The 1,153,433-nt window shown below is 40.6% G+C and overlaps 16 protein-coding genes and 6 long non-coding RNA genes across 61 annotated transcripts; 15 read left to right on the top strand and 7 right to left on the bottom strand.

The window, feature by feature from the left end:
• Window positions 1-58,042: 58,042 nt before the first annotated feature.
• LOC310911761 (uncharacterized protein) lies at window positions 58,043-158,408 on the bottom strand (the record flags this gene model as incomplete). The annotated part of the gene is made up of 6 exons (XM_083865683.1): window positions 158,243-158,408; window positions 157,655-157,785; window positions 142,869-142,948; window positions 140,016-140,084; window positions 106,900-107,048; window positions 58,043-58,189 (listed from the first exon to the last, which is right to left on the bottom strand). Exons 2-6 carry the CDS (start codon window positions 157,693-157,695, stop codon window positions 58,043-58,045), a joined length of 486 nt encoding a protein of 161 aa, XP_083721809.1. The 5' UTR covers window positions 157,696-157,785; window positions 158,243-158,408.
• Window positions 158,409-207,920: 49,512 nt separating this feature from the next.
• Window positions 207,921-395,090, bottom strand: PLCL1 (phospholipase C like 1 (inactive)). 8 transcript variants are annotated; one of them, XM_083864869.1, is made up of 7 exons: window positions 352,409-352,865; window positions 349,405-349,518; window positions 246,513-248,984; window positions 244,084-244,287; window positions 234,404-234,479; window positions 231,189-231,298; window positions 207,921-209,694 (listed from the first exon to the last, which is right to left on the bottom strand). In XM_083864869.1, exons 3-7 carry the CDS (start codon window positions 248,931-248,933, stop codon window positions 209,512-209,514), a joined length of 2,994 nt encoding a protein of 997 aa, XP_083720995.1. In that variant the 5' UTR covers window positions 248,934-248,984; window positions 349,405-349,518; window positions 352,409-352,865; the 3' UTR covers window positions 207,921-209,511. The 8 variants fall into 8 exon arrangements, with proteins under 8 accessions (XP_083720995.1, XP_083720994.1, XP_083720988.1 ...); XM_083864868.1 differs by having other exon boundaries at window positions 349,405-352,528; window positions 352,682-352,865; XM_083864862.1 differs by lacking the exons at window positions 349,405-349,518; window positions 352,409-352,865 and adding an exon at window positions 394,699-395,090.
• A 311-nt stretch (window positions 395,091-395,401) lies between these two features.
• On the top strand, window positions 395,402-398,621 carry LOC310911383. Of its 3 annotated transcripts, none has more exons than XR_014590502.1 (3): window positions 395,402-395,519; window positions 396,679-396,949; window positions 397,273-398,621. It is a non-coding gene; the product is annotated as an uncharacterized lncRNA (long non-coding RNA). The 3 variants fall into 3 exon arrangements; XR_014590503.1 differs by having other exon boundaries at window positions 395,402-395,568; XR_014590504.1 differs by lacking the exon at window positions 395,402-395,519 and adding an exon at window positions 395,630-396,079.
• A 762-nt stretch (window positions 398,622-399,383) lies between these two features.
• BOLL (boule homolog, RNA binding protein) lies at window positions 399,384-425,161 on the top strand. Of its 4 annotated transcripts, none has more exons than XM_083865513.1 (13): window positions 399,384-399,538; window positions 402,927-403,003; window positions 407,691-407,834; window positions 410,737-410,828; window positions 412,913-412,967; window positions 413,953-414,031; window positions 416,479-416,645; window positions 417,173-417,244; window positions 417,904-417,951; window positions 418,144-418,269; window positions 419,744-419,818; window positions 423,156-423,222; window positions 425,062-425,161. In XM_083865513.1, the coding sequence occupies exons 3-12, from the start codon at window positions 407,706-407,708 to the stop codon at window positions 423,171-423,173; spliced, it is 861 nt and encodes a 286-aa protein (XP_083721639.1). In that variant the 5' UTR covers window positions 399,384-399,538; window positions 402,927-403,003; window positions 407,691-407,705; the 3' UTR covers window positions 423,174-423,222; window positions 425,062-425,161. The 4 variants fall into 4 exon arrangements, with proteins under 4 accessions (XP_083721639.1, XP_083721638.1, XP_083721637.1 ...); XM_083865512.1 differs by having other exon boundaries at window positions 400,597-403,003; XM_083865511.1 differs by having other exon boundaries at window positions 399,384-400,724.
• A 7,818-nt stretch (window positions 425,162-432,979) lies between these two features.
• Window positions 432,980-464,439, top strand: RFTN2 (raftlin family member 2). 2 transcript variants are annotated; one of them, XM_083865394.1, is made up of 10 exons: window positions 432,980-433,487; window positions 433,936-434,082; window positions 439,028-439,211; window positions 441,134-441,245; window positions 443,181-443,493; window positions 446,374-446,574; window positions 448,864-448,985; window positions 450,098-450,201; window positions 455,789-455,867; window positions 460,154-464,439. In XM_083865394.1, exons 2-10 carry the CDS (start codon window positions 433,944-433,946, stop codon window positions 460,421-460,423), a joined length of 1,524 nt encoding a protein of 507 aa, XP_083721520.1. In that variant the 5' UTR covers window positions 432,980-433,487; window positions 433,936-433,943; the 3' UTR covers window positions 460,424-464,439. The 2 variants fall into 2 exon arrangements, with proteins under 2 accessions (XP_083721520.1, XP_083721519.1); XM_083865393.1 differs by having other exon boundaries at window positions 432,981-433,487; window positions 433,878-434,082.
• A 2,436-nt stretch (window positions 464,440-466,875) lies between these two features.
• On the bottom strand, window positions 466,876-483,785 carry LOC310911643 (MOB-like protein phocein). Of its 2 annotated transcripts, XM_083865396.1 has the most exons (8): window positions 474,924-475,023; window positions 472,917-472,979; window positions 472,368-472,468; window positions 470,977-471,019; window positions 470,646-470,732; window positions 469,058-469,137; window positions 468,170-468,281; window positions 466,876-467,278 (listed from the first exon to the last, which is right to left on the bottom strand). In XM_083865396.1, the coding sequence occupies exons 1-8, from the start codon at window positions 474,981-474,983 to the stop codon at window positions 467,147-467,149; spliced, it is 678 nt and encodes a 225-aa protein (XP_083721522.1). In that variant the 5' UTR covers window positions 474,984-475,023; the 3' UTR covers window positions 466,876-467,146. The 2 variants fall into 2 exon arrangements, with proteins under 2 accessions (XP_083721522.1, XP_083721523.1); XM_083865397.1 differs by lacking the exons at window positions 466,876-467,278; window positions 468,170-468,281; window positions 469,058-469,137; ... (3 more) ...; window positions 472,917-472,979; window positions 474,924-475,023 and adding exons at window positions 479,696-480,053; window positions 480,585-480,674; window positions 481,654-481,818; window positions 483,672-483,785.
• A 326-nt stretch (window positions 483,786-484,111) lies between these two features.
• Window positions 484,112-493,524, top strand: HSPD1 (heat shock protein family D (Hsp60) member 1). The gene is made up of 12 exons (XM_083865392.1): window positions 484,112-484,271; window positions 485,053-485,228; window positions 487,905-488,157; window positions 488,678-488,760; window positions 489,350-489,445; window positions 489,741-489,834; window positions 490,240-490,408; window positions 490,655-490,754; window positions 491,619-491,864; window positions 492,059-492,233; window positions 492,858-493,036; window positions 493,125-493,524. The coding sequence occupies exons 2-12, from the start codon at window positions 485,055-485,057 to the stop codon at window positions 493,275-493,277; spliced, it is 1,722 nt and encodes a 573-aa protein (XP_083721518.1). The 5' UTR covers window positions 484,112-484,271; window positions 485,053-485,054; the 3' UTR covers window positions 493,278-493,524.
• Window positions 493,459-508,353, bottom strand: COQ10B (coenzyme Q10B). Of its 4 annotated transcripts, none has more exons than XM_083865400.1 (6): window positions 508,155-508,353; window positions 507,146-507,403; window positions 502,254-502,400; window positions 500,659-500,851; window positions 498,369-498,470; window positions 493,459-495,849 (listed from the first exon to the last, which is right to left on the bottom strand). In XM_083865400.1, exons 3-6 carry the CDS (start codon window positions 502,373-502,375, stop codon window positions 495,682-495,684), a joined length of 585 nt encoding a protein of 194 aa, XP_083721526.1. In that variant the 5' UTR covers window positions 502,376-502,400; window positions 507,146-507,403; window positions 508,155-508,353; the 3' UTR covers window positions 493,459-495,681. The 4 variants fall into 4 exon arrangements, with proteins under 4 accessions (XP_083721526.1, XP_083721525.1, XP_083721524.1 ...); XM_083865399.1 differs by lacking the exon at window positions 508,155-508,353 and adding an exon at window positions 507,789-507,886; XM_083865398.1 differs by lacking the exons at window positions 507,146-507,403; window positions 508,155-508,353 and adding an exon at window positions 505,806-505,873.
• LOC310911647 lies at window positions 496,193-497,760 on the top strand. Its single transcript, XR_014590575.1, has 3 exons — window positions 496,193-496,260; window positions 497,028-497,163; window positions 497,696-497,760. It is a non-coding gene; the product is annotated as an uncharacterized lncRNA (long non-coding RNA).
• Window positions 502,357-505,620, top strand: LOC310911646. Its single transcript, XR_014590574.1, has 4 exons — window positions 502,357-502,464; window positions 503,872-504,051; window positions 504,284-504,587; window positions 504,845-505,620. It is a non-coding gene; the product is annotated as an uncharacterized lncRNA (long non-coding RNA).
• A 2,897-nt stretch (window positions 508,354-511,250) lies between the features above and the next one.
• On the top strand, window positions 511,251-534,173 carry SF3B1 (splicing factor 3b subunit 1). 5 transcript variants are annotated; one of them, XM_083864973.1, is made up of 25 exons: window positions 511,251-511,344; window positions 516,419-516,585; window positions 518,492-518,593; window positions 519,283-519,397; window positions 521,237-521,316; window positions 522,456-522,623; window positions 522,772-523,006; window positions 523,830-524,042; window positions 524,472-524,593; window positions 525,208-525,405; window positions 525,496-525,597; window positions 526,907-527,086; window positions 527,510-527,596; window positions 527,716-527,986; window positions 528,264-528,409; window positions 528,497-528,643; window positions 528,797-528,922; window positions 529,307-529,528; window positions 529,777-529,959; window positions 530,052-530,163; window positions 530,259-530,379; window positions 530,660-530,791; window positions 531,642-531,914; window positions 532,366-532,582; window positions 533,542-534,173. In XM_083864973.1, the coding sequence occupies exons 1-25, from the start codon at window positions 511,317-511,319 to the stop codon at window positions 533,698-533,700; spliced, it is 3,906 nt and encodes a 1,301-aa protein (XP_083721099.1). In that variant the 5' UTR covers window positions 511,251-511,316; the 3' UTR covers window positions 533,701-534,173. The 5 variants fall into 5 exon arrangements, 2 of the variants coding, with proteins under 2 accessions (XP_083721099.1, XP_083721100.1); XM_083864974.1 differs by lacking the exons at window positions 511,251-511,344; window positions 516,419-516,585; window positions 518,492-518,593; window positions 519,283-519,397 and adding an exon at window positions 519,466-520,922; XR_014590512.1 differs by lacking the exons at window positions 522,772-523,006; window positions 523,830-524,042; window positions 524,472-524,593; ... (14 more) ...; window positions 532,366-532,582; window positions 533,542-534,173 and adding an exon at window positions 520,867-520,922 and having other exon boundaries at window positions 522,456-522,512.
• Window positions 534,174-544,888: 10,715 nt separating this feature from the next.
• LOC310911455 lies at window positions 544,889-553,373 on the bottom strand. Of its 3 annotated transcripts, none has more exons than XR_014590515.1 (5): window positions 553,279-553,373; window positions 552,613-552,796; window positions 550,373-550,499; window positions 547,452-547,511; window positions 544,889-546,325 (listed from the first exon to the last, which is right to left on the bottom strand). It is a non-coding gene; the product is annotated as an uncharacterized lncRNA (long non-coding RNA). The 3 variants fall into 3 exon arrangements; XR_014590516.1 differs by having other exon boundaries at window positions 544,890-546,325; window positions 547,452-547,718; XR_014590517.1 differs by having other exon boundaries at window positions 544,892-545,609; window positions 547,452-547,718.
• Window positions 553,374-553,769: 396 nt separating this feature from the next.
• ANKRD44 (ankyrin repeat domain 44) lies at window positions 553,770-684,290 on the top strand. Of its 6 annotated transcripts, none has more exons than XM_083865227.1 (28): window positions 553,770-553,801; window positions 615,054-615,137; window positions 623,459-623,537; window positions 629,049-629,119; window positions 632,664-632,864; window positions 634,222-634,309; window positions 636,050-636,192; window positions 637,553-637,765; window positions 638,645-638,723; window positions 641,901-642,015; window positions 644,978-645,060; window positions 646,400-646,463; window positions 648,857-648,925; window positions 649,626-649,766; window positions 651,824-651,904; window positions 652,882-652,993; window positions 664,005-664,076; window positions 664,959-665,160; window positions 668,970-669,048; window positions 670,077-670,194; window positions 670,911-671,127; window positions 671,768-671,855; window positions 672,720-672,803; window positions 673,995-674,140; window positions 674,991-675,073; window positions 676,225-676,307; window positions 677,412-677,503; window positions 681,085-684,290. In XM_083865227.1, the coding sequence occupies exons 1-28, from the start codon at window positions 553,775-553,777 to the stop codon at window positions 681,141-681,143; spliced, it is 2,973 nt and encodes a 990-aa protein (XP_083721353.1). In that variant the 5' UTR covers window positions 553,770-553,774; the 3' UTR covers window positions 681,144-684,290. The 6 variants fall into 6 exon arrangements, with proteins under 6 accessions (XP_083721353.1, XP_083721350.1, XP_083721352.1 ...); XM_083865224.1 differs by having other exon boundaries at window positions 679,655-684,290; XM_083865226.1 differs by having other exon boundaries at window positions 651,821-651,904.
• An 863-nt stretch (window positions 684,291-685,153) lies between these two features.
• Window positions 685,154-717,608, top strand: PGAP1 (post-GPI attachment to proteins inositol deacylase 1). Its single transcript, XM_083865169.1, has 27 exons — window positions 685,154-685,277; window positions 689,330-689,483; window positions 692,129-692,304; window positions 692,928-693,099; window positions 694,174-694,334; window positions 695,883-695,935; window positions 696,112-696,178; window positions 697,163-697,268; window positions 698,946-699,001; window positions 699,120-699,203; window positions 700,546-700,595; window positions 702,116-702,167; window positions 702,389-702,466; window positions 703,396-703,471; window positions 703,748-703,821; window positions 703,908-703,959; window positions 704,673-704,739; window positions 705,589-705,697; window positions 706,059-706,097; window positions 707,152-707,245; window positions 707,901-707,991; window positions 708,206-708,403; window positions 708,637-708,769; window positions 709,175-709,225; window positions 710,379-710,602; window positions 710,943-711,047; window positions 711,872-717,608. Exons 1-27 carry the CDS (start codon window positions 685,215-685,217, stop codon window positions 712,008-712,010), a joined length of 2,724 nt encoding a protein of 907 aa, XP_083721295.1. The 5' UTR covers window positions 685,154-685,214; the 3' UTR covers window positions 712,011-717,608.
• A 3,587-nt stretch (window positions 717,609-721,195) lies between these two features.
• LOC310911529 (uncharacterized protein C2orf66) lies at window positions 721,196-724,910 on the top strand. The gene is made up of 3 exons (XM_083865170.1): window positions 721,196-722,689; window positions 723,546-723,746; window positions 724,724-724,910. The coding sequence occupies exons 1-2, from the start codon at window positions 722,567-722,569 to the stop codon at window positions 723,726-723,728; spliced, it is 306 nt and encodes a 101-aa protein (XP_083721296.1). The 5' UTR covers window positions 721,196-722,566; the 3' UTR covers window positions 723,729-723,746; window positions 724,724-724,910.
• A 254-nt stretch (window positions 724,911-725,164) lies between these two features.
• GTF3C3 (general transcription factor IIIC subunit 3) lies at window positions 725,165-741,965 on the top strand. 4 transcript variants are annotated; one of them, XM_083865268.1, is made up of 19 exons: window positions 725,165-725,464; window positions 726,318-726,420; window positions 727,495-727,688; window positions 728,065-728,188; window positions 728,695-728,886; window positions 729,147-729,312; window positions 730,151-730,298; window positions 731,329-731,401; window positions 732,445-732,531; window positions 733,570-733,673; window positions 734,275-734,446; window positions 734,861-735,063; window positions 735,643-735,744; window positions 736,629-736,764; window positions 737,428-737,665; window positions 738,021-738,211; window positions 738,835-738,959; window positions 740,218-740,370; window positions 741,236-741,965. In XM_083865268.1, the coding sequence occupies exons 1-19, from the start codon at window positions 725,366-725,368 to the stop codon at window positions 741,356-741,358; spliced, it is 2,733 nt and encodes a 910-aa protein (XP_083721394.1). In that variant the 5' UTR covers window positions 725,165-725,365; the 3' UTR covers window positions 741,359-741,965. The 4 variants fall into 4 exon arrangements, with proteins under 4 accessions (XP_083721394.1, XP_083721397.1, XP_083721395.1 ...); XM_083865269.1 differs by having other exon boundaries at window positions 725,349-725,464; window positions 726,318-726,424; window positions 727,498-727,688; XM_083865270.1 differs by lacking the exons at window positions 725,165-725,464; window positions 726,318-726,420 and having other exon boundaries at window positions 727,590-727,692; window positions 728,068-728,188.
• Window positions 741,966-813,086: 71,121 nt separating this feature from the next.
• On the top strand, window positions 813,087-917,577 carry HECW2 (HECT, C2 and WW domain containing E3 ubiquitin protein ligase 2; the record flags this gene model as incomplete). 3 transcript variants are annotated; one of them, XM_083864782.1, is made up of 28 exons in its annotated part: window positions 813,087-813,378; window positions 840,010-840,117; window positions 851,873-851,967; window positions 855,805-855,880; window positions 857,693-857,862; window positions 860,385-860,527; window positions 863,404-863,504; window positions 864,062-865,396; window positions 866,664-866,759; window positions 869,133-869,283; window positions 869,657-869,760; window positions 872,786-872,910; window positions 873,520-873,705; window positions 878,106-878,240; window positions 880,965-881,067; window positions 882,081-882,177; window positions 884,937-885,020; window positions 886,804-886,913; window positions 890,347-890,467; window positions 892,479-892,592; window positions 896,181-896,333; window positions 898,370-898,468; window positions 899,639-899,768; window positions 900,345-900,491; window positions 900,893-901,007; window positions 901,759-901,844; window positions 903,188-903,300; window positions 908,743-917,577. In XM_083864782.1, 28 exons carry the CDS (start codon window positions 813,087-813,089, stop codon window positions 908,852-908,854), a joined length of 4,701 nt encoding a protein of 1,566 aa, XP_083720908.1. In that variant the 3' UTR covers window positions 908,855-917,577. The 3 variants fall into 3 exon arrangements, with proteins under 3 accessions (XP_083720908.1, XP_083720909.1, XP_083720910.1); XM_083864783.1 differs by lacking the exon at window positions 813,087-813,378 and adding an exon at window positions 833,856-834,323; XM_083864784.1 differs by lacking the exon at window positions 813,087-813,378 and adding an exon at window positions 841,485-841,546 and having other exon boundaries at window positions 839,730-840,117.
• Window positions 917,578-921,092: 3,515 nt separating this feature from the next.
• On the top strand, window positions 921,093-935,157 carry STK17B (serine/threonine kinase 17b). 3 transcript variants are annotated; one of them, XM_083864818.1, is made up of 9 exons: window positions 921,107-921,169; window positions 922,827-922,950; window positions 923,268-923,421; window positions 927,012-927,224; window positions 928,870-929,014; window positions 929,277-929,403; window positions 930,278-930,326; window positions 931,672-931,851; window positions 933,496-935,157. In XM_083864818.1, exons 3-9 carry the CDS (start codon window positions 923,300-923,302, stop codon window positions 933,776-933,778), a joined length of 1,119 nt encoding a protein of 372 aa, XP_083720944.1. In that variant the 5' UTR covers window positions 921,107-921,169; window positions 922,827-922,950; window positions 923,268-923,299; the 3' UTR covers window positions 933,779-935,157. The 3 variants fall into 3 exon arrangements, with proteins under 3 accessions (XP_083720943.1, XP_083720944.1, XP_083720945.1); XM_083864817.1 differs by lacking the exon at window positions 922,827-922,950 and having other exon boundaries at window positions 921,093-921,169; window positions 923,270-923,421; XM_083864819.1 differs by lacking the exons at window positions 921,107-921,169; window positions 922,827-922,950; window positions 923,268-923,421 and adding an exon at window positions 923,461-924,103.
• A 4,421-nt stretch (window positions 935,158-939,578) lies between these two features.
• On the top strand, window positions 939,579-945,471 carry LOC310911839. Its single transcript, XR_014590592.1, has 4 exons — window positions 939,579-939,692; window positions 943,371-943,504; window positions 943,742-943,813; window positions 945,364-945,471. It is a non-coding gene; the product is annotated as an uncharacterized lncRNA (long non-coding RNA).
• An 18,039-nt stretch (window positions 945,472-963,510) lies between these two features.
• LOC310911452 (baculoviral IAP repeat-containing protein 5.1-like) lies at window positions 963,511-966,728 on the bottom strand. Its single transcript, XM_083864972.1, has 4 exons — window positions 966,198-966,728; window positions 965,459-965,568; window positions 965,028-965,142; window positions 963,511-963,941 (listed from the first exon to the last, which is right to left on the bottom strand). The coding sequence occupies exons 1-4, from the start codon at window positions 966,333-966,335 to the stop codon at window positions 963,753-963,755; spliced, it is 552 nt and encodes a 183-aa protein (XP_083721098.1). The 5' UTR covers window positions 966,336-966,728; the 3' UTR covers window positions 963,511-963,752.
• Window positions 966,729-969,957: 3,229 nt separating this feature from the next.
• Window positions 969,958-1,044,406, bottom strand: SLC39A10 (solute carrier family 39 member 10). Of its 5 annotated transcripts, none has more exons than XM_083864967.1 (12): window positions 1,004,407-1,004,496; window positions 1,003,077-1,003,231; window positions 990,267-991,331; window positions 989,080-989,281; window positions 984,904-985,073; window positions 983,765-983,983; window positions 982,329-982,449; window positions 980,670-981,038; window positions 978,782-978,862; window positions 976,339-976,529; window positions 972,999-973,167; window positions 969,958-972,097 (listed from the first exon to the last, which is right to left on the bottom strand). In XM_083864967.1, the coding sequence occupies exons 2-11, from the start codon at window positions 1,003,086-1,003,088 to the stop codon at window positions 973,009-973,011; spliced, it is 2,589 nt and encodes an 862-aa protein (XP_083721093.1). In that variant the 5' UTR covers window positions 1,003,089-1,003,231; window positions 1,004,407-1,004,496; the 3' UTR covers window positions 969,958-972,097; window positions 972,999-973,008. The 5 variants fall into 5 exon arrangements, with proteins under 5 accessions (XP_083721093.1, XP_083721095.1, XP_083721094.1 ...); XM_083864969.1 differs by having other exon boundaries at window positions 1,003,147-1,003,231; XM_083864968.1 differs by having other exon boundaries at window positions 1,003,077-1,003,227; window positions 1,004,407-1,004,473.
• On the top strand, window positions 1,004,782-1,048,124 carry LOC310911453. The gene is made up of 5 exons (XR_014590511.1): window positions 1,004,782-1,004,873; window positions 1,022,813-1,022,851; window positions 1,033,858-1,034,013; window positions 1,034,529-1,034,648; window positions 1,046,687-1,048,124. It is a non-coding gene; the product is annotated as an uncharacterized lncRNA (long non-coding RNA).
• Window positions 1,048,125-1,153,433: the final 105,309 nt, after the last annotated feature.

Here is a 1,153,433-nt window from a genome sequence, read left to right as displayed (position 1 = left end):
AGCATGCTCCTGTTCTGCGTTGTATTCTGTGTAGGAGATGACTTGAAATGCACTGCAGGCTCTGAACCAATGACCTGTGAACTTCCATGCCTGGCAAGCCTTTGCTTTGATGATAATCTGTTTTCTTGAATCGTCGCAAAAGGATTCCTTGGCTAGTGTACCTCCTCCTCCTCCCCCCATAACTTGACAATGCTCTGAGCAAATAATCTTTTCTTAAATGCAACCAGACAACAGTATCTTATACAATATGGAGATGCTTGTTGATCCATCAATTCATGGGGAAAGTGAGCCTTGAATACATCATCCATCCTCTGAATAAAATATGTGTTGTGGAATGCAGTCTGAGGCAAAATATATTATAATCCATTAGCCTTGTAAGAATAATTTTTTTAAAAAAATCCACGCCACTCTTAGCCAAACCACATAAAACTGGCACCTCGTGTTTCATAAATGATTTAAGCATAGTAAAGCAATTGTCCTTGGCTGTAGGTCCATGTTCTTATATGACCATGCCTTCCTCACAATTATTTCATCATAAAGGTGTTTACTAGCATTATTTTTCTTGCAACAGTTTTTAATAACATTCTTTGGGGAACACTTAGGAGTCTTAAGAGTCTTAAATTACTAGTTTTTTCAGACACATACATATTGGCACTTGTGTTTATGAATGCATTTTGCCATTTCTTTTTTTGAAATGTGGATTAGTAGATTATGTGAGACTCAAAAGAGAATAAGTATATGGTTTTAGCCTCTAGAGCTGATAATAAATGAAAATCTATTTTCATGAACATCTACAGTGTTTTTGAAGTCAGGGGGTTTTTTTTATGGAAGTTAAAAGTGAACTGGTTCCTTTTCTGTTCACCCTGTTTGTTTTTAAATGGTATCAATATGTTTGAGAATTTTCTGTATCTTCTCCCAGTTTAACAAATACTACTACAATGACAGTTTAAATAGGATTTTTGATTTACGAAAGGAAACATTTATTTTCCCCATGAAAACCCATATTTTGGTGAAGTTTGTTACCATTTTCTGTAAAAGCTTTCCCCCCCGCCCCTGCCAAAGTCTGTTTTTAGTTAAAGAAAAAAACATCTATAAATATGAAGAGTTCCACAGATTTCAAGAAGAGGGGTGGGAAAGACCTAGCAGGAGCAGAGACCTCTTGACTATTTCCTCCCAAACCTTAAGTGTTCTGTAAATGCTAACAAACCTGGAAAAGGGGGGAACAGGTGCCCTGCCACTGCATTAACTTCAGCCTGATACCTGTGGACTTTTGTGCAGCTACCTCAGTGAGGAATGCTGCAGCTCCTGCTCCTCTCTCCATTGAGGCTCCTTGTTCATGTTGGCAATCTCCAGCACTGTCTCATCTCTGTAAGTCATGCCAGGCTGTGTGCTAGCATCATTTATTGCACCTGCTCGTTCCTGAACCCAGCTCTTCCACAGAGACAGAGAGCATGAGCTTGGCATCAGTGGGGACAAACTTGGAGCTCTTATTGGCTCTTGAGAATGAATTTACCTTAACATGAATTTTCTATCTCTGTCTTTTCTACTTCTCCTTTTATATAATTCTCACAAAATTCTCATCAATTCATATTTATGTTATGGAAAAGACTACCCAGACTCAGTGCCAGTGTTATCGAAGTCAAAAACATGTTTAAGAATCGGACAAAACATTATGAGTTGGTAGAAAATTTATTTTGCATGGCACAAAAAGCCATGCTAAAGATATAGGTCTTCAATTCTAACAATTTCAAAAGTTTCAGCTTATGATTTACATGAGTCATTTATATAATGGTTGAGAACAAAAATTATTAAAGTTTTTTTCTTTCTTTAAATGTGCATATTTTTCTTGGTCTAAAACAACAAAAAGCTTTAGGAATTCAAAAAATAAAAAGCAAGAGATAAACTCTCTTCTGGTTTGCACCTGCCAAGCCACACAGAAGTCAGCAGGCTGGTATGGGTGTAAACCCAGAGAGAATGTCAATCTTTGCCTTTTATGCTGTAGAGCTCACATGTGCTGCTTGAGAGGCGGACTGAGGATCTTAAGACACAAAAGTCTGAATCCAGTTTTCTAGGTCTAAGTGCTCTGGCCTGTCCGACTGGGTTTGACAAGAACCCCAGAAAGTTCTAAAATTCAGAGAAGGATTTCAATGGCTAAATATTAACTTTGAGCCTAAAGTGGTCTTCTGCTTGTCGAAAATTTGGTTGTATCAATGCTTAGATAGCCACTTCTGTTTTGTTGTTCTCTTCCAAAATTTGAGTTTGCTTGCCAGTTTCGGATCTGGTTGGTAGATCAGACTCTAGCTGCCCTCCAAAATACATGATCACTTGTCTCTGGCTTCTCAAAATCAAGTAGTTTGTTTATCTAACAGGAAAAACCTTCTTCTCCCAATGAGATCTGCATGCAAATTAACATGGCTACAGACATGATTTGTACTGTGCTTGGATGTTTCATAGTACAGGTCCATGATGGATTTGAAGAATGAAAGGAGCAATACTTAGATATTTGAGTTTGAGGCTCAAAAGATATGGGGATTTTAAGGCAAAATCAGTTCTATTTCTTCTTGTCTAAATGTTATCTTTTTCAGAAATCACAGAAGGAAAACAATTGGTAAACTTCACAGCCTAAAAATTCCCTTCTTTGCTTGAAGAAGGCCTCTGGTGTTCAGCCAGTCTCCTATGGTGATTGGCCTTGAAAAAGCATAGCAAATTGGAAGTCTTACATAGTGGTTCCTGGAAAACTTTTCTATATGACATTTCAATTCCTTTAAGTCAAGGTAAGAGAACACTTCTCTTAATGACCAAGTCATACAATTCCTAAGTGATATTAAAGCTGGGTGGAAATAGAAATGGAGGCAGAGAAATGGTTTTTATTAAGTGTGTTGGTAGAGAGAACTGCCATGTGTCTATGTCCCTTACCTAGGGCCAGTTCTCATGCAGAGGGGATTCTCCTTATCTCAGAAAAAAACCTATGTGATAAATGGGGATATGTGAGGTTCTGTGTGGTAGGACATAAGTGCTGTCTGAGAGACATACTGGACGTGGTTGAGCTCCTTGGCATGTATTATTCACTGCAGTCTAACTTTGAGTTTTGGCACCACAGTGCCGTAGCAGCTTTTACACAGTGAACAAGAGAAAAAGTGTGTCTGAATTTTTCCATGAACAGTCAAAAGCCTTTGTGTTTGAAACTTGCACAGAGACACTAATTCAGAAGAACTTTGGCATTGATTAAACAGGTCACATGTGATGTATTATGCATAAATGAGCCTAAAAAGTGCAAGTCTTCACAAATAAAGCAAATACAACGAGGTGATATATATTTCTTTCTGAAAACCAGCAGTCACTTGGACTCAACAAAGGGTAATTAATACAATTTTTAAAGATACACTGTATAATTCCATGAATATTTATGGCTAGGATGAAATAATACCCTATATTGGTCTTAAACCACAATGAATAATATGATTATTTTTACTTTACAAGAGGTCACAACAAATGTTTGAGATTTAAGCTGCCATAGCTACAAATTTAGCAGAAAGTAGGCATTTAATGATAGATTTCATTGCTGTGGTTTAGGTTTTATTTTGAATGTTTGTTTTGTCTTAAAAACACTAATGCTAAAATGTTGTCTCAAATCTTTATTTTCCAATTACTTATTATATCGCCATAAATTATAGGGTGCAGTAAAAGCCAGATTTAAAAGGATGCATGATTTACTTTCTCATATTGCTAAAAATAGTGCAATGCTTATGAAACATGGATCATCATTTAAAAAGTTCTTTTTTACAACTGAAGTTGCTAGTGCTGAACTAGCGGCTTTCCTCCAAGTGGCACAATGGACTGCTCCAAATTTAGGTCTGTAATGGTAGAGGTTAACTTTAGGAAGTCCGAGTAAAACTGTAATCTATAATTCTACCACAATTACAATGTTTTCTCTCAAATGATAGTGAAGTCCCTGGGGTGAAGGCTAGCAAATACCTTGTAAAGATGTTCTTCTGGCTTTTATTGTTTTGATGCTTTTGCAATTTCAGCACATGTTCATAGATTTGTCAAGAGACCTGGGCTGTGCCCCAGGACTGTTCGGAGGCTGTGGGCTGCAGTCGGCTCTCAGCATTCAGCCAGACGCAAAGGGTGGAGCACATAGTTGATAGCGAAGAGATGCATATGCCACGTTGACAAGATGATGGGTAAACAAAGCTTAAGGGACACTTGTTAAACTCAACATAGCCAAAAATGAATCTTTTTCATGATATTTTTAGAAGGCTTCAGCCTAGGGAAAACATTCACCTGTGTGACCTGAGGAAAAGTCTAAAGAACTGGTTGCTATTTAGCCATCAAAAAAGCCATATGTGCGTCTTTTTCAGATGCCCTCATCAGTTCTTTCCTTCCAGGCATATTTTTGGAAGACTCGCACGTCTCCCTCTGTGAATCACAGTATCCTGCTGGCTTGTCAGAATGAGGTGGGACCAACACGCGTCAACCCTGAACCTAAATCCTATCTAATAAGTGTGACGTGAGGGCTGCCAGCAGCCAATGCTCTTTTGCCAGGCCACTGAGGGAACTCTGCACTACTACTGCTACTGCTTATTCCCTCAGCTCATGGTACAGTCTCAGTAAGGAAGAACCTAAAGTATGTTGCCATTATAACCTTGCCTCTGCCTGGGAGTAAAAAGAGCTGGGTGCCCACCAGCATTTAAACAAAAAAGCTCTGTTGTGAGCAGGATGGCTGGAGAAGCAGGGGTGTGCAGGTAGAATGCAGTTGGGAAGCAGCAGGGCAGGGGGGCTGTCAGCCCTCAGGGTTTGGCCTAGACTGTACAAAGGTACAAAATCAGGGGTGTTGCAGGCAGGTGTGTGGTCAGGGTAAGGCTCCCTGAGCAGCAGGAGCCGGTGACAGCCTGGCTGGGGAGAGCAGCGGGGGCACCGAACGTGGGGCACCCGCCTGTGCTGGTCAGCAGAGCAACAGCTCTGGTGAAATGGGATTTCTGAGCAGGCATTTAATAACGAACTCTTGCAAGCATACCCAAAATAAATGAAAATGAAGTGGAAATCTTTCTTAGCTAACTTTACCAAAGCTTTTGGCCTAACGTGCTGCAGGCGTTAGCGCAGCAAGTAGGTGGCCTGTGCTGCTGCCCATTCTCTGTCAGGAAGACAAAGAATCTGGGAGAAGCATCAATCTGTTTCTCTTCACAGGGCTGTCTCTTCCCCCCTTTGTCAGTCAAAGGTGTCAATGTCTCTCCCCTCTATCCTCCCCCCTCTCTGAGTTGAGTAGTGTCAGTCATTCCTGTTTTTTTTCTTTTTATTAATGATTTTGCAAGGCTATGTCATTACTGTGCTATACATTTTTATACAGATGGCACGACTGTGCATTTTAATGGCAAATCTGTTTCTCACATAACGCCTGAACTGCAAAAAGACTTTGACAGACTGGTTCAAGGAAAACAAACTGGTTTTAAATGTAGCAAAAACTAAAACAATGCCTTTTGGCTCTCCTAATCATCTGAACTCAAAGGATGATTTTATTTGAAAGTCAGAAATCTTAAGAAGTGGACCAAACTTGTGTGTTGAAAGAAAGCCAGAGGAAAAAAATAGAGGTTCATCATTCATGAGCTGCATGCTTTGTTTAGTGAAACACAGAGGATTCATCCCTGATCCTCAGCCTAAATGTGTGTGACCAGAACTGCATTTGGCCTGTAACTCTGGAGACTTCTGGACCCAGCAAGATTTTGTATTTCAGGAAGAAGTGAGGTATTAAGTTTATAAATGTGGAAAGTATAATGCAGGGGGAGTAAAAACTTAAAAAGTGAAAAATATTTTCATGTTAAATACCACGAAAAACAAAGAGCAGAACACATATTTGTCCATTTTTGGATAAGTCAGTTTCTCCTTTGATCATCTTCTTTGCATTTTATGTTCTTTGAAGCCTATGTAAGCACAAACAGTTCTCAGTGGTCCTATCATCACTATTCTCTGAAGTAACACATAAACTTCTGTTTATGTCCCTATCCATGTATCTCCTTTAATATCATACCTTGCAGTTGCTGTATGGACACAGTTCACAGTAGCCTTGATCCTTTTTTTGGCTTCTGCACTGTGTAGTTGATTGTCTCTGGTGCTCTGCTCCAATGGATTCATTTGCATGAACTGGCTGAGCTCAGTGGAAGGTGTTCTGGTATCTCACAGCTCTTTCACAACTGAATTCTCACATCCTTGATACCCATATTTCCCAGCCTGGAAGGCCTCAACAGTTTGTTGCTTTGACACTTACATTCATGGTGAATAAAGCTCAGTTGCTCTATTGGAATGGATGACCAGGAGAAAGGGGAGGTGGAATTAATTCTTATTAGCACTGCAAACTCAAGTATTTTCTGAGGGCTCCAAATAACAGAAAATTCTCTCATATCATTGGCTGTGTTCTTGTGTATGCTGACTACAGTGAAGTGTAAGAATAGTAGTTTTCAGAAGTCTATGAATGTTAGCTTCAACAACATTTGAGGAGCTAGGAAAACTGAGTAGGAGATGGAAAGCAGAGACAGACCTAGCTGCCATTATTGACATCTTAGGCTCTTGAGGCATCCTAAAGGTTCCTCTGTAGCTAAGAGGGATCATTCAGTCCCAAAGGTGCTCTGAGATACTGGAAAGACAATATAACACACAAATATTCCCCAAATTTTTCATATAAATCAGGATTTTCTGCTCTTATTCTTCATCTGCTGGAGAGACACGTCAGTGTTCAGATTTGGTTCCCAGGATGTTCTCCTTTTTTGTAGCCTGACTGACTGTAAACATCTGGGTTTTGGTAGGCCAGTGCTTCAATAACATTGCAAAAATTGGGGATGGGGAAAAGCACTTGGAGTATGTGTTCCTTCTTTCTTCAAGGCTTAATATTGAACTAGCATCAGACTGAAATCACATGGTTGTTGACCACAGCTGCATTTTATATCCTCTTCTGCAGCATGTGTAGGACTATAAACATAAATTACTGGAGAACTGTTTCAAGAACAACAGTGTATATAATTAAAAAAGCATCATTTACAGCATTCTTTCATGACAAAGTGTTATGTCACTTTTGTTTCATCATAAATAAAAGGGGCGTTGGATAAATTCATGGCATGATGAGAAAGCTGCCAAACATGAATGTGGCTTGAATTTATCACAAATAATTATTATTTTTATTCAATATGCTATATTTGCATATAACTCCCTCTCCCCACCCTAAAACTGTGGCAGATGAAAACCATTGCACTGAGACATCAAAATCCCAATATTTTAAATGGCATTGGGCATTTTTTTCCCCTGAAATATTTTTCCTTCATGAAGACAGACCTTTCCAGTACTGTTCCCTGTCTTTTTGTAATTTGAGTGTTCCATCAGGCTTCCAGTGCTGTCAGTTTACAGCTAGTTAACTCAGACAAGGTCGTAGGTAGATGTAGGCACAGGTAAGCTTTTCAAACTCATCTTTAATGACACTTAGCAACAGCATTACAAGATTGTATGAGTTTAGCAAGTAGCCTGCTTTCTTTTGAAATTTTCACTCATTCCACAGCTCTTGTGAATGTACTTGTCCAGATGCTCACCCACGTGAATTTGTACTTGATGTAAAAAGATGAACACGGGGTAGCTGTTTGAGCCATGGCTGAACGCTAATTTGTGACTGCCTTTCTGACAACAAGGAGGCATAAGATCTCCTACAGAGTGAGATACAGAGTGCCTGCAGGGGCAGGGGTCTACTGGATAATAGCCACTGATTCTGAAAGGGGCTGAGAGAAGAAGGTGGTGAGCAAAGCTGATTTCTGGTGGGCATTTTAATGGGGCTGTTGGGGACTCAAATAGTTTAGTGCAGCAACTGGAAAATTTGCAAAGGTTCCCGTCTTTATGGATCAGAATAGTAAGACTCCAATCCATCCTCGACCTATGCCCAGAAGAATTGATTTACTATCTATTCACTGTTTCTCCTACAGGTAACCACTTAGTGAAATGTCTCTGAGCACATGGGTTGTGATTATTTGATGATGTTTTCTACACATTTTATTGATACTGTGGCTTGCTAATTTTTTCTCAGTGGAAGTGTAAGTACTTTTGCTTACTGGGGGACTGTCATAAGTCATCTGCTACTGGAGATGAAGATAGGATTTCATTCCAATGATGAATTTCTTGGGTCAAATACCCGTGAAAGTGTCCAGGCCAAAAGGAATTACAATGGGATTTATTGCAACTCTTGAGAATTGTCCATCAGTCTGTCTGAGCATTTACCCTGGGTGCAGTAGGGTTCCTTTCTAGACCAACTCTTGGGTTTTCTCTTTGTAGAACGTGGATGTAGGGCTGATAAGGAGTTCTCACTCCAGGGTGCAGACAAATGTGGTCATCGCTGCTCCCCACAAACATGGCAATCCTGCTGAATGGAAACCCCAGGACAAGATCCACATTTTGGCCATGGAATTCATTCCTGGAGTAACACTCCTGGGGTATCTAACTTCCTATGGCAAACAGTGGCAAAACTGTTATTCAAAAGATAAGATGTGTTTCCCCTTTTTATTAACAGTGCTTTAGGAGAACTAATTAGCGGCACCTTAGAGATTTCCCTTCTGGGAATCCAGGCTATAAATATCTTCACTGCTCAGCAAGGAGCTCTGCAGAATGGGACTGTAGAGGAGATGCTACAGCTGGTTAAACAATGCAGCCTCTATGTGGGTGTCTCTGTAAGATTAAGGGAAGCTATAAAGCCACTTCACTGAAAAGTGGTGGTAATTTTTCATGAAAACATTTTTTAATTGAAAAAAAGGCTTTGGTTTTCTGAAAAATATTATGTGATGAGCTTCTGCTTTGATTTAATTTTTCTCTTTTCCTTCTGTTGGAAAACCAAAATAATTTCACTTTTATCAACAGAAAAAAAAAAGCAAAGGGATTGGAAGGATGTGGATAGGAAGAAAATCATGATCTTTGCACTGTTTGGCTTCAGAAATGGATTCCTACATTTCCATTTGTTTAGTAAAGGTACAACTAAGAAATAACAAACAAAGCGGAGGGGACGGGGGGAGCATGAGTGTGTGATTTTGGGGAGTTTCACAGTGACCGACTTAAAACATTTATTTTAAGGGTGAAGGAAAGCAGAGACTTTCCTCAAAGGACATTTTCTCTGGTTTAGGCACTTCATGTTTCCATCTAGCAGATCCCAGCCCTCCTCATTGCCTGAAGGTGCAGCCTGGGCAGACTGATTTCAATCTGGGCAGCACAAATACTGCCAAACATTAATTTTGTTCACTTGGTGTGCCTGTGTATGACTCTTAGTAAAATTTGAGGAATTTTTAACCAACTTCATGTCTAGTTGTATTAATAGAAACGTGGCTAGAGGTGAGATCTGATGCCTACTGTTAATAAATGTTAAAATGAAAGAGATTAATAAAAAAGCTGTAGTGGTCCTGAGGAAGTGACATTTATAAAATTATGACTGACACAGGGAAGGTGGATATGGACTGCTTGTATATTGAGTTTTATTTTTGTTTTAAGAGCTGAAGGGCATCATATGTAGGTGGTGGACAGTGTTTACTCCCACAGTGTGCAGTACCTCAATGTGCTCCCTTCCTCTTCTGTGGTGCCACTGGCAGCTGCTTGGCTGCCTCTTTGGATGCTGAGCTGAGAGGCACTTTTGATGTGACTGTGGGTGGTGAGCAGCTTGTCTTCTACTGCTCTGAGCTGAGGAAGTCAGGGACTTAAACAACTGTCCCCTTGTTTTTCTCTCCCTTGTTCTTCTTTCACTATTCATTAGTCCTTAGAGCAGTGGGTGTTGCTTAGTGTGCTCCATGGCTGCCCTGAGAGAGGTGAAGGTCTCTGATGGAGAAACTTTCGCTGACTTCCTTGGAACCTCTGGTTAACTTCTGTCTCCCAGGAAAGGATTGGAGAGGGGAAGGGGTATTGTCAATGTATGCAGCTGCTCAGACAGTCTGTGCTTAGGAAACTCATTTGTGTGGTCGGCCCAGCTCCTCACAGCCAACAGAAAGCTCCAGGTTGCTCCTGTCTGGAATTGCTTGCAAGCAGAAACATACCTTGGTGGGAAGCTGAGGGCCTCAGATGGTATGAGACCAAGGGCTGCTCAGCAGTAAAAATACCAAATATTTTAGGGAAAAGCTTAGTTGGTACTTGAATTTCCAGACTGGCAGTGGCTGTCTTTTAGTGTGTCCAGGGTTTTGTGTCTTTGCAGCTAATGAAAAATACACTATATCCTTATTTCAGAATAATTAGGAGAGTTCTAGAAATCTTCCCCCATTGTTGTTCACAAAAGTACAAACTTCTTAGGTCAGGAGAGCTGTAGAATCCAGAGAGAATAAATGACATTAACATTTTATCAGTCGTGTGACCCTCATGCATGCATGTGTGTTATTATTTCTAGGAGCTCCCTGATGATAAGCATGGTATAAAAAATTTAACCACAAAGAAAAAAAAAAGTTTGAAGAACCATTATGGGCTCACTAATCCCAGAAAAGCAAAGAAGTTCAGAATTCAGCTGGTACCATCAGTAGTGCTGGTTGTGCTGGTTTTCATTAGTGAAATCAGATTGTTGGATGATTCAATTTGCCAGCAGCTCTGTATTGCCCTGAACCTTTATGCTAGTGGGTTCTAAAATCCTGGAAATGTAGGCCAGGAAACACTTTGAGAGATCTTCTTATCTTCTGCAAGAATGTGGAATAAATCATGCGTACTCCATCTCTAGCATGTGCTTGTTGAGGTTTTCACAACATCTTCTAGAAAAGTGCAGCCTGCAGTTTTTCTCCCCCCAGTATTTCTTAATCTGTGGCCAGAAACCCAACCTGAGTCATGTTTAGACTCGAGGTGATTAATTTTTCTTGCTTGTTCTGTTAATTCCTGGGCCTTCAGTCTGGTTTTGAGCATGGTCAATTTTCCACATTAAAACATTGCGTCTCTGGTATGCAAGGGAGAGCCAAGTCCCCAGAAAAAAGAGGCAAGAATGCAGTAGCAGCCTGACTGAGCAAAAGCTGGAGATGTTGTCACTCACATCAGGCCAGAAATATTGTTTCTAGGCTGGGTTACAGGCAGATAATGAAGTTTCATGTGTGACCAATTCATTCAGATGCTGATCCTGGTGCTTGGAAAGAGCTGGCAGGCTCTCTACTGTTCTTCCCTTCAGCTGGTGCTGACCGCTCCAGCCTGTAGAGCTGGGAAGCAGGGAGCAGCAGGGATCAGCTCTGCTCTGTGCAAAGCCCTCCTGGGAGGGGGGACACCAAGGAAAGCCAGATGATATCAGGTTTAGGTGCCATAAAATAAACCATTTTTCCTCTGTTTTCTTCCACCTTCCTCTTGCAGCTAAATGGAACTTGAAGCAAGCATAGAAAACAGCTATGTGTTGTTGTGGTACTTCAGAACAAATGGGAAAATGTTACACGTTTTACCTTCTTAGTGGAGAAAAAGGAGCAGTTTCTGGGGAGCCAAACAAATACTTCAGCATTGACAGTATAGTCAGCTGACCACTACACGCAAAAAAATGCACAAAAAATGGACTGTATTGGCCAAAGCTGTGCTCATTCCCCTTTCTGAATTAGCTTCCCGCAGAAATTCAAGTGGACCAAAAATTATTCAGACATGTTTCCAAGAATAATGAATAAAACCAAATTGTAAGCTGCTTGCAGGCATAGTCAGGAGTTCTAATTTTCCAGATTACTCAATGTGAATTATTAATTCTGCTTGACTAATGTTGAGCAGTCTCCTGGTGTTTAAGAGGAAAGACAGTCTGCTTTATCAGTTCATTGCTGATACTCTCCTGTACTTTTCATGTCACATTATATTTAACTTATTCTGCCTTCCCAAATCAAACCTTGCTCCAAGGGAGGGAGTAGAAATGCTCTGGCTTGAACAGTTCTATGAGACATGAGATATTTGATAACTTGACTGTTCCTGAGGGCTCTTCAGTCCACAAATGCACATGAACATGTCCCTTGTAGGGCAGTGGGATGTATGAGCTTGCATGAAAAAAACCTCAACAAACAAATCACTTGTAGCTTATAATAAAACCAGCACAACAAAAGATATCCCCTGCTCCACGTTCCTCAGCTATAATTGTTTGTTGCCTTTTTGCTGTGTTCATCTCTAGCAAACTGCCAGAGGCTCGCTGCTCTACTGCCTGTGGGCTGCAGGGTTTATGTGGGTAGGGCACAGGTGGCTTCTCTAACTGATTGCATGAGAAGGGACTGGGGCTTAGCTTGTCTGGAAGGAAAGCTTGTTGCACTTTCAAGGTCAAATCCAACTTGGTTTATAATTTTGAAGTAATTTCAGTGATTTGCTAGAATTGCTTGGGATTTACTCTGGATTTACACCAGGATGAATTTCATCTGATGGATAAAATGGAGCTCAGAGCATCTATGCCAAAATTGAACAAAATGTAAATATTTCAGTCCCTCAAGAATGCTTACTCCAAGTGTTAAAGGAAAAAGCAAAGAATTTTTGCATTCTGGCAGGTAACTCTCAAGAGCTAGCAAGCTGAAGGAGGTGAGAAAAAAATAACTGCGCAGTGAACCAAGACATTTTGAGCACTTTAGAACAGACCCATTTAAATGTTTTTTTTTTTAAGGGTTGCAAAACTCAGATCTTTCTTTCTCTGCAAAGCCAGGCGGCAGTGAGATGTGATGGTCTCTGTGTGCTGTGGGAGCAGGCAGGACAAGTGGTGCTCAGCCAGCTGGAAGGTGAGCTGCAGTGTAGGATGCTCCAGCTGCCAGGTCTCTAGAGTCTCACTTGAGTAACACTTCAGTGAGTGTTTTCTGATCTTCTCTGATCTGGTTTGTGGCAGCGATGAGAAATGCCACAAAAATGAATATTTTAACAATCACCCTTTGTCATACAGAAACATTCTCCTTTGTATAGGATGACATATTCTAGCTGAAAGCAGCCTTTCCCTAACTTTCCCCCCAGTTCCTACATACTTTGGTATGTGGCTGGGATTCTGTGTCTTGAGGTAATTTCTAGCTAAAGAACTATGCTCAAAGTAAAGGGATGAATACAGGGAGGGTGTATTTGTGCCACATCTACAGGTGGTACGATGGGACTGTCTCCAGTCTCCAGGACAGTAGCAGTAACTCAGTTATCCCAAGATTTTGTTGGTGTTATTTTTTGAAGTAAATAAAATAGAAGATGGTTTTATCTCAAAAAGGTTATTACTCATTTTTCTGTGCTCTGTCCTGCTTTTTGTTTTCAGGTTACTTGATGCATAGGTTGCGGTCACTTAATGACTTATAAGTCATAACTCCAAAGATGTCCTTCATGAATTGCACTCAAAATGTCTAACTGCTTATTTTAGATAGGAACTATACATATTGAAGTATGCAGCATTCCTCTTTTGTAAAATACACAGTCCTGCCCACTGCATTGTATTTTAGTCACCATTTTTTGGATATCCTTTATCAAAAGAGCCATTAATGAGAATTTCCGAGTCTCTTTCCACGGGCACATAATATGCACTATGTCTTTAATTAGCACCTTCATTCCTCTCCCCCTTCCCCCTCTCCCAGGAAAAAGCCAAACCTTCTTCACTACCAAAATGGCCTGTCAAAACCTGACAACTGAAGTTCTGCCTTGTCAATATAAAATTGTCTGTACCACTATGAAAGCTGAATATTTGGGGCTGGTGCAAAATAACGCACCAGCTGCATTGTCTGTTTTCCTACTATATTCCATTTCTGCTTAATTTTTTCAGGGCTACTGAAGGATTTCTGGACTCCCCTGAGTATTCTCTGTAGAAAACAGATCCTGTTTCCTTAGGGGCTGTGTGGAGAATTGCTCTAAGAGAGTATCTGTGGATGCATATGGCAATTGACATGTGTATCCATTTCTATATGTGCTTTCCTGTGTGTATTAGTATATTCAGAAGCGCCGAGAACTCTTCTGTCAAAGGGTACGTGAATTCAAGTATTGTTTTCCTTTCAGCAGTGGGATTTTACTGGGAATGCTGGCAGGCCCCTCACAACAGAAGGACGGGTGGGTGCAGCTACTGTATGTATCTGTTGTCACATTGGATTTTGTGCAATAAAAATAAAACCCTTGGTCAGAAGTGTCATAAAAGTTTGATTGACTTTCCTCTTTAATTGCTTATCATCTTTGAAGAGACTTCTTGGCATTTAGAAACCAATGAATCTGTTTCCCATTTCTTCGGGCTTTATAAATACACCCTGTTTATATTAAAATGATAGACAAATATACATAAAGCTGGAAAACATGACCACAAACTCTTTTCCTCTCTCTATGCATTTAAAAAACAAAACCCTAAAGACACTTTTATTGTTGCTAAACTTTTGCCCTTGGCTGGTAGGGCCTTCTTTATGTTTAACAGATCCAGACATTCTTTTCATGTGGTCCTTGGATGTTCTATATTTTATATCTTTCGTGGCTTTATAAAAAGGGAAGAATGAACTTGCTGCACATACATATCTGATGGTAACTTTTTTTGTTGGGTTTTTTGCAAGTCAGAAGTATTGTGACGTTTCCATTTTAAAAAGAATCTTGTCTCTCCCTGCTCTGGGAAGTTGTGTTAGAGGGTTTCAGTAAGGCAGTGGAAACTGAAAAGATTTTGAAGTATTTTGGAGGTGGGTGCTAGGGACAGCCAGGCGAGTGCAGACACCTTCCCTTGCTTTTGCTGTCATCTCCCACCATCAGAGATGAGGCATGTGCTGCCTGCAGCCTAATGCAGGGAGAGCTGAGAGCTTCCTGGGGCCTTTGGCACTGGGATAAAACCCATTGCCACAAAGGTTTAGCTCCTTTCACGTGGGTTTTCCCCCTGCTGTGGCAAGCTTCTTGCTCTAGGGCAGCATCATCCCCTAGAGGCACTCAAATCCTGCAGAAGTTAAATTCTGGGCTCTGCTGCAAGGGCAGTCAGGGAAAGGTGGTTTGTCTGCACTGTGCCCCTGGCTCAAGGAGCAGGTAAATGAGATTCCCTTAGGTTGTTCAAAGTAGTGGAGTGTAATCCAAACCAGGAAAGAAAATGGAAATGAGGGATCAGTGAGGTGCTCTGTGGGGCACATGGCTTTGGCAAGGCTCTGGTGGGGCCTTTCACTGCTGAGGTGGATGGTGGGCAAGGGGGAGGGAGGCATGAGCAAAAGGAGAGGCCAAGAACTTGATGAAGGGCCACTGACCTCACTGCACCTCTGCAGTGAGCAGAAGTCCCTGAAGCACAGAGGTGCTTGATCCTTGTGCAAGGAGATGGTCTCAACAAATTTAAAGATGCCCAAATGTGTCAGACCTATAGAGCAGCACAAAAGAAAATTCGGTTTAATAATACCAGTCTTCCAGTCAGAAGAACAGAGCTCTCAAATGATTCACTGACTAAATACAACACCCAGATATTTCTAGAATAGTAAAACGCAAGTTAGAGAGATACAGTGCAGCTCAACCATGAAAATATGTGGTAGGTTGTACAACAGCCAAATGAGAAAAAGTTTATCAGAAAACATTTTCAGATGTTTGCTGTCTTCTCATGTAAAGCATGGCTTTGGCACAGATCTGTGTCTGCACAGGGATGTGGCTGCTGTGAGCTTGGGCATGCGGCTGAAGAGGCTTAGGCAGAGAAGCAAACTCCCTGATTTCCTTTTTGAGGTGCTGCATGCTTTGTGTTCCAGATTCCAGGGGCTCAGAAATTAATGGAATTTTTCTTTCACAAAATGCTTTTAAACAACGGGAGAAAGTGCCTCCTTCTACTGAATTTTAAAATTTAAAATTATTTGAACAGGCAGCATAGCTAACCATATGCCCCAGGGGGCTCATTTTGATCTTTGTTATTTTCAGGGCTCCTGTGCATGTTTGTTAGCCTTGTGGTCCAAACTGCAGCAGTTCTCATGGAGCATTAGCTTCACTCTCTGTGTAGTTTCCTTTTCTTGAGCAGCTTTATCCATGTGTTTCTCCATGCAGCTGTACTGCTCTCGTAGGCACAAAGGAAGTTGTTCTTGGTCAGGATTTTCTGCTGTGAGTGACAAGCAGAGACATCTCTGTGACAAGCACCTTAGAACTTTGCAGAAACAGGAAAATACATTTGGAGAACAGGAATGCTTTTACTTTTAGTCTTCAGCAGTGAGATACTCAGGTTTTACTGGCTTATGGGATTTAAAAGATATATTAGAAGAAGTCTTATGTACACTTGAGAGAGATAAAGGAGAGAGACATTAGACTAGGAGTAAACGTCCTCTCTGGGATATTTCTGCCCCAAATTATCCTTCTGTTTTAATGAAGGAAAAGGGATTTTTGCCAAAGGCTGACCCCAAGCCTTCTCTTTTCAAATATGTTTCCTCATTTGCCTGACCAAAACCACGTTATTTTGCTACCCAAAGTCTGTTTAGGTACCAGGGATTCCCTAGTGTAGGGATTTCATCCTGGAAAGGGCCTCTCATTGCTTTTGTACAAGGGAGCCAGGTGCCTTCTTTAACCACCCAGCAGCACTCCCCACCAAGGGCTGTACTTATCAGTAGCTAACTCCAGCTCTGGCTCCTGATGTTTAGAGGAGAAGGGGCCTCAGGGCATTCGTGTGTGCCATTAAAGGGTCTGGTAGGAAGCATCTAGGAGAAAGTCACACAAGTCCCTGTGTTAATAGTGTGTGTGAAGCTAGGTGGGTCACAGAGACACAGAAGATAGATTTTGTGATTCTAGACTATTCTACATCAATATTTTTTTGACTGTGGGCAATATATTAAGGTACTCTAGAAGATTTAAGCTGCAAGAAATGTTGGAGGGTATTTCTCTTCAGCCGAGGGAATCCTTCACAGAGTTGGAGTATTGTAGAAGCAGTCCACTCCTTCCACAGTTCCCTGTCCTACTGAGATGGGAAGCACAGAGGTGATTTATTGAGCTGGCAACCTTAACTAGTCTTTTGAGCCCACATTTTCTCTGGAAATTTGCTGTGTGCTGACGTGATATCAAAGGGTTTGGGTGTTTTTTGACATTTTCTTGGGGATTTTTTGTGACGTTTGCATAGGCTGTGGTGAGCTCTTTTGTATCCCACAGGGAACTATGAGGAGCAGCCTTGGGCTCTTTGACCACGAGACTTGATTACTGTAATTTTGTCTTTGCAGGGCATTCAGTGCAGCACTTCCCCAACTTGCAGTATGTTTGGGGTGTAAGTAACCCAGTTGTTTACTAATGGGGGAAGGAGTAGCCAGCATTTTTTAACTATACTCCATCCTTGTGGCCTTACTTGTATTTGCCTCTGGCATGCTTTCCATTGAACTTCTTTCCTAATCTCTTGTTCGAGCCTTATAAATTGTCAAATCCAATGATAAAAGATAGTATGAAAGAGTTTAAATCAGTTGGCCATAGTGAAGACAGTAGGAGGAAAAAAATAGTGACAGAGTGGAAATATTTTAGGTAGATTCTGTCAGCTCTCAGCCCCACTGCACTCTCACAGATAACAAAAATTATATACGTCCCAAGTTGGCACTTGCAGGACAATACAGGGAATCTCTAGGGAATACTAACCAAGGGACACCAAGTGGTCTTTCTCAATGAATAAATATTATGAGAAGAAGGATCCAGTCAGTTAGTTTATTAGGTAAAGCAACTTTAAAAAAAAATTTTGCTAGAGTTTTTTGGTAGCTCTGTCTGACTGTTTTGTTTTTTTTTTTTCTGTGCTGGAGCTATAAGAGCTCCTCTGTGGCCCAGGCTCAAACTTGGTTTTCACTCTAGTCACACTATTACTAGTTTTAATCATATATTTTGGGGGAAGTCTTTCCCCAGAAAGATTTCAAAATATGCCTATCTTTGTAAAATGGCCTAGTCAAGAAGATATTATTTGATTTGTTCTTAAATCCAAAGCACTGAATGGAGACGTTCAAAACCATTTAGCATTAAGGTAACACTGCGCTCATTGACATTCGCTAGCACTGAGTGACTGCTAACAGATCATGTTTTATATCCTAGGAAATTTGCTGTTAAAATTAGACATAAATAGAGGTGGGGTATAATTAGTTATTTCTTCCAGATGGACTAGACTGTGCTACTCAGACGGATGATCCCAAGCAGTGCAGTGCAGTGCCCAGCTGCCCTCTCCCTCCCAATCCAAGCTGCCCTCTCAGAGGAGCTTCCCTGGGTGCTGTCTTTATACTGCTCTGATCCTAGCACTGGGACCCTGCATGGGTCTTCATAGTCCTCTATCATCAGCACAATCCCACAGGTACAATGATGAGATTTCAAGGAAAAATTTTTAAACTTCACTGTAAGTCTGCAAGAACACAAACTGTCTTCCTCCTATACTTTTACTCCCACTAGAATTGGTTCCAGAGCTTTAAATGCTATCCATTAACTAAGTTTTATTTCCAGGGAATCACATGGCTCCAGGATAGCAGGTTTAAGAGAAACAGAGGGTACAGTTAAACCATGGATGAAGTTGAGGGCAGTTCCAGCTCTGTGTCTGGTCTTTCTGTTTGTGGATAGGTATTGGTGATCGGGTTGTGCTTAGATAAGGAGTGGGCAGAGTCTGTGTGCCCCACACGCCCTGAGGCATTGCAACATAGCTAATGTCTGCCTGATAGGAAGCTCAGATGAATTTGTCATGGGAAATATGTCTGGGATTGAAACATGGAATCTGTGCTTGCTGCCACGAATGCTGCTGTAACTCACATTCAGGTCTCTGTCTCAGCTCTTTCATTGCCTCTGATCTTTGTCTGTCTTCTCTGTAAAAGTGACAGGAAGTGTTCACAGGACCCTTGAACCCTGTTAACGAGCCTCAAATAGAATTAATTTTACCTCTGCCTTAAAATACCTGTATTTAGCACCTGGATCTCACTGGGAATGTTTTTATTTTTATAGTTATTTTAGAAAAAAAAATCCCTGTTGTGGATTTAGTTATTAAATATGAAAATAAAAGCTTTACTCAGCAAACAAAGGTTCATCTATGCATTTCTTTAGTCACAGTTTTTATTAGCAGTGCTAGAGGTACTTTAAAGTGTTTATTTAATCCAGCTATTCAGTAGTCTCTAGAGTCCAGGCTTCTGCTTTAGTGCTGAATCAATGCTTGGTCAAGCCTTAAACTTTATGGCTTTTGGCACAGTGTTGAAACAGAAGCTTTGACGCTTGAGACTGCTGCCTGCACAGAGCAAATATAAATTTTGATCAGTAACAGTAAGTGTTCACCATTTGAAATGCCAGTGGCAGCCTCTAACCATCCCCCTGCCCAGAGCTGCTGGGCTGTGGTGGGCACAGCATGGTTAAAGGCTGCAGTGCCTTCCTGGGTGCTGCCCCAGACCACATCCACTGTGTTGAAATAGCATTGTTGTGTGATGGCAGCTTGGGATGAAATTACTGTGTCAAAATTCCTACTGGGCAGTTATTTTTTGCCTTGCAGAGGCTGAAGGGTTACAAACCTCTCTTTTTCTGTCTGAGAGAAGCAGCGGGTCAAGGTCAGGTGTGAGGAACTTTGTGCTGTGACCTGAGAGCCAAAGCTGTAGCTTCTAATGCTGTCATTCAAGTGTGCTTCAAGTCTGTAAGGTTTTGTCTTCTGCAGTCTGGGCTGACTCTAGTGGTTTTACATGTACCCAGATCTCATTTGGATAATGTATGTAGATAATCTCTGATACAGAGGAAAGCCAAAATTTATCCTTTCAGAGCTCCATGGCTGAGACACATTTTTCACTTGGTGATCTTGTGCTTTCTTCAAGGTAACATATAGTGGGAAAAAGCCTAATTACAAAGACTCACTTCCATCTCCCTGGCATGGCTCTGTGAGATATAGCCTCTGTGTGTGCCAGCTGTCCTGCCCATGCCCCAAGCCAGCACAACTGTGCAAAATGGCAGTGCCATGTGCCAAGCAGAAGCAGGTTGTGGATGCCCATCCTCCAGAGCACTCAGGAATTGTGTGATCTTCCCTCCCTACAACCTTGACTTCCCTGACTCCCAGGCTGTGGCAAACAAGGCAGCATGGCCTCATGCAGTATGCTACAGGGGGGGTACTTCTTGCCTAGCATGCAGTGGTGGTTGTGATGTGAAAATTCCCATTTCATCTTCCTTATATTGCCAAAAAACTACTTCCTTAGCTTTTTGCCTTGTATCTTTATCCCTTCTCCTGGAGATGTGATTGCAACCTGGGCTGTAAGTCCTGCATTGCCAATGCTAGTTAACAGCATATGATGGAGTAATACTGTTTCAGTACTTTACTCATGACCCAAAGAATTCTGTTAATTTCTTCCCTTATGTATTTTTTATGTGGACACAAAAAGTGTATGGTGCAATTTGGTCCTGTAGAGATTTTACTGACATACAAGCACATTATATGTCTGTCATCTGTTTTATCTCTATCTGATAGTTCTTATTAATTTTTGAGCATAATTTGGAGTATAAAAGAGACCTACCTAGGTTCCTGTACACCTCTCATTCAAGGCCTGCTTTCTCCCACTTCCTGGTGCTTTGTGTGTGCTGTGGCTTCTCACCATAGCAGAGTCTGTGCTGGGGGAGCTGGCATTGCTTTTTTGGTAACACAATTTTTCATCAGGGGCCAAAAGGGCTGTTGAGTTGGAGGGCAGAGATGGTCCTTGTTAGCTAGCAAGGACTGAATGCTGTTGTGCAGAGCAAACACCTTCCTTTGTGGTGGTATTTAATAGACAATCACTGAGAACTTTATTAGCATGCTTGACAGACACTGTGAAATCTCAAAACTGACCACACGGGGAAGGGATAAAGTGGGATTTTGCTGGACTGGAACACCAGTTCCTTCAGCACATCCCACAGAGCAGAACTGGGACAGAGAGCAAGGGCACAACCACGACAGAGAATTGTCAGAGGAGCTTATACTAATGTTGCAAATTAAATTGCAGTCTTCTCCTGATATGTTTTTTTAAAAAAAGAAAATGAAAAAGTAAAATATGTGTTGTGGGAACACTTAACAACCCCAGGAATTCATGGCCTGTCTGTAAGTCTTTAACAGGATGTTGAGGGAGAGCGGGGCTCCTTTCCACTCCTTCAACAAAGGGAACTCAGCAGCCTGTTGCCTTTCCTCAGCTGCACTGGCTGTCTGGACAGACACTGACAGATTTGGTGCTTTCCTTCCTCTGCTCCATCCCCCATGCTGGCAGTCCTTTAGGGTGGGGGCTCACCTGAGTGGCAGCACAGGCAAGCCCCGATCTTAGTGGGCACCATTTGACACAATTATGACACCAACAGGCCTTGGTACCTGGAAATGTTCCTTGGTATTTGTTTCATGAAGCTATCCTCTGCTCCTCCTTGGAGTGGAAAATGTCAGATGGCTGAGTAATCTGCTACAGCAGCGTGTCACAGCTGGATCAAGAAAACTTGGACCCTGAAGGCCTTGGCTATCTCCAGGTGCTCCCAGTTGCTGGTAGGTGGAGCGCCTTTCCTCTCTGGAGCGCTGGCTGCCGTGAGAGCAGTTCCATGTTTCCAACTTCCAAAGCATGGCTGCCTCAGCAAAGGGGGAGCATTGACACATCACCCTCAGAGCAGCTGAGGTGGCTGGGCCATGGTGTGCCCACATCCACATCCCTGGAAGCTGGCTAGGGATGCTTTTGTGCTGGAAGAGACTGGGCAGGGGCACAGGTAAGCTCTCTCCCTCCCTCCTCCTCTCACCTCTGCAGGTCCCTGGAACCTCATGTGATCTATGTGATCTCTCTGCCTCGTGAAGGAGGAGGGGCAGATCATTGCACCCAACACTTCCAAAGCCTTGTCAGTCTGATTTTTAAACAAAGGGAAGTAATTGCCATCTTGGTGACAACTTGCATCTCATCTGCTTTTGGTGGAGATAACCCTTCATTTTTATCATGGCTAAATTAGGAACTTTAATAATATATGCAATTTGTCATAAGGCTTCTGTGATAATGGTGGAAACTGATATAAAATGAAGAATTTATAATGCTGGATTAGTCTTATGAAATAGTAGTGTACCTTCATAAAGAGTCCAAAGAGCAATTATTATATGTGTTTGACTGGCACTGTAAAGTCGTTAGTTCAATCATCATTGACCAATTACTGCTTTATTGTATTTTCTTTTTATTTTTATGGTCAGAGAATGGCATTTTTCCCACAATCAGTCCTTGAGCACAAAGACAATAACAATTAAAAGAAATATTTTAAATCTGGATATTATCTGCACAGAGGGACCCATCCGTCACTATAAAGATCAGTTTTGTGTGCCACTGTATTTCAATCCAATAGTACCCAAATATTCAATTTTCCAGAATCAGAAATTTTAACTTTAAACATTCTTTAAAAAATGAGTAGTTTGTGTGTCACAAACTTGCTTAAAATACTAGAGTTCCTCATGACCTTACACTCATTTAAACACTGCATGTTTACAAAGAGGTGTGCGTGATAAGGTTGTATATGACACTGATTAGAGTCCAGATAAGAACGATTATTGTGGTCATTAGGGACAGACTTGGGCAGTATCCAATATTATCAGCCAAAAGAAATAGAGAAATGTAATACTGTGTGAAAATGCTTATTTATCCTGACAGAGTAGTGACCCGCAAATAGGGGTTTGGTCTGTAATTAAGCTGAAGGTATTACTTACAGTAGCACAGTCATTGTGCCTGTCCTGAGCTGTGCCTGCCTGATCCAAAACTCAGGAGCAGACTGGCCTGTGGTTAGGAGTGAGGTGCCTTGGTGACAGGCTGGGGGATGACCTTGACTTCAGCACAGTTGCATCGAGGACATGGTTTTGGATTGTGTTCAGGGCCAGGCGTGCTGTGTGAAAACCAGCTTTTGACATCTAACACAGCATGTGTTCCCTTAATTGTGCCTGTGTGCTGTGTTGCCACCCGGGCACCAACGCCTGGCTGAGGCTGCCTGGGTTCAGGGGGCAGCCATGAGCAGCCCCTTGCTGTGGCTTTCCCTTGGGTGCCCAGGTGCCCCAGGAATCTCCAGGCACAGCCTGGCTGTCTGCACATGACTATAATGGGCTTAGCTCAAGAAAGACTCAGTGCTGCTTGGTGTCCCTAAATGAAAATAAACCCAAGCACTGTATTTCTCGGCCTGTTCCTCCCCAGCATAGCTCCTAGCACTGCCCAGAGGGGTGACCGCTCCTGGCCTGTGCTCATGCTCAGCCCTTCCCTTCTCCCAGGAGAGCTGCTTCCTGCGGTGCCCGCCCATCCTTGGGCAGGAGCTGGTTCCCTTGGGCGTGCTGCTCTCCCTTCACCCTGTGAGGAGGAGCAGCACACAGCACCACAGAGCCCTCAGGTAAGAACACGTGGCCTCACGTACACAGCTCAATCTTGTGCTGTCTAGTCGGAGCTGGCAGGTGTGTCCTGAGTGGCAGCAGGTAAAACACCAAGTCTTTTTCAAAGCCCTTCCCAGTCCAGTAAGGAGTGGAGGAATGTGTGATGGCTGCCTCATGGCTGCTGCAGGCTTCCACAAGGTTCAGCGTTAGCAGAGCTCTGAAACAGCTTCTGGGAATGGATTTGTAAGGAATGAGCCCATCCCCTGTTGCTGGTGTGGTGCAGGCAGTGGTAGCTCTCCTGGGCGAGGTCCTGAGCAGGCTGCAGCTCCCAGACAGGGCTGTGACCAGGGCTCAGCATCAGCTCTCTTCCTGGGAGACACTAGCAAACCTGCCTGTCCACCCTTGTCCTCCTCTGCAATATATTTATATTTTGAGCTTGAGCCCAGCTTTTGAACCAGGAGAAGCTTTTTAAAGTATACAAAAAGCCCTCTCAGGGTGGGATGAGGCAGGAAGAGGGAGCAAGTCACAGAAATGGAAAAAGGGCTACTGAAAAATAATGCATTGTACAAAGGAAGACTGTGGAAGTCGTTCTTTTTATCCTGCCTGATATACATCCAAAAATTTAATTTCATTCCCAATTGGACAAAGTATCTACAAGTCCCTCAGCACTATAGTTAACTATAATTAAATGGTGAGAAAATCAGATTAACTGAAGAGGTCAGCCAGATCTCCAGACAAAGTGTTGGGGTTTTTTTTCCTCCTGTTTAGAGGTGCACCAGGCAGGCTTACAACCAAATCCATAGGTGATGTACCCTGAGGTCATTGAGCAAGTTCCTCTGTCTTCATGGTCCAGTTTTGAAATAATTTGGTTTACTTAAATCTGGAAGCAATGAGATAAATCTCCTAGTTAAAAAATGCCTAGAGAAAGCTGGTATTGTGTGTTCCCATCTGATTTCAGCTGCGTTTCTGTGCATAACCTTTGCACAATCTCTGGCTACAGAGCCTGAAGCTAACAAGGGCATTGGAGATGAAATGCCTATCATGGCTTATTCAGTGGAAGCCCCTGTCACAAGGACTGACAAGGCTTATGGTGGGTGAGGAATTTCTCCTTGGCTCCATTCCTGCTGCATCCAGCCTGGGAAGTTTGACAAGCTACACCCATCTCCTTCCCACTCCGGTCCCAGTGATTTTCACCACAAGGGTAATTTTACTAAGTCAGACCCCTCCTCTCCCTCCCCCTCACTTTATTTTCTTAAGAGACTTAATCAAAGGTAATTTGAGTTCCCATTGCTCTATCAATGGTTGTATTTAAAAGGGGCTTATCTGATTTCCATCACCAATTATGAGCTCCCATTTCTTGTTTATATCCATCTCAAATCTGACCAGGTCCCTGTTTGATTTTGATAGGAAGTCAGGGCTTCATACAAAGCTGAGGAGACTCTGAAGCACATTTGTTCGGGTAAAATAATATCTTGAGAATTACTTCACTTGTACTGCATGAGGAGGGAGTGGAATAGGGTGGTCCCTGCCACTTCTGTTGAAAAATAAATTCTGAAGCAAAGATAGTAAATATATCCCTGAGCCAACACAGTGGGAGGGAAATCACAGTGCCCAGGAATATTGCTATTAAGGAGACTTGAGGTCAGAGGTTAATGTAACAGGAGTTGGTCTAGCCAGAAAGGTCAGGAATGGTTGGCCTTCTAAGTACAGAGCTGTTTGATGACTTAACTATTTTGGGCAAGAAAAACATCTCTGCCCATGTTGTTGGGAGATAGCTAGCAAAATCTGAGGTCTGTTGGGGAAGTGGCTGCTAAAAAAACTGATGGGGCAAATTCATGCACAAAATGAGCTATCCCTGGATCATTAGGACTTTTTCAGCTTTGACAAAGCAGCTTTTAACCTGCTCCAGTGCTTTGCTGTGCCTGGTTTTAAAAATTCATTTATTTGAGGTTTATGAACTCCCAGGATGCCACCGTACTCACTCAGAGCTTTGGTAGCACATATCAAAGTACGTGCTGCCATTTCCCAAACTAATTCATTTAGCACACTCCTGGAAGAGACTGAATCCTTAAAGCCATTCCCAGCAGTGGCAGAGGGTTAGCAGAGGATCATACATTCAGGAGACAGTTGCCACTACATGAAGAGCTTTGTCTTTGCTGTTTGGACAAGCAGGTAGATATTTTTATTTGCTTGGAGGAGGGAGATGGTTTGGTGTTTTTTTTATTTTTATTTTAGATTTTGCATAGTGTGAGGTCTGTAAAACCCTGAAAGTAGTCAGGCTCTTCTAATATTTACCAGAGGGTAGCTTGGTGAGGTTGGTATGAGCCTCCTTCCTCTTTGAGTTAACTCCCCAGGCCACCCTGATGCCAGCTGGGGTGTTAGAGTGGAGTGCTCTGCATCCTGTCCCTGCTTGCCAGGTCCTGGGGCACCCTGTGGTCTGGGCTGCCTGTCCCACTGCAGGAAACACAAACTGGACCTGAACTCTGTAGTGACCACATCAGCACAACTTCTAGATGGGCTGGAGCAAGGACAGGGTGATCTTATGGCTGCAACAAAAGGCAGTCAGGAATGCTACATGATGAAATGCGTCTTTTCCTGGGACACAATGACTAGCAGGGTGTTAATTCTCTTTCCAAAACTATGGGTATTCCTCAAGAACCCCCAGTGTGTGGGGGACAGGGAGACAGGGCACCTGAAACCTCAGCACTTTGTGCAGCAGTCAGTAGGAAAAGCTACCTACTGTGCTTCCCTGCTGTTGGCCAAAAGCAGGATCCCCCTGGGATAACATGTGCAGGGGCAGCATGTGAGCTGCAGGAAAGTACTGCAGTTTGGATGCCCAATAGACTCAGGGAGATTAATTAGTACTCGTTAAGTCTTTTTTGCTGGGCCTTCTGTCCCTGAAGGGAGTGATGGAGTAAAGTATAATGTGCTTTGGAAAAGGTGCATATTTGCTGTGTAATAAGGAGCTCAATTGCCTGCAGGAGGAGTCAGGAGCATGTGGAACCAGGAATTCTTCAGGAAACTTGCAGAAATATCCCAGCAGTGTATTCCAGCCACATGCATTTGTGTCACTTTGCAGAGCATCAGTGCCAGAGACCCTGCGCTGGGATTAACTGGTGATAAGAGCAGTTATGAGGCATTTTGAAATGTCAGTTGCATGGAACAAACACACACAAACACAGTATTCTTGGTTTGTCAGGCTGTATCTTTGTGGCTATTTGCTGTCTCTTTTGGATGGTTGAGCATTTCTTGCTCAAAAAAAAAAATTGGTCTGGTTTTCAGACTGCAGTGATTTATTTTCTTGTGCAGAGAACCCTGAACTGAGGAAAAACTGGTGAAAAAGGAAGTTCATCCCAGCCAACTATGCAAGCTCATGATGGTATAAGCACTGAAATATTTCAGAGGCAAGTTCCTCTGAAAATGGGTGGATACGCATGTTTTGACACTCCTGTTATTCCCCTTTTGGGGGTAATGTCATGCCTCTTTCTCTGAGGACATCAGCTTGGAGGTATGTCTAATTGTTTTGACTGGTATAAAATGTGGAAGAGCTGCCCTGAAAAGCCAGTCTGCCCATGCCTTGATGTGAAAGCTTGTAGAACTCACAAAAGTTTAATATTAATCTCAATAACTCGTTGCAGACTTTTGATTCCCATTGGCACCTGTCTCTCATTACAGAAGGAGAAGCTCCTTCACTGGAGCTTTCCAATCCTCTGGTATTGCTGATTGCTACTCCACAGTGATACATACTTTCCTGATAGAGTGGCCACATCACACATATGGCGAGGTTAGTGTTGTTCCACATTTTCCTCTCTCTTCCTACGAGCTGCACGTTGGCCTCGTTCCATTTTCCCTACTATTGAAAATCTCAGCATACTTGATTTACTTTGTGCACCGCCCATGCTGGTTGTGCCTTGCCTTTCCTGCAGTGGCCTGTGTGCTTCAGCTTTGCAATAAAAGCTCTGTGCAACACACAGCAGGATCATCGGACAGATATTGGCAGGGCAGCACATCAGTGCCAAGCCAATTAAACCCTTAAACCTGATACACTAAGCCTGACTGCAACTGACTGTCTGAAGTCCTCACCAAATATGCTCCAGAGAAGGGGGATATGAACAGAATGTGCAGAAGGGGGCCCTGCAGGAGGAGCTGGGAAGCTTTGACATCCATGCTTTTGAGTAATTACATCGGTTTGGACTGTAACGCAGAAAAGATTTTTTTAGTGCACGCATTAAGAAACTACTCAAATTCTTTATGATGTGCGATTAAATTATTTCATCCCAGATAAAACTTAAGACCAGCAAAATCCTAATGCTTGATTGCTCTGAAGGTAATATTTCAAGACTTGAATCATTCTATTTTAAAATACCTCAAGTTTACAATGATAAATCTACGAAGCACTAAAAATCCTACTCAATCAACTCTGGTTCTTGGAATGGCATCTGCCTTTGAGCTATAAAAATAACAGATGATTTTTTGATAGCTTATCAGTTAACAGACTGCTTAGTTAGGATAGCACATTTTTATGCTAATCTTAGGGCTGTGATGAGGGAGAGAGAGAAAGAAAATCTATAGTATTATTTTGTATCTACTTTAAGTTCAGCCTAGCTTTTGGAAAAGATCTGTCCTCTTCTAGGAATTGCCAGCCACACGGGGGTTTCAACACTTATCTGAATGGAGGTGGAATTGATTTAAACATGTTAAAATGGTAGTATATGTGGCTGTTAAATGATGTCTCTTGTGCACCACAGAGCAGACACAGGCAGCAAGGAAAACAGGTTCTGAGCTCTTCTTGGCATGGCTGCAGAAGCAAATCCATCAGCCCAGGACAGGCAGCATCGCTACCTCACTGAGGTTACAGGTGTCTTTGTCTCTGAGAGCTGATGAGGCAGCGGGTAGAAGCAGAGATTTTCCATACTCATGATCCTGCTCCCTGCCCTTGGCCCTGCTCCTGTGTGTATTGTCTGAGAGAGTAGGGAGGAGACAGTCTGTGCTGGTGGGACACTTTTGGAAGGTAGCAGAATGGAGGACAATTGGAGAAGTACCTGGGCTTTTCTGTCCAAATATCAGATGTGCATGCTGTGGTCTGGTTGAAGACTGTAATGGAGAAACAATTCCTAATTTCCTGATACTGTGATTAATTTGGCAAAAGAAAATATTGCAACAAATTTAAGACTGATTTGGCATTTTACTGGCATGAGTTAGAATTGATGGTGTCTCAGTGGCCAGGCTGTGATACAAATTGAATCCTCTTTTAGTTCACTCTGAAGAATTCTCATATTCTTTAAGCAGAAATGGTGCTAATTTGGCTTGGAATCACTTCCAGTTTCTTTGGGCAATGAGGCGACAACCTAGATGGACCTTGATTTGACCTACAGTTTCAATTTTGCAGTCTTGTGTCTTTGATCTCTTATTTGAATACATTATTTTTCTAAATTCTCTGATATGAAAAGCTCAGAGTGCTTTTTAAAAAAGATAATAAATTGGATCTACATTCACACCTGATTTTCCTTGAATTTAAGGTAAAAAGGGATAAGGTAATAGTGATTTGAATCTGATGCTCCTTAATGTGATTGTTTCCTACCAAATTCTATTTCTTTGGAATGGAGAAAAAATATTTTAACTGAAAATTAGCATTAAAAATATGTCTCGTACAGTCAGTTTTCCTTATGTCTGTTCTCTGCTATGCTGACCATGACTTCTTTTTTTTTTTGTCTCATGAAGAATTATTTCAGATGTGTATAAAAGTGTCTCATGAAGCATGAGAGCTGCCCATGGAGGTAAAGCTTGTTCCTTTCCTCTGAAAAACATGCCAACAGCAGTCAGTCTCCTTGATCTCTCTGACAGGGACACATAACAAGCTAAGACTAAATGAGAAGGCATGTGAAATCTTTGTCTTCATTTGTTTCAACTGGGGATTTGTACTTTAGAGCTGGGGTAAATCAAAGTGGCACTCAGCTCTTGACTGGCCAGTAGCAACAGTGTGTTCTCAGTCAAGCTGTCCTGACAGTTTCAGAGAGGAATTTTGTCATCCATTTACCAGAAGTGGGTCCTCTTTCTCTAAATTTGATCTAAAGTCAAAACGTAACGGACAGCAGGAAATAAAAACTGAAACCTGAAGATTTGAAAGACTATTAACTAAAACATGTAGACAATAAAATTAGGGATATTTTTTCTCTCAAGGGTCAAAACCAAAGATACATACTTATTTCTCCAGTCTTGAGTATATGCAGGAAGGAGAAAAGAATGAGACTGCCTGCTGCCTTCGCTACAGTTTGGAGCCTTCCTCAGGTTCACATTTTCCTTTTAGATATGCCACTTGGCTCCAAGCATTGGAAGGAGGAGGGATAGTGTCTTGGTCTGCTGCAGATCTTTATCCTCAGGAAATCATCCAGGGTGCATTTGTAGAGGAGCAAGCCAACCCCTTCCTCCATCTGAGTAGGCTGGAGTTTGTACACACACTGTCTGAAATGCAGAAGTACTGGAATCTGTGCTCTCATGGGGCTGCCTTTCTTAAACTTGCATATTTCTTTACAGGAAACTTTTGCTGAATTCTACCTTACCCAGAGACCATCTTCATCAATGACAAAAAATTGTTAGGAAGAGTCAGTGCAACTAAAATCAACTAACAGTGCTGTGCTCCTAAAGACCCCCAAATTCTGGGTAGGAGCATTAAAACAAAAAAGACTTTCTGTGACTCCTCTTGTTTTTTATAGTCTTAGGTTAAGTCAAAACCCTGAAGAGATGAGTCTTTCAGTCACCTGCATCTTATCCAGACGTACTTATCAGCTAAAAATGCTATTAGGGATAGGAGTGAGAAAGTTAAATTCCTTTTTCCTTGTATAAATCAGTGTTCTGGTGAATTTGGAGCTTGTGGTTGGATAAGGCAGGTAAAATGTTTCGTTTAGTAGTCTCATTCCCATGCTGGCAAACTTGCTAGTGGATTTCCATGCAGACTAACCCTATATCTCAGGTCTTAATGGAGCCCTACAATGGCAGATATACTTTTCTCTATGTCCCCATCCTCCTTGCTTCCAGAGCGAGGTGCTCCATTACTTACACACACATATAAATTCACTTAGCCCCTCTACCAACAAGAGGACTTCAAGAAGGGTAAAATTTTTAAAAAGCCTGCTCTTTAAAAGTTTTTACTGAATCGTGTGTGGAAAAGTGTCATAGAGAATTTTTTTTTTCAAACTTCAGACTCTGACAGTGCTCAAGTGGATAGAAGCTGGAGACAAAGGAAATTGTTTGTTTTTATTTCTAAAAGGAAGGCAGTCAGGTTTCAAAATGCCTACAATGCAATGGGTCCACATGGCAGAGACAAGCGCTCATTAAAATGAATTTACTACAAGAGTGTACAAAACTTTATAGAGATTTCATGAAATCTAATGCTGAAAATTCATGATATCAAATAATGGGAATTTGATTAGGCCACTGGGAATGAAAGTTCTTGGGATTAAGATTAAATGGGAGCTAGCAGTACATGCTAGAGACATTTGAGCTAAATATCATGATTCAGGGCTCATGGTGACTTCTAAACATACAACTTGTTGGTTGCTTGAAGTAGGTAAGCAAAACACATGCTAGTTTAACTTGCCTTCAGAAGGTTTCCAGGCATGGCTACAGTTAAACATTTTACAATTGCTGTGTGTCATTCTGATTTATAATTTCCTTCTTGCTAATGTTTCTTCAGCTTATTTTTCCCCTCTGGGCTGTGCACTATCATGCAAAAGAGGCTGTGTGGGTTTGGGTTTTGTGCATGTGTGAGTGAGAGGGAAGAGAGAAGTGTAGCAGTGACTGATTTGGGTCCTGTTTCTGCCATGCACTGAGCTCCAATGCTCTGATGCTTACACACAGCCCCTCTGCAGGCGTGGGCTGAGGCGCTGCCTGGGGTTGTGATCTCCACAGAGCTCAGCTTTTCTACCCAGGCCCTTTAACTGGGTGCAAATTCTCTGTGTAGGTGAGAGTGGTGTGGGAATTAGATCAGCTGAACGGAGGCTACAGATGAGTGACAACAAGGAGAAGGAAACTCTTCTCCTCCTCATTCTGTACTGAGTGCGTAAGAAATATCTGGGGAAAGGAGAGCAGTCCCACCCTTGTCACCCGTCCTGGCATTTTCCAAGCTCCCGCAGCCAAACTATTTCAATGGTGTTCCCAAGGCTGAACACAAAATCTAGCTTGGATGCCTAACTCCCTTACCTTCTCCTAGTTTAGGACACACCTCTCAATGAGAGGTGACCTTCCCATTTATGCAAAGAAAATGTGAATACTTGGGCCACTGCCCAAAGATGAGTGTTCATTTTGTAATGAATGAATTTTAGTTTTTTATCTAATAAAGTCTTTCAGTGGCTTAAATCTTAATTATGTCAGGCAGATTAATGTTGGATGTGCAAGACTTAAATTATTGTAGCAGCATCCTTAGTCATACTTGTCTGGAAAGAAAACCATGCTCAGTGGTATGGGGCACATAGAGTGGATGTTTCCATATTTCCCATGCTGAAAGTAGCCTCTTAATACATATAATATTTACTTTCACCTCAAATACATATCAGGGATGATGGCAAAGTTATTCATTCTCCCCTCTCTTGTTCCAATGAATATTGAAGTATTTTATAGAAAGCAGAACAAGTCCAAAAGGACTGAGCGCTGGCATTTTGTCCAGAATACCTGTGTTTTCCTAGTTAAGAAACATTCCCTTGGATGTTTCTTCACCTTGGCATATGTAGATAGCCTTCCCTTAGACACGGCTTATTTTCACAGCAATCCATGAATTCTTAGAAAAATGAAACGTTTTGGGGGGCTTTTTTTCTGCGCAGTAAATGAAGCTTAAGAAAAGTACTTCCACGTCAATGTGAATGTTTTTCGCTTTTTTTCGATGTTGTAAGTCAAGCCACAGAGCTGATAAATGTGTTATTTATGTGGTGCTATTCAAAGCCTTGTGATTTGGGGCCAGGCCGTGGCCGTGGTATTTAGCCTGGATGTCAAGGTGTGGATCACACCGAGCTGATTGCCAACTGCTCTGCACTGAGACATTTTGAGAGCAACGACATTTCACTCTACAGAAAGGCAAGAAAACAAGCCATTCCCCTCTTCCCCTGCTGCAACGGTTTTTATTTTACACCACCAAGAGATGACATAAAATTTGATGAATTTCATCCTTTTTTTTTTTTTTTTATACCCACTTGAACTACTATATAAATATTAATAGCTAAACACATTGCAAACAGGTGGGACCCGTTCTGCCTCTGGAGAGCTGCCACCACTAAGTGATATCTCAGATGGGGTGACAGAACTTTCCCATGTGGGCGCTGTCTCTCCCTGCCAGCCCCTCGGACACGCCTGGAGCTGAGAGCTCTTTGTTTTTTTTGGGCTTTCTTCTTTTTATGGTATCGCTATAACAGTTTTTCTTGGTCTTTTAACAGCTCATTCAGAAGGAGAAGGACAGGGAATTAAAAGGCATTTTTTTCATTATCTGTTCAAGTTAGTGGGGTGTATCAAAGGGGGTTTGTTCCTGATGACAACAGACCCCCTGTCGTGTGTTTGTGTCTGAGGGCAGTGCCTCTAAAATAGTAATAAAGAAGTGTTCATTTTTGAAATGTTTGGTAAATTTGGCTTCCTACCACCTCTCTTGTTTCTCTAAGCTACTTTGCAGGTACCGCTTAGGGAGTGGCTGTGAGGGTCTACCCTGTGTGTGCTACTGGGCGAGCAATGGCCATAGCAGTGATTTGTCCCTGCAGCTGGGCTCTTTTAGGCTGGATTTTGGGCAGTAAAGGGAGAAGGGTGGTCACAAGAAGCTGCAGGTCTGAAAGGAAGACTGAGACATGGTTGGGGACATTGTGCACAGGATAATGCCTGAATTACCTGGTTGCTCTTACTTATTCTGTGATTATTTCCTCCACCCTGTGCTAATTCATCCCTTCTCCACTATAAAATCTTGAAAGAGAAGTAATGCTTGGAGTTTATTTCTCACAGACTGTGTTGGGGGTCAGTTGGCTGTGGGGCCATCTCCAGCCTGATGGAGCTGTTGGAGCAATTGCTGCTGCCTTCCCAGGGCATGTGGAGCTTCCTTGTTTTCACTGAAGAATTGGTGGCCTTTTTCCTGAGCAAAATAATGAGTGGAGTTCTAAGGGGTCATTTGGGTTTTGGCTTTTCTGCTCAAAATTAAGTTTCCACAGAAGCTGTCAGCACATTTTGTCTTTCAAGCAATTACAAATCCAAGAATGTTGGTTTAAAAAAAATAAAATCTATTTTTCTCTAAAATATTTTTTACGAAAAATATATTGTGCTGCTCATACCATTTACTTACTTCTTTCCTATTAGAACTAGAGAGATGTAATGTAGCCCCAGCCAAATTTGTGAGTCTGTGAATCTGTGACTTGTAGGCTATATTGTACTCAGAATAGTTTTAAGTGACATATTTCAATAATTTTTAATTTCTCTTTTTGCAGTAATTCAGAACAGAAGAGAAGGTTGTTTCGGTTGATGGTGTTTTGTTTGGGTTTTTTCTTCCTCTGAAAAGCCTGCAAAAAAATTTAAGATTCAAATTTTCCCCAGGGGCAAGAACAGAAATATTAGTGATGTGCCACTTGCTTGGTGGCACCGTGGAGAGAACGGTACAGGCATGCATCAGGGACTGCTGGCAGAGTCACTTTCCAATATGTGCAAATAAAAATGCAGACCACATATTACATCTGGGGTCTGAAGATTTACCAAGCTGCCATAAGGCCATAAGTTTGATTGTTTGCAGTTTTTGGGTTTTTTGAATGATCTAAACAGGCTGTATGAAATGCTGCCTCCATTTTTTTGTTAATACATCTTTAAAACTGACTCTAGCTGGGGAGACTCCAGCATTCCTATTTAATGTTCTGATTAATGAGCATAAACAATGCTTTTAAGATATTTTTTACCTGTGTATAATCAAGCCATCTAGCCACCAGTAACTGCAAATGTCACAGATTTCAATGGTCTCTTTGGGACTTTTAATCTGTTTGCTTTTATAAAGGAGGTGATTTTATTTTTACATTAAGGAAGCATTAACATCATTAAATGGGCTCCCACTTTATGATAACTGCAAATGTCACATTGATCCAGAAAGATAAGAAAATGTGCTCGTCTTTGGAACAATATCCAAGGCAAGAGCAGGCAACCCACACTATTTGCATTAAAAAACAAATTGTATAAATGCAGAAGATTGATGTGCCATCTGTTCATGTCCTTCACTTTTCTGGCTCTTCTGTGTTGAGATATTTTTATGGAATAGTTACGTTTATTATTTTGAAAATGACTCACAGGTTAAAAAAGTTTACGATGGGCAATATAAGTTGAAGATATTCATTTACAGTATCTCAGATATAAAAAATGGCATTAAAATTAACTTCCATGCCCACAAACAAACTACAGTATTCTGCAATCTGTATTACCTAGATCCTAGGATCAGAGAAAAAGACTTTACTAGCAGCTCTAGCAGTTTATGATGTGAATCCAAAATATTTAATTTGTACATTGTACTTCTCAAGTAATGCAGAGGCCTTCAGAAAGGTATAGTGCCTAGAAAAAGCTACTGATGGGGCTTTGTTACAAGAAGGTAAATATGTGGTGCAACTTGTTTAAGGTCAGGCTGTGCATTCCCATAAAACCCTGGCATTGTCTGAGGAGTGGCAGTGAGCAGAGTGGTGAACTGTCAGAATGTTTGTCAGAATGAGAAGCCCAAATCCCAGGCAACAACTACTGCAAGCTCCAGAAAGTTACCATAGGGAAAACCTGTCTTCCTCACCACGATCCCTTGCTATCATTTTCATGCCCTTCCTGCTTGCTACACCAAGCCTCCTGTTGCCTGGAGTAGCACCCGTTGAGGCAGTCCTCTGCAGACACAGTTTTTTGTTTTGTACCAAGCTCTGTTTGAAAGTTATCCTTGTCCCCGAGTCGTCTGGAACTGAGGACACAATGGTGGAAGGGCAGGGGAAGGCAGAAGTGTTGCTCTGATGCCCAGAGGGTGGGAGCTGGCATATGTGACACAGCACATGGGATGAAGGAAATGGAAGATTGTGAGGGTGAGTGACAGCTGGGAAGGAGGGAAGGAGGGAACACAGCTGCAGGGGCTATTTAAAGCATCAGCTCTCCATATCTCCTGAGAATAGGGCCCATACAGGCCTTCAGAACAGCAGGCAGGAAGTAGTGGCTGGGAGAAGGGGGCTGATACTCATCATGCAGGGTCAGAGAACCACCAACCCCACAAGACCCTTCAGTGTAAACCACAACATCCAGAACATTCGCATTTGGAGATATGCAATAGGCTGGATTTAATCTCCTCTCTCCTGATGATCTTCCCACTAAAAATGAAGTTGCTCAGAGCCTTCATGAATGAAGAAATCTCACAAATCAACAAATCTGTCTGATCCCTCTCTGAACCCATTTAACTTTCAAGTTCCACTGTGAGCAGTTCCCAGGTTAGCTATGCTTTTTGTGCAAACATTGTTCCTGCTTAGCCTGCTTGGACCCTGGTACCCAGTTGGCTTGTCTGGTACTTTTCCCATCTTCAGTTCTTGGTTTGGAAGAAACAAGGAGCCATCAGTTTCCTTGAATGATTTGTCTTCTCTATGTTTCCATAGGTTTATCAGTTTCTGATAATCTGTTATTCATTATTTGGAGCAGAGCTGGTATCAGAAAAAATATGCTGTGAGTTAAAGTTACATGTTTTAAACCCAAGTGAAAATACTGTGTTGGCATTGGCAGTGCACTTGATAGCTCCAGCTCAAATGAAGATACTGTCCTACAGACTGTGTTTGGTGGAACACGAGTTCCATGCTTTTCTAAAAGTCATGGGGGATGAAATTAGGAAGAACAAATCCATTTTTGATTAGCATAAATCAGTAGTATAAATGCCTGCACCTTCTCTACTGAACTTGTTTTAGTATTGGCCAATTGAAGTACTTGAAAATCATTTCAGTACAATTTCAAGACATACTAAAAGTATCTCAGCCCAGAGGTGTGCTGCCAAAACCTAGCAAAGCAGGAAGCGGGTGCATGGGCAAAAGAAGTGATTAAATGTGCCCAGAAATAAAGTGAAGAGCTAATGACTCATACTCAGCATGGTTTTATAACCTGTATGCAGAGCCTGACTCATCATGCCACCTAATCATACCCATGGGACAGGACTTGGCAAATACAAAGTTCTTCCCATCTTTTCAAGGTGTCTGCTCTACCCTTTAAACCAAACAGGTTTGCCACTGCCTCAGGAAACGCTGCATTTTCACATAGCAGTCAAGTCTAACAGCTGCCACACTACCTGGCATTTGGGCAGTAACATGATGGTGATTTGAGGTTCTGCCTGTTGGTGTTTAACAGCGTAATTTCTGTCATGTCACCATTCATGGCACCACGACCAGAATCACAGGGTGGCCATAGGTGAGTCACATCTAAATGAGTTCTGGATATGTGTTGTGGTTCCATAATGGATCTTAAAGTCCTTATGGCTGAGTCTGATACTTCAGTCTGCCTCACAAAAATCAGCTATAGAAATTGAACATGAGGCAAAAGAAACCACACTACTTTGAACAAAGAAGATTTAATTTTAACGTTGGAATACCTTTTACCTTCTTCAAACTTTTTCTAGGAATGCTTGTCTAAAAACTTGAGTTTTTAATTGAGTATTGAAAAGGGAATACACAGCACATATGGCACCTAGAAATGACATTTTCTTTTTAAATAGATAAGCCGTGTCCTTAAAATTTTACATTTTGTCTTTTTTTAAAGAAGCTCACCTTTAAATTGGAGAAGATAGAAGTCCATCTTTCTCTTTGGGGATTCTGATGTTTCTGCTCCCAGATCTACTGTCAGGGTCATAAACTTATTTCTCAGTGAACAATCTTTTCAAATAAGTTTTGCACTGAATAAGTTCACCTCAAAAAAGACCCAGCACTTACATTTCACTTTAAGAAGGAGGCCAGCTTTGATGGAGTCTGCATGTCTAAGACTTATCAAACAATCTTTATCACACTGCTCCAGCTAACTATGTGCACAAAGTGAGTCCTACCCTACAGATCAGTATGCTGTACAGCTAAAAAGAAAATAACATTTAAAAAGCTCCAGATGTTTGAGTTGATGAAAAGAAATAGAACAGCTCAGCACTGTAACACCAATCTTCACTCATCATCTTCTGTGCTCCCTCTCTCTGGGCTTGTTTCTGTCTTTCACTCAAGACTTACACTGTAAACAAAACGAAGCAAGGACAAGCTGCTGTGATATTTCCTGGTGCAGACACCAGCAAACTGACCTGGGTCTTGACTTGCAGCTGAAGCTCCTAGAGCTGCTACTGCAGTTTTAAAAAGGGTTATTAATTCCAGGTGCTCCAAAAGTAGTTCTGGAATGCCATGATAAAATGGGGCATGTCCTATTAAGGAAAAGTTTACTGCTTTTGCCCACCTTTGATTACTTGGACCTTTCCTGTTTTGATGGAATGGATTACTTGAATTTTATTTGAGCCTTCCATAAACTCAGGAGTCAGCAGTGCCAGCACAACCAAGAGGCATGTATTTGTTATGGAATGAAAGCAGTGACTCAGGCTCTGTGCAAGTTCACCCTGGTTTGAGATGGACACTGTGAATGAAGCAGAGTAGAACTGCTGACAGCCAACACCATTGAGGCTACAACTGCCATGGGTAGCTGCAGGAGAAACCTTCTGACGTGCTCGAGGCATTTGGAGACCTACCTGCTCTTTGGTTTCTGTGAGATTAGAACACCTGACTCTTTTAAAATTGTTTTGCACATCCTGAATGATAAACAACACACTAGGAAATTACAGAAAATGACAGAAGACTACATAAACAACTGAATCTACTGACCATTTTGTAGGCTATGCCCTGCATCTTTGTAAAACACTGTGATTGACTGTGCATCTTTCCAGATGTCAGGTAGCTCACGATGAATTGCAGGTAGTTTTTTTCCCCCAAAGACTGTTAGTGTAATTTTCACACTTCTTTTGGAGTTTGGGGAGAAAGAAATATCTACTTCAGTGCTTGTGGCAGTAGGAGAACAGCCTGTTGTTTGGTAATTTGGGAGTCTGGTTTCATGCAAGGCTGAGTTCCCAGGTTAGTTTGGTCAGCTCTTCCTTTTCTTCTCCAACTTGGCTTCAGTGCCTGGAGAAAGGCTGTGTGCTTAGACTGACCAGAGTTGGGAAATGCTTAGCCTTTTATATCCCTCTGACTGCTGTTGTTGTTACAGCATGTAGCTCAGTTGTGTGTGCCTTGTTTCCTTTCCAAAACCTGCTTGAAAGCTATCCTCAGCACATCCCTGGCAGCAGCACCATGGCTGCATGGAATTGCATCCAAGCATTTGTTGGTGTGCTTGTCCTTCCACACAAGTACTCCTCCTTTCTGTCATGAGTGTGACAGCAGAACTCAGGACTAGGCAGGGAGGACCCAGGCATCGCTCCATTGTATGGGTAAAAAGATGCAGACAGAGGGAGAGAGATTTATATCTATGTGAGACTGACTTGAGTTGCCACTCAGCAGCTTGGGTGGATGACCTTCACACCAGGGAAGAGTCTGGTCTACAGTGACTGCATTTTACTCCTGTTCGTAGAAAAACCACATAATGTTTTAACTGCATTTTGTCACAAAAATAGGTTACAAAAAGAAAGAGGCCACTAAACTGGCTGCCTCAAAGAGGGGGAAAGGGGAGAAATTCAGCACTGGTTTATGCATTTGTCTGTGGGAAACCTCTAGAGCTTTGCTTTTTGAGATGGCCGGGGTGTGGTGGCACAGTTTTTTGTGTAATGGAAACCATTATTTATGTGACACTTAGACCACAATGCTCATTTCACTCATTAACTCAGCAACATTAGGACTGCTCTCCAGACAATGGGCGTTAGACATTCAGTGTATTGTTATTTCCATGCCTATGCCATTTATGCAATGGAAGATGTTTGCATATTACATTTGTCACAGACAACTATGGGGTATCAGATGTAGTGGTATTATTTTAAAATAGAACTGTAAAATGCAACTAAATATGCTCAGCTACAGATAGCTTTGGATTTTCTAAACTGAAAATTCCCATAATCTTACAAGAATGTGGTGCAATGCGAATGTTAATGGCTCAGGGGATTGGTGAATGAAAACAAGGTTTCTTAACTCTTGATAAATAACAGAAATCAAACCCAGCTTGATCATGTCTGAAAGTCCCTATTATTCTCAGGTTTACTTGTAGTTTGGTTTGGTTTGGTTGTGGTTTTTCTAGATGAACATACAATCCATTTTATCAAATAAAAAGGAGACTCATTCTGATTAAAAAAAAAAAGAAAAAAAAAAGAAAAAAAGCTGAGTTAAAACTGAAAATGAAACATTTTTTAGGAACTAACACAAAGTGAGGGCTTCCTCATCCCTCTTCTTGGAATGAATATTCCTAAATGAATCTTCCGCAGTGGAAGCCTTTTTGCCCTCCAGGATGAAGTGACAGTGCTGGAAGTCGTTTCACTCTTTTCACCTTGGGTGTATTCACAAAAGGTCTACTGCACCTTTGGCTGGAGAAGGGACCATTGTTGACCTGTAGAGGGAACATTGTTAACCTGGGAATAGCTCAGTAGGAGCCTGGAGGGATGGGAAGTGGTGGGTGAGCACCCCGGTTTGCCTCACAACATCACAGCAGAACCCGAGCTGGTTCAGCCCCAGGGCCACATTGCGCCTCAAGGAGTAGATTTTGAGAAATTGCATGTTTTAATGAAGAGGATGGTGAACATTAAAAAAAGTCTGAGGAGGAGCAGTGGAAGGGTATGGAAAAATCCTCAAGTCTGGAAATACGGCAGGTAATGCTAAAAGAGTACGGTTGAAGTAAAATATACAGCAATTTTGTTCTGCTATGTAAAATAAGCTTTTGATTTATGGAGTGTCAAAAATGTAGATTTCTACGCCTTTCACGATGAATTTTTTTGGCAAATTTTTGGATGAAAATTATTATGGGAAAAATGTTCAGAATATAATTATGGCTTTGCTGAAGAATTGAGGGCTCTTTAAAGATGTTTTCTGCTTGTATCTGCCATTGCTGCTGTCAGAGTGCCTCCCTGAACTACTGGGTGGCCCCAGCTGTTCTGTATATTTTACCCCCACCCCCTCTCCAGGGAGTAAAAGCACAATTTGGCCCAAAACTTGCTAGAAATGAATTGATTTCACTGCAGACTCCATGCAGTACATGCTGAGATAATTAAATAAGGACTGTAAACTGTTGTAATAAAATATCATGATTTGAAGTAGGGATAATCATCTTTGTTTTGTGGTGGGACAACACCTATGGGGTTCTGGCCCATAATGCAAATAAAAATGGTAATGCAGAACATCCTTCATGTGTCTTTGCTTCTTTTGGGAGGCAAAGTCCAGCTGAAAGCATTTTGAATGCTACTATTTGAATGAAAGTATTTTTATTTCTAGCTTCTGCAATTAGAACAGTGAAATTTGAGTGGGAACATTATTTTACCAGAGGAAAGCTTAGCCTACAACTTAGTCTCGATGTATTTGGTTAGAAGAATTGAAGAAGAAGACTTTGGGGGCACCCACTGGTTAATAACCTCACAGTGAACTCCTTGTAGTGCATCTGTTTTTTTAGCACTTGTCACCTCTCCTGTAAATGTACTACGGACCCCCTCAAGGACATGCTGTTGCCTCCTCTGCTTTGGACACTAAGGGAGCCGGAACCTCACCCTGTTTATGAGACTGATGTTAGCCTCACCTGATTGCCTCATTCCATTCATTCCCTCCAGGAACCTGTGTTTGATATCAGTATATCTCTGAACACCAGACAAATCCTTTCTCTTCAAATCGGACCTTTCTTACTGTTTGAGTATTGTATACCCTTCCTTATTAACAACATTCCATTTCAATTCATTTTTCCTTTGTCAGAAATTTGTCAGTAGTTTCCACAGAGGCCAGGGATGAATTAATATGAGGCATGAATGCATTAAGATTTGCATACTTAGCTCTTCCTGGGGGCGATTATGAAAGTCAATCTCAGCCTGAGCAGGAGCACATCAGTATTGCCTCGGTGAGGTATGGGTGCAGGCAACTGAGTCTACATGCAGTGTCTGGAAAGATCTTATGTCCAGCAAGCCACTTCTTCTTATCTTACTGTAGTATCTAGGAAATAAAGATATTAATTAACACTTCCCTCAGCACTACATAAGGTCTGCATTATGGTGTGCATGGGCTTCTGAAGAAGACATTAGTGCCAGGACGCTCCATGGTGACCTGCAGGGCGGGAACCTAGTCTTCATTCTTTGTCAGCCAGTGGGATTTTTTTCTGTACACAGCCACTACAGATCCAGGTCAGACCCTGATGTGGTAAAAATCCGTGTGCTGTGACTCCAGTAGACCCGTTGCAGCTGCACAGGAGCTGGGCCTGAGCACTCTTTGGCCGCTCTGAGCTAACGCGGCTGGCTCTCTCCAGCACCGTATTCTCCTCCTGCCATTAGTGGTTCTATAATTAAGCTTCTGCCATCGTTCGCTGCCCTTTTCTACACATACACCCTCCTACATCTTTTGGAGGAATGTTCCCTTAGCAAAACAGTTTGCATGTCAATTGCTGATACAACATTGTGTTCTCGATGCCATGAGGTTATATTAGCACTTATATTTGTGTTCACAAGGGTTGCTTGCATACATAAACCTTGTGAGTGTTTCAGGGCCATAGTATGCAGTGTTACTGGGCAATAATCTTATGATGTAACCATAAACCTCGATTGTCTGTTTAATATCTCAGATGTTTCAATTTGCATTTCGTTAAAACTTGGCAAAAGGTTATCAGCTCGGATCCAAAATTCTCACAAAAATTGTTCTAATATGTAAAGTAAGTTTTGATTTATGGAGTGACAAAAATGTAAATTTCTAAGCATTTCAGTTTATTTTTTTGCCAAACTTTAGACTAAAATGACTTTTTTTTTTTAAAGTGAAATGATTCTGGATGTAGTTATTTTCATAATTGTGGAGTGAAAGCAGTTGAAGATGTTAATTTAACTGCATTTACAAATAACTCTGGTAAAGAGCATTACTTCACAGGAAATGAATAAGAAATCTATACTGAGCTTATTAAGAGTTAGATGTACAGACAGAATATGGTATTATTTTTTGCAGAGAACTTGATGATAAAATAAACTATAAGTAGATTTAATATTACCAAAATACATATTGCTCTTGATCTCCTCCTGAATGCTGTTTATTCATTCCAGAGCTATTCTGCATTGTAAAAGATGACATATAATTGTTGAGTAACCCTTGTTGTAAAAGAGCACACTACAAATATGTAATATTTCAAGGGAGACTTGTTTTGCAATAGGAATACCTTTGACCATTGAGGAAGATACTCATTTCATACTGTATTTTCTGCTGGAATATCGTTGAAAGTACAACAGATTTCCAGTGTATATACATAGATAGATTTTGTAGAAGAAATGTCTAACAGCAGATTGCCTTTGATGGTATAAAATTTGAACAGTGGGATAGTCTCAGATTTGTAGTAGTGGATTGGAGAAGGAAAGACTATCAACAGCTCACATAAAAAATCCTCAGTTTAAATTCAGTTATCATATTTTCCTTAAGATACACAGAAACACTGTATTTCTTTCATAAATCCCTACTTTGTTGTTGTTTTATACATAAAACAGGCAATGGGGTCTCTTGTGTTTAATCATTTTAATTAAAAGTGTGAATTTTGCCAGTTGCATCAGCTGGTCTCTCATTTTCTATGGAAGGATTTCTGCTGTGAAAATGGCTTGAAATCTGGTTACCTTTTAATATTTGAAATTCCAGTAAAGTGTTTGGATTCAAAGAGAAAAATACAACCTATTAACCTTCCTTTAAATATTGGAATGTTATTATTTAAATTTGGTATTTTCCAACAAGTCTTCTAAAATGCTTGTGGGGTGGGGTGCAAGGAATCCAGTGCACTTGTAGGCACAACTTCTCTAGATAAAGCCTGAAATATCTCTTGCAAGAAATGTCAGCATTTCCAAATTCTTTTTCCCCAGTGAAACAAATTTAAAAAAAATCAGAAAAGGAACATTTTCACACAGCGAGGAAAGGATTCTGAGGAGTTTTGAATGGGAAATGTCAAAACAGAAAGTGTAACTGTTTCGGTTTTCAATTTCTTTACATTTTGATTCAAGACGAGATTTTTCATTTTGATTATCTCTATCACAGAATGAAAGGCCTTTGTCAAAACTGCCATTTTCACATGAAAAAGTTTCAAGTTCTAAAAATCACCTTTTCCCGGTGAGAAATGTTGTTGACTGAGGCAGCTGGACCAGCTGGACTGTGATGCTGAACTGCAACCAGCAGCTGTCCAGGACTCACGTGTGGGTTTTGGGGAGGCTCTGCTGGCCGTGCCCACAGGCTGTGCTCCTCAGCTGGGGCAGCCTCCCAGGGGAGGTTCAGTCTGAGCCTGGCGAGTCAAAGGGACCATCTGGCTTTGGGTGGGTGTCAGGAATGTCAGGTGGCAATGTGGTCCCGCAGCACTTGGGAGGAGGTGCAGGTAGGAGAGGGAATGTGGCATGGGATGGGGACATGGCCCCAAGACACGACCAGCCTGCCCATGGGCAGGCAAGACTTGATGTGCCACATGTGCCCCATCCCGTGTCCACAAACCATATTGCTGAGAGGCCCCAGGACTGAAGGCTTCAGGATGAAGCTGATCAGAGAGTTTCTCACAGGCTTGTATGTCTGAAATGTCAGACACTGTGCTGACGCTTTTGGGTTTGACACTTTCATGTGCTTCAGCCATGGAGCAGTCAGGGATGAAGGACAAATCTGTGGTTCCTCCCTCTCTCCTTCTGTCCCTTGCCTGCCTGCACCTGTGTGGGCAGCAGGGCTGTTTCCTCCTCACCATGTCCTGTGGCACCTCTGCCCGAGCCAGGGCAGGCAGCAAGGCCTTGGGACAGACACTGCGGCTTCCCTGCAGTGGGAAGGCTGCTGTCCCTGCACAGTCCCCAGCCAGCTGTGCCCACAGGAAGGGGCAGCAGTCCTCTGTGTGGGGCCAGCTGTGACATGCTTCTCTGGGGAGCTGTATTTGGGGGCCTGAAGGGTGGTGACAACAGGATGCCTTGGATTGCTTTCACCAGAAAGCCTTGTTCTTTCAAATCTTTTAAATTGTGTGCATGCATGCAATGCATCTCCCTGAAAGAGTGATGGCATGTCATAAGGAAACCAATTCCAATTCCGTGCATGAACGGGATAGGGTTTTGTAAACCCTAAGGACACAGAAGCTGCTACAATAAGTAGGCATGTAGGCTCTCAAACCTTCAGTTATTCATCTGTCTAATGCCTCATTGATCCCATCAGGATAAGTGACATGATTTTAGTAAAATATGTGAGTGCAATTTTCAGAATCCTTTATAAAAGTGAAATTCCACTTTTAGTGGTGGAATCCACAGCTGGAATGTTTTTTGTGTGCAAGAGAAAAAGATAGCTCAACCTCTCTCAATCTCAAGGTCTGTTCAATATTTGCCCCCAGATTAATGGACCCCATTTTACTTTTCTTTTGCTTTCCTGATTCTGCACATATTGTATATACTTTGTCACTGTGATCCACTTAGGAAAGAAGTATATATTTAAATAGATATTTTTTATATTTATGTATATTATTTAAATGTGTATATACATATTTAAAAGTAGAAAGATGCTGTTTTTTCAATTTTCTTTAGTTGCAGCTGAGAGAAACAAAGATTTGATTTTTAAATGCTTGTAAACCATGCTTTCAGATCTTACAATAAGGTTTATCTTTCCATCTGGTCCTTGTGTCTGAAGTTGCTAATTTTGCAGAACATTCATCCTGGAAAAGTTTAAAGGAGTTCAGCAGGTCTCAGGAGTGTTCACCTGGGCTGTATTTGTGTGTGGGTTTGAACATACCTAAGAAGTCTCAGTCTAAACAATACCATCATCATTCTGCCCCCAAACTGTTTTCTTATTAACAGTCTGTGAGCCTTAACTCCTTTATAACGCACTCATTACTCTTGATAATGCTCCTGCCTTGGTGTCCTTATGACAATGCACCTTTCCAGGCTGATAGCCTCTGAGTAGATATCTTTGTGCAATACTCAGCCATGCCTTTATCGGTTCTCGATGCATGTGGCACACCAAATTATCCTTTGCATTAGCATAAACAAAAGAAATGTATTTTGAGAAACATTAAGTGTTTTCCCTATATTTGTGTTAACATACAAGTACACCATACCCAAGTACTGATATAACTTTACTGTATAGAAGCCTTCAAGTAAAACAGTATTTATTGTGAAAGATGATTGCAGTTTCAATAACAACTCCTTCTTATTACTTCAAAAACATATATTTAGCCAGATACCATGAGCACTAAATTTAGTTCACTTGGCAGCACTTTAACCAATACTTTTATAATCTTTGTACTTAAAATCCCAAATAAGCCATAATTCACTGGCCATGCTGAGTAGTGACTGTGTGCATCCTATGTTTTAGAATAAAAGTATAAAATTACAGAGATATGATCAATTATTTTAAAAAATGTAAATGTAGTGAAATGGTGTAGAAGAGAACCGCACTGGTCTTCATTACTCTGAAAACAGAAATTGCTGGGAAGCGTGAGTAAAGGCAATCTGAAAAGAAATAGTTCCTGGGGAGAAATGGCTTTTCTACAAATGACACTGACTGAATTCAAAAGAAAGGGGATAACAAGGAATTGGTTAATAACAAGCCAAGGGTGTTTCATACCCTTTCATCTCTAAAATTACAAATGTAATGTAACTGTATTCTGTCTGATCACAGGATAATTCATTGGAACCCGTTTTCCTTTGGGACTGAGTCTAGTGTATGTTGAGTGAAACTCCCTGAGTGTTGGAAGTGGCCATCCCTTCTGAATGACACAGGGAAACAACTGGGATCCACTTGTGTGAGAGACCTTTTACCCTCATCTCAAATGTTCCTCTATATTCAAGAGCTGGAGGAGCATTGAAATACAACCTTAAAATTTTGGGGTTCTTCCTCCTTGAAGGAAAAGTGCCTTTGAAGGAATTCTTTGATTTCCTGTTTAAAAAAGGGAGGGATTTTACATATTGTGTTTACAGGGGCCCTTGGATTCAAGTGGGAGGTGGAACAGGTTGTCTGTGCTGGCAGTGACCCACTCATGCTGCTGACCAAGGGCTGATAAGAAGGGACAGAGTTAGGTCCTTTTAAAGCATCTCCTCTGAGTTGTCCTGATGATGCAGTTCACTCTGGAACAGAACAGGGAAGGGTCTTACCTCCACTGAGGAGGGATTAATTCCTTCAGTTAAGAATTTAATTGGGGGTAAAGCCTCCCACAGAGCATTTCATCTAGATTTATAAATCCTGAGCGCACAGAGTGGATGAGTGAAACTTTTCAGCTTAACCTTGCGACAAATTTAAGTAATTAGTTTCAGAAATGTGGCCTTGTGGAAAAAACCAAAGCCTTCCTCTAAAATGGAAATATTTAACACTGGCGAAATAATAACAACCTAATAAAAACATGGCTTTATAAAAATGTAACATATTAAAATTTTGGTTAACTTGGTGAGAATTAGGAACACCATGAACAATTATAGATTATATCTTGAAGATTGGTCATAAAAATGAACTAATATTTCACTATTTAGGGGTTAGGATATGGGCCTTTTTCCCCACATTTCTTTAAAAATTGCTCCAAAAGGGCTGGGAACCTCTTGTGGGAAGTACTCACTAGAGACAAAATATTTTGGAGACAGTGCCCCAGGTATGGTCTTCAAATACGTTTCCCTTTAACTTGAAGTTGCTTTTTTCTTTTCATCTGTGTCATTCCAGTTCTTCTGTTGGATTATTTGTTAAGAATATGGGATTGTCTGGTAATATTGTTTTGTGCATTTTTTGCCAGGTTCAAAGGCAGTGGGAACTGTCAGCTGTCCTCAATGAAATTGGTTGAAGCAGTGAAGGTCTCAGGGATGATTAATTTCCAGCAAGTTTTAAATATGTGGTTATTTAGAGTAGAAAGACTCTGTGAGTTTTGACAGAAGGAAAGGATGTGGCACGAACACGCCTGTTAGCAGCTTTAGAAGGTGAGCATGCCTGGAGATGTCATTCTGTGTGGTCCAGGTACCTGCAGCCCTTGGCTAACAGCTCACAGCCCACAGCCCCGTGAGCTCAGGCTTTATTGTTTCCAGTGCTATTGGAAATGTGTGGCAATCTTACCCAGGCTGTGCATTTGCTGTCACTTGCTGCCAAGAGTGCCAGTCCTACTGTCCATGCCAGTACTGCCCTCCCAGTCACTGTGACAGCACTGGTATGCTCGCTGTGGAGCAGCCCAGTGACGCGCTCTGTCAAAACTGGGATTTTTTTGGGCAAGTGAGTCTGCAGCTTGGTGTGATTCTTGATCTAGCCTCTGAGACAGTCGTGTCAGCGTTGATGCAGGCCCAAAGGATGAGCAGGATCCTGTACCAGGATCCCTTTGGGTATCTTCAGCAGACCAGGACACCAGTTGCTGGGGCATCCAATGAGTTATTTGTATGTTGTATGGTTGCCTTGTTTTTCTTTCCTGCTCCCATTTCAGGTAAACCATTGTGAATTATTGAGAAAGTCTCTCTGCATCTTTGTTGCATGCCTTTTGGGTGAACAGCAGCAGCTTTGCACTTGCGAATTTTCTTCTGTTCCTCCTAACCATAATCTAATTTGGAGTTTTTTCATCTTTCTGTTTAACAGGAAAGATGCCTGCTCTAAAAATATAGAATATGGCTCCAGATCTCTGTTCTGAGAACAGCTGGTCACGTTCAAAATGAATGCCTAAAGAAAATAGCAAATTTGAAAAGAAATGTGAGTTTCTGAATTCTGGCAAGTGGAAGGCTGGCCTGAGGTAAGCCAGCCAATTCCTGGATAACTCCAGCTCCAGTGTGAGTGCCAGCACTTTTGCCTTCTTTCTTTCGCTGCAGAGCTGGTGCTAAGGTTTCAGTTTCATGTAAACTGTTCCCCAAATGGTTAGTTCTGGAAATAACAGCCCAGTTCCAATGATGACACAGGTGACATTTTCAAAATCAAAAACTGGGACAGTTCTGTAGTGACATTTTTAGGGTCTCAAAATATCCCTGCAAAAGACGAACGTATGCTTAAAAAAACATGCTGATGTCACTACTGCCAGTGTCTGCTTCAACAGCAATACATACATACTTCCCTGAGCACAAGGTTTCTTCCAGTTGCTTTAATTTGAAGTAAATTGTGTCATGAAACACCAAAAGTGCTGCTAACATTCATTCCTGTCTTGTCTGAACCGTGAGGATGAACCAATTTAACTTAAATTTGTTCAGTAAACCACCAGGCCAAGTATGCAGCACCTCTTGGATTGTGTAAACTCATTAGCTTTTAGCTCATCCATTTGATGGCCACAGCTCGGGTTTGAAATGCTACGGAGGCATTTGCACACAAGGCTGGCTGGATGTGGGATCCCAGGGCTGGACAAGCCACCATGGATATGCAAAGGCTGGCACGGAGAGGGAGCTGTGCAGGGGCTGCACTCGGTGGGCTGCCCTGATCACCCCAGCTCCTGCTGCGAGCTCAGGCCTTTGCTCTCCACAAATTGGGAGAAATGTCTTGCCCATGTGTTTTGCACCTAGGAAGAAATCAAACATTTTTTCAGTTTATATTGGAAGTGGAGAAACTTGTGCAGCTCAGGCGCTGAAAGAAACTCCTGGGTTGCTAAGATGTCCTGTGGGGCCAGGACAGTATCACTAAAAGAAATGTCAATGTTCCTTTTGTTTGGACTATCAGAAACTAAAATAGTTTTTCCTAGAGAGTCACAAGTCCAGCTAATTAGAAGTGGGACTAATTTTCACCAAAATACAGTAAATCCTGGATGTTTTGCTAGGTATCCAGTGTTTGGGGCAAGAAGTTGGAGACATCTCTGCTGATGGGCCAGGGTGTGAGCAGACAAGGAGGTGTTTGTGCACTGGGAGGAGCTGCAGGGCAGCCAGGCATCTGCAAGGGTACAGAACTCCTTTGTCCAGACCCCTCAGCTTAAGGACAGCTGCTTAAAGCCCTTCACTATGTTAAGTGTACACACCAAAAGGTGACAGGTACACAGAAGTAAATTGTAGATGTCTTAAATGTGCCGGCTCTACCCCTTGTTACAAAATGGCTTTTCTGCTGATGGGTATTTCCTACAGTGTTTGTCAAACAGTAGGTTCATGGCTTAGTCAGGGACAAAGTTATTAAGGACATAAAACGCCATCTGGATGATGCTAATAAACATAAAACCTAACCTTCAGATGCACTGCAGCAGTGACCAGACTGCACCAGACCAGATTACCCTTTGTGTTAAATTCTGAGCCCTGTACTAACCCTCGTGGCTGCCCAACCTCATATATTTCACTCTGAAAACCTAAAATGTGGTTATTCCAGTGAGACACCAAGTGACCTATCCCTGACATCTTACTGGAATGCTGTCTTAAAAGGACTGATTTCCTAGTAGAGTTTCTTTTTCAGTTTCTAAACAGTTGGTGGTTGCTTTTAAACTTTTATTTAGGATTTCTGTTTCTCAGTTTAGTTGGCAGTTCATGTGGCAAGGAAAAAAATTTAAAACCCTTTTGCAAGCTGAAAACACCCAAACCTATCCTATAAATGCATTTTGTACTTGTTTATATAAGAAAATGTTGGGATTTTCCATGCAAAATCTATTCTGTGCTCTAGGAATAACCTAGCTATCACTTTACTCCCATAATCTGTTGCAATTATATCACTGTTAGGAAGAGAGAAGGCTATGCAGGCCTAACCCTAAACTATTTAGCATCAAAGGACAGTTTTCCTCTGCAGGAAGATTTTTGTGGGTTTTTTTCTATGACAGGACACAGTTTGTCAGATGAGTTTGTGCTTGTCACTAGCACTTGCTATTGAAAGTTGGTATTTGCTAACAAACATCAAACAGGCATTGTGATGTACTGTTCTGAATACAACTGCTGTGCAGGCAGCAGGTGAGAAATGCTAGCAAAGGGCAGCTGCTCTGGCTGCCCCCAGCTGTGCTGACCTCTACAAGGCTCCAAGGCAAGGTCCAGCATCACCTTTGATGAGCAGTGCTGTGCTCTCTGAGGACTTGCACTGAAATCTGTGACTCAGCTTGCAGTCAGGATCTCACCCCTGTGGCTGCAGTGTAAATAAATATCTGCCTCTTTACCCGCTCAGGCTGAACTGAGCAGACCTCTAGACAAATGTAACTTCATGTGTTATTCAGTGCTATGAGACTGTGAGGAAGATGCATACATTAAGGTGTCCAAATCTGATGCCAGAACTAGTCAGATGCTTCCCAAATGAGCATGCACATGTGCGAGAATTGAAAATGTTACACTTAAAAAGGACAGAAAGTGAAGTTTGCTGTATAATCAGAGGTTTCTCCATGCTGTCAGGCTGATTTGCAGCTTTGGGTACGACGTGTTAAAACAGACAGGACAATTGTAAGGTACCTGTAAGTCTGGTCTAACCTTCCGCTTCCAACACAATCCAGCAGTAGAGTGGTTAAATAGCTTTGCCTGGTACTTGTCAAACAGTGTAATTTTTGGAAAAAAAATAAATCACAAAACACTGTGAGCCATGCCATGCACATTGCTGTGTGAACAGTGGAAAGGACTGACCACTTGGCAGCATCAATATGTGCCCACAGGCTGAGCAGTAACTTTGGCATGGGGAAGCTGCAGCTGTAGGCACATGTGTTATCTTTTTCTCCCTTCTCTGGGTAGGCTCAATATTAGAAAAACAATTTCTACAGCAATAAATGGTATTTCCACTGTGCTTGTACTATTGTAGGAATAGTTCTGGGAGCAAGAGTGTTAGTTAGATGGCTCTCACTTCGTGAAATGGTGTTGATGTTAATTATTCCTCTGTACTTCTACACCTTTGTTGTGACCATCATTTAATGCTTACTGTAGATGATCCTTTTGTTATGTAAGTTTAAAAGTATCCCCTCTGTTCCTCACAGAGAATTCAGCTGCTGGAGGTCTCTCTCTATCTCTGCTAATTATGTTGCTGCTATATGACCATCCCTCATCTCCACAGAGCAGATGGGCACAGATGAAGCTCTCGTGAGGTCCTGATCATTTTTTATAAAAAAACACAGGAAGGACTTGCTGGCCCCAGCAGTGTCCAGCACTGAAAGAGTGGGAGAGTTTTAAGCAAGGACGGTAAGGGAAAGTTGGTGTTTTAGTACAGGGCACAGGTGTCCACCTGGACAAGGGTCATTGCCTCACCTCCACCACTTGGTGTTGCTGAGCAACTTGATGCCGTGCAGAAATTTGGGAAGGGTTTCCCATGCCATGACCCATGTGTGGAGAGAGAGCATCTGGTTTCTCCTCTCCAGACCCCTATTTCTCTGTCCATATACTCTGCATTTGGGATAATAGGGGGTTTTGTTTATTTCTGCTCAGAGACATGAGGTGTAAATAAAGTGAAAATACTCAGTCAAGTAGCATGTTCTCTACTAAATCAATTTCTACTCATGAACTTTTAATACTAGTAAGACATTTGCTAAAAATCTTAATTTGGCTGAAGCCATTATGGCTGTATGACACTCAAATGAAAGTAGCATTTCTGGTTTTCATCCGATATATACTTTGGCTCAGACTTTGCGTTCTTTTTCAAGAATATATTGCCTCTAGTTGTCTCCATGTGTAGTGGATTTAGCTTCAGGTGGAAGAAAGTAGAAATTTTTGCAAACAAAAAAATCATCCTTATGAAAATTGGTTGCAATTTAATAATTCATAGAGTAATATTTAGAACAAGAAACATCAGAATAAAACTTAACTAAATATTCACAGTTTGGGAATATCCATGTTTACTTGCTAATGCTTTTTGCAAAATAGGAGCCCAAATATAGGAAATCTGTGCTATTATTCATTACAATTAAATGGGCTTTGGTTCTCAGAGACTCCTGCTAAAATCTGCACTCTGGTGAACAAGTCTGTACTAGATTATTTAGTGTCTGCTATTAATAAATATTTCATTGTGCTGATGGAAAATATTCCTTTTGCTTTGTGATACGAGCCTCTTTTTTATTATTTTTCCCCATCCTAAGGAAATTTAAGGCCCCTTCTTTTTTCTCTATTTTTTTTTCTCTCTAGAATAGGACTTTGATGCAGCTTTGATAGGCAGCTTCTGGTCTGATTAAGCAGTTTGTATTCAGGTTAGTTGCCTGGATGTAATTGAGATGATGTGATAGGCTGAGAAAGGGAAATGGAAGAAGTGATAAGGAGCCCAAATAATCTTTGAGAAACTGTCCCTTCCTTCAGTGATACTGAGGAGTGCTGAATTCAGTCAAGGCTCCTGACATTAAACTAGGCTTTCAAATGGAGAGAGGCCTTTTCAGCCAATGATCTTTTTAAGGCCAATGGAAAACAAGCAAGTTTTCCAAAAAACATTTTTCAATTGAAGTATTCTTTTGCCAGAGGTGCCATGAGCAATCAGTTCCTGCCACCAGAATGGGACTCTATTGTGTACCAGAGAATTGAGACGAAGGAGGAAACCTGGCCAAAACATATTTGAGTTTCGCCATACAGCCCTAGAAAACCAAGGAAATTTCTAACAAAAACATCCTCTTCCTCCCCTGTTTTATATCAAAACATCTATGAAAAGATAAAGAGGCAGGAGGGGAGACACAGGGATATAAGAGTCAGAAGATGGGTTTCCTGACCAGGTCAGTTTCCTTGCCTACAGGACCAGAAGATTCTCTGTCCCACAGGACAGTATCCCTTTTCTTTGTTGATGAATTCAGTGGGCTGCAGCAATCCTAAGGACCCTGGGATTTGCTCTGTGCCACAAGCATCAGTGCATATCCTGAGGTATCTATACATGCTCCTTTCTAGCCTGATAGCCTCTCAGGAAGGCTTCTCTAAACCCCTTCCCTTGATATCTTTGAATAGGGACTGTGCACTGGCTGGCATTAATTTAACGTGATATCCAGATTCACCCCTGGATGATAACCCAACACTCATCAAAACTGTCAAAAACTGTTTTGTCACCTCAATAAGAGCAAGACTTCTCTGGCTGCCCTCAAAGTCATCAATTTTCATGTTGAGTTTGGGACTTTTAAAAAAGACCAGTGGTAGTCAAAGGAGCAACTTCAAGGTAACAGTGCTCAGGGAGTGCCAGTTTTGCCATTCCTGCACCTGTCTCGAGGTCTGGATGGGAGTTGAATTCTGCAAGCCCCATTACTGAGCACCTGTACAGATCCAACAGAAGATACGGAAGAGGAAAGTATGGATGCAAGAAAACAAAATGCCTCCCCCTGCTTCTCACAGCAGAGCTGACCAAAGCAGCCTTGCCTTTTGCTTCTTGGTCTGCTCTCTGCTTTGGGCTTTGCTGCTTCTTCAGTGTTAAAGTGTCCAGCACAGAGTGTGTGTTTCTGGCAGAAATATGGGGGATGAGGGGGCTATGGGCACTTCAGTTATTTCAGTACAAGGTTTTGTGGAAAAGACAGCAAAGTTCACACAATCTCTTGCTTTTTAGGCAGTAGTGTAATGTTTCTTTCCTGACATCCAAGTCTAATGGTTGTTTAGGAATCCAAAACATAAAGATTGACAGTTTTCTAATTCTTCTATTACTCCAGATGATTGATTCCATTTTCTAACTGAAGAAGTTGGCTTTTAGTGTTGAATGAACCATGTTCCAATGCCCTTTCATTATTTATGTTCATTAATGAACAACCCCCCTCCTGCCCTACCACCTCCCATTTGCCCATAATGTAGTGGCCATTATATCCCTATACCAAAATCGCACACCCTTAACTGTTTTTAATAATCTGCGTGTGGTCTGTCTGGCTGTTCTGTCTGTCTGGCACAAGTTTCCAAGGCTATTAAATGGGAAAAATAGCATTGGCTCCTGTCAATGAGGCTGGGGAAGATTTTCAAGGTCAAATCCTGCAGCAAACTGCTTTCTTTCACAAATGTGAGAGACTTGTAAGAACCCCATTCACGTGATAAATATTTATGATTTGGGAGGAGGAATTCAAGAGTAAGCGAAATCTTCTGACATTGACTATCGTGGGAATTTGGGGGGGGAGAAGGACGGGAACAAAATTAGGGGAAAACCTTCAGCAATTTTAATCATTTCAATTGCATTTTCTCAGCAATTTACTTTTCACTTGGGAAAAATCCTTTTTCATTGGAAATAGTGAATGGGAGGGGAACTTTTTTCCTTTCCAGTCTAAGTTCTTTATATTAAGCCTGTAAATCCTGAAGTGGGACTCTCTCAGTGCTAAATACTATTGTGGTAATGGATTTGTTGGCATCCCTTAAAGCTGAGGGACTACATGAATTTGCCAGTGTATGGATCTACTTTCCTTCATTCTAAGTTTCTCAGCTGACTTGTAATTACATTGCATGGAAGGCATATATGTTTTCTTGAGGTAAATTGAGATTTTGACCCAGGGGAGGAGTAAATTCTTATTCCTTTTTCTTTTCTTCATGTGGAAGCCTAAGGAGATGGAGACCACTCCCTTTAGACTTAGACATGTTTCTTCACCAAGAGCATTATATCTTGGTTAAGAGAGGAAGTGCATTGAGTAAATATCCCTTACCCATTGTCAGAGAATTTAAAGTCTGAGTATCCTAGAGGAAACTGGCCAGATTTTCTCATTAGTGGCTGGACATTTCTAGGAAAGTCTGGAATCACAATTCAGCATGATTTCTGTGCAATTTGATTTATCTGTGGGATTCTGACTTTTTTCCCATCAAAATAATTCCAGCTTTTTTTTTAATGGGTCCTTGTGTGACTTGGACTTTTCCTTAAGAAATAAAATTCAATTAAATTTTAAAATATGACTATTCAGAAGCTTTGAGTAGAAAACATTGTCTCCCTAACAGAGACTTTCCTTTGGGCATGCTGAGGCATCCACTCAGCCATGTCGGACAGCGACAGGGAAATTTCATATTCCCAAATAGTAGTGTTTTCCTCCTACCACAGTTTGATTTTCTGCTCTATTTCTGCATAATCTAAAATACTTCTGCATGGAATTAGATTGTTAGTTCAGCTACATTCTCTGAGATGCACCTTTTTATGTGGGTTTTAGCAATTTTGATAGTATATTATATTATATTAGTATAGCACAGCACAGCACAGCACAGCACAGCACAGCACAGCATAGCATAGCATAGCATAGCATAGCATAGCATAGTATAGTATAGTATAGTATAGTATAGTATAGTATAGTATAGTAACACTGGTGTTTGTGTTCCTCTAGCAGGTGAAACTTTCTTTGAGCTGATGAAGGAAACAACAATAACAAAAAAAAGTAGTTTATACACAGAGGTAAATGCTTTCAAATAATTTTGTATGTAAAAGAAAAAAAAAAAAAATAACAAAACCACCCTGTTACTCCAGGAAACGTAGCCAGAAATTCATATGCTAAAGCCCAGAAACATCAGTTCTAACACATCATATAAAAGGAAAACATTTTTGCACTATTTGAGTAGTCCATCACCATAATCATCATGTTCCTGTGCTTAGTCCAGGGGAAATCAGGGGAGGGATAGAGCATGCACGACATGATGTGTGGCACCAGTAGACTCCACAGATTCCTTTCCTCTGCTCATCTCAGACCTCCATGCTGGCATCAACCCTGTCCTTTCTTCCACCTCCCTCCTCAGACCATGCTTATTTTATTAGTATTTTTATTTTATTATTTTTATTTTTATTTTATTCCTAAGCTTGCTGCCTCCCTGGCTTTCTCATACATCCCTCGTGCCAAGGGTTTTGGCCATGGTCTCCGGCACCTGGAGAACCTGCACGTTCTTCCAGAGATCTGAGATTTGGGCCAAACACACAGGAAAATCTCCAGGACAACAGAGCACTTGCTTTCAGCCTTACTCCTCTAGTTTTGTAATGTTCTCATGTAAAACCGAAACTTCCCAGACTGTGCTCTCAAAATACAGAAAATCTTTCATACGGAGCATCCAGAGAGTTCATTTGAGCATGGTGTGGTAACACTTAGGAGCCTCTGAGTATCACTGCTGATGCCTTTCATCCTGGGGAAAATACAAAAGACAGGTTAGTTGTGTCTACACTGCATAAAAAATTCAAGTTGCCAAAAATCAAAAGGAAAAGTTATGTCTTCTACCTAATGTATTTAGTAATTGGTAAACAAACCAACTTTCTTGAGAATAATGGCTTAAATTCAGAGATTCTTAGAAAAAAGGATTTGAAATGGGACCTGCAGTCTGTAAGAGAGACAAAGTTACAGTCCCTCCTTCTTGACACTGACTGTGAGAGAGCTTTATAAACCTTTGTGTGTGGCCTGAATGGATGACAGGGTGTTTTATCAGTTACAAATAATGTTTGTCAACACTAAGCTAAATGTATTTCAACTCTGAGTGGAGAAATATATGTAGTGGTAAGGTTAGTGATGTTATTTTAAATTAACATTTATTAAAATCCACTATATACTTGATTGGTTCTTGCTCTGCAAATGTGCAAACTTGTAGATGGCAAAGATTTCACAAAGCTTCCCATTTTCAAACTATTTAGTATATTTAGGGTAAATCACAGATATAAAACCAATGCATTTGCTCTTGAATTTGCTCTTTTTCTCATCCTCCTGTTTATTTTCAGAATAAAATCAAATAACTTTAACAGAAGTAGGTTAGTAGTCCTACAAGCAGCAGCCAATGCTGTGTGTCTGGCTGGATGTTTGCTCTGCTGGATGATGGTAAGGACGTGGGTGGAGTGGATCCCTTCTCTTGCCAGGCCTCACAGGCTTCTCAGGGGCAGGGGTCAGCTGGCAGCAATGCCAAGAGCTGGACACTTCAGGACTTTCCCTGTGGAAATGCATCTGGCTGTGTGCACAAAGCCCAAATGCCAAGCAGGGTAAAAGAACAGGAAAGGAGCTGCATCGCAGAGCATAGATCTGACTGCTTTATGTCATTGTATTGCTAGAGACCTGCCAGCAGCTTCCTTCTGTTCCCAGCACCTTCCCAGCTTTGCTCCTCTTTCCTCAGGGCATGTCCTGCCGTTGGCAGGGGGGACGGTGGCGCATCCCATCTGCGTCTGGCAGAGCTCACATTGGAACCACAGAACATCGCACCAGGGGCTTCGGTTTTCAGTGCTCAGACACCAGAGCATGCACCTAGGCAGTTTTAGCATAAACTCACTGCTTATTTGGAGAGAGATAAAATGCCACTTTCAGTCCCACTCTCATAATAATTTTCCTGTAACTCTGCTTATGCTCAATTTAAGTCCTGGAGATGAAGCCTGCAACTTGTGGGGAAGCTCTGCTCTCGGGTCAGGAGTGAATGAAGATTGTATGGCCCCACCACAGCCCAGCTATCCTGGTCTCACCTGCTGGGTCCATGGTTAGGAAAGTTCTGCCTTTGGCTTTGTGTAGTTCACCATTCCCATCATTTGGGTGTTTGTTTGCACCCAAGATGATTAACCTGACACTGCTGGTGGCTGCCTGACATCGAGCAGAACAAACACAGGAGTTTACAGTACTCCAGCCAGGTTCTCACTTTGCAGAAGTTAAAACTTCGTATGTTGCAAATAATTTTTTCCCATTAACTTGTTTATGACACTGAAGTAAAGTAACCATTTCCTCTGAAGGAGGCTGTGCTAATAATTAAGCTCTGTGCCAGGACGTTTAAGGAAGAGCAGATACTGAGCTGAATTCTAAACAAAAGTGTAACGGAAAGCGAATCTGTGTTTTCTGTCTAATTTTCTTAGATGTTAAGGCCTATTTATGATCTCCCTCATGCCTCAGAAACCTCTCTGAAATCAACACATATGTGCTGTCATGCAACCTGGTTATATTTAGCAGGGGATGAATTTTCATTTAGGACAACTGTTTGCTCAAAGCTGATATTGTTTCAGTTTCAGGAGGAGCTCTGTGTTTAGTTGTTACTGATCTGCTGCCTTGAGAGCTGTGTGATCATCCAGATAATTTGTTCTGCAACTACTTTGTATGCATCGGCACCAAGGGCTGCTGCCGCCCCATAGCTGCAGTATTGAGGTCCAGATCCTCAGCTGGGGTGTCCAGAGTGACCCTCCCCAGCACCGATTTGGCTCTGCCAGCTTGCTGCAGCTCAGGGTATGATTCTGTCTGCAAATGGCACCAGCAAATTAAACAAAGAAGTTCTCTTTCTTACTTCTAAGTAACCAAAATTGGGGGTTGAAGACAGCCAAAGTGGATGCGAGAGCAGGGGTTTCTTTCCCTAACCATAGAGTGACTCCCTGTTTTCTAAGGAACAAGTGAAGCTGCAGGTCCCCACTTCTAAAGTCTGCAAGCTAAGGTAACCTGAAATCTTGCCTTCTCTGCCTGTGCATGAGGAGAAGGTTCAAATGGAGCTGAAGCAAGTGCTGATGAGCATAGGCACACAATGAGGTCACTTCTAGCACTGCTGCAGAAGCCCTGGACATGTCCTCTGAGCTAACAGCTTTTCCTTGCTTCGAAATCCTCAGCAGCATGAGTTAAAAAAGCGGGCTAATGAGAAAGTCAAAGGGGCTGACTTTCACCAGACCTGAGAGAAAAGCCTCACTCCACCCAACAGTGTTGTGCTGGTATATGGACTTAGGAAATCAGTCTGTTATTTTTCTGATTTTGCATGAGACAGTATGGACGGAACTCACAGCTTTCGTTTTTGTTGGAAAACAGTACTTAATAAGCTGACTCTTAGATGGGCAACCCTAACAGCATTTCTGTTTAATGAACATTACTGTTTCAGTGGATGTGGATGTGTACACACAGCAGACAGCACATGAATAGTTGGTAACAGCTGGAATTTAATTTAACAAATGATCATAGAAAATGTAGGGCTGACTAGTAAGGTGAATTATTGGCTTTTTCATCACTGAGATTATGAACCACATCCAATCCAGACCAGAGAATAAAAAATACTCTTTTTGATTAAATGCAAGGAGTCTTCCAGGAAATTTGAGTACCTGCAGGTCAGTTCTGTTTCACAGTTGCCAGGCAGAGGCTGTGGGAGGTCTGGGGTCTGTTGCCAGCTGCTGGTGGAACATTAGGGACCCGTGACAATGGGCTAACATAGTTTGGACCCTACCTTTAAGGATGTTGTCCCAGTGCTCTGTATTAGAAACCAGAATATTAAACAATTGCCTTGAGCAAATTCCCTCACATGAACTTACATAGCAGCATCTCCAGGAAACTGTGGAGCTGGGGACAGGGGGAGCGTTGTGAGGTTTTTGGGGTTTGAGTTGTTGGTTGTTTTTTTTTCAGCCTAATGTATCAACAGACTCCTAACCAAGGGGATTGGCTTTTGTAAATTTGAGATTAAACAGAGATGACAGTTTGGACATACTAAGGAATTTTTTAAAATAAGGGCATTTCCATTGTTTCCCATCATTGCTTTCCCCTAAGAGAGGATGGTGTTACCATATGTGAGAACGACTTGGTCTGGAAATCTTGCATCTGTTTTATCTACTGGCTCTTGCTGTGAACTAATGTGTTTGATTAAAGATTTTAAACTGTATGCTTACTGTTGGATCTCTTCTGTTTGAAGTGTTAGGAGTCTGAAAACTTCATTGTGTGCTTTAAATCTTATGTACCTAAACCCTGCAAGGAAGTTATTTTTGTTGGCTATTTCTCAAGCACCAGCAATGTGGCTTGGTGATGTGTGAAATGCTAATATCAGGAAACTTTCCTTCTCAAGTAATTTACATTAGAGAATGAACAGATTCAGTGAGACAGGGTGAAGCCCCCAGGTCCATGAAGTCAACAGGAGATGTTTTCCTCCTCCTTTAACCTGGGGTGGGGTTTTTTTTTGTTTCATATTAAGGCATTTTGGAGGAAGTGATCTTCCTAACATTGGGCTTGTGCAGAGCACTGTGTGTATTTTAATATCCCTGTTGTGGGAAGGGAGAGGAGCTAAGAGGGAAGAGAGAGCCTGGCTGGGTGCAGTCTGGGGGCTCAGTGGGCTGAAGCCTCAGCAGCCCCTGCTCCACGATGCCCTTGGAGCTGCACGGGTGCTGAGCACTGCCCTGCAATGAGGCAGTGTTTGCACTCCCTGCAGTGGTGTCTGCAGCTACTCACGGCACAGATGACAGGTTAGATCTACTTCAAGTGTCCCAGAAGTCCCTGGACTTGTCATTTCTCCAAGTTTAAAGACATAGCTAAGGATTCTAAAAATATTTCATCTTCCCACAAAAAAGTAATAAATTGAAAACTGTTAGCGTTCATTAAGGGCACTCACCCTGACCATGCCTAAAGCAAGGGATTGTCCACTTAAGAGAGTACATATTCTTCCTATTTTAACCCACAGAAATCGCACTTATATATTCCCCTGACAGACACTGTCTCTATAAATAAGTCCCCGTCACCTCCCCCGGGTACAATAACACAGTATACTAGAGGTGTCAAACATACGGCCCATAGGCCAGATCAGCCCACATATGTACTCAGAACTGACAGAATCTAATCTTTCATCTGAAGAAAGAGAAGTCTGTAGACCTCTGAGGGTTTTTTTTAAAAAAAAAGGTACAAAAAAAAAGGGCTTTGGCAAGGAGTTGGAACTAAGGAGTTCAATAACATCTGCTTGAATCCACGGGCAGCCAGAGACAGGGACGAAGGACAGGAATTTGTTGTTGACTTCATTGGGATGTCAGTGATTTAGAAGGCTTATCAACCCTCACAGTTTTTCTTTGTCTGAGAGATCATAGTTCAATGTAACACCCTGAAAAAGCATTAATGTTCATTTATGGGTAGTTAACCACTTGTTAGATATATTTTGCCTGCGCAGTTATTGAAAAGAATTTTCTTCCATGGCACTTATTCCTCCTTTTCCTTTTGTGCTGCAATGATTCTGTAGCCACCATCATGGCCTGCTTGAGGCTTCATTTTTCTGGACTAAACCAGCCAAGATCTTTGTGATCCATGCCTCCCTAGCCAACCTAATAGTCTTTACCTGTTTTCTTCTTCCTGAACACGTGTGGTGATAAGAGTCTGCCTGGTGAAGTCTCCTAACCTCCAGCAGGGCTGTTAATGCTTCCTTGCTTCTGAGGGAATTACTTTGCTTTACCTATCACAGCAGATGTCTTTTTCTCAAGGCCAAGTTGTGTTAGTTTACTTGCATTTGTCCTGTGATCAGCCACTATTTCTCATCCACTGCCATTCCTTGACAATGAGCTCACAGAGCACAGCAGCAATGCTGCTCTGACTCCTTACAGTTTGTGGCTGGGCACATAAGCTGTTGAATCCCACCCATTTCTGTCACTCCAGTCATGCAACTCTTCCAGTTCTCCTGCTCCAGAAATATTCCTCCTATGTACTCCTTTTCTCTACCTTTGTTGTGTTGATCCAACCATCAAAACCATAAAGAAAATATGAAACACTTGTTAAAAAAGGACATTTTGGTGTTTTTATGTCAAGTTTTCAAGTGCAGGGGATTTGACTAATTTCATTTTGTAACGAACAAAACAATAGCTAAAAAATGGAATTGCTTTCTCTTGCAAAATTATTTTGTGTTTGTTTCCCTTTTGACCTGGAAAATACAGTGTGGATATTACTTTGAGAAAGTGCAGTGATTCCCCACATGTTTCAGCCAAGTTGGCTGAGGTGAAATCCTTTTATCTGGAGTCCAAGACACCATTGGGATGGGCACTGCCCCAGAACTTCATCTGGAGCTGTATCAGAGTATTAAGATCTGCTCCTTGCCCCAGTCAAGGGGGCAGTCACAGGACATGGTCATGGAAATTTGGGCAGGTATAAGTTATCTAAAGAACATGGTTGACCTCTGGTGACTGAGGACTTTACCTGTAAAGTTGTAGAAGCACAAAGGTGTCTCTTCCTACTTAAGATACTTGTGAGAATGTGGAGATTTATAATTTTTTCTTGATAAGGTCTCAAAGCCAGTTAAAGCAATTCCTGCCATCTTCCTTTCATGAGATTGTCAATAAGATTGTCTTAGCTCTTAACTCCTTATTCTCCATTCCTTATTCAGTAGTGAGGGAGTCACACTATCCTCCATCAACTATCTTGAGGGGCTTTTATGGCATTTAAGCACTACTTCTGTTTATGTAAGCACTACATTCCCAGATCGGCCATTTAGGGCACATATAACCTTTTCGGCCCTAAACCAGGAAAATCCTATTGAGGTGAAACTGGAAACCATCACACCCACATGGAAAACACCACCATAAAATATTGACAGGAAAGAGAAGGTTGAGGCTCTTGCTGTTCATTCTCATTTAGGAGACAGAGACATTCAGCACTGACTCACTGAAAACTTTACTAGAGGAAAAATCATCAAGATAGATCTATTTTCAACCACAATACCCAAGTTGTTTTTCATTTTTTTCAGTCAGGTTATTTCTGTAATGAGACTTTCGCACGAGGCGTAGAGCGCAAGCCAATATACCATATTCATCAGGCCTGGGAAAACCAAAATGATTTTATTTTTGACCCTTGAAAGTTTCTGATATCTCCATTTGGTTTGGATTTTCTCAATCTCCAACATGATGCTGTTGCTGAGTAGAGCATATGGTCCTAATAGATATTCAGTCCAGATGTTAGTTGTCTAATATGTATCCTGAACGGCTGTGCCGAGCAGCATATAAGAAAAGCTGGTGGAGCAGTTAAATAAGGAACATGCACATTCCAGTATTCTCACCAGTTTACGAAAGTTAAAAGTTCCAGATTGCAATACCTCCGGTTCTGTCACTTTGAATTTCTGGGAAATGTTAAGAGCATGAAGCTTGGTGTGCACGCTAAGAGCAGGCTGGGAACAGCCCCACCTGAAAGCCAAGCAGCAGAAATGTGGGGCTGGGGGCAGTGGTGCCTCCTGTCTTGTGCAGGCAGTGAGCGTGGATTGCCCTCTGCTCTGTGCTGGGTGGGAGAAGTGCCCAGATGTTTGTGGTCTCCTGGTGCAATTGAAGGCTAGATAGCAGCTTGCTGTCCAGAGAACACTGGAGAGGGGGCCGGTCTGAGAGAAAACTTCACACTTAATGAGGGAGGGAAAGATCATCTCCTGCGCCTTTTGAACCCAGGGTCTCTGCTAATCTTGAGCAATGTCTACGAATGGTAGAGGTTTTAACTTTGGCAGACAAGTTTAAACTGGTGATGGACAAAGAGCAACTGCTGCCAAGAGAAGGGCTGCTCCCAGAGTGGCAGCCTGAATGCCCCCCACCAGTGGGAAGAGCTTCAGTCAGAGCTTGCCTGCAGCTCGGCACAAGAAAATCCCACCACAAATTACAAAGCCAAGGAACCCTTCATGTTTTCCCTGCTGCTCGGAGAGCTATTTATATTTTAGCGTTCAGCATAGCATGTAAGCTGAGAACAGACCTGCTTTTCTTCTCCCATACCATGTCCTCTTCTTACTGAGGTGATGCTGGGACTTCTGGGGAGTCCCACGCTGCTGGTTCCTGGCGTAAGAGGAACTTGTGCGCAGAGCTTGTGCACAGCTGAACGCAGCCAAACTGGTTCACAGCAACTTGAAGTAGTCTGAGACATCTGGCATGTCCTTCGTTCCCTTTTCTTTGGCTAGAGCTGAGGAAGGATAAATCTGTGTGATGCGTAACTATTCTCTAGCTCTCTCAGATTTTAATTCAAGAATAGGGACAGGACTAAATCCATTGAGTTCCTTAAAAAAAAGGATCCAAACCTCTCCTTCTCTCCTTATCCTTTCAGTTCATGAGTAAGATTCACTCCCTGTAACAGCCTCCCATAAACTGTGACCAGATGAGGTTGCTGACCTTACTGCCCCAGTTCTCTCACCTCAAGTTTCATTCTGATTTTTGTGGAAGATCTCCTGTCAGCTGATAAAGCAAATTGTTTTATAGTTTTAACCTGTGAGTACAAGTTACTCAGCAAGGAAATTAGCAGCTTCAAATACATGCACAGGTATACACAGACCCTCTTATTACTCAAGGAAACCTGAAAGTAGTTTCAGAGCTACAAGTTTATTGACTGGGAAGTCAATAAAAAAGATTAGCTTTTAAGATTAACAGTAAAACTTGATTGCTGCTTTCAGCAGCTAACCTAATAATTTCAGGAACAGAGTCTGTGAGCTGTAGATCACATACAAAAACTTGGTGAACATCTTTGAAAAAGAATGTTTTTTTACACACGGATGGAAATAATTTAAGTCACATAAAGCAGCCTAGATATGCTCTATGTGTGGGTTTTGTCCTTGTAAAATAGAGAAAAGAAGACTTTGACCTTTTTAGGAACAAAAGGAGAGGGTTTTCTTTATGAGAAGTACTCTTTAGTGAATAAGAACAAGTCTCTCACTGTGTTAATTCACAGGGTCTATGCTTATTAATGTTCAATTGTTGATTAAAAGAATTGTCTGTGATTAATGCCTGTCACTGATGTTTGCATGTGATGATGCTATTTCATCAAAAAAGATAATACTGTTAATAAGTTGCAGCCCTGAGAAATAAGCAGAAGGGTAAGTGCCACACAGAGGCCATTGATCACATACATGCTGTTGGGTGCTAAACTGGACTCCTGAATATCATCCTTGAGCTTGCTCACAAAGGCTTTGACTGCTCTGCAGATAATCATGTTTCTGCTTTTGGATTAGCCCAGGGAGACAATGGAAGACACAGAGGGAGAGGAGGAAAACAGAGTTGACAGGGTCCCAATAGCAGTCCTCTGGTGGTAGGACTTCTGGGGTGAACATCATGGTTACTGGAGCTGAAAAACACATGAGCAGGTCTGCATTCCTTCCCAGTGGCCTTTAGGAGAATGTATTTGACTTTTCCCCCAGGTTTTCACAATTCTGCCTTGACACCTTTGAAATATTTTTTAAGATATGTGATAATTGGAGGCAGTGCTGTCCCTGAGCATGCTTGTTTTTCAGCCTGTACTGTAGCTGTGCATCTTCCTGTATTGTATTAACAGCTTGACTTGTGGGGCCCTGAATGCTGAAGGGAATTTGCGCTTCTCAGCTCCCTCAGCCTCAAGCAAAATCATGGGTTTGAGGTGAAGTACTGCAAAAACCTCCCATAAGAATAATGCAAAAGACAGCTGGAATTCTGTCATCTGAGGTGGCTGCTTCTTGGCTGGATGAGATGCAAAAAATGTCTACCAACTGTCAGAGGAGTTAAAGGCATGAAGTGCATACTCAGCAAAACAGAGTTGTCTTCAACAATAGGATTATCTTTGTATATAGAGTTGTCTTCAAAAAGTCAACAAGTTATTGCAGCAAAGGTGTTTAAAAGGAAAAAAAAAGTCAAACAGAAAAGAAATTGTAACTGGGTAAAATTATTCCAGTTGCTGTAGCATAATTGTTCTATGTCTATGTATTGTATTTTCCTATTAGGTCAGTGTTGTACCTGAAAAAAATCCTGACTTCAACAGAGCAAAGTAATTTCAGTGACCTGGCTCTAGCTTCCAGGCTAAATTTGTGCCAGGACTAATCCCTGGTTGTTCAGAGTGTCAAAGTTGCTCCCTTTTAAGACTAAACACTAGTACTAGTCCTAAGTGGAGTACAAAGCTGAACAGAAACATGTAAAAGTCATGTATTCTTCCTAAAGAAGGTTTGTACTCCACAGAGAATTTCTAGGAAGAAGCAGATTCCTCCTGTTAACTCTGGAATCTACTTTTATGTCTCTTCTAAAGTTTTGCAGACAAATAATTTTGGAAGAAGATCCCCCATAACAACTGAAAGCCCAAGGAGAAACCAAGGGCATGAGAGAACTGAAGATAAGTTTGGTGGGAGAGAGACTATTTCTTGCATTTTATGAAGCTCAGCTCTACTGTGAATTTTTAGTGGCCTTGCACAGGGAGTTGTTGAAAGGGCCGAAAGCAGAGTAAGCACTATTAGTGGAATAGGACCTCTGTTCCTATGAAGAACCTTCTCATCCACCTGCACAGATGCTCTGTGGAATTCCATTTGCACCACTAGTAATCAGTCGTCTCTGGAGGCAGTTTAATACTCAATATACCTGAAAATAGACCTGGAAAGGTCCAGTGCAAGGTAGGTCTCTCCCATGGTGAAAAAGGATTCTTAGAAAACAATAATAAAAGTGTAGCACTTTTTCAAACAGTCCCCAAGTCCAGGCTCTTCAGCCAAGGCACTCTCACCTCTCAGGCTCAGATTTGTCCAACAACAGATTATTTTATAAGCTCCAGGGTTTGAATGTTTGGTTAGTCTTCAAATATTACAAGTTCTCTGAAGTCAAGCTGTTTGTTCCAGGATGAAATAGCCTATACCTATGGGAAGTGTGATGCTATGTTTCCACCCAGGAAAAAAAATCTTTTTTGCCTCCTGCCAATCAAGCTGCTGATGTAGCATCCTGCACTAAGCTGTCGCCAGTTCTGAGCCATCATAGGCGGAATCCACTAAAGTTTTTGCCTTCATTTTTAATAGGTTTGTTGAAAGAAAAAAGAAAATAGTTTCAATTAGCATTCACTTTTTCTTTTCCAGAACTTACCACTGATATTCCGATGGAAAGTACTTTTGTGAGTAATAGGTATTAAACATTCACTTCTCACTGAGTGACATCCTCACATTGACAGATCATTCTCAATACAAACAAAGCCCTCTGTTCTTGGAAAACTGCATCAAAAGAAGCAGGACACAATCAGCTACATGTCATTAGTCAGAAGTTTTGCCCTGTTTAGAAATTTTCAGTGTGCTATGCTTTGCTTTGCATTTGCCCTTTCAGTGTCTCTGCTTTCTTTAACTTGACCTACCTTATTTTTGGTGTTCCAGATTCAGTCAGGTCTCAGTTTTATTGATAAGAAGGTGCTCTTTGGAGCTCCATCTGCAGCTCAGTTCAACCAGTAAAAGAGCCCTCGTTGACTCCAGCAGATGCTGGATGAGATCTTGAGCGTCTTTTGCTCCATTATCTTTGGCGTCTACTACATAGGGTGCACAGCTTGCAAGCATTCCAGAGCTTCTGAATTTTCCCAGCATCTGCATTCCAGATAACCAAGTGCATACTTCTTAAAAAAAATAAAATAAAAGTGGTGCCTATAAACCATCCTGGAAGTTTACATTACATCAAAGTTCAGGCGAACACATAACTGTTTCTTTCTGCTTCCAATCTTTCATGCACAGTTCTAGGTTGTCCTTTCTGTTTTTGGAAAACCTTTAAATATGATTTGAGGTGTCATAAAACAACCTAGCTGACTGGGACAGAGATAGTGTGCCCTTTCTGAAAAAATCATTGTGTCTATTTAGATATTAAGGTTTAGCTTGTTAGTCAAAAATATGTTGCACACAGCATTTCTTGTGTGTGCGTGTGGGAAAATACAATACAGATTTTGAAGTTTAAAAAAGTCTGGCAAATTACAAATTAGGATAATAATTCATGGGAGTAATAAAATATCAGACTTTTATTGCACTATTGAGAAGGGCATTAAAAAGCATCTGGGAACTTGAGGTTTGGAAAGATGGGCTTTGAAAGACTTGGTGGGTTAAATATTAATGTAGAAAATATGGCATCTGTAAATGCCTGGAAATATGCTAATAGGGCTTGATTCAGTGAAGGATTAAGCATTCCTTTGGGGTGCTGAGTGCCTCCAGGAGCTCCTGCTGACAAAGGGAGCTGAAGGACCTCAATATCTCCTGAAAGCCTGAGAGAGCTGTGCTTATATGGATCATGTCAAGGGATTTTGGTGTCAGCTAGACCAGCCAAGGGAGGCAACGCAAAGTGAGAGTAACCCACACAGTGGAGATGCCCCAGTTCAGCATTTTCCCAGGCCAGCCTGGGCCCCAGGGTGCCAGGAGCAAGCAGCAGAGCCACCCCACCCAGCACTGACTGGTGTGGAGCTGTGGGACTGAGAAGCTGGAAGTGAGGAAAGAAACAAAGGTTGTGCATCTCCCAGTACCTGTAGTCCAGTACCCTCTGGCTGCCAGGCTGAAGGCAATTCCCTGCCAGTTATCTGTGGTAAGCTGCAGGAATACTGGCCAGAAATGTTGCTGTGCCCCAGTGTGGTGGGAATGGGAGATGTCTTCTTCTGGAGCCAGCAGGGCTAGAGAAAGAAATCCTCACATTTTTCCCATTTCTTCTAAGTCTGGGTAGCAGCTGCAGTTATCCTTCCATAAAGTTGTCTTCTCTTTTCACCTTAATTTTAGTTTTATTTTTCAGTCTGTTGTTTGTTTAGATGCAATGGTCTCAGGGGAACTGAAGTCCTCACTCATCAGCCTTTTGTTGTTTGTGCTGAGGAAACCAGCCCTTGTTAGCAGTGCAAACCTCCAGAGGCGTGTGCTTTTCGTGCTGTTTTTCAACACAAAAAACCAGTCTGTGTGACTTGCTGTCCTTTTGAAGACTCTGTCAGTGTGAGGGAGACTGGTGAACTGGCACAAGCCACTTTTCTGCTTCAGACGCACTTCCTACTTGCAGTGGGCTGCCACAGCTTTCTACCTTGCTGCTGCAGCAGCAGGTAGCTCACCACTGGGTGAGGACTGCACTCTGCTCTTGAAACATCTTTATTTGTTTTGCATTACTATTTTTCACACCCTTCTCTCACACTCTCTCTCCCCACACCTACATGGTCTTTCATTGCTGGAGGAGTTACTGTGCCCTGTGTTCCCCATGGTCTAGGTGCAGCAGCAGAGCTGTGGTGATGCTCAGGAGTGGTGGGTCCTCAGGCTCTGCTGATCACTAAGGAGCTGGGAAAGCAGTGCTGTCCCTATCTCAGCCATCCAGGGCTGCCAGCACTGATGGTGCAAGGTGCTGGGAGAGCCTTGGTGGTGCCATGGGCCCTTGTTAGCACTTGTCACGGAGCAGAGCTGTGAGGGGTCTGTGCACTGCCTTTCCTGAGACAGAACAAATACGTCTCAGCTTTCTGGCATTGATTTTTGACAAAGGATTCAAGAAACTGCAGCTGTGCTGGCTTTCTTGTACCCTCCCCCACTTTATTACAATGCGTGTTGTTCTGAAATACTCAATTCAGCTATAAACAATCTACTCTATCAACAACATGCTTTTGCACTTTTTGAAATGGTGCTTTGAGGCAGATAAATGAAAGTAAGTATGGCAGCTTGCCAGTAAAAATCCTGCAAACTGTATCATCACAGGGGCACTGACTAAGACAGCACATTATTTTATTTACTGTGGAAACTGAAAATCCATTTCTGCCCATACAATAGCTGTTTATTTCATCTTTGCTTCATGTTTGTTCTAATCTTTCTTGACACTTCTAGATAGTAATGGTTCACAAGCTGTTCAGATCAGTGCTTGCAGAGCTCCATCAGCCAGCACTTCCTTCTGGTTTTAGAAGTCCAGCACCCTCTTTGCTGGTGTGTGTCCACTGGCCAACAGCAAGGGGACCTGCCCAAGCCCTGGACACAGGCGAAGTACTGGGGAGATCCTACAACTCCCTGAATCTATCCCCTGGACTAAACTAGCAGACTCACCTCTACCAGCCAAGGTGTACAGGGAAGCTTGTACAGCAAATGCATTATAGTGGGCTGACCTGGACAAAGGAGTTCCTCAGGATTTGAGTTTTTCTTTCTAAACATTCAGTCTGTCAGATGTTTATGTCGCCAGCTGTCTAAACAACACCACGCTTCCCATACTGAACAAAGTGATTCTGAGATTCAGAAAGATGAAGTGACAGGGTGGCCAGTGCATTCCTGCTAAGACCTGCTGGATTCAGATTATCCTTGGTGGTTTCTTAATGTGGGCAATGTGTCCTCTGACAGTGTGATGGCGTGTTCCCCAGCTCCCGCTCCAGTAGAACAGCTCCTCCGGCAGCACTCATCACAATGGCTTGGAGATGGGAGAAAACCAGGCTGGGGAAGAATGTTGAAACCATTTCAAAAACCTCTGGAGAGAAAATGAGTAATATTTTGTTTTCCTGAATGGTTTCACTGAAATTTAGGGAAAATAATTGCAGTTGAAAGATCTCAGTTTTTGTTGTTCTGTTCTTTCTTTTCTATTTGTTTTCACACGCTTCCTATTGAATGTACTTCCTCCTTTTCATCTCCACCCTCTCCTTTGTTACCCTTTCTCCCATACCCCACCACAGAAAGGTGCAGAGACAGCAGAAGGGAAAGAATAAATATAATAAAGAAAAGATAAAAGACATTTCAAATTTCCTTTTCCAGAGGAAAACAGGTTTTATTGACTTTCAAATCATAATGATGGCATTCTGTGACCAAGAATCAGCTGAAAAATAATCTAAGGAACTATGATTGCACTTATATTCAGTTACCTAGCTACTTTTGGGGGGATTCCATTTTATCCTTTTATGTAGCCAAAGGGTCTACCAAATTTATTTTGCTCTGGGGATTTCTCCCCAGAGATAGCCATTATAGCCCATCATGCTGAATGATAAGAAACTCTTGAAGAGCTTTTATCTGTTGTGTGGTTGAGCGTATTTCATAAGCTTATCCAGAGCACAGCCTTTTTCTATGTCCTCCTCTTGTCTTTGAGGGTGTTTGTTAAGGTATAATGGAGTCTCACTCATGTTTTTGGCTTTTTTTTCCCTTGCTGATTCTGCATATTCTACAGTCCTGGTCACTTAAGAAAAAGCACTTGTACAGAAAGAGATGCATTAGAGGTCAAATAATAGCAAGACATCTCTGTATCCTGAAGCAGGGGAAACATAGAATTTCATGATACCTAGAAATTCTACTGAATAAACTAAACGAACCTCTTCTAAAGCTACTGTCTGTGGCCCAGAGACAGAACCCCTTTGATGCTTACTGTAGAGCTGAGAATCACAGGCAGAGAGGCTGGTAACAGTCCTGTTGTGCCCCTGGGGCAGTGCTAATGAGCATTTGGCTGTGAGAAGGCAAAAAGCTGTGTATGGCAGGAGAGAGGTTGCTGGGCTGGAGGCAGGCAGCCTCTGGCAGAAGAGGGATGGCTGAGGATGAATTAATAAAAATTACACTGTTTGGAGAGGGGTGTCCCTTTAAAACTGGGGCTTTGGCCCTGCTTTTACGTTTCTTCTAAGTTCCAAGCAAAAATGGCTAACTCAATTTTCTGTTTGGGAATAACCTGCAAGCTGAACATGCAGGATTGATGAGCATTTTCAAATGGTTCCAGGCAGATAGGTAGGTGTTGCTTTTCATTCTGCCAAATTCAGAATATACCCGAGTGCCTGCATTTCTGTCTGGTTTATCTTACCTTGAATCAATTCCAAATAAACTAGAACTGACAATTACACACATGCACAGTACACTTGAGACCCACAGGTGTACTTGCAAATCGGCCTAGGGGACCGAAGTACGTGTCTTTGATTAATTTTAGTGGTAAAATGTCCAAATCCCTTACTCAGCCTTGCAGTGCTCACCTGTAAGTATCAGCCATACTCCATATTGTTGGTTCTTCATATTTTTATCTGCAGATAAACACAGTCTTAGCCCTTGGAGCTCTGTACTGCTTAAACCCCAGGGTCGACAGGATTGTTTTTGTAAGATTTGCCCTAATAGCCCACAGCCTAGTTATTACATGAGTTTATTTCTCGAATGACTGGTAATGTTTGACCACTGCAGAGCTGGGGTAAAGCTATTGTGTGCACACAACTGTTGTGACAGCGAATAGAAAATAATGACATGAAAGCATCTTGGTGAGTACAGCTTGTTTCACTCCAAGGCACTTAGTGCCATGGTCTAGTTGGCATGGTGGTGTTTCGTCAAAGATTGGACTTGATGATCTTGGAGGTCTTTTCCAACCTTAATGATTCTATGATTCTATGCCAGGCAAAGAGCAGCTTGCAAGAAGTCATCATCTTTGGAGCAGTTCCTGTCTAGACGAGGTTCATGTTGCTCTGGCATGGGAACAATTGTTTGCCACCTGTGTGATGCACAAGTGTGTTCAGAGCTGGAAGGGAGCAGACAGGAGGGGCTAGGAAAAAAGCTTTAAGGAAATCCCACCAAAAATGCCCCAAGCCAGGAATGCCTTTGCTTGTTTTCTTACTGAAAAGCAAATGTTTTAGAAGATGTTTCTTCTGGCCTCATATATCAAACATGGCCACATTTTATCCCCTCAAGAACTGACAGGATTTCCAGCTCTTTGCAGAGGCTCAGAGAACTTCCACAGCAATGTCATTATTAAAGAAACAAAAAAGAAAATAGAAAAATAGCTGTAATATGACATTGTAATGTGTCAGTGTGAGCAACAAATCAATGTCACCTCTGCCCTTGCAGAGTATTCTGTGTCCCTTTGAATGAGAGCTGGTGAATGGCTACTGCCCTCTTCCTGCATTCAAATATGCAGCAAACCACTGTTAGATATTCCTATAATGAAATGTCTGTTTGAGTCTTTTGTTTGCTTTCCATTTTCCTGTTGCTGGTTTCTTGCCTGGAGTGTCCCATGCCTTATTAAGCAGAATTAGCTCTGCCAAACAACATACCCTCTCTCTCTCAGTTCCTGCACACTGTGAGAAGTGTCATTGCAAAGCATTTTGTGGTGTGGCTGTCCCCATGCAGGTGCAGGGACCCTCTCAGAGCTCCCTTCAACCCATTGCCCCTCAGGAGGGATTCAAGCCCTCACTGGTGCCAGTTCTACCTTGAAACCTGCCAGTGCTGATTAATGACGGTAGTGAGGCCTGGGTGTGGGCAGGGAGGAGAGGCAGAGCAGTCCTTCACACTGTGTGCTCCATGGAAACCTCTCTTTGCTCAGGCAGCCCAGGAGAAGTCCAGAGGGCACTCCTGCCCTCCCCTGAGCTCACAGCTCTTCTCTTCAGCACAGCCACCTGCACACACCCTGGGGGATGTGCTCATGCTCCTGAGCAGTTCCTGTTAGCCAGGAGGTCCCTGCTTGCTGCACCTGCTTGTAAGGTGAGACCTTACCTCTGTAAAAGAAGAGGCATTTGGCCTTACAGGTGTGTCCAAGGCTTGGGACACAGCTGCCAGTTTACTACATAGACAAGCTCTTAGGAGAGTTGGGGTGACGGAAGGGGTGTGCTCTGAGTGCCCTTGGACCCAAAAGAGATCATCTGATGTCCCTTCAAGGGAATAATGGGTCTAATTAATAGAGATCAGAGAAACAGGAAGAAGTTTTCCTGGGAAAGCAAAGTCACTTTAACCCAGTTAGTCCCTATTCCTCAGAAGAGTGATTGCTCCCTCATCCTGCAGTGGGAATTTGCTTCTAAACAAAAAAATAAAAAAGTTGAATTTTCCATGCAACAGATACCAAATGTAACTGCTGAGGGAGAAAGCAGGTGGAGAGATTAGACATGCCTGGTGCTGACAGATAGCATGTTTGTGCCTAATATGTTGGAGAAATTGTTCAGAAACAATTCATCCATGTGAAAATGCGTCCCTTGTAATATTGGCAAGGTCAGAAAAACCTAAGGAGATCCGCTGAGTAAGTGCTGGTCCTGCAAGGAAAAACCATCCAGAGGCGGTGTGGTCGTATTGCTGAGGCAATTTTCCATCAGGACCCTGTAGGGGCAGAGAGAGGAGCTCCTGATGTTTTTCTCTGTTCTTTCTGCTCATGATGGAAAGTCCTGTATCAAGGTCCAAACCTGTTCAAGCCCACTTGGCTGTTGGCTCTTTAACCACTTTCAGTTGAATCTAAAACCCCATACTGATCCAGAGAGGTCCATGTAGTGGGAGGGACTCCTATGGATCCTCTTTCCATGCTGTCTTTTTTTGCTTTTGCTCTGTCCTGAAACTAATGAGGTTTAGCAGCCTGTTTCCTTCTTTCTCATCCAGGCCAGCTTGAGAAGAGAGGGAATATGGCTCTTCCTACCTGTGAAAATGTCTCTGCCTGCAAAGTCCATTTGCAAACACATAAGAGGTGGGTGAGCCTTTTGAGGCAATCTTGGGGTGTACCAGGTGCAGAGGAAACAGGTGATGTTTTTATAGAAAAACTACATACAGGAATATATCTCCTCTGGAGTCCTCTCTTTCACTTCCCCAGAGATCTAATGTAAAAGACCAGTCCTATATCTGCTTGAAGAATTAGGCTGAAGGGAAGTAATAGCCAGATACTCATTCCAAGAAGCTAAGAAATGCCATGAGTTAGATCTCTGTTCTGCTCTGGCTGTGCACGGACAGCCAGCAGGCCTTAGGTCTGTAAGCAGGGAGGAATGGAAGAGGCAAATAATTTTGTTTTGGTGCAGACAATTTTCACAGTGCCAGCTCAACACTCTGTTGCTCTCTTGGTATCATCCAAGGAGATGTTTGTATGGAAGGCAGCTCTGGAGATTGTCTGGGGCTATGTGAAAGAGGGGAAAAAAAGATGAACTAGCAAAAAGTTAATTAAAACTCTTCTGATTATGAGGTAGAATTTAATACTTTAAAAAATGCAGTGTGACACATTGCAGCACTGCAGCTGAATTAATCATGAATGAGGATAGTAATTTTTAATTTTTGTGTGCATGAGAAAAACACTCAACAGATTTGACAATTAGAGCAGGGTAACAGCATTGCATGGCACAATGTGAAGTAGTTTTTCCCAGTGGTTTTTGAGAGGGAGCTAAACAGATGTGCTCAAATATTTACAAGTGCACAATATTCACATGCTTTTCAAATGCTGACCCTGCTGATTCGCAAAAGTCTGCTTCAATCTGGAGACCAGCTACTGTGGTGACACAGGCTATTTATCATAGGTAACACAGCAGCACCGCCGCCAGCTCCCCGTGTACTTGTGTGCACAGTTATCTCCTACTCTTCTGACACTGATACACCACCTCAGCACCTCACCTGCATCACCAATTTGTCCCAACACAGTCCTGGCAGCACACTGGGCCCTGCTGGCTCAGCCCCAGTTTGTGGGGTAGGAGTGGTTCCTGTGCCACACCACGCCAAAGAGAAACAGGTTTGACTTCAGCCACAGCCATAAAGGTCAGGATAGTTCAGCTAAAGTGTCACGAGGACAAAGCACTCCTGTAAGAGTCTAATATTACATGTTTAGTCTGTGTAATTCAACATGGTCAGCCATAAATTACCTGCATCAAACTGACCACCCAGATGCCCAGTATATTTGGCCTCATCTGTCACTTAGCTGTCCCCTGTCATGCTTCAGTTAAGAGCTGAGAATGCCAGTTAACATTGTCCATATCACCAGCAGTGCAGGGTGTTCCATGGCCTTGTTTTCTTCAAAAGGAGCCCAAAGAAAAGTCAGGTTTGTTCAGCATAAGCTATAGTTGGGGAGGATTCAGGTAAGCCAGATGGCAGTGTCAGTGATGAATGGCACAGATACTGTAGGGCTATGCCTGGATATCCTAACTGGGAAAGCTGAGCTGCACTGTACCTTGCTGAAATAGTGACTATTGCAGCAGTTGCTTTACACTGTTCAATTGGCTGTATAATTACTTTCACAAATTAAACAAAAACAATGGTGAAAATATGTAAAATATCACCTGGACTGAATTGTGGTTCAGATCTCCAGTGAAAATTAGTTTGGCAGCTTCCCCTCACATTCTAATCTGCTCAATTTCAGCCTGAATGCCTCTCTGCTCTCAGGCCCAGGTTGGTGTTGCAGGTCAGGCTTTAGATGTGGTGTGGGTGCTGCTGTGTGAGAAGCCCTGCTTATCTGGCTCAAACCAGGATAATTAGTGCCTAATGTTTTTCAAGCCATACCACTCATTCCATGCTTTGTATACTTTCTGGTTTGTTGTGCCTGCTCTCCTGAGTTTCTTTACTTTGAAAGGCAAACATACAGTGATGCACTTCTCTCTTCAGCTCACATTAATTTTCCTTTAGCATTTAGCCCTGCAAATGTGATAACCGCTCACTTGGCGAAAACAGACAAGGGAATGAGGAGGGGACAGATCATCCACTTGCAGTTTTACAAGTCAACAGGTCCCATCCATGCTGACTGCTCTTCAATAAGCTCAGGGTCACAGCAGGAAGTCAGACAAGCTGAACAACCTCCCCAGCTCTTTCCTCCCCCTCCGTGGTCACCCATGCTTCTGAGACAGTTAGTGGGGATAAACCAGCTAGGGCTCTCCTCATTCCAAGGCATCTCAGGTGATCTGGCACACCCACCTCTCTTTCACTGCACTCTTGGTGAGGCTGCACTTTGCTCTAATTTCCTTCTCTCCTTTTCCCCATCTGAATGGGTTACTGATGCAGCAGCCTGTGTTTAGGAGCTCTGGGCAGCTGCTGCCCCTGAAGAAATGCACCAAGAGACACTACCAAAGACCTGCAGACAGTAACTGCAACTGCTGTGATGCATCTCATGAGTTTTCAGGAACACAGGTTGATTCACCCACTCTTGAGTGGGGAGACTGGTAAGCTCTGTACTCTTGAGTCCCCGTGGAAAATATTATTCTCACATTGCCTTCACCAGTGAGTGTAAAGAGCTCTACCCAGTGTTAGCCACTGCTTACTCCTAGAGGCACTGAATGGCTTGGTTTTCTCCTCTTCTGGTAATTTAGATAGGAGAGCTTTTATAAAGTACCAAATGAAACATGGCTCTGTTTCAGCCATGCTCTTGAAAGCCAATATGCCTTAAATGCCAGTTACTGTGTATCCTAAACAGAATGGGCACTTGTGAGTTAGCTGTCTTGGTTTTGGTTGACACTGCTTCATGGAGAAAATGAGATCTCTGCATTCATCCTGAGGAGCAGACTAACCCAGATACCTACAGTACAAAATTCACTCTCAGTGAAATGGGGAAGTTTACATCCCAGTGAGAATCTGGATTGCCACAGCTGGATTCACCATCAGGCAGTCACAGAGAAACAGTGTGTTCTGTCAGACAGACTGGAGGAGCCCAGGCTTCTCATCAGATAGATGTGTAGTGCCTTTTAATACTTTTTAATAGTTTACAAAATTATGATAAGCTCTGCGAGGCCATTTAAAATGGATAATCTTCAAGTGGTATTAAGGACTAAAATGGGTCTGCCTTGTATGCCTTAATGGGCCCCTCACAGACTGTTCAACATTATCAAAAGGTGATTTTAAGAGTTTGTAATAAATATGTTCCTTTGGGGAAGATTAGAAAACAGGGTGGGATTTGCCATCCTTCTGCTACCTCCAAATTGCTGTGCTTTAACTGAATTAATTACAGTGGGTCTGCCTTGAACTCCAGAGTGCCAGTTCACTTCTGATCTATTGCTTAGTAAAGAGGTTTGTCCTTAGGGGGAAATGTTTGCTCCAAGAGCCAAGGCTATTTGGTATTTGATTATCAGCCTAGGAGAAATTAGTCAAATAAGGCTCCAGCTTTGTGAACACTTGTATACATGTTTAACCTTCCATTCCTGAGGAGTCCTTTGGATTTCAAATTGCAATAAAATAAAGTGTGTCTGCAGAAATCTTATGGGGACCAGGAACTATGAGAGTTATTTATTCACAAACCAGAAGTGAATTACTACATTCAGAAAGTTTTCCTTGTGCAAGCTGTGCTTATCCTCTTCTAGTGTCCAGCCTTGTCTTTGTTGCAAACCCAGCCTTTGTTCACACCACTTTCAAGAGATGGGCCTGAAATTGCAGGGAGATTTGAGTGTATGAGTGAAACTGGATGAAATTACAGACATTACTTTCCCTAAGCATTAATTTGTCATTTCACACTTTTCTGTAATGACAAAGTTCATGTCCTTGGGCAACCAAGTTGTCAGAGTGATACAAAATCCACAATAATAATCCTTCCCTGTCAACTTTCTGGGGTTTCTCTTTATATATCAATTCCATTGTACATCAGTTAAAGGATTTAAAGTACGATTATGAAACTTGCCCATTTCATAAAATGTTGAAGGTTAAACAATTTCTTGTGGAGCCCACCAGAAAACTTCTCACAACACCTACTGTCAGTGTCTTGCCAGCAATGTGCTTCCTGCTATTTTTGTCTGCCTAAAATGAACGCACAGGAATTTATTGATCTATTGAAATCAATACATTTAGGAGGTTTAGGAGGAAAACGAGGTTTCTCATGGTTTTACCAAATCTATTTGATGTTTGTTGTTTTTGACACAGGCTCCCCAGCCTGTTTTTGTCTGGGCTCCCCAGCCCACTAAGCTTTGTGCTTTTAAGTCAGCATTCCCAGAGCTTTCATACTGACTGACTTCCTGTTATTCTTCCGGTTGAGATACTGAGAACCCTTAAAAACTGAGATGACCCATGTTTTCATGGACCTTGAGTGTGATTTGGAGGCCTCAGTTCAGGCAGAGAGCTTTCAAAAGTCACAATACTCTTTGTATATCAACAAAGGATTCTGTATAAATGCAAGCTTCCCACAGTGATGTGTGTGTGCACCTAGAGAACTCCATACTTAGCTCCAGCCATATTTCTTGACTTACAGGTTATTTTAAGTTATTGTCACCCAAACAGATCTTGTGCACAAGATATTAATTTTCTTAATTTACTTAGCCATAGGATTGCAAAATATCAACATGTAATACAAGAGTAAAAAAGCATTAATACAGTCATTTGTATTAACTCCTCAGTATGATGATATGAGAAATTGTGAGTTGTATATCTAACCCTGAATTCAACCAAAATACATCATAAATAAAGTTTAAGGGCTTGAAAATGTATTGAATTGGTCTGGTGATGGCTAATTTCAATGAATAATTGAGGGAAGGGCAAAGCAGGGACTCTTGGGGCTGGAAACCTGCTAACCCCATGCCATGGTCAGTTGGTGTTGCCAGTTCACATGACAAGAGGAGCACATAATCAGGGTGGGCAACCCCCTGTTCGAAGTATGGCTGCATTTTCTCTTTTTTATTATGACTGCTTCCAAGTATACAGTTCCAGTTTAACTGAGTCTAACAATATGCACTTCCTAAATTTCAGATTGTAGATTTTGAGTTGGTGATTAGTGCTTAAACTCTGTTTTGGGGTTAAACGCTGACTCAAGAAATTGAAGTGGGCAAATGCTCCTATTACCTTCTGTATTTCACACCCTTAATCCTATTTTTAGGCATCTTGGTGAATCAGACCTACTAAGGAAAATGCTAAAGCAGATATTTCACTTGGAGCACATGAATAATCCTACACCAACATTTGAAGGCCAGGACTTTTTAGATCCAAGAATTTGCTGGAAAATTCCAATGGGGTATGTACTGCTTTTACTTTTACCCTACAGGGCAGTGGTATTCACATATTTTGCCTGCAAGACCATGCTGGGTGACTGAAAGCATGTTTGGAATCTGGAACATTTATGGTGCAAACATCATTTCAGCATTCTCCTACGCAAGAGATGATGAAACTTCCTAAGATGAGAGCCTATGTAAATATGTGTTACCCATCAGCTAGGCAAACAGATGACTGACTGCTCTTTTTAGAAGCTCCAGATGATGGCCGTGATCCTGTAATGTGATTATTGTGAGCAGAGACATACATCTGCAATCCAATTTTTGCTCTGCAGATCCACTGAACGTGAAAAAGAATATTGAGAATATAAAAAAGACTAACCTCCATAAAATCCACTGTTATCTTCTCTATTCTTATTCATGCTTAGTTTCAATCTTGACATCTAACTCTTATTCAGCATTCGTGATTAGAGAAATTAATTTACAGTTTCTTCTGAAAGCATAACAGCAAATGTGCATCAATGCAGATAGCCATTTACTGCTCCAGCTGTGAGGTTAAACAGCTTGTGCTTCTAACTGCATGGTACAAAATATATAAAGCTATTTGCTTAAGTTATTAATCTGGGATGACCTGATAAAATATGCTTCTTTTCCCAAAGAAGAAAAATACATGCTCTGCTCAGTATCTCCTGGTGATTCTCTGCTCCAAGTGAATAAACATACAGCTGAACATACTGGCAGCACATCTTTGTGTCTGCTAATGTAAATTCTAACTCACAGAAATGGCCCCCATTAGTTCTGCAGTTAAAAATGCTTGCTTTGTCTTGTCAAGAATCATATTCCACAGAACATGCCAGAAGCCCAGAAAAATCACCTTCATTCTCAAAGGATGAAGCACATGGCATGCACTGATGTACAATGGAGTATTACATGCAAGACTGTGTTTCAGGACTCAGCCACTCTAGATGAAATGGAAGCAAAAAAGGGAAATCTTGTATGAAATAGACAATAAATATTCTTAAAAACAACTTACAAAGACTAATGTCTACAGACGTGATCTGAATTAGAAGAGCTTAGCTCATTTGAAATAATCTGCTCCTCAGAACATGGGGACACATTCCCTCAGCCTGCAGCTGCTAAACTGCCCAGCAGGTCACCCTAGGAAAATTGCTCAAATACTCAAGTACTGAATTTAGTATTTGTCCTGTTCTTTTGTAACCCAAGTATAGCTCTCTGCCTTTTTCTCTACTCAGAAAGAATATGAAACACAATTAAACTTATCTCAACACCTCAATTTATGCTGCATATAGAGAACATTAGCTCTTGACTATAAAATGCACGCTTGGATTTGAGTAAGTCAGCTTTGTCTTGGTATGGTAGTAAGGAAAAAGAGGGTTAAGAAAATAGTCATATACCTAAAGGTAAGAGAAGCTGAGTAATAGGTGCCAATATATGAAAAGTCTTTCACAGGACTCAACTTGAACATAAAGAGTAAAAAACAAGGAACCTCATGGTTAATCATTGTAATGGAACACTGATAGTTGGCGTTGGCTGAAAAAGAATTCAGACATTTCACAGCCCCTGATGCACTTTGATCCTATGGAGGTTAAGCTCTGAAGCAGTGCTGAGTTTGGCAATTGATGACAAAACCCCATTCTTTTTCGAATGCTACTTTAGCTACTAGCTTTTTATTCAAGAAAGGGTTTTGTTGAAAGCAAGATTATTTTCTTAGAAAAAACACTAAACAAGAAGATGACAAATGCTGTTGTGAATGTTCACACAACTCCAGGAGCAATCAACCACAATTATTCAGACAGGGCTCCTGCAGGAATGGATAGAGCTAAAATCTTGAAATTTGGCAAGAATAAAGTCCTCGATAAGGAGCAGCACTTACAGTTGCTCTGGAGAAAATCTAGTTTCATCCGTGGGATTCATGCTCATTTGGAATTGACCATGTGCAGTAGAACATCTTGTCTGCATGTATGCAATTAAGAGATGCACAGTGAATAGTTGCCATGCAGTTAGTGTAACATATGCTCCAGTACTTCCAGACGTGACTACTGAAGTTGGTAGCAAAATCCTGATGTCTTCAACAAGGCCTCAGTTTTAGTCAGATAAAAACTGCTATGTGTGAAAGCAGCTGGGGAGCTTTCTCTTCATTTTCTCATGAAAAAATGTGAGAAAGAGAAGAGGAATCCATACCGAGGAACTGACTGAAAGGCTGGAGAGGCTACAAGCACTGGCTTGTAGCATTCAGGAGATGGAATGATATTGCTGCCCAGTCTATGACCTGCTGTTTGCCTTCTGGCAGATGCTTTTATATTTCTTGCACTTTGCCTGATGCATCTCAGTAAGAAATCCTCAGCCAGTCCCCTACTTAAAGGCATCAGGGCATGTCTCCTTAGTCTCTACAAGCATTGAAGTAATGTGCTTAACATTTAAATCCTGGGGCCACGTGTACTGTACTCTCTGGAAGAAAAAAGGCTGAACCACTGCACTGGTCCACTGTCACAACACCTTGGTTTCAAGGACTGAAGCTCACTTGGTGGCCTGTGTGACATAGGACAGTAAGAGGCTGTACACCAGAGAGGCAGTGATCTGAGGACAAGCAGTCTTAGTCCTAACACCAGTTGTGGATGTGAAACCTCCTCCTATCTATTGTGCCAAACTCCAGGACTGAACTTTCCGAATCACATGTATTTCCCCAGTGACCTAACCTGAATGCTGGCTCCAAACAACCCTCACTAGAACTGTGTATGGTTCCCCACTTGAACTGGCTGATGTGAGCCCATCTCTCATCATGACAAGCCCAGCAGGTGAGGCACAGGTTCATCTGTGCTTCAGTTTGTCACCAACACTCCAGCTCTGCAGACAGCACAACTGTACTGAAGATTTAGACAAGGCAAACAATTTCAGACAAGATAAGAGCAGACAAGTTTTTTACCCAACCAGAATTTATTTATGTCAGGCTTCTAAAAGTTCAGTAGTTTTAACTCCACTGCTGTGTGCTTCACTGCTGTTTTCTGGAATCAGGAAAGGAAGTAACAAATTAGCACAAGGGAAAGCATTCTTGGAGCAACATCCTGGTGAGGAAAAAAGTCATGAACTGCTGGAAATCCACCCAAAACCATTCCTTTGATATTCCAGGATTTTTTAATCTCTGTTCCAGATCCCAGAGGTCTACAATGCAATAAGTTTTGGATAGGTCTGCCCAACTCTGATGCCAAATTTGAATTGGGATTTCTGATGCTCTCTCCTGTGTAGTTTCCTTTTTCCAAATTCAAGTGTTGGAACATTTTTCTTCTCACTTTGAGCTTGGGGTCTACTACTTTTACCAAAACCTGATGGGCTGGGGCCATGGTGGGGACATAGGCTGGACACCAGCTGGACACCATAACCAGAAAATCCTCCTGTGGCTCTGTGAACCTCAGAGGGTGCTGCCCTGCTAGTTCCACAGCTCTTTCCTTTTCCTCCACGAATGCCATCCAAGAAAGTGGGTCTGTGCACCAGCTCTTTAACTCCAGAGCCAAATTTCCTGCCCTGGAGCCAGAGCTGGATTCTGCAGAACTGATCTGAACTTCTGAATTTGTAAATCTAAAGTTAACATTGTTTAAAAGCAGGTCAGATTCTGTCCAACCACAATAGCCAGCAAGTAATTCAAGTGTGAATCCTCAGTCTAGGCCATGGATTTGTGTGTGTCATGAAAGTGAGTGTAAACACACCGTACACACTCCCACTCCAAGGAAGGTTATGGGGAACAGTAGCTGGCTTCTTCTCCACACAGCAGAGAGACATCCCTGCAAGGTCATGGACAGCATTCCAGCTCATCAATGCTGTAGATAAACATACTTCCTTCCCAAAGAGGGTATGAAAACAGCTGTTCAGCATTACAGTATATATTGCAAATGATTTCTCATCTCATCAGAGGCAGTTGTTCTTGGATAATGCAAAGGTAGTGATCTGAGAAGCACCCAGTACCTGCAATGAGCTATGATACTTGGAGAGGAAGCTGGAGCCAAGGAAAGGCAGTGATTTGCCAGATTAATTGGTTTGCATCTGACATTTATTAAGATGCTTTTGTGCATTAAGTGGATGGGGAAAAGTTAGATGTTTAATGACCAAACTTCTGAGGCAGGCAACACGTCAAATATTTCTCCAGTGGTCTTACAGTAACTTGTTTCACTTTTTCTGCATCAAAATATTGGTAGGCCTCAACCTCATGAGGTTCAGAGCAACGTGGACCTGTGCAGGGAGGCACGGCCAGAGGCTGGGGTGCAGGAAGGGTCTGTGGGGAGCACACCAATGACAGGGGCAGAGATAAGGAGCATCTCATGAGAGGGAAGATTTGCTCTGGAAAACCAGACCTGCTAGCACATGGAAAGGGAACAGAATAGACCCAAGAACCTGGCTGGGCAGGTACAGAGGTGGGGTCAGCCAGGGCCTCGACTGGAGGACCAGAGGTGGAGTGTGACATGTGGGTCCTTCACTTGCTCTGTAGAAACCTGTAAAGCAGCCAACTCAACATTTCTGCCATCTCTTGGTCCAAAGTACACAGACAAGACAACCCACACTGTGCACACCTGTGAGGGGGCAGCACACCAGGAAAACAGGAAAACATGCAGAAAAAAATATGTTCTAGTACTGTCTTTGTCCTTTCTTTAGTTGTAAAGCTAAACAGGGTAGTGTTTGTTTATCATCCTAGGCTTGCATGTGTGAATTGAGTGCTGACTTGCTATTTAAAAGCCCCCACAGTGGGCAATCTTTCAAAGGCCACATTAAAAGCGTTAGTTTGCTCTGTTGGGACAATGGACAATTGATGAAAATGCTTCAGAACAGACAGAACCCACAGAAAAACATAACTCAATTCCTCCAAACTGAAGGCAGCCATCCACCCCCACCCCTCAAAAAAATGTTTCTGTTAAGATAGTGTTTACACAGATTTAATCAGTTGTGTCACTGGGGCACAGCAAAAGCCGCAATATGACCTGCTGAGATTTAGCACCAGATTGCGATTTATAATCAAGACACCAAGAGTCACTGAAGTGCATAGCTCCTGCCCCAATTACTAATTAATCAGACCCAAAGAGGTCCCTGTAAAAGGCATAGCAGTCAGCTATGATCCCTATAAATTCAGAGGGCTTTTCTATCCTTAATGTAGAAAAGGTGACCTGTGAAGCTTTGCATGCTGCAGTAAGGTGCTGGTCACAGAAGAGACCAAACTTGTAATTTGGTTTTGTTGGAGTTTTCCTCTCCCTCCCTAATATGAAATCAACCAGCTTGATTGCAGTAAAGCATTGTTAAAAAGGCAGTGTGAGATGCTGAGATGAAATGAGTTGACTATCTTTCTCAAAAGCATGACTCTTCACAGGTGCTTCAGGTGCTTCTTCCCTTCTTCAGAGTCCTGCCGCCTTTGGGAGGGGCATGTGGGCTTTGCCAGTGGCCATGGCATCTTGGATTGGGGCTGTGCAAGGCCTGTCACCCATGGAGGGGACTGAGGCTTGGCAGTATGTGTTGAACTCTTGCTGGGTTAGCAGAATTTGAGGCTTTAAAAGCTGCACTGTGGGTATCCAGCTGGGCTTGACATGAGTAGTGCTGCTCTCCAGGGGCTGATGGAGATGCCCCTGCACACATTTCCCAGCATTCCCCAGCTTCTTTCCAGGGATTAGAGACTTTTCTGATGCCATTGGCTCTGCTAGACTGGTAGGTATCAGGCTCTATAAGCTCTGAAAAACATCTCAGAGTACCTCAATCATTCCTCAATATATCTTTGAAGGTAGAAGAGGTAATTCTGACACTATTAAAAAAATAGAGAAGAAATATAAAAGTATGAACTAGATACTCCCATTTGATATTTTTCCTCACTTTATTGCTTTTCATCTCATTACTTTTATGGTGAGACCAAACCTTTCTGATGTTGATAGTCCAAAATAGAAACCCACAATTTTTAATACATGCTTTTAGATGAAACCACAAGATATTGTGAAAACAGACAGTGCAATGTGTCATTAAAGTGAGTTATTTAAGTATAAATAGTCTATTTTTTTAAGAGAACTGTCTATATTTTAGGAGATGATATAGATTTATTTTTTTGAGGGCTAGAAACAACAGGGTAAAATCTTGCTGGTAGTATTTTTCTAGTCACTTTGTCAAATGCACGACTGCGCACATTACATGGGAGAGAGAAAAAGCCTTCCCTCTTCTCACCCCTCGGCAACATAACAGGGAACAGAACTGCACATCTGTAAATAAATGCATCATTAGATTCTCATCAATTTGTAAGCTTCACTTGATGTATGGCTAAAATAATCCCACAAGGATAACTAAAGAAGTGTTTGCTTTCAAGCACAGAGAATGCAGACCAGCAGAAACACTGTTTCAGTTGAACTCAGTACATTGGAATTTTTGGTTGTTGGCTATCTATTTTTTTTGATAACAGTCCACATTGAAGAATTATTTTAGATGCATTGCTACCAATATATTCATTAGCTGAGGATCTCTGGACATATTAAAAGAACACAGTAAAACAACTAATGATGCACTTGAGCAGTAACAGGTTGTCATTAGAGCAGCATCTGCTCTCATCAGAGTTAATTATTCAGTTGCTTTGTTTTCCAAGTAGGTGTCTGGTAGAATTTAGCAGAATCTTAATTAAAACACATTTTCAAACTCCATGGATGCTCATCTCATCTAAAGAAATCAAGACAATTTCCACCATAAACATCAAGCTTCAGTTGAGCCATCAAACAGCAGAAGGATCTCAGCCAAGGCAAGTTTTAGGCATTAACCATTACAGTGCCAGTGGGATGGAGGACTGCTGTGGAACAGTGCCCTCATGAAGTCCCCTGATAAACTGTCCTGTGCACATACCCATAGCCAACACAGGCATATAGTTAAGTAATGACAATACTCGCACTGCGTAATTGTAATTTTACTGTTTTCACTGTGCAAACCCTTCCGATGCTGCATGTTGATCCTGAGCTGCAGAGGGGCAGCATGTGCTCCCAGGAAACAGGAATCACTCCATGTTCAGGAACAGACCTGCCCTCCTGCCCACTTGTACTGGCAGTCCTGTACTGCCCTGCCCTGTGCAGGTCCCCTGAGCTGACCTAGAGCAGATGCTAGCGTTTTTGAAACTCTGCCTGCTCTCTTCCACAGTGCTGGAAAAAAAAAAAATCTTTCTCTTATGAAAACTTGCCTCTTGGAAAGCCAATGGAAGTGTTTTGTCTTTGCATATAAAAAGATTAGGTGATTATTATGAGGTTGTGCTGATTGTCAGAAACTTGTTGCTAATATAGCTACCACAGTCATGCCAAAGAAATCTCCCCATTGGATATGGTAAACCCAGGATGCTTTCAGGGGAGGAATGGGCAGCTGGACAAATCCATGGCTGTGTGTTTCCACTCAGCTAAAAACTCTCTGTAAAGAAAACACTCTGAGGTAAATAAACTTAGGTTCAACCGGCTTCACTTGAATGCCAATATCTATGGTTACTTTCCAGGGTCTCCTCTTTATTAGATTTCAGCAAGTGCATACCAAACAAGTTCAGTCTATGAGCAAAACCTTTATTTCCCAATGGCCAGCAGAGAATATGAGAACTTGGATCTTAAGCTTAGAGTTTTTTGCTGCAGTGTATTGACTTACACTTGGAGCTAGTTGGGAAATTTCTATCATAAAAATGCTGTTTATTCAAAAGAAAACATTTCATGAAAATAGAGTATTCTAAGCAGGCTAAAACAGCTGCATTCATATTTGTAGACAGGAATATTCTGATTTTTCACATTGAAATTGGTTTTATAAAGAACATTTTTATTGTAATGTTATAAACAGTTTTTTGAAAACTACAGATGAAAGAAAAAAAATCAAAATTGTTATGACACAGATCAGGTTTACCACAATGCTGTATCTATTTCAATCCTATTTTATAGAGCCTTTCAAAGCTTTTTTGGTTGGTGATGTTTGAAAATGGAGCAGCATCTGGAGAAATTTACTTTTGTCTTTGCTCTTCTGACCTGTTTTAAAATAAAAGCTGTTCTAATAGAGGCTACCTGTCTGTTGTGAAAGGGAAAAATGAAAATCCATAACACAGTGACTGTATTATAATGGATTCTACAAATACTTTTAGGTCCTTTTGCGGAGCTGAACAAGCAAACCCTCCTCAGGGCAGAGGTAATTCCAGTCTGTGCAGTATTGCTGTACTCCTGACTTGGTTGGTGGGAACATCTTCTAGTTTGGGTTCTTTAAGGGAAAACAAGTTTCTGAAGAACACCAAGGTATTTCCTTCTATGTATTCTCTCCTCCTCCACACTGCTGCTTCTCACCTCAGAGCAGCTGTTAGAACTGTTTCCCCATCACCATCTTCCCTCTTCCCACCAGAAGTGACTCAGGATGAAGCTGTCAGCTTTTCTCTCCTGCCTGGATGACTTTTCAGATCTCACATCTGACACACAGCACACTGCAGGAGCACAGCAGTCCTGGTGAGAGGAGATGGACATCTCAGGGCGTCCTGAGGGGTTTGAAAGGGCACACATTCATTTTTCATCCCAGGCCTGAGCAGCTGGACTCGTTTTCTGGCACACTGACTTCTTGGGCAACAGGGCTCAAAGCAAGTGCTACCACCACCTCTAAAACCACAAGCTTTTCTCCAGAATACTCACTTTTACATCCGAATTATTCTGAAAACTGGCTTACACTGAACAGCTGATGGTCCACAGGTGAGCACATGTAGAAGATGAGCCGAATAACTCGCGCACAGTTTTATCCCTTAGAACAGTCCATTTGTCCTCAAACTGTCACTGTTAGAAGCCACACCACGGCTGTTTGCACCCTCCTTCACTGACTAACAGGCAAAGTAGGAGGTAGATCAGCAGAGCTGTCAGCATTTTTATGCCATGGCACTGGTGGATGACACAGAACACTGCCACGTTCAAGCAGTGGGCTCCTGCTTCAGCGAGTGGCATGGCTGCAGCTGCCTCAGTGGGTGACAGCCTGTGTGAGGGGAGATTTGCTGCTGTGCTTCCTTTTAAAGCCTCATTTTTGCCTAGAAAAAGCCTGTCTAGGGACCCCCCCAGCACTGGAGGGTGCTTGTGCGTGACCACTTGGGGTGTTCAAACCTCTCAGAAAAGTTGCCAGGATTTACTGCTTGGAGGGGAAAACACCTGGGCTGTAGTGTTGGCCTGTCCTGAGGAAAGGTGGCATTTTGGAGGGAAAGAGGACTTTTTGGTTGTCCTGCTGCTGTCATCAGAGCATTTATTGAGCAGGAGAAAAATAAATAAATGAGAGCAGTACTTTGGTCTTCACAAAAGCAGCTGTTATTCACTGCTGAGTGAGGTTTCTTCTGGAGAGTGGCTTCTTTCCAGCAGAGGTGGGCGCTGGAGCCTGTAAGCAGCACATGTGTGTGAGCTCCACGTGACATCTTCTGATGGAAGACAACCATGACAAGGTGGAAGCACCACCCCTCTCTGCCAGGGCAGTAGAGAGGAGAGGACTGCTGTTGCTGGTTCTGTGACTGTCATGTAGTCATGGTGACTCAGCCAAGCTGGACCTTGCACATGACCCTCACTTCTGAGAGAAAGAAATGTGTATTTACTCACTGCCATGTGCCTCCGGGAGAAAGATCTACTTAAAGCCATCCTGTTTAATTGGAGCTTGGGTCAAACAGCTGCTCAGTCAAATTTTGTGCACAAACCTTTGCAAGCAAAAGTATCTGCACATGTGTTTACACTTAAGCACACAACTTGCAGCTGTCACTTGTGTCATGTGGAGCTCAGCGCACCGAAGCTCTGCCACCGAGCGGTGTGGGCTGAGGTGGGGCTCTGGAAGGACCAGAAGGGGCAAGACAGGACACCCACCAGGACACTCAGCCTGCCCCATTCAAGTTGTGGACAAGAACTCTGCCTTTTTGCTGTGAAGATTTCTGTGCCTGCAGAAGTGTGTTTTTCCACCCAAAGTGAGATCAGATGGGTTGTAATAGCAGAGTAGGCAGAGAGGGGGGCATGTAGCAAGCCCAAAACTGTAAGTGGGGAGCTACAGTGATGCAAATAGCTCATTCCCAGAACTCACACTTTCGGCTCAGTGATATGATCTGATCAAATTTGTCAAATTCTTTGACAGTTAAAAAAAAAAAAAAAGGAAAATGAGGACTCTATTTGGGTAAATGGATTTTTATTAAAGTCTTTATAGCATATTTTGTTTCCCTCAGAACTTAACTTGAATCAATGTGCCAAAGACTGAGTTTCAAGTGAAACTCCATTTCCTCTTCCATTTGCCTGGGCCTGATGGCAGGATCAGCACCCTCACTGCCCTGACTGATGTGCACAGCGTTACCAGTGTGGCAGATGAGCCAAACCCCCAAGGATCTTCATCTGCACAGACACACACAGAGCAGACTGGGGTGCCTGACACTGCAGGGGCTGCGTCCTGCCAGTACACCCCAGGGCAGCACAGGGCTTGCTGGAGCAGGGCAGCTGCGAGGACTGAACTTAGCCCTTGGAGATGCCCCTGGGCAGGACCCTAAAAGGGCTTGGGCACGAGGTGCTCCAAGTTAACCTCTGGGTGAGCTAATTTTTTTGCATTTTTTTATTTCAGGTGAAGCTCAGAGGAAGGAAGCTGAGGCTGACCTGCAGAGGACATGCAGCGGTGAGAAGCAGTGAGCTGCAACAACCAGCCCCAGCAGGGAGATGTGCAGCAAAGGCTTCCTGGCTATATCCCAGGTTCCCTGTTGCCCACTTGCCACTGCTGCAGCAGGAGTAGAAATGCTGCATGAAGATCTCCAGGTGGTTTGGACTCTGCCAGGTAAGATAGTGTGAGCATGTATTTGTGGCCAGGTGGTTTGTTTTGTGGTGCTCTGGTGGGTTGTTATGCTTGGCTTCCTGGTAGTGATACTACTTCTTGCCTTTTGTACTGTTTGAACCCAGCTGTGGTGGTTTTGCTGTGATAGTGCCTCAGCAAAGTATTGCAAAGACTGCTTTTTGATGGCCTTGTGAAAACAGAGATGAAAGCAAGTGATGTTAATAAGAGGGAGAGGGAAAAGCTATGCGCTTGGGTGTAAAATCTGTTTTTAAAACCAAGATGCTCACTGTGCTCTGAAGTGCATTGCTGCCAGGGTTTGACCCAGTTCTCCGTTCAGCCAGGCTAGCTGGTTCTGCGAAACTCCTCCTTTCATTGCAAATACAACATCAGCTCAATTAATCAGGCTCCATGCAGTGAATTGAAAACCAAAAAGTCCCCTCTGACATTTATCTCTGTCTTCATTCCTGGGGGAAAAAACACAGGCACACAAACCCCTCCTAATGAAAATCAGACAGTGTGAGCAAGTGGCTCTGAAGCAAAGTTTTTCTGCTCCTAAACTGTACTTCAAGTCATTACAAGCTTCGCTTGCCAACCTTACAGTAGCTGAAGCAGTATGTACAGCCTGTGATACGCAGACTGGAGTAAAACCTTCTTCATGACATTTTGTTGTATGGGAAAGCTTGAGTTTTTGGAAGACGCTCCGATAACACAATATGGAAAGCATGCTATCTTAGCATTTCCTACGCCGACTTGGAATGCCTTCTGTTTGGAGAAGATCCACTGGCAAGTGAGGGAAGGTCTGAACAGTCAATTTAGATTTTCTTTTAAATGTATTCTGTATGCATATATTGTGGTTATTTTGAGATTTTTGCCTTCTGGAATGATTACTGTCTGATACCAGATAGAAAAGTCATTATGCATAAAACATAGGTGTACAATGAGTTCAGTAGCTATGGGGAGCTGTGGATGGAACCAATTAAGTTTCATTAAGAGGTGCAGACCTTATTTGTCTTTAAAACCCTATTCCACACCTGTGGAGCTGTTACCACTAAATTAAAATCAGTTGTGGAGGCTGCTTTCTTTTTATGAAGCATGCTTTTTGCTGAGGACACCCTAAAAACAGAGCAATGTGTAGTTGCTGACCCTGGATCAAATGCATGATCTAGCTGTGTCTTACACCCTTCTGCAGTTATATCCTTCCATGTCCAGCTCAGCTAGGCTTTGGAGGGAAGGTGGGAGTCCCAACCTCTTTGACCAACATCAGTCCTCTCTGGGGTGTACCCTGAAAGTCTGCAGCACAACTTGTCCAGAAGGGCAGTGCAGGGTCTTCCATCTCTGTTTGAGCATGCAGGGCTACTCTTGCCCTGTGGTACAACTATGTTGTGCCATGGGAGCATCTGTGTGTCTCTTTCAAAGAGCTTACAACTCACAGGGGAATGCGAGTGGGATGTTATCAGAATATGTAAAAGTGCTTTGTGCATTATATCTATATTAAATGCCTTCGAGATGACTGTGAGTGGCAGGAGGATTGATGTGGTTGACTGGAACGGTTGGCTGGCCAGTCTGTGTTGGTGGAGAAGAGGAAAGGCTATGCAGGAGGAATGGCAGCACTTGTATTGTTCAGCGTGGCACAACAGAAAGGACACAGATGGCTGTAAGGGAGGTGCCAAAGTGACTGGATAACCCCACTCATCTACAGCATTAATGGAAACAGCCTTGGGGCAGGAAAGTGGAAGCTCAGCTTAAGGGTATATCATTGTACCTTGTACTGCCTGTATAGGGCAAAGACAAAATAATAATACTTCCTTCTTATCCCTCTCTGTAGGAAAACAACAGGGAGGGCATAGTTACTAAACTTGGCGGACAGCCCCATGTACCCACAGCCTCTGCTTGTTGCCATTGCTGCCCCACTCCGAGCATGGCACAGCTTCAGGATGGAGCATGACCTGCTTCTGGGGAAGACAGGGAACTCCTCTGGCTCCTTGCCTCCTTCCTGTTCTAAATGGAACTTGGGTGATGTGTCTGGGTCCAGAAGGGCCAGCACGTTTTATTTAAAACCTGGCCCAGTAAGCCCTTAAGATGCTGAGCTGTAGCTCCAGCAGCCTGAACCAGTTCTCTGCACATCTGGGCAGCAAGTCAAAAATGTGTGATGCTCAGCTCTGCCATGGCTTTGTGGAGCCCTTAGCCTGTGTGGGAAGAGGAGGCAGTGAGCTGCTGGTGCAGCCTCCTTTCCTGCTATCTGGAAGCACTGCTGGCATTTGCCTTCAGTTACTGTTGTGCAGTGACTGCTCCTCATCCCTAGTCAAAAGCCATTTGCTTACTGCTAATACCTGTGTGGAGTTGTGCCAAGCTGCCCTCTCAGTGCTGGGGAGTGCCTGTCACAGGTAGGGAGGGTGTCAGGGCCCATTACTGAGCTCTCAGTTCACACCTGGCTGTTCATCAGCAGCGTTAACTGAAATTTGAAGCTACAGGCTAGCATGGACAGCAGTTTTTCCCTCCTTTCCTCTGCTCCTGGAGCATGCAGCTGTGCAGTTGCCAAAGTCATAGCTGAAGTCTTCTTAGCCCTGAGCTCTCAGGGATGTTGTGCAGTATTAAAGCCAGTGACCTCTGTGCTGCCTGTAAGCAGCTAGAGAAAGGCAATCCAAAAAGAGCACAAACAGAAGGGTGGGAAAAGAGCCTCTTGATTACTCGGTTTTTAAGAGGGGAAAAATGCTGCAAGAGCAGCAGAACTTAGGAATCTGGTTTTCTCACTGATGGTCTCTCCCATGGCTTGATTATCTTGTGCTCATCCTGATTAAACTTTTTCTGGTGGCTGGAGTATAGTATTGCTTTCCCATGCAGGATTTGTGATATCTAATAGCATGGGTAATTTTACATTGCAGTCTTATTCTTCAGAAGGGAGAGCAGTTCATATGTCTCTACAAATTTTCTTGAGAATCCTAGGAATTTGGTACATCTGAGATTCCTCAGTGGCATTAATTTTGACTGAAATCATCCATCAGAGCATAGTAGTACCAGAAAGGACAGGAAAGTAAATAGTGTAGCTGAATATATCTTGCCTCCATAACAAATCATACCATGAAAAAAATCTAAGTATTTTAACATGTTATTGAATATCAGGGTTATGTCTTCTCCCACATCCCCAGCTGAAGGTTCACATGGTGCTTTCGGCACACTTGTTCTCTTATTAAGTTCTGATATTGCAAACAGTTAGGGGATTTTGCCTCAACAAATGGCCTGGAAGCTGCAGAGCTCTTTCAAGGCTTTTCAGTCAGGCACACAGGTACTGCTGGGTAGCCAGGGTATTAGGCTGGTTCATGGTGGAGGGGAATAGCCTGCATTCCTGAACCTGGATGAGGCTTCCCAAAGTGCTACTGTTGGTGGCTGAAAGTGTTTAAACACCATTTCCATGGGCAGAGGGATCTGCTGGCCCATTTCAGGTGAAGGGTGCAAACAGGATGCCCTGCTCTGAGGTGACACTGTGTCACTGTCCCCCATATGGGTGGCAAGGGCAGAGTTCCATCCATACTAGATGGTGCCAGGCAGGATGGTGTCCCAGTTTTGGCACAAGCACATGACAACTATGTTCATGCCAGGAAGGAAAAGATTTTTTCAGGACCTGTGGCCTTTGGTGTGAACTGACATAGAAAATGAAGTGCCCGTGGGAGGCATTGAGTCCTAGCTTTGGGGAGGAAGCAACTCAAAGTTTAGCAAAACACTCCTCATCTCAGAAAAATGCTTTGCTTCAAAACTCACCGGAGGATCCAAGCACTCTGACAGGCTTTTAGTGCTGTCCCAGCTGAATCTGCAGGATCTAAGATGAGGCCCATGGCAGAGGCTGTGCCGATCGGCGCGGGCATGGCCAAACGCTGCTGGCAGCCACTCCCCTGCTCAGCGCTCGGCGCCGGCGCCAGCCAGAAACAAACAGGCAAAGTGCCGCGCCAAGGAGAGGGGAAACATCTTACTCCTTATTTAATCAATAGCAACAGACATATTAACAGCCTCATGTCAACATGTGCAGTTATTGGTAACCCACCAGTAAACATGCTCGCCAGGCCAAATCTGGAGGTGCCCTGCAGAGGCAAGGAGGCAGGGTGTGTTTGGGAGCGCACCGTTTCCTTGGGAGCTGCGGATGGGCTGGGTGCAGGTGCTGCAGGCACAAAGCTGTGGAGCAGAGTGCTGGCACTGCAAGGGCATCACCGCTCCATCGGTGGCACATGTCACATGCAAAGCCATCTCCTCTGCCAGATGGGCCTGCAGCAACCACTACATCTGCTCTGGGCCCTACATGTGTTTACCCCTGTGCAAGATTTGTACACAGGCCTAGAGCTTCATCTTCGGTGGCTGCCTGTGACTGGAAATGCTGCAGATTTGTGTTGCGCATGTCATGGGCTAGAAGAAAAAGTGGTGTCCAATAAGTAGAAAACCGAGGTCTGGCCTACAGCAGAATGATGGGGGCCTTGGTGCTTGGACTCTGCAGGCTCTGGTGGTGACAGGATAGCTTGCCACAGGGATGGTGACAGACAATGGTTCACAGCCTGCTATGCATGGATGGGGATGGGAAGCAGCACTCCTGGAGTGGTCCAGGGAGGACCTGCAGAAAGACTGATGATGGGTGAGCCAGAGCATAGCTGGGGCTTCAGGTTCTCTCTCATCCGTGCAGGAGGTGGGAGTGGCAGCATGGTGCTGTTGTAATGCATTGGTTTAAGAATAAACTAAGCCTCCGTCCTCCTTATCCATGTGAATGCAGAAAGCATCCTGTCTCAGGCTTCTCATTTCTTCCCTGGAGCAAATAAGTTTCATGAGTCCTACTGCGCGATGAGGGTATGTCCATAAAGAGAGGTAAAAGATCATCTCTGCTTTAATTTGAGGAATATAAGTTTTTCTCTAATGGCAAAAGCCCCCCCTGCTCCCCAGGTGAATTTGCTATCAAATACGAATGTGTGCAGACAAGGCTGCACAGACCCTTTGGGTGGTGGGTTGGTGGGGGAGATACTACCTCTCTGCTCCTGGGGCCAAGGGGCAGTGTGGCTGCCCTGTGTGGGGAGCACTAAAGTTCGGGTGTGGGCTGCTTTCCTGAGCCCCAGTCTGGATGTCAGCTCAGACCATCCGCTCCCTGCAATATTTACAAATATATCTGCCTCTGAAATCTGCCCAAGTTTATCAATGAGACAGGAATAACATTACAGGGCTGTGCACACACATGTTATACATTCCCCCAGCAATAATTCCTTCCTCCAGTTATGCTATGTATTTAGTCCATTCCTCCAGTATGATAATCATCAACATGCCTTAAAAAAAAAAAAAAAAAAAAAAAAAAAAAGCTAACAAGATCAAAACAAAACATAGAAGCTGGCTGGCCAGATAGCAGGAAGAGAGTGCTGCAGGCCCTGAGGCTGGGACTTGATGGTCCTGGCAGTCTGTGCCCTCTCTCAGGACAGCAGAGCCGCTGCCTGTTGTGAGAGCAGCAATGCTGTGGTGAGGAGGGTCATAGCAGCCAGCCCCACTCACTGCCTGCCGGGCAAACAGAGGGGGCTGGCAGGGGCAGAGGGGAAAGGAAGGATAAAACATAACAGAAGTAATAGAAAGCAGCTTGACAATCTTTTCTCTATTTATGTATCAACCCACAGAGGCAGGGGGAAGCCGTGTGCTGCATTCAGCTGTTGTTAGCTGCCTTCCCTGCGCTGAGGGTGAGGGAACTTCCATGAGACCGCAGTTGGACCCGTGGGCCAGCTCTGAGTCCCTTGAAAGAGAGGTGTGCTGTTCTTTCCCAAAGCAGATGCTTTGTTCTTGAGCTCAAAACCTGCTTTCCCACAGTTTGCACGTGAAGCAGTAAGTGGTGCAAGGCTGTTAGCTGTGTCACAGGGTTTTGTTTGTTTTTAAAATTGATTTGAAGGCTCCATATCTGCTGATGTTCAGCTAATAATGAAATGTTCTCAGATTTTCTGTGGCCAATCTCTTCTCTTTGGCTAGTCTTCAGTGGAAAGCTGCCTCTCAACCTGGCCCCAGCACAAAGCAATTGCTGTTCTTTTCCTTTCATTCCAATTGCTGGGGCACGAGCACTCTGTAGCCACTAACTGCTCTTGAGCCAGCAAGATTGCAGGTGACTGTCTGTTCTCTCTCTCTTCCCCTTACTATCATCAGATGATGCCATGTTTGGCCCCAGATATTTCTTCTGGTCATTCCTGTGGTACCCTGGCCTGCAGTATTGCTAGGAGTGCTTTGGGCACCATCTTCCAAGGCTTTTCTTGTCAAGGACTGATGGGAAGTGTCTTTTGAGGGAGAGAAGATGAAGAGGAGTTGCCTATGTCTGTTTCCTGTCTATGGGGCACCCAGGATTGTGAGCCTGGCAGGAATCTTTAACCCAGCAGGTCTGGGTAGGAATTAGCACTTGGAGATGTATTTCTCCCGCCTGCATCATGCTCCCTTGCTTTGTGGGGGCTGTTAGCTTTCCTGGTGAAGCACATGCTCAAGTGTCTCACTGACAGCATGCTCCTTCCAGCCTGAACGTGTTACCTACTTATTAGTAAGCACAATAAACAGTGGAATGCATCAAAGATGGTCTTTACCACAAAGACTTGTGTGGATTCCCAGGTTGCCCAGCTTCCTTCCAGCTGCCCCATGTTTCCCATGGCCTCCCTGCACAGGGACACCTCACTCTGCAACTGTGACTGACTGAGCTGTGAGGCCTTGGGGGATCCAAGCAGCAGCTACAGGTGTCCAGGGAACCTGGTGGCAAGAGGATCAGTGTGGCTGGGAATCCCCATCAGTGCCACCTCCCAGCTTGTCACCAAGCTGTGTCAGCTCCGATGCTTGCAACCTCTGCTCTGGTGGCAGGTGTCGCACTCCCCCCACTGCCAGAGGGAGGGCTGCTGGGTTTGGGAAAAATCCCAGCCCTCCCAGGATACGCTAGTGCTGAATACTTGCTTAGACTTTTGTTTTCTCCCTAAAGGCAAGAGACACACGTTTGGGAAAGGCAAGCAACTTTTTTGCTTCTAACTCTTCCCAGTACACTTGCTTATTTTCCATTCCCCAGAACAATTTAATCCTAGCATTTCAGCCAGGCAGCAAAGCAAACTTTCCTGATGTCTGAGGGGCAGAAGCACATGAAGTGGGGTCGCATGAAGGTCTGGGGACCTTCAAGCCACAGTGGAGGCTTGAGTTTAGTGCTTGAAGTGCAAATAGTTGGTTGGGAGCACGTGTGGAAGCACTGCTGTGTGCAGCACTCTGTCTGCATTCGTCTTTCAGGCAACAAGCGGCAGCACGTTATCGGGTGTGTGAATACATATTTACTACGGTAGGCCCAGAAGGGCTTTTCAACAACTTTCCCTGCATGTGTTGCTAACAAGTCACTCTACAGATTTACCAAGTGAGCAGAATCGCAAATGTTTCTCTTTACAATGAGAAGTAATCAGAGGAGGTCTAAATGGCAAACAGTGATCCAATATATACATTTGTCACAGATATAACGTGAAGTCAGCTCAGCCTCTTTGATGTCACATAAACATGTCATTTTGAAGCGACTCAGTTTCGCTGGCATTTCATCAGCCAGTGCACAACAAACAGCGCCAATTACGCTCCTTCACTGTTTATCATTTGCCTCCTTTAAAATGCCCATCCACTACCAGCAGAGTGGTTTGCAGTGTTTAGTCTCTGGTGGGAATGGTATTCCTCAGCCCTGAGGCAGATTCTCTCTTCTGCTGCTTAATCTAGTGGTTTAATTACTGTGTGGGTTCAAAAAAACCCCAAAACCTACCCTAAAATGCCCTGTATGTCAAACCTTTGTAATATTTAGCCTCTGAAAAAAGAGATGCTGTGGAAAGATGTGTTAGGAGTAAGATTTCTGTTTGAGGAGAAAGGGAAAGGCACATCTCCTTGAGCATCCCTGCTATTTGTCTGGTTTCCTTTTCCCAAAGAGGAAGTCAGGACCCAGGGGATTGCCATCATGGCACAGGCACAGTGACCAAAGCATGTCCCACTGGCTCAGCTGCATTGAGTCCCACTGCAACCAGGAGAGTGCATGGAGAACCAGTCTGAATTCCCAACAAGGTGACCTAATCCCCGCACTCGTGCTCTAATGTGCATAGCCAGTTAATGGAAGAAGGATGCAGTGCAATCCCTTGTGTGTTGGCAAATGCATCATTTGTAACGTACGTCAGCCTCCACACGTACATGTGTGCATGACGTCGTCATCAGATCCTGCACGGATGTTCTTTCAAAGAGGTTGGGAAATGGGATTTTACAAATGTGGTGCTTGAAGCACTAATGCTAGCAGCTGCTGAACTCACCGAAAAGAATACAGTTTTTCTGTTTGCTTCCCTGCTAGCAGTTAAAAAGTAATGAATCCTTTTATGCTTTCTTTACATAATAAGCTCCAGCCAGAAAACTGGATGTTTCCTCGTCAATAAAATAAAAAAGAAATTCCCAATATTAAAGGAACAAAGATGAAATTGGGCAAGTCTGATGTTATTGTGGTTAACAGTCAATCAGAAAAACCAGAGTTTTGTTCTGCTGACTTAAAAAAGCATTAAGCTGTAAATATCTTACTCTGTTCTATTTTAGTGTTGGGGTTTCTTTCCTTTAAATTTAATCCATGACAAAATTCCCTCCCAAAGTTTTGGTGTTAGTTTTCTTCCCCTTCTTCTTTCCTCAAAACATCAAGTAATTTACATATAAGGGCCTTGTCTTCCTAAAATCTACAAAGTTTAGTGGAAGCAGTTATTTTTCACGTGCTAAAGTAATTCTGGGACTGCTGCATGGTTAAAATGGGATTTCATCCCTCATGAAAACCCAGTCAAAGAATAGGAGCACAATGTCTGAGGTTTGTGCTTGTGTGGGCAGAGCAGGGAGTGAGGTGGCTTCAGAAAGGATGATGTGGCTGCAACTTTCCTGGACAGCTTGAAGTACAGCCACTGGTGATGGGACAAATACCTCTGAGAGTGATTGAGATACCTGAGCCAACATTAAAAGTGGACGCCCTCTCCTTACTCATTATCGGAATGTTTTTGATGAAGTTTTTGTACATATCTGAAGATATTCTATGACAAATGCTTTTCCTGGGTGGGAAAGCCCAGCAACCCTTTCCTGACACACAGGAACCCAGCTCCCAAACAATTTTACTTCTGGGGGGATAGGTCCAGGCACACAAGCTGAAGCCAAGGGCTGCAAATCCAGCTCAGGAGGGGTAACATGTTGGAAGAATACCATACCTGAATAATTCTGAGCAGTTTATAGATGAGCAAAGTTGGACCCTCACATGAACTTGAGTTAGCAGGCAGATCACATTGGTCATAAATATAGCTGTGCTGTAAAGTGTGTGCACACAAATCCTCTCTATATATTTTAAGTGCACTGACAAAGACTTTGGTTGCAGTATTTAGAGGAGAAAACTGTTTTCTTTCCCCTGAGCCCAAACTGTTCCCAATGAATAATTTGTCCAGTTCTAATGTATAATTAACATCCGAAGGTGGAGGCTGCTGTCGCCTATAAACATTACCATATTTCCATATTCCTACTCTGCAAGTTATCAGTTTTAAAAAGGAAACCGCACATGGATGCACAGGGGAGTGAAGCCGGCCCTGTGACCTGGCAGCAGCGAGTGCTATTGGTGGCAGTGTGGTCACCAGAGCCCCTCGCCCTATGCCCCTTTGCATTCCCCAGCCTGCCCTTTCCCCCCAACAACCCCCTTCCTAAGCCTTTGCATGCCTTCCTTGAAGGCTTATTTAAAGGCTCATACCAAGCCGTAGGTGGCCACAGTGGGACTGACACGAAAGCAGCTGCTGGTCCCTCTCTGCCTGTGAATGGGGGCTGATTACTGCCTGCTGAAAACTTCTCAAGGATCCCTCCACAGAAACTATGGATGGGTTTTGGATCATCTGCAGAAACTTGATTTATTTGGAGTTTGCTTGTCAGTTTAGCTCTCGTTAATCTACTTCATTGAACAGATCCTAGGGACTCTTTTCCTGGTTTTTTGGGCTTTTACCATCTGCTAGCATTAATCACTTGATGCCAAACAGTGCCTATCATTCAAGAACATGCCCGTTGCAGAGGCCTCAGCCTTCTCTGGGGTGAGACCAGAGCGGGGGTGTGTGGTGCTCCTGGCAGGGACAACAGCTGCCCACTGACATGGCTGTATTGCTGCCTGTACAGCTGTAACCAGAGGGGAGATGGGAATCAGTGCTCCTGAGAGCAGAGCCCTGTGCTCCACACATCAGCCTGGTGCAACACTATTCTACACCAGGGGAGTAAATTAATAGCACAGCACTGGTGGTCGAGCCATCCCAGCACAACCAGCAGATGGGTTGTTATGAAGGAATTTACCTGTACCACCCCAGGCCCCTGTGCTGCTATCAGAGAAGAGGCTTTTGTTGCCTGTCATCTTCTGAGTTGGTTGAAGGAGGCAAGCGCTAGCATCCTCCCCAGCAAGGCTGCAGCCCCAAGCCTTCACACGTCTCTGCATGTGTGTGGGATGGAGGGGCCCACCAGTGGCTCCAGCCTGCGTGTGCCCAAACTGGGCCTCGCCTCCGTCCTGGAGCTCTGCGGAGGCTCTTGCTCAGCACAGTTGAGGGCTGTGGGGTCTCTGTGCTGTGTTGCAATAACTCTCTTTGCAGTGTGCAGTGCATGGGAGCATATGGCTCTGTCTGGTTTGTTTGTTTGTTTTAGGGTTTTTTTGTTTCTTTCTATTTTGGTTTACTGTCACAAATAATTTAATTATCCCATGACTTGCCATTTCAGTTATGCATTGTCTCTGTTCCTGTTTGACTTGGGGGCAGCTGTTGAGCTCTCCAGATTTAGGGCTCAAATCTGCTCATCATTATGTGTGAACACAACACAGCCCATCTTGTAAAACTGGCAACTCTGCACAAGGTAGGCATGTGTGAGAGCTGATGTGCTGGGATGCAGCTCACATCCCCCACCAGGAGCTGGGACCAACCCTTGGCCCCCAGGAGTGCCCTGTGGGACCCAGAGAAGCCTGAGCACACAGTGGGTGTTTCTTAGCAGCTGGCAAATGGTGACCCACCTGAATCACTCATAGATTGTGAGGTAGGCTAAAAGTCAGCTCAGAAATATTTGTTGTTGCAGTCAACAAAGCCATGAATCTTTCTTAGTTTGACCTTTTTTTTTTTTTTTGTCCAGAGTCTCAAGTTTAGAGTCCTTCCTGTTCTCTAAATTTCTCCTCTTAGCTCTGATACCAAGTAGTTTAAAACCTTTATGCCACCTGTATGACTGGAGACATCAATGAATGAGAGACAGAGATCAAGGAGTTCCCTGAATTCGGCAGGCTGGAGCTTGAAGAAAAATGCCTTTCAATAAAATGCCCAAAGATGGCTGTAATTAGCAGTGTTGATGAGTGACAAATTAGGTGTGGCAGCCCTTGCTCAAAAAATGGAATCAACTTGTGTGTTGTCCATCACTTTTTATCGAACTATTTGTGTTTATATTTATATCTATGAATCCCAAAAAGTAGCTGTAAATTCTCAGCTGGAGATGGATGACTGGTGCCTCCAAGCATGTGCCCAGAGGAGAACATTTGTTTGGCTTTTACCTATGCTTTTCTCCCGTGTGGTGGATTTAGGAGTCATGTCCTGTGGGAAGATAGGGAAACAAACAATTCAGCAGTATCTCACTGGAGCTCTGCAGACATTTATAAGACATACAGCTGTTTCTCTTTTTAATTTGGAGGAATACAGGCCTCACAAACAGGGTGGTTGGTTGTTCCTACAAATAAAAGCCCACAGCTTAAAGGCAAAATATTTTGAAGACAATGTACAATAAGAGCCTTTTTTTTTTAGCCATGTAAAAGCTGTTTTATGAAATTAAGCTGGAAATATCATAAGTGGGAAATGACCACAGAATAAATAGAACCTTTTAGAAAGACAGCAAACATATGTTATTTATTTTCCTAGTAAATGGAAGTGGCAGATCCAATCAGCAAGAAACATCAGATAGTTATGACCATTTTAATCACATAAAAAGTTCATAAGTTTTGTTTGTGGTACATTTAACATTTTCAGTTTAGTGAAAGGAGGGGAAGCAAATAACTGATGTTTACCAGCAAACAAGAGATAAGATGAGACTGATTCTTCTTATATTGCCAGAAAGGGGACAAGAGGTAGAACAGTGAAGTGTCTGTGCCATTACCTTTTGCACTCCATGTACTCATCTGGAAAGCATTATGACCCATTGCATCAGAAATATTTTAAAACTATCAAACTGTTCCAAAGCATGCACTGTACCCCATGAAGAGAGACAGCCTTCATGCCTGCCATTTCAGGGGGCTTGTCATCATGCCAAGGAAACCAATTTTACATAGGTCCATCTCTGCTTATATTTGCTTGAAGGCTTTAAAGTCACATTCAAAAATGTTAATGCTAGATGATAATTTTAGAGATGGGACAAAGCAAGGGTTATAAAATAGGCAGCTGAGATTAAATCCCTACATAATGACAAGATGCTGATATGCCATCAGTAGCTGCAAGAGGAAAGTGGAAGGAGGGACAAGGAAATGTGGCGTGTCTTGGCTCTGGGGTGTGTGTGTATCAATGCTGACCAAAGCCAACATAGTGTTTGTGCAACTTTCCCTGTATTTTGGAAGCCGTGCATTTCAAGTTGAAACCTGGCTCGTGGATTTGTGCATTATAAAAGAAATACTCGTAAACAGATGTGTTGCGAGCTTGATCTTCCAAGTGTCCTTGTAGCTGCAGTGTGTCACAGTGTCAGCCCCAGCACATTGTCCTCTTTCAGTGTGAGTTACAGAAGTTACAAAATATTCTGATTGGAAGGGACCCATGTGGACCATTGAGGACCATTTCATTCTTAAATGAATGGCCCATGCAGGAATTGAGTAGTCTGGAAGAGCTGTATGTGTGGTCTGGAAGAGCTGTACAACTTCAACTGCTCAGCGAGAAAGGTTGATTTTCCTCTTGGCAAGTGTTCTATTACAGCAAGAGGGAAAGGCTTGTATTTGAGGGACACAGAAGGAAAATATACAAGCAATATAAATACAAGGGAGTATTAACTGTATGTGGAATGGACTGATTTATTAAAGGAGACTGTGTGCTTTTGCAGATACCACATGTGGTGTTTTCTTTAGAGACAGCAGTAGATATGAAGTAATCTCATATCCTTGGGATATCAGCTCTATTGACTTCTACAGAGAAGTGAATCCAAAGAGGATAGAAGGCAAAAGCTCAGGGAAGTTCATCAGGGACAAGAAAAATGAGTTAGCAGTAGGACAGCAGAAAGAAATAAACCCCCAGAAAGATTTAGGTGGAAACATGCTGAGAGTCAAGGAGCAGTGACATTCCTTGAGCACCTTAAGTATTAATGCAGGCAGGCAGCACAACCATTGCCTCCCTGCTCATCTCTACCTCCCTTGCTTTCCACTGAAGAACAAAAACTTTTTAGATCTGGTCTAAGAGTTCAGGGATTAACCTGCAATATGGGGCTTGATGAGACCTGGAATATAACTGCCTGGGGTGCACCAAGATCCCACTTTAGTGGGATTGTCCTTGGTGGGAAACCATAGACAGTTAAACACAGACACAGTCTCCTCTGGCCCCTTGGCAGGTTCAGTTCTGGGTATATCAGAGATTTGAGGGTTTCTGGGCTCCCCAGAGGTTACGCTTCCTCACTGGCAAAAAGAAAGCCTGATGAAATTCTTCTGTTGGAGAAAGCCTTGTATTGCCTAAGAAATGGGGCAGGTGTGTTGCTGTATTTGTATGGAGCAAATGCAGGTAACAGCTAAGTGACCTCCAGAGCTGAATAGCTTGGCTTTGCAGCAGTGGGAGAAGCCTGGGAAAGCATGAACAGCTGAGAGAAACCAACTCTACACAGGGTTTGGGGAGTAAGAGCACAACATGTCACTGTTGGGCTCACTGCCAGACACAAGTCTCTTCAATATCCTTCAAAGCACAAGGTCTGATGGGGGCCTTACAGATAGCTCCTTTCCCAAAGGCTGGATTTGGGGTCAGCCTTTCTTGGAGGCTCATGAATGCCACTGCTTTGTCAGGGGCCTAAAATCAACACCCCAGGATGGGATGGAGAGAGGATAAAGCAAGATATTGGTATGTTAAAGAAAATATGTTTCCACTTTGTTGGAACACGGAAACACCAAAAACAGAGGCACATCTTGGCTGCTCCAGCAAGAGCAGCCACAGCATCAGTGCTCAGTACAGGGCAGCTGACTCTGGCAGAACCTCTGTCATGCACGTGCTCCACCTCTATATGTAGACACACATAGTTAGCTTAAAATAAACAATGCCACACAGCTGCTGAGTCAGAGACTTGGCCCTGCCTGGGAGCCCACAGCTTGGCATCACCTCTGTTCCCTCGGAGGATTTCCAGCATAATTTAGCCTTGAGCTTGATTAAGACCTTGGTTTGCAGCAGCCAAATAAAGGCTTATAATAATCAGGAAGATAAAAACAAGTCATAATGCTGTGTAGGAGAAAAGCAAAGCCCAAGTGTCGCGTGGCAGGAGGAACGGCCACTGTCATGTAGCGGTGCAGCCTCACATGTGGTGCTGCGGTGGATCCTGGGCACGATGCTGCTGCTGCTTCCAGCATACAACAACAAAGTCATGCAACAGATGGTGCCCTTTTCCTCTGACCCCTGATGTTTTCTAGAAAAAAAAGAGCATCCATGACACAACAAACATTAAATTAGTTCAACACAGCACCACACCAGTGAGCAACTTCAAGATAGGTTCCATTGCCTGCCAGCTACGTTGTGCCACCCTAGCTGGGGATTGAAGGCCCTCTGGTATGTGGAGACAGCCCTCAGAGTATGTTTTTTGTGCTGACTTTTGGGCAGGAAAATGGCAAGCTCAAGCCCTTGGAGAGATGAAAAACTAGCTCTTGCTGAGCCACTCTCAGCCAATGTTTCTGCACCAAAGTATGAGTGACACTGCTGGGTTCAGACACAATAGTGGAAAGGTGCAAGTGTGCACTCACGAATAGGGGAAGAGCCCTTCACTGCAGTTTGGAAACCAGCACTGGACTTGACAGTGCAGAGTAATGTCTCTTCTGCATTCAGGATTCTCTCTCTCTCCATTTGCCCCAAACACGCACAACTGGGTAATTAAAGTCACTAAAATCTTCTAATGCATGAAGGTAGTCTGCATTTTGTCAGGAGAAAAAAAAAGCCAGCACTGGCTGCTATGTAATGCTATGGACAATAGCTGGAAGAAGCCTAGCTCTTTTCTCCCTTGGAAACAGATCTCCCTTGCTAAAATTGACTTAGGCTGTTGCACTCTTCCTACAGGGTTAAACAGACAATTTTTAGAAAAAAAAAGATTATAATCCAGTACATTATGCTAATTCATCTTAGGGGTCGTTTACCCCTGCAACTGCTGCTCTGTGCCAGGAACATTTTTGGGCTGTTGTGGCCTTGTGGTTGGTGGCAGGTCAGGAGCTGTGCCACAGGCTGTCCTTGTGAGAAAAGAGTGGGATCCTTCACTGCCAAGCTGAGCTGGGACTGGGTATGGCATCCATGGCAGCAATGGTGTCTTGTAAAAGGAAAACCTAATACATGCCCTGGGTGGAAGGGTCCAGCACAGGACTGGTTGCCAGCTGTGGGGAGCAGGAGGGCTAATGGCAACTCTCCACCATGTGGGAGTGATTAAGGAAAGAATTGTGCTGGATAGATCCCAGATGAGTTAACTTAATAAAGTTGTGGTCTAATTAAACCACATCCCTTGCATCTTATCTGTCTTCCTGCATGTCCAGAGCAGTGCCCAAAGACTGTGTTGCAACCAAGCATTCACCTTGTGCTGCAGCCCAATAACCACTACCTGTACCCAGTCACTGGGCAGTGCTAATGGAATTGCAGGGGGATATAATCTGATTTCAGGTTCTCGCTACCTGGAGTCGTTGCACACTGGTCAAGTGCTCGAGGGTTATCCCTTCTTATAAAGAGGGAGGCAGATGCATGGAACTCTTTCAAACATGGCTATTTCTATTAAGTTTATCTAATTAACCTTGAGCAGTATAGAGGTCTGAGACCCAGGAACAAAACTCATCATGTAAAAGGCACATGAAGTCTTCAGTAATGAAGTAAAATGCCTGTGAGTTTAAAGGCTCTCTCCTGCTCACCCAGCACTTCAGGAGGTTTATTACTGCCTCAGTGGCCAGGCTGGAGATGTCACCTGGAGGTGACAAATCTGTGTCTGGTGCCAGTTAAACAGAGGAGGTAGCGTTAGGGGGGACTTGGCAGACTGTTTTTGCAAGTAGAGCCTCACATCTGCACCTATGGACAACTCAGTAAATGCAAAAGCTGCCAGTGTGGTGTGCTGTGAGTAGATGTGCATTTTATTGCAGTTCTGTAAAAGCCAGAACCAGAGGGTGTCTGGGACTGCTGAAGCAGCCCTGTGGGCTTTCCTCAGCTGCACCAGAGTGGGTCCAGGGCAGGACCTGACAGGGCCCTCGGGTGGCCGTGTCAGAAGCAGCATCCTTGGCATGTCCATTGATGTCTCCGTCTGCTGGCACTAGGAAGGGCTGCCCACAAGCTGCTCCCCAGCATGGAGCTGACACTGGACAGCCTGAGGGCTGCCACTATACTGATGTCAAATAGAAAGGAAAAAGCCTTTTGTCCTACTTTTATTTAGGGAAACTAACTAATGGTGATCTGTAAAATGCCATTGCTCACCCATGTAGAAATCCTCTTGAGGGATTTACAAGTCTTACTGACTTGTAAGAAGATAAATAAAAGCTTATTTTGAGTGGGAGTGTAGGGGGTGCCTGCAGCCAGGCCCAGACAGGCTGGTTATTTCTCACTTGGCACGATGATCATGGCTGCATTTCTGACTTCTAGCTCACACACAGCCAGAAAGCTGATCCCCAAAATTGTGTGCCATTGAATGACTTGGAAGGAAACAAACCACACGAGTGAGTCCTAATAGGAAGGTTTATATCTGGTCTATGTCTTGCTGCAGAAATAAACAGCCCTTAACTAAGAAATCTTTGTGGGCAGGACTATAATGGATGAAGGAGAGATGCCTGTATCATTTTGCTCAGTTGGTCATTACATGAAATTATAACTATTATCAATAAGCCTTAATGTCATTATTTCACTATACTTGCTAAATGCAGGCACGCACTCAAATAAACATTCTCTGTTAGAAATATTGCAGCCTATTAGCCAACTCAAGTGGCTGCAGTCCGGCAGTCTGCTGCTCACCTGATTGGGGGATACACTGTGCTGCTCCCACAGCAGCACCAGGGCCCCCCACATCTCCTTCCCCACACCCCGAGGGCTCTGGGCAGGCTTCAGCAGGATGTGGGCACCAGCCACCTTGTTGTAATGTTTTGCTGACTCTGAAAGTCCTTCTTCAAAGAAAAAGAAATTTCAGCGCTTGTGTAGCCATATCAGCATCTGCAGTCTGTGTAGTAAATCTTGTTCCATGTTTCAGGATATTTATTTTCAAAGAGAGAATTAATAATAATCGTTTCCTCCCTAATGAAGATAAGTGTCACAGGAGACTCAAGCTATAGTGTATTTCATGTATATGGTCTCAAATTCTTCTGTATCTCTCTGCAATTTATTTTCACTCAATTAATTTTATTTTATGATAAAGTAAATGGCCCACAGTGCTGATGGGCATTAGCTGTGGAGCTATCACATTATAATACAATCAGGTTAACTCCTAGCACTATGAGTTAACACTCCCATCTGCCACACATGTCCAAAAAATTATTATCTTTCTGGAAAAGCACATCTCCAAGTCTGCTGATAACCTACAGCTGGTTACTGTCACAGGCTGAAGTGGTGTGCGCCCCAGAGGGAGCTGCAGTGCAGGACCTATGTTGCCTCTGAGAAGCACCAGAGCAGGTTAAATGTGTTTTATGTGTTTGTTATTATTTATAGGATTTTTTTAATTGTACTGTTCTCAGTGTGTTAAACCTCTCTGGATTTTAAGCAGCAATGGGAAAAGTTGAGTTTCAAAATATTGCAAACTTTGAAAAAGAAAGTTGATATTTTCTGAAGTTGCTCTGAAAGATTGTTACAAACATTTCTAGAAGGGTAATCCACTGCACTTGATAGAGGACAACATAACCTAATTCCTTTGCCCTAAGTTCTGTGTCATATATTCACAGTCAGTAAAAAACACATTTTTGTTCAGGAGGTCACAGGTGCCTGCCTGCAGCCAGGATGCATTTCCCAGCCTCTCTCCTGGTGTCTCCGTTACATCAGTGCCTTGGGGCACTGCCTCTCAGCAAGGTGCAGTTGGATGTGTGTGCAGAGGGCTCCCAGCATCCACTGGAAACTGGAGAGGTATGCTCCTGCAATGCTGATGCTGTCCTCTCACTGTGCTCTGTAGACTAAGGATGAGTCAAACCACAGCTGAGACCTGTCCTATCATTACCATCATGCTGGTATTTGTTTAGGAAAGACTATTATATTCTTCTTTGATGGCTTCAGTTTGAGGTAAATGACCTTTTACTCAGAAAAAGGCCGAGTTCAAAGCCACATGTAAGGTTCAGAGCAAAGCTTAATGGTCATGTTTGAAATTTGCCCCAAGCAGGGGTTTGTTGTGGAAATGCTGCTGCAGCCTTTGCTGGAGCAGGAGCCTGCTCTGCCACTGAGTGTCCCTTTCTTGTTGGGGCTGCCAGGTGGCATAGGGACACGCCCCCCAAATGAAGGCACCCCACATTTGATAGGGGCCAGGTGGACTTTGCCCTGCAGCTCCTTGCTCCCACCTCTGCTGGTGCCATTTGGGCACTCACAGGGACAGCACGGGCAGGACTGTTTGGAGGCAGTGGTGCTTCAGGCAGATCCGTGGCTGGGGAGACATGGTCTGCTTTGATGTTGCAAGTACTGAGCATGTCAAGTACTCCAGAGTGACTACACTGGGTTGAACACAAGTTTTTGCTAACTGGTGAGATTGTTTTCTCACCCCAAATGTACCTGAAGACTTTCCTTGCAGTCAGTACAACTGTAAACTTTTTTTTTAAACTTGGCTCTACTGCCCCCAGCTCTGAGAGGTGATACTTGAGGGAATAACTCTACTGATAGTGATAAAAATGCTTTAGCCAATAATAACATACTCCCAGAGCCTGTGCAACTGATTGTCCCTCCCAAAGGAAATCCTTGCAGCCTGAAGCAGTGTGCTGTGTAGAGAATGCACAATCTGCTGATTAAAAAAAAAAAAAAAAAAAAAAAAAAAAGAATAATTAAAAATCTTCCCAAATTTTAAATATTAAATCAACAGCAAAGTTTGTGTTTCTTTGGTTTGGCCTACTCAGAACCTGACTTGAAGTAGCCCCTCCTGGGTTGCAGGGAGCATGAGCCTGGGGCTGGCTTGCCCTGGCTAAGGCTGGTTTTAGCCCAAGGGAGAGATCTGCTTGATCTGCAGTGCCAGGACAGCATCCCACCTTCCCTCAGCATCCATGCCTGCAGCACTGGGACACCATGGCTGCCCTGGGGAGACACAGACCAGCAGGAACCCATGCAGGGAGCTTCAGGCAGCAAAATGGCAGTTTAATGGCTTAAGTGCAAACAACTAAAAACCCTTTCTGAACAAGCACCCAATAAATTGTATTATTACATCCTGTGAACAGCTCCAAAATCCCTAACTTGAGGATATCAGCAGCTCCTCAGTGAAACTAAGCTAATAAACAAGTAGATAATTAACAAAGACAAACATGAATCTTGGTACCAGTGACTTCATATTAAGAAAACTTCTGGTTTTAATATTTGGCATGTATGCATGAAATAATTTATTGCTGTTTCAAAGCAATTTCAACTGTTAAACATTCATTGGTTTGCTGAAGGAAATAGTAAAAAAAATTCTTTCATGTGAACATTAGTTCTTAATTTTAACATTTCCTTATTTTCTATAATGGGATTTGATGTGGCAATAAGCTTTAGGAACAGATCTAAGTGGAAAAATATTGCTAGCAGGTGAAGGCTTTCTTACCAGATCCCTGGACTGACTGTCTGCAGAGCAGGACAGTTTCATCAGCAAGCAGACTCTGAAGCATAGTGCTTGGGTGTTAGAGAGGATCACCTCCCTCCCATGCTTCCCTGAGGAGCAGCCTCAGGGATGGCTAAATACATCTACAGAGGCACACACAGCACATCCCTGTGCTGCTATTGCTTCAGTATTGATTTACTGAAGGTGCATGTAAATAATGCATCAACTTATGACCATGTGAGCAGCTGGGGGACCCTTGTACGGAAAAGTGCCATTCCATTGTCACTGTGGGTCTGCCAACCCCTGGCAGCCCAAGCCTGGCCACAGGCCCACCAGTGAGCCCTGGTTCACTGTCAGAGCTGCAAGAAATCTCTGCTCTGCTCAGAGCTGCTGCTAGTGCTAACTTTAAGTTTGTCAAAAAACTGAGTTGTACATAGAAATCAGGCGTTTTTCCACACACACAAATTCTGTGCCCTGTTTATATCTGGTTTATGTTTGTGCATTGATTGAAGAAAGAAGACTTTTTGCTTGACAGCACTGTGCAGCTGAGAGATAATATACAGAAACATCTCCACAATAATTCCAATCTATTTTTATTTTTCCAGCTGTCCTGGATAGTGTCATGGAATGGTACACCTTTAACTCTGAAAAACAAAAAAACCCACACAGGAAGGACCCATCATCTGCCCGGTGCCAAGTGCCAGAGTGACCTTGTGCTGCCCCTGCTCAGCACAAGTGTTATAGCCCTGTGATCTGCCATGTGGCAGAGAGGTGGCTGCAATGGTGTTAGAGGAGCTTTGGCTGAAAGAAAAATCATTTGATTCTGAAATAATTTCTAACAGTTAATGCAATGAGAGCTGCAACCAGAACAGGGTGTGCTGTGCTCTCAATTTGCCTTGCCAAGTCCCCCTGCTTGCTCAGTGCAAGCCCATGGCTGCCATCCCTTTGCAGTCCAGGCACCCTACATGCAACAAGCATGGCACAAGCTCCCTGCCTCCCTCCCTGCTCTGTGTGCCTGCCTTAGAAATGTTTTGTTTAACAGAGGCATGGAAAAGTGATGATATGGTTTTATTTCCCAATCTTATTTTACTGTTAGCACTCTGAGATATAGAGAGCTATGGAGAGAAAGAAAAGCTTTGGCATAGTTTTGGATAGGAAATTTAGAATATTCTTTGCAGTAAATTTAATCCCCTACATTTTTCCCAGTTTGGTTTTCACTATTATTAGACACAAAAATTAGTAAAGCTGAGGTAAGAATTAAAGTTTGCAATTAAATTTTCTCTCCCTCCCATGGTTAGCATGAATTTGATGTCAATTTACAAGGAAGACTCCTTTCTGCAGCAATTAGCCTTCAAAGAAGTAGGCAGTAATAGAAATCACTGGCTAAATTAAAAAGACTGGCAAATCATGGTTATTTAGAGTTAAGGGGTACTTTCTGCTTGGCGCGGGGCCGCTGTCAGACTGTATTGCTCTCTGCCAGTGCCTGTGTGCCCCCTGATGCCCTGCTGAACATTACCCCAACACCTGAGTGAACCCCTGCACACAGAAGGGAGCAGCAGGCGAGCCCTGTGCGTTGATCCAGCAGCCTTTGTGTTGAAGTTGGAGGTGCTCTTGCTCCACTTGCCGCTACTCTTCCCCCGCGCCGCAAAACCGGGGAGGTGGGAGCTGCTCGCCTGCGCGGCGGCTGCCCTACATAGAGCGACATCCCAGGCTTGCATCTCATTTCAGTGCAAAAGTCAATCTGAATGACTCATGCCAAATCTTCTTATCCTGTCTCTGCGACTGTCAGCGTAGCAGAACTCCAATATGACTATACTTATTGGAAGGATTATTTTTAAGTACCAAGCATATATTTATATGTGCGTCGATACTTCATCATTTTCAGCTGAATTGATCTACTGGAGCAGAATAGTCCCTCTTTATAATAATCTCCAACATGTTAACTCATTCATCTGGGTAAGCCAACAAGTTCAAGTGAGGCCTCCAATATGTTAATTATTCATGCATGAATCTTTTATTTCATCTAGCCTCATCCGCCCCAGACTGCCTTTTCTAGGAAAGCGCTCTGTTGAAAAGAAAGCAACAAATACTGTACGGTGATTTGATGGGGGGAAAAAATCATCTACATATTCCAAATTATAAATTGTCTAGTCTCAGCCTTTTTTCTCTACTGCCATCTATTGTGCAGCAAAAAATGCATAGCTCAGTGGCATAAAATCGTGAGTTCTGGTTTAAATGAGAAGGTTTGGTGGTGGCTTCTGGGTGCTTGCAATTGCTTTAGCTTTATAAGAGAAACTATTAAGTTAATAAGGAAAAGTAAAACTGACCAGGAAGCAATAATTAGGAGGCCTTAGGAGCACCTAAGAATATAGATAGGATCTGGTGTTAGAAAGTACAAAACGGGCTGCCGGGCCTTTTCTTGTAAAAATTCCCCATAAAGGGGAAGCAGACCCTGCTCCTTGGACAGTTGGCACCTGGATGTCCCAGCATGGGGCCACCCCATGCGTGGCCTTGGGCAGGGTAGACACAGGCTCCTGTCCTACTGTTCAGGACTTGTCCTCACCCCAGGGGAGCCAGGCAGGGGGCCCTTGTCTGTGTTTCTGCTCCCCCTATCCCCTGCACAGCTGCAGCCCCTCCAAAGGGCAACTGCTGTCAGTACCTGTGCAACAGCAGGAGCTGACCAGAGTGGAAATGGAAATTTTCTCCTCTGCTCCTTCCCTCTTAGGGGCTGCCTCCTCTCTCCAGAGTGTCACTGCATTTGTGCAGAATGGGTTGTGTCACCCGTGCAGAGAGCTAAAAGACACTGCTGCTGTCTGTAGTGACAGTAGCTGGGCAAAAATGCCTTCAGAAAGGTGTGTGCTGTGGGCCAAGTGTTTTTCCTTGTGGGATTGGTTCAGGTGTATCACAGGTGTTTTGTCTCTTGCTCATACTAATTTTACACTAACCCTACTCACTGGGTTACTCCTGGTTTACCTAATGTGATGGGAGAACTCATGGCCAAAACCAACCTCAGAAAGCCTGAGTTTTCAAAAATATCATCTAGCTTCAAAACTAGGACCGTGTGAGTTTCCCTCAGGATCTTACTCCCAGCCCTGGTGGCCAAAGACTGGGACCCATCACGGCAGAATGCAGCAGGCAGCCCTTCCCCTCTGTCCTTGCTCTGCTGATGGGATGTTGTGCATGTGGCCTCCAGTGCTGCGGGTCACTGGTGACCGCTGGTCCTTAGGGATGCCTTGTCCATGTAGGCAAAGACAGACCTATCAGTAAAGGGAGGATTAGTGCTACTGGAATCTCAGGGTGGGCCCCTCACTGGGGCATGGGAAATGCATGGCAGATGCACCAGCTGCTGCCTGTCCCGCTGTAGGGGCAAGGTCACATCCCGGCTACTGATTTGAATACACCTGCATGGCATCAAAAACAGTAAATCCACAAAATAGAGAGAATTCAGCAACAAAATCAAGTGCAGTATCATGGTAGCATTGATGTATGCTTAAAAAGAGAAAATATTTTTAGATTATTTTCAGAATATTTTCAGGTGAAAAAAAGGTTAAAATAATGAAAATTAGGATCAAGTAATGGCAAGTATACAAAAATTAACAACCTCCCCTAAATACAACCTGCATGAAAGACAGCTGAAAGCCAGTTACTGGTGGCGTACATATGACAGAGTATTAAATTGGTTTTGAACACATGAATGGTGTAATGCACTGTGGCCCCAGGGCAGAAAAGAATACAGCCACCACAGCAAGTACAGTTTCCTCCACCAAGGGCCATGGCAGTACCTGTTTTACAACTTCACAAATACTAAAAAGTCATCCATCTATATCTAAAGCAAAATGACATTACATATTTTCTCAGATTTATTAGTAAACGACTAAGTAGTAACATTAAGCTTTTAGAAAAAGATTAACGACACCGGAGCAGTAACCTGTCATCTTAATTTAAGGGAAAGTCGCTGAGAATGCTCACTCTTTGTGAGGGAACACGCAAAATCCTTTGCCTAATGGATGTGGAAATGGTATTAGATCCCTCTCGCATCAGGACATTAAGAGCACGTTATTGGTTCTTTATTTCCTTGTTTTTAAGTTTGGAGCTGGTTTTGCTTGGGGTTCGTTCGCTGCTGTGGCCGCTCCCCTGGCCCCTCCCGCCATCCCGGCCGGAGCCCCGCTCCCGCTCCCGCTCCCGCTCCTCCCCGCCCTGTGCCCGCTCCCGCCGCCCGTGCCCGCCCCTCTCCTCCCCGCCCTGTGCCCGCCGGGCCCGGGTGTCAGCGCTGAGGGCACGGGGAGATGTCTCTGTACCCGCCCCCGCTCAGCCTGGCAGCATTCTTCCGAGGCTTAGGCCATCGTGTTTGGACTTCAGGCTGATTTCTCTGTTATCAAAGGCTGTTTTGGTGATGCTGTGAGAACCCAAACCTTTCAAAGAGGTTAAAAGCAGAGATAGGAGCAAATGCCTGTATTTGCTGACATGTAACAAACATGATTTTTTTCCTCTTAGGCTGTGAGGGGCAATATCAACACATATTTTTGTCTTCATTTGCTTCTCTCAAGCATCATAAATGGCAGCAGCTTCAGTCTAGGAGCAGACACTGATCTCTTCCTCTGGTTACCAGTGACAGGACATGAGGGAATGTCCTGAAGTTCTGTCAGGGGAAGTTTAGTTTGGATGTTAGAAAAACGTTCTTCACCCAGAGGCTCCCCAGGGAAGTGGTCACAGCACCAAGCCTGACCGAACCCAGGAAATGTTTGGAAAATGTTATCAGGCACACGGTGTGACTCTTGGGGGTGGTGCTGGGCAGGGCCAGCAGTTGGAGTGATGATCCTTGAGAGCTGCTTTTAACTCAGCTCATTCTGTGATTCTGTGAAAAGTGGTCCTGGTTCCTGCTGTCTGGAATAGAGCTGCCCAGCAGAACCCCACAAACCCACTTTTCATAGAAAGCTCATGATTTGCCAAGGCCAATAGATCTCCATAGCATGTGGGTTGTACTGTACCTGTTATGGCAAACCTGCCAAGCTCTGCTCAGTGTTGGTAAACTCTGGAGACAGGGTATCTGTAGACTTGTCCTTGCTGGAATTGTTCCACAAAGCCACCCAGGAGCCCCAAAACTGTAGTGCCTGACTGTGTGCTGCCTTCCACGGCACTGTGGGGCAAAGGCCACCAGGTTCAGCTTCACCTGGTTGTTGCCAGCTGAAATGTGTGTTAGCTTGAAAAATGGTAAATTTGAACTGTAGCCCAGAATTAATTTACATATACATTGGAATCAAAATGCTGCTAAGCTGCTGTTGGGACCTAGTGACACTGCTGCTTTACTATGCCTTAGTGTAAATGAAATGGAAGATGCCAAACTACAGCAAACCAAACCTTATAAAAGCTTTAGAGTCCATTTGAACACAGAGGCAGGCTAAACAGAATTGTCCATATCAAGGCTGGACAAAAATTCCTGATTGCTTCCTAGACAAGCAGTCGTCAATATGTGCCAGTAAAACCACGTGTTCAGACAGCACATTTGGCACAAAACTCCAAGCCCACTTGTACCTGCAATTGTTGTCCTAAAATCTCTTGGAAAACCACATAAGGGGAGAGGGCACACAAAAATCTTGCTAATGATTCAACAATAAAATATAATACAGGTATTGAATCAGTATTGCATTCTGGTCCAAAGCTCATTTGGGTCAAAGCATAATTCCAAAAGAATGGGATACAGATTGGATCAGCCCTTAATGAGGTGTCACAAAAGAAGTGTCAGTAAAATATACAGGCCAGCATATATTTTATGGGGAAGATAGTCTGAAGTCAACATTACAATTTACTAATTCAGTAGAACAGCTGGAAAAATAAATTTGTTTAGCTAGAATAGCACATCTATTTATTGAGCCTCCTTCTGAAGCTGTTCACATATCAACAGTAGGATTGGTCTCTAAAACACGGGGGAGGAAAGGAGGGGGATGATGGTGAATTCAAATTGATGCACTACTTATTCCACACTAGTAATTCAATTAATGATTTTATAGACCCTACGCTGTCTCACATTCTCAGTCGTTCTCAGGCAAATGAGATGGGGAATCAAACAATTAGCTGGGGTTGGCAACACAGCGGGTTCAGCCTGAGCAAAGTGCTGCACAAAAGCCACCCCTCTCACTTCCTGCTGGAGTGTGGGGCAACAGGGAGCTTGTCTTTGGCTTCTGGAGAGGAGGCTGAGCAGCTGCTTTCACACTCTTTGTGTGGCTATCAGAAACTTTGGTCTGTTATTCTCACCAACAGCAGTGGACTGGTCAGCACCAATGCAAAACACTTTCATCTCGTTACTCGTATCCATAACCTTTTTGGCATCAGAAAAACCCTAACTGAGGCTTTCCATACTCGATCTTTGCTGAGGGCTGATGACATAAGGAAATAGTTGTCTGTGATTTCTGAGTTATGACCAAACTTTTGGTCAAAGCTACAGCAAAAACAGTGCTTGAAACTTGAGATGAATGTAAATTTAATTCAGGAAATTGTTTCAGTACCTGCCTAATTTTAAGCAGTGAAATTCTCCTCCTGCATTCACCTGAATTACTGAAGTGTTTGAAGATAAACATTCGCTGACATCATAGCCTGAGACCCCCAGGTCCATGCTACTCTCAGTCCTGGATGAAGACAGGGCAAACAAAGTGAGGGTCTCCCATAAGTCATGGTTTAAGTATTTCATTTTGCTCAGGTACTTCATGGCAGTATTTGTTGTTCTGCACCAGCAGACCTGCCATCGAGAAGCTATTTTGGTATGCACATGTGGATGTACATTGCAGACACCAGTTGTCATCATGTCCCCTATCCTGCCTGGGTAGATTGGTTGGGTGTGTGTGGGTGCCCAACAAGCCCATGCCCTGGCATAGTCTGGAGTAACAGCCTTTCTGGATAAGCAGCAGGCATGCAGCATCAAGGCATTCCTACTTCAATCTTTTATTCCTAACATTCATTCTATTAGTCATTGTTTTGTTTGCAAATGAACCTCTCTCTGAAGACTTCAAACTGCAGTTTTGCTAAGACATCTGACAACTGCCACCCTTGATCTGAAGGATGCTTTGTACCCAGGTGGCAGGAGGCAGGCAGGAATGCCAGCTGGACATGCTGCCAGCACTGCCTGTGCTGGGCCAGGGTTGCAGGGAGAGTTGCACCCTGTGCCTTGGTGCATGCAGGGCATGGCCTCAGCACTGATGCCTGCTGCTAAGGCACACTCGGTTATTTTCTTCCTGTGCAGCAAAACTACTTTTTTTCAGGAGGCCAGTGGAGGTCTCCATATTTTATTCACATAATCCAGACCTTCAGTGTCAGTGCCTGAAACGAATTACTGTTTATATTAGAAACTTAGTTTAATAAATTAAGTCTGGTCTATGACCTGTCAAAGTTCCTATAGTCTGCAATTCATATAGAACAGATGCCTTTTCCATGACTCTTAAGTAGAAGTGGCCAACTTGATTGCTTCCTTTTTGCCATTACTACATTCTGTAGGTTTAGTTATCTACTGCCTACAGAGAATTCAAAACAATTTAAAAGGGCATCTGGTATAAAGCACTCTCTGGAAAAAAAAATCCTTCCATATACAATAACTTTCTGTTTAGGTCAGAGAATTATTCAATAATTGGCACTTGTTTGACTAGACCATTCAGAATCAGTTTGGTTTGGGTTTTTCAATTGTAGGTAGAATTACAGGACTTTTTTTTTTCCAAACAAGCAGGTTTATAAGCCCTAATTTCCAACATATTTGTGGCATTGCTGTGATTAAGACCTAACAACTAATTTTTGTACAAGTAACAAACACATATTTCAAAAGTGCCATAAATAATTCAGTGATTTTTTTCCTCCAGATTGTTTATAAATTATAAATTTTCATTTACTCTGTCCTAGTTTTATATAATACTGATAAAAACGAATAGCTAAACGCAATGGTTTAATTGAAGAACAGAAAACAAGGGTCAGATGGTCAGAGCAGACCTCTCTGACTTGTGTTCCACTTTTTCAGTCACCATCATTTAAAAGGCTGGACCCACTAATACAGGCTGTTAGAAGTCCTCACTTCCAATATTTATGTTTTGTGAAGCACTCTTAATGCACAAACAGTTGTCACATGAAAAGTTAATAATGAAGCACATCTATGAGGATGAAAAGAGAGCAGGGCTGATGCTTATTGCATCAGGAGTTGCACGTCCAGGCATTTCCAGGTAATATTTTTTCCGTGTTGCACATTAAAATGATTCTTTGCAGGACCTCAAGCCTGCCAGCACAGCAGAGGGAGGTTGCAGGACTGGGACAAGTCCCCACAAGGACCACAGGGAACAGCTGCCTGATGAAATTTTTATCATGCTCCCTGCTAACATGTTAAGCTTTTGGGATAGGCTGTAGCCACATCGTGGTTGGAAGTGAGAAACATTTTTCCGTGTCCCTGTGTCTGTCACAGCCTGTGAGATGAAACAGCCACAGGACAGCCTGAGCCAGGGCCACTGCAGCTGTGGTATGGTGCCCATTTGGCAGAGATCATTTTGTAATGGCTGGGCAGGGATGGCTGACAGTGGGGCTGGGCAGAACCTCTTCACCCCTCACCCCCAACACCTTTGAGCTTTACTCCTCTGCTGTCCAAAACATGCTTCTCCAGGGAGGCTTAGCTCCTTTACAAACATGTGTCCCAGCACAGGGCTGTGGCCTATGAGTTTCCCATCTACATGCAGAGGATATTGAATGTAAGTGGCTGCAGTTAGTGCTTTCTTTGGTGATGATTTTCACAGTTCATGCTAGCTGTATGATGCCACTGAACACAGATTGTGTTCTTCTGGGAAGTTCTTTGCTTTGGTGCTCTCCTCTTTGAGCAGAAAACCAGAGTAAGGCCAGAGGAAAAGAGAAATCTCCAAGCTGGATGGACCATCAGTCTGTCTGGTTTTGCAGTCTGCTCCCATCCGTGACAAAAGCCACTTGAATTAGAGGAAGGTGAAGGAAATTTTGTAATGCCAAATTTGAAATGAAAGTTAGTTAACCTCTGCAATCGAGCAGCTTTCTCATATCCTGAGTTGTGAGAGGTCCCTACCTGCAGCAGTGTGCTCTGCCTGTCCCAACTGGGAGTGAACACTGTCTGTCCTGACTTGCTGTTTCTTTGGAAATCCTCTTTGGCTTTTTTACTATAAACATCAGTACTAGTAAATAAATATGATAGTGGTGCAAATTGCCAGGAAAGATGACATGAAGAGGAACATGCTGACACCCTCCACTGCAATAGCTGTGTCAACCAGTGAGCAGCACCAACCTGCAAGACTACCAGGCTTCTGCTGGGAGCTTCTGCTGCTTCATATCAAGTGATAAACGGCCCCAGGGACAGCCCACCCTGCTCAGGGCTGGAGCACACAGGGTGTGTTGAAAGCACTGCCTGCTTCCTCAGAGCCCCAGCTGCCACCCTCACCTCACAGAGCTGGGCTGGAGTCAGGGGCTCAAAAACTCTTTATCCTGCCTGCTTTCATAATTGACCATGACAACTTGGGTGATAGTGTTACTCATTAGGTATAAAAGTTGTTTCCTCTGTGGAAAACAGAACTGCACAAGGACAATTATATATAGATCTCTGTGTTTATAGTGAATATACATATAAATTATGTATACATGTGTAAGTAATATGTAGAAGCATAATTCTGTGTGTGGGGGAGAAACATCTCTTACTGTGTTTGTATAGACCCACACTCTTATGCAAATACATTTTGTTGGACATCCAAACACAAAAAGAATAGCAAGCAGAAATCAGGATTGGGAAACTAGGATGTAAATGGCAGAACTAAGAGTACACTCCCTGTGCACAAGTACAGTGCTGATGCACGGTTTGCTTTCTTACAGGAGGGTAAACAACACTGGAGATAGGGAGCACAGGGAAAATGTTGTCACCTCACTGGTTTTAGTGCAGCACCTACTTTTTGTAAAATAGATGCCTGCAGAACTCATCCCATTGTAGCTGCTGGCAAAATTCCTGTTGGCTTGGGTGTTTTACATTGTATAGTTATCTCAGATTTCACGTAAGAAGGGATTTGGTACTAAATGGGGCTCCTAAACATGTAATTGTAGGGGTTGATGGTCTGTGCCATGCATGTGTTTGGGCACAGGTTCAAGCACCTTGCTGAACAGCACTCAGACTTGCTAACTTGACTAAGGCGCTGCTGCTTCAGTGAAAGGCTTCTCAGTTTATATAAGTGATATTTTTTATTTCCTGTCAGGCCAAAACAGGCAAGGATCAACTCAAAGTGTTCCTTCCAAAAGTTCTTGTTCTCTCATGCTTCCTCTATGATTTTTAACTTAAGTCCATTCAGAAACCCTATGTAATTTCCAGCTGTGTCTTTCTTGGCATTTTAAAATTCATTTATTAATCTCAAATTGTTGGGAGGTTGGTCTTTCTTTTCCTTAGTGTGCGTGTCCTTTTCCTGCTATAGAAATGACATGATTCCAATCTGCTGACTATGCCCTTCTCCTTCAATTATTCCATTCTGAAACTTTGTTCATTACTCTAACTCTTTTTTTTTTTTTTTTTACTGGCTTGTCTTTTTTTGACTTCTACCCTTTATTTTACTGTCTCTCCTCTTCACAATGCTCTTATTATTTTGACTTTCCACAGCCCTTTTGCAAGCCACTGGCCAAGGCAATTTCAATGTATTTGAGCTTGCCAAAGTATTCTTGGATGGTCCCTGCAATGGAATTATACTGTACTGAACCTAAATTTGACCCGCTGCTGCTCTGATTATAGTCCTGCCTGGTCTGCATTGAAAATCCCCAGCACATTTAAAGAGACAGGTTTCCTATTATCTTAAGAGGCAACTGTCATTCTCCCACATTTCTTCCTTGTCTAATTAGTTTAGAGAAATCGTGTCTGTCAGAGCCACTCTTGATGGTGATCTTTCCTTAAGCTGAAATACCATTGTCCCATGAACCATAAGGGGTTACTGTGAGAGACTCCATTATAAAGCACTATGAAATTAAACATTTTTTCAGCCAAATCCACATGTGCCTGGTTCATAGACCACTGGAATTAGAGGGACTCTTTCCACTGACTTCAGGGCTTTAGATTCTGCTCTACTTCTATTTGGCCTAAAAAGTGCAAGTTTTTGGCTAATGCCCCATGGCATTGTCCTCCCAGACACAGCTTTACCTCTCATGCTTTTTACTCCCAATCAAAAAGTTTCTGCACTGACCCTAGATGACCTCCCAGGGTTGTTTTTCACTCCATTGCAGGACTTCTGTTTTTTCAGCTATTTCACTCCAGCTGGAATCACATATATAGGAGACTCAGTGGCAGAAAGTCAAAGAATTTTACAGAGATTCTAAAGGTTCAAATGTAGCAGCTCCCATAGTTTATGTCTATATCCATATGGATGTTGTGTGACCTAGGACTGCACATCCCTTTTAGTGGGCACATGAAAAACCAGTGCATACAAACACCAGGATCTGATGGAGGCAGGATTCAGGGCCATTCTTGTGGACACTTCTGGAGTGGACAAGCAGTGGGATGGCTTGAAATTGCCCACACTAGTCAAGACAGGAGGTACACTGTGTTGCACAGCAGGAGGAGCTGTCAGCCAGCACCTCAAGGCTTCAAACCCTGCTCAGCTTCCTGCTGCAAGGCCATGTCTTATAACAGCCAGAACAGCACTGATCTGCTGTTCCACTTCCTTTATTTCAAGTCATCTTTATTTCATGAAGAAAAAGAAATATCCCACAATGCTTTGGGCAGTAGAAATAAGCATTTTCATTTTATTTTTGTATTCTATCACTGTTATTTCACTTCATCTCCCTCTCAGCCTCACTAAATGTACCAGCAAGCTCAGCATTATGATTTGTGGCAATGTATGTGTCCCTCAATGTTTTTCCCATTTGCAGAGTGTGGTACGGGACCCAAATTTCACGTATCCAGTGATACCTGGTAAGTTGATGATACCCAGCTCTGGTTAGGTTTGAGCATCTCCCTAAATACCCAAGCCATATCTGAAAGCATTTGGCAATGAGCTGTTGGATTCCTGAGGCTGTTGCAAGGGCACAGCTGAACAATGCCTAGTTGAATTTCTGTTGGGATCAGTGGGAATGGATTTAGGGGCAAATGAGCATCTTTGACTGCCCAAAGCCTGGGAGTGCTAGGAATGATATGTATCATGGTCAGAGATAGCAAGCTCTTGGCTTCAGAGTCTTGGAAGAGTTCACACATGAAGTCAGGCTGCAGAGGCAGCAGAGGCAGGAGCAGCTTTGGATGTCTGTCTAGAGAAAGATCTCTGTTCTGTCTCATTCAGTAAACTCACTTCAGAAGAATCTGATTTAAAGAAAAATACAGCAGTTTTTACTGCATGGAGATGCAATCTCATCTGGCTCTTGTTCCCAGGCAGGGAAACAGGGGTTGGCTACAGTCACACACTTAGGTCTCCTCCCTGCACACAGATTCAGGTTATCTGTGTACCAGCCTAAGTATGAGCTGGGGGCATCGGGACAGCGTCTGAACACCTGGGGACTCACAAACATTTCTGAGACAACTTGTTAGGATGAAGAACCAGTGCCAGGAGGATATTTAAACACCACCAACAAAGTAGTCATAAAAAGCTGAATTGTTTTAACATTACCTCTGTACATATCTGTCAGCCTTTAGGGATGCTCATTCCTTCAAACTTTTTAAAAAAACTATCAATCCCATTTTGATGCCTCCTTCCTCCTTTCTCTTGGAACATACCTCTATTTCTGAAGCTTCCATACTGATACCTTTTTGTTTTCCTTTCAAGACACTTGAAGGATTAATTGTGAATCTCCCAGACATTTTCCTACTGGTTTAAACTCTGCAGATCCACAACCAATATGTGATTTATCCAGTCTACTGGATGAGCTCTTAAACAGTCTCAAAGTTGTCTTTCTTCCTTTGATTTCTCAGCCACTCTCCTCCCTCTCTGCTGCAAGGACAGTGAGTAGTCGCTGCACACTGTGCATAGCTGGTGCCTGTGTTCCATTTTTTTGCTTGTCCCAGCTCCCTGATGATGTGTCCAAGAGCTAAAGCTGTAAGGAAGCCCCTGGCCCCTCTCCAGTCCCATGAAGCTTGGAGGGCAAGACTCCTCAGTGCCTCTCGATTATTTCCCACCTGCCACAAAGCTTTTTCAGGCATTGTCTTGGCTATCAATGGCACCACAGTGTTTTGTAAAAGGATTCTTCATCCCTGTCCCTTGATGGTGTTGTTGAGTCCCTACTTATTCACTTCAAGGTCTCCAGCATCGGCAGAGTGGTGGTGTCTGCAGATCGCAGGTGGCTCAGGTCCTTGGGTCCTTTTCTTTATCCTTGGAAGCCTTGAAAGTTTGCCCAGACATGAGGTGAAGAGTCTGTTAATTTCACACTCCAAAATAATCTTTGCCCTCTATTTCTCGTTCTTAAATATGATTGTGTTATCCAAGGAGATGTTTTAGGGACCCAGGAACAATGTGGGGCTTCTCCGGCTTTCTCATCCAGTGCTCCCACAATGCTTTTATTTCCATTGTCTTGAAGCATTTCTTGCCATTCACAAAAGCCAGCCACAATGCCCTGCAGGCTGCTATCCCTCTGGCTCCATGCTTGGAGGCAACCAGCCAGACAAGCTGGCAGTAAATATCTAAATCTTGGCAACACTAAGATAAATTACTTTCCCCTGTGCTGCAGAAGGTAGGGGGCACAGAGCACCTTGGCACGTTCCTGGCAACCTGCATTGCCAAACTGTGGGAAAGTGAGGAAGAAGGAGGCAGCCCCTGCTCCTGCCCGCTGGGCACTGGTGCCCCAACAGAGGAGCCAAGTGCTGGGCATGAGCCCAGCAAATCATGACACCCCCCCCACCAGCTGGTGTCTTGTCTTTCCATCCTAGCCCTTTTACCCAAAGAGGTAGAGAGAAATGTGTGGGATTTGCCTGCTGTCCTTGCAATTGGTCCTTCCTGCAGTGTGATGCCACAAGTGCAGCCCGTTGGCTGAGCCCAACTCTGTGCTACTGGCCCAGTGCCACCCCCACACCATGATGATCCTCTGGCACTTCTGTCCTTGGGTGCAGCAAGGACCAGGTTCTACTCAGGAATTGAACCAAATAAACTTTTGTAGCTTACCAGATATGGTCACATTTCTAGTCAGATTTTCTCCTACAGCTTTGATTCAATTTCAGCCAAGTTCTTGCCCTCAGCTCATCTCATACTGCAGGTCTTGTGCACCGTGGCTGGGAAAAACAAACTTGCTGAGTTCCAGCATATTTTTAATGGTGCAAATGGAATTTTCCAGAATGGAGCTCAAAATATTTTAAAATTATAATTTTTACACAGAAGGATCCAGGAAGTGCTGGATCAGTGGTGGTGGCAAGTGGTGAGGCACCCATGTTTGAACAAGGGAGGACAAAATCATGGGCTGAGCTTGGCTGAGAAATAACGAGCCTGGGAAAGAGCTGGGATAACTGACATGTTCACCCCACTGCCATGTCACCAGGGGAACATCTAAGCACAGCTTTTGGCTGACACTACTGTCATCTTCTCTTCCTACTGGAGAAGAAAGTCTGTGTGTATCTGATACCAAATATGGCCCTTCACTTCTGCACTGTGAGGCCAGGCAGCTCATGGAGTCCAGGCTCCTCTGTGCAGCATGCAGACCACTCAGACCCTGCCCCCACTGAGCTGAGTTTATGGGAAGACTGAGGGGTCTCTGGCTTCTCCCTTCTCCCCATCCCCAGACCCCCCATCAGGAGCTCTGAGCACAATGCCCAGCACTGGTGGGGCGCAGTGTGGCTGTTCAGGGAGGGGGCTTGGAGCAGGCTTGGGAAACAACAGGATGTTTTAATCTTTTCCTGCAAAGCTTTGCACAAGGACGGGTGTTATGTTTGGCTGCATAGAGGCGTCCTGTCTTAAAGAGCTGGTTTCCTTCTTGCCTGAGGGGGAAGGAATGATATCAACCAGATTTGTTGAATACTAGCAGTTTTATATGTCATTGTTGGGATTGTAAACACTTTGGGTCATCAGCCCTCTCTTCTCCCAGGCCTTTGCCTGTGTCCTGCATGAGGAGCCCCTTCCCCTTGTTACTTGATGCTGCAAGGACACTAAGAAGTCACAGCAGTATTTCTATTCTGCCCCAAAATGCTCACAGCTGCAAGGGTTCCTCTGAGCCCCAGAGCTGCTGCTGTGACATCCCCAGCAACACTTCGGTAATTTTAGGCCACCCCCTTCCTCATTTCTGTTTCTTTGCTTATGTCCAGTATGTTTTGGTGCACATATCTGCTGCATAGGCTCTCCTGTGACCTCCTCAGTGATGGCTGGTCCCTATCCCCAGGCTGCAGCAGCCAGGCAAGGGCACAAGTCCCTAAATGAACACTTGTTTGTAGAAATGAACGTGTCTTCCTGATCACTTGGGCAAAGAAAAACCATATGTGTTTTAGATTAGTTTTCCCCAGATGTTTTTCAGCTTGCATTTACCCTCGAGCTGAATGGGATTTGTTTATGTGCTGCCCAGGTTTCCTGTCCCCGTAGGCCCTGGCACTGTACCCCTGCAATGTCCACACTGCCCCCTGCCCCTGGGACAGCAGGTCTGATCCCTGAGGGCTTTAGAAACTCTGCAGACTCAACCATCCCAAACCACTCTGGAGACCCTGGGCCCTGTTATCCCACAGTGCTGGCAGTGCCCTCCTATCACCAGTGTGGTGATGCATAGGTGGCTGCATCCAGCTGGTCCAGTGGAGTTTTTTCTCTAGCTCTCCCTGCTTCCTGCAGTCCCACTCGCTCTGCATCCAAAATGCTCTGTCTGTGGCCTGACTGCAGCTGCTCCAGCAGCTGGGTTACCCAGCACAGATCATCACAGATCTGTGCATGGCAGAGCATATTTTTGAAGTGGAATATGTGTCCTGCTCACACCCTGGCTGCTGGTGAGGGAGCAGCTGCCTGCCCTCCTGCCCAGCTGTGGTCTTGCAGGATCTGAGCGGGCCATTCCTGTTTGTAGGAGCAGCCCACGTGCCATACAGGGCATTGCACAGGCCTAGTTATCAGCTTGGAAAATTATTATCTCAACACCAAGGGGAAGGAGACCATAGTGAGAAGGTGGACTTTCACAAAGGTGCTGGCAGGACTGACCTGCCCTGCAGACTTGCCCTGCAGCAGGAACCTGTCAGCAAATTGGGTCAGGTCCTGCCTTCAGATGTCAAAAGTTTCTCACAAGCTGTTAATCGACTTGGTATTCTGACTTTAAAATGTTTATTTTCCTCTATCTTTGTAAGAGTCACTTTTGCCAAATTAAGTGTCCGAGCAAGAAACTGTGGGATCTTTGATTGAGTATCTTTTCATTTTACTGAATAAGTGAAGGCTGTGGTGAGTTCACAATGCACTAACTCATGCTATCTGGTGGCTTGGTGGCAGTGACATGAACTGGGGGACAAGTGACCCTTGCTGAAGAGTCCATCTTGATACAGGTTGGCTTTGTTTGGGAAAGGTTAAGTGCACTCCAGCACTGATAACCATAATGTGAGAGGCTCTCAGGAGGCAGCAGCCTGCATGGGAAGGAGAGGATATACCTTGTACAGGAGGGAACAGCCAACCCTCCTTAAGACTGAGTGACAGAGAAATGATCATCTCTGCTTGGCAAGCAATTACACTTATTTGTGTCTCTTGTACTTAAGGGACAGCCTATTTCCTTCAGTCAGAGGGTCAAAATTATGCTCTGGTTGTAGGGAGCTTGGGAGCAAAGCATCCCATGGGTGCAGGAATCCTTCCTCAATTCCTGATGTGCACTGAACCCATGCTCAGGCAGCACCTCTGCATCATTTATACTTTAGTTCCCTTAAGAGTAAATACATGCTTTCCTCTCAGCATTTTAAACAACTAGAGAGGCAGCACTACTTTACCAGCAGAACTGAGGGCTATCTGCCTTTGATTCCTGCTTCAGGATTCCAAGCCACTGGTCTCAGTTTCAGCAAGGAAAGGCCATCCCATGCAGCACACCAGTGTCAGAAGAACTGAAGCTCATTGTTTAAGAGAGCCTATTAACAGAAAACTCAGATGTTTAGTCTTCTCTTCCCTGAGGTTTTTTTAAAAAAATGTTTTCCAAATATTGTTGCATGCCATAAGGTCTTTCCCCCACTGCCAGTCGCTTCTGCAGTGCTTGGATGGGAGTCATGAATTCACTGGCAGGCTGTGCAGCAAACCGCCGCCTTGGCTCCTGCCACCCATACACCGGCCCCTATTAGGAGGGATATGGCAAGTGCTTTATCTGCCTCCCGTATGGCAGCCCTTATGGGGCAGACGTCAGGGGAAAGGGATGCCTGCCAGGGGGTTGGCCCCCTCTGGCTGGCATCACTCTGCCCCCTGATGCCTCCTCCCCTTCAGAAGCCTGCCTCTGCTGAGACTCCACTCCCCCAGCATCTCTCCCTGCTGCCATTCCTCGTCTTTGACATAAAAATAGGGGCTGTGGAGTAAATCCCATCCACAAGCATGACCTGCTGGGATGCTGATCCCCTTTGGGTTTCCTCATCTGCAGAGCATCACTGTTGACTTGCCATCGGCATGATCCCCCAGTAACCCCATTATTCCAGCTTGTTTCCCTTGGAAAGGCCGTGGTTCCTGCGGTTGCTGACAAAGTTTCTTTGTAAGCGTCCCACGGGCTGTCAGTGCCTACTTGCCTGGCCGGCAAGGAGGGCTATCACTAATGTGTGTCATTCATCAAAGCAAAATTACATGTGTCCCAAAAAAAGGGACAGCATGCAGACAAATTACAGCATGCAGCAAATTGCTTACTTGCAGAGGGAAAAAAAAATATAACCCACTGTTTTCCTCCCCTCCCAGAAGTAGGTGTTTAATTCAGCATATTAACACTGAGAAATATAATTATAGCTGCAGTATGAGGGAAACCCAATTGCAGCACAGCTCTTGCCCCAGCCAGTGGGTGTGGTGTGGCCACACTGTGCCACATCCCAGCAGGGCCAGCCCACGGCCTGTGCTGCACTGGCCAGACAAGGCCCCCATGCTGCACCCAGCATAGGGAGCAGCCCTGAGACTGCCCTGCAGTGCTCCAGCGCAACCGGGGCCACAGAGGAGAGATGAGTGTGCAGGGTTAGAGATTTAGTTTATGTTTTTAACCACCTTCATGCATTGAAGGACACTTCCTTTCTCTCTGGGTGCAGCTCTGTTACTCTGGTGTGAACTGGGACTGAGGCTGGAGAGAAGGGCTGGCTGTGTTGGTGAGCAGCTGGTGCTAGGGAAGAGGGGCTGGAGGGAGAACTCTCAGGCAGGTGTCAGACATGCTCTAGGAACCAGCAGCTCTCCCAGAACCCCAGGGCAGGGCAGGAGCCTGGTGCATCCTTGGTGTGGTACCTGGCACAGCTCCTCTGTCTCAAAGGAAGGATAAAAGAGACCTGGCCCCAACCACCCTTGGTTCCTACCTGGCTGTCCTGCCAAGAGCACCTGGCCGGGGTCTTCTCACCTGGTTTTGTCTTTCAGATTGTAAAAGTCCCTCTTACATAGTTACTTGTTTTTTATTAATCACAGTCCTCTCATCTACTTGTTTATGTTCTTCACTATTCACAAATCTGATCTGACATCTGAGTAACAGATTTCAGAAATTAACCTTCCTCCAATGTTTCTGTTTCAAGGTATCTCTATTTATTTACACTCCTGTCGAGTGCCTTTCAATAGGAGTGATTTCTACTTTTGGCAAGCAGAGGAGCCTATTGTTTTCCAGGGAAAACGGTTTTGCCAGTGGGGCAGAACATAAATGGGTAATTATGGGTCAGAATGTAACACCCTTACTGAAGCTCAGCAGCACTGTATTGTAAGGCACCACAGAGGGCTGGGCTGCAGTGCACCCCTGTCACAGCCTGGGCATCCCAAATACCTGCCAGGAAGAGGGAGCTGATAGCAGATGCCTCTGCTCCAGCAGGAGCCAGGCAGGAGGGCTGCCCTTTGCAGTGTTGGAGCTCCCCAGCAAAGCTGTAGCCTAGCAATTCATTTGGGTTTGCCACAGCAACCTGTGTGCTTCTCCATCAAACAGAGAACAGCTGCCTCCAGGAATAGGGCTTCTGTATTTCTCAAGCAACAGTTAACCTGGCAATGACATTATTTTCTTATTTGTGGAGGATGGTGTGTGCATTATTACTGAGGTACCTCAGAAATAATGCTCTCAGCTCACTCCACATTCAAGAGCTACTGTATTTTATGAAGCATCATGCAAAAAAGGCAAGAGAAGCTTCTCCTGTTGAAGCTTCAGTAGACCTTGCAAAGGAAAATAAACCAAACCACAATTCTTTCTCAGAATAAAGAAAAAGAAAACAAAGAGAGGGAGAAAAGCAAGGGCACACTGCACTAAGAATTAAAGGTAATTTTGGAGTGGGCCCAAAATAATTACCCCTTTTTTTTCCTGGTGATGGTGGTGCTGCAGGCAGGAGGGGAATGAGAGAGTGAGAGCTGATGGGCAGCATCTCACATTGGCAGTATTCCCCACATTGATGCTGGCAGAGAGAGTGACTTCATACACTTCAAAGGAATGTGTGGCATGAGAGGATAGTTACTTGCCTGTTTTTTAAGCATCCTTCTCAGGACCAGATTGTTTCTATATTTTAGCCATTTACCTTGACACAAATGTGGTACTGGCCCCATGAAATTTGCTGAGGTGGACAGAGTGGAATGTGGTACTGGAACAGCTGGATGGCCAAAGTTAGGGCGCTGGCTGGAAAGAAGTGCGATGGTCATGCATTTAGGAACTCATAATTACTGCTGTTGTTAGCTAGAAACACCTTGGTCAGGAGGTACATAAGGGCTGAAAGACCCAGCTGAATTAATCAAGCTTTGGGTGAACCAGGAGCCTCGGCCGGGAGGTGGCTATGGAAAGGGAAAAAGCAGTGATGGGATGTGTTGGTGCAGGCAGCCCCAGCAGAAGCAGCACTGAGCAGCAGTCAAGGTGGCAGATAACTATTTACCTTCCCGGTGACATCGGCAGTGGCTCTTACCACTGCAAATGACCTGACCCCAGAGCAACCTCACAGCCCTTCCTCACCCTTGGCTGCTCTCACCACCAGACCACATTTGAGTCAAACGGCAGAGGGGAGTAAAAGCCACAACCTGCAATCATCAACCTGAAATAGCCCAGAGGGACCAGTTCCTGACCTCTCAGGCTCCCTGTGAGTGTCTCTCGCCTGCTGCAGTGTGGGTGGAAGCTGATGCTGACAACCTTGTGGGCCACCTGCACTCTGGGTGCCCCAAGCCACCGTGTCATCAGTGAGGTGGTGGAGAGCAGTGCACCCAAAATGCCCCCTGTGACAGGGTGATTAGGGAATTGCTGGCCAAGCCTGTATGTCCCCAAAGACCAGGTCAGCATTCGGCTGCCCTGTGGTTACAAACCCAGCCCGTGACCTTCCTGCCATCTGTTGTCCGGCCTCACAGTAATGGAGGGTTTTCTATTCTTGCTGAGCTGAGTCCACTGGCTCTTACCCATTCTGTAAACAAAACCAGCCCTCTGTAAGTCAGAAGACATCAAGGATATAATTTAGTTTCTTAACAGCCTTGCTGAGGCTATTTTGGTATGCATGCTGTGATGGTGGCACGGCGCTCCCTACTGCCTTGGCCAGTGATCAGGGTGAAGGACAGTGGGATGAGAGCCTGGCAGGACATGCTGATGGTCAGGGGCCTTCAGCTGCAGGAGGGCTGTTGCACTAGTCTTGCTTTGTTACATTGGAGAAATTATCTTTCTCCAATTATCTCTTTACCTTCTTTCTCAGTTGCCGTAAGGTTATTGTACCAAGCAGAAGCATATTGGTTTTTCATGTCCCTCTGAAAAGCGAAGGAGAGCCCAGTTTTCCTCTCAGACAGGTTTTCCCCACCAGGAGTGTCCTGTTGCTGGTTTTACTCCAGCCCAAACCCTAAACTTTTTTCTATGCTGACTGTATTTTGCCATAGTGTTGCTACATGGCATACTCATAGTCTCAGTGATAATGCACCATAAATCACTATTTATGAACACCCCAAAGAGTGCACTTTAAGTCTTTCACATTAGTTTGGTTTTGGTCTGCAGACCAATGTGCAACTGTCAGAGCAGTGGGGCAGAAGGACGTAATCAGGAATATATCCCTTTTGGGTACTCTTTAAGAGCAGCCAGGCAGCTGTAAAGGGAATCTTTACTCTTCATAAAATATTAGAGTCAAAAATTAATATCTTTTCTGCATTTTGTATCTCAGTTGCTCCCTTTCTTTTCAGTGCCCATGAACTGTGCAGCTTATTCACTTGCAGCCACCAGGATTTTGTCAGTTAAGGCATCCTTCAGGAAAGTGTTCATTGCCATAAATCCAATGGCTCTGGTAGAAGCCTCACACAACCAGCTGAAATAAAATCACCTGTATCCCAAGGCTGCCATGGTGCTGCTCTTGGTCCCAGCATGCCACATGACCCTTGCCAAGCCCTTGCAAGGATGCAGGACCTGGGCTTTGGACAAGCGGTGTGCCTCTCTTCTCTCTTTCCCTTGTGCCAAGACCTAGCCTGTCAGGACCCACTCAGCAGCATGCTCCAGCACCCAAATGTGAGTCCTCTGAGGGGAGCATGGACAGCCTGCACAAGCTCAAAAGGTGACAATTTGCTGTCCTATCTGCCTGCACCCTGCTATTAGTTCTGCCTTTGAACCCTTCTGCTTGCAGTGCAGCATTGCTGTGAACACTTGTCTGCTGAGTTCTTTCCCCGTTCCTTCTTTCAGCCCTGCATTTTCAGGGACAACTGTCACAATGGGACATTTGAGGGTAGGAATGTGGCAAGTGCCCCTCTGCACCAACTCCAATCTTGCCAGCAGCCAGGGACACCAAAACCATGTATTAAAACTTTAGCCCTCTGAAACACTTGTTCATTAAGACCTAAGCCCTTTTCCTCAGTGCTTCAACTCTCTGTACGTGTGCAAACTCATTCAAAACCTAAATTCTCTCTCTGAATTAAATTGTCAGCCTCCCACTTAGGCAGATACATTAGCACTGACTGTGTAACATCAGCTCAGCTCTCTGTATAACATATGAATAAGCCTTTAAAATTGTATATTCTGCCCTGCAGCATTTATCTCATATTTTGATCCTGATTTTTCCCTGCTAAAACTCTTATTGGTCCCTTCAAGTGCATTGATGGTTTATGCACTTCTAATTTAGGGTTCATTTGGGACTTGCCAGTTCTGTGATCATTCTGTATCAGTTTGTTCAGTTACTAATGTATTCTCAAGCCACAGATTATAATGAATTTCTGAATCTGGTAAAGATAGTGACAAAAGATTTTCTTCACATTTCATAATATAAAGATGTAGCAGTTTATACTTCTGAAGGACATATTAACCACCATTTTAATTCTCTTTTTGAAAGAAAAATATTATTTATATTTAGAAGCAAAGGGAGGCTTCAGGGATAATTTTGAGGGTAGGGTATGACACCTAAATTAATTAAAATAAAAAAAATTATAATGGCTAGAAAAATTTGTGTTGATACAATACTCCAAAATTAGTGGAGATTTGGTGGGTGCCACAGAGCAGTAGGTTTAAATGTTGTGATTAATAATAATGCATTATACTTTCAGTAAATTGTCTAATATATTGCATTCATGATATTTCTCATGACCAGTTTGAGTTCCCAGCAAACCTTAAAGGCCAAGAAATATCATCTTGGAAGCCAGGAAAGGAGGAGAACTCTCTTGAGCTGTGGCAGAGCCTTGGCCATGAGGCTGTGGTAGGCAGTGCTGCTATCTGAGAGTCGCTGGGAACTGCCAGTCTCCATCTCTGGCAGATCCTGCTAGATTATAATAGATGGCAAACCTCCATCGACTTTGAGCGAGGAAAATATCCCATCTTTTCATGTGCAGTGTGAGTAATAATTAAAAGAAACATATGGGTTTTCAGCTGATGTACAACCACATAAGGATTATCAGTGATATTTTTCCCCCATCCACGTCCTTGCCCCATGGATCAATTAGCTTATCCAAAGGCATCAAAACTCAGCTAAAAAAAAAAAGGCGCCATGCTTCTATTGTGTGCTTCCAACTGCAGCACTACCTTTTTCTTTCCTCAGAAAGAAAATGCAGACCGCCCTGCAATTAGCAGCAAAACCATGAATACTTTCTTCGTTAACCACAAATGGTTCTTTTCGCGACGAGCGGGCTCACATATGTTCTAAATATGTTCAGTTTCATTAGGCGGCGAAGCGCTGTGGATCTGCTATTTTATTCAGGAAGGCAAACAAGAGCTGCATATGTGCAACATAAGTTGAGGAGAATGGGAAAAACTCAAGCACTTGCAGAGTGCCTGAGATGCTCGGACGTGATGATTTAATGTGGGATTGCACCCAGCTTGTTCCCGTCAGCCTTGTCACTAGCAGAGATCAGTGTGATCCAACCAGTGATGCTCTGACTGGTGATGATCCAACCAGAGATGGTCCTGCCCTTTGCCAGCCTGAAAGTCCTTCAGAAAAATGGACCTAGGGTCTGCAGGTGGCCAGTGGGTGGGGATTTGTCTCTACTGCCCAGCAACAGTCCCCCAGGCTGAGGGGCCAACAACTGCTCCTCAAAAACCCTTTCTGAATGACAGGTAACAAAGGCGGCTGCAGCAGGATGTACCACTGATCCCTGATGCTTGCAGGGTGTGAACGGTGAATTTTTCCCAAGTCCAAGCCCCCATGCTGGGGGACAGCTGGACCTCAGGGTGCCACAGCAGTCTGCAAACTGAGAGAGATGGCTGGAGGCTCCCCTATATTTTCTCATATTGGAGAAAAATCTCTCAAATTCTTCCATTTGTAGTCATTAGGGATTTTTTGCTTATTGCTTTGTTTCTCTAGTTATCTGGTCAAAATGTTCCAAGAATTGAAAATACAATTTTTTTCATAACTCATAAGCACATTCACTTTTTCTTTTTTTTTTCAAGTCATTTTGGACACGAAAAGCAAAGCAGCAGGTTCTTCAGATCTCAGTGTCCCTTTTCTGTCTCTCCCAGGAAGGCATGACAGACCAGTTCTAATCCATGTAGCCAGTTTATGCAGCATAGCAAATGAAGATTTGTGTAAATCACATTTTTTATGTAAACATATACAGTGTTAAAAATATTCGCACCCTTGAGTGTTTCCCATCACGTGTGCGCTAATGAGGGGATTATGAAATATGTTTTCTGTGCTTTACACTTGGTCCCTCTGATCCACTCTCTCCCACCAGAAGGGACCCTGGGGAGAGTGACCCTGCCTGAGGGCAGGGAAATGCTGCAAGGAGTCGTCAGAATGTGCAGTGTATCCTTGATCCTTCACAAGAGCTGGAGCTGCCGCGTTACTGACGCAGTGTCGTGGGACTTTGCATTCATCAAGGAGAGAATTATCTCCTATGGAATTGCGACCTGTTGGAGGCACCTGAGGGGACTGCAGAAGGTGATGCTGACTGGATGTCCACCCATGCCTGGAGCCTTGCAGTGCCGTCACTTAAATTGCATGCACGGAGTGATATTCCTCAGAAATAAAGACAGCAAAACATAAACAAAGAAAAATAGCTCTCAGAGGGCCCCAGGAAAGGAGCTGTAAGAAATTAATCTGTTACTATTTGCTGATGGTGCAGAGATATGTTTTAAACGCCTGATTTGTGGCAGAGAAGCAGTTGTAAAGCACCAAATCAAATAAACAATTGAGAGCTGCTATTGTAGGAACAACCAGCAATCGATAAGTATCCCAATGTCTACCATGACTCTATTAATTTTTCTTTCCCCTGAACCTAGGAATTCTATTAATAATGTCTTAGGCTGTGCATGGACTGCTCTGTAATCTTTGTGCAGTGCTGCTGAGGAATTTTTACCTCAGCACACCCTGTGCCTGCTGCCAGGAGCTCAGGAAGCATGGAGTTAAATAAGTTTGCCTTTTCCTCCACCCGAACAATTGGAATCAGCAGTTTGCATTATTTTAAAAATGAATGCTTGGAATCAGCAATTTTCTTTTTCCCTTTTTTTTTTTTTTTTTAAGATCTTGAGGGTTTGTTTTTTTTTTATTTAAAGTGGAAAACTACATTAAGTGCAAGGCACTCAACAAAGAAACAGTCATAAAGCCTAAGTATTCTTAGAGTTATAAAATATGTCCGTGGTGGCAATTCTACTGCCAACAATGAAGTTTTAAGCATTAATATGCCTTCATTGCAGTTTTAATGCCTTAATATTGACTCTATAGCTCTTTTGGGTAATTTTGCTTTCTCTGGTACTTGAAAGGTGATGATGTCAGCGTTCTTCATACTGATTCATATGCAGGTTGATGAAGCTGAGTTATTTATTGAGTTCCATTATATTTTCTATAAACATTAGTTCTCAATAAACAGAGACATTTAGCCGAGGGTTTATTTATTAAATAGGTACTGTACAGATGGTTTTGCCACACATGATGTGCTGCAGAGGATATTACTCAGGAATAATCAGCTGTGTTATAGCTTGGCTAAATTAATAAGATGATAATGATGAAATTGATGCTTTTGAGCTAGGCTTGGTAAATGGTTTTTGCATAAACAAACTGATAAATTTGAGAAGCAATTACTTGCTTGTCAAAGATAAAAACACAACAGGGCCCATTTATAGTTAGGTCCTATTTATTTTTAAAGATTGTACCAGATTTTATGTTTAATACGCTGCAATTAAAAAATAATACTTAAATGAAGAATAATAAAAAACTAACTTTCTGAGCTCTCCTTCAAATTTGAAGATGCAGCATTGCTTGGTTAGACATCAAGTAAACTTTTTTCAAGGCTTTCACTACATCTAGAAAAAATATAATTGTTTTATGAAAGATGCTGTCTGGAGTTGTGCAATGCAGACTCTGGCAGCGCTTCTGGTAGCAGTGTTTGCTCTAAAATTAAGCTGGATTCCAGCTAGAGAAACACAGTCTCCAATTCCCTGTTTAATGTGGATTTCTCTGCAGTGATCACACAAGCAAACAAAACACACAAGTACTCCCCACACACCCCATCTCCAGGAACTTGCCAATAAAATAATGAAATGGGTGTGGAGAGAGGTATGTGTGTACCTATATATATGCACAACAAAGAAGACATCACTTGACTTGTCTGGTAGGATGACTGTGTGTTATGTGATTTCGCACACCAGCCAGAGTAGCTTATTTCTGTTTATTTAGAAAAAACCAAAGTGATGGGTGATGTGCAGCCCTTCAGGTGGCCCTGATGGAGGGGAGCTCCTGAGCTTCTGACACTGTGTTCTTAGGGAGGTAGCAGCCTCTACAGTGACCATGGTTGGTGGTTTCCTTCTGAGGCTTTGAAGGCACCTTATGAACATGCATTTTAGTTCTGTAACGTTCCTGAGAAAGACGTTATCACACAGCTTTTTGTCACCTCTGTGGTAGGGACAGGCAGCTCCTGTGTGCACTGGCGGGACAACACTCCTAACTTCCTTCCCCTTCCTATGCACTGAAGGAAAAGTTCAAGCCTTCAATTATTTCCTTCTTTCTTCGAGAATTTCTGTGTGCCCATGTCTTCTACATATAAATGCTGCTGCAGGACTGTCCTAAGTGATTATACCTGAGAAGAAGAATTGAATGGCCGAACATAGCTGCACAGGCATGTCCATCTGGTCCTGAAGTATTAGTGTAAAGTATTCTGTGACTTGATGTTAGCAAGTTCTTCATGTGTTTGTCTCGTACCTGTTCATAAAGGATTTAAGGTCTTATGCCAACCTCAGGGAGGTTGCCTTAAGCCAACCTGAAACTCTCAGCAGGGATGAGCAAGAGAAAAATTCTCTCAGAATTAAGCCAACAATGGCTAAATAAAAGAAAATTCATAGCATGTCACAACTTAGACTATATCTATAAATTAGTCCACAACTAGACACAATTTTTGCTGTTCAGGTTGATTACCTGAATTATAGGTATTCATTGTAACCAAATGAAACAAGATCATTGGTGTAGCCTTAAAAATCTGAAATGAAGTTGTCTATGGTACTTGTGCCAAAGGTATGAAGCTCATGGGGGGGCTTTTCCCTGCCGTGTGGGTCTGGGTGCTGCCTGCCAGGGTGCTGGGAGCAGCACAGTTCCTGCTGCAAAACCCAAACCAAGCTGGCAGCCACCACCTTGGTTTAGCCCAGCTCCCATCACCCCAGAGGGAGATGAGCCCCCTGAAAGGCTACACGGGGTAGGGGTGTACCCCGAGTGAGAGGGAAGGAGAAGCTGTCACTTCCCAGTAAATGTTCCCATGTGTCTGGACCCAGAGCTGCCATGCTGCCCTTTTACAGTCTGCACAGGCTGTGCTGGTGGGCAACTGAGGAGTAGGTTTGCCTTCACAAAAGTATTATTTATATCATTGTAACTATTTATAGGTTTTCACAAATATTTTTAAAATTTTCTTGTTGTTCCACAAGGACATTTGAAATTATGCGACTCTGTGAAAATAAAAAAAATATGGTGCAGATCAACCTGCTCAGCTGAGATGGGTTTGCAGGGGACAGGGACTTCCCTGCACCATTCCTCCAGGAACGAATTTAGCCCAGACATCAGTGTGAACTGACATCCCTGCTGATGAACTGAAGCGTATTTAGCAAGGAGGTGTTGAGTAGGGAAGGATGAAGCCATTTCCATGCTGTGGTGCCACATTTACCCAGGCTCAGGGTCAGTGTGAAATGGAGCTGATGGATGGCATGGGTTCATGTAAAAGTAGGTCTTGGCAAAAGACTTGGGTGAGAACTTCCTTGGGGAAAAAAGAGTGTATTCTTTTGGATATTGCCAAGGTTCTTGGGGAGAGAAAAAAATTAGACAAGTCGATATCACTTCAATGCTTTCAAAATAAAATTACATTTTATGTATTGCTGGAAATTTCATTAAAAAAAAGTTAAATTTTGTTTGTTGGTTGGTTTTGGGGCTTTTTTTTAAAGTACCATGTTCAAAGAAAATATTTACTTTAAGTAAAATAGTGAGGATTTTCTGTCAGTGAAGATGTCTTCCTGTACAGCTTTATGACACCCAAAATATATTACTGGTCAACGAAAACTGAGACAGAATTTTCCCAAAATACTGTTGAAGTTTTTTCCTGCTTTTGACAAGGTCAGTGCTCAACTTTGGGTTCCGTAGGAGAGTCAGCTCTGATCTGCAGCCGCCAAAAAAAAAAAAAAAAAAAAAAAAAAAAAAAAAAAAGTACTCTGCATAGAGAGCGAGCTGGAGTTGCAGCCGCACAGGACGGCGGGGCTGCTGCCCCCAGGGAAGTTGTGTGGAGCCTGCAGAGCCCTTGCCTGGCTCTGCCCGCGGGGCCACGGCGGCCGAGCAGCGTTTGCTGGCGCGTTTGTCCCCGCGCACGGAGCAGCCGAGCGCCGCTCGCCGCAGCTCTTGCGCCTGCCTCGGAACCCTGCCTACGGCAGCGCTTCCCAACAGAATCATTCATTATTAATTAGGTCACAATAAAAAAAAAATCCTACGGGTGCATTCGTGACACTAAATGAGCCGATCACAAATAATGCGATTGTAATGAATTCCGAAGGAATAAATAATGACTGAGCCATTAGCATAAAGTGCCAGTCGCAGCTCTGCGCTGCCCGCCTGCCCGCCTGGCAGCGCTTCCAAACCCACCCAGCCGGCCCAGCCCTGGGGCTTCCTGCCACAGCCTGGCACGGGGGTGGCGGGAGCTGTCCCACCCCCTGGCGTGCTGAGCGGGGGTCAGGATTCTTCGGCGACTCCCACTGGGGCTTGCGGTAGCATCACCCCCAGGACGGCCACCCCAGAGCCCCTTTACAGACAAGAAATAAGATAATGTGGAAGAATGCCGGAAGAGATTATTGCACCTCTTGCTCCAATGCATAATCAGAGCTTTTGTTCCATGTCTTGCACAAGCAAATTAATTAGAAATTTATCTGACCGGGAGTTCAGTGCAGTGTACATTTAAAGCAGAGGACATCCCTGTGCATTTGTTTGCTCTCCATCATGGAACAATTATCTGCCCATTTAGGAAATTCAGCATTTGTTTCTATTTTAATAGAAGCTCCTAAGCATAAAAAAAATCAGACCACTTCTGATTGCAGCGTGCTTAAAAACATCCAAGAGGAAAACACCATTTGTAACCCCCCTTCTCCCACCCAGAGCATCGCTGCAGGTGTTTCCAGGAGGCCACTGGGCAGACTCCAGCCTGCAGTGGGACAGACCTGCACAATGCTGACAGTGACAGCACAGCCACCTGGGCAACAAGAGAGCCCAGAGAGCAGGAAAATAAGACAGGATGAGGCTGGAGGGAGAGGGGTGCAAGGAAGCAAAACAGGGGTGATAGGGTTCTGGGAAAGAGCTGTTTCCCCCAAGCCGTGTGGCTTTCATGTGACAAAGTGACATGGTAAACAGTGCCCGAGTGGTTCTGGGGACTTTGGCTCAGGACAGACCCTTCCATCAGCCTTACCAGGCGCCCTGGCATATTAAATAAGCAGAACAGGTAGTGGGGTGGTGGTGGGACCTGTTTTGTCAGCGTCCCTTTCCTCCCAGCAGCCAAGCAGACAGGCGCGTCAGGTGCTTATGCCCCTCTTATGTCTGCTGTTAAAAAACCCAGCCAGGGAATGTCATTAGAAACAGCCACACCATCTGCCTTTTCCTCCCCTCCCTTTTAAATAAGGAAACACCTTGTCAAACACATCCCACTAAATATCCCTAACACCCTCCCGCGCGCTTCGCGCTCAGCGGTTCATGGGATCGTGCACCATCTGGACCCTCGCGCTCCATCTCGCCGGCATGGCCCCAGCTCGGACCCACCGCGTGCCCCATGCCCAGGGGCAGGGCTGCACCACCCACGGCCATGCGTGGCAGCAGGAGGTCATGGAATTAAGCAAAGCAATGAGTTCATGGGGGAAAAAAAGACCAGCAATTCCATATCATTAAACCTAGAAAATTAACCAAGGAGGACCTTAAACACAGACATTTATTAACATGTAAATGGACTGAGTCAGCAATTAGTTAATAGTCAGCATAATTGAATAGAATATAGCAATGAAGGTGCCATTTAATTATTCTCATTTCATTTAAGATAAATATTTACTACGATAGTGGGGTTTCCCTCCTCTTTGGCAAAGAATACATTATCAAAGTATCAAACTGTGTCAAAGTTTCTCAAGAACTTTAAAAAGGCAGGTTGCCACTTCCTGTCCTTATGGTGCTGGTCCCTCATGCCATGGATGAGCATGGCCAAGGAGCACTTCCTGCTCTCCTGTGCTTGGGATGGCTCCTGTGGGACCCAGTGACCAGCACCTGCGGGCCCTGAGGCACACAAGGTGGGCTCTGTGTGTGATTTGGGGCTGGCACAGGCTCAGCTCCCTCCTGCCACAGCCCTGCAAAGCCAGGCAGTGTCTCAGGCACACGTGTGCACACACGGCCCCCCAGCCCTGCTCACTGACCGTGCAGATGAGTCTTTGTTCTTGGTGATTACTGTGCAGACAACACACTCACCCGGCTGCACCGAGACACTGCGAATGCACCACGCGATGTGCTGATAAGGGAAATAGTGTGGAGAAGAGCCTAAGGAGATAGAAGAACATTATTTTAAATTATCTTGAACATAAAAAACAAAGTGAGGATTTGGCAACCTTGCAGCAAAAACCTCAAAACCAGTTATTCCTTTTAAATAAAAACAAAAATGAGAAACAGTAACTATTAGAAATCCCACCTGGTGCTTTCTCTGTGTTAATGATGCTTCTTAAATTGCATGTGGGTAAATGGTAATTTTGTCTCACACCATTAAAAACTAATGGAACCCTTGATGATAAGAAATGCCATAGCTAGCTTGTTGGAAAACGTTTAATTAATAAAGTAATAAAATTATTGTAAACTAGTGCAGTTTCACAGAGGATTCAATGGGATATAAAACAGATAAAACATCCTTGAGAGTTGATACAAGAAATAAATGCTCCTCTATAAAAAACAGCACTATAAACTTAAGCTAGTCTGTCTTATACCGAGTTAACACAAGCTATGATGACAGTAAAGGTGTTTGGATGAGCCTTTCATGAGAAGTGGTAGGAAAACCTCCTGAGTGCAGACAGGTGTTTTCATGAGGAGCAGAAAGCCAGCAGACCTTCCCCTGCACTGGTGTGGGCCCAAAGGTGGCTGCTGGTGGGATCTGCAGCCCTGTGAGCCCATGAGAACAATTCTGATGGTGTTATTGCTGTTATTGGCATGTCCCAGTGGCTCTAGAGTGGGGAATGCCACCTCCACCAACCTGAGTGGCTCTGGGCTGAAGCACAATCCCACCCTGCTGCTACAGCCACTTTGTTGCATAATTTTTATGAAACAAATGGTGTCAGAGATCAGAGAGGAGGGATCAGACACTTTCCTGCCCCAAGGAATTAATTACCCCTGGTGCTCTGTGTAGCCAGATTTCAGCTCCATGCATGTGGCCAGCTGGTGGCATGGCTGTGGCACCAAGCTTATTTGTAGCTTGGTGCATGTGCATGACATCCCAGCTGGTCCACAGGAAAAACAGGATTGGAGAGTGGCAAGTATGGAGAAAAACACCTTGGCAGAGAAGGCGGGTTACCGCTCCTCGTCCTGCTGCTGCCCCAGTTTGTGTTTCACATCCTCCTGCAGACATTTTCTAGCAAGCTTTGGGAACAGTTTCCTGTAACTGGGAGACTGTAGAGAGGCTTTCAGCATTCCACGAGCTGGGCCAGGTACCCCTAGTACATATACACCCATGTACAGGAACCCATACACTTCCATTATACTCACACCTCAAAAATTTGCACATATTTAGCTTCAGGATGGTTGCCACCTCCCAAGTGCCCAAATTTTCCTTTCTCCTGAGACTCAAGCTGCAAATCTCACTGACAAGCACTGTCAACTCTATTTGTGAACATTCAGCCCATAATGATAGGACACTGGAGGAAAGAACAGCTGGGAGAAAAGCACATACAGGCACATCCTGGATTTCGGAGTGTCATGAGAGCCACTTTCAGCACTGGTACTTCAGGTACTATGCAGAACCAACACTGCCAAGGCAGCAAGGGCAAGCAATGCCAGCACTCTGAGATGTGCCATAGACAGCTCTGAAAGCTTTGGAACCAACATGGACTAGTAATTTTCTAAACCTCCAATGACATTTCTCTGTAAAGAGCGGGAAGTGTTTCTTTAGTGGGCTGGCATGCAAACACCATCACAGCCAGGGTCTCTGCTTCCCATATAGCTAAAAGAAATTATATTGAAGTATGTATAACTGGTACACTGCTGCAGCACAAAGGTTAATCTTGTGTTCCTTAGCTGCTTATGGCTTGGCTGTAATAAGGGGATGGTCAGACCTTACTCATAGAAAGCCTGGTCTCCCCACCAAGCCACCACAGACACTGCTGTGCCACTCATGAAACCACAGCTTCTGGTTAGTGTTTGAAGCAACATCTACTTTTCATTTGAGTGTCTCTGGTTTCCTCAGCAGTCTCTACCTTGATCACAAGTTAGAAGCCATCCTGCTTAATCTGTAGTTTTAAAATGAAATGGGTGATTTTTTTAAAGCACATCAGCATAAATAACAGTGCTGACAATAACAGTTGCCCACTGCTGCCCAGCTTCCCGGGTGCCACACCACACCAAGGGCTCCTTACTCAGTTTGGCCTCAACATGTGGAGAGACCAGCAATATAAAATCTTTTTCCCACCCAAGACATTATGCACCTCAGGGAGACCTACTGTGGTTTCCTCTTGTAGGCAGATTTATTTTTGAGATAGCCTCAACAATGTGGGCACAGGAAGAAGGCTGCTGCTCTTTACTGAGGCACAGTGAAAATGTTTATGGGGCTCCATAATTCAGCCCCACTGGCAATACCAGCAATGACTTTTCTATTTCTGTGGTGTGTGAGAAATGAAAACATGAGCAGGAGTGCATAGAAGATTGGTATGGCCAAAGCTGGGATATTTGTTCTCTGGCAAACCGTGGTTGCTCTTGATTTAGCCACAGTTTTCCCAGCTGATGTTTTGCAAACCCCACAGAAGATTCAGCTTTCAAGGCTGTGAAAGTGAACGCGGGGCTGGAAGCCGCCCCTGCGCACACTGGCAGGGAGTCAGGCCAAGCCTCCTTCTTTCAGAAGATGGTGCTTGTTCCAGGACTGCATGGCTGTGGGGGCAGATTGGGGACAGAGATTTAATCTTTTATTTTTCCCATATGTCATAAGTATGTCTAAGATGATGACAAAATAATAAGTTGGTGGCTGCTGGAAACTTTTTTTTAGCAGCTGTGTTTTTAGAATATTATAATTAACCATCCTTTTGCCTTAATCACTTAAAGACTTCTAAAATAACTGGGAGTTTACTGTACCTTTTCTCAACTTGAAGCTTTCAAGTGTGGGGACCATGACTTTATTTTCAGGAACGGAGGGCAGAAGAAGCAGGGCAGAGCTAGAAACATGTAGTCAAGTTTATCAGTCTGGATTACAGCATAAATTACTAAAACTATTGTAGTGATTTTAACTTACAGCCATTGTACTAGGAGCAGGAAAAGAGGTGGCAATCTGCACAGTGACTGAGTCACTTTTCCTGGGCTCATTTTTGCAGAAATTTTAATGAAGTAAGTGCGGTATTTGTTGGAAAAAAGGAAGGGTGAACTGTGAGTAAAGGAAAAAGCACAATTAAAAGCTGACTGTTAATAAAGCAGGTGAGTGACAGGGTTGTCTCCCCACACGGTTCCAGCGCTTGGCTCAGGTAAAAGCAGAGGGGCTGTAGCTCAGCGATGTGCTCCTGTCTGTCAGTGTTAGATTTTCGGGGTTTTTTTATAAATGACATGTTTTCTTTTGGCAGATGGGAACAAGCCTTGAAGAATAAATTTTTTGGAGGCAAATTGGCTGCCTGGAAATATATGTATTTAGGAACCTGTCGGGTGCTGTGAGTGTCAGCACCACCCCAGCTGAGCTGGCCGGCACCGCTCTGCTTCTCGCCTGCTCCAGTCTCCTCACAGGCCCCCCAATTCCCCAGCCGACCACTGCCAGGTTGGAGCAAAAATGACAACTCCGATACAAGATTTGCTCTGGATATTGCTGATATTGCTTTGTGCCTGCCTTATAAAACTTCCCCGTTGGCTATTTCTCCAGCCAGGGGATTTTACCCTGATGAATGTGCTTGCCTCCCTCTCACCAGCTGCCAAAATCCAACTTATCTGTAAGTGGAAATAATGCCTGGCCTCGGGTCGATCAGAGCCGCAATGCTCTTTACGAGAGGAGGCGAAATAAAACCATTCCCCGTGTTAACAGCTGCGAAAGCCGACGTGCTGAGAGGTTAAGTGATTTGCCGGGTGTGAAGAAGGATGGTGCCTGGCTCTTGGGAACCCTTTTTGGGAGGGAGGTCAGGAGGGCGGTGGAGGAGGGTACCACAGACCCCAGGCATCACCACAATTCCCATTTCCACAAGGGCACCAGGTGGGGGGGAACCACCTGTAACATGCCTTCCCCCAGGCCAGGAGTAAGCAAAGTTTTACCAGGAAAAAAAAATATATTCTGCAAAAATCCTCCTAAAATTAGGTACTGAAAGCGGGTGTTGGGTTTTGTGAGCCAGCATCAGAAATAGGTGGCAGCTGGAAAGATTTTGGAACATCTCAGAAGTGCCTAAGTTTTGGGATGTAAGCAAGGAAAGAGGTAGATTAAACCAGAACCCAGACGCCTTGAAGCCTAAATCAGTGCAGATGCCCAGCCAGTCTCTTGTCTGCCTTGGGATATTTGGGCCACATTTAACCAACAAAAACGAGCACCTTTAACGAGCAATTCAAGATGTCCAAATTAGAGCCCTAGTATCTATACAGTTCTAATATAGGTGGTGCAGCATGTGTTCATACAGCAGAATAGTTCATTCCTAGAAATGTAATATTTTTTGCCACTTTATTCAAGGGACGTGCTAGACATGAAGTACTATATATATGTACAGGTAAAGGTAATAGAAAATGTACTGTAAAAGGCGCACTCAAAAATGTGCAGTGTTGTTCCCCAGTTCTGTAGGGTCGGTAAAACTGATAGCAGCTCTCTAGCAGTGGCTTCATCTCCACACTCACAGTGTGTGTTCTTAACACCTTCCTTCTCTGCAAAACTGAAGTATTTAACCCAAAACATACAAACAAATCTGTTATTCTTCTCCTTTATTAACCTTCTGAGTCCTCTGAAATCGCACACGAGGAGAACGCTCTTCCCTTTTCCTTTGTCTGGGAGACAAGGTTTAAACTTTACATGCAAATAGACACATGCAAACATGTAAACCTACCCGTGTAATCAGGCACATGCAGCACACTCTTTCTTCTTCTCTATAAATATATATACACATATGTATTTCCACAGATATGCAGGCATGTGCGCATATGTGTGTGTACAAAGAGAGAGAAAAAGACTTAGAAAATGAAAGACAAATGTTAGAGAATGATATTCCCAAGCCCTCAAATCCCTAATCATGAGTTTGATGCAATATTTGCCCTAATGGGAAATGATAACTGGCACTATTCCAAAGCAAACCTCGAAGAAAGGAGCAATAAAAAAGGAAAATGCTAGCTTGGCAGTTAAAGAAAGAGGAGCCGAAGCGAGAACTGCTGTCGGAGATAATAAAGAATTAACCACAAACCCCTTTTCTATTAAGCACAAAAAAGGATATTAAAATAACATGCCCCCTCCCTAAATGTTTCAAGGCTTGTGTCATGCTTCTCTGCGCAGCTTCCCGGGACGTTGTGCGGCGCAGGGCTGCAGGCAGCCCCGGGCAGCCGCCTCCTGCTCCCTTCTCATGCGAGAGAGCCGCGCCACTCCAGCACACAGCCAGGCACAATGACGCTCCTGGCTCTCTCAGCTCACACAGTGTCTTCCAAAGCTTGCCCCTTCCAGGGAGAGGGCTCTGACTGTGATGGGACAGTTCTCACGGGCTCCCTCTCCCCTTCCCTCCCCTCGGGAATCCTGCACATTGGGAAGCCTGCTGTACAATGCAGCTTGGCTGCTGTGTTTCCCCTAGTGTCCGTAGGCACAAAGACATCATTTAAGTATACACTGATTCTTAGTGCACTATTTTCCAGTTATAGCAGCAAGCAAGTGCTTTTACCTTCATGTTCTTACTATGAGTTTTACATTTAGGGCATTTTCTCCCTAAGAATTACATGCCATAAATTACACAGAAAGTGCCACAGGTCTGGGACAAAAAAAAAAGGGTGCAAAAAATTTGAATCAACAGCTGCTAGGTATAGGAAAAAAGAAAACAGAATGGATGCCCATGACTCTGGAACTAGAAGCCTCCTGGAGCATCCTGTAATGTTACCAACAAATAAAGATGCTGCACACTGTGTGTGTGTGTGTGCCTTGGATGCCCTCATGGTGCTCTCCACAGCCAGAAATGCACTGGAGAGCCCCAAATCAACACCATTTCTGCCAAATAAAATGTCAAATGATATACAGGGTTTTGGTAACTGATGTTGCCCATTTCATGATTACCGAAGCCATTTTAGTAGCAAAATTGAAATTAAGCATTCTTTGAAATTTCCACCTCAACTAAACAGTAGAACATAAGAAGATATTAATGACACAGAGCAATGAAATGTAACAACTCCTTTAGTATTTTCTTATTATCTGAGTCCTTAACATGCAGTTTGACAAGAGCTAGACTAGCAGCAGCTTTAACAGCATTTGGTAGAGCCAGTGCTTACTAAGAATGTCCCAAACCCAAAAAGGCACAAGCCAAAAAAGTGAAGATGCAACAAGGAATCCCAAAAAGTTTATTGTAAATGTCAAATTAAATATATCTGCCAATAAGGGCTTATTTAAAAAAAACAATGTGTGGATTGCACTGACCTTAGCCACTACAAGGGTAGAAAAGGAAAAGAAAATATGCCCAGCTGTACCACATGTTTTTAAACCTAAGTATCTTGCTCTTCTAGACTTTAAAAACCCCTTTGTGAAGGAGGTATAATCCACCACTCAGGAAAATACTAATGTAATCTTATCTTTCAGAAACAAAAATCAAAATCCCACCTGAGCTATGTCCATGCAGAAAAGCGGAGTTAAATATCAGCTGCTTTTATCTGAGTACCTAAATGTAAAAATACTTAACTAGGATTCTACCAACTATTACATCAAAACCCTATCATTTGTCTGCCAATACCAGTCTAGGTTAATTTCTTAGCTGAGCTTAAAAAAACCCCAAAAGATCAATAAAGGTGTAGGTGGAGAGGTTTAAAAAATAACTACTGGAAATGATGAGCCAAGATCTTTGGAACAACGTGTCCCTGCCTGAGGTACAGGCAGGCTGGTTTTTAGATCAGTCACCTACAACTGTGGTGTCATAAAGTGGAAAAATACCGCTGAGAGTCATTTTTAGTAAAGAACACCAACAGCTCCTCTCACATTCACATCCAGTGAAACTCCATCCCAGTTAGATTCATTGGCAAATTGTAAATTCTTATTTGATTTATCAATCACAATTTTGTATTGTTAATTCATATGTTCATTAGACAAATCCATTCCTCTAAGGTAATCACTTAAGGTACTGTTGGCATGCGAACATGCACAAATGGATAATTCTTAATGACCTTCCAAGCTGACATATTTTTGGCATCAGTTTTCTGTATCCTAATTTCAAGCTGCCTCTCTGGTGTTATCATAGGGCTGACTTCACTACACAGTCAAGGAGGACTTGCAATTGGAAGTCGTTAGTATGATTGTTCCCATCAGATACCAGCAGAACAAGGAACAATTCAAATTATCTCTCTCCTTGGATGAAACCCCTGTGTTTCCAGCTGCAGAGGTCAGTAAGCAGGCTTCATTTCAGCAGCCTTGAAGGAGAAAACATTCACATCAGACAATTTGACAAGATTTGTGGCTTTTTCAGTATTTCCACAGTACATAATTTTTGCTCTGCAGATGCTTGGTGCAAAAAAAAGAGAGGTTGGAACGAGATGATCTTTAAGGTCCCTTCCAACCCAAACCATTCTATGATTCCAGGAAATTATTATAGGTCATCCCAGGCTACTGTTCTGGCAGCTGCTCTGCACATTGCCCTCCCACGAGATCAGGCCACTATCACAGGTTTTCTACTACAGGTTAGCATGGTGCAGGTGAGCCACAGACCAGCAGAGACATGGCTTAGTCATCATGTCTTTCAGGGGTCTGATGTAGGAGCTCATGAGGAGACCTGTGGGTAGACACTGTCGCTGTGCTCACCAGGTTTGCAGAGTTATAGAGCAATCAGATCAACTACCAGAAAATGCAAGAATGTTTTCCATATTCTCAACCCGAGAGATGGCATTTGCCCAGCTGAATGACCATTTATTCGCAGTGGTACCCCAACTCCAGAGGATTCTGCACCAATGTTATCCCTACTGAGGCTGGTTGGAGTCTCTCTCCATCCCCAGCCTCACACTGTTAGTGCCGCTCATCCAGCGCCATGAGAAGGGGGAAAACATGGCATTGTCTTAAACACAGGATTCTCAGGGTTGCCAGCATTTCCATAGTGCTCCCTAGTGCAGATCCAGACAAGGAAAGGGAAATTCCTGGCATTTCCCAGAATCTACAAGAGGAAGAAGAAATATGCAGGGAAAAGGTGGGGTAGACACAGTGCTGCTGTCCATTGAGGTCAGGCAGTTGGTGTCTATGGGTTGGGAAGCAGGCTGGGAAGGGACTGAGGTGCAACAGGAGAGAAAAGCTCCAGGAAAGAGCCCTTCCCCAGCTGGTGGTCAGCACAGGAGACAGCCCCTCACAAAGGAGCCGCTGTGGCCTGGGGCTGTGGGTTGCAGTGGGATCTGCAAGGGGTGCGCTCAGCCTGCGCCTTCCGTGCCTGCCCCGCTACAGTCAGTGCCCAACTGACACCCAAAAGTCAAAGAAAAGAGTTTGCATCCCTTCCTCAAAAGCACAGCTCGGGTTGCAAATCCAAATGTATGGGCAAAATGTAAATGCATTGTGACAAGCTGTACGGGGAATCAAAACAAGGAACAAGGAGCGTATGTTTCTTTTAGAGAAATGTCCTTTATCTCGCAGGCAGAACGAAGCGTGTGGCATTCAAATGTTAAGATTTTTACACACTTTCATGAAATACTAAAGAGAAACCAAAAAAAAAAAAAAAAAAAAAAAAGGAAAAAAGAAAGCAACAAGAAAATAACCCAAGTCCGTGTCACTTCTCAGCTAGTTTGGTTATTGCTGCTCCTGAGTACTGTAACATATGCACTTTCCCTTTTGAAAATGTATCAAAGTTGTTATTTTGGGGGTGGGATAAACTCTTACCCATGCATATCTTATGTTTTGAAGCCAAGAATGCTTAAGAACCTGCTCTGGATCCGCACATCAGATGCATAAGTGATTAGTGACAAGTGACACAGAAACAGAGAATGTGCTGTGTTACGATGAATAATAAACACGCGCAATTTATGCAGGCAGAGCGAGCGAGGAGATGGCATCCTGCACTTTTTCCATATAAATAATGTGAATCTCTCGGCAATGAAGCCAGGCCGACCAGGGAGTTTCTCCAGCCCGCCAGCCGTGCAATCCGGCAGGAGAGAGCAGGGACAGGCGAGGAGGGCTCACCCACCAACAGGGCTGCTCTTGGCTCATGGGTCATCCAGAATGAGCTGGTGGCCATTAATTGTCTTGCAACTAGAATCACCACAGAAACAAAATTCACAGTGGGCAAAATTTTTCACTCTCTGGGATAAAGGAGCTTTTAGATAAAAGAAAAAAATTCACTGGAAAACACTCATATGGTTTTCTGTTTCTTGGGTTTCTGGAGAGCATCACAGCAGTGATAGGATTAGTGCTTGTATGAAAAAAAAAAATTGAATGAATAAACTCGATTTTGACATGAAATTTCTCCAGGAAAGGCAAGTACATGTTCCTGGGAGACTGTTGGGGCTGAAGAGAGCTGGCAGCAGGGGTTTCTGAAAGGCCATGGTGCACCAGGCAGGTACCTCACCACTCCTGCATTCTCCATTATCAAAACCACATGCAACACTGAAAAAATCCCAAATGCCAAAGCCAGCCAGCCATTCATCCTTAGTCCAGCATGTGTAGTTTTCTTCCTGTGTGCCTCTGCCACACTCAAACACCAGAGCTGCAGGATAATGCACACACATCCTCACACAGTCCCACATCCCTCAGCCACATGCTCAGCTGGGGGGACAGTCCCAGGCTGGACACATGGCTCCTGCAACATCCCCATTTTACCACCTTCTTTCCTCTGCCCCTTGCTGCCCTCCCACATGTGAGCCATCCTCCAGGGAAAAGAGAAAGGCATCATTTTTTTAATTTAAAAATTATCCACCTGCAATTTAACTCTGCACATTTTTTCCTGGCTGTCCTGGCCTGCCAACTCCGAGCAAGCTTTTCTCTGTCATTTTTGCACTCTCTCTACACTTCCAGAAATGTACGCACTTGGATAAAAGTAGAACTGAGAGGGGAAAATGCATATTCTGTTAAATAAAAATAAATAAAAAAGTTGAAAAAAGTGTCTAAAAGATGGATGCATAAAGAAATCATAACTGTACTTTAACTCTGAGTTTGAGTTATATAAACTGTACTGTGGTAATTACCAAGCTCCTCCAGATTAATAAACAATTACTATAGTAACTACACCATCATATGAAATCTATGCTCATGAATTTTTAAAGCATAAATGGAAATATATGCCAGTTGAAAAAGTCTCCTATTTATTTTGTTCCTGGAAGACAAGGGAGAGAGATCCATTAAAGGATCTCGTCAAGTTATTTCTTCCTCTGCTGGTTCCTGCAGCCACACTTCGGACAAGTGCCATATATTATGTACTAACTAGGAAAGTCCATTATGTGTGCAGGGCCTGGGGTTGGCAGGCAGCAGGCCTGGCCTCACACCTCACTCCCCCAGCAGCCCCTGTGCTCTCAGATCTTGTTTTCCCTCAGGGTTTGGGTGACAAGGTGCACCTCTTTATTTGCCAAAATTTAAAGGGTTTGTCGGCATAGCAAGCTATCATCCCTAGTGGTGCATTGTGCTCTCTTGAATTTTTATAGATTATGTGTGAGAAAAATTTCGAGTTGATGTTGCATGACCACACACAGGAAAGACATCTCCATCAAATATTTGATAAGCTGACTACCTTGAGAAAATGCATAAATGAAAATCTAACTTTCCACAGCATGGTGTGCCTTGTTTCTAGCACATCCACCACTGTCCCACCAGGCTGACCGTACCAGAGGAGATGTAACATCCTGTTTTCCATGTCTGTAAAAATCCAGTCTGGTCTGCTCTTTTGCCAGTGTCCTGAAGGCAGGGCCATGCCAGGATCATGCATTCAGCCACCAGGAAAGGGCTCTCTGTAGCCCCTGTGCCTCTGCATGGAGGGGAAGGGTCAATGCTCCAGCAGAGCAGCACTACCCAGGGGCAGACCCCTGTTACCTGCAATCCAACAACACAGACCCCCAGACACACAGCAGAAAGGGTATCCCAATCTGACATTGCCTTTTTCCCAAAGCCTAAGCAAAGAAGCCCCTCAGGACTGCCCTGCACTCCTCTGTGTCTGAGGCACTCCTGACAATGCATGCCAAAATTTGTCAAAACATGCCCTCAGTTGTAGGAGGCATCAATGATTAAAAACAGTCTATGAGATGCACCCAAGGTCATAAAAAAAAAAAAAAAAAAAAAAAAAAAAAAAAAAAAAAAAAAAAGTCTTTCTCTTGCCCCAATATCAAGTCTTGTTTTACACTACTATAGACAACACCTTGATTTGAAAGCTTGTACTCATAGTCCAGAGCTTTAACACAGATGAGCCTAGCTTTAGTGCACTTCGCAATTTTGTTTGTAACATCTAAAAAAAAAATCTCAAAATTACAAATAACAAGATTATATATCAACCTGTTGATCATTCTGACAGGAAAGCTGAAAAGCAGCCCTGAGTTAAAAAAAAATAGTGTTCAGCATTTGTAGTAATAGTCTAAAACATGAGGTGAGACCTCTACACTTCAAGTTTTAGCCGCTTACTTTTGATAATTTTGATGAGCTGAAATAATACCTCCCTTTTTGCAACAAAGTATTTCTTCAGACACTCTGAGATTTAGGAAAGCCATTAAATCTTTGTGGATGGAAGGTAGAAAAATAAATTGTATGTATTTTAGACTTTGAATGATCTTCCTATAGCAATTTTCGGGGGAAAAAAACTAAGAAGAATTCTGCAATTTTAATCTCCTCAGTAGCTTCCCATTACTAAACAAGCAGAACACCACAGTACAAATGTGGATGTTACATGTCATCTTGATCTGCTGCTTTTTTCTTTCATTAAAGCTTTAATGCAGCAATTATGGCTACGTTGCCCTATAAAAAAAGGAAAAGGCAGTTTACTTTAAAAAGTGAAATTGCATAGCCTACTATTTAATTATACACAAATGTAAATGGCCTATTTTTCCATAACTGGTTATTACAGCACTGTTTTACTTTCTGAGTTTTCACAATCTCTAAAACCTACAACGCTTCCTGCTATATAATTGTTTTTCTACATTATTGTTTTCATCTTATTTTTTCTTTTAATGCGAGTGCAGCGGGATAAATCTTGGTTTTAAGCCAGCCAGTACTTCATCTACTTAAGCTTTTATAGATGAAGATTGCTGTAATTATCAGAATACCCGCTTATTTCTGAAGTATTATCTTGGCAACCTGCTGGCATTTACAACCAATTAACAAGCTTTGCCCATTAGTTGCATAAGGGGTATCACAGAGTAAAGCCATTGTGTGCTAATTTTCTATTTTAGATAATCAGTTTGGCCATCCAAAATGGAAAGGGGAAGAAAAGAAAGGTTTGACACCCAGTGGCAGACATGTAAAAATGACTACATGCCTCCCTGAGACAAAGGTATCCAGCGACTGCATGATTGCTTCACTGTCGTCACCACTGGGTTTTAAGTATTTATTCCCTTTGTCTCTTTTGGAAGAGAAAATAGAAAGTACAGCTTCAGCAAAGTAATCATGTCCTCTTTTTATTTTTTAAACAGACTAGCTTCTCCCTCTGTCCTCGCGGGCTTGTAATTTCACCAAATTGTGCAAGTGTTAAACACGATTTTAAAAAGAAGAGGAGAAAAAAAAAAAAAAAAAAAAAAAAAAAAAAAAAAAAAAAAAAAAGAGTAAGCAACAGAGGAGGAAGCCTGCTTGCCGGTGCAAATCTCAGCCTTCCTCCCCTAATCGAGGGGCCGAGCAGAGCCCTCATGCCAAAGGCAGCCCCTCGCTCGCGTGGCTGCACCGCACTTGGTTAGAGCCATGTGCGGGCTGCGGGTTTAACCAGGCGCTGCTATGAGCAAATGGGCTCCCGGCCGCACTCAGCCCCGGCTGCTGAGCTGCTGCCAGCCCCGGCTGCCTCCTCCCTGCCCTGGGGGATTTTTTTAAGCATTAACCTTTGGTCGAGGCACCGTTTGCTTTCTCTGCTCCTGCTGCAGAGCAAGGAAGATGCATCACCATGTAGGTGCCCTGGGCAGGAAAATGCTCCTGCCGATGACTGTAGTGCTGCATCATCACAGCACTCCCTGAAGTGCTCATCCCCGCCAGACCCATCTCCAGAGCTGCCCCATGAGCACTCCAACCCTGCTTTGCTGCCCCACACAGCCTTTGACTAGGTGCTGTGGACATGGACCCCAAATCTGGCACAGAGGGAAGCGGGCCCAGCTTGGATCACCACTCTGCCCCTCCAGTGACCCCACCCACAGCAGTCCCTGTCTCCACCTTCCCACCCTATCCGTGCTGCCCAACCAGCACCAGGCACGAGGCTCAGTCTTCCTTCATCTCCTGCCGACTCCAGGCCATGAGCCTGACCCTTCTGTACATCTCCATCCCATTTTACATGCAGCAAACAGGATCATTAGGGTCTCCTCCCTGCTGAGGCTTGCCCCACACCACACAGCAAGGGGAGAAATGGGTCTCTGATCCTACCCAAAAAGCCTCAAGGTAAATAACAATGATTAAATGATTATGCTGGAGGCAACAGGGCTTACCCATTTAATTGTAAATAAAATTAGACATTAGACCTGGTATAGATGCCTGCATTTTGTAATAAGGAGAGAAACTAATCAGTTTAAAGATGAGCGCAGTCCTTAAAGCATGGTTAGATCCCATTTACTCCATTGAACAGAACGGGTGGATGGTTCATGTTGTAAAATGGTTTTATAAAATGTAGTGAACTGTACAATGACGTGTTTTATTTGCCTCCTGTGGTTTAGATTCATATTTTGCTTTAGCATAAGTTAAATAAAATTAAGACTATGATTATGCTAAGAGAATGCAGCCAGTAAAGATAGAAAATGTTGAGCTCCTCAAAGTCATAAAGAATTGTCAACTGTGCAATTAGTAAAGGCTGAACATATACACTGAAGTCTATTAAGTCATAAATGAATGAGAAAAATGTAGTGCTTGGCAATTTAATGTGTTTATTTGTCTTAATTATTTTAAAATAATTGCTATTGGCTACAATCATTAGAAAATTTAAGATTTAAGTAAGGTACAGTATAAACCCTTCTATAAAGTGAATCTAGTTATATAGCCAAACTATTTAAAAAATTATTCAGGCTACTGAAAAGAAGTAAGAAGGGTCAATGAGCAGAGTGCTGGGGATAGGTTGTACCTCCTTGCAGCCTGTTTCCTGTGATGCTGCCCCAGCTGGAGCACCTCCACTGCTGTTGGGGAGCACAGATCAGCCACCTCCAGTATCTCAAGGGCGCATACGTGTCTCCTTTCTGGGTACCTCTGGGCAATTTTCCCCCTCAGGTTTCCATTTCTCTAACATGAAAAAAAGGGAACTTGTATTTTAGGGGAATTTCTTTCAAAGTCTCTGGTGGAAAAGCAGTTATTTGCCCAATTCTAATTAAGTCAAGAGTAGTGTGCCCCAATAGCCTTACCCAAGATGATGACAGAGGCAAATGGAAAATGAGTGAGCAGAGAAATTCTCCCCAGGGAAATGAAACAGTACCCAAATTACCACTGTATGTTCTGCATCTGCATGGAAGGAGACATGTTCCTCCAGGACTCCAATCTTCACCACTAATATTATTATTATTAAATATTTACATACCACCCTAAGTTTGCATGACACTTTACAGAGATAAAAGATGCTCTCTTTGCACTGAAGATCTTAGAGCCTACGTCAGACAGAGAAAGCAAAATTAGCAGAAAGAAAACATGATGAAGATTAAGAAAAGGATCTAATGCTGGTGACCCAGAAGCATTTTTAGATTGTAACAGTGTGTGGGACTAGGGCTCATGGCTCATGGGGCCCTTTTTGCTTTTAATAGCCATCCAACCACTTTTCAAATTCATGGTATCCATATGGACGCATTTCCCCACAGCTTTGACCCAAAGAACGAAAATAATGCCATCCTGTAACCACTAATTTTTTTATTTTTTTTTCATCTGATTTGTCTAAGGAAAAGAGAAGTCAGGCTGCAAGAGTTCAGCAGTTCTGGGCTGCACAAGTGGGAGCACTACAGCACTGAGCTGAAAATATAAGTAAGAGTTACTTGGTCCTTCAGCTTGAGTTTCATCCATTTTGATTAATTCCCTCACTTCATTTTCATTTCTGCCAGTGTAACTAGAGAGCCATGATGAATCAGCCTTCCCTGCCAGGTATCCTGGACTGAGGCTGCTCTGGCCTTTCACTGGGGCTGAAGAGACAGCAGCAGCAGGAAATCAAAGCAGCAAAGGTGGATAAGCGGAGATACTCAGCACAATTCTACCTGCCCAGGGCATGGGGTGGGCAGCTATGTAGCAAAGTACAGGGAATACGCCTCTGCAGGAATGATGCTAAAAGCCCCTATTGAGGTGGGTAACACCCTTTCTATAAGACTTTCTAAAATCTGTAAAATAATTTAAGATATTTTAATGTAGACATTGCTACTGTGGGTAGCCAAGCCAAGCCCAGCATTAAGCTGCAGTAGGACAATGCCCCTCTCCTTCCTCCAGACAGGAGCCAAGCCCACCCCACAGATCTCTCTCTGCAGTGCTGCACCCAAAACTCCCTGGGATGAGGAGACTTTGGAAGTAACAGCAACAAGGACAAGGCCACCAGGCTTGAGAACAAGTGGCAGTCAAAGGGGAGAGGTGCTGGAGCCTCCACCAGAGAGGTCCCGCTCAGGTGGCAAAAACCCCTTCGGGGTCCTCACCACCCTCCTATTGTTTTCATTCACAAATTTGGTGATGAAGAAAAAGACTTGTTCTATCTTTTAAATTTTTAAGACTAATCTTAGCATAATCAATGGCAATGCAAGCTTTACCCAGGTTTCCTGGAAAATACACATTTGTTGATAGACCCAAGGCACCGTGCAGAGAGAAGAAGCAGCACATATCAAATCCCCTGAGACAATAACAGGCAGGACGTGCAGGGCAGAGGAGGTGCAGTCTGAGGCTTCCAGCAGCACAGAGATACAGGCACACACACGCACACGGACACACACACACGTGCACATATACACACACACATATACATGCTCTCAGCAATTCAGTCAGATTAATTTGCTTTGGATATTCTATTATTTTCCTGGTAGAGTACTTAAAGAATCAGGTTAAGCTTTTGCATTAGATACACAAACAATGCTCCTTTACCTCCACATGGGTGTTGTGAGACTTTAATTAATGTTTGTAAAGTGCTTTCAGATCCCCAGAAGAAAGGCACTATAGAAGTGTGTAGTCTGATTATTTCACAGCGTACAAAAGTAGAGGTGAAAAGAAGTAGTCTCCTCCTTATACATAAAACTACTGATCTCAACTCCTGCATTAAAAAAAACCCAAGATGTTAAGGAAGAAAAGAAATCTGACCATGAACCTACTTCAGGCTTCCCCTTTGCCTTTTTCATCTGATTTCTGGTTGAGTGAAATAATAAGCTATTGTATTGCTGTAAACTCTTTGTAAGTAGATTTGACTAAGACAACAGAGTTCAGTGCCAGCAGCTACTCTGATCATTCTTTTAAATGGAAATTTACCGTCTGCTGCATCACATGGAAAAAATATAGAACTATTTTTCACAGCTTGTTCACTGAACAGATTATTGGAGGGAAGAAAAAATAAAAAGGCTTCATTTTCTACAGATCCCAAATCTTAGCGTAGAAAGTCTTGGCAATTTCCTTTTGAGAGGAGACAGATTTCACTTTCACATTGATTTAACAATGAGAAGTGCATCCAAAATGAGGGCCTGATCCTGAGCATTTAAATGGTTAGCCATAGCTGACTCCATAGCTTATCTATGGGAGCAAAACTGCTCACATCAATAAGCCTTTGTAGGATCTGGTCCTAATATAGAACCAGTTCTCAATGTCATAAAATCTTTTTTAACGGCATCTTGTGTTACATTTAATTTATTTCACATGGCCTCATAAAATAAGATAAAAGCTTGTAAGTCTAAAAGTCATATTAAAAGGATGAAAAAAAGCCGCCCTAGCATGTATTGGTGTTTATTAAGTATTATCTTCATGCAACTTACATACTTTTAACTCCAGAACTTCCAAATTGTTTCTAATCCTAATGGCAGTCAATGAGAGCTGACAGTGAATAATGTAAACATATTACAACACACTCACTTTTTGGAGAAGAAACTGCTTCCCAGAGCTTTCACCAGACAGGTCACCCCTTTCACCTTGAGGCAGGAACACAGGGCCTTACAAAGGTGCCTCTCCCCTCATTTGGTCGGGGCACGGGCAGACGATGTCCTTGCCCTGCCTGCTGCTGGGAAGTACAGCTGTGTGGTCTTATTTCCAAACCTAGCCCAGGAAGCTCCAGGACAACAGGCACAAGAAACACCAGTGTGCATCATGCATGGTTTAACCTGACAGTGACCTAAAGAGTGCACAAGCATCTGTTCTTTAATACACAGAAAGGCTCCAGACAGAAAAATATCCTTGGGGCCAAGAAGGCTTCATCCTTTTTTAATGGAGGTGATGGAGTGCCTCCCCTCCACCACTGAAAATGTGCTTTCTGCTTCAGGCCCACGAGAGGAAGGAAGGGACTGGGGCCGTGGTCCCCAGGATATCAGCTCCGCTACTCAGAGCAGGTGCTAATAATGCCAGGGTTGTGGGTTTGATCTTACAGGAGCTATTCACCCAAGAGTTGGCCTTGATGATCCTTGTGGGTCTCTTCCAAGTCAGAACATTCTGTGATTTAGGGAGAGCTTACCTGAAGCCCAGGAGACACAGCCAGCACTTCCCAAAATGCATGCATTGTAGCCTCTGGTGTGGTGTATCTTGGCTCTCACAGATTCCTCACAGAAAAGAGGCTCCTTTTTGCGTGGTTGAGGGACAATGTTCCTGGATCGTGGGGGATAGGTGGATTCAGGGATGTAAGTCAGAGGGTAAATCCTGGTCTACCTTTAGGTCTCCCAAAGGTGCGTGTATGCATCTGGGTGGTTGGGTGTTCTCCAAGGCTGGCAGTAGGGCAATCAAACGCCAGATGGGCCACCTTCCTATTCACAGTATTCCTTTACTTGTGCAAGTGAATAGCAGAATTTTTTATAAAAGTGCCTTCAGCATCTCAGAGCATGTCAGTGATCTTAGAGAGCTACTGGTATGAGTACTTGTTTGCCAACAAGAAAAAAGCTAAAAATTAAAAAATCCCAATACTATGGTATACAAGCTAAGGCAATGTTCCATTAAAAAAACAAACCACAAAATAAACACACACACAAACCACTTGCTCTTTTTTCAGCTCACATTTCCTTAGTTTATCAATGATAACCATTACCATAAGAAAATGACAAGGTCTTACCTGATGCTGCTGCTAGGAAAATGGTTTCACTACAGAAGGCCATCACAGATGTCAATGTTTTAGGAGCCAGCAGCAGACCCACTGCCTCTCCCACAGGAAGCACAAGCCAAAGGCAAACCCAGGGGCAATGTGGTAAACAAACACTGTGCTTCCAACCTAAGCCCTGGAAAAGAAAAGTTACTTTTGATGAACTAAAAGAATTCCTGAGGACAACTTCCAGTAAAGATAAACTTTAACCACGATCTGACATGACAGTCAATAAATAACTTCAAGATAATCACACATACCTCTTTGGTAGGCAGTGGTCTAACCCAGGCAGAGATGCTTTTAGAACATGGCTGTTCTCACCAGCCCTTGATATTTTTCTTGTGATCCAGGCAACATCACATTGAAAAACCTACGCCACAGCTGTCAGGGCTTCTCTCCAGCAGATAATTAAATTCCATTGTGACAAGTGAGCTCAAGTTTAGTGACACCATCCCTGCCAACCAAACAAGAATGAGAGCCATCAGCTGCACAGACGTTGATCGCTTTGCTGAAGAAGAGGTGCCTGCAAGTACTTACCAGCATCCTCCCAGGGTAGGTGCTCAGCCCCCAGGAGGTACCTGACAATGATATGAGTACGTCTCAAGGGATGATTGTGTTGGGATCAATGTGCTTATGCAAGTAGGCACAAAAGTGGAGCAAGTCAACAAGTTTAAAGGACATTCAAGATCTTCTCCAAACCAGAAAAATGCAGTGTTTATCTTGGGCGGTTGCATGGTAGGCTTATGCTAAATGCAAAAGATTAAGCCATCCGTGTTTTTTTCCCATGGACTGCCCTCTCAAGTCTCTCTTTTAGGTAAAGAGGTTTTTTTTTCCTCATTGTATGTACATCTCATATTTTTGCAGCTATGTCCATTTTCCTTAGAATATAGCTTTTAAACTTAGCTTATCCATCTAAAATCAGACTGCACATTAGCTAGTACCTAACAACCACCTTTCCATTGCTATATTGCTTCATATGTTAATCTGTTATTTCTCAGCTAATTATTGAACTATCCAATTTTAAGTGCAGCTGGAGGAAAACTGTGTTTTTATCCTCACAAGAGAATAATATTGCTTCTCTGCTGGCATCCCAAAGAGACTCCCCCAATTAAGAATGGGTGGCCAGGTCTCACATTTAGGAACTGCATGAGCCAAATCTCTTCACTTACTTTTCTCGTGGCTCAAGTGTTTCAATCCAACATTCCTGCTGCAGTACTTCCAGAGACGCTAGTGGGATGTCACAGTTACAGAGGCATACATCTGCCTTGAACGTGCTGTGCCAGCTAGAGAACAGCTCAGATCCCTCACAGCCTCCAGGCTCTCCCCTGGTACACAGGAGGAGGTGTATCTGGCCTCCAGGGAGGCACTCCGGGAGCCTACTGCTGAGCCAACAGCCAGAAAATGCAGTGCATTTGAGCAGGAAATTAAACCTGACTCTCCCATAGCCTCAACAAATGGCTCAGCCAGCCTGCTGCAGTCAGTCTCTCGGTAGTGTCTCCATCCCCTCTGAGAACTGAACACTAACACACACATTCTGAATCAAAGCCGGCTGCCCCAGTCCATGAGACGTCATCACTGGCAGCTGGGGGGGAAGGCCTGAGGCTTGACAGCACCTAAATGCTGGGCGTAGAGACTTAAAAACATGGCTAAATCAGTTGGCCCCTTCCTAGATCTCATCCTAGGCTCCCAAAATCTGAGTTTATTCATCACCCTATGTGCTTTGCTAGCAGCATTGGCTTCTCTGCTTGTCAACACGCTGATTTCTGAATTCTCAGTGCAAAGGAAGCCTTTCATGGTTTGGCATCCTCTTATATGTTTATGCTTCTCAAGAAATATTCTCTAGCCAAGTCTTTAAGTTCTTACATTAGTCCCCAAGCCCAGACATCAATATGTTGCTGATCAGGTCTTTTCACATCATGCTGCTTTTATCTGGAATGCTGTTTCTGATGTATCCAGGGAAGCCGATGTTTTAAAGAATGTAGTTAATTATTTTTTTCCCTTTTTGTTTAAAATAACACTTGAGCACAGCTATTTCTTTTGCTATAAGACTTCAGCAAGAAATTTGCCTTATAAATGCTATTATGCTGGGGAGGTCCTGATTTGCATCTTTGTCCTTGGATAGTGTAGATGCAGCACAGGGGTCCACAAACAGAGATTGATTGATTTTTTTTTCTCCCCCCTTTTATAGTCTACAATAAAAAGTTTCTTTAAAGGGGAAAAAAGAGAAGCACGTGCTTAATATTGAAGAATAGCCTGCTTGTGCTTGATACATTGGAGAAACAGTTCAAGAACACTTCATCCTCCTGCAACTATTTCCTGCACTTCTGCCAAGGTTAGGGAAACCTTGGGTTAGCTGCTGCCTGAATACCGTGGGCTGATATCAGTCTGAACAAGTTCAACTGACTGCTTAGATTTTCATCTTTATTCTGCCTCCTGTTGTCTTCCCACTTTGGCAAATAGAAATCACCTTCGACTTTGGGGGAGGCCTCAGCTGAAAGCACCCAACAAAGAGAATTCCTCAAGAGATGCTGGCTAGGGGGTCAAGGTCCTTTCATTGAGGCCCCTAACTCAGCTGTGCTGGTGATCAGCCATCTCTCATAAAAATAAGACTGTAGATCAGCCTGGCCTGGAATCAGGTGGGTCAGAAAACACACTAGCATAGTCTCATAAATGACTGAAAAATCTAACAAAAAAAAAAAAGGCAAGAAAAATCCACCTCCCTCATACTTAAGCTCCCCTTTTTTCCACCCAAGTGAAGAAAACAGAAGTGACAAAAAAAAAAAAAAAAAAAAAAAAAAAAAAAGAATTAGGCAAGTATAACAAACTTTACTTCATTTTTCATTTTGGCTTTAAACGAAAAACACTGCTTGCCAGAACAATCCTTGGATGCCGATTGGTTTTGCACACAGCTCCTCTGACGTACAGGCCAGAAGAGGAGTAGCACCAGGATAGAGAACAGAGCGACCGACGGATCCCATCTCCAAACAGCTGCAGGAAAACCACCCAGCAAGACTGAAAATGGAGGCTGCAGTGCTGCTCCTGCACTCATTTCAAGCTGCCCCTTACACAGGAACCTGCCCTTCCACTGTCCCTTTGCACTGCTCTGGGTCTAAGGGCTAGATCATTTTGTGTGTCTTATGGGAAGATGCACATAGGGTAAACCTGACCTGCTGGAAAATAAACGAAAAATACAGCAAATTTCGCCACTAATGGTTGTCTTTTTTGTAATAAGAATCATGCTAACCGCTGCTTTCTGTCAGGGGATCACGGTCTGGGCCTAATTTTAACAGCTTCAGTCATTTAGATATAGGAAATGCAGAACACAGGAATGGGGGAGAGCTCAAGCACTTCAGCAGATACAGGAGAGCAACACTTTTTTCCATGAGCTCCCTTGGGGAAACTGATGAAGGCACATTACTGTGGCTACCTATCTTAACAGACAACCCTTTTTTTTCCAGTTGTTTTGTGGCAGAAGAAGGAATCCCAGTGCCAGCTTTCTTTTTCTCCTTCCTTCCATGAGGGAATGTCAACAGTGGTTCCTGCTGGCCAGCCCACCTCCTCCCATGGTGTCTGCATTCACCAAACCCTTCAAAATCTCCTGTGGACCTGGGGCTGCCCTGCCTTGGCTCTCTGGGAGCTGGTCTGCTGCAGATACCCTGGGGATGAGCTGCCAAAACCCCTGCCATAATCCTAGAGGGTTGTCAGGGAAAGGGCCCTGCTGAGGGAAAGTTCAGAAGCAGGAAACAACATGAGAAGAACCAGAGATAATTGGGGAAGACCACAGGTTTATTGGGGAAGAGGTTTCTGGAAGGACCAGGGTGCATTTCATGACTGCCAAGTCTATTTTATGATACTCTTTTTTTTCCTTTTCTGAACAATTGTGTTTTGAATACCATTATTGGCAGTAATGCTACTACTGGATAACAAAGCCTCACAGACTGGTCTGGAGCCCATGGAAAGAAATACAAAGATTCCCATTATCTTTGTCTCAGCTTCACAAGGAATACACAACTTACATTATGAAACACATCTACAAATTCATTTCTCCCCAGTTAAAATTTTTGCTCCCTAAAAATGTTGTGTCCAACCTCATCAGAAAGAAAAGAAGAAGTAGAGGGTGAGCAGAGAAAGGAAAGGCATTGTATCATAAACAGCTTGCAATGTTACAAACATGAGAATAATATTTTTCTAAAAAAGAAAAAAAAGCACCACTAACTTTTTCACATTTTAGCAAACTTTTCAATTAGGATTTCTTCCTGGCTATTTAAATATGCTTAAAGTAATGATTTGCTGTAATTTGTCTTTTTCCTTTGGAAACATACCGTGCTATTGTCAGCTTTAAAAAAGAAGCAATTTTCTGACTTTTGAGATTGTGTAGGTCACGGAAAAATTACTACTGTGGGAGCCTATAATTAAATCGAAAATGCAGCTGCACCTATAAAAAATAAAATTAAGTTTATTCTATTAATACTTGAATCTAGAATTGTCTTTGACTCTTCAGACAGAGGTCAGCTCAAACTGTACCTTAACTGCAGAACTTCGGTAACTGCACAGCCACTTGCAAAAGCAGACATGATATAGCACATACAGACATATTGGCAAGTATTTGCTGGTATCTGAATTCGAGTCAGTGTAGCATGATTGTCATTTTCACACATAGAGACTTTCTTTCCTCTTTTCCTAGAAATGGCACTACATCTTTGGGTGTTGGCTTTGTGCTTGTTTGGTGTTTTTTTTAAGAAACTCAATTAAAATAAATCCAGGTAAAATCACTAATGTTTATTGTAAATTTAATTAGAAGAAGCACAGAAGAGGGCTTTCAAAGAAAATAATGTAGTACATCTGAATTGAATAAAGATCTTTTCCCAAAATTTGACTAATCATGAAATGAAAACAAGATTCTAGACATTATCATGTCACAAAACCAGGCTTTGTGTATTTATAAATAAAATTTATCGAAGATCCTGACTGAATGCTCACACAGTACTAGATACAGCCTTTGAATTGAGTATTAAGTGAAAATATAGAAAAAAATTCTGTGCCACGCAAGAGATTTTAAAACACTAACACTAAAATATTCAAAATTAACAAAAGCCTCACTGAGAAAATAAGATACAGACATTGTCTAACAAACAACTCATGAGACTTATTCTAATGTCTGATGATAAAAAATACTTCCACAGAAATCTTCAAAGAAATACATAAAATCAGAAGAACAAATCAGTCTAAAATAATGGTATTGATTTTATTTATTAATAGCAATAAAAATAGCTTTTTTAAAAAAAATTGCACTTAATATTATCATCTTGCATGATTTTCTAGGGTAATAATAGGTGGGATTCTACAGCTCTTCCATATTGCATGATTTTATATATTACACAATAATTTGTAAAACTACATTTCCTTAGAAACTCTTCTGATTCACTAAGTGTAAGGGTTTGGGTTTTTTTTTTCCATTCAGCCAACAAGAAGGAAATTATTATTCTTCTTTTCATCAGTCATTCTCACATGTCCAGCTTTCCATGCTACTATAAAGAACATATCTAAACCCATTCAGTTTATATAAATGTCTATACCCTATTTATTATATATAATAGACTGAAACCTTGTCTTCGTGTGCAAACTCCACTATTTTAATACACTTACGTATCACATCCAATGCAGCTATCCACAGCTACCGTAAGAATGAAAACACCATATCAGAAAGGGTAAAAGAAAGAAAAAGATTTATAAGGAAACATTATACACAACACAGGAAAGATTTTTTTTCCCGTTTCAGAAATGGCTTATGAGCCACAGCGCTGTTGCAGAGAGAGCCCACAAAACCTATATCACCACATACATGACTTCATTAAGCCCAGAAGTGATCCTGAGAAACAGCAGTTTAATTATTTGATTTCACATCTACAGATCGCTTTCTCTCGGCTGCCTGTTTGGTCAGCGGCATGATTTTTTTTTCCCCCTCACTTTGTGCCGTGGAGCTGGATTTCTATTTTCCAGCTGCATATATTCCGTGGAGGAAAAGAAAACTGATCCATGAAGTTCCTATTTGCATAAAGTGCAGAAACATCTGTCACAGGATTCTTGTTGGTAGATTGAAGCATCAGGAGATAGTGCCACTGATCATCTGCCTTAATACTATTGAATTCTGTTTCTGTCAGCAGGAGCTCTGAGCGAGGGTGTTTGAGGAGGCAGAGAAAAGAGAGTTTGCTCAGAGAAAACATTCTTACTATTACTTGAAATGAGTGATCGGTTACGTGACGCTGTCTCACACAAACACTCAGGAATGAGCTCTGCCCCAGGATCAGTAAATGCCCTGTTCCATCTGATACCATTTTTTTTACAAATACAGATCTTATAAAGGTATGCAATGATTTAATCAGCATCCTGCAGTTGTCTACAATACACAGCAGCTTTTTTTTGTTAAACCTCATGCAGTGAATGATCCATGTAGCAGGGCTAACATTAGAAAGGGCTCGCTCTGCAGTGCTGGTTTGAATTTTGGTTTTGGTTTAGGGAATCAAATAAAAAATCTTGAGGAAAAATTATCTGTGTCTCAGATCAGGAAAAATTTCATTCTCTTTCTGTGTGTATATATAATGCATGATTACAATCATAAATATCAGGTGGAGCAGCCAATTCATTCATAGAGAATACATAAATAGAACAGAATCTCAATGAAATATAATAGCAACAATTTAAAAAAACAGAGTGACTGTTAGGTCAAGTGTTATTTCTAAAAACACTAAAAGTACTTTTGTTAATATACAAATTTCATATTTTTGCATTCCATTCTGCTCTTTTTTATTACAGATAATTTTTCAAATTCCCTATCTCTGTTGACAAAATTGTACAGACAGATTTCAGGCTGGCCTCCTCTCTCACACCACTGAGAGTCAGAAATCAGTCTAATCTATGGTATGCAGTGCAAACAAAGTGCTCCTCTCAGCTCCTCTGTTTTGTGGAGTTTAACAGCCAATCTGAGAGGAAAATAAAGTTTCTTCACATTTACTGCCTACTAACGTCAGAAGCAGCATGAAGGTGGTCAACACAGCACTATTCCCTGTTTTCTGTCAAAAAGATCTGAGACACTCGGCTTCCTAAGCTGGGTCAGCAGAGATTAATACCACATCAGTAAAATCTCATTTGTCATTGTCATTGCAAAGCAACAAGGCTTTAAATATTTCTTATTTATAGCTGATTTCTGTAACATTGTATGTGTGCTGCCTTTTTTTTTTCCCCTTTGCTCCTTTATATTTTCACAGATACCTTGACTCAACTGCAAATGTCCGAGTGCAGGAAATACCTGCTCGGGAGCACAGCACAATAGAGTCACAGGAAATCATGAAACAAACAACTGTAAAAATAATAATAAAACCCAACTACTGCACCACAAGGGATCTTTGCTCCATACACATATTTGCAAAAAAAGTTTCTCTGGAAGTGGTTCACCAGCAGGCAGTAATCAGCTAAGATACTTCTTTGTAATTTTTTTGTTTCATAAATAATACAGGAGTTTACTAACAGGAAGTTTGTGGAAAGCAACAGTAAACAGTCTAGCAATCCATCTGTTATTGCGGAATGCAAGAAAGCTGAATCAGATTCTGTGCAAGTGGACTATTTTTGCTGTTTGTGCTAGCAAAGATGTGCGGGAAATGGGCATTTAGAGCCATTGTTACTGTGAACTCTCGCGGACCTCCTTTCTCCCTCGCCTTGCGGGAAGGGATGGCTGGGTGCAAGTTCAGCAAGAAGCCTGAGGACTTCTGTGGCTCGTAATAAACCTGAGCAAAGCAGACGAGGCATTTGTATCAGACGTGAAATATTCAAGTGACAGTTACAAAGGGACTTTTGCTTCCTCGAAATCAGTCTCAGAAAGAATGACTGCTAAATTAAAACACTCACAAACTCCTGTTAGCGCCTTCCTCAGCATCAAGATATTTATCAGGAAGAAGTTGAAGGGTTGGAGGGAACTGGAGTAGGAGGAAAGGAAACAAGGAAAAATAAGGTAACGATGGAGGTTGTACTGACAGACTTTCTGTGCCAGCACAAGTAGAGAGTCAAGCAAGGGTGAAAAAAAAGCTAGTATCTTTCCTGAAGACAGACTGTTCTGCTGGCATTGGTCCACCCTTGATATATTGCTTATGAATAGAAGGCTAGAGAGAGAGCGGGGGCAGGCGTGTAAATTAGTCACTACTACTACAAAAGCAGCTTTCCTCGCCAGCGGCAACGCGGTGTCTCACCTCAAACATTAATTTGTAGCGCCGAAGTGCGTGTCCAAGACAAAAAGTTGTGCTGTGAAATAAATGAGAGTCAGAAGCCTAAGTATAGGATTATACCCTGTGCTTACTAGGAACCACTTAATTTTAACAAGCCAACAAATTCTGCTTGTTCACAACAACGCGTCTGAATATTACACATTGCCCTTGGTTTAGATGAGACAGTAAATACGCAGAAAACCTCCGTCCAAAACAAAACCTGCTAAGAAAGATGCACGAAGTTGTCAAGAAGCACAAATGTCAAACTGCGGGGCACGGTGTCGGCCGATGGCTGTGGCTGAACACGCCGGGGCAGCGGCGCACGGCCGCCCTGCGGGAGGGAGCTCCGGCGGGACCCTCTCCAGTGTTCACACCGGCAAAGCGGCGCCTCACGGTGCTGCCACACGCCGGGAGGAGCCGATGGGCTCGCTGGGGCGGGGGATCGCGGGTCCCGAGCAGGGGCACCGCGGCCGCTCGACCCTCGGCCGGGAGCCGCTCCCGCCGCCGGGCAGGGCAGGGCCGGGCAGGGCAGGGCAGGGCAGGGCAGGGCCGGGCCGGGCCGGGCAGGGCAGGGCAGGGCCGGGCAGGGCCGGGCCGGGCCGGGCAGGGCAGGGCAGGGCGGGGCAGGGCAGGGCAGGGCAGGGCCGGGCCGGGCAGGGCGGGGCGGGGCGGGGCAGGGCAGGGCAGGGCAGGGCGGGGCGGGGCGGGGCAGGGCAGGGCAGGGCAGGGTAGGGTAGGGCAGGGCAGGGCAGGGCCGCCATCTGCCGGCGCGGCCGGGCCGCGCTCTGAGGGAGCCGGGGCGCCGGGCGCCTCCCGCGGCGCTCTGCTGCCCCCTGCCGGCCCGCCCCGCGCTCCGCGGGCCCGGCGCCCTGAGGGGCGGAGCGCGGGACGGGCCCGCCCGGGGAAACCCGGGATTCCCCCGGGAAAACGGGAGCCGGCCCGGGCCTGCAGCCCCTGAGGGGCCCCTGGCAGCTCCCCGGGCCGCACAGAGACGCTTCGCAGCGCAGCCCTCATGAAGAAGCTGCCCCTTCTCCCCACACTTACTCCCGTTTGGACAAGGAACATCAGAGCAGTCACTGAGGGTTTCAAGGCTGCGCTGTCTGCGCTGGAGGGCAAACCTCGGCAAAAATGATTTTACACGACAGCACTCCACCCTTGCCATCGCAGCTGATACTGACAATTCCGTTATTACTCCTCTGTGCGGCAAAGGACGTTACCGAACCACCCAATGCAATCCCAGGCTGGAGCAGGAAGGTCGGGCTCAGATGAGCCATTGTGGGCCCTTCCAGCCTGACCCGTTCTGTGAGCGGGGTTCTGTCAACTGCAGTAGTTACAGATGCTGCATCCTCTACATCATTTACTCCTGTGCAATGGCCAGTAACCTAATTTTTTTTTAAGGACTAAATTTTTGATCATTTTTACTCGAACTGATAAAAAAGCCAGAAAATCCTTGGTTTTAAAACTCAGTATCTGTCTGTTTTGTCAGTGACTGCACAGCGCCCGTCCCTTCCCTGCACAAGTGCCCCAGAAGTAAATGACACAGCAGCACCACTCTACTGCAGGTTTCCCATAGGGACACACCAAGGGTTTGGATCACTGATGCAGCAGTAGAAGTGAACTTTTTAAAATATGTGTGAAAAAGCTGTGGCACTGCTTCCTATGCCTCCAGCTGCAGCCTAGCACTGGCAACATCAAGCATTCCCAGCTTCCTGATTTGTTTGGGTTTTGGTTTGGTTTTGTGAGTGTGGTAGAACCTACGGCTCCTGACTGATACCTGCCAGCATTCACTTCCAAGTGACAAAGCTCATCTGTGTGACTTTCTTGCCTTGAAGATTGAGAAGGATACCTTGTATCTGACTACCTAAATGTCACACACTTTGCACTGTTCAAGAAATGTGCCAGTGAGACAGTTACACACACACACACACACACACACACACACACACACAAACACACACACACACACAAAAAAAAAAAAAAAATTTGCATGGTAAGAATTGGTGTGATTTTGTAACAATTTTTTTTTTTTTTTTTTTTTTGTACTGCTGGTCTGTCTCTTCATCCTGACGGGATTGATTTCAATGCTCTTCAGTGTAGCAGCACAGCCCAGGTATTGAGTGAGGTAGTTTTGATGGTCTGGGGCTCCACCTAGGCACACACAACCTCTCTGCAGCAGCAGCAGCTCACCCGAGCATGACATGCACAGATGTGCACAGCTTTTCTCTTTCTGTAGTCAGAATGAGACACGGCAGGCTTAGGAATCCAGTGTTCTCTGTCACCAGAAACTGCTGTGATGAAGGGTCCTGATGGTACTTCTGGGTATCCACTGATCTGCAGTGCTTCTGCAACCCAGGGTACCCAGCAAAGCCCATCCAGCAAGTGTTTGCTGTTACAGACATTTGTGCACCACAGGAATTACAAATGTGAGCTAACTCCAGGCTGGCAAAAGGGTCCCAACACTGCCAGTCTGGACAAAAAGCCTTCCATCCATCCCTTGTTCCCTCCCTCCCAGCTGTGCCAGACACCTCTTGTCTCCGGTCTGCCAACAGAAGGGTCTAGCATTGGGTGCAACATGTGCCATTACTTATCTGGATTTCCTGGCAGAAGTGTTCCCCAATGGATCCAAGGGACTGAAAGAGATCCAGCAAACCTCATCTCTTTCCCAGTTCTCTAAGGGAGAAAGTGGTATCTCCACAAGCATCCAAACCTTCACCTCCAAAATGCTGGTCTCTTGGTTCACCCTGGCTGGGATAAGGTGCAATAAAACAAAGGCTGTAGTACTTGGTAGAAAACTGGGATTTTCACCACTTTTGGTTAGCCTGCCTTAACAACCCTGTTGGGTATTTCCTTAGGCCTCATCTCCAGGTTGGCAAAAATAAGGCTACTTCATGTTCTCCTTTAACATGAGAGAGGCAGTCCTCTCTTTCATATGCCTTTGCTTAAGCTGCCATTCCCCATGAGAGTCTCTGCTCAGGTTTATTGCCCTGTTGTGAGCTCTTAGGATGCCTTCTCACACTTTCCATAGCAGTCAGTGCTCCTCCTAGCTGTAATCCCTGCAGTGCCTGAAAGCAGGGACTTTCCACAGGGACCAGAAGCTGTGTTCAGGGCTTTTATGGAGCCTATGAGAGACAAAGATTTCTCCTTAAATGTTCAAAAGACACAAGTGAAGTAGATTGGATTCCCTAATGCAAGAGTAGTTTGTCATCATAATTACAGAAATGGATGGTCAAACTCCTCCTTGCCAGAGTTCCTACATCTGATGGAGCTACACTACAGGAGACAGCTTTTCCTAGAGAGACGAAGTCTTTTTCTAAGTCTAGTGAGCTCACTTGGATGAATCAATCTGTATTTTACACCACTGCTGTTACTGCTATTTTTCTTGTATTTGGTAGTGAACTCATGTTGAAAACCACCAGCCTGTCAATTAAAAGTCTTATAGACAGGGACCTTAGAAATCAATATCAGACTGGAACCTTTGCCCAGATTTATTGACTAGTGGTGATAATTTATTTCTGTCTTGGTTTGGAAAGAACAGGTGTCTACTAAGGAAGGCAGGAGCCTCCCTTGAAGATGTGAACCCTCTCCTTCCAAGTTATTATAATTTTGAAATTAAAGGGCTCTCAGGCAAAGATGTGGGAATAGGAATAACATTTCTTTACTAGAAAAATTAAAATAAAAATGTAGTAGTACAAAAAAGCAACAAACAAAAAGAAAATACTGAAAGAGTCAGAGTACAACCTGACACCCTGTTGGTCAGGGTGTTGGTAGCAGTCCAATCAAGTCCTTCTGGAGTGACAGATGTGGTTCTGTTGAAGTGATGAAGCTGTAGAAGGGTGTAGTTTTCCTCTGAAGGTCCAGTGGTGCTGAGATGGGTCCAGTCTTCCTCTAGGAATCCAGCAGAAACAGGATGCCTTAGTGTTCTGAATCTCAGATTTTTATCCAGGTAGGAATGCTTGGCTCCTCCCCTAGGGTGGAGCATCTCAGAATGGGATGATTTAATTTTATCAATCCTGCAATAAGACTCAAAGGCCCATTAACAGCAGATATCCCCTGGAGGGAGGATGGGTCATGGAAGAGATAAAGAACACTGCCCCGCCTGGTTTGAACAGCTGGCCCATTAACCTGCCCACTCCCCCCTCGAGTTATGAGAAATTGAAGAGATAAAGAAACACTTCCCCAACTGCTTTTAACAGATGGTAATAGAATACATACTTTTTTTGGTTACACCTTGCATTGCAACCCAAGACAATTTCCTCTTTACCAGGGGAAATCCCTGTGTCTATAGTTACCTTTTCTCTTTACTTCAGTTTTGTGCCCAGTTCAGTTACCTAATCCTTACTATTTTCTCTTCTCCTGTTCATGGTGACCAAACCCACTTTATAGATGGAACAGTATTTTGTATGGCTTTGAAGCTAGTGAGAATAATTTAAAACAGATTTTAAATCACTGGAATTTTTTAAGACATCCAAGACAAACAATCCCAGATAAAGGAACTGAGATGGACAAACTACTGACATACTTGCTGACAAAAAATACATTTTCTTTGAAAAGAGGAATGCTTTGCTTCTAGTTTGATTGCTCTCAGAATACACACCTACATTTTCTTTACTCTCAAATAATGGCAAATACAATTATCACTAGAGGTGATGAGCACTGATGCGTATTTTCTCCTGTTGGTCATATAGCTCTGAAGTAGGAAAAATTATGTTGAAAATACAAGGCATCTAAATAGGGGATGTATTCATAGAACTCAGTGCTTAAAAGAAGACATAGTGTTTTATTAGGAGCAAAAAATCATTCCTAAAGAACAAGCTTAGGTCATCAGTGTAGTGTTCCTCTGTGTGGTGTGAACACAGGACAGAGTTAAGGACCTGCCATGGGCGTGCCCAAAATGTGCAGAACTATCTACAGTCTACATGAAAACTGTGTGTCCTCAAAGAAAGACAAAATTACCTGAAAGACTGGAAAACAGTAACAATAATTTTAAAATTTAATCTAAGAAATATTTGTAACTAATTTTGCTTTAAAACAGTGACATTTCTAATACAGTAGTTCCCCACAGAGCCTCAGAGTCAGGAAAAAAAAAATCTTTACAACTGTGTTCTACTAAAGGCCATCATGAGGTCAGTTTTTGTGATGTTCTCTCTGGAGAATTTTTCCAGCCCTAGCACTCTAGACATGTTTTTCTGTCTTTGGAGAGTTTTCCTTTCCAGCCCCTCTCGTTACATGCAATAATACATCCTCTGTTTCAACTTGAGGCTATTGTGTGATGTTCTACAAATCACATCTTCGAACTAGAGTGCTCAACTTTCTTCTTATGGCTTTTTATTTATTTTTTTTTTTTTCTGCCTTGCTTTGAGAATATCTCCCTCTGTCTGCAGTTGCAGTCATGTTCACTAATAGTTCTGGTATTTCTTGAAATAATTCTGATTTCCATCTGCTTCATGTCTTCTCTGTCTACATAATAGCAGCGATACCTGCATTTCTGAGTGCTGCCCCTCTTTGTATGATCCTTCTTCTCCCAAACCTCTGGGAAGCGCCAGGTACGAGCTGTTCCTGCAGGTGGCCGTGTGTGTCGCTGTAAAACCGAACGTGTCAGTAAAAGCACTTGTGCCGATCACGAAAGAGCAGCAAACATTCTTGCACTTCAGAAACGAGTTGTGAGACTTCCCGACCCTGTTCCAGCCTGGAACACGAGCGGCTCCACCAAGATCCCTGCAAGGAGCAGCCTGCGGTCCCCGGCGCTCCCGGCACAGCCGCTCCCATTCCATCGGCACCAGCATACGGGAAAACATCCTGCACGGAGGGTGCCAGTGACAGCTGGAGGAGCAGGGAGGCTTCCTTGGCAGATGAGCACTTTGGATCAGTCAGGAAAATAAATGAATGGGTGAAAAGGAGTGGACAAGTGGATGTGAGCTGCAGTTACAAATAAGAGGAAGGATGAGGAATCAAAGCTCTGCTGAGGCTTCCCCAGTGTGTCTTTAGCAGAATGTGGCATGTTAGTCTGTGAAACAGAGCATCCAGCATGGGTGAGGCCGAAATGACCCACTTCTCACCTATATGTTATGGGATGTCAACCAAAATGTGGACTTTACCAGATGCTGTTCTTCATCCCACACAATCCTTGAAAACTCCTGAATTTTCAAGGAACTGATTGAAAATTTTCTCTTAAGAGAAATGCAAGTTTTAAACAAGTTATATTCATTACTTGCAATCCAAACCCTTCCTTTTTAGTATATATGTGGAATCTAGGTATGTGTTTTCTCATTGCTTCAGCCTAAAAAAATGCACTGAACAAATGCTCCAACATTAAAGCTTTATTCGTTCCAGGACTTGGCAATACTATATAAACCTCAAGTCAATAGCTGTAAGTGAACTGCACATTTTTCTCACAGTACATTTAATTAAGCTCCCAAAGGTTTTAATTTTAAAATACTTTTTTAAAATTTTATATTCTCTTGTTTCTTTCTTAATATAGACAGGAAGAGTTCTTTGTATGGTCTGATGGGAATATCTACAAGAAAGCATTAGAAACTGCATCTCCAAGCACCTTCCTTTCCCAGCTCAGTTACCAAATTTATTTCCTTCATTGGTGCTCAACCAACTGCAAGGGTCTGAGAAGTGTGTAATGCATTTTCAGCACAAAAAGTGTCATCTGTGTGGATTTAAAAGCTGTGTGTGTATAAAAATAATACAGTTCACTGATAATTTGAGGCAACCTAGAAAGAAAACTAGACAAGGAAGAATTCAGCAGCTCATCAAGCCTTTCCAATGATCCCACTAAGTAACTGTTCCCAAGGCTCAGTCACGCTACCAGGAACAGAGGGAACAAGTCTGCATGGCATGGATTGGTACCCACCTCAACTCTGCTTAGCCCCATCACCAGGCAGACAATCAGACAAGAGTTACACATTTTTTTTTATGCACAGCATATTTTCCTTCCCCAGGGAACTCATCAACAGAGGGGATTAAAGCTGCCCCTGCTCCTTCTTTACCTCTTCAGGACCCAGGCTGCAGAGAGGGCAAGCAAGAGAACCCCTCTATGGGGTGTGACACAAGCACAAATTGCCTTGATAGGAAACGGTTCTGGCCAGGAGAATTCAAAATAATCGCAAACATCCACTACTTTCTTGAGGTTGTATTTTCCCAAGGTCATCAGGATCGGTGTTTTGCCTATTAGATTGAAATTTCTTGAGAAAGTATGTAACTTTCAAAGGGCCAAGTTAGCTGTTATTGTTACAGTAACATACAGTGTCATTTTGTAAATAATGACAAATTATTTTGGAATAATTTCTGTGTCAGTGAAAAGCAGCATTCCAGAATGCATGGAATTTGGCTCCTGTGGAAAAGCAGCAAACATTTATGTTGTGTTCCACTCTCTTCGGGGGGGGAGGGGGAAGCTTATTTTGAAAAGGTCAAAATTTACAGGAGGAGAAGGAAGGCTTAAATCCCTAAAATGCAGCAGGTTTAACTCTGTCCCTTTTAATCATCTGGACTGTATGAACTTGATCTTGGCTGACACCAAATTAAGGAAAACTGAAACCAGATGGTGTAGCCAAAGATTTCTATACTGATCTTTTAAAGCAGCACTGACACACTTGAAGAGAGGTAAAACACAATTATGTGAGGAAAGCGCCAACAAATTGCAACCCGTAAGTGAGAAGTTTCAAAGCACTGAGGTCCTTGGCAGCTGCATGGTAACAGTGACTGGCAAACACAACATACTCTGAAATTCAAATTCCTTTCTCCATTAAATTATCTTTGGGATTTTCGTTCCCATCTCTTCCCCTTTTCACCAGCAGGGGTCTCACAGACATTAGGGCTCAGTAAGAACTCAAATATTTGTTAGGTTGGGTTTCTTTTTCTAGTCAGAGTTAATGAGAAGTCTTCCATTGCAAGGCATCATAAAGTTATTCCAGAGATATTCCTCTATCAATAGCAAGTTGGCCCTATTTAATGGAGGCTTGGAATGTACACTGTCAAGTTAAATTTGTACCCACATTGGGGAAAAATAAAAAAAAGTTTAGCAACCCATAAAACTAGTAGGAATGTTTACACAATTTAAAAACATTCCAGTCAAGACTGCAGCTATTAAACAAATCAGCTTGCTCCATAGTGTTTGAAGCCCAAGCACTGAAACACTATGTACTCAGGAGTATAATTTGCCTTTAAACACTTCTTTGAACAGAGATGCTCTTTATTATCAACAAAAATTCCAGTAAAAATAATTGGGGACAAAGCAACCTCCTGATTGAGTACTATAGACAGGAGGTTACAGGTTTGCAGGGCAAGATCCAAAGCAGGAGGGGTGCTGGCTGTCATGTCAGCTGAGGACTCCAATTATGATTTATAAATTTGCAGTTCCTCTTTTGAGGGCACTTTAGCCCTTTAAGATATGGATCTGGTGAAGAGCCATGGCTCCAGTGAAGTCAATAGCAAGAATTCTTCAGTACACATGAAGCAGCCCTACTTCTTTCATTTCGAAAACTGCCAGTACTCATACAGAAAGACTTTATTAAATTGCTTGCATACTACAGCCAAACTATGTTCTAATAGGTGATAAATTCCTCTCCTTTTTTGGCAAAATCCCTTTAGAGGATTAGCAACTCGGGACTGGCTTGAGTCCCTTTTCTGCATGACACTTTTAAGTATTCCTAGCTGCAGGGCACCAAATCCCTCAGCACAGGGCTGATGGTGAGGCATACTTTGAAAAGTGTCTCTCATGCAGTGTCCTTTTCTTTCTAAAGAAGGAAGCAGGAAGGTTTGCTTCGTTTGCTTCCTAGTTGTCTTCCTGCTGGAGCCTGAAAGTCAGCCCAGATACTTTTTTAGGAGCTATTTTACAGGGAAAATGTAACACCAATTCTTTTAATGATACACTGTAAGAGAAGAATATACCTCAGCTTCTCTTAATGTTGTTATTAGATTTATGGAATAGGACCTATAAAAGCTTGGTTATCCATGTTGCTACGTTAGTCAGCAGCCAAGACTTAAGATACATCAGAAAGTCATGAAAGAGAACAAGAGGGTGTCATCTTTAGAGGGGCTTTCATCAATCACAAATATAACCAGCACAGCAGAAATTTTCTTTATCACCTTTCCCAACACAGTGCCATCCAGAAGGAATGGAGAGAATTGTGCTGTGTTCATTTGTGTTACAAACCTACATCAGTGCAGTTACCAGATTTACTGATTTACTCTCTGGCTCTTCACAAGTAACTTCAGAGGACAGGGTTCCCATCCAGTTGAAGCTCTTTCTGTTTCTGTCCCTGTACATCCTATAAAACTGGCCCTCCTTTTCCACTGCCCCACATACAGTGAGAACATCAGCAACAATGTGAAGGTGCCCTGTAGTAATATACAATTATAAGAGCTGGTGTATATAAAATAATAAGTATCCTATATTGGTCTGATTAATGCAATCTTGTCATACTGATTTATTTTCCTAAATGCCTGGGCCATGTGTGGGCCATGCACAGGGCCAAAGTACTTCCTACTGATCCCTTGTGGGTACTTAAGAGTAGCTCCAGTGGACACAGCATTTGGAAAGTGGAACTGGAGATGCATGTTCAGACCACAGGGGTGCATTAAGTTCTGTAACCATGACAGAGGCTGCAAACACCATGAAATGTCCACACAAAACATTTTCGTGGGAATTTCAGTTCAAATCTGCAACCAGAAAGTCTGCAGGTGGAACTCCATCCTGGTTGTCCATGAATTCTCCCAAGAATTAAATTCCTTCCTTGTCAGAAACATCTTTGATGTCCTTAAAAGAAAAGTGGAGAAGAACTATATTTCCACCACTCCAGAGAGATAAACCATGACAGCAGCCCCAATGGCTGTTGCAGGCCCAGTCACAAATCTCAGGGCTGTGACTGGGCATAGAAGCAAAAGGAAACAGCAGTCAAACTAAAGAGGACCAAAAAAGGAGCCCTTCCAAGTGACTCACTATAAAAGATAAAAAAGGAACTTGCATAGATAGCTAAGTTCTTCAGAGCACTAATGATCTCCTCTGTGTGCATCCCTGCTTTGGAAATGCGAGCCAGCATCACAGCATGTGGGCAGAGGACTGGACAGCTTTCTCATGACATATCCCTGGCAAGCCATCCATGTCTCAGCAGTTTCCTTGGTCATTATCCCACTGAAACAAGGCACAACAGGGAACATTGAACTATGTTGCAGATAACAAGATCCAGACTATATGCAAACTGCTCTTGTGACATAGAAATTATAGGATCCGAGGCCACCAACAAAACAGGGGAAAGAGACTCCTTGTTTGGCAACCAGATCTTCCCTGGGTTTTGGTATAGAGGACACAAATCCGATTAAACATGTTCCTGTGCTGATTAGAACGAGTTGTGGAACATTGCTAGAAATGTTCCACATAAGAATCTCAATTGCTCAATGTCCACATAAGAATCTCAATCTCATTGCTCAATGTCCACATAAGAATCTTCATTGTGGATATATTTAACACCAGATTAGCATTAGAGGGATTTTTCCCTATGTAATTTTTCTCCTTAGTGGAGATACAGCCAAATACAGTGAGTCCACAGGTCTTCGGCTCTCCATACAGATTGCCTCAGATCTTCCTGCACATCTGGTGAGCATAAGAAACTTTACCTTTCTGACCTGCCATCTCCAGTCATACAGTCCACAGGCATTGATAGAGGCAAAGCAGCTGTTACAATTCCAGTCTGGAGTTCAGCTTGAGTCCCTACTTGAGTTTGTTCCATCTGCTGCAAAGATGCATTTGATTCTGGGTAGCTCAAGTACACACCACACCCATAAATCTTGTGCAGTGTAAATGAAATCAAACAGACCTGCACAAGAGTTCATATTGGCTGGGTCTCAACTACTCAATATTCAAATAATAATCCATTTTAAAAGCACAGTTTTCATTTTAACATGCAACATAAATAAAATGTCAGCTAATGCTACTAAAAGACAAAAATGTGATTTCCATAATTTCAAAAATCTCAAGCACCTAGAAGTCATAAAATTCATGTCTGAAAATATCAGTTCTTACAAACCCCACATTTTTAAAAGCTATAAAAAGCCCATACTTCATCAGAACAGTAATGGTATTTGCACACCATTTTATCAAAACTCAAAACTACATATTTTCTTTGATGTATGAAAAAACACCAGCAAACTCTTTCTCAAGAAACAGCAGTCAGCACTTTCTGAAAAATCATTCATGAGAGCATAGCACATCCCTAAAAGTAACCTGTTCAATCCACTGATCAGAACTGAAGTTGTAGGTCAACAGCAGTGGTCTTATGTCTGAATGATATGTTTAAGCTGCATGAAGCTACAAGTCCTGCACTTGATCCCCTATGTTTGTTTTCTGTGAGGAACATAATAGGGACCACTGTCACTTTAGCAGGTAAATTGTTTGGTTGGGAATTATTGATCTACCTCAATTTTGTTCCAATTCAAAGTTGTTCTGGAATTTGTTTCAGCTTTCCTTTTTGACCCCCAAAAGAGCAAGATATTTTGTCTTTATACCTAGCTGCCAAGATCCAAGTCTGTAGTTTCTGTGTTTCCCTGGAAACAGCTGGTGATGTCATAAATTCACTAAATGGTTGAGGGAGATGCTATGCTCTGTGCAGCCATGAAAGTCTGGAAGAGAACAGCATGCTGGCTCCCTGCCCAGCTGCCAGCAGCATTCACCTTCTCTGCCTCTCCAGCTCCATATCTGGATCAATTCAGAGTTCTCCAGAAGCCTCGATTCCTCTTAGCAATGGGAGTGGAAGTCAGAAAAATTATTTCTGCTGTCTCAGTCTTGAGTGCTTTGTGAGCTCAGTTTGCTGAGAACTGTTTTCTAAGCAGGGTTTGTGTCTGAAATGGTACTCTGAGTTTTTGTTTGTCACCAAGGTAGCTGTCAGCCTGCTCAGAACTGGCAGTGAGCTCTTCTGCCACAGTGCCCTGCTGTGAACAGCCACCCCTGGAGCTCCTCTGAGGGGCTACACCCACAGCAGAGGTTGGCAACTGGCTCCTGATTAGCCCGGGTCACTCTGCCCATTGCTGTGTCAGGATGCACTTGGGAAATGGAGGAACAAAGAGAGCAGGTATAACATTCTGGTGTCTTTCCTGGAGAATGACTTCCAGAAAATGTGCTTATTTCCAGCACAATCCATAACACACACAAATGTACTACTTCACTAGAACTTTTATGCTGTTTCACAAAGAAGTCACCTGCTAGAATTATAGCACATGCATGAGAGAAAAAAAAAGCTTTCCCGTCATTAAATAGTAGGAGGTAAAAGCAACAATCACAGAATGAGATGCATAAAAATTCTGTTGCTTGTGTGCTGCAGTCACTTAGGTAAGTGCATACAGGGAATGAAACTGGCATTCCACTCCTGAGATACAGCTTACAACAACACTGAAAAGAAATGGGACTGCATGTTAGTCTTACAGATTAAGCAAAGCTCTGTGGGTTCAGAGCATTTCTCTTTGAGGAAGAGGCCAAGGGAAGAGAAAGTTAGGTTTGTTACAGAGCTATCAGTGTGATTTGAATCCGATTTATCTAGTGATAAAATCTTGCATTCAAAGCAAGCTCCTTCTTGATCCTTCTAGACACAGTCCCCTGTCATGTTTCAACTGGACACTTTCAAGAAGATAGGAGATAAGGGAATCCTATACATAAAAAATCAAGAGGCAGCTGGTTGCCCAGGACTGACAGACAAAAGAGATTTTATATTTTGCAAGGTCTGTACTCCATGTAGCTAGAAACAAGTCTACCAGGAGCAGATACAGAACTCCTGCAGAAATTTCACCAGCACTTGACAAAGATAATGTGCTTCTCTAACTTCTGCCTGATGTGGAGTTCTGATGTATCAAGAATGAGGAAACACTTATGCACTGCATTGCAGAGCCATGTGGCTCAGGCACCATAACCAAACCCAGCTCAGGTGTCTGTGCATAGCTGTGTGACCTTTAAGTTAATCTTGTCATCAAGGGCTTTACTATGGGAATTCATTGTATGGATAATTGTCCCTGATGTTATTTTCAGGGTTAATGCATTGCCCATCTCCAGACAAAGCACAGAAGTTTCACTGGTGATCCCAGCTCAGCCAGAGCACAAGAGTTACAGGAAAAAGAAAGAGGTGTAGGTGAGTGGAAAAATAATGAAAGCTTTTCCTTCTCCATTTCATTGTTCAGATCCAGTTTTGACAGCTAACAGCAGAGTAGTGTCTCACAAACTAGTGTCACAGGGGACATCCCAGGAAAGATCAAAGAGCTGCATCTACTCAGAAAACTGTTCTTGTCTACACTGGGTCTTCCTTGGAGTTTAGTCTAATTTGGATTTTGGAAAGGCTCTCCAGCTGACAGCTAGTGTCTCTTCTTGACTTCTTCCTTCTCCTAAACTGATGAAATAAGGAGTTTGCTTGGGATTTTTCAGCACCAACAATTAATAAAGAAAAATTACTTTGAGAGAGAAGATCTCCATAATTTCTGGGTTTGATTATATATCTTTAGCCTAGAGCTTAGTTCTTGCATGAACTATAAGGAAAACAAAAGAAAACCCCACAAAACCCAAAGTCTCTAGACAAATAAGAGGAACTCAGAGCACAGTGATGATATAGCAGTCCCTAAAAAAGGTACCTAGGAAGAATACTACTACTAGAAAAGCAATCATCTTCACTATTGGTGCAGAGAGAAAAGAAAGCTGAAGGCTGAAATTGGTACCAAGGTTATTTTATTAATTTCTTTTATTAAATAATAAAATATTTGAAATCATTAAGAGGCCAAACTGGACAGGTGAGGCCAATTATTCAGGAAAATAGGACTCTTGGACAAGAAACCCCTTCCGAATATTAGCCAGAAATATGGGGAACTGCCCAGTTTCAATCTCACTGGGGATATGGAAGCATTGTTGGTATTTTTAGCATTTTCAGCAGTAATGGCTAATGGGCATCTGTTAACAGAAAGCAATCAAGGATTTAATGCCCTACCAAAATGTTTTGTTAGCTTCAATAATAAACATCAAAGTATACCTACACCTTAGACCCAAGGGCCAAGTAAATATATAATGACTTTATTATCTCTATGAAAGGATAAATTAACTGCTAATACAGCATTAAGAGCAATAAAGCATGAAGTGCATCACCACGTTAGGCTTAGAACAAGCTAACGTCATATTTTAACATCAACTGTCCTTACAAAAGGTTAATGAAGTCGGGTTGTGCTTTTCAAAATAATTGTCAAGTTAATGTTTAATGGTGTGACACTGGTGACATTGGAATGCAAGAGCAAAGGGTCACATAACATTAAATAGCTGACTAAGACATGTTAGTTCTGGCATAAGATGTGTGAGCAATGCATAAAATCTACAAGCACATATTCATATTTTATGTTTTTAAGGTGATACTGGCATGCCCCATGGTTTACAGGGAAGAAAAGCTGTTAGAAAAATAGATCTCTATAACCAATTTAACCTTCTCTCTTCCATCAAGCACAGGAGATTTTAATAAGACAGTGAAGAGTGTTATCCTTAAGAAGAAAATGCAGAATACTTGCATGATTTTAGTATAAACTCAAAGTCGGTGGCTTTACTTGTGCAAACTGCAAGATTTCCAGTGATAACAGCAACTGATGTCTTACGGCTTTTTAGGACACAAGCCTGCCCAAAAATCCCAGATATTAAAGTGTGCTGTCTTCACCTTTATGTAAAAGGTAACAGCTTGATAGATGGGCTGGCTGTATCTTCCTTATCAGCTTCAATATTTGCAGAATGTGCAGAACACGTGTTTTCCAATGGCCACAGAGTTTCCAATTGTATTTTTTCCTTAGGGGTCCCTTATTTTTTAACTGTTCTCAGTGAAAAAGATTTTAAAACTTTATTGGTACTCAACAAAAATGACACCATTCCACTGTCCCAAATAACAGTGAGAAGTGGATGGAGGTCCACTGAAAAATACCATCTTGATGAATTTCTGAATTGGTCTCTTGAGGTTTCTGAAGCTGAGAGATGCTTCAGAAATCCTCTAATCCAAGGGATAAGTGCCAGATGTAGTTAAGTTTGAGTTTTCTCATTTTTGTGTTTTTCTTCAGTAAGCAGGACTTAACTCTTTGCTTTGCCAGCATAAACTGGCTTTTTTCATGCATTGAACTTGGTATGAAGACTGACACCAGCATGACATATTCTGCCCTCCGGAAGCAGCTGTTCCATACAAAGAGATTCCATTAACACAGCTAAATACTGGGATATGAATACAAATCTGTTCCTGAAGAGGTAATGCTTGAAGTGACACCATCCCTATTGGGAGCCTCATATCATCACAAGATCTTTACTAAAAAGACACTTCATCATCATCATCCTCTTATGGTTCTGTCTCCATTTTCCCTCTCTCCATCTTTCATTTCTATCACATGTCACAACTCTTGATACTTTGAGATCAGTCAGTCATACAACCACCCCCTTGTCTATGGGCAGCGTGTGCATTGAACAGCTGACCTTGCAGGGAAGCCCCGGTCCTGCTACTGTGTAGATCAACAGCCAAGTTCACACAGGCAGGCAGAGTGAGGCTTCCTATCCTTCAGTGACCTACAAATGAAGGGCCTTTACTGTAAATCTCATTCATTCTCTCTCTCTTGCTTAAAATGGCATTAGCCAGTGGCAATTCTAAATGCACTGTAATGTTTGGACATCAGAAAAAAGGATTCACTACTGCATTGCTAATCTGCTCATGAGCCCACATAGCAAAAGGGCAAGTTCAAGCTCATGATATAGTTACAAAAAGATGTTGACTAAAGACAGCACAATTCCTAAAGCAAACTTTTCTTTTTTATTGTGCTCCCAACAGTGGTATCCACATCCAGCAGAGAAGATTTTAGAAGAATTGACAGCTGGATCTCTGCATAAGCATATTTGTCACTTCTGTCTGATATTGCATTTCAGCATGATCACATTGTCTAAACTCTGGTGAGATCTCTGATGACCACTGTAACCCCCTCCCCACCAAATGAAACTGAGCCAATCACATCAAATACCACAACTGATTTCCTGTATACCTGTTAGTGAAAGCCAGGCAATTGCAGGTACCTCTGCTCCAGAGCAGTGGGTACACACTGCAGATGTGCAGGAGATCTGGAGTCACCAGCACCAGCAAAAGAATTCAGCTGCTCTCAGCACTGCATGACACAAACTAACCTTGAAGAACATCTGATACTTATAAAGAAGAGATTAGCCATGGAAATTTTTTAACAACCAAAAAATCAAAATAACAGTTAAACCTCAATAATTCTCCTTTGTGTCTGGGAAAGTTAATTTTGTTATTTAGCAACTGAGTTACAATGGGAACCTGTACTTTACCATGATTAATACATTTTTTTAATAAGGTCATATTGCATTTTCCTATATCATTCAGTATTTACAGCCACAACAACATTAATAAACTATGAGTTTGCCCTTATATGTAGATACAGAGCTATGTGTGTGTATGTATGACATACACACCAACATATATGTATTTCTTTAAAACTTGTATAGCTCTACTCCGAAGCCTCAAGAGTGAAGCCAAACTGCTTTTATTGCAGAGTATAAAATATAGCAGCTCTCTGCTGTAGGGTCATTGATGCTCCAGAAAAGACAGTTGGCAAACACCAATCAATAGGAAAACGCCAATAAAGTAAAGCAGGACATTGTCCTGCTGGAAGAAAGAGTGACTTTCATCACTAATTGTCACTCACTTCCAGCCTTAAATGTGCAAGGAGGAACCGACTCTCAATTATTTCACTTTTAGGGGTTGGCATGCATTTTCCCCTGGATTGTTGCCCAGGATTCTTGTCCTTCTCTCATACCTGCCACCACAAATAAGGATTTACTCCATTCAAGAAAAAACAGGGAAAGAAACTTAGGCCCTCCATTTGTTTTTCATAAAGGATATTTGCAGTCACTCCTTACCCTTTTATGATGACAAAGCAATCTTGGAATTTAACTTGATCAGCTCCTTCATGTTCTTCAAAGAGTGGCACTTGGCACAATTACCATAAGGAAGTTTAAAAAAGAACAGGAGCAGCAATAACAACCATACTCTGAACTTGATTCTTTTGATTAGGAAAATGTCTTGTAGCTGTCAACAGCTAAGAATGTCTTGTAGCTTTAACACTTCTTTTAACTGGAGACCTCAAAAGGCCACATATATCACAAAATGAGTCTGACAAACACTTTTGGTAGCGAGGGGCTGAGCAGACTGCAGGCAGAACTAGCACAAATAATACCCTTGAGTGGAGCAGAGTAATTCTCAGGAGCTCACAGACATATTATGAATACATCTGTACTGAATGAGATGCTGTCAAAATCCTAAGGCTGTTTTGAAACAGGCAAGGTTTTGCAGAACAGGAATGTTATTAAGTTCTGTTTTCAGTTTTATCTTAAATATTATTAACATGATTTTTCTCACAATGATCAAATGATATTGGGATAAAGCTCTAACACTGGCTAAATTACATAAATAGAATATATAACATTAATTGTTGACCCTTGCAGAACAACTTGCTTCATTTCTAGGTTGCTGGTACCACTGTATGAAGCATTTATTTAAAATAAGTAACAAAACCTCTGAGCAATAATGTATTCATGTAATTGTGGGGGCGGGGGTGGGGGGGGGGGGGGGGAGGGGGGCAAAAATTGCAAAGTGATAGGTTTGATCAGATTTCCAGCAATACCCCATCCTCCATGACATCTTACTGGAGACATGTCTATTTTTAACAGCATCCAGTATCTGACAGGGGCAGATTTCATCCTCACCTTTCACATACAGCAAGGATGAGGCAAAGAAGAAAAAAAAAAAGAAGAAGAAAAGAAGTCAACAAGAAGAAAAGCAGCTGAGACCTCAAGTGTTCTCTTTACCATAACAAAGTTTCTCTTATTAGGGTTTGATAGAATTATTCAGGAAATGATGCATGAGGGGAGGTTTCCAGTCAGTTCTGTTGAGGAGCTCAAGATTCCCAGGAGAGCGATGATAAGTTGAAATTATGGGTTATGATAGGAGGCATTGCATACACAGACAGGAAAAACAAACCAGCTTCAGCTAAAGACATCCAAAACGTATAAGCCTGAAAGTGCACTTAGAAACTATTAGCCTGGAAACATGCCTGCTTCAGCAGGAATGACTCGTCAGGGGAAAACAGCCACTTTAGAACTTCTTATTCAGTATTTCACATTTCACAACTGCTATACTGTAGGCATTCCTCCTGGCAGTATTACTCACTTGGCTGCCCATATGCCTGATTAAAATGGTTGTTTCTTGGCCATATTACTTATTATTTCTCTAAGGCAGCAGCCTTCCAGCTGCATGACATATGGAGCCCACAGGCATATACTTTTAACATATGCTGCATTTTGTCCTTTACAGTGTTCCTATTAAGCCAACACAAAATGAGGAGACTGGGACTGCTCTGTCCTCTTAGCAGTCAGTATGTGAGCAAGAGCTGAAAAGCTCCCAGTGTTGCAAGCCTGGCCTGAAGGATTAGGCACAGTAAGGATTAAACACTGCCATGTGTCTTACCAGACCTTCATGCTGAGTGTTCTTGCCTTGACTTTTTCTTGTGAAATACCTTTTTTTTTTAACCTACTTTCTCCTTTCAAGTAAAAAAGTGCTTTGGAGTACTCTGGTAAAACTCATTCTGAATAAATACTCAAAGACATTTTAAATTAGATCACATCATCATTGAGCCTATGAGACTTACCAGAAGGTGAAGTAAAGATTTACATGAGCTATTCCTGATTTATACTCATTTAAGTGACAATTAAATCAAAGCAGCATTTTTACCACAGTCCAAGACCAAAGACTATGTCTTACCTGGCTGGCTAAAGAAATTGTATCATTCCCTTGGTCATTCACAGTCAGTTTTGAACTTGCAGTTCATCAAGACACTTGTATTCTGCTGGATACTGGAAATAAGCATTTGATTGTGGAAAAAACTCTTTGCTACTTCTCCAGTGAGTTGTGTAGAAAGCTTCTAATGCCACCAATCTTAGGTTGAGGTTAAGCAATGATACAGATGTCTGTCTAATACATAGAAATGAGAAGTGGAAGCAGGTAGTCATCCTTAGCCTCTCTCACTCACATATACACCGTATATGTATGTACCTACACAACACAACCTACTGCATTCAAAACACAGATGGCACAGTGAGGCATAGTCATGCACTGAAACATTTAAAATAAACCATCCTTTTCTGAAACAGCAGGTCACAAAGCACTGCTTTGTGCTGGGCTTTAAAGGGGACCTGGGCAATCTGACTTTCATGCTATAATGTGTTTCCAAACAGTTTGGGCTTATGGATTAGGTGGTTTTCCATTCATATCTACACATAATCTGCACAGGGAAGGAAGCAATATCTAGAAGGGGAAATTGCTCTCCTATCTCTTCAACTGTCTTCCCCACAAAGGTATATGCTCTGATTCTCCATTTTGTGATAACTTGCAGTTTCTCTAATGGAGCAGCGTGCACAGGTTCAGCATTACTGAGGAGAATCAGTCTTGGCAAAAGGGAAGAAAAAAAGAAGCTTTCAATAACTAACTTTTTTTAGCAACTTCAGAAGTTCTGGGAACAAAAGATCCAGCCTGGCTATACAATTGTAAAACTAGAACGCAATTTATGAAAAGTCTGCTCTCATCAGGAGCTCAGAATCTCCTCTTGAAAGGCTAAAGTCCTCTAAGTGCTGGTGACAAGCAGCTCTTTCTCTTTTCCCAATGTCTTTTGGCAGTCTTTACCTCCTATTTGAACCTGGGAGTAATGCCAGGCTGTTTCTGAAATATTCAGACCTGCAGACCATTTGTCAAACCTCTAAATCAGAGTACAACAGAGTGCAGAGAACAGGATAAATTTAGCCCATGCTGAGTCTCACAGCTGGATTCCTCTGTGATATCCACTGCATTTCATTTAACTCTAACTCAGGAACCTCTATATTCCACCATGACAGAGGCTGTTTCCCAGAGACACAGTCTTTTTAAAGGGGAATCCTGTGCTCCTGGTGAAAAATCATAAAGCAGGAACCATAGAAGTCCTTTGTGTAGACTTCAGCCCAGGTCCTTTCTGGATTTTTCTTTCTTAGCTGAAATGGTGAAAGGGGTCTTCCTGTGGTGGTGGTGTTTGGAGGGCTGGACAGCACTTGTGTCAGGGCACTGTGAATGACAGAGGCAGTGAGTGTTCCCAGGGGGCCTGGCCAAAGCCTGGGAGCAGCTCCAGCAACTCCCTGGGCTTGGGGATAGGACAAGGCCAGGCCAGGATGTACCCCAGGGGTGGGAGTCAGGGTCAGGCTTGGTGCAGGAAACCAAGATCAAATACAGTCCCAGAATGGCTGGGCAGGGCCTTGGGGATGGAAGTGGGCTTGGCAGAGCCCAGGCTGTGCCCAGCTGAGATCAGCTTCCCATGGCAGCATTGGTGCAGGGACTCAGGTGAGGCTCTGGCCCATGGCTGGGCTGAGGAGACACACCCAGGGGAGGCTGGGCAGGGACAGGGAGGGCCCATGGCCATGGCAGCCTGGAAGTCACACGATGTTCTCTTGGGGCTGTCACAGAACAGCTGCCTGACACAAGAGTCGTCTCTAGCGGGAAATGAAGAGGCATTAGGGTTTGGATTTTTTGCATTTCACAGGCAGAGGGCATACTCAGCCTAGACCTAAATATGGCCTTCTCTCTGCTTAGAGGCTATTTATTCTTTCTGTCTCCTCACACCAGTACACACAATATTAATTTAACACGTAGCACTCATACAAAATCATACAATCTGTTTTGGAGAAATCGGTGTGCTGGGAGTGCAGGACTGGCCAGCAAGAAGCCACAGTTCTCCCCCAAACACCTGGAACTGGTACTGAGTATTGGGAAATAAGATGTTCAGAATCAGTTGAGGCAACTGGGATGATTGATCAAGAACTTTTCACCTGACTGATTTTTCCAATAAAGAGTCACAGACTCTACTCCCCTCCAAAATTACTTTTTTTTGCTGCCAGAAAGTCAGAACCACAGATCCTTGCCCAGCTTCCTCTGAAGCTTTTGCAGTTTTATTCCTGCCTCCAGGAAACTGGTGGGTTTTGAATCGTTGCATATAAAATAACTGCATGGAAAAATCAGCAACAATTAATTTGTCAATGCAAAAGCATTATTTTCCACACAGAGAGACTCTGCTGTCAGTGATTAAATTAGCAGCCTTAATCTTAGCTCACATATTCATTAAAAGAATTTTATTATGTATTAAATAGTACAGGACATATATTCTCACTTAATTAAATAACTATTCATCTGGTGGAAATCTGGCAGATCCTTACTTATTAAAACTGAACTATTTAACACAGAAGCCTGTCCATTTGCTGGCAAACCCTGTTACAGAATACAGTGAGCCAATTTAAATACATACTGTATGTGACACTCAGATAAATATTTACTGAGATGATTTCTTTTTCCTTGCAATATTATTTGTCAGACAGACATTGAGTCCCCAGAGGTGGGATGGGTGCCCCAGATTGTGGGGTCCTTAACATCCCCAAGTGACTTTGTCCTAGGAATCTCTGTGGCCCCTCAGTACCCAAGCTGTCAGGATTCTCAGCCTTCCCAGATCCTGGGGTCCTTGCCTTTGGGATGTGGTGGTGATGCTGGAGATGCTGCCCCAGGCGTGGCTGTGGGATGTACCCAGCCCTGATGTCACCACTGCACGGCCAAGTGCTGCACAGAGAGATGGCAGCACTGGGGCACCAGGTCATGCTGCAGCAATGGCTCAAGCATATCATGAAGGTCTCTGGGGAGATGGGGAGAGAGAGGAACACAGGGACACATGGTGTCTGTAGGACCCTTAAGTGATTTGCTTCTTCCCAAAGCACCACAATCCTACAAGATTCCAGGACAGGTTGATGAGTAAGAGCTCAGATATTTCAAAGGCCTGTCTAATATACGTGGTAATGGAAGAAAAGAAGGAAGATGAGCACAAGCAGTTTTAGGAGAGCATGCCAGGGACTGTGTGTTTCTCCAAGAGGAAAATGTCTTGTTGTGATTTGTGCCAAAGGAGACACAATTCTGAATTTAACAGAAAAGAACAGAAATCTTCCAGGCTCATCTGAAACCAGTGGCCTGAGCTGAGCTAACAGGCAACATCCTTCAAAGCAAGGAGTCATCACTGGCACTCACAGCATTTTTCATTCTACATCAACTTTAAATATAATTACAGAAGAGCACTAAACACCAGAAAGTATGATGTTATTGGGAAAAATGCAGTAATATGTACATCTCTGATGGTCTAGCCAGCTGCACAAATCCCAGATCAAGTCTGCAGGCACTTCTTCAAGAGCCCCAGTTACTGATGTTGTCCCTCAGGTAGCTGCCTTTTGCCTGCCAAAAATTAAATAAATGGATATTTTTAGTCCAAATCTATTCCTACATCAACGCTTGAATCTGGAGATGGCTTAGAAAGCGCCCATGCACTTTTTTCATTCCACCCAATAGTTTTAAGATGGTTCCTTTCCAGGAAAAATGTTGTGTTCCCTTGAACAGAACTATAAATAGGGAGAGGAAATTCAGATGTGCTGTTTCTTTTTACATGACTCTGCTCTCTGCTCCAGTAGCAGCACACAGTGGTCCACTGACGCCTGATTCATTCACTGCTGGTTGACACTCACAAATCACATCCAACCACTCTTTCTTTGCTGTTTGTCCAGGTTCCTTCCGTCCCTTCAGTAGATGAGTTTAGACTTCACATTGCTGAGTTTGGGTCTACTTTGCTGCAGCTCCTGAAGAAGATGTGGTCTAAGTGCATGGGCTGCACCATGGCATGTGCCTTCTCAACCTCTTCCCCTTCCATTTAAGATCTCAAAACATATCCATGGCAACTGCAGTACTTGCTTGCAAGAAAACAGACATTAAGAAATGCCTAGGCTCTCCTTCCAGAGTTTGACATCAAAACATAGGATGCAAATTCAATGTCTCTCGGTTCCCCAGGAACCATGAGCATCTCCTTGGTCTCCATGGATTTCTACAAGGACTCTGGGCCACTAGAGCACTATAGCTACCCTAAATACACAGCAGCAATCAAGCACAGCTCTCAGCTTGAAGAGATACATTTCCTGCTTAACCAATTCTACAGAGATGTAGAAAAGGTGGGACAGTAGGAGGAAAACAGTGTAGGAAAAGAATTAGCTCATTATAAAGGAGCAAGATATGAAATAGCAAGCAGCTTGCATTTCATATGGGCAGAAAGGTGAGGTCTAGGAGAAAAAACCTGATGTGTTGGAACAGACTGTTCCAGCAAAGCACAAAGCTAAATGTGGCACACAGACATGTTATTCACCCACAAGCTCTAAACCTACAGTGGAAGCATACGCCTGTCAACATTTTGACTTATAATAGAACTAGCATCACATTACAGCAAAACCAAAAGAAGGCTTAAAAAGACTACCCTAAAATGGAAGAGAAAAATGAAGGTATTGAAAGGGCTTATTATACTCTGCTGATCATGGGTGGCATGTACCAAGAACAAAGAGATGAGAGAGGCTGTATTTGTAAGAGAGTTTGCCACTCCCCAATATGTGTGTACATTTACAAACCACACCAATCCTTTGAGACTGAGTGACAGAGTGACATTAGAATGATGCACACCTGGCAAGAGAGACCCTGCTCCCTGCTGTTTGACTAGTCATCAAAATATGCTGTGCCTTTTTCTTTCTTTTTGCTATTTGTTTAACTGTTACTCAATCAATGATTCATTTGTAAATGAAGGTCATGTTTCTTTCTTCACAGGGATACTACATATAAACAAAGAAAAGGATGTTTCAAGACATCCTACTGTGTGTCTTGTTCTGTAAGGTTGTAGTGATTCTATCCAAGGCAGAGGTTTTAGAGAAGTTATGTTTCTTAGTAAACCAGCTGATAATATGAAGAAGAAACAAAATTTTCTCAGTCTTCTTGTGTATTCTGTTTTCCTTTTCCCAAGACCATGCAATTTTGTCTTTACTTCTTATTACATCTCTCTACAAAGTTAGGTAGATCATGCTAGCTACAGCATGTTATATAGTAGTCATGCTGCTAAATCACAGCAAATTCTGCATGAAAAGACACCACAGGCATTAAAGTTAAAAATAAGTTTTCTAAAATTATTTTATCCCTTTGTGCAGATTTTGGATCAACCCATAAGAGCTCAGCATAGATGCTGTAAATTCATCTGAGAAAAAGGAGTCAACAAGAAAAATGTAATCCTTAGGTGCCTGAGTTCAGGTAGGAGACAGAAAGAGTACCAAAACATCCCATACAGATACAAAATGGTGTCTTTCTTTTTTTTTTTTTTTCACAAAATTGAAATATTTAGCTTTGGTATCTAAAGGATGAAATCATCACTCTTGTTGGATCTTAACCTCACACTTGTGTCTGATAAGATTGAACAACACATATCACAGCTCAGCTTTACCTCCAATCAAGAGATTCTCTATTGTGATTTCAAAAACAACTGGCCAATAGCTGGTATGGCACAGAAATAGTGACATGTGCAAGAACCGAGTATTCCTGCTGAGATTTGAGGGAAATGCAGAGGGTGACCCCTTCAAACCATTATTAAAGACTTTGAAATGTGATTATACCTATAATTCTCATCACAGAAATGTGAAATAGCAGGTAAAAGAGGCTGAAATGAGGCTGCTTTTCTAAGTGCTGCATCACTTTTGGAAGATTAAAAATCAAGCTGCTCTTTAAGAAAAATGTATTACAATGCAAGTCAGAAAAGCACCTGGGATCATTTTTTCTCTAAAATTAGATGTCTACTGTATATTAGATTGGCAAAAGAGGTTGTTTGAAAACAGCTGATGTAAGAACCAAGGGCCAGCAGTAGGAGAACAGACACAAAGCAGGATGCTCAAGGCCTCCTAGCAGCAGACTGCAAGAGTGTGCCAAGAGGAGGAAAGGAAGGTAGGTACAATTCTTGAAAGGTAGTAGAGGTACTACAGAGTTTTTCCACACCACCATGTGGAATGAGCATTCCCAGCTGCACTGTTGCTATAGCTAAGCTTTGTCTCCAGGCCTGGTTTTTATTTCCAAGCAGTGATAGGACTTGGAATACCTCTGTGAAATTCAGCTATCCCAATCCTAAAGGGGAAAGCAAGCAACATTATCTTTCCTATCTCCCCACATCTTTTGATATCTCTTCCTCATCTCTGAAAACATTGACCTTTAACAAAGATGGGCATATTCTCATTTTCACAGGGAACATTAAGACTCCACAATCAGTGTTTAATAGCATATCACCACTGAAGGACACCAGGGGCATTTCCAGTAGATCCTTCTGTTCCAAAGACATCTAAGACTGCCAGGGAAGAATGCCTTTTTACAGTGATGAGGCTCTGAAGAGGCTGAAGTCTTGACAATTTTCAGACCAGAAATGGGAAGCAAAGAGCAAGAAATGCCAAAGATCCTCCAGAGTTTATAGACCTTCTGCTCCTATTGAGTGCTGAGAGATTATTTTGCCCTTCACACATCCTGCTCTAACCTCATCAGAGCCCAATGGAAATTTGTTAAAGGGTCTCTGTTTAACTTGGAATTCCTTCAAGTTAGTCTGGCCTTTTACCAAGTACATTTGCCCATCAGACCCCCTCTTGTGTGTGCCCCAGCATTGTGAAAGGACTACATGGCTGATTTATAGATGGCTTTTATTAGGCTTGAGGAAGAGAGGGGGATCTGAGCAATGAAAATGTACCTCTGTTATGCCACATTCTGAGAAAGCCAAAACATAGCATGCACATGAATAATATAAGATAGGCTATAGTCTTCCTCTTGTTTTTCAGACACAACAGAATAATTTTAAAGACCTTGTAAAAACAAGCAGGTTTTAGAAAAGAGCTACAGCCCATCTATATTTACATGAGGAAGGGGGACAGGTGAGCAGTGTGAACTTCTTTGGGTAGCTCCAAATACCTACAGAGGCACACACACACAGAGTGCCTGTGCAAAGGCTCCAGGCGTGGTGGGAAAACACTGCAGCACTGCAAGGACTGCACAGGAGCGCCAGCATGTGCATGGCTCCATTTCAAATCAAACAGGGACAGTATTTGTTGTTCTTAGCTCGTTTCTTAGCACTTAGGAAATCAAATGCTATGCTATTCTTCCCTTTTATGCTGGGCTAGTTGTCATTGGAGTGCTATCTGTTAGGAAATTTTAATAGGGTTTCTTTTCTTAACAAATTTTATCTTTTCCAAGGAATAATTCAATGGTTTAGAATGACTTGCTGTAAAACCTTATCTGCTTGATAAATATTTGTGAAGTTTGATAGACCTTGGAAAACTGACAAGCCTGTGGAAGCCTTTACACTGGGTTTCAGTGGGAACATGCTCTGATCCAACACACACTGCCAGATTTCACACCAGACCGCTAAGACTGGATAGAGAAAAAAAAAAGTAAAAGAAAAAACTTTCTAATGAAAATAATCAGCTGTTTGTAACATACAGATGAGCTCTGGATTTACCCCTAATCTGCCATCACTCCTTTAAACTCTTAAATCACAACTAAAATTACTGTGTCTTCCCTGTAACTCTTCCATATGTCATTTAGGTCTGTTGCCTCTGTGCTGTTTATTTAAGCTTACTTTGGCATGTCTTTTCCCATGATACCATTTCTTATTGAGTGAGCCCAGCATAGAAGGAGTTTTGATCTCCTCGTGCCAGTTACATAACTCCTCTCCCCTTCCCAGGAATTTAGGACACAGGCACACACTGCCCCCGATCTGCTTCACAAAGGAGAGCTTGATTCCCTATAGAGAAGTGAAAAAACCCCAGTGTTATTGAAGATAAAACATGCAGATAGCTCTATTCTTCTGAGGATGCTTGACTGGCATAGTTAAGGCCCCTTCACAACATATAATTAAAATAGACTCGAGGTGAGCAAGTTTCTTTCCTACCCACTCCCTTTTACCACCTCTGCTGATTTGTGATTAAACTTTCCTCATTAAACTTTACTTTTGCTAGAGAATTTACACAAAACTTTGAGACAGAGATAAGAACAGATGCTGACTCTGAAGAATCAGCCTCATGCTCAAATCCTAGTGGTGTCAAAACTGAGACTACCCAGCCCTGAGTGGGAAGGCAGGTGCAACATGCCCTTTACAACTGTGGCCTCCAGAGCCACACCTCTGCCCAGCCACCCAGCTGGCCAAGGGCAAATACTCTCAGGCCTCCAGAGAGGTCCAGAGCTCAGGACAAGGCTTCTCCCTGCTCTAGTGAGAAAGTCTGCCTGAGACAGCAGGCTCAGACGTTGTGGTGACCAACAAACGGCATTGCAAAGCCTTGTGTCAGCCATCGAAATTTTATGGATCACTGGAAGTAAAACAGGTTCATTTCCAGGTACCTCATTGCAATGTTCCATTAGAAACTGACAATCCAAAGATCTCAGCTTTTGCAGTTAGGTCACACCTCAAGGTCACCAACACCTTGCCTCAGACCTCTTCTGGGAAACAAGCACTGAGCAGAGTTCCTGAAACAGCAGCAGAATCTTGACTTACATTGTGGACAGGCAGCTGCTGAGTGCACAGCATGCTCAGGAAGAGCTCATTTCTGACCCAGTGGTCTTAAAATAAGGAAAACTGTAACAGGTCATCCAGCATCTTGTTCAGTATTTTTGTTGCAGGAAGCAGGTTATTGTTACAATCAGCATTTGAATACACTGTCTTTTGGGGTATAAAACATTGTGTACAAAGGGTCCATTTAACATCAGTGCTGAGCCTTGCACACCTGGTCACACAAACCCTTTTAGCATCACAACTTTTGTGCCCAAGGCAGCACACCTCAGGTTTCTCCTTAGAGTTTGGTCCAATCTTTAATAAAGATGCCTCACTAAGGCTCCTTTGAAGTCACTGCATTGCAAGCTTTTCCCACATTGCTTGAATAAAATGGCCTGTGAGATCTGGGAGCAAGATCAGGGGAAGGGAAGCATCCAAGTTTTTTTCGGGTTAGTCTGCAAAATGTGATGATCTGCTTTCTGGCAGGCAAGCCAAAAGGATTCAGTCATTGTCCAGTAAAGCTTTCAAGCAGGAATAGCCAGGAAATCAGTTCAAGAGGGGAAAAAACAAACAAACAAACACAAAAACTTCTGGGATTCTCCAGCCCTAAAGCAAGGTCGAATTTATGCTCAAAATGCCTTCCTTCCCCGCCCCCCCCCTCCCCCCCCAAACAGTATCTTGGCAAGAAGAAGTGGACAGTGGACATTTGTAAGCACCTTTGGCTTCACTCAGATGACTTCCACTGAAGTCACCACCTTCTTCCTTTGTATGTTTGGTTACTGATGATGTGCTAAAATGGGACATATTCATCTCATTTTCTTTCTGATCTGTCCCTGGAAGAAGCAGATGCTGTGCATGCTACCCCAGCCAGGGTAACAGTACCACAGGGCTGTGCTGGGCCCTGTCTATAAGCACCACATAGTGGTGGCAGTGACACCACAGGAATGACAATTTACCAAGGTGAGGTCATCATGAGTTTCCCAAAACAAGCCCTCAACAAGCTGGTGCTCAGGCTGCCCCAGAGACTTCCTAATGCTCATGGTGAGCCAGGTGAGCAGGCAGCCCCTCTGGCATGAGGAAGAAGTGAAAAATTCAGTGTCTGCTTCTGACACAAATGCACAGAGACAGACTTTTATGTGCTTAGACTAGATTTCCCCTTAGGACTGGGGTGTGCTGGAGCTGCTGGCCACCTGTGTCTCTTGCTGCTGCCCTGCAGCTTTTTTCAGAATACTGTGGGAGAAGAAATGCAGATGTATTTCTGGAAATTACACAGTGATCAGGACATCTGGAACATCTTCCACCCAGCCAGCACAGCCGCTGGCTTCAGCCACTTCCATTTTATTTCAGCTCCAGCAAGGTTGTTCAGCAGTGCTGTAACAAAATTGAACCTGTCACTCTCACCATGGTGCTGCTGCAGCCACCCAGGGAACCAGGCAGGCTCTGGAGTCAATGGCTGCTTCCAGGGGAGAACAGCTCAGCCACACCAGAGGGGACATGCCCATGTACAGCTGCTGGGACCATAAACATAGGGTTTGAGGCTCTGGTTCTGGGGAACACATACCCACATCTGGCTCATCTCAAAGTTGTTATCTGTTGGATCTATTTTCTCTAGTCAGCAGAGAGGAAAAGTAGTGCCTTTTTTTTTTTTTTTTTTACTATTTCATAGTTAAAATTCTGTGGCTCGGAAGTGCTGCTGGGACAGCTTTGAGGCCCAAAACACTCATCCATCAGCCACAGGACAAGCAGCAATCTTGAAAAGCAATAAAAGCCTGAAATCCCAAGGCAGTGACAGTTGTCACATACCTGAATAGCCTTGACCCACAATCCAATGCCCTGGAGAGTAACTTGATGACAGAAGCAATTTTTATATGAACTAGTGTTGTACTTTCCACATCCCACATTTCAATTTTTATAGGTATCCTAGAGTCAAAGCAAGAATTCTCCAGACAATATCAAGATGCTGTGGTGGCAGGACCTCAAACATACAGTACTGTCACTGCCAGGAAGAACTTGCAACAGCCCAACCTCACTAGGAAAGTATCATTCAGACTTTTAAAGAAGTGGACAAGAACTAGGCACGTCCCCAAAACAAAGTGAGATATCTCAAACTCAGCTTTAGGCTTCAGAGGGGCAAGTCAGTGTGTTCTCTGCAGGCAATGCTTCCTCTTTTGAAGGACAGAGTCAGATTTTACAAAGTTGCAGAGAAACTTAGGGTTCAGACAGATTGGTAAAATTGCCCTGCTAGGGGCTGCTCAGCAGGAAAGCAAACATCACAAGTGGGCTGTTCTCCATCCCTTCAGATCTTTTAACATTTTAGTAGTGGCATCCATAGGGAACAGGAAATCTCAGAAGTACTGAAAATAAAAACCCTACAACTCCCTTACTGCCATACACAACTCTGAGTCATCAGCAGAGTTTGCCCTCAGCTCAGAGTTTTCCCATTCAAATAAGCCCATTGAAACCAGCTGTGATCAGAAGGTCTTTGTCCTGCATCTAATTTACCCTGTCAAAGTGTCTCTTCCATCTGAGTCTCAGCAGGGAAGGGAGTCATCTCTCTGTGATTCCACCTCTAGTCAAATCCCCTGTGCCCTACTGAAGGTGACAAAGAGAATATTTTCTGTAACATCCAACCAATAACCAGTACTGGACATTAGGGGTATCACTGCAGGTTTTGTCCTGCAGTGCTTGAGAAACTGTTCAAATACACTCCTTTTTCTGAGCTTTTCAAGATTCTCTGCTGTTCTGTTCATTTTTGCCATATGAAGACACATTTCCTCTAAATGTCTGCAAACACAGGAGGAAAATACAGGCTCTTCCATACATCTATCTGCACCTGATCAAATCTAGACTCAGTTTGAAGTGGCCGTATTGCTATTTCTACTGCACTTCAAAAGAGCAAAGCTTCTCTTCTGTCAGAAAATTATCTCAAGGAAGTGTAAGGCAAAATTAATATCTTGCATACTGCCCAGCAGCCAAGCTTTTGAATAGGAAAAAGTCTAAGTTTTCTGTATAGTTTGACTGCTCAAATTACTTCTATTAATAATTTGTCAGAAGGATTTAGGATAAGGTTCTTGAAGGCATATTGATAATTTTGAACCCAGAACAGCATGCACAAAGCTGCCAAGTAAAAGTTATCCTTTCAGATAATGATATTCATGAGGTCAGCAGAGAACACTAACTCTCAGCACTTTGCTTTGTTTCCACATGATCTCTTCTCCCTGGGGTGTGAGATTAGATTGGGAGTAAAAACTGTTACCGTTCATCTTTCAGCCAGTCATCAGCACTGAATCTCTCAGTGCTGCTGTGAGTCAGCTACACATTGGCAGTAACCTGAAGTCACAGCCAGGGCCCTGTGAGAGGGAAATGAAAGGACTGACCCTGATGAAGTCCCTTGTTCCTTCTTAGCCTCTCTCCTACATGCCCTAGCCAACAGGGGTTTATGGCATTCCATTGTTCACAGACACTGGCACTCTGCTCTGGCCATTGCACCCAAGGAGATCGGGGCCCTGGCAGCTTGAAGGCAGAAGGTGGATGGAGGTTTTTCCCATGGAAAATGGCCACCACGTGTCCAGTTGCACGTGGCTGACAGTGGGGTGCCGCCTCCTAAAATCATGAATGTCACAGGATTTCAACCAGACTAAACAGCCAGAACTCTGGCTGCCCTTGGAGCCCCAGATGCCACCTCTGAGCTGACCCAGAGACACTGGAGGAATGAGCTTTTCTACCCATGGAAAATAGCCACCATTCATGTCCAGTCGCATGGGGCAATGGTTGTATGGGATTTCAGGGCACAGAGCTGGGAAGAGCCAGTAGGAACTCTGCGTGCAGTCCTGCCACCTCTTACTTGGATATTCAGTGTCCTTCACTACACTGCACCAATCAGTGCAACTTCCCGGGAACCTGAAGTACAATATAGTGGCTCAGGCACCTATCTGGGACAGGGGTACTCAGCTCATCATTCTGCAGGACAGCTGGCTCATGTGGCAGGCTGGCACATTTGGGATGATGCAATTGGTGCTGCCAGAGGGGCAGAAAAGAAAAGTAGAGGCAGAGATAAGGGTGTTATCTCGATGGCTATTGCCGGAGAGCAGCACTGAGCTCAGACCTCACCTGGGGAGAAGAGAAGAAAGGGAGAGGAAATTGCTAAGCAGGGGAAAATGGAGGTGGAAGAGGAGCAGCAAAACCCACTGTTCTGAAGGGGAAAGCAAAGGGCTCATGGTTTTTGTCCAAGGAGAAGGCTTCTAAGTTCCCAGTACAGGTCAGCTGTGCCAGCCTCGCCCTCTGCATCCCACAGGACACAGTCTGCTGCAGCCAGGCACAGCTTTCTGGCAAGCCAGCAAAAGTTCCAATCATCTACTAGGAGACACCAAAAAATGTGTGAGACTCAGGTAACTGCACAGGTCTTTGAGCCTGAGATGCCAGTGGTGCCATCATACATAATGTACATGCATAATTTAAAGTGTGAAATATTCATTTTACTCAAACCACAGATGAATATTAAACTCAGATAAAGATGCCAGATGGGTGGTGAATAAATTATATTCCCTTAAATGCATCTGAAACAATGTAAAATAAATATTAAAAAAATTAGCAGGCTGAAGATCGTGCCAGCACTGTACAGCCTGCTTCATGTTTGCATCAGAGTACAATGAAAAGGTAGGTTGGATTCAAACTAATCACATTTGTTCAGCTTTGACCCATCCAGGGAGACTTCAACAGTACAATGTGGAAGTCAATGTGAAAAATTCACTCCTTATTTCCCACACAGTCACAGCACAAATTACTCTCCACAGAATGAAAACATACTGTGTTTGCCCCAGGCCTCCAGGAGACTCTTGTCTCTTCTCATCTCCCCTGTTAGTCAGCAGTCATTCACATGCCCTCATGATTTGAGGGAGTGGGAACCAATTCCTGTGACTTCTCTTGACACAGGTCACAGAAAAGGCTCATTTTACCACCTTACCTGTGTATGTGGTATGGGCTCTGCAGCTTGCCTGAACTTCAGGAGCAGTGACAGAGTGGTTTGCATCACCAAACTCTGATTCGGAAGAAAACACAAGTGCAAAAGCCTTACCACACAGAGAGATGAACAGCCCCTTCAGCGCTGGGAGGGCATTCAGTTAGCATAGGAAATCTCACTAAATACTCACATTTATAACTACTTTAGCCTTAATTATGTTGATCTTAATTAACTTTCAAATCTAGGCTATTTTAGTTGTCCATGTATGTTGAACACCATTCAACCACCAGGAAATGGAATTTAGGTTTCTTCTTGGTGTACAAACAGGCAACCAAGTTACAGCACAGCAGCTGAGTCACAGTCACTGCTTGTGCTCACACTGTAACCCTTCACAAGTGACTTCCGACACATTAACAAAAATATCTTCCCATGAGGTTAAAATGAAGGCCTTACCTTGTGGCTGCTGCAGGGTGGGAGTACCCACAGCATTAGCTCAGCTCTTGGAAATAAACAGAATGTGATCAAGCCCATATTATGGACAGAGAAACGACCTCAGTAAATGCCTATGAGGTGAAATAACATGTATGCTCTGTGGAAAGGACACTTGTCCCAGTCAAGCAAAGTCAGCTGAAGATCATCAGTTCACCTACAGTTAAAGAAGCCTCTTTTCCATGAAGTGAGTGTCCATGTGGCACCCCACTCTGGCTCACCTCCTCCACTGGAAAGTGGAACACAATCATGTAGGCCATTTGCCATCCTCCCACAGGTTCACACACGTAGCCCAGCTCACAACACACCACTGCCAGTGCAGAGCCCTTTGCAGGGATGTCCTACCCATGGTAGGAATGTGCTTTAGTTGCAGGAAACTTTTGGCCTTCTGTGCTCCCCTTCAGCAGAAAACTCCCACCGTCAGTGTGATACACGGGCCATTTCACTGAAGCAAAATGTAGTCATTGATCCACACAGACCTTGCCCACCTGCAGCCTGTGCTCAGGCTGTGCAGACTGGGATTTCCACGTACAATCTCTGAGGATAAAAAATATGTGATCTTGTCCTAAAGGATGACCTCAGATACCATTATATGAAGGGACCAGGAAAATTCTGTAACTGAAGCATTTTTGAGCAATGCTCCATATGAGCATCAGCATAGCACAAGAGGAGATGTCTCTCTGCCTTCCTCTGAGATAATGGTATAGGTTCCCTCAAATGGTGGAAGCAGTTTAGGTGCTGGAAACAAATCTCAATTCCTCTCAGATGATAAGTGAAACTCTTGAACTCTCTTGTATAACCTTTATTTTTTCCTTCTTCAAAGAATATTCATTGACCTGAAAGAAGGATTACTAACTGAAAGACATTAGATTTAGGCTACCAGGCAGAAATCCTTACTAATCTTGGCTAATCTTATGCCTGCTTAAATTCTGCTGTCAGAAGTTTCTGTCCAATCACTCACAAAACAACCTGTATTTGAAAGACAGACTGATGTAATTAATTACCTTTATCCCTCATCATGTCTCTGTCATCTGTCTTAAAGAAAAGCTTAACCCTGCGGTTAAGAGTTTATCTTGGATTTGGTAGTTCTCAGAGGACAGAGCTGCATGGGAAAGGCAAAGAGCTGCACTGCATTCCTGGGGAGATGTTTGGTTCCCTGCTCTGCCACAGACTTCACGTCCCCATCGGCCAAACTTTACAGTTCTCCATGTCCTTCGTGTGTCCAGGGAGCACATGCTGCCCCACCTGATGGATGCAGGAAGCAGAAACTTTGCAGGATACAATACTGTTAAAATAAGGACAGTCCCAGCCACAGGAGTCCAGAAGTCCCACGGGAGCTCTTCCAGGAAAAGAGGACAAAATTCCCCTTCCTTGAATGGGCACTACAAAAACGGTGCTTTAATGGCCTATTCCGCTGCCATCTGGCACAAACCAAGTGCCCAGCAGGGACCTCACAGGATTGAGGTGCCTTTTCCAAGATGAAGACATTCACTTGCTAAAGTACAGCACAAGCTCAGAGGCTGCTCACCCCCCTGTGCCTGTGCATCATCCCCAGTGCTGAGCAGGGCATGAGCCAGGCCCCACTCCCCAGCTCTGTCTGTGCTCCAGGGCTGACCCTGTGCCCTGGCAGGAGGCAGAGGCAGGGCTGTGCTCCACACTGAGTCTCTCTGTCAGACATAATCACACAGGAACGGCCCTAAATCCCTGCCTGACGTCTCAGCCATTCTGGATGCCGTTAGAGGCAATTTTCTGTCCAGCCGCTGGTTTTAATGGGATGTGCAGTTAAACAGATTCATCCTTTCAGCTTCACTCTGCAGAGCCTTCACTCTCCAGCTGCTGCTGCTGTTCCTGTCCCAGGGAATTGGAGTGCTCTTGGTGTTTCTCTTTTGCAGACAGGCACATTGCTCAGAGAAGCAGCTCTTGCCAAGAAAAGTGTATAATCTAGAAAGCCACCTGCTCAGCTTTTGTTCTTTGAACTCCTTACAATCAATTTCCCTTTCCCAGGAGAAGGTACAACTGTTTTCAGTGAAGTAGGAAATAGAGGATTCATGATATGCTATAAAAGCATAGGCAGTCCAAGGGAAAAGGTTAATTTGCCTCACTGTGGGGGCTGAAACATGTTATGTGGGAAAGCAGAGACACTCTAGGATCCCTGGTGCTGACTTCCCAAATTTCAGGAAACTGTCCTTGTGCCTACTGCAGTATCTTGCAGATTATTGTCATGTTCCTATCAGGCCAGGTTGCAATGTTAGTACCACACAAAACAAGATGTGGCACTTTAGCTTCCTGACAGGTCTCCATTTCCACCCTGTGACTTTCTCTGTGACTCCTGCTCAGGACAGGAGTATGTGGCATTTGCTGCAGGGGGTTCTCCCATCTGGTCACCCCATGGCTGAGCCACAGCCCACCTCAGGCTCCAGTGCCTGAGGCAGTGAGCACAAGGGCTGTGGGACTGAAAGTCACCCATTCTCCCTGTCCTTTGGTTTTGCAGATGTGCAAATTCATTTCATGATTCAATCATTTATTATGACAAAACTGTTCTTTGCAAACAACAGCCACATGCAAATGTCTGCCCCTCTGTCTGCAGGGTGACCTGAATCCCAACCAGTTTTCCTGGGTTTTCTTGTTCAAAGAACCTGACAAATGACCATGGAGATACATTATGTGACCTTGTACAAGTGTATGCTTTGTGACATAGCCACAAGGTCACAGCCAGCTGTCTTTTATGCTGAGAAAAGTTTGGTTTCCCTTTAAGTGTTTCCACTATAAATACTTGTAAGATATGGCATGAGACAGCATTTTGGGATAAAACTATTTCTCTCCTGAACTGCACAGCTAAAACAGGTGGGACAAATGGCTGCCTAAAGATACTTATTCAGCACTGACAATAGAGAGGGTTCAGCTGCCCAGGAAAATCTGCCATGCACAAGGCTGGCAGCCCCACACCCAGAACTGCTGCTCCAGGCAGTGCTCAGGAGACTCCCAGCTGTCCCCATCAGCCTGAGATGCTGCTGTTGGTGCAGTTTCTCTGAGCAGGAGCCCCTTGCTCCCCACTCTTGAGGAGCCCCCAGTGGTTGGAATCCCTGTGCACCACACAGGGATGTACCTGAGCCTTTCCAGGATATGGCTCAGAGGATTGTCTGTGCTCTGCTCACCTACCAGAAAAAAGGGCACATCTTAGAGCTATCTGCTCCCTTAGGAACTAGTGACACATGAGCTGTATCTTCCTTGCTGGACAGCTGGGATCCAGAGGCCCCAAGGTAAAGCAACCCCATAAAAATTCCTCACCAGGCCTAAGCCTCTTTCCCATACGCATCATTAATAAATACTATTCAGTCAATTTTCACATCCAAATTCACACAAATAATGAGAGAAATCAAAACTGATACCATTCTGTCTTCATAAATGCTGTCATCTGACTCCACACTGAGACTTTCATCTATCCTTAATTTGATGCCTGGTAGAAGCACTTCTCCTGTGGATATTTGTGTTCATTTGATGGTAATTATGACCTTTAAACATTAACAAAAAAAAAAAAAAAAAAGTCCCCAGGCAACAGTCTCCATGCACAGTGTGACAGACCACACTGTCAGTTTTCCCATATCTCCTCAAAACCTGGAGGGGGCAATTCCAACTGAATCACAGCTAGTGGTTAAGTGTAATCACCTTGTTAAGAAATATCAAGTTAGAATCAGTAACCAAAAAAGACACACCTGGGTTTACTGATTCCTGCAGCCTGCTGGATTGCAGGCAGTCACTTGCATGCATCCTGCCTCGGCTCAGACCCTAAATACCAAAGCAGGCTTTCCAGGAACACATTTTCTGCTTGCCCTAAGGGGCATGTGCCTCGAAGCAAGTCCAAGCCAACTTGAAACACAGTTTGCAAACCTGAGCCAGTCTCATGAAGACAGCATTTTTGGTTTACTCTGATGACAATTCAATTCTGCACTCAATTGTTTCCAAAATGTTTCAGCTGATCTGTCTGACAAATGGGTACCCTGCCACATCATCAGCTGCCTGTTGCTGTACACCTCTAGATGGTTTTCTTGGCCAACGCATCAAATCCTTCAGAGTAACTCTGTTTCCACACCACAGTCTAATGGCAGTCCTGAAACAGTGCTGCCACCCTCTCCTTCAGGAGCTGGGACACCACACTGCTTGTCCTGGCAAGGCAGCGGGAAGCTGGGATGGGTCTCACCAGGAACCAGCAGAGCAGTTTGTGTGGATAACCAGCTACTTACAGACAAGACACCAGTAAAATGTAGTCACAGCATGAGCAGGTGAAATTACAGCTTGGCTTTGCTAGGAGCTGAGCCCCCCCATGCTATGGTTGATCTGAGTCTCCTAAAAACAGCCTCACCAGGCAGTCTCTGAGGGAGCAGCCCCACAGAGAGCTGCCACCTGCCTGGGGCAGCCCCACACATCCCAGAGAAGGGTCCCTGTGGCCACAGGCTGGGTGCCCACTGGCCCTGCCCAAAAGCTGCTCGGATTCCATAAAAACTAGTCTATCAAGGAGCACAAACAAAAAGAGCAAGCCAGATGTCCAAGGGGGAGCTGGTGGCACAGCTCAGCTCTAGCTGTGCTGCCCTGGCTTTGGAAACACCTTGTGCAGGAAGGCTCCTGCAAACCAGCAAAGCACAGCTGAGTCAGGGCTGGTGAATCCTGAAGGTAGACTACATTAACACCAGCAAGCAAGGGACTTGCCAATACTGGTTCTTCAATGCTTTGTTTCTGCCCCTCCAGCACACTCACCTTGCACCTTGGGACGACCCAGCAACAGCACTCGGCTTCTCCCCCACAGAGGGCACACTAAAGCTGCAACTGCAAATCTCCCCTCTCCATCCATCAGCATCATAAATAATCACAGCAGCTCCTGCTGTCTGCACCATAATTTCTATCTCGTTTTTAACTGCATTATGTGTAGCTGGTTCACCAGACACTATCTGAGGAAGCATACAAATTCATCACTATCCTCCATTCTCCCCATACGTGCTTCCTAGCAAGCCAGATTAATCCTCTTTCTCCCACCTCAGTAAACCATGGGTCAGGAACAGGACAAATTGCCATCATGTCCCCAGCCCTCACTGAGGTCTGTGCAAACTTCTGGTGGTGCAAGCCAACCCCACAGGTTATCAAACTGCTCCCTGGCCAAACAGCCCTTTCCTGCCACTGAAGGGGGCATGATGGCTCCTCCTGGGCTCTCACCCAGTGCTCCCCCATGCACATCCCTACACTCAACATGCCACCTCCTCTCCAAGCACACTTTTGGCCTCAAGTATCACATTTGCTTCCCCATTCTAGTATAGTCATGTCTTTCTAAATGAATGAGTCTCTGCTGTGAAACTTAACAGGGAAAAATCTTCTAACATCATCAATAACTCAAACTTGTCTTTGGAATAATTCATTTTTCTTCCAGTTCCCAGAGGAGGGTGGTGTGGACTGTGCACAGCAAGCAGCTGTCAAACACAACACTGTCTCCTGCTCAAGATTTGCCTGCTGAGAATTTGATGTCTGCACGTTTTCTTGGAATTACTCCATGAATATTTTCTGCAAAAGCAATTTATTCATAAAGTGTTTCAAATAATCAAAGAGTGTAACATCCTCATTTAAAACATGACCTGTTTGATCAGGGGCATGTTCACACAGTACTCTCTGTTGCAGAGGAACAGCTGGTGAGACAGCACTTGCATCACATTTCTGGCTGGGTTAGTCACATCTTGGTTACTAAACTCACAAAGCCCTCAACATCACTTCAAAAAGGAAACATTTTTTTTAGAAACTTGCTGTGAAAAGCAAATGCAAGACTCCTCATCCTGAGCAAAGGACCGTGCCAGAACAGTCTCAAAGAGCACTCACATTTTGGACCCATGAAATGCATCCCAGCAGTTTTCCCCAGCTGCATTTTGCCTGCTGTGGTGATTGGGAGACAGCTTCACCAGTACAATGTAATGGAAATTAATGGATTTTCATGCCTACCCAGGGTAGCTAGGGGGCCAAAAAGAACCAAATCCTGGTTTTATTGAATGTGTACCTACTATTGCTGAGATACGAGCTAGGGCCACCATTGCTCAACCCCACAGCAAGTGATGGAGACCCAAAGACACTGCTCCTGTGACCCCCTCACCTTTTTTTTTCTGAAGCTTCCTGAGTCAGTCCCCTGCCTGAGGCTGCTGTCTATCCCTGTAGGAGTGGGACTGACTCCAAGAAGCCTATGACCTAATGTTTTAGTCTGAACAGAGAGGTGGAAGAGATGGAATATCATACAGGAAAGCACTCTCTATGCATGCAATTATCTGATAATCTATTTTGGGAGATGGATCTCAGAAAGAGGAACAAAACTTTCACCTTCTTTGCACTGGGAAGCTGCATTATCCCTTTAAAAACAGGCAACTAAATACATGAAAAGTTATACAGAAAGCAGCAGAACAGCAAGGTGCTTTAAGTCATGCCCAGTTCAGGAAAGGGAGGGGAAAGGGGTCAAGTTGTGCTGGTCATGCCAGGACATGAAATTTGGTAAAAACTATTCCTGCTGATTTTAGACTAATCAGATCTGTGAACAGCTGGAGTAATTCGGCCTCTTCCCACGCTTCATGGCTGGATTCCTTCATGCATGTACATAACCAGCAAAATCCAAGTGACACCTCTGCATCCAAATTTTCCTCATGGCCTCCAGTGTCCCCCCTCAGCCCTGTGCCCCACGGAAAGTGCTGCTGGGGCCTCTCTGAGCTGCCTGCCCCATCCTTGCTTGGGAAACCTGCAGGAATTTAACACCTTTGAGGTGGCTGCCCCTGTGCCACACTTGACCAAAGGTGCAGTTTGGGAAGGGTCAGACACACAAACACGTGGACAAGACATCCCTGATCCCTGGAGGAACTGAGGCCCTTGGGAGTTGTGACTGTGTGCTGCCTCACCTGTGCTCACCAGCAGAAGGATTTGGCAGACACTGGTAACAGTGGTAACTCTTGTTCCTGAGAGCAAGAGCAAACTCAGAGGTTTTCCAGAAATGTGTAATTGATCTGTGCCTGGGAAGGAAAACATCAGCAGTCTTATCTTACAGTTGAGAGAATGACAGAGAGAAAACAAACACTGTAAAAAGGGAGGGCTCAGTGGCAGAGAGAACCCAGGTAGATTCACTTCTGTGCTCCCTTCAGGTAGACAGCTGCCCACACCAGTCCCTGAGAGCTTCTGCAATTTCTTGCTGTTCAACTACGCTGAAACAACTGCAAATGCCTGTAACACCAACCTGACATAACTTCCAGAGAAGTGACACAGATAATAGTCACCCATTCATGTGGGACATCAAATCATACCAGCAGAGGGCCCAGAGAAGGCTGTTGTTCCACTGCAAGAAGCCAGGCATGCCATGAAACAATTCCCAAAAAGGCCAGGCACTCAGCCCCCTGTGTGTGTTTGTTTGCTGATGCTGGATATGATTTTTCCATGTGTTCTCCCTCAAGGCTGAATTTTTATTACACCAACTGCCACTTTATCATTCACTTCCACTCCCAGTGACTTCAAAAGAGCTCAAAGGAAGGTGAGATGAGCTTTTGCTGCCAGCCCCTCTGTTGGTGCAGAAGAGAGGGTGGAGCTGCTTCAGCTGCAGGGTTCTGGGTGCCAGCATCAGGAATAGTCCCAACTACCTGAGGCAATCCAGAGAGCCCCAAATTCTCTGCTCCTGTATTTTGGCACAGAATGTATGACCATGGCACAGGACATGACATGAATGCTAAACATGGCATGAAAGGTGTGTGTGCATGCTGTGGGATTTCCATCCATCCATTTCCATGGAGTTCTCCTAATGCATCCGGAGTGGGAGCTGTGTAGTACCCCCTGTACGTGTGAACACAGACAGCAAGCTCTTCTCTCTGTAAGTTCATGTTCGTTTGTTCCTAACATCAGAGAAGGTATTTTGCCAGGAGTTCCTGTATAGACATTAGGGCAGCCTTTTAGATTGAGAAAATCAAGGTATTTCTAGATTTAAATGGAGCACCAAGAGGGAAGCCACTCATCCTTCCTGAAGCAACCTCTCCCTTCTGAGAGGGATGCTTTCCACAGGCTGATCCTTTGCAGGGGATGGTGCTGGGGTAATGGTTTCTATTGTCCCTAATTGTAAGTAGTGAAGGCCAAGTGTTGTTTTTGTACTAACATAACCCAAGAGGGCAAACCGTGAACATACACACTTACACTATTGATGTGGGCTTTATGCCTTGCCTGAAACACGAAAGGCACTTCTCCAGACTTCAGTGAAGTCTGAACACACACTCATAAGCTAAAGGAGCGATAAACAGAGCATTTAGGGCTGGATCAGAACAAGTATGGCAAATTTTACTGAAATAGCATTTAAGGCACCTGATTTACAACCTTTGCAATAACACAGCTGCTGTTAGAGCAGGACCTTCTCTCAAAAAACTTACCCGCTCTAACCCAACTTTATCCAGGATCATGTGTTAAATCACTGCAAAATCATGGGTCAAAGTTGTTTCATAGCTTTACTCTCTCAGTAATGTGCAACATGAACATAATAGTGTTATTAAGAAGTCAAAAATAACTTAACACAATAGCTATTTAAGATTTTCCAATGATCAAACTTTCCGCAATTACTTTTTGTTAAGTTCAGAAAATTAGCATATTTGTTAATCAAATTAATTTAAAAAGTAGCTTTTAAAAATAAAAGCAATGCTTTAAATAAATATAGTCTTTTTTATAACCATAAAACACTTAGTCCTGTTAAAGGTAACACAAATACTCCACTCAAGCACAGTACTTAAACGATTGAAATGAATGCTGTGAGCACACGTGGGCCGGACACAGGGAGGGATGAGGATGCATTGCTTCGGGACATTCTCTGTCTCCTTTCTACAGTGGCACAAAGAGGCAGCCAATTCTCACAACTACCCCAAACACATGATATGTGTCAGGATATTTGTAGCTGCTGCACAAAAATCCTGGCATCCTGTTTTTCCCTAATCTATTTCGCTACACTACACCTGTAGCAGTTCTTCAGCCCTGCTTTTAAATCTCTAGCACAGCATGATTTAAACCACAAAAACATAAGGCCAGAGCCTGCTTGCTTCATTCATTCATTGTTGCTGACTCCAACATCTATGCAGAAGGTGGCAAGCAAGGTCTGACCTCTCACAATGTCTTGCACTAAAGCTCACATTTTGTGAAATCTGGAAAACCTTCCTTTTAATACTGGCACCACTGGGTGTTTCAGAACAGCCTGAAGGTCACCTTCAGAGTTCATGACCACCAAAGGGTATTCACAGCTCTCCCCATAATTACAGGGCTGACTAGCTATCATCATTACTACTCAGGTTAATGCCTATCAGCAAAGACTGTAGCTACCTTGCAGATCTACAAGGTAGCAATGTTTTGCTGGAATAAACTAAATTAGCTAGTTCTTAGGTTAGTATGTGTTGTCTGGGTGTACCCTGAAGAGCAGTTTGCTAAATTCAGCAAAAATACACTTCAAATCTACTGATAATCTACCTAGAAACTTTGACCATTTAATATCCTGTTTACATGTCTGTAATTGTTCACTAAAAATCACCTTCAGGGTCTGCAGCAAACCACCAGTTTTGTCCTCACAAAAACAGCTGTCAATGGTATTTGTTGTGTTTTGTTTGTTTGTTTAAACAGCATAACAGTAATGTAACCTATAAGTAAAATGATAAAAGCTGGAGAGTAAAATAAAGCGCAAAATTGATAAAAGTGCTCAAAATTTGTTTTGATCTTCAGAATGAGCAGGCCTATTCAAAGATGACAAAGGAATAAATTAGCAAATGGCTAATGTAATGCATGAAAGGTTGTCTACAGGATTTGCATGTACACACACACACATACACACACACGCTTGCATACAGACAGCTTGGCTTCATTAGAAATCTCACTATCAGAGTTTAACTTGGATAAATTAACTGCATTAAAATACTGACATTGTGAGGATTTTAATACTATCACACCCTGTAGAGGGCACTCCTGTGTGAAATTTTAAATGCTTTAAAAAAATAGTTTAGAGTTATTGAAATCTGTGACAAATGCAAGAGCTCTGCCTCTCCTCACAGCCTCCCATTCTCATCTCCAGTATCCTTCTCCTGTATTGCCTCCAGGCACCGTTTTGCCTTGGCATCCGCCTGCCCGCTCCCAGTTTTGCTCAGTCCACACGACAGGCACGCCAGCTGGATCTGCTTCATGTTCTCCAGGGCTTCGTTCTTGGCGTTCTTCAGGAGATCTCCTTGGCCCTGGGGATGCATAGACATGCAGCAGAGAGTCAGGGATTGCACACATTGCTCAGGACCAAAAGCAGCAATACTGCTCCTGTGTCCCTACCAGTCCCAGGTCCCGTCTCAAATCATCTCTGTCCCCTAGAAATGGGACCGAAGCCCCCCCTGCAGCTTGGTGCCAGCACAGTGAGGAAGGCAGCAGCCTGCACAGGATAGGGTGGGACAGACACCAGATTCCCCCCACTTCCATGTCACCACCCTTGGGAGGTAATTTCAGCCTGAACTGAAGGAGGCTGCGGGAGAAGGTATTTCCTCTTCCACAGTCAGCAAAGTCCTGCCAGGGCCAAGACAGTGATGGCACATGGCATCCCTCTCCTCATGCCACTGCTCCCTCCCTGCTCCCTGGCATCAGATCCCACACGGCAATGACTGCATGTTCCCAGCCAGGGGCCCCTTGGGAGCTGATAGACCTTGATAATCCATCCCTCCTTGCACCTGGATTTGATACCCAGCCTTGGGCCCTCCTTCAACAGAGCAGGCCAAGCTGTGGCCATATGAAACACATCATCCCATAGCACTCCAGGGCATCCTGAATCATTTTGTTTGGGACCTTTGAGAAGGAAAATAGGAATGAGACTTCATGAACAACACTCTGCTTCTGTATCTTCTCAGAGCCTGTAAACGTGAGGTGACTAAAAGGATGTCAATCCAATTTGTAACCATCAGGAAAAATGTGTTATATTAAATTTGTATTAAGGAGTTGGGGTTCAGAAAAGCCAAAATGAATATTTATGCAATATTGACATCTCAAGTGCCATGAAGCAACAAGATCCTGGAGCTACAGGATACAAATAAATAAAAGCCAGGAGATGCATCTGGGTTTTAAAATTCAGTACCAGTAAGAACTTGAGCTCCTCTTCTCCTAATGTCACCCCAAGTACAGCTTGAAGTACAGCACATGCTGCAGCTGGTTACACTCATATTCATAAGGAATACCTCCACTGACTGAAATGTCACTTTCAGATCTCTGCCCACCCAACCTGATCTCCTGCAAATCACAGGCACTTTGATGGGCCTCACTGGATACAACAGACACCACAGCAGGACCTTGCACTCACTGGAGGGGCTACTGACCACTTGCCCATTCTTGGGTTCTCAAAACAAATCAGATGCGTTGGATGAGTCACAGTGTGACACCTTCCTGCTTTCCCTTTTCCCCAGAGCTAAGAGGATTCATCCTACACGGATGAGCACAGTTCCCTTTTTGCCAGTGCCTGGCACAGGACTCACAGGGCCTGAACCTCTGTACACAGTGTTCACAACCAAGAAACAATGGTGGCTTGCAAGGCTGCAGCACTGGTAAACACCACGTGGGACACCACGTCATCCAGGGATGGAGCCTGTGCCTGAGAACATGATTGCCTCATCTCCTGGTGTCACAAATTTGTCCCTGCTGAACGATGCAAATCACCATCCAGATGCTGGGAATACAACTCAGTGTGAGAATAACAAAAAGCACTGGGACTACGTGAGCAGCTCTGTGCTATTTGCTATGAAGCTCTTTTGAAGGGATTTGTGTCTCAGCAGCATGACAGTTTGGGGAATACTCAGACAAAGAGCTTGGGATCCAGTCAGCAGCCACGGTGTGAAAAAACAAAACAAGAATAATTTATGCAGCAGATATTTCTTGCAGCTGTGAATTTGCTTTTATGTCAGAGGTTTTGCTTATGGTTAAAGACAGCAGGCAGAAATTCAAGAGCCCCAGAGCTGCCTGGAGCACCTGGCCCACCTTGGTGTCCCCCTCCCCCAGATGCAAATTGCACAGGAATAGTGCCAGTGCTGTAGTGACAGGGACAACACTGCCACATAAACAAAGTACATATTATTAATGACAGGATAACATTATCAGAAACAGTGTATCTCCTCAATACATCTTCCATCTCTTCAAACAGCACAAATGTAGTTTTAAATAGTTTTGGTTTAGGATGAAATGCCCTTGGCTGCTGCTTCTTATGTACATAGGACCAAAGACATAAAGACTTCACCATCAAACAGGGAAAAGTCAGTGTGACTATGCTTTGCAGCCTTAACTTCTGCAAGCCAAAACCTGGCATGGTGTGTTCATGTCCAGGAACAGAAAAATCCCCTTACTGCAAGAAGCAACCCCTCTCCAGGGTGAGGGCAAAGCCTGGAAATGTTTCTTAGGGCAGCCCACAAACTCTTTGTCCAGAGACTGAGACACACATGGACAGACACTATTTGGGATTAGATGCAGCACTTGGACAGCCTGAGCCTGCCCTGCCCTGCCGACTCACTTCCCAAGTCCCCAGGAGCCAAGGGACTTCACACCCTACAAGAAAGTGCCAAGCCACCCGCTCTCCCTTATACATATTCTGATTTCACATTTGAGTAACCAGGCAATTCAGACTACAGATTTTGTCTGAGGCAATGCAGAACATGTCTTCAGGTTCCAAGAAGAAACACACGCCTCCTGAGCATACTTCCAATATTTTGAAGACATTCTTATTTTATAGTGATCTAAAAACAGAATAGTGCAACTCCATTCATGTACAGACCAATTGATTTATGTCTTAGTCTCCTTGTGTTTTTTATTTTTAAACAGCTGGTTCATTTGAGCAAGATGAAGAAGCAAAAATTATTTTGAATCATCTGTCATGAGAAAATTAACGACAAACTAGCCCTCTCTGACAGAGCTGTCACAATTCTAGAGACACCATTAAAAAAAATCTGTGTGCATGCTCCGTTTGAAAAGCCATCTGTTTGCTTTGAAAAACTGGCTGTGAGCATAATCCACTTAAGAAGAATGTCAGCAAAATTGTGTCAACACTTTAACAAACTAAATACTGGATAGAAGCTAGAGTAAACTTTACGAGCATGATTGCATTGAAACAACCTTCACAAACCAGTCATTGTGATCATGTCTGTGCACAGAACCCTTCTGCTTGCCCTTACAAAAGCATCTCTCTTTCAGACAAGGAGAGACCATGACAGTCCACTTCAGCATCTATCCATCTATCTCCCTTCTCCTACTGGTGTCATCAGCCTTTCTGAAAATAAATACTCCTGAAAAAGTTTAAACTCAGCATTTGGCAGGACAGTGAATTAAGCCAGAAGAGTTCTAATCAAGTGTTCTAACAAGAACTGATCAAGGGGTCCATTCTCATTTAGCCTTAGGGAACATTAAAAGTCAGGTTTCATACACCTAACTACAGCTAATTGCAGAACTTCAGCACAAATTAACATTACAGGACAAATAATGCAGCTTGTCAAGCAATGGCAAGATTATAAGCCTTTACCTTGACAGGTTAATACTGCTTAGAAAACCCATAATCTGACATGGTTTTAAATATTGTTCAGTTCCCGTGACAAGCCATGAAAGGCTTTAAGAAGCACAAGTGGCTCTAGACAGACACTGGGAATGGCTACAGATGGGACAAATTCCATATAGTAATAGGTTCAGTTGGTTTTTTCCAAACCAAATACCAAAGTTTTTATGAGTCAAGATGACAGCTCTATGTACAACAGCAACCCACTCTGGGGCTGGGGAACATAAAAGCTGGGTTAGGTTAGGTCAGTGGCACCATTTTGTGTTCAACTTCACAGTATTATTTCTTTTATATATGTTCCATATATATTTCTACATAAACATAAATATAGATATAAAGGCATGTACACGAATAATTCCTGTTTCTGTGCTTTCTAGGAAACCTGTGTGTTGCACCCTGCAACACACAGGCCAGGTTGTGGGCTCCCCCAGCACTGAGGACACCAGTTGTGGCACAGCCTCTGTGCTGGCAGCTCCAACAGCAGCACCAGGGGCAGGAGGACCCTGAAGGCCAAGACTGGGTCCATGCAGGAGTGAACTGCACTGCCAGGTGCCCCCACATGAGCACCTTGCACTGCTCCTGGTGAAGCAGAAAATCCCATGCTGAGCAATGGGGCTTTCCTGGCGTTCCAAACTGGCCGTGTTTCCAGGGAGGCTGAAGCAGTAGCTGTGAAAGCCATTTTCTAATCTGCTGCTTGCTAAAGCAGACAGTTGCTTATCTCCTGAGCAGACGCATTCTCTGACAGCACATTAGGGGAGCTTTTCTCTCCAGTCCTCAAGGGCTGAGTAAACACAAACAAATAACAGAGGTCTTAACACCCATCCCATATCATGTTCATGATATTACTGTTATTTTTTAACTTATTCTCAAAGAATCAAGCTCTTTCATTACTATTTAATCACAAAATAAAATCTCCAGAGGCTTCCAGTGGATGCTAGCGGGTGGCTGAAAAAGCCAGACACAGTCAAATAAAACAGCCGCAAGCACCACTCCACATTTCAGAGGCACCACAGGCACAGTAACAGCACTAACAATCTGTGCCAAGGGACTCCAAATGCTGGAGAGCTGCTCTCACATTGGGATACTCTGTGTGGAGGCAGCATTAACTGCAAGGGGTGCATTTTCAAAGTGTCATTGTAGGACTAATTATGTTTAATATTAATAAGGAGGCACACAATTGAATGATTGCATATGGCTTTGGAAATGTAATCTTGGGTAGGAAATCATTAATGAAAAGATTAGACTGCTATGTCAAACTTGTTACAAAAAGCAGATATTTTTTTCATGCCTTCTTCAAAGTTAGATGTGGGAACAATTGATTTGAATTTGATTATGATACATTCACATTTCAAAACAGACTACTCCAAAAATACAGTGTTGCTGAATCAATGCAGACTGTAAAAACCCACCCTTTTCATTATTACTGCAGATAGTTTGTCAACAGCTTTGCTTTATTGTCTGTGACAGAGATCACAATGCACATGTTGGGATGAAAAATTACTGTACACAAAGATTAGACACAAAGCTATAATCACTTTCACACATTGAAAAATAAAGGATTGCAAAAATGAGTTACACCACAGGAAAAGCAGGGTCCAAATGTTACTTGCCAATTTATCTTTAAACCTTTGCACAGCAGAAATTCACTTCCTGCCAGGAAAACAAAAAGGCCACAAATATAAAAGATGGCACTTAAATGGCATTCCTTGTACTACTGGTGTATCATTTAAGGTCTGGGTTTTGGGCGCAGCTTCTCACTTACCCATTGTAAACTAAATGCAAGAGCTTGTTTTACCTGGCTGAAACCAGCAACAACTTTGACACTGAGTAAATCAAGCGATCCAGCCGAGTGCTCGCTGGGACCTGAGTCATCACATTTTGCAGGATGTGCTGGTGATTTCAGACATCAAACTGAGCATCTCATTTTGGTGTATCAGCATGTTACTGACAGCCAGAGACCTTCTCTCCCATTTCCCCAAGTAGGGTCTAGCAATAATTTGCAAGAAGGAAACAACTGAGAATCAATTATATCACACAGAGAACAGATCTGAGATGTATGGGAAAAGAAAACATCCACCTAGGGAAAGGCAGTCACCATTATATATAAAGTGCTAAATCTCTGTAAGCAAGAGCAGCATAGCATAACTACTGTGGAATAGATTATTGTGGGCAGTTTTGACACAAGGTTACATGATAAAAACCAAATTAAAAGATCTAAGGTTGTGACAAGCAACAAGGTCAGAGCTGTAGGGCTGATCTCCTCAATGCCCTGTAGCCAGCAGCTGGGACACCCAGGAGAACAAGGCTGAGGATGATGACAAAGAGGAGGAGATGGATAGTTAACAGGAACAATTTCCTACTAATTCTGTATTTAACCCAAATGATTCCTCATGTCATCTTTTTTTTTTTTTTTTTCTCTTCATTTACTTCATGAATCAGCCATATGGATGCTGGCTCCAGGCTTTCTGCCCATCTCTCATTGCACAGGGGGATGAGCAGGTAGAAATACAAGCTCCTTTTCCCAGGAAAAGCACTGGGAAGCACAGAACCAGCCCTGACTGCTCTGTATGTTCCCACTGTTTTACTCCTTACTCAGGGAAAAAATCCTCTTTGCACCTGATATTTGCACAAGCCTCGAAAACAAAACCACACCTGCAAGAAGCACTCAAGGCCTTGAGGACACTCACTGCTTCACCAAGACACTCAGCCCTAAGGTGACACATCCCAGGCAGCAGCCTCCTGCCAGCAGGCACCTAACCTAAGGACAGCTGCTGGGACAAGAGCTAAGGAGCAACTATCTCTGCAAATACCATTTACAAAGCACAGTCTCTTGTTCAGTGCAGCCAGTTGTAAGGGAGAGAGGACAACACCAGCATTACTCCAGGTGGCTGGGGAAATTCACAAGGCAACTCTGAAACAATCTGGTCCCATATAAAAGCAGAAAGGTTTCTTAGTAGTTCAAGGGAAAGCAGGCAGGAAACTGGATTATGGCACAGAGTGCAAGTTCATTCAGCCATGGCTTGCCCTAAGCACCCAGCAGGTTCCAAGGGATCAAGCTGGTCCTCTTTGAGACACAGATCTCGCTAGGTGTTCAGATACCATAGCAAAGGGACACAGAGGAAGTTCATAAAAATTAATAAATACATTACAATAGAATGAATAAATATATAAATAAATGAGCAAAGTAAGCAGAAATCAGAATGGCCCTCGGCTTAACACAGACCAAATGTTCACCTCACATTGGCTCGAATGTCATTACACACCATGGGCTGTACACACCCACTGGATATGTGACTGTAGGTGGGTAGTCTGACCCAGGGATGGAGCCTGATTCTAACCATGTAAATATGGTGTGTTAAAAACAATATTCATGTTACCTGAAAACCAGTTGCATCTGATTTTAATTACTTTCATTTAAACTCCTAAACTAGACCAATCTGACAGTTGTTCAATATAACGCTATCCCATGCAAAACCCCAAACTTTGACACTGATTTCTCTTGCCATTTGCATCTCACCCCAAAGGTCTGCACTGAAGAGGATGACCTAAAGGGATTTACAGAGCTGTTCTGCATGAGCCTGGCTAGTTTTCTAGGAAGCTGGTGACAGTTCATTGCACAGCCAAGCAGTCAATCCCAAAGCACGTGGCATGACATAAATAGTTGCAAATGGTCTCTGCTGGTATGGCACTCCCTTGAAAAACACCCATTCCATTTCTTGCCTTCTTTTTCAAGTGTTGGAAAGGTGTAGTTAATATCTAAATGGCTGTGTTGGATACCAAGAGACAGCCCACACTCCACCACATTGGGCAAGACTCCCCAGTTATTACAAAACTGCCAGTCTACCACTTGTATATCCCTGAATTATGTGACACAGGCAAACACAACCCTGAGAGGTGGAAATGAACAAACAAGGACAACCTCAATGAGAACAGTCAGGCAATTACCAAAGAAGCAAATACTTGGAAAACCTTCTGATTCTGGCTGCTGGCCTTGCCAGCACGAGGATATCACTGCTTTGTGCAGCCATGGCAACTTAGGAAAGAGGGTCTGTATTTGTAATTCTCTTACAGGATTTGCCTAACAAGACATACATGGCCAGCTTGCTCTCAAACTCACTTGAGTGCCCTTCCAAACTCTCGATCAAAGCCTTACAAGGAATTAACACCAAGAATTTGTCTGAACACCTAAGTGGCAAAATCACTCATCCTATAGCCTTCCCCACTGATCTTTAAAAAGAACTCTTCACTGAAATCCAGGGGCTCTTGCAAATCAGTTGCACTGTATGGCTACTAATTTATTCCTTCGAGCAGGCATTTTACATATAAAAAGAGTGGGCTTTTATTTTTATTTTTTAAATAAATGCCTATGCTTCTGTCTCATATGGGCATTTTAATTAAATTATGTTATATCAGGCTGTCAAAAGCAATGAATGTGAACACTGACTGTAACTGTGCTGCAGCAGGAATTTGCTTTCAGGAATAATGCCATTAATTTGATGTTAGCCATGTGCTGAGCAGTTCAGCTGCCTGTGTGTCTCTCAGGCACTAGATCAGGCAGACAGTTTGCAAGCACAGACACAAATGTATGGACTCTTGCTGTCAACTCCTCCATGCTAGGAACCTGCCTTTTTTTCTGGTGATAAGTTTAAAATCACATGGTTGGCTGGAAGCCCAGGAGTGCACAACTAATAGTAAGAAAACCCCACATCTCTGAAGAAATTGGGGCACTGTTTATTTTTGATACACAGCCATGAAATGAAAATTGAAGCTGTATGTCCAGGCACTTATCTTTCAGTCCTCCTTTCATCACAAAACCCAATTTCTCACAGGTACCAGTACCAGCACTAACTGGTAACTCCAGTAAGGTTCAGAGAGTCCCAGAAAAACAAAACAAGGGGAAGAAAGATGAGGCAGAAAGTTCACCTTTTTGTTTGTTTTGTTTGTTTGGGGGTTTCGGGGGTTTTTTTTTTACATTTGATTTTTCTGAGTAAAAGGACCAGCTGCAGGAAAAGAGACATTTTGCAGCTAATGAAAGACCTGTGAAAGGCAACCCCCAAGCAAATCATTTGGCTGGCACCCCTGGCTCCCTCTGTGCTGACTCTCAGATGCACAGGCTGCAAGCACACAGTTAACATCAAAATCATGTCCTTCATCGCAGTGCAGCCAGCAAAACGTCCCTTTAAGTTCATCAGAACCTGGAAAGGGTTTAGTGGCCTGACTCTGTTTTAACTGAAGACAACATGCATCTGTGCTGCTTTGGGTTTTTTTGGAGAGAGGGAGGGAGTGTTGCAGCAATGTCACACAGTCACTGCTCTCCTTTGAATTGCTGGAGATACCAGCTAAAAACATACCTATCAGCTGTGCTTAAAATGCTAACTGAAATAATCTAATCCAGATGAAATCAAATTGTGCCAGTCAGAGCAGTGTTTGTGCACAGAGCACCCTCAGCATTGCACCCACATGCAGCTCCTAAGGCTCTGTTCCTTTCTGCCTGCCACAAGCACTAATGCCTTAGCAACTATGTGGTTTGCAAATCCTGCTGCTGCAGTGGGTGCTGGCCAACACCACCAGCTGACTGGGCCATGGGAACCTGCAAAAGCCATCCAACTCCCTATTCCTACTCCTCCAGATGGGACAAGATGCGTCTCTGCTCCCTTCATGCCAGGGGCTGTGGGCAGCCAGTTTCTAACCTGTTCACAAGCAGCACAGGCCACGAACAAATTCATGCTGAAGCAGAAAGCTTTAAGCTGAGATCAAAGCCTCCAAATCACATGAAGGGTTAAGTGCCAAAAAAAAAAAAAAAAAAAAAAAAAAAACCAACAAACACAAACACAAACCACTGTCTAACTACTAGGAGGGAACAGGTGCTCACGGAATAGGATCCCTGAGAAAATACTCTGATTCACTTCACCCCTGTCCAGGGATCAGCCCTGCCACTCTGGTGCCCTGCAAAGGCAGGTTTTCTGGTGAGACTGAACAGTGAGCTCAGTGAAAGCAGAGCTGAGCCACCCTCTCTGCTCATGTTCTGCCAGCCACTGGTTAAAGAGGCTCTTGTGGGCACAAAAGCCACAGGCCTCACACACTAACAGGGCTTGTTTCTCCTGAGAGAATCCCAGCCCTGCCTTCCCAGTGCAGATGTGAAATTGAGTACAAACAGGAGTAGATAGGGTTATTTTTGTAAGCAGAACACTGGCTGACCCAGCAGGCAGAGAGCTACTGAAAGGAAGCAACTGAGAGGGGAGGAGAAAATCAGCAGGGGTCAGAAACAGGCCTGGGTGGAAGTGAGAAACCTCTGTTTCTGTTTTTTTAGAAGGATGGGAATGGAAACACACAGCAAACTGAGTGAGCCAAGCACAAAAATCTGTGATGCAGGATAGGGGTAGCATTCATTTACAAATTCATTGCCCCAAAATGTCAACGAGGGAAACTGAACAAGCATAATTTACATTCCATTACAATACTATGCTCCAGAAAATATGAGTTTTTTCAGCCAAACTGAACTCAAATTTTAAGCCATTATTTAAGCCATACAGATGGCTGTAATAATACCTCCACAGTTACTGGGGAGAAGATGAGTTTTGACTACCCAGCATTAGATGACTGAACTACCCTCTGAAGTAATCTGTCCTGCTGCTGCTGGCAGCCTCCAGTCCCAGCCTGTTTATCCCAGACTGCTGAATTAGGCCACTCAGGTTGTCCAACTACCACCACCACCAATGCCTGAAAAGGTAAAAACACTTCCTGGAGTGCTTTTCTGTGGCTCAGCTCCTCCCCTCTGCCACACAGACCAGCATCCCTAGGTCACCATCCCATGGAGTGGGAGCCCAGGGAACAGAGTGAGAACTTAACTGCAATTACCACCTCCATTATTACTATTCAGAGCAATCACAGTCTATCAGTCAGGCTCTTGCTGCCAAAACCAGACTATGTTTTATCTGTAACACAGAGGATACTGGAGAAAAGAGCTACTAAATAGGCATTTTTAACTTACTCCTCTAGGTCTGACTGCTCTCGCGTAATAGCCTTTCTGACATCAGAAATGCCATCTTTTTCTTTTTGTGATCTAAAAATAAATAGCAGCTGCCTCAGCACATGAATCACTGGTTTTGTCTATGCTTTTCTCCACAAATGGATCCCACCTGTACCTGGGGAAATGACCCATAAGAAAGTGTCCTTTATCTCCCACAGGCTTCATCACCTGACACTTGAAGTCATCTGACCCAGGTAAAAAATAGCAGCTGTCAAAAATACAAGATTGCAGTTTCCCAATCCATTGTTCCTATAGTAAAGCTTACCTTCTACCCACGGGTACTTGGGCCTCTGATTTCCCTAGCTCCTCTACAAGGTTTTTGAAATGCCTGCCACAATTAGGGCTTATGGGGTCTACCATAAGGTCTAGGGGAGAAAAACTGCAGAGCAAATGCCTGGTCTCACTGAAAACCCACAACTTTCACTTTATGCAGTTTGTGGCTTTTCACTGTTCCAGCCCTCCCTGCAGACCCATATTTCCAATAACCACACGTGTAAACACAGAAGTCTTTACTCCACAGCCTTCTGCTGCTAGTGGCTCCAGACAACAAAAATGAATCAACACCACCATTGAGTTGAAGAGCATTTTACTTTAACCACAGCCCTCAGAATATGTAGTGGTGTGGATGAACACTTTTCAATGTCAGGAGGCAGCAATGGAATCTAGACTGGCACAATGAAACAGGGAAGGTCGTGCAATCACTCCCTGCTGGATTCAGAGTTCAGCTCCCATGACTCATATACTCACACAAGTACAGAAGAAGTCAAAGGTCCCAGCTAACAACTGCATTATGCTCATTCTGACATGTGGAGAGAGGATTTCTATCAATGCTCAGGAGGGAGAAGGTGAGGACTCGGCATTCACACAGAGACGTGCCAGCTCCCAGCTTCAGCCAAGCACTAGGGCCAGGTACTGCTCCATTATAAAATATATGCCTGGATTTCACTGAGGCCACTGACTGTGCCAGGGAAAACCCAAACACAATCTTAGCAACTGCAGAGGAGGAAGTTTCAATCCAAGCAGCAGCTTTCATCGCCTCCTGAGCTCCCCCGAGGAACTATCCTAAATTAGATACCCATTCCCTCACAGGGAGCAGGTTTTGTAGATGCTGGCACGTAATTCACACAACAAAAGGGGCAGTCAGCTTGTCATCATTTGTAAGCTCTGGGCTAGTGTATGTGATCTGCTGACAGGAGCTGTAAGGAGCTCCAAATATACCACAAGAGTAATTTTTAGAAGATATTAAACCTCTTATCACACACCATTCAAACACAACCGCTTCAGGTGAGTACCAGTTACAGCTCCCAGGGAATGGCATAGTACACATTTAACAATAAGCAAATGCTGGAAAAAAGCAATGTACAAGCAATTCTCTGTTAATATTCTTGCCGTGTACAAATCAGTGCCCTGGTCACTCTCTGATACTCAACAAATTCAGAAAGTAGCTGTGGGTGGAGGCTCCCTCATGGTGACCCACCATGGATGCCTTAGAAGGAGAGCCCTCTGCTCCCTGAGGCCTTCAGTGGCATGAATAAACATCCAGGCAAGGTAGTGTGGGCCACTGCCAACACAGGAAGGAAAAGGTCTCTGCAAGCCCCTCAGTGAGTGTCAGGCTTTGGGGCAGTGGCCTGCCTGGGGCACTCACCCAGTGTCCCCTGAGGGTCCAGAGCAAAGGCTCCCAGCCCTGCAGCACTGCCTGAGCTGTACAGGCAGGGCTGGCAGCTTGGCTTGGTCAAGGCAGCTTGACACAGGCAGCTGGTCCTTTTCTCTTGTTCTTTGTTACTACAGCCATTGACAGATAGAAGCAAGAAATGTGTGCATTTCTGCAGAAACTCGTACTTTCATTACAGCCTTTTTAATTCCTCTGAACAAGGTCACATCGTCAGATTGGCACAAACTAGATTCCCAATTTCCATGTCTTCCAGGTTGTGTTAATTAACTCCACTGCATGTACAGCAGCCTGATATCCATGTCTCAGATAAAAACATCACCGTTGCAGGGGAGGGAGGGGGTGGTGGCAAGAAGCTGCCTAAGTTCCTGTGCCACCTGCAGTTTCTACCTGCACTGTCTCTTCCAGAGAGTGGTCAGTAAAAACTGACCCAGTTTTTATACCCAAGCAATCCTCCTCTGGTGGGAAACCACCTACATTCACCTACCTTTCCTTCTACCCACCCCTCCTCTTCCCACTGCCTCCCTTTAATAGTACCAATTTTCCAGCACAGTTCTGCCCAAGCACATACATGCAGGAAAGCTACATTTCCTCAAAAGATGAGGACCTTCAAGAAATTCGTACCCTCATCTGCTGATTTTTCAAATAACCTCTTCATAGGTGATAATCTTGTTGCTGCCCAAAACAGCTTTCAGAGAACAAACTCTCTTTGTATTCCACCTGAATATTATTAATTACTTTTCCAGTTGCAGAGTCTTTGGACCAAATGACACACCCCCTCAGGAGAAGGTGGCCTTCACACCCAGGTGACAAAATCCCTGCCAGGCCAGCAGAGAAGAGTGACGTGAGCAGCACAGATGGGGCTTAGGCTGTGATAGGTCTGCCCCAAAGGCACAAGCACAGCAGTGCCAGGTCCCACACAGCCACTCCAGGACAAAGGTGGCACAAAAAAAGAGGAAAAACTCACAGGAACTGCATCTTGGTGAGGGACAGCATTAGAGCCATGCAAAGCTGAAGTCTAAATCAAGGGTGGAGGTCACATGTGGTTTGCCTCCCACACTGGCATGATTTAGATGATACAACTGGGGCAAGGCAGAGGGAATGGGATTTGAGGCTGAGGAGAAGAAACAGTAAAGACTGAGATGACAGTGAGGCACAGAGAGGCAATGGAGTTAGGACAGACAACCAACCAGAGGGCTTCACTGAGCTGCCAGCCTACACAAGAGAGAGAGCTGGGCGTCTGTTTTGCCTTTGAAACATCTTGACAAGCCTCCATTTGTGAAGTGACACTAAAAGTGGTTTTCTATGCACAGCACCTCAGTGTGCCAACCCTTGGCTGGGCTCAAAGCCCATGCTGCTGAGGTGGCCCTGGCACAAGGGGTACCAGGCACAGTGACCCCACATGCTCCTGGCCCTGTCTCCACCACAAGACGATGCATCTCACCCTGCATGCACAGCCAGCAGCTTGGCATCAGATCCATGACTTTTGGCAATTTGTCACATCACTCAAAATAAAAGACACCACAACATTGCTTGTGATCCATCTCTGGCTTATTTTAGTTGAATTCAAGAACTCAGAAAGGTATTACTCAGGGCTTTTCATACCACCTTTCATTTTTCTAATCTCTTCCTTTTGTGTCAAAGTTACTGTTGTTTTGCACATATATTTGATGGCCTGTCTCACCTCCTGTATACATACATGCATGTGTGGTTGCACACATACAAATCCATCCTAATGGAACTGAAGGAGTAATATTTAGACTTGAATTTCAGAACCTTATATTGCAGTTAAAAAAAATGTTTATACCAAAGGAAGGTACCTCACAGTGCTTGTTTTCTGGATGAACTTCAGTGACCCTCTGTTTTTGGTCTGTCATACACTTGGGTCAACACTGACTGCAGGAGGGTCTTGTCCCTAAACCCACCATTGTGAAACACCTGTAGGAGTAGAGTCCTGGTGCTGAAGGAAGAAGAGCAAAGTAAGAAAATTGGCAAAAACACACATTTCTGCTCAGATTACTCTGGCCATCAGCTCTTTCCCCAACAGCCAGATGGGTCTGCCATCTACTGGGTATCACCATGGAAAACAGTCCGGCCTCATACCAAGCACCTTCCATGCCAAATATCTAAGCAGAGCTTAGATCCACAGCAGCTAAATATTCATCGGCAGGAGGAACTACACAGCTTCTCACAGGCCCTTCCAGTCCTATTTTTTTTTTTACTGGTAAAGGCTGGAGAAAATAGAGGAAATTGTGTGTGCTTCCTGGAAGAACATAAACTATTAATTGGCTTTGGTTCTGCAGGGGCTGTGTGCTGCAGGGAGGTGAGTGCTCCTCACAAGCACTAGCACTGCAGGCAGGCATGTTGAACACCAGCACTGAGTGCAGGCCCATGTGGGTCCCTGTGCCTGGACAGAAAAACACAGACTCTGCCTGATCTGAATGTCTGGACAATCATGCCTTGCCGGTCAGTGAAACACTCCTTCTGTGACATTATTCAGCAAAAACCCAGCAATAACTGATTGACAGGGGACAAAGTCTCTTCCCTTTGTCAGGCTATCCTGGGACTTCATGCCCTACAAAAACTCACAGGATCATGAAGCAGAACATCAAGAGCTGTAAAACCTGGTAATCTTTGCTCTCTGCTTAGTCCCTGCTATTGCCAGCAGTTGGTACTTGATGATTTAAGATTGCCTGGGTGGCCTTCACATATATTTTAAACACACGCAAATATTTAGCTTGTTCTAAATCCACTTGTGTCTCGGAATTCTCCTTGGCCAAGAAAACAAAGACCTTGTCAGAAACACCATTAGGGCTTCAAAAACTCACAGGGAACAGCCAGGTACCCAGAGAGGTCATGCTGTGTTTGTTGAGACCGCTCCCTACATCCTCCCCAGCGCAATGCTCTGGTAGCATGGCTGAGAGCCAAGAATAACAGGATATTCCAGCTGATTAACCACTACTCCTGATGGACTGGGATTACACTCCTTTTACCCTAATATACAGTGTTGAAGCAATTTGAGAAGTTTCCATCACCAGATAGAACTGACAAAATCCACAGAGTCTGTGTGTTAAAGAGCTCTGGTTCCTGCCTTTGGGCTTGAGCAAAACAAAACCCAGTGCATTCACCATTTACGAAGGAGGCCTTTATCAACCAAATCAGCAGAGAACAGCACTCTGCTAGGTACAAGAAAGATCTGCTTATCCTGCCTAAAAAATCACATGGTTTAGTTTCATTCGTTTACAAAATACACTGATCGAAACAGCTTGGCATGAGAAGCACAACACTTACACTTACTTACCTTGTTATCGTGTAACTCAAGATCATTCAAAGGACTCTCAATCCCCTATTCCAGAAAAATCTTGTAACATTTCCACATACAGAAGAGCCCTGAAGCCTGTCCTGAGAGCCAGGAGCACAGATTTTGCCCTGTAACCAGCCCTGAAGCTGGGAGCCTCCACTGCACTCACCACTCCATTCAGAGTACACAAAGGGTCTGGGAACAAGCTGTGCTACAATGTGGCTCCTCCAGACTCTTTCTCAGATTCAACAAAGAAAAACCTCAGTTTATCTCCTCCCTCATCTTTCCCTCTACTTTTAAATTAACTGCTTCGAAGGTTGGTATTTACAGGACTAAATGGATGTTGACCTTGATGGCCCTCTTCACCTTGTCTCTAGCACTCTCAGAAAGCCATCTGGTTTTTTATTAATTTTCTCCTTTTTGTCCTTCAATTCATGAGTAAGACACCAAGCTGATCTAGTCACTATGTGAATCATTAGAAGAGCCCAGTATTTTCTCACATGTTGGTAAAACCTGCCACTCAATCACAGACTGACTGCCTCAGATAATGCCAGCTGTAGCTGAGCACATCTTGGCATAAGGCAGATCCTTCAGAAGTAGCCAGGGCACACAGTTTGGAGAGGCTTAGAAATTTGAAACACTGCTCTTACTTCAAAAGTTTGAACTGCATCAGCAAAGCAAATGCAAACAATGTGGGGACTAGAGAGCAGGAAAGATATTTAGTCTCTCTGGAAAAAGAGCCCTTGGGGTAATCACATTCAAAATACATTTATCTAGATCTAGGTAAGAGTAGACATGAGGTGAGTTGATACGGAATAACACAGTGAGCCCTGCATTTAAAGGCAGACATGAAAACTCCAAGCCACACAAACCACTCCTGCCTACTGATCTTTCTGGATTATCACTGTCAGAAGATGACAGCAAATCACAAGATTTTGTTTCTAAGACACTATAGCTTATATTCCATCTATTTTAGGAGTTTCACAAGTTGAGCACCAATGTGCTTATGTCCTCAGAGATATGCTGGGAAAAGGAGGGAGATAAGGTATCGGGAATTTTGGGGGGGTCCAGTGAATAAAATATATGGTACATAGGATACAGCAGCTTTGTGGGGACTCATGAATCCAACCATGCTCTCACTTGAGATCTAGATAGCACAAATTGTCGTGCAAATCCTTTAGCAACAATTAAATAATACGTGGCAGAATATATTGTTACCATTGTGCTTAACTACATATAAGGTTCCTAAGATTCTGCTGTGCTGCTCTGTTGTCCACTCTGCAGCATGCCAAGGAACAAAGCCATGGTTCTTGCTTAACTGCAGGAAAATGGACTGATATGCAAAGACCCATATAAATGTCCCTAGATTTTACAGTACTGTAGAGTATCCATTCAAAAACACTTCCATAGTGCACTATAATAATCCTTAAATTAAGGCTGGGAATGGACCTAGTTCTTCCAAAGATCATCAGAAACTCTGTGTTTAAGATGCTTTAGAATATCAATCACTGTCTGACAGGTAGTTTTTCCTCATAAAGAAAAGTGATAGCTTATAGTGATGATAAATTCATCTCGGTTTAGGTGAGGGCAGGTAGTCTGTATGTACATCTGTCAGAAATCTTGCTTTTATCTCTGCAAGTAGCAATTAAGTGTGCATTTGGGGTTCTGCCACCCAAGTGAGGGGTCTGGATGCTGCAGGTCTCCAAGCAACAGAAGGGTGATTGTCACAAGTGACTGTGGCGAAGAAAAAGGTCGTTTGTGGACGTCATCCTGCAAAACTGCTATTTCTGCACAGTTTTGCTGCATAAAATCACTAACACCAGAGCTAACTGCCCATTGATCACAACTACATCATAAAATTGTGGGTGCCTCCCCCAAAGAGAGAACTGCATTAGTAATTTAATAATTGTATGCCTTTTACATTCAACAAACTTCTCTTGATATATCTAATCAGCATTAATTTAAATGCAGGATAATTAACAGATACACTCATGGATGAGAGCTGAAATGATCCTTGAAAATGTAACCACTTGATGTCTTGTGGCATGCACTAGTAGCTGGAGTCCTACTAAGACAGAACAGACAGACTTAGGGCAGCAGAGGCAAAATCTTATCACGGGCAGCAAAAAAAGATTTAAAAACACATGGACATTTCAGAGCAGACTAAAATCATACATTTGAGTGTTCTGTCCTTCAGCAGACCAAAACAGTAAATACCACTTCTATCTTCTTTTCCTCATGTTTTGTCTATAAATAAGCCAGCATGTTGGCATATTAACTCTCCGGATATTTACCATCAACATACAAGTACCTCTTGGAATTGTTTCTAGACTTTGTATGTGCTGACCCACCAAAGCACAAATAGCCCAGAAAAATCTGTCTGCAGACTGTCAAAGCATGTCCAGAGGAGAGTAATAAATCTGAATCACGGTCAACATACTCAAACTGTGTTTGACTTACTTGCCAGGCTCTTGGGACTCAGGCAGTTCCCAATTTCTTTGCTCGAGTAAACACCTCCTCTGTGGAGGCAGTCTGTGACAGTTTTTCCTCAGCAAGAAGAGTAGTTTTTCAGGCTACAACTTTTTCCCTTAAACATTCTCAAAAACTCATATAGCAGTCATTGAATCAGTGGTTTGCACATGTGACAGATGCTAAGAGTGCCTCAGTTATTGCAAAATGCTTGGTACAAGATCCCATGGGAGAGGCAGGCAGAGTGGGCTGAAGAGCCCCAGGAGAGCTGGCAGCTGGCCCTGTCCTTTGCAGAGAAGGCCAGGAGCAGACCCAAGCTGGCTGTGCATGACATCACCCACACGTGAGCATACCTGACCTGGAAACCACACAGTGCTCTACACAGCACTGAGAGCAGGGGTGATGTCCCAGCTCTCAGCACCCAGCAGCTCGAGGTCAGAACTGCCCCAAGGAGGCTTCCCAGCTTCTGCCTTCCAGGCTCTGGTGCTCCTCTCTCTCCCAGGGCAGGCAGGAGGAGCTCACTGCAAAAGCAGCCATAGGAACCAGAGCAGAGGTGGCCTAGGCCAGGCAGGTGGGAGAAGCACCAGCATCCAGGGAGAAACAAGTACAAGCCCACACAACTACATAAAAGCCTCGGCTCTGGGAAATGGGGAGCCACCCGCTTTAAAAACAAGAAATATCTCATGAAAATGAATCATGACCTTCTGTGACAAGCGAGGGTCACACCAGAACAATTGCCTCAGCTGAGCTGAGCAGCTTTGTGTGCCTGGTAGGGTGAAATTAAAGGTTCCTGACACCATGGCCCTGTGAGGGAGTTAACACAAAATTTCTTTTGCTACCTTTGCATTCTACTGGCACTCAATTAAATACAGAGAAGAAAACAAAGACACAGAGCTGGTGCTGCATGGAAATAAAAATGAAAGTGAAATTAAATTTGGGATCATAACCATTCCTGTAATATTGCTGTGAGAGCATGACTCCTCTGTCTAGTGCACTCAAGTTATGCCTCTCAGTATTAGACTGTGAACCTGACTATGTTCTACATAACAGGGAAACAAAGAGGGAAATGTGACATTTTATAAATATTGATGTCAATGCTGACTTGTTAGACTGTCACCAAGTTATAAATCCATGTTCTTAGTGACATTTTTACCTTCTGGCAAACAGTTTCTCCTTATAGTGGGTATTACTAATATGTAATTAAGTTTATATAAACTAAGGAAGAAAATTACATACTATTTTGATTCACCTCTTAAAAGTATCCCAGGGCATTTTTAAACATGAAGAATGTCCACAGTTAGGATTTTTATAAAATACACTTTAATCTTGCACTCTGTAGCTATTTAATGATTTTGCCAGTAGCAATTTCTTATTGCCTCTCCTCTTTTATTCAATGCTTACCTACTGCAATGAGTTTTTATAAAGAAACACATTAATTAAATATGTCTTGGCTTCACTAGCCTAGGAAAAGACTATTAATCATTTCACAGCACAAAAACAACATAATACCTGCTATTGCTCACGGGCACCTCACACAAACTGACTCCTGCCGCATGATGTAATTGCTTCCAACAACCCTGAGCACACAAAGAGGCTTTCTCTCATCAGCCATTCTCTCACCTCACCTCATGTAGAGCAGCTGATGCATTTGTGAGATGTTATAGGATATTTTTTTCCTTTTCCTACAACACTATAACAACATCTAGTGAAATATATTTGTAGTGTCCACCCTGCCACTGGACATGGGGAGGACACCTATGGCGTGAGTGGGGCAGGGTTGTCGGTGTCTTCCCACCAAATCCTCCTGAGTAGCTCTCACCAACACTGAGAGGACTCAGAGCTAAAGAGGAGATGCAGGTTTGTTATGGGCAGGGTCACTGAGAGACAGTATTTTTAAGGGGAAAAAGAAACAAAAAAGATGTCAAATTAAAACAATTACTGATGGTTTTGTATCACATACACAGGCACAGGATGAAGGCACAACTTCATTCCCCATTTTCTAATGTCATTCCTGAGTTGGACTACAGTCAGAATGAAAAGATGTTATATGTGCATTTCATGGATAGTTGCCACAAACTCTGTTAATATTTTATTGTGTGAGAAAGGTAGAAAAGAAGTTGTGACCTACAAATGAAACAAGTAAATTATTCCTTGACCTTGACTAGATTTTTTAAAAGCTCTTCAGTATGTTGACAATATGTGCTAGACAGCAATTATTTTCCATGGAAAATGTTTCTTTGATACCCTACTTGTGTGTTCATTAATCACAGGTCACCCTCAGAGGTGCAGCTTCATATTTGACAAACATCTAAAAAATCAAAACATTTACAGTGACTCTGATCATCAGACATTTATTTTACCTAACACAGCTAAAGGTTCTCAGATTAATGGTCAAAACTGCCTAGTGTGCTTTTGGGGGGGCAAGGGACAGGACTCTAGCTACTAACCTCAATTGCTCTGTGTGGAATAGGTGATCTATTTAAGTTTGAACTGGTTGACTTCTCTCTTTGTCAGAGGCCCCATTAACCGAGCTGACAGACTCCATTCCTCACTTTTCTGCCCTTTCATGGTGAATCAAGGTATGCAGGAAACCACAGGTGTCCCAGGTCTTCTCTGACCCTTCTTTACCACCAATGGCCTCTCCAACACACTTCTGCCCTTCAGTCTCTCTGTTCCCAACTCTTTTTTCCTTCTCCCCCTCAAGACATGTTAAGTGGTCTATCCAGCACCTCAGCGCTGACACATATCTGTCCTACTGCTGTTGCATGCTGCATTTAGGAGTATATTTGATAAGGAACTTAGTAAAAAAATCCTTTTCATCAACTGGCTTGTTCTGGGATTTCAGCAAAGGGAAAAGCACTGGGAGGTCACAGGGAGATGCTGCCAGACAGAGCAACCTGGGAGCTGGAGCAAGGGAGCAGCTGGGACAGAGCAGAGGGAAGTGTGATCTACTAGAGCAAGGTGGGAAATGAGGCTACCAAAGGTGTGAGTTGAATGCTAACAACCTGAATGCTTGGCTCAGGCCCTCTCCTTGTCTTCTGCTGCAGCTCCACCAAGTCCTCTCCTCTTTCCAACCCTGGCTGTCCCTAGCTGTTTTCACCCCTGCTCAGTCATACAGCTACCATGAAAATTTGTGGCTGGTTGATGCTAAGCCAGTGGCTAAAGCCAGTGAGTAACCCCATGGTATGTCTCTGCACAGCCTCCATGAAGGGGTGAAAATCCCCTTTTAGCTGCTTGGACAGCACTCCACTTTGGAAACATAGTCCTGCAGGATCTAGAATATTCCTCATGGTTCTTTCTTGACAGCCCCTCCTGCCCCGTCCCTTCCCAAAGAGATGCTCCAGTTCTCATTTTACAAAACAAGTATTTGAGACACAGTGACCTCAGACAGGTCACTTTCAGGGTACATGGGGCAGAACAGACAAACAAACCCATGTCTCTAATCATACAAACCACAAGCCATCTTTCATCTTCTGTTCAAGGCTTAGATAAATTCCCTTCACAGCTTCCTAAACAGAGGTGTAATTGATCTATTTGATAAATATCAATTAGTGGGGGTAATTGATACATCCCATTAAAAAAAAAAAAGGACATGTTTCTTCAGAATTAGTAAGATGTACAAACAGAGGAGCTAAAAGAGCAAAGGTTTACTTACAAAGTTAATATGAGACAAGAGGGGGTACACTTTGTGCTTACCTTCAGCACTGTGATATTCCATGCAAAACTTTCAATGGCTTTGCTTAATTTTCTTCCTTTCAAACCTTCTTTTGTCCCAAGGTTATGCAGCTCTTCATGGAATTCCATTCCTAAAAACACAGATTGCCACATCACTCAATGCACAATTGATTTTCCCTATAAAAATGTTGAGCGAGCATTTTCAGTCTTGCAGCTGGGACTTCCTACAACCTCTTTCTGTGCTTTCCCCACTTCCTTTTCTTTTATGACTCCATCCTGAGAGAACATTTTCCAGAATAAAGGTGCCATGTGCAGTTTTGGGGCTGTGCTTCCACTTGGTTTGTGGCTCTCCTTGCCAGTGCTGAGGTTCCACACAGGCACCGGTCCCTGCAGACACTCCTCCAGCACTTCTGCCTGCAGCCTGCACTGCTGCCAATACTGCGACAAAAGGCAATCGCCTGTTGCTCTCCTTGAGTTGATGACTTTCCACCTTGGAAGGCTGGCTGGCACATGTGGAAGATACCTGTTCAGCACAGCAAATGCAGGCTCCAATGCACATCTCCTCATTAATCTTCATCAGCCATACAGAAAAGCCCTTGTACTCCAGAATGACAAATTACATCAGAAGCACATATCTCTAATCACAGCATTGCCACTCCTCCTGTACAGAGAACTGAGACATCCAACTACAGCCCTGTTACATTTTATTTCTAGTTTCTGTGGCAATTGTCTGCAGATCTGTTGCTGGATACAAAAATTCAGGGGATCTAGGAGCAGATTAAAAATCTTAAGGTATCCAATTAACCCACCAATTTCAGAAGATCTGCACAGTGTATGCAACCACTTCTTTGAGTCTGGTGTGGATTGAGAGACAAAATGGAAAAGAGCTGCTTGTGGTCCCTTGTACCTTACAAAGGCCAAACTGGCACTAAATAACTCCAAAGCATCTGAAGCCTATCCTGGCTGAACAAACCAAGCTCTGTCTCCAGCTCTTTCATAGCTCTCCCTCCCTTAACACTTTAGGGTAACTGCCACTCACAAATTTGAGCTTTGTTGAAATGACATCAAAGAAATGCCAATGGAGAGAACATCTGTACAGTGTAGATGCAGAGGCTACTTGGCAGGTTGCTGAAGGACAGTCCAAGGCAGGTTTGCACTCAGCACAGCTTGCCCAAAGCACTCCTGGAAGACTAACATTGGTTTTCCTTCCCAGGCACTGACTCCAGGAGCTCAGTAACACTGAGGGTGTTCACCCCCTCACAATGCAAGATTTCTCTCTCTACTGTTTACATTCCAAAACTTAATTCACTCACAGGTTTTGCTTGTCAAGGCCAACAGAGTTCCTGCAGTACATCCCTTGGAAAACTGTCTAAATAAATGCACCCTAAGCAAGAGTTCCTTGCAGGTGTGCTTCAAGCCAACTGACTTAAAAGTCATTTGACTTCAATTAGTGAAAGAAAATCTTCAATTTACTTGCTTTGTCCTGGAAAAAAATGAGAAGGCTAATGGATCTTAGCTCTACGTGGACAGTCCTGCCTTCATGCAGCATCCTTTTAGTTATTTTTCCCTCTGGACCTCACTTCTCCATCTGTAACTTGGATACTGCCCCAGAAAGAGGGAGCCACAAACATTTGTTAAGCTGCAGGTAGCAACTCCAATGAAAGCATTTAGTGGGGTCAGTCCTCCAAGTTGCTGCTGACCACTGTGCATTGGGCAGAGCCTGCACATTTAAAAAACCCAACAAAACCAGTTACACAAGAACCAGTCTGGGAGCGCCAGCGGGACCCTGAGGCACACAGAGTCTGCACCAAAACAGGCTATGAAGCAGAGGTCTGGTGGAACACATGTTCAAAGGAAGCAGCACTGGGCTGAGGTAAAGGACAATGTCACAGGCAATTGTACCTCTGACACCTCTTAATTTTGAGTGTTTCATCTTGCCACATTAAAAGTGTTACATAAAAAATTGCCTGTGTAACATTTGCAACATACTAATTTGCAAATGAGCACAGGGAGGGGTATCTCTCCTTAGTCCTTTCCTCTCTCTAAATCCCGTGGCTTCTGAGAAGCACTTCATATTTCTTCTGATTGAGTTGCCTTCTCACTCAGAAATTTTAAGGCTAATAAAGCAAACAAAAATCAAAATACAAGAATATGCAGCAGCAAACTGAACACCCTTGAAAAAATTTTCTTTTTCCAGGGGGAAGGAAGAAGAGGGGAACTGCATGAAACTCTAGACATCAGTGTGGTGGCATAGTACTGCATGGTATTTTCCATACACATTTCCTGCTCAAAGACTCCAGTGCCCAGGCAAATGTTGTGGGCTCTTCTCTCTGCACAGACCAAGCTGGGCAGAGAGGCAGCTGATGCTGCTGAGAGTCTGCATAGTTTAGCGCAAAGTATTGCTCTTAAATTATACCTTCTAGAGACCCTCCTGGTGCTGCATTTCCTTGTTGCTGTCCCTTTCCTAAACCCTCTGCACACAATGAAGGCTTTGGGCAGAGGAATTTTATGCCGCTTATGCAGATACCCAGAACCCAAGGAATGTCACAATGATGAGGCCCACGACTCCCAGCCAGATATGGCCACTTGCCTCTCCTCCCTTTGCTACCACAATGGCAGCATGGCTAAAGAGCAGAGACTAGGTTCCATCCTGCTCTTGCACCACATGAAATCAGTTAAATGCTACTGTTGAAACAGCTTCCAGTTTCTCCTAATTAAAAAGATGAATTAAAGTATTAACTACAGAACAGCAGTTTCATTCATTATTTACATTTAATGGAAACAAATGGCTGTAGCCTGCATCACTTGCCAAATCCAAAAATGCCCATCAGAAACAACAGTATTTATAATTGTTGTGGTCCTGTGGGTATAGAGACCTCTTGCCTGCTCTGTGTTCAAAGGAACAACTGAGCTAGAGAATGCACTCAGTAAAGGCACCATGCCTTCTCACCCCCCTCTTTTTAATGCCTTTCTGGTTCATTTGCCTAATTTAAATGCTGTCAGACAGTTCAGAGCTGTAGAGCAGATGGAGAAATATCTTCCAAGGTGAAAGTATGATCCCACACCTGCATTGCTATTGGAAGACAAGCCTTCAGGAGGGTAGAGCATGCCAGAGAAGGACCAGAATGCTCACTTACATCCAGGTGAAAAATGCTACATTAGTGACAAACTGTACGGAAATTATGGCACATTATTTCCCATTTTCCACCCAAAACTGCTCAACAGAGATGGATTACCTGCTTTCTGGCACTGAACAATCTTGTCGTGAGTGGTGTCTGCTGTCTCAATAAGAACCCTGCTCTCTTGAATCATCTGAAATAAAAAGGAAATATCAGCATTACTAGGGTTTCCTGTAACATCTAACACACAGAAAATACATAGGTTGAAACTGGAGAGGAGGTCTGCTCTGAGAGCAATATGATAAATATTGGATCCTTCCTTCCTTCCTGTAGGAGGCTCCCAGATCTGTATCAGGCTAAGCATCAGTTGCTCTGAAAATGTTTTGCTCCAGAAGTTAAAGAACAGCTGTTTTACACCCATGAGACACCAGTGCAAACGATTTAAAGGAAACACATGTGATTTCACAAGAAAACACATTTAGCAGATAAACTTCATTCTGTGTTCAACTAAGCACTTCCTAACTGGTATTTTCTTAAAAGGAGAAGTATAGTCCTTGACATACTTGGTTATTAAAAATGTTACCAAGTCACAAATAGAGCTGATTTCCAGAGTTATTTAAGCCTGCGCTGGATTTTATTCTATACAACAGTTCAGACACCTATGGTAGTTCTTGAGTTTCTCCTCCGAGAAACTGAGACCCAAATTCTATCCTAGCCTCAATATTTCTGTTGAAGCTTAATAGAAAAGACAACACCACAAAAAATAACTAAAATAAACAAATAAATCCACCTATAACCAAACAAACCAAAAGCAGCAGTTTCAACAAGCCTGCTCACAAGTTTCAAGAGACCTCCCTACTTAGACATCTTCCTAGAATAGCCCATTAACAGCAAACAAATGAAAGGTCCATTACCAGACAAGTTTCCTGAGCCTCCCTACATACAAATACTATTCTCCTTTGATGGTAACAAGCCTCCAAAACCTCTCAGAAGCCCAGGTAAACAAGAATATTGTTCATTGTTCTGTTTTGTGAAACTGCAAAAGGTGGTACATACATCTGTTACAGAAGGCAAGAACATGCTGTTTAACAAACTGTGCCTGAGAATAACCTCACTGTTCTGGGATGTTCACCACAAACCTCAATCAAACCAGAACAGCACGAGAGCTGTGCCAATCAGAAATTAAGCAAACTGAAGAGTGACTGCCTAATGTTACGCCCTGAAATTACAGAAGCCACCACCTGAAAGCTTTGCCAAAATGCTGCAACTGCTAAAAGCCTCCCTACTTTCAAATATGCTAAATACAAAAACCCAAGTAGTAGGTTTTGATGATTTTAATGGAAGACAGCATAACAGTAATAAATTAACACTTGAAAATTAGCACATCTTACTGTTTTAATTAGACACAAGGAATGAGAGACGCTTCCACTTGTCACACTCAAACTTCCAAATTCTGGAGAAATTTAGATCCAAATTTTGCTCCTCATCCCATCTTTATCTCTAATTAAATGTACTAAGGCTGTATTTAATAAAAATACCTATTGCCTTTCCTATAATATAAAGAACAACACATGGAAAACAACATCCATTATCAGCTTCACAGGCAGAGTGAAAAAAGCCTGATATACCTAGAGAGTGCAAAATTGTTTTTGAACAGAACAAGCCCAGTGGATATGCCTGAGAGTTAAATTACTTTCAATAGTGTCCTTTGCCTTTCATTCTTATTACTTACTTGTTCATGCATCACATTGATTTTTTTCCTCTTCGATATTTTCACTTGTCGTCTAGAAAGAAATGACAATTTCTACCCACTCTCTGGCTTTCCTGTACCACAGCACATAATCCTTTTGTGCTGAAGCAGCCATTCAGCTGACAACTACAAAGGCTGAAGGTTGCTCTGAGCAGAGAAGACAGTACAAGTCCCAAAAATCCTGCAAGTCACTAAAGAGGTAGCCAGAGGCCAGACATGCACCTCTTGCACATGCAGAGCTGGGGCCTGTGAGGCAGTGCCTGCACTGCCCAGTCCAGCCAGGTGATCCCAGCATGTCCATGGTTCCTGCAGCCCCTGTAGCCATCACTCTGGGTTTGGGTCCCCACTGGGTCTGTGCCTGCACTTCTTACCAAGCAGCAAGGTTTGCCCCATGAGGTCAGCTGCAGCTAAGCTGGTACAGGACAGCCAGTGTGTCAGACTCTCCTGTGCTCAGACCCCTCAAGCAGAATGTCACTTGTGAGGTTTTTATATATACAGATGCATACATAGACACATACATATGCACACAGCCACAGGAAACTAACCTACCATGCACAAAAAAAGTGCACTCGAGAATCATGCAACTACTGAACCCACTCCCAGGAGTTTCTGGTATGCCTGTTTAAGGATTCTCAGACATGAAGGTATTCTATTCATTTTTTAAGAGGAAAGTAGCACTAGGATGTCAATTTTCCCTTACTGCAGTGTAGGTAGAGCAACCCTCCACTCCTTTGATGCTGACATCAAAGTCTCACTGCTCTCAGCTCAGCAAGAACAAACAATTAAAAACAGATCATGTAGCAGAATTTAACCTGTTCCCATCTTCTTGCTCAGCAGTAATCTTGCCAAAAATAAACAGCTTTTGTCTCATGACAAATCCTGAGAGCGGTTTCAGAGTTCCACAGCTCAGTGAGTGGGGTTAAGGGGCAACCTCAGTTCATCACCTGGCATCCTCCCTCACATGTTCTTCTAGGAATTAATGCACTAGGTAAAAATAATGGGATCCAAGCCACTTACAAGATTTTGGTTGGCCTATGGCACCTTTACCACCTCTGATAACACAGCGTGCAGGACCCTGTATCCCTACATGACAGGCCAGACTTACCCCCAACAAGAGCTGCAGGTGCAGTTTCAGAGGGCACAAGATCCTGCTTCCTAATGATTCTGTAAAAGATGGCAACAACAGGATATGGCAAGGACAAAGCCTGGGTGTTCATTTGGAAGAACAGACTGATTCAAACAGACAAGAGTATATCAGGCAAGTAACTGCTATCCAGGAATTAAGTTACAGCATAGGGTCATGGCATCCAGATACACTTTTTTGTCACTAGTTTTGAAATGAGTCCATGATTTCCCAGTCTGAATCATTCCCTGCTTTTCCAGCTGCCACCACATCTGAAACTCTGCTCCAGGATGTCACCTACTTCTTCTAAAAGTGACAGGAACCAGAAGCCCTAAAAACACAACGTGGAAGGCTGTGAGATTTTATTTATATTCATTTATTTTACTTTTGCCAGTAACATATTGAAACCCACCAACCTATCTCAAAAGTGAAGAGTAAGCTTCCTGATGCTTTCAGCATGAATTTCCATGCACCTTTCCTCTGCTCAGATCTGCACTGAGCAGCCCTCCAGGCAGCTGTGCAGTCCCAGCCATCTGGCTGGAGCCCATCAGGATCTGCTTAATGTCAGCTCCCATACGGCAGCTCACCTCCGTGAGTGACTTTCACAGAGCAAGAGATGTCCTGCTCCCTCAGGACTCCTGTGTTCCACCAGAGCGTGTTAACTCCTGAATGCTGAGTTTCAAGGGATTAACAGCCAAGTGACTTTTACTGAAAAGCAACCTTTAGAGGATGGATGTTGGAATCTGGGTCTACTCGGAGGGAGGAAATTTCCATCAGCTGCTGAAGCTGGCAGGATTTCTTGGGACAACTTGCATTTCCCATGTCAGAAAGAAGGTGATAAACTTTACTGAGCTATGTGTTTAACTTAACTGGAGGGATGAGGAGGAAATTGGACAAAAACAAGAATGAAAGCACACAAAACCTGATTCTGGCATAAAGAAGTATAAACTGGATTCATCTCAATCCACCTGAAGCTCTCTGTAGCAATCATAGTGGATTCTCAAAAAAAGTATAGGAAGTAGGAGCTGGCATAAACCCAGAAGTTCTCTCCTTATCCTGTATATGAGACCCAGAAAGTGAAACAGACCAAGGGTTGAAAACATAACTGTCCTGTCTCACTTCAGTGTCTAAGAATAGCATGGAATATCAAATTTAAAATCCCAGTGCTTCACACAAAGAACAATGCTTTACTTTGTCACTTCAGTTAAGCTAAATAATTTTTAAGTGAAATTTAAAATATCTTAATACCAAGGGCATCATACTACTCACATGAAATTAACAGGGTTATTTATTGCCTGTACTAAGGGCAGTTTAATCACAGGATCAGTACAGACTGAACAAAAGAATGTTCTTTTTACTTTAATGAACTCCTGTGCTAAAGACCAATTTCTTCCTTTCATTGTGAATTATTTGATAAACTGAATAGGAGAGAGGAAATTAACACAGTAGTCTCACTAAAAAAAAAAGAAGAGAGGGAAAGCTCCTGGTGGCAAATTAAAGTACTACTCCTGCTGGAAAGATAAATGAGAAAAAAAGGGACAGTTCAAGGAAGCCTTTCATAAATATTCCAAAGTTTAGAACAGAAATTGACTGAACATCAGACTAAAATGAAGCTTTCTCTTAGGTGTCTCCTCATGGGCATTGTCCCAATGTCTTCCATATCTTTCATTAAGAATTTTGCCTGGTTACAAAAAAAAAAAGACAAAACCCCCTCAAAACAAACCAAACCTAACATCAACCAAAAATAAAAGAGGTTACAGAAACACAGTTTTAAAAACAGCTGAAGAGCAAATTGAGCTCATAAAAATTTGAAGAGAATTCCCTTTAGCATTTCTTGTACACATCTTGGGAGAAGAAACAACCAGGCCATCAATTGTGTGTCAGCAAGTTTTGCAAGAAAAGAAAGATGGGTATGCAGTGCCAGGACATGGGAGAGAATGTTGCTGGCCACCATTCTGTCCCTCACCTTGTCTCTGTCCTAATATAGCTCAAGCTGGATTTCAGTATCCAAGTCTTTTCCTGCAACAGCCCAGCATGAGAAACAGCTCTCAAGGATGGTTACGTGAGCTGGAAACACCTGAAATACCTTACTGACACAAACTGGAGAAACTGCATAAAATTCACCTTAGATTCCAACTTCATGTTTTCAGTTAGAAATATTTCTGGAAAAATATGGAACCATTGTTGCAGGATGTGATCTGTGCATGAAGACCAGTCCTCTACAGAACAACAGGAGCAATGGAGGAAGAGAGAGAGAGAGAGAGAGAGAGACGTCAGTTTTCAATATTCTGATGCTAAAACAGTGTAACTGAAGTACCCAACTGGAACTTCCTTCTCTGAGGGAAGTTCTGATTTGACTCTTTTCAGGTTCTGTTTTAGAAGTAACTAATGGACATGGGCAATCAGACCAAGAAACTTTGAGAGCAGTGGGTGAGAGGATTGTAGGAAGAAAGAAACAGGACTTTCCTTAATAAGAAGTGGAAAAAGAAACTGACTTTCCAAGTCTATGTCCAATTTTGGATGGAAAATTCTTTAAAACAAATATAAATTCAAGACAATGTCCATGTGCTGGACTGTGTATGACGTCAGTGCATTATGACATTTTTTTGGCAGCGGATGCTCTGCTCTGCAATATCCCTTGTCTTCAGCTGCTTAGAGAATTGTGAAAAATGTTCCTCTGGGGATGATTCTATCCCAGCTGAGGTATGAATTTCAGTGAAAAAGCTCACAAAAATCTACTTAGTCATTTTGCATTTACATAATAACTGGGAAAAAGGACTTCTTGAGAATGTGGTCATGCCTGCACCAAGACAAGTCCAAAAAGACTGAATATGAAAGAACAGCAGAGAAAGAGCAGTTCACCTCACAGGCACCTCAGCAGATCTCTGTTAGCATGCATGGACCAATATCCATGTCAACAAAAACACTGCCATTAAATACCTCTACTTATTTCCCAGCAACCTCACAGATGCCTCTTCTCCTCTCAAAAATCCCCAATCCATCTCCATGTTGGCCAAGATGTTCTTAACTACCCTGCCATCTCTCTGCAGTACCTGCAGCCACCCTGTCCTTCCATAACTGTCTGCTTCAACACAGCAAGATCAGGCTTGAATACAGAGAAAAACATTAATGTCAACAAATTGTTTCATTGTTCAATCTTTTTTATATTTCTTGTTATTTATGATTTGAAAACACATAAAGATAACTTGGACATCTCATTTTTCTTAGAAAAAATTCTGTAAGCCCATGAGCCAGGAGATTGGGTAAAACCAAAAACATTTATCATCACTTGTTTATTGCTTTTGATTTTCAGATTGTTCAATCATCTGACCTTGGAGAAAAATAATGCTTAACCAATAACTGAAATGCAAATTGCACAAGTGTCCCTGAGTTCATGCATGCTTGCATCAGCACATGACTATATCGTGCAGCCACAGTAACCACAATCTGTTTCCAAACAATCTTCAACCAAAAAATCCTAACTTCACAGGATAACTGTTTGCAATGAATAATTCAACCATCTGTCAGGTCCAGCTGGGCCCCATCCCATCTCTTCACATGGAGTAATTCCTTTTTGAGGTGTGATCAAAGAACACCAGCATTAATTTGACAGCTTATGAGGCACACTGCACACGCTGCCCACCTGAGCAACCATCGACAAGGGGGAGCACACAGGTAGAGAGGCAGGGTGAGAGCCCATCCTCACAGGAAAGGAAAGCTCTGAAGAACAACTCTAAAAGTGGCAGGGTACACTGTCCTAGGATGTGTGTGTGGGAAGCAATGACAGCGTGACCAGAACCCATTCATCACGTTCTATGTATGGAATCAACTAAAGCTGTAAATTGAAATTAGTCATTCTACGCTGTATTTCTGATCATTGACACACTTTTCAAAATGTCTGTGTATTGTCAACAGTCCACCTTATTTCTTTGATTTTGGCAAAGCCTATTCCCTGCTCTCCTCTGCAGAAACTCCTATACCACCCAGTATTACCAATGAAGCCTCTTCCACGCCCAACAGTACAGCTCCAGTAAACCACTGCAATGCCACCATAAAATGAGAGAAACACAGGCCTGACAAATTGTTCCGGTTCCTTAAACAAAGCACATTAAATGTTATTCTAATAAGGTCTCTCTCAAAAGAAAATATTTAATGCAGAGCACAATGGTAAAATTAATTGCCCAGGAAAAAACAAACAAACTGCACAAATGGCTCTTTGTCTATCTCACAGCTGACAAAGGCCAAGCAGGAGGGAACAGACAGTTAATTGTTTTCCAGATCATTGTGGCAGGTTTCTGAGCATTTGCACCTCCATTTCCCTGAACCCTCAGCCCTGTTTATGCCCCATTAAGCACACACGCAGAGTCTATACTTTCCATGGTAAAATAAGGTAACATTCAGTTGGCAATTTTCTGTAAGGGGAAAAAAATTCTAACACATTAGGTCTGTTTTTATCAGAAATAACTTTCAAAGCAGGCTTTTTTAAGAATGTGGCACATGTAGTGTTTTCAGAGGTGGTGAGGAAGTGTTTGCCCAGCACTCAAGTTCATTGTGCTGTGGGGCCCAGTGAGTGAGGCAGACCTGCACTCACTCTATGAGATTTAAGGTCTAACTTTTTTCCATTTTTACTGTAAAAGGAATTAAGTAGTAGAGCCTGTTCATACAAGAGACAGGCCAATATAAACAGATTTTATTTTATGCATTTAAAAATGCTCTTAGGCCTTTTCATTCGAAAAGTGCTTTGAAGTGAAGAGACATGCAGCAAGCACTTGTGGATCCAGTTCCTTGAAGCCGTATTTATCAACAATATAAAAAGCTGAACTGTAGTATATCTTGAATTTAAATCAATAAATAAGCTAAGTTTTTGGGTTTTTTTTGCTTTCCACCAACATCTTCTTGTGCTCTTATTTGCACCAAAAAAAAAAAAAAAAAAAAAAAAAAAAAAAAAAAAAAAATAAAAATAAAAAATATATATATATATATATATATATATATATATACACCCTGGATTATATGAAGTCATTATACAGCAAGGAGAAGCCCCTTGTCAACATTCAAAATGCAAACCCCCTCCCACACTGTGATTTCAAATACCAAGATTGATAGAGACAGTTCATTTATTCAAACACAGAAAAGGCTAAATAGATTTCAATATTCTGCTGCTGGCATTGTCTCAAAAGGCAAACGTCCAAAATGTAGCAAAACCACTTATAAAATCCAGCCTTCATTTTCAGAAGTGAATAGTTTTAGCAAAGGAAGAGACAGTCACAGCCAAAGTGGGTAAAAAAAAAATCATGTTCTCCTTAACAGAATTATATCTCAAATCAATGCTTACATAGGCAAGGCACAACTCTTTTCTCTCTCTCTCTGATTTTAAACTGTTTGCATGCGCTCTTGACATTCAAGTTACATCTTCCCCCATCGGAGACAAATGTGAGAACAACCATTATTTAAAACAGTTATACAAGTGTTTCTGTCTACATCCAAAAGAGGCCTTTCACCTATTTAAATTGAAAAACTGTTTCCAAAGTACAAGGAGGCCTTGAAAAGTCCCATGTGTACTCTTCAGTATATAATTACAAAGATAAGAGATGACACATTCATTTTGGTAAAACTCCATTAAGCAGGCCTCCAAAGACAGAAAAATCTCTTATTTATGTGGTATTTGCTCTTTCAGAAAGACATAAGACCATGTAACAAATCTACCCCAGAAAAGTTCCATCTAAAATAAGGCAATCAACTGAATTTGCAAATCCTTGTTCTGGTATTGTTACAGCTGGCATTTTATTACCATAACTTAATCACTTTCAAGTAAGAGAAACTATTCTGGAAGGAACCCAGGGGTTATTTCAGAGTACTTCTAGTATTTCTGTTTTAATCAACATCAGTGTCTTCCCCCACTCCACAAGCTGATTTTTTCTTGAAAAGTGTCTTATAAAGGCAAAAAAATAAGATGGGAAGGAGGTGGGCATTTGGCACATTGAACAGTTGGTCAAAGCTGCAATCACTTTGCAACACATCAGGGTCTCTGGAACCAATTTGACACAGCATTATTCATCATTTTACTCCTTATGAACACAAGCTGCAGAAAAAACTGCTGTCCTCTAAACATGAGTCGTGATTCAGTCTGGCTGCCACAGTGCAGTACTTAAGTCAGGCCTGGCAGAACTGTGCATCTTGCTGTCAGTTGCTGCACGCTGCCAAAAAGGTTGGGAAGCAGCGGGGCACCCCCACAGCCCAAGAGGCACAGTGTGACAGCAACTTCTGCTGCTGGAAGTCACGCACAGCTGTTGCTCAGTCACCCACAGCAGTGACATATGTCATACAACGAGCTGCAGCACTCATCTGGAATGATTCCAGTTCGTGTCTCTACATTTGTGTAAGCATTCCTGTACCATGCTGACCTCTCCTTCCCCATGCAAGAAAATGGGCATTTTAGCCTTGCCTTCCAACTCTGCCATAGCCTCCCCCAAGAGCAACACTGACTTCATCTGACAGGGACAGGGGCAGTGGTTAACTGTGCTGCTGCAAAGTGTAGGGAAAGGGCGGGCTCAGCTTTGCCTGGGAACTCCCGTGCTGCAGCTCCCCATCTACTTGGCCTTGTGCTCTGCTGCGGGGAGGCCAGCAAAGGGCAGCACACAAATCTTGCTGCTTCCCAAGGACAAGGACTAACAGTGCCAGCACAGGCTGAATTGCCACTCGTTTTGTAAATAAAGTCCTTTTCAGCGGCCAACCTATGCTAGCTACAACCATGTTTAAAAAAAGGAAACAACTACAAAAAGCCCAGTGTGGCATCGTGGTGATTAAAGGCCAACTTTGCAGAGCCCGAGTCATTTGAAGAGCTTTGTTTATTTAACTGTAACATTTGGGCTTGTGAAAGCCCGCGGGCACAGCCTGCCCCGTTCACAGCGCTCAAGTGCTCACCAGGTCATACGCTGCCAGGACCTTCTTCTGCACGTCGGGCACGGTCCCCAGAGGCTCCAGGTAAGGAAAGGTGTCCTTCATGCAGAGGGCCACCGAGGGCGCGTTGTCGCTGCTGACGAGGCGTGAGGACAGGGTCAGGATGCACTGCTTGAGGCTGGCGATGGGCGGCAGCCCGCACAGCTCCTTCACCGACACCATGGCGTTCTGGAGAAGGGACACAAACACCTCAGCACGTCTTGCCACCAGCACTCAGTCCCCCCTGCCTGCCATTACCGTGACAGCCCTTTCTTCTTCTCCCCTCTGATGGCAGGCAGTGCTGTCCCCCCGCTCACCATCCCCGGGCCCTCCACGGACCACGGGATCCCATCTCACACAGGGATTCCATCTCACACAAGGATTCCATCTCACACAGGAATCCCCTGCCAGCCCATTCTCTGTCCCGAAGCCTACAGCCAGCTCCAGCTTTCTCCCAGGCACCGGCATCCCAACTGCCAGCTCCTCAGCTACTTTGCATTGCAAATCCAGCCCTAACAGGGACAAGTTCTGGTCCCCGGCATATTAAACCATCAGCCTAAAATGCTATTTCTTTTCCCAACTGCTTAAGACTCCAGTCACTTTTGATGCTGTAATCACTTTGTTCTCCCATCATTATCATCCTCCAGCAAGAACAAGTTTGACAGACCTTGCATTTCCCATGGGAAAGGCAAGCAGGAAAAACTTGCTTTGTTTTCAGCCTTACATTATCACATCATAAAGATACACAAACACTCTTTACCCTTCATAGGTCACATGTAAGAAAATCAATACTGGATGTACAGGTCAAACCAAACTGACATGGCAGGAGTTAGGTATTTGTCAGGTCAGAGGATATACAGCTGGCATACACCCCCATTTAGCTTCTCGAGTTGTACAAGGAGTGACCAAGATGCACAAAACTCAAGTAAGAGTATTATAACAACCCATACTTTGCAAATATTTCTCCCCAAAAGTTGCTGGAAAAAGCCCCCGTAATCAGACAATGCCTGGCTAAGTAAAAACTCTCATTAATTGAACATGAGAGCATGTGGTTAAATCCAAAACTGTGTCTTTACACAGCATTCCCCAGAACATGATCTTTTACTGAACTTTTGCTTGGAAAGCAGATTAATACTGTTTCTGAGTCAAAGTCAGAGTATTTTCATTTATATTGTTCATATATACTGCCTGGCCTAGACAGAAGGTGGAGTCAGCAGTTCAAACTAGTTACTTTCAAGGCCTGAAGGAAAGGCTGGGAAGAGTTTCCCATTCTTAAAAATATGCTGAGACTATTCCTTTGAGAGTGATTTAAAGCTTATGTCATTTTGTAAACTTTTCCAGCTGTCAACATTTCATTTGCTTTAGACTCCCTCCATCCAGAAGAGTGGGGTCAATGAAGTGCTATGTGTTTTTGTCCTGTTTTTGAGAGAAAAAAAAATGAACTGTTTCTGTGTCTTTACCAAGGAGATAGCTACAGCTGATTCCAGCTATTTACTAAGGAAAACTCATTGTTTAATGCTATTCAGTTTTGTTTCTAGGCAATGCCTGAAGCTCTGAGTTGAGTTGTCCTTTAATCAACCTCCAGACACCCCCACCACAGAAGAGAGCACTGGGGATGTTCTTGTTTGGCTTTGCTGCCACTTCACATCCTGCCAGCCGCCAAGGTCTAACCCAAGCACTTGTGACAGTGCTGTGCACCTGGGCCCTGATGCTGCTGGCCACAGCAGGCTCTGCTGCATGCAGGAGCACAGGTGCAGGGACAGGGCCAGGGGACCCTCTGAGCCAAGTCATGGCACTGGTGTCTGTGCCAGCCCTCAACCAGCCAAGACAAAACAGCTATTCAGCAGGGAGGAAACTGCAATCCAAGTGGCTTTCAGTGCCTATGTTGAACATCTGCAGCCCTGGGGCAAACAGTGGCAACACACTCTTGGGAAAACATGCTGCTCATTGCACTGTGGGTTTCTTTGGTGTACACAAGACCTTAATGACACATCCACTCACTGCTTCTTACACTCAGCCAAAGAAAATTAAGAGCATAATGCTCATTCAATTAGCAAACCAAAAGCTTGTTGATGTTTTCTAGAACCAATGAGGAAATACTGTATTTGGGACCAGAGGCAGGGCACACAAATGTACTCTCAATTCTGCTTTCTCAGGAAAAAAAAAAAATCAACCAGTAAAACATGTATGGAGACAGCATATTGATTTTAAAACATTTCTGCCTACGTTTGCTTGTTAGTTAGCACTTCTAACGATCAGCCTGCCAATGTCCATTTAAAGGTTGACAAGAGCTGTGAGTCTGAAGTTTCACCAGCTTCCACCAGCTTCAGCAAGCCTGTCCTAGCAGCAGCTCACACCAAGACTTTTACTTCCACATTCAGGACACACAAATACACACAATGGAAGTCTCATACCTGCATATTTTCTCTCATGTCAGTAGCCTCTCGCAATGGATGTACTGCCAGCTTAAAGATGTCATCAATGGTCTTGAGACCAGTGTTCCTCAGCATGGTGTACTCCCTTGCTTTCTTCCCTATCCTCACTGAGAGGCTCCGCTTTTGTGCCTTCCCGCCTCCGCTTCGGTTGGTTATTGCAATGTGAACAAAGAGGGTAACATGCTCCATGATATCACCAACAAAGGAGCGCAGTGGGATGTGCCTGTATCCGGGCTGTAAGCACTCCAGTGGGATGGTGTACTGTCCTATGAACTCATCCCCAATGTAGTCATCATCCAAAACAACAAAGCGGATCATGGCCAGCTCCGGTAGATTGATCTGGAACTCAAAGCTTTCATCAAAAATAGGGTTATCACTGTTTTGCTGCACAGTTTTAGTTCTTTGTTCGGTGCAGTCTGCAGGAATCCCATGTATTTCTATGCAGACATAGGGGTCTATGACATCCCCTTTTGCACATGCACCCTTGGGCTTTGGAAAATTCTGACCACTGATAATTTTGACATGTAGGACCTGGGGGGAGACCCCCGGAACAATACCCTTGGTATTTGCACTGAAGTAAGACACTTCATCACGCATCACTGAAGGCCTGAGAACGTACCCGCATCCCCCGTTCTGTAGAAACCAACCAGTGTGTAGGTCCATCATGGGCCCCGGGGTCTGGTAGTTCATTGCCACTATCTGGCAACCACAGTTCCAAAAATCTTGAGGATTTAAGTTACTGGAGTCTATCCTCATAGCACTCGGGTACACCCTGGACAGAAACTTTTTGTTGTAGTTAACAAAATCTTCAGGGTATTCATTTGCAATCCGACTGGCTTCTGCCTCGCTGAAGGAGCACATTTCCCAATAATTTTGAGATTTCATGGATGTCTCAAAGTCTTTGTACTGGATAGATTTGCATAGGGACACCAAGTCAGACAACTCCCTGCAGAGCCAGATCAGCTTCGGTTCCCTTGAGAAGTCCTCTGACAGTCTTCGGGATATTTCAGCCTCTTCATCTTCATCTGTGACCTCTCCTTCTAATACATCCTGGTCGCAGGGCAATTTCTTCCCTTTCACAATGATCTTCATTTTCAGTTTCTCAGGTGATGGGAGGTAGGCTTCTGAGGATAAAGGTGCCTCTGTGTACAGCTTGTTTCCAAAGATTCTTTTCATGTGTTGCACCACCACCTTTTGCTGCTGTACAGAGCAGTGGTTCCCCAAGCATAGAATAAGAGGGTATTCTGAGGCAAAAAAGGCCAATTTGTTTATTACTTCAATGACATTTCGAAAGGCAAGTGGTGATGTCATGTTGTTGCGGTTACAAATAATGGGTTCATTATCTGGGCCATCACAGACGTCCAGTTCAATACTGCGGCAGCTCATCTTTAAAGCTCTGACATAACCATTGATATCAGCCGGCCCTCTGAGCTGGTCTTCTATTAGATATGTATTGTGGGATGCATTGATGTAGTAATGTGACAAAGGCTGTGTCATGTCTTGGACAATCTTTTTGTGCTCTGGGTCAAAAATATCACATTCTGAGGACAGTAGGTATTGAGTAAATCCATCAATTGCAAGAAAACCTTTCAACCGTCCTTCTTCAGAAAGCTCATACCTGCGTATAATATCTAGACACATTTCTTCTGTTATGTGGGTCACTCCTTGCTCGGCTTCTAAAAACAGCATGAGATCATTGGCATCCAAGTACTCTTTGTTTTTGGATATCTGCACAAGTAAGAAATACACTTCAGGTCTTGTGCAAAGTTCACTGAACGCTTCACAAAACTCTTCTTTTGTTACTCGTGTTGTCAGTTTCTCTTTGCTCTTCTGAATTTCCTTAAATTTTAATCTAATCTTTGATTCCTTTAAGGTGGGGTTAAGCTTCTTTATTAGCTCCACAGCTGTATCTTCTAACATTATGCCATTGCCATCAACATCTGCTGCTTCAAATACAGTTTTTAACCAGGCAAATCGTGGGGTATTATGGCTGCTTTCCATCAAGTCCAGGGGTTGTTTGCTACGAGAAACTAAATACCTTAATCCTGATACCCAAATATTGGCCACATCAGCTGAATTGGCAACCAAGTCAAGGGACTCATAGTTCTCACCGTGAATTACCGACAGCGCACAGTCCTCAGAAATCTGATCTGCAAGTCCATTATTCCTGAATGTCTCTGTGTTTTTCCCTAGTCTGATTTCTTTTATAGCAGAAATATCAAGCTTGGCTTTGTCCAGATCCTTCTTGGAAGGCTCCCAGCGAAGAGCCTGCAGGTCAGGATCCAGAGTGAAAAAACGGTTATAAATCCGGGAATTTGGACGAACTTTCTTCAATTCACACCCAGCCTGCATAAAGCTGATACAGTCGCTGGCACTGCTTATTTTCTTCTCTGATGGCATGCTGCTGAAGGACACTGTTTTCTTTCTTCCACATTTTTGGTTTGAAGGATCCTGTGGGATAATTACATTAAAAAAAATTTAGCAGGTTTTCTTTGGCCATTCCACAAGTACATAAAAAATAGAAAAGGTACATTTATGTAAAGATAATTAATGTTCTTCTGAACCTCAAAACACAACATCTTATTCCTTCCCATGATTCAGTTCCCTGCTGAGCTATAAACTATACTGAGCTATAAAGCAACTTGATTGATTGTGGCATTGGAGATAAAGAGTTTTCATGAGTGACATTTGCAGCTATTAAACTGTCTTCCAGATCTCAGCAACTTGGTACAGCTGTGAGGAGGCAATATCCAGTTGTATACATTATGTCCCATTTCAAAGCAGATATATCACACTCTCTTGTCTCCCCACTTGTTTGGAAAAGTAGTATTTCTGGTCATTTCTGTGCACAACAACTACAAAGCATGGGAGGAAAATGGACAGCCAGACAAGAAATCCAAAGCCTTTGTCTTTAGGATATATATTCTAACTCCTCTTGAGAGAGGAGTTCTCAGCCAGACATGTGACTGTCTTTTCAATATTAACTACTTCTTGCTGCTGGATGTAAACCCAGCTGCCTGCAAAGCTGTCTGTAATGTTAGTGCAGCAACTAAATTTGAACCTTTCCCTGCATATTATCAACTCAAAACATCTCACAATAATTATAAAGTATAAATCCTTCTTTTCTCTGCATGATTTCCATCTACCCCATTAGTATGTAAACTATCCAACAGCTACCAAAATATTTTTAAAACATCACTCAAGACTGCAATTAATTGTGAAAGACTTGTTAAAATTGCTTTCCCTCCTATTTCCCTAGCCAGTAGCAATACTTCCTTGTTTCCTGCCTTCAGTTGTTGAAGGGACTTCAGCTGCCTGGATTTTGAATGAAAAAGGAGCCCCAAGGCAAGGAAATGTTGATGCTGAGCCTAAGCACTCAGCCCTCCACCCTGCTGCCTCAGGCCCAGACATGAGACGTGCACCAGGCACCAGCTTCCCAGCAACCCCTGGGGATCTGCTTTGAGATGCCAAAATCCCTGACTCCCAAACCCTCTGCAGCCTGGACTTCCCTTCCCTACCCTACCCCAGCAGCTGGTTCCTCTCAGCTGCAGTTTATCTGCTGTGTCATTCAACCTCCCTCAGGTCATACTCCTCTGCAAATCCTGTGTAGAAGCCCTGCTCTAGCAGGGCCCTCCATCCACCCATCTGTGTCCTTTGATGCTCTGCACTGTCTGAGCAGGACCTTGTGTAGCTCCCCAAGCCACAGAGCATCAGTTCTGGTGCCCATAAGAATCTCCCCACTCTTCATTTGCATGTCTGTATAGATACTTTCAGCAAATTAGTCAGTATGAATGTTTCTACAAAATTGCTGTTGTCATTCATTCACTTCATTCAATAATATCCAAAATATTTCCAAACCCCCAGGCCCCTAACTACTGAATTTAAAGGCATGGGATCTACTGGGAATAAAATTAAGACCTCTAAACTTCTTATGACAGAGATTTCTCATTAAACTAGTACAGAGACTTCTACTGAAAAGAATAATTACTCTTGCCATTTATTTAGTATTTATTATGAGAATAGGTCTCAAAGAAACAGGAAGAAAGTCAACAAAGCGAGTGCCTCAGGTCAGCTACTTTTTTAATTACAGTTTTATGCTAAAATATTCTGTTCCTGCATTAATGTACTGTGTTTTAATAAACAACTTTGGCTATGAAAATCTTCAGGCAGTAGATGCTAATGAATACAAACGAATGTAGCAGATTACTCCATGGGATTTAGAAAAGCCTCTTCTTTTTTGTTTCCTTTTGTTCACAGGAGCAATATTTAGATTTAAGATTGATGACTAATTAGGATTATTTTTCTCATATAGTTGGATGTATTAATGGCCTTGAATCCGCTGTGATTCATTCCTTGACAGAGGTTCCTTAGGGCCAAATCTGGAAATCTCATCAGAGCAGCCTGATTTGTCCACAGGTCCGACATTTTGTCTTAACTAGGGAGGCACGAATGTTATTTAAATATTTTATTTTCTGCAAAAATTAAAACATTTTTTTTTAGTTCCAAGATACTCATGTCTTTAGATCAAAGTAAGTCAGGGAATTAGTCAGCCATTTTTCAGGTATTCAGGTGGGAAAAAAAAACACTTAATTGACCTCATGGACAAACAACAAGAGTTTCCTTTTAACACTCAGTCTTAAACCTTCAGGGATTTTGGTGGAGATTAGATAATCCTCTGTGTCATCTTTACCTGCTTTTATTTTTGATGGATACTCCCAGTATGGAAGGAACATCAGAATTGTGAAACAGCACTACATGTCAGAGTAGACTTCCCTGTATCTTTCAATCAATTGAACAGATTTCAAGCCTAATCCACAGACTAACAGCCTGCAATTAACAAGATTTAAATCTTATTGACACTGATGGGATTATTTTAACTGACACTAACAATGTCCTCCATCTAATGTATAATACACACAAACCTCACAAAACTGCAATTACTAAGCTTATTACTGCATCAGCTATTTCCCTCTTGGTGTCTGCAGACTAGGAGCATACTCACTCTTTCAAAGTGAGAGCTGTTACTTTAAGTATAATGTGAAAGTTTTCATTCATAATTATCACAAAGTTAATTATTCCAGTCTTGCAAAAAGTCAAAAGGTATTTCTGTAAGCTCCAGTGCTGTCTTTTCAGCCTGACAGCCCAGGCACCTGGCTTTGCATTGAATGATTGAACTAGCTTGAACTCCTAATGCTTGAACAAGCAACTCTGGATCCTGACACCACGGCTGAGCCTGGCCACACACCTCTGGATCCCCAGCCACCACCCTGGGGAGCAGAGGAGTGTTTTCTTCAAGAAGTGTCCTCCCACCACTGAGCCCCACTCACGTCAATGCCTGGAGAGGACAATTTCAATACCCTGTGCCTCCCCACTGATCTTATGCTTGTTCAACTGAGACTACAGACTTTGTGTTCTAATTTTAGTGTAGCTATTGCTTTCTTTAAATTTCTACCTTAATCCAATTTCAACAGATCGATCTTCTAAAACAAGACATCCAGCTAAGAATACTGTGCTTCAGTGTCTCCAGTGGCTAAACTGCTGCTCCATTTTATTGCACACTAAGAGCAGGAACAAATACAGTCACCTAGCAAACTAAAAGCTGCCAACATCTTACATGGATAAATAGGAAACCTGCTCTCTTGCGCTACCTGCCAAGAACATTGCCACTGCAAGTTATCAAAAAACGTCTCCTCAATGTTCACCCATGCAAGAGCACTTGTTCCTCTTCATTAACCAAAGCAATCAGAAAGTACAATGAGATGCAGCCCTGAATCTTGGAGCTGGAAAGTCTGTCTTTCTCCAAGATGCTAAGGTCATCAAAATTGATCTTGCCTAGGTAACAGGACGGCAGCTGGCCTAGGACTGCCCTTTACTCTCAGTTGCTTGTACTGATGGAACTGAATTTATTGTGGCAGTGAAAGATGAAAAAAGAAAGGATTATATTTGCTAAAAAAGAGACATCTACATCAATGTGAGAATGAGGAACTAACCTATAGATTTTCTACTACCAGATCTTCCCTACCAGAGACAACCAAGCTCTTGATCAGTTTGCAAGCACAAAAACGAAATCCCCACTTACATGGGAAACCTTGATTCCAAGGCAAGACACTTTTTTCAAAGTGACTCAAAACTAGAGTTTTCTTCAGTTCTTTGGTTATCTCCTATAAAGTGATCTAACAGGATGACTCCATCTCCCTCCTGCTCCTGAGCCTGCATAATATCAATTATATAAAATGCCTCAAGACCTGAAAGACCGATATGCACTGAGATATCAGCATATGCTCTGCTGCTCTGAAATTATTTAAGGACCAAGGAGACATATCTGTGTGCTGGCCTGCCTGCATCCTAACATTTTCTAAATGTTTCTAAAGGAGGGATTCAGAACACCAGTCTGAATTCAGAACTCCCAAAATAGGAGAAGCTCTCCTGTTGAATACATCATCCTCGTCAGAGGGACTGAATACATAAACAGCAGGATCACTAAGCCATCAGCAGTTGTGGGAAAACTCCACCCCATTCACCCTGACCTTTGACTGCTCAAACCTCTGTTGTTTAAATCAAAGAGCTAACAGAAATAAATAAGTGGGATTTAAAAAAAAAATAATAAAAGAGTAAACATGTTCTCCACCTCATCCCACCCTCTTTGTCAAAACTATAGGACCTAAATTGCCCATCTGAAGTTAGGAACCATGGCAGTAATAAGAACTGCACACAAAGGTCAAGCTCCTGAATTATTTTTTGTCTGAAATTAAATTACCTGAAGGCTCTCTAAAGCACTGATAATCTTCCAGGATTCTGCTTAAGAGGATAAGAAAGGCAAAACCCATCACCTACCGAAAGACACCAAAACCCTTATAGACCTGCAGGGCTCCTGTGAAAGGATGTGAAATTCAGTAATAATCCTGAGAGATAAACTCTTTAAGTGTGATTAAGAGCTATTTCCCAAAAAAACAATTCACATTTTCACCAATATTAATCTAATCTAATCTAATCTAATCTAATCTAATCTAATCTCCTGAACCTAGCACTAACAAATCAGTAATAGACACCTTAGTCTGTCTTCCCAAATAGACAGTCCTAAAAGCTATCTGCTCTGGAAACTCCAGATGATCAGTTAATTGGCCAACTGATTGCCTGATTTTTTTGTTATCTAAGAAATTAATTAGCTCCACGGGATAATTTTTGGGGGGATATTTCTAGATAGTTCAGTTGTACAAAGACAGAATCCTAGTCCCTGAAAATCTTAAGGCTTTACTGTACTTGTGGTGAGAAAATGTACCTTCAAAGAGAAAGTAAAGAAGTCAGTGAGTCACTAATGGCACTCAAAGCACTGTGTAGCAGGTTGACAAATGGCAGTGTAATATTTCTATAATGTAGTAAGCCAGAGCAGGGAAGATTTATATAAACCATCAAGAAAAACACAAAGTCAAAGCCTGGGCCAGGGCTGCAACTGTATCTCATACACGGGAGAGGCTCAGTCCATTTCATCAGATGTATATCAAAGCTTGAACCCACAGTACCAGCACATGATTAGAACAGGCAGCAATGATCACTGGAAGCCAGTATTCATCATTAGCACACAAAGCTGTCTTCTGTAAATCTCATCCATGTTCAGGCCATCCTTGGACTGCCCATTCTGCAGATTTTATCAACTTTTCTCACAGCCCCTGCTATAATTAAGGAGCTAAAGTTAAGGAGATAAACTCCCCCTAATCTTTCTTGGCAAGGCCTGTAAGATCTAAGTATCAGATAGATACCACTGTGACAACACACATGTCAACAAAGAAAAGGTTGCCTACTCAAAATTCATCCAGGCTGACAACTCATGGCATGAAGCAGCTACCTTTGCACAGGGGCTGAACAGCCAAACCACCTTATCCCTGGGGCAGGCAGCTATGGGGATGCTGCCAGTCACACTTAGGCTAACGCAGCTCAGAAGATTGAAAGAGCAGATGTTATTGCTGTGAGATCAACCTTGGTAGCCTCTTTAAGGCAAAATTCCTACTAATTCAGGGATTTGTGCACAGGGGGAACAAAGACCAGATCCAAAATTTAACACACACGCTGCTGTTAAAAGCTGAGCTTCCCATGTAATGAAATAAACAGAAAACTTAAGGCCGACCAAAAATACAACATGGACACATACATGAGAAACAGCTTCAGAACACAGTGTCCAACAATTCTCCAAATACCAAAACAGTCCCACTGGCATGTCTGCAAAGCCAGCGAGTTCTCACTAACCAGCAGCTTAACTCAAGCACAAGCTCCATGCAGAAGCCTCAGCACTACCATAATTCATAGGGAGCAAGGACTAATGGAGCTCAGACACAGGAAAGAAAAGTGTCCTGGGGAACAATGAGTAATATCTGTATCAGGCTTTCCTCAACTCCCCAGGATTACCAGGACATTTGGTATGGGCACTGGACTGTCACCAAGACCTATTATAATAACTACAGTCAGCTTCTCATTAAAAAAGTCACTCTGAAAAATGGGTACTGTAAGAGCAGGAAAACTGAGTGAAGAAAATAGCTTAACTATTCTGGGATGCTGAATACTCCCCACTGGAGAAGCTCAAGAGGAGACCAGACTATAATGGCTTTTCTGAGTTCCTCTTTTGCTCTATTACTAAAAAACACTTTCAAGTACTGTTGTATAGGGCTGGAAGGAGATACAAAAGAATGCCTGGAGCAGATCTTCAGGAAAAACACCTGAACCAAAATGATTTGCTATTTAATAAATGCTTTGTTGTATACTTGCTTTTTTCCTTTTCTTTTTCAAATTACTGGCACTACCAAATTTATTCAATTTTACCTTGAAGATTTACCTTTGCTGTTTAAATGACAAATTAGAGCAAAAGGAAAAATCAGCAGCACATAAAGACTCCATCTGGAAATGCTTTTTGGAAATAAAAAGCACACAATGCAAGAAAGGTTTATTTTCTGGCATGATACCATGCTGAAGTTACTACTTTTCCCTTCTTTTTATAAGTAGGGCCATGAAGCCAAGATTGAAAAGCTTCCAAGAGCACAAGAACATGAGAGCCTATAATGTGGCTACCACTTCACAGAGCTTTCTGCCATTGTTGTTAAAGTTTCATCCAACTGGTTTCCACAAGTGCAAGTAGCTATCCCTTTATGCAGCATCTACAGTGAGAAACAGATTCCTGTATGACCCTTCAATACATACACACAATGTTACCATATAAGCCTACAGAAGACACCACCCGATGAAGATTTTTCATGGAGACTGTCCATTCTCCCTGAGGAAAAAGCCCCTTTCCTAAGGACGCCCCAAGTGTCAGATCTACTTCCAGTTGGAAGGAGGCTTATAGTCTGTAAGGGACTGACCCAGCTCATTGGATGTAATGTCTCCAACCTCTACTGCTCCCAAATACTATGTTATTTTCAAGTGCTTGGGTTGTTCACGGGCTCTAATCCTTCTTAGTCTGCAAGGGCACCTTGAACATGGATTGAACTCCTCATCCTGCAAGGAATATAAACCCGAGAAAGACAGAAAGACACTTTCTGTCTTCAAGCAGAGGTAGCAAGGTCTGGATAAAGGGGATCTCAGCTGCAGCATTCCCAAGAGAACTCCATTGTACAAATCCTCATTCTGTTACAGAACCTCCTTTGAATTCATCTGAGACAAACATTAAGAGAATAAGAGAATGCCAGTAGCAAGTCAGGAGGAAAGAAGACCTGGCTAGGAAAAAGACCTGGCTAAGGAAAAACATGCCCAACTGTACTCCCCTTCATTACACTTCTAAATACTTGATTGGCACTGCATCTATGAGTGGGTAATTTTCACTGTCAAAATAATGGAAAAGCTGAAAAAAAAAAATCTGATTAAGAATAAGAAGATGATGAGCATTACCTATTTCCAACATTATGGAAAACAGAACTTGTCAGACTAACCTGATATCTTTGCTTTTATGATATTAAAAGTTTGGTTGATACACATAAAGTCATGGTAATAGACTCTAATGTATTATGGTCTCTGCAATGTATTTGATTTGGTAGTGAATGACATTTTGATTAAGAATATACAGCAATAAAAATAAACTCAGAAGACATTAAATGGATCAAACACAAGATAAACGATAGCTTTCAAATGCTACAGTGAACGTGAAACACTTATCATGAAAAAATGCTTCAAATGGGATCCTGCAGGGACCCATTCTTTAGGCCAGTGCTATTTAGCATTTTTTGAGTGACCTGGAAGAAAGCATAAAATCAATACACATGGAGTCTGGAGATGATACAAAGCCAAGTTTCAACAGTGATGAATAACAGAATGTGAGTCAGCAGTCAAAAGACTGCTTGACAGGCAATACATAAAAAACTAAGTATCTTCCAATAAGGAGCAAATACAAGGTCATAATTCTAAAAGCACAAGGGCCAGTCCTTATTTACAGGACTCTGATGCAGGACAATAATTTTAGGAAAAAAAATGCCAACTTTGTTATCATGGATGATCAGCATAGAATATAACAAAAAGATCACACACAAAACAGTATACTTGGTTGTAGAAACATAGTATCTACTCAGGATAGAAAAGTTCTAATATTGTTATATTTGTCCACCATGTGATGCTCTCAGTCTAGAAATTACTTTGAAAATTGGAAAGTTCATAAGTGCCACAAGAATCAGGAAGATTCTGGAAAACACATTCAAGTTTAATACACCTATTGTATGTATTAATAAATATTATATTAGTATTAATAAAAATGTGCATTCATATAATGAAAAACTTAACAGACACCCCATGCCCTACTTAAGGGATATCTGGGCACTTCTATGCAGAGTGCAATGCTTTCAACTGAATAATTTAATTAAATCCTTAATCTTTGTACTTTAAGAAGTCCTTCAAATTGCATTTCCTTATGGATCCCCTAGAAACTCATAATGTTGACTAATGTTGTCACAGATTTTAGATCACAGAATATTCTGAGCTGGAAGGGATCCACAAGGATCACTGATTATGAAGATGGTTATATAAAGATTATCTGAAGATCAGTACTATCCAGTGATACATTCTTTCAAATCTTGGAAATCGACACATTCAAAATCAAGCCAAGACTTTCAACAAGAAAAGAAAAACTGACAATGGTCACAGTCTCCCAAGGATGGCTGGGAGAGTCTTCATCACTGTTTCATCAGCACCTGATTCCTTCCAAAAGGATGTCCCATGAGATCAAACATGATTTAATTTAAGCCCTATTTAATGGAGAGCAGACCAGACTTCAGTGCTATTTTTTGGCCTGATTATTGAGGTATTAACTCAAAAATTAAATCCTATGTTTTTGCAAAAGAAAACATTTGAATGGGACTGTGCCTTCTGGTCTGCTATCATGGCACTGGAGATTACCAAGCACTGGAGGCCCAAAATAGGGTGACCAATTTAATTTCATTCTGAATCTTACAGCAGTCCTCCAGGAATAAAATGTGTAATCCAATAAGCCACACAAATCTCAATAGGCTAATCACATTATTTTAAACCCTTTTTAATCAACTTAAATTATTTCTTCATTAATCACATTTACGCTGATTCAGATCAGCCCCTATATCTAAAATTAGCAATGAAGTTACAAAAATCAATAAAATTAGGTAATGAAACTGGTTTAATGGGATTTTTTTAAAAATTCCAATTGCCAGTCTCAATTGAATTATTAAATAGGTTGAAATAAAATACATATAGCCAAATATGAAGTATTTGGGCAAGACAGGGCAGTGTTTTATCTGACCTATAATGCACTTGGGGGTGAAATTTTGCTTTGTGCAATCTAAAGGCCCTCATTTTCTTGGAGAGAGAAAAGCAACTTTCAGCATACCAAACAAATGCATCCTGTGAGGAAACTGTTCATCAGCTGAGGAGAGTGCCCTTGAGGTGTAGGAGTTTGTACAGCTGGTGTGCAGGCTCTCCGTGGGGGCACAGGCACCCCCTCCACAGGAGCCCACAGGACAGATCCCTGTGGCAGCCCCGGCGCTGCACAGCTCACCCGGGGTGGGCGGAGGTGTGATCCACCTCCCTGCACACATGGCACGCCTCTCCTGCTTGTGATTTCTTAACCCTTGTGTTGACAATCTTGTCAACAAGCTCCATCACAAAGCAAGGATTAGGGAAAGCTTTCTGCTTGCCCCTCTACAATATGGGCACCGAAATGTGGCTGTACTTAACCACAGACTCAAAAGTTCCTCGAGTATTTTTTACTTTTCTTTTTACTTTATTCCCATCTACAGCTTTTTAGCTTTGCAGCTAAAGGCACAGTGCATACCAGACATCCCCCTTCAGCATCCTTGGGCTGAAAAGCAAGGGTTACACATGAAACATGCCATGAAATGTGCTCCTACACTGCTAAAGGAGTTGGCAGGGCTGAAAACAACATACAAGTGAAACAATGATTTCAGTGGTGCACTTAGCAACGGTATGACAAATTAAGAACCTCCCTTACAAGCAAAACACAGATTTCTTCATTAATAGAAAAGAAAGAAGTATTCAAGAAACAGCTGTGGTGCCCTCATTAAATCTTATTATGTGACTCTCATCAGTAGGCATATTCCAAATTTTTACCAATGCAGACACAGAATGTTTTCATTATTCATCAAAATAAGCAGTAAATTAGGCAGGTTACAGGCACCTTGATAAGCTGCAAACTGCAGCATCATAAACATCCAATTTATTTAACAAATAATTGATTTGCTATGGAGATGTGCTACAATTTTTAATCGCATTCCTTCAAAATTAGCCACTTTGAAGGGCAAAATTCTCCTTTTCCCAGAGCTCATATCTTAGGGAGAAAAAAACCCAATTGCAAGTTTGGTTTTGTTATTTTTAACAAATAAAGGAATGCAATTATAATGTAATTTTATCCTGGTCATATATATATATTTGCTAAGTAATCATAATTTTTTTAATCTTAGAATTAAACTATGTGCATGCCTGAGTGTAACAGTCTCCCTTGGATTTTATACATGCATTTTAAGTATATCACCAACCTGGTGCAGTTGCCTCCATCCAGTTAATATTTAAACATTATGTATGAGTGGTTATAGGGGTTACAGAAAAAATTTGAAGTCTAACCACAGTGTAACTATACTTCAGCTGCAACATAACTTTGCACTTATGTAGAGAAAATAACACCTCAAATCTCCAATAGTGTACACTTGCAATATTTAGAAAATGTTGAGCAAGGAGAAAAATGTTGGATTTACAGCCAGAAGAGTGGGAACCTCCTTCAGCTCAGAAGCCCAGGAAGACCCTGAGGAAACACTATCTAATCTAATCTGAATTTGTCTCATGGTTTCCATAAGACTCCAAAATGTTTCTGACACACAAATCTCAGTACTTTGGGAGAAAAGGCAGCTTCTGCCAGCGTCTTCATCTATCCCCTCACCTAGAGGGGATACAGGGCAGAAAAGGGAGCTTCTAGCAGTGGCAGCAGGAGCAGCCAGGCCAGGGAGTTGGGGAAGCTTTTGATTTTAAGAGGTCCAAGTTTGGTATTTGCCTTTTCAAGGACTAAAGCCACAGGCCCCATTGCTGAACCACAAGCTTCCCTTATCTTGCATAGTTGTCATTAAAGCAGTTGTCATTAACACCAACACTCTGCCCAGAGCAATTCCAGAAGGTACTAAAGGACCATTAAATACTGGCCACGTTTAGTTTTGCAAGTGTGAACAAGTGGTAGCAGAAGAGTGACATTAGTGAGCACTGAGATCCACTTCTGCACGGACAAAAATCAGTTCAGAACTCACAGTGCCTTCAATGGGCTCTTTAAAATAGATTATGCTTTGCAACATCTGTGTGATTCGGTTTTTAAACTTTACTCTTACAAACACACACATTTAGTCCCCATGGTCACGCTGTTCATTTGTTAATAATCTGTTTAGATTAAAATAGGTGTGACTGTGCATTTATTCATCCAACAGCTCCTCAAGTCCTTTTTAAACCCCAGTGCTCTGACTTTTCCAGACTTTTAAAGGTAATCCCTCCTACCAGGGAAATAGATTCTAAATTTAATGGTGTGTTTTTTACATAAGCGGATACAGTGAAAAAACAAATGTTGATAAGAAGTCCATTTCTTCTTGAAATATTAACTCCCTCCTTTCTTCTTTCTTGTTATTTTTTATCAGTTCCTTTATTTGGATGTATGAGCAATGAATGCTCCTGAACATGTATACTTTTCCTTTTCCCCTCTATTCACCTTGGAGCAACATCTCTATTCAGCTGCAGGACTTGCTAACTCTTGGAAGAAGAGGCCAGAGGTAGGCAAGAAAGCAGCCTGGCAGAAGCAGCAGCAGTGAGTGCCCCAGACACGGGGGAGCACACTCATTTTCAGCCTAGACTGCTCCAAACCCAGTATACCTGGGAGAGGCCAGTGTCTGAGCTCTGTTTTTACAGATGACATTAGTTTTTCCTAGCTGGTTGCCTCAGGAAAATAATATTGCTGTAAATAGACTGCTTAAGATTTTTTTTTAAGCGTCTGTCTTTAAATGAAAGGCTAAAAACGACAAAAATTCAACAATTAGAGAAAATTATAGAAACAATTTGCTTTGCTTGTCAGCTTTCCATTTCAAAGCTCTTGATGAAATTTCTCGTCTTAAGCCTAAAGCAAAGCTTTTTGCAATGAAGGGCCAACATATTTTCTATCGGTTTAATTATAATAATGAAGACTTTGGTAATGCCTTTAGAAGAACTACAGTCTAATCAGGGCTGTAACCAGAGAACTGCTTTGTTATACCCAGGAGAACTTGTCTGTCTTAATTAAGTCTAAGTCTCCTCTCTCAGACACAGAACACAGAGGGTCTTTTATCTGAACTACCTTATGTAATTGCAGAACAGCTCTACTTGCTGCATACAGCATGCATTGTTTGCAGTGCAGTTTCTAACACTATCATCAAGTTTCCTAAAGCAAAAATATCGAAAAGATAGAAAACAGTCTAGAAAATGTCCTTGGATATGGTAAATGGTATGTATATGATTCTGTCTTGTAGTTCAGCAGCAGAGGCTGCAGTAAAATATGAATGCCCTAATGCTCCCATTGATCCCAATCACACTGAATTCCCTTAGTTCACACAAGGCAATTGTTCTTTACTTAGCTCAATTTAATGAATCTAGCCCACAGGAGCAATGTATGAGATTTGTGGAAATCCCATTCTTAACTGTACCATATTTTCTGGATATACTATTTTAAGGCATGCTTGGAGTCAGGAGAAAAGTACAAAACACTGTGACAGTACCAGATATTTTACACACAGATTTACAAAAATGAAATCTTTTTAGAACTATCATAGACACTAAACTCCATACCTTATTAATTTCAGTGGGTTTTGTTTCTGCTTTTTTCTCACTTGGAATCAATATTGAAGCTTATTAAAATATGTTCCTCCTTATGCCTATACATAAGCCAAATCAATTTCTTTTTCTTTTTTCCCATAGGGTGGTTTCATCTGGGATCATTAGTAACTAAGAGAAAAATAATCAACTCTTTGTGTGCAGTAAAGTGGCAAACATGTTTTTTAACTATGTACTTTGGGAAATAATACATTTCTAACTCATTTTCCAAAGACAATTAAAAATTACACATTACCTGTCATTGAGTTCCTCAGCAACTAGGTAAAGTAAGGCATAGCAGATACTCTGTAATTGCTAAATTACTCTGTTGATCAAAGCACACTTTTGCAGCTCAGCAAACTGAAATCACATTACTGCTGTCATGAAAAATGAATGCTCCACCCTGTAACCATTTGCTGGTATTTTAAAACTCAAGCACTGATATCAGAGCTCCAAGTGAAATGTGGTAATTCAACAAGCACTGCACTGTGCACCAGAACACCACGACCGGGATTTTGGTTGTAAAGCTGGCACAGCCCAACCTCAGTCTGTGGTTCCTTCCTAAACTCTCACAGCAAACTGTTTTCTCCTATCAACAAGAACATGCCCCAGAATAAACTCACACTGGGGAAGTGTATGAAACTATGAAAACTACACCATCCAGAAATCATCCCAAATACTAAATTACAAAGGACAAATTTCGAAGAGGTCTGAATACATCCTTTGATTTCAGGGTCAACATGGCTATCAGAAGTGGTAGAAGTGATGTAACTAAACCTGTGAAGAACTGAAGGGTAGATCAATTTTAGAGTATTAACTGAGCTGGACTGTTACCTTCCACACTTTAGAGTCAACTTTAGGTGACACACTTATTCTGGATACCTTTATGCTAAGCTTGGAGCTTCCTCTTTCTCTACTGCTTGAAAACACAGGGTTTGAATTCTGAAATCCAATAGGCAAATATACAAGACTGTGTATGAAGCAGGTTTTCCTTGCATCCTGTTTCTGAAAAACTCAAGTACAGACGTCCCATATATTGTACACAGAGTCAGAGGTACTTACATGTCAACCACTGAAGTTACAGATCTGACTCCAGAGTAATATCCACATAAGCACAAGTGCCATTACTTTGTTTTGCATGAAGCACAGATCTGATGATACATCCCCAGCTCTTGCTGAGTCAATGAAGCATTTAAACACAGATCTACTGTATTCAGTGAAACTTAAAAGATATTTTAGTGCTTTGCTGATCTCTGAGGCACCCACAATCATGCAGGAAACAGAAGGCAGACCTGCTGTGAATGCTGCTGACATGTTGTAATACCAAGCCACAAAACCACCCTCTGCTTTCAGAGACTGCTCGAGCTCTGCATCAAACCTACATGTTTTGTGAATCATATCTTCATGGTAGGAATGTAGCAGCATGCGGCAGAAATAAGTCAAACAGTTGTCTTGGTAAAATGAAATGTTTCTTTGTGGGTGCAGAAAAGACATTGCACATCATTCCCAAGTGTTTTTTCAACATGATTGCTTGGAATATCTTCCAGAAAAAAGACAGACTACATACCTGAAAAACAACCCTTTTCATTTGTGACCATAAACATAATCTGAGGGCAGGCAGGAGACATGGACTTGAAGCCTCTTAACCTAAACCATACCCCTTTCACCATGAGTTCCCCAATAATTAAGGTATAATAAATGGCTCAATTTGGAAAATATCAGTTTGCTATGCTGTTTTCTTTAAAGTTTCATTGTAGTTGTTTTTCCTTCTTGTATTCGAGAGCTCTTATTCATGCAATGCCAGAAAATATACACAGAAGTGCCCCACTACCTCTGCCATTTCCTTTTTATAGACTTTTACAGTGATCACAAGAAAAAATGTTTGTTTCAGCAGCCCTTGCACAGAGCTGCTCCCATACAGACCCAAAACCAGGTTCTGAAGCAGTCCATACGCACAGCCTCACCAAGAAAATTACATGTTGCCCATAGCTTAATCTGAATTTTCAGAGAGAACATGTCTCTTAAGTTGATTAGATGCAGGTGTTTATTCTACAGGGAAAAATGGGACTTAAGGCCTGGAAAATCATCTTGTGTTTTCTATTTAAGCTTCTGCAAAGAGACAATGTTTGGCAAATACATGTATTTTAAATACACATCCTGGACATGTTTATACTCCTTTTATGACTAACACAAGGAACTGAGAGTAAAGTTGTGGCTTGAGACAGGACACATGGGCATGAGCACACAGACACACAAGCATCAACGTGAAGCTGGGTAAGTACAAATCACACACTGACACAGCTAAGACAGAGCCATGAAGGAATTCCACCAATACCTTTTCAAATGCAACCTGCATAATAATAATAAAAAAAAACAACTTGGTACATTTTGAGGCATTGCAAGAGCAAACATTTTCTCCACACAGATCTCTCCTTGAAGCCTAGAGGGCAATCATGTCTTGCAGGGATGATTATACAGCATCCAGGAGACAGAGAAGCAGAAAAAGAAAATAACTCCATCAGAGAGAAACTGGGAAAACCAGCATAAAGCTTCTCTCTCTATAATTATCTTGGTAGAATAATGGCAGAATTATACAAAAAGAGCAACTAGAGCCCCTTCCAGCAAACATTGCTACTGCCTGGATTAATCAGACAGAGCTGTTCCTGAAACTGTTACATAAATTGACATTATTTCAGTCTGCATGTGTAATACAAATTCAATCTCATTTTTCATACCAAATTATGTTGGATTTTAATTAAAATCTTTTAACTGAAAATTAAAATGTCAGTGGTGATGCACAGATGCTGCTGAACAGATTTATCTTCTCCCTAATGCAAATAAAACAAAAAAGAAGAAACACCTAAGAGCAAGAGTTTCAAGCAATAGCCTGCTCAGCCAGCAGCAGGGACTGGCACCACTGAATTAAGTTTCAGGGGTCTATTTTCTTTCTAAACTCACCTTTCACTTCCAGTAACATGCCAGCAGGATCAGGGACTGCCCAGCTGAACTCTATTAGCCAAATAGCAGGAAAACAACAGCAAATAGCTCCTAAATGCTGTATAGCAGTAATAATACATTACTCAGGAAACTCCAAACAGCTTTTTCACTCACCAGGCAAAAAATGGCCCCTTAGCGAAACGGAAGCCTTGAACTCCCCTAGCACCCACCCCACACAGACACACAGAGTGTGTGCTCATCTGCCTCAGCTCCCCTCACCTGAACACCACCTTCTACCTCTCCAAAAATATTCACCAGGGGAGAAGTTTTAACAGGGGAGCCATGAAGTTCAACACCCATTTTCCTGAGCCACTGCTCTAGTGAAGCCTAACCCCACTTTTTCCCACTGCTAATTGCTTCACATGAGCTAACGTGGTTTGACACAGCATTCACCTACCAACAACTGCCTGAGGTGCTCCCCAAGGCCCATTTTGTACCTACTCCTGACTTCAAACTCACAACAAATTTAATGAGAGTGTTCAATCTACATCCAAGATCCACAGGATCACTGTCATGAAGTGAGACCTGCAGCTCTTCTCTCCAAAGCTATGGTTTCTGATGTTTCCAGAGGTTCATCTGTTTGGTTCAAAGAAGCCAAAATAATAAACTTTCTCCTCCTCACACTAGTCACCAGCTTCAGCCTGAATTTCTAAGTGCACACATGTTTTGGGCCCAGCACCATACACAACCAGGCTCTACTGATGCTGCTGGTCATTTGCTGAAACACTTTCTCTGATTTCACAACTAAAGCCCATTCCATGACTTAATTTCATTTTCTAGCTATGAAATAAATAAGAGAGATAATGAAATGTTGCATATCACAATGTACTCTTACAGTGAGTGGGGAGCCCTTAAGGATAGTGGGAACATAAACAAAAATTAAGGCATGAGTCATAGAGTTCAAGTCAAAGATAAAAAGGGGAAAAAGACCAGTGAGATTAGCAATACACAAAGAGGCTGAAAAAATTACAAACAAAGGACAGAAGTAATAAACAGGGGCCCATGCAGAAGTGGCTGTCAGGCATCAGCAGCACTCTTCAGAAGGGGACAAGCTAGAGCTTTTGACACCTTGCTCAGTTCAGTTCTCCATCCTCATTAAAAAAGCATCTGAAAAAGACACCTTGGTTCTCCTGGGAACACATTTCCTTCTCAACAAATGTTACTGAGAGTTGCACTATTGCTGTCAATAAAAGGAGGGTAGGTTTAATCACTAGAGCTAGTTTTTGCTGATGATTTGCTGCTCAAACTGCTAATGGTTTGAGCCCAATTTTGTGCTAATCTGACTGTATGCATCCTTAGGTTCCTTACTGCTGAGGTATCTAATGCCACTCTACCTGTCAGGTCCTGGGAACTGGAAATTATTTCTCTGCAGTATTAAAACAGCTGGAAAAAGAAAATGGATATTACTAATGGGCAGTGCCAGCACTGGTGTTTGAAGAAAATACAGCAGTTCCACAGAGCTGAATTACATTACATATTTTCACAGGGCAATTTGTACAGGAAATACTCTTCTCCTTAACTGAGTCTTGCTGTTAAAACAGATCAGTCTGGAAAAAAAGAAAGAATAGAGTTCAGAATGGCAGAAAAGCCAGCCTGATCTTTTCAGCTGCCTGCAGAGCAGCAGCACACCCCCACACAACCCTGCACAGCAAAGACTGGGGATGCAGAAGGCAATCAGCAGTTCTCATCCTTAAGACTAAAGGTCAAAGTGAACCAACCTTCCTATGGCAGCAGAGATACGTGCTTCCAGTGAACACCCAAAGGCAGAGACTCACCAGGGGCAGCCAGAGACACCCAACATGCCACCACTTCACCAGCAGTGGCTTGGCCCTAACTTGTCAACAAACACAAGCATTTTGGGCATGACTGTTTCCAAGGGTTGTTTTTCCTTCTGCTCCTCTTCTGCAGATCCGAGGCAGGTTGGGCAGCTGGGTAAGCCCATCAGCCAGCACAGAGGCAGCAAATGCCTGAGACATGCAAGACACCCCACACTCAGGCGTGCACATGGTGACTCACAGCATCCATTTCAGTTGCCAAAACTGTTTAATAAACTACTAGTAGACTTGAGGCTTGAAATTTCTCAGGGATGTTTAGACTGAGAGCTTATACAGTGACAAACTTCTGGCTTTGAAAAAGACTGTTAAAACCTATCTTTGGTCGTTTACACATCCTCTCCTAGTGTGAGACCTGCCATCTGCCTACTGTGATTTGCCAGTTACGCTGCTGTATCCACAGCCACCGCACTGCTAAAACACGCAGGCAAAAGCCTCTCTCGGTGTTCTTACCCACACACTGCTTTTAGACTGTTGCCTGAGAAGGAGCAAGTGGCTGAGAAAGAGGCAGAGGGCAGAAGGACTTGGTCATTTATACCCTGAGCACTGCCCTACAGGGAGGCTTTTCTTCTCCAGGAGCAGTGAGAGGCAGTCCCCAAAGTCCATGCAGGGAATCCAGTGAGCCGACACCCCTCTGCTGCCAGAGCATTGCACTGCCTGACAGCAATCCCTCCATCACAATTGCACCCACCCCTACAACTCCACCACCCTGCTTTTTGGACACTAAGCAATGCCAAGAGCTAATAAAATTGTCAGCCCTCCCACAGACCCCTCATTCGACCTTAGACAGTCAAATTCTCCCCCCTTGCATCATTTCATCACCTACAAGATCAAAATCACTCATGTGATTTCCATTCCTGCTCCAACCCACAGAAGCTGACCTGGGGGACCAGCACATGGAGCAGCAGCACTTGTGTGTTCAAATAGGGGACTCATCCACCTGGCATACAGTAAATTCATGTCCCCTGTTCCTGCCTCACCTGCCTGAACCCAAATGCATACAGTACACTATTTAAGAGAGAGGTAATTTTAATGAAATAGTAGTCCTAGCACATTCCATGAGCATTCCTGAAAACCAAGCATTTGGATGAATTTTCTTCAAAAGCCTCTAAACAAACACCCAGCTCTGCTGTAACACTGCTGCTTTCCCCTTACCTTAGTAACTGTGGGAGGCTATTTATATCATTCCCCTTGCAACAAAAAAGCCATTTCTCCAGTCAAGCCTCTACATTATAGATGGTTATTTTTTCCTTTATCATGAGCCCGCTGATAGTCTCTTTCATATGGAGGCAAAGCACCCAGCTGAATGATGAAGGTGGCGGCAGAGAAGCAATCACACTCACACAAGGGATCTCTCCCAGGGTTTTTATGTTGTTTGCAAAGGCCTGACTCCAGTGCCATGCTGGCTGTACATCACTGTGATTATACTGACTAGGTTATTCTGATTTACAGCAGAGACAGACAGAGAAGCAGGAAATTGGCCCAGCAATGATGTACTAATGTCTACTCTTCTCCAGAACCTCAGTGCCTCAAAATACAAAAATGTTTAAACCATGTTTTTGATAAGCATGACAAATCATGTAAAGCCATTACAATTTTATTAGAGGAAACATTTTCAAATGCATTGATTAAATTAGGAATAATGACTTGGACCTGAAGTTATAAACCTCTAATCTCATCAGCACTAATGACCTCCTGAAATAAAAGGGAGGAAGTCGGCATCCTCATGGCTGAGACAAAGAACGCACAGCACACGACAACAGCTCTTTATCAGCCATGCTACAAAGGATAAAACTGAGAAGACAAAGACTGCGGAGAGCCAAATCTCAACCTACATGTTAAAAATAGCTTCAGATATCTCTGATTTTAAACCTCATTTAAAACTACTTAATTCTTGAGCTCTGACCAACCTACACTTACTGTAGTCAAAAAGCAGCCTATATAAAAGCAATGCTACTCTGTACATATTCACAATGAAGCATAGGGAAAAATATGGAATGTGTTTGACCTATAATTGTCTTCCCAATGCAAATGGCTTCTGACATGCATATTCCAAAGTGTAAGTTGCATGCAAATATCCCACAGTGCACCAAACTGCTAACTCTGAAGGACATGCAGCAAGGAGCCAGTCACAATATGGCATTCACCTTGCCACTCTTCTCTTACTGAAAGTCCCCCTCCTCCTTGATACTGACACTGATCTCCATCCACAGTCTACTGAGACAAGAAAGAAAAGAGAAGGTGTAGACTTCCACTGCATGTAGAGACTAAAGATAGATCCAAATGCCCCTTACCTTCCTGGTGCTGACAGACAAAGAAAAAGTATTGACACTGAACAGGCCTAACTTATAACCTGTATTTCAAGGTGCCATTGTCAAGATTAGCGAAACCTAGCTTGATAAAGAGCAAGGAAAAAATAAATATGACAGCACATTTTCTTAAATCTTTCCCTGGGTCCTGAAGGTGGTAAGGACTTGTTCTCATCCCTTATGTGACTGAGACAATCTGAGGGTCATGTGAAACCTTAACTTGACTCCAAATGCCTGCACACACTGAGCAGAGCAAGTAGAAAGCCAAGCATGGTCCTCATGTCCTTCTTCTAGGGTTGCTGCAAAACCTGAGCAGTCTCTTCCCTAATAAGTCTCTTCCCACTGAAAGTACTTCCTCCTGGTGGAAACAGGCAGCTAAAACTAAACTGTTCATTCACTACTGTGTGCCTAAGTGGGGATTTCTATGCTGAATCCTCCTTTTATCCTCCTCAACAGCAAACATTATAAAAAATGTTAATCCATATTCTCTTTTACCCCTCACATGTTTCTCTTTCTCTCTCACTCTATGAAAACTGGAAGCAAGAAGAAAGAGTGGAATTAATGCATGTTATGTCTGTCAAAATATAATGCATGGGAGAAATGTATGGAGTCTTCCCTAAACTCAACAATTATTAATTGCCTCACGTATCTACTGAAACACCAGCAAGTATAAGAAACTGGTGATAGAAGAAGGATTGTTTTAATGAAGTTCGCACCTCAAAATTTAACCAGAAAAAAAAATAATAATCAGGCAGCATTGTGGAAAATCAGCAGAATTATCTGAGTGCTTTTCTTCATTTTCCCTAATTTATGCAGACTTTAGATTTATATACTTGTCTTTCCTGTAAGGACTACACAAGATAATGCACAATTACTTCATTTGTTCATTAACCTTCATTAGCCTTGTTTCATCTGTCAGATAAATGAAAAATACTGGTAATACATAGCTGTGTATTAACACTATTTTTGCCTGTCTCACCATGAGCTTAAATCCAAGAAATGAGCCTCACCTTAAACAGGGAACAATTTAGTTTAACTTCCCTTCAAGACCCAAAAAACTTATCTTGCCCGTTTTCCCCCCCACCTCTCCCATCAAAGTAGCCTACATAGTGAAAAACTGAGTTTCAGAGCTTTGGATCTGATCAGGGACCTCACTGGCCACAGACACATTCCTGCTTAGTAGAAGCTAGAAAGATGGTTTTTTGTGCACCTCTGGAATTTCCAGGAACACAACACGGAAATAATCTCACTTGTGGATCCAGGAACAGGAGGTAATGATTCACCTTGCACGCTGTATGCAAAATTTGGTCTAAGAGTGCACACAACTAATTACTAGAAGTGGATCACTATGATAAGATTCTTTTCCTTAAACTGAAATTCCAGATTCAAAGTATGAATTTGCTTGCTGTTTTCTATTTACTTTTCCTTTATTACAGAAATAAACTTTCTATTATTAGTCTGTTTCTGTCATTAAATATGTAGTGTGTGCAAACACTGATGAGTGTCTCTTTACCAAATTGTTCTGCTCTAACAACTGAGAACAACATCTTTTACTGCATTACACATAGGAAATATTTAGAACAAACAAAAAGAGAACATTGGCTACCCACATGCATTAAATATCTGGTAGTAAAGTAAAAACAATATATGTGGTAGTGCAGCTGCACAACATTAGGATAATTGAATCTGTTCTCCATCTCTCCAACCATTGAGTTTCAGCCTTTTCTCAGTATTCTTGGGTTATCTTTTTTTCATTGTAAATAGACTTCATTTCCAAACTCTTCCCATCTTTATTTCTTCCCTTGAACTCACCTCTGAGAGACTTAATGAGGACAGAAAATTGATCAGCAAGTACATTTTATTCCTTATTTGAAAGCACATAATGTTTCTCACAAGTCCTCTTTGTAGGAAGATGTGTCTGGAAGTATTTCTCTTCTATAAATACATTAAGAAAGATGAAAGAGAGAGGCACAGCAAAATGCAATGACTTGGTTAGCACGGATGTGCTCTTGAGATACCAAGACTGCAATACCCCTTCCAGCTATGCACTGCCAGCCCAGATGGGTTTAGGACTATCTGGGAGATTTTGCTTACGCAGGTCATGAACCTCCAGTGCCCCAAGTAATTCACCTATGCTGAAATTTGGCTCCCTTTGAGCAGTATGAAGCACAATGCTATTCTGTCTTTTCTTATTAAATTAAAAATTATTTTTATTAAAAACAAAGTCACAAATGGTTGGTATTCAAACACAAATTTTCATCTGTTTAGGGACCATTTTTTACATGCGAGAGTTTTGTCTCCCAGAGCTATCCAATTCAAAATTAATTTATAGCCCTGTCATCAGAAAAATAACAACAACCACAGCCTGACAAGACCTCAGCATGGGTGATATAAACAACCTTCAGCAGAACACACTGGGATGCAAGTTAGCTGACATGCAACTACAAGAGTGGTAGGAAATAAAACCAGCTAGTTACCCTTAAAAATACCAACACAGTATGCTCAACGTTTTCTTTTCTATTGCTGAGTGCTCTAATTAGTGGTTAGTAAGCAGCTGTGTGATGGCAGCAACCAGATGTTGCAACGGGATGTAGCACAGCACTGGTAGGTGTGTGAAAAAAAGAGGCAACAGTTGGTCTAAAGGGCTGACTGTTAATATTGCTTGCATTATTCTAATTTCTGGAAAAAACATCTTGGAAGGACATTTAATTTAAAAGACACTTAGAAAATACACTGGCTCATCAGTCAGGCTATTAAAACAGAACAAGCATGTTAATAATAATTAAAAATAAATACTGCATTAACAATAAAGAGAAATTACGCAGAGCAGTAACAATAAATTATATAGTTTGAGATAAAGCAATAAATTATATAACAATAAATTATATAGTTTGAGATAAAGCCTAGGAAGAGCAGTGATTTTCTTCTCTATATTACTACATATGTTCTATGGGGTGGTGGGTTTAAGACATTTCCCATGTTATACAAGAGTCATTTTAAAATTGAAATGGGAAAGAGTTTGTGAAAAATGAAAGTATATTTAATTGCAAAATGGGCTCAAGATTTGCATTAACTGAACTGACCCTATCAGGCTCCATTCATCTGTATATTTCACCCTCAACAAAAATGGAAAGTGGGTGGGGAGCTGTTTCAAGTGCTGTTAAGCTTCCCACTGATGCGAACAGCTTACTTTAAACAAAAAGTTCAGGGTTTCTGTGGAAAGAGTAACAAACCCACCAGGATTTCAAGGGTGCATTTTCCCATGAATCCCTCTCCGTTCTCAGTACTGTGGCTGTGGGAACACAGTGGCCTGTCTCACTCATGGCTCCTGTGTTTAACGTGACCATACACAGCTCTCTCCCCATTCTCCCCCAATGCATGCTAAATTTAACACTTGCACTACATTGCTCAAGATCTCCTTTGAAACTGCAAATTTTTATATTCATTTGCAAGATATGAAAAACAGGGGTTTAAAGCCATTAATCTGGCTATGATCATTAGCCTGCCATTGATTCTCCATTTAAATCTTTTTGTGCATCTGTTGTTATATTACAGACCAAAACTCAGTCTCTTGAGCAAGCTGAGTGTGCCCACAGCCTCTCAGGCAGACAGGAAGTTTTCCCCCAGCCACACAGGGAGGTCAAACAGCACAGATAAGGCACACACTATAAATAAGTGGTCATGGTCAAGGTCAACAAGGTGAATATTTTAAGGAAGGACATCCAAGCCTCTTCCCCTGCCTGGAGGAGACAAGGGAAGGAGAAGGGAGTATGTGGATCCAGTGGGGCTAAGGAAGGAAAGGTCCTTGTAGCTCATCATGCTGCAGCAGGAACATCCCTGCCAAGCCGATGGCAAGTCCCTGCCTGAGGGCTGCAGTTCAACAGGGATGAGGGAGCAATTGCAGGAGGACATGGGAAGGTGAAAGGTAAACAAAGATGCACCATTTCCTTTCGTACCGATTAAATGCAGCCCACATGCAAAGCAGAGTTTCACCAGGCACACTGCCAGCACGCAGTGAGGGGAAGGCAGCCCTTGGCCCACAGAGGGGCCTGCGGGATTGAACCTTCGGGACACACGGGCATCTCTCCAATCCATCTGCCATGGAGTGCGCAGGCCCTTCCAAGACCAGAAGGGGAAGCAGGAGCCCGGCGCTGCCACAGCTCAGCACTCGGGTAACAGCTGCTGCTGGGCTTCCCGGGGGCTGCATCCAGCTGCACACACCGAGACACCCTGCCCTCGCCTCTGCTCACAGGGAGGTTTGCCAAGGGGGAGGCAGCTGGCAAAAGCCAGTAAATCCTTCAGCTCAAACTAGCAGAGATCCTGCTGTGCCCCTGCCAGCTCTGATGGTGGGTCAAATAAAGGGCTCTGCACTCCAGGTAGCTCATAAAAAAAGATTAAAGCATCACAGTCAATGAGACAGTTTCCTTCTATTTGCCCACTCAGGCAGAACAATTTCCCCTCCAGATTAATTTCTGCCTTCCTCCACTCAGTGGAGGCACCAGGGTGCACAGGTGGGAGGCAGGGGAAAGGCACACCAGAATAGAGAAGGGCACAGCTGGGAAGGAGCCCTGTGTTCCTCCTCTCTGCTTACTCTCCCAGCAGTGGACCATTCCTATGGGATGAATGTGCTTCCTGCTGTGGCAGCAACACAGACCCAGAAGTTGCAATGCAAATATAAGTAAGCCATTACAAAAATAATTTTTAAAGCATTTAGTTGTCACACAACTAAGTTATTTCCATGGCATTAGAAAGTCCCTCCAGACTGACTGGTCTGGGATGGTCCATCAGATGGGGATGTAGTCTCTGCTCCTTGCAAATGTGACTTTAACTGATGACGGATCACAAGACAAGCATTAGTGATATGCCATGTTAAACACCACCAGTAATGCCACAAGGAAACCAGAATACACAGCTAAGGTATGCAAACAACAGATGGATATTCTGCCACAGTAATACTGCTTTCCTCCAAGGACAGCCATGACCTACCCTCAAGCTCTGGGGATGGCCATATACCATGTCAGCATTCCCACCTTCCCCAAAAAAGGCAAATCAAGCTCCCCAAGGCTCAATATCCCTTAAACATATCCATCAGAAGAGATAAAAGAGAAAAAAACAGTTAATGAATGTACATGAAGTCCACACGTTCTTTTCCATAAAATTTGCAGAGAACCACCCAACTGAAGTCTGTACCAACAAAAAGCACTTGGCCATCTAGTGAAGGGAATTCACTGACCAAGTCTCAGGTATGGACCTGCACAAACATTTTTAAAAGATGAAGGTCTACAAAGGAATATATACACATACTTTCACCTCCATGTGCCTAACACCTATGTAGTGCTTCATTCCAGGTAACTAATTACAGCAGGACAAACACCAACACCCTAGGTTACTGACTGCTTAATAAATCAAAGTTTTGTGGGTGTTAGCTGGCATTTCTTGGAAAATGCAATGTACTCCTGAAAAATAGTGTTACAGAATTATCTTCAAAAGCATTCAGTTTGTTCTTCCAAGATGACTGACAGGTTAATACCTCTAATGCACTGGAAATACATGCTGCATAGTCCCCAAGAACCCCTGCTCCCATTAGCACAGGCTGAGGTTTCTGTTACCACACCAAGAGTCTCAAGAGAAGAGCAAGATAAAGAATCTACATTCTCCTATCTACAGCATCTCTACTGTAACTGCTGCTTACCACACCTGGCACAGCGCCCCAACATTCTTACACCTGGGGTAGCATTTACGGTAAGTTCTTTACAAATCTGAACTTTGCTCCCTGTATAGGAACTTTAATCTCTCAATCTGATTCAGGCTTCTACTAATTGACAGTTAAGTACAACATCTGAGGCTTAAGGTCCGATTATTAAAAGCTATTTCAAAATTGTGTATAACAGAAAGCATCAGCTTTTAACAGGAGCCTATGTGAACAAATAAAAAGACAAAAGAGCCTTTCTTACCTGGCAAGTGACTATTCACATTTTACTTAGTCTGTTAAGCATATGCTGCTGTTTTGAAATTTAAGATCAATACAATTTGCAGACAAACAGATTTTTATAAAAAACAGTTCCTGTCAAGCTGTACAGGTGTGCCAATATATTTGGGCTCACCTCACAATAATAATGGTCTGCTTCACACTAAGCTCTGCCTAACACCATGGTCTTCTGGCATGCACTTAATTCAGCTGCACCTTCTGGAAAGAGCCACGGCATTTTTAATATACTTTATATGCTTCAGACTCACTGAAACCAGCCATAGCACCTCCCAAATGGTGCATCTTTCAGGACTCCATTCCTGTGAGAGTCAAAAGCTTTGGCTTAAGCTCCCTCTGCCCCCATGCTGGCCTGGAGATACTGCAGTGCTCTCACAGCCACACAACATCCTGGGTACAAGAAGGTCACTTTAATTAGTGGATGACACTGAAATGATTTCAGAAATGGAGAAGCCTTGCTCTCTCATTTTCTATTTAATAGCCTGTCCCCGAGTCTCTAATTATATATATTCACACCTCCACATAGAATTTAATGGGAGTAAAAAGAGATTGTTCATCTGAAGGCAACACATTTTTCTCCAAAATGTGGAAAGTTGAGTAAAATGTCACAAGGAAAGAAATTCCAGGTGACTTTAGATTAAAAATAAGTCTTTGCATGTACCTTGAAATGAAAGGTTTCTTTCTATTAAAAAGTACATATACTTTTAAGAATTTGGGATTAAAAATGCATCAAGAAAATGTTCTGTCTCTAAGCTGGTGCAAATCTGCATGGTTCTGCTGATTTCAACAGACTGGAGTAAAACAAAAATATTTTTAAGTGGAAAAAAATCAGTTAAAAATATGTGTTCAAGTCCTTTATTTCAAAGTTGGGGGAGAATTACTCTTCTCACACCTATCTCTCAGGAGTTTTTCTAAAAAGGCAAAAAAACAAAACCAAACCAAGGCATAAGGGCAGCACCAGCTTCAGAAAGCCAAAGACAGCCAAATTTCATCAGAACTGTCTGTTTTGCCTCTATCAAAATAAAATCTATCACTCATTCTAACAAATAATTCTGGTCAGGTTACTTACTGATGTTTCTACAACTCAGGACAAATTTATTTTTTCATCTAGAAACATTCAGGGGATGGGACACTCAATAGTTGTGTCAATGTGCTAGCCCTCTAGCACATCTACTTCTGTAATGAGTTCAGCAGTATTTTGAGTCCTGCTTACAAGCTGTATTCCCACAAACCTCCATTTCTAGGCAATCTGCTAAAGAGATCATTTCAACCAGTTACAGAAACCAAAAGTTCACTTTCTGAACACTTTTATAATTGGACAGTTTATGCACCTCTGCCATCGCGGAGGGAACACAAGACTCAGCAAGACAACATCAAGCAAAACAGGAAGTTTTCTTTACCACAAACGAGTTTCTGACATAGGCTGTCGAAGAAGAGGGTACAAAGTAGGAAGACTTCACTGACAAATTTGATTACTAGGACTTCACTGAAAGAGATAAGAAAACTAAGGCTCCAACATCAAGCACAAGCGTGCTACCTCAAGCTCCACCTGCGACTGGGGAAAGAAGGCCTGAGGGCACTCAGTGAACCAGTGCTCATGGCAGGAGCATTGCCCATTCCATTTCTCCTACTGCCAGGGCAGCACTCACTCTCAGACAGGAGCCACCAGCTCCCCACCATGACCCTGCAGCTTCCCACAGGCCATTCCCCACCCAAGGGTCTACTTTGGTTTGTAGGACCATAACCTGCTTTTTCCTCAGACAAATGCTCTGGACTGTGTCCAGCCCACTGCGTTTCCTTGGAAAAGGCCACCACAGCCTTGTGAGAAGAAGAGTGGTCTCAGCCCACAGCTGAGAGCTGTAGGTCCCAGACACCTGCACAGGGTGTATTACAAAACACTCACCCCCAGCCACTGGGACATTCAGGTGCGATGCATCAACTTTGCAAGTACTTGTTTGCTGATTCTTTGGTCAGGTTTTTTGTTGCAACAGCAGGTTCTGTAGGCCCAGCTTCTCTCAAAAACTCTTCTAAAAAGAACATGTCTACCACTGAAAGCTGAAAAACAACTGCAGTTACTGTGACTGTCAGGCTATTCAAGTGAATGCATGTTGTAGATGGGACATCCTGAACTCTGCAAGCCAGAAATACATTTCCAGTGCTTTTAGTTTATTTAAAGAAGGTCAACTGCAGTTCTGTAAACAGAATATACCTCCAGCACCAAAGGTCTGAAGTCACAAACTGAACTGGAATATCCATCTCCTTATTGCAAATCCCTTAGTAATCTCAAGAACAGGAAATGAAACAAAAGCCCACAAATAAATTGTATTTCATTCGCTGATCAAAATACCGGACGTTTCTTCCCAGAACCTCTGACCCTTCCTCAATATCTCATGGAAAATAAAGATATGAGGGTTTTCTGCTTAGGATCATATTTTCCTCTCTTATGTGTATCTTCAGCCCTCATGTCAAAGAAACCTTAGGAAGCCAGAAAGAGAAGAAACCACAGTTCCCTCCAGAGCTCAGCTCACTCACATTGCTCCTCCAGCTGCATTTTGTGATCCCTTCTCCCACTCTCTCAGCAGGGAAGCACCATGTCCTGACCCTGGGGCTTCCACTCAGCAGGATGCTGCTGTTTCCCTTCCTCTTGTGATGCTGGCTCAGCAGGATGAAGGCAAAGGTCACCCAGACACCTGTATCTTCTACCCTGTTCATGTCCTGCCACTGCACACCCATGTGGCAGACATCAGAGATACCACATCAACCAGAACCTTCTCTGTCCAAGTAGTGTAAACTGTTAGAATTATTTCACCTAATTCTTGTCATCTACACTGCAAAATGTCACCATACTATCAATCCATAGGATTATTTTGCAAATGCTCCGTGATTAAAGTGAACTAGCCTCCTTCTTTACTTCAGTTGACCTTATTTTAGACTTTGTCCTTCCTGCTCCTCTGGGATGTTCTCCCTCTCTTTTAGTTTTTACAGCAAACAACAACCACCTAGTGCTTTCTCTGTGTCAGAACAGTCTCTCTGCATGTTATTAATGCTGCAGGTTCCTTCTGGCAAGTGCCTTCCAGGACATGTCTGAAAAAGTGAGAGACAAAAGCTCTTTTTTGTGCTAAGAGGGCTGGCATCTACTCTTCACGCCACCACTTGCTCACAGCTACACTTCACAGATTCAGCTCTCTTGCTCTCTTCTTCCTTCTCACCATTGCTGACTGAGACACATTCCTCTACTTAAATTCTGCTTGAGCTCAAGTTGTGAAGCATTAAAACATTGTTAATTTCCCAGGAAATGAAGATTTAGGCAGACTGTTCTCACTTTTCCAAATCACAAGCACACACAGAGCCTTCCCTGCTCAGTACATCATTAGTATTTCTTTCCAAGAATTTCACTGCTTGCCAAATATACTATTTTCAGGAAAATGTGCTTGGCGTAAAATCTTGCATGGAGGTGTTCATTAGCCAAATGCCACTCATTTTGCATAGTCTTTTTTTTTCTAGTTTGGATCCTTAGGAACATCCTGGGAGGCTAACGGATGGAAAGATTTGTGTAAAATGAGCCACGCATTTGCTGTGAAATATAGACAAATGGGCATAAGCACCAGCTGCCAGGGGTGGATGCAGGCAAACATGGACATGGCAGCACATGGAAAAAACAGGAGGGAAGTGCAACTCTGAGCAAAAAGTGTCTCCAGGAACATCAAACAATGTCTTTCCAGTCACACCCTCCAATAGGGATGGGACCTCCTGGACAGCTACAACTTGTATCTTCGGCAGATGAGGAGAAAACAGTCAATTACTGGGCTGCTTCTGAAACAAATTAACCCACAGGCACAGGAAAAGAAGATGACTTGAAGAAGCCTTTTCTGCCATGCTCATTCATGTGACCTTCTGACAGGAAATCAAACTCTCAACCTCATCCATTTAAAAATAGGAAGGAATTAACCCCATGTTTCAGTTAAAAAGAAAACCACAGTGTTGACCACAAAGACTTGCCTGACTCTGCTTCTGCAGAACTTTTATGTAGGTAAGTTCTCGTTACGCAGAATATTGCAGTTTTGGGGGTAAAAAACAACCCCAAACAAAACAAACATCAAGATTAGTTGGGTTTTGCTTTGGTTTTACACAAATGCAGGGTGAAAAGTTAACATAGACATTTTCACATTTGGAAAGCCAAAACCATACATCTTAATCCATGTTATATCCCCATATTAAAACCACAGACTAGAGCTGGTGCTGCAGATACTTGAAGTCTTAAAAATTCAGTTCACTTATTTAAATGTTCATTTTCTAACCCTTTTAAAGTTGTTTACCAAGCTCAATGACACTTGAGAATTTGTTTTAAAAACTGCTTGTTTCAGCCAGGATTAGATTTGACTTCAGAATCTGCTGACATACCTAAGACTGCAGAACAATTCAAAATTTGTGCATCCTATGGCCAATCTATCCACAAACCTGGAATTATGACACTCTAATGTAAAACATTTCTTCTAATTTATAAGCCTTATCTGAGATAACATGGTGACTGATGCTAGAGTAAAGAAGTTCCTCCAAATTTCATTTGAGGTTAAATATCTGATTTTCAGCAAACGCAAAAGGAGGGGAAAAAGTGTTCTGGTTGGAACATGAAGCTGACATTTCTGAAATGCCAGAGGACTGGTTTCTAATTTTTGCCAGAGGAAAGGCTACCAATATGTCTTTGCTTCTTTCAGCATTCCTAAATTTTTCCTGTCATCATTTTGAAATAGTGGGAGTCATCCCTCACAGTACGGCAACCCCCAAGCCTCTCTGATACCAAAACTGACAGCTACATAGCAGAAGCTGTGAAAATTGTTTTCCCTCTGTCAGGTTAAAAGCAAAGCATAGACATCTTAAAATACAGCAAAAATCCAGAGATATGGAAAACAATTCTGAGTCTTGAAAAACACCTGAACCAAACCTTTGAGTACAGCCAACAAATATGCTAGTTCAGATACACTGAGCATGTAAGTGACTGAAAATTGGCTAACCTAGAAATCCTCTGAAAATGAATAGCTACTGTGCTTCATATTCACAGACAGCAGTGGCAAAAAGGCCACACAATTGCCTACAAACCATGACAAGCTGGATGCTATACCAAAGGCAAGGGAAGCCCTTAGTGGAGTTCAGAGAGTCAATGTGATCTATCTTTTCAGTTTACTCAGCTGACAAGCAATAAAGGCAAACTGTTCATCTCCTGCAGAAATTATGTGAAACTGCAGTGTACAAAAGCACTTGAGTTGGATTAAGAGTAACTAAAAGAAGCTGGCTGATTAGGAGTGAATTGCATTAGGCACTGAGGTGTTTAAACAAAGATTAAGAAAGAGTACATGTGTTTCAGCTGGGAGAACTGAAATAATTAAACATCACTAATCCCATTGTGTGGTGCAGCACAGAGAGCAGTGCTGGAACATCAGGCCACAAATGGAGACTGTACTAGGACCGTCTGGCACAGAATATGAGAGTTCCTTTCTGGGCAACACAATATAGCTTAATTTTTTTCCTGAATAAACAGATTAACAGATATTGTGTACAGGTTGAAGAAAATAATCTTCAGGGCACTTCCTTGGGCATTTTTCCATACACATTGGATGAAGTTAAAAACATAGGGTCTCAACAGGTTCCATTGGCTCATAATATTCCTTCCATTCCCTGTTACAGCACATAAGCACATCAGGTACCTAACACTGCACCTCCACTGCCCAACATCCACCCCAGCAGCACCCAAGGCCTACAGTGGTGGGAGGGAGGTGAAGGAGCAGCAGGGAGAGAAGTGAGGGCAGAACTGGAAACTGGAAGGAGAACCACAGTGACACCAGAGAGCCACTGAAGGGCTGCAATTAAAGGAGAGTGAGCACGAGGAAAAGACAACCAGCCCTAAGTGAATGAAAACACACAAGAATTTCCAAATTATCAAAAAGTGAACTGCAGGTGAAGGAACAATGCTGTGGAGGTTCCCCCCATAGCTCCATCTGAGGATGTCACTTGGGAAAGCCTGACACCTCTGTCAGTATACAAGATATGGAAAATATCAAAAGGTTGGAAAACAGCAGGGTTTTGTTGTTTGTTTTTTTTAAAAGCTCAAAATTTACAGTATTTCTATTAATTTTTCACACAAAAAAATTTTCTTTTGCTTTCACCTTCAATATGGAAGATGAGAAAAAAATAAATTTCAAAAAGAAGGAAGATTAAAAAAAAAAAAAAAAGAAATATCAGAGACAGCTAATGGAAATATGTCAGAGTTTTAAGCCCCTACCAGTGAAAGAAGAGCTGGAAAGACCCACGGATGGGATACAAACACCCTGCAGCCCAGATCCTTGGGGCAGATACAAGATGCATCCACCAGCTACTCCTCAAAGGGTATGAAGACAACACAAGTGGTCTAGACAATAAAAGCCCCTGTAAACTACAGCACTGCTCTATCAGCTGAGCCATGCAAAGAAGGTTCTTCAAAAGCCACTCAGGTCCTCCATCACCATGTCATTCCTCAGCTCCACACACAAGCTTTACTGTGTTACTGTTATTGAATGAACTGGCACAGCCCAACAATGGCCAAAGATGGCAGATACCTGAGTTGTCAGCAAATGTGTAACTGTAGCCCAGGTAGATCCCTGCTAATTGGAAGTGCTTACACTTAAGGAGCTTAACTTATGAAAATATCCAGAAGAGGTCTGTCCTATGACCCAAAGCACATCCCCAAAAGCCTCTTCCATAGGCACAGTGAAGCAACAGTATGTTTTCCAGCATGGCAGCTAAGCTGCTGCCCAGTCTGTTCTAATAGCATTATTACTCTGTTGACCAAAAATCCTTATGGCAACTCTTCACTACATAAGCTCTTTTTTTTTTTTTTTTTTTTTTTTTTTTTTCGGAGGGGGTGTGCAAACTTTAGAAATAAAGACCTTTTCCCTTTATCTACTTGGTATTTTAGTTGAACTGATGGGTTTGGTATTGTAATTCCTACATTCATTAATGCAGTCTACATTCAGAACTAAGACCTGCTCTGGAAGCCGTGGTTCCTGTACATCTAGGAGCTGTGTTTACCACAAGGAAGGTGGAAATAAGAAGAAATTCAAACCTTTCTGTATGTTTATTAAAACACCTAATGAGAAAATTGCTGCCTAGAGCAATTAATGGTAGCTTGTTCTTCCTGATGAAGACAGCAAAGCTCCTTTGTAAATACAGCAAATGCTATTTCAGCTACTCTGGCCCTGAATAAAAGAGCCAGCATATTGTTTATTCCCAAAGAAAAGTGATGGGATTTGTATGGTCTGCAAGTGCCTGAACATTGTACTTACTCCACTGAAGTGCAAAGCTGTACAGAACAGGGTCCTCTTCTCACTGAGAAAAGCTTTTAGCTTAACTGGGAGTTAATTAAAATCTGGCACCACTAAGCTGGTAGAACAGTCAAGAGGACCTATCATGTCCAGAGATTTAGGAGCAAAGATAAATCAATCTGGCTTGAAAAAGCTTGAGTGGATCACCACATTGTGCAATAGCACATATAGGAGATGTTTTCAGCCATGCTTTTCACCATGGCTTAAAAGCACAGTTATCAAATTCAGACACACTTACAGCCTGGCACCATTTTTATTGCTCTCAATTGCTTGAACCAACCAAACCTCAGAGACAACAGGAAAGTCATGCAGATTTCAATCATGGTTATTTCTGGAACTGCCAAATCCAGAAGGGAATATCCTCTCTTGCACATTTTTAATCAGCTTAGAAACAAAACACAGGAGTGTTTTTTTAACGTCTCATATCACTGAACAGTAACACCTTCATCCCAAAACAAGTGATGCTACAGGAAGCTGTTCACCAGGGTGATGGAAAGAAAATACTGCTAAGCTGCTCCTTACTCTATCAGTAGAGCCTGTAGCATCACATTTGGGCTCCAGCACACCAGGGCCCCAGGCAGACACACAACACACATTCACACCATGCCAGCATCCAGTCTTGAACAACCCACTCAATACTGCATGATGCGTCTTTGTAATTTATGGAACATAAACTTCATCTGTGAATGCCATTACTGCCATGCAAACCATTACAGGCAGTAAAACTGGAACCACTGAGCCCTAACCTGAACTTCAATCTGCTATTCTTTTTGTACAGAAACTTTTCTAGCAAAATCTATTATAACCAGTATGGTATAAACTGCCAAGTGACAGCAAAGGAGGCTCTGAGGAACATTCATATGGACCTGCTTTAAGAGAGACATCTATTTTACCATGCTGAGTTTAATACATTGCATATCACCTGTTACATCACGCAAGGGCAAGGCACTTTCCCATACTTGTAGCAGTAGAGTTAAATCATGCATTCAGAGCTAATTATGTGATGTGCTGTTTAAAGCATGTCATTATACATCTCAAATAAGGAGAATGCAAAAATGTAGCTCCCAGGCAAGTAGGAGTGACATAGAATGTGTGTGTAAGACAAACTTCCCCTAAAGGACTGTAATGCCCAAGACACCAGCTGTCTAAGTGCACCATCTGGACAGAACTCAGGTGTATGGCAGGGACAATGAAATCCTGATTGTTTTGGTCTCCCAGCTGAGGGTGAGGGATTTTGGCAGATGTGGCTGCCTGATCTCTCCAATTCCAGGTGCTCTCTTAAAGGAGGCATGACTGATCAACCGTCTTGCAAGGTAGCATGGCAGTTTTTCTCCTTTGGTTTTGACTATGCACATTTTCTGTAGTCTGGAGGAACTGCTAAGGTTTGAAAGCCATGGAAATCATGCAGCCCCAGACTTTCAGGGAAACTCTGGCACATATCAGGAACAATCATCAGTGACCGATTTGGTTCCCAGCCACCCTCCTGCTCCCCAGGGGCGGCAGCAGCATCCCCACACAGGCTCTGGAAGCAGCACGGGGAGTCTGCCTGGCAGCCCGCCGGCAGCCGCCACTCCTCTTCCACAAAAGGCTGGCAGGGCTGCAGGGAGCTCTGCTGGGAGGAGCCGGCAGGGAGGAACTGTTCTCTCCTAGTATAAATACAGCTGTTTCCACAGATGCATGCCTTTAAACTGCTCCGTTTCAGGCAGGAGTGCAAAATCTGACTGGTCTTGCACATGTGGCCTCTGTGGGTAACCAAGGTCAGAAACTTTGAGAAAAGCATTATATATATATATATATATATATATATATATATATATATATATATATATAATTATTATTATTATTTATATTATTATTTTATTTTTAAAGGTTTGGAAAGGTTTGTCAAGAAGTGACGGCAAAATCAGGCTTCATCTGTACATAAGAGTCATGACCGGCAAAGACTAATCATAGGATATCTGAGTTGGAAGGGATCCATGAGGATCATTGAAATCCAACTGCTAGATGAGAATAAAGAAACTTAGGAAAGCCCCCAGGAGCAAGCAGAATTGTGAAGCACAGGACTACCCTGTCATCAGCACTAGGGAATCCCTACCCCTTAGGAAAATAAAATTCTGGCAGATAATGCTGTCGTGGCTCCTGCTGATGGTTGCTCCTGTCAGGCTCCTCACAGCTCCATCCTAAGGCTCCCCAGTCAGCTCACAGCCAGTGCTGCTCCTCCCCTCCCAGAAGCAAGGGAAAGCTGTCCTGTGGCACAGTGAACCTGCACCCTCCCAACAGCCCAGCCTTGAGGTTTGTCCATCTGCAAGCCACTGCAGCTCCCCTTATTTACATTAGGACTAACACCAGGCTAAAAACTGAAGCAAGCTTCAGGATAACAACAAATAAATGGTGTCCTTCAGGGGGATGAAGTTGAACTCCAAAATTCATTTCATCCAAGATAACAACAGTAATTTAAAACAGTCCAAAGGATGTTGTACCTCCAAATCAGCCCTTTTAAAGTTATTTTTAAAAACCTGAAAATGTCTGCTTCTTTGTCACAATGGATATATAATGTACTTGATTAAAAAGCTGAGCCACCAACAGGACACCAGAACTGTTTGCTCTGGGTCCAAACAGTCACAGCCAGTGTGATTATAGATGCCCCAGAGGGTAACAGACACTGCACAGAGGTAAAACTGCCAGGCAGCAAAAGTAGCCAAGTTCCATTCATCACTGACAAAGTGTCCTGATGCTAAATCCTTCACATTTATCTTTTTCTGAGCTTTTCACTTTGCAGTTTATTACAAACAGAGCTTGGCTCCAGAACCTCAGTAACACTCCCCCCACACACACATAGAGAGGCACATTTTTCAAACTGTCATCCCAAGCTGTCCCACCACTCTCTTGATCTCCCACAGACATTACTCTGTATTTACATTATGTACATTAAGAACATTTTCAGTTATTCTTCCAGCCCAACAAATGAGCGTTCACAATAATTTGGACACTGGCACTGTCTGCCTGCAGCAGGCAGATGCTACTGTGCTCAGTAGAAGAGGAAGCTATTTTTATTTTAGCATGAGTGCAGTAAAAGCTTCTCAGAACAAGCAGACACAAGTGAAATTGTTGCTCTTTTTTTTTTTTTTTTTTTTTTTTTTTTTTTTTTTTTTTTTTTTTTTTTTTTTTTTTCTGCTCCCTGCCCCTTGCTCTTTGGGAGAACAGCACTACTCCCGTTCACAGCAGGGAGCCCTCATGGGGAGATGCAGTGCCAAAGGACAGCAAAGGACAGCTGCCTTTTGATGGTCCACACATGTTTATATGAAAAGCACATAATCCTTATTACATGTGGAAAGCCAGCCAGACTGTACGTGTTGTACATTTCAGTATTTTGAAAGCAGCATTTTTAAAGGATGTCAGGATCCTTTGCTTCTATTAAAATGTTAGCTATCCTACAGATCAGCTGCAATTATCTTATGACTCATCTTCCAGTGATGGTGTGAATTTTGAACAATTACATATTTTAACTAAGTAAGAAGATAAGAAACTTTTCATTTTACACAGAGCACTATCATTACAACAAAAGCTTAATAGGTTTTTTTTATCTTCGTTTCCTCCCCATCACATGGTTTGTACCACCCTTTTCCTTAGATCTTACACTAGATCATTAGGAGATACCCCTAATGGAGATACATCAGCAAGCACCTAATTCCCTTTGTTCTTCTATCCATGCCTCTCAGTACTCCTCTGCCTTTCCCACGCCCATTGGCGTACAGTTACACAGCCTGGCTCTCCCAGGATTTCACAGAAGAGACCACGGCTTAACATACAAAATCTCCTGTGGGTCCTTGTCAACCTCAAACAATGAATGCTCAGACCATCCTCTTCACCTGCTTGAGGTTTTCATGTCTGCAAAATGCTCAGCAACTGCTTATATCCAAAAGAGCTGCCCAGGAAAACATGTCAGAGTTTTAAGCCCCTACCAGTGAAAGAAGAGCTGGAAAGACCCACGGATGGGATACAAACAGCCCTGGGGCAGATACAAGATGCATCCACCAACTACTCCTCAAAGGGTATGAAGACAACACAAGTGGTCTAGACAATAAAAGCCCCTGTAAACTACAGCACTGCTCCATCAGCTGAGCCATGCAAAGAAGGTTCTTCAAAAGCCACTCAGGTCCTCCATCACCATGTCATTCCTCAGCTCCACATACAAGCTGAATTACTTATTACTGAATTACTATTATTGAACGAACTGGCACAGCCCAACAGCAGCCAAAGATGTTGTCAGCAAATGTGTAACTGTAGCCCAGGTAGATCTCTGTTAATTGGAAGTGCTTGCACCATTCATGATCGATATGCATGGCAAAATTGGACTCCAAGGTCCCTGACCTCAAGGAAAAGCTTCCTATTGATATTAGACAGATGAGGCCAGATTCCTCCTTAGGGTAACTCTGCACTGTGAACTGAGACTGAACTAGAGACAACCTTACTGTTATCATCCAATTATCTTTATTTTTAGCTACACTTCCCCCTATCCTCTTCCCAAAAGTTCATCTCCTTAGTACAGGAGAAGTCTGTGAGAGCTGAGAGAACATGAGGTACCTTATGACACATCTGTCTGTACATCTTCATGGTGATAAAGTCTTAAATGCTGGCTGTAATGCCAAAAAATTACCAGCGCAGTTCAGAAGAAAAGACATATCCCTGTGCCAGTGTTCAGAGGCTGATAGGATGCTGAAAGGTCTCACAATTTTCTTGCCATTCAAATGGAAGCCTCAGCTGTGCAAATTCAAAATCAGCAGACTGCAGCAACTACAGATAAGAGTCAATGTACCTTGGTTTCCAAGTCAGGGCTATTTAAATTCTAACTCAATAAACTACTTGTGCACTCAGCATTTTGAGATTCAGTGGGCTGCTCAATCTCCTAAAAGTTAGTGCTTCCCCAGAAATAGCCTCTAACTTACAGAGTAAAGGGGGAGAAAATCTGTTTGCTCAGCTCCATAGAGGCCAAAACCTTCCTGGTTTTGCCAGGAGAAGACTCTCCAATAAAGACAGTAAAACAAGCAACAAAAAAAAAAAAATCCCTTTTCAGGACTTCTTATGCCCTGGGGCAGAAGTCACCAGTGTGTAGAACAACCAACCCACTGCAAGGCATGTGTAAGTCCCCAGGGACTTAGGTGGTTCTGGTTCACTGTGGTTTCTGTACTCTGCTCAGAATCAGCAAAGCGCAAAAACCTCTTAAAAAATCACTACATCTTTATAAAGTCTTCTTCCAGGCTAAAATACAACCTAAGGCATTTTAATTGCTCTCTGAACAAATGCCACAGGACAAAGTCCAATGATCCTCAGCTAAAACTCCAACTGCAGATCACAGACACCTTCCATCAGTGACCACTGAACCTTACTGTTGGGCTCTGAAGAGACACTGCATATACTAAACACCTGGGCATTCACAATGCAAAGTATTTCTGCAGGCTGGAGCTTCAATGCATGTAGTAACAAGCTGTAAAAACATGTCAGCAGAATTTGAGCGGACGTTGCCAAGCGTCAAAATAGGATAGCATTTACACATTTGCAAATTTCACTTATGATGCAGCAGCACAAGGCAAACATACCACCATTAGCATTTCAAAAATAGTTTCTGTATGAAAGGAAGCTTTAAAAATAACTTTGCTTTCTCCTGGCATCCCTATGCTAATAGATTCTCCTTTTAATTAAAAAAGTCTCTTGTATGCATGATCATCTACTTAGGCAATTCCAGATCCTCTAGCAAAACAAATCAGAATGTGGTGCACTTTCCCCCAACAAACCTGGGAGGTTCTGTGCATAGGTTGGTGTCTCATCCTGCTCCAAATGTCCACGTTCCATTCACAGGTGACTTGCAGTGATCCCTCCAAGAAAACTCTTTCAAGTAAGCTACGTCTCATCACTGAGAAACATGATTAACTTCTCCTACAGATAAATCAACTGAGCCACAGACAAGTGGATTTGTTTATCCAAAGTCACCAGATTAATGCATACACTATCATTAGTATCATAGCAGACAGTAAAGTATTCAAGCAACAGGAATCAACATAAAATATTAGGTTTAAAAAAAAAAAAAAAAGTGAGATTTCTTCTGAAAGAGAAAGTACGTAAGAAACAAAAGTACCATATTGCATAACTGCAAAGGTGGTGAGTTACAGTTACACAGGCCTTTCTTACCCATAGGATGCTTTGTTGGGCAGTGCCAACATTCTTCCAGACCATTTTATGCACATGTTGCAAAACACACTGAACTGTTTCATCTACCTTTTAGTACATTGTTTTTCCACTTTGCTCTCATCACCTTCTGAAGTACCCAGTCCAGGTCTGGGGTTTGCAAACACTGGTAAGTAATCCAAGAGTTATCTACCTGGAAATCTCATTAGCTAAGACACAAAAAGCATTGCTTAAGTAAAGATGATTCACTTTGTTTCTATTAGCTGAAAGGACATGACAAACAGCTGAGCAGATCTAAAATTACACACTTAACATGAAACAACACTAAATCTGAGTACAGTACTGAAACAAAAACCATGAATAAGCAAGAATTCTGCAAGCAGGGTCCTTTGGAAAACAAGTTACTAACCTGTTTTTTAATCTGTTTCATCCAGTACAGCTTCAGTGGTAAATATACTCTGTCACTGTTTTCATCCAGGAATTTTATAGACTTCATCACTGCTTTTCCCTAATAGTCATTTGCTATAGATCAAAATATGCCATCTTACTAAATAGCCTTTTACTTCCCAGCTCAAAACAAGCAGACAGACAAAAGCACTGGTAGTAGCCACAGGTGGTGAGTGAAGAGACTACAAAATTTCAAAATATTTTGGAGCTGGTCATTTTACGAAATTTCTATGCGGAGAAGGTCATCCATCAGACTTTGACATCAGTTGTGGGAAGGAAGTATTTTTCTCTTACTATCTGAAGAAAGTATATTGACCAGCAGGAAAGGAAGGGGACTCTGCTGTAAAACCAGAATTGAGATTTCCCTTGGTGACAAGGCGCAGCCCTTCCAGGCTGTTCACCAATTAGCACTAAAAACATTGTGCATAGTTTTAGCTTTAAGGCTTCTCTTAACAATATATTTATGTACATGTTTAAACATTTTAAGAAGTGGGTCCAAATTAATAAAAACTGATTAAATTCCTTAACTTCAAAAGTGATGGGCACATTTAGGCCTTTTATTTCAAGACAGCCTCCCTGCCACACCCTGGGGGGTGCCCTGATTTTCATGAAGTACCACTCACCCTCCCTCCAGGAGATCTCTTCCTGCCATGACTCAGAAGAGCCAGCCACAACTGCAGGTCACTCTGGAGAGCTCAGGGTGAACTGTGCCAAACACTACATTGATCCAACACTCATCTTCAAATCCTGGCCAGCTCGTTTTCTTCTCCAGTGTCTGTTCCAGAGCAGGGAGGCTGAATCTCTGTAGCGTGTCACACATATACCTTGTGCTCCAGAGTGTGGCATTTAGAGTGGTCTCTGCTTTTGCTGGAGCACTGACACTAAATCCTCAGTGTTCAAAAGAAAATATTCTGTTTCCAGGCCGCAGCCTTTTATGGCCAATACCCTTGTAGGAAAACCATGCCCTGGCACAGCACATCTCCAGGTGGCGCAACTCCAGCCCAAAGAGCACTCACCCTGCCAAGAGTGTAAGCTCCGAAAGGAATTGGCTGCATAAGTTTGAAACCCTAAGGCTTTATGCTAAATCAACTGGTTAAGAAAACAAAACAAAACAAAAACAAAATAAAAGAAAAAAAAAAAAAAAAAAAAAAAAAAAAACCACAAAAAACACCTAAAAAAAACATAGTGCAAGCAGGAAGACATGAGCTTTAGTCAAATCACATGGGCAGACTGTACAAACACAGAGAGATAAGGAAAACCTATGTTTTATGTACAGTAGGGAAGTAGGTCTGGGTAGTGGCACCATAAACAGTGCTGGGTGAAGATACAGTGTACAGCTCAAAACAAGTAGAGCAGATGTACCAGTTCAGGTAATGGAGAAAGCTATTCCAGGAGCTAGACAACTTTATTTTTTTCTTGGAAAGTATAGCTCCATTCCAGCTAAACTTTTTTTTTCCTTTAGACAGATTTGCCAGTCAAAAAATATCCAAACTAAAACTAAACTAAACACATGCCACCAACAACTGCAATACAGCAAATCAATACTGTCTAGGTTTGTACATCTATATCTTACATAACCAGACTCATGTAGTCAAACTCACATAAGAAATACATCGGTACATATTGCCAGTTTTCTATTTCACTCCTAATCTAGGAGCAAGGCAATTAATTTCAGCGGCCTGTAGTACTCTCAACTCCAAAGCTGCTCTAGGCTCTCCCCAGGCTCAACAGCTGGTGGTGCCTGCAAAAGTGGTCACACTGTAGAGGCAGAAGGTGCAGTTCCATGTGTGGTTTAAATCATGTCCAAACCCAAACTCCTCCTGCAGAGTGTGTTCTAAACTCCAAAGCAAACATTTCCACACATTCACTGTCTTGTGTTAGCAGTGCAATCCTAAAATCACACAGTAATGCAGGAAACTGATCTAGGTGTGTGCTAAAATATATATAATTATGGATAGTGTGTACCTGTACCTCAGAGTCAGCAACATCCCTGAAGGAATATCAGATGATACTTTACCCCCAAAAATGCACAGAATTTTTCTAGAAGTTTCAGAACTCGTTCATCTTTATTTATCTTCCTACATACTCACAAAACATCTTGTCAGTATTTATTAACAGATTAGACAGCCTTTCCCTAAAACTACCAAATATTGTTATTGTCATTTTTTAGAAATTAGCAGTGAGGCATATAAAAGCAGTTCTGCATAGCACAGTGAGCTGTGGCTCTCATTTCAGCAGAGCCAGTAGAAAAAGTGCAGGGGGAAGGACTTACACTATGACACAGAATATGTGTAACACTATACAATACGTAAGTCCCACTGCATAACTATTACATAATAATATATTAGATATTGTTACAAAATGTTATATAGAAATATTACATAATTGGTACCCTCAACCACACCCCACCACAGGCTAGGGAAGAAAGTGAGAAAGACAAGGAGAATTTATATGGAAAATACTCTCCATAAAGAAAAATTCTACTCTGAATTATATAAAAGATTGATCTCTTTCCTCCTCTCTCTCCTGTCCAAGGACTGGCCATGTTGGTTAGGTCAACCACCATCCACCCAAAAGACACACAGGCAGCCCAAGAGAAGCCTTGGAGTCTGCAGTGCTGAGCCCTGCCAGGCTGGCAGCTTTTCAGAGGACCTGCTGCTTTTAGCCACAGGTCCTGGGAACTGTGCCTGAAGCACCAGCCCAAACAGGGGGCTGAAATCTTGGCTGGTGCCTTGCACATCAACGTGCCCCTGTTCAGGGAGCCACGGCTTCAACCCTTCTCCACCACAGCAGCCTCTCCCCTGGATGGATGACCAGTACAATCCGCTGCCCTCAAAAGCCCCCAGCCAAGCTGCCAGACAGAGCACAAGCTGCCTCTCTTGGGCATCAAGGGGCAAAGAGGCTTCTTGGACTCCTCCACCTTCTAATGCACTGCACCAAGAGACAGCCCAGTACAACAGATGAGGTTCAATGTGAGGATTACAGCTCTGCTTTCATGTCTGATCTTTAAAGGTCCCCAGACAACACCGTAGCAGTGCTGAATTGAGCCTCATAAATGTAACTGCTGAACGCATTTTATGGGCATAATTCCCAGGGTCTGTGAAAACAATGTGTTCTGTCTCAATAGCATCTAAACGAAACAGGCTCTTTAACCACCCAACAAAGGCCTGTTTGATGTGCCACATTCCAGGAAGCACAGCTCAGTATGATTTTATCTGTGCGTTGTCAGGCCCCTTGTGCCTTTTGTTGAAAAACTAATACAGCTCCACAATAGGGGAGAAAATATTCCTCTCAGAGCATGCAGCCAGAACAAAAATAAATGTTAATATTAAAAAAAGAACCACCAAACCAACTTTCTCTGGTGTCACACTGTTTTCTTCCTTCAATGGTCAAATGCTCATCTCCTACATGAGGACCTTTTCTCAGGCCACCTGTAGTGACCAAAAAATTTGTACTAGCCCAGCCAGTAAGACAAAAACATAAATGTGTTTTGTTTACATGCATCCTCTTCAACCTCCAGTATCTGTGCATCACCTAGTTTGCCTATAAGTCATTAGTCACGACTATCATCTCACTTAAGTCAATGGGAGGCCTCACAAGAGAGAAGAATGCTTGCTTTCCCCTGAGGGCAGGATGCTTGTTCAGCATAAACTTCATTTTTTATATCCATGTAGGCAAATAGGCTATGTCCTTCTCTAGTGACAGTGCATATCCACAAGGGAAAAGTCAATACCAAAGAAAAATAAGTCCTACCCAACCTCTCAAGCACTCAGAATGATCACAACACAATGGCTGAAATAGGTGAACCAAGAACTTGCTATGCTTTCTTTGACAGTTGTGAACATGGCAGACTTATAGGGGAGCATTAGGTGGTGACACTATTCTAGTACTAGTATTCTAGTACCTAGACTATTCTAGGTCCCCTGGTCATATTTTAAGTATCTACCACTAAGAGGCTTCCTGGGCCAGGAACATTTTTAATGACTCCCAAGCAATTTTTTCATTATGATTTTGCTTTTTTGAAACCAGCTCTGCTTTTAACATTCCCACCAAAATATGTCTGACATAGCAGTTAAGCTTAGATATTTCTTGCATGAAAAGAAGTATACTCTTTGGGCCTGAAAGTGCCACCTGACAGTTTCACTTGAGGTATCTTCACTTTATTATGAGCAAAAACAAGCATTTGTTTCCAGTCTATTTTATTCATACTGCTCCAAGTCTGTATCTCCTTTCTGTAGTCTTTTTCTGGGATGGAGAACCTTCACCTTGAAAGTCTGTAGTCATTTAGAAGACAACCCATACCTGGGACCATTCCTGTCACCCCTCACTGTGCCCTTCCAGTACCATTTAGACTAGTCCAGTGTGGCTGAGATGGGCAGCTCTGCTCAGAGTCACTGCTTCAGTAGATTTTAAAGCACGGTGAGAGCTGACAACTCATTTAATATATCTCAAAGCAACATTTAGCAAGTGCCTTGGGGTTATTACTAATAGCTGAAGGCAATCAGCATCCACCAGCATCTGGCCACATTCTCTACCGATCTAAAGCTCCAGCTCAATTAATAAAGACACACCCCTGACAGCCTGGCTTGTTCTTTTAATGATTTCATAGAAGAGTATTGACTAAAGCTTCATTCCTGCAGTGTGCATGCAGAGCATTTGCACATCTCGGCACTTTGGTGCCCAATGCAGGTGTCACAAGAAAGTGAAATTATCCTTTTCATTTGCTCTCCTTTTTTTCTTTTTTTTTTTTTTTTTTTTCTTAATTTTAATTTTCATGTCTGTACTGAGTCCAGGAGTGGAAAATTTAATTTGCCACTGAGCTGCAACTGCATCCATGGCAGCCCAGCAGCCTGCAGGGCTTTGCAGTGTTAAACATGATGAAGCCCCATTGCTGTTGCTGGTGGCATCCAGCTGCCAAAGCAGGCAGGCAGGATGGAGGACTCTGCCAAACATCTCCCCACTGCCCTCCTGACTGGCACATGGAGCTGCTCTGGAGCAGATGCTGACATGGCCCCTTCACAAATGTCCCCAGCAAATGAGGAGAGCAGATTTACAAAAAAAAAAACAAACCCAAAAACATCCAAGACAGTTGTGACCATTTTGTTCCAGGGCAGCAAGCTGAAAATCTCTCACATAAGAAAGGGAGAAAATGGGAAGAGGGAAAGTGTTGAATTAAAGCTGGCACAAAAGGATGCTGCTCTTCCAAGAAGCTGAGTACAGCTATCAGGGCCTTAGAAAAGGCCATTTTAAAGAGAAACTCTTTTTAAACACCTTTCCCAAAGTTTGTGCACAAAAAGCTGTTTAACCCATGGGCACTGAATCTGTTGAGCTAAATAACAGTATAACGATTCTGCACTCTCACATATCTATTTTATTCACAAAACATATACACATTAGTCAGCATGCCTTTGGAGCCATGGTGGGGTTGTGAAGCAATCCTGACCTCATCAGACACCACTGCACTGCCAACCATTAACTTCTGCCCACTGTGAGACCCCATTGCCTGTGCTGCTGCAGCCTGTGCAATTCAGTGGCTGCTCTGAGAAGGGAGTAGAAATGGAGCAATCTGCACATTAGAGCTGACTTTCACGGTTCTCTACATTATTTCATTTCTCTGTGGTAGAGATGTGATCCCTTTTTGAGCTCAGCACCTCTCTCCCTGCATTTCAGGTTGCCCTTCAGGCTTCATTTGCTGGATTGCTTAGAGCAGATTTTTTTATAATAGCTCAAGCTAGGCTTAGTTATCATAGCTAAAACAGGCTTGTTTAATATTACCATTTAACAAATATGTAATTTCTTACCTTATTTGCGTTAAGTGGAGCTCTTAGTTCCTTGATGTATTTGGCTGAATGAAAGTAAAAGTGATTTACATCATTCTGTAAGCTGATGCCCTCACTACTTGCTTGCCCTTCCATGTGCAAACTCTACCAACAAAACCTTCACTGTCGTCAATAGCTACGGGAAAACACGAACAGGCCTCATTGTTCGTATGTACATGCTAAATTCATTTCAAAAACCTCAAGTTTTAAATCCACTTAGCAGGTTAATTTAATATGATATGAGGTCTCTGGATTTTGCTTTTAATCAAAAAGACACATATGAATAGCTCAAATGATTGTGAGAAATCCAAGCGTATTATATAAAGGCTGGTTTTTTATCATGAAAGCACATAACCCTATCAAAAGAAAAAAAAAAAGAATTGACAAATCTACCAGTGGTTAAACCATAGTAAGAAGGAATTATATTTTTAGCCTTTAATACTTTGGAGTATTAAATTAATACAGAGTCCCAAAAAAGCTTGCCCCTTTCAGCCTGTAGCTAGTATTAAGCCAGCCTGACCTGTGCTCAAGGGTTATGCTTTTCAGCCGTTTTTCAACACCAGAAGGGCCTAAGAGTCCCACAGGCCTTTGGAATCTTCCAAGTTTTTACAGATTTGTTAAGAATCCATATTGTTTCAGAGACTACTGGAACCAGACTCCCAAACTCTCCCGGGCATTACTTCTCAGCACTGAAGGATTTCAAAACACCTGGGCAGACACTGCCTTGTCACCTCTGCTCCCACACAGAATCCCTTTCCATGCACCCCCACAGCACAAGGGGAGACATCCTGCCCTTCAGCCTGGCTGGTGTTTACACCAAGCATCTCTCCTTACACAGTAATTAGCTCTCTGGAAAGTGCCATTTAGCCCATTTTCTCCTGAGACTGAATCGCTTATAACAAATTCCCACCTCCATCTTGTATTTACTTAAATATACAGCAGACAAAATAGTTTTCAATATGCAATTTTTATAAATACTACCTCGAGATACAGCTACTTATGTACTTGCACATTAGATTCTTGTGTAGGCACAGTGCATAAATGAACAGGCAATTGTGGCTTCTCACATATGGATTTGGAAGAAGAGAGAGAAACCCAGCACTCGTTAAGGAAGGGACTGCTTTGAAGTACTTCATGAACACACTTAGCATAATGCAGTTTCCTGACCGGGGCTCCCAGCAACAACCAGAATATAAGCAAATTATAAAGATAATGTTTCTAGAAATTATTGCAAGACTCATGTTTTCTGTTTTACACAGCACCAGTATTTGAACCCAATGACCTGGCACCCAATCTTTTCAAAATGTGACATTTAATTAATGTTGCTTCCATGCATCAGGTCCTCTTGCCACCACACCACAAAAGAAAGCTGCTCCTTGCATAAGAGAGCTTTAACCTTCAAGTGTGTGTTGTTTGCACACACATCCTGCAGAATTTGCATGCATTCTCCAGGAGCTTGATAAAGGACAGTGAGCCACTGCACTTTGTGGCTGTCTCCCATAGCTGTGGTCTCTTTTGCTGGCTTGCCAGGTGCCTGGCTGGGTTCCCATGGAGCAGAGCTGACCCAGCGTGGGCAGGGGACTGATCTGCCCTGTGTGACAGGGGACCTTGCCCTGCCAAGTGGGAGCTGTCTGGTCAACTATTTTGAGCTGATTATGCCTCCTCCCCTGGGTATGGCTGCACCAGCTACTGCAATCTGTGCTCACAGATGTTGCTGCCTGATGCCTTTAATGGTCATTTGTGGTCTAAAAAAATTTTTAAAGGCAGCTAGAAGGGGCAACAGACATTGGTTAGTTCTACAGAAGAACGGCAATAAATAGTAAATAATGTATCCTATTCAGACCCATCTTTTCCATTATGCAAACATCAAGACTCCTTTCTGGCTCCAGAGAACTTTCAGTCCCTCTTCTATGCTCCAAAATAGCAAGGAATCTACAATAAATTTGAAGAGTTGCAGCACAAACTTAAGGATATTTGTATCTGCCATTTCCAAGATGGCAAGCAGTCTGCCTGTACTGTTATCATTAGCTAAACCTGTGCCTTCTACTACTTCTCACTTTCCATCCTGTATTATTTCCATCTGTATTATTTTCCTTCCTCTGACTTGGAGAGGCACACAGAAACTCCCTGATGTGCTAAAGTAAAGCTGAAAACCAGTCACTATTTAATAAGCAAAACTGTGCCTGTTTTATTTATTTAGGCAATTTTTGTGAACTCACTGGTTGTATTTGCATGAGTGCTCCTCATCTTGACTAGCTGGATGCTACAGGAAAAACCCTCATAAAAACTGGTATTTTATGAAAAACATACATTTTATGAGCTATTCTGCTTCTAGAGACCTTTCCTCTGTTTCTACTCTCTCCTTCATTATTATGAAGGACATTTCTGGACAAGAAGATCCAAGGGCTTCTTAGTGAACATCTGCTATTAAAAGCTATCTCCCAAGAGAGGCAAATCTTGCTTGCCTTGGCCACACAAATAATTTTATCAACTTCAGTAGAACTATGTGTGCGAAGCAGACAGGACTGACCTCTGCCAAGAACTATGTGCCATGTCCCTCAAGGTTGCTCCTGCTACTTCGGTGATCTCACACCCCAAAGTCTTAAAGTACCAGCAGTTTAAACAGAAACATGCTAAAGAAAACAATTTCCTGCTATCATATGCAGCTTTAAAGAATAGAGAAGACAATAAAGTGTAAGACCTTTTCCTTACCAAAATGTCTCTATCACATTTCAGTGCTTGTTTCACATAGATAAATTTCTCCCAATAACGTTTTTCTCCCCAGTGCTTAAAACAGGAAAATGCTACAAACTCAACCCTCTTGTGTGGGGTTTCTGATACCAGTTCAGGGATTAGTGAATTAGTCATCATGTGCTGGGACATGGAGTGGAAAGTTACTGCAAAAGGGAAACTAAGGTGAGCCCAATCACACCAGCTGGCAAATCTGCAGTATCTTGAAAGCTGTTACAAAAACCAGGTTTGATACCAAACCCTCCTGCCATTGTTCCTTACACAGATACATGACTTCACACATAAGAGTAACACCTGGAAATTTTTGAAATATCTCAGTTTAAAGCTACACATATACAACATCTTCCTACATGCAGCTCAGGCAGCTGCAATGAACGTGCCTGGATGACATTGTTACTGCTTCCTTTGCATTTGTACAACTGGTAAGTGATGAATTTAATGCTTAGGAACAAAGAGATGAACCACACAGTACACAGTGCTGAACTGCTCCTTCAGCCATTAACCACAGCAGTCCTACATTGACATCTCAGCTGTAATGACACAGCCTGTCAGACCTGGACTTTTTTGTCCAAAAAAGCAGAGCCTGCTTTTTTGTTTAAAGAACTATTACAAAGCAACCCACTACTGCCTATATGGGTCCATACAGCATATATATTTCACCTCTGACAGTGCTTTTCTTGCATGGCTGATTCATCCAGAAATTATCCCAGGATTCAAGTGTGCTCCAATCACGAACAGAGCTGGCTAATTCCTTACAAACTGACAGCAAATCCACTAAATAGCACAGTCTCATGCTCAGCCTTGCTGTGAAGGAGTGAATCTGTTGCCAATCCTTTTAAGAATATCCATCACACATTGACTAGTAAGGACCGGTGTCATTACAATGAAAAAATGTTGTAATCTGCAAAGTATTAGCTGCTTTATTTCTGTAAATAATAGCTGTTTTCATACATGACACAAAAAATAGACCTTATCTAGGTTTTTAAACCATTTAGAGTTTTCTCGTAAGTACAGAAGTTAACACTTACTCTAGAGTCCTTTTTTCTGGTAGTTAAAGCATTTTCAATTTAATTTCCTTAACTGATTAACTGTGTCAGAAAGTTATTTAGGACACATGCTTTACATTAGCATCTTAATTTGGTTGTGTTCTCCCTGGAGACTATTGCACTGACACTACTTAAAAGATGTTGCAACAGCAGCAGCAGCATCTTTTACCTTTTACACCCCTAGGTCTTCAGCAATCCACCCATAAAACCCCGTGGAGCAACAGGAAAAACCCTTTCATTCCTAGGAAGAGATACTTTATGAGTAAAATCACCACAGAAGCAGGCTGGGCTCTGGTGGGGCTGCCAAGTGTCACATACCTCCACCTGTCGGGCTCAGCAGGGCTGTACCGAATTCCCTGGACAAGGGGAGCAGCTTTCCGCAGGCAGGTGCCCTCCGTGCACGCCCTGCCCATCCCTCCAGCCTGAAGGCAGAGGCAGCGACCCAGGCACCTAATGAGGGGAGTTGCAGGAGTTCCAATTATCTCTGCAATCAGTTGACTACATCTCTCCCGGCTCCTTTTATGGCATTCTACTGTCCAGCTGGTACCAAAAAGCAGAAAATGAAATGGAAATATCTGGAACACAAGATATGATACTGCTAGTGGGAAATTACCAACTCACTGACTGGAATCTCCTATACAACTTCAAGGGGATTACGAGTAGTTCTACTGAAGTCTAAAAACTGACTAGACATTTGGCTCAGAAAACACATACTTCCTTGGGGGGAAAAAAAAAATATTTATCACTTTCTCATCCATGTCTTTTTTTTCCATGTTAGTAAGACAGGGAGGCAACATAGCTGCCTGACAATTCATTTGCTGTCCTTTATTGATTTCTCATATGAAGCCATGTTCCCCAGACAGTGATGTCATTTATTTCCATAGCAACTGTATAACATCAGAGGACTATACCTAAGCAGGTGGAGGAAAACCTTTGGGGAACAAGAATATATTATGTCCCTGCAAATCTGTCTACACCAGAAAACGGCTTTTAGAAGATGTCTGAAAGCTGGCTCTGAATAGTCTTATTTTAAAAGGGTAAGCAGTAACAGTGACAACTATTATCCATTCTTCACAGGCAGTGATCAAATCAAATTCAGATGGGCAAAGCCTACTACTGCTCTGCAGAGCACTGCTCTGTATGTGCCACAATCAGAGGTGTGGCAGAAAAACAGTTTTTCAGCAGCCCATTCCAACCACCATAATCCCCTTTCCTCCTGCTCAGAAAGGCAGTGCTCACCAAGTTACCAATGAACTCATGTTGCTTACCAGCTTTTCAGAAGCAGGACTCAGCTTTCCAGATCAGTACTTAAAACTCAAGTCACCCAGTGTGTGCCAGCCATCTCTATTGCTCTATCACTTTGCAGCACAAACTTGTGCAGCACCTGGTCCAGCCACACCGTGGGCTCTGAAGTTTCTCATTTGGCAGACAAGACAGCATGGAAGCAGTCCAGGGACAGCACCTTTTGATTAAATGAATCCCTAATTATACTCATGACCTCTCTCAGAAAGTAATTTTATCCAAAGTACCAGCAGGGGTTCTGGTCATCAAAGTCTCCATGGCTCAACAAAGTCCTAGACATGGTATTGGCTCCTCTTCAGCAGCCACAGCATTTGAGCCAAATCTGACCTTTTTCCTACCAAGCTGGCCTATTTCTCCCCAAAAGGCACAGCAGCCTCACACACAACTGCAAGAAAACAATCCTGCTAGAGCCCTTTCTTCAGCAACCACTGCAGTGTGCTGGTGTCAAGAGGAGGCACCTGTCCCAAGGTCAGGGGGCAAGAAGTGCTGGGCCCTGACACTCCTGCTCATGAGAGTTAGCAGGGTACAAAGGGAGAAGGGACACAAAGGGGCTCAGAGATTACCAAAAGGTGACAGCAGCTGCATAATGCACAGGCTTCTCAGCAATACTGGGTTGGGCACAGACCTGCTCCCTTCCAGTTTTCCCATAGGCAAACACAGGGCCTATGACACTCGTACAAATGACTGGATGTGATTGACTCTTCCCACCATCAGTAAACACCAAGTAAGCAACTCTACTTCCATCACTGTAAAATACTTCTATAGTCTATACTGATCACGTACTCCAGGCTGATTTCTGCTTTATACAGAAAAAGTGAAGAAAGATGCTTCACATGGCAAGTAAAAAGTAAAAATAACTGTTGTTTCACCTTTTTTTATCTGTGAAACCCAGGAGATAAACACCTGAAACAACATTCAGCTAATGAATCTCTCCTACAACAAAAGCACTCCATGGTTAACAGCTGCCTATTCAGCAGGTTGCTAAATCCATTACTGTGAACTCCTGATCCAGTTCATTTTAGCAAAAAATAAACCGAGGCTTTTGCTTTTAAAAAATTGCAACAAGAAGCTGGTCTTCTCTTTTCCTATTAGCAAAGCAGATAAACTGAAAAGAGATGCTTTGGGTAAATTCATGATTTGAATTATTCATTAGCTTGGCTAATTAATCTGCAGTTCAGTGCAGTTAATTTCTTTAAAGTAGCCTCAGAACTCAGGGAGATGCAGAGCAACAAATGACAGTACAAACAGATTTTTCTTTTTTCCTATTACCACCACATTAGGCTGTGCATAAAGCTCTCTTCTAACATGCAAATACTTTCCCATTGAGGTAACAGTGTGGGTTTTGATTATTGCTGCCAGTAACCAGTATTTTCCATTTTTATGATCTCCATATCCTTCAGAGACTTCCCTCTGCTTTGTAATTCCATTGCCCATCCATTGTCAGTTCTCTCCAGCATCTGCAACCTGTTGTCAACTGTGATTTGATTTACTTTGTCAGTTATGCATCTTCTTGTGCCCTTTGGTCTGTGCTTACACATAAACTATATTGACAGCTAGAGAGACTTGACTGACAGCTCTTTGCTTTCCCTTCAGAGTTTAGCCTATACATGCTGGGTACGGTCTCATGAAGGCGTAGAGATGAGGGGCTGACATCTCTGAAGATTCCTCAGTGGCAGGCAGCCTCCCTGAAATATCCTGCATATACCCCCTCACCCTCAGATGGATCCCAACAGCAACATGAGTATTATTCAGATGATGGTCCTTGCATAGTTGCATTAGGGAACATTAAAAAATTAAATAAATTACTAACTAGTCATACCATAAAACACAGTTCTTCCTGCAGAATAGATAATTCTCCAGATACATACATGCATCAATTTAATGAGTTGATTGACATTTTCCTACATTAACTCCTTCTTTTGTATTGAATTATACCAGACATCCTGCACGCTGAGGTGTTTAGCCTGTGCTGTGGTGCCTTATTGCAACTCTAAAGCTACTGCAAGAAGGTTGATGGACAGGCTTGCAGGGCTGCATCCCCTTCCTCCCTTTTCTGGGTACCCCAAGAAAGAACTGCTCATCTGGGAGCAGAGACTGAGAGAAAGAATATCAAATTAATCTGGAATCTCCTTCTAACCCTGACTGATATTGGTATGCACCACTATTACCTCTACCACATAATACCATCTACTCAGGTGTTCCCAGGGCAATAATGAATTTCGCAGTCTGATATTTGCTGATATTACCTAGAACAGGAAAGCTGAGCATTTGAAAAGTTTGTTCAGTTCTCCATTTAAACTTCACATGTGGAAAACTATTTTTGTTCATGCAATAAGCTCCAACCCTAATGTTTTCCTACTGAATTCACTGAGCAACAGCAAGAGCTCAGCCCAAACAGGAGCAAAAGCAAAGCAAGCTGAAGCAAGCCCATTTATGTCTACTTCTATTCCTTTGTCTTTTGTGAGCAGAAGGACCACATATGATGGACAGCTACCAACCTCTTGAAATCAAATCAGTTTCTTTCAAAGAACATTGTATTTTGTAAACCAATTAAACCACATGAATAGTACAAGCATGAATAGGCTTTTGTTTTATTCAAATTAAGATATTTTGGATTTGTGAAGCTGCAAATAGATATGACAAAAAAGGTAACAAGGATACAATAGAAAATTATGGAGCAGGGAGAAATTTAATTACATGCCTCTTTGATTGAAAGTTCAAGGTTCTTTTTATATTGCTTCATATTTATAAATTCACAGATCCTGTCTCTTTGTTTTCCAAATATGTTCAGGAAAATACACTGGCTGAAATTGTCTTTCCATGGCTTTTAATTTCAGTTGCATGCTGTTTAGAGCCTTCTATTTCTATAAAAATTCATAAGCAGTTCCAAGCCATGGACTAACACGCTTTTCTTTTAATGAAGGCTGGATCAAAATCTGCAGTCCTCCCATAAGAGGAAAATCCTGCAGAATTTAACAGTGCACAATAACCCTTCCAAACAAAAAGTTTAAAGAAAATCTAAGCTAGCCAGGCAGAGCTTTACAACACTGTATTCAGCAGCTGAAAGAGCAAGGCTCTCCATCAAATAGTTTTTTAAGCAGGTTTTTAGACGACTTTTATTTCCATAAGCAAAACCCTCTCACTATGTCTAAAACAGAAACTCCTAGTGACACAAGCAATGTGTTCTGCTTATAGCTCAGCTACAGTCTGACCCTGTGGAGCTGACCACCTTCACCCCAATCACCTCCTCAGGGTGGAGTCCCAGCCTCCTTCAGCATCATCCACTAATTACCATGCATTTGAATTTACTGGGACACTGGGACGTCTGTTTTTTGCTGGATTTAACAAAAAAAAAAAAAAAAAAAAAAAAAAAAAAAAAAAAAAAAAAAAAAAAAAAACACCTATACCAAAATGCCAATTTACAAAAATATATGCATGATAATAGCCTTCCTCATTTCTCATTTCAGAGATCATATGCAGAATGATGGGAGTGGTCCAGATACCTGGAGTTCTGCTGTATGAGTCTGGAACAAGGACTTCAATAATCTGGGCATAATCATATTCTCATGAAAATCAAGAGTTTAGTCGGTTTTATCAGGAACTGTGTGATGTGCATGATACTGACAAGGGAACAAGACACCTGTGGAAAATAAAGGACTGATCCGGGTCTTTATCAACTTGTATGAAATGCATGGGGTCACTGCTGAGCCCTGTGGGGCAAGCGAGAACAAGCATTAGGAACATGACTCCAAAGAATAACCTGGTGTCATGAAACACAGAAAACTGCCCCTTTCTTTCAGCAAAGAAAAACAGACTTTAGCCTTTGGGAGTATCTGTTTTCATTCTGCCATCCTTTCGAATGCAATCCACTGCTCTTTGTGGTCCCAGCTGTATAAACAGCTGCCAGATGACCTAAAGGGATATGCAGAAGTGGTAGCTCTATCCCTAAAGGTAAACAGCCAAAATATACAGTTTGTCCTGTGCAGGAGGTAAAAAAATCCCGACTGTTACAGGACTCAAGCCAAATAAGCCAATAGTGCAAAGTGCCAAGTATCTCCAGAAAATTAATTCCCCATGTTGTCAGTCCTAAAAAAGGACACAGCAATACAGACTGCTGCTACTGGAAGGATGGTTACATAACACAATTTGTTATCCTTCTACATGACAGAAAAAAAAGTTGTGCAGAGAATTACTTCTATCAAATTAATTACATGAGGCTGATCTGACTTAGAATCCTGCAGAGGTTGCAGGTGACCTGTCTGTACAGTGTACTAAACCCAGCTGGCAGCAAGGACACAGCCCTGGTATGCTACCATGTCATTTGGACAGAGATATTTTCCAGAGAAAAGCTGCACTTGAAATAAACTAAACTAAAGGAAAAGCAAGAGCACTGGGAAGTTATTCCAGCCTGTTGGCCTGCACAAAACAGTAGCTTTATAAGAGCTCTTACAGGGCAATAAATGTTCTGCAATTAATACAAATAAACCCTGGAGTATATCACAGCACTTTTGGAGTGAATTGAATCTAGTGGCACCTATACAGCAGGAAAGATTTAAAAAACAGAAAAGATGCCATAAAAGAAGTGAGGTGAAGTTTGTTTTTGGAGAAACTTTTATGGATTGCAGGGCCAGGTTTGAGGGTGCTGCTGGCAGTGGTGCATTTGCTTGTGCACAGACCTTATGCTGGGTTTGAACAGAGACAGCTGGAGTAAGGCTTATGATCAGAAGATTGTATGAAAGCCATGCAAATTATATTATTCATTTTCTATTGGGTTTTCTTTCACCTATTTAATGGAAAAGCAACAGAGCCCATAATGAAGTCCCAATTTTTAAACCATACCAGTCTCATTGTTCATTGCACATTATGAATGGGATTTCATCAGTTTTAGAAGAGCTGAAAACATACAAACTTCTATGAAAGAATAGCAAATGTAATATAAGCTTTACAAACAACAGATTAAAGGTCCCAGAACTATGAGGAATTAATATTAAACTTTAGCATATTGATGTTTCTATCAGGTCTGAATTGTTCATACATTTTGATATGCATGAAGCTCTACATTTCACACAAACTTTTGCTATGAATTACTTTTTTATAAACAGTTCTCATTTCTGGCAACTAAGGATACAACAGAAGCTTTCTCATAAAAACAAAGTTATTACTAATCATACTGCTGTATTGTTTTAAAGTGATTAAAAAGTGAATGCATTACATGATTAACTATTTAATTAAGTGTAAAAGAAAGCCTGAGCTCTCTAGTTCCCAGCCTCATTGCTGCTTGCTCTTGTGTTTTACAAGGCTTTTTAGCTATTATTATAAAAATCAAATCACACTATTTTTTTTAGCAGCATCCATTATTTTTGCTTTTATGAAAGCTTGAAAAACACCTTGGAGCCTTAATGAATGTGTTTTAAGTGCAGTACTGTGGATTGCTTTTACACCAGTATGAAATGTATTACTCATCCTGGGTTTTTTACACAGCAGATTTTTTTAGCATTATTGCACAATGACTTGTGCTCTGTTTATGTAGATATGATGTTTATGTGTACGTGGTGTCTTATTTCCAGCAGGTACCATGTGACCAATGTCTACTTTGAAGGCCCTTTCTTTAAAATCTAAGGTGTTCAATATCCATCGTGTTGGAGGGTTTCAGAAAGAGAAAAGTTGGACCTCCCCCTCACCTTTTATGTCCTTCAGAAACTCTCCTCCAGTGACAACTAGTCTCCTTTTCCAGTTTTTTTGAAAAATCCATGTTGATCTCCTGCAAATGAATTAAGTTCAAAATACTAGAAACATATAGTTTTGGCAAGTGTTTCAAAAATGCCTTACCAACCTGATGAGCTGGGAGTTCTTCCCTCAGTTTGGGAAATTCTCTGCTTTATGGTGAACTCAGCTGTAGCACCCACGCTTCCTCAGGGTGCTCAGGAACTTATTCTGAAACCCACAGATGGGAAACCCTGCTTGAGTTAAGCTGCAGTGAAACCTGCCCGTGCACATGCCTATGCATTCTCATGCCGTTTTCTTACAGGGAGGGACAACATTTGTCTCACTTGAGGTTGTCAGATCAACATTTTTCTTTCCCTTCTTTCCCTCACACAAAGTGGTTTTGTAAGATTCAAGACCTTGGTCTGCTTTACAATGTAAATATATGGAATGGCCTTTCAGCATTCCAGTCTTACAGCATGATACACAGCACAGTGAAGAATAAGGGAGACTTTGTCTCTATAGAGCCTTTGGCACCTTTTTTATAATGTAACAAAATCTATGCACTGAATCTGAAAACTGCTAAGAATGATGGCAGTTTTTCCTCTGGCTCTGAGCCATGCCTTTTGGCACCTTCATTGTGAAGGGATACGCAAGTGCTGGCTGAAAATGCAGAAAGATTATTACAACTTATCTTCACAAAACGTGTGAAGCCTGAGACTTTGTGGCTGATTCCAGCTGTAGAGTTGAAAGTTCACGTGTTCATGCAGAGTGCAAATATAGTGCCAAAGGTTTATGCTCAGGCATATGGGCTCTTTTGTATATTCAAGTTGGTCTGTACAGCAACAGCAGAGCAGGGAAGGTGGGTGTGTACTTGTGTTAGTACAACAGATTGGATCATGACTGCAGAGAGGTAAATTGGATTACTTTGCATCTTCCATGAAGCAATCTATTCTATTCTCTTGCTTGCATGTCTTCTTTCACAGGATTTTTGGTTGACATGTTTCAATTTTTGTCTTAGGTGAGATGAAAGAACCAAAGGAGTGTCTGCTCTTGTCACAGCCAAGGCAGAACATTTTTCTAACAGGATGCTGAATTTCACTGTTGGAGAGTCTGCTGGGCAGAGTGAACTCCTCCAGCAGGATCCTTTATACTCCTCTGCCACTGCTGAGGCGCTGATAGGACATGAATATCTCCTGTTCATTCAGCAGCTCTTGGAGGTCAACATGAAGTAATGGGGGAAGAGAGCTATAGGTAGCTGTTTCTCAAAGAGGCTTCAGTTTTCTGTAGTGGAAGCTGTTAGGCATTCATCCCTGTGCGCACAGTACCCAGTGCCTTTCTGCAATGCCTGCACCTTCATTCCAGAGAAGAACTAATACATTTTTGCTCATCATTAGTCTCCAAAACAGTAACTGGCAGTCAGAATTTTTGAAAAGGAAGCTTTGGAAGGTCCTTTTGTTCTATAAAGTATGCAATAGCATTTCTTCGCCTGTTAAACCAGTCTAAGATTTGGGGATCACATTAACACAGCACGGTGTGAACTGATGCTCCTTTCTAAGCTTTTCTTTGATTGTGAATCCTCTTCTACAGAGTGGCTCAGCTGTTATATTCACAAGTTTGTCTTGTAAAGCTGTGGGAGGGTATGGTATCTTCCTGAAGATACTCTGCTCTCGTGTGTGTATGTTTTGGGGTTATTTTTAAAGAGGGTTGTGGATTTTGCAATTTATGGTGCCTGAGTGATGTCTGCTTCTCAGAGGTAAGATGAGCTATCGGCATATCTGGCTGTTTCATCTGGCTTCTTAAAAGGCAAGTGTGTTAGAGGCCACAGAAAGAGAGTTGCATAGTTTAAAAATGGGAATGACTATAAAATGCCAGAGTTATTGGAATGACATGTCATTCTCAGCTTGGGAAGGTCTTTGTCATAATAATTAAAATTTCCAGCCTTCTGTACAAATTATAAATTTGAGCAGTCTTCTGGGGCTGGTGGAAATTTGACTTTGTCTCTTTGAATTCAACAACCAACAGTGATTAACATTTTCCTAATAAATTTAGCAGGCAAGCTGTGAGCACATGAACCATTTGAAGGACTGAAATTCCCTTACAGTGTTGCAAATGCTAGGCTTGTGACTCCTTTACTGAATTTCTTCAGCTGGTGTCAGTACTGATGGAAATGGTTATTGTAGGTGTTCCTGAGTTATATTTTACCTAAATTATGGTATCTTTTTAAGACACATCAAGAGCTGGCTTAAATGAGGTGAACAGTTGTGTGACTAGAGATTGGAAGGAGCATTAACAATATGGAAGGTGAAAATATGTGAGTTCTGAATTCTGCTTTGGTGCAGGGAAGTCAGGTAATTTCACTATTATTTCCTAGATCATAAATGACAAAATGAAGTAGAGGAGATAATAAATATTTTGCTGACTACCCAAGTATAAGAAGGCTTATTGGGGGGAAGAGTGTGAAGTCACTGAGATGGAAACCATATGGAAGTGATGGTGATATTAGGGTTGTCATTATTAATAAGACTGTTGCCTAGAATTGCCCTTTTTGATCAGCTGTTCCTTTATCCAAAGAGAAGCTTTTAACTGGGAAGAGTGAAGAGAACTGGAATTTATATCCACAGAAAGTAGAATACCAACAGCATCTGCGCTGACAGCACTGCCTGTTGTACACACAGCCTTTTTGGGGAATGTAAAGCCATTAAATTCTGCAGTTAGTGCAGAGATTGTTTTGCAGAAGTAATGTTCAGCTTCCACTGGGCATCCATTATGGCTAGATTTAATAGGGAAGGAAAGAATATTAAAAAAGCCTTGTTGTCTCCAAGTTATTATGGAAATTAGGTATAGGGAGGAGTTGTGCTGCTGACAAGAGAGCACTAGCTCTTGCTGGACCAAGCGTTCACTGGGCAAAGACTCCTCCCAAAACAGGATGAAATAATGATCCCATTGGAGTCAGCAGCAGATTCCCCACTGATGTTGGTGGAGGCAAAATTTCACCCTGAGGCTACTGGAGAACTACTCAGAAGTGTCTACAGGGGACTGTAGGAAGAAGAAAGAGAGGAGCAGTGCTTGCAAAAAACAAGTTGTATTGTATGGGAGACAGTAACACCTGTGGAGAAAGTCAGCAGATGTAATTGTAATAGAGGGTTTTTTCAAAACCTTAACAATAATACCAACGTAATAAATGCACAAACCACTAATTGTGGCTGAATTCACAGCAAAGTTTAGCACAACTCTTCTTCTCAATTCAACCTCTATCCTAAAGCTGAGAACCACAGAATATTTAGCAAGAAACAAAATCTCACTCACGTGTTTTCAAAACTTGACCTTAGCAAACTTTAACTCCAACCTGAAAGTACTTAGATCACCAGAACTTACGTTGAAGATAATCTGGCACATTCACTCCCCCAGCACCAGCTCTCATCCCACCTCAGTGATTCCTTCAACATACGGAAAGGGCTTCTGTTCTTTTCTCACTCTTTCTCCACCACCACTGCCTCAGTGCCCACACCTACAACAAACCTAAACACTAGTCCCTCCTGCCAAAACCAATTTTCAGTGCCACACTAACTGCTCCTGGAGGGGATTCAGCAAGAAACCAATTGTTGCCTTCTCTAGGGGAGATAAGGTGGCAGCTCTGACACCTGGCCGGAAAGAAAAAGGGGTCCTCACAGAGATTTTGATGAATCTGTCAGTATTTCAGACCTAAAGCAGGCAGCAACTAAAGGATCCTGCCGTGTTGACTGTTCAGAAGTTCTGTCAATTCTCTGTGCGTTTCCACACGCTCCCAGGCCTTAGGCAGGATGATTAATAGCCCTCTCTCACAGCTCCGTGAATGGGAAGATAACAACTGTGACAGATCTCTGTGGCTTAGACTCTTCCAGCTGCCGCCGGCCTCCGGAAAGTTATAAAATGCCGTGATTTCTTTAGCCCGCGGGGAAGGTGTGTCAGCAAACCTCAGCTCTAGTTAAAACCCACAATTACAGCTTCATGCAGGTAACTCTCAGCTGTGAAAAAAATCCTTTAACGAGGATTAAATCCTGTTAAATCCTTTAACAGTGCTAGCAAAGCACTGATCAATGTGAGAGAGCTAAAAGGTCAATTCGTTTAAATCTGAATAAGTTTAAACAGTTTTTTTAAAACTCGTTTTTAATTTTTCCTCTTGACCCAGGAGGACAGATCTGCCGTTTCTGAAAGGATGAAGAGCCTGTCACTTTGCCCGTGGCATTTCTCTTCCTGATTCTAAAAAGCTCTGAACACTACTAAATCTAAGCTCCTAGAGGCATCCCGATAAACAATAAAAGCAAATCACTCGTGCTATCCTCTAGAAAAATCAAGCCTGCTTTTAGATCTCTCCCCTGCTCGGAAATCCTTGCAAATTCAATTTGTATGGTTAATTAGCATCTATGCCTTCATGCCGTTCTGTTTACAAGAGGCAGTCCTCATTACACAGCTATGAATCTGTATCTTCTCTGCTTCTGAGTATACATTGTGCATTTTTATTCTTGAATGTGTTCATTTGCTGGTTTGGGTGTGAGACGCACTTCAGCACTGAAGTGCCAGCCTACCACCTTTGTATTTGTTTTGCTCAGTTATATTTATGATCCAGTTCTTGAAATTCTTTTCCATAAAGCTTTTCTGAAACACCTGAAATCCATCATAGTTTCACCTGTACAACTGTGAAAAATCTTTTTGATCTTAGAAAAAGAAATTACCCTGGAAGCTCACACAAACTTGAAAAGTAGCACATTGAAGGATGGAGGGCAGGGAAGTTGGAATCTGAGAGCTATATCAAAATATTAACTTTTTAATGAGCATTTGTACCTGTTGTATACCCTTTCTATTTGGGCATGGATTTAGAGCACCTATCTACCTGTAGCTTTGCTCAGCCTCCAGTGCCCTTTCTTTCACACTGAGAGAGAGAGGTTTAGCCATGCAAGGGAAATGCCACCTTACAGACGGGGAATGGGGCAGACACCCACAAAGGTGCTGAAGAATTAGATATCACACAAGTGTTGCAGAAACCTATTGCAAGAGGCAATTAAGAATACCATTAGCATACCCCTCCTAGGTACGTATCAGCTGTCTATTTGCATCCATGATGGATCAACAGAAGTTGTTTAGGAAACGAATTTAACACAAGCATCTGCAAATAGCCGAGATGCTGCGGGTGAAACAGCACCAGAAATGGCAAAGTCATCTGAGCAAGACTGCCCAAATGAAAAATAATCCCATCCAGTTTATATCCTATGCTTAATACCTAGCTAATAAGAGACACTATCATTTTAAGTCTGGGAACAACAGGTTTTTATTCCATCAGAATACAGTTTAAGCTTGGAAAACATTGTGTTAAACTGTATTAAAAATATATTCATTCTCCATCTTCCAATACACAAAGCCACAACATGTGGTTATTTGTGGACTGGAGTGCAAGGTGCATGTTGCTACAGTAAGGGCGAGCTCCATCAGAAATGACCAACCTCAAAATTCTTTTGTGATTAACCCCAAGTCATGAAGCTGTTTAAAAGAAGTACAGTATAACAAAGCTTGCACTGACACACTCAGTAGTCACTGAAAGAGGGAAATCCCATCGAGGGAGAAGGTTTTCTGGCATTTCCCTTGCCCAGGAGGAACACAAGCTCTATTGGGGTTGCCCTGTCCATGTGACACAGCACCAGGGCTATGAATGGGTCAGACTGAATGCCCATCCAGCCCAGACAGTGGACAGACGGCAGCACAGAACTTAGTGACTGAGCCTTTCTCTAGTGTACGCTTCAGTTTTCAGGAATCTAGGGGCTACAGGCTCCCACACAGACTGGGAAAAATGCATCTTTATAGAGACTTAAAGAATTTTATATGCAAGGGTTACCACTGCTCTTGTTCCTCTAGCAACCAATAAAATATGTTCCTCACAAGTAGCAGCACTTTATAGACAAATAAAAGGCATGACCTCTGCCTCCAGCAGTTTTCACTGGATAGAGGAAAACATGGTAAAAGGCAGGGAAGTGGAACAAGAGACTTGATACAGCATAGTGTCAGAAGGGCACCTGCTTTCATGGTTCAAGCATCCTGCTGTTTCTAGCTTTTAAAACACTGGCACAAGCCTTCAGGACCATGCCCTACTAGCACGAACATGCCAGCGTGGCAAGCCTAACTTTCACATGAATGACTCTCTTCTCTAAATCCTTTTTCCTTTGCTTGCAATGCTATTGTTCCCATAAGATCTCATTACATATTAATAACCATTCACCCATTCATTCTGATTCCAGAAGGGAAATACCAGCTACACAGTGGCTGACAGAATGACATTTTATTAACAGGTCTTAACATTTCACTCATGTTTCCAATTTCACCATGGTTTTTAAAACACACAGAATAGAAAGTCTGGTGCTCAGCCATGCTAACAATCTACTTGACTTTTTCCAGAACTACAATCTAATTCTTAGATCAACCAAGAGTTTGACTCTTCAACTGTCATCTCATCCCTTTGCCAGCTACGTTTTCCAGCCAGCTATCCTTCCATGCCTTTTTGTCTCCACTTGTTTGATGCAGAAGAGAAAACCAGTGCAGTGGGTTTAATCACGACCCAGCCTTCTGTGATGTATAGTCATGAATCTCAAATTAGGATACTGATAAGAAGCATATTAACCACCATGTGAGAATCTTATTCATTTCACAGTCTTCTGCACAAGAGCTCTGCTTGGCATCTCTCTGTAAAACATAATGGCCCAAGACTGCAGCTTTGCAGCCCTGCTCACTTCAGCTGCTTGCATGAAGTGCAAACATATTCCTGTAATTCTGCATTTTCCCTGCCATCACCCTGCATTGTGACCCTGGTAGTGAATGAAAAGAAACATTATTTAGAGCTCAAATTCTTTGCCCTGAGCATTTTTTTTTATCTGTTCCTAAAGCCCCATACTGCCTGGTTTCTTTGTTCTTTCTACTGTTCTCTCTTTGGAAATGGAACAATAATCTATTTTCAACAACACCAAAGGTAAGTCTATGTGAAAACAAACAGCCGTCTCCATATCACAAGGCAATTATGGCAGTTTACTGTCTCAGGTCCCCAGGTAAGTTATCAGATAATAAACTAATTACTAGCCAAGGTTTGGGCACACATTTATACCTTAGCTGTGCAAAATTATCATTCTTATTTGAGATATTCTATTTTAAAAAAACCTACCCTTTTAAATTTGAAAAAAGTAGTTACCAGGACAAAAGGCTAATTTATGTAGCAAATCACACCTTCAGTATTATTTTTGTTAAATCTTTTGTTGCTGTGATTTAAAATGGCATCATGTATATGTGCAAACAGATTCCACTTATCAGTATGTGAGATGTACACATATGGAAACACGCATATAATAACGAGAAGATTCAGTTACTGATAAATATATTTTCCACATATGATTCACTTTTATTAGTATCACTTAAAGCTTGAATATAATGTACTTTGTAAGTAAAAGCTAAGACATCCTTTGCAACTATTTCCATCCTTTAATGGCCTGCAAGGTTTATTTCACAGTTCATTATTAGGGTGACCACAAAAGCCACCTTCATTCTCACAGGCACTGAACCCACATGGTTCTTTCCCAGAACTGTTTGATTGTCTCTTGCACACTCCACCTTCACCTTCAGTCCCACCAAACAGGTTGCTTATTCCCCACTTCTTAAAGGGCTGACCAAACTCTTCGCCTCGATATCCAAAGATGCTGATCCATTTGCAAAGCTGTGAGACCAATTCCATTTCATCTGGGAGTCACCAGGAATTTAAAATTTGCCCTTCTGTGCTCAAAGAACTTAATTTCCCACACATACTATACTGTACTACCTACTGATTTTTTCATTAGGCCTTTTCACTTTCTCTGCACCAAATCAGATCATTTTTCTGCAACTGGAAGGTGAAATATCCCTCTACCACTGTCTCCAGCTTCCTCTGTATATTTGTATTCAGCTAGGAGAATATGAGAGAATACTGTAGTTGTTATACAGAAACCAGGTTGCCTACATGCTCATACATGCACAGAAAAACTTGACAACAAGCAAGCACATCTCTAGAGGTTATCAGTATTTGCAGTTCTAAAGAAATTATTTTCTATCTTTAGGCACCACTAGATCATGGTTTCATGCTTCAGTTCATGAAGATGCGCAGAAAGACAAGGCCAGTCAATATAGTTATTGACAGGTGATTTCAATTACTGTAACTCTCAGTGCCAAGCAACAGTTTGAGGTTAAACTGCAAATATATCTCACCCTGAGAAACACACAAGTGCACTACAAAGAAAGGCACGTTTTCAAGAAAGCTCCACTTGAATAGAAGCATTCCTTTTGCATGAAAAGAGAACCCAACCAAACAAAACCCACTTTCTCAGTTACCTATGCCTGGGAAGTTTCCCTTTGGCAAGCCCACTTTTTTTTTTTAATGCCTGCAGAATTTAAACTGCGCCTGCAAAACATGAGTTAATAATCTTGAGTGGATAAAAGACAGGCAGATTTCAAATTATTTCAAATGTGGGGATTTTTTCAGAAACTGCTGGTATCCCTGGTACCTCCAAGCACTGCTACAACCCTGTCAATAAAGCAAAATTGGAATGTCTACAATTCAATCCAGTAGAATCCAGCAACACTGCAGGGGGACCAACACACGGAAATAAACAAGAACCACTTGTAATGACTTGTAAGAGCACAGAGCCGTAGCTAAGGGCAGACACCCGAAAAATAAAAAAGTAGGAAGAGCAGAAAGAGTAGCATGTTCTATCAAACCCTAGGACTCTAAACCCACTCCCACTGAAATCAGCACTGCTGTCAGTGTCAGGAGGGGAAGAAACAAAGTATCTCTGCTTTGCCTCCAGCTCTCTAGCAGAATATTCCCACCCCCTGAACTCTTCCAGCACAAGCATTTATGTAACTGTACAATGAGCCAGAAATAACTCAAATACACAATAACTAACTTGGATGGAGTCTCCAAGGTCGATGAGTAAGAAAAAGGGATCATTTCCTCATCCTCCTCTCCAGTAGCTGAAGGAAGAAGTTAAAATGCCTAAAGTGCAATCCCAGGGTGTTCACACTTGGCTAACACATGCCATTTCTCCCTAGAGCTGTAATTCCACAGCATCCTAAGCACTGCCACTCATGAACAGGGGTTATTCATCAACCCTAACAATGCCAAAAAATATTGAATAGCCCTTTACATTTAAAGGTTCAGATCTTCAATGCTTTGCATGCAAACATCCTGCTTTCAGCTGAGTTTTCAGTCAAGACTCCTTTGCACTATAATGCACATAAACAGTGATTGCATTTTAAAAGGAGCTGTAAGCTACTGCAGATAACTGAGCAGTTGCCACCAATGGAAAGAAAAAAGCAATGAAAAATCAAAGTGCAATAACTTATGTTATTACAGAGGTGAGCTCTTAAACCTCTGTCTGACCAGTCCCCTCCTTCTGACATTTTGCAGGAAGCCAAAGCTTTTAATAGAGGATTAGTGGAAAACAGCTTTTCAGCAGGTATTGACCAAAAGGGTTCTGGCACATCAACTTTCATCATTGTTTCACAAGACAGACAAACAGGTTTTTTTATACCCAATTGTACTTTATATCATCTGTTTAAACATTTCTGCATGTAAAGACTAACAGGTAGAGGCAATTTGTATCTGCTAGTCCCAACAACAGCTTCAAGGTTTCTTATAAATATAATTTCCTTTCAATCACCATTTGTGTTTCTCCCCCGATATGTTAGACTTTTCAGAAACTCAAGTCCAGTCATTTACAAGCTTCGACTAAAAATCCACTCTAAGACTAAAATCCACTTTATCTACTAAAAAAAAAATCCAGCTCTAGTGACGTGTGCCCAGTCTTCTGTATACTCATGCCAACTTTAAAAAACGGAAGCTATTTAATACTTAGGTCCACTGAGACTTGTATACAAATAAATCCATCAAAAAGCATCATCCTTATTTTCCTTCTTCCTTATGCTAGGCCATCTGTGCAATCCATTGCACAGCTAGAGGGAAAAAAAAAACCAAACAGAAAGGAGACACTCTAACATTAAAGGAAAACAGTTATTTGAGAGAAAAGCATTTTTGCTGGTGGCAGTGTCTTCAGCAGATAGCACATTGGAACTGGAGGAGAAAGTAACATTTGCTACTTTGGAGTGTTTGGAGGGAGATTTGTCTTCATCCATATCCTGATGGAAACCTCCAGCACACAACTTCCACCTTCAAAATGTTTCTATCACATTTGGCTCTTAACCACACTAACAGATGTTTAGACCATTGCCTTGTTTAGAGGGGTTAGACCATGGCCTTGCACCTTCTCTGCACACAGGGCATTATTTTATACAGACCACAAGATTTCTTTGCACAACTCACCACTGTAAATCAGCTCCACTTTACTCCTCAGTCTTTGTGAAACACAGTAAATTGGAGACCATCTTCTCTCTCAGTTAATACTAAATCCAGTTGTTGAGAGACAGCACAGAACATTAAGTTCTATAAGGATCAGTGAGTAATTTCTGCAAAGGCAGTTTGGGTCCTTCTTCCTCATATCTTTTTTTTTCGGGGGGGTGGTAATTGTATTTTGGAAGGGAAATAGCATCCTTTAAAATGTTAGCAAATGCACTACAGGAGACAGCCAACTTGCACTACCTCAGGACAGCACAGGGCAGACTTTGCCTGTAGAAGCACATCCCTTCTTTCAAGGAGTAGCATTGGCATTAACCTGTTCCTCACCCTCCCAGATAGAAAAGTCAGCCAGCCCTCCAGCAACCATTTGCTTCAGCTCCCCAGCCCAGCTGTGAGAGAGGCAGAGGCATTAAAGGAGCCTGAGCCCTGCCTGTTTTCCAGGGAGGAACGGGGTGGAGGAAAAACAACTCCCATCCTCCCTGACACCTCCAGGCTTGGCGGACAGACACGCACTGAAGATGTGGAGCCTCACTGCAGGATGGAAAATAACTGAACTGCCCAGTGAGCAGACAAGGACTTGCTCATCCCTCTCTGCTCATTACATATGGATACACCATAAATATCAAGGATGCCTTATTGGAACTCTCAATAGATTAGACTCCATATTCTTAATTAAATGCTTGATAGATCTACACTGTGCCTAAATCACTACATGTTGTATTACAAATAAATTATATGTAGATGTAATACAAATAAGATGGTCCAGGCATTTAAGTCCCTGCTTCCACTTGCAAGCAAAACTGTGACTCTTCATCTAGACAGCAGTCTAACAGGAATATAAACTGCCACTGCAGAAGCAGTATTTTTTTCCATATAAAACGAAACAGCCTTGTTTTATGCATAAAATATTCCAAGTTTCCACATTGTGTCACATTTGTGAAAGCTTCCACTGAGCAGATCTTCATTTTAGTATTTAAAGCCACAAAAAATCTGGAAACTGTTTTACATTATTCAAAAACTTGAAATATGTGTTTCTTTAGTTTGTAATTAAAGTGAAAATGTTTTTCACTGCTCACTGTCATCAAATTAAGTTGCAGGCTTTATTGGAGTTAGCCTGTACCTTATCAGTCTATTCCAGCTGTTCTGTGTAATAAACACAGATTTCAATTTCCACAGATTCGAGTCTAACAGACCATGGATCTTGCCTGACTAACATAGGGCAATGGATGGACAAACTAAAGTGTGTAAGAGAGGTGACTCTAAGGTGACAGAAAGTCTGCTTGTCAATCTTTATAACCTTTCCATTAGATCACTGCTGTTTCTGTGTTGTCTCTGTCCCATAGGACACTCCTACAGATGGGCAGCACTGCAGCCTAAGAAGGGCTACCAGTTCTCCATATGCTCTGTTGTGATCCATCCCTAAAAGACATCATGTGGGCATGGAGCCCAACAGGGGAGTGACCTCCACAGGCCTGTGGCTTGTGCTTGCTGACTGTTCAACCTTTGTTTATCACTCTCCTATTTCTTTCCTCTCTGCTTGTCAGCTCAAAAAGACATCTGGAGTTTCATGCCATTTGCAGGTTACGACCAATTATTATGGGACCTGCAATCCAGAAGCATTTGATATGACTTGCACATCCTGCAGAAAGATGGATGTGAAGAATCCCAGAAGATGACCTGACTCCAGCCCTTCCACGGATGTGATAAATGAATCCTGCATATGAAGGTCAGAGCAACAAACATTTTTGCCTATAGCAAGGTTCTGGCATCTGACGCTGCTGTACTCTTTATATCTGTTGCAACCTCCTCTATTTTTAACAGAAAATTGAAAACAAATTTTTAAATTTTTAAGAGTTACATGCAACAGAAATGTGCTAGACAGTTCCACAGTTCCACATTTCAACTCTAAATTAAAGCCCAAAGCAGTTAGTTTGATAAGACCCACACTTGACATTACAGCACGCCAAGGGTCCAGACCTTCACTATGCCCCAGGAAGACAGGGCTGGCACTCCCAAGGCCTGAGAGGCTTCCAGAAAATATAAAAGAATATAAACAGTTCAAGATTTCATCTTTTTAAAATAACCACAGGGAAGTGGGGGAGAACACCAAACATTCCCCATACTTTGTAACAGATGGAAATTTTCTCCCATGAACATCTATTCAAACAAAAGGTTATTTGTCTTCTATAAATGTTCCCTCAAAGACTTTCCTTTTCTCAGTCTGTGCCCCAGACAGCTTTGCTGATCTTCACTTTAGTGACAGCAGTGGTTTACTGAGTCAAAACCAGGTATCTATTGAGTTTAAATAGCTTACTAGAAAGATGTGTGCTTATTTAATTGTCTTTTTTTTTTACAATTTCATTTATTCTCTGCCTAATTAATCATCTCATTTACTATGTTTTATTATCCTTAAGTCTTTTAGTAACCATCCACCAGCCAGAGCTGCAAGTACTCCCCACGGACAGCTCTCCCTAGAACATTTGCTGACTATCCCATAATTAACCTCTAGTTGAATGGCTCAGCAGACATTTTCAGCCTCTACAGAAACAGCCTGCTTTCTGTGTTTGGTTCATTCTTCTCAGTAGCACTCATAAGAAATAAACAAAGAGTCCCCTAAAACTACAACATCTAAACAACATGCAACCTTTTGCACTTTCGATTTCAAACAACAATTAACTTAAGGCATTCCAACAACAAGTGATGTCCTTTGTATACTAAGATGGGAAAAGGAACAGCAGGGATTTATGTTTTGGCCCATATTATTTTTCAAACTGCTTTTCAAAACAAGCCAACCATATGGATGTAATTTTAAAAAACTTGAGTCACACTACCACACACTCTTCAGCATGACCTAACATTATAAATGAAAATTGATGTCAATTGAACATGAATTAGCTCTTTTGTTCCAAAAAGTGAGAGATGGCAAATTGTTTGCTTCTAAGCTAATGTTACACAAATATTCTCTAGACTGAAATATCGCTCTCTCCACTTCTCATCATTACCTAGTAGTGCAAACCAATTATAAAATCATTTAAATGGAAATTATTTTATAAAATCATAAAAGGTTCAGGAACTGTAAATAGTAAAATTAAAAAAAACTTATTTGAATAATTACACGAAGTTCATAGATTGTGCAATTATTTCAGCAATTGCAGACTAAACACTGAATGAACATCTGTGGTTTTATTTAGCCTGCCAACCCTGAAGGACCTACAGGCTCAATAAGGCAACTGAACAAGGACTGTCAACCTTTGAATCTGAAAATCCAAATTTAAAACAGCTTCAAAGGAAACCAGACTCAAGTTTGACTTTCAAGAACACAGTTCTTCACTCCATTTGATGCTACTTTCATTCCTTGGTCTATGAGTATACATTGACTGGATCCTCAAGAGCAGCCACATCCCCACAAACAAACTTCCATAAAACAACTGCCCACAAATACATCACAGCAAATCCCTGCAAACACCCAGTTTCAAAGGTGTGGGCAACTAAGCAGCCATCAGCATCTGTGGGATTAACACTGTGTAAAATATTTATGACCACTAACCAGATTTGCAAACTTTTCACAGCATTTTACTTCATGTCCTTTACTACATTGATACTGCATTCATCTGTCTCAACACTTCTTTTTTTAATTTTAATGGTGGCAAGAAAGGAAAAGGTTCATACATATCCTCATAAGATGGGTATCATGCAAACAGGGGTCTTGCTTTCTGAGGCAAGAAAACAAGCCCCTGTATCCTCATCAGCTGTACAGCTGGATAGAATAGTTCAGCCCTAAGGTAAAAAAGAAGGTGAAAACACTGGGTGAAAATGGTCTCCCTGTATTTTAGTATGAGGTAAAAAGGAAAAATTACAGCACAGTCATAGCAGCTTTTATCAGGGCATATCTGATGCATTGCATTATTTTTGTACACTAGGAGCAAAGTAATTACAATATGCCAGACTTAGCAGTGTGCTCTCTGCTGAAACAGCAAACATGGCCTTTTCAAACAGTCTGAGGTTATTCAGTCTATTTTACTACTCGTGCTGGATTGCTCTTGACAGGGTTTTTCCAGTACTTCATTCAGTTTTGTTTCAGAGACCCCTAAATAGAATGTGATTATTTTACTTGGGAGATAATCTTCAGACTGAGGGGGTCTCAGTGTCTAAGAAGAAATTAAGCCCCATGAACCCTAAGAGAAATTCAACTTGGCTTTCCATCTTTTATTTTTTCAATTTCTCCTAATCAGTCTTAGTCAGAGCCCCTCTTAAGTAGAAACCAATTGTACCTGGTGCTTTCATGATCAAAGCCTGTAATCCATTAGAAAGTCATCTGCAACCTCAAAACTCAATTTACGTATGACCTTTTAAGCCATCTGATCAAAATTATTCCAAGTCACTTTGGTGAATGTCAGGTCAGACCCGCAGACTAAGGAAGCTCATTAAGTGCCATACTCAAATGTACATGCTGATGTTTCTCTCTGCAAAGGGAGCACATTTCTCAGAGGTTCCTCTTCAATTCCTATGCAAATCATGAGCCATGTCATACATTTTATCTGCAGCTGTCATCTGTTTTTGAATTATAGGATCAGGAGAGACAGTCAAGGATACAGGCACAGATGCATTAAAACATTCCCTTAAACCAATTTGTGGGAAGATCTAACTCTTCTCTCATAACTAGCACTTATGGCTTATTGTGAAAAGCAAGACTATAATGTGAGGGTATTGCGAACTAAGTATGGCATTAGACACAGAAAGAATCCCCAGGACTGGTTTATTACCATCACTGTAAAATTATACACCTTCCCACTTAACATCTTTATTCACTTAACTTTACATCAAATACATCAGAGCAATCAATTACCTAACAGTGCTTCTAGATTAGTCTCCTTGAAAGATGTGACTGATCTTTTGAGAGCTCTGGCTCACAATATAATGATTTGTGCTTCTTTCCCTCGGATAAGAGCCCAAAGCAAGCTGCCTTCATATAGCTCAGCTATCTAACTGCCTAAAATATTAGCAACTTAAGTGTTTATAGAGGCCATAACATAAAAACTATATGCTCTGAGAGTGGGTCACCATTTAGCCTGGAAAGAAAGAATTATTGTCATTCTGCTGCATTTGCTAAAGAGGACTCTTCTGCTTGGCTAAAATCTGAATGGACCCCACTGAACTGCCTAGGAAGAGTCTTATCTCATACAGCCACATGCAAGGGACTTCATGATTCTTCAAAGCAAAAAAAAAAATACCCTTCCAATCAACCAAAAATATCTTCTCAATCAAAGTAAGGATTAAGAAATTCCCAAGGGGATGTTTTGGATCTGAAAAACCCACAGCTGGGTTAGAAGCCTAGAGGGGAGCCACAGTCCTCCAGATCCAGATCACCGCCTGCAAGCACAGCACCTGAATGAAAATAAAGACATAAAAGCCTCCACCAGGAAGCCCTGCCATGCTGTGAGATGAGGAGCCTGTGAAGATAACCCAGACAGACAGAAAGGTAGGCAACAGGATCTTTGTGCAGACTCTCTCATTTCTGTTTATCCCTGCCTTTGTAAAAATTAAAACTGGGGTTGAAGTTTCCTCTCAGATCCCAGAGTTTGCATGTTCTTCTCTGAAGTGCTGCTCACACCCTCAACTAAGCTGGACTTGCCAACAGGGTGACACTGGCTCCTGGCCTATACTGGTCTCCAGTGAGCTGTGTTGGCTGGGCACTGATAGAGCACAGAGGGAAGGGGAGTGCTTCCACCCTGAGCAGGCATTTTGAACAGGCAAACTGAAACAGAAGACTGGTCATGGAGATGAGGAATTGCCAATCTGTACAGCAAGACCACAAAAGGTAAAGCCTAGATTGAACACCACACAAAAATACATTTTAAGAGAGCTTGCCACACCTGGACTGAAGCACTGCAATCACACATAGCTGCTGATAAAGTCCACTCCACAGCCAAGGATCTCACAAAGGCATTAGAAAAAACAGCCAGCAGGCTGGAGTGAACTTTGTACACTGCAACTAAATGTAAGAGGAGTTTGCACCACATTCACAGTTTTCAAAGAACTGTGAATACTAATACACAACAGAGCACCTACACCTTGTAGCTTATGTTAAAAAAAACCCCACATATTAAATTCAAACTCTTCATATCTCATCCTGAGATAGGAAGGCAGCAGGCTTTAAACTTGCCAACAGACAAAGCTGGATAAAGCACAAGAGGATGGTTTTGATGCTCCCCAGTGTCTTGGCATCCCTCTCCTGCAGTCCTGCTCTAACAGTCCTCCTGCCACTTATAACTACATGTTTTAAGGCTACCAGGTCAGTCAAAGCACTGGCCTGATAAAGGAAGATGTCATCATGTCCTTTCTCTTTCCAGGTTCATTTGCCCCCAGTTTCTCTGCATGCAAGAATGACTTATGTGGCTGAGGATATAAAGAGGAACTGAGCTCAACACAGCAGCTATCATAAGGCAGCCCATCCTTCTTAACCAAGAACTTTTCCTCCCTGTCTCTCTACCCCACACTGCTCTGTGCAGCAGCCTTCCACCTCTTTCTAGCACAGGAGAAGATGACCTGTCTCAAAAGCCAGAGCCAGCCGACAAGCTCAGCACTGAACTGCCCTGCAACACAGCAACCAGAGCTCAAGCTGCAATAAAGGTCACTTCCCACTCTGTGCCCCCAGGCAGCTGGGACCACACTCTGCAAAATGCAAGGCAGAAAGAGACCAGTGTTCCAAACAATTCTCCCTACACGGGGGTGCAGATTAACCATAACCAACTAACAACTAATGCTTTCTTTTTCATGTGTCATGAAAATAGGAAAATGAGGGACATGTAAGAGCCAGAAAGAGAAAGAAACTAGGACACAGGCGAGGAGGTGCACTTCCTTAATTAGCAAAACAGTCAGAAAAGCTGGGCTATGGGAAATCTAAGAGCAGCCCTTCAAAATAGGAATGATCCCTCTCCAACCTGTCTGGGAAGCACCTCCCCTCTCAGTGCAGCATTTGCAGTATTATTTTATCTAATTACCACCAACAGGCATCTGCTGCTGTTTGCATCCTCGCTCTAATGAGCAAACTCAGCAGCCAGATCTGGCTGGAGCTGGAGAGCAGTATTGTGACTGCAGAGATTCTTTTTTCCTGAAGTTCATCAGAAGTATCTGCTCCTCAAGGAGATCCAGAACTTTCAAAACTGGGAAAAGGAGAATGAAGAAAGTGCACCAAAGATACTAAAATAAGAAGAGTATTAAAAGGAGGCAGAGAGTGCAACATTGACAGGTACACCCAAGGCTAAATGCTAACCCCCACTGCTCAAACCACAGGGAGATATGTTGGAAGGGATCAAAACTAATAGCTGTCTTTTGTTAAGGCTGACAAATTCAAGCTCAGGAAAATCCATGCACAATACAATCTGAGGTTGTTTTTTCTAGTACTCCACAAGGGAGCTGTATCCTATTTCCAGCATAAACATGGGACATGGTGCTCCAATTAGAGGTGTCTCTAGCTCATAATATGACTCTTAAGTGACATTTCTGGTTTACCAGCTTTAACAAACTCTATTTTAAAAAGCCTCACAATGCACAAGGTGCTTTGGGAATAATCTCTCAGCACAGAAGCAAAGAAAAGGTCATTAGATTTGCTCATTGAAAAAATTAGGTTTTTAACTTCTTACAAACATGCCTTTTAAAAAATGTAGTAACCACTCCATGATTTTGTTCAAAATGTACATTGGCACAAGGTTACTTACATTGCTGGAAAAACCAAGTCCTCTCAAAAAAAAAAAAAAAAAAAAAAAAAAAAAAAAAAAAAAAAGCTTAGGAAAAGCTAGTACTGACCTTGACAGAAAGGCATAGATGGTGAATATAGTTCCAGTAAGTCTGATAAAATGCTGCACAATCAATAGATGGAATTATTCTTTCTCCCTTTCACGTAATTTAGGCCATCAGCCCTAGACAACAGATGTAAAACATTTTTCTCAAAAGAATCACTTGTAAAACATATTTTCCTATAATTCACAGACTGAGATTTTAGAGCAGAAAAGAAGTATGGGGATTGTCTCATTTATTTCATCCTAATAACCTGAGGTATTTCCTCTACATTTTGAGAAGCTCCTACAGACCTTGCCTTAGAAGGAGTTTGAGTCATTCATTTACCTTGGGTAGGATTATTCCATGGTTATGGGAATTGTCAGTCTCCCTCCAACATAATAAACGTTTTCCATGTAGTACTTACTAAGGTCATCATTAATTTCTTTGTGCAAGCACCTAGCAAAACTTAAGTTTGAGCACAAGCACCAATCTGAAATGCTGTGCATGTATTGATCCCCTTCTAATCATATAACCTAGGGGCACAAGGATCCACCAACAATGTCAATGCAGAGCACTTGGCAGACACAAGTAATCTAAACTGTGTGGATATGAAACTGGGGGAATTGCAGGGCTCTAACAGCTGCAGAAGTGTCACTACAACACCTGCTGGTGACAAATACAAAAGTATCAAAGGAGACATCTGGATGCCCCAGAGCTGGATTTTCACGAATCCTTTTCTCCAAGATAGTAACATGCTGAGGTAGTAGCTGCACTTCAGGTACTACTTCCAGTAGTAGGTCCAGTTCCACAGTTACGAGTGTCCATGACTTTGCCACAGGAGTAAAATTGTAATGTATTTCCAGCATCAGCACACTGGTTAGCAAAACTGTCCATTAACAGTTTAGGAGACCTTCCTTCTTTGCACCAACAAGTACAAAGGAAAAGCAGTCAATGTTCCTCCCTCAGAACATAACAACCTCCAGCCTGCTGTGCTGCAGAGGTGTCAGTTTGGTTTTTTAAACTTAAATGACTGCTCCTACTGGTAACAGACTTTCCTATTCTGTCTTCTCAAGTCTGCTTTACCCACCCCCCAAAAAAGAAAAAATGCTTTTTTTTTTCTGATTGCTTTGTCTAAAAATCTAGCCTGATGTTTTATACATCTTGACTTGAGTGTTTGCATAAAGTTCCCCTAAAAATGCTCTCAGACTGCATACTCGCTCATAAAAACTGTCAGAACATGATGAAACTGTTTTAAGTGACAATTCAAGAAAATGCAGAGGTATTATCCTGCTTAGGCTGAACCATTCTTTTTCCAAAATCAGATCATGGGGAGGAGGCAGATTCTTTTTTGTGGGAAAGCAACATGGGTGGAAGATTATCCCTCTCTATTCCCAAATGAGGGTGCTTAGGAAGAGCTGCCTCTGTGAGGAAGACCCCCTCACACTCTGTCACCAGAGCACCAGGCAACTCCTGGTGCAAATACTTGACTTTAGACTGCTGAACAGAAGCCCTCATCAGTACCAACTTCAAACTTGAACCAATCATGCCAGCATGTTGAGAAGGAAGTCTCCCCAAACACTATCAAAAATATGAATGAACTGCAGGTATTATCCATTCTCCAGTGACACCACCTGCTTCATAAGCTGAATGAGACTTCAGGAGACTACTGAGGCAGAACAGTGTTTTCTGCACAGAGATGCTGGGGATCAGCACCACCCCTGCCTCCTGCTGCTAAGCACCTGATCCCTGGAAATGCATGTTGCTTAACACTGGGTAGTAATGTTACTTACATAGTGAGGTGCTCATTAAAGGACTGGGTCCACAAAAATAGTCCTTCCCTGAACATAAACATTCACAATTACAGCTGGATTGTAGCCATGCCCTTTGGATATATTCTTCTCTGTGAAGGAGAAGTCTGCTAATTAGAATGCTACAGCTCTAAAGTAACAAATGTCTTTCAAGCAGAAACTTCTGAGGTTTTTAACTTCTTCATGCTTTTATTTTAATGCCTGTATCACACTAATCATATAGTATGCAATTTGAGAGCAAAACCACAAGTACTTACTTTTTAACCTAGCTGAGACCTCTCCTAAGACATTTGAATACTGTAAATCATACATCTTTCCAAAAGAAATAAGATCTTCTTTAAAAATAAAAACCTAGAAGGTGTTCTCTACTTAGTTTGCTAATGGATCAGTGTCTGAACTTTAAAGACCTGAACCACACAGCTCCTCAAACCTACTTACTTGACCACGCTAAAGTTTGACTGGCATGCACCAGCTGCAGTACCAAAGAGAATTGCCTAAAGATATCTACATTTCCAGTTAACTGAGTCAGCCTAGTTTTAGCACATAAGCTCTTCAATTCCTGACATTTTGAATCTGCAACCTACAAGCTATCACTTAGAAAACCAAAACTTTTCATTTTTAAAAAAGTATTTTAACAGAGCCAGTTGACATTTTTTTACCAACAGCTCACTCCTTAAAACAAACAAATAAACAAACAGAAAAACAAACAAAAACCCACTTTGAAATATACAAAATCCTTATTTTAAAATTATACCTCCTTGCTAATTTTGGTAAAAGTGTCTGGCTCACGGCAGGGTCGCCCAGAGTCCTGTAGGCAATGTGACAGAGATGCTGGCATGTCTTTTCTGCTGCACACCAAAGTCCTGCTGCTCTTCCTTCCCATGATCAACTCCAGGTTCTTTCCAGCACTACTGTTTTCCATGGGTCTTCTTTCACAGAGTATCTGCATTTTTAATTATTTCCCCAAAAATGTGCCAACTTTTATTTTTCCACTTTAAACCTCATTTCACTTCTTGAGTATATTTTTAAGCTTTCAGAAACTTTCTCCCATTTACATTATTTCTCTGACTTGCTAACTTGCCAAGCAGCATGAGCAAATAAATTCCACTCTCGAGTTCAACCACCTCTGCAGCTCACTTCTGCCTTTATAGAACAACAGTGTTAAACGGAACATGCCATTTTATGAAATCATCCTCAGTCTGGGTCAGGACTCTGCACACAACACCAGCTAGTCAGGCTGGGAAGAAGACCCAAGTCTACATGTCTGACAGCCTCAGTGAAAAATCTGCTTTTATTCTCCTCAGCTGAGCCCTTATGCAAAATCTGATCCCTGGATACTCCTCTCACTACTGCATACTGCTGCTCCCCATTCCACCCCTGAGCTGCCCTGTTCATCCCACAGCTCAGCAGGAAGGTTCTGCAAGACTAATCCCTTCATTACAAAGCAGTTTCATCCTTTCCTAGATAGAGCAAGCACTTCATCACCTACTTGTGTAATTTGATCTAAAGTTTTGATCAAATCTGCCTGGCAGAATTTGTCCTTTATAACCTGATGTTGTTTATTACTCCCTGATCTTCTCCAGACTTCCCTTCTTAGATCAGAGCCAAGAAACTGTCTCATTTACTACACAGCCATATGCAATTTTCTGACTTTGAGGCCTCTTGATTTTATTTCCCGCCCCCCCAAAATCCTCCTTTGTAGGGCATCTCTTCCTTCTTTTCACCCAGAAAAGAAGACTGTGAGTTTACACAGCTCATCTGGCTGTGTATATATCAAGTATGGTTTATACTTATTTTTGTAATTTGGCTTATACTTATATTTGGTTTATACTTATTTTGTAATTTTGTAAAATTGCATAAGGCAATTTTTTTTCAGATTTCTGAAAGGAGGTATTCCCTAGTCTGTTATTATTGGATTATAGGTCAGTCAAGGGCCTGTTAGCTGCTTTGAAGCTCCCGCATTTAAGGGACAAAACTGACCTTGGTGCTTGTGAAGAAGTGAGGAAATGCAGGTTATTCTAAATACAGCTCATTCAAGTTACCTCTGCTAAGCCTTTGCCAGGCCATGCCCCACTTCCAGGACTGCCCTTCAGCCCCAGTGGAGGCCTGTAAAAGGTGCCTGCAGGATGAAGGATGGGGGGTATCTCCACCAGACCCTCCAGAAGGAAGCAATGAGCCCAGCCCTGCCTCCCCCACCACATCCCTGTGCCTCCAGGCAGGGCAACACTGAACTGCTGCTGGCTCCTGTGGCAGCTAATGGTTTTTGTAGGTATTTTTCCACAGCTAGCCTAAATTTCTGCAAAATCACCAGTGAAATAGTCCAGAGCCTTCTTCCCAATAGTGGGCATCCTTTAAAAACAGATTCGTACACTGTTAGCAAAAGGAAGTGTTCTGATACAGATCAAGTTTTTCCTGGAATTTTTCTGAGATCAGTTCCCAGTATAGCTGTATATGGAGACAGTAATAACTTTTACTACATTCTACTGCACTGGGGTTTGTTTTGTTTTGTTTTGTTTTGTTTTGGTGGGGGTTTTTTGGGGTGTTTTTTGTTTGTTTGTTTGTTTGTTTTTAAGACACTAAAATGTAAACTTTTACACTCTACAAACTCTGTTCTCTCTGTGCACATAAATCCCTCTGATGACAAGGACTTGGCTTTTTCACATATTTAAAGGAAGTCTTGTTTAGGGGGTTAAAAGTGCTCTTATAAAAAAGGAAATTAAGCCAATAGAGAAATTAGGAACACTGCTAAGGACAGTTCCTAAGGAGTAATGTCACAAAATAGACAACTTGAGCATTAATTGTGTCTCATTCTGAGTGTCAGGTTAGTATGATATTTATGTCACATTTTTATTTTTCCTGACTAACAAGGTTGAGAAAGACTGTTCAATGCCAGTAACACTTTGTGTTAACCACCGAAGCACCAGTCCATTCTTTCCTTGTTGGTTCTAGCTCTGTTGAAAACAAGAACTATTTGCATGTGTCTGATCTCAGCCCTGAATGCCCTCTTGCCAAGACTCATTTATCAGTTTAAGTAAACTATAATGTAATTTCAAACAAAAGTTACTTGCACTAGTAGCTGGAATATTTCAACAAATAGCTGGACTGCTTTCCATGGCTATCTTGTAGCAGCTTTCAAGACCAAAATTAGTACAGAATGTGTATTTTCTTCATAAAATAGTCATCTTTAAGGAGCTCTACTTTTTTTTCGGAAATTATTTGCCACATACTCCAGTGCAGAAAGTTTGCATGTTTCCAGTAAAAGCCAATGGAGCTATACAGCTTTTCTCCAACTAGAATTCCCACATTAGCTGTGCTGTATGTTTCATTTGTCAGTGTATTGTTTTGGATTAATCATACCAGAAACAGGATGAACAAATGCATTACCACTGTTAAAAAGAATCCCATGCCCTAACTATCTCCTCAATCCTCTCCTATAGCCCTATTGATCACGTTGCTTTCTCTGAGCATCTGTGAGGGTAATTTTCTTCTAAAAATGTGTGAAAACATTTTTACATTTCTTGGCTTATACTATACAGTGAAGGGGGCCACGTGAAATGTTGCAACTTTCATATAAATACAGCTGTTCCCATCTTTTCCCTAGAATATTAACTTTTTCTAATACACACTTATATGAATCACAAGATTGCATCTCACAATTTATGCCTGCTGGTAGCAGTTACTTGGAAAAGAATTATTTCAGCAAAGCCAGTATAATTACTAATGATCTCATGACTTGTTACTCTTTTTAGATGCTCAGTAAACCATCCGTAAATTCATTCCACCTACTATCTGTTTAACTTGTCAGGCAAGCTTACTGACAAGGGAGCAAGAACAGCTTTTAAAAGGAAGGAACCAAACCAAACACATACGCCTTTGCCCTGAGGGATAAGTGCAACTACTGAGGCAAACCCAAAAAAATCTTTTAATCTGCTGTCGTAAATGCCTGTCCCAACATCAAACATCACTCCAAATAAGCGTGCAGCCACATGCAATGGCCACATGCACAGCAGCTTAAGTTAGTGGGTTTTTACTTTATTCCCCCCCCACCCCCCTTAACTCTTTTCCGAGTTTTTGGCCTCTGAGCCACTCTTTGCCCTTTGCAACCTCTTTTTCCTTTTCCATGGCTCAGTGGAGCTGGCAGGAGCTTGGTTCCTCCAGAGCAGGGAACTAGAAGTCACCTTCAACTCCAAGCAGCTACTCCCCAGCTTCTACTGGCTGGAGTGGATGAAGCAGCCGCAGCAGTTAACAACAATCTGTTCTTTCCTCATCCATTTAAACACTTTGCAATCTCCTTTAAACTTTCCCACTGCTCTGCTAGAAGATAAAACCCACTTGGACAAATGCAAGCCTGAGGCAGTATCTCTGTCTGCTCACAAAGCACTGCCAGGGGGCAGAGAAAAGCCCCTTCTCCACTAAACGGGTCATCCCAGGTTCTGCCCTTCTGACTCTTCCAGTGCCGCTGGCTGCCCTTCCAAACACGTGCTGACATACACAATCTAAAGTCATCTCCACAGAAGTATGCAGGTTCTGGTAGCAAACTGAAGCTCTTGAGCAAGTTAAGTGTGTCGTTTGCAGTTCAGCTAGTCGAATACGAGCTAGATACAGCCTCTTCTCCACCTCAAAACCAATCCCATGGCAATCATATTTGCTTTTAAATAGATTTAAATCTTATGTTGTATATACTCTTCCCAGCAGAGCTACAAACCATCACTTTTCCAATTATTCCATACTCCTGCAGGCTGCCTAAGCTGTACAAAGTCCCCCTAATCTTTTACTTGTTTCATTTCCATATCCTTTTGTGTTTCTTTTTTAATAATCCAAAGGAAAATTCTATGAGGTTGGTTTTTGTTTTATTGGTTTTTTTTAAAATAACTAATGCTCTTGGCTCCAAGAGTTAGTCACAATGGACTGCTCATTTTTTGGCATGTCTTCTGAGTATTTTTCAGCACATTCTCAATGGCATTATGCAATCACTTTGTTAGTCTCCACTGTTTCACTTGGCAGTAAGGTGAGTTATAAAATTATGTCAACTCTTGGAAAAATAGAAAAGCTAGAGGACAGTTTCAGGGGTACACAAACCCTAAAATCACATCCAACCTGGAATTCAGAGATCTCCGCTTGTATACCTGTGATCTCTGTTTTTCACAAATAACCCACATCATCATATCACAGTTTTTAAATGCACATGGGGCTACACAGCTACTCCCACCACCACTCCATTACCCACCCCCCCCAAAAAAAAAAAAAAAAAAAAAAAAAAAAAAAAAAAAAAAAAGAGCACACTTGATCCCATTTTTATTGGACAACCAAAGGTGAAGTGGCATCCAGTTCAGTGCACAAGACAAAGCGATGATGTACAGCCTCCCTCTCTGTGCCCTTCACTATTGCGGTTTGCTATGATACGCATGACATGAGTCAGCACAAGGTAACAAAGCAGAATTTGTCATCACCTTGCCACCTGACAACCCTACTGAGCAGTTCTTGCTCCAGAAATAAAGATTTAACTAGATCTTCTGGATGCCTGAACACAGGTAAGTCTTTCACAGAAGATACACAGCATGTTCTTGCCTCAAGGAAGTCACTGGCTTCTGGCAAGCCAAATGTTTCCAGAGCTAACAAAAATAAACATGGAAATGGTGCTGACAGAAAAAAAGTTGTTTCTTGAGCAGCGAATCTTCTTCCCCCCACCTCCCATGACCCTGTATGCCAGGTAGAATCATCTCTTCAGGGGCTAGGACATTGAAAACTCCAAATGCTCAGAAGTAAAAACTGAAATGTGAAAAACTTGATTTTATCCAAGTGCAGTTATCTGAAGAGCACCTGACATTCAAGCAACTGCTGGCAAACATGAGACACAGGAATGGACGTGTTTTGCCTGTTATCTCTAGACATCTACAATTAAACAAGTAACACAGTAAAGCTTCCCTCACACACAGACCCCAAAACAATCCAATACTAGTGCTGTTGCAAAACAGGCTGAGCATGTGGATCTTTTCCCAACTCCAAAGCAGTTGGCACTGCAGTCTGGGGATCACATTACTTTTTTCAGCATCAGGGCTTGTCATTAGCTGTTAGCACACCAGAGGGGACAGGGTAATCTTCACAGGAGGCAAGGGGAAAAGAAAGGGCCACGTGGGTGGGAGAGAGACTCTCATCCCTAATTCAGCCCTCTCCACACAGCCTGACATAATGTGGCAAAAAGAAGATGAGGAAAAATCCTACTGTCAGGGGAACAGTCACAAACTGACAGCCCTCAGAAATGCACCGTGCTTTCTGATACAGCAGAGCATGCAATTTTATAAGGAACAATTAGAGCAATGCATAACACCCAGTGGAGCAAAGAACTGCTGACAAAAGCTATTGCATCTATATATGTCAATATTTTCTAACCAGTATCTACAGAAATCTCTATAAACTCCTGTCAGAATGAAATATGCCATAAACAAGAATTCACATTTTTAAACAATGTCACTGTAATGAAATACCATACATCAAGTGGACAAATAAGAGTCTACAAGTAAAATCTGTGTGGTAAAGGCAGAGCAACCAAAACCCGTGCCTCATTTTTGTAGCTAGAAGAAACTATTGTTCTTTTTTCAGTGACTGCATTCCATTCTTAACACGTTTGAGACCTGAAGAAATGATCTTGAAAGGTTTTAAAAATAAAATTGAGCTAATATTTGTACTTCTCCTCTAAGCCAAGCTCTCCTCTGCCAAGCACTCGTGTAAGTATTTAATTGCAGTCTCATGCATTAATCAAAATCATTGGGAGCACAGAGAAGAAATTCACAAGTATCTGCAAGGACCACAAAGGTCAAAGTAACAAAAATATAAGTTGTTAGGCTCTATTTTAAATGCACCTCTGGATATTGTCAACATGAATACAAAAAAAATTTTAAAAGGCTAACTGTATGAAAAGCCAAGAGAAGATGTAGAAGTTATTTATGGCACAGTATTCCTTTTTTCTTATTTTAAATACAGAAACAGCCCTGGATGAAGAGTCTATGCTTACAGTGTCTAGTGTACCATACATGACCCTGCCAAATCTGCTATAGCAATGCATGAAGCACACATATGCAGACCCGGATTTTCTCTTCCAGACTTTATCATTTTGCCTTCAGGGCATTTCAATTCAAACATTGTTCAGAAAACCACTACTCAGGTAAGCATCTTTCCCTGTGTTTTATGTAATACCCATTCAAAGGAGAGCAAAATAAGGTCCTGAGCAAGAATAGCCAACTACTTTTACATGCTTGAAGAACCTCTGCAAAAGCCATGGTTTGGTGCTTGTAAGGGAATTCCAGGGATTGCTGTTGCATTAAGCAGTGCTTTGCTACTTTAGAGGGTCTCATTGAGTAAATCTACAGGGGATGCCCAAACTAAGAGAGACTCAAGTCAGATAGTCCACAGGGTGAAGTGCTAAATTCATGGCCCTACTTTGAACTATTGTGTTTGCTTTATCACAGTATGCCAGTCTCTGCGATGGGCCTCCCACAAAGGTTACAGGCAGCTGAAATGCAGGAAGAGGAGGAAACAGTTATAAAAAGAAGCAAAGGGATAATCTGCGGTAAAGAAGAAATAAGGGAAGGAGAAGACCCCAAAATGTTTCTCAGGCACCTTGCTCCCCAGAGCTTTTTATTCTAGAATTCATAAATGGAGTCAGCAGACACTTCTTTGCACGCACAGCTTTGATAAGCTCTCACAGTCTGATAGCTTCAATAAAGCAGAAACAAAGAGTGAGTTTGCCTTTATTACAGCACTATGTGGTACACCATAAACAACTGCTTAGAAAGAATAACTAGACAAACACTTCAAACTGCATTTGTCAGATAAACTGGGTAGAAAACATTTGGTGATCTTATCAGTCTTGCTATTGTATTTATTAATTTGCTTTTAATCCAGCAAGCAATAGCATCGACAGATTGTCTCTTAGTCATTTATGACTTCTCGTTCTTTTTACTCCTCATCCCTCAGAGGGCCCACTAAAAGATTGGGGCATTAGAGAGAGGAATGCTTGCAAACCTTGCCAAATCCAGGGAATGCAGCTCAGCCATCTGAGCTTGATCTCTGGGCCAGGGTAGCTGCATGCTGGGGGTTCTGGTGCACAGGTACATCTCTGCTGGGCAGAGAGGGGAAATCCCTCCACTCAACTTTGCAACTCCTCTGCAGGCACCATGAGGGGCCCCACCAGGGGCTGTGGGGACAGCAGCCACAGAAGGACTTGAACCCTTTGGTAATTTAAGCCCTGTACAGGATTTACCATCTATCAAGAGCAACAGCATAGCTTGTATAAACTTCAACAAACGTATCTACCTGGATGGAATTGCTTAGCTGCCTAAAATTATCTGAAAACATGCAAAAAAGGACTTTATAACAATCAGGTGTGCATAGCTGGGAGTTTATAGGGAATATTCTATGAACAAGACAGTTGTGAACATACATAAAGCTTCTCAAAATTTGGTAAGCTCTTTGCATATTAGGTAGAACCACAGTCGCTCTGCACTTTAGCATAAAGTTCATTTGATATACATTGGTTTTAAATATTCTTGTAAGTATCTGAAAATCACATTTATAACTTAAGTCTTTTTAGAAGAAGTTCAAGAAAGCTAAACTTAAGCACCATCACTTTCTAGCAGAAACTCCCCCACCACTTTTGGGGTGCCCTGGAAGGGGGTGGAAAAAAAAAATTCCTAAAATCTAATCCACTATCCTCTATTTTTAAGAGTAGCCATGCTCTTGAAAATATGAGTAAGGTAACATTCCACCTTTTATCTAAGCAGCCTAGAAAAATTCTCCTTTCCAAAGGAAAAACATAAGCCAAGTTATCTATTACCCTGTATTTCAGAGGTCTCATCTCGGATGGATCTAAGCATTACCTCCTTCCTTTTTGTAGGCTTGCATTTTTCACCCATTCCTGTCTTAGAATTAAAACACCATCCCAGAGTGATAGTTGCCAGTCACTGGTGTTATTTGTTGTAACTGCCTCCTGTTGGTCACAAGTCACTTGGAAAGGAGGGGAGTGAGCTCTTCTTTCTAATTGCCTTTCTGTAAGATTGCCTGGATATAGATCCCTGGGCATAAAAAGGTTCAAAAGTGATCAGACAAGTTTATGGAAGAAGTATCTACCAAAAGATATTAAACATGAAGGGAAAGGCTGTGTTTGGCTTAGAGAATCAGAATGCCACAAGAAGACTCGTTCCCATCTTATGCTTTTTTAACCTGTAAAGTTGTTGCTGTTCCCCATTGCTATAATCTTCTGGGTAGTGAATGTATGTTTCTTTCTTTCACACTGGTTAAGTTGCCACATAAGAGAATTGTGCCATCAGCAAAACAGACATGTTCTAGCACCATTTTTGAGCTATGTGACAAATGTGTATGTCTAGGATTTTCTACTATAGCCAAGAGCAGTATTAAATAGGAGGGTGCAAGGGAGGTTTCCTTTTCACACCAGTGTTTATGTAAAAGCAAACACAATTTAAGTGACTTATTTGAACATGGAAGTTGCAACCTGATTTAAAGCCTCAGTGCTGTGAATTTTTTTTCTATTGGCATATCCTAACATTCGAAAACATGCCAGAGCAAATTGCAGTAGGAACTGTCAAATGCTCCCTCAAACCTGTGCAGTTAACAAAAAAAATTGTTTCATTGCTACGCATTACTCTCTTTCATGCTAATTTTGTGGGTGAAAAACTGGTTAACACATCATCTTCTATGCTGTAGGCAGCTCAACTGGATTTTCTCTACTAAGGGAGCAGGGGGTACTTGGAGGACAAGCAGCAGTGTCAGGGGCCCAGCACTCCTGGGGTGCAGCACTGCAGCTCCCCTATACACAACTGCACTTCTCAAATGGGTTCAGCTGCACTTGTTTCCACTTTGAAGCAGCTACTCCATCACTGTGCCACAGCTTGTTTGGAGTTGCAAATAGGCTAAAAAATTAAGCCTCTTCTTACAAAGATGGGCTTTCCCCAAGACAGGGGTTAATTTTAATGATGGCATTAAAAAGTATTCTCTACCCATAGCAATATCATGGATGAAAAGGGACATTTGCTGAGTTTACTCCCTGTCAGCTGAGTGAGTTTTCATCCATACTAACTATCTATTCAGCACCAATCCTTTATGTGACTGAGGTCACATTTTCTTTTCAATAATAATTTTGTATTTCATATCCTTCTTGTGGAAGGAGCCACCTGACCACACCAAAAGCTCTAATGCTTGGAACAGCTCTCCTACCCTCTGCACAACTTTTCTTAAGGCTCAAACAAAGATGAGAACCTCTGTAAACCATCTCAGAGGCATTAATTTTAGTCACTCAAATCTTTTCAATGGCTCATCAGTGCTGATGAGCATCGTGATTACATTTTCAGCAGTAACTCAAGCAATGGCTCGCAGTTAACTAATTGTACGTGCACCGAGAAAGTAACACTTGATATTCTTTTAATAATGCATCACTATTCATTTACCAGTAGCCCAATAACACCATGACTATTATATTCAAAAAAAGGTTCTTCCCATCATAAGAGATAACCTGCCTGTATAAAAGAAAAATATCTGGTAACCTCTTTCTCCTAATGGGACTCACAGGAAATCATACATACCCCTGCAAATTCCTACAACAACTATTTTATTGCTTCAGGAAAAGGAAAACAAAAAATCACTCATGAAGTTAAACAGCTATCATTTCTGCTTGGCATTTTCAAAACAATAAATACATTAGGTAACTGTTCATGCCTTCAGGCCACTGAGCTCTGACTTCATACCACTAACTACGTTGTAAGAAACATCTCAGCAACATGCATAGTTTGAATTATTCAAATCCAAAATGTGAAGTAACAAATTCCCCTTTTTAAAAAAAGTGCTAATAAATTATCCTTTCTGGGACTGCAAGCAAGAGATTTTCTGTTATTTTTAATGCTAACAGCCTTAGCTGAAGGATGGGAAGGGCTAATCCTTAGGCAAATGTTGGAGTTGTCTTGGCTGCTTCCAAGAGCTCCAGAGCCTTCAGTGGCATTTAGCCACAGTGAAAGCCCTGATAGAGTGCAATGTACTTGGATCCTGCAAATGCCATGGCAAACTTGTTTGCTGTTTGGGTGGTCTGTACCCTCAAATGCAAACATTTGGACCATGGATCCTCCTATGCAAGTACCAAGTGGTGGGTGGGCTACACTCCATGTAGCTATGTTCAAATCTCCTGGGTTGGCAGCAATCCCCAGTCCAGCAGACTCCCTCAGCATATGCATAATTTTAAAACACACTACAACATTTAAACCATGGACATGCTTGGTTTATTGGATCAAGGCATGAGTATCTATTCTTGTGGGACTTGCTTTGGGCAAAATTCCTAAGCTTTGGCATTGAAGGCTTTTTTCCTGCACTGTCCAAAAACAATAAAAGCAACTGTGAAATAGAGTACACAAACCATTTCTTCCTCCTTCCCTCCAATCACCTTGCAAGTCCAAAAAAGGACTGAACATAGTCTGTTCCAACAGGCACAAGTTTGAGGTTTTTCCATTATAAATATTTATTTCGGCAGCCTATCCCGATTTGGTATAATTTTGATGTGATACAATCCTGTTTACTTCTGGTCTCTGCCAACATTATCTTCTTTTTCTATTTTGGTTCCACTAAACAAAACATTTAAATGAAAAGCACACTATTTTTTTTGTGTTCTAAAATACACACATCTGTTATAAATACCTAAGCTTTCTAGAACCCTCAAAACACACACCTCACGCACTCCAACATCCCTAGACTTCCCTTTGGCAGTATGCACCAAACCAAATTGAACAAAGCTGATCCTAACATGAGAAGCTGCAGCAAACAAAAACGTTCAGGTTCTTGAATTTATTCTCGGCAGTTTCATCAGTATGAACTTTTTACACCCACTAAACAAGTTAGAGATTGCCAAGTAGCAACACACACTGGAAGTCTTAACAGAGTCTTTCGGGGTGAAACAACATCCTGAGGTCATCTAACTGCTCCATTTTTGAGGAATGTGAGGAAGTGTATGAACAAACAACAGACACACATATGTTACTTGTCTTAAAAAAAAAGAAGCAGGAGAGAGGGAGGAACCCAAGCCAAACCAATGGTAGCTACAATATAAACTCCTTTAACCTGAGCCATTAATAATTCATCTTTTATCAGCATAAACGATATGCAGTTCTGCAAGCTCCTAGTTGTTGAATTTCTGTGTACATAACCATGACTGCAACTGTTACTTCAAAATAAACAAACCAAAGTGTTAGATCTAGAGGTCATAAAAACAAGCAACTTGCAAAAAAGGCCAGCTGAGTTCTCCTCTATGCATAAAGGCCAGGTAATACCCCAGCAAACTTTATGAACTACTGGACCTACAATGTCATGGTACATCCAAGAGTTCTGTTGGCTTATAAGGACCTTATCTAAGTAAGAAGTGTTGGCTCTGATGTGAATCATCAGATGCTGGCAGTAAATGCCACATCCTTAAGATTTTGCCAGTGTTTCCACAAGTAGACTGGAGACACATGAGACTGACAGCAGCTCCACCCCAATATCCTCAAGGTGTCCTTCCCTTCCCTACACTCATCAGAGTCACAAAACACATTCACAGGTTACCTACAGGTGGTTCCCCACTAAACATCCTCCAGATCCAAACCACAGTCAGCTGTCCTCAGTAGCTAATGGCATTTAAAACAATGCAGAGTTCTCAGGGCAGCCCCACTTTTATGATCTGAGGAGGGGGCATTTTAGGTTATGACCATCACTGGGAAGCTTTTCAAAGAGGGTGGGTCTTGAGGAACCATAAATTTTAAAGATCCCCTTTGCACTGTCCCCAGATTGATCCCAAAACTGCTGTTATCCTATTTTCAGTAGTAACACTACTTAGTTTGTATAGGTCGACTTTTCCACAAGACCAGAACCAGCATCTCCTTCACAACCACAGCAATGGAACAGATGACTGATCAAAGTCAGTAACGCTGCCCCCTTCTTCCCCCAGCCAAATATCCAGGGGAGTCCAGGCAGGGGTAGATTGCACCACATTTAGCTGAACTGGTATATATACTGTATAAGGTCTCATTTCTACTAAAATCTGACAGCAAGTGCATACAGAATCTCAGGCTGTGCAGCTGAATACCCAGTATGGGTGTTCAGATTACAGTGCTTCTCTGCTTTTCCAAAATGCCTTTTTCCCCATTTCCCTTTATTCTTCATAGATGACAACAGTGCAGGGGCTGCAGCAGACAGACAGGCAGGTGTTACAGTTTGCTCCAAGTATGGAATGGCTTTGATTCAATCTTATCTTGTAGAGTAGCTTAGCCAAGAGTCACTGCTTTTAGTAGGAAAATACACTTCAGGCTCTGCTTTCATCAGCTCCATTCCAGCTGTCCTAAAAGACTTTTTCAATCAACCAAGCAGCTCATTGTCTTCACCTAGACTGCTGGCAAAAGATGACTTCTCCGAGCTTCAAATATCCTTCTAGGGAGCAGCACAGGGATGGGGATCACAGGAGTCTCCATGTGAGGCAGCATTACTGAAGCCCTGTCCAGCGTTACCAGACCAAGGACTACTGCACTGGTTTAGTTTCTCTGTATAACCAGATAATCAGTAAGAGCCTTGAATACCATAAACCACAGGTTATCTGAGGACTGTGGAGACCTTGCTTCCTCTTTCTCCTCCTGAAGCTGCAGGTGGCTTTGCCATGTGGGTACAATGTTAGGGGTCCTGCCAGCCCTGTGCCTTGAGGAAGGATGTGTGATGTGGCTGTAACCCAGCTCCATGAAAGGCAGGCAGTCTCAGGGGACCACTGGGTGGGTGCAGGCAGAGCCCTGCAGGATTCCTCAGGTGCAGCACCAGGAGCCCTTGGCTGTATTCTAGATAAACATTAGCGCAGCCAACACACAGTCTTTGGAGCCAGCAGAAAAGCTTGTTTGCTCTGGGGTTGGATTTCTTAATTTGTTTTGTTAGGAAACAAATAAAACCTTACCAGTGGCAAACTATGCAAAACAGAGGAAACCTCTTGGACTGCCTCAAGACTCACAGTCTCCACAGCAGAAGGAGCTTTAACAACAACATTACTTACATTGCTAATTTAAATCAAGATACACTGCAACATAAAACTTAAAAGAAATAGAGATTTAAATCACTGTGCTATTTTATCAAGTCTGCTCCATTCCTTAATTACTTTCCTAAGGAAAAGCCCATTCAATCTATAAGAGCACAGCTCAGTTCACTAATGAAATTGCAGCTCTGTACATCCAATTTAACTCTGTCATTTTCCAGCTTGTAAAGAAACAACAAAAAGAAAAAAAAAAGAAAAGAAAAAAAGAAAACAACAACAATAAAAAAAAAGACAAAGCTTTGAAAAATTAAAACACCACCAAGTAATATTTTCTATAGTATCATGAACCATAGCTGCTAATGTCTTTGTGCAAAAGACTAAAAAGAAAGGCTAAAGTCTAATCTCTTGCATTTCCAGTTTCTGCTTTTGGGGTTTTTTTAATCCTCATCTTCTCCATGTGATTTGTCTCTATATTTGGTATTTTATCATGCTCCTCTAGCCTAATTCTAAACCGAAACCATTTTAAACAGCAGAATTACTCTCATTTCAGTCTCTAGCAGCTGGTATTCCCAGAGCTTTGCATCTTGTTTGTTGCCTTCATGACTGTTTGCGTTCTGGCTTTGTGCAGGCCCTGCTCCTGCAGTCTGACTTCTTCAGGCAGAGCCCTGCAGAGCCAGGCCTACAGAGCTCCATCACAATCGATAGCCAGAACAATGTGCTCACACATACCCAGCAGCAATGCTGCACTCCCTTCCTTGCTATTAAACTCAAATGGGTGTAGATTTATAGCTTTCCACAGTCCACACTTTGCCAAACTTAATCTGTACTTGCTTCATTCTTCAGACTCTCCTATAACATTTTAATTATTTATTGCTTTCTTATCTAAACTCCTTCCAGTTAATCTGTGTCATTCTGACACTGAAAAAGCACAGAAATAAAATAGCATTTTAAATGCAGATACCACAGCTTTATAAACCAGGCCTGTAAGTTACAAGCAGGCTCTCATTTAACTTTGACCAAAGTCTCCTTCACCGCTGTTGCTCGGCAAATGCCTCGCCCCACTGAAATGTCTGCTTGGGTTTCTTCTGTAAAGGACCACACAATACACTTGGTTACGTACAAGGCTGAACTTCATTGACTCTTAATTCACATTCTTCATGTCTCAAGCTGCCCTATTTTGCTATTTTCCCCATCTTTAAATGCACTTGCAATTCCTGTCTATATGTCTTGTACCAGCCTGGAAGCCAGGTCTCCATGCTTGCCTGGGACTGTGCAAACCTCAGCAAGACTGAGGACCTGGACAAGGTACACAACAGCTCCCTCCCATTCCAGATGTCTGTATTACCTTCCAACACAGACCAAGCATCACACTCGAAGGCTGACAGCCATTCTCCACTCAAAACATTTCTCTTGTTATCCCCTCTACAGGTCACTCCTAGTCCAGACTGACTGACTTTTGCACAAGTCCTGTACAACAGTAACACCTCCTCAGTGCTATCTGTATGATTTACCAAAGAATAGTAGTATTCCAACAACTGGGATTCATCTACCCTCACCATGAGGCTCTTGTTACTACAGAGAGCTCTGCACAAGTGCAAGCTGATGAATTCTTCACAACACCATTACCCAGAAATCATTAAGTCCCCCACAGTCATTTTGCTGCGCTTTTCCAGACTTCCTCATTTACCCATGTTGAGAATCTCAGCCCACACTCAGCACCCATCACTCTGTAGCTCTGCCAGTTCAAGTGAAAACTAGGGAAGAAGACCTGGCACCTGGAATTCACTGCTGCTCAGTACAGCTGTATTTTCTCAGACCTTCCAGGAGAGAGCCCACGTGTACTCCCTGCTAAGGCACAGACCACAGAGATCTCCACAGCCTTTGTTCAGCATCTCTTGCTGAACACTAGCCTTGTGTCTGCCACCATCACACTTCTTTCAGCATGGCCAGAAACCCCAACCACACTCCTGCATGCTCTAAATAATTAGCAACCCATGTGTCACACAACATAACCTGCATTACTTTTCCTCCCTCTTATCTACCTTCACTCCTTACTGCAGTAGCTGAGTATCTTCCTGTAAAAATCAATGCCAGGGAAGTCCCTAATGTATTGGTGGAGGCCTCCAGCACTTCTATTTTTGGCAAAAATTACTTCCCAATGTAGGATGTAAAACATTTATATTTTAATAACAGCAGTTTCTCATATCTTGGCTACATTTTATGAGTGGGGTTTTTTTTTGCTTCTTATCTCCACAACATACTTTTTTAATAAACTTAATGGCAATCCTCTGATTTTAATTTCAGTTGGAATATAGCCAAACCACTAAATCTACTCTGGAGACCTACTAATTTATGGTCATCTTTTAATAAGTTGTATTTGCTCTGTTGAAGCACCTCTGGGTGCAATTGCAATGGAGCTATTTGCAATTGCAAATGAAGATTGAGGCAAATTTTCTAAGCAAAGAAATCCAGAGGGCTGCAGAAAATACACGCAAGAGATACATACAACTGCACCTACATGATTGTATATAATTCAGTGAAACGCCAAATTGCTACATACTGTGTTTGAACTAGACTACAACAGCCCTTAGGAAGAAATGTGGGGTTTTGATTGCTTCTGTAGGCAAACCTGGACAAACCTGTGTCATAGATGCATTATTCAGAAGATGTCTAACAGAATTATAATACATTAACATTTTAACCCCTTAAGATATTTTTAAACAAAAAAGGGATTTAATGCAGCAAATTAAATCAGTGAAATTAAATCAGCAGTGCCAGGAAATGAGGCAAACTTCCAATAACCACTAAAACTAACAAAGAGATGGTGGGCACTCAGTTTGTATAAAATATACCGCAAGTGCTGGCCACACTACATTTACAACTTTACAACAATTTAGAGGAGGCTGATAGACCTCTGTCAAAGTTGAATCCTTCCCCTTCTAGCATCTTCTGTCAAACCACAAAGAGACAACAATAAAGGAAAGAGGAAATAAACACATTAAGAATTAGCAAATAAAAAATACACCATGAATTGATTTGGTCTATTGCATTCTCCATGGTTTTTAGATTTGCCTCCTCCTTCACATGATTAATTCTTCTGCAGACATTATTGCATGGTATGGTACAACGGAGATGTTAGAATCAAAGACAAACTGTTATTATAACCAAGTAAACATTGCATGGGATAACACAATATATTCCAACGTATTTTGAAACCGCAAAATCAAGACTGCAACCAAACTGGCAAGATGATGAGGAGGTCAGACAAATAAGTAGAAAGTAAAAGCTGCAAGCTGTACTATAAACTAACCACCTCAATCAATTTAATTTTGATCCTTCTCTGAAAAGGTTCTGCTTCTCACCTCCCCATCCCTGAAAAAAAGCACTCCAAAACCAAAAGACAAAACCACTGGTCAGCTATAGATGCCCTCAATTCTTCTGGTACTATGCAGAGAAGGCACTAAAGAAAATTCGACTTCACATTGGGATTCAATAACATTATTCAGGATGTCTTCAAGTAACATTCCAGACAAACAAGCTGCTTCTCAGGAATACTGCTCACTTAAGGGCTACTGGATAATTTCCACCTGCCAGCATAAGAAGCCAAGCACTACCTCCAGAGTGACAAGCTGTGCCAGAATCTGTCTCACGAGGATCAAGAGAAAGTAATTGGCAAATAATTATGACTCCTAGCAAAACTGGAATCTCAAAGGGCACAGAATGTGGGAGAGGGAAACTATCAGAAATTAAGCTTCAGGTTTTTCAACATTTACTGCAGCATTTGAATGACCTCTCCTGTTCTGCAGGAAAACAAAGGCAGTACCAGCAGCTACAACCACATCCACAATCCAGTCATTCTTAGCCTGTGGAACAAGTTAATGCTTGACATAGGTCTTCGAAAACATCCTGAATGGTAAATTAAATAGCACAGAAATTAAGTCTAAATACAAGCTATCACATTGCTTAGAGCATAAACCAGGTGCCTGGAGAGGATGGAGAAAGCAAGCACATCATTAGAAACAAAAATGCTGAGTCAGACTGATCACTTATTCCTTAAGCAAAACCTGATTGCATCTTGGCCTATGCCCCACTCAACTCTCAGAAGAGATTTATTTACATGATAAGCAGGAGAGAGCAGCAGAAATGGCATATCCACTCCTCTCCTACAGATGAACATCTCATGGAAGCAGAAAAGGATGATTTTTGGATGGTGATAGTGAAACAGCTGTGTATCAATAATGGTTTTCAAACTTCTTTTAACAACTAGGCTCCTGTATTTTTTATAGTGGCAGTCTGAAGTCTAAGTCTAACAAAAAACTTGACTTCCTTTCAAAGAATCTCATAAAAGTCCACGAGCTGGGCCTCTGTGTCCACACGCTACCCAGGCTGAAATCAGGTCTTTGCTCTCCAACTCCCTGCCCTGCTCAGCTCCAATCACTGCCAACCCCTCAGTTCCCTTTCTGTCCCACGAGGCTACTGCCATCACACAAGTTGCAGCCCAGGCTTCTCTGGAGGTGGTGAAGCCAGGAAGACTTGCTTTATCCTAAATAGATAATGTTTGACTGTTTCTCTCCTGAAATACATTTACAATGTTTTTAAACAGTCAAGCCCAACAAGCACTTCCTCCATGCTGTAATTTCAGGCAATTCACTTCTGATTTCCACCAGACCCTCCTCTAGCACTTCTTGCCCACAGGACACAAGAAAACGACTGCCTGGGACAAAATAAAATAGCTCAGTGATGAAATGAGAACATTGAAAGGACTAATCCATCTCCACCTAATGAATATGTGCTCTACTCACTCTGGGACAACATTTAGAAATGTGTTCTATATAGTTTTCATGAATTTTATAGCCCTGGCAGTGCTTCATCACAGACCTGACCCCTTTGGACTCATCCAAATTCACAGCACCTCACCATGCACAACAAATGCTGACAGTAAAAGCCTGTTTCCTTATTTAAAAGAATAATTTCAGTGGATACAGCACATTACATTAAGGATTTCAATTTTTATTATAGCTCTCATAGAAGAGCTTTGAATAATTGCTGCCTTCTAATCTTTATAATCTTTAATTTTTGTTTCATAGCAGACTGACTGTTTCGTGGTTATGGCAGAGAAAGAAGGAGAATGAATAGGAATAGGGAGTAACTCAAAATTAAACTGGAAGAGATACACCATCAAATCCTACTCTTTCCTGTTAGCAGAAGTATTTAAACAGAAACAGAGCTTCCCTTACAGGAAGGGCAAACAAGAAATAAAGTGAAAGAATATAGTAAGATTGTTTAAAAATCCTTTTAGAATGGGTCCCTTCTGATTCAGCATATTCTATGATTCTATGAGCTGACTTAAGTAGTGCTTGCCCTAAAAAGTGAGACAACTCATTTTTAACCAAAAAACCCAATGTAATGCTGATATACAAGATGTTCCAGATGAGTAAAGTCAGAGATGTACAGATTTCTCCTCCCTCTCCCAGACTAAATGGATCCTAGGTGATAGTTCAGTCTTTATAAGAAAATTCAAACTTGCCCCAAGACCCTAGGAAAGGCTTAAGATACACAGGACTCTGAGTATTATGGTGATCACAAGAGAGTAAACAACCTGTACATGTTGATTTATCAGAAGTCAAACCTTTCTTACTTCATAATGATTTTTATACACCAGTCTCCAAGCAGCAAATATGCTAATTTTTTTTTTTTTTTTTTTTTTTTTTTTTTTTTTTTTTTTTTTTTTTTTTTTTTTTTTGTGCAGAACAAAAGCTATGTTTATTTTGAAGTGTTCCTGTGCCTATTTGTTTACATAACATTATTTCAACTTTGAGCCAACGGAACACAGTTTGCAGAACACAGGTACAGAGGTAATGCTTCAGCAATGTGGTCTGAAAAACAGACATTTCCTCCATTGCTTGTAAGAAAGGAGGTCCAACAAGCTCTTAGGCCCAGTGGGAATCGTGGTCTGACAAGCAGGGATAAGTACAAAAACCATGCAGTGCCTGAGGTTATAAACACAGTGTGCAACTGCTGCTCTCAAAGCTTCAGATACACAGGACACTGGCCATTATCACTGTGCTTTATTTTCTCCATATGTCATCTGTGAATTCAGATAAAAGAGTACCAGGCTATAAGAGGTGTGGTATCTTCAAGGACAGGTTAAATCAAACTGTGCCATGAAAACACCATTTTCACACATGTATTTTTAGTATAATCCCAAGGATATAATTTTATCTTGTTCCCACACAGCGTCTTCTTATCAAGTCCCACAGTCTGTGTTATAATTCAGAGCAAACAGCCTCAGCTGCTGCATGCTGCTGTTGCAAAGAAAAGCCAGGACTATTTATTGGCTTTCAAGCACCACAAAGTGAACTGCATTGCTTGCATAAAAAATGTTACTGAAATATCTTTAACTATTGCCCTTCTTTCCAAATAGGAAAGTCATCTTAAAGAAACATAAATTCAGAGTAGGATGACCAGATCTAAGCGCAGCTCATTAAGTGATGCAGTGATTTTAAAAAATTAATCATAGAGTCACAGAAAGATTTGGTCTGAAAGAGACTTTGAAGATTATCTCCCTGCCACAGACAGGGACACCTCCCACTAGACCAGGATTCCTAAAGTGCCATCCAACCCAGCCTTGAAAACTTCCAGGGATGGGGCATCCACAACTTCTCTGGGCAACTTTTTTCAGTACCTTACCACCCTTATAATCTCAGGGTTTAGTTAGAAAAATAATGTTGTAGCCCTTAAACTGGGAGATTTGAAAGTGTGAACTATGTGAAATCTTTATGCAATTATTAGTCCAAATCCACAGTCACTCCAAAATTGTTCCAAATAGAGTGAAGGGCATTGTATATTTGTATTTCTTTAAGCCAGTAGTCTTGGTGACAGGGGGAGGGAGTCTCAGAAAACATTATCACTTTTTTTTTTAATAAGCCAAAATTTTTCTTCCCTTCTGTTCAGGTTTCTACAGCTGTTAATAAAGTTGGGCCTTTGTGCTAAGCTGTACAAGCCCTTTTACATTGCAAATATTTCAGAATTACACTGCAAGTGTGACAGATCCAGGAAACAAATCACTGTAGCAGAAGGCATTAGTAACATCTTCCTCCCCCACTTCTTTCTAACCAAACATGAGAAATTTGGATATTTCCATAGTTCTCTCATTGTGGGAAAGTCCTTGTCATTGACAAAATAAATACAAATTGTAATACTTTACAATGAGGTACTGTAATGAACAATCTCAAGGTTAAAACCTTGGAGAAGGAACTGGATGTAAGCTGTAGATTCACTATTACAAGTAACAGCTAGAGTGCCAGTATGCTCTAGGAAAAAATCTATAACTTGCTATCATATTTCCTGAATAAGTTCTATTGCTCTGGAGAGAGCTGATGAGTTCACAGCACCTTCACTGCTGATTAAAGGTAAAACAGTGTTCCCCTTAAAATCTGAAACATAAAAGCAATTAATAAGCACATACATGGGAATAAAAATGACTGCTTTCTTCTTTGATCTCCAGAAGTACCAACAGCAATGGAACTTCAAAGTGTTTCCTAACTGCTGAAGTTTTTACAAGGACATTTCCTTTCTCTTTTAAACCCTGATTAAATGTGTGCCAAATGGTTTGGCAGAAACTCCATCACCAAACATGGAAAAGCCATTTGATGCAGGTCTCTGTATACACAAGTGAATGCACACACATTTCTGAGAAATGTCTGTTTCATCTTCTACCAGAACCACTAGGGCCAGTCTCACACAAAACAAATTGGCAGATAAAGTGCAGAAGTAGGATTCCTTGCAACACTTCTTTTCTCAGGCCCTCTCTAGATGTGGTTTATGGTATTTTAGAGTGCTGGGACAGCATCAGCAGGGCATACACCTTCTCCTGAAGAGGCAGCTCATGGGGCCAGAGAGCTGTAGCTGCAAAAGCAAGGCTGTCATCCAGCAAAGAAGACTTGACTGCCTTTGCCTCCACTTGCTTCCTTTCAAATGGGCAAAGGAATTCTCAGAAACAATACCTTCCTAATATGATTGTTTGCTAAAGGAGACTTATCCCAAGGGATGCTGGTAGCCCAGGCCCACTTCTGTACTCTGAATAATCAGGCTCTGTGCCAAGCTGTGGGGGGCTGCTGACTGAGACTACCACTTGGACAGGTTGCCTAGGCTCTGAACTGAGATAGAGGCCCCTTCAGAAGCTCATCAGCATGGCAATAAATTAAAAAGCAAGTGAACATTTATTTGATGTCTGTGAAAAGTCAATAAACCTTTCATTGCAAAACCAGCAGTAGGTAAACTCCTTTTATCTCAACACTACCATTTTTGTTCTCTACAATACAGAAAGCCATAGAGCTTTTCTACTTAGCAGGCTTCTTGATCTGTGTAAATCCCTGCCTTCTTCCTTCTCAGTGATTTTAATAGGTACATGCAATTCTAAAGCATCCAAGTCGACAAAATATGTGTATGGCTCAATCCACATCTTCTTTCCACTAATCTAGTTTAAAAAAAAAAGCACAAGATGTAAGGCTAGCATTTTTATTTCATGTTCAAGATATGGGTCTTCTTAGAGTACTATGGGTCTTCTTAGAGTATTACCAACTGCTTTCCTTTTCTCTGGTCTCCACTCACAAACAGCAGTAGACTCCAGAAGCTTTTTGGGGGGTTTTGCTCATTTTGGGGTGTTTAGTTGGGTTTTAAGAGTTGAGTGAATGTTGTAGTCTGCCTTGCCCATTTTCTATAAAAGCAGAACTAGAAGAATGAACATTTTCTATCAATCTGGCACTTCACATTTTTAAAGTTTAATATAAATACAAGTACAATGCTTTCAGGTTGGAGTTGTTTTTGGGTTTTTGGTTCATTGGTTTGGGGTTTTTTTATTGTTGTAAATTTTGTTGGTTTTTTGGGGGTCTTTTTTAGCTGTTTGTTTTAAGAAAATTATTGATTTTGGAGTCTTACTTTTAAAGCAGTTCTGTGACATAGCAAATCCTAGCATGCCTGATTTCAACAAGATATACAATAGGATGAACTCATTAATATTCATAGCATCACATGCATAAAGCATTCATGTATGGAAACAATTATGTATTGTATTGGCTATAAAATCTGAAGAATTTAATTAGTTCATTACTACATGTCAAACTGGTAATGAAGTGGCACAGGACATTATTGGTCTGTTTATTATTACTTTAGTTAGGTTTTATGTTGAAGGAGATCATCTGCAAGTTGGAAAATAAAGATACTGAACCCTGCAATCGCAAGTGTATCGCCAAATTTTTGATGGCTCTCGTACATGAGAGACCTAGATTAAAATCTATCAGATGGCAAACCATTCTGAAGAATAACAAAACATTCTCTTGATCACTGTTTAAGGTCTGAATACTGTAGTCTTCTCCATGGCTTGATACTGCTTTTAAAATTTTATCTTGTCATAATTTGAAGGAAAACAAGTGCTTGTTTCAAAATGTCCTCCCCACTGTTTTAACTATTTACCAGAAGATCAATACAGTGATTTTCTGCCACCTCTAAATATACTCTTTGCTTCCACAAAGATTAATATATAAATTGGAAGCAAAAAACTCAAATACGAGTGAGATTACCACACATGCACAAAAAAAAGCTTTATCTGGGAAAAAACTAGAAGCATGACGTATCGACAATTGAGAAATCGATACAGAGATGGGAAGGCTGATTCACCATCAGAATTCATTTTTATTGTGATTTCCAAAAGCTTATTCATTATTCTAGAAAGGCTAGTAATTTTTTACTACAATGATTAGGTTAAACATCACACAGAGAAACTTACACATTTACAACATCTCTTGCTTGCAGAAGTTTGAACCAATCTTCTTTTCCTGTCCTCAATCTTGATCCAATCTTCTTGTAATCTTCAAAGCTCTGTCTGTTCTTGCCAAGGCACCTTGGTTATCAAATGGTTATCAAACTGGCTATGCTAATTAAATCCACGTCCTATGTACAAATCTTCTCCATTTCTCTTATTTTTATTAATTTTAACACACTATAAAATACAAGGAATAATATACCAATACATAATATAATGCCTAATACATATAAGCCTATTTTAACTAATTTTCTAATCTACTTATTGAGTCCCCAATCTCTTAGGAATTGATTCAGCCAATCAAACCCATCATCTGCTTGCAGTTTGTTTCACCCTCTTTCAGGGCTGATGCTTCAGCTCTCATCACAATTCCTGCAACATAAGCTGAATCTGTTACTAGATTAAAAAGAATTTTTTTTTAAAAGCTTTGACAATAGTAGTAAGTTCAACAATTTGAGGGGATCCCTCAACTGAGGATATACATTTGATCTTTAGGCACTAGAAAAGGGGTCTCTCTATACTGTTACTGATTTATTAGAGAGACCAGAATAGTCTGTGAATACTGTTAAGGCTTGAAGTGGAACCTCACTTCTCTTTGATTTTTCTATTAATTGAAATAAAGGTGTTAAAAACTTATGTTTTGGAGGATGTATTGAGATTTGTCTGCTGAATTCAGCAAAGGCCATTTAAATAGCCTCAGATTCCTGAAATATCCAATTTAAATAAAAGGTAGTAAGAGGCAGGAAAATAATGGAAAATTCTACTCTCGCATGAGAAGTGAGTCACTGTCAGGCTTTAAGAACCAGTTGGGCTATAATTTCGTGTTGGGTACTGATGGTTTTGGTTGCTTGGTGTGGTAGAAAATGTCCATTCAATGATAAGCAAAGGGTCTGGTGCCTTGGAGTCCCACTGAAATATTAAAGTGTGGGGTTGTTTTTCTGTACACAAAATTATTAAAAGGAAAGGTAGCTCAGGTGCCCAGCATGCAGCTTGCCTCTGTGAGATAGCATCAGCTAATTTTTGAAGCTTGTGCTTTTGTCTTTAAATGTCTAGGTGATAAGAGGTCAGGCTCTCCCTCTAATAGGGCAAACAATGGCTCCAAATCTGCATTTGAGATTCTGAGCAAGAGAGAAGTCCAACTTATGGTCCCTAGCAATTTTTGTGCATGGTGCAAAATTTTGATTTCAGTTAAAAGTTGCAAAGGTTGTGCCAAAATAGATTGCATTCCTACCTCCCAACCCAGATATTTCCATGGAGATGTCCTTTGAAGCAAAAATCAAACTGGTCATTACAATCTTTGTCAAAAGCACGTGAGTGTCACTTAATTCTAAGGGGATATTTATGTTGAAAAATCATGGATGTGTTTGGGGTTAAAAAAGATAATCATCCAGGCTGCATGGTCCTTTTTTAATATGAGATGGGATGGCAGGCTAAGCATTATCCCCACAAATTAAAAATACTCCAGGAGGTAAAAGTAATGAAGTATTGGTTGAGCGAGAAATAATCCTGCATGTATAATTACACCAAGCACTTGTGGTTTTTTTACACAGGGTGATGAGGAGAAGCATCCTAAACCTTAGACTGATTTTTCCCAGAATTATTAAACCTTACACAAAGATACATTTTCACTGAGCCCAGAAAGTTCTAACTCTGAGGCTCAAGGGATGCCAGAGTGAGATAAGGGGTCCGTTCATCCCAGGCATCAGCATGATTGCTCCTCTGCAACACTGTATTTGCCTGACTCAAACAAGGCCAATTGCCTACGGGCAGAGCAACTGGACACATTAAAAGGGATAATCAGGGGTGCAGCAGCCAAACACAATGTATCCTGTCCTGTAACATTTGCTAAGGTTACCCAATCATTTGGTTTTGGTTGGTTAACAGGCCGTGCCTGAGCACTAGAAACAACTCCCAGTAAATACCATGATATTCAGGAAATCATCATTTATCCTTATTCTCAGTAGCAGCGAGCCACCACTCTGGAGTAATTTCCAATTGTTCATGTAGACCAAACATATACCCACACATTAATTGTTGAATTTGTGCATTATTTCTGCTGCATCTCAATGGATCACATTGACAGCAAGTACCTCATTCTTTTGTGAGATGTACAGTACCACAGTATCCCACGTTCAACACATTTGCATTCAACCCAGGCTTGATGACAAACTGAGCAAGAGAAGGAAAGAACCAGTCCTGTACTGAACTCTCGCTCAAAGGTTTCAACTATTTGGTTCGGGTCCATCAAGGAACAATTCAAAAAACTGAAAACATAAAAGGGCTTTCTGCAGTCTTCTCAGTAGGGGCACCATCCCTGGCTCCCCCTTTCCTGTTAAGAACTTTAAAGACATTAATCCACCCAAATTGGTTTTTCTGCTTTCCAGGTTACTTTTAAAGCGTTGCATGCTTCAATGACCCCTATACAAAATATGACTTGCATAAAAATTCCCCACTGTGTCAGGAGATCCCTCCCCCAGACCAGCCAGTGCTAGGGTCAGTGTCTGCATAAGCAATAAGTGTTTGGTGGCTCTGCAGTCGCTGCAGGACTGTAGGTGGTGACCGGGCTCTATCCCTGGTGCTCAGTGGGGAGGGCACACGGAAGGGAGCAGGACATGGGCTGGTTTTGGTCTGGTGTGGCCACCAGGGCCATCCCAGCAGCAGCCCCACAGGCTGCCCCGCTCCCTCCCTCCTCCTCAATCACATCCATGACCGCCCTCCAAGCAGGAGCCATTCGTATCTCTGCCTCATGGTCAGGCAGCACAGCCAGGTCATAGAGCTTTACACTGACCTTGTCCCAGTAGTGGAGAGTAAAAATAGAAGGGGTGGTATTGGGGAACATGTGTGACATCCACTGTAGGAGTGACTTATGGTCCTGTTTTAGGATAGGGGATCCATGCCTGCTCATCAGGGCTAGCATGATTCTTTCATTGGACATGTTCTGTCCCATACTTTAGTTCCCCTGGCTCACCTGTCATGTTGCAGCGTACAGGCGATTGTGGGCCCAAATACAGTCCTGTCACCATCACAATCAGTTCCAGAGGCATCGTGACTGCCATCAGCTAGCTGGTCCTTCTCCTCACACAGGGCACTGATCATCGACGATTGATAGAGACACAGGAAAGCTCATTTGCCATCAAAATTCATTTTTACCGTGATTTCCAAATGCTTATATACTGTTCTAGGAAGGCTAGTAATTTTTTACTACAATGATTTATGTTAAACATCACACAGCAAAACTTACACATTTACAACATCTCTTGCTTGCAGAAGTTTGATTCAATCTTTTCCTGTTGCCAATCTCCTTGTAGTCTTCAAAGCTCTGTTTGTTCTTGCCAAGGTTATCAAACTGGCTATGCTAATTAAATCTACATCCTATGTCCACAATCATGTATGAACATCATACTCAGCCAATTTACTTGAAGAAGGAGGCCCTTAAAAGAAGAATTCATATTCAGACTTTACTAGATAAATACTTTTAAAAACCTAAAATTAATCTGCAGGCTGAAAAATAGAGCAGTATAACCAGGAAGGTAAAAGCTACCTTCAGTTATATTTAAAATACTATTTTCTTACTTTATCAAAACAAGGATTGGTGTATGTGATGACAGAGACTCTCTCCCTCCTCCAGCTGCTGTGCTCTGACTGAACTGATAGTCAAGTCACACTGTCACAGAAGTAGGAATTGTTCAAAATACCACCCCAGTCCCATTTCCAAGACAATACACCCTAAACAAAAAGAGGAGCAAAGAGTCCAGTGCCCCATCCATCCTCAGCCTTCTCCTGGATGCCTGAAAACCCTGATACAAGTCTTTAGCCAAATGGCAGCAGCACTGACTATCCAGTTCACCAAATGCTAAAACAGCCTTACAAACTGGTTGAACTTTCAACCTAGAGATAAAAGACTCATTGCTGAGCTACACTGTCCCTAGGGTTTCCTCTTTAAAATAATTCAGTCATGCATATCATAAGTGGATCATAAAATCATTTAACAGTGTATTAAACCAAAAGAACAAGCAGTTATGGCTATTTTTATACCTAGTCCAAACTAGGAATTACCCACCTGTTGCTCTGTAGTTTATTCACATTTACCTCTACCTGGCTTCCATCTTCATTCTAAGATGGTGTTCTGAGAGAAATAAGTTATCTGAACAGCTATATTCAAATATACCTGCATACAGATTTCACTGGATGTAGAAGGGGGAGCAAAACCAGAAAAAAAATAATATGCTAAACAAAAATATATCAAGTTAAGCATTCATTCAAAGCACATGAAAAAGAAATGCAACAAATGGTTTGCTGTAGCAAAGCCTTTTCAGATTTCTACAAAGTTGTTTTTTGCAACAACCAGTCAAGGACCAAAGTAGGCATTGCTGGGATTTCTGATTCTGCAGTAACTTTTGCTCCTTAGTGTTTTCAGAGATCATTAGCCCTCACTGCCAGGATATGCACAGGGGACAGACAACTACATTTCACAGCTGAGAGGAGCACGTGTCCGACTAAAATTTTCCTCAAAACACAACTAAGCTATTTCTAAAACTCTTCTTTTCCTCCCCTAAATGAAAACATCATTAAATTTCACAATAAAATGGAAACCATCTAAGCCCTTCTCCCACACTGGTAACAAAAGATACCATTCTCAGGGGTGAAGAGACAACAGCACCTGGAACTGCAGTGACCTGGGTGCTGCAGTACATCATGCCCTGGGCTCTGCAGCAGAGGAATTGACCACTGCTCTTCACTGGCAACAAAGGGTATGTTTCCCTGGAAGGTGATGTTTGTGCAGATGAGTCACATTAGTTTTATTTCAAAGAAAATTAAATAAGGAGAATGTTCAGAACTAACTCATTAGCTGCCTTCGATAGTATATAAATGGTTTGCCTTTAATTGCATTTTCACAGTGAAGTCTCTATCGTTGCATTTCTTATCTTTTTAGAGGAACCTCCCCCAGGGTTTTGAAGAAAATCAACTTTTCCCAATTGTTATACATCAGATGTCAAAAATTATTATAAATTGACAAGCTAAAAAGGATTGTCTCTGTAGAATACCCCTCCAGGCATTCCCATCATACTAGAATTGTCCTTGGATAGCTGGAAAGATCTTTCTCACGGAGACATCTTGCAGCTGTTACCTTGCTTCCACATTCTCACAAGGTTGAACTATTTTAGTTTGGACTTGTAATAAAATCTCTTCTTAAATGTCTTTGGCTCAGCAAGAAGAAATTGAACCCCAGGGACTAAAGTCCAGAAATAATAAATAAAATCTATATAACGAAAGCACAATAAGCAAGCAGTGAATTTTCAGACGAATTGATGTCCTGGTGGAACCAGCTTTGCCTGCCCTTACAATGAACACACTCCCCACATGGAAAAAAGTTCAAACCATTTATCTACAGCAACAAGATCAACTGCACCTTGCACTAGTACAAGATCATGGTACAAGCCCATACTGGCAGCACTGAGTGTCCAGGTTCAGCTGAAGTCCCCACACTTGCTCCAAACATCTGTTTTGTCTGTTCTCTTGCACTACAAGCTCTTGAGAATAAAGATAATTCTCTGCTTTATATAAATACCAGGTTTAAATGGACATTGAGGCCTTTGGACTATAATTAAAATGTCAAACCAAAATAGCTACCAAGGAACACTGCAGGAATATTTTAACTTCATATTTTTAAGGGTTTGGGCTGGCTTGGGTTTTTGGTTTTTTGGGGGGCTTTTTTCGCTTCTTTTATTCTTAAAGGACAAGTAGTACCATGTGCCTTAAAGTACTCATGGCTGTAGAGCAGAAAAGTAAACAACAGCTTGAAACAGTCTTAACCTTTTTTTATCAAAAAACTCAATTAAAATCTCGCTAAGAAGATAAAAGTCTAGTTTTTGTTTAAATACTTATCCTGTGTACAAGTTTCCTGCCAAGAAGAATGATTATCATACTGCCTATCAACAACTTGATCTACTTTCTCTTCCGGCTGTCAAAAAATTAAGTTTTATTATTTTACGAAGATGGGTATCATCACTATGACAACATACCTATGACCTGGAGGATGTCATGAAATAACATGGCAAGAAAAATCAACAAAAGGAAACAACAAAGAATGAAAAACTGTTTTGGAAGCATTCCTCTCTCTGGGAATGTTCCTTTTGCAACAAACTCACTCCAGGAAGTCTGCAGGTCCACTTAACAAGGAATGTTCTCCCAAGTAAGAAGTGATAGGCCAAGTTATGTCAGAGGAGTTTTAGGCTGGATATTAGGAAACATATCTTCACCAAAATGGTTGTTAAGTACTGGAACAGGCTACCCAAGGAAGGGGTGGAGTTGCCATTCCTGGAGGTATTTAAAATGTATAGATGTGGCACTTGGGGACATGGTAGCATTGGGTTAATGGACTCAATGATCTTTAAGGTCTTTTCCAACCTAAAGGATTCTATAATCCTATAAATTGCCTTTAAAGCAGTCAGGTCTTGAAGCAAAAGGTCACCTCTGAGTTATTTTGGTTCCTCAGAGCATTTTTATGTGAGCTACAGTGGAACAAAGCCTGTACTTTGCACATGGGCATTTTTAAACTCAGAGCACAAGTGCCTTGATTTCTTTCCATATTTGTCACATGTTCTTAAGACGTATTCTCTTGTCATTCAGAATAGGCTTTGACTCCATTTACGTAAATTAAAAAGAAAAATGTGACCCTACTTTTTATGCTCTAAATACCAATTACCTTTATGTTCAACCCTCTTTTACTTTTCATAACTTAAAGTGTTTTCATATCTGCTTCATACCTTTTTTTCTAATGGCAGACAGAAATATTTCCTAAGGCTATCCAGATGTAATAAAGCATCTTTATCATCTTGAGTCATTCCACTTATTAAATCCTAAACCAATGTCAAATTAATATTTATGGAAGAAGTAGATTTCCATGAGTATTTCACAGCCAACACTATAAATGTCATTCCCAGCCCATATTTCTAACTCCTCAGTCTCAGCTACTTTGTGACTGATGATCACTTCACTACTGTTACTGCTCTATGACTATTGTGCTGCACGTACCAAAAACAAGGAAATGCAATGGAAATGAAAAGGTTTTTTTATATTATAACAAAGTTTTATGCTAACAGACAGTCTTAATCCATGTAACCACTGGATTAATTTATTAAATCCATAGCAAGTAGAAAAGACAGTTGGCATTTCTCTATAAAATGAGAAATAGACTTAGTATTTTTCAGCTTTTGTTTTAGACAGCTCACTTTATCAAAATCTGTACTTGAAATAACAGGGTGAATTTTCCCAAATACTTTGGCCACAGCAAAAGAAAAAACATTTTGAAAATGTTGGGCTTGTTTGGTTCAGATTCAGCAAAACAGTACATAAAAAAATTTTAAAAAAAATCTTTACAGTTTATTCTAGTAGTTTCAGAATAAACTATAAATATATCCACAACATTAAATTTTCAAGCTCTTGTAATAAACACCTGTGCACTAACAAATTAATGTTAGATTTGTAAACCACTGTTCCCTTTTACCCTTCAACCCCAGTCTCTCCCCAGCTCTGGAGGATCTACATGATTTGCACTACTCTTGTCCTACATGAGAAGTTGTGGAAAACTCAGTTTCCATTTTTGCTCTGAACCGGCTAAAGGATGGTGGCTGTTCATGGCCTGCCATCGGAATACTGGGAATTGGCTCCACAGCCCCTCCAACAGGAATAAAAACCCTGCATGCTGCCCTTAGTTCAAGCTTGCACAAAGTGGGAATTCAACTCCTGGCCCTGATTTGAGAACTTCACCTCCCCTTGCAAGGGAAAGCCAACACACTTTTGAAAATGTCTACACAATTAGCTTCACATACATCAGAATCAATTATTCTGATGCATCAAAAACACTGCCTTTGACCCAAAATCAAAAATTCAGTTTTCCTTTATTTCAGTAAAAATAACCTTTGAATTACTTCTTTTTTTTCTCCATCCTCCCAGTTTGATCAACAACTGTAAGCATCACATATTTGCATAAAGTAGATGTTTTTCTGATCCAATATAAAGAGAAAAGCTGAACAAGAAGACTATCAGTAGTAAAGTAGCAGTAAAAATACAATGTTAATGCTTTTCATGGTCAAAATTCTTCAACTAGAGAGGAAAAAAAATCCCTCTTTTTCATTTGGATAACAATAATACTTGTACGACCCATCTAACACAAGCTTTTCATTGTGCTCAGTAAAAGATACCATCCCATCTAACAAAAGACAAGGGCAAAGAATAGGAAAGGAAACAAAAGCATGAAGCTGTTAAACTCACTCAAGGTCACCTGAACTTACTGGAAGAGAAGAGCCCACGATAAAGCCTGTGTGTTGTGCTTCCCATGCACCAGCTCTTACTGAGCCCAAAAGCCTTCTCTGGGAAGCTGTTCTGGAAGAAACACGCCAGGTACAAAAACTACATACAAGAAATTTAGAGAAAAATAAGTCAACAATCCCCCTCCACCAGCACTGCTACCATGGGACCTCCAGCTTCCAGCAAGGGGGAGCAATGCCAGGAAGTGCCAGGACACCTTACACAGCTCAAAAGTAACTACAACCAAGAATGGTCTCTGTACCTACAGCAGCTTCCTCTGCAGTCTCAAACCCATCATAACACTCAAGTCCTAGATGGTTAAATCTCCCCCAAACTCTTACACGTAAACAACAAAAATGTGATTTGTCTGTCTAGTTTTCAAAGTGCCTGTAATATAAATTCTGCCCTTCCAAGCTAAACCAGGCAGACATGCCTGAAGACACTTCTTTGGCCATCAGAGTGTGTTTTGAGAATCTAACAAACATCCAAACATCATATCGTATTCATCAAGGCACTTCCTTCTCTTGCACAGAGCTGTGCTCCTTAGGTAATTTCATTTAAATAAAAACCCAGGGTGCCTTGGAGAGCAACCTAATTTTGATTCTTGAAATGACAACTTTAGAGTATCAGCTCAAAACATGTACAATTCCATTCATTTTGTGTTGCACAATCAAATAAAGAAGTTGCAAACCCAGAGTTCAAGTTACATGAAAGCAACAAACGTGCTATTGCAGGGGCCAACAAAACACAGATCAGAGTGTTTGTCTGTCTTTCTGCACTAAGACAAGCAAAACACTTGGGAATGTGACTTAAAAGCAGTTTTCCCTCTTCCTGAACTTTCTGCATGCTCATTTTCATCAAGTCACGATAAAGCTAAGAAAAACATCAGTACAAACTGACTTCACTTACAGCTAATTGAAGGAGACAATACAAAAATTCCAGGTTCTCTTTCAGCTCTATTTATCTAGCTTTGAGAAACTGCCATAAATGCATTTCACAGAATTAAAGTCATGTTGGTTTTACAAACAAACAGAGCTGCCTACTTACAAATACAACTGTGATTAAAGTAGCAATAACTTTATATTTAACAGGAAGCAACCAATTTTCTCCTCAGCCAGTAAATTCTAATACAGCAATGAACTTATTTTATATATGCACACATTGATGTTGCTATTAATGATTAAGCACTAATTCCCTAGATGATGAATACATATTTTCCCTATTACACTAGTGAGGCATTATTAAGGTCTTCACTGACAACTGTCTTCTCTGAAGATTATAAACCAAATGCATCTTGCATTTGTCCCTCTGAAGAGAAAATTGTTTAGAGAATGTGACATGCATTAATTTATGCTCTTCCTTATGAGTCAATTTGCCTCTGGATTTCCATTTTGCAAAACTTGTATAACTTAGAGGGACATGAGGAAAAACTTGTGATTCAGACTTCTTAATTCTGTAGTGCTTTCCTTCTCCCATATTCCAAACCACAAAGAGCCTTCACTCCTGTAGTTTTCTCCTGTTATCTCCATCTCTCCAGATTGTCTGTCTTGCAATGTATCTTATTGCATACCCCTTTCTAGGTAGAGTCTTTTTTTTTGGATAGCAGCACCTGTTTTTCAGGATTTTGCCTTTTTACCCTAGTACTCAGATCTCTCTCTGAATCTCCTCTGCCACACTGACTCCATATTGCAAAAGTAGTTTTTCCCTTCCAGCTGAGCATCTCAATATTTCAGAAGACAAATGTTTACAGCAAGAGACCAAGTTTTCCAAAAGTTTTGTGTGCCACTCTAGTAGAGCTTCTCAGTACATTAACGAGACAAACCCTTGGTCAGTTTTGCCTCCATTCCTCCTGCTTCTCTAACACCCTCTCTCACCCCCTTCTTTTCCTTTTTTGCCTCTACTTTTGAGAAAAAATAATCGAAATTAAACATGAGGGTGCTCTGAAATTTGTGAAGACAGTTTCCTTGTGCCCACACAGCATGCCTGGGTGGGTAACAGCAGTGGGGCAAAACACACTGCCCATCCTCACTGCTTTCCCACACTGAAAACATGACACATGGCACAGCAGTCTCAGGAATTTCAGGCCTCTGCACCACACCACGTACCTTTTGTAATTTCGGTATTTGAGCCTAAAATAAAAGGGAAGCAGTGCAAAAACATGGAAGCAAAATCATTCCAGCCAGCTAAGCACGTTAATCAAAGCATAACTCCACAGCAATCACCTGCATGCAACATCTACAAACCCTAACAGCAATGAACAAGGGTAATAGAGCAATGAAGGAGGGTAATAAATGGCACAGCCACATGGTTTTTGGATCACTTGATCCAACACACTAAAATTTTGAGGTGCATTATTTCTTATAAAAAAAAATTTAAAAAAAATCAAAACCAGAACAGTCTGCATCTCTACTGCATAAAAAGTAACTTCAGAAGAGAAAAATTACTGCAAATACATCTATCTTTTATTTCAAAAACAACATCAGAATAGCCAGCAACAGGACAAACTGTTGACCCACCTAACTGACACACAGGTATTTAAGAACCAGTTGGTACAACTGAACATCTTTCCCATACACCAGTAGAGGACATTTTAAAAAAAAGTCCAGCTCAAGCCACACTGGAAACCAAGGGTCTCCACTTAATTCACAAAGGGTGTTGATCTAAATCAGAAAAACAGTCAGAACATCTAGTGACTTGAACACCAACAGGGCAGAGTGGATGTAAAGGTGGTGGGAAACAAGGTCACTTTGGCCTACAGCAGCCTTCCCCCTGAAAGGACAGCAGCCTGAGGAGCTTGGCAGAAGGAAGGAAGGAAGGACTGGCTGGGTGCAAGGCAGGCACAGGGCAGCAGCTCCTGGCTTCCTGCCGGGCCCACCCAGGCAGCTCAGCTGCCCCCTGCCCTTCTCAGGCCATGGCATTTCAGAAGGGATTACCTGGGCAAGGACAAAACACTCATTTGTGTGTGTGCTTTGTTACAACACTGCCACCACCACCTATAGTGCAGAGATCTCTGTTTATCCTTACCAACAACATAGTAAGTAATAAAAAGTAAAACTGGGAAATGGGAAAAATAGCCTCCTTGGTAAGGATTATTTTTTCCCTCTTTATGTAACAAAGTATCAAATGAGGTCTCAAGAAGTATTCTTTCCCTACACAGTTACCCATCAGGCTTCAATGTAAAAAGCATCCATATTCAGAATAGAAAAGGACATGCTGAAATTCAAACAAGGGATTAAATCCAGCTCTTACAGGGCTTAACACCAGGAAAATATTAAAAGGCTTGTCTTGAATAACAATATCCTTAAGACCAATATCAGTGCTTTCTTGAACTGGGGCCATGAGGGAACTGTAACCCTGATGGTTGGGCAGGTGGGATGGGAAATTAGAATTTAAAAAAAAAATCATAAATTACTATTAACATCAGTAGCTGCAGGAGTCTATTTATGTGTTTTGGTTCATTTTGTTCCATATTTATGTGTCTTGCTATCAGCAAGAGGAAATGTGTGCATGCAAATGAGTGGTTTGACTCAGAAGGGTTTCAATCCTGCCTGCTAAGAGAAGTTACACCATGCTGCAACCAACAGAGAGCTTACAAAGAAATAGAAATAATAAATGTCAATGAGTTATAAAAATTGGTACTGAATAAATGTATGCTAAGTACACATTCAACATAGTTACATAGGCACGGGTGCTGTGAAAAGCTTGACAGTCAAGCATATAAAGCAAGGAAACTGATGAAACAAGACATGTACACCTAACTTCTTTTGCTCTGTAAGCAGTGTTCCTTACCTTCCCAGTCTACATGAAAAATTAATACACACATACAAACCCCCCCAAAATCCCACATTCTTTGTATTACTGCAATACACATCCCAATTTACTCCCAAGAGCACATGCTAATACAGCCATACCATTTCCACTGGCCTTCACAACATGATTCAGTGTGAACTATGATTTATGTTTCTGCACTGGATGCCTATCATATTGTAGTCAGAAAGCATTCACAACCAGATGAGCTAGATCATGCTGACCATTACTCTCCTTACACTAAAGCCCTTTACATTCTTCTGTCATCAAAAAAAAGAAAAAAATTAAAGCAATATAAATCTAAACTGGTCCTCATTTAACTGCTTTATATTAATATGCAAACATCCATTTTCACACTGTCACAGACACAAAGCCGGACTCAGACACAACCCTCCACTGACTCCCTAGGCTCTTTTACAAGAAAAAGTAAAATAACTTCATAAGGAAAAAAGCCCACAACTAAATGTAATTGTTACCATTTTACTTCGGGTCCCAGGAAAACAATGCAAAAATGCTGATTGGTTAACTGAACTGAGAAGTTAGTACCAGATCCCACGGAATAAGATGGCAAGTGGATTTTTCCTGCAATGCTGTTCACAGGAACACCAGGCCATGGTGCCATCCTGCATCATGTGCAGGGACTCCCAAGTCTGCCCAAAAGCTGCCCTGGGCACCCACTCCCACAGCATGGGTTAGTCAGCCTTGCTTGGTGAAATGCACCCAAAAAGCCCTGGCAGCTCCAGCAAACAACATTCAGAGGAGGAAAAGGGGGCAGCATCCTGATGCCACCTGTTAGACTTCAGTGCTGCAAAGACTGTAGCTGGTATGGAGGAGGGAGCAACCATCTGCCACTGCCACAAGTGAGCGTGCAGAACATCACTAGCTCAGAGCACACAAACAGCAGGGAAAGAGCAGGCATCTTCCTGATAAAACAGACTTAATTGTTGATGGGCCTGATTACTCCTAAGGTTACTTAACACTCTCCACCTTGTGCAAATTAAGTGTTGTCTTTCACCAGCTGAATTTCAAATCAGACAGATCTGCAATTTACAAGAAGGACATTAGAGGGGGAAAAAGCCCAGCTCTTCTTCCTTGTCTTCATGCATCAGAAAAACATGATGACTCCCTCTTTGATCCATTCTTGCAAACATAATACCAAGGACTCTTCAAAACAAAAGCCTTTTAAAATCAGGTTCCAAGTAACGCTCTTTTCTCTATGTCTCAGTTACTATGCTGATAAAATTAAAGACATGCCCTCAGTTTGCAGGCACAAGTAATTATTGCCTGAGCAACACTAAGTTATTATACTAATGAGAACCAAGGGAAAGCTCATGAGTTAGTTAATAATCCTATCCTGAAAGCATCACTTCAACAGCACATAGGAAATATAGCCTGGGGAATGCACACAACAATGACAAAAACAAATAAGAGATGATCACTAGGTAAAGAGCCACTCCTGTGTGCTGGTTAAACAGGAGTCTCACAAAACATTCTGTGTGGACAATTAACTGTGAAGGAGAGCATTAAAACATATACATGTGATAAGCCATGGCATGACCACCCAGGCAATAATCTGCCATATTCTCCCCTTCAAGAGCTGACTTCACCACCACACTGATGACCCTTTAATATAGGAAAAGCTGTTTGTTTATGGGAGATAAAGGAAAACACATCCTGCTCAATTATTTAGGTGAGTTTTAAAGAAAAATACCACACACAGAAAAATGCCCCACGTCCAATCCCTCACAAGGCTGTGAACTGCCTCCCCCAGCAAACAGGAACTACAACCCAGCTGGCTCCAAACACAGAGCAGCCCTGGAGGACCCCAGAGGTCAAGGAGTGGGCCTGCTCACAGGCTGGCTGAAGGACCAGCACTTCTCCCCTGGCGCCCACAAAGCAAATAGAAATTACGTGGAAATAGTGAGGGGAGAAATATCCAGCATGTTCTTCCAAAACAAGTGGGAGAAGAGCCAAAAGAGAGTGCACTGTGTGGAGAGCTAGAAAGAAAAATGCCAAACAACTCTGGCACAAGCTTCCAGTACTGCAAGACAGCAGTACCAACACAGCTCTGGGTAAATAGAAAAATGCCTCAATACTGTATGGCCTGATGTCGGGGCCCAGCATCAGACCTACAGACCACTACAAGATTGATGGAATATAATCAACAACCAAACCCATTCTGCAAGATTTAACAGCACGCAATGCAGAACAGAGCAAATTTTCAGTGGATTAACCCTCATCTCTACAGAAGGGTCAGACTAAGCTTAGAAAATAAATGAAATTATTCTGAGTGTCTAACAGTTTTGATGAGGCAAAAGCAAACCTTAAGCAGGAATAAGCACAGCAATATTAACTTACTTCAGGCTTTCCCTAAATACTGCTTTTAATTCCTCTTTTTTAATGCTTTGGTTATTTTAAACACATAAATGCAAAGAAAAGAATCCACGTTTATCTGTTCCTCCCTGAGAATCAAAATTGTTTAATTATAGATTTCCATATTAATTTATGGCTAAGATACTTATCTGATTTGCCTCAGTCATACAAAACCACTATATAATCATGTTCATGAAACATCCTAGGAAAAGAGTTATACCTTATTACAGAAATTTAAGGTAAACTATCTTGGAAGAAGGAATTAATTAAAAATCTAGCCCACGTTAATTCCAGTAAGATTTTGCTGATTGACTTAAATGGACTTTGGATTGTGTGTTTACTAGCTGTGCTCTCAGAAACCAGCAATGAACATTAATTAACAAACGTGTTTTGATTTAGAGTACTCTGATTTTCAGTGTACTGTTCAGCTCCATTGCACTGTTCCCCCACAAGTACTTACAACCAATTTTACACTTGAACTTGCCAACAATCAGTGCTTTCCCACTTAGGGGATTTCAAACCAAAGTCTTTTAGCAAGTTAAATATTTTAAATGGGGGAAGGGGAGGGAGAGTAGAAATCAGGAGGTATGCAGTATTCAAACAGTCCCTCCAATTTCAAGAAGCAAACAACACAACCACAAAAGGATTCTCAGTTTTCCATTCATCTCCCTCACCACCAGGAACCGTCTGGGTCAGTGCCTGCTGACTGCCTCCACAGCAATTTACAGCACAGTACAGGTTTGAATATTGTCCTTTGTATGCACAGGATGAAGGACTGCAGGGACTGCAGAGATGACAGTCCATGTGATTTGTTTCAGTAAAAGCCACAGATAGGAAAGAAAAAATGTTTACAAATGCTGTTTTCTTTACACAAGATGAAAAGAAAAAAGCACAAAACAAAACCCAAAAAGCTGCTTCTGTCCATTATGATTCAAGTTAAATTGGAGAAACAAACAGCAACCGATAAGGTATACAGTGATTGCTTTTTTCCTTGGGAGTATCAATATGTGATAGCCAGAGATGATGTTTCTTTAGAAGAGACTTGATCTTAGGTTACTTTTAGAGCTATTTTAATAAACAGGTTGACTATGACCTGTTCACACAGTCGGCACCCCAGAAGTATGTTCTGGGTCTTCATCTGACATCTGCAAATGCTGTGGTGCTTCCACCAACAGTCCCCACAGACAACATCCACCCCATGGTGAAACTCTGTGCTGACACTAATGTGCAACCTGGGGACCCAGCCAAGTAGGCAGAAGTACAGAAGAAGCCATGATCTCACAGCTGCCTAAGGCTTCCAAACCTTGGTGGCTGGCTCCAAGCTACGTCCTCAAATATCAGTCATTTGGTCAATGGCTTCACCATATTTGCTGCCCTCAAGGACGGGAAGAAAACCACTAGAATTGTAAAGGAACAGAATTGATTTAACAAACAAAGCTGAAAATGCTTTCTATGATCTTCAACTGGGTTTAAACTATGGTCTTACCTCAGATTATCCTGAGCAGAGCCACATGAAATATTTAGCATAGTTATTGCACTCAGTTTTGGAGGCAGTCCCAAGCCACTATACTTTGGATATACAAACTCCCTCTGCCAGACTACAAACAAACAAAATGCTAATACTACAATCTCCACAGCCAAGAAGGGGCCAAAAACCAAAACATAGCACATGTGCTGCTCTAACAGGAGGGTCTCACCAGGTCCCAAAAGCTGGCAGAGCCAGCATCAAGGGCAGAACACATTTACACAGACTTGTGGTAGCCACAACTCCCCATGGCTGTAAAGAGGAAAGATCTCTGCCTCTCTTCAGCATAATTGTCATCTCCTACCTTGAAAAAGGAAACCACCAAAAGGAGGAAAAAAAAAATTCCCCATAGTCTGCCTAAACAACATTCTGGACCCCTGGTCTGTGCCCAGCCTACTAACCACAACCAAAGCCTTACAGAGATATGGCAACACTCTTGTCTTACAAAAGAAAGTGCTACGTCAGGCAGGAAGAGTTGAACTCTGCTGTCCAGAGGGGAAAGCAGCCCCACTTCCTGAGTAAATTCTCCCAGACCATGCTCCCTTCCTTCAACCTTAAGGTAGGGGCTGGAAGAGTAAGAAAATAGAGGATAGGATGCTAGTTCAGCACTAGGTGACAATGCTATGTTGGCTTTAAATTCCTGCTCTCTTTGGGGAGAGCTCTCACTTGCTACTCTATGGGTTTTCTTCCAATGTTACCACCAAAATATGATTAGGCAGGTGGAAATACTAAATTTTCAGTTTGTTTACACTCTACATTTGACAACACTTTATTTGTAGCCAGAACTCCCCTGAGGAGCATTAATCAATTTTCTTTGTTGTATATGTATTTTTCACACAGTTTGAAGGCAGGAAAAATATTTTCAAGTGAGATAAAGTGACAGCAAGAAAACCTAAAAAAATCAAAGAGAATGACTTAGGTCTTGCTTCTTTGTTTGTTTGTTTTTTGCCCAGTATTAGGAAAGAAACCTCTGAAAATACATTGCTATATATACCAATTTGCTTCTATCCCAGTAGTTTTAAAGGATAAGAAAGTTGTAAAACAGGCCAAGAATAATCAAGGTATTATTTCAAAGGTCTTTAAAGGTTTTTTTTCCAATCAAGGATATTCTGACTGAATAGCTTACTTGCCCATGTGTACAATACAAAGAAAAAGAGCCTTTATGCCACCTTACTGTTACTATAAGAATTTTTTATTTCAATTCTACTGTGATTGTGAAGCATCACAGAGCAAATACATGTACGTAACAGACCAACTGACATCTGCATCACAGCAGTGAGCTATCTTCTCTCCTTAACTTCACATACATGGCTTGTCCAAGACCTCCTCAAGCAATATTGCACTCCAGGATAATTTTGTTTTCTATGTTAGCAACTTAATAGCTGTTTAATCCATTGTATTAAGCCAAAAAAGAGCAAGTAAATCTATTAACTAACACCATTTTAAACTTTGTATAACTTAGGCTACTTCATAAAACCGGAAGAAGAAATTACACTCAAATGACCCTGTTTGAAAAGTGGGCTATCCAGTAGCACTCCATAAGAATCGCCTCAGGTTTTCATGGTGTGCGAAAAGTGAGATTCAATTTTTTTAACGCCAGTGATTGTTATGGAGTATCTATGCTAAAAAATACAAATAGCTTCTTGCAAAATCGTGTACACATGAGCAAAACCCTACCATAAATACCACTTGAAGATTTTGCTATATGTATTACACAACAGAACTCTCTTGGTTCTGCCCACCTTTAAAACCCTTTCAACATGCAAACACAAGCTGTCTGTCCATCAGCAAAGCAGACTGGCCAGACGGGAAGTACAAAACAGTTGTCATTGCAGCCTTGCACTGTCCCCTCTCCCATTTCCCCGTCACACACACACATCTAGGGCTTTATTGGGACTAGCTCTAACCTGGCCCCGGGCTGGACACTCAATAGGAAGTTCAGCATCCTCATGCCCCTGCTCTCCACAGAGCCCGGCCATGCTCTCCCCCAAACCCCTCTTGCAGCGAGATCTAAGGCTCAGGAATAAGGAACAATCGATTCAAGGGCACACTCTCTCTTGCTCTCAGCTGAAATGCTGAGGCAAATGCGCCCAGAAGAGGCTGCTAATTGTTTCACGAAAGTGCAACGAAGTACATCTACCTGAAGAAATACTGACCAGTTGTCGGGGGCTTTAACCAAACCATGAGGGCTTTGGGAAGAAGTAAATGCATTCTCTCTAAACTTCTTAATCCCATTCCTTCTATTTGTAACAAGGCATTAGCACTAAGAAGACCTATTATCTCTGTGTTAATTATCTTTGCTACAGACTATGAAAAATTCTGTAAGAATGAACAACACTTCTATTTCGCCTAAACAATAGATGCTTGTGAAAACATGCTACCCCTGGGGGTGTATTGAGTGGGTAATGACAAGGTATTGTATGTGCCTTTTTTTTTTTTCTCATAAACAATTAAAAAGAAATAGTTCTACGATTGTTTCCCCTTAAGGAGAAGATAGGCACATTTACAGCATGACATTCTCTGCTGTGGGCAAAGAACTGAGCTGTGCCTTACACATCATCCGATTCCCAACGCCCTGCCACCAGAGCTGCCCAGCTCAGCCCAGCGATGCTACCTTTGAGGGACTACATTCCTTTGATGCAGTAAACCACAGTTCCTTGGTGACAGAGCCATGGTTCCCAGAAAAGGGATGGAAGACCAGGATGACTTTACCAGCTCAGCAGAATGCTTTCTTTGAATTTTTCACAGTTGAGACCTGTCTGCAGTTTGCTGCCTATAGAATAGGAATCAAATAGCAAAGTTTTGTGTGCATGTAAGCAAAATTAGTCCTGCTCACCCAAAAACTTCAGTAAAAACCAGAAATTTTCAGAGACAATAAGGATCGAATGGAGCCACAAATACTCTCCAAATGCCAAGAAGATGGGAGGGCCTTTTGCATTTGAGTGTAGATGCTTTTTATTTTACCTTCTTTATGCCGCATAAAAGCTTTATAATGCTAATGCAAACCCATTACTCGTGAAAGTGAGAATCTGAGGGTATCAGTGTGACCTACACAGGCTGCAAGCAAACTGAAAAAGCAAAAGTAATGCTGACTTCCTTGTGATTGTCGTCAAGATTTTTTTCAGCAGATTAGACTGCTGTTAGGTAAACTGACTAAACAGTGTTGAGAAAATATTTTTAGTTCTCTTTGAACTGTATGTTCAGAAGTCATTCGCAGTGAAGGTCAAGACAATGAAACGATCTACTGGTAATTTCTCACTGGCCTTTTTCAGTTACTTTTACGTTTACCAGCTTTCAGCTCTGAACTGAAATTTTCCCTATCAGGTACCTGCCTTTAAAGAACAAAAAAAATTAAAAATACCAAAATAATTCAGCAGGAAAGCTAGGAAAAATAAGTTGCCTTGCCAACGTCTGGAAAAAGGTCAGGAGAAAATTTCAAAGGCAAAATTGCACACAAACACACTTCGAATGCCTGACTTTGTGACCTTACTCTAAGACTATTTGAAAGAGCTTTTTGTGTGTCATGTTCTATTAGATGGGGAGTCATGTACCAGTTGAGCTCACCTCAACTTGTAGTTTAAAGCATATGTAGTGAAAAGCATACGATGCTGTTGTTGGAAATTCTGTTCTCCCAAGAAGGCAGAGATGAGGAAACCACTTGTAGAAAGCTTGTAAGAATCAGGTCCTGAAACATTTGTCTTTGCTTTCTGGAATCTGTTTCTATTAAAAAAAAAATTGCACATATAGCCCAAGGGTTAAAGAATTCCTTAGCGAGTTACATTACACAACTGATACCTACCCTCAACCTGGAAACAAAGCCGAGTCCATCTCTGATATCTGCTCTTCCCTGTAGCCTTCCAAGATCATCAAGATCATGGAACAATACTCAGATCAAGCATGAACAGCAATGCAAGGAACAAGGAAATGAAGGATCATCTCTGCTGTAGCAAACCCAGCAGAAGCTGAGTGTGTCAAGAAACAGAATGAGTAAGCAGTCAAGTGGGTGGTTCAATATGTTCATTTTCCTCCACTATTTCCATTTTAAGTGTCAGCTTCCCAAAATGTATTTAATTTGTACTATAAATTTTGATTTCCAAACTCTTGGAACCATGCTGTTCAATGAAACAGTCTGTACATACACATGTAAAAGGAAATATTGCACAAAACCATAATGACAGAAAAGGCCTTTGTATGAAATCTGTTGCAGCTACATTTACTTCCAGACCTAAAAAATGGTAAAAGGCTTTTTGTCGGGAAAGATCTAAAGATAAATGAGAAGTAACCCCCTACCATCTTTCCTTCACTATGTAGTCTGCACTAAGCATTCATCCAACAACAGCAACAGACTGCTGACAGTGTAATTAAAGAGGTTTCTGTAGGCTCTTAATCACAATTGTAACCTCTATTATAACAATATCCTTCTGACTCCTCATTAAAGCACAGCATTAGGTTGGAACAACCACATTCCATCACTCCAGTTATTTAACCTTTGGGATGTCCTGTAAATGCAACAGAATTAATAAAAATGCTATTCTCAAGATAGCTTATGCAGACCCCAAAGAAGAGCTCCCTGTCTGTCATCAGACAGATGAAAAATCACTTGCCGTAGCAGCAGGAGGAACCAGAGCATCAGTAAAAGCCCTCTCCTCTCTGCCCCTGCCATGGCAGAGTCTCACCTACCCTACTCCTGGCTACTTCAGCAATATGCACCAAGTAATTTAGTCAGAGAGAAAGGGGTCAAATGTGAGAAAATATCCATACCCAAGTGAGCAGGAGAAAAACAAAAAAGAGGCCGGTACATGGCATATGGTCCCCAGTAAATGACCACAGCAGCGGAGTTTGCCAGACTGTGCCTCTGCCAGCCTGGTGCCCCTTCAGCAGGCTTCCCACAAGACCAGACAGCACTGCAGTCAAGGGTGCCTGCTGCAGTCTTGTCCCACATCTGCAAACCCTAACTATCTGCCTACAGCAATAGAAGCACATCAACTGCAGCAGAGTCCCTGCAAAAATCCAGTATGGTAGGCATTTGTTTCTACCAAACCTCAGGAGGCTCAGGCTGCATGGCAGCCAATGAACTTTCATCTCATAGGTAGATAAAGACACAGTTCCCTAGCACTTCAGGATGAAGCAGAAGGCAGATGGTTCTCATCTGTGCACCACCTGTACTGACAGAACCAGAGGGAGAGCATAAAAAGCAGGTTCTCCTAAGTCGGAATTGTAACTAACAGTAAAGCAACATTTAATGAAAGGTAGGAAAACTTACTGATCCAAGCTCAGAACACATCCCTACACAGCTAGTAAAGGGGGAGAAAAATTCCTAATATACATTGCACACCATCAAAACCCATTACTCACTCTAGCCAAAGGGGAAAGTGGAATTCTGCAAGCTTGTCATAGAGAGGGATATACTGTATAAGCTCTACATCTAATTGTCACTTTGCTTCAGAAATGTGATAAAAACAGCAAAAAAATATTAAATAATTAACTGCAAAGTTAACGATACAATAATTGCAAAAACTGTTAAACCTCTTGTATTTACATTCTTAAAAACACAGTCTACCTTTGTGCCTATCCAAATACTGCTACAGAAGTGGTGTATTTCAAAATGTACATGGAGCAGACAAAGTGACTCAATATCAACACTATGGTCAGTCCTTCAGGTCTTGTCCTAGATCAAGTATGTACTGTGGCAGAAGCAGGGCTGCATCAGGAGGGCTGCAGGATTACCTGACCTGCAAAGTCCAGCAAAAGGAAGAGGGTGACAAAAACTGCATGAGCAAAGTCTAGGATTTTTCTTCCCTTCAGACATGGCTCTCTTTGGGGAGTCTTCTGCTTCACTGACTTTACTTTCAGAGCACTACAGACTGAGTTGGAGGGTAACAGAAAGAAAAGCCACAACTTTTTTAAACTGACAGTATGTTTTCCTCCCTGCCCATCAAGAGACAAGGATGATTCACTTCTCTGCTGGTAAGGCTGGAGGACAGCCTGAGGAACAGAGCTATTAGGATTAACTGGGTGTTTCATAATCAAGAGTTTTATGGGCATTCCTCTGTAGCTGTGCAACATACATGAAACCCTGAGTTTGCTAAGAACTCTGGCGGTTTTTAGGTGGTGTTCTCTGGTAGCACTGAACCATGAGTCTCACATATGAATCAGTTTACTTCTACTACACTCACAAATGGAAAGGGATCTCCCAATCTTGTTTGCTGACAGCTGCTGCTAAACCCTAGTTCTCAATTATCCCACTATTATACTTCATTAATCTATGCTGATTAAAATTATTTTCTCCAAGTCTTTCCAACATCCTTATTAGCAGTACATCTGTTATGGTGGTTTCCCATTCAGGAAATTTCCACATCTATACCAGTCAGTGACCTCAAAATTTGCAGGTCAAGGATGAGCTGAAGCATGAACCCAGGTACAACCTTTGTGTGCAATGAAATCCCTGATTTGAGACTGAAGAATACTCCACTTTGTGAAAACATTGCCATCTGCCTAGCACTCCATTTCCTTATGAGCTGCAAAACTGCTCCACTTGCAGTACTTCACCCTTTTTATCCTGTTTGTATAAATATTGGACAAAGACATGTAACAGCAGTTGGTATGGAGAGAAATCAAATAGTTCAGTCCCCAAATCGATTTTCTATAATTCGGATTCTACCCTGCTGCTTATTCCTAAAAGCTATGCCACTTCTTCACAAAATCAAGTTATTGCCCACAGAGCCACAAAAGTTACACTCCTTTGCCATAACTGACCCTGAATTTTTCAAATGCAATACTAAATTGTGAGCATAACAGTTATCTGCTCCACAGTACACAGTGAAACAAATTTTAAAGGTTTTTTTTAAAAGACCAAAGTAAATTTGCATAAGCCTAAATTTCCTTACCAATCCACTTAAGACCACTGTGACACTTAAGGCCATTCAGGACACTGGAAAACAGCAAAGACTGAAGCAATCATTCAATTTACTTTTATTTGTAAATAAAAAGTTACTTCTATCTGTTAAAAAAAACTCATTAAAAGTTTAAGGATGACACACACACCCCTACAGAAGTCTCACCCCAAGTGACACTCAACATTTTTTGCTTATCTTTTTGTTCAGCAGAAGAGCAAGAAGCCAAGGCACACCTTGGAGCTGGGCAAAAGGTACTTGTGCAGTCTGTGAACCCAGAGTGCCAGTAAACTCTATTTATTGACCTTGCTGATGAAGTCTGTACTCTTCACACTCATTCAGTCTCGTACCAAGCCACTGGACTTTGAATGTGTGAAGAGTCATAAACAGATCTGCTACATGTGGGCCCAAAATGGACAGGTTCCAAGTAAAGTCCTGAGCCACAGCATGTCAAAGACACTTTACACTTTTAGATTATACAACATTTCATATTTCCAGTTTCTGCTAAATCCCTTGTTCATGTTGGCATCAGAAAAGGGATAAACAAATGCAACTGTTTTGTTTTTAATCTATATACAGTGAGCTTTAAATAAATGTCTGTGTCAGGCAAATCAGTCTCACATCCTTTCTTTACTTATTGCACATCTCAAACAGTCATCCCATCTATAGGAACAGCTTTATTGCTGAGTATGTGCTATATGCAGCTAAATTCACGTAGTGTTGTGGAGTTTATCTTGACAGTATTAACTCACTCAAATCAGTTTGGACTAGAGCCTGTAATTCACTTCTGAATTCTAGAAAAACAGGCCAAATAAATGCAAGATTAAGATAATAAAGTGGTGATGAAGTGTATTTATTTTTATATTTTACACGGTATGCTCTGGATATATTTGTCCACACACAATGGCTTTTTTCACCAATTAAGAAAATTGCCAATTCAGAAAATGAATAGAGGTCCAAATAGGACCAGAGTCATTCAGGTTGGAAAAGACCATCAAGTCAAACTGAATTAACACACTGGCATTACAATATAAATGTTCATGCTTGTTTTATACATTCATCATTCTCGCTGTGGACAAATAGAAAACCTCACTCCATCTCTGCTTTCTTTCTGCTTCTGAAAGAAACTGCACACAAAGTTGGGTGTCCTTTTACTCCTTGCCTATATCTACAAAAGTTTAGATCACAGGAACACCCCTATGGACCAGCAACAAACAGATTTTACTGAATCCATAGATCTATCTGTTGCTCATGACAAACATCAGAGCTGATTTTACTTGCTTCTACAAATAGAAAGTGACACAAGATTTTACAAAGATTACATATCCAAATCAGGATTTTTGCACATATTACAGAAGATGCAGCACTCAAGAATGAGATCTGTATTCAAATGTTGAGTGCAAAGATGTATCTACTTCTGACATTCACCAGGACACTGAGAAGATTCTTCTTTTAACATTGGTGACCCACAAGCATACCAGATGTTTTTAATCCAACATTAGAATTGTCAGTAAAACTGCCCAAAGACACTTGAGATGTAAGCAACCTAAAGGTGCTATTTAGTATGCATGTGGGCAAATTGTTTCAATGTCCTTAGTCTTATTTTTAAAAATGCCTCCATTATTTCATATTATCTATGAAGTCCCATCCAAAAGTATGCAGTGGATTAAAAAAGGCAGTATGTGGCTTAGTCTACTTTTGTAGTGATTTACATCACAAATTCAGTGGGAGGTCATCTGGTTGACGCAGAAGGCAAAAAAGAACAGGGCCAGGCATATATAAGTGGTGCTTTACAAGTCCATTGCCATGATTAAAATGAATAATCCAAGAGATAAGCCTCTCATTTCTCCAAGTACTCTAGTCCATATTGTATCACTCTGCAGCAGAACATACTAAGCTTCTGTTCACATTACATGAATTGCTGGGGTAGGAATAAAAATACTTATGAGTTACTTTAATATTTAGACTAACACCTCTGTCTCAGTGACCATATTTTCTTCTTCACCTATCTCTGATGCACAGCTGTGACAAATTCTGAACCTATGTAGTACCAACATTTTTCAGCAGAGCAGTATCATTTAGGAGAATTGTATCATCTCCTTTTTCTAACATAGTTCTCGCCTCAAAAAGGTCTGTCTTGTCCAAATTTGTCTTTTTAATTTACTTCTACAGAAACTTACATAAGAGCAACACAATTTAATAGCCCAAATTTAGTTTTCTTTCTAAGGGTAGACACTGCTGCCTTTGCCAAAGCAATGAGGACTTTGCTACCCTGGACTATTTTGTTTCACACATTTGTAAAGCTGTCAGCTTTATCATTATCAAGAGGCTGCTGAGCAGACCAGAAGTCAATCAGAAGCATTTCACAATGAGTACATGCAGCAGTTTAAGCAATGAGGCTTCCTGAGGTTGCTTCAGCACAGCAGCAATTATCTCTCACTGATGCCAGAAAAAATTATCCTTTAAGCATAATCTCTAATTCATCTTGATCAACATACATAAACATTTTGTAAAAACACTCTCACAAGGCCTAACTAATCATTTAAAGATCTTTCTTGGATTAACAGCCAAAACCCAAGGTTTTGCTAAATAAGAACATATTAATACAAAAACATCCATGAAAAGCCTGGAGAATTTAATTTATAACCAAGCCTGCAGTTCTCTGCTTCCTACTTTCACAACAAAAATGAAAAAATGAAGACAGGAAGAGGAAATAATAATTCATCCATCAGCTTTGAAACTTTTCTAGGCCTTGGAAGAATCACCAAGACAGTATTTAGAGGAAGGTCCCACCCAGCACAAGAAAAGCTGGCCTTGTCAACCTCTCCAAAAACAGAACTAAAAAAAGGAAACAATCAGTTTCCATTTATAATTATAAGATAAATCAAGAAATAAAACATTCTCTTCATGTTTTCAGTTAATTGGATCTTTGAAATATCTCAATATGAAATAATAAGCTAAAATGCATCTTGCCCAACTCATAACTGGGTAAAAGCTACATTACATCTAAGTTAATTGCATCTCGACCTATTTTGACCCAATCGTTTCTATAGGACAAAAAATTACCAGTAAATTAACCCAAGCGAGGATGTTTGATCTAAACTATCACATTCTGTTAATTTAATGGTCACATTAGTCAGTACATTGGTTTACCATGCTGCTTTAATGTAGGAACTACATTCAACATCCAAAATTTTGTAGCTCCCAGAGAAAAGAAGGAAAGCATGTTAGCTTCCTTTATTTGGAACTGATGGACTGTCATAACATGCTCTGCAGTAATGTTGCTTAACAAAGATGAAATAAAAATATTTACATATTCAACTATTACAAGGCTTGGATCATCAGAAAATAGCTATCATAAAACAAAGCATCTGGAGGAACAGTGAGTAAAATGACACTTCAGTACATGAACTCTGTGGCAAGGCCAAACATAGCAGCTCCAGTGAGGAGAAAATCAAGGCAGTTGGGATGGTCATTATAAGCCACTGCAAAATAAATTACCATGAGAAAGATAAGAAATGACACTTCTGAACAAACATCCTCCGAAAGTTAGAGGAAGAATAATGTTCTATATGCCTTGCCCCATATCTCCTCAGCTGCACAGCAACATCCTCAGCCTCTGCAGCCTTCTTTGCTTACAGCTGCAATTCCCTACCCATGAGAGCCTGAGGCTGCTCCTCACACACCCCTAACTCCCCTGAGCACATCCCCTCAGACTGAGCAGGGCTGACTATCCCACTGCAGGAGGGAGAGCACCAACAGAGCTCCCTAGACAGTCTCCCCATCCAAACAGGGAGCTGCAGGGACTCTGCCAGAAGTTACAAACTCCACAGCATCCACCTCCCTGGCAGCAAGTTCTACAGGATGGTCACAAACAGCATTAGCAACTGGAGCTTGGCAAGAAAACACTGCTTAGAATATTTTGCAATATGCATCTTGCAGAGCTTTTCCTTACACAAACCAGGTATGGTAATTAGAACCAATAAAACAGTTCCCCCAGAAAATACATCCCAGAGATTACCTGAATAGTTGTAATGGTCACTTTAAAAAAAAAATAAATAAAATTAGTTGGTTTCCAGAAATTGCAGATAGGACCTGAGAAACTCACAGCCTTAAATAACCTTCTGGTAGCAAAAATTAGTAATAGGAAGTTAGTTATGAATAAGACATTTTCATATGAAGTATCATAGTTATGCCTCTATCACTAAAATCAAAGTAACAGTTAAAACGGTTTTTTAATATGCTCTAAAAAAGCACAGGCCTCCACCATTTGCCTCTTCAAAGGAAGAAAGAACTGAGAACTCTATTTGTATTTTTACATGTTACGTGTCATTACTAGAATAGACTTGCAGGGGCTTTTCTGTGGAGGGGGTTGTTTTAGCTGATATTTCTCCATCTTTGGAAACAAAAATAGAGCTCTCATATGCAAAGACATTCAGAAGGACAAGCATCAGGAAGAAATTAAACCATACTCGACTGCAGAATTTTCAGCTGTCACTAATATCCACACTAAACTATACCTGCTAGACATGGCTGCAGTAATGCAGATTCTTCCCAGTACTTTTCATATTGAAAAATCAGCTCATTAAAAGGTGTAATTGCAAAGTATAAGATCTTATTTAGATTTGACAACCCACTAAAAGGTTTTTCTGTTGAGCAGATCCTCTCATGGATAAAAGAATCTTTGAAGAACAAACAGGTTACCAGTTCAGAATCTGTATATTCTGGCTATACACACACACACACACACACATATATATTTTTTTTACGTCCAATACGTAATGTGCAGTATTCAGAATAGCAGCTGTTTGGCGCCTAACACCAAGCATATTTTCCTGGTGATCTTTCTTGTGGGAGAGGAAGGTTTCACCACCCTGAAAGTCTAAAGAGTTTTGAGAAAGCAATCCACCTTTTCTATAGAAACACATATGTCAAAGTGTTTTGCAAAAGCACCAGAAGTAGATATTTCATAGACAGAAGATTTTCATTTGCATGGTTGTAACCTTATAAAGCAAGATATATTTGAAAAATAAAGCAGAACTACACAGATTTTAAGTAAAACAATAACTGGTGACTTCTGGTAACAGTAGCCTCTAGTTTTGCTTGGCTACAGAAGCAATCATTCTGAAATCCCTTTCAATTTGTATCCAAAATAAACATCTTAGGAAAGTTTATTTCCCCTCCTAAAAACTCCAGGTTGAGATTATTTTATCCCTTCTCAAACACATGATTACAGTAACTCATTACACTCTTCCATCGCAGCAGCTCTTGCCATTGTTTCCTATGAAACTGATTACCATAATACTACTTGCCATCCTTCAGTTATTTTCTTCATCCACCAAACTATGGATCATTTCATTCTGCAAATATTTTCAAGGTAGTATTTTTCTTCATAGTAAAAACTTATATTTCATAGGACCCATAGAATATAACAACGTTTGGGGGCTTCTTTCCAAAATAATGGAGTTTTAAGAGTGTCGGCAAATTCCAAAGACCATGTAGGAAGACAACTGAGTTCATCTTTGGGACAACTCTACAGGGCAGACCAGGAAAGAGTGAGATATCAGACAGCTCTGATTCCCTACACTGCAGCAGGAGGTCTTGATTTTGGGAAATGGCAATCAAAGATTGGTTCTCTGACTGAAGGATTCTCAAACAGCCAAGAACTTTATGGCAAGGCCTCTGTCAAGAGTTATTTATGACCTGCTTGAATTATCACACCACCACACTGCCACAGCAGCTCCAGGAGGGGAGAGCAACTCTAAAGGGAAAGTATCCAACTTGGTGAGAACACAGACTCTAAGAGAGCAATCAAATACCAAGGTGAATTTGCCTCGAACATTGAAAAATTCAGAAAAATGGTAAAGAACAATGAAGCCAAGAGAGTGTCATTACTGTACTGAAAAGAAAAATTCTGGAGCTAAAGGGATTCCATCAGTCCAGAAAAAACATAAAGCCTAAACAGCTTCAGGACACATTCCAACAAAAGGTGAATGCTGAACACTAACCAGGAGCAGCCTCCAAGAATCTTTAGCTTTTCGCACTGCTTGGGAGAGTAATGCACACAACCTCCACCTTTCTATGCAAAAAGGAAGAATCACTTGCAGAAAGAGAACAAGACATAAATATATCAAGATTTAAACCCAACTGCTGCAGGAAAAGTGCCCAATAACTTGTCACACAAAGCATTATTTGTCATTTGAGACAAAGGTGTCTACTTCAGTAAAAGCTGTTCCAAAAGGAACAGGGATTTCCCACCTGCACAGCTGTGGTCAGCAGGGACACTGGCTGTGCAGGCTGGGGCTGCAGCCACACAGCCCAGCACAAGAGACACTGTGTCCTCTTTAACCTCACTGACAGCAAACACAAAAGAGGCATCTGACATCCTTAAAGCCCAATGAAAAAGAAAATAAACTTCTATTCTCATACAGTGGTATAAAAGTTTCATCCTTCCACAGAGTGATCAGACTTCTCTCATATTCAATAAAATAATCTCTTTGCTGTGCTTTCTCATTTGTCTCTCCAGCATACTCTTTTTAATCAGCATTGTAAGCATACTGCTTTTGGGGAAGAAGCTTATTTTAAAAAACAAGCAACCTTTTATTGTGCTGGATAGTGTCCTTAGGGAGTGTCTGCCTTTCTCTTACCATCAATCTTAAAGTTAAACACACGTGAAGGATGGGGTTTTCAACTCTGAAACTATAGTTACATACGTGAACTAAAGGCTCACCACTGTTATCATGGCAACAAAAATAATAAAGCTTTCAACTTTACTGTGGAAGGGAAGGAAATAAACACAGTAACTCCTACACAATCCAAAGTTAGTTTTCAAGCTAAAACTATCTAGCTTCCATATTCTGAAGTCTTGGGACACTGGAAGGGTCTCCTTCAGCACCACACTTCTGTCAAATATAGCAAAAGCTTTTAAAAGCATGATTTTAAAAACCTCAGAACTTACTGGGATTCAACAAGACTGCTGACAATATAATATTGCCACTCTTAGTAGTTCAGCACTGGCACCACATTGCAACACTCCAAGTCTTGGCAAATCCCTGTTGTGAAAGCACTGCAAGGTGATCTTGGGGAGAACAAAAACACACTGAAAGAGCTGGGTCAACACTTAGCTTTGATCTGCTCAGGGACAGCACAGGTGCAAGAGTGACTAGATAAGTGCATCAAGTCAAAACACGTCTCAGAGTTGAACCCACACTTAGCAGGGAATCACAGTGACAAGTGGACTAAATCACTTCCTTTCTGATAATCTGGACTTCTGCGTGTAGTTTTTACATCTTTAGTCAAATTGTCTCCCATTTCCCAATATAAGCAAGGCCACAGACCAAGAACATGGAGCAGATTTTGAGTTAATAGTAATATGGTTATGGTGGAGAATGAGGGGGGAGGGAAATAAAAATCTGAGCAAATATTCAGAGGTTGAGCACTATTGCTGTGGCTTTTTCAGCCATCTGGAAAACAGTGATCACATTGCAAATTGTTTAAAACCAGAATACATTTAAATCCAACATACAGAGCAAATACCATGATTATGTGGAAGAAAATATTGCAGATGTACAGCTTTTAACTTGACAATGTAATTAATTATCTTCACCACTTGACCATTTGTTTTGGAGTAAAATAAAATGTTCTATTTTTAAGTGGCAAGGTAAGATTGGGGAGGAAAAAAAGAAAAAAAAACAGGAAAGAGCAAAGGTATTTGGCCATAAAATGAGGTAGAACAGCTATTTAAAAATGGCTAGCAGTCTCTGGCAAAGGCAAGAAATACTTAAGCCAAGGCCACATTAGGTCCCACTGCAAGCATTCGGCACTGCTCCCCTGCTCTACACATCCAGCCTATTCTCCTAAGCTGCCAGACATTCAGATATGCAAGGCTCCTGTGTTCCTGACTTTCCACACCAGGCACTGGCTTCAAAGGATGGACAAAGTATGGCTAGCCAGGATGAAGCTTTCACACAAACTACTCTTGCTTACAGGAAAAAAAAAAATTACAGGAGAAATATTATGAAAAAATTTTAACTGGATTCATGAGATGTTTTCTCCCCTTCCCTGCCCCAGTCCAAGGGAAGGATTTTGTCTGTATGAATACATACTTCCATACTATCCTATATGTGCCTGTATTTTGCCAGTAAGAGATACTCCAATTCCATCCTGAATATCTCTGTGTTTTGGCTCTATGCATACAGTAATTTCTCCAGCAGATTATTTATATAAGATTGCATGGGAAAGGTCCTGCTACTAACATCCTGAAAGCTCTGCTTTCTCTTTCGGCCAAACAGTCCTCTCCCTAAACCAACCATCTCACAACACAGAAGATACTTTAAAGTGAGCAGGAGCATGGAATTATTTCCTGAGCTGTCCTCTTCCAAGTCACGGAATGCTCCATGTGCATTTATTTGGTAGTTAAACTTTCCTTCTTGCTTTTCACACCTCCCAGAACAAAGTACAGCGGTATCCTCAGGGAAGAAGGCACTCAGACAGATTTGTAAAACCAACTACGAATCCATTACCGTAATGGCTCAATTAATTAAGCAGTTAGGCGTGGCTGGAAGTGACCTGCTGGGAGAGAGAGTGCTAAACTCCTCGTATAGTACATAAACTACCAAGAAACAAACCCTAGAGCAGTCAACAGCAAAGGAAGCATTAATCATTATTATCACTGGAAACACCACGAAGCTTATCTTAAAAGTTAAAGAACCACTTGAGAAAAGCAGCAATTCTCCCTGGTGCATTGTCTGAATTATTTTACTGCTGTGGATCACTAAATCATCACAGAGAGAAGCCTGGCGTTCTTCGGTCTTAGTGGCTCATCTGACACCATTAGAAGCTCATTTAACAGCTGTTACTGTCCAGTCATCTCAGGTCTTTCCAGAAGGATGCTAAATACCTCCCTGATGTCTTGAGTCTTAAATGCTCCTGAAGTTCGCCTCTCCAGCCTTTTCTAAAAGGTATTTAAAATTATAATTGTAATGGAACTGCCACTACCCATACAGGCAAGAATGACAGGTACCCCAAACCCTTCCTGATGCAGTAAAATCCTTTATACAGAAACCAAAACACATATCATATATGCAGTGGTAAAACAGTAAAAACAAAAAAGTTAAGCTTTAAAAAATTTAAATAAATAAAACCACAACCAACCAAAACAAAACAGCACCAAAACAAATAAAAAACAAACCCCATTGTATTTTCAAAAACATGAGAGAAGAAATCTTCAAGTTTTGTAACTCAACAAAATCTGGTGTAGAGAATAAAGAGTAGCCAAGTCACCTGACAAGCAACTGATGATAAGGAGTTATACAAACACATAGCATGTTTACATCTTTTCCAAAACATTACTCTCTCATATAATTTAATTTCATATTTGCCTTCATCCATTAATTACTTTATTGGAGCATAATAAACACAAAGGGGAAATACAAAGTTATACCCAAATGCTCTCCATGGATTCAGATATCAACTCCTAATTAGAAATATACAAAGTTCATGAAGAGAAAATGCATGGAAAAAAACGCACTAAAATACAGGTAGGCACGAAAATGCATTAAATTCAGGTAGGGGTGAAAATGCATTTAAAAAAACACTAAAATACAGGTAGGCATGACAACCAGCCACAAAAAAAAAAAAAAAAAAAAAAAAAAAAAAAAAAAAAAAAAAAAAAAAAAAAAAAACCACCACACAAATTATTTTATTAATTCTATTGTATAGCTGACCTTTTATATACACAGCCTGCCGGATCAAAGAACAATTTCCACTGCCCAAACTACAAGTAACTGCTATTTTTCTGCAGGGGGTCACTCACTGGTCCTGCCCTGAAAGACGGCCTTCATGGCTAACTGCCATATCCAGCATTCACAAAGATAACATTCACTTGGGATACCAAGCTCTTTACCAAAGGCTCCCAATTAGTCTTTCCTACCTAATTACCCTACAGATCAGACCCTGCTTTGGTGTAGCAGGCCTGATGAACACACAGAACCTCTGGCCTGCAATACCTCTGTTCAAGCAATTCTGCTGGCACAAGGACTGCTCTGTATCTCAGTCTGCCACAGCAGCACAAGTCAGTCTCTTCCTTCCACAGCAGCTTTTTGCAGAAACCACCAGCTCAGGCTTTAGGTAAGTACATCAGTTTTACAGCACACACATCAGTCTATGGATGTAATGTTTGCTCTTCTACATTCTCTGGTTGTTCTCATTCTTATTTTCATCTCCACCTTACAAGAAATGGGCCTGTGGCCTTTGTCCACACAGAAACTTGTTTTAATTAAGACCTAACGCAAATCTCTATATAGACACTCTAGTACTGGCTTTAGTTTTAGCTACCTCCTGATGACCATCAGTTCAAAACTCGAGACTTGTCCATACACAATTAAAAAAAAAAAAAACCCTTTCAATTTATCTATTCCAACTTGTATTTACAGTATACCAAAAAGAGCAGGAGATAGAAAAAAATATTTCCAATATATGCGAGTTATTTAGCTGTGTAAACCATACCTGACCTTCTTAGTCATATACTTCTGCTGCAATACTGAATTAAAATAGCCTTTTCTTCATTTTGAAAAGAAGTTCTATCTTCCAATAACTACCACATTCAGTTCTTGGAAGGAGAAAAAGGAAAAAAACCACTGTAATTTCCCACTGCTAAAATTATGCAATAATGCAAAATGTAGTACATAAAAAGTCAATTTAACACATTCTGTGAATTTCTGTTATCAGGCAAAGTATATACAATACTTACAGACATAGATAAAGCGGAAGATAAACTGAGCAAGTGGGAACTATGTTCTTTAGAACATACAGATATTCAGACACAAACACTTCAGTGTTTTCCTTGAGTAGTATTTGGAGAACTGCGCAATATGTGCTCCTGGCTGCAATATGCCACAACACAAGCTAGAGACTGTCTGCGATCCTTGAGTAGGTGTACAGATAAATAAACAAACTAAATGGTATTTCAAATGAAATATAAACTTCTACACTATACCCCACCAATTGTGGATTTCAGCAGGGTCATATCTTTTGCCTCACAACTGTCCAAAGCAGAAAGAAAACGCTGCAACATTCTTAGGTTAGAAAGCTGATCTTCCTTCTCCTGGTGAACAGAACACTGTGCCTGCCCACACTGTTCCTTTCAAATCCTCAAATTCCTAAAAACTATGCCAAATGCACTTGCAGTAGGATATAGCTAGCTGTTTATGCAAGCTGAGAGCTGTATATCATTGGAGAAGTAAAAAGCTGGTCTGAAGTGAGATACAGTTTCCTCTTTGCACAGCAGGGCTATGAGAAAGCCAGGCACCAGCTTTATGCCAATTTTCTAAAGTAAGCTAAGAAAAATGTGTGGTCCTCCATACTTGGAAGGCAAGGTACTGGTATACAGGATAAGAGTGTACTCTTAAGCTCCAGGAGTTTTTATTTGTCAGGATTTAAGTCTTGATAATTTCAAAAGGAACAAAATTGCTCTCCTCCTCAGACATCATAGGCACTGCCACAAGCAGGTACAAGGTGCAGCTTCCCAATATCTCAGTTCTCTTCTCTGCATTGCCCTGTTTAACACACTCCCTGCTCCTCGCAGTCTCATCTCTTCTTGGTAAACAGGATCACCTAGCCCCAGCTTACATCTAAACATGATACTGGCCATTAGCCCTCAGAAAGGTGAGCTCTTTGGGCAAAGCCACAAGATTTTATCACAAGTGCTTGTATGTCAGAATTTCACAGCCCATGGGACCTTGTTACAGTCTTTAGATGGTCAATGCAAATGAGGATGTTAACCTGCCTCATTAAATCAACCTTTTTTCCTATCACTTAAACATTACCTGCTCCCCACAACCACGTCCCTCCCAGAAGAGCTGCTGAGCCTAGGCAAAGCATGACGCTTAACTCACATTTCACTCTCCCAAGCCAAACAATTTACTTACCCTCCCCCATCTACTGCTGCAACCCAGCTTCTCCTGCAGAAAGATACCATGGTCCTTGGACTGGTCTATGCAGTCCACGCTCAGCATGAGAATGTAAAATCATTTAAATAGTTATAGTGGTTAAAATAAATTTTAAAAAGTCTTCAAAGTTGGAAGTTACTGCTGCAGGGAACACTCCTCTTTGGCAACCAAGGATACCAGGAGAATGTTCTGAAGTCCACAAATAGGCTCCAGTTTGATCTCAAGATCAAACAGAGATTTGGATCAGTCCATTGAAATCACTCACTTCTAAGCACTAGCCCTTGTCCATCAGAGTGGTGGATCTCACTACTACATATGAGAGTACCTCCCTTTCATCCATAAAGATGTAACAAAAAGAAGTCTTGAGTATGAACAGAATTGTAAATCTGCATTCAGCACACAGATGCTGCAGCAGCACTGCCAAGCAAACAATAAACAAATGTATTTGCTGTGAGTTAAGTCATGTCTAACGAGATGACTCTTTTTCTCAGTTCTAATAACAACTTATTCCTTTTTGTGCTTCTAATAAAAACAACTTAGCTAGAAATAATCCCCCAAATTTCATTCTTCAGCAGTATTAGTCCTGATATTTAAAGTCATACAGTTTTGCCAAACAAACCTTGCCTAGCTCAAACTAGAATCAGCATAACATAATTATCCACATTTTAGGAGTCTGAAAAAGAAAACTGTGAGGTAAATAACAGGGTTTAGTGATTGGGTATTTGTGTTCAATCCAATCCCTCCTCTATTGATGGCAATGGGAAAATTGCCACTGATTTCAGACTGCAGAAACTATGTTTATACCGAAAATCTGCATTGCTTTAGGGAGCAACTGCCACTGTGAATCATAACACTGAGCAAGAAATTCACAAGCTACGTGAATACCATGACTTGCATTTCCAAATCATACACAAATACAACCAATTTTACATAACACCAGAAGACAAGCCTTCCTTCAGGATACATCCATGTTTGTCCTTACTCCTGTGCCAAGGCTTGGGTGTCACCCACAGAGCAGGGCCAGCTCCAGCAGAGGAAGGCCCTATTCCCAATGAAGGCTGTGCAGTTTTCAGGCAGTCTGGGGGACTGGGCTCCATCTACCACTGAACACAAAATGTTTACAGAAAGTCTTCTTTCTTATGTTTTATGAATTCCAACATCTAGTTTTTAGCCAGTGCTCAGAGAATTTTTTATTACAGTATTTACATGAGGTAGCCTGGAGGTGTGACATACTCCAATAGAACATAGTACTTTCATTAAACTATTACATTTGATAAATTAATGTAATAACCTCCTACATAATCTCATTTGGAAAAAGAAGAAGGATCTTACAGTAATCCATTCACAGTGTTTTCTCCTGATAGCTCTCACTCAAGGAGTTCAGCCCCTCTAGGAGAGCAAATGCAAGTTCTAATCAGATATTCATGGAACATTTAATTTGTTATCAAATCAAAAGAACAACAACAAGAAATTCACGTGGGTCTTCCAAGCAAAACTACAGCTTATAAAAAAATAAATGCAAGAACCCAGAACTCATCTAGATTTATGATAAGTGTTGCCCATAATGCATGGGCAAGGACCAAGGCAGGCCTCAATCATCCTCCAGCTGTTCTCTCTACCAGAGCTGTCATAAGTGTTCGTGGCAAAAAAAACCCTCTGGCCTTCTGGCAGCCACCTTGTGCCCTTTTCCAGGTTCCCCACTCCATCCCCAAATGCGACATCATTCAGCTGCCAGTTCCCTTAAACAACTACACACCCCTAGCACAGTACACACCCAAAAGGCCACAAAACCAGGGCAATTCAGCTCAGGCAACAAACTATTATTTTTCTGTCCTGTGTGACTTTCCCTGCAGGGGAGCTCAGTGCTGCATCAGCAAATATGATCCCCATGGCTGTGCTCAAAATTCTTCCCCAGGTCCTGTTTGTGCACTCCTGGCTGACTCCTGACTCCAGTGCCCAACCTCCCAGCCAGGCTCCCTGGTTTGATTTCATCCTTGCCTGCTCCCCGTGACAGCCTCTGCTCTCAGCAGCACTCTGATTACATATAATCCAATTTTCTGAATTTCACTTGAGCTTCTAGACATGCTCTCACCCTGCTCTGTCCTGTGGCTTTCCTGGTGTACTCAAGCACCAGCATCTGATTCCTGATCAAGGAGTTTTACGTCCTATTGCTATTTACTTCCTCCTTTTTCTTGCAAGCATGGAGTAGCTGTCATTCTCAGGCAGTCTCCAAAGCACAGCTACTCCTCAAAATGCATTGACTGCAGTAAGATTTAATAACAGAATTTCTTAAATTCATGGAATCTTCATCCATACTCCCGGCTGAAGTTTTTGTCTGGGTGCTTGCTCTTCTAGTTTTGTTTTTAAGCAGACACACTCTTCAGGAGATGCATCAACACAAAATGGAGAAAAGTCCACCAGTATACACAAAAGCAAGATGGATTCTGACACATTTCCATGAGCAGCAGGCATCTCATACCACAAGTGCACCCTGCATTTTACTTAAGAAACTCCCTTTTTTGTTGTATTCACCCTCCAAACTATCTGGAAGAATGAAACAGCACAAAAACTTTTCATTGCCTATAATCAAAACAAATTAGTAATCCATCAAACCCATCTAATGAATTAAAACCACGTTGTGTCCACCTATAGTACAATACAGGTAATTAGGTCCAAATTACTCTGGGAGAATCACCATTCAACATTAGCTTAACAGACTTTGGGTCCATAAAATAATAAATGCTGAGCACTGCACTTTACCTGATTCTAGACTTATTTGAAAGGCATGCAATTGAGCAGTCAGCCTCATATTGGATAGATTTCTGAGATTCTTATTGCCCGTTCAGAAGTTGTATCCCAGTTACCAAAACAAGCATCCAGTGAACAATGATGATTTGAGTCCTAATTACTGACCACTCTGCTTCTTCTATAGCCATTTACACCCACAGAAATCAATGTATGACAACTTTGAACTATTCAAACACACTTCCACTTTGAAAAATCTCTGAACGAGGAACTGGGCAGGGAAAAAACAGGCTTCTTTTACCCTTCAAGAAGTACCAAAGCAGCATAAAATAGATCCTGAAGGTCATAGAACCTGAAGGTCAGCCAGGATCCAGCAGGATGGGAGAGCCTCTGAGGAAAATTCAATATGACTCTAATAAACATTTTCTGTAGCTGTTTCAGCTGGGATTATCTAAGACATGGTGTCTCAGTACTCCCCTGAGCATGCAACTCAGGAGAATCAAATAAATGGTATTTGCAGCTAGAATATATTTTTTAAAATCCCCCCAGTACAGTAATACTTTGGTATCAGTTACCTTTTAGACTGCAATACACCTTTAAATAGGCATGACAATAACATTACCTGATGCATGCTGCCTCAAGTGATAATCCCAAGACTAATTTTGTTGATGTAAATGGCTCTGGTAGAGAAGGGATAATTTACCTCCGTTTAATTGATTCCAGTTCATTTCAGTTAGGGCCTGCACAACATCTTTAGGGTCAGAGACTTTCAGTTTAATAAATACACATTCAACAATGAACTACCATTAAATGAAGATATTACAATAATCTAGCAATTTAAATACATTTACAGGAAGGGGATTAATAATCCCTTAAAACTGCAAACTTCAGACATAACACTCTTCCAGAAAACAGGATTCTACTTACATATGCTTCAAACCACAGAATATTTATGATACACAAAGATTGAAGAACAAGGTTTTGATTGTGAATACATTTCCAAATTATACATACAAAGATATTTATGAGTCTTCAGAACTTGTTTAGTATTTAGTAAAGGCATTTAGCCATCTGTAGCACTTATTTTTTAATCAAGTCTGAGCAGTTCCTGAACTGTCATGCATGTCAAAACCTCCAAGTCACATTAGCTAAAAAAACCCAAAACTAGAATACACATGTTATAGAAAAGTATTATTAATCATCTTTCCTCATATCTTAGAAAAATCACCCAGTATTACCATAAATTACACCTACCAATCAAATATGTTTATTAAGTTTACAAGAACAACCAGCTGAATGTTTCACCATAGCAGATGTATTATTGGTTCTACAGTAACTGCCTGCATTTTCACATCTACTGTAGGGAACAATAGGGAAAAAATATACTATTAACTCAATTAAAACATTTTTGTTACAGATGGCGATGATCTCAGTGGAACTACAAAATGAATAAAATATTAGCATGAGAAAAAGGATTTGCATCTCCACACAGATATGAAAACTCAGTTTTATTAACAGCTGCTTAACATATTTGGAAAGCAATAGAAAGCTTTCCTCCTCTGCCACTGCTGTGTCTAGCAGTCCCATTACTTTATCAGAATATTTTTAATCATTATTTATGTACTTCTGCACAAAAGTCTTTATCCACATAATTTAAAAACAAATCAACCAGTATCACCAACTTCATCTCTTATTCTCAACCTTAACAGCTCCTACCTCTTACCTAGAAAACCTATCAAACAACTTCCTGAAAAGACCTGCCAGAACTTGTGTTTGCAGACCACGGGACTTGCTGTTATCCTACAGAAAGGTCACCTTTCAGTAATTTCAGTGCAAGACACTCAAATCACCTTGACTATTGTGAACTGGTATGGAAAGATACCCCAAACACAATGCTTTCTCCATCTATACCCTACACGTTTACTGAGATCACTGGTCATGTGTTACATTATGTGCCAAGTGGAAGCAAATGATGAGAAATACTGACTACTAACTCTAGAGTAGTCAGCAGACAAGCTTGTTATAAATGCCAAAGGAAGCAGTTTGGCCTGGATGTAGGCTGTTTGGGTTTGTTTAAAGTGTTTCAAGTAGTAAAGTTTAGACAAGTGAGTGTAAAGGCACCCATTAATTTTTAGGAGACTTTTAGTCAGATGATCCTTTAGGACCCATATGCACAAATCCTGCACCTGAATCATTTCATATAAAGTGGTTTCCATTGCTATGATAATTATTATTGATTGCTTGACACAAAAAATTGCACAAGACCTAAATCTTTCTTGCTACAGTGTTACCAACATTGGCATGGCCATACTAGATCCATCAATGTTGCTTTAAGAATAAAGTGGAAAGAGATGGAGGTTAAACCCCCAGTCTGAAACACCTATTGCCCCCATGATAATGTATCTCAGTGATAAATGCAACAGTTCAAAGAATAACTGTCCACCTCCACTGATACTAACTACTGCATACAACTCATTTGACAAAAGCAGGTCTACAACCAATATTTGTTCTGTCCAAAATGGTCTTGAATAGATGCTTAAGGAAAAACAGTGATATATGGAATACAGGCACAGTGTTAGGAAAATATAAACAGCTATGCCACAGCAATCAAAAAAATATCTTCAAACTGCTTCTCTTCTGTAAAGCTGGCAAACATTAATTCTAAATAACTAGATTAACAAAGAAGATTCTTTAATTTCTAAGGAAATTTTATACTAGCAATAATGGAAATCAGTTTCTCTTAACAGTTCATTTAAGTTTTTTTAAACAAACAGATACTGGGTTAGATAAAGATCAGCCTAGGCTGGTATCCCAAGATAAGGACATGCCTGGGGAGACACGTAAGAAGCAAGGAAGTACAAAGTGGACAGTTCTCTGCTGTGGCTTCCCAGAGTTCAAGCACTTGTAGTTTGGGAACTTTCTAAGCCAGATGCTTTTGGTGCATTGTGAAGCTCTGTTCATCAATTTGTCATTTCAAACCTGCTCAAACCCATTTACATACCTGACTGCACAGATTTCTGGGGCTGTAAAGTTCATGATTTACTCACATGCTGCATCAGGAAATTTTGTCATTTATTTTCAAGCTGCTGCTAAAGAACTACCACTGGTTTGTTCCCTGACTTCACAGTCTGTGAAAGAAAGCAAATATCAGCTCCCTATTTCCCCATAATGTTTGGGAATTTACATACATAAAAATATAACCCTCCAATTACCTTTTTTCAGATCCATCTGGTAAATTTCCCATTTTGTGGCAGTCTTTGCATGGCTAGACATGTCATTCTTGCTCTTCTAACTACCTTTTTAGGCTATACCACATTATTTAATGTAATCTCAACTTAAATATTCTCCTTTTTTCCTCTGGTACCTGTATGTCAAAGAACACAATTGTGATAAAATCACCAATGGACTATCAAGTAGTTAATCAGCTTTAATAAATCTTACATAGTCATAGTTTTAGATTATTAAGCAGCAGGTGCCTAAATGCAAGGTTACACAACAAAAAGCTATGTAAAAGCTACTGGAGAATTATTACAGTCTTCTGAAAACAAAGTCTTAAATAGTTACATTGCATAGACAGATGTGGCATGTATTTAGAACACAAATTCTCTCACCACATATCAGCACACAAACTGAAAGAAACTAAGTCTCATTGCTTTTATTGCAGGTTTGTTTTTTTAAAGCTAAAAGTGTCACAAGCATAAATACAAATCTTGAAATAAGACAACTGGCTGTATCGATGCACTTCCACTGATTAATTCAATTGCAAAACTCTCAGACTTGCAGTCCTTAGGCTAGTAGTGTATTATAAGCAAGGACAACTCAACTGGCTTTTAAAAGAAAAGGAAAAAAAACTCTGCATGAATTGGAAGAACTTCAGTAAAAGGTCTCATAGCTCTACTGTGACTAAAGTTAGTCTCAAGCTAAAGAGTCTGCAGCTGCTACTTCAAGTTCATTTCATGGGCACAGTCTGCTGCGTTATCTGCTACAGTATCTTAAAACAAAGATCCAGGAAGAAAACAAACACATGATCCCAAAAGTTTGCCTTGCATGCAAACAAAGCAGAGAGAGAAGCCTGATAAGAATTAACAGAGAAATATTTTGGTAGAAAGTTATGAAGTATTTCAGTAGCATTACATAACAAATTACACAGCCTTCCTACTCATTTATTGAAGTGCTCGTACATGGCAATGGCAGAAGGAACATGCCAGAAGGAAAACAACGTCAGTTAATTCTGTTTAGACCCCCACACACAGGAAGGCTTACAAAGCATTATATGTAAAGAAAGCAGAAATCCAGTTCTCCAAGCAGTGTCTTCTGCTCTCCAGGCCTAAAAGTGGTTGCAATTATTATTTTATTTGCAAACAACTGGCCCTGGATTACTCACAAACAAACAAACAAAAAAAAAAAAACACCCACAATTTGACAAATAATTTAGTCAATGCATAGTCCATCTCTAGCCTTCCTAGAAAACACATCAAGTTCTATGATCTCTTGCCATTTCTCCAGTTTTATCTCCAAGCATTCTTGTCTGCTGACTTCAGCTTCCTCATGGCAAACTCCCTTTCTTGTTCTAGTTCTGTAGTAAGATCATTTGCCTCTTCCTTGCATCAGGGAAAAAAAAACCACCAAACACAAAACCTTAAAAAAAAAAACAACTAATGCACATTAGTGAAACAATCTAATGCACAAGAACAGCTATAACTATTTCTCATTAATCTTATTTTAAATTTACCTTAATCTACAAAGCTGTGAACACCAGCAAAGCAAAATGGGACTAAAAATATTCTGGCTACACTTTGTTCTTTTTATATAAATGAGTTCTCTTGTTTCTGAAGCCAAATATAGAGCACATGAACGCACTGAAGATTATTTAGAAGGGTTCATATTTTGCAATATATGCCAAGTGGAATTTGCTGCAGGGAAGGTTTTTAAAGCAAGTCCCTGTTCAGTCTTTGTACTTCACAGTTATACTGTGGGTGCCAGAACACTCCAATGTAAGCAAGTCTGGCTTCCACTGGAATTGAACTCTCAGATGCTAACCTTGAGACTTGCAGAGTTCCAAAAGACAGCTGGGGAAAGAATGCTGTTAGAATTTTCTTTGACCATCTAAATTTACGGAATTTTAACTTTTTGCTTAATTGAGCAAGACCACTCATGTTTAAAGTACAGCTTTAAATAGTTGGGAGAGAAATGGGAAAACAGAACAAGTGTGTTCAATTCCTGCAGAATAAGAGCTTGTCCTTAACTGTGCAACTTCCTTTGCTTTCTTAAGACACATTTTTCAGCAGATAAGATCAGCTTAGAGGAAGCAATAGAATACTATTTTGACTATAGATTTATACGAACATATGGACTTTCTGGAGTAAAATAAATACAATAAATCATTAGAAAATTCATTTCCCTGTAAAATATACAATGCTTGAGCAATCCTGCATGTTGAAGTCCTGAGAAAAGAAAAAAATGTAAAGTAAGCTGGAAGGTTTTATATTAATTCCAACTAAAATTTGCATTTAATACCTAATAAATATGTGCTAGGACATTAGAAATACCTGAAAATGCAGGCAAATGCATTATTTAATTTCTATCCCAAGTTAATAGTATTTCCTGGTATAATGCCAAAGGAAAGCTGTGATTTAAAACACTTTCATATACTACTGAGACAACCTTGTGGGAAAAGAAATGCAATGTCCTGTATGGGGTCCCTACATTGTGCCTCAGAGGTGCACAGCCTGTGAACTCTCAAGCGCAGACACCTGCTATAAGACAGAGCCAAGTTATCTAATTTAATCCATTTAACAATTAAATTTAAGATGAACAATGGTCTTTTTCATTCCATTCCTATCATAAGACCATTCCAGACCCTTACAGGGCCCAGAATAACTTTCTAGCTTCCAGACTGAATCTACACATAGGAATCCTTTGCTTTTGTCCAAGAAATCTGTTTTTTTTCCTCCATACAGTATTCAATCCAGAGACTTAATCAGCCCATCCTAGCTATCCTTCCATGCATCTGCTCCAGCTTGAATTCACTATTTCCAAGCACAGGAAACTGAGTTTACTCAGTATTTCAGATGAGGCCTCACCTGTTCCTTGTATAAGAAGATTAATACTTTGTTACCTTTCTCAGGAATCTTTCTCCTTATAAACACCATCCTAGGATATATCTCAAGAAACTTCCTCCAGTTAGAAAAGTGATCATTATCACTATAGGATAAATTATCAATGTCTAGCTATTAACCTGTAGTGAAAATGCTACTCGGTCATTAACAATTATACACCATTTATGACATATTTATCACATGGAACTGATATCACACGGTCTGTAAAAAGTAATGATACATTTTAACTGAAATCCAAGACTGTATATTTTCAATTTTTGAAATCTTCCCGCAATTCTAAGAGATAATATCATCTCCATACCAGTACAGCTACAGAACTTTGGTCCTTTAGTAAAGCATTTATACATTTATGCAACTTCAGACTGGAAGCATTCCCATGGCATTCAGTGGATGTCTTTAGAAAACTAAAACCACCTTAACGCTTTGCTGGACTTAATGGGTTAATATTTCAACGTGGAACTCGCAAAGGAGCCTGGAGGCTCTTTTGCATTTAACTACCTCGGTCTCCTCTGAACGTCTAAAGCTTTAAAATGCAAAAAACAAGTATTTGGCGTATCTGTTCTTCCTTTGAATAGAGATACTAAGCTGCAAGAGCTAAGCATGCGTCCTGAGCTTCCTGCATTGAGGTAGAGCTCTACCCAGTGCCTTCACACATTTACAGATGAGAAATCTTATTTTCCGCTGTTCTCCCGATGCTTTCCAAGTGCAAATCACTGACAAGAGGATCACGTGTGACCATACGCTAAATTAAGTTCGCCCAGGAGATTTCATTCATCGGTTCCCCAGAAACTGGCGATTAAGCCTACATACTCGCAAGGAGATGCCATTTAATTCAAAACCACAGAGTTTATTTTAAAAAATAATAATGAACCGGGGAAATGAGAAGAATTAACATAATCATAAAGCCATTTTCCTTAGCCGACCATAACAAAGGCGAAGGCTTTAAGATCACGCCCGACCTGTTAATTTCGCATTAAAGGTGCTAAACACCGGGTGCTGCTCCGCAACAACCTGTACTACCGTCCGTCCCCGAACACGCCTTCTGTTCATTTGTGACACTGCATATTTTGCTGCTCAAGAACTAAGAAAGCCAGCGCTGTAAAAGCTATTCATCCTGCCTTCCAGGTGCTTCATAAATATTAAATAAGAACAGACACGAGCTGCTACACAAAAACTTTACAACTCGGCGGGAAGCCGCCCCAGGGTCACGCACGGCGCGGGGGAGACCCGACCCGTCTGGGCGGCAGCGGGAGCAGCCCCAGCCCCCCCCGCAGAGCCCGGGGAGCGGCTCGGTCCGGGCACCTCGCCCCGGGGCTCGGGGAGGCACCGCCGCCCGCACTGGCCGCAGGCGGGGCAGCAGCGCGGAGCGGCGCTTCACTGCGCGGAGGGTGCGCGCAGCCCGGCCCCGGAGGGCTCCCACCGCCCCCCTGCCCTGCCCGGCCCCTCCCGCGGGCCGGAGAGCACCGGAGGGCGGCTTGAGCGGGGTACCCCGGCGGCGGGACCCGCGCAAACTTCCCGGGGGCGCGGCACGCCCTCACCTTGATGATGCTGCTCCTCCGCGGGGTGGCCTTGGCCGCCTCCAGCAGGCAGGCGTCGGGGTCGGGCGCTGCCGGCGGCCCCAGGCTGGCCCCGGGGAAGCGCTCCGTGGTGCCCACGGCCGAAATGCCGCTGCGGCGCTCCCGCCTCCTGCCCCCGTCCAGCGAGGCCAGCTCGGGTTCCTCCTCGGCACGGTAAGCGGCGTCGGGAGGAGCACGGCCCGTGGCCGGCTGCTCTCTGCCGCCGGCAGCCTCTGCCATCGCCCCGCCGAGCGCTGTCAACTTCTCCGGGGCGCTGAAAAGGGCGGGGGAGTCACACGGACGGAGGAACGGACGGCGTCCCGCGGCGCTCCTCTCAGGGCACGGCGGCAGCAGCAGTGCCAACTCTCCCCGGAGGAGCCATGCCCGGCCCCGGAGCGGGAGGTGCCGCGCGGGACTCGGCGGTGCCGGAGGAGCGGGGCGGGGGACGCGGAGAGCGCGCAGGAAGTGCGGCCACAGCCCCGCACTGTTGTGACAGGAGCCGGGCTTGTGTTGACGGGCGGCGCTGACGGACGGCCAGCCCGGCCAATCGGCGGCGCGGCCGCCCCCCGGCGGCGCAGCGGCAGCCAATGGGCTTGGGGAGGGGCGTGCCCGCGGGACTCCTGGACGGGCGGCCGGGCCGGGGCGGTGCGCGGGGGGCGGCCGGGGCGGTGCGGGACGGCTTGTGACACCTGGTCGGGCCCGCACGACCTTGAGGAAGCGGGCCTGTGGGGGACCGCGCTGCCTGTCCGAGAGCGATCGTGTGCCGGGGCGGCCGCGGGAACGCTTCCCCGCACGTGCTTCAGGCAGGTTTGGGCTGCCCCTGTGCCAAAGTAGAGGCAGCGTGCGGAAGAGGTGATTCAGGTTAAACACCCGGCAGCCCGCGTGGCCCTCAAGTGGACGGCCCGGGGTAGGAACAGGGATGCTGCCAGCGCCGGCCATGGGGCCGGGCGTGTAAGGGGCACCTTAAGGCTGCTGACGGCGAGCCAGCAGAGTGGGTGCGAGACGTAAGGGAGAGCTCGCCAAAGATGACGAAGACTCACGTTGGGATACCTCCGCCTCTCAAAAAACGAGCCAAGAACGAAGTAGGTTCTGTGGGGCCGCGCCGCCCGCTCGGCTCCCGCCCGGCCCCTCAGAGCCCCGGCCCGGCGGGCGCTGCCAGGGCCGACACCGCCCCCTGGCGGCCACTCCTGCCGCGGCCGCCGCCCCGCGCGGGACCGGGGCCGGGGCCGGGCTTCGGGGGGAGGCGGGGAACGGGAGCCCCCACGGGCAAGGCGGGGAGCCCCCCGGGAAAGGCAGGGGCCGCGGGCAGCCTTTGGAAAGAGTTCGTGCGAGCGTGGTGCTGTCCCTTGCAATTCCTCAGAAGGTATTTGGTTATAATGAGATTATCCACGTGGAGACCTCAGGAAAGGTGGGGTGGAGTGCAGCGAGGGTGAAAGGAAAGGTGATGAAGAGATTATATTCAGTGAGATGAGAAATAGGACGGGTAGGGCAGGGCGAGCTGGTAGTCACTGGGGATGTAAGACTATTCAAAACTACAGTTACCAGGTTTAAAGGCAGTAAGACTCTGTGGGAATATTAATTTCTCCCTGGTTCCTAAATTATTCCCTAATTAATGTGTTTGGCACCTGTTGGCAGTCACTGATTAAGGAAGAAAATAAGAGAACCTCCTTACCTAAACCAGTCATTACCTACTAGTAAACGCCTGGCTACAGGACATAAATTGCTACTTAAAGGATGTGAAATTTATATATGTATATACATACACAATATATAAATTTAGAATTCCATGTTTTAAAATGTCTAGAATTTCTGTCAAGGATATTGAGGCATTTATCATATTTAACACAAAGAAATTCTAATTGAAGGACAGATAACACTAAACTTTTTTTATTAACTTCCTTCTAAATTTTATGTAAAAATGTCAAAATATATGTATACCATAGTTATTTTGCTTTTTTTCAGTGAAAAATGTCACAAAATAAATGACAGTAAAAGAAAAGAGAAAATATTCACATTGAAGAAACATTTATGTTAAGCAATACTGGAGAGAAGAGGCTATAAGGGAATGAAGGACTTAACATCTGCCTGCATTGTACAAGAGACAGAGCATCAATACCAAGTCACTGTGACAAAGAGGGGGAAAAACCCCAAACCAACTAATAAAACTTATTATATATCCACATACTGCCACACAGACTGACCTAAGAAGAGTAATTTAAAGACAACAGAGAAGGTAATTACCATGCAGTGTTTTAATAGAAGGAATTATTGCTTCACATAGAAATATGTTGCAGATCTTTCCTTTATTTTGTGAAATTGTACAAAGTTCAATCATTGCTTTAATTATTTGGGAACAACACAATGCTGTCATAGCTGAAGTCTGTATCTACCAGAAGCTCTGTAGCATGTTGCAGAGATAGATGCATATGGCATATTAAAGAACTTTATCCTTTCTAGGATATGTTTTACATATTTAATATTAAAGATTTATTGTCAAATGAATTGTCTTATGACATCAAAGGTTTAAAACCTTCTAATTCTCCTCTTATATTACAGCCTTTGACACCTGAAGTCTTTAACTGGAAAAGGTCTACAGGGAATCTACAGATTTTAAGTTTCATAAACATCAGACCTACAGAGAGCACTGAAGAAATTCTATTTTTGATCTGTTTGTTCACAAGATGCAGAGGTATTAGAATTATGTATGGTACAGCAAAGTAGGGTTTAGTTAAATTCTTCTCTAGAAGAGAATAAAAGATTATCTATTTTTCCAACTGTGCATCTCTAGATGCTTCTGAGGCATCTGTATCTCTTTGCTTTTCTTCGTGGAGAACCCTGAGTTACAAAGGAAAAGAGCAATTGTTGTTGATACTTCTTGATGTCTAATAAAAAAGAGAGTTGACAAAAGGAAGCTTTACAGGAAAATTCTTGCTTAGAAAGTTTTAAAGAAGCAAGATTGGTTGGTGATGAGTGTATATAACAGGTTCTGTGTTCAGTTTCAGGAAGGTCTGATGCTGTACAAAGACACTGCTGTGTTGTGTACACCTACTTCAGATAGGAACAGATTTTCGAGAACAGTCAAGGAGTTCACTCAAACTAAGATAAGACAGCTAAAAACATCTATGTGTTTGTCTGAATGTAAGTCAGCAAGTGCCTGCAATATCTATTTTATTGTGGATTTTTTTTTTTACACTCATCTTACTCCATCTCCATCCTTAAGGCGCACAATTGTTCCTCAGTGGGCGTAGTTTGTATCATAAACCAGCTGAAAATACAGTTTTCTTGGAGCTGTGCTGAAGCACAGCTTCAATAAGCCAGCACTTGCACATAGACATTGCATTTTGGGAAGCTCTTAAAATTAAGTGTTCTGCTGGGAGCCAAAACTGGTTCTCCTGTACCAGTTGAACAGGGCTGATGAAGTGTGAAAACTGACACATTTTCCTTTGTGATGAACATCTAATCCACCAGGCAGGAAAAGCAATGAGAAAAAAGCTTTAATTTCTTCAAGTATGCATTCACACTGATAGCAAATGATAACTAATTCTAGCATTGATGAGATTTAGGCAAAGCTATTGATGAGAAAATATTTTGGGAGGTAATTCTTAAAGAAGTGATTTTTTTTAAAGTCTTAGTGGTTATTGTATCTGGGTGTTACATCATGAACGTGATATTACAAAACAATAAAAAAGAATGATACATTTTATTTATACAAATATTACACTTGTTGCTAAGCTTCACTCACATTTTGGCAAAGCAACTCCAAGTCACATTTTGCCTTTAAAACTATAATTAAGCTTCTGGGCTGGGAATAAAATGCAAGTTCAAATCAGTGTAAAACAAATGTAGTTAAATCTTGATTCTAAAACATACTGCATATGTTTTCAATTTTTATTTTTTAAATATATTTATGCACACACAGATTCAATGCCTCATTTTTTGTTAATTCTTCTTTTGTCTTGTCTCCTACATCTCTGAAAAAGTCTTACTATACTCACACATCATGTTGTATTTTCTAGGTAGTATAAATGTTGTGTCTTCTCTAACTTAACAAAAGGGACTTTTGTGATATGCCTCTATCTTAATGATGTTCTTGTTCTAACTGAAGTCACTGATGAGTTCTTTTTACTGTCTGCTGATACTTTCAAGAAAATCCAGTGTTTTGATAATTAAAATGTAGTTAGAGAAGATTCCTGCAAATTCCTAGGTCTGAGGAATAATCCTTTATTTTAGGAGTATTGTTTTCCCTAAAAAGATATGTTTATCTGTTAAGTGTGAGAAAGGGTAGAATCAGGACGTCAAATTAGATCATATTTAATCCTATTTCACACCCTCTGCTTACTATATAGACACAGGCCCAAGCCTGAGTGGAGCCCAGGTTAGGTAAAGCCTGGAATGAAAAAGGGAGTAAAATCTGAGATAGATTCAGTAAATAGTCATAGCAGGTAGCAACAGTTGACAGTTGAACCAAATTTTGTGGACAGGACAGGAAAGAGCAGATTCCTGATAAGGAAGTGATTCTGACACCAAATTTGGCACCAGGTATAAAGAAGAAAGTAACATTAGAAAATACTTAAGGGATAATGGTAAAACGTGTTAGTTTTGTAAATAACTAAACTTTTTTTTTTTTTCTTCCAATCTGATTTTCAAGGGCAGGTGTTTACCAAGAATTCCTTTCACTTACATAAAGATTCACAATCATAAGTCACACCCATCTTCAGATTTTTTGGCCAAGTGATTGAAGTTCGAGAAGTTAACAAGTAACTGAAAATAAGATTTTTAATGGACAGCCTGAGATAATCCCAGAAGTCATGCTACAATCTAGGTAAAACAGAGTTTATTCATTTGTGCAACCAGTGAAGCTTTCTCAAACTGCCCATGTTTAGTTGCTAGCTGCTTAGTTTTTAGGGAGGGAAGAGAAGGCATGTCATATACATTATAACAGAAATTGTCTCGAGGATTTGAAAGAGTCTTAAAGGTGAATTCTTATTCAAGTCTAATGATAATGACTCTTGTTTAAGGTAGGTGGTAATTCCACTTAATGAGAACATTTACCAATGACTGTCTTTCACAGAGTTCTTTTTAACTCCTCTGATCATTGCTTTTAGTATTTCTTCAGCTGTGACACATACCTAGAAATTTAATTGTAGTTGTTGCTAACTTTCAGGCTACTAACTACTGTGAAGAGTATGATCCAATAGATGTATTTCATTTCCTCCACTCTTTGGTAATTACTTAGGAGTAGGTTCAGGTGTACTGTGTACCTTGCTAGCTCAATGGATATATTCAGTGTTAGAAATGTACATGGCTCCCACACACTTACCTGCCACTTTTTGGGATCATTTGGCTTATCACGAACTGCACAGTTGCTGGGGAAGCAGCATTAGTTTTAAATGATACTTATTAGCCAGGAATTCCTCTTACTGAGGATAGAAAGTATTCTGGTAATATTCTAGTTCAAAAGCTACTCTTACAGTCTCTAATTTGGCCACCTCAGAAGGAAATTGCTAGCAATGTCCACAGGAGTCAGCTATTCATATCTACTTTGTAGTTAAAGAGTTAGAGAAAATCTGGTCAGTACACCAAGAATGAAAGTTAGGCTATTCTTCAGCCTGTTAATCAGACATATGACCTCCTCTTAACATGTGCTCTCTGAAAGATTTTTGCATTTCTTAACATATTTTGGACCAAAGTTAATCATAAGCCTCCTGGACCACTGAGGTGCTATGCAGTAGCCTAACCAGCAGAAGAAAAGAATTCATTTCAGTTCTTTCTGAGGAGTCCTGACAAGGATGTGAGGGAAAGTATCAAATAACCCAATAGGAGTGGGTCTGTGTGGGGAGAGCGTTGGTGATGAGAGCCTGAAATCCATCCCATTGGCAGTTCTGGTGGAGGTACAGATCTAATGCCATGGATAGAAGAGCTGCACATTGGAGAAGTGTAATAGCTCATGGTTTCAACTGAGAGATCAGTTTGCACTCAGAAACTACTCTGTGATGTGAAACAAGCAGGTAAGTTAGGATGATCAGGAGATTTGCTTCAAAATGCTCCTGGATCCAAACAAAAATGCTAAACCAGATGTACCCAAAGCAAGTAAGAGTTAAAAGTACATTGCTCTCTTTAGATCACCTGTGCCTGACTGGCCTCAGAAGGAAAGGGTGGAAAGAGGTATACCCACATTTGCCGCATTTCAAAGAAAGCTAGTTTCCTGTGAAAAAAGTCAAGACAGTGTTTCCCAGCAACATTTCTTACAGCTTCTACACTGACTTAAAGTGGTAGTATATGTAAATAGAGAACAGATACCCTGTAAAGTCTTCCTTTTTAAACTGGAACTAAAATTATACACAGGCTGGTCTAGTCCTTGATACCACTTCTAAGCACAGGGTTATATGAATTTGAAAACTGAAAAAAAAAATTATGCTTGGTTCTTTTTCATTTTTGGCCCCCCTCTCTCAATTCACTAGAAAAAGTCACATTAAAAAAAAAAAAAAGGCAATCGGATCATGATCACAATGACTAATCCTCAAAATAACTTAAATTCCTCTGGTATTAATTGAAAAGGATTTTAAGAAGATTAAAAATATTTTCCATCAGGGATGAAGTGTATTTAATCTTTTATTACAAAATCTCACGTTCCTTAATGTCAGGTTAGAACGACGTGGAAAAAAAAGCCTAATGACTTATATCTAAGTAAGCTTATTTTCCTGAAATTTGCCACTGTGGGAGTATAACATGCATAAATTGGAAAAATTGTTAACCACTGTTTATCTGTGTCTTTTCTGAGTGGGGTTAAATCTATACCCTCTCCTAACTCCCACTGTACCTTACAGCAGGATTAGCAAAAACTGAAGCATTCTGCAAAGACCAGGAGTGTTTTACTCCCAGATACAGAGATTTACAGACTAACGATATTAAAATGAGTTAGGCAAACTTAGAAAGTCACCTGTTCACTTTGTGGTTTGGAAGAATCTTCTAATTCTAACCAGTTACCCTCTTTTCATCTCATCTTAGACATACAGTCAGACTTGGTAGCAAGATTTGGGAGATTCAACTGTATTAACTCCTCAGGCTATGCAGATGTCAAAAGGCAGCAAAGCTTTTCTCATATATACTCTGTAAGTTTGATGTTGAAAGATGCCAAGAAATGGTTTTATGAGCATATATTATAGACAATGAGCCTCAGTGAGCCATACTTGAACATAGCACTTTTCAAAGTTTTATGATTTGGGGGAGGACAGGAAAAAACTAAGGAAGAATGGCAGAATGATGTCTCTTGTTTTGTAAATCCCAGGGTCCATAGTGTGGGTCAAAACTTACATTGGGTTATTTCCTATGAGCCACTACAAATAAATTTAATTTAAATTGCCTATTTGTCCTAACACTTAAACCCCCTTGGATCTGAATGGAAAGAAAAAGGTAAAAAACGTTTCAGAGCTCAAAGATGCTCTGAGACTACGTTCTACAAAATGCAGGAAAAAGAGTCGAGTTGCAAATTGAGCAAAATAAAACAGAAACAAAGCATAAAAATCCTGTAATGAATCACACAGGCAAAATAAGTGATCTCATAAAGCTGGATTCTAACTGAAACATTAGTAATGAAAAACCTCTCCAAATTCAGTGTTAAGTAGGGAAAGATTAGCAATCAATTTTAAAAGTCAATGCTTTGAGTTCTTGTTTTTCCTATGTATCTAATAATTGTTTTTAAATCAGGAGGACAGAGACAAGAGGAGGTGAGCAGGAATGTTGTTAGGGCAACCAGAAACAAAGTAGGAGCTAGAGACAAAGGTTAGAGAGAATGGTGGAAACTGGGATGGAATGAGAAGACACAGCTCACAGAGAAAAGAGATGTGCCCAACCCAAGAAAGAAAATGTTGTGGGAAAAGGGCCTGCAATATGGAAATGTCATATAAGAGAAATACACCCATTTGAATAAATGTAAAACTTACCAGAAATTAGTAACTTCCTTCTGCATTTTTCACATAGCCCTGACCATAACTTTTACACAGAGAAAAATTTTAAGTGGCCACCATCAGTGCTTCTAAGCACTATTAACTCCCTCAAGAGGTCTCCTCCAAGTCCTTGAATACCAAAGAGCTCTTGGGTCTTTCAGTTTGGGTTCAGGGTGTAGAGAATCCATTCACAAGCTCCTAAGAGAAATCAGTGAGAAATCATCTTCATAAGGTACAGTTTTTTTGTTTTTTCTTTCTATACAGTTATGTATGCAACAGAGACACAAGCCAATCTTCTAGTAACATCCTCAGAGACATTTTTATGAACTTCAGAGCAGGAAGTAAGTAATCTTTCATCAGGTACACTTTCTGACAAGGATATATTAATGCTTATATTTCCATGAAAGGATCTTAACAGGCTGGTGGGAAAACTAGCACTGTTATCCACAGATAACAATAATAGAAGCAAAAAAGGTAGCATGTCTTTTCAAGGTCAGTGAATCAGTGAAATAGCAATTTGTTGTAAGGCAATTTGTATTACTCATAAAATATACCTGTCTTTTTCTGCCTGGAGGATTCCTTTCCTCCTCCCAATTCATTTTTTCTCCCTATTTTTCTCTCTTGCTTTTTTCTCAGTTTATTTTCCTCACTTAACCTCTGACTTTCTCTGATGCTAAAAAAAGGACAAAAGGCAAAAACCTACAGGAACCAGCATAGTCAGACTCTTGTCTTTTACTGCCTTTTTACTGTCCAGCACTGCCTTTTAATATGTGGGAGAGAACAGCAGGGCAGATCATTTTATGCTGTATATATTGCTGACATGTGGAATCAGGAAAAACAGTCACACTCCTGACTTCCTTTGAGAGTGGCTCCCTCAGCCAGGAAACAATTCCCTTAATGAAGCAGCCATGCAGCACCAGGGCAGCCCAGCAGCCTTTGTTGTGATATTCAAATTTTGTATGCATGGCAGTATTTTTTACCAGCTCTACTCGTAATCTTGCTACATTTATAGGTATGTTGAATTTTCAGGTTTTAAATCATCACAGTAAAAAATAGCTCAGTCTTTCTCACTTATTTGCAAAAATCCCATTTTTGTCATAACTGTCTTATTTTAAATGTGAATGTCCCAGATTTGGGTTTCTTAACTAAAGGAGGAGGTATAATGTAGAAGATACAACAATTAAAACTATGTAAAATACACTTTCATGTCTCTGAATGTTTGTTTATTCTTTCAGCTGTTCTCACTTTAAATTCCCCAAATTAAGATATGAAGAACATGAAAGGCTCGGGCTATTCTGCCTTTCACATCATTAGATTGTAGTGCTGTTCTCGGGATAAGCTTTGTTGCTGTCTGATAAATATTCATAAAAGTCAATGAATGCAATTCAGCAGTGTTCTGTAATCTCACAAAATAAGTACTTCTAAAAAATCCTATCAGCTCTGCTAAAATTGTCTTTGCTTTTATACCATTTTCTCAGCTAAAAAAAATAGCAGGAGTTAAGCGTTATATTGTTATATATTACAGGCACAGAGTTATTAGAAACTTTTCTAAGATTGTGGGTTTTTATTCTGTGTGATGAGTAGTGTTGCAGAAGCTGATAGGTGTTGAAGCAACACCAAAAAATTAAGAAGCAGTGTAGGGTCCCTTAAGGACTGCAGGTCTGTGCTGTGCCTTGGAGAGTTAAATGATGTGAAGGGCTGTTTGGTTTAGGTGGGATGGGTATAATTTGCATAAAGCAAAATACAAATATTTGAATTCAACTAAAATATTATATAGACATTGTCAATATACTCTTCCTTGAAGTCTTTATTTTAGTGCTCCAAAAAACCATAAACCATGGGAGTAACTAATGATGGTAGTGATCCTGACATTGAGTCTCAGAATTGAGCTGCAGTGACTTAGCCTGTGCATATTTGATCACTTTGAAAAAGTTTTCCCACTGGTATGGTTCTCTCAGCACACACTTCTCTGCATACCAGCTCCTGCTGTCATCAGATCAAGGGTTTTTTGTCAGGCTGTACTTTTGTACTTGCATCGATTATGAGTTTGGCATTTGAATCACTCTTTTTTCCAGACCTGTTTAATACCAGAGATATTCTAAAGGCAAAATGCATTTGCAGACAAGATGAAATGATGGAACAGAGGAGCAGATTGTAGTGCAGTTCAGTAAATGACCACAGAAGTACCCTTGACAGAAGCATTACTATTAGTGCTTCTCCTCCAGTTCACTAAGGGTGAAAAAAAGAATATTTTGAGCTGGAGCATTTTGGGGAGTGGTCATTAAGGTGAGTGTTATTTTCTAGCTCTCTCGAGCAGATCCCAAAGTTTACCTCTAAGGTCATCCCAGACCCACCACTGTTCTCAAGCTAGCCTGCCTACTCAAGTCTTTTGGGAACCTTAGAAGATTATTTGAGTTGAAACAATGACGTTTACTTCACATTCATAGCCGTTAAGTCTAAACTATGTTTTGACCCCCATGAAGTATGGCCTGGTAAGCCACGCTGCCTCCCTGGGCATTTTTGTATTTCTCCCACAGAGGCTGGATGAAATGTACGACCCTGTTTTCCTCCCTGTTTCACGCCATAGCTGGGAAGATAAAAACCCAGCGGAGATTTGCCTCCTGCCTCCCCAGGTGACGGGGAAACTGGGAGGGAGGCTCCTGGGCTGACTCAGAGCTTCAGAGCACGGTTCCGAAGGGTGGTACCGGCACCCTCCTCAGAGCTACTACCGGGGGGAGCCGGCCAGGACCACCTGTCCCGGTGCCCCGGTACCCGCGGGGAGGGGAGGGGAGCGCAGAGCCGGCCGGGCCGCCCGACCCCCGCTGGGGCACCGGCACCGGCGGCCGGGGCTCCGGGCACCGCAGCGGCCGCGAGCCGCCCGCTCCGGGAGGCGCGGCGGGACCGGCAGCCCCGGGGCCCTGAGGCGGGCGGTGCCGGGCCAAAAGCGCCATCGCAGCGATCCCGTCAAAGTACGCGGGGGCTGCGGGGAGAGGGGTTTGCGAAGGGGGTGATTTCCCCGGAGAAGGGCACCCGTCGGGGCGCTGGGGCGAGGAAGAGTCCGGCGCCGCCGCCAGGCCGAGCCTCCCCCGCGCGTTGCAGGCCCGTCCCGCCCGCGCGCGTCAGGCGGGCGCGAGGCGGAGCTGAGGAGCGCGACGCGTGCCGGGAACGTGCCGGGGCCGAGGCGGCTGCGAGGACCGATGGATCCCGAGGGCGCGGTGAGGAGCCCGGCAGGGCCGCGGGGCCGGGGGCCGGGCCGGGCCGGGCCGGGGGGCAGGAGGGCGGGCGGGCAGAGGAGCCGTCCTGCTGGGGCGCCCCGGCTCGCGCCCGCCGCGCGGGGCCGCCATTTTGTCCGTGGCGGCCTCAGGCTGTGGAGGAGCCGCTGGAGGCCCCGGGGGTGCGGACACGGTGCCGGGACGACCGGGACTGGCTCGGACCTCACCGCACACGGGCTGCCGAAAGTACGGGTGCTACGGGAGTCCCGGGCGCTGGGTCCCCGGGCCTTCGCCGAGTTGGGTTCTCTGACCGTGGCGGTGCTCAGGGTAAAAATGAAAACAGCCATTCCACTAATGACCGGTTGCCAGACGCACTAAGTAATCCATAATAAATACTGATTAACATACATATTATTTGGGGAGACTGATAAAAAGGAAGTTTATGAAACGGTAGACAAGTGATGTGCTGATGGCACATATTTGGATTTTTAGACTGCTTTCTTATTGCCACACTGATGATAAGGTGATGATAAGATGATGAAAGAAGTGGTTATCACAATACAAATTTTAACATGTAACACTTAAAACTCGCTGAGATTCACTGTATTTACTAGTGTGAGTTCATAAACGGTGTGTTTAGTCCCTCACTTCTTCCATTGGTGTTTTTGCATTTGTGGCTTATTTTAACATGTCAGTTCTTAAACGTGTACGGAGAAAATGCACTTTGGGCTCTTTGAGTAGCATTCCCAGTAGGGGAGATGCACACTAGATTAGATTCTCTTGGACAGATCAGATTAACAACCTCAGGTTTTCCTCTGCCCCAAGTGTGTGTGTTTTAGTACATTCAGAAAGGACTCGTGTCTTCTCTAAAACTAAAATCATGTGAACGAAGCTGTATTTATTGTCTTTAAGGTAGCCACAGTAATAGCATTAACCCATTACTTAGAATTAGTAGGAGTAACTCTTAGGTAGCTAAAGAAGTATCAGATAATCCTGTTGGAGAAGCTGGTGACAAAACTGCATGGCTGCTTTCCAGCTATCATCTTCACACTTAGGGTTGACTTTGTAAGGCAGTATTATTTTGTGTTGAAAAGGGTTTACAATAAAATTGTTTCACAGTTGACAAGTGTAAGCATGCTGGAAGTTAAAACATCAGGCAAGCTTCACCAAATAATGGTTTCCAAGATATCCCGTTGTGTTATGTTCCTTTACTGGGGCAAAAGGAATCTGGTTGTTCTTCTGCAGAGGGAATTTCTGTTCAGACCGCTGTGTGCTGTGTTTGTAGGCCAAGAGGGCGTTGAATTAAAATACTGCTCTTCAAGACCTGTTTCATCAGGTGTGCAGAGCTTGTTGAGTTCATGTGGTGGAATTGTGGGTGCTTGGCACTTGGAAAATGAACCAGAGGCCATTGCAGAGAATAGAGTTACACAGATGTGTGTGAGAATACAGATTGAGTTTAAAATGTCCATTCTATATTGGTTTAAAATAAGGGCTTTCAGTAGATAGAAGTTATTTTGTATAATAGAATTGATAACCTGAGATTATGCAGCAGGGTGCTTTGCAAGTTGAACCAAGTCCAGTTTGGAAGAGTGTTTAATGTTGGACTCCAGACCAGTGTGTATTCACCAAGTTACTGAATTCGTTAAGATTGAGCTTGTGTTTAAACACTGAGCTACATTCTGAATAAAAATACATGGTTAATGTTCCGTATCTGCTGTACTTTCCAGAAAATTCCGTATGCATTGTCTCTGTTGAGAGTTGTTTCATTTGCTGACAAATAACATGTAAGATTTTGAAAATGTTTTCTTTTAATTAGCAGGCCACTGATCAGATGCAAACAGAATCTTTACCTTCATGTCCCAACACTGTGTCACCGGTGAGGTTAAACAATCTGATCGGTTCTCCAAGGTTTGGAACAGTTACTCCAAATCGTGTCTTTGTTGGAGGAATTGATTTTAAGGTATTCTTCCCTCTTCTCGCTACTAAATTATAATTTATAACTGTATAAAAATCAAGGGGAAAAAAGAGAGACACAGTAATATGTTTTTGTTTAGTTGGTAAGTTCACTTCAATAGCCAAACCTACAGCAGAGAATAAAGCTTTAAGCCTCAATTTGCATAACTGTCCTACAAAGTTGACTCTGTACACTCAGCTGCTGGAAGCTTTTGACATACCACTTCTTCAGAGTTTTCTTTTTTCAAAGGAGATAGCTTTCCTCATCAGCAGAGCTGATAGCAGAAAAGCATGTAGAAGGTTTTATGTATACCACTTAGTGTAATTTAATAAACTGTCACAATGTTTCCTATGGCCAGTGGAGCAAACATTGGTGGCTTTTTTTCCTCTCACACTTCTGATTCACACAAAGAATTACAGTGTGTGTAGTCCTCCCCATAGTAATTTTCTCAAAGGCTAGAGTTTGTTTTTAAAAGAAGTATGTAAGCTTCTCTGGGTAATTTGCAGTATCGATCTTAATTCTTAGAATGCTTGTGCCTTTGTGTGTTCCCTAAAATCTTTAAATAGCAGTGAACATTGTGCCACTCTTACCTTCTTCAGTTGCTTTTAACTTTTGTGACAAGCTTAAGGTTAAGGATTTTTCCTCTCTTCTCCGCTTTAGATAATTAATTAAGCCGTTGACTTTTGCAAAACATGCATGGTCTGCTTAGCTGTTCCTTTGTTCCCACCAAGAGTATCTTCCCTGCCTTAATCCTCCTAGCCTGAGACCTTCTGAGTATTGCCTCATTTGAAGAGGAACGAGAATTGGCAATTCACTCAGACTATTTTGCATAACAAACGCCAGAAATTCCAGAATCTTCTGGTTTATTTGGCTGAGATAATTCAAATAGAGGTGTTCATATTTTAAAATGTACAGGACCTTCAGTACATTTGGACTTTAATAAGGTGGCACAGTAGCTTTTTGCACTAATAGTAAGCAAATTACTGGAGCTAAAAGACCTCTCTTGCTCTTGTCTGTCTTCGCTGCAATTTCAAAGATTAAAATACTTTTCTGTCCAACATCAATATTTCTATTAATTATCATACTTATTGTTCTTTTTAAAGGGTCTCTTGACTTGATTCAGTTGCTGATATTTCAAAATTTATTATGAGATTTTATTTTCAACAGCAGTTTAAGCATGTTTGTAATCATAGAGGATGGAATTTTTTTCCAGAGAGGAGAGGAAATAGAAGGGATGAAACCTCTATAGCAATTTAAGTTGTTCATCTATTTGGTGTGATTCTTTATATCAAATACCACCTCAGATTTCTGGTCTAATCCTCATAGGGTTCATATGTCAGTCTTGAATTGCTTTCTATTGACAGTCTCATGGCAAAAAGTATTGAGGTTTTTTTTTGGGATACTTATTCAGGTCACCTGATGCAAAAACTGTTGACTTTATTTTTGTGAAAAACGGAAAACGGTTAATCAGCAAAAACTTACTTGCTTTCTAACAAGCTCTGTTATGGTTTTGCCATTTTGTCTATCACCATGGCAGTGATTCCTGTTTGTAAGAGGAAACACCTGGTCTCTCAAATTTAGAGAAACGATTCAGCAAGGGAAGCTACAGTTGGGAACATTTTCATCTTGGTCTGAAGAGCTCTTTCCTTAGTGCTAGTGCAGGCCATGTGTCATTGGCATAGGCTAATGCTAAGCCTTTACCTTCCTTAAAGAATCTGACCTTTGTTTTATCAAAAGCAGGATAATGCAAGTCATGGATGTATTTCTTGTAAGTGTCTAAGTATCATGTTTGCACAGATGTTTGCAGATTTCACTGTGTGTCTTAGAACAACATTTCCTTCTTATTCCTCATCAATGCACTGCTCTGCATGTAAACCTTTGTCTTTCCAAATTCATAGTCTAGTGTAGTAAGCCCTTATGTCTTTGGGTAGTATTGTGAGCACTGATCAATTTCACACTTGGATTAGGCACATAAACCTTTGAGGTGCTGGAGAGGATTCCCTGAATTGTATACAAACAGTCAAAGTCATTCACTTAGAAGTATAACAGTACTTGGTATACTTTAAGTTAAGGAGAAGTATAGATGAATGATGCATGCATGTAACCATGCTTCTCCCAGTGTTAGGTGCACCATTAACTAAGGGCTGTGTGGAGCAAAACTTAAAACTCAAATGTGGTGCTTACAGCATCACATGTGATACATGCTTACATTGTAAAAAAAGGTTCACAGAAGGCAGAGGAGTGTTCACAAAGCTTAGGTGAGCCTTTACATTAAAAAGCTGTTTTATTCCCTGCATGCTTGGAAGGGGGCAGTTCCTTCCAAGTTGACTTAGACCACTCTCCATTGAAATAACATTTTCTTACTCACAATGGGGAGTTCTTATAGTGTACTTGCATGTATTTTTGCAGATTCTTATGTTAAAACCACTTCAGAAAGAGGGCTCATGAGATATTCCATGGATTTGAACACTAAATCACTGTGGTTTAGGGGGATTTTTTTTTATTTATGTGACCTGTGTGTATCTATATGCTCTGCTGTGTTGCAGTTGAAAGTATGGCAATGATTTTTCGTACTGTAAACTGCTCTAGAACGTAATTAACAGAAACTAAAATTCAGCTCTAGTACACCTGCTTCAGTGATCTTAACTGTAAAAGAACAGTTGTTACATAAATCTACTGAGACGTTTCTAGAATTATTACTGAATAATTAATGCAGTAGTTAAATGGGCCCTGAGGCTCATACTTGCTCATTCTTCTGTCTTCATATGCAGGGTCATAATTAGTTTGTAGCAAACTTCATCCAAAGTATGTCCGTTAATAGTCTTACGGTAAACGTTGAACTAATTAATTGAATAACTATGAAAACCAACTTTTCCTTTTTTTTCCTCCTCTTGATTTACTGTGCTAGACTAATGAAAATGACCTGAAGAAGTTTTTTGCTCAGTATGGCAGTGTGACGGAAGTGAAGATAATAAATGACAGAGCTGGAGTATCAAAGGGGTTGGTATAGTAGAATAAGTGTATTGTGGAAATTGAAAAATAACAGAAAGCTGACTATAGTAAATTTGATTTTTTTTAATACCTCATAATATTTTATCATTGATGTTTCTGTTATTCTGTGTATGCAAAAATCTGTTCTTGCCCTTAAATATGTCTATATAAATGTCTCCAATTTGCATAACTAAAACTCTGTGAATCATGTTGTTATAAGATGAAGCTGTGTGCAGCTAGGACAAAATCAATAGTTTCCATTTTTTCAGGTTTTCTTAGTGACTATTACTTAAGTAGATTATCCTAGCAAGGTTATTAAGTTATTAAATATATTTATTTCTATTACTGAAAATCAGTATGGAAAGGAGCCTAAAGTGGAGGAAGAGCTGAGATACACCTGATTGTGCTGGAGTGCATGGCAGTAACAGATTTTTGTGTGAAGATTTTTGGGACAGCAGCATAGGGGACAAATCTGATACTAAATCACGATTGCATAAAACAGAGACTAAAACTGGAAGTCACCAGTAGGAGAAATGACAAAGAACAAATACAGAAAGATTAAGATTGCAGAGTAAAATTATCGCTGTACCCCAAAGGATGGTGATATAAATAAGATGGGGAAGTGCACTGCCAGAAAAGCGAGGAAAGAGGACTGAAGCAAAAAGCAATGTACATGAGAGTTCACCTCTAAAGTTCTCTCCTGAGCAGTAAGGACAGTTTTAATGCTGTCAGAGCTTAACCTGCTTAAGCTTAACCAGCAATTTATGTGCTGAGCTGCAGCTCTTACACAGAGTGCACTTGCATGACATCAGAGACTTGGTCCTGGATCTGTCACCAAGCCTCTTGCCCTTTTAGTAAATACCAAGAAGTGTCTGAGAATTGCAGTGTGTGTGTCAGTATAACCCATGATAATTGTGCAGTTGTGATTGCTGACATATGTCTCTGCTTGACAAGTGATTTTAAAAACTTAAGAGTTTGTGATTACATCTATTAGTTTTTTGCAGACAGTCTACAGAATGAAAAGTCTGGGTAAGGTACGGTCCCAGACAGGAAAATACTTTGTCTTCTTTGAACTTGGAAATATTTCCAGGTTTGTTTGGAGAAGACAAACAAGAAAAGCCCACAGATTTGAAAGTACAGCTGGTCAGAGATTTAATGAACCTCTATTTAAATTAGCATACAAATGCTCACAGAGAATGATACGTTGTATTGCAAAATATGATCTGCTGGCAGGAGAGGCAGAGGCTCATACCTTCTGTAATCTGACCCTAAGAAATGAGCTCTGACCCTAACAAATCATGTGTATGGAAATACTAAAAGTTTTCAAAAAGATATGAATTTAGAAAGTCACATTTAGTGGGGGAGGAAGCGTTTTTGGTTTTCTTACGTATGTGTTGAATACATTCAGATACTTCCTTTGCACTGGCAGCACCGCCAAGATTACTCTGGGAATGAATTGAGGGGGTTTGGAAAAGCAGGAGTTCTGAGTGGAGAGCCTGTTTGATTTATTGCAGCAGTTCGAGGAGGTATGGTAAAAGACACATTGTGTCACAAAGTGTAAGAATGGCTTCATCCTTGATCTCCACGGAACTCTTTTTAATGCTAATCATGGTAAGAATTGTTGAGAATTCACAGATAATGGCTGCACCACTGCTTTTTCTGAGAACTCAGTTTAAAATAGTGGATAGTGCTTGTGGCAGCGTAGAGCATTCACAGCTGTTGCTGAAGTAGGTGGGAGCTGTACTGTGAATTACAGTATAATAGTAACTTCAAAAAAATCCCAGGTGTCTCATCTTTGGTCACCACAACAAGTGAAAGATTTAGATCAAAATCCTTTTTTAATAGCAGTGAAGGAATTGAAGGCATAGGCTGAGTAACAGGAACAGCTGGCCATTCATGGTGATGTATTACTAGATAATGTATGTAATAAGGAAGATGTTAAGAATACAGTTGTTAGTTCAGTCTTTACTACTACAGTTGTTTTTTTACCCATTAGTTTACTTGTAATGTCACTTGTACTGTACATCAAGTAACAATGCATTGTGTTTGTAAATACAAGCTCTAGAGGCTTAGCTTCTGTCATTTTTGTTTAGGTATGGCTTTGTTACATTTGAAACCCAAGAAGAGGCACAGAAGATTTTACAAGATGTAAGTGACAGCCCCCATTCTGTTTGTCTCTTAAATGAATTAATTCATTTCATACTGGGCCTGAGTAGTCTGATCCTCTGCCAAGTTGCATTTGAAGATAAGTTTGGTCTGGTAGTTAATAAAATGGTTTAAAGAGATCTAAGATAAGATTTATACTGAACTATTCTGGAACTAAGGAAGGAAGGAAGTACTGTTTTTGACTTTGACACTGGTCTATTTTCTTAGTCTATGGTACATGTAGAGTTATGAAAATGGCACCTGAGATGTGCAAATTGCCTTCTCACAATTAGCAGGCTGGTTAAAATGTTGGAAATTCCAAACCTTTGTTTGAAGTTAGTGGGGTAAAAAAAGTGTGTAAGCAGCAACTTCTTGAGTCAGCTGGCTGTCTTCCCCTGGCTTTTTTTAAACTGCTTTATTTCTATGAGCTAAACACCAGTGGTACTGAGTACCATGTTGTAAATGATACCATTTTGTACCATTTTGCCCCTTTTGTAACTAGAATGTCTTACTTTGTGTGCTGTAAGGTCTTTAATTTAGATGTCCTACAGTTCTATCACCTTTTTAATCTTTGCACATTTCTGCTATTTCATGTTCATCTTAAGCTCACGTAGCATCTGTGTCTTTCTCTGTCTTAAGCTGAGTTTCTAGGCTTCAATTTATGTATGAAATAAATGGGGTTTTGTTTTATACTCTTGAATTTTGTTATATGAAGCTCTGATTATCCTCTGGTTTTTGTGTTTTGTTTTTGTCCTACTCTTCCATTTTAAGTAACATCTCCAAGACTTCCTTTTATGTTGTCTACTAACTATGTGTTAGTATTAAAAACAGACCTTGAGGTATTTCACTGGGTTCCAGACACATACCCTAAGGTCTGGTTTCAGCATAACTGCTCTCATGCTCAGTGTATCTAACCTAAGTTATTTTTCACTTCTCAGACACCTAGATCAGTGTAGAAAATAATAATGTCTTCTTTCTTTAATTCCAGGCTAAAAAACTCAACTATAAGGATAAGAAATTGAATATTGGACCAGCAATAAGAAAACAAGTGCGGAGTCCTAATGCTCGTATGTATTTTTACTTGCATTTGTGTATTGGCACAATGTGAATACAAGTTTTTAACCAAGATGTACCTGGTCATGCATTGCACTAATGCTGTCTGTGGCACATGCTCAGAATGATTTGCAGTGGAAGCAAATGCATGCAAGAGGAAATGTTGAAATATATAGATTTATGGTCTCTTGACACTTTTATCTCTCAATATTTGGTTTCTTTTACTTTATTGGAGAGAGTTACCTATCTAGAATAAACTGAATGGAAATTCAAGTTGCCTGGCAGAGCCTTAAATATAAACATTTAGTGTGTCTCACATATTCAAGAGGATAAAGCAGGCTCTGCTGGTTAGTTGCATTGTTATTCATTGATTTTTTTATGTTATTAAAATCTATCAGGATTGTTGCATCTTGCTTTCTTTGGTAGAAACCATAAGGAATGAGGTGATTCCAGTCCCTACTCTCTTCTCGAGCTGTTTGTTCTAAGATATTGAATGGATACTGTAAATGAAGGTTGTAAATCACCGACTTTTTAGATGAGATGTGTCAGTAGGGTCTGTGTGTCAGAGATGTAAAATAGGTTTCTTTTTTAAGTGCAGCAGGCAATGAAGTGTACTTTGGGACTTCACTTAGTATTTGTCCTATGGTACCCTTTGGAAGAGCTAGGAAAAAACCATCCTTTTGCTTGTCTTCATTCTGAGGCAAGAATACAGAAGAATGTTGGTTTAATTCTGAAGCTTTCTTTAGTTTGTCATGCTCTGTTAAAAGCAGTTTATGTGTGCACTAATGCTGTTGGTGCAGACACTCTTGCTGAAGACAGGAAGTTTGCCTTCTCCCCACCTCATGCCTAAGTAAGCCCTTTTCCCTTGTGTGAGTGTATGGGTTGTTATTTGCCATGGGGAAATGGAATACTTGTTCTAATTGTATAGTTTCTTTGCTCTAGAAATTATTCAGTATGATCTTTGCTCAGTCAACATCAAGAGGTTGTATGCTATTTTCTTGCTGAGCTTTGTTTCACTTTTCATCTTTGACTTGTACTTTCTCAGCTGTGTTGCCTGACTTGTGTGGCTTCCTTCCTCTGACTCTTCCAATGAACATGTATATGGGTAGAAAAGGGGCATACCTCTGTGTTTTGAGACTTGAGGCAACAGAGGGGTAAACAAAAATCTTAAAAAAAGCTTTTTGAGGAAAGCTGTTGCATTCTTTTGAGATCTTTATTTGTGGTCCTGTTGTCTCTCATGCCTAGGATAGATCTGTGATACAAGATCATAGTGACATCCAGACACATCCTAGGGCCTGGTTTCAGTCTGCTCTCATGCTCAGTGTATCTCAGTCACCAGGATGCTTTGTGCTACTGCAGCCCATCTTGGGTTCATGAAGCCAGAACACCTGGACTTGCATTGTCACTGTGGAGCTGTGGTTCCATTATATTTCACAGAATTAAAGAGATGGACAATATTCTCTTGTCCTCTGCAGCCCACATAAATAGTGCTTGTCTTTCATACTGTAAAGCTTTTAGCTCTTCTTTTAGCTCTTTTAGCATCATAGGATCATTTGTGGTAAGAGCTTTGAACATAACTGGGAGAGCTACTTGGTTTACTTTTCCCCAGCATCAAAATGTATTTTTTCATCAGTGAATTTTCTGTGTTTGATGGAGAAGATTTCCTTTTTCTTTGCCGGTGACTTATACAACACTGGCAGAAAGTTTGTGCAATGCAATTGGTAGGCAGCAGACAGGATTGTTGGCCATGGCATCGTGTTTATCTCCTCATCTGAAATACCAGTAAGTGCTGTTCTGGATTGCTTACTGCAGCTAAAACAGCCTTTAGTTTTCCTAACATGTGCTTAACATTATCCTAAGAAACATCTTAGCCTGTCTATGGATAATATTTCAGCTGTGTTGTATCCAGGTGTCTTAAGGCTTTTCTAGGAATTAGTCAAACTCTTACTGTCAATAAAAGCTCTTGAATCCCTGAGGGACCTTCTTGGTCTTCTACTGAGCATTCTGGTGATCTCTGCAGTGTTCTGTCTGTTCATAAAATGGCACTTCATGGTGGCTTTTACCTTTGCAAGGCAAGATGAAAAACTAAAGCTTACTTAGTGATATTGTTTATATCGTGTTCTTCCTGATTTTTTTTCTGTACTATGTTACTATTTTGTGATTTCAGCTTCAGAATTCCCTTTTTTTTCCTCTCCAGAAACCTCCCTATATTATATGTTGTGTTTGGTAATTTATATGGATGTCATCTTCTGCAGCCATTCCCATCTAGCACTGGAGACATCCTGTAGCCATCTGCTTTGTAATTGTGTTTGGGAGGGAATTGGGATGGCATTAGACACACTGCTTCATGTTTTTCCTTTGAATGCTTTCTTTCTGTGAAGATCAAAAGTGATTTTTTTTTCATGGTGTACACTTCTGAAAAAAGTTACTTGTAAATAAGTTTTAAAATATATTATTCCAGGTTCTGCTGTGACACCACAAGCTGGAACAATGTATGCAACTACTGCTGTATCACCAGAAGCTGGTACAATGTACTTGACCACTTCCAGTGGATATCCATATGTTTACCATAATGGAGTGGCTTATTTTCATACATCTGAAGTCTCTCCTGTTCAGCAGCCATGGCCAGTAAGGAATTTATTTTGGTATTTATGCTCTCCTATGGACCAGGATAACTGCAGTGTTTTCAAGTCCCTTCTACTTCAGTTTCTTCAGCTATGCCTCATGCTAGATATTTAAATGGCTTCCTTATATTAGACTATTTATTTTGTGTTGTTTTGTTTGGTTTTTTTAAATAACATCTCAGTTTATTTTGCTTCTACAGAGGACTTTTCCTATGGTGTGACCTACTGAACGGGATAGTTCATAATCAGTCTGGGCCTTGCCCCAGAAATAAGTTTTACTGTCTCTGGGTAGTGATGGCCCAGTGCTTTCTAGAAAAGTGTGTGTGAATATGCCAGAGACATTTGTTTGATATAACATAAGCTGTTAGGGATACTGGATTTGAAGCAGCTCAAGTGTAGGTTAAATTTTTGTCAATGATTTTTAAAGGGTGAGGGGTGGTTCAGCATTATAATGCACCAGAGCTGTGTGTAATAGGAGTGGTAATTTATGAAATTGCTGCATTAAGATTTGTAACTTCTTTTTTTTTGAAGTCTCGCTCTGTTTCCAGTTCACCTGTAATGGTCGCTCCACCTGTTTATCAGTCTCCTACGTACCATTATCAGGTATCTGTTTGAAAATGATTTTCAGACCATCACTAACCCTCCAGCCATGCAGTACTATTTGCAGCACTGTCTCAGGTCTGTTTATTCTTAGGAAATAAAAAGATTGTTCATAATAGTAGTCTGAAATGTATTTTAACTTCATTGAAGATTTTTCACTAGAATACAGTTTAATTTTTTTTATATAACTATGTGAAAGTTTAATAAATTACAATTTATTTTGTGTTGCAGGACAACTGGTTTATCATCTAAGCCAAAGTCATGCTCAGAGTAGGGCTGGTTAGATCAGGTTTCTTGGATACTTGTCTAGTTGGGTTTTATGATCAAGATTCCACACTGCATTTCTGAAGAGACTCTTCCTATACTTGACCCTTCTCATCATAAAAGATTTTTCCCTTAAAGCTACCACATTTTTTAGTGGTCCAGCTTGGGTGCATTGATTCTTGTGCTCTGAGCACCTGTGTTAAAATCTGACTTAAGTAATTTTTGAAGTTTTATGAAATGGTCAAGTTGGAAGCTCAGTGAAAATAGACAAAACCATGTTCCTGAATAAATCGTATTTCCTCTTTTTAGTTGAGAATTAATTACAGATTTGAGAATAATAGTATTCTATGTGTATTTGTTCTTCACCACATTAGTGACATCTTCATGTTCAATTTTAGGCACCAGCACAGTGTCTTTCAAGTCAGTGGCAGTGGTCTGTTCCACAGGTAAATACAGTTCATAGTTGCAGCATTTTCTATCCACTTCCCTCTCACTTAGTTTCTTTAGGTTACCAAAGATTAATTTGATACTTTATTTTAAAGCTTTTTCTCTTGTAGCAAAGAAGACTGTAAAATAAGCTCTTCTCTTTATCCTGCTTAAATCATAAAATTTATTAGAATAAATGTGTTTTATTTCAGTCTCCTACCTCTTCACCTCCACTCCTGTATCTGCAACCATCTGAAGTCTTTTATCAGCCAATAGGAATTAACCAGGAAGGTGGATGTCTATCTCCACCTCTCCTAATGGAAGCTGCAGTTCCTGAGGTATTTTAAAAATGTTTTAAAAAGTATACTGAAAAATGAATGCTTATTTGTAATTCAAAAATACAATCTTTTATTTTAAGCACTGGCTGTTAGAGCAGTTAGGTCAACTTTTCTGGTATTTTTGTTGTTGTTGTTAAATAATTTCAGGTGTCCTCAAGTTAGAATTTTTCTTCCTGTCTAGGAGAATGCTTTGATTCTGAAATATTTTAGGGAGTCACAAATGTATTACAGACAGCAATAGAAGGACTTGTCAATTGGTTTTGTTTGCAAGTAATGTTTAGCTAAAATGAGATTTCATTCTTTGGAATGTTGCGTTCAATATCCCTGAACCACAGTAGTTTCCTGAAGAGATTTTTCTGTGAGTAGAAGCTTGTTTCTAAATATTCTGATAATCAGAATTAATTAGCAGTGCTTTATTGTACTTTAAAAATCTCTTAAGCATTAGAATTATTACTGATCTAGAATCAAAAAATGTAAGCAAAGAATACGTAATCATTCAACCAATCTCTTCACAATTGGATATTAAAAATCATAGTAAATGGCTACAGAAAAACTGAATTACATACATTTTCAATTTGGTATTAATTGGTACTTCTCAAATATTCATTCCTCATGAACAAGGATGCCAAAATAGATGTTAAATTAGGATATCTAATTATTAATATTTTAATCAAGTATTGTTCCAAAAGTAAATGGGTATTTTATTGCTACAAGAGAAATTCCAAAACTGATATTTCAGACATCTGAAGTGGAAAATTCTGGCATGCTGAAGTAATTTAATTTCCCTACAAAAATATTGAACAATACAAGGCTTGGGTTACGAGGGATTTTTTCCTTTTTGAAAGTGCATAAATCTTGGTATTTATTTTATAGTCATAATCTTATTAACAGTACTATTTTACCTTCACTATTTCATGATTTTGATATAAAGGTGTACAGAGATCTGAAATCCCTGAGCACTAAGAAAATAGATGAAATTAGTTAAGGAATATTTGGATATAATGTGCTCTTGGTTTACAGGTAGGCAATTTGTTCACATTAAAGGAAGCAGTGTGTCAAATTTTAGAAGAACTGTGTAAAATTCCAATAATAGTCTGTATTACTTGTGTATGTAAATATTTTATTAGTCTGATACTGCTGGGAATTACATTTTCAGTGTGCTGATCTGCATGTTTAAACACTGTTCCCATTAGAGCTGAGTGAAATGGATTTGTAACAGAGAAGCTGCTGCTTCTGTCAAGGAAAGTGATTTTTGACACTGATTTAAGATAATGAAGTTTACGAAACTTTACAAATCCGTGGGGAAAACATAGATTTAAGATTGAAATTGTGTTTGTAAAAAGTCAATAGTTCAGATAAACATAGCCCAAAATTTGAAGTTTTACAGATTCTAAATTCATATGAAAGGCTTAAAAACTTAACATTGTGAAGCAAGCTTTTGTGCTAATTTATTTTCTTTTTTTTTTTATATCAGCTGTATTCTGATCATGGAGTTCAAACACTACATCACCAGCCCTATGTCCAGAGTCACATAGCCATGCCTGCAGCTGTGAGTATCAAACCAAGATAGTTACAGCAAGCACGGCAGTATTGCTGTCTTCTTACTTGAAGCAGTGACAGTAAGACAAGAAGGGAATGGATGAAAAAAGTCTTTTGTTTATGAAATGATAAATAAGGAAATGGGAAATGGTAGAGAGAAACTGAGATTTTTCTTATCTTGAAGTTTTGTTACAGAGGGACAAATGTTTATTTTGGAACTATTTGGGGAAAGGAAGAAGTCAAAACATGACTAGTTATTTTAAGACTGAGCTACAAAGTAAACTGCAAATAAGAAACATTTTAAGAGAAAATGGTGAACATCATTCAGGTCTTTTAAGTGGTGGTTACAAATCCTTGTTTCTTTGGGTCTTGACCATTAGGCTCATTACTTCAGCCTTAGAAAAGCCTCAGTTTGTGGAGAGGTGGGATTTTGAAACATGGAGAAGAAAAATTGTCCCAGTCAGTCGCCTCTGGGTGTATTCCTGTGCAGTTCTGATTTAGAAAGGCAATTTCAATATTATTTCATGTCACCTGATGCAAGTTGTTGAATTTTTCTGATTCCCAAATTCCAAAAATTCCTTTGGTTTAAGGTACTCTTGCCTAAATAAATAAGGCTGTTCACATAAAACAAATACATATGTAAAAATATGTCAGAACTGATTTGCCTGATGACAGAGATCTGAAGTTGTCAGTAACTATTACACTTGATATTACACTTGATATTACTCTTCTGTGAAAGGTACTTACTCAGCTGCAAGTAGAAGACTAAACATGAGTAAATAAAAGCCATGTTATAAGTGCTCTTTTCCACATATTTTAAATTTATTTTACTTTTCTTAGCATTTTCCCGGACTGTTGTGTAACAATATGTACTAGGTATTTCCAGCAGAGGGGGATGTAACCCAAGTGTTGTCCTGGAATAAAGTGCCCTATATTTCTTGTTCATTCTTTCCTGTTTTCTCAGAAGTCTTGTTACCTAGAATTGAAAGCTTGCTCTGTTCAGGTCTCAAGTAGATTTGCAGATAGTTAAACCCTTCCAAAGTCTTACTGAATTCTGATTCTATTTGTTACAGCTTGGTGCTGAATAGTCTTTGGATTTTAAGTTTTATTTTCATTAGCTTCATTTGCTAGTAATTAGTAGTTCTAAAATATAGCTCTCCTTTTTAAATTTTCATATTACCTTTTCACATACCCACTTGGAGTTTGAATATGTTTCCTAGGTAATGAATATGATCAGCTTGCATTGTGTCTTTCAGTGTGGCTGAGCTCTCATCGATGATTGAAAAAGGCAAATGTTGTCAGCACACTGCTATGTGTTGGGCAAATGGCTGTGGTATTACCACCTGCTCCCCAGCTGCAGAAGGCAACTGCCTGGTGGCTGCAGTCTTCTTAAAATACCCCCACAAATATAGATGCTGCTTGAAAACTGCCAAGTAGTGGCCACGTAAAGAAAGCAGGTGCCTGAAGTAATGGCTGTACATTGGAGGTCATCTGTTAATTGCCTCTGCTGCACTGTGTACTCCCAGTGCAATTCCTGGGCTTTGTCCCAGGAGCTGTAAGTCAGGTGGTGAGAGTAGGATGTTACAGCTGGTATCCAGATATTTTTGACAGTTGGAGACTTAGAGCTTTGAAATGCAGCTCACAGCACATCATTTTCTCTGTTCTACCATCAGTAGAACCAGTAGTAACTATTGAGTTACATTGACAAAATGCTAATTTTTAGTACAGAGTTTTTAATAGTGCTAAATGAAGATTAGACAGCATCCTCCAACTTCCAAATAAATTATTTTGAGATCCAAATTTGGTATTGATTAAGATCAAGTTTGAATCAAAAATAGTCATTCCCTCCTTGTGATTATGTGTTTGCTAATGATGTTGAATATATTTACTTTAAGCTTAATTCTTTTGGCAATTAGTAGCATGTTGTATTGATGAGCATGTGGAAGTGATTTCAGATATTTACATCTATACAGATGGATAAGGCTGACATTCATTCTCAAAGGCTGCCAGGTGACACATTTTTTTTAGGAAGTGAGAAGATTTCTCATCTCTACTGGATGTTTCAAATCCTATATCATCTTCTAATATGGAGATAAATGTTTGGATGCTTCCAAAGGGCATGTGTTAAATAGTGTCTGGTAGTAAAAGTTACCTGAGCTATAGTAACAGTGGCAACTTGAGGGAGGATTGAAATTTGTGATCTTTGATTTCAGGCCCAGGACAAATATCTGTGAATTAAGTTTTGATTTGGTTAAGTGGTTATCTTAAGTTCTGCAGCACTGGCCTAGTGGATGTTTGTTGTATATTTTGTGTGTATATGAGGGGGACCCCTGAGGAGCTGAGCACACAATTGCAGTCTACAGAGAGTGAGCAAAGAGTAAAAGGTTCTGGCACATGGACGGAGTGGATGGGTAGGGTTTGTTTTATTTCATGCTTTTAGCTTTTTTTTTTCCTTATCTACCTTTTTGAGCTGCAGTGTCCCCTTTGGGGGGTAGGCGTGTCTATCATAGTTACTTGTCTATCATAGTTACTGCTTTGCCCATAGTTGGTGTCAAGCAGTGTTTTTGGGTGGCATCAACAGTACCAGACAGTAGAGTGTCATTTGTGCTCTAGTTCATGGATGTTTGTGTTCAGATCATAATGGTGCATGACAGCCTTTGGGTTGTGAGTGTTCTGTAAATTTAACTGAACATAGCACACCATTTTTCTCTGCAGTTAAGAGTAATAAGGGAAGATTTGTGTTCAGTGTGTATAATAACATATAAATATACATGTGTTTGTAAATGTTTGTGTAGATACACATGCAGGTAGATTTATGTAAATCGTGTCTTTCATAAGTTTGGGTGTAATCATTTGTTATCATAAGTTATTTTATACCTGTACTGCATGTTATTGTCTAATATTCCATCTGAAACAACAAAAAGTATTGCTGCATGTTTTCTGTATAGGTAAGTGAAATTGAAAGAGGCTAAGTCTTTTGTTAATAGATATGTTAGCTAAGAAATGTGAATCTAAATTTCTAGTTATATGATTGCCAAGAGACTTGTCACCAGCTGCAGCTAGGTCTGTTGCCTCTAAAATGGCTATTTTAAATTCCACTTGCTAATTTGATATTAACATGGCAAGGTACAGGGGGTGTATGCTTTTTCTCATGTTGTTTCATTCTGTGTTCTCTTTAGAAACTTCTCTTTCTCTTTTCTGTTTGCTCTTCAGTTGAGTGGGTTTTTTTTCTTTTGCTTTCTCTTTACTTGATGACCCTATGGTGCATTCACTATTAAAGCATTTGGGCCACTCTAGTCTGTCTTTACTGATTAATTTTTTTATTATTTTATTTTTTTTATGTCCAGTCCTTCCTGTGTGGCTGATTTCCATCATCAACATAACAGTCAGCAGCTGCCAGTTGTGGAATTTGGGGTCAGTTGTTTCATTGCAATGCTTGCTATTTATGAATTAGTGAATAATACAATGTGCTCAGATCTGGTGCACTCTGCAGCATCACTTACTTCCTGCAGTTTGACACTTGCTAATAATTCTCTCTTCATAAAATGAACTCTGTATAATCAGTGTCATTCATTCCTGGGATGGTAATGTATATGTAAACTCCATAATCATTTTCATTTAACTGCCTGAATTTTATATGGGATTTTTTTATGCTGTTTTCCTTCAACAAGAATGAAAAATTCACTACTTCTAATGTATGATTTCTTTGTTTCTGAAAACCGTTTTAATTCCCTTTTGACAACTTCTTCCCTTTTTCTCCCTATTTTGTGCAATTTACAGTAGCTAATGTTTGTGAGGCTATACTCTGGCAGGTGTTCAAGCATGCTTTTACTGTGAAAATGCTGCCTCCTTTTGTTGCTTAGATTTTTTTAAAATTAAGATTTTGATGAAAGGAGGCTTAGGGAAGAATACATGTTTTGCACATTTTAAAATTAGAGTCAATTTCTTACTTGATAGCCTTTAAACAGCTCACTGATTTGTAGCAGGGCCTTGCTGTATGTTAAGATGTGACTTCATGTCTATGTTTGTGCCTGTATGATTTATCCCCAGCTGTGGTTTTTAAACAAATATTAGAAGCCTGCCAGTGTAAAACTGAGTGTAATTTTCTCAGTAAACCAAAGAGAATGTGTTTGTGTCCTACCCACACTAACAGAAGTTTAACTAACTAAAGAAAAAGAGAAATACATTGGATAGAAATTCTGTAAAGCTGGTATGAAAACTAAAGAGCATGGAACCTTGGAAGTTTTGAAAAGCAATGCACAACATGATGGGGGAGTTAGTAGATGATGGAAAGAGACTGATATCTTGAGATTATAGTGGGCTGGATATCCTGATAGAGGTGTATGAACTGTAACTGGTTGTTTTAGGAAACTGAGAGTCAGAAGAGAGGGTAAAAAGTAAAATTTAACAGAACAAAAAAGAAAGTGCTAAAATAGGCCTGGAATAAGAAATAAGGTTAGAAAAAAGAACAGATTGAATCTGTCATATGACATAGTTAAGTAAAGAGTAAAAGAAATGGGCAGTGTACATTTGGGGTGTAGAGCAGCTGAGATAAGGAGACTGTACGAGAATTTGAACTTTGGAAGAAGAAACAGAGTAGTACAAGTATTCTAAAATCTGTTTGTGCCAGTACCTAAAATGGTAGCTGTGTTTTCTGCATCTTGCCATCCTTTTGTCAGCAGCTAGTGGCATACACTGACAAATTCTGTAAGCACAGTCCATTGCCTCTCAGTTTACAAATAAAACAGCCTTCAGTTCTTTAGCTCAACTTTTGTGTCAGCTACTAAAAATTTAATGTAAACTTTATTATAAGTACCCATAGTAAAGCATTGCTCTAATCTACATTACAGAGAATGCTAAAGTAAAAAAAAATATATAGAATTGGTTACATAGTTTTTCACTGTACACTTTGTAAAAATAATTTTTCCCATCTAATTATGAAGAAGATACAATTGCTTTAATAACTTGATATAATTTAGTAGGACTGTATGAACAATAAACAAAACCAAGGGATTTTTTTAGTAAAAGAATTCTGAGCTAATTCTAAGATTCCATGCTTGTAAATAGAGGAAGATATTTCCTGCCACTGTGGGCTTCATGACCTAGGTGCACAATGAAAATCTGTTTTTCCTTTTTGAACCAAGTCTGTCCAGCAATAGTGGACTGTAACAATTCATTGAAGCATTATTAATGCAGTAAATGGGACACACTTTGGAATGGAAGAAACAACACAGCATTTTCCCCTCTCTTTAGGAATTGAGGTCCTATTCTGTGAGAAGAAATGTTCTGCATCATTCGTCTGTGAGTCTGAAACCTCAGTATGCATGAAGTCATCGGTTTCCTCCTAGAAAAGATTACAGAATAGAAGATTTTGCACTACCTTCTACAGATGCTGTAAAACACTGGGATTTTTAGCCATGTATTTTGCTAAAATATCTATCACAGAGAGGCTATGTTGTTCCTAACTTCTGACTTCCCTGCAGGTTCCTCAGTTAAAATACCACTACTTTTTGTCAGGTAATGACATGAAATTTTGTAGTTTGGTCAGGTAAAACCGCGTGAAATAATAATTTTATCCCTGCACTTCCTTTTTTAAGAGAAACCCTGTTACAGGACAAAAGGATGATTTCTGAAACACAGCCTGCTGTATGTATTTCAGGTACTAACCCAGATTGAAAACCAGCATACTTTACTAAGGAGATAATGTCACCTTGGATTTCTGGGTTACATGAACTTTAAAGATATATTAGTTACAAGGCTGAACCCATTTTGCCACATACAGCACTTTCGTACTGTGGATAAAATCTGATTTTTTTAAATCTATGTGAATTTTATTTCCATTCCAAAACAATTTGTCTGGCTTATTTTTTCTTGCTATCAGTATTCTCTACTTTTATAAGGTGTTTTACCTATGTGTCATTTTAGTGTTTGCAGTAATAACTTTCTAAAATAAAATTTGGACCCTTAGTTTAATAATGATTTGTTTTCATCCTAATATTTTTCTTGAATACACATTTGGTTTTATAGTATGTTTTTAGCTATTGAAAAAGGCAAGAAGACTACTTGAATTAGAAAAAACATTGAAACTTTCTCTTTGCCTCTTTGGTGTTTTCTATTGTCTGTATGAAAATAAGGAACTCTCTGGCAGTATCAGGAATTGAGATGAAGTACTATTTTTTCCTTGATTTCAGGAAAAAAAATTTTTTTGGTGGTGGGTTGTTTGTGTGTTTGGTTTTTGTTTCTCCTCTCACCTCCTAGGGTTCCTTCTATTCATTACAAAAGTCAGATTCTCCAAAGGTTGAAAATACAGCCTATGTATTTACAGGAGTGCAGGGTATGGCTATGAAGTCTTTATTCTTTGTATGTAAAATATCCTTGAGCTGTTCAATTTTATCTGTTATGTACTAATTTGGGGGTTTTCTTTTTGTGCAGATTGGTTTTGTTGGTACTTTTTTCCTTTTAATCATTCAGAGTTCTTGCCAAATGGACATTGCAGTCAGTGAATAATCCATGTGGGATATGTGAATCTCTTTAAAGATTATTCTAGTGTTCGGTAGTGCTTTATGGTGTTGTCCAGAAAGAGAGTTGAATCCAGTTCTGGTTTTATGCTGTTTTGAAATTGTTAGGAAAGGAGATGCCATGTACTAGATTTTGGTTGCAAGTTTCCTCAAATGACTTTGCACTTTCTGCTAGGTAGAAAAATCTACACAAATATAATTTTAATAGTTTCTCTTTTTAACAATTTATTGCTGTAGCAGCTATAGTGGATTGTTTTACCCAAAAAAATTTTGGAGACATGTAGAGCTCAGCCTATTTTTTAAGGGGGAAGTATTCATTTGTTTTAGGTTCTTATGTTTCTGAGCAAGACTGTATCACTAAAAATATCTGTCGAGTTCTGTTTAATTTTCACATTTTAGAACTCATCAATACAAATATATCACAAAAATCTTGGCTCATCAAAGCCATAGTTCATTTCCATGGAAGAGTTTTTACATAGTAAATATTTTTAATGAAGTTTTATCTCTGAAGGTACCAAAGGAAGATTGTGTTCTGGCAGAGCCTTACTTCTTGTGTCAGGAAACACACATTTGACCCAGGATTCTGGAGATTTAGTCCCAAGCCCTTATTTTTGGAATCTGCACTTTGTTTACCAAATGTGGCTTGCCTGTTTTTAATAATGCTTCAGAGATTCAAGAAGTAAATTTACAGTGAGTACTAACTTAAAAGAAGAGTGCTTAGAGGGAAGTCTGTTGAACTAATTGCTTTAAAGTGTATAAATACTGTGCAGTCACATCATTAAATTGTGGCTCTATTCCAGACACTCACAAAATGTAGTTTATTTTCTCTTAGTTGGTGCAGATGTTAGATTGTTGATAATGAGTTGATCCCATGGCCTTTTCTTCAGAGATCACTCATTTTCTTTTGACTTGCATGTGAACCGGATTGTTTGTAAGGATGTTCAGTGTCAGGCACTTCACCGTCCCTGCAGTGTTCCCCTGTGGGATGTGTAGCGTCAGTCTGCAGGTACTGCACAGTTACCTGTTAGTCAGAGTTGTATCTACAGGTCTTAAAAAAGTTTTGTTTTGATTTGAGAGATGGTGAAGAAACCAAGTAGCTCTGAATATTGGTTTTCCTCCAGGAACTGGCAGTCACCATTGAAATACTGAGGCCTTTTCATTTATATTGTAGCTCATCTTTCTTCAGAATGCTTGCCAAGAAGTGATGGCATGACATCAGACAGCAGTGACTGAACCAACCTTTCAGGCACCATTGAGATGCAGCTGACTTATCTTTGTGAATCCCTGTAGTTGAATTAAATACGTGCTGAGGAAGAACTGAATTTCCTCAGTGACTACAGTTGTGCTGTTTTAATGTTCCAGCATTCATGACTTCATGACTTCTTGTTCCTTTACACACTGCACAGTCCTATTCTGCTAGTTCAGCTTTCCAGAGGATTCCGAAGCTGTAAACAGAAGTTATTTAGTTAACTGCAGATCTTCAGGTGAGGATTTTTGGGTGTTGGAGAAAGAGTCATACTCTCTTTGGCCTTCTGCAGTTTCCCACTGATAATTGTGAGGCTCCACACTCGTGCTAGGAGGGAATGTATCCCCATGTGCCCTGAGGGCCTGCTGTAGCTGATAGCAAATCATCTTTATGCATTGCCTGTTGCATTCCCATATTAGCAAATTAAATTAATTTTCTGGCTTCCACCCCTTAGAATTTAGGAGAACTGGTTGGTATCTTCTGTTTTCTACTGAGCTAGCTGTTACAGTATTTCTAGCAACTGCTGTCTGCTTAATGTTACATTCCCACTGCAGGTTAGTTCAAGCATTCTCTATTTGATTAACACTGGGTAAAAACCTTGGACAGGCAGAAAGTTACTGAAGTTGTCTCTCATGTATTTTATATATCTGGTTGGCTATTGTTTTGTAAAATACAGAATTATCTAGTTCACTAGCATTTTTGGTTCCTGCTACTTCAGATCTTATGCATCAGAAGTCCATTTATTATCACTAAAAAACTGTTGACATTTTTAATTTTGAATTGGCAGTTCTTTATATTTTGAAGTAGATTTTCTAGATAGCTACTAAGTCATTGAGTGAACTGCATTCCAGTAGTAACTGAGCAGAAACTAGCAGAACACATGGCTCTCTTGAAATGTTATTCTCTGTTTAACATAGTGATAAAATGTGAAAAGTTGTATGGCTGCAAAATACTTTTTTTTTTTTTTTTTGTAAAATAAGTTTGTGCGTTTGTAATGTTGAAGTACTACAGTAGGTTCAGTTCACCTACGATAAAAATTTCCTGTTTCCTATTGAATTAAAAAATATGCAGCTTAAATCCTTATTTTAAGGATCCAGAATACAGTGCCATGTGTGCAGTCCTGCACACTAATCCTTATATAGCTGTTATACAGAAAATCCAGATCTAGACCATCCAGTTTCCTTCTAGAATCCATGGGTTTAGTTGGTGACTAACATATGGCTGTAGTGTTTGATACTGTATTGGAGATACAGATGATACACTTGCTACTACCTAAATAAGTGAGACACTGTGGATGCACAGAGAAAAAAGTTTAATAAATGTGCAGATCTCATTTTAGAGAACTGATAACAGTTTTAGAAATTAAAAGCTCTTTCTATTGAAACTGCTTGTAATACAGCAATAATAAACAAGCTTTCTGTAGTTTTGGATTTCTAGTAAAGTTTGGAGTGAGTAGCTCCAAGTTTAATTCCAACTGATCTATATTTACTGTTTGGATTGTAACTTTTGTTCATTGTAGTACCAGAGTTTTAATATGGGTTTAGAAAAACATGGAAAAATGGAATTAAATTTGATCATTAAAATATGCTTTAATGACTGCAAAAGCAAACTATTGTCGTCAGCTCTGTTCATTATTTTTAGGGCATTTAAGTTAAAACTTACGGGAAGAAAAGCTGGCTTCTCTGTTCAAGTTAACATGTTTAACAAGACTGTTCCTGTCACATTCACAAAACTCTTCCTTCAGAAGAAAAAAACTTGGGCTGAAGAAAAAGAGCAAATTTCCAAACCTCAGAGCCTTCAGAATGGAGCCCTGCTACTTTATTAGTGTCTTTGAATTGAGTCATTCTAGAGAAAGAAAGAAGGAAATGTCAGTGTTTTAGTTAAAGTAATTGCTTTTGGGAATAGGGGGGGTGAAAAATATTTGAAAACTGAGTTGCAGAATTCTTCTGATGGAAGCTTTTTGCTTTTTCTGTCATTATCCCTTCTCAAACAAAAACTTTACATTTGCATTAAGTCATAAAACAAAGGAAGTAAGCCTGAAAAAAGGTTCAAAGAGGAACTGAAGTTCAAAAATGTTGCAATTTGAGGTTTTTAATATTTGGGGGGTTTAAAATGTTTTGAGTCCTCAAAATGGCTGTTCAACTACCCTTGTGTTTGTAATTTGCTGTCTTGCATCTTATTAGTGTCTGTGTCCTCTGTTTACATTTTGTCAGTGATGACTGATCTATAGCCAATAATAATGCTGATTTCTTTAATTTTTTTTTCAATCTATCCTTTATAAGCATACAAACATTCCAGCCCTAATAGGAAATGTGCATGGACCAAATATTTTGCATTTTGACTTTGTCAGAGGGAGTTGTGCCTTCTATTTTTCATTGATTCAGTTTTGGTCCTAGTGAAATCCTTAATAATAATAATAATAATAATAATAATACTTTAGGTAATTGATAGGGGTTTGAGGTATTTGCATTTCTGCTGCTCACTACATCAACCTTGAGAATAGGAATGAATCTTTACTAGTGGTACATTATTCACTCTAAATTTTTCACTGATGAGCTTACCTGGAATAAATTCACTGATACAAGCTGCCCAGACTAATGATTTTGTCTCAGTGGTGGCCTAACAGGCTGGAAGATGGGAGATGTTCTCCTCTTGGAATCTTCATCCAGTTCTAAATCGTGGGATTGAGCAGGAGTTGTGTCCTGGTTGTGATACACCTTGAATTCTATAGCCCTTTCACGAAGTCTGTGATTTGTATTTTGGAATGTAAAATTACAATACTGCTGCTTTTGCTTATTTTTGAAGTTAATGTAGCATTAAAATAATGATTCCTGTTGCTTTTAACTCACTAGCCAGTGTCCTAACCAGAAAGAGACAGGGTTGTCTCTAAGATAACGTCTGGTATGGATGTTGGTATAGCTGACTGAACTGCAGATTCAGTAATTTAGGATCTTCCTTGAGTTTTGGTTTAGATATTGTTCATACAGACAAGAAACATCTTTTGTTGACCTGTATTGTTTTCATAATTTTCCTTATATTTTATGATTTTAATCAAGAGGAAACTGATCAGGTGCCATCTCCCATTCTTGATCTCCTAAGGCAATGGGGGAGGAAGCGTTTAAACTGCATTATTAAATGGCTTACGCAGATCACACTGGGTTTTATTACTGTAAATAGGCTTTGTGTTCAGATGGGTTTGTCACAGATGTTCCAAACCTCAAGAAGGGTTGTCTTTACAGTTCTAGCAAGAGAGATTTCATCAAACAGGGATGCCAGTAGCACTTGTTTGGCACCAAGGCCATAGAGCCTGCCCTGGCTGTCACATTGACTGCAGCTTAGCACAGAGTCAGGAACAGGGGACATTTCCAAACTGCCATTTCAAGCATGGGGTGGTGTCCTTTTGTTCAATAAGCCTGTTAATGTAACAAGAAGAACAAAAAATGCCTTCCACACAAAAGTTTTCAAACCTCCTCCTGACAAAAGGGAGCAAAGCAGATCATGAGCAAGGGAAGGAACAGCCAGAGATAGACAGCAAGACTTGTTTGTCTCACAGTCTAGTCAAAGCTGCTGTGCAGAACTGCTGCTGCTTCTCATCCTGTGTTGCCAACAGGCAGTCAGTAATCCAGCATGAGGCACACATTCCTGTTGATGTGCTACTCTTGCTGTCTTTGTATCATTTTTCTATTTAATCAGAATAAGAAATGTTGGGGAATCCTGAAAGTTTTCCATGGAAGTAAAGTTCCTTTGGACTCATTGGTCCTTTGGCTGGCTGGCTGTGTCTTCTTTAAAGTCTAAAAATTACATCAAGCTTCAATGAAGGAGTGACATGCCCTTTCAGATGGGGTGCTGTAAATACAACATGCTGGTGAATCACAGTGTAGTTTTAGGGATTTGCTCTTCTCTGATACCCCTTCCCAGAGCCTTTGCATTTTGGGTCACTGAAAGTAGATTGTTTTGTAGTTTGTATCCACTTTGCAACAGGAAATTGCAGCTCTTTAAGCAGCTCTTGAATCTTAAGAATCTTGTGATCCTGTGTCTCTCCTGAGTCATTCAAGTGTTTTGATGCAGTTTTGAACTCCTGTGGGGGATGCTGCTCATTCTTGCTGATTCTGTTTAGTTTTCTTTATTTTGGTTTGTGCAACCTTTGGTTTCATTAGTGAGTTGAGTCAAGTCTGCAATGACAGCTGTTGACTGATTTCCAACTTAGAAGCTTTAGCTACTTATACTTATCTAGGGTTGCACAAAATATGGACCATTGCTTTTATCTGTAACTGTGATTCTTCATGGTGTTGTAAGAGTTTGTTTATACTATGGAAAATCCTGTCTTGGTGAGAGGGTTGAAATGTTGTGTAATCCTTGTCATGAAGAATTCAAAATACGTGTTCAAAATGCCCCCACTATTATGTAGCTATTTTAAGTTAAATAAAAATGAAAAAGCAGCCTGCTGACAACTGGACTAGTGCTGCAAAAAGTTGTTTTGCTTGCAGCTATCTTACTCATGCCATGGCTTCATACAGGCAGTTACAATGAATCGTAAGGAGTGTGTAGAATGAAGCAGCAGGATTCTCAAGGTTGAGTGCACAGTTTACATGTATGGCTGATATGGCAACAGTTCCAGGATAACCTTTACTGAAAAAAAGTAGTGTTTAGGAGCAATTTCTGTGTGAGAAGACTTTTGTAGGAAGATGAAGAATTCTGCGTATTTAATGTTTTCCTAAGTTTTAATCAAGAAGACAACACTTGAGCATTTCCTTTCTGTTTCAGCACCTGGGAGCTTGTTTTAAAGACTGCAGTAATTACAGCTTCAGTTCTAGGCTCTGCACTAGGTGATTTTAATTTTTTTTCCAGAATTAAGTGACTTTAAACCATAAAGTGTGTTTCAAAAGGTTGTAGTCTCTAGACTTATTATTCCTGCTAAATTACTTAAATAAAAAGTTAGATTGCTTTGCTTGCATTAGAACATAAGCCCACAAATAGTTAACACCTAACTTGGAGCTATTTTTTATAGAAAATATTAGTATTTTCATTAAGGTATATATATTTCAATGAAAAAAGCAGAAAAGCCTTTTGAATTTAAATGTTCATTTAATCTATAATGGTGTTATGAATCTTTGGTTTTCTCTGGTTGGCTCTTAATTTCTTTAGGTGCAGTCTAAAAATAAAGAGGCAAATTTCTGACAGTTCATCCTGGGAGTAGCTGGACCATAGAAAATAACCATGTTCTTTTTTTTCCCCCGTGCATTTTTGTGCTCTGCATCAGGTGTAATACAGTTACAATTGACTTGCAATAGCTAATAGAAGAGTAATGAGAGCCCTTAAAACTATATTGCATTTTTAGGCCCTAAAGAAAGGTTTACCTAGAAAGCAGTGTTGAAAGTCTGTGGCTGTACCAACTAAGGTGAGTTTAACAGAGGAGAAAAGGATTCTGTTGGTTTAATACCCAGGAGTAATGGGAAACAAAGTTTTGTAAATTTATTTGTATATAGTGTTGAAAAAGTCTTTCCCATATGAAATGAGGAATATTTCAGTGTAATTTTTTTTTTGGTGTTTTGCAGAACCAGTTACATTGGTTAATTTTCATGATGAAGATTCTTAGTGATTTTTCTGGACAAGGAATTACTACATGTTTTTATATGGTTACACTGTGTTCATGTTTGTTTTTTTTTTCCTCTGGAAGAAAGTCCCTGTAGAAAGGAAATAGGAGCCAACTCTGAAATCTAAAATAAGGACTAAACAGCTTTTCATTTGCCTTTCTACCCTTTGAGATGCCAGAAGCAATTTCCTCTTGAAGCTGACTTCCTTTCTGGAAGTGATTTTCGTCTCCAACCATGTTGAGGCTCTTTTCTCATTCTTTCATTCTGACTAACTTGCTTTTTTCCTGTCTGACTTTCTGCTGCAGTTGGGAACTTCTGGAGGTAAGTAATGACAGACAAGTTTCTTTCTAACTTTCTTTTTCAGTTCTTCTTCCCCCTTTGCCCCCCCTCACCCGGTCAGTCTAGAAGGACAAACAAAGCACTATTGGTGTCCTCTGCAAGAGAGCACTGATAGGGGCTGGCTGTAAATTGACGTGGCATGGAAAATCTCTGCTAGTTTGGAGCAGCTCTAACGTTGCTGCGAAATCAAGCCTACTCCTAACCAAGTTTGTAGCTTGAAATCAGCACGAGCTTACTGCTTCTATATTAAAAATGAATGGAAAGTACCTTTGCTCTTTGGTCTGGGAACTGGACTTTTTCTCTGTTTGGATTTACAGCTAATAGAAAAAAAAGATCAAGGGGAATTATTTGGTTCCTTTTTCTTTCCTGTAGTAAGAGCAACACATCTTGCTGCTCCCCCCACCTTTTCCTGCGACTTAATCATTTGCAGATCTTGCCATGGGGTGCGGACTGAGAAAGCTGGAAGACCCAGATGATAGCAGCCCTGGAAAAATCTTTTCTACACTGAAGAGACCACAAGTTGAAACAAAGACGGATTCTGCTTATGAATATATATTGCTGGATTTTACTTTAGAAGGTATTTTTTTTATGCTGTATCTTTACTATTTTGAAATAAGAAGGAACAGGGTTTAACTTAGTTTTGTCTTGTTTGACTTACAGTAAATCTTAGGCACTTTTATCAAAGCTAGCCAAAATGTAAGACTTTTATTTTGAAACACAAATCATGACGAAGGTTCTTACTTGTATAAAATTACAATGGAAACTGCTGAAGTATTTTTAACAACCAAGCCCTCCAAATTATACAACTGTCCTTGTTAAGGAAGCTGGCTAAAAACTGTTAAGAGATTTTTCCTAGTTTCCTGTGAGTCAGATACTGCCGTCCGTAGTCGCTTTGAATAATGGTTGTCTGAATTCAGTGTGACGGTTCAGAAAATACACTGTGCCTGAGCCTTAATTGAATAACAATTTTTTAAATGCACTCAACTTCCGAAAACAGGCTGTCATTGTCCTTGTTACTTTATGCAGAAGTAAGTCTGTTCCTTAGTTGTATATTAGGAGTAACTTCCCCTCTTGCGCCCACCGCAGTCTCCTGGTGGATGTTTCTGTAAGAGTCTGACTTTTGTCTTACTTTTTTTCTCCAAATGCTTTACTCGTAGTTGTTGAATAGTCTTTTGAAATTGTCACTGAAATGAAACAAAATCTGTATGCATAGCTAGAGGCAGACAGTGCTCTGTGGGATACTTCCTTCCCGAGGGTGTCCCATCTCTTAACAGAGCGACTCCCTGTTCCACAAAGTTGAAAACATAAACAAGCCCAGATGGCTGCCCTCAGAGAGCAGACAGCTCAGTTTTACAGTCACTTTATAGTAACTTGCATTTTGTAACAACCCAATCTACTGGAAATGCTTAATAACAAGGATTTGAAGTAAATGTTGTTACTAGAAGGGTTGGATAAAGGGAAACAGTGTAAGTGCAGGTCTTACTGCAATTACAGAAACTTTTTCATAAACAAAACTTGGCTTCTGATTAGTTTTAACTCTAGTAATATTTTTATTTAAAATACAGGAGTCTTTTCATTAAAAAACTGCAACATACTAATAGAAGATATGTTCTACTAGGTTATAGCACTGGAAATCTGTGTTCTGTTTATTTACACAAAAAGTTTCTCACTGGCTTTTTCCTTTTGAAGAAACAAAACTGTTGAGTAAGTAGTAGTAAGATGTTGGAAATACAAGCTGGGCTGCTTAATGCGTACATGGATTACCTACTAATCTACTAATATAGAAAGGATAATTTTTTTGGAAACTGAAGAGCATTTGGTGTTCTTTAATATCTTAAATAGCCTCTGTTCCAGATAGTTTTGCTGTGTTTTCAAGTTACAGTGTCTAGTAGTGTTGTATAAATTATTTGTCGTAAACGTGGTTGTGACTTTTTAAGTAAAAGCCCATCAAACAAGTGCAGTTAAAGGTGTATCTCTTTTTTAATAACCTAGCAGTACAGCAGTAAAGATTCATTTTCTATTGTTTTGTCTGATAATCAGAATTGCTTACCTTCAGGGGAATTATGAATATTTAAATAATATTTAATATGAATAATTAAATAACTGAGATCAGTTTCAGGTAATTGCCTCACTTTTTTTTAGGTTTCTCACTGGAAATAAGGGGATTTGTAAACACAGGTATCTTTCTCTTGAGGGGATTTGTAAACACAGGTATCTCTCTCTTGAATGGTTCTAGCTATGTGTGTACATAACCTTAAAATATATATATATGTATTTTGTTTTTACGTCTCTATTTTTTAGAGCTAAGACGAATACAGAAAAAAACCCTGTAGTGTGTATATACTGTCTTGGAGGCATTTTTCAATTCTGAATGTTTCTGAAATGGGAGAATGGCTCCAGTACTGTGAAGAATATATTGAGCTTTTTTCTTTCTTCCTTGTATTTCAGTTAGCTTGTTCATGTACTTGTTGCAATTTGAATATCCTTTGGCTAAATGAAACTGAGAGCCCTTTATCACTTCAGACCAAAGTTTTTGCTCTGCTGTCAAGTTGTGTATTTATGGCACTCATTCTGCTTTGCCTACTTCCGGAGCAAAGTCTTCCCCTGCACAGGAGATTTCTGTGTACCTGAGTGATTTCTGGCCACTGGATCTTGCACCAAGTAAAACAGAAAAACCTGCACTTACTGATATTTTAAGGTCTTAGAGTAAACCATATCCTGCATCAAGATAAAAGTATAGCAAGCATAAATGTATTACTTCAATTCAGCATGCCTTATTCTGTGCTGTAGCAGGTATATGCAATGAGAGGTAAAATGAGCCTGCTGGGGAAACTTTGGGCAGTCCCTGATCTCTCCCAGGCCATGATGCAGATTAGGTCAACCAAGTCTGAATTTGCTGGCTGGAGTCCCTGTACATCTTAACTAGTTATTAGCTGTGCACTGAACCTTGGCTTCTCCCTTCCTGGTCCCCAAAATGCTCCCATCCCTACTGTAAATATTTGCTTTGAGTTCCATGGAGGATGATGTCCATCAGGGGAATCCCAAACAAGAAAATTAAAGCCAATCTTTTATTTTGTTAGAATGGAACAGTACAAAGAAAAGGTAGCAGTGGACACTAAAGTGTGATTTTAAATGCTGGTCACTGACTGTAAATTCCAAGGTCTCAGTCATGAGGCATGTTCCAATCAAACAAATAGCTGCTATGGTTTGAAGTCAGTTTAACCAGAAAGTAGGGATAGTTTATATATTTCTACTAAGCAGAATGCTTATGCTTTATCCACTACCCTCCTATTAGGGAACAGAAGAAATACTGATGCAGCCTACTAAGATGACATGCTGTCACGTTCTTGTCACTCTGAATACCAGTATGAATATGTATGAAATAGCTGTTTTGTCATCCTCTTCAGTATCTGAGGCTTACTATGAAGCTAGAAAGTTACCTGGAGTTGTTATTGCTACAGTATTTTGGCTACCTGCTGAGAGCACATCAGGAAGAACTTTTTTTTATGAAAAGGTTTAAGACATTTATAATATCAGGGAAGTGATGATCATATTGCATCATTCCTGCTTTTTTGGCCTGTGGGCTATGGAGCAGTTATTTATCAATACATGTCTCCCAGTTTTACAGTGAGTGGAACCATGGGATGAAGGTATTGCTAATGACAAAATATCATCTGTTTACAAAAGGGGAGTTGTGATACACTGTCTGCTTAAAGAAGAAGTGCAACAGCCCTGTCATTATGACTGAGAATGACTGACAGTTTGGTTTAATAAGTTGAATTTACTGGCTATCACAAATAAATTATCAGTATATATGTTGGTGATAATTTTCTGTGGTATAAATTATTCTAGTTCCTCTTGATGGCTTTTCTGTTAAGTCTCTTACAGTGACAAGCGAAGTAGGCCACCATTCCTTTGTCCCTTTAGTAGAAATAGGTGTTAAAAAGCATTTGAGTGTTGTTGAAATACTACTTTCTGATAGTTTTGTGGTCTTTTTTTAAAGCCCTACATAAGTGTATGTATGTCAATGTTATCCTCATTTTATAGTGGGACAGCAGTATAGAGAGGCTTTACAGAACACTACTCATGAATCAGCAGTTCTAATTCAATTAATTAGAATAAAATATTGGTGCAAACTAAGGAGTCATATCTCTGGTTTATGATAGTTTAAAACAGTAGGATAGACAAACATTGTGACTTGCTGTCTTAGGTCCTTAAGTTCTTTGCAATTGCCAACCTGTACTATAATGCAGATAGACAAGAGCAGGTAAGAATAAGAAATTAACTCAACAAAGTGCTGAGATATTTATGTAATTACATTTATTTTATACATTTTTTTAATTACAGAATTAAAGGAGAGTTGGTGTATTTAATTATTTTCAGTTGTATGGTTTGAAAGGGAATGTTCAGGGCAGCACATTAAAGTTGTTTGTATCTTGGAAAAAGTGTTGCGAGGTCACTTAGTTTTGATTGAGGTATCCTTTAATGCAGATGGGCACTGGTCTTACTGCATAGAAAGTTCTGCAAAGAGGGACCCATCAGAATCCAGACAAGTAGGCTGCTTGGAGCAGGGGTCACCAATAGACCAGCAGATTTCCAGCCAGGCTGTTTTGTTATCAGAGCTCCTAAGTGCAAAGGATGAAAGCTTTGGCAAATCTGTGCTGGCATAATTACTCTTCCGCTGCTGTTTGTGTATGAGTATTGATTTCCTGCTTTCTGAGAGCATCTAGAGTTCCAGCTATACTTGAGAGAAACAGGAATTAGTGACCCATCTGACTGACTGTAGCAGAATATGTAATCTGTTGCCAGTGTGGAATCTTCCTTTTCTCTCTGCAAAAGCTGTGGACTGTTCAAAAGAGGTTTTCCAAGAAGTTTTTCCTTTATCTCTGTAGTTTTCCCTAACAATAATGTGTTATCCAGGTGCTGCCTATTGATAAAAAATGCCTGCACATGCTGAGAGGGACCCTCCTTAGAAATCAGTGACAGCACAAAGTTACTTAGGTGATGTGTAAGTCTGTTGAAATAAAGGAACTGGGACTGTCAAAATGTCCATTGATACTCCACAGATCACTTATAAGGGAAAAAAAAAAGGAAACAAATCAATTGTCATAGATGTAAATCTGTTATGTGGGAATTTACCTCAAAACTAGAGTTGAGGGGATACTGCATCACTATGTTTAAAGCTTTGGCTAGACAAGTAGTCGCTTTGTTATGTTCAGCTCTATTATGTGTTTAGATGTTAACACAGCTTTTAAACCAGCTTGGCAGACCTTGATCAAACAGAAAATGTTGCCAAGTGTGTTAAAAATAGATCATATTAAGTTGTAAAAATAGGTATTTGAAGTAGTTGAATAGTGTTGAATCATCTGTGAATCTGCTTTTTCTTGTATAGATAGAACTGTAGTTTTTTAGTAAATGCCTGGGGATAGGTTTTGTGTGGTTTACATAAAAGGAACTCACCCAAAACGTTTATACACGTACACAGTATCATGTGCCTCTCTTCTGCTTTCAATGCTTTTTAGCTTCCTCAAATCCAGAAGTTATCAAGATCAGTTCTGTGTTGGATATAGCATCTCAGGTGGAAGAATATTACAGCAAGGGCTATGTTGTGGGAGCTGTTCATCCCATCATGCTGCCAATTGGACGGAGGAGGAATTTCCCTGCAAGTCACATGTATCGAGTGGTGCTCTCACGATTAAAACTAAGGTAACAGTGAGATAACTTGAATACACTGATCCTTTACTGTAGCCATTTGTGAGTGGACTGCTCAGTATTCATAACTTATCAATTTGAAATGAGCACCTCAGATTAGCCAGTTAGTAATGTTTTTAATTCATGCTGAGCACACAACAAGCTAATGTTTCCTTTGCCTTGGTAAATATCCTAACACAAACCCGAAGTGTAATATCATCTGCCTTAAAATTTGCAGCAAATAAAAGATTAGCCAAAATACTACAAGAGTAATAAGCTACTTTAAACTATCTCATGCCTGCTTTTTCTTGGTTTTCAAAACTTTTGTCCTTTCCCAGGGAAAAATGACGTCGTTTGTGAATTAGTTTATCAGGGAGAGTTTGGGGTTTTTCCTTATTAAGAAGGAAAGCATCATGCTGGATCAGAGGTCATATAAAAGCTTAGTTTCGACACTGAGGGAGAGGCAAGAGCTTGTTTGTGTTCCAGATCCATGATCTTGTTTATTACTCCTGTTTTTACTGCATGGTAATCACCATATGATCCTAAAGAACACCTACAAAGCAATGTTACCATTCATAAGTTCCTTTGAATGCAAAGAAGATAACCTCTTGTTCTTATTTTGAATAATTAGAAAAGTGGATTTCTTAGAGCATTAAAAGCTGTCAAGCTTCCCTTTCTCTCCTGAGTCCTTACATGATGCACAAAAGTTCTTGCCTTTATTTGAGGGCTAGGAGGGTGTGAATTGGAAGCTGCCTTGCTGCCACTCCATAATGCTTTCCTAAAACATTCATTTGAGAGAAAGTCTCAAACCCTTTGATGAAACAAGCATTGTCCAGAGTATATGCTGCTCATGCAACTTAGCCTTTATAAATTCATCTGCAAACAAGGCGAATGCTGTTCCTGTGGGCAAAAAGGTTGAGTAAGAAAGCAAAATCTTGCCCTGGAGCTGAGGCTTCCAAGAGCTGACACTGCCAGCACACAGCTCCCACAATTTGCCTTATCCCTGTAGATGTGGCATCCTTTGGAAGTTGTTTGAACCTTTAGGCCCTTGAATGGCTGAAGGATGAGACTCTGTAGCCTGTGTGTGAAAGTAGTGTAGATTGCAGTTTCCTTCCCAGGTGCCACATGTACCAAGGCTGGTTTTGCTGTAGGCAAATACACCTCCTCCAACTAGTGTTTGGAAAGTAAACTTTTATATTTGAATGTGTCTAATTGATGTTCTTTTCTAAATGAAATGATTATACAAAGGAAGCGTCAAATAAAATCCCATTATATTATTGGCATACACTAAATATTGTCTGACTAATAACACAGCTGGCTTTAGCTGAAACATGAGTGTAATTCTGTAACTTTAAATGGAAGTTAAAGTTTGTCAGCTTAAATATGAGAGATTTAAACATTATTTTACCCTCAGTACATGTTTTTGTATTGTATTCCTAGTATTTGCCTACGCTGTTTCATTTAGCAGCTGCAGCTCTGCTTTAGTTAGAAAACTAAGCAGCAGGATGTTAACAGAGTAAAAGGACCATTTCTATTCATGGTGTGTTTTCTACAAAACTGAACCTGCTTTGTGCTTGCTAAATTTATAGTTTAAATTCGTGTGGTTTGCATTGTCAGAGATTTTTGCCTTTGTTTATTACAAAGGCAGAGCTGTTTGTCAGTAAAGCTCAATTTCCAAAATACCTCTCTGCATGGTCTTCAGATGAAATTCCTGTTAAATATTAATATTCCTATCCTGGCATTGAAACACATAGTACCTGCCACTTTGTATAAGAAATAGAACAAAACACCAAAACCCACTAAGTTTTAAAAAGTATGAAGAAGCATTGTCAGGATTTCATTCATAACTATTCCAAAAGAAAAGAATTCTGTATGCAAGCATTTGCTCAAGTTAGCAGCAAACTCCTGACAAAGACTGCTTTCTTTCTGTGTTCTAGCCAGAAGCACACAGCACCCAGAGGACAAAGGCACCCCAGGCTGGTGATTGAAGAATGTCCTTTAACATATGAAACACTGACAAATGAAGTAGTGAAAGAACTGCTAGAAAAGGTAATGGAGGTTTTTTCCAACTTCTCTTCAGATTTTTTTGTTTCTATCATACATGTAAGTTACATTTAGTGGTTGTGGTTTTAGTTTTGTGTTTATTTTATAGAAGCTACAAAACTTTGAGAAAAGTGAGAAAAGAGATACGTTTTGTAATGTAGGACTAAATATCCCTGTAAAGCGTTTGAAGTCTTCACTGAAAGCAGAATCAGTCCCAAGCCTGGTCACTCTTTATAAAATACTTGTATGATATGTGAAGTTTTATGTTTTTTCTGAGTTAAGTACCTAAGAAGAAATGTTCTTTAACAAAAATTATAACATATATAGGAACTATAATAAATATTTACTTGGCACAGCTTTTGAAAACATTGTATAGTTACAGTAAACTTCTACTGGAATGCACTTATAGTTCTGATTCTTTTTGTGTTTAACTTCCTCTGCAAAATTGAAGACTTGCTGAAACAGGAAGCTATTGTTATTACAAGAGTTAGTGATATCTTTTGCATTAGTTGCCAAGGAAGGTAGTAGAACAAAAAGCATATTGGAAATGTTCTGAAATTTCAGAGATCATTAGAGTTGTTTATATTTTCTAAATGGCTTGTTTTGACTTTGACAGGTGTTTCAAATTTGAAATGTGATTACATTATGCATTTATAATATATATACCTATTCTAGCTTGGTGATGTAGTGTGCCAGACAAAGATTAAAAGGAAAAACACACTTTAAATGAGCAGTGATGGAGTCTTGGAAGCATATCTGTTACAGAAGTAGTGTGTGAGAATAATTTGATTTTAAAATGCTCTCAGTTTTAAAAAGACAGCCATTATTCCAGTCAGAGCTTATTGTTTCAGATCTTTTAAAAAAATACTAAGATTTTGTGGTGTTTCAGCAAAAACATTATTACATTGTCTGTTTTTCTCTGTTCCTTGTTAAATTTGAAACTATTTTGGTTGTCCTTGAAGCAGCAGCTCTGTATAGTTATAACCACAGTGATTGGCATATTGTATCATTGCTGTACAAAATAATGGCAGTAGATAGACTAAAGTGTCACTATCATTATACCAAAAAGAGATTGTAGTACCATCAGTTGTTGGATTTTTACCCACTTGGGGGATTAATAGTTTATGTGAGTAAACTGAATAGAGATCCTTCCCTCTCTGCCCTCGCTTAATCCAGTACTTCCCCTGTGATGTCTTCTTTCTGAGCTGAAGCTCCTGTATCTACCTGTGAAGACTTTACTTCCCAGGGGAGCTTGTAGTACAGGATGTCAGTGGGGTCACCTTCCTAAAAAGCAGCACTCCTTAAACCAGGAAAAGAAAGCGGCTCCAAGAGCAGACACATCCCACAGGTGACACAGATGGTACAGTTGTGTATTGGGACTTCAGTGCAGAGTAGACATCACTGGCTGAAATAAGAGGATTTCCATTTACTTCTAGCTCCTTCCTCTCCCTACTCCTCCACTATCCTCAGTAATAACAAAGCTGTGTAGCCTCCAAGGGAGCCAGGGAGTGGTTGACTCATGGAATGACTCATGGCTCATGACAGAGGTACTTCTGTGCCATTAGAGGTCAGTATTTTTAGTATTGCTGGCATCACATATTTAAAGAAGTACTATTTATTGCTCTACTGTACTGCTTATCAATACAACAGAGTAAATAAAATACCTTGGGTTTGTTCTAAATGAAGGATTTTGTATACTCTGAAGTCAGTACTAGTGTTAGCCACCTTTCTTGGCCTGACTCCAAAGACATGCTGGAAAACTTCCATTTACTTTGAAACAGGGGCAGCATCAAAGACAAGTCACCCTTATGTAAAACAGGGTTATGCCTTTATGTCCTCAGCAGTTTAGTAAAGTGGTTCATGTATGTACAAGTTTTAAAGAAGAAAAAGGTATATGCAATTCTAAAATGACTTTGCAGCTAAGTTTATGTTGTATTACAGGTTAATGAAGCTGCTAAAAGAGGAAAGAAGTTTGTGGGATTTGTAACACAACATTTTCCTCAGCCTAAAGCCTGTAATGGAACAAGCACAGATGGAGGTGCAGAGCTGGAGTCAACGCTGGGCAGAAGAAATAGGGAACACAGAAGAGAAAACTTTGATGAAAACTATAAAAACTGGAATGAAGGGACATTGAGCGGTCACTCGTCTGAGAGTGGGATCGAGGAGGAAATGCATGGAGAAAGCAGACTGTTAGAGGATTCAGATTTCCAGTTTGGAAAAGAAGTCAGCCCTTCTAAACCACGAAAAGGAGATGGTAATAAATGCTGCTTGTTAGTTGCAGAAATAAGGTATTTTATTGAGTTGTCGAGGTGTTGGAAAAAATAGAAGAACATCATTTTCAGTTGTATCAAATACTGGTTTTGGAAATGCCTCTACACATGCATACGTAAATGCATACATATTTCTAAAAGAATTACCAGTAAAAGAAGCAGAAGGAATACTTACCTTCTGCTTTATGTATGTGAGCTGTGGTAATATATTAAAATGATATTTCAGTTTTCATATAGACTATTATAGATTTACTATCAGAATTCTAGTTTGCAGTTTAAAGAAAAAAAGAAAACCACAAACAAACCCCCCAATATTGCCCACAGTGTAATTGTAGCTTGAAATGTGGTGCAAACAGAAAGGGGTTTTGTTCAATATGTGTATAACAAACATGTGGCAGTAAAAATCCTTCCTTTTAGAAGGATGCAATTATTATAAAATATTTTCTGCAATGCACATGTAGTTTTACTAATATTAAATTATAAACACATAATGATTTCCAAGTGTATTTTGTGATTCCAGTTGTGCCTGTTTCAAAGCTGACAACAAAGAGCCCCTTCCAGCTAGAGCCATAATTTTACATGCTTCCAGGCAACTCACATAATGTACAGCAAATAAATCCGTTCATAATGGATTCTTTCTGGTTAACGTGCCTTCAAGAAGTGTCCTGAAAGGGATCACTGAAATTAATGCATTGACCATGAAATCGAAGACAATAATTGTTACAAAATGAATTTCTTAGTGAAAAATAAGCATTAGAAGTATAGGAAGGAAAAGCATAATTGAAAAAATGTTGATGTTGTGATAGACAACTTTGCTATAGAAGAATGAGGTGCTTGGTGTAGTCTGTGTAAAAAATGGTCTGAAATATTGACTTCTGGTACTGAAATTCTAAGGCCTCCTGGCTGCAAAGTTGAGAAGGTAAAAAGGAAGAAATAATCTAAGTCAGAGAACTAATGCAAGACAGTATTGTGTGGAAAGCAGGCAGCATGAAACTTTCATGTCAGGCTGCATTCCTGGATGAGCCAGACATGTTTTGATTGCTCTCAAAAGCAACCTTTTCACTTTCCTGTTAAAGCAGCCTCTCCAGTTTGTAGACTGTGAGAATAATGACTCTAAGCACAGAGATGATCAGTGTCCCTCGTATTTTTAACACCTGAGTAAAAGCAGTTTTTCTACAAGTGAGCCTTTATAGCATAATCTGTTAAAGCAGTGGAAAAGTCTTGGTTCTGTTCAGGAGCATTGTTTGTGCAGGCTGGTGTGACCAGGTAGATCAGCAGCCAGTGCATCCTCTACATGCTGTGTTCCCAGGAAACTTCAAAAAGCTTTGGCACAGATATGCCAGGCTTCTCTACATTAGTCAAATAGAAAATCACTGGGGTTCATAAGATAAAGCTTCTGGAAACTTAACCACCTTTCTTGGTCTTTGTTTTATGTAGCCATCATTTTGAAAAATACTGGCGTAAATTTTCCAAGACAGTCTTACATGTGTGTAGGTATATAGTGCTATGCCAGCGTGCCACTTCCATTTACCTCTGCTCAAAAGAGGCAAAACTGTGTCCCAGTTATAGATTTGGGGGTTGTAGGTATGGATTTTTACTGTTACGTTGCTTTTTGAACTATTCTATTGAATTTTGATTATAATACATTGCTTGCAGAAGTAAATTTCTGGTAGATGTGAGGAATTGAATAGTTGTATTGGGAAACAGGTTTTTTTTTTTTCCTGAAGAATAAGGGATCTCACTTCAATATATGGGAAAAGAAATAAAGTTTTGTCAGGATAAACACATCTGTTCTGGTGTAAGCACCTATGAAAGTGATAAAACTATATAAAAAGAGTAATCTCTTAGGAAGTTCAACGTTTTTTTCTGAATTTGCCTTATTCCAGGCACCTGATGTCACCTGCAGTGGGTGTAGTAACACTTCTCAAAGCAGAGAGGGATTCTTCCAGATATTGATTCAGATTACTTAGAGTACAAATCCTAATGTGTAAATTTCTGTTTCTGGAGCCTAGAGAGACTGGCTTCTTCACTGGGGTCATCTAAGCTTTGTTTTGATTTGTTTTGTTTTGACAGTGAAAACTTTGATGTTTTGAGGTTGGTTTACATTGATTTAGGCTGCCCAGCAGTATAAGGCAATCTGAGAATATTTCTGGGCAACTGCTTTGTGTTACTTCTCGACACCAGTGACATACAAGTGTATTTGTAGGACTCACTCACATGGTTAGGATTTCATAACTTGAACCAGTGATTACCTGAAATCCTGTGGATATGTTAGTTTTGAATGAGTGCTTGCTAGTGATTGGTTTTGTTACAGCACTGTATTAATACCTGGACAGAAAAACAATTTGAGGATACATTGGTTTTTTGTTCTTAACTTCCACTGATCGTCAGTTACTGTGGGAAAATCCCAGAAAGCAACTAATTACACTGGTACTTAAAATCACAAAATAATGGATAAAAGTCAGTACAAGGCATTCCTTATATTTGCAAGCTTAGAAAATTGTCCTTTTTTTTTTATAGTTACAAATATTTATAGCCAGAAGTTCCACAAGTGGCAGAAATGCGGGCTGTTTCCACTGGGTTTTTCTTATTCCTTGTATGTTTTCTTTATGCAAACCCCAACTACCTGAAGTGTTCAGTGACAGCCCAGCTGTAATAAGTTCATATTTTCCTCATATCCCAAAGTGTACCTTCCCTCACACCTTGTCTTGAGTATGTTTGAGGTCTTAAGCAGAGCCACATAAGGAAACAATTATTAAAACTGTTGCTTAGAATTAGAAAACTATGTTAAAATAGTAGATTAGTAATATTACTAATTTTGGAGCACTGTGTTTGAGTTTCATTCGTCCTTTCTCTGTCCTTAGACAAGCTCTATACAGTCTTCAATGTTTTTGATGATGATTCCACCTGTTGGACCTACCATGAAGGTGTTTTGTCTATGAAGGTAACAAGGAAGGGCCCAGTTGTCAGTACACTGGAAGCAGACTGGCTAGAATTAACTACATTTTATTATAAACAAGGATTGGCCTTAGTCGATTCTTTTGTACACTGGGAAACTTCTAAAGGTGAGTACTGTCCCAGCATATCACGAAGCTTTTGCCTGTTTACTTAGAACTATGTAACTTGAAAATTATTATATTTTGCTTCTTGATGGGAGGGTATTTATGTAAACATGTCCAGATAGATCTGTAGCTGCCCAGAAAATAAATTACTCCCTTTTAGGTATCAGATTCCAAAAATTTATAATAGACTAAGTAATTGAAATTTTTGCTTTATCAAATTGACAATTACCAATGCAGCAAACTAGAATAGCTTTATAACAAAATAAACTTTTCGTGCTAGTTCTTCTGGTTTGGTTTGTGCTTTTCCAAGGAAAAGACAATGGGATGAAAAGTGTTTAGAACTCTGAAACTCTGTTGCTGGTAAAATATGTAATTGAGAGATTCATTTCTATTTGGACTGGATTTGTTTGAAAGCCAGAAGTTAAAGTGTGCAAAAAATAATACGTACCTACTGTTGTACAATTACTTGAATAAAAAGTGAAGAAAATGGTAGTACTCTAGTGTTAGGGGTACAGACCAAGACAAACTGGCATCATTAATAAATTCCAGAACAATTAACTTTCAACAAGTGTTGTTTGATAACCAACCTACACTTTATACTTCACTAAGGTGATGCTTTGGTTGCCTTGGAACCTGTCTTTTACTAAATTGCAAGTTGTTGATGTTCCTTTTGAATTATCACAGTGTAATCTAGCAAAATACAGGGTTACAGTGGAGAAAAGTCTTGTCAAATGATTGTTGAAAAAGTTTCAGTTAAACAGTTTTTTGCAATGCTCAGGATGATTAACAAGTGGAATAGATAATTAATAAAGTATTAAAGTGGCTTTCATCTGTCATTTTGTCTGCTTTTTGCACTAATTATATGAGGAGGGGAAAATGACTGTCAGTTTGAGTAATTGTTGTATTTACTATGCCTTATGCTTTTTTTCTGATAATTTTGATTTAAAACAATATGCACTCCTCATCCCCTTTGCAAGGCTTGGATTATTGAAGGCCTTAAATTAAAAAAACAAAACAAAAGTGCAAGACATAAGATCTTTGCAAGTTAAATTATGGTTCTTCAAAAACAAAATGCTGACACTAATGGTAACTCTTCAATTTTCATTGCTCTCCACGGTTTTGAGTGTGCATCACTGTGTTTCTGTAGCTCTGCAGTAAATTTAGTGACTCAGAGACACAGAAGCTCATCAATGTAGATTTACTTCTGATGGAATTTGGCAGCTAGTTCCTCTCAAACTGCATATTTTGTGCACTTGAACAGTCTAATGCCAGTCTGTAGCAATCATACTTTTTACTCTGAAACTATTTTTCGTATTTATTTAAGTCAATGGAAGGACCAAATTCCCTTCAGTGAAGGAGAGGTGAGAATTCAGACTTGTAGTTTTCAATATAGAGTTTTTTTAGAGCTGGTAAAGAACTCTCTGGATGGAGATCTGTTACAGTTCACTCAAGGGTGGTTTTGGCAGCTGTTGAAATTAATCTTTGCAGCTGTTGTCCAACAACAGTTTTACAGTCTTCCTGTTCCCCACAGGGAGAGCTGTCTGCTCTTCTCTGCATGAATAACTCTGTCTTTAATACCAGGTAATAACATACCTCATCCAGTATTGGAGGGGATTTAATGCTGATATTCTGAGGGTTACATAATTTTGCTGTACCAGTTTAGTTTGTTAGTCAGTTGTCAAAGTAAATCTCCATAAAAGGCTTTTTCCAAAGGCTATCTGGAGAAGCAAAAGCAGAAAAGTGAACTAATATTTGATGCACAGCTTTAGTTTGGGCCAAACGGATGCTACCAGGCTTTGACATGTGAGTCAGGGAGTTGTGCTCTGAAACTTCCTTCCCATCAGGAATCCTCCTACAATTACTTGTTTCAGGCTCTTCCTGTGGCCATTTATGTGTTTAAGTAGCTGTAGTTGAGCTTTACACTTCATGGTTCACTCATTTTTGTGCTCTCTCTCCCACCACAGCAAAAGCCACATGTCTTGTCAAGAGAACAGTATTGAAGTTGAGAAAAAAGAGTTGTGCCCATCCTCTGCAATGGATATGTTGAATACGGGAAATTGGAATTCATACTGGAGAATGGAAGGGGTTAATGCTTTTGAGAAAGTATAGTTCATAGTTCAATTTGTATAGCAAAAAGGGATTTTAACAGTGAGTTGACTTGCCACTCCATAAATAACCACAAATTTGAGTTTGCTGAGTCATTTAATTTTATTTTAGAGAACTGTTCAGTGAGAAAGAAACATCTTGGTAACCTATTAACCTAAAACTTAATGTTTGTGTTTATGTTCACAGGGGATCATTTGCCCAAATCTTTGGAAGGATTATTTATCTATGAAGAAGAAGGTGCTGGGGTTCCAGGTTCTAACAGGAAAGGAAATGATGCAATAGTTGTTGAACAATGGACAGTCATAGAGGTAAATAGGTGATGATTTAGCAGTGCTATTTCCTACTTGTATTTTTCTTTGTTTTTTCCCTTTAGGATGCTGGTACCAGTGTTCCATAAACATTCAGCATGGTTTCCTGAAGTCACCTGCTTAGGCTTAACTAAAGCCCTAAATGATAAAAATGAAATCAGATTTGTGGGCATTGGTAAATGTACATAAAAGAAATATGCCTGAGGAGTTCTGGCCTGATATCTGTAAATGTTCATACCAACAAATAAAGCTAGCAAAGAAAATGTCTTGGGAGTTTTTGTGCCTGTTTCAGACCAATTTAGGTGTAATTTCAGAAAGTGCAGGTCACATTGATAGTGTGAAGTATTTTTTTAAAAGGGGGAAGAAAATAGCTAGAACTAGAGAAACAAGAGAAAATTGATAGTGAATTAACTCAGTATGATATTCAGATATGTATTTTTATGAAAATTTTACTGCCAAATATGAAAGACTTTGGGTTTCCTAATAAATTTACATCTACTGCTGTGTAGTAGGTTACAGCAATAAAATTACTTAAATTACTCTTTAGGAATATTCTAATCTTCTAGGATTATTGGTATGAATGGCATCTCAAAGCAGTTGTTGTTGTTGGATTAAAGTCTTATTTTTGAAATATCCAATGAGAAATACATTTACCAATGTTTAAAAAAATCAACATCAAACTAAAAACTTGTACATTTCAAAAAAAAAAAGATCACCAGCAAAAGACCCACCAAAACCTTGAGTATGTAGCTAAGAGAGGTGCTTATTTTTCACATGTGGAGTAGAAAGTGCAAAGATGTCAATTGAGACACCTAATTATGATGCTTAAAAAGTTTTAGTCACTAATTTAGCAAAGTGACAAGTTTAATGAGTGAGATGTGCTTTGAATTGTCTTGATGAGTCAGTGCTCATACCTAATGTTAATAAATGCTGTTTTCCATAGACTTTGTAGTCTTGAACTTTTCAAGTTGTTTTCAGTTTTAAATAATCAGCTTGATGTCATCTCAAAAGATATCCCATTAAAAGTGAGAGGGGGGGTGTTGTAATTGTGTAGAAATGCAAATAAAACCTGTACAGAGTCTCTTTACTAGTTTTTATAATTATTAATGTAGGGGTGTGAAATTAAAACAGATTATGGACCTCTACTGCACACGCTGGCTGAGTTTGGATGGCTCCTGACCTGTGTCCTGCCTACACCAATTGTACGACATGACAGGTACCAAACTATTGATTACAACATTTCTGGAGTGTATGTCTGAGATTTTTCAAATAATCCCTTGCATACTTAAATGTAAAAGGAAGAAAAATGCTGCTGATGTTAAATGTATGTAAAGCTTGAGATGTAAGTAGCATTTTCATGGAGTGCTTTACCACATCTGCTTTGGACTACTGATTTCAGTGAGTCTAATTCTAAATTTAAAATACATTGTGTAAATCTAAACATGAAAGATTTTATTTAGGAAACTTTTTGTCATGTACACAGTCCACAGCAATGGGGTTACTCATGCTTCAACTGGAAAAAAGTGTTGAAATGTTTCACTAGTTTAGGACCTTGATGAATGACTGATTTAAACTATGGGAAAACTCATGTTATCACAAGACAGTCATGGAGTATTTGTTGCAAATTAGGGCAGAGAATGTGCTAATCCAACAAGTTATTGGGCTCTTTCTCTTCTCTAATGTAGACATTATGGTTCACCTCAAATATAGTACCAGACTACTGGATTTCAGGTCTCTAGCTGTAATGGTTGTTTAGAGCATTGATGAGACTCTTTTCTGCATAAGAAGAGCTAAATCGCAGACCTGGATTCCCTGTAAGGTTACAGACTTTTTGTTGTTTTGTTGGGTTTTTTTTTCAAATTACCCCCCCTAAAAAGGTACTCTGGCTTTCATCACAGTATCAAGCTAAAAAATGGCAAATGAAACACTAGGCCAAGCCTTCTTAATGCCTCTCTTCTCTCATCTTTTCTTTTTAAAGTTCTCCACCCATTAGATAAAGATTACCAAGCTTCAAAACAAACAAATGCACTGAGGCAGGGCTTAGGGCTCATTAACAACTGTGGAAAGAGTGGATGACTTGAGTAATCTTTGGATCCCAGACCTGTGTTAAATCAAGACAGCATGAAAAAGATGTGAATGAAAGATTCTCAGAAAGCTGCTTCAAGAAAGTGGAGTTCTGGTCAAGTGATTTGACATAGTTAAATCAACTCACCCCATATAAGAAGGAGGCTTTTGTGATCAGGAAATAGGTATTGGGGTTTTTTTGGCACTGTTTTTTCTAACAGTTGATTTTAACCGACTGGTTAAATGCAAAGACAAAAGTTGTGGTAAAATATGGTTTGCTCTGTTGCTTATTTTTTTAAGGGTCTCTGTTTTGTTTTCCTCTGGAATAAGCAGCAGTTTCCAGTATATGTAACAAATGGTTATCCTTTAATTTCTTTAATAATTTTGTAGTCTAAGTGTATTAGCTTTGAACATGGTGGCTTATAGGCTATATGAACTACTGGACCTGGTTTTCATGAACAGCCAAAATTTTGGCCAAATCTTAGAGCTTGAGAGTAAGTCTTCAGAATTTGAAGAATAGGAGGGAGATTTTAGCAGTCATGATGTGTTCTGAGTCATAGGATGAGAGAATATTTAACTTCCAACTTTTTGTGTCCCACAAGCGATGTAACTGAACCCATCCCCAGAGGGCTTGGACAGCAAGGTCAGGAATGTCCTGAGCAGCTGGGAGTGTCAGCCTGTGCTTGCAGCACATCAGATGCTCTGGTTTGTACCTCACAGATCACAGAGCAAGGGCAGGGCCAAATAAAAGAGACAAAGTGCTTTAAGAAAATAAAAAATAGGATGCAGTGCTGTAGTAAGCATTAACAGATTGGTTAGACTGGAGCTGTTCCTTGGATTAGTGAGAATGTACCAGGAAGATACTGAGGTCTCAAATAGTGCTGTATCCCAGATGTGAAACAAGCAGAGCATTAACAGCAGTGCCCATGCTAAAAGGGTTGTATCCTGGCCAAATCTGAAACTGGATTCATTTTGTATCTACACTAGAGTAACTCAGCCTAATAAAAACCATTTGTTTTCTGGCCTAAATGGTTGAGTAGGAGTCTGTATGAATTGTCTAATGTTTGTTATCCCATTGTAGCTTATGAGTTACTCTTGGAAGAAATAGGATGAATCATGTTTTGTGTGCCTGTAGTATATCTCATATACAGCAATTCAATTTGCTTCAAAATAAGGAAAAACACTTATGAATAAGAATTCCTAATTAGGGATTGAGAATTCATGAGAATCAGAAAATTAATGTCTTCCTGTTCTGAAAGGCCGAGTAGTGATTGATAACTACTATTTTTAGGCATTGATGTTGGTATTTAAAGAGGAGAAGAAATTCCTGGATGGTTACTGTGTGTCTGCTATGAAAGATGACATTACTGTGGTGGTGGTGGGTTATCCTAGGAATGCAAAAGTCCTAATAAAGAAGGACACTTTATGCTGCTCAACAGCTGCTTTTTTTTTCCCAGACTTGAAACTCTGACCTCAAAACCCAGCTTGAATATTAAGAGGCTTCAGAAACACTGAAAAAACAAAATAAGCAACAATTTGGCATGATCAGATAAAATGATGTTTTATTTTTTAAATAGGACATTTTTGTGCATAGTATTTAAAGAAAATTTTATCATCCTCATTTTTACTCACTGTAGTACTTTCCTCTAGTCTGTCTTCCTTTTCTCCTAATTTATTGCAAAACTTTTCCTCATCTTGGATCTTTTGTGAGTATCTAGAAAAACTTTGCTTGTAAATTAGTACTACTGCAGTATTTAGTATGATACTTCCATGAGTTTGTAGAAATCCATACATGTTTGTGGTTGAAAATTAGGATTATTCTTAAGGTTTTTTAAATTTTTCATTGAATAGATCCTTTAAGCCAGGACACTTAGTATCCCCAGCTGGTGTATGTCTCAAAACTGAAAGTCCAGATGCTATCCAGTTCCAAAGGAGGGTAGAGTTTCATTTTGAGAAATGAAGACAAAAAAAAATTAAAACTGAATACATGAAAATAATCTATCTTATTCCCTTTGTTCATTTTCAGAAAATCTTGTCTAACATCTATTCTGAGTGCTTTTTATATTAAATACTCATGCATTTAAAAAAGTGGATCTATAAAAACCAGAGCCATTGGCAGTACTCCTGAGCTTGTAGTTTCATGGTTGTTTTGGAGGACTTAAATATAGACGTGTAAGAGGACACAGTTCTTGCCCATACAGCATAAGCAGACAAACAAATTGCTGGTGTTTCAACAAAAGAGTCTCTGTTGTTCTTCATCACTCTTAAAAGAAGAGACAGGAAAAAGCCTTCAGCAGCCTTACTCTGCAGTGACCTTTATTTCCCTTCACTGATTACTGTATCCCTGAAAATGGGCAGGGCAGATTGTGGGCAATGCAGTGCAAAAACAGTGACTTTATGGTTATTAATTTATCCTGGCTCACTACTTAATCTATGTTTGCAAAATGCACTGACTTATGAGGCAAAGAAGGAATGTGGAAACGTGAGGGAAACTATGGTGCTTCCCTTGCTCTGAGCACTTTTTCTCATTTAAATTCTGTGGAAATCCCACTGTCATTGAGTTCTTTGTGAATTAAGCTCATAGCAGCTTCGTCGTGTGCGGCATTTTAATAAGGTCAGACTTAGAAATTTGTTAATTTACTTCTTGTCTACTCACCATCGTGTCCTTTTTCTGTTCTAGTAGAATTTGTACAAGCTGTAGCTTAATGTTTGGGTTTTTTTCTTTTCTCTGAAGGAATGCAGACACTGTTACAAAATAAGCCTTAGGCTCTTCCCCATGCCAGGGACTGTGCTCAGCCTTGTTGCTTGGAAGAGACAGTTTTGAATTGATCAAAAGAGACATAACTGAGGCACAGAGAAGTACCTAGCCAAGTGGAATAAGGTTGTAGGATTGCAGATTTCCTTGTAATGACATAAAATCTAAACACTTTTTCTTTTAATGAATGCAAATAGTGAGGTAGGGACTCTTGGAACAGGAAACCTTGTTAGGCTTAAGGAAATGAATGAATTTGTTCTCCTAATTTTTGTTTTTCCCATGACCTGGAGTTTTAGTTCTCTGTTCTCATCCAAGGAAGACATGCAAAGATATGCCATAACCTGAGTTCAGCTGGACTGAAAGGAAGATTGTGAGGGGCCAAACAATCACGAATCCATCATCACTAACTATTGATCTGAGTGGCTGTCTATGCAGAGAATAGTACTGGTTTGTGTACTTTCTCAGAGCTCACTTCCAGAAGCTTTGCTAGAGCAGGCTGCTAAGCTCTTCTGAGCTCATAGGAACAGTTTTAATCCCTGTTTTTTCTTGGAGCAAGTCCCTGAAATTAAATACAAAATAACTTTTGGTTGTAAAACATACATCAGTTACCTTAACTTCACCTGTGTGGTGGTTAACCTTGTGACACATCCATATTGAAGTAAAAGCTTACACTGTTTTAGTAGTTCTTTCTGTAATGTTATGCATAACAACTGTGTTTTATGATTGATAGAATAGGTAGAATCATACATACTTCAAATGAACTCACATCTCTTTGGTATTTCTATTTGGCTATTCATATTTAGTGCACTGTTAAATCTGTAGTCACCCTTTTGGCAAATAATTTCAGTGTTTTGCCTTTATATGCTTGAACATCTTATTGAATACTGCCCAGAAGCAGCTATAAAAATGTAGTATCTGATATTTAGAAGAAAACAGGAGTTTTTTAAATCTTCTTATTCTGGAGTTCTTGTCTTGAAATTGTTTCACTTTCAGTGAAATGTGGAGTTGGGGTTTGTATTATATATCCTATCAATGTGGTGACATGTATTTCTGGTAGGAAGGTGATGGAAATATATTAAAACTTAGAGGGTATATTTATCACTACTACTAGAGGGTGTAATGCTTAGGAAACATCATATCATTAATATCTGGTATGGGGAGCAACTTCACTTGTCATGGTTATTTTTCTACAAGTATTCCTTTGTGGAAAAAAAATGAACATCTTTGCTTTGTCTATCACAACAGTATTAGCATCTGTCAAAGTTCCAGGACTGAAGTTGCTCTTTTTTTTTTTTTTCTCCTTTATTTTTCTTATTAAAATATTCTCTTGTCCCCCTATGCTGATACCTCCTCGTACAAAACACCTGGTGTCATTCATCTCGTTCTTCCTGTAATGCTTATTAAAACTGAGCTGAAGCCCTTTATCCATAGGTGATGAGGCAGCAAGCTTATCCACAGATGACATTTTACAACTTTTATTTAGCAGTAAAGGATGTTAATTCCCAAGTTTCTTACCACAAAATATTGAGAGATTTGCTGAAGCTATGAATCTATTAAGATTGGGCCTGGTTGTTGTGATATTAATAGGTAGTAATATGTTGCTGAATATTTAACAGTGAAGATTAGGTTAAAAACAAACAAACAAACTTGTGAAAGTTTGCTTCAGACATAAATATGCAGACTTGTATTAAAAGTAGCAGCTCTGATATTTTAACTCTCAAGAGCACACATGTTAAATAACTCCAGTCATGGTAATACAAGGTAATACATGGTCCATATTTTCATGTGCATCACCTTAACCCAGGTCTGTGCTTCTGTTATCTTAAACATTATAGAACCATTGGGGAATTAATAAATTAGATAATACTTGGTAGTCTGTTCTCTTTTCACTAATGGATTTACACCCCCCCTTAAAGTTGACTTTTAATATATTAGTGACAATTATTGCCTTTAAAACATGGAAACTATTTTCTTTAAATTTTAGTGAAGGAAATCTGGCCACAAAGCAAGTAATTTTTCTTCAGAGACCTGTTATGTGGAGTTCTGCTGTCCAGACACCAGAGGTGAGTAACATGTTTGTGATATTAGTATTAAAAAACTAGTACTTCACATAATGGTAAGATACAGAAACAAAGTAGACTTCAGAATTAACAAGGGGAAAAACATGGCAGAACAGGGTTTCCCCTCAAACAAGTCCAGGTTTGTGGATGTTTTTTTGCAGCTGGATCACGTGTTATTTTTTTCTTCAGCTGTTATTTTTTAAACCATGGAGAAGAGCATAATGAATGCTGGGTTTTGCTAAGGAATTACCATGTTTCAGGTGAATGAGGTTGGATAAGACTGTATTTCCTTGGAAGTGTTTATGGAGTCTTAAAAGTTCTGACCAAAATCCTGCATCTCTTGTGCATGAAACAGAAAACCATTTTGACCTTCAAAACATCTACTTTCATATTTTTAGAAGAAAGGAGTGTTAAGCTGTGCTGTAAGGGATATTGTAATCTGCAGGTTATCAGGGTGAAGGGCTGTTGTTGCATGAAAACATGTGACAGAGATAGAGGCTTTAAAATTCCTGCAGCTGAACCTCAACAATTCCTGGTCCCTTTAGAGTGGAGTTCCCATAACAGTGGTTGTATCAAGTGCTTTGAGGATTAAGTGGCTGCCAGTCTCCACATGCTGCTCAAAGTCAGTGTCACAAATCCTGCTGTGCCCAGAGAACGCTGAACTCCTGGTGGACTTTTCTTTGCCAGGTCTTTTGACATACTGTGATAGGTTTCCATTTTTGGTTCTTTCTGGTTTTCAGTGGCTGATCAGCCTTTTTCTATTCAGCATGTCTTTCCTGTGATAATCTTAAGCAGTTAGGAAGGCTATGAATGTTTTCACTCATGTCCAGCAGCAGAGTAGTAACTTTACAAACTCAGTCATGGCATATAAGTATATGACAGTGATACCTAGCTCCTTCTTTCACTATTTGTATGGGTACTTCCATAAGTCTCTAAATTTCTTGCATTTCTATTTGATCTTTCTCTGGTTTTTGCTGTCTGCTCATTGTGTTGCCATCATCTGTGTTTTCCTTTGTTTAGTGTTTTTAAAATACACTCTTCCTTTTTTTGTTCTTCTCCAGGCTTCTGCTTATCTCCAGCCTAACTTCCTTCTCACTGTGTCCCCTGATAATTAGTACTTCCATGCCTGGAAGAACTTGCCTTCAACATGCACAGTTCAAATCCTGTTTTATTGTTTTTGTCTCTGCCACTGTCTCAATTCCCAGCTAGTTCTTGTATGCTATAATTTATTTCTTCGTTTTCAGAATTGGAGCTTTTGCATTTTTCAGTGTTCTGTGTAGCCTCCTTTGCCAGTGTCTTAATCTCTCTCTATTCATACCCTCTTCTAAATTCTGCCAGCAGAATTTTTCCCTAATTCTCCACTGTGTCAAAAGCACCTCCAGCTTTTATCTTTAAAACCTTCTGACTTCTCTCACGTCTGACTTTGTAGCCTTTGCTTTTTTTCCTATACATTTCTGAAAGTATGTTTTGGACCACAGTTTTTGATAGCAACATTGTAAATATGTAAAGAAATATTATGTCAGTCATAAAATAATGCTTTTCCTGATGCTTTCCTACTTCTTTAATACTCTGTATATAATAAGCCCATGAACTCCTGATATTTTTTCCCTTAAGGTAAGGCATAATGTTACTTCTAACTATGTGTCTCTTAAAGGCAGCATAACTGTATGTCGCGAGTTGGATTCTGCCAAGAGATGTAATACAAACCAGTTCTGTAAAAACATTCAGTCTGAGGAACTGATGAATCTTTGAGACATGACTTATATGAAAAATAGGAAGCATTGTACTACTCACTGTTGAAATTCTTTCACCCCGTTGTGGGGTGATGAGCAGACTTGGGTTATACAAATAAATCTTGTTTTGTAGTTGTTGTTGTATTTTGTTGGAATGGAAAACATTTGACTTAAGCATTAAACCTACTCAAAGTAAACAAGAAATAGCTGATTTGTAGCCCTTTACATCAGGATTTCTGTGTTTGATATCAAACAAAATGTGCTTTTTCAGTACCAGTGAATGTTTTGCTTCTCTATCAGGAAATTTCACTATGCTGAGGTCATTTAGCTTGGGATAAACAGGTACCTGGGGCTGAAGCTGAAACACTGAGCAGAGTTAAATTTTCCTTCTGTTTTGCCAATTACGTCAGTTTTCTCCATAATTTTAATCTGTTTACTTTATTGGTTTTTTACCAAACTGTTTGCTAGCTTTGCATTGAATACCTAGATTTGAGGTGTAAAACAAGCTACTGAAATTTGAAAGCATTCCCTTTTGCTCTAGAAACTTCAATGTTTTGGGAGGTTAGGGTTTTTTATTTGGTTTTGTTTTTGTGAAGGATTTTTTTTTTTGTTTTCTGTAACTTATGCTTAAAATGTCCCATGGACACTGATGTCACAGCTGTACAAGTTTACCAAACTTTACCAAAATTGCAAACATTTTTGGAAAAACATTCAATTCTTGTGATTGTATATTGTTGGTCTTGACATCTTCCTTTTCATTTGTACTCTGTACCTGTTCACTGATGTTCATTTTACATTAAATCTGGTGTCAAAAAAAAAAAAAAAAAATTCACATCCACAGCTTAGGATGTTTTTGAAACACAAAAATATTTCAGATAGCTAAAGTTAAAAAAAAGACTGCATCATAACTCACGATTATTTAAGCACACACTTAGCATGTTCACAACTCAGATACCTTAAGAAGAATGCTGCCAGCAAGGCCCTTTAATTACTGAAATAAGCGAGCAGCCTCATCCAGGCCTTCTCACCACTGAACTATCAAGCCCTGGTACATCACTTTCCAGTTCTCACAGTGCAGCAGGGTCTGGCTGTGGATGGAGCTGTGCTCCTGAGGCATGTCCAGCTCTTGGACTTCCATTGTGACTTCCATTCTGGAAAATGGCACCACAGGGTATGGGGTCTTTTCCTTATTCAGAGTAACGTTTTGTTGTTGTTGTTGTTGTTGGGTTGAATTTAGCAATGCCATTTCTAAAGGAAGTTTTGCTTCAGTAAGAATTATGGGAAACTCCCCATTACTTGGTCTGTTAATCTCACAGGGTCTCTTTTCTGAGGATGGAATATGTTATGTCCTCACAGCTCATTTTTCTGCCACCTTGTATATTTGTGGGGTAGTGTGTTATAGCCTGGCTTATGATTTATGTGATAGTACAAAAACTTCTTGGGTTCAAGGGCTGTACTGTCTCAGGGATTTTTGTTTGTCATGTACCATTTGCTTTTCTAAGAAAGGGTTCAGAGGATGAGATGCAAGATTGAACCATGCAGTGCTTGAGGGGGTTGGTTTTTTCTTTTCTCTTTTTCTTTATTTTGCTTAAGCAGACTTTTCCATCCTCTTACTGTGGCATGCAGGCAAAATTTAATTCCTTCTGTTTCTCCTGAGGTAATGCTGTTTCCCCTTGTCTAATTTCCCAATGTCCCCTGTAACAGCTTTCCTAAATGTGTTTCCTTTAGCACATTGGGCCATTGTTTTTCCTGATTCAAAAGGATTTGAGAAGAAGCTTGGCAATGTACAGAAGGGAGACACAAACTTGCCAAAGTGTAGTAAAAGTCTGTGGAGTGGTTTTTTTGTTTTTTGGTTTTTTTTACGTGTCTGCACTGTGTCCTTCATGCACAGAAATGCAGCTCTGTGCTGAGGCTGGATTCCCTCTTAGCTGCATGTGCTCCTTCTGTGGGCAGGGCTGTGTCCCCTGGCAAACAGCTCCTGGAGTAGTTGTGCTCATGCTGAGCAGGGCTCCAGGCTCAGGGTACTCCTGCTTTGCTGACCCTGCTCCTCTGTGTGGCTCAAGGCACTGGCATTGTCTCTGGGGGTGCTGCATCATCACAGATCTTGGTACCTCAGGTAGCTCCTGATGCTGAACTGAGATAAACCTTTTATTTGTTGTTGTGCCTCAGAGAGCCCTTAGCATAGTCTGGTAGGTCTATTGTTTGCAGAAATCATGATCTGCTTTTCTTTTTGACACTGACAACCATCACTTCAACAGGGAAGATGTCAGGCAGTCCCATTACTAATGTCAGACTGTTTATACTGAGTTCCTGCTCTGCAAGGACTCTGTAGGTCCCATTGCAAATGGCTGTATAGAGCACCCACTGACTTCGATTTGCATAGATTTATCATGGGAACTGTAATTGCCTCCTCAGATAATGGCACATTCATTGAGAATTGCACTTGGTGTTAAAATGCAGCTACACTAAATCTATCCATGATTCACTGCAAAGCATTTGGCTGGATTGGTTTTTCCCCTAAATAAGCTAACATTTCAACATCTTCTTGTTTTTCAGAGGAAATCCTTAAGGCAAATGACTGGGGAAGAAAAAGGCCGAGTGTCCAGCAGAAGTGTTGGATCAGACACAGCTACTTCTTGCCCTGTAGAAACTGGACAACCACCTGATGAGTTTCACCTATCTCCTTCCAAACAATGTTGGATCAAGGAGGGATCCTCCCATTATGGAGGCTTTCCAGGATTCAGTAGCAGTGATGGAGTATTAAGGGAACTGGATGATGGACAATTTGACCAGGAAGATGGAGTCACTCAGGTCACATGTATGTGATAAGTAAGTAACTGCATCAAATGGACATGTACATAAACCACACAAATGGATTTTTTTTTAAATACACTACTTTAAACACAGTAGTATAATCCTATGACTGTTCCCAAACTCCTTTTGTATTTTTGTAATTTTTCATTTTGTGTTAATCCTACTGTAGTAATAATACTACTGCAAAATAATTTTTTTCTGTCTTTAATAGTATAACTATATGATTTGGGTGCTCTGCTAACTTGTTAATGCTTTTGACAAGCAAGGAAGCAAAAGCTGCAAAACAGTGACAGTTTGAATTATGTGAGAGAGAAAGGAATGAGGATGTTTGGAATTTTCCACAAGCTGGAGGAATGTTTTTGGGTTTGGTTGTTTTGTCATTTGGGACTTTTTAAGGATGTTGTAAATATTGGTGGGGAAAAATGAACTGTCTGGCTGTTATTAAGTTTTAAGAGAATTTTCATTTTATTTGCCTTGCGTAAGTTCAAAAGCCTAGAGAAATGTCAAGTCTTACACTAGAGTGTTAATAATCTAAGCTACATTCAGACTTTGTATGGACAGAAAAACTCAGGAGGCTGTAGGTAGGTAACTTGCTCCTGGAATGCAACTTCACCTATGCAGTTTTCACAGGGTTCCTTGTACATGTAAGCCAGGAGCTTATAGCTTGTATTATAATGTGTTCATAATATACTTGTGAGTGGAAATTAAGCACTGCTCATCCCCTGAAAGATAACTTGCAGTCTGTAAACAAGTAGTTTGAGAAGCTCCCTAGGAAGCATTGAGAGCAGTATGCACAGTGATGCTGCTAATGCATAGGAGGAGGATGTAGGCTAAACTTCATAGGCAGTATTAGATGGATAAACTTCGTAGGCAGTATTAGATGGATGTATATATAAAAATGTCTCAGCTAAATGTATCTCACACTGGATAAAGTGTATTGAGCTGCACCAAATACCAGACTTGATATTCAGAGGAAAGGATGAAATTGCTGTGCTTCCATCCTTACTATGGGGAGGAGCTGCTTGCATTAGGGGAGGTTAATACTGGCAGGGTTCTGTGGGGAGAGGAACAAACAGCAATTGTTTTTATGCTGTTGTCTGGAAACTGTATTTTACAGATAAACCGAATAAAAGTGCATCTCCAGAAGGTAAATGTGATTATAACTACAATGTGCATTTTTAATTTAGTTCTAGAAGAAAAAAAAAAAATTATAAATGCTCATCATCTGTAAGCCTAGTGCAAAATATTTTGGTCAAAATAAGTCAAAACAGAACTGAGCAAATGTATTCATAACTCCACTCTCAATGTTTGCAGTACAGCACACACATCACCCAGGGATTTTGGTACCTGTCTTTGTTGTGTTGTGCTGCAAACACAGATGTCATGAATCATTTACCTACAACACCCTGTTCCCCATGGATGGCATCCCACCAGCTGCTGTGGGACTCTGCCTAATCCACAGTGGTAGATGCTGGCACTAAATGCAGTGGGCAGATTAATGCAGTGATGGGAACACCAACAATTAGCTCCAAATAAGTACCCCAGGAGATGGCCAGGATAGTGGAGTTCAGCTGCAGTCTCAGAGCTGTGCAGAAAGAATGTGGGCAGTAGCTGCTTATTTCAGTCAGCAAAACTAATTCATTCAGGAAAAAAGGTTAATTTTATAGGGCAAAGTGTAGGGAGAAAACCCATTCTACTGACATAATAACCATAGGGGGAGCTTGAAATAATATTGCTTTGGAGCTGCTTCCTGATTTACTTATGAAATTCTTACTGGCAGGCTTGTTATTTTTCCTTTGGGATAGTAACTCTTAACTGTCTGTAGGAGGTTAGGGGGTTTTCTTCCAAAAAAATCTACAGCTCTGGAGATTGAGCTTTGACTTCATTTTCCCACTGGACACTGGGGGAGTGATGGGAACACCTCAAATAGGAGGTACAGTAAGAAACCTCTTCTGGCAAAGGTTCTTCTCCCAGCTTTCCCACCAGCATCTTGAGGTCAGGGATGTGGACATGAGCCTCGTGTTCATTCGCTGTCTGGAGACACTGTGGGAACATGATCCCCCTGCTGACTGGGAAGTGCTGGGCTGGGTGTCCCTGCAGAGCCTGCCCCAAGTGCTGCTTTCTCTTGTGGCACTTCTCAGGGAGCACTGGCCATGGGCACAGGCAGCAGGGATCTCCTCCACGGGACACAGGTGGGGAAGAAATATGAAAATACAAGGTACAGCCATGTCTGGCAGAAAGCCAGGTAACTCTAGCATATTCAAAATGAACTAACAGCTGGTCTCATGCAACCTGGAACATGTTGCTCTATTTCTAGTATTTTTAAATGAGTTATCCAAAACTTGTGTGTGTGTGATTTTAATCATTTGACATTCTCCATACAAGTCAAATCTGTAAAATGGGCAAAAATTTGTCTAAAACTCCAGTTCTGAATATTTTGAGTTTTTAAAGTAAATAAAAGAAATAACCTTTTATAAAGCAAGATCTTGCTTAAGATAGTTAATATTAGTAAACCTTAAACCAAAACTGAGCTGTAAGTATTTAAGTAAGTTACAAAGTATAAAATAGTAAATTTAATGCAGTTATTCTTTCTAGAATGCATTCATTGGATAAAAATTACTTAACTTTTAACTGAGATCTTTCCATATCACCTGTTGAAAGTGCAGAAAATTCAAATAAAATAGTATCTTTCTAAGAGAAATATTCTCCTTACAATTAATGGGATGTACACAAAAGAGACTCGTGTTCTGGAACTAGGGTGGAAACTGAGGATGCCACAGGAAATTGGATGTCCACAGGTACACTAGAATATATCACTTTTATTTTTAAAAATGAAATAAAGCCATATTCTTTTCAGTAGCCCTCAGTTTTAACTGTGCATTAGTCCTTGCTCATTAATCTCACAGGTGTTGACAATGCTGCAAACCTCTGGATTTGTCTTTTTAATGCAGTATAACTGTGCTAAATTGTTTCCTCTGAACCCACTCAGCAGTTCCTGGATTGTTAAGGACAGCTGGGTTTTTTAATGTCATTTGTCTTATGGTATCAAAGTTGCTGTGCTGTAGAAATATTCATCTGACCTGTGTGCTTGTTAGCAGTCAGGGCAAGTTGCTTGCTCAGCCTGTGTGAAGACAGTGCAGTAATTACCTGACTTCATGCACTTGACCACTCATCTTCCTAAGGTTTGGATGCTGAAATTGAAAAAAATTGAAAATGCTTCTAAAACAAATTATGGAAAATCTTCTGGTTTTCCATAAGATTTATAGTAAAAAATTCTGAAAGACAACTCTATCGTACTTGGATGAGTGAAAAAGGGAGGGTGCATTTTGGGCATACATTTGATTTCAGATCCTCATCACCTGTCTGGCACAAACCAGAGCATTAAGGTTTGCCTTTACTGGTGTGGTGACCAGCACTGTCCATTAAGTAAAGCAGCTTTGTAAATCAGAAGAATTCTCTGAAAAAAATAGTAAGTACACTTTTTGCAGTCAATAACAAGACTTCAGCCAGGAGCCTGTGTGTTTGAAATGTAGTAGGGAAACCCCTTTCCTGATTGTGACAGCAGAAATGCTCTGCAACTATTAGAAAGAACAGAAGGCAGCCAATAGTTTTCATGAACCTCTGTAAAAGACTGTTTATACTTTCTGATGCTTAAATTGTTTGGAGAGGAAATAGTTTCCTAGTGTTTACAAACAGGAAGAAACTGTCCAGAGTTAAATATTTTGTACTTTGCTTATAACTGTAAGAACAGTTTATTTACATACCCGGTCAACTGCAATAAATGGCTGCTTCACTTGTTTCTGGTCTGTAAAATATTTTTTTTTTCTGTATGGGTTTAGATCTTTTCTATAGTTCACATAGAAAGGTTCTCACCATTCAAAGTACTTACCAAATCAGTTACCAGTTTATCATGTTTGTCTCACACAGTCTGAATTAACTGGGTTAGATCAATGTATACCTTGCCTCAAGTTAAATTACCTTTTTGCAGTCTTGTCTGAACAGCAAAGCCTGATAGAATTAATACCATCTAGTAAAAGCTCATTAGGTTCTCCCTGTTCTTAGTATGTTCAGCTTTTGAAGGCAAAAAATGGAGATTGCTGTCTTGACAGTTCCCTGTGGCTTAATACCATGGCTGAGGTGCCAGAAGGATGTGGAAGCCAAAGGTGAGGAAAACCCCCAGTGATGACAGAATAATTTAACAGTGAGTCTTTGCTTACAGCCTTTGTGTCTGTGATGTGCAGTCAAAAATGTGCTTATTCTGGATCTAGAGGGCCTCTTTTAGACCTCCCATATTTTAACTGTGGAACCAGCATCTTGATTTGAGGGGTGTATAAATTTGAGGTCTGACTTGCAAGTTCCTAATGAGCATTTTATTTCTGTACTTCGGAAAGAAGAAAGACGACTTGACTTGAGCACTTCTTGTAGCAGAGATGAGGGAGCACCCAAAGGTCTGTTGGAAACAGTTGTGTTCTCAGACAACATGAAAAAAGAGAATAACTTGTCCAAATATAGTGGTATGGATAAAGAAACAGTTTAATTTTATCCTTTTTTTACAATATAATTCAAAGACAGTCTCAGTTTCCCTATGATGTAAAGTCTAAATTAAACCTGTTAATATTTATTAGACAAATCAATGGTTTGCTTAGGCTAACTGTAGTTTTATGGTACCATCCAGGCACATGTGTGTACACAGTACTCATGTAAACAATAGCAAGGGAAAATACAAGCAGTGTCTCACTTAGGCCTTATATAAAATCAGCTTAGTATAGCAAGTCAACTTTACAGTGCAAATCTGAACGAGAATGAACAGGATTCAAACTTCCAGAGTTTTGTTTTGAAGTTAAACTCTTAAAGCATAAGAGGAAGAGGTTTAAAATTTTAATGCAGTCCTGAGCACCACATCATTTTCTTCAATTTTGTAGAGGAAATGTAATTAGCAACACCAGTCTCATGTTTTTGCCTGTCCCAGTCACCACGGCCAATATACACATGCAGAGTGACTGTACAAAGGAGCCACACCATGGATGGTCCTAGAGCAGACAGCAACGAGCTAAATACATTTTACTACCTCCAGAAAGCATCCTCCTACCTGCAGTACAAACTCCAAGTTATCTATCAAAATCAGGTAACCTGGTCTATACAAGGCAAGTTACAGCTAAGTGTATAGACAGTAACTAAAGCTACTTCACTCTGACAACATCTCATGCAATTACCCTGCTGACAGTTAAATACAATGATAAACATGAGACAAGAAGCTGCTGAAGAACACAGCTGTTAAAGTACTTAAGCTTAGTCTCTCAATTTTCTCATTGTTTATATTCCCTTTACATCCAGGTGATAGCAGTTGCTTGAGGTGTGCTTGATTCATATAAAGAAAAACAGAATTTAAGGCATGTTTAATATATTATGAAAAAACACTCAGTAAAAATATGTGGACTCCCTTCTTTCCATGTAAATATAATGTAGAAAACAAAGTGTAAATTACTGTAACTAGCTGAGCTAACCCATTCTGACCTGCTGAAAGAAATAAAGAGGGCTCCTGTCAACCTCAGAGAAACAAGCTAACTTCTTAAACAGCAAAGCAAAATTCATTCAGGAACACTGCTACTGCTTTTAGACCCTGCATTCATGTACACTTAGCATTATTTCTCTTATATGCATCTCTAAAACATTTAATTCTATCCTTCTAGACAAAACACACTTAAGCAGCACTCATGGAAAGTTATTGTCAGTTATTGCAAATCTGCAAACACAACTTGAAATAGACACCTGATAGGGAACCAGAAGCATGAATCCAAGTATTTCTGTCAATATGGTTAAGGTAACTGAAGAGAAACAAATGTATGTTGAAAACATAATTAACTCTTGCAAAGAATCAGGTTTGATATTTCAGGTACTTAGCATGTTTTGACTAGGAATACAAGCAGAGACTGTGCCAGTGTGTTATGTAGTGTAACATGAACAGCTGAGGTATAATCTGTAAGCAGTTGCCATAAATGTGCACAGGTATTCTTTAGAGAGGTTGTGGACAGGAGAACAGCAAGTCTGCCTTAAGAGGACAGCACCTGTCCCCTGCTGCACACAAACCTCCACTGCTGACAAAAAAAAAAGGTCCAGAAAGTGTGTTATATATATATCAAGAATATATATATGTTCAATACCATAGTGAAATTGTCCTTTTGGTTAATAGTATAGAGGCTGTTAGTATTTGGATATACACATACAGCAATATGCACATCCAGAAGTAAATCTTCAAAGCCATTTTAAAAAAATAAAAGGTAAATTAGGAATAAGCTACATTGCAAGAAGCTTCCTGCAGAATTATATATTTAAGGTGATAATCTTTGAACTAAGATTTAATATAGCTACTGCATTACAAAATGGTTTGCTGTGAAATCATCTCACTTTTTCCCACCCAATCAGACACATCTTCAGGATTGAGATTCAATGATTGTTTAGCAGCATTTTTAGAGAACTGTAAATTCTTTTATTAACAGGCATTATAAACAGATACTACTACTTTTATTTAAAAACCATGAGTGCCACATTGATGAATATACAGCTCATGAATAACTTAGAAGTATTTCCCATATTAAAAGGCAATGCACACAGCATACAAAAAGTATACTAAACAAAGCTATGGGGATACGTGATTGAAGTGTCTAAAGTGATATATACAGTACATAATTAATGTTTTGTTTATATTCAGTACAGGAGTCTGTACTGCTCTTCCCATTATGCCTCACTCTCCCCTGACACTGAATTTTGCACTTCTTCTTCCAAAATTGGTACAATCAGGTTATCCTTGGACATCAGATTATACTTCATCACAAACTTAGTGAACCGGTGACACAAGAAAGTTTCATTCTGGAGGTGAAAAAAGGGGAAAAACAGTATGTACAGAAGGATTATTGCAAACCATTATGAGGAACATGCTGAACAAAAAGCCTGCCTCTATGTAATTGTCTCATTAGATTTACAGGTCTTAGTCATGCTTAAACAGTAAATTTATATTGCTTCTTTTATATCTTTACTGGTTACTTATAGTTACTACAAATACTAAGAAACCTACTGAAATTGAGGCTTCTGTCACAGCTCAATTTAACAGCACTTAGACAAGAATATATTAAAATATTTAAAAGTATGGTTCTGAAATTCCTCCTACCTGCACTATCTCCCAACACAACAAGGCACAATCGTTTGATAGCTGTTCCAGAAACCTTAAGTGGGATTTGGCAAAGGTTTCCTTTTATATTTAGCTGTACCTCTTATCTCCTTTCTATCTATTAATTTCTACTTTCCCATTTAAAAAAAAAATGTTACTGGTGGTGCAGTAACCCAATTGCCCTCAATTACTCTGATCCTTTACAGTTACACAATTATAATTCCTTAACTGCTCTGCAACATACACAAACAGGAAATACAGATATGTAAACAGTACTAACTGCACTCAGTGCTTGAATACATTCAGGATTCTTAAATACAAGATGAATTTGAGTTGTCTGTGAAAATCCCTCAAATACTGGCCTTTTATTTAAATGAAGGGCAACCATAACTGAGTACACTAATCACATAAATGAATCTTTATGTGTATATGTAAGTATAACAACCTTTCTGTTCTTGTAAAACTAGAATCTACTGTTATCAATCCTTCACTTGAATACAGATCTTCAAATACGACTAAAATATTTTATACAACTTCAACACAGCTGTCACTTCAGTTACTTCACTTTCAAGACATAATTTCAAACTACTTACTTCGTATTCATCAAATATCTGCCGGTGATGAAAATACGCGTGTGAAAATATTCTGTAAATCCTTCGGCACACTGATCCTAATTTGGCTACAGAGGATTCCTTAATGCTAACCCTGTAAGCAACAGGAGAAAGGTTACACAACTGCTCTAATGAAATGACTACTGAGACACGTGTTGACATAAATTTTGATTGTTAAAACTATTTTGTATAATTGCATATGAAATTTGGACTTGTTAGTGTAAGCTCCACATTTACAAATTGTATTCTGACTACAAAAAAGTTTTGCCTGTAAGTAATCATCATCAACTATTCTGGTAAAGGCTGGATTTCTGGTTTCTACAGTTTCTGGGCAAAGAAAAAAAAAAGACTTCCAGTTCCACCTCCTTATCTGTACTGAATTCCTAGAGAAGCACAATTTTGCCTTCTGCAGGGAGTTTCCTCTGATGTGACCTGCCCATTCAGTAGCCTGTCTCTGCCTTCTGTGATTGCCATGTCCCACAGTAGGTTGGTTGTTGGCTTCTGGAGGGTTTTGGTGCTGTCCTGTTGAAGGCCTTTGAGGTGCATCATCTGTCCAAAGGCCATGCTCTTGTTTAGGTGGGCACTACTGCAAGGGAAGCCCCAGACCACTAACAGATAATCACTAAAACAGCTTTTACCTAAGAAGCATCCCTTAGCTCCAGTAAATGGCAAACCATTTGACTAAACCAGAATTCTTCCTTGGCTTAGAAGTGGCAATAGGCCTCCCAACTCCTAAGAGCTGCAGGATTTTTGATAGTTCCAACAGTAGCCATGAAAAATGCATTACTCCTCTCCCTGGGCTTTGTCACTGCCTTAAGTTGCAACCTCCTCCCTCATTCTCTCCCTCTTCCCAAGAGAAAATGTTTTTACCTGCTGGGGAAATATTTATTGCTATTCAGAAGACATGCAGCTCCATCAAGTGTGTGCCTGGTGTAGTCTATAGCAGGACACTACAGAAACAGACAGTGAGTGAGCAAATGCATGACATTGTCAGAACTTGTTCAAAAAGAAGCATTTTATTCTATTTCCTGATGCTTTGAACTTCACTGGTCCTTTCTATTCCCAGGAGTTTCACGTAGCTTGTCTAAAGGTGTAACTACACTTTCTCCTTAAGTGAGTAATTTCTTTTCTCTGCTTCAAAACCCATATAAATTATTTCAAGGAAAAAAAGTTACTATGGCAATGCCATTATGCACGTGAGTAGTGAATTTTATGCCTCTCCTTGAGCAAAGCTGTATAATAAAAATACATGCTAGGAGTACACTGAAAGAAAAGATGATTGTTGCCTCACAGCTCATTTGTTTCCCACACAGTCAAGTTGCCAGACTTGCTCTTCTACAGGCTCTGAAACCAAACCTGCACCTAAATCTATCAGTGCTTTTTGCTTTGGCAAAGAAAACTGAAGTCTTATGTGTAACTAAGCCTGTAACAAGCCATCCCTGGCTCTGCAATCAAGTACACCTAAAGGAAGAAAGTGAAGATGAAGTGAGCCAGACTGAGAGAAGGAACGTCTGTCCATTGTCCATTCACCAATTTCAGGAAAAAGATCTGTCAGTTGTACATTTCTGTCAGCAGTTCAAGGTTCCATCACCCCCTATCTGACCATGAGTTGGTAGCTACTGCCATGGAAAACAGGAGATGAATGCTGCATGCTCAGAGATAAAAAGAAACCTGAAGTTCTCCAGTCTAGGTGAGGACATGCCAAGATGCTGAGTAAGGATAAGGGTTAAAGGAGGGAGTGGGAAGTTGGCCAAATCAAAACATCTCAGGAAAGTAAAAGCAGAACAACAAATGTTATAGGACAGAAAAGACAAAAAGAACCAATACTTTATTTTAGAAGGTGAAATACAAAGATAAATATGACAAACTGCATAACCAAAAGCAACAAAGACTTTCTGAAGGCAAAAAAAAAAAAAAAAAGATGTATCAAGTGATTCAACAGAAGATCTGAACAAAGTTTAACTGGACATGGAGGAAGACAAGCTTAATGCCATGCTGGTAAACCCACTTGACTGGAAACACTTTTATGACTCCACCACTATTTTGCAGTAACTGTCCTAAGAATGAGCACATGGAGGCACATTTGGAGGGTCAGGCTTACACTGATCAAGGCCAGCCTTTGAAGATGAGAGCCTGTTCTCAGCATGGACTCTTCTATCAGTTAAACAAAGAGCTGTTTTCCATTGAGCTTCAGGCAGGCTCAACACCAACCCAGAGAGAAAAGGGGAATGTGCAAAGCTGCTAATACTGGGGTAAAAAAGCAGTTCCTTTTATCTCATCCTGTTCCTCTGTAAAACACTACAGAATGGCAAAAAAGAGTAACTCAAGTGATATTCTTAACCTACATAAGCTCTCAATTTGACTAAGAAGCCACCTCTAACAGGCTCCCTATGAACATATGAACTGTGAAAGAAAATCCCTACATCACTGGAGTCAGTTTTCCAAAATGCATCCATACCTCTTTGGGAGTTTTATGAGCTGCACAAAGAAAAATCCACTGTTCAGTTGCTGTCATCTGAGTACATGTGTCAGGGTGACATTCACTCTGTTAAAACAATTGTTCAGTTAAGAAAAAAAACCCAGCAGCAAAAAGAAGCTGATCTTTTTAAATCACTTCCTTGCCCTGTCCACCCCCCAAAAGAGTCTTTTGCCTTAAGCCCTTAAAGTCTTACAAAACCTCCAATCACTGCTTAGCCCTGTGTGTATATATTTAGAAGAAAGCTCTGCAATCTACACAAAACAAAAAAGTCTCCTCCCTGACAAAATATAAGTCTCAAGAAAAGAATTACCTGAAGCTTGACAGCTAGTCCATTGAGCTCAAGGCAGAATTGTCTAAAAGAAATTCAACACAGCAGCATCAAAATCAGCTATTTGTTTCCTCACGGCAAGTATCTCATAAAAAACAGGTTAGACATTCTGATCTTCATACCAGCAGATTTTTTTTTTTACTCAGCTAAACAATTACATTTTAATTCTTCACTGACAGCAGAGGCTGAGTTTAAACATATCATTTAGGGGAACTGTTTAAGATACCAACTTTGCTATGAAAATGCTATTTCACAAATAAAGGTTTAAAAAAATAGAACACTTCAAGAAAATTAATTTAGACTGTAGGTGTTAAAGTCATATAGCTGGATTTTTTCATCCTTCTAAGATGTATTTCCAGTCAATTGAGGGCTAAAGTCCCATCTCAGGTCATTAACAGAGTGGGACCTCTGGAATACTGCTTTCCCTGGAATGTATCTGAAAGTGTATTCTTGAACCTTACAGAACTCAGCCTTCCACGCTACAAGAAAATCTGAATAAATTTTTCAAAACTCTTAAGTCATAGTGGCAAGTCACTTTTATGAATCTAAAGAATTTTTGAAAGGACAGGGGGAATTCTTAAAATATGACTTTACAACTGTATGTAGATACTTTTTCCTTTCTTGAAGATTCTCTGTTGTCTATTGGAACTATTGCAGACCAGAGGACAGAAAAAGAAAAGAAAATGTGGGAAAAAAAACAAGGTGTCTGAATCTAGAAGGAGCTTTAGAACTGTTCTCATTCCAGAGTATACTCAATAAAGTGAGAAAAGATGCTTAGAAGAAAAATAAAAAATAAAAATCAGACAAAAGGATTACTGCATATGTATTAATAACTGCACTACAACTGAAAAATACTTAAAAGGCACAACCTTCCAAGGCTGAATGTATTTATTGTGCTGCAATTAAAAAAAAAAAAATCAGAGGTGGACAAAAAAGGGTTTGTTTCCTTACAAGCACAAAAAGATTTGTAAGACACAGGTACTCTTGCTGTGCCCACCTATTTGCCTGCAAGTTTCAGAAAAAGCACTGGGAGCATCTGGAAATCACATTACACATTGAAGATAAAGATGTGAAGAAGTGGAGATGAAGAACTGACAATACTGTAAGAAAGTGCTGTGGAAATTCATGACTATATCTTCATATTCAAGACGTGAGGTATGAATAATTTCTTTAAAATAAAATTAAGATCAGAGCACATTATCAATCTTGAAAAGTAACAGAGAATTCAGAAAATAATACCAGTATTTAACAGAGGAAAAATCAAGCTTCATTTAAGTTAGTTTTGATGTGTCACAGTCACACAGATTTGCTACCAGCATCAATGAACAAAACTTAGAACCAAGACAGAATGTTGACAGAAGATGGATTTTTACCTTAAATGTTCATACTTCCATACACCTTCATCCTGGCCTTCAGGAGGTTCAAGGATCTTATCAATGTTGGAACAGTCTGCCCTTATGTTTTGTTGAATATACTGGGGGGCAGAGTAGAAATAAAACTAGATCTTGTTGTAATTACAATATAACAGTGTATTCAGGACATTACACCTTAGAACAGTTGAGTTTTTACTTAAAGGATTGACAGACTAAAAACTTCAAAAGTAGATGGGCAGGGTAAGGAAACTGGTATTAGAAATGCCAGATGTGAAAAATGTCTTTTTCCAATTCCAAAATTAAATGAATAGAGAAACCCCCATCATTTTCTTAAATCTGATTTGTTTAAACCAGACATGGGAATTTAAGTTAATTTCTGCAAACAAAATTAACCATTAATTTGTTAATATACATAGGTGCTTAGGAAATTCACTGCTGTGCAGCACCACCCTAAGCAGATAAATACCAAGGCCTGTTCCATTTTATATACCAGAACACAAAACCTGGGAAACTGCACTCATTAACAACATTTCATGTAAGTAGGAATACCTGCTGGACAGCTAATGTACTATCCATTTCTTCAAAGGATTCATCAGGCCAGTTGTAGAAATCCTGTTTTGAGAAAAGAAAGTATAAAGCAATGTAACAAAACCCGACGGGGAGGAAGAAAAGCACACAGCCTACAATAAGCATGAAGGAAAATAGAAGGAGTTGATACAATTCCAGGAAGCTGCATCTGAACAGAAGCAGCACACACTCCTAGCAGGAAGAGAGTGAGACAGGATTTACACTCCCAGCACTGCAACAGCAGCAAACCTTGAAATGAAAAGCTCTGCGTGACTCGGCAGGTGAACACCCCGCTGCCCCACACCCAGAGCCTGTGTTTTCATGTTAAATACAGCACACAGCACCCACTGCAGGTGTGAGAACAGGTAGCAGTGGGGAGGAAGAGATCTGCAGAGAGCAGCAGCATCCACTGGTTATGAAACTAAAACTCCCAGTGGTGACACAGCAAGAAAAACGTCTCTGAACTGAGATCACGCAGCGCTGTGCTGGCCTAACCTGGTACCACAGTCCCACCTTGCCCTTGGGAAGGTCAGTATGCCTTAATTAATTTACCTGGATGCTTATCAGCCTTGTTAATGATAAAGCCTTCCTGAAGTGTCACCTCAGATCCAGCTGCACCTGTGTTCTGCAGCAATCCACATGTGCTGCACCCACCATCATCCCTACCACAGAAATTTTCTTACTGTGCATTCTTCACATCTAAAATCTGGTGCTGTCCCTCATCTCATGCAGAGATGCTGCACATCAGCTCGCTGCTGTCATCCCAGTAGGAGCAATGACTCAATGAAAATGTCCCAACTGCAAAGCTCAGCAATCTGTTCCTGAGAGAGTAAGTCAGCTCTGAAAAAAACACCTCAAGTGCACATCCACTGCTGAAATACCATTACCTAATTGTCTTTGCAAACTGAATAGCTATACCAGTGTAATCCCAAATAAAACGTTAAATACAGCCACACACAAAGAAAAATCATGTCTATGGAGACAAATTATCATCACTATATACAGAACTCTTCGATGTACATGAACTTCAAAATATTTGACCAAACCCAGGTCTATGTCCAGCTGTTATGTGGAATCTCCCAAATTTACTAAACACACACAACATACTGTCTCCTTCACAGGTTAAACAAGTATAGAATGACCTGATTACAGGATTGTGTAATAATGTTACCTCTATGCTATGACAAAGAGCAGGAGACACGTGTCATACCCTGCTCCTTTCCCACCATTGAGTTCTCCTCACAAAAGCAGAGGGGACAGTCTCACATAAAGGTCTGACAGATCACCTCTCTGAAATAATCTAAAACATACAGTGTTTGAGGTGTGCCTTTTCCAATTGACCGTGAAACCTCAGAAACAAATGAATTTAATTGTGATTAAGGGCAGCGCTGTGACACCAGCATTTTCCTGTGCGCAGTTATGTAAGGGAAGGATGGGTTCCCCCTGGGCTGGGCAGGCAGGCAGGTACGCTGGCTCTGGCGGTGCCGGGCTCCAGCCGGAGCCATGTGCAGGGTGACGAGCCCGCTCCCGGGGCGTGCTCTCGGTGTTTGCACAGCGGTGACACAGCCGTGCCTGCCGGCCCCGGGAGCCGCCCTGCCCGCGCCCACCGGCGCTCCCGCCCGCCTGTCACAGGTGTCCGGCCCGGCCGGGCCCCGCTGCGGGACGGCCCCTCCTCGGCCAGCCGGGCCCGCGCCGCCTCCGCTCCCGAGCCTGGAAACCCCGGCGCTCCCCCCGCCCCGGGGCCGCTCCCCCGCGTCTTTTCCGCCGGGCCCGCGGGGAAGGAGCCGCCGCCGCCGCCGGCCCGCTCCCCCGCGGCCGCGGGACAAAGCGATCCCGCACGCATCGGGGCCGCCCGCCCCAGCCCCGGTAGGCCCGGCGCGGCCCTCGGCACCGCCCCGCCCCGCCGGCCGCTGGGCCCCGCCGGCGGCACTGAGCGTGCCCGCCCGCCCGGCGGCCGCGGGGGCAGCGGCGGCGGCGGCGGCGACTCACCTGGGCCTTGGTGCCCGGGCGGTTCCGCCGGAGCACGGCCGTGCCCTCCGCCATGACCATAGCGACCGCGGGGCCCGGATGTGCCCGGGGCGGGGCTGCGGGACTGCGGGGCGGGGCCGCGGAGGGAGGGGGGCACGGCCGGAACAGCCCCGCGCGGCGGGGGCGGGAACAGCTTCTCGCGAGAGCAGGCGGGAGGCGGCGCGCGGGCGGCCGTGAGGGGAGGCGGGGCCGCCCCATTCCCGTTCCCGTTCCCGTTCCCGTTCCCTGCCCCTTCCCGGCCGCGGGGCAGCGCCCACGAGCCGCTCTCCGCGCCGCTCTGGAGGCCATGGACGCTTCCCTGTGGGGCAGTGCCCCGTGGGCACCGGCGGGTCCCTCTGCCAAGAGCAGAGTTTGTGTTCCTGAGGGACAACACTGACACCCCACACACACACACAGAGCCGGGGGTGACCCGCTCTGTGAGGCGAAGCCTCGCACGGGGAGGGGCGGGCTGAGTGGTGGCTGAGGAAATCCACCCTCCGCATTTCACCCTGTTTCATCAGCAGCCCCTCGCCAGCCCCTGGCCGTGCGGGCGGTCACTCAGGGTTAGTCCTCACTCGTCCCTGGTGTTCTGTACAATACAAACCGTAAGGGTGTGGGGTTAAAAACATGTTCAGAGTTTTATATTCAAGGCTTATAGTTGTTAACTCCAAAAATAATGAGTAAAAAATCCACGCCAGCAGCGGTTGTTTGGAGCAAAGCAATTTTAGAGTGTGTAGGAAGCCTCTGTAGGTCCCCCAAGGCAGGACTTGGTATGCAGAGGGCACAGGCCGCTGTGCCCAGGCAAACACAGTGAGCTAAGCTTTCAAGGTTTGCTGAGTCGGCTGTTGACTCTATTGGGGAGGAAAACAGAAAAAAAAGACACTGTTACCTCATAGCTGGCTGATAAATAAGTCTCCCTTACAAGCAAGTAAAGTAAAAGATTTTGGAAGACCAGAGTGACTCATACTATTTCTGTAGGATAAGTGAGAAGAAAATTATTTGAAAGCTGTTCTATTTCTTGAAAGTACGTGGTAGAAATGAGTACAGAGTAAGGAGGGGTGAACTGCTCCTGTCTGTGTGCGAGAAGGATGGAGCAGCGAGGCCCCGATGAGACACGTCCCTCACACAGCGGAGGGATAAATGGCACAGGGGTGCGGTGTCTCCTGAGGAGCGGGAAAGCTGCTGCTGTCCCACCACGCCGCGTTCCAGGGTCAGGGCTAGCTGCATTTCCCCCTTCACTCAATTATCCGGCTGTAAATGACGCGTTAAAACCCCTTCCTTCCACCCGGTGAGAGTTACAGTTTGTGAAACATTTCTAGATCGCAAACACTGAAAAACCTCTAGTTAGGCTTTCCCGTCAGGACGAGAGGCGCCCTTTGGCTGCTGCCCTTGCTCGGGCGGGGCCGTGAGCGGGGGGCAGAGATGGGTGAGGGGGTCAGCGCCGCCCCGCTCACCTGCGGCTCTGGGGCCGGCACCTCTGGGGCGGCTCCTCTCTCTCTCTCTCTCTCTCTCGTTACACTGTAACGCGGGGCTTGGCATTCCTGCCTTCGGGCGCCCGGGCTCGGTTTGCAGTGGTTACTTTTTTACTCCCGGCCAGCGTTCCTGCCCCAGGGATGTCAGCTATCCGGGTCGTGTGGCGAAACTGAGTTTGTGTAAGAGGCCATCAAAAGGTTTAAAATGCTGTGAGAAATTGGTGTATTGGAATGAGGAGTAGAAATGTCCTATTACCTCTTTGGACCAGCTGTGTTCCAACATTAATTTTTTTTTAATGAGATTAATATTTTTATTAGCCAGTTTCAAAACACAAGGAGTTCTAGCTGCTTAAGTCTTTCAAAATTCATCAGCTTGTTTGTGTGTTGTTTTTTTGGGTTTTTTTCTTTTTTTCTTTTTCAATCACCATGTTCAAGGTTTAACTTCAAAGGGCAGAAAAGCTGGGGACTTGACATTTCCATTTGTCCCTGACTTTCATTTCATGGCCATCTTGCTTTTAATATGGAAACAAATCTGACTGTGAAGAAATAGCTCTCAGAGAAAAATCTGTCTCTGTTAGTTCAGTCTAAAGGTGGTTTGTGGGTTTGCAGATAAAAAGGAAGGAAATCTGCCTCGTTTATTAAGATCTCAAATTCTGTAGGGTATCTTGTGTTGCGCCTTGATAATTAACCCTGTATTCCTGGAAGACACTTATCATTTTTATTTCATTAAATTTCAAGCCGTTTTTGAACAAAATCTGAACAACACTAATTCCAGTTTTTCAGCTCATTATTTTATGGCCTTCAATAATGAAAATTTGAATACTTGGCCAAAATTTTATCAACCATTCCTGCGCTGTTAGGGACCTGTCTCTTATTTCTTCTCTATTGGCATATAAATGTTCCATCCTTTTCTTACTGTGGCAGGATAATATAACTAGGGTGAGAAAAGCTTTCTGAAAACACTACAGCTGCTGCTAACTAAGAAAAGTAAGTCACAAAGGATGGAGCCCACTTGGTTTCCTTGTGATTCAGACAGACTGAAGAAAGACTGAAGATTGTATCCCACGAAAAAAGCAGGTGGGGCAACATGCAGCATTTACACCAAAAGTGAAGTTTTGAAACCATCTAGAAAACAGTGGAAAGAAGGGAGAACAGAGCAAAGAAAGAGGGTTGTGATTGATTGTCCTTCCCTGGAGAACCCGGGGGATATAGGATTTGGCACACAGTCCTGGCCTGAGAGGCAGGAACAGCAGATGGATCACCTTGGCTGTGTGGCAGTTGCCTTGTCCTTGCTTGCAGCGAGAGCCTTGTGGAGCAAGGATGGAATGTTCCTGTCAATCCAGCAGATGTTCCAGCATGTCCTCCATTTGATTAGCCTAGGAATGCTGTCTTCCCCCCACATCCATAAATTACTTATTCCCATGAAGTGGGACTTCTCTTTTTAATCACTTATCTAAACTGTACTAGATACAGCCATGCTAAATATTTCAATAAACAGGGATTGTATCAAGGTGCTGCAAACCTGCTGTGCTGAGGGTGGAGCTGGGGGCAGCCAGGTTGTGTGGTGAGGGCCCAGAGTGATCCTATGCCTTTTTGAGACATTATGGAAAGAGATGTTGAAGTTTTAGGCCTAAACATTTCTCTGTTGGCAGTTAATTCCTACTGCATCTTGAGATTGGGGTATAGTGTCTCTAAGCAGTTTGTAAATATTTAAAATACCTTTCCCTCTGGTGTGTGACTGCAGCAGACTGCCTGCCTTATCCTGGGAGATAAAGGCAGCTGGCTGCAGTGGAGGATAATGCTTTCCAGGAGTTTGTGTTTCATTGCACAATCAGTTGTCTTGCAAGGTCCTTGGGGTGTGATAATCTTAAGTTTCAGCTTAAAAGTGCAGTGCTGTAGCTACTAAAGCAAAACTGCAAGAGGGCGGATTTCAAGTAGGCCTTTTATACTAAAACCTGTATTTTTATTAATTTATCATCTTCCCTGTCTGTCCACAGTTCAAATCTGAGTGTCTGTCCTCAGTGCAAATCTGAGCCCCCGGAGCAGTGCCTGGTTTGTCTTCAGCTCCAGAGCAAGCAGAGTAAGCAGCCAAGAGCAACCACTCCACAGCTAAGGGGAGCAAAACACATTGCAGCCAAGCCTGGCAAAGGCAGCTCCTGTTGGAATGGCTGGGTGGTCAATGGCATCCAGGGAAAAACGTGGCTCCAGCTCATCTCTGCGCTGTGCAGACGGGAGGGACTTTCTGCAGCCAGAAAATACATTGTGCTTCAAACTGTGTCAGAGCTAGAGTCCCACACTGCAGTCACTGAATAGAGTTCTCAGCAGTATTTTGTTACAGTTCTTTACTGTTACCTGTGGAATAAGGTTTATAATGTATCCAGCAGTGCTGGTTCTTATCAGCCCCCATGGAATGGGAAAGAAGTCCGGTTTAACTGCAGCCAATGAGGTTTCAGCAGCAATAAGTCACGTACTGACTGACTGCACTAAGACCGGCCCAAAAGCACCTTGAGGCACTGTCTGTCCTTAGGCTGTACTACATCCCTCTGTGCACCCCAGCTCTGAAAGCCTCCACAGGAACAGGGCACATTTGGGTGCTCCTGCCTGTATAATCCTGAATCCTTTCCTAGGCAAGTGAAGGTGGCCAGAAATATGCAAATGTAATTGCTTCAGCATTACCTAAGTCACTGTCTCGCTATTCAAGAATGGTGTGTTAAGGATAAAGGAAATATAATTTGTCAAAGCGTATTTCCTGAGTTGAGGGAAAGCCCAAGATCTGGGTGTGATTCTGTGGTAATCAGTAAAGAAACTTCATTTAAGATCACCATCAGCCCCACTTCTGTGTGATTAACTGCTGGGGGGAGAGGTTTTTTTTCTATTGGCAAAATTCACTGAGTGATAAGCGAGAATAACCGTTAACTCTTATCTGCTTTATCTGGGAACTGGCTGATTTTGTTCCAGCAGACATGACTCATGCCAAGCTCCTTCCAGCTGCTGGGGAACAGGCTGTTTGTGGCAGGGTGCTTTGTGTGCCTTAACCTTGCAGCCTTTCAGGGTCTTCAGAGAGAAGTCAAAAGAACCCACGCTAATCTCAGCAGTCCAATGTGCAAGGGAGCTGGATAAAAGTCCTCAGCAAGATTGCATCTGTCTGGTAACCATTTTAAGGTCATTTTGTACAAACTCGGGGAAAATAATATATTACTACCATTGAATGTTTCAGAGAGCTCATTACACAGTTGAGACTCAGTTTCACTGAGCAACAGCAGAAACTGAGACAGAAGCAGAACGGTTTTATAAGTTTATTGTAAAGACCTTTACAAGCTCGGTACAGAGATAGGGATATAAAATGATGTTGTTTGGAATAATTAAGGCCGGTTGGTGGTCATCCAAATTTCACTGTTCAGTGGAACTCAAGCAAGAGCAACCGATTTCTGACTGTACATATTTTTATTTGTGTTCCATCGTTACAGTGAGATCATGAGTTATTTCAAAGACTCAATGCCTGTTTATTATAAAATAAAGGACATTATTTACATGATGAAAGAAAATTTTCAGCATTTTAGTGGAATGGATGACTGATACTGCAACAGGTTTAGTCCAGATATTTCCCAAGAATGTCACCATCTCTAAACAAGTAGTAGTCCTGCAAAGAAAAGAAACGTTAGCTTGTGTCATGTAAATATTTTTCTTGTTTTGCAAATACTGGCTTGTTCTGAGTCAGCATTATTGCAGTCACTAAATCAAAAGCAAGATAACCAAGAAGTCAATATGTAGAGCTAGTCTTGTAAAAATTCTTTTTGTTCCTAAGATACTCTTTGGAGAGCTATCAAGTTACTATTTTTAGCAGTGGGAAGTGCAGACGTGTTACAAAACAATTCTGCAGGCTTTCCCTGCCAAAAGCAAGGATGTCCCCAGGAATTTCAAAGTCTTTTTTGATTCCCTCTAATACGTGCTTGACACATGGAACATTTTGCCCACCCAGCAAAGGTCAGCTCAGAGGCACCCATGGTTGCTTTCTTTTATGCAGGGACAGAAGTACCAGCAGCAGAGCCACCAGAAGGTGGATCCAGCTGCTCCCTTCCTTGAATGCTGCTAACACTATGAAGTAACCACAGTATTTATCACTGGTGTTTCAGGAACTGTTCTGATTTGCACTCAAAGTTTGGAAACCTACCTTATCTTCTAGTACGATCTTAGTCCCACCATATTCTGGGAGCAAAACCTTTTCACCAACTTTTACACTCATTGGCTGAATCTCGCCATTCTGAAAAAAGAAAAAAAAATCCTTACTTTTCCAGTTAAAAAAGTACCTTCCCATTTCTGTAACTTTGATCAACTCGCCACTGTTGCCATCAAATCACTTGTTTAGAAACACCAGATAAAGTTTAATTAATTTTTTTGTATTATAAATAAAACATTAACACATTAGTCAAATATTGTCACCCTTTCACAATATTAACCTTTAAAAATCAGATCTGACACAAACCAGCCTGGGACATATAGAGGGACTCACGGTAAAGAAAGGCCAAGGCAACGTGCCCAAGTTGAAATTTAACCTGTTTTCCAGTGTTGCTACTGACTGAACCCTGCTCTGGTGGGGAACCAGCCCTTCTGATGTGGAAGCCCCCAGGCACTGGCATTTTTGTGAACTGTCTTCTTTTATTTCCCTATATATATCCAGTGTGCAAAATTAACAAAGTTATTCAACACTTATTTATTTTAATTGCTGACTTTCTTTAGTCCAATAAGCCTAATCTTTATGGGCAATGACATTTTGCACAGGACAGCCAATGCCACATTCTGGGGCTCCACCCTGCTCACAAGTCACAGACATCTGGGCAATAATTTTAACAAAGCAGTCTGTCAGTCCCTCAAGGCTTTGGCTGAGAAGTGATGAAACAAGGAATCACACACAACAGTATACAGATTTAAAATGAACAACACCAACACCTCCCCAAAAAACCCCACCACCAAACAAGAAAACAAACCCCACAAAAACCAAGCAGCAAGCAAAAGAAACCCCACTCCATTCTACAAATGATGAATGCTGGAATTAATTTCAGGATAACTTGAGATTTCTACCTGCTTTTTGAATCTCCACCTGCAATTTCAGCCATCAGAGTCATCCATTTTTGTGAGTACCACCACTGTTGCACTACAACCCTCCCACTCTTATGGCAATATTCCAGCTATCACCACACCATTGCTGGTTCTACACAAATGGAATGCTTCAGGATAATCACCTTTCCTCTGGCTCCAGATCCAACTGCTACTACTGTTGCTTGTAGTACCTTCCCTTGGGATTTTTCTGGTATCATGATTCCTCCTTTGGTTACTGTCTCAGCTGCACATCGCTCAACCAGTACACGATCAAAGAGGGGAAGAAATTTCCTAAATGCCTTTCCTGCCTGTGGAAGTACATTGGAACAAGAGAACCATTACAACAAAAACAGCAATTAAAAGGAGGTTAAAAACCCCAACACATAATGATTTCTCTTTTGAGAGAGATGAATAGTATAAGACAACTGCTAAGCACTTATTTAATAGCAGCAAACAGATACCACCTCTGATTGCATCAGAAACTCCTGAAGGCACAGAGCTGCTGGGCAATCCTGACAGTTCAGCTGTAGGAAGATGAACTGCAGCTGGGGAATAAACCACCATGGATGGAGCAGACTCCTCTGCCTGGAAAGGCCTCCAGGCTTTTAACACCAAACCCTCAGCTGCTATAGCTTGGTGAGCACATGAACTGTACTTCTCCAGTTCACGACCAGCTCTCATGAAGATTAAAGACTCCTTGGGACAGCTGCATTTGCACTTGTGAGGAGGTTTACATTCAAGAAGCACAAGTCTAGCCAGGTGCCCCATCGTCTGTCTTTCTCATGTGCTTTCAAGCATTACCCTTTCACAAAAAAATAGGTGAGAACCTGCAGCCTGAGCCACCCTGTTGTTACTTATACCAACTGCTACAAATAGATTCAGAAAAAAATTAAAAGAAAGTTCAGGTCAAGCCCCTGAAAATAAGAAGGTAGGTCAGGCACCCTTCTAGCTCAACTGCTTTGGTATCTGCTTCTGCTTAACCAGAGTCAAGGGGAGGAGTTTTTGTTAAGTTGTTGGGTTTTTCCCTTCACATTTGGTTTAGGTTTGGGATTTTTTTGCAACTTCTTACTGCTGCCTGTGTGCATTTCAGAACTAGCAGTTTAACCCCCATAGGCCAGATAAATGCAAGCATATGCATTTATCCCAGCACGTGGGGGTCAGGAATAAGGAACTTGCTTTGATTTAGAAGGAAAGATATGGCAGCTTGCCAAGTCACATGGAGACAGTGCTCCACTAGACAGGTACACAGAGCCCACACTCAGAGAAAGAGCTGGAAGGGCCCGGCATCCGTGTGCCCTTTGCTGGCACCCATCGAGATCCACACACCCTTGGGGAGCGGCAGAAACAAAGTCACAGGCGGAGCACGAACAAAAGGCAGCACACGGAAGATGCAGTGTCTGGCTGCTGTCAGCAGCACAGGGATGAGAGATAAGCAAGGGAAAAAGCTGCCAGTTGTGTATGTTTTCATTCTGTGAAGATAACACCGCTAACCCTCTTTTTTAAGAGCCGTTCTAGGTTTACCAGAAATAAAGCTGCCAGACCAATGACTATAAATATTTTACACTAAGTTTTAATTCTTCACATTATTATTATCCTAAGAATCAAGTATCACTGCAAGAAAAGGGCAACTCAGTCAAACTCTCCTTCTCTATAAAAATTTTTACAAAACTTATAGAAGGAGCGCTCCAGAACGTGGCACAGGTTTCTTTCCCATCTCCGCAGAGACCCGGCGTGGCCTGTGCGGCCCTGCCCTGCAGCGCTGCTGCCACGGGGCTGCTCCCGTTCCTGCGGCGGGGAACCCTGAGCTCAGTGTCCGGGCAGCGGGAAGGAGCAGCCCCCTAAACCTCCCGCCCCGCCCCGCAGCCCCCGCGCCTGCCGGGGAAGCCGCTCCTGCCCCACGGGCTGCGTGACCTTGCGGCGCCGCCGGCCCCCGCCTCCGCCCTTCCCCGTCCCTCCCGCACCCCGACGCTGCCCGCGGGCGCGGCACGGACGGAGCACACCGGGCGCGGCGACGCAAGGCGGCTGCCCGGGGGCCCCGGCGGTAATTGAGCCGCGGGGAAGAGCAGGGGCGCCGCCAGGCCCGGCGCGGTGTCTGTCCCCGCGGCACTGGACACGCCGTGAGGGCAGGCCGAGGCGGCGCGGCGGCGGCCCCGGCACTCACCATGCTGCTCCCGCGCCGCCCGCACCGAGTGACCGCCCGCCGCCGCGCACACGTGAGGAAGGTCACGGCGAGCGCATGCGCCACCGGCGCCCCGCCCCGGGGCGGAACAGCCCCCACCCCCTCCCGCCGACACGGGCGCCCTCAGCGCCGCCGTTTTTTTTTTTTTTTTTTTTGACCGCCGCAGCCTCGTCCCGGTCCCGGGAACGGCTGCGCCCCGGCGGCACCGCGGACCCGCCGTACAGCGCCCACGGCGTCCCGGGCCGGGTACCGCACGGAAGTGAGGTCAGCTCACCCCTGACCCGCGGCGAGCATGAGCGTTCCAGAAGGTTCTGGAATCGGCGGGCCCCGGAACATGAATGGATCATGCTGTAGCCCGTGGCGCACGCGCAGTTCCGTCCTGCGGCCCAGCGCGGCAGGCGGGCGGTGGGCGGGGATGGAGCCCATGCTGGTTCCGGGGCCGGGCGGCCGGGGCCGCACATGGGCCGGCGGCGGCGCGGGGGCGGGGCCGGGGCGGTGAGTGCCGAGCGCCGCCCGCCGCCGCCGCGCCAGACGTGCCCCGCCAGTCCGCAGAGCCGCGGTGCTGCTCCCGCGCTGCCGCAGGTGAGCGGGAACGCGGCCGGGCCGCCGGACCCGCGCCGCTCCGCCCGGCCCGGGGAGGGCACGGCGGCCCTGCCCCCGTGGCCGGGCTCACCGCGGGGGCCGCGGGCCGGGAGCGGCCGGGCCCGGGCGGCGGGAGCGGGGGGCGGCCGCGGTGCGGGCGCTGTGGCCGGGCGGCGGGAGCGGGGTCCGCACCTCCCTGCGGGGCTCTGGTGGCGCGGCGGGCCCGGCGGGCGGGTGGCGGCGGGGGGCGGGCGGCGCTGACCTTGCTGCGCGTGTCCTGGAGCGGCGGCCATGTGGCCGCGGGGCCCTGCCCGGCGCGGGGGCTCCGGCGGGCCCGGGCCGGCGGCCGCGGCCTTGTCTCTCTTCGCTCTGCCCTTGATGGCGTAGGGGCCTTACCCGAGCTCCCCTCTCACGGCCCCGCTGGTGCAGCCGGGGCGGGCGCGGCCCCCGCGCCGAGCACATGGAGCCGCGGGCGCTGGCGGTGCCCTCGCCGTGTCCTGCCCCGCTCCCCGGCGGGAGGAGCTCGGGGGGCTGAGGCCGCGCAGGGAGGAGCTGCTGCCGCGTGGGTCTCGCCGTGAGGACCGGGGATACCCAGCCCCGCTACTTGCAGCTGCTTGCGTGTCTCGCTTTCAGCCAGTCGAAAAATTAAAGATTCATCATGCCTGTTTTACTGCCTGAATCTGTTCCCTCTCTTTTCTTGTAGAAGAAGCCGTGAAAAGCCTTAATGCTTTTTCTCTACTTTTTTTTTTTTTTTTTTTTTTTTTTTTTTTTAATATTTTAGACATGCTCCGTTTATCTACAGTACTCCGTCAGATAAGACCAGTGTCCAGAGCCCTCGCCCCCCATCTAACACGAGCCTATGCAAAAGATGTGAAGTTCGGAGCAGACGCGAGAGCTCTGATGCTACAAGGAGTAGATCTTTTAGCAGATGCTGTAGCTGTCACCATGGGGCCAAAGGTAATTTGGAAGATTTGCCCTTTGTGCTAGCACAGACCTGGCTGAAAATACTGTGACAGAGAACAGTTGTTGGGTTTCTCTTGGTGAAGCTGCACGATGGTATTTGCAGAACTGCAGCGGGAAGGGGCAGGAGCATGGACAGGCTCCTGCAAGCAGCTGTAGTCTCCTGTTTGTCGCCAAAAGTGGGACAGTAGTGCATGATTTTTGTAGTAACAAAGTAAAATTACTTGGATTCCTCGGAAAGGTACAATATATTCGTCTAAACAGTTTAAAGGTTAGGGAGATGTGCATAATGTGTTACCAGCTGAGTTGATAACCTGTAACAGTGCAGTAGATAATGTAACTAACTGTGTCATGGGGTAGGTTAATTAGCATGTTGGTGGCTTAGTTGGGTTTTTTTAATGGTGTTTGTTTTGTTTGTTATTTTTTTTTACAAATTATAGTTTTATATTGGTATATGTTTTAATATTAACAAACTTTTTAAAACATCCAAAGTGTAATGTTGAGTTTTCAGTTGGTTGGTGAACATTACCGGCCTAAGTGAAATTTCATGGTAGTGCCATTCATTTGTGTCACCCTGTATCCTGTCCTGTAAGGGACATCTGGGTCTCTTGGAAAACCAGCCATGGTATTCTGCATAGTCACGCAATGTGCAGTAGGGCTTGAAATGAGATTCCTCTTTTTGAGGAAGAGACACTGATTTTTTTGGGGCTCACGTGAATATCTGTTCCCTGTAACAGCGTGATAATTCTTCTGAGGGCTGCTTGGCCACTGTAACCTTATTTCATGTATTTCCCACACATTTTTAGTGCTTTATCAGCTTTATTCAAAGACAAAAATGCCATAAAGCTGAGCAGATGAAGGTTAAGGAACAATTATGTCAGGAAGCTGCGGCTACTTCCACAAAGGAGCAAAGTTTAAATGTGGTTGGTTAATTTAACTCTTGTTTTTTTGGATGAGGCTACTTTGTGAATGCTGAAGCACAGTTCTAATCCACTGGCTAAAGGGCAGTTGCTGATGCAACTTCATGTAACCTTAGGGGATTTTTGTTTGTTAAGCTGTTCTCCATGTATTTGTAAAAATGGAGGGGCTGTACTGATCCTGTTTCTGGCACTTTTAAGAAACATCAGTCAGGTGAAGAAACAGTCTTACACAATCTTTTGCTACTGCTGCAGCATGTTAGAGGTGGTGTGTGTGGGAGCTCAGATTGTCAATATGCAGGACCATTCTAAATGCCTGTGCAGTTACTGATGGGGTTTTCTCCCTTCTTCAGGAACACAGACAGGTGTTTTTGCTGAGAGCAAGGCCTTTCATGGGATTTGTAATTTGTAGGTTTTGTCATGCTCCTCTTCTCAGAGCTGCAAACCAAACATTTGGAATAATACCATATAAAAATGGAAAATTAAAGTAAGCAAATTAGGATACACTATATGGAAAATGTACTAGTAGCATGTTCCTCCAGAGAGGAATTTTCTTATTCTTGAATCAATTTCATATTTAGAAGTGCAGGTCAAATCAGACAAGGAATGCATTATTTTGGCGTGACTGTTCCATGGCACAGAAGTGAATTTCTGTGAGCTCTTCCCCAGGTTCAGCCTGAGTCAGTGAAGCAGAACCTTTCCCTGTAGCCGCTGGGGTGGCCTCGTGCCTGGCAGGCAGCCAGGGCCGGTTCAGGCAGATGTGTGAGCTCTGAGCAGGGGAGGGCACTGCTGCTGCACTGATCCCCACCCTGGGCTGGGAGAGCCTGGCAGAGCCAGCAGGGTCAGCTCTGAGCGCGACCTGACACACACCAGGTGAGGGCACCTCTGCAGGGCTGAGGGGGGCAGCTGCTCTCCCGTCCCTCTTCCAGCACTGCAGCTGTCAGGATGGTGGAGGAGTTTCAGCGCAGCAGTGGACCAGAGGTGGCTCCTTGAGTTTCTGCTGCCTCCAGCTCAAAACTGGGACATGATTGTTTGAGGCAGTCACTGGCTATTGAATTCATCTGGAACGAGCAATGGCCTTGTGCAGGTGCATTTTCCTTGTGGTCCTTGCATGGTTCACAGTTTCCCATGTTAGCTGTGGCTGTTGGATAGAATAGTCCAGCTTTTCAGTTGGATCCAAGTGCAAACTAAGATGAGAAAAACTTGGTAACTTGCAGTGTTTGAGAAATCACTGTAACACATGAGCACAGATTGGAAGTATTCTCAGGGTTTTTTGCTAATCACTGTTGAGGTTTGCAAGTCTGCTTTTTTGTTCTTCCAGCACATGCAACAAATTGAGCTTTGTATTACTTGTTTTTCAATCACAAAGAATGTTCATTTTGATTTGATGAAAATTTTGGAAATTTGGTTCTTTAAATTGCTGTTTTTAATTTTGATATTAGAGGGCATCTCTTCAGTTTTTTTTCTAAGGTCAGTCTTATTTTAATTGCATACTGTGGTATTAAATGTTATGGCTGAAGAATGCAGCCTCATTCTGTGAAAGCATAAAGCCTTTGAGCCATTTTTCTGGTTTTGGAGATCTTTGGTATTAAAATTTGTGTTTTAATACTGAAAGAAGCATTAAATGAGAGAGGCATTAAATTAATGCCCTGTGTAAGGTGTTCAGCTGTGGCTGTTCAAAATTTTCAGCTGAGCTCTTTAACAGTAACATGCTGTGGGTTGCCTTGGATTTAAAATTCATTGTTTGTCCACCTAGGGAAGAACAGTTATTATTGAACAAAGCTGGGGAAGTCCCAAAGTGACAAAAGATGGCGTGACAGTAGCAAAGGCAATTGACTTGAAAGACAAATACAAAAACATTGGAGCCAAGTTAGTTCAGGACGTTGCCAACAACACCAATGAAGAAGCAGGAGATGGTACCACTACTGCAACAGTCCTCGCACGTGCCATCGCCAAGGAAGGCTTTGAGAAGATCAGCAAAGGAGCCAATCCAGTAGAAATCAGGAGGGGTAACTTCTTTCTGTTGTTTTTAATATTTGATCACTGTCTTTTGTTCTTCATAGCCTAAATTTGACTTATTTTCTGTTTGAAGAGCCATCATAAAGGGTAATGTGAAGTGATGTTCAGAGAACACAATTGTTTTTCTTATGTTGCTGTACTCTGAACAGTCATTAATTTTTCTAATCATTGTACAATTTTATATGCGGTCAATTTATTTAATTTGTTGCAAGTGAACTGCAGTTAAAGTAATTTCTGCATTTGATTAATAAAATAGCCATGTAAACAAATCTGTGGTAAAATTCAATCATGATAGTATCTTGCACCAATTTCAAAAATCCTATCACTACGTATACAAATGACAGTATGGAACAAGAACCATTTGGTTTTGAACATGCAAACAATGCCTTTTTGCAATGTGGACGTTTGTTTGAAAGGAAACCTGTTTGCTGGGCTGGGTAGGTGCTTGGTTGTGTTTTCTGTGCTCTGTACTTTGTTTTGTTGGTTCACAAGTGCTCTGTTCATCTTCAGGGGTGATGCTGGCTGTGGATGCCATCATAGGTGAACTGAAGAAGCTGTCAAAACCTGTTACAACTCCAGAAGAAATTGCACAGGTAAGAAAAAAACACAATAAAATTACCCAAGTTTAGGCAGCTGTCTCTCAAAAAAAAGTTTTGTGAGGTCAGGTTTAATAAATTTAGGTTGTGTGCATCTGACTGGGTGCCTTTCTTTCTACATCAGGAGCAGTCTTCAATTGCACTGCTAGAGGCTAGTTCAGAAGTGGGCAGCTTTTTTCATCTTCAAGTTTCATTCCAAAGTGTGGTTTTAGAACATAAATGTGTGTTCTTGGGAAGGCTTGATGGGAGCAAAGCTCTGTTGTGAATGGACATGATGGCAGAGTATTGAGGGTGTGGCAGATCTGTGGGAGATGAGGTTCAGGTGTGTGGTTGGTCCTGGGTTATTTGTCCCTGTGCCTGGAGATGGCCTGGGTGTAAGTCCATTGCAGGGAATTTGGCTCTGCTGGAGCTCCCCAAAAGCCTGAGCCCTTCTAACAGAGATCCTGGTCCTGCTGTGGGTGTGCTCCAGCACACTGCCCTGCCCTGTCAGAAATGTGAGCATTGCAAATGGTTACTCTGATTTTCTTTTTTATCATCAGAAAACACTTTGCATTGGGAAATGAAATTAAATATCTTACTCTTTCAGGTTGCCACAATATCAGCAAACGGAGATCAGGAAATTGGCAATATAATCTCTGATGCAATGAAAAAAGTTGGACGAAAGGGTGTGATCACTGTCAAGGTAAGAACTGGCCAACAAACAAAGTGCCAAGTACTATCTCTTCTGTTAGGACTGGCTTTTGTCACATGTGGTGCTGCTGCTGCAGCTCACATTCCATAACTCCCACCATAATTCCTGCCCAGCTCCTTTAGATCAGAGTTTGATCACTGTTCTGTCTTATATTCCTTCTGTTTTGGAGAGAAGCACATGAAACTGATGTGGGATCCAGAGCCTTTCAATCTGTTGTGCATAATATGTTAAAACTGTACTTGTGCTTTTGGGAGATTTTAATGCAGATTTTCTTGCATCTAAACAGGATGGAAAAACTCTAAATGATGAACTGGAAATCATTGAGGGTATGAAGTTTGACAGAGGCTACATCTCTCCATATTTTATTAACACAACTAAAGGTGAGTTAACAATAAGCCATGTCAAACACTTTACAGTGGCTCGTGTCAGTCAGAAATAATGGCACCTGTTAAAGGCTTTACAGACCCTTATGCTGTGCACCACAGCAAATGGAGCAGGGGCTCCTTCCCCATCATATTTGAACTTGGTAAAAGCTTGGAGTGTGGGGTTTATTTTTTCTTATTTCATCTATGCAAAGTGTTCCTGTGAGCATCAGGCTGGCCTTGCAACACAGTAGAACAATGTAGAGTTGAGAGTGGAGTCTTGGAGAGAACAAGTTGTTTCTTTTTTTTTTTTAATGTAGTTGGAAAGTGCAACCATTGCTCCAAAGCAGCTGATGAAGATGAAAGAATGCTTGATATGTTTTTGTAATGGAATTGTTCAGATAATGCATTTTGTTTCTGCAGGGCAGAAATGTGAATTCCAGGACGCTTACGTTTTAATCAGTGAAAAGAAAATTTCTAGTGTACAGTCCATAGTTCCAGCTCTTGAAATTGCCAATGCTAACCGCAAACCTTTGGTCATCATTGCTGAAGATGTTGATGGAGAAGCCCTCAGCACTCTAGTCCTGAACAGGTGAGGCTTAAAATTAATTTTTTTCTATAGTGTAAGGCTGTTTGTTCTCTTACCTGTACCAAAGACACAGCAGCTTCGAACATCACCATGCTTTGTATCAACTCAAAACTTCAGTTGCGTCCCAACTACTTTTTTGAGAAAAGCTACCTCAGTTCATGATGGTTTCTTTGTTTGCTTGACTGTTAGAGCTGCACTGAAATAATTCGGCTTAGTAATTAGACTCATTCCCTGAATTTTTCTCTTTAGACTGAAGGTTGGCCTTCAGGTTGTTGCTGTAAAAGCACCAGGTTTTGGTGACAACAGGAAAAACCAACTTAAGGACATGGCGATTGCTACTGGTGGTGCTGTAAGTAATGATGTTTTTTGTGGCTTTTTGCTCCAAGGAATGTTAATGCTTTTTAAGGAGGAAATTAATGTGCATTTTTAGGTCCTTGGCTTGTATTTGCTGGGTTGCAGGTTGTATTCTGTTCTTTCAAAAATATAACAGTAACTGGTGTTTGAATCTTCCTGGTTTTTTAAAATGCAGACAGTGATAATTGCTGTGTAATACGATCCTGGCCCACCATAAGTGATAATCTCCTTGTAACTGACTGAAGTCATATGTGATTTCATTGCAGGATTTAGGTTTTTAAGGGAAGGAGGAAGTCCAAGGCAATTTGTTAGAAGCAGCAAAGCTTTCTTGCTGCCTTATAAAACTGATGGTTTCACAGTTGCCTGGACTCAGATGTGGCAAATATAATTATTTAAAATGTTTGGAATGGACTGAATTATTTTTTTAGTACTGAATTTTGCATATAGTTGATGCACTGATAAATGTCCCTTTGTGCTGCCCTATTTTTAACAGGCACTTCAAAATCATAGCATAATATTGGGACCCAGAGAAGGCTGTTGAAATAAAACTTCATGATTAAGCTAATGGCAGCACAATATAACAAATGAGCAAACTGTTCTAAAATGAGTGAAGTGTCACAATCTGTAACTTACCAAAATACAAGATGACCAGTGTCAGGACTCGAGGAAACACTGTGAAACTGTGTCAGGGGAGATAGAGGTTGGATATCAGGAAGAGGTTCTTCGCCCAGAGGGTGGAACTGCAGTTATGTGGTTATTTTACACCATGAGCCTGCTGTATGTGTTCTTCTGCAAGTAGATAAAAGAAGTGATGTATGTGGAACCTGTGAATTCCAGCTTCTCACATAATTTCTTTCAGGTGTTTGGAGAAGAAGGTTTGAACCTAAATGTGGAAGATATTCAACCTCATGACTTTGGTAAAGTTGGAGAGGTCATTGTTACAAAAGATGACACCATGCTCCTTAAGGGGAAGGGTGAAAAGACTCAGATTGAGAAACGCATTCAAGAAATAATCGAACAGCTAGAGGTCACCACCAGTGAATATGAAAAAGAGAAACTGAATGAGCGATTGGCCAAACTCTCTGATGGAGTAGCAGTATTGAAGGTATTAACAACTTGATGAAATGATGAACTAAAGCTTAGGCTCTTGAGTGCTGAGGTACAGAAGAGGACTGCCAGTCTGGGAGAGGGTGGGTTGGCTTTCTGGCACTCATTGGGTATTGGCTGCTTAACCTGGCAGCAGCAGCGCTGTCCCAGCCGGCTCCTGGTGGGCCCTGACGTGCGGCTTTGCTGTGGCAGGTGGGCGGCACCAGCGACGTGGAGGTGAACGAGAAGAAGGACAGGGTCACCGACGCCCTGAACGCCACCCGCGCCGCCGTGGAGGAGGGCATCGTCCCGGGCGGCGGCTGCGCGTTGCTGCGCTGCATCCCGGCCTTGGACGCCTTAGCCCCGGCCAACGAGGATCAGAAAATTGGTAAGCAGACAACTTGAACAGGTGTGTGGAGGTGATACAAGCAGGCTTTCTCCTGTCCATTTCCTATCCTGTCCATTTCATCTTTATCAGATGAAATGCAGATTGCTTTCAGTGAGTTTTAGTTACTTGATCTCAGGAACCTCACATTCCTTTAGTGTGGTGATCTCTGCCTTTGAGTGGGAAGGAGCTTTTCCTACTGTATTGCTGACTGGGCTGTGAAAGACCCAACATAAACCAGCAGTATCCCAGCAGAGTGGCAAACTCTTTGGGCTGGGAGCTGGCTTGAAGTCTTTGCAGACAGACAAAATTTATTAATGCTCAAGAAACTGTGTGGCAAATCAAATGAAAGAAGGCTTTGTCATGTTACACATAAATATAGAGAGCAATAATACCCCTTTCTACTTTTTGTGGAAATAAAACTAAAATGTGCATGAATATCCTGCAAAGATTTCTTATGCTGGCAAGTGTCAAGTAGCAGAGAACCTTTCTTCCTGGAACTGATAAAAATAGCTTATGTTCTCCTTGATTGGAGGGTTTTCTTTGTATTGATTCCAGCACAAGGGCATTCCTTGGCAGTGGGAGTGGTGTTTGTACACGGAGCTCCAACTATCCTGTTTCTTGCAGGCATTGAAATAATCAAGAGAACACTGAGAATCCCAGCAATGACTATTGCCAAGAATGCTGGTGTTGAAGGATCATTGATAGTTGAAAAAATCCTGCAGAGCCCATCAGAGGTTGGCTACGATGCAATGCTTGGGGACTTTGTGAATATGGTAGAAAAAGGAATCATAGACCCAACGAAGGTAACCTAAAGATCTTGATTCTCAGCTTTGCTTCCTCCCACCTCCTGCCATGGTCAGCAGGTTTTAAGTTGTTCTTGCCTATTTTTAGGTTGTGAGAACTGCTCTGATGGATGCCGCAGGTGTTGCGTCTCTCCTCTCAACAGCAGAAGCAGTGGTGACTGAAGTTCCTAAAGAAGAAAAGGAGCCGGCAATGGGAGGAATGGGTGGGATGGGCGGAGGAATGGGAGGTGGCATGTTCTAATTCCTGGGGTAGGGATGGATCATGAGCTGTGCTGTTGAAGACTGACAGTTCTGACTTCAAAAACTTGAGCTATCAGTGTGAGAGGATGGATAGTGACTGAAGTGAGGCTGGTGTTGAAAAGAATCACTGTAACCATCAGTTACCGGATTTCATTTAACACACGTGTAATTGTTTACAGTCATTGTCCATGCCTACAGATAATTTATTTTGTATTTTTTGAATAAAGACATTTGTACATTCCTGATAACTGGGTGCAAGATCCATCTACCAAGGTCCTGATTTGAACTTAATTAAGGCACTTGATATTCTATTTCAGAATTTCTTGGTGCTTGCCAGTACTAGGAAGAACTTGGAAGCCGCTGTGCGTGAGACTAGACAATTGTGTACAAAGTAGGCAAATAGAGTTATGTGACCTTTATGTAATAAACAGCTCAAAAGTTACAAAATGTATCCCCTTCTTCATCTGCACACAAAGCCATAGTTATGGGAGAGCCTGGACAGCCTGCTGCTGCTTCTAAGATTTAGTAGAACTTGACACTTATGCTTGAAAAAATGACAGGGCATTTCACTCCGAGAAACATTCCTTTGTCTAGAATGTTTCTCAGAAATGCAAGTGCTTTAATTTTGGTAAGAAATATCTAAGCTGAACTGCACTACAGTTCTTTGAAATATTAAACAATGCTCTGAAAAAAAAGGCACGTGCACTGACTTTATTTTACCCTCTATCTGATTGTTTCACGTGCTGGAACAGGCCCAGTGTGTACCTTTCACAGTGCTGGGGGAAGGGAAGTGCCGTGAGGGTATCTTAACAGGTAAGCCTTTGCCAAGAAAGGGTTCTGGGGTTTTTAAATAGTTCCTTTGCTCAGGTCTCATATGTGGTTACCTCCTCACCTTGAGCCTTCCAATCTTTCTCCTTTCTGGTCAGGGGTGCAGGATTTCGGTTTTTTTGCACTAGAAATGTTGCTTTGCCCCTTTCTGTGTTCTTTGATCTGACACCACTAACTTTGTGTAGAGTCTTTTCTGCTTTCCAGCCTGCAGAACAATGGTGTTCCCAAACTTGTGTATGTATCTCTGATTGCCTCAACAATCAAAATTGCTTTACAGCTTCTCAGTTCTGTACAAATGACCTTAATCCAGCTGTTGCTTTCCCCTGCTTCCTGCCCTTAATAAGAACTATCCTTCCACAGATGGGATGTGTGATATTCTGATTTTAAGTAAAATGGTCTGAAACTGTTTCAGGGCTGTCATTATTTTGAAACGTACCTTGCTATGTTATTTAATATCCTGTTGTGTAGTAACCATATGCATTACATACACTGCAGAGAAAGGACCAGCTTCAGCACTTGGCCTGAAGCTGGTCCTTTTTTCAGTAAGGACATTTGGTAATACAAGGCAGCATAAAGTAAGTATTTAGAATCTGTTCAAATCTATTCATTTGGTTCCTTTAGAGACTGGGAAGAGAGCATTTCAGGAATAGAAGTACTGAACGTATATCTAATCAAGATGGTCTTACCACAGTGGGAGTATGGTACTGAAAAACCTGAGGCCATGAGGGCTTAGTGCTCTTTTGTATGATTTATAATGACAGCAGGCCTTGGCTGTGCTTGTCTGCAGGAAGCCTCTTGTTCTCTACATATAGGGAGGGCAGCGCTGGTACCTGGTTCTCAGAGGTAACACTTGTTTTAAAGTGTTCTGTTTGTGCTAGATGAGATGGAGGTAACCAAAGTGCAATGTGTAACAGGGAAGAAGTGGCAAGGAGCAAGTTCAGCCTGCCAAATGAACGACAAATTTCAGACAGGTCCACTGGGAACCACTGGCTATACCTGAGACTGCTGCACTTGAATTACAGTACTCCTTAAGCGTGTCATCTCTCAAGAGAGGGGAGTTTTAGAGCAGTTGCTGTTCCAGGAGCAGCTGGAGCCCCCTGACTTACCTTTGCTATTCATCTGGATTAAAAGCACCACTCCTCAGTGGCTGCCAAACTGTGCCATTCTGTGGGAAGCCAGTGTGTCAGTTGGCCTCTGCTCGGGCAGAGCTGGCTGAGTTGGTGCTGTGAAGCTGCGTTCCCACAAAGCTGAGTTAATGTGTTACAGTGCTGCAAACCCCGGAGCCAGGCTAAGGCAGAGCCCGGCCGTGATTCCAGGAGCCGTTTGGCGTTAACGGCAGCCCGAGATAGCCTGGGCTACGGGAGCTGCCAGGTGTCTGTTACTGATAAGGCTTTGTTCTGCACTCGATTGCAGCTTTTGAACTTTCTGTATCTGTCTGGCTGAGCAGGTGTGTTTGGCATAGTGTAAGATCACACCCACAGCTCAGATAAGGAATAGATGCCCCAAAGGAGGAGCAGGGCACTTTGTACAAAGGAAATGTACAGACAAGTTTATAGCTGAGCTTGTTACAGTTTCCTTTACGTCTGATGAACTTCGTGCAGCATCAGCTCCCGAGGGATGCTGGTTTCTGGGCCGTGGAGTTTGGATGCTCTTCTTTCAAAGGCAGCAACCATCTGCTTTACGACTTCATCAAAAAATAGTGTAGCAAGATTGGAGTGAAGAAGTGAACGAAATTCAAAAGAAATCTGTTTAAGAAAATAAAAGATAATTATTTTTCGTATATATACTGTTGTAAAATCCTGTTAGAAATTGGTAACTCTATTAAAGAATCTCCACTGAAGGCTGCAGGTAAGTTGTAGAACAGTTAAAACTGAGGAATAGGTGAATGTGGTTGTGAAGGAAACCCATGTTCCTTGGTCTGAGGACTCTGTAACCCCTGGGTTTTTCCATTAGAAGAATTCTCTCATTCTGTTCTCAGAAATAGTAATTTATGTTTACCTAAACTGTTTTTTTCTTTAAAAAAATTCATTACAAGAGAGATTTGGGGTATTACAAAGCTACTGACAAACAATAACTGTTATCTTGTGCACAGAATTCACTTGGGGGATAAAAGCTGTCTGAAGAAAATCGTGCATAGCAAGACAGCAAACTAACAGGTAAGCTGGAGCATACCCAAGAAACTTAAAAGCAGCTTGAAATAGTTACCTATTAAATGCCAGTATTTTAATTCAGTCTTTCCTTATTGCTGGCAGTAGTTGTGGGAGGCTCAAACAAGCAGTTTAATGACTAAAACTACAGATTTGGTTTGTGTGTCACATCTCCCACCTGAACAGTTCCCACTCCTGACTGACACCAGTAATCAATGAAATGGATTGGGAGTTAAGTCATTTTTGTCATTCCTGAAAAATCAGCAGATTTAATGCCACAAGGAGCAAATGCAGCTTCTCCCCACTTCCTTATGAGCAATGATGTTAACTGCAAAGCAGTAGCACAGAAGTAATTAAACTGTCTGGCTCATAAGCCAAGTGTAGCTTCATTTACATTTGCTTGACCTCAAGCATCAGTGAAATTAATGTGCCTCTTGCAAGTCTGAGAGCTGTCATTCGGGGCATGCAGAGTTCTGCAGAGTGGGGATAATGAGTTTGGCATCATGCTCAGCAATTATGTCAGTCCTGAGGTATAGTATACATTAATGAAGCTTGCAGGTGGTGAAAATGGTGGTGGCTTCACTCTATGAACCAAATCATTTCAGAGCTGAAAGGAAGGTAGGAAAGTTCCCTGTTGTGTGTGGATGTCTCCTGGAATTAGGCTGGCACAACAGGATACAGCAGCTTGTGGGAACCAGCATAGCCCAAAACTCATTTTCTAAAGCAAACAAGCATTCCTGAAATCAAAGTTTTCTCTTGAATATCTGTAATTGCAGGGCCTCTTCTGAGGAGTTTGTTGTGAAATGCTTATCACCCCTGCCTGCAAGCACCCAGAGGCAAGGAGCAGCAGGGCAGTAACTGGCAGGGGTTAAGCTCAGCCAACTGCACTGGCTTCTGCTGCCTCAAAACAGGGTAAGCAGTAAGATGTGTTGATAGTGTTCCCCCAAGAAAATGAAAATTCCATATCCAGTTCAGTTTTGATTCCATTTAACTGAAGTTAAAGGGCCTGAAATGTCAAAATGTGGCTTTGGTTTGTTGAGCTGTGGTGCTGTTTTCTCACAGAGCTTGTACTTAGATTGTAGGGTTTAAAGAGTTGTCTAATTTATGTTTTTTAACTAATTTATGGCTTGGGTTAAAAGATAGCTTATGTATGTTAGTATAAATAATTGACACTTATTTGCCTAAAGAAATACAAATAACATGAGCACATAATGTGCAAACCATTAAAAAATGTGGTTCTTTGAGCATCTGTAGATTAATTTTTACTGCTGAACTGTATGAAGTGCAATACAGTAATAAGCTGAAAGTTAATAACCCAAGGAGGTTAATGTGCTAGTTTAAAAAAAACTCCAAAAGCTTTTTCCTATTTACTGAAGATAATTTTCAAAGCAGAGTATTCCAGCAGATGGCAGCAGGATTAGCCCATCTCTGTGTACTTTTGCAGCCTGTTGCAACACCTACACTTCGTTATAAAATGCAAGAAAAAATGTGATGGCAGACAAAACAGACAACGTGGAAAAGCAGTAACTCAAATGGAAACAGCTCTTCTGGGAGTGAAATCAGGCTAAAATCAGGTACTGGATTTAAAGAGGGCTGCAGTGATATCCCATCATAGATTAGAGACAACAAAAATCTATTACATTTGTATTAGAGAAGGAAGAAGGCTTAAAGTACATGAAAGAGTAAAACTGGAAGGCAGGAAATTGAACTGCCCAAAGTGCATCCCAAACAGGACAGATGGCAGAACACTGACCGAGAGCATTTAGGTTGTAGAGTAATCAAAGAAAATAGCTAAGTATGTTTAGCATTTCTCCTGCATTTGACTGTCTGAAAACTTCAGTGTGTTTAGAAATGTAGGGTGAGAGGTGCCTGCCCTAGACTGTTTCATGATACATGGACACCTCACAGAAAGCTGCTGTCTTTGAAAGATACTGAAGTGGTTTCCAACAGTAAAGTTTGCAAAATATTTTTTGGACAGAATTGACTAAAGCTAACTTGTTTTCTGTGTATAAGTGTTTAAAGAAATAGTACAGGCATTTTAAAAAGCCCCCTCAGTTGAAGATAAGTGTTTCTCTGTGCTGCTTCTAGGATGTGGTAGTTTTAATTGCCATACTTACTGAAAAATCCAATGTACACGTCCTTGGATAGCCAGGGATACCAGGGCTCAAACGCCACACTGTTTCCAAGTGATTAAAGAGTTTTCCATCTGTGCATGATGCCTGAAATAACATTGTGAAAATCAAGCTACAATTAGGCAAATTTTACAAATGTGACAAACAGGTATCAGTGAAGCTTGTGTTTGCATTTTGTTAAATAGTGATGGTCATGGCATAGTTTAAACTGTTCCTACAGCACAGCCAGCACAAGATCCTATATGCACAATTGTCAATTATGGCAAAATAACTGAAGTCCTTCCGAGGCAGAGCCAAAAATTGTGTGTTGAGTGTCATAAAACAGATCTGTGGCATGATACATAGAACATCCAAATACATAACCTCAGCCGGCTTGGAATTTGTAGAGAAAATTTCTGTAACATTTTTGGGTCTTTTTTTTACAAGTTCTTATTGTTACCCAAGGACTCTGCTCCAGCAGAGTGTCCCCAGGGAATAAGTGTTGCTTGGGTTGGAAAGCTGTGCTGAGGTGACTCATCTCAAAGCCTAATCACCAGCACAGGAACACCTACATTTCTCTTTCCAGGAATGAGATAATGCACGGCCTTGCTACTTCTGCATCAGAAAGGGAAGGAGTAGAGGGAAGATTAGATACAAATAGCTGAGCCTGCTTTTCCCTACTGCTGTCAAAACAGCAGGAAAAATGGGAAAACTACCACTGTGTCCCCCTTTCTCCCAGTCTTCAGACAGCAAAGTCATTCCATGCTTTCCCCTCAGCAAAAACTGCTGTTACCAATCTGATTTTCTCATTGCTTAAGCCCTAAAAAAGGGAAAACCTTAAGCAACAAACCATTCCCATTTTGTGCCTGAGCACCACACAGGGTTCCTTTGCCTAGAGTTACTTGAGAGGACAAGCACACAATCAGTTCCCTAGAAATGTTCCTGCAGTTCTGTGGAGATAATGTAAACCTCTAGGAAAAGTAATTGCAGCAGAGAAAAGGCTAATGAGTCTCGGGGGAGGAAATCTGAAGAAATGGCTTTCCTCACCACTTTTGTGGGTTTTTTTTTCTGAGGCAAGAATGCTTCTTTTGAGTGAATCAAGAGAGAAAAAGAGTTGGAAAGCCAATCTGATAGCTGTGTGAAAGAAAAAAGCCTGTCTTCTCAGGAACTGTAGAAAAGGAAAGCTCTCAGCACGTTAATCACAGTTTTCCATTATAGCTGCTCAATTTTTTTTAATAAAGGGAGGAAAATCTTTTTTCTTTCCAGAGTCAGTCAGGATATTGAATAAAGTAATTTTGCATATTCCTTTTCCAATTTACATCTCCCCGGTACTTCAGAAACTCATTTTCTGTTAAGTGTCTCTTAATAGGAAGCCTAGAAAAGAATAATGAAATAGGATTTTCAAATAATTATCCTGAACAGCAATCAACTGCTCTAATTTCCACTATTCCAAACCAAATGGGATCTGCCAAGGGAGAGTCAGCTTTGCTATAAGGAATCTGTTCTGAGCCATTCTTCAGCAAAACAGATTTGAACATATAAGGCAAACAAATAGAAGATCGAGGCATCATTTAAAATGTTTTCCTTGACACTTTTCTACTTTTAATTATTGCTCTTGGAAAGCTGAAAGAAATAGAACTGTTTCTCTTCTGAACAAATTAATTGTAAAAATATTGACTTTAAATCCACATTTGTGTCTTCTCATCAATATATTGAATAACATTGTACTGAAGCTTAGCCTTTTTTTTAGGCTTTTCATAATAACTAATTAAAATTATGAGAAGAAAAGTAATGACAGCAAGTTCATTAAGGCATCAGAAGCTAGACTTGTCAGATAACTTTTAACTGAGTACTTATTTTACATACAGGGAGGCTTGGACAAAATCTAAAAAATCTAAAAAAACCCAAACAAACAAAACAAAACAAAAACAAAAACAAACAAAACAAACAAACAAACAAAAAAAAAAAAAAAAAAAAAAAAAAAAAAACCAACAAAACAAAAAAAACCAACACAAACAAAAAAGTTAATGTCTTCATTTAATGGCTGCCAGCTTTCCCAATAATGGCAAATTAAAAAGTGAATCCCTCTCCTCCCACATGTGACAGTTTGTTTTAAAACACATTCAAATTCTCCCCAGTTTATCTAAAATCTTTAAAGAAAAGCAATACAAGTTTTGAGCCACACAAAGAGCTTCCATCACCGATGTTGTTTTGAAGCAAGATGTGCCTGGAATATTCAAATTTAAAAAAAAAAAAAAAAAAAAGAAGGAAAATTGTGGTAAAAAAATGCAATTACCTTGACTAAATGTGGTCTCACTAGGGTTACAATTGATGTGTATCTCTCTACTACAGGAGGGAATCCTATTTCTAGCTGTGCTTTGCAGTACCCAGAGCGCTTCGAGAGTATGTCTGACTTTTTACACCAAGGAACAAAGAGTTTGTAATTCTCCACAACAGCAACAACTTCATACATTTCCTGCATGGAATACCTGGAAATAGACACATGACCATTACAGTTACAAGGTGTTTTAACTTCAAATTCAGTATTAAAATGCTTCAAAGATGCTATACTGGGCATAGCCATACCAATGATTTTGGAAATTGAAAATGCAGCTTTGCTAATTAATAGGAAAGAAAAGTAATACACTGGAAATTGCTTTTGCATAAAGAAGCAAAATATAATATACCATCCAGCATAATGAATCTAGTGCCTGCTACTTTCTGCAATATCAGGTAGATGTGTGTACACTTCAAATAGGAAAAAAAAAAATTAAAAAAAAAATCCTCACTTGATGGGTCCCAAGACAAGGTGTGTGTGTGAGACCAAAACTCAAGTATTGTATTTCATAAGGTTTAAACAGAGGAGAACTACCGTCCTTATTTTAGCCCAAATAAAAAAGCTTAATTAAAAACCAGATGCAATGGAAAAACCTTCCAGCATCACAGAATGGCTGATGTTGGAAGGCACCTCTGGACTTCATTTTGTCCAACACCCCTGCTCAGGCAGGATATTGAAATCAGATGAAACAATATTAAGGCAACATTTTAGCTGATTCTGCTGTAACATGGCAAAGTATTACATAGCTATGGTTTTTAATTTTTCATTCTGACTCTGAAACAGATGGGATTAAGCATGAGCTTAATTTCCTTTAGAATGAAGCATATGTTCAACAGTGCTCAGCAGTGAGGACTATTGGACAAAGGCCCTTTTTAAGTGACTAGGCAAGATCTGTTGCAGTTCAAGAACTATCACGAAAAGGAATGTTAAATATAATGAAAAAAAAAAAAAAAAAAACCAAAAAAACCCCAATCTAATAAACAGTTCATACTGTTATGGACCAGAGACTGGGGGCAGATCCCAGTATCATTAAATGAACTGGGATTTTCCTACTAGCTTTAAGGCAAACAAGGTTTAAAAGTCTTTTTAAAGTGTGAAGTTTCTTCATCACTTTTTTTCTTCTTTTAAAGAAATAAGAAAATCTTGAGAAGTATAATATAATGTAAGTGCAAACATTAGCATGTATTTGTGAGAGAATGGAAAAGAGTTTTGACACCTGTTGATTTATTCACATTTTACTAGATGAAATTATTAGTGTATTACTCCATTTCAAGGCTGGTTTTGTTTTGTCATGGAATAGAACAGGTATTTCTGCTGTTTCTTGCTATGGGCCAAAGGTTTTGGACTCCTACTTTTTTTATACTCAATTTCAGACTGGTGAACCTGATCTCTACAAATTCTGAAAGTCAAAACTCCTTTTGAGGTTCCCAGAGTCTTAGGGACATATGTCTTCAGGGATACTCAGTCTTCTGAACTACTAGTGTTTTGGATTAATTACAGTAAATACAAAATCAATAAGCATTTAAAGTCTCTTTCCACAGTTTTATACCAACCCTATAATTCTTCTTTCAGAATATTCTTTTCTTTTATTTATTAGTGGTGTGGCAACATTGAAGAAATTTCTTGAAAAAGTATGGCTCATTACAGGTCCTTGCAAAGGAGAAGTTCTGGTCATCAGAATACCACAAGAGGCCAAGTGCCTGAAACAAGGAAAACACTTTTAGATGTGTTTCATGTCAGCAAAAGAAATAACAATGCATTCAGGTAAGACAAACACTATCTTGTATAACATTACAGAATCAGCCAGATGGAAAACCAAAGGCTTGTAACAATATACAAACTGTCAAAACCACAAGGAGCACCTTTTTATTTCCTCTTAAGAGAAACTAAAAATAGCCCCTCAGTCATGACAGAAGTAACTGGGAGAGTGAAATACAAAGGGCCTCATTAACCACTGCCTGCATGGCAGCTTCAGTTCACATTCAAGTCTCACATGCACTTAGTCTGCACAACAGCCTTGGCAGCAACAACAAGGCATAGTGTGCAATACTTTACCCTTCTGGAATACACAAGAAGAGAAGGTTTCACTTGGAGATAGAAAGCTGAACTCTGCTATAATCCCTCTGCTGCCACCCTTCTCTTAGGAGGACAATTTCATTTTGAAAGTCCCTTCAGAAGGTGCTTTGTTTACCCACCTTTCAACATTTCCTTCAGAAAATATCACCAGAACCTTGAATGCAGTGTTTTCATAAGTAAAACGTAGCAAATTACCTTTAAAAGTACTAGTAATTCTAAGATTGCACCTCAGTGTTCTCTGTGAACATCTACACCAAAATCTAACAAATATTCATGGTATTTAACAGCTCTGCTGAATTACTGATTTTGCTCAGATCAAGTCAGTCAAGATGCAAAATGCTGCCTCAGAAGTGTCTGAATTTTGGCACCAGGAAAGTAAAAATGCCACTATTTGCCCTCAGTGACTCTACAAACATAAGCTAATGAGTAACCCAGGTCTTCCTCTAACTTATATAATCAGGGCTATACTTCTAGATTCACGTGGTTAAAAATGGGGCTTAGAACTTAATGTAAAACTTAGTTTTACTTAGAACTAGGCTTCTTTGGGGTTTGGTTGGTTGGTTGGTTGGTGTTTTAGATACAATGAACAAGTAGATGCCCTTTTTTTTTTTTTTTTTTTTTTTTTTTTTTTTTTTTTTTTTTAACCAAGCACCAAATTAGTCAGCAAATTAGTTACCAATTTTGAATTAAATTTAATTAAAATTAACAGTATGTTCTTTAAAAATCAACATAATTTAGAATTCTAAAATAATACAGTGGTTACCCATGACTGAGCACATCAGCTTATATTGTCACTGTATTAGGAGACAGGCAAGTAATAAATTGGTATTGAGTTTAGAGAAAAAATAATCATCATTAACAGCTGGTTAAAAACAATCTGTACAGACTTTTTAAAAACTAACTATGCAACTGGGATATGAAGCATGATGCCTGAAAACATATTGTAATCACTGCAGTTGAAAAGAAACTAAAATGGGACAGAAGTATTGTGTCAAAATTAAGAAAGGATAGGTCCACTTTAAAAGCCTTTAGACAGCTCTGCAAACGTTTGTAACAGTATCTCAAGGGTTGTGGACAAAGTCTGTTTTTTTCCAGACAAGACTGTTAAGGAAAAGCTTTGACAGGAATGCTGGAAGGGTGCCAGTAACATTGTAGCTGCCTCAACCAGAGTCACAGAAGGTGTTCAAATGTTTGGAGCAGACCTCATTCTGCACAGCCGATTTAAATTTCAGTATCTGGGGCTATGTACAGGACACAGTCCAAACCAGTCACCAGGTTTGTCTCTTGGTTTGTTTTCTACTGTAATGCTGTGCCAGTCTATTGTTTAATACTGTTTTATCTAAACTTGCTTCAGCCACGAGGCTGAAAAACAATCCCTACAAATAATCTCTCAGCTGCTGAAAGACAATGTCCGTTTCACAACCACAGTGCCATTCAAGGAAGGTTAAGTGGTTATAATGCTTACAAGTATGGTGAGACTCCATTCCTCTCCCAATTTTATCTGCAGAACAGATGCTGTGAGAATGTGCTGGGCTGGGTCCCAGCTGAGGAAAGCAGATCTCTCTAAGAAATCCCTCGGTTTCCATGGACTGTCATGTTGTTGTGAACCTGACCTGGGGCACTGAAGAAAACCCAAGTCCATTCTAGAATTGAGGCACAGCTGCCACCTCTGTATTCACCCTCTCTCTGCCAGTGACAGAACCATCTCCACTCACTCCTGCCCCTCACTGCCTTCTCCCTGAGCACTGATCACAGCACCAGCCAATCCTACGGCCTGAAAAGGAAGCGTTTCTAGTGTTTGACACGCACGTGTAAGTTTTCTATATTCAGTGATTTTTTAAAATTTTTATTTTAAATAACTACACAATTTTCTAAGCCCCAAGATCAACTTTTTTTGAAAAAACAGCTCTCTTAACTCCTCAGTGTAAAGACTGAAATTAACGCCAGGAGCATGCCAGGGCAAATGTGTTTACTGAACCCCAACTGATACTTTTATCAGGTTATAGTGATATCTGATTTTATGATCTGTGAGGCACGAGTTGATCCCATCCAAATTCTTTGCCAACAGCTGTTCGTATCGGAAAAAAAAAATGAGTGTTCCAGCACGTGTGCTCATTAGCATCTCAGTGTGAATAAGCACAGGAGAGTAATTTACCACCCGAGCCCTTGAAGCTTGCACTCTGAGCACGGTGAGGTTGTGCCGAGCCGGCAGCAGGTACAGAGCGCGCTCCGGGACAGCGGCAGGAGTGAAGCATCCCCAGCTCCGAGGCTACAAGTAACACAGCGCTGTGCTCGATCCAGCTTGTGCTCGCTGAGAACCAGCTGCCAACATCTTTGCAGTTTCCACGAGAAACATTTTTAAACTTAGTTTGCAAGCAGTTACTTAATGGGTCCTCTTATACCAAACACCCTTCCAGCAACTGATTTTGCCCTGGAGACTCTAATAAATTACTCTTTAAAACAGCAATTTTGTTTACCAAGACCGAATGAATTTAATATTGCAAACACAACCCTAAGATTATACCACAAAGGATATACAGTAAAAAATGTGGCCCGGTGATACATTATACCACTGCACAGTAAACAGTTTTGTCAAATTATTGCATGAAATTTGATGTGATCCAATCTCTATTCCACTTTTGGACGGTTTTTATGAGGATGACAGAATATGATAAAGAAACACAGCAGCACTACCATAACACTGGTAACAGGTGAACCTTTACACTAAGATTTTCAAACTGCACTCTCTCATCTGCTTGCTCTTTTTTCTTTCAGTTCCAAGGTTAACTCTCCCCTAAAGCACATTGTTTTTCTCAAGCTGTCGCTGCCAGCCTTACACACGCTTAGGTGGGAAGCAACGTGTTGCATTATCTGAAGGGAAAACATCCGAGCGCTTCCTCAGTATTTAATTCCTTTGACGGATGGCTCACAAGTCCGCCAGTGTCTGGGGCAAAGAGGAGGCGAGTCTCTAAGCGGGAAAGCGGCCCCTCCGTGTCGCGCCCGCGGTCACCGCGCCTCGCCCCGCGTACCTGGCGGCGGCGCCTCCGGCCATGGCCCTGCCGAGCGCGGCGCCGCTCCGCGCCGTCCCGGCCGCCGTCACCGCCCGTGGCCCTGTGGAGGCGCGGGGCCGCCCCGCCCTGCCCGCGGGGGCGCGCCGTCACGGGACAGCGCGCGCGGCCCCAGCCCTGCGCCTGATTGGCCCGCCGGCGCGCGAGCCCCGCGCGCGGCCATAATTGGGCTGGAGCGCGGGGGGCGGCCCCATCGAGCGGCGGGAGGGGCTCGTCCTCGTGTCTGTCCCCGTGTTTGTCCCCGTGTCCGTCCTCGTGTCCGTCCCCGTGTCTGTCCCCGTCCCGTCTCCCGCAGAGCGCCTGACCCGCGGAGCCCGCGGGAGGAGTCGCTGGTGCTGGTCCCGCCTCTGCCCGGTGCGTGCTCGGCGTTACAGCCAGCAGCAGCTTAACAGCACGGCCACAGCCCCGGCTGTAATCACAGAGCTCCGTTTGACCTCAGCTTGAAACAAAGAAGCCATTAATTAATGCTTTCTCGTAATTCGCCTTTCATACACAGGCTCTCACAAGGAAAGCGTGTTTTACAATCACTCGGCGATTGGAGACCTACTGTTTAAATATAACTCATTACACCTTTCATATTTTGTGTAATATGTGTTACACATAAACTGTTAAAACGTAAGACAGCAGAATTTATTGCCATAAAATAGTTTGGGTTTCTTTTTTTTTTTTTTTTTTGTTTTTTTTGTTTTTTTTGTTTTTTTTCCCACCAGGTACAGTCATGGCTAGGACACTTGAAGTAAGAGTGGTATTTTCACGTCCTGACCTTGACTTGTGTCTGGGCTGTGTGCACTAGAAAACCTGCCTGGATACAGTGCGAGCAGTGTCCCTTCAACTACAGGAGGAACCCATTCCCACCCATTTAACTGCAACTAGAATTCTACATTCAATGTAAATGAAGCCATTTTAGTTAAAGCTATTGAATACTGAATGCATTAAGAAGTAAGAAGATTTCTGGACAAAAATAAGTGTTAAATTATATAAACCTACAACAACAGCCTCTTCAGAAAATTGATCCTTTTAATTATCCCAGCATCCTTGCCATTAGCAAAACCACTCATTATTAAATAAGTACATCACCAATTTGGATGACAGAGACTAAGTGGAGCAGCTTTTACTCTACCACCTCAGGGTAAAATGTTTTTCAGATAAGCTGCCCTGCAGCATGTCTCTATTGATGAAAAACAGAAATTGTTTTCTGTTCATGTTCTCCAGCGCAGGTGAAAAACAAGCTGCAAAGCCAGAAATACAAGCAAAACCTCAATCCTATGTTGTTCTTCCCTCCTCTAGCCCTTATTACTCACCTGATCTGTGTGTTTTCCAACTTCCACGAGTGCAGCTGTCACTTGCTGTGTCCTGTGTCTGTCATTCTAGCTTGCTCTGTGGATCAGGAATTACCTCTTACAAAGACTGATATCTTTCAGCATTTAGAATAACTGAAGTCAGGCACTGAGATGTCCAAGGTGATGAGTGTCTAAGGCATTTTGAGGGGTTTTTGCCTTTTTTGTTTTCTCTTGGTAGGCTCAGAATTAAAGTTCTTAAACCTTGCTTGGTATCTGTTGCTGGAAGAGAGAGTTGCATTTACTAACTTTGACAGAAAGAGTGGCCCAAATTAACCCTTAATACCAGAGGGATTAATTAAGACATTTCTGATACACTAGAAAGAGATGTACTATAGGTACACAGGTTTTTTTTTTTTTTTCAAAATGCTATTTTTTATAACACTACCATCATTACAAGGTTGGGTTTAAAATCTGATTATGAGATTTATACTATATAAAATCACATAAATTTTCTTCTATTTCATATAGCACCAGTGAACTTGGTGTTAGTAATAATTGAAGTATTTGGCTGTAAACATGTTGTGTAAAGGATTAGACTCGTTAGATCTTTATAAGGTTTTGGTGGACCAAAAAATGCAAAAAGGGTTTAAATCTCAGTGCATACTTGCTCGCAGCTGGTTTTGAAATCCAGCTGCTCTGTTCTTACTCTGTCCCACTTCCAAAATAGTACTGTCTGTATTTATTTAACTGCTCAGGAAGAACATGGTCTGCACTGAACCATGCAGAGCCCGGGCTCAGCTCAGGCAGGCTGGGGGAGGATTCCTGCCTGGGGAGGGCTGTACCTGCCTTACCCTGCCCCTGCCAGCCCTGGGGACTGTGATAGCTGGGACACAGGGCTGAAACCTGGATCCTCTGGGCAGAAAATCTACAAAACCACCCTCAGACTCCCTCGGGGGAGCCCACAAGGCTGTGGGAGCACAGATGGCAGCCCCATCCCCTCTTTCACTTCTGTTCCTCAGCCCATCCTTACCAGCAGTGACACAAAAGCAGGGGTGGTTTGTGTTCAGGTTATGCACATCCTGCAGATCACAAAGCAGCCCTCATCTGAAGTCCTCCAAAAAGCTCATCTTCCAAAGTGTGTTTTTAACTCACTGGCTTTCCAGGGACAAAAGGATCCTTTCTACATTATTTCTTCTGCACATCAGAAGCAAAAATGGGACTGAAAGAGATTTTGTTTTGTGTTATTTTTTTCCTGCTCACGTTGTTTGAGAAGTTTCTACAGAGTTGAAAGATAGCTGCTGTGGTTAAATATTTCCTCTCTTTGTTTTAAGAACTTCTGCCCTTGTCTTTAGTAGACACAGGAATGTCAGTGAACTGTCCCTGGCACACGAAGCTGAAGCACAGACATAGGGCAGAATGAAGGACTAGGAGTTTAGACCAGGTTTGTAGCTTTTTGCATCACATCAGCTCATTGTACAGCTCTTTGTAGCTTTGGGTGGGGGAAAAATGAATACAAATAAAGAGTTATTTTTGGAAGAAGCAGCACGAGGGTGTAGTCAAAAGCCTTCTTTGAGTGAACTGGTGCCAGAAACTTCTGCAGGCACAATAGAGGGGTCAGTCAAGGACAGGCAAAGAGTCTGGGTACTTCTTTCAGCAGCAGTGCCAGCTACTGACAGTTCAGGCTGCCCCTGAAATTGGACCTGAACCCTACGTAAAGTGGGACCTTGAAGGTTTGTTACTTGGGTATGATTCCAGATCTGCAGAGCCTGTGGGCTCTTAAATCCCATCTGTTTGGATCCATACAGGAATCTCTGAACTCTGTGTACACTTGTATGTGTAGGACAGGGATGGGAGCTCAGTAGGGCTGGTAAACCTCTAAGTAACAGCCCTGTGGAAGCTCGAGTGTGATGGAGTTCATGTCCAGGAGGCAAAAGTACAGATTCCGGGATCTGACAGGCAGACAAAGGGAACCTGGGGCAGCACACAGAATTTGGTGGAAAAGCAGGGAAGAGACACAAGCAAAAGGCAGTTTTCTTATTGTTTCATCACAGCACAATTTCTGTTAGCACTCAACTCCCTTTTATGTGTGAAATGGCACACTCCAAAACGACTACTTCAGAGCATTCCTTGGGACCTCATCCCCAGCTCGGGTCTGTTTAGTAAAAGAAGAAACGTAATATTGCAGCTGTTTTTTTCAACAGAAGTTGGAAGTCGGGCTGAAGAAACAAGAGAAAGTTACTGCAAATTGATCTTTGTAGTGAATCTGAGCATGTGACATTGACTTAAAATAGTTACAAGCATTAAATTGTTGCAGTAGGGAATCGGTTTGCCTCAACCTTAGTGTCACATGTCCCTGGGCAGCCTGGTAAATGTCTCCTTTTGTAGCCTGTGAGTGTGTGCAGGTGCATCTTTCTAGAAATGCAGAATGGGAGTTTAATAACACTGAGAATAAAGAACAGAAGACTTCCTGCACCTCCAAGTGACGGTCACTCTTAGCATTTGAGTACATGTAGTCAGTGAATTATTAAAAGCAGAACTGTTTAGCAAACTCCTGCAAACCAATCAACCAAAGCAAAGACTGACAGATCTTTAGATCAGTTATCAGTCAAACACACACATTAACACAAAAACATGAGCTTCACATGATTTTCCTTAAGACAAGCCTCAAAAAGCCACAATGTGAACTACCAGCTTTCATAAGGGGAGTGATTAATGAAGAGTCAGTATGAGTTTTATATCAAGCACTTATTGCCCCTTTTGGAAACAGTTTATGCATTCCACCTGATGAAAACTTCTCAAGTTGACCTCACTTATTGCAAAGGCTTCTGAGGAGATGAGGGATTTAGCAGGTGTACAATAAAAGCCATGACAGTAAATAACCTATGGGAGTTTCCATATCACACTGTTATGAAATCTCATTGATGTGCTGTGTCATTAAGCACTCGTGGACTTTGCACTTAGCTTGCATAGCCAGCCTTGGTGTTTTACTGCTACCAAAAGTTGAGACAATAAAAACCTGGCTTGTTCACAGCACTGGACTGGCAGGGGGAGCTCCCAGGGCTTTGCATGTGGACAGAATCCATCCTGTTCAGTTATTAGGTATGCAATAGACAGCGATGCTGAAATGTGTGTCTATCACATCAACAGCACTGGGGAAAAGTCAGTAATTCCCAAATGAAATGTGGAAGTGCTGTGAGGTCAGTTATTGCAGAACAGGTAAACAATCTGTTTACATCCCCACCTAGGTCATGTTCATAAACACCTGATTGTAGATGATACTGAGTTTGCCCAAGTCTCTCTTGAATGCAATCAGTGCCTTTGGCTGAGCTCAGTAAAGTGAAATATTGCTTTCCAGGTTTTGTATGCAATACTATTTTTAATGGCCTGGAGTAAGACTTCACCCCACTGCAGCAGTGTATTGCTATGGATAGTTGTACAGCTTTGATTTGCTTTTCCCATGTCATCAGTTGCTGACTATTTTTGCCACTCTAAATTCATATAGTGACTTAAAATTCCAATAGATAGTAGCTTCTGATTTTTGTTGTTCAAGCTTACCTCTGGTGATTTTAGATTATTTCACATATGAATCAATGTAAGATGACTCTCAATTCCTTCTTCCACCTGCCAGTGGTTTTGGCCAGCTTGGTGTCATCTGCCAAATCTGTAAACACAGCTGCCCTTTTTTCTTTCGAGCCCTTACAAAAATATTGAACAGACTTAATCAGCCTGAAGGGCGGGAATCTGGTTAACCCCCATCTTGTAGCAATAAACATATATCTGCTTTACTCTGATATCTAACGATCTGCCTGTTGGCACTGGGCCAGTTGCCCTGCCCAGATGAAACACGGGTCAAGCAGTTTGGAAAACACAACCGGGCACTCAAGTTCTAGCGGTGCCAGCCCTCAGTGGCCGTGGGAAGGAGCTTTTCAGGAATCGCTCCCATATTTGGCCCTTCCATTCCCCCCGCCCTCACCGGAAGTTCCCTCACGGTGGGCTGAACTCAGCGCGCGGCCCCCGCCGCTCTCCGCGCGGCCATTGGCTGGGCAGAACGTCAATCAAGAGATGGGCGGGGCCTGGCCCTCGGCCCGCGGAGCGGCGGCCGCGCCTGCGCAGTGCCGGCTGTGGCGGCCCCGTGTGGCGGAAGCGGCGGGGCCGAGCCAGTTCCGCCTCGGCGTCGTTGGCGCTGCACAAAATGGCGAAGATCGCCAAGACTCACGAAGGTAAAAAATAGCCTTGAAGGCCCCGTGTCCGCGCCCGCTGGGGCCGCGCTCGGGCATCGCCCGCCGCTTGTGTTTGTCTCCGGCTCCGGGCAGCGCCGGGCGCGGCCGGTCGGAAGGGAGGCGGGCGGGCCGGGCCCGTGTGTAATGGCGGCCGCGCTCGTCAGCGCCGTGCCCGGGCCGGGCGGGGACGGGCATGGGGGGAGCTCTGGCTGTGCTGCCGCACAGGGGTCGGAGCGGCGGCCGGGCCCCTGCGGGGAGCTCGGTGGGTGAAATCCCGCCCCCGGCTCCTTCCGCCCGTCGAGCCTCGGGCGGTGCGCGGCGAACACCCCGCGGTGCCGGGGCCAGTTTCGCATCGGAAATGCCAACAGCGCCGCTTATCCCCTGCCCCAGCCCTCTGGCCTCGGCAAAGGGGAGGCGGAGAGGGCGGAGAGCGGGGATTGCCCGGCGGAAAGCGGCACGGCCCGGGCTGGTTCCGAGCCGAGAAAAGTGCCCCGAAGGAGGGGAGAGACCGTGAGGTCTGTGCGGCTCCGAGCTGCCATTTTACACAGACTTCCTGCGGCCGGGGGTGACGTGGGAAAGCGGCTCTCTGAGCCTGTGAGGGCTCTCCCGGGCCGTGTGTTCTGTGGAAGGGGCCGAGTGCCCTGTGCGCTGCCGCTTCCAGCTCTTCTCGGGGTGAATCAAAGCTCTCCTTGTGGGCATCGACTGCGGCCTGCCCTGCGCTTGAGGATTTTCAGGGACCGAAGAGTAATTTGTAGAATTACACTGCTGCTGTGTTTTTGATTTGGGGTTTTTCACTTGTGTTTCTTTGTACGATAGATGATCTGCTGTATTTTGTCTTAATTTATATGCGTAATTCACTAATTGAAAACCACCTCTGGGTGGTGGTTATGCACTGTGAGGTAGGCAGGACACTCAGGTATTCGTTGTCTTCTAGGATTTTATATTTTTTTAATTTTTTTTTTTCAGTTTTGCACTGAAAAAGCTTTTCAAGTGGAAAGCCATCATCTCCCGTGGAAGTGGGGTTAATGTAGTCTTTAACACTACAGACCTGATCTGATCTTAGGGATGAAGAAAAGCTTAAACTGTTGTCCTTACTTTAAAAAAAAAAAATCTTTTTTTTTTTTTTTTTTTTTTTTAGAATTCTAGGGTATTTTGGTATAGTTACAAAAATTGTCTTGTCCTTTATTTACATGGTGTGACATGCATAAGGGTTGTGTGAGGTGGTACCCAAGTGAGTATTACCCGTCACAGTGTTCTGCCTCTCTGCCTCTCCTACTACCTAAAGAGATTTTTGTCATAAAATAGTTGAGATTTGGTTTGTTGTGGGGTTTTTCTGTGTTCGTGTTGGCTCTTTTTTTATTATTTTATATATATATATATATATATATATATATATATATATTAGCTGAAGTTGCTTATTTATTGGAGCAAATGTTGATGCATTGACTTCAGTGAAAACATTGACATGTTTTCACTTGCTTCCGTTGGCATGTGTTTTGATTAGTGTTATATCAGAGCAGGTTTTAAGGAGGAGGGTAGTTAAGTAAAAAGTATATACAACAGGGTATAATCACATAAGGGTCTTTCCCAGCATGAGGGCATTAGCGGAGCAGCTTGATTATTTTGCCTCCAAGTTCTATCCTGTCTTTTTTCAGTTCCTCACTAATCTTTCAAATTGAGTTTTCTGTCACTAAATCATCTTAAAGTATTTTTAATATATTTGTACTCTTTGTTAAATACTTATCGATTGATGTGTGCAAGATAGAGCTCGAAAGATGCACCAGAACAGTTGGAGGTTGTGTCAGCCACGCAGTTAAAGGGGAGCTCTGTGTTTGGGGCTGAAAAGTCAAGTTTCAGGTGGCAGCTTATAAAGCCTCAGTAAATGCCTGAGCTTTCAGTGCTGTTGAAGGTCATTTTTAATTTACTTTTTTTTTCTTGCTCAGAAAAGAACAGAGATCTTCAAACATAATAGATCTAACGTATAAGAGTGCTAGAGTAGCTAAACATGAAGCTATGCAAGAGCAAACTAAATGTGCAAAAATATGATAAGACATGAAAACATAAAACCTGTTTAGTCTGTAAATTACCTCTTCAGCACAAGGTTCCCTTTTTTTTTTAACGTTTAGAGCAGAACTACATGTGTGGTAACAGAGCACATACTTGGAGAAAGCCTCTCTGTGAGCTGAATGTTCAGAGATTTCAAATTCATGTGTGTTGACTTTAATGATATTCAGCATTTATCGTATGTTTCAAATCAACTGGATGTTCAAGTTACTTCTGCTAAAATACCAATGGTGTGGCCCGTCCTGCAGCGCAGGGCACTTGGTGTGTTGGTGTGTTGTGTGTTCCAGCTCTACGGTCAGGCTGATGAAGAGATGATGGTAAGGCATGGTGATCCTGTAGGCAAGATCCAGAGGCTTTTTTTCATATTGAAGTTGTTTACAGCAGTGGATGTTCAGTCAGCCTCAGCCCCACTAAAGAGGCAGAGTGTTTGTTGTTCCAGTAGCTGCTCTTTGAAAAAATGGGAAATTGGGGTTGTACTCTCAGATCACCCACTCAGTGCTGGTAGAGTTGTCCTTGGTAGAGATGGAAGCCCCAGGTATTCCCACCCCAGTATTGCAGTGCACCAGGCTGTAAAAGGAATGGGGCTTCATTTGCTCTCTGGGAGAAACAGAAATAACTATAAAATCTGTGAAGAAGGTGTTTGAGTTGCATTGGCTCCATAGCCATCCATAGGATGGCTCCACAGAAGTGGAATACCTTTAGAGGACGCTGTGAGTGCCTCTGAAGGCGATCAGAGACCTCTGTGGGCAGGACAAAGATCCCTAATTTGGCAGTAGTTTCTTTCTGCTGCTTCTCCAGGAACTAGCAGATAGGGGAACAGTGTGTTCAAGTTCTGGACTCACAGGAAACCCCTGGGCTGTGCGGGACTTTAGAGGGAGCAGGATGTACCTGCAGGCAGGATTAAGGAGGTGCTAATGGCCAGCAGTGGAAGGCTTTTGTGAGCTTTCATGAGCTTAAGGCATCACGAGTTTCTGTAACACAGAAGTAGCTGTCTGAGCTATTCTGTTCTAGAAAACTGCATAAATTCCATGGAATCCCTGAAGTGGCTGGAGCAAGATTCTCCTTATCCGCCTTTAGGGTATATTTGATGAGTTTAGAAACACTGGTTTTTCACTGGTTCTGCTGGTTTTCCTCACTAGACCAGTGCAGGAATGGCTGATTTGCTGCCAGGTTTACATTGCTTCACATGAAGTCAGTGTTTCTTTCTAAGTGAACACTTAGTCCTGCTGCTCTCACTCACAGCTCTATGGCAAAGATTTGTCAGGTAAAACTCCACTGAGTTGCCTCTAGAGAACTTGCCTTTGTACAGGAGGCGTGATTTGACTTACAGCGGGTTTGTGGTTGTTTGTTGGGGTTTTTTTTGGTTAGTGGTAGTCTGTGATAAGAAAAGGACCCAGCTGTGACGTTAAGGCTTGAAGTTTGCAGTGTTGACATTTTAAACTTTTAAACTAAACAATTCTGATACAGTAATTTGCATGAGTAATAATCTCAGCTTTAAAAAAAGTATTATTATTTTTGTCAGGTTTCCTAGCAGGTGTTGCATAACATAGTTCATAGTGTCTTTTGCAAGATGGCTTGATGGTAAAAACGTGTCAAATTTGTTCATCCTGAAAAGAGAAGTGAGCAACAGTAGTAAACAATTATTGAATAATCAAGATTCAGGATTATTTGTGAACAAAATTTCCTGTAGGGTTGTGGTTTTTGTTGTTTTTTTTTTTTTTGGTTTTTTTTTTTTTTTTTTTTTTTGGTTTTTTGTTTTGTTTTTTGTTTTGTTTTTTGTTTTTTTGTTTTGTAAATTGACAAATTTCTGTTAAGTTAATACAGCAGGCAATACCACTTCAGGTGGGAGAGGGTGAGTCCCAGAATTACTGATGTTGAAAGGGTCTTTTTGAGACTATGTCATTCCAATTCTTCCTCTCAAGCATGATGCTTTGTATTCCTGCAGCCATGAAATGCAGCTCTTGAGGGTTTTCTTGGCCATTAAATAATTGTTTGATATAGTGAAATTTACATTCTATAGATAATTGTCTTTCCTTATCATGTGAACTCAAAATTCACATGAAAACAATAATTTTTACACAGCTGTGCCTTGATACACCTACAGTTACATTTGTTGAAGACTGTTGGATTACTGCGATTTATTTTTGTGTTGCTTTACAACAGTTGGGAGGAAGGCATGGCTTAATTTCATTCCTCTTTTTTTGGACTAAGAAGTTAATGTTCTTTCTGAAAGTACCAAATTTCTTAGGTCGAAGATGGCCACCAGAGTTGATTAGATCAGATCCTGATACAGTACAAGAATGACAAAGCTCCCTGTTTGTCCTGTTTGAAGGGTGTTTTGTTATCCAGAAGAACAGTAGTCTTCAAAGATGGTGCTGCAGGCAGGAATAATGATGCAGAAATAACATTTGAGCTGCCAAAGTGAAAAGAAACTGGTCCTAAGTTTTGGGAGTTTTTTTAGGGGCATATTAGAGTTGGGTTTTTTATTTATTTATTCGAAGATAGTATAGCTTTGCAATATGTTAGAAAACACAATACAGTGTTGTTTTGTTAAATCTCAGTTTTGAGAACCTATACAGTAATTCTTTTGAACAAAGTTGTTTAAATTAGCAAAATTAGTGATAACATTGTGAAAGGGTTTTTTTAATGAGAGGGTTGCATTTGTTGTGAAAGGGTTTTGTGAGGGTAGTATTGAGAAATACTGCTGTGGTGTAAATGACCTTCTCTGCTGCCTCTGTTGGAAGATGAAATATGGTAACATGAGTTAAATAGTTAGCTTTGAGCCATACAATAAAGTTCTCTGTGCTGGATCATATTAAGGCGTGAGGAAAAGCTGTTTATGAATACCAGCTTATGAATTATGATTTTGTAGTCTTGTGTGTGATATAAATGTTTATTTTTTTAATGATAATCTTTCCGGTTGGGCAAAAAACTGTTTGCTGTACCACTACATGAGCACTACATTTTGTATGGATGTGTAACAAGACTTTTGTGTCTGTTTTTACCCTAGATATTGAAGCACAAATTCGAGAAATTCAAGGGAAAAAGCCTGCTCTTGATGAAGCACAAGGAGTAGGCCTTGATTCCACAGGATATTATGATCAAGAAATTTATGGTGGCAGTGACAGCAGATTTGCTGGATATGTCACTTCTATTGCAGCAACTGAATTGGAAGATGTAAGTGATTTTATTTTGTTTGTTTAGGGCATACAATGCAATTATTTCAGAATTGATTTTGAGTAATTTTTAGTTACAATTGCTTGGAGTAAAACCAATTTTCACTAAAGCTGTAGTAAAGGGACCAAGTATGTCTTATCTGGGATGCACATAATCCTGAAAGGATTTGGGTTGGAAAGGGCTATTTTGTTCCAACTCTCTTGGCAAGGGCAGGGACACCTTTCACCAGACCAGGTTGCTCAAAGCAACATCCAGCCTGGGCCTGCACTTCCAGGTTTGGGGCATCCACAGCTTCTCTGAGCAACCTGTGCCAGGGCCTCACCATTCAGAAAAGAATTATTTTCCTAATATCCAATCTACCTCTCCCTCAGTTAGAAGCAATTTCTCCTTGTCCTGTCACTACATGCCTGTGTAAAAGGTCCCTCTCCAGCTCTCCTGTAGGCTCCCTTCAGGTACTGGAAGGCTGCAGTTAGGTCACTCTGGAGCCTTCTCTTTTCCAGACTGAGCAAACCCAGTTCTCTCAGCCTTTCCCCAGAGGAGAGATGCTCCATTTCTCTAATCTCCTGGTGGCCTCCTCTGGGCTCACCCCACCAGGTCCCTGTTGTTCTGTGCTGGCCCCTGAGCTGGATGCAGTGTCCAGGTGGGATCTCAGAGCAGAGGGGCAGAGTCCCCTGCCTTGCCCTGCTGCCCCTGGGGCTTTGGATGCAGCCCAGGACACGTTTGGCTTTCTGGGCTGTGAGTGCCCATGGCTGGTCATGTCCAGCCTCCCCTCCACCAGCTCCCCCCAAGTCATTCTTGTCAGGGCTGCAGTTCTAAGTCTGGCTTGTACTTTATGAATTTTGCTTTGGGAGCCTTGTATGCCCAAGAAGAAGGCGAAAAGTTGTTGCCTGATACTTAATTATTTCAGTCAAGGCTAACATAAAATTTGTTCTGTTACCACTGCCAGCATTACAAAATGATGGTTAAAAAATCAATAAAACTTCAGCCAACAAACTTTAGTGACTCTTCTAAGATTCCTGGTTCAAATTTCAGAGCTGTTTTTAAGAATTGGCTTTTTCACTGTGTGGTGTTCTCCTTATGTATCCTGCTTTAAGATTACCTTATGTTAATTTCTGATGTTAAACATTGGACCATATTTTCAGTTGCAGAAGAGTCAGACCTTATCTTAAATACATAGGCAACTATGTCTTACACTGAGAGAATTACATTTCTAAGAATGAGGAAGATTAGTTTAATACTAGTTGATACATGAGGTGTTATTTTAGTGATGTACTTGTCATCTACAGAGTTCTAAGGATGCCTTATTAAAAATTTCCATTACTCTGGGGCTCATTAAAAGAGTTTAATGGTTTTATGAGCAGGTTTTCTTTTGGGTTGGTGTAAATAATTGAATAGAAACTGACTACTGATACGAAAAAATGGCAAAAGCAAGTGCTTGTTATTGCCATTGTGGTTGAGTATCTATAACTAAACTAATATGAATCTGAAATTTTCAGTGTTTATGAAGCTTTTTTATAGAGTTAAGTCTTGTTCCATATATGTATAGCTGACTTGTATGAAAAATAATTTTACTATCTCTGCACTGGTTCTCACGTGCCAGCTAGGGAACTGTAATGGTAATCCTAATATGGAATACAGACTTTTTGTCCACTTAGTGTAGATAGCATACTTGATTAAATGTAGCATATTGAAGAATACATGAGCCTTCTTAGTGATATGATCAGATTTATCTGATTCACTAGTTTGGGAATAATAAGAAAAGCTAGATGAGAAAGCTTCTAAAATTTTGAATTACCTCTTCTACTTCTCCATTTTCATCTTTTCTATGACTGTGGCATGTTCATTTGATGTTAGTTTATCTAAATATAATACCAGCATGACAAATGGACCATGTCTTTCCTGACAGGATGATGATGACTACCCTTCCACAAGTTTGCTTGGCCAGAAGAAGCCAGGATACCATGCTCCAGTGGCATTGCTTAATGACATACCACAGTCTACTGAACAGGTACAGGTCCTAATTGATGGCACAGTAAAATACTCTTGTAATAATTGAGGAAAAGAAGTGTTAATAGTAGGTTTTGTTTTCTGGAAATATAAGATGTATGTAAAGAGTTATGTTTTTTAAATGTTGCTGTAAGCTCGTTACTGCTTTAGTTTGGAATTCCACAGGGTGATAAAGATTGGCTCTTGTGCATGTAAAGCCAACATGGATATAGAAACTGAACTATTGAAATTTTTAAAAATTGAAATCAGATACTTCATTAAATTAAAATAAGTGGGAAACTTAATATCCTTTACACTTCTCATTTTTTTTAAGGAAAATGTAATCACCTAAGTTTTATATTCCTGGAGTATTTTTATGTAAAATTTAAAAGCACAAGAAGTAGCATTAAGTCACCCTGCAAAAAGAAAGGGAAAGATTGACAGCATTAAATGCTTTGGTAACAAGTGAATAAACTCTTAAATGCCAAATTTTTATCAGAAATTATTTTGTAAGAAGTTCTGTGTTTAAAAAACTGAAATTCTAGTTATAGAAGTAAAATTGAAGTTAGTATAGTGTTTTGACATTTCCTGCATAGTTGAAGCAAAAAATAATGTAAGTCTTTTTAATAATACTGAAAATGAATACAGTACCAGACACTTTTCATATTAGTCTTCATAGATGTGTGACTAACAGTCTTTCTTGGTTTTTAGTATGATCCTTTTGCAGAGCACCGTCCTCAAAAGATTGCAGATCGGGAAGATGAGTACAAAAAGCACAGGCGGATGATGATAATTTCCCCTGAGCGTCTTGATCCTTTTGCAGATGGTAATTTATTTTGGCTTTTCTATACCCTTTATGGAATTTTTGTCTTTAATTGTCTTTAGCCCTTTGATTTCTGTTGGCATGCTTATATACTTAGTTTTGTTTTAAACATCCCCTTTTCATAGAGATTTGGTTGAAAATTTAGATGCCATATTCTTCATCTTTATAATACGAGTTTTCTTTCCAGGTAGAAGGACAAGAAAATTGTCAATGAGCCATTGCCATAGAAACACAAAGGGTTAAAGGTTTCTCTTTTCATTTCGTTTTGGGTTGTGCGTTGTACTTTGAACAACTTGTGTATTGAGTGCTCAGATTCATTCAGTACCTTGATAGTTTTCATTCCAAGTTATAGATTTACAGGGTTACTGCTTTTAAAATGCTAGTAGAGCACCTAATTCTTACCATCCTATGTAAATTTTAGGTGGTATAGCTAAAGAAAAGAAGCAAAAGCATATATAAGACTTTGATACTATTAATAGTTCAAGTCTGTTCTGATAATTTTAGAATGCAAGTCAGGAGAAGGGGTGTTAGTGGGTCTGAAATTTTCTTCAGGTGAGTGAGTTTCACGTGTGGCAGTAAGGTGCCTGTTGGCTTAAAATTAGTAGCTATTTTGCAGGTTTTACAAATGAGAATTTCAGCCTGCATGAATTAATAGGGATATTAATTATTTTACTTGCTTAATTGTAATTGATATAAACATGTATTGTCAGAATTCACAGGCCCATACTAACTGTCCTTAATTTCTTTCCTACAGCAGTACTGCTATATGCCAGTCCTGTCTGCATTCTTAAGGGTGCAGTTCAACACATCCTGTGTAGATTATGGTGAAAAAGTATTCCAAAGGAAAGTCCTATCAAAGCTAGTGTCAGAAAGACACAGCCAATTGGGCAGTGATCTTCAGCATAGAAATGTTTAAGAAGTTTATTATGTTCCCTAAAGTGTAATAGCTATACCACTTGTATAGCAAATCTGCACATTTTTCTTAAAGAAAAGTGTTTTTCTTGACAAGTCTCATTTCTCTAAATTTGGGCTTCTTTTAAAGTATTTAAAAATTCAGTTAATGCAAGATACAGAGCATAAAACAGCATATGGTGTACAAAACCCATTACCTGTGAGTATTGTTGTGGTGGTGTATGTACTGTATTGCATTCAGCTCCCAATCACAAGTGTCCCTTGAGAAGAGAAGAGGGGGAAAGTGTCATCAAACAGTATTTTGGGGGTTTTTATTTTGTTCTATTTTTATTTTTAATGAAGCCCTGTTACAATATGACACTAGAAGGTCTGTGAGACATGTCCAGATTTGTCAAACTTGTAAATGGGTCTTTATGATAAAACAATTTAAACATTACTTAGGTATGCAATAGTTATTTATAGTCAGATAACAAGTAGGATTTAACAGCTTACACAAGGTAATGTTTTGATTATAAATATCTTTCCAAAGTGTTACTAATGGTAAAGAGATAATTTTCTAGGCTTCTATTCTGCTGCTTGAAGTCAGAACTGCTGATGGAGACAAAGGCACGAAAGTGTACGTATTCCGGATTAGCAACCCAGGAACCCATCACTTCTGAAGACTCTTAACTGTGTTGTCATTTTATCATTTTTATCGGCTTTAAAATATTTGTTTGAAACTGCAGTAGTTATGTTTGTGTTCAAACAGGTTAAATTGATTCAGCAAACTGAATAAACGTAAGATACATGTAATTTTAAAAATTTTCGATCAAAAAGTAAAATTAAATGATCATGGAATAATATAATACTAGAGCAGGACAGTAGAAGTCCATAGTTTCTGCTTATCCTGTACTCATTGTGCTCCATTCCTGTTGCTGTTCTCTTCTGCAGGAGGGAAGACTCCAGACCCTAAAATGAATGCCAGAACGTACATGGATGTTATGCGTGAACAGCATTTAACAAAAGAAGAGGTACATGGAGGGCAGGGTTTTCCATTTGGACCGAGTTTCGTGTTACAGCCTTTGAAAGCATGTTAAAAAAGTGGGAACAAATTCTCTTGACTTTGTCTTGACTTAAAAGCCCCTTTCTTTGGAAAATCACGTTCTTCATATGTTGAAGTCAGTAGAATTTAAAGATGAAAGTTCTAAAAAACATCTGTTCTGTGTAATACTTAAGCAATGCAGGGAAAAATAGTCTCAATACATTTTAATCTTGATTTTTTTGTAGAACTTCGACTTTCTCTTGTTAATTGTCTTTCAGAGGAGGAGAGAAAAAAAATCTTAACAGTAACCAAGAATTACTGAATGTGAGGGATGTTTCTTTTTGTGAGCTCTGTGTATAGAAAAGCCAGGGAGGTTTTAAGAGGCTTTTGATGAGATACCTATAGCAGATGTTGCTGTACTAAGATTGGGTATAAAATTGGCATTTGGTTTTAAATATAAAAAGAGAAAAACAAAAATCATGTTTTAAAATTTATTTTAATAGTTAAAAAGATATTGGTAATATAAACAAATTTCTTGTGTAATACTTACAGTACTGTCTTGCTAATGGGAGCAAGACCTCATAGTTCCAGTGACTTCTAACATTGATTTGTCTTAAGTGAGGAATTAGTACATAATTTTGACAGTATTACTGCTTATGGATCCATTGATTAGTGCAAAACAGTCTCTGTTAATGTGCTGTTATAGCAGCATCATCTCAGGATTTAAAATAAGAATTTCAGGGCTTTTTTAATGTAATGGGATGTAGCTCCTGTGAACATATTTTCTAAGTCATCCACCTTTACTGAAGTGGTACTTATTTGAAACAGTGGGTGATGGTCTTTAGGCATATATCTATCACTGACAGAAACTGATTGCTTTAAAAATTCTCTGCATTTGCTGTAAGAATGGCTTTTATTGAAAAAATAATTTTAAAAGAGCCCTTCAAACACAGCTGCTCTGTCAATATAGAAGAATTAAAAAAAAGAGTGGCCTTGAAATAAAAGCAGTAGCTAATTTTTGGTTATTTGAGCAAAACCTCAAAAAAAGCATAAAAACATATTGAAAAAACTGATTTAAAGGTATGATTTGAAGGGTTCTTATGTTTCTCTTTTTGTGCTCTTGAACAGAGGGAAATTAGGCAACAACTAGCTGAAAAAGCTAAAGCTGGAGAGCTTAAAGTCGTCAATGGAGCCGCTTCTCAGCCGCCTTCAAAACGCAAACGGCGTTGGGATCAGACAGCTGATCAGACTCCTGGTGCTACACCTAAAAAATTGTCTAGCTGGGATCAAGCAGAGGTAATGACCTTGTGTTCATCAGCTGTCTACAGAAAACTTTTAGTGCTAATCCTCTGGAGTGTCAGAAGTTTCTTACTGTACTTAAGAGCAAGTAGCAGCCTTTAATTATATAGGATGAGATACTGATACTTCTGGTTTTGTCTTGCAGACTCCTGGACACACCCCATCTCTGCGATGGGATGAAACTCCAGGCCGTGCAAAGGGTAGTGAAACTCCAGGTGCCACCCCAGGCTCAAAAATCTGGGATCCAACTCCCAGTCATACACCAGCAGGAGCTGCAACACCCGGCCGGGACACGCCTGGTCACGCAACACCAGGCCACGGAGGTGCCACTTCCAGTGCACGGAAAAATCGATGGGATGAAACCCCCAAAACAGAAAGAGGTATTTATGGCAAACTGGGAGGTGCATAATTAGTTTTGAATGGTTCATTGGACTGGGTTTTTTCACCTTAAGTAAACAGTGAGTTCAGTAGCCAGGCAAGAAGTGATTGTATTCTGACATCTAGTGGTTGATGTGGGGAATTGTTCTTGTCTGAGTTCTCAGCAATGGGTTCAGCCTGTGCTCAAGTGGCATCCATGAAAGTATCTCGGCTCAGATATGGAACCACAGCTTTGTCATATCTAATGACTGCTGCAGGTTGGGATTTTAATGTATGAAGGACATAGTAAAGAAGCACATGTTGAATTACTTTTCATAATACGTTTGTGTATGTGTTTTTTTAATTGTTTTGGGTTTTTAAAGAGGTTGTTATTAAAACAAATTTGAGAAGCATCTCACCTGCCTAATTTGAATTTGACTCTTGTGCCAGAGAACAGTGAAGTTTTACATTAGGTAACATTGTTACCTAATGCTTTTATCGAGGGAATACATGGAGTACATTGTTCAATTCCTAGAATATCTGAGTACTTCTCTACTTCTCTCTTTTTTTTTTTTTTTTTTTTTTTTTTTTTTTTTTTTTTTTTTTTTTTATCTTACATTTTTATGCTAAGGTTCAGCAAGAAGATGACACTTTTTTCATAAAACAAAGTTCTCTGCTGGATATTTTTAGTGTAATACCTGTGTTTTTTCAATATTCAGCAAAGTAGTCTTTACTTTTCATCTACTATTTGTTAATTTGATACTGAAAATGGATTTGAATATTGATAGTGTAGTTGGAGTATGTACTGTTCAGCTTTCTGAGAAAGTTTGGTTTGTTTTTCCTTAGATACTCCAGGCCATGGCAGTGGCTGGGCTGAAACCCCTCGTACAGACAGAGGTGGTGACTCCATTGGTGAGACACCAACGCCGGGAGCAAGCAAAAGGAAGTCGCGCTGGGATGAAACACCCGCGAGCCAGATGGGCGGCAGCACTCCTGTTCTCACACCTGGCAAGACACCCATTGGGACCCCAGCTATGAACATGGCAACACCTACACCAGGTAAGCTCAGTCCCTTGTCTAAGGCTTCACTTTGTATTGTGGGAATGAAGCATTTGCCTTTGTATTGTCTTTTGAAACAGGCTTCTGCCCAGCATGCTCCTCTGCTTGTCTGAAAGCAGTTAGTGTATGCTCAGTTTACAGATTTTGTGGCAATGTCCACAGCAACTCATTTCTGGAGAGGAATTGAGACTAAGATTATATGTCTGTTGCTGTACAATTTAGTTGACTGTTACTTTGTTTAGTAAAAACTTAGTTGAGTAAAAAAGTTCGATAAAAGATTGTAAAAGTTTGATACCTTATTTGGCTACAGAGTTCAGGTGCTATGGAAAGTTTGACTCAAGAGAGCATTTAAAAGTTAAGTAAACAAGTCATCTGCTTCTGTATACAAAAGGATTTTTTTAACACTTTTTTAAAAAAAATTCAATATAGGTCACATCATGAGCATGACTCCTGAACAGCTGCAGGCTTGGCGCTGGGAGAGGGAAATTGATGAGAGAAACAGACCACTTTCTGATGAGGAATTGGATGCTATGTTTCCTGAAGGATATAAGGTAATTCATCTGGATTAAAATACAACAGACCATGATGAAGTTTTTTTCCTACCAGGGATTACTTATTCTCCCCCCCCCCACCCTGAAATAAATGTTTCACATTAAGTAATGATTATTGATTGTACACACTTGTTTGACTTGGTTACTGATTTATTGTAAATTCCTTAGAAAGTGAGGTCTAAAAGTGATCTCACAGGCAAATCACTCCTGTGCTTCTCAGTGCTGGAAATGCCTGTCAAGGCCAGAAATGTACTCTGTATGGACTGATAGAAATGGTAAGTCCAGATGTAGACAAACATGAAAGAAGGCCACAAATACTGAAACAGCAAGTATAGTATGTTGATTCAGTTACTGAAGTGCTTCTTTAGTTCTTGGAGACTTCACAATTTATTATCCAAGTTCTCAGCAGTGGGAGTGAGCTTTCTTCTGAAATGTTGTCAGTACAGGATAAGTGCAAATACAAGCTGTCAGGGTTAGTTTGCATTGCTTTTGTAAGCAATAACACACAAATCCCCAAACAAATAAAGTGAAAGCTACGATTTCAAGCACTGTTATGTATTTGGTGGCTTTTTTTTATATCTGTTGCAACTAAAACAAATTTTGTTCTTCTCTAGGTTCTCCCTCCCCCAGCTGGTTACGTGCCCATCCGAACTCCCGCTAGGAAGCTCACAGCGACTCCAACGCCCCTGGGGGGGATGACAGGGTTCCACATGCAGACAGAGGACCGCACCATGAAGAGTGTTAATGACCAGCCATCTGGCAACCTGCCATTCCTGAAACCAGATGATATCCAGTACTTCGACAAGCTGCTGGTAAAGGAGATTTCACTCATGCTGATTTAACTTGCCTGGTTTCTTTTGATTATGTAGCAATGCCCATTTATTTTTCTGGAATTATTGTAGGTTGATGTTGATGAATCAACTCTGAGTCCTGAGGAACAGAAGGAGAGAAAAATAATGAAATTACTTCTGAAAATAAAGAACGGCACACCTCCCATGCGGAAGGTAAGATGAATTGTCAGATATGTTTATGTAATCTCATTTTTCCAAAATTGGTGTTTGTTTTCAGGTTTAGCTTCAGTTCTCCATGGGATTCTCTTGAAGATAATCTCCTAAGCCTTACTATCTATTGTGGTTTAAACCCAATTGGTAACTAAGCCCCACACAGCTGCTTGCTTCTCTCCTGACTTCCATTAGTTGCATGAAGGAGAGAATCAGAAGAGTAAAAGTGAGAACTTGTTCACTGAGATAAAAAGAATTTGTTAATAGTTTAAGAAAAAAACCCCAAAACAACTAAACAAAAAAAGAGAAATAAACCCCAAGAAAACAACTGATGCAGATGGAAAACAGTTGTTCACTACCAACCAAATGATGCCCAGTCAGTCCCCTAGCAGTGACCCTTGGCCAGATTTCCTCCTGGCCTGTGTGCTGAGCATGGTGCCATGTGATGTAGAGCATCCCTTTGGGCAGTTTGGACCAGCTGTCCTGGCTGTGTCCCATCCCAGTTTCTTACGCCAATCAGCCTTCTCGGTGGTGGAGTGGGGTGAGAGGGTGGAAAGGCCCTGACTGTGTGAGCCCTGCTTTGCAGTAACTAAATAACCCAGTGTCATCAGCTCTGTTTCCTGCACAAATCCAGAACACAGCTCTCTACTAGTGGCTTTAAAGAAAATCAGCTCAGTTCCAGCCAAAACAGTACACTCTGTTTAGTGCTTTTTTCTTCTTCTTCTATATCTGTGTGGCTTTTTGTTATTCTATACAATTTAGCACTGCTGCTCTTTTAACAGTAATGTCAGTCACTAAATGGTGTAGGGCTTGTATAATTTTTTTTTTAACAGTTACGAGAAACTGCATTTATAGTTGTTTTGCTTACATGGCTTTGTAACTTTCTGGATTTTGCTTCTTACACTTAAATTAGTTACTTAGTGTAGCTCTTATTTAAGTTTTGATCTTAAACATTAGGCAGCATAATAAGCACTCTTTTCTGCAAATGCTCTAAACTGACCAAGCACCAAGCTGCCTGGATGCAAACAAGAGCTGTGAAGCTGTTTTCCAGATGGAGCCAGTATTAGCTCACAAGTTATGCTTCTCTTGAAAACTGAGCTCCTGGGCACTAACAACACAATGTTTGTCTTCACATATTTGTGTTTTAACAGATCAGCATGAAATTGTTTGAAATAATTTTGTGGTGGTTAGGGCACGTATTTGGAAGCCAGTGGTTGTAGTCAGTTACATTTTAACTTTGTTAGTACCTGTTTTATGATTATTCAGTGTTGTTTCCTCAGTTTAACGGGCAGGTTTTTCTGGTTTTGTTCAGGCTGCGTTGCGGCAAATCACTGATAAAGCACGGGAGTTTGGAGCAGGGCCGCTGTTCAATCAGATCCTGCCTCTGCTGATGTCACCAACACTCGAAGATCAGGAGCGTCACTTGCTTGTCAAAGTCATTGACAGAATCCTTTACAAATTGGATGACTTGGTCCGACCATACGTACACAAGGTCCGTTGCAGTTTGGTATTTCAGCTCTGGTTTGCCCCTTCTGCATTTTAGGTGCCTATTAGAAGAGGATGATACTTTTTAGAACATATTTGGCTTTCATATCTCTTAAACCAAACTTTAAAGTTTTTATAGTGTGATTGGACTGTAGGCTTTAGAGTGTTGAGGCATGATGTAAATATGATATATGCATATTTGGAGGTGGGAAGGACCTTTCCTGATCTAGGTAGTATCTCTGGACCACATCCTTAAGAGACTTAAGAGCTATAAAAACCAATGTAATAGATTTAATTTTTTTCTGATCATCATATAAGGCTTTAAGCTTGAATTAATGGAATAATCTCTGTTTCATGGACTCACTCTTAATAGGACTAGAAATACTATAGAAAGTATTAATAAAAGGAAACATTATTTTGTCTTTTTCAGATCCTTGTCGTCATTGAACCACTGCTGATTGATGAAGACTACTATGCTAGAGTGGAAGGCAGAGAAATTATTTCAAACTTGGCTAAGGTAAAACTCCATCCTGTATTAAAGCATGAATTAGCTTACATATACCTGCATGTTTATAGGCATGGCAGAACAATTAACTGTGCTGTTCATAAACCCAGTTGGTGTGTTTTGTCCTGCAGGCTGCGGGTTTGGCGACAATGATCTCCACAATGCGACCTGATATTGATAACATGGATGAATACGTCAGAAATACAACAGCTCGAGCCTTTGCTGTTGTTGCCTCTGCTCTGGGCATACCTTCTCTGTTACCCTTCCTGAAAGCTGTCTGTAAAAGCAAAAAATCCTGGCAGGCCAGACACACTGGCATCAAGATTGTACAGCAGATTGCTATTCTTATGGGTTGTGCTATCCTGCCTCATCTCCGGAGCTTGGTTGAAATTATTGAGCATGGTAAGTTCTGCTTTCCCAGACAGATTTTTTTTTTACTCACTTTATATCTGGAAAATTTTTCATACCTCAGTAAGACACAGTGGCAGTAAAGTTCTGGTTTTATTGTTGCTATGACACCAAGAAACATTTCAGCTGACTCTGAAATGTGAATAAAGACAAATAATGGTTCAGTATTCCTGAAAATAAGATAATCCCTTTCTCACTGCTCATCTATTTTTGCTACTTTGACTTAAAGACACAAGTACAAGAGGTGGTACTAAACCCTGCTCTCTTGCAGGGCTGGTGGATGAGCAGCAGAAAGTTCGCACCATCAGCGCTTTGGCCATCGCTGCTCTGGCTGAGGCAGCCACTCCCTATGGTATTGAGTCATTTGATTCTGTCCTGAAGCCCTTGTGGAAGGGTATACGTCAACACAGAGGAAAGGTAAATCTAAAATACTTTCTTTAGTTTGAACTGAAGTGGATGTCTGCCTGCTGTGTGTTATTAAAGACATATTTTGCATTTAAATAGGGTTTGGCTGCATTTTTGAAGGCGATTGGTTACCTGATTCCACTCATGGATGCTGAGTATGCAAACTACTACACCAGAGAAGTCATGCTGATTCTTATCAGAGAGTTCCAGTCTCCTGATGAAGAGATGAAAAAAATTGTGTTGAAGGTATGTCAGAATAATAGCTCACCATCGATATTGAATATGGATGCAAAAAAAAATCCAAACCAAACAAAAGCAAAAAAACCCCACCCCAAATCATCCCCTATCAAATCATACCTTACACCAAATTAACATTGTTGGGGTTTTATTTCCTATCAGGTGGTAAAGCAGTGTTGTGGTACGGATGGTGTTGAAGCAAACTACATTAAAACAGAAATCTTGCCACCCTTCTTCAAACATTTCTGGCAGCACAGAATGGCACTGGACAGAAGAAATTACAGACAGGTATTTTTGCTGGTTTTTTTAGCTGGGAAATAATTTACAGTAGAAGAAAATTAGAATGTTCATTCAGGCTAGGTACTTATTTTTGTATGTGTCCTAAAACTCGTTTTTTGTTTGTACTAGCAATTTAGAAGTTGTGTACCTGAGAAAATTTTTAGGTTCTTAGGTTATCGTGACACTTTGCATCTGTGAATATCTTCATCAGTTGTGAGATGAGGTGGTTCATCCCACTTATGTTCTTAAAAACATAGATGATTTCTAAAGGTAAAAGTAGTGGGCTTAACATGTTTCTTCAGACTAGGGAAATTATTTTCAAGATGTAGAAAGTAGATTTTAACTATTAAGCATAATTTTAATGCTTGCTTATTTAATATTTCTGTATTTCAGTTGGTTGATACGACTGTGGAGCTGGCAAATAAAGTTGGAGCAGCAGAAATTATTTCTAGAATCGTGGATGATCTGAAAGATGAGGCTGAGCAGTACAGAAAAATGGTCATGGAAACAATTGAGAAGATAATGGGAAATCTGGGGGCAGCAGACATTGATCATAAACTGGAGGAACAGCTCATTGATGGTATTTTGTACGCCTTTCAGGAACAGACAACAGAGGTACGGCCAAGTGCTGGAGTGTTTGGGTCACTGTTACTGTATATCATCTCACTGTTAGCTATATAGAAATATGTGCTTCTGAATTAGATTTTTAGAATCTCTTTTTAGATGTCAGTGCTCTAATCAATGAAAACCAGAAGCAATCTCTGGAACCTTAGCATTTTAAAATCAATTTTAGATTATGACAAGTTTAGGTAAAATGCAGTGTTGCTGTTTGTCTGATTTTCCTTTGTTGTTTTTACCCTCAGGATTCTGTGATGCTGAATGGTTTTGGCACAGTGGTTAATGCTCTAGGCAAAAGAGTGAAACCCTACTTGCCACAGATCTGTGGTACAGTTTTGTGGCGCTTGAACAACAAATCAGCCAAAGTCAGGCAGCAGGCTGCTGACCTGATCTCTCGTACTGCAGTTGTCATGAAGACTTGCCAAGAGGTATGGACTTCTCTTCCAGATTTGCTCTAGCAGGTCATAGTAATGAGAGGGGAGGGGAAAATTACCTTCTAACTCTTTTTACTTGGTTGTAGGAAAAACTGATGGGCCACTTGGGTGTTGTTTTGTATGAGTACCTGGGTGAAGAATATCCTGAAGTACTGGGCAGCATACTTGGAGCGCTGAAGGCAATTGTGAATGTTATAGGTATGTTTTTCTATTGATTACTTGGCTCTTCAAGAGCAAAATTAAAAAAAAAAACAAACACTATAAAACTAAATGTGCCTCTTTGAATTCAATAGGTATGCACAAGATGACACCACCAATCAAAGACCTGCTGCCACGGCTGACACCTATTTTGAAGAACAGACATGAGAAAGTACAGGAGAACTGTATTGATCTTGTTGGGCGTATTGCAGACAGGTAAGTTCAGTAATGATGAAATAGCTAACCTTCTTTGTGGGCAATTATTGTAGCAAAAGCTCAAGTTTGGCATCTGGGTATTTACTGTTATACCTCTTGATATTTCTGAAGTTGTGCCTAAAACTTGAGATATTTAGCAGACACACCGTTGAATTACCTAATAAAGGAAATGCTAAGCTGTTACCTCTGTGGATAGCAAATGAATAGGTGTTACAGTTTGTGGCTTTATTTAAAAACTTCTTGCATGACTGAAGAGGTAAATCACTTTATTCTCTTTCAGAGGTGCAGAGTATGTTTCTGCGAGAGAATGGATGAGGATCTGCTTTGAATTGCTTGAGTTATTAAAAGCTCACAAAAAAGCTATCAGAAGAGCCACAGTGAACACTTTTGGTTATATTGCAAAAGCTATTGGGTAAGTTGGTTTAATGCTTATCCACTTCTGCACACAGTTACCAAGCATAGTTTGGTAGTTTTCTGGTGGGAACTACTCAAACATCTCTGCATTTTATATGTGCAGATCTGGTTTTACTCATTTTGAAGAATACAGTCACGTATTCTTCATTAACATAGGGTGTTGCACTTCTGAACAAAATAAGGTTAGAATCCCGTTTGGGAGTAAGAGGTGTTGTCTCATGAATTTTTGATACTGTAATGTGCGTTCAGACCCTCTTTGTATTATTTCATAAACTCTCTAAATAATTTATCTTCTCTCTCTTTTTTTTGTTTTTTCCCTCCCCCCTATCAGTAGTTTTATTGGTTTTTAAAGGTTTGTTTCCACTAAGGTCATACCACAAGTCAGCACATTGTAGAATGAGGCACAGTTGCCACCTTTGTGTATGTTCTGTAAGTGACTGGTGACTGACTGAATGGACATAGAGCAAGCAGCCAGGAGTGCTGTAACTCTTCTCCATGCAGGACATCACCTATCTCTGTCAAGGCTTATGGTTTTATACAATACTGTAATTTCCTCTGGGATCAGAGTAATAGTGGGGGAGCTCTGATACCCTCCAGAGCTCACAAGAGGAAGAACAGAGGGCAGGGAAAAAGCTAAGTCTAGATAAAGTAAAAAATGTTGGCTATGAAAACAAATCTTTCAGCTGTTCTAGAGTGTTCAGTGTTTCATGTTGAGCATTCAGTTTGTTTCCCAGTTCTCTAAACTTTTTGAGGGCTAAACCACGTTTCTCTGCCACTTGTTTGAAGCTTAACTGATTTTATCCAAATCCTCACTGAATTGACAAGGATGCCCATGTTGTCTCTTCCAGACCTCACGATGTATTGGCCACATTGCTAAACAACTTGAAAGTACAGGAAAGGCAGAACAGAGTATGTACTACAGTAGCAATTGCTATTGTGGCTGAAACATGCTCACCTTTCACAGTGCTGCCTGCACTCATGAATGAATACAGAGTTCCAGAACTGAATGTCCAGAATGGTGTGTTAAAATCTCTTTCTTTCCTGTTCGAATACATTGGAGAGATGGGAAAAGATTACATTTATGCTGTTACACCATTGCTTGAAGATGCTTTAATGGACAGGTGAGTGCACTTCTTCTGTGGTACAGTTACTTATAGTCATATTTTTAAGTGTATACTTGATTGTTATTGATGGCAAATATGTATATTACCCTTGTTTGCTAAAGGCTTTGCAAACAATTAGGATTATATATACACTCTAATTTTACTAATAATTCTGAAGACTAAAATTATAAAAGTATCTTCAGTGAGTCTAGGCTTCTTCCATTAAAACTACTTTTGATAATTTCTATTGTTGGTACTTCTGTAGAATTGTAGCGCAGTAACTTGTCAGAAAACTCCCATCTTTTTTCACTTCACTAATTTTTGATACTCTGCCTCTTGCTATCAGTAAGTATGGCTTAAAAGTGTTATTAGTGCTTTCAAGAAAAGTGTAATTGAAAAGAAACCCTATGCTTGTCCAATCATGTTGCTTCTAAGTGTCATTTATTAATCCCCATTGTTCTCTTTGCAGGGATCTTGTACACAGACAAACAGCCAGTGCTGTGGTGCAGCACATGTCCCTTGGTGTTTATGGTTTCGGCTGTGAAGATTCCCTCAATCACTTGTTAAACTACGTGTGGCCAAACGTGTTTGAAACCTCTCCTCACGTCATCCAGGCTGTTATGGGGGCTCTGGAGGGCCTCAGAGTCGCCATTGGGCCCTGCAGGATGTTACAGTATTGTTTACAGGTATGGCCTTGTGTGGGCTGGGGCAGCAGACAGCAGCTGTCAGGCAGGACTTCTTTCCAGGAGACAAAAAAGTCAACTGAAGATGATTTCCAGCAAAGGAAAAACTGGCTTTTTGTTTCCAAAGTGCTATTTAAATGGGTTATTCTGTGCCAAGGATTTGAATAGTGGAAATAGGCAGTAAACAGAGGGTTTGGTAAAGGGAGGTACCTGATTACAGCACAGAACTTGTGTAAAAAGAGCAGGTAACTTAGAATATCAGTTGACTAAAATAGCCTGGCACTTTGATTTCTAAATTGGAAGCATCTCACAAATTTTGATGATGCAAACTAATAAATTAGCTGTGGGAGGGGTTATGACAAGTAACCAGTGAGATAAATGAATGAGAGGATAGGATTAGTAGTCCTGAAAAGAAAAACAGATGTTGTTGTTAGCCAAGAAAAACATTGAGATGTTTAGAAGAGTGCAGCACTACAAAACAATGCTTTGATTAGACTTCATACTGCTAGATCAACACTAGACAGTTCAGCTTCTGTAAATGTACATGGGGTGGTAAAACCTAAAGGCTCCTTTTCCATGTAATTGCATGTGACAGTAGCTGTGTTGGCTATGGAATTAAAACTCACCTAACAGGTGGGGAGCAAGGATTAAAGTAATGCAGGTCAGTGCAGAGAAGGTGTGACAGCATTTTAGTAATAATTTGCAGGTAGGAAACTTCACACTTCTGCAGTGTGGGGACCTCAGCATGAAGATACTGACATCAGTAGGAAGGTGAAAGTCTCTTGCAATGTGTATTCTTCCAAGTAGTGTTTGTATATTGTTATTATATAGAACTATTTTTCCTACAGCTTGTATGTCCTGCCCATTTACTAAATGCATATTTTGTAGTGCTTGATTAATTTCAGTAAAAGAACATTGGAACTTCAAGCTTTTATTACATTTTGTTCTGTTCTATTTTCTAGGGTTTGTTTCACCCTGCCAGAAAAGTCAGAGATGTTTATTGGAAGATCTATAATTCAATCTACATTGGATCACAGGATGCTCTGATAGCACATTACCCAAGGATCTATAATGATGAAAAGAACACCTATATTCGTTATGAACTTGATTACATCTTATAATCTTCTTGTTCAGTTGTTTGTGTTTAATGCACAGCTGTTGTTCAGTTAAATGCTTTGGATTTCATGATGTAAAATTTTAAAATTTTGGAGATCAGTGTAGAGCTGGTCAGAGGCAGAGCTAGGTATCCAGTAGCATGATTTTTTAAATATGTCCTTGTTTTTTGATGTTAAACAGTTAAAGCCAGTAGTGACCAACAAAACAGTGATTACAATGTGCTGGAGGGACTTTGTTTTGGATCCATCTTTATGAAGATTTAGATTTCATTCCTTGTGTTGAAAGGGGAAGTTTATTTGAGAAATAAACATTTGTGTATAAAAACTAATTTGTGTGTGGTTTTTGGACAAAGGGGCTTGTAAAATAAGTCCCTTTGGATTAAGTATTTGTTCATGTAATGAATAGGTGATATAAAACATTTTAACCCTTTTTGTCATCCACTAGCTTTTGAATAAATAAGAAAAATGTACCAACTGTAGTTAATGTGTGGATCTTTGTCATGAAATAATGTAGCTGTAGCCTGGCTGATGGTTGTAATGGTATGAGTTTATTTTAATGGAAAAAGTAGTATTTAATTGCTTGTTGTTACTGCTTCATATGCAGTGTCCTGGTGGATATGGCTTGTTAAATTTTCAGAAGTTAAGCAGTTTTACTGTAAATTGCATTTGTAAAATCAGTTGTGAGAATTATGCATATTGATCATATTATGTTTTAAAAGTCAGATGTTTATAGACTGTGCTGTAATTCCATTAAAGAGCTAGGAAAATTAAGTTCCCAGTACCTTAGGTGAGACAATTTCTAAGAAAAGCATTCTGTTCTCTCATTTGCTTTTTGTGTGTGTACTACAGAGAAAAAGGTCTTGCTATCAGTAAACCACCTAAAACCCAAGGATAAATGATTTTGGGAGTAGTGTACATTACACCATGTTTGTAAGGTAACAGGAGGCAATAGCTGGCTACCAGACACCTTTTTCTGTGAGTCATTGACTAGTGATTCATTTCCATCTTACCAAGTTCAGTGCAGTGGTATTACCTGACAACTTGGCTGTTTTTCATTCATGGGAGAGTCTTTAACTGTTCAACATATATAAAACTTTCACCCTACCTTTCAGGCCTAATTTTTGTTAGGAGTTTGGGATGGCACGAAAGCAACTTCGGATCCTTCTGTTAAAAAAGGTACTGATTTGTTAGGGGAAAAGTGGCTTTTTTCAACAGTGAGTTGTATTCTAAAACGTGAGTAAAACCAGCTGCAACTTCTTGAAGTCTTTATTGCTGAACTGTTCCCTCTGAGAATAAGGTGCAGTCTAGTCTATTTCTAGTGCTTTGTCACTGAATAGTATTGTTTGTATTACAGATAGCCTGTCATCTTCATTGCCTCAGAAGTTCTGCAAGACAGAACCAAGCAAGTGCCTGTAGAGAGGGAGAAGGGCTGAGAAAAAGCACTGGGTTTTGAGAGATGAGCCAAAAGAGAGCTCTGAAGCAGGTAGGAATGGATGATGGCTCCTGACTTCTAGATAGGCTTCAGCAAAATCATTAATCTTAGAAATAAGTAAAATTGTAAAAAATTTCTCAAAGTGGATGGGAACAACTTCAAGGTGTTCTCATTTTTGTATTTTTGAAGCTCATCATTTTTAAATCTCAGAAATAACTTCATTAATATTTTTGAGGAAGATGCAATGTTTCTGTTGTTTCCTGAGAAGGACAGAAAGGCGAAGGAGAACTGTTTGATGAAACAGAATTGTACATGAAACTCTGATGTTCGTTCCTGTTTGGGTTTTTTGCTATCCCAAGTGTCTGGTATGAAATCAGGTTTGAAGTGGCAGTACTTAAGTGCAGTTCCTGATATGCAGAGTCATCAGGAGGCATTTTTATCCTTCTTGAGACTTTGTGGATCTCTGGAACTCTTACCAAAAGAGGCCATCTCTGGATCATAGACTGATGGGATTTTTCTGGGAGCCTCCAGCACCTCATAAAGGATTTTGCTTTTGTTGTTTGGTGACCACACTGAGTTTTATTCAGCACAGGAAGATTAATGAGGAAATTTGGGGGAAATAAAAAACTACCTAGATACGACATTTGTCCACCTGTAGACAAACATGTTTCTTTTCCAATACAAACTAAAGTCATTAATAAATGAGAAGGTTTTACTCTGAGGTGGGGGCTGGTATTCACCTGCAGACTTCTGGTTCTGGACAGCAAAGACCAAGGAGTTAAAATGAATGGGAAGGATTTGGATCACTACTATTTAAAATCCTTTAATGGGTAATTAATTGTGCCATTAATGCAGAAAAACAGGCTAAGTGAACAAAAAACATCTGCTGTTTTGCTACTTGTTTAGAAAATGGGAGACATGCCATGGCTTGACAACTGAGAAGTTAACCTAGTCACAGAATTAGTGTGATATTTGACAAATACAAGTAACAAGCATAAAATCTGCATGTCCAGACAATTCCTCAACTTCCTTAATTAGGTTTTCTTTTAAAGGGAACAAAGTTCCTTTCCAGTTATCCTCCAGCTCCCTTTCTGGATTTACGTAGAGCTCCTAACTTTATCAGTGAATTGCAAAAGAAGCTCTTTGGGCAGAAGCTTCACTGGCAGTTGATTCTCCTGAACAGGCTCATCCAATATGCAGAAAGAGGTGGAGGCACCTATAAGAAGAAATAAAGGTATGTGATTTTTTAATTTTAATCTACTTTTTAAAATCAGTTACAATTACGCATTTGGGTAGAGACAGTGAATTAAGACATACTTTTTTTGGCTTTCCTAGTTTAGAATATTGTATTTTATTATTTGATGTGGGTTCTGATTGCATCTGATTTTTTTAATTTGTCCTTTTTAATGGTAAAAAGGATGCAACAGTTGTATATACCTACATTTCTTAAAGTCTAAACTTCTCTGTCAAAGGATGCCGTACCCCTTTACAGCTTGAGCTGATGAGCTAAAATTAGCCAAGACTAGCAGTTATCCTTAAGGTATGCTAATCTTAAAAGTGTGGGAGAATTTTTTTGGTTTGTCCAAGCTTCTTTCTGAGAGCAGCTGAAGATAAAGATCTAAAGTTTCCTCAGTTTTATGTTTGGTTTTAGCTGCATTTTATTGCTTACACTTTTGTGTCTTCTGGTCTAATTTCACACACATACACCTTCACTGCCACTGTTCTGATTTAGTTGTACCTATTTTGCTTGTACCTGATTTATCCATGAATCTTTCTAACCTGCATCTCTCACCTCATTTGCTGCCTTAAAACCTTCACTCTTACGACTGTGTCAGACTTCTTTTCACCTTGCTTGTCTTGGCACTGTAGCCGCGGTGGCAGTGAGAGCACTGAAGAGAAATCCTCTCACCCTCCTGGTTGTCCTTGCAACTGCAACAGTTCCTGGATGTGTGGAGAATCACTCACTGCTGAAAAGGTCTCACTCTGATTGTGCTGCTCAGGTCCAGGGGGTCTGGAAGAACATAGCTGCCAAATTTTGTTTTGGAAAATACTAGGGAGTACAGTGTGCAAATATAGTCTTGTCTTGCCCAGCCTGAGCTACAGGGACTCTTCCTCTGCCAAGCAAAGTGGAGATGGAGCCTGTTCAGTGGCTTTTTACATTCAGCTTCTTCATCTTAGAGTGGAGTCATTTTAGGAGTCAGATTGAATTTGTCACAGTGTTCTGTCCAGACAAGGAAATGGGATCCCAAGTTACTGAAGTGCTGCGTTTTCTGTGATCGTCTTTTCTGTGTCCTCCAGACAGAACATTGCAAAGCTTATTTCCAAGCACACCAGAACTTCCAGCCTGAGCTGCTGCTTGAGGCAGAGTTAATGAGTTGAGATTCATAAATAAAGGTTTGCAAGTAACCCTGGAAGTATTTTGCTGGTTGTTATTACAGACATAAGTCAAGTTTAATTCACCTTATTTCAGAGATCCTTAGATAGCTTAAGGAATGGCTGTTGTTTTCACAAGAACAGAATTTTGATGCCCGGAGTAAAGTTTTGAGATTTATAGACAGAATTTCAAAGAATTATGCAGCCAAGTATGAATGGGATAATTTTAAAGTAAAATTGCATGTAAAAGTCCTCAGTTTTTAGCCAGACTCCCAACATTTTGTTCTTGTCAATGAAATAATTCCACTCTCTGAAAAATAGTTGATTGTGAAGTAGCTTCTGACATGTTATAAAAGAGCTTGGAGCTTGGTATGGTTGTAATAAACAGAATTATCATAACAATAAATGCAAGGAATCATTAGGAATGTTTGTTATCAACTGTGGCGTACATTCTGTTTACTGGCTTCACTAGCTAACTAAACCAGAAGTGTTTTCCTTATCAATTTTACAGCCATGTGATGCCCTGAGATTACATGGCACAAATTTTATTTTCTGTTACTTTTTACCAGTTTGTCTCTAAAGGCCACTTTCTTAAACCTTTTGGTGCAATGACTGTTGTGAAATCAAGTTTCAGCCAGTGTTTCATCACACTGATAATTCTACATATTTTTCTCCAAGCTAAGGAACATATTTTTCCTCAGTTTAAGCTGCTGCAATGAATACCCTCATTACTAATAGACTGGGGTGGGATGGGAAACAGCTTTCAAATTTTGTTTCTTCACTAAATGTGGGAAGTGTTGATGTACAAGTAAAGCGATTGCCTGTTACTTAATGTACATCTGTGAACCAAGTGCAAAATCTCACTCTTTGCCAGTTTAATAAAAATGGAAGAGGTAAATGGGAGAGTCTCTGATCCAAAGTATAAATGTGTACATCAGTGTGATGCCATATGCTGGCTTGAATCTCACAAGCAGTAATGGAAACATTTCTGCTCCTGGCCTCCAGTGGTTCCTCTGACCTGTGTGGTTTGAAGTGGAGCCCTCCCTGCACTCCCCTCCCATTTGTACCCCTGGAAAGCATGGCAGGGCTGGCAAAGGCTGCCCAGAAGCCTGGTTAAGGGGTCCAGCACAGCACTGGGTAAGGAGTGCTGCTGCTTCACTCCTAACATGACCCCCAAGCCAAATGTTATGGAAGTTATGAATAAGCTCTTCTATCAGCAGGCTAAACAGCAGCAAATATTTCATGAATTCTGAATAAATGAGGAGGGAGTAAATTAATGGACCTGATCTATTTATCCCAAGATTGTATCTGATCTCAAAGCAATTATTGTGACTTAGTGTGACTGTCAATTATTAGTGGTCGTAATTAGAGTTTTGGGTTTTATGAAAGCTTGCTTTCTTGATGGAAAGAGATTTTGATTACTTGCTTATTTGTTTTAAAAATCATCTCCAGAGTCTGCACACATTTTTTTCTTCACTCAAAATCTGTTCCTTTCAGAGGTAGGAGACATTTTGGTCACCTTGATAGACAAATATTTCTTTGTTCTATTAGCAACTATCTTCTGCACTGAGCTGCCAATAAAATTCTTCAATGAGCTGCACAAGTTGCTCCCCTTGTGCCCCATTTCCTCTTAGGGCTTGTGTTTCTTGCTGAATAATGCCATCTTTCAGTGGTCCTGCTGCTCTGAAGCAGTGGTTTCTGTTAAAACCATCCCTCATCCAAGCCTGGGAATAGGCTCGCCCTTCGCTGTTGGTTCCTGGCTGTTGATTGAGACCAGATGTGACAGCTGTTCACCACCATAGGGTGACAAGGTCTGAGGTGACTTATTTCTAGACTTTTCTTAGGTAACTTTAGAAACAGTGACCTTCAATCCCTGCCTGTCATCCAAAACAGTAGAACAGAACTGTGTTTAAATAGTGATTTTGCTTTGAAAGCCATACATTTTTGTCTCTGTTGAACTCTTAAGTCTCCAGGGATCTGCGGGTCTTGAGCCCAGCTGATAAAAGGAGTGCAACTGGCCGTTTATTATTTTAGCTAATAAAAGAGGATATTGTATATTAACTTTTTCACATTCCAAGGCACTAACAACAGAATGAAGGTTAAAGGCGTCTGATATTCACAATTAAAGAATGGAGCCTTTGTTTTTAGCACAGTGTGCAGCTGAGACAGAAGGAATATGGCAGGAAATGAAAACCAGGTGGCTTGAGTTTCAGTTTTTAAGACCAAAGAAATGACCTTCAGAAAAGGCTGTTTCCTCACTCAATAAAAGTAAGTTAAATGTATACAAAATAATTTAATTATTCTTAATATTAGTTTGCAGATGTTTCTGTACATGTATCTTATATTTCCATAGAATTAGCACAATGATGTGTAGATCAGACTTAAAACCCTGTTGAGATAGAGGTAGAGCTTTTTGTAGCATTAGGTCCTAAGTTCATTTTGACAAGATTGGAATGTACATAATACTCAGTGAGTGCAGGCAATTTTTTACTCACTTCAGTATATATTAAACATTCATCTGTATACAAATGTTAATGTTTATATTGCTGTAATTACCATTACCAGTTACAGGGTAATGGTAATACAGCAATATAAATATAGTCTCATATATAAAAACATACTCAGTAGACTGAGAATGGTTTGTGTTGGAAGGGACTTGATCAACCAGTCCCCCTGCTATGGGAAGAGACATCTACTAGTCCGGGTTCCTCAGAGCTCCATCCAACCTTGAACACTTCCAGGGGTTGGGGCAACTTCTCTGGGAAACCTGTTCCAGTGCCTCACCACCTTCACAGGTGCCTTCTTTCAGTTAAAAGCCATTCTCCCTTGTTCTATCACTCCATGCCCTTGTAAAAAGTCCTTCTGCAGCTTATAAGTCCCTCTCTGGTATGTGTCAGTACCCTAAAAAAGATCACAAACACCTGATACTTAAAAGCAAAATCAAAGGCATAATTGTTTCTTATTCCCTCCTGTTTAGTATTAGATTTATTGTGAAATATGTAACCATGGTAACTTAAACTTAGCATAAGGCATCCCCAAAGTACAATGACAAGTCATCATTTAATATAAGTGCAGTTACAAGTCATCATTTAATGTAAGTGCAGTTTTCTTCAGGTACAGGCTTCATTTAAAGCTTAGAAAATTGGAGACAGCACACTTCGCAAATCAGCTTGGGTTTTTTTCTCTTGGAAATGGTGAGCTTGACTTCCTCGTGGGAAGCTGTAAGGTTGTTTTGCTGCTCAGGCAGCAGCAAAACTGTAATTGCCATTAGAGCTCCAAACTCCTCTAGTGCAGCTGGAGTCTCCTGCAGGAGGAGTCTGGATCCCTGCCTTTGATGTTTGCCTGGATGCTGCTGGAGCAGGGTATTGGAGCACAGGTGTAAAGCTACTTCTCTGGTGGTTGGGTCTGCAGCACCTGCCCCTTTTTCACCTGCTCTTCTGTGCCAAGAGAGTCACTCACACATGACTCATGGAGGACTCTCAGGTGGCCACTGAGAAGCTTCTCTTGCAACTTTTTCATTCTAGAAATGGGGCTTCCTGGTTAGTATCTAAACTAAGCCTAGAGATGCCTGCTGATGTGGATGAATCTGCCTGTGTGAACTAACACACTATTAAACACATCCTACAATTTGTTGGTGCTAAGGTAAAGTATACTATTTTCAACTAGTTGGTGCCAAGCCTGGTTATCCTGATCAGGTAGTGTGTTTCCAAAAAGTGTCCTTCTTGTCTGAGGTTATTCAGTGTTTCAGGCTGATGTTTGAAATTTTCTGCCACCTCCACACAGAGTATGATAGGCCTGGGACAGCAACAGGCCAAGATTCATACCAGAAACTCAACCTTAGTTTTCCAATCTTTTTGCTGACGCTGGTATTCAATATTTTGCTGACTCTGAAGAGGCAAGTGGGCTTCTCAGTTTGCTAAGCAAGTCTGTCTTAGTCCAAAGTGCTTCCCTGCTAGTAATCACCACCCTATGGTTTTTTGATTTTGCTGTGTTGTGTGTAAGATTTTGGTGAGACACTTCTGCAGAGTTTACAGAAACAGAGATGTTTTATTACCAAATGCTGTCATGCATAGCATCTGCTTACTATTTGTAGGAGTTACAGTTAGTAATTGCATAAGCATTCATATGGCTTATATATATTAAGATCTCTCTGAATCACTGTCTGAAGATGGGAGAATAAATTCCCAGATATTCAGTCTTCCCATGTTAAGATGCATTTACATGCCCATGTCCAAGTAGAAACCACATTTATGCTCCTGGGTGCAGGCTGCATTTTCTCTTATGGCCAGTTACAGTTTCTTTCTATACTTCTCTGTGTAGAGGTAGCTCTTGGGCATTTCAGTCACTGGAGACAGACCTGCAGTACAAACTTCTTGCAGTTACTATGTTTTCATACTTTGATTATTCTGCTGGTGTTAGAAAAGCAAGTCTGCTGTTCATGACAGTCTGTCAGCTGCCAGCTCTGCTTCCTTCATGCTGGGGTAATGCCATGTATTACAGTCATTTTTCATGTAGTATAGGATATACAGATTAAAAAAAAGGCAAAACCAAACCAAAGCACCAAGTCCAACCACCACCACATTTACATTTTAGTGTGTATCACTAGTTGCTTGAGTTGCATCCATTTTCATTGGGTTATTTTTAATCCCTTTCCAAGCGAGGCCTATAAAGAATTCTTCATTGTCAGAGGCCTCAAGTCTGGGTCCTTGCTGCCCCTGCAGGATGCCTGTGTGATACAGATACTGCCATCTGGGAGATGGTTTGAGACTTCCTGTGCAGTTCAGGTATCAAAGAACTTCCTTACACATCTGTTAAAGGTTTTGCCTCTGTTCTTCTCTTCTTTCAAGTTCTTGAGGCTGCCTTGTTACCTGCCTCTGGACTTTTGCTGCTGGGGATTGTAATTTTTCCTTCCACAGGAATTAATGTGCATCTGATTGTAATGCTTCTGTTATCGTTGCAAATCATCTCTGGAAACACAAGCAATCCTTTTATTTATTCTTCCCTATTTCAGGAATGTGAGCTCTTCCATTGATAAAAGTAGTAATCATCAACCCTGCTCAGTTCCTCTCAACATCCCAGCTGATGAGCAATTACTTTTAACTTTTTATTTTAAGCATGTTTCATCTGTTAAATTTTTATATTGTTTTGCTCATTCAGTTTTCTTCTTTATTTGGATCATTTTCTTGTTACATCCCATCAATTTTATATGGCTTAAAGTCAAAATAAAACTCCAGCTATCTTAATCAAGTACCAGCTACCACTACGTTTAGCTCAAGTGCTTTCTTATTTACCTGTACATAAAAATATATTTCTTGAGGATGGAGATTTAAGGTCTTGCCCAGTGTTATGTAGAACAAGGATCTTAACAAGCAAATAGTTCTGTTTTGCTCTTTTAATTTACAGTTAAAATGTGAAACTATCTTGTACACCTTGTGTATTGTCAGAAGTTTGACTTATGTGCTTAAAATCAGGCAAGTGTGGGTGTAAAGGAGGAGCAGTGCATAGTGATGAAAGCACAGTGGCGGGTGCTGGGACTTCCTGCTCTGCCAGAGTATTTGCTGAGTCTTCATTGCAGAAATTGCCACAGTACCAGTTCTGGGAACCCATCTTGAGGGGAGTCAGGGGGGTCTTCCAGTAAATCAGAGGACACTTGTTACCTTGTTCTGGGGAGAAAAATTTACTTACCATGTGAATGATTAATTTTATCTGCTGTTTTCTTGTATGTTGTGCACACATTGGATATTGGTACTTTCAGTGGTTTTCTGTTTCGTTCTAACTATGATACATCACCTTTTACCAGTTCCTACTTGGATGTTTCTGTGGAAAGAAGGCATTTATCCTCTGGAAACAATGGGCTTAAAGCTGGTTTTAGGGCCTGCAGGAATGAGTGTCAGGATCTGATCTCTGAGGAGACCAGGAGGTCTTCAAGCCATGACTGAGCTGGTAAATTCCCTGTAAACCTTGAGGGAGTCACTTAAGGCCACGCTGCTCCCTGGGCTGTGCACAGTTGGAAAGGCTGTGCCAGCCATGCTTGCAATCCCTTCTTCATCTTTCTAGAGATACTGATACAGATTGATCTGTTTTATTGTCTTTCATCCAAGAACACTAAGAAATACTGCAGTTCAGTAGCTGTTGAAAATTTAACCACTTATTTGCATCTGGGGTAAATTATTGCAAGGCGTGTTTAGGATGTGAATTCTTCCCAGCAGCCTGCCTGTAGAAGGCCTTCTGAAAGCCCTGCTGGTGCTATTCACTGTGACAGAACAATGCTTTCTGTCCTTCAGGAGGCAAGTTCTCTTTCCTTTCCAGGGCTTGGCTATGTCTCATTGCTGAGATAAGAATGCTTCTTAGTGTTTCTTTTTTTATAGCAGCTAAACTGAGTTGCTGGAGTGAGCTGAGGCCATCTGTCCTGATGCTGGAAAGGAAGAGTGCAGCCTGCTGTCAGCTATCTTAAGCTGCTGGCAAATCAGTGGTGTGACGTGGGGGACTTAGGAAGGAGTCTCTCACTGAATTGCAGACCATGGTGATTAAACCAGTCTGCCCTACTTGGCGTACTGGGTCAAGATGTTGCTGTTTAGTGGGGAGCATCCCAGTAATACAGGCATGGCTTTTCCTGCCTCTCTGACTGGATTCTCCTCCCCTCTTCCATGTCAGTGGGTTTGAATTTGTAACATACTGTTTGGAAAATTAGTTTCCTGTGTAGTCAACAGAAAAAGTCATGGAATCATTGAAATGCTCTACTGAAACATGTTTCCTGTGCTAAAGGAACTGCAAAACCTGCCAGGAAGTGCTGTGTGATAGCAGTATGATTTGTAACATTATTTATTGTAAGTAGTCACTAATTCTGCTGTGGCTGGACAGCAAAGTTAAGATGTTAATGCATTATTAAATCATTAGTACTAGTATACAAGCATAAATTTGATCTTAATGTGAAGTATAAATCAAAAAAGCTATATCCTGATACACTCACATAGTTTTGCTTTGAGAAAGAACAGAATGAACTCTCACCTTACTGTTCCCCAGACACGTAGGCTTGACATCTTTCAACTCCAACATTCATCTCCTATATCAGAACACTGGCTGCTTTATGGCCCTGTTTTTCTACCAGCAAGGTGTTTTTTCGTTCTCACTGTGCTCTGGGATTTAGGGAATTAGTGGGGAGTAAGGGCAGCTGTACCATAAGCTTAGAAGCTCATTTCTGACCTGCTTTATTCTTGTAGCTGTATCTGTGGCTATGTCTGGAGATGTTAATAGTGACATTATCTGGAGCACAGCCATTGACCCAACCTTCTGATCTTGCAAGAGGATCAAGGAAGACATCTGCACTCATGCAGAATTTTACAAATGTGTTTCAGGCTTTGTGCAAGTGCAGGGCCCATCTGTATGGGCTGAATCTATAGATTTTTATCTGGGGACCAGGCATGTGTGCTCAGCATCATTTATTCCATTCATTGCTAAGTCAAAATACTGTGCAAAACACATGTTTAAGAATATACAATGCCAGAAGAACTTTAACTATTGTATTCTGCATACATAAAGAGTAATTCACATTGTTTTTTAGAAACATAGAGCAGATATTCACATTGTGTGAGCTCTAAAAGTCTTCTACAGTGAAAGACAAATCCATTTAAAAGGAGATTGAATAGACTGCAACAGAGGTACTCAGTCTTGGAGTCATGACTTTCCTCTCTGATACCTTGTTCCAACCTAAATAAATAGAGGGTGGAATCCTCATTTCTTAGAGGCAAAGTAGGGTTTAGTTGGAAATGCTTCATATTTTAGTCTGTTGGATCTTTCTTTTATTGAAGACTCTCAGCAGTTCTTACCCACAGAGGCAGGGATTTTGTAAAGAACGTGCAGGATGAACTGATGTTGATGTTTGTAAGCCAGAGCAAGATTATGTGCTATCCAAAAATCCAGTAGAAATAAACCTGATCAATCACAGGATGTTCCTATCCATGGCACTTTCTCCAAGGGCTCCCCCAGTGTCAGTATGTGCTGGGCTCTTCCCCAGCATGGCCATCAGGCAGGTCATTAGAATGTCACCAATGTCATTGCAGTTAAGGATGGATTCCTGCCTCTTTACCATTTCTCTCCAGTTGCTGTAAGGCTTTAAGAGACACACATGATCTAAACGAATTATTTCTTCCCTCACAGAAACACAATAAGCCCCTGTCAAAACAATCAGTTGTTTATTCTGATGAATGTATGTGATTATTAAAACCAGAACAACCTCTTGGAGAAACGGAGCTTCCATCAAAACCTTACAAAATTCTTCCATTACCTTGTTTGGAAATGAAAAGGAGTTGGGATAGAGAATTCTTTGTTTTCTTTTTCTATGGAAAAAAACATCCTTATTTGGCATCTGTAAAGCATTTACATTCTCTAGTTCTGGATCAAAGTCCTTTCATGGCTCATGTGACTTATTTCCTTCTTTGACTGAAGCACAGAAAGAAAAATGGATTTTTCCTCCCTCAGGCTTACAGTATAAACCATTGTGAAAAGTCAAATCCTGGTTTTTAGTGAGGAAGTAGTGAGCATAAGGAATAAAACATCTCAAAATGCATAACCTGAAGAGCCACCATCACCCACTTCAGAATGAACAATCTGCAAACGCAAGTCCCTGTAGCAGTTACAAAGTACCTAAGGTAAAATTTAGTAAAACTAAACTCAGTTAACTATGCTGCTGTATTTCGTTCATTCCTTGTGTTCCAAAGGTTTGTGCTCTTCAGGAGAAGACCTTTGTCCTCCTCAGCCTGTGTAGCAGCTAATACAGTTGGCCAAGTATTGGGACACAAACTGCAGTTGGACCAGGCACTAGAAAAGCTATAAGCAAAACATTATTTTCTTCATTTGCATGAGTAGCAGGATGAAATTTGGAGTTGGCAGAAGTATCTTCTGATAGAAGAACAAGAAACGCCTGTGTATCAGCTATGGCACATTATCTCGTTTTAAACTTGCAGGAGAGCGTAGATAGTTTTGTTTCCAAATGCAAAACAAACTCTTTCCAAGTCTGCTCCTCCCATTGGTTCTGTGCCCCAAAGAGCTTGGTGTTTCTGCTTATTTTCAGAGCTGTGCTGGCTGTTTGTTGGCTTTTTCTGCCTTTTGTACACACATGGAGCTGAGCCCCATCACCCTCTTCAGCTCGCAGACAAGCTTCTAGGCTGTGGCCTGTGACCTTGAATATTAGTTTCCTCCTGTTTCCAAGTATTGCTACAGCAGAAGTGTATATAATGGTTTGGTTTGATTTATTTTCTAGGAAGAATTTGGATATCAGTTTTAGCATGGCTTGGGAAGATGCAATTAGCTTGGCTTAGAGGTAAGCCAATACCATAGTATATGTACCCTTTGTTCTCCTGGAAACAAATCATAAATTCTCATCTATATTTTAGTGTGTTGAGATATTTAAATTGGTTTCTTTCACAGACCTTCATTCTGTGAAGTTCTAGTCTAATGTTTCCTTGTTGTAAGGGAATGTACTGTAGTGCAAAGCACGTTTTATATCTATAAAGCAACATGGACTACAGGCTGTTGGGCTGATTTGTTTCCATTAGCTTGCATCCAGCAGATCTGAACTTATTCCAGAGTTCCAGCATTCCTCCAAAAATAACGTTACTGATACCCTCTGTCACACTGTTCTCCCTCCAGAGCTCTGAGCCACATAATTTCTCTAATGCAAGGGAAGAAGCTGCTCCCTTTGGATTATGAGCTAAACCCTAATATCAGGGAGAAACACAAACTACCACAAACAGTGCTGCTCCCTCCTTGCTGGCAATTGCATATTGGTCACTGTGGGCTTCCACACCCCTTCTAATTAAATGCAACGTCAGGAATTGCTTTTCATTCTTTGTGTAACATGAAAAATTAGATGTTCTGCTTGCCTTTGGGCCCTGTGGGAAATATAGTTGAGTTTGGGGAAGGAATTCACAATCAAAATATTCCCAAATCTTACCTGGGTCTTAAGAACTGGTGTTGGACTCTTCCTGCTCAGGCACAGGCTCTTTCTTCTTCTCTGCACATTGAGAAGGGATGAATATGGATTCCCAATTTCGTTTGTGCAATTCTTTACTTTCAAGACTGCAACCTTAGACAATTGACCCAGTGGTTTCTTTCAAAAATTAGTCTGTTTCAGCTAATAGATTTCAACACTGCTGGCATGCATCCATTGGTGTCCCACTGGCTACTCTAATACTAGACAGAAATGAAGATTATGCAGGTACTGTGAAGTGAAAAGACCAAGGACATGAAATCTTGCTATATTTAAATAATAATGATTTCCTGATGCAACTGAGATTAAAAATTGGTATTTTATATTAGTGTGACAGCTCAATAAGTTTAAGGAGGATGCAAGTAAAAAAGAGACTTCTAAGCTAGGTACTATAGGTAACTACTTGCTATAGTTTATATAGTAAAGTAGTGTGTAAAGAGAGGTTGGTGTAGTGTCTGTTTAAACTCATCTTTTTAGTGAGTGTGACTAATTAGACAAATACAACTTACACAATTACCTGATGTTTCACTCAGAGGGGTACAGGGGATGTTTCAATGTAACAGGAATCTTACCCCCTGGACACCATTTGCTGAATTCTTTAAAGGTCAGACATACTTCAGAATTTAAGTCAGTGGAAAATTTCTCTTCATGTTTCCCCTAAAAGATTAATGACATAGAAGATTAAAGATATTTTATATACCTATAAATGGAATAGGGCTGAGAACAGAAAATTTGCATACTGAGCTTCCCTCTTGTTAATATGGTTTTGGTCATCTTCTTTTTCCTCATTTCTTTTTCCTCTTTTTTTCCCCTAGTACTTCAGTATGAGTTGGTACAGAGTGTCTGTTGTGGTAGAGTCTAGACTCCACAGCCAAGCCTGCAGCTCCATAGTGTGGTGAAGTGTCTCATGAGTTGGGTTTTTTTGTTGGTTTTATTTTTTTATACTTTTGGGGTTTTTTTTCTGTTGGAAAGCTTAAAGCAGAATCAGATAACTTGGTGTTTTCCAGGGAAGAAGAACAGGAGATAAAAGTAAAAACCCCCAACAGCAAAGTAACACAGATCTCTCTGGCCCTTTTTATGTGATACAGGGAATACTTACCTGGTTTCTAGATTGAGCACTGCTGAAAATTTTGTTGCAGTCTCTTGTCAGGAATGGTAAAGATGGGTGTGTATTTTCACAGGGAGGCCACTAACATGTTGCTTTAAGAACTGGAGTGAGGCTAATGCTTTCTACTGTCAGTGAAATCTTTCTCTTTGCAGAGATGTATTTCCAGGCTACCATAACTAGAAAGGAGTTGACCCTGTTTAGCCTGTCTAGTTGTCATCTGCCTTAATTCCTCCCATTTTCAATGCCTAGTACTAATTACATGGACATCTTCAAGAGAGGTGCTAGCTCAGACTAACTATAAGGACACCCTAATATATGAGGGAGTGCTTATTCTTTTCTGAGTAACACAGCAGAAGGCTGTAATAATTATAATTCCAGCTTTAAATTCACAGCTTCTTATTGTATCATATGTCTAAGCCTTGCTGTGCAATAACTACATGGTTGCAGAAGTGTAATCAAAGAGTGTTTGAAATGAGAGGAGGTCTGTGTCTGGACAAGTGGAGGTGCTTCCAAGGTCTCCTCTTTGCCCCTCTCTGCCCTTATCAGTGGATTGATTCACTTTGTTTCATTTCACACTGTCCCCACCTCACCCCCTGTCCCGTGTAAATATTAAACAAGTAGGTCTAGGAGGAAAAATAGCTTAATGGGATAAAAAGTATCACTTTTGGCAAAAAAAAAATAATAGAATAAATTCCACCTTGTGGAAAAAAAATCATACTAAAACAGAAGGAAGAAGACTTGGAGAGGGCAATGACAGGCAGCTTAAAACATCTGAGATGATCACCCCCTTCCCACCCCACAGTCACCCTGTGTGCTGAAGCAATGCAGGAGGGGAGATGGTGACAGCAATGATTATTAGTTACTGTCTTTGGTGTTCTGCTTGCCAGTCTCCTGCTGTGGCCAGTCTGCCCTTCCATTTCAAATTCACACAGCTCTGTATGTTTGTGCTTGTTTCTCCCACAGCAGACACTCATAATGATGCTTATACATCACTCTAATCTGACTCCCACTGATCTGTAAGGGGGAAAAATGTGCAGCAAAATGTTCACATGCTGCTGTTAGAGGACAGGCAACAGGTAGAGACCAGAGGCATGCCAGGTATTTGGCGTTATTAGAAACAGTTAGAGAGAACAAATACATCTTCTGGTATTGGTTCTGTCCTTCATCCATGCTCAACAGTGGCAAACAAACACTGCTGAGGAATATGCTGACTGTATGTACTTAGTTTTCTTCATGAGGCAGGAGCCAAACATACGTCTAGGAACAATTGCACCCTCCATCTGTGAATGATCATCGTGCTTAAATACAGCAGCAGACATGACTTTGGAGTGAAAACCAGAGCAGAACCCTTCCCCTGCCTCTGCTGCTCAACAGTGCAGGCAGAGCAGGAGCAGGGAGGAGGGTGGCAGTGCAGACTTTTGGCTGCCTTAAAGTGACCACATCCTGTTAGGCTGCAGAAACATCAGACTAATGCAGAGATCTGTCTGTTTGAGATGCAGGAGGCTTTGTAGGGATTCAGCAGATAATTTGCAGACATGTTCGTATTGCTGCAGGAGAAACAGGGTGCAGGGAGAATTCCTGAACTTGCTCTTTTGTGTAGGCTGTTCACCCATTTCCCACCCATGTCCCAGCTCACTACAGCATGTATATACAGTATAATGGATTTAATTCAACAATATTGCTTTCTTCCCTGGTAACCACATGGGAAGTGCATAACTTTTAACACTGAGTCTGTGGTGGCAGAGTAATGCTCAGAGCAGTAGCCAGTGGCCTTTACCTGAAATCCCGCCCCAGCTGATGCCTTGAGACTTAAGGCTGTCACAGGGCATTCCTCACGAAGTGGGAGAATTCCTTCTACAGGCAGCAAGCCAAGCAGCACGAGGAACAAGCACCAGGCAGGAACACTGTGGCATGAGAGAGAATTAATGGTGAGTCTCTCAAGTCCTAAACCAATACCCAAATGAAGACTTGCACTATTACCCCATATGAGAATGACATGTGAGATCTTAACCAAAGGCTGATTGTTTATGATGATGATGGAGTCCTGTTGAAGTCACATGCCTAGATCTAAGTGTGCCTGGGAGTTTTGTTGAGTCCAGGTGGGTATAAGAATGCTAAGAGGCTTTCCTGACACAAAATCTAAGTGAGGAAATGTCTCATATATGTATGACTGCTGATAGCAAATGGCTAAACAGCCCAGTTTAGATGGAACTGAAGCAACATTGGTTTTTCTAGGGACAAAAATGAAAAGGTAAAAAAAAGAAAAGGCAGACATCTGTGATACTGGGCCCATACACTACAGAACAAATTGTGTTGTGGCCAGAAGATCAATAAGTATGGGCAGCTGCCACAGAGTTCGGGCAGTTCTGTTCTTCCTTTCTGTTGGACAGAAATTGCTTAAGTGCTGAAGTTCAAACTTTCACGTTCCTATTTTGCTTTTTAAAATATGCAATAGGGGCTTGTGTTTCACAGAAGACTTCATCTGCATGCACAGAACCCTCTTAGAATTGGGTATGGGTCAGCAAGGAACAAATGCACCTGTTGTCCTTAGAGGGTTTGTTTCCACTTCCCTTGTCAGAGGCCCAGTGTAGCCCTAGGGCTTTTTCCTTTCCAAATACAGGTTTAATCCAAGATGACAGTATCTGGCAAGCTCAAATGTATTCTCATTAAGCATGTTGCACACGTGTTTTGATGTTACTTTTTAATGTCTCAGTATGGAAAGTGAACATTAGTGCTACATGGAATTAGTTATGTACCAGCCTGGTCTAAGAAGTTGTTGAGTAAAATAGCTCAGAAAAGGTTTTGTTGATTGTGCATGACTGGAACATAGTTGTTTGTGCTATTTTGTGAACAGGAGAGGAGGACATTGTACTTTCAGAGAAATCTTGGACTCCTTTACTGTGTGGGTAATGACTGTTACACTGTGACTACTCTTGGCAGTTCATGCAAATGATCCTTTAAATGGAAAGTGTAAATAAAATTGTAAGGACCTCTGTAAACTGAGAGCTGTGTGGTTAATATGGGATGTAAACACTTTCTGCAGTCCTGCATGTCCCTGGGGGCCTTTCCAAGGAGTGGAGTTGTAGGGGTTGGTCCTCCTAGACACATCCTGTGGGGCCTGGGAAAGAGGAGCTGCCATGAAACTCTGCTTGTTGGGAACAAAAAACTTGAGAAAAATATTATAACACTGTCATGACCCATCTCCTCTATGAGCTCCAGCTCACATCTAGCCCAGTTATTGACTCCCAAGCAGCTCAGCTCCTACTGCATCAGCAGATTTCCATTCAGATGATTTATCCCCCTGACAGGAGAGTGTCAGAAGTCCCAAAGAAGGTACAAAGATTTGTACCAAATTTTTGATCAGAAAGTGAGGAGAGCAAAGAACAAATGTGAAAAATCATTTTCCTTAGGTATCCACCAAGTTTAACCGCATTTTCCCCTCTTTACTGGTGTTGTTGTTGTTTTTGTTTGTTTGTTCATTTTTGTTTTCCTTGTTTTTTTTTTTTTTTTTTTTTTTTTTTTTTTTTTTTCAGCTAGGAGCTAACTTCTGCTTACTTCTGACCTTGGTGTGGTGAGCATGTTTTTCAACAGAGCCTGGGAGTGGACTGTCAAAGCAGAATTTCTGGCCTGAATTGGTGGGACACAGAAAGTACTGTTTGGTTGGTGGTGTGTTTTTTTTTTTTTTTTTTTTTTTTTTTTTTTTTTTTTTTTCCTTAAAAGACTGATTTATATTAACACTATTTTACCCTTTAAAATAGTTGGAGTTAAAATCTGTTGTAAATTGTGTGATATTTTTAATCTCCACTTATAATGATCCCTCAAAAGCCTGAAACCAATGTCTGCTTCCTTGCTGGATTGGTTTTCTTCCATAGAAGACCCTTTCCCTTTTTTAAAAAAAGTATTTAGAGTCACCTCATTCTGTAATTAAGGGTTGAAAAGCCATAAATCACTGTCATATTGGATTCATTGCAGTGTATGGGAGTTTCTTACTGCAGAATCTAATTTGTGAGAAAATACCTGGCCTTTGTGTGACTTGGAGAAGGAGAAGAGGGAATCTTCAGTCCTTTGCTCTTCAGTTACATGTCCTTGGAAAAAATGTAATTACCCTCATTACCTTCAGCGTGTGCGTAACTCCTGTAGCTGTGCATTGTGCCAATGATTTTCATCAAATCACATGCTTCAGGGATTTACCTTGTCGACTCTGAGGGGTAAGAAAGAAAGTAAATTTACCCTTTCACGCTTTTTTCCCTTCTTTTTCTCTTTCCCTCCTTGCCAGCCCCTGGGCTTGCATACTTGGCTGTGCACTGGTGCTCTGGTCACACTGACAGCCAGCTCTAGGGTGGAACTGAAGTTTCCCCCAGGCCAGCTCAACAGGAACAGTGAATGGTGTTCACTTTCCTCTGCGGCATGAGGAAGGGACTCTGGGGCTAGTTTGTGTGCTTATTAAACTATACTTTTTATCTAGTGTGTTAGTTTTTCAAAAATGAAATACTATATTTAGTAGGAAGAGACCTGGACTGTCAGGAGTTATCAGATTTTTAAGATAGCCACTACAAAAAGAGGTTAAACCCCCCCCAAAGACTCCTGTCGAACAGTCGTGTCTGTGTGATGGGATTTGACTACTGGATTTGCACGCACACTTGGAGGGAAGGGAGAGGCTAAGGGTTCGGCTTCTCCCTCTACCAGGGCTGGAGATACGCGTTCTCTGGCTTCACCCCCCAGGGCCGAGCGCGGTGCCCTCGGGGCCGCCCCCGCGGGGGGAAAGGTGCCCGGCCGAGGGGCAGCGCCGCGTCCCGGTGCGGGTGTCCCCGGTGCGGGTGTCCCGGTGCGGGCGTCCCGGGGGCGGCAGGTGCCGGATCCCGGCCGGGGCGCGGGGCGGACCCGCCCGGCCCTGCGGTACCGCCCCCCGCGCTGCCCGGCGGGCGGGGGCGCCGAGAGCCCCGGGCCCTGGCTCGGCTCCGCTCCGGCAGCGGCCGCGGCGCGAACAAAGGCGGCGGCGGGCGGCAGGCGGCGGTGGCGGTACGGCAGCCCGCCTCCCCCTGCTTCCTGGGCCGGCCCGGGCGAGCGGCCCCCGCCCCGCGGGAAGCGGAGCCGCCGCAGCAGCAGCAGCAGCGCCGGTGGCGGGGCGCGCTGGCCGCCCGTGGCGGGAGCTGCATGTGCGCGGGAGCCGCGGCGGAGGATGGCCGTGCTCAAGCTCGCCGACCAGGTGGGCGCCGCGGGCGGGCGGGAGCGGGCGGCGGGCTCCGGGCTCGGGCTCAGCCCCAGCGCAGCCCCCGGGGCGGTGCGGGGCCGGGGGCGGCCCTTCCCCTGCCGGGAAAGCCCCTGGGCGGGGGCGCCGTGCGGTGCCCGCTGCCCGCCGAGCCGCCGCCGATGCGCCTCTCTTCCCTTGCCTTGCCCTCCCCTCCCGGCGGACATTGTCTGTGCGCGGCGGGCCGGGGGCTGGGGCCGGGGCCGGGCAGGGCAGGGCGCAGCTCGGGGTGCCGGCAGCCGGTACCGGTACCGGGCGCTCCCCCGGCCCTGCCGAGCTCCGCCCGCGGTCCCCGGTGGAGCCGAGACATCTCCCGCCGCCGGGGCGGGATGGAGCTGGATGTCGGCTCCTTTCGAAAGGCCTCTCGGCTCTGCCTGGCGTTCCTTTGGCTTTCTCCATCGTTTCGTTGCCGTGCCATACGTAGAAATAATTTTTCCTTTTGACTTAGGAAATGCCTCCTCGGATAAGCTGTTGCCGTTCCTCACAGGCTACTAGGAAAACCCGTAGTATTAACACTTGGATCGTGTTAAATTTAGCAATGGGCAGACAGCTGTAATCGGTATTAAAGTATTTCTTATCATTGGTAGCTAGAAGCATTATAAATATTTAGTAAATTGATATTATGACTCCCACATCCTGATTTATCCATATACTCCACCAACTGTTACACATTTTGCGTGCTTTAATCTGCTATTTTTAATGCAGCGTGGTGTGCCTGTGATCTGCAGCGTGGGTGTCCTGCAAGGCTCAGACCCTTCCTGTGGGGTTCAGCAGGGCTGCCTGCAGCCAGCCCCTCTCCCAATATGTGTACTTGGAGATCACAAGCCTTGCTCGCAGTCTATTTATGTTTTTCCAAAAAAATCTCCCACATGCACAAAGCTGCCCCATAGCACACTGAAAAGAGTTTTGAAAGCAGCAAATGATAAAGCTGCTTCTAAAGTGAAAGCGGTACTGTGGGACCAGGCTATAATGTGTTTTCATGTGTAACAGAGGGCAGAATTTATGGGCTGCCTCCTGACATGTCCCTTGAATATCCTCATCTTTAGATCTGATGCTTATGACTGGCAAAGAAAATGTTTCACACCATGGGGCTTCACTACCCCATGATGCACGGATCTAGTCTCATAAATAAGGAGATTCAGGTAGCTGTGTGTTAAAAATCCAAACAGCAAGCATTAATGTTAAAAATACATGTGTTACAAAGGACCAAAATTGTACCATTTCAGTGCTTTTTCCATGTTTAGTGAAGCCCTTGAATTTACTGCCTTTAGCATTTTTAAACCTTTGCTGACATCTTACAGCGAGAGTTTTGCTTCAGCAGCAGCAGTAGAAGTCAAAATAGATTTAAGTCAAGTAGATCATGCCTTGGTGAAGTCTGTAATGCTGTAGAAAAATGATAGGCTGTTGTCTAAGGATTCTCCCTTTTTGTCTTCTCTAAGAACCCTCAAAGCAGAGGGAGGAGGCTCCTCAGAGCTGCTGTGACACCTCTGCAGTGTGCCTACTTTGAGAATGCTCAAAATTTTGGTGAATGCTCATCACTGTTCCTGGTCAGGCTGTGGTCTGGGATGTGATAAGACAGGCTGATAATTTTTCTTTGTGGACATAGGTTTCCTGTTTTTTATAGAGCGATATGTTGGTCTATCTGTACCCATCCTACTGGATGTCTTTTTATTTCCTTTATTTTCTTCAACAGATCGTTTTCTTTCACTTCTGAGATAGTGGGGGAGGACACATTCAGAGCTGGCTGTGGTGCTTCCTCTCGGCCGTTGGGCAGAAGTTTTTGTGTGCCTGGTTCTGTGTGCTCGGAGCTGCTGCTGGTGGGGCCATTCCCACCTGCAGCCTGAGCAGTGTCACCAAGGCACGGGGCTGCACCACAGCACCTCTGTGTGCAGCAGGACAAGCTCTGCTTCTGTTCTGCATCACATTGGAGTGCTGCCCCCAGGCTGACCCACCTTTAGCAGAGACACAGTAGCAGCAGCCTCGTGTGGTTATAGACTCAGTCAAAACAGAGGTGAATCTGTGCTGGAGAATAATGTGTCTGGGAAGATTTGCATGCCTGTACCAACTCCTGCATGTACTCAGGCTCACTGGGGTTGTGGGAGCAGGCTCCTTCTGCATTTCTTCCTGCTCTTGAAGATTGGGGCAGCTGTGACAGTGATAACTTGCAGCGATTCAGGAAATGGTTTCCTTTTTCTTAAACACCAAAGGCCACAGCTCACAATGTCCTGCAGTGAGATGTGGAGTATGAGGCACACTCCACACGTCCCTGCAGTGGACCTGGGCTGCTGTAAGTGACTCTGTGCTGCTCTTTGTGCACCAAGTGTGAGCTGCTTCAGGTCTGAGCTGTGATGCTCAGGGGAGGCTGACTCTGAAACCAAGAGCTCTCTGCCTGTCATTAGGATTTCTGTAGCACATGCTTGCTTCTGGATCCATGACTTTTTTGACCAGTGAGGAGAGCATCACGTAGGAGATGACTAGTGAACCTCCCTGCTGAGAGTTTAAATATGCCTTTCTCTTAAGTGATCTGTTTCCTCCTTGCCTCTATGCTTGGCTTTTCTTACCAAGTGTATCTAACAGCACACGTTATATTCAGACAGATGAGAAATTAATCACACCACTTCTCAGACAGGCTTGGAAGACAGACAAATGTTAATAGTTGCTGCTTTTTTGATATAGCTGAATGGTGCTAAAGTATTGCTACACTTAAAAGAGATTATCAATTCTTTTAGCTGCATTCACTTGTTAGGCAGGAGAGCTTAGTTTAAGAGTTTAGCATTAGTGTAGGTTACTTGAATTTGCTTCCAGTGATGGTAATTATTAGCTCATCAGTTGAGCCAAGAGAAACCTGTAAGTGGTTTAACCACAGGAAGTGTATTCTACCATCATTCCTTTCTAGATTAATTTCTTTCAGGCCTGTAACTGCTCACTTTTGAATGACTAAATGTTAAGCAGAAAAAAAGCTCAAATAATTGATAAAACTTAAACTAATTCATAGGTTTATAATCTTTGTGCATAGTGGTGTCTGTGCATTTGTAAACATTCTGATATTCTAGTATTTCTGTTGTCATATACAAATATTGCAGAACTTGCTCTAAATTTTAACACATTTATCTGGTCCTTTTTTTTATCATCTCTGCAGTGAATGTTAATTACAGCAAGCATGCAAGTTACTTTAAGGACTGAAAAAAAATTTTTTTTCTTTTCAATTCTAGGAGTTACTGCCATACTATTCCCTATCCAAGTCACTGGCTGTACCTTTTCCATTTCAGTAAGCATTAGTATTTTATATTTTGTGAGGATGCAGTTGCTTATGATAAAAGCCTCTAGCTGTTGCAATTAAGCTAGAGTTTAGAAGGAGCAGAAGACAAGTGCTCCAACAAGAAAGCAACCAGAGGCTTTCAGGTGTGAGTGGCACTCTCAAAGGGTGAAGGTATTGATTTGCTTGTGACTTTTGTGGCTGCTTTTTGAGCAGCAGTTGTTGCCTGGACCCACCTCTCTTTTCCTTTGAGTAATCAGCACATGTAGGGTTCTTACTGCTCCCACTCTCTCTGCTTGATGTCTGCAGTTCTTTGCCCAGCTTATTCCTCATACTTGCACCAAGTAACCTGGTTTCTTGAGAACTATTTGTTTGCCACTTGTGAACTTTTCCAGAGAAAGCCGGGTAGGTGAGGTCCCTTTGAGTGCTTTTCATCTTTAGGACTTCCACTGCTGGTTCTGGGCAGCAAACAGACAATTGCTCCTGTCAGCACAGTGTGAGGGGGTAAAATATTTTAAAATAATTCTATATGTAAACTTCTGTGATTCAAGTTCTGGAAATTTATTTTGGAGGAACCTAAAATTTCTATAGTGTCGCCATCTCATTTTCAGTTTTGCCTTACCAGTTGGGGTCTTCCTTGCAGAGTTGCCAGCTCTGCCCCCAGGCCTGCAGGTGGTCTCTTTAGCTAACTCTGTCATCTTCTTTCTGTTTTAAGCCAACAAAGTCACTCTGTGCATGGCTGTTTGATTTGGGATGCCAGCTCTGCCTTCACCTCAGTGGCACAAATGTGCCCATTGAGCCCGTCAGAGCGGGGTGTGCGTGGGGCATGTGCTGATGCCTGTCAGAGGCTGATGCAAGCTCTCCATTGCCTGTTGTTGGCTAAAGTTCTGCATGTTTGCAGAGAAAGTGTATCATTCTGTCTTAGAAAGACATTGAGAAGGTTTTGTATCAACCTTTGTAAAAAATAAAATGAGGAGTTGCCTAGGAAGTGCAGCCTGTGTAGGTGCTTTTAAGAGATGCAGTGCTTGGTGGTTTCATGCCTGCACTGCCAGATTCAGTGAGGAGCTTGCTGTAAACCTGAGACAAACACAGGCTCTAGCTAGCCTTGGGCCAGTGCACCTGGAGGGTCATAGTTTACTGTGCCTTCAGAGTCACCAGCCCCGGCCCTGTATGTACAAAACAACAGAATTACTTTTAGGCTGCCCTCACAAGCATGCATATGCCTGCATAAGTGTAATGGAGCCCAGATAAATGGTAGTGTATGTACTTAGGCTGCTATTAACTGCAAGCCCTCATCCTGTCTCCTGGTATTTTGCCTGTTGTCCTTGATTGCTGAGGGTAATGCAGTGTGACTAGAACTGAAAGGACCATTTCTCTCCCTTTTCCAAATGTTTTCCTGCATTTGACAGTTCTTTGCTGACCATCAGGATCTTTTTTATTATGGTCACAGAGAAACAGCATTAAACAGATGTTTAAATGATTTTAAACAGTTGTCAAAGATCATAAAAATCCTCTGGCAAAGGCTGGACTTGTGTCTGAACACACTTAAAACCAAAATGAGTACAACAGTAACAAATAGTCTCCTAACAAAACCAATTACATTTCCAAGTGATGGTGTGTCTAACTTATTTCAGAATCATTTAATTGACAATATCTTTCTGTGTATCCCTTCTCTCTGACACGTAAAAGCATCTGAGAAGATGCCCCTGAATCTGCTGTATAAAATAGGAGTAATGAACCTGTGCCCCATGGCCACAGGCAGCCCAGGAGTTAATTTGGTGTGGCATGAGATGCCACGATTCCTCCCCTCCTCATATTATGACTAGATAATATTAAGGTGTGTATATTAATTTGCACTCTTCTAAGTGGTTTTGAAAGGGCTTACAGCCAGAAAGAGATAATCCATGTTAGTACAAAATACTCAGCCACAAAACTAAGGTAATTGTGGGGAAGGAAGGAGGAGGAATTTACCCACAGGAGTGTGTCTCTATTATTTTGTGTGAAATGAAAATGTGGTTGGACCAAAATAACTCCACTGGCTGCCACTGTCTTTCTAGAGCCATGATATTCCTAAGTATCATGAATACTGTGAGACATGGCTCCATGCTTTTTAAAATAAAATAAAAACTTTGGAAAAACTGGGACGTGCCAGAATTCCTGCCATTGTTCAGAGCTGGTAGGAGTGATGGTTGCTGCTATATGGAATAGACCACCATTGAACTATGTCCCTGTGCTCCTTCTAAATGCCTCCAGGATGGTCCTGTTCAGAGGAGGTGGCTTTGGGTCACCAAAGAGAGCAAGATACAGGCTTGAAAGCTTGAAAGGGAAGCTGCTGCTTTAAAATTTTTTTTTTTTTTTTTTTTTTTTTTTTTTTTTTTTTTTTTTGGTCATGACTTCTGCAGTGTTTCACTTCCTGATAATTTTGTAACTTGTTTCAAGGTAAAAGAGAAGCACTTAAGTCAAGAGAATTTCTTGTGTAACAGAGGGTGCTCAAGTGTGTGGTAGATGTTTCTTTAGCAGAGAAATCCGCCAGAGGTTTGCTCTTTGGTAATGCCGGAAAGGTCTGCAGTGGTTGTGCCTGGATGCCTGGCTGTTTGAGCGGGGTGTGCCTGTCACGTTCGGGTGTTAGTTTATCTTGAATTGCAGATGGCATCCAGCAGAACTTACCCTCCTGTACCCTCTGAGGTGTGGTGTTTTATCCATGCCTGACAAGTGCCTCATGACCTCCCCCCGCTCATCTCTGAAATGAAGATGTCGTTGTCATGGCTACATTTAGCAGAGAAATAAACACTGCTCCCAGCTTGGGTGCCTGTGTAATGGCTCGGTTCCAGGAAGGTGCTGTTTTTACCTGGGTCCTCGCTGGAGGGTGGGCAGATGTTTTGGGCTGGGAGTGGCGGTGCCCGGGCTGGATGCGGCCGGTCCCCGTGTCAGCATCACCGCTCCGCTGGCGGGCACCCTGCGCGGGGAACAGAGCCCTGCCAGCAAAGGGAACGTCTGAGCGCTGTTTCTAGAGGTGTAGCCGATCCTGCTGGTTTGTTGCCGGGGGAGGCAGAGGCTGGATGTGCGGGCGATGGGAGGTTTCCCGTGCTGGCTTTGCGGTGTGCTCGGGAGGAGGCGGGCCAGCGCCTGCTCCTCTTCCTGACGCTGCCCCGCTACTGACAGATCAGATGTGTGTGTGTGGAGTGAGCAGCTCACTCTTGAGGAGCCACTCTTGGGTTTATTGCTGTCTTCAGGCTAATAACTAATGCTTCAACTAGCATACCGTGTTCTTAGGCTGTCTTTAATCTCTGTCCAGAATGTTTTCCTTTCCGTGGCACTAATACAGGAACTACCCTGGTGTTAAATCTCAGAATGCCTAGGTTGGAGGGGACCGCCAAGATCATCCAGTCCAGCCCATGATGCCGACAGGAGCCAGATACTGTAGGTGTAAGCCTGTTAGGAAAATGTTTCAAAGTATATTCTGACAGCATTGAACATTTCCTCTGTTTTTATTCCTGCTTTTCTTGAGTGCCCTACTTCACATGCTGCCTGTGTGTGTTGCAGAACATACAGGTGAGCTAAACTTGCTGACAGAGGACTACCTCTGTATTTTAACCCTTTAGTGTGGTTTTTTCTCTGTTTCCATATTTAAATTAGCTTTTTTTGTTTGTTTGTTTGTTTCCAGAAGTACATATCTGTCATTTGTCACTTTTTTTTTGTTAGCTGGAAGGCTTGGGCTGGCAAGTTCCCACAGCTGCTGTTTGTGGCTTCAGCCTCTTTTATTTTGCTGCACTAGAAACATGTAGCAGCATGTTGGAACCCTTCAGCCTGGTGATGGGTGGGAATCAAAGCATTACAAAATTACATTTAAAGGGGAGAAATTATTTTGCAGTTTCAACCAAGGGTTTGAGGTCATTCTTGGAAGTTTGTGAGGAGTTGGTCAACAAATTACAGCATTTAGTTGTGGCTAGGTAATTGTGACATTCTGAAAGAGCGTGTGCTTTTTGCTGACAGACATTTGCATGTGTTTTGCTTTTGGGGGAAGAAAAATCTTTCCTGTCTGCAGATGTACAACCAAAAATGGAGGCTGTTGAATGAATTTTGTCCATGCAGTGCTGAGCCTCCTGGCCTAGCAGGCTTGTCTGCTTGATGTTTGTTCTTCGTGTTACGAGCTGGTTTTATATACGGACGTGCATTTTTGTGCTGGAATTATTTGTCAAGGCTTGGTTTGTTGTTTTTAAAAGAGCACTTGGGGAGAATGCCCTCAGAAAGCCCCGCTTCCCCCTCACAGCTGCATGCTACTGCATCTTTGTGAGGAAGTAGGCAAAACCAGAGCAGTTAACTCCTGCATGTGGTCTTAACTGATGTACCTGATGGCATCTATTTACTGAGCTAAGACTTCAGCTCCTTTCCATAAAGGAATTGGTTTCTTATGGAAAACCCTTGTGTTACTGAATTATGTATGTGTAGGATTGCTTCAAGGGCCATGTGTTGGTATCCTTAATGGCACAAAGTCTGCAGATAATCTCTAGTGATGAATAATTTTCTGTTTAAGCCTTAGGATTTTTATCCTGGCAGTTTTTTGGATCTCATTATATGGCCTGTTTTTTTTCCCCATCTTGCAGCCTTTGTAATTTTATAGACTTGTTGCTTGAACAAATGTCTTTTGTTCATGCAAAAGCTTTAGCAAAACAGTTGTTTGATGTCTGGTTGGTTGCATACCTCTAACTACATGTAAATGAAGTATTTCCAGAAGTAAAGAGCATGTAACTTACAGAAATTTAGGAGTAAAAATGTAAAAATCAAGTATCTGCAGTGTATCAGCTGAAGAGAAATGCACCATTAGGTGCACAAGCTTTCACATTCTATATATGATCAAATAATTTCTGGGAAAGGAAATGAGTGTGAACATCAAGAAGCTTTTATATGCACTTTGTCATTAATAATGTAGATAATACCATTCAGATGGAGAACATAACCCATTTTATCACAGCACCATTTTAACATGATAGGCTCCTTGTCTTTCCAAGGTGAAAGGGCTACAGATTGCCTTTTGAAATCTCATCCTCGAATGAAGTTTTGCTTTTGGCTGTGTCAAATCTAGACCAGCTTTGCAGGAATATGGGGAAGCTGCTTTGTATTTATAGTAACACACTGGTAGCAGCACCTGCCTTGCTGTGTTTCTGTGTATAAAGTTAATTTTCCCCCTTCTTCTAAGAGATAAAGGTGGACATCATGTCCTTTTCACTGGTGTTTTTATTCTTGCCTCTCTAGGTGTTTGTTTTGTTTAGTTTTTTTAATCAAGGTTACTTCTTTTGTCTTCTGTGCAATAAGGCAGCACAACAAAGCTGTGCCTGTGCTGTTGGGCCTTGCTGGTAGCAGTAGATGGGTACACCCGGCTGGGCTGGTGTCACCTGGCTGGGCTGGTGTCACTGCTGGAGACAGCTCCTCTTGCTATGGGAGATGGTGCCAACAAGGAGCCTGGCATCTTGAAGCTGGAATCCCACAGTATTATCTGGTAAAACACTGATTTGCTCAGTGTGGGCTTTAGTTGTTTAGCATGCCCAGGGTAAAAAATTAAAGAACAAGGGCCCAAAAACCCCCATATTGTCCTTATGCTTCCAGCTATTTTAATTTGCTTGCCAATGCAACATGCAGCACTTACTTCCAATTTAAAATCACAAGAGGGACTTCTTTAGTCATTGACTCCAGGAACATTTCCAAAGTGTTCTATTGATGATGTAAATGTGGTGTGCCAGGTTCTGCAACCATTGCCTCTGTTTGAGAGGAGCAGGCTTAGGTGAGTGATCTTGTTGCACTCTGCTTGGCATGAATCAAGCCTAGTATGAGGATTTTTTTTTCTTTTAATGTAAACAATCCTTAATCCTTTAGCTATATGCATAATCCTGCTCCTGTTTAGGAGATGTGACCCAGCTTCTGATGGCGTTTCCCTCAAGTGGAGCCTGCTGCTCCAATAAACTTGGCTGGACATGAATCTGAGATTTTTTTTTTTTTTTTAAGAAGCTGCCAAGGTGGCTTTAGAGTTTGGAGAGAGTGAGGTGGAAGGAGAAGAGTTGCCCTGGGCAGCTGTGGCAGAGAGCAGGAGGTATGAGAGGAGAAGGCAGGCACTGTGTAGCTGGAAGGTGCAGTGCTGCTGCCTGATGGCACTGCCAAGAGAAGGTGCTTGTTACCCTTTTCACAGCTGGAGAACTGCACTGCAGAGAAATACTGTGACTTGAGTCAGGCTGAGAAGAGGGCTGGTGACAGAGCAAGAGCCAATTCCTGATTACCTCTTTCAGTGCCTGATTCACAGTGATGCCCTTCCTTCCTGCAGGTTGTTTTAGCACTGTTTACCTTATGGGCTGATGCCAGTCTCATGATGTTGCAAGGTGAGAAATGAATGGTGGCATGCATTGTCATAGTACAGTGGTAAATTCAATGAACATATTAGATTTTTTAGATATTTGTTCTGTAAACTGTAAAATCAGCATTGCTGCTGCTTAAGACCTAGTGCTCTGCTAGGAAATGGTTTCTAGGTCACTTGGTAGGTAAAGACTTATTGTGGCTGATTGCTGTGGGTGGCTGTCTTTGGTCACTAATCCTGTGTCATAGGCTTAGCACTGTGTCCTGGCAGCACAAATGGTAAAAGTGAGATCAGCCTGTTATGCATCAATACTGCTTGTTTAGCCTAAATGTCCTAATAATCCAGGACTGCCGGACTCTGCCATGGAGCACACATACACACAAAGCTCGGTCATTCAGATAAATGGAGATTAGCCTCTCAAATCTGAGAATTTACTGTCAGTGGATTAGGTGGTGCCCTTTGGGTACATTTCACGCAAGGTCTATTTCATGTCTGGCTCAAACTCAGCAGTCTTAGAATCATGAAATCATTTAGGTAGGAAAATACCCTTAAGATCATTGAGTCCAGCTGTTGAAAACACCATTAAACAACCGTCACATCTGGCACACTACAAACTGATCAGGATACAACACAGTCCTTCAGCAGAAATGTTTGTGATATAACATAGTGCTGGTTGTTTCCCATACCATGTTCAAGTCATTTAGATACCTGCCTAAGTAGGGATCAATACGTTTAAATGCAGTTCTAACACAGAGAATCCACTTGAATACAAAGCAGGCATTTTAAACCTGTTCAGAAACCCCACCCATGTCTTCTCACTAAGCTCTGCTTATTACAGGTAAATATTTATAGACATATAATCTAGTTTCTAATTGGAAGAAATTCCTCCTTCCAGAAGCATTTTCAAGAAGACTGATAAATTTGAGCATCACCCCTGCTTCCCAGATAAGTGTTATTTCTTTTCTGTAAACGGGAGCAAATGGAGCTGAACAGATTTGCCCTCCTTCATGGAAAAGACTAGCTAAACCAGCCATGTAGCCTATGTAGCTCCAAGAGTGAATTATCCAGACCTGGCTTCTCTGAGGATGTGCCCACTGTTGGTGGGGGGATCACAGAGCCCAGGAGCACCTGCATGCTGTAGCTTGGCAGGTGCAGTTACCTGGGGTAGCTGGTTACAAGAAGCCTTGCCTTCATCCTCTTCCTACAGGCATAGGCACCTTTCACGTTAATCAGGGATTGCATTTGGGATCTCCTGGTTCCTGTTCCTGGGTAGAGTTTGCATATTTTTAATGGTTTTTATGCATGCTTTGTGCCCTCCAAGGCAGGTTTGTGATTCATCAGAGAGCTGTCTGGAAAAGGAGAGACAAATGATGGCAAACCACAGAGCAGGCACATGATCTTCAGCACTTCTTGTTCCCGCGGGGCTGGCTGAAGACAGCTCCAAACAACTGTCTGCAAACCCTTGTGTGACTCCTAAGGGATGACTCTGTGCAGACACATGGTCTCCAGCCCTTTAAAGACCTGCACACTTTTAGACAGTAGTCTGGGGAATTCTTGAGTTGGCTCTGTGGTAGGGACAAAAATTAAAAGGAGGTGGACAAGCAGGTGTAATTCAGTGCCTGAAGCCTTCAAAAAGCTCTAGCATAGAGCAGGCTTTCTCCTAGGGCTTGTGTACAGCTGCTTATCTAGGACCAAGCAAATAGGGAAGGCTCTGACCCAAAGAAGTAACAAAATCTCTTTATGCATTTTCTTTTCCTGTGAGATTATTGAGCTGCTCAGAGTCTGCTGGACTGAATTGCACTACTACTTGCTGGGATATTATAACATCAAAAAAAAAAAAAAAAAAAAAGTGCAGCAAAAATAACTGCTTCACCTCTGTGGGCACAGTTCCAGCCATAGTGTTGCAATTGTTTTATTCCCAATGCTGCTTCTATTAATGTATTTTGTTTGCTTTCAAGCAGTAGGCTTGGAGAGAACACTCCACAGTTTTGCCTGTTCTTAACAAAGTGTTCAGCTGATACATTAATTGCACCTTGAACATGTGCAGTAATATTTTTAAGCCACGGTAGATGTTTCACCAGTAAGGTAATTCTCTCTAAAGAGGGATAAACAGTTTGCTCAGCCAGAGGAGAGCTCACTTGCTTGTGCCTTATTGCATAAATTCATGTGTATTGTATTGTCCTATGGAGTTGTGCTGAGCCCTGGTGCTCATAGCATGACAAATGGAATCAACTTAAAAGCCATCTCTCTGCTGAGGTCTGCAGACTTTATACTGCCCATGCTCCATTTTTGGGAAACAGATGTGGTTGAAGATAAGCTTTGTATTACCAGCAAGGCCCCAGAGGGTAGTAAAACTGCCTGCAGAAATATAACTGGAAGGGGCTTTAATTGGTTGGGGTCTGTTCCCTGGTGTTCTCCTTACCTGTGTGACAGAGCCAGGCTTGGGATGCTGTCTCTGGTTTCTTGCCCTGCCACCAGGCAGATGGTGCTGGGTGCTGATTTGCCTTGGGATGTGGGGGAGCTGCCACAGGTTGGGTAAAGCCAGAGCAGCTTTATTGGCAGTGACTGCCCAAGTCCTGCTTCTGGGAAGGGGCCATGTCAGTGCAAAGCATTTGCTTCCCCATCCTGAGGATTAGGGATCCAACCTGTGGGCTTCTTTTTTCACAGTGGGATTCTGCTTTGTTATGCTGCCAGCCCTTTCCCTAAACAGCGGCTAACCCTTTTAAAGGGTTAAAGATCCCAGAAGAGACAATGGAGTTCAAGTGTCTTTTTGATTTTTGTTGCTGAGGTGAGGTTGGATTATTTGCTATGAGCTGATTTCAGTTGTGCTTGGAAATTTACTGAAACAGCTACTCTGAAATAACTATTCTGAAGAGATATTTTGGTGTGGGTGCTCATATTCTTGCATAAGAGCATAGTTTGCTGGTCTATCTTAGTGCACCATGGAACTAGAATAATTGCTGACTGGTTATTCAAGAAGAGCGCTTTTGGTAAATGCCTGAGCACAGAAAAGCCCACTACAAAGAGCAAAGACACCCCCCATCCCACCCCAATTCCAAAGAGGATGTTCTTCCCAAGGTATTTAAATTGTTCTGTTCATTCATGTCTGTTTAGAAAAGAGCAGTGCTAAGTTTTATGTTGAATGGTTTAAAATATTTTATATTAATTAACAAACAAGTACCAATTAATTTTACATTATGACACTTAAGGGGTAGGCTGTAAGGAATGGTATTTAGCTGTGGCTGTTTGGCAATTATGACCTTGTATATAATAACAGACTCAATAAATTCTTGATGTGAGAGAGCACCATTAATCAACACAGAGTTAATTAACTGTGCTGCTTACTTAGGAAGTGCTGTGCAGAATGGTCTGAATCTCTGCACTGCTACAGGCTGAAAACGTTTGATTTGTCTGATACCTGCCTTGTTTACGTAGAAATTTCCCTCAAAATTGATGCTGAAGAGGGAGCAACACTTCCTCCAGGGGACTGAGCACTGGTCCTGCAGGTCATTTTCTGACATGTCTCTGACACTCTGGCAGACCTTACATGGGTCACTGTGTCACTTAGGCTTTCTGTCACCTCCATGTAGAAGCCTTTGGACGAGTGCTGCAGTGCTGGTAATGGGAAGTGCTCTTGCATCAATGGTTTTGTTCAGGTTAATCCTATTAGACTACCAGGAATTTAGGAATCAGTGTGATAAAATTAAGAGTCATACTCATCAGCTCTAATTCAGACTTTATACAGGACTGTTTTATTTGTGTGTTTCTTTAGTAATCTGAAGCATAGTCCAAAAATGGGAAAATGAACAAGATTCAGCACACCTTCAGAGAGACAAGCATTCCATCTCTGTACCACTCGCCCTCCACACTCCAAATAGATCTTGTCATTTTCCTGATTATGTGATACTTAAAAGTATGAAACTGTCATGGCCTTTTGGAGTGGCCATCCTTTTCTTGGCTCAGTGTGCATGTTAACATGAAGGATGGATTTCTAACCTGGCATTGTACATTTTAATGTATATTTTTATTTATATATGTACATTTTTATTACATTGTACATCATCTGGCTTTTTTGCTATCCCTTGAATCACTTTCATATCTGGGGTCACTGTGGACTGTCACAGGAGGATTCAAAGGTCTGAGCCATGGGAATGCTTTAAGCTTGCTGAGAGCAGTGCTCACTAAGAGCCAGTTTGGAGAGTTTGAGATACTCCAATATGAGAGAAGTGAGAGAAAGTAACAGTTTTTTTGCTGCTGGAATGTGAAACCTCCTGAGTTCATATGCCCTGTTTTTATTCTTGAAGTTAATTAACTTAGAGGTATAATACCGTCTTCTTTCTTTTCCTTTTTTTTTTTTTTTTTTTTAAAGTATGTGCAGTTAAGTGTAATCCTTCATCTTCTTTCCTCTCTCTGTCACCTGGGCTCTTAGTCTTAATTAGAGCCTGTTTAGCAAATAGGTAATACAAGAGTGGCTTAGTGCACTTCCACAAGATATGGCAACCAAATAGGGCCAGAAATAGATGAGCAAAAACTGTAGAGTCTGAAAGTGTAATGGAATGCTCTTAACTGTTTATAATGATGAAATGAATCACAGGGGCCTGGGAGTGGAGAAGGGAAGGAGAGAGGAAGAGATTTTCACTTTAGATCTCAGGGCAGAGGAAAGTAATGGTTCAGCTAATCTCTCTTCTGCAAATGGGATTTTTCTGCCGCAGCCACACAGCTTCTGTATTTGATACAAAGGAAGGCAATAACTCTTAAATGATAGAAAAACAACTGTTCTTTTTTTCCCCCCCACTTTTTTACTACCCACTCTGGAAAACAGAAGTCAACTGACACCTCTTCTTATTAACCCCAAAGTGTAGCTGGTGGTTATGGCCTGGCATTCCTGCTTTTCTGCCCTCCCATCCAGCTCCCTCTTTGAGCATCTGGCGTGGCTCTGGTGGCTCATCCTGTGCTGCAGCTGCCATGCAGACAGCACACTCACAGAGGCTGCTGCACTTAGGCATGTAACACTTTCTCAAGTTCAGCCTTGGGCCTGCTTCTTCACGAGCTGCAGGGGAGTCAGTCCAGTGAATGGGCAGTACTGTACTAAGCTGGTATTAATGACAGCTCTTCCATTTGAGTGTTATGGCCCATGGCCCCACACACACACGTTTTAACATATGCACTACATAGTACATGTATAGATCCTTAACTTGTTTTTTTTTTTTTTTTTTTCATTTCTGAGTTGCTTTCAACCATGGTTTTATTTAGAGCTATGCATGTTATTCATTGTTTTGAGAAGCCCTTTCTCTCTTGCCTTTATATTACTGCAATTTTTCCTTCCTTGTACTTCTCATGTTTTCAGAGTGTGGTGGAAGATGGTTTGTGCTTTTCCCTGTGCCCAGCTTGTGTCACACAGTCCAAGTACTGGACTTTACTCCTTGATTTTACCCCCTTTTATGTTTCCAGTACAGTCTCTCTCCCTTTTTTTGCCAGCTGCCAGAATGTCAGTGAAGTCAGATGAAAGGCAGCAGTTAAAGCTCCCTTTACAGCAGTCCTTGGGTGTGCTGGTGTTCCCTTGGATCTCTGCTGAAGTTTCATCATCCCCTTCATTCTTAGCTTCAGAAGAACGGAGATCATTCAGAAGTTCCAGGATTGTTTTCTCTTGACACCACCAAAAAACCTGAGCTGGGGGCAGTACAAGCAAGAGTCATTAGTTTTCAATAGTTTTAAGTGTCATATGTCAGTTGTGGTTCATAATTTCTGATGATTTAATGAAAAGATTTTTCTCCATTTGTTTTGACCTTATAAATACCCCATATTTTTTCTCTTACAACAAAATGCAAATGATTTTATGAATATGTTAGGTGTAAGTTGAAGACAATAAATTATACTAAAGATTGGTTGGTTATATGATGTAGACAAATAATGGATGCAGTCAGAAAAGGATGAAAAATTGGAATGGAAAATAGCCATAGTAGCAGTGTGAAATTTTAGATTATTTTTGAGTATGTGAAGGATGGGGAAGATACAAGACTGGAGACAGCTAAATGTTGTGCCTATTTTAAAAGGGGGGAAGTGAGAAGCCAGGGAATTAGTGTAACACTAACATTGTGAAGTATACAAAGCAAGTTGTTGGACAGATTTTTAGATATCTGGATGATGTTAAGGAAATTTAAAAAAAGAAGACCACAGAAAGGCATGGAAACAAATGTTAATCCTAATGAAGAGCCCATATCTTTACTTTTTTCTTACAAATATTCAGAGAAGTGGGAAGGCTGGTATTATTTCAGATTTTGGAACTACAATACCATTTGTTATAGTTGTTTTTTCTAAAAGCTCTAAGTATGGTGAGGTGCAGCCTGCTTCCCCAAATTTCAGCAGCAGTTGAACTTCCCTGTATTTAATGGCATCCGGCCTTTTTGATAATATGAGAAGAATTGTGATGTTAAAAACTGCTAAAATTAAGTCTCTTTCTCAGAAGTCTCTGGCATGACAGAATTTCTGTAGATTCTTAGAATCTCAGGATTTCTGAGAAGTGAAGTCTCTGCTGTTGATTTTTCTGCTCAGGGAAGTGGGACTTGTCCACATTTTTTGAAACTTGCACGCCACCAGCAGAAACTACCCTGTGAAAGCCCCAGACTTCTGTGAGCTTCTCCAGCCACAAGTGGAATAATAGGGAACAGTAAGTGCTAGGCTTGTTCCTCATATGAGTGTGATGATGGAGGCTGACATCTGGGCAATTTTCAACTGTTTCTAAACTGGGAAGCTGATAAAAGAACCCACTGTATCTTCTCCACGGCTTTCTCTTGACTCTTCTTTGCACACCCTCAGAAGGGAGCTCTTCACTTTCTACCAGTGATGCAGCTTTCTTATCAAGCTTTTGCTATGGCTGCAGAAACTTGGCCAATAATACAGGAGGAAAGACACTTTTGGCATGGATAAAAATTACAGGATTTTGTTGCCAAGGCAAGCAATTCCAGTTTCAGCATGCAAAGGGGAAAAATATGCCATTGTCTAGTTTGGTGAAAGCTGTAAAACTGAAGGAAAAGAAATGTACTCTAAAATATGTAAGGAATTTGACAATGTCTGAATTTACTCAGCATTATAAGGTAGCAAAGGCTTGTAGATACTGACTCTTCAGAATAATTTTTAATCCTTAAATGGTGCACTGTTGTTTTCTTGCATTCCAGTATAAATATTTCCATCATGTTACAAGACAGATGACTGAATGGGAGAGAGATAAAGTGATGTTTTCTGATGGGAAGGTTTCTTCTTAAGAGATCTAAAAGAGCTGTCTGTTGTGGACATTTTGATTCTGTTAATATAGCTGAAGGATGATTGAATAGAAGTTTTAATATTAGGGTGTGACATGGGTATCTTTGTATCAGATTTCCTCCTTGGAAAAGACTCTTTTGCTTAATGGCTTGCCAGATGAAGGAGTTAACTTCTTACAATATTTGTTATATATTCGGAATTTTGAATATTTTATTCATCTGGCTGCAGCTAGACAAACCAGAATTTCTGCTGCTTGTGTGGATTTTAAAGGTTTAATATATTTGGCTCCTTTCTAACTTTATAATAAATTCCATCTGAAAGGAACACTGATTTAGGAGAGTTAAGAGAACAGATACCTCTACACAGCAGATTTCAGAGTACATTTACCTGTTTCTCATGATTGTAGAACATACACTGTAATTGCTTGAGAGTCCTTCAAGGTGAAGAGAATTAAATCTAATCTTGAAAACAAAGGACAAGTTAGATGAGGAGAGGAACAGTAGGGAATGTGATTCCTGCGTGCCTTAAATACCTGGGACAGGTTATTTTGTGATTTCAGAAGCCTTTGTGATAAGGTAGGAGCTCCCTGTGGCTGATGCCAGTTCTTTTTGAACTCCATGCTCTCAAACCACACTGTAAACATTACCTTTATCTGTGTGGGTTGGCTGGGTCTTACAGATAGATTTAATGCATTCTTGAAAGTGTTTGAGCTTGTTGATGTCTTTCCCATTCCAGTCAGTTCCTAATGAAAACACTGCAGGTGCTTGTTGCAAACAGAGGCATCTCCTGGGGGGATTGGAGTAGAGATCAGGAACGATGCACTGCTGTGTTTCCATTGGGAAGAAGCAATGCAGACATCATGCTTACACCATTTCCTTGTGCAGATGTTGGGAGGAATTGTCTTTTCAGTGACTGTGCTGTTCCAACACAGAGCCTTTGGCTTTGCTCTTCGTTCTCCCCGTGAGTGTAGAACGAATGTTCCGTCTGGTTGTGTAAAGGTGTAGGTTTGCACACAAGCAGCCACACTTCCCTAATGTTCAAGGGGGCCCTGACCTCCCTGCAAGCTTCCATTGCAGCCAGTGACACCAGTGTTTGCAGTTTTGGGGCTGCCTGGCTGAGGTCAGCCCAGTGTTCAAAAAAGAACTGTGCAGTTTCCTCCTCTCTTACTGTATTCTTCCAGAGCTTGTTAAACTCAGTATTCACCGTTTGGAGTTACTGTCTTTGTGTTGCCAACGCTTGAATCTTTCATAAAAAACTTAACACCATCTTTCCCACCTCATCCTGGCTCTAAATGGTGATTAAATACAGTGTGTTGATCCCCTGTGACACTTCTCTCCTTGTTATCAGAGTAGCTGAGACCCTTTGGCTGCCTTTGCTTTTCTCTTCCTGAACTTTGTCTTGCTTCCTTGTAAACCACCCAAAGACTGTCCCTGAAATTGTCCTATAATTATTTTCATCTGTTTACTTTCTTTGAATTTTTCTCCTGCTGTATTCTTGTCTTCTGGAGCTATTTCATGCTTTATTTTCTGCCAGCTGTGATTTTGCTTGGCTAATGCTCTTGGCACCATTGCTGCCTTGCAGGGTTTCTGTAGAGAAAGAGGCCTCTGCAGATGGGCTGTGGGCAGGCTCCTGTGGCTAGAGGGATCAGCTCAACACATGTCCCTAAAACCAGCACCCAGACAGAAGGTCTGGCAAGGCAGAGCCAGGTATTTCTTGTTAAGTGAGGAATGCTTTGTGTGACTGCGCATGTGACAGGGATGATTTTACACCCAAATGCTTTGTGAACAGTGAAACTTCTGGATAGTTTCCTCTGTTTCCTAGTTGGAACCATTTCAGCAGAGAAATTCTTCACTGAAAGTCATTCTCTATCACAAATAAAAATGTATATAAAATACTGTGCCTTATATTTTGTATTCTGTCTGGCTTTGAAGTATCTGATGCTAAAATCTGTGTATGAAGCAGTCTGTCATGCTATTAGAAGGCATCTACATTTATAGCTGCAGTTTGGTTTCTAAAAGTGTTGACTATTTTATTAAAAAGAATTTATTTGGGTGTGTGGCTTAAAACAGCAATAAAGCCATATCCTGTCTCTAAAAGGTGTTACTGAATGTTCAGGAATGTGTTCAATATACAGATATAAATTAAAAATTCAATTCCTGAGTGCTGTAATAAAAGAAGTTAAGACTAAAATAGTGACAGGCCTGTGAGTTTTATTATGTCATTGCAGGAATTTCTGTGAACAGTGTGTAGAAGACCTGGATGATCTGAAACTGGCTGTCCCAAACCAGCCAGGGCTCTTGCTCCCTAGTCCCTAGGAGCCAGGGAAGTGAGGATCAGTTCCCTCTGCTGGCTCAAGCACTGCCTGCCAAAGGAACTCCCAAAACTGAGTGATGTTCCAACATAGCTGCTCTAGTAGAATGCCTTACAGCTGTGTGATGTCACTTTAATAGGTCCTATCTGTTTTATTTCTGATAAAGTCTGTCTTCCCTCTGCTTTAAATCACAGTTATTTTCCCCCTGAAGGCTGTGTTGAAAAGGTGACAGTATTTTAGTGTGCACAGTATCTCTGGCAAACATTGGACACTTGTATGTAAATTTAAGCTTGATTGTGACCCTGACAGCCAGCAAAGGAAATGTCTTGCGGAGCAGCTTGGCCTTGCTGCCAGCCCCTGGGCCCAGGCTGTGCCCACCTCAGCAGTGGTGCTGCATCCTGGACTGCTGATGAGCACCTTGGTCTGAACTGCTCCATGGAATAACCTGTGCCTTAACATGTGCTGTTCTGGGATTTCTGAGACCAGCTGGCCTGGCACACCATCAGAGCGTGCAGAGGCTCCTTTTGATTTGGAGGAACAAGTCATGGGGAATATTGATCTTCTGAAAGACATTAATTGCTCGTTTTCCTTGATTCCTGTTTCACCTTTCAAGGTGAAGATGACATGGCAGGACAAAGTAATGGCTTGGAGGGCTGTCTGGGGCTTGTGGGGCCATCTGTTTTGCAGGCCTGGTATTAACTCCTGGCATATGTGTTGTTGCTCTAAAATCTGTTTATACAGTATGTGCAGGTTCAGAAGAAATGTGCAGCAAGCTGAAGAAATGCATTTATCTTCTGCTGACAGAGACAGCAGCCCTGCAGAACTGACTTAAAATATGGTTGTTTGCTTGTGGGATAAGTAGAAATATCTCTTCTCTGGTTGTTAAGCAATTTCTGTGAATGTCACTCGCTTAATTAACCTCTCACAGAATACCTTAATGAAACCCTCCTGGCATTTTTAATCCCCATTTTAATACTGGGTTTATGTTCGTTGTCTACAACAGTAATGACAAATATTATTGCCATTCAGAAACTAGCTTTTAGATGGGCAGACATAAAAGCTTGGCTCCACCAAAATTTATGGGCATGTTGCCATTACCTTGAGCAGACTAGCATTTCCCCCTTGGATGTTGGCTCCTGATCCTGGGAATGCTCTAGAGACAGCCTTGTTTGCGTTTCATATGTGTCTGTTGGCATGAGCTCCTTGGGCTGGAGTCACTGTGCTGGTGGAGCATCTCTTGGAGCTTTCATTAATACTGAAGTATTAATCCACATGAGTAATTTAACACAGATTGTATTTAGAACTTTGGAAGATCACCCCTTATTTCTAACTTTGTTGTTAAGTTAATGCTGGGATTGCGGAAATAGAGTGTTGAAATTGAATGTGTCTTGAGCCTTTGTGGTGCCTACATCCTGATGGGCTGCCTTTCCTTCCCAAGCCACAGGTGTTTTGCTCCCTGTGCACCAGGTATTTCCACACTGGTGCCCTAGCTGTTGTCAAGGTGTCCTCCACTGCTGTGTCAAACAGCTCCTGCTGGGCCATTGCACCAGCTTTTACCCTTGCCAGAAGGAAAAAATAAACTCTGAACACAATCTTTCACTTGTGGTTGAGTCTGTCTTTTTTTGTGGCTGCTGAAACAGCCTGCAACCAGAGTGGTTTTCAGGCTGTTGCTGGAAGGAATGGAATGGAAAATCATGGGGGTGTATCACATGGCACAGGTTCAGGAATTGTCTGTCTCTTGCTTTAATGCGATGAGCTTTGCTGCATTCGTTATCCTCCTGGTGACTCCATGTGTTGGGCATTTTGGAGGACACGAGAAAAGGGTATTCCTTTGGTAATAACATTTACTATGTGTGTGAAATATCCTTATTTTCCATCTAATCTTTTGTGGGAATGGCAGCTCTATTAGTTTCTTACTAAGTACTTCTTGATTCTTGCCTTCTGTCCTGATCTCTTCAGTGATGCTTTCAACTGTTACACAGTTGTCTTTTTGCCAACCACGTTTAGAATGATTTATATCCCTCTAAAATCCCTGTGAATAGCTTTATTCTGGTACCAGTATATTTGACAGCTGTCACAAACAATGCCAGTTCTTCCTGAAGGACAGGACTGGAATTGACGTATACTGTCCTTTCTACTTTGTACACCTGGTTCAAATCTAGGAAATGTTCCTTTTTGTATATGATAATAAGATTCAGTTTAATTTGCTATTAGTGACCAAGTTCAGGGATTTCTTTTCCTCCCAACAAGGCTTGTTACCTGCAAGAATCTCCTCTGGTAATGTGAAGATGAAATTATTCAAGTCTAAACATTATAAGAAAGGGGAGAACACAATGTAGCTGCCAACTAGTTATTTGTTAACTATATTATTTTAGACACTAAGGAGTGTTTTACTGATTTTGTAATTAGTAAAAATACAATTTCTTCATGTCATGTTCATGATGTTAGCTGCAAGTTTAAATGAATCTGCTGTCTTCAATTACATGTAAGCTGCATATCAGTTTGCTGCATTTAATAGCAAGGACATTCTGTAATTGAGGTATTCTGCACTGTGACAGACAATTTTATATAAATAGGTTTTTATATACCACCATCATTTCTAGTATTGAGGGATCAGTGGTCCATGAAATCAGATCTATGTGGCTATTCCTGGTATATTAGCATTACCTAATTTTCTGTGACAAACATGGGGAATACAATATGGAAGAGGGTTTTGGTTGCCTTTGTTCAGCTGGAAATGACCTTCGATACGTGCTAACCTGACACGCTGCACGACATTCTGGCCTGGTTGCCTAGATGTACAAATAAAGATGATAAAGTGACAGCTGCCTGTTTTTCTAGATGGACAGGTACTAAATCAGAAGAAGAATGAGAAGCCCAGTGTTCAGCAGGAACAGTGAAAATTCCTGTCTACTGACTTCCATATTATTGAAGTGAAAAGTGAAATGTTTAGGTTGTGTAGTTTTAGCAAGGTAGTTTTAAAAGAACTGTAAGCAGATTTGTGCATATACTGAGTAGTAATAATTTTGTGTTTTGTAGTACTCTGCACAAAAGTGAAATATTGCATATGAGTACCTCATATGACAGCTTACATTATCTTTAAGAATGAAGAGTATTGTAAACAGCATATGCACCTACATGAAATATTGGTAAGCTGAGACTAAACTCTCCTAACTGATCCAGTTGGAGAGGTACAACTCTCAAGTGTAATGATGTGTTGTTCTTCTGCTGCAAATGGAAAAGATTTTGAAGCCGCTTTCAAAATGCAGTGTTTAATATGACACTAAGTATGTCAAAATACAGCTGGAGTAATGCCAGGACTAGTACAACAAAAGATAAAACAGAAACAGAGACTGGGAATTTTCTACAGAGAACAATAGTGTGAGCAAGTTGTCACACATCAAAGTATGAATAGATGCTTAAGCTTGCCTTCTTTCGAAGGTCATATTGTATTTCTGATTTGGAAAACAGTATTACAACATCTTAGATCAACTCTTATGTGAGCTGTCTCACTAGTTCCTATGGCTTCTGTGCCTGTTGGTGTAACCTTTATTTCTTCCCTACACTGTGACATTGAGGAGGTTTTACTGCTTTCTTTAGGCCCCAGCAAAATGCAGTGGAAAGTCTTAGGCTGACTTGGTGGAATGTGTTCATCACTGAGCTGCTGACCAGGAATGGGTCCAGGCCCTACTTCCCTACCCACTGCCGCCAATTCTCCCTGTCCTCTTTTGAGAAGAACCATCCCATTATTTCTAGCTGGTGGGACATTCCCACCAGCAGCCCAAGAAACTCAGGAGTGGAACAGAGCTTGCTGGTCACACACTGACATAACGATGCGTGAAGTTAAGAGCTGCAGATGTTTATTCTCTAATGTGTCCCTAGTTCAAAGCAAACAGTGTTGGGAAGACAGGGATTGTGTTCGAGGAGCAAGGTTGACTTCTGTGCTTTCTCACAAGACAGCTTATGTGGGTAGGTTTTGGAAATTTTCCATACAAAGGCAAACAAACCATGTGGGCAGCAGTCAGGGCCCTGAAGATAAGGCAGCATAGCAGTGTTTGTCCATGATTTCTTTCACTGTGCCTCTTTAATAATGAAAGAACTGAATGATATAATGTGGGCTAATGTCTGGCAGGAGAAGCATTGGCCTGGATTTGACATTAAGTTGGTGAAAGTGATTGAGGCTCTCTGCTTCACCCCTCTCATTGTTATTCCAGTTGAATTGAAAACTACTTTTAGTGTCTCCTGCTGTCTCCTCTTGTCAGTCAGATGGAAGTCGCAAACTAAGCTGCACAAATTGAGGCTTTTTATCTGGAAAATACTTGACAATTCAGACAATTCATGAATGCTCTGTTCAGGTGTTGAGCTTTTTTTATTGTGTCCTCTGTCTTCCCTGTTCTAAAGTGTTGTGAGATCCCACCTTTGATCTGACTGACCTCTGAGAATGTGATTAATTTTGGCAGGTAGAAGCTAACCTCTGTCCTCTGGATTGAGGATGGCAGTCAGTCTAGGTTTCAGGCATAGTTACAGAATTGTGATGGTACAGCATAGCTTTCAAATACTCCAGTTGTTTTCTGTTGAGGTAAATTCTTGAAACTACTTCTTTAGCCTGGAACAAATTTTGAATGTGTTCAGAGTGTGAGTTCTCCCTCCTAAAACTTCTCAACTTTCTCTTCTTTTTATTGTTCAGAGGATGCTTACAAGATGAGGTTTGGAAAATGAGTGATGCTTTTAATCTGTGCAGAGACTTTTCAGTCCTGACTGCATTTTCTGTGTGCTCTTGCTGATTGCATTTTTCAAGGTTTGCCAAGTGATGAAGTCTCTAAGCTCAGGTAAAATGAATTGGATGCTATAAACATCCTACTTCCCTCCTTCCATGCCTTAATGATGATCTCATTCCTCTATGCAGTGAAATTTAGGATTGTTATAAACAGGAAACATTCTCAAAACAAAATGTCTGCACCCACCTCTAGAACTTCAATTATATTTCAAGATCTTGCTTGAACAAAATAGACTACATTTGTGCAAGAGCATGGAGCTCTGATTACATCACGGTAATGAAAAAGGGATTGTAATAGTATGGGAGAAAATTGTGACTTTCACAAGAAAAACTGAAAGACACCTCGTTCTAAGCTTGGCAGACAGAGTTAGTTGGATAATTGAAGGTCTGGCAGGTCAATCTGTTTCATGCTACAGTCTAACAATTATATAATTAAACTGCTTCCACCTTCCTTCTCCCAAATAAATTTGGCAAAATGGTGTTCTCTCTCTAGCATGGGGAATAATGAAAGTTACTGACCGTGACTATGAATTACCTGGTGAACCTTCAGAAGCAAGAGAGATACTCTTTGTGAGTCTCTTCTCCAGATTTATTAGGGCTCATTAAACAACAATGATACTGCTCAACTATTGTTTATACTAGAGTGTGCTTGTAGGTTCATTTTCATGAGGCACTTTCATTTTAATCTTAATAAAGATTAAAAAACCCCTCAACACCAAAAAACTATACAAAAAAACATCCCTGACCAGCTTTTGATAGCTTTTAAAAAGAGATATGAAGGCTAAATTGTTGCTGCAAATGTATTTTAATTTTCTAAAGCAGTTTGCATGCCTGCAGATTGCTTCTACCTGAGCACAGTGACTCCAGCTGGCTCCTTAGAAGGCTGTCCCTTGTGTACCTGCATGGGCTCCATGCCTGCATGGCCACTGCCTTCAGTGGGATTGTGGGGTTGGTGGTTGAAGTTCTGCTGTTTGCACCCTTTTGTATAATGTACCTGCACTGTAGGCCATGGGGAAACCTCTTTGTTGTTCTTTCCACCTGTTTTATATGATGCTTTACTGATGCAGTTCTCCACAGACCTATTTGATCCTTTTTGAGCCAAGCAAGAGTGCAACTAGTGCAAGAAAGTAATTTACAGTTTGGAAGCTTGGGAGCAGTGAGAGGTGATGATGCAGAAAGGAGATGATGAGCCACAATGGGGGAAGGTGGAGGCTGCTGACCAAAAGCTTGGGCAGGGTCTGCTGCAGACATCAAAGCTGTTAATTTGATTTTACCTTGATTGTTGCTGTTGTTAAGCTGCCTGGCTGTTGTGGCTAGAAGCTTTGCTGGTTTCTGTTCTTGAAGGATGAGCAAGAAGCCTGTAGGTAAACCAGAAACCTCAGTAAGATGATCTTGTTTTCCTCCACTTCCCAATGTTGGTTTTTCCTTTGCTTGGCCTTGTGCTAGAGACTTTTGGGGTTACTTGAGGGGAAAGGTAGAGGAGCAGGGTTGGTCAGGGATAGCTAATGGATGCACATAGGGTAAGTGGTGCTGAATGCAGGGTGCTGGCATGCCCTGCCCCTGCTGATCACCTCAGCTGTAATTACAGCAGGAGATGTCCCAGCAGAGGAAGTTGTTTGTAACCCTGGTGCTGCCTGTCACTGCTGCTGGGTTGTTACTCATGTTGGAGATCCAGTATGGCAGGAAGTCCTGGGGTCAAGTGCCCTGCAAAGCAGGCATCCAGCCAAACCAGGTGGTTTGCATTTCTGTCGCTGCTTTTCAGAGCAAGCTGGTTATTAAAGCTATCCCAGACAAAATAGCACAGTTCCTCTTTCTCTCCTGGTGCATCCCAACAAATGTATTCATTCATGTTAGTCATGCCAATCTCTGAAATTTTTATATGTATATAAGCAAGGCTTGCCTTGTTATTGAAGTTCAGCAGGTGCATAGATGTTAAAAGAGCTGTGTCTTCTATAATTTTTTCCTGATGTAGCAATTTGGCCTTTACCAATAGCCTTAGGTTTAAACAGTACAGGATATAAAATTAGTTAGTTATGCTGCTATGCTTGTTTAAAAATAATTGTAAAAAGTGCCTTTGGGTTTCCAGGGACACACATTAACAGAAGGTGAAGGTGCATTTCAGTGGCTTTGCATGGTACCTGACTTCCGCAACGGTTTAGCTGCTGTTCTCAGAAAAAAAACCCCAAAAAACAAAAAACCTTAGTGGAAGATTTATAAAAATGCAGTAAGTTTTGCTAATGTTTGGATTTCCCTGCATCAGCCTCAGGAGAGTCTGATGCTGTGTGTCTGTAGAAGGAATACTGGTCAGGGAGCTGTGACTTCTTTAAAAAGGGCACATAAAACCTGAGTCTGCCCTTAGGGGATGACAGCCCTAAGGACAGTCTGTGGATCTTGCCCTGTAACCAGTGAGGGCTGGGAGTGTCTGGTGCAGAGCTGGCTGCTCTGTGACTGAGGAAGGAGCCTGAGTGCTCAAAGCACCCATAGAGCTGCTCCTCCCTGCCTGTTTAGCAGCACCACTGACACTGGCACAGCCCAAACTAGTTTTTCTGGCATGGTCATGATATGTTAGGCCAGTGATGTAGCGAAACTATAATACATAATTTTCCCTAGAATACTGTACACTATATATGCCCTGTACTGTACTGTCCTTGCTCTGCTGTGATGCAATAGCCATGCAGAATGATGGGATCCTTAATGCACTGCCAGATGTTATGGTAGAATAAAATCTGTTTCTTTGAATATTTACTGTAAAAATGTACTTTTTACACAGGAAAAGAGTGTATGTGATTTTATTTTACAGTAAGTTATTTATTTGAATAGTTGACTGCTGTCTTTTCCAGTTGTCTTTGCAGTTTAAATATCAGAAGGATAAGATACTCAGCTGAAATGTATCTCACCTTTCTGATCAAATTTGAATACCAGTGAGTGTTAATAAAGCCTTAACAATGCCATATGTATGGTAAACACAGTTTGCTTGTTTTAGCAGAATCACAGTTCTCTTGTCAGAAGCCCACATTTTTCTGGTTCAATGCCCTTCTTCTACCACTCAGGACATGACAGTGCTTTATACCTCAGACTCTCCTTCAGCCATCCTTACCCTTCTTGTGCGACACCAAGTCCCAGAGGAGACTTGGCAGAAGAAACCCCAAACAGCCTGTCCCCAGCAAACTGCCCCTGCTCTTCCCTGCAAAAACCCTCATGGATTAAAGAGCATAAGAAGCATCTGATGGCATTGGATCCACTTCTAATCCCTTATTCCACTCCTAGTAGGTGTCAAGTTCTGAAACTGTGAGAAAGGTGCAAGGATGCTGAAAGAACACAGATGGTGGATAATCTTCCCATCCACTAAGGTTTTTTCATATGCTCCAATTGTTTGAGTTAGTCTAAGGCCTGAAATCTAGCTTTGGAGTTATTTTTGGAAATATGTTTGTGGTATATGTAGCACATATATGTGTGTATATAAAATATATGTACATGTATGAAGTGTTGCACGTGTTGTTGGTAAAGTTTTGACTTCTAGATGGAACAAATTTCTTGACCTAAGGAAGCACAGTGAAAGGATCCCAGTAATTGCTGGCAGTTTTCAAAACTGTCTGCCTCTGTCCATGTTGAAAGAGAAGCTGAGTCGTCCACCCCAGCAGAAAGCTACAGGGTAAATTCTGCTTGGGATCATTTCTTAGTGACTAAGAAACTCATAATTGGCTCTGTGTGGGCAGAGGATCTGTCTGTGGTGAGGCGAGAGCGGCGCAGCAGACACGGAAAGTGTATGGGAGTGGTGAGGTGGGATATGAGTTTGCACAGCTGCTCTGTGCTCTGCTGTGTTAATTGCTGCTCTTCAGAGGCCCTGTCCAGTTTTTTGATCCCCCTTCATTGTGCTAGGAGGAGGAGGGTCATACTGTGGATGTTAAAGGTTAACATACTTACTGAGGGACAGATACTTCATTGTTTCCTTCCTATATGAGTTCAATTGACAATGAACTCTCAGCAGCATTCAGTAGAACTGGCTAGTTTCAAATGCCTTCAAAATAATTAGCCAAAGCTGAAATTAATTCTAATAATAATTTAAATCCCTAAAAATAATACATAATACAACTCCAAATTTTGCAGTTCAATCTTCTTAGTTGTAATTACCTAATGTTGTCATTCTTGAGGCTACTTTGCTGTTAATGACTACTTTGATACTGTTTTACTTCTGTATTTTAAGTTGAGATGCTGCCCTCCCATATGTTTGGTTTAAATACAAGAAAATGGCAAATGAGTTCTGCCCATTCTTGTTTAAAAGCCAACTCCATTAATGTTGTTGTTGTTGTGATCCTAGTATTACAGGCCTTATGTGAGCATTTATTAATATTTTAAAAATATTGATCCTTTTTTTAGTTGCAAAAGGGGAAAGGCATGACTTCCAGAAAAAAAGTTGACTTCTTCATGCATGTTTACTTTCCTTTAACTCTGGAAAACTCAAGCCTTTCATTTGAGACTTTGAAGATGTTTTCCGTCTGCCAGTGTTTGCTTCAAAGCACACATGCAATTTGTAGACTTGTATTGCCTAGGGAATTTTTGGGAGTCCTCGCTTGCTGCGTGGAGATGAATGCACCCAGAAGTTTAAATAACTCCTCTATTTCTTTTTCTTTCACCAGAACAGAGTTGTGTTTTTTTCTTTTTCCTGCAAACAGACCTGAGCTCTTATCCATCCCTTCCTTTCCTCTCTTCTCCCCTCCCCTTGTGATTCCTATTTCTCTTTAAAATGCTAGTGAGTAAAAACACAGGGGTAAATAAATGGCCACTACAGTTGCAATGGCATTAATCTTTCATCAGGTAGAGACCTCCTCATGCTGGTTGTCATGGTGAACACTCCACTGCTCTCCCCAGGCTGTGGTGCTCCATCTCCCCTCCTGCACTGTGAAGGTCACTGGTGGCCAGAAGTGGCCTCTGCGGATGCCCAGGGCTGTGGATAATCCTCCCCTGCTCTCTCTGCAGAGCTGCATGGCCTGCACAGAAACAGGGAAAAACACCAAGCTGCCACCAAGCCTTTCTTCCAGATGTTAATGAAAACCAGCTCAACCAGTGAGGTATTAGATATGTAATTCAGTTTATAAGTATTTCCATCTTCAGCTTAACAGGCAAGTGCTTATTAGTTAAAAAGTTTGCCAGTGCCTGAAGGAGCAATGTGAGCAAGCAGATTTTAAGGTGATGAATGAAGCCCAGTTCCCAGGCATTGACTAAATGAAGCTGCTCAAGGACTAGAGGTGGAGGAAGAGAGCTGTGGGGAGGAATTTCTTTCGATAAGCAAGGGATAAAACCCAAACCTGTGCCATATTTTGGTTTCTGCCTGCCTCCTGGAGAGACCTCCTGGTCTTTGTTTTGCTCTCCTATGCTTTCTGACGTGATTTGGGAGAGCTAAAACTGAGACCATGACCTTTGGATGGCGGTGAACCCTGGGCCATTCAGTTGTGACATGGCAGGAGCTCCACAGACCTGGCAGCCTGGCACGGTGTGTGCTGGCATTGCTTCTCAGGCTGGGCTTGTTCTAGGGCAGGGGCAGTGCTCTGTGCAGTGTGCACACACTTCCCACAGCCACTGTCAGCCACAGCAAAAGGGGGAGGAAGTGGAAAAAACCAACCCAGCAATGTGTTTGCAATCCCCAGTTTGAAATACTGACTCTGTTAGGTAACACCTCATTACTTGCAGGGGAATTGGGTGCTCTCTCTTCTCATAGTGATGTCTCACTGAAATGCAAATTTATTTTTGGTTCTGCCATAGGAGGGATAACAGTCTCACAGTTCAGCTCTTCACAGTCCTCCTGTGACATGCAGTTGTCCTGCAGGTCCTTGGTTTCCCTGCTGTGCAGTAGGGTTAGATAGGAATGAGTGTTATGAGATGTCCATTGAGAGAGTCTGCAGACGAAGTTCGGAGCAGGAACTGATGGAAACTTTCCATAGTATGAGATTTTGCTATGGAAAAGCTTAAACTTTATGAGAAATGTAGTAAACATAGTTACATCTTGATTCGTCATTTCTTATTATATTGAAACTTTTCCATTTTTCCCAGAGCACGTTGCAAGAAAACAAGATGCTGGTTCGGAGATTTATTTAAAATTACTGCTGGAATTTAAAAGTTCATGTGTATGTTGGGAGAGGGAAAAGACCCAAGCACATTTATCTGCAAAGGCTACAAAGCTGCATTTTCTTAAAATGTTTTTTCATGTTTAACTTGAAACATTGATTAATGCTTATTATTTAACACAGGAATTCAAGGACTTATAAACTTTGGAGCAATGATTTTTTCCCTCAGATTTTATCTTGAAAAAGGTGAAATAAATGTTTATTATGTGAAGAGTTCATGGAAGACTTTGAGATTTGCTCTAAAGAAAATTAGTCTTTCTCCAGACAGCTTCATACTGTCAAATAGCCTCTCCTTGTAGGCTGTGATAATATCAAAGAGTGCTTTATTTTTGCCTGCTTCATGACCTCAGAAGGGAAGAAAGAGAAGAACATTAACCTTTTCCTATGTACATGTTTGAAACTATAAACTTAAAAATCCATGAATGTGCTTCTGTAAAAATCTCTTCACAGCTGAGTTCCTGGAGTCCAACTCATCTCACTGTTGTCTTTTGGTAGTGAAAAATGCTCCTGCTATTTACAATGCGTTTTTTGGCTGGTTGCCATTGCTTACTGTTTATCAGAATGCCTGATATTTTTGGTAGAGGAAATACCCATGCTTTTTCGCTGTGTATAATCAAGTTAAGCATAGCTTAATTTACTACTTTTTTTGCTTTGTTTTGTTTTGTCTTTGTCAGTGGAGACCTGCAGACATCTGTTTGGCTTGCTGGATCTGCTGAGGGAATTTGTGAACATGTCTTTTGAATTCCCTGGTAACTGTTTACTGAGCTGGAATCTACCCTGGCATTACTCAATGAAATTTTAAAATTTAACAGCAGCTCTTTTTTTTTCTTTTTTTCTTTTTTTTTTTTTTTTTTTTTTTTTTTAATTCATGCATGAACACTAAAAGAGAGACAGAGTCTGAAATTCAGTTTCAGACTATGATTTTGGTTTCTGAAGGAAAAATAAATCAATATATATGATTAGATGATGTAGTGGAAGGCCTCAATTTATTAAAAAATTGGTTTAACAGGATTTCAGGTATAGCTTACTTTGTGTGTAACATAATCTATATGCTCAAAATAGTTTTTCCTAAGTAGTGATTATTAATTCCATCAAAAAAAACTACTTCATCTGGAAAAATGAAGAACAGTTTTTCTGAAGTAGGTTAGAGATCCAGACAGTAAATGATGGCCTCTGTAAAGTAGACTTGATTCTCTTGTTTTAAGTCTCTTGATGAATGTCAGTTCTCTCATCCTTATATTTTACAGTTATATAATCTATGAGTCAAATCATGTATTTGTTCTAGACCCTCTTAGCACTGTGAGGGTTTTTAATAGGGTGTCTACCAGAATAAAAAAAAAATACTTGAAAAACTACTTTATACCTTTTCCTGGTCCATTTCTGTAGTTGGGACTGAAAGTAAGAAAGATTATGGTGTGTGAAAATATTTGTTAAAGACTTCTCCAATGTCTGAAGAAAGCTCTTATCTAAAGTTCTGTTCAGGCTGGACTGAACTTCAGGGGTCACTTGTGATGATTTTAGGAGTTGACAGTGTTCATGCAGGTTTTGGATGTGAGCCTGCCCTAAAATAATGTGAATGCTACTCTTGCAATTTGACACACACAAACCATGAGCTTTCTTTTCTCACATCCTAGTATAGCATCATGACGTTTTTGGGGTGGGACTACCTAACAAGTAGTTTGTAATGGAAATTCTCATCCTCCTCTTGCCACCCTTCAGATGATTTGTCACCTCCTTCCTCCACCCAAGATGTTTTGCTAATATTTTGAAGCAAACATAATTGCAAGTAGATGAGACTGTGTGGCAGCATATCCTTCATTTTATGCCAGCCAAGCTGCACCGAAAGGAAGCAACTTAAGGACCTTCAGAAGAAAATAAAAATCCTGGCTACAGCACATCTAATTTTGTTTCAGGTCTGAAATGACTGCCTGTGAAAAGTGGTTCTGTGCTGTCAAGCAAGAAGTGGTGGCAAAACATTTAGAAATTACTCCATCTTTCCTACCACTGTTTTCCAGCATAATGAAGTGATGGAGCCACCTCACAAAACTCACTTCGAAAATTGATGTGTTTTGTTTATCTTGAACACTTTCTTCATGCAGCTGAAGCTTGCTGAGCAATTGAACTTCTGGAGACACATATTTCCTATTAGATTTGTTGACTGAATTCTGACCTGACACTAACATATTGCTCTTCCCTGTGGCCTTTCACAAAAGATTTCTGTTTTCCTCTAAGTCCTCTCTCCCTCACCTCAGAATCATCAGGAAACTTTGTATTTCAACAAGAACTTTTGTTGTGGTTTTGGTTTATTTAGAACTAAATAAGTGAAACAGTTGTCAAGCAAGGGTCTATCTATATCAATGATTTTTTTCTTGCTTTTGAAATAATGTCCTAGCTAGTAGTTCCTGCACAAAGTCTGTATAAACATAGCTTGCCTGATTTTTTTTATTTTATTTTGTAGAGAAAGCAGTAGATTTTTCTTTCTTTTTAGGGAAAATAGACGAACAAATATGGACAGTTTGTTATATTGTGCCCTCATCATGATTTAGACTGTTACTGTGCCAACTGGCATCCAAATACAAAGCACCACAAGAGCTTCTCCCATCAGGACACGTTCATTATTCCCTGGGGAGGAGTGTGTGTTGTGGGCCAGGCAGGGTGGCAGGGAGCTCTCACTCTGTTGCTGGCCGTGGCAAGTGCTTCTGTCCTAATGTAGGTCCCTGAGGGTGCTGTAAACATCCCTGACAGCACTGCTCCTCTTGGCCACAGCTGAGGAAGCAATTAACTTGAATTTGGGCTGGGCTGTATCTGACTACACAGCATCCCTGTAGCTGAAATCATCTGAGTGTGGTGTGCTGAAATTGCTTGCCTGTGGAATGGGAAACTTTTTTTATGTGAGGGAAGCCATGATTCGTTCAGATGATGATCTCCATGTCTCGGAAGCACTGCTTGAGATAACCCTGGGTGTCACAGGCAGTGCTGCCTGCAGATCCTGCTGTGGGTGGTGGGCTCTGCCTTTGCCCTTCCTGGACAGTGTCCCACCCTCACCTCTGTGTGGATGCAGAAAGGAGACAAGGCTCTCAGACCTTTAGCATTTTTAAGGGCTGCAGAGAATGGCAGCACTGCAGTGTGGTCTCTGCTTCCCTTCTCCTTACCAGTTGTTCATGCTGAGCCTCAGATAAGATGCATATCTTTTGTTTTTCCTGTAGATAATAATAACAGCCTGTCTCTGCCAATAAAGGATTAGGTTCTTCTTTCAGGAAGACGTGGGAAGAGAAACATGAATGTGGACTTGGTGGAGCATGTGTGACAGCAAGGGTCTCGGGGCAGGGAAACAGCAAGGCTGCACTCAAGATGGGAATGCAGGGTGGCTTTGCTGAGCACTGTGCCCTTGGAGGACCTCTGCCTCAGCCATGTTAGCCACAGTTTACTTATTTATCACCCAGCAAGATCTCATCACTGTCAGCATTTTCCCTTCATGAAATACTGTCTTGCTGCTTAATGGCAAAGAGCAGCTGTCAAGGTGTCTGATAACTGTGACAGATAACAAATACAAGTGTTGCTGTATGGGTTGGTGAATTTCCTTCACTGATCTGATCAATCTTATCTTGTCACCTTTCTTTTACACAAAAATGTTTTTCTGTTACTTATACCTGGCAAGATTTTTGTGCATCTGTGAATATGAAAAACTGATCTGCTTCTTCTGGTAATGGTAGTGTCCTGGATTCAGTTTTGGGTCATTGAGATGCTCTGCTAACATTATTTTGGCCAAAGCTAACAAGGCAAAAGCTTTCATTTTGACCCAGTGTTTATGAGAGTGTTCAGATGCCAGCCTAATGCTCTGGATGTTCTTGGATATTTTTGTAGGAATGCAGGTGGGTGGATTCATGGATGAACACCTGAAAGGAATTTGAAATCTTCAGACTTGTCATGTGTTAATAGGAATGTGAGCTGGGACAGAGCCCTCTTGTCTTTTTTCTGCTCTGTGCTGAAATGTGGGTGCTGTAAAGTAATTGGGAAGCATGTGCAGAGTGGAAATTCCCTGGAGGGTATTCATAATTTTTAATGGTAATTTGACTGTTGCAGGGGGACCCGTGGTTTGTGCTTCTCACTGATTCATTCACCAGCTTAGGGTAAATAGGTCCTGTAGGTGTGATTTTGTCAGCAGATACTATAGAACTGATCTCTTTGCTGTTTGTGATTCCTCTCTGCAATGTCTATATCTTAGGGCTTTGCTTAGCACAGAATTCCAGGAGTGTGAGGATGTTTTGGTTCCACTCTGCCACAGCCCGTGTCCATGCTGTTTGGAAGCAAGACCAGTATTTCCTGTGGCCTCCTTTATCTCTTGTTCCGTCTCATGGAGAATTCATGTGGGTTTTTTTTAAATATTTGTATATATTTTGACTATTATCCTATGAAATGTCCTGGCATTTATCTTTGGCCCAAAGTTACTCAGATGATTTATTCCCTCCTTGTCTCCAGAGTTTAGGCTTACTTTAAATGAGACTTATTTGGATGTCAGCCTCTTGCACTGCAATTCCCCTCCAGAAAGCCCTTTGGGGCCTGTTGCAGTAGGACAGAGGGTAATGGTTTTAAACTGAAAGAGGGTCAGTTTAGATTAGGTATAAGGAAGAAGGGGTTTTTTGTAATGGAGGTGGTGAAACACTCTCACAGGTTGTTTGGAAAGGTGGTACACACCTGATCCCTGGTAACATTCAAGGTTAGGCTGGACAGGGCTCTGAGCAACCCGATGTATTTGAGGATGTCCCTGCAGGGGGGTTGTACTAGAAACCTTTCCAGTCCCTTCCAACCCGAACTGTTCTGTGCAATAGACTGCTAGATCTTATCCACACCCGTCAAAACAGGGCTTTGGAGAAAAGTGGGTGGGTTGTCCCTCTGTACTACTTTCTGTCTTTTGATATGGTTTATGTTAGTTTGTTGTGTGTTTGGCTGCTTTCTTTGATATTTGTTTCTTCAAAACCTTCTGAGATGTCACCTTTTGCAGTTCATCCTGCCACTCTAAAGGAAGCATTAAACTGAGTAGTGGATGCATTTTTGTAACCTCGCCAGCAACATGCTGGGAAGAAACTTTGGGCTGGAGCAGCACTAACTGTCTGTTACAGCAAGTGTAATTTATAGCAGGAATTTTCTACTGCCAAACTGTTGAAATCAGGGGATTAAAGTTGCTGCCTTCTGAGAGCGGCACTTACATGAGCGGAGGATCCTGACAGTGTTGCACAAAAGATTAAATTGTTGATGATTTCGAGACATGGTTTAAGGCTCAGAATATCTTTTCCTATAACATATTAATGAAATCTAGGATGTGGGCCAAACTTCTAAGCTGATGTTTACCTTGCTGTTTTTTCAGATGCTGCATTTTCAGTTTCTTGCTATCTATTTAGAAGAGACTGTCTCTTATTCTCTAAAGACTATGTGACAATTAGGTGTCCTGCTACACTTTTCTCTTCTGGTTACATTTATTAATTTTTTTTCTGTCTGAGAGTCTTTGTGAGTACTTTTCAATGCCAAAATAGCAAAGCTCCAAGCAAGCAAAAGCATTAGAAATTGTTCATCATCTGTGCAACTTGGAAATGTGTTTATCTTTCTGATTTGTACAGTTTAGGCCCATCGTATCGCTGGATGCTCTTGGCAGCACTCTTACAGAGGAGTGACGTTTTCCGAACTCTCTGTTTGGGTTTCTGGCTGTATCCTGACCCTACAAACACACTTGCCCTGGTTGTGCTGTTTATCTCGACTGAAAGATTATCTGGTGCAAAGGATACTGTCTGGCTGGGCTGTAACAGATACCTGCCTTCAGTAATACACCTACCCCTAGTTTTATTTTGTTCTAGTGTCATCTGAGACATTGTGATCCTGTGCTTGAAACAGGGGAGGGAAAAACCCTCCTCCTCAGACCTCTTAGACATAAGGAAAAGCTGTGGGAGACCTCAAGGCTTTAAGATCTAAATGCTGTTGTGTAAAAGCTAACTGTGTCTTTAAGAAAAAAAACCCCGGGTATTTATATTTGGTGTCTATCTGAAAGCATGTTTACCCTGCAGTGTTTATTAAACCCGAGTTAATTTTCCTGCTGTCTTTGGGCGGCGGCAGGAGCCATGCCAGGGATGCGCTGTGCTGGTGCCTGTGGCGGGCCCGGGTCCCGCTCTGCTCTGTGGGCCCGGCGGGACGTGCTCTTTTGGTTAAAAATAATAATTATCAATCCTTAATTACTCGCTGTCTCTCTCCTGTCTCTCTTCTGTCCATTTCTCTGAAGGATTCTTGAAATAATTAGCATCACACTTTTGCATGCAGTCTTCTGCTCTTTTAAAAAGATCTCTGTGCCTGTTATCTTTTATTTGGTGTGGTGAGCAGGATTACCTGCTCCTTCTGGTGCTGTGGTGTTTGTGTCAGGACTGTCTTGGCTGAGGTGAGTGCAGTGAGTCACAGCTCTGCTAGGCTGGCTTTTCATCTCCTCTGCCTCAGCCAGCCAGCACTGAGGCCCGCAGCTGGTGGGTTTATTGTCACAGCACTTTCAGGGCAGAATTTGCTCTTGGTTCAGGTCTGAAATCTTGCTCAGCTTGGGTACTCACAAGGGTAATTTGCAGAGAAGCTTTGGTACCTGGCATGCAAGTCCTGGGCAGGTTTGGAAGAAGCTGTTGCAGTCTGAGTTGTCTGCAGAGGTGGATTATCTAAGGGAGACTCAGGGGAGGGGATGCCTGACATTCCCAGCATATGCAAACAGTGCAAAGGTGCTGGGTAAGTGTGTGAGACTCAACAGCAGAGAGCTCTGTGTTGTTGTGTCTGGCTTCTGCTGCACATCTTCTGGTGCCCCTGCAGTTTGCTGGCATTCCTGGGCACAGTTCCTTTGTCTCAGTTGGTCTTTTTACCAGTTATCCCAGGGGTTTTCCTCCAGCTCTGAAAAGCATCCAAATAAAACATTAAAGACCTCAGGGACTGGTGATTGCAAGAGTTGTTCTTGGCCCAGCAGTAAATCACAGTTCTGGGCTGTGAAGCGTAAGTTTTTGAGGAGGAATAACATGTTTCTGTAAAAGTAAAAGTGAAGATTTTTCCTGTAGGTTAATCCTACTCCATTATTGTCTTTAGCTCAGCTCTCTGGGTTAGGATGATTCTATGGAATGGGGTGAACATACACAATGCATATCCACATACACATATATCAACATCTCAAATACAATGTTTATATGATATCCTGCTTTGACGGGAAATTTCTGTTAACGTGTCAGCCCGAGGCACATGAAGGTTTTCTGATTTTAAACTTTCTCTTTTGGCCTCCTACATTTAGTGCTGCTCTATTTTAGTTTGTAGAATGAACTGCACAGACTAAAATCAAAAGTAAACCCCCAGCAAAACCATTTAAAATTCTTCAATTCCTCCTAGTCTTTACTAGGATGTTTTCATTTATGCAGTCACATCAGCGAAACTAATTTTATTTCTCCCTCAGCTGAATGGTTCATACATAAGAGATTATTGTCTTCAGTGCCTTACAGCATTTTAATGCCCAGCAGAGCATGTTCTTGGAGTGTTTGTTTGTAAGAGATGAGTAAATAAGAACCATCTTTTCTGTACAAAAAACCCTTACTTTTTCCTCATTCTACTCTCTCTTCTCTGCTGCTTTATTTATTCTGCTATTTCATATTGGGGAAATTGGGTTAAATTTAGCTACCAACTAAGAGAATTGCACTAGTGTGTAGCAGTAATTGTAATTTCTTGAAAATGAGATAAATGCTTGGGACCAATGCCAGCTGTGTGGTCTTGGGCTGTAAAGTCACCTAAACATGAGATGTTTGCATCTAGACATGGTTTATATTGGTCACAAGCATGCAGAGACAGGACCATGGTTGTTTTTCATTTTGCACGTTTTGCTTTTCTAATAAATTAAGCTCTGTTTTGGTTTGAATTATCTGTGAAGGGATGTTCTTTTTAGGAATATGGATGCTGATCCAGGTCATTGGGTAACCCTCATGAGAGAGATTTGCCTGTCATTTATATGGGCTGGATGCAGGCTGGATGTTCTGACAGGGAAGAGCTCAGTGTCCTGTATCATCTGTCTTGTGCCTTCCTAGTTATGAAAATTAATTTTCACTACTTACAAAAATGCACTTCATGTGCTTTATTTTGTCCAGACTTTATGCCTATATGGAGAAGAAAATGCAAACTGCCACTCAGGGGTTTTTGTTGCCTTTCATGCCATACGTGCTGGATATTTTCTCTTTGGGGTTAAACTGTGAAGCCTATTGAAGCTAAAGTTTAGTGGGCTGGGGCTTTTACCTCCATGAGATGCGTGTCCTTTGCAGGTACTACTACTGCTTGGTTTTTTTAAGGTTGCTTTCTTTTTTTTCCTGTTTGCATATCTTTCTCCTGACCTCTTTCCCTTGAACCTTTTTGGAGATCTGAAGAGAAATTGAAGGATTTGCTGACATAGAAGAAAATGAGATAATCAAAGAAAAGAAACGTTGTCCCAGACAGCCCTGTCATACTTAGGGCTTTAATTCTTCCAGGTACTTGAGGTTATCTTTACAAGAAATCTGTATATAATTTGCATCCATATATGGCAGGGTTTTTTTAAGCAAAGTAACAAAATGTTGTTGTTTAAGTGTTTTTTAAGAAAGCAGAGTTCTTAAACCTACTTTCTGTTGGATCTTAGTCTCTGAAAATATTTTAGGTTCCTGGCCAAAGTGTTTCCCCTTTTTCAAAGCTGCACTCTGAGTGCAAAGTTGTCAGTGAACCTTGGTGTTGATTTTGAAAGCATTAACAGTAATCCAGCACAGGGCATTTGAAGCACTCTATGTTCTTCAGTTTTTCTCAACACTCATTTTAACTGGGTTGAACCTTGCAAGAGAGGAAATTTTTTTTTTTGCCCATGTAAGGGCTCTGATGGACAAGTTCTGGCAGATTTGATTGCAGTGTAAGGAATTCCTCCCTTTCAGCTACAGGTTCATGGCTTACCTTAAACATTTTTCTGGTGGATTTTGCCCCAAGACCGGTGAGAACAGAAGGGATGGCTTGCCAGTGCTGTTGTCACTGTAGCAAAAGCTCGTCCCTGCTGGCACAGCCCAGCTGAGGTGCCAATAAAGGCTCACATGAGCAGTGTACTGATGTCCTGGAGAGGATGGGCCTGGGCCCTTGCTTGCTCCTTGCCCTGCATTCCTACCTCATCCTGCACATCACTGCTAGCGTGTGCTGGGCTGCTCACTGAGCTGCCGAGATTCAAACCAGCAGAAAAGTACTGCCTGCCTCCTGGAGAGTAGGATTCAGCTCCCCAGAATTGTTTTCTGTGACCCCCATGGGTGTCAGAGGAGTGTGTAGGGGAGCTGGTGGCTATAGAGCAGGTTTGGGGAAAGTGGGGCTGTCCCTTCTCCCAGGACAGCTTTGCTGTGCTGCAGATGTGGCATGTACCTTGTTCTGGTGTCTCTGCTGCAGGAGAGATGCAGAGTGGATGCTTGGGGACAGCAGCACCTTAGGCTGTCACAGCTCTGCCCCACCATGGCTTGAGTGAGTTTGTGACTGGGAAAAAAATGCCTAAACACTCTGGCAGTTCAACTCTCCAGAACAGAGGCAGTTCCTAAATTGGAGGTTTCACTCTTTATCTTTTCAAGTCTGTGAAAGTTAAGGTGACTGAACTTTCCTAACAGCCTCAATCTGTGTGACTGTGACCTGACAGCTCCTAGTTTAGGGTGGTATGGCTCTCTGCTTTAATTTCTGGAAAGCACAGAAGACAAGGTAGAAAGAATTGAAGCTTTGCATTCTTTAGCTACTAAATGGAGGATTCTGATGGATAACAGAAACTTGCAGTATTTCCTAGAAAAACCTTGGCTAAAAATGCAGGTAATGTTATATATTTTCAGAGGATTTATATGGCTGTATCAAGTTTAAATGTCTAAAAACTACTTGACAGTAATTGGAAAAAAAAAAGAAGTGAAAAATCTGAGCAATAACTCATGCTTTATGAAGCAAAGCAGCTACCTCCTGCCTAGTTTAAAAAGAAACTTCCTCTGTAGATAGGGTTTGATGAACAACGTGTCTCTACAAGACCTGGAAAAAAGAAGCTTCAGAAGTTTGGTCTGCTCACAATAAGCAAAGGCAGTTACAGAAGACTGATGGTGTCCATTAAAAATGAGTAATTTCTGCAGGAAGAAATGGCCTCACCAGTGACTAAGGCAAAGAAAAAGAGGTGCAAAAAGCAGAACTCCAAACCAGGGGAGAGAATATATATGTTACACAGCCATAACCAGGAATTACTACCTGGAAATGCATAGGAAAGATATAATTTTTATGCAGCAGGTTTTACAGTATAATTGCCTCTTTTCTAGTAAGCAAGATCTTTGGTCCATAGCAAGTTTTATTGTGAATAATCATGGAAAACCAAGTTATTTACCGTGGGCAAAGACAAAGTGAAAGATGGGTAACAGTGACGACAGCAGGAGCAATGATTGTTATCACTCAGTTTGCACACAGACATTGTCAAAAACAACTTTTAGTTCTTCCTTGAACTCTTATGGAACAGAAGAGTTTGGGGTGATGAAGAACTGTAGTTTTTATACTGGAATAACGAGGACTAGACTTTTAGTCTCTGACCTGGTGCACAAGTGATGGGGCCAAGTAATGTTTCTGATACTGCTGTTGTGTGGACTGGTGATTCCACCTCCAAACCTGGCACATTTAGATAGTCACTGGTATCATATGGGTAAAGTCGGCATGCACTGAAGCTCAGTTCATTATTTTGCTTTTATCTTATTAAAGCATGAATGGCTCCCTGATACTCTCTAAAAGGTATGATGGTTTAATCTTCTGGTTGTTCATTTTTGCTACTATTTAGCTCATTTTCTCCTTGAGGGCTTATTATTGAGTTCTTAATTCAGTGACATCATTGCCCTTTTTAAATCAACCTTCTAGAATTTAACATACTATGTTGTGTATGAGAACATTACTACTTCATTCTTTTCACTCCAGTAATTTTTATATTACAGTGAACACCATGATTAAACATTTAATCTGGAAAAGGGCATAATGAAAAGGAAATGTAATTAAATATGGGAACTAAATATTGAACTGCTGACTTGAGGCTGAACTGATAAATGAAATTAAATTTACATGGAAGGAAAAAAAAAACATTGTAAAACTCATCCAGTATTGCATTTAAATGTTTTAGTCAACCAGATCTACAAAACAAGCTGTATATATCAACTACAGTAACTGCTAATTTTTGAAGGTCTTATTTAGAATGCACTTATTGTAATTGTGTAATACTAGAGTTCCTTGGCCTTTGAAAAAGGAAAAAGAACAAATCATCTCCATTTAAAATTCAAGCAGCACTGATGCAGAAGAGTTGGGTATGGCATAGTTTGATTTTCCTAGACAGATTTAAAAAACAAAGCAAACAAAAACCAGTAAAGGATTATACTTTATAAACAAGATTACTAAAAACAAATCAGCCTGTGTCCCTCATATAAATTCAAGTGTCAGAGCAGACTTGCTTTTCGGAGCTGTGCATATCTGCCCTCTCTGCATATGTGCTCAGACTTCTTGGCACTCACTGTCCCTGAATCAGGAAGACAGAATTTACTTTCCTGTTGGACTAATTACAGTTCTTTAAAGAGATCACTTAACCCTTCTTCTCCTAGAGAGGGACTTTTATCAGTGAATCCCATGTAGAGGGAGGCTGCTGCTTGGGATGGCTTTCAGGGATCAGCAGTGGCAGTGCAATGATGCTTACAGCCAGGCTCATGTTGGACCTGTGCTGGTGACCAAACTGTGTGTGTACAATGCACTGCTTCCAGAACTACACTCTGAGCCTGGAATCCATAGCTCTGTGACATACAGTTGCTAAAAACAACTTATGGTTAAAAGGTTTTAGATATTAAAGTCAGAATGTATTTCTTCTGCTTTGTACTTTGCACAATGCTTTTCATCTTCTGTACCTCTAGCATGGTAAAATCCCTCCCTGCCTCCCTGTTAGTTATGTCTCTAATGTGGTGCTGTGTGGTAGATATGAGGTGTGTGTTGTTCTCTGGGGGTATTGTGCAGCTGACAGCTGTGGTGTTTGGTGTGTGAGTGATGGACCCCATGAGGTGTGGGTTCTAGGGCTGCAGACCACCTTGCCACTCTGCTGTCATTTCTGGACCAGTTCCATGGGGAGAAGGTGCAGGGAGGAGAGATTTTTCCCCATCACTACAATCATTATTGTGCCATCTGTATGACTGAGGGCATTGGTGGGATTTTTGGTGTGATATGAGACAGCAGTGCTAGAAAGGAAACAATCACTGATCCAGTTTCTTTACTGGGGCTATTTCATGACTAATGCCAGCTGCTTAGGAAGGAAGGGAAGACAAGTGCTTGGGCTGCTCAGCTCTTCCTCAGGCTGGGGTTTCAAAGCACAGGCCAGTGTGGGAACAAGCAGTGGTGCCAAGGAGTCCAGAAGAGGGTAACAGAAATTGGCAGTTACCTTGCAGTAGAAACAGTGTGTGAACAGTGTTACCTTGGCAGGAGAAACCATGTGTGCACAAAGATTCCCTGAAGCAATTAATCTTTGTTTCCTCAGTGCCAGGGTCTTCTCTCCTGTCTTCTGATCAGCTGTGATTAGCCCAGCTGGGCTCTCAACTCCCCTAAGTTCCTCTGATGAAACTGAGATGCTCTCTGTCTGTGTAGGATGAGGTGCCTGAACAGCTTGGAGTTCTCTGTCCCTCTTCCTCCTTTTTAACTCTGAATGCCTGAGCTGTGAAACTCCCCTATGGTGGATTCTGCTTCATTGATATGGATGTGGTTTTCAGTCATTGATGCATTTTCCTTTTGGAAGTCTTTGTGTCCAGTTGGTGCCCTGATGGACAGCCTTTGAGGAGAAGTGTTTTAAGTATGTACATTTGCATCTTTGTCTTTGCAGCCAGATTCAGAACTAGGTGGCATTTTTCATACAGCCTTGACCTGATTTTATGGCACCTACCTTGGAAAGGGTCTGGGTCTGATGTTCACAGCCTCAACCCTTGCTTCCATAGGAAAAAGGAGACAACTAGGGGTGAGAATGAGCAAGTCATCAAAGCAACCAAGTGCAAGCAAGGATTTTGAAATTGTTGCTTTTTGAATAAATGGTGGGAATGCAACTGTGACCCCAGTGCTGTGATGCCATACAGGTTTATGAATGCCAGGTTCTCTATTAATGCAAATGCCTTTTGTGGGTGGAACAGGATGACAAGGAGAGCACAAACATTTTTTCCTAGCTTCTTGTAATTCCATTTGTTAAGGTGCTGAGAGTTCATTTACAGATCTTATCACCATTTCTTCTATAGATGCCAATTAACTTAGGAAATTTAATAATGCTGTCACTCAACAAAAAATATTGGAGAAATATCTTCAGTGCTTTGCAAAAGTTGAAAACATAAAACCTGAAAATACGTGAAAGGAGAATGAGTCCTATAACAATTTTATACATGCTTCTTTGTGCTTGTTTCTTGGTCTGTGAGGTTGGGACCAGTCCTTATGAAGGGCTTTGAGAGATGAAATAATATTTTTATCTCTGGCTGTAAAGTGTGGTGATGGCTCTGAGCCCCAGTTTGGAAAAGGGGGATGTGGCAGTTCAGGTCAGTTCAAGCTTCTGCTGAGATGCTGAACTATTACAAAGGAGATCTTCAGTATGCAGTGAGTGGGTTAAGCTGGAAGGTCCGTGCCTGGAACAAACAAGTCATACGTCATTTTTGGTGTTAGATGTGTTTAGAGCACCTGCAAATTTGCCATTCTTTGTAGATGTATTTTTTTTGCCAATGCGGTCCTGACAGTTTTCTGCCGCCTTGCCCGCAAAGAGCAGTGAGTGCTTTATTTAGTTTGAAGGCAGTGGTACACACATTTACCAGGCACATTTACCAGCACTAATATGACTTTTGTCACTTTTCAATATAAGCAGTGGCGATAAGTAAGAGCAGGATGTGTCTGTGCCTCGATGAGCCACGTCCTAGGGATGCACAGCTTGGGGGAAAGTGCTTCCCAACTCCTCTGCTCAGCTGCTGTAGCACATATTGGCTATAAAACATGGTCTAAGACACCTGGAATGGCTTTAGCAGAACAAAATAGCAGAAGCATGAATCTGCTTGTTTTTTTTCTGATTTATGGATTTCATTGTAGTTGTCAGTGTCACCTTAGTGGAAGTTTGTGAATGCAGCATTTCACTTGCCTGTCAGCTTTAATCAACTTTAGGTAACACAATTCCCATCTGCTGCAAAACCAGGAAAATTACCCCTTATAGGCTTCAGGAACCTCCAGCTTGTTCAGTGGGGGTTTTTCCCCTCATCATGCAAACGGACTTGGCACTTGTTCATGTGTCCAGAACATCTTAATTACATTTAAAACATGTTAGGATGTTTGAGCACCAGTATTTGTGAGAAATTATTAGGAGAAATGGATGTGAGAACTGGCTTTCTGACTATGAGAATAAAATTTCTTACCAAATTTTCTTAAACTTCTTTAGAAAATAGTGCAAATTATAGACTCTAAAATAACCTCCAAGCACAGGTGTGCAGAGACATCACCATCATAGGGCAAGCTACAGGCATTACTTGAAGACTGTAATTCAGGATGTAATTCTTGACTTCTTAGAAGCACAGTTTTAAAATCACTGTGGAGTGGTTTGAAGTGAAGTGATCATTCTGGGTGCTGGATGCCATTGTTTTTGTAAATCCATCTCCTTGACAGCTCTAAGAGTTTGCTTATGTTTTAAAGCCGTATGATCTTTAATATATAAATTTCTTAATCTCCTTTTCATTATGTTGTTCCTGAATTTCCAGTTGAGGCTTGTGGGCGCAGCACTGAGAATTGTTCTTATTCTAGGAAAATAAGAACAACGTGCTTCACCTTCACAACAGGCCATGAATTTTTTTTTTTTAAGCTGAGGTTTGTGACAGCTCTTCACAAAGGCATGCAAACTAAGTCATGTTTCATGATAACAGCAAGAGAACATCTCACTGTCAGTCCTGAGTCACAGTGCTTTGGTGCTGCTGGCACAAATAATAATTAATGGGTACACATTCGCTAGAGAGGACAAGTCTGAGTTCAGTCTGTACACATGGTGAGCTTTCTTTCCACTCTGCACTTCAGGACTTGGTTTTCAGTAGCCCTAAACCTGACTATTTTACTTTTGTACAAATATAATTCTTCATAATTAAAAAAAACCTAACTTGTTGCAGTGAGCCAGTAGTCAGTCCTTCATTTTTCCAGTTAAAGCTGCTGTATCAGGGAATCCTGAATCATCTGAAAGGACAAATCTTTTTCAAGTGACATTGCTCTGGACAGGTGGAGCCTGTGTCTCTGAGACTGTAGCCAGGAGGGAAGCTGCAAGAGGACACAGCTCAGAGAGCTTGTGTGTTTGGAAAGCTACAACTGCTCACTCTTGTAGCAAGTAACACCATAGTTATTCCTCTTTATTTCCTAATGTCTGTTACAGACTTATCTTTAGCAACATTGATTCTTTCCCACAAAATCATAGCTTCCTGGGCCTTTTCCCCTCCTGTGCTGTCCTAGCCTTCAGAAAGCTTAGCAGAAAGGAGTTTGACATCCAGTAAAGTAATTCTTGACTATGAGGGTGGTGAGGCACTGGCATGAGTTGCTCAGAGAAGCTGTGGGTGCCCCATCCCCTGTTCAGGGCCAGGTTGGATGTTGCTCTGAGCAGCCTGGTCTAGTGAAAGGTGGCCCTGCCCATGGCAGGGGTGTTGCAACAAGGTGATCTTTCAGGTCCCTTCCAATCCAAACCATTCTATTATTCTATGATTCTGTATTAATTGCTAGGTGAGAAACTGGTCAATAAGAAAGGCATAGCAGTTTGTGGGGATGGAAGAACAGGATTTGCACAGCAAAGGATGTTTTGGCTTGGGACAGCAGGTGACTGCACATATCCAGCCTGAGTGGAGTGTGGCTGAAGGCTGGTGAGTGACGTCCCCCTGTGATTACTTCCCCCCTTATCTTTTTAAACACTACATAGCAAACTCAAGAGTGCACTGCAGCCAATTTATGCTCTCTTAAAACAGAAAGCTGAATGAAAGCTGGAGTCAGATAGCACTCCACTGAAAAACTGCAAAAAGGCTGGCATGTTATCAGTTGTTACTTCCTACAAGAGCAAACTGTGTTGTGTGGTTCCATTATCTGAAACTGAGCGGGCTGGTGGGGCTGGGTGCAGGCATTTAAAAATGTGATTTGTGTTTTTCTTTCTTCACAGAAATCAGCCTAAAATATTTCCTGGGGCTTTTCTCAGAATCTGTGTCATAGCAGCGAGTTAACTAGTGGCAGCTCTGTTTCAGGAGAGTAGAAATTTAGCATGGTGACATTAATGTCTTTATAAGATGACCTAGATTAGAAATGTCTTGTTCTTGGTTTGCAGAATTCTGTTCAAATATTTAATATGGCTCAGAGATGTTTTATTTTTTCTTTCTTCCTGTAGAGACAGAAATAAAATTACTTAAAATGCCTTTAGGATCCAAACAGTTTCAATGGTGAGAATTATAGTTCAGAACTAGAATTAGAATACATCAGACACATGCAGTCTGCCCCCCTGGTCTACATACTCCTATGGCATGAATAGGGATGAGAAATTGCATGTGTTTTGTCTGCTGCTTATGCCTGTATGGATTTCACCTTCTGAATTTTACAAGATATCCAGTTTACAAGTTAGAAGTTGAATTAGATTATAAATGAGACTGCTGAAAATCCAGGTTGCCTTACTCAAAGCATATAGCTAACTACTTCTTGTTGAAGCCTGGAGGGGCAGGACCAGTGCAGTCCCAGTTTTGGTCCAGTCAGATCTGAAGTCCAGACCACAGAGCTGGCTAATCCGAAGCAGGGATGGCTTGTTCTCACTAGGAAGGATTTGTTCCTTTTCTCTCCCCTCTCTCTGGTTACTTCCTCGAGATTCTGCCTGTTTTTAAAGAACCTGAAATAATCTGTATAGGCATATGACTGGGATGGAGAAAGGTATATCTGCCTTTTTTGTTAACATCACCATTTCCCCCATAGCTTAAAGCTCTCTGCCAACCATCATTTTAGCTCAGTGCACTGGGACTGAATTCCCTTTGGGCAAGCCCTGTTCACACTGTAGTTTCAGTTGGTCTGTGAGAGGTTGCAGATAACATAGAAAAACTGTCATCTGCTTCTCTTACCCTAGAGGGAGGAGACACTCTGGACCCTACATAAAGTGGCTGCAGGCAGAAGAGTCCTGGACTTCCCCATGCAAAACCCCCAGTGAAAGCAGTACAGCAGGCTTTTGGGAACAGCCTGCTTCCTTTTTTTAGTTTCCTTCTTCAGTTTGTTTTTTTTTTTAACTCCTTGCAATCATGATGACTTAAGATGGGGAGATGGTACAACCTTTCCCACCCCCCTGAAAACTTTTCCGTCCCTCGGAAAGATCATGCAGCTTCATATGTTTGGGATTTTGAAAAGCACCAAACATTGCTATCAGTCTCTTAGCTTAGTTTGAAAGTGTCTGTCCTCAACTTAGATGTGACCCTTAAATGCATTTTGTTAATCTTGTTCTGTAAAATCCAGTGTCTCTGACACAGCAAGACTGTGCCTTTCTATTTTTATTGTTATTTTTCTTATTTTTTTTAAGTGTTGGAGTGATCTGCGCCCACCAGTGAAACAAGATATCAGAGAAGGAGACCTACAGGTCTTGAATTAGGATGATTGCCATGAAAAACAGGCAAGAACTTCTGAAGGACTGAGAGGAGGAGCTGTGAGGCACAGAGAGATTTGCTTTGTTTAGCAGATCAGAGGGGCAGGGTAGCCTGAGAGTGGTTAAACCATGCAGCAAAATAGGGTAGTGGTTTACCAAACCGGTTCCTTGCAAAAGGGTTGAGTAAGTGAAGGGCTAAGCTTGGGGTTAGCTTAGATGTTCTCAGCTTCTCATGCATTACTTGAGTCACTTTTAAAAATCTATGAAAAGTAGTGGAGATCGTTACTAATTTAGTTATGCAGGCTCTGTTTTGCAATGTATATGGGATTTAGAATGAAAACTGTAAGGTCTACACCTGCTTCTTCTTGAGTTCATGTTTGGGGTTCATATCCACTAGCATGATTCCAGAAAGATATCCCCTTTTCCAAGAGGCCATCTGGGATATCTAGTGGCAGTATAAGCATGTTCCCTGAGCTCTTCCTCAAACATCCTCCTCTCTGATGGGCAACACGATTCAAAGAGCTCCCTGTCAGAAGGAAGTGTTCAAACACCACAGGCATCCACAGTGGTGTGGCCAAAGTGGGTGGCCAGGGAATCTCAAAAGAACGGGAAAGTCAAACTGAGTTGGGAAATCCTCTGGTTTGTTTTGGCTTTTTCACTTAGCTAGGTTACTGTAATTCAGCTTTCCGGATCTCATTAGGCAGTTGATCAGGCTGTCAGCAGCTCTTTCTGCTGTTGTCATTAGAGAGGTAGAGAATAATGCCCTGCTTAGCAGCACAGACAAAAATGAGTGTTAAGCACATTGCCACTGCCCTGACAGGCAGCAGTTACATGTATGACCTGATTAAGGGGTGTTTTGTAGTAGGGTTGGATATTTACTGGGCTAAATTTGACTAGACTAATACATGAAAATTCACTAAAGAACTGAGTGGCTGTGTTTAGTGGCTGTGTTAAATCTCAAGGCAGAGATTTGTTGGTTTTTAACATAAAAACTGTTTAAAAAAAGCCCCAACTAATTATTTTTTAGCAAGCTTAGGTGCTCTTTTTTGCAAGCATTTTTTTTGGTATCAGACTCATGGTGTATTACAACAACACAGAATCGTAAACTTTTCCCTATTGAAGTGGAATAGTTTGCAGAAAATAAATAAGAGGCTGAAGTGTTAAGCTATGCAAGTCTAATTTTCAACCTTAATAAGCTATGGCCTCTAGCAAAATTAAAAATGGGATTTGGATTACAGATGGCAGGTACAGTTTGGGCTTAAAAAGTCATTTGTAAAAACTGTCTTTTTTCCCCCTTCTATGGTATTTCTGAGCACTTTATTTTGCAGAGGGCCGTCTGAAGTGGACTGCGCTTTCCCTCTCTTGTGTTCCCTTTTGTTCACTGGATGATTCTTTGCCCTCCTCTGCTGCAAAGAGGCTCTAATGAGACTGCTCAGGAAGGAGGGGGGCTTGCCTTGACTTAGCCAGGACCCCTCAGTCTATGGCTGAGCTCTCCCAGGCTGAGCCTTTTTCTCTGGAAAAGGAAGTCCATTTGGGCAGTGGTTATCCCAGACCAGAGGGATCAGTGTGTCTAGATGTGACATGGACAGAGACATGGTCTCTAACATAGCTGGGCTGTGTCTGACTGCCAACCTCACCGCTTGGGTTGTGTGACAGGAACTGAAAGTCACCATGGAGAGACAGCTGCATGTACAAAACCAGTGCTGGGAGCTGGGCTGCTGAGCCCCTCTCTTGTGTTCCTTCTCAGTGATGATAGGTTTCAGCCAGAGATTGTGACCATGACTGGAAGCAGTTTGAGCAGAAATGGAGTGAGGAAGATCTGCACAATGACAATGCACACATTTACCCTTCTGGCTGGTGCTGCACATGCAAGGTTAGCTTTTCTCAGATACAGAGATGTATCTGATGCATGGGACTGAGTGTGATGAAAGGATGGCTCACACTGAGTCTCAAAACTGTGACAGTGGTCTCAGAGACATCTTGCGAGTCTTTTCAGAGGATATGCAGACAAAGCTATTCATAACTTGCAATGGTAACTTGTTGGAAGAAAGAGTGTAATAGCTCATTATAACTCTCCAGCTCATCTTTCTGTTTAATTTGTGTCTGTACAAAGTAATTTTGACACTGCTGGATTTGTCACAGTCAGATGCTTCATGCTCTGAAGACACTGAATTGTTTTCTGAAGTGAAGACAATTTTGAAACCTTTTAAAATTTCCATTTAATTTCTTTGGCCTGGCTGTCTTACATTGCACTCATCAGCAAAGCTTGATTCCCCCCCACCCCGTCAGCTTCAATAATTTGGTTGAGGTTGAGAACAAGGATATTATCAGGATATGTTGAATCAAACTAAATTTGCTAATCTGTTCCAGATTCAAAACAGAGGTAAAACATCTGCTTTGGTTATTAAGCAGAGGTCCATGCCAACTGTAGCATGCCTAATGTAAAGAAAGAGATGAAGTGGTGTTATGAGCTGATCTCCATGTTCACACATAGTTACTCTACTATTAATGGAAATAACCCTGTCATCATCCTCAGTAGTTAAACATTTTTAATCTGAACTTTATATCAGCTATGCAGAAAGGAAATATCAGAGACTAAAATCTGCAAAGGATTTTAGTATTTTATGAAACAGTAATAACCGACCATGGTCCTCTTCAAGAGCACTGTGAGCTCCATGACCTCTAAGAGAAACCAGGAAACACCAATGTTAGTCTTTAATGTCTTTTAAAGTATATTTGACTCTGGCTGTGTAGGAGAAGGTGAGCTGGGAGATTTTCTGAGTGTTTCTGGAGCTGGCAGGAGGGTGGCTGCGGGGGTGGCAGCTGCTGACCAGAGGAATGAGCTGTGCTGTGGTGCGTAGGAGACAGGCAGTGCTGAGGCTGTGTGTGTGATGTGCAGCACTGGGGGAACCTGAGCAAGATCCACTTGAAATGTAGTGGTAAGACCAAACAAATCAGATAATTCAGGTTTTGCTCAAGTCCCTAAAATGTTTTCTTCCTCCCTAACATTATTTTTATGATCCTGGAGGTTTCTATTGTCTAAAAGGCTTGGCCTAGATATCTATGACAGCAGGACCTTGGAAGTATTGCAGGTCACTGTTAAGAGGAAGATTCAGGAACACATGAGATTGTGATTGCAAAATGTATCTGTCCTTAACAGAAACGCTGTGCATGAGTTCATGTGAAATAAACCCCATAGCTGAAATTACCTTCTGATGAGTGAATGAGATGGGATCTGAAATTCTGCTGGAGTCCTGCCATGTGTTAGTGTGCTTCTACCCAAAGGCACCAGACTCCCCTGGACTTTTGGAAATACATATTTTTATTGATTTCTGCTGTAGCTTACCCTTTTTGCATTAACCTTTATCTTCACATATGTGTGTGAATTTTGTTTGGCCTCCTTTGCTTTCGTATGTTCAATCCTCTGCCTACTGAAGCCTGCAGAAAAGAATACCTTTGACTTTCAGTGATTGTTGGACTAGATCTATTTTTGAAATACAATCTTCTGCAGTTCACAGTTTGTAACTCAGCCACATTCAGTGTCCTGATTTGTGTTGCCCTTAATGGAGCAGAGATGCATCCTCCTTGTGTGCAGCCATTCAAGCTCTGTATGTCTTGGATGTGGAAAACAGATGATTTCTTTTAATAACAACCTTTTATGTATTGCAAATAGTTCTCCTGTTTCTTTTAAGTTTGTCTTCTGTGTACTGTGACCAGCTCTGATCTGTTTAGATTTTCCCTGTAAATCATGTTTTAAAGCTCTGATTTGGTCTTCAAGTCAAGAAGTGTCCTAAACTAAATGCCTCACTCCAGCCAGCCTAAGCAGTACTGAGCAGTGTGGAAGGACCACTGTGTGCTTTGCAAGTCATAATCCTATTTTAAGTCTCTTCCTTTCAGAATGTTGTTCAGTTACATTCAGTTAGTAACTGCATTCCCAGATTCTTACTTAGACAGAACTGCTGTGTAACAGCCCTGGATTTCTCTCTAACAGGCAGGCAATGTTCTCCATACTGAACAGTGTCCTACTCTTCCTCCAGCCTGGCTGTTTGTGTAATTTGTCAAGGTGGTTATAAATTCTGGTCTTGCCCTCCAACGTCCTTGTGTAGTCTCTTGTAGTTCTGAAGTATCTGCAAATTTATTATGGCACTCTCTGGTTCGTAGCTGCCTTCTTTGTGTGTACAGTAATATAAACCAGACCCCGTAGCCAGCGGAAGTCCTGATCTCACCAAGTAAGATCTTACAGGGTCAGATGCCGCTTTATAGTTCATTAAATCAGGACTAATTTTCTAAAAATGAAAGGGTTTTTATTAGTGTTTGTGGTGAGTATCAATGTGTGGTGCATATATCAAATAGAGCACTTAATTACAGGTGGGTTGGACTATTACTTTGTCCTGCTGAGTGCCCAGGCTGCCAGATGAAAGGCAGGTCTTGCTGTGCTGCTGCACTGAAAGGAGAGAATGGAAAGGGTTTTTTTGAGCCAGCTGCAGTGTGTGTAGCAGCCCTTGCACACGCTTTCCTTGGCAAGGAAGAGTAAGTCATGGTTTCATAAGTGATAAACTGAAGGAAGATAAACTTGCAGCATTTCCATTTCTTTTTTCCTTTTTCTGCTTGATTGCCATTGCTGCTGGTAGGGTTGGGTGTGGGCAGGATATCAGCAGTCTCCAGAGGATGTGGGGCCACTGAATGGAGGAGATGTCTCAGGCTAAGTTGACCAGCTGCATGAACCCCTTCAGCCCTCAGAGTGTCCTCCCTCCACACAGATTTGGTTTTAATTCTATTTTTTTTTCTCTCCTGTGGAATTTAACACCTAAATAATTGGTTTAAAAAAATTGCTTGAAATGTTTTGGAGACAACTGAGCAGGAAATGAAGCTTTTGACAGGGTTGATGTTTTCAAGTGAGTTTCTCCCCTCACTGCTCTATTCTGAAATCTCCAGCGAGGAGCAGATGTCTCACTGGGGTTGCTGGTGCTCTGTTCTGCTGCCGGTGGTTTCATTTCTCTTGAGGTTCATAACCTCACACTGCCTTGGCCACCTCTCAGCTGTGCTTCTGGTGGGGACAGTGTGCAGGACCCTCTGGAAAGCAAGTGGTGTAACGTGGCACAGGGCCTCTCACTTGGGAGTTGGCTTCAGCTGATTTACACTGGCTGGAATTTATGCCCCCAGAGATTTCACTCTCTGCTGTGCTCTTGTTCAGAAACACTGCCTTGGTGCCAGGACTTCTTCCCTGCTTCTGACTAAATGATTGATGGGTTATGAGGGAGGGGGGAAAAAAAAGACAAAAGCTCTGGGAAACAAAATATAGATATGACAAGAAGTGCTCAGATGGATAAGTGGTGCAGCACATGCTGCTGGGAACATATAAAAGGAATTAGGTCCTTTTTTTGGTACTGCCATTACAATTGCATGACTGTTATTTAATGGTATCACTGATATGTCTGTTGTGAGATATTACACAACACAGTTTGTACCAAATCAAAATCTCAAGAAACTTTGAACAAACAAATTCAGGAGGACAAGGAGAATTCAGTGTGTTGTTAGATCAATTATCCTCAATCTTTGTAGTTTTTCCAACAAATATCATGCTGTCTGTGACAGACTTTCTTCTACTAAAATGGGTAACAAATGCTGGTGAATGTAACAAATGTAACAAATGCTACTTTGTTTATTTTTGTCTCCTTTATGAAAGCTTTCTTATTTTAACTAGTCTGCATGGTGCTGAGTCTTTGTCTCCACTTGATTAATGTAACTTCAAGACAGTATTTATTAAGTAATTTTCTGATCTGATCTGATATGATCTGGAGGCACTTAAAAACCCCTCCAGCTCCCAATCCCAAATGCCAAAACTAAAACCAAATCCTGGCACTTAAATCAAGACTGGTGGACAGCCTCCAGTAATGAGAATGAAGGAAAGGACACTGGGCAAGCTGAATTAAACAGTCTGAGCTCTTTTCCTTTTTAGAAGTGATCTAAATTTAACGGGCCAAGAGTTATTTTGGTGCCTTTAATGGATAAGTTCAATGAAACATAGGCAACTTGCAGCATTTTCAGTGTGCAGAGGAATTTCAGGACTCCAGGAACGGCAGGATGTAACCTTCACTTCACCTGGAAACATAAGCAATTCTTGGGGCAGCTGATAGGCTTCCTAATGAAAAATGGGAGGCAGCCAAAATCCAGAGCCAAGCTAACACCAGAAATAGATCTGCCAGAGGCTTGTTTTGCACTGTCTAGAATGGATATCACAAATTGTGCGTACAGAAATACCGGGCTGGGTCCAGCATTGCACAAGCAGGGTCAATCCTGACTATTTTCCTTTTTAAGTATTGTGGAGGCTTGACTAAATGAATGTTGTGTTAAAGCTTCAGCTGCCTCAATAAGTTGTTTTCTTTCTTTCTTTCTCACTTGCTTAAAATACAAGTGTTTATTTGATAGTGTGTATTTACAATTAAAAGTGTCCTAGTGTGCATCACCCAAGAACTCCAGCTCCCCTGCTCCAGCAGCATGAGGTGCAGCAGAAAGAAAGAGAGCAAGGTTTAAATCTCTAGGAGAAGGCAGGTGGGAGAGGGGAAGGGCTGAGCACAGAGCAGACCAGGGTGCAGGTGGTGGTGCGGAGGCAAGAGTTTAGCTGGTTTATTCTTGCTACTTCACAAGATATGTGCTCCTAGTAAAGGGTAGTGAAGTATAGTCTGGTTTGCACATTACTTACCAAATAATTATTTGTGATTATGTTTAATTATAGAATCAGATCTATTGTCTTCTCTGTCTGGCTGGAGGCAGAGAGTTTTGTGGGTGGGGTGTAAGCAAAAGCCATCAGGGCCTTGCTGGGTGGGAGCAGAGAGCCAGAAGCCTGTGGGAGCACAGCCTGGATTTCCAATCCCAAGCCCAGTTTGTTTTTGCAAAAGCTGTTTTGGAGGGGAAATAATTTAAAAGCAGGTGATGCAGGATGTGTTGTGACAGCCCTGCTCCCTTTTCAGGGTTGAGCCATGCTCGAGGCAGTTCAGGTTGTTCTTTTCCAAGCCTCGTGTAAGCAATGTTCAAAACAAGATCCTTAATGGAAGGTGTTTGTCAGCTTATCATCAGACAATCTTGTTTCAGACAGCTCTGCTGCTACTACTTCAATCCTTTTCCAGTGATCATGTTTTTCCCTTCCTCCTTCATTCCAGCTATTGTACATCATTAGGGAACTTGGAGTTTTGGAAAATGTACTTGTTCACTTAAAGCTGAGGATGTGATTTTTCCCATCCAGAAGATGCAGAAGGGTGTTTTGGTAAGCTGTAATTTCAGCCTCTGAACCTGGTCAATGCTGGATATCCAGCACCCAGCTGAATTCAGCTGGAGAGGTGGGATGCAGGTCCTCCCCTGGGCCATGCTGCCCCAGGCTTTGCAGTCTGCCCCAGCTGTCTGCCTGTGCAGCAGAGCAAGGCTGGAGCTGCTCTGTTTCTGTAGCATTTTGTGATTGCCATGTGGTTGGCAATGTACACACCAGTGATTAATCTCAGATTTTCGTAATGTCTCCACCAATGGCAATGTCTGCTGATCATGTTAGAATCACTGCATTCCAACTAATTCTGCACCAAATATTTCTGGAAATGTTCAAGTCTTTGTTTGGGAAGCCACTGTGGGAAAGGCTGAGTGCATGCTTAGGTGGAACTGCCTATGGACTGTGTTAGCATTGTGTGAATTATTCAGACATTTGTGAACAATTACTTAGGAAGCACTTCTGCCTTCCTGAGAGGGGAGAAAGCACCAAGCACACTGAGTATTGTTTGTACCAAGCTGATGGTCCTTGCAGACATCCTCTTCTGATGCCCTGGGTGCCATTCAGAACGTGTCTCTTGGGGTTAGACCATACTGGGAGCCACAGGTGTGCACTGGGGTATTTTCCATTTGGTCACTGAGCTTTTTTTGGTGTTTTGATGAAGTTGCCATTCATCATTTGATGAAAGTGTTGGAGGAAGAGGGTTTCAGCTCTTTTCAACACAAGCTGTGGGCTTGTGTTGTGCAGGCAAATGCAGACACTCCCTTCCAGCTCTTCTTTCTTTAAAAAGTTAGGTTAAAAGTTGCTTTTGAAGCTAAACATATTTTCTATTTGGAGTTTATACATAATTTTTAACCTATTCTCAGGAGAGCGTAACAGCAAATGAAGCAGTGATCAATTCTCCACTACTCCTGTGTGCACTGTGCTGTTGATGTGAAGTCCTTTTTATGGCCTGGAGGACAAACACAGCCTGAGGCTTTGGAGAAGCTGTTATAAATGACATGGATAGAAACGAGGGCCATTACAGGAAAACCCAACACTTCTTGCAATAAAACTTAAATGCCTATTACATCTCTCTAAGCAACTTAAGCACAACATGGCTGCAAGTTAAAAAGCCATTGGTCCAGGTAAAGTGTCAGAGCACAGTTGCATTCTTTAAATGCTGGCCTAAAAACAACACAAAAATTTCTCAGCTTGGAAGTGCCTCTGTCACACAGAGGTTCTTTTTTAGTTTTGGGAGTGTTGACTTGTGGTTTTTTTTAATATCTCTGTGTGTCATGTAAGTTGTTGGTCCTTGAGCATTCAAACACAGTGGAACAAATTGAAATAAATAGCAATGTGTAGGCATGCATGCTGTCCTTGCTGCAAAGGATTGATGTGCAGTCTTTAAATGTCTGTGCCAGTCTGCAATAAATAGAAGGACATAATAAGATAGAATTAAATGAATTGAAATTTTTTTTCTGCCGTGTTTGAAATGTTGCAGTGTACAGGGTATTTATTGATCTGCTCAGTATAAGTGTCCTAAGTACATCTGGTCACTTAACAATGCTGTTAGTTTGTCACAGTGCTTCCAGGAAATTAGTGCACTCAATTTACAGATTTGATTCTTTCCACTGGCTTTTCAGTAGCTTGGACAAGTATTCCTTAAGAGTCTCTTAGTAAAGATCTGTAATTGTTATGTAACACCTCTTAGTAGCCATCCAAGGGCATTCTTCTCCAAATGCCACCTCTGTGAAAATACTTTGCTGTCAGAAGTGTATATAGAAATTCCTACAACAGGATTGCTCCCTTTGAATTAACAAATTAAGAGCAACCTTTTTTTTTTTTTTTTGTATTTATCCATCAATTAATTCCTAAAACACAGTAAAAGGCTAAACCCTGATGCAAGGGAAATAAACTACAAAGCCTGTTAAAAATTATCAGTATTGAGTCATTTCTGTACATGGAACTGTATAAATACTAAGCATCAGGGAAATGCACTCTAAGAATTAAGAGAAATCGAGTTAATGGCTGTTCACTAATACAGACTTGTAAGTTAAAACAGCATTTCAGATATTCATATGCTAAATGTATAGAGGAAGTCCTAAACTAAAATTAGGAAGAGGAGTAGCCTTTTTGCTTTGGCCAATAGAAGGAAATAGATGTATGTGATGTGACATAGCAGACAACCTTGTAATCTTGATTAGTGGGAGTCTCTTCAGAAAAAAAAGAAGTGTTTGGCAAAACACTGTCAGAATCAATACTACTTTGAAATGACTGTGTGTCTTGCTACACTGCCTTGCTAGTTACATGAATATGTGGATGTATCCAAGTGTTTAGTCCAGGAACTTGATGTAAGGCAATTAGAACTAATAAAGGATCAAAATATAGCTTCTTTTTGCTCTCAGAAACAAATGGTAATTTATGGGATCAAGTGAGCATGGGAGTCAATCATCCTTTCCCTATATGCCCCTGCCTCCTGTCAAACAAAAATCTGGCTTAAATAAGACCTTGTTAGTGAGACAGCATATCTAAAGTCAAGGCAAAATGTTCAGTATTTGTCACAGTTACTAGCTACTCAACAAAAATACTAAGTTTGCTAGGAGGTTCAGCACTTGCTTTGGACATAGTAATTCAAATGATACTTGAGAGAGTCCACTTAAATGCTTCATCTGCTCTGGAGTCAGAGGCTTACCAATGCCCCTTGGCAATAGTCAGATCTATGGAGGAGAATTTCCCAGTGTCAGACTTTTTCTCTTGGAATGGCTTGTTGTCTCTGTGGAATCCAGCTGAGCCACAGGACGTTGTTCTGTGTGGGTTTAAATTCTGTTGCTGAAAAAATCATTGTGCCTTCAGTTCAACAAGTTCATTTTACCTGGTGGGTTGAAGTTCAGCTTATGATTGCCTCGCATTCAGTAAAGATAGGAATATGCTGCAACACTGGAAGGTGTCTGCAGACACAATTTTATTTTTACTAAAATGCTTGTTACAGCACAAAGTAAAGAACCCTCTAATAAAACTTGTTGGTAAGTTTCATACTTACCATAGTAACTGTGGAAAAAGTAACATGGAAAGGGTTTGGTTAGCTGCTGGAGTTTATTTTCAGAAAAAAATGTGAACACTCCCAACTGAAATTCTCTTTAAGAAATTGGAAGCTGTGGAGAGCTGAGCTGATGAAACAGTTGTTCATCATTCCAAAACCCTGCACCCTTGCTTAATTCTAATAATAGCTATATATAATCTGCTCTGTGCTTGAGCTTTTTTTTTTTCCTTTATTGTAAGAGTTCAGCAACTTCTGAATTTGAAGACTTTTAAAGCAAAATATTTCCGTTAATGAAATAGCCCATTAATGGTGTCACAAGTTTTAGAAATCATTTCCAAAAATATACAAACCTTTGATAATTAGGAAGGATCATTGTCTACCCTTCAGGAATTAAATTTTTTTAAAAAAATAAATTATTTGAAGTCATTGATGCATGAATATGGTTATCACTGAAGATGAAAAAAGTAATCTGTTCAGGTCATTGGGCATCCATCATCAATGTGTATGTAACTGCACAAGCCCAGTTCCATCCCTGTCAGCTGCTGCATGGAGCAATTCCATTGTGCTGATGGATGAGGATGCATCTTCTCAGCTCTGACCTCAAACTGAGCACTAATGCTGCAACATAGTTCTGATATGTATTTCCTGGACAGGTCATTATACTTGACTGCACATCTTACACAGAAATGGGTCTCAATATGTAATAAAATTGCCTCAGCAATAACACATTCTTATTTCAAAGTGAAAACCTTTGAAAATAAAGTAAAATCATGACACAGTGAATTAGAAAAATGGCCAGCTGGAGCAGGCTGCACAGCAGTGACTCGGAATGGTTATTAACCTGTACTAGTTTTATCTGCTCTTTCCAGTTTGCAGGCTCTGATCATTCTCCATTATCTCTGTCTCTTGCTGCTACAACTAGCAGAGATAGATTTTATTGTAATTAATTTATAAAAAATTAAATCTTACAGGGGAAAAAGGTCTGAAGGATGAGGCCTTTGAGATGATATATAGCAAATTTCTCCTGTCAGCAAAGGTTGTGTATCAGTGGTGGGAGTTACAACCTGCTTCAGAGGCATGATACACACTGAGGTTTGATTGAGGAACTGCATGGATGTGACCATGGTATGGCGGACAAAAATTGAAATGAGGATCTCCTGTGTGTTACAGGTCTGAAGAACACAATGTTATTCTCAATCTACTGTGTAAAGTAGCTGCTGGCTAATTAGAAAGGTCAAACATTGCCTTTAAAACCAAGTGTCTGATTCAGATTTCTGGCAGAGAGAAGAAGGGTCAAAGTGTCTCATTGTAGACCTTCCTTTTTTTTAATGTAATGATGCACAGGACTTTACTCCCTCCTTTTTTAAAGGAAAAATGTTGCCTGTAACAGCACTTGAACTTATTTGGTGGATTTTTTGGGGGTGGCTTTTTTTTGTGTTTATTTGTTTGTTTGTTTGTTTGTTTATTTACTTACCTAATAGATTTGTGAGTTTTTTTCTCTTACCTCTGTCTGAGGTCTCACCTTAAATGTCACCAAAGTCTGGCTAATACTTTTCATTGGGTGCTGGGCATACCTGCAAATGGGTTCAGGGAATAATCTAAGATGCTGGGGGTATTTGTTTTTGGCTACTGGATTGTGTTGCCATTCACCTTGAAACTGAGGCGTTCTCTGCTTTACTGTTAATTTTGTTTTTCATTTGAACATTATGATAAATGCACAGGAAATGCAAATATTTTGGTGCAAGCATCATAATTTCATAAACATTCACTGATTAGTAGTGAATAGCTGTTAGTTTTAGGAGAGAAGGGGAACAGACTTGGGTCTGGTGTTTGCATCCTCTGTTGGAGAATATTCTCTGCCCATTCTGACATGGCTGGGAAGGGAGCATGCTAAATGGTTCAAGTGAAATGCAATTTTTTTCCTTTCTTTTCAAACATCCACTACAATATGTAAGACATAGACAGCTTTAGTCCTTTTCACTTTTGGAGGAGTGGCAAGAATGAAATTCCAGTATGAATGTTTCTCAAGGACATAAGGGATTAATATGTCTTAAAATAGACACCATTAACTTAGAAATGTATTTTCCACATTTGAATGAGAAAATATAGGGAGGAAATGTTGGTTTTTGGGGTGTTTTTTTGTTCCTTCAGCCTGTTTTATGAATTTTGAGATAGCCTGTTTACAAAACAGTTAAATTCTGTAGAATCCCGGGAACTGTTGTGGTTTTATGTGCTTAAGTAGTCATGCATGCTGCCATTTTACAGGATGATTTTAGGTTCTGGTGATTGCATGGCACCACAAACTCCTCTTTGCCAGTAGGACCGTGAGGCAACCAGGAGTGAAACCTGGGGGGCACACGCTGCCTTCAGGAGGGTGCTGGTGAAAGTGGGGCCTGTTTCAACCACCTGCTTTGTGGGATAGGGATCTTTGTGAAATGTCTCCTTCTTTTCCTGAGTATTCAGCAGCACAGTTTATCTTCTTTTAGTTCAGTGTGCTGCCAGCTTGGTTACTCAGTCAGATATTTGCTGCCAAGGTGGTCGGAAGGACTGAAGTCCCCAACTTGGGCTGAGTGTTGGAGCTCCCTCCCGCTGCCCACCAGTGATGCCAGTGTTGGAGAGGAGCTAGGATGGCACATTGTTTCTCCTGTGGGCCTGGTTATTTATTTCTGCATTCCCATTCATAATAGCATAATAACAGACTTGAGACAATAAGATGATTATTTCGCTTCTTGGGTGGTTAAAATTAACTGCGCTCATTGTGTATTTATTCAGTTAAAAAATACAAGTTGTTTAGTGATTGCCCAGAAATTCATTATCTGCATAATGTTCTGTTTCTAAATGTGTATTGCATGACCATTAATCTGTGCCAAGAGCAAGCATGCAGCACTATCTGATGTAATTAGTTTTCCCCTTATATGCCAGGGAGAACATCTGGGCTAATTGCGTGTTGTTGACAAAAGTTGCTGTTCTAATGGGGGTCCCTGTTTGTGCACACACATGCTCATTATAGGTACAAACATGCTTATGATTTCAGTTTATCCTCAAGCCAACTGATAGCTCTTACTTATGAGTGAGTATCACTCCTGTGATTTGGTACTGGGGTCACACCATGTCTTGGGCAGCTTTAGCAACTGTTAGCAGGAGTAAAATGCTCTCAGTTTAAACAGAAAAGAAACAAACCTATAATGCTTCTGTTTTCTCTTTCCAGCCACCACTGGTCCAGGCAATTTTCAGCGGTGATCCAGAAGAGATACGGATGTTGATCTACAAAACTGAGGATGTCAACGCCTTGGTATGTGACTTGCCATGTTGTGCACCGTGCTTGTGGACTGTGGCAATGACAGTATTAAAAACGTCCTCAGTAATTAACACATGGCAGAATGGAAATGATTGGGAAGTAAGAGTTTTGGGGCTTCGGTAGTATCCTAAGTAAGAGTCAATGTAATTGTCTCCAGCAGATGATTTTGAATTTTTTAAGTGTATGGTAATTATTCCAAATGTGCAGGTCAGTCAGGGACATTGTTTTTTCTCCTACTGAGAAAATGAATGAAAACAGCAGAAGATTGCATATTTTTACTCTCTGTAGGGTTTCCTTTTATGAAGAGTCTTTGCAGATCAGGAGCTGTTATGCATTTGACTCTACTTGAACTAAAGCTTCACTGTAATTCTCAGCAGTGAGAGTAAGGAAGCAGAATCTTGGCCACAATTTGCCCACAAAGGAATTACTGTTTTGCAGATTGGCTTATTCTAGCCAGAATGGTAAGCAGCTGTAAACAAGTACTAGTTGAGTGCTTTGGCAGTGAAAAAATATTTTCAAGTCAACTTGGTCTTTTTTGCAGAGATTGGGGTGAGTTTTTTTCCCCCTCTGTGATTTTAACTTATATCCATAGTGGTGGAAGCAAGTCCTGCCAGTCCTGATGACAATCTGTTGCCTCTCAAAGTGGTTAGAATATAAAGCAGAAGCAGAATTATAATTTCCAGGTGTTTCCTGGACTTTTGAATCAACCTTTCTTTTCTTCATGTCTTTCTGTGATGTAAAACCATCAGTTTATTCATTGCTAACTGCAGCAGTTGGTCTGGTATGGTCTTGGCACTGCAGCTTTTGCAGGTAGTGGGGTCCAGCTGTGTGGTTCAGAGCTGCCAAAAGGAACTGGACAGGTGATCCTACAGATGTGTTTGATGGGGCTCCACTCTGTTGTCCAGTAGAAGGAAAGACATGCCACTGTTTTAACTCTGATCCAAGACCTTAATGTTAAGGGATTGTCAGTACCCGATTGCTTTCTTGCAAGTTCCTAAAAGTGCTTCCTTAAAGAATCATCTCCCTTGAGTTTCCTCCTTTGTTTTTGCTGATGATCTTAATACACCAAAGAAAAAAACCCAAACCCAGCCAAACAAAACCCCCTCAGCAAGGTAGATGAACACTATAGCCCCAAAATTTCCTCTGTATTTCACGCTGGATTTTCAAAATAGCATTTCCTGTACGAGGTTATTGTGGGTTTCTCTAATGTTTTTCTATCCTTTGGCTGCAAGTGTGTTAGTGATGGTTGCTAGGGAGATGCTCTCAGCTGTCAGGTGCAAGATGAGATGAAGAATATGTGCTTTGCAGATGAGTCCCATAGTACTTAATAGAAAAAGTCATGAAATGGTTTTGCCCAGAATACTGCTTACAATGCTCAAAATCCACCTAAGAATGCTTTGCCTTGTCAGGAGCAAAATTCAGAGCTGTTCTTTGAAGTAATTAGAAGGATACTGGTCAACACAAACTCTGAAGGTTGTGTTCTGAATAGGGACTGCAGGGAAGTGTCAACTGCTTAAAATATCACTGAAGAAAGATGAAAAGATTTCCCCCTCATTGTGCTGTGAGCTGGCAATTTGCTTGCATGCTTCTGTTTCTATTTTAAGGGTGTTTTTAATTACTTCCATGTTAACATTTGGTTGTTCACGTGAGAGGAAACTCTGACACTGTTTGGCAGAGATTTGTCCTTTGTTGATCATTTTGGTTGGCTGTGTTAACACTGGAATAGTTCAAATATATAGGTAGGACAGGGATAGTAAAAGTCTGTTTTTGCAGAAGCTTTGGGAATTTCTGAAGTTTAAAAAATAGGTTTTTCTTAAATCTTCATCAAGAGAAATATTTGGAAGGCAGAAGAAAAAGTGCATGGAGAAACAACACAAAATGAGGAATGCATCTGCAGGCTTCCCAAGAGAAAATTAATCTCAGGAAAGAGTTTGGAGGAAATCAGAAGTTTGGAAGATTGCTTTTTTTTTTTTTTTTTTGGTCTGGTAAAATAATTAATATCTTCCCAAGCCAAGGACTTGTTTGTTGATGGAAATGGCTACATTCTGGATAGTGCTTTAATTGTGACTTCTATTTTGCAACAAAGTGAAATCTGTCCAGATTACAAGTGTGATTTTAATTCATTCTGCCACCATAATCCTCATTTTGACCTCTCCACTCCCTACCTGTGCTTTGAGGGCTCGTGATGCCACTTATGCACCCTGAGGGCATGGACCCTGTTACATTTAGCTGGGCAATTCCCTCCCTCTGGGTACTGAATACACACTGTGTCCATGGGAAGTGTGGTCAGCACTCAGCAGCCTGTTTTCCCAGGACATTTGTGGTGTCACTTGGACAATCCAGACTGCCAGATTAGTTGCAGGTAGGTGTCCTCTACACTTGATGTTTGGTACATTCAGAAGCAGCAGGCTGATCATGCTATGTGTATGTAGATGGGGATATTTTGGGGTGCTGATTTTACTTAGGGAAGAATGGGAGGGAATGACCCCTGAATCTAGGGACTAATCTGGATCCAGTTGTTATCCCCTCTTATTTGAGATTCATAATACATGTGCTGTGCAGCACCTTATGTCTGCCAAGTCCAGTTGTGTGTGATGGCATAAAACAAAATCCTTCCTGTGAAATTTCCATTTTCATTTGTCTTCCAGTTTAATTTCCCTTCAGAATATCCAAAGTCAAAAAACCTTCCAGTAGTCTTCCCCATAACTGAAGTATTGTTTGCAAGTAATTTCATTCTCTCTGTTTTTATTTTTTATCCCCTAATGCTGTGTTTTCTCTTGGATAGAACCCTGTTTCTATCTGCAGTGTCTGCAGAGGAACAGCTGCTGGCAGCAGCACCAGCAGAGATTGCAGGGCCACGTATTTAGGGGGTGGTTTATTATGAGATAAGGGGGGCAGGAAGGAAGTCATCATGGAAATACATATATGTGTGCAGTTCATTACTTTTTTCCTCATTATCCTGCTTGGAAAGGCATAGATTTGCAGGACTGCCTTTGTCAGGAGGATTCAGACTTCATCCAGGTCTTTCCACATGCACATAAATTCTATATATTCCTGTATTATTGGCAGAGATGTTTTTGGAGGTGCTGTGAGTACTTGAGGGTACAAATAGGCACATATTTAGGCTTGGGAGTCTGAAAGGCTTTGCATGTTTGGAATAGCTGAAGTGGGTATTTAGTCTCTAGTAGTGCTGTTTAATATGCTGTTTATTTAAGTGGGAAGTGATGGGGAATTGTTTTTCTACTGAAATTGCAAGCAATTCTCCATTATGTAGCAAAATTGAATATATAATTACACTGATGTTTACAATGCAAGGTAAACAATGCATGACTTCTGTTTAGATAAAAAATTGGCTTAGATTTTTTTTTTTTTTAGATACCTCATAACGAAAATTTTTGAACTGTGAAGAAGATTCTGCTGGAAATACTGAGAGTCTGAAATATCCTGGGTTGCATTGCAATGGCGTGGTAGTGTAGTAATGGTTACTGTGATATATATATCTGTGCTGGTGACTCATCTCATCAGTTTGAGGCAGTTATGGATGTACAGACCAATAAAGTCTCATGGCAGGGTTTGGCTGTAACTGCATTATTGTCTTCAAAGGTAGTAATATCAGCCCGAAATACTTGAATTTTCTAAATCTTTTCCCATCCTGAGTGATGTGTGCTCCCATGCCTTAATACCCCCATCCAAAGTCAATATTGTGTCTATAAAAATGGAGGAGTTAAGTCTATCTTTTGAGTCTTACAGCGAATAGCCATAAGCATCAAAATACTTCCATTCTTCAGGATAACAGTTTCTATGGTCTCAGTCTGGAATTAGTAATTAATTTTTTAAGTTATGCTTTTCTAGCATAGAAGTCACTGTCAGCCTCATGGAAGGCAATTGTTAGATGATGGGGGAGAAAGAAGATAATTTTTTCTTGTTCTAGAAGATCAAAGTATTTGCCTCTTCTGCTTCATGAGCACTTGGCAATTTAAGACTTGGTCCAGAAAAATCTTTATTTCTGAGGCTAAACTGAAGACTGTGGGATGAGAGGTGCTGGAACGAGGATATGCATTTTCAGATGGGAATTTCTATTCCCATGCAGAAGAAAGAGCACAAAGCACAAAACATAAGTTACACAGCCTGACCTTCACTTTCACCTGTGGCGCTCACTGTCAAACATTCTGATTTACTCTGTGAATTACAGGCTTTAATAAAAGAATGTATGAGGAGGAGGAAATCCTTGAAGCAGCAGAGATTTTCTTGGTACACCATCAGCTTTTGGCACTGAACAGTTGTAAATAGCCCAAGAAGTAGGTGCTCATATGCTTTTAGCCTCTTCAGTAGTTCCTTATAGTTCCCAATATTTGATTTTTCTGAAGTCAACTTGTATCTGAATTTTTTTTAATGATTGTGCTATTTAAATGGGGTATACTCAGATGTAACAACTGTAAATGGAATGAATGAGCAGGAGGTTTGTTTCTGTCATTATTTTGGTTAGATTTGATCAGTGGAAGTTATAGCCATGCATGTGCTTTATTCTGCCACCCAGGCACATTTCAAAGGTGATGGGCATCCAAAGGCTTCAGTAACTCTGTTTCTGTGGTGGATTAAACTCCTTCTGTAAACTCCAACTATTCTTGTTAGCTGCTCAGTCAGTTTAGTGACAAAGAAAGGATGCATACATTAATTTTCTGTAGCAGTTGCACTCACATTTTAATAGTAAATAACTCTGCCCTGAGCATCACCTGATCTGAGCAGTTGCAGTTGATATCAAAATTCAACTCCATTATCTCCTTTGACATGTAGACTGTGTTGAGGAGAAAATGTAGGCCCTTTCCTTAATGTGCTTGATTATTTTACATGTGCTGATATGATTCATTCAGCTTACTGTTCTGCTAATCTTCATGTACCCCAGGCTCTGATCCAATAAAACACTTAAGGACTAGTCTAACTTTAAACCTGTGAGGGCTTTATCAGTGCCATTGTGATCACTTGAACAGTTCAAGCATGTGTTGAGTGTTTTTCTTACTGAGGCCTTCAGTTCCTGATTGCCTGGCTGTTAGATTCTTCGTTTCTTCTATCTGTATTAAAAAAAAGAAAGTGTACAGATAATGTTAACCTACCGCATCATCTGTTCTGTGAACTAATATATGCTACTAATACAGTTTTCATAGAATCACAGAATGCTCTGGGTTGGAAGTGACCTTAAAGATCATCTCATTCCAAATTCCTGCCATGTGGGACACCTTTCACCTTTCACTAGACCAGGCTGCTCAGAGCTCCATCCAAGCTGGCCCTGAACACTTCCAGGGACAGGGCATCCACAGCTTCTCTGAGCAACCTGTGTCAGTACCTCACCCCCTTCACAGTAAAGAATTTATTCTCAGTATCTAATCTAAATTTGCCCTCTTTCAGCTTGAAGCCATTTCCCCATGTCCTATCACTCCACTCCCTTGTGAAAGGTCCCTCTCCAGCTCTCTTGTAGGCCTCCTTTAGGTATGGGAAAGAGAGTTTATCTCATCTCAATGTGATTTTCTAGCCATTGTTTATACCTTATCTGCTGTCTCTTGCTGACCTTTTGTTCTCCTGAGAACTGCACTTGAAGCAGGTCTGATTATTTCTCTTAATGCTTTTTGTAATCCTGTTATCATCTCTTCCCCTCACTTACTTTCCTTGCCTTGATAATGTGTGCTGAGCTTTGGGCTTCTGCCAAGCCTTTCCTTGAGACGACAATTCTTATCCCTCTCTCAGTGTCCAGGCCCCAGTCTTTAGATGATTATTGATTTAATTCTGTGCTCCTGTCACCAGCAGCACGGGATGAGGGGATCTGGAGCTGAATGAATGTTGGGGTACAGGCTGGGCGCCGAGCTGGCGAGTGGGGAGGTGTGGTGTGAGGGATCCCGGCTCTGAGGGGGACACACTGACCGTGGGGGGACAGACAGACAGACAGACAGACAGAAGCCTCCGTTCCTCTGTTTCGGTATCAGTGCTGGGCACAGTCTAAACAGGAACTCGAGCGTGTTCCTCCAGTGAGCTGCTCAACAGCACACACGGCTCTGGGTGTACTGTGTGGATTTCTCCCTGCCAAACTCCTGACAATGTTGCCTGCAGGGCTCTGTGTGCAAGTAAATGCTGATTTGTGCCTGGTTGTGATAAATGGAGAAATTTTAGTGTTTTTCCTCTTGGAGAGATAAAGCTTAAATTCAGTTTTATGACTAACCTGTCTTTCTCTGAAAACTTGATTCACGCTACATATGATAGGGCTTTGTATTGATTTTAAAAACTGAAATCTTAGAAAGCTTACAGTTAGTTATTCCTGCTACAGACGAGTAAAATTTTCTGTTTCATGTCCTTTCCTCCCTCACTTATCAAATTTGCACAGATTTACAGTTTAATACAGAAAAATGCTTATAACCAACAAAACACTGAGTAGCCCTGGTTCCATAATCCAGAAAATTTCTTGGTCTTGTATCATTAGCATTCAGCTTCAAACTGCTCTGCTCTTGCCAAACTTGGCTGTGTTGCACTGACAGGTACAATGGCTATTACAAGTACTGTGTTGTACTGAAGAGAGCTTCATGCATTAATATCAGCAAACTAAGGAAAAAAACCCAAACTGATTCTACTGTTATATGGATGTTTGATCAGTCAGTGTATTTTTTGCCCTGAATAGCCTTAGGACAGGGAATATGAAAACTGTGGAAGATCTCACAAGCACTTACGTGGCCTGTAAAAGCTGTTCTGTGGTGTTAGGGATGAAGCATATGGGAGTAACTTGTGATATTGGTTCCTGAGTGAACACTGCTGCATGGACACTGCTTGATATTCTTTTTATTTACCTGCCATGTGAGAAAGTGAAAGCCTGTAAGAGATCTTCTTCCCCTCTGACCTGTGACAATCAGGGTTTTTTGTAACCCTGAGTGTTGTATGTGCATGCCCAATACATAAGATCAAAACCCAGTGCAGCAGAATTTGAGGACTATGTACATTATGTATGTTTTTAATACAAAAATTAAACATAAATTGTTCTGGTGATCAGTGGCTCTGTGCTTCTCTGAAAACAATTTTCAACATTCCCATGACAAATGGTTCTGCTACACAGATTTGTCCTCATTTATAGCATACTTTGAAGATATTCCAAAATAGCTTATGGTTGATAACCACTTGGGCATGTTGAAAGTGATATTTTTCGTGACAGGCTCAGAGTTTTTTTCAGAGACAGAGTGTAAATAAATATTGGTAGCGTTTCTTTGTTGGTATTGTTTGCAGAAAGTGTTGAATTTGTTACCAGTTTAAAATATTTAGTGCTAGTAGGTTGCAATAAGTTTGATTGATAAGGTCTCTTAGAACTTATTTTTGTGGTTCAGAAACCAAAACAAAATGCATTTAGGACTGGAAACAGAGATCAAATAGCACAGTGAACAGTATTAGCAGTTGTTGTGATTGTTGTTGCCCATATTGTAATATTTAGCAGTTTCTTTTAAAGGCCTGTGTTCTGGAATCAGCTGAATAAAGCAATGAAATAAAGGGGTTTGGGGAACACTGTATTTACACCCCTTGAAATTAAAAAAAACCCCAACTTTAAAATGGCTTCCTTGATTTGGAAAATTACAGAAATCAAAAAAACCCTGGATGTATTTCAGAAGCTATATATATATATATATAATTTCAGAAGTTTTATATATATCTATATATCTATCTTAGCAATTCTTCTAAGTTTAAAGGCAGATTTAACTGGTAATACTTTAATTATGTTTAAAGGTCAGTCAAGGTGTACATGCCCATCTTGGGCTGCTGTAGATACCCAGGCTATGGTGTACAAGAACCTTTGTGTAGACCAAGAGGAGTTTGCATCTTGACCTTGTGTGTGGTTCCAACTATTTCTCCTGAGTTATCCTTCTGAAGATTCTGGTGTTAAACAGTTGATGCAAATTGCATTACAAAGTCTGATATCCAGGGGCATCTGGATTATCTTATTGTGGAGTGGGTATTATGTGCTAAGAGTGGAAAATGTTTCTGAAAGAGACCTAAAGATGCTGTCTTTGCTCATTAGCTTTGATTTCATCTACCTGTAACAGCATATCAGAGTAAAAGCAATGTCTCTGCAAGGTCTAGTGGAAATGAGTGATAAAAAATAGAGGATTATTGGGAGGAAGTGTGTTTTGAGGCCTTGAATTTTCTTCCACTGGCTGAGATTGCATTTCTAATTACAAACAGAAATGCACACAGAAAAATATTTTAAATATATACAAATCTTTTGCTGTTTAATACTAATGCTTGCACTTATTGACTATGTTTTATAACTGGACAATCTGTGTTTTTTTTAGGATGCTGAGAAAAGAACCCCTCTTCATGTTGCATCATTCCTGGGAGATGCAGACATTATTGAGCTTCTCATTTTGTCAGGTAAGGTATAGTCCCTCACTGCTATTAACTGGTAAATCATCTCCTTTTAAAGCTACAAGGTATACCCAGCAAAGGGAGTTTTGGGCATTGCTTATTTCTGAGTTTCACAGAGCTGACTGCATTTCTTGCAAGCTTAGAAAATATATTTAAATTTGGTGATACAATCATAAAATGCAGCCTGTGACTGAGCAGAATTAATAAACAAAGTAAATGGCTTTTAACCACTTACAAAGCCTTCACACTGACAGTATTTGTGATTCAGAAACTTGCTGAAGTACATATTTGAAATGTGGCTTCACATCCTGGAGTACAATCCAAGAATTCCTGTTAAGCAAAAATTATGGAATAATAGCAAAAAAAAAAAAAAATTAGCTTAAATGAATTGTAAGTGCTATTTACATTAGAAGCATGTTTCTAAAAGTCAGGAAGTTTATTTGGATATTAGAAAACATGTAGTAGGAAGTATCTAAACAAAAGAAAAAAAAAAAGTTTCCCAACTGTTGTAGTGACAGAAAACATGATCAAAATATGTCAGAACAAAGTGTAAAGCAGTCATCTCTCAAGAGGGGAGCATAATTCATGGCAAACTCCTGGATGTGCTTGCAGATTTCAAAGGCAGTGTTTTTCTAAGCTGGAGAACTGTAAGAGTAAAGCTTATGGGGATTTAAGAATGTGGGACTGAAAGGAACCTTATGGTACAAACTTCTAACCCTTTGCAAGCAACCTTGCTATGCAATTGGTTCCACAAATTTTTAGACTGCTTCTTCAAATTAATTCCATACTTTTTTTTAAAGGTTACTTTAGAATTCTCAGCCCTTTGATTATGAGGCACTTTCTAATTTCCAGCCTTGAATCCTAGAATATAATTCAGGCTGGAAGGTATTTCTGGAGATGACCTGACCCAGCCTCCTGCTTAAAGCATGAAATTTCAAAGTCAGATCAGATGGGTGTGTGCAGACCACACAATCATATTTCTGTGGCTCACCAGTCTAGCCAGACCTGGAAAATGCAGAAAATAAGAACTCAGTTTCCTGTAGCTATGTGTTTTCTCTGTTCATTTTGGGGGAATTTCGGGTCGCTTAATTGCTTAGTGAGGGTAACTAGCTGGACATATATCAGATCTTTCTACTCTACCCCTGATGGCAGCAGAATGGTTGAAAAGAACAGTGTTCTGCTGACAGGTTATGCTTGGGTGGGTTTTCAATATACTAAATGCAGCATGATTTTCTTCCTTGGCAGGAAGGAGTTAATAAATTTAATCTGTGCATTTATTCTTGCAGTGTGTGTTGTTTGTCACATACTGCTGTTCCATTGTGGTGTGAGGAGATTGCAGGAGCAATGCATTTTTTCAAGTTTTGCCAGCAACAGCACAGGCAATATTTTCATAAAGAGAAAGGTGAAATGGTTTATCCCATTTTTCCCAAACAGCATCCAAAAATATCCAGTGAACATTCCTGATGAGGGAAGAAGGCTTTCTAGAGTTCTTCTGGGACACTTAGTTCCAGCACCCCACTGCCAAAATGTCATCCATGGGTTGGTTATAGGGTTTGTCTGATCAACAGCATTAAATGTAGGTGATGCATCTTGGGGAGTTTTTATATATCCAAGTAAGTTTGAAAAAACTTATAATGTGGGGTTTTAAAAATTGAACTTTGTGTCAGTGGGGCTGTGCTGGGGTTCAGTCTGCAGGAACTGTGTGGGGATCTTTCCCAACTAGCTCAGCATGAGTCAAAATTAATTTTGTGTTGTATATTCTACTTATTCATTGTTCTTTAATATCTGAAGTATCATTACTCATGATGAGCATAAGTACTTGTATCCAAGAGCAGGTTTAGAGGTTTCTGAGGCTTGGGAGGAGCAGGTTTATGACTCCTTATAAACACCTCTTTGTGACTGTGATCTCTCCCTCCATGAGCTAGGCTGCAAAGACAAGTGCAGCATCTTCCTTTGCTTCACCTCTTCAGTCAGAAAATGGTAGTAGTAAAAGTGTATAATAAAATATTAATCTGAACATAGCATTTAGTTACATAAGCAGAAAAGCTTTATTGTGTGACTTAAAATGAGGTGGTGTTTTCACAGAGAGAAAGCATACAAACACTGTTGGTGTCAAGCAATATTCTCAGCATGAGTAGAAGCTAGGAGGAGTATCAACACATTTCATTTTGTACAGTGTTCAGGAGAGAAATTAAATTAAATATGCACCTTCTGAGATTTATGGTCCATAAACTGGTGGCAGCACAAATAAATGTAGTGTCTAATGAATGAAATTTCTGCCCAGGTGGTTGGAGACAGACCAGGAATGGCTTTCTAGGTAGCCATTGAAATGGAGTCTGTTTGGAACTGATACAGGAGAGAGAGTGCCAGGTCCCTGTGCTGGTGTGAGTCACTCTGGCCCATTAAATGTCAGAGCCAGAGAGGTTTACACCAGCTCCAAGGTCTGATCCATAATCATACAGTTAAACTGGGGAAGGGTGCTGTGTGGTTTTATTTTTCCAGGCTACCTGAAAGCAGGGAGCTTTGAGCACTTCTTCACCACCTTTCTGTCAGAAAGGAGAAGGAGCAAGGTAACCATCTCACAGAAGGAATCCCTGTATGATACAAAACGTGGATGTGCAAGAAAAATCATCTGGGCAAATACAAGCTGCATTCCCATTTGTGCTGGTGCCTCTCCACATTCTGGGCTTTGAGCTGGTGCCTGAGGGCATCATGCTTGAGCTCAGTCCCTTACCCCTTGTTCCTCACCAAGGCACTTGCCATCTTGGCAATACTGCCTTACCTCACTATTTCAGAAGGCTCTGGGCTTCTTGCCAAGAAGCTGTCCTTACATTTTGGTGGGCCTGTTGCTGTGTCTTATGGGAGAAGTTGGAAAGGTGCACTTGAGTAATGACATTAACAGGTTAAAGAGTACAGTTTTCTTCCCCCATTGACTATCCATAATAGTGGAGATTTAGACTGTGGAATCTAGAGATATGGATTTGGCAGATGTGCTGGATGGAAAACTGTACTTTGGTTATGATAAAGAGATGTTATCTTTATTCCTGAAAGCCAGCATCGAGTTGTTTATTTCAGATCGCAAAAGAACAGAGGCAGTTTCAGGCTTATTTCCTCTTCTGGCAGAAAAAATTTTGAGTGAAAAATGGCAAAGATTAGAAAACAGCCATATTAAAGAAAAGTAGAATACAGAAGGTTTCCTCTCTGTTGATTTTATCTGTAACATTATATGTTATGTTATCTACTTCAGCCTCACAAAGCAAATCCTTACAGCTGAGCCTTTCTGTCAGGCTCAGGAAGAGCATGGTGGAGAAGGTAAGGTTGAGAAAAGGCTTTACTCTGAAAAGCTTCTTTTTTAAAGTGGATATTTTATAGAATGGGTGGGTGCTGTGGTTATCTGAAAGGATTTTAAGTGAAATCTTTAAATCAACTTATATTTTCAAGGAAGATTGTGCTATGAATGACAAAATTTACACCAATCTGAGTGTTTTTCAGCCCTCTTTGTCCTTATAGACACACAGATTAATTCATGGAATATTGTAGGAATTGCACTGAAATGTGGTTAAGGTGCTTGGTCCAGAGTGAAGAGAGGGGCACTGAATTTCTGGTTGACTTTGAGGATGTGCTGTGAGATGGTCTTGAAAATTTAAGCTTCTGGGGTTTGTAGGGCCCATTTTAGATGTATTAGCATGTTCTAGAGGACTTAGTCTTTAAAATTGGATTTCTGTGTTACTCTGCTTTCAAAGGGCTGTCCTCAGGACTGTCACAGGATGGGCCCCTACATTCCTGGAGCGTAGAGGACACCATTGAAAACATGAGCATTGCAAAGCATAAGGCAAATACAAAAACAATTTCTAAACCCAGAAAGAGGAATTTGCTGTCAATCACTAGGAATTCACATAAGCAGTTTCCATCTCCAAGACCCTTACCAGGCCAAATCAGGATAATGGAAGGTGCCTTGAAGTCCTGTCAGGTTCCTGATGGTGGAGAAAGTTACTGCTTTGTTGGTCTCCAGAGCCTCACACAATGCAGGCAAAGGGCAGGATGCTATCGTGTCATCTGTAAGGGCCTTTTCACAAAGACAAAAGAAGGCAAAAGCTTCCTTGCTTAGACAGATTAATTAGAAAACTCTTTCAAATGGTGTCTGTTCTAAAGGGTGTTTTTCCAGAGGGCAGATTGTACCACCAGCTACCAGGTTCTGAGGTGAGTTTGGAGAATTGCCTCTAATTGTTGCATTAGTTATGAAAGTGGCCTTGTTTTCCTTGCAGCCAAAAAACTACATCCTGACTTGTGGAAATATGCAAGAACTTGTTTCTTCTCTGATTATCTAGCACGATTCCCAATAACCACTGTGATTCAGAGGCAAACATCTTAATATTCCTGAGAATCATCTCTCAGAAAGTACTGGTGATTCAGAGAGTGGGATTTATTAATTACAGCCTTTTGAATGCACTTAAGTTATGGTGCAAAATGAAGTTTAAGCATCCCTTTGTTCATGAAGTTCAGAGGCTCACCCAGGCTGTGCACATGACATCTGTGCTTCTCTACATTTTTTTCTGCATGTGCTGCCCTTCTCAGACAAATACTGCTACCTGCAAGCCTGTGAGGTACAATATTTTCACATTAAACCCCTTCAAAAACTAGTTTCTCTAGTCCTTATCACTAGATTTCCTTCCTGAGGTATCACATCAGTGAATAGCTTTAGTATTTCTTGCAAAGAAATCTTTTTGATTGCACAAATGTATGGGATACCTTTTTTTAAAGAAAAAAATTTTGGTCTGCAGTCAACCAGAACCACTATAGTTGTCAAATATTCTTCCTTCATCCTTTTTTTCTGGCAAGCCAGCCCAAATCCATCCTCTTGCTCAGCTGCCCTTGTCAGAGTACCTGTTAGCACTGAACTGCACAGGAGGCAGATCAGTGTCTTCTTCATCCCTGCACTTCCCTTGTTTCACCAATAACATCCACAGAACTTGATGCAGTAAGTGCCCAGTTTTGTCTCCAACCTGAGCATTTCCTGGTCCTGTTTTCTTGATCCCAGCAGGATTTGTGAAGCAGGGAAGTGGTTATTTTTTGGGGTCTGCCTGATGGAGCTGGAAACAAGCGAAGGTTGCTCAGGCTAGTTCCCTTCGTTATGTCTGCAGACAGCAGAGTGCTTTGAGCAAAGGGTGCTTTTCTTCTCCCCAGCTGTATCAGCTGATGTTAAAAAAAATGCATCTACATAGACACATGTGTACATGCATACATATATAATTCCTTCCAACAAATCTTGCTTCTTTTGTGTCCTGTAAACAAAGCAATTCCGAATAATAGTCCTATCTATCCAGTTCCTTTCTTTCTGCATCCTGCTTTATCTATTTGACGTCTGGAAATGCATTTTCAAGGTGAACGTGGTGCCAGGAGAGTCCTAGGGAGCACTGGGAGTACCATGTACTCAGCTCTGGTTACTGAGGAACAGCTGGGCCAGGCTCTCAGTGTCACACCCAGGGTGTGCATGTAACCTCTGCTGTTTATTTGCAGGAGCTCGTGTCAATGCCAAGGACAACATGTGGCTGACTCCTCTCCATCGAGCGGTTGCTTCAAGAAGTGAAGTGAGTAGGATTTGATTACCCTGCTTTTACACACAACTAACATGCTGGGGGAAAAGCAAACCCTGGAGAGCTATGGGAGGTGGCAATGGGCATGCAAAGAGGGAAGGCATTTCCTGCATGCAGGGCACTGCAGCTGGAGGCCAGCATTTGCAAGTTACTTGTATCTGCTCTTGAGCCTTCATGTGCTTGATTTCCACCTTGCTTTACATTACCATAGCACAGGGAGTAGTGAGCAAGACTCACATGGGATAGAGTCCACAGTGGTCTACAGTGCCCACATCATCTTCAGGTGGTGAAAAAAGAGGAATAAGTCCGTGTGGGTGTGTGCATGCTGTGTATGTGCCAGAAGGGAGTGGATGTGGATGTGATCCAACATGCATTACCACATAATTTGTTTTGGTTAATTACATTTCAAGGCATCCGTTAGGTTTGCTGTTAATGCACTTGATTCATGCAGAAGGGAGGGTTTGCCCTTATTTCTTTTACTTGACAAATAGAAATCCTCTGGCATCATGTTGTACCTCTTCCATTGCATGTTAAAAAGGAGCAGCAATAACTACCAGGAATGCAGCTTGGGCATTACTCTGCTTTCAGCTGCACCATTATTCTTGGCTTTCCACTGTGGACCTCCCTGTCTACTTCTACCCTCCCAATACTTTGTTAACAGTGAGCCCAACTGCACACTGAATTGGCTGCTGGGGATGAGGGGAGGGGTTGTAAAAGAGACAGAGGGTGGCTGTCTTCCAGAGCCTGATGGACTCGAATCACCTCCCAGCACTTGCCAAGCCTGGAGGCAGGAATCCTGGGCTCGCTTCTGAACTCGGGTATTGTTTGGCTGCTGGCTGAGCTTCCCAGCTGCTGGCATCCTCTGAAACCCTCTGAAAGGAATATCTGATAGACCATGAATGCTGTAATGATGCAAAAATACAAAAAGCCATGTTGGAAAACAAAGATCAGACTTAAACCTTAAAAAACAGCCACAGTCTTTCTGATGCGGGAATCGCAGTGTGCTTGGTTTCTGGTTTTGGATGTGTCAGAGTACATGATTTTTATCGTCAGTGACAGTCCTAACAGAAAATGTATGTCTTTCTGTGGCTTTGTGTCTCATCTTTAACTCTTTGCCAGCTGAAGCATAAGGAGAAAGTGTGCTGGCAGTTCTGGTACCTCTCAGTGAGTACCCGGGTGCATTAGTGAGGCAGCAGGGGAAGGCATCGGCCTTTGATCCCTTTTCATGGTGTAGTTCATAAGCACATTCAGCTTTCTTCTCCTGGCATTTTTTCTTCATTATTTGTACTATAGTTGCTGCTTCTGGTAACAATTTGGAAACAGGATTTATTATTTTTGAGGCTCTTTCAGTTCTGCTTTTTACCTTCTTACACAAGTGAACAAATGTGCAGCTTTGATGGTGATAATAGTAATAGATAGCAGTACGTGAATTCAGAGTTCCCATTGATAGGGAAGATGAATTACTGGTCCAGAAGTTGACCAGCAGGACTCAGGGTACTTTTGGAAGTTCTTGTGAGCACAGTTGTTTTCAGAATGATCAATGACAAATTTTAAGTTTTATTATCAATTGTTTCCTATGAAGATTTCAGAGGATTCAGAAGTTATCTTCTTGAACCCTTTTATATGTTGATTAAAAGAACAGACACTTCTTTACTTACGCCTTAATGATTTTTCAGGGGCTTTAGGGATTTAAATATTTGTTTATAAATCAGCAACCCTTAGGGTATCTGTGTAGGATTGTTAATGGATATATCAGCTTCCAGCCCTAAACAGTTTGAAAAAGTGCAGAGATTTCACTGTGATAACTGGGTTAGCTAGAGACACTGACTGCAGAGGCTTACACCACAGCTGGGCACTGCATGCATATGGAGAAACCTAAATGAAAGAGTAAAACTCATGCTCTCAAAAACAATAGAATTAAAACTTTTCCACAAAGTTTTTAACTTTTGATCCCAAAATTGAAAAAACAGCAGACTGCAGATGTAAACAAAAATGTGTAAATGTTTTTCTTTTAAAATCTTTAGTATTTTTAGCTTTGGGTATTCAGTCTTCATTACATACTTCTAAAAATTCTCCTTTAACTTTTTCTTTTTTTTTTTTTCACTGAGAGTGCATGAATTTTCCTGCTGACTTCATGTCCCAGCTGAGTAGGTCTCCAGTGAATTACATTTAAATGACTCTTAAAATAGTAGGCCTGTAATTTAAAAAACAAAATCCTATTGAGACATCAACAATCATATATCATTATTAGTGCTGTAAGAGATGCAGTGTCACTCACTGAACAAATCTGTTAGAGGACAGTTTGTGAGATGGCTGTAGAAACTGCTAAGATCAGTTGAGGACAAAGACATAAAACTCCCAGTATGTATGTAGTGTTGATACAGACTGCAGGCACTCTCCTGGGCCTTCTAGATAAAAAAGTACTATGTAAACATACTGTATGAGTTTGTTACTCGTTAATAAAGTTTTGGCCAGGCTTAACAGAAAATTTTTCAGTTTGTGGAAAAAGAATAAGGTACTATGTAGGACTAGGGCTCTCCCACATACCAGATGTCAGTTGTATTTATCAGACAAGGCTGCTTGAAAGCTACTGTGTCCCAGTAGTTCCTCTGCATTTTGTTTGTTTAGGAAGGGAAAAAGGAAGAAGAAAAGAAATGCAGTTTTGAGAAACAAATTGTGGTTTTTATCTGACTTGCTTAATGGCAGATGCAGGAGCAGAAGCAGAAAAGAACTCATTGTGAATTCTCCAGCAAGAGGGACTCTCAAGAGAGAACAGTACATTTTCTCACTGGCAAATATTTACTTTTAACCAACAAAATTAACCTTAAATGATGTTGTTTGGTCTCAGGCTGACAGAATGGATATTGCAGTCAAGACCCTTGGCCTGTGCTTAGGCCTTGGGGAGGACAGGAATGCTAATGCTAAGATGGGGACAGCAGCATTCTCATGTTTTTGCTAGGCTAAAATTTAGTTTTCACACATTCTTCTATTTTCTCCTTTTTCCTGTTTATAAATAAAGCATGCAGCACTTTGCCATCCTTTTGACGTGCTTTTCACGTTGTAAATGAGTCCTGTAGCAGTGTGTGTGGGGTTTGTGTCGCAAGGATCTGGTAGTGGGAAAATGCCAGAAGCTTCTTCATGTCCGACAGAGCCAGTGCTAGGCAGCTCCAGGAGTGTCCTGCTGCTGGCCAAGGCTGAGCCCACGGGTGGTGACAGTAATGGCTCAAGTGAGTCCATTTCTTCACTGGAAGCACAGCTATGAGTACTGATGGTTAATCAACCCAACAGGATGGGCTCCCTGCATAGGCAGCTTAGCACATCCTCAGATCCACCTGGCCAGTGTTGAGTGTGGGGCCGCTGCTCTCAGTGACAGCAGAGGTGATGTGTGCTGGGGCATTGGAATGGCCAACACCATTCCAGAGGCCTGGGAGGTGTTTTGGAGGGACGCTGCTCTCCTCCCGGCCCCTGTGCTCCCTGAGGGAGCTGTCAGGGCAGGCCCACACGTTTCCTGCGGGTGACGGCGGTGCTGCCCTTGCAGGAAGCCGTGCAGGTGCTCATCAAGCACTCGGCCGATGTCAACGCCCGGGACAAGAACTGGCAGACCCCGCTGCACGTGGCGGCCGCCAACAAGGCGGTGAAGTGTGCGGAGATCCTCATCCCCCTGCTGAGCAGCGTCAACGTGTCGGACCGCGGCGGGCGCACGGCGCTGCACCACGCCGCCCTCAACGGCCACATCGAGGTGAGTCCGTGCCGCCCGCCCGAGCTGGGGTCTCCTTTGGTGCCCTCAACCTGCTGTGGCCGGGCCTGGGCTGAGCCCCCTGTCCCTGAGCACCAGGGATCCTGCTGATGCCTTGGAAAGCTGACCTGAAACAGAGACTGGACACAGATAGAGAATAAAGTAGGTATTTATTGAAAGGCCATCAGGATCCACCTTGGGCAGGACAAGAGCCTGACTGAGGCTGCACCCAGGGTCGACTATGAATAGTCACCAAAAAAAATGGCTGACTGGTGACTAGAGCTTAAATTTTTATAATTTTTGCTCCATTTGCATATTGGGGTTTAATTGTCCAATTATAGCTTCAGGTTGTGAGGTCTCATCCTTCTTGTTTTCTTTCTTCAGTCCACCATTGTTTATGCTGTTGGGCCGAAAGTTGTCCTTGGTCCTCAGCAGGAAAAGGGTTTGTTTCATCTACCTACTCTGTGAAGAGAGCTTACTGGCCCTTAATATGAGGCTCAGAACTACCTCCCTGGGCAGCACAGAATCTGCAAATATGAAAGCTAAAGCTTAGGGCATCACTGTCACTTGGCTGCTTCCCAAAGTGTGGGATGGGTTCCCTACCTGCAGAAACACAGCGGTGGCTGGAAGGTACCTGTGCAGAGCCAGGGTACGAGTGAGGTGTGCAGGCACTCCTGGAGAGATGGCTGTGCCACCAGCAGCTCCAGGGTCCCCTTTTACTGCTTCTTTGGAGCCGGACTGCCTGTGAAAATAAGAGTGGCAGAACAGAAAAGGGAAGACTGGTGGATTCATTTCATACTGAGGAAACATGCAGCTGTGCGAGATCCAGTCACTCTGCTTTTCTAATTGACCTTCTAGAAAATGAGCTTCTGTTTTTCCCTACTTATACAAGCAAACCTTTCTTGTATTTTTATTTAAATATATAAAAAAAACTTATGTAAATAAAGCCCCTAGATTTTTGCCTCCTTGGTTTTGCTAGTCTTTAGATCTGGGTTTAAAGATCCTCAATTTTCCATTCTACACCTGAAGATCTAGATATAGAATAAAAACTCTTAGACTGGAACAGTAAACTTCTGTCACAGAAAGTTGATGAGTTGTACTGTGATTGAAAGAAGAAAGAGGAATGGTAGTTCCTGTAAAATGGTGATGGTGTTTGGCCTTTAAAACACTGGACTGTAGGAAAGAGATAGTAATGCCTGTGTCTAACTGTCATTATCTAAATCTCCTTGATAGAGAATATCAGAAACAATCATTCAAATGCAGCATTTTGTGCTCCCAGCTTTATTGCAAGATTGATTTGTTATAAACCTTTGTGTGTGTGATCTGTAGGGTTGGTTTGATGTGTTGTTGTTACTTCTAGATGGTGAACTTGCTCATAGCCAAGGGGGCAAACATCAATGCTTTTGACAAAAAGGACAGAAGAGCTCTTCACTGGGCAGCGTACATGGGTAAGGCTTGGGCTGCTGCTCCTTCTTTTTAATTTCCTATTCACAAACAGATAGCTTGTCTTAAAATGGACAAGAACACACCTGGCCATGGAAAGAGAATATTGTAATTACCCTGAAGAGGGAAGGGTTCAGCTGATCTAAATAAACACTGTCCAATTATGGGTTTGCAGCCAGGGAGATCTTGGCTGTGATTTCCTTTTAAAGACAGTTAATTGTGGGGTTTTTCATTTTGGTCTTTTTATCCTGACTCTTAAGTCAAGCCTGAACCATATTTGTACTAGAAGAAAACCCCAGGTTGTATTTGTTTCAGTTTTTGCTAAAAAGTACTTTCAGTGGAATGCAGGTAACTGCATAAATTTTGCTGTTTATGAAGTTTATAGCTAGGTTATGATATTCTTAGGAAATGCACAATAGGCACTTTCTTCCTGTTAGGAGCAAATTGTCACCTTTTATTCCAGAGTGGACAAGAGCAGCCGAATGTCTGTTCAGAAAATAAGTGGTGCTACCAAATACTGCTTAATTCATGCAGTTTGCCTTATCATTTCTTTCAAGTTAAAGGCAAATTTCCTACAGTGGGACATTATAATTTAAAAACGTAAGATTTCCTGTGATAGTGGTCATGCTTGGTCAGGAGCTTTTTTTGGCCAAGCTGTATATTTCAGGTTACAATTTGTGGGGACTTGTGTGCCCTCAGCCAAGAAATCTTTCACTTGATCTGTCAGAAATCTTGATTTTAATCCTGGCACTTTTAGAAATGAGATAATAGGAGATTTTCAACTGTGAGAAAAGCATATTGTGTGGTTTTTTTGATATACACAGACACAGATGGAAAGGCTCTTGCCAACAACTGTGATGTGGCTTTTGAGCTAATGAGCTTTGAACTTCTCTCTCTAGATTTGAAAGGCTCTTACATTGTGCTGTGCAATTCTACACTTCTTTTCCACTTTAATGTTTTCAGAAATTCATGATGTACATCTAAGGTCTAAATTAGCCATGTAGTGCAATCTAGACAGAAGTTAGATAATGAGATGATGATAGTTAGAGAATGAGCTGTAAACCTTTACAGAGTTTCTGGAATATTTAATTATTTTTGGACACTAGTTATCTATGGACTTTTTACATATGGTTTCCTAGGTCCTGCACATGACCAGAGCTGCCCCTGTTATGAAAGTGCTGTGCAGCTCAGACAGAGCACAGCTCTGTATGGTGTTTGACATAAAAAATGTTTAATTCTAAGGCAGTTCTGTCTCGGCATGAAGCAATAAGACTGTTCCTCTTCATTTTATAATTTATTAAGGTTATTTTTTATCTCCAACAAAACCCAAGAAGTGTTAGCAGTTGTGTTTGCAGGTGACATCAACAGGATGCTGTTTTGAGAGACTTGCATTGCCATGCTCCTATGCTCACTGTATCACTGTCCTCTCTAAGAGAGAGAATAAAACACTCTGTTAGCTCGAGAGAAATAAATGGAAAAGAGGTGTGGTTTTGTTCTTTTGGCAACTGGAAAATCAATTCAGTAAAGAGAAATTTGACACATTTGGAGAAGGTGAATGCATGGATTTCTTCACAAGGCCTGGAGCTAGGATTAGAAACATTTATGAAAATGCTTTTTCTTTCTTTGTAAAACTGTGGGAGCACTTTGAAACAGCAGTGAAAGGGCAGTGTGTTAGCAAGAAAGCAGTAATCAGGGAGAAGTAATGCTGTAGGATGGTCTACTCACAACTATTTTTTGTTTTGAAGGTCACCTGGAAGTTGTTGCCTTACTGATTAATCATGGTGCAGAAGTGACTTGTAAAGACAAGAAGGGTTACACCCCACTTCATGCAGCTGCATCCAATGGCCAGATTAACATTGTGAAACAACTCCTTAACCTGGGGGTGGAGGTACGTGGTATTGTGCACTTTACTTCCCTCTATTTAGAGATACTCTCTTCTTCTTCCTTATGGATGCTGCTAAAGACAGTGACCTCTAAAGGAAAGGGGTCCCATTTTCCAGACCACTTTGTGCTTCATGTGGTTTATTAGTTCAAGAATCAGGACACATTCTGTATTAAAAAAAGTCTGATATGGACAATAAATTCTAGGCCACCTTGCTGAAGGAATCAGGAGATATATCCTGTTCCTGCAGAAGGAGATGGAGTAATGAAATTTTCCTTGGGTCAGCATTTCCTTTGATATGATGAGTGATTGTTCTCAACATACACACTGTGCACTTCACTAAACAGCAGTTCAGGCTGTTTCAGTTTACAGACCTGTATTTCCTTTGTAGCTGATAGATTGTTTTCACTCTGGAAAATAACTTTTTTCAGGGCGTAGACTTCTTGTTATTGTCAGCTCCGCAAAGCTGTGGTGAGATGATCAGAAGAGCCTAATCAGACAGTTAATCAGAGATGTCAAATAAAGCCATGGCTTTTGCCATGGCGTTTTCAGCTGACTTGACCTGCCAGAAAATTGTCAGAAGTTCGTGTTCACAGGCTGTTGGCTGTGAAGTTGAAGGGGAATAGCTGTTTCCTATTATTAACAGTGCTATGCTAATAAGTCCCTTTAAGTTCCACATTCTCCACCACTGGGGATATGATCTTTGAGACACCTGTATTTCATGGAAGGCTGTTCATACCATTCCCAAGTCTTTTGTACAATCTGTCTCGCCCTGTTTTACAGAACAGCAGTTGGATACTAAGTTGGTCATCAAGAAGTAGCATAATCTTAATTATATCTTTATAATACTGAGCTACTGAAAGTGATGTCTTATTGAAATGTAAATGTCTGTGCACTTTCACGTTGCTTTTACTCAGATACTTTCATTCCCTATCCAAAATAAAACTGTGGTAACAGCTCTTGTGCCTGGTTCTGTTCACAAAAACTCAATGCTCACTGCTGTAATCTTTTTAAATATAAAGATTGTGAGCTTTTGTTCATCCTGTTTTTTCCACTTACATGGAAAAGCTTTCCAGCTTGTAAGGACTTTTGTCATCATTATCGTCATTACGTAGTCCTGCTATCAGCTTAAAGCTTCACACTGGTTTTAGAAATTGTCAGTGGGATAAGAAGTTAATAATAGGAAAGGTGAAGCATTCCAAGTGGAGCTGTCTGGGAGTATAATTTGTCGATGAAATGTGCTGGTGAGAACTATGCCCTGTGACAGTTCAGCCTCCAGCTATTTCCATTTGCAGTGTGTGATGCATGACGTAAAACGTTAAGCTGATGTCTGTAATTTTAACTATGTCTCCTTGTCTCATTTTAGATTGATGAGATGAACATCTATGGAAATACTGCACTTCACATTGCCTGTTACAATGGTCAGGATTCTGTTGTTAATGAGCTGATTGACTATGGTGCTAATGTAAATCAGCCTAATAACAATGGATTCACCCCCTTGCATTTTGCTGCTGCCTCCACTCATGGAGCACTGTGTCTCGAACTACTAGTGAATAATGGGGCAGATGTTAATATTCAGGTAAAACTTGAATACCAGCTTTACGGTTTTGCTTTATCCTACTTTGCACATCTCAGGAGGAAACTGTAACAACAAGTACAGCATGGCTTTAAATCCTTGATGGAATTGGAGTGATGCTGAGAATGTTGATCAGGAAACTGTTTGGGTGAGATTACATCCCAGCAGGGGAGCTCTCAGTGCCTTGATAAATACAATGAGAACTCTAAACTCTAGGCCAGCCACTTTCATGAAGGCATGAAAAAGTACTAAAATATAGTTCCAAGAGCTCTGTCAAAATGCTGTGTCATGGAATGGTGCTAAGTCAAAGAACTATTCCTTTTTAGTGTTTTTCTTCTCCCGGTAATAAGGATGTAATTAAACCTGATTCCAAGAAGTCCCCTTTCCAGGGTTGCTTGTTACCTACTTTAGAGCCTCAGCTTACAACGTCTGATTCTGCTTAGGCTATCTGAATATTCTTGAAGGCACAACTTACACATACACATCTCGATGAAGCTGAAAGAAATTTATTGTTATCCAACAGGGGATACTGGTATAAGTATCAGAAGACTTGAGGTCTGCTGAGTCCATATAAGATTCTGACTCCTTTAGTTAAAAGTCTGTACTTCATTTTCCCATCTGTGAAACTGGCATTTAATTTCCAGCACTTAACACCTCTGGCAAGTCCCTTAAGATCAGTGAATAATCAGTACACTATTTAAACTCAGAATTATTAAGAAGAATTTGGGGGCTGTGCTTGCCAATGAAGGTGAAACCCCATGCCTGGCTTTCCTGGTCTCAATTTCTTTCTCTAAAACCCAAAGCATTGCTCTGTACTCATTGTACCTTTGCTTTCATTCAGCCTTCACATGCTAAACTGCTGCTGTGTTTCATTCCTGCCAGAGTAAGGATGGGAAGAGCCCCCTGCACATGACAGCTGTCCATGGGAGGTTTACGCGCTCGCAGACCCTCATCCAGAACGGTGAGTTTCTGTGACTCTGGAGTGGCTCTCCAAGGGATCAGGCACATCCACTCTTGCAATTTTCAGTTGTTCTGACCCAGAGGGCAGCTCCATGGACTTCTGGCTTTTAGCTGAACTGACAGCTCTCATTCCATCGTGCCATCAAAACCTGAGATTTTGGTTGTTAACAAAATTCCATCATTTTCCAGCTGACAGTGGTCCAGATGATCTATTCAGATTCTTAACCTGAAAACAAGAATTCAGAGGTGCATTTAGGTCTTTTTTCTGCTGAGAAGGATGTGCAAGTTTTCAGTTGTTGACGTTTGGGAGCCCTGGTGTTCTTAGTGCTCAAACCATTTTTTCTACTCTGCATTCAGCTGCTGTGCTTTTCTCACCTCTCTTAGTTCATCCCTTACCCCTGTATTCATGAAGTGTCAAATATGTACTCAGGGGGGAGGAGCAGTACTGCCTTGTTTGTTCTGGCACAGCCAGAATTCCAGATTACCAGTCATTTTTCAGACATCTTTTCTTGTCCAAGAATACTATAGAAGATAGGAATTATTCTTTGAGATCTGGCAGAGGCCTATTTCTGGATGACAGAGGTTACTATTACTGATTCTTTACTTAAGCTTCTCACATTGGGCCAGTACCTGAGACATGATGGTCTGGGCTTTGTTCATTGGTTAGTTTTATTTTGTTTTCCAAAATCCCAAACTTAGAACTGAAGTGTGAAGTGTTGGAGATGGTTGAACAATTGTACTTTAAATGTAATGACACATTTAAACAAAATTATGTTTTAAAATGCAGGTCTCCAGTAGATCATGCTTCTTTCAGGTCATCATGCAAATTATTCTCTCTCTCCTGGGATAAATAAAATAGTAATAATAAAAGGGAGTTAGGGTAAAATGCAAGAAACTGTGCTTTGCTTCAGTTTTTAGTTTTTTAGTCTAATATGCTCAGGCTTACAGCCATTGTTCACTGTTGGATTTGTGTGTGAAAGGACTGACAGTTCTTCATCTGTCCTTCATGCCTCTCTACTTTTCTTCCACTTACTTGGGTTTCACTTCTTTCTTTCTTTGTTTTCTGCCCCTCTAATTTTAGTATTGTACACAGATCTCATTGCAGTGACTTTATGCCTCATTGCCACAGGATCTTGGGGAAGAGAGAAATGTCAATAATTTAAAGCAATGGAATTTAATTCTGCAATACTTAATGAGTTGGCTAAGGATGTCTCAATATCTGGTTGCTGTCTTTAGCAACTTGTAGAAGAAGAATGGATTACCTTAAAATTGGAAAACTGCAAGTGTGATGCCTTTCTTTAAAAATGAGGAAAAAGAAATGCTGGGGAACATTACATATATCAGCCAAAGTGGGCAGTATCTTGCATAGATTTCTCAAGAGTAAAAGAAGCTGGAACATCACAATTCTCTTCTACAGCAGTTTAATAGTGTTTTGTGAACACAGCACAGTCCTCTGACTTTTCCATGTGCAGTTTCTGTTTGTGGAGACCTCCACTGGTGGATGCTGTGCCCCAGGGAACCTGTTCAAGCATTTCACTGACCTTTGTTTACCATTAAAAAATCAGAAATTAGAAAGGTTGGAAGGGACCTTAAATATGATGTGGTTGTAACCCATCTGCCATGGGGAGGGCATTCCATGCACTGGATCAGGTTTCTTAGAACCTCATCCAGCTCATCCAGTGGTCTTGAACACTTCCAGGAATGGGGAATCCACAGCTTCTCAGGGCATGCTATCAAGTGCTTTACTAGAACTCTTCCTGTTGCAATTCAGCTCTGTTATCACCTGTGAATAGTGAACATGCAGTAAGTATTACCATATCCTGATGTTAGCAAGACTTTTTACATGCTTTCAGGAAGTATTCTCACAGCAAACCAGCAGAGTATTAAAATACTACAGCTCTGGTGCATAACTGGTTGTAAAACTACACTCAGAGATTAGTAATAAATGAATTGTTGTTGAAATGGAAGGTGTAGTGAGGGAGTTTTCAGTTTCCCTTCTGGGTCTGGAACTATCCACTGTTTTCATTAAAAGCTTGGATAGTGGAATAGAAAATGTGCTTTTAACATTTGGAGAAAAAAAATGTAGTTGGGAGAGACTTAGTTTGGCAGAAGGTGGAGTCAGAATAAAAAATTATTTTGTAGAACTGGAGACAGAAGTTATAATGCAAGCAAAGCAAAAGAAAAATCACACACAGAGGCAGGAGTATCAGCTGGACAAGTTCAGAATGGCAACAGCCAGGTGGGTGGCAGTCCCTCAAGAAGGGATCTGGGGCTTGTGGAGGATCAGAAGGTTGTTGACCACAAGTCAGCAGTGTTGTGGTGCTTGGAAAAATGGATCATGGATGTGCCTGGTGCTGTGCAATGTCCAGGAGTGCACAGATAGGAGGGTGGCCAGCAGGCATGAAGTAATCCTGTTTGCTCAGCTCAGCACTGGGGGATGTCAGCTGTAGTACTGGTTTTGGCTTTTGCTTCCAAGGGATGCAGGCCAGCTGGAGAGGACTGGGGGAAGGAGAGAACGGTTGGAATGCAGTAAACCTGACTGGCAAGGAGAGACTGAAAAAGTTACAGTTCTTGGTCCAAAAAGAAAACAGGGACTTGTCTGTAATCTGTCTAAAGAAATAATCCATTTTTCCTGCTTATGTGAATAAAACACAAGATGCCAGGTTTAAATTGCAAAAGGAAAAGTCCTACATAAGCACTGTTTGGCTGTTCTTTGGTAAGACACACAGAAAGCGCACAACATGTTTATTTGCAGTGTGTTCCTGATGGCCTCCAGAGTGAACTCTAGTTAACATTGTTGTACAGATAAGGCTGAGTGGCAGTGCCTTTACAAATGAGACTACAATTTCAGCAGATTATGTTGTAGTTTATTTCAGGGCACCTATTTGTACCTTTAGATAGACAGCAAATCCAAATCATGTACTTGACCCTTGTACATCATCCCGTTCCCACTACTCTTCCCCACCACTGCGGGTGGAGAGGGAGGTGCAGGTGGTGCTGCCAGACCATGGCTGACAGCTGGGAGCTTGCTGTGTGCTGGTCCTTGCTCTGGGAAATTCAGTGGCTAAGAGCAGCTCTGGGCTGCTCATGGTGCTGTCGCTAGAGACAAGTAGCACTTGTGGTCCCTGGTTCATGTTGAATTTCTCAATGTTAAACTGTGTGAAAATCTCTTCTGCAGGAGGGGAAATTGACTGTGTTGATAAGGATGGTAACACCCCTCTGCACGTGGCTGCAAGATATGGACACGAGCTTTTGATCAACACCCTCATCACCAGTGGAGCTGACACTGCCAAGTAGGTGCCTCAAGTGGGGCTGTTTGTGAGGATCAAGTGTTATGTCCAGTGCCTGGAAACACATCTGCTCCTCACCTTCTGAAGTGGGAAGGTTAAAACTGACAAGCAGAATTTACTGTACTTCACTGGGTGACATGAGACTAAAATATGAACAATTGGAAAGTGTGGAGGGGAAGCAAACTCTGCTAAATTCTGTTGTGCCCACTTGCATGATTACAAGTGGTACAAGTATTGCTTCTTTTCCCTGAAGCATTGATGGGGACAGTGGTGTTAATGTACATGGAGTAGGGGTGCGTGTGTGTGTATATATATATATATATATATATACACACACACACAGAGTACTTGGGTATTGTTTAGCTATGGTCAGGTTCCTAGGGTCTGTCAAAAGGAAATGGCAAACCTGGACATAAACACAGGGGTATGAGATAAGGGTAATGCAGTGCCATGAGGGATATCTGTACCAGGTGTTTCAGAGCAGCATCTGATTTCATGAATGTAAGGTTTTTGCAATTACCTCCACATGTCTCCGAAATATAATTTGTGTTCAACATAGAACCTGCCATAGAAATCAGAGACTTTTCCTACCTAGTTAGGAAGCCATGCTATCAAATGCAAATGACTGGTTTGAATTTGGGGGGTAATTGCAGCTCTCAGTGTTTTGTTTATTTGCTTGATGGTGTTTATGCAAGTGACACATTTGCCCATTCTCCTTTGCTAAGTACAACTGTCACCCTACCAACTCAGAAGGTGGAACAGATCTTCAATTGGCATGGATAATGCAATTCCACAGGCTTCAGCTAGTGTCACTGGATTTTATTAATACAGCCAGCATGATGATCTTGGTATCTTAATAGAGGTGTAGGTTTTTCCTCTCTCTTTCTCCAGTACAGTCAGTTGCTGTCTGTTATCTTGAGGTTTTAAAGGAAAATGAGATGCACTAGGATAGCCCACTCCACTCTTGGAATCAGGGTTATTCAGTTAGAAATTTCTATTTCACAGTTGGGTGACTGGAACATTGATCAAATAAAATACTTTTTCCAGCAGCAGAAATAAGTGAAATAAGAAGTTGGCTCAGAGATACCAGGCAGATGGAAATGATGCTACTGCCTGTGCTAAATGTGCTTTCAATATGTGCTGCATTAACTCTGGGTGAGCTCCCCAAACAGGTTTAGGAAAGAAAACACTGCAGCACTGTTCACAATGAGTGCAGACAGCTCGGCCAGTCTTTGAGGTGGTGCACTGGAAGGGAAAGTGTGCAAGTGATGGGAGGAACCAGTGTGAACAGCACTGTAGAAGTGGGACACTGGCTAGCAAATGTGCAGATAGTGGATTTCGGTGGAAACCAGCCAAAACATCTGCTGGGTGGAAATCTTGAGCAAAAAGATGAATAATATTGCATTAGATAACTAGGTGGAGGAGGAGACAGAGGGAAATGGGTATAGGGAGAAGCACAGCAATATGGAATGTCCAGTGTTACCTTAAATAAACAAATTCATGGCTAGAAAATGCAACCTGTGTGTACAGATCCAGCAGCTCAATGGAGCTTGCAATGTTTTCTTCAGAGAACAGGCTGTCAGATCATCTCTTAATAGATTTACTCTAAGGTATAGATGCTGCTAATAGCAAAATTAAAATCTGTACAGCAGCACAAGTGTAGTGCAGCAGCAAGGAGGACACATTTAATGTGAAGACAGAGAAAGAATGGGCCTGTGAGTTCTGGAAAGAATACATTTTTTGACAACAAACCGAAATTAGTTAAATACATTTATGTAGAAAATCTTGGAGAGAGCAAGGTATCTGTGTAAACATCCACATTAACTAATGTCTTAAGCTTCCTAAGTAATTATGATCTATGGTGGTAGAAAGACAAGATCCTTTGTTTTTGGCTCTGTATCTGAAATCCTCCTCCATGAGGTGATCATACTCTCCCATCCACCAATTGTCTCACAGAAATGAAGGACTGATATGAATCCATCTGCTATTGTTCTGGAGTTTGTAAGTTAAAAAAAAAATCTGCTGGAGCAGGCAGTAGATGATAATCTTGTCAAGATAGTTCGTTTCAGAGGCTCCATGTTTATGTGCACTTGGAGAACTGCCAGTAGGATAATATTTCTAGAATAACAAGATGCTTTACAGAAAACAATTCTTTTACAGAAAAGAATGAAAGACACCAAGATGTCCAGACCCAAAAGTATCTTTAGACAGTAAGCAGTGGCATGCCTAGGGACTGAACTGACATGATTTCCTGATATTAATTAAAGTTGCTGACTGCTCAGCTTGTTTAAAAAATACATATTTGCCTGATACGTATTTAGACTAATGATAGATAGGCTCAATCTAATGGCTACCTTTTTTTTCTTACCCATCACGTCTGCTCTGAAAGTTTATTGTGTGATTGAAAAGAGGGTCATGTATTAAAGGGTGGAAAAAATGAAAGAGGAGGTGAGGAGAGTAGCTGGAGAAAATAGGAAAATTAGATTATTAGTTCTTAAGCTGTAGAAGAAAACTGTGACATGGCAGCCTAAAGGAAAGTGTGAAGAGTCATCTGCAAAAAAAAAGGGATTCAGAAATAATATAGAGAAATTTTTGGCATTTACATTTCCCTCAGAATGGCAGTTGCCTTGTGTGTAGCTGGTGCAGAAATTTGTGGCTCACTGGGCAATTGACTCCAAGCAGTCTCTGCTCTCTTACTTCCTCCCTTACCTTGGCTTCGCCTGGAATTTTTGCAAACCATCCTGCCACATTCTGTTCAAAGCATAATGCCAAGATTTTGCTGCATCAGAATATTTTTAACTCTCAAGAAGGCTGTTAAGGAAATACAGATAAAAATAATGGCAGGCAGCAAGAAAGGATCTTCCTAGAAAAGCATGAGAAAAATGTTGCCTTTCTGGAAGGAGCTTTTGGTGTGCTGTGTATGTATGTAACCTGCATTTTCTCACGAGGCTGTTGTCCCTTTCAGGTGTGGGATCCACAACATGTTCCCTTTACACTTAGCAGCACTGAATGCCCACTCAGACTGCTGCAGGAAATTGTTATCATCGGGTGAGTAAATCCCCCAGTGTTCCAGGAACTCGAGTAGTGTTTGTCTCTGCTGCTTGCAGCCCCTTTCTACTCTTTGTTGTGAATTATTCTAATGAAAGGCTGCTGTGTGGGGCAGTGCAGCAGAGCATGCAAGGCTTTCCCAAAGCCATGCTGGTACTTCCTGTGTTGTTCATGCCCAAAGCTCTTTTCTCCCAGTAGGTTCAGAGAGTTTAGACTAATTTACCGCGGGAGGGAGAGAATTTAGAACCCCTTTCCAGACCATAGGAATGTGAGATCCTGTTTTCTTCTGGGGATTCTTCCCTTCTGCCTGCCAAAGGAGTAATTCTGAAATTATCTCCTTGGGGTCTGCACTGGCACTGGTATTTACATCTCACTGATGATGATGGTGATGTATTTTACATGCATCTAAAGTGTGTTTCTGAATCTGTAGTTAAGGAGATAGGCTGGCCAAAGCTCTGGGGGCATGAGAGAGAAAATGAGTGGAGGTGTAGTGTCAAGAGAACAGGCTTGGGATCCTCACCAGAGCCCAAAGCAGAAGGAGCCAGAGCTTGTTTGTGCAACTGTTTCAAAAAAGTTAGTAATCAGTGGCCAAATCCCAAATTCTGATTTTTCCAGGCAAGAGTTCCTGTGAGTTAAAAAATCCTGACCCAGATCATACAAGTTTTCTAGAAAACTCCTTCATTACTTAACATGTAAAATGTCCTACGACTACTTTTTCTCCTTAACTTGAGTCCTGTAGGGTAAAAAGAAATGTGAAAAATGGTAATTACATACCCTATTATATTAAAACTTGGTGTGCTCTGGCCTTGACCTCTAGATAGGAAGAGAAAACACTCTGGGTGACCAGAGTTAGCACTGTCAGGCTGCTACCTTTGGCCTTGTGCACGTTGATGAATATCCCCACATATTGCTGGGAGCCTCTTCCCAATCTGACAACCACACGCAACGAAAACAGCCCCAGCTCGTGTTTAGGCTGACTCTGTGCTTCTTCCTCATGTCTCCATGTTTTCTGTCTTCCTGTCGTGCTGTCACAGTCCTCTTGGCAAGTCTGTGCCTCCTGCAGCCTGTCACATGGCTGCAGACAGGGATGTGGAGGAGCTGGATGTGGAAATAGACGCTCGCTCGTCAACTTTGTGGCTCTTTTTATAGCGCCGCCAAAGCGGAGCAGCCGCTCGCCGTTCCCGTGACAACCTCTCTCTCTCTCTGACTGTCGTTGCTTGCGTTCTGTTTCTTCCCCAACTAACTGATTTTTCTGTCTCTGCGATGTTTCCTGTGGTTTAACTAGGACAAAAGTATAGCGTAGTGTCCTTGTTTAGTAATGAGCACGTGCTGTCTGCAGGCTTTGACATAGACACCCCCGACAGCTTTGGAAGAACGTGCCTGCACGCGGCCGCTGCCGGAGGGTGAGTACTGCACTGTGCCTGCTCCAGGGTGTCTTGGGTGCATCTGGGGCCAGCCAGCTTGCCTGGTCTATCCACAGAGGAAGTTAGTGCTGTGCAAGGCAGGCTGATGCCATAGTTTGGGTCACTCCAGGCTCTCTTTTGCAGCTGCCCTTCTGTTGGGTGACACGGGTTGATTTGAAGCATGAGTTTCAGGCAGAGAGGAAAACTCTTCCTTTTTATGCCCCTGAGAAGGCTGTTTCAGCTTTCAGGGGGTTGCTGCACTTGCCCAGGCCTCTCTGAGGGCCACAAGAGTCACCAAGGGCCAGCAGTGTCCAGAAGAGCATCAGTCCCTAGGGAACAGCCAGTGAGGAGCAGGAGCTGGAGCTCCTGAGATGCTGCTGGCAGGGGAGTTATTCCTGGCCTCCATCTCTGGACCGTGTCGTTGTCCAAAAATGCAGCTGTGCAGCAGTGCCCAGCAGATTGCAGCCTTGGAGTCCAAATGTAGTTCATCTCCCTCTTGCCCATTTTTCAGGTGCAAGTTTTAAGTTTTTAAAAGAAAAACTAACAAACCAAAGCAACAGCGAAAAAACGACCAAAACTAAACCCACATCCTCCAAGTTAGAAAGTGAGAAGGCTGCCCCTCTCTCAGGGGTGGGAGGGCAGTGGTGGGAGGGCAGAAAAGGAAAATTGAAGTGAAAATTGAAATTGCTTCAATTTAAGATGCAAATGTAGCATCCAGTTATTTTAAATATTTCCAGATAATTGTCAGTGAAGTGCTGTGAAGTTAATCTAGCAAAAGGACAGAACGTTTGGCAAGCACTGAGTTTTGACTGTTCTATTTGAGTACTTTATGGCTCAGAAAACAGCTGAAATGGAGCCTTGGCTACAGCCCTTGGATTCTCTGTGGTTATAGCAAGTAGAAATGCTCATCCACAGCAAATACTTGGCAGTCATTCTGGAAGCTGCTTTTTCTTCTCAGTGGACCAAAATCTGTATCACAAAGTTTTTGTTCTTGGGGGAAAAAAACCCTAAACCCCAAATAAAATTGATCCAAACATTGGCTTTATTATTGGTTTGGAATTATTCATCTTGATACTTCTCTCACATTAATGTATGGTATGACAGTTGCTTGGATGGAGATTATTATAATATAGTTCAGATGTGGCCTCTTTGATAAGGCTGCATCTTAGAAGGATAATAAAAGAATCCTGGAAGTCCTAAAGAGAAGGAGAGGCTTCAATAAGAAGCAAAAGTGACTCATGAAAATAAACCATATTTTCCCAGTGGTTTATTATGATTGTCATCACTAGCAAGTGTTTTTTATTTTTAGTGTATTGTGGTGAGTGTTCTGTAGTTATTTTATGCAGCAGCAATAAAATAACTGGGATCGACATACATCAAAATATTGCATTACTGCATCCAGTCCCTTTTTTTTTTTTTTTTTTTCCTGTAGCTGGAGATCTACAAAAGCCATCAGTTTATTTCCTGACACAGGCCTGTTACTGCCATTACATTAATGGGAGTAGCATGGGTGCTAGGAAAAGAATTTCAAAGGTCTGCTCATCTGATTGTGAGCACAAGTGATGGATTTATTGTCCCTGTGAATGACAAGCGGTCTTGGAAAGAGCTGCACTTCTTTATGTCATTTTCTGGCTTGGAGTCCTACATTTATTTGCTTGAATTACAAAAGATGTCAGAATGCAGCTGGTTTGTTTTCTATTAAAAATTACCTGGTTTTAAACAAGATGGAGAAACAGCCAGGATGTGGTAAATTCTCCTCCATTTCTATAAATGCTGTGTTGATGTGACAATCACTGTAATAGCCGCTCCCCTTTTTTTAACAAAGCACTTGGAGATGGGCTTAAATCTATCAATAGTCAACAAATTGTATCAGAATAAACCTAAAAGTGACTCTTGAGATTATATTTCATAAAATAAACAGGATTTGAGCAAAGTGCAAACTGTTGAATGCTTTGCTGCATGGGGGTGGATTTCGTTAAATGTCACCTCTTCATTATTAGACTGTCATTTTATAAGCTAGCAACAACTTTCTTTTAAAGTTCCTTTATAAAATACTAGGTCAGAATGGGAAGTACAGCTGCCATTTAAAACCTCCAAACACACTGATCACATTTACTGTGCTCTCTTTGGAAAATTAATATCTTTTTTCTTCTGCAGAAGAGAAGTTTGAGGTTTTTTAGTAAAAAAAGGAAAATAATTTCTTTTTAGAGCTCCACTTTCTCTTTGATTGAATTTCACGTTATAGTTGGCTGTACCCTGTTTTTGCACAGCAAATAATACAAAAATAACTAGACTAAATTTTTCCTTTTGGGGGAGGGTGTATGTATATGCTTACAATGCAGGTGCAAGCTTCTGTTTTATTCATGTTTTGTTTTCTTTACTTCTCTTTCCAGTAATGTAGAATGTATAAAACTCTTGCAAAGCAGTGGAGCAGATTTTAATAAGAAGGACAAATGTGGAAGGTAGGTAAATTATGAAGCTCTTTTAAAAAATAAAGAATCTATCAGCAAGGAAGAAAGGCCACCTCAGACTGAAAATTGTATGTTCTGTGAAAAATGCCAGCAAAATCAGGTAGTTTGACCTTCTCTGCAGAACCCTTGCTGCTGCAGTTACATGCCAACCAGACAGGTGCAGGCTTCATTAAATACATTAAAGCCATCCCACCCTCTTGAGTTTTCCGTTTTAAAAATATCACAGCTTTTCTTTTTTTCTTACTGCCAAAATTCTTATGCTGGTGTGCCCAAGACAACACCTGGGTTATGATGGCAGGACAGCTGCTATTGGAGGTGCTTCCTAGAGGATTTTGCCCTCACAGAAGTCGTTGCTGTGGGTGTTGCTTTGCCAGCTAAACAAGATGCTGGGATGGACACTGTGCTTTTCTCTGCCTCCCAGCTGGGAGAAGTAGCATGTCTGCAGAGCCACAGCAAAGGCTCTCACAGGCATTAGGCTGTTTGCAAGACACAGATTGGTGCTCTGTGTCCTATTAGGCTTCATAGCAGCACCAGAACTTTCTATTAACACAGTATTTTGTTTAATTTCCATAAATTAAAATGCTGATAAATGACTGCTGGAAATCTGTAGGAACACAGCAATTAAGATTTATCTTTGTCCTCCTCAGTACATGTTGGAATATGAGGTAACAAATTTCCACTTATGTTCCAGGACACCTTTGCACTATGCAGCTGCAAATTGTCATTTCCACTGCATTGAGACTCTGGTGACAACAGGAGCCAACATCAATGAAACAGATGACTGGGGGCGCACCCCTTTGCACTATGCTGCTGCCTCTGACATGGACCGAAAGTAAGAGAGCTCTGAGGAATTCCTGCTTCCAGGGTTTTGCTAAATCAGTATCTAGTCTCTTCATGATGCTGTCTCATTTGAGCCAAAAAAATGATCCCACTAGCACAGGAATTTCTCTCAGATGTATGCATAGCTCCACAGTGAGTTGCTTTGACTGGAAGCCAAACCCCCAGATGATGTGGCATTTCAGCTCCCTGGTTTACCTCTGAAGGAACACTCAGTTTTGCAGCCACCCTGCCCTACAGAACTATTTTCACAGTGTTATGTCTTCTGTTTTCCCCTGTGTGGTTTCCTCACAAGATACAGCTTAGAGAATTCTCTCCATTTGCACTGCAAGTCCATCAGAAGGGATAGAGCAAGAGAGACCAGAAGAGGTTTTCTGAGGTGGACTGCAGTGACAGACATTTGGGCATTTTGACAGATTTGTGGGAAAGGTGGGATCAGTCTCACTCCACTGTCAGAGCAGATAAAAATGCTCACCCTGTCCAAACAGGTTGCCTTTTTAGAGAGAGATCTGAGGAACAGCCTTTGTCAGAATGCAGTGTTCTTGAGAAAAAGGGGCAGCAAGACTTAGAAACGCTGTGGTTACTGACTGCAGTTTTAATTCCCAGATAGCTGAACATTCTGAGAGTCTCTTCCTTATAACATACTGTATAAAACAGACTCAATTATCCTGTTAGTTCTCTCTTAAAACTGCTAGCAGCCTGTATTTATTTAAGGTCATCCTATGCTTTTCTGTCTCACAGTGTCTCTAGACATTAAGGATGTAGTTTTTTGTTTCTTGTGTAGTGAGGTCTGGTAAAAGTACAGCTGCATCTCTCCCAGCAGAACACCACCTCAGTGCCATGGCAGGGGAAGTCTGGTTTAACTTTATGGCACATCAGAGCCTCGAGAGCTTCTCCAGCATTTGCTCTGATAGTACTGATATAAAAAATGTCTTCCCCATCACCCTCAAACCTGAACAGTGCTGGGAAGAAGGAGGCAGGGTCACCAGAGGTCTCTGCTTGGCCTGAAAATCAGTGTAGGCTTGTAGGAAGGCTTGCACCACTGGCTGTTTCTAATTCTGTCTTACCAGGGTGAGGTGTTACTTGGGGAGGTTGAGAATGATGATTCAGTGTGTGTTTTTTAGCTTTTGGTTCTTGGTAGGTGAAGTTCCTGCATTTAAACAAGCTCTTGGTTAACTTCAGGATATATCTGCTTTTATTCCTCATATTAAAAAAAAAAAATCTTATTTTAGTTGCATCCTGAACTTTAGAAGTAGTATATGGCTTTTATTTGTCCTCAAAATCCAAACTTAAATTGATTCTGATGTGATGGTGCTGTTTTCTCATTAAATTTTTCAGTTTGAGATGTTCTGGAAGAAGCCTTATTAGATAGATGAAATGCTATTTGCAGACCATGATTTTATAGGTCAGCAGTTTTGTTTGGTTTTTTTCCCTGCTGAATGTCCAAAAACTTCCAAGGCTAGGAAATCTCATTCCAAAGAATATTCAACATTAACTCTGGATGTGGGTAGTTAATGAGCAGGGAGAAGAACCTGACCAAGAGATCACAGAGTGTTGCCAAGATATTTGACAGCAAGTGAGGCACGTCAGCTAATGCAGACTCGAGACAGAGTGATTTAGTATCAGTGATTAAAGTTGCTCTAAATCCTAAATACTAGAGAAGAACTAGCAGCTTACTGCAGGAGGAAGCAAGGTGTAGTAATCCTGAGTTACTCTCTGGAAAGGAAGAAAGTGCACAACATTGCTATGGTTGAAACAGAAGGATTCTAGAGTGGATCTGATAGAAACCAGAATTTAATTTTTTTTTTTTTGTCTGGCTTTGACTTGTGGGACAATAAACGACCACACTATGGTTGTCTCCATAGCTTTCAGAACTTACTCCCTGTAGACCCATCATGCAGTGTACTCAGTTAACTTGTACAATCCTCATTGTTGGCTGCAGGAAGTCAGCTCCTTGAAGAGGAGATTGGGGGTGGGTAGCAGACTGCATCAAAATCACCAGTGTGGTATTTTGAGAATAAGTTGCATTTTTCTGTCCTCTGTGCTAAGAAGAAAGAATATTTTAGGTAACTCCCATGAAAATGCTGAAGAACTCGAAAGAGCCACTGAGATGAAGGAAAAAGAAGCTGCATTGTAAGTTTGGTGTCACAAAAGCAGTTAGACTTCATTCCTGGAGAATGCCACAGCTTTGGCTTGCAGCCTCACACTCTGCTCCTGCTTGTTCTTTGCTCTGCTAAAAACAATGCTTGGCTTCAATGAGGGCTAACCTAAAGAAAAAAGCTTCAGGCTCTTCTCTGTGCACATATTGCCTGATATTTCTGTTTCTGTGCTCGTTTCTTAATGGAAAATGTACAGCTTCACTATTTTTATAATTCTTTAATATTGTGTGCTTCAGTATCACGCTGTGTCTTTAGTGTCATGCTTGGCGTAGTCTGTACATTGCAAAAAGAAGTAGCCAATGGCTTTCTCAATGTATTCCCTTGGATTAACATTTTCATCTATCTGCTTAATGATTTTTTTAAAAAAATCCCCTTTGTCATATAATGGCCTTACATTCACTCCAGATTACAGGCTAGGCAAGAAAGTACTAATAAGAAAATGAGGATATCTTGATGGTATAAGAGAAAGTGGCAAGAGCCGGAAAGAGCAAAAGGAGTCTTTTGAAAAACATGATTGAAAAAAAAAAGCCAACAAAGAAGAGAATGTAATAATCTAACTCAGTTAAATCTTTTTTCTCAGCCTGCCCTAGTGCATGTTTGGAGGCTGATGATTTAATATCTGAGTTTTTATGTGAAGAGTAGCAGTTCAAGGCTGTTTATGTCATGTGTACAGAATCTTTCAGGCTTTGTAATAGAAAATCATTTTTAATCTAGAGTAGCCACTAGAGTTAGGCTGAAGATTTTTTTTTCATTAAGTTGATCTTCAAAGATGAGTGGGGATTTTCTGTTTAAAAACATGGTGAATGTGAAGAGCTATTGGTGAAAAGTGATTTGAGGTGCTGCTCAAAATACAGGATTCCCTGCCAGTTTTCAGTTCCACTTCCAGTGGCAGCAAGGGATGAGCCTGTTCCACATTGTGAGCCCACATTTACCCCAGTGAATTGTCCACAGGTGTCTCGAGTTCCTTCTCCAGAATGATGCCAACCCATCCATCCAGGACAAGGAGGGCTACAACACTGTGCATTACGCGGCTGCCTACGGGCACCGGCAGTGCTTGGAGCTGGTGAGTGCCCCTTTGGGAGGTCTCTCAATGCTGAGATTGGATGTGCCAGGGTTATCAGCTCCCCTCGTGGCTACTACTGGACTTCTTTGGATAAAAAAAATAAATCTGTGAAAACCTGCAACATGGGGCACTAAACTTAAATATTTGCACCCAGATGTATCTTTAAAATATGTTTATCTTGATAATGAAGTCCTTATTCAACAACCTGGTGCTTAAGGGTTGTCTTGTAGTCGAGTTTATGTATGCACAAATTAATTTTAAGTGTGATCAAAATATTCCCAGTGTATGCCTAAGTGCCAGGAGTAAGGGACAGTTCCTGGTAAATGACAGTGAATGTGCCTGATCCACCTGACACTTTATCTGGCTTGCATACTGGGGGAGTAAATAACCCTTGCTTCATACCTGCAGTTTTTCTTTTTTTGTCTCTGGCAAAGCAATACCCAACATTAATAAAGTTACCATAATCAAGATCAACCTTATATGCAAAGCAGCTGAGAATTTTGGGGTTGTTTTTTTTTTGGTTATGCCTCTTTTAATATTCTGGGTCTGAATGATGAGTAATTGCATGTTCTAAGAAGCCAAAAAAATTTTTAGCCTAACATTGTATTTGGGAGAGGTATAAAATGGATTTATAGATGTATGTGACTTGTTAAAGTGTCATAAAGGTGAGTATTAACTGCTTGATATACAGGGTGATGCAAAATTATATATATAATATATATAGTATTATTACTATATGTATCTTATATACTATATACATCTAATATAGTATATATTACATATAAATTGACTTAATTGCTTCTAAAAAATAAGCTCCAGTTGGAAAATTGTACAGATATTCGTGCTTTAGTGAGAACACTGTGTGCTGTTTAGTGTTACATGTTGTTTGGTTCTTTCTTTCTGTGTTGAAGAGTCAAGTATTTATTTATTGAGAAGGAGCTCTGCACAGCACGTGCTGTTTTCACACCACATGTGCCACAACAGGAAAATGCTGCAGCTGGCTTGCAGCTGGTTCCAGCAGCTTGAAAACCTGGGGCTGTAACTCTGCCAGGGCAAGCCTGGGGCAGAATTTCAGATGTGGTTTTAAGCCTTTTTAGGTCCCACCTGCAAGCATGTGTATTTAGGACACTTAAAATAGCACTGCCCCTTTGTTGCTTGTGGCAGTGAGTTTGGTCTTGCCTTCTCCTAGCACTGATCTCTGGTGTCCCTGCCCATGGGATGGAGGGGGAGCATCTTCACTGGAGCTTCTCTTTCACCCTCTGCATGGCAGTGGTGTGCTGTGGGCATGGATTGGGCACGGAGCAAGGTGCCCTCTCTTTCCTTGTGCTTGTTGCTGGGCACTTTTTTTTGCACATATCAGTTGCAGGCAATGACCTGCTGTTGAATCCTGGCATTGCTTAGGCTGGGCAGAAAGAAGGAAGAGCTGGGAATGCAGTGCATGTCAGAGGTGTTGGGTTTTCTTTTAATCTGGAGGGATGAAATGCAAACTGGGGGCCAGAGACAGCTGTGCAGCAAGTGTTCTATATTTGGGCAGAAAAATGCCATGTTTTTCCCTATCAGCCTTCCTGTATTTGTGACTGTAACTGCAGTATGGAACCCCAAGGCCAAGCTTCATTTACAGAGTGAGAGTCACACAGCTGTTCTGTGCACAATGGTGGAAAACAACTGCCATGAATCTTAGTCCTCTGCATGCACAGGATCACTGCTGTGTGCTGGGGTGCCAGCCTGAAAGTTGTGTGGGGAGCAGGATTTTTCAGTTGGTGCTTGGAAGGTAAGAGGCATGTCATTTTCTCTCTGGAATACAAAGGCTAAACATGACAGAAAGCATTTGTGCTCATCCAACAGTAGGACTGGGATCCATCATCTTTGCACCCACTTTTAGAAGAAGCTGGCTCAGATTTTTTTGTCATTAATTACCAAGTCCTGAGTTTGCAACTTTACATTTGCTAACTCTAACTATTTGATACAGACACCACCATTCCACTGATTTCTTTGCACTGCTGGGATTCAGGATGGCAAAAGGGCTGAAAGCAAAGTCAAGCAAAATTATGTAAATAAACCATTATTTTTCAGTGCCATATTAGCTGTTATTTTACTATTTTATCCCCTGGGTGTAAATATTTTTTGTTTATTATTGATAGCTGATAAATGGAAATACCTAGGAATTACCTTGCCTAGAACAAGACAGTTCTTTATGGGCCTAAAGCTTTCTATGGAAAGAGTTCATATGAAATATGGAGCTTTAATTCTGGTCAAAACTAAGTCAAGGTGGGTGCAACAATGATCTTGTTTTTTCTGAATAATGATTAGTAGTATTTCTCTACATGCACAATACCAAACTTCAGCAAAATGTTGGGGGATTATTTTGGTGTTCCAGAATATGGCAAGTTTATAAAAGACCTTCTAAGATTATTTTTTATTTACCTTTTCCCCGCTGTTTTTTTTAGCAGGTATCCAAAAGAGCTTATTTCAAAATAAATGTTCACTTCAAAAAGCCCAAATAAAGATGTAGTATCCAGTGGGGTTTGCTTCACTGGGCAATTTGGTCTGTGCTTTAAGCACCATGGTTTCTCAGCATTATAAAATACTTACACATTTGAATGCAGTTTAGGGAAAGGCTGGTTTATCTATGGAAACATATTTTAATTCTTTGACTTTTGTGTTTACTGTGAGCCCAACACCTTGGCTGGAACTTAGCTACATTTCTTTGTGGGGAAGTATTAGGAGAAATACGCATGAGAAGTGAGAAGGTCATATCTTTGACCCAAACAAAATTTATGTTTTGTGTGTTCAACCACAGAGCTCAACAAGAGAAGGAACTCTTAGGTTGCCTGGAATTCCTTTAGGAATATTAGTGGAGTAGTTGCCCTGCAATAAATGATGTGATGTTGCTAAAAAGAGAAGAGTGGAAGCTGATTCCTCAGTTGTTTCTCCATCTGTAGGGAGCCATTCAGAAAGGCTGAATGGTGGGGCATTTGTGCTTGCAAGGCACTGAAACTCCCACCTGCCTTCCTGCTCCAAATAACCTCAGGTTTGTTTAGGCTGGGACTGACTTTGCTGTTGGTAGTCAGTGATGCTGGTCATGACTGCTACCTGGTATTTTAGAGCTGATCACATCACCAGACTCCTTTGAAAAAAGGAAAAATGTTGTGGAGTTTTTTTACATAGAAATGATCTCTTATCACAAGATCTTTATTGGTGTGAAAAGAGTGGAATTTAAATTGTAATTTTGCATTAAAATTCTATCCGGAGAGACAGTCAAGCACTTTGTGCTGATAAAAATAGGCTTCTGTGCAATGCTAGGCCAAACAGAATTAAATGCCTGTCTCCTCCAGTGAAATCTCTCTGATTGTAAGAATTGATGGATACTTTTTCTTTTAATCTGCTCTTCTCTTTATTCCATCAGCAAATGTAATTCCCTCTTTGACTAATAGAAATTGCACTATCACAGGGGCTAAATCATTTGAGGGTGGGAGGAGAGCGTGGTTTAACCAAAAGCTGTGCCCAGAAGAAAAGGAATATCCCTTAGTGTGTGCTGGGGAGCAGGGGCAGAAGGAGTTGTCTGGGCAGCACAAGGCCACTCTGGGAATGGAGAGGCTGGGGAACACCTTTGATCAGAGCAGCTGTGCACTGCAAGGCAGATTAGCCATGCCTTCAAACACTTGGTTCCTTAACCTAGGGAGAAATTGAATTCACTGACTCTGTAAATCTTCGATGTGCCTGCTGCTAATTACCTGTCTCCTATCAACACAGATGTGTTCATTCATCCATCTGAGAGCAGGGCACTGGTAATTACTGATGAGTGAATCACAGCAGTGACTGGGATAGGTGTTAAAAATCTTTTTTCAAGGGGATCTGGCTCGGATGCTTGTCCAGTGGCAGCGCCCAGGCCTCCTCCAGATCTCTTTATTTGGGGGATACAACCTGGATTTTCTCCTTCATAATTGCCTGTCTGTCTCTACAACCAATACCCTCCTTCTTAAAGGGAGCATTTTGTCTGAAGCCAGGGCAGCAGTGTCTTGTGCGATGAGTTACTTTGTACCTGTGTCTATGAGAGCTTTTCCCACATGGAGCAGAAAAGCACAAAGTCATTAACTTAAGTGGTTCTAAAAAGGAGAAGAACTTAGGAACTTACTGCTCAAAAATAACTTTAATATACCTAATTTGTCTGTCAGTTGTAGAATCCCCCAAATCATGGTAGACTGATTTAACTGGCTGAGTTTTGATGTTGACATTTGTGCAATATGTACCCACTGTTCAAATAATCAGTAGGAGCCCATATAGGTACACTGATAAAAATTAGTTTATAGAAGTGCAATTTGGCTTAGATTTTATGGTTTGGAAACTAGATAGTTTGGATTCTAAAAATGTTTTCTAAAAAGCTAATGCTGCTGAGGAAATCAATGAGGGCAGGAATTTACTGTTTGCCCTGGCACCCTGCTGGCACTTTGCCCTGTAGGATAGAGTATTGCTTAGCATCTCTGGGGGTTGTTTTCTGTCTCTCTGACACATCTAGTCTTTTTCTGTCTGCATTTTTATTTTCCTGGGGTGGAGTAGCAAGACACATTTGCTTTCTTCTCACAGAGAACAAGGTCACTGCAGAACTTCAGGAGACATTTTTCCATCAGTTAGGGAAGAGATAATGGACTTCTGCTGTTGCCTTAAATACCTTTCTGTGTATCTGTGTGTGGTGTTTAAATGTTATGTGTGAAGAATATCTGACTCCCTCAAATCTACCGAATCCAAAGGAAAGGACATTTGATTGTGGCATATTGCATTGCATTAGAGTATTGGGCTCTCAGAAAGACCTGTGGTCATTGGAATTTTAGGGGTGCAGTTAGGTTTATCTATCCAAGGCAAGATGTTTGCCTGCATGAGCAGACTTTCAAACAGAAACTGTCACTGGTTTATTGGTATTTGTAGATTTACAAATCTCACTTCATTAAGCAAACCCTCCCACTGTGTGTGTGTATTATGTATCTGTTGATCTGTGTTTTGTCAATTGAGGAGCTTGATCTTAAACATTCTCATTATTCTCCTCTCTTCCTTCCTCCCTTCTGAATTAATGTAACCAGTATCTATCCTCGTGGCTGTGGTGTCATTGCTTCAGGAGTATTTGCTCTGCCTGGGGACCGTGTAGGGATGGGGCACACAGGGTCAGGTCTGTGATTCTGTTCATGCACTGCTTGCAATGCAGTTATTGTACAGGAAAAATAAACCAAGAAACATTTTCAGATTACCATTACACTTGAGTGTTTCTGTCTTTAATTATTCTAATTCTAATTGACATTTTTAATTAGATTGGAAGCAAAACTCCATTGGATATAGTGAGTAAATGAAAAGTGATTGCATGTTGTGTATTTTTATTTAAACTTCTTAGTATTTTGCAAATCCTCGTATTCACTCTGGTGAAGCCTGAGGAAGAAGAATCACAACTTTTAACCAGCATGCCATGTACTTGAAGCAATTGCATGTGTGCTGCTTCTGCTTCCATTGGGATTCCTTCTTCCTGCTGCTTGCAGGCTCCAGCTTTGCTCAAGGCTGTTGCTTCTCCTCAGTCAGTGTTAGGAGCTGTGAGTACAGTGCACGTACCTGGCTGGCATGACACTTCCCTGGGTGTTAAAGTAACTTTGCATTTGGTAATGTGAAATGGAACCACACTTGTCTGTTTTCTGCAAGTTTGTGGCCAATTTTAGAGTGTTTTGGAGAAGAAATGTAAATTATGTGGCTTCAAGTGAGCTTGAGTTTAAAAAGAACTTGTGTGTATTTCAGAGTAGAGGCTCAAATGAGAGGAGAGTAGCAAAAATAACACTGAAATGCACATTTTAAAAATTGACTGTCACTGTATATCACAGTCCTCAAGTTTTCTGTCTAAAGAGGAAACTTTTAAGGATAATAATTTCTCTAAATGTAAGCCTTCCCATAGCTTTTGCACACCTGTATGATTTGCAAAAGTTTCTTTGGCTAAGAGAGTCCTTAAAGCAAAGTGTGAGGTTTTCCAGAACCTCTGAGGTAGAATTTCTGGGCAGAAAGAAACATGATATATGTGATTTGAGTGTGAAAGTCCCAGGTACAAATCTCTGCTCTGACTGACAAAGGAATTGGACTTGTACATCCCAAGGAATAACCAACATTGTGCAGGCTGGTGCTGGGGGTGATCTCTCACTCTCATTTGGAGCTGTTCTGCATTGTTTAAATACTCACTGGGTGACAATCACCTGTGTCTGTGACCCACTGAGCATGGCACTCCTATGGCTTCCCATGGAATGAATTTGTATGGAGTGGAAGAGCTCCAGCAGAAAATCAGTACCCCAGCTGACAACAGCCTGGGGCCTGGAGGCCTGCTTGAGTTTCAGATTTAGATATGTTTAAAAACCTGAATATTGTTCTCTTACATGCCAGGTAAGTGTCCTGTTTGCATGGTGGTGACTGTTCTGGTGGGTGTTGGATACTTAAACTTTGTACTGGAGGAGTTGCACAGAGCTACAACACATCTCTTCAGGCTCAGTCAGCCTAAGCTCTTGTGAAAATACTTCTTGCTTAAGTTAATTTAACTTCACCCATATCTGTGCATGTAAGTGAAATTGATGTCAATACTGATGAATTGGATTTTTAAAGCCTGATCTTAGGAAAGCGTCAGCAGTAGGTTAAGAGGCATATTGGTTTTAACCTGATCAAATTAAAATAATTTGATCATATGTATTTATGAATATGGAGAGAGATTACAGGATCCTCAGGTTCCCCTGAGGATATGTTTGTGCCACTTCACCTTTGAATTTTTCATCCATCAGGAATAATTCTGAGATTAAAAATGTGCTTCCCTGATTGAGATCAAATAGTACAGAGGTTAATTTTACTGCTCTTTCCTGTACCAACAGAAACAACTGATGAGGGGTTTTAATTTTGTGCTGGCTACTTCTAGAAAAGCTTTTATTTAAAAGCGCCTGCTGGTGGCATGTTTTCCCAGAGCAGAGACAATTATCTGTTGCAATTTATCAGGAAATATGAGATGCAAAGTGACACCTAGCTCATCTATTTGTATTCAGTTCTGAAAGTGACATTAAAAATCATGACTAATTGCCACTTCTGAATGACCTTGTAAATGATCAGCAGCATTGCTGCATAATTATTGCAGAAGAGCAGTGTCCAACTATTTCTTTTGTCTTTATTGCCTTTTGAGCAGCTCTTCACATGTGTGGACATTTCTGAACACTGTTAGACTGATAACTTCAGAGTAAAGGCCATTTTTAGCATATACACAGCCAATCTAATGCTTTGCCATTTTACAATTAGCATGAATGGCATCAAACTGCAGGGGTTCACCAGCAGTACTGGCAGTGTGTGCATTGGAATGTTGAAGCTGCCTTAATAAAACAGTAAAACTCTTAAAGAAAAGACCCTTTAACTTCAGTGCCAGTTAGCACAAACCTGGGACATAACTGTAGGGAGTGCACTGAAATGGCTGTGCCTGGAGGTGTCTGTGCATGATGGTTTGGACAGGATCACACGTTCTGTTCTCTTCTAGGGTTTGAGATAGTGCCCATCATTTCACTGTCTATGGTTTGAAGTTTCTTTTGACTCCTGCTTTGAAAAGCATAGCTTAAACTTTTTATGCATGATGAAAGTATTATTTCTTTTTCTGCTTAATGGTGATTTTAAATTACTGACGTGCTCCATGAAGCTGCTTTTTTTTTTCTTCTTTTTTTTTTTTTTTCTAACCAGAGCTGAATTTTAGAATATATTATAGTCTATAAGGACAATCACAGGAAGTATCCTGACTCATTAACTGGCATATCTGAATGCCCCAAAAATGAAGGGGGGAACCCACACTGTATCCTGCTATATAGTCATTTATTATATCTACTGAATAAAATCAAGCAATAAATCCTCTTATCCTGTAAATACCCTTACTGCACAAATGAAATGGTGAGAACTGTAAAAGTTATTCATCTTCATGCTGAACTGGGGAAGAGAAGAGAGTTTATAACAGCAACCTTGCAGTTCTGTTAGTTTGCAAGACTAGAACTGAGTAATCGATGTTCTGTCTTAGTCTGCATCTCCCAAGTCATTCACGTTCCTGTTTCTGAGTCTGAAGAAGACTTCACAAAATAATTACTTACAGTATTAAATGGTGCTGTGATGGGAAGTGAAAGGGTCATGCTGGGAATTGCCGAGAGGCAGAAAGAGAAGAAGGGTACCCTTGCCTTTAGCAAGGTTCTGACCTGCCCACAGGGAAGAGTGCCCCTCAGTTTCACATTCAGGGTCTTTGCACAGTTCTGACATCCACCTAATATCTGCAGCAGTCAACACAGAGAAATGCAATCTGCTACAGGGCAGATTTTAAAACTTTCAAAGTCTCAAAAAATAAGAAATGCAATATGCTGGGACATTCTCCAGTCAGCCACTAGTAACCATAAACTGTTGGTAATTCATGCTTACTTGTCTGTGCTTGATGAAATGCAGCTTCACAGGCAGGTATGGATTGCAGCACAGCAGACACGCTGGGATTGCTCTGTGAGCTCTGTGGGATTTAAGCTTCCATGGCTGCCAGAACAAATGATTCTGAATGATAAATTTACCTTCTTGAAAACAGATGCAACTATGGATAGCTTCTTCCAAGTATAATGGAACTAGAGTCCCTCAAGGACATACTGTTCTATGTGTTATTATAGCAAGTATATGTAATTTACTATAAATGCATCCATAGAACCATAGAAACACTGGTAAAACTGGAGAATTTCTTGATGACTTGAACTTGGTATTTTTTATTTCTTTGCACATTATGTTTATCTTTCGAGTGACATCATTAGAAAACGATGCTTGACAAGGAATGCCCAAAAATTTATTAGTGCTGTTTCTTTTATCTTCCTCTTCTTGGTCTCCTTTATAATTTCTCCTCTTCCAGTGTCTGGCTCTGTTTCTGAGAGCTACCAGGTTTGCCATCAAATTCGAGTTTGCACTTGACTTTATGATGGAGATACTCAGCCTTATGACTAATAAGCTCATTACGCCTGGTCTGCACCGGCATAAGCTGCTTTGACTCTAAGCCATGGAGATGCCTTTTGTGAGGGGCTCTCCAATCCCACAATTTGCGCCTTTAGAGCCTTAATTTTGTCAATTTTCTGTGTGGTTTTTTTCATCTATTCAAAAGGCAATTATCTGCCTTGTTCCAGGAGACTTTTGGAGCCTTCTGACAGGTGAAGGGAAGTATTTACTTGTTATGATTTTGATCCTGGAATTTCGACATGTGATGATAAATGTAATTAAAAATGATTTAATTAGTCTGCTGTGCTGGCCTCATGGACACAGACTAAAGGCCAGTATCAGGTAGGCAGAGGAACAGGCTTAGTGCTTGGGTTTGTTTGGTGGGATTTTTTCGCTTGTTTACTCACTAGAGAAAATCAGATGCATTTGTGTGTTCAGAGCTGGCTACTGCTCCATCCTGTTCACAGCTCTCTTATATAAGAGAAGAACAGTATTTTAACTGGAGGTGGTTCCACATGGCAACACCAAATGCGTTTCTTAACTCTGCCCCAAACCTACCAAGAAGCTGGTGGGAGGCTTGATGCTTTTTCCTTCCCCTTAGCTGTAGGGAAGTGTTAAAATTTGCATTACCTGTTAATACACAAACCTTTTTGCTTATGACTGGTATTTTTATCAAGACATAGTCTTGACATACTGCTAGGCACAAAATATACAAGTAAATTAAATTACTGCTTAATTTTCTAGCTTTTCCATAGGATTCAGGTTACTGTCCTTGTTGAATAAGAGATTTGTAATGCTTTATGCATTATTAAGGCTAATTTGTATTCCAGTTTGATTTTTTTGATAAATTTATCGTTGATACAGGTCTGTTGCAGACTAAGTTGTTACACCAAAAGTTCAGGCCTACATCAGTGTTTAGGAATATGCCATCATCATCTTGCAGCACAGGCAAGCCCCCTGTAGCCTTTCATGGTCTCTTTGGAGAATTTTCCATGTTGTCATAGCCTAAAATTGTCCAGATTGTTTCAAAAACTTCCTTTCTTCTTTTTCAGACTTTTAATTGATTCTTTACTGTCTGAAAAAACCCCCAGCCAACCAACCAAATGAAAAACCTTGAAAAAAGACTGAAATTTTTTCTTGTAGCCTTAGAAACATTACGAGTCAGTTTTAGTTGACTGTCATGCTTTTCTTTCTTTTATACAGTCTCCCACTACTGATTTTCTGTAAAATGCTAATTTCCAGTCCCAAAGGCTTTTGGAGACCAACTCTGAGTAATTATTAAGCAAAAGGCCATGCACATGAGCAGTGCCACTCAACAAATGCTGAATTGTCAGTAGCGTTGTTGTCGACACTGTGTACGATTTTCTCTGCAGCCTCAGCTGGATGAGTTGTCAGGGTTCATGGCCTGTTGTGGAGTGGTGCTTTTCCATAGCTCCCCCTTCTAGATAGATGGAAATGGCCTTGGTTTTAAGCTGTAAAATGAAGAGGATTATACAAATTTGTTACTAGATATTACTGGATGCTTGTAAGAGTTCAGGGACATGTTGCATTTTGGAAGACTGTCATTGTAGGGAGCAGATTGTTCTTTCAGTCAATTTTATAATTTATCAATGATTCACAGCTCAGTTATAATTATTCCCAGTGCTAATTATGTGTCAGAGTTACCCAAAACAGTGTATCAGACATGGCTTGCATATGCTGTGTAATCATGAAACTAAGCTTTCTCCAATGTAAATTTACTGAGGGCTCTATTCCATAAATCCATTGTTTTAAGGGCTCCTTTCTCACCCAAGCAGGCCCCAGGATTTCATCAGGGTTTTCATGATAACTAATTAATCAGGGTAAGGATGTACATGACAACCTTTTAAACTGGTTTTATAGCTTTACCCTGTGCAGAATATACTTTGCAATCCTACAATAATTACTGGCCAAAATACATCTTTGCTGATTTATAGATTTATAGTCCATGAAAATTTGTCCTGTCTCATGTAAAAATGTTTTAAGACTTTGCTTTTTTTCTTCCCAGCTTCTGGAAAAAACGAACAATATGTTTGAGGAATCTGATTCTGCAGCTACAAAAAGTCCTTTGCATTTAGCTGTAAGTATGAGATGTGTAAAGCGTTTGATCAGTATCTCCTAGAATAGTTCCTTAATCTCTGTCTTTGAAACAAGTTTAACTGTAGGCTTGTTTTGAAAAAGGTGGGAAGGGATGTAGGCCTAAATGTAACAAAGCCAGGTTCTGGGCTGGAATCGTTAATTAAGTTTTAGGCAGTTGAAGCTCTTGGCTCTTCCTGACTCTTAACACTTGGGTAAGAAGATGACACAGACACTGAAGTGAAATTAAATGGAAATTCACACTTGTATTTAGAACTCGTATATAAATATGGGGGCAAAGCTTGAGCCTAGGCTTTGATCATGGAATGAGATTCTCCGATGTTCTGGTGGAGAAATGCGGTGCAGAAAAACTGTTTGGTACACAGCAGGGTGTGGGAAAGCATTTAAAGCCCAGCAGTGCCCTGTGAGAATGCTATGGAGCAAAAATCTGGTTTGAGAATTGCTTTTGTTTAGTTGGAGACCAGCACATGTGTTGAATTCAGCACCAGTTATGTGGTAATACATGGATCTCTCTAGTGAATGTAGTTTTTGAAGCAAACATTTCCCTGTCAGATACTGTAGCATGTGAAAAATGAATTGCTGATTGACCTGTGGTGGCTTGGCAAATTATTGCTTGAAATTTCCTCACTTTGGGTTGTATGAAAAGGTTAGAGCAAATCAAGAATCATAACTTTTAAATTTCTTGGGTACCATGTAATTTGGAATAATCTCAGGTTGAAGAGAGAGTCACAAGGAATCAAGAAAATCTGTGATTTCTGTTGCATTTAGGAGACATTGAAAGGGATGGATTTTATTCACAATTTATGGGAAAGGTCTTTGAAAGACAGCAGTTGTGTTCTTTACATGACACATTTCATCATTCTAGGCCTATAATGGTCATCATCAAGCTCTGGAGGTACTTCTGCAGTCTCTGGTAGATCTGGATATTAAGGATGAGAAGGGCCGCACTGCTCTGGACTTGGCTGCGTTTAGGGGACATGCAGAGTGTGTGGAAGCTCTCATCAGCCAGGGTGCTTCTGTCACTGTAAAGGACAATGTCACCAAAAGGACCCCCCTCCATGCCTCAGGTGAGTGTCATGTTACACTGCCTTTCACACCCTGATATAAACCCTCCCACACTGAAGCAGATTCCTTCACTTACCTGCTGTTGCTGTGCACTTTTCTTCTAAAGGGAAGGACATTCTCACATTTCCTGAGGAGTGATGCTTATTTGCGGATGTTGTACATTTAAACTCCTTTTCTTCCATTTCATTCATCTTTTTTCCTCTATCCCTGTGGTTCAGTCCTCCCTCATACAGAATCCCATATTTTTGCACAGCACTACTGCTCTGCCCTTACCTGCTTGCCTCTCTCTGTTACTACCCACTCTTCAGGAGGTGTGATATTTCCCTCATGCCACCTTCTCTTGCTGGTTCTTCAGCCATATAATCAGGGGAGGAGGGAACACTTGTCTCACTGCTTCTTCTTTGGAAGAAAGGTTGAAAAATAGATGTGGGCTCTGATCGGCAATGAAATTATTCTGGTGTTCAAAACCTGCAACCATTTGCAGTGGCAACACCACAGAAATTCACCCCCCTCCTCTTTCAGGCCTCCTCCTCCTGAGCCAGCCTGTGAACTTGCACTTGCTGGCAGCCTGTCCCTTTCCTCATGTGTGGGGTGTTAATTATGTAACATGCAAAATTATCTGGGAAATGTAGACTTTGTCATTTATTTGATGGTTATTATTTGACATGTACCTGTCAGGTAAATACGCAGAGGTGCCAAAGGGAATGTGTCTCCTCTGCTGCTCCAGGAGGGGATCTGTACAGGGTAGCAGTGGCCTCTAGTGGGAAGGAAAATTAATACCACGTGGATAATTAATTCAGGAGCAGACTTAATTGTCCTTCTGCTTATCTTTTAATCTTGCTGAAATGCATATCTGCTCTGTAGTGTCAGTTTATTCTCTGTGTGTGATCGTGTAAGTGCAACCCAGAAACATGAGGTCAAATAGACTAATCAATTTTGTCTGCAGTACTGAAGGAAATGCTTGTAATAGATACACACTGCATACTAAAAATTATTCCTGTCTGCTTAAACTTTGCATCAACACATTTCTGCCCATGATAAATACTGATGGTTTAATTAATTGAAATCAATATATTGCTACCATAAAACTGAGCTGTTGGTCAAGAGCTTTCCCTGTAGTTATTTCAAACATATCTTGGGATCTGATGTAAACAAGGTGTGACTTTGTCTGGTACATCATCACTATAGCAAAGATTTGCATTTATTTAAAAATGTGGTTATAGTGACATAAGTTTCTAGTTGTCACAGCTGAACTGTAAAGGTTCTTCACTACTGAGAAGAGTGATTAGTAACAAAGCCTTATTTTTGTTAGCAGCTCTGCCTTAAAATACGAGTCTGTTGAGTAAATCTGTTGAGTAAATTGAGTAAATTTGTTGAATAGAACATGTTATTTTAATACACACCTTTCTTACTTTCATATAAATTCAGACTGTGTTCCTCCCCTGCCCCCTTTTAATTTGTTTTTTAATCACCTGCATCACTGTAGTATTGAGTGAAACCAGTAGGAAGATTTGTTGCAGACTTTTCCGTGATGCTTTTTGCTTCTCATACTAAAAAACATTCCCAGGTGTACAAATAAACTGTTCTTTAAATTTGCAGTGAAGCAAAATTAGTCAGGTATGTGTTAAAAACAAGCAAACAAAAAACCACACATACAAAAAGCCCAACCAAGAAAAAAGGCCAAAAAAAAAAAAAAAAAAAAATCCAACACCCACGAAGACACACAAAAGGGAACCTTGAGCAGAAGGGAAAGTAATGCACAGATGGGTTGAGTCTTTGAACTCCTTAGTAAAGGAAGTTCACCACTGTCGTGAATTTGAAAGCTTTCAATTGTCAGTTAAGTGCACTTCGGGTAAATATCCATTAAGACAACGTTTAGAAGCTTCCACTCAAGAGCTCTGTAGAGTTCTGTGGCAATTATCTCTGGAGTAAAGCTTCTACCAGCACCTACTCTAGACAGCTCCTTGCAATGTGATTTCCCTGCTGTGTTCCATAAGGAGTGTTTTAGCAAGGCCTGGTGCCACCTGCTGGGAACCCGGCCTGCAGCTGCTGCACATTCGGTGTCTGTGCTGCAGTGTGGGAGGTCAAGTGGTGTCTTTTGCGAAATCAAACAAGATTCTTGCTGAATTATTCCCTTGAGTGGCAGTGTGCATTTGCACACACAGAAGTGAGCACTTAGTTGCACATGCAGCGCTGTGCACTGGGAAGAAACAAGAAGGCAATTGTGTGCCCATGCCCTTAAACTTGTTTGCCCTCATTCCTTCTAATTACACCGGCACAATTGCTGAACACAGAGCTCAGGAGGCCTCAAGCGGTAGATTGGATGACAGAATTCTGCACATTTGTGTAGTAAAGGGATTTGTGACTGGAGTATAGAACTCACCTAATGAAGTGTTTCTTTTTTCTGTCTGTCCCCATGAAGGAATAGACTTCCTCTGACCTCATAACACAGAGAATTTCCTTTGCCTAAATGATCTGTTCCCTGTGTAATTTTATTACCACCAGCCTCTCCTCTGGCTAGCCTTGGGAATCCATTGCAAATGTTCCCCCAGTGTTAGGGTTGTGGGTCTGATGGCAAAACTGACATTCCCTGCAGGGTCTGTAATGCTTAGCAATCATTGGGTCAGTTCCTAGGGGTTTCTAGGGGGGTATCTATTCTAAAACTTGTTTACCAAAATCATTTTCACACATCTTTGTGAAGTTATGATTTCTCTTCCTCCTGCTGGCAGAAAGAACAGACCTTTATTTCCCTCTCCCCCCAAGCCAGTGAATCATCAGCCCTGCAGAACTGTTTACATGTTATGAATATATCATTACTTGGTGGTAAATAACTAAAAATGCCTTTTATTTTTCTGGGTGAATCAACTAAGATTATTTTTGGATGAGTAATTTAAATGTGATGATGTGCACCGGTTTCTCTGCCAGCATGATGTCACATAGGTGGTGTCCAAGGGTTTTGCCTCAGCCCACAGGGTGTAGGCAGTGTGAATGCATGACTTGCTGTGATAAGAACATAACGTATATCTACTGAGCACAGGAATTGTCTTTCAAAGGAGAAAATATCTATCTCTTCATCCCATGGAAGTCTGAAGCCTTAGAGCCAACTGACACACAGATGGGGTTCAGTGTCAGGCCCTACAAAATGTAGTAACTCAGAGCTGTTTCCTAGCAGCAATGGGTTACATAAAAAAACCAAAAACAACAAAACCCAAAAAACCTCCAAAATATCCTGCCCCCAGCAAAAACCAAACCAAAACCCCAAACACCACCAAACTCAAAGGTTTTTGCTAAGTCTTGTTTTTGCTAAAATGGATAAACTCAAAAGGAATTTTAGTCTCTGGTGTTATGTGCTTTTATGAATATGACATTTCTGCCATTGGTCATTCTTTGCAGATCTTTTGTTCATAGCAGCACTGAAGTACTCACTTGTACAATGCACATAAAATTAAGGAGCCTTGACAATGTACTTCCTACTGTGTTCCAGCCCTGAGCTCAGAAAGCCTTGCCTGCCTGCTCAGTCTGGGGGATTTTGGAATGCTGTCTGCTTTAGTAGAAATCTTCTCAGTAGTGAATATCGCAATCTCTGTTCTACTCATTTGGGATTTTTGCATCTAAGAAAACTAATCCTCATCTTTATGAGGTCAAGGAAAAAAAAGTTCACCATTTCACTGGCACAAGTTAAGTGAAAATTGGGGGAAAATTGATCTCTTATATGGTGGAGTATTTTCTGTGTTTATAAGGACATTTCTTATCCCTAAGCATTCCAGTGGAAAAGTACCTGAAATCAAACATAAGTTTTTTTCCTTTATAGTCATTAATGGCCATACACCTTGTTTACGGTTGTTGCTGGAGGTTGCAGACAACCCTGATGTGACAGACGCCAAAGGACAGTAAGTTTTCTTTGTGGGCTTTTTTTTTTTCAGCTCTGTAATTCAAATAGCATCTCATAGTTCTCACAAAAAATACTTATTTGAAACAGTGTATTTCCTGCCCTTCTTCTCGTAGAATTTGGCAGAGATTACAAAGTACACATTCAGTTGATATAAGCCATGTGGAAAGGACTAATCATTAATCTTAGCCTCTGCTTCATACTTTAAACAATCTTTTAAACGATCTTTTATAGATGTTGAGGGCCAGATTCAATAAAAAAATGAACAGGCTCCTGAGATGTTTCTATAGAGTCCTTTTCTTTCTAAAACATTGCTATTCTAGGGTTTATTTGGTACATTAGACTGGTGCAGTGGGACACAGTATTTATTTGAGGTTACACATGCATTTGAGATGTTCCTACAAAAACTTTACTGCTAGTTAAATGGAAGTTATAGAGGGAGAATAAGATATATTTTTAATGTGAAAATGTGAATGGTTTACAAAACTTACTTGGGATATCTGGAACATACAATGTTGTACATATAATGTCTGCACACTCCATTTTAAATGTTAAATTTAATTTTAAATTTAATTTTAAATGGTATTAGTATGCCTAAAAATAGATGGAGAATAGGTCTGTTTCAGAAACAAATGAAAGGCATAAATACTTTGGGTCACTGTCATCTTGGTAACTAGCAGGGACATGTATGCACAAGACTTGGTATTGTAAAACTCATGCGTCACTGGAGGTGACAGTAATTGTAGGTTATTAAGAGAACAGATTGTCTTGAATGGTGTTGCTCTGTAAATTGCTTACAAGGGGGTTTGTTACTATTTCAGTTGTGGCAGTTGATTGTAAAACATCTTAATAATTTCATACAAAAGGTCTTCACTCGGGTGCCATATGAATATAGGGAAAAGAACCAGGTCCATGGGTAGGAGTGGCAAGAAATGCAGGGCTTCCTGATTTCTCTGTGTAAGTTAGCAGGGACAAACAGTATGCCATTTTATAGCTGTGACTGCTCTGATTTTCTTTTTTTTCCCCTAGAACTCCACTAATGCTTGCAGTGGCATATGGGCACATTGATGCTGTTTCTTTATTACTTGAAAAAGAAGCATCTGTAGATGCAGCTGATCACCTGGGATGCACAGCTTTACATCGAGGGGTGACTTAATTTTTATAATCCTTTATTATTTGTTTTGCTGTGACCACAACTCACTTATAAGTACAGGGATATTTAAATCTAGAAACACTGTAAATTATTGGAAACATGACCAAGCATAATCTATGTGATGCAAAGCAAGACAGATCTTCTCTTAGTGATGCTTTGCTTTTATTTCACATTTGTGTTAATTAATTAGCCAAAATAATGATTAGATCAGTTTGTTTTGTTTTTTGGGTTTTTTTGTTTTTTGTTTTTTGTTTTTTGTTTTTTTTTGTTGTCTCTAGACACTTTCTAATAGCAATCATTATTCTTGTAACTGAGCAGCTTAAGAATTCTGAAAATAATTTCTTTGAAAGAACTGGCCAGTACTTACTTTCATTTTTCTTGGAATGGTGCAAGTAAGTCCTGTAAGTTTTTTCTAGAGGCAGTGAAACTTGAGGCAGGTGTAATCTTTTCTAGTCCAGCTTGACTAAGCTAGACTTTCCTAGCTAAGTCTAGCTTCTTACCCAAGGTGGAGCTGGTGCAAAGGATGATATTTATAGAGAACTTTATGATAACTGCAGTGGGCAGTTCAGCAGGTGAGCAAAGGGGCTCTCATCTCTGCCTGCTGAATCCCATCCACACCATTTCACCTTCACAGGCATCAATCACATGCCATATTTCCGGGGCAAGAGTCTGTGTTATGCCAACCTCTTTACTCATGTCTCTGTTACCAGATCATGACTGGGCATGAAGAATGTGTTCAGATGCTGTTAGAGAAAGAAGTCTCCATTTTGTGTAAGGATGCCAGAGGCAGGACACCTCTGCACTTTGCAGCAGCTCGAGGTCACGCCACGTGGCTGAGCGAGCTACTGCAGGTGGCACTTTCCGAGGAGGACTGCAGCCTGAAGGACAACCAGGGCTACACGCCCCTGCACTGGGCTTCTTACAATGGTAAGGCTCTCCCGGGGCAAGGGTGGCCTCAGATGTGGGGAAGAAATGAAGAGGCAAATTATCCTGTTTGCTGTCTGTAGTTAGCATTTGCTTTGTGCACCCTTCAGTTCAGAGGCTGGGGAAATTCCAGTGGTACCTCCCAGGGACTTGGTGGCTCATTTGCTCCAAGTCACAAGAGGCCAGGATGAAATTCTGGTTTTATTCATGTCCGTGCTGAAACTGATTTCTGTGTGACCAGGAATGCTCCTTTGTGCTCTTGGTGTGAGAGACCATGTGAATAGATGGATATTCTGAACCAAACTAATTATTCTAAACTGGATCATCTGAACTTGTTGCTTAATATAAGGATAAAGCTTCTCAGTATTGACATTTAAGCTTTGGATGTAATGCAACATACATGACATCAAATTAAAAAGAACTTTTTTCTTTCCTTTTTTCTCAATAAATGCTAATATTAGCCCAGATCTCTCTTGCTGCTGCCCTGAAATTTAAAAATCCACTGATTTATCCCGTAAGAGCTTATATATAGATTGTGTTCCACTTTGAACTTTAAAGTGTGGAATTCTAACCTGTGTAAGCCTAATATGAATTAAGTGAATTACCTGCTTTGTGCAACACTGAAATATCTGCTCTCTCACAGGTCATGAAAACTGCATAGAGGTACTATTGGAACAAAAACTTTTCCACAAGTTCTATGGTAATAGCTTCTCTCCATTGCACTGTGCTGTGTAAGTAGAAATCTCCAGTAACATCTGTGTCTTGCTTTAGGATATGTCTGCAGAAAGTAGCAGTATGAGAATAAAGCGAGCTTTTTTGGAAACTATTTGCATGAGCAAATAATTTTAAAGCTGATCACTTGAAATAAAATTCTTCATGGATGAAACATATTCTTTTAAATCAGAATTTATAGTAATAGCTTTGAAAAAAAATTCAGTATTCGTATTATTTTAAATGAGTATGCAATTCTCCAGCCTATTAAAATGTGTACAATTTAAACATGTGTGCAAATTTAAAATGAAAATAGCTTTTAATCCATTGTGGAAGTGTGTTAGCTATTTTGTGTGTCCGTTACTTTAGTAAATACTGTTCATTTTCATAAAGAAATGAGACAAATCAGCAAAACCCAGAAAAAGTATTAATTGATCGCGTCCATCAAATCAAAGTACTAAATGTGTGAGTTGGAAGAGATGTGGGTTTCAGTACGTTAAACATTAGAATAAATCTCTCTTCATTTAAGTGTCTATGGCTGAGTGCTTTCCAGGCCCAGGTGTGTTTAACATACAGACTAAGGATTTTAAGATATTAAGGTTTTAATCCTAGCTTTGTTCTGGACTTTGAAATTACCTTTGTGCATAGTGAATTAAGGATCAGCTTTGCTTTAGAGATGGAAATCCATCATGGCAGATACAGTTTGCTTAAATTGAGAGATGATGAATATGCAGAAGTATGACTAAAAGCATTAAGACAAAGGCATATTAGGGTAACTCAGAAATAACCACTAAGAAATATTAATGGAAAGTGAAGTAAACCGGTATTGGAAAGCAAAAAAATATGTAGACATGACCTTGTGAAAAATGCATTTTCTTTGGCAGAATCAATGATCATGAAAACTGTGCATCGCTACTCATCGGAGCCATTGACACCAGCATTGTCAATTGTGAAGATGACAAAGGAAGGTAATTGTTCCTTGAACAAATTGCATTTCATGACTCCATTTAGTATTTTTCATAGTTCTTTCTGAACCTCTGGCATTAATCCTTATCTTTTATGGTTGAGCTAAGACTTGTCATGCTGACTCTTTCAGACAGCACAGCACAGCTAAATGGTGTCTCACTTGAAGCAAGAATATGAAGTATTCAATGTCAGAGTATATATGAAAAAAATATAAAAGAAATGGTATTTTGTTTGTTTAGAACAGCTATAGCTATAGGCTGTTTCCCTGGACCCGTTTTCTTTGTTAAATGTTTAAACACATTTATCTTTGCTAAATGAAGTGGTACTATGTACATACAGAAAATATTTCATTAATAGTTTTCATGTTATGTTGGCATTCTCAGGGCACACAACTGAGAATATCTATTCAGCAAAATAAAACTATTACAGCAAGAGATGGGCATTCAGCCCAATCATTCATTGGTCACACTGAGAATCTCCTCACCATATATGTATATATTTAATTAAAATCGCTGAAATTCTAAAAAATGAACGCTCGTTGTTTTCTTTAATTAAAACAAATTTAATACCCTCAGTAATAGTGATTACTTAATTCTGTGAGGATTAGAGCACTTCACCTTTGCTGATAAGCAAAATAGGAGCAGCACTGAGCTGGGCTGTGTATCAACTATCTTTCATCTCTAGTAGCCACCCTTCAGACCCAAAATTCCAAAGAGCCACAGTGATTGAATTCCAGTGTCTATGTATTGTAGAAGCTGATAACCTTCAAAGTGGATTGAATTCCTTCTGCCTTTTATAGTACTCCAGTTACCTGTGGCTTGTTGCTGCATTATCTTTGACTACAATTCAAAGTATTTTAAATTTTTTGTAATAACAGATCAGTTCTTTTCTGATAGTCCTTCCCAACAGAGGCTTGCTTTAAAAGAAGGTAGAATAAGGACGAGGCTTTTCATGTTACAAAATATGGCCTGTTAAAATAAATAGGCTAATAAATAAATTCACAGTATCCTATCTCCATACTATCATATCCAACTTTGGAGACTGGAAATATTATTTAACTTACTTCAGCTGCTGCTACTACAACTTTCTTATGGTAATAACTCAAAAAATAAGATCTCTTGCAGTCAGAGGTGTTAGGGGAGGTGGGGATGTTGCCCTTCTTTAGCACAAGCCGTGTGTGTGTCGCTCCCCAGGACGCCCCTGCACGCCGCAGCCTTCGCCGACCACGTGGAGTGCCTGCAGCTGCTGCTGAGCCACAGCGCGCGGGTGAACGTCGCCGACCGCGCGGGCAGGACGCCGCTGATGATGGCCGCGCACGGCGGGCACCTGGGCGCCGTGGGTGAGTGCAGAGCGCAGCCCTGCCTGCCTGCCGCCCTCTGCTCCTGCAGTTCTGCCCTACACGGTGATCCCTGCCTTCCTGGGGACACCCAGCTAGGGAAATAGATTATGGGGAAAGTATCCTTCTGTAAGAGGATAGCTTTCCAGCCATTCAAAAATGATACTTCTTCTTCTTGGCAGTCTTGGTGAAGATTTGCAATAACAAATTTGAGTCTTACTTCCTCCCAAGAGCACACTGTAAAGAGCATAAGGGCAGTAGTAATTCTGTTCTCCTGTTTACTTCCTTGATTTTGAGGAGCAGTAAAGCTGCATGCGGGAAAAGATCATGAACCTTTTTCTGTCCTGTCTTACAAGAAGCCCCGTTCTTGAAAAGGCAGCTATCAGCAGGTGCTTTTTCTAGGCTAGACTATGTGCCACAGACATACAGATTGGGGACCTTATGGGCTTTGCACTATCCCTTTTTCTCTATCTTCAACAACACAGGCTTCACCCCAAGTTCTTTATATCCCCTTAGTCAAAACAGGATTTACAGTTGTTCTCAGGCAGAGGTGATTCCGGCAAAAAAGGCTGATCTGCAAATAGGGAAGTTCCTAAGTAAAATAAGACTGATACATGTTTGACAGTTTGGGGCACTACAAATGAGCTGTTAGCTCTGCATTTGCTTGCTGATTAACTGCACAAGATCAATCTGTTCTCATTCACTAATTTAATGATTATAAGGCTTACATCATGTTAAGACTTAATTGATTAGCATCTATGCACATGTATATTGAAATAGAAATTCTTTCCTCTCTTTTGACATGTTCATCTGCCCATCGGGTTTGTTCATTGATTTCTGCTCTACACCTCAGACTTTTTGGTGAACATTGCCAAGGCTGACCTGACATTAAAAGATAAGGAGTTGAACACATCTTTGCACTTGGCTAGCAGTAAAGTAAGTTGAAGACCTCTCTGTGCTTTAATTCTCATCACTCTGTATGAATATATGTGTGCATTTATGCTTACAGTTTTTTTTCTGCAATGGACATGTGGTGGTCAAAGTTGTGAAGGGAAAGGGAAAGTTGTTCCAAGCTTTTTCTCTAGTCTGTTTAAGTAATGTACTTTGAGAAATAGGGATGGCTCTTATGGCAGCTGAAACTTAAGTAAGTGACACTAAGAGAAGTAAAAGAAACCCTTTGAGGTTTTACTAGATAATCTCACTGTAAAAATGCTTAACAGGTTCCGTAACAAAGAAAAAAATTTTTTTTATTAAATCTCCAATTCCTGTGAAAGGAGCCCAATTCTTTTCCTTAACAAAGCAGGAGTGAAACTAGAGGTACTGATTAGGTGGATGATGGTGTCTCTTCCTAACCCTTCTTCCTCTTAATTCCATTTTCTACTGCTATTTCTGCAAGAAAAAATGCCCATGAGATTCTCTCTCCTGGGCCTTTTCTTTTGCTCCTATCCACTGATTGGATTCCAGTGTGATCATATTACTCCAGTTTCTGCAGACACATGAGTCTTGTGAATTCTCAAGGTCCTTCAGGCAGCTGTTCACCTGCCAGGACTGTAGGCTCAGCATCTGCAATTTGCTGTGCTGAAACAGGATCAGAAATAAGGCCTGGATCTGTATTGTTCCCAAAGTTCCATTGTTAGAGCTCTCTGACACTGAAGAGTTTTTGTAGTAGCTCATTAATAATACAGAAAGGCATTTAAATACCCATAAAGGGTGGTATTCGTTTCTGAGATGAAAGCATTCTCTGTCACTGTGCAGTTCTGATAAATCATCCACTGAACGCTCACTCAAGAGAAAACACAGCATGCTCTGAAAGCTGAGGAAGTGAATTCATATTTAATGAATGCAGGGTTGAAAGACAGGTGAATGTCTACATTTCTAAATGTGCTAAAACATTCCAGCAGTGGTGGTTCACAAATGGTATTTTAAGACTCGCTTAGTTCACCTTCTGCACAGTCTCACTGAGCAGCGTGTTTTATATTTCAAGCTGAGTTATTAAATTTCACTTTTATTATGTAACATTTCTTTTGCCTCAATTTCAAACTCCTCAACAAATTAACACTTTTGGTTTTTTTCTTCCCTGACTACAGGGTCATGAAAAATGTGCCTTGTTAATACTTGACAAGATCCAAGAACAGAGCCTTATTAATGCAAAAAATAATGCATTGCAGACGTAAGTATAGCTTGATCTTCTCAAGTTCAGTTGATTTACCAGAGTATTCCAGTTTACCGTTTCAAATTCATGTCTCAGATTACTTCATAGAACAGTAAAGTTAATTTCTGATTTTTTGGAATGCTTCCCTTGAAAAAAACCCAAATTGTATTGTATTCTCACTTTTAATTTTGATTCTGTTGATGCCATTTCTATGCATGATCTGGTGGAAAAATTATTTGAGGTTATTTATTTGAAGACTATATCAAAATGTCTATTAATTATGTGAATGTATGTAAGTATATCTCTAGCATTTTCTAGCTTTTTGAGCTTCACCTTAAATTTTAATAATTTATTTAGACTTACTTAGCATAAAGGTGGTACATGTAGCTCTCAGAAGGTTTTCTGGTGATATTTTATGTTCAACTTCTGCCCATAGCACATGTTATCAGCTGCAGTTGTTTATTGGCATGGAGGAATCCCACTATAGGAGATTTAACCATGAGCTCAGGTGGCGGATCACCTAGAGCTTGCAGAATAATTCATTCCATCGTATGAATGGAATGATTTTTTTTTCCCTTTTTTCCCCTCTTCCAATATGAAAAAGATTTTCCTGTCCTGCTAGCTGTCCCCAAACCCTGGGGCATTGGGTGTTGGGCCAGGAAAGGAGCAAAGCAATGGCTATTTTTAATTTTCAGCTGCTCTGCAGTAACAGAGATTAGCAATTGAGTATTCAAGGATAAAAAGGCAATACAATGATATTGAACAGCCTGTAGCAGCCAGAATTAAGGACAGGACACAGGCATTTCTTCAGTCTTGGATTCTTTTTCCTTTTAAACATCAATTGTGTGCTGCAAAGAATGCAAAAATGAGAACCTTTTAAAGAAAGTCTTTAGGCTGGAAAATATTAAGCAATCTTTGTGTGCTTGCACAAAAAATTCTTGTTTTATAAATGTGGAACATGATGGTTATTTCAAAGGCTGCAATAAAATTTAGTGTCTACGATATAATTCTAATGATCTGAGGAAGGAAACCATTCTCAGATACTGGGTATGCTTTAAGCATTGCCTAACTTTGTTTAGAAAATCTGTTGTAAACTGAAGTTGAATTGTTATGTTTTTGTAGACCTCTTCATATTGCTGCACGAAATGGCCTAAAGATGGTGGTTGAAGAATTGCTGGCCAAAGGGGCCTGTGTCCTGGCAGTAGATGAAAATGGTAAGTAAATTATACACTTTGACAGTCTTCAGTAGGACCCCACAGGTAATTTTACAACAGACTGAAGCAATAGACTTTAAAAGGTGATGATAGACTTCACTGATGCTTTTATCCTTCCAAGAACAGACAATGAGTTGTGTGAGTACCTATTAAAAAAAATAAATTTAAAAGATACTCTTTCTTTAGTATACAAATCTACTTTAAACATCACAGTGGTCCCTTTTACTGTTCATTTTGCATGTACTGTCAACAGCTAGTCTTTTTTAATGCCTGAGTGCAGTGGTAACTTGAATTTCCTAAACATGCAAGTGGCACCGGATAATTCTGACGCCTTGCAGAAGAATTAAGGATTTTGCATTCAATCAGCGCATGTTTTAATGGGTAGGAAGAAAACCATCAACATATGTTTGAGTGTGTCCCAGCTCATTCTGAGATCAAACCTTGCCAAGTATCTGACTTAATCTGAGATGCAATTAAATTACTGTTGTCTCATAAAATGCATAATTGGTTACTAAATTAAATAATTCTGTTTCAGACTTCAATGAAGTCCTTCCCTAAATTATAAGGAACCATAGAGGGGGTGATTCTACAATTACAGTTTTTAAAAATATCTTCCTGAAATAGGTTGGTCTTTCTTACAATACTAACTTCATGGCATTAATGTAACAATTGGGTACCTCCATCTTTCCGTATCTGTAAAGTAACAATAAATAAAGTAACTACTCACCCATCATTGCAAGACATTTGAGATCTATGGATGAAAAGAACTGAGTGGTATTTACTATAATCCAAATACTTAGCTATAGTTGCATGAATGAGTTCCACAAAAGTCATCTGAATCTAACCTCACTTTAGAAATAGAGGACAGTAAAACAGTAAAATGAACCAGACTAACTTCTAACCACAGATTTTATCCCTAAAACATTACATATAGGTCCAGCTAATTTGTCTGTAACAAATGGCAATTAAGTTTAAATTTTATACACATTTAGTTTTCCTAGGAACAGCATGCACAATTTAAAAGAGAGAAGTTCAAATAGAATCTTAGTGTACTTACAGATCTAAAGAATATTAACACTTGGAACACACAGAACTATCATGGAAGAGGAAATGCACTGACTGCAATCAGTGCTTAAATGTGGATATTTTGCAACAAAACTGTATTCACTTTTTGCCCACCATATTAATCTGTGCTGCAGATCTTGGCTTCTTCAAGGCAGTAGGTACCAGAAGTGGCCACTGCCTCAGTTACAATTGCTGCAGTGCTGAAGATTTAACCACCTGCAAAAGAATTTTTCAGCTCTTAGTGTAAAAGGAGGATTTGTTGGAAAGTGCTGGAGTTCTGCACAGCAGCCTGTAAAATGTATAGACAGTAAGTGTAATGAGCACACTGGCTTCCATGGCTCATGTACGTGAAGAGCTGCTTTAGGGCAGTGCTTGGACAGGAGCCAAGTTAAACTGCAGTGAAGACAAGCTTTAATAGCTTCCCAGTCCTTCGTTTGACTGACACTGGAGTTACATTAACTCTGTATTTGAACTGTATGCCATGCTTGCTGATATACAGCTACTATTCTTCTAACACAATGTAATTTGGGTAACTGAACATCCATGTAGTCACACCTGCTATCCATGTACCCCCTGCACTGGTCTAATTCTTTTATAATTTAATTCCTAAATAAACTACTTGCCCAGTTGAGTAGGTACTCAACCGATTAATCTTTAAATTGTTTGCTTATTAAACCAATTTTTTTTTAAACTAATCTCTTTCATGTTTAATGAAAGTTGTTGTTCTCAGAATGAGAGTTGTTCATACACACAGAAACCTTTGCTGGTTTCTGTCCGTGTTGCTGTACCCCCTGTGTTCTGTACTGGCCATGCTGTCTGTGCTGTAGAACTGTTCAGCGAGTGCTTGGATTGACCTGGTGCAGTGTTTGCTGCCTGGTTTCACACAAGCAGTGCTGCTTGTGGTCCCGGTGACTGCAGTGCCCCCAGTGTCTCTCCTGGCATGTCCCGTGTGAGTAACACGCCCGTTGCCTGGCATGTGTAACCCCATCCACGTCCCCACAGTGTCCCTAGAGATGTACCTGAGGAATGCGGGGTGCCCCGGGTGCCCTCAGTACTAACCGTTGCCTTGTCTGCGTTTGTGCCCAGGTCATACGCCAGCCCTGGCTTGTGCTCCTAACAAAGACGTGGCTGACTGCCTGGCACTCATTTTGGCTACCATGATGCCTTTTTCTCCCTCCAGTTCAGTGACGGCTTTCAACTTCGCTTGTTTTAAAAAAGACAATTTGGGCAGGACACACCTCTGCGATGGCTCCGCTATGGGCAGCATTAACTCGTACAATAAGCCCTTGAGTAATAACATAGGAACAGAGGATGGGTACAATGAAAATGATTCGGATTCTGAAACATTTTGACTCATTGGTATTAGAAAGCTTTTTTCCTTGTTATTTCATTTCAGCTTTAATTTTTGTCTTTTTAAACAGCTTAAATCCCACAGTTATATTCTTAACGATTATTCTTGAGAAGCAGCTATTGAGACATTTGTAGTGTTGATGAGAATCAAGCCTTTAAAAAACAAAATTAGAGGGATTTTCTGAACATATTCCTATTAGCAGTTCTGCAGCTTTTCAGTCTCCTGATGTTTTCTTTAGGCCCAAAGTGCCCCTATGGAAAGTCTCTACCTCTTATTTTAAGTAGAAAGAAAATGCCTTTTTTCTTTTTGACAGCACAAATAAACAGGGAATCTGTTTGTAAAGAATTCTTTCATGTTTTAGCTGCACCTTTAGTACACAATCCTATTTCCAGCATAGCCTTCACAGATTGGACCATCACCCCTTTCCTACATTTGTCTGTTTCCTGCTTCCAGCGGCTCTGTTAATTAGATAATTTTTTTACATGAACCAAAGGTCAAGTTGTAATCTTAACACTGCCTGTATTACTTTTCTACAGGAAATGAAACCTTTTACATTCTGCCTGTATTAAGCACTTAAACGTACATAAGGCACTTTTTACAGTTCTTAAGTTGCAGTACACAATTAGAAAAATGTAGTTGTTAACTCTTAAGGCCAAATTCTGCCCCTCTCACCATATTTTCCCATGAACATCACTTCTGTAAAATGCTAATCACTTGGCCCTTTTTTGTTTTTCGATTCAGCACAAATGTGTATGGTTTATTTGCACTACAGAATTAGGGTCATTAGATGTTTCTGTCACCTGAGCCATTAATCATGAATCCAGTACCAGAAAAAGAAAAGGGGAGAGGGGGAGAAATCAGGTGTAGACAAAGGTGTATGTAAAAGTTTGTAATGATTTGCCAACTTAAATGGCACTTTTTTTCCTTTTCTATGGTTAAATTTTTACTGTAAACAGTATTGAATTTTAAAATACTTTTGCCCATGTTTGGATTAACAGAGCAAAGGTAAAGCAATGAAAGCGTAACACCAAAAGGTGAAATACCAAACACCAGAAACATACCAGTGTACCCTGCAGGGGACCAGAGATAGATGCTAAAAAGCCTTTTGTCACCAGCTTTTAAAGCAGTGTCAACTTTGTGAATATGTTTACTCCTTCTGCCAAAGTTTCTAGGTCAAATGGACCCCGACCCTCCTCTGCAACAGATGTACAAAAGGAAGAATGAGACTTTGTAAACAAAAACAAAAAAAACGCAAACAAAAAACTATCATGAACTAACCAGCCGTACCAAGAGGACCAAAATGCTTCAGTAATTAAATTGAAGACTTTGCTACTTTTATTTTTTTCTTCAAATGTGAGTGACATAATGAAGTAGTTTTTTCTAAATGATAAAAATATAAACTTTTGAGGTAATAGTAGTCTTGGCTGAATTTTACATTTTATGACACAGGTTTCAAGTTGACATTTTTAACTGATGATGTGTTGACCACAAGTGGACTTTTTTTTCCAGACTTAAGAATATGTTCATATACTTTTAATGTAAATGTGTTTCTATTTATTTGAAATGAAACAAATGCCCAGGAAAAATAACTATGGCTTGTTCTCCTAGTTAGCATTCATGCATACTGAAATGAAATGTGAATCTGGCAAGACTGAGGGCCTGAGGAGCAAAAGGAAAGGTGGATGCACTCTGGGAGAGTGCCCATCTTGTTTGGAATGCAAAGGTCCACCGGCTGTGTTGGGAAAAAGCAGAAAGCAAAACACCTTCCTTTATTTAAGAGCTTAAGAAAGGGATCCAGCCCCTTGGCAGACAGGTGAGAAAACCCACACAGCTGTGGCAGAGCGTGGACTCAGGTGTTCTGTCGTTCCCACTCAGCTTGTCTCAGGCCTGTGTCTGTGCTGGCAGGGTGAGAGGAGCTTCCTTGGTGCTCGCTTTTGGCAGGGGAAAGGAAAAGTAAGGATTGGAATTTTAATTGCAGTTTTTAGCCCTGTTCTGCTGAACTGTTGAAAATCTATTGGCAGATTTCAGTTCTTTAATTAGGAAAAAATATTTATATGTTACATTTATTTTGCCTCACTAAAATTGAGTATTTTTCCCTTGAACATTAGCAGTTTTCCAAAGTTTACAACAAAAAACCCCTCTTTTCTCTCAACTCTGTAGTTTCTACAGTAGAATGACAGAGAACCTGAAACCTTGGTTTTCTCCTCAGAAATAGCACCAAATAACATTTTAATTGATTTTTCTCAACATTTTTGCTTTTAAAAGTTGCAGAATAGCAATAACCACCTTACTTAATACACTGAAAATAAGAGGAGAGATCAATTCTTAAAATTTTCAGTGATGCCTTTTCTAAAATGAATAGTAATCCCAAATTTTGGGTGTTTTTATGTGGAAGGATGGCATTGAAAACAAACATATGGGAAATAGCTGCCACCTAACAGCAGAATCAGCATTTTAATCTTATTTTAAGCAGAAATGTAGGCAGGCTCCTTGGCAGGATTAATTGTAAGTCTCACCCTGAAATACAGAAAATTACACTGTCCTACATGACAGTGCTTCATTAAGAGAAAACCAGCCCTTTTTATAAAAAGTTGTTATATTATTTTAAGCAGCCATTTTAAAAGTTTCAGTATTTTTACCTGCTACCATACAGTTACCAAAACTCGTTCTAATCGCGATACCTCGTAACACTGGTAATTGTGCAGTGCAACAGCTGCTGCCTCTTAGTGCATCCCAGAAGCAGAGGTGATTTATTTCTGAGTCACACTGGTCCTTCCAGGAACCAAATCTAACCTTTGCCCATGAAAAACCCTACAATGCTGTCGGGATGCAGCATTCCAAAAAGCACAGGAGCATAGGCTGTGCTGGCACCTCCAGGGCACTGCACAGGTTGTTTTGAGGGTGCTGGATTTCGGAGGAAAACTGCCACGAGCGAGACACTCGGTAGTGCTCAGTGTTGGCCTGTCCCGTATCTCACGTGAGTTACCAGAATCCCTTTTTTTTTGTATGCTAGCACATTAACCTGTAATTTATCACATGTAGGAATAAACGTGTAGTTTAGGGCAGGTATTGAAGCATGGGGGTAATGTTACTCTTGTAAATAATCTCCTTGCCTTTCTGTGGACTTCTTACAAGAGTAATCATACAGAATTGTTGCACTTAACCCTGGATCCTGCAGCTTACAGTACGTGGGCAGTTTCTGTGTGTGCGCCCAGCAGAGGACACTCGGGGAGGGGCACTCCCTGCCCAGGGGTATTGGCAGGATCGTTTCATCCTGTATTTTAACCACAGCTGCAGGTGGGATCCAGAGCAGGAAGGGCTCCCAAGCCTCTCTCATAAATACCGAGTTACAACCTCCGGACTGCCTGAAATTGCTGTGAAATAGCTCAGGGGATTTCTGTTCATTGCTACTAAAAGGGCACCATAATGTGTTTGGTACTTTTATGCAGTCAACAACTGCCAGGTTATTGAATTAGAACAAACACATGAAATGAATTGTTTATCCATTGTACTGTTGAGAAACTTGGTTATGTATTTGAGGATGATTTAAAAAAAAAATTGTGATTTTTATTCTTAGTCATGTAAGAAATATTAGAGTGCCTTTTTATATTTGTGTATAATGGCAATGTTTTGTGAAACTTGTCTTTTTTTTTTTTTCATTTGAGTGTTATAAAAGCAATATATTACCAGTAAATTTTCATTTCAGACCTTCTTTGAATGTATAAAGTGTTTCTTCTTTTCATATGTTCTACCTGCATTGAAATGAAAATTAATATGCTAAATTTCTATAGGAATAATGTATAATTTTTGCAGTGCTGAAAATGCTTTCTTATTACACAAAAAGTAAACTTAGGTCAGTGTTATAGGAAAGGGCGTTTTAAACTAGTGACAATCTTGAGTGTGTGTATAAAATGTAATTTTATGCATTTCTTATGCAGTGATCGACATATTAAAGCCAATATCTTATGTTTTGTAGGTTTTGTCTTATATTTTATGCTTTAGCATGTGCAATATATCTTTACAAACCATGGTGATATGCATCTGGTGCCAGTGTTATATTTTGCATAACATTTGTAATAAACTATATAAAACATTGTTTGATGGTTTCGGTGGGGTTTTGTCGGTATTGTTTGCTTTTGTAACTTGAAGTTTAAGGACTTGGGTAGATGTCACATATGAAATGAGGAAAAAAAAACTAAATTCATTGAATGACTTGGAATTCAACCTGAATCTTCTCAAGCACAGTTTAGTAACTTTTTAAACTACTGAATGCTGTATTAATGTAATAAAGAACCCTAACTGTAAACCGCTATTGCAATGCATTCAGATGGTTATTTTTACAAATAAAAATGGTACAAATACAGTGGAAAACTGAGTAAATTTGGTTTCTTTTGGGGGAGCCGGGGAGACTTAAGTATTTAGCAGTGAAGATGAAAATGCAACTATTTCCTACTTCCCTCATATATAAATACCCCTTGCCGTAGAAATCTGATTTTGCTTTCTCTTTAGATTTGTGGAAGGTGGAGGAACAAAATAAACCACCACAGTACTTTTTTTTTTTTTTTTTTTTTTTTTTTTTTTTCCTTCAATCATTAAATACTTCACCGTTTTCCCTGGTGAGCACCACCCGCACTGCTGGGTGTGCCCTGCAGCGGGCTGGGGCAGCAGTCCCACAGGGACTAAAATGCAGCAGAGAGCTTCAAGATAGCGATAGCAAGGTGTTTACAGCAAACAAACAAAACCCACAAAATGGAAAAGAAACCCAAAACCCAATCCCCACTAGGGCTTTTTAGGCGATGAGTGCCAGCAGCTTTATGGACGTTTATCAGTGAACCGCTCCCCGCAGGGCAGGGTCCGTGCCCAGCTCCCCTCCCGGCCGCGTTCCCTCCCGGCCCCGCTCCCCTCACAGCCCCGCTCCCTCCCGGCCCCGGCGCCGCGCCCTCCCCATCATGGCGGACGCGCCGTCCCCGCGAGCCGCGACATGGCGGGCGGGCCCCTCGGCCCCGCGGCCGCCCGACCTCCCCAACATGGCGGCGGTCCCCTGGCGCCGGCGGCGGGCAGGTTGAGGCGCCGGCCCGGCCGCCCTCCCGCTCCGCCCCCCGGGCGGCGGCGCTCCCGCCCCGCCCCGCCCCGCCCCGCCGTGCCCGTGAGCGCGGGGAGCCCGCGGGGAGCAGCGCTCCTCTCCGCTCCGCTCCGCGGGGGGCCATGGGGCGGGCGGGCCGCCGGCTGCCCGCGCTGGCCGCGCTCTTGTACGGGGCGCTGGCGGCCCTGGTGCTGCTGGGCGTGCGGGACGTGATGTTCCTCTACGAAGACAACCGGTGCAGCATGACCTACATGTACGAGTACCCCGAGTACCTGGTGAGTGCGGCGGGTGTAACAGGTGGGACCTGCCGCTCCCGGGGCGTTGCCGCTGCCGGAGCCCGGAGCCTGAGGCGCGGCTCCCCGGGGAGGAGAGCAGCCCTAACGGGGGTTCTCCGCCGAGCCGGAGCAGAGGGCGGTAAATGGGGCGCGGGAGCGGGGCCGGGCCGGCAGGACGCGCTGCTGTGCCCGTGGCGTGTGGCGGTGCCCCTGGGGAGAGGGAGGGCGGTGAGGAGCTGCCCACCTGTAACCCGCGGGCCGTTCCGTGCTGCCGGCCGGGCAGAGCTGCCCGCTCCTGGAGGGACCTGTGGCTATGGGAGCCGGGGGCTCACGCAGGTAGGTGCTGGCCGGGGAGGAGGCTGGGCCGGCTCCTCTGGCGGCGCTGCCCGTGCCCAGGAGGCCGAACCTTGCACTTCACGGCCCTTTTCGTGACTCTGTGGTGTGGAGTAACCGAGGTGTCAAAAAAGCGCATAACTGAGCCTTGACTCTGTGTTTCTCAGGGTGGTGAACAGTGGTGCAGAGTCCTCTGAGTGAGCACTTTGGAGGTGGCGTGTCCCACGGTGCCCACGGGGGAGTTTGTGAATCCCTCTGAGGTCCCTCTGGTTTGCTGACAGAGCCTTGTAGAAATCCCTTTGAAAACCTGGGATCAGTTTGAGGGAGGGGACTGCCCCTGGAACCGATGTTTTCCACATGCTATTTTGGCTTAGTAGTGGCAGTAATGCATATTTGTAAGTTTACTGCTAATGTTTACACCATGCAGTTGTTAGAAAACAATTTCCCTTTTTGATAGTAGTTCTCACTACAGCATTTTTTCTACTAAAAGCATAATTGCTTTACTTCTGAACGTTCGTTTTTTCATTATCTAAGATCTACTCAGTGTTGGAGAAAATAGTAATTATTCTAAATAACAGTTCAGAAGTAGGTTGCAAGCCGGCTTGCGCAGTAAAGAAGATCTGAAAGCAAAGTTTCAATATCTAAATTCATAAAGAGGCAGAAAGTTATTTTTTGGATCTATTAACCTTCATTTGCTAACCTTGATTATAGCCATCTCAGCCTACAAAGGAGGAACTTGGTGTGGCCACAGGGATTGTTTTGCCAGTGCTGTCGAGCAAATTCATTTAAGCAGTTATAAATACTTAAATACTATGCAGCAAGTTTTCAGATCTCCTGGCAGCCAGAACCTACTTCAGCTTCAATCTGAAGCCAACCAACAGAAAGTTACTGGCAAAATCTGTGAGATGTTATTGGCGGGTGCCTGAAACTCTTGTCTGCCACCGCATCTTTTGTCTTTACTCATTATGTAAGGGCTGAAGCGCCAGGCTTCCTTAGACGGGATGCAAGGCTGAAAGGTGAGCGGTGGTTCCCTGCAGGAGATGCAAGTCACAGCTGGCTGTGTTGCCCTCTGGAATTCGTTTTCTGAGTAATCACTTTTAGCATGCAGAAAACAGTACTTTGGGCTGTGGGGGCAAACTGTGAATTCGTTCGGGTTTGCTAAGGTGTTGTACTTTACAAGTAGCTTTTTATTGTTGGAGGTGTTGGTAGTTTGTGTAGTGCTGCCTTCACTAGGACATCCCAGGGTGGTAGTTTCAGACGGGAGGTACCTGTTCTTGCTTCCGCATTGGTATCACATTACAAAGCAAATAACTCCTAGAGCAATTAAACAAGAAGTTTAATTTCTTTTGTCTGTCAGGGTGGGTTAGGCTCAGAGTCAGTAATTGATCATCTTTTTTTGCATGAGTTTTAGAATGGCAGTGTTTAAATTTAACCTGCCCTTGTCCTGTTCATCAGTACTTGGCAAGAGATTCAGAAGTTAGTAATGAGGACTTGTTCATATAAACCTAATTTCTTACGGAACCAGGGTGAAAAACGAAGCCTGCACTGACATTGTAAAAAGTTGCTGTAGCTTGCTACAACTGATTATAGAAGCAGTGTCTTGGGAATCCACAGTTTAAACCCACTGTCATGGAACGTGAATGTCTCTTTTCCTTTGGAGTTATACATTGCCATTTTGTTATAAGATTTAGATACTGTGATTTACAAAAAAAACCCCAACCCCCTCATTATTTTGACAATACAATTCTCCTGAGCTGTGTGGGGTTTTGTGTTTGACATTGCCCCAAGGAAGAACAGCGTGTTAATTTTATGTTCCGTAAAAGTTTTTGAAAAGAGAATGAACCAGGAAGTTTCTGTGGATGAACAGTTGATTTGATCTGTCAGGAACTCACATAGGCACATCCTGATGACACTCTTAGTTTAGTAATGGGAAATGCTGAAGGTTTTTTCACATATTTTTGAAAGCCTTTGCAAGAGGAGCAGCAGAAAGGAATGAGAATGGGACAGTGAGGTCAGTGAAGCTGGAAAGGCAGGATGATGAAGAAAGGGAAAAGACCCAAGGATGACCTGAAGACATGAGCCCTGAATGAAGCTTACATTTTCTTGTTCTCAGTGAAAGAATTTAACTTGCACTCTCTATCGTGTTAATGAATCAAGATAATTAAAATACTGTAAATAATACACACACATAGATATATCTCATAAAATAGAGATGAATATGTATATATAAAACATAATGAAAGTAGTTTGCAAATAACCAATATACACAAAAAAATTTGAAGGCCAAAGCAGAAAGAAAATAGAGGAGAGATAGAGAAGAACAGGGGAAGGGAAGGAGTGTGGGGGCACAGAATTAAAGCTAAATCACCTTTATGGTAGATGCAGCTGAGAGAAAACAATAAATTATTTGAATTGAAGATGCTTCTGTTTCAGGGAAGCAGTTAAGAGAGACTTTACAGGAGATTTCTGATATGAAACTGAGTCTAGTCTTGACCTTATTCTGTAAAACTGTTTCTTTAAAATATAAATTACACCTTAATACATTTATTTTTGCATTATCTTCTTTTTCTTTCAATTGTTGTAACATAATTAAAGAAACATTGGAACGAGTGTATTTGCACTCACCAAAATTTTAAAACTCTGTATCTTAGAAACTCGGAGCTATAAACCAACCAAACTAACCAACCTCTATGCAAGTGTTAAACCAAAATAGTAGTAAACAAGAACACATTTAATTAAGACAGTGCCATATGACTCTAAGAGATTGACTTACTGGTGTAAGATTAATCCTCACCTAGCCCTTGGGATCAAAGAGATCTTGTTATTTTCTCTTTAGGAATCCTAATCCTGTGAATTAGATGTGTGCTAGGCTAAGGGGTAACTTGTTTGTGTCTTTAGCACAAGAAATACAGCCTTCTTTAAAGTGACAGCTGACACGTACGTTAGACCTTGAGTTGTTACAGAGCCTGGTGGTTTGTCAGACCACAAAGCCAGCTCTGAAAATGAAACAGAAAAAGCCTGCAGGTACCACAGGTTTGTTTTTTCTGCTGGGCCGTACCGAGGTGGTTACTGCTGTTTAAACTCGCACTGCAGGTGACATCTCTGTAAAAACCAGCCAAGAGAATTCCCACGGCATCTGTAGTTTACCCTGAGGTAACAGGTGTCATCTCAGCCACCCACATCACACTGCTCTCGGGTTTAGCTCTCCTATCCTTGTTCTGAGATCCAGGGCATTGCAAAGGATTCCAGAGCCATTCTGGTGCATCAGTACTTAGCATCACTCACATGCCCCAGTGTCTGGTCTCAGCTTCTCCTATCCTGGGAGAATTGGTGGGGTTTTGACATGCCTTTTTTATTTCCTCTCTCCCTCCCTGTATTATAAGGCTGGATTTACTTTATGAATGTGCAGTTTTGATAGATACATAATTGCATTCATTTGCATTTGATTTGTTTCAAAGCTAGTTGAAGCTAATCACTGTTTAGAGTAAGTAACTGCAGCCAATCATTATGCCCAGTAATACTCACTTAAACAGTTTGTTTGATATTCCATTTTTGATTAGCTTTTTTAAAAGCCAAAACCAGTTTTTCATTCTGTAATTTACAACCATAAAAATAAAACCACATGAGCCAGATCATTTAAATGGCTGGACAGCCACTGTATTTTCCTTTTTGTAACACTATAAACAAGCTGTTTGTTTTCTCTTTGACTTTTGCAATAGAAAATAAAATTACCCAAGAAAACAGCCAGGCGATACCCAGCGTATGAGCTGTATCTCTATGGGGAAGGGAACTATGCTGAAGAAAACAAAAATCTCCTCTTGACAGGAATTCCAGTTCTCTTTCTTCCCGGGAACGCTGGCAGTTACAAACAAGGTAAGTGAGTGTTTAGCTGAGTTCTAGCTTTGTTACGAAAAAGCTGTCAGATTTGTGCATTAGGTAGTTTTCTGTTTGAAATAATACCAGATAGAGTTATAATGGTTGATCGTATTAGTCTGTTTAATTTCAAGCAGCCAGAGTACATGATTTTTGTTTGAAATCAGTCAAATGGTTAAGCTGTAATATTTCTCTGGAGCAAGCCTTTTGGAAGCCAGAAACAGTACGGTTTATGCTCTCCTCTGGCAGCACAACACCCTTGCTGGACTTTTGATTACAAATATCTAGTTGGTTTTGATTTGAGCAATGTTTAATGCATTAAATGCCAAATAAAACACAACCTGAATTTGATTAGGAGAAACTGAAGCATCTGTCATCTGTGATGTAAAGGAATTACATGCTGTAGAAGTCAGCATTGTCTAAGCTTGCCCTCTAGCTTCATTATTCCTCACATCTTTATATGGTGGTGTTTTTTCCTTAACATCACCTTCCCACTTTACATGTAGCCTCTTTTGTTTTCCCTCTTACATTTCTAGACTCCAGATGAAAAGCAGAAATAGTTTTAAAGCATTTTTATTTTTTCATTCTGAATACCAAAGCTAATGGTACATGAAATTTTATGTTTCAGTGTTTACTTTGGTACCTGCTATTCCTTCCAGTCTGGATTTGTCAGACTGATATTTTTGTTCCCTAAAATGTGCTTGAAACAGTAAATAACACTCTCATGATGTTAGAAAATGGATGTGGGTGTGTGGGGAAAACCAGCAGTCTGAACCCTGATGTCTTACTGTGATAATTTTTTTCTTACATTAGCTCTAAACTTGATGATTAAATTACCTGATTTGAGAGAACCTTTACAGAGCTGGGTTTTTTTGAGAATGTACTTGCTTAGCTTATAACAGTGTAAAATATTTTACTGATTAGTACTTTCAGAAAACCCATACAGACTTCCAGGCACAATAGCATCCAAAGATGATTACAAACATAATGATTATGAGGGGTGCCATATGGATTTTGGTGATTGTGCATCAAATATTGCAAATCTGTGAATTAATGCTGTCTCTAAACACATGGCAGTACATCACTATGCAGGAAATAGAATGGTACTCTCAGGGCATTTTAGGAACCAAAAGGAAATAGCTGAAGAACAAACAAACAAACTAGGTGAATAGAAGTACTGTATGCTATAGGAGCAATAAATATTTCAGTAATGTTCTTTTTGGAATGGATTTAGGGAGACTGGCAATACATCATCTGTACATTAAGCAAAGCTTTTGTTAAGATTAATTCATATTAATTCATACTTTGTTCAGAATTTATTGTGAGATAACACAATTTTATTCTGATGACTAGATGAGCAGAGAAAATGTTGCTATTGTAATTTTCATAGTTGTTTAAAATATACTCATATTTGCTGAGCAATGAAGATGGGTGCTGCTGCTGCCTTTGCTGGCCTTGTTATTTTCACAGAACCATTTAGGTTGGAAAGGACCTTTAACATCATGGAATGCAAGCATTAACCCAGCACTGCCAAGCCCACCACTGAGCCATGACTGCCCCATCTATACAGGTTTTAAATGCCTCCAGGGGTGGCTACTCCACCACCAACTTGGGCAGCAAGTTCTAATGTCTGACCATCCTTTTGGGGAAGAAACATTTCCTAAGATCCAATATAAATGTCCCCCTGGTGCAACTTGAGGTCATTTCCTCTTTTCTTTCACTTGAAAGAAGAGGCTCACTCACAACTCACCTTCAGGAAGTTGTGATGTGTTACAGGCACTTTTGAAATGTTAATTTATCATCTCTCATGAGCACTAAAATTAAATTTGTAAAACGTACAAAATTCAGACTTTGAGTAAAAGATGATCTGAGAAGGAAAGTTCTGCAGTTCTCTCAACCTGTTGGTACTCTAGGAGAATCTTGCTTCTGTGTGCTGGTTTTGGGCAGACCTTTATGGCCATCATTTGTTATTTTATATAGGCAGTTTTGGGACTTTCTCTTCTATTTTTTTCTTTTGCTACCATGCCTTCTTACTTGCAGCTGTTACTGTTCCCATCCTGCACTGTCTCCATGGAAACTCGGGGTCAATCCTGCGCACAAAAGGCTGTATTAAATGGTAGCCAGGGTTAGACAGGAAAGACAGGTCAGAAGCAAGACCTTGGAAAGTGAACATTTTCTCATTGGAGGTTTCAGATGGACAAGTGTCCTTTAGGGCTTGGTTTTGCAATCCCCCATACTTATCTTAGTTTTATCTGGGAATGTTGTCTTAGAGATGATGGTCTTCAAAGGAGTTGTAGGAAAGCCTAGCAGTAGGACTGCCTCTACAGTTGAAATCAAGAATGCTTTCTTCTCCTGCTGGAAATTTGAAGAAGGTGCAAATGAGATGAGAAAAGCAGCCCTAAGGTGGAGGAATATAATCCTTGATCCTTGCATAAATTTATTTTCAACAAGAAATACCCTTGTTGTCAGCAGTAAGCTGAAAAGAGATGATTTGATTTAGAATGTCTTTTATAAATGACTTGAGGTGAACAATGGATTTAATGTATTTGTTTCATAATTGATTATATGTTTATGTGTTTTTCTGCTAAAATGGTGCTAAGCAGTGGCTGTTGGAGTGTTCTAATTGATGTGGTTTCTTTTTGTAGTACGTTCTCTTGGCTCCATTGCACTTAGAAAAGCAGAAGATGTTGACTTCAAGTATCATTTTAATTTCTTCAGTGTCAACTTTAATGAGGAGTTGGTTGCATTGTATGGTGGTAGCCTGCAACGACAGACCAAGTTTGTGCATGAGTGCATAAAAGTAATTCTTAAGTTGTACAGGGTAAGTAGTGACATGTGCTGAGTAATGGACTTCCACCTGGGAATGGAATTCTGGGCTGCCTTTCCTGCTGATGCATAGGGGAGGGAGACTTTATAATGTGTGACTTTATAATAATATTTGAAGGTGATGATAATGCAATAGGGAATTGTTTTTTCTCTAACAGATGTTTAGTACTTGTGACAGTCCCAGAGCTTTGGTGAGGTTCTGTGTTGTGTTTCTTAATAAATACTTCCATGCACAATGGATGCCTTTTCCTAGTGGAGACGTAAACATCTGTAGCTTACTAAAATACTCATGTAGCATTGCCTTACATCCAGTTTTCTGTGGGAAGGTTCTTTGATGTCCTCTGTTCCTAAAAGTCTCAGAAATTAAAATAAGCTTAAGTTTATTAAGCTTGAGCAGGCTATGCAGTATTTCCTTTTCTGATGGATACGCCATATTAAGCACATTTTCATGAGATAGCAAGTAATTTTTTATTCAATTTGTAAGCTTGTTAAGTTGATGCTAGTTTATGTTGCCCTTGAAAGACCATAAGTTAATTTGGGAGGGGAAAAATCTACAGCTGATAAGAGTAGTTCAATGTCAAATCTGTTTCTGATGTGTCTGATTGCTCTTTGCTGAAGGATCGAGAATTTGCACCGAGCAGTGTAGCCATAGTTGGGCATTCCATGGGTGGTCTTGTTGCAAGAGCCTTGCTCACTCTGAAGAATTTTAAGCCTGAACTTATAAACCTGCTCATTACACAAGCCACACCTCACGTTGCACCTGTGATGCCTTTAGACAGATATCTTACTGGTGAGTATTGCAGTTGTCTGATCACATTGTATAAGCTTTAGTGGGGAGATTCTTGCAAATCAATAATAAAAATGTGCTGCTTTATTTACTGTAATGAGTATGTTCGTTTGTTACTCAGGTAGTTGAGGGTGCCAGGACACTCAGAGAAAGTCAAGTGTCATATAAAATGGATTATATGGACTTGAGTTTCTGTGTGAGGCCTGGAGCTCCCAATAATTTGTAGTTTAATAAGTTGCAGGGCATGTTACTAAATTTGTAAGCTTTCCAGTGAATGACATATTTTCTTTGTTTTTTTTCCTCCTTTTTAAAAACTTGACCACTGTAATGACTTTTGTCTTTATCAAATGAGAGAGCGTTAGTTCTGTAGAAGGTGCTAAATTTAATGTTTTTCATACCCAAAGGTTGTAGAGGTGTGAATATAAATGTAGATGTAATTACATATTTTAAATATTTACAAAAAAAAAATCATATTTTTCCCTCACCTAAATTTAACTGTGGCATGAAAATAAAGTATAATCCTTACACATGTACTATACACTTCCTGAAAAGCTATATTTGATTAAACTTTACTGATTAAATATGTGTTTAGTGATAATTGTCCTGCTGCATGTACATACTGGGAGAATTGGTGAAGGAAAGGGGACAGACATTAATTTTCATTATTCTCTGTGACGCCCAAGAGGAATGGATTATCTTTAGCTGCTGGATTTGATTTATTGTGCTTGTATTAATTCTCCATCCTACAATTGATTTCAGTGCAATGCTTCTTCCTTACTGACTGTTTCTGGACTTCAAGTAAATCTGTGTCTGTCCTTCAGATAAAACTATGGATTGCTACTCTAACAATACATGTGCTCAGCTGATACAGAAAATGTATCTGTCTTTCCTAACTGCTACCTCTTTGGGTTAAAACAATAATTTTCCTCTCTAAACATGAATCAAGTTTTAATCAGAGCTGAAATAGCTCCAGGGGGGCTTAGAGAAACTTTTAGTTAATGTTTTATATAGCTATTTTTTAAAAAATATCAAATAGGCTTATGGGAAAATTGTGATTGATTTTAATATATTTTATAGATTTTTATACAGCTGTAAACAATCATTGGATTCTAAAGGCCCAGGATTTAAGAAATTTAACTACCCTTTCTGTGGCGGGAGGATTCAGAGATTACCAAGTTCGTTCAGGACTGGCTTTTCTACCAAGATTGAGTCAACATGACAGTGCCTTATCTGTTGTGGTAAAAAAGCAAACTGTTTTTTTGGTTGTGCATGGAATTGTGTTAGATAGTTATTTATGTAATGCATGTATCGGTGTCTATATGGGCAGCATAGTGTAAATAAATATGAAAGTACTGCATGTTAAAATACTAAATGGATACTGTGTGGTTATAAAATCATAGGTAGTTGACGTAGTCTAAATGAGCCTCCACTGGAGGAGTATGTGTGGCACTGATGGGAATCATCTATCACTTGGTGCTGTTTCTTCTTGCCACCTGCTTGCACTTCTTCAGTTCCAGAACTCAGGTTTTATTTCCCTGTGTTTTTGCAAGAGATGTGTATATGGAGAAAGGTGAATGTGCAGCATATAAGTAGAGTGTTCTGTTATAAACGAGAGCTCCGGCATGGCACCTTCTTTTTGTATTTGTTGTTCTTCTAAGAATTTAGGAATATAAAGGATGTAGAAGATCAAGTGCAATTTTCTGCTTTTTGGGGCATCTATCCTTTCAAAATTAATCAAGGGTCATCAGAAAGTATTTAGGTTTGCTGTTCCATCCCCTCTCTATCAGCTTGTTCTCTACATGGAGAAGCTGGAAAACACTCACAAGGAGGGAGAAATTTTGTAATTTCCAACCTCCATTTACTGCAGAAGCCAGTTTTTTAATGCCTTTCTTCTGACATCTGCTTAAAATGTTATGTGGAATAGCTGTCATTCCCTTGGTGTTTACCTCCCTGTGTATTTTACAGAAAGCTGTCTATAAATAAGCTCAGCTCAGATCCTGCTAGGCTAAGAGGATTAACTTTGCATTCCTTTTGTCCTAGTAACCCTTCTGTGCATCTGCTCTACTTTCATTTCTCTTGAGTGTTGGTGACCAGAATGTTGCATGAGATTTCCTGAGTAGTGGTACCAGTTCTTTGTTTGGTTTTGGAGGTTGTGTTGTGGTTGTTAGTGTTCAGTTTGGGTTTTTTCTTCCCAATGATGCATTAATAGTTCATAGTTTATTTGATTCATGCTGAGCGATAGGTTGATGAGCTCCATTTTTGGGAGGATTTTTGTATTGTTAGTCCCTAAAATGTAATACATGAAATCCATTTAAAGGAATTAATAGCTTCAGATTGTCCAGTTCTTTTTGTGGTGTTCTGGTGGCTCTTTCTGTTGAGGACACCCGTGGTTTTTCAACAACAGCTTTCGTTGGTGTTCTGCTATTCTCGTGTGCCAGGATCAGTTATTAAAATAGTAAGATTAGTCATAGAAGCAGTCTTCAAAGAAATTTTTGGTAAGTTTCCTCCACTCCATTTTCTGCCCTCTCCCCATTAGTCTCTGCTATTTAACATAGATAATTTGGTATTTTTGTTTTATAATTTCCATCTTGCACGTGCTTCAGCACTTGCAAGACTAGTGACTGAAGAAGTAATTCTGTTGTACTCTAAGCCCTGAAACTCTTAAGATAAAGGCTGTTCTTTTTAATAATTTTGCAAATATGTTTAAATAAGGAGGGGAAGGTTTCCATATAATTTTAGAATGTTGAGTACTAACAAAAGCTTAACATTTTTCTTCACCCGAACAGAGCTCAGCTGTGCCTAGAGCTTGGGCTTCAACTGACCATCTCTCCATAGTGTGGTAAGATAATAGAACAAAGGTTAATTGACTGACTGTGCACAGTTCTCTTCTCTGCTGTTATCACTTTCTACCATAATTTAACTTCAGTTTCATGTTATGATGAAGTCTCTTCTTACCCGTTTTATCACCCTGGATCTTTCCTTTCTAGATTTAATTTTTCTTATTCTGTCTTCTAGGTGCAAAGAACTGATCCTGGCTACCATTAGAGCTTTTTTTGATCTCATAGATGAAAACACAAGGCAGGTCTGTATGTGTGAGCTGTGTTTATTTACCCATCACACTTTTTTCTTCCACTCCAGAATGTTTAATCAGGAGAAATATCTCCCTATTTTACAGAAAACTCTCTTTTGATTATTCTAAGTCACCCTGAGTTTCCATTTTGTACCAGTCACTGAAAAATGCCTTTGTGTTTTTGACCAAAGACTCAGAAATAACAAAGTGTTAGCTCAGTTTTCATTATTGACTGCTTGATGCTTTATAGCTGAGCTGTGGGCTGAACATTTCTTCCATAAAGCAGCAGGTTCAGTTGACCTTGCACCAGGATAAACAGATGTTGTTAGATATGTAGTTGTGAATTTGACCTCTAAGCCTGTACAGAAGACCAGAGCCCGAGACACAGAAGAGGAAGGATTTCAGGTGTTTTTTCTGAGGCTGTTTGGGACAGACTCCTCTAGTTTTTCTTGTGTACTTATTTAAGGTGTGATTTAGAGAGACAAAAAAAAAAGGAGTACAGTTCTGCACTGACTTTCCAGCAATCAGTTGTAATGGCCACAGTTCTGGAATGTGGAATAGACAAAAATTAGTCCTGGAAGGTTTGTTTGGAAAAAGCAAAATCAGACTGATCAAACAAAAGTGGATCCCAGTGTAGCTGTACAGCTGGATATGTGAACTCGGATTAGTAAATCTAAATGTGAGAATTTTTCTTAAGCTCTGACCTAAGTGTTATTTCAGGAAGAATGCATGTGTGTCTATAAAGGAAGTTTAATGGAGTAGTTTACTGATGTTAGGAGTAGGTGAGAATGTAAAACTCCTGAAAGTTTTGGCTGTGCTTTATAATGTGTAGATTTTCTGTATTGCAGTGATTGACTATTGATGGCACTTCAGGGTTCAATGACTTTTAACAATCTCTCCTGCCTTCTACCCACAAAACTGTATTGCTAGCTGTGATCATGGGATGATCTCAAATCACACACATTGGTAAAAATTGATAATGTGCTCTTGTTTTAGATAACTGAGGATCCAAAAAAGAGAATGTCTGTGCTGAATCACCACTTTGTGAGACACCCTGCAAAGATGTTTGAGGAAAATCCTGAAGTTTTTACAGACCTCACAGGTGTGCAGCAGTTTTTCTTTTGAATAGGATTCAGTGATACTCCTTTGTTAATGGGTTATCTTCTCACTAACAAAGTTTCAGAACACACTTTGCACTTAGGTTATAGACCTAAGCAATCTGCCTTTATTTGGTTTTGGTACTAAAGTGGTTAACAGGGGTAGGTGCAAAGATCTTTCACTTTTATATAGCTTGGATTCTGAGGAGTTCTGTTTACACTGGGTTGTCCAGTAGAAAATCTCAGAAACTGGGAATTGCTGGATGTCAGAAGGGCAGTCTTATCTACAGTGATTGCAAGAGGGATTGGATGGGTGTTGCAGATGGGTGTTGTGGTAGTTTTGTGCTACTCATGGAAGTCCTGAATATTCAGATCTGCTTCATCAATCACTTCCTTTTTCCCATGACATGGCAGGGTGAAATGAACTGTTCACAAAGGGTTTCCCTATAAAGTTCCTTCCTAAAGATGCAGAGTTAAAAGTGAGAGATTTTTTGACTGCATGGAGTCTTTAGGACTAAACACAACTTTTGTAGGGCACAGCTTTATTTTGCTGAAGTGGGCTTAACCATTTTATACAGACCATTTTATTTCAGGAATTTCTCCATGTAAGACATTGCAGAAGTACTAATGTGGCTTCTTGCATTTTGGTGTCCAGTTTTGGGCACCCTCTGACATGAAGGCAGTTATGAATTGGCATCTCCTGAAATGAGTATGGAGCAAAAGCTCCACCAAAATGGGCAGTTCCTGGGGCATAGGAAATGGGGGAAAGAGGCTGAATGAACAGAGGATTTTCACCCTAAAGAGAATGCTGAGGGAGATCATGTTGCTGTCTTCAACTACCTAATGAAGGGTTAGAGAGAAGATGAAGTTAGATTTTTATCAGAGGTTCACAGTGATAGCACAATTGGCAGTAGAAATCATGCTGTAACAAAATACATTCTAATAGATATTAGGAAAAAAATACTTTACCAGGAAGGTGGTCAAACACAGGAACAGGTGCCCAGAGGGGTTGTGAAACTGATGGTTTGGGAGGGTTGCCTTTTCTTGGGTCAGTCTTTAGCAATAATGAAAATTGGTTTAAATTGGATTTCATGTTTGTGTCTTCCTATTCATGGTGACCTCTTGACATTTAGCTGAACTTCTGTCATGAACTTGATACTCCCCTTAAATGGAAGAAAGATACAACCTCTTTGCATGACAATTGGCATTGTTTGTACCCTGATCTCTTCATTATTGTCTTACTCTCTTTCCCCAGCCATATCTTTAAACTGCTCCTGATTTTTTGTGTGATACTCACTTTGCTGATGTTCTTCTGCACGAGTTTCTGCATTTGCTTTCTTAAATTGCTGACAGGAACAAAGATTTGGGCTCTTTCCGATGTTACCTCATCATTAATCAGTGCCCTTGTAATTACAGCAGTATAATTTGGTTTTTTGGGGGGTTTTTATTTTGCCATTAGTATTTAGTGACAGGATCCTAGGGCTTTATTGTTTCCTGTGTAACTGGTGATAGCTGTTGCATGTAATTCTAAGCAGTAGCAATCCTCAGTGTTGATTGAAGCACATACAGTTTACATCTGTGTATAGATAGGAGATGAGACATTGGTGCTTAGTAAAATAGAAGATTTTGGATGTAAGGATAATTGTTCCTGCAGTGCAGCATGCTAAAATGTTTATTTTTAGGAGCTTTCATGTGGATTACAGTCAAAGGCTCAAAATGGACTTACTCAGTTTACAATGTAAGTAATTTTTCCCCCATTGTGTTTTTATGTTTATGTTTTTATTTTCGTTTTGGTTGTTTTGTTGGAGGGGGTGTTGTGGGATTTTTTTTAATAATGATCACTTTTTTTTTTTAAGGATTCTGATGGAAAATATTTTGCATTTCCTCTTGCAAGCCACAGAAAATCATACAGTCATGTTTACTGTGAAAATAGTATGTTGGTGAGAAAATACTTCTTTAATGTTGGGGGTTCATTTATAAAGCTGTGGGTTTTAATTTCCAATTGCTGCAGTTTTAAGACAGTTAATGAGCAGCTGTTGAAATTGCTGCCATCCATTTACAATCACAGCCTAATGCATGTCAGAGGAACTGCCTGTTTTAGCATGTCACACTTGGTATTCAAGATCTGAAACCTTCAATGCCACCTGAACCTCAAAGGTTTTCTTTCTGACTCTTCTGGTTAGCTCTACATTACTGTGTCCTTTAATTCAGTGCAGTTCTGTATTGATGGTTTGGAAGGAAGAAGTTGTTTTTAGTGCTGCTGTGTTTTTGCCATGCTTCTAATTTGGGAAAGCTGTTTATAGGTTTGCTTTCCCATAATAAAATTTAAGTGAACCTGAAAGGCTACAGAGATGTTTCACTGAGCAGGGAAAGTGAATGAAAGACAGATGAGGAGACAGCACCATCTCAGTTGTCTCCTACGGAGAGGAAACACCATAATGTGCATTTCTTGTATTTTTAGCTTGAGACACATACATTCAGCCAATTTTTTTTATACAAGAATGAATTTAATCTCTTGGCAAACTGAAGATGGATAAATAGGCTTTTCAGAATCATGTGTTTTACATTAGTGGTAAGAAAATTGAGATGCTTTCCTGTTTCATCCTGCCTGTTCCTATTGCCACTGCTCCCCTTGCCATAGATGGCATTCATAGCACCATTGTGAACAACTGTCTGTGCTTGGGGCTTTTCTAATTGTCCTTCCCAATGGCACCTTCAGTGTTTACATGCATGTTGTGATCTTAGCTGTGCTTTGATAAGATGACTTTTGCCCTTGTTCTAATGTCTGAAACACAGGCCTAGTCCAGCTTGAGAGGAGGAGGGAGGTACAGAACAAATGTCAGAGCTGCATCATGGTGCTGTTGCTTCAGAACACTTAAATTCTTCAGGGATGGAGCAGCAGAACATTAAATATCTAAAGTATTCCTCTACTGCTTAAAAGAGTACCTTGAGATGTTTCTTTTAGCTAGAAGAGATTAAACATGATCTGTAAGACAGATTTTTTTAAAGAGAAATTATGAAAGCTTCTTTGCTTAGCCTTGTATTTATTCATACAAGAGTGGCAAATTGAAGTTATTTTAAATGGTTCCTAGAAACCCCCACCATCCACTCTAAAGCTTCACCTTTCTGTCCTTGCAATTATATATGCAAGATTATGATATCAGTCCTTTAATTATCATCAGTTTTAACCCCTGCATTGTTTGAAGTAATCAATACTTTTAGTATATTTATAAATGCAACCACACATACGTAATGTAGTATTTTATGGTATTGACTTTACAGGACACAAGTAGCTGGATTTATGGCTGCACAAATACTAATTCATCAATGTGGTGAGTATGAACAGTTCCTGTTCTTTTTTCAGCTGGGTTTTGTGAGACTGTGTTTGAATTTAAAGCATATAAATTATCCTTAGTAGGAAGAGATTGGGAAGTAAAATTGTTATTGTAAATAATTCATGCTCTCTATATCACCAGGAAAACAGGAAAGAATAGCTGTTCTTAAAATAGGTGCTATTCTTCTTCATGGAGCTGTATTTTTGACCTTCATAGCAAGAGCTGGAGAGGGACTTTTCACAAGGGCTTGAGGTGACAGAACAAGGGGTAGTGGCTTTAAACTGTCAGGGCAGGTTTGGATTGGATATCAGGGAGAAGTTGTTCACTGTGAGGATGGTGAGGCATTGGAGCAGCTCCCCAATAGAGGTTGTGGATGTCCCATCCCTGGAGATGTTCCAGGCCAGGTTGGATGGGGTCCTGAGTAACCTGGTCTAGTAGAGGGTGTCCCTGCCCGTGGCAGAGTGTTGGAACTAGATGGGTTTTAATGGCCTTTTCAATCCAAACCACTCTGTCATTCTGTTCCTTTAGAATCCTGTGACAAAAGGCATCAAATGTCACACAGAGCCTTCGAAAGAATGGATTAAAGCATCTCTTCTAATTTCAAAATTGCTACTGCCATATGAAAAATATTTAGAAGAGTGGGTGGTTTAGTGGTTATTTGATATGACAGTCATTACAAAATAGACTTAAAACATTGTCTTAGCTTACATTTGTAAAATACACTCAAAGTAAATTTAATCTACCCTTCAAATTGGGGAAAGCTTCCAGGCGAAACAGAACTAGCAGAGTATTTATGTGTTGTGGGATCACTGAGGTGTACAGCCAGAGTCTTGCCTCCAGCAGATAGCCAGATGTCACAATTAACTTTTCCTGAGCCAAGAAGTTGGCTGTTGCTCCTTTGTACAGCATGAAGCATGAACCTTTGATCAGCATGAAGTGCCTGTTAGCCTAGTTCAGGACTGCTCCTTAAACCTCATCTAATAATAGTGGGTTTGCTGTGGCCTGTGTCCTGAGGTCATGAACACTATCTACAGAAAAAGCAGTATTCCAAAAAATCAAAACTGCAAGTGACCAAATGGATGTGTTACAGTTCAGTGTGTGAACACATTTCAGAGCTGCTGCAAACTCTTTAACAGCTAACAAAATTTTTTATTTATATGGTATATTTTAGACATTTCCATAGGAAAATTTGTGGTTTTGATGTTTAACAGATGCTAATAAAACCACATGATAATTCAATTCTGGTGCAGTTTTAGCTCATGAAAAGTTTTTATTTTGTGTCTGAACTTGCCTGACTAATCCGTGCTGCAGCTTTTCTGGATGAGAGACTTGGAACTTGCACAAACAAGATCTGCACTATCTGCAATTACTGTAGTTTGATAAATTACTGTGGTAGCAGTATCCCCAAATTTCTTCTCAATTTAAAATGTTAATTCAGAGAGAAAGAGAGAGAAGCTGCTATAATGCTTGGTTCATAATAAATATGCTCATCCTTTAATGTGCATGAATTTTTACAGCCTAGAAGCTGCTGATTTATCCTGGAAAGCTGAGCTACTTCCAGCTACCAAGGTAAGTGTGTACCTAACTTGTAGGAGGGAGAGGTGCTTCAGGGGGTGGTTGACAGTCATAGGGGAAGGAGCTGTTCTATTTGGAGCATTGGAACAGGTTGTATTCTACAGGAAGAGGGTACAAAAGGTGGACAACTGGGAGCTGCAAGGGGCAAGCGAAGGGCCATGTTCAGCAATGACTTTTCTTCTTTCTTTCTTTTTCTTTTTTCCTCCCTTTTTAAGGTTGTAATGCTGAAACTTCTGGACTACCCTTCTTTGTCCCACATTGTCATTCAGGTGCCACCTGCAGCTGGCAATAAGGTAAAAAAATACAACATTCAGAAATTGCTTTCTTAGTGTATTCATATCTTTCAGGTGCTATGACAGGAGGAAAAGAAAATACATTAAATATGTGCTAAGTTGCTTTTGAGGAACCATAGAAGCACATCGTAGTGTGGTTTGAAAGTGGCTTTTGTTAGTTTCTGTAAGCTCAGAACACTTTGATAAAATACCAAACAACGAGGCATGAATAATACTTGAAACATGTCCAAGCTACAGTTCTCAAATCACTTCTTGGAATTCTTGTTGGAGATTGTAGTGGTAATCTTCCCTGTTTTTCTTAATACTCTGGTGGTTTTCCTGAATGTTGATACCTTTGAACAGTCATTTCTCTTACCCAGGTTAGCAGAGAATGTAGATAATTGAAGGCACCACACCAGGATTCTGGAAGCATAGGTCAGATAACTCTGCAAGCTCTTAAACCACAAATGATGTAGTGGACTGAGCTGTGCAGAGTTTAACAGTTTGAATCTCACAGATGAGATGGATATCTTTGCATCAAGGGCTCTTAGGATCCCACTAAGAGAGACATTTGAAGGCTTAATGTGTTACCCATCTGGATCTGGCAGACCTTTCCAGTTAGTCCTGGAAATGGCAGAATACTGAGTTGGAATTTCCAGTCTAATCAGATCTGACATTTCTTTCTGTGACACAAATAGAGTCTCTAAGTCTGTGGTATAATAATCCATGATCCAAGAAATTATTCACAGCACAAGTGAGTGTGATGTTCTTCTCTGAGTGTATCTTCAGACAGTTGTGACAGAGGCATCTTGCACTGAAATTAGTAATGCACAATGTTCAGGGTAAGCAAAGATAGAGGAGAGATGATTTGGGAAATGTAATTTGGCAAGTACAGAGGCTTTCTAGTCTTGTGCTTGGTTTAGATCTGTTTTTGATATCCTCTATTGCAGTATACTTTGGGCTGTGAGTTCTTCAAAGAGGATTCCAGAACAATACAGCTTCCTGTAACACATCTTTTTTCATTTGGTAAGTATAGAATATTGCTTTTGGAAAAAATGGAAAACTAATAGAGCTAACCTTTGGATAATAAATTTGCCTAAAAGTGTCAGATCAGGAATTTTTTGGGGCTTGTTTTTCACTAAAGCTAACACTGCTTTTGTTAGTAACAAAGAAATAAGAAATGTGGGGGTTTAGACTAACAGATATGAAATATGTTGTTCTCCTGGAAAAGAAATAATCTGAAAACATAGTGAGTTCTCAGATATTTTTATCTAGTAAGTGAAAATACTACGTCCTTTGCAGGGCTTTCTTCAAGCAAAATTCTATTGAACTCAACAGGATTATTTTACAACGTACAGCTCCAGCACTTCAACCAAGTAAGAATGCTACTTAAGTTTTTAAGGGAATGTAACCACTGTTTGTCCGGGGAAAAGTGAGTGACTTCTATTTTTTTCTGTTCTAGATATATCAAGCTTTCAAAATTTATATAGAAAGCCACTGTCAGTCACTCAAAGGTAAATAGAAGTCTTCTAAAGTACAAATTTGTAAAACAAATTGTTGAAAATCTTTAGAAACTAAAGTCTTCTCATGCAATGGAGTTTAAGCAATACTGTTATAATCTTAACAGTATTGTTCAGTTCAAATGTGTTTGCTAATGTTTCTCACTTCCCACTTGAAGAAGGAGGGATCAACAAAAATGAGGAATTAGTCCTTTAAAGTTTGTTTTTCCTACTTCCCAGCAAAGGGAAGTTGAATTTCTATCAGGATTCAGCCTCATATTGAAAGTGTTTCTTGAGAAAAGCACATTTGGTTAGGATTTTTATTTGGTGATAACAGGACTCAAATTTGAATGTTGAGCTACATAAGCTGAAACAGTATGGGTTGCTAAAGGACCCTGTTTCCAAAGAAGAAAGTGATGGATTTTATTAGACTGAGGATTTTTTTCATACTGAAAAGCAAAACTCTTCTCATAACTGTTCTTCCCGTAAAGATTGATGTCTCACTGTCTTATCCTGTAACAGCCTGAGTTTAAAAGTGTCATTTTTTGTTTGCTGCTAACTGCTCTGATCTGCATTGCAATCACAACTGCAGTGTAACTGCAAGCCTAGTGATTCTGTGTGGTGATCTGTGTTTTACACATTTGTTTTACTGCCCCGTAGTTTTTAGATACAGTTGGCACATCTGGTTTTTAATTAAGATTATATTTTTTAATGCTGTTCCATTTCAGAAAGAAAACCTAGTGTTTACAGACTTCATATCCCCTGGTCATATGAAGACTCAATAACTGTAGCGAAGTAAGGACTTTACAATTAATAACTTCTTGATATGTTTTTTTAAGAATATTTACATCCTTTTGTGGTAATACTTCTGGTGTGAGACAACTCCTCCAGTCTTAAGTGTTTGACTTCTGCACCTTTTCCTCATTTACCTCCCTGCCCTTGTTAACCAAGTTGTTTTGATTTTTCCTGGAATAAGAATACCTGCTAATCATTTGCTTACTTGAAAAAGAAGTCAGATATGCTGATCTGAATTTCTCAGGATAATCATTGACCCCCTCATGAGTGGAGAACAGTGGCTGCTCTGGATGCTGGGTTCCTCCTGGAAGCCAGAGTTTGGATTACACAGCAGCCCTGTTCACTTCAGCAGCACAGTCCTGCCAAAATCAAATGATACAGCTTGAAATACGTTTGTCCTTTAGGAAGCTGAATAACCTGGCTGTATTTTGGATGGCAGGAAAACTGTATTTTTAGTTTATTTTAGAAGGCTTAAGGATACCTCACAGTTTCCAACCCCCTGTGTTTCCCAGCAGGATAATACTTGCAGAAAACTGAATTGTATCTTTGAGGATGTGTTCTTCCCATTCCTGGCATTCAGCATATTTGCATGCTCTGTGAGGCAGTGTGTTCACTGAACTTGTCTGCTCTCCTCAGTGCCTTGTCCCTCGATGGCTCAGAGGAGAGGGAGCTGAGGATGTTATGTGACAGGATAAACAAGTTCCTGACACCAGTTTGCTCCTAGCATGTGGTGACACTTGATGTGTTGGTGTGGTAGATCTGCTTTGTGTGCACTTGTTGAAGACTGAAACACTTGCTTTTTCTGCTTGGTTATAAGAACAGCAGTGACCATGTAAGTTTCTGTTTCAGAGTTCCATCTCTTACTGAGATTTCTGCCAAACTGCACATTGCTCAGCCTCACGACGACAGCAGCCTTCCAGAGTTAAACATCTACTCCTCCCCAGACTGTCAGTATGAAGTGAGTAAAACAGTTTTATTTTATAGCTAGTTTGCATTACTGGAAAATTTTTGCATAATTCAGTCTTTTAAACTGTAGCTAATTAATTAAAATAAATACTTAGCAAAACTAAAGGTGGGCTGTGTGGTCTTTTTGACATATAGTGTGTGTTAGTGTGTTAGAAGTATTTTACAACAGCTGGGTTAATACTGAAAGTTGGACTCTAAAACTTTAAAGCATTTGCTTTTAATTGTCAAAAGTAAGATCTTGTGCATTTTAGCTGTGGGATTGCTGTATTCTAAAACTTAAGTTTGCTTCTTAAAAATTAAAGTATTTTGTACTTATGCTTACCATTGTATGAAACAATATTTTTTTTTCCAAGGTAATTCTGAAGACATCACTTCTGCAGGTTCTTGGGCAAGTAAGAAAACTTAATACTAAATTTTTTTTTTATGTCAGTGTCATCTATAGAAATTTTTACTTCCTCCCTTCCTTACTGTGGCATTGAGATTCCTCCTTGATGCCAAGAGGAGCCCTATTCAGTGATCCTTTTGTAGCCTTGTCCCTTGGCAAGGATCCCTCCTGGATGAGTGTCAGGCCCCAGTCCTTAGAGGAGCAGAAAAACTCTCTGGCTCTAAAGAGCTGCTAGAAATGTGGAGCATGTGGCTTTGTGGTGAGCTCAATATCTGTAGGTCACTTTAACTTTCTTGCCTGATGAGTCAGTGGTGTTAAAATTTTAAAATACATTTAGTATCAATTAAGTTGGGGGAAAGAGTCTAAGTAGGTCCATATGCTCCTTTTCAACAAATCTTCTTTGGTTATCAATGAAGATTACATTGGAAATATGGGAATCAGTAAAAATAGGCTGGCCATCTGCAGTTCCCTGGATATAAAAGTAATTCATTTGCAAGCATGTAAGTGTAGTGATGGAATAAAACTGGCAAGATTCTCATGTGAATGTATCCATTTAGAGCAAAGATTTTTCATTTTGTTGTTATTTTACAAGAATTTATAGGCTATTGGTATATTAATCATGACTTGGGAGAGTGGAAGCCAATTAATACATGCATATAATTGCTTCCAAAAGTTCTTTGCCTAAAGGCATATATAACTATATGCAGATTTTGCTTGGAAAGTAGCCTTTAAATTGTTTTAAACTTCATTTACTGAGATGTGATACTTGATTTTTTTTTATACTTCTCTTGACTGGAAAAAAGCCTCATTTGTTTCTAATTTGGTCATTTATCCAAACCTGTTTTCATTAGCTGCTTATGAGAGATTCTAGTATTTCCCATCTATAGCATTAACTACTATTGGAGATTATCAAATATGCCTTAAAATGAGAAACTGGATCTTTTCAGAAAGATTTTCTAATCTCATTATCATTCTGGCTTCATGATAATATTTGTGTATGTGTTTTTTAAATATGTTTTTATAGATAGAAGTGAAGTTATCCCTTTATCCTTGTCTTTCAGATAGTAAGGTTCCATGCTGGTGCTTTTCCAGTCTATATTGTTTCTAATATTCTTCTTACTTATGGAGGACAACTGAGCACATTGAGATCAACAGGTAGCTTTCTAAAAATCTGCATATTTTTCTCTGTCACAAATGTTTTTAGAGAAATTGCTTATGGAATGTACTGATGAAAGACTAAGTAGATATGCATTTATTAAGCTAAATATCATTCAACTTATGGAAATACTTGGATCTGTACTCTTTATTTTCGTTTTTTTCTTGGCTAGTAGTTCTTCAAGGTTGTGTTGTAGCAAAATATTTCCTTATTATTTTAAATTGCAGTCCCTTCTCTGTGAAATATTGGTGTTGCACAGGAGTTTAGAATTACCAGAAATCCACTTAATAATACATGTAAAAGTTTAAAATACATTGTTCATGTGCAGAAAGCACTATTTCTTGCAGGAAGATGAGATTTACCTAACAGATTTGAGCCATGTCTTCAGGCAAAATGTGTTTTTATTAAAATTCAGGGGTTGTTTGTAACAAACTCCATAATGTCTCTAGAAGCTCATGTGCCATATTACCTTAGTGTGGGTGACCCAGTGGAGAAGGGCCTTGGTGGTGAAGTGTTGCAGTACTCTTACAAGACATGGTTATCCTGTTTCAAGTCAACTCTCCGTTGTCTGGATTTACAATTTGTTGTGGATGGTGTTTGTTAAAAGTTCATGATGTGACAGTAACTCCAGCTGCTCTCTGTTCTTGGTTCTAGGCCAGTGCTCAGACTTCTCCCTCGAGCTGGTCAGGACAGCAAAGCCCTACAAAGTAGAACCTCTTATAAGCATTGTTGTGTTTCTGCAGGGGTGAGTTTGCATCATTTGTTTGTTTATAGCAGGTTCCAAACCAGAACTTTGAGTAAAACTGTTGCTGGGGAGGAATATTATTTTATCTGTAGTCGCTGTAAACACCTGACTGTTATTTTGTTTGAAAGACTGTAGTAGAAGGAATAGTTGATAGATATCTAACTGTAAGAGCACTTGGAAGTGATAAATAATACTGCTTTCATGTTTTTGGCAGGTTTAACTGGTTTAGAGAGATATGGGAGTCACTGTCACTGCCAGAGGTGGATGCTGCTGTACTGAGTAGTCAGGATGCATGGTTCCCCCTTGTGTCCCTGATTCTATTTCTTTTTGGGACAGGCATTGCCTACTGGAGTGGAGTATTTTTCTCTACATCTCTGAGACTCTTCTCTTCATTATGGTTAACTCTGATTAGGTAAAACCACGTGATGCTATATAATTATGCTCTTCTAGATGACTTTGACCCTGACACTTGGGATTTGTTTGCTTGTTTGTTTCCTTCTGTGTGAATCCTGGGGCAAGATTGAATTCTGGGCAGATTGAATTTATGCATGATTTTAGACATTTGGGTTTGAAAGCAAGCAGAAACTGATGTTTGAGAGGAAGTACAACAGGAGTTTTGTTTCTGGGTTTTGTTTTTTTTTTTAGACCTACTGAACTTCAAAAAGATAAGTTGATTACACCTAGAAGACTCTGTGGGATGATATCTCTTGCTCTGGTTAGCTGGACCACCTGTGGTGCATTTGCTGTACTCATTATTTATCTTCAATACTTGTTCAAGGTACTGAAAGGCTAAACATTTTGTATTTGTAACTGAACTGAAAATTTTAGGTGGTTTGAATTAACCCTAGGTTAAAAGCAAAAATCCAAATTATCCTTTTTCATACATAAAATAAATGTTATTTTTCTTATACTTGAAATAGGTGTTTCTAATTTATCAGTATCATAATCTTGTTATTTGTAGAATTTTTCTTATTTTGTTAATGCTTCTTACAAACAAACGTGTGGTCCCATGTGCCCACTACAACAATGCAGATAATTGAAAATTTTAACTTATAGCTAGGCAATATTATCAAAGGAAAGACTAGTAGATTCCTTGAAGAGTAAGGAGTCCTCAATTTCTTTTCCTATACTACAGCTTTTGTGTGAAGAATCCTTACTAAACAAGCAACTGCTTGTCTTACAGGTTGTAAAACTGCATGTGGCTGTAAGAGCAGAGCAAAACATGCACAACAGGGTGAGTCTGTTTCCTGTTTCTGTTCCAAACTGTGGCCAAAAAATGCCTGGCAAACTTCTGCCTTGGTGCTCTTGTGCTGCAGTGACTGGGTAGCTGTAGTTCATTATCTGCATTTATGATGTGAAAGATCAGCCAGGCCATGAGCAGCAGCCTGCTCCATCACACACAACTGCTGCTTTAAGTTTCTGCACTGTGAATTTGTCATCTAGGAAAACTCTTTCTCTGAATACACACAGACTAACGGGGTTCATCTCAATTTTGGTATTTGATTATGTGTGGCTTATCTTAAAAAAGAAATAAAATTCTAGGTAATAGTCTATACTGCAGGTAAAAGAGAGGCAGTGTGTGGAGTTTAAGGTTTTTTAGTCCAGAGATGACAAACAGGATGTATTAGATGAATATGGACTGAGACTGCAGTAAATAGGGAGCTGTTTAAAACATAGTAAAGAAATGCTTGGTCTCATGCAGTGTGAACTTCATTTTCTGGGTTACTTTAAGGTATAGGATCAAAGATGTAAGCAGGTGTGGATAACAGCATATAATAACTACCTGCTCTTTTTTGCAAACATAGAACAAAGCAGTGTGACAAAAAAAAGTTGTTGAAAGTTTTCTTTGGGTTTCTTTGAGTGGATTTTTTGTGTGTTTCATTGAAAATTGTCTCCTTTCATCTCCAAATAATTTTTGGTTTAATTCTTTGGGTTTTCTCTGACATTGGAAGTCATCTGCCCCCTCATTCATTTATTTTGCTATTTATTCCTACAGGTAATATTTCATTCCCAGTTGCATTTCTTTGCTGTGAATGATCATCTGTGATTTTTTCACCCCCATGCTTTATTACTCCTTTTATTTTCTTCTCCCCCTTTCCACGAACTCCTTTTCATTTCACTGGTGTCAGGGCATCTACACTCTCCATTCTTTTCCTACACAGATACATAAACTACTAGTGTATGAGAAATTTCTGCTTAAATTCAGATACTTTAAAATTGAACTATTGAAGTTCGCTTTTGATGGCTTATTGAGGCATAAATTGCAGATTTTCATCCTAAATCACAGCTTGTGTGACACTGTTAGGATATTTTTCCCTTCCTCTTTCCCCAGTGTGGGTTGTTACAAGCCTGTGCACGTTTTTGTGACTTAGGTTTTTTATTTCCAGGATTCAGGCCACTCAAAAGAAACTTCGCAGAACTCCAGTACACACACAATCAAAGCCCAGAGTTCAGTGGACAGCATTCCAGAAGCAACACAGTCTCTTTCCAACAGTAAAATACTTGCTGAAGCCGTGAACAGTCTTAAGATGCACATTACAATCCTTAATTTATTCACGTGGATTGTGCTGCTCAACTTGCCATCTTTCATTTATTGGTTAAAAAATCTCAGGTAAATTCTTAAATTGACACTAAGGGGGAAGAAAGTACAGGAGCCTTTGAAGATAATAAAAGTTATAAATGTTTGATTCTCTACATTATTAGTTACCTTACAGTTTTAAAGACTTCTGTTAATTATTATTGTTTTCTCTATCCTATCTGATTTGTGTTGTGGTGTAAATAGGTGTTAAATGAATATGTTAATATGTTGAAGAAGGTCATGTTTCAGAAAGGATTTAAAATCAGGCTGGGATGCCATATAGATTTCATACAGATTTTTTATCACCAGGACATGGTTATTATTTGGCAGCCTAATTTAGAAGTGATGCACTTTTTATACCACTTCTTTGCAGGTACAATGTCAGACTTGATCCTGATCCCTGTAGATCCACAGCTATTATCCTTGTGTGCATTTTAGAAATTCTAATGAATTCAAGTACTTCTGAAGTGAAATCAAGGTACTGTAGCCCAATCTCTAGTTTTATTTTCCTGCTTCTTTGTGAATTACCATTTGTGTGGTAAAGCTTAATATATACTGTAATTGTTCAGCCTCTGTATTCATTAACTCATATGGTTAAGTCTAAAAGATGAGCTAAAATGTGTGCAAAGCACCTCTGGTTCAGCTAAGAGGAAAAAAATCCATTGTATTTGCCACGTGGAAATAAATTAAGTCTGTGCTATCTGAGCAATTGACTGCATAACAACTTCTTGAAATGTGACTTTTTAACTCACAATTCATTGAATCCTTTCAAGCGTCACTGAATCCAAATGCATTGAGCAATTATTGTCAGCCAGTTATAAGAAAAAGGGAATTCTAAAGGATTATAGTTATGTTCTTGTAGCTCCCCTTATGGGAATAGAAAGATAATGTTCTCTACTGGATTAAGAAGTTCTGAGAACTTGGTTTTGCTGACAGAATACGTCTTGTTGAGATATGAAATTAGTCAATGCCTCATGAGTGACAGTCAATAATAACAAATGTCATTTATCCTCTTGACCAGTACATGTTATCTCGAGTGATCTAAACCATTAAGTCTTCCTATATTACAGAGAACAAATTTCTAAATTAATATAATATTTTTAATTACATTAACCTTTTTGAATAATTTCTCTTGCTTATGCATCAGTTCTATGGCCTATTAGACCTAGTCGTTCAGTTTTGAAGATTAACAAAGCCTTGAAATGTAAATTATTTTGCAAAGGAAAGTGAAATATGGCATTTGTATACTTTCTGCATATCTGACTACAAAATGATAATTTCTTTTCCTTTGTATTCTTACAGTAAACTCTTGAAGATTGCAGCCAAAGTTCAACTCCCTTTGTCTGTTGCAATGCTGGCCTTTGGACGAATGCATTTATACAGAGTCCCACACTTTGTAACCTTTTCTCTTCTTCTACATGTGCTGTGCTGTTTTGTGTAATGTTCATTCTATATAGGACATATATAGGACAATGCACTCTAGAAGCTTAACACTGGAGATGGGAAAAATTGCAACACAGAAATGCCTAAATGAATATAATCAGTAGTTTACATTATGTGGTGAAAAGGACAGAACTGTGAATACTTCACAAAAAATCCATGGTTTTATTCATGTTGCTTAGAAGACTTTTCCTGGTGTTTATTTCATGCCTCTGAAAATAAGAGTGATTTAACTATGTATAAGCACATGACTCATATCAGTGCAACATCTCAATACTCTGCCTTGTAGACACTTTGGTATTTCACTGTACTGCTTTGTGAAAACAGACCTTTTTTTACTCACTGTGCCATGCAGTGTCTGTGTTTGAACTTGCATCTCTTGCAGGTCTAAAGTATGCTGGTTAAAACTCAATGCATTTCAAGCACACTGTGACTATCACAAAAACCACACAGCCAAGTATATTTTGAATTATTTTATGTTACATTCAAAAGCTGCCACATTTGTGTCTAGACAAACTAGAATGTACTGCTTATATAGAACTGTTATTTCTATCAAATCATTTGTTCAATCAGTGTGAGTTGAACATTTGTGAGATTATTGCAAGTCTTACACATTTTACTTTTTGTGAGAGTGAGAAAACAACAGTATTTTATGTAGCTTTCTATTCAGGAAGGATACCAGCAGATTCATAAACAATTTGCTGTAATGTTGTTTTAAAACATTGTCAGTTTTCTCTGGAATTTTGAAATTAATCCTTGGACTTTGTCCATATGTAGAAGCTAGCAAACACTGAGATATGGTGTGAGTTAACAGAGCTGTTGCTGCAGTGTTTCTAAGTAGACAAGGCAGGCTTTTCTTCTGTTGTAAACAGAGAATCAACCATCTCCTAATAAATGCCAGTACATCAAATGAATATGGAATAGTTACAACCCTGCAAACTCCTGTCCTGCCATACAGTGCGAGCTTCTGCATGTGGGCAAACTCAGTAATAGTGAGAAATACTGACCATAATCATTAGCTCTGTATAAATTTTATCTTAGTGCCTAGATGCTACAGTGACTGCCATTTATAAAAATAGCCTACAATAGCTATGTGTAAGGAATTCTCTCCCCTGGGCATGTTTGTTTCTTCTGTTTTGCCAAGAGAAGAAATCTCAGCAGTCCTTAGGTTTAAATGATGTATTGATTGTGTGTAGAGATGAGCTTACTACTGCTTCTGTGTTAGCTGTCTCTGCTGTGTCTGAGATACCTGTTACCTTCATCTGGAAATACTAGAGCAGCTCAATCATCTTAAAGGAATACCAAAAGGAAATCTGCTGCTCACAATCAAGTATACTTTTGATATACAGTAGTGCAGCCAGCCTGACCCATTAATTCCATCATATCTTAATAATCTTGCCTAAAGTGCCTCAGTTATTTCTAACAGGTTGTTAGAGTCAATTCCTTTGAGCTGGCTGGAAAGACTCAATTCACACAGTGACTTTCCAAAATGAAGGACAAACGTGAAGAAAGCCACATGTGTTTTATTTGCTTATATCCAAGTCAGCAGTTCAAGTTATTAGTAAGTCATCAAAAATGCTGTAACTGAGTAAGGGTATTGTAGTTAGCCAAGCCACTGTCACTGTTATAAGTAATCTATGTGCTGGTATTCTAGTCTTAACCTTTTTAAAGCAGAAAGTTAGATTATATATAGTGTTTGTAAATCAGTCAAGTTATTTGAATAGATTATATCTTGGTATTTTCTAATCAGATGTATGCTACAGTATATGTATATAAGATAATTTGTGTGACTTAATATACTTGTAGCTAAATGCACCAGTTGGTTTAACTAGAAGTTGCTGTTCAGACATAGAAGAATAGAGTTGTTGTACTTGCAGATGGCTGTGGATGAGAGATGGTGGCAGAACTGCATTAGGGCTGGCAAAGGGCTGTGAAATGTGCAGGGTCTGATTTCTGTGGAAGATAGTTTTCCTTGACTTTCATGGTCCATTTGGTTTACTACTCTGTTTTACTTCTGATTTTTTTTGCCACCTTAACAGGCTCTTCTGCATGAATCCATTTGTTGGAACTATTGGAAATGAAACAGATTGGATATTTAGTATCTTTGATAGGTGTCAAAACATGCCATAAAGTGGAACCTACTGAATTACAGCAGCATAGGATAACACCAGGGCTTTGATTTTTTTTTTTTTTAATTTAATTTTTTTTTTTTTTTTTTTTTTTTTTTTTTTTTTTTTTTTTTTTTTTAGCTGGAGTTTTATTGTCGATTGTTAGCAGTCTTCATAAAGTGGGTTCCAGTAGGTTGTGTATATTTCTGCCTGATTTTCAAGTGGAAGGTAGGAATAGGTGTAATCCCAAGTCTGAGATCTCAGATGACAAAAGTCTTTCACATCTCTCTCAACACTGCCTCTTCTCAGAGGTTTACCTTTACTGGGGAAAGGAGAGGAAGTCTTACTCCTCTTTTGAATGTGTGCCATTTCATTGATAAAAAACAGTTGTCAGGGATGTGAATCTGGATCGTGCAGTGATCGTGGACTGGACACCTTCAGCTGTTTGTCAGATTAGGAGTCTAATCCAAATTAGATTTGCCGTATACTCAGAGGATAGTAATAGGATTAAAACAAGTGTTAGAATTCATCCCATTCTAAAAGAGGATGAATTATCTCACTTGTCATTCTGAAAAGGACTAGACTTTGTAACAGTCTGAGATTGTTTTTCAGGTAAAATACAACAATCATTTGTTGTTACTTTTGGACAAGAAGCTTCTGTTAGGTGAAGCTGCAGTTCTGCCACTGTTCACAGTTATCATTTCAGCAGAAACATAGGATAACCCAATATATATATACTGTTAATTGCGTATTTAAGGAGATGTAAATATTACTGAAATATTCTTTATTATGAGTGGGCTGCATTTATAAAACAGCTTTTGGCAAATACATTATAATGTCTCTTACTACCTTTAATTGTATTAGAATTCCACTTATTCTTCAAAGTTTAGATTATCTAGACTATGTGGGAGGAGATCAAGGCACAAATTTTAAGGGTTAGACCTCAGGATGCATTCAAAATAAGAACTATTTATGTGGATCTAATAAAATTTTTTATAAGCTATCAGAAACAGAATGAGGAAACAGGGTAAGAACTTAAAATACTTAATGCCACTAACTTTTGTTACAGCAGAATCTTTCTTTGACAGGGAGAGATTTAATGAGAGGCCTTTAGTGACAGCTGCATACCCTGAAATTATTCTTAAAGTCTTAGAATCTTTTCTGCTTGATGTCATCAAATGTGTTCCTCACAGTCTCATCCTGCTGCAATGACACGTGTAGCTAACACTTCATAGAAAGTTTATGTGTCTGATAAGGAAAAACTCACATCTTAACTGGAATTACCAAATGTACCTTGAAACTATGTGAACTAATCTTGTCCAAAGCTAATCTTTTTCAGTTGTGATTTAAAAGTTGGTTCAGTGGGTCACATTTCAGCATCCTGTTAAAAGAAGATGGGTTTGGGGGTTTTTGGTGGAAGGTTTCTTTGTATGTTTTATTTCCAAGAAATCTGCAGTAACTGGAATTAAGTTGATATAATTTCTGACATTTAGAGTTCTGCCTTGATTTTGGTTTTGAGTGAGCTAATTCATGTAGCAAATTATTCCTTAATATTAATTTGCTACATTTCAAAACAAACAGATGAATAAGGACAAAACCCTAAGCAGTGCAGTAGCAATGCATTGTAGAGGGCATAGAGACTGCTGGTGTGTCTGAGTGAATTTTTCATCTATTACCTGATTGGGCTAACTTTAAAGTCAGTGATTAATAAAATAAAATGTATTGACATCTAACCTCAAAAGCATTGCATATGTCAGTGTTTGATACATCTCAATTTCCATGTGTTTGCCAGTAACAAGTGATGAACTCACTTGGTGTTTTTCTGAAATCTGATACATCTGACAGCACAGAATAAAGTCCATTATGTAGCCATTAATAAATGTAAACATTTGTGAAACTTTCATTTGAATCAAGTTTATTTCAATACAGGGTTGAGTGTGTTTAGACTTTGTTGTGTTTATGCTGAGATAGAACCAGCCATTTACTGACCTTTAATACTCTGAGCTATGAAAATGTTTTTGGATGTGGTTGTAGAGTCTGTACAGGATTATGCTGCTGTTCTAAGTCACTAAGCCACTAGAAGATTGTTAGTTGTAAAGTAGACTGACTTCTTAATGCTTATTTTCCATTTAATGTTTTAATGGCAAATGTTTCTCACTTAATTTACAGCTTTGATTTTTTGCATCTCTCTCTTTTTTTTTTTTTTTTTCTGGGAGATGATCAGTCTAGCTTTTGTAAGCGTTTAGCACTGTACTGTAAATATAAAATTTTCACCACTGTCCCTTTAGGGGAGACATATACTTTTGTCACCAACGCTACATACTGCTGTTGTATAGCATCTAGGAAATGTGTGACAATGAAGAACAATACAAAGCTAATCCATTTTTTAAAGTACAATTTATACCTTTTTTTTTTAGAGCCAGAACTTTAAACTAGAATATTAGAATCCATAAAGGCTTTAAAAATTTGAAAACCTTTTTCAAATACTATACTTTCTTATGTATATTTTTATTTATGGAAGAATGTATTCAAAGTTTGCAATCAGCTCATCTATCCTCAAGCTCAAGTAAGAAGTATATACTTTGTCTTATTAATAGACACTGCTGCTTTTAAAAATGAATTTTAAGCATTTAGACAGAAAATTCCATAACTCTTACTTAAGCAAATCTGCCCTGCCCTCAATTTTTGAGGTGTCTAAGCACCTAACTGCCTCAAATATGTGCTTATTGCCTTGTAGGATGAAAACCTGAGCTATGATATTTTGACTTTAATTTTCTTAATTTTGACTTTAATTTTCTTAAGATTTAAGGTTTTCTTTTGCATTCTTAAATGTAGACAGATTTTGCTACTCATGCTGTCATAAGCAAACCCTGTAAGCAATGGCCTCTCTACAGTTATTGGCAGCCTGTGCTCTGGATTCTGTAGAACTGTGTGGTGTCAGAGCCGAGTTTTGTCTCTAAAACCAGGAGTTGTGAACATCATAATATTTGTTATTTGTGGCACATCATTGCAGGTCCTCCTTCCCCCTGCAGCTCCCTTTGGTTGGCAGTGTTCCTGCCCTTGTAGTGCCAAGCAGGATGTTCCCAGAAGAGTGGGAACGGGGCTGACCTGGGAGGAATTGCAGTAGCTGTGTCCTGTAGACTCGTCTTGTTTGTTGAGATACCAGCCAAGACTATTTTCCCTCTCTAACTTAAATAGTTTCAGGGTATAGCTGAGTAGCAAATGTGCAAGTGTGTTGATGTTTACTTTTACAAAAGGCTAAGTGCACTATTGGGGGATCAATTCAGGCTTCAGTATTTTCCACCTACTTCACTCTGAGTTTGGGAACAGGATTTGAGACTGCAGTACCTGACAGCTGGAATACTTTACAGAAGTCTACAGGCAGTAGACAGGACATGTTTAATTAGAGTGCCAGACCAAAACTGAAATGTGAAATTCCTCACTGTGACTTTAAACTTGTAGCTTTCTAGAGGAAAAAATAAATAAATAAATACACTGTGCCTTAAACTAGTAGATGAATGCACTCTAACTGTAGCCTGTGGACTTCCATAGCCTTATATTTGAATTTTGAAGTAGACCAAAAATATTTGTGTGGATCATACTGAAACTTGATTTGGGGAAAATGCTTTAAAAAATGCTGACCCCATTTTACACTTAAAAAAATGAAGATTTATGACCAGTACAGCATATCTTTTGTTTGGAATCACACCAACCAAAGTCAGAAAGCTTTAGCTGACCTGAATTTTTCAAGCCTTTCTGTTGTGACCAAGAGAAAAATAAGGAAGGAAAGCTAGTTGCAGATATCTGTCTCAGCTTTGAAGTCTATGTGTCAAATTATTTTTAAACATTTTGATCTTTAGTACTCAAAAATAAAAAAAAAATCCTCTTAATTGTAGTTTCAGCAAAATACTATATTTAAGCCATTTAACAGCAAAATCTTCACTAGTGTGAGAAGAAAATTAGACAGGGGCAGGGTTGATTGTGTGTGTCAAGGCTCCAGAAGTTTTGAATACTAAATTTTTCTTTTTAGGTAAAATATTCATAGGTAAATCCCTGAAAAATCACATGTAGATTCTGGTTTGGGGGGGAACACACCCACTTTTTTTTTTTCCTAATTCATTAAAGAAAACTAGAAATACGTAAGATCTTAAAATCTTATTTTTATGTAGTAGAAGGATTTTTTACGTATATTTTTGAATACAAAGAGCTTAGGAAAAGCCACTGCTGGCTTTCCTTATTTATTCTCTAGAGGATTCTTTGTGCATTTTGAACAAACCCCCCAAATTCTGACTTCCTCCTCCCACATTAGCATCACATGGCACTGAACCTTGGAAAACCATGCCATGTCAGAGCTTATTGTCCTGTGGGTATTTCACATGCACACAAATGACTGCACATCAGCTGGTCACAGAGCTGGCTTGAAGCAATAAACAGCAAAGTTTATTTATTTTACAGAAAACTTCTTTCACTGAGCACCAACCTCAGTGTGGGTGCGACAGTGCTGCTGCTGCTGTGGCACAAAACAGAACAGGCAGTCTGTGTGTCTTCCCTGCTGCTTCCTTCAGTGTGCTGGCTTGGGATTTCTAAAGCTCCTTCCAGTCACCTCACTTTTTATTCTGTGATAGTGTTTCAGCAGTCCTAGCCATTGGTGGTTTTCTAGCCACTGGAATATTCTAGTATTGAAACCACTGAGAAGGTAGAATTACCTTTAAGGCCTTTGTGTATGATGATAACTCGAGAAAAACTATGTGATTCCCCACTGACCTTTTAATTGTTTTTTTCAAGCACAAAGACAGAATAATGTTGGCCAAAATACCTGGTTTGGGTGATTAGTGGGGAGGGAAGGATTTGTTGGTTGTAAAAGGACTTAAAACTTTGAGTAAAATATGTAATTTTGGGAAAAATCTTTCCATTCTTGAGCAATCTGTGTTAGAATTTTTAAGTCTTCCTCTGTTTTCAGTTCTTATGTAGCTACCATAAATCTGATGGTGTACATGGAACTCACTCTTAATATTTACAGGTTTTTAAAGATTTTGGCAGGGTCTTACCTATAAATGTTTGAATAACAGTATAGCAAATTACTGTGCTTATAAAAGGTTTATAATGAAGTTCTTACAGATCATGCCATGTATCATAAACTTTGGCAAAAGCCTTGTCTTGTGAGATGCTGAGAAAACCTTGGAGAAGAGGTATTTTCAGATAATGTTGTAATTGCTGAAAGATGAACTCTCATAGTCTTTAAAAACTGCACTTAGATACTTTTTTGTTGTAGTTGAGGGCAACTTGATTGGGAGCTACTTTGGGATGTTCCTGTTTTGTTTGGTGCTTTCCCTGGCTGCAGTGTGTATTTCAATTTTTTTGTATTTGTATTTTTTTTTAACCTATGTGTGCATGACTTTAAGTACATTGTACAGCAAATCCCCTGCTGAAGAAACACTTCTGTATATTTTTGTATGGTATTCCAACGTGCTTGCATTGGTACCAATGGTTGTAATGGACAAAAAGTGCCACTTCCCAGTGCTGCTGTGTGTTGTGTTACCTGTACTGCTGTACTGTTGTACAAGCACGCTGATGAGTGTTGTGAGCAACGTTTGCCTTTAGTCTTGGCTCAGGTACTCATGTGGAACAGTTCGGTGCTTTTCCTTCTGACTTGTAATAATTGGGATTCTAAGCAGAAAATAAAAGTAGTAAACAAAAGCCTTGTGGTTGGAGTAGTCCTTTAAGAGGTGCTTCTTTCACACCTCTCAGTAGAATGCAATAAAGAAAGTACAGGATGAAGTTTGGCTTAGTATCTTAACTCTACACCTTAGGTTCATGAATGGGAAATGCAATAAAACTCAAAGTGTTTGCTGAATAATACAGTTTATATAGAGCATCAGATGTATAAAACTTGCTCTCAGCTAAACTAGTATATTTTAAGTTTTTACCTTTTAGAGGTGAATTACATGGAACTGAGCAAGCAAGGCTATGAGCATTTTCATCTTCAGGGCAGTTTAATTCAAACATGCATGAACATTACTTACTGTGCCAGAAAGGTTATATAATTAGTATAGACACTTGGAAAATATTTGATTTATTGAAGATGTTTATCAAGAAAACCTGATGCTTAAATATGGGTGCATTAAAAAGGCAGCACCCTGACATCTGGCTTTGACAGCATTTGTTAAACTCAGCTACTGTCCTCAGAAAAAAAAGGATGCAATTTAATTCAGTCAGTGTAAGCATACTAATAGTATTTTAATATGCATGTATTCTGCTGATATTTGACTTTCTCTGAAGGAAAGAATTGAAATTACTAAGACCAGCCCACACATTAAAATGAGCACTAGGTCTAAACAGACTTTTTAGCTCCAACAGTTTCTCAAAGCTTTAGCTCAGGAAGCAGCAATACAAGTGTGTAAGGATTTTTTTTTAGATGGCTCACAGAAAATATATGTTAATTGACTCTCTTGCATATTTGCATGCTTCATTAGTCACCCAAATTGCCTGAGTTCCTCCAGTAATAAAGCTTGTTTCATATTTCCAGATGACTTTGGTATGTTTTACTAGCTGAACATACTGCATATCCCCAGTTCTTTGTAAAGAAATCAAAGGAATAAATTAATTGAGGGGGAAGAAAAGATGTAGAAGAAGAGTGCAGGCTCTTCTGACTTTTCCCCCCTCCTCTTTTCAAAGCTAAAGAAGGAACTAAAATCTAATCCCAAACTGTAAATTTTGCCTTTTCCCCTTTCTGTCATTTTCTCTAGGGGAGCATATTTCTACTTCTAGCTGAAATAAATATCTACCTGGAAGATCAACAAAGACAGTTCCCTTCTGCTGGCACCTGCCTTTTTCAAGTTATTCTGGTGCTACTTCTGTGTTCTTGAGGATTCCACTATCTGGAAGTTGAGTGTTATGAATCATAATTGATGGGGCTCGATGGATTTTCTTTTTTGTGTGTATGATTTTTTTAAAATCCAAATATGCAGAATAATAAAGGTGGATCAATTGTCTTGAATTTTTATATACTGCAGTAGTCATGAAAATAACACTGCTAGGATTTTGTTTACTGTGTTGCTAATGATGTTTGGATGTCCAAAACAACACCTTCCTGGAAGGGTGATGGTAGGTTTTTATTTTGCTTTCAAAATTTAAACCAAAGAAAAATTTAAAGCTTCTAGTCAAACATAAACATTTATACTCTGGAGTAAGGTGACGGTCAAATATTTTTAATTTTAACATGTCTATTTAGGGATATATTTTATGTGCTACTAAGCACGTATCATCTGTATAGTGGAGAGAAGAGTGCAGTGAAATAATAAACAAAAAATATGAGCAGCTTTGATAATGAAGAATGCTAAGCCCTAAGGCCAAGGTAAATTAGCAGAGTCTTCCTTGCAGCCTTTGTCTTAGTTTCTAGTGTGACAGGAGGATATTAACTGCTGATAAAATCAAGGTAGGAAAGCAATGCTTCAATTAAAATGATACGGTTTTGGATATTGAAGCAAACTTTACTTTTCCCTGTCTTCTTCCAGCATCAAGAAAGTGATCCATATCTCATTTGTTTGAAAACCATTAGTCACCATTGTAGAGATATGGCTAATTACTTTTAACTAAAAATAATATTTTGATAAAGCTGTGCTATTTCTCCTGGGAATTGTTTTAAACTTCCTATTTGCCTACTACTAATTTTCTGCAATACGACTTGGGAGGAATTTGTACCGCACTGTTCAATAGCAAAAGGTCTGAAGAGTTATCAGGGATGAAATTCTCAAGGGTCTTTATGTCATGGATGAAAATGGAATCATTACTGTATTTTTGAACTCCTGCTAACGTCATTGACACCCACCTACAGTCTACTGGAAATATAAGTGCAGAGATCAGGTTGTTCACAGATTACGAGGAGACCATCCAAGGAAGGGCAAGCCAAAGCCAAATTCCCTGGTAAGCTCTATTTTAAAGCATGTGAGAGGGAGAATTCCTTTTCTCCCCGAGTCAAATTGTGAAATGGATCTCTAATATGTTAGACCAGTCTGTATTAAATACCACTGCACTTATTATTATATGTAGTAAAATTTAATGCAGTTGTAAAAACAGCTCTGTGGATCTTGAGCCATGTTTTTGCATTCTCCTTGGAGCACACAGAGTTCTGGTGCTGTATTAGCCACTGAAAATGGCTCTATGTAATAAATGTAAACTTACAAATGTAATATTTTGTGTTGGGTGTTGTACTGGTCCCTCAGAAGAGAGTGCAGTGTCTGGAAATAGCTTTGGGATGGGAAACACTTGTTCAGAGTAATTTGTTCTTCCAAGTACCTTAGTACTACGGAAACAAAGAGTCGACAGCACATGGATGTAATCTGCAGTGGGCAGACTTTCCGTGGATTCACATGATTTGTGTGTTCCCAGTGACAGCTGTGTAGGATTTAAGGAGTATGTCTGTCCTTCTTACAGTGTGTTCATCTCCAGCATGAGGAAGGTGCTGCTCTTGGGTCTGTATGTAGTGTTGGCTGTGAGAGGATTGGCAAAGGGTGCGCCTTTCCAGCCAGAAGAGAAATGGAAGCCTCTTGATAACCCCAGAAACAGAGACCTGGTAAGGAAATGTTTCAATAAAGAGAGCTGAAGTTCTGTGTGGTTTTTTGTTTTCCATGAAGAGACTCCTTATAGTGTAAATTTGAAGGCAGGAGGGGCCCATTAGATGTAATGTCAGGAACTGTGCCCTTTGTTTAGTCAATAACCATTTCTCAGTCAAGATGTACTCCTTAACTGAAGAGACATTCTCAGAGCACAGTAGTGCATAAAACTTCCTGGTATCTCCATCCAGCAGCTTTCATTTAAAAAAAATATTTTGATTATACAGCCACTTGTTTTATGAAGTAGAAGAGGAATGATTACTGTGTTTCTTTCAAACATGTGCTCTGATTGCATGTTGTTTCATCTCATGGGAGTACAAATGAGTTTGCATCTGACAACTATGAAAATACCAGAGAACATTTACACACTCTTAAAAAGCATTTTTGAAGGAAAAGAATCAGTTTCCCATAATTTTTCCTCAGTGTTTTAAGAAGCTTTAATTTCTCCTTTGAAGTGATTGTAAGGGCTCAGTTCAAATCAATTGCCCATTGTTGGTGGCTCTTACTGAAATGTTTACAGAACTGTCCTGTTTGCCTGTTTTACAAGGGGTGCAGTTCTGTCACAGCTCCTGGGATTCACTGGGGAGCACAAATGAGCAGGAAGCAGTTGCTGGTCTGCTGACTTGACATAAGATGTACAAGCCATGGATGGAGTGGGCATGTCTGAGTTAGGTTGCCTACACTGTATCAGGTTATGATCAGAGTAGAGGATTTCATCCCACAGAGGAACAAATATTTCATCTCATTTGTGTCAGTAGAAATAATTAATCTCCATTGGTCATACTCTATTTCTTTTCACATCCTCAATATGTTCAGTTTTTCAGAATGCTCCAGGCTTACTTCTCAGGCAGGGGCCTCGATCTCAGAAAGTTCCCAGCTGCTTTCCCTGTGCACAATGAAGGACCAAGGCCTGTCGTGTTCTACTCAGATCCTATTGCTTCTGCATTTGCAGATTATGAAGAAAGGAAAAAATCTTTTCAGAACTATTTCAAAGGCTGAACGATTCTGCTGCTGAAGGTAAAAGAGGATGCCTTGTCCTCTAGTGTTATGTGTAACCAAGAAAAATTCGGACTGAAGTATAATCAGAAGGAATTAAAAGTGTGGTACCTTAACCCTTACCTGAAGTGGGTTTTAAAATTCATGAGGCAGAGATTTATGAGGTAATTATGAGATAACTGATGGTGCTTGTGCAGACCTATATAGACCATGATTTTTTGTTTTCTCTTTTTTTCTCTCCTCCATATAGAGGAGAATTCTGAAAATGTACAGATAATAAATAAGGGATACAAGTGTTATGTAAGGAATTGCAAAAAAAAAAAAAAAATATATACACATTGAGATCCATTTATAATTCTTGTGACATATGTATATTAATAAAATTCATTTAGACATAAGTTATTTCACTAACAAAGCATACATTATCTTTTGAATTCCCAGTAAATATTGTTTTCTTCTGGTTTACAAATAGTTGAGAATTTGAGTAAGATTTAAATCAAAGTATTTTGATGATTTACTCAGTATCTTAAAGTGCTTAAGTTGTAATCAATATTTAATTTAGGATTTCCAGCTCTGTCCTGTTCTCAGCCTGCTTAATTGCTTCTTTGTAATCAAAACTGAAGCTTCTTTATTATAATGAACCATAATAAAGGCTGCACTCAAATTTTAATACCAAATTGTCTTTTTGCTGCATTTTTATGTCAGGGAAAAAAAAAAAAGGCATCACCACAGAATGTGTATTTTGTGCATGAAAAATAAAGGAAAAGGGAATTCAGAAGGGCTGCTCTAGTATAAGTCACAGCAGACATGAGAAAATGACTGGTGGAAGTTCTTTGTCCTGCATAATTCAGGATGCTCATGGTAGTTCTTCTCAGTGTTCAGAACTGTTTTGTGGGGACAGAGGTTTTCATGTCTTGATTTGGATCATGCCTTGGTTGCATATGACTATTTCTGTATTTCTCTCACCTATTTGTATATAATTTTTTTGTCTTTTTAAGGTGTTAACTTCAGAACTCCATACCAAGTGGAAACTGCAGCAAAATATTACAGTTTTTACTTTTTAACCGTTACGTGACAATTCAAAATGTTCTTCATTGACCGTTTCTGCCATTGGAATCTGGTCCTGCTGTGACGGGCATTATCCTGTTTATTGACAAATGTGTGGTTTTGGCTATTGCGGTTTGTGAGCAGAATTGTGCTTCGGTGTGAATAAATGAGGAATTCAACAGCGTGTATTTGACCATTGCCGAGTGTCTTTGTTCAGAGCCGGTAAATAAATGTTCCCGTTCAGTCCATTGGAGCGGGATGTCCCCAGTGCTCGGTGGCGGCTGTTCGGGTCCTCTCCCGGTACAGCACCGCTCCCGGTGGCCCGAGGCCGCCCGTGCCTCCCCGCCCGCCCGCTGTGCCCACGCCGTGCCCCGCCCCGCCCCGCGGCTCTGCCCGGGGCCCGAACCCCTCTGTGGGGCGGCTCCCGGGGCGGTGAGGCCGCCGCTCCCGCCCCGCGCCCGGCGCCGCCCTCAGCTCCCTCCCGCCGGGCCCTCAGCCCGGAACTGGCGGGGCGGGCGCGGGCTGCGGGGGGAGCCAGAGCGGGACGGACGCGGTGCCTCCCTCACAGCGTTCCCCCGCGCCGCGCCGGGGCCATGTCGGGTTTCAGCCCGGAGCTGATCGAGTACCTGGAGGGGAAGATCTCCTTCGAGGAGTTCGAGCAGCGCCGCGAGGAGCGCAAGAGCCGCGAGAAGGTGAGTCTGCCCCGCCTGGGCGCCGCACGGCCCGGCCGCCCCCTGACGCCAGCGCTGGCCGGGCGCGGAGCGCGCTCGGTGTGTGCGGGGGGCCCGCGCTCCCTGCCCCGCGACCCCTGCCCCCGGCCTGGGGCAGCACCGCCCGCCCCGCGGGCCAGCGGGGCTTTGGGTTGGGTATAAACTCACCCGGGTCGTGCCGCTACAGCTCCCCGCAGTATCTGAGATCTGAGGGAGAGAGCCAGCGCCGCTCCTCCTTTGGCTTCTTGGCAGCAGAAAATACAGGGAGACAGTTTTGTGTCCGACACTATGTGGGCGGGGTGATTAAAAGAAAATAGGTATCGTTTGTCGGAGTGTTGCAGTTCTTTTTAACTTTGCTGTATTTGTGTCAAAGTGCTGCTGAATTTCTGCATTTCTTGGTGTCCAGAGAGCAAATTGAGCAGAACTCAGCTGCCATGGAAGGATGAGTATTATCCTAGGGCAGCATTCCTACCGGATTAATGAGTGCTGGTTTGATATTGACAGGCTTCTGGAAGGACTTGTCACACATCTTTTCTTTTCTAATACAGTCAACCGTGTCCTCCCGGCTCACTGTAGTGCCCAATAAGCAATTGGTCTCTTCAGTGAGAAGTGGTGTGAACAGTCACCATCTGAGTCACCCCACATTGATAACAATATAAATGTCTTGCAAGCAAGTAATGCTGGGCTTTATTCACCTAAAAATGCAGTGCTTATCCCACCTGTTCCACTGGCTGTGCAAAGACTGGAAAGCCAAATGATAACTGTAAATATATGGGGGAAATAAAAGTGGGTAATACTATAAAGGTAATGATTTGTATTTTTGGTGTGTGTGTAGGATGGTGAAAATGCATCTGCTGAGGAAAATGAGGAAGATGTAGAGGCTCCGTCTTCATCCAGAAAAGCATCTGGGAAATCCCAAAGCCAGGATGAAGCTGATGGTAGGTTTTTTTAACAGAATCATTCGTATTTAAAAAGGCACTGTAAGCATTTGCTCTTTGACAACTGGCTTCATAAAAATCTGGCTCCATTTTCCCCCTTCTGGTCCCTGAAGGTACTGAAATAAAATGGAAATTAAATTAATAATTATGGATTTTTTCAGATGGAGGCAGGGGAGGAAAAATTCTTGTGCTTAGATGCTCAATAGCCAAGTCAGAATAAAAATGACCAAACATATCCAAGTCAAAAAAACAAAACTATAAACCCAGGTGTGGTCCCCAAGTCCCTCTTCTTTATAGGCAGTACATGATAGATTTGTTTTTCAGTCCCAACTTGATACTGTGGTTATTTTTTAAATCAAATCTTCAGGTGTCCAATGCCACAGCTCAGACCTTTGAACCCTGCATATTTGGAATTTTGTATAGACATCTGTATTCAGTTAAAAGCCTGGGTTCACTCCACAATGAGAAGTTGTAAATAAAAGATGGAAAATTCTTTTTAAAAAATAAAAGCTTTAAGCATGTTTATTCAGAGTACTTCAGAGTACTTAGCATTGTTTTCTTGCTTATTTCTTTTACCAGAGAAATGCTAATAATCTGGATTTTGCATTTACACATGTTAAAAGGTACTTGTCATAGGTGGAATGGCTACAAGATGTTTTTTTCCATTACTTCTAAAAAGTGGTTGCTGGATAGTTGTGCAGTAGAACTCTCTGCTCACTTACAGCCTCTTCAGCTGAACAGCTTATTCAGCCAGCTCAGTGCTTGAAAGTTGCTTAATGTTCTTCTGGATTGAGAAAAACCTTGATTAAACTGTGCCTTCCTTCTGTGTGTTGCTCCCTGCTTGCATTTCAGATATCCAAAGGATGTTACAGGCTGGGCCATACCAAGCATTGGTGATGAGTAATGCAGAGCTTCAAAACCAGAGAGGCTGTTAATAGTTTTTCTGCCTTTCTGCAGGCAGCACTCTTACAGAATAGCTGCTTCAAGTGGGCTGCTGTTTTCTCTGCACTTGTCCAGAGAAGCAGCCTGTCCTCCTCATTATATCATAAATCTGTTTACTTCCTTCTCAACCAGGAGAAACAGCGGATGGGGTCAGTAAATCTGTTCATCGGGTCTTTGCGTCCATGCTTGGGGAGAATGAGGAGGAGGAGGATGAAGAGGAGGAGGAGGAAGAAGAAGAAGAAGAAGAAACTACTGAGCAGCCTACAGCTGGAGATGTTTTTGTTTTGGAGATGGTTCTTAATCGAGAGACCAAAAAAATGATGAAAGCAAGTATTTAAACTTTCATATAACTTCCATGTGTCCCCTGACCGTAATGCATAAATGCCACTCTGTGTGACTTTCAGCTGCTTGCTGAGAAATTTGTCTGAAAATTGTTCTGTGAAGGATAATCCTGGTGTTTGCTATGCTGTCTTTGTTTATTATAAAAGCACTGTAGGTTGCTGTTTGAAAGCTTTCAGAAATCATGAAGTCAGCTTTCCCAGTGTTAGAAAACTATGAATATTAACAAGTCTTTTTGTCAGTCATTTAATATTGCTAATACTTAAATAACTTGGTGTCAGGTAGTGTTAAGCACAACAGGGTGTCTCCTGAATTTGGGCACATCTCAACCTTGGGCAGAAATAGCATCTCTCTTCCATTTAGGAGAAACGACCTCGCAGCAAACTTCCCCGTGCCTTGAGGGGTCTGATGGGAGAGGCCAACATCAGGTTTGCCCGAGGGGAGCGTGAGGAGGCCATTCTGATGTGCATGGAAATCATTCGACAAGGTATGGGAGAACAGGCAAACCTCTGGGCTGTAAGGATGGAGTGAAATGGCCATTGCAGGAGGAGGGTTCAGTGTGACTTCAATGAAAATGAAAACAAACAGTACAAGCAAAGTCAGGGTATAAGGAGGAGAATTGAGAGTATGTGGTGCACTTCCTTTATTTTTTTGCTTATAAAGAGAAACTAGCACCCCCATTCTGCAGGGGCCTGGGCCTTGGCTTAGCTTTACACAGTTTGCTTTTATTGTCTTTGTAGACACAAGTTATAAGTGTCAGCATGACTTGCAGCATAGAATAATACTATAAATGGTTGTTGTTAGATTCAGTCAGGCTGTTAAATAATTTACAGAGGGGAATCAGAAACTTGTCTGCAGGTTTTTCCTGAATTTAAACAGCACACGCAGATGTTTTGTATAAGTCTGACACCCGTTCTTTGAGAAAGGCAAGTTATTTGTTTCCAGTGTGGGTTTTAAACAATAAACCTTAGTCATTCTTTTTGTCTTTTTCAGCTCCTCTTGCTCACGAGCCATTTTCCACTCTTGCCATGATATATGAGGACCAAGGTGACATGGAGAAGTCACTACAGTTTGGACTGATTGCAGCTCACTTAAATCCTAGCAATACCGAGGAGTGGGTTAGACTGGCAGAAATGTCACTGGAGCAGGACAATATTAAACAGGCTGTTTTCTGCTACACAAAAGGTAGTGTAACAAACAGTAATTTAAAATTAATGCTACGTGCTACTGGCAATCATTTGGTTTTCTTCTCCTTTCTAGTTTAGTTTGCTTCAGGGGTGCTAGGATTCTGATACCTCTGTTTGGTAACAGATTAATGAATCTGTAGTATAGGATGTCCTTGCAGAAACCTTGTGCATGTCCATTAACACGAATCAAAGCAATGAATGTGCAATCCCCTGTTGCCTTTTCCTGAACTCCTCCTGTGCTGCTGGTTCTTGCTGCAGCCCTGAAGTACGACCCGACCAACGTGCGGTACCTGGGGGAGCGATCCAGCCTGTACGAGCAGCTGGGCGAGCACAAGATGGCCATGGACGGCTACCGGCGCATCCTCAACCTGCTGGCGCCCTCCGACGGCGAGCGCTTCATGCAGCTGGCCCGCGACGTGGCCAAGTGAGCTGCGGGAAACTCTGGGGCTGGCTTTGCCACAGGAGCCTGGGGGCCAAGTGAGCTGGGGCAAACTCTGGGGCTGGCTTTGCCACAGGAGCCTGGGGGCCAAGTGAGCTGGGGCAAACTCTGGGGCTGGCTTTGCCACAGGAGCCTGGGGGCCAAGTGAGCTGAGGGGCAAACTCTGGGGGTGGCTTTGCCACAGGAGCCTGATGGCCAAGTGAGCTGAGGGGCAAACTCTGGGGGTGGCTTTGCCACAGGAGCCTGATGGCCAAGTGAGCTGGATGGAAAACACTGGAGGTGGCTTTGCCACAGGAGCCTGATGGCCAAGTGAGCTGGGGGCAAACATGGGGATCAGCTTTGCCACAGGAGCCTGGTGGTTAAAGTGTGTAGCTCTTCCACAGTAGTTTTTACTGCCTTGTGAACTGCTTTCTTGTGGAAAGCTGTTATTGGCCTGTTTTGATCTTCGTGTTTGGGAAATATACCAAAAAATGCAAGGATATGTATTATAACATGATTATTAGTGAAGGTTTCTGAAAGCAGGTTAATGTGGGATATGATTGATGCCTGACTCCGGTGGGGGAGACTGATGAGAACTCCAGTGATGATCTAACAAACAGTGGAAGAAAAATTTGTTATTATTTGAAATATGTATAAGTTTTCAACAGTTGTAAGGAAAGGAAGAACACCCCCTTTCTCACTGTCTTTTATAATATCCACTTGCTAATGAAAACCTTTGCTAATAAACAAAAATAAGAGAAATATGAAAATCTTTTTGCTTTGGTTCAAAGTACATATTGTCAGTTATGTGAGTTACCTGGTGTCTCATGTCTGCATTTTACAGGAGTTACTACGAAGCCAATGATGTGACTTCTGCTATTGAGATAGTGGAAGAGGCCTTTACCAAGCACCAGAGCCTTGTGTCCATGGAGGATGTGAACATTGCAGCTGAGCTGTACATCTCCTCCAAACAGTACGACAAAGCTCTGGCGGTACGGGCAGTTCCGTGCATTTCAGTGTCATTTTAAGCACCTCTTTGCCAGCCAGAATGGATGGTTTATGTTGATAGTTTATGTTCCTTCAGTGCTGAAATGGAGTCCTGCTTCTGTAAAGATAGAGCTCATCAGAAACAGATTGCTTGCTATTAGTTCTGTAGTAATTAGTGTTTAAGTTAATGGTTGGATTGAATAAATTTAGGGCCAATAGATTTGTATGTTGTTTGAGGTTTAAAATTTTGGGATCCTTCCTCTCCTTTTCTATAGTGACCATAATCTTAGTAGCCAGAGAAAACCTGCAGGCTGTTTTTATGAGTAATACCAGCAGAGGTCATTCTCTGAGTGGAAGGTTAAAATCATGACACCAAATGCTCTGATGGTTCAAATGCAGATTGTTGTGATTTATCTGGCAGACTTGTGTTACAAGTAGGAATTTATGCTTTAAGCACTAAGCATACTTTCCAGAAAGACAATATCTCTTAACTCTAAGGCATCAGGTATTAGAGAATATTGCTTATCTGGTCCAAATTTGTTAACTCTCACTTTCGAGGCATATTTCCAACTTGATTTGGTCTGGCTTTGAGAGAGAAGATGTTGATATTTGGCCATTGTCATACTTTCCAACACAGATTGAAAAGACACTGCAAGTTGAGACTTCTTGTGAACATTCTTATTTGTTGATATTAAATTACTTAGGGTGTTTCTTTTCTTTCTGTAGATTTTATTGAGCTCTCTCTCTGTCAGAGCATAGTATCATGAGCCTGCAAATAATTCCTCTGATCCTTTTTTGTACTTCTTCCCTTCCTAAACATCAATCAATTTTATGTACAGAGCATTTAGCATTTATTACTACACTAGAACTGTAGTCACAGAGCCATTTCCCTGTTTCTTTTTGCAAGTTCTACTTAGGTAGATAAGTGCAGCTATTCCTCTTATAACTCTGTGATATCTAAAACTGTCACATAGGGTGATTGCTCCATTTAGTCTTTAAATCTTTGGAATGACCCAAGTTACTTTTCTGTTTTAGGTTATTACAGATTTTACGGGAATTGTACTTGAAAAAAAAGTACCAGAAAAAAGTGCAGCTGAGGAGAAAAAGGGTAAGTAGCTGTCAAGTGGTTCCTGTGACCCTGCTGCTCATGTGATATGACATCTTTCCTTTACCTTTTCATCTCCAGGGTATATTTTGCTGCACTGTTGACAGGCTTTTCTCTATTGAAATCTGTGGGTGCTCTTAGTGAGTTACATGTTGTGACCTCACGCTCCTGTAAGAAGTTACTCTGGTGTCCCCATAGCCCTGCTGACTCACTGAAGACAAGGACTGCTCTCCAGGCAACTGGAGGAGGCCTTTTAAAGTTCTAAACATTCCTCTTGAGTGTTTACATCAGGCCAGCTATTTCTACTAGCTAAAGAGCTTCTAAAAAAAACGATAAAAAGATAAGCTTAGTGGCAACTGTGCTCAAGAATATCAACCTTTGACCTAAGAGTAATGTTCTTTATACATCCTGCATATGTTATTAACCATCTAACTGAAATCTAGGCATACCAGCTTTTAATTTGATGAAGTAGGTTGTCTTTTAGAAATCTGCATTATCAAAGTAATTTCATCTGAAAACGCTTATTTAGACTGTAGAATGGACACAGCACACCAACTCCACAAGCAGACAGTCTGTTCTGTGATTGAAATGGTTGTTTTAGCAATCTCACCCAAGCCAAATACAGGTATAAAATATTTCTGTTGGCTTTTTGCTCTGATTGACCAGGTAAAAAATAGAGATTTATGAGCAACTGTTCTGATGGAGACTTTCAGCAGATAATTTATAAGAAACAAAACTATAATGAGTGTAGGAATTAGAGCACAATATTTCCAAGTTACTTCATGTGTGCCATTGGTTGAGAGAAAGCCTCTAAAATAGAGCTTGGTTCTCCACCTTCTGTTGCTTTGTAACTTTTGTAACTTTTATAACTGCTTCCTGCTCTGCTATCCTTAAAAAAGAAAACAATATGACACAAAAAAAAACCCCAAACCAAATCAAGAGAAACCCAGTCTATGTCTCAGAGCTGGCAATCAGTTATGGATTCAAGGCAAGTAACTGTTGGCTTAACTGGTCCTACTGGTTAATCTGATAATCTTTTAAAAAAGGTACAGGTTCAGCAGTAGAAACTCAGGAAAGCCAGGAGGCAGTGACTGACAATCAGAGTCATCCAGCTGCTGAATCCAGTGCTCCAGGTAAGTAATTTATATTTTGATTTTGGACAAGTCTGTGAGCTGAATCATATCGTTAGGAACCAGCTTGCAATCATATAACACCTGGAGATTTCTAACAGCACAGGAACAGAGATTCATCCAGAAAAGGATTCTTCTGTACTTTTCTTCTTTCCCTTACTCAGAACTTCCTTCTAACCCAGACAAACAGTTTTCATCTTGTAAAAATGTATGAGTAGGGGAGTAGTTACCCTTGTGCTGGGTATTGCAGTGTTCAGAGAATGATGAATTAGTCTGCATGTTGTTATTGGCAGTAAAGGGATGTGGGTGTAGGAGGTAAAAGGGAAACCTTAGGTTGGAAATCACAGTGTTCTCAGGTTTTAGCAATCACTCTGAATGTCTGGTATAAGCATTGCAGTGAAGGAGAACTTAACCAGGAGTTGAGGTGTCATAACTGTACGTGAAGAACCTGTGATAATGCAGTTTTATTGTATGACCTCTCATTTGCTGGTATTGTCATGGGTAGCTACTCTGCCTCATGTTTGCATTCTGATCAGGTTGCGTTCAGCCTACCTGTTGTATGAAGTTCTGTAGTTAACTGTGTTTAACAGTGTGTTCAGGCAGTGCCTGGTACAAGCAGGCACTTAGCACTTGCTTAACTTAGCAAGAAAGAGAAGCTTAATACAGGGCATTTCCTTCAAAAGCAAAAGGAGAAGAAGAGGGTACAGATCCTTAAATTGTTAAAGGAAAGCTTTATTGAGCAGGTACCTCTTAAGTAGGCAAAGGATCTAAGCACATGCTGTGGAATCCTGCTGTTGAAGCCAACGCAGACCGGCAGCACTTGGTACCTCATGTGGAATTATTAGTCTCAGAGACAGTAGGAAAATGTTGCTCCAACTCTTGGAAAAAATAGAGGAGGAGGAAGAGAAGGCAGACAAACCGTTGCTGGAGCTGATAAGAATATTTTCTCAGTTCCTGAGCATGGGCCTGGAGGGGATGTGGTGCTTGAGAAGTGCTTCTTAAACCTCTGGGTTCAGAAGAAAATTCTTTTTCTTGTCACAGCTGTGGAGAAGGTCAGCTGCTGCATACCTGAGGGTGTTCCCATAGACATCACCGTCAAGCTGATGGTGTGCTTGATTCACTTGAACATCCTGGAGCCACTCAGTGTAAGTAGAAACCAACTGACAGAGGGGGAAGTGTTCTAAGTAATCACAAAAGCAAGTAATTATTCCTATTTTCATAGACTGAGGTGGTTGAAAGGGCTGTGAAGATTCTTTTTGCTTCTCTCCCACTCCAAGAGAGAAACTTCACAGGCCTGTAATAGCAGAAATTATATCTTTGCCCTTAGAAATTATGCCAGTGTAAGTATTACTAAAGCACAGTAGGTCTCAGCCTGTATGCTGTAACAGGCCCAGGACCATATTGCATAGTTGTTGAACACTAAAGAACACGTTTTCACTTTGTTTAAAAGCCATACTAAATCTGAAGACTGTTCTTTCATAAAGGATTCTCCTCACTGATGGGCACTTTAACCCACTGGTCTTGTGAAACATCTAGAATAGAAAAATGGGGCTTCTTCAAGAATTCTGAATTTCAGATCTTTTATTTTTCACTTCTAAACTAACATTTAAATAAAGGAAGTATAGTTCAGAATGCAAATAGAATAGAAATCATAGGACAAAAATGTAAGCTTCCAGTAAGCATGCTTTAAAGAAATGTTCTCATTGCTTATTTGTGCTCTAAGTGTTTGTGTGGTTTTTCTTAAAGCCTCTTTTGACTACTCTGGTGGAACAAAATCCAGAAGACGTGGGTGACTTGTATTTGGATGTTGCAGAGGCTTTTCTGGATGTTGGAGAATACAACTCAGCCCTGCCTCTCCTGAGTTCCCTTGTCTGCTCAGAGCGATACAACCTGGCTGTTGTGTGGCTGCGGCACGCGGGTGAGGACTGCTGAACATGGGGGACTGAGAGGTGATAATACAGTGCTGAGCATTTCCAGGCACCTTTATCCAGGATCATGGGAATTTTAGATTGACTGGTTGAATAGAATTGGTATTTGCAGAATGAAGTTTATCATGACAGCTCTTTCGAGCATTTTTTTGGTTCTTTGTATACACTGACATTTACATCAGCTAAAAGTACGTCATGTAAGTGAAGCAGCATCTATTCTGCATTTCATCCTGTGTCAGCTGCTGATGTTTGAAGTGAAACTCTGGATGCATCAGTGCATATATCTGAATATTTTCACTTTAAAATACATGAAGTTACTAAGAAGGTATGTTAATTTATTTGCAAACTTTGAAATCCTCTTTTTCTGCCATTTAAGTGTATTGTAATACTTATGGTATTTCTAGAGTGCTTGAAGGCTTTGGGACACATGGAGCGTGCTGCAGAGAGCTATGCCAAAGTTGTTGATCTTGCTCCATTGCATCTTGATGCAAGAATCTCACTTTCAACTCTTCAGCAGCAGCTGGGCCGGCCTGAGAAAGCTCTGGAGGCTCTGGAGCCAATGTATGACCCAGATACTCTGGCTCAGGATGCTAATGCTGCACAGCAGGTGGGTAAAGTGTTCTGTGCTTCCATTTAAGATGTGTTACTCTGACAAACTGTGCTAGTAGTCCAAGATGTTTGCATAGGACCAGGGATTTGGACTTATCTCCCCATGAAGAGCTTGGAGAGCACAGTGACTGAGCCATAAAAGCGTAAGGACATGCTCTCCTGACTTTCTCCCTGACCATTCTCTCAGCATTTCCCCAGGCCCACCTGATAACTTCTGTGCAATGCACAAGCTGTTGGCCACTGAGAGCCAGTTGTGACTCCACATCAAGTTGATCAGTAGCTGCTACATATGAGCTACATAGTTTGGCCTCTGTTGGTTGTAAGCAGAGGTTCTGAATCCCCTCTCTAGAAGAACCCTCACCATAGGTAAGAGTCATGCCAGATTTCTCTGAAATTGGAAAATTTGGAACAGTAACTCCTGAGAGAGAGCAGTTTAGGGAGAACTTACCTGCTGCTGCAGATTCTTGCAGCTTTCTGGAAGCTTTTGCAATCCTATTAGTACTGTACCGAGTCAAAATTGTTTTATAAACTCACTCTGTGCAAGAGGCTGAATAATAATAATGTTGACTGTTGTCAGGAATTAAAGCTGCTCCTGCATCGCTCGACGCTGCTGTATTCCCAAGGCAAAATGTACGGGTACATCGACACCTTGCTGACAATGCTGGCCATGCTGCTGAAGGTAAGCCAGTCTCTCCACTGCACTGTAAGGAATGCACAACTGTGACTTGGGTCAAGACAAACAACAAATGAACTCAGGAGGAAAGCTAGTAGGCTTTTATATGTAAATGGTTTCATAATGTTGTTAGATAGTAATCTTGCAGGTAGCCTGCAATACTGGCATTCCTGCCTGTAGTGTTCAGAACAGAGAACTGTTTGTGTGTATAATTATTGATAGAGTGACTTCAATTCCCCGTTCTCAGTGTGCTCACAACCAACTGAATTCTAAAGCTGCTTCTTGCCCTTTTAACACTCAGCACAGAGCTTTTTTGAGGTGTTGATACTGGCTTCTATTTCAACAATTTTATTTTCAATGTCTTTCTTTATTATTTTCTTGTGATAAAAGGACAAATAAGAATTTGTTTAGCCAGTAGACACAGTGGTGGCAGTTCTGTGTTAATTGATTTTTGTTTATTTATAAATAGGGCATGAGTTAAGGGAATATTTAGACCTCCATTTTATCCACCTGCTCAGCACCTTGACTGTTGTATTATACTGGTTGAAGAGGTGACTATCCACAAACCTGTGAAACTGATAGAGAAAGGCGTTGTTCTTCTTATACTTCTATCCAAAGTCTTGATTTCAATATACCCAGGGATGTTCCAATCCCAGGAGGAGTCTTTTTAAGTAGCTTGAAGAGTTTGTATCTTGCTTTTGCTTAGCCCAGTTTACACTGGAGCATGAGACAATGCACAGATGATATTCCTGTTGGGAATGTTCTCTCTGATGACCTTGCTGTATGGTGGTGTCACAGACTGTTTTGGGCTGCAGCGTGAGCAAGATGGATTGGCCATAAAGCTGCTGTTATATTGTAATCTGAAATGCTGCCCTTAAATTTGTTTCTAGGTAGCAATGAGCAGAGCTCAGGTGTGTTTGATATCTAGTTCCAAATCTGGAGAGAGACACCTCTATCTTATTAAGGTGTCGAGGGATAAAATTTCTGACAATGATGACCAAGAGACAGCAAATTGCGATGCAAAAGGTAACAAATCACAGATTGTTTATTAAAAACAAAGCAACAAGGTGAACTCCATAGTTCTGAAAAATTATTAAATGCTTCTATTTTGCATGCTAAACCCATGCAGTTCATGTTAACATTGCTTTATTTCTAGGGCAAAGAAGGCAGCACAACTGAAGATACATTATCTTAAGGGAACAGTCCCCATTCAGAGAAAAATAGTAAGAATACAGAATAATTCAGATTGAGAAGGGCCTCTGGAGATCCTATGGGCCAACATTCTCCTCAGGGGAAATATCATACATGCAAATCTAAAACATAATACAAATACATTGTAAAAGTGATGTGATTTTTTTTTTTAGCTGACCTAGGCTTGCTTGAGCCAGACTACATGTTCTTAAGCACTTGATAAATTAAGCTTGATAGATTAAGGAGAGGAACTTCATTGCATTCATGTAGTATGTTTACAGCTTGAACTGAGTGTGTTGCTTGCCCTTTGTTCCCACTTTGTGAGTGTTTTTTGCTGGTGTTTTTTGAACTGCCCTTAAACAGAGAAAAAGTAAATACCTCATATTAACTGTTAGTGCTACATCTTTGAAAATATCAGTTTGATGTATGCATCTCTTTTGTAAAAATGTATCTTTCTTGTCCTAATTTTTCTCAACTTTCTGGCTCCAATGTTTTTAGCGATTTTTGCTGTTCTCACGAGCGTTCTGACAAAGGATGACTGGTGGAACCTCCTCCTGAAGGCCATTTATGCCTTGTGTGACCTCTCCCGGTACAAGGAGGCAGAGCTCCTTGTGGATTCCTCACTGGAATATTACTCATTCTATGAGGACAGACAGAAGCGCAAGGAGCTAGAGTACTTTGGGCTCTCTGCTGCAATTCTGGACAAGAACTTCAGAAAAGCTTACAACTATATCAGGTGGGCTGCTGGGAAGGCAGAGCAGTCTGTGCTGTAATTGCCTCCACTGAGACTCTAGTCATACTGCTGAAGTAGGCAGGCTGATGCTTTCCACCCTTGGCTAAATGAGAGAAAGCTACTGGAACTGAAGGAGCTTTCCAATAGCCCCAGATTCCAAAAATACACAGTGCAGTGGGTTGGTTGATTTGGCCAGAACCATTGGTTCTGTCTTCCATTCTCATCTTTGCCTCAGTCACTGACCTTCTCTTATGGTTCCTGTTCTTTGGTATCTTCCCTGAACTGCTGAGATTTTTTTGAAGATACAGTATAAACTACGTAGCATTTACTAATGTGTTGCACACTTGTCATTCTGTAGAATCATGGTGATGGAAAATGTCAATAAGCCCCAGCTGTGGAACATCTTCAATCAAGTCACTATGCAGTCCCAGGATGTCCGTCATCATCGCTTTTGTCTCCGCCTGATGCTGAAAAATCCTGACAACCACGTGCTGTGTGTCCTCAATGGGCACAATGCCTTCGTGTCTGGCAGTTTCAAGCATGCTCTTGGTAATAACTTTCATGTTCTAATATCAACAAATAGAACAAGTGAAAGTTTATAAAAGCAGAAAAATTTTTCTTTTTCATCAGAAAATTATAGGTTCACAATGCTAGTCTGGTGCTTTAATTATTCTGTACACAAATCAGAGCATTGCTGAAGGGTTTTGCTAATAAAAATTAGGCTGGCACGTTTCAAGTTTAGCACACATTGCAAATATAACTAACTTGCAAAGATAATTGGAGGCTAATGATGATAATAATGACAGAACCAATTTAAACAGCAAATACAGCTGGTTGTATGTTTTAGCAGGCCTTTGAAGTAAACCTGCTGCTTTCAGTCAAGTCCTCCAAATGTCACATTTAAATCCCAGCAAGGATCATATTTGCCTTCTGTGCCTGATCATTTTCTGCTTCTGTTTTTACATGACAATCTGCATTCTTCCTTTAGAATCCAGTGGGTGCTGAAAATACACAATTTTCTTCCCTGTTTTTCCTGTGTATTTTGATGTAGGTATATCAAACTGTTTCTTTTCTTAGCTCACACTTCTAATTTAAATATTTTCTTTCTTGCTCTTAACTTCTTAAGAAGTGCTTTTTGCAACCAACATCTTGATTCATTTATTTGCCTTCAGGTCAGTATGTGCAAGCCTTCCGTGCAAACCCAGATGAGCCTTTGTACAGTCTTTGTATTGGCCTGACTTTCATCCACATGGCCTCTCAGAAATATGTGCTGAAAAGGCATGCTCTTCTAGTACAGGTGAGGCAGTGTGATTCTTGTTACCCACAGTGTTTCCTGGCTTTGTATCTCGCAGATGATTATGGCTACAACACGCTTTGTTTAAATAATTTTTCATAATTAAGATGGCATTTCTAAAGAGGGAAGTGGCAAAAGCACATGAGCACAGATGAATGTGCTTTTGAACTATAGTTACACCATCTGAATCTCCTCTCCTTATGGGTAAAAGTAGCTTGCTACCTTCATGTTAACAACTGCCAGCGGTTCATGAAAATATTACTTATTTCTTGGTGGTTGTAATCTGAATTTGCTTTCAATTTTTTTTTTTTTTTGCTTGCATTGCTGTAGAATGGAATCTATGCCACATGCCCTTTGTAGGTTTGTCTCATAAACTGCATTCTTGAAGCAAATTTCACAGGCTTGGAAAGTGTTTTTGGTTTTTTTTTCCCCATCTTCCTTTTCCTCTTTTAGGTGCCTCTATACACTCTCTTTGTAAAGATCTCATGAGCTCCAGTTTAGCTACTTTCAAATTTTCAGCTTCCTCATTTGCATTTTTCTTTTCATCTGCAAGATCCAGCTACAAACCACAGAACAGAATGTTGAAAGTAGTTTCCTCTACTTTACACCAAGTATTTTCATTAACTTGAAATACATTTTTAATTTGTGCAGCTGTTGAGCTCAATCCGCACAATATGGTGAGGATCCTGAGCTCTCGTGACTTCTGAAATTGCTGGAAGACTGTAGCTTGCACTGATCTTGACAAAAGCTACAAGTCCCCAACTACTGTAACACAAAACCAGTTATGACAGTGTCCAACTTCAAGATATTTTGAACTTGCACACTTTGACCTAATTTTAAGATTTTTATCCACTTTTTTCTGTAACCAGCTTGCCTTTTTTTTACAGGGACTGCCCTGTTCTCCTTTTATAACATTCTTGAACAATGTCCTATTTATGTTACCCCCTGGCAGTACAGTTCCCTGCTCTCTCTCTTCTCATTTCCTGCTTACTATACTCAGTGATTTTACATCATTTCTTGCTGCTATGGTAGTTAATTAGTAATTCAACCACAGCAACCTACTGCTGACCTAAATTATGATCGTTAGCTGCTTGTGTCTGAACTAATTCCTCATATTGGAGGAAGTACCTTCTCTGATTACCAACATGGTCCCTGGAAAGAAGGGCCTCTGTTTACAGCAGAATCATCACAGTCCAAAATGGTAACAAAATAAAATGCACAAGAGGGGAGGAAAAAGCTGTGTGCTCAATTTCTTTTACAGGGATTCTCCTTCCTTCACCGCTACTTGGATCTGCGGGGACCATGCCAGGAGTCCTTCTACAACCTGGGCCGTGGGTTGCACCAGCTGGGATTGCTGCACCTGGCAATCCACTATTACCAAAGAGCACTGGAACTTCCTCCCCTCACCCTAGAGGTACTCTAACTTTGTGAGTTATGGACAGAGAATAAGTCAGGAAAATGTGAAGAATTCCTTAGTCATAGTTAAAATAGGTACATAAAAATCTCTGTAGTTGTGCCTCCTTCAATTTCTGTTTTAATTCCTTGTCATTGGAAGTCCAAATCTGATTGTCACCTGATAATGTATTTAAGCATATGTTAAGGTCAAAGATGTATGAACTTTGAAGGATTTACTCATAGGCTGAAGCAGCAGCAAAAAGGATTGCTAAATAACTTTTCCTGATTAAGTAGCTGACCTTTCTGTATATTACTTGCAATGAATTATAACTGGAAGTTCTGTATACCCACTCATGCCATAAAACAGCATGCTGGAGCAAGATGGACCAATATTAGGAATGCCTAATTGCATCTGAGCCATAGTTTAATTCTAACTGATCTGTATTGGATCCTAATTGACATTTCATACATGTACAAGTCTGGTCTGTGGAGTGGGTAGGTAGAAACATTGCAAGTATGTTTAGAAAACAGGCAGTTGGAGAGCTGTGTTAGTCAGCTCTGAACTCCCAGGGTTCTGGTTGGAGAAACAAATACTTTGCATACAAAGACAAATTAAGGTAGTACTTTGCTGGTTTATAAGCTGGCTATGTAACTTAAAGCTAATGTTTTGAGTGTGAAATTTTATAACTTTGGTGATTAACAACATGATGTGGAAACTTTTTAAAGAGGAGGAGCACAGGGAATACGTGTTCTGTTTCCTTACAGCTGAAAGCCTTCATTGGCCATGAATATGTAATCTGATTACACTGTAATGTTTACTTGTGTTTCAGGTTTTTATACTATTTTTGCATATTGATAACTTTTTTTAATCATTATTTTTACAGGGAATAGAAACGGATCAAACAGACTTGAGAAGAGATACTGCCTTTAACTTGTCACTCATTTACCAGAGCAGTGGCAATACCAGAATGGCTCAGAAAATGTTGTATACCTATGCAGTTGTGTGATGAGGTTTGTGCAGGTGGAAATGGTACCCTTTGGACCAACCTTTGCATTATGCAGTGCTGGGGAAGCTGGTTTTAAGTACAGCTTTTTCTACAGAGGGCCAGAGACATGGCTCGTGCAGCGTTGTGGCTTTGTGGACTTCTGCCATTTGCACTGTATCACATGTGGGTGGGAACTGGCCGTCCGGAGCACAGCCCTGACATGCTCACCAGTGGCTGCTTTTAGCTCTTCTCCTTTGGTGTACTGCTCTCTAAATAGATTCAGTCTTGTATATAGAATCAAACAGTGACAACATGGCCCAGTGTCATTTGCTGAGGGCTTTCAGGCAGGGGAGAATGTACAGTGTGCATGTTTCAACTAATCACCATTGAGATTGCTGGAGAAGCCATACTCACTGGTGGTTGAGGGTATTTCAATGTGCAGCATTAAGTTACAATAATATGGAACCATCCTAGAGGATGAAGAATTCAGTATTTCAAGATCTTTAAAATATTCAGAGTTTTCTAGGAGTTCATATTCCTAGTAGGTTTTGTATTTGAAGGGGATTGATCTTTGTTTTACTGAAGTCAATGTAACTTTTGTTCTTTCTCTGAACTTGTTAATAAAAATTCTGAGGTTAATGATGCTTACTTATTCTCAGCTAACATATATCATACTGAATAGGACAAACCTAAAGCCATATCACACACCTAATTTTAAGCAGCACAATTTAATGAGGTTCAGGTGTCTTTAGCTTTGCTGATGTGCTGAGCCACCATCCCTTTGACCTCAGAACAGCCATTTGCCTCAAGGGACAGAGGCTCTTGCATTAATCTGCAGTCCTACCATATAAATTACAGTTGAGGGCCAAATTTCTGGAGGAGCAGAAGGAGACAATTCCAGAGTGTCCTTGGGCTACCTGTAGGCTGCAGAGGCATGCAACACTTTTCTCCCTACTGTACTAAACAAGTATCACAAATACCATGTATAGGTCCCACAGAAGCAGTAGTGCCATGGCTCACAGAGAAGGTGGGGAGCAGCTCTGCTGAAGCAGCTCAGGGTACAACACCACCTGTCCTGAAGCCAGGTTGTACTGACACCACATGGAAGAGCAGGACATGATGAAGATGTGCTGATCTTTGATCTTAAAAATTGTCCATGCTGTGATCGCCTTCACATATCATGACATAAGTCTGCTGCTCTAACTACTCTTTCCCCAGTCTGTTGTTCCACAGTAGGATGGGTTGAACAAATTCCACTAATTCTTACGAAGGTTAGGTGATGTGTGGCGTAACATCACACACCTCATGAATTCCTTCTATGCTCCTGAAATAGCCCAAGGCTTATGTTCTCTCATGACCCAGATATCATCTCCCATTATAAGCAGCCAGTCCTGCCAGTTCCTCCCTGCCCCAGTCACGTCAGCATCCAGCCACAGGTACATGACTCTGTCTTCAGAAATTCACCTGAACCCTCTGCAGACCAGTCTGTGTTTTGATAGACACCTGCCAGGCCTTAGTCTAAAGCTGATGAAAGAGAAGGGATAAAAGCAAACAAGTAGCCTATCAACAGCTTATTTTGTTATAAATAATAATAGTTGTAGCAATAGTAATTTTACTATCAGCCTCATAATGCAAAGAACCTGAGAGAAAAAGACAAAATGAGAGATCTGAGTTAATTCAATTCAGCTGTTAGTATTTAAATAGGAATTCTGAGATTCCCTATAGATCGGTGCCCTGTGAGCACCTTTTAGCTGCATCTGGCCTCAGCAATACACACCTACCTAACTGTCAGATCAAGTAAAGTGCCAGGTTCTTCCACAGCTGGGTGCTGGCAGGGTGTCTCCTGGCAGCAGGTGATGCTCTCCCAGGGCTGGGAATCACCAGTCAGATGAGCTCATTTCCTGCACAGCTCACGTGGGCCTCTCCAGGGGTGAGCTGGAGGCCTCCTCTTTGCCCGGTGTGTCCGGGGAGTTATGGGGGGGTGGGGGGCTCCTGGCTTTTCCTCCTGAGAAAGATGCGCTGTTTTACGAAGCTGATGACTCTTTGGGAAATCTTTGTCATTACTGAAGAAGAGATGAAGCTTTAGCAGTTCAATACTGACATCTCTAAAAAGTTAATTCCATGGCTGTACAAGAATTGATTATGGAGAAGGCTGAGGAACCTACCCAAAGAAGGTAAGCACGGCTTTTGGAAGGGTGTGTGTAGAGGGCATGGAGAAGGGAAGATAAACCACTGACATGGAGCTGAATGCAGAGGAAAATAAGCAACCAGGCAAGAAGTGTGTACGGATCAGCTTTTCTAAGTACAGAACAGTCCCTTGAAACTCTCCTGTACCTGTAACATTCTTTGCTGCTTCAGTATGTCTTTGGGCAAAAGGGGAGGAAACAAACTAAACCTGAAGAGGAGGTCTGCTTTCCATCCCTGAGTGCAAGGAACTAAAAAAGAAAGCATAGAAAACTGAAATCCTGACTCATAAAAGCCTGCAAAATAGCACTCAGGTAATTTTTCTTTGCTTCCCTCTTTGAAATGCATGTACTTTCTTTTTGTTACCTCCTTTTTGGAGCTGCTCTCTTCTTGGCTGGAGGCTTTTCAGAATTTTTAGCTGTAGGCTGTCAAACTTAGATGCGAACCACTGGTGAGTTGCTGCTTCTAGGCCAGTTGTGATCTAGGCAAAGTGGTGTAATTAGAACTGCAGAGAGAACAGTGATTTTGTTCTGTGTTCCACGTGTGAGGGGCAGGAACAGCACACCCTTCACATCTTTTCCCTGGACACAGGAGCTCTCTGATGCTCTCTTGCTACGCTGGTGAAAAAGAGTTGCCCCTCTCTTAGAGGGGTGGTGAAATCAACCCGGGTTTCCAACACAGCATAAAATACGGAGGCAGAGGAAAGGGGGAAAACAGATGCTGAGTGCTACGAACTCCTGAGAAAATGAGGGCAGACTAACTTACCTGACAAGTGCTATAGAAATACTCTTTTGCTATTGGGAGCTCTTTCTAATCATAGAACAATACTTGGACTGATAAAGCAGCCTGTAAGACCTGAGGATGGTGCACCTTTATTACTTTTTTTATTTTTAGTTTTACTTTATGCTGGTTCATACTTTAGAAACATCTAATATCTTAGATTTTCACACAAAACTACTACAGTAATCCATGCAAGCTACAATAATTTGCATATTGTGATACAACAGTGCAAGGACAGGGTGATACAGGGACAAATGATTCTGGGGGCAGGGGGTGTGGTGGGTGGTTTTGCATGATGTCACATACAGTGACATAACAGCAGCACAGGGGGGCAATTTACTTGGCCACAACACTTCTGTTTGGTCGGATAAGAGAGATATTTTGAGCCTGGTAAAATAATAGACTGTGGGGGACAAAAGGTCTTTCTCAAACCCCATTAAACTGGAGTGATTCATAGAAAAAATGAAAACTTTTTTTCTTTTAAAATATGATAAATGCCACTTAGTTTTACTTAGTTGAAAAGGCCACATGTGCACCTCACTCTTCACTAGAGGATTACAGCTGAGATTGAAAGGGTTTCTTGGTACATATGCTTAATTAATATCTTGTTATCCAGCTTTTGCACTTCGCTCTAAATTAAAAGAGATGTGACAAAATAACTCAGCTTTCTTTTAGTGCAGAAACAAAACGGCATTATTTGAAATGGAACACAGAAGGGAAGTGACAATGTCTCTATCCAGAGCAACTGTTTCCTTCTCTCTGCTCTGATTCTCCTAGCAGGAGAAGCAGGAATCACTTCTAATTTATCCTTCCATAGAAATAATTCCAAGATAAAAATTCATTTAATTTTAATGCAAGTACAATGTCTTGGTCACATCCTACTGTCACTACCATCAGGACTGTTGCATAAATGCAGCTTTCTTGCTCTCTTATAATCACTACATATTCCGTGCTGTTTGAAGAAAGGTGGAAATCCTTCCACCACTGTCCCAAATTCTATGACATAGGTCCCCATGAAGTAAAGTTTTACTTCCTGCTTGTTTTTCATTACCACCACAGTGTGCCTCCCTCCTTATCAATTAGTAATTTTTAAAATAAAAATTGGTATGTTTCCAGCCTTTGAACCAATTTTTACCCATCTATTTTGTTTTAATGCCCCCTGGTGGCTCTTAGCCATTCTGCTATTTTCACACATTAAGCAAATCAATTATCCCAAATCCTAGAGATGCATCGTGACTCCCAAAGGCAATATGAGCTGAACTGAATATGATTTTGAGACAGAACTCACTTACTATGTGTTTGTCACTACACAAATAAATAGAGAAAAGAAATAAGCACTTGTCTCCAGATGATGTACTAAAGAGCTCAGGTTAAACAACCTCATCTTAGATAAATAAAAGCCAAGTTTCCCCTTTGAGGAACAAAATAGGATGCTGGGAGGTACCTGTACTTTGTCACAGGTCAGTTTATTCTTGCTGACAGCAGCTCTGCCAGCACCAGTTGCACCTGCTGCTGGGCACACTGAGGGGGAAAGGAGCAGAAGTCACCACCTTGTAGGAAAACAAAGCAAAAAGCAACAACAACAAAAAGTTCTCGGTATATAAATTGCTTCAGGTATAAATTTTCAATTATATGAAACACTAAAACAATTTTTAAAAAATGAAAATGTCCATATTGCACAAATTCCTCCGGGACCAGCTTATTTTTAGGAGCAGCTACTCAAATTGGTACAATTGTCTAGATGGCCACAAGAAGGCCACTGTCCTAGAAGCACAGCCAACAGAAATGGAGAGATGAAAGAAACCTTTGACAACAGGGAACAGAGAAGCAAAAAAAGAGTAGAAGAATAAGAAGGCATGGACAGAATTAAAATAACTTAGACAGTAAAGAATACCAAAAAAAGTCTGACATTTTTTAATGTTCTGAATGCTCCATTGATTCATGTTCTTTATCTTAGAGAATATGACAAAAGACTTCTGTGTCAAGCAGAAAAAAGATATCAATCTGTTACTAACTACTGTAGAAATGAAACTTTGATTATCAAATGACACAGATTCAAAAGATGTTTCAACGAATTGGTTTTAGCAGTGTGATTTTAGGACCTTATCAGCAGCTAAGTGTTTCTTAGGATCTCCAGTGTATGAAAGCGGTTATCATATCCAGCATAGTAAAAACTAAATGGTAAAAACATTGGTAGCACACTATTACTAAACTTTTATTCAACTTTTCTGGAACCAGTCAAGTATCCTAATCTAGGTGACTGAGACTAGCAAGAAATAATGGAATGGGAACAAGTTAAAAACAGGAATGAAGTGCTAAGTTCAAGTGAAGAGGGAAGTGATAAATCCCCTCTTTTACTACCTCCATTCTTTGGATTCAGTTCCTTTTCTGTCTGTAGCTGGAGCAACACTCTCTAACAGATATGTATGATTCACCAGTGTTTCACAGTTATTTCACCATGTATTTTGTCTCATGCCTGTTGCCCTGGCCTGGACAGGGCTCATGGCTGGGGGGTTGCAGGTGTTTGTGGGATCTCTGAGTGGAAATCTTGTGTAACTTGCTCCAGGTGCCCCTTGCCTTAGCTGGGGAAGGGGGGATTGGACTAGATGATCTCCAGAAGTCCCTTCCAGCTGAAAGATGGACTCTCTGAAAGATGGAAGCTGAAAAGGAGGACAGACTGAGCTGCTCTGTGTGTGCTCCTGAGGGAGCTGCAGGAGCTGTGGCCGAGGCACAGCCCATGGTGGCCCCTACAGAGCATTGCTGCTGCCGGCTTCCCACACACGATCCCGGCATGTTCCCAGCTGGAGGGGACCACAGGGATCATTGGGGCCAACTCTAGTCCTGTCCCTGCACGGGGCACCCCAAGAATCACACCCTGTGTGCAGAACAGAGAGTTCTTGAGCTCTGCCAGGCCCAGTGCTGTGACCACTTCTGTGGGGAGCTGTTCCAGTGCTCAGCCACTCTCTGGGTCAAGAACATTTTTCTAAAATCCAGCCTAAACCTCCTCTGACACAGCTCCAGGCCATTTTCTGGTCACTGCAGAGCAGAGATCAGTGCCTGCCCCTCCTCTTCCCCTGACGAGGAGGTTTGACCAGCCCTGGGCTCTCCCCTCGGCCTCCTCCAGGCGGAACATTCCCAGTGCCCTCAGCCGCTCCCCTCAGGGCTCCTCACCGTGCCCCGTGCCCGGAGAGCGCCTTTGGATGCTCCCTGACAGTGTAATGCCTTTTTAATATTGTGGCGCCCAACACTGGACACAGGAGTCAAAAGGAGGCCACACCAGCAGATAGCAGAGCGGGACAATCCCCTCCCTGGCCGGGCGGCGAGGCTTTGTTACACCCCCGGCCCGCTGCATCCCCTGCCGGGGCCTCCTGAGGGCCGCGCGGGGCCGGGGCAGGGCGGTGCTGGGGACGGGCCCCCCTCGGCACGGCAGGGCGCTGTGGATGAGCTTCACCTCCGTCTGGCGCTCGCAGGGCAGCGTTTCACAGCAGAACGCTGAGGGGTTTAACTCCGGCGTGTGCAGGCTGGCACCTGCCCGGGGCGCTGCGCCACAGGAGCCCGCTGGCCTTCGGGCTAAGGGTTATTGTCACACGGGAGTAATTGAGTGCATATCAAATGATGTGCAGGAGGCAACGGCTGGAAGCTGGAACACAGTAACTTTAGATCAAATATTAAGAAGAAAACTTGTCTGAGGTGGGAATGAGGCTGTCCAGGCTGTCCAGACAGGCTGCGGATGCCCCATCCCTGGGGGTGCCCGAGGCCGGGCTGGGTGGGGCTGTGAGCAGCCTGGGGCAGTGCCAGGTGTCCTGCCCACGGCAGGGATTGCAACCGGACCGTGCTCTGTGTCCCTGCCAAACCAACCCCTGCTGTGCTCAGTTCAGGCCATAAGCAAACATAGTGTTTCCTATCTGTAGCCATATGGGTTGCAGTCATTTCATACAGATAGACAGTTCTGCAATCATACTGCCTTACACTGTGTCCACTGTGCAGCTGAGGTGTGCGGCTCTTAAAATTGTACCCCTTTTGGTACTGAATTTCTCTTTTATGCAGAGAGGGAAACCAATTTTGTAGTCTTCTGGTTAGAACATAGAGCTGTGGACCTGGGAGGTCTTCTGTCTGAAGTAGGCAACAAGTAATAATGCTGCAACCATTAAGCATTAGATATTCTGGGGACTCAAGCAAAGGTGTTTAAGCTGTCTAGCCTAGAGATTTAGAATCTCCTTTTCACTTTTGGCAGCTCGTATGGCTTCTGAGGGACATCTATGTGTGACTCAACTCCTCCCATGCATTGGACAGAGACCATGAGCCACTAATTCCCAGTCGAGGATTTTCTCAGTATCAGCATGCACTGTGAACACCATCGAAGTACCGTTCAGGGACCCTCCACTGGCGCTCAGCTTTTCCTGAAGCCTCTAATATGTTCAGGAAATGCTATTGATATAATACATATTTGGGGTGAACTTGTTTTGTAGGACATGTTGAGATGCTGTTATTAAATATATATCTGGAATGGAAAAGTGGATTTCTAAAAAACATTGAAGCCTGTCTGTAGATGGCAGCAGAGAGGAACGATATTTATTAGGACCTCTAAATATGGTGACGGTGCATTTTATAATTTGTGCAACTGCAGCTGGTGGCTCTCTGTTAACGCTGAAATTTTTGCACTTTACTGATGAATATAATTATTTTGATTTAAGGATCTTTTGGCATGACTATTTATTTCAGAGGAAGAGTTGGAGCTTTTCGGAGCAGAGGGTGTTTCTGCAGACAGGGCAGCACTGCATTTGATCAGTGCTGTGTGTGTAATAAAAGGATCCTCAGCTGACGTAGGGATGTCATTGCTCCACTTGAGAATTTGCTCCAGAAAGCCTTTGCCTGGGAGATGTTGCTAGGAGGCTTGTGAAGAAAAGTAGGATGTGAAGGAAGATAAAAACCACTTGGGAGAAAGGAGATTAAAATGATAAAATAAGTAACTCTTTAGGTTTCTCACCTAAGGAAGAGATGCATAAATAACATTTTTTTTTATTGTACAGTTTCTCAATAACTGTTGGTGTTAGGCTGGTCATTAGTGGGAGGATTTTGATACAATGGCCATGTAGGGATGCCTGGTTTATGCAGTACAACAGTGTGTGTATAGGAGGTGAGAACATAAGAGAGCAACTGATGTGTGGGTCAAATGGAAATTATATTTCAGAAATCCTTTCATGGGGTAGGGTAACACTAATTGACAGAAAGGTGGCTAATTCTGACAGCACCTGATAAATTTTGAAACAAACAGATCAAATAGTAGTCTTAATTTAGTGTGCACTAGGGGAACTGCTTGATTTCATAAGTTGGTGTGTAGTCCGAAAAGAGTTACTTCATATAAAAAAAGTGAGAGTAAAACATGTAAATCAAAATGTCTGTAGCATGTTTTCCATGGGAAACTTTTAAGATGACTGTGATCAAAGGAATGAGTGTTGAAAGTTGAAGTTAAACAATTAGACGTTCTTTTCTGCTCCAAATATCCTGTCCAGCAGTTTCACAGGAGTAGTCAAACTAACCTAAAAATAGTATTTTCTTCTCTTTTTAATGTTGTTTATGTGGCAGTAGGAGATGGGGTGAGCAGGTGCATTATGATGACAGCCCACCTACTTTTTTTTTTCAAATCAGTATCATTTCCTCTATACTTTGCCACCTACATTTATGCCTGGTGAAACCATGTACAAAGATGCCAGCCCAAATGGGATAGAAGAATGTTTTCATCTGTAGTTAAGAACACGAGTGTACTTTTGTTTCTTACACCTGTGCTTTGTGTGATGTGTACAGCAGCCCGCGTATCTCAGTAAAGCTTTCATGTAAATTAGATGTAAAAATCAGACAGTTTATATAATGTTTTTATTATTTCTGCAATGTTATGGCACCAGATTTAGAGTTTTTTGGTATTATCTCCAATTAGCTTTTTAGTCTGATTTCAATTTTTTCAGGGAATGGGGCTTTCCTTGGGAAGTCTTTCCCTGTTCCAGTAGAGCTCACTGCTTAAAGTTGCTTTTGCCTTTTCCTTTCTTGTAATGACATTTCTTTTAGCAATACCTTTTTTTGCTATTCTGACAACGTCATTTAATTTCTGCTTAGATTTGCCACATGTTTGGAGATAATTAAGTGCTACAACTGTCATTAGTTAACAAAGTTTTATTCCAGCATAGGTAAAGTACTTCCCTTGCATTGATCTTCTTTGAATTCCTTCTACTGTTTTGAGGTAGAACTGAAGTCTTTGTTCAGGGTGGAGTCTGAGCTGCCAGCACTGTGGCAGTGCTTCTCTTTAGACTCCTTTTCATCTCACTCAATTACTTGCTTATGCAGAACACTTTGGTATGAGGGTAAATCAGAGAGCAAACTCCATTACAAACATCTCTATTTTGGATTCCTTGGGTGGCATGAAAGAGTGCTTGAATTGAGAGGTGGGATAAATTAAATCTGCTCATTTGGATCATCCAGGTTAGCATTCTGCAAAGGGAGGTACTTTGTAGGAGTAAGAGCCTCAACTATTCTGTCACTGCTGTAACTCTGCTTTCTCTGAGCATTGCTTCAATTAATTTATCCCATTCTTTCACAATGCCTTTTTTTTTTTTTTTTTTTTAATTGCATCAGATACAAGTTTTGGAAGTTGTGAGCTGAAAGTTTTCTCTTCAGAACCTTTGTGATTTTTGCTTATCCTGTCTGCTCTGTTTTATCATGAATGAGATACTGACTTCTGAGTTTGACTGGCCCATATGTGGATTTTTAATTTATTCTCATCACTTGCACACTGAGATGGGTAGCAACATAAATATGCCAAAAGGACTATTCTTTGATCTGTCCTTAAAACTCTTCTACATTGTCACAGCTGCAAAACTTGGTGAGAATTCAGGCTATCAATATATTCCTACCGCTGTGATGGTTTATTGGCAGCAAGTCTGCACTTGGTGCTGCCCAGTTTGTTTGCATCTGCCTGTTCTCTGTACAAGGTGTCAGATTTTTGGGAAAACTGCAGACCAGCTTCTAAGGAGAGTGTCATGAAAAGATCAACCCTGGATTAGGGTTCTTAGCTGCTCTGGAGTTTTATAGTAAGTCTATTATTAGATATTTTACATACTAATATAACATTGTAAGTGTTCTATAGAATGTATTTTTCTTCTTTATTCTGAGAGTAATATAGAATCCTTATTTAGTATACCATGGAAAGAACAATGCTTTGTTTTTATCTCTCTGTGCTTACTTGTCTTAGATCTGCCATCCTTTTCTAGAGAATTTTTAAGGTAATTTTTAAGGTCATTTCAGGGCTTTTTTAGGGCTATTTAGGGTATTTTTAGGACTCTTTTTTAATTTTTAGGGATATTTTAAAGGCTTTTTTACAACTAGGGTATTTTTAATGTATTTTAAGGGTATTTAGGGCTTTTTAGGGCATTTTGAATCAACCTTATTCTCAAATGTCATTGTAACAAATATTCCATTAGGTAATCTTAATATTTCTGGTGTGTAAGTGCAAATATGAGAAGTGTGGAACACACAGACACAAATTGGCATTTTATCTGTATTCTATTTGTACTTAAAGAAGGGTCAGATAAGATGGCAGTGTAAGTGGTACATTGATTTTGAATTAGAACTCTTGGAAAGAGGGCACAGGCTGTAAAGCACTAGACAAAGGGACAATCAACATCTTGAAAATGTCTCAATTTGCTGTCCATCTCTTCTCTGAGAAATCTACAGAATATGAGGTGGCACCTACACCTTTAGGAGTATCTAAAAGTCCTGTTGCTTTCAATAAAAGTTTTTCTATGGCACTCAGGTTTACTTCAGCAAGTGCAGTGATTTACCATTTTTAACTTATGTACAGTGCTTAGAAATCAGAAGCACAAGAAATAATGAGAATTTTCATTCCAAGATATGGGAGTGGGACCAGCTTCTACCTTAATTAGTTCATATCAGTTTCTCAGATGAGCTCCATGGCTTCAGGGCTTTAGGATTAAAAACCTTATATGGCACTAGACATTCTTTCCTTTTTACCTTTCAGAGAAAAATATCTTCTTTTCAGGCACTGAACTAAAAGAATGCAGAATTAAAGTGTCATCAAAGTGTCATTGTACCTGACAAGTTAATGCATAAATTTCAACAGATTTAAAGATACATTACAAGTTTAAATGAAATCTAAAGTAGTCAAACATGATGGTGACAGAAATGTTTGTCGTTGGTTTCAGTTGTGGATATTTGCAGCTGTTTCACTGAAATCAAATGAAATCGTACCAGAACACTTGGTGCACTTAGTTTATAGAACAGTGACCTGCACTCCTGCTGAGAAACAATATTTTCTGTAAGAAGAGCAAAGTGAATTCTGCTGAGTGTTTGAATCCATTTTAAACAGATTATCAGTAGTATACTCCTACAAACAGTAACATTCCCTCTTTACATCTGTGTAATTCAGCAGTGTGAAACAATTGAATACATTTTGTGAGAATGGAGGGAAAAATCTGTTCTTTGTAGAGTTCTGTCTTTTCTCATGCTTTGAGAGCTGGCAGTGGTTATATTGATTTTTAATTTAAGAAAAAACATTGCATGAGTGCTGAAAAAAAATAGGTTTTTCTGTTTACCATTATAACTTTCTACATGTTCTGGCTACCTGGCTGAAAATCTCCAGTCAGAGCAGTAATAGCACAAGTTCCAGTTGTTAAACCAATAACAATGCTCCTAGAAATATTTTTTCCTATTTTTAAATTAAAAAATTGAGTGCTGTAAATCCTATTGAAGTGCTTTTTATAAAGAGAATTACATTTTGAGTAAGGGTTTGTCTCTTTCCATAATGCCAGTGACACATAAGCTTAATGTATCTGCTGGCCTATTTTTGAAGGGAAGAGTCTCTAAGGGTAAGACACTGACGTGATAGCCGAGGTAAATGACTGCTGTGTTTACTGGAAGAATGATTTCTCCTTCAGAAAGAGTCACTGGCAAAGCAGGAGAGCCCTATTAGTCAGTAAGATAACCAGCCTCAGATTTAAACCAGGGATGCAGAACAAACAAAGGCATCATGCAGGATACATTAAATTTTAATTAACATTTTATATTTCAGCTCAGGCTTTGTTTATGCATCCCTTAAGAGGAACACTTTCTTTTTTGCATATAATCAAAAGTTAGCATGTATTTTTGGGAAAGATTTTGCCTTGTTATGTACTAAAACTGCATTTTGCACTCTTTGAAGTGCTGTGCTGTTTCTGTGTGAATAACCAGGGACTGCTGCATGGCTTTGGTGAGTGTGGCTCCTGTCCTGGGAGTTGCAGACTGATGTGCTGTAAAACCAGATTTGTGCACAAAAGGAGATTACAGCTTGCCTTTTTTCACCTCAAATTCTTGGCTCCACTTTGTACAGAATTAATTCGTCAGTGGGAGGGAAAGTATCATTTGTTTATTTCAAATTTATGGTGGACCTGTGGGGACTGGGCATTTGAGCCTGGATTTATGCCAGCAGCAGGGAAAACCAGGAGGAGCATGACTTCCATTGTTAGCATCCATTTTATGCTGGGGTCTTATGGAGCACACTGGAGTGCAGTGCATAACCTGTTCCACACAGAGAATCCAGTCTGGTATCTCTTAAAACAATTTCCAGCAGTAACAGGAATTAATGCAGCTCACATGTTGAGTTATACTGAGTAGCAGAGTTTGATTTATATTCAAAACTTAATACATTCAGCAAGATATATATAGTACTAATAATAATGTTTATTATTTTGAACATCCTAAAGTCAATCTTTCTAAGCAGTACTCTATTATTAATAGTTTTATTTTTATCTATTGGCTGTCGTTTTTTTTGTTGAAAAGGTGATGTTTTGATTAAAAGGCTTAGCTGCATTTACAAACAGTGCAGGGTTTGCTTTACTTGCAATGGCGCATGACTTAATTATGTTAAAATGCAATTGCCCTAAATACTTTATATGCTTTATAAAATGCTTTATAAAACACTATTTCTCTCTCCTGACCTTGTTTCCTTATGTGCTGACAGATTTTATGTTCTTAACTCTCTACGTCACACTGCAGACAATACCCTGGTTCCAGCTCATAACAAAGAGTATTGATGAATAAACAGTACTTATTTAGAGGGAACATTGAAACCCTACTGCTAACATTTACCTTTGTCAGCCTGCTGACACCACATGGAATTTGATGCTTTTCTCCTGACTATTTTTAAAAAGACAGATGTGTACAGTAGCACCAGAGTCTTTGTAAGGGGCTTTTCCTGACACTTACAAAGGTTTGTGTGATTGTGGACAGGAGGCACAATAGCATTGAACGGGGCAGTGTCAGACCATTCAAACAACTATCAGTGTTGGGACACCTTTCAGTAACTGGTAGGGTGCAGGACACAATGAGCACAGATTCTTACCTGTATGGTCAAGGTTACTGAATCAGAGGAAAATTAGACAGAATGAGACATTGGCTCTTACTAAGTCTGTAGCACTTACTAGATGAGTTTATAAGGACAGATTTTTTTTTTGTCCATAACATTTTAGAATCAGAATTCATAACTATGTACACCAGGAGTGTATAATATGCTGCAATCTTACTGCATTTTCAAGGGAATCCCTATTCTTTATAGAATTTGTGGCCAAAGACAGAGTTCTGACCATGTGCTCTGATGTCCTGTGAAAAATATCTCAGAAGTGGTTCTGCCATAATTCATTCTGCCTTAGGGCAGAAGGATGGACTAGACCTGATCATATCCTAAAGAAGGAATGGTGTCCCCATCATGTGTAAAGAATTGCATTTACAAAAAGGAGACTAAACATCATACAAATACATTTTTGTGTGAGTTAGGAGCTGTATGTCATTGACTTTTGACAGGCTAAGTCAGGAATTAGGCCATATTATTATTATAATTTTTAATGGATATTTTAAATGAAAATGATACTATGGTAACATCTAGATTCATAAACTTTGAGTGCCTAAATGCTAAATATTTATCATATGCCTTCCTACCAAGAAAAGGAGTACAACATTTTTCACAGATTTTTCTTCCTGAAGCACTATCTGGTCCTTGGATATTAAAAGATGTTTGAAAAAAATGTTCCAGATGAACTCTCTCTGTTCCTTCCAATACTTTCCAAACAACAACAGCAAAAAGGGAAGATCTGAAAATACACAGTACAAACAGACTGAAGAAAGAACACAGTGTTCTAGCTGAGAATCTGATAGCTGAATTTTTTGGGTTCCAGCTAAGGTGCTGCTTTGTGAGTAACTCCAGATAAATCACTTCTCTCTTCATTTGCCCCTGCATGCACACATAGCTGGGAATCCTGTCCATCTCCTAGTGTCTTACCAGTGTAGCAAGGCAGTGTTTTGCCCCAGTAATTGAAGCTTCTTTATTGAACTCTACTCTATGTGTAAAATAACTATGATAAAAACATTCAATGCCAGAGTAGCAGGCAAGTTCTATTGAGTCCCTCTGCTAAGGTAATGAAGTTTGCATTAATCTGTCGAATCAAGAAAGTGCATCTTCCCTGATCAAAGAGTTTGGTGGAGCACATAGGAAAAGTGATGAAAGTAGAACACCCATGATTTGCAGTGCACCAGTATGGTTCTGTAATCTTTGTGAACGCCTGTAAATATACTTTTTTTCTATAGTGCTGCCAGCAGATTTACAGTGGAAGTTAGTTTTAAATACTGCTCTTCATTCCACCATTATACTCACTATATTAGAAGTTATTTACTATTGCATGAGGTTTCAGGGGTGACCTAATTACACCCTCCCTATACCTGAAGCGAGCCTACAAAAAACATGGAGAAAGACTTTACAAAGGCATGTAGTGACAGGACAAGGGGGAATAGCTTCAAACTGGTGTAGGATTAGATTAGATCTTAGGGGAAGGATCTTCCCCTAAGGGGAGGGTGCTGAGGCAAATTGCCCAGAGAAGCTGTGGCTGTCCCATCCCTGGAAATGTTTGAGGCCAGGTTGAATGAGGCTCTGAGCACCCTGATCTAGTGAGAGGTGTCCATGCCCATGGCAGGGGGTTGGAACAAGACCATCTTTAAAGTCCCTTCCAATCTAAACCATTCTACAAAGAGCAGGACTGCAGAAATATCTTGCAGCATTGCTACAGCAGAAGAATATTACAACCTTTATGAAAAATTGTAATGATGAGGTCACACTTATGAAAAGGAAAAACAAAAAAACCTTCAAAACTGATCAAACCCTTCAATTACATTTTCTCCCTCATCATGAAAAATCAACAGAGAAAGGCTAATCCCTTGGTAGCAATAGTGGCAGTGGAATTGGCTGCTACATTGAAATGGCAATTGCAAAAGAATTAAGCCTTGTGGATTAGAATACTGCAAATTATGTTTGCAGGGTTTTTTTTTCAGTGAATTGAATAGATGCACTCAAGTACATTTATAATAAACAAGCAAAGAAAAAACCCTACCATCTGTCTATAAAATCAGAATTTAACCACAGTCTCACATGGAATTTAAAATTAAGCTTTTACAATGCAACATAGCAGCTTTATGTTTGACTGACTTCATTATTGCCAAATTTTGAGTTAGGATTTTTACTGTAAACAACTTTCTTGTGACATTTCTACGGCCTCAAATAATCTGATGGGAAAAAATAATGACCTAATTCTGTCTAATATTTTTTCTGTCTTTTAGCTCATTGTCAAATGAATGAAATATACAGTCTTGAATGAAAAAGCTATACCTTTTCTATGCAGCTCTGTCATTTTATGTTCCAGATCTTAATATTCTTTCCAATACTCACTTAGATAAAATTCTGACTGGGTTAATTTGAAAGTTCTTATTCCTCAATCCACTCTTTAACACTTTTAGACTTGTCTATTGTTCAGGAATTTAGTGCTGCACTTGGGTGTGCTGAAAATGTGCTTTCAAAGCCAATGGCTGAAAGCAGAAGGCAAGTGTCCAGGGAGCAGAAGAGAATTAATATTTAGATTTGAAGTCAAATGAACAGCATTGTGCTCTCAAACAGACATTGTCTCATACCTTTCTCCAGGCTGTCTGTTCCCAAACATGGGATCACCTGTCTGTCATGTGGGATCTTGTGCCACTTGGATTGCACAATGAATCAACTCCGTTTGCTAACTTGGCAAGAAACCACACACACTTGCACTGTGTGGCTGTTCTGTCATTCCAGTGAATGGAATATTTTTTGCCATGCAGTTTGATGGCTGCTAAAGCAGATGTAAAGTAAGAGATGGGACTGCTTGAGGAGAATTCCTAGGGATTTGGACCTCACCTTTTTGATGGCAGCGAGATGTTGACTTGCCTAAAGCTGTGACATCAAACTGCCAGTTGGTAGCTTTTATAGCACTGTTATTTTTTAATTCTAAAATCTAAAAATGCATACTCCCAAAAAATACATTAAATTTTCCTCATTTAATTCAAAGATTTAAAAGTGTGGGGTATTGTGTGTGAGTCAATGAAATTGTTCAGTTCTAGTTCCGTGGTTCAAAGATTTGAGAAAATAGCGAGTTCTGGACACATTCCAGTTGGGGACTGATAAATCTTCACTTAATTGAGCGTCAACCATATGGTCCAGCTCAAAGGTCTGAGGAAAAATGTGCTGCTGCTGCTTAATTTTTAAGCTTTACATTAGTGTGCTTGCTGTGGGAGAAACAGTATTTATTTTTCTGCCACTTTCTGTTCATGTGTCAACCTGGCACTTCTCAGAAAAAAATAGACCAAATACATTAAATAAATACAAGCTTCAGCAAGTTTCTCCAAACCATGTACACTTTGAGGACAACAAAAAGGTTTAACAAATGCACAGTAATGATGCAAAATGCACCAAGTTGTAATCATTATGGTTTTTAAATAGTTACATTATCTGGAGTATTTTGTTTTTCTCATTATGTCATACCTACTTTTAGGGAAGTAATGTTACAGCTTTGTGTGAAAGCAGTAGCTTGATGTCTAAATAACATTTGTTATTCATAGGAATATTATGTGGAGATTATGTTTTCTGCAGTAAGATGTTCTAGAACTCCACTGAAGTTATTCAGGCACTTTTGATAATGGTATAGTAAAGTACCCTAATTAGCCAGCAAGGCTAAGCTAACTAACCTTTATTGCCTTTATTTTTTTTCCCCTGCTACATTCAGCTTTTTGCTAGGAAATTAATTCCACTCATGGTCATTGAGATGCATTAATTTAGAATTAAATGTGCTATTCAAATCTAATTAGAACAGACCTTGCAGAATTTAGAGCCTTTTTCCTGTTCACTGGTAAAAGGCAGGTGCAAATACGCACTTTGCAGAATACTCACCTTGCAGTAATCTGGTCATGTAATAGCCTAACTTACATGGTCAAAAGTCTCCAGTCTCTGCTGTTAAGGAATGGCATCTTTGTCTCCTGAACCAGAGCCCTTAGACTGAGATATATTTTTGCATGTATAGACTGCACTCTGTAGTGCAAGATTGCTCTTCATAGAGTACTGAAAGCACTCTCTGGAGTCATGCTTTAAACATCCGTATTTATGGTCTGTATCACACACTCAGTCTGGGGGCTGGTGTTCCATACAGGGCAGCAGGCAGTGGAGAACAGCCCCTACAGGCTGCAAGTCCATGATGCTGTCAGTCCATCCACAGGCAAACCCTCACACTGGAAATCTGGATGTCTGTCAGTGCAGCACACAGGTGAGGTGTTATGTCCATACTTCAGCCTCTCAACCTATAAACCCAGGTTTCATAATACACAGTTTGGTGTCTGCTTCAGGGATTAGAAAGTGAGTCTTTATTATAAAGGAAGTTTGTAAAATGGAGTACAAGCGAAGTCTCAAAAGTTCCCTTGTAAAACAATTATTGTAGTAAAACACAAAACTAATATTAGTTATATCTATCAACAAACAAAACTAATATTAGTTATATCTATCAACCAAAACCAACAGCAAGCAGTTGACATGGCAAAATTCTTTAATCTGTGAATTGTACCACAGAATAAGGAAGACAGAAAACATTTCAGTTTTTATATAAAGCAAAGTAGGCAAAGACACAAATGTAGAACATTTGTGCTGCCTACCTCAACTTAGTAATGTTGCTATAAAAACAAACCCACATTCCACAGTGAGAGGAACGCTTCTATGTGGTTTCCGTACTCCTGGAATGATTGCCATGTGATTTCTGCTCTGAAATCACATACCAGCCCAAAACCATGCATGGAATTTAGAAGGTTGCCTTATACAGTGATGTGAGCTTAGCTGAAAACTGACAGGTCTTCCTGATCCAGCTGTGCCAGGATAAGAGTACTTTGATGTGTTCCAACTGCGCTCCAGATGTCCTAAGCAGTGTGTCATCTGCTTATCAGAACATCTAAAGCTGTAAATCCTTGTAGAAATTTGTTTTTTTTCCATGCTACAGTTTTTAGAGAACTTTTGCACCTATACTCCAGACAGATTGTTTTTTTTTTCTATCCTTTGAGGTTGTAATGTTTTGAGGATTCTTTTCTTGGCTCTGCTCTTCCAAAGCACCTACAGGACTTCGCGTTTAGTTTCCAGTATGAGGATGACATGAACAAGAGTTCACATTCAGCAGTATTGAGCAGTGTACACCACTTCTCTTTTCTACAGCTGACAGCCAGACAGAGATTTGGGTACAGTTGCCTGTACTGTTCATCACTCCAGGGTTCTTATTTGGGCCTTATTTCTTATACTCTGTTTTTATTTACTCTGTGAACACAAATACTTGTTTGTTGTTCTTCTTCAGTGTGAAGAATTCAAATATTGTTACTTCTTCTAATATTCTTTGCTACTGTCACTTCTCTGTCATCATACTCTTCTCCTGAGCAATTTGTGAATCTGAATGTTATTTCATGCAATGAGTTTGCTTTGTTGGTGTTTCGCTTAACTTGAGGTGCACATTCAAGTTCATCCCTTTTCAGTTAAGGAGTTAAATTTGTATTTGAATTTGGGTGCATGGTTAATCTAAAGCATTTTCATAGGATCTTAGAATAGCCTGGGTCAGAAGGGACTTTAGAGATGATCCAGTTCCAACCCCCTGCCATGGACAGAGACACCTTCCACAAGAAAAGGCTGCTCAGATTTTCCAGCACGTTAATGTGTGTCATTGTGGCTTTTTGGAGCCCATATTTTTAGGTATTGTTCATATTTCAAGGTGTTCAGGTAGCTTACACTTCATTAAATAAATAGAATTACTTAGATATATATTCTTGTGGAATGAATGCTGCCATTATTGTGAACTGATAATTTACCACTGCTGTTTTTCCATGTGATACCAAGGAAAAAATGCCAGGTAGAAACTAACATTGAAGTTGTATAACACCTTGCAGTAAGAACAAAGTAAAAATATAAAACCACAAGATCTTCCTTTTGCTTTGAGCCTGAGTAGGGAGTGAGATTATATTTGTGGCTGTTAGGATTTTTTGGTTGTCCTTGTAATTGTGCTGGATATGGTATGGTGACACTTCTACACAGAAATCTGGCTGAACATTAGCTTTAAAGTCACCATCATTTGTATATTTTGCACTCACTGAGTTAATATCTTCTCTCTCTTGATTTGCCAAAAGTATTTGGGAAGGTAAAGCCCTGTTAATTTTCACCATTCTTAAACTGAACTCTTAGCCAAAATAATAGTTTCAGCATCTGTACTTTGGATGACTCTGGATTCTTAAATATTAACTTAAAGTCCTTTCATAAATGGAAAAAGATAGAATGTGTAAGAAAGCTATTGTGGATGGAAATCATGTCAAGTGTCTATTTTGAATGGGACTATAAGAAGGTTTAGCTGGATTAGGCACAGGCAAAAAGCTTCTTTGTTGATTCCTCAGGCTTTCAGAGTGGCTTTATTTTTCTGGCATTAATGTTTATTTGTTCTGTGGCAGGATGAATGTGGCTCAAGTGTTTGATGGTTCTCTCTCAGTCCATGATAAGCTGAGTTTCCATGGCTGACCGTGGCTGTTAGTGAAATGTATATTCATGTTACCCTGTCCAATAAAGAGCATTGAAGTTCAAGCGTCTCCTGAAGAGAAGCCTCCATTTACAGTGAGAAGTAAATTATTTCTGCCTGAGCTGCAGGGGCATTTTCTAGCTCTGCTAATTCCACATTCAATCCTATGTAGGATGCAGAAGGAATTAATGTCACCTGGGTAACCTGCTGCATAGTTGCCAAAGAAGTTACTGCTTCCTTCAAATAATTTTAAAACAATTCATTGGCAGAGTAGCTATGGTGCTTACCAAGTGCATCTACTGGTGTGGTAAGCATCAAGATGCCTAAAGAGATTATTTGAAGATTTTACTCAAATTATTGACTAAATGTGTAATTCAAATAACCATTGTCTAGGGGTGTAAACGAAGAGGGGCACTAGATAAATATTCTGAGATTTGAGTCCTAGTGATAATAGTGATGTGGCAGTTCTGTGCCACCTGCTCGAGATTTTACTGCTCTCCCTTCACTGGGTAAAACCAAGAATTGTTCCACTACTGTCAATACAGATCTTTAAATTTTCTGGAGTTCCAATATGGATTTGTGATCTTTTCAGCCTCACTAATGTCTTGATGGCTTCACAATCTTTATGTCATTTGTCTCATGATATTGGACTGTGTCCTACAGACTCCATTTACTTGCTTCAGCAAGAATATTATAAAAAAACCCCAAAGCAGTTATTTTCTTTAGTTATGGAAGCTTCCTGATTTTACAGAAGCTTGATCCATTCATATTACCTCACTAGAGCCTAGTGCAGGCTTTCTCTGCAGGTTGGACTGACACATAAGTCAAATAGCAAGATCATGAAAGTGTATTTTACAAGTGACATTTCAGTATTATTTTTTGATGCAGTGTCTATGGGTCTAATCCTGTATTACTTGCCTTAGGGCACAGTTCAAAATTAAATCTCTGCAAGTACCAACAGAAACTGTCAATTGGTTTTATCATTGTGACTTTGACTCAAATTCAGTGATCTTTATGCACATTTAAGTAACTATTTGGAAGCATTATGAACTGCACCAGATTTCATTTCTGTGCTGAAGAACTATTTCAATAATTTCATAAATTGCTATTGGAAGGAGATTGCCTTACTATTGGCAATTAATATACTTCTCATTAATGGTTTAACTGGTTTTGAAACAAAACTCAACCATGTGTTTCTTTGCTCTCTGTATTAATATTCCTCTAAGTCCAAGACCAGACAACCAACTCAAGTAAATGCTCAAAGATACCCATGGGAATTTTTCCAGGCTGGGGGCTGCAGATCTGAGCTCTAACCAGCTTAGCCCAGATGGCCCGAGGCAGTGGATTCTTCCCTGTATTCCAGAGGAGGGGAGAGCTCCTGTGGAGCCCCTCGAGCCTCTGGCTGGATGAATGCCTGCCCTGGCAGCGACAGTACCAGATGGCAGCAGCTCCTGAGGGCCCAGGGACCAGCTGCAGGTGATGGGAGCAGCAAAACCCAGGAAGGCTTTCCCTCGCTGTGCTCTCCCCGCTCTCTGCTCAGATTGTAGGGGTGTGTGGCCTCCCGCAGGCTGGACAACTCCACACTCACTCAGGGACTCTTTTACATTGCAAAAAACCTGCTGGGGAGCTGCAGATGGTTTTCACTCTCAGTAAGTCTTTTGTGCAGGACAACAGAGGTGGGACAGGTCAGGGAATATGTCCTGCAGATTTTGGCACCTAGGGTGATTCTTTCAATTAATACTTTCACCTGCTGAACAGTAATCTGTCCAGAAATCTTGTGAATGATTATATTTTCATCTCACACAAATGTTCTTCTGGTTGATCCTTTGAGCCTATTCATGTTTGGCTTTTTAATAGGCATGGCAAAGAAGCTCTTATTTTGGACATTCAGCTTGGCCCATTGCCTTGTAAAGAGCTGATTAGCTGAGAAAATACAGAATCTTTGTGTAATATAGAAGTGTTCCTTGTCTTTTAACACTTCTTGCTGTGGTATAGGGAAGTTACCCCTCAAAGGGAATGTGCTTCATAGCCTGTTCCTGATCCCATGGAGGTAAATGGTGACCTTCAGTAATGATTTGTCAAGTCCTTTTTGTTTATTCTAAATAATAACAAAATGAAAAAGAAAGCAGGTGGGAAATTCTGGAATCTTGTTCTATTTTCTTTATATATGGTTTGCCAAAAAGTTGTATTTTGCTTTTTCTGTACTTGTCTCCTTAGTATTCATGTGGAAAGTAATTAAGAGTGCCAAGCAAAATGTGTATTTCTTTTTAATATTAATGTCTTATGAATTATATTATATGTTATCTTTTGTTAAGTTGCTAATGCCTAAAGTTAGGACAGCTGAAAATGTTGTAAGGGGTGCATCAGTATGTCATAGCTTCTTGTCATATACAGGATTTTAAGGACATCAATTAGAAATTTTGGATGTCTAATTTATCATTAGAGTAAAAGATTTCCACAGCTGATAGCATTTTGCATTATCATAACTAAACAATTTTTGAGGATGTCCAAAATTTGTTTTTTCTCCAGTGAAGCTTTTACCAAGAATATAACAAAGCATTTTTTTGAAGCTTTTGTATTCTAGTACTACTTCAGCTATTTTTATGTCCTAATCTCCGGGTGAGAGCAATTATAATTTTTCCAACTTTCACCCAATAGCAGCTTTGCCTCAAATGCATTGTAACTTAACTTTGAAAAGACATTTGCCAGCCTGGAAGGGTACTGCCTGAGTTATGCATTGCTCACCTCTGTTAGAGAATGTTAGAGAAGGCAGTAGGAGTTTCTGGTTTTTTCCCATGAACTTCTTGGCAAAGGAGAGATGAGGAAAACAGGAAAGAATCCTAACTCACACCAAAGACATGGGAATTGTTAATAAAGGACTGCGCATGTAGCATCACATATAACGTGAATATGTCAGGAAAGCATCATAGAAATCAACAGGTTTGTAACCACTGAAAGCAGTAGTGCTGAATTTCTACAAATACATTAGATTTAATATTGTGATTGCTGCTGTCTATGTTTGGGGGAAGTCAAGAGGATTCATATGAATTAATGTTTTTGCTTAGTGGACAAGAACATTTTCAGTATCCATTTTGAGGGAGAGAAAAAAGAAAATCCAGTGCATTGGATTTATGTACATTTTAATTTGACAGATGAAAAGCCTTAACTTACGGAAAGTCTTCACTTGTGTCACACAGTCAAAGGGCTTTAACAGCTTGCAAATCCACTGAGAATAATTCATTAGCTAAAGGTTTTCATCTTCTGGGATTCTCATCTTAACATCAAAAAACAAAGCACAAATAATCATAAATGTTATGAAACTCTAGGCACTGCAAATTTTATTTTTTTTTAATCTTGTTTCAGAAAGTAAAGTAAGTGTTACAGTACTGGAGCCAAGCCAAGGTACTGCTGAAAAGAGAGATGTGTCTACAGTGTCCAAATAAACACTAACCCATACATGATCATCCAAATCTGATCCTTTAATGTAAATCCAATCACTTATTGCCATTGCACATCACAGTAGTACACTCCTCAGTATAAGAATCAGGGAAATTTGTATAAGACGAATCAGTTGCACATTAAGCATGTTTAAACTACTTTGGACCACTGTGCCAAAAGGTGTGCAAGTCACAGAAAAGAAACAAACCAAAGTTTTAAAGCTTCAGGCAGGTGGAAGAGTGTCAATGACTTTTATAGCTTGACCTACTTTGGAATACAGCCGCAAACACCCATATCTGGAGCAGTTCCTCTAGTACAGAAGGGCTGGAAGAGCAAATTCCTTCCTTCTATTGAAGCCCAAGCCCACAGTGCCATGGGCTTCTGTACAGAAAGGATTTGGAGCTCAGGGCTTTGAGAATGCACTGTATTTGCTTTTTATTTTGACATGTATTAACTTAATATAGTTGCCATCTGGTTTGGTTATTCTGAGGAAACTGTGTCTACAGAAACCCATGTAGTTTCCTATATATTTATATATATATATATATTTATATATTAGAAAACAGATGTGGAATACAAAGCAGCAATGATGTAGCAATGCACTCCTTGGCTGTGGGAAGATTTCATCTTAATATGATTTAGAAAACAAAACATGAGTTGTTGTCTCATAATATTAACCACAACCTTGATAGTGTAAAGATATGTCCATTTGTTTCCTGTGACTGACATTACCTTTTTTTGTTGGGCTGTGGTTCTGCCACAGAGAGATGTGTTTCACATCTCTCTTCCTCTAGATTAGTATGTGTTTTGTACATATTCATGTATTTTAAGTTTTCATTTCATTTGTGGTGATATTTTTTTTTTTGAAAACAATCCTGAATTAATTCTGATGGACAAAGCAGAAGTGAAATTGCCGAACAAGTAGGGAATGCAGAGCTGTCGGCACCTGACTGTTTTGAAACAGACGGGTAATTGGCACTGAGGGGACGGTGAGGGCTGGTTCCTGCTCACGGCTGATGACACCGATAGCCGTCAGTGCAGATAACTGTGTGACTTAAAAAAAAACCACCGCGGCGTTTCAAAGCACCACCTCAGCGGCGCTGGCTCGGCAGTAGCGGTAACAATGTAGCAGCCGCAGGAGCGTTTCCCCAGCTCCGCACGGGGATCGCTGCTCGCCCGCCCGCCCCATTTGCTCGTTCCTGGGGTGCGGGCCGGGGCTCGCCGCGCGGCTCTGGGTGCGGGCCGGGTCCCCTGCGAGGCTCGGGGCGCTGCCCCCGGGGCCCGGGCGGCATCCCCGCATCCCCCTGCCCGGCGGGCTGCTTTGTTACCGCCGCCCGCCCCCGGCGCCGCCCAGGCCCGCGGGGCTGCGGCCTCGGCCCCGGCGCGGCCGCCCCCAGGCAGGGCCGTGCCCGCTCGCGGGGAGGATGCCGGCGCGGAGGCGGGGGCCGGCGGAGGGGCGGGGGGCGCGGCCCCGCCGCTGAGACGGAGCGGGGGCGGAGGGCGGCGCGGGCGCCCCTGCGCGGGAGGCGCTCGCCCCGCCGTGGGCGCGGAGGGGCCGCCGCCGCCGGCGGGAGCCGCGTGCCGCAAGGACGGGGTGACTGCGGCCGCCGCCCGGCTCCGCAGCGGCAGCGAGCGGGAGCCGCCCTCGCCCGGAGCCCGCCGCGGGCGCGGAGCCGCAGTGCGCGCCTCGGCCAGGTGAGTGGCGCCGGGCCCGCGGGCCGGGGGCTCTCCGCGGGGCGGGCCGCGGCACCCCGGGACTCCCCTTCTCTCCCCGGCCCCGCCGCGCCGGCCCCGTCAGGCGGGAGGGAGGCTCGGGCGCCGCCGCCGAGCCCCGCAGGGTTCCGCTCGGCCAAATTTAAATCGGGTTTGGGCCATTAAATTGTAACTGGTTTCCTGCCCGGGGAAGGCGTTCAGCACTTTGTGCGCCGCGTTTATTTCCTCCGGGCTGTCCCCCTTCGCCGTGTAGTGTATTTATTTATTTATGTATGAGGCTGTTGTCCAGATTCTGTGTAGCACTGTCCGTGGTGGGGAAGAAGGATCACCGCAGTTTTCAAGCGTGTTGTTTTCAAAACAGCGGGACTTAATGTGTTTTTCTATTCCTGTATGCACGAAATGCAGCACAATGACACTGTGTATGGGAAAAATAGGTTTATATTCGTGTCATCACTGTGTTCTGTGCATTGTTTGTTGATGTGGAGATCTTGTTATTTTCTTAGTACGTTTTTGGTTTTTTTTCTTTTAACCTTTTCACTGCACATCACTACAAAACAGGGTATTTGAGAAAAATGAAATTCTCTTTTGGCCTGTATGATGCCAAAATAGAAGAGAGCGTGGTAAATGTAGTCAGTAATAGTTACATAATTTATTATCGCTTATTTTGTTCCTGGATATGTGTCAGGAACACGGAAAGAATATTTATAAAATATTTTTTCCCCCTCCCTTTTCTGGGGTGCTGTATCTTTGCACTACACTACATTGCACTCGAAAATTTGCAAGAGATTCGGCCCTGAATCACTCCTGTACCCGAAACACCATCAGGGGCCTTACCTTGCTTCACTTTGTTGTTGTCCAGGGCTGCTTCCTGTATGCTCCAAAATTTCTTTTGTAGATTTTTCTTCTTCTGCCCCAACAATTGTATTATTTTCTCACTTTTTTAAAAAAAGTATGTCGAACCTTTATAAATATTTCAGTATAGTTATTCACAGCACTAAGGTACAGAAAGAAATCTGTGTCATGGACAAATTAAAAAAACCTTCTTCCTATTTGCAGGTGAGCTGTTTGCTCATGTATTAGACTTCTTTGGAAAAGTGTCCTTATAAGATGATAATGTATGGTTGCAGCATCAGGCCATAAGGCATGATGTCATTATTAGCATATGAAAGGAAGAAGCCTAATGGTGCCTTTCAATCAACACTGCTGTTCAGGCTCTAAATTTCCAAAAATGTGATGGTTGCGTTTGTGTCAGCTGGAGCTACCACAGTGGATGTTAAATGTTAGTACACATACGTGTATCTGTCTTTCTGTCTGTACTTACAGCACCTTAAAGGGGGCTCTGAGATTCCATGGAGCTCGTATGGTTGACTGGAAACCACTTTTAAACTTCTGCTTGGTAGTAGTTTAACCTGACAGAATTGTAGTTGAAAAGCCTCCCTTCTGTCCATCTGTCTTTATCAAAACAGCCTTCTGGTGATGCCAGAGCAAAGCCGTGCTTTGTTAGCGCTGTGGATTTAGTTTGGCTTGGAGCATTTGCCAACCTCTGCAAGGACCCTCTGTCTTCCTTAAAGACCTATTGCTTTCTTGCTATTTGTTTTTTAGAGTGAATTTAGCTAATGGGCATTTCTACTTATCTTACACTTCTAGTGTTTTTTTAAACCTGGTAGAATGCACAGTGTTGCACCTTTAAGAAACTCTATGATAGTACAGTGGCTGCCAGCCAGAAACAATATACTGTTTTGTCAGATTTCCTGAGAAGAAATTGAATGAATTTTGTGTTTTCCCCTTTATAAGATTAAGTAGTAATGCCTAATGGAAAAGAAATTAACTTTTTCCTTTATGTGCCAACATGCTTTAAACTGCAGCTAAAGCTTCAATATGCTGCAAAATAAGGGGGATTTCTATGTATGAGACTCAATCTAGAGATTAAATTCTTGAATAATTACATGTAATTCCTCTTCCTTTTTTTCTTTTTAATCTACCTCAGCATTTTGTTTGTTCAAAAACTCCTTCAGTCAGACAGTGGCAGAATGCTTAGGATATTGCATTTACTCCGTTGGCTAATGAAACACCTGTTCGGGTAATGTTACTGAATCATTGAAAATGAGATGTAAATAATGTGAATGCACGTTCAAAATCCTTTATTTGAGACTGTATCCAAAGTACTGCCTTTCACAGCATGGAGTGCTCTGAGTGGCTGAGCCTAATTTCGTTTGTTCCTACTGTCATTGTGCATGGCATGGTCATCACCTTTGTCTTCAAGTTGTCCCTTGCTGATCAGAGGGGGAGAGGCTGGAGTGTAGCTACCACCAGAAGGAAGCATATTTATTTCATTGCCAACAGATGGAGCAGAATTGACTGTTTCATGTAGAAGTTCTCTAACCTAATAGGAAAGGTGAGATACGCTTGCAACCTTGGGAGGGTGTGTTTTGGTGCTTTGAAGCTACTTGGTGGTATGTGAGGTGTATCTTTAATCGTATCAGGGCCCTTTGGCAATGGAGAGTGACATGATCCATTATTTTGATATTTGAGTTTAGTGTCTGAGAAAAGTTCTGTGTAATTTCCATTGAAGTTGAAGTCAACTGCATGGTTTATATTGACAATGATGCAGGGCTGGACTCTAAGTGAGGAAAAGGCTGAAGATACCCGTATCTCTGGCAGTAGGATGGAAAATGGTGGTACAGCTTTGTGTAGCATAGGTGTGTGTTACAAGGACACATCTTTGTGGGAAGTAGGAGATGATGCTAAAATACTGTAGTACTTACAGAAGAGTTCAAGTAGCACTTTTTGGTTTTATATCTTTTGTAGAAACATAGACATCAGCGCTTGAAACATGTATTTTCTTAAAATTGGTTGCACACTTGAAGGAAGCAGCGCAGCAGTTGAATGCTCTCTTCTTGAGTCTTTGTGTTAAAGGACTGCGGTTGGATTGTGAATTCTCATTGGAAGTGCAAGCCCTGACTGTTGATTGGAGAGGGTCACTCGTGTTACAAGTGGATGTGTTTCAGTCATCCCTCCCAACACCCAGGAATCCTGTTACTTGTTTTGGTAATAAAGTTGGTGTTAGGTTTCCACGTTCTGCTGACAGGATGAACACGTTTAGCTTTTGAAGGAAATGGGTAGTCACAACCTTCATCTCACTGTGTGTTACCACTGGGGAGCTGGTCCTTTTCACAATGCCTGGTAGTACTGGGAAGAAAATGACAAGTGATCCAGGCTAAGTCTGGTTTGGATGTAGCCATTGGATTACCACAGTGGCCATGGTAATCCAGTGGCTACATCCAAAAATACCCACTATTTTGAGTTTTGTTACATTTGCGCAGATTTGTGTTACAACTGTATTTTTCTATGATTGGAGAGGACTAGTGTGCTGATACCAGTTGCTTAATGAACAGTAACACTTGTATTTCATAATTTGTTTCATAAATTGTCATAAAGTAGGCAGTTTTGAAAAAAAAAATACAATAATTACATTTTAAAGAAGGAGATGTTTGTAAGAGGATCTTTTCTTTGAAGTGCAGTTATCAATGTTTCTACGTGGCACAGTTGCAGCTTGTGTGTGTGAAGCAGTAATAATTGAAATGAATTTGAAATTGAAGTGTGAGTCCATCATTATTTTACCAAAAAGACCCTATTAGTGCAGTCAAACCAGTCCTAACAGCTCAAATGGTGCATTATTTGTACTTTAGCACTAAGGAAATACCCAAAAGTGGATGATTAATGGGTCATCTGAATTGTTTGCTTTTGGAGGGTTAAGGAGTCATTGTGGTGTAATTAATGTTTGGGGCTTTTTTCATGGTATTAGCGCTGAAAAGGAAAAAAAGTTGAAAATTAAGACTAGAATGTTGAAATAAAATAAAAAAATAACTATAGTTGAGCTGGTGCTTCTTGATGTTGCATCATGAGATCAGCAGAGAAACGGGGGAGTTGTTTGTCCAGTGTTTTGGTTCAGATTTCTCAGTCTGTGCCTCCATTCATTTATGAAGCTGTATATACACACACATAATTTGATTTGTGGACTTTCAGTCATAAAAACTTTAATAGCATTGTCAATATCCCCATGTACCTTGTATTGACCACCAGATAAAGATATTGGGTAACAAAAATCAACATTTTGATAAGAAACCCACCTAAATATTGCATGGAGGACAGTCAGATGTGTTTTGTTAAGTGCTGTGGTGGCCAGGATCCATTGGCTAGGATCCACTTGAAAAATCAGATTAAAAGTTTTTGTGCTTGACAAATCCAATGTCATTAGTTTAAAAATTCCCTGAAGGCTAGTATTGTAATTAGATGAGCCCAAAGCATACAGCAGTAAATTTCATTTTCTTCCAGGAATGACCAGCAGCATCTTTCAAAAAAGAAAACATTGACTGATCCTTGTCAGGTAGAGTGGCCACAGTAGGAAAAAAGAGTTTTCCAGGAATAAATGTGACAGCTGAAGCTGCAGCACCTCATGGTGTGTGGGGTGGATCAGCCATAGCCTGGTGGGAAGTGGTGTGGTCTGTAAGGATCCTGCTGAAAAAATGCTCAAAGTGATAATTCACTAGATGCCTCATATCAAGGCCATTGGATATTACATGCTGAGCAAAATAGTGTTAAAAAATAACAAAACCAGCAACGCTTTTTGGATCCTGATTGTCACAAAAGTCCATCTTTGAGTGATTCCTTCACCTCGTTCTTACCAAGAGCGTGTGAGCTTCATAGTGCTGGGCTACAGCGTTCCAGCTCCAGAAGTACTTGTTCAATGGTGTGTTTATTTAAGAGGCTTTTTTAAAAAAGGCCAGTCTGCTTGGTTGATCTTATTATTCTCCTGCATGATTACTGATTTGAGTCTGCTTTGAGCAGGTAGTTTGATAAAAGAGATTTCTCCTACTGGAAATAAGGAGTAGAGATTGTAAATGTAGCATCTCTAAAATATAGCCATAACTACACAAACCCATACTTTATATTTCTTGCTTCATTGCTCTTATAAAAATGTCTACATTGTCTTCACCAACATAAATATCACAGTCATGGAAACAGTTTCCTAAATATTATATTGTAAGGGAAAATAAGAAAAATAACAACTGTGCTCTCTGAGACTTGCAGAACTTCCCCGTGGGAAGGTAAGGGAAGGCTGGGGCTGTACCTGCTGGACCTGGGTGCTGTCATAGGTTGTGGCATTGTCCAGGTGTCAGAGGCTCCTTGGCCAGTGTCAGCAGCCCTAACAGAGCACTGCTAAGGGAAAGCCATGGGGGAAAGGCTGGGGACTGGCCTAGATTGGATTAGGGACAAGACAGGCCTTTTCCATGAGACAAGAGCATTTAGCATGTGCTGTCACCTGCATGGCTTCAGCATCTGGCCTGTTCTCATACAGGTACAGGTGCAGCCATAGAGGTGCTGCTGGATGTGTGTGGATATTGAATGATTAAAGAACATTCTGATTGAATGCTCTTTATCTAGAGAAAAACAAAAGGCCACTGTCAGGAGAAAGCAACACTTAGGGAAGTTTGGTGCATGTTGTTGTTTCATACCTGTGTGTCTGTATAAAAAAATAAATACATACACACACACACACACACATTGTTTCATGTAATAACCATCTTATGTTTTGATTAATGCCATGTTGAGCAATGCCCAGACCTGCCCAAAATGCTGTTAGGGTCTTGTAAGTGTGCGTAGCCAAGTATCACAATTAGAGTAAATGTCACAGTTCTTAATTGCTTTATGTGGTTTTTTTGTGTCAAATGTTTTCCTAAGAATCTTGAGTGTGTAGATATGACATCACTTGTCTGTTTAATTTCCTAAAATGTGTTTTGACTTCCTTGGAATGAAATAACTTTTAGCAAAATATAACTTTGACCTAGCTCAACTTTCATAAACAAGTCCTATTAACTTGAGTGTGTGCTGTGAACTTGCTCTGAGCTTGGGCAATAAGTCTTATGTTGGGCTGTTGACAGTCTGACATTTTTCATTATGAAGCTATAGGTTAGTGCAGAGAGCCACTGTAAACATTCTAGTGCTGCTGCTCAGCAGATGTAAGTTGTCACATTCCTAATGTTCCACAGAACTCCTGATATTTCCCACTTCTTGCCTTAGTTTCAGTGTCATATATTTAGTTGCACTGAACAGCGTAGATGTGTGTTTTGTACCTACCTACCAAAGATGTAGGTTTTTTCATGCTTGAGAGAGAGGTTTTAGGGTTTTTTAATCTATTTAGGCATTGTATAAATCGTACTGTAAATTATGGAAGGCTGCTTTTTATGGAGTTAATTTATGGATACCTTTATATTAAATAGGTAAATAAAGTCAAGTTGTCAGACTTCATGCTCTAAGAGGTGGACTAATCACTGGTTTAAAATGTTATCCTTATTTTCATTAAATGAATTTGGTTGGGTGTTTTTTGTTTCCTTTATTGGGCATTGTGTTTAATTTTGCCTGGTAGTCTTAAGGATACTCACTTCTAGCAAGGTCTTGTGTCTTTTAAAAACTGACTCACTTTTGGAAGAAATCTTTGCTTTTATGTTGTTTCATTTCTTCTTAATACTGATGTTAACTGTGTGCAAAGGCATAGACTTAAGGTTTGAACTAGGGTTTCCGCTTAAGGTAACTCAATAGGTAAAAGGCTTTGGCTTTAGATACACTACAAATAAGTCTGGTTTTGATTTATGTTGAGCTTGAAATATGCTTGCCCCTTCTTGATAGGGTAAATCGCTAAGTGCAATAATTAAATGCCAAGGCTTTAAGTACATGGAGTCGGGAGGTTTTTAAGCCTTGCTTATCCTTATCTTGGTTTTTAAAGAGTTAAAAGTACTATAAATAAAAGGAGTGTGTTCAACACCTCTTGGCATAAGCTTCATCAATTGTCAGCTGTACAAAGGTTATATGAAGTCAATATGAGAAGGACTAATGCATGTATTTAATTTTTCTTTTAATGAGAGAACTACCACGGATTTCCTTGAATGAAGCTCTTTTTTTTTCATACTCTGTTGGTCATGCCTACACTGCTGGGTTTTGTTTTGGTTTTTTTTTAGTTATAGAGTACACTTTGAATCTGTTCATGGAAGGAAATGTAAGTTTCAGGTCTCGTGCATGTCACTGTGTCTCCTTTCCAAGGTTTGTGTTGTTATTGTCACCACAGAAGTGCTTTTCTTTCTGGTACTTTGATAAAAATTCACCCAAACAAATGGGAGACTGTGGTGGAGGAACAAAACACAAGCATTGACAAACTCTCAGTTACTCAGTCTGGAAAAACAGGAATACTTCTCATTAAATCTTTCTTTAGTGTGATTTCAGGGATACTTTTGGCTCTAATATGTGGAAATTTTTTCTGACAGATGAATGTGATTTTTAAATTAATGACATCCCTTTATTATACATAAGACGGTTTGGGCTATCTGTATATTAAACAAAGACTTTGTTATCTGAAATATGCATTGATTAACCACATGTGAAACGTTGTGTGTTGACTTAGTGTCATAGCTGGTTATGTGTCATTTGGAAAAGAAAAACCAGGACTAAAAGAGCAGAGGATTTAGCTTTCTACAGGATATGCTTCATGACTTGTGGCTGTAAGTCAGCTGCAAGCAAACTTTATTTGTCAAATAATTATTGTGATCTTAATTTTCAACCCTAACAAAAATTGATTAATGTTTGCTCATGTAAGTAAACCCCATGAAAAATCAATATTGGAATCATTCCTAGTTAGTACAGAGCAGGTTGTGGAGCCCCTCCCTGCCCCTGCAGTCTGGACAGCAGCAGGGCCAGGACAATTAGGATCCATGGAGCATCACAGCAGAGTCTGCTTGTGTGTCTCCCTGCTGCCGAGAATGGCTTGTCCTTTTGATCCTCCTCTATCCCAAATACGTTTGGAATGGAAATCTCATTTGTTACCTCTTGGGAAACCAGTAATGACATCTTCTAATTTCAGATTGACAACCAAAGACTGGTGTGGATTATTGAAGGCTAAAAGTTGTCTTTTAAGGGAGGAGAAATTAAGGGAAGCTTTGCATCCTGTGGGTAAAAAATGAGTCTTCTCAACTGTGTTCTGTGCTTAATGATTTGAATAAGGGAAAGTGGTTTTGTGTACAATAATACTGTTGTTGTTTTTCTTACTGTTTTCAGACTTGCTGAGGTTTAATGAAAAAGGAGGTGCTTGTATGCCTGGTTCCAGCTAATCTAGATGGATATAATGCTTAATTGGGCTACTGTGATTTACACTTCTTAGATCAGGCCAAGTACAGTTTAAATTGTTAAGTGGATTAACAGGATGTAATCTGCTTTGACTGGTGTATCTGATCAGTTTTCCCTCATTCTGTGCAATGTACTAAGCAACTAGTCGTAAAAGTTGGTGAAATGTAGTTTACTGCAGAAAACTAGCAGAGGTATGCATGATACATTTGCATTTCCTGTATATGGGGAGAAAGTTTTCTCCTATGAACATTCTACTTTCTAAGTTACTCATTGGGTATCTGTATTACTGCATATGCTCTCTGATCTTTGTAAAATGTTAGATAGATTTGAGTGAAGACATTTTATCTCACTAAATAAATATGTAAATAGATGTAATAATATTTTTGCAGGTCTTTACTTAGAAGTTCAGTTCTTCTTGTCATTACTCACCTGAGATTAAAAACAGTCCATGTGTGATCTCTTAGAGCATGAATGTTCCAAGATGTAGTTAGGTGCTATAGCCATATTTTCATCTGCAGGTGGTATTTCACTTATCTATACTTTATAATAAGTAGCATGGCTAGAAACTGAGGTGAACAGAATATCACCTGTTTTACACTTAGCAGGAACGGAATTTTAAATTCTCAACTGATTGATGTTTTTATCCATTATTCGCACATGGAAAAGTCCCAAAGAATAAAGAGCTAGAAGTGTTTATAGCACTGTCCCTACTGGACTGTGCAGGAAAATTTTTTGTACAGGCTTTTATACAGGAAAGGTTGAGTTGGACTGAACTGTCCCATGGGTGTGTGGATCTGGCACAATGCAGTCAGCAAAGCCAAGGATTAATGCTTGAAGAACTGGGGGTAAAATGCCTTTGGTTGTAAAGATTCAGCTGTGGAACAGTCTGCCAGATCAGATCAGTGACATCTGAACTCCTGCAAATGCTTTCAGATTTTGAGTTTTGAGGAAGCCCTTTCCTGACAAGTGATGTCTCAATGCAAAAATCTTCCTCTTGCTGCCCTTATCATGGAATCACAGAATGTTAAGGGGCTGGAATGGAACTTAAAGACCATCTAGTCCCAACCCCCAAACTTATCTCACTTTCAAAAAGCATGTAGTAAAATAAACAGTGCTTTTGTTCCTTAAATCGGACAACCTCCAGTAAACCTGTTTAGGAATTCACTATTGCTTTTGATTGACAAATACTACAATATTGGTCTTGAGGGTGGCATAAAACCCAAACCCAGCATACATCTTCCTGCCTGTTGAAACTTAGGATAGGAATGTAATAGATCCCCCCAAAATCAAGCTTCATAAGTATCATACCTTCTTAGAAATAGTGTTCTATAAAGAGTTATGCCTGGCTTACCCTCCAGTTTTTGAGTGACAGTTCAACCATTATGGAACTGATTATTTTAGATTCAACTTCCCTACTGTAAGAGTCCAAGTGACTTTATGTAATATTACATTGTGAGATTCTTTTCCTCCTAATTATTGCTGGTGTGTGTTTAAGGTGGTATTTTAATTGGAAAACCATAGAACTCTAATCAATTTAACCACCGAACAGGAACAATTAGTGTTTTAAGACTATGTGTTCTGAAATGTCATGTGTTCATTATCTTTAAATTATTCTTTTGATTACTTTCTTTGAAGTTTTCCTATCTTATCATCTTATATGTCCCAAAGTGCTTTCTCTTCTGGTTTCCTTCCTCTGCCACTCTCTTTCTCTCTGTTTTGTCTTCAGGCATCTCTGCAATTAACTTGTCATTTTCATCCCTCCTCAGACCTCCAGTAATTTTAGATTTCTGCAGTTCTCTGCATACACATTCATACCCATGCTTTTGTCATCCTTTTTTTGTCCTTTTTAGTTTAGTAAGGATGGGAGCCTGGAGAGAGAGGTTTTGATTACACTTGCATAGAGTAATAGAAAAAAAAACCCCATTCATTAGAAATATTGTAGTTGTTGGGGTGACCTCTGAAGATAGCCATGCTGGCCAGCCATGGCACTGTCAAAATGTGAACTAAAATGAGGGTTGTACTTGCAGAACAGGGGATGTGATTAGAATTCAGCTCCATCTCCCTTTCTCCTGATCTGTGGCAGATGCCTTGGGTCACCTTTTTTATCAGCTGCTGAACTCTGCTGGTGCGGTAACATTTTTTAAAGATACTGCCTCTGAGAGACTGAAAGTCCTTGATGTCAGATTTTCTCCTGTGTGTCAGGAGAGGGTGGCACATGGGAGCTTTTGCATTCACCTCCAGCAGCTTCTGTGCATTGGCAATGAGGAGGAACATTCAGCTGAGATTTTTTACCTCTCTTCTTTGATGGAAGAGTGGGATGCTGCTTTCCAAAACAAGCAAATGGAGCAAGGACTGATCAGGATCAATCTGCAAACTCATTTGCTTCAGCTATGCTTATGGCTTTTTTTAGCAGTTGGAGTGAGTTTTACTGTTTTTTTATAGAACTTAGCCATAAAAGATTAAGGTTAGTACCAGGACTTTTTTTAGTCTCTTCAAAAAATTAAAAATATAGTGGTATGCCCACACACAGAATACTAATTTTAGCTAAGATTTTTTTAGCAAAATCATGAAATCGTTAGAGCCATTTCTAAACTGAGAACACATTTGTAAAATTTTTTAAGTGTTTTCTGCATATGGTAATTTTAAGCATGAGTCTAGAATGGTCCACAATGCTTTATTAGGTTTTGATAAGTAATTTTATCAGAAGCCATGAGTGTGAGTAATAAGCAAATGTAAGTGATTTATATTACTTTAGGCAGACGTAAGTGTTGCAGAATAGAAGCACCACTAACCTGCAGGAACTGAGGTTCCTGAATAATGAATACCCTTATTGGTTTCTTTTAGGACAGTGATACTTTAATTGCATTTTCCCTTTGAGCTCTTTGACACAAACTAATTTGTTTGAATTTCTGGACAAAATAATTCCTCTGGCACTTGCGATGTCCAGAAACCTTTTGTATTCCCTTTTGCTTTGTTAGGTTTGAATGTCATGGTTAGCATCAACACTTAGAAACTCTGCACAGTCTAACTTCATAGTCACAACTGATATCACTGAAATGTGTTCGTGTCTCAAATCCTGCATTTTGATGCTTTTGGCTTTCCTATCTAATATTCTTGTTGGAATCAGCTGCTCACTGCAGAGAATTTAAAAGGCAGCTATACAAAGATTTCTAGTCATTAACTTGTATCAGTATTCTGTGTTTCTCTGGTGTGCCCGAGTTCATATGTTGCACTTGGACTGTGGTTGTCTCATTTGAAGCACAGAATTATAGGCTGTGCTCTTGACTTGCTGTTGCAAAATAACATACCAGGGATATAATTCTTACCAAGAAGATCAGTTAGCAAATTTAGACTAGCCTTTCTTTTGGGAATATGTGGAGGCAAACAAGCAGTTTCAAGGGAGATGAACCACTTCTGCAAAATCACAGTTTCATCGTAGACACTTGGTATAGCCTGGTGCTTAACACTGGGTTGCTCTGCAGTTATACTTGGTTGCCAATTAACAGCTTTGCACTGGGAGATAGAAAAATAGAAGGAATGGGAAGAAGAGAATTTTGAAAATGTAGTTTAACAAAATGGATTGGATCATAAAGATTAAAGAATAGCACAAGAAAGCATCAGGCTTATTGAAAAGGGGAGCAATTTAAGCAAGATTAATTTATTGCCAGCCTTAACAAATCCATACATTTTCATTTGTCTTCATTAGAAGCCTGGAGCATAAGCTGACTTATTGTTTACTACTTAGGAAGTGGAAACTGCGATTATTTTGGTCAGTGGATGGAAGGTTTGTCAGTTTTTCAGGTTCAAAAGGAGCCTCTGAGATAAGTATCTCAAAACTCTAGAAGTCAGAACGTTGAAGGCAATATATGTAATATTTTATAGTTATTGTATTTCCAGTTGCATGACTATTACCTTGTTCTTCTTTGTGCAGTTTTTTGTGAGGATAATTAAATAGCCTGATGTTTTGAAAAATTCCAAGGAAGGTGAGTAACAGCTCACATGTAGCAGACACCCAAGATGTTTTTTCTGTTAGCATGTGGTGGCCCTTACTCTCCCTAGGGCTACAGGAGTGTATTAAACTGTTCCTAATGGCTGTGTTCAAGGCCAGTCCTTATTGCAAAAATGAGAGAAAGAACTCGGGGTGGGGGGGAAAGAAGAGGCAGGATTTGACTGGAAATAGTGTAACTATTTGTTCCCCAAAGCTATCCTTATAAACAAAACCCAAAAGGTTTGCTGTTGCGGTGAGAATCTTTTATTCTGTCTATGCTTGGCTTTCATTGTGGAGGTGAGATGATACTTGGCTTTGGAAACAGTGTTTCATGTCAATGCATCCATGCAGTAATTCTGTGTAAGGGAAGACTTTTCCTGCTAGAGGAAAGCTTTGGATAACTTAATCTCATTTCAGCCTCCTGAAAAGTTGCAGGTGGTGCTCTGGCTACTCTTCCAGAGAACAGTGACTCATCATGACCTACAGCACGGTTAAGGTTCAGGTAAACTCACATTGTGCTGAGTTTTAGATGAACTAAGACATATACTTGGGTTTTTTTCCACAAAGTTTTCTACAGTTAAGTGCACTCAGTTGTGATTCAATAAATGTTGTTCTTTTTTGACCAAAAAGCAAAACTTGTTAAAATCCTTCTGGATTCTGTAGGAGAGGTCTTTAAAATACTTTATATAACTTACTATAATTGTTTTATGAAGTGTTTCAGAATAAGAAAAATTGTGAGATAAAACTTGGGGTGGGGGAGAGGAAGAGAGGATTTGACTGAGAGCAAAGAAATAAGTAGCTACTATGCTTGGAAGGAAAGATAAATTGGGATAAGTTTGCAGTTCTGCATGTTACTGGAGGCTGTTCACTTTACAGTACTTTTGTGACATGCAAATTTTGCTGTAGATATGAGTGATTTTTTTTTTAATTGCAAATTATCTTTTCTGAAAAAATCTTGCTTTGTCTCTTCTTATAAACAAACCTAGCAGTCACAGGATGTTTCTAGTAATTTGGTGGGAAACAAAGTTTGTGCCACTGGCTATGGCTGAATGAGGCAAATTTGAACCTTAATACCTAATTGGTCTGCAAGGCATTTAGTCGTAGTAGGTGTATGGAAAAAGAATGTTGGGGTTCATCTAGACTGTGGTTGTAATGCATGTTTTTGTGTTGCTTCTGTAGTGTGCACAGTATGAACCATACTTATTTTTGAAAAGTTCATTTCTTATTTCAACTTCTCAGGATTATCTGCTGGACAGTCCGAGTTAAAGTAACGTTGTTGGCTCCAAGTCAGGATGATTGTGGTAATCTTTTTTTTTCAGGGAGCACCATAAGTACTATCAGACATGTATTTGTATTTTATATACTTATTTTATATCTATCTATCTCATTTACGTTAATAATAGTTTTCAGAACAAGAAATTGTATATCGGAATTTATGTAAATTTAAAAATATGTTTCTGTTATAATTGATCTTTAGATGTGTGAGAGAAACTGAAAAGCAAAAATTAAATTTCATGTCAGACACTGAGATGGTATTGCAGGGCTAATTTTGCACTCTCTCTGACTTTTTTCCTCATTTTCATATGGACCTTACAGGCAAAGGCTTAGTCTAGGAGTGGGATTCTGCATAATATAAATTATTAGAAAGTATGTTTATCACCCTTGAAAAGCTGCCTACTTCTGTGGTAGAAATGTGGGACTGAAAATTAGGGTGCTACGGCAAACTCAGGTCAGAAGGAGAGAAGGTATTGTCCTTGTCTTGAAAAAAGTTGGCAAAGAATTTTTGGTCAAAATTGAACAGTAAGCAATGAATCTGTGTTTTATAATGGAGTGTATTTAAGACCTGAACTCTTTTGAAGGTGAAGTCCCAAATCATTGGAGCATACTTTTCAGTCCAGTTTGGCAGAATGCTGAAGTGCTACTTAATTTCCATAGATGCTTAATCAGATGCCTGGGGGAGAGCTGCAGTTGCAGATGTTGAGAAATTTAAGTCAGGCTCCTTCCTCTTTTGAAAATCAGCTCTATTTTTACAAAACAGAATCCCTAGATTATCTTTTAAAAGCAGGTTCTTATAAGGATTTTTTTCCCCCTAGAGAAAAGGTTAAAAAAAAAGACAGAATTTCCTTTTGAAATGAGTGTGGATGAAATGAATACTAGAGCTTTCCATCTTTGAAATTACTTTTGAAAACAAGCACAGAGAAGTTTAAGTGTGTTATTGCTCAGAATATTCTTCTACAAGTTATTTTCTTGTTGATTGCTGTAGATGTCTGTGTATTAAAATGCTGGTTTTTTTCCAGGTTACCCTTTATTTATGATGTGCAGTCTTTGGTTGACTCATGCTTTGTGTGATAGGCCTAACATGAAATGCAGGTGGATGTTCTTTTTTGTGATTTATATAATGTTTGGGGTTTAACAGGATTACTGGGGCTCTAGCCTGAGGTCCTGCAATTCAGTAAGTGAGTGTCAGCTTGGTGCCAGGCAGGTACAATACTGACCACAGGGACATCAGAGTGAGCAGCTGTCTGCTTAGAAACCAGCAGCAGAAGTGTGGTCTGTAATGCTCAGGGCCTGGCTCTTCTTAGTGGTGATATCCTCAGATAGTCTGTGTAGCAGAGAAAAGCAAAATAATCCTTTATTCCAGTCCCTACTCCCTAGCCAAAACACTGAAATGCAAACCTAAGACTGAACAGTCTAACTGGATGAAATAATCTCTTCTTAGACTAGATCTGAACATCACCAGTCAAGTGGATCCCTGTTTATTTATATGTTTGTTTCAAGTGTTCTGCAGGTCATCTGGGAACTTCTGTCTAAGAAACATGGTTTGTGTATTAAAAGGGATCCCCTTCTTGTGAATTTCCCTGTGATTCACAAGAACAAGTGAAGAAACAAGTTTGTAGATCAAGAGATGGAGGCTCCAGAAAGAAATGCTGTTCACTTCACAACCTTTATATAAGTTCTTCCAGAGATAATATGCAGCCTTCTCTTTATGAACACATCAGGTGACAGGGATTCGCCCTCTGCCTTTCCCAGTAAACAGTTCCAAGGTTCAGCTGCAGTTACTGCTAGGAAATTGCAGACTGCTTCAAGGTTGAATTGATGCAGCTTTAATTGTTAGCTGCTGGATCCTATTGCATTACTCTCAGCAAGTTTGAAAATGTCTTGCTACCAGATCTGCTTCTCAGTGCTTATTTCTGGTAATCAAATGACCCATCAGTCTTCTCTTCATTTAGCTGACATGGGCAGGGCTCCCTGAGACTTCAAAAATGGAAAAGTAGATAGGAGAGGAAAATAAAAGGCGTATGATAAGAGCATAGGATATGAAGCAAATAAGATGATATTTATGAAGCATGTCCCACTGCAGAGCCAGAAACTTTGAGAATATCAGGAAGACCTTTAGGTCCTTTCCCAAGTCCTTGAAGCCCTCCAAGTGAAACGGTGCCTGGCGTGGGTGATGGTGGTGCTGGTGTGGATCTTAGCCAAGCACTGCATTGCAATTTTCCATGATTGCCTTTGAAGCAAAGACCATAAAACAGAGAGGTGTTAATACAAACTTACAGCTTGGCTGAGACACTGGGAATGATGATTCTTGGAATTGGTACTTAGGATATTAATCCACATGTTTTGTTAAGAAAAAAGAGAAGAATTGTCCAGTGTATAAAAATGTTTAAATACTTTTTTCCCTCCAACAGTATTGACTTCCCATATACGTCTGTATCAAGTGTTGATTTAGGCTCTAATTTTGAGGCCACTTTTGTGCAAATTTCCATTACATGCATTATGGATGCACAAAGTCTGCTTGCACAAAAAGAGCTGTAGTGTGTTGTAATCCTCTAAATTTAAGGATTTGTAAGGTAGCAGAGGAAGGACTAAGAATAGCTCTAGAAAAATAGTGATTGAAGGTTGCTACTACCAGAACCATTCATCCAGCCTGCAGCCCACTCTCTGTGTGCTCTGCAGCTGTGCCAGAAAATATGCTGTATGAACAATTTGGACAGTTGTGGCCTGCTCCCTGTTTTTTGGCTCAGCTTCAGAGTGAATCAGGAGGTGTGCACATGCTTTCTGGCAAGATACCCTTTTCAGAAGTGCTGGGGGAGGGCATGTAACCCAGTAATTTTGTCTGGACAGACTTTGCTGTGCACATGCCTGTTCAAGGGACAGAGAGGAAATGCAGGATTTGGTCTTCCATTGATACTGGAAGAATTTCAGGTGTCTTGCCTGGTCAGGATGAGTGGGTGTACTGCCTTCTCTTCCTGAGTACAGATCAAAACTTTATCTAGCCTTGTTGGATGAGGTAATACTGCATCTCACCTCCCCAGGAGCTATGTATTTTATGGGTGCGTTCTCTAGCCTGTCTCATGTAGAGAGGCAGAAGGGTTGGATTGAATCCTGTTCTCAGAAGCCAATTCTGTGGCGGTTGCTAGATCCTTCAGGATCTCCAAATGGACTTAGTACAGTTTTCAGGTGTCATTTGTCTTTTTGCCATATCTTAAAATTTATTTACTGCATTCCTCTGTTTTCCTTGTCATTCTTCCCTTTTGTGTCCTTTTAGCTTTTTCTAGTAATTATTAGCTCTGATCCCACTGGTGTAGCATTTTTTTTTAATTTGAAAAAATATGCAACTCAGCTGATGATACCTGGAAGTAAGCCAGTAAAGGCTAAAGAATGAGTGGAAACAAAGTCTGCTCAAGTTTTCTCATTTGGAAATGAAATGCCTGACTAGGATCTCATTAGTTTGATTTTTTTTTTTTTTTTTTTTTTTTTTTTTTTTTTTTTTTTTTTTTTTTTTTTTTTTTTTTTTTCTTTGAAGAGAAACTGGATTTTGACTGTAGGATGGTATTGGTGAGGATGTCCATGTAAGGCCTCTCAGATGCCTGTTTTTCCTTGGCCTATGGAGTTAATGGCACATCATTTGATGCTATTACCCTGTAGAATCATGGAGCTGTTTAGGTTGGAAAATACCTTTACGATTCTTAAGTCCAACTATGAACCCAGCACTGCCAGTGTCCCTATGTACCAGTTCTATACATCTTCTGAATACCTTCAGGGATGGTGACTCAACCATTTCCCTTGGCAGAGGGTTTCGGTGTTTGACAACTTCCTTGGTGAAGAAATGTTTCCTGATATCCAATCTAAACCTCCCCTGGGGCACCTTGGTGGCATTTCTTCTTGTCTATTCCTTGTTACCTGGGAGAAGAGGCTGACACCTACCTGAATACAACCTCCTCCGAGTAGTTGTGAAGACCAGTAGAGGTCCTGCCTGAGCCTCCTTTTCAACAGGATAAGCTCCCTCAGCCACTCCTTATCAGATTTGTGCTCTTCAGCAGCTCCAGTGCCCTTCTCTGGACATGCTCCAGCCTCTCAATGCCCTTCTGTAGTGAGGGGCATAGAACTGAGCAAAGGATTTGAGCCTCACCAATGCTAAGTCTTTAAATAAATTCATGCTGCCTTCACTCATGTTGGGTGTCTTGTCTTCATCTGTGTCGCTCTAAGAAAACAAAAAACATGTTGCAGAACACTGAAAGGAGGAAAAAGCTTATCTATTATTTTTTTTTTCTGTGTGGTTTTGTGGTGTAAATAGTATGGCAGTGTGGCACTGTTGAAATTAGGAGTTACTTGCTAATTAATTAAATATGCTCTAAGCTGATTTTAGTTGGAGTCCCTAAGTATGGATATGTTTGGTGTGGAGCTGTTAGACAGTGGAAGGTGAGTGTGTTGGGAAGACAGGCCAGGGAGCTGCCAGGCTTCTCCCTTGCTCCATGAGAACCGCCCTCATCACAGGGTGGATACAAACTGTTGGATGGGTGTCCTTGCCTCAGAGAGGGGAGTGGAGCACTAGAAGCAAACATTGTTAATAGCATTCACTTTGTATTTTATGCTGGTGCTTTGTTTGTTCATACTATACAAAAGAAGAGGCTCCGTGATTTTAGGAAATCCCAAAGGTATCAGGAAATTTGAGGCACATGTAGCTCAATGAAGCTTTGTTAGCTGAAAGCCATTTTTGTGTTGAGTGGGAGTCTTCGGTGTTTCTAAGTCTTGTGAATTTTCTCCGTTTTTACTTGTATATCAGTAGGAAAAATGGACATGCTTCAAAGTACTGTAACAGCTAATTCAGCTCAGAGAAAGTCACCTTTGTCTCCTACTGCTTTGTTTTCAGTGAAATGCAAATTGGCTTTCAGGTTGATGGTAATACCACAGACACATTGCAAATAGGAGATTATATAACACAGACTGAGCGTGTGTTATTTGATAAACTTAAAGCTTTGGTCTAGAAGGAATTCTGAATCAAGCTATATAACCATTACAGTGAAATGCAGGTGAATGTGAGATTTAATTCAGGGTTAAGCTTCAGAAACATCTAACTTGGATTAAGAATTGAGTGATTTTAAAGGTTAAGAAAAAAAGTATAACTCTGGTTAATGAACTGTTTAATCAATGTGTCAGAGTTCCCTTTATTTTCTTCTGGAATTATCCTAGTTTGTTGGGTTTCTTTTCTTGTTTGGAGAAATTCAGGACCAGTGTCTTAAGATATGACAGAAGTTTTGGATAATTCATTAGTCTGATAAAAAAGGTGTGCTGCAGGATTTGGTAATTGACTTAATTTCTTCTTGAAATTAGTATGTTGAGAGATAACAGACTAATAATATGTTTGGTATAATTGTAAAGATAAACTAAAACCATGATGAGCTTTGAACTTTGGTACAAGAAAATACAGTTGTATTGAACTGAGGCAAGGTGACCCATCTCTTTTAAAACTCCCACTGAAACTGGTTTTACTGCACAATTGATCCTATTGGACAGTCTGAATCTGAGATTAATGACTATTGACACGGCCTAACTAAATAAAGGTATTTTTGGGCCTGAAAACATAAAAAAAAAATAAAATCTGTGTGTTTTTCTGTGTTTTTTCTTTCTTTTTCCATAGGTGAGGAATCACATTTAACTGTATTCTCCTGATTGCAGTCTGTAGTAAATTTTTGAGTTTCACAGTAAAAAGATCAGACAGCGAATCAATCAAAGATGTTCTTGTGTTGGGTTTGGCTTTTGCTGCTGCCAGTGATGTGGCTTCTAATCCATCAGAAAAGATGAGCTCTGCTTCTTTATCACTGAGATACCAGATAATTGTTTCTGTCAGGATCTCTTGATTTTCTGTGTGCTTCCCATCATTGAATGAAAGTCTATATTAACCCTCACTGCATGTTATGTTAATTTTTATTTGATGTTGGGTTTTGATTTTGTAGATGCTTGAAACTCTGTGGCATTGCTCTGATTTCTCAGCATTTTACATTTATCATTTGTTGAGGCTAATGGATAATAGTATCCTTGCAAGTGCCACTTCAGAGCCTATAAAGTGACTTAGAGCTTGACTTAGAATGATAACCTTTGTCCTGAAGATTTAAATCATAGAATCATAAAATGATCTGGATTGGAAAGGACCTTAAAGGCACCCCATTGCCATTGGCAGGGACTACTTCCACTAGACCAGGTTGCTCAGAGCTGCTCCTACCTGGCTGTAAATACATCCAGGGACAGGGAATTCACAGCCTCCCTGGGCAACCTGTTCCAGTGCTGCACCACCCTCACAGTATTGAATTTCTTTCCTATATCTAAGCTAAATCTATCCTCCTTTGGCTTAAAGCCACTGCCCTTGTCTGGTCACTACTCATCCCTGTGAAAAGTCCCTCTCCAGTTCTCTTATGGGCCCCCTTTAGGGACTGGAAGGTCTCCCCAGAGCCTCCTCCAGACTGGAGAGCCCCAGCTCTCCCAGCTTGTCTTTATACTTGTTTGTGGAGCTGAGAATACTCTGTCTGAATACAAATTTTCTGACCGATGTTGTCTACTACTCTCTCTTTCCAGTCCAGATTTTAAGCTTAGTGATATACATCCTAATTTGGGTACTCACTGACCAATCTCATTTTCTTTCTATATGTGGATAATTCCTGAATCATTTCCCATTAAAGGTTTGTTCTGTTCCAAGCAGGGAAATTTTAAGCACAGGCTTCATTTTTCTGGAAGTCTGTGCACACTGTTGTTGTTTCACTGCTGGTGTAAACCCTTCACTGTGCCACACAGATCCTGCCCCACTGCAGTTTGTGGGGCTGGATCACCATAAATACTCCCAGTTTCCTGGTTTGCCAGCATGAGGTGTTTTTTTTGTGGAGTACCGTTTGTATAGTGCCTATAGTAGCATGCATGGTTCTTAGTGTAAGACTGTGTTCCTCTAACACTGGATAAGCTTTGAAGAGTTATTATTAATCCTTAAATAAAGAAGAAGCTACAGAATTAAAAATTTTAAAATGTGTGCCTGCATCCTTCTTGGGAATGAATGTCATTCTGCCTAACCACAAGAATTGTGTCTTCAAGTCCTTCTTAACCTGGATTGTGCTGGAATTCTAGGGATGTAGAAAAATAAGCTTCTCACAAACAAAATTTAGAAAAGGCAACAGAGGCTGGGTTTTGCAGTATCTGTGAGTAGCCTGGCACTTGTGTCTCCGGGGTGGCTTTATTTATGAATCTTCACACATCCACTTTTATGTAAAACGGGGCTGAACAACTGGTATTTAGTATTGCATGGCTGATGTATTAAATGAGGAAACAGTACTTCAGGCTCTCATGTAATTATATTTTGTTAAAGGGAGAAAAGACAAGAAAATAAGAGGATAGACCCTAAATCTGGAGAAATAGAAGGATGGAATTTATAAGGTTTTTATATAAACTAGCATATTTTTTTCAGCTTCTAAAATGCTCTTGGTCTTTTGTAAGCTTTCTGACACTAGGGGAGCTGCTGAACAGCTCAAGGTTTAAAAAGGCTTGGTACAGTGGTAAAGCTTCCACGATGCTAAGTTGGCCTTTCATCTCCATTTTTAGCTGTCAGGTGAGAGCAGGATAGTTAGGGGCATCCTTCAGGCACACACAGGGCTCTGCTCTGGCAGAACTTGAGAAAAGATGGCAACTCCTACCCTGAATCAATATAACAGTTCCCACTGACTTGTAGAGAGCACAGTGCTTTCAAAAATGCAGACTCTAGCAAATGGGACATTATTTTGAGATTTTTCTGTGCTGTTGACCTGCCAGGTGCTTTTTATTTTGATATTCATTTATCTGTTTAAATATTTTTTTTTTTTTTTTTTTTTTTTTTTTTTTTTTTTTTTTATTATTATTATTATTATTATTATTATTATTATTCTTCAGGGCAGGAATTGATCTGTCTCTGTGAGACAGAGAACCTTGTTTGATTCCTGCTTGGGGATATTTCCTAGTGTCTTAACACATGAGTATTCCCTGGGCAAGAGGGTATTTTTCCCCCCAGATCCATTAAATTTGGATAGGCCAATCTAAATTAAGACTTACATGATGAAATGAAGCTTCCAGCTTCCAAGTAGGAAGTTTCTCAAATAATGCTTAAGGATGGCCAGTCAATGATGAGTTTGTTTGATAAGAGATTTTTTTGTAATGCAGACCATTTCTTCTCAAGCATCCAAAACAATCCAGGGTATCCAGGTTTTCAGTTCTACCTGCTAGAGAACATGGTTGGGTTTTTCTAAATTTAAAAATTCTTAATATATTTTTTTCTTAGTTTGCTCCCACTACCCAGATGGCTGCCGTCATACTTCTTCTACCATGAGGAATGTCAAAGTAAGGGATCTCTTCCATGGTTTTTTTGTGGCACCAGGCTAAGTGAAAGCTTTTGTGCAGCCCCACACTTCTGTGATGTTTGTGCCACATGCAGGATGGGTGTAGGATGGCAGATTCTTCCTGGGAAGTGGTGACAGCCCTAAGCCTGGCAGAGTTCAAGCAGTGTTTGGACAACACTCTCGGGTACACGGTGGGTTCCTGGGGATGGTGCTGGGCAGGGCAGGAGCTGGACTTGATGGGTCCCTTCCAATCCAGCACAATCTAGGATTCTGTGAAAATTTTGGCATAGCTTTGACATCAGAATAAAAATTAAAACTTGAGGCTTGGATTCTTGGCTACATTTTTGGCTACAGCAAGTGAAGCTTGAGACATGCAAAAAGCAAAGTCCACCATGGCAGTTCCATATAAACAAGTTAATCTTTGCAATCATGGAAAAATAAAAAGATGACACTATTAAAAAATCAACACCGCCCCCCCCCCCCCCCATTTCTAAAAGACTGATGAATTTAACCAGTGCTGAAAAAGTATCATCCACTTGTGGAGTATGTGTATCATCTGCATTTTTGTCCCTTCTGCTCTAGTTTAGGATGCCATTAGTGAAGTTTCCATGTCTGTTGTTTGAGAGTGCTGGGATATTGTGGAAAGAATGTGAATGAAGAGCAGGAGTGATTTCTCAAACAAAACCTGACAGCTTCATTGTGACCCCCACTGTTTGTGGACTTCATGCTGAGCAGTTCTAGTGATGAATTTTGACATACAGTAAACTATGCTGCATCCAAGTACTGGAAAAAGTCATTTGCACAGAGGTGAAGTACCAGGTGCTATCATGTGTAACTGGCACAGCTCCTTGAAAAATCAGTTAAGCTAATCTTGGTTTATGCCAGCCTTGATTATACTCTTAAAATGTTGCTAAGATGTGTTCTTACAAATAAATATATATGAGAATAATTTTCAAAGTGAATGGGAAGTTACTGCATGTTATACATACTTAATCTACTTACCATTCTTAAAGATTCCAGTTTTCTCCATGGATTATTAGTAATTGTGAATATCATACAAGTGCTATACATCTATTTTAAAATTATGAATCTTACTGGGTTGGTGTATGTGACGTTGGTTAGTGTAATGTTTTTTCTTTATAGGTTTGTATTTTTAATATATGAAGGACAGCAATCAGAATGATTGTAGCAGTGTTTCATGTTCCTAGAGGACTTAGTACCAGTAAAAGATGCACAAAGAGAAAATACTACAGAAAATAAAGGGGATGAGTTATAAAATGTAGCATATTAAATAAATTAATACTATTAAGTTAAAGAATTGTTACTATATTGCAGTAGCATTAGCCTGTAACTGTTGTTGCCAGTTTGTCTTCCTTGTCAGCAACATTCTTCAGTTTTGCTTTTTGAATTGGAACATTTTATTTAGACATCTCTCATTCCAGCATATTTTTTTACTTGCATGGAAACAAATTATTGTTTTACTGTATCATATTTTTCTCCAGCAATGCATCTACAAGGGATGTCTGTAATTTTGAGGAAATTTTTCCTTCCATAATGATGATCTGTCCATCTGTTTCCATGTGGGGTTCTTGTACATTGCCATTGTTATAAATACCAGTGAATGCAGATACTGCAATGACTCACTGATGGTACATGTCTAATCTTTAAGTATCTCTAGAATATTACAGTGCTTCAAGTTTCAGAAATACATCAGATAGATGTTGCAATGTCTTCTCATGGAGGTCTTCCTCAGAATAATTATTAGCACGTGGTTAAAGTCAAATTGTGTTCTACAGAAATGAAGAGTGACAATGAGAGTTTTAATATCGTTTCCACTATGCCAGTAAAACTTCCTGAAAAATAACATTAGAAGAGTTAAGTAGCAGCTATCAAAAGTATTTATGTATGTCACTCACTGAAAATGGTTTTCCATTTAATCCTAGATAAAATAGATATGATATATCAAATTTGATGAGTGTACTGGCAATTTAGTATGAAGGCAAATCCCTCCTCAAAAGGAAGAAACTATTTGTTCTCTACAATTGCATTTAGGAACCTAAACCTTGGAATAAATGACATGAAGTTATATGAATGATTCTTCTGAGCACTATTAAACATTTTTGGAAGCTTAATTCTAACAAATTGGCTGTTACAAGCTTCTTCCCTCATCCTGGCATTAGTGAGTTTAATTTATATATAAATATCTAGGAGTGTGTACCTGTGTCCAACTCAATTTGAACATATGACATGAGTTTTTTCTAAGTGCGGCATTAGGATTGTACAATTAAACATCATAAGTACATTAGTAGCCATGGATCCATGTAATGTTGGTAGATGAGCTTTGTTAGAGCAAATAAAGAGCATCTTAATTTTTTATTTAGTTGAGCTTTTGAGTTTGATATTTTAAAAAAAATTACGATTTCCATTTGTATAAGTATCTGTATAAATGTGTGCATGTGTATACACACACATCCTTTCCATTTTACAACAGAAACTGAAAATCCCAAATCCAGGCACAGCAGAATGGACCTGCATGGCAACTCCCCTTGCCTTGGTTACAGGGGATAAGTTTTTTAGGACTGTTGAATCAGTGTTTAATATTTAAGTAGAAAATGTGAATATTTTCGTAACAGTTATGCTCACATTGTTATGATGCATCAGAGCACACTGTAGCCAGTAATTCACTGCCAGTTCCCTAATGCTAAACTTAGGAATGATGTACTCTCCACAGCAGCAGGAGCAACTTGAGAGCAGTGTTGAGTAAGGGCTGCTTTGTGCTCATTGCATTAGAAAGCCACACTTAAAACAGCTTCAGTGTCACGCTATTGTTTTTCCTATGCTCAGGAAATACCTTTTAGAAGTGTGAGTATGACGAGGAGAGAGTGAGGGGTGCCGGAGCAGAGGTTCCCTCCTGAATGTCCTGGTACCCGCAGTTCCGCAGCCCCGGGGCACGGGGGGGAGGAGTGGGGGCTCCTACAGTGGGCTCTGAAAGGAATTAGCAAAACATCTCATGAAGAAAGTTTCTTGGAATGAATATATCTTTTGATGGAATTTAAACACCCCTGGGATTTCCTATCCATGCCATGTCCTATCTGAAGCCTCCTGAAATCTACAGCTTTGCGAAAGCAGCTTCAATCTTTTATTCTTTGGTTTGTTTGCTACTCATGACTTATATACTTGTGCTGGAAGCTTGTATAAATTTTTTAAAAAATGTAAAATACCACTTCATTTTATTCATGAGTCTACTAACCTCTTGTGAATACAAATTTCCTTGTGTATTTGGGACTATTTCAGGGTCTCAGTATGACCTGAGTGGGACATTCCTGTGTGGAATTCATTCCAGTGCATACATTCCATACATCCATTGCAATCCAGCATGATTTAACTGACTAGTATGAGCATAAACAGGTTTTACTGAACTGTGGCAACAGTGTTTTATTCTAGATTTGAAGCTTATGCAACATTTTGGTGTTAACTATACAATGGCATAAAAAAAAGATAGTAATTGAGTTTAGCTCTTTGGAGGCAGGTTTTTAAGACAGCTTGCCATTGCAGTAGTACATAGAGATGCAAACAATATGGTATGCATTAAATAAAGTACTGTAAGCCTTATTCTAAAATGTTTATTAAAAATGACTAATGAAGGTATTACCATGCTGTGTTTGTATTCTGTTCAAAGGCAATACATGTTTGTGCTGACCCAGCAATGAGTGGTGCTGTAAGTGACCTTAAGAAAAGATCAACTCTGTTGAAAACACTTGATGGAAGTTCTGATTTCCAATTCTGATCTGTGATGAATTAATGAAGTGTTAGTGTCTTCATGCCTTCCTCTTTCTCCTGCCCTCTTTAAATACATTTAGGAAGCTAATGTTTCCATAAAGTCAGATTCATTACTAAGGAATAAATCTAAGGCAAAAAAATTACACTTGAGATAAGAGCCAAATGACTGCTGTACATAGTGCTTCTCTCCTACCACCCATAGATGCAAGATAAAATTAAATTACTGTTGATTTTTTGCTGACTAGGTTCAGTTGTTCTCTTAGATAATAGTGGTCGAGTTCATTACATTATGCATTTAGCAAAAGTAGAAAGGAGTCTTCTTAAATCCCAGCTACAATATAGCAGTATTTTGATTCCAATTATAAATACTTGACAATTTACAATTAATAGTTTGAGGAGGTTATAAAAGTTCTTTCTTTCTAAGTAGTAATTTGTCTGAGGTCAAATAAATTAATTTCCTGCTTGAGAATACTGTGTCTGCATAGTTTTCTGGGGTTTTGGGTCCCTTTCTCAGAAGGATGGCAGAGAGGTGTCGGGGGTGGCTTTGATGGAGGGGTAGAGGAAAGCAGAGATGCTCAGCCCCTCTGGGGAGCTGAAAGGTGTGCCCTGAGAGAGCAGTGCGCAGAAGGGTTCTCCATCCCAGGTTTGTGGTGACAGAAAACAATCTGCCAGAGAGTGGAGCAGAGGAAAGGAAGGCAAAGACAGGCTGGGTGGGAGAGGCAGAGATGGCTGATATGCCCCATAGTGTTTGTTTTTTGGCATGTATTTTACCAAGCTTTTTTATTTGTGTTACTCCAAAAACACAGATTGGTTCAGAATGAAACATGCATTGCATATGAAGCAATACAGTGCACTGCAGATATTGACTACTCCTTTAATAAAGTCAGTGTGCAGCTATTGTTGGGGCAAAGCTGATAAATATTTTGACAGAAAAATAGAGAATGTCAGCCACTTACTGTGGGGAGTTTGGCAGTCGTTCCAAATTAGGCAGTTTGGACCAGTCTTCCATTATTTTTGGCCAACTTTGCTGGCACTGTACTGGTTTATCAGAAACATCACAAATAATTTTTTGCAAGTGAATTCTTTTGGAGAAACAAGATGAGACACTTGTCTTTGCATGGGAAGAGACCATATATCAGAGTAGAAGACTGACCTATGATTAAAAAAGTCTCCTTTTACTTATTTCACTGTGTTTAGATGGTCTATATTGAGTGCTGGAAGACTTGCTTGATTAGCCTCAAACTTACATATTCTCTTTTTACAGTGCATCAAAGGGCCTTAGGAACATGCACTGCATGTTGCATTGATTACTGCAATAAATTTTGGTAATCAGAGGCATGGAAAAATGCTATTCCTAAAAAGTGAATATAAAGAGTTGAGACTGTTATCGTTAGGAGGAGAAGGAAATCAGGCCAGTGCTGAAAGCATGCCAGATTGTGAGTGTGTTTAGTGCCTGTAGCTGTAAACTCTAAAATTCATAAATGCAGTGTGAGATTAAGAGTTTGGGCAAAATACTGATGTGGTTAGGCTGGAACCAGGTCCTTGACCCACAGAAATTGGAAGCCCCTTTAGTTTAAGCTTTTCTCACAAGAAGGGCTGGACAAGAAAGATTATTGTGAGATAAGAAACTGTTGTAAAAAGAGTGGGTTTCTTCTGATAAATAAACTGGGTTTTATCAAAAGCACTACAATATTTGAGAGCAGTCCAGTTTAAGTATTTAATTTAAAAACAATTTTGGTATTGTTATCTTAAGAGAAGTCACTGCTGAAATAAACTTCAATCTCTAAAATCAAATGCTTACTTTCAAACTATTATGCTTCTACATCCTGCAGGGCACAGACTAATATTTTCCGTAAGTCCAAAGAGAATGGTGAGAGTATGGGCAGGCAGCAAGATTTGTGGGGTTTTTTTCAAACTACACCTTGGCAATCAAAACATGCATTTTCTTCTGTTACTGTTTGTGACTCGCAGTTGTGGACTAAGATCAAGTGAAATCTGCACTAGGGATAAAAATTTCAGGAAAACAGAAAAACTAGTAGTAAAAAGCATTTAAAAAAGTTTTGGTGAAGAGATCTTTAGTTATGATGTGCAAAAAGGCTGCACCCTGTTTCCTTTGGTTTTCAGGACATGACTTATCTTCTGACATAGCTGGTTCTTACCATGCTGGCTGTGGTAAACAAAACATGTTGGTTGTGTTTTCCAGGTTGGCATATTTGCTTCTTTTTGTTGATTTTTGTCGCCTTGGAGAACACGTCACCTTGTTGTGTTTAATAACTCAAATAACTCCCGTGTGCTTATAGCTTTAAAAAGTCATACTTGGAGTCTAGTTATTTTTTTCTTTTTTTTTTTTTTTTTGTTCCCTGACATGTTTCCTTTGTTAGACAATGAGTCACAAGCTGTCTCATCCTATTAATAGCTTATTAATTTTTAATTTCAAAGTCTCCTTTTGTAAATGTACTGTATTGAGTAAATCATTAGGCGTTCTCTGCTTTTTTAAATAACTAATTATGCATTTCAAGGTAGTTTTATCAGTTTAATTCATTGATTACACACAAATTGTATGAATTAACAAACAACATGTTAATAAAATCCGCTGTTTATTGAAGGGTGACAGTTCTCTCAAATAAAACATGGCTCTGGAAAACTGTTCCTGGCAATGTAGCTTGTTCATAATGTTCTGTCATTTGTTTTTTCAAATCCTAATTTCTAGTGGTCTGTATTAAAAATAAGTAATTGGAAACAAGATCAACAGTATGAATTCTGACAATATTCTTCAGTCTTTTTCTCACAAATATTTTGAAAGTAATTTAAAATATTCACATAGTTCATGGCAGTACAGTGCTAACATCTCTTAGGTGCCAGCTAGAGAAGGTGTCAGGGATACTGTGAAAGGGAATTGAGGAGAGCTTTATATAGAAATTCTTAGTTGAATGTGTCAGGAGGGTTTAAACCATTTTCTTAGTGTATCATACTTCAAAAGGTGTTTCAGGGACGGTTAAGATGATGGTGACAAATTCTGATAAGAGACCTTGAAGCAAATGGAGGAGGGAGAGCCCCAAATCTAGGAGTAATGAAAAATTCACTTTAAAGTAACAGTAATTTCTGTGGTTTTCTTACTGATTTCACAGAATAACATTAGCATCAGAGATTTAGTCCTGGCAGTGTCTTTATTTAAGAAACTTAAATCTGTATTCAGATTCCTCTGACCAGTTTGGGCCTCTTCACTCTGCCTTTTCTACTCCCTAGTAAAACCTGCACTATGTGAACTTAAGTTCTCTTAAAAATAAAATGCATCTAAGATTATGTGAGGTCGATGTTAGATGTAAAATAGATCTCGTATTTCCAGTATCTCACCTACTTCTAGTTTCATCTTTAGCAAAATGGATGGCATGTAATGAAATGCAGGGTGTCTGCACTGTGGTTTTGACTAATTGGAAATCATAATGCTTAAAAAACCCCACCAACCAAACCACAAAAATCCCAAAAAAACACAAAAAACCAACCCCCCAAAAAAGCTCCAAAAACACCCACAGAGCAACTGTTTAATGCCCATGAGAGAGCTGATTGTGTTAAGCTGAATATTCCACTGTCAATCTATTAATAATGGAAGAGTTTAGTCATAACTGAACTCCAACTGTGGATTAGCGATGGAATCATTACGAATTCTAGGTAAGAAGAAATGACACCTTAGCTGTGGCTCTCATGTATGTTATGAGCTTAGAGTTAGTGGTGCTTATAGGAAATTACACCTTCACTTTGAAAATCTGAAGTGAGTAAAATCATATTTGCGACAGGAAACATATTTCTGTGCTTGTTTCATTTGAGGATTAAAACAAAACGAGATCTCAGTTTTGTCAGACCTTTTTGTCATGAGAATGCTCTTTTATTTGGAAGACCTCAGGCACAATGCCTGTTAGGCTTTTCCCTGGTGCTGAATAACCCTTCCCATCTGCTGCTGCTCCCAAGCACTCCAGTGTGTCAGAGAGGGTTCCATTGCCCTCAGCAGGTATTGAGCTTGACTGTACCTGGTCACCAGATGTTTGTGTGTGCTTGAGTTGACCCAGTAAATGTTGGGTGGAAACATCTTACGGCTGCACTGGGAACTTTAGGAATGATATTTCACTGGCCACACTGCTTCTGGATAATGCTAAGTTGCATTTTACTGTGTGCTCCACTAAATATATCTGGAAGAAATATTTGTGCCTTAGCACAGAAAAGTTTCCTCAGTCTGTATGTAGATTGTAAGACAGCTATAAAAGCTCATGTTATATCTAGATCTGTTTGGTTATTGCTCACTAAATATAGACAATATCCAAAATTATACTTTTCAGCATGGAGTCATGTATTTTTCACTAGTTGCTTTTCTGGTCTCATAGGCTTAAATCACTTTATTTCTGTTGCCTGGCTGTATGACACCCTATGACACCTTCTGCAGCATTCTGTAATCTCCAGGAATTTCAGTGCCTGTTATATCATGCATACTTAATTAAATCCTCCCAGTAGCCTGTAGGTAGCAGAAGGTACTGCCCCTGTGGCTTAAATTTCCAGTAGGCATGCCTGATTAAAAAATAAACATGACAAAACAACAAAGAACTCTATCAGACACTTCTTGGTGTATCCATCATAGTGGATGCTGGTTCAGATGTGGTGCCCATGGCATAACGCTTTTCCAAGGATGTGGTTAGAGCATAAAACCCCAGTAGCTTTCAACCCCTGGGGCCTGGAGACGCCCTGCATGCCCTGTGCACACAAGGGAAGAAGTGGGACTCAGAAGAGTGAAATGTAAGAATTGCAGGTTCTGATTAGCTCTGAAAGGCTGGTGGCATGACATGTAACTGTTTAATTTTCTGACCCTCATGGAAGTTCCCTGATGGATCTGTGGCGGCATTTTCTGATCTTTTAATTACCACGTCTCTCCGCCTGCAGAATAATCTGTCCAAGCACCAAGTGTGCTATTAACACTTTTTAACAGCCCATCGATTTGCTTTTGTGTAGCCGCTGCTCCCTGAGCATCCTCCGGGCAGGGCTGAACTGCAGCGGAGCAGTAGGAGCTCCCCTCGCCTTGATGGGCAGTGCTCTGGGAGAGATGGAGACAATTCCAGACTGTGTACAGCTCATCTTGACATACCCAGGCACATGCAGCCTCTGGCTGCTCCTGGATGTAGTTCAGGACCTGAGAGGTTTGCTACATCACTAGGGTTCATAGCAGAGAAAGTAAATTTTAATATTTCATTTTGTGCAGTTATGCAATCCTTCAGTTTTGAAATGGCTTATTGTTGTGCGTGCCAGTCCTTTGTCAATTTTCTAAAAGAAGTATTTGCCAGTTTGTACTGAAGTTTAGAGTGTTTTCCTAGGTTTCCTTTCCTTGCACCAGAAGTATCAGCTGGCATAGCTTAACTCTTAAATGCCACAAGCAAGCTGTGCCACTCTTACGTGTACCTTTGGTAGGTCTTCTCTTGTCATTTGCTTCAAGAGCTGAAGCTCTGAAGGTATTTGGGAAGACACACAATTACAGTGATGAACCAAATTTACACTGCCAGTCCACTGCAGTACACAGTACACAGTACACTGTTGATACCTCAGCACTTTTGGTGGTAATTATGTAGAGAATACTAAGAAGCAAAATAAGAGGTTTAAGAAGTTATTTTCATGGAAGACTGTTGGTGTATGTCATGTATGCCTGCTCAGAGCTGGCCATGACTTCTGGTCAGCTGCAGTGGGAACAACTTTTACCTCTCTGGTAGGTTGGATACAGTTGTAAAGCAATTTTTTTCTTTACTTATTATAAATACTAGAAAGTAAGTTTAAGAATAGCATGTTCTATAACTGAAGCTCTCGTTTTAGACGAGATGCAACATCTGATGGGATATCAGTAACACTGGTATATGTGTCCTTCTGTGATCAAGGAGGAATAGAGTTAAAGTTATTGTGCTAAGGACTTAAAAATATTCTGCTTTGTTTCCTACAGCCAGTACTAGTGGAAGATGACAAAGTAATGGCTCAATATTATGATACTTGGATTAAACACTTTTGCCATGTGGAGGATGGCTATTAATTTGAAGTTAACTAATACAGGCTACGTTACATTAGTATTAGAGGCTTGCTGAGCTGTTTTCAGTGATTGCTGCTTTTCCAACGGCAGTTGGCATTACTGATGTGTATTGGGGGTATTCCAGTGAAGCCTTTGGAAAGAATGAGTGATCTGCTTCCTCAGTGCCTATAAAGCTGCTGCCCTTCAACAGCAGACCTGTGTTGTCACCCAGACATTGGTTGTGACCCATCAGCAAGAGTAGCTAAGTGCGGCTTTTTATGGTGTTTGATTTTTCTGAAAGGCTCAGCTTCTGGGTTCAGCGTTACTTTTAAATGTGTTTTTCTATTGTGCCACTGCTTTCTCTAATATTCTTTTGCAGTTCCAGCATGCTCCACGAGTTTTTGGTGTTGGCAGCCGTGAGACTTGTTTGTGTGTTAATCTGAGGTTTGTGTTTGCATTAGAGTGGTGGAGGTGGTGGATTGTTAGTGAAGTACAACAACATCCTCTGCTTGATTGGGCTGCTGCAGTTCAGGAAAAACACCTTCAAAGTGCTGTTATGAAACCTGATGGTGGTTGCCTAAACCTGACATTTTTTATTACTGATCTACTGGACTTCCATCACAGGGATATAATAATTTAGTGGTAATAAACAGTAATTTAATGTAATTTTCTGTAATTGTATGGTCATATAATTTATTAGGCAAACGATTTTAAAAACTCAAAGCAGTCTCAAAAAATAGAAATACATAGAAATCCACCAGCTAGCCAGCAGTGTTGATAGGAGACTTCATTCATATCTTTTCAAATAATGACATTGTAATTTTGGCAAACTACCAAGTCCAGTCAGTATGTGGGTATTTGTTTTGAGTGATTTCTCTTTAATTCTGCTTAGTAATAACCTACAGCAGAGGTTGGCAGTGGTAATTTGGCACAAGTGAAGGGCTGACACACAGGCAGTGACATTATCTAACCAGAAAACTGCATTGCATCTTGTTTTTTGGGAAGGTCACCCTGTGAAGTCAACTTCCAAATGCAGGACAAGGCAGGGACATTTCCATTAATAAGAAAGAAACCCACCTCTATAGTTTGGGGTTTTTAAAAACTTTTTTCCCCCTTCATTTTCTTCATATTTTATTTTATTTTGTTGAGTTTTGCTCCTGTTGTATATAGCTATTTTCAGTCTTTATTTTTTGGACATTAAGTCAGGAGATTTGCACAGGCAATATTGAGCAACTGGATCCTGGATGGGAGGGGCGGGAGGACAGTGTGTTTGAAGCCCAGAATGCATTCGTGAATAGTAAGGACACCAAAAATAACAAAAGATGTCAAATTCTTTCTTTTTGATTCTGTGGTTCTTTGGTAAAAGAGTGATTGTTTCTGAAAAAATGTGTGTTTCTGATCATTATGATGCATTACGAGTATAATGCATCATAAGAAAAGCAAAGATAAATCTTGTATGTTTGCTTGGCTGAATGTGGAGAAGGGGGGAAGAAATATACTTTATTTATAGTATTCTGGGTTTCCAATAAATCATGTGGATTTTACTCTGAATTATCAGTTTTAGATAGCTGTCTATGCAAATCCTAAACTGTCTTCATAAAGAGCAAGCCAAGGACATTTCACTGAAAGTCACTATCATGTTATAGCACCTGTTTTCCTGTTCCCCCCAAAAAAAGATTAAAATGGTAATAGGTATGTGATTTAAAACTTCATCCATAAAAAACTGAAAGTTACTTCTGCTGTAATGTGGTTTGGTTTTGCTAATTAAAAAATTAGGAATATATGGGATGTGGATTAAATTACATCTTATAGTTGCACATTGAGAAGTAGAGTATATTCAAAATCAAAGAGAATTAATTTTAAAACACAGATTTCAGAGTAATTTAAGATAGTACTAGGATGCAATGTGCTCTGATTTCTTTGTTTCCTTTTGTCACACAGCAATTAGCAACTCTTTACTCAGCTCAATCAAAGCAAGTCCTTTGGTTTAAATACACCAAAGTCACTTTAAAAACATGAAGGCACAACACACGTCAAAAAAAATTTCCCCGACATAAATAAGCGTAGGAAATTTAGGCCTCCAGATGAGATCGCCTGAACTTCTGTTTATATATTTGGTGGCATGTGTGCTGGGATTTCTTGGCTGTATTTATAAACACCGATTTCAATCTTCTTCCGTTTCCTGGGGCTGTAGCACCTACGCCCTGGGGTGGATTTATATAGAATTGTGGTGTGTTCCTGAATGTATACACCCTCTGCCAGAACTAGTGCGGTCTGCAGTAAAATCCTTTGTTCCGTTGTGTCTGTAACATGACTTGATGTTAAAAATGAATGTTCAAACCCAATCAGAAAATTCAATGCATTTGGCTCCATTTTAGATTTCGTTTCTTGGTGGGAGGCCAAAGTAATAAGGAGAGCACATTTATTCTGGAAATTAATTATTAAGATGAAAATATGAAGATTTAAGTAGTTACTTCAGGGGTTTTTGGTAAGTCTAGTGGGTACATCTGCTGCTGGTTGCTGTTTGTTATCCAATGCAGGAGTCTTCTTACAAATGGATTCTTTCTAAACACACAAATTGCAGATGGGGCCTGGGCTGTGAGAGACCTGTGCCTGTTGGGAGAGGGATGAGCAGACTTTGCTGCACATTCCTGCAAGCCTTATGGCAGAGGGTGGAGCTCTTCAGAATCCTTTATGCCAAGATCCCAGAGGCTGGGGGTTTTGTGGATTGATGTACTGGGGCCAGTGATAGCAATGTAAAATGTGCAATGAGAATCCTTTCAGCAATGGTCCATTTCTTCACAGGATGAAGATGAATGGAAATTGTACAGCCTGGAGAAATCCTGTGATACACAGCTCTATTTTTAGCTCTACTTATTAAAAACTCATGCATATTTAATAGTAAAAGTATTAATTCGTAATGAGCCTCATCTTTATATAGCCCACTTTGTATTGTTGTCTTTTCATTAATTGTTCATTTAGCTTCTGAAAGATTTCTGCTTCATTTACTGCAGAAACTGAGGAAAGCAGCAAATGCAGCAGTAATCCTGCAAGGAGAAAAAACGACAGCATGTGCTCACTGAAGTAAACAATGAATTGTAAGGTGTACTCACAAGGAGAGGAGGCATGGCTGGTGGTAGCTTTGGTATCTCTGACTCCTCAGTGGTCTGTGCTCTAGCACAATTTCCTCATCTCAAGAGCACAGACCAGACACAGCCAAGTGTGCTGGGATGCGTTTGCAGGTGATGATGGTGTGTGCCAGTTACCCCAGGAGTATCTTTGTTGTCACAGTGGTGCTCCTCAGCACTCTTAACTGGGTTTATCTTCTCTTGAGTGCAGTTAGGATTGTAAACTGTAAATCAACAAACTGGTAAATAGGGGAGGTATTTTCAGTGTGTCTCCCTCTTCCTTTCTAGTTGAGATTTGTGTGTGTCTCTGGCTCTGAGACTGTTCCCTGGCATAGCCTGTGTTTCCTTGGAGCTCCTCACCTCTGCCCGGTCAGTGATTGCCCTGCAGCGGTTTAGCTTTGGGGAGAGAGGGAATTTGTATGGCATAGAGTATGACTAAGTGTCCTACTGATACCTTCTGCACCTCAACAAATGCAGACATCTTCTCTTAATAACCTGTTGATATAAATTAAATAATCTGACTCACACAGTTGTGGAAGAGAATTTATGCAGGGCACAGTAACTACTTACCAATCTGACTTCTTTTTACTGAAATGATAAAGTGCTCTGTTTCTTGAATTCTCCAGCTAAAATGTTTCCCTAAAATTATTTTAGTATTTTCAAAAAAAAACCCCAAAACCCCAAAAACAAACCCGTCGGTGCATAAGAGTTCTGACATAGTGTTTCAGGCATGAAGTTCTGACTTAAAACATATTTTGGAGAAAAATCTGAAGTAGGACATAAGATTGCAATCTTCATTCTTTAAAACAAGTTATTTAGACTTGGAAGTGTTGGTATGGTGCTATTTTGTGGTTTGTAAATACAAAACTGTTGCTGTTAAGCAACAGAACTGGTTTGGTTTAGAGCTGAAGTGTCTTGAGTATTAAAGTGATTTATCCTGTAAGCAGAGAGGGTGGTATCAGCAACACCTTCATGTACAGCCCTGCTGACTTTCTGCCTGAGTTTATTTAGGCTGAAGATCAGCTTGTGTGTTTAATACAAACAACTTGGGTTTTTTTCTTATTCTGGGATCTTTTTCTATGGATTATAAGGAACTGATTTGAAGAAGGTAGAGCAGGTATTTTCTGTAGGAGGGAATTTTTAGGGCTTCCAATCTCTGTAGTTTCTCCAAAGATCACATTCTATTTTATTCTCTGCAAATATTTCTAAATTAATACACTGGACACTTTAAGTTGAACTGGAAAAAGTTTATATGAGAAATGTGTTTTTGGTAATGGCACCTCCTCCTTAAGGACATACTTGGGACAGCCAGCAGGCAAAAGCCATTGCCTTTGAGCTGGCATGACCATCAGTCCTTATCCCCTTAGTGTCAGGGATGCCTTTGGTAGATGATGCCTTAGTAGAGTTTGATTCGTTCAAAAAGCTCCATTAAACTGCAGACAAGCAGAAATGTTCTCGTGTTTTAATTCAGTCAAAGAATCTCCTCAAATGTTTATGAAAACACAAGCTTTGTGGGGGGAAAATTACACCTGTCAAAATGATCCAAATTGAAATATCAAAAGGGTTTAAAAGGGGCAGAAGGATGGAAATTCACATCTATACAGACAGTTAAATTCATTCCAGCAAAATTTGTCAGTTCTTAAAAATAATTGTTTCCTGTTTTCCTCATCTACTGATTGTATCTACAGTTTATTTATAAGACTTAGGTACACAAAGCTTTGGGCTGGTTTTGTTTTTAATTTTCCTTTGTTCTTTAAGCAGACCAATTGAGTCTTTTTAAAACATCTTCCACGCCCACATTATGATCAGTTTTACCAGGCTGGAACTTGGAAAAAAATGGAGAAGCAGGGAAATTGCTTTCTATGGACTGGTGGGCACTCTTTTTTATTCTACTTTTAGTCTACCAACATGTTTCAGTTATAGAATTCTTGAATTTGCAGTCAGTTGATGCATGTTTTGCACAAAGAAATGCCTTTTTTCAAGTAGAAAATACCCCTTTGTGACAAAACTGAATAAATAGCATCGTGAATTGAAGCGTGTGCTGCTTTGAGAGAAACAGTATTCCTGTGTTCCCTGGTAACGCAGGAATCTCTCAGTGTGAGAGATGTACCTGGTCTGTGGTGGTTTGTTACCATTTCAGTGGGTGAAATCAATTTTATGTGGTAGAAATTGAGTTCAAACAGGCATGAAAATGGAAATTACTGTATTGGCTTGCATGGGTGGAACAATGAATATTCATTCTTATTCATTGTATGTTCCAAGGATTTCCATCAGCATACAATGCATTTCCAGTTAAAAACTGAATTAAAATGAATTTATAGAAATGCTCATTGCATATCTAAATATACATACACCAGGTTTTAATAATGCCAAATAAATGCTTAAATCAGGCTCTGTTAAGTATCACTAAAATACAGCTATTATTAATGGATGTGACATTCATTGAATAGTTTCTGCTTGAGTACCAGTTGCAGAACTACTCTTATAGTAAGCAGTAAATAGTTGTACTACTTCTTCTGTCAAGTGCATTATTTTATAAATGGCCTTTTGAATTGTGCCTTTTTTGGCCTGGCAGATTTCCTTTCTTTTTTTCAAAGGAATATATCTTTTCTTTTCTGTTTGTCAGACTTTTTGGCATTGTACTCTTTCTTCTAGTTCCATGTTTATTTCCTTTCCTGAACAGGAAAATGCTAAGTTTTTCTTTTCTGCAGAAGTTCTGTATTTTGGTCTTTACTGTCCCTTGTGAAAAAGCCTTGGGAGAAAACTTATAATTGGATAACTCTGGGCTGTTGCTGCTGATGTTCTGAAAGTCCTAAAGACAGGAGAGATTTCAAGAGAGTTGAATGGATCACCCCTTTTTTTTTTTTTTTTTTTTCTTTGTCATTTATAGGTTCCTGCAGGCTTTCACATATGTAAGTATGAGCATATATTATAGTTTATTCCCAGAATAACTGAATTCTAATTTTGCCATCCTGTGACAAAGTAGCTTCTCATAGAGATTATAGCCTGTCTTTCTAGTATAGATGTTTGAAGGGGGCTGAATTTTAGATGGATTGTGTGACCTGGCATCAGGAGTCTAAACTGAGAGCAGCTGCCTCAGTACTTGAAGGGAAATTTTTGAATACAGCCAATCAACAGCAATTAGCAACAGATACAGCTGTGTCATGGACACTCAGGATCAAAGCCTGGCAGTGGGGATTCTGGGTTTAAAGTTTCTGTAGAGTACCATTGCATCGTGAGTAATCCAAGGCCATAGTTCACACTATGCAGGGTTTAATGGCTACATGGCTGTACCTCGAGTTTCTGCCTCAGTTGTGAACTCCACTCTGAGGGGTGGTGCTGCAGGTAAGATTACTGAAATAAATGAACTTGGTTAAAGTAGTTGCCACACCAGGAGAAGGTTAAGGGAGGCATAAATGCATATGGAACATGGTCTGTTGGCTGTGAAATTGCCCTACAGTTTCCAGTCAAGTTTTGTTTCTTATGTGAGTAGTCTAGAGGATAGGAGCCCATCTGGTATGTTTAATTTAAGTTTATGTGCAGTTCTTATATTGCTACTTCAGTGAAAGACAGGAATGAGTTTTAGGCAATGGATACCCTCCTGTATGTCTGTGGAGCAATACTAACATACATCTGCAGTCCAGATGGATCTCACAGCCTGGCAGCTGCACCAGAAAGGATTAGATGAACCCTCTGTAATCCTTTCCATACAGTTCCAGACAGGTTATCCAGGCTCTCAGTGTTCAACTCCACAGTTCATGTGGCTGAGTTAGCTGGAAAAGTTTTAAGGCTTCTTACTCCACCTGAGCTGTGGGGACAGTATTGTGGGGACATGGGACATTTGTCTTCCTTGACAACAAAGTACATCAGTGAGTACTGTAGGATCCCAGGCTGTGCATATGTGTGTGGATGTGCACTGGCCCCTGGGCATGTATTGATGACTTTCACTCCTTTGACCAGTGGCCAGTGTGCTGTGTACAAGCTTGCTCCATGCTGAGGCTTCTGCCTGGTAATCAATGCAGGAAGTTGTACTGAAACCCAGTGCCTGGTGGGCTACTGGGCAGGGTGTGTGGACCTGTCACAAATATGCACAACTCTTCAGACTGTTGGCCTTCATAACAGGGTTGAGCAAGAATTTCTGCCTGGTGTAAGGAAGTTGCCATTGTTGGGTAGAAGATGGAAGCCTTACTCAAGCAGCTAAAGTCATAGGAGAGTGACATTTGTTTCCAGGTAGATACAAAAGTGTATAGGACTCGCTTTACAAATGAACTGTACAAAAATCTATTGAAAATAGATATTCTCTTACACTCTGAAATAACTGAGCCGTTCCCTGGCCAAATAATGAATGGACTGTTTTCTTAAAATATATGGTTATGCTGAACTATATGTTTTTTCCCGTAGGGTAGATTTTCAGCCAGACTAAATTATATGGTGGTTTTGTAATCTGAGCTGATGTTTAACATCTGAACTGAGTCACCAGGTTTGAGTCCAAAGCAGATTGGAGATGCATGAGCACGCTCTTTCCTTTTTTCCTCCCTCTCCTGAACAGCAACATCCTTGTCAAATTACAGTGCAGTAATTTTTAGCTTTACCTTAAAACATCTGAGTCCAGTTTCCAGAAGTTGCTAGTTGTGATTTCCCAGCAGTGAGTTCAGAGGATGAGTTAGCAGACTTGTTGTAAGTGTGTATTATAAAATTGGCTTTTCGCAAGATGTGTGCTATATGATTAATAACATAGTAAGGATATAGGATATAAGTTTATTTCTGCTATTGGTAAGACTAGATATAAAGGGAGTAGTTGGTGTAAGTTTGCTTAAACTGTCTGTTTGGTTGGGATAACATCCAGTGAACATGTAAAGAAGACTCTGCTACTGATAACACCAACCATCAGCATCTACCACCCGCAGAAGGCACGGACCAAGGCCCAAGCTGGACACGATAGAAAGGACACAGCCACGAAACACGCATGCTCTAAAAAGGTGGACCCAAGGAGGGACCATGCAAAGCAGTTCCTGGAATATGGAAACTAGTTTATGGAATTTTATGAATATTCATATATCGATATAACGAAAAGGGTATTTAACGAGTATCCCTGAGAAGGCAAGGGGTGGACTTGGCTGAATGCCAAGTCACCCGGCCGGCCGTTTTTGGTTTTTTCTTATCTCCTAATTGTCTTAATTATTTTATTAAACATATTCCTTAAAATTTACTAAAAAGTGAACCTCGTTTTTCACAGACTGAAGCAGAGTTTTCTCAGCACAGTTTACTCCCTGCGTGGCTCAGAGCAGGGCAACGAGGCAAAAGAACATGCCAAAAAAATTCTGTCCTCTTTTGCTCAGTCTCGAGTAACTGCAGCTTCTTCCACAGATCAAGAGAGAGAGTGGTTTGGTCCTCTGGTTTTTTGGAAGACCTCTGCCTCTTCCCCTAAGGAGGCCAGCAACCTGGCACAGCCAGCACAGCGCCAGGCACGTCATTTAGTCTGGCACTCCTGTGGGGATACTTTGAATGGAAAAGTCAAAACATCTCTATTGGGAGAAGATCTACAAAGTGCTGTGTCTTTCAAGATGCTTAAGTTGACCTTCTTGGCAATTTTCTTGATTAAAAAGGAAATCTGGTTAAAAGAGTGTGCACATATAGGTTTGTTTCTGGAACCTGGGAAATTTGTTAAGTTCTTTCATCATCGTTGCTTCAGGCTAAGCCACTTCTAAGAGTATCCAGTAATTGTCCTGCTATCAAAGTCTGGGGAGCTTTATTGAAGTAAGAAATTATTGAATTTATATTTCAAGACAGTTACTATCCAATTAAATTAAAGCTGAATTAAAGCAACATTTAACTTCATTCCATTTAAAAATAAAGATATTAAAGAACATTTAAGACTTCCAGCTGTATTTAAGTCCTGTGTCAGCTATGATGGTAGCTTCCAATCACTTTTAATATCTTTCAAGAGCTCCCCAAATAAAAGTAATATCCAGAACTGGGTGTTCAGGAAAAAAACAGTGAATACAAATTTACTGTCAAATGTGTGAAATAGAAGAACTGCGGTGCAAAAAGAGAAACTTCCTTTTCCCCTTTTATTCTGATATATCCTGAGTAGCCTTGTAATTAAAAAGAAAAATGGTGTCAGAAGTGTAATGATTTGATTTTTCCCATTTATGACATCTCTCTTTTGATTTTCAACAGATTACAAACTCTCTAGGTTTGGAATGATCACTTTTTCCTCCAAGATAGAGCCATCTCTGGACTTGTTTGTATCATCTACCTGCATAAATAATTACTTCACACATGCAGACTGAGCACTCAGGCATTCTAGGTAGCAATGTTGAACATTAGGACTATATTTTAGCTGAAGGATCTCGCCACTTTCTGCCTGCTGTTGATGCTCAGAACTGTGCAGTTATGTAATATGATGGTAGTTATATTTTTGAAATATTGCATTTCATGATCTACTGGAATAAAATTAAATTTCCACTACATGATGCAAGTTTATTAATTAATGAACTAAATCATCCTAAAGATTTAGGATATAGCCATGGTCATGTAAGTGAAAAGGCTTTATTACCCTCTCCGTGTTAATCAGTGGAGAAAACTCAGTTCTTTAGGATCTCTCTTTTTCTTGGCACTTGAATACTGTGACAGCTTTTATATTCATCTTTATCTTGGTGATTGAATGGGAGGCATCCAAATGTGTTAGCTTAACTTGGATCTGACAGAATGTTAGCTAATGGAGAAAAATCCTACTAATCAATGAAATACCTTCTGAGAGAAATTCCATTATGTGGATTGCAGAAAACTTGATGAGTAGAAATCCATGGAAATATTCCAGCAGGCATAACAAGAAAATGATATCTGGGCAGAAGGATGAAGCATTTCTCCCATTCTTGACTGCAAAGGAAAAGATGCCTCATACCAGCTTTATCTGATTTTATTATCTTGTTGTGAGTGATTCCTATCCTATCCTATCCTATCCTATCCTATCCTATCCTATCCTATCCTATCCTATCCTATCCTATCCTATCCTATCCTATCCTATCCTATCCTATCCTATCCTACACTATCCTATCCTATCCTATCCTATCCTATCCTATCCTATCCTATCCTATCCTATCCTATCCTACACTATCCTACCCTATCCTATCCTATCCTATCCTATCCTATCCTATCCTATCCTATCCTATCCTATCCTATCCTATCCTATCCTATCCTATCCTATCCTATCCTTATTTTTCATAGACCAAATCTGCTATCTGAAACAGTAGAACACAGACCTGAAAGGAAGCTATTGAGTTAAAGAGCTATCCGGTTAATCCCTTTGTCTCAGGCCAAATCAGCTCCTGATGATGATGCTGAGTAAGTAGCCAGTGAGTTTTACTGGAAGGGGCCCATCTGTCCTCCTGGCAGAGGTGCACAGCAGCTCTAGAGGAGAGAAAAGCTCTTTAGTGCTGGAGCAGGGTAAGTGCACAGTGGTGAGGCATATGAGTGAATCATGGTTTAACCATCACCCAGCTGCAGAGGCAGGGAATTCTGACTATTCTGCTTTTGCAAGAGTTTCTAGCAGATTTGAAGCCAGTACAGGGACTGGAGAGTCCTACCTTGTCCCAGAAAATATCCTATTTTTTGAGTTCTGTGAAGAGAAGGATCTCTAAATTCTAAATTTATTCAAGAAGCATTTTCTCAGCTGCTGTGAGCTCAGACAGATGGTCAGTTTGAACCTTATATTGTAGCATTTATAAATCTTTGTACTAAACAAAGCAGTGTCACACAGTGTGTAATTGGAAAACCAGCATGTTTTCTGTTCTTCGTATTCTTAATGTGTTCTTCTGCCTGTATAATTATGGGGATTGCTTATCTCAGCATGGGAGAGGCGTTTGAGAGATACAGCAAGCATGATCTGAGTGTGCCCAAAGGAGAACAAGGGAGCTGGTGAAGGTCCTGTGAGGAGCGAGCGGCTGAGAGAGCTGGCGGTCTTTATCAGCTAAAATGCTAAATTACCCAGCTAAAAATTATCCAGTTTTAGGAATAAAAGAGGTTCAGGGGGAACCCTGTGGCTCTCTACAGCTTCTGAAAGTAGATGGGTGTCAGTCAGTCTGTCCTCCCAGGTAACAGGCAAAAGGACCAGAGGAAACGGCTGCAGGCTGCCCCTGGGAAGGTTTACACTGACTATTAGGGAACATTTCTTCAGCAAAGGACTTGTCAGACATTGACAGTGGTGACCTATGTTAGCTTAATGCTTGGGCTGGATGTTGGTAAAGGTCTTTCAAACCTAAGTGATTCAGTGGTGCCGTGAATGGGGGACACGGGGTGTCAATCGGGCAGGCACTTTCTCCTGCCCATCTGTCCCCCAGCAGCCGGGCCAGCCGTGTGCGGGGCCCTCCCGAGGGCAGGAGCCTCGCCCTGCCGTGCCCTCGCTCCTCTGCCGGGGGCAGCGCGGGCCCGAGGGCAGTGCCCGGTGCCAGGGGTTAATGAGCACTTGCCCAGCAGCGCCCTGAGCTGCCCGGGGCCGCCCCGCGGAGCCGCTTTACTCTGAGTGCTGTGGGAAGAGGCTGCGAGCAGCGCCCGGCAGCCGCATCAAAGAGCACTACATAAACAAGAAATGAATCACTGGTACAAGTAGGATAAACAGGGCAGCATGTGAAATCTGGTTTGTTTTGCTTGATGGGGTAGGATTTTTTTGGTGATTCCTATGCTGGAACTCTCGGACTTCATTCATGTATTTTTTAAACTGTTGAATATTTGACTGTGTGAAATGGCCTGATGTTTCTATTCATTCTCCTTTAGTGAAGAAGGTTGGGCAAGAGGATTTTTCCTATCTGTATTTTGTGTATTAAGTGGAACTATTTCTCAGTTCTAGTCCCTCTGTGATTAGTAATTGGGGAATATATTTAGATAGAAATAATCCTGAACTTGGGCCACTTACAGATTAAGAGGAAATCAGTTCTAGTTCTCTCTAAGCTTCTTGTCCAGTACTGAAGAAAATGCTGTGATACGGATAAGCAGCTTTGATACAGGTTTCATTTTTCAGCTGAAATAGTTTGCTGAAGTTAAGTATCTGCTGAATTCTTGAATGTCTATATTTTCTTATACTTTTAATTCAGGATGAACATTTCACTTTGCCTTCATGAAATCATATGCCTGGCCAGCCTGGTGTGATACTCATTGATATCACTGTTCTGATCTCGTTCAGCCTGAGCTGAACCTTCATGGCAGGGCAAGTGCACCAGTTGACCCTGGGCATTGTCTTTACAGCATAGTCTGGGTGCACATGCTGTTCCAGTGGTGCTTAGCAGGAACTGAAGGTGGGAGGATAATTCTTATTTTCAGTCTATGGTAGGATGTATGTGTTAATGTTCTGTTAGTTATGTTAGTAGTGACAGATATCAGGAATTGCTAACCCAATGAACTAATTTCTCTTCTAGGCAGGAAGGCACTGTGTAAGGTTTTCATCCCTTTTCTGGGTTGCAAATAATTGTAGTGGCTCTTTTTGCCCTTCTATCACTTGTTATGGCTTGGGTTCTATGGCAATCATCTTTTTCCCTTTTACAACATGAGTGTTGTATTTCTCTCTTAACAAATATACTTAATTAATCTCACTGTGAGATACTACATAGCAGAGTCCTGTCTGACTTGAGGGCCCCTTTACAGCCTCTTTTAATGATAAGCTGTAAAAGTTTATGAGTCCTGAATTTTTGAAAGTTTTTTTTTTTACCCGCAATAGGAGCTCATTTACATGTGAGTTTAACTTGTTGGTTGTATATTGATTTCAGTTTCTTTATTTGGTTTGTTTGGATCACACTTGGAATTATGAATAGGATCCAACAAGTTACCCAGCGTTTAGATTTGTGGTTTACTTTACTTTCAGAAACTGATATGTTTCACCAGAGTGATAGCCATTAGGACTTAAGAAAATGGGCTGTTGCAAAGGAGTTAATGTTTTTCTCGGGCTATTTTCATCTCTCAGACTGTGGCATAGTCCTGGCTAGTACAAGTTAATTCTCATGTGTCCTTAACCATAGATGAGTGTGTCCATCTGCCACATATAAATTTTCAATATGTTCCGACAAATGCCAGTGCTGCCCGGGTACAGCGTAAGTGTCTGCAGCTGAAGGAAATTTCTTCATCCCTCCTGTTAAAACTTTGTCTTTAACCTGCAGTCCGCCTGCACAACACTTTATTTTGGAGTGATTTTACTGCCATAAAACCACCTCATGCAGTAGTTGAAAAATACATAAACCTGTGGCTGTGGGACAGAAGAAATTAACATAATAGCTGCCAGTCTCTTAATTAATACTGCCTGATCTCCTGGTGCCGAGGGCCATGGTTTCCAGGCAGGAGCACGAGCTGCTTGCTGTGGTGAGCAGCCTCAGGAGCAAATCAAGACTTTCTGATTCAGGGGTAGAACTCTGTCAGTGTGACATTTAACACTTAAATGTAGTGTGTGCAGTCACTCACATCACAGGGCTGATTCCTCTGTGTTTCACTGGCTTGTGGGGAAAATGGTGGCTGTTTCTGACCAGCCTTTCTGGTCTCAAAGCACTCTGGGATTTTCAGATCTAGTGAATAAAACTTTGCATAGAGAAGCAAGATACTAACTTCCCTGACTCTCATTTAAAGAGGCCCTTTTCACCCAAGTTTCCCTTTTGTCACTGACCCTGATGTCAGAGGCAGAGCATGGCAGAGAGGAGGTAGTGAACCCTGCTGACGTCCAGCACCAGAAATAAAATGTGTATGCAGCCAAAATATTCCTCATGTCAGGAAAAACTGTGTCATGTACTTTGTGAAGTAAATGTGGTCATCTCTATGTCACTTCTGTATATGTAGAATTATTGGACTGAATTTTTGTTTCCTTCCTTTTCTGCATTATTTGATGCTGAATCACATACAGTGCATGATACACTGCACACAACTGGATAAGTCGGACTTTATTTTCCCCCTTTGTTAGTTCTTAGTGTTTCAAAACGTCTCCCATTTAAGAGAACCCGAAAAACAGCAGAAATTTTTTTGATATCCTTGAAGAGTCCATACACAGAAATATTGAAAAGAAAATTGAAAATTAGTTATGGTTTATCTCAAGTTGTGAGTAATGTGAGGGCTTATTTTCAAATGACAATAATTTAGAAGCTATGGACAATAAATGCAAGTTCTGATTCTGAATATATGCTGTGATGATATTGGCATGGCCCTTTCAGGGAAGACACTTCAGGGAAGTGTCTGCTCAAGGCTGGAGGAAAACAGTCAATGACAACTGCCTTGAATTTCTAAGGCCTCTGTTTTCTAATGGATGGAGAAGGACAACAAAGAATTTGACTGCACAGATGAATGGACTAATTGGATATATATCCATAGTCTAAAGTACCTCAGTCAATGGTTTGACACGAGAACCTCAGAAGCTATGCTTTGTACTTTATAAGAGGAAATCCTTACAAGATGATTTTATAGTAGCATCAATCTGGGTTTCTACTGAAATATGCCCAACCTTACTATTATCTTCATCACTTAACTCATGCTGATCAAACAGTGCATAGACAGTATTGTTGAAACTACCATAAACATCATGGACTGCCTTGATTTTTATGGTAGAAGATGAGTTCATTATGTCTTTGCTTTTAAGGCTACTTCACTCTTAAGACCAGACTTATATTAGCTTTGTTACGGTGGCTGTTCTTGCTTCATAGATTGCCTTGGACGATTTGCTTTCTGCTGTTTTCTGGCTTATGTTATTTTGTGGTTAAGGCTAACTCTGAATTTTGCTGTAAGTGAATCATGGGGTTTTTTTAATGTACAGACACAGTTCTTTGCAGTGGTAGAGCAATGAAGCAAAAGATTGTACTCGGTCTGTTTCAGGCTTCTCTGGGAACACTTTTGCACTAATATTTTCCATTTAATGACTGACTGAATCACCTCCTGTCTCACTTAAAACTTTTTTTTTCCTTCTTTGTGATAGATCTCTGAACAACAACTTTTTTACGTGACTTGCCAGCCGTGGAGAAGAGATGGCCAGCTCAGCCCGAGAGCACCTGCTCTTCGTGCGCCGCCGCAACCCGCAGCTGCGGTACACGCTGAGCCCCGAGAACCTGCAGAGCCTGGCCTCTCAGGGCACCATGCCTGAGAACATGAACCTGCAGCGTGCCAACAGCGACACTGATTTAGTCACTTCGGATAGCAGGTCCAGTCTGACAGCCAGCATGTATGAGTACACCTTGGGACAGTCTCAGAACCTCATCATTTTCTGGGATATTAAGGAAGAAGTAGATCCAACTGACTGGATAGGACTTTATCACATAGGTAAGTCAGAATTGTGCTGTAATATTTCTGTGTGTTTCTTGCTATTTTTCCACTTCATATTTTCTTTTCTGGTATATGTTCTGGCATACTACAGAATTAATCTACAGATAAAGCTGAGGTACAACTGCAGAGCATTGCCTTGGATTCCTCTTTGCTTTTCTCCGTTAAGTGAGCTACGTAATACATGATTCTAATTAATGTAGATCTGGGTCCACAATGACCTGCTAGAAGATGAAATGCATTATTCCTAAACAATAAATATGCATACAATTTCCTGTTTCCACCTTTGCTGATGGCTGGCTTACAGACTGGAAAATTTGAAGTACCATACTCATTGTGTAACTTGATGTACTTACAGTCCAATGCTTATACATTATCTTGAACAAGTAACCTCTTAGCATTTATGAAAAGCAACATTATAATTTGTATAAGTCTTTGATTTTGTAGAACTGAAATAGCATCAATTCTGAAGGAGTGAAAATTTCTGTTTACGAGGAATTCTTGTAGAAGGAAATCCTCTCCGGAGATTCTTCTGTGAGGTTTCTTTGTGCTGTTCAGGCTGTTTGATAGGAGGAGCTGGAAAGAGCTCCAGGCTGGCATGCAAGGGCCTATGGGTTGTGTGTGCATTAGCAAATAATGTGACTCCAAAGGGGTGGATCAGTAGGTCAGTTGGTGCTGAGAAGGTCAGTAACCTATCTGGGTTGTGATTTTCCTCTGTGTTGTGTTTAATCAAGGATGCAAACATCCCTGCTGCATGTATGGTTTGGAACTGTCCAAAGGACAGCCTTGATGTCCCTGCTAGGAAGGGAGCTGGTACCTGGAGCAGCCCATGGGGTTTAGTCGCCTTCTCAGGAATCACTTCACATGCACTAAATTCGTCCAGTGCACTGAATTTAACCAGTGCTCACTAAGCGGGGCTGATGGGTTCATTTGTTCCAAAACTGTGCTGCTTCTCTGGACCTAATTACTCAGGTAGAGAGAATGGTCATTTCAAACTGCCAGAAGCAGCTATAGCAGAAACTGATGGAGACAGTTCTGACCACTGAAGTTATATCTGTGTTGGGACTAAGTGTAGTGCAATGAAACTGGCCTCAGTAGGATTTTTGAGAGATACTTGCTGTGCCACCTTTTCCCAAGATGTTCCATCTCTGCATCACTTAATGTTACATTCTGTGTAGATGCTGTTTCTAGTTCTCTTTTTTTTTTTTTGTCTGATTTTTTTTCCAACATTACCATAGTTCCACAAAGTAGACATTATTAACTTGTGCTGTTCCAGGGCATACCTGGCTATAAAAGCTCTATTGGAGTTGCTGCATAAGCTGCAGTCTCTCCTGGAACAAACTGTGGATGTGCATTAACTTTTAAGCCACCTAAATGAAGTGTCTCCATAATAAACAGGAATGGATATTCCCAACAGCATTAGCAGTTGAAGCATGATCTGTGCTACAAAATGCACAGACTGCTAAATGAACTGAAACATTCTAATTTAAATACATCGAGAGCTCCATCTGCATAAAGGTATAACAATCTTTCCTGGGTTTTTTTATGGTTCATAGCACTTCGGGACTGATATTCAATAAGCTAAAATGCAGCAACTCTGTAAAATTCTTATTGGTTCTTAATAGGCTGAAAGTGATTTTTTTCTTATTTTCATATTAAAAACATTTCTACTTTCAGTCTGTTGAGTCTCTAAAGTACAAAACAATACTAAGTTAACACAGGATAAGAATCCTATAGGGAACACCCAAATTTATGCCTTCTTAACCCTAACCGCCCATTATACCACTATGTAATACCAGAGTATGTGAATGCTTTCCTGTTAAATGGTGGAAGGCCCAGAAGCTTTTGTCTCCATTGCCACTTGGAATCTCTGAATGGTGGTGTGAGTTTTGTTACTGATTTAAAATAGATCTGAGCAGTCTTTCTTTTAAGTCTTGTGGTTTCATTGTTCTGAATGATGAAATTGCACATTTTTTAACAACAGAGGTAGGACACACTCAGTCTGATAGCATGCCTGTCTATCTTTGATGTAAGTTTTTGATCAACTCTTTTGAAGTGTTAAAAAAACCCTTTTAATTTGCATGCCTTTTATAGCCACACTTAAGGTAAGTTAAATTCTACAGGTATAATCCAGCATTTTCAGTCCTTTTTAATAATTGTTGTGAAGTACCTCCAGTTTCCACTTAGTCCTTTGGAAGTTGAGGACACTTCTTATTTTCTCAGGAGAGGCCTGCTAGTCAGTGAATATTTTTAAGAATAAAAGCTCCATTCTCAAACATATTATTAAAATTTAATGTAGTTGCTTGAGGTTTTCCATGCTGGTCTTTGTTTAAAATGAAAATTATTTCATTTAAGTCTCTCTTTAGGCACAGGCTCCAGGAATTGTGTGTGGTCACTAACCCAAGGCAGGACTGGGGCTCTGCCAGCTTACTGCTGTACCTCCAGTACTCCCTCATGTCTTCTAGTAAGGCAGCATTTTTTAAGGAGCTGGAAGCTGAAAAAGGCAAATACTGTGCTCTTGTTTAAAAACCCAAAAGCATAGTCCTATGACTTGTTTTTTTTTAAATGTTGCTTGTTCAATTATTTGTCATGCAATCTGGATCAGTGTTTTGAGGGGAAAAAGAGGTTGTTGATTCTGTGAAGAGAAGGTGAATATTCTAAAATGAGCATCATTCTGAGCTCGGGCCTTTGTACGGAGAGATTTGGCAAAGGTCTGAAGCAATCCAGGTACATTTTCTGCTCAAGTTTTGTAGAGTTACAGCCATTATAAAAGGAATTGAAAATGGAACACTGGAAGCTGTCTTGCCTCTTCATTCATTAATTTACCCAACTAGCATGTTCTCATTAGTTTTCTGTAAAGAGAAGGCAGTTCTGTGCTTCTGAATGTGGTTTTATTGCTTGGTTAGAACTGCAGTGGCTCATGAGGAGTCCCACCAAAATTCTTAATAGAAGTTTCTTTATAAGAGGCTGACCAGAACGAGCTGCACACGTTCACTCAGTCATGGACTGGTCCAGGTGGTCACAGGACTGTCAGTAATCAGTCACTGCCTCTCCTGTTAGTGCTTTGCAGGTCACGATTGGCTTGCAATAGGAAATAGTAGATGAAGCTTTTCCTAGTACAGTACAACTTCAGTGAAGTGTTTGGCCTGCTAAATGGTTATGAAAAGAAATGTTACCTTTTTTTTTTAAATGAGAAAAGCCCAAGGGGAGAAACACAGAATCATCTTATTCTGAAGGACTGATTTTTTAATTTTTTTTTTTTTTTTAATGCGTGTGAATTGTGGGGGGGGGGAATTTCTGGTCATTTTATTAAAAAAAGGAAGTCATAAATGAACAAATACTTTGTAGAAAAGACTTTATTTTATGAGACATTAATTCACAGGATAGTCCTGTAGAGAAACTTTTGGTCTTTCATTTTTAAATGCAATGAATTGAACCTCACTGAAAAATTCTACATAGTCATGCTCAGTTTTTCTAGAATTTTATATTTTAAAGAATGTTTTTAGATATATATGTGAATTTGCTCACTTGTACCAGACTTGTATCTTCCTCAGTTTCATTAATGTGCATGTTGAAACGTGGTCTGTTTTCTCGCTGAGGGACTGCTTTGTGTGCACGTTCTTCTTCTTTCCCAGTGTTTTCCTAAGGATTACCAGCAGAAAAGTGTATGTGAGGGACACGATGTATTCTGTGAAGGCAAACGTACTTTTTCCTGGCTATTTCTGGATTGGTACTGGCTGAACTTTTAAAAGTGTCTTCTGGACAGCACTTCTGGAACAGTCTTGCCCATCAAGTGTTGTTAAAGCAGCTTTCTGTGTGAGAGGTGTGGGAGTGCAGATAGCACAGCTGTGAAAGCACAGAGGGGTGTCCCACTGAGGCTGCGTGCGAGGCAGAAATGTTGTTTGCTCTCCTGAGTAACTTGGGCAGTGCTGCGTGAAACATGAAATTGTCAAACCTGAAAGGCAGGTTTATCAGTTTGGATTCAGCTTTAAGCTCCACCTAGAATGGACTTGTCGTTTTTTCTTCAGGACTGATATTGGGGTTTGTCACTTGAGAGTGACAAGACATGATGAAATTTGAAGAGAGGGCTTTTTAGTAGAGATACTGGGCCTGTGCTTACTTTGAGAAGTACAGATAAACTTCAGGCTTTCTGTCCCCATGAGAAGGAAGAATCCTCTTCTCAAAAATTCTCATTTTTTAGTTAGGATTTAGACTGAAAACCACATCTTTTGAAGTTGTATAAGACTGCAGAATTTAACAGACATCCTCTTAGACCTATAAGGTTTTCTTGTTCAGTGGCAACCCAGCTTTTACTTTGTGTACGCCTGTTTTAAAAATTACTGTTGTTACAAGCAGTATTTAATATGTTGGAGGTTGTTTTTTATTTCCTCTATTTATGAGGAATCTGCGTCTTGCTATGGCAAGAGTGGTCAAGCTCTGGAATCCTGTAGTGAGTAAAGCTGTGCCAAATATTGGCCCCAGTCAGAATCAAAGAAGATCAATGGATATTCAGTTTGAAGGAGCTATGAGATCCCGGTTTCCTTGCTACTGTGTTATTATAACAACAGGCTTCCAGGACTTCCTTGGAAGGTGAGAGCTGCTCATAAGGATAAGCAGGTGGATTCTCCACTGCTTGTGGAATGCTGAGGGAAGTTGCATCTTGATAAATGTTATGGGTTGTCATGAAGACTCATATTAAAAGAAAACAGGAAGTACAAAATAAGGAATAAAAAGTCAGCAGAGAGAAGCAAACCTTATTTCTGGTTAAAATAGATTATCTCCCATGGCCAAATTGCCCAGGTTGGCCTATTTTTGTCCTAATTTACAGAGTCCTATTTATGAGATGCATGCCCTCATTCTAGAGATCCTTAGCACATTTGAAATGCTGGCTATCAAAGGTCATTGTATTTGTTTCCATTAGCTGCTTTACAGAGGCTGCTTGGCTTTTTGTTATACCTACATCATGGGTCCAAAATAGCATTATAAAACCAAACAAAACTAAAAAGAAACAAACCCCCCTCAGCCCGTCTTGCCCCCCTCCCCCATGTGAAGTTATATAGGGCAATTTAGATAGGCTCTGGGTTTATACTAAGCTTCCTAGGGTAATGGGGTTTGGAGCTTCTCCTTTTCAGGTCAGACAGGATTAAAAAAGAAAAAAGCTTTGGCATAAACTGCCTTTAGTACACTTAAAATAGCGACTCGCATTAGACAAAGAGATTATAAAACGTTAAAATACTTTATTTCTAGAAGATTTATTTGGTTTGCATTATAGAAAACATACAAAGTAGTATCTTCATTATCTTCCAGAAAATTCTGATTATTCACTTGATTTTTTTTTTTGTCATCCTGTTCTGTTCTTTCCTTTTCTGTACTTTAAAGCATGAGCAGTACTGTTCATGTCTGTTGACTAGTTGCTAGGCATAAAACTATTAATTTGTGGTTACTCCTCATTCTGGCTGCTGCTAAGGCCTGCAAACCACAGGCTTGAGTTTCTGTGTGGAAGAGCCTTTCCCCAGCTGGCTCCATGAGAGTCTCTGGCTTTGACTTCCAGGACACTGGCATTGTGCTGTTGGTCATCAGCCACAGTGGGTGGAAAAAGCTGCCTTGATCATTTCATTTGCTGGTGGCTTAGTAATATTGAGGGAAAGGCCACCTCTTGAGTGGGATAATGAAAGTGGAGGCAGTCTAATATAACAACTGTATCCTAAAATATGCTTCAGTGGTCTAAAAAAAAAAAAGTGTAACAAACCAAGGGTCTTCAGAAGCCTTCCCTCCAGGTACTGCATTCCAATTTTGTTCTTTCAGTTCTTCCTAGGTCCTGACCCACATACAAAGCTCCTTTTTCACCATGGAATTTGGTACTTTCTCTTTTTCAGTTGTGAGCTGGTGAACTTTGTTCAAAAATCAGTGTATGGACAACATAATACCATTTCCTTCCTGCAAAAAATTAGAAGATGTGGATAGAAAGTGTTTTCTCTATGTATTTTTCATTGCATGCAGCAGATGCCTGAAAAGATAGTCTTTACATTAAAATAGATAAATTTTATTTGTTTTAAAAAGAAAATAATGAATTCCCTGCTAAAACCCCAAAGTCTAGGATCTCGTAGAATGATATATAAATTCAAGCTGTGACAGAAAAAGGTCTTGCCAGAATATCCCAACTTTTCAGTTAATTGTGGTTTTTTTTCCAGTTTTTGAGATAGCCCTGACCTGAAAACCAGACAAATGTAGCTGCAGGGAGGACATTTTCAGCTGTGTTGTCAGTATCTTTCCACTGCAATAGGTTTTGGCATGACAACATTTATAATCCTTTGGATAGAAAGTGGTGTTCTCACCACCCTGCCTTTTTGAAGTGACTGTTCTAGCAGATGGGAAGATGGCAAATACAAACACTGGATAATGAAAAACAATGCAGACCTCTGGATTTGTAATATTCCCTTTTGCCATGAAACTGCCTTGTGTCAGCTTGTATTTTAATTTGTTTGAAGGAGGTTGGTTTTAGTTTTTTTTTAAAGACATTTCCAGTGCTGTTTTCTAGCATGAAATCAACATACCATACAGTATTTTCAAAGTAATTTGGAAAAACAGTTATCCCAAGTTGGTGATAGCCAAATTGAAAAAAGAATTGCATAAATTCATCTATTGATTTTTTAAATGTGAGAAATAGATTATGGATTAATTTTGCAATGTGCATAGTGTTAGAATTCCTCGTGTAGGTTTTTAATGAAGTTCTTGGCTCCTGCATCTGCATGAATTTATCAGTTTCTGCAAGAGTCTGAATTAATGGAGATGTGTTATAAACTGAGTGTTAAATAGCTTAAATATGTTAAAGATGTGACTGTTGTGGGTAAAGCCAGTGGCACATGGAAAGATGAGACTCAAACATATTAGGACTTTGAAGCTAACACTTTATGGGTAGATGTGTTTAATATAATTTTTTAATATATTCTGATATTGGATACACAGGTTCTTAAATTATAACTGGAGGAGGTTAATGAAGGTGCCAGTACTGATTTTGATAGGCCTAGCAAAGCTCATCAAGATTTATCTTGCAATTTATGCTATTTTGAAGGATAGAAAAGACCCAGAGAATGGCCAGATCTGAAACCTCTGGTACGGGAAAATTTTCAGCTGGGCCAGAGTGGTACCACAGCCCTTGTAGGGTTTGCCATTTTGGCAGGAGGGAGGTTCTGGTTTGGGGTGAAGATGCTCGAGCTGTGCAGTGACACTGACTGTGCTTCGCTGGCACTCACCCTGTGGGCACAGCAGAACCTGGGCACGGCTGCACTGGCCGTGTTTCCTGTCTCCTTGCCCAGCAGCAGCCAGGACTCCATCACACTCACTCTAATGGGCAGCCAGTTTTCAGGCAAGCAGATCCTCTCCTGAGCTTTGTTTCCAGGTCTGCTCAAACTCTCTTCATGAGATCTGCCTCCTTTGTGCAGCAGTCATTCAGAGTTAATATCAAACCATTTAGTCTTCCGTTGTGTTTCAACTCACTGATCACTAATGTGTCAGTAGTCCTTGGAAGTTCATAAAAATTAGTAGGTTCATTGGCCTTGTCATTCCTGCCCTAAGACTGGGAATAAATTAATCCCTTATTTCCCAATGTGTGATAATGCAAAAAATGAACCTACAGTTTCCATAAAGGTAAGGTAGTTGTTCTGCATGTACTGCAGTAAGGCAAAGAGGAACAAGACAGATATCTGTTCAGATATGGTATGAACTCTCATGCTCTATTAAATGCATCATTCCTTGAGAATTTAAACTTTATCTGATGGTCAAAATTGTACTTCATGTGAATGACTTAAGTCACACTTGAGGATAATTTTCAGGAGGTGAAAACTGAAAGCTTGGACCTAATAGGTGTCATCTATATACAGAACTAAGAACTGAATGCATTCCATGCCTTGCAAAATCAGGACTTTAATCAATGTTTTATCTTTGCCATAAAATGTGGAAGCACTTTCTTGTATATGAAGCTAGTTAAGCCTTAATAGGTTTGACTTTATAAAATGAAATATGTGTAGAAGAACATAACAGTGCAGTAGTAGGCACATTTGGTTGTCACCAAGATAAATATCCAGTAATGACCTCATTAAAAAAGAAAAAAAAATATTTCTATGTTCACTGTATTTTAATTTGTATCTAGAGTTTCATGCATGACATAGTTCAGCAGATGGTAGCCTGCAGGCTGGGGGAAAATTCAGTCTGACAAAATTCTCAACATAGATGCATCTCTCAAATTTAGTAGACTTCCAGACAGGCAGTTGCTTCCCAGATACTGAATAAGGATGCAGCAATCTACTAAAGTCAGCAATTAATAAGATTTTTAGGAGTTATTAATGAGGTGGTACTTAATGTGCAGGCAACAACACTTCTTTTGACATATTCTTAAACTTGTAAATTTGAGCAATAGAGTGAAAAGTCCAGTTCCCTTTGAAAACCCCAAACCAAACATATCCCTGCCTTGTGTTCAGAAGTGAAATCCCAGCCATCCCACCCGACATCAGTGCCACTGCCTCAAGGGACGCGAGGAGCTGTGGCTTTTGTTGTGCTTTCGTTAATCTGAGTCCATCACAAAAGGTTTGGGATTTGGAAAGCAGTCCTCATTACAGCACATTGAACTGAGCCGCTCACGCAGTTAAATACAAATCTCTATGTTTCAGATTGATGAAAGAACAGTAGATGATTGTGCCGTGCTGGCTGAGCAGTGCTAAGCTGGCAGAGCATTTGTTCTCCCAGGAATGCAAACAGCTCTGGGTCAGTGTAGCACCTCAGAGGGGCTGAGGGACAGCAGCGGGGTTCACCTGCAGGAGTGTGGAACCAGCAGTGGGAGGGACACTCCAGGCAATTGTTTGCCCCTGGACCTGCTCAGCTGCAATGTCCAGCAGTGACCCCAGTAGAGAGGCTGTGATGGGATGTGATTTGTAGGCTGCTGTAAAAGGAATGTGAGTCTGATTGCACTGTTTGCAATTATTTTTGTCTGGGTTTACTTGTATTGCTGGGAGTAGCTGAGTTGGTGAGCCTTTGTTTTTGGTTGCATTCAATTCTAGGTTCTCTTGGTTTCTTGAAGAGTCCCAGGTATGAATGCTTTTTAAAAACACTCTCCTGGAAACGGAGAAGAAATAATGGAAATATTATATGCAGATGTTTTGAAGATAATTACTCTAGTTAATAAAACTTCCTTGCCTTCATTAGTCTACGGTTTTGTGTTATTTTTTGCTGTTGCATGTCAACACCATGCAAGAGAATGCTTTTTAATTTCAGAGATTTTATGCTAAAAAGTTAAATAAGCAAAATCATTATCTCCTTTCTTGGCTTCTGATGATGCTTTTTGGCACTGGTTAAAATGATACTGCATCTAAAGAACTGCAAAATGACCTTTGTGTTTCTTCTGTCTTCGGTCTCATCCACTTTAATCTGCAGAGCTGTTTAGTACTTGCCATAAGCAGTTTGGCTTATGGCAGTTTGGCTTAATTTCTCTCATCTTTATGACATCAGCTTAAATATTTGAGATGAGAAATAAATATATTGGCATCCTTTTTGTTGAAGAGGTAAATCTTAACTGTGAAGTAGTCATCCATTGCACAACAAAACTACTAAAGCCTAAATGTGAGAAAAATGATCTGGCAATGTGTGAGGAAAAAAAATCATTCCTATTACTCTGAATGTGACAGGATGGTGCTTAAGACAAGTTAGCAGTTTTTCTGGTTATTACTTGAAAACTCTGTTTATGCTATCATTGCATTACTCAGAAGTTAATTTATCTTGGAAGCTCTATATTATCTTCAGCTGAAGTAGATTGCAAATTTGTGAGTGATCTTCCAGCCTCCTTTTCCCCTCTTCTCCATCTATATACTGCATGTCATGTGATGAAGAATAGGTTATAAGATGCTATTTTTTAGATCATGTCCTTATGCTTAGGACTGCTCTGCAGTTAAATGTAGTAAATCAAGACTTTGTCGTAAAATTCCATTTAAATTTCAAAGGAAAACTGTCTTCTGTTTAGCTAGAGCAGGAACTTTACCAGTTACTTTGAGGTGGCTTATTTGATAGACAAGAATATTTACTAGTGACATGAGACATTGATACAGTGCTGGAAAGGCCTGAAGGTAATGAGTCCGTGGTGAGGTAATTCAGTGGTGTTACTCATCTCACTGAAAAGACTCCCTTGGATATATGGTTTGACCATGGACTCTGTGCCTCTAGGGGTAAGCACCAGGGTCTGAAAGCTCTCATGAGGCACACAGCAGCAGTGGTTTTAATTTAAGTATGGGGGAGTTCCACTGAACTATTTCACAGGGTCTTTGCAGGGAGAAAACAAACTTAGGAAAACCACTTCCTGATTAGCCATAGTATGTTGCTTTTAAAGTGGGTGTAAGGAGAGTTACGAGCATGGGAAACAAACGTTGTGTTTCACAGAAAATATTTCGGGTTCTTTTAGAACTCCTTCCTGCTCGTTTCTTTAGAAATCCAAGACTGACTTATCTTATTGTGTGTGTATATTGGATGAATTTCTTCCAGGATGTGTTGGCTCATTTCCTTGAGTACTTCTAAATTTTCTGAATTTTTTTTCAGTCACAACAGATAGCTCAAAAAGCTTTAAGGAAATGAGTCAACCTCCTGAAATAAATTGCTTACTGAATAGAGGATACTGTGTTCGACATCACAGACGCCCTTGATAGTTCTGTGGATACTAATTAACAGTCTATGAAAATCTGTTATGTGTGCTGCACGTTCCAAAAGGGTTTGGGAGACAAATATCCCCAGCAAGCACCTGAGCTTTCCTCTTAGGAATATGGGGCATGCTTCTAGATTGTCAAGTGTGAGAGGTGCAGGGAGGTGACAGGCAGGCTCTCTAATGCAGAATTAAGGGTGTTGTTGAACTTTAGTGTGAATTCATAGAGGTAATGTAAAGGTGCTGAGTTGAGGACTATGAAGCTTTCATGAAACAGCACTGAAATCTGAAGGCTGCATAGGTGAAATGCCATGATCCTTATTTTATTCCTCACAAGCAATTTGCATTCTGGTTCCAGGAGCCCTTGCTGTGAGTGTCCTGAGAGTCCTGCAGGTGCCCAAAGCAGGTGAGGTTGTTCTGTGAGGAAAGGCCCAGTGCCTGGCCACGTTCCCTTTGGGTTGCAGGAATCCCAGCAGGGAGTTTCCTTGCTTGGGGCTTTGCTGAGTCACTGTGCTTGCAACTGACTGCAGTCTTATATAGTTAGATTAAAAATAAGTAAGAGGACACCATTATAGTAACATATCTGTCTTATGCAGTAGGTAGGCACAGGATCTGGGATTTTCTTTGCTTCCCAAGGATTACTCAGCAACTCAGGGACAGAAATGAGAAAGCCAGCACCAAACACCATGATCTGGGATTTTCTCTCTGATGAGCCTAACTAAAAGTAAAACCAGATGGCCCTTAATATTTAAGAAGTTTCACATCTGGATCTGAACTTTGAACTCTGAGGCAGCAAGTAATAAGCCAGCTTGCCCTGCTTTGTGCATTCCACAGAAAGTCCCTGATGCAGGCAATAAACACCACGTCTCTAAACAGGGCTGACGTGCATCTCCAGACAGGTGACATGCACTGCCAGGCACTCGAGGGAAATCTGGATGCATGCACACCACAAAGAGAGGAGAAAGCCTGGAACGTCTGCAAAGGAGTTGACCCTGTTGGTGTGAAAAGTGTCTCAAAACAGTGAGAGTTGCATAAAAGCAGGTACAAAATACAAATCCAACTGCACTGGAAGGAGACAGAATAAGGTGTAGGGCTCTGGCTCTGGTTTTGTGGGTTTCGTCAGTGATTGTTGCCTGTAATTTGTGGTTGTGCTACATTTTTCTTGTTGCAGCATAAGTGTTGGCCATGGCAATTTGGTACTGTGATCTATAAGCTTTTTAATAAAACTTTTAGGAGTGAAGTAGCAGTATGTGTAGGCAAAAGGACAGGATAGTCATGGTTTATTAAAAAACAAACAAAAGCATTGCATCAATAGAAGCATCCCTGTTGAAGAATCTGAAGAAATTACTGATTGATTTGGCAGGAATGCAGGAGAGAAAAACAATGTTTGACACAAGATTGACTGGCAGGTCAGTGTACCTACCTGTCTGCAGCTCCAGCTTGAGCACAGGAGATGGTATATCCCAAGTGTGATAAAGAAAATGAGCAAAAATAGGTAGCTAAAAACATCAGAACAAACTCCTGGCTCATTGTGACAAAATAGGTTTGGTGGTCTCAGCAAAGAACCAATTAAAGACTTCTGAATATCTATCAAACAAAGCCCCAGGCTGCAATCCAAGGGAACCTGAATCAGGTCAGGGACAGTGCAAGAGTGCAGGCACTGAGACAGCAGTGAGCACATTATATTTCCTCCATCTGTATACCTGGCAAAAATAGCATCTTTGAAAGTGTATGTGCAAATTTGGAATGTGCTGTGCTCCTGATCTATTTCTGGATTATCCTGTGTCTGCTTAAAGATTAATTCAGTGTATAAGCACGCTATACTGTTTTGGTGGACAGGGCTGAGGAAAACATGATGTGCTTCTGAAAAGTGAACTGGGTCAGACTTCAGTCATATGCTCATCCAAAGAACCTGTTCTCCTGGTGACTACAGTGTTTCCTAATTGTGTTGTTAAATTCTGCAGTGTCAGCATGCTAGTGCCAGATCCCCAAATGGGGCAGTCTGTGTTTGCAAGTAATCAGTGGCACACAATATAAAATTATGCAAAAATGCAGAAACCACAGCTTGGCTGAAAATTATGCCCCAGTGACTTGGTTCACAAATATTAGCAAGCTTTACAGCTCACTGTACAAACCTGTTGGTTACGTGGTATATAACCAATCTGAATGTTTTTTTTTGTTTGCAGTTTTATATACTTTCAAACCCATAGTTATATTTTTTTGTTGTTTTTGTATATTGCTTGCCCACTTCTTGGATTTACGTTGAGTAGTTGTGGCTATGTTCACTGGAACAATGTATGTCTTTGGAAACATTTAGAGTATTTTCTTTCAGGTGTAACATTAGTAGGAAATGCTTAGAAAAGATACTTGCTTTTTATAGGTTTGTTGGGCTTCATAATGAACTCAGTTTCTTGGATCATTTATTCTTTTTGTTGGTTACTTTTACATTTGGGTTAAATTACCAAGACACTGAAGCGTGACAAAAGGATATTGTCAAAATAATAATATTTTCTGTATTCTGAAGCAGGAAGCTCCCTGACTTTCTAATAAATTCCCTAAGAAACCTATTACTGCCAAATGACAATAGACTAGTTTGCATTCCCGCTTAAACAACTCGTAATATTGAAGATAAACTTAAAAACAACATCTGCTAAGGGAATATTAAATCCCACAAGATCCTTAAGAGATGTGTGCTGCAGAGACACAGACTAGAATATTTTGTGACAAGTTTCAGAAACTAGAAGACTTTCTAAAAGGTAGTGAGTAATTGCTTGAAACTGGTAAAGAATTTTTTTCCCTTAAAAAATATTTTTGGAAATGGACTTGAACACTGAAAGTGAAATGCTGGCTGATATTGTTACTGTCAAAAGGTTGGAACAGGCTAAGAAGAATTTTGATCAATGTCAGAAACTGTAAGCAATAATCAAGTGCAATCAAAAGTGAAGTTGAGGAATCAAAAGGCTCTTCTTTCTCTCCTTTCAGTGATGAGTCAGTTCTCTCCACCCAATGTTGAAGGATGCCACTTTGCTGAAAATTCAGATATCTGTGCCATCATAATAGGTCCAGGGATCAAACCATCAACCATTTGAGAATGCAAAATCCAAACTAACCTCCTGGATCTGTAGATGTCAGCTGTTGTATGTAGGAAAACTCTTTTTTTGTGTATCTGATCTGTTCTGTGGGTGTACTGCTTCTTGTTTTAGCCTTCATTCCTAGCAATAAATAGCACTTTCACACACTCACACACCAAAAAAAGAAACAAGTCTAAGTAAACACCAAGTAAAACAAGGACTTAAAATGCAGAAGTGATTGAGGGTTAAATGAACCTCCACAGGACTCTTGTTTGGAGTTGTTTGGCACATACTTTGCTCTTTGCTGGTTCATTTCAGGAAAGTAAGGAGAACTGTGGGGAAAGCTGAAGATGGGACTTAGTATCAAAAGCTAAATGAGAGGAACATCCAACTAGCTGGCCATAAAAGCAGCTGGTGGATTGCTGTGTGCAAAGGCTAGGTCAGCTTTTTGGGTGATGCTGGCTATGTAATTCAAAATGGTTTGTGCTTGGAGTTTAACACCCTTGCTAATGATCAAATAATCTTTCTTTCTTTTTTTTTTTTTTTTTTTTTTTTTTTTTTCTTTTTTTAATATGTCTTAGAGAAAGCTTTCAGTAATTCTGGTAGAAACTTTCAGTGGCAAAAGCTTCTTTTTAGAACTGCTGGAGCATGTACATATGTGGGCAGTTAAAACACTTAATTCGCTTTCATGGTTACAATCCTTCTCCTTCATGGCCATGAGCAGAACGAGCCATCTGGCAAGGGAGTGCCTCCTTCTCATCATCACACGTCTGAGAGCTTCCCACAAATGAGATTGCAGCTCATTAGGATACTTTATGCACTTACAGGGATTTGAGAAGAAATACACACCTTTAATCTCTTGAGTTTTCATCTGAGTTGCATGTTCTTGTCCTCTTCTAGAAAATAAATATATTTACTAAGCTTAGCCTTTTGATTGCATATATGCATTAAAGATTTTTCTGCAGCTTATTTAGAATTATTATAAATACCTAATGAATTATTTGGGCCTGCAGCTCTTTCATTGAAAGTTGTGACATGATTGGAGGGCTAGAAGTATGAACCTTTGCTGAATGACACTGCTCCTGTGTTGATGGCTTCCTTTACTTTGATAGGTGAAGATGATGAAGGTACTTTTGAGGTGTGGCTGCTTATGGGTGGTTGGTGTTTGTCTGTATCTCTGAAGCACCTGGAAGGTCTTGTTAGTCAAGATGTTGGACATAGAGAAGTGACTGATCTGAAGTGCCGAATATTTTCTAGCATTTGTAAAATGTAAATATTTAGAATATGAATTGGAAAAGAGCATATCAGGCGGATAATGCACCAGTGAATTCAGGTCAGTTTTTGTAGAAGATAATTGCAGAAATGGAGGGATTTGTGTCACTTGAGTAAGTTAGAATGAGGTTTTCAAATTATTGATGTAATGAGTAACTAGTTTGGCTTTTCACCAATTTTGAGGATCATCTGTCAGGTGAGTTTTTTGAATTGACAGATTTATTAAAGGCCGTGTAACCTAAATTATAGATGCTTACAATTTATCATCACCTCACTTACAGGACCAGAGGACAAAGAAAGTAAATAAGCATGATACTTTTTGAAAAGTGGTGGCAAAATTTATGTGAACTTATCAAGTACTCACATATCATTATTAAGTTGTAGGGTAGGGGAAACAGGATGGCTGCTAATAATTAGACATGGAATGGCTCCTGTTAATTAGGGCAAGAAGTTTTGTAGTTCATTAGATAAGTAGTAACAGGTTTGGTACTTCCCTTAGCCACTTCTTAGGGAACCCATCTTATCACTGGCTGGGTTTCACATATTAATGTACCCTTGCTACTGTAAACCCTGTATAAATTAACAGGGTAGTTTCTTCTGCTGTATGAAAAGCTGGAGGAAAAAGGAAGAGAGAGCAGAAGGATGAGCAAAAAAGGAAAGTAGGAAACTTTGCACAGACAATGTTCTGTGCAAACCTACAGATCAATAACAGTAAAAATGCAAGTGATGAATTTTACGCTGTTTTATGGGTAGCCAACATGAGGAATATTGCAAAATGCTGTCTGGAAATAAAGGTGAGTACTCAAGCTGAATGTTTCAGTCATACACACTTGCCAAGTACTTGTTTCCTATGTGATTTTAAAATTTCATAAATATAAATAGAACAAATGACACTTGGCAACAGTTTCAAAATACAGATTTAAAATAACCTGCATATGATTTTGAAATCTCTTATAGCCTGTTGTGCTTCTCCTACATGTGCATTGCAGTGATGTGTTTGGTGTTTAAAGGGCAGATGTACATTTCATAACACTTCAAAATGGTGTTTAGTTTTTAGATTTGCAAACAACAACAAAAAAGTAAAAATAAAACACAGTCATCAATTCTATTTTAAGTCCTCTTATTATGGCAATTGTGTTTGCTGACAGTTCCACAAGAAAAGCCTCTTTTTGAGGTATAAGTCATTTACAGAAGATCTACTTGTAGAATAAATTGCACTTAAGGTTAGTTTATGAGCTAATAATGGCTCTCAGATGAGCCCATATTTTACTGAAATTAGACCCAGAAGAGATCATTACATCATTCACTATAATCTACTGTGTATTATAGACCACTCAATGTTGTCCAAATTTCCCCTCTCGTGAACATCCCCACTCTGAGAAGATGAAAATGTGACCACTGCCAGAGAGCAGCAGCAGCCTGAATGGGAATAATGTTCTGATTGCAGAGCAGGAATTGCTCCAAGTACTTTTTGAGGCTGAGAAGGAGGGGAAAAGGGATGGCCGTAACCATATGGCCTTTCCTGAAGTGGTTTCTACTGTTTCCACTTGAGAAATGTTTGACCAGATAAAAACAAACACCATGCAAACCTGCCAGGTTCTCTGGGATCTTTCTGCACTGGGTGTCTGCACACAGGACCAGATGTTTGCTGGTTAAAAAATAAACCAGCACGAAGGCCACAGAATAAATGACCCCTCACTTTTTCTGCTGCCTGTAGGGTTACATGTGATGTGTATGAAGACAGCCACAGCAGAGAAAGCCCTCTCTGTAAGTGCAGCTGTGCTGGTAGCAAAATTGTGCTTTTGTTGGTAGCGTTTATTTACCAACAGAATTTCCCGGGGGCAGGATAAGCTATGTAGACAGGAGCATGGCTTTGTTGGTATCACGTCTTCCACAGCAGGAATACTGGGTTATATTTTTGAGTTTTTCTGGCAAAGATTTGTGATGGGAATGTGGTCACAGATAAAAGTGCACGCCCTTTATCCTTGGAAGCTGCAATCCTCTTCTGCATGCGGCTAAAGCAAGCTCAGCAGCTTGTGTGCTGCCAGAAAACAAGTGCTTATCTGACACCATATAAGGCTGTGGCTGAGGAGGAAAATGATGAAAAACATTCCACAATTAACTTAGACTGGCAGATTTAATACGGCACAGAAAAGCTTAGATAGATATTTGCTTTTTCTTTTTTGCTCTTTTAGTTTAGCTCTCATTTACCCCCACAATAAACTTTTAATGTTAATTAGGAAAAAATGGCTTGTGTTTCTAAATATTCTAAACAGTTCTGTCCCATAATAACAAGATTTTAGGATATTAGTGCACACAGGGTTTTTTGTTGTCGAGTTTGGTTTTGGGTTTTTTCGCCTCGGACTTGCTACTGCTGAAAACAAGAGAAAACACCTTTAGGATACAGGAATGTGGGAGTGTCAGGATGTGTTTAGGGACACAGTGGGGAACAGGATATAGCAGTGAGGAGCATATTGAGAAGGAATTATGGTTGTGAAAATGAGTTTATTTGAGTTTTAACAAGATGTGAGATGCAGTGAAGTGCTTAAAAAAATGATGCTACAGGAGAGACTCTTTTCCTTAGTAAATTGCTTACATCTTTCATGTCCCCGCATCCTCTCATCTTTATAATGCAATCGTTATTGTATTACCTTAGAATATTGGTATAGTCCAACTTCGGTAGCTATTGGTGGCCTAATTCTGAATTTCCAAACTGTTCCTTGCTGGGTGACCACTGCTTTTGGCAGTCTCCATCCTGTGCAGACATCACTTACCCTGAACCATCAGCAGCTGAGATGATTGTGAGTTGATAGGGGAGGTACTGCAGCTTTTGCCTCAGCTGTGTGCTGCTTCTTTTAGGAAGAGGTTGAAGCACCTCCCATGCCATATTTCCCCCCACATACAGCTAGCTGAACCTCAAAAATTAAATGATTGGTGATTTATAAGCATTGTGCAAAGATTTGGGAGTCTTCTGCAATATCATTCAGCATCTAATAGCCTTTATGTCTAAGGGTGTGCAGAACCATCTGTCAGAGTTTATTCAGTGTCATTCTCTAGCTTAATTTTTGGTCTAACATTTATACCTTTTAGTAGCCAGTCTTTAGTAGTGCAGTGCAGGAACAGCCAAGGATTGTGTCTATGAGCTGTGCAGGATGTGGTTTCCAGGTGAGCCAGGTCAGCTGGCAGGTGGCTCATGAAGCACAAGGCATTTGTGCTCTGGGGCTGGCACATGTGTGAAACCTGAACTGTGGATGGGAATGAAGTGCACATCGTTTATGAAGAAGGATTAATAAGATTTTCAGGAAAGAGGTTAAGCTTGAGGTAATTTCCTTCCTCTTGTTACGCTTTTGAATTTCTGCCAGTAAGATGGGTGAAAGGACTTATTTTTGTCTTTGAATGCTTTGAATTTCAATGATGCCTTTACTTTGAATACAGAGAAGTGGAATTCCACTTTATTCCTGCCATTGTACTGTCATATGTCTGAACAACTGACTTGTATTTTTTTCAGTATCTTTGTGTCTTGCATTCTAGTTAACTAATCCTTTGAGCTGCTGCTGTGCTCTGAAATATCACATTGTGTGAGGGTATATGGAGATGCTCTGATCCCCATGCTGAAGTGTTAGTGTACATAAAGAAGGAATCAAAATGTGGGGGTATAATTCTTGGAAAAGAAGGAAATGGCCAGTGTCAGAATATAGGCTGTGTATGAAAATGAGAGCAAGGATTTTCCCACCCTATTAAGATTCAGTAGCAAAAAGGTTTCATATTTTAGTGTTTGGATGGGGTGTATGGTCTATGCTCTGTTTCTGCAGCTGAAGTAGGAGTGAAGTGTTAGAGAAGTTGATGTTATTCCTGGCCATCCTGTCAGTCATAACTAGAAAAATTAATAATTGCTCTTGCTGCCTAAACCAATAGAGTGCAATAAAGTCAGCAACATGTTAATGTATCTAGTGAGTCATGGGGAGCACAGGAGGGAATGCAAGTGGAGTCCTTCTGCTTCTTGCCTACAGCTCAGGGGCAATCAGTGGAGATACCTGAACCTTAAACTTGGTTGCACAATAGGAAAAACTGCTGCTGTGCCATGAGGAACAAACAGCTCTTTGCTTTTCTGACCATGAGTCATGATTAGAGATGATGATGATCCTTCACTGCTAATATAGCAGGACTGTGCCACCAGAAGGCTGAAATCTGTGTCCAGACTGGAATTGAGAGTGTTGCCCAGCACGTTGCAGTGCACGATTACCTTCAGGAAGAGCTGCAACAGCAGCTTCTCTCCTGTGTGAGTCTGTAAGAGCATCTCTGGTACCTTTTTCTGCTTCTTTTCTACTCTTGCTTATCTCAGTTGAAGACTTGCGTCTTGTACTTTCCAGGTTTTTTCCAAAGTGCCCTGAAGAGTAAAGAGAGCTGTGATAGTAGGATCTTGTAGCTGCTTAGGGAGCTTTAAAGACTGTCTGAGAATTTAATTCTCAACTTTTTTGGGGGTTGCTCTGTTGTTTCCAGACATTTAGTACGCAGCAGTGTATTAGATGTCTCTTACAGTATTCCAGTTCTAGTCTTCTTTCGCCTTCCGTCCTTTGAAGATACAATTCCTAGAGGTGCCCAAGCAAGCACAAAGCAATACATTAGCTTTCATCTCTTTGTTAGCAAAGAATCCATCTTAATTTCTTTGACTGGAAGCGTTTTTGAAAAATCTTCAAGCTGAGTAAGAACAGATACTCCTGTAAGAGGTGGAAAGAGTTTTTTTACTGGTGGTGGTTTTTTTTCTTTTTTAAATCTGAGTATTACTAGGAAAGCCAATATTTGTTTTGAGAGCCTGAACCTACAGCTCCACAACTGTGCAATTTCATGAAACGTGGGCTGTGAAAGATTTGATCTCAGACTACGGACCAGATTGCAGATTCCTTTAGGACACCTTTTTGTTCTTGAGGTGCTGGGACTGCTTTGGCACGGTTTGGGTCCTTGCCACAGGCTGAAGGAGTTTTAGGTCAGCTGCAGTTGTAGTTCCACCAGGAGGCTGTTGAGGAGTCAGAGCATCTGGGGGAACAGAGGCTTGTCCAAGCTCCTGGCCTGAGGTGGCATTTACCACCCTGAAAGAGGAGAAATAGTAATGGAAGCTCTCTGCCACCTGCTTGTCCTCCTGCACAGGAGTGCCCTGTGCAGAGTTATCCTGGGTTTAAGGCAGCTCCATCCCAGCCAGACATCATGCAGCAGTCCCCTCTTCCCTGAAATAACCAGATTTGTGGGGAAGTCATGCGGGAGAGCGAAATCCTGTGTAAACAAAAGCCAGCACTTCCAGTGAGCTCCCGCTGTGCTCGTTGCTGTGGCTGCCTTGCCGTCATTTCTAGGATTTAAGGATCCTCCTGTTTACATCAGCCCGCCCGTGCTGCGGGGCTGTGGCCATGCTGAGGAATCCTCTCATGGACAAGGCAAGGAAGGAAGTGGAGGGAGGATGGGGCTTCGGCATCCTGTACCCTTCGGAGGGGAGTGGCTGCAAATAGCAGAGCTTGAAGGACGTAATACCTTATGTGTTTTAGCACGGGCTGCCTGAACCCAGAGAAAGCCTTGAATAAAGGAGAAGAGGCAGGCGATGGTGTGCAACTGCTCCAAACTGCCGCAGAGTTTGAGAACATCCTTCTAAAAGCCTTTCCTTCAAATGACAGGAGGAAGGGAGAGGACAGACATGTCTCGTGGAGCTGAGATTATGCAACAGTGCTAACACAGAGCTAAAGCCTCCAAACTTGAGCTGCACAGGCTGGGTCCAGAAGGCAACTTCTGTAGAAAACACGGGTTGTGATTCGGAAAGAGGATGCTGTTCTCAATATCTGTCCTGTAAAACGTTACTGGGTTTTATTCTTCAGTTTGTTAATTGGGCTCTGATGGAGGAATGCAGTTTAGGATCCACAGGCATCCTTTGGAATGGCCAGGTAAGGCTAGAAGGTACAACTAAGTGTTTATCTTTAATTTCAGCAATGGTGCTATCTTTCATGAGAAATGTTTTGGTTCCACCAGATAACCTGTGTTCACAGGCTGAGATGGGGAATTCTGAAAATCAGAGAAACAAGCTCTGGCTTAGTGGGTTAATATTTGTTTATATGGTACTAGCTGATACCTAGTGTATTTTAAATAGATTGACATAATGTGATTTATTATAGTAATTGCTTGCAGTAGAAACCCTTGAACCTGTTAATTTACTTAATGAGTTTCTAGAAAAGGAGTGAGGCCTCAGGTGATAAAATTTATCTTTTTAGAATGTGTCCTGATACAGTTTCCAATTGCTTTTAAGCATGTTTTGGGTATAAGGAAGAAATATATTTTGTTCATTAGGTCAGTAAACACTGTGCCACTTCTTTATTGATCACCTATGGATTTTTATTTCTAGTATCTCTAGAATTAAAATTATTAGAGGTTACGAAAGTGAAAATTTTGCAAAAGTTAGGATTGTGTACTCTCCCAGTCATTTGCCCAAAATCCACTGTACGTATTCTGTGGAATGTTCTTGTTAGTTTTACATTTTGGTGACAGTCTGTTTTACTGCTTGGAAGTCTGTGCTCACACTGAAAAGCAGAGTGCAGTTGTGATTGAGGTCTTTGGAAGTAATGCAGTAAAATGCATGTAAATTAGGGGGTTTTTACATTGGAAACACCCTCCTAGAGATCTCCTGATGGTTGGCTCAAAATCAAGTTCAGAAATACTCCCCAATGCAGATTAACCACAAACCCGTTACTTTTAAAGACTAAGTGAAATGATGGAGTAAAATAGGTAGAGGAGTGACCCTTCTTGGTAGGATGTTTATGAGAAGAACTGATGGCAGATCCACAGATCTCAGCCTCAGACAAAACTAAATGTAGCCCTTGCTATTCTCCAGCCTTCCAGAACTACTGATCCTCATCGTAAGAGAACACCTGCCAAGAAAAAGAAATGAGGAGTGATGCTTTAAAAACTTAGTACCAATACTCCTCTTAATAACTGAACGCATTGCACACACCATCTTCAGTGCCCAAAAGTTATTGACATTAACCTAAAATGTGAAAGAAGTCAGCATTCTGACAATATGAACTTAATTTAAAATTTTAAATTGAAACTGAACAATACGAACACTTCAAAAGATTTTGCGTAAAGCACCTTCCAGAAAGGGGTGAAAAATTGGAGATTGGGATGTAAATCTCAAAGGAGGATAAGAGAATTATGCAGGGATACAATAGTGTTACCAACATGATTGATCTTTTCTGAGCTAAGCTGCATGGATTTTTCAAGAGCTGTGAGTTAGCGTACCCATATATGGTAGTGAAAGATGAAATTTGTTAAGTTGTATATAATTAAAGCTGACAACCAGAATCTATTAACATCACCTTTGCTCTGGTATGAGCACCTTCATAAATGTGTTAAGAGTAAAGAGATCAGAATGCAAAAGTTTGAACCTCATAGATTGCTATCACGACCTTTGCTTATTGCACAGGAAGAAATTTAAGTCAGTGATGTTTCCACACCAGAAAATTGTGACTTCTAAATGTTTTGATATTTTGAAGACTAAAAATCATTTGTGTTGATGGAAGCAACCCTTTTATCACAAAACCTAAGACTACTGGTGGCAGGAACTGGGACCAGAAGATGAGTGTTGGTTTGCCTATGACTGGTCTGGCCATTGGGACTGTAAGGCTTGTTTCAGATAATTAATAACTAGCAGTTCCTCTTTATCTGTCTTATAAAAGACTGCATCTTATTTATTTATTTGTTGCTTTAATCTATGCAAGATGACTCTGTGAGGTGATGGATTTCAGGTAGTTTATCCTTTTTTCTTAAGACAGAAATAATGAAAGATGTAAGACACAAAAAACAAAATGTGAACTCCTCAGAAGCCTCCTGACCCCTGATGTCAGACACTGGCTTAGCACGGCTTCCAACACTCCGTGACATCCTTGTGCAAAACTGGGAGCAGCAGATGATAAAACACGATTGTGCAGCCAGACAGGCTGGAGAAATGGGCAAACAGGAGTAACCCCTGGCATTGGGATGGGCTGAGTATCTACAAATCAGCTTTGGAGAAGAAGACCTGGAGGTCCTGGGGGATGAGTTGGGAAAGATCCAATAGTGTGCCAGTGCAGCTTTCTTAATGCCAGGTTTGGCTGATTGTTTAGTAGTTAAATAAAGAAAACATTGTTACTCAGAACGTTTTTGCTTTACAGTGATTTCAAGGAGCATTACTCAGAGTGAAATTCCACACAATGATACATTTACTATTACCCACTTTTTGTTGTAGAACATTATCTCATATACCCTAATTTGTACAGGGGTTGCAGCTCTGAGAAGTTCTGTTCTGTGGTATGTTATGCCTAAGAATTACTGGAGATAGAGAGAAACTGTGCATCCTGCATTGTTTTATTTCTTTCTGAAACGTAGCCTCACTGGACAAGATACTGATGCAGTAAGACAGTATTTTGTTGCATATTTTATGTTCTGGGAAGGGATATTTATATCTACTCTTTGGCCCAGATTCTGGAACAGCCGCCAGTTTCACAAACAGCAACAATTATGTGCTAAAAGGAGAATAGAACTGCTTAGAATTGAAGTTCCCTGTGGAATATATATATATATATATGGAGAGAGAGAGAGTGTGTGTGTGTGTGTATGTATGTATGTTTGGGGGAAGAGAAGAAATGAGGGAGTGATAATTCTGATGTTCCTCTTCATGCTCTTAAACACTTCCTTTTTTTTGGTCAATATTTTTATCATTATTATATACTTCACTGTTTTCATGCCATGCTTTTTTTTTCCTGCTCAGTTTTTCTTTTTAAAATCCATGAACTGATGTTTGAAGTTATTTTTCCATATGCATTAGTAATGTTATTTTTCCCCTATGTGAATAACATCATAAAAGTAGAAAAAGCCCATCTGTTTCAGAAGAAAGTCAAAGCTGACCAAAATAAATTCTGTAATTTGAGTCGATTGCTGACAGGCAGTGGTCTGTTAGCATTTTCCATCCCTCTGTCTCCACCACCTTCTGTTGCAGTGGCAGTGTGCCTGTGGGCAGAGTATCAATGATTTAGTTTTCATTGCCGCAAAGGAGTCCATTCCTTCATGAAAGGGCTGGAAATCCAGGCACTTCCTTAAATGTGGGATTTTATTAAATGGAGTGAAAGAAAGTGTTCTGCATTCTTGTAACTACCAGCTTGGAGTCTGAGACTCAGTTCATGGAGGACCTTTTTTGAAGCTCACTAATATCCCTGTAAAAATTGCCATTGACTTTGCCTTGTGACTCATTTAAAAAACAAAGAACATTTGTTTGTGCCTTATTGTTGGAAGTCTCACCAATAAAGGCATATTTCATTGCTTCAGGCTATGTTCATGTGTTGAACAAGATAAAAAGAAAAAACCTCATGCTTATGGTTATAATGTACCAAATGTCTGTCCTTCTGCTTAGAATCATGAACAGACTCTTCTCTAATTGATTAAATACAGAAATTCAGAACTAGAGCATGTTAGGTGAGATGTTTATACTGTCAGGAATACATCTTCATTTACATAGATGAAATGAGAATGCTGAATAATTTAAAATTCTGTGTTTTAGATAACTGGAATTTTTAAAGGAACCTCTCACTTTTAGTAGTGATGTTTTGGATAACCAAGTTTACATGGTGGACCAGAACAGTCACTAGTGCAGTGTTGCTGGAAGTTAAGCTGTATCTCATGGCCTCCCAGTGTTCTGCCTGCAAGAAAATAGGAGGCCTTGGGATAGGAAGACACAATAAAAAAAGTAAATAGATTCATCAACAGTGTATTCTTTTGGCTAATGTGTCATTGCAAACCACGTGGACATTTTTTATAAGGCTCATGGGATGATTTACAGGCTGTACATTCAGTGCTCCTCTTTATATGGCTTTGAAAAAAAACCCCAACAAAACATGGGTGAGATACAGCTTTGTTTACTCTGAAAGTTTTTTACTGTGATGAAGAATAAATACATGCAGTTCAAGATTTTACTGCCTCTGTGCCTGACTTCCTGGGGCATGCAGTGTGTGTCCTATCATGTTGATTCTGCACAAGAAATTAAGCCTGAGGGCATTACAAGCCTGCGGATCACAAATGTTAGGAAAACCCTCCTCTCCCTTCTCCTTATCACTGAGATAATTATGAAATTCCCCTGGACTTGTCGTGATACTGAGGTGTTGAGACCTCAGCTTTCTAAAAATTCTCAAAGTCACCCATGGCTGGAGGCATAAAAATGTCAGTAGCTTGCCATGGTCCCTTCTTGGTTCTCGAGAGCTCTTCCAGGTTTTGAGCAGTGTGTAAGTTCTCTTGAGCAACCACAGAATTCCAGCGTGTGTCTGGTAACGTTCTGTGTGTCGGTGTGGTGGGATGAATCGTACAGACTGCACTAATCGTAATTCAGTGGGGTTACTGCATGTACACTGAGATGAGCAGTCAGAATGAAAGGGAAAAAGAGAAGCTCTAGTGTGAGTTTATATTTTTAAGATAAAAGTAAAGCTGCATTGTTTATTATTCTTTCATAAATAGTATATGGATATCTAAAATGCAGGTGACAGTTCTGTAATCTTATGTTGGAGTTCCTACCAAAGCACAAAGGAGTGTGCTTGAATGGATGTGAGCTTTGTGGACAAAGCCACAGTAGACTAGATTCCTAGTGGAGTCTTTTTAAATTTGTAGAATGTACTCAAATGTATATAATAAAAGAGGATTTTTTTAAAAGTAAGATTAAAGAATATGCAGTACCACTGGAAAGAATTAGGATGTTGTATTTGACGTCATAGGTGTAGTTCTTGTCTAGTCTAGTTAAGAAGCAGCTGCAGAAATGCACTGGTAAAATGTCACAGTGCATACTTCCAAAGAACTTCCTGTACAAAAAAGTGAAGTTGGATTTATGTCAGCTTTGTCCGTGTGATCAGAAGTAACCTTGGTGCCCTTTCAAACAACTTCTTGCCCTGGTCCTCTTTCATTCATTTGGTGTTCTGGGTGTCTGAATACAGGCTAGAAAATAAAATGGCCCTAAGACCTCTGTCTGTTAGGACAAAAATCCTAATCTGAGAAGGGATAATACTGATATTCCTAAAGTGCTCTGCAGATACCATTTGCTTTGAATGTTTTCTCTGAATGTAATTTGCTGAATCTCTCCTTTCTAGCTCTGGTTTACTGACAGTTCTGCACTTTGGGCCTCTAACTGGAACCCCTTAGTTACAACTCTGCATTTCCTAACTAGGGAATAAATGCTAGATTTTCACATCCCAGAGCAGGACCGGTGTATAACATGGTGTGGTAGCTCTGTGATACAGTTTCAATCTGCTGTACACTCGCAATAGCCTCTCTGTTGGATTAGGGAAATTTTGGAATTTCATACTGTACCTTGGCAGGTCACCTCTTACAGGAAGCCATATATTTACTTTGGCGGTGTGTCTGTCTGCTCACTCTGCATAAATGGATCTATCAAGTGTACAAGAGAAGCTATTTATCTTTTGCCAGTTAATTCAATTTCTTTTTTTTTCTTTTTAATTTAATACAAGTAATTTTTTGTATCTGGGCCTCTTGAAACAGAAAGCCAAGAAAATTTCTATATTAAATACCACTTGCTTAAATTATTTTTTGTCTTCCCTCCTTCAGATGAGAACTCTCCAGCCAATTTCTGGGATTCCAAGAATCGGGGAGTGACTGGCACGCAAAAAGGACAAATTGTATGGAGAATTGAACCTGGCCCCTACTTTATGGAATGTGAGTACCTATTAATGCAGTGCATGTTCCAAGACAGGTCTGGAATTTGATATCCATTTCATCAGTCCTTCTGATAAAGCAAAGGAATTGATTGAATGGCTCTTAAGGGGGAGCATTTTCCAGTGTGTTTGCTGGACGTGATAAAAACAGAGTTGAGCTTAGATGTGGATTTGTATTCTAGTGATGTTCTTAGACAGCATATTTCACTTTAAGGGAGGAAGGAGTTGCCTTGTGTGGTGTGATGTAGCATATACACACTGAAAGATGAAGTCCCTTCCCACAGAAATTCCAAATTTCAGCTGGGCAAATATTAATGATGTGTGTGAAGGGAAAGGTAGTAAGCTAATAGTGCTTGCTGATGTTTGTTAGTGGGAAGGTCGGATTTGTCTCTAGGAAGTGCCAATGTCCTGTTCAGTTGCATCAGAATTTCTCAGCTGAAAATTTGTTGCGCTGGAAAATCCTCTGGGCAGTTTGGAAATACTGTGAGTCTTTATGTGACTAAAATAAAAAGCCTTCAGTTGAACTGTGTAAGGACTGTTGGTAGTCAAGCTTCAAATTGAAGAGCTACACCACTCTCTCAGATGACCAGGATTTACAGGAAGCTGAGCTACTCTTCTGTGGGCTGGGTTTTTTCCTTTGTTGTTTATTTTTTTTGCTGTTTGATGAAACTATGCTGTCCTAACCATATGGAAGCATATGATCCCTAACAAAACTGAGGTTCCAGTCACAGGATATTGTATCAGAGCTTGCTGGAAACTCTGATGTGCCAAGCATCAAAGTGGCAATCAGTCCCAGAAGAGCTCTGAGTTGCTCCACCACCTGTTTAGCCTCACAGTAATGAATCCTCTTTCATAAGTTAAAAAAAAAAAAAAATACTCCCACTCTTTATTTCACTGTGGTGAAGTAAAGCACTGCAGCACTGCTTACTGTAGGTCCTGGCAGAAATTTTTGTTCCAATTAACTGATAGAACAGTAATACATGTATTTCAAGAGGTGTTGTATACCCTGTACTAAAAATAAATATTAAAGCTTCCTATTTCTAGAACTCATCGTTGGATCTTGCCAAGTTGTCCTATGTGTTACACAAGACACTTCTTTAAAAAAAAAAAAAAAAAAGAAAAAAAAAGAGCCTAAATAGGATAAAATTAAATCCATTTCAGGAGTTCATTACATTACAATGATTGAATTGAAGACAACGTTCAAGAAAATAATAAAGATAATTAACTTTCCTGGTGCCAAAGACACTGGTATATTAAAGCAGGATGTCTGTTAGTAAAGTTCATTGCCTCATCTTTCTTGTACATGAACTCCATCAGTATTGTTGCCAATATGGGCAGTTTGACTTCAAGCATGTTTCTATCATTTAGCTGGTTATGTGTTGCTCCACAGTGTATTGAGATGAGGCTCTTGAATAGTAGTTCCAGTTCAGGTGAGTAACCCAAACTAAGGCTTCAATAACTACTAGTTTGGACTTAAAATCAGCTGCAGCTAACTTACCACTTTGCAACTAACTGCACATCACAGTCAGCTGAAAGGAAGTGCAGGATGTGTGTTCTTCGGTCATAGTGAGCTTCAGTAACAAACAGCTCTGCTGCCATACAATGAACAAGAGACAAGCAATTGTGCAGCAGCTGAGAACTGTAAAAAGGAATGTTTATGAACATATGTTGCTATAGCACATAGTATGGTAGATAAATATGTCACCAGTGACACTTGTATTTTGAGTGAGAGGCCAAAAACTGCACTGAAACACTTTACTGAATTTCTGATTCCACTTTTTAAACAAGAGGTCTCCACAAATCTGTGACCATGTTTGCTCAGCAAGGCTTTTCTTTGTAGCTTATAGGTGGTGAAGCAACACTGATACAACTGCAGGCAGCTGCTCTTTTCTTTTACTTTTCTATTCCTCAGCTCTCTCAATCCCAGCAGGGGCAAAAGCAGCAGGTGGCTGCGCCCTTCAGGTACAACCGCGGTGTCACTGCGGGGCAGCGCCAGACTGGGTGAGCGAAGAGCAGTGCTGGCAGGTTCTTACCACACCCTGCAGACCTGTCACTGCTCAGCCTGTGCCAGCCACACTTCCAAACTTAGCTCCCCTGTTAACCTCCTTCTTTTGTTGTAGTGCAGATATGGTTTGTCTCTCAGTACAGCACTGCACGTGTGCCGCTGTCATAGCAAGAGGGAGAGACAAATGAAGAGTCCAACATTATCAGTAAATGTGTACCAGATTATTAAATTTAAGGTATTTCTGATGCTTTAATCCACTGTTGTTTTCCAAATTTGGGAAAGAGCTCTCCAGTTGTAGATTTCTTATGTTTAGAAATATCTTTGCTGAGAGGCAGAATATATGAGATACAGGTCATGGTATGTGGGGTTTGTCATTTTTCCTTCCCAAAGTAATGACATTCAGCAGGCCATTAGCAGCATCCCTGAATTTTTAAAGCAGCAGATCCATAAAGGGGACAACATCTGGGGGACCAGCATGAATAAAATGTGCAAATGGATCAATCTAAACTCGGTTTTACACTAGCCATAGCATAGCCACATAGCCACAGCCACTCGTTGCATCCAGTCTGCTTTCAACTGGGACTAGCACTTGACCTGCTCAAGTGTGGTTTTTATTGAAATCTTTCAAGGACAAAAATGTTGTGGATGCTGTAGGTAACTTTTTCTAGTGCTGCAGTATTGCTCCAGCCAAAAAGATTTCTGTGACATCCAATATGAATGGCTATAGCCTAAATTTGGGGCCATCACCCCTTTTAAAATCGCTGGTAGAACTGAAAAGAGTAGAGATAGTAACATTTGTCTTGCCTTAACCTCCTCTTCACCAGAATAAACAAGGCCAGCTCCTTTTGCTCTTCTCATATGTCACATTTTATCTACTCCAACCACCTTTGTAGCCCTCTGCTCTTCACTCTCAATTTTCTCCATGCTCTTGAACCTAGGGACCCAAACCTAGACACAGTATTCTTCACCAGTACCAAGAAGAGGGAGACAGTACTTAATTGCCACCTATAAACTGTGAAACCTACATGATTGCAGGTTTCCTGCTCTACCTATACTCAAGGAGAGGAAGGGAATGTTTTCTGCAAGCCTGAGAAGCACTGAACCTCCTCTGGCAATGAGAACTGATGATGCTCATTAAGAGAGTTATGCTAAGTAACTACAATAATCCTTTAGGATTTACACTCAAAACTGGCCCTAAGTTGTCATATCTTTTTGGGAAGAAAAGGAATGTAAGTTACTAATGTTGGATAATGAGTTGTGCTCAGTCAGCATGCACTTACACCAAAGACTCTGGATGTGGATTTTCCCTGGCAGTGTCAGAGCCTAGGGACATTATGTATCTGTTCACCAGCAACATCTCTGGGGGGCGAAGTGCAGAGACTTATAGCATTGCTAATGAGCCATATGCAAACAAATCTCAAGCAGAAGGAGTATTTCCATTTTAATTGCATTAATGTTAATCAGTGGGAGTCAGCTGGATTAGGCCTTGGACTCCTCCTGCAAAAAAGATTTGTATCTTTTAAGAAAAACATCTTATGCCTTAATTTAGGAAGCTGTTTTTCCATGAGCATAATCGTAAATTTATTTATAGTTTCACTGAGGTCCCTCAAATTTGTGCTTATGTTTAAAGGTAGGCTTGGATAAACATTTTTTATGAATTTCGCATTACTGTGTGTCTGCAGTCTTGTAACTCAGTGTTAATATCACTTAATTTATTCCTCTTAAAAATCCCTGCCTAGGGATTCAATATCTCCTATTTTTCCAAGAAAGTAACATGTAATGGCATAGTTTGCCATCTGCTCTATTCAGATCAAGCAACCTGCAGAAAGAAGGGAGGAGGAAGTCTCCTCTTCGTACTAAAAACAGGCATTAATTCCCCTCAAAGCATCCAAAATTAGCAAAACAAGGATGATCAAAGAAAACTCTTCTTGCCTAGAACAAAAATCAACACAAAAATTCTGTAGGCTCTGCCCTGGAAGGGAGAATCAAAGGAATCAACAGTGAAATAAAGAGAAATGAACTTAATGTATTCCAGAAAAACAAGCAGCCTCTGAGGGGGGTGGTTGGGGAAGGGAAGGGAGAAAATATTATGCAGAGGAGAAAGAAAATATTTGCAAAATACCAAGTCCAGCTCACCATCACAAAACAGCCAGTGTCCTTAAGATGTCACCTCGAGACAATGTGAGTGGCTCTGAACTGCAGAGCCAGCCAGTACAGAGGCAGGTGTTCCTCTTGCTTTTCCCTGGGGAAGGAGCAAAAGTGCTTTGTAGGCATGAAAGGGAATGCAGTCATTTTAGACATTCAAGAAGGTGAGTTTGAGGATCAATATGCCTGATATGCTGTTTCCTCACATAGCAGAGGTGGCTTTCAAACATCCTGCTCTGAGGCTTGCTAAAATGTGAGCAAAGGAAAACAATGACTCACTACATGGCTCTCTCAAATTTTTTTTTTGCTGTGTAAACTACAGAAGGATTGCTAAACCCAGCTCTACAGTTTTCATCATCCTGTAAAAAGAAACAGGTTCAAGAAGTATTATCCTAAACAGGTGGCAGTAGTGGGAAAGTACAACACAGCTGAATGCTTTTGCATTTGGTATGGTCATCAGGTATTTAGCATGCATGGCATCAGGCTGTTCAGGTCCCTAAATACATCAGGGCCTTTACTCTCTGGTGCAAGAGATGTTTCAGTTGCCCCAGAAATGATTTCAGATGGCAAGTGTTTCTCTGAGTATAGCAGTCTGTCATCTTGGGATGGAAGGGGCTCCCTGTGGGGCATTGTGCTGGAAACAGAGTGAGTGGATGGTGATGGTATTCCTTATGGAGAACAGAGGGAGCAGAAAGGTGGAGTGAAATGATCCATAGGAAGGCTGGTGATAGAAAAAACACATGAGAAGAAGCCTGAGTTTTATTTGGGACTGGTTGGTAACAGCTGCTGCTTATTCAAAATCTGCAGCTTTCAAGTCAGTTTTCTGCGGTATAGGGAAGGACAGGTCCTGTTGGAGATGCCATAGCAGGGAGATTAGGCAAAGGACAGTCACTACTGTGCAGCAGGTAACTGGTGCTTATGTACTTCCATATGCAACGTGGCCAGAAGTTAAAAGCTGACCATATTCCAGTAGGTGTAAGAGGGAGATGGTCATGGTTCAGCACTGTGGATGGTCGTGTGCTCACTCTTGATCCTCTACCATGATCCTGCCTGGTTTATTAGTATGGGCTTAGGCTGAGAGCCTGCTTTGAGACGGTATTGACTTTGTATTTATAAGCTGTATTCTTGGTCCCATGAGTGCTAATTACAGTGTCCACAAGAAGCACCTTCACCTACTTTACCTGTCTTTGTTGTTATTTATACCGTTTGATGTCACAGTCATTGCTGTCAGTAGAATAGAAATACATTGATTTGCATATATTTTCTTTACCAGTGCTATGGCTTTATGTTGTGAGCAATAATCCATAGTGGCAGCTGTTGGGATTCATCCAGAGACTGCCAGCCTTGTCACATCAATCATTTCCAAATCCCCCCTGGGATGGTTGTGGTTAAATTACTTCTGGTGCCACACTGCGATAGTTGGATGCAGTGACTGCACAGATGCAGTGTGTTTTGAACTAAAATCTCGTTTGTGGCATAGAATCACAGAGTAGTTTGAGCTGGAAGGGACCTTTAGAGGTCCCTAGTCCAACCCCCCCCCCCCCCCCGCAATGAGCAGGGACATCTTCAATAGTTCAGGTTGCTCAGATCCCTATCCAACCTGATCTTGAGTGCTTCAAGGGATTGAGCACCTACCACCTCTCTGGACAACCTGTGCCAGCATTTAACCAGCCTCACCGTATAAAGTTTCATCCTAATGTCTAGTCTGAATCTACCCTATTTTAGTTTAAAACAATTACCCACTGTCCACGGTAAAAAAAATTGTCCCCATCTTTTTGTAAGCTCCCTTCAAGTACTGGAAGGCTGCATTGAGATCTCCTCAGAGCTTTTTCTTTTCTGGGCTGAGCAAGCTCAACTTTCTCAGCTTGTTTTCATAGGAGAGGTTCTCTATTCCTCTAATCTCCTGGTGGTCTCCTCTGGGCTCACCCCACCAGGTCCCTGTTGTTCTGTGCTGGCCCCTGAGCTGGATGCAGTGTCCAGGTGGGATCTCAGAGCAGAGGGGCAGAGTCCCCTGCCTTGCCCTGCTGCCCCTGGGGCTTTGGATGCAGCCCAGGACACGTTTGGCTTTCTGGGCTGTGAGTGCCCATGGCTGGTCATGTCCAGCCTCCCCTCCACCAGCATGCCCAGCTCCTTTCAGAAGGGCTGCTCTTGATCTGTTCATCCCCCATGAGTAAGAACATGAGTGACCATGAGGTATATTCAAAAGACATGGTAATATATGTGTTTGCATTGCACTGGTATCATGTTAAAAGTGAAGTTTTATGTGGACTCCTTGGTATTCAGTCCCTATTTCCATGAAATTACAACTTTTGTAAAAGTAGTGTCTTAAGACTGAAATTGCCATGCTTTGTAGTTAGCAAAGCAGACTCCCAGCTCTCTTTTTTTGTTAAAGGCTGATAGATATCACAGGAAAAAAAAACCCCACAGTTTAATAATTAAATTGTATATACTTTTAGCTTTTAAGGGCTGCTTGTAACTGTAGGTATGAACAGAGTTTAATTTTTGTAATGGTTTTGACTATAACGGACAATGTTAATTAATGTTCTATGAATGTAATTCATTATTTGTATCCAATATTTTTATCATTTAAAATGTTGCCAGTTAAATGCTGAAAAGGTTATGGTTTTCCCACATGGAATTGTTCTGAACCTGGCACATTCATCAGTGCAGTGCCCTGCAACCAGCGCCCTCTCAGTGGTCTGTCTGGGGACTCATGGTTATTGTCCCTACTCTATTTATAGACATATTCACTGAATTAGAAATACTTCTATTATTCTTCTGCTGGTTTTTTTTATGTTGTGTCTTAACAGCTATTTTTGAGTATCACAAGTAACTGAAACAGGATCAAGTCTTGTATTTTTTACATTTGTGGCAGGCTTTGTTGACTTCCTTAAGCATGTAATACCCCAGTGTTTTGTTTTAAAGGTTAGATTATAATTAAATGCTTTGCCAATCTGGAGCATAATCGGCAGTGCTCATGACTGTAAATAGGAATCTCTGATGACAGCAAAGTGAGCAGGGCTGGCAGGGATGGGGAGGCTCTGTTACCTGAACAAGCATTTGTCCACATTCCCTTTGAAGCAGGTTAGGTGAAAAGACCACTGGGACATAAGAATTTTCTATTATTGATCTTACTTTAGCTAGAAAGCTTTCTGTAAGTCACTTTGTAGGTGGTTTGCCTAATGTTCCTGTAAAATAAATTCTGTGATACACCTGCTGAGAGAGATGGCAAGTACCTGAGGGCTGCAAGCTTTTGCCCTTGCATTCTGCTGCTGAATTTGCTACTGCCCAGTAGGAAGTAATCAAAAATGCACCCACTGAAAGTGATGCAGAAAAGACAATGCTAAATGTCCAAACAGAAATGTTGAGTTCACTGAACTGTCACACTACGGAGAAGTTCAACTGGCAGGACATGCAGAGCACTGCTAAATTTCTGCAGTTGTCTATCAGGCTCAGAGGGGAAAAAATAGGATTTAACACAGTTGCTTTTATAGCTTTGTAAAGCGTGAATGTGAGTGACTTCATTTGTTCTAGTTTTCTTAAATAAGTTTTGCAGAACATGCTCTCATATTTTCCCAATGAGTTACTGTGCTGTCAGCTTTTTCCTCAGTGAATGTTGGAGGACATATGTTTCTATCTGCAGAGAGCCATGGATTCAGCCCAAGTACCTTCTGGGCACTCAGCTGCAGTGGCCAGGAAGTTTGAGCTGCTGTGCAGGTTCCATACAGAGAACTGGGAGCACTGTTTTGCTCCACAGACTGTTGTAACCCAGCTTGGATTTGGCTTCTTTTTGGAGATGTGTCTGCTTATCCCCTCTCAGTGGAGATGATTCCACCTCTGATATTGGTGTTTTGTTTGACTAGGGTCTATCTGGAGCAAGCTGTTTGTTCAGCAAACACACCTGCTTTCCTGCATTGCATTTCCTCCTGGAAAGAATGCATTCTCCTAGGATTATGCTCATGTATTTATGTATTCTTAGTGTCTTTCTTTCATAAAGCATTCTTTTGATGGGCAAAGGTAAAGTATTAAAGGCAGTAAAAAGTAGTTAGTGAGGAACTTTGGGGAATTAGTGATGTTTTAAACCCAAGCTGTTATTAGTGTAAGCTGATTCCTTTATTACTGAAGAGGCAAAAGTATATGGTCCATAGAGGTAACAGCACTATAATTTCATGCAGGTGTTCTTTTGAAATTCAAATGTCAATGCTTGAGTCACAGAAACCTTTACTGATTCCAACATTTTTGTGTAATGGACCTAAACCATAAGACTATGGTTATGAAATGGTAACAGCTATTAGCTTTAAAATAAGGGGATTATGGTTTCACAGAGTTTTCTGATTAATTAACATATATATCACTTTTTATATGGCCATGTGATAACTTTGAAAGAATCATAGATCCTCCAATTTAATTTTTGGCTTATTTTTAAATTAAGAAGGAATTTATTGCAGACTGTATGATGTCTGGAGGAATGTCAATTAAGAGAGGGCGTGTGTAGTATCAAAAATACAATTATTTTTCCCATGAATGAAAATTCTTTTGTGTTCTAAACATCTTATTTTCTTTAATGATACAGCAGATGGTCCTGTGTTCAGGTGCAGATGTCTCTCCTTTGCTGAATTTACTGCTCTTAACATTTTCATTAGGGATCCCGTGCAAAGCACTCTCATTAACCTATTGAGGAAGAATGAGTAGGAAGGAAATAAAAGAAGTGCCAGTTTCCCCCTGAAGACAACACATAAAAGCAAAGTGGCAGTTTCTTTCCAGAAAAAAAATGGGAAAACTCAGTAGGTGACACATGCTAATGTGTATTTAGAGTATGGAATAGTTCAGAGGAAACCTGTGTGTTAATATGGTATTGAACTCATTTCTCAAAATGTTGAAATCCTGTTTGCACATAATTGAACTTACTGCTGCTGAAGAAGCAGTGTATATGGGGCCTAAGAACACATCTCAGCACACCACCTGTAAATATCAAGAACAGCCATAGATACTTGTTTTTAAGTTTACTTTACTTTTAATCTAGAGGTCAGGAATCCAGCAGTCATCAAGAAAAACCTCTTCTAATAAAGATTTTTTTCCTGATAGCACAGCACAAGACATGTCAAAAAGGTATATCCTCAGCTGCTTTGAACTTACAGGGTTCCTCTGAGATTTCTTCTTTTGTTAACATTAACTGCAGTTTTCTAGCATTATTAGCTAAGAAAAAAAAACCACTTTGGTGTCTCTTATCCTATGAAGTGTTTGCATTGTTGCTGTGTGTAAGATCCAGTCTTGCAAATCCATGTTCATCTTGGCAACATGTGTTGTCAAAATGGTGGGTAGCCCATTTTTCAATTTAGTGTTGAATTTCATGCACAGCTTCTTTTGTATTAATCCCACTGAGCCTGTGCTAACAGCAGACCTGCCATTTCTCTAGATGCATGTGTGAATGCAGTGCTGTATAAAGCATTCGGCAAACTGAATCAGTGCTGCTTCTGCTTGCAAGTGGGAGAAAAAGTCTCCATGTCATCTTTTTGAGTGCTCTGCTTTTTCTAATTATTTCTAGCAATAAGTCCTGAAGTATGGTCTTTTGTTTGATTGATTGTTTTTGGTTTGTTTTTTTTTTTAATTTAGTGTACCTGAAAGGGATTGTCAGATCCATTTCTTGAATCAAGCACTGTTCTATCACCAGCCATGTACAGATATAAGTACTGTGTGCTCATAGGAGTCATTGAGAGAAAGAAACAGGAGTTTGCAAAACTTGTAGTGTTGCATTTCAGCCTTTAGATAAATGTTAGATTTAAGCATTTAGGTAAATGTTCAGCCTTTAGATAAAATTTTCACAGTGATTATATAACTGAAACCATGTCCAGTCTCCATTTCTTCCTATTTCTTAAATATTTCCTAATATTCAGTATGAAACTGTTGCAGATAAATGTACCTGTCAGTGTAGTGAGAGTGTTTGTCCACCATCTCATTATGGATTGTCCATGGATAGAACCAGCAGCTGGTAACCTTTCCGTTGCTGGATTCTGTTCAGAAGTGATGAGTAGAGAGAAGACAGTCACAACAGGACTGGATAAACACCAGCTCCAGAAACTCTCAAAAAAATTAAACTTAGGTTGTGATAAAAGTAAGCAATTAAATAAAAGCAAGCAATTTAGCTGAAAATTGGAAGTCTTAGTGGAATAATACGTTGTCTTAACCAAGCCCTTATGTAGCCATAGTATGTTCTCAGTGTGAATAAGAGATGCTCAGTCTTGAGTTCTTGTTACTTAGTATGAGCATTTTACAATGTGGAGAGTTCAGTACTTGGCAAGAATCCTCCCATATTTTGCAAGTGCTGAACCTCTGATCTTGTGTGAGCTAGAAATTCTTACTTGTTCTGCATACAAGCATTGTTGGTAGGTAAGCAGAACTGCTCAGTTCAGGAGGAAACTAACCTATAGTCCTGCTTGATAACTTCTAGGTCTGATAAATCTTTGTAGGTGATTAGAAATCCTGTCTGCATTTTGAATTTTGCTCTAAAGCTTGTGGTAAATAGAGCATGTTTTTTCTGTGTGTGTGAACTCATCTGTGCGGAGGAGGCAGTGGGCTCAGCAGCTTCTCCACCTCCCAATTCCCTGGAGGCACTGTCAGCCAGACACTTTCCTTTGAAGGGTTGTTCTGAGGTGTCTCCTCTTTGTTCTGGGAGGAAGATAGTAAATGAATGTTGATCTGTAACTGCAGCAAATATAAAAATAAATAATCCTTTTTGGCTGAGCAGGCTTGCAGGGTGGGTCTCTGAGTAGGGATAAATGGGTATTTTATCTTGCAGTGATGAAATACCTCAACCCTCAACGAATCATGCCATATATGACTCAAAATCTTACACCAAACTCTGCAGTTTTGTACTTCAGGACTACTGACATATTGTTAAACCAAGCAGAGGAACTGAACTGCCAAGACTTTCATACACATTCTCTGTCTGAACTGGCTGCTGTAATTCCTGCCTGCCTTTGGCCATTGCTGTATGCCTGTGGCCATCTCTGTACCCAGAGGTAAAACCCTCATCAGCCTTACACAGAAGAGTTATCCCAATGGAGAAGGAAAACAGACATTGTTCCAGATAGGGAAAATCCCACAGGATCAAGGGCAGCCATAATTATAGCTGTTCTGCTTGGTTGGAAGAATGCAGAGGAACTACAGGGTTCAGTTAAATATAATACTCTTTTGTTTGCAGTAAATGCAGTTTAGCAAACAAAACTTTAATCAGTGGGACCAGAAACATGGTGCAACGTTTGCCTTTCCTGTGTTCTGATATATAAAGTGATTCCAGCTTCCTTCAGATATGTGTCACATTCTTCCAAAGTCCTACAAAATCATCCTAGTGGCAAATGTCCCAGTATGCCTTTTCCAGGGTTGATGATATAGTAGCAGAAATACAAGTTGCAGAATTAGGTAAGTTATCATTTTGGTCTGTTAAGTAACAGAAAGACCCAGCACACAATGAGGATATAACCAGCAGCTCTATTTTTAATTTCCTGTTAGACTATTTCCGAAGACAGGTCACTGAATCCTTTTGTTGTGTCTCTTTTGCCTAGGGTCAGTCATGAAGTGTTTAATGTGGCTTTTGTTGTCTTTCCAGCTGAAATAAAGATCTGTTTTAAATACTACCATGGTGTTAGTGGAGCCCTCCGAGCTACTACTCCATGTATCACTGTGAAAAACCCTGCTGTGATGGTGAGTTTAGTCTATTTGTTAACTCTATTTGTAAAAGATGATTTTTGATAGCTTTTATAAAATGATAGTACTGATGACAGTATTATCTGTCAGACCAATCTATCAATATGTTTCCTATCTTTACTATTGACAGCAATTACTTTTCAAAAAAAATGTGTTGCCTTACAAAAACTAAAAACTGGAAAGTGCTTTTCATGGTTTTGTATTGCTTATAATAAAATCATAGTAAAAAGTCACTGAGCTTAACTGAAATATTTTATGCTAAGAATTTGAATTTGCATTCAGCTTTTTTCTACTTACACTTTTCTGTAATTTAACACTGTAATGGAAAATTTTCACAGTGATTATATAACTGAAACCATGTCCAGTCTCCATTTCTTCCTATTTCTTAAATATTTCCTAATATTCAGTATGAAACTGTTGCAGAGATAGTAATTGTTAATATAAATGAAACCTGACAAAACTCTGCTCTTGCAAAAATTACTGAATTCTTTGAGTGTTCAGATACCATGGAAATTTAGTAAGAAGTATTGTCTTACTGTATTTGTGTTGTGAGACCTCTAAGTTTTAGATAAGTTTTTTAGTTGTTTAAGTAGTAGTGGAATGGTTGTTAAAGCAGTGGCAGAAAAGGCTTCCAAACTTGTACCATGGTGCTTTTGCTGCAAGTAATTTATCTAACAGGTTAGCTCTTCAGCTAAGCTTCAGCAAGTTTCACAGTGCATTTGATTTGTTGATGTTAGCTGCCAAATATTTAAGCTCACAACTGTCAGGGAGGTGTCCTGACAACTGCAGTGTTGAAGATGCAGTAAAGCAGAAGTTACTCAGACTGAATAACTTTTAGTCTGAACTTGTGCTTTTCCAGCATTGTGTATTATATACAAGTGCATGCAATGGTTATCTGACACTAAATGTGCTATACTAGACTTTGTATCTTAATATATCAAATATGTGGGGCTTTTCTCTTAGAATTACAAACGTAGGTGATAGCATCATTTGTTTTTCAGATCTTTGTCAGACCTCACTGTGAGTAAGTTTCACAGATGTGTACAAAGTCGATATTTTACAGGAGAAAATGTGTCACAGCTAATGATCTTGACAGTCTTTATTGTCAATTTATAAACTAAAGGCAGTAAGATAGCCTGATTTTGAACAATAGGAAAAAAAGCATCTCAAAATAACCCTTAGAATGGTCTGTGTGCTGCACTATATCATTAGTGAGAAGCAGAGTGATTATACTGAATGGAGAAACCAGTTGAACTTGACCTTATCATGTTATGCACCAGTAGTTTTGAGATTCATTGAACAAAAGGTCATCTGAACTTTTGTCATCTGAGTATGCATTTAATTACTTGGTAGCTACCTGAAGATCTGTCTTTCAGAGTCATGGTAATTCTTGAAGGCTTATACCAGCTTTTGCTGTTTAAATTTCTTTCCTTTGAAAGGTAATGCAGGGTCCTGGGTATTGTTCAGAACTCACACACCTGCTGGAAGGGGTAATTTTATATAAACATTTTTGTTTGTGTTAACAGTGCAGACTTCCAGAAATAGTGAGCTGTTAGCTTTCCTGATGAGAATGTTGTATGACAGTTCAGATGATACTTCCTAAAAATGTCATACTGCATTAGTTATGTGTAAGTGAACCTATTGTTAAACATTAAAGCCTCACTGCATTTCCATGGGTTTGGTGTTGAGCTTAAGCACTATGCAGTAGAGATCACTGGGTTCTCTTGGTGCTGGTTCTGACTTTTCTTAGAGAAATGCTGTTTGAGGAAGTGGTAAGAGAGTCATGGTGTGCTCACTCCCCTTTCTTATGGGACAATATATTCCTTGCTTACTGGATTTTCTCGTACTGATGGTGTATCACACCAGGCATTTCAGTCCATCCATCATATTTTTGGATGAGCAGCTAACATTCTATTGTGTTACTTTGGCTCAGGAGAGATAGAAGGTCTGATGGAGCATTCAGAAACAGTGTTACACCAGATGACATGGCCTTTGTGCTACAAAACTCTGTGTGTGTGCTGGAAAAAAATTTTTCACTTTGGCGCAGAAGAATTGAAACTGCTGTTCAGATCCTAATGGAACAGGAAGAGGTTATATAGAAAAGTCATGGAAGTGCTAGGGAACACTGTCACCATTCTTGTTATTATAGCTGAATTGTGGGCAAATTCTATTTTCTATAACGTGAAGTTATGATTAGCAGTAAAAATTACATTATTCAAATGGAGTCGAACTTGTAGTAGAAAAACAGGTATAGAATGGGGAAGGCCTTTTTGTTGATGAGTGGCAGTTTTAACAAGGAAAACAGTGTGTGCTGAAATAAGCCCAAAAGAAAAAACTGGAATACACAGCATTCCTGTGGCCTTGCCCGGACAGCATCACTACCACAGTGGGATGCACTCCTTGCTGCTTCCATGGTATCTGTCTGTAGGCGATGGGACACTGATCCAGCTGGAATTAACCCATTGATTTTGATGCCTTCATAATTTTGCTACCACCTGTCACTGCTCATGCATCAGTATAAAATCACTGGCAGGATAATGTCATGCTGGGTGGAGAAAGGATAGTTCTGGGCACTCTAGTGAGACTTGTCTTGCCCTGAGAGGTGGGAAGTGCCCACGAAGCCAGCAGTGAGGGAAGGGAATGGACTGGCTGACGAGTGCAGTGCTTGCTGGCACGGGGATGTTGGGCTCCAACATCATGGCTGTTTCTTCATCACTCTGTCTGGAGAAATCCACACATTTGCTAATTCCAATGAAATTCCAGTGTGCTTGCTGATCATCGTGGGAAGTATTTGAAATTATGTTATTAAGTAGCTTAAAGCAATATAGAAAGGAATGATTACGTGTTCGATGAATGCAAAGCAGCTTCCCTGTGACTACCGCAGCTCCAGAGTCATTTATCCATCTGGTGACTTCAAACCACTGCTCAGGGCTGCCTCACATTCTTCATCTACATTTTTATTCAGCTTATTTGCATCATTCAACAGATCAGATCCTGTTCTATTGCTGGTGTTAATCCTCAGGGCTGTGTTTGGCTCAGACTTTTTCTGTGCCACCTCTCCTGCCTAGGAGTGAGTGCAGTACCTGCCTGGGAACCATTTGTCTTCAAAGATCTCTCCACTGATGTCTTCATGATAGATTATTTGGCTGGGTGCATGTCTGCTCCGTCTTGAAAGACAAATCCTTCTGCTAGTTGAAAGAGACAGACATTAATACATGAGAAACTTCTATTCTGAAGTAGTGCTTTACCTAATGAAGGATTTCAGTGGAAACCAAACCTCAAAATCTGTGAGGCATAAGGTTTTAGACCACATTTATATTTAGATGTCTGATGCGCTTTTCTGTTTAAAAGGAGCTTTTGTTAACAGAGCTGAAAGCTTTTTTAGTCTCTCTTTGATCTCTTTTTTTTTTTTTTTTTTTTTTTTTTTTTGTTGCACGCCAAATTATCTATTTGTGGAAAGTGACAAAAGTTACATATGCTGTTACTGGACAGCTCAGTGCTTTGATGTGTATTACAAATCCATACTGTTGTTTGTTATTTTACAAAAGGGAAAACTGTAAAAGAGGTTTTCTCTGATTAATATTGTCTGCATGTGTATTACCCTATACATGTTCTGTTTGGAAGATTTGGGCTACTGGTCTATTAGCACTGTGTGACATAAATAATAGATGTTTTGCTGTAAACTAATGCTGTGGCTGAGCCTGTCTGTGGTAATAGGCAGTATTTGGTCAGATCCTTCCCTAGCATAGTACCTTAAAATTGTGTTATCATCCTCAGGCATGAACAAAGCAGATGAAAACTTCTGTGGTATATTTCTTTTTTCCTCCTCTTCAGATGGGAGTAGAAGGCACGGATGAAGGTGCTTCAGGAGCCCAGCACTCTAGGAAGTTGGTCAGCTTTACCCTATCAGGTAAAACCCAACACTTCTCTGTGTTCTACAAATTATTGTTAAAAAAAAGTAAGTTGCTGTTCTAAAATAGCATCAAAGATGGAATGCTTTTCTTCATTAGCCTCTGTAGGAGCACACTCTAGTGGCTTGAAAGATGTCATTTCTTTAGAACTTCTGTTTGTTGAAAACCAGCCAGAATCATGGATCTCCAGGAGTGAAAGAAATGGATTTGATATATCCCAGCATGAAAAATTTAGGGAAATTTCCAGTTTGCACAAGGGACAGTTCGTCTCAGATTGAGGAGTGGAAAACATAACTTCGAACTAAAATGCAGTCTGGCTCCATCACTTTGAAAAAAAGCAATAGCTGCAAATGGTGGTTTAGAAAGGGAAAAAAATTTTCACTTGTAACAGAGCTAAGCTGTCACTACAGTGAAATAACTGTAGGGGTGCAGTCTACCAGCTTCACTTGTTTTGATTAGCACTTTATTCCAGGGAAATCTTGTGTGAGACAGAAGCATATTCAGCTTGAGCAAAAGCAGATGAAATTCACTTCTGAATCTTGAAGAGCTGACAATAAAAACATGTAGAGATTGTAGAGGTAGAGCAGAAAAAAAAATCCACTGCTTTTTGAAGTGGCCTTTCAGCAGTTACCTGAGGTAGAACTGATAGGTTGTACAGACTCACATAGTGGACTGTACAAGTAATTGCTTTGTGAATCTGAAAAACCTGTTTTGTTTAATAGACAGTTGTGATTCTGCCTGAGAAGTCCCATGAAATAATTTTGAAAGGTGTATTGACTGATAGGCTTGTGACATGTGTCCTGTGATGTTTTTGGGTGGTTCATTTGCACATGACTTTTTATTTAATTGTATTTCTACTGGGTGGCTTAATTCTGAATATTGTTTGGGATTTTTTTTTTTTTTTTACCAAATCCACAGATATGGCATTTAATTTTAGAGCAGTGAATTCTGCCTGCATGTATAAACTGTATGTCATAGTTGCACTGTTGTGTGCAGCATACTGGTGTACTTAATGGAAAAAGACACAAGTCTTGGCTTCAGCAAACCTACAAAGAAACAGAGAAATATTTCACAGTTAAGTTTAAAATCTAATATTATAGAAAAAAGTACCTCTTTATTTTTGTTGTTGCTGAAGTTTGCACTATTGTTGAAGTCCTTAGTCATGACAATATGCTCCTGAGGAAATGATTATTTATTATTGTAAGTGGTGAGGGCTGCAGTACTGAGATTTCCCTAGGAAGAAAGAAGCCTTTTCAGAAAACTTTGCCTCCTTTTATGTAAGATGGATTATCTGCTCTGTTGGGAAAAAATTGCATCATAGTCCAGAGCAGACTTGGTAAGTTACATTTATCAAAGACTGAACTTTTGGAAAGTGTCTGTTCACTACATTACCTCCCATACAGTTTTTATCTCCTCTCCTCACCCAGAAGCAAAACAAGTACTATGTGATTGATTTTGGGCCGTTTCTGTTGGGGTTTCTTTTCTTCCTTTGAGTGGAAATACCTTAGATACTGTACTGAGAAAAGCATTTGTAGGTGAGCTACAAGTTTATGCTTTTTGTTTTACAAATAACTGGAGGCTCAAAAGTTAAATGAGGATGTTGATACCTTTCTTCCTTATATTCTTTTGGGAAAACACTTGATTTCCTGCTGTACACTGGATCCAGTTAATGTGTGAGTACTTTTAAGTTGCTTTATTTAGTAATCTATGGTGAATTGATTTCCTGGGTAATATTTTAGGAATACGCTACTTTGTGAACTAGTTTTAATTTACTCAGTTCCTTTTTCCTTCCTTCTTGTTTTGCTTTATAGACATTAGAGCAGCTGGACTTAAAAAAGGCATGTTCTTCAACCCTGATCCTTATCTAAAGATGTCCATTCAGCCAGGCAAGAAAAGTACATTTCCTACCTTTGCTCACCATGGCCAGGAAAGAAGGTCGACTATCATCAGTAACACAACTAATCCTGTTTGGCACAGAGAGGTAATGTATCCCTTCTGAGTGCTGTCTGCCAGCTAATGTAGTGTACCAGGCTTGCAATTTCTCCTCATGCAGTAGTAGTCCTCACCCTCTGAAAGCCATGATCTTATTTTGTAGCTAGTTATTTAAACTGGCACAGAAATTTTAGTAATTTTAGGAGCCCTGTTGGCGGATAGAAACAGTTATCATCTGCATATTAAAGCTGGATATTTAAGCTGCTGGCAGGTTTTCATTCCCTTCTCTGCTAAAAAAAGCTTAGCTTAGAACTCACTTAGCCACCCTGTAGATTTCTCAATATTGCAAAAATAAATTAATTAAAGTTGGATTGTGTGTTGTGAGAAGACTCTTTAAGAGAAGTTACACTACATGAACATTTATGTTCAGTGATTAAAACAACTGTTCATTTGGAAATGGTATTTTTGGGGTGTGTAGCAGGTGACAAATTTTTATGTTTTGTCAGGCTGAGGGGATGCTCTTTGATGTAGCCCCTGCAAGCTACACCTTGCAGGAAGGAAAACCCAGGAAGGTGTTAGAGCACCACCCAGCAAGGGAGGCAAACAGGTAGTCTGGCAGAAGCCAGTCTGCCAAACGTGTTTGTACCGGGTAAACTGTGAAGATCCCATGGAAGGAGCTCAGTCCCACAATTGTCACTGAATGCAGGAATGCAGGAGAGCCAAGTATGTGCTTTTGGAGATAAATGTTTATGTGGCAAAGTGAAACTGCTGACACACATCCATAGCCCTTTCAGGGCTGGCAAGCCTGTACTGTGGTGAATGTTAATGTATTCTTTAGGAAGATGAAAATTGAGTAGGTTTTGGGAAATGTTTCCACAAATCATAAAGCAAACAAGCAGTAAAGCAGAACGGAGCAGGGCCAGCATTAGCACTGCCCTGGGGTGCTTGGTTGTGGGAAAGACTGTTGATGTGAATAGTCTTAAAATTTTTGCAAAAATTGAAGTTTTGATCTCTAAACTGATTCTCCAGTTTTCTGTCTATCTGTCCATCTATCCAGTAGATAGAAAGAAAATCTACTCTCCCCCTTCCCCCCTTATTTTCTCCTCCAGTTCTCCTTGGCTTTGGAGCTTATTAGAAAAGAGATAATGTTCACTGGTGCACGCATTGTATCAACTTGCTTTAGCTGATGGATCTTCCCTGTAGCAATGCTCTGACAACAGCAGTTATGATCCCATTACGTATTCTGTCCTAGTGGTGCAGGATTGATCCTGTTTCACATTTAATACTTTCTGCAAAGTAATTTGCAATATTACAGCAAACTGAGAGTGACAAATTTTGAAGTTCTGTTTATCAGAGGAACCCAGTTGTGACAGTTGCCCAGCATGAGGAAGAGATTTCATTCCCGACCCAGTTTAATTGGTTTTTTTGAAGATGTTTATGTGATGCCTACAGCTGAACTGAAGAGCTATTTCTCCTATTGTTCCTTGTTCAATATATCTTTGGCTACCTAACCACATGTGTATTGGGCATTGTGCACAGGTTGTGGTTTGCTCAGAGGTCATAAACGTGGCAGATGGTAAAAGTATAACCAGATGACCTTTTTTTCTCTGAGTAGGTTGTGCCATACTTTGCTTGTTTATTTGGAATATCTTAAAATCTAGATGACAAGTACAAATTTTGGGTTCATAAACTTGTTTTCCTTAAGGGAATCTATCATCACACTGTGTGTACGTGTGTTTGTCTGCCAATGTGCTTGCTTAGCATTTGCCCTGTACCACTTTTGAATCTTTTGTCCATCTTTGGGCAGACTTGACCAAGCAGAACAGATATAAGAGATGAAGTATTCACAAAATGCATGAAAATGAAAGCTGAAGAGAGTAACTGTGTTAATGTTCCTGTGTAGAGAAAGGTGGAAGAATGATTTTACCAGACATCAAGAAATGTTCTGTAAATGAGCACCATATTGTTTAAAGGCCCCAAGTGTGGGAGAAGCTTCTCTTGGAGTTTGCTGAGAAGATTTGTCAATGTTGGGGCAAAACTCCATAGAAAATTCTCCTCTTCTAGTAATGCTGCTCCTGAATGTACTGTATACACATTGCCCTTTTGACTTCCTGTCATGCATACAAAACATGAATGCAAAGCATGGTGTTAGGAGGGAAATTCTTCTGAGCACAGCTTGGAGTGAGACACTTACTTCCTTCCTCCTGTATTGACCTGACAGAGTACAGCAAGGATTCCTTCTCCTTTTGCTTTCCCCTATGCAAATAGAAGCAAGCAGGAGCATACATGGTGTTCTACTTTCTGACAGAGACCCTGAAAGTGCTTTATCCAGTGCAGTTTCTTACTGAGCAGTTCTTTTCAAGGAACAGTGAAAGGGAATGGGGAACAGTAAAAAGCTAGTTACATATGCAAGAATTCATTAATTAATGATGTTGACGTTATTTTGCCATGTGGAAACTGCTGTCCTCAGTCATTACTTTTTGGAGTTCGCTGCACATTAGTAGTAATTAGGAACATTCTTTCTGAATAAAGGTATATTGATATGGTGTCAAATATGTTCTTTCCTTCCAGAAATATTCTTTTGTTGCACTTCTAACAGATGTCCTGGAAATTGAGGTTAAAGACAAATTTGCCAAGAGTCGTCCAATCATCAAGCGCTTCCTTGGGAAGTTAACCATACCCGTTCAGAGACTGTTGGAGAGACATGCAATTGGGTAAATGAGCACATTCTTAATGCTAACTTGTGTTCAGCAGGAAGACTCAGCATCTAGGATACTGAGAGCAAAGAGCAGCCTTTCTGGCTTACTGGTACAGACCAGCAAATTTTTTTCTACATCTGTACTAAGAAATATACTGTAATTTTAATAGCTTTACAGCCTGACTGGAAAATGGCAATGCTTCTAGTCCTGTCCTGAATACATGTACCCATGTTTGTGTTGATGTGTGTCTATCTTTTTTTTTCAGCTTAATTTCTTTACGTAAAAAATGTTGTTCACAAGAGATGTTATCCTCTGACTAGCTAGTCAAGAAGCAAGGCATTATCACACTACTACATGATTGTGTGCAAATCTTTTAGAACAAGCAGATATAATTAACTGACTTCTTGTACAGCCAAAGGCTTTTTAATTGTCAGTTCAGTAATCAGAGATGAAGTATCCCTTCACTGAATTGGCTAGAACTGCAAGGCTGTGACTATTTTTCAGAGTGCTTCTACTACTTCACAATTAAAATTGCCTGTTGTTATGAATAGCTCACTAATGGGACTCAAAATTCACCTGTTGTGCATGCCTTTTATAAAGGTCCTGCCTCAAAGTTTGCTAAAGTTAATGTGTCTTCATTGACTTAAAAAAGCTACTGGATTAGGCCCATGGGGAATGATGGTGAAATTAAATGCATATTTTCTTCTTTAAAGCCTAAGGGCATGGCAAGTGTCATCACACTTACACAAACTGGCCTCCTTTTTCACAGATACTCCCCTCAAAGTAACAAGTAGCATAAGGGGAGAAAATCAAATCCAATTTGAAAACAGTTTTCAGCTTTACGTTTCCAAAATGGTGTCTACATTGGTAAGTAAAGGAAGAATAAAATTGTTAGAGTAGCTTAAAATTTTGATAATACCTTCTGACACAGAATTTATTAAAAACCATTTTTGGAAAAAGCCAGTCCATTTGTTTTGTAGTGGTATCCAAGAACAGTGCAGGTATATAGACAATATAACTTTTCTAAGAAGTGCCTCACCTTGAGTTTCAACAAATTGTGTTTGGTTGAACAAGCAGCTTTTTCTAATAAATTTGCACACTCACATACGCTCAAAAATAACACCATGATACAGGCTGGTTTCAAAACCTAGCACAGGGTGTTTATTTCCTTGCTAAACACCAAAATGTTTTTCTGCTCTGGGATTCCTGGTGCTGTGGTTCATGGAAATTACCAGTTTGCTGTGTTCATCAGTTCTCACCTCTGTTTTTTCAAACCATTAATCTGAAAGATATTTTCTGTTTCCTTCTCCATATTTCAGTTCTATATATTTGATCAAATCTTTTTCGGAAAGGAGAGGCAGTATCAGAAGTATGTGTTAAGAATATGAATATTTGGTTAGTTTGCCATACCGCTGTTAGAAATGACATTAAATCTGTTTTGCCTCTTCATCTGTAATGTATTTGTCCATTTTCAGTTTTTGGGTAAAGACAGGCAATATTTCACCAAAGGTTTTGCAAAGCAAAGTCGTGGTTAACGTAGTTGTGAAGCAGAAATGTACCATATATACAATTAACTGCTAATTCTCTTGCATTTTTATTTTGTCAAGCAAGTAGAACACTGTCATTTTGGTGATGTCAGGGATGATTATGAATCATCCTTTCATTCACTTATGAATGAAAAGGTGAAGTCCAGAACCAGCCATGTTTAGACAAATTCTGCCTCACTTTTAGCTGTAGTCATAGCTCAAACTTTGTGTAATGAAATGTCCAGTGGCTTTTAATTTCCTGGAAAACAGGATAAATGAGCATTTAGTCATCTAGCATTGATTCAGCTGAATATAGAGAAGGCATTACTCATGTCATGGCTTCCTTTATTCTTGAATGGCCTGGAGTAATAAAAAACTTATATACAAACTGGAGACCTCAAATGTCTAACTGAAGACTTGTAGTTGGAGTTCAGGGTGAGGAATCTGTGACAGGTCCTGGAGACACTACTGCAATAATTTGCTGTCCTGTGGGCTGTAGAGCAGCATGGGGGCGGGGGGGGGGGGGGGGGGGGGGATTGCTTGTACACTCAGGGCTTTTTTTTTTCCCTAAAAGTTTATACAAACTGCTACAGCTTATTTCAGTAATAACTGCATTTGGTTTATTTTGCAATAGGAGTGGTCCCAGTAAAGGAGAGGTGTTTATACCAGTATAAAGTTACGTGCATAAATAACAATAATTTCCTATGGAGGTCTTTAGTAGTTTCCTCTTCTTCCTTCAGCTGTCCCAGCTGTGCTGATGGGAGCTGGGGCTGTGAATTCTGGCTGTACCTAAATAAGAATGTACAGCCTGGGTTCTGATCCAAAGTCTCAAGCTCATACAAGTGTCTAATCTGGTCTGAGCCCCACTGAATTCAGTAACTCTTAAGAACGTATTTAAAGATAAATTCAAGCTATTAAATTAATAACTTTTCTGAATCAGAATGTAGAAGTGCTTTGTTGAACGTGAAAAATTAAAAACTATTTGCGACTTTTGTACATAGTAAAAACCACAAGGGGGCAGAAAGGTTTTGTTAATTATAAAACACTTTGTGTTGGGGAAAGGAGGAGGTTAGGAGAGAGGGATCTTAGCAGTTTGGTTTCTTTAGAACTGAAGATATTTAGGGATGTATAAGAATTGGTGGAGCAGAATCTGTATTTTTAATTGATCAAACAATTGGTTTTTTAGGCTGTTTTATCTGTTCAATAAAGGCATTTTACACCACTGTTTGTGTTTGTGCTTTTCCATGTAAACCGGACTATGTGGCTGATTTTAAGACCATAATAGAAATTCAATACTGAAAACATGAAACCAAAATTTGAAATGAGGCAAAAAAATTAAAAAAGACATTATTTTTGATTTTGCAGAGACCAGGTTCTCAGCTATAATCTTGGCCGAAGGCTCCCAGCTGATCATGTTAGTGGGTATCTCCAGTTCAAAGTGGAAATCACATCTTCTGTTCATGAAGGTGAGCATTTGTCAATGATCTGGATCTCCAGATAGTTGTATAGAGAGAGTTGCTATGTATTTCCGTGACTAGGCTTTTCTGTTGTTGAAGACATAATATACTTTCTCATTCATATATGGTCCCCCTACTACAGATTTTTTTCTATTGGGATTCAAAATTTAGATATGGCAGGTACTGCCTTGGAGATGGCAGTTCCAAAGCCACCAAAACTTAGGATATTGATTTTGATTTTCTTGGATAGATTCTAAATGAATCTGCTTCTAATTTTATGCTTGGCAGTGCTCTGTCTTTTGAAAGCAAAATGGGAATCCTTTAAAGTCATACTGCACACCTTAGTTTCCCTGTATCCTACAAAACACTATAGACTTATACAGAGAAAATTCTGTAACTGCTGTTCCAACGCTGTAGATGTCTCTGTTATTTTGATTGACGTTTCTTTCCTTAGTTTTCTGATTGAAGTAAGCATCTTCGAGAATGTCTTTTTATATAATTTAAGTAGAATGGACTACGTGTTGTTGCTGCTCTGTGTTTCACATTCAGTCTTTCTGCCTCTGCAGATGCTTCCCCAGAAACAGTTGGCACTTTGCTAGGAACCAACTCCGTAAATGGAGACTTGGGGAGCCCCTCTGATGATGAGGACATGCCAGCAGGACATCACGATACATCCACGGTGTGTTCCAATGGCCCAGTCTTTGAGGAATCTTCTGGAGACACAATCCTGAGACACTCTTTAAGGACTAGTAGGACTCTGGAGACAGACCAGGATGAGCTGACCTCTGGTGCTTCAAGATCATCCCCTCCCAGAGGGCGCCAGGACTCCCTAAATGACTATCTCGATGCAATAGAACACAATAACCATCCCAGAGCAGGGACATCTGCCTGTGGCGACCGTCCACGAGGAGCCTCCCCAAAACTGAGGAGCAGCTTCCCTACTGACACGAGACTTAATGCTATGCTTCACATTGACTCAGATGAAGAGGAGCACGAGCTGCATCAGGACCTGGGTTTTCCATCTTTGGAAGATGATGGCGGTTTAGTAATGCTTAATGGTGCTACCAGAAACGTTGAAAGAAACGAAGTAAGTTCCTCATCAGATCAGGTAACGCCAGGGCCTGCAGAGACTGAAAGGGTTTCAGCCTCTGATGCTCCTTTGCCATCGAGTGATGACCAGCAGGATTCTGTCCCCGAGGTCCCCCCTGCAGAGGAAGGAGGCGAAAGCCCGCAGGGCTGTCCGGCTGAAGGCGCGGCAGAGCCGGCCGGCCCCGAGCCCTCTGCCCCTGCGGAGGCGGAGCAGCCGCCCGGCACCGCGGACACGGGGGCTGCTGAAGCCGCAGGTGGGAGCAGGAGGGGCGTCAGCGAAACGGAGTCCATTGACCAAGGCTCGGAGCCTTCCCAGCTGTCGTCGGAGACGGAGCAGAGCGACCCCGCTCGCACCGAGAGCGTCAGCGAGGCCAGCACCCGGCCCGAGGGCGAGAGCGACGCCGAGGGCGCCGACAGCTCCTGCAACGAGAGCGCGACGGTGCGGCGCTCCTCCGTGGAGATGCGCTGCTCCTCCTGCGAGAGCGCCAGGTTTCCCGAGACCCCGGCCTTCTCTTCCCAGGAGGAGGAGGAGGCCGCCTGTGGCCCCGAGGCAGCTGCGGCGGAGGCGGGTGCCGAGGCGCAGGACTCTGCGGGCGCTGCTGGTTCTCTGCCCGCCGTGCAGTTACCCCAGGAGGACGCGCAGGAGAATGAGCCAGGTGAACTGCAAGACCAAGAGGAGGCAGAAGAAATCTGGCAAAGAAGAAGAAGCCTGCAAGCAGCAGCTGCCCAGAGCCAGTCTCAGGATGAAGAAATTGAAGGAGCACAGGCAGCTTGTGAGGGGGCCACGGCACAGCTTGAAGGAGCTACTGGAGGTAACAACTGCGGGAGGCGCTGTCTGCAGTGGCCTTACTGCATCTGACAACAAATCATCAATTCCTCCATTTCAGTAGCTTTCAAGATTTTTTTTTTGTTGTTGTTCCTTTGAATTTCTTTCTTCAAGAGACTCTTGAGTGTTTTTTATTTAATGAAAAATCCAAACCTGAAATATCTTAAGTGTGCTTATTTTAAAATTAAATATATTTTAATTCTTGAGAGAATAGTGAGGAGGATGAGGAGGAGGAAAGAATTCCACAATATTACCCTGCTCACTAATGAAAATGGTAATGAGGGACAAAACTCCCCCGAAAGTATGAAATGCAAAATAGAATTTATATTTGGCTCTTTTCTTTTGAATATTTTATATTAGAATTAAAACATAAGGGTAATCAAAAGAAAGGGGGAAGGAAAAAGAATAATTTTTTTGGTCAACTTCAGGCTCTTTATCTTTCTTTTCCCAGTTCCTTCTCTGTCCAGATGGATCCTAGCACACTGAAACCTTGGGAGGAGAGGAGTGTGTTACCCAAGTTACCACTGTAAAAGTCTTACTGATTTTAAAATTATTTTTAACAGTTGAGAATTTTCTGTCTCACAAAAATCACTGAAAGTAGAAATGTGTCTGTAATGGATTGTTTCCAAGCAACTTTAATAATAGATTATCTGTTCCATTTCTTGAAGGACTGAAGTGTATCCAATCAAGTGGGTTTCTGAATGCATCTTTTCCATAGTATACCAAGAGCTCTATATAAGTAATAATTTCTTCTCTTCATAGAAGAGAATTATTACTTGGAAGTAATAATTTTGGTGTTTATTTCAAATACTGTCAATATTTTACAGCATTTTCTATACATTTAGGATGCTCTTTATTAGGTGTCAGATTGCATCATGTTTTTCAGATCAGTTTGGCTGCAGCAAGGAAGGACACACCTCCCACTCTTAAGGTTTCTACCAAGGCCAGGTGGAGCTTTGTCCTGGGGTATGGCTCAGGCACAGGTTGTTTCCATGCCTTGGCTTTGGCTGCTCACAGATGGATGCAGCACATGCCAGAGGTGATGTTTCCAGGGCCAGGACATCTCAGAGGAATCACTTGCCTAGAACTGTCAGCATAACTTATTTTGACCCCAAGAACAGATGACCATTACATATATCCTGAAGTATCACAGTTCTGGCAGAAGCTTTAACAAAGCTTGCTCAGTTGAGAGGCAACTCTAGGAGTTCCCTACATTGACTGAAAAAAATAATTTGTGTGTGTTTTGATTCCAGGTTCTCCTGCCAATGGCCACCAGCCCTTGAGGTCCCTGCCTTCGGTGCGTCAGGACGTCAGCCGGTACCAGAGAGTGGATGAGGCTCTGCCACCAAGTGAGCTTCTCCATGCTTTAATTGGGGCATTAGCTGCCTGTGCCTCATTACTGAGAGTTCATTACATTTCCTTTTTGAATGTGAGAACTGAGAATGGACAGCTGAGAAGTTGGAAGTGAGGAGTGATGACGGTTGAGTCCGGTGTTGTTGTTGTGACAATTACACCTGGTGCACACAGACTTGCTGAGTGTCACTCATGCAGAGACAGTGCTGCCTTTCCTGTGTGCAGGGCACAGGGGCAGGAGATGAGGTGATGGTGCTTGTGAGGCACTGCGAGGTGTCAAGCACTCTGAAATCTCTGAATGCTTCTTGTCTGGTAATAATTTACAAAGGAACATACAACATCTTTCATATCTGCATGTTAACTTAAAGGTATCTGTGCTTTCCTTGCATTTTTTGAGGCAGAGTGAAGATTTGGTATTAAAATAAACCTGGACATTAGGCAACAGTTAGATGAGCCTTAACAAAGAAATTAATTGTAATTTCTCTCATGCACATGAAAAATACATTGCTCTCAATTATTGAACTTACTTGCTTAAACTTTGAGAAATGAAAATCTACTCAGTATTAGGTATTCAAAGAAAGGACTTCCCCTCCCCCAAAAAAAAGCTACACAGCTGATAGGCAAGCACTGCTTTTAAACCAAATATGCAAAATAAAAAGTCAGTTCAGATCCACTGAAGTCTGTGTGCAACGTTCTGTTACTTTAAAGGAGTTGGGAATTAAGATATTTAGTGTAAAATGAACAGATCCCTATTTCCCTATTATGGTATGGGACTGTGTTTGCTCTGTAATTGGAGCAAGTAACTGGAAGGAGCCTGATAGCAGAACACAGATATAACTGTGTGGAAAGCCAGGATGATGATATGGTTGTGTTCCCTGCTGGTTCTGTTATAATCAGATTAATCCTGTGTGCAGATCTTCGAGTTAACTAACTGCCACCCTATTATACCAGTTCTACATTTTACAAAATTGTGTCTGGGAGACAAATACTTCAGAAATGCACAGAGCTGGTCCAGTTCTGTGGTTTCAGAAGAAAACTATACTACAATAACTACTTGGAAAAACTGCTGAAATGTTAGTGGGAAAAGCTTTGACTGTGTAGTATTTTAACATTTCTGACATTTGCTGGGTTTCTGCACAGTCATGCATGGCGTGATGCATGTACACATCAACCCTTTACAGTCAAAGCCCAATACAATCTCTATGTAAATAAATCATTTGCTTATATGAATAAAGTCTATGAATCATTGCCTGGATTCAGATTTTTTTCTCCAAAACCCTGCTTTCAGATGTGTGACAGGTTTAATATTTTTAATTCTGAAAAAGTAGAGAAAATATTAACAATATGATTTTGAACTGTAAACTGTAATTTCTTTTTAATTTAGGTTATATTCAATTTGTTATTTCACCAGAATTTGAAAGTAAAGAAAAAAAACCGTGTATTTCTTTCAGTTTTGTGTTAGATCAAGTTAAAGAACAAAAGAAAGAATTTAAACATTTATGCCTATAATGTGCAACAATATGCTCCAGTTCCTGCATTCCTAGGGAAAAGCTAACAAAGCCTGACCGTGAAATCTTGATCAATGACAATTTTGCAATTCAGCAAGCTATTTGTAACACATTTGACTACCAGTGGTTTGATGGAATATAGCCTTATATAGGAACATAGCAGAAAACAGCCTTGTCCATCACAATGCTGATGCAGATGCTTTACTTTCGAAGCCATTGCCCAAGTGTTTAAACTTGTGTATTTAAAATTAAATGCAGGAAAAAGTGGTTTTCTTCTGAAGAGCATGTTACAGAAATTATGACTGTATCAGAATTGAGCATAAACACAACAAGAAAAATCCCAGCTTATTATACAATGGTTTAGGGTTGGATAATTAGCAGGATAATCAATTCACAAATGTAAACTATTTGAGGATTTTTTGGTTTTTTTGTTACTTGGGGTTTTTTTCTCCAATGAACAGTTCTGTTCTCTGTGGAATACTTAGGTTTTGTTTTGTTTTGTTTACAAACTCTGGTTTAAAAACATGAGTGTTTTTATTTTATCAGCAGTTACTACTTTCACTTAGACTTGCAATATAGATAGTCTCATCTAGATACCTTCTGAGCTCTCAAAGACTGTTTTTTGACTGATGTCCTAAATGGTTTGCACATTTTCTGTAGTTGCAAACGTGTAAGAATCAGGCCTATCTGTTTCTGTATAGATGTGGTTTTTTTATATACATAAGTATATTTCTATGTCATAGTAGTAATTATTATAGAGACTTGAAACAATAGGTGGAGTTACAAAAGTGACAGAGCTCAAAGAAATCAATGAATAAACCCCAGGCCCTCCATAGCTGACAATATTTTATTGCTCCTTAGACTGGGAGGCTCGAATTGACAGCCATGGGCGGATTTTTTACGTGGACCACGTGAACAGGACAACGACGTGGCAGCGACCCACAGCTCCCCCAGCCCCACAGATTCTCCAGAGGTCAAATTCCATCCAGCAGATGGAACAGCTGAATCGCCGGTAAGAATTGCCCTTGGTGCTTGTGAATTCTGTGTGCTTGCAAAGCTGCAGTCACCATTGCAAGACTGAGTGTGGAGACAAGGCCACAGCTGCTCCCACAGCTGGCCTTATGTGGTTGTTTTTATGTGGCTGTGGCTTTTAGTTTGCATGTGAGCTTCGAGGAGTTTTGTGTTCCACCTGTGATCTTAAGCTATGTGACCAAAAGTAATATATCTGATAACAGTTGTCAGAAATTCAAAAGGCTATTAATGTAGAAATCAGAGGTCAATATATATTAACCTACATGGCAGAAAATATGGGCAGGCTCCCTCAGAGCCAGAATTGGGTCATAGTTTCCATATACTATATGTAAAGTCCAGTTTTCCAACCCTAGGTACCAGAGCATCCGAAGAACAATGACAAATGACAGGCCTGAAGAGCATGCAAATGCCGTGGATGGAGCTGCAGAAGAAGCTGAATTTCACCATTCTAATTCAGGTTAATTTTTTTTCCCTTCTCTAAAGAAGGGAGCACTCATCTCATAGATGATTTAGTGAGAGTACATAAGGCAAGCCCTAACTTCTTCCTCTGAGAGTCTGTGTGAAAACTAAGCCATTTGTTTTCATTGCTGTCTAGTTTTGAAGGTTATGACTCAGCCTGCTCAATATGCTGAAGAGAAGATTGTGAGATTTAGAGCACTTTTCTGTCAGTACCAGACTGGTTTAGAAAGCAGGACATTTGCAGTGAAAAAATATAGAATTGTGTGGTCTGGCTTACAAATATTTTGACTCTGCTAATTCAGTTTGAAATAGTAGAATGTAGAACTGGAAAGGGCTTCAGGCAGTCATTGACTATGTCTCTGTAGATAGATTGGATGAGCTGTTCCTAGGCCATACTTGCCAAGTGCTGTCTCATGAGTTCCTATATTCTCCACTTGAGGGACATTCTTTAACTTTTTTAGGCAGTCTACTCACCATTCTTGTTATAACATACACTTAAATCCATTGCTTCCTAGTCTTGATTTGTGGCTTCTGGTTTTAGGTCTCAAATTAGTTTTTTGGCCTACTCAGGATTGAGTGGGTCTTCAGCTTCTGAGGAATATTTCAGAAAATCAAATAAAGCTATGACTGCTGTACTGAAGAGGTTGTGGAAGTGTCTTACATAAACTCTGCTTGTACATTCCTGCAGAAGGTTTGTTTTTTGGTTGGTTTTGTGTTTTTTTTAGTTTGACACTAACCAGTGTTCGGTCTTTGATCAGGTCCTGATCCTTGTGTGCAGAACTTTGGCACAAATGTCTCTTTTCATCTCCTCTTTGTGAGTTGATTATCCCTACCTGCACACAGATCTTTGTACTTTTCTAATGTGCCCCTATGGTTTTGAATCTTGTCCATCCTCCTGTCCAAGTGATGCAGAATCTACTAATTGGAGCCAGTTTTGTCTTCCCTATCCAGTCATTAGTAGAAATAATGATGAGTAGGGCCAGACCCAGAGAGATCTTAGCAAAACATCTTGGTGGACTCCTACAGCATTTATCCCATTCCTTCTGCAAACTCCTTCAGACCTCTGAAAGAGCCCCCAATGTCTCAGCAATTGTTCCACCTTGTTTCCCACCTGTTCGAGTGCATGTCACCTAACCTAAAGCATTTGAAAACCTTTCATTTGTACCATGGTCTTTAACGTGCTCTCTCTCACCTCCATTTATTCATTCTTCTCATAGTCTGGCCAGTGTTAACCTTTGGAATGAAGATAGGAAGAAAGACTGTTTTTTGAGTTCTGAACATCATTACTTTTTTTCTTTTCACTAAGGAGTTCACTCCTTGGTCCTCTTCCTACTAAAAATTTGCTAACACATTTATGAAGTTTGTTATCCATCCAGTCCCTTGCACAGCTGTGTGGTGTCATGTGCTTTGGCTTTGTCTCTAGATGACCTTGATGTGTTCTTATAAAAGTCTCTCCTAAATTAATTTGATATGCAGCAGTGTCACCATTTTCAAGTTTCAAGTCATTGCAGAACTTGATATTTACCCAAGTGTTCCCTTTTATTACTTGTAGTCTTCACTTCTGTTGTAGCTGTTTCCTCTTCTATCTTTGTGCATGTGCAGCCAGATGGTTTGGGCTGTACACAAATCAGCTTTGAGCAAATTCAGCTGAATAAATTTTTCATAAACCAAATTCATAAGCCTTAAACTGCAATAAAACCCACCTGGTGACTCGTTCTGGTTTCCAGATTGCCCAAACTGTGTCAGAGGAATTACCTGCAGCATGTCACAGCTTCTTCCAGCATGTGAGAGTTTTGTACCAGTCCAGAGTTCACATAAAACTTCAGTGCGTGGCTGTGGCTGAGACACTCCCAGCCCAAGTATTCAGGCACAGCTTCAGGAGCCTTTGTGCCACTCTGCCTTCACCCCATTCATGACCTGCCCCATCTGGGACAGCTTGAGGCCTATTGTTTAAGTAGTATTTCTAAAAATCCTCTTGTTCATTTATTTTACCAATTACCCTCTCACTTCCTGGTTTCCTCTAATGTGTTTATTTCCTCCATTCCTTTTTTCCATAATATTTACCTGTGCAGACTTAGAATTTTTACCTTTGTTATCCTCTTGTTATTTCTTCTTACTGATCCGTGTTTAGAGTCTCATTCACTGCCTTTCTCCTTGCACTGCTTGTGTGTTATGATCTTTTATATCCATGATAGCTGTGGTCTACATGATTAATATTCATTTGATGGAGCAGTGTGCACATGCTGCAATGTGTAAAAAGGAAAGAAACTGAAATGTAGATGGCAGCATACATTTTAGTGTAATATCACTGAAGACCAAATCTGAACTTACAGTTTTTCATCTACATTAAAAATATGCTTCCAAATATCTTCAAAGAGAATTGGGGACAACAGTTTTGATATTGTAGCAAACACTACTATTTTCTCTTTCTTCCTTGTACTGAAGAAAAATCAGGGCACTTCTGTAGTTGCTAGGAGAAGACACAAATGTTTATTGGAAGTTGAAATTTGAAAGGTACTTCCTTGGCAACCTGATTCTTACTTACATAAGCTACTTCAATACTGTACCAAGACTGGGGCTGAGGTAATGGCAGATATACTGTTTGTTTTAAGAAGGAATGAAACATTTATAAGTGTACAACAACATTTATATCCATTAGTTAGCATTTAAAAAATAACTTACCTGCATACAGCTACAATATAGCAGTGCAGACATGCCCAGGGGACTTTCTTGCACCTTATATACAGGTACAAACTTGGTAAACCAAATAATTGATGTGATTTTCTTTTTTTTTTTAATGACTGTTTACCAAAAGCAAATGCTACTAAACTAAAATTGTAGTTGTTTCAGGAACTTCAATGTTGTATTCGAAGAAATTTGGGTACACTCATGTAGACAATCCTCAGTAAACCTGAAATAATTGTGTACATAATGCTTGCTTCTAAGATTCACATCAGTATAGTTGTTTGCAGGGATGCTTTGGTAATAACTGCTGGAAATCTTTCTCATTTATTTGTTCTTAGATTTTCGAAGAGAGAATGTGCTGCCTCACTCTACCTCCAGATCCAGACTTACTTTATTGCTCCAGTCTCCCCCTGTGAAATTCCTTATCAGCCCAGAGTTCTTTACAGTGCTGCATTCTAACCCTGTGAGTATGGTGGCTACAGCTCAAAGGCTTTCATAAATATGTGCTTATAAATGTAGTTGTTTTGTGTACAAATATACTGCTCAGTGTTTGATGATAAAATATTGGTAGTACATAGGGAGGCTAGATTCACTCATCATTATCCCCTGAAATTATTGGGCTATCAGAGCCATCCTAGCTCTGCATGATAGCAATTTTTATTTTCCACTTGATTCTTCATCTTTCTTATGATACAAAATTATTTGTTTATGGAAGAAATAGTGTTCTTACTGTGCTTTGCACAGGGTGAGACACAATTCTGAGAAAGACTTTGCTGCTTAATGGCCATATTTGTTTCCCCCAGATTGCCTGATTTATATCAAAGTATATTAGAGGTCACACTGAACAAAAAAAAATCCTAGTATATATCTTTTCCTTTTTTGCCTGTTCTTCAGTGCTTCTTTTTGCATAGGTCCCCCCCAATGTTTCTTTGTGAAATGGGATTTATAGTGTAAGGAGAAGCAGTGGAATGAGTAACTCTTCTTCTGCAGGCCCAGTTACAATGAACAGGGTTGTCTTTTGTGGTGGGAGCAGTTTTCTCTTTGGAAAGCCTTTGCTGTTGTTGTTTCTCAGAGTGCCTACCGCATGTTTACAAACAACACGTGTCTGAAGCACATGATCACCAAAGTCCGGCGGGACACCCACCACTTCGAGCGCTACCAGCACAACCGGGATCTGGTGGGCTTCCTCAACATGTTTGCCAACAAACAGCTGGAGCTGCCCAGGGGTTGGGAGATGAAACACGACCATCAGGGCAAGGTAACTTGACAGGGCCTTGTGCTCATCACTTTCTGACATCAAATGGATGTACTTGAGGTAAAAGAGATGGTCTGGGACAGCTCCGGGGAGGATCACTCTGGTGGTTGTGTATTGCTTTGAAGGAAGGAGCTGGTATGGAGTAGGTTTCCTTAAAAGGTATTAGAGATCTTAAATAGTTGCAAGTCTCAGTGATTTTTTTTAAAATCAATTTTCAATTTCCTAAAAAAATATTTTGATATCACTTTTATAGTTGTGATGTAAGTTTTAATGTAACTTTAAGCTAGTGCATCCTCAGTATCTAGAACATTGTCTTTTTTGTAGAAAACAGGAGGGTGAAAAATAGATTGTGATTAATATGTGAGGAAGTGATAAGGCTTATCAATTCATTAGTATTACTGGCATATTTAGCTTCTTGGTTTTTACATTTATCACTCTCAATATGATTAGCTGTGAGAGTCCATATAAATAATGACCTTGATGCCTGAAAAGATGAGACAATTCTAAACTGAAGGGTAAAAATGCTTGAGGGTCGTTTTCTAGATTTTTTTTTTAAACACTGAAAAGCACTTTGTTTTTTCATTAGACACACAATTGGGAATGTGCAATTCTACTAATGTTCTTTGTTTCAGTGTTTTCTAAGTCATTCTTGTTCTGTTGAGTTCTTCAGAGACCAGTTTTCTCCTGAAGAATAGGGCAGGTTTCAATTTTCTTTAATATGTGCTCCATAGAGAGAATTAGACCTTTGGATTTCTGGGGTGTTATTTGGTAACAGCAATGCTACCACAATATTAATCAAGAAGAGGAAGCACTGAATTCTTCACTTTGAATTAGTCTTAGTATCGCTCATTTTCGTGGTGTTGAATTTTCTGTGTCACAAGTGCCACTTGTGGCCAGTGGAAAAGCCTGTTCACCACTTGAGAGAGGCCATGGCCAGTACATGGCAAGACCAGTGCCTGGGGAGATCAAACTGAAATTGGACCTACCTTTATTAAAGCATAAACCTAAAGAGAAGCAAGTAGAACTTAGCCATGTGTAGTATAAGTATATATTTACACAATATGTAATTATGTTTCCTTTCCTTAACTACTCTTCCCTGCTGAGAGGAGGTTTTCCTTTATTTTTTCAAGTATATCACAGTGAGAGCTTGGTGCCCTTGCTCACAAGGAACAGTGATGGTCCTGGCCCTGGTGCCGTGCTGAGTCGTGGTGTTTTCACTCCCCCATGGCAGTGTGGTGCTGCCTGCCTGTCCTCTTTGTGGGCTGAGTTCCAAGGTCAGCTGGGGACTGCCCACCTCTGAACTCCCTCCAGAGCTGCACAGCAAAGCCCAGCTGCTCACTCCTCTTTGGCTCCTCTGTGTACCCCCTACAGGAGATAATATCATGCAGCCTTCCCTAAAAGGTCTGGTGTGACTACAGTGTTGTTTCTGATGGGCATTACAGATGATCCTTCATCAATCATGAACCACAGGGAGGCAGAAAGCCATTGGAAAATGTGGTAGCAGGAAGCATTATATAGGCTTAATAGGCCCCTGAGCTGAACTTTGAGATTCTGCCTTGCTGTGTCCATCTGCATACAGACATTGTACAAATAAGTTCATTTGTGCAGTGGGTGTAAGGACATGTCCAAATTTTAAAGCCAGATCCAAGTCTTTGTGCTTTTTAATTAGATCTCTGCAAGATGTACAAATACATAGAAGTTATTAGAGGACATTTTTGGTTTTTCTGTCTACAACTAAAGAAATCATAGCAATTGATTACTGAAGTCTTCAATGGGAAGAAAAGGTATGTTAGCAAGCTTCATAGATTTCAAGTGGAAGAATAAATAAAGCAACTAGTCATATTTAATAGGTTAAATATAGTTTTGGCACTACCTATTTTATGTCAGTGTCTTCAAGCATTGTAAATTTATGGATTATAGCTAGGCAGGAGTTATGAGAGGAATTTTTTTGAAAGGAGATTGTCAACCACACTGTATTTTGAGATGTGTGCCAGTGGCCAGATTAGCCCGAAGCATTGAAGCTCCAATGGTTTTCTTCATCAGAGCTTCAAAGTGCTAATTTATGTTTTGTTTTAATGTAGGCTACTACTTGCTGGCCTGCAACCATACATATTTAATAAGGTCTGATTGTCTTTATCTTCACGTCTGAACTGAGTTGTTATTTAAATAGAATGCTATGGAACACTGCATGCAATACTAGAGTGCTGCATTAACTCAGTACCGAGTGATGCAGCTCTAGGTGGTACTACCTCCTATATTGAATCAGGATTTTTTTAATACATGATTTACAATATGATGTTGACTTAATGAAATCAACCTGTGTTTTGCTGAAAGTGCTTTACATCTTATAAATGTATACGGACTAGATAAAATAGAAGGACTTTAAAAACCCCCAAACCAACCACTTGCTAGTAAAGTAGATCTTACCAATCAGGAGCAAAATTTTCAGAAAGACTGGCTGTTCCAGCAGTCTCTTCCAGTCATCTGCCAAGCCTCAAATATAAATTTCATGATGGTTTTCATTCTTTCTCACTGGTTTTGTATTCTCTAATCTGTATACTTGCACTGCAGGGTGGTATCATTGTTTGTAAAGGTGAACAAGTCCTGCATCAGGCTCAGATGTAGCAATTAAAATTACCTTTTTTGAATACACTTTACAGTGTTTGAACTGTGAAACAGTTTCACTTGCATATCTGTGACTATGTCAGATGGTCAGAGCAAGGTTTTTACTGCTCAGGTGATGGGATTCCTTCCTTGTAAACACAAGCTACAGGTACAGGGGCTGTAGGAGCCTGGTGCTGTTTTCTGGAACAATTTTTGCTCCAGAACTGCCACAGTTGCAGGGTCTGTGGTGTCTCTGCATATGCTTCTCCTTCCTTGGGAAATGAAGTATGAACATTTTCTCCCACCACAGTCCATAATGGCTTTTAGGTGCTGTATAGCATGGCACACTGGTTTGTCTACCTACCTTCGCAGCTGTCAGAAGAATTGCATTTTCTCTCGTTTGGTTTTTCCAAGCAGTCTGAAACAATGATTCCATGAATACTAGACGCCGGTGTTGCTGCCAGAAGAGTGGTTCTGCTCTCCTCTCCTCTCATCCCTGGTGAGCTGACTGAGGTTAGAGGAGGCAGGAGGGAGAGAGACAAAAAGAATAATTTTAGCCTGGACCAGCTCCCCCGATGGGTTCACTGCATGGCTACAAAAACACTTGTGCCAGCACAAGGCAGGAAGGGCACACAGGGGATGAAACAAGTGGTCAGGAGGGGGAAAGATGAGAATGTTTCTTTTGCTGACACCACAGGAATAAATTGTTTGTGGAACTGTGGTCAAAGTACCTCACTGGTAGCCAAACACAGAAATGGCTCCCGCAGTCCCTGACCACCTTCCTGCTGGTCCAGATTCTTTGATTACTCGAACCAGATGTCACTTTCCTGTAATTCTCCTGCTCAAAACAAAGATTTTTTTTTTTTTGCCACTTCCACATGTTTCCAGTATTGTGACAGAAAACGTGGAGTGTGTTGAAATAGAATAGTGGTGGTTTCCAAGTGCAACACTGGTGCTGCAAAAAGTTTAAATTTCAGGGCTTAGAAACCTTTTTGGTTCAAATTGGGTAGCATTTTAGAAGGTTTTAATTTTCCAGGATACGTGTTCCTGTGACCTTGTTTTCAGCAAATGGTTGACTGACCAATATGTGGTTGTTCTCATCAATTGTCTGATTTAAATTTTTTTGTTGCCATCATCTTTGTGATCTTGGCTGACCTTTCTTTTTTGTTTTCAGAGGTCTTTTTTTGTTTTGTTTTGTTTGGAATGGTGCTTTAGGGTTTTTTTGGGTTTTTTTTTTTTTTTGCATTTTGTTCTGGTTTTTAGAAAGAAAGGTCAGCAAACTTAGAATAGTTGTAGCAGGAATATGGCAAAAATGCCTGTTGGTCTGTAATCATATTTCATCACTGGATGCAAGCATACAGTAGGCATATATACAGCCAATTGTGTTCATAATTATATGGTAAATACTTCACAAAAGGTAATGGGTTTGCCAGCTAATTGCCACCTTTTAAGATTCTTATTAGGGGATGAAAAGGAGACTTCACCAGGATTACTTTTATTAAATATTCAAGTCTTCTCTTCTTGGCAGTCATAATAAAGCTTCCCACTTCCGATGCTTGTCAGATGAGAATTTCAAAGGACTTTCTAGACACGAACAAAGTAAGGCGTTAAACAATTCATCCCTTTGGTGCGATGGAGGAGTGTTATCCTCCTTCTGCAGAAGGGAAATGCAAGCCACAGTAACAGATTTTCCACAGCCCCTCCTGGCTGACTGAAACCTAGATCCCCAATAGGCATTAACCTCAGACATAATTAATAAAGTACTGGTGAAGAACTCTGTGCTCTGTGTCCCTCTGCAGGCTTTCTTTGTCGACCACAACTCGCGCACCACGACGTTCATCGACCCGCGGCTGCCCCTGCAGAGCAGCCGCCCCACCAGCGCCCTGGTGCACCGGCAGCACCTGACTCGGCAGCGCAGCCACAGCGCCGGGGAGGTGAGTGGGCTCCGGGCCTCCAGACACATCCTCTGTCACACCATTCCGTGTGGGGGGGAGCATCGTGCTTCTGTAACACTGCAGCAGTCAGCTGTAAGGATTTATTGTTTTTTCTGCGAGATGTTGATGCTTTTAACATGTATGAATTCAGAGGAAAAATACAGAGTTTTTCTTATTTTGAATTCGCAGTAACCCCACTTAACCACAGGGGAGCATCTGATTACAGATGACTGATTCCTCTATCTAGTCTTTCACTGACAAAAATGTGTATTGTCCAGCATAGTGTCTGCTGAGTGTGTTCGTACACAACTGTGCAAAATAAGAGGGGGGAAAAGTTGCATGTGTGACTGTACATCTAGTTCTGCAACTTTCTCATGAAGTATAAAAAAATCATACCACATACAGCTTTATCAGACTGTTACATGCCTTCGAATATGTATTTCATCTCTACTTTCTGATCAGAAACACTTGGAAAATACTATTTTGTTGTTGTCGTACACTGTTTTCCCTGGCTGTCCCCATATTGTTGTTGTCACTTACACTTGTAACCTTGTGTATGTGCAGTGACTTGGACTTCAGTTGTACTTTATTTAAAAGCCTCCATACTGTTGGCTGTAGGTTGCCTTTTCACAAGAGGGCTATTGCATGCCAGGAATTAAAGGCAATACAATTCAGAATAGCAAGAGAAATGCTCTGATTTATCCTTTTCTTAGCTCAGTCTTGTGGTAGATGAAGGTCTGCCAGACCTCTGTTTCAGAGCAAACATGAATCGTCTGCCACTTCTCCAACAGGCCTTCCACTGAGCTGCAGCAAGTGCCACAGCACTGGCTGCATATCTTGCCACATCCTGTGTGAACGTGGTCAGGTATATTTTGCAAATGGTTTTAAATAGCAATTTGGTGATGTGTATAAGGCAAGAAAGCTAGAACTGCCTTCATATAGCTATTTAGATCTTGAATAGGGTAAAGCAAGTATTGTGATTTGTAGCAGAGCAGAAAAAACTTTTTTTCTTGACTTTACCCAATATGCAGCCAAATTATCTCTTTACAGCATCTAGTAGCTCTGCACTTAAAACAGCCAACCATGCTGCTGAAGTTGTCAATGCTGCAAAATAAGTATAGTTTATCCAACAAGACATGATCATATATATTGACTATACATAGTACTGCTTACTGTCAAAATCTCCCACTTCACCTAGATACATGAAATTCATTAAACCATGCTTCTACATGCAATTTTAGAAGTGTTTCCTTGATATTGTTATGATTGTAACTTGAATTGAGGTATAATTCCAGATAGGAATCTCAAGCATGGCAATTCAATACAATACCATTCTAGGATTAATGATGCAATGATGTTCTTTTTGCATATGTATTAACCTGAACACCAGTTTTTCCTCTGCACTTTAGGGCTTATGTATTGCATATTGCATATTTGCTTTTGCCCCCCTATTTTTAAGCTTTTGCATAAAGGAACTGTACATTTTTGCAAAAGATGAGTACTTAATGAAAAAAAAAAAACAAAACACCAAAATACTTTCTTTGGCTTTAACTTGCCATGAACTTTGATGTTTTGAAGCAACTGACCCAGTCTTTACAGAGGGATGTTCTAAAGCAAACATGAACCAGTGTCAGGAATGCCTTTTTAGCTAAAGCTGAACTGCAGTGTGAAGCTGGAGCTAATAATAATGGCATTCCTTTTCCAGCACATTGCCTAACAGGAAATAATTCTTCATTTTTCTGAGAGAGTATTATGAGAGAGCAGAAAGGTCTTGGGAGATATCTTGGGACTTTTGCTGCTTTGTGATATCAGAGATTGGATTTAAGAGCAATCTTTTATAATTATTTGAGCTTTTGCAGTTAGATGTTTTAGAGATCTTTGAAGCTTGGGAGTGCAGTTCAAATGTTAACCATTACATGTAGGCAGATAAATGGAGAAGTAAACAAAGAGGTCCAGCAGGATGAAAAAGAGGTTGACCAAATGTATTATAGAGATAAAATACTGAATACCAAGAAATGTCTGAAACCTCATCACACAGTAAACTGCAGCAGTTGCTCTGACATAACAAATGCCTCTAGGAACAATTTTATATTGTGATTCTACCCTAAAAATTGTTCACATGCATTTTTTTTAAGCCCAGAAGGTGAATACAAGAAAAACAGAACATTGTTTCTGAATTACTCTAGGAGCTGTGTTTTTATCAATTTTAGACTCGTTGGCCTTGCCTGAATGTGAACTTCTTCTTTATTCTCCTTTGAGGCTTCAGCCACAAACTTTTTTTCCACTTCAAATTTAGGGGAAACTCCATTCAGGCACGGTGGTAATAGAGGTGCTAATGGAGGAGCAGAATTTGGTTTCCAGAATGTTTTGTATAGATAAAGATTCCATGAATTACAAAAACCAAAATTGAATTACAATATTAAAAAAGGTATCCCAGTTTAAATTTTTTGGTCTCTTTTCAGAATGAGACTGTTTAAAAATAGCAGTAAATTTTGCATCAGTTTTGATTCTTCCTGTTAATGGGCCCTGTATGCTAAAAAATGTTTTGCTAGTACCTGCCCTGACAGCACAGCTGCTTCCTGCTGTAGTGGTTACTGGGGATGGTGATCAAGCAAAGCCTTGGTGTGCGTGCTTGGTTTTAAGCTGTATAAATTCTCACTGTTCTGTGCCCGAGTGCATGTGCTGGCACAGAGACACTCACTGTGGTTACTTGCACATTTTCAGGTCGGAGAGGACTCCCGTCATTCAGGACCCCCAGTTTTGCCAAGACCATCCAGCACATTTAACACAGTCAGCAGAGCTCAGTACCAGGATGTGGTTCCAGTGGGTATGTCAGCATCCAGCCTCTGCTTGGAGTTCTCCATCCCTGAGGGGTCATGGTGCTGTGCACTGCTGGGGTTTCCATTTGCTTGGGATGGGTAGAAGGTGCCATTTGTTCTGTCCATCAGCATTTCCCCACTGTTCAGTTGGAAACTTCAGAGCTGGAAGTGTGCAGAACCAAATAACTGATTTGTTTTAGCTCCCTAGCTCACATACTCTGTGTGCTCACTGGATGAACTGCAGCCAGAGAGTCCGATTGGGTCCTAGTTGTGCTCCATATATTCCCAGTGATTTAAAACTTTTTTCTTTTTTCACAACTTCTGAGCATCCATTTTGGCAGAATTACAGAAAGTGTTAATCAGCTTGGAATTAGTCATTAGCTTAACTTCTGTTCTCAGTTACATACACACAGAGTTACTGACTTCTGTGCCACCACATACAGAATGTAGCTTATTAAACCTAACAGCTGTCATATTGTGCTAAATCAAGATAAATTAATCTGATTAACTATAACTGGCTCTTTGTACTGTGGCATGTTTACTTGAAAACCTCTGTCCATTTAAATCCTCCCCCTTGCCATGGACATGGTGTGCATGCTTTGCAAGCTCAGCCATTAATGAGGATTTGATACGGGTGTTTCCAATGGCTGCTTAATGTTTGAGAATACATTTCAGTGCAGTGAAAACCAAGGTCCCTGCAACTTTATTCTAACAATGAATATTCTGGTTTGACCTTAGCTAAGAGTGTGAGTGCTAAAATATAATAGAAGTTGCTAACAGAATTATAGCTGTTAGCAGTGTAAAGGATATTTCACAATGAGATTTGGTTCATAATCAAGAAGTGTGTTCCTTACAAGACAATGCAATTGGTAGCCTTACATACAAAAGCATTTACCCAATACTTCTAAACTTAGAATTGTGAAGATGAAGTATGTCATTATTGTTGAAGGCTCAGAAGGAATGGCATCCTTTGTTTTGGGATCACCTTGTTTCAGCATGATATTTTTGTTAATGTTTTCAGCTTACAATGACAAGATAGTTGCATTTTTGCGGCAGCCCAATATCTTTGAAATTCTACAAGAGCGTCAGCCAGATCTTACCAGGAATCATTCACTCAGGTAAGAAAATTAGTGTAGTTTGCTACTCCCATTTCAGTAAAAAAATGCTAATTACAATTAGCTACTTTCATTAATTAGCAGTGGAACATAACAGATTGTAGACTTCTGGTGCATTCAAATATATTCATAAAGCTGTGGGAAATAGTTGTTTACTGTATTTCTGTGTAACAGCCTGTAATGAGGTTGAGGAGAAGAGAGGTAATGTTTTATTATCAAATAAAAGTACCTACAAGAAAATGTTTGGAACAACTGGCATAAGAGATTTTCTGATGTCTTCCTAATGGGCCAAGACAGCTGGATGGCACAGCAAATGTGCCCATTCATTTGGGTATGTGTACAGCTGGGAGTATGAGGCAGAATGGCATTTGGGGTTGTCCTTATCTTCACAAAGCACATTTTCAGAAAGGCTGTCCTGACCTCATGACGTCAGGTGGTAATCTTACATCAGTCAGAATTTTCGATGTCTCTCCAGAATGTACAAAATAGGGCAGCTACAGATTTTTGCACAGTGCAACAAGATCTGAGGAAGGATGGTTTTTGTTGTGTGGTTGTTATACCTCCCTCACATGTTTAGACTTGGAAATGGAAACACTGGCAGCTTGGATAGCAGCAGTGACCAGAACTGAAATGGATGTATCTATTCTTCCTTGAACACTAAATTTAAAAAATGCTGGTTTGATTGTTGGCAGTCTCTCCTGTGCAGTGCTGTGTTCCAGAGGCCTACCCACACTAGCTGGCATGGCAGCCAGCACTGGTACTCTTTTTTTTTCCTGTTCTGTGTTGCTTATTGAGCCCTTTTCCTCTGTGTCCTGCAAGATCGCAAAATTCAACAAAGTGCCCTGTTTTGCAGTTTCCCCGTGTGTAGAATAACAATTCTTGTCAGGTGACTTCTGTGTTAAAGATGTGGTTTACCTTCTGAAGAAACCCTGCCTGCCAAACCTGAAACAACATACTAGCAGAATACAAGTTCTCTGGAAAATACAGCAGAAATCTACAGTTCTCAGCATGTCAAAACAGTTGTGCCCATGTCACTATAGGCAAGTTTGTCCCACCAGGCTTGGTTTGAAATCTGCTGAGAAGTAGTGTACAAACAATTTCTGGTTGCCTTTAATTTTATTGCTTCATACTCTTTTTCCCAGGGTGCTTGATTTCCTTTAGTCTGATAACAATCAGTGTGTTTTCTTCATATGTGTTGTGGGGTTTTTAACAAATTAGAGTTCAAATTGTTCACAAAGCTTGTTGGTATTCCCCGATTCTGCTTCTAGTAGAACCTTGCTTCGTGTTTACAGATTCATAATTTCCCACAAACTGACTTTCTCAAGAAAAGATGGGTTTCAGAACAAAAATGGAAGATCAGAGGATAAAAGATACTGTTTTCTGCACCTCCTAGTTTCCTTGAAATTATATGTTCTTCGGTACATTTTCTTTGGAAGGAGACTGGAGATATATATGCTTTAACTGACTTGCTTCAGCAGAATGATTGGAGATTTTAATAAATATGCTTTTATTTTACATTAAATGAGACTGGTCAGAAAAACTGAATGATTCCATTCTAATTTTAGTATTTGAAGTTAGTAATTTGATTAAGGTAAATCATCTTCCATTATACCTCTCCTATATCCTTCTAAAACTGATGCTTCAGTAACATTTTCACTTTTATAAAGATCCCAGTTTTATTTTGCCTGGATAGTCTTTTAAGATCCTGATCTGACAAATTGTTGGAATCCATGTCTGTGAGACTAAGCAACTCATTGCTGTAACACTTGATAAATTACAATCTGAAATCCTTCAGTTTGAATTCTTTGTATAATATTATTTTGTATAGTGATTAGTACAACTGCCAGTAATCTCTTCCTCTGAGACCTTGGTGCAGTTAAAGTGGAATGATAATGATACTATTATTATTAATATTATTGTATTACATAGGTGAGGAGGAAAATCAGTATTTGGCCAGTGGAAGAGAACAAAGATAATTTGAAAAGATCTCTGACATTTTCTGTCTAAAATATTTTCTCATTCCCTTAAAGAAAGAAGAGATAAGAAGTTGAGAGTCTATTAAAATATAAAATGAAATTATACTACATGTAGAAAATGGCTGTTCAGAAGTTTCATGGTGGAGTGAAAACATTATACTTATCATATCTTTATTAGGCACATTGCCAAGATTAAATTTTCTTCCAAGCCACTGCAGGTAAAACTGAGAGGCTGCTAAATAATGTAAAAGGCTTCAGGCAAAGGCACATGTTATACATTAAATAGAATTTATATCTTAAACGAAGGTAAAAGACATATACTATATAATTAAAACATATCACTGAAATAAAAACTCTCCCTGGTAACCCCAGAAAGTCATGGATTGCATTCATTTGGAAGGCTGCATATATTAGTTAACCCAGAAAATGTCCTTCTGGTTTCTGGTGTTGCTGCCCACTGAATGCTAACGTATGTTTTGTAATCCACCATTTGTTTCCTCCAGCCTTGCCATTTGGGCACTGATGTAAAGTGGTCTAACCCTAACCCTGCCAAGAGCATGAGCACTGAAGACATCAGGGCAATGGGAGCATCCTTCCTTAGAACAAATTAGGCTTTTTGGTTGTAATATTTTACTGCTTACACAGACTTGGTGTGGCAGGGAAAAAAGTAGGGAAAAGCATAACCCAGAGGTTTCTGATACACTCTGTACTTTTTCTTGTTGCTGTTCTACACGTTGATGCCTTCTTTGCAAAAGGTATTTTGAAAGCCTTTTTTTGCTTATGCAGGGAGAAGATCCAGTTCATCCGGACAGAGGGAACACCTGGGCTGGTGCGTTTATCCAGTGATGCAGACCTTGTCATGTTACTCAGGTAGGCACTGCTGCTGCCCATGCAGCATGTGTGCAACATGCTGTGGCAATTGCTGAGGAGCTTTCAGGGAGCAGTGTGTGCTGATGGTGTCACCCATCATTTCCCCTTCACTCCCTGGACTTGCAGCTGGGAGTGCTACAGCTCAAGGCCCAGGTTTTATTTTCATCATGTTCAATTCTGGATGGTAACTGAAGGTTGCACTTTTCATAGGATGATGGAATAGGAAAGGCAAATGCAAGAGCACTGTGCTTGTGATTTATATGGGTTTGCCTAGGCCACCTCTAATTGTCCTGTTGCATCCAGCCCTGATGCTTAAAAAGGTGATACTGCTCAGATCTTTATTCAACAATGTGCCTTGTGCTACTTTTAGAATGCATCTGTTTGGTTCTGTGCTTTGGGAAGAGCCTGTTTGTAAAGGCACATAATTGAGAGGTTTTTTAATGACTTAATGTCTCACTTGCCTCTTCACTGTGCTGTCAAGCATTGTCCCCTTTACTAAAGTCAGTAGGGAATGGGAAGCTGATTCTTTACTAGTTTTCACTTAAGCTATTAACTCCAATAATAGCTTGGAGTTAATCAGGCAGATTTTTTGCTAAAATTAAACCCTTTTATCATGATGCTGTGCTCTCATCCACTGTAAAAATGCATCAAGAAATTCATGTGTACCTTTAAAATTGAATCTAGTGAAATAGAATTGACATTAGTGGTTGTATTTTGAGGCCAGGTTGCATAATGATAGTCCTTTCTGGTCCGTAAACCTCCAAGTTATTACAGCTATTTAAAAAAATCTCATTTTAAGTCTATGTTTGGGCATTTTTGAAAAATAAATATTGTTTCTTAAAAAGCTTTAAAGATTTTTATGTGTAATTTGGAGGAAAACATCACATGGCCAGGACTGCAAAAAGAACTGTCAAAAAGGACCTGTTAAAAAAAAATCATGTAAAAAAGAGTCTAGATATTTGTTTGGTGAACAGACTTAGTAAGAAACATCTTTTATTTGAATTGGGTAGTATAAGATTGGCTTGCAGTTCTTTCCGTAGCTCAATTTTGAAAACAATTTTTACATATTGCAGCAGTTTATTTGTGTCATGTTTCACATTCAAAATACCTTTTGATACCAGATCCATTCTGATATTGGATATTCTGTCCCTTTTTTGATTTACTTGAATCAAATTTGGGAAAAGACTGAAATTTTAATGTGTACCTGCATACATAGACACACACACAGAGATGCAGTGATTAGGCTGCAAAATGTTTGGGTTTTTTCACCTAAAAAGTTGTGTATCCATAATAATGAAGCATGAAGTAACTCAGCTGGAACAGGTTAGATGTGATACTTGGTTCAGCAGGGGTGTTATTAAACAAAATGTTATGCTAACAAGCTTACCAGTCAATACACTTAACAAGTTTAGATGTGATTCTTACTCCTGGAAGCTTAGAATGTTTCTGAATAATGTTATTGAGCCCTTTGTAATGAGAACATGGGAAAAAAAAAAAAAAAAGAAAAAAAAAGAGGGAGGCCCATGAATTTTCAAGGGTGATTAACTATATTTTAACCTCGAGGACAAATACCCAAATAGCAGTTACTGCCTTCCAGTATTTTCGAAATCTGCTTGAGGAAATGGCAATAAAATATTTTGTAGCACTCTTAAGTGTGCACAGTGGAAATAGGTAAATGACTACCAAAGAAAGCAGGCTAATAACTAGAGATTTATCCCTGGAAATTGAAACCTGCCATTTATTCAAATAAAAGTATTCTTTCTTCTTTGCTCCTTTTTGCCAGCTTGTTTGAGGAGGAGATAATGTCATATGTGCCGCCACATGCCTTACTTCATCCAAGTTATTGCCAGTCCCCGCGAGGCTCGCCCGTGTCTTCGCCTCAGAACTCTCCAGGTGAGTTGGTCAGGCCAAGCTTCTGCAGGGGCTCGATGAAACCACTTCTCATCCTTGATAAGGCAAAGGTCTAGAACTATTTTTGAGCAAACCAACAAGTACAATTGCATTTGACTATCAGACCTTTGCCTTGGGCTCACAAGATGCTTTGCTGGGTGTATTACAACTTCAGGGGCTGTGATTTTGTTCTGACTTGTAAAAAAACATTCAGACTTGTTTCTCACTGATGTGAAACAACTAAGTGACTGCTCATGCCAGCATCCTGATGCCTGGAGAATTAAAAGCATGGATCTAATAACTGTACATTAAAATGGCAATGTCGTGGGGCTCTGGGGCAATGAGCTTGTTACACTTTAACATGAGTTCAAAACATAGCATATTGCAGCTGTCTGGATATTCATTTCAGAATGGAATGAAACTGATATTTCAGATCCTAACTAAGTTGCAGATCAGAACTAAATTATTGCAAGTATGACAAATTCCATTTGAAGGCCATGTTGATAGATGTTGCTGTGCTTAGTTTCCTCAAGATAATAGATAAATCGGGAGTGGCTTAAGGGGATTTCTACAAATTTGATAACAAAAGTATAGAGAGATAGAGAACATTTAGGGTGCAAGCAACTCTAGGTACTTCCATACAATAAGAAGATTTTATCAGAAAAAGAACTGTGATTTTCATGGGCATTTCCCATTCCACAATAATAAAAAGCTTTGCCTTTTCATGGAACAAGATTAAATGCATTCATAAACATGTGGTAGCTTTTCCTGCTGTTGGACAAAGGAGCTCTGTAAGATCTCTCTGAAGAAACTATCTGAAGACTTTAATGATCATATGGCATTCTGGGAAGCAGTGAAATACAATATTCACATTTATTAATACTTTCAGTATGTATATGGTTTAGATATAACTGATTACCTTTATCAAAAAGAAGGGAATGATGAAATCTGCATGTATGCATCTTACTTCCAACTGCAAACCTGGCAGTCTGTTATAAATACAACTAGTTTTAGCTTCCAGAGTTAAGATTCCTTAATCACTGGTACATGCACCAAAGCATGCTGGGGATGGCTTCATTCCAACAAAGTCATTTCAAAATTCAGTTTTAGAACATGTGATATTCTCATTTAGTCACAGTAGCAGCAGATAGTAGAGAATGAACAGTGATGGTTTTAGTCTCATTCTCCCTAAAATTGTAATCTCTCTTCTGGCTCATAGAAAAATATAGAGAGACCATTGAATCTCCCTGTCAGTCTGCAAGCATGCATGTTTGTGTTGGTGTACAAATGACTTTTTTGATGAGAAATTGTAAATAGCCCATGTTTCTATGGAGGCTCTGTGTTTTCTCCTCAGCTAAGCTGGCTGTGCTGCACTGCACGAGGTGGGGTTTTAAGGATCCATTGTTCAGATCAGCCACAATCCCTTGTACTTTCTCTTTTGGGAAAGATGAATAGTCATGAAGCTACTCTTTATATCTGCTTCAGAATATAACCTCTTTGAAAATCAAGTATGATTATCACATCACTGGTGGTTTTTAGCTCTTCCATTAACATCTTTTGTTCCCAAGGCGGAAGTAATCACTATAATTGCCCAGGAATTTCTTGGCACATGCATCTGATTTGCAGTGAGGACTTGTCATGTGCTGACAGAATATTATGATGCTGATTTCTGAACCATGAAGTAATGTGTTATCAGATTCATGTTTTGTGGTACCCTTCAAAAAAAAAATCCAGCTTCCTTCAGGGGTTAACATTAAAGTATATTTTTGTTGCCTTTTTCTGGTGACTGCATTTTTCTACATACTTTGACCCAAACCAAAACAAACAAGAGAGAGAAAAGGCCGATAGTTAACAGGCTGTTTACAGTTTCTGTAAGTTTTCAGGAGATTTCAGCCGAGTGTATGTTTAGAAGCTCTCGGTGCTCTCAGTAGAAGGGGAAAACCACTATGGGTGAATCAATGACCATGATCTATTTGTCCAGAGGGGTCCTTCATGTTCCTTATGGAGCCCTGCAGATTCCATGATATTTACTATTCCTCCCACATTTCACTTCAAGCCTGGAACAAATGCCAAGTGTCTTTCTGGTCAGACAGGTCTTTTAAAGACCTGTTAAATGCTATTTAGTGTTGTTGGTGAGCTCACTGCTGTGCCTCTGATCTCTGCAGATATAGATGCTGCAGCTCCTTCCAGCCCCACTTCCGCAGGATGCTCTGTCGCCTATTCTGCAGACCCATGGGCTTTTGTGGCTGCTCTCCTTCCCCTGTGTTCTGCCCACAGGCTGAGCGGATGCACCTCCTCTCTTTTATTACCTGAAACCTCACGTTTCCATGCCTTCCCCCACAGTAACAATCAATGTTTCTGTGATGCCTTAGTTTCATGCCAGGAGCCAGAAGTGAACTTGCATGAGGAACTGAGTTAAAAGACAGAACACTGCATAACAGTGCTGCTAAACTGTTTGTGCTTTCAGTGCATTAGAGGTGACCACTAGTTCCAGAGAATTAGTTGGCAACTTACGTGTACTTCAGGGCATGAGAAATTTTACACACATCCTCTGAATTTTTTGTGTGGGATATCTACACAGTCACACAGGGAAGGAGTTGAACTGCCTCCTTGGCACCCTGCCTCACAGTCAAATCGGTGGAAATAATTTATCCTGGGAGGCAGTGGAAGTCCTACTGGTAGCCATTTTCAGAATAGATCAGACTGAACACCTAATTTGTATATACTGGACTTGTACATGCAGTTGTAAGGTATGCCTTTTTTTTTTTTTTTTTTTTGGTGTACAGATCTCATCACTCCTTGCTTCTAAGAAATTGACCCTCAAAAACATTTTTTCAAAATTAAATTCACTTACATGACCGCCATGTATGTTTTTGCAGCCACAGATTAGAAGTTCCACAAACTTAAATTTGGTAGTCTTTTTATTCTTCCTATGTTTTTCTTCCTTGTTACTTCCCCAGGGAAAGAATTCTACTAAGGAATTTCCAAATGTTTTCCTTCCTCTTGGTGTAGTCAGCAGGGGCAATGCAGAGTCCAGTCTGTTTATGCTTCATTTCTGAGTTGTTATTTTCCTGATAATATTAAAACCAGAATAGAACATTTATCGTATGAACTTTTATAAAGGTTAGACATAAAGTGTACTTGAAAAACAAAAAGTCTTTCTGGTTGTTTGTGCTGTTTTTTTAATCCATCTTTCGCATTGACCTAGATTTGCTCTTTTAAGATTTACTTTTGAAAGATGATACTATTGGAAGTGAGCAACCAAAAAGTCTTGGATGCAGAGCAGATTTGAATATATGCAGCTTTTACTCTTTATAAAGGTGACTAAACCAAAGACATGCCATGCATAGCTTTTGCTGTTCAGGAGGCTTTCCAGTAGCAGATGGGACATCCATCAGTTCACCACAGCTCATTCTTTGCTCCTTGCTCCCTGCAGGTACTCAGCGTGCCAATGCCCGAGCTCCAGCTCCCTACAAAAGAGATTTTGAAGCCAAGCTGAGGAATTTCTACAGGAAGTTGGAGACTAAAGGATATGGACAAGGCCCAGGGAAATTGAAGTACGTTGAAACAACTCATGAAACTGGATTTCTTTTCAGGCAGCTTGCCTTGCCTCGTGCCTCCTTCTCCCCATTAGAAGGAATGCAGATGTTATGGTTACCCAGGCATTTCTGGGAATGTAAAACCTGTGATAAAAGACAGTGCCAGCATGTGATTCATAGCAGAGGATACAGCAAGTTCTGAGCACCTCTGCGCTTCCTCCAACTATGTTTTTGTACAGACAGTATTACCAATGTGGTGCCAAAAAGAGCTTTGGGAAGAGGCCTGCAGAACAGGAGGCACCTGAATTCTTCCATTATAGCAAGTGCTATGATATAGACAGATGTATTTTCTTGTATCTTTTTCACTAAAAAAAATTAGATCGGCCTATCTTTTGTACATTGTTGCCTGCCCTGATACCACAGTTCTCTTTAGCAAAGAGGATTCATACATTAAATCTTACTAAATTCTAAGAATTGCCTTAAAAAACTACTAATATTTTTATTTTAGCACCACTATATTTAGCACAGAATGCTAGAGTGCTTAGAGTGAGGTCTTTCCTCCTTCATTTATTTGCTAATCATGTGATTACATGGTGTTATATATAAGGATTGTCCTCACAAGATACTTTGAAAATTTTGTAAATTACCAAGTCTTGTGCCAGTTATCAAACTCATAGCCATGAGGCACTAGAACATGATTTAATCATTTCCTCTGTTATAAAAAGGGGGTTTTCTATTCGGTTTTGGTTATGGGTTTTTTTTTAAATTTCCTTCAGCCAGTCACTTCTCTTATTTTGCAGAAATCTGTGCAAAGCTCAGACTTCATTCCTGTGAGCTCGTTGCAAGTTTTGCAAAACTGAAATGGGATTAAAATGGTATTGTTTAGACAAGTCTTAAGACGCAAAGGTTGAGCAGTGTCTACCTAGAATATAATGAAATCATAAACAGTTAAAGCCTTATCTATGCAAGCTTTGTCCCGAATGCTTAGGCAAATAACTGGTGGGGAGCATTCACTCCCTGTAATATCTGTTCCATTTCTTAAACCCTTTTTTCCCTGTCCTTTCTTCCCTGATCTATTTACAATCACACTGTAGATTTTTAAGCTGTACTTTGACGTGTGAATGGAAGTTTTCTCTGGGTTGCTTTCCCAGGCAACAGAGCTGACCTGTTCAAAGCAAGGCCCAACACAGCTCCACTGCTGCCCAGGTACCTGCTCAGTTCCTGGGCTCTCCCCTTGCGTGTCCTGGGCAGGATGGGTCAGTGCAGTCACTGAGCTCTGCAGGGCCTCTGCAGGAGGCTGGGCTGGGTTCAGCTGCTGTCTCAGGCACACACAGGAGGCAGTATTTGAATATAAAGCAACCGAAGTTTCAGGAAACTAAACACGTTTTTTTGGAAAAGGACGGAATGTTTAAGTAAGGAGGATTCTTTCACCTCTTATTTTAGATCTTTATGACACTTCCTCATTTTCACAATTTTTCTTTCAGAAGGTACATTGTGTTTTCACGTGGGATGTTTCAGTGGGGTTTTGTACAAATAATTGCCATTCCTTCTAGTCTTTTAGTACCATCACACACTCAAAGATAATGTAGGGATGTGTGTTTCTGGGTTTACCATACTGTGATTTTCCATGGTTTTCTCTTTTTCTGTGTTAAGTGATTGATTTTTATGGACAAGATTACATTCCTGCTCACAGTAAAACTCACTTAGGGGCCCAGCTTTACAAAAGGATTTCAGACTTAATGAAAATGCCAGCTTCAGGACTTTTCTCCTTAAGACTTTAATTTAAGGAAGAACTAAGTAGACAAAACAAAACTACTCTTTTCTGTACAAGGGACATTTTATTGAAACCTAAGGGAGAGCGTGGGAGGAGATAGACTAACAGGAGCTTCCTGATCTGGATAAAATTATCCAGCAGAAACAGGTATTTCTGAAATCACCCTGTTACTATCTTGCGGTGTAAATAGATGTTTCCAAATGTGGTTCATGTTCACAAATTGCTGTAATTATTCAAAATAATTTTGCCATTCAGGTTAATCATCAGGAGAGATCACTTGCTAGAAGATGCCTTTAACCAGATCATGGGCTACTCAAGAAAAGACCTGCAGAGAAATAAACTCTATGTTACGTTCGTTGGGGAAGAAGGGTGAGTAGAACAAGGAAGTATTTGTGGTCTGAGAACTCAGTGACTTGCAGCTCCTTTCTCACCAAACTTGTTGCACTTGAGTGAAAAGAGGAAATGTCACATATATGAGCCTAAAACACACAGCTGTTCAAGTTGGCTTCTTAAGCATTTTGCAATGTAACATATCCTGCCTTTGCAGAAGTAATGTGAATGCTTATGTGAATTTTCCCAATAGCTGGTGTGTGTTTCAGAATGCTGCTGAGAAAGCAAATTAAAAATCAGACAACTTTCTTGTGTTATTCATATTTCTTCTCTCTCAGTGCTGTTGTGTTTCCAGGGCTTACCAAAAGACAGCTGCCATTTGTTGGAGAGAGTGCTTTCAGAGTAGGCTATGGGCTCAATCCTTAGTTTAGTCCCTGTCTGAGGCACTGGGAGCGGAAAGCCCTCAGTGCTACAGGAGGTGCCCACTGCCTCTCCAGGCCAGAGCCCACATCATAAATAAAAGCAACTGGGCTGTTGCCATTTGTTAAAAAACCCCAAATATTCCCCACTCTTCAAAGTCACATTCAGAGAATGCTCAGTCTGTGTCTAATGAAAGTCTAAGGTGTTACAGGTTGTGAGATGCGCTTTGCAAAACAAGATGTGGTTAGATTTCCTTTGCAAGTGAAACTGAAACAATGTACTGTTTGCTGCTTTTGTCTCATAATTTGTGCCCCTTTTGGCAGATCTTAAAGCCCCCTTGTCTGTTGCTGAAATGGTTCATGAATGTTTGTAAATACATTCAAACTTTTATTCCATGCTATTCAGAAAACTGCAGCACAGCTCTTGGAATGCTGCAGTGTGTGCTATTGCCGTGCAATGTGTCAGTCTTTAAAATGCAAAGTTGTAATAGAAACATCTCTTACAAGATTAGATAAAATTAATATGTCTTTGAAAACCTCTAAATCCTGCTATTTGTTTAAAGTTCACCCTGAAGCACTTAGTGTTAGTAAAGACCCAGTGAAGTCTTAAAATAAGGAACGTTGACAGCTGAGAGCCAAGTGTGGACTTGTTCATATAAATAATATCACCATGCTGTCTGAGGAAAAACTCAGAACTGGAATGGCAAGGCTGGTGCACAATGAGATTATGCTGTATTGACAGAGGAGGGTGGGGATGCAGGAGCAAGGCCTGTTTTACACAGCCCCTACCAGCCTTTACTTTCACAGCTACAGCCTCAAATCAAATTTAAAAATGAAAGGGAAATTTTTAAAATCATACATGAGATAGAGATTGATCCAGATACACCATCTTCTTTCATCAGATGTCAGAGCTTTGCATTTCACCAGTCAGCAACAGGAAGAGTGACCTGGAAATGGGGGTGACACCTCCTTGTCCCCATTATATCCAGCTTTACATGAGACTCTAGCCTTAATGGGAAAGAATCAGTTAATTAAGAGCAAAGTCAAATTAAAATGATGTCAGTCCTTTATTTGCACATCTGTATTTTTAATGAAGAAAGGATGTGTGCAAACAGTATTGTTTCATCAGAGATGGTGCAAGGATGTGTATCACATCCAACTACTCATTTGGCCAGGTGAAGCAAGACAGGTCAGGGTGGAGGAGACAAGGAATACTGAAAGTTAATTGCTTCCTATTTGCTCCTCCTTTCTTAAGATTTTAAGTAGGAGTTTGCTTTTGCATTTCTTTTCCACTTGGCAAAGAGATGTAAGTCATAAAGTAATGGGTAAGGAAATACCTACATCATACAACATTTTAGTAACTATTGATTTATTAGTGTATAAAACAGTAAGTGAGGCAACTCAGACATAGTTTTTGCAATTCAAGTGATTTCTGTCATGAGTCTCATAATGTTTTATCTTCCTCAAATCTTCAGTTTCTATACTTATCAATTGTGATGCTCATTTAATGGTTTTTATACACTCATAATTAATGTGGTGACACCTTACGAAAATTTAGATAGAAAGAATATGGCTCCTTGTTTTTCCTGAGTTCTTTGAACTACTAAGAGAAGCTGCTTTGCATTTAAGAGTGGTAAATCTGAAGTATTAATGGTGCTTCCTAGGAGACATGAGTCATGTTGCCAACAACATATTACTCTAATATATCCAAATGCCCCACAGTTGCAGCTGTTGTGTGGTTGCATACCTCTCGTATGAAGTTTTCTCACCCTTGTGCCAAGCCTTTAATTGTAGGATAAATCTGACTGGCAGTGCAGGACTCTCATGATTGATTTATTTAACATGACTCACGGTAACTGCATACACAGGAGCTGTATGAAATGGCTGATAGTCAAGCACACAGTTTCCTATCACAGGATTTCATAGTGTCCCTGATTATCCCAGAAGTTTGCAAGAGTCTTCCAGATGACCCTTTACTTGATCCTGGTATTCGTGCCAAGATTAAGATCCAACAGTTGTCCATGGTATCAAACCACTTTCGATTGTTTTTTTTCTAATTTGTTGATGGAATCTACCCCTTCTTGCCAGGGTAGGGATCGGTATCAGTACTTCACTCCTGAAGCTTAACAGAAGTGAAATGCTTCCAAGTGACTGAAGGGAAAATGTTTTTTATTCAGCTGAGGAAAGAGAGTTTGTCCTCAGCTTTCCTGACAACTTCATCCCCAAAAACAACTTTTCATTTGTGGCTGTCTTCTGTAAAATTTATGAGCAGAATATATGCTACATTTGTAACAGAAGTTTTGTGAAAGCTGACCTTGTCTGTGGTACTTCTGTCTGTCCATTGTCTTAGTACTTGAGTCAGATATTAAATCTTTTATCTATAAAAGATATCTTGCTAGCTGTTTGTTAGGGTTATAATATTCTCTGTTCCCTACCGGAAAACCCCTAATTTTCTGTTTTCCAACTCTAACAGAGCATTAACATCATACCTAACTCATTTCACTGGTGACCTGCAGAGTAATGTCACAATTCAGCCTCAGTGCATTGTCAGCAATGAGTTTGTTTATCGTTCAGGAAGAAGGGGTTATTTAGATTCATTAGTACTGGAATCTTGAAATAGGGAAAAAAAAAAAAAAGAAAACAACAAAAAATACCCAACAAAGGAAGTGAACTCTCCAAAAGACATTTAAATGCACTCAAGTTTGGAAGACAGACAAGAAAATTTAGACCAAGAAACATAAATCACTGAAGTAATCTCAGATTATATTGCTAAGGAAAACAGAAATATTATCCCTCAACTTGTCCTATGGTTGCAAGTCTGCAAAGACAAAATATGACCATTGTTTATTTTCATTGTTAATTTGTCAGATGCAGATAAGTCTGTTTTTGGCACTTTTCACGATTTTCCTCCTCCCTATCCCGTCCACCCCCAATTATTTGGTTATATTTCTATGGCAAAGAGGCCATTACAGCTGGAGCCAAAGATTTTTTCTGAGAGCAGCCCACATGGAGAACTTCATTCCAAGTCCTCCATGCCATTCCGTTTTAGAATAGTCCCTTGAGAGTTCCACATTCTTTGGCATTAGGCAATCTGCACGGATAAGGGTTTTGGTTAAAATCTTATGAAATTTTAATCAAAATATAGTGTAAGGAATGTAGAGTTTAAAAAAAAGTTTCTTACTTCCTAATGTCAGGTTTCTCTTTAAAGGTTGGACTACAGTGGACCATCAAGAGAGTTTTTTTTCCTGGTGTCCAGGGAGCTCTTCAATCCATATTATGGTTTGTTTGAATATTCAGCCAACGATACCTACACAGTACAAATAAGTCCCATGTCTGCTTTCGTAGACAATCACCATGAGTGGTAAGATTTATTTTCTTTTTGTTTTTCAGATGCATTTTCTGTTTTTCCCACTTGTAGAACAACTGCTCAGATCTGCTCAGACATGTAACACAGGATCTGATCTTTTTAACCAGCAGCAAAATAACTGCATTTCTTTAGACTTCTCTGATTTTGGTTTCTCTTGTGGTTTTTAAATGATCTTATTTCTCACAAAGTCAGCAAAATTACGATTTGGAACATGTACCATGGGATTGTCTCACAACACAGCTCCCTGCATTTCTTGTACATTAGCAATCATTTCATGAAAGCAAAATTAACCTCTTGTGTATTAGAAAAAAACAAGAAAAAATATCAGCACGTTGGCTTTTTGTCAGCTAAGGAGGTGAAGGGAAGTTTCAGGCATGTATTACTGTATGTAATTTGTTTGAATCTTCCTAAAGAGTACAGAGATCTCAGTGGAAAAACCCTGACATACCTATTGGAAGGAAATCTGTGGTGATATCTTAACTGGGGGTAGGGGAAAGACTGCTGATGGCACAGCTTTGAAGCAGTCTGTACATTCACCCATGCTTCTAAAATAGTTATTGGTGATTTTTGCATAATCCCATTTTCACAATTATAAGCCAGTTTAAATCACCCTCAGTTGATTTAAGCCATGGCATCACCATAAATCTGTAAAGCTGGGCTGTGACTATTAACAGGGAATTCTGCTGTGTAAGTAGTTGGATTACATTAATAGTGGAATGACAACTGCTCATCTCTGTAGGACAGATATGCACTGAGTTCTTATTTTTGAAAACCAGTTATGAAGAATGAGTATCAGAGGGGAATCTCATTACTAATTTTAAAAATGAAATGAAAATTAACTGGTTGGCAGTTCAGTTAGTTGAAGCAACCTGCCTGTTGAACTCCAATACTTCAAGTCTCTATTGGAAAGGCAGAACAATCTGGCAGAGAGGTAAGAGAAAACCCTTATAAGCTATGCAGCTTCTGCCAGCGTTTTTATTCACCCCTGACTTCTGCAGTGCTGGACCAGAGACCTTGGGAATGAAGGAGGCATGACCCCTGTCTCTTTCAGGGAGTGCTGGTTTTGTACAGCCCCAGGGGGAATTCAGAAAATGCAGCTGTGACAAGCAATTTATGCATGGAAAGAGGAAGGCTCTGCATGTCACATCCTCATCTTGCAAACATTGTACAAGCAGGTATAATAAAGCCCTAATTTTTCCAAGAAAAATGTTGTAAAGGATACATAAACAGAAAGTTCAAGAAACATTTACTTTGAAAACAAACACTAGACTTTAATCTAGTTCTAGAATTGTCAAAGAGTTTTCACAATGGATCTTAATTCTCATGGGAATATTTGCAAAGACCCTCCTATTTCAAGGTTGCTGCCATCTGATCTCAACCCTGGCAAACTTCCTCCTTACACACCCAACAAAATGAAAATAATAAAGGAAGAAAGAGAAAGGTGAGAGAAGGAGATTTAGATCCTGTTGACATAGGGCTGGAGAGCACTGCAATACATAAAAAAAACTTTCTGGCACTGTTTGTGAATATATACATAGAAATCCTTAACCACAGTCAGAAGAGGGAGCAAGGAGCCACTATAAGCAGGAAAGACAGGCAGCATGAGCTGTCAGGCTGGGAAAGAGTAGAAAAACCTTTGGCCTCTCTATAACATGAAAACAAGTTAATCCTCTAGGGGTGTGAAATGAAAATAGACACTGGCTATTATTTTGGGAGATAATGCATTTATGAAGTGGCTGCTCTGGCAGGGGCTGATTTGGTTCAATATGGATTTAACATTTTTGAGCAGTTGTAACTTAGTATCTGAGGGATTTTCCACACCCTGCAGATTTGCTTTTTTCAATTATTTTTTCTCCCTGTGCCTTACTTGAGAATGTTAAAGAAACCCAAGAAATAAACAAAAATACCACAATTTAGACACAGCTGTCTGATTTAATAATGCTATTTGGAAATACATGCAAGTTTTGATGACAGAGCAGTGCACGAACCACAAAGTTCCAGTATTGTGACTGTAACTCTTTCTCTTCCAGGTTCAGGTTTAGTGGTCGAATTCTTGGTCTTGCTCTGATCCATCAGTATTTGCTGGATGCCTTTTTTACAAGACCCTTTTATAAAGCCCTCCTCCGAATGTGAGTAGAATTGTTCTGCCTCCTCCTTTGTTTGGTTCCTTCCCCATCAATGATGCCATTTTGTGTATGGATTATTTATGATGCTTTATTGACAAAGGAGACAGGCCATTATTTCTAATTTAATAAATTGATTTCAATCCATGAATTTTTTGAAAAATTTCCTTGTTTCCACTACTTCAGAATGTTGTTTGAGATCAGTATGAGAACTTCTTGTTTTTTAGCCCTGTTACCATCCTTCTTGTACAAAATCATAGATTTGAAGACGTACAATGAAATGCTGTGGGCTTATTCCAGATATTAATAGAGTTCTTGTTCATTTGTCATATAATGACTCACAGGATAGGATATGAATCACTTCATAACTTAGACTGCACCATCCATTCTCAGAGGTAGACTGATTGTTGGCAGTCTCCATTTTGAGGAGCTGTACTTAGATAGACTTCAGACTTAGTTTCCAGAACTACTGCTTCTGTTCTGGCTGAAACAGTAAGAGCTGTGCTTGCTCAGCATGTCTGGAACCTAAGACCTAATGAACTTAAGGTGCTTTAGTTTTTATTTGAAAACTGGTTTTGAGAAGTCTGAAAGCATTTTTTTTCTATGAAACATTGCATGTTTGAGTAGTGGGGAGTAATTAATTCATTCCTATTGCACGTATCTTTTGAAAACACCTGAATGCTAGCAGCATCATTTTAGTTAGAAGGATGAGGTAAGGGAAAGTATGGCAAAAGGTAAAAAGATATTTCTGTGATAAGGTGGAAATCTAAAATGTTCAACAAATGATGAGAGATGAGGCAGTACAGCCACATAAACAAAAAGGACACTGCTTGCTTATTAAAAAAACCCTTACTATTTCTTTTGTTATTTGAATTCTTTGTGTCTTCAATGTATGTATTTTCATAATATCTAATTGCGCTTCACAGGAAACATGGGGCAGACTCACCATGAGCTTAAGAAGAGCATCTTCAAATTAAACTCTGGAGTTCTGTATACTTGGAGAGTTATTTTGTGTTATACAGTAACTGCTGTTACCAGGCAAATAAACAGAGATTTGAAGTTGTCCTCTTTTTTGATGTTTCTCTTGGCTCCCATTCACAGTCTGTTTTGTCTGAGTTTAGTTACTGAGCACAGGCTGCTGCCATCATCTGTGTGTTTTCTTCTTTCTTCTGTCAGACTCTGTGACCTGAGTGACCTGGAATATCTGGATGAGGAGTTTCACCAGAGTTTACAGTGGATGAAAGACAATGATATACACGATATCCTAGATCTCACATTTACTGTAAACGAAGAAGTTTTTGGGCAGGTGTGCAAGTTTCTTCATTTCCTTGGTGCATTCTACTGCTAGATAAATGTTTATTTGGACAGAAGAACGAGTGTCCCTCCATGCTGCTTTGAACTTGTATTTAAAAAATTCCTGCTGGTGAAACCAATGTTGAAATCTAGGGAGGAATTATTTGTACCCAGTGAAACGTGTTTTTCTGGTTAAGGAGATTTTCTGGAGAGCATTAAAATATCAGACTTTAGGATTGCCTTGCTAGAGGTGGCTTACCTGAATTTAATTGCAGCAAAGTTGCCTTTCAAAGGTATTACAACACCTTTGTTAAGGTATTATTCAGAAAACTTCACTACTTTAATCACTGTAAAGATTGTTTCTTCTTAACTTATTCTTAATACTAATTATGAAGGTTTCTCAGACTAAATGGAATTTAAAATATTATTAAAAATATTTTTTGTATGTTCTCTCACTTCACATATTCCAATTTGCAAGTCAGGCATGGTTAGTGATTTTGAGGAATTACTTCAACTTAAAAATTCAACTTATTAGAATTCCTTCTTTTGTCTTTATAATAATTGTCACTTGGTCATTTTTTTTCCTCAGATCACAGAACGGGAACTAAAACCAGGAGGTGCCAATATCCCAGTCACTGAAAAGAACAAGAAAGAATACATAGAGAGAATGGTGAAATGGAGAATTGAGAGAGGAGTTGTACAACAAACAGAAAGTCTAGTTCGTGGTTTCTATGAGGTAAAAAACTCCAAAATTAAATTTACTTTCTTTCTCTTTCCAAAAAAATTTTCTCCTTGTGTACATTTCCAAAATATGGGGTCCCAAATGTAATCAGAAGTGCCCTTGCAGATATTGGAAGAGGAAGGGATGGTAAAAAAATATTTTTAGTCAATTATATAAAGACTATGGTTATGTATCTACTTTGCACTGGACAATACTCTCAATCACTGTATAATTAGCATTGAATTCTTGCTCCGTTTCCGCATTGGGTCTCTGAGACTTGTTTGTTTAAAAAGACAAAATCTGAATTCTGAATTTCTTGAAATGATACCTGGTAAATACCTTAGTGGCAGCCTTTATGGGGAGGCACAACTCAGTACATGGAGAAATGCTGCTATGCCTTTTATTTCCTTTCGCAGGTGGTTGATGCAAGACTGGTGTCTGTATTTGATGCCAGAGAACTGGAACTGGTTATAGCTGGAACAGCAGAAATTGACTTGAGTGATTGGAGAAATAATACAGAGTACAGAGGAGGTAACTTGAATTTTGACTTGTTCAGTGTCAGGGACTGTGGAACTACCCAGGTCTCAAGGCAGTAAAGAACCATCACATGTGATACATTTATAGTAACTTTTGAAGTTCTCTGGTTAAGTTAGGGTTAGGGGAAGGTAATTTATCCCTTTTAGTTTGCTTCATTCCTTCCCCTTGCAGCTCTTCCCTGGCTGTTCTTGCCCAGACAGCACGACAGAACACTCCTCTCAACAGAGAGTACTGTGCTCAGCTGCACGCTGGGAGGGTACCTCCCAGACTTGGGAGAGAAATGGAAATGGTAGCCATTCTTAGTCAGATATTTCCCTATTTTTTACACATTCAGAATTGACAGGAAATTAGAAGAAATCCCAGTGAGGTAATTTGAGAACAACAGAAGATTTGGGAACTGTGATACTGTGAGAGAGATGGTTTCAGCATCATTTGTAGCATTGGATAGATAAATAGCACAGTATTGGAATATTTCAAGAATAGGCATTCCTGTTAGTGTCTGATTAATGGACGAAATATTTGCACAAGGGATCTCACTTCTTTTTGTCATGACATATTCATTCTCTGCCTTTAGGATTTTTAAGCATTTTAGGAATATTTTTCTCTCACCTCCTGGCTTTTGATGCAATTGGATAAAGAAGATGGCATTACTGTGACTTGGGCTAAACTAGGAAAAACTTAATAACTATTCCCTCAACCACCTTCATAGCACCTAAAAGTCTAAAGGCTCTTGTTGTTTTAACAGGTTATCATGACAATCACATTGTAATTCGGTGGTTCTGGGCTGCTGTGGAAAGGTTCAACAATGAACAACGACTAAGACTTTTACAGGTAAGAAATCAGCTGATCTGTGTAAAAATAATGAAAATTTGATGCTAAACTAGCCCCATTCTGGTTTAGGATACTCAGAAATTGTGGTGATATTTGCTAGTGGGAATAGCCCAAGTCAGAGGCTAAATGTAATAATATCAAGTGACAGGAGCTCACAGCTATTTTTATAGATTTCTAAGTTATAAAGTACATTTAAGATACAATGGCTGATGTCAATAATCCTTTACTGTTGTTTGATTAAAAGTACATTAAGACTCCTAAAAATAGAAAAGAAAAACTGTGTAATTGGTTATGTCATTAGGTGGAAATGTTGATAGTATTTATACAGCTTAAGAAGGAGAAAGCTTAGTGGGAAGTTCAAGGCCACAAATTAGAAAATAATGATGGAAACCTTAAAGTCAGTCCAATTCCATTTTCACTAAACCTTCAGGTTCCAGTCACCCTGCTGCTGAAGGACAAACTATCTCAACAGAAGAATATTTATACATGTTGGTTTAATATTGAGTTAAATTTTTAAAGTTCAGGTTACATCCATCCTATCTGTAAAGAAACAGACAAACCTCCGCTGCAAACCATACCACATTATTAATCTAATATGAAATCTGCTGGTTTTAACGATTCAGAATTGTTATCTGATGACTGAATTATGAAGAATTTTCTTTTTTGAATCTGTTTAAGTATTTTTTAAAAGCCTGTAAATAGGCAGTGTGGAACATCTCATTTGATGGAGAGACAGAAATGTCTCCTTTTATGTTCCTATTACTTCTGTTAGTCAAAAGTTTTTATAATATCCAGGTCATTACAAATTAAGTAGTCTCTGATCTGTTAAAAGCTACGTTTGATCTGTTCATGACAGGTTGTAAATAAAACTGCTCACCAGTCAGTATTTCAGCAAATGTCAGTGGGCATTACTAACCTTCAGAATTGAGTCCTTTTCTTACAGTAGTTGATTGTGGTTTATAAAGCACTGGAAATCCATATAGCTAGAAAGGCATACCACAAAGCCACCAGACATTACTACTTTTTGTATTAATTCCTTTTAATGCAGGAAACGGCAGCAAAAAACTCACTTAGGCTTAAGTCTGAGTAACTGGATACTGATAGTGTGTTATTCTACAGTATTTATACAACAGAAAAGCTTTGGAGAAAATTAATCTTCTAAGTTGCCTCTTGTAGAGCCCAGCCAGGAAATGGTCTGTTTGCCCTTAGCCTCCATGTAAAGTAGCATTTATTGCTTGTGCCTGATCAGTTTCCTTGCTTTGCAAACGCTTTTCCAAAAGCGTTTGGGCTGCTGTGGGTGTCCCCAGGCCATGTGTGCAGTCCTGACGTGTTTGTGCTGGCAGTTTGTCACAGGCACCTCCAGCATTCCCTACGAAGGCTTTGCCTCTCTCCGGGGGAGCAACGGGCCCAGGCGCTTCTGCGTGGAGAAGTGGGGGAAGATCACTGCTCTTCCAAGGTACAGCTCTGGGGACACCAATGCCAGGGTGGCCTCCCAGTGCCACTCTCTGGGGTGACAGATCAGCTGTTTGACAAACATTAACAGGCTTTCACTGAATATGCAAATATACCTTGGCTTGCATGCAGATTTCCTTCCCCGTTGTTGCAGTGTTTGATGCACCCATTTTGGTTTGAACTCAGTTTTGTTCCCTTAAGGTGGATGAGGCAGTATAACTGTGGTTGACATCCATATTGTAGTGTTTTCCTCACAGAAAATTGTCTTAGAATGATAGCTACTTCTGACTTCCTTTGTTACATTTTATTAAATGTGCAAGTATTTACTCACTGAATATGCAGTTCACAAGTTAGGAGGAAAAATTAATAGGAATTAAAATTAAATAGCTCTTCTGACTATTCTGACTGAAAGCTACTATTATATTTTTTGCATCAGAAACAGGCCTTATAGTATAGTTTAATGATATAATTTTTATGCTTGGTCTGATGTCAAGTATTAATAAATACTAAAGAAGCAAGTTTTAAGTGCAGAACAGGTGGAAGGAAGTCATTTCATTTGAGAAGCAGCAAGAGAGATGAGAAGGTGAGGATTTCAGAGAGAACAATTAAGATCAATTGAAATAGGTGAAGAGGGTAAAGGAACAGTATGAGAGTCCAAGATGTGAAGGCAGGGGTTGAGTTGTACAAACCTGTGCAATTTATATTGGGTAGGACAGGTTTTGAGGAGTAGGATGAAAAGATTGGAAAAAAAGAAAAAAAAAGCTTTCCAATTTTTAGAGCAGAAAAAAGAGTTCTCTTCAAAGGTCCACGGTAACAATGCCAGGACTAGACTAATAATATGTGAATGATGAATAAAACACCTTCAGCTTGGTTTCTTCACTGACAAAAAATATCAGGTTCTTGTCTTTTCTCTACTGTGATCAGACTGATAGCTGGGGGATTTTCTTTCACCCAGTTCTGTGATTCTGCAGCCTCTAGAATGGATTAGGAGTGGTTGGAACAGATTAGTGTGTGGAGTGTGGGCAACCTAACTCTGCTGAATCAGACCTCAGCTTTAGCATGCCATGTACAGCCTCTGGAGGCAGCTTTGGGCTGGGCTGATCCATGGAGGAAACTCAGCCCTAATCATAAACCCGCCCCTCATAAACAAGTTGCCTCAGGAATAACTTGCATTCAGTCTCATCTTAGACAGAGGGTGGCTGTCAGGGACACACAGAGTCTCTCTGACCAAAAACTTGTAGGTTTTTCCTCCAGCACAAGGTCAGAGGCAGAAATGACTCTTGGGTTGGCTCCTGCCATCACAACCGAATGGAGAAGGTCACGGACACAGAAGTGGTGCTGTGAAATCCACAGGCACAGCGGGTGGCCTTTAGACAGAGCCATCTTTCCTGTTTACAGCACAAATTAGAGCCAGGCAACTGAGGATTAAAGGAATCCAAATCCTGAAAATTGCTATTTCAAATCAAATACTCTAATGTCATCTGGGGGCCTAGTGATATCTTGTAGCACAATAAGTCTCCTTACAGTTTGATTATGATTGGCCTATGGACTAGCTTTGATTCTGTTCAAAAAGTATAAGTTGTGACTTTTAAAAAAATAATTTCTGACTTCAAAATTCAAGATTTTTTTGGGGGGGAGTTTAAGTAAGAAAAGAGATTGCATGATTTGTTCAATATATTCTCTGAAACTGAAATTCCCAGTGCTTGCAAGCAGAGCTTGCAGCATGGAAAAGGTCAGGACCTGCCAGAACAGGATGTTCAGAATTTCCTCTGGAAAGGTTATGCAGAACCCTGGTTGTACTAAATTGCAGAATAAAACTGCTTCCAAAAGTGCAATATGGAGAAGCATGATGAGAATCTTTGCTATCATAGGCTGTTCATCAAGATTTTTGTCTCTCTGGATCGTTTTTACCATACAAATGTGAGAATTAAAATAAAACCAGCTGTGTATGACAAACCCCTACAGTCATCATGAGCAAGCAGTTCCTGGTATTCACACATGAGGAACCTTGATCTCATAAAAATGAAACATCTTCCATGTTAGTGCTTAAATGGGTTAAGGCCCAAGCCGAAAGCACTGTTGGCATTTTTACACTGTTGGCATGTGTAGTTCTTGGATGCAGTGCAGCTTCAGCCTGGGTCACAGCAGCCTCTGAGACTCCCTGTGCAAACACGGGGCACTGCTGGCTTGGAGGTAACACATCAGTAACTACAGTCCCGAGTAGCAACTTTCGAGAGGTTTCCAAACAAGCCCAGCATGTGTAAACACATCGCTGGATCTGCTGGGAACGCTGCCCTAGGACTCTGTGACTCTTACTGATTCTCAGATAACTAAAGCTTTTATGTTAAGGCACCATCACTCACTCCTAGCGCGTTGTGCTTTGCAAATTGCCCTCTTAGCAGGAGTGCCTGTGAAATTTGATAGTGCTCGGTGCTCGGGTGGCAAAAGTGAGGATTTAACAGGTCAGTGGACTTTGTTTCTTCCTCCGTTTCTAAAAACATTGCAGTGCTGAAAACACGTAAGAATACCCATCCCCATCTCTTCTTCCTGATCTGAGACACAAAGGGCAGCTAGGATAGTCACTTAGGTATGTGACTGTGGCCTAAGCAGCTGTGAATGTAAACACAAAAGTTTTCACTAGATGTTTGCCTAGTTCCCACTGTTCTGACTGCTGTGTAATCAGTTCTGCGGAATCCAAACAGAGAGATTTCTGTGAGGCACATCAGGTTGCCGAGCTTGTATCGCTCTTTTACACTTACTAGGTAGCATGTAAAATGCCCTGGAAAGATTGATTAGTACAGATCTAGCTTAACTGTTGCTACCCCAATGCTACTTCTACTTCCTTTTTTGGCACTGTATTGCAGATTAGACTAAACTTAGGGGAGGGTCTGGTACTCTTTCAATTCACTCCCATGTTGAGAAATTGGTTCCATATTCATTGCTGTACATTATTTATTCATGCATGTGATGATTCACTTGAAAACGATATTTGTGTCTGACTACTGCATTTTAAGCCTAAGTCACTCTCTTTTAATATGGTAATCAAAATAAAGGGGAGTTTAATTGCAAATCTGGGAATCCAGACTTTAGGAACCAAGATGGGGTTTTATGTTGTCATAAGATGGGAGCCCAGGAAGATGGACAGTTAGTGCCCATGTGATTTGAAATGTTAGAATGGGAAGATACTACCAGAAGGAAAAAAACATGTTTGTCTCAAGGACTTAGGAAGTTGTTTGCTGGGGTTGGAAAAGCATGCATTGCCTCAGAAGACAAAGGTCTTGGTTTTGACTTTTTTAATTACTTGGTTTTCCACAGTAAGTGATTCCATTTTCAGAATTGCCCTCAAAATAAGATAAAACTCAGTTCTCTTAATAAATGTAAACAACATGCCAGCTTAGTATTAAACCAGTTCGTAATGAATCCCCTGCTAATTATATACTGTATCTTTTATAATTTGTGGTTTTACAGCCCACACAGCATGATCCATAGTTCTAATGAGTGGCTGTCAGCCCCATGGAGCAGAAGCATGTGGTTAGGCTCTTAATTGCCTAAGACTCTTCAACACTCTACATTGAATTCAAGGAATCACTGAGTTTCATTTGCTGCTGGGCTTAAATTAGTCTTTTTCTTCAAAAGAAAGTATTTTCAATTTTTTGAAAGTACTCTACGGGAAATTGAATAATTTAATCTATGTTGCAGATATTATTTTGTAAGGTTTTTGGAAAGGCAAAGGAGGAGTAAAAAGAAATCTTTCCTCCGGGAGCCTTAGAGAGATGGCTGGGTAGGAAAATTTTACCAGACCCCTGGAATAGAGAGTGGGGAAATGCCATCTCTGCTACCCAGCATGTAGAGCAGTGTTCCTCTAAGGGTATTGTATTTGAGGAGCGTGCTAAAGGCAATGTTTTTTTAAGTGATTTCATATTTGCTGTTTGGACTGTGTTTATAATAATGGTGTGACCTTGTGTGCTGCATGTACATATCTTCAGCCTGATATTTTTGTGACACTTCAAGGCTGTAATTGAGTGGGTGTTTCAGCTTCAATGAGTTTTGGTTTGTAATGGACTCTGAAGTTTTTTAACAAGCAAGATTAACCCACTTCACTCTATGTTCCATTCCCCTAGCTGGGAGTGGAGAGTCACTTAAAGTGGCAATTAATTAATTTGCTCACATGGAAGGCAGCACTTTCTGGCTCAGAGGAAGTCTGTACAGGCCTGTGGTAGACAGCTGGATTTCTGGGACTGGTCAGGTTAAATGAGGAGTTGCATTTGCTGGGAGGAGGGAGCTTGTTCAGTCTTTCCATTAACATGTTACATATTTACACTTAATACAGATCATACTGATGAAGGGCAGGGTACTGCAGGAGGAGTTTGGTTTTCAGCTGGATTGAATTTAAATAAATAACTCTATGATGTATTTTATTGCAAAAGAATGAAGGATTTGTAAACAGAGGCCTGCCAAATTACTAAAATCAATCTAAAGTGAGGCTTTGTTACAAAGCTTTAGAGCAGAAGAGATGCCTCTTCCAGTTTCTCTTTGCATCATTTCATCCTCAAGAACCCATCACATTCATAGTTACATTATCTATTTCATTAGACAGGCTCATCCACCACAGTGTTTTAGAAGGTACCATCCTTAGCATGCCCTGAGGTCAGGCAATGATATCCATGATTCCACTGCAAAGAGAAACCTTTTTTTATCTCCCTTTTCATTCCCTGGAAGAGGTTTTGAGAGACAGTTACGAGTGTTCAACAAACTTGAGGTAGATGGACTTCAAAAACTGAGAAAAAAATTGCATAGTCGTACTGTTAAGAAAGCAGGGTGGTTGCTAGAGGTTCGTGCATGGTTTTGTGTCATTCCAAAAGCTGCTGGCCTCTAGGGCAGATATGTCCATTGGGAATGTCAGCACAAGCAGTAATGTCTCAAGAACACCATCCATATGCCAAGGAAATTGTAGAAGGAAGAGCATCTAATTTATCTGACTATTACCATTATGGGATTGTTTCCTGTAGATCTAGAGATGTATGGAAATCTCTTGTTTATCGTTAAAAATACAGTATTCAAGTATCATCCATACGGAAAAGAAAGGCTACGTCTCAGAAGACACATTTAAAGCCAAGATTTCAGACCAGACTGTTTAAATTGTACCATGCCAAATCATTCTCTTTTTCTCATGCACATTTGATGGATAAAATTTATCCCATGCCTTTTGGACTGTCAGTATGTTTCTAAAGACTTTCATAAATGCTCCTAACTGGCTTATTTTAATGAGAAGAAAGTAGATTAAACCTCACTACCTGTTTAATTGGAAAACATCATTTGACAGAACAAAGTCTTCTAAAAGAATACTATCTGCCCATCTGTATTCAAGCACATACCAGTCTGTGTGTTCTCTTTTGAACTTTCCAAATAATGCACTTCTTCACCTCCTCTCTCTTTTTCCCCTCAGGGCTCACACTTGTTTCAATCGTCTGGACCTTCCCCCTTACCCATCATTCTCTATGTTATATGAAAAACTGTTGACAGCAGTGGAAGAGACAAGTACTTTTGGACTTGAGTGATACACAAACCACAGTGCCCAGCTCATTGGACTTTTGTGGATCTGTCTTCTCAAGGAATGAATGAACTTCTGTATTGGATTTCCTAGAGGAAAATTGTTTCATGGTGCAATTCATATATGAGGTTCCACAAAGGAGCTTGTGAAGCAATTAAAAAGCATTGTGGTAGTGGCAGAATTCTCGACAGTGAAATTAGAGTGTGCAGGGAAAGCAAAGTCTTGCAATCCATGGGTTTTTGGGATGGCTACACTTCTTAAGTTTATGTTCTGAGCAAACCAGAAACATGATGCCATGTTGTGATCCATCTGGCTACTGCAAAACTGACATGTACCCAAGGACTGGATTTCATCAGAGTTGTTGAATATAAAATTCAAGTCAAAATGTGAAATCATTCAGCCCCTACCTACCCAGTAAATTATCAAAAAAGCATACAACTGAACTTTTATAAATTCTTTTTTTTTTTTTTTTTTTTTTTTTTTTTTTTTTTAATTCATGAAGGTACATTACTTTATGCCATATGTTATAACAGCATATCCAATACTTGCTTTACCTAAGACTACGAGTGCCTGCATGGGGAACACCATAGAGCTCAAGTTCCTGGGGCAGAAGTGAGTTGGAAGGAAAGTCAGCAACGAAGGATGTAACAACAATGGCTTGTGCATTGAGGAGGTTTGTGGAAATGCATTTGCCAGTGGTGCGTATGACAAAATATGAGCTGTTACAATGAACTTAATAAGACTGATTTTATGCTTTATACTGCATGGAAACTATTTTAAGAAGAAACTAGCAATTTATCACAGTATATCAGGAAAAAACCCTAACACGGTGACTTCTGTTTATTTTTATAGGTTCATTATATTATGTTTCTTAGAGTGTAAACAGGAAACAAGCAAACAAAAGTGTTATTTCTGTTTTGTCACTTTCCATGCTTGAACAGACATTCTGCTAGTGTTTATTCTTTAAGCACTCTCCAGGGAAAAAAATGCCTTTTATTTTTATAAGAGTAAAAAAACTCCCGAAAATATTTTGCACTGAATGTACCAAAGTTGAAGGGACATTATGATCTGACTGATAGCAAATTGCATCACTATCAAATATCTATAAAAACGCTTAGGAACCAGGCTTTCTTCACAGTGCCATGTCTATAGATATCAGGACTGTGCACACAAGTAATAATTTTATAATACTATATGTGATATTGTAATATGCATTTATTTTAAATGCATCCAGGTCATTTTTCATGCATTGGATAACTTAATGCAGTGGAGTTTAATACAGATATTTCATATGCTCCCCACAACTTTTTATTTGTACAGCACCGTAAAACACTAGCTCATTGGGAAAACCATGAATAACTTCTTTAAGGTGAGCCACTGGTCATAATGCCACTGTCCTGTATCAGTGAACACCTACAAGATGTAAACTGTTTGTAGTGTCCAAGCTTGCATTTTCACCGATAAATAGTTTTCTTATCAAATGTTATTTGCAGCAGTTTTTATGGCATATCAAACACTTGCATGGACACCAATTTCTTTATGCTTAATTTTGCTGAAATACACGAGGCTTGCTCGCTTCTATTTTTGGTACTTTTCCTCCAGATGGTCTTGTGGAACACTTGTGCAGCTGCGCCCCATTTCTCGCACAGCTGCTGTCATGCACTGCACCCACCACATTTCCAAATTCCAGGAGTTGCGCTCGGATACTGGCTGACAAGAACACCAATCCAGCTCTGTGCTGGCGCTTTTGGTAGTGCCACAGCACAGCAAGCCCTGTTCTGTGGGAAAAGTAGCTTTTGAAGTAACCTACTCACTTCAGAGGCTCTTGAAGGGGCATCTGAGGGAGGTGTCCTGCTTGTTCTGCTGGGAGGTTTGTTCCAGCAGAGGGAGGCGAGCATCCCTGGAGATGTTGTCAGCAGAGACTGCCAGTCCACCCTCCGAGGCAGAAGGCAGCTGCAGCTGTGGTGGTGACTGAGAAAACCCTTCAGACTTACTGAGGAAATGTCACATGTGCAAAGGAAAAGCAAAATCAGGGGGAAAGCATTCTTTTATTTCAAGATTTATTGTGCGTCTGCATGACATCTGGGACTCTCTTAAGTAACTTAGGTTTCCTTAGGCTACTTCTGGCTGGTAATGAAGTAGCAAAGAAAAGTCCAAACACATCACCCTGTTTCTACACATATATTTATCAGCTAAGATTGCATGTCACGGGTCCTAATGCACATCTCTTTTCAGAACATGAATGAGCAGTAGGCAAACTGACTTTTCAGCAGGTCACTCCAGCATGGCTCATGTTTCATAGGATCCATTCACTGAGTAGCTAAAACTCTGGCACTCGGAGCAGAATGCAACTTCTGATTGGTTGAAGGACTACAGAACTTTCATTTTACAATACTGTGTTATCTGTGGTCTTAAAAAAGAGATTTCCCAGGTGGAAACTGTATCTACAAGTTTTAAAACAGATACTCTTTGGAATGAAAAGTTTAAATATTTGGCACAAAGTAAGTTTATACTAGTTCGCCTTTTAAGTTATGCTTTTGTACAAAACTAAAACAATAAATGCATCTTGTCAATTTTTATTTAAATATATCTACTGCACCCATTTGTTCTGTATTTATGCATGTAAAAATAATTGAAATCAGCCATGATAATCTGGTATTCTGTAAAGGTGTGACAGGGTCACCAGTGGAGCAGCTGTCAGTTAGAAAATAGAGAAATAAAAAAGAAAATCAATCTAGAACCTTTGTAGCACTAAACCCAAGAGAGACTAAGGAGAAGTTGCTGCTTCCTCCTCTGCTGCCAACATCCCCTGGAGGAGCCTAGAAAGGCTCTGTGTGAAGGTTGAGGTGTCAGCTGGGTACAGCTCCCTGTGGTGCCTGGAGCACTTGGCTCTTTGTGACAGTGTAAGTGATGCTGCTGCTCTGAAGGATTAGCAAGGAGGGAGAATAGGAAAGGAAGCCTGAGCTTAGTCAAATACCCACATCTCCTGGCAACTGCTTGGAATGTTCTCAGTTTGGTTTTGGAAGCCATTCCCATTAAACGTGTCCCAAGGGAAAGCCAGCTTTCATGTCCTGCAGCTGACTGCAGCAGGCCACCACCATGCTATTGCTTGTGACACAGTGTAGCAGGGATGAGAGTCCGTGTAGAGAAAGGTTGGGGAGCCTTTCCAAAGTTCTGTATCTCCTCAGAGCTTCCCCAGATGGTGCTAAGGATCTTTGCATTTAGGAAGGAAAAAGTAGACAGAAGAATCCCTTCAGCCAATGGCAGCTCATACTAACTTAACCCACAGCATCTCCATCACAGAGGCTGGCAGGGGACGTCCCTGCAGGAATTAAAGTGAGGTGTCCATGTTTCCTGCTCTGCTGGGAAGTGGAGCTGCACATCACCAGCCAAGAAGCAGCTCCCAGGTCCCTGCAGCCTGGGCAGGCTGGCAGCAGAGTGGCCTCTCTTCCCCCACACCCCAGGGCCAGGCCCCCTCTCCCCAGGTCCCACCATCCCAGCCCAGCAGAGGTGTACTTTGCACACCTGGCTCTGCTGGCAGTCAGGTTATAGTCAGAACATCCTAAATACACAACAAAAGCTTGGAATCCATGAAGTTGTGCAGTGTGGCACCTGCTGTAGCAAGCAGTGACCCATTCAGAGACTGCAGGCCAGCAGCTGTGTGGGGAGTGGTGCCTTTGCCCACAGCAGGCAGGGCACAGGCCATCTGCCACCTCTGTCACACTGCCAGCAGCACCTGGCAGGGCAGCACAGGAAAGCCTTTCAATCCAGACCTTCTTCCTCACCTCCTCCCTGCCTGCTGTTTTTCCTTGGTATTCATCAAATATTTGTCTCCTTTTGCTTTTAAACCTCATTTTCATTATCCTTGTACTGACCCTACCATAAAAACTGTTCAAATGGCTTAGAGAGTACGTGGGCTGAACTCTGCTGCGTTCCCAGGCCTGCTCATGGGCACCACATGAGCCCCACAGGGCAGCAGTTAACCCCGGGGCACACAGGGGGTGGGGAACAGCTGCAACCTTCGGGAAAACTGAAAATCTGGGCAGCAACGTCCTGGCAGGACATCACACAGAGCTGCTGGTAGGAGTTGGACTGGCAGAGCACTGCACTGGTAGTTTGCTCAGTTTAAAATTATAGGAAAGAAAAGAGGTTTGTGGTTTCTTATGTATTTTTAATCCTTTAAAAAAAGTTTTTTTTAAAAATCCTTCTGATGCATTTGCAGTGGTACCATCTGGTTGTTAAACATAATCTGAGCAATATTAATGGCAGATGTTTCTGAGTTTCTGCAGTGGTAGCTGCAGAGTTGTGTGGAGCTGCTTGAAGCACGCTGTCTCTGGACTGAGGGAATCCCTCAGTTCACATCAGGGGAATCTTCAGCAGCTGTGTTTGAATGGCCAGTGTGAGTTCACTTCCCACAGCATAAAGCAAGTTACTTCTTTTCAGTGAATGAAACTTATCTGCATTAAAATATACTAATAATGTTGTTCTTCCTGCCACTCTTTTAATGTGGAGGATTAATATATTCCTGTTAGTACTAATGGGAATTGAGCAGAAGGTTGATCTCCAGTCATAAGATTGCAGATGTAGCTTTCATCTATTGTTGTTTCCCCTTCTCATCCTTTTCTCTCTGGGCAAGCAATTGAACTCCAAGCAGAATTTCATAACAATTACTCAAAGCTGGCTTCTTAAAACTGTTTGTGTTCTGGCTCAGTTGTGTGCTGTAAAACAGAACTGCAGAAATGCTATGGGTTGACTGGCTCATTAGTTTAAGTAGAAAATTCTTTACAATTTTGTTAGTGCAACCACAGTGGCTGCTGTTGGGCTAGTCTAACCTTTTGTCTAAATATTTTACAATAAAAAAGAGTTTGGGAGGTTGAATTTGAAATTACTTGTTTGCTGGAAAACTAAATATACGTTAGGTAAATAGTAGAGGAAAAGAATAATTTTACTGTAAAGGCAGCATAACCCACTTTTGTTAACAGTATGCAGAATTACAGTGCTGACCCTCCAAACACAGAATTTTCACCATGAAAGATGGTTTATATTTTGCATGTCTTCCAGATAGACCATGAACTTCATAGTGCTTCTGTTCAGCTTTAGAGGGACAATTAAGATTTTGGCACTAGGCTACTACTATTTAGGATGTTCATTGCTATGATATGTTTTTTATTTAAATAATTTTAGTATTTTTACAAAATATTTTCCTTTAGGACTTTACTTCCTAGGCTTTCCTAAGAGCCACATTATGCTGTAGTAGGCATTTTAAAGTAAAATCATAATTATTTGATACTTCTGTTTTGTATGACTGACCTTCTGGCCACTGCTAAGAAAGGTTCCTCCTGATTGTTGGTAAAAGGATGACAGTCAAGGACTCCTGGAATGGCTACAATCCACTGAAGTATCTGTATGTATTCAAAATGTATTTTAAAATACCTCCTGAGGACTACGTTAAATAGTTGATACACTCATTGATTAGCCCCTTTCTAAGTCAATTCAAAATTTGAACTTGTCTCCTTTCAGATTACATTGCAGAATAATTATACTAAAATTTTAACTAGAGATGTATTGTGACAAATTTCTCAAAGCAATGATGGATGTGAAAGGGAGCCGAGCTATGCTGCCCTCAATCCTTTAGCCTGTTAAAAAACTTCTGAATAATGAAACTTTATCTTTGGGGGGGTTTCAGTTGTTTCTTGTTTTCAGAACTTTGAGAAACTTCTCATTCAGCCTGTATTAGAAAAAGCCTTGCCTACTTTGAGGCTTTTGTTAAGCACTCAGGAGGTATATTGTTCAACTAATTTAACATACTTTTGTGCTGACATCAATTAGCTTCTAAATGTATAGACCTACAGAACTCCACAGGACTCTGGTCTCCTTTATTCTGGGCTGCCTTTCAAAGCCATCCATCCTGTCCCTTTTGATTGCACATAATCCTACAATCACCCAGAGACAATTGCTGACCACCTACACTGACTGTAGCTGTAGTATCACAGTAAGACTCTGGCTTTGGGTTTGCTTTCAAAAGCAGCTACCTCAGTCCCGAGTCGACAGGATCGCTGTTACGCTGATATCGAGACTGAGAGGTTTAAGAAAAATAGTCATAAAGGGTTTTTTAAAAATAGTTTATTAGGTATCCAAGGGTAAAATGTCTTTTGGTTTTGGTTTTGCAAAATTAATGAGTCAGGAGATTTTGCTTGCAATGTTTTCTATTGCCAGATTTTGTGGTCCCCACGGGCTGCCCCAGGCTGTTGCCAGGTGGGTGCAGAGCGTTTGCAGTGAGGCAGGTGATGCTGATCCAGAAATCACAGCAGCAGCAGATCTGTTACTGTAGTGAGGACTGTGCCTTCCACAGCTGGAGGCTTTCTCATGCAGCCCTTGAACTGGATTCTTCCCAAAAGCTCGTTCTATCCGTGATGCCTGCTAATTGCAATACAAGCAGCTCATGACACACTCCACTGACTGTTCAACATCTTTCATTTTAAACGATGATTACATTTTTCATAGTTAGAAATGCCCACCCAGCAGTATAAGGCCAATAAAAGAGGATTTTGCTGAGACATATTTGATTGCTGTGCTGACTGCAGTCAGATGTTGAAGCTCACTTATTTTAAAGTAGATTACTGCATGAATAAGAAAATAAATCTCTGTAGCCTCATAAATAATTCTAAGAAGGAATGTAATTGTAGGTGCTGTAATGATAAGACAGACGGTTCCATGCAAACACACAAGCTAGAGCCATGGAGGAGGGCTGGAGTGAAGACAAGTCTGAGAGTAGGCACAAAAAAAAGACTGCACTTCGAGGATAAGGAATAGGTCAGTGTGCTGGGATGACCCCTGGGATATAAAACAGGATACTTCCTGCTTGAAAATTAGGCTGTGTTAATGCACCTAGGGAGAAATGACTGTTCATCCTGAAATACATTGATGTTACTGCAACATGTGCTTTCACTGGTTATTAGATTTTAAAAATCTAAGTATGCAATCAGAAAATTACTTCTTTGTGGTTTGGCTTTTTGTTTTATTGGGACTGGGTTGTTTGTTTTGTTTTTATTCAGGCTATTTTCAGGAAGATGAAGGCTTCTAAATAAAATAAGGGTGGTGTCTGGAAGCCCTCTTTTATTAGTATAAGTAATGACTGTTTATTACTATCTGCATTGGGCAAGTGATACAACTTCTGATAAAAGGTTAAATCATCACAACCAATGGTGACTTTCATTTTCAATGTGATGGGCCAAATCACTAATGTTTAGACATGTCAAAATGCAGATTTTTTTTTTTTTTAAAAGATATTTTATGTTTGCATTATGGTTATGTAAGAACCACGCGTTTCCACAAAGACAAGGACTGATATGGCATTTCCAAAGCTTACTTAGGGTAATTAGAATATTCTCAATGATCTAGGTAGCTTTAGCCAAGCTGATGCAAGTCTTGATTCCATTCACACTCTAATGATATTATCCAGAAAAGTACTGCGTAAGAGAGTGGGAAGGTTTCATGATGGTCAACCTAAAAGTTGACCTGGTTTTTTACCTAAAAGACAAGACTATTGACTGAGTCAATATGAGAGTCAAAAGAAGAATTCCTTGTGAGTTTTCTTCTTCAGCGTGGTTACTGAGATGGTAGAAGTTTATATAAACCTGAAGTCCTAAATGAGAAGACAACTCCCATGTTGAACCATACTGGTTCAATAGTTCCATACAGCAGGACATTTTTCTGCAATGAGTCTGCAGCACTCAGGAGACTGCTGTTTATTATCAGCATTGCAGGGAGGAGGAGAATTATGATAATATTAACTACATAAATCACATTTGGAGGATGCTTTTTCTTTGCACGCTGTTTTTCCTGGGAATGACATAGCCTTGAGGGCATCCATGAATCTTGATAAGCAAGGCTGCTTTTTGAATAATTGACTGAACATTTGTACTTGTAAGGGCTGGTACAGTATGCAAAGGGAGATCTTTAGAGGAAGAGAAGGTAATGAGGGATGTGGTGTGGAATACTGCTACCCCCAAGTCAGTTGATGTTCCTGCCCTTGCTGGGTTACAGTTTGGGTTTTTCAGCATGTTTGAAAGTGTGTAGTTTTACAAGTTTTTGTAGTGGGGATGCAGGCATCCAGAATCTAACAGGATTATAGGTGCATCTTCCTCATTTTTGACAATTACTTGATATAATTTTATACCAAGTTCTTTGTTTTTAAAGAATTTCAGGCACTGAGAATACGGAGTGCATATTTATTTCTAAGCTTTAAGTAGAGCACGGTGTATTTTTTAATCCTTTCCATACTTTTCAGTTAAGTGTTCACAAGACTGTATATCAAATACAATTCCAAATTTTTCTATCTTTCTACAAGCCAGTTTAAGTTTCATCTGAATTTGGTACATGACTTTCACAAAACACTAAATGGGGAATACATGCTTCAAGCATTAAGATGGTTTCCCTCCTTTTCCCCATTTACATTGCATTACATTTCACGATTTTTTTCTTCGAGGCAGAGAGAACAGAGAGAAAATGTGTTGAGTGTGTTACAGGGCACACAATGTGTGTCATTGTGCCTGGCTTCAAGGAATATACTGTAATGTTTGACTGCTCACAGATTTACATAATTTGAATACAGGACTGTTGTGTTGTATTCCCTGTTACTCAAAAACATTTGGGGAAAAGAATTTTCTGTGTATAATTTTATTTTCATACTGATCTCTATTTTGTTTAAGACCATGTTTCATCATGAAATCACTTAATTAAAATAAATCTTCTTAAAAAATCCACTTTGTAAATCATCTCTTTTATTGTGTCCCTGAATATACCGTAACATCCTTATTTAAGTGAGAACCTTCAGATCATTCTGTCTTTTTCAGCATTTAAAAATCTTTAGAGAAACCACAAGATACTCTGACATCTCTTTTGCTAAATCATTTCTGGTGGCCTGTGGAGTCTGGCATATTAAAAATCCTGATTTTGGAAGTGGGGAAATTAAAAGATTCTGCAGCCATACACAACATAATTTGAGTAAGAGCTATATATGAAAAAAAAGAAAACCCCTCTGACAAGAAAAGCCCCAGATATCACATCCATCACATGGGCCCAGGCTTTGTGGAAGAGCCTCTGCTTATGAATGGAGCATCAGAGCTGACAGCAAAACACTTCCCAGCACTGTCTGTAACACAGGAAAGCTCTTTTTCACAGGGAGATTCCTTCAGGGGAAATGCATTTTTTTGTCTTTAATAAAAGTCAGTGTCCCCCACCAAATATTTCCTTCTACTTTTTAGAGAGAATTCTGGTTAGAATGAGAGAAACTGGTCTTTAATCAGCTCTTAGGCAAGGGCTCTCCCCACCACAGTACAGCCCAAGCAAAATGGTTAAATGACAGCTTGTCACTTCTGTGTGTTACACAAACTCTTTGGAGAATCTAGTAGTGAAGTGATATTTCCATTTTTAAATAACTTTTTCCAGAAGGTGATTTTGCATTCTCTTGCTGCTACTTGAGATGTGGTACAAGCAAACCTGAGTCATTGAAGGAGAGCTGCTGTGGGAAGAGGCCAGGCTTTGGGACTGGAGCCCTTTCAGAATCTGTTCTCTGCAGTCATTCTTGATGTCAGACTCCTATTTTCATCAGGGTCACTGATAAGTGATGCCACGTAGTGCACAGTCACCTGCTTTCCCTCCATGTAAACACTGGACTTGGCCTGGAGCTCGTGCTGGGTGACACTGAGGCAGCTGTGGGAAGCAGTGCCTGGGTGGGATCCAGAGATTTCCCACTGCATTGAGGATTGCCTTGGGTGAGAAAGTGGTGCAGAGATTTTAGCATTGGGAGGAATAAGATTTTTTTAAAGTGACCCATATTAAATAGAAACGAGCGGGAGAAGGTTCAGACACTCTGAGCTTCCAGCTGTGCAGCTCTTCAGGTCGTGTGCTTGTCCCCACCTCAGTTCCCTGCTGAGGAGGGGAGGCTGCCACCTCTTCACTCCAAACATCACCAACCCGTGCCAGACCTGAGCTGAAATCAGCATTCCTTGAGGGAGCTGAGCTTTCCCCACGAGGCTGGCTCGCTAAAACACCTGTGCCTCTGATCCCCGGGGGCTGTGCATCACAGTGTGCCAAAGGGCTGCTGGTTTCACTTTCTTCAGTGGAAGCCTCTAAAGGCTGAAAAGAGCCAGCTTTGTAATGGAGAGATAATCAAGGTAAGCCCGAGAAGACGTAACTAAGAATGGGAGTTAGGAAGCTAACACCTTTAATTGCTATTTTTTAATTATTCCAAAGACCAGGTGTATACATTAGGAATAATAATAGTTCATGATCCTGTAGTGTTGTGACCTTCAGCCTACCCATTCCCCCTTCTCCACCCTTTGTTCTTCTCAGTTGTGGTGTATCTAAGTAAAATTCCAAAGTCCTCAGGGTGGAGTCCTGTCAATTATACCCTTCTGTAAGTGCCATTCGTGTTTCTATGGCATTATATAAACAGATAACCAAGAGTACAACAACATGCATGTCATGAAGCATTTTTGGTATTTCCTTGGTTTTCAAAACTTTAAGGGAGAGTAGAGCAAATCCTGAAGAGCATCAGTAAAGACACAAAAGCAGCTAAGGAGACAAACATAAGCACTGTCATTTACTTCTTGGCACCACGTGCTATAATAACCTAAAGCATCTTAATTGTGGGCATCATTTAAATTTACTCTGTGGCTCATTTGGTATGTTTGGAATGCTGCCTGCTTTTCATACTGCACAACGAGCACTTCTCAACAAAAGCAATCCTGTCCACATGTTGTATTTTTATTTGACAGATGTATTTGAAATAATGTTATAATCAAGAAAGGGTATGATGTGGAACCCTGCAGAGAAAGAGTGGGAAAAAGTAAAGATTTTGGACTGCTTTTGTCAGAAATATCCACAGCACAAAGTGCTAAAAAGCCAGATGGAAGTTCAAGCAAGCAGGAGCTACATGTTTTTAGTAGGTGCCTCAGTGTGCCAGCGACGTGGTGTGACATGTTCTAGACTCTTCAGGAATTCTTTCTGCTTTCTTATCTTCATTTATGTTACTTTCATCTTAATGCAAGCCTTGCTGTGACTGCATGACTTAGGCACTGTAATAAACAGAGCAATTAGCCATTTCACGGCAGTGCCATGGCACAAACAGAATTAACCCAGTTAACTCCAGTGGTGCACTGCTGAAATTAAATACACAGCTCTTAAACTCTTATCCTACATTACTATTACTGCCTTTGTGACAAATGTATTATAAAACGGATGTTTCCAAATTTCTAGCTTGTCGGATTGCTTCAGAGGAAATCAATTTGACAAACAAATTGCAACTATTTTAGTACTCTTTCTAACTTCAACTTATTTCTGAACCATGCTTTAGGCTATTTTGAGTCCTCGGAAAGATTCTTTGAAACCACAGGTTAGAGTTTGTGGTTGTTTTTGGTGGTTTGTTTTGGTGTTGTTTTTTTTCTTTTGTGGGCTTCTCACGAGGTTCTCAAGACCCTGTTTCCCCTTGCACGCCTGACATGCTCCGTGCGAGCCGTGCCCTTACACAGACGCACCGAAAGCGCTCTGTTGCCGGCAGCTATCGGTGAGAACTGGTTCACCGCTGGCTTTTGAGCTGCACCGGGGGCCTGCAGTGCTCGCCGAGCCCTCGCGGTGCGTCACTGCTCAGCGGCGGGGCCCGCATAGTGCCCCTGTCCCCTCGCAGTGCCCCTGTCCCGGCACAGTGCCCCTGTCCCGGCACAGTGCCCCTGTCCCCGCCCGGTGCCCCTGTCCCCGCACGTCCCGCGGCAGGGCGGAGCGGAGGCGCTGCAGACGCGGCTCGTGTCCCCGGCTCCGCACCCCGGGGAATGCTCGGGACGGCGCCTTGCACCGGGACCTGCCCGCGCACCTGCCCCGCTCCCCGGCCGGTCCCCGCGGCCCCGGCGCTCGGGGATGCAGCGGAGGAGCCTTGGCTGCGGGGCCTGGCCGCCACACAGCCCCGGGACGGGGACGCGCCGCCGGTGCCGTGCGGCCCGGAGCGGCGGCTCCGCGCCCCCCGCGCAGCGCGGACACGGCCCGGCAGCCCCGGCTCCCTCAGCCCCGGCTCCCTCAGGGCCAGCGCGGACACGGACACGGCTCGCTCAGGGCAGCGCGCGCGGCCGCACCTGCTGCTGGGGCCGGGTAGCCGCCGGGGGGCGGGCTCTCGGCGCCGCGCCTGGGCGCTGATTGGCTGCTCCGCCGCATGGGCGGGGCCTGGCAGCGCCGCTGAGGCAACCGTCCGGCCGCGGGTGCGCCTTTCAAACGCCGGGAGGCGGCGAGAGAGCGGGAGCGGCGCTGAGAGGGACGGCGGCGGCCCGCGGTGAGTGTGCGGGGCTGGGGAGGGAACGGGGAGCGTGCCCGGCCGGGGAGGAGTGGGGAGTGTGCGGGGCTGGGGAGGAGCGGGGAGTGTGCCTGGCTAGGGAGGAGCGGGGAGTGTGCCGTGCCGTGCCGTGCCGTGCTGTGGTGTGCTGCCGGCCGGACGCGGTGGGAGCACCGCGCTGTCTCACCGCCCGGTGCCGGGTGCCCGTGAGGGGAGTCGGGCCGGTCCCGCCCGGCCACTGCCGCCCGCCGTGGTCCTTCTCTGCCAAACGCCTTCCAGGGACTCAGCGTCGTTGGAAAAGGTTAAAGGAGCTGACTGTTTTTCCCGGTTAAACTTCCCTAGTTTAGCGGGGAGCCTTTTTTTCCCCATAGCTGGTGGAAACTCATTCTCCTGAGTAGGTTATGTGCCTCTTTGTGGGTTTCTTCCTGCTATGGGTATGTGCACTTCTCTATTCTTGGTGATACTGAGCTTAAAAAAAGGAGATGTGCTGTCTTACCACAGAAACAACGTCAGACAGAACTTCTGCTTAATATTTGCTCTTTTTACGAATGATCATGTAAAATGAAAACTTGCATAATGAGCTTGATAATGGCAATAAACTTGATAATGGTAAGCTCTTAATTAACGAGGCCAGTTATCGAACACTAATGGTTTTCTGCTGAAGTACAGCAGGAAGAAGGTACAGTTTATGAGTTAAAGTTATGGGGTGAGCACAGCCCTAAGGGGACTTATGTAAATTTCAGACATCAAAATAGTTCTCTTAAATGATAAACTGTCGTATAATTGGGATAGAAGGAATGCTTGCTTGTTACAGAGTGAGTCAGAGACTCGTGCATTAGATTGTATTGTGGCCTTTTCATAATTTCTTAAAGAAGCTATTTCCTGCATATCAGATGATAGTTTGAAGATATTTTTAAACTATGTAGTTTGGGTCGTTTTCCTGCTAAATTATGTACGATGATTTGAATCCAAAATAGTTGTACCATGAATATCCATGTTCCATCCCACATGGGAATGTGAACAATGCTGGATGGGTCCCGGGTTACATTTGGATCATAACTAGTTCAAGTGCTCCCCCAGAAGTGTCTGACAGTGCATGTCTCTCGTTTAAACTGCAAGTGTATTTTTGTGAGTTTGCTAACTGTCTCTGAATTGTAATTTGCCTTATTTTTTTTTCTTTCGCTGATAAAAGTAAACCTGCTCTTTAAATTAAAGAAGCCATCGATTACTACTTCTGGTATCCTTCAGTAACCTTTTTCTGCCTTGCTTTTGCATTTCACCTGAAGAGATGCTTCAGGCCTATAAATGCGAATACCAAACCTCAGTAGTTTTATTTGGTTTGCTTTTGTTGCCTTTTTTTTTTTTTTTTTTTTTTTTTTTTTTACTATAGTAGAAATGTGGGTGGGTGTATCTTCATAATGTGCTGTTCTACTGGTTTATTAAGGTAATTTAATCAGGATTACTACATCATTTGATTCTAAATGATCTGAACTTGCAAAGAGGACCTTGTCCATTCATGCTTCTCTCTGACAATTAACTCAGCCTTAAAAAGGAAACTTAGAGGAGCTGTGAGTGAGCCTAGTAACAAATGTGAATATTCCCACTGGGAAAAGAGCCTCACTTTGTCCTGTTGTTGCCTGTTCCTGCTGTGTTGCAGTTAACAAACAGGAAGGAGTTCTGGTAAATTCCTCCAGGAATGAATACCTGTTAAAAGTGTAAACTTAAAGGAAGTGTGGAACTTACCCAGAATCCAGAGAAGAGTTTCAGAAAGATTAAAAAAAGGTACATCTCATTAATAGTTAAGTAGCTATTAGCATTTTTATTAGAACTAAAGCTTATCCCCAGTATCTTATGGATATGCTCCAGGGAGAAAAAAAAACCCCAATTTATTTTGAGTGTTTACATTATTAAATTAGCATGTCTTGATTAGTATTCCTTTCAGGTTCTATTTTTACAGTGATTAAATGTGTTGTTTGCAGGCTGCTACTGAACAAAGTTCTGGCTGTTCTAGTTTTATAGCCCTAAACTCATAATATTTATATACTTTCTTGTGCTGTAACTATGGAATTTCCAAAACTCTTAATTGTTTTGCTTCAACAGGTGGCTGGTAGGAGAGACCTGCTCCTGACAATGTCGAGGAGAAAGCTGGAGAATAAAAACCTTTCTGGCTTGTTGGCCACATCTCTGCACACACCAATCAAGACAGAAAACTTCCACAATTATTATGTGCTTGAGTCAAAAGAGCTAGGAAGGTAAGATTATTCCTATTTATTTTACTTGAGCAAGAGGAATTTCTGCTGCAAGAAAATTCTCTGTACAATGAAGGAAACCTTTATGGCAGCAGATGGAGAATGAAGTAAGCCCCTCTCCTTCCCTGTCCTCTTCTTTTCCTCACAGTGGGTTCTTTAGGGACCAGGAGAAGGGACAGTGAGGCACAAGCTGCCAGCCTTTTCCATGTCAGAGGGATCTGGAGGGTTTTCATAGGCGTGTAGATTTGGGATTATCTTCCTTTCCCTCCCTAGCCCACAGAGATTCCAGGGGCATGGCCTAAACAAGAGATGACATAGGCTGATACTGTAAGAACAAGAATGAAGGTTTTGAGTTGGTTGTTCCAGGTGTTTGGGTGAGATTTCTGAAGTCCAGAAAACAAAGACCTTTTCTCTCCCCTTCCCAACCTCAAGCAGTTAGGCTGCGTTTCAAACAATCTGCTGTTTCAGAGCAGCTTTGCAGCCTGCTTCCCTTGCAACAGTAAAATAGGGAATTACAAAGCTCCCAAACCCTTGGTATTTATGATAGTGCTTCAGACATACAAGTGAATGTGTGTTTTGCAATCACTGGGCTGTTAATTCACACCTTGGAAGAACTCGGGACTGTGTGTGAAGCCATGCAGACATGGTGCTGTGAGGGTGATCTCCCTGAACAGAAGTGTCCCGGGTCAGTCTCACAGCTGTGCCTTGCTCTGCTGCATAACGATCCTTTGCACCTGCAGCTCCTTCTGTCAGCAGAGATGCTCCTCTGCATGTGCTCTGTGAGCTCCTCAGTCTTCATTGTTCTCTTGGGTTTTTTTCCTATTTTTCTAGCATGTGCTTTATCTGGAAGGCTTTTATAGAAGTGCACATTGCAGCCCATAACTTTCTTCTTTTCTTAACTTTTGTCAGCTCTGCTTTTGAATTCTAAGCTCTACAGAAGCAGTTTCTATGCAGCACCCTCTAGAACTCAGGTATTGTTCCAGCGCTGGATTTTCCAACTCTTCATACTTGTGAGATCATGTCTAAAGCAAACAAAAGTGTAGATTTTGTGTGAATTCCAGAACAGAGTTTTAATTTTTTTTTCTGTGCATGCAAAACCAGGCTTAACAAAATAAGTGCCAAAATGCAAAGAAAACAGAAGCAGAATTCTGTTTTACAAAATATTTGTGATTTCTCCTGGCCTAACTACATGTGTATTTTTTTGTGCTTTTAAGTGTGTAAATGCTTTTTAAGTGATGTAAAAGCCCTCTTTTCTTTGTAAGCTCTCTAAAGGATTCAATATGCTTCAATTTTCACTTGCAATTTTCTTTTCCCTGCTGAGATTATGTAGTAAATAGTTCCCTTGTTCTCTGCTTAAGCTTCCCAAGCCCCATTTCTTGCTCCCACACCCTTATCTGTTGGGTCCTTTGGTATTTAAGACACTGACTCACGAAGCTGGCAGGTGAGGTTCTGTTTAGTGGGTTAAGTAGTTCTGTCCCTGGTGTGTGCCTGGCTTGGCTTCTTTTGAAGTAGCTACATTTCTGTGGTTTCTGAGATATGAAAACATCCTGAAATCAGTGTTTTTTTGTACAGCTGGGCTGCAAGAGCGGGATGGTTACGCAGGCAGGGAGTGGGAACTGCTCCGCTCGTGTCCGTGCAGCACTTCCGAGGGTTTGTGTATTGCAGCAATTTCCACTGCTCTAAGAGACTTCGTTTAATCTTAATTTTTGCCTTAATTTGCACCCTACTAACAAACAAGTGGAAATTCTTACATCTCAAATCTGGAAATATCACTGACCCTTCAAAGTTGTTGAACCCACAGCAGCCACAAGGAAGATGTGCCAAAACTGCTGGGGAAGATCTCGCTGTTCTCATGAAACTAAACTGGTTCCCTTTTGTTAATTTTAGGGATGCTTTCATGCCTGGCAGGGTTGGTGTGATGGTAAAAAGAGAATGTGAGCTGGAGGGGGGGAGTGTTTTCTGCTTGGGTATGTTATGAAATTGAGCTGAGGAACTTCAAATGCTCTGCAATAATAGGCTGGGTTCACAGTTGGGAAAGAACGTGGCTGTACCAGGCTTACAAATAGCTGTCAGAGTGAAGAGTGTGCGTGTATCAGATTAAATAACTTTCACCTCTAAAGTTTAGTGCTTTCAAAAAAGGATAGAGAAAATCTGCAACTAATTGATGTTAAAATAAATGATGACAGAAGGCCTGTTTTGATTAATTTATTTTTAAGTTCCAGCAGTATGATTCAAAGTCATCTCAAAACATTTAATAATTCAGGCACTTTTGTACAGTTATTTGCAAATGAAAATTGACTTTTTGCATGAGATGCTCATCCCTGTTTTGATTAAATATTGAGGTCTAGATATTTTTTTTAAAAAATCCTTTTTTAAAAAAGAAGTATTCCTTTTAAGTGCTGGGAGTTTTGCACCAGAAAAAAGGCAAAGCCTGTAAGGCGAAGTGGTATTTTCTACTAGAGGAGTTTTAAAGAACACAGCTCAGACAGCTCGTTCTGAGCTGTTCACTACATTTGTTTTTAGTATGCTGTGGTAACAAAAAATAGAGGTGGACAGGCTTTTTTTTGAAGGGATAAATGTAGATTGTGCACTTCGTACATAGTTTGATACTGTTTTTAGAACTTTACTCACAGTTTATTGCAGCCTTTCAAGTTGTTTTTTTGTAAACAAGGTTTCTTGTACCATTTGAAAGCACTTTGCATGTATGCAACCAGGCATTTCTGGGAATACAATATCAGTGGTTATAAAATTGGATTTTTCAGTTTATAACTTGGCTTAAAAAAACCTGCATTTTTTCCTTCTAATTTTTTTAAACATCAGCTTGGTGTTTTAACTACAGTACGTGGTTTTCTTCTAAAAACATTTCCTTGCCAAAATATGGTTTTGTTTCCATACCTAAACAGTTGGCTAGGAAATAAAGCAGCACGCTTCATCTAACTGTAATTGAGGAAGAGAATGCTAATGCTTATTTTCTATTAAGATGTTTTGAAACATTTTACAGATACCTGGGATTTTTGTAGCAGTACTACATGGTTTGTGGAAGGAAATTCTCTATATGACTAAATTTTTTTCACTGAAAACCTCCTGCCCCACCCGTGCATTTAAATGTGCTTTGTCTTCCCTGTGCATTCTCTGCATTTCACAGGAGTTTGCTTTGTTTGTTGTTATCCTGTAGGTGTTGAAATGAGGGTGAGGGTGTTCTAATATCTCGCCAACCTGAACAGCCTTGTAAGACCTCATGGCTGGCCCTGCGTTAAACAGGTTTTTAGAGACCTCCAGAAGTCCTTTCCAACCGAATTATTCTGTGACCTGACAGTGAGAATGTCCCTGTAACCTGATACTCTGATTTAATGTTTAGCTAGGCTGTGTAAAGGGAATGTTACTGGGTCTCACCAGAGCTTCATCTAGCTTAGTATCCTTCTACAGTGCCTGCAAGTGAATGTTCAGGAAACAGTGTAAGAACAGGCCAAGCATGGCATTTTCCAATACATTTTTTTATTGTTTCCAATTATTTGCTATGTCTTCTTATTTTTAATGTTCATTTATGCACTTTTGATTTCCTGCCTCTCAATGTTTTCCCTTTTCTTTTGTAGAGGAAGATGTGCTGTGGTAAGAAAATGTGTAGCTAAATCCACAGGCCAGGAGTATGCAGCTAAATTTTTAAAGAAGAGAAGAAGAGGTCAGGACTGCAAAGCAGAGATTCTGCATGAAATTGCTGTCCTTGAATTAATGAAATCCAGCCCTCGCATAGTTAATCTCCATGAAGTCTATGAAACAGCAAATGAAATCATCTTGGTGTTGGAATAGTAAGTGTGCCTTCATCACATGTTCCATGTTTGTAGGAACAAATCTTTCAGGATATTAATTTTTTACATGAGTTGCCTGAATGCCCGGAAGAATTGCAACAGTACCCTGCATACATTGTGCTAATCTTTCATTATAATATACTTTATATTTCTTCCTTTAAGAATGTTTCAGGCAAGCTGACTGGAAATAATGTTCTTGGAATACCATAGAAGGTTCTGAGTGCTTTGATGCAACTTAAATCACCAAAAATAAAAAAGTCACTGATACCAAGTGCACAGATTTCAAAGAGCTTGAGCACATCCATGCCTGTGAACTTCGAGTTAGCACTTGGCATTTTTTGGTGACTGAAGACTTACAGTTGCTTTTTTGTTTTGAGCTCCTAAATTTATTGGTTTTGTTGTTTTAAAACTGACTTTTGGAGCAGTTTTCTAAAAAATTCCTGTTTTTTTTATACACATTCCCAAAGCTTCTTATTAACTCTGAAAAATAAGTTTAATTTGGGAATTGAATTTGAATTACCTATTGTATTTGTTTTATTTGTAACTTTTTGTATGGAATGTAAGGAACAAAAATACAGCCTGTTCTTTCTAAGCTTTAAAGTTCATGTACAAAGTATTTGAAGTGCTGTTAATGGTGGTCTTCTTACACCATGATATTCTTTGGAAAATTTGAAGGAATTTAGCTAGATTCTGTCTTAAAAAGCTTTTTTTCCCCCCTGGAGCTAGATGACTCCTAACATACTATTTGTTGTTCTAAGGCTTTATTTTGCAAATCCTTTTCTGCAGAGCTTTTAGCTCTTTACCCATCTGTGTGCCCATCCATGCAGACCATAATGTAACTTGAGCACAGGAATAATACCCTGGGAGCCAGTTGAAATCCACGGCATCCTCTGCCCTTCCCCTCACCATGTCCATGTTGCCATAAAGTCACCTAGGGAGGCATTACTGACACCTCACTTAACCCCTGCAGATTTGTGGCTGTGTTAATTCCTTTTGTCCATTATCTGATTTTTAATAGACTCTAATTTTGTTGGCAATGAAGTTTAGGCTCAGTGATCTGAAGTTTTGAGGGATCTGTAGTTTTGAGTTTCATCCTTGAGAGAGAGACTTGAGGCACTCAGAGCAGGCCGAATAATGATCTCAAACCCAGCCTGAAAGGAGACAGCTGACACTGCAGCCAAGTGTAGGAATAACTCATAAACCACAGGAACACAGATATTTCCATGCTGCTTTACACTGCTCTGAATTATTCATGAACTGGTCTCATGGAAGAAATTTTAGATCTGACTTGAAAAGAAAGGCTTCTTTGATTAGGGACTGATGATAGAACTTGACTTTTGGAAGGCATCTTCCCCCTTGCTTGAGGGGACCCAGAGCATTAGGAGGTTACCAGTCTAAGTGCTTTTTGCTGTCTCAGCTGCTATTTCAGGCTATAAGGAAAGAAAGAAGCATCATCAGACTTTTTTCCCCTTTTCTAAGTGTTTCTATTAAGTGTTTTAGCGTAAACGTGTTAAAAAAAAAGTATTTCCAGCCTCTCTGATAATACATATATATTTTAGATAAACAGGTGCTATTGAAAACGTTTTTACTCACTTAAACTTCAAAATTTAAACCTAATACATAGGTGTTCTTTAATGTGTTTCAGTGCTGCTGGAGGAGAAATATTTGACTTATGTGTCCCAGATCTGGATGACAGACTATGCGAAAGGGATATTGTAAGGCTTATAAGGCAAATACTTGAAGGACTTTGCTGCTTGCACGAAAACAATATTGTTCATCTTGATTTGAAGGTGAGACTGCAGCAGGCTTTGTTTTAGCACTTTATCTTCAATTTATTATGTTCATCAAAATAATTTGTTAAATACATGAAAAAGATGGAGAAAAAGGAGATTAAATGATATTAAAATGAGATTAAAATAATAGAGATTAAATATTTTTTAATAACATTTAGCAATGAGTGTTGCATAATAGAAGCTGAAGTGTCATTTAGTAGATTGGGGTTTTTTTCAAGTTGTATTTTATTAATTAGGAATGCAATATCTTCTATTCTAGCCTCAAAATATTTTGCTGAGCAGCGTCAATCCTCTTGGTGATGTAAAAATTGTAGATTTTGGGATGTCCCGGAAGCTGGAGAATTCCAATGAGCTGCGGCACATCATGGGAACCACAGAGTATCTCGGTATGGAAGGGCTGCTTCACATCTCAGGGGCTTCTGAGAAAACAGGAACAGTTCATGTAGCACACTTAGCAATTTACAAGCTGATAAAAAACATCACAGGACAAGGCAACTTTTTTTGAGCTGCTCTTTTTTAAGAGCAGTCAACAAATATTTGCTCAAAAAAAAATCCCAAATTGTATCATTTAAGTGAACCTCTCAGTTTTATACTGTAGTATTTGCTGTGCTACAGCCTGTTAAATTGTTCTGATTAGAATTGAAATACAGCATTAGCATGCACAAAGAAATGTCCCTTGAATTAATGTAACGTCTTTAATGTTATTCAATATGATTTAATGAGATTAATATATTCATTGGAAAGGAAAGATTGCTGTTTACACTGGGCCCTCTCTGAGGGACAAGTTTTCTTCATGACTTGCCAGCACTCAGTGTTAAGAGCACTTCATTCTGCAGTGAAGAACTTCCTACCTAGCCTGTGCTAACAGCCAACTGATCCTAAAATTGGCTTGGTCACCTTGTTTTGCAGTTCTAACACGCTGAAGGGTTTATGCATTCCCCTTAAAATGCTGTATAATTCAAAACCTCTTAGGAGAAAAATGTATGTGCCTGCATCTGTTGAGAACACATCTTGAAGCTTGGCTAAACTTGGGGCCATGCAGTGCCACTTTGGTGTGAACCGAGTAAACATCCGTGTCTGGCAAACGGAAATAACTTTCTGCCATCCTTGTGGCTTGGAAATAATAAACCTCATTATTGAAACTACATGTTGAGTCTCATAATAATGGTTGGCAAAAGAATGCCAGAAATGCAGTGTATGATTCAAGGCCATTTGAATAAGATATTTATTAAAGCATTTTTCTTCTCCCCATCTCTTTAGCTCCAGAAATCTTGAACTATGATCCTATTACCACAGCTACAGACATGTGGTAGGTATTATCTTCATTTTACTGAGGTTTGGTGGGACCCCTTAACAGTCTAAAGGCCTGATGCAGTTTCATCTGGCTTCCAAGGATCCCCTTCTGCTGGTGGGCTGGCTGAAGGAGGGAGGGAGGAATGGGAGGGGAAGAAGTGCTCAGGATATAACTCAGAGCTTACAGGAGTTTATGGGTCTGTTGCACACTTAGTGGGGAATGCAGGTGGCTTCTGAGCCTGTGGAGGATAGGTGTTAGTTCTGAGGGAATAACAGCAGTGGCTGGATACCATACTTCAGGTATTACTTCCTCCTGGATGACATGCTTCAGATAGTATTTACTCTAGGGCACTTCCCCCACACTTTTACATTGTTAAATATTTTTTATATAAATTATAAGAAGGATGTAGACTTCCTACTTACTATTTTTAGAGAAATATCTGCAGAATGAATCATAAAAATGATGAGTCCCTTGAACTGACGCAAAACTTTTTGTGGTTTTTTAGTTTTATGAGCTATGTTAAACATTAGCTTTGAAACGTTTCCTTTAAAACATAAAATCTTCAGCATCTAAATTAAAATTCACTGTTAAAAGTTGCCAATTGCTCCTTTGAAATCCTCAACTTGTGATAGTAACGAAGTCCATTCATGAATGTTTTTTAATCATGTATTATTTGTTTGCTTTTGTGGGAAGATGTAAAAAAACTTTATTGATGCTCTGCTCACAATGACAAACCCAGCAGGTGCATGTTTCCATCCTGCAATGAGTATTAAATTCTGAGCTATCAGAATGATCTATCTAAAAATGTTTTTATCATGCATTGAGAAACCATCTTTAAATTTATAATGATTGCATGATCTGTGGTACTCGTGTTCATGTTCTTGGGAGAAACATCTCAGCTGGAGGAGATTGTAACACAAGTCAGATGTCAAATGTGCACGGAGGTTGATGAAAAGTCTTTGCTCTGTCAGCCAAAGACTTGGGGTTTATTTGCATTCAGATTAGAATGTCTGTCTTTTTTGCAGCTCTATCATCCAGAATTCCCATATGTCCCAAGAGTGGGCTGTGTAAAAGTGGTATTTCCTTTTCCTAACAATCTCAGTAGGAAGAGTATATTAAAATTAAACAGTTTTCAAAAATCCCTTCATTGAGATACATACACACATAGGTATCTTTCCTTGTGTATGTGTGTGCAGTGCAGTGCAGTCACACTTAAATCACATAAAATTGAGGTGTACCACGATTGCTGTAATTCTGAGTGTGGGATATGTCAGGAAGTCTGATCTGCAGCACAGTAAATACATGCAAGGTGTATTGTTTAGATTCTCTAGCAGGTTTATACATTGTGTTCTTATCTCAGGAACATCGGTGTTATCTCATACATGCTGCTGACACAAGAATCTCCATTTGTGGGAGCTGATATTCAAGAAACTTACCTTAATATATCTCAAGTTAATGTGGATTATTCAGAAGAAACGTTTTCATCAGTTTCACAGCCTGCAAAAGACTTCATTCAAAAACTTCTCATAAAAAATCCAGAGTAAGTAGCACACTCCTCCAGGCAAGAATCCTAAATCTGTGGAGCACCTAGAAAAAGTGAATGTTAATTTATGTACTTAATCTCACTAATAGGATCAGTTGGGTATTTCAGAATGCATTAGTATTTTTAACTGGATATTTAGAAGTGCAGGTTTATGCTTTTCCATAATGTGTGAGAAGAATCTTGGATTCAATGTCTGGTGGAAATTGTCAGATACTATTTTTATTATTTTTACGGATAATGTTGTTATAGTCAGCCTTGTTCTTTGAGGGTTTTTTGGTTTGAATTTCTTTATATTTTCATTCAGATGACAGATTTTGAACAGATTTTATTGAAGTATACTCTAGAAAGAGTATAGACGGACATTTTCTATAATCATTGTAGTTTGGAAAGACAATGCAACCTCTTTGCAGTGCTTTCTTGCTTCGTGAATTACCTTTACCTTTTTACTTGAATACATCTCTTAATATACATTTATACTTGGCAGTGTTTTGCCTCGTTCAGTCTTCTAAAAATGCTCTCAATCCAAAGTGAAAAATTTTTTGGAGTTAAGGCACACTCCCCTAACTCTGCATTCTTCAGGAGTTCAGACTCTGTCACCTGTGGTGAGACAGTAATCCTTGTCACCTTCAGAGAGCTTCCAGCAGGCAGGAGTGACCCTGCTTGGCTGAGAGGGGCTCTTGGGTAGGAGGAGGTGATTCCTGGGAAGTGGCTGCTCTGAGACAAATAAGGACTCCATAGAAGGTCATGTCTGAAGACTCCTTCCTGTCTTAACATCTCACATACAGGGTTTGTTAGGATGTGAAATGATTCCCAAAACCCCAGTATCATTAGGGAATCTTGTCTTTCATGTTTGTGGAGCACCTAGAAAAAAGGAATCAAAGATGAAGAACCTGCTTTGATAACTCTTAGTGTGGACCTGTGGGATATTTGACATTCTGTCACAATTACTACTGGCTTTTTCTGGGCATCTCAAGAGTCTTCATTATATCCTCAAAAGAGTTACACTTTTCTGAATGAAAAATATTCCCATGTTCTGGCAGACTTAGGGACAAGTAGTGGGCTCTATTGCATTGGAGCCAATTTTCTGGCAAGTTCTGTGCAAGTTAACAATGCAGAATACAGTTACAACTTGCAGTAGTGCTGTACTAGGTTATCCAGAGGAGCAATTCTCTAAGGCTGGTTTGTTTGGTAGGATCTACATTTTGAAAGGGTTTATGCCAGATGAATTGAAAGAGTAAAACACTAGAAAATGTCAGAGTTGATGACATCCTTGAAAGCATAATGACTGGATATTCATGAGCCTCACTATTTATGGTCTGTATAAAACATGAGACTTTAAAAGCAAAAGCAAGTGCCCATTTATGTATACCAATTTGAAAACATCCCAAGAGACCATGTTGAAAACATTCCCAGGGACTATGTTCCTTGTTCTGATGAAAGCTTTAGGGTAATCCATCAACTAAATTTAGATGGATGTAGCCAATACTGAACTGTGTTTTGTAGCAGCTGAGGTAGGGGTGAAAACACACCAGTATTGACTCTTCAGTGTCAATTTTGCTTAGGATTTTTATCATCAGAAGTATTTTAGTTCTTTAGTATTGGTGACATTAACTGAAGCCCCTTTCCCTCTCTCCCCCCAAGGGACAGGCCCACTGCCGCAGACTGTCTCTCCCACTGGTGGCTGCAGCAAGGGGAGCTCACGCTCCCGTGCAGCCCTGAGGAAACCTGCTGCTCCTCTCAGCTGCCAGGACACACAACAAAGTGCTCAGAAGAGAGGGGTGTGAAACCCAGCTGCAATGGCAGCTGCAGCGACAAGGAGGACAAGGAGAACATTCCAGAGGACAGCAGCACGCTCTCCAAACGCTTCCGCTTTGACGATTCCCTGCAGTATCCCCAGGAGTTCATGACGGACTTGGTGTGTTAGTGTGGAACACAGACTTTGCATGAAATGAACTCAGCATAATCCGTTCCAGTGGTGAAAAAAAGGGTTCTGGCTTGCCAATTCATGCAGCATTGGCATACTGGAAAATGCACTTTGATTCTTTTATGCTGGTGCCTCCTTTTCTATCCATTGCTGGCAGTGGATTTAACTCCTGAGGGATTGGAGTTGTTGCGCCAATAAAATGAATTATTTTTTTTAAGAAGATATAATTAAATATTTTTTGCACTTTTCAAGTTCTGGTCAAAAGATGATGCTAGAGTGAACAAACTGAAACCTGCAAATGAATTTAAACATAACCTTTGCCAAAGAGTGGTTGAACACATGCATGCTTTTAGGACTACCCTTAGTAAGAAATTGAGAAGGGAAGACGGGAATATGAATCTTGCTGGTTTACTGTAGTTGCTTGCTACCACTTTAAATAGAGGCTAAATTTGGTATGTTTTGGGACCATGGTACATCTGTTGGGGCCATTTGGAAACCTGTTTTCCCTTTCGGATCACTAGTGATTCTGCCTTGGATCTGGTACACTTGGGCATTACCATGCATATTCTGTGTGGTTACGCTGCTTTGGATCTCTGCAACACTTGGCATAGAAAACAGGTAGATTGCCAGTCCTTGTGCATGTGGTCCTTGGCTTCTTACTATAAATTACATTTGAAAATGAGGTTGCTATGCTGATGTGAATGTTTGAATTTGGTGGCTTGCTTTTATCAGACCTCTGAAATAGTATAATCTAGTAATGATTTTTCATTACTTTAAAAAAATCCCCAAAACGATTGCCCCCAAAAAACCTCACACAAACAAACCCCAAAACACAAAGCCTCTAGTTAAAAGTAGTAAAACTGAGTAAACTGAAAATGACCATTTTTGCCAGTGAAACTGCAATTAACAACTTTTCTCTGTGTCCCTCTAATGTAGAAGTGCATCTTGCTGTCAATTATTGTTGACCACAATTACTCAGCTTTGTGCCTGCTCTGAGAAATGGACTGCAGAGTTTTAGTATTTAAAGACAAACTACCTAATGATTGTTTTAAGCCTTTAAAATTGGTTTGGTTAGTGGTATTTTTAAAAGTTCTGTGCCTTCCACTTTCACTTATTCCTGGCCATGAGGTAATAATGGCTGTGTCAAGTTTTTTCTTAGAGCAAATGCCGGTTGTGCCTTAGCAGCCAGAAACTGTTAATATAAACTCCTTAATCATAACAGAGGCTGGAAGCCTTTTTGGGCTTTTTATTAAAACTCTTACAGATATTTTGAAAGTAAATGCCACTTTAAAATATTTTGGGATTTTCCACTCCTCAAAGCTTAAATTTAATTGTCTTTGAATTGGATTTGTTTTCTGTAATAAAATACCACAATCTGATGATCTTTTTGAAGTGTGCCTGTGGATTTGTTGTAGTTGGGCAGATTGGCATTTTGGAATGTGATTGAGAGGTGAACCTGATGAGTGGTAAAAGGTTGTGTTTTATCTTTCTTCACACAAGGAAAGAGCAGGTTTTTCCCAAACAGATTTCAGTGTAAGAGTCACTATAATGCATGAGGGGATTCAGGACCTGTCTTGGTTTGGGGGGATGCTCACGTTGATAAGTGGAAAGCAGACTGAGCTGTAAGGCATGTAAACTTCTCATGTTGTATTTGTCAGAAGAAGAAGTTCTCCAAGGCTTGATTTCATGTGAAATGAGGTAACAGGTTTGTTCAGCAGAGACACAGCTCTGAAAGCTTTGTGTGAGTGAACCACTCTGAGTCTCCTCCGTGTATTAATTCTCATGGAGCTTTTTTCACTGGTATTGGTTGGATATGTAATTACAGAATTACTTTGCAGGAGGCAGCTGTTGGATTGTGCTCAGGTACTTTACACCCTTACTTTTCAAAGTCCTTGGCTTTTCCCAGTTGGAATCTTACCTGACCTTTTGATACTTTTTTTTTTCCACCATCATTGACTCCAGTTTGAACTGGGTAAGTTAACACAAATTATTTGATGCATATGTAGAAGTCAAAGTTCACTTAAGATAAAGAAGAAAATACCAAAAAGCTGTGTAGATAGAGGTAAAAAAGAATGCTTAAAAAAGTTATAATTTAAAATTCTGCCAAAATGTTCCTGAATTGAAATTACAAGAGTTTTTTAGCATCTAGAAAATAAAGCTGATAGCTTGTGCCAGCACTTTATGATAAAGATTCCTTAAGATTTTTATCACAGTACCTGATGTTTACATTTCTTACTACTTTAGAGCTAACTTATCTTTAAATAATTGAACATTGGTTTTATCTAAAGAATTTAAGTTTTGAAGACTTTATTTGTATTTTCTATATACTTAAAATATACCTTGAATCAGACTTTGTTTGGATAAGTACATTTGATTTGTTTTAAAATATTGGTGTACAAATTAACTCCAGTTGAATGTAAATGCATACATTGTAAGCAACTGTTAGTCTGTTTTCAGTCCTGCTATATTACTGGGACTTTCCAAGTGTGAATGAATGCTGAGTACAATTTTCAGATGACTGAAATCATACTTCTATGCAGTCCATTACCTTTTTATATAAAAAAAAAAATACATAAACTTTGCAACTTTTTCAAAACTTCCCATTTTTTTTGTTTATTCACAGAATCAGAGGCTGGTTGAGGTTGGGAGGGACCTCTGGAAGTCATGTTGTCCAAGCCCCCTGCTCCAGCCATCCCATCTAGGCCTTGTTGGCCAGAACAATGTCCATCCAGATGGCTTTGGATCTCCAAGGAAGGACACTCTGTCTCCCTGGGCCACCTGCTGCAGTTCTCAGTCAGCCTCACAGTACAAGTATGTTCTTGTGCTCAGATGGAGCCTCACATGTTCCAGTGTGTGCCCACTCCCTCCTGTCCTGTCCTGGGCATCACTGACAGGAGCCTGGCTCCATCTTCCTTGCTCCCCCACTTCAGATGATGAGAAGTGTTGATGAGAGTCCCCCTGAGCTTTCTTCTGGCTGAACAATCCCTGCTGCCTCATCCTTTCCTTGTAAGAGAGATGTTGCAGTCCCTGCATCCCTCTGTGGCCTTTGCTGGACTCCCAGCTCTGTCTGTATCTCACACTGGGCACTGGGATGCCCAGACCTGGGCACTGCTCCTGTGTGAGTGAAGGGAAGGCTCGCCTCTGTCACCTGCTGGTGCAGCCTGTGCCATCAGCCTGGTCTGGGGCACACTGTTGGCTCCAGGATGTATCAGTGAATGGGACTGTTCTCCACAGCCCATTTCCCCATCCTGCAGAGGTCCCTATGGATGGCAGCTGGACCCACAGGTGTATCGGCCACTCCCAGGTTTGTGTCACCTGCAGCTTGCCAAGAGCATGCTCTGCCCATTGTCGTTAACCAGGACCTTTTTGGGGAGTGTCAGAGGGACCTCACTGAGGTATCCTGCTGCTCTCCCTTCAGCTCCTGGCAGTCCCTTCACTGCAGGGGTTTGCTCAAGCCTGACTTCCCCTTGCTGAATCCATGCTGACTACTACTAGTGAATCACTAGCAGCTCACTTCCTGGAACTGTTTTCCACGTTTCTGGGGTTTATGTAGAAAATGTTGATGCTCCTGTTTGTAATGATCTGGTTATATCTTGCTGTACTTACTGAGGTGATACTTTTTTTGTTAAATTCTAGTGCCCTTTCTGGATGGCTGTGTAAAGACAGCTTAAATGGAATCTCTGTTATACATATTAACTTCCTAGGGCACTAATGGTACATTTGCTTCATTTTCAAGTAGATGGCTGAAATAAAAACTAACAAAACCCAAAACAAGTGTCCTTTAGAAAGGGAATTGCACTCAAAAGAGAGGGTAAACTCCCTGTGGCCTGGATAGTATGTTTCTTCCAAAGGCACATTTCATTGACAAAGCCTTTCCATTGTTTGAAATGCACCAGTGGGCTTTCCTTTTAGTAAAAGAAACCGTGTATTCACGTGGTTGCTTTGATGCTGCAGCATTGAGTTCAGAAATTATCTGAATATTTACATCTCTTGCAGTATGAGCTCTTACCAGGAATGAGGCCTATTTTTTCCAACACATCAAGAAAACAAACTATTCTGTTTAATTGTGGTTTGAGACAATCAGAAATCTCTGCCTTTTCAAAAGTCTTAAGGAAGGAGACATCTTTGAGAAATGCATCACAGTGCCTTTAAACTGAGAGTAGACTTAGATAACAGGAAGAAATTCTTGACAGTGAGATCAGGAGGCACTGGAACAACACAAGGTTGCTGAAAAAAGCTGTGGATCCCATCCTTGGAAGCGTTCAAGGCCAGGTTGGATGGGGCTCTGAGCAACCAGGTCTAATGGAAGGTGTCCCTGCCCATGGCAGAGGGTTGGAACTGGATGGAGCTGTAAGGTCCTTCCAACTCAAACCATTATATGGTAATAACTGACCCTCTTCTTCCTAGGACAGCCATGCTTGTGCTCTTGCCAAGAGAGGCAAGTTGTTTGAAAAAGTATTTTGTAAAATTGGGGCAGAACACGAGTGTGCAATTTCTGTTTGTTTCACAGACTACTCATCCTGGGCATTAAGAGCCTGGCAGCTGACAGGCTTGAAAATACTGCTTGGTCCACCCAGCACTGCAGACATGAGTAAGATACAGAATGAATCAGAGTGTAGAAAGTCTACCAGATTTAATGGTAATATTACAAAGCTGAATTGCTAAGTCATCTACCAATGAGTAATGTGCCATGAGAGTATATATAAGGAAACCATTTAATAATTAAAAGCAGGTACAGGAATGATGTCATTAAAGTTCTTATCTGGTAGCCCTTGTAGTGAATAAACGACAAGGTAGGTATTATTCTTGTTTGCAAGAAGAAAGTTCTTCTGATAATGAAAATACTACATGTGTAAGGGTTTTCTTTATAACGTTTCTCATATTAGCAATCTGTGTCTTCCTCTAAAGAGTACAAGCAGGTATGCTATTTCCAGTTTTCTAGTCAGACAATAAACATCACATCCTTCTAGTAAAAGGACTCCCGTGGCCAGCAGTGGAGGGCAGGGTGTGCTGAATGTGCCACTGCTTGCTGTAGGTGTAGCTCTGATTGTTTAAATAGCAGGAGCTCCCTTTGCATGGTTTCCAGCTGGCCTGGTCCATGTCATAGCCAGAACAGAGTAGAGCTTGTTTGAATGTCCCTAGGCTAGGTGGTGTATGAGGGTATTTCTCATCTTAAAATCAAAACCAGGCTTTAGTGCTGACTTGGATTTAGAAAATGCACCGGGAATTCCAGGTGATGTTGAGCCTTCTAGAGCTGGACAAAGCAGAAATACCCTAGTGGTTCTTTGCCTGTGGCATTTTAGTGAAGGGGCTTTTATGTTCAAAACTTGCTATCTAGACTCATAATGCTCTGTGTGCAGTTCACAAGACTGGTTACAGGCCTGAACTGGAGCTCATTTATAGGGAGTTTTCAGCAGGTTAACTCTGTAAAATGTAGTGCTACCTTTTATATATTGCTGTGAAAACAGAGAGAAACCTCACTTAAAATTCATAAACTACTCAACATGGCAAAAGCTGATTCAGATCCCATAGAAATCCAAACCTGGCCACAGCAAAGTGTTAGAAGTTGATTCAGATTGGTCAAAGCACTGGATTCAGTGGATGAAACACCCACTACCTATAAAGCTGAACTAGATTTTTATTTATATTGTATAGTGTAATTTCCCAGGAGTGTGGGGGCGGGCTGTTTAAATCCTAATTCACTGTGCACATGATGGGCTGGTGCACGCTGAGGCACGTGGAAAACCTTTGGCTGCTGCCGTGGGTTGCCCACCCAAGCCCGTTCCATCTCAGTAGGGATCACTTTGCAAACACAGCTGAGTTATTTGCGTGTTTAGCTGACGCTCCTGCCCCCTGTTTGCCTAAAGCCGAGCAGCGGCACTCACTTATTGATACGCACAGGTTATTAATAAAGGTAAGGGGGACACCGGGCTGCTCAAAGCCTGTTCACCGGCCTTATTTAAACACCCAGGCACAGCAGGGCCGGCGCTTCTCCTGCCGGGGGACAGCCCTGGGGCAGTGACAGCACAGAGCTCGGGCCCGGCACGGCTGCGGGTGCTGTGGGGAAGGTCATTCCGTGCCCTCGGCCGGGAGCTGTGCTGAGGGAACAGACTCGGGGGCTCGCAGGGCTGAGCGGAGTCCAGCGCGGGCTCCCGTAGGTTTTTAGCGCCGGGGCCGGGCCGTGTCCCGCTGCAGAGCGCGGGGCTGAGGGGCTCCCACAGCGCTGCCGGAGCGGGCTGTCTGTTAGCTCCCTCCCATGAGTTAACTCCGTGCCGCGGCGGGTTGTATCGCTGCGGTCCAGCCCCGGTGGGCGCGGGCAGGGCCCGGCGCGGAGCAGAGCGGAGGTTCAGGCCCGCTGAGGCGCGGGGCATTGGCGCCCAAACACCAAACCGCCCTGGCTGTGTGCAGACTCTCCGAAACAGGCTTTTACAAACAGCAGTCCTCCCTAAAGCTGCCCAGATCTCCTTTAACTGGTTTAGCAGTGCAAATTCAAACAGATGCTTTTGGTTTTGGGCTGCTGTTCCTGTCGTGTTTCCAGAGTGAGTGACTCTCTCCTACAGGCCCCCCTTTAGAAACCACAGAAATTAATTTGCGTACCAAGTCCTCAGCTTGGTGCAAAGTACAAAATGTTATGTCATTGTCTCGGGTTCTGCTGGACCAGAGTTCGTTTTCTTCTCGGTAGCTGGCACAGCGCTGTGTTGTGGGCTCAGTATGACAATTACACTGATAACACACCGATGTTTTGGTTGTTGCTAGGTAGGGCTCACCCAAAGCAAGGCCACTTGAGCTTTGTATTTCGGTTTCATTAGGTAAGACGTGGAGAACAAAGAGCACGTTCCAAGTTCAGAGTCACCTGGTGGATGCAGGTGATTTTCCCCACGTCAGCTGCAAAGCTGCTGATCCACCCGAGCCCATCGGGTCACCTCGGGCTCCTCTGGGGCTGGGGAGAGTCCAGAGGGAGCTCTGTGTGCTGGGGGAAGATAAAATGGTGCAGAGATGTTCCATTCTGCAGAGAAAACGGTGCCAGATTCCTCTCGGGGCTTTGCAGCAGGAGGCACCTCCCTCGGCTCGCAGGGAGGGGAGTTCTGACCCGGCACAGGGGTGATATTCTTTGCAGTGAATGGTAAAGCAGGGGAGAAGTTTGCCTGTGGAGGCAGTGGTCTTAGAGAGCTTCAGACTTCTGCTGGACAAGGCTCTGTGCAATCTCTTTCAAAATTTTAAATGTGATTTTAAAAAATAAAAAATGCAAGACCTTCCAGTCAGTTTGCAATAACAGTAAAGCGACATTAGGGAAGGTGAAAATAAATTGTATGAATTTAAACGAAAATCTTTGCATAACTAGTGGATGGGATCATGATTTATTAAGACCAGCCAATGATGCAATTCTTCCATTTGAATCTGTCATCAAACTCTGTTTTACAGCTATGACAGCCATTAAAACAAAGTGCTGAAATAAACTGAACTTAGACCTTTGAATCTCAAAGTATTGAACCAAGACTAATGAAGTATATTCAATCACACAATTATTCTCACTTAAAATAGCAGTAATGATAGTACTATTAGTAAAAGAAAAAATGTTTTATATAAAGTTAATAAAACTTAATTACAATACTGTTAATTTCATCTTAATTTATGCCAGGAGAATTAAATGGCATGTTCTGCAGCCTTCTGAGCAGGCAGTGAACTCAAACTGTAAGTATCTCTTGGTTTTCCAGAATGAAATTCAAGCAATTGAATTAGCTATGGAAGACTTGATATCCATTCTCAATACACTAAACTAATCAAAGACCTGAAACCTGAGGTGTAGAGAGCTTGAATATGCATTTACTTCTTCACAAGAAAACTTTAAAAAGCACTCATTGGCAAGGTGTGTAAAGTAATTTTGCCTTTACGGCCTTTGTTGAACGATCATTCAAAATTTAGCAGATGCAGAGTTTGCAGTTTGGGAACTATAAAATCCCATCTCCTCACTTCACAAATATCACTTCAGTAATCAACCCCCTGCTGTTTCTTTGATGTATTTATGTTTCAGTTCAGCAAAGCACTTACATTCACCCTTGAAATGTGACTTGTCTTTAGTCACTTGCTGTTCAGCAAAATTCTGAGCATGTGCCTGGTATTAAATGCTTGGAATACAGGTGGGTGCCTCAGTGGTCAGCTGAATTTGGGTCTGAGTGATTTGAGCTTTTGCTACAGAGAAGTTTCACATCAGGCATAGTTGCAGCAATTTTTTCAAGCAAAAAGTAAAATATTTGTTCTCTGAGAATATGGTGCCTTTAAGATGCATATGTGTTATGCTCTAATTTTGTGTTGCATTTCATCATGGGTAGTGTGTAACATTATCCTGGCATGGAACCCCTTCTGAGATTTAAACTGCAAGTTTACTGAGCATGGTAATGGTTCCTGTGTGATCCTGGGTTGATGTGATGTGACTGTGGAATACAACAGAAAACAGACTGGACAGAGAAGCGAACCCAGATAAATAGAGGTGATGTAGAAAACTACTGGCATGGGCTGTATGAACTTGTCAAAGCCTTCCACATTTCTCCACATGCATTAGCAGTAACAAGGCAAGTTAAGCTCCAAGTAGAAGAATTGAGAGGCCACATTCCTCTAATCCAGGTGATCCACAATCCTGGTTTGCAAGAAAGACACTGGGAATGATGTCCAAAGCTGTGGGTTTACCACTGTCTCCTGAAGTCTTAAACATTTTGTCATAGATTAACTTGTGTTTTGAACCATTCCTAGAAAAGTTTGAGCCTGTCAGTGAAACAGCCAGCAAAGAACATTCAATGGAGAAAGCTTTAATGAAAAGGAATTCTGAGGGGCATTAAATGGAATTCTTGACTATAGAGAATCAGGAACCCATATTCTGTCATCTGTGGCTGATATTCAGACCACATTGTCAAAATTCAGACTATGAGAGGATCTCCTTTCATTAAACATTATGGAAAGAGATAAAGGTGATTTCCCCTAATAGAACGTAACCAACTATTGTAACCAAAGAAGAAATCTCTTCTGCTTAATCTAAAGTGTAGATGCTTTTGTTTATCCTCCTTAAGCAGCAAATTAATCTTGTTTTAAAGGGATAAAGTTGTTGTCCCTTGTCAGCCACACACTGTTTAATGCCTTCAAGCTGATTTTTACTCTTAATTAATGGTATGGAAGTTAATGCATTGGAGATGTTCCTAAATATTTTTAACACTCACACTCTGGTACTTAAGATAGCAGATGTATTATATAAGTACTTTGTTTTTATCAGCTAAAATATATCTGAAGTAGAGATGGAAAGGTTGAAAATTAAGAGAATATTGTCTAAACTTTCTGCTTAAAATATAAAGCTACTGAATTTTTTAGCTCTTCAGCAGTTAAAAATGTTAGGGGTTATGTAAAGGAGATGAAGAAACTGAAGAGAAGACAAATTTCAGGGATGTGATGAAAGAGTTATATTTTTTTTCCAAAGCAGAAAATTAAATTGTAGCATTAAGCATTTTGTTCAAAATTCTGTACTTCTATCTTTGAGCATAGATTTTAATCTGGTTTTGTCTCTTTTCTCTCAATGAAATACTTCCTTCTTAAATGCCCCAAACAGAGCCATATTGTGAAAAGCCAGAAGCCCTTCCTGGAAAGCTTGGCTATAAATATCCAGCTAATATGGATACCTCAGAACTCCCACTGACCTGCAGAAATTCAGATGTCAGTACATATCCCTACATGTGCATTCCAGTAAGTATTTCTTCTCTAATTGCTACAATACCATAGTGTAGGAGCTCCTTCCTTGTTCATGTAAAATAGTGAGGTTTGCCTATTTAAAAAGAGTGAGCTTGCCATGGTAATGTCATAACTTCAGTTTTCAGAGTGTTTTGATGATTGACAGTGATAATGAAAGGTATTACTTCAAAACCACAAGATGTTCCTTCAGTCTTTGAGATTCAGGCAATTACACAATGTTTGCTCTCTTAGGAACCTAACGAAGCATGGAGAGTTCTGGACTGCTGCCAAAGAGAATTCCAAATTCCTTGTCTTCATTTTGGTGTAAGCAAATTAAGTGACCTTCCTAACCTTCCTCTTGGAAACTGCCTTTTTCTCCAGCTTTTGGTAGAAGCAAGGTCACCAGAGATGAGGTATCAGAAGCTAAAAGATAAGGAAAGGACTTTGTTTAGAGGAAATGGTACGTGTTGGGTACAATGATCTGTTGTTTAGAACCTGTGGCAGTGAATAAAGGAAGAAGTTAAATAAGTTTTCACATATTTAATTTGACAGGACTTGGTGCAGCCCATGTATGGGTGTGCTGTTGAGAAAATTACTGCTGTGGTTCCAGTGGTGGTGAATGAATTGTATATTTGTACAACAAATGAGTTTATTGTACAAATATCCAATATCTATTTTAACAGCATGCACTGTTGGTAATAATTCCATTTCTATTGCCCAGTAGTATGAGAGTTGTAAAAAATGTTTCCTGTTTCTGTATGGGAAAGAAGAATATAGGTATTTGTTATAGGATTATAAATAGCATTTTATTTTTACATATTTTTTGCAAATTGCTTATGTCAGTGAATTGGCAATAGGGAGAACTGCTGTCATCACATCTGTGTGATACTGGTGAGATAAGTAAGTGTCAAATGGTGGTGGTAAATGAGTTTTAAATCATGCAAAAAATTGAGAGTACTTAGAACAAATGATAGATTAAAGGACCTTGAATTTTTTGCTCCTTAATCTGTCAACCAAATGTCTTCCACATCCACACTTGGAATTTGAAGCCAGAAATAAAATATGACTTAAGAATTGGGTTATTTATGACTTGAAATCTTTTAATTAAACCCACATGCTTTTGTTGTCTTCTATGCAGGACTTTCTGCTTAGTTCAAGTTCAGTACTTTAGGTTCCTTTCCTGTCTCTCTTCTGTGATCTCAACCCATCCTAGCAAACACAAACAGTGGTCTGGACTTGGGTGTTTTTCAGAAGCCAGGTTCCATATTCTGTTAGAGGGAATTAGTCCACAAATACTGTTACATGCTAAAACATGTCCTGAATTTATTCACTGGTACTGTTTGTTTATTGGAATAACCTTGTTCAGGAACTCCTGCCACCAACCTCACACATGATCCAGCTGCAGAAAATGACGTGGCATTTGTTATTGCAGGAAGTCACATGAGGTAAAAGCTGCTGAAATCTTAAAGCTTCCACCTGTTGCACCTGCTGCTGAATATGCAAATTGCCCCAAAGGTCTCAGCAATCTACTGAAAATGCTTTGCTGGGAGCACCAGTTAATGCATCTGAGCTAATGTCGCTCTGTGGAGAATGCAAAGGAAAGCTGGTTTTCATACAGGAGATTCTGGATGAAAGGCTGAAGGTTCAGGCTACTCGGCTTTATTTGAAGCCAATTTTCAGTTCTGACATCATGGTTCAGATGCCTGAAGGAAAGTGCATCATTCAATATTTGACTGAAAGACTTGATGAAGTCAGCTTTCCAGGTACATACTGCTGTCTCAAGAGTATAGAGTGAATTTCTAGTTTGTACCAAAAAAATTGCTTCTGATAAAACAGTAATCCATTTTCTGTTTCACTTTGGCTTCCTAACTTAGGTTCTTTAAAAACTCTGGTTCAGACAGTCAGAGAAACATTGGCTGGGAGGGGCCTCTGGCGTCCAGTTCATCTGACTCCTTTCAAAGAGCAGAAATTTTTGGCACCATTCCATCAGGTGAGGTGATACAGCTTTGTGTATCCAAATTTCAGAAATCCCATGCACACAGATTTCTTGCAGAATACCTTCACAGGCTTCAGGGCTCCTAGGGGATAATTTTTTCCTGCTGTCCAAGCTGAATCTCCCAAGCAAGGATTTGTACCTGTTACTGGCTACAGTTAAATTCTACCTTAATTCCCACTTCACCAAATGAAGCAAGTCCAGCTCTCTCAAACTCCTCTCATGCATGTTCTGCAGGTTCTGGTCCTCAGGGAAATACCAGCTGCCTTGTGATTCTGGAAATCCTGTTACATAATTCTAATAATGATTCAAAAACCTGCCCTCATTCTGAAGATGTTTGCTACTATCAAGGGATTTCTAGTAGGATGTTGCATTTTTAATGTATTTGCAAGTGGGCCTACTAAACTATTCAAAAAAAGGGAAGAAATTGAGACATTTGCTGGGTATTTCTGAATCTTGTGTGCTGAATGATCCATTTTGATAAAATCATCTAATTCAGTTATTCAGTGCTACTCAATTACAAAGTATTTTTTTGGAATGTGCTACGTGCTATCACTGGCAGGGGAAAAAAATCATCTTTTGTGCAGGAGAGTGTAAAGAAAGAAAATAGAAATTCAAGTGTCGGGTTGATTTTGGCTAAAGGAGCAGGCAGCAGTTTCCAGAAGGTGGCACTGTCCTTCCACAAATACAGTGTCTGAGATTCGTGGCTTTAAAGAATGCTTCTCTCCAGACTCTGTGAACGGTGTTTCTTAAAGTATAAAGCTAATTTGAGTCTGTTCAGGCTGATTTTTTTTGCATTTATATGACATCGTGTAATAAAATTGCTTTATTGGCTTATTTTTTCATTGCAAGTTTGAATAATCATACATTATTCCTTTATATAAATATCTAATTTAAGCAAAGTGTGTTGATGAGGTTTAAATTACTTAATGGTTTAATTTCCACATCCCATAAGTTTTAAGAAAATTTTGGGTACAGAAGTTTTTCTGTCTTCCCAGGAAAAAAAAAGGCAAGGAAAAAAAAAAAAAGCAAATGTAAAAAAAAAATCCCAGGCTGCAATCTGTGATATATTAAAAGTTAGAAACCAGATTATTGATGGTCTTTAAACAGGGTACTCAGACTGGTTTTGTACACTTGATTTATGTGCTTTTCTTGGTATTTTTTCCCCCGCAATTGACTCTGGCAGTGTCACTGACAAAATAAGTTACAGTGATGTTTTGAATGACTGGGAATGATGTCATTCCCTATTTTATTTCATACCTTAGTTGTAAATAGGAAACTATGTTGGAGCATAATTTATTTTTTCCCTAGCTTTTTCTCATATGAAAGGAAAATACAGGCAGGAAGAATCCCATTTATAGACCTGGCAACACTGCTTTGATTTGCTTTACCAGTTGCAATTAATCTATTTGCTGCTGATAAAGATCCTAAGAAAGGGAACAAAACCCACTTTTCTCTTGACAATGTAGTTACACAATTGTTCATTAAAAACTGTTTCATAAACCCAATTATGAGTTGTGCTGGCATGCTGACATCTTGATTGTCTCTGTGTAGATGAAGTTTCTGCATTTGCTGTGGTTTGCTGTGGTGTGAGGCAGGAGGCACAAGGTGAAGAGTTTCCTGCACAGAGGAAGGGTGTGATTATTGCAACTGGGGAGCTGCATCCCATCACCATCACTTAGATCAGCACCCAGGTATGGTTTTGTCACTGGATGGGAAGGATTTGTGTAACACGAGCAGGGCGTTAAACCAAAGCTGAATGCATATTGCAAATGTGCATCAAACATTCAGAGCTTTTGGGCTGTAACTGAGCTTGGAATTTACTATTCAATTCTCCAAACGGGAGCTGAGAAGGAGTTGTGGGTGCAGTCCGCCTTGGCTCCCCGTGAGGAGTTTGTTTCTGGGCCACCTTTGACCCCTGGCTGTGCACAGCAGTGCAGCCTCTCCTGCGGTGTCCTTGTCCCTTAGGTGTCCTTGGTGTCCTTGGTGTCCTTGTCCCCTGAGCGACCCCGCTGCTGCTGGGTGAGGTTGTTCTGCCTCTGCCAGGGCTTCCCTGACAGCTGAGTCTCCTCTTGTGATGGGCTCTGGCAGAGCTGCTCCTGCCGGGAACAGTTCGGGCACATCTTTGTTCTCTGACGTCCAGCGTCGTTGTCACTGTCAGCATTTCTTGCCAGCCCTCAGTAGGTTGGTTAGGCTGAAATTTTCCCTGTAAATCTCTGTGGAGTTTCTTATGATGGATTTTCATTTTATGCTGCAGTTGTTCTGTCATCCTGGGTCTGTGTTGCTGGCTGTGTGCCTCCGGGGGCAGACTGGGGCACAGCAGAGGCACCTCTGGCATTTCTGGTGACCCCCAGAGCTCATGTCAGCCCTGGCCATCCCAGCCCCACTCGGGCCCTGGGGAATGCACACGGCCTTGGGTGGGAGAGGAGGTGCCCTGGCAGGACCTGTGTTCCCAGGCTTTGGGAAGTGGAGCAGGGGATTGGTATTAATCAGTCTCCATTTCCTTGCCAGGACTTTGCCCTGATAGAACATTTTGTATTGCAGTGTGTGAGGGGTTTGGTTCAGTTCACAATGTCCTGGCATGGAAATGAACTACAATAAATTCAGTCAGGGTTTAAATTCAAGCCCATACTGGAACTAAGTAGAAGCATTTGTTTGGTTTGATTTCTTCTTTGTAAATCTGCATAATTTCCTACATTTCAGTGTGTCTTTGCTCCCCAACCCCATACTTGGTGAGCAAGTTTAAAAACTGTAATGATGGTTAGGCTATAAATGGGTCATAAGGCAAACTAAATGCCAGAACCTGATGTTGAGACAACTGTATTTCTTTAAAGGTCTTTTCAAAACCTTTTCTGCGTTTCTATTAACTGAGATAACTTTCATCCTATGCAGTAGCTTTTCTAATAATTTACATTAATTTGAGAGATTGATTTGGAAAACACTAGAAAGAATTGGAAAGCACTCCATATCTTAATGTATATTTTGTCATCTGTACAGTGTACAAATACAGGAAACCCAATGTTCAACAATGTGTCTTGACAAGTGTTATTCATGTGCTGTTATAAAAATACAATTTCATGTCTTCTTAAAACAAATAGAACTTTGTTTTGAGAACAAAATTCTTTAAACATGTATTTAGTTAGGAAATGTCTCAGGATCAGGGAATATCCTTTTTAGATCCCATTACAGTTTAGTGTTAGTACTGAAGTGTCAGTGTTGCCTGTGTACAACTTTGCCATATTAATTAACTTACATCTTGTGTATATATTTATACCTCTTATATGGAAAGAAGGATTATTCTTTGCATTGAATTCTGATACTTGATTGCTGGTTAAAATGTGTGACTTTGTTGTTGTCATAAAACTACACTTTTAAAAGTTTATCAAAATGTTTGAATTGTTCATGTTGCTTAATTGAACAAGGCAATTGAATAGCCACTGTAAATTGTTCTTGCTCCAAACAGAGTGATGGGAATTGTGCTTTTTGATCAATTGACCCTGTTTGGAAATTATTTTCAGAAATAATAGTTCACATTTTGAATGATTTCATACAAGCTGCTTAACTACTTCTCCAGTGAACTCTGGTGATGAGCAAGGTCAGTAAATTGTAAACCTGACAATGTTTTGAGTAAAGCAGAAGGTGATACAGAGATTCATTTTTGATTAAGACTTCCTGCAGTGCTATGTGGGATTCACTCGAAAAGACAATAATATTTTTATCTGGAATAATTTCTTTTCCAGAGCAGACATGTGCTGACAGTAGTAGCAACAGACAAGAAGCTGGAAAAACTGAGGAACTACAATGAATTTCTGGAAATAATTCTCAAGGGACTAAATGAATACTTAGAGAAAAAGCATCTGGTTTTCCCCAGATTCTTTTTAAAAATCTAATTAGAAAGTTCTTGAGGATTTTTCAAAGGCCAAAGACGTTACTTACTGGTAGGGAAGTGTTCAGTAGGGATCTTGTTCAGTGGTATAACCTTTGCCATAGGGAGAGGAACTGGGGTTGTATCCCCACACACAGACTTGACCGTGTGCAGTGAGTGCAGTGCAAAGCCAGCCAAAACAGGAACAAAACCAAACCCCAGAATGCTAGTTCAGTTCCAGAGAAACATCCCTACAGTGCAAAGAACAGGACAAGAAACCTTGTTAGGAAAAAACTCTTAAAGGCATTGGTTTCATTTGCGGTTTTTTTAACCACAGAAAGCTATTGTATTGAGGCTGTACCTGGTTGCTCTACTCAATTTCCTTAATGTTTGCTATTGCTGGGAAAGTATAAACAATTACTTTGTATGTACTGGAGGTGGATTAGCTGTTGAAGAGAGAATTCTTGTTTATCCTTATTAGTTTATATGTTACAGAGACTGTAATAAAGTTTTACATCTTTAAACTGATCTTCAGTAAATACAGTGGGAAGCATCTCGCAGGGGGTAGTACACAAGAATTATTGCTGAGGATCAACTTTTGTTAAATCTAACTTTAAATGGTCTTTTAAGTAAATTGTTCAGATGTTTTTCTTGATTATATATTCTTAGGTAGTGTTAGAAAGAATAAAATGGAAACAGGAAAAGGACATGGATATTTCCTGTTGCAGGAATTAAATTGTGTATGCTATTTTGTTTGCAGATATGTGCCATCGATGTTTTACATTTGGGTTTGTAAAGGAAAAAAGGCATCTCAAACCCCTGTTGAGCTACTGATGAATGAAGGACATTGGACAGGTGACATAGTGAGAAGGAATTATTTAATACAGAGAAATAAAGGTAATATAGGAAAACATAAGAAATACAAGAAAACATAATCATGCCTAAGACCAGACCTTCAACTTCTTAACCTTTAAATTTTTTTGCAGCACCAGAGGATTTTCTGGGTCAGGATAATAGACAGACTGAGGACATTGTCACCTTGGTGTGAGAAAAGCTGTCTAAGCAGAATTGAGTGTCTGGGAGCACTTGTTGAGCTTGATATTCATGCTGAGGATGTTCTTGCATCTCTAGTAAGCAAAAAAGGCAAAGATGAGAGTGACTTTGAATGGTTAAGTCAGCTTGGGTGCTACTGTGAGCTGAGTGATACCTCTCAATCCTATTAGAAGGTAACTTCTGGTCACAGTTTTTCAATTTCTGCCTGCTTGCTCACACAGGGAATGGTTACACTACAGTGAGAATTTCTGCTGATAAGAGAATACCTGGAACAATCATTTTATGGATTGCTAACTAGAATGGCCAGTAGCCAGACATAAACACTTTTTAATTAAAATTACTGGCTTAATCTCTGCTGAGTCTCAGTGCGTTTGCTGATTTTGCAGGGAATGTTATAGACAGAATTTGTTCACTCAGAGACTGTATTTTGGTTTTGTGATGCTGCAGGATAAAGAATGCTACAGGGATGAGAATTTCAGTTAAAGTAATATTGGCAGTACTTACTGAAAAAATATGAATGTTTTTACTGGATAGTGGTAGGATACAATGTTTTACATAAATCAGGACAAGATCTCCTGTAATACAAAAGACATTTTATGTGAAATATAAATAATAGTAATAAAAAAACTAAGGGTCATGCATTAACCATAACTACAATTATTGGTCGTGATTGCTTCTGTTTACCTTTTAGAAAGTCCATTAGCTTCCTCAATAGCTAGACAAGACAGTTTTACTCTGCAATACTGTTAATAGGATCTTATTTTAGGTAATATTTAGTTTAAAATCCAGTGGTTCTGTTTGATACTTTATTATCTCTTAATTGATAATCTTTTCTGTATTTGGGTTGCATTGAATTGAGTGCCTCAGCAGCCAGGCAGTTTTTTCTAACAGAACTGAGCAAAAAAAAGAGTGAGGTTTGTTTGTTTGTTTGTTTGTTTGTTTGTTTGTTTGTTTTAAATGGGTCATAACCATGGAGTTCCATGATATGTAAGTATGTATTAAAAATAGTTAAATTTCACTTAAGGGATCAGCCTATCAGTGTAATTTAACACCAAAAGAGAGGTGAAATTGCTGGTGGGATACTAATACAAAAAAGCAATAATACAGATCAATTAATGTAAGCTACCTGATAAGGTGTAGAACCTGATTTTCAGCTGTGAATTTTTCTAGGAAGACATGGAAGCAACATTCTCCTCAGATAACAACAAGGTTAACATCTTCTTAGAGTGTTGCACAAAATTGGGGCATCCTTGAAATGTCCTTGAAGGTTTCTGGTAGTCACATCAAGCCCACAGGATATTTTTGGTATGCATTGAAGAAGTGTGCTTTTGCTTGGTGCTGTTTCTAATCTGGAACATCTGGAGCTGACAGCTGAGCAGTAAATCTGCTCTGGGCACTCAGGTCAGCGTGGCCCTTGAAAGCTGAGTCATGGCAGGATTCTTATTCAGCATTGCCTTTATTTGAGAAGGTGTTTTGTCACTAAGCTAAAAGATTGGTAACTGCAGCTTGGGGGACTTCTCAGTTTGGGAACAGCTACTAACATTGTAATAGCTACTGTTAGAAAATTATTTTAAAAGGTGGGCTTTAAAGGAGAGCTGCAACTTACACCAATGTGAGAGGGAATTCATTAATTGAGGCTAATACATGTCAAATTCTGCTTCTGCTGGTCCTAGGGACATCTTTAACTCATTTTCATGCTTGTTTTTGGAATGATGAAGAACATACTTTCAGTACATGTTGCATCCAATATTCTCCTCAGAAAAAAATCTGTATAAAACAGTGAAATCCTCAAAACTGGAAAACAGATCCTTGGTAGTGAGAAGCTGTTAATATTTTATTTTGTGTAAATAGTTGGCTGGATGTATGTGTTTAGTGTTAATACATATTGTTAGTGTGTGTCTACTGGCACAAATCTATAATGGATTCTAAATGGTGATCAAATTAGTTTGGAAGTATAAACCTTCTTTGCTTTCAATCACTCTGTGTTATTCCAGTAAAAAAAATGTAGAAACTGAATAAATTAGTATAAGCACAGAAAAAAGTGATTAAGTAAAAACCAATTGTCTTCAGATAAGAAGTTATAAAATGGAATATTGCATGAGCTACAGAGTTGCTGAGGTTTCCCTTCATCTTCATGTTCTTTATTTTTTTTAAAGACCCTGGAGTGAAGGCTGTATCTTTCAGATGTTTAATTTATTTTTTGTCTTTATTTACAGTCACACAAACATTACACCCAAAAAGCTAAAACTGAATTGATCTCAAGGAAAGTTAAAATTTTCTACGAATGGTCTAAGAAAAAAACAAACAAACCTGAGGGAGGTTCAAGATAAATTTGCTGTACTCCAGCAGACACTGGAATCCAAGAAACAAGAGAAAGCTGACTTGGAAAATCAGGTGTGTGATGCAAAAGATGAACTATTGTTCTGCTGATAGCCAGAGAAGTTATTTAAAATTTGTTTCTTATCACATGGTATTTCCCTTTTAACTGCCAATATGTGGAGCAGGCTGAACTTTCAGATTACAATCTTTGTACTTTGGTGGAATGGGCTTAAAGTTACAAGTGTGTAAAGGATAGGAAAGAAATGCTTTAAAGTAATAGAAAATGTAGACGTTATTAATTTACCAGCTGATACTCTTTCCTACATCCTCACTCATACCTGCTTTCTTGTGAAGAGAGAGATTTTCAATGATTTTACCAAGAGTTCAGATTCATCTCTTAACTTGCAAGTTAGTACACTAAAAGTTTTAAAGTTTATTTCTGCCTCTGTGCTAATGCAGTTTTGAGACTGTTTTTGGTAAATCCTCTCGCTGATTATATGGGCAAAAATTAGGCAACATTTAGAAGATGATATTTTTAAGAGTTATGGTGTATCATCTCGAGCTTCTTTTAGAAAAACAGAAAAGGAATTTGAAATGGACTCTTAAGTTTTGTCTGTAGTTAAAGTCAGCTCTGTGTGTTTCGTGTGCACTCTGGCAGGGTTTGGAGGTACAAGGAGGGCTAAACTACACAAGCAGTTTGTTCCTGTGGTGTGAACCAGCTGCTCTGGTTACCAGGAGAGAGAGGACGGCAACTGCAGCAAGAGTTGCATCATCTTCCTCCTGTCCTGTCTGAAATGTGTCTGTACTAGATAGTGAAACATTCTAAAAGAGGTGGATTGAACTCCTGTTAAAGCCTATTTTTTGATAGATTATAAACATGCCTGAAAAGATGGCTGAGTTAGAAACTGAAAACATAAATGCCAAGTATGGATTTGTAAGGAGACAGTGAGCTCTTTAAGGGGCTTTTATTTCTCTTGTAGATGATTTCCTTCACTGTTAATATTCCTTGTATCTCACACAGAGCTATTTCAAATTGCATGTTTTATATTGGTCTTCTTCCTTTACTTGGATGAAAATGTAACTGAATAGACTTTGGTGTGCTGGTCCTGATAGTAGTTTTTGTTCTGTAAAAATTTCCAATAAATAATAAGGTGTTTTCTTTCTATTTGTTGAAATTACTTAAGAAAAAAATCTGCGTAGGAAAATAATCTGTAAATGTTTTAAATGTTTGTAAAATGTCTCTAAAATGATCTTGTTATATAATCAGCATTTTTTTCTGTTCTGACATTGACTTATGCAGCAAAAAACTGCAATGAGCAGAACAATTTAATGGTGGCCTTGAAGGTGAGAACACTCACTGTCATGAGCCTGCTTTGGAGCTGGGAATGCAGGACATCAACTTGCCTGGAATACACTTGTTCCACCCATCAGGAATTGTAGCTTACCCAGCAGCCTTTACATCCAGCTGGAGGCAAGTGGTATGTACAGTGATCTTGTCCCTCTGGTTTTTTAATAATCTAAATTGCATTAATCTTTCTTCTGATAGAAATATATTTTCAATTACATTTTAGTAAAATTAATAAGTGGAACTGAAACTGTTGTTGTAGGCTTTTGAGTTTTGTTTATAAGACTCCTGTAGATTTTTTTTCCTACTGTAGGGTACTTTCTACTACGTAAAACATGGATTGCTTTGGTTAATTTTCTTCTCTAAAGCAACAGTAGTTCCAGAACAGCAGATGCTCAGTCACTACAGATATTGTGTTATTGCTCCATCCCTGGAAGTGTCCAAGGCCAGGCTGGAGGGGGCCCATGGCAGGGGGTTGGAACTGGATCTTTAAGGTTCTTTCCAGTCCAGGCCTTTCTGTGATTCTGTGGTTTGTGTCTGTAACTCTTAGGAAAATAAACAGAAATTCAGAAAAATTTTGACCTGGGAGATAATTTTTATCTGTAAGAACTTCTGGGTGTTAAGATTACCCTGACTTGAATGTTTGTGAGCACCAAAATCTGCCAATGAATTCACCTGAAGAACTTGTCTACTTATTTTGAAAATCAGGTCCAGGTTAATGAAAATTGCTAAAAATTAAGAGACAAGAAAATCAATGTCTGTCATTTGAAGAAAGAATTTGGGTATTATCCCTATTTTCCCTTTTCCTTCAATACACTTGCTTTGGCACTTGAAATACTACAGGTATAGGGCTGAAGTACTGATTGTACTTCTGGAAGCAAAACTACTTATTGAAATTAGAGGATGTGTGCTGGGATTCTGACTGTATATGTATTTTTTTCCAAGTAATTACTGTATTAATAATTCAATCACTCAGGCTAAACAGTCGACAAATGTTAATGAATTCAACACTTGTACAGTTCATCCTCCATTTCACTTTTACACAGCTTTGATCAAAATTCTTTTTGAACTAATGGAAAGATGATTAGCATTTTAAAACTAAATAATGATAGCTTTTAATTTTGAAAGGTGTGATAGAACCTATCTCAAATTGACGGTACATATTATGCCTGTAGTTATGAGTTTATAGCTGGATATTAGGACACAGGGACCATATAAAATGCAAGTCAAGCTTTTTGTAACAACAAATTTTTTAAAAAGCAGAATTAGCAAGCACTCCAAGGATAATTTGCAAACATATACAGTGCCTGCCTATTTATTCCCATCAATGAAGAAGGATTTTATAGATGATGAAAGCTGTGTTTGGCTGGTATTAGAGAACTATTCTTTAATTATTTAAATAGCAAATCTGAAGTGGGATGTGTTGAAAATAGTATGTGGCTGAAACTTTGAAGTAGGGAAAGAAATAATGCAGGTTTTAGCTGAGTCTTACCCAAATGCTAAATGCTTGTTTTAAAATAAGAATGAGCAAAATTATTATGAGCAAATTACATAAATATGGTCTGGTCTAGACTGTGCTTAACATGCAGGTTTCCTGTGTTCAGTTTAGTCTGCATTTGCTGGTATGAGTTTATGTTGAAAATGAACTCTGGCTCCATCTCCCTTGGGTCTGTCTTTGGGCCCTCAGCAGTGACTGAGCCACGCAGGAATTTGGGAGCTCAGCAATTCTTGCAGTTCATTTTTCACCCACTGCTCAGCACTGTCATGGGCTCTGAGATTCTCTTTCTACCACTGCTGATGCTACTGCCTCCTCTGACAGATATTTAGGTTTCCAATCCCTATTGCTTCTCTAGACCTGTGGTGTTAATAAATTTTCCCTTATCTGTGTTTCTCAAATTACTCAAAATCCTTGCAATTTTACGAAGTTCCCACTTGATTAACATCACACTGTGCTGGTGGGTTACAAATGTATTTTCTGAATCTCTCAATGCATTTTAGCTGTGAAAACTTTCTTCCATTGTGGGTCCCTTTCAGATATTTTCCTAAACCATTCTAAAATGGGGAAGAAAGGCATCCTTCTTCAGCTGGTGACTGGTCACTCCCAAGTGCAGTTTCTGATCCATAACAGAGAAGGTAACTGCCATTCGTGGTACATTTCTCCACCAAAACTTCCTCTCCTAAATCTGGGCTTTCTTCCACCATATCCATTTTCATTAGTGGAAAAATTCCCCTTTGTTTTCACTTGAAAATACTCACTTATGCTTGTAACTGTATTAAAGCTGCTCAGAATTTCACAGGGATATTATTATTTTGAATTAAATAGGAAAATGAATGTGATTAAACTTTCTAGTAAGTAAGAACTCTTACACTAAGTACATTCTTTCAAAGAGGAAAATCGTTTTTTGTAAAGACAGAACTTTGATTCATCTATGTCCTCTTAAATTCATCAAGGATTGTCCTGAGTACGTGCCTGCTATGATTTCATACAGATGTGCTTTTGCTGTAATGACAAAAGGGAATAAATTGCCATAAGAAGCACTTTGAGATAAACACTTGAAGAGCTTATATTTCAATACTGGAAGTTTGTATTTTTCCCTCTGGTAATGCAAGAAGATGGCCTCTGATGATGGCTCCTTAGGGAGCTCTCAAACAAACAAATGAATAAAGAACATGGAAAAAGCCAGTAGTTTGCATATAATCAAACTCAGTGACCCTCAGTTTATGACAACGCTGGAGAAGTGCATTCAGTTTGGCAATGCTGGAAGGTTTATGACTAATGGAAGTGTAAATTACAGTAGGACCTGGAGGGGGCACAATTAGCTAAAAAATGAAGGTGGTGAGTATCTTATAGTATGTTCTTATAGTTAAGGAAAATAGATTTGGTTTTCCCTCCTTGTTTTGAATCAAGTGAGTACTATAGTAATTGAAGCCCTCACTCTAAGTTATACTTAATACTATACTAAGATACATCTTAGCACAATATAATAGTTTAATTTATATATTAATTGCTTTATGAGAATTGCCTTTTTCATACTAGAATAGTAATATTTCTAAAAAGTAATGTATATTTCCATTTGTCTTTTCAAGATATAAATACCAGATTTCCAGGCCAGAATCATTAAAGATTCTTATGTTCACTGTAGCATATTCATGGCAAGTAGTCTTGTTTCCTCCAAAGAGAAATGAATTAATGAAATACATAGGTACAACTCCAGCTATTTTTCCAAGGCTAACTGGACTTACAAGTGAAGTGATGTTTATTTACCATTACTTCTTTCTTGATTTTGACAATATCATGCTTATGGTGAAAACTGAATTTAGTTAAGACTTACCCAAAATTATTTCTGTGGCATTTAGTTTCTTGTTATTTCTCTTTTTAAAAATGGTAGCCCTTAAATTACTGGTCTCAGCTATTGGCAGCACTAACAATGATAGTTGCCTTTTAGTTAACATTTTAGTTGGGTTTTTTTGCAAATTTAGAGTAGATAAAAACATTACAAGTACATTCCTTTGATTCATTTTTCAGTCAGCTGAATACACTCCTTATCTCTACCCATTACTCAATTAATATTTTTATTGTCTGCACATTGTAAACACACATTATTCATACATATTATGAAGAACAGTTAATCAGCAACGTAACTGCCAGCAAAATCCTACTAATTCTGATGTTATGTTGAAGGAGTACTGGATAATATTGGAGAAGAACTTGGTCCTGTCCTAGAGCCACTTTTATCAGACATTTAAGCAGTCAGGAGTATCTGCATTTGCCTTGGACACTCCACCACTGAGTCTCTTCCTGAATTCTGCTTTTATATTACAACTAAGCTGGGAAACCCACATTATCTTGCTGGAATATCTGTTAAGGTGAGAGTTTTAAAAATAAATATGCAACTCTATTTTAATTTTAATTTTAATTTTAATTTTAAAATGATTCCTTGGCTAAAACCTGGGAAGAATTCCTGGCATTTGTTTATTCCTCCTCCCCTGCCAACATTTTTTTTTACACTGCTGGGTGACTGGTATCACCTTACAAGTGTTGACATCTCTCATGTCTAATACTTCCTTCACCTTGCAATTCTGAAATTCTTTCATCCAGTCAAGAATTTATTTAATTAATGACTTTTATCACTTTTTCCAGGCTGGATCTCCTGATGCTACTTAATCATGTTTTTAAATAAAACTATTTACAGGCCTTAATGCAATAGTCACCTGATATGCAAAATCAACATCAGGCTTTTTTATCTGTAGTGTAATTAGGAACAGGGGAAGGGCTGGGCAGTCTAAGTTTAGCAGAGCTGTTTTTAGTCAGAGCTTAATATTTTGGGATCATATTTGAATGCACCTTTGAGGTAACCTTTACCACTATGTTTTAGAAATCTAATTCTTTGACTTTAAATCTTGCTATTTTACATTCTCAAAAAATCCCTGTGTGCCTAAATTAGAGTAGGCAATTAAAAAAAATTACCTCACTTTGATTCCAAACCTTTCCACCAGCAGAAATACAAAGATGCAGAACCTGAATCCAGCTGCCAGCGTGGATTTCACCACCCACCCCCCGGGACTGCTTTTGATGCTTTTCCCCAGTGAAGGCAGAGGTAGGCAGCCCCACAGGAAATTCTGTGGATTAATAATTCACACAGCCTCTATGGCTTGGGCTACCTTCACTAGTCAGACTCTTTTTACACCAGGCTCTGTGCTGAGAGTTTTTTAACCATTCTTTTCTCATGCAAACCCTGTTACTTTTGTGACTTAAAAAAAGTTGACATTTTGTCCCATAGTCATCTTTGTGTCAGTATTTTGTGCATAAATTGTATGTACATCAATGTAGCTGATGTGGAACCATAACTTTGAAAGGACTTAATGCTGATATATAACCCTGTAATTAATACAGTAATAATATTAAAAATTATCTGTTTCTTGTTAACTGAATGGAAGAAAATAGATTGAAGCATAAGACTGAAAAGGAGACACAGATCAAACAACATAGCTTATTCTCATTCTTGATCTTCTGTCAAAAGCTTTCCACGTTTTAATGATAATAGATCACAATTAGGTCTCAGAATGAGCACCATGCCTGAAATAAAGGAATGATCCTCTGAGCAGCTCTCTGCCAAGGGCTTGGTGACCGAGGTAATTGAGGAAAAGCTACAGAGCTTTTCTTTGTTTCTACCTTGAAAAAAGAATTTGAAATAGTTTGTGCAAATTCTTGCACTGCATTTCAAACCACCTGAATGGACTTCACCTTATTTTGGCTGAGGTGTTCAAGGTAGTCAGACAAATAAAAATATCCTTCTCTCTTATTCTCCATATCTGACCATAGCCACTTGCATGTTCAGGTAACACTTTTGCCAGTTCACTCTTCTTACTGATAATTTAAATGATGAAAATCTATCATCAATATTCAGTCAAATGACCCAGGAGTTCTTAGACCCTTAATAAAAACATTGTGTATTTTATTGTAAATATCAAGGCTTTAGAAATCCATCCTTGAAAAGCCAATTCTTTATTCTCATCACTTATTTTATACAGTTTTCACAGACCTCATGTGCAACACCTCTTGGCTGGTAGTTCAAGATATACCACTTCATTTTTTTGGTCAGGAGGTGATTTGTGTGTGTGTGTGTGCGCTAAGATTCAGGTTGTTTACATTTTTCCTTTATGGGTTCTCATGGAACAGATCTAATTGTTTACACAGATGCACTTATTTTTCAACCCAAGGACAGACTGTAGCATTAACCTTTCATACCCAGATTATTTTTTGGAAACAGAAATTTAGTAAGACTTTTTAGAGTGCAGGGTTACCAAAAAAAGACTGTAATAAAGTGTAATGTGGCAGATCGCTGAACAGCTGAGCAGCGCCTCGCGATTGTATTTCTGTAATTTCATCCGGCAAATTTGTTAACATTCTTGTTAAAGAAATCAGACTGTTGAAATCTTTGATCGGTAATAAAGCACTGCGTTTACTGCTTTCTGTATCTCCAGCAACTGTAAAACTGTAATAAAATTACAATTCAGTCAGAAAACAGAATTAACTTTAACAAACGTCTATCAACACGTTTCCAAGGCACGCAAACACACTGCCTAAAGCTTCATTAAGCAGAGCGGGGGCCGTGCTGCCCGCGGGGAACAAGGAGAGGAGGGAAGAGGGAGGAAACTCCGCCCGCCGCCCCCCGGCAGCCGCTGCAGGGACAGGAGCCCCGAGGGGCCGAGCTGTGCTCCGGGACCCGCGGGGATCAGAGCCCGGATCGGCACTGCCCGGGCCCCGACACCGCGGGAAAAGCGGCACAAACCCCGCTAAAGGCCGCCTGCAGCAAACGGGGGGAAGCACCGAAAACAAATACGGGAAAGGTTAAAATATGCTTGTGGCTCCCGCCCCCGGCCCGGGGCGGGCGGAGCTCCGCGGGAGGAGCCGCCGAGGCGGGGCCGGCAGAGCCCGGCCGGGAACGATCGGAGCCGGCGGCTGTGGGGAGGGGCCGCGAGCGGGAAACGGCTCCGGGTCTGCAGAGCTCGTGCGGTCCGTACGGAGCCGCGAACAGAGCGGGGCTCGGGGGTTTCTGGAGGATAAAGCTCACCCCGCATCGCCGCTGCGGCCTCAGCCCGCTCCCCACCACAGCCACAGCCACGGCGGGCACAGCCCGGCACCGCGGCTTCCCGGGGAGCGGGAGCCCCCCCGGCATCGCCGCCCGGGGAGGTTGTTTCCCGCCGGAACCCTTTCACGGAGGCGCAGCACACGCGTTCCGTTTCCCGGCGGGAATTTTCCACAGCGAATTTTTCACGACTTTTGGCCGCTGTCATCCGGCTCAGTGGCCGCAGGGCGATCTTCGGTCCGCGCTCATCCCCCCGGGTGCCTTCAGGGAGCTCCCTTTGGTTCTGTGCTTGTTTTGGTTCTGTGTTTCTTTCTGGTGGTTTTTTTTTTTTTTTTTTTTTTTTTTTTTTTTTTTTTTTTTTTTTTTTTTTTTTCTTCTTCCCCTGTGCTTTTCTCCGCGGCCCCGGCGCTCCCGCTGCCCGCCCTGTTCCCGTCCCGGTGTGTCGGGGGCCGAGCCCTTCGCTCTTTGTGCACTCGCTGCTCGAATTCCGTCCCGCTGCTGCTCGTTCCCGGCTCTGTTCGGCCGCCGCCTCCCGCCATCGCCTCGGCTCATCACATACTGCAACTGAGTCCGCCGAGACTCCACCATTGGGAAAAGCCCATTCTTTATTCACATCACTTACTTTATACAGTTTTCACAGACCCCGTGTGCAACACCTACTGGCTGGTGGTTTTCTTGCTACCGGGCAGCGGTGCCTTACTGCTTCCTTTCATTTTTTGGTCAGAAGGTGATTTTTGTGTACTGCTAAGATCCAGGTGGTTCACATTTTTCCTTTATGGGTTCTCATGGAACAGATCTAATTGTTTACACAGATGCACTTTTCAACCCAAAACCAGGTGGTTGTGTCAACGAACCTTTCATACCAAGATTGTTTTCACATGGGAACTTGCAAATTGCTTAACTACACTTAGAACAGGTGACACGGCAGCGATTAATTAAATAGGGCAGGCCTGAGTTTATGAGACCTTTCTTCTATAATTCTTCTACCTATTTTGTCACACCACTTTCTAATTAAAGAAATAGTCTGAAGTATGCAGAGAGAGAAAGAATGGATTTTTACTAGAAATGCTCATAAAAGAGTACAATGAGAGACATTAAAGGAACTAAACAGTTCTAGCTTCTTCACTTGACCAGATTGCAGGAAATGGGCAAGTAATGAAAATTAGGCTTTCTTTAGGCATTTACCAAAACAAAACAACAACAAACAAACAAAGATACAGCAAGTTGAGGACTTTATTTCTTTAGGAAATAGTCACTTGGAAAATGAACAGAGAAATGATGACTGAGGGAGGGGACTACTTCATTATGCATACTGGTGTTATAGATTTTAGCTAAAATAAGTGAAAGGTGCTGACTTTCATCAGTAAAGATCCAAGAGGTGTGGGACAGCTGTGTGTGCATTCACACAGCCAAAGTGAGTAAAGAGCAAGTCCTTCAGGTGGGTGATGTTCAATAAAATGAGATCTCTGTACTCACTAATCTGTTAACTGCTAAATAACACCAAAGCTGAGAGCATCCCTGACCCTTCCATGGCAGATCTAAAGGAATGGCATTATCTGTCACTGTCCTGCTGCAGTGAGGTCCTGTACCTTTTACTTCTTAGGTGAAAGCATTTTTTATCACCCATGTAGCTCTAACACTCCCACTTTCATGTGAACATTCACCAAGACTCTGCTGTCAGGCTAATAGAAAGTTAACACCCCAGACACCAACTGCTGCCCCCACTCTGGCAGCTGCAATAACAAAATAACAGCTGGGTTGGTCACAGGCCACTTAGAAACCAAAGCTCTCTGGTGCTTGGCTCGACTTTAATTTTGTCATTCTTGTTTTTGTGCCATCACTTTCTACATTCAGCTGCAGCCTCAGTTACCTGGTAATGCTGTAGTGTGATTGTCATTGCTGACATGTTACCATTGTAACGTTAAGGACTGGCACTAGAACAGAGTCCTAACAAAGAGGGACCTAAAATGGGTGCTCACTTCCCCCCACATAATTTTTTCACCTTCTAGAGAAGAACTGGAACTTAAAAATTACTCTAAATCTTTCAAAGACAGTAATCCTGTGCTATATGAGAAGCTTCTTAGAGTAACATATTTAAAGGCTTTTAAAAAGCTTTAAGCATGTCAACCTCATTCCTGTAACTTAAACAAAAAATTCTTCATGGAGTGATGTGTCAAGGGATAATTTACTCTCAGGACAGGGGATTCATAAATGCTTTTAAGAAAGTCAAAATAGATGTTTTTAGGATCCCAGCATGAGGATTTTCCTGCAGAGTAAAAAGTCAAGGGAGTTCCAAAAGCTGCTGTTCATTTGCTGCCCGAGACCTGACAAAGTGTTGTTCAAAACTTTCACCTTGCTGAGGACTGTCTGCATCTTAAAAATCAAAAATATTTGCAAGCATGCATTTTTATTCTACAACAGTCTCACGTAAAGGAAAATAGGAATTAATAAGACTTCAAAAGAACTCCAGTGAGTTTGAAATTGTAATGAAAAACTTTTAAAAACCGCCTTTGTTGTTTCAGTTGCACACCAAAACCCCAGTGCTCTTCCTTGAGACTCTTACATACCTTGTGTCTACCCCTGTTCAGTACACCTGCTGTTCTTGCTGAATGTTACTATCTGTGTCAGTTTTGTCTGATCTAGAAAGACAACAGCAGGAGTGCAGTTAATGCAGGAGTTTAGGTCCCTAAAGCAGTTGTTGCAGACACACAGATCCATTTCATTTGCTGGAAAGTGTTTTGAAGCAGAACTGTTGTGGTTTGAGGCTGCCCAGATGTAAGGTTTAAGCACAGATCACAGGAAGTACTCACAGTTGTGAATCTTTATTCAAAATATTCAACTTGCTAAAAACCAAAATTAAAGTATTTGTTTAGACATTTTTCATACAGTGGCAGGGCAGGGGACTATTCTTAGTTCCCCACCCAGCCATAACAAGAAAGCACCGCGGTAAAGACAGAGCAGACCTGCCTGTGCTCACTCCTCTGATCCAGAGAGGCTGAGAGCGATTCTCTACATACACCTCACACCCCTTTACATTCGCACTCGGATAAAGAGAGGAATGTTTGCACCACATTAAGAGACAGTTTTAGAGTCAGAATTCACAGCTCACTTGTCCTGGGCTCCTTTTGCCCGGCAGCTGAGGCTCCCGGCTGCTGGGCTGCTGGCTCATCCCCGAGGGGCAGCGCTGCCGGGAGCTGCGGTCTGCAGCCAAAGTAATCCACCAGCCTCTGCCTCGTTGCCGCCACTTCTTCTTGAAAAGAGCTTATTGTGCTCCTGCCAACTTTGCACTTGAATCAAAGCAAGAGATTGAGCATTTCAACAGAGCAGTTTAACGGTGGTAGTTCAGCCAAATTCCAACCCCACCTCCTCAGGCTGCATTCGGGTATCGGTGCTATCATACCCTGCTCAGCCTCATGCAAAGCCCTCCCAGCCATCGGTGACAGTGTCCTTGGGGCCAAGTGTCCCCACCTGAAGCTGCTGCTTCAAATATTTCATATACTGTACTTAGAAATAAAGTCATGTTATGGCCAAGACTCCTTTTGTACCTTGAAACATTGCTCTAAATCATTCACAATTCAAGTTAGGTATCACCACCTTCTGACTCTGAGTCCACCTTCTAAGATGTCACTGTGCCACATCATCTTATGTTTTTGTACTTTAATCTGTTGCACAGTGCCCTTAAATGCTTAACCTTGACGGTCACCAGGTATGTATTTAATACAGAACATTAGTAGCAAGGCAAAGGTCTTATTTGTGCAAACCCACCGACAAGTAATATGCAGAACCTTTTACTGTGCCTCACTCATCAGGGAACTTGCTTCACTTGATTCTTACCCTCCACAGGATTAGGGCTCATATATCAGCTGATCTTGATCAGCTGAGCAGCTCGGTTGTGTGCTTTTGTACATGTCAACACTATGGCATGAAACCCTAGAAGCAGGGAGGAGTAGAATACTTGAAATGGGCTTTAAAGTTTAATTAGGCAAGTTTCTATGTAAAACTGGACATGTGAAGCAATGTCTGGTCAAATTTTGTCTTTTTACATATGTTGCTCATCCCTCCTGAGAATGATAGAGCTGCTCATTGTTGAGTTTTCTGCACTGATTATTGCACCCTGCGTTATTTGTTTTTTCTGTTGTAATGAGTTGGAAAAGCACTTCAAAAGGAAACAGGCTTGCATTCAAAAACCAAACAATAAATTACACTGAGAAGGTGGAGATTTCTTAGCCAATAATGCACATAAATCGTTACTTCAGAATAAGTAATGTTCTAGCCTTAGACAATCACTCCTGGCTGAGGTTTGGAAATTGTATCAAGAGGAGTTCTTGTTTATATTCTAGCTCTGAATTTCAGATGGTGTGGTAAACACTTACAATGAAGGTCCTCAGCCGTGTCATCTCCAGCATGTAGTACTCCTCCATTGTCAGCTCATCGAAGTGCTTGGGAAGGGATAAAAAGTCACAGGTGCGACGTTTGGTGTGTTCCTCCCTGCAGTATAAACCCAGAACAAGAACAGATGTTAAACCCATGGAAGTTTCATTTCAGGAATGGAGAAATCTGTACAGGTATGTCTTTTCAGTATTTATACTGTCTATCAGCAGAAACAGTATCATACAGAAATGATGAAATAGATTTTAGTGGAGCTCAGATAAAGCTGGTTGAACAATTTCATGGTTACTAGGCAAGATAAACTTCCAGTTCTGTGAACTGCTATGGTGGAAACTGACAGGAACATCAACTCATTGAAAAGTTACTAAAGAAATTTGGAGAGATACTACAACAGCATTGTTACATCTGTGCTTACCATGGGTCATCATTTGGTTCCCAGGCTGACAGTTCTAACAAGCAGAAGAAACATTTTGCCACATCTGGTTCATTTGCAGTTGGACAGTGGATGAAGCCAGCCTTTGCCATCTGTAGGGGACAGTTTAGAAGTTTAGAGCCTTATCCCACACACTACTCATGCTTTCTGCCACTTTAGAATCATGTCTAGTCAGGACACCAAAAGTCAAGTTTGCTTCAGTAACCAAACACCTTCTCAGTATCTCTTGCATTATGACTCATCTGAGATTCAGGCTGGCAGCGTCCTGTGTGTGCCAAAGTAGAGGTCAGGTGGATTTTTTATTTAAATAATTTCCATTTCTGAATTTGAAGTAGTGATAATTCCACTGCTTTAGCCTTCCTGCTGGATCCATACCTGTTTAATGTAGGCTGCGTCATGAATATGAATTTGCAATTAGAAAGATCGTGTAACACAAGAAATTAATTTTTAAATTACAGGAACAACAACAAAGGGGGAACAAGAACAGTAACTATTAAAATCTGTAGGCAGACTAGTGGACTGAACACAGGAAAACCATTCAATCCCACTACAATATTTCTGAGCAGGGAACAGAGAAAAGCAGAGTATTTAACTTTTCACCTTCACCACCTTCAGGCTTAGTGCACTCCTTTTAAACCCGAATACCCTTAACAATGACTTCACACTCAGGCACAGCATATATAAATTAAGGCAGAAGCAAAATAACCATTTACAGACTTACATTCTCTGGAGTGCACTTGCAGTTCTCCTGGAAGGGCCACTTGGTGAAGGTCTTTAAACGGGCCTCATATTCATACATCTCCTTAAAGTCAATTAAGAGCTGGGAAGCTGAGCTAAGCTCTTGCAGGACCGCCTCCATCTGTGAAACCTGCAGCCAGTGTAAGGCAGAGCCTCCCTTCTTTAAGGCCTTTGCTAATTAGTGACACATTGCACCTGGAGAGCAGGGGAAGGCCTAAAGGAGCCTTGTTACCTTCCTAACACAGGTGAGTTTATGGGCAGGACAACCAAGGGAAATGAAGCTACTGGAATTTCTTCCCCTTGTGTCACAGTGTGTTCAGGTATTCTTCATGTTCCAGCTTCCTAAGCAGCCCAGCATGGCAAAAGCCTGTTAAAGTTATGGATGGGCAGGAATAAGGGTGTTACTGATAATACTTAAGGGTGTTATCAGTCCAGTCAGCCTGGACTGATTTTGGTTATTGATGTGGTTAACAGGCAAATTCAAGCAATAATGTGATTACCAGGTGTAGAAGCATCCGTGACTTACAGGGACAAGGTACTCTGCAAACCTGAGATATTCTAGAATATGTGGGTTTATTGCAAGGGTCATGGGTAGAAAGGGCCTTCCCTTCAGCCACCAGCCTCGGCTGAAGGGAAGTCTCAGAGAGAGAATGAGAGAGAGCAAGAGGGTAAGCTGGCAAGAAGAGGGGAGAGAGTGGCAGGAGTGCAGGGGGAAGAGAACAGAGGTAAGAGCAGGGAAAGGAGAGTGAGGTCCAGAGAGAAAGAGCGAAGAGAAGAGCCAAGAGAGCAGGGACCAGAGAGAGCGAGGTCCTGGTTACAATACATTATATCTCCTTTTGTGATGAATATTCTAATTTACAGTGACCAACCAATACAAGACACAAAACCCTATAGAATCTACATACAGCCTATAAGAACTACTACATTACCATGTGTTATATTTTAAACTCTAAAAACTACTCTTTAGACTTTTCTGTTTTGCTACATTGACCTTTGGATCCCTTAGCCAGCAGAAAGGTATTGTTCAATCAAAAGGGATTCTCCTTCAGCAGGCTAGGCTATTGTCTTTAGGTTATCTAGTAACTACGACTCGGTATCCTACAACTCAGAATAAGCTTCTATTTCGATTACAGGTTTCATATTTTCAGAATCTTTTGCTAAGCAATCATATTTATAAGATTTCCCTGATTAATCTTTCCCAACAACCAGGCAAGTGATTCTAGCAACTTCACGGAGGTGTTTCTTTCCTGAAGGAGTGGGGTGAGGGGGTGTCCTCCTATTACATGACCAAGGGTTCTGAACAAATTACAAATATAGCAGGGAGGGAACCTGTTTTTGTCCTGAAAGTCAATGATTTGTACGTGGTAAACATTTCTTGGTACTTTGACTGTTTTGCTTCATCCCAGTTCTCAGTGCATCACCCACTCTTGCCTTCCTGCAAATAGTTTTCTGTTATCACTCATAATTTTTTTATGCACCTAAGAGGAGTTCAGCTTCTCCCAACCTCAAGAAATTAAGCAAGTTTGATTTTCTAAAAATATAAGATAAATAAAAAAAAAAAAATAAAAAATGAGCACAGCTATGGCCTTGTGACAGCACACATTTATTTTAGAAAGATGTAAAACAAGTAGAGATAATTTTGGAAAAGTTTTCCACAAACTTGTATCCAGGGAGTTTCAGCTGCATTACTATGGAAATTTTTGGTGCTATTATTCTTCAAAAGCAGCAATGGCTGGGTGACTTGAGGGGTGATTATTAAAAAGTATTTGAAGGGCTGGAGATGAAATGGTTCAAGCATGAACTAGCAGAAGTAATTAACAGCCTTTAAACTTTCCAGTGAGAATTCTGGCTGCCTTCCAAGTGAATTACAGTGATAGTGATAGGGCTGCCCAGAGAAGTGCTGAGCTGCTGCTCAGATCAGTGTCCTGTTTCCTGCAGGAGCTGCCAGCTGATGCTCCTCACTGTGACTGGGGAATGCACTTCTGGTGCCAGAGGCACTGACGACTGGGATTGGCTCTGTAAATGTTCTGAAGATGTTATTTTCCTCGGAAATCGTTACAAACATCAATTACATACTTGATCCAAGTGCTGTTTATTTTGCCTCTCCTGAAGGAGATGTAAGGATCGCAGAACAACAGAATTCCCAACAGGTTGTTTTTTTTTTTTTTTTTTTTTAATAGATGTATCTTTAGTAAAACTGATGTATCTTAGTGTTTACTCAGTCACTGTTTGCTTTGGTGGCTTAATCTCACCCTCTATCAGGCCTTGTTTCAGTGACTTCAAAGAAAGGGACATTCTATAAACACAACCCAATCACTGTCATCTAGGTTGATGCTGCTCTGTGTGAGCCAGCACTCAGGGGACAGTAAGTGAGGAACAGAGCCTAGTGAAGTTAAAAGCATCTTAAAATAGGCATAAGAGAAATAGTCATTGTATCTACTGGAGGCAGAAAGGCCACAATAATCAGCTTAATTTATCACACGAGTTGTGTCAGGCATCAGCAAAACACCTTCAGGCACTTGGCAGGCTTGGAGAGGGGCTGCAGCCCCTTACACTTGGTATCTCATTTTAACAGAATTTGTTAGCTCCCAGAATTTTTCAGAAATTATATATTTTATATCTTATTCAAAACCACTACAGGCTTTCCTGGAGTGATGAAGTACAGCTTGTGGCCTCTTGTGGGCTGTTGGCTGCTTCTGCATCTTCTTTTCAGTCTAGAGGTATTTTTTCCCCACCTCTTTTCAGTGCCAAAGCTGTATTGAATATACAAATATACCTCCACAGAATCCTTTCACAGAGCTCTTTGGAATGACTGAAAATGCTGCTATTACCAAGGATCAGTCAGGAATACAACTGCTATTTAACAACATTCTTCTTACACAGGTCTGTAAAGCCACACACCACCTTATCCTAACCTTCTACTGTACATCCATGTTAGTATGATCACATTCCCTTTTTACTCTACTTTATTGTGTTCTATCTCCATTCTGCTGAAATTACTTTTCCACTTAAGAATATTTAAAGCTTTTTTGAGGCTTGTATTTTTTCTGTCTTCCTGAGAAAACATTTTGTGAATGTACAGTCAAGTTTATGTTTCAGCTTTCAACAGTTTTCAACTCCTTTTCTAGTTCTAGTCCAATTTGTAAGCCAGGCACAGTCCAGTGCTACCATGGTTTGGGAGAAAAAGACACATCTGCAGGCAACTGGATTTTGTCAGTTCTAAGTTAGTGACTTTTACTGCAGTATAGAGGGAATTCTGCTGTGTTAGAGGAAGGCACTTGCAGCAGTTCTTGCCACAGAATGTGAAACAAGGATAATGAGGAGGATTTACAGTCAGTAAAACTCAGAAGTGCTCTGGGCAGACCATGTTTCTGAAGGATGGGAGTGACAATTTCCCAGGATGGGCAACTTTCTCCAGAAGAGGCTATGGACCTTTTCCCTGAGCAACTCAGTGACTACAGATCAGCCAGGAGATCACAGTAACTTTCCATGGAATCCCCCAATCCACTATTCTTGCTTTCAGTATTGCTCCTACCTGACTGATCTAGAAGTCTGTAACATCTGTTGGACAGAGCATTTATGTTAGTTTTTAATTGTTTAAACAATCCTATTATTAAGCAAAGTATTTTGACACCTTCCTTTTCAAAATTTCTTTTAGGGACTTGTAGTGATGTCTGCTGAACTGAAAGGATACTGAAACACAAAAGTAATCAAACCTTAAAAAACTCAACAAAAGTATCTGCTCATTGAATATTTTTTTTTATTTTCTGAAGGCTCCTTATGTATAAGGAACATACATAAAATGAACACAACACTGTTGACAATGAACAAAACAGCATTTGATAATTTCCAGCTTTATAAAATTTTAAAAAAATGATTTAGTTATAACAAAAAAAACAATAGCTCAGCAAGTTATCTTATTGGACCATTATCACATTTTAAACCATAGACTCAGTTGTTAATGGGGAGAGGAAAGAAAAAAAAAAAAAAATCACACTGCATCTAGCAACTATAACATTTTCTAAGCATAATCACAGCAGATTGAGTGCAATGTGATTTACATCAGAATTCATATGGGATGTCACACAGTGACAGCATTGTAATATACAAGTAACATTTACGCCCTCCAACAAATACAAGTTAAATGAGACTCTGGATTCAAGCAAAATGGAATGTTGAAGCCAAATAGAAATGTAGTGGAATTCAGATTGTCTGGAACATGACTCAAAAGTGTACATTAGAATCATCCGGAATTCAATACTGGTGGAAACATAGAGAAGTCACAGCTGTTACACTGCTCTGTTACATTTGCAATAAATACTAGAAAATAAAAGTAAACAATCTATATTCCATGAAAAATACAGTACCTACCTTCAACGACCATGTTTTTCCCTTGTCTGAAGATGGTCTTGGAAGGAAGTTAACTATTTTCCTACAGAGGCAGTGTATTGAGCTATAACCACATTCCAACTAATAAAACAGTAAATATACTACTGGAAATATAGAAATCTTCATTTGTAAAGAATTAGGAGAAATAAACCTTAAAAAATGATTTGACAAAAACATCAATTCAGCTGCATAATGACCCCCTTATATTTCAGAATTAACAGAAAAGAAGAAACTTAAGTCAGTCAGTTCAATACAAAAGAAACAGACTGTTTAAACTCAGATCTTCAAAAGGTATCCAGGATGTTTTGTCTCATTGACTTAACATGGGCACTATACAAAAATGTCATCCAGGAGTTTTACACTGCAGAAATTCAGCAATCTGAAGCTAACAACCGTGTGTTTGCTAATTAGGGTTCTACAGTAAACAAGTTGAAAGAGGAAAAAAGAAAACCTGAGTTCAGAACATCAAATGGCTGCGTGCCTGAACTCTGGGCTTTTGGCTTCTTCACTGAAGAAACTGCACCCTTCTTTGAAATGGACCCTTAATACTGTTTCCTGATACTGCATTAGGAAGAAATACTGGCAACCAACTGATACCTTTAAAATACATGAGCTGCTCTCAGTAAAAGCTAAACTGACCAATGAAGCTTCTGACATAAAGGGCCACAGGAAACACGGGAAGTTGAAATGGAATGCAGATACCCACTGGCTCTCTTTCAAGGCGTTAGGATGTGTTTTTAGCAGCTACACTGGCACCAAGCAGACCGGAACTTTAAAACTTACGGCACATAGTCAAAGTACAGCTTTTACCTGGCATACACAGAAGAGAGACAAACTGGATGTTTTTTAAAAAAAGTTACTACCATGCTTAGGACTGGTACTACAGAATCAACTTGCACTCCCCACAAACTCACAATTCCTTTTTTTTTTTAAGGAGATGGGTACAAGAAGAACTAACTCATGTCTGGCAATAAATGCCTGTCAGCACAATCTGATCTAGGACAGCTGGTCCCAGCAAGTTAAGGCCCAAATTTTCAGTCTATTCTTCTAAATGACACATACCATGGTTCTACCACATCTGCTTTTTAATAATCTAATTTAAATACCAAAATTGTAAAAAAATATCATAGAAATGAACTCCTTTATACTGGAAGTAGAAATCTTCTTACATATTCTTTACTGCCAGAAATGGCTGGTGTCACAATGTCTGATATCAAGGCATTGTAGGAACAGATTTGATGCGCTGTTACAGTATCGTAAATACCCTACCAGTACAACATACACAGAGCATAATTTAACCCTGGTGTCCAGCTTCAGGAACTAGCATCTTGCACCTTGGTTTAACATGAAGAGAAGAAAACAGTCCAAAATAATAGTTTAAAAAAATGGAGAAATTCCTGCATGGATTCTCTTGTTAAAAGTGTTTGCACAAATTCACAGCCACAATTCTTCAGTAGTTTATGCTGCAAGTGGCACACAAAACATGTTTAATGTCTGTAAGAAAGAACCAGAAACAGCTCAGTAACTCCAAGGTCAGGGATTTCCCCAAGCTAACACTAATTCTACTGCATTTTGCATTTTCCTACTAATATCAAGGAAGAAACATCAAATAAATCTCAGTTGGGGGAAAACATCATCAAACTGACCCTCGACAGAAGTTACACTTTGCAGAGTACATGGCAACAGCCTTCTTACACAGGAGCTTTGCAATGATGGAGTGCAGCTTAACATAGCTTGTAAGAATTTAAACAGTGTTTAGGCTTGGGGTTTCTTTTTAAAAATTTAAGCCAGCAGAGTGGTTGCCAGTCATGTCCTGCTGTAAGACTGAATACTTCAAGTCACCACTATGCAGAAAAATCAGCACTGGATCAATACGTGTATATATCCAGAGGTGCACACACATGTATATGTGTGCAGGTCTGTCTGTATCTATAGAGATCCATACATAGTGTCTATACATAGACACAGCTATGCACTACTCAAGACTCAGGTGGCATTAAAAGTTTCCTTGGGTTCCTTGCATAGGTGTGGGTTTCAGCTGTAGCATCTGGGTTCTGTCCAAGTGCACTAATGGAATGGTACTTTCCCACATATGAAGATCTTTCCCTGTACGTTTTCTTTCTTAAGCAAGCAGTGATCCCTGTACAGCACCCCGACCTTGGCCATTATTTCTCAGATTTAGGGTTTGCTAAACGTCGCTCACTCGGGTTTAGGACTTGTGTTGGGTGAGCTCATCTGATGGATTAGAGAAAAGCAGAAGCTACTCTAGGCAGGAAGGGATCTCCTGTCCTTGTGTAAGCAGTGCAAGCACCATGTGTCCTCTGAGCAGTGTGCACACAGCCACACAGTGCAGACTCAAAGCCAGACAGCAACAGATTGGAACCATAGTGATTACCAGCAACAGGTCAGAACTGGATGTCAAGCACAATTTTGTCTTCGTAGAGGGCAATCACCAGCATGATGGCAAATCCAAGAAGCAGGCCTAGATTCTGAAGAATAAACTGCCCCACAGGACAGTAACCGTGCTCTTCATTATCTCCATCTCCATGAAGCATTTCTGGAAGCTACAAGATACAAAACAATTTAGAAAGTTATTTCATCTCTATTCCATTTATATGTGGACAAGTTTACAAAATGATACTGAAAAGGATAAACACTGCATGGTTCAGATATAAAACCAATACACTAAGACACAGCTTAAACTCTACCAAACAACTACATTCAATAAAAACACGATCACTTGATGTATTTACAAAACAAACTAAAAATGCCTTTCCTTGAACTTTCCCCGGATCATCCATGTAATTGAACATTAAGTTCCCCAAGACAGAGCACAGCCCAATACTGAGTTCTGCTCTTTTAATTTTAAAAGACTCTGTCATGCTCAAATAAACATATGACTTTGATTAACTTAGCCATTCATTTGTCATGTGAGACGCTTACACATATTCACACACATCCCTTTTAAATATGGGAATGATAGCTACAAGCAAGTCAAGAGAAATTTTATGTGCAGATATAAGAACTTAGTTCTGGACATTCTGAAAATTGCTCGCCTATGAGGAAAAGTCAGAACACTGACAAAATCAACTAATGGTAGTGCTCTTGGAAATGTAAAAATAAAATTTTGTGTTTTACAAAGCCATGCACACAAAAGAGAAGTAAAATATTTACAAGGAAATTAATATAAGCAGGAGGTAAATGTTAAGATCTGGTTACTGAGAGATTCTTCTGTCTGAATTAAGGTGCAAATGAGACCATACTCTAAAGTCAAGAGTTAGGATTTTTTGTAACAGCAAATATGAAGCAGAGAAAGAAACAGGAAAGAGAGACGAGGGAGAGGAGAAAGAAAGAGAGAAAGGTGAAGCAGAAGATAGTCACCACCAATGGATCCATCTGGTGTCCCTCTGGTCCTCTTCACCCTGGCTTCTCCAGGGTGGCTGTCCTGAGGTTGCTCAAAACTTCTCACCATTTACACATTTTAGCCTCGATGCTCATTGGCTATGCAATTTTCTTATTCTACTGGTTAAATGATTCCCTCACTTCCAGTGCTAATTAGTCCCATCCCAGTCTCCCTCTCCCTCTGATCTGGTGCTTCCCATCTGGAATACTGGGCTGTGGCCTCCCCCTGCTGGGCCCAGCCAGAGCTCATTTTCAGCAGAGCTGCTTTGCCTTGTGGATACATTCTTCTCGCCAGCTTTGTTTACTCCTCCTTAGGCCTGACATAATTGGGTGATAGTACCACTTGAACCTTATCTTAAGTCAGGACTATACTCCATGGGGTGAGATTGCATGGGTGGCAGAGGAGCAGTTTGCTACAGTGGGCAAAGTCCTTTGGTGATTTAACAGTGTCTGAGGCATTTGTGATCTTTAAGTCTCTTACAGGAATTTCTTCAAGACTCACTTAGTACAGAAAAGGATGGTACAGAAGAAAATGGAAACTACTGCTCTTCATTAGATCAGCTGGGACAGGTGTGGTTATACCAAGAACTTGAATGACTTGTCTGCCCAACAGACAATGACATCAAAGCTGCTAAAACCCCAAATATATTACCCATCTTTTCTTGTATTACTGTATTTCTAAAAGATACATAAACCTGATAATTAATTTGACCCACTGAGTATTGAAAAATAATTTTAAAAACCCAACAATGCCCCTCCCCCAATACCTCAAAAAACAAAATTCAAAAAGCCTCCCTAGCTGGTGTGAAAAATGTTTAAATGGTTATCACATATACACTAGACCAGGCAGCTCAACAGCAAGCATTAATTTATATTACAAAGTGCTGTTAAGTCATTAAGAATAAAGGGCTTAACATTACTGCAATGGGCTTTAACACTCTGGGTATTTATTCTGACAGCACATCTAAAAGTGACTAAACTTTTTGCTTTATTGGCTACTGATGTGACCAGTTGCAGGAACCATATAAAGAATGGTCCTGTCAATTAAAAAACCCCCACCCTTTAGAATTTGAAAGTTTATGGTGTCAGTACTAGAGATAAAAGGAACAAAAACTGCAACCAATTTGCTTCCCAGTAAGATGAAATTATCCAAATTGGACGATTCAATGTACCCATTCAAACCAAAACAGGAGTGTCAGGAAGGAGGATATTATGATTACTCTTGTAAGTTACCACCAAATGAAATTTCATGAAAGAACAAGGAAACCCTGGAGGATTTTGAAACGCTTGAGTTTAGGTTGTACTGGAGAGGAATATCCTTATCATTGAAACCCATGTAATTAGACAAACTTAAAGACAGGCAGATGCAAAAAATACCAAAAGGCTCATTCTCAATGGGCTAGTGTAAGGAATGGATAGAAAACAGCACTCCTGTGAACCTCTGCTCACAGCTAGGGAGGAACCAAAATCTATTCTTATATTCAGGTAACGAGCTCTTTGAGGAGGAGGCTGATTATTCAAACACCAAGACTAAACTCTGGTTCAGCTTCAAGTGTCTCTTGCAGAAGCTTTCCTGCTGTTGTTGAGTCAGACCATGGGACTTTGACTATTTAGTTACTACTATGATTACTGAGGGAAAGAAAAAGGAATGAAGGAATGAAAGCACTGCCTTCCTTTATCCATGACATCTTCAGTCAAAGGGCAGGAAATAAATTTCAGACACAGAACTTACCAGGAAGTGATATTTTAGGCATTATAGGCTACTATAGAGCACCTAAAATTGCAAGAAGGATCACTCTACCCAGACATTCTATTTAGCAGGCCCTGAAAAGTACTTACTCACCTATGAATAGATTAGAGTGACTTTATAACAACAGTATATTTGCAAATTAAAGTCTCCATAATGAAGTGGAGAGCATTACAAAGTACCCCAAAAGTGAAAATGATCTCATCAGCTTTGGGCTGGGAAAGACAAGTGAGAAAACTGCCTAATTTAAATGAAGCTCTGAAACAGCTTAGAGGAGAGAAATTAGGACTGAATGTGGGCTGATAGCATGCACAACGGTACTGCTGCCTGAAGAGTCTGATCTATGGTGTACACACACTAAGGATAATGCACCTGTGTGTTCTTGAAGCAGCAACATTTTTCCATCAGGTCATTTTTTAAAAGCTACTCACCACAGCAGCTCTGGATTACGAGCTGCTCACAGTAAAAGTTTTCAGACTAAGCTTTCCAGGACCGAATATGTGACAATGAAATGTGAGTGAAGACTAAACCCGAGCACAGAGTGCAGTGCAGCCCCCCAGCACACCCAGAGCCCGGGCAGGCGTACCATGTCGACCAGGGCCACGTAGAGGAACATGCCGGCGGTGACGGCGAAGATCCAGAGCGTGATGTTGTTGGCGTACTGGCCCACGGCGGTGCCGATGAGCATGCCGATGTAGGCCATCATGGCCGACAGCAGGTTGTACACGATGGCCTGCTTCACTGTCATGCCTGCCTTCAGCAGCACCGCAAAGTCACCTGCGGGGACAACGGCCTGGGTCAGCTGCCAGGGAAACACCCAGCAATGCATCTGCTGCTGCTGCTGCTGCAGGGTGCTGGCACCTTTCACTAACGGGATGGGACTGCTGGGATACTCCCCTGAGCTTTACTGTGACACCAGCCTCAAAACAGGGTGAGACAACTGAAAGATGCCAACAGCTCACGTCTTGCCAGCAGCAGCCAAAGATCTCTTTGTTTTAGGGCATTTTAAAAGTTTTCTAGCCAATAGCATATCATAGCTATAAGCTCACAAACAATTGTTCTAGCCAATCACTAAAAGTACACGTACACCTGCTTTGAACAATGCTTGCTTGTATGCTTTCTATTAACAATAAACAATACTCCATTATTAAGCTTAAAACCTTCTATTATTCTTGCTAAGCATATTTTTCTGCAGTTTTAAGGTCTATCTTAGCCAAGCCTAAGAACTCAAACTATTGTCTCCTGTCCTGGCTTACTGTATCATTGTATCTTTTCTTTTTTCAGGCTTTGCAGCTGCAGCTAGCTCTAAGTTCTCTGCTCTTTCTCTTTCTGAGGCCTACCTTCACAGAGTCTAAAAGTCTTCTTACCTTTACTATTTCCCACACTGCAGGGGCTCAGAGGCAGATTGAGCCACAGGACTGACTACCTTGGAAGAACTGTACTTATGCACAGCCATCCCTTGATTACACGTGATTTAAAGGTGCCTGTTCATCATGCTGTGTCAGAAAGGTAGCAGTGATTAATTGTGAAGGGTCAATGAAGGAGTCTAGGTCTGCTCTTGCCACAGAGAATACACCTGTGTGCACACACTCATCTTTCTCAGAAGTTCCTCATGGCACATAAAACCAGAGGCTTAGTTTGGATCAATACCGGTGAAAATTCCTCTTAGCTATACACGTCTCATTATGCAAATCCAGGAAGAGGATAATGAGCCATTTGTCCCCACAGAAGGTGACAATGAATTTGAATTTGAGCACTAGGGAGAGTTACATTCACAAAGAATGACTTCACATCCACACTGAATCAGTTTTCTAGTTGAAGACATGCCAGGTAAATGTGTTTTATTCCAAATTCAGGACAGGTCTTCTAAATTAGGTGCTAAAAGTAGATAATTCTATAAAAATCTAGACTTCAGTCTTGTAATCAGATCTAACAGTTTTACTCCATTCAAACTCAGTTGTTGTGATTGTGAGAAGTGTGAGAAGACATGAAGGTAATAAACATAATATTCTTATGTCACACATGCCTGAAATTATTTGCCTGATCTAGAATCAAAAATTAGAATCAAAACATATCAAATTTTTTTAAAAAATCAAGAAATAGGTCTAAACTACTCACCCCTCATACAAAGCTAATTTCATCATGCTACGCTGTCAGGTTCTAAGCACTGTAATACACATTGCAATCCTTTATATACTGCAGCAGCTTCACTGAACTAATGATTGTAAAGCACAGGTGTCAAACCATGAACATCTGCTCTGTTATTTCCCACCTGTGCCCATGATTTACCAACAGCTCAGGAGCTGCTGATATAAAATGCTTCCCCTCATCACCTCTAAGGTTTTTGAAGTACTTGTTTTACCTCACTTTTGATCAGAGCCAGCAGCTCTACAAGTGAGCAAGCTTTGAGTACAGACATGGCTCAGTCTAGCAGAACTTCACATCAGTGGAAAACCAGAACATTCCTTCTCTCTGGCTGCTCTTTTTGAACTCTCAGGGTGCAATAAATTTTCATGCAACGTGAAAACAACAGGTTTCATCATGGTTAGCTACCTCTAGAAGAAATGCTTCAGTTAGGGGGGAGAATCAATGGCACTGGCAGCAGTGCCTACAGGCTTTACTCTAAATGGCCACACCTGCTAAGCTTGGCCACAACTGGAACAAAGCCTCTTCTGAAGATCCCACACGGAATTTTACTTACATAAACCTGTGTTTACTTATGTGACTTTGTGTAAGACAATGCCACATAGAGTAGTGTGAAACTCTATAAAATGCAGAGCTCTGTAAAATGTATGCTCCTAAGAACCTTTTTAAAACATGCTCAAAAAGCTTCACAGACGTGCTGTAACTAGACACTACCAATATAGTCCTGTAGCAATATCTACTCTGAAGCAACATTTCTGTCTCACTCTCTGAAGTTCTGGTCACCTCTGCAACTTCTGCACTGCGTTGTGCTTATCACAGTATCACAACAGCTTTTAGATAAGGATTTTGTACAGATGGAGCACAGAGTTTCTATACTTAGTTACCTAATTCATGGGGAAGCTCGTGACAAAATACTGCTATAGATGTACTAATTCCCCCTGTCAGTCCAGCACTAAAAGCTGCTCCTAGAAAAAAAAAAGAAAAAAAATTAAAGTGATATTTCACTATTTTCAGGTGAGAAAATCAATTGACTTTGCAGAACTGACACTCTTCTGTTAGAATGCACACTAATATTTTTCTGGATGTCTTTACATTAATGGGAAATACTGGAAGCACCCTGGATGTGCATTCCCACTGCATGCTTTATTACTCATTTATCTGAAAGACAAACCCTGGAGAGGGGAACACAGCTATCCAAAAATGAGACATAAAGGCAACAAGCTAATAAATAGCACCACTTTTTCACTTTTAGAAACTCTCAAGTACATGAGGGCAGTTAGGAATGCACATGAGCAAGAGTCCAGTTCTCTCCTTTCCAGCCTGGAAATCCAAACTAATATTTAAGCCATAACCTTTCTAGCTCCTTTCTACTTATTTTTAGAGTACATGTCAGCAATATTAGTAAGCCAGACCTGGAAAATAATAAGGATAAACACATTGCCATAAATATCTTTCAGTACTTTTGCATAAGCTAACTGAATTCTATCATCTTTAAGTTCATACCTTAAATAATTCTGAGATGAGAAAACTGGTATTAAATTTCTGTACTGTAGCAGAGAAAAGCACAAAAAGAGCCTGCAGTGAGCAGTCAAAACAGGCAGCATAAAGCAGAAAGAGAAATACAATCTGAAGACAGAGAGGAAATTTAACTTTCCCCTGGATTCCTCATAGTTTGATATATTAAAAAGATGAGCATGCTTTTTCAAAAATCTTACATTTTACCACAGATTCAGCTGTTTGGGCTTGACCCAGGAATATTTAGAAAGGAAGCTTCAATACTGTGAAGTTCTTAACAGAAGGTGTGGCAATTATTTTTGGCCTTAGAAGCCGTTGTCTAAATGTCTTACCTTTTAATGTGAAAATGAAGCAACAAGTTAATTTTTAAGGAGTTTAGTTTCTTTACAAGTTGTCAGAAGAAAGTGGAGGGACTGTAGTAGATTCCATTGTTAACTAGAGCCCCTGACAAATACTTATCCCCCATCCTTCAAAATGGGGGTGTCCCTTCTGCCATTAGTTCAGAACCCTGCGTGCTCTTACTCTTGAGCAGCTACCTTAGTAGAAAATCAGAAGTGTGCACTTCAGTCCTCTCACCACCATACTGACTTGTATATCCAAATTAATACACTTTACAATTCAAATTGCACTGTGTGACTCCAAATTGATTTAATAAAATCTAATAAAATCTGTTTGGTACTTCAATTTCTTCTGCACTTGGCTAGAAATAAATCCACACTGACCATGAGCCAAAATAATATTTTGCTTAAACAAAAATGAAATTATCCTAAGTAATACTTTTAAAATATTATTTCTGTAACCTGACTCACAGAGTATTTTTATTTGCAGGTACTGTGCAATTCTATGTAGTAACAATAATAGAAATATTATTACTATTATTGTTAATAAATATCATTCTAAATAAGACTGAAAGGCATTTATTTATAATTCTAAGGCAACTGAGACCCAAACAAGAAACGTGGGTTACTGTGCTCCATAAATCCCAAGGTTTGTGTGCACCAGTCTCTCCTTGGCAGAGATTGTGACTGTCACTGCTACTGATACAATAATTTGAGTGGAAATAGCACAGAATATTAACAAAAGGGAAACTACTACAGTTGGCAGCCTTTTAATTTCTGCTCTGCAGGAGACTGAACAACAGCAGTAACCACAGGTGCTAACTGGAAGCCTTACCTGTGATCACTGATAAGTCAAATATTAGCAGAGTTACTAAATGTAAGGAGAAACTGTTGAGAAATACTCAGTGCTTTTGCTTACCGATTGCTAAGCCATCACTAAAGTTGTGAATGCCATCTCCCATAATTACCATCCAAGCAATATTAGCTATCCCAGTATCTTTCAGGTCTTTTCCAGAATGACAGTGGCCATGGGAATGATGGGAATGTTTGTGATGCCAGTGGTGACTGTGTTTTCTAGCTATCATTTTATCTTCGCCATGGCTGTCATACTCGGAATCGTGCAGCTCGTGCTCTTGGGCAGCGTGGGAGACATCGTTGTGAGAGTGGTGCAGGTTGTTGTCCTCTTCTACAGAGAGGTAGTTTTTGACAGGGGGCTCCAGCTGCCCATCCAAGTCAGTCAGTTCAGTTTCATTCAGTCTATCTTCAGACAAAACCGAGTCGTCTGCTCCTGCATTCAACCATTTAGGAGAGACACTGAGTTAATTTCTGTTTAACCAGCAACCACCGCAGCCCTGAGCTAAGGGTTAACTGCTCTGGGAAAGCAAACAAGTATTTGAACACATCCCAGTCTAGTAACTCTGCTGTCAGAATTCAATCCAAAAACAAAGTCTGCCATTGAGACATTTTTTCACCAATTTGCAATGTGTACAATATAAAGAAGTCTCCACTACAAGGCAGCAGCACTGCATCCACAGCACTCAAAACCAGTTTTAGCCCAGCCTACGCTCGTGCCTGTCATTTTGCTACTGACAAAGTTTATGGTTCAACACTGGCAAAGGAGAGTTGGCAGGATGACGATAATGTCTTAGAGCTGTAGATGGGACCTGAATGGCTCAGGAAACCCTACCTGGCTCTGCCTGCACGTGCCCATACAGGTCACAGCTCAGCTCCACTGTCATGCAGACATTTCAAATGTATGTTCCAACCCCTGCACTGCCGAAGGACTTCATGTTCAGTGTCAGTGCCCCAAATACCATCTGAGATTGTCTGAGTGGAGAAGGCTGCAGTCCTAACTCTCCCTTCTACAAACCAATCAGATTTAATAAACCTAATCTGCACAATACAAAATTGTATAGGTTCTTCATCAACAAATTAATTCTGCAGCCATGCAGTCAACAGAATTGGAAGGTTATGAAGCAAAGCCTTTGCCTCTCTCTCCCCCTGTGAGAAGAGGGATAGAGCATTTCTTCTGGGTACACACAGCATAAGCATTCACAGGCTGTCATGAAAGAACAGTGTGCAGAAGTTGTTTTGGATACTTGAGGAATATTCAGGATACTCAGCTGTATTTATGGAAAGAAACAGATTTTGTTTATCTGTAACTGGTCATGCTGGAATCTTCAAAGTGGAACAGATATCCCCATTCATTGTGTGGGTGTTCATTTTTGATGTAATTTTTGCCTGGGCTGAGCTACTCGGGCACAAAACACACACTGAAAGCAAACCCTGAAAACAAACAAACAAACAAACAAAGACCCACAGCCACCCAAAACACAACTGCTTCAGAAGTCTGAGAACCATCTCTATGGCATATTAGGAAATGTTCGGTGCTCTCAGATCTAAGGTAAACAAAATAAAGAAAGATTTAATAGGGAAAAGCCTATTAAGTCTTATTAACAATGATTTGCATAATAGCAGCAAAACTGTACAAGAGGTTACATGCTACACACCATGCCCCAGTAACCTGCTCCTGCTTTGGATCTCTCAATCAGAGAGAATTCTGACATTAACTGCCTACCTGCAAGGGGTTTCAGCTGAAGCCAGTCAGCATCTGGTCTGCTATTTAATTTGTGATCAGAAAGTTTCCTTCCAATTGGTGATTCTTCAGTCTGGGGTTTTTTGCACCATTTCTGCTTACTCTGCAACACAAAACAGGTGACATCTGGTTTGTAAAAGGACATTGATGGAAACAACTGAAATGCTGTCCAAAAATCTCTTCTAAATAGACCAACTCTCTCTTATGTATGACAGAAATATGTTACTTCAGAGTATTGACCTTTATAAGGCTCAGCAACAATCCCTATCCCAGCAGTTCTTAGCCACTTACCGTGGAATCTCACTTCCAAACACACACACACAGAGATATATTCCACTTTAGTAAGACGAGATATTCTGACAAGGATTGCTCTCACAGCCCAGAAATACCTCCATGTATTAGATTTGTTCAAAAAAGCAAACATGCAGCAAGAACAACTCCTCTAATTTGTTCAACTTTGTTTTTTTATTTTATATTCCTATAACTTTCTCGTATTTCCCTTTAAGAAAGCAGCAAGCTTTTCTCTATCTGCAGCCCATACAGCAGACCCCAAGGATTTGCCAAAGCAGCCCAGGGGATTTAATTATTAAATCAATCTCAAAGATGGTATGCCCAATGTAACAATTTTCCTCCTTTTACCAGAAGATCTAAGAAATGCCTCCTCCAACACAGAAAATCTTTTGCTGCCTGTCCGGCTCAGACAGCAGGTCTGATGGGAAAACAGAGAAGCTGAAAAGTTTTCAGTCATTTTGGGAGAAGCAAGCTGGAGTTTCACCAAAATAATTTCCTCCTCAAAGCTGAATGACAAAGGCAAAGGCTAAAACTAAATTTCCATGCACACTCACACTCCCCAGAGTACTTGCTCTCCTTTTATACCCCTATCATAAATACAGAAGGGCCCTAGCACTAAAAATCCAGTAATTTTTTCAGAAACAATTTAATATTTGACTGGCAATTTATAGAAAGTCGGAGGTCTGAAAATTTTAACATTTTTCTGATGTGGAAAACCTGGATAGTTGCACTGGCATTGTTAGGTAAGAGCAAACTGCTAAATTGCTTGTCAATTGTGTGACAATTGCTGGCTCTATAACCGGATCTTTCTTACATAATGCTTTCTCCTGTTTTTGCAAAAAAAACCTAGGGACCTTTAGAGGAAGAGCTGCAAACTCTTTTACTTAGATCTGCCTCCAAATGTAGTGGTCAGAAAGCTGCAGCTTCCTCCATCACATTTCTATGCTCTTTTCCCAAGTTACCTTGTCGAGAAAAACAATTTCTTCAGGAAAGGGATCCCTCACATAACATCAGACAGAACACAGAGCAGCAGCAGCACTGGTTCACAGAATAAACACAATTCCTCAGCACTCACGAGGTAGCTTTAGGTAACGTGTGTTTAAACAGCCAACAATTTTGGGACCTACCTTTTGTTTATTGTAATGTTTGTACATTCTTATACAGTGCTCAATGATGAAGAGAACGTAAATGCCTCCGAGCGCCAGGAGCCCTTTGAGCACGGGGTCGTTCTCCTCCAGGAAGCCCTCGGCGTGTGCAGCGTGTGCGTGGCCGTGCCGGTGGGAGCGCCTGTGCTCGTGCACGTGGCCCTGCCCGTGGTGGTGGCTGTGGTTGTGGCCTCCGTGGGACTGCCGGGAGAGACAACAGGGACACCGCTGGGGCAACCGGGACACTGCAGTGGCACTGGGCCACAGAAAGTAACACGGAACCCCACTGCTCCTTGGCTCACACTAACATATTGTGCCATGTCAGTTTTTCAACAGACTATTCATTACCCTATTTTTTTTTTTTTTTTGAGGGGGTAGATAATGTAGCTTCAGCTTTTCTCTCACGATGCCAAAGATGAGACTAACATTCAGAAATATCACAAGGAATTACCATTCTTGCATTCCCATTAGCAACCAAGCCTTATGACTTTTTAAACTATTACAGTCAATTACAGCCTAAATTCTGATCTGAAATACGAACTTAACCCTAAAACCATGACCAAAAATGTGCATTAGAATTATACAAAGAAAACACATAAATATTAATCTTTGTGCAGAACAACTGAGGTAGCAAAATTTTAGAAAACATTTCCCCTTTTAAGAATTACAATACAACATCATGAATTAAAAGCTGCTTACCTTCCCTGGGCAATTGCTTGATTCAGTACATTAGAGGTTACTTTCTCCCTCAAATCTAGTAACCAGGCAGGTTAATCCCCAGGAAATACTTTTAGGTGGTACTGATACACAACTATCAGTAAACAAGAGACAGCAATACTGCTAATTTTAAAATACTCTTGTTGGGCTCATGAGTTTTTACAACAGTGTGACATCAGTTCAACAATTGAGTACTTAGCTACTTTTCCCCACCTTTTTTTTAAAGAAACACATTTCCTTCCTTTCTGTCAGCAGAAAGTCTCCAGCAGTGTTGGTGTTCCTCACAGTCAAGTCAATCTACAGGGGCATCACTGAACATTTCTTTATTGACACTATCAAACAATTCCTCAAAAATTCTAGATTCATTTACAATTAAGGATAAAAGGTAAGGAGACCATACTTACATGTGGCAAGAGATGGAGCAGTGCATCTCCACTCATTGTTCCTACAGCCAGAGCTACCAAGAAAGTTAGAAGAAATTTGAAGCACCATTGGTTAATGATGGGAACCAAGATCACACCTAGCAAGGAAAGCAGGCTAATGACGGTGATAGAGATGATACCACAAAACCAGGCTGTGGGAAGAAATGAACACAGAAAGGTTATCAGAACAACACCTGGAAAACTTTTAAGGCTGATTAATGACTTTCAACTATTTCTTAAGAAGGTGACTTGCCTTTAACCTACGCTATGTGACTGGTCATTCAAAGGTGTTGAAAAATATAAAGGCAGTACTGAAATCCACAGCAAACCCAAAAATGCACAGGCTTATTCACAGCATAGTATAATATAGTAAGACATCTGAAGACAATTAGCTAAAAAGAGCCCAGCAATTCTTCCTGATTCTTAGTTCCAGGCTTAGCTTTGTCGCCCTTCATGAAACAAGAAGCAAAATGTTTCATACTGGAGCAAAACCATCTCTGCTACTTAACTCACTAGGGCTCTACTAGCACTAATGTGTATCTAACAGTTGTTTTTAATAAGGTTCTGATGCAAAATTTTCCTGAATTCTATATTTCTCCCCATTTGAAGTCACACGTTTAGTCTGGCACTATTTATTTCACCTGGTGCTTTGAAACATATTCATGTTATTATAAGCCCACTTATTCATGAGAAGACTCAACCTTTAGCAAAGGAACTCTAAAATCGAATGCTACAGTAAGAGCTTGGAAAGCTGAAAGCATTTTGCTACCACCAAATAGCAGCATTTATTTTTTTCTGAGAATCTTACTGCTGCCATTAGAAGAAGTGATAATGGGATGTGGTACAGCCAACATACTCCTGTTAATGAGGGAAGATGTGAAAATTGCTACATGACATTGAAAATAAGGAATTACAGAAGAAACAGATCCTATAAACAGGGAGACATGGCTCTTTCAGTCAGCATCTCACTCTAATATTTTAAGTTGTAGCACAAAGGCTTTGATTTTCATCCACAGAGTTTTTCCTAGCTCCACTTTCAATCAAAAACGTCTAGCACAATTTGCCAACTTTAATATAAGTTACAACTCCTGACTCAGAATCACTGTTAATTTCTACATTTCAGAGCACAATCTGACTTTCCTTGCATCTGTGAGGGTCCACAAGTGGGGGAAAACATTTGCAAACTGGGGCAGGGTATGGGTGAGAAGAGAAGAAAAGAGGAACAAATATGATGAAGCTGCTCTGTGTCAACATCAGGGGGAAACTCCCCAAGAATTCTGTCTGTACCAAACCCACTATGGAGCAGATTTATACAGCTTTGCCAAGAGAAGTGTGGCTGCTGCAGGCTCAGTCTGGTTCAACACCAAAGCTCACAACATCTGCTGCTTTAAATTTTATTTTGGGATATTTATTCTTACTAAGTCTGGGGCTGTCATTCCACAACACTGCATTAAAAGGAAACAACTGAAATCCAGCTGAAATGCAAGGAGTACAAAACCACATCCTCTGGGAGAAAATGACTGGAAAAAGCTTTAGACAGCATGAGGTGTGCACTGACAGACATGAGTACTGAGATCAGAGAAAAAGAGAATTGGTGATGAGGCAAAGTCTGCAGTCAGATGGGGAACTGAAAAATTGAGGCTAGAAATCAGGAATACAAAAGTAGGTCTAAAATTGAGGCAGGACCCTGATGACCAAAAATCCTGCCACAGCTTTGACTGATCCCCAGAGCACTTTAGCCACGTACCCTGGGCTGAGAGGCCCTGCTGCAAAACCAGCATACACAGAGCTGTCCCTCAATGCTCAATCAAGCACTCATGCACCTGCAGCCCGGATAAAAATGACAGCCATTGGGCAGGACACTACCCCCAAGCTGGACACACGCCAGTGCTAAGTGCCAGGTTAGATGATCAGCAGCCTTACATGGAGAAAAATGGAAAGGCTTAAGGTTCATCTATCACAGCAGGTTTGGCAGATACACCTCTGAGGGGCTGGAATACCCCTATGGATGATACAGGACCTAAACACGGCATCATGATTAAGATAAGGCCCATGAGATTAGAATATGGAATCTGTGCCCCTCTCGGATGGAGCTCCGGGGAGCACTGGCATCTGCACAGGCAGGATTACAACTTGCCTCTGATCTGAGACACTCCAATCAACAGCTCCCAGACACCTCCATCTTTAAACAAAACATTCCCTGTTCATTTGTGTGACTCCTATTGCCTTTATTCATAGCAGGGTGTGCCCTTCCTTTTCAGATGTTTAGGGGTCTCAGTGGTGACAATGGCCCCTCTTCCAGCAGGTACACTGTGAAAGCTCAGTTCTATGGATATACCCTTGAAAATCTGCATTAGAAGATGTCACTATCTGTAAATTACAGGAAGAAAACCCAACATGGCTTCATAAGCTTTTGGCCATCAGTTAATTAAATTATTTTTCTTTAGAAAACCACAGTAGCAGAGGGAATGGAAACCTCGCAGGTTGGTATCAATGAACAGAGGCAACACATGCCTGTTAAGATTGTTTGAAAACTTTAACTGAAATGAAAGTAAACCACAGAAAGCTCATGTTTAAGTGTGACTGCATCCCCCTAACTTGAGTGAGTATTTCTATCTAAAAATGTTCCTATTAGCTCAGGTGAGCACAAGCTCTCATTTCAGTACAGTCCTGCAACCTATAGGTTAATGACTGACATTCATCTATGACTGACATTTGCCCTACACCTCCCACAGTCCTCATATTCCCATTAGGATCTGATATTTTTTTTATGCGCTTCCTTATATAAGAAGGAACAATTATTTTTATATCAACTGAAATCTTCCTGTAATTAATACAAGAGAATACAGGAAATTGTTATGAAGAATGATTTATTATTATCTAATCAGGCTGACCTGCAGGTTACTGTTTGAGAGCCAAATCAATGAGTTAGAACCCCAATTTTTACAACTAACTGGCAAAGGTGTTCTTTATACTCAAGGTATCAGATGCCATAAAACATGTTAAACATTCACAATAAGCTTCACTAATTTTAAAAATTAAGTCACTTAAAACAGTAAAGGTCTTCAAGCAGAGTTATTAATGAACTCCCTTTCTCATTACAGAGAAATAAAATGCAATCTTTTAAAAAGAAGCACTCATCTGTAGGAGCTTCCTAATTAAATTGGTTCAAAGCATTTGCAACATGACAGTTTTGTATAGAGTTTTAACATTTTAATTGACAGAAAATGCTTAGAGCTGCTCTAGCAAAGCTCTTGGTAATAAGGCAGGGGTCAGCTCTTACTACACTGAGACCACACCACAAAGCAATTTGCTGTTGTACAAAACACCCACTGTATCTGCTTTACAGCAATCTCTGAACAGCCAACAAGACAGCAGATGTGTCACTAGAGGAGATTTATCTATAAGAAGTTAATTATTTTAATGGGTCTGCAATTGTTAAGAAAGATTACCGGCAATGCATTCTTCCCAACAGTTATTAACATCTATGAAAATGCAGTTATTTCAAGCTTTATTTCTAATTATGCTAATATGCACCTATGTACTAATCAATATTCACATTGCCAATACTTTTTTTTTCAAAATACAGGCATTATATTCAAGATTTTTTAGATTTTTAATATTTTAATGCAACTAAACATCAACAGTTCCATTATAATTTATGAAAGCAGTGGCAAATGTATTTGAAAAGTACATTCAGTTATGAAACTGTAACAATGGATTCTACCTTTAAAGCAACTGCTCTAGCAATAGTAAAAATACTTTAACTTAGAACTATGGTAATAAGAAGTCTACTCAGTTTTACTCAAGGTACACACACAAAAAAATTAAAACTGGCAACAGAGGATTTGATGGAACACTTCTCATGTACTTAAGAGAGAAATAGTCAGAAAAGGGAAGTGTCAGAAATGGCAATTTAAATGTTCTTGTACGTCAGTTCTACAGACCAGTATCACTGCTAAAATATAAAAGCAGTTATACCTAAAATCTTATTTTCCAGTGAATAAACTGTGATGGAAGTGTTTTTCTCTATTCCTGAATTAATAGGTCCAGGTCAAATTTATTAAGAAATTTAGTGCCAAAGTAGCACTGCAACTTTCCAACTTTGAGATAAACATATGGACCACCTCAGTCCCACTAAGGAAAAAAGACACCTACCTGATGCACCTGTTTTATCTTTATTCTCAATTGATGCATTTTTATTTCTTGTAAGATCTTCCAGCTCATCATAATGTACAATACAAAGCCTTCTCTCAATCTGGTAGAGCAGAGCAGGACACATGTACACGAAGAGCTCAGGAGATATTAGAGAGCTGGCTTCCAGACCATAGTACCGTAGCAGCTGTGTCGCATTTAAGCACTGCAAGAAAATTGTACAAACAAATTAAATATAAAAGCATCTATTTCCACTTATGGAAAATGCAGGATATTATTTGAGAACACAAACAAAGCAGAGACTTTGTTCCAAATGCTCCATCAGTGCTAACTAAAACACGTCTTAAACTGATCTAAGAGGTTTATGAGAGAAAGAAACAGTGAAAATTTCTGCACTGCAAACTCAAGTCTCCCAACACCTACACAATTTTTGATAGATGTCAATGAAAAGCAGTTTCCATATTCTTTACACAGTACAAGCAATGAAGAGCAACAGGTGAAGAGTGGAAAAATGTAAATCCAAAATAGGTTTTTCAACACTTCTGTTTACCTATCAACCTCTTGTGTTTTGAGTTTCACTTTTTAGTACAGTTTGAAACATTGAACTCAGCACTCCCTCCATCCTTCCAGTTTAAAATTATGACTTTACAAGGTCCTGCATCTGTAGTTACCTGTAAGGGGAAGGGATTTATGGTGCTGGCAGAAATAACAAATGCTGAAGGACAAAACAGAAGAGTTTCCACCGAGCACAGTGCTACTGAAGCTACACCTGCAATTGCTTCCTAATCTCTTAGGACAAAGATATCAGAAACGTGCTGAAAAGATGCAGGTATTTTAGGAAAAGAGCGTCTGGGCAGTTTCAAAAATGTTAATTATCTCAGATTCAGAAGGAAGTCCAAAAAAGGTGTGTGTGGTGGTAGTATTCTGGAGTATTGGGAAGGGAAAATCCTCACCTGTAAGCAGGGTATCTCAGAAAGCTTTATGGATCAACTTCATACAGGGTCTCTAAGAAGAGATGGTTGATGGGCACAAAGAAATGACCACTCAAAGTAAACCTCAGAACTGTGGAAGTGACCTCTAGTCCTGTCACTCTGCTTTCCTGTATTACACCACGGTCCCAAACATGCCTCTGTCAATGATTATGTGACAGCACCGAAATTCAACTGACCAGCCCTCCATTTCACACCCACCTCTTCATGTCTGTGCTCGTCCTCGCTGTGATCCTTGCGAGCCCGTGCAGCGGGAGAAGCGTGTTTCCTGACGCTGATCTGCTTGTGCGAGGCCTCTCTCTTGCTGGTGTGGCGGTGCCCGGCGGCGGTGCCCGCGCCGCCCTCCTGGTGCCTGTGGCCGGCGGGGCGGTCGCCGCCGTGCTCGTGGTGGTGCCCGTGCAGGTGAGAGCCGTCGTGGACGTGGTCGTGTTTGTGAACGCGGTTGTGCTCGTACTGATCGCCGGGGTCGTGCTCCGGGGCGTAGTCCCACGTGGTGTCTCCCGATGTCTCGCTGATCTTCTTCTGCTTCTTCTTCTGTTTCCGCTGTTTCCGTTCGGGCTGGTCCTGCGTGGTGTTGGTCTCGGTGGAGGGCTCGTGGCTCTGCTCACCGTGGCTGACGGAGTCGTTGCGCCAGTGCCGCGTGCCGTTGTGCTCGTGCCGGTGCGGCCGCCCGTGGTGGTGGTGGTGGTGACGGCGGCTTTGGTTGTGGGCGTGTTTGCCCTCCTCCTTTACGGAGGGTGCTGCCGTCTCTCTCTCAGTGTCACATTTATGGTTTCTCTTGGCAGACACACCCACGGTGGTCTGGTTTTCTGAATCTGTGTGGCTGTGAGCATGGTTATGAGGATGAAAATGCTTTCCTTCCTGTACTTCCAAAGCATACAAGTGAGAAACATGATCATGGCCAATATCATCATGATTTATCATCACTACTTTTACCTCTCCCAAACCAAGGCTTATTAACAATTTTTCCAGGCCAAAAAAAGATAATCTTCCATTTTCACCGTAGCGATCAAAAATCTTTTCAATGTAGTATTTTTGTTCATTTTCTGCTTCCAACGTTGAAAATTTACTGGGCATAGATTCTGTTCCTCCATTCTGGAAGTATGATTCATTTGAGATCTGATAGTCATTATGGTCGTGTACACGATCCTTTTTGGGACCATTGTTATGTCCATCTCCATGGCAATGATTGCACTGATGAAAAATAAATGTCAGCAAACAAATGATGCAAAATTTTGTGTGCATGTGTACCTTCATCTCTGTTTCCTACAAGAAACACAAAGGGAAGCACTTAGCTGTAAAAGCAATCTCAATTTATATGGCGTATCAGTTTGGTACTTATGCCAACTGAATAATTTACAAAACTTTTTAGATATTGGCAATAAAAGAATAGCAATTGCAGTACTTTTACTGCAGAAATTGCATTAATGTACTTTTCTTACCCAACAGTAAGACTCTGTATATTTTAGAGATACAGTTTTACAAAACATACTTACAGGAGGTGATGATAAGAAAAAGATGAATAACATTTACAGTCAGTCATATCAGAATATTTTTGTGCATATTTTCAGAGGCATCTATACTTATGATAACCTATAATATTGAAAATCTTGATAAAACGCAAGCTACAAAAGAATAAAAATTGTTTTAAAATAACAATACTGTACTTTCCTGTTCACGGGAGTGACAGGCAGGTAATACAGCTAAAAACCCACACACCATTTGTTCTGTTTTGGGCTGCTAAAGTGCCTCCACTAAACACACACTGCACAATTCCCTATTTTGAAATCATCCATTACCAATGTAAAAATAAGCTGTCATTAACCAAATTCAATGTATTGCTTAAATGTTCATATTTTTAGTATTTTCACTTACATTGGTTTACTGCCTTCAAAGATCTACATGGACATCCATTTAAAAGTAGGGTTATGTTAAAAACACCTGCTTATGCAACTCGAAAAATACTGTTAATGCTGACAAGTGTCGAGCTGAAAGCTTAGTGTTGATTTTTAGAAATTACATCGTTCAGACAATGCAGTTTTCAATTCAATTTGTAAAAAGCTTACAATATAACACAAGGTTATGAAGGAGACACTGCAAAAGCTTATCTTGTGTTCAGAAATGCAAACAATTCACCATTTTACACTGCCACAAATGCAAGGATGTAAGGGGACAGGAAACAGGCCAGCTGTGTTTTAAACAGTTTTAGTTCCTGATGTGCACCTTGACTCGAGCTGCTGCTGGCCCGACATTCCCAGACACGAGTGACCTGCTCAGCGTGTCCTGAAGTGCCACTGACTCTCACATGAGACAGGAGAAATTTGGTTGTCCTTCTCAAGCCCCCCACAGCTGCTCACTAAAATGTGCTTTGTGAAACCAGCAGGAAAGTGTTGCTCTGCAGCAAACCAGAAACATTTGAAGTCCATCTTATTTTCCCAAAATACCAGCTTGCTCTTTTGTGCTTAAACACTTGTAACCACATTACTGCACACACACAATCTGTTGGAAGCTCCAATACTTGTAACAGGTTGGCAGAGAAAAGGAAGGAGCTGCTTTCTAAGGACTTTATATGGCAAACAAATGTGTAAACAGAAGACTGGGGAAAAACCTTTCTCCTGTTAACCTTTACAAATCCAAAATATGAAAATTCACTTTTCACTGGGGCTTCAAAAACTTACAAAAATTTTTTAAAAAGCAAAACTCTTTTGCAATGCTCTCCCATTTAAAAATACAACCCCAGAAGAATATCTGTCAAATATTCTGCATCATATGAGCCATCTGCATCACATGAGGCATCTGCATCAAAACTGATTCCACGGACATCAGACAGGTCAATGGCTACTCCTTGTACATTAGTGGTTTATTTTTATGAACAACTATTCAATCATCAGTCTGGAATGACTGTAGTTTGTCTCCAATTCAATCCCCTACATTTCAGTTACTGATTTCAGGGCTGTGATCAACTTTTTCAAGTTGTTCAGTATGATAAATTAATCCCCTAAATTTACTGAAATATTATTTTCATATATTAATATACATATATATTAAGTAATACTAGTTTTGTAGGTAAGACACCTTTTCTCCTCCTTTGCCATATAATGGTAATACGATCAGAACAAGCAAAGGTAAATTATTCTCATTTAAACAAGCATGATCCAGACTAAAATATCTCTACCAGGAAATTCATGACTAAAGCATGCTCATAATCCTTTTCACAACCTCATGATCTTTTCCATGTGACTGTCTCATACAATACTACTAATACATCACTTGGAAACTTTAGTCATGCATCCCTAATTGTGGTGTTTAGCTTTGAATGGTACCTTTTCTCCATGGCCTAGTGGTTAAAATAGTTTGTAACCTATGACTGTGCTTCACTGCTAAAAAACAAGAGCTGAGCTGTATCAGACCAGTTTCAAAATCAATTACTTGTCTGTTTTCAGTTAAAACAGTAATAACCCTAGCACACTATTTTTGATCTTCTATTGTATAATATTATGTATCTTCCATTGCAAATCTTGCTACAGAAAAGATACTTAAAAAACAAATGTACCCATAATAAAAAGTTTCCAGAAGAACAACCAAAAGAATAAATTCTTTCTTTCTTTCTTTTTAAACATGCTTCATTAGTCTCCAGGCAACTGTAAATAGCTGTCATGTTTAACCTGTCAGGCAGAACTTACATGTGTATAATACTGGAAAGCTGAAGTCCAAGTTCTATACACTTCAGTGGCACAAAATCTTATATAGCTGATCTCATTATAGGAACATTATGACTCTCAAATTCCCTCAAGAGAATACGCAAGGGCAGCCTGAGGACAAGGCTACACCAAAGTTGAAAAAGATTCTTTCTATTCTGCTGTCACCCTTTGCCTAATTCTGTTCTTTGATTCTCTTCTGCCTCCACAGTTCCAGAGGGGCAGGAACGCGATCCCAGGCACAGGAGGGAAAACAGCTCCAAGCTGTGGGTCGGTAAGAAACTGCAGCACCCGTAAAGGGCACGGCTTAAGTAACAGCACCTGCTACAATTCCCTGAGCTGCAACAAGAACAAGCAGAGTCCTTCCTGACATCTCAGGCAGTGGGACCAGCCCACCCCAAGCCAAGCTCCAAAATTAGAACATGTGTATTTACAGGGGCAAAAATGAAGCCTCCGGTGTCCCACCAGAGGGCATTTCAGAAAGGCACAGGATGCTGCCCAGGGCACCACATCCCCTCCCCACCGTGTGCCAGAGATCATTCCCAGCAAATGCAGAACTGACTGAACATCCACACACACAGAGGCTGCAGTGAAAGCACCTGGGCAGTGCACCAGCACAGCTGCCTTCTCTGCATGGAAAACTCAGCACAGCTCTGTGCAAACCACCATCTGCCTAGGGTGTTTACAGCTGCTTAAGCAAAGGCATCTGTGGTCAGAGCTGGGTTGGGTTTTGTTTCTTTTTAAAATCTTTTTTCATTCAGTTTCCCTTGGATTTCTGAAATTTATCCACAGTGCTTCCTATTTCAACTGTCCTTGTTATATAGCACTTTTTGCCTTAAAGCCTGGAATATGAACATGATTTGTGAGGACATCTTTGTTATTTATCATCAACTGTTTCATGGAGACTAGAATACTAGTTCAAGAGTTATGCTTTACTTAAAACAACAAACTTGGATTCAAATAATGTGGTCATACAAAATTCAAACTCAAATGAAAGCCACATTTATTATTTCAGCACTTGCAGCCCACGTAGTACAGCATTTTTTCAGCGTACAATGCTGACTAGAATATTTTAAGTGCCCAACTTTCTTCCCCCTAACCCTTTTTCTTGTCTACTCCCAACAGTTTTAATAACCTGAAATATTTGTAATATAAATGCACTGCTTTCTTCCCTTCCCACGCTCCTTCCCAAGTAATTTCAGTTTCACTTCTTTGTTGTTCAACTTTCTTATCCTTGTTTTGTCTGAAGAATGTTCTGCTCATCTACAAAAAATATCTTTGACTCCTCTAAGTTACTCAGCTTGAATGCCACAGAGAGTAAAGTGCCTTAGCAAGATTTCATGGGCAGCTACGAATTCCACACCAGGCACATGCTCCAGCTAATGCAAGAGAGAGCCCAGAGAGACAGGAGGTGCTAAAAATAAGGACAAAGTAATATTCCTACCAAACTAAGGCATTCTCACTGCGAGGCAGCGCAAGTCCAGCACTTGTGTAACTCATTTCTATTAAGAACTTCTCAGAGTAATAGCTCTCTGAGAAATGCCAATTTCTTAAAAAGAAAAATATTGAATATTGAAAATTGAAATAATTATTGACTATACAAAGACAGTTTTTCTTACAAGTCCTAGAAATTTAACTTATTTTCTATATTCCAGGTATTCACTCCAATGTACAGGCAGGAGAGTTGTATGCAGCTTCCCTCCACCCCCCCATACTGAACTGTGCAACACTTCATACAAATATTTGCTTCAAAAAAAGGGCCAGAATCTGAAAATCCAAATGAGCCTACTCTGCATTTTTTAAATTTCATGTTTTTAACAAATACTAGAATACAAAATCCTACTAATCTAGCACACATTTTTAAGGTAAATTATTTTTTAAAAAATTAACGTGAAATTAATATATTGCTGTTACTGAAAGACATTTCATGAAAGCCATAAACCCATTTTATCTAAATAATAAACTGCTTTTATCAGTCTTAAACTGACATTACCCTCTGCTAATGGAAACAGGAAAACATGCTACAGATCAATAAAGTTAAAATGAACCATTTCTAACTTTAGTTCTCACCCATCTCCTGTATTTTCTTCCTTCTTCGATTTCAGTGAAACAGGTTTGTGGATCTCAGTAAAACTCATTCATTTGAAAACCTATAGCCCAGTAGGAGGGGCACTTTGTAAGAACAGACCATTAACTAATTGATCCAAGCCCTATTTGCTAAGTTAATACCAGATAAGACTTAAAGAGTACAGAAGGCATTTATGCATAACTGAACACACCATGAATACTTCTTAAAAATCTGAACTGTGAAGTATTTGAAAAGCCAAGTCCCAAGCATAATAAAATGATCTTGAACTAATACAGTAGCAATCTACCAGCTCAGTTATCCAGAAAGGAGCATTTATTCTGAACATAAAAAAACTGGACAGCCTTCTTCAAAGGGTCAGTTATTTGTAAGAAACTGCTGAATACAGGATCCTTCTCAGAGCTCAAAAGAATAGAAAAATTTCAGAATACTTAAAAGTTCTGTAAGTTCTGCTCACCAAGAATTAATTTGCAGTCTTTCATGTATAAATTGGATGTAGTCCATGAAACACCTATTAATGCACATGAATTTATAACAGAGCTAATTTGCTTTTGTGCCAATATTCTGTATTGAATAGAGTGTTCAATTAGATCTTATTAAGATACCAACCAGTGCTTGTAAGATTGAAATGCTTGAAAAGATGAACCAGTTACAGCTGCATTTTAATATTTCATTTTTCCTCTGAAAGCAAGCAAATGTTTTGGTTAGAACCAAGGATGAAGTTCAGCAAGTACTTCAGGATGGTGTTGCAGTTAAAGCAGCAGTGCTGCCCTCCCCCACCGCTTCACTCTCTCGTTCCCATTCCCATAAAACCATTTTTGGATACCAGCACATTTGTTTGCTGATGTGTTCACTGTGCAGCTGTACAACTAGATTCTGATGAAAAACAGCCTAAAAAATGAAAAAAAAAAAAAAAAAAAAAAAAAAAAAAAGAGATTATTTTCATGACAGATTACTTTTCCTATCTGGCTCACTGTGCAGCTGCACAAACATCACAGTCCACACAAAAAAAGAGCCACCCAGCTTTAGGTGGGAACACCAGTTACTGATCTGGTTGATCTGCAGTCTAAGAGAATATTTTGATAGAGCACAAATAAAACAAAACTAAAATAATAATAAAAAATAAAATAAAACTGGCCACCTCACAATGCACTCAAACAACAATAAAATACACTTCCTATTGAAAGCTATTTAAGAATAATTTCTCCAAGTTTCCCCTCAAAACAGACTATAACAATATTTCTAATAAAGTGTTACAAACCAGTTGCAGTCCTTTTATTGCCCTTATAACTTACACCACTATAACTATTTCATCCCTGCACTACATTGTAGTACTTGTGGTATGTCAGAAGGCATTAAAGGCATTTCTTTGATGAGTGTTTAATACCTACATCAATATAATAAACCTCTGTCCATCACTGCTACAATCCAAAAAGAAATTATGCATGCCTACTGCCAAGCTAATGACTTCTCTAACTTGAAAAAAACAGAAGAATATATTTAGAAAACCTGTCAATTATGGAAGTCCACCTAAACATCAGACTAAAACATACTTCTCTTACATGTGCTACGACAAATTAGTGCTTGACTGTGAAGGCCATTACTAGAAGAAAGAGGTTTCAAATTATATACCATTGAATCAAACCTGTATTTTTAAATAAGAGATTTAGTTGATGAACCAACATCACAGACTTTTATGGTGCTCTGCCAACATGCCACTCTTAGCAAACTGAGTCAAGAAAAGGAACCAGAACTACTCTTAGCAGGCAGCTACTGGAACCAGTGACACCTTGAATTAGTGAGCTTCCAAACGTGTCTTTGTTCGGTAATTGTGGGAGACAAAGGAATTTGTGAAGATGTCTTGGCAGATTCAGAAGCAGCATTCAACCAGCCTGACACAGGACATAAAATAGTTGTACATATTTCACCAGGCAAATCCACCAAGAAAATGCCCAGCTGAACCAATTAGTGTCATTTTCACCACATTCCAGGTGAGACCTCAACAGAACTCATGCCATTTCCCAGACATCATTTATTTTAACCAAGATTATTCTAAAAGATCTACCCGGCTACTAATTTTAGCTTTCTGTGGTGATTTTGAAGCCATTTGTATCATTCAAACTGATACGAATGGCTTCAAAGATCACTCACCACAAACTATAAACCTTTCTTAGCAAAGTATTAACTTGGAAGGGACACAAGTTTAAGGTGAAATGATGAAAATGTAGTATTTAATAATACTCTTATTATAAAATCTAGTACCCAGTATTACTCTTAGTGCAAGATTAGACACAGAAGAGGGGCAAGGCAGCACTATATTACTGTTAATATGTGAGGCAGAAATGTTAAGGGTCTGGCCTTGCTTACTGTCAAGGGAAGTGAAATTGATGCAAACTGTAACTGCACGTCCAGAACAAAAAACTGCAGAGCACGTGAGGCATCATTTTGGTATTTCACTATTATTCAATCACTGCTTGACTGAATACAAGGAATTCCTGTACGACACTTCTCATAGGATATGGGTAAAAATCGGCAAAAAATGTGGGGTTTCCCATTGTTGATACACACTCCTTTTATGTGTAGAACAATGTACTTCACTAGGTGTTTCACTTTGAGAATATTTTGTTTATAAAACATAATTAATCCTTTGTCTTTGCTGATTTACTCATAACTATTAAGCTACTCTAATGGAGAAAATTCTAGGAAATTAGTTTATTTATATAAACTCTCAGGATTTTCCACAAGTAAGTGGCAATTTGCCTTTTTCAACTTTATTCCTTTTTTAAGAACTCAGCAACAGTATAATATAAGGCAAAGTGTCATCTTCAAAGACTGGGAAAGTATTTTACATCACTCAGCTAACTGTTTACTGCAATTAATTTGAATCAGAAAGCTTGATGCAAGGGAAACAATAACCATTTGCTATACTTGCTGCATTGTTAATAAAGCATCTCATCTGCTCTTTTAGGAATCAGCATTAACCCCTCACATTCCTCTCCCTACTACTGAACATATATAGTTAGCAAGAGCCAGCATAAGAATTTTTGCCCAAAGCCACCAAAAATGAACTTCTGGGACTCTGCCAAACAAACAAAAAACCCCAAAACCTTAGCACTGCAAGGCAACCATGCTATTTGGACTGCAGCCAAGTAGCATTTCTTAAGTTTTCATGTATGCTAGCACAATTTGAAATTGTACTTTTAGCCTGAGATACTGTCTTCTAGAGATGGATGTTCGTGTCAGCACAAACAAATGCTTCTATATTCTGCAAACAGCACCAGACAATATATTGTGGCCTATATGATACCATTGGCATTTCATGGAATGAGAGTGCTCATCTGGGTGGTGGAGCCCTGGTGGACAGAGGCCTTCCTTGACAGGAATGGTTACAGGATTTGCACAGAGCCCTCAGAAGTAATGTAACCATCATGTGAAACAGAGTGCAATCTTCCACTCGACACTGAAGCAGCTTTTCTGGACTGCTCTGTACAAGATATGAGTGAAGCAGGACTGAGAAGCAGCCTTGGCTCACTGCTCCCCCTTGCAGGAACTCACATGGGGCATTACTAGTTATTTTGCAGGAGGAACTGAACTCAACTGTCAGCTGTACAAATGACATATGGCTATCATGAACAATCCTAGATGGAATTCAGTGCTACCCAATCCTATTTAAAATGTAAATCAGTATTAACAAAGATATTACTAAAAAAAATCCACGAAAAGAATCATGTTGAACAATGTCTACTGAAAGAGACTAAGCTGAAGACTACATACTTTCCTTTGTTTTTCTTTGATGCTCCAATCTCGGGACGGCTGCATGCTATTATCAGCAATTAGCTTGGTTAAAGAGTAACTACTGATAGATAGCAAATCACCGACTGTAAATAATCTATCGTATACAGTTTTCTTTGACAACTCAAGGTATTATTTTTGTCCTTTAATAATCAACACTCTAAAAAGTTCTTTATGAATGTGGTGTAAGTCAGGTAATCTAGAGATCTGCATCTTTATACAGAAATTGTATGACAACAGCTGCCTGGAATTCATATTGGATTGTAGTGATCTTTACTTGGAGCTGCGACTGGTAACCATTTCCAAAGCATTTACAACCTACATGCAGAAACACTGCACAAAGGCTCTGTTTATTGTATTTACAATTTTATGCAAACTCTGCATAAAACTTCTTTCATACATTCTTGATCTGAAGAGCATTTTATCTCACATATATATCTTATCAAACAATGCAGATTGATAACTTTCAGGCATATCAGTTATACATCAACTTCCAGTATTACAAAGGCTTTCTCCCAAATCTAGATTGGTTTAGCTACCTCAGAGACTTCAGAACTGTCTCTTTATCATTTAAGGTATTATTCAGACTTATTCAGAACTCTGCTTATCACTTAAGCATCAAATTGAATGGTTATACAATTTTCTGTACCTCTTGACAGTCGAGAAACTTTATAGAGTTTTAAGTCCTCTGTTAATATTTCACATTTTGTACAGACATGCTACTTTGTTTAATGCTGACTTGTGACTGTCAACACAGAACAAAAAGAGGGGCAGGTTTCTCTCACAAACTTCACGAGGGGTCAGAGAGAAAGGACAACAGCTGAGTCATTCCTCCTCTGCAGCAATGGAAAAAGCAGCCAGGAGATGTAAAGAGAAGATGAGGCAGCACAATGTGACAGGAGAACATTTCCAGTCTAATGAATCATGTCCCCCAGGATGGGTACAACACCCTACATGTAACTCTAACATCCCCCTCTTCTCAGAAGCCTTCTGAGACTGACATCAGCCAACCATCATCTTCCAAGTCTTTTATGCTGCTTTCCAGCTTTCTGAGTATTAAAACCTGTACAGACTTTGCACTATCACAAGAAGTAACAAAAGTGACTTCAAACAACTATTTTTTAACTTCTTTACTCCTTGGATTTTTATTACATCCAAAAAGCCTGGAGCAATGGCACTGATTCAGCAGCACTAAAATACTATGAATAAGGGGACTGACACAGCACATACCTTTCCCTCCTTTAGGAGATTACACTGTGGCAGGACATGGTTTCCAGCATTTCAATCAGTTTTTGAAATTTAGGAAAAAAAAATGGTTTTATTAGCTTTGCCTACTTGGTATGCATTTCCTTACCAGACCTTATTAGGTGTATTTCAAGTAATATCTCAGCTGTAATTAAAGAATGATGTAAGAGCAGTCTTAATTGTTTCTGCATTAAGTGTTACTTCAGGCCTTTATCAGCAAGATAAAATTACTACTTTCATTTAAGATAACTTCAGTAGCCCACCCCCAAAGATAATACTTTTCAGATTATAAAATTGTTTTAAATAATTGCTACCTAAATTAAGTTGGACTCCCACAGTAAACCAGGAAGTAATACAGATTTTCTTCACATTATAATAGAAATTGCTTCCCGAAAGGCATAAATTCTCAGTATTCACAGAACTCACACTGCACCTAAAGCTCAATCCTGTGAAAAGCGAACTTGCCCAAGGAACAGAACTGCCATTAAACTTGCCTTCTCTGAAACATCTCCATCTCCTGACATTTTTAAATGTGTTACAAAAAGTCAAGACACATCTGACAATTCTGAAAACATCCTAAAAAATAATACCAAGTGTTCTGACATGGTTGATCAGCAAACTGAGAAGAAAATGGAATGAGATTTTCTTTTTCTGGTATCATTTTCATTGCTGACACATGCAGTTATGTCTGTCCGTCTCCCCAACTGTCCAACAGTTTGTACAGATGCCACCATCATCCCACCAAGTTTCACTACAGTAAAAGACCAAATCTTAACTTACAAAGAAACTTTCATCGAGTTTGGCTTTTAAGTACCTTTGTAATTTTAATCAGCAATTCCATCTGATGAAAACACATAAATGTTCCCAAACTGATTTACTTTATCATTGACTTATCAAGTGCCCATCATACATTCAAAACAAACTTCCACTTCTGTAAAAGCTGTGACAGAGACAGGAATAAGTCTTTACAATAGGCACAATCATGATCAAACGACATGACTGAAACTGGACAGCCAAGGCAAACAAGTCCTAACACACTTCCTTTAGGACTATATACAAGCTTGAACTCTACAGGATCTGGGCACTACTTAAAAAGTGTCTTCACAATTGAATCGGCCATTGCTTTGGAGAAAATGTATTATGAACAGAAAGAGTAAATTACAATCACTTGACTTAGTGAAGACCAGGAAGGAAACCTATACCATGCTGGATATGTTAATTTTGCCATATGCATATATTTATCTCACTTGTGCAAGTCCAAGTAATTATGGTCAGCATCTGCTTTTTCACATCAAGAAAACTTTCTAGAACAAGTCTGAATTACTCTGATGATCCAATTTCATTAAATTTTTTTCTTGCAATGGGAAAAACATCCATTAAGACAAAGCCTGTGAGCATATTTGAATAACTTTAAACCACAACTCTGCTGTAATGGCATATTTTATGAGTGACTGGATATATGCTGCAAACTTAATACCCGGGTTTCATGTATGCCAACCTGGAAAGCACAAAGGCCCACACAAATATTAATTGAAAGAAAGTTCATTGTTTTGGAAAATTTCTTTTTTATGTAGCCAAAATCTCCAGTCATATTGCCTGTTTCAGATAGGAAACAGTGTATATAGCCCCTCTACACCCACCCGTGGACACTAACACAATGCCCATATGGAACTGCCATTAATCTCATCAAACACACACTATCACTTCAGTCTGTCTGTCTCTCTATCTAGGCCTATTCTCCTTCAGAAAGACATTGCATGGCTGCATATTTTTTTTCTCTAAAGCATTAGTTAAAAGCAGTTTAAAATAAAAATGCTGCAGGACACCACCACTTTAACCACTAATTTAGCACAAGAATTTGGCTGGTGAAGTATAGTGACACTAGTCAATGTTCTCAGGGATCACAAAGCTTTTTCCAGTTATTGTCTTACATGACCATGCCAGACTATTAGCCTATAGAGTAACCATTAGTCTCTCACTTCGGAGTTGCATAGAGTGCCTCAGCCCAAATTCCTATTTTCCCTGCACATCTGAAGCAAAGTACATTACTCAGCCAAGGAAATCAGAGTGCATTCTCTGTTAAGGTTGAATTTTAAAAAACCCCGTATGATATCTTTTCAATATAGAATTTTTTCTATTTTTATGTCACTCTTGTCAGTTAGTACTACCCAAAGGGATACAAGAACATACCCGCTGGAACATGCCAGGAATTACTTTTGTTAACTAGATGACAACTGCTTCCGCTCGTCTGAAAACTAACCAGGTCTTCCAGTGTGCATTTCTCAGTTCTGTATCAGCCTCGAGGTTATCACAGGTTTCCTTGGTGTTACGGTACAAGATCCTACCTTAATAAAAAAAACACATTATGATTGCTACTTACAGACATACAGCGTTAGGAGTGCTAGACACCAGAAGTATTTCTACTCGGGCAACTCCTGCTCAGAGAGTTTTAACAGCTAGCAGACATGAACACTTCTACAGAGGCCCAAAAACGACAAAGATAGCTACAGATTTTAAAGAGCAATTTTATTCCGCAGTTTCAACGTTAAGTGTGTATTTCCAAAGGATGCAGCGTAAGCGGCAGAGGTGGTTGAGAACAGGAAATCAATGTTTTTCGCTCATCACTTCTGTGTCTGTATAGTACAGCGACAAAGCCTCCTGACCCTTCCGCCCTTAGCCTTGTTTTAAGGTTACGTGCAGGTTACAGCTCGAGTGATTTTTCCGCAGCTGTTAACGTTAAATCCCAACCGTAAGCCCCGCAAGACTGAATCGCGCGGCTTGTTCAGCACCCACAGCCCCGGCAGAGCCCCCGAGCACCGCCGAGTCCCCGGGGGTTCCCGCACACCCGCGGCGCCCACGCCGGGCGGGCAGGGCCGGCACCCTCCACCCGCACCCGCGGCCTCCACGTGGCCGCCCCGACAGCGAGCCCGCCCGGCCGGCCCGGGGCGCGCCCGGAGCCGCACTCCCGGCAGGAAGGCTGCCAGAGGGGAGCGGGAGAGCGGGCACCGCGCAGCCCCGCGCGGCTCGAACCCCCCGGGCCCCCCGAGCCCCGCCGCCCCCTTTCTCTCTCCGCCCGAGCGGCCTGGGCAGCCGCGGCCCCGCCGGCACGTCCCGGGCCCCCCGTTCCGGGCGCGGGGGCGGGGAGGATTTACCTGCCGCATGGTCGCCTCACGAGCAGAGGAAGAAAGGGGGTGGGGGGACGCGCCGGGCCCGCGCCTCGTGCTCCGCCGCCTGAGGGGACCCGGGCGCGGCCCCCCCCCCGCCCGCCGCCCCCGGCCCCGCGCCCACCCGGCCCCGCGCCCCGCCGGCACGTGATGGGGCGGCCGCGCGCCCCTCTCGCGCCCCGCATCGCGGGCGCGCCGCCGTCCGCTCCCCTCCCGCCGCTCGCTCCCGCCGCCGCCGCTCCTCGCCCGCACCGCCGCCCCCCCGCCCCGCCGCGGCCCGGGCCGGCCGCCACCCGCTCCGCGGCGCCGGGCGGCTGTGGGGGAGGGCATGTAAACAAATGGGGTTTTATAGCTACCTCACTCGAGTGCCGTGTGCATCTCCCTCTCCGCTCGGTACCAAACCGCCGCGGCGCCTCCTCCTCCTGCTGCCGCCGCTCCGCTGCGCTATTCACAGAGCCGGCTACGCCGCGCTCGCCCTGCACACGCGGCCCCGCAGCCCGCGCTGCCCAATGCGCTGCCATTTCCTCCGGCGCTACGAAAGTGGCGTAGCGGCCCTGCCCGCCCGCCCTCCCTCGCTGCGGCGGCTCCGCGCACGGCCCGGCCATGGCCGCGGGCTCGGGCAGCGCCGGAGGGAGCCCCGGGCCCCGGGACAGCACGGCCCCGGGACAGCACGGCCCCGGCCCGGCTCGGCTCAGGGAGCCCGCGATGGGCGGCCCGGGGGGAGCCGGGCCCAGCTGCCAGCTCTGCAGTCACCCCGGACTGGGTCCGTCAGCAACAACGGGGCGTTTCGTACCTTCCTACCGAGGTACCTTTGGAGGCCGAGGTGGGCACCAATCCCCGTTTATTTAACTGCAGAAGCTCCTGTCAGGCTCGCTGTGCCCCCGAAGCGCGTTGAGGCGATAAACGTCTCCCCGTGCCGAGGTGCAGCCCCTGGTCACCCACACTCTTCATTCCTGTACAACAGCTACGGGGATAAATAAAGCCCCCAAACCAAACCTTGGCTAAATCAAAACCCTCCCTAGCTCATCGCCGAGGATCAGGGCACATTTTTGTTTATAACGTAAGACCTACAATATAGTGGAGTCTTTCACAACAAATCTTATTTTAAAATAGACCAGCGTGTTTTGTAATGGTTATTTATAGAAGGCTGTAGCGCAGTTATGGGAACGTTTGAGATAAGTTTTAGGCTGTTTCATTTTTCTCATGGGGAAATTTGCATACAATTTTCACGACATTTTCCTCCAAAAATAGCTAGTGTTTGCATTGCAGGCTCCAATCTAGAAGAAGCCTGCTGTGCATTTAGAATATGTATCTAGAATGTATCTAGGAGCAAACCGACCTTCCCTCTGTTTGATTCTTATATTACTGAATTGAACTAATTATTTCTAAAAACGTTCCTTTGTTAAATCGGATGATTCACACCAGCACTGCCCTAAGTCTGGCCTGGCACAGCCAGAGTCCTGTCCTGCCCTAGTCCTGTCTGAAGTCCAGGGCATATCCCATGGTTATCCACCCCAAAAGCCTCCCAAAGTTACACGATTTTTAGCTTGGTGATGTGTAAAGGATTACTTATCTTTGTTTAGCAACCAAAAGAAAGTTGTTACCTGTAGGAGTCCAAAAACCACATAAGCATTAAAGTGAAGTCAGGGTGCAAGAGAAAACCAGAGTAAACTTTTCTAGATATGATAAATGGCCATTCTAATGCAGGTACTGTAGCAAACAAAGACATGGAGACCACTCAAATGACCAAAGACCACTGACCTAAGACCAATGCACAGCTGTGTGCATTACACTACATCCCTTTTTTAGTATGCGATGCTGAATCTTTTCTGAACTTTTCCTATTATTCTGTTATTTACCCATGAGGTTTGTGTCTCACTGACAGAATTTACAATTTCATATCTCCTCCAGCATCTTTCTCTCTCTTCAGGATTTATTTTTTTGGGAAAAAAATCCTTCCCTCTTTTTTTTTTTTTTTGCTATATGTCTTACCAAATCCATCACTAGAATACAAACCATACTACCCCAAAGTCAGTAGCTCACATCACGTTTTAGGGACTGTTACAAGGTGATTATGAGGTAGTCTACCAAACCATTGCACCAGATCATTTTGTATGAAGCAGGTCCCTTATCTCAGAATTTTAGCACAGCAGATAAAATACAGATCTGATTATGACATTGGTTATTAAACATTTATCACAATGCCACTTGATCACTAGGTGTGACTGGTTTGTATTGCTGTTTGCTCTAGAAATAGATCCACTGAGTGGAAAAAAAATTTAAAAATTAAGTTTTGTTTTTTTTTCACCAGAGTTTATTCACAGGGAATTACACTCAGTAATAAATAGAGCATATGGGGCTTGTCAGCTTTTCTGAGTAAAATTCAAGTAATGCAAAATCTCCTTAAAAAAATTTAAAAAATCAAGAGCTCTAATAAAATGAAATACTGATGCTACACTGCGACTTTGCAGAAACTCACCCAGCCAAGGTGTACCAATAAATAGATCTCTGTTAGTGGCTTCTCCTCCCCTCCAGCTGTTACCCACTCTAACATGTATCTATTAATTTTAAAGCCAGAAGGGGCCATTAGCAGGCCTGCCAGCACTCTGCTAACATTTCCTGCTAACAAATGAGTCTCATTTGTAGTTTGAGTTAGGTTAGAACCTTCCCAGTCAGTCTGCTCATGGCTTTCTCCTGACACACTGAAAAACCTGCCTGTATCTAGAATATTTTCCCTGTGGTTGTACATTGTATCTTGCATTTAGGCTTCTTCTCAGTAGGTTTAACCATACATTTTAGTGCAAGGTCTCCACGTCAGTATTTGAGGAAAAGAAAGTAGGACCTTCTATAACATAGGTTCAGAAACCCAAACCAAAACTTACTAGATGAAGCATTTACCATGAAATAGAGCTGAGGAGTGCATTGTTTCCCTGTGAAGCCCGTGGAGCAACTTTCTGTGCTGCAGGGAAACTGGGACAGCAGAGCAGGGCAGCCAGCACTGCAAGGGTGCTGAGAGCTTGGGAAAACACAAATGTATGCAACAAACCCAGACTGACTTTTCAAGCTTCAAAAAGAATATGTTACCATACTTTTAGAACAGAACTGGTTTAGAGTTTTTTTCCCTCTCCTCTCAGAGGGCACTTCCTTGCTGAGTAGCACTGCAGAGCACACATTCATATTTTGGGCTGAGGAAGGGAATATATATATTAAAATATCTATAGATATCACACATCTAGATCTCACGTATTGATTTCCTATCCCCCCTTGCAACAACCCAATTGCAGGTAAGGGGGTAGGAGGTTGACATGTATATGTATACAAAAGAAGGAGTTTGCTTAGACAAAATAAAAAACAAAAACAAAAACAAAAACCTCAACCAAAGCTCAAAGCTACTCAGTAATTCTGCACACACTGCACACATAGTTCTTTATATCCTTATAGTGCCTCTAACTGTAAACAGAAGTAAGAGTCTTGTATTCCTTGGAGAACTGGAACAGTAATACTGAAAAGTATTTTAACTGGGAGAAATTAATTTAGAAAACTGGTAGTTGAAGATGCACACAAATCTTGTTATATAAGTGGGAGAAAAATGTCACTACTTGTTGCCAAAATGAAGTTTTGTACCCCTCTGGCAAATTCAGCTTTTTTTGGTTGAAGAGCCCAACTTAATTTTCTTACTTTTGAAATATTGATGTCTCATGAAAAAGCCGAGGTAGTGGCTTGAAACATCAACTTTCTCCTTTTATTTTAAACCATATTGTCCAAAATTTAATCAGAACTTAAGGCAGTTTGAATGCTAACATAGCTGAGTTTGTGGCACAAGTTACACACATATTTTCTTTCCTGCTCTTTAAAGCATTTTTTCTAGTTTCTGTCCCTGCCTTTCATTCATTCTGGGAGCCTGAAACAGTCACAAATGCCATTCCTTGTGACAATGGCCAACAAGTATTGTTCAGTTTGCTAGAGAAATTCAGTGGCAGAATTAACCTTGGGGAGAGGATGGCTAACAGGGCACAGCTGTTGTCAATGCAGATTTGCCAAGCAGAAGGATTTCACCCAGTTCCTCAGGAGTGGAAGAGCTTTGCCACAGAAGCTTCCTCACAAGTACACTGACGAGAGCTCTGAACTGAAATTCCAGGGAATCATACAGAAATCATATTTTCCTACCCTGTGTCTTAAATATGACCTGCTGACAGTTGCATCTTCTGCTTTGAATTTATTGATGTATTTTCTGTGTAACCATCTCTGGTTAATTTTGTTGTAGATATTTACTTGTCCTTTCACTGCTTGGCAGGGTGAGCTGTGCTCATCCCCAGACAGAGGTTGGTGCTGAAGCAGCAGAGACTTTGCTGATGGCAAGGACAGAAGGGAAGTGTTTAAGCATCAGGGGGAACTTAAACAAGCAGGTAGTGATTCTAGGATTAAAGCTGGTGCTTGGAAATAGGAAGTGATGTTCTCTGGAGCATTTCACTGCCTCAGGACTACTTGGTTTGTTTGCAGTGAATTTGAAGCTCAAGTTTGTTTAACTCCATGGCTATATATATTTATATATATATAAAAATAAAAATGGCAGTTTTAGCAGAGGCCATATATGCTTTTATTTCACCTTCCTGCCAAACTAGGTGCTCTCCCTTAAACCTTCACTTGGCAGGTTTCTTTAATTAGCTCTAATTGGTTTCAACTGTGTGAATTCCAATGGTAAATCAAAGTGGATCAGGCTAGTTTTGCATGAACTAGTAAGTATAATTTGAAAGTTACTTTACTTGTAAGATGGGGAAGAAAAGGGAAATCCATCTGAGCTTGTTTTGTTTCTAGAAACCATTCTTATCCTTCTCTTAGGACATGTAGATACCCCTCTGTTTCAGACACTATCTAAACATGCATGATGAGCATTTGTGCAGGTTTTAAAGCAAAAGTACCAAAATAAATGATGCCATCTGCATAGTTTAAATATGGTATCAGTGTAAGTACCAATGGGAAGTCAGTTCAAACAGAAATCTAGGAGTTTTTTATTTATTATTTTTTTAACATGCCAAAACAAGATACAGGTTTGAAAGGTCTTTGTTTTAGAAGTTTTTGAATTGGTCTCTTTGTGGGTAAGGGTTGGGCTTTTTTGTTTTGTTTTTAAATATGGGCCGACAATTTTAGAAAAAATATAAACCCTTCTTCATTGGCTCTAGACTTAAGGTTACATAAACATTAAAGGACATAAGCAGAAGGGTGTGATGCTGCAGCAGCAACTGAAGTCTGGTGCATTCAGAGGTTTGTCTGCAATTTGGGAAAAAGCCAATATGACCTGTGGATAATTTTGCAAAGCTGGCAAACTCTGGTGTACTTATCCACAGGAAAACTTGCTGGCAAACTTGACTTTGTTAAATGACTCTCCCTTTGTTTCGTTATTATTTGTTTTAAACATAACTGTCTAGTCCTGCTCTCTAAAGCACTCAAAAGCCCTTTCATTTGATCTGAGACAGGCAGGATTTGCTGGTTGCAGGTCTGGGATAAAGTTTGACGTGGAAGATATTAGAAAGTGTGTCACAGCCTTCATCCTCTCCTGCAGATTCAGGTTTATTTATTTTTCTCCCTTCCTGCCTGCCTGCTGAAAACACCTGTTTGCTTGTGGCATCTTGACTGTAGGCAGTGGTTGCAGGGAGATAACATCTTAATTCCAAAGGATGTGGTGGGTGGGAAAGGTCAGTCAGCTGCTTCCTGCAGCACGAGTGGGGTTACATTGCAGAGCACAAAGAACTTCTGGTCATGTTCACACAAGACCTCTGTATCAATAAATATGGATATTATCTGTTGGAGCCAGGCAGGGTTTGAAACATTAAACAAAGCTGTGCTAGCTGGCTGGGTGGGGTAGAAATTCCTCTAAAGGCTTTCACTTATAAAAGCAAACGACTGATTCCAGAACTGACCCACCTGACCAAAGTGAAAATACTGGCTTTAATGTAATCTCTTTACAAGCTGAGGAATTCGTTTTACACCCTCTTCTTAAACAGAATGGAAAAAAAATTAATGAGATTGGCCCTGACATTATTTGAAGAATTCAGTGAGGAGCTTAAAATAAGAAACCAAAGGTCAGCATCTTTTTATTGTCAGTCCCTGTCAAATTTTAACCACTAATTTGGTGAATTGGCATTTTTTATGTATGACCTGGACTTAGCTGAGTAATGGAAGCATAGCTCTTCTAAAGCTAGATTTTAGTAGGCAGGTGAGGTGAAGTTCCCCATTTCTGTTAAACATGGAAGTGGAAATGACAGATTTTGAACTCCTGCAATTCTGCCATTATCAGCAGGAAGAATCAGGAAGCCAAGACATCCTTTAGCTGCTGCTTGTTTGGGGCACCTCAGGGCCATTGCTCATCCGTGAAATTTTGGCAGTGGAAAGGGAATCCAATATGAGCTTGAATGAATGGGCAGGGATGTCATACAGTCTCATCCCATCTTTAGCACAGATCCAAAACCTCAGAGACACCTGCAGAGAATGTGTGCAACAAGAACATGCGCTGGCAGGGAAAACAAAGGTATTGTTTGCAGAAATAAAGCAAATTATGAAATGGGTGTTTTGTCTGCTTTTCTTAAAATAAATTGTAAAGTAACAAAATCTAAAATCAAGAGAAAGGCTCTCAAAATCAAAATTATCAAAGGCTGGCCCACAGTTTAGGGAAAGAATTAACTTAAGGTGAGCTGTGTTTATCCTTCCATGCCTGGTAATTCATAACTGGGAACCGAAGGCAGCAGTAGGATGCTGGCCTTTAGGGCACTATTAAAACTACATGACTTTTGCTTTGAAATGCTGGAATGCACCTGAAGTTTGATCATTTTCCCCCATTATTTACATTTGCAATTTTTACACCCGTATTTCATGATTTCTAGAGAAAGAGTGTGAATAACATTAGGAAACACTCCAATTTCCAAACCTTTAACTACAACCATTTGACAGTACTTTTAGGTGTTGCAGCTTTATTTCTATGTTGCTGCCCCAAGTTCCTTTGCACAGTTGGATGATAAATTTTGGTTTTAATGATGCAAGAAGGAGTGTGAATTTAAGCATAAAGAGCTGTGAAGAAGAGAGTAAACTTTAGCAGATACACAATATGAATCATGGAGACACCTAAATATGGTCTAAATGACAATAAATGTGAAAACCAGAGATGAGCATCAGTGGAATTACAGGGAGAGGCAGACCATGGGGATGTTGCACAGTAGAACTGGGAAGAGAACGGAGAAACAGAGGCCTGTTACATAACTATTTCTCATCTGCATGACTTAGCAACCTCACTTGATACCTCTTGTAAACCAGCAGTAACTCCTCTGAGAGCAAGTGCAGCAGCAGAGAAGTTTGGAAGCATTTTCTCAAGCATGGGACTAAGGAGACTGCACATGACAGAGGGGATGTGGTCATGTGTCCCATCTGGTGATGGATTTGCCATGTGTTAGACAGTGAGAACTCTGAGGAGACTCAAGGGTGGCAATGCTAATAAGCAAACAGAGAGAAAATAAAGCATTTCTGCAGTGATTGGGCTGGACTAACTTTGCTGAGATGTTAGACTGACATCCAGTCTGTCCATCCATAGGTATGTCATGCAAGGAAATGAACTCACAAGCTCATGGAAAGAAAATCACTCTGAGACAAACTCAGTGCCAGTTTTGTCAACACTGAAATTGAAAAGAAAAAAAAAAAAAAAAAGAGAGAGAAAAAAAGTTACATTTGGAAATGCTTGATTTCACTCACACTGTGTCTTTCCACTCCTCTCAGATAACTTTGCCTTGTATTTCTCACCCCTCTCTTCATAAATACAAGTAAAAATCATTCCTATATACACAAAGGGTAAATTCTTAATGATCTTCTATAGTAGCTCTAATGAAATTATTGTGTGCTTCTCCAAGAAAAACACAAGTACATGCCTTTTCTTGGTTAAGGAGAACATCCCAAGAATGTTCAAAATAAAATGTTGAGCAGAAAATGCAGTTTGTTCTTTGTAACATTTACATTATTGAATGTATACCAAAATGCATCACAAGAATACAGTGATGTAATTTGAGGCAAAAATTAATAGAAAAAAAAAATCCCCCAATACTACTGCCTTTTGGACAGATAGGGGCAAAATTAAAAGACTTGTGAGTGAACTGATATTTATTTTTTTATTTAATCATGGTGCCATCTCTCAACAACTATGTCTGCTCATGGAACATAGTAGGTTCCAACAGGTGGCTTTCTTTAAATGTATGAAGAGTGTACCTGTATGATTTTTTTTTTCTCTCCTGCTGAGGTTTGTTATTTATTTCTCAGAAGAAAAAAAATGACCCATGAAGTTGCTTCACCCTGTTCATCCATTAAAGTGAGTGGGTGGTGGCTCCCACTGAAAGCAGTCTCACAGCAGCTTTTGGCTGTCAGGCCGCTTCATGTAGTTACCTACACCCAGTACCTTGAAACAGTTCAGAGAATCATAACCTTACTTTGAATGGATTTTACTTCAGAGAATCACCTTTCCCTATTTTTTTGCAGGCAGTTTAGTACAAATCCTTGCAGCTGGGCAAACATCATAATTTCATTTACATTTTCAATTTTTTTAAAATTAATTGTTAGATGTATGAGAGAAATCCACTGGATTAATTGCAAATGCAGTCTGAAGTTTGAAAGCCTATAATCTGTCAGATTTCTAGTTTACTAAAATTCTGAGAATAAGTCTCCAAAGCATAACATGATATCCTTTGGGGAATCAATACACATAATGGAAAGAAGGAATTGGTACACTGAGCTTCAAGACATTGCTTCTTAAAGATGAAACAGAAGCTAAGACTAAAGTCAGTACTTATTAATGATTTGCAATGAAGCTTGAAATGAGAATATTTTAGTTAAGCCAGGTACTTGAAAAGAGACTGCTTGGGCTCACCAGCTCACATGTACTTGAGTTGGGCTGGCTCATTGCCAGATTCTAGGAAATTCTCAACTCAAAACCAGCTCACAGAGTTTTACTTAAGTTTATCTCAGATGACAGAAAAGTACCGAGTTTGGACAGTGTGATTCTGGGATAACGTTATTTATATTACGGGATGTGTCAAATTCATAGCATAAGAATGACAAGAATTTGTTCCTGTTTTTCCAAGGGGCTTTGCTTTTAAGGTAATGTGCTCTTCTTACTCAGAGAAGTTTACAAATTTTGGCCCCATTATCTCAGAAGATATTAATAGTATCACAGCTATCACTAATTAGACAAAAAATAGATTGGGTAGGCAGCTTGTAAGAACATTGAATCAGAAAATGAACTGCCAGCACCTGAAAGTCCTGCAGGCACCCCCTTGTTGAGAGCAGCATGCACACATTACAGATCAGATCAGGCCACTTACAGGATGTTGAGTGCCAGCTCCATCATTCAGGACAGCAGTGTCTGATTCTTGTCATTTCTGTCTTTCTCCTCTTCCTCATTTACAGGAGGGAGAGAAGACTGCATGGCCTTTAGTCATTTCCCTAAACAGGAAGAGTTGCTGTCTATGCAGTTTCTTTTTTAAACTACTGTATTTTTAAGAAGCTGTTTGAAGAGAGTTTTGTTATTTATTATTGTATTGAAACTGAGCCTTAAGCTAGTAAAAACAATATTATGGTAGTGCTGTAGTTATAAAACCAGAGCTGCTGTTTTCACAAGAGGACACTTCAAATTGCTGCACAAAACCTTTGACTGTTGAGCACCAAGACGTTTGCAGTGTACAAGCCCCAGTTACTGTGAACAGTCAAGCAGCAATAGACAGTTTTTCAGAGGTTATTGCTGGTAGTTTAATGTAATCTGAAACATAGAAAAAAGTGATTTTTTAGGGGAGGGTGGGGTGGATCAATATTACTGCAATGCTTTCCATTTTTTAATGCCACTTGTATTGTACTGCAAAACAGCACAGAAACTGCATTAGTTTCAAAAATCAGTGATCTCCTGAAGCCAAAGGACAGACACACTCTTTGTTTTAATATAACCTGATCAGCAATCATTGAGAAAGCTGAGTGAGGAGGAAAGAACAGGACTTCAAGAGTTTGGCAGAGGCAGATGGAATTGCTCCCCAAACATCTCTATGTATTCATTGCACCATAACAGTTGTGTCTTCCTGACATATCCCAGAACTTTCTGTCTTGTTACGGCTCATGTTTAGTCCTTTGGCTGGAACTGCCAGTGAAGTCATCCAGCCAATTGTGGATTATAGGTTATAATGCCATCTAAAGACAACACACAACTCTGGTCTCTTGTCCCCAGAAAATGTGCTTTTCTGAAGTGTGACAGATACAGTGAAAATTGCCACAGAAAGCTGTTCAGAGATGAGAGAACCATAGAATCATCAAGGTTTGGAAGAGGCCTTTGAGATCATCCAGTCCAACCATCAACCTTGTACTACCACTAAGCATGAGATGATTTAATCTTTATAAGGCAGTTTGTATTTTCAAGAATCTAGAAAAGCAACCAACCTTTTTTTTCCCTGACATGATGACTTAAGTGCACAGTCTCACCTGGGCAGAGGCTGTAAAGGGACATTTTGGCTTCCAGATGTAGAAACCAGGCCAGCAGTTCTGTTTCTTCTGGGGGCAGTATTTCCATGTCCTTTTCTGACAGTGTATTTTTCAAAGGAACATCATCTACTGATCAGTCAGTCCTGAGTGCCTGGCAAGATCGTGGAGCAGATTCTCACGGGAACTATGCTAAGGCGTATGGAAAATAAAGAGAGTGATGACAGCCTGAGAGCATGGCTTCACCAAGGGCAAGTCATGCCTGAGGAATGTGGTGGGCTGCTGGATGGGGTTACAGTTGGTGATGGATAAGAGAAGAGCAACTGACATCATCTGCCCAGAACTGTGCAAAGCACTTGACACTGTCCCTCATGACGTCCTTGTCTCTAGAGTGGGAAGACATGGATTTGGCAGATGGATACTTGGTGGGCAATGCATTGGTTAGATGGTCATACTCAGAGTCGACAGCTCAATGTCCAGGTGGAGACCAGGGATAAGTGACATTCCTCAGGGGCTGATGTTGGGAACAGCACTTTTGTACATCAGTAACACAAACAGTGGGATTGAGTGCACCCTCAGCAAGTTTACCAACAACACTGAGCTGTGTGGCACACTTGACATGCTGGAGGGAAGGGATGCCATCCAGAGGATCTGGACAGGCTGGAGAGCTTGGCCCATGTCAACTTCATGAGGCTTAACAAGGCCAAGCGCAAGGTTGGTTGAAGGTTTTTTGAAGGGCAGGAACCACAGTACCTAAACTGGTGCTGATTGTTCCTCTGTGGCAGCACTTGCCAAGGTGGAATTGTAACTGGATAGTAACAGGTACAGAGGGAGGAATAAGAAAAATCTGTTGTTGACAAGGGCTCAAATATGAGTCTTCAGGTAACTATTTCTCCTCATTGCCCAATCACTCTTCTCACTGCAGGCCCTTGGAGTCTCTCACCACTGACTGCTGTCACACAGTGTCTCACTCAGTCAGCCCAGCCCTGGTGACACAGAGGACATGCTATATATATGCATTTGGTCCTGAGATACTGGTGAGGAATAATCTTCCCAGAATTAAGTTTTATCCTTCAATTACCATGCAGGAAGAGGCAGCTTAAGAACACTTTCCCGTTTTACATTTGCATAGTGAACCTACACCGGAGCAGACTTCCACAGCACTACTGAAGTTAATGCCTTAATAAAAACAACTTCTCCTCAAAGAACTTTGTTTGCTTTAGCCTGACCTTATTTTCAGGGGATTAAAATTTAGCAATAATATTTTTGTGGTCTTGAACTCTCTTCTGTTTTTGGAAAAAAAATATCACGTTGCTAAGTTCAGAAAGGAGGCAAAAAATTGTTTTCCTTTAGTTTCACTTTGTCACGTTCTAGGAGGAGCAAAACCACACACCAGAAGTCTTCCCCCCACCCCCCCCCCCCAAAAAAAAAAAAAAAAAAAAAAAAAAAAAAAAAAAAAAAAAAGCTGACAGATAGACCTTTTTTAGAGAACTTATTTCCCCACTGACTTTTAAATATATAAAAAGTGATGTACAACGTTTTGATACCTATAACTCTACTACTTTGTTGAGATGTTTGAAGCTAGCATTTAGTACAGTTTAGTCTTAAGTACTACAAAAGCATCCACAAGCTAAAGGGAAGGAATGATTTCAGAAATACCTAAAAAGCAAGCAAGCCATCTGTGACTGACAAGGTTTTAATCTTTACCCACACACTCCAAACATGTACATTATCTTTGGCAGAAGGACAAAGCTGTTCGGAAAAATTGACACTGGTGTTCAGTAGGGAACAGGGAGTCCTGTGGAGACAATGGGATGTAAGACTTTCCTCCCTCCACCCCCCATTGTGCTTGTGGCTGGTGAAGTTCCAAAATAACGTGGAAAAAAGATTTCTGAAGGTTTCTATTACCTTGAAACAACCATTTTTAGTAGTCACCTAATGAACCCAGAGGAAGTCCACTTGGTTTAATTTTTTCCCTGAAAACGATCATAAAGCTAGTTTATAAAGGAATATGGTACTTACCCTTTATCAGGCTCTGATTCAAGAGTTTAAAGCATTTTGCTGGCTTTACACAGGCAATTAAGTATTTACCTCAGTTGCTTAGTAGCTCCTTTCAAATCAATAGGAATGTAAATGTGCTGCTAGCGAGGCACATGCTTTACTCCTGCTGAATCATGTCCTTTGCATGTCACAGTCATTGCTGAAAAATGTGGTTGCGACCATACACCAAATTTGTTATGGAAGGTAGAACATGCCATGACATCAGGCTGGTGTGTGTGAGGTGGGGTAGGAGAAGGGGGATGATGAATGTTTTTAGCTGTGAGACTACTAAGCATTTAGATATTTAGCAAATTCTGCTCTTTCCAGAAAAATCCTAGATGCTAGAATCCAAGCCTTTTGAAAGCCATGTTATTTCTTTAGGTACACTGCATACACGTTAAAAAAAACCAAACCAAAGCAACACTTTGATTTCTGCCAGGTCTGTGACACCATAACAACCACCATAACAATGTAACGAATCTGCTTTTTTAAAGAAAGGCTTCATACACACTCAATTCAGTATGGACCGAGATGACAGATGTTTACTTCTCTATTTGATAGCAACATTTAGGACCCTCTGGTATGCAGAGAAATATTATCCCAAATATTACATGGCTGAATGAGAAATGTAGTATACCAAGAAGCTGATAGAAAATCTATGAAAATCAATATGCTCACTTCAGTCAGCTCTGAAAGAAACTTCAATGTTAGTTCTGTTTCTCAAGGTCCAGTTTCAATAGGGATTTTTTTGGATAAAAATGGCAGAGAAAAATGTAAAAGATAAGCCTAATATCTACAATGAAGCAGTAATGTTCAGCTATCATTAAGTCATCGCTTGCTTTCTTTCACATCTCTGCCCAGGAAGAAAGCTTCCCTTCCCTCTCACTCCTTCATGAAAACTGTATTAGATTTTAATTTCTTGAAGCCATCACAGAAAATTTCTGTATTTTGTTTGTAAGCAGCAAGGTGTTTGTGTTTGATTACTTCCAACCGCCGGAAGCTGTTGCAGGAAAGTCTGTAGCATTCCTATTTTGAAGTTATGTACTGTCTGCCCTGCTGCATTGCCTCTTTGCTTTACCTTCTTTTGCTTATATTCATATGATATAGTTCTACATATATCAGATGTTCACATATATATCTCTGTCTATCTAGTCTATGTCTGTGTATCTATCTTCATAGATATGCCCAAATCTAAAAAGCATTTAATGCAGAGATGGAATCAGGGTGAGCGATCTTGCAGAGGAAAAATCTTGCTGTTAAGAAAATAAAGTGTTTATTGAGGTCAGAGGTGGAAGTTTACTAGATTAAGGTAGCATAGTGGGAATAGAACACTAGCTGTGCCCTGAGGATGGGTTTGTAGCTGAAGCAGGGGAATATATGTCCAGAGTGCAGTTAGCTCAGCCAAACCTAATTAGGTACACAGCACTCAGCCTGTTCATAGACTCTGTCTCCATTGATTGACCTCTTATGATCAGGTTGGTTTTTATTAGAAGGTTGGGGGGTTACCAGATGATTTTAATGATCAATAAGTTGAAAATAAATGACAGGCTCATGATTTATCTGGTATAAATCTGGAAAATACGCACACTGTGCTTTATATTTTCAAGCATAAATTACCATGTTCTTTCCAGAGTGTGATGTCTGTTGTGGGAGTAACTGGTTTGTTTTAGGATTCCTCACATTAGATAAAATTAATGATGATATTTTCTTCTATTTCCTTATTCAGAACATTTATTCATACAATCAGCTCTAAGCTTAGAGTTTTCCAAGCCAATTTTTGGACATAGAATGAAATAGAGGAACAAAAAAAGCCCTTTCAGGCAGTAAAGCTGCATTTTTAATCCCAGCAGCGATCTGTCATTCTCTGTTAAAGAGAAGATACTGGATGTATTTTTAGACCAGCTTAATTCCATTATCTGCATGAGGTTTCTCCTTGCAGTAACAGGGTAGTGCTTTGCTATGGAGAGGTGACACCTCATCTGGGCAGAGGCAAGGTGCTTTCTTTTTTCTGTGGGAGAGGACGTTTTAAGGTTAATCCAATAATTATGCCAAAGCTATATGGGTTGAAATGGACTTAGAACAGCATTACAGGGAACACCTGCAAGTCCTTCATCTGAGGAGTCAGCCAGAGATTTGCTTCTCTTGAGCTCTAGTTTTCCTTCTATTATCCCCTCTGGTTACTGAAGCCTTATTCACGTGCAGATTTACTGGAGGTGAAGTGAGAAAGTGGGCTAATTTAACTCTCCCTGCTAGTCCTGCCTCTTGCTGTTTTCCTCAGAGTTAGCAACCAGTGATAAGAAATTGGAAAAGGGTATGTGAGTGCATACCAATAGAGATAACAGTGAACAAATTGCTGAGGAGGTGGTAAGCATCCTTTATGCAGATGGAATTATAACAGTGATTTTTCTTGGCCAAGACAAGTCAGATACAGTCATAAAAAGCTGTGAGTTCTGAAATTCTGCTAATCTAATTGCTCTTTTGAGCCCCATCTGTTTATACTGATGGATACACTTTTAAAATCAGCATAAAAGAAAGGCACAAAGTGAACAACTAATGTTCCTAACCAGATGCGCTGCCTTGCCCTTAGTTCTCTCCTGAGAGGATCGAAGGGATAACTCGACCAGCTACTCAACATCTGAACTAGAGCTGGGTTCTGATTGATTGGAGGTACTGCTCTAGAGAAGGCTTGGTGGGGGTGGGAAGTGTGAGTGTGGGGGTGTGTTAACTACAAACCTCAGTTTTAGGATGCAGTTCAAATGTAGCTGAACACTGGACAGCAGGAGACCTCAAATTGAGAAATACAATTAAGATGTACAGAATGGGTCTGCTTCACAGAGGGTTTGAACAAGATCATCTCAGGGTAATTACAATCAAAGGGTCAGAGTCAGTTTCAGACAAAATTAAAGAGGTAGAAACCGCTCATAATTATATGTTCAGTGCTTTAATAAAAGAAAATAAAAGGTTTGACCTGAATGGAAAATGGAAACTAATCTGCAATATACAAGTGTCACTTGAGTCAGGTGCCTAAAGGAACTGGCAGTGTCAAAAAGCTTTCTGCTCCCACCTTCCCCTTTGCAAAGGTGGATGACCAATGCACTGAAGTAGTATTTTAGGGAAAATTCAAAAGCCATTGCTGGCCTGGAAGAATGCCTGAAAGGAAGTGTTTGAGAACATTAAAGTATCTCTTCTGACATACTGAACCAATTTTCCAAGGACACAGGTTATGAGGTTATTTTTTTATCTTCAATTTCAGCAATTTCCAGGCTGTACAATACTGTCCCTGAAGCTCTTGGAAAGCAGTTCTAACTATTTGTCATTCATAAATCCCTCTTCCCACATTCAGGCTTTGAATGGATTAAGATTCCAGATCTAGATTTCTCTCACTGGTACATTTCTGGGGGAAAGTCTAAGAAGTTCCTTTAGCAATAGAGAATTACCTCAGCAGTGGCAAATTCTCTAGCAACCTTAAAATTCAAGTGTGTCATACATGGAGATCCCCATGATTATCTACTGGTGGGAGACAATCCAGCCAGTGATACTTTTATGCTTCCCAGGAATCTTCAAGTCCTAGATAGAATCTTTTTTGAGAGAATAAACAGTTTGACATATTGGTCTCATTCTCAGTGAAAGCCTTCAGACTCCTCATGTGCAGTTAGTGCAGATTCACGCAGTTGTGCCAAGGTTTTCATGCAGGATCGGCTTTTATCTGGAAATGTGTGATATTTTACTGCAGCTTACATGCAGGAAGTTGATGTTCCCTATATTTGTCACGTTTATTATATACATAGAAAAGGGTGCCCTTGCAAAGTCATAGCTTGGAGCAGACAGGCCCTTCAACCTGCATAAAACCTCAGAGATGTTGTCTTTTCACCTTAACCAGAATGGAGAACTGAGCCTTAACTGACAGGAACATAAAGGAAAAATATTCTTCTAGAGCTCTCTTTCAATGATGTCTAAAGGATCATGTTCTGAACATTAACTTGACATTTCAATTTGACATTAACTGCATTATAAACGATGACATAAAAAAAAGAATGGCACACTGTCATTCCTGGTAGTACTCAAACCCTATGCAGAGGGACTAAAAGTGATTTAAAACCAGTGATGAGAAATGCAAAACCTAGAAGCCACTTAATATATCTGGTATTCAAATAAAATTATTGTCTTTGGTTTTTAGTAGTTTTCCTGTGTGGACCTAAAAGCCCACTTAGTGTTTCAGTTAGACACAATTAATTAACAATATAATTTCTACTGGTTTTGGAACAAGGCTTGTAAATGAATGCAAGTAATTAAACCATGCTAGCAAGAATTAAGACAAACATTGCAATGCCTAAGCTTGGAGCTTGAAATTAGAACCACAAGAAAATCCCAGTAAGATAGACACCAGGAGAGATGCACAACTGGAAACACAATATAGAGTTTTTGACAGTCAGTTTCACTCTGGCTCTTTGCCAGTAAATCATAATTTCCTTTAGAAGGAAGGAGTACAGCTCATGGCTTTACTTTGAAAGAATTTAATAGCCAGTATTTCTTTAACACCTGGAGTGAGATATTAGTGTCAAAATGGGAGGTTAATAGAATTAGTTAGAGGCAATAATGAGACTATACCAAATGATGTGAGAGAAGATAATAGTCAGAAATGCTAAAAAAACCCAAACCAACCAACTCAACACCACACCCCCCTCAAGTATGTCCCTTGGACCAAGTAAGAAATAACAACAGCAATGGATATTAGAACACGTTTGATAGAGTGAAAGGTTAAGCAGTACTTAAAACCTTAAGAAATCTGAACAGGTGAGACACTCCTTAAAAATTATTAGCATTGATTATTTTGTAATATTCATTCAGTCCCAAATAACTTCAGAATTCCTCCCCCTTCTACTGAGCACTCCTTTTTTCTTTCAAAACGTTCATTTCCTTTAGGCCTATCCAGGAGCAACCATCAGCTGCCCAGACAGTAATCAGGTTATGCTAATGGTGCTCCAGAAGCCCAACTAAAGTTTTAACCTGCTGTGATGTAAAACCCCCTTTCTTTTTGAGCAATTCAAGACCCAGTCTGATGCTGTTTTCACACAGCTTGTCATGCAACCTAATACTTCATGTGCATATGCAACCTGCCAGTCTGATTTAATTGCATAACTCACTTTACCTGCAGTTTAGCCAAGATCAGACCTTACATGAAATCAAACACTGCATTTTGTAGAAATGCATTTGTGAAGACTATCAGTTCTTCTCCCTGAACCTCCAAAAATTGTTTTTGGGGGACACAATGATACTGCCACCCTTAGATTTGGAATCTGACTTGAGGTCAGTCCTTACCTTTGCTTGATTTTAGCTACAGATAATGCATCACTGTCAAATTAAATTTTTAATTATGTAACACATTTCTTAATCTAACAACAACAATCACTTTTATGCACACTTAAAAACATTCCTTGGTTCATCAGAATGTAATCAATTTATAAAAATTCTTTTTAAATGCAGTTGTTTGATGAATCCATACAACTATGTAACCTTCTGCTCTACCACTTTCACATTACTGCTAATCTGTTTAATGTCTAAACCAACCCTAGAGAACAGTTCAAGAGGAAGTGATGTAATTTGCTTGTTTCTTTTGGAGCTGCTTCTGAGCACATGCCATTACCACTTTATACATGAATAATTGGAAAACAGTCACGATGTGTCATTTAAGGCTAGTGATGAACACACTGGCAGCATATTTCTCTCATTCATTACTGCTCAAACACAATACAGCTGATCTAGTTATAGTCTTCTCTTATTCCATACATGCTTACTCCTTTTTTTTTTTTTTTTTTTTTTTTTTAATCATCCAGCAGGTCTTTACTTATCAAGCTCCCTATTTGCAAAGTAAATGGCACATACTGGAGCCAGCCTTGTGCTGTTCATCCAGCTGCTAAATACATTTAGTGTGCAACATTCACCTCATAAAGCTCTGCTTAGAGCTTTAACACCCAACCCTCCCAAGTGAAGATATTGCAAAACTTACAGCACTTTTGAATTAATACAAGAGATGGTCCCAAATATCATTATTACATCTGATAGCACGTTTCCCACTCGTGAAGCAATTTCCTGGAAGAGTATTTTGTACCCACAACAATTTTTAATCTAAAAGTATGAGCCTGTATTTTCATGTTTATTGCTTCTCTTTACAAACTGAAGGATTAATTCTCTCTCTTTCTTCTCCCTGATATTTCACAATCTGTGGGACAGGACAAGCTAAATGATTTCTTGTAACTCCTGATTAATGAAGTAAGCCAATTTTTAATCCTTGGGTTTACACCTACATCCTTAGAGTTAAACAAAGTTTTGGAAGTTAAACTTGTTAAACTTGTCAAAGTTAAACAAAGTTAAACTTGTTCTGCATCAGCTGCTTTCTTAACAATTCTGTAGAAGTTTATTATGTTTCACCATTTCATTGTCTGGTAACATACTGTCTGCTCAGCAAGGATAACAGAAAGAAATTATATCACACTATACTTACTGCCTGTCCTGGAGATGACTGGACTCTGTCTTCACAGGGAGGGAAAAGAGACCAGAGATTTTACTTTATTAAAGGTAAAGCATTCCCTAAGTCTCTCCATTCACAGAAGTGTCACAGAAGATTACTGGGACAACATTTTATGGAGAAGGAGGTCTAAAACACGTGGAGGATGTTTACATGATACTGCTACCAGGAACTGACCATGAAACAGGGCACTTTTGGGAAAAAGCTTATAATGAAAACTACGTAAAATTCCTGCCTCTGACTGCCAGTAGTGGCTTGGTGGATTCCCCTGAGATGATTTACAAACAAAGGGCACTAAAGTGTGCAAAGGACATGGTCATGAATTGTGAGGCAGTTTCTACGCTACAGAAATAAGATTATAGTAGCAATAAATGATTTCCTTTTTTTTTTTCTCACATCAGACAATAGAACATCAACTATCAAAGAATTGCTAGAGTTAATTTCTTTCCTGTTGCTTTTACGTCAGTTTTGAGAGGAAGTAATTATAGGTAGTTTGCTCAGACATGATACTAATATACTTTGTGTATCTGCTGAAAAAACTGCACATTTAACTAAATAGAATTAGTGCTATAAATGTAATAGAATTAGTGTGATGAACATATCTGACATACTAAATATCCATCAAATATCTGCCTGTCTAAATCAGCTGCCTCAGCACTGCAAGCCAAGTTTAGACACATGCATTTTGCTGTGTTAAATATACACATTATTCAAACCAGCACAACTGATCTGTAGATTAGAATTATTTGTACAGGTAACTGAGACAAATTAAATGCTCTCCATTACAAACTCATATTTGAGTGCTAAGTATTTAATCATTCAGCTGGGGTAGAGTTACATACTTACTCAGATAAAATGCTAGAAATCTGATGCAACTGTTTGTGAAGACTTATTACATTTCTCCTGGGCAAAGATGACAAATCAGCATTAATTTTCAAGACCTAACTTAGATGGTCATGGTTACCTTTCATTTTTGCAATAGTGCATTCTCTATAGTATAGTATAATGCTTTGCCATGAACATCTTATTTTATTACAAGAAATCATGTGTGGAAAGATTTTTTAAATTGTGTGAAAAAACAATGTGAACATACCTACATAGAGAATATTTTAGTACTCTGAGAAGTAAAAAATCATGATAATTGCAGAGCAGTTAGCAGAACTGCTCAAAAATTATCTTTCAAGTAGATTTCTAGGACAGAAAACAAAAGTAGTGTAGTAAAAATTCATATTTAAATATGAACTGTCTTCTAGATGCTGGACTTTAATTACAGGGTTAAGGCTAATAAAGTCCAGTGAGTTTTCTATCTAAATAATTCTAGCTAAAGGTTTCTAAAGAAACCTTTTATTTCTTGCACAAAGAACAAACAAGCAAGCAAACAAAACCCAAACAAAACCCCCACACCCATCAAGTTTGGAAACAGAATGTTCTGAATACAACTGTAAAACTCACAGGACTTCAAACACAATCTTATTGCAAAAATTGCTGGACTGAACAAAGAAATAGTTAAGGGATACAAATTCAGATATCTGCTGTGAATTAAATGTAATTTTATTTTTAGGTGATGCAATAAGAAGAATAACACTGCTACAAGAGGTACAGGAGACTTTTAATTTATGTACAAGCCCTGAGTTAATGAGTGACACATATTTTAATGCAGATAGATGTAAAAGAGTTAGATAGGACCAATGAATAGATATTTGCTGATAAGAAGGAAACAGATGTGAGTGCAGGGCAAGTAAAAATACACACATCTTCTGTTAAAGAGACACCTAAAGTGCCAAAGTAATTTGGGAAAACATTACTATGTAATGAGAGGGGATTCCAACAGAAAAATGCCCAAATTGCCTCTCACATAATAAACATAAGCAGTGGCCTGATTTTATAAGTTATTAGATCTCCCTTGATATGACCTTTTTTCTGAAATACATCACAAACCAGACTCAAGACACAAATATATTTCAGAATGGTCAGGAAGAAAAACAGGAACTGTGCAAGGAATCCTTTACAGCAAAAGCAAAACTTTTACTTAAGGCCTGAAAAATGAAGACAGACAGTACTTAATTTTTACTGTAAACCCACTCATTTCAGTGCCTCAACTTGTTGAATCTTTCCCTTCATTGCTGTCACTCAGTTGCCCGTGTAACTCACCTTGCATTTACCTGCTGAGTTCTGTAAAGGCTGTGCAACAAAACCTCACATACCCTAAAGGTATGTTGGTCCTGGAAGCCTTTTTTAACTATCTGGAGGGTGGTCAGAGAACCTCCAGTTCCTACACACTCTCAGACAACAAGTAGCAAGAGAATTAATTTGTTTTCATAATGGTAAGATTTGGAACAATTAGGAATTGACATGTAACATGTCACTGAAAGAATGAGAGCTCCAAGCAAAGCCATAGTTTCATACCAAACAAATTTTGTTGCAATCATTTCAGATTTGCTTGGGACACAAGGGGAGTGATGGCTACGATCTGCCACGGGACATCCTTTCTTGGAGAATGGAGGGTTCTCATCTTTTCTGGAATGCATTCAAAAACCCTGAGGGTCTTTGGTGATCAATAAAATCCAAACCTCTTAGATTTTGTAGATTAAGTAGGTAGGCTTAGGCCAAGCAGAGTGGGAGAGCTAGCAGCGGACAGCACCATGAGGCTTATTCTGTGCCATTATTAAACCAATGCCTATGCTGGCTGTAGAGATTTCAACTACTGGCTTGAGGTTTCTTTTCTTGGAATCAAGATCAAAGCTCTGATTATGTAGTGGAATTAACAATTTAATGTCTTTTTTTTTTTTTTTTTTTTTTTTTTTTTTTTTACAAGAAGGGGCGTGTTACTGTTTGTAATGTTCATCCTGCCAAAATCTAGTTTGGGCTGTTGAACACTCCCTATCCAGAGCAATCTGGTTTTGTTGCCTCCTGTTTTATTGGAAAGAACTTCAAGCTGCAGGGTATGCATTTAATAGTTAATATGCTTATTATCAAGTGCAGCTTGTGCATTTCACAACCAGGTAGCCTGGTGTTGAAGGATAACAAAATTGTAAGAGTTCTCTGTTTTTTCATGTGGATGCCCACCAGGTGAGGAAGGGAGATTGAGCAAGATCCCAAGCTGTTAGGACAGTCTCCCACCAAGGTCACTATCAATGGCCACCTATAGCCACACAGTGGCTTTGACTCACTCACACAGTCTGATTAAAATCTGGAGTATTTTCTGAGGGTAAAGTCATCTCAACAGAGCCTATACCTGGAGCTGCTCCACTCAGCAGCATTGCATATGAATTTGGCTAATTAGCATTGAAGGAAGGTAAGTGAGGACCTCATTGCATGTAGAGGAGTCAAAGCAGAGTGCTGATGCCCAGGAGCAGCGTCAGACTGAAATCTGGGGCTTCAGCAAATTCTCAGGGACAGGAGGATGCCACTTCCTCTCATCCAGCAGCCCTCTGGTTTGAGCTGACAGTCACTAGCTGTCCCTGTAACAGTCAATTTTTGGCAGAGAAGCTGCCAATGTGCAAGGCTAATGATGGTTTGGAGGAAATCTGTTTTCTGAATTGTGTAGGTGTTATTTGCCTCTCTCTCCAGATCAGACACACTTCCCCACTGTAGTGCAGAGCCTATTCCACTTCTATTCAGAAAACAGCAACATGAATGTCAAAACTCCATGCTAACAGTGCATTTGAAATCTAGACTTTTGTGAGCAAGGAAACAACTCACATAAATGTTTGTTTTCCAATTTAGCATTCCCCCAAGCATTTACCTGTTACAGCCACTTACCTATTTTACCAATAGCTAAAGGGTGATGGTAGGTAACAAATATTTGGTAACCAAGGATACATCTTTTTGCTTTACTCAGAACTCTGAGGGCATCCAGTATCCAATTCCCAGTGAATCTGGAAGTCAACAGGAACCCAAGAGCTGAACTTAGTCTCCCTTTTGGCAAGAAAAGCACCACCTGGTGAACCACTTTGAAAGGCTGCAAGAAGTAAACTGGTTTGCAAACACGTAATGAAGCCCTTTGTTCTCAGAATAAGGTGGAGACACTTCCCTGCAGTGACACCAATCAGAGAGGGCCTGAGGATGGCTTGAGGAACAGGATAAAAGGAAGGGATGGTGTTCATGGTACAATGCCCAGCTCCATGTGCTTCCTAGCCAGATTCTCAGGTACTGAAAAATGATTTGTTTGAAGGTCACCCACTCCTCTGTGCTTAAATAAAGTTTTTGGTAAAGTGTGAGTCATTCACAGAAGAACTAAACCATCAGAGCCATAGTTTCATGCCAAGAAATCATAATATGGTTACTCTGGGCCCAAGTGCAAAGTGAGAGTAGTTTGTAAAGTCTAGTTCTTGTACAGCTTAAGATTTTTTTAGGCTCTCTTCCATCCTTAAAATCTACACCCATGTGTACACTCTAAGCATTATCAGTGTGTTTACATGCTCTTTAATCAGCTGAATTAAAAAGCATTCCTGCAGACTGCATGTGTTCATAAGAAGTTTAAGATTTAAGATTTAAGTCACTAGATTTAGTGGCACTGTATATTACCTTATCTTGCCCTTTTCTGAAGGAATGTATTCCCTGACAATGTTTCCAACTTTTGAGTTAGGAAAAAAGGGGCAAGGGAAACAAAGATGTGGGAAAAAGCAATCAATGATCCTAAATTGGAAAAGCTTCCCCTTTAAGATGAGGCTGTGTGATGATTTGCTGCCTTATCAATGTTGTATACTGGAACAGAGTGCAGAGATCCTGAGGGCAGTACTGGAGCTGAAGGCAGAGCAGCTGAGCAAATGTGGCTCTGTAGGACTGGTCACAGTAGCTGCTCCTCATTGCCTTTGTGACGGGATGTAGGGGATAGAGAGGATGGTGCAATGGATTTGAGGTGTGGCTATTCTGCTTAAACATTGGGAAGAGTTAGGTAATTTCTGATAAAAAGTGAAAGTGTCTTCCAGTGGAAAAGACATTTTCTTCCACTCACTTAGAAATCTTTTATTATCCCCCCAGCTGTTCCCCCAAGTTTATGATTATCGCCTTTATTTTATGGAGTATGTCTTTTCTTATATTAACCCTCAATTTCTACCAATAAGAAGGTCTTGCCTGTCATGCTAAACCAGCTGGAGCTAAATCAGTGTCATGGTCCCAGAAAGGCAGTTTTAGAGGCAGTAGAAGCGCCTTGTTGGAGCATAGAAAATTATGCTGACAGTTCTGCAGAAATGCAACTTCTTTAGGCTCTCAATCTCCTTCTAGAATGTCCAAATAGAAAGAAGATAGAATAAGTACTAGCTCTGCTACAGACTGGATGGAGCTCTAGGAAGCTTGTCTGCAGCTTCCAAAGTTATCCTGTGCTTTTGGAAAGGACTGTTTTGGAAAAAGCTTCAAAGAAACAGAATCCATCAAGCCTTTAAAGCTGTTGTTCACTTTATATGTTTTAGACTTGCACCACTACAGACTAGAAATATTTTGATAAAAGCAGTCTCCTGATTAGCCTTCGCTGTTCTCTTTAGCTCCTAAGTTGAATTCAGATGGAGTGTCCTTAATCTTTGTTGCATGGGCCTCTAAAGCCCTCTGTATCTTTCAGTGGATCCAAAAGCACACGTTTGGCATTGAAAGCAAGAAACAAAGAATGAAGGAAAGCCAGGAAGTCATCAATCTAGGAAAAAAGTAAAAGTTCTAACTATGACTCCTCCCAAAAACTGATTAAAAAGCTAACACAGCAGCTTGGCTGGAAAGACTGCTTCCCTCCTGAGCCCCAAGGTAAGCAAGCATTGTAAATGCTGTGGGGGAGTGGCAGCAGAAAAAACATGGAAAATTTATCTTAGCATGGACTTCTTTGAGATGGGCCAAAACAAAATCTGAATAACTCTTCAGCTATGAGATATGCTGATCTTAGCTATGGATTGGAGCTCCACAACTCATGTCCATGTTAGGTGAGAGTTTTATGTGGAATGTTTAAACATAAAACCTGATATAATATGGCATATGGATGTGTTTGCCAGACAGCAAACAAGTGATGACCTGGCCACACACAAACCTGCACAGGATTTCTTTTGATGCAGGGAGCCTTACCATTCAAAACAGTTGCCCCAAATGATGGGTTGAAGATAAGCATTCAGCTTAGAACTGGGCACCATTAACAGTGTGGAAAGTACCTGTGAGTTAGACCCAAATGCAATATTGAAAGGAGAAGGAGGAAGTATTGCATTAACTTTCTGCATCAACGATTGTAAGTGAGAAAACTACCAGCTTATAGTGATATTGAACTGAAACAGAATAAAGTAAGAACACAGAAATAGCTCCACTGACATTGTCAGTGTACCAGTATTATCTGGACCTAATAACAACAGATTTGCTGGATCATTAAAAGAAATCCAAACAAACAAAACTGGAACACAACCGAAACCAAAAACCAATCTCAAAACATCCAAACCATGCCCCCAAAATTACAATGAATAAAACTATTTTCATTGGAGAGTCTAGAAGAAGCTGTGAGTGGCTGTATTGCCAGGTTTACTCAATATATATTATGTATAATTATTAAGTGACATATATACGAACTCATTTACGAGAAGGTATTAGGAGAGCTAAGGATAGCATGGATAGCATACTTTGAATTATGATGCTAAGAGTCCAAGCTAACTGTAAGTCCATATAAAGCTACTGAAAACCTACAGCTAATTACAGGCCATAAACAAAAGTTGAGAGCAAACCAGCACCATACTAAGGCCAAAAAAAAAAAAAAAAAAAAGGAAATCAACCCCCAAAAACTCCACCATACCATCACACAGTAACTCTAAAACAGAGGCTGGATAGAGTACAAAGGGAACCTGTGCCCCACACCAGTTAGGAAAGTGAGTTAATGACATGACTGAGGTGTTCAAACGCTGACTAACCATGGTTATCCATTCTCTGGAGCACCAATAACACTCCCTCATCACCAAGCTGAGTGCAAAAACCCCAACCCAACCCCAAAACCCCAACCCTCAGCAGGCCTAGATAGAAGTATGGTGCAACAGGAGATATTCTGATGCTGAATATGGAAAGCTGCCCCCTGCCGAGTCCACTGTAGTTCGAGAAGAGCTTAATAACCTCAGTTGCAGGGAGATGGGCCAAAGGCTGGAGGTGCTGCTCTCTGCATTGATCCTTCTGGCTCTTTGCAAGAGCTGCAGCAGATGGGGGGTGGGGGAGAAGAGGAACATCAAGGTGGCAGGAAGATGCAATGCTGGCATTAAATTACTGAGTTCTATTTTAAATGTCACAGTTTCCTGTCCTTGCAGTTACAGCCACAGTAAAGTCATAATGTATCTTTAATTGAAAGTACTGGAAAATAACATGTTGGGCTAGGCCTTTTGTGAAAAGTCCATTTGTTTCAACTAGATTTCAGTAGATGTTGGGCACTTGGGCTTTACTGGACTCAAAAATCTCAGCCTTAAATTTTTGCTCTAGAGGTTTAAGAGAGATTTTTTTGCATGCTATTTAGCGTAAAGGTGGATTTCAGAAAGAAACTTTCCAATAAATCAGCACTAATTATGTTACTTTGGTAGTAAGAGATCAAAAAAGTCATTACCAGATTAAACATACTTTTCATTTTTTGGAGGCTTTGCTAGATCACATGGCTCAGGTAGTTAATTTAAAAACTAGCCTCTTTGAATTTCCCTGTACTTTGCTGTACAGATAATGACTGATTCTAAACACAGTTACTCATTATACTTTTGTAAACTATTTGGTCTCTTAACTTTTCTTGATAAAACGTTGTCTGCAAAACAAAGAAATGAACCAAATATTATGGAGCATTTTAATACTTAGAACAACAAAAAGCCCACAAACCTCTTATGATCCATCACTAGTTAAGTGTGAAAATTCAGTTCCTTGAATTAATTTTTTTCTGCCTGACACTTAAAGTTACTTTTACTTTTCAGCCTGTATCCATAAAGTATTGCTATTTGTAAAACAAATAAAAACAATTTACATATAATAGATACAGAAAGAGACAAAAGCAAAAAGGAAAAGCAAAGTCAGGTTACCAGTGCCATTTCCAGTGGAGAGATGAATTTCAAGAAGGTATGATTAATTATCAGTATTAAGAGTTGAATTTTAACTACAGAGGTTCTAAATAGAGCCAGCATGTTTGGCTTAATTAATGCTGAGAACAGCTGGGAATATGGACAGTAAGGCTGAAGGAATGGTAATGGCTACAGGCACTTAACATGACTAAGTGACAAAACAGGATGTGATTGTTGTTGTTTCCTTGCTTCAAGTCCTTTGGAATCAAAAAGCTAGAAGGCATTTTAAAGTTTATTTCTTTCCAAGCTCATACCTTATTCATCCTGACGTTCTAAACTCACATGTCACTTGCTAAAAATTCTTTAACATTTAGAGGATGACAAGTGCTTTATTAGTCTGATATGAAAGTTTCCCCTGTATGGTATAGCAGCAGCAGGGAGATTCTAGCAGGGCCTGGAATTCAGTTTCAAACAATCACAATGCCAACACAGTCGAGAACCCCAGGTCTAGCTGGGGTTGGTTGTGTGATTGTCACGAGATTAGCAGTGAATGCATTGTGAACTGCTGACAGTGGAATCCTGGGCAATTTCTTTTCCTTCATGCAGCATTTGTTAACCTCAGTTAATTTTCTAAAGAAGTAACATGATCCAGGTTTATTTATGTATATAATCTGTTCCAGCAATCTGTTAAATCATATGTTTACATTTCAAGTAAAGGCCCAACTACTAAACTTTATTCACCTCTTCCAGTGCAACTTTAGCAAGAATTACTGCTGTTAGTACATCATGGTATTTCAAAATACACTACAGCTAGGTTTCACACCAAAGTAAGATCAATCTGAAGACCCACAATATTTATTGCAACTTGACTATGGAAATTCTCATTTATTAAATCTTTTAACTTGTAGATCAGCAGCTCGTTTCTCCACATTTCTGTGTGCTTACCATTAGGTCAGCAATAAAGTGTTCTCATAAGTGGATAAATGCTTTGGAATGCTCACAGGGGTGCAATGCTGTCACATAACAATGCACATACCCACAGAGGATTAAAGGCAGTGATACAGGCTTCCAGGCAGCTTTGCTCTGCAACAGGGGCAGACAGTCCCTGCAGGATCAGCAGAAGGCATTTTATTTGCACACACAGATTTACAGAGCTTTACACATGAGGTACTCAGTGAGGTAAACAAGATTATTTATCTGCATAAAATAGGCATGGATGGAAGTCTTCAAAGCCTATGGACTCAAGTTTCTGCCCACCTGTTCCCCAACTAGATGTGCTGGATTTTTACTACCCAGTCCCTTGCACACTCCATTTCTCTAAAGGCCCCAGAATATAACATGGAGTGTAAAATGGTGTCTGCCTTGTTCACTGCAGAGAGAAGCAGTGAAATGAACTTCATCTAGGTAGGAGTTTTCAGCTTAAAAGATGACTTCAGTTCTCCCTGTACTCATCTTCTGACCCTAAAATTCATACTGTATCTCAGGAAGCTTCAGAGCCTGTGCTGGAGGTGTTGCCACAATACATCCCATGTTACAGTAAAAAAACCCACCAGAATATATCTCCCTAATGCTCTAAGACTTTCTCCTCTCATTTGAGTTTTACATTGAAGAGTCAATAAAATGATTTGTTTAAATAAAATTTAGTTTCCTTGATGCTATCAGTGTTTCTACATGGAAGCAGATTTCTTCCAAGACACATTATGGTTTTTTTCACACAGAGTCTGTCTAAGCTGCATTACCTGACTACAGGGCCAGATAAAGAGTGTCAATGTAGATATTACTGTGACTCATTTGGCAGACAGCTGTTTGTAAAAGACTGTAATTTTGCTGTGTGCTAAAATCACAGTTCAGCCAGTCTGTGAAGAAAGACATGCTTTCTCATATTTCAGATTTTCAACTTGCAGCCTGCTCCCCAACACACTGTTAATTAAGGGCTTGAATTGACTGATTGTCTTTAATCTTCACATTGCAAAGGTTTTATGGTCTTGCTTTGTGTAGAGCACAGTATTTAGAGAAAGAGTGAGCTGATCTCAGCTGGCTTGTCTAGATGCTAATGATGTAAGTATACATCTCTGGAGAGGAGTTTGTTCTCCTCAGTTACTCTGACACTGAATCAAAAGCCAGTTGTGTGCATCAGTGTTTAGATCAGGCCACTATCGAGTGCTGAATATTTTGGTTTTGACCAAGCAGAACTAATGTGAGATAGGATAATCTGCATGTAACTTGTCTTAAAAAACCCTAAAAAGCCAAGCCCATAAAAAACCCCCAACCCTCCCAAACAATTACAATAAAAAGCCTGACACATATGATATCCTACCATGTTATCATTTCTCAGCTGCAAGATTAAAAGACGATCATATCATGAGAGAATTGACACTAGGGAAACTTGTCTAATCATTTGTGACCACAGAGGAATTCTACTGGGAAGGGGAGAGAGGGCAAGCAAAACAAGGAGAAAAGGAATCTGACTGACAAGGGTGGAAAATGAAGGAACAATTCAAGATTTCACACATGCCAACCCATCACTTTCAACTGCTCAGTTTTTTGCAGTTGTTTCAGGCTCTGACTGAGATTTTTGCTCCTTCAGTGGGGCACTAGATTTCTTTCACACCTAGAGTGCTACTTTAACCTTTATCAGGTCACTTACACGTGTGCTCACTCTTTTCTGTCATGTTTTGCTCTCTGTCCTTCCCTTGACCATCAGTGCCACCATGAAGATCTTGATTCCCTTCCTGCTGCAGAAATCTGTTTTCTCTCTGCACCATGACCAGGTTACTACCACACCTTTTGTGAGCTTCATGTCAGTAGATCACCGCTAGCTGAAGTAAAGCAATGTTCAAGCCACCTCGAAGTCAAGGAGGTCAAATATGTCTCCATGTCCATTTCCATTACTTCACTGGAACAGAAAGAGCCCCAAGACTTTCAAGGTAATTTCCTGCTCTGCATGAGATTCCTAGAATGTTGCTTGAGTGCAACTTCCATATTCCCTTTCGTTCTAGCCCAATGTTGTCTTCATTCTCCACTATCCTTGATTTATTGCCCTAAAACATGTGAATCATAAGATTATTGACTCCAGCCTTCTAATTTGCTTACTCCAACATAAAACTGAACATCTGTGGCTCAGTTGTAATGTTAATAAATATTTGAATACAGGAAATGGGAAGCTGTACTGCTAGAGATAATATATATGTTCACTCAGTTCTTACAATAAACATCTCTTCCACATCTCCTTTCCTCCCCCCTGCACCTGCCATGACAGATAACCCCTCAAAGCTTTGCCCTCCTACAGAGAAACTGCAAAGAGAAAGGAGAACTAACTGCTCCATCTATCAAGCTTCCCTCTGGCCCAAAGCTGTGTACACTCCCACAGGGGATCTTTAGTGCAAGCACATTTTGTACTGCAGAACATGTGCTAGTTTACATCCTGTTTTCATTTTTGCAGAGAACTCACTTCCTAAACAGTAATGGGGAGAGTTTCTGTAATCTCTTGATTGGCCAGGCCATATAAGAAGCCATGTTCTCTGAGCAACACAAAAACCTGGAGGACTGAAATCAGCACAAGGTGCGTTGGCCCTCTTGGGACTCACTGTTACTATGCACAGAGTGTTCTACAGACCAGCAGGATTACCTGGAGACTTTATTAGGAAAAACAATTATTGATTAACCTGCACAGAAATAAATACCCAATACAGTACTTCCAGCTGATTCCTGCCCTTTGCCTCTGTGCTATCACTTCTAAAACATAAATAAATTATACCTGACTAATGTCTAATTATTCACCATCTCCACTGCCTTTGGACCATTTGGTGCAGCCATTTCCAGCAGCACCAATCAATAGCAATACCACATTTCAGAGTATCTGGTACTCTATCTTTCCTTCACCTTTATATTCAGCTCACTCATTTGATGAATTCTGTGGCCTGGTAGATTAATAGCTTCCTTTACTAATCCAAGACTTTTTTGCTACTTTTATCTTTTCATCTCTAAAGGTCCAGCCAAGAATATGCTGAAAACTTTGCTTTTTCCTAGGTCTTCATTAATTAGAAAAAAACAACAACAACAAAACAACCCAACAAAACAAAACAAACAAACAACAACAAAAACAAACAAACAAACAAACAAAAAAAACAAGGCTGGAAGGCTGGAAGGATAATTATTTATTTTTAGCCAGTAGCAACTCTGTAAGATTATGTAATTCTCACTGAAAATTTAGTTTGACCTACATACATTTTATTAAGATGATGAACCAAAATGAAGGAAAGAAAGCATTTTTACTATTTCTCAAAATGAAAAATATTTGATATGAAGTTACAGAGAAATAGAGACAGTGGTTTATACTGTTTCCCAGCATGTACTAAACACTCTTCAAAAGCATCCTGCATTTCAGATGTTGAGATGTAAACTCTCCAAGAATAAAATCCCATTTGTCTTTCTCACTTAACCAGTCTCATAACAGGTAAGTGAACACAACAGATAAGGCATAATCTGAAATGGTTAATATCAAAGTTTGTAATATTAAAATGAATTAATATGCATGCTCATCAGTCCTTTCTCACAAGGCACATAATTGTTTATCATTTGGGCTTAAATATTCCATGCCCAGTGCATGTGTTTGGATTTCTTTTTTTAAGAGTGTGCATGAGTATGTTTGTAAAGCTCTACCAAGTCTAGATATTTACCAAGAATTATGGTAGCAATTTTCTATGTCTCACAGTGCAGGCTGTATGTACAAAACAAAATGAGAGAATGAGAGGAACACATGTCAAGGAGGGATCCTGTGCTGTTTCAAGAGAAAAAAAAATCCATTCAAGTTGGGCCAAGTTAAAAGCTTTTGATAGAAGCTCATAAATGCCATTTGGACCCTCCTGCCCCAGAGCTAAGTATCTGACTGTGGTATAGGTTTACACTTGCTGACTGTGTCCAGTTTCCTTAGAGTTCCTAGCACTTATTGGCTTTATTGGCAGCTCTTCAAACTAGAAAGTGGAAAAGATGGACATTCCTGGTGGAGCTAATTTGGGATCAGGGCAGGCACTGAATGTGGGAGCAGCCTGTCCATTTCTTGAATATTCTTGAATATTATTTTTCTATGATAGTTGTATTTGATGATCTTAAAAGTTCTTTCCAACCTTAACAATTCTATAACATTCTATGACATTCAGAAAGAAGAGGAAAAAGATTTTTGGTTTTGAAACAGAAGGTCAGAAAGTATTTTGAAGAGGAGTCAAGTGAAGTGAAAGTTAAGGTACTTGACTTACAATTTTGGGAACAACTCTTGTACTAGCTAGGTCCCATGCAAAACTTTGTAGAAAATGAGTCTGCAAGCTCCCTGCTCCTTTTTTTTTTTTTTTTTCCCCTTGATGTTAATGACTTTAAAATATATGTGTGACCTCAAGATGAATGCAAAATGATATCTGCCTTTCAACCCCAGCATCCTTCTTGCTCTGCAGGTTAACAAAGAGAGAATAGCACAATGGGTTGTACAGTGTTTTGTCTTCTAAATCTTACTCTAGTATCAACAATATGCAAATGAGTGCCTACTTTTAAAGTTAAACACAGTAACTTAATCTATCCTGTCCAAAGTCAATATTTGAATTGTGGGCTTCATGGCATCTTGTAGCTTGTTGTGCTTACCTGGCACCTCTATTACAGTCCCTTTTCTGATCTTTGGCTTTCTACAGCTCAAAGTCATTGCAGGGTTATCTTTTCCATACTGTTTAAAAATGGCAGCTGCAGAAATAAAGCTGGCTCTTCATTTACTGTTCTCCTGCCCCCTGTCAAATCCCATTAAACAGGGGGAAACAGTAGAGTTTACTTCATCACAGAATCCCAGTTTTAAAACAGGAAATAAGGAGAGGAGTTGTGAGGTTCCTTAGTTGTACACTCATTATTGGCACAGCTACTGGTGGATTTGGTGAGGCATGTTACTCACTCTAGCCCTGACTTCCTTGTGATCCCCAGTGTGCAGAAATCCTGCCTTTTGGTCAGCAGGGAAAAGCCCAGGCTGCATCTCACCTAGGCAAGAGGAAAGGCAAGGCTGCCTGAACTGCACTGCTTTGTTTGCCACATTGTTGGGTTTTTCCCTGGCTGTATTGAACCTTGTTTTGTTTTAGCCATTGTTCAGGTCTTGGCTGTACAGGACTTATGTTCTAGATCTCTGTTTTTTCCTGTAATTTATTTGCCTTATCAGTAAAGATGGTTCCCTGTGGAACAGCTATATTTAGTTGATTTTGGATACAGTTTTAGTCTTATAGTGACAGCTGTGCCCTCAAAAGCAGCTTGTAAACAGTTCCATGGAAAGGCATAAAGCACTCCAGGGGCTCACCAGAAGAGGAAGTGGGGCCACAAGTGTGGGACAGATAAGATTTAACTACAGAGACCAATAATTTCAAATAAATGATATTATGATAATAGGTAACATGAAGGTAGGCAAGGGGTTTTGGGGAACCACACAGATGAGCTTTGGGTGATGTGTATTAAAGAGGAAAGCTGTGGTGCAGACAGACTATAAGAAAGCCAGGTCCATTGCTTCATACAGAAGAAGAAAAAAAGTGAGATTTCCACTTTGGTAAATAGTAGTTGAACAGTTAGGAGAGGAGAACAGCCCTTTAGTTAGCTGTTGCAAAAAGTTGGTTTAAAAATTACTTCATTAGCAGCACAGAACAAGGAGAGAATCCATCTTCTTGCCCTCAGACACACATCCTTAGCTATTCCTACTCCACTTTCCCATATTTCTTGTGGAACACTGTGCTTGTTAGGAGAAGCCATTGCAGCTTTTCTCAAACCTCATCAGGATCAGCCTGGGCAACACCAAACATACCTATGGGCAACTTCTCTAGCACTCACTATAGGAACTCTCTTCCCTGCTCATATAACAGCTCTCAGAAAACTTCGAGAAACTTCACTAAATTTAAAAACTCTCCTGCCAAATTGGTTAAAAGTGTCCAACATCTCCAAAGCTGTGAAAAATGAGGCAACATAATACTAAAAACATTGGTTATTTTAGGTCCTTGTCTTTACATTCTAATGAAGCTTGCAAAGGCTGTAGCAAATTATGTACCTTCTGCACACCTGCTATAAACACCAAAAGTATTTGGCTGATGGTTCTTTCCTCCCAGTCTCTTTGATTTTCCCTACAAAGATTTGAAAGCATGCCTCTTGATAGGAAATCCAAAAACATTTGCTACCCTCTCTGCAAAAGCTATTTTACCTGGATTCTGTTTACACTTCTGATAACACTCTACTAAGGTTTCTCTGACCTATCACGATTAAGAAATGTTCCAGTAATAACAAGGGTATTGTTCAAACATTTTCTGTCTTGATTCCCACAAATTTCTCAGAAGAAAAACCCAATCCCCAAAAGAGTAACACTTCAATCCCTTATGAGTTTGGAGTATGTCCCTAGACAGATGGAAAGAGGATATGTGAGAGCTGTACTTGCATTGAAGGCACAGTTATATTTTTAAAGTAACCTGTATCATCAAAACCTTTGTTTGCTTCAAGTAATTTGGTGATCTGTTGTTTTATATTTTTATATAACACAGAGTTCATCCTGTTTTTCAGCAAGGCATGGCATCAAGCAGAGAGGAAAACTTTTCCAGAGCTGCTGTGTGGCTGCTCAGCCTTGGCTTTTTGCACTGGTCATTGGCAAATCTGTCTGCATTTCAACAGGGCACTTGGTCATCCTGCCCTATTAGAAAAAGCCACTTGAGGCTGATGTGATTTGGTTCAGGAAGATTTGCAGAACTCACACTTCATCTGTCAGCATGGTCTCAGGCAAAGTTTGGGGATTTCACCAAAGAGGGGGAGGAAGCCTAAGGTATGGTAAGATATGGTACCTGGCTCAGATATACAAATAGTTACTGTCCTATGTAATCCAGAATTTTGGACATTTTCCTGTAGCTGTTCTATTCTGGCTTACATAATTATAAATACACAACATATTTAGATGGTGCAGAGCTAAAAAAAAAAAAAAATTAAAAATTAAATCTTGTTTTCTTTCTCTATTGTTTTCCAATGAGTTTGTTCCATTTTGCAGCATGAAAAAACCCCCAGCATTCCAGCGCTTTAGCTCTGCACACTGCTATGGGTTGTCAGATGTTCCCAACACTGCAGATGCTGTGTGGCTTTCTATACCCACTAAAGGGACAGTCACTGTCAGTGTGAATGGCCATGGGCTGTACAGGCTCTGTTGGCTCAGTATTCACTGGAGGCAATTTAATTCATCTGCACAATACCTGGCACCAGTTTCAAAGACAACTTTTCACTTGATGTCTATCAAACGTTCTCAGATGGAGAAAAATGTTTAATGGTTAAAAAAGGAGGAGTTTTCATAAAGATGTTATAAAAACACACATGTAAGGAGTGTAGACAACTTGTATGAGATCTTTCATTTCACTTATCAAATGGTTTACCTGTGCTTGAGAATACCCAGAACACAGGTAAAAGTCTTACAAATGCTAAGTTTAACCTCTTCTTACAGAAGCATTTTGTCATGTACTTATTGTTTATAAATATTCTATTCTTCTTTCTTTCAAATTCCTCATTTCCAGTGAAAGTTTTTCTCAAACAAATGCAAGCCACATCTGAGAGGTTGTTTTGTTTTGCCATACGTAAGACCTTGAGATTAATTGCTTAATGTTTGGTATGGGTAAAAGTAAACCACAGAAACCTGGCAACAACATTTGAGTCACTAATGCTCTCTTTCAAGCTATGCATTAATGCCCAGTAGCCCCCAAATTAGCACAGATTAAAAAGAAATCATAAACCATACTAAGATTTAGTGAAGCACACTGACATTTCTGTTGATGGATAAAAACTACAGCAGCTCCACCTGAATTGTGCTGAAGCTGAGTGTGGATAAGCAATGTTCATCAATGGAAACATCCAAGGAACACAGACCACAGTGTTCCAAAGGCACTTCCAAAGAGTTTGAGAGATTAAAGTTACTAGCATGGTGTGGCTCTGAACCCTTAAAACACACTAGCTACATCACATACATGGAATTTTATGGTTAGCTGAAAAGGAAAGTGAGTAAAGAAAGTTTGCAGGGTTTAACTTCTATCTTGATAAAGAGAAAGGGTTGTAGCAGCTTTATACAAGAAATGCCCAAGTAAAGGAGGGAAGGAATCCGTAGATTTTTTTCAAAATTTAAATGTTTGTCTTGAGTATGACAGAAGTCTTACAGAAAATACAATTAGTTTCTCTCAGTTTTCCTAGACCTTTCAGTGCAATTATCCAGCTGCATTTGAAGTCAGTCTTAAGAGCATAAGCAAACCCTGTCCCCTAAAAAAGGTTGTCACCAAAGTCATACTTTATTTCTGGCTTATTGAGAATTTAATGGGCACGGCCAGAATTCACACTTTAGATTTGATTATTTTTAGTCCTTGTGGCACCATTTTCACCCCTCCTGTTACCCAGGAGACAGCTATCTATTGTTTTCTTTTGAAGAAAACCCAAAGCTGTGCAAAGCTATACAAAGCTATGCCTCCTGCTGCTGTGTATTCCACACCTGATAACACCCATTTTTGGCTTGTTCTTCAAACATACCACTCCTGTACAAAATAAGTTTGTCTCCTTCCATAACCTCAAATACTTCCTGCCTTCTTTTTTCAGCTTTTGAGGCTAGGAACGTATGTAATCCCAGTCATCCACTGATCTCTTACAGATTTTCCTTTGCCTTACAAAGGCTCAGTGATCAGCAGCATCAACAGCAGACATTGCTCTGTTCTAGCAGCCTGTTCTGATTTCATGCACCTTCCTAATGGTGCTTTTCCTTCTGCCATCCAAGAAATTCTCTTAGCTAAAAACCACTGCTGTATTTAATATATATATATATATATATATATTTTTTTTTTTAAGGATTAAACAGGGTACAAAAATCCAACAGGAGATGCACTGAGCCTTTTCTGGTAACCATGCTGCCATTTCCTGATCTTCCAGACTCTTGCCTGCTGTGATTGTGGCCAGCTGCGTAGCTAGATAAGAATAACATCTTTATAGAAGTATCTAGATCATCTTCTAGGCTGGAAAAGACATTTAGGATTGAATTCAACCGCAAACCTAATGCTGCCAAGTATACCAGAAGTGATGGGATGAGCAAATATCCTTTTCTGAGTTCTCTCTAGGGTGCAGCTGCTGGTGGTGATGATAGTGAAGATAAGGGTTACAAATTTTGCTGGGCTTGTCTTCTAGTAAAGCAGACATTTCATCATGGACCTCCCCAAACTCCCCACTGTACTGTTCTCACCTGCTATGCCACTAGAACCGCCTGGAGTGTGGTGGGACAACAATTAAAAGTGTTCAAACTGACTGTTAAGCTTCCTGTGTGATTATTACGGAGTGATCTTCCACCATCACCGACAGTTTTCCCCTCCCCTGAAGGCCTTACAGACAAGGAGTGCAAAGCACCCAACTCTCAGGTTTCCTGCTGCCTTCCTGCCTCAGAGTGTAGGCTGGTTCAGATTGATGATTCACACATCCATTTATTTTCAGCACAACTTCTTGGCCTTTTAGGTCATGGCACTACTTTTGCTTGCAGGGATCTCACTTGTGTGAAGATACATGCCTGATCTCTGCTCCCATCAGCCTTTCAGCAGCTGCCCCACCATGTGCTGCTTTGTTCCAGAGCGGGCTTATCTCTGTACTCAGCAGCACACTTCACTTATCTGAGACAGACACGATCTTCTCATTTGAGTGCAGCCCATTCACATTACGGAATGCACGTTCTCTATAGCACATATCCTGGTGGGAGGTCTCCTTTAGGCTTTCTGAGCTTGTTTGCTCAGTTTGATGAGCTGCTAATTCTGTTTGATCTGGAGAACAGCCACAGCAACAAGATACACACAGTGCCCCCAGCACCCAGTCAAGACAGAGAACACCCAACAGAAGCTTCTGGAGGAAATGAAAGATTTTGGCTGACTTCCACTGTCCAGTCCCATGACAAGAACTGCTTCACACAGTGATCTGACTTTAGGCACAAAGAGCCTTTTAAAGAGGCTTTGTTGAAGTGTAAGATCCTCAGAACATCTTGGTAGAGATCGGTAGATAGTGATCTTAGTTATGATCGGCTCCAAATCAATTCTCTGAACACCACTGAGTCTTAAATGCAAATAGTACATAGAAAATAAGCTGAAAAGAAGTTATTTAGAGAGATCCATGTGTTTTTCAACACTAGGACCACCGCAGCTGTCAGGCAAAAATGATGTGAATGACAAACCAGTAATCCTGAAATAGGCAGTGTCTAGGCAGACATTAGACAACTGGATGAGTATGAAATATTCTGGAGCCACACCTACCCTGGGAACTGACCAGCAGATTTGCTTGGTTAATAAAGACCTTTACAAACAACCTATACAAGGAACTATACAAAACCCCTATACACAAACTGCTGGGCTCTGTCTATAACATATATTTAGAAGACTTTTTTTGTATAAGGTTATGGTATTATTCAATCACACTATGAGCAACACTATCAGTATCACATAAAATACTTAAAGTATTCCAAGTTTTTAATCAAAAATTACTATCTTTTTTTGATGCTCAGTCCCACAAGAGAATTCTGGCCTTGATCTTCTGTTTACAGAACATACCCATTACACTGAATTTGCAAAAAAGAACAGTACAGATCCCATAGAAGTCATTGGCCTGAACTAGCCAAGCATTTAGCCTTCTAGTGGAATGCTGAAAGAAGGATTATGGTGCTAGCACACACCTATTAAAAGGATAATTATGCTGAAGAAATTAAACAACCTACACATGATGCCTCAAGCTGTTGTACAGTTTTCTTGCAGTATGCTTTAAAAGGCCATTGGCTGCGTCCACTTCTTTCCCAGATGCAGGGAAATACCTTCCTTTGAGACTGTGCCAATCTAAACTACAGAGTTAGTCATAGACCATAATGGCTTAAAATTTAGAACAACATCAAGATGAGAGCACCAAGCTCATGTTCAGGCTGGAACTGTGACCCTGGTTGTTTCAAGTCCAAGGACAACCTACAGCCAGACTCAGTTCTTATATAACATGGTAAAACATTTCTGAGAGTCTCCCTCTTAATCTTTTAGCAAGAAGTGCTTCTTATCCCAGACTTACACAGGAGAGCTGTGCCAGCTGACAGTGCTTAACGAGGGCAGAGCTCTAGCTTTTCATCAAGAAAAAACTTTTAAATTACAAGTCCCCTTCAGCTGCGGCTGGCAAGCTGAGCCTGAAACTTACCTCCCCAGATCTCCTTCTGCAGCAGGCTGCACGTAACATTACAGAGAAAATAAAAATTAGAGCAACTTCAAAGGGGTTTGGGTTTTTTTTTTTTTTTTTAATTAAGACACCAACTATTGTAGCTGTTTTAATCATCAGGAACCAATACCAAAAAAGGCTCCATTCTTGCTGGAAATATGCAATAAGGAAACATAGCACTAAGATTTTCAAGGTGTTCCTTTTCCTATAAAGATTAGACTCAAAATGTCAGTTTAAACCAAACAAAAAACCTGCCCCCCTTCCTCCCTCCCAACCTCCACACCACAAAACCCAAACCTTCTGAGACAGAAACAAAAGCCAGAAGTCCCTGGAGACTGTCTGTTGTTTCTGGAGGTGGGTCAGCTGGACATTGCCTTAGTTTTGTTTCCAGTTGGCTGATATTTTTAGGCTATTCCCACTTTGCACATATTATTTGCTGAAAAGAACATGAAGCTGCAGTAATATCTTGTTATCTAAGTCTCCTAAAGCCCCTCAAACCCTGACAGAAAAAAATGAATAGACTGAGTTCTGTTCTATACTGTCATTCTTAGTGACTAACTAACTTATATGGTTTATCTATAATTACATTATTAATACATAGCAATTAAAAAAAAAAAAAGAAAAAGATCTCTACATGTTCTGTTATATCTAATAGTTTTCCTCTTGACTCAAGGACCAGTCCTTAAGTAACACCTGCTTGTTCATAGGCATACGACTTCAAAACCCAGAGAGAGCAAGGGCCCAAACCCATCATTACAGCCAAGTGCAGTTTGTAATACTGTGGGTAGTTCTATTACACCACTGGTGAGGTTTGGCACAACTGAGCCTTCCAAGACAAAGGCAGACAATGAATCAAAGTAGATCCTCTGTAACAAGCTTAAAATTTTAAGAGTAAAAAGCAAATCATTGGCCTTGAAGTGCAGCTCCTGCAGTCCCACAGCCCATGCTCAGTCTCAGCACACTGCACACCCTTTCCTCAGCTGTTGCTCAAAGAGCAGAGCAGTGCAAACACACTTACCTGGCTGTCCGTGGGCTACAGAGGTCCTGGCACAGGCTGGATCCCCTTTATACGGCAGGCCTTCCACTGCTCCCTGTTCCCAATGTTCAAGTAAAGGAGAACTGTTTATGCTACTGCACTGATAAAAATCACCTCAGAGGGGCCCAGAGCTGCCCTCATAGCTCATAAATTATATAGTTTTACTCTGCTTGGCACAGGCTTGAACCCTGTTATAATTTAGGTTAAAAGACAACACAAAGTTTCTGCCTTTTCAGAGCCCTTCGGCAGTTTTGCTGCAAACCACAGGGTCTGGTCAGGCCTCTACAGGTGTTCTTAATTAGGAGAGAATCCACGTAAGGTACAAGCCTTAAAGATATATGGCTTTTAAGCACAAGCCTTCAAAACTCAGCCCTATCATACCGTCATCTTCATTGAGTTATGCTTACAAAGAGCACAGATAAAATAGTGTTTAATCAGAACTGCTGCTTCCCTTTGCAAGCAAAAGATAATGAAATAGCTATCCTGCAGTATGAAAGCATTGAGTTATCTCATCCTAATGTGAGTGCATGGTTGATTCACCTTCCTGTCTTTGACTTGCTTTAACACTTGGATTTAAAAGTACTTCTGTCCTTAGAGGTAAGAGTCGTGTATGAAAAAAACAGCATGGAGACTTCTTGCAGAATGTGATTATTTTGGGGAACAAATTACCTGGTCTCTTATTCACATTTTCACGAGAAGGCTGAATGACTTTAGAAAGCAAAGACTTCAGAGAGACAGTGTAAAACCATGCATGGAAATAAATATGCAGCTGTGGCCTGGATGGTCATTAATGATGCACAGCCTGTGAGGATGTATTGAAGTAACATTCTTCATTTTGAAAGAGTCAGAGGAAAAAAAGGCACAAACAATTATACTACACAGTGCCACGAAGTATATTAGACCCTTTCTTAATGCTGGATAAAATGAGACAGGCTTACAGCATTGTAACTGTCATACCCCAAAGGATTCTCTAAAACGAGAGCCCTGTCTTTCCAAGCACCAAATTTCCAGAGCAATCTATCAAGGAATCTATCATATAAAGCAACTAGAAGGTCTGGGACCATAGACATTTGTCTTTTCAAAGGTCATAAAATGTTGTCAGTGGAGCATTTTCCTGCTCCCTGAATTATAAACAGCAGACCTGCTCTGTGGCTGAGTGGGTTGGATCTTAATTTTTGTTTGTAGCCTTTGGAAATTCCCTACCAAGTTCTCTGCAGTGAGACTGTGCTCCTGGAGGCTCCTGCTGCAAACCACTCTGAAGATGTTGCAATGTTTCAGGACTCTTCAGATCACCAGCTCCAGAGGAATTTCAGGAAGATGTCAGGATTGAAGGGGTCAGGTCAGGATTCCACCTGTGCAAAAGCAACAGAAGCCAGTTATAAAAGGCTCTAGGCCTATGCTACTGTGTTTGGAGTGCTGTTGTAGTACCTGGGGCATCTCTGAAAGTTCAAGGATAACATAAGGCCTCTGTCTTTCCTAAGTATTGGACGGTGCCATCTAAATAAAATTTTGAGAGTCATGACCGAACCATGTCCCATAACTGTCCCCATTCTCTGTTAATGTTTATAGAAAGCCTAAGAACATTAAGCTTTTACCTTTGGGCTTCTCATCAAGATGTCTAAAGTATGTGAATAATTTCACAGAATCAACAACTGAGCTATGAGAAAATTTGGACCACCTGATAAGATCCCAAAATAAAGTTATGCAATTCCTGTAGTGGATTCAGCAGACCTAAACATGAAATGCATTCATAGGCAAAGTCTTCCCAGAGAGAATCTCTAGGTTAGCTTTTGATTGAATTTATCTTAGCTAATTTACAGATCAGTTTAGGAAGGGTGGTTTTAATGTCTCTGTACTCCCACACATCCATGGCTATTTTCAGAACTACCCAGGATGCACTTTCATTGATTACAGTGCCCAAACAGGAGCCTGCCTTGATACTAATGCAGAGCAGCTGTTTTTTCAGGACCTTTAACTACACATTGCTACAGCAGCAGCCTGAACTGCAGCTGCCCTGCGGCAAACGCAGGAAGAGATGTTTTGATTTCCTGATTCTGGCCAGTGGATGTTGTAAAACAGAATATATGGGATATATAATGAGCAGCATGCCCCTCAAACTGTGCTGAAATAGGTAGGTTTCAGCAGCAGATACTCAGACTTGCCTACAGGATGCATTTGACCACAATGTGGGTTCAGGGAAGGTGAGAACGAATCAGTGCACACCCCTTTGGTGTCCCATAATATCAATACTGTAACATAATATTTTTATTCAGTAGGTGTTGTTTCTGAGGACTTCTAAATGCTTGCTGAACCTTCTTCCCCATCTTTTATTCCAGAAACCCCCAGCATTCCCAGCCTCCTGTTTAACAGAACCTGACTATCTCCCCTGAATTCAGAAGTCCCCTGGAAGGACTTGATGGCTTAATGTTGGTCAGTGTCACCAGCTGAATTAGGAACCTTCATTTGGTGGTGGAACTGCTTACCAGTGCCTCTTCTGGAAGTGTGTTTTTAGTTCTGCATGTCTAGAAAGTCCTCAGCATCACCTCAGAAATGTTCCAAATCGACATTAATTTCCAAAAAGTTCTAATATGAGATGCAATTATGTCAAATAAGGTTTTTGGCTGAGAGAAACTGATGTTATCATTTTAAAAAAGATCTGGCAAAGCCACAGTGATAATGATATGAAAAGTAAATAAGCACAGGAGATAATACAAAGATGCTGAGTTGGGCAGGAAATTATTTCTAGTATGAAGTAAGTCTCTCTTTTACAGTACTCATTCCAGCAAAATGGATGCATTTAAATTGCTGTTTAGGTGCCCTTGTTCATTGCTATTTACAGAATATTAGTTTAAATGCAGAGTTCATTTAATTCTGGCTAGGTCAGTAATTGTGGTAATGAACAAGGTGCAGCCTCAACCATTTGCTTTAAGAGGAATAAATGTTCATTTACAAAATAAAATTAGTTTCTTTTTGTGATGTCATAGAAACATTAAAAAAAACATGACCCTGTGCAGGCTCAAGTGAAAAGTTAGATTCCATGAAGGCTTAATTTAAAGTCATGACAGTTCCTTGTGCACTATAAAATCTGTGACTGCTACAAAACAAGACCCTGTTTAATACTCACACACTTCAATTTTCATCAATAAAATTTCAGATGAAAAAATTACTTATTATTTGATTAACTGGTAAAATGTGGTGGTATAAATAATTCCAATAATTTCCTTTTCCCACTGATAAATTCTTGATAGAGAAAAGTTACTTCAGTACCAATTGTCTGTAAATAGTTTTGATTATGGTCTCAGTATTAACTCAAATTATGACTGATAATGATTTTCAGTTAGTAGTTCTGTGTTGAATTGCTGTACAATGAATAAATATGATTTGAAACTTGTAGTGAGACTTGTAGTCACATATATAAACAATTGTTTAATTCACAAAATAGAGGATGAAGCTGGCTAGGGGTGTCATAGTTCAGCTTTGTAAAGTGGTTAACTTGCTCTTCTTGCCTTCACAAACAGAGGAATGGCTACCTGTTTGTGTTTTTTTTTTTTTTTTTTTTTTTTTTTTTTTTTTTTAATAAATATCTTCATCATATTTTGTAATGTCACCCAAAGTTAAAGAATTTTTCTTTAAATCTCCTAGTTTATAATATCATGCAATCCAATTTCATCCATTCTCAAAGGGCTCGATTCACAGCTTTATAACTAATGCCAATCAGTTTCTTCATTATTTCTTAATAAATCACAGAGTGATCAGTGAGTTCTGTGAGATACTTCTGTGTCTTCTGCATCCTCTATAGAAAGTGCATTTGAAGCCAGGTCAGTGTCTAATTTGGGGCATGACAAGTTAATGCAGACAAGAAAACCACAGAAATGAAACTCAACTGTTGTATGAAAAAGGTGAGAGTGGATTTAGGAGTCTTGTTTTGTAGAAGAACTTCCATTTAGGAGTTCCAGTGTGCTCACTGACTAACTTGAACCCTGGCAGAGAATCTGGCAGCTCTGCCTGGCGATGGGGAATGAGACCAAAGGCCTCCCAAAACCATTCTTCAGATCTCTCACTAAGGAACTGGTATGTTTACTTCTGCAAGAGTATGCTATATTTATAATTGTGGTAAAGTTCTTTCAGTTTTGTAAAAGAGAAGAAAAATATTCAAATTAAGGCTTTGTCCAGTAAGGCAGGAGATCTCTTTTCTGGTTTTAGTGACACATACTTTAAAGGTGCACAAGTAAACCAGCAAATTATTTATTACTTGTTCCAATCTCTCAGCTATAAAAAAAGTTTAGTAGTGCAGGCAGAGCAGCAAAATGCTACATTACCAGTATCTATTTTATGGTGATGGTGAAAAAAAACAGGAAACAAAATGAACTGTGATATGCAAGTAAAGACAAAGAACGTCACTGGAGATACTACAGTAGAAAAGGACAAGTGATTGGAGAAAGGAATATGAAAGAAAAGAAATATGAAGCAAAAAGGAACAAGAAGCAGATAGGAAACAACTTGGTACTTTGATACGATTACTAATTTAGAGTAAAGGTAACTATGAAATCTTATTAAATACAGAACTATAATGCCAAGGAATACTCTCACAGAACTTGTTTTGCCCAGATGTCTGTGCTCCTGAGTCCCCTGAAATGCAGTTAAGTTGTATCTCCATTTTTAGCTCAGAAGGGCTCTCGTAGTCTGACATTTCCATATACAGCATCTCATCCAGCATTCGCTGTGTGGAGCACAGTACCTGTGCAAAAGGAAATACTTGGCATTTTTAAAGAATCTACATTTCTCCCATATTCTCTGTACCTTCTTGGAATATCCAAAGCTTCAATTTATTGAAGGCACTAAGTATAGGTTCTTCTTTCATGTGGGCAGAGATCAGTCAATGTGTCCTTAGAAGAGTTGCCAAGGAGACTGACTTGCTACAGTTTTCAGTTTAAGCTCAAACCCTTTGTAGCTGTTATTTTCTTCACGCAAGCATTCGGTGATAACCTGTGAGTCCAATTACAATGTCTTACTCAGAGGTTTTCGGTCTTAATTTCTTTATAACCGACAAAAATGTTCCCTTAAAAATGTAAAATACCTTTTAATTTATGAATTCATTTGAAGAGATGCCATCTTTCCACTTACTACCCTTCTGTTAAATTAGTCCTTTTCAATTCTTAGACTTCACCAATGAGCCTCAAGGACTTTATTCCTTCCCTGCACATAATAGGACTTCCTACCTTCCTTTTTATCCTAAATAGAAAAGTGAATTCATTGCCAATGTTTAGGCTCTAGGCAGTTTTTGGCCTCAAGTTTTATTCTCACAGTTTTTTCTCCCCCCAGTGCAGAGGCAGTGATTATGCCTGTGGTGATGTGACGTGCTGGTGCCTGTGTGTGCAGGAACCTCTCCTTGCCAGGGAGGCTCTGCCTGGGCACCAAGCACAGCAGTGTTGATCACACTGAGCTGAGACTGAACCCAGTACCACAGGGCAGTGATCCTCCTCCTGCATAACCACCCAGAACAACGGTGTTCCCATCATCCATAGATTTTTATCGTTGTTTAACCCCCAGGCTTCTGGAAGTTGGAAGAAGGGAATTGACGAGCGGCTGACAATACTGTGTCCTCAGTCTACTTTGGGACATAGAACCAAGTTCTGAGGTTTGAAAATGAGCCTTTTTCCTTCAGGTTTACTTCCTGTTGCTTTTACTCCTTTTGCTACTTCAGCTGTAGAAGCCAGAGTAGTTTACCTCCTATAGTTTTCTTAGAATTATGATAGTGCCCCTCAAAAACTAATTTATATTGGTTAAAATTATAGAAGCCAATGGATTGCTTGTCACCAGACACTCAACTTTTGACCTGTTTTCATTTACACCAGTTTCTGATATTCTGACTTACAATATTATAGATCAGTTGGAATCAAGAGTAGTATATTTATTAAATCCTACTCATTTTTTGGATCATGATAAAGGGAAAAATACTTACCTGCATTTAGAAATACAAGTATATAACTCTTCTACTTATGTTCCAATGAGGATGGTGAAGAATACTCAGGACTGAAAGGATCAAATAGGAGGCTACAAATCCCAAGAACTTACTAGATTTTTATTTATAAAATCCTATAAGCTAAGAGGGGATCCAAATGCTCCACTGACTTCCAGGTGCATGCATTAAGTGTTTAGCAGATATTCCATTCAGAGCACTTTCTTATGTAAAAAGGATACTTTTGTTTGTGAAATTTTTCAGCTATTAGGTGAATCTTTATAATATGCCCTTCTCTAGTGCCTGAAACTGTTGTTGGAACTTGCATTCATTCTCATATTCAAAATGATGTAATGAGAAAACAGCTAATGTGCTTAGTTTTTTTAAGGACCTAACATGGAAAGTCTTGGAACACAGATTTTGGTAATTAACATGTTTGCTGACAAAAGCTATTTGTGTGTTGATGGCAAGCTGTTTCTGTACTGTATTTTATGTGCAGTTGAAACTGCATGTAGGTACCTTCAGAGCTGAAACATGCCTGATACCAAGCACCTTTCCTATCTTTTGGTAAAGTGCCTGAAGGGCAGGATTGAAGAGAAATTGCTTGGGTATGGATACCGACCTTCAAGGGTAAATCTCAACTACAAGGATAATTTATACCCTCTTTTAGTAGACTGTGTTGTGACTCATTTCTATTGCAGGGTAATGTGATGGAGCACAGTGCTGCTGCTGAGGCTGAGATATCCCTTAGGTGTCTATTGAACCCATTAGGCTCTGAAAATTGCAGCTCACTGATTATTGACTTACTCTGCAACACTTTAGTGTGTGTGTGGAGCTTTAGCTATCAAAAAGCTCTGGTGATTCCACATTAGAAAGTAATTTTCCATATGGCTTACTGGGAATTTAGGCACATAAACAGATACTCAGCAGTGATAATTAATGTAGTTTATTGAACAGGTTTCAGGTTAGGGACATAATTTTCAGAGCTTTGTCAGTTTCTGTCTGAACATAGTGTTTATGTACCTGGGAATTTAACTTTTCCTCTTGTATTTTATTTTCCTTTGTTCTCCATTTCGATGATAAAAGGTAAATGCAAAAGTAGGATTGTGCTGATGCGGTGCAAACATACTTCATTGGAGTTTATAGACAGAACCTCTGCAAGAAATAATGTTTATGTGATCATCTCATCTCGCTGCAGATGTTTTAGATTAAGCTTGTTCCTACACAGTCTGCACAAAGTACATGAGCAGAAACTAGAATATGCTGCATAGAAAATTGATGTGGAATAGAAGCTGATGTGAAATTACAATGAGCAATTTAAGTGCAGATGTGGCGATACCCAGTTGTTCGCACTTAAATGTTTATGAGCAGAAGAGAAACTGGAAATAACAAGGACCTGCTCCATAACCAGGTCTGCTGGGTGTCCTAAGTGGATATAAATATAAATAGCAACATATGGGGTATGGATTCATTTGTACTCTAAACAGTTTTGCAACATCTTTCTTTTGATAGAAGGAAAACAACTGATCACAGCAAGCTTATGATACTGTGCAAATCTGTCACAGGCGAGGAAAACACAGCTCCAGCCTCATCTGTTCCAAACCTCCTCCAAAATGAGAGGGGGAGGGCCTGCTTGGGAACTGCAGCCGTGCACATCCTGTCCAGCATCCTCAGGGAAGCACAGGCCAGCAGGACTGCGTCATCAGGGAGCTCTGAGTCTGTGCTCTGCAGGGCACCAGAGCCACTCATCAGGACAGAACCCCTTGGTGCACTGAGAGCCCTCCCAGCTGACCAGGAGCATGGCACTGTCCCTGATGTGACCTCTGGGGAACAGCCTGCCACATCACAACTGGGGCTTCTGTCCTGAATTTGGCCCTCTAGAATTATTTGGGTTTGGAAACTTGTGTTTTTCCTCCCCTGTAGATGCTCTCCTTTTCTCCCCTGCTTTTATTTAGTTTTGGTGTTTGTTTCTTTTCTTTTTCATACTTTAAGGTAAAATTCAGCACTTGAAGTTCATCTTTTTTAGTAATTGGGAATGTTTCTCTAGTTAATGAAGGCCATGGCTAAGGGTCCAGCATCAGGCATTGTTAAAAGCTGCTATGCCAAGTTCCTCATAAATAATTCCCAGCAGATTTCTCTTCTAGTGTTTGTCATGCTAACATAATTCAATTCAGAATAAAAGACAAATGTTATTAGACTCGATGAAGCAAATGCAGGAAAGGATCATTTAACATAACACTGATAAAACTGGCAGTAGATTACAGGAAATTTCTTGTCCGAGCTATGCAAATGTTTTAAGTTTTATGATTTTCCTTTAAATCTTAAGGTTTGATGCGTTAATTTTTATGGGTAGACAGATTTTGGTTGTGGTTTTTATTATTTTTTTTTAACTTTTTTTTTCAACTTCCTCAAAAGAGACATGCTCTTTTGTGTATGAATTTTGCAGCCTGATTATGAACTAACAGCATTTTTATATATAATTCATAAAAACAGAGAGAGAATTTTGAAGAGATTTGAAGACTGAAGGGATTATATACCACTTCATAATGCTGTGGCAATTTGTAAAGCTTGTTGTGGGCTAAAGCTAATAATCACGTCTTCACCTAAGATTCCTAATATAGGCAGAGAGTCTGGTAACACAGAATCTGCATTTCAGTGACTAATATCATCCAAACTCTTCAGTGACTAGTCTCATCCAAAAAAGGTCTGTTCTTTGAAGTCAGCAGATACTGGATCAGACTTTAAAGGGAATTCATACATAATTATATTATAAAAAGCTGAGGTTCCTTTTAATTTTTTATATGAATACCTCAATGACCAATGCCACGGATTTCTTTTATTGTTTTTTTGGGGTGGGGCAGGGGGAGGAATAAAAGATAAAAGTATAACTAGTGGGTGAAAAGGATTTCCATCATATGAAACATTTCAAGGTTTCTACATCCCTTTTAGATAAGAACCAGTGTGAAAAAATTTGGATTTTCAGTATCTGAAATGCAATTCGGAAAATGCTCTCAAGCTTGAAATAGCTAGTTTAAGAAACTTTAATGCCTTTTTTATTTTGACTCTGCTTTAATATGAAGTATATTTCAACTTTTTATTTTACTCTATTAAATCCTAGGACTTGGTCTGTATCAAAAGAGATATAAGCATACATTTGAAGTACTACTTTATAGTTTCTCTTATGACAGATCTGGCTTTCTCAGTAGCAGCTTCTGCTATCGCATTCTAGTTAAGCTGACACAGAGAAATATAAAGACACCTCTCATAAGAGCAAGAAGTTTTTCTGGTGCTCCTGAATTATCTCATCCTGGATGCAATTTTTAGAGGAGCTGTACAACAACTGACACTGCTCCTTCACCTCATCAGACAGGACACTTCATCTCCCATGAAGCTGCCTTTAAAGGCCTGTGAGTACTGTGGGCCAGGATGCAGATGCTGCTCTTTCATGGAAAGATTTATGCTGGCAGAACTCCCTTGGATACCTTTGAAGAAAAGCAGCTGGAATAACAAGGCATCTAGGTGAATTCTTGAGTTTCTTCCAGAGACAAAGTGACCCAGACTGATAAATCTGTACATTCCTACAGTGGCAGGAAAATGCATACGTATATCCCAGCAATAATTCCCTCTCCCAGCTTTACATACTTATTCCTTCTATTCAGACTCATAGGTGATACTGTTAAACAGGCACAAGACTTTGATCTTTCCCAGAGTCTAAAGGTTTCAAACTGTAAATCCAAAAAATGCTGCAAAAGTCGTTAAATGCCATGCTGAAGAAGTTCTGCGAATCAAAAGATTTTGAAGTTCTGCTTTAATGAATTCTCAAGCTGTTATCACTTGCACATAATCCTTTTTAATTGTCCTTCCAATTGCCTGTGAAAATTCAAATTCAGAACAGGTATTTTTGGCCTCACCCAGCTTTAACTGTTCCCTTAGTAATATCTATGCAAAGTATTAATTACTAAATTGAGCTTGCAAACATTTAAAAAATGGTTTCCTTCTCTCTTTGAACGCATTTCATTCAGAGCAAAATTTCGTTCATCAAAAGTATTGAAGCATTTCAGGATATCTGCATATTTATATTTTCCCCTGGCCCCAGCTGAGACACTAAATCTTATGCTTTCTTTTCAGCCTTTTTGCTGCTCCATGGAGCAGTCAGGTGGAGAATTCTCTGGGGTTAAGGAAGATGGCGTGAAAAAGAAGCCGCAGGAGGAACACCTGTGCAGCTAGCAGGAGGAAATATTGTTTTGGGAACAGGAGAATTAATTGCTGGATGTTTTGGCTGTGTGGAAAATTAGGTCACCCTAATTTTTCATACTATTTTAAGACCAGGTAACTAATCACAAACCAGTACTGTAATAAGGTCAGAGAGTTTTTATGGGGCTGTTAGACAAGTCATAGACACTGTACAAGTAGGAGAGATCTGATGATGTGTGAGCTCAGCAAGGGCTTTGCTGGATATCCTACCATATAAACACTTCATTTTGTGCATTTTCTGATTAATCATAAAATCTCATCCAGCTCAATTCCAAAGCCAACTGGATCAGGTAGTCCTCTGTTCCTTGGACACAGAGCCTGACCCTGACCCTCTCCAATGGAAATTCTGCAGGAAATGTCTGATGTAAATCATGCCAAGGTGCAACCAGGCCGAATTTCTTGCTAGAATTTTAGTAGTCTCTGGATTTGACTTGCTCCTTTATAATTACAGTTTGGTTATGCAAAACCTCTGCCCTACCTTTTCTTCTTGCCCTGTAGAAGTTTGAACACTATCTTACTGCATTATTTTCTCCTTTTTTCCCCCTATTTTCTTCTTTTTTAATACTGTTTTGACAGCCAGTCAATTTTTTTTTACCTCCCTTTGAAGAAGCTACTCAAAAGGGCAGGAGCACGTGAGCTAACTTCAGGGATGGTAAAGGGGAGGTATTTTTAGAGTAAGAGGAACACAAAAAAGAACTGGTTTCTTCATTGTAAAAAACTGTGGAGGTCCTTAGCTTTGAGGCAGGCTGATGGCATGTCTGCCACACTCATGACAGACACTTCAAAGTGCAGAGACGTTCTGCAGCAATTCAAGGAATTTCCCGCAAATTATTTCCTACAAATAATGCTGCAGAAGAAACACTCAAATATGATCAGCCCAGCATTGCAGAAAATCCAGGTGGGATGTTTAACAAACCTTCCAGTTTTATGAAGTAGGGGAATTCCATTAGGAGTGTGAACTATTTGCTTTAACATAACCATTCATTGGGATAAGAGAAGTAGAACTTGCTCTGTAGGTTTGTAATTGGTGAAATTAATAAATGTGGCTCATCACTCTCTGCAGTACTGTACCAATTTACTGTGCTCTTTTATCTCAATTACTTTCTGTGTGTGTCTTATATTTCTCTATTAAACGTCAGTAATTGTAACACTGTGGTAATAACATTGACATACTGAGTATTATATGATGGGCTATTTTACATTACTCTGACTGCCTTATTTACATTATAATTATTAGTGTCTATATAAATGTGATTCATTGAACTAATAAAGTTTTCAGACAACTGCCATAGCTCATTGATTTTTTTCTGTGCAGAAATTTACCTTCCACTCTTAGTTGGATTTTCCCTCCACTTTCAAGGCTGGCAATAAAGGCCTTCCACTTTAGCCCCATAGAAATGATACTTAATATCTCATTTTATCTTGATTTCATTAGGCTGACACAGCAAAAGGGAAGTACCAAAGTCGTATTTTCTCAACTGATCTGTTCTTTTGTTCAGACGTACTGCCAACAGCACCCCTCTCACTCATCCTGCAGAACTGATGACCAAGTCATGATTTTTTGAGGGCAAGCAGTTAGCACTCTGAAATCTTAGTGTGGTTCATTAGCCATGCAATTCTCCCCCGGAGGACTTTGGACAATGCCTTTCGAATGGCACAGTTGCTTCAGCCCTCCTCTATCTGCAAAGCTGAATGAATTCATACCTCACGTGCTGTTTACCTGTGTGTCCTGCAGGGACCAAGTCTGCAGCCAGTCCTACCACAATTTAAAAGCCAGTTAAGAATGTGGTAAAAGAAGATAAAACGTAATCCAGAAAAAGGCACTACTGGTTATGACCTCATGCTGTTCAAGTCTTCTTAATTTACTGGGGTTTTAACAAACCCTTCAAACCTCATCTAGCACACCCCCAGATTATAACTTTAAAAACTACACATAGTAGATTTCATGACAATTAGAAGATTGAGATAAATAACAATTATGAAAGAAATAGGTAAATATGGACTGTAAAAAGTTTAATCTATTTATGGTTCTCCTCCTGTGCCCTGGTCTAAGACAACTTAGTTGTCAGCCATTTCATAGGAGATGAAGATTTCTCCCTGGTGGAATGCAGCTGTTTCCAGTTGCTTTTCTTTTCAAACAACTGTGATAAGAGGGATTTCACCCCATCGCTCTTGTTCCCCTGAGCATTTGTTGACAGCTGTGTACAGCACTGTGGGTTGGGATAATTGTAGGTTATATTGTGTGTTGGCCCTCTGTTCTTGGCATACATTGATTTTTCCTGAGGTGACCTTTTTTCCTGAGGTGACCTTCATATTCTGTCTGTGTTGAGCATGAAGGGTATTTATTTCAGACTCCTTCCTTGCATGCTTAGCTAAATCCTGCTGATGCTACCAGAAATTACAGAAGAACCACTGCGTCAGGAGATCCCAAATTGCAATGTCTGTAGGTCAGAGATCTCAGTGCTGCAATTTCAAACGGTGTTAGAATCCACTTTTGAAGCTTTTAGTTTTCCAGTGTCTGACTTACATTTCAGATATTTATTCCAGCTGCTGGAAACACTCATAGCCTGTGACACCACCTGCTGGGTAACACCTCTGTGAAAGGTTTATCTCACTGCAATTGCAAGTGTTTATAAGGGATAAAGGACAACGTAATTTAAATGAGGAATAGAATTTAGAACCATCAAAGGTCTGTGTTAAGTTTTTGCTCTTTTGGGGGGATTGATACTTTGTCATTAGTGGCACATATTCCCTGCTCTGTTTATTGGTGCAATACACATGCAATTATGCTCCCTATGACTTCTTCTAACTAACCGTGTGGGTTGAACCTGCAAAAAGGATCTTGGCACAGACAGTGACTGGTAAACTTTACTGTAGCAGAGATTTTGCCCTGCTATAGTAATATCCAGATGCAAAGCCTTGTTATTAATGCAGACAGTTCTGAATGTAGGAGCAAACAGCAAGAAAAATGGCTTTCAAGGCAATTATTTTGCAGACCAAGGAATAACTGTGGTATACAAAGCCAATTTATCTCTGTTTCTTTTTTGTCCACAGCACATTAATGCAGTACTTTTAGTGTCTTCTCAGTGGAAAGAAAAATGGATGAAATAAGAAATTAGTCAAACAGCAGCCATAGGGAACTGGTATCTAGGTCTGGAACTCTAATTATACTCTAGGCTTAAATGATTTGCATTTTTACTGCAGAGTAGGTTGTGTAGATTGTGAATAAAAGGTTAAAGCCTAGACTAAATCTAAAGTAATACTGACACTCTTTTTCAGGCTTTGATTCAAGAATCTGTGTTTGTGGCTGTGTAAGGACTGTATAGTCATTCCCAGACTACATTGGAAAGGAACGGGAAGTAATATAGCTCCTGAAATGTTAGCTTCTAGATAGGAAAGGGCCACAGATCCTCAGTTAAATCAAAGAGAAGAACCATGATTTAACCCCTTTTAGTGGTGGCCCAAAGGACTACAAGGTACAACTGTATTAATATTATGAAGAGAAGACTCTCAAAAGTCTGGAGTGTTTGAAAGGCCAGTGACCAGGTAAAAACCACCAGAGGATATTAATCAGATTTCCAACGCTCCTTGCTACCATCTGGCCAGAAAATAGGTGTGCTTCTGATGGAAATGCTGTCTATTTCTGGGCCTGCTGCTCCTTGAAAAAGAAGCTGCAGATTACTCAGTAATTCAACTCAAAGTTGCTTCTATTTCTCCCAGGTGATTCAAACATGGTGGAATAAATCTGCCCCTCTTGCAACCAAAGAGATTTGTTGTGCACTATAAACTGTCGTGATGCTCTCCAGAAGAGAATGAATAAAGCAAATCTGTAGAAAAGCTAGTGCTCTCCAAGGATTTATTCTCTCCAAATTTAAATATCCTCTTTTCATAGTGCTATCTAGTGCAATATGCAGCCCACCCATGAGTAAATATCAGGCTGTTGCACCAAGACCCGTCATTTCTAGAGTCCCAAAAGCTGCTGCTTTCAAGGCTTCTCCATTACTGTCCATCCTGAGCTATAAATCAAGAAAGGTGCACATCCTACTTCTTCACAAGCTCAGATAAGGAAATCAATTTTACTTCATGAAAGACAAAACTACTGGTCTGGAAGATTAATGAATAATTCCAATCACTCTATAGCAAAAGAGTCTCAGTGATTCATCCCAAACCAGACAAAAGCCTTGCCCTGCATCACAAAGCTGGGATTCTGTACAAAGGGAAAGGGAGAAAGATACCTAATTTGTGCATGTCACAAAAGTGCTACACATCCAACGTAAGTAGCAGTTTATTCAGGAAAGTCCCAGAAATAGAAACAACCAGTCTCTGGTGAACTGGAAGATAAAAGCTGGAATGCTTATCCAGTGCAAGGATCTGACTTGCTTCACTTCCTTAGCCTTTCACAAGCATTAAACCAAGCCCTAAACAAACATTTACCACATTTGAGCAAGATACTTAAGTAGATTCTCTGATTATATCTGACAATTGTTTTTATCTAGACTATTTTCCTGTGAAGATAAACTGCAATTACCTGCAAAATTTAAAATACATTGACAATGTAATTATATTGCAGATATTTCTGCAGCGCTGATATTGTCCTTCTGAACAAGATCTCTCAGGACTGTTCATTTGAATGTCTATTTTAAATAAAAAATTTAAAGAAATGGATGCAAAACAATAATTTACATAAACATTTTACAGGATGCCATTGCATTCATTGTCAGCTTCATGTTTAAAAATATGCATTAAAGCCAGAACATCAGAGTAATGCAATTAAGATATGGCTAGCAAATGGAGCATCTATAAGTCATATTCCAGAAAAAAACCTCAAAAGAGGAGCCTTTAATTTGCACTAGAAGCAAGCCTTAGCTGTTGTTTGCCTGTGCTAATTTGGTTTGTTGGTGTTTACTTAAGTCTGAAGTGTTCAGATCGAAATCCTAACTGCTCCACAACTGAGAGTATTGCTTTGTTCTTGTGCTTTTCATGTACTTGCCACATCAGTCAGTTTTTCTTTGAAGTTTCCTCCTGTTAAACTCATCCTGTGAAGACAGTTTCGCCCTCTATCACCCTGCGAATCTCACAGGCAAAATTTTTGGCGTCATCTTGAAATGCCAGCAAATGTTTAAGGCATGGAAGAAAATCTTTGGGTAAGACAATGTGCTGGAGAACTCCATTCTCATGTAAAAAAGATGCTATGGTTTTTTATAGATATACCATACCTGTAAGTCCTAACTGGTAATAAACTTTTGTTTTTGTTCCTGCGAAAAATAAGTTGATTCTGTTAATTCTGTATGTGACTGTATCATGGGTCAGTTGTCTTGTCTACACAGCTGAAAAGGCTGTGTAGACTATTTCCTACAATCGCATTGGTGCTATGATATTTCCTCACTTTCCCTGTTTTTCCTTTTAGAGTGGAAAGGCATACTGTGAATTATAGGACAGGTGCAAAAGAGCGCCCATATGTCAAAATGCTTTGGCTTAGAGCACAACTGACCACATGGACCTGATCAGATTTAGGTGGTTTAAAGACCATTCATCACCTTGAGCCATTGCTCTGACGCTGCTGCAGCTCAAATAACTGGGAGGATGGCCAGGGAAGAGAGGAAAATAAAGGCACTGTGGTTGATCTGACTCAAGTACACCTAAGGTTAAACAAAAGTCTGGTACCTGAGAGGACACCTTAGGCCACGTTTTGCCTGGAGCATGCCAGGCAGCTGAGGAACCAGATACAATCTAAAAAGCCACACCAGGCTTCCTACAGGTGTCCAGCATGCCTGGGGTTCCATTTACCACAAACTGTTTTTAGCTTTAATGGCTTTAAATAACGTGTTTGAAATCTCAGTGGGCTGTAGGGTTTCAAAACCAAAATGCCAGAGGACAGAGAGAAACTGGGAGGGTTCTCCTGTGCCTCTTGCTGTGTTTGAGCAATTTTAGCTCAGCTCTAAAACCTCACTGATGCATAAAGGATTGTTTACTTGTTGAAGGATTGCTTGTTAAATATAATCACTGATACATATCAAGAAACAATTTCATTAATTGCATGAGAAAACACCATTATGCATTTCAATATTTTAGAAACTGGGCTTTCCATATGGAATATCTAGCTCTGTATGAAAAATTACAAGACTAAGAATCGATTTGGAAGCTGAACCAGTATGAGTGAGAAGTGAATTGATGATGGGCTTCTAGTGTGTTGCCTCACATGAAACATCTGGGGTTTGCAATACTCCTGTTGGCACAGAGTTATTATCCCTAGCAGCTCTTTCTGTCAGCATATCTTATGGTAATGCATGCTGAAAAACGCTGACTTAGCAGTTATATCACGTATACTGTATATACTTGTGGTATATAATAGTGACACAGACTCTAGTATGAAGAAGTTAAAAACAACAGAAACCAAAAAAAGATTATTTTAAATGGCTTACAAATACCAATTATTTACACATTCTGATAACTTTCCCTTTGGTAAGGAATTCAGATTTTACAGGCAGTATGATTTGACCTCATTTTAGAACAAAGAGAGCATATTTTAGCAGATGTTAAGTTAACTTGATTGTCAGCTAATAACATGGAAGGTGTTGTAATCCTAGTTATATATACAGCACATTACTTGAATGTAAAGTACCTAAGCATATTTCAGTATTGATTTCAATACCATGGTAATTAAGAACAGGTGCATATAAATTAGAAGTGAGGCACTCTAATTGTTACTAATGAAATCCTTTACAATAATAACTTTACATAATGAAATGCATAATTAAACATTAATGACCAAGATCATTAGTGGCAATTTTATTCCACTTACACATGATTTTGGCCTTAGGTGAAGCCTAATGTTTTAGTAAAACTGTCATTCGTGCTGCTACTCCTCTGTTTGCTTTACAACTACATCATATTCTAGCCTTGAAAAGCCTTCTGGATATTGATTTCTTTTATGGATTTAAAGGAACACTGCTTTCAGAATAACAACATAGGTGCCAAACCTAACGAATTACCCCAGGTATTATGATGGACCAGGAAATTTTGTGGCCAAGCATCCATGGAGAGCATTCAGCAGGAAATCCAGCCAACCAAGTAAGTCTGCATGTTTTAAAATGCACTTTGATTTTCTCTAATGGCCTGAGATAACACCTGATACTTTTCAGCTTTCTTTTCAAGTGACTGTTGTCACTGCATTCAGCATCACACACCCTTTTCCCTTCGGTGTCAACCACTGAGAAAGACATTGATGAAATACCTGTTTCTCCACAGCTGCAGTCTTATCCTTCAAGCTGAAGCCTAGCCTAGCCTTGTGTTATTATTGCCTCAATACAGGAGGGTTTGGGAATAAACTGCACAAGACTTTGCCAGGATGCTGCACTAGATCTGGCCCAGCTATTCCTAGAATTGGGCCAAACAGCAAAAGGGGCTTTTAACCTGCTTGTGTGTGGTAATTCCTGTCCAACTGAAGGAGAGAGATAGTTTATATTTCACTTGAGCATCTGTACTAACATTTAAGTAGCTGAGGAGGTTGGGGTCATAATAACATTTCTACTTGACTGACTCAAAATCTTTGCTCCAAGAAATGCCAATTGCACAGTGAAAAGCAGACAATATTCCTAGAACTGTCCATTGTCCAAGCTTTGTGATAGGGAGTTGCCTTTAATGGCTGCAATTCCAAGGGATTATTCACAGTGTGCTTACTACCTGTAAAAATTCAGTAATATATTTTTAAAAAGATCCCATTTTATGCCTTTTGCTTGTTTTATACAATTGTTTACAGTATTAAAAGCTTGAGTTTAAAATATTAAAACTTATTTCTTTCACAACCAGTATAACAATTAAAATAATTTCCAGGGCCTGGGGATAACAATCTAAAACTCAGTAGCTGTGGAGTGGGTAAAATGGGACAGGGTATTCACCAAATATCCAGTGTTTCTTCCTATAATGTGATCAGAATGTGGTTTTCTTACCAGATTCTTGCCTAACTATTTCTGCTAATGCTTAAAAAAACAAAACAGTGATTTACACCTACTCCTCTTGTAATGCTAGGTAAACTGTCTTCTCTGTTTATTAATAAATCAGCCAGAATCTGTTGATTTTTTTTTCTTTTTTAGTCCTCCTGCATGATCTCCATTTATTTCATGAAATTGAAACACACTTTGTTTTCATTGTATTTCATTTCTACTATGGCTTTCCTCCCCCATTTTCTCTTTCCATACAATACTTCCTATTTTTCCTGAGATGCATAATTTGCAAAACCACAGCCAGAACTGCAAAAGACTTACAAGATGGAGAGACTGGGAGAATAAAATGGCAGGTGAAATTGAATAGAAAATAATTAAATACAAGATGCACAGCAATCATGCATGAAATGATGAGTTCCAAGCTGAACATTATGACTCAGAAATCTTGGTGTTATGACAGTTGTGTGAAAAAGACAACTTGGTGCTCAGTGACAGTCAGAAAAGCAAATGGAATGGAGCACCCTTCTAGTGCCTGCATCTCACAGTAGAGAACTCTAAAAGTGGGAAATATTTACCAAAACAATGCTAACCTCAAGATGTCCCTGGAGTGCAGATGACTGAAGGCTGGGAACATAAACTCTGCCTATTCCTGCATTCTTCTCTTGGCATCACAGATAGAAGAGAAATCACCTTAGGTGTGATCCAGTACAGCTATGCTGCATTCCTGCTTTAAGCAATACAATGAGAGATGATATTTATGTATGGGTAATATAAAGACCAGTAATTGAACTACGATGGAAATTCTTGCTTAGTTACTAACAAATTGTGGTTTGGAGTGTCTGTACCCAATGCTTACCTGACTCTTGCTCTGGCTTCAGCCTGGCTGAACTGGTGTGTGTAACCAGGATCAATATATTTGCTGCTGTCCTTTCCTAGGAAAGAATTTGAGAATTGTCAGAGACCTTCCACTCCTTAAGAAAGCTAACCTGTATGAGATTACAGCACAAAGAAAACAAATTGCAGTTTTGATCTCTGGCTTGCTGCATACCAGGTGACCCTTCAGTGTTAGATTTACAATACTAATGTAGTCCCATGCTTACAACTATTCTCCTGTGTTTGTTTGGCAAGAATGGCTACTTGTTCATAACCATTTACTAAAAAATTATATATAAGAAAAGCCTACTAAGTGCAAAAGTAGGGGCATCCCTTCAGGAAATTCCTAAGGAAAAGATAATAGCAAACTGGGAAAAATACCACAGAAATTGTCCCTGTATTCCTGCCTGGTTTCAATGTTCTTGCCTGGACATCTGCCCTTAGCTATTATGAGAGATTTTTGATCCATTGTCAGCAAGTTCAATCTCAGGAGTCTCTGATCACAGCATCTGTGTTTATGTAGAAACAGTGGCAAGCCACACTTTCACAGTCTTTTAAGAACCCAAATATCATAAGACACTCTTTTCAGATAAAAGTATTGACATATAATAATAATTTAGATAATAACCATAAAGGCCTCAATTTTATTTCGGCATCTAAATTAACTAAATATTATTCTCCAGAAGAAAGAGATTGGGAATGTGATCATCCTGAGTGCATGCAAATCACCCTCATTTCAGTGGGTGATTTGAGTAGACAAAGAACCCAGGAGCTGGCTTGGCAAACGGCGGGAGAGAGCCCATCTGTGAGGGAGTGGTCAGCTCCTTCTCCAGGAGAGAATCCTCACCCAGTGCCCAGCAGCTGGTGCCAGCACAGGCTCCAGCCACTGCCAGCTCCAGGGGTGGCTCTGATTAGGCAGCCCACTCCCAGCAGGAAGATGAGAGCCTGGAATTGGATTGTGGATTCTGCAGGGATCCAGGGCAGGGAATAGGGGCAGATTTGATGGCAGGGAACTGGCAGCTCTGGCTGCTGAGCCAGTGGGTGGATACAACTGGAACTGTCTCAAGGCAAATGGCTTCACTCCTCGCACAAATGGATTGCAATAATCAAGCCTAGAAGTTGTGTGTGTGCATTGCTGTTGCCAAATTAGAGTCTGATAAGAAAGGACAGTTTTCTGGTGCTGCAGGGAGAAGGTGACGTTTTTGCAGCCACCACTAAGGATATTAAGATGTAGCAAAAACCTCCAGAGAGCATATTTCTTATGTGAACAGAGGCCACTGCCTCTGGTATAGTGACTTAACTGTGTTTATGCTAATTTTCTACCACCAGCTTTCTTTCTCTTTTCACATTCATTTCAGTCATGTTCTTCAATGAGGTTCTAATAAATTTCAGTTTGCCAGTAGCATTTTAAAATGATACTCTTTCCTTGTGCTTTGTTGCCCCTGCACTGCTGCCATTTACAGAGTGTCATTTCCAACAACGGCTTCATGCAGGTGAATTTGAGAAAAGAACTGAAACTCTCTGGACCTCTTTTGTGAAGGGCTGGGGGCAACAGCTGGATTTCTCAGTGATTTCTGCTCAAAGATGAAAGATCTGAGCTATTTATTTTTTCCTCTGGCTTACAAAAGTCTATGGTTCATCTGCTGGTGACTAGTGCTTGGATACAAGGCAAATCACAATAAAAATGATGCAGTACTTGTTCTCACTGAAAAACTGAGTTTGAAATGATGTTGACTTTTTGCATGTCTTAAAAGTCTATATACATAGAAAACAAATTTAAAGGAATATTACTTTGATATGCTTGTGTAAAGCAGCAAGAGGAAGATATGTTGCAAGCAGGGTGCCTTCTCTCATATAAAACCCTCAAACTTTAATTTTATTCTGGAAAGAAGGTCATTCCAGAAGAATTTTCACCAGTAATCTCACTTCAGAGCTTCTTGTGCCTTTAGGAGCTATAGATTAAAGTTTTATCCAAAAGGAAATTAAAACCAAAAGCCCAGCAATTTTGCCCCTGAGAAGAAAAGCAGTGACATGCTTTAAACAAAAATGTATATACCACAGGCAATGGGGAAAAACACATTTTAAACTTGAGGGGGAAAAACACCTTCAACAATGTCATATGTATCAGAGTGTGTGTATATCTTCCAAGTCAAATCTGCCTAATCTCATAATAAAAGAAGGTTTTAGTCTTATCAGCAAATGGAAAGATGACATTAATACAGACAATAAAGAGAGCATATTCTGATCATGCCTTAGCCACCACAAAGCTATTAACTCTGATAATGGAATTTTTAATGTTGATCATTACATAATAAAACCATATCTAGATCTGCAGCTTGCTGGTGTTCTGTAGCACAAAAACAAATCTTGTACAAACTATTGGCTTATGCAAATTTTCTGTATCTCTAAAGGTCGTATTTCTCTCTGATTCTCCCAAGTTACTGATATTCAATACTACTAAATGACCACGCTTGAGTGGTCTTGGATACCTGCACAGTTCCATGTCATGAAGTAAAAACAAGGAATACCCTAGGTAACAAACTTTTACTCTTTTGTGGTTCTGTATGTGTCTGCATTCTGTTTTTAGCCATATGAGGGCAATCCCATTTAACTGTCTGCAATAAATACATGCTGATTATGAGCTGAGTCATTGTTTGAGTAAAATGAACTGCAATATTTGGCTACTCTCTGACTCATTAAAGCAACACTTCATGTACTGATTCTGAAAAAATATTTTAGGTACACTGACCTTTATGTAGGAAATAATATATTTCAATGGCAAGAGCACTATATCTATTACTATTATTATTATTATTTACAGTCACAGAAATAAGTAGATATGGAAAAGCCACTGTCTGGAGCAATTAGGCTTTGAAGTTTCTGGGATTTTTATATTTGCAAATTTTCCTTGCTCGAGAAAGCTGCTTGGAATTAAAAGGGAAAACTGGTGATACTGTGATGGACATATTGGTGTGATTAATTACCATTCATGGCTGGCCAGATAAACTGCCACTGGCACTCAGAAATACACACACACCATAAGAAAATACTAGTTCTTTTTAATGTGCTCTTTCTAATATTGTTTTAAGAAAATAAAATGTTTCTAAAACTCTTCAGAAGCTGAGATTTCTCATTTAAGACTGGAAGTGTCCTGAAAAACAGAGATTATTATTATTCTGGCAAGTGTTAAGAGTGCCCATCAGACTTGCAAAAAAATCAGGAGATTATATGAAAGTTTTGTGTTAGTTATACTGTATTTCTGGAAGTGCTTTTAAACTCAGTTATGAAACATTTTGAAACTAATTTCAGAGAAGATAAAGCACTGGTGAAAACAGGTTTATTTAATGGCATTATGATGCTGTTCAGGAAAGTAAGTATCAGAATTAATACTGTCTTTTTATTTTTGCAAAACCTACAAATAAAAAAAATAAACATCTGCTGGAAGCTGATGCAGACTGAAACATGATTTTTACTGAGCAGGGCAGAGCCTGTAGTGCAATAAAGCCTCTGTATTGCAGAGCCTGTAGTGCCCTCAGCTCCACCTCAACATGAGGGAGCAAAAGAGAGCACTGCAGGGTTTGAAAACATCAGAGACTGATTTCCTGTCTATTACATATGTATTTTCTAGGAAATGTGGGCCTGCTCCTGCTTTCTTTGGGCTTTATTTGTAAACTTTCATCTGAGGCACACAAGTGATTTAACCTGGGCAATACCAAGCCAAAATAATGCTGGAAAATTAAAAGACCTTTTTACTCTGAAGAAGAGGAATGCCTTTCCTAGTAACAAACACATCTTCAGGAGTGCAGCCTTGTTCAGAGAGATGGAAAAATGATCACCTCTACTTCCTCTCATTGTGTGTGCCACATCACACCTGTCTGTCACCTTCCGAATTGTTAAAGACTTTCTTACTGTGGAATCATCCTTAGTTCTTGGCAGTGCCATTGATGATGCACTGGGGTATCTGCATCTGAAAGGTAACTTACATCATGTCTGATCTTCATATATATATATATATATTTATATATATATATATATGTATATATATTTTTTTTTACTACCCCCCCAATTTCTTGTAATAGTTACTTTTTGAACATGTGCCCCTATGCTACAGCTCTCTGTCCATCCAGATCAGACTAAACACAGCAATCTCTGCTAGCCTGTGCTGGACTGTAGGTTGAATTTGCCCAGCCCTCTTCTTTGCAGAACAACAAAAGTTCCCTCTAAGTATTTCTTTTGAAAGTCCCTTCTGACCAGGAACTACCTTTTAGCTCTGTATTACTTCAACCCGAGGTGGTGGCAAACTTGTATTTTCTATCTCCATTTTCAGGTTTAACTTTGGTTTTAAAGGGAGGAGTACTTGTCTTCCTCTGATTGGCTTACACCACTTTTCTGGATGGAGCTGAGACAAAACAGCAACTACTCCTTTAGACTCTGGATAAATTGCTTTAGGTAATAAATTTCCTTAAAAAAAAATTAGACTAATACAACAACCTGATCAGTTTGTGTGGTTGGACACCACATTGACAGCAATTTTACAGACTTTCCCAGCTTTCAGGAAGCCACAAGAACCTGTAAATTATTTCAGAAAGAGAAGGTATTTTAGACAAACAATGAAGATAAAATGTGGAGCTGACAGACAAATAGCAAGATCCTGCCAGATATTATGTCTGTTTGCATGGTTAGCTGTTTGAGAAGTAGAAAAATGAGGCTGTCAGTTTTGTCACTGACAACTGCATAATTCACCTCCTAAGTAAACTCAATTAAAGGCACAGCTATGAATGGGGAAAGGCCTAAAGCTAGATTATAGTCTATAAAAGGATTAGAGCCTGATAATTGTATAATGGAGAGTAAGCAGCCACTTCTGTTATCAGGAGTAGCAAGAGGTGCTTAGTAAAGCAGTTATTCAATGTTAATCATGGAGAACCTTTGTGACAGAGCATTGCTTTCCACGATTTATCCAACCAGAGCACAAATGTTGTTAAATAATTGTAATGAGTTTAAGAAATATATGCAGCTTGTCACTGTTTAATTTAAATCCAGGCTCTGCTGTATAGCTGGAATAATCTTCCCTACTTTTCATAGCCTGCTTTAAAAGAGAAACCTACTATTTCCTTTCATAGCTGTCTGGCAGAATTCCATAGTGTTTAACACCAACAGAATGTCAAGGAGCTGTATTTCCAGTCCTGAGCTGCATTTCCTGTAAGGCCATGTCTTTCATGTTGTGGTGAAATTCAGACTGACCCAAGAACTTTTCCAGGATAACTGCTTGTTTGACCTTCAGCAAAGGGTTGGGGCAGCTTGGCTCTATTTTCTGTGAGTGAGTCTTGCACTGGTGCTGATGGGCAGCAGCCTGCAGTGCCACATCATCTCTGAACAAATGATGTGACCGTGTTCAGTGTGTGATGTCCTGGGGTGCAACAAGCCAAAAGACAAAGAACAAAGGAAATGTGGAGGGGAGCACAAGTTCTCTGCTCTCAAGGAGCAGAGAGCACAGAACTGGTCATGCACTTGGGTGGGATCTGAGTAAGGACCAGGGACAGAGAGGCCAGGCTGGCAGGGGAGGCAGGGTGGAGATGGGGAACGAGCAGAAGAGTTTGCAGCTCCTGTGACATTCCAGCTCCCACTGCCTCCAGCTGAACTGGTAACTGGGGCTGAGCACTGCACCTCTTCCTCTTTGCATGGTCAGAGAGAGGTTCCTGTGTTGGAAACCGGTTCCTTCTTACAGAACACAAAATCCAGATTATTCTGGCAGACTAGAAAATATAAATATTTCTCATTTTACCTTCGAAGAACAAAGACGAGATATTTGAAAAGCAAATCTAGCCAAATCCCAGTTGATTTGGATTTACTGTACAAGGATTTATATAATTTTTGAGAAAAAATACTTTTGAGAGCCATGATTTATAACTCAAAAAATGGAATACAGATTGATTATTTCAATACAATTCGCAGAGAAGCAATTTGACCACAGGACAGAATTTCAAAATTGGACTTTTAAATTCAAATTTAAAGAAAGGCTCTTAAAATTAACAGCACTGAGTACTATATGTGATTAATATTTACTTTAAAATATAATCTGGGTTTTTTTTCAGATTTGAGACTGATCCACTAAGGATAGAACATACTATGAATAGGAATATGAAAACTAGATCTGGGTCTAAACTAAGATTAGATGTGTTTACATCTGAGTTTTGATGTAGTTCTTTACAGAAATAACACTCAGTTGAGAAGCTGTGATTTGAATGTACCAGATTTTGATGACATTTTTCATCGGACAAGTTTCTTCATGGCATAAATGTTTCAGGGCTTCATGACCTGAGTAGACTTAGATCTATGTCTAAATGCAACATACTTCCCAAAATATTTGCAAGTCACATCAGTTCACTAGCTTAAAAAGAATCTTGTAGTCTTGACTTCTGTCCACAGAATTTATCATTGGTTTACTCAGGAAACGTTAAGGATCCACTTAGGGAATCACAGCATCAAATATCAAAATATTAGTGAGTCAGAATTACAAAATATTGCTTATTTTGATATTTTCTCAAGGTTTTTTATTTCTGTAACATCTTCAGAAATCTCAGATATTCTTTTACTTGCGGTTCAATGAATAATGCACTAGGGATTAAAATGTCTGTCACAAAATGCATTTAAATGCCTGTATCCTATTTTTACCCCATATTTAAATAACAGTCTTGCTAAAAAGTACAGCAGTTAAAATATTCACCCTAAAATTTTGCAGAATGCTGGTCTGAAAAATGTTGATATGTTGTTTCTCTTCAATTAGAATCAAAAAAACCCCCAAACAACCCAAAATTCAGCCAATGCCAAAAATGCCTTATGAGAGGCACTCTTTGCAGAATGAAGATAGGATTTGTAATTCTTACAGGAAATTCAAGTAGTATTTTCCACTCTACACACAGAAGGCAGTAGAAAGGTGGGAGAAGAAACACAACCCAGATTCTGAATGAACTCAGAAAAAGAAGACTTGATTCCCACTTATCCCCTGCTCCCAGTTATCTCCCAGTCTATAGTCCAAGTGCTCATTAGAGTTCCTTAAGGCCAGCTGGTACCTGCTCCATGATTATCACCTCTATGATAAGAAGTTTTGCTCTTCCTTCTAAACAAAGATCAGGGTTCCATATCCCATTTGTCCTCAAAAATGTGGCAGGGATATTTCCACCACCTCTGATCTTGCCCAGCTGCTTTCTCTCAGTATCCATGTCATAAATTAGTAACCTGGAACCACCAGAGCCCGAGGGTTTTGGTGACTGCTCAGGTCCTGGGGAGCAGCCCCTCTCTATCAGAGCCCTTATCTGACTGCTGTCTGAACACAGCACAGAAATTGAAGCTTTTTGTCTCTGCCACTCTCAGTGGAAAGGGATGCATTGAGCTGGCAGTGGGAGACCCTAACACTGCCTCTCCAGACACTAAGTCAGAGCAACAAAACCTTCTGCCTACCTGCCAGATTTAATACCTTACAGAAAGACTAAAACTCACTCACTGGAAAAAAAAATTCAAAACATAAAACTGTTCTAAAATGCCAGTTCTAGCATTTTAACTGTATTTTTATATTATGGACTGAAATAATGAGTAAGAAAACATCAACAAAATATTCATTTTAGTAACTAAGAATTCCTGGCTAAGTACTCATTTCTGAATTACAAGCAATGAATATGTATATCCATATATATATGTATAGTAAATAGGGAGCAAGTTAATCAAAACCTAAGAGAATTAATGACCAATCCAGGATTAGTGACAAGGTACAGGTGTTTCACTTACAAGTTACAATTGACAGGTGTTTTAATTAAAAGTAACATTGAATACAAAATCACCTCTACTCCTGGCCTGAAGGCTCCCTCTATCTTTCACCTTATTTTAAAAAATATCTCAGTGCTGCTGTTTCTATGTAGATCTGGCAATAAATGTAAGCTGCTTTTCTGCCTACACATTTAATGAAATTGCATATTTTCATGGTTAAAAATGGGTCTAAATGTACAAAATACATGGAATAACAGAAGTACATAGGAAACAAGCTGTAATAAAACAATCAGCTCTGTGGGTCAGACAATGAATGGGTCACTGTGTTGAAATTCAATTCAAATGAAGGCTTCACCACTTTTTTAATGATTTTAATTCTCAAATATCTTGTTTCTATATTGAAAATTAGTGTAATGACAACATGATGTAATTTATTGCCTTTAAAGGAATGCATAAAAATTCTCAAGGACTCGTCTCAAAAAAATGAGTTTAACAGCTTCAATACCATGTAATTTTTCCTTTTCATATTGTTGGAAAAGCATTATGCATAGTTCTGTGCCTTGTTTTGTATATTTGGTAATTCTCTCCTAGAGAAGATATTTATCTTTGATGGTTGAGGAGATTCCTGTGAGAATGCATTTTTGACTGTCTCTTTTGGGTGCTGTATAGTGTAACCAACTTGTAAGATTCTCCAATGAAAGATGTCTGATAAGACATGTTAGAGACAACTACTGTGTTAATAGTGAGAATTGACTGTAGCTGAGTGAGACAGAATTCTGGTGGAAAATAAAAAGCCAGCATACAACACCTTTGCTTAATGGAATATATATAATATTGTCACGCTTGACATTCACCAGGGAGTAGCTAACTCTTGCAAAATTCACACCACAGGAAGCCCTGTGCTATTCTGCCCTTAAAACCCAGCACAAAACATGTTCAGCACATTAGCTATATAGAAAACATGGAAAAAAACCTACACGTGCACAGGACAGATCTGCGTTCTCTTGCTGTTGTTATCTGAATTACAGAATGCATGGTTGTTCTGAGCAAAATATTTACCAAATTGAGAACTGATCGTAGGGGAAATTATGTGGAAGAAGAGTACTGCTGGTGAAAGATGCTTTAAAATAGTCATAAGGCTATTGAAGAATGCCGAGCAAAAATTTCATGAGGATGAAGTATTCATTGGAAAAAGAACCTGTGCTCTTAGGCCAGCAGCTAGAATGAATAACACACAACTACTCCCAGTACTGACCACACTTTATAGATCGTGTTTCAAAATAATCTGTACACTTTTGATATTCCCTAAAGGACTTCTTGTCTGTATGTGGGTGTCCCTGACTGAAATGAGCAAGCAATTTTGTAGATTATCATTCTGTGTGGAAGATAAGTGCAAGGCTGGAATAAGAGATTCATACAAGACATAGAAAAGTCTCCAACAGAGACTTGCTCAGGTCACTCAAATCTCCACCTGCATAATACCCACTTGAGGAAAAGGAAAATAAGAAGAGAGATAACCAAGCTGGAGTTTGCTGACAAGTGCAGATTGAGCCCATGCAGGCCTCTGTTTTCAACAACAGTGATACTGAGTAGTGTCTCTTTGAAGGCAGAGAGTGGACAGAGGACTTTTCAAGTAGAGGAGTAACAGATGGAAGAAGTGGATTGAGATAGCACTAATGGGGTAGTTGGGATAGCAAAGAGCAACAAATCTCCCTGGTCTGGATGGCAGGAGCCTAGTGACAGAAGAATCTGTGAGGAAAATGCTGAGTTGCAGCCACCTTGGAGGTTGAAAGGCATTTGGAAAAGCAGCAGCAGGAGCCACAGGCATGCTGTTGAGGGCATCAGAAAGGGCTGGATGTTTTAAGGAGCCTCCCCTGCATCTGCTGGGCAACAGGCCCTGTTAGGGCCATCAAAAAACATCAACTGCAGCTGCACAGTGGCTGAAAGGATTGAGAGCTGCAAGCAATCAGAAAGAGCACAGAGAGCAGCACTGCTCAATCAGTGGGGATGTTTCCACCCCCGTGGCTTTCCTGTCTGTCCTGAGCTTTGGGAATGTTTTTGCAAACTGACACGAAGCACAGGCATCTCTCTCCAGCTCTTCAGGCCCTCAAGATTCCCTATTCCAGAAGATGGTGGATATTAGAATGCTTTTAATTTCTGATTTTAGAGGTGCTCAGTCCTCAAACTTCCATCAGGCTCAAAGGGCATTACAAAAAAGTATTCCTAAAACTGTATTTTTGTGCGAAGAATTTAATTACCTTTCCACTGCAAAGCTAAAATTGCTTATTTTTCATTGCAGACTGACAGATTCTTTCATTCTTTGACATTAAGAATTCATCTCAATAATGTTATTGTTTTACCTTTGAGTTATAAAAAGTCATGAAACAACAGAAAAGAAATTCCCACTTCCAAGAAAACAGAAGTAATTTGTTTAGTTTTCCTTCTGTTTGTTTTCTTTTGGTCTTTGTGAATTCAAACTTTCAATTATACAATAAGAAATCCTAGTTCTGCAGTTTCCTTGCTGGCAGGTTAATTCATCTGACATGAAAACTATCAGAAGGTTAAATCTTTGTCATCAAAGCTGTGAATTCTATGTGAGCAAGCTCCTGTTCCCATTGGAGTTAATGTTGCTTGGTGCAGATCCAGGATTCCTCTTAGGAGAAATCTGAGGAGGAAATATTGCTAATTTAGAGAAAACCTGAAAATTGGAACAATAGCTTTAAAAAGATTAACTAAGAGCCCTAAATAGAACAAGATATTTTAATTTAGATGTTAAATTAAGTCTAATTTAACTTTCATGTGTGGGGAATTATGAGTAGCTACTAGAAGAGTTTGGATTTTGGAGCACAGGATCTCTAGAGACTGCAATCAGAAGGATGGCAATTCTTTCCCTTTCTGACACAGACTTCTCCAAGCCTTCAGATCCAAAATGTTGTGCAGAAGGAGAGCACTATTTGCAGCAATCATGAGAGCTACAAACAAATTACATTCACAGTTTTTCTCAAATTTTGAGAGGGAAAAATCAAAATTATGGATAATCAAGATGCTTTCTCTCTTTTGTTACTAAATAAATTTTAAGGGATATTTCTCTGAATAAACTCCCAGTTAAACATCAGAACACATTCCTGCTTCAAAGCAGGGTTTGAAATGTGTGCAAAGGCTCCTTCCCAGCCTCTCTGCATGCCTTTTCTTTAGCAAAAACATACAAGTGACACAGCTTTAAAATCACAGTGTGAATCACAGTCACCTGGGCATCCCAGGAGTCCTTTGAATGGAGACTTGATCAAAATCCTCACAAAGGTGGGGATTAAAATCACTTAACCTGAGGTATTAGAGAGAACACACATATTTGTCAGGTCACTGTGTCTGTGATAGAGTTCACTTGAATGCCTCAAACATCCCCTGTGCCTACCAAGTGCTTTGTCTGCTCTGTGCATTGAAACATTCGTTTGGCACAAAGGACTGCAAACATTGTGGTGGCAGAAGGCTCAGGGTTATCATACAAGTACCACTGGTACCTTTCACACAGCTGTTTTCCTCTGTCAAATGAAAGTGTAAAGGGAAAGTGGCCAAGGAAGAGAATCGGAAATATATAGCAGTAATTTTGAATAAAGCAGGGTTTCTCTTGCAAGATCATGGTTCTTCTCCAATTAGTTAGTATTGATACATTTTAGAGAAAATTATTATTGAGTGCTAGTTCTGGAGGAAAAAGAGAGTAAGTACTGGCTTCATTTTTCCTTTGAAAATACTTCTATCATACATTTCTTGTAGCCATTTTTAGGTTATTGAATGAAAATAACCTAATGAAAATATTAGATTTGGTTGATTTGATGGGCACTGGTCCACATAAAAGAATGGTCCAGCTGATCTGCTAGGTCATTAATGGGTCCAGCATTCCAACAAATGCTGGAATGACAGTCTTTACAGAAATCACTGGCTGATATTTGAAGTCAAGTGCAAATGGGTGTTGGTATAGCACAGGTGATGGTGCATGGGGGAGTGGAAAAAATTTATCAGAGGTCATAAAATAGTCAAAAAGTCCTGTTTTACAAAGCACCCTGGGTTGTGGCTGACATGAAACATAACCTCTGCAGGGTTTTCATATTTCCTTGTTCCAAGGAAGGATCGCTGAGGTCTAGAAAATGCAGATGGACAAATACAAGTCAAATCCAGGTTGACATCAATCCCTTCAGGGCTCATTATTAAGCTGCAGGGCAATGGGAATTTTCTGTGTCTTTTTAGCATTAGAAATCTCAAACCCAATGATTCTTTTGGAAAAGGGAAAGACCAAAGGTTCAGTCAGCTAATGAGAACATAAACTGCTGAGATCAAAGTGTCAGTACAAGCAATTGGTCTGAAATATGGGATCCTAATCACTGGAACTGATGGATAAGAAGGGAACCATTTCACATCTGACAAAGCAAAATGTAATTATTATGAAAGTGGTGATAGGGCAGGTGAATGACTTGCCCCCAAATTTAAGAAGTCAAACCTAGTTAATTTTATCTCAGCTAATAAAAACAGCAGTGATAAGACTGTTACAGATTGGTGAAAAATTAATGAAGTCTTTAATGAACTTTACAGCAAATTACATAAATCAGACCTAACTTAATAAAAGCCCAGAAGATTTTTAGCAGTGATTAGATTTTTCAATTGCTGAATGATAAAGAAAATAACTCCAGTAAAATACTCTCTACCCTACTGGAAGATTCTGAAAGATGTTAAAGTAGGGGAACCATTGCCAATTAACAGTAGTTTCAACAGAGACATCATTAAATAAGCTTGGAGTTTTATTTTGAAACAATCATTTGCAGAGCTGACCAGAGCATTTTTTGAAAACCCCTCACAGCAAACAACGAAGTCAATGTTTCTTTTTGGATGAACATGAGGAAAGAGCTGTTCATGCTGTGCAGACACATAGATAACATATTTCACACAGTGAAGGGTTTGGCTGGAGCTGGGTAAGTGATAAGAAGCCTTAGTTTGTAATGTTTCAAACATTATTTAAATAAACCCTAAAGAGGAACAAAAGACAAACTCAAACAGAGAGAAGATGGATTCCAAGGGCTTTCCTAAGATCAGGGTTCCTCATAGCAGTTATGGGAGATACATTTGCATTAAATGTTCAAGTGTTTGGATGCAGACATAAATAAGCAGAAATTTCAACTGGGATATTTAGTAGTAGACAGAGACAGCACTTGGGCCTGATTTCTGTTATGTGTCAGTATGTTTAGAAATTTAAATTTCCTTCTTGCCTCTGAGATGTACTTGCAATTAAACCATCAATAATCATATATTGAAAACTCATTTCTGATTCAGAGGAGAGTCCATGCTTCGTGAAGGTTTTTCTAATTTATGTTACTTATCAGGGACCAGCAAGGGAAAAAGAAGAAAAAAGATTGTGCCATGTCTTCTAAAGCATGCCAAGAAGCCTTGAGCCAAATTAGTCACATGAGAATTACAGGCAGAGTCATTAAAAAGGCTGGTTTATTTTAGAATTTATCAAATTGGTGAAAAAAAAAAATTGTCCTTCCTCTTTCTCAGAGTTGCAGAGTTGTATCAGAAGTAATATTCAAATCAACTATGTCTGAACCTATACAAATGGAGAAGTCCATTAGAGGAGTTAAAGATATCACAGAAGGGTGAATGAAGAAGAGGATTAGTGGCTTTCTTCCAGCAAGATGGCACTGAACAACTGGCAGACCATCAGATAATTTGTAAATGCAATAACTTTATTACTCTTTTACAAGAACTCCACTCCAATAAATGTTGCCACTGTATACCTGCTACAGCACCAGAGATCCCCCTCATACTTTCCATATTTCAAAAAAGCAACCCAACAAACCTGTTCTCTGGCTACCTGGAGTCAGTCCATTTCAGACAGGCACAGTGAAAACTTATTGAGTGACTCCATTCCTCGTGGCTTGCTGGTGGTGGAATTCACAGAGCAAAAGTCAGTGTCTTTCCACAGTATTGCAATCAGTTAATGAAAATAACATATAAGAGTTGTCAGCTAAATCCTACCTTTTCCTTTTATTTTTTAACCTTGTTTTCAATTTCTCCTCGGAATCATAAAGTAGAATTATAGGAAATTTCCTATTTGAACCTCAAATTATAGCATGAAGCCTTCACCCAAACTAATCCTCAGGACTTTAACATGAACCTATTAAAAAGGGCTTGTCCAGACACTGGCAACCATGAAAGCTGTTTAATAAAACTAGATAGATGGGTGTTCAGCACTGGAATTTTACTTCAAACATTGACAAATCATCCAGTACCCACACTGGAAAGCAAGATGACCACAGGAAGGAAGGAGGAAGAGTTTTCCAAGGAGCATTACAAGTCTGTGGCCCAGGAAAAGCTGTGCCATTTCCAACCTTGGAGTTTTCCAAAATTCCTGTGGGTATAGTCCCAGGAAACCTGGTCCTGTCAGAAAGCTGACTCTGCTTTGAACAGGAGGTGTGATTAGGGACCTCCTGAGGCCCACCCCAATCTGAATTATCTGATGATTCCGAGGGCGGCTGGACCATCACTGTGCCCAGGCACAAATACGGAACTTTCCTTCAAGGCTAACCTTGTAGCTCTCATTGAAAAAGAAGTTAGGAAAATGTGCCCAAACTGTTTGTATATAACTGTGTAACAATTTCTGATGAAAGTGTGCTCCATGCAGAATTGTGCTGTAACCATGGCAACTTTCATTGAGAGAGACATCCATTGTAAATCTATAAGGATCTCATTTAGAAAAGATTTAGTTGGTACTACTTACTCTATTTATGAATATTCCAATCATGTAAAAAACACCCCAGTTTCTTACAGAATTGTTTTTAAATAGCGCAGCTGTGTGATTAAGAATGCTATCAGAAGCATTTACATTGAACAGGTTTTAAATTTGATTTTATGATTCTTCTGCAACTTAGATATTTTGGAGACTAACTTGGAATCCTTTGCTATAAAATCATTGCAAATTTATTTAGTCTGGCTTCTAATATTTCACTCTTCTTTGCCTGATTTTTCATATCTAGACCACCGGGAAATATGTTTTAAAGTACCCAGCTTCTTGTATGAGGGTAAATTCACAAATACAGAAAAGTTCACCCCTCTTAGTACCTTAGCTGTGAGTTGTCTTTAAAATCCTCAGCTCTCTGTTGCCTCTCACGTAAGCAAAATGCTTCCCTGTTGTTTCTGCCCATCTTGTAACCTTTCTCAGCAGAACATTGGCCTTTATTTCTCACTAACCTTTGTAAATTCTCAGATGGTGGTCTTCTCTCTAAGGTATCAAACACAGTGGTGAAGTTTGGGATAGTTGTTTTGTGTCTTGCTGACAGGCTGATCTACCTATTTACAACCACAATTTAGGATACACAGAAATAGGTCCTTAGAGGAGACCTTAAAAATTTGCAGGGGACATTAAGTTTTTATTTATGTATATTTTTTACTGTTGGTTTAATAGTGCAGTCAAATGAAGAAAGAGAATGAATCATGAATCATCTAAGCTCTGCCTGCTTTTCCTAACACTAGAGCAGAACAAATCCCATTCAAGGTGTATTTCTTTGCATGGGAAGGCATCAGCCAGACACCAATAAAGTCGATATGTGCCAAAGAGCATTTTAGAAATTCAGAGCAGCCTCCTCATAAGAGCACAGCTCTGGGGACAGAACAGCAGTGGTGATATTGGATAACAGAGCTTATTCATGAAGCAAGGATGTATGTAAGGTGTCTAAATAGATTGGTAGTAATTTTAATTTTTTTTGGGGTGTCTTTTTTTCTATAGTGTTCTGATCCCATTTATTTAGAGAATAAAGTCAGCATCTACAGATGCCCAAGGGCTTTCTAACAAACTCTACCTGATGATTAACTGTGCAAAGATATGAGAGGCCTTGGGGAACCTCTGATTACATGCATCCAAGTTGTTCAGGCCACCTGGTTTTTGTACTGACTGCATCATTTCCGAAGATTTTAGAGGGAAGGAATAACTTTTCCTGGGAGAAAGAAAGACCTCCTGAAATGGCTTGGGAAAAAGTCAGCGAGTCCATTAGTAAAGCCCATCTGAAATGCTTAAAACAGACTTGGTCTTTAATATAGATGTGTCTTAATAAATGAAATCTAATGTGCTGTTGAGAAAAAAAAATACTTCCACTTCTCTCTGATAAATCTGTCTAATGGAAGAATACCTAACTCATAAGAGATGTTAAATTTTTCAGGACCTTTTATGAACAATATCAAGCACACTAATGTAATTACTGAGTTCTACAGTTTCCTTCTCAACAAGAGAAAGAAGAAATGCTGTTTGCACATATAGAACACTCCAGCCAAACTCCCTTTTCCATTACTCCAGCTCTGATACACCCAACTATTTATTCATGTCTTGACCGTGTCATGTCATTTAAAAAATCCTTTTACAAATCAGAACTGTCTTAGGGAAGTTTCACTTTATCAGCAATATTGCACGGAGGTAACACAGCTCACATGGCAACACTGCCTGTAGGTTACAATTCTCTTTGATATCTTCATGGAAAAGGAAGAAACGTCACCAGTTTTGGAAGCAGCTATTTTCTTCAGCTTGTCAGAGACTTAAAAGTAATTACTCATAAAAATAGCAGTCTTTTAGAGTAGACACTTGTCCTGTTTTCTCACTTATCTTCCACTTAGTACAGTGGTTCAGGACTGTGCTTTGGAATTTAGGATTTGACCTGCACCTTGTTTTTAAATTCAAACCAGTCCTCCCTCGCTGTGATCCCACTTTTCTAAACAGCTCCCTGTCTCATTTTGAAAGGCAGCAGGATGCAACATGAGCATTTCTCACACCCCCCAAGGGCAGGTGGGAAGGGGAAGATGTTTAACAGTGTAACAGTTCAAAGAATGAGTGAACCCAATGCACCTGTGGCTCTGGCTTCTGTCAGGTCTCATTAAAACCTGTAGCAGTAAACTTTCTAAACTGTTTGGAAACCACAATTTGCCACCTTACAGGATTGAAATCGACACAGTCAGAGCCCTTCCCACAGAGAGAGCAGCCACTGAAACACAGGCTGGGGTTGGTCTTTCTCATTGATGCAGCCAAAAGGAGGAGAAGGACTCTTGTGCGTCACCACGTAAGTATGATTGGGTGGATGTGTCTGGTTCAAGGTATATATTAGAGTCACATGTGCTTTTAGCCAGTGCCTTTGGAACTTTCAGCCTAGTTCATGTTTTTGAGTGTCCCTGTAATAAAGGAAGGTCTTTTTTTATCATGACAGTCCTTCCTCTTTATTGGAAATGGAACAGTGAAAGGGACATCCAGCTTGTGAGCTGGATGTGTTAAAAAAGCTTTCATTTAAATATAATTACTGTGACATGCAGTAGTTATGAATTCAAATTTCTCCATATTCCCTCAACTTGAATCTGAAGTTTCTAAAAGCAACCATTCTTACATGGAGATGAGAACTATTTTGTTCTGACTGTGGTTCACAGTATTCACACTTGTGGCACTTCCTCTTGAGAGCCTCATCTTCTGTTTTTTTCAGTGTTAACAAAAGCCAGATCAAAAATATGTGGTTGCCCTTTGTTATGGAAAACCCAGCTGTGCTGCTGCAGCTGTCTAGCCATGTGCTAAAGCCTGGGGACTGGAATTATTCCCTGTGCTCTCTTCTGTCACCACCAAACCAAGGGAGTGCAAAATTATCCTCTGCAGAGTTCTGAACTGTATTTTAAAAACCTTCCCCTGGTCAAAGCCCATCCTTTCAGTTTGATTTCCACTTCCAGTTTCTCTGCATGAGTATGCTCAGATAGGAACATCAGCTTTCTGTAGAGCACCCAATCACCATAAATCTTCCATATCTCATACACATGGGGAGTGGAAGGAGCTGCACATGGAGAGTGGAAGGATGTGACTGCACACAAGTTTTGTGTGACTGCTCCTCTGTAGAATGCAAGTAACTGTAGCAGAGAGTGGCACAAAATATTTGTTAGGATAACTTGGCTATTGTCAAAGCCAGATTGGTAGGAAAGCACAACATACCCAAGCTTTCAAAGCCAGCACCTACAGTCAGTGACATGTTTACATGAGGATCTCATGTTTGTTAATAGAAAAATGAGAGAGTATTTCTAGCCCTTAGTTTGTGGGGGAAAAAAAAATAAAATCTGGAAAGTCTGGAGGTGTCTGTCACGGTACTGAAATATGCTAAAAACCCCAGGCTGCCTTAATTCAGGTTTGGGACTTACGCCCATCTTTACTACCTAATTAATTATAAAGATGAACTCACAGGAAGGGCAATTATCTGTATTTTCTGCTGAGTTTCAAAGAATTTTGCAAAGAGATGGGCAAAACCTTTTATTTGTTGAGCAGGAAATTTGTCACTCACTGAAAAACAGTAATAGTAGCCTGTCACTGAAGAACCGATCAGGCAAGGACTCTAAGGAGACCATTCAGGAGGGAACACTTTTAAGTACATGACCCTTGTTAACTCTTATTCTAGAACTTAAAATGCTTTGTTGTCACCTCAGACTCTGAACCACTACTATTCTATTGCAAGAATCATCAAAAAAGATTAATCTTAAATAGCCATTCCACCTTAAATATAAAATCTGTTTTTACACAAATTAGTGACAGGGTAGAAAAATTCCAACTGAGCAGTTGAAATCCTAACTCTTCCTATGAACTTGAGTAACAAGATGACAGGTAATCATCCACCACTGCTGGAACCTGGGAAAAAGCAGTTAAGTCTTTTCAGCAAGACCCCATGTGCAGACTACAGAAACTGTGTTAGGAACTAGGTGAGACAATGCCAAGGGAACCTTCACTTTATAAACCTGGTGTTTCTCTTGTATGTAAAGTTGCAACAAACCACAAAACTGCATAGACCTCAAGAAAAGTTCAATAAACCAAAGTGAAATCAGTAAAAAAAGAAGTGCAAAGCTACTACCTTGACCCTAAAGTAATCTATGCCATTACATAAAACTATCTTCCTCCTCAATATTAAACCCAAGACACTGCTATGAAGATCCTGAAAATGCTTTACTTCACTTGATATAAAATACTGACTAAATACAGATAAAAATGAAGTGTTAAGTACTTAAGTGTGATTGCTATAACAGGTACACTTTCAACAAGCTAAACCATCTTTAATTTTTAAATTTTTGCCTTTCTTAACCTCAGCAAGATGGAAGAGGAAGCAAAAATAAAGATGGAAGCACTAGTCCTGTGAAGAATAAAATCCTGCAGCTGTTTTTTAAGACTTGAAAGAAAGTTGCCTAGGAGCCATCCTTCTTCACTGCTGTTTTCTGTTTCTGCCTCCAAAAAAATCATCTGCAACTCATATTAATATGTCCTTATTGCATCACATCTTTGATTTGCTTTTCTACTACTGCTAGAGTGCCTTACTATCTAATTTTTTGCAGTGTGCAGTGCTTGACAGTTTGTGATCTTCCAATCCATCTGTGCTCCCTGTCCTTTACAAGTTTGTACTTCCAAAATCACAACATTAGCAGGGCTAGTGACCTCTGCAGCTGCTGAGGAAAACTTCCTGCATTTTTTTGGTGTGCCACAGGACAGGCTCTGTGTCCATTATTCCAAAGGGAAGCTGCAGCAGAAAGTCAGGAGACAATACAAATTTTGATTTTTCTGACCTTATCACTGCTTTAGTATAAATATTGGGGCCATATAGAGAAAAAAAGAGGGTTGATATTGTCTTGAATATCATGGCTTAAAAGTCCTCAGTCTGGTGTCCTGCTGTCACTGCTGCTCACTGAGAGGATCCTGCTGATCTTTATGTTGTTGTTATTGTTGTGCAGTAAACAGTCACCGATTTTGTTCTTTGTTTGCCCCTAATCTCTCCCCAGAGCAGCTTTCCTGAATTGGCCTTGTCTTCTGGTTGTTACTGAATGTATAGATGTTTACAGGGACAAGGATGGAAATTATTTTAGATGACTGTTGCAATGTTTATTCATTAACTCAGTTTTCAGAATGCCTGCCAATGCTGAAGGAAACATAACGCTAATGAAGTACTTACAAAATGTCAGAGAAAATCTAAATTAGTCTCTGAGGTTTTCAAAATATTCATTAAAATATATCAGAATGCAGAATGTTTCTCAACCACAAAGACAACCCTATTACTGCAAATTTCATTTTGCATTTTCAGTTGAAACAGTCATATGACATTTAACATAAAGCAATAAACCTGATGTTATTTTGGTCCAATTTACACCATTTGAAAGAAGGGATTTATTTCCTAAAATATTAAAAATCAAACAGAAAGAATGATAATCCATATTTGGGAAAGTTCTGTATAATTACATTAAATTAATTTAGGAATGTAAAGGATGGTTTCGAAGCTGAGAAAAATATTACTAGGTTCAAGGTTTTCCAAAATATTTCTACTTACATTTCCACTAAAATTAAAGAAAAGTTCAGAGTACACCGAACAATGATTTTCCTTAATGGAGCATAACCATGAAAAAAGTACAAGACTGTTTTTTCTATTCTGGGGTACAGGAATTATCAAAAAGCCTGTTATTTCAATTTTCTCTTTATACCAATCACCAAACTGATCTATCTTTTTATGAAAAATGGAAATGAAAACTTTGTTTGGTGTCTTGGCAAATAGAAGCAGAAGTAAAAAAGAGTAAAATAATTTATATATGTGGAAAAAGGTGAAATAAAATTTGGCAAGCTCATTTTCTTTAAAAATTACAATCTGCAGAAACAATTTAATCTTTCCCCCAAGAAATTTAAGTAAATGGGGTCCATGCCCAAAGGTACAACTGATTTTCAAGTCTTGAAAAGTGTAAGAACCCAAGAAGCAGGAGAAAACATGCAGAAGCCACTTATAAAGAGGGTAAGATTGTTGATTAGTTGTACTTTTTAGTGTGGCAAAGAAGTAGAAAACCTAAAATAGGAAAGGCTTGGGTTCTCCTGGTGTGTTATACAAGGCAAGTTAATTCTGATGGAAAAAGGAGTTAATATATTTAATTTTCAGTCCTTCATTACTGAATTTTTCTTTTCCTTTCTGCCCTGTGTGAATAGGATATTACTCTAAAGTTAACATGCACGGCATGATTTTATTGAATGATTTGCTAAGACCTCACACATCATTATCTCATTGAAATATAATGAATAATCATTTATGACTTGTCAGTTAATAATGTGCAATAATAGGGGCTGATAGAGGTTTAAACCCACACCTGAGGAGGTGAATGCAACATGGAAAAAGCAGCTGAAGTACCCAGGGCATTCTTAAAGAAAACACTTTGGCTACTGCACCTTGGCAACCAGATGAGAATTCCTAACAGAGACTTTAGTCTCATGTCATATATTAACTGTATATCATTAAGAGATACAAATTTTAAAGGTTTTATTTTTTATATCAATGGTATGGATTTGCCAGCAGATTTCTCTGTGCTCAGCTGCTTTTAGGTTCCTTAAGATATTTCCCTTGAAGTTCTTCTAAAGAGTAGATACAGAATTTCTGTGGAAAATTGTAAGATCTTACTTATCCTGGGACAGAGGTGAGGGTATTGTTTTGGTACAGAGAGGATGAATTGTTTTTCTTTTGTATTGTGACAAGAATCAGTTGAGATTATGGCAAGGAGTCATTAACAGATAAGCCTATAGAAGCCTTTGAAAACCTCAACAAATCATTTAAAATAAAGGGAACAAAGAACAAAAGGATAAACTCAGTCTCAGAAAAAAGCTATATCAATACTATATAAATAGCACCTAGAGAGGCTCCTTGGAAATAGAAAAGCCAGAATTCACCTTACTTACCTCCAGCTAACATTGACCATATCAACTCTTAATTCTTGCTGTAAAAATTGGTCCTACCCATGGCCTTTGAAAGCACAAACTGTATAAAATATTTTCTGAGTTTTCCTTGAAAGTCTGGTGCTTCACTACTCTAGTACCGGGCAGAAAAATTACCAGAATTGTCACACATCATATCCATTTTGCTGGGGTCGAGAGAGAGCTTACCAGAAATACATATTTGATTTGCATTAAAAAAAGGGCAAAAATTCTAAAGTGTTCCTGATAATACTGCAAAATATCATGGTCATTTTGTTACAGCTGATTTGATTGGCACCTCAGGGGAGGCCAGTAAATATTACACAGCTCTCAGCCTGGTTTTTTTCTGTCAGTAGAGATTCAAAATGCTTTTGATGGATTCAGAGACTGCTTCATATGATATTTTATTAACTCCTGCAAACTGTATGAAAACAATTCAAAATATCTCGTAGATAAAACAGCTTTAGCAAGAGCTAAATTGAGTCCCACGATTCAGCAGAATCCCATATGGTGCCTCATATGTCACAAAACCTGCCTGGATCTTGAGAATGAAGGTGATTTTTTTTCCATTTAGGACTTCAATCTACATTGGAACAAATGAATTACAAGTATGCTCTCCCTCCTGGATCTCCATCTTGGAAAAATGCTGCTCTATGCTTACATCACCCTGAGAGAAATAGAGTATTTATCTTCCAAAGTATACTACTTGGGGTCTTGGAACTCTCTTGATATTTGCAGGCATGAACCACTGAAGAACTTGGCTTGTTAATAAATTAACACAAAGCTATTGCAAATGGAGACAAACAGCATCCTCCAAACACCTGCTGATACAATCTACCATGTTGGCCTCAAGTGTGAAATACAGATTTCAAATGAAACATTTGGAACCAACCTAGTTTGCCACTGATTGACAACAATAATTTTTTTTTTTTTTAATTCTCTGTGCTATCTCTGATGCCTTTTTGCAAAAGAAGATGGTAACATAACTCTCAACTGGCTAAAGCTTGAATGAAGAGTAGCAAAATGATTTTTGTATGTGGGAGATGTGAAGCCATATGGAATTCCTTTCATGGCATAAGCAGTCCTTTTTGCAATTCTTCTTATTAGGTAACAGCTTTCAATTCATAACGAGAGAACATCAGATTTCTAGGGAAATCAGACCATTCTGGCACTAAACCAGCTGCCCCTTCCTTGAATGGTGAGCACTGAAAATCGTGGCCAGAAATGGCTGGGTATTGCCTTTGGTGGCACTTCACACCTAAACCACTCCCCTGAGGCAAACGCCTTGCACCCAGAATTTTTACTTTTCACTCAAAACTCAAAAGTGTTTAAAACCCCATGTACAAACCCAGTTATATTTATAATTGAAAAAAACCCAAACCAAACCAAACAAACCATGAAAGCAACTATTACCAATAAACTTGAATTTTTTGTCTTAAGAAATTTGACTGATAATGATATCACACAAAGATAATGGTTGTTGAGCCATTAAGTGGAAAAATGAAACACATGAAGAAGAGGTTGCCAAAGCAACGACAGCTAATAGGCACACAAAGGAATTAATGAAGAGCTTCACTATTTCTGTATAAAATAAATACACGCAATGAGAATTTTTTTTAACTGCAAAATTGAAGAACTCACTATTAGCAGATTCTGATTGGCAAGAAACAAAAATATAACAGCACTGCCCAAACACAGAATTTACTGAAACTAAAAAAAAAAAAAAAAAAAAAAAAAAAAGGTAAAAATTTTGAAATCAACTAGAACATCAGCAGGAGACATTAAAATAAAATGGCTATAGTCCCTTAACGATGATCCTGCTCTTACATTTCCACAAAACACAGTGGGGTCCCTTGCAGTTTTTTCTCACTCCATCCTCACACATCAAGCAGTAGTTGAATTACTTGAATTCTCACAACTCTACCAGCAAACTGTATTTTACTCTGTTAGTTTGTTACCCTGGCAAGGGATGTGATAATTACTGAGATCGCAAGGGCGCCATCTAAAAACATTGTCACCTTCCAACTCAGTGGCACAAAAACACTTGTCTTACATGAACAGCAGAGAGCTTACTACTGATGCCAAAACTCACTTATGGGAACATTTTTTTGTCTGCAGTTGAAATAGCTGCCCTTATTTTTTTTTTTTTTTTTTGAAAGGCCTGTTATTTAATTATTACATTTTTAGAAAGCATAGCAGATTGTCCAAGAGTAATTATTTTTTTTTTATCCACAGACCTCTAATTGGTCAGTCTCTGCCATAATTTTTAATGCAAGCAACTCCAAAACTACTATTTTCCATGTGGGTAGTAGGACTGGCCATGAACTCAGAGATTTTTCCAAAGAGTGCTATTCTAACTAATGTTCATTCTGCAATATCACTGTTGCTCCCTCCAGGGCTCCTTTTGTTGGGCTTGGCTTCCAGATAGGCTACAGGCTTTTTTTGTTTGTCATTTGCCCAAGTGCTCTTTAACACTGATTTCCTTTCCTTTGTGTTTTTGACCACAGAAGTGGAAGTACTGGACTTCTGTGCACTGCAAGCTTTGGCTAGGATAATCAGGATACTTGGTAAAAACATCTGCTTTGACTTAGTCTGCCTACTTGCCACAAAAAGGAAGCAGATTGTTTCTTTCTGGAAGAACAGTGATTACCTAATTCCAGAAAAATGACTGCTCACAAAGCTACCAAGAATCACAGTTTGATTGATAAGGGAGGGGACAACTCTTATCAGAGCTGTTATTTTGCTGATTATACGAATGAGGCCATCATTTAAAGAGCTTTCTGGCAGTAGGATCTAATTCAAGAGTTCTGTCAATTTTGGTTTTCTTAGGAGGGTTGTAAGGGGGCTACTTCACACCTGTCCTTCACAGAGCTCTGCTGAGGAAGAAAACAGGGGAACAGTTTAGTAGATACATACCACTAGGTATCTACCATTTAAAAGGAGGTGTGAGAGAAAGAAATATTCATTATTCTAGTATGACTGCCCTGAAGATTCCTTACCCAGAAACACATTTTGCTGCTCATTCTTTTTACTGTTCTACAGTCAAATAATTATAGTGCAGTTGCTTCTTTCCTATTCCTCTTTGAAAACAGTTCCACGTTTCTCAACATATACCTCATTAAAACCCAGAAATTGCCTTACTCTGGAGGAGAGAAATTTTATGCAAATGGTATTATATGGACAGAAGGAATTGGAGCATAAATTTGTGGATGATTTGCTTATAAAACAAGTGAGAGCCTGTGTCTGTTTACTTAAAGGAAAAAAATATTCAGTGACATAATCAGGACTGTCTAGAAGAAAAAACCCAAGTGTGGTGTTTCAAAATCAAAGATAAACCAGAAAAATACTTTGAAAAAATCGCCTCGAAATACAATGCTTAACCACTTGGTGTCACTCTTAACTCGTGCTCGAGTCAGCTCTGCATCGTCTCTGCCAGCAGGAAACACAGCTGTAATAAAGCAAAGTGACAGACTGGGCACGATTTCACTAGCTGTGTTTTGGAAAGAAAATTCAGGTGTTCAGAGATTCAAACAGACTGACCGGACTGTTCTGTAGAGGTTGCATGGTGGAGACATGTTTCACAACTTGCTCTCTGAAATAGACCAGTCGTAGTCCCTGTCATCTGCAAAAACTTCATCTATTAAATCCAACTGTTTGATTTATCATCTCCTCTCTAACTCTTAACGTGGATTGCAAATTGAAGTGTCCCACAGTTGCTGTCTTTCTGCACTGTTGTAAATAGAAATGAACTTTCAAAAATGTCACCAAACTCTTGTCTTGGTAACTATGGTTAGTAACTATAAATAACTATGGCAAGTGAATATCCTGCCATAGTTGCAGGATTGGACTTCTTATATGAGCAACCTGCAAACCATCAATTTAAAACTATTTAAAACAGTAGCCCTAGAAAGCAAACTGTTATTTGGCTTCTACTCTCCTGTAGGCTGCATTGCTAAAATAAACTGAATAAATCACCCTAATGCTGGCACGTGCAAACAACACTCTATTCAATGCCAACATGCATCATGGAGAATAACCCCACCCCCCCCCCCCCCCCAGCACTCATGTCCAGCCCTTGCACAGGATGTTGCTTCACAATCCATTCAGACCCACCATGGATACGTTTTTCCCCAGCTTTATGTGAGAAACAACATTTGGCTGCCATTAGCATCACTGGCAGTTACTGGGAGAGAGACAACTTTATTCTCAGCAGAAGTGTCACTGACTCCCTTCTCTTGGCTTTGCCAGTGGGATGGAGGGAAAATAATGCATGAAAGCTTGAAAAATGGTAGCTCGGGAAATAGACATTGCTATTACATTACAGCTTCTTAATTCTGCTAGTTTCCAGGGAGTTGACTTTCATATTTAGTGCCCAAAGGGAATTTAGAAAAATCAGTATTTATAAAACAAGATACTCATATTTATAGTGTGGCTTATTAATGAGAATATAGGAACAACACGCTTTGGGATTTCAAATACTTGACTGATAACAAGAGAAAAAGGTAATAAGAAAGCAATAATGGTCTCCTCTGCTGACTTCTTGTTTCCTTGCAATACTCCTGTGTAGGATATTTGGAAAACGTATCAGGATTTTTTTTTTTTTTAATGTAAGATCTTCCTACTCATTCTCCTTGTTTTCTATTGCAAAAGGTATTACGTGAAAGCAGCTTACCTCTCCTCTCTTCTTTCCCCATCCCACCATCCTGTTTAATGCTCAATTCCATCTTCCTTCCACAGGGTGATTCTGGGCACCACAGGTTGTCATTTTCCCTGGTACTAAGAGCAGAAAGGGAAATATGCTGTCAGTGCCTCAAACCTGCATTGCTGGTACCTCACTCAGTGAGATGCAGGGCAGGAAAGGACCTGCCATCCTCATCCCCTGCTTATGGGCACTGCCTCCCTCAGTAGCACCTCTACTCTCAATTCCCTGAAATAGTTTGTAAATCCTCCTTTCTTGCTACCTTTCTTCTTTCTGAAGAGTATCTAAGTTAACCTACTTCAGATTTTCTCCTGTGAGCCTAAAGTTTCATTCTAATTTAGCAAAGGAGGCTTGCAGGCAAAATTGATTTGTTCAGAGTTATAGAAGCATTCTTTGGATTAGCAAAGAAATGAACTGAAGCCCGCTGAATAGCAGGCTACAACAACATATCCTTCCTATCTTCATTGGCTACCTTAGACTCCTGTTTGGATTTTCATATTTCAGGTTTCATATTTCTTATTCTGACAATGAACTGGGGTAAAATCAGTTGAGAGCTGCAATCAAGAACTCCCATTTCTGGACTCAACAAGGATGAAAGTTGCTCCCTGGTACTACAAAGCATGGAGCTGCTGGGCTGTACTGATCTTATGATGATAACAATTCCTAGTTTAATGTTCACACCTTGCTTCTGGATGTAATGTTACAAGAAAGCTGGTCTGAAGCATAATGACCTTAGTTTCAGAACAGGGGCAACTCAGGGCTCTAGCAGAAAAGGCAAAAGGTGAGAAACAGTGTTGCACAGCAAAGGTAACATCTACCAAACTTGCTAAGGCAAAGCAATAGTTATTTCAGCTCATTGACAAGCCTGTCACCATATGGATGCATCAAGCCAATGCATTCACCCAGAATGTATCTGAACGAAAAGAACCCCAGCAAACACATATGAACTGGTTACATTAGGTGCAGCAAGGCAGGAAATCTTCAAGAAGTTCTTAAGAGAGAGAATCATTGCTTGATTGCCCATTTCTGGCTGCTCTGTCACAAACCCGGTATTGTTCCCAAGATTCCCGACACAGCCCATAACTCACCAGCCGAGACTGACAAAATACCACCATCTACTGGTCTTCCCGTGGCAGAGGCTTTCAGCCCTTCACCGGTTCCACGGAGCCTCAAAGTTTTCCAGTTTAGCCCTGGAATTCATGAGAAAGGCCATCATCCCACAGAACCTCTTGCAGCAGTGCTTGCTTTTACTCTGCCCTCGCTGCAAACATGCCTCAGCTAGTGATGCACAGGTCCTGGATGGAAAATACAGTGCTGCTTATCCTCACGGTGGGTATGGATAAGCTCTGCTTACCCAGGTGCCCAGGCAGGGACTGCCTGTCAGCTCTGACACTGCCTCTGGCAGCAGCCAGCAAAGGGCAGCCTGTGCAGGCACCAGGCTCGGGGAAAAAGGACCACGGGCACAGGAGTGGGCAAGTTTGGGGTGACGTCCTCTGTTGTCCTCCATTCCCCTTATCTCAAATTAGTTTTTAATCTCATTGGTACAAACCCTGCTTTCAACTACAGGTGCCTGTAATCACTGAGTTTTCTGTCACCTTCCCATCCCTTTTTCCAGTGGGTTGCCTATTTCCTCTAGAAAACAAAGAGAACCAACATTGTTGATTCACCTGTATTTTGGTGAATCAGAAGACACAAAATCCCATCAGAGTCTAAAAATTTTACCTTTTATGGAATCTAGTCAAGTACTTGGTGAGTGGCAGTAAGCTTTACAGCAATGTTTTAAACATATTCAGTTTAAAATATTAACCAGTCATTCTCAAGACAGGTGTTTTTAAAATAATTTATAATGACGAAATTATAGGAAAAAAATTAAGAATTTGACACACTTCAAGAGTATTTAGAAGTGTGAGTGAAAACAAAAGCTTGCAACTCTTGTGTCCAGCTGTCATTATAACAGTCCAGGACAGAAGAACTGGCTGAAAATACATTCCAGATAGAAATCCAAAAATCCACAAGACTTACAGAAACAAGTAGGAGCCTTCCCTGCACCTTTTTTTATTTTATTTTTTTTAATTTTTTTTTTTTCCAGAAAGCTGCTGGAAGCCTACAAACATCCATGTAGTACAAAGAGGAGAAATTTATATTTTGTCTTTTTAGTCCCAGCCATACTCTGGCTTTTATGTATTTTCTGTCAATTATTAAGCATGCATTTATTATACTTTTAGGTGTTGAAGCAACATCCCATGAGTAGTTTTTAATATTATTTTGTGATTGAATACTTGAAGTCCATGATAGCCTTGTTCTACTCATGTAATTTCTTTTAGTGCATTGTTTTCCTATATAATATAGAAGGTTCATTAAGAAAGCAGCAAGCTGAAGGATATTACTGAAAGCACATACTTAAAGGAAAAGTACATAGTCAATACAAACATATTAATTGGTGTACATCACACAACAATGATTCTTTCACCAATATGTTAAAGTTTTATGAGCCATTTTCTTTTTGCTTCTGTGGAAAGGCATTAAGAATTAGTCAGTTGATCTAGGGTGCACCTATACTATATACCTTGTGTATTGACTGCCTGGGTCTAAGGATATCAGCAGAGCAGGAGATATTTATAGCTTTGCATGCTCCAGACAACCAAACATTGCTAAAAGTAACTCTAAAACAAGGTGAGATAGTTAGATTTATCATGAGGTTGAACGCATAAAGAGAGGGACCATATATATTAGATATTGTCTCCTTTACAAAGGAAAGATGGATTAATAAAAGCTATTAAAAACTTGAATTAATGCATATTTTATAGACTCTGCAGCATTAAGGGAAGATTAAACTTAAAGGTGGCCATTTCAGGCTTTACGCAGCATTTTATAAATTTATTTCCATCCCTTGAAGTGATGTGGGTGTAATGCCTGCAGACCAATTACGGTACCAGAATGAAGTAACCATCTATAGCAGCTTCAGTTGAGATGCAAAACTGCAGAGACACCTTCACATTCAAATTCACTGTTTTTACACCATACATAGAGGAGAATATCTTTTTATAGGAGATACTTTTTGTTTTCATTAAGTTTTTACCATTTCAGTAGATTTCAGGAAGCATTTAAAATTCTCAGACAAAGTATTATCAAGTCTGAGGGAATAACAGGATTAGTTACTATAATTTGATTGAGTGAATTTGAAAGACTCAGACTATGACACAAAACCTACTGGAGCTAAATGAAAGAGTTGTACTGCCTGAAAAATGTAGCTATGTAAAAGTCACTCAAATTCACAGAACTAAAGTCTGTTCCCATATTTCTGAGCCTTGGGATCCCACGTGTTCTGCATCTAAAAGCAGAATCTGTACTGACAAGTAACCAGAAACATTATGGGAGAGTCAAGGGATCCTGAAGGGCGGAGAGCCCAAGCCAGCTCCAGAGGCCTCTTATTGGAAAATCAAGGACAGAGTGAAAGAAACAAAATTGAAGAAAAAAAAATTGAGGAGGCATGTTGTAAAGAGCAACCTTACTTTAAATGATGCACAAAAAGAGAAGTATAATGTATTTGCATTCAATATACTTGGCAGATCACACCAAAGAGAGCCAAGAGATTTGAAATATCAGTTTTCTATTTCCAAATGCAAGCTACATAAAAATAGTTACATTTATCAGTTTATCACAAGAAGGAACCCTTTTTTATGGAAACTTAGAAGGTGTATTCTGTTTGTAGGTGAACAAAATTGACTACAAAAGGTAGTTTTTGGTTAAAAGTTTGTAGACTGGGAGAAAGTGCTTGTTAGTTACTAAATGGTTTTAGAAAGAAAATGAAGTTGGTATAGTTGAAAAATGAAATCAGTGATATAATTTGGAAGATGGTGTTCAGATTTTTTTTTAAAAAATTATATTTCTACACAAATATAGGCAAGACAGGTATAAAACAGGAAGACCAAAATCAGTGATGAACTTACTAACAACACAAATTCTAAAACTATCTTCTTTCAAACATGTCAGAGAGTCTGTAGGGCCAATACATGCTTACGGTAAGAAAGATGTCCAAAAGAATGATTTTTTCTCCTAGAGTTCTTGAAAATTAATTCAGTTAAGCTATAGGACAAATGTCCTTTATGATGGACATGTCAGACCATCTCAAATACAAGTATCAGCAGCATAGAATTAAAAACACATTGGTAAAATGAATGATCAGCAAATCCCCAAGACCAAGTGATATTCAGTAAGATGTTCTAGAGGCAGTCAGGTATGAAATTGCTATAATGTGGTAATATGCAATCTTTTGCTTATAAGTACCTTGGTGCCAGAAAAATAGAGGTTTCTGATGTAACACCAAGATTTCAAGACAGTTCTTAGGGGATTTGGAGAACTACAAACTAGTAACCCAGCTACAAGGACTTTCAGAACAATCTCAGGGCACCAAAGGATGAAGTTCTAAAAGGCCACATAAAATTTAACGTATAAAACTGTAAAGTGATATAAATTGGAAAAAAATTGCAACTTTAGACAGAGCTAGGCCTTTGAATTTGCATTACATTTTTCATGCCCACTTTTGGTGAAGATTACAGAAAACTCTCATTCTACTTCTGATGCTAAGCATGGTTTTTGGAACTGAGAAATTAAACCATAGGGTTTTAGCAGTCCCTGATATGTGCTGCATAAACCCCAAATCTGGAAGTAAAATAAAATTTAGAGATAAACTGTCCAATATGGAAATCAAAAAGAATATTTCCATTTCTATCCTTATTTAAATTCCAATAAATTTTAGCCAACTAAGAAAAAAATTAATCACTGGATCTTTATGCATTTGACTGAGTCATATCCCTTGTAATTTCAGAGTCCAATTGTATTTTATACCTTTGATTAAGCAAAAGTCTTGTTTTCCTCATTTGCAGTCTTTAACCTCAGTCTTTTTATACTGTGTTCTGAATAAACCAAATATACAAAATTAATTTCCCTATCTGGATGCAATTCAGGGGTCAGGATTGATTTAAATCTTCAGATCATTTACCAGTGAGCTGATTTTGCTTTTTGCTAATGAAATAATAGGGCACAGCTCTGGCTGGTAAACCTGTGTCAGCCCTCTCAGCCAGCAAGGGAGTGAAAACTTTCCTGGTGAGTTTTGAGTTCTGTGACTGATGGGTGGGAACCACTTCAGTGGGTCAGAAAAATTTCCTACTCTAAGCACTGCATAGATAAGTAAAGAATACTTCCTTGGCACTAGGTGGAAGGGAGGGCTTAATTGCCTAGAACGGAGACTGCCAGGCATTTTAGAGATGTTTTGTAAAAAATACTTGCAAAAGCTGTCCAGAGGAGATTGACAGCAGAGAGTACAGGTAGATTTTGATGAAGACAAGGTTGTACAGTGTTTCCTGCATGAATTTTACTTATTTACAGAGGAATTACACCACGATATGCTGAGATATACACAGAAGAAGACAAAAAAGGCAGTCTGGCCCAGTGAGGTGTGCAGAGTACATTGTGGTCCCCTCCTAAGTCACCACTGGTGAGAAAAGCTCTGCAACATCCCATGCAATGACCTTAGGAACTGTACCTCCATAACCATAACAAATGATGAGAATTTTTAAAAATGGTGGAACAAGGAACTAACAAAAACCTGCCTTCATAGGAAAATGCGCTTTCACCTGTAATCTTTTTTTAAAAAATTATGTCTTCCCCCATGTGATGTGGAAGAAGTGTTTTTTAGAAGTATTTGAAGAGAAAGATCTCTTTATCTATAACCAAAAAGGCTTCCTCTCTGAAGTGCAGTGTAGTAAGTGATTAACCAGCACTAGCAACACAACACAACTCTTAACAGTGGGAAGTGGAGAACATAATCAGCAAATAATGCAAATTACTGCTAATCAAATAAATTAATTCATTGCTTATGATTAGTAAAGAATTCAATTCCATCTGCAAAGTGCTGTCTTGTAGGAAATTCAGCCCAAGAATATGCAGCTTGATCAGTAAAGTTTGTAAATAACTTTGCAGCTGAAGCGTGTTGTTCAACTAGTTGAAGTTGTAGCTCAGTTGCCAAAGTACTTCAAAATATCCACAGCTGAGATGTGGAGGAGCTCATCTAGAGACAGGTGCCCGGATCTGTGACAAATTCAACTAAATTAGAAGTGTATTCATCTTCACTAACAGTATGTACAGAGAAGAGTATAAATATCTCAGTTATTACACTGCTCAGCTCAGCAAAATGTGCAACTCCATGACCTGCAAAGTATAATGTTAAATTAATGAATGCATCTTGGTCAGGACAGAGACTCTGGTCATTAACTTATCATCCTGGTGGCTGTGGTATTTGGGAAGTTATGAGAGTAGGATGTGCCTACAGGGCAACACACTTGCCAGGGAACAGTGTTGAACTAGGAAAACATGCAACTGCAATGTATTTTCCCTTCTGTAGTTTCCTGCATTACTAACAGCAAGCAAAGTCCTCTGCAGAATTGACATAATATTCTCCAGGGATGCATCATGAGGCTGTGGCTTATGATCTTTTAGGGTAGCTTTTTACTGTGTGGGATAAGACCTGGAGTTGAAGTATCATGTGTTGAGGTACCTTCCAGCTGCATTGACTTGTGTTGTGGTATTTTATGTTTGGGTTTGAGTTGCAATACCTGCAGTTATGGCAGGGATCATTTCAGTTATTTTCCTGTCCTGAGCTGGAGGTGACTCTACAGTGGTGAGTCGTGCTTTCATATTCAGTCCTAGTGCTGCTCAAACCGGTCTACATAGTTAACCTCTGCTTTCTGCTGTCAGCAAAGCAATGAGTTAAACTGGAAATTAATGTAGCTGAAGGATAAGGCCCTTCCCCTTCCAACCTTCTTTCAACCAAAAGGGAGTCCCTGCTCTTGTTTGCTGCTCAGTGCCATGAACAGCTTTGGGAAGGGGCAGTAGAAAGACAGGAGTGTGGAACAGGATTTGCTGGTGCTTCTGCAAGACATGCATGAGGCACTACGGCCTCATCAAGTTTTGAGTCTCAAGAAGTCAAAGATCACAGTCTGGGCTTGGTATAGATCTGCTCACAACAGCTACAATCTCAGTGGTGGTCAAAGTCAACCAAGAACCTGGAACTGTTGCTATACCTGCAGATTTCACCAACCACAAGCAAGTCCTTCATAACATTCATTGGCAAGACACTTGTAGGGACAAAACCTGTATTCATGTCTACTAAAATTTGCAGAGTTGAGAACACAAGAGTAATGTCACATTTTCAGTGATGCCTAACACCTGAAATACAGTGTGGTAGAATATAAATAAAAGTTGAAATATACATGCACTTTACATCATGTGCAAATAATGCTTGCTCTGATATAAGTAACAACCAACTGCCTGCAAGCTGAAATAACAGTGACACTAGATCCAAGTTAAAATTATTTTTCTGTTGGTTTCTTCATACAAACCACTCAGAGCCTGGAATTAAAGTGACATTTTTCTCTCTAAGGTGCTCTAATTAAAAGTTCCATTCATATTTTGTTTCTTATTTTCATACCAAATTGACTTTTTAGAAGAGATTAGCATGGCAAATATATCCTGAAGTACAGAAAGCAAGTGCTTCGTTCATAAACTCTAGGAATAAACATTTTAATAAGTAAATTGGTGATTGAAAATGCTTCCTTTGTTGACTCTAATTTACTAGGAGCACAAAGAACACTAACTGGAAAACCTTCCTACTTCTCAGAAAGAGAAGAATTCCTTAAGGTTAAGATGGTCACATACATTCATCCATCACCACACTTTAAAACTTCAATGAGCCAAGACACAGATGGTCAGAAGGGTGGTTCAAAATTCCTAATTTTACAGAAGGAATGGCTTTTTAAGTGAAATGAAATCATTTCTATTTTATAGAGAAGTACACTCCACATCAGAAAATCATTTCCCTCTTCTCTCTAGTTTTCCATTTCCTGGCTTTAGCAATTCCTAGGGTCTAGCAATGTGGTATATCACAGGTACAGAGTCAAAGCATATGCTTCATGAAATTCTAACTTGCTTCAAGTGAAATTCATGAATTTCACAACTTTGCAGGGAAATACATGGTTCTTCCTTGGCCAAATGCATGTATTTCATGGACCACTGGAGAGTGATGGTTATCAGCAATTTAATATTTAGCTATCCCCCTTAATCCTGCACTGAACAACAAAATGACCACTGCCTTCTCTGGGCCACAGAACAAAGCAGGGAAGACAGATGTACACAGCTGCTTCTACAAAGATGGGGCAATTGACCATGGAACTGAACATCCAATATTACTTGAGGAAGAAGTAGCCTTAAAACTTAGTGTCCACTAACTTGATAACCAATTAATCTCATCCGTCTTCCCTGAGTGCATTCAGTCCCAACATCTACGTAAATTCTTTGGGCATAACTTAATTTTTTATTCAATTCTTTTGTGAAGCATGGGAATCCACCCAATAAAGCAGAATAATTCCAAAATAAATCTACATTTTCATCGTGAATGCAAATCAAATAAATTTCAAAGATTTAAAAGTCTGCTTGGTGAAAATTGTGACATCATGATTAATCATGTTTATTTCATGAGTTTTCTGGAATGAGATCCCTGGCACTCAAATAGTTATAGAGGAGTGACAACAGAGATCTGTACATAAAGACATTAGCTTTGCCCAGAAAACATGCTAAAAAGAGCTGGGATTAATGGAAAGTGTGCTTTTTAGCCCAAATCCTGCAGTGAACTACAAGTTCAAAACTATTCTCTTACCCAAACAATGGCATTTTCTGCTACTAATGGTATAGTCTGAACTTTTGTTCAGTCTAATGAACTATTTGAACAAGCTTTGACAGAGAATGTCAGACTGCAAAGGCTTTATATCAGCACATACAATATTTTATAGCACAGCCACGCATCCACTAAGCAAACATATTGAGCTGTTCATACAGTGTTTGTTATGTGATACAGAGCCTGCAAAAACAAAACACAAGAGATGTGAGCATGGAAGGGAATCCATGTTATCCTTTCTATTTAAAACTGTGGGGAACAATTTGACTGGGAACAGCTGGGATTGTCTGTCTAATTGATTCAGATGCGCATTCAACTTGTTGTTTAGATCATCGTGTTGGTTATGTAAATGATCTTTCTATGGAAGATGATGAGTACAGGTTTTTTTTATTTCCCTTGGGTTCTCATATGGTGTAATGATGATTAAAAACCAACAACAACAACAACAACAACAACAAAACAAAAAAAACCAAAACAAAACAAACAAAAAAAAAACAACAACAAAAAAACCAAAACCAAAACCAACCAAACAAAAAAATTCACCAGAAAAGTAGAAGTTTTGATGGTGGACAGCTCTGTTAGACAGTTTGCTTTACACAGAGCAGGAGGAATGGGGGAAGATTTTTCTGTATTGTAAAATGCAGAAAAAATATAAAGGAAATATTTTTGATACAGATGAAATTCTGTGGATCCTCAACTAGGAATTATTTATTCATTTCACAGATTTCTGCACCACTGTGAATGGTACAGGAATCTACCATGATTTTGGATCAAGGTGTATCATGGGATCCTGGAGGGGTAATACCATGTTTGTACCTCCACTGAGTGCAAGAGCAATTTAGGGCCATGAATTGGTTTAGAAATTCAAGAAACTATAACTTGGTAATCTTTCAAGTGCCACAAAGAAGCCTTAGAAGCATTTCAGACATCACTCAAAGATGTCAGCTTTCCTAAAAAATTGTTTCACAATTAATTTACTGATCTTCCAGAACTGAATCTCCTAAATTGAATATTACCAAGGGAAAATAAAAATCTGCTTTCAAATGGGTACAGTTAGAATTCTAGACAAAATCTTCTACAGCTATTACACACCCCTAAGTATGTTTGGTGCCATTAGCCTTTGGAATGTTAACTTTTGGGTTTACAATTGTGTAAGACTAATAAAGAGATTCTTATAGACTAGCATGTGAAATCAGGAATGCTCATTTCAAGATTAAAAGCAGGAAGAGAAACCAATATTGAAATGGAATTATTTTGATAGTTTCCATCTTTTAAAAATCATAATAATTATAAAATAAAAGCATGTGTGGTATGTAAAATTACTTTATATTTTTATTAGCCATTACATTTGAATAACCTTGGACCCCCAAATTATTTAAAAAAATTATTTCAGTGCTCAAATAAAATAACTTAAAATTTACATATCATTTAGGGGATAGACATTGGCAACTAACTTAATGATTTTTTTAGGACTAAGAACAGGAACCACATCAATTATGAAATTTGCATAGAAGTATTTTAGAAATCAGACTTATTTAGATACTGTCTTACTAATGTTCTTAGCAGATTGTGCTTCTAGAAGTGAATGTTGCAGTCAGAACAGCAAGCTGAATGTGCAGCAGTGACATTAGAAATTAAAGAATGAATATAGTAGTCTGGAATTGCCTGGCTCAATTGATTGCCATTGACTTTGCTTTTTACGTTTAGACCAGAAAAAAATGTATCATCAAATGATTCAATATTTTCAGAACACTTCTGTCACCATTGAGTGCAAGTGTCCTGCTTTTTTCTGGACATGATATCAGTGGGTAGTGGGTAGGTAGTAGAAATACTGTGGCTTAAGAATCAGACATAGTTTCATAATACAAAAAGCAGTTTTGCTAAACAAAACAGTTTAGTTGTTTATGAGGTAGTCAACTTTCCTTTTAAATCACAAGAGCTTTCTTCCTCTTTGAATATTTGCCTCCTTCTTTTGGAATGTTAAATAGTGTCTCTTCCAAGATGTTCTGTGGAAAAAAGTATCTCTGGTTTCAGCACAGCGGAGCAATGTGTCTATTATTTACAGTATAATGAAACTTATCCTTGGTCAATAAAGAGCTAAGATATTTGATAGACATTTATTTGTGTATTTCTTTAATATATGAAAAGAGTTACTATAATAGAGATAGAAAAAATATATTCACAAGGATGAATGCACACAGGAAATCTGTGATTTCCTGTTGGAAGCCTCTGTGGCCACTGAACCATCACAGAGATTTATCTACCAAAGAGCCCTCATGGTTTGGTTACCTGTGACTATCCAGCACATATTTTTGTGAATATTTCATTTTCATATTCACCCTTCATGTAAGACTTTAAACTTTGTGCATGCTGTATTTTTTCTGGTACATTCAATAGGCAGAATCCAGACTTTTGAGGAGTCTCAGAGGTAATTTCCATCTGAAGCCATTGCTATTCAATGGCAATGTAAGTGTGGAGGCCAGAGATCACTCCACTGCTACTGAGCTCATGCCAGTCATGAGCACTACAGATGTTTATTCTATCAGCAGATGGAAACTTCATGGGTCATTTTGCTTCCTTCCCAAGGGTAAATGTCAGTTTGTCTGAGACTTGAAAACTTGCTTTCTTGTCACCAGGTCAAAACGCTGACCTAACCAGTAACAGCAACATTTTAGGTTAGACATGGGGGAACCTTTTGATACATTAGCTGCTGACTCAACCATATGCCCATGAAAACCTGTCCCTTCCCCTTTGAGACTCGGGTTCCATCTCGCATGTTTGATATCAAGGCTGTTATTTTTAGCAGACATCATGTCATTTTTACCTTTGAGAACAGTTTTAATGGACCATGGATGAGCCATCAGAAAAAAAATAAATTGACTCTAACCTGAATTCTACGGAACATAAGGTACATCATGAACAACTCTGCACTAATGCATTTTAAAATTCAGACTGAGGTACCCATTAATTATGTTCAATGGAAGCATGAGAGTATTCCTCCTTTAATTTATCAGTACAGCATTAAAATCATACAAACACATTGCAGAGACAAGTTATTTTTTTTTCCATTATCTACAAAAATCAGAAACCTTATAAAAATTACAGTTCAGGATTCAGACTGGTTAGTTGACTGTAACTAAGAAAGTGAAGCCACAGCTCAAAAATCTTCCCATATTCAGTGCGTTGCCAGAACTTATTGGACAATGTGAGTACAGTTCTACATTTATTGTTATGCTTGATTGTGTCATGTGTAGCCTAAAAAGGAGAAAACTGATAAAGAGAGGTTTAAGGCCCACTTCCTCTGATTTTCAGATTGCTCAGAAATTGAAAATAGTAAAACTACTGAGCCATTAACATGCCTCCAGTCTACTGGGAGCAGCCAGTTGTTTGAAATGAAACAACATGTTCTATATGCTTATATAACCCATAGTTTCCAACCAAAGGTAAGAAAAAAAAAATTGAACACTTTTTTCTCCCTAAAGACACTTACAGCACTATTTCTCATAACTGATATCCTTATTCTATTCACAGATGTCCTTCTGACCTGAAAGGCCAATGAAGTTAAATTTAACATATCTACAACATGGCAAAATATTAGAACACCTATGTTAAATCCCATGCTTGCCTCACACTCTCTGCTACCTTTCAAGTTCCAGTTTTGATTGTTGCTGATATAACCCTATTTAACAAAGTTAAATCAAGTTGGTAAGGATTATTATCTTGTAAGTACTGGCCTGTGCAAACAAGATCCTCTGAGGTGGAATCACTTGATTCCATATTTTCCCAGAAGCTGTACTAAAGTTACACTGTTGTGCTGCATTTCTGCCCTCTGATCTGATCCCAGGGCCTGAAATACAGCCAAGGCTTTATACAAGACAGTCACCTGGATTTGGTGGGCATGAAAACTTTTGAAAGATGTGCACAACTGCCTTTTTTTAGAGTCATTTTGTTATCACCCTGTCCCTGTCCTGCTGCTGGATCTTGGAAAAGTTACTCCTCCATCTATACCTCATTTCCCCATTTCTGAAAATGGAATATCCTCATTAATCAGTACTGCTTTAGGGATCCTGCAGTACTTTGACCAGGGCTGAAACAGTATTGCTATTATTACTCTACAGCAACTTATATTCCTACATAGCTGGTGCTGTACTGACTTGTCCCAATAATCCATTTTTTGATTGGAAGCAATTTCCTGATATGCAACTGAGAAATCAGCTTGAGTCCAGTCTTAAACCCTTAATGTCCTACTAATTAGGCAGTTACTTGTATGAAGAGCTGTTCCTTAGAAGGAAAGGCTCAGAACTAGGTTTTTATTGTAAGGAATAAAATGTTGAAAGAATGTTTTTAATTATTCATGAAGGTCATGACTACTTATAATAAATACATGTACATCTGTATATACAGAAAATAAGTTTTGAGAATCAACTGTACAGTGGCCTCAAGGCTTGTTCAACTCTGCATGTTCAATCCCAGATGTACATTCATCCCAACTAGAAATTGCAACAAATGTACACAGCTGGGTTGATAACAATCTGAGCATTAAAGTTTTTTAAAGTGTTCCTCAAGAAATATTTTAGGAAAGTTCTGGTATATGCTTTTACTTGAACTCCATCCTGTGTTTTACAGCAGAATATTGTTTCACTTTCAAATGTTGGAATTCTAATCCTTCACCTCTTAAGAGTCTGACTCATTGCAATTTCAATGAATAAGTTTTTTGTTTTCTGAGACTTTTCCTCACATTACTTGTTTTTAAAACTCTGGGTTACAGGGCCATATTCTTGTCCTTTGTGTTATAATGTTGTCCCTGAAGAAATTTGATTGCTTTTTACTTTAGACTCTGTGAAACTGACAACTGCCGATGTTCCAGTCTGAAGATCAAGGTACCAACGATCCTCAGAAGAAGATGGATTTCATGATAGATTTCCAGCCCTAGGAAATGTATCTCCTAAACTGGAGATTACATATCTATCAGAACTGAAATCAAAAGCATGGTAAGTGATAATATCTGGAATCTTTCTCAGATCCTGCCAAACATAATGGAAGAAATCAACAAAGGGAGACTGGATTTTTTTTTTTTTTCATTTGCTTTCTCTCAGTGCATAAATGGAATTCTAGTTCTTATGTGGTTTTGCTCAAATTATGGAAAAGCCAATCAACAAATTTACAGAAATATTATTTTTCAGTTTTAACAATTAGAGAATCTCTTGATTAATGTATTCTCAACATTACCTGTTTTGTAATTAAGAGAACAGTATATTCATTACAGTTTCTAAAATTCTATCAAATAAACTTCTTTACAGTTTTATCTCAGGAAGACTTATCCAAAGTCTATAAAGATCACCTAATCAGAAAGGGCTTTGAGGACTTTGCTGACTCTTGGAGTGAAATATCAGAATGAACATGGGGCAGGGGAAAAACATAGACCATTATATTAAAAAGCAAAAAGAAGGACAAAACCAAGTTAATAGATACAGAAATTACACTGTTATATTTGAGTAGATACAAGACATTGTAATCTGCACATTAGAAGGAGAGGCATCGTCAGTCACAATACCCAGAATCAGGATGCTGCGATATCCTTCTTCAAGACTAATTATTTCTAATTACTGGGAAATCAAATGAAAGGAAAATTAAATATTAGGTGGTTGCCCTGACTTTGAATGACTTTGTCCTTCTTGTAGTGAAGCAGAGCTCAGACAAATAGAGAAATCACAGAGAACAAATGATGAAATCTCCATTCCAGCACTCTACAGGATATTATGCATAACAAAGGTTCATCAGGAAGGAGCAGTTTCCAGCCTGGAGAGAAAATGAGCCTGTGAAATTGTGAATATTATGAAGGTTCTCTTGGGGGTCTAACAGGTGTTGATATCCAGGATCATAAATGCACTTGAAGCAATGAAAGTATTAAGGCACTGTATACACCAACAGTAGAGTATAATACTCAAAAAAGTACAGTACTCAAACCACAGGGAATTGATTGACCTTTAAACACAAGAAAATAGAATTTAGAAGGAAAAGAGTAAAACTACTTTCAGTCAGTCCTTTCCTACTGAAATCAAATCACATGTAAATGAGAGCTGATGGTAATCATTATAAATTAGGGTTACAAATCTCAGAAAAGCACTAAAGAAAGAAAAAAGACAAGGAAAGAAGTCTACAGGTAGCTGAATCGGTGAATATAAACCACATTTCTTAACAAAACAGTTCTAGCAATAACTCTGACCTACAACTAAAAGTGGATAATAGAAATAAAAAAATAAAAGAAATGTCGAAGGACAAAATTGAAATATTTTCCAGGAAATAAAAGGGATAGAACATGTATAAAAACTGTAGCAAAATGGATCATTTTCACAACTGATCCATTTCTAACTCGAAGGAAAAAAATGCCCCAGCTACAAATAATTTAAAATTGGATGGTAATACCCTCTAAATATATGCTGTAGTTTCTAAGGGAATCAGTTATTGAAGTCCAATTTGTATTTATCTGAGAACAGATGATTATTTTGTCTCCTCTGTCCTTTTAAAATTAATCAGCCTAATAGGAACATTTGTAATATTTGGTAGAAGAAGCAGAAGCCCAAATATGAATCAAATTTCTGTGTGAAGGAAATCTTCGACTCTAACATTCAGGTACTTGATAGGTGGCAACATGGGCCAGTGATCACTTTTAGGCAATTTTAGATCAAACTCCTGGTAGGTTTTTTTTAGGGCTCTTCTGATTACAAACAATTTTGAATACCAAAATTGTACCAGCTGTTTGTGGCAAAAATCAAAATGTGCCTTTTCTCCCTCCTGTTCAGAAGGCATGAGAAATCATGAGTCCACCTTTCTGACCTTCCCTGACACGAATAAAATGACTTGCAGGAAACAACACAGTGCTACATCTGCAACCCCAAACTGCTAATGAGTGATAACTCCCCCAGGAGAACGCTGCTGGAGCAAAGAGCAGACACAGGGGATTTTCCACATTTCAGAAGCTCCTTGGCTGTGGTTGAAACATCAGCTCAGCAGTGTGGCAAAAGGAAATTCACTTCTCAAAGGAACTGAGATGTGCAGGAACCCAAGACAGCACAAATACTGTGAAATAAATGTACTCTCCAATTCTAGAACAAGGAAGACACTGCTCTTCTTTGCCATGTTATTACCCTCCCACCCTGCCAGTGATACGTTAAAGGGTTACACAGGAAAGCAGTGCTCAGGTACCAGAAGCTGTCAAATTAGACAGCAGCTGTCTGTTCACTCATGGTCTGTGAATGAGAAAATGGAAAGGCCCCACTGAGGATATGAAATCTCAGCACTTCCCTAAAATAACTCCTAGTCTGCAGAAGTGAAATGAAATATTAGGTGATCGGTAAAAGATGTAAATTATTAATTTTGGGTTGAATTGACATTCACACTGTACAGTAGGTTAAATTTTCTCCCACTTTATCAGAGAGATTCCTATTGAATTTGGGTGGTAAATGTTTGGTTTTTTGCCTCCCAGTTAAATTCTTGCCTCTATGGAAGCCAGAATCAGCTATGATCTATACAAATTGATACGTATGTTCTATTGTTCATGTCCATGCATTTCCCTTTTAAGTTTTTGATTTTACTCACCTCATAAAACTTTTTTTTTTAATTTAAAGAAAGTTATCAAGAAATATTTGCAAACAGCCATTTGTAACTGCACAGCAAATGTCTCAAACTAAGTGTCTGAACTATTTGTGAATGGGATTTGCTTCTCTTGGTTTTTGGCTGTTCATACTCCTGTCCTCTCTTACTTTTTCCACTTATATATTAGAACCACTATTTGCAAGAATGAAAGAAACAATTATGTGGCAACATCAATAGGAAGTTTTTTACACCCGTAAGTAATTAATCACATGAAAAAATTTTAAGACTAATCTTAAACATTTGCTCTTTGATGAATTAATTATTGGTGCAAGATCTGCCAGCTGAAGAGGACTACTGATTTCCAGTTTTTAAAAGTGGATGGCAATATTTCACATATCTACTGAAATGAATTTATTAAGTTCACTGATTTCACAGCCTTGTGAAGGATTTTAAATTCTCAATTATTTTAAAGAAAAAAAATATTCTCCACCAAAATAAAAAGATTTATGGGATATGCAAAATCATTCGGCTTTCATTTTCTACAATGCTTCCTAAATTTATCATTATTATCAGCACAGAACTCTGTAAACTCTCTGAAAAATTGCCAGCAGGAGTCCAAAGCCAGAGAGAGATGAAAGTTTGAACTGTACTTTTGTACATTTACAAAAGCAGCCTCTAGCACCAAGAGAATTGACCAATCACTTTAGGCAGAAAATGTGTGGCTACTCTTGGCTATTCTCTTGTTTCTCAGATGACACATCAGGGTCAGAGTTTCATGAACTCCTTTTAATAGGTGTATGGACATGGTGCATACTGAGATCACCTCTGCAAAGTGCTGCAAGCTTTTACAGCTGCTCAACCAATTTTCCTTTTGGATAGATGGATAGATACCCCTGTCTATGAACACCACTCTCAGACTCCACCTGCAAACCAGCTCATGATCAAAGGTCTGTAAGAGATTATAAGAGACCCTCTTATGCTATATGGGCTTAAGAAGCAAACATTTAAAACTTCCAGAAACTTTTCTGACTCTCCATCCCTGAAATCTGTTTTTATGTGAGGCTTATAGTACATAATAGTGGAGGGAACATGAAGATGAGCTTGGGATGTCAAAAATAAGGGTGAGAGGCTTGTGTCTTAATGTGAAGTGCCAGTCTGTTATCTACTGGTAGAAGTTCAGATGAGAAAGGTGTTATCAAAGTTACTGTCAGATCCTGAGAGAGGCTGAGCATCTGCTATCCCCAAGGATAAAAGAAATTGTTTCTCTGTGTATAATCAAAGGTGTAATTTGTAAAAGTTCACTGAAAGTCTTAGAAGATGCTCTAACAGCAAAAAGTGTTACAGCACCAACTCACATTCTTGCTTCAAAACAGGATTCTACCAGGATTCATGTTCCAGTTATTTGTACATCTCTGCACTTTATTTGTGTTATTTGCACTCTCTGTGTTGTTCTTTACACTTTATTTTGTTACTCCCCCGCCTTTAGAGGGGCAACACGTTGTGATGTGGTGTGGACTCTCACAGAGGACGGCAGGCAGCAGTAGGGTCAAACATGGAAGGTTCTTTTTTATTTGACTCCAATAGCTTGTATACATTTTGTACAGAGGGCCAAGATTGGCCCAAGGAGGTTACAACCTCCTGACTCCATTGGTCAATATGACCATCAGTCAAGTTCTCTCTCAGAGAACAAGAATGCAAAACATACTGATAAATTTTAAGAATATAATATTGTTTACATGAAGCAGCGTGAGAAGCTGCTGCAAAGACTTAAACACTTGAAAACAAGAAATGCAGGGGTGACATTATTTGACAAAGCAAGAAGATTTCTTCAACTGTAAAAGATGATTTGGGGTGTTTTTTTAAAATTTATTTTGGCAACAGGTTGTAGGAGTTCTGAGAATAATTTAGAACTCATTGTTTTGTTATCATTTGCTTTAGTCAAAAGCATTCCTACATGACATGGACTCTCCAAAAGTCAGAGCTTAACTGCCACTTGATTTTATTTATTTTTGTTTTCTCCAGCTTTGCAAATATTTGCTTGTCTCTGAATAAAGTTATATGTGATAACACCACAACAGGCCACCAGGATCCAATGCAAGTCACCTCAGCCTCAAAATAAATTGCTTGTCATGAGAAAGGGACATGCTGTAAGCTAAAGAGGGATGCGTATTGTGCTATTTTAAAGGTGTAATGTCTGGCACAGGGCAGCATACAAAATTCCATAGAAGAGGTTACAGGCACAATCCTACAACAGCAATCACAGCACAATACTGAGGTTGTGGGTGAGTTTTAGTAGCTCAGGTGTAGTTTGTGAATTCATCCAGTTACGTTCTATCCCAGCTTTAGAGCGAAAACAAGTGAACATTCTTAAGGGAGAAATGTGGCAGTGGTGTATGCATGTAAAGATCATGGATACAGTGAGCATTTAAGTATGAGCTTGTCTTTTTGAACAAGTCATAACATGATATTCCTTTCCAGTACATGTTTTTCCTTAATTTTTTTTTCCTAAATTCTCATCTAGGCAATGGAAAAAACATTTTCAGCGAGATATGCATCCTCTTCAGCTTCACACGTTTTTAAGCAACTGTGATGCCATAATAAGGCACTAACACAGCAGCATGCTCTGCATACCAATGGCTGCATTTCTTATGCAGCCTCTCTTCTGCCCAGTGGAACTTTCTTCAAAAAAAGCAATGCAAATGATTGCATTTGCTGCTGGATTATATAACAGAACTTCACAGAAATGAATAAGGAAAACAATAACATATTTTCCTCAGCCTTTACAAAACTATCAGCATGCCACCTGTATTTTAGAAGAGGATATAGGATTGAACACAGAGGATCCTTTTTTATATATACTTCTTGGCTGAATGTGTCTTCTCATCTTGTATTTACACAGAGGAGAATATTCTTAGGTCAAGAAAGGAATAAACCCTTGTTTTCCGTGGCAGAGGAACTTGCTGCTTTGGTACACTCATATAAATAACTGCTCTGGACAACAGCACATCTTCCCATTCACTTTGGACAGATTTAGAAACTAACACAGGACAGACTTGCTGATGTCTCTATGAAGCACTTCATCTGTCAAGATGGAGCTCAGGTTCAGCTCCCCAGGGTCACGTCCCCCAAACTCAGTTAAGCTGAGTTGCGAAGTAATGTCATTGAATCAATGCAACAGACCAGGCACCTGATAAGGCAAAGCTGATGCTCCTCTGCTCTCCTGGGTGCCTCACACATGCCAGCACAGGGCCTGGCATGAATGTCTCCTCTTTGCAGACTTCTGATGGAAAACAAATCTAATCTTTCTTTTCTCCTTTAGAGAGAAATTTATTCCTGTCAAAGGAACAAGGGAAGTTAGGGGACGTGAAGGTTCCTTGCAGAAGAGAGGTGGGGTAGAGCTTATGATCTCCCCAAGATTCAAATGCCTTCTTCAGATTCAAGCTCTGGATTCTGGGCAATGTAGAAAGCAGCACAACCTCTACACTTTAAGAGATTTTGGTTTCATACCTGCATAATGGAATTTTAAGAGGCAATATGCCTCTTCCAATGGCATCTCTTTATGATCAATGACTGGTACTGCTAAATGTGTCTACAAGGAAAAGATAATAAGGAGCCTTGAGACCCTTGCATGATTTATTTTCCCAGTAGGCAACAATTTATAACTGAAAAAACCTCTGCATTAAATGTGGCAAAATGATCTTTTAAGTTCAACCAAACCCAGGTTTTTCGATTGGCAGCCTCGTTTATTGCAGTAGCAGCTCAGTGCCACACTTGAAGGGTTGGAGGTTAAATGGAACAGACTCAGCCCAGCTCAGCTCCAAGGATGTTGTTTACAAGCAGAAACAACAAAGCCACCCTAATAAGACTCTAGGGGATAAATTAGCAGTAAGAAGAAAAATCTCCCAATTAAAATTTTCCTAAAGCTTCAGGACTTAAAGCCATTATGCAGTGGTCAGATCTGGATGTAAAACTAAAACAAATTACCCCCAACCCTCTTAGCTGTGATGAGGCTGAGACAGAACAACAGAGGGAGTACATTTAGAGCCAGACAGACTATAGGCAATCTGTTCTAATAATAGGTGTGTGTCTAGACTTAGGGCCAAGTTCTGAAAAACTACTATTGTTAAAATCAGTGAGAACTCTGCTCAGGAAAAACATAAGCAATGTCCTTCAGCATTTGGTCATAACATATTAAACACTGCACTCACAGTAAAAATGCATAAAGAAGAAATCAAATGAATCCTTTTTCACAAAAAACCTGGTTCTGACTGGCTTTGTTAGTATGTGCTGAGTGATGCTGATCTGGGTCTTGTTTATGTCTTACTTTTTGTTTGAAAACTTGAAAGATTTATGAAAGAAGTAAAGAATAAACCTCAGTTTCTGTAGAGGTAACAGTTATAACCTTGGAGAATTCTGTCAGTCATCTACAGATTCTGGGCTAGGCATTGAGAGTTCTGTATTTCTTGTCTGACTCATTGACAGCAGCACAATCACAGAATCTACTTGTGCAAGCACTGGAAGCCCACCAAAATATTGTTTAACTGTGGCCATACTGTACCCACTGTGCATAAAGAGTAACTGCCCAGTAGCATATAAAGAAAAGCATCAATTAAATCTCTGTATTTTATGTATTTCTTATTGTGAACATGCAATAGATAGGATGCCTAAGAGACCTGAACAAATGCAAAACTTCTCAATCTCTAGACCTCTCCAATTTTCAGGATTTTATACAGCTCAGGTCTTTTGAGAGGGGGAAGTTAAGAGCTAAGCCTTACTAGAGTGAGAAATAGTTTGTGCAGTGGGATAGAAGTTAAGATAATACCAGGGGAATTTGAGTCTAACCCCATCTTCAGGGTACCACAATGAAGCAGCTGAAAATTTCCAGGCGTATTAATAGTACCCCACCTATTCTTGAGCTTACTTAAAAGATATCCCATCCTTCACTTTAAATTCCCCTCAGTCCATGTATCTTTCACGTCTTATTAGTTTCACCTAGTATCTAAGTCAAGAAGTAGTAAAGAATTTCAGGTTCTTTGAACTGCACTAGAACATATATTCCAATTTCTACAAAATCCCTCTGACAAGTTTCAGAACTGTCACTTTTTCATGAAATTGATTATTGTGAAAGAATAATGCCTTCATTTTTACATTTCTGTATGTCTGTACAGACCGCTTAACTTGCTGCTGAACTCTCAAGTGGACTTTAACAAGTCTGAAGTCCTGCAGCTCACTGAAAAGTGTGCAGCCAGCCTGGAGCGCTGTCCTTTCAGAAATATAAGAGCAGTGTTCCACACCAGAATGCTGGAATTTCCCCTCATGCCAACTGGATATAAAAATAATCAGGAGCAAGTTCCTAACAGAAGCATCTTCTCTTCTCGTTGCACTCACCTCAATGCCAGTTGTGGAAGCCAAAGTTGCATTAACACAACCACCCCACCACCATCCCACCCCCTTACTAAGCATTTACAGCTTTCTAAGGTGAGTCAAGGTTACAACTTCTTCAAATTTCCCAGTTTTTCTGGTCTTTAATGCTTCTTTTCAGGCTGCCTGTCCTTCACTTTACATATAGACAATAAACTGTTCTTCTGCATATATTTTAAGGCAAAACCTAAGCAATTCAGAGGTGATCTCTCCCAGTTGACAAACAGCTCATTGTTTGTTCTTATTAAGCCAGCATGTAAATCTATGAAAGGTGACCAGGGAAACTGGAACCTTGCTGCCACCATAAATCTGTTCAAGTGCCTGCTAGAGGCAAGACATGCTCTCTTGACATTGTGCTCCTAATGATTATCATCAGTGCAATAAAAAAACCAAACAAAAAGCATTAAGAAACAGGGAAGAAGAATGCATTTTATGTTAATTTTTTTAAAAAACCCCTCAGGACTTATTTTATGGTATTGTCAGGAAAGCTGAGGGAGACAAATAGCCTGGAAATATCTCATGATTATTAACAAATATGATATTGCTTGGTTTGGCTTCCTGTAAGTTACTGACAAAATTCTTATTCCATTAGTGTTTTTTATTCCACTCTCTCTTCCCTTTCTGTCAGTCAGCATCTTTGTTTACTTTTGTTTGTATCAAAACAAAGATCATCAGTATCCGCTGAAAGACTTGACCTGATGTCACCATGCCTTGGAGAAAGTCATGAACTTTGCCAACAGTTTATCTACTGGCTGACTTCATAGCTTTGTTATTTCCAAGCCTGACTGAGATTGTGCTGCAATGCAGGGATCCATTTTATTATGTTCTCTCCTTCAGCAGTTTTGGATATGACTAAATGATGAACAAAATCTGGGCAACCCCTGAGCTACACACACTTGGCATCAAGGATGTACCAATCAAAACAAGACTGTATCTCCCAAAAGCAGTCACTTCTATGTATTGTTTTGCTGAAAAGTAGAATTTTCTTTATGCATACAGAAACTTGGAATACAAAAACTTGGAATACTTTAGAAGATATAGGATAAAGTGAAGTACAAGATGCCCAGGAGTCCCAGGCATCCCAAGAAGAATTCCCAAGGTAAATACAGCCTCACTGAAGACTGCAGTATTCTGGCATCTATTATTATTATAATATATATATATATATATATTTTTTTTTTTTTTTTTTAAACTGTTATGGTTGTTGAGCTAGGCAGACTAAATGTATTGGGTATGCTGGCACCTACATAATGTCTCTGTCTTCCCCATATATATGTACAAGTTATGGTTTCCCTGATTAATAAACAAACATTTCATTTTCTCAGACGGTCATTGACTGGCTTTGCATAACCAGTTATGAAGCAAAGGCTCACCTTCAGAGAAGATTATAGGTGAGGTTTTTTTCCCCTTGAGAGATACTTAAGACTAGCAACTTTTGGGGGAAAATAGCACAAAATGAAATGTATCAGTTACAATTTACACCCAAACAAGGCTAACCCTTCAAAAACAAAATCCTTTATTACAACTCAGAAGTGATAATAGGCAATGCTTTTTTTGTTCTGTTGTCAGGATCTTAAGTGTCAGGGAGTTTGAAGGATTTACTAAAACAGTAATGAGATAAAATTGGTTCACATTGAGACTTAGCAGGTCTTTAAATATCCAGGAAAGATTAGATGTATGGAACCAAATTACATCCAAAATAAATCTGTAGATATTAAAGCAAATCAGACAAACTCCATTATATAGAGCATATTTAAATGTTTTAAAACTTTAAATTAATTAATTTTTAAATTTTTATATTTTTTTTTAATTCTTCCAATTCTGAAATATGTATTTTGAAATTATGTTTTAAGATCTTGACCAAATGATCCAGATTCCATTATTTTTGGCAATGAATTACTATGAAAGTAGAAAGCTTGCATATTTCCAAATTTGCCTTCTAAACAGCACTAGACTTTAGAGCCAAGAGGACCAATTGACTATTGTTTAAAAATTACATTAATAATTAACTATAAGCTTTTTGAAAAGCAATAATATGGTATGGTGCTTCATTGTGGCTGCCATTGAAGCCTCAAATACTGGAAAAAACACCCCACAGATAAATAAATCCCTGTGAGATAGAAGACCATGAACTTCTCCTGTCTCGATTTTTTTGGTTGCAATTCATATTATCTCTAAGTCACAACCATTTCTGTGTGTCTTTGGAAGACCCAAGATTGGCTTCTTGATGAGAATATGTAGAATATTTGGATTCTACAAACACACACGTGGCTCTGCTGTGACAGACATATAAAGTCATACACATAAAAAGCTGTTGACACCACAAAAATGGTAAAGGCACTAAAAATGACAAATTACTGCTGACTGCTGCTATTTTGATCAACTGTAATTTATAAAGGCAGTCGAAGCTGAGATAGGTAGAAAAAAGAAAAGCAAGTATGAAAATAAATTCTATCTCTTATGTGCTAACTCAAATTAAGCATCTTTAAGAGCTCACTTGAAGGCAAATTTAAACCCTGGTAGGGCAGTTAAAAACTGATCAGCAAGATGCTGCAGAATCATTTTAAACACCAAAGAAAAATTAAATATTGGAAGAAAGAAGATTTAAAAAAACAGTGAAGGAGTAATTGCATCCAGTATCTTTGGCATACGGAGACTTTCATGTTTAGCATAGGGCCTCCACACAAATCCAATCCCAACCCTACTCAGATGAAAGTAAATGGTTGTGCTGAATGAATTGGAGGAATAATGGTCTAGAGCAAATGGGTGGAAATTGCCTGGGAGAGGATGCGCTGCACTTGATACTGTCAATTTGTTTGTACCTCAGCTTCCAAATACAAGGCACCTGAAGCTTGCACTGAGCTGACAGAAAGGTGTGCTTCACAGAAGTGGCACCGGAATACAAATAAATTGGATACCACTTAGAGACCTGAAAGCCACTGAAAAGCAGTGAGATGAAAGGCAAATGCCACTGTGACAGCAATATTTTCTCCAGAGCACAGAAAATGTGGAAAAAGAGAAGTACTAACAGTATAAAGAAGAAAGAATGCTGTGTTTCAGTAATGAGATGCCATAAATTTTCATGGTAAATTCAAGACAGGACACTTTAAACAGAACTGCATTTCAAAAATCCCTCTCTATTGTTTTCCTGATATAATGTGCAATATGGAAATGTAAGAGGAACCAGCTGTGGATTGCGGTGTAAGCAGCTTTGTCTTCACCTGTGATTTCCATTTTGCTGCAAAGTACTGAGATTAATATTTGTGTCGGAACTACATTGTAAAATATTTCATTCTCCATAATTGTACTTTGTCTAATGTTTCCAAATGTCTCTTTTAATGAAACATTATTCCCTGATATATTGCTGTATTAAAATGTCTCATGACATTAGCAAGTTTAGAATGCTGGCATTTCCCCACATAATACTCAGCCTGATGAACACTTTTACATAAATGCACACTTTTTAACTAATCAGGCATACCGTGTTCATTTTTCATAATATTATGGCATACTACCTCTCAAAATAAAAGCTTAGATACTTGCTTTTCAGACACACGAATTTCCAATTGGTATCAGAAATAATATAACTGCTAAACCAGAATGAATCAAATTTAGATGATTTTGGGCAGATTATGGAATTGCATTTTGCAAAACTCATGAAAGCAGGTGACAGTCTCATGTTCCTTTCAAAATAATTTGAAGTGGTTTGTTTTTTTTTTCTTTTCTTGTCCCTCAAAACACTTATGTGCTTCATTTGCTCCATCAGGACTGTTAATACCAAATTGTTCTTTCTCACTGCAGCACAAGACAAGTGTAGGGAGAATTATGTTTGTGACTACACAAGAAGTCAAACAATGTAGTGGTTGGGAACAGAGGGAAAACAAAGTATGTGCATCCGAAAGGTATATCAGGGATTGTGTTGCTGGTTAATGGAGCCTGCTGATTGCTCTGTGTGTGCAGATCTGTACAGGTGGGAAAGGAATAATGATGCGATAAAGCGCCTGGTTACACAGCAAGGCATGTATAGAATGTGACAGATAATTGCTGGAATGTAAATATAAGGGAAACCATAAAGTAAAAAAAGACTATTATTAATTTTCATCTTACTCCTCCTAATTGCAACAGTAATTTCAAAGAGATACAGAGGACATAAAATTCAGGCAGTAAATGAATGGAAAATAGTTCGGAAAACCAAACCCTCTTATAGTATATAAATTACAAGTTACTTCCCATCAGTCTATCTTATTAAAAATTTTAATACAAAGCACAAATACTCCAAGACTATCATTCGCTAGAGGGAAAAAGGAGGCAGCACTGGCTACCATGCTGACACCTTCAGTTCCTGCAGCACAAGGGAAATAACAGAATTTACTAAACGTACATTTCCAAAACACCTCTTTGGTGCTTTGGAGAAAGTCATGTTCCCTTCTCCGGACTGGGCAACAGTTTAATGCTGAGCATGTGAGCACATTCAGAGACACCTTAATACCACAAGATGAGCTGCAAATGCCACCAACATTTTGGTTTCAGTTGTGGCTGATCTCCCAAATGGTCTGTGTCCAGATAGCTATAAGTTATTTCAGTAAAGCAACACACTTGATTAAACCCTGACCCCTGCCAACAGTGTGTGCATGCATATGCATTCATTACAGACACAAAAATACATCCATTCCCTGCCCCCCTCTCTTTTGACATAAAGCATTCACACATGCTGCTGACCTCTGACTCCAGTTTGTCACTGCTTTGACCAGCCTCTATCTGAAAGTTATTCTGGGGAGCCTCTGGACCAGACACCAAGTTTATGAAGAGTTTAATTTAAAAAAAACTCCAGAATCAATTGAAATTCTGTGAAGACAACAGCCTGCTGTATTTTCTGTTTCATGGTAGATACAGACATAAAAAACTGTTTCTAAAGTATTTATTATACTACTGAAGTGAAAGGCAGTCTCTGGAGCTGCTTTATGGGCCTACAAAGCTGCATTAGTGGAGGTTCAGTTCTACATGGCTGGTGGCAGTAGAACCCCAGAACTGCACAGAGACCCACTTGTGCAGATAAAGGCTGTGCTGGGTTAGGGCTGACTGCATTTGAAAATCCTCTCTGATTCTCTGGAGCAGATTTCATAATTACAAAACTGCAAATGAAAATGGTGGTGCTGGAGGGAATTGTTTCTTATATTGTAAGTCTCTGTAAATATTATGAGGCTGAGGTACTGCCAGCAGAGACAGATGAGTCTTCTAATATATTCCCAATAAATATGTTTGAACATTTAAGTGGTTTTACTCCAACTATGCTTTCACCCCTTTGAATTTACATCTGTGAACATTTGGAGCAATGAAATTTTGCTGGCACAAGTTTAAAAGCATATGCATGATTTTCATGGTAGCTCCTCCTGGTGGACCACAGAATATTTAGGATTGAAAGCACTCACAAAAATAACTACACCTTCTGGTACCAGAACTGCTGTCCCATTATGCTGATCAGAATAAAAAGGACCTATCTCAAATAAATGCTTTCTCACTGCTGACAGGTACAACTCTGCTGTTTCTGCTTCTTCCTTTGCCTTTATCTCCAACTACTAATGAGAGCAGCCATGGCTTCAGGGTCCCCCCCATATGCTCATTGCTTAAAACTCCATTAAAATGAAAAGAGGAAATTAAGGACACACTTGACATTGGTGCTCCATGGCTCAATCCAATCAGCATGTCCTTGGATGTTTACCTCTTTTGGCATACTCTTGTTCATAAAAGGAAACTGTGCTAAACAGATTCTCTCTGTCAACTCAATGTTAATGGTCCATTTTATTTGCTTTCCTTGGGAGTGGGAGCAGAAAGAACATTAATATGAAGATAAAACCCTGAAATTAAAGCATTTTCATGTTCTCATCAAGTTGTATAATATGGAAGAAATATTAAATACTTGTGTATTATAGGTATAGAGCAATACCAGCTGAGCACACTTGGGCAGTAAACGTAAGGACACTACAGCTGTTTTCCATTTTTAACCTGCCTTACCACCAAACCACCAGTGAGAAATACTTCATTTAAACAACTGTCCAACATAAGAAAACCCCAGCATGGACCACTCAAGGAATGGTTGTCTTGAGGAGCTGTGAAAGTCCAGCTGGGCCTAGATGTAATTTCAGATTTGATGACTAACCACACAAAAACATAATGCAAAAGAAAACATTATTAAACATATTCTTCTCTTAACATACTGGTAAAAACATAAGGAATGATTCAATTAAGTACCTGTGCTATAGCACGCATATTAACTGCTCCTAAAATTACACTGAGTCCCTTTCTGTGAAATTGATCTCTCTGACCATAAAATGAGACCTTTACTTCTTTCTGCACTCTTATTAATTGCACAGCACTTCACTGGCTCTTGTTGAACTGAAGCTGGAGAATTAGGCCACAGAAAGGTCACTCTCTTTCCTTTCTGCCTGCTTGCTAATTAATGAAATCTAAACAGCAGCTTGTGTCTCAAAGCAGGGTGCATTAGATTGTCTGCAAGGAACTTTCCAAACTATGGAGTAGAAGCAAGGCAAGACTGTGTGGTCTAGGCTGTGACTACAACACACTGAGCTTGACATCCTGTTTCATGAACCCTCTTGGGCAAGGGCCAGTAGGTGGTCTTTATAACCATTCAAAATTTTTATAACTTTATTTATGAATATCCCCCTATTTTCTGGTGTTAATTACCATACAGAGAAAAAAACCTGCCCTACCCCCAATAATAGCAAAGCTATAAAAAAAGAAAAGTTTCTCCAGCTCAGTACAGGCAGCAGGAAGACAGAGCTACACTTCACTGTTGTATACCAAATAATTTTTAGGTGAAAAAAACCCTATGAACTGTCATAGTCAACTTCTCCTGTGGGGGACTATCATCTGCTTTGGAAATGAGGATTTTTTTCCCTTCTCCAGTCAAGAGATTTGACCTAGAACATCAGAAAGTGTGATCTCTAAGAAAAAAGTCCATTACATTAGTCTCTAGCTAGAATATTACAGAATATTTCCCTCAGACTTCCATTATCAATCCTTTGTTTTATCCTGTCCAGTTTTCCTGATATTGGCACACTGAGTCTGGTTCAAACCTCTATTTTTCTGCAGAATGCTACCATGTTCAACTAGAGCATGCTATTCTGACAAAATTCTTGCACAGGCAATCAGTGTGGAAGAGAAAACACTGTGTAGATGTGGCTGAAGTGCTTTGGTACCATGGATATAAGCAAAACTGAGTCCTTGAATCCCAGCCACTTTTGTGTAACTTTTGGCATTTATTTGGCATCATCACAGCTTATTGTGCTGCTAAAGCCAGGAATCTGTTTGATAAGGCAACTGCAGGTAGGTGTTTCAATATATTTGAGAACTGTGCCCAGGCAGTTATGGCTAGCTTTTTATCCCCGCATGTGCAATATGAGCCAGTAAAAAAAAAACCCCACCAGATCAAAACACTTTTTAATAGTTAATTAAGTAGATGACAAACATTCACTCTTCAGACCTATCTCTATATAAGACCAAACTATTAAAAATCTTCCATCAGACTCAAGTATGTAAAACTTGAAATGCACCTTTCTTTAATGCATACTTGAATATAAACTTCAAACCTTCAAGCATTGCAGAAAAAAAGTGTTAGGATAAAATTAAAAATAATCCCTCTCCTATGAAAAATGGCTAAAGGTACAACCAAGTTAAAATAGTGGAACTGTAATATATTAAAATACAAAACAGTAAATGTGCTTTTTTGACACATGATTTTGTCACTCATTGATGCAGAGAAAGGGTCATGATGTTTTATGCGTGGGGGAGCCTGATAACACTTCCTACCCATTTTTCACTCATCCAAATTCTGAAGGTCCAAAGTGATCCTTCAGCAGATTCAGTGGATACCTATACCTTGCAGTCTGCTTCTCCAGTCTGGTCCAAAAGATAATAATTTATCAAAAGATATGGCACCTGCATTTGCAGTACCTTCCACCACCAAAGTGACCCACGCCTGTGAAATGCATCACCCTGCAACACCTTGAGCAGGTGGAAGTGTGTGTAATGTGCAAGACTAGATTAGGCATATAGGATTCCTTTAATTGCAGCTATTGGTTGCAGAAGCAGGAATATTGCACTGGATTTGCTTAATAGCCCATTTCTTAATCCTGGTGGTGGTTAATGCCACAGTCTTTGGAGGAAAACTTTTACATACAAGTCATTCCTTTCTCGTCTGCCACAAGTGAGATTGATAAAGAGTGCAGAAACCTACCCATGGCTAATCCCAGTACAAAGCACTGGGAAATTAATCCCTTTTATTACACCAACTATTACCCTGAGTATTGCTTCACCATGGAAAGCAATTGCTTTCTGATCTCTGAGGTGATCTGTTTGCCCTGAAGCAAAAGGACTAACAACCCTTGTAACAATCCAAGACAAGATAGCAAAGTATCTATTCAACCAGCACATTTCTATGTAGCAAGTCAAATTAGACTTCACAAAATAATGGACTCTCTTAAATCAGAACATGAAAAACATAACTAAGAGGAAATATATTGTGCATAACATGGATAAAGCATTTAACAGATTGCTGGCTTCCTGACACTAACCCTCTGGGCTTATATGCCATGAATGAAATTACTACTGTGGCTGTCAGTAGGTTTTCACATTTGTTCCTTACACACTGAAGCAGTCAGATTTAATTGGTGAAAAGAAATGACAGTGAGCTCAGAAGCTGTAGAAGAGTTAGATTAAGTGTTGTATTAAAAAAATAAAAGTTAACCTTAACTCCAAAACTGCAGGAAAGCTTTGTGTGGAGAGAACATGTGTAATTTAAATAAACTACAATATGTGTGCATATATATATATATATATATATATATATATATGTGTATATATATATATGTGTATATATAGATGAGAACGAGCTGTGGAAGAGGTGCTTTTCTGCTTCATAGCAGAGGAATTTTCAAGGATATGAACTATAATAAGCTATGACAAAAATTGGGAATGTTTTCTTGATAATTTTTCTGTATTAGAATTCTGCTTTTTGGCTGCTTCAAAAGTTGATTATAAAGTATTTAAGTATCACCCATCTGCATTCAGCACTTGTGCTGTCAGACATTACATACAGCAAGGCCTTGCTTAGCCTATAGAAATCTGGCCAACATATGGTAGCCAAGTTGGAAAATAAAATACAACTGGGACATGCCCTCATTTCCTAATTGCAATGACCCAAAGAATAAATACTGGCTACTGCCGAAAGGAACATTTCTCTCTAAGCCTTGAAAACCTGATGAGGAGTCTAAAAGGAAAACCTTTTAATTTTTTTTTTTAAATTTCTGCAAGCTGTTTCTTATCAGGAGAAATACAGGGGGTCACATCTGCTGAGATCCTCCCTCTGCACATATCTGGAAATGGATGTCCTCATGGCTGAGGCTGGAAACGCTCCTGGTGGGCTCTGGTGTCCTGTGCAGCCTGTCAGGTAACAATCCTGAAGGCAAGAGGAGTTAACTGTGAGAGGGCAGTCTGCAGAGAGAAATTATTTCTTTTCCAACACAATCTGCTGGACTTTTTGCCCTCTATCAGGATTCTTCTAGGCTGACAAAACTTTTGAGAAGTGCCCTGAAGGATGCCCTCAACCTCAGAGACTGGTCAAGCTACAAACACATTTTCTGTCCTTCCTTCTGTTGGGCCTTGCTGCTTGTGCTTTGCACACAAAAATGAATTTAATTTCAGGTTGCAGCCATCTTGCAGCACAGAGAAGACTGACACCTCTGAACAGCAAACTCTGCACAGGAAGCTTAACATGGCCTGACCCCTGTCTACAGAGCTTTAGATAAAATAATTAATGACTATTCTCAATATCAGTTTCTAGGACTGTAATAACTTTGTAAACAGAAGTTAAAGTTTTGAAGAGCAAAAAAAAACTTTAGGGGAAAGACCAGCTAGTTATTTTCGTAATTTCTTTTTCCAAATCCCACTGTACTTCTCTGAGTGAAAATCTATTTGCAGAAAAACGCAAGCAAATTGTCAGTGATGTTTTACCTACCAGCAATTTAACAGCCACCTTCAATTCCCAAATGAAACTTGAAATAAAAACACTACAACTAGGTTAATTTGAGGGCTCACTATTTTCATTTCAAAGGCTTTTTTTAACATTAATTTGTCCTGAGGCATAAATGAAATACAGACAAACCGTATTAGATTTTAATTTGCTAAAAGTAGATTAGAAGCCTTCTCCACAGAGATGCTGAACACTCAGTTCTCACAGAAGTAAACTTTTTTCCCCACAGTAAAGACAGCAGTAGCAAGTACCCACTGAGAATTGCAAAGGAGAATTTTTTTCAAGGGCTTGACCTGTAAAGTGCAAGTATTCTGACTCTGAGCCCACAACATAAAACCAGTACAGAAATACAGGTTTAGAAGAGCTGGACTAGACATACATGTTAATTCTGTCTTTAATTAAATGCTTGATTTAGAGGAAAACTGTTTAACCAATATTTAGGCTGAAAAAAAATCTAAGCTTTCTCCCCCCACCCTATTACTTTAGATGGTTATCTTGTCCTTTGGAGTGACATTTGTCAAATCTGCCCAACTTGAAGGGCAGCATACAAGTGAACAAGACCGTTGCTGAGTCCAAGTGACTGTCATTAGTTACATTAAGAGACAGGCTCTTTCCATATTAGGCTCTTTAGGGTTGCTTACCCATTAATGGTGCAGAAGCCTTTTTATGGAAGGAGGCTTTTAAACTAGAAATGGTAAGTTAAATAACCCTGGTTAGAAACCTAGATGATAAACAGATCAAAGATCTTCACGACTCTGGGCCTATGCTTTGTTTTGCTGCTGTGCATTTTAATAGCTAAGGATTTTTTCCAACTGAAGGCAAAAAATGACACCCAAAACCTATCTCAGGATTGCCCTAGAGACCAGTTTTCCTGCAGAAGAGTGGGTAGGAAGAAATTTCTTTGCCTTCAGGCTCCCTCCATATAAGAGTGGCTCCAATAGAACTGTCCTATAAAGGACTCTCCTTTTAGCCTGCATCCTGCAAACAAGTGCCTCAAGTGCTGTTTTGTGTGTCTGCTTTGAAGCAGGAAAGAGTCAGAGAAGGAAAAGAACGAGTTATTAGTCATTCTGCTTTGGAATAACCATGTAGTTTCAGGTGCATCCTCTAGCTCTTTTCTCCTTATTATCTTCAGCCTTGTGAGGGCTTTCAGGGAACCTGATACCCAGAGAGAAGTTACTGTACTCTCACACCCATTTTGTGGAGTTCTCTATGACTGCCAGTGTAAAAGGCCAGATTCATTATTAAGCATGGAGAGATTTCAGGAGCTCTTACTCAGAATCCAAGAGTGTTTTCTTTCCCTTCCTTCCACAGGCAAGTCAATCTGAAACAGAACAACTTTCTTCAGGGAAAAAAAAAAACCAAACCCAAACCTAGTTTTCTCTGAATCACAAATGAGCATTTAAGTTTAGCTATTAAAACACCAAATATTCTCTACATAAACATTCCCCTCATTGATATCTTAGCCACAAAGCACTGAGTTTTATAGTGATTCCTGTCTTTTTAAAAAATAGATTTCTTGGGATTCTTTTTTCTACTCTACTTACTCTGAAATATACTTTCTGAGCTGCAGACCATAGAAACACCAGATTTTAAAGCAAAAATTAGAAATCTTCTCCTTAAGTGAGTTTCCAGTTTAAATAAATGCATAATATTACTGTAGTATTCTCTGCTCCCCTGCAGTTATTATGGAGAACACCTGGTACCTCCACTGGGGTCATTATTTGATGATCCAAGGTAAAAGACAGGTTGCTAAGGGTAACCACCTCAATCACTCCTTGGAATTACATGAGATTCATGTAAAATCCTGATTAATAAGAAATGGAACAAAAAGCTTTTTCTACAAGTTCACATGAGAATTTTAAAAAAAGTCTTCCATAGGAGGGAATAAGAAGGAATTTACTTTTTCTCTACAAGAATTACTTTTTCTCTTTCTCCTGTTTCATCCATGTTCTCAGATTTCAAGGCCTGCACCTACCAGCTGCATCTGAAGTTTACTGCCTTGGAGGGAAAGATCTGTAAATGGCTTATTTCCTCATCAGTTGAGGAATCAATGGCAGATAGAAGCAAGATGCAGACTTACATGCCTGGGAAAGCACAATGGTATCACACAGTGAAGCAATAGACAGCCAACAAACATGCCAACATCCCTCCCCCCACCTCCTCCCGCCCCCAAACAACAACAAAAAAATCCAGTAACAGAAACTAATTTTAAACACAGATAATCAGAATTAGATAAGAGGGGGGCAGCAATATGTTGCTGATATTCCTCTAGTGCATCATATTCTACTTCCATGTAAAGATCCTTGATCTTATTTGAAAAGGTCTATTCCAAAGCCCAGTAAAGCCGGTGGGGATCACGATTTCATCTGTCTTACAGTACCCAGGTAAACTTTGTATCACATTTTTTTCCCCATTAAAAAAAACCCCCAAACTTTCACCAGTGTAATTTTAGGGAGACTATTAACACAAGAATTACTGAGGATGTCTAAGTTTCTCCTAAAAGGGGTGTATTCCAAATAACTTAATGGACATTTAATAGGAAATAGGCATTCCACTCCTAGAGGTCTCTGAAAAGCCTAACCAAAACTAGCCAGTCTTCTCTCATTATATTTTTTGTGTTTCTGTGCATATCCATCTGTGTACAGCCATAATGACAGAGTAAAGCTAAGAAATGCAATTTTATAATAAGTGAGTACTGCATTTTGTATTTCTTCATTCCAGATCCCCAGAACTCTCCCAGATGTGCATTTACCATGAACAAATTACTGAAGTCTGAAGCAACTGTAAATTAATTTAGCACTGGAAAATTAAAGAGAGCTATCACTGTATAACAGCAGTAGTGGAAAGTCACTTATTATTTACCTGAAGTAATTTGAAAAATGCTTGTGAGTCCTTTTTCAATTTCACTCCTTTGCCTGAACATAACACAGTTACCAATTGCTACTGAGGATAAGAAAGTTGAAGCTGTAACAAGTGTGCTATTTTTAATTTACAAATTTAATTTAATGCGGGTGGCGTAGACACAAATAAATATTAGAATATCATAGGTTAGTCAGAATATTAGAGACACAAAGAGAAAAGGATGCTAATGTTGTGTGAATGGGTGTCAGGAAACAGGACTGACACTACTCATTCTCCAGCATATTGGACATGGAACTTCTATTATACTCTTAAAAATGCAAGAATAAACAAGATTCCTCTGAAGTCCAGATATTCACAGTACTTCACTGAGACTTGAAATAGACTCTGTCAGTCAAAGCCCAGGTGCCTTGCAGCCTTCTCCCATCCTTCCATGTAACAGCCTATCTTGGACCCCCCCAAAAATGACTATCAAAGGAACTTAATGAAATTCTTCCCTATTTTGTGCCCAAGGCACAAATTTTCTTCCAGTCTCTTTCAGAATTGTTCCATCCACAGGTAGAGGAGGAGATCCTCTCAGCTTTGAGGAACCCTTTTTCAGTTCCACGGGCTAGAGCTGTTTTTGCAGGATTGATTCAGTGACACATGATGCTGAAAGGGAAGAGCTAGAATTTGAAATACCTGCAGCTGTACCTGGTACCTTTCCAAAGCAATCTGACTCCAATTAGTCAAAAGAGACACTTCACACATCTGCATTAACAGAGCCCTAGTTTCAGATAAACTTGCCTACTTCATAGCTATAAAAAAAGATGTTCATGATAAAAGAATTAAAACACATTCATTTTTTCCACAAGTTTTCTATGTTATAGCTTATTTGCTTTAGTTGGTGGAATGATCTGGCAAACTCTTACAGCCTGCACAGTTTGTTTGTAGTTAATAGAAGCAGGTAGGAAGAGCTCTGGTGTCTCTGCTGTCAAGACAACAACAAAGAAACTTGAAACAACATAAAAATTGAGGTGTGTTGATAACACTCTGGATGACAATATTTGACTGCCCACACTTTTAATAATTAGTTGTGAACTAGAAGATGATTTATTTGAATATTAACTCTGATAGAAGAATTCTGAACGGTGAATGTACATTACAGAGCAGATAAGCTCACTGAGCCTTTTGAGACTTACTGATGAATACTGAAGCTGGGACAGGTGATGACAATCTCTGAATTAAATATGAAATCTAAATGCTATTTATCTTCTTAATCAGACAGTTAATCTATTTCTTAATTTATAAGCCATGCTAGATTTAAATTGTGAAAAATGTTCTGAAAAAAATTATAGAGTTTAAAACCGTTTCAAAAGTCTGTTTCTTACCATGATGTAAATGAGTATAAACAGAATATAATTGTTATATTTTCAAACCATTGGTTAATTGCAGTGTTATTTCCACTTCCTCATCTAAATAAATAAGATGACCACAGATGCAAACTATATTTTCCTATATGTTAAGATTGGACAAAAATCAGTGAAGAATGCTTAAGAACAGCTTATCCCTTATCCCTATCTTGCCATTTTTAGTTCTTAGAAACAGAATCATTAAGGTTGTGATAGACCTAAAAGACGATGAAGTCCACCACTTCTGAGTGCCATTCTTCAAAATACCTCCAGGATGGTGACTCAATCAATTCCTTGGGCAGCGACCAACATTTTGATAAATTTTTCCTAAGATCAGATCAAAACCTCCCCTGGGGCAACTTGAGGCCATTTCTTCTCATCCTATCACTTGTTACCTGCGAGAAAAGACTGTCACCTTCCTCACTACAACCTCCTTTTTAAGGCAGTTGAAATAAGGGAGCAATAAGTGCTCCTTTGCACCTCCTTTTCTCTGGGCAAAAGGCCTCCAGCTCCCTCAGCCACTCCTCATAGGAGCTGTTCAGACTTCTCCAGACCCTTCACCAGCTCTGTGTCCTTCTCTGGACATGCTGCAGCACCTCAAGGTCTTTCTTACAGCGAGGGGCCCAGAAGGGGACACAGCAGTGGAGGTGTGGCCTCAGCAGTGCCCAGCACAGGGGGACAGTCACTGCCCTGGACCTGTTGGCCTCACTGTTCCTGATACAGGCCAAGTGCCATTGGCCTCTTGGCCACCATGTTACATGCTGGCTCATGTTCAGCTCATTGCTGAGCAGCAGCCTCAGGTCCCTTTCCAGCCACTCTCGCCAAGCCTGCAGCACTGCACGGGGTTGCTGTGACCCAAGGGCAGGACCTGCCCTTTTGCCTTAAATCTCACACCATTGGCCTCAGCCCTTGATCCAGCCTGTCCAGATCCCTCTGCAGAGCCTTCCTGCCTTCCAGCAGATCCACACTGCTACTCAAATTGATGTCACCCAAAAGTGACAGAGGGTGTCACTTGATTCCCTCACCCAGATCATTGATATTAAACAGGAGCAGCTTCATCACAGCCTTGGAGAGAGAGTTTGAAGGAAGAAAGATCCTTTGATTTTTATCATTGTTTTGGACACACTTAAGAGGAAATCTTTGGGGGAAATAGAACAGAAAAAAATAGCCTTAAAGGACATACTATAGTGAAACCTCTGAGACAAGAACAGGAACAATTACAGAATTCCATCCAATAACATTACTTAGGCCTGTGAGGAGCAGTGTTGATCTATATGATTCTTATGGGTCTCTTCCAACTTGAGCTAGTCTGTAATTCTATGATATCAGTTATTTAAGGTGAGCAGTATGTACTGAATAACTCTTGTCTTTGATATGCATAATATCTTGTTATGGACATGCAGTCTAATGCATAAGCACTCCAATTTTCAGCACTGAGGACTGCACAAATACAGGGCAACAAATAGTCTTGCTCAAGTGTCTGTAATTGTTTTTAAAAGGAGAAATGGAGAGATCGGGCTGAAATGCTACTGCTATATATAATACAGTAAGATTTCAGCTTTACTCTCTTATTAGGCTGCAGTCACAATTGTCAATTGTTTTGCTTTTCTCCAGTACAGAGTGAGAAAATTCAACCTAATAGGTTCAGTGCTTCAGAAACAACAGATTCCTAAAATATGTCCATGAACTCAGAATGTACTCCTTTTAGAGATGCAGCTTCATGAGTTCTGTTTACAGTGATTTAGCAATACTGGAAAGCAAACCAACATATCAACTTTATCCATGATCTCAAGACCCATAATTATTTTACTTCAGATAGCAAATACAAGGGGGTGGTGGAGATTGCACCATGCTTTTTCTTGCCATTCTGGGACATATCTAAGATCTTAACAGTCCTCCTCCACCTGCCTCTTCTGACTCATGTACTTCCTACTGTCATTCCTTTGTAATAACTTTATTCTTTCTTCATTTATCTTGGGGTAAATTCCAGGAAACTGGTGTCTACAGAAGCCACCTGGCTCCATGGTTTTGTCAGATGAACATTTATTCCCTGATAACTCCCAGGGCTACAGAGGCAGTTACAGCCTTAAAGATTTCAATGTGCAGGGCATTAGCATAAGCCAGTAATAAAACCTATGATTCAGAAACTACAGTCCAAGTCATAGAGTGGAACTGAAATTCAGGCTTCCTTTAACAACAGCTTCCCTGAAGTTTGCTGATTGACAATAAAAGAGGCAACACACATTCACAAATTAGAGTAAATTATGCACTACTAATGTAGCTGGAAGTAAAATTAACAGTATATGGCCATAACAAGCTAAAACTCTGTCTAAAATATGCATTTCTACATGTAACTTATTAGGATTTCTTTCCCCTATGTATTCTCCTCCTATTAAAGGAGAATAACCCAGTATAAAAAAATGGCTTATTTATTGGAGGTAGGCATCTCTTCTTTGCATAGGCCTTTGAGCTCTTCAGCAATATCTGACCCATAATATCCTTGTTCTCCTAGAATGAAATGCTTGTGTGTAATAATTCTTTCCAATAAACTCTACTTTTTACCTTTTAAATATTTACTTCATCAATATAAAAACTAAAATCCTTCAAAAGACAATTGCTTCAAGGAAGGGTTCCATCCTTCACTACTCATCATAATATTAAAATGGGAAAGTAGAATATTAGTAGTAAAATAAAGGTTGGCAGATAGGAAATGCTTTTAGCAAAAAAACACATTCAGAAAAAATAGTTGAAAGCCTGGCTGCTTCTGCAAAATAGGAGGAATGATAGAGAAAACAACTTGTTCGGACAAAGCAGTTCTGAGTTCCTTGAAAGATGCTTTTTACAACCACTATCAGTGTAGAAAAGGCTGTTGAGATATCTGGAAGCTCTTGTATTTTACATTTTAGCTGATTGACTCTCTGATAGTAAAGAAACATATTAAACCAACTGAAAACCTCTCCAAAATCTTTTCATGATGCATGTGTGGGACTTTATCGGGCAGGTAAGAGTAACCAAAAATAATGGTGAACAGAAGCTGCTGTTCAGGCAAGTTGCTTCTTTTCTGAAAGTAGGATTTATAAATATCTGCACTTACAAACAATTCAGGCTACAAATGAGCATGAATAAATGCACTTTTATTGAGAAGAGAAATCAATAAGATTTAAAGTTAATCTGGATTTGATCAACTTTAAATTGTTTTGAAAATGGCACTAGTTTTTCTTATTAAGTAAATGTTATTTTTGTTGTGCAGGGAGATTTGCTTTATGTTAGGGTGGTGAGCAACCTCTGCTAAAAGCAGATTCTATTTAAGTGCAAGTTTCACCACAGGATTATTTTTAACAACTGTACACCTACAGCACTAGACAAACACTCTGTGCTGCTATGCATAGAAAAAAAGCAGGACTAAATTAAAGCAGCTTTTTCTCAGCTCTGCAACAGGAGGCTGATGTCCTGCCACCACTGCCTGGTGAGAGCTATGCCGCTGAACAGGATATACTTGTCTTCAGTTCTGTGTAAAGAATACAGAATCTGGCCTTTGAAACACACAGTTAATTGCAGCCAGTTTAATAATTCATTAAACTTAAAATCTACCACATCTCTCTCAGAATAATTAAAGACAACAAAGAAGTATTTTCAGTGATAAGACGGGGAATCTTTAAAGGATTTTTGAAAAAATTATCACAGAATTGTGGGCTATAAACCACAGGGGTTTGAGATAACACCATCTTTAGCGTGTCACACTGTGTCTGGGCATGATTTCATTATACAACTTACTCTGATGAGTATGCAACATTAAAGTTTATTTCTGATTTAAGTATTTTTAACTGTAAAATAGTGTCAAAGAAGGAAATAGAGAAACATACATTTAAGGAAACTAAGGTGGGAAGACAAAATATGCTTATTTTTCTTCTAAGACCTCATATTAAGGAATAATTGAACATTCCTGTTTAGCCACTGAATTATATATACAAGCATCCACTGAATTGATATACAAACTGTCTTTGCATTTCAGAGAGACTCTATTGACTCATCCCAAAAAATGAATATTGAGGTTAGACGTTTCCTATGAGTGCCAAACACACAGATCTGGGTGGGGTGAAAAAAAAAATCCATCCCAAACCTTAAAAACCCCACGCTACTGTTGTGGTGCTCTCCAGAATTGAAAAGATAAAAGTACAAGTGAAGATCTAAATCACAAGTTGCTACAAATACTGTATCTGAATGAAGTATTAAAACCTTAGCAGCAGGAAATAACATATGGAAGAATCATGACTTTCATCATTGCAGGAATAAAGGAATATCTTGCTGTTGATCTTCAGCAGCTGTTTCATGAGGTTAACAACTCTCTGGCCCTTTGCTTTGAGAAAGATTGCCCCTTACAACCCAGCTGATTGGATCATGCAAAGACTAAAGGTTTGATTAAACTGCACAAAAAAAAAAATCGGGAATATTTCTTTATACAGACTCTCAACCTTGTGTCATTTTCTGTGAGTTACTATATGTGCATAACTAACTTAATACTCGGTTTGTGATGAAGCATACAAAGTTGAAAGCTTTTCCTTTCATTTTTAATTTAAGAATTACAAGGCCCAGGAGGAATTTTAGATCTTCAGTTATCTTCTTCCACAATTCCAGCAATGTGGAACAGGTCTATTTTTCTTTCTCATTAGGTATCTAAGTGTCATAGCAATACTAATTTCTCCTCCAAATAACCATCTGCAAAATCCTGTTAGTCATTTGTTCAGAAAGGATGACGCTAAAAAGCATACCCTTCTTCATTACGGTTTCTGCAGCAGTAAATTGTCACTCTAATATGAATAAAAAACTTCAAGTAGAAGATATTCAGACATTCTGTGTTGGCTTAACTCCACTTTCCACTGATTTTTCAGGAAACAGAACTCTATTAAATGAAAATCTTCAGTGAGATTGAGGAACACAAATTTACGATGTCCAAGAATAAGAGGATTAAAACAGTCTTCTGTAAATTGCAAACCTCTTGCTTGTGTACTACAATTCATTGATTCATTTTAACATTGTTTCCAGCCAGTGAAAGTCATAAGAATATTCATAATATTAAACATTGATTAGGTGATTTCAGTGCAAAAAGGTACTGACAGAGAGAAGGGTAAAAACCTTTACTGAGTTTTCTCCCAGAACCAAATTTTATCTTATTACTGCTGAAAAGACAAAAGTGTTATAATTTGCTACATGTATTCTGACCTGTTTGCCTGCAGGACTTGGCAGATATTGTTATAAGAGGAATGAACTGACAAAGTTTCTTTTCCTGGCCACCCATAAGAAATGCTCAAAACAAAGGATATCCTCCAGGAGTCAGGTTTACCCCAGTAGAACCTTCCCTCATTCATATTTTCATGTGAAAAGATATTGTTTTGTTAGGATTGTCCCAAGTGAATAATTATCAGTATCAGGTCAAATAACTACACCAGCCAGAGCTGCTCCTACAAGGTAAAAAGTGGGAGCTCCTTCTTTTTGCTGCAGAGGCTTTTGCTTTGCATTAAGCCCCTCATAGAACACTAGTTTGTTATCAGGAAAGGCTGAATAGCACCAGTTTAGGCTTTTGCTCAACCGAGCTTGAAGGTGGATCTGGAAATACACTACCAGCACCAAATCCACTTAACCCAAGACTCATCCAACTTGAAATAAGTCAAGGCACTGCACAGAGTCTAGTTCCAAAATGATTAAAAAAATAATCAAGCCTTTAAGAGTTTTTCATGTTAGCAGTGAGTTGCAATGTGTGTGTTAGCAGGCTTTTGGAAGTGTTTCTTGGAGATAAAATTTGAATAATCTATGTGGTTTAATTTAAATAATTTATGCATAAAGCACTGCAGAGTTATAATTGTAATTATAGTGTTCAACTCAGTAGCAATGAGGTACATTTGAAGTTGGATTTTGATTGTACTATATATCTTATGCTCCAAATTTCATTTTGTTTTGATCAAATCCTTTGGAGCACAAGAAGATGGCTCAGAGCTTCACAAAAGTTCCTGAGTGAAGTTTTAGAGAGTTTCTTTGCTACACATTTTTTATTATTATTTAAAGTCTGAAATCCTATCTTGCATGCTTCTGTGTCATGGTGATAAAGGTGGCTGAAAAGTGCCCCTGGTCAGAGAGGAAGGACTTTTCTACTTTTCTCATGAAGGAGCAGCTGTTCCTATCAATAATTTCCTGAAGCAATAGGCCTGGAGTGTAAACAATATTTTATATGGATGGCAGCAGAACAGATTACATTATTTCTGAAATTTTTGCACTTCACTGTGGAGAATGGATTAACCCTGTGTGACATAAATTTAAATCTTAGTTCCTTGAAATGAATGAAAGGGTTAAAGTATTGTAAAGAGAAAAAAAAATTCTACAGAGTAGTGTAGTCAGAAGAGTGCCATCTTTGTAACTTGGTTTGGAGAGAGAGAACACTGTGACATATTATATACTTCAGAAATTGCATATTGAAGCCTGAACATACAAAAGGTTTGCTCCCACCACTCATATTAATACTGTTTTTTTTTCCTCAACTTGTAACACATGCCCAGAGGCAGATAAGAGGAAAACCCTGAATACAGCCATTCAGGGTGCTGGACAAGTATGAGGGCAATGGACAACTGATACTCACGTGCTTTTCCTAATTACAGATGGAGTGCCAGCATTGGAGATCAGAAGATCATTATTACGATCTAGTAAGACATACCTGGTATTGTTTGCAGTAAGAACTAGATGGGTAAGTAATGCTCAATTTCAAACACTAACAATGAACTCAAAGGTCCCCAGATCTCAAGTCCCTGGAGCAATACTCCCAGAGGACAAGCAGAGGCAAGGGAGCACACCTGTGGATTCCACTGCTCATGAGCAGTCTTGCCGGAAAGACACATCTTCAGCCAGGCTCCAGGCAGAAACAGTGGGCTTCAAAGGTTGAGTGAACAACTGTCAGATTTTCATGGGTGAACATTGAACAGGCCCCTCAGTGTCAGGAGGAGGTAAAAGTTTATACCTTTATTTCTTTTTACAGAGGATATGCTAGTCCATACCATCCTGCTACTTGAAGAGCAGGTCTGGGAAGTAATGACATAACCACTGCTTAACCTCTTTGCCAGTTCTATATTTAACTCTTTCTACTTTGTCCAGCATTAGCTGTGATGATGGATGGTAACACTCATCCCTTATCCACCCAAATCTCTAAGGGCAAAGTCACTATACCTTTCCAAAATATGAATTAATGAGTAGTCTCTAAGCTCTTATATTTTCAGAAGACTTAATGTGAAAGTGGAAAGCTAAATTACCATACAAGAAAGCTTATGAAAAAAGAAGCAACTACATTTATTTCAGTAGCTTCCTGACAAGCTTATTTGAAAGTGTTGGAGCTAGTTAAACCAGAGAGCACAGGAACCTTAATATTTCATTCAAGGTTCACAGATCTTTCAAGACAGGAAAACAAGGTAAGTGCAAGTTTCTTCTACACTGCCATCATAACATGCTTCCAGCATTACCCCAGCAAACCTCTAAGTTTCTAATCAGAAAGAAAAAAACCCTTCAATTTTACCTTGACACCTACACATCACTGTAATATTGTTTTACAACTGGAAGACAATCCATTTTCTACATTAAATGAGTTCTTGCAACATTAAGTCTGAATCTGAGGTGCTAAGATGCTGCAGCAGCCCCCTTGTTAGAGGGTGGAACTGAGCCAAGACACAGACTTCTTGTTTATCGCGCCATGAAAAGGGCCCTGGTTTATTCCTCTTTACACCTCAGCCATCCTGTCTCTAACTCTTCACTGACTCTGCCTGCACCAAGCTCCTCCTGTAGATTTCCCTTGCAGCCTCTGACTGCTGCTTATTTCCTGCTGAACTCTGCAGGGATCAGTTTGCAGCCTGTGAGTGCAGCTTTTCCCCAGCCAGACTGTGACTGCAGGTTCAACAACAGGCTCTGACTGCACACCCAGATTGACTTCAGTGCAGGGATTCTCTCTCCTCAGGATCTTTCTGCTTTGGATCCTCTGGTTCTCTCTTCCTCAAGGCTCCTCTTCCCTGATGATCCCCCTCACCAGCTGGCCCACTCCCTTTTATCACACTTTATTGGATACAGCTGTGACTCATCAGGGGCCAGGCTGTATTGGGCAATTAACACAGCTGTTACTTATCGGGGCAAGGTCACCTGTATTCCCTTCTCCTACAGTAAGATCTTTCTTCTTTATTTTGAGCAACAGCATTTTCCTGGGATGGTGTAGAAAAGACATTTTAGGCATCTGGAACAAACCAAAACCCCCCAAAGCCTCCACCACCAATCAAATGCCTGAAACAATGCTGAGATCAAAAGCCCTTAAGGGTCACATCAAGTGCCTTTATTGTACCTCCAGGGATGGTGACTCCACCACTTCCCTGGGCAGCCTATTCTCCTGTGGGGCAGCCTGAGGCCATTTCTTACCATCCTGTCACTTGTTGCTCTGGAGAAGAGACCAACACCTGTCTTGCTACAGCCTCCTGTTGGGTTGCTGTAGAGAATACTAAGGTCTTCCCTGAACCTCTTTTTTTCCAAGGTAAACTCCTAAGAAGAGAAGTGCTCCAATGCTTTCATCAGCTTCATTGCCCTCCTTTGGACACACTCCAGTATCTCAATATATTTCTTGTAGGGAGGGCCCAAAAATACAGAATAATTTCAAGTGTGGCCTCATGATCACTGCTCTAGTATTGCTGGCCACATTCTCTGTGGTACAAGCCAGGATGCTGTTGGCTTTCTTGGCTACCTGGGCACACTGCTGGCTCATAGTCAGCCAGCTGTGGACCCACAGCTCCAGGGTATCATGTTTAAGAAGAAAGTAGCTGCTAAACGTGGCCTGTTATTCCAAAATTAAAGTATTGCGAAGATCCAGATAATGAAACTGATAGACTCTTGTTCTTAGAATTGAATAAATTGAAGTTGATAGATCCTGTGCTCTTGATCTGAGATAAGAAGCTTTATCAAAGCAGCCAGTTTGATAAACAAGCAATCTGCGAGGTGATAAAAAAGGGATTAAGCAGGTGAAACCTTCAGAAGCCATGCTTTGCTTCTTTAGTGGCCAAAATTACAGCTGCCATAAGCTTTACAGCTTCAAGCTTCTCTCAAATCACTATGAACACACATACCCACCCACCAGGTATTAACCAGTCACTTCAAAGAACACAGCTCGATTTATAGATTAATTTTCATTAGGACTGCACCTGCATGTTCAATTTTGCTGAAGACACTCAGCACCAGTCTGCAAACACTAGCAAGTTGTGCCACACTGAGAAATACAGATTGCCAGAGGGGAAAAAATACAAAAAAATTCCAGTTGCTTGAAAACCTGCAGTCCTTAGTTTGCAGTTCCCACTGACTGTTTTTCTGGCAATAGTTCAAGATTAAGAGATAGTAATATCAAATTAGTGGGTAAAAATATTTGATTTTTTTCTAGATGCCACTGTTCAAGTGGTGAAATTTTACTTCTCTATTTCCTAGCATACAAAGAGTTAAGGTTTAAAATCTAAAGTTGAGGCAGAACAAGATAAGTTAAAAAATTGAGAGCAATTATATAAGATTTTGTACCACTTTAACTCAGTTGCTTTTTAAAGCTTATTTAAATTTTAAATCTGCCTTAAAACCAGTGTCTGGCAAGTCCAAATCATTATCCCTGATTAAAAAAGCAAAATATTCTCTCTCAAGACAGACACATCATAAATTGTTTGGAAAAAAATCTACCCCATTAAAAAAATTCCCAAACACCCAGTAACATGAGGTGAAGCCTGAGAAAACCTGGCTACCTTCCCTGCAGAAAATCCAGGACTATAGTGGCCCATAGGAGAGCTTGCATGCAGGGAAAAGCATGCAAAATAAACCTCTAGAACGAGATATGCGACAAAACTGTTCCAAACTCCATACTGTTTTTTTTTTTCACCACTCTGAAAACTATATTTCTGTTTCAGCCTGTGATGATGCAAGGATTCAGCAGTGACAATGTCCCCACCAGTCCAAGCAGCCAAGGCCATTCAGCAATTTTACCAGGCTTTCCATGAAAGTGCCTGAAACAACATTCATGCTGTAATAAAAAGAAAAAATAAAACAACAAACCAACACCAGAAAACACACCCAAACCCCCCAGCTTTAACTGGCGGCAGTAGACCATGAATGAGTCAAAACAGGGCACAACTACACTGATAAATTGAAATGTAAAGTTAAGGAAAAAAAAAAAAAAGGAAAAAGAGAAGGGAACATGTGTACAGACTCATGATGGCACATGAAGCCAGACTGTCTGAAGCTCAACTCACTCATCAGAATATTTCTATCCACCTGACCTGCTGTATTACACACACCCAAGCTGGGGCAGGTGGGATATGACTAAAAATTATATTAAAGAACCTGACAACTGTGAACAGTCTATAAATTGAAGGGTTCAGATTACCTGTAGCATGACTACCAGAGCAAAGCCCTTGTTTTTAATAGTGCATACACTCTGTTCATCCCACAGCAGGCAGCTGTCTCCTATAAGTGATGTCTAAGGTGGCATCAATTGATGCCAATTTCCCAATCACTTTCCAAAATTTCCTGTTCAATGAAGTGAGCTGCACAATGGCAGTTTATTTACCTGCTGGCAAACCTTTTCTTTGAAGGGTCACTGCTCTTAATTATAATGGCACCTGTGTACTGCTTTGCTTTTAAGCCTGTCAAGGTTTCCATTATAAACTCATTTCTGGAGGTTTATTCTGCAATACCCTTCCAAGTCCACTGTGGGTTGAAGCATGGCTTGTAAGGTCTCAGCAACTATTTTTTCCCAAGTAATTGTAATTGTGGTTCTCTTGTTCCATCCCAAATGACTCAGGAATGACTCTTTCTACTGCTGCTTTATGGGAAGTTTATACCTACTTTTTATTTTAGGAAACAAACATTTTACATGTAGGAAAACCTTAAACAGAAAGGGTACTTCTGCAAGAAAGTGTAATAATCTTACAAGAACTACTGGTCTGTAAACCCAGACAACAAGGCTTGATAATTTGTCATCTTAAATTCTTTGCATCTGTTGGAATGAGTTGCTGTTCTGCCTTGGCTCACCATCACTGCTATACCATATTGACTTTTTATTTTCTTCTCCACCTATTTTGCCCATTATCACAGGCCTTTCGGCACTCTCTTTTTCCTGAAGTCAGGAGACACTACTGCTGTTGAAGAGAGGATACACTAAACCATGTAGATTACCTGCTTTTTATATTTCATACTGTATGTAACATTGCAGACAAGAGAATGCAAGGCAGCCTCTATATGTTCTCTTACCTGGAGCAGGAGAAAAAAGTACCCAAAGAGAAAAAATACCAAAGCTATTCACTTTTGTTTGATCATGGTAACATACACATAAAGATTAGACCAGACTGTAACAGGGACAGTGATGTGACTGATCAAATGGCTCAAGGAGAAACCCACCAGAGAAAGAATGGACACCACTAATAAAAAACAAACAGACACTGGAAAGAGACTAATGTATACACTGCTACCTGTGGCTGAGAAACAAGTGACATGTGAAAGGTATTCACTTTTTTTTTTTGGTGGGAACATAAAATAAGTTTAAAGGCTCACAGCTGCAAGGGTCAGAGCTGCACTTGTCCATGACACACTGGAATCCTGCAGGACAAGAAGCAGTGAGACCACAAGCCCAACTTGTTGCCATTTACACATCAGGTTCATAAACCCTTATTCAATTCTCAACATAACAACGAGCTGAGGTTGTTGAACTACCTGTCTGAGGTAGCAGCATCTGATGTACACCAAAGCTCTTAAAGTAATGCAAAACCAAACAATAAGTCCATGGAAGAAATTAGTGGTTTGGAATGGAGTTCAGAGTTTCTGTTTTGGCATCAGGATGGCACCTGCTGTGACAAGAGATCCTTGCAAAAAGAGTTCCTGCAGCCAGAGTAATTGCTGTGCATGTGTACACAGCAGAAGTGGGAAGGGAAGAAAGTGTTTGTATTAGCATTGATAGTTACAGCTGGGGCACCCTGCTTTTCCTCTGCAAAGTTGCTTGCTTCTGAAATGCAGAAGTATTTTTGTATTTTCTAACCTACTTCTAGTCATGCACTTTCAAATCCCTAATGATTCTCCATTTTGATCACAGATAAAGGCAGCAAAAGGGACCAGGATGTGAAAGACACTGTGTATTCCTTAACACAGCTACACAAAACCTTTTGTGTTTGCTGTGACCCTGTTTGAAAGAGTTATCCACTAGCTAGGAACAGAAATATTCTATCTTCAAAGATTCCATCCTCTCCTGTATTCCTTTTGCTATGATCATCTGAATGACAGAATCATGTTTTTGATCCCAAACGGGTAATTCAGTGAATCATTCCCATTCAAGTAAGTGGAACTACAATAGCAGATTTAGAATAACAATGACAGACAGAATTTTGGTCTTTGACTGCCAAAGCTGTTCAAATCTAACTCTTCTTCCCATATAGGAAGAGGTCATTGTTTTCTGATGTGTAAACAAAGTTAAACTTTAGTTCTGTCCAGACCCCAAAAACTTTATGACTCAAGAAGTGACTTAATAATTAATATAACTATAAATTAAGCAGAAATCTAATTACTTCTTGGACAAGTAATAGTTCCCCTTGGGCATTAGGAATCTGTTTTTCTTGTTTGAATACTGAATGTCTAAGTAGGAAAGAAATAAAATCCTTTTTGCTTTAATGAAAATCTCACTAACTCAAAAAACCCTACAGAAATAATCATCTATGTGCATTACTTTCAGCTGCCCATCACAAATCACCATGAGTCTGGATGCCCTTCATGATGCCTGTTTAAAAGGGTTGTTTTACTTGGGTTTTGTGACATTTTTTGCGTGTATGGTAGGTCTCTTAATTTGAATTGTGGGCTGTTTTTTTTCTTTTTGTTTGAGTGGATTTTTTGTTAGAGGTTTTTGGGTTTTTTTCCCTTGCTTCTTTTTGTTTGGTTTTTTAAAAATTGTCTCTGCATGCATGAGAACTTACACATTGCAATCATTAATTGAGCATGGATTTGTACATTAGTGAACTGATTTCATGCAACCACAAATATTTAGCTGTGTAAAGAAGACAGGAAGTTCTTACAGCTCTGATTTTAAAAAGCATGCACAAATGTGTGGATGCATGTAAGGGAGACACTGTCTTCTAGGCCTAAGCTGCAACTGCTTTATTGCTTTTAGTAGAGCACCAAAAATTAACAAAAGGATTTTTGCCATAATAAAAATGCCACAGAAACTATTTACCACACAACCCCCCTTTTTTTTGGGAATAGAGAATATCCTCCCATCAAAAATGACACTGAAATTAGCAGAGAATAAACAGCTTCGGATATCCTCATTTTAGATTTGCAACCAAGAAGGAAAGTTGCATCTTCCCTTGATCTGAATTCAGCTTTGCAATCCCCTGCAAAACTAAATTTCATCTCAAGAGTGAGATGGGAAATTGATAACATAGGGTTAAATTGATTTCTAAAATAGCAAGGGCCCAAAAGCAGGGATCAGCTCCACTTGTGACCAGGATGTTATTCCGTGCCATTGTTCTAATTAAATGAAGTATAAAGCATAACTTTGCACAGGTGGTAGGGGGAGAGAAAGGGGGAACCTTGGTAGAATGCATAGGCCCTAAAGAATAAAGTTAGGTCAGGAGGATCTGTACCGATATAATCATTAGCAAGACGCATGCTAGAATTGTCAATTGTAATATCAGTTTGGTAACTAAATATGATTATTTTCTCTAACCAGAATCTTGAGCAAGAATCACACAGACTATTGTTCCTCGGGATGGAATCAATGGAACAATGGGGTTTAATGATTAACACGAATCCTTATGTAACAATAAAGGTATAAAATTGTAACCATGAAGCATGTTGGACAAGCCGAGATCTGGGTCTGGACCCCCGGCTTCCAGAGCTCTGAAATAAAGCACCGCATACAATTTCGCGATTGTGTGTCTTTTCCTCGGCTAACATTTTGGCGACCCAGATGGGACCTTGTGAGCGCTGCTGAGGACCTCCCAACCCGATCACGCTCCAGCCGGCACCGAGGGATTCTCGGGGAGCCCATCGCGCCGGGACCCCCCGCCGCTCACAACGTTCCCTGGGAAAGAGGTAAGGTGCTTTATTATTTGGTTTGGGGTGCCTGCCTGTTAGACGCGGCGAAAGCTGCGCGTGGTTGGGCTAAGGAATTCCTGGTATTGCCTAGGCAGCCGTCCGTCAGTCAATTGCGAAAGCATTGCAGGTTCGGCAGTGGTGGTTTTATGTAGTTATAATGGAGAAGCTAAGAGGATTAAAAGGGGTTTTGGGCGGCAATGCCCCCATCCCACATTCTTCTCCATTGGGTTGCCTGTTGGCACATTGGAAGGAAGGAAACTTTGGTCAAGAGTTACGTAAGGATAAGTTGATTGATTATTGTACTGTGTGGTGGCCTGAGTACATTTTGCCTGATAACCAGAGATGGCCGGAAAATGGGTCTTTACAATCAGAACTTATATCACAACTGATGACACATTGTAAACGAGAATCTAAACTTGATGAATTGCCATACATAGATCTTTTCTTTTATCTAAAAGAGAAACCGGCATGGTTGGTGGAATGTGGAATACAAGCACTGGTCTTAGAAAATAATCATTGTTTGGCTTGCGTCCAAGATAAGCGTTGTGTAGAACACCTGGTTTTGGGAAAAAAGGGGGGAGATGATTTGGAAGCTGATTTACTAGTAGGACCTACTGTTTCTGCCAATACTTCCTCAGCATCAAGTTCCACTCCATTTCCTCTCACCCCACCTGATTCTCTTCCCTCGCATACTCCAGTCCGAAATGCTCCATCTGGCTATCCCCCTCCCCCACCAACACCTACTCAGAGATTTATCCCTCCGCCGACACCTCCCCAGGGCTACCCTCCTCTCCCACCAACACCTACGTCCCCGACTCCTGTTTCCCCCACCCCCCCTAATCCTTCGCCAGGGTCGTTTACCACTTCTACCCATGATAATAATCAGGATTTGGCTGCAAGACAGGGACGAAGGAGAGAGAGATGTGGGAGATGTAGAAGGGACAGAACGGAAAGCAGTGAAAGTGAAGAAGATAGCCCAGATATTCCAGTAGCCCATCGTACGCGGGGAAGGTTAGCCCCAATATGGCCTAAGACAGGGAAGGGTATATTAAAAACAGGCAGAAAAGATAAGACAATTATTGCGCCGCTAAGACAGGGGGTGGGGGCTGATGGACCTGTCTTTGTAAAAGTACCTTTTTCACCCGCTGATCTGGTAATATGGAAACAATCGGCTGGGCCGTATCGGGATAATCCAGATAGAGTGGCTCGTGTAGTTAAGATGATAATGAAAACTCAGAATCCGGATTGGGAGGATATTCAAGTAATATTAGACACCTTGATGGATGATACAGAAAGGGACATGGTACTGCGGGCAGCGAGGGACAGGGCTAGAGAAGATATACGGAATGGTCTGGTGACTGGGACTCTAGATTATAATTTTCCCGCTGAGGATCCCGAGTGGAACCCTAATGACCCAACTGGAGTAGACATGCTAAGGTTGAAAAGGTACCAAGAGTGGATTTCTATAGGTGTTCAACAAGCAATACCCAAAAGTTTGAATTGGTCCAAATTGTATGAGATCCGACAGGATAAGAAGGAATCTCCCACTGCTTTTCTAGAAAGACTTAAGGAAGCAGCTAGAAAATATACTGATCTCCAGATAGACAGTGCACAAGCAAGGGCTCAGCTCGCCTTTATTTTTCTAGGGCAATCACAGGAGGATATAAGGAAAAAGTTACAGAAGTTGGAAGGTGAAGAGTTAAGGAGTTTGGACAAGCTTTTAGAAGTGGCTTGGAAAGTGTATAACAACTGAGACAAGGAGGTTGCTAAGAAGCAGGGACAGAGTCTTTTGGCAGTCATACAAGGGCGAGGACGTGGTAACAGAACCGGTCGGAGCGGTAATAGAGGTGGTTTTGGCAGAGGTCGTGGAGGACTGGCCCTGGACCAGTGCGCCCTTTGCCGGATGACTGGACATTGGAAGCGGGAGTGCCCGAACCGGTTCAACCAGAATAGTGAACTTCAGATGGGGAGTGCAGCTGGGACTATGGTGTTGTATGGAGGAGAGCCTGGATCAAAGGAACCCATGGTTACTTTGTGTTTAGAAGGGAAAAATGTTAGCTTTCTTGTGGATACAGGGGCCACACATTCTGTATTAAATTATGTAGAAGGGCAGATTGGGGAGAAGTCAACTGTAATTATTGGAGCCACAGGGAAGGAGGAGATACGGCCATTCCTGCAACCTTTAGATTTGAGCTTTGGAGGCAAAACCTTAACACATGAATTCTTATATATGCCCAGGTGCCCAGCTCCACTCTTGGGGCGTGATTTGCTAGCAGCTCTAGAGGCAGTAATTACTTTTGAAAATGGTGAACTTGTAATGAGGATACCCGAGTCTAAAGCAGGAAAGATTTTAATGGTAAAAGAAAAACCAATTCCTAATATTCCTAAAGAAGTAGAAGAAGCAGTGATTCCCATTGTGTGGGAAACAGATATACCAGGTAAATCTAAATCAGCACAACCAGTACATGTAGAATTAAAGGAAGGAGCAAGTGCTGTACGAATTAGACAATATCCCATCAAAGCAGAAGCACGACAGGGAATAGCAAAGACTATTGATAAATTCCTAAAGTACCAAATTTTAGAAGAGTGTGAATCGGAATACAATACCCCAATATTCCCGGTAAAGAAGCCTAATGGTGAGTATAGACTTGTACAGGACCTAAGGGGTATAAATGAGATAACTAAAGACATTCACCCAGTAGTTGCTAATCCATATACATTGCTAGCATCTGTGAAAGAGATATATAAATGGTTTACTGTAATTGATTTAAAAGATGCCTTCTTCTGCATACCCCTTGACCAAAATAGTAGGAAACTATTTGCCTTTGAGTGGGAACATCCAGAAAATGGAAGGAAGACCCAGCTCACTTGGTGCAGATTGCCGATGGGTTTTAAGAACTCGCCCACCCTATTTGGAAGTCAATTGGCAAAGGAACTGGAGGTTTGGACTAAAGAAGGACAGGTACCGAGAGATCAATATTTATTACTCCAGTATGTCGACGATATTCTGATCGTAACCGAGGAAAAGGCAACCTGCATAAAGGTAACCATTGAGATTTTAAATTCATTGGGAATGGGAGGATACAAGGTGTCCAGGGAAAAGGCACAAATTGCCCGACAGACTGTGATCTACCTAGGATGCGAAATCTCACAAGGGCAGAGAAAACTAGGTACTAATCGTATCCAAGCTATCTGTACCATTCCAGAGCCTCAGAATCTACACGAGCTGCGGATCTTCCTTGGGATGGCCGGGTGGTGTCGCCTATGGATCATGGACTATGGACTGATTGCGAAACCTCTGTACGAGGCCCAGAAGATGCAATCATTCACCTGGGGAAGACCACAGAGAGAGGCCTTCCAGAAACTGAAGGAAGCACTGACGACTGCTCCTGCTCTAGGGTTACCTGATCTGTCCAAAGACTTTCAGCTGTATGTACATGAAAGGCAGCGACTGGCACTGGGAGTCCTGACTCAACGACTGGGAAGCTGGAAAAGGCCGGTGGGTTACTTTTCCAAACAACTCGACAACGTAAGTGCTGGGTGGCCTTCATGTCTACGGGCAGTGGCAGCTACCGTTCTGCTGATACAAGAGGCCAGGAAGCTCACGATGGGAAGACACATAGATGTCTTCGTACCGCATATGGTGACTACGGTCCTGGAGCAGAAAGGGGGCCATTGGCTCTCTCCAAGCAGAATGATGAAATTCCAGGTAACCCTGACTGAGCAGGATGACGTGACTCTGAAAACTACTAACCTTTTGAATCCAGCCTCGTTTCTAGGTACCACAGCTGAGGAAGGCCCATTAGAACATGACTGTGTGGAAGTAATCGAGTACACCTATGCAGCAAGAGCAGACTTGAAAGACATCCCTCTAGAACAACCAGAATGGGAACTATTCACAGATGGAAGCAGCTTTATGGAAAATGGAATCAGATACGCTGGATATGCGGTAACCACAGTTGATAGGGTAGTGGAGGCAAAAGCATTACCACCAAGTACTTCTGCTCAGAGGGCAGAACTGGTCACACTAACCAGAGCCCTAGAATTGAGCAAAGGAAAGACAGTCAACATATGGACTGATTCAAAATATGCCTTTGGAGTGGTACATGTACATGGTGCCTTATGGAAGGAGAGGGGACTGCTATCCTCTCAAGGCACACGGATCAAACATCAGGATGCAGTCCTGCAATTAATTAGTGCAGTACAGAAACCCGAACAGGTAGCAATTATGCACTGCAAAGCACATCAGCCAGGTAACTCCAGAATCTGTGAAGGAAATCGAAAAGCAGATCAGACAGCCCGCCAGGTGGCACGAGAAGTACAGACAACAATGGCACTAATACCATCAAAATTTAATGTATCCCAATTCAATTTGCCTCCCCAGCCAAAGTACACAGTAGAAGACAACAGGTTAGCACGTCTGCTAGAAGCACAGAAGAACTCGGAAGGATGGTATGTAACTGCACAAGGGCAAATAGTGGTCCCTCCCTTGGTAATGAGAGAAATTATGCAAATAAAACATAATGAGTGTCACTGGGGTGCAGAGGCATTGGTAGCAATGATAAAACAACACCTAATCTCATCACAGATGCAAACAATGGCAAAATCAATAATGTCAAAGTGTGAGATATGTTTAAAAAATAATCCAGTGGCTAGACGACAGGCACAATTAGGAAGGATCCGGATAGGAACGGAGCCAGGAGATTATTGGCAGGTGGATTTTGCAGAACTACCCAGAACTCGGGGATATAAGTATCTATTAGTAGGGGTTGACACTTTTTCTGGATGGCCGGAAGCTCTTCCCTGTCGCACCAACCAAGCAAAGGAAACAGTTAAGTGGTTGCTGCAGGAGATTATTCCCAGGTTCGGGGTGCCTTTAGGGATATCATCAGACAGAGGTCCACACTTTATAGCTTCAGTGGTTCAGGAGGTGAGTAGATTGTTGGGAATATCTTGGGACCTCCATACAGCATGGCGACCCCAATCGAGTGGGCAGGTAGAAAGGATGAACCGAACACTGAAGGGGCAAATTAGTAAAATATGTCAGGAAGCCAAATTACAGTGGCCCCAGGCCCTACCAATAGCATTACTGAGAATTCGGATAAAACCCAGGAGTGGAATGTCAGTCAGTCCTTATGAGATATTGTATGGGAAACCATATGAGTCTCCTAACCCTAATCCAAATGTACATATCACAGGGAAACAGGATGTGTATAATTATGTTTTGTCTCTCGGGAAAGCTTTAGCTCGACTTCGAAGCGTCCTGGTGTGGAATAGGCCACTGACTCTCGAGAATCCAGTCCACGATATCGAGCCAGGAGATGAGGTGTACATCAGAGCCTGGAAGGAAGAACCATTGAGAGAGAAGTGGACTGGCCCTCATCAGGTGCTGCTAACCACCTTTACAGCAGTCAAAGTGGCTGGAGTCGAACCCTGGATACACTACACTCGAGTGAAGAAGGCTGATCGAAGAATTAAATAGTGGACTGTGCAAACTGTGGAACCAACGAAGCTGAGGATAAAACATCTGTAATTGTTTTTAATGGTATCAGTAACTATGCTCATGCTTATATCGTGGTTAATGTTAATTCTATGGATTCTAATGTCACCAGTAGGGAATGCTGTTGCTTTGGGATATGGAATGCAACAAGGTCGATCAACTGCTCTTCATTCTAGGATGAAGAGGGAAGTACAAACAGAGACACAGGTAATAGAAGCTCCTAATACAATTCGGGCTGAAAATGTGATGATTGGATTGGTTAAAGACTTTGCCAAAATGCAAAATACTAGTAGAATAACAGCCTGCCTGCCAATACCAATGGCAGCAGGGGACCCTATAAGTTGGGGAATTATAACATCAAATTTACCTGATATAAAAGGGAACAAAACAGTTAAATGTAAACAAGTGCCAGAGTCAAGGATTGTGCTTAAAGAGTACTGGAAGATAACAGAAAGAGCTTATATGAAAACCCTGAGGAAAAAGGACTGTAAGTTAAGTCATGGACAGGTGGGAAAACTGGTAGAATGGTGGGTTAAGGATGAAGACCTTGCAAAGTGGGAATGCTGGTTACCACACTACCAAAAGGTTAAGGACAATGCTACAGAAACCACTGTGGTATGGAGGTGTGAGGAGAAAGAATGGAAAGGTCTAGAGCCCTGGGACAGTGCATGGTCTGTGAGTATACTCCAGAAATTCCAATATATGGCAGGCACTCCCTGGTGCATTAAATGGAAAGGTCCCGAGAATGATACAGACCCAGCAGTAACGAATACTGAAACTAGCAGTAGAAGGGAAACAAATAAAGTAGATTGGTGGGCATGTGATAAGATTTATGACTGCACTTCTGATGACCTGGAAATAAAACACTGGTCACCATTGGCAATAGCTTTACGAATTGGTTGTGGTTGCAGAGGGATCAGACATAAACAAGGTAAGATAGACTCTAAGATCGTGGTGGGGTGTAGCAGGAGTACGATCCGGAGTCCGGGACAATTTGTATGGGCAACAAGTGATGGTAGATGGATGACACACCTGCCAGTGGACGGGGAAGTAAAAGAAATTACCATGGGTCTCCCTACTTTATGTCCCATTTGGAAAAGGTCCCCATTTAATGGGAGCCATGAGCTCTTGCAAATCAGGACAAAGCGAGATGTCCCAGATAGTGAAGATCAAGATGATACCTGGCAAGAACCCTCTAGTGGAGTAAAGCTTGGATGGGCCCTGGAATCTTTGTTTGGCCCTGTTGCAAACTATCAAAATAGGGAAATGTTATATAGGCTCACAGGTCAGGTAGATAGACTAGCCAGGGTTACGAGAGAAGGATTCAGAGAACTCAATATGCAATTACAAGCCACTACCAAAATGACCCTACAAAATCGATTGGCTCTAGACATGCTACTTTTAAAAGAGCATGGAGTGTGTGGATATTTAAAAGGACAAATTGACCATTGCTGCGTCCACATCCCAAATGTAACTGCAGATGTAGAATATGATATTAGTCAAATAAAACATATAGAACATGAGGTACAAGAGGAGCAAAAGGATTTAGCTACTACTTGGTTAGACAAAATCTTTAACAAGTTGGGATGGAATGTGAGTTCATGGGTAAAATCTATCCTTGAGAACTTGATAATTTTACTAATCATATTTTTAGTGATTTGGTTAGCTTTTAGAATCCTGAAGAGAGAAATACAGAAAAGGACATCCTGGAACAGAACAATTATGAAGACATTGACACGAGACAAGACCCCACATCCAGCGCCTGCAGTCCATAACAACTTCCACCATCGGGCCCACGTCAACCCTGGATTTGAAGACGAACATCCAGTATAGATACAAAAGATGAATGGACTGTAATTCTGTGAAAGCATTTGCATAGTAGAATGAAAATACTTTCAAAGGGGGGAATGATAACATAGGGTTAAATTGATTTCTAAAATAGCAAGGGCCCAAAAGCAGGGATCAGCTCCACTTGTGACCAGGATGTTATTCCGTGCCATTGTTCTAATTAAATGAAGTATAAAGCATAACTTTGCACAGGTGGTAGGGGGAGAGAAAGGGGGAACCTTGGTAGAATGCATAGGCCCTAAAGAATAAAGTTAGGTCAGGAGGATCTGTACCGATATAATCATTAGCAAGACGCATGCTAGAATTGTCAATTGTAATATCAGTTTGGTAACTAAATATGATTATTTTCTCTAACCAGAATCTTGAGCAAGAATCACACAGACTATTGTTCCTCGGGATGGAATCAATGGAACAATGGGGTTTAATGATTAACACGAATCCTTATGTAACAATAAAGGTATAAAATTGTAACCATGAAGCATGTTGGACAAGCCGAGATCTGGGTCTGGACCCCCGGCTTCCAGAGCTCTGAAATAAAGCACCGCATACAATTTCGCGATTGTGTGTCTTTTCCTCGGCTAACAAAATGATTAATACCAATTCTGAAATCTGGATAGGAAAAGTGGCAAAAATAAAAAACCTCCAATACCCTAAAGGACTGATACACTGCAATAAATTTGTTTTGCTCTTAACTTTGAGGTCCTGCAATACAGAATCTCCAAGTGTGACAGGATAATGAAAAAGTTATATGACACCCACTACCTTACTTTTTACTACTTTAGATAAAAACCTCTCCTTTCTTTTTCCCTTAGGACTGCCTGAGATACAAGGTGCTTGTCTTTAATTTGATGCCACCATCATCAAGCTTTCAACAGTCTTGACAGGCTCAGTGGCTCTCTCTCTGCCCCATATCTCTCCAGAAATTACTGTAGCCCCATAAACTATAAATCACCTTTAAAGGTGACCTCCAAAAGCAGCAAATGGACTTATTCCCTTTTGTTACTGATTAAGAGGTAAAGACAAAAATCAGAGATTCTGAGTTGGATATTCTGGTTAATATTTGATTTTTTTTAGCATGTGGTTATTTGGGCTGTTAAATTTATTTCCCACTAACTTTATCTTCCCTAATTTTCCTATGTAACTCCCATATGTTTTTTGCCTAACTTTCTATGCCAAATTCAATTGCATTAAAATGGCAAGTGAGTTGCAGAAAATAAGTCAGATTTCTGGGCACAATTACGGATATGTATGCAAACATGAGAGACAAATGCAATCAGATCTTCATCCTTCCTCCCTCTGTGCATTTTAGGGCTAAAATAAGAACTAATCACCCCTGGGAAAAATTGCCCCCTATTTTCTTCAGTCTGGGTATCTCTAGATGAAACCAGGGGCACCTCACACTGAGGTAAAGAGATGATTGTTCTCAGCTGTCCAAGAACATACTTGTGTATAAACACATTAGAATCTCAGTTACTGAAATTCAGAGCTTGCTGTATCCAGGTGGACTGATACCAATTGGGTGCCAATGTGAACTGCAGTGACTGAGATTTCTTCCAGCTCTGCCTGGAAGAAGGAAGAATGAACAAAGACCATCTGGAAACCTCTGGTTGCTTGAGACAATGGATTTCATTTTGCACATCCCTAGGCCAGCCACTCATTGGCATCACAGCGGTCACACCTGGCTCTGAGAGAAAAACAAGTTTGCAGTACTCTCAGTGGAGGCTAGGAGTACAGGGAACCCTTCCAGGTCCCCAGCAGGGCAGAAGGCACCCTTACTTTCTTCATGTCACATCCTATTATGTCTCTATTTAACCAAAGTTATCAGAAAACTGTGATTATTATAAATTATAGCCTGTCTACTAACAATCTATACTTGCATGTTTTTGGTATTGTACATTCTTTAGATCAATGTCCTTTATGAAAGTCACCTGAATGACATCCAATGGTTGAAAATAACAATCTTTGTGCCAGGAGCTATATTTCATTTTAACAATTAAGAATTATAATCAATCAATTAACTCACAGAATATTTTTACCAATTTATGTATTCAATTGATATTTTACATTTATTATGTAAGAAACAGAGGATATGATTATTTCTTTGAGATATATGTGCACTATGACAACAGCCAACTTCTTAATAAAGCTAAGAAACACCAGGTGAGTGCATTTAGAAGCAAGCAGTGTCTGTTCTTCATGCACTTTTTCCTCTGTTTAAGCAATTGTTATTTCATTAATCTACAAATCTCTTAGTGAGGAAGAAAGTAATTACAATACCTTATCACTGACCACAGTATACCAAAAGTTTTTTGTGGTAACGAACTTCATACTTTGCCACTAATTAAGATAGATTTGTTAGTGTTGCATGTACATATATTCAATACTTTGTTTACATATTACAATAGCAGTCGATACCCTGAGTGTTATTTTGCTGACGTTGTCACATATAACTCTAGTGTCAGAGTTAACTGTAATATCTACATGCTTGTACTGACTCAAGTGATAAAAGAGATGTTGAAGATTCCAGAAAGCAAACCAGAAAAACAGAGTAAGCTTCTTAATTATTTTATCTTATAGTTAAATCAAAGAAATTACTTGAGAATGAAGGTTTCAGGTTACCTTTCACTACACATTGTAGACCAGTGCCATTTTAAAAATTACTTTTTCCATATGCTTTGCAATACAATGAGGAATTGAGTGCAGTTTTCCTATTGACTTCAAAGGTGAACCAAGCCCCACAATTAGTTAAAATGGGACTATCTTGAATCCTTCATTGTAGGGACATTAACACATACAAGTAGAAACAGAAATATTAGCAAAACCAGAGCCACTTTAGAGTTATTACAATTCAAGGAATTGGAGTAAAGTATGATGATCTCCACTGTCACCTCTGTCATTGCATTTCCAAAAAAACCCTTAAAAAAGTATCAGCATCAGATAGTCCCTCGCTCAGGCTTTGTAGGGATTGCACCAACATTGAATCATTCCCTACCTTTTTTCTTCCTGCTAGAGAAATTGCATTTCACCATCACGATTTTGGGTGCATTTGCAACAAGTAAACTGAATCTTGGAACTTTCTCAAGAACCTTGCTGTCCTCTGGAGATATATTTGTATCATGTTTACTATCAGTTGTGCTTTCCAGGGGGAAAAAACCCAAAAAACCACAGGGAACTCACCAGCTGCAATAGGTCCCTGCCGGTTCCTGCTGGGCTCCTGTCATTGGAAGTGCACATGCTTCAACCAGCTGGAACAGTGTCGTGGTTTGAAAGCAAAACAAGTGAGAGGCTCCAAGTCAGAAATACAATTTAATAAGAAAGGTAAAAAGGTAAAAAAAATAAAAATAAACTTAAAATAAAAATAAAATAAAAATAAAATAAAAATAATACAAAAGACCAGAGTCAGAATATAACCTGAGCAGGATGGTGGAAGCAGTCCAGATGAGGTGCTCTTCCCAAAGCAGTGATCCTGTAGAAAGGTCTGGTAGCTCTGCTCCTCTGGGAATCCAGTGGATAAGTGCCCTTGCACTGTCCCACATACCAGCTTATATCCATGTGAGAATGCTTGGCTCCTCTCCCTGGGCAGAGCATCTCACAATGGGATGAGGAGTGTGAAGTGGGTCCTTGATGGCCCATTAAACAGAGATAACCCCTGGAGGGAGTTACCTGTGAGTCATGGGCAAGGCATTGATGGGCCATGAGCAGAAGACACCCCAAAGGCAGGGGGCCTGGGAAAACACTGCCCCACCTGGTTTAACAGTTCATGAAGATAGTGATAGAATAAATACCTTGTGTACATCCTACACTGCAACCCAGGACAGACAGAGACCCAGCCCAGCATGGCAGCTCCCTCTGAAGATGCTGTTTCCCCTGGATATACCATCTGGCTGCCTTTTCCAAACCTTTTTTCCCGCCTAAACCTCGGTGCCCATTTCCCTCCAGGCCCCTCACACCCTCACATGAGGGGGCTCACACAGCCCAGCAGCTGCCCGTGTTCCTCTGGGCTGGCCCCAGCTCTCCTTGCTGCTCCAGAGGCTCCCCAAAAATCAAAAAATCCCACAGAAGGGTGACCCACCCCTGGCTTGCTGATGCTTTAACACTGCCCCCCAAAATGCTGCTCTGCTTGCTCTGACCGCCGGGCTGAGGGGCTGCAAGGGGCTCACTCTGCCCATTTTGGCAGCAGGGCATCAGAGCTCTCTGACCTGCACACGCTGAGGGCTATTTGTGATGTTGGTCACTGCCCTTCTCATGCCTCGAGGAGATACAGTGGGAGGAAAGGACTAAAACCCACATCAGACACTACTTGTGTTTGCCCGAGGAGATGTGCTGTCACCCCCTGGCAGGCCTCCCTGGGCCGCACAAATCTGGGCTAATTTCAAGCATCTGATCGAGGCAGAAATCTAAAAAAGTACTGAGTTCCCACAAGCACCATCAGAGTTGGAGCATTTTTTCACCTTTTGGCTACACCAGCATGTTTATAACATAAACCAGCCATTGCATGTGGAGTGACAGTCCCGTAGACAGCAAGGCCATGCAGGGGAAGAGGCAGAGCATGTGGGAGGTCTTGGGGACAAATCCCCCTCCTCCACCTCAAACCAGAGTTAGTAACTTTACAGGAGAAATAACTTGTTCACCTTCTCAGAATTTTAAAAAAGCACTTTTCTCATCTTGAAAATAAAGCCTTAGGGAGTTGGTGTATTTGCATGGAAAGGTACTGTCACAGGAGCAAGGATGCTGCTGTCTCTCCCAGCTTTCTGGAATGAGATTCAAAATGTCTGTGAGACAGACACTCTGTCAAGTCTGTTTTAACAGGGAGAGGGCCAAAACCTACAGTTCATTTACAGGGTGCCCTTGGCGAAAAATATTTGCCTTCAAGATTTAAAGTACCAGGACTCTGGTTAGCAGGGCCTGAATATTTTGCTGACTCATAGTATATATAATGAAAGCTTAATAAAATGGAATATATCTAGTTCATGAAGTCTCTTGATACTGTGTTGTAATTTAGTCCACCAACAGCCTTTATTTAAAGTTGGATTCCATGAGCCTGTTATAATGAGCTAAAAAGTGCACAGATAAGCAGTTATTTCTGAAAATGTGGCTCCCTATCGATATATATTTTGCACAGCCTGTATATCTTAATTGAATTGAAATGAGCATGGGACCCTAGGGGTTTTTTTAGGTCTAGTGAGGCATTAAATACTCCAAAAGCACAATAAAAATGAAAAAAACCTCTACTTCTCCAAACTATTGAATCTCATTGCTTCAGCTGTGGGCAAAACACTCCTCCTACCTGGGAAAAACACAAAAAAGCGTTGCTTACAACACACAGCATACACTATAGACCTTCATGCTCTATATCTGCAGCCTTCATGCCTTCATACCTTCATAATCTTACTTATCTTCTGCCCTTTTGATGCATCCATCTTTCTAAGCATTCCTATCTCATCTTCAAGTTGCCTTACATGTGCTCATATTTTTTCCTTCTTTTGCTTTTGAAGCCTCTCAATCCAGCAGTACTCCCTCATTGGTGAGAAAAAACCCAAAGTTTTGGAATAGTGACAAACCATTGCCCTCAGTATTCAGATGGCATTCTATTTTACTTATTTCTAAGGAAGTCTGTCTCTGTTGGAGTTGAATTAAGATCATGTAGACACATCCTGTAAAATTTTTGAATAATCTGGGTTATGTATATTGCTGCATATATCAGCATGAAAACCAACAGTAGCTGATCTGTGTATTAAATAAACAACAGGTTGAAACTGATGTGAAGAATGAACTAACTCAAAGTGAACAGCGGGAGAAAACCTCCTTTTCCAAAGTTAATCTTTTAAGAGTTTAATAGCTGTTAATTCTAAAACCTGCTCTTATTTATTATCATGCTTCCTGCCTACCATATACCAGAGCAATCCCAAATGCCCTAAACAATACACTGATCAACCTATTTTTGAATGAAATTTGGAGACACCAAAGGGTAAGGCACTTAAAAGAAAGATCTGAGGTCTTAGATCCCTACCCAAATTGAGCTGAGTCTCTGAATATTTTTGCTTGGCAATCACTCTTGGATGATACTATTTACATTGTCACAGAGGGAGCATTATTGATCACCTTCCATCACCATGACTGTTACAGTGTCAATCAAAAACCAGCAGCTTGCTAACATTCAGACTCCAGCTGTACAAATGCTCTCTTTTTGGGGCTCATTAATTTGCTCCTGCTGGCATCTTTTCAGCCAGAGAGAAAAGCTCTCATGTTTTCATTCAGTACAAACAAAATGGTATGAAAATATTTTGCAAAAACTTGAATTCTGCTTAACTAAACATGGTCTTTCT

Source organism: Zosterops lateralis (assembly GCF_965231275.1).
Source record: "Zosterops lateralis genome assembly, chromosome: 7".
In the NCBI taxonomy this organism is placed as follows: Eukaryota; Metazoa; Chordata; class Aves; order Passeriformes; family Zosteropidae; genus Zosterops; species Zosterops lateralis.
Note: the sequence above shows the minus strand (reverse complement) of the source record. Positions and strands in the feature narration are given on the sequence as shown.

Coding starts and splice junctions, on each gene's coding strand:
- PLCL1 (XM_083864862.1), bottom strand. CDS start 394,956: ATGGCAGAGGCTGCCGGCGGCAGAGAGCAGCCGGCCACGGGCCGTGCT. Junction 248,985..394,698: donor GGAGGAGCAGCATCATCAAG/GTGAGGGCGTGC, acceptor ATTATCCCACAG/GATCCTTCAAACCAAAAATG. Junction 209,695..231,188: donor GGAATATCACAGTGCTGAAG/GTAAGCACAAAG, acceptor ATGCATCCCCAG/GGCCAAGGAGATCTCCTGAA.
- BOLL (XM_083865514.1), top strand. CDS start 407,706: ATGCAAACAGAATCTTTACCTTCATGTCCCAACACTGTGTCACCGGTG. Junction 407,835..410,736: donor TTGGAGGAATTGATTTTAAG/GTATTCTTCCCT, acceptor TTACTGTGCTAG/ACTAATGAAAATGACCTGAA. Junction 414,032..416,478: donor AGTGCGGAGTCCTAATGCTC/GTATGTATTTTT, acceptor ATATTATTCCAG/GTTCTGCTGTGACACCACAA.
- RFTN2 (XM_083865394.1), top strand. CDS start 433,944: ATGGGGTGCGGACTGAGAAAGCTGGAAGACCCAGATGATAGCAGCCCT. Junction 446,575..448,863: donor ACACTGGGAAACTTCTAAAG/GTGAGTACTGTC, acceptor TTATGTTCACAG/GGGATCATTTGCCCAAATCT. Junction 455,868..460,153: donor CTGCTGTCCAGACACCAGAG/GTGAGTAACATG, acceptor CTTGTTTTTCAG/AGGAAATCCTTAAGGCAAAT.
- LOC310911643 (XM_083865396.1), bottom strand. CDS start 474,983: ATGGTCATGGCGGAGGGCACGGCCGTGCTCCGGCGGAACCGCCCGGGC. Junction 472,469..472,916: donor GTACATTAGCTGTCCAGCAG/GTATTCCTACTT, acceptor TCTGCCCCCCAG/TATATTCAACAAAACATAAG. Junction 470,733..470,976: donor GACTAGCTGTCAAGCTTCAG/GTAATTCTTTTC, acceptor TTGTTTTAACAG/AGTGAATGTCACCCTGACAC.
- HSPD1 (XM_083865392.1), top strand. CDS start 485,055: ATGCTCCGTTTATCTACAGTACTCCGTCAGATAAGACCAGTGTCCAGA. Junction 488,761..489,349: donor CTCCAGAAGAAATTGCACAG/GTAAGAAAAAAA, acceptor TTACTCTTTCAG/GTTGCCACAATATCAGCAAA. Junction 491,865..492,058: donor ATGGAGTAGCAGTATTGAAG/GTATTAACAACT, acceptor TTGCTGTGGCAG/GTGGGCGGCACCAGCGACGT.
- COQ10B (XM_083865398.1), bottom strand. CDS start 505,828: ATGGCCGGAGGCGCCGCCGCCAG. Junction 498,471..500,658: donor TGAGACCACATTTAGTCAAG/GTAATTGCATTT, acceptor ATGTTATTTCAG/GCATCATGCACAGATGGAAA. Junction 495,850..498,368: donor CGTGTACATTGGATTTTTCA/GTAAGTATGGCA, acceptor TTTCTTAAACAG/ATTTCTTTTGAATTTCGTTC.
- SF3B1 (XM_083864973.1), top strand. CDS start 511,317: ATGGCGAAGATCGCCAAGACTCACGAAG. Junction 525,406..525,495: donor AGTACTTCGACAAGCTGCTG/GTAAAGGAGATT, acceptor GAATTATTGTAG/GTTGATGTTGATGAATCAAC. Junction 527,597..527,715: donor TTATTTCAAACTTGGCTAAG/GTAAAACTCCAT, acceptor TTTGTCCTGCAG/GCTGCGGGTTTGGCGACAAT.
- ANKRD44 (XM_083865223.1), top strand. CDS start 553,775: ATGGCCGTGCTCAAGCTCGCCGACCAG. Junction 648,926..649,625: donor AAGAAGGACAAATGTGGAAG/GTAGGTAAATTA, acceptor CTTATGTTCCAG/GACACCTTTGCACTATGCAG. Junction 675,074..676,224: donor TGCACTTGGCTAGCAGTAAA/GTAAGTTGAAGA, acceptor CCCTGACTACAG/GGTCATGAAAAATGTGCCTT.
- PGAP1 (XM_083865169.1), top strand. CDS start 685,215: ATGTTCCTCTACGAAGACAACCGGTGCAGCATGACCTACATGTACGAG. Junction 696,179..697,162: donor TAGATGAAAACACAAGGCAG/GTCTGTATGTGT, acceptor CTCTTGTTTTAG/ATAACTGAGGATCCAAAAAA. Junction 703,472..703,747: donor AACACATCTTTTTTCATTTG/GTAAGTATAGAA, acceptor CGTCCTTTGCAG/GGCTTTCTTCAAGCAAAATT.
- LOC310911529 (XM_083865170.1), top strand. CDS start 722,567: ATGAGGAAGGTGCTGCTCTTGGGTCTGTATGTAGTGTTGGCTGTGAGA. Junction 722,690..723,545: donor ACCCCAGAAACAGAGACCTG/GTAAGGAAATGT, acceptor CAATATGTTCAG/TTTTTCAGAATGCTCCAGGC.
- GTF3C3 (XM_083865268.1), top strand. CDS start 725,366: ATGTCGGGTTTCAGCCCGGAGCTGATCGAGTACCTGGAGGGGAAGATC. Junction 726,421..727,494: donor AAGCCAGGATGAAGCTGATG/GTAGGTTTTTTT, acceptor CTTCTCAACCAG/GAGAAACAGCGGATGGGGTC. Junction 729,313..730,150: donor CTGGCCCGCGACGTGGCCAA/GTGAGCTGCGGG, acceptor TGCATTTTACAG/GAGTTACTACGAAGCCAATG.
- STK17B (XM_083864817.1), top strand. CDS start 923,300: ATGTCGAGGAGAAAGCTGGAGAATAAAAACCTTTCTGGCTTGTTGGCC. Junction 927,225..928,869: donor ATCATCTTGGTGTTGGAATA/GTAAGTGTGCCT, acceptor AATGTGTTTCAG/TGCTGCTGGAGGAGAAATAT. Junction 929,404..930,277: donor GGGAACCACAGAGTATCTCG/GTATGGAAGGGC, acceptor CCATCTCTTTAG/CTCCAGAAATCTTGAACTAT.
- LOC310911452 (XM_083864972.1), bottom strand. CDS start 966,335: ATGGAGGCGGTCCTGCAAGAGCTTAGCTCAGCTTCCCAGCTCTTAATT. Junction 965,569..966,197: donor GCAAGTGCACTCCAGAGAAT/GTAAGTCTGTAA, acceptor TGTCCCCTACAG/ATGGCAAAGGCTGGCTTCAT. Junction 965,143..965,458: donor GAACCAAATGATGACCCATG/GTAAGCACAGAT, acceptor TTTATACTGCAG/GGAGGAACACACCAAACGTC.
- SLC39A10 (XM_083864967.1), bottom strand. Junction 981,039..982,328: donor TCAGCTGAAACCCCTTGCAG/GTAGGCAGTTAA, acceptor GGTTGAATGCAG/GAGCAGACGACTCGGTTTTG. Junction 973,168..976,338: donor ACGTGGCCCTGGTCGACATG/GTACGCCTGCCC, acceptor TGTATCTTGTAG/CTTCCAGAAATGCTTCATGG.